At 44.0% G+C, this 1,153,433-nt stretch overlaps 1 pseudogene; it reads right to left on the bottom strand.

The window, feature by feature from the left end:
- Nucleotides 1–757,037: 757,037 nt before the first annotated feature.
- LOC141050871 (piwi-like protein 1 pseudogene) lies at nucleotides 757,038–758,346 on the bottom strand (annotated as a pseudogene).
- Nucleotides 758,347–1,153,433: the final 395,087 nt, after the last annotated feature.

A 1,153,433-nucleotide genomic window follows, 5' to 3' on the forward strand; every position in this document is an offset into this window, starting at 1 on the left:
TGTGTGTATATTCTTTCCTCTATATCTCTGAGGCCGTAGGGGGAATTTTTTTTTTCTCTCAATGGAGATAAAGCAAGTGTCTGATCGTGTGGAGCAGCTCGCTGCTGAAGTGCGAGGAATTTCCGCCTATCTTGCTCGTTCACATGCTGTTGAACCAAAGATCCCCACACCTGATGTATTTTTTGGGGATCAAACTAAATTTTTGAGTTTCAAAAATAATTGTAAATTATTTTTTGCTTTGAAGTCTAACTCGTCAGGGAGCCCCGCACAGCAGGTTAAAATTGTCATCTCTTTGCTGCGCGGCGAGCCCCAGGATTGGGCATTTTCTTTGAAACCAGATGACCCTATTCTGACTAATGTGAACGCATTTTTTCAAGCCTTGGGGTTGCTGTACGACGAACCTAATGCTATTGATCTGGCTGAAAAGACCCTGTTAGCATTGAAAAAGGGTCGAGAATCTGCAGAGTTGTACTGTCAAAAGTTCCGAAAGTGGGCGGTCCTTACTACCTGGAATGATAGTGCCTTGGCTGCTCTCTTTCGGAAGGGTTTGTCAGAAGCCGTAAAAGATACTATGGTGGGATTTCCTGTTCCCTCTGGTCTGGACGATTCTATGTCTTTAGCCATTCAGGTTGATCGGCGTTTACGTGAACGCAGGATTACACGAGAGGTGTTGCCACCGGTTGAACAGACGTCTGAACCTATGCAATGTGATAGAGTTTTGTCTAAGGCGCAACGTCAGGGATTCAGAAGGCGTAATAAGCTGTGTTTTTTCTGTGGAGATGCCTCACATGTTATTTCTGTTTGTCCTAAACGTGAGAAACGCTTTGCACACACGTTTTCTGTTGGTGGGGTTCAGCCTAAGTTTCTTTGGGCGATTACTCTGATCTGTTCCCTGTCCACATTTTCCGCCAAGGCTTTTGTGGATTCGGGAGCAGCGCTAAACCTAATGGACTTGGATTTTGCTAAACGTTGTGGATTTCTGTTGACACCTCTGCAGACGCCTATCCCTTTGAGGGGGATTGATGCTACCCCTCTGGCTAAAAATAAACCTCAGTTTTTCACCCAGTTGGTCATGCGGGTCGCCCCAGACCACCAAGAAAATTGCAGATTTTTGGTGTTGCATGGTCTGCATGATGCCGTTGTTCTGGGGTTTCCCTGGTTGCAGATTCATAATCCAGTTTTGGATTGGAAGTCTGTGTCTGTGGTGAGTTGGGGTTGCCGGTGTACCTTTAGTGAGGCTCCGGTTTTTTCCACCTCTCCTCAGTCGCATGAGGTTCCTGACTATTTGGCGGACTACTATGATGTATTTAGTGAGAATGAGTCTGCGTCTTTGCCTCCTCATAGGAGTTATGACTGTGCAATTGAACTAAACATGGGGTGTAAATTTCCTAAGGGTTGGCTCTTCAATTTATCTGTACCCGAGCACGAGGCTATGCGGTCCTATATTAAGGAGGCGTTGGAGAAGGGTCATATTAGACCATCCTCTTCACCCTAAGGTGCCGGGTTTTTTTTTGTGGCCAAGAAGGATGGTTCTTTAAGGCCTTGTATTGATTATCGTGCCCTCAATAAAATTACTATTAAATATCAGTATCCGTTACCCCTGATTTCAGATCTATTCTCTAGAGTCAGAGGTGCTTGCTGGTTTACCAAGCTTGACCTCAGGGGGGCGTATAATCTTATCTGCATTAAGCAGGGGGATGAATGGAAGATGGCGTTTAATACTCCGGAGGGACATTTTGAGTACCTGGTGATGCCTTTTGGGCTCACTAATGCCCCTTCTGTCTTCCAGTGCTTCATGAACGATATTTTCGGAGACTTTGTCGATACATTTTTGATTATCTATCTGGATGATATTTTGATCTTCTCCAAGGATTGGGATTCTCATGTGGAACATATTCGGACTGTGTTCCGGATCTTGAGAGAGAATTCTCTGTATGTCAAAGGATCAAAATGCCTTTTTGGAGTACAGAGAATTTCTTTTTTGGGATTTATTTTGTCTCCGTCGACTATTGAAATGGACCGGGCCAAGGTACAGGCCATTTATGATTGGGTTCAGCCCACTTCCTTGAAGGCCCTCCAGAAGTTTTTGGGTTTTGCTAATTTTTATCGGAAATTTATAGCAAAATTTTCTAGTATTGCCAAACCATTGACTGACCTGACCAGGAAGGGTGCGGATGTGTTGAATTGGTCTCCGGAGGCGGTTGCTTCCTTTCAAGAGCTGAAGCGTAGATTTACCTCCGCCCCGGTTCTGCGGCAACCTGATGTCTCACTCCCGTTCCAGGTAGAGGTGGATGCTTCTGAGATTGGTGCAGGAGCGGTGTTGTCCCAAAAGGATCCGGGAACATCTAAAATGAATCCCTGTGCTTTCTTTTCCCGTAAGTTCTCTTCATCTGAACGTAACTATGATGTGGGGAATCGGGAACTGTTGGCCATGAAATGGGCATTTGAGGAGTGGAGACATTGGTTGGAGGGAGCCAAACATCAAGTTGTGGTCCTCACTGACCACAAAAATTTGATTTACCTAGAGTTGGCTAAACGCTTGAACCCTAGACAGGCTAGGTGGGCCTTGTTTTTTACACGTTTTGATTTTGTGGTCTCTTTCCTTCCTGGAACTAAGAATGTCAATGCAGACGCCCTCTCTAGGAGTTTCTTTGCTGATTCTCCTGTGGTGACCAAGCCTGCCACCATCTTAGGCAAAGGGGTAGTTCTTTCTGCCATCTCGCCCGATTTGAGACTTGCTCTGCAAGAGTTCCAGGAGGACAAACCTGAGCATTGCCCCAGTGGAAAGTTGTATGTTCCTGACCAGTGGAAGAAGAGAGTGATGTCTGAAGTTCATTGCTCTGCATTGGCTGGTCATCCAGCTATTTTTGGTACTAGAGATCTGGTGAGTCGCTCTTTTTGGTGGCCCACCTTGTCTCATGATGTCAGGAATTTTGTGCAGTCCTGTGGGACTTGCTCCCGGTCTAAATCTTGTTCTCGCTCTAGTGGGTTGTTGATGCCTTTGCCGGTCCCCAGGAGGCCATGGACCCATATTTCAATGGATTTCATCTCTGATATGCCGGTCTCTCAAAGAATGACTGTTATTTGGGTGTTTTGTGATAGGTTCTCTAAGATGGTTCATCTTGTACCACTCCCTAAGTTGCCATCTTCCTCTGAGTTGGTGCCTCTGCTTTTGCAACAGGTGGTTCGCTTGCACGGGATTCCTGAGAACATTGTATCTGACAGAGCAGTTCAATTTGTGGCTAAATTTTGGAGGACGTTCTGTTCCAAGTTGGGAATTCAGTTGTCCTTCTCCTCTGCTTTTCACCCTCAGACCAATGGGCAGACAGAGAGAACAAACCAGACCTTGGAGTCGTATTTGAGATGTTTTATTTCCGCTGATCAGGATGATTGGGTTTCATTTTTGCCCTTGGCCGAATTTGCTTTAAATAATAGAGCTAGTTCTGCCACTTTGATGTCACCTTTTTTTTGTAACTTTGGTTTTCACCCTCGATTTTCTTCAGGGCAGGTGGAGCCTTCTGCCTGCCCAGGTGTTGACACTGTGGTGGAGAGAATGCACCAGATCTGGGACCAAGTGGTGGATAAGTTATCTCTCTCCCAGGAAAAGGCTCAGCGGTTTTCCAATCGACATAGGACATTGGTCCCCAGTTTAAGATTGGTGATATGGTGTGGTTATCATCAAAAAATATTGCTATGAAGGTGGCTTCTCCTAAGTTTAAGCCTAGATTTATTGGACCTTACAAGATTTTGGAGATTCCGGTCTCTTGTCATTTGTCTCTTCCTGTTACATTTAAGATCCATAATGTGTTCCATAAGTCCTTGTTGAAGAGGTTTGTTGAGCCAGTTGTGCCTGAGGTGGCACCTCCGGACCCTGTATTGGTTGAAGGTAACTTGGAATATGAGGTAGAGAAAATTCTGGATTCCCGTCTGGCTAGACGGAGACTCCAGTATTTGGTTAAGTGGAAGGGTTATGGTCAGGAAGATAATTCCTGGGTCTCTGCCTCTGATATTCATGCCAAAAGATTGGTGCGTGCCTTTCATCGGGCTCACCCTTATCACCCTGGTAGCGTTGTTGAGGGTTCGGTGACCCCTCCTCAAGGGGGGTACTGTTGTGAGTTCATTTTCCCCTCCGTCACTGAGGCCTGGTGAACTCCCTATTCTAGTGAAGGAAGGTAGTGAGCCTGATTATCAGGCACCTGGGACTAATGAAGACAATTGGCTGAGTGGAGTCACTGACTGGATTTAAGGCAGCCTACGCCCTTTCTGCCCTGCGGGTGATTTCTCTGTGGACTCTTGGACACCAGTCTGATTCCTGCTCTCCTAAAGCTAAGTTTTCTGTTTTGCCTTTTGTATCTAAGATTTGTTTTTGTTTTTTCTTGCTTTTGGATTCTGCCACTCCCTGCTGGTGTGTGCAGTGTTCCGTGAGCTCTGTCTTCTGAAAGTACCTGAGTGCTGATTTAGTTTTTGAAGCTTAGTTGCTTCAGGGCCATTTTTATATCAGCTTGTTGGCTTTTGTCTCTGATAGGGTTTTGGCAGATTGCAGACAGCAGCCTTCCTATCCGTTCCTATCTAGGTAGTTTTTGGGCCCCGTCTTTGCTCAGCCTGTCTTTCTGTCTGTGTAAGTGTTTTCATCTTGCTTCACCGTCATTATATGTGGGGGGCTGCCTATTGCTTTGGGGTCTGCTCTGGGGCAGTTAGATTTCCCCTTTCCTTCTTTAAGCCTATGTATCTCTCCGGCTGTGATCGAGGGGTCTAGGTCATCGTAGGAACCCCCCATGGCTACTGCTAGTTGTGTTGATAGGTTCAGGGGTCTGCAATCTGATAGTTGCCAACTTCTCTGGTTTTCAGGACTTAGCTAGCATTTCTGTTTTTGCCTCCTACGGTGACTCAATCATAACAGGTTACCCTGCTTCCCAGGAGCAGCATCGGATTACTATTACCACCGCCCTGAGACCTGTCAGCCTGGCGCTCCATATATCTGTCTCACTCTGACTATTTCAGACACTCTAGGACGTCCTGGGGGTTGAAAGGATCTTTGTGGACTTTGAGGGGGAGATATGTCGCACAAACTTAATTACCACAGTGGTATACATGGATATTTGTTGATTTTTTTCCTCCTCACCTACGAACCTTCAGCACCTTTTTGCTAGAGACTCCCTCTTTTTTATTACCTGTCTGTTTGTCATTTTTACACATATATTTAGTCTTTAACCCCTTAATCCCATATGACGTACTATCCCGTCCATGTGCCCTGGGACTTAATTCCCAGGGACGGGATAGTACGTCATAGCGATCAGCAGCGCCCACGTGGTGAGCGCTGCTGATCGCAGCCGGGTGTCATCTGATTATCACAGCTGACACCCGGCACAATGTGTCAGGGGCGGTCACGGACCACCCCGATACGTTGACCCCTTGCACACCGCGATCAAACACGATCGCGGAGTACCGGGGGTTAAAGGGAAGCATCGGCAGGGAGGGGGCTCCCTCCGTGCTTCCCTGAGCCCCCCACAGCAGCACAATGTGCAGTGCTGCTGCGGGGGGCTCCTTCCCTGCAGGCCCCCGAATCCAAGATGGCGACGGGAACCTTCGGGGGCCTGCAGGGAGCCGGCTTCCTCAGTGCCTGCAAAGCGCAGGCATGAGGAAGCCTGCTGCACTGCCTGTGACAGATCGCTGATCTGTCACAGTGATCTGTGATGTGACAGATCAGCGACCTGTCACAGGACAGTGATGTCCCACCTGGGACAATGTAATAAAGTTAAAAAAAGGGTTGAAATAATTAAAAAAAAAATCGCCAAATAAATAAGAAAAAAAAATATTCCCCCAATAAATTCATTTTTTGTAAATAAAAAAAACAACAATAAAGTACACATATTTGGTATCGCCGCATCCGTAACGACCTGCCCTATAAAACTGTCCCATTAGTTAACCCCTTTAGCGAACCCCTTAAAAAATAAAAATAAAAGACGAAGCAAAAAATAATGATTTATTAACATACCGCCGAACAAAAAGTGTAATAACGCGCGATCAAAAAGATGCATATAAATATCCATGGTACCGCTGAAAACATCATCTTGTCCCGCAAAAAACGAGCCACCAAACAGCATCATCAGCAAAAAAATTGAAAAGCTATAGCTCGCAGAATAAAGTGATGCAAAAATAATTATTTATTATATAAAATAGTTTTCATTGCATAAAACCGACAAAACATAAAAAATCGACCTAAATGAGGTATCGCTGTAAACGTACCGACCCGAAGAATAAAACCACTTTATCAATTTTATCGCACGCGGAACGGCGTAAACGCACCCCCCAAAAAAGAAATTCATGAAACGCTGGTTTTTGTTCATCCTGCATCCCAAAAATCGGAATAAAAAGCGATAAAAAAAGTCACGTGCCCGAAAATGGTACCAATAAAAACATCAACTTGTCCCGCAAAAAATAAGACCTCACATGATTCGGTGGGTCAAAATACGGAGAAATTATAGCTCTCAATATGTGGTGATACAAAAACTATTTTTACAATAAAAAGCGTCTTTTAGCGTGTGACAGCTGCCAAACATAAAAACCCGCCATAAATAGTAAATCAACCCCCCCCTTATCACCCCCTTAGTTAGGGAAAAATAATAAAATTAAAAGAAAATGTATTTATTTCCATTTTCCCATTAGGGTTAGGGCTAGGACTAGGGTTAGGACCAGGTCTAGGGTTAGGGCTAGGGCTAGGTAAGGGTTTGGGCTAGGGTTAGGGTTAGGTCTAGGGTTAGGGCTAGGGTTAGGGCTGAGATTAGGGTTAGAGGTGTGTTGGGGATAGGGTTGGAGTTAGAATTGGGGGTTTCCACTGTTTGGGCACATCAGGTGCTCTCCAAATGCAACATCTGTTCTCAATTCCAGCCAATTCTGAGTTGAAAAAGTCAAATGGTGGTCCTTCTCTTCCAAGCTCTGCCATGTGCCCAGTGTTTTACCCCCACTATGGGGTATCAGCCTACTCAGGACAAATTGCAAAACAACTTTTGGGGTCCAATTTCTCCTGTTAACCTTAGGAAAATAAAAAATTGGGGGCAAAAATATCATTTTTGTGGAAAAAAATGATTTTTTTATTTTCACGCCCGGGCGTTATAAACTTCTGTGAAGCACTTGGGGGTTCAAAGTGCTCACCACACATCTAGATAAGTTCCGTGGGGGGTCTAGTTTCCAAAATGGGGTCACTTGTGGGGAGTTTCAATAGTTTAGGTACATCAGGGGCTCTCCAAACGCACATGACACCCGCAGACCATTCCATCAAAGTCTGCATTCTAAAACATCACTACTTCCCTTCCGAGACCCGACGTGTGCCCATACAGTAGTTTTCTCCCACATATGGGGTATCAGCGTACTCAGGACAAATTGACAACAACTTTTGGGGTCCAATTTCTCCTGTTACACTTGGGAAAATAAAAAAATTGGGGACTAATTGATCATGTTTGTGGAAAAAATACGATTTTTTTATTTTCATGCCAGGGCATTATAAACTTCTGTGAAGCCCTTGGGGGTTCAAAGTGCTCACCACACATATAGAAAAGTTCCTTAGGGGGTCTAATTTCCAAAATGGGGTCATTTGCTGGGGGTTTCCACTGTTTAGGTACATTAGGGGCTCTCCAAAGGCAACATGACACCCGCAGACCATTCCATCAAAGTCTGCATTCCAAAACATCACTACTTCCCTTCCGAGCCCCGACGTGTGCCCATACAGTAGTTTTCTCCCACATATGGGGTATTGGACAACAACTTTTGGGGTCCAATTTCTCCTGTTACCCTTGGGAAAATAAAAAAATGGGGACTAAAAGATCATGTTTGTGGAAAAAATACGATTTTTTTATTTTCACGCCCGGTCATTATAAACTTCTGTGAAGCACTGGGGGGTTCAAAGTGCTCACCACACAACTAGATAAGTTCCTTAGGGGGTCTAGTTTCCAAAATGGGGTCACTTGTGGGGGGTTTCCACTGTTTAGGTACATCAGGGGCTCTCCAATCGCGACATGGTGTCCGATCTCAATTCCAGCCAAAAACGTCAAATGGCGCTGCTTCCTCCCGAGCTCTGCCATGCGCCCAAATAGTGGTTTACCCCCACATGTGGGGTATCAGCATACTCAGGACAAATTGCACAATAACTTTTAGGGTCCTGTTACCCTTGGGAAAATAAAAATTGGGGGTGAAAAGATCATTTTTGTGGAAAAAATATGATTTTTTAATTGTACCGATGTACGTTATAAACTTCTGTGAAGCCCTTGTGGGTTCAAAGTTCTCACCACACATCTAGATAAGTTCCTTGGGGGGTCTAGTTTCCAAAATGTGGTCACTTGTGGGGGGTTTCCACTGTTTAGGTACATCAGGGGCTCTCCAAACGTGACATGGCGTCCGATCTGAATTCCAGCCAATTTTGCATTGAAAAAGTCAAACGGCGCTCCTTCCCTTGTGAGCTCAGCCATGCGCCGAAACAGTGGTTCCCCCCACATATCAGGTATCAGCGTACTCAGGACAAATTGCACAATAAATTTTGCAGTCCAATTTCTCCTGTTACCCTTGGTAAAATAAAAAAATTGAACCTGAAGTATTTTTTTGCGAAAAAAAGTTAAATGTTCATTTTTTTAAATATTCAAAAAATTCCTGTGATGCACCTAAAGGGTTAATAAACTTCTTGAATGTGGTTTTGAGCACCTTAAGGGGTGCAGTTTTTAGAATGGTGTCACTTTTGGGTATTTTCTATCATACAGACCCCTCAAAGTGGATTCAAATGTGATGTGGTCCGTAAAAATAAAATGGTGTTGCAAAAATGAGAAATCGCTGGTCAATTTTTAACCCTTATAACTTCCTATAAAAAAAAATTTTGGTTTCAAAATTGCGCTGGTGTAAAGTAAACATGTGGGAAATGTTACTTATCAAGTTTTTTGTGTGCCGTATCTCTGTGATTTAAGGGCATAAAAATTCAAAGTTGGAAAATTGCAAAATTTTCAAAATTTTCTCCAAATTTCTGTTTTTTTTCACAAATAAACGCAAGTTATTTGAATGAAATTTTACCACTACCATGAAGTACAATTTGTATTGAGAAAACAATGTCAGAATCACCGGGATCCAAGGAAGCGTTTCAGAGTTATTACCTCATAAAGGGACAGTGGTCAGAATTGTAAAAATTGGTCCAGTCATGAATGTGCAAACCACCCTTGGGGCTTAAGGGGTTAAATGTTTTTGTAAATATAGATGTTTTTTAGCCTTTAAAAGTTCCATAATCTTTTCCTTATTCTCATGTTCAATGACTGGCTTTATCACATATTTTTGAATATACAGTTAGGTGTTATTATGCCATGATATTAATTTACTAAAATATTTCTGGTATTTGTTTCATAAATGTAGTACATTGCATGACCTCCATGATTTTTATGAACAGCACCAAGTCTTCTAGGCATGTAGTGAACAAGCTGACAATATATTGCAACATTTATATTTTTCCATTCTTCAAGAATGACCTCATTTAAAACCTGGATACTGGATGGGAAGTGATGATCAACTTGTCTACTCAGAATTCTACATGGGTTTTCGTTTGGGTTCAGATCAGGAGACATACTTAGGAGTGAATCAGGTTCACTCTGTTTTTCTTCAGAAATTAAACAGATCTTTGTTTTCGATCATTGTCATGTTGGAAAAGTGCATGTCTACCAAGGGAACAGAGTTATGGTAATATCTTTTCTTTCACTATAGAGCAGCACATCTGTGAATTCATGACTTCATCTTCTTGAACATTGCAAGTCTAGAAGACGTAATGCTGTCAATAAAAATCATGGAGGTCATAGGATGTACTTGTAGTTTTTGATGTGGGGTGTGTTCATTAGTGATGAGCGAGCAGGCTCGGTAATGCTTGTTTCTCACCTTAGTATCGCTGTTCTCGTGGTACTCAGTGAACACTGAGCATTTCTGTGATTATTTGGCAGGAGCTAGGGTCTCCGCCCTGCAAGTTTAGAGCACCAGTCAACATGCAAGGATTGTCTGGCATGCACTGTAATGCCGCAGCCATCTTTGTTGTGGTATTACAGTGATTGGCTGGCCGTACACCATCATCAGGTCTATAAGAGACCTGCCGCCGCCCTGCTCATCACAGTCAAGTCCGGAATCTGACAGCTGCTGAGATAGGGTCAGATTTAGGGGTTTATAAGTATGTGTGGGTATACCATCATTGAATACACAAATCCAGCTAAACCAACTGTCCTTCTAAGGACTAATTACATGGTATATAGATTGCAGTGCTATGTAGGCAGGGGAGTGTATATGGCTATATACATATCAGTGCAAGGCATGCAGGCACTGTATGTGGGTATATGATATCATTGCATACATCAAGAGGGTCCATTCCGTTAATGTCTGCTGCTGCCTATTACATATATTGACCGTATATACATAACCCCAGGTATGAATATAGTAGGAATATATTTTTTGCATTTTAATCCTGATTATTTTATTCCAAAGCAATCCAGAAACCTTTTATCCTCAATTTGCTTGTTGACACTGCAGATTACAGCCAGATCCTTTTCATAATGCAGTGTGAAAATCCAGCAGTTTTATACAGGTTAGTTCGTCCCAGGCATCACATCTGAGTGCGCAGAAAAATGTGCCATTTTTTGTGGTACTGTAGAATTTTTTTGGAGTGTCTTATACAATTTTTTGACACCATTTTGCTGCCAAAAAAAATTTAGCTACAGGGCAGGTATTTTACACTGTGTTTTGTCCCCCACATGGCTCACATATCATTGCGCTCAACTTTTTGCAATTTCAGGCCTCCATTGAATTTTTTTTGTGTCATAGTCTACTTATTAACACAATTTTGCTGTGCAAAAAAAAAAAAAATACAGGGCAGATATTTTAAAGTGGGCTACCTCCGTCAGACGCCTCATTTATCTGTGGGCTACAAATTGTGGCATTTCAGGCCTACATTCGCCTTTTTTGCTGTGTCTTACACTAGTTCTATAGACTATTTTGGGGTAAAAAATAAAACAATACAGGCCACATATTGAACAGTGTGGTATATCCATCAGACGCCTGATCTATCTGTGGGCTACAAAATGTGGCATTTCAGGCCTACATTCATCTCTTTTTGCTGTTTTTTACCCTAAACTATTTTGGGGTAAAAAATACATGCCACATATTGAACAATGTGGTATGTCCGTCAGACGCCTCCTCTATCTGTAGGTTAAAAACTGTGGCATTTGAGGGCTCCATTCAACTGTTTTTGCTGTCTTACCCTAATTCTATACAGTATTTTTCTGGAAAAAACAAAAATACAGGCCACATTTTGAACAGTGTGGCATCTCCGTCAGATGACTGATCTATCTGTTGGATACAAATTGTTGAATTTCAGGTCTACATTCACCTTTTTTTGCTGTGTCTTACACTAGTTTTATAGACTATTTTGTGGTAAAAAAAATAAAAAAATACAGGCCACATATCTCTGTCATACACCTGATCTATCTGTGGGCTACAAATTTAGGCATTTCAGTAATACATTCATCTTTTTTGCTGTGTCTTACATTAGTTCTATAGACTATTTTGGGGTAAAAAATAAAAAAATACAGGCCACATATTGAACAGTGTGGTATCTCTGTCAGATGCCTCATCTGTCTGTGGGCTACAAATTGTGGAATTTCAGGCCTCCATTCCACTGTATTTGCTGTCTCTTACCCTAGTTATGGACACCAGTTTGATAACAAAATATACATTTTTACCTACAGTCCAGATATTTTAAAGTGTGGTTTTCCCTCACTTGGATCACATAGAAGTTTGCTCTCAATTCAGCCATTTGTAGTGAACGAGGAAAAAATTGCAGTCCTTTTAAAAAGGAGATGGAGAAGTGGAAATGATGGTGATGGTGATGGTGCATGTAGAGGCTGAGGCTGTGGGCAAGCTGAAAATGAGCCACAGCAAACACTGACATCTTCTTGCATGAACTTCCTGTCCTAATTCATAAGGAACCACAGAATAGCAATATTGAAACCAGAGCAGTGTCAAAGGGTTGTTAGTTGGTTAGTTGATAATGCTTCCAGTCATTTTGCCACCACCACCAACACTCTGTCTTACACACAGTCAAGTCTGAGTAGCTGTGAGTCTGGACCGCATATTCCTCACCCTGATCCTCCTTCCTCTCACCATGCTGATTGCCCAGAGACAACTGATCCCACACTTGGACACTCCAAAGAGCTATTCATTTTTCCATTTATAGATTCGGCTCTCGCCCTGTCCATTTGAAGCGGGGCAAGATGAGATCGCATGTAGCGATGCCCAAATATTGGAGCAGACATGTTCACACGAAGGCGACGGTGGGAATGTGTCACAACAGGTGGACAATGATGAGACACAATTGTCAGGAAGTCAGGAGTAGAACCAGGGTGCAGAAGTGGAAGCTGAGGTGGTGGATGATATAGGTACTAACCCAACCATGGGAGGAGGACATGCAGAGCGAGGACAGCATCACACAAGGGGAGGGAGGCATAGCACCTCAACAGGTATGTAGAGGCAGTGTGGTGTCTGCAGATAGAAGGTGGGAAACAGTTCCTCATAACACCAACATGATGGAAGTTGGTAGTACAACTGTTAGATCTTCCAGAGTTTGGTTGTTTTTAAAGACTCTGCCGATAACCCCAAACAATCCATTTGTACTACCTGCCATGCCTGCATCAGCAGAAGTAGCAAACCTACCAGCCTTACCACCACCTGCATGATCAGGCACATGTCAGCAAAGCACCCGACTTTGTGGGTCAAACACGAGGCTCCAGGAACAGTATCTGTGGGTGAAAACACTGATTTGTCCACTGTTTTGTGTGCAAGCCTATCCCCTGTTCATGTTGCATGCGAAGATGCCTTCTGCCTTGCACCGGTCATTGCCCACACTCAACTACCACCATCAAAAAGCACGTCCATGTTCTTGTCCCAGCACAGCCTTCAGTTGTCCATACCCCAGTCATTAGAATGCAAGCGTAAATATGCAGCCAATGCCCCACAGGCCACAATGCTAAATTCACACATTTCTTGTCTGCTTGCACTCGAAATGTTGCCTTTTAGGCTCGTGGAGATGAAAGCTTTTCGCAACTTGATGGCGGTGGCCGTCCCAAGGTACTCGGTCTCCAGCCACCACCATTACCTGTGCCCTGAACAATGCTGTTACTGGGAAAGTCCACCTAATCACAGAAATGTGGGCAAGTGCTTGTGAGCAGCAATGCTACATTTCGCTGACGGCACACTGGGTTAACATAGTCTATGCCGGGACCCAGAGGGACCTTGGGATAGAACATGTCCTCCCGATGCCAAGGATTGGGGGCCCTATGTCAATCAGTGTTGCCCCCATAGTCTACAGCTCCTGCACCTCATCATCCTCCTCCTCCTCTTCAGCCTCCATCTCTGAAATGACCACATCACTCTCAAGCTGGAAACACTGCAGCACTGCCTCACCCAATTGTCGACAGGCTGCACTGAAGCTAACTTTCTTAGGTGACATACTGCACAATGCTGAAGAGTTGTGGACAACAGCTCTGAAAGAGCAGGTAGATGTGTGGCTGACACAGCTGAACCTACAGCCAGGCATGGTCGTGTGTGACAACGGCCGGAACCTGGTGGCGGCATGTGCTTAACCTCGTTGTTCAACAGTTTTTCAAAAGCTACCCAGAGCTGCCAGATGTGCTTATCAAAGTATGTCGCCTGTGTGCCCATTTTGGAAAGTCAGCTCCAGCTTCAGCAGATTCAGATTCTGGCTCACCAACTGGTGTGTGATGTCCCCACACATTGGAACTCAACACTAAACAAGTTGGAAAGGATTTGTGAGCAGAAGAGGGCAATTTTTGACTACCAGCATCAAAAAGGCCATTGGTATTCAGTTCAGGCTCCACACATAAGACCTCAGGAGTAGACATGGATGTCAGACATATGTACCATCCTATAAAACTTTGAGAAGTCCACCAAAATGGTGAGCGGCGATAACACCATAACTAGCATCACCATCCTGCTTCTCTGTCTTCTGAAACACTCTCTGATCATAATCAAAGAGGTGGCATTTCAGGTTGAGCACGATGAGATGGAGCAAGGAAACATACAGTATAATTAAACACAGCCCAGCCTCATGTCATCCCAACTTGGATTGGTTGACAATGAGGAAGAAGAGGAAGAACAGGATCTACTTTCATGTGCTATAGAAAGTAGCTCCTGTTCAGCGTGGATGGCCTGAGGACAGGGAGGAGGCAAGCATGGTTAGTTGTCTTCTTGGTGAGGACACGGAAGTCTTGCCTGTTAGCAGTCTTCCACGCATGGCTGACTTTATGTTGCGTTGCCTTACACGTGACCCTCGCATTATGAAAATTTATGGTGACACTCATTATTGGTTGGTGACACTTCTAGACCCATGCAACAAGGAGAACTTTCAATCTCTTCTTCCATAGGCAGACAGGTGTACTAAAATGTTGCACTACCAGAAGACACTTGTTGCGGAACTGTTAAAAAAATTCCCATCTGAAAACGCTGGCGGCAGAGATCACAGTTCGTTGGACAACCAAGGAGTACAGGCGAGAGAGACACAACTCCAATCCAGCAGAGGCAGGGGAATTCTGGCAAAGTTCTGGGAGAGTTTTCTCAGACCCTCCCATCGCAATGGCCCTGAGGTGTGCAGCACTCTCACAAGGAATGCAAAGATTTGGAAGTTGGCGAGTGAGTACCTTGCTGACCATAGCAACATCCTCCAAGATTCCTCTGTGCCTTTTAATCATTGGGTCTCAAAGCTTCATATGTGGCATGAACTGGCTCTCTACGCCTTGGAGGTCCTGGCTTGTTCTGCCTCTAGCACTTTGTCAGAGCGCGTCTTTAGTGCCGCTGGTGGAATTATAACTGATAAACGTATCCGCCTGTCAACTGGAAATGCTGACAGGCTGCCTCTTATAAAAATGAACAAGGCTGGATTGGGCCAGACTTCTGTACACCACCGTATGATAACAGTAAAACCTAACTTCAAATCCAGTGTCTTTTTTGGGAGATATATTCCCATGTACAGCTTCACAACCACACATGGATATAGGCTTCCTGATTTTGGCTATTTGCTGTTATTCTCCTTCTCATCCTCATCATCCACCACCACTAGATCACCATGGGGATCGTAGTTCGTGTTGCAATAGCCAGTAGAAAGTTTTGCAAGGTTGTTTATGTTGCCCGTTCCAAAAATGTTTACACTCTATGTTGAGGTGTCCCCCTCCCAGGGGGAAGTGTTTGTCAGCATTGTAAGGTAGCACTTGTTATTCAGATAGGGGATACTCGCTAGGCAGCCGATAAATCACGTCCAGCATAGGTTTCTTAACATAACTCAGTCCATTCAGTTTATTATGCAGCATAAACCAAAGCAACAGCAACAGAAAGTTCATATAAACAGCATAGCGTCCATGACAAAGCTTCACTCTGTTTATCCTGTGGTCACACAGGTTGTGCAATGAACAGCACACAGGCTCTCTGGCCTCACAGTTATACCCCCTGTCAGGGTTACCTTATGGCTGCTTCTCCATGCAGACGTGCATTCCCTCTCCCTGGGAACTCTCAGGCATATGCAGCCATTATACACAGCCTCTCCACATGCTGTCAGGAAGGCAGCCACACCAGCCCAGATGAGACCTTCCATACAGACCAACCGGGTCCAAGCATTCACTCATGTGACCTACCCTGGCCAACTTATATAGTCCATAGCCACGCCCACCAGATCACATGGCTATGACCTCATCACAGGTCCTTCAATCATTCACACACATATACTTTACTATGGCATTCTATACACCCACCCCTAGGTGGGTTTGTGGGTAGCTGGCCCGCCCGTCTCACCAGCTACCTGGAAAGCTCTCCCTGACACAGTGTAACGAAAGCTCAGCAGTACCTCTGCTGATCAACACACATATTCAAGCTTCCATCCCAAGGCCACCTACCTTGGGATACTTAACGATCATTCTGCATCCTGCCACTCATCCTCACTCCTGGGACACCCACACAGCACCCCCTAGCGGACACAGTGGTCACTACACCACAGTCCATACACTTAGTATATGGGCATTACAAGTACAGGAGACTCACTCATTTAAACTGGGAAAACATTTTTCGGAGGCCATACTCCACGTCTCTTCAGACACCACCACTAGAACACGAGAGTGAACATGCTCTGTGATGCAACAGCCACTATATTTTTTTGCAAGGGTGTTTATGATGGCCGTAAAAAATATTTTCACAGTAGTTTCATGTGTACCCCCCAGAGGGAAATGTTTGTCAGCCCATACACTTAGTGTATGGGCATCACAAGTTTTCGGAGACCATCCTACACATTTTTTCCTTGGGGATTGGAGTGTGCGTAAATTTTTGGCAGAACTTATAATCACTTCATGGGCAAGCTTTAGGTGACTAAAAAAAATCAGAATAATGGGAACTTTGGTTTCATGTGGCCATCCAGTACATGTGTTCAAAGGCTTATTGGGGTGCGTGTAACTTTGGTGCAGAGCAGGCCTTGCATGCAATGCATAAGCAAACAGTATGGGAGTACAAAATGAATACTGAAAATTTGGTTGCATTTGGCCATCCAGTACGTGTGTTCAAAGACTTATTGGGGTGTGTGTTACTTTGATGCAGGCCAGGCCTTTCATTGAATGCATAAGCAAATAGTATGAGAGTACCAAATGAATAATGTGAACTTGGTTTTCATGTGGCCATCCAGTACATGGGTTCAAAGGCTTATTGGCCTGCGTGTTACTTTGGTGCAGGGCATGCCTTGCATTCAATGCATAGGCTAACAGTTTGGGAGACACACTTTCTTCTTATGGGAACTTTGTTGTCATGAGGCCCTCAAGTACATCTGTTGAAAGGGTTATTGAGGTGCGTGTTACTTTGGTGAAGGGCAGGCCTTGCATTCAATGCATAGGATACCATTATGGGAGACCCTTTTTCTTATGGGAACATTTTTGTCATGAGGGCCTCGTGGGGGTATTCAGGTGCGTCCTAAATTTTGGCAGCCCAGCCACTCAATGCATAGGCAATAACAGTATAGGATACATTTCTATTCAGCCACCCTGAGTCAATACATTTTAGGACCTCCTTTTGCAGCGATAACTGCGGCAAGTCTTGTCCGAGTCAAGTCTGCATGTGCTATTTTTTATGAAGTCACTATGTAATCTCCTGCAAATCGAACAGTTCTATTAGTTCTCTAAATGCTGAGGTCTTTAGGGTACGTGCACACGCTGCGGATTGCTCTGCTGATTTGGCTGCGTGGATTTTTTTAAATCTGCAGTTAAATCTGCAGGTCAAAAGACCTGCGGTTTTACCTGCGGATTAGCCTGAAGTTTTGCCCTGCGGTTTTTCATCTCTACAATGGAGGAGATGGTAAACCACAGCGGAATCCGCAGAAAGAATTGACATGTCAATTCTTTCTGCGGTTTAGAAACCGCAGCAAATCCGTGTGGAAAAATCCGCACCGTCTGCACTGCGGTTTTTGATATCCATAGGATATTATGGTACTGTACACCGCAGCAAAAACTTTTGCGGATCCGCAGCAGCCAAATCCGCAGCGTGTGCACACACCCTGACACCCCTCCACCACTGACTAGCAGCTTTCTGTGTACATGGTGCTTAAGGAGAAAGCTGGCAATCAGTGGTGGGGACAAGATATACAAAGCTCATGAACATGGAAGACTACTTTACATATCAACAGGTTTACTTTACAGTACTCTTAGATTGTAATCTGATGACAGATTCCCTTTAAGTTTTTTATGTTGCATTGTACTGACAATTTCAAATTATCCACTGCTCTTTATTAATGCCATTGGAATTACCAAATCATCTTTTTCACTTGTGAACCTCTTTGGTATTTAAATTATATTAGCATAGCTATTTTAATGTAATTAGCAAGAACTATCTATTGGAGAAGTTAGACATGGCTAAGCAATCATTGTACTTCCTGAGAACCTTATGTAAATTAAATTAGCATTCATCATTTAAATAAAATGTCCAGTGTCTTGTATTGTAGATGCTAAAGTATCTAGATACTAAAGCTTGTAATTCAAATGCTTTTATTAACTACAGTTGTGGCCAAAAGTATTGACACCCCTGCAATTCTGTCAGATAATACTCAGTTTCTTCCTGAAAATGATTACAATCACAAATTCTTTGGTATTATTATCTTCATTTAATTTGTTTTAAATGAAAAAACACAAAAGAGAATGAAGCAAAAAGCAAAACATTGATCATTTCACACAAAACTCCAAAAATGGGCCAGACAAAAGTATTGGCACCCTCAGCCTAATACTTGATTGCACAACCTTTAGCCAAAATAACTGCGACCAACCGCTTCCGGTAACCATCAATGAGTTTCTTACAATGCTCAGCTGGAATTTTAGACCATTCTTCTTTGGGAAACTGTTCCAGGTCCCTGATATTAGAGGGGTGCCTTCTCCAAACTGCCATTTTTAGATCTTCTACAGGTGTTCTATGGGATTCAGGTCTGGACTCATTGCTGGCCACCTTAGAAGTCTCCAGTACTTTCTTTCAAACCATTTTCTTGTGCTTTTTGAAGTGTGTTTTGGGTCATTGTCCTGCTTGAAGACCCATGACCTTTGAGGGAGACCCAGCTTTCTCACACTGGGCCCTACATTGTGCTGCAAAATTTGTTGGTAGTCTTCAGACTTCATAATGCCATGCACACGGTCAAGCAGTCCAGTGCCAGAGGCAGCAAAGCAACCCCAAAACATCAGGGAACCTCTGCCATGTTTGACTGTAGGGACCGTGTTTTTTTCTTTGAATGCCTCTTTTTTTCTCCTGTAAACTCTATGTTGATGCCTTTGCCCAAAAAGCTCTACTTTTGTCTCATCTGACCAGAGAACATTCTTCCAAAATGTTTTAGGCTTTTTCAGGTAAGTTTTGGCAAACTCCAGCCTGGCTTTTCTATGTCTCGGGGTAAGAAGTGGGGTGTTCCTGGGTCTCCTACCATACAGTCCCTTTTCATTCAGATGCCGATGGATAGTACGGGTTGACACTGTTGTACCCTCGGACTGCAGGGCAGCTTGAACTTGTTTGGATGTTAGTCGAGGTTCTTTATCCAACATCCGCACAATCTTGCTTTGAAATCTCTTGTCAATTTTTTTTTTCCGTCCACATCTAGGGAAGTTAGCCACAGTGCCATGGGCTTTAAACTTCTTGATGACACTGCGCACGGTAGACACAGGAACATTCAGTTCTTTGGAGATGGACTTGTAGGCTTGAGATTGCGAATGTTTCCTCACAATTTGGTTTCTCAAGTCCTCAGACAGTTCTTTTGTCTTCTTTCTTTTCTCCATGCTCAATGTGGTACACACAAGGACACAGGACAAAGGTTGAGTCAACTTTAATCCATGTCAACTGGCTGCAAGTGTGATTTAGTTATTGCCAACTCCTGTTAGGTGCCACAGGTAAGTTACAGGTACTGTTAATTACACAAATTAGAGAAGCATCACATGATTTTTCGAACAGTGCCAATACTTTTGTCCACCCTCTTTTTTATGTTTGGTGTGGAATTATATGCAATTTGGCTTTAGGGCAATTCTTTTTGTGCTTTTTCATTTAAGACAAATTAAATGAAGATAATAATACCAAAGAATTTGTGTTTGCAATAATTTTCAGGAAGAAACTGAGTATTATCTGACAAAATTGCAGGGGTATCAATACTTTTGGCCACAACTGTATATATATCATATGCAATATATGCAATAGTTCAGTGTAAATCTAATATATAAAGCTCAATGTGGGTGTGTGTGTATGTATGTATGTATGTCCGGGATTGGCATCTGCACCATCACAGCTACAGCCACAAAATTTCACGCAGTCACATGTCTGGACCCCGAGAGCATCATAGGCTATGTTGTGAGGCAAAATTTTTACCCCGCGCGTTCCAATTCACCAAACAATTTTGCCCCTATCTACATAATGGGAAATAGTGTATGTATTGGCATCTGCACCGTCGTAGCTACAGCCACAAAATTTTGCACAGTCACACGTCTGGACCGCGAGAGCATCATAGGCTATGTTGTGAGGCGAAATTTTAACCCCGCACATTCCAATTCACCAAACAATTTTGCCCCTATCTACATAATGGGGAGAAAGTGAAAGGAAAAGTGTTGAAGGCAAATTGACAGCTGCCAGATGTGAAAAAGGGGGACTTAAAGAATTAGAGCGATGGCACCAAAGAGTATATACCGTACAGTTGCTAAGGTGGGGCCCTAACATGGGATACTCCCCACACACGGGGATATGAACACACACACAAAATGCGCCACACACTACCACGTGCTTCAACACATATACCACCCTCAGCACACATTTCACCACACATACACCAACCTCGCCACATAACAGTCGAAACACAAAAGTCGCCACTCAAAACTCGCCACACTGTCCCAGAGCTGTTTAAAAGAAGAAAAATGAGCTGTGATTGGTTGCTATCAGCAACAGTTTTCATTGTAGACAGTTTGTGGTAACAGGCCTATTATTCTTATCATTTCTATGGTGTTATCGTCCTTCTGTAAAGCTGGAAATGGCACAATTTATTACCGTGCCAACACAGACGACCCTCTGACACAGACTGCAGGGGGAGCCCAGTATCACACAGAAAGGATTAGATACATGGCTCACTAGTCAGTATCACACCGGATAGGATTAGATACACAACTCAGCAGTCAGTATCACACAGGATAGGATTAGATACACAGCTCAGCAGTCAGTATCACACAGGATAGGGTTAGATACATAGTTCAGCAGTCAGTATCACACAGAATAGGATTAGATATGCAACGCAGCACACAGTATCACACAGAATAGGATTAGATACATAGCTCAGCAGACAGTATCACACAAAATAGGATTAGATACACGGATCATCAGTCAGTATCACACAGGATAGGATTAGATACACAGCTCAGCAGTCAGTATCACACAGGATAGGATTAGATACACAGCTCAGCAGTCAGTATCACACAGGAGAGGATTAGATACAGGGCTGAGCAGTCAGTATCACACAGGAGAAGAATAGATACACGGCTGAACAGACAGTATCACATAGGATAGGATTAGATACACAGCTCAGCAGTCAGTATCACACATGATAGGATTACATACACAGCTCAGCAGTCAGTATCACACAGGATAGCAATAGATATGCGGCTCAGCAGACAGTATCGCACAGGAGAGGATTAGACACATGGCTCAGCAGACAGTATCACACAGGATAGGATTACATACACAGCTCAGCAGTCAGTATCACACAGGATAGCAATAGATACACAGCTCAGCAGTCAGTATCACACAGGATAGGATTAGATATGCAGCTCAGCACACAGTATCACACAGAATAGTATTAGATACACGGCTCAGCAGACAGTAAGATACAGAATAGGATTAGATGCACGGCTCAGCAGTCGGTATCACACAGGATATGATTAAATGCACGTTTTTTATGTCCAGTATAATCATAATTTGTTATGGGTCACCCTCACAGAGCTGTGGGGTACTTGGAACTGGGCCGGTGTCGGCGGGATGTGTCACAGCAGCGGGGACCCGGTCCGTGGCCCTGGGCGCCCAATTAATAGGGGGAGTTTGAATGGTGGAATGTAGTTTATGGAATAGTTCGTGACGCCACCTGTGGTGTTCGGCAAGTGAGATGTTAAGCCGACGCTGCTTGCAGATCCTCTGGGGCTGGTGGTGTGTTGCAGCCAAGATGGTGAAGCTCCCCACAGGTGAAGCTGTAGCCCCAGGGCACTGTAGATGTGGAGTTAGAGGTGAGGCACAAGCAGTGTAGAAGCTGGGACCCAGATGTAGCAGTGCTGGGTGTGTTGACGCAAGAATCAATGGAGGACACCAGGCCTTGTAGTTCCAAAACTTTACTCACAGTCTGTAGTACACACAGGTGCATGCCTCCGTACTGTGTCCTCCGGGTCAGAGGCTCAATCAACATCCAGGTCAGATGGAATGCTCCCTTCCAACGCTCCGCCAACATGTACCTTTCTGAACGTCTCCTCTTATAGCACCTTTAAGTGTGAAGATCTCCTAGTACTGAGTTACACTGGAGTTCCTCCTGACAGATGTTCCCAAGAACTCTACTTGTACGGCAGACAGCTGTAGCCTGCTTTGGGGACTCCTCACTCCTGAGTCCCGGCTCACTATCCAAGTTGCTGTTGTGCCCCCAAGTCTTAGATGGGAGTAGTGCATTTACAGTCCACTACTCCACCGGTGTCTGCTGCAGGACCATTAGCATCCATACAACCTCGGGGACTGGGCCCCGGCCTTGCGCTTAGAACTTCTAGGCAGGGTTCTCTTCTAACTCACGTCCTCTGTTCCCTTTTACTCCTTCGTTCCATACCAATCTCTCTCTCTTATGGAAGATCAGGTTTCAGTTCAATGTCTTTTTCCTTCTTTCCTTTCCCATGCCAGCAGACCCAGGTCACTGAGGTCTGCTGCAGCACCTCCTTCCTCCATCCCTCTGTCAGGGATCTTCTTTCCTCACTCATCTCTGAGTGGCTTCCTCTCCCAGACTGACCAGTAATCCTAAACCTTCCTGCTCTTTTATGTATTCTCAACTCCACCCGCCTCTCAGCACATTTCGTGTTCCAAGCAGGGAACCACCAAAGGTGCTCTGCTACTCTCTAAGCAAGGAGCCGCAATGTGGCTTTGCTAAACTACTGTGTTGTGTGGGGTGCGAGTGTTGGAGCATGGTCAGGAGCCCCCAACTTACCTGGATGGTGGGGCACCACACCTCAGGAGGAGGTGCAGTGTCTCTGTGGCGACAGAGCCTCAGGGGCACCACATACCCCCCGTTAAACACAGCACATCCACGGGCTGCAAGGCAAACAAAGTTGACAACACAGGAACATACAACTTTTTTTGTAATGCTAAACAAACATTTCTTATACTAAACTTCCCAATGTGGGAGGCAATCATTCTTGAACGTTGCAAACAATTCTTAATTAACTATCTAACATCTTAAGTCAAAAGTGCGATTTTTAATACAATACGTAATTCAAAGTGCTATTGTCTGTTACTCACTATCACTTCAGTATTCTTCATCTACACATTTCTTTCCATCTTTAGTGCACATTTTCTACTTTCTTTTAACTCTGAGTGACAACCGTGGTGCCTGGTTCATCACCTACATTTCCAATTCTTTAATCTTTTTTCAATTCTCTCATCTCTCTGTCAAAACATTCTTAATTCTATATAAAAGCCATTTCCTAGTTACCAATACTCTCATAAGACACATCATTATCAAATACTTCACTTTAAAACTTTCAACAATTCTTGTAAATGCTGGACACCGCTCCCAGCCGAGATCTCTTGCAGTGTCCTTTGATTGGAGTCATACTCCATATGAGGTAGACCTTATCTTCGCAAAGTGTCTATGTAAAATCAAGAGAGGGCTCCTAAAGAGATGCAACTATTTACAATGGCAGTTCTGGACCATTAGCGTTCATGATCTCTACAGTTCAAGTATAAAGGCTGCCAACAAAACTGGTCAACTCTGGGAAAATAAACTAGGACATGATAACCAAAAATAGGAAAACTGGTGCAAAAAAAATGGAAAACAATGGCACAACGATGCAAATACCCTCCTGGGTAACGAGATTTACTAATGGTTGTTGTTTCCTCCTGGGGTTTCTGAATTGGAACCGCTACCAGATGTGATGCTTTGGGTATCTTCATCTTGTTGCTGGTTGCTTGCTAAGTGCATATACTCTGCCTCCCACAGGGAGAGATAGGGACTGGTCGGGGTGATTGAAAGGGCCATGGAAATATCAACTGCCTGCTGGGACGGCATATCCGCTACCCCCGATGGAACTTTGGCTGCGGTCAGCGACTCAGCCTGTGTCGATGCTGCTACCTCGGAGTCCGATTCTTCCGTGTCCATCGGGACCTCAGCTAGTGGCACCACGGTCGGGGATCACCGGCAGAGGTCAATTGGGCCATCCCTATTCGTGGGTTCCGCTCCCAAAACTAGGGTCAGGCCTGGGGCAGTAATCATACCTGGCGCTCCCAGCCACGGTTCCGGCCCTGGTATCTGGTGGAGGACGGCAGCAGCCGCAACTCCCGGAGTTGTTGATGGGGTGGACCGCAGTTGGATTCGGGCAGGGGTAAGGCCTGTTTCGGCCGGGGTCGTTGGTGGAGGCCGGTGCAACCACGCCCGGTCCAGATGGGGACGCGGTCCCGGCCCTCCATTCTGCTCCAGAGCCCTCAAATATCTCCTCCGGACGGGACTAATCCAATGGCAATATCTGTTGTAAGGTGGTGGCGGACACTGCAGAGGATGTATCAGCGGTCGCAGCCTCTGCAGGGGCGGCCTGTGGGCGAGTGGCTTCTCCTCCCCCCATTCTTCTGACTTCTTTTCTCTTTCCATCATGGCGTACTGGCATTCTTCTTCCTGTCTTGGCTCTTTTCCCGCCACTGGCTTCTGCCCCTCCTTCTTGGGGTGGCGTCTTCTTCCAGCGCCTCCATACCAAGCCAGTATATGAACCACTCGGGGGGTGGGCCATGTTGCTGTCACATAGTAATTCAGGCAGGGGAGGCCCAAGACTGTTCGCGGTCTTTTCCTAGGACCTCCCGTATCGACACGCCCTTCTTCTCTGCGCCAGCGGTCATTTTTAATGTTCATTTTACAGTCTATTAAATTGGGTCTTCTGCACATTCTCAAAAGTTTTAAGTCCAACAAATCTTAGGCACACAGAACCCGATGGCATCGGGTCTCGTCATCCTGTTCATGACGCCAAGCTTGGTTCGCCGTCCCAGGGCTGTGGGGTACTCGGTATTGGGCCGGTGTTGGTGGGATGTGTCACAGCAGCCAGGACCTGGTCCGTGGCCCTTGGCGCCCAATTAATAGGGGGAGTTTGAATGGTGGAATGTAGTTAATGGAATAGTTCGTGACGCCACCTGTGGTGTTCGGCAAGTGAGATGTTAAGCCGACGCTGCTTGCAGATCCTCTGGGGCTGGTGGTGTGTTGCAGCCAAGATGGTGAAGCTCCCCACAGGTGAAGCTGTAGCCCCAGGGCAGTGTAGATGTGAAGTGAGAGGAGTGGCACAAGCAGTGTAGAAGCTGAGACCCAAATGTAGCAGTGCTGGGTGTGTTGACGCAAGAATCAATGGAGGACACCAGGGCTTGTAGTTCCAAAGCTTTACTCACAGTCTGTAGTACACACAGGTGCCTGCCTCCATACTGTGTCCTCCGGGTCAGAGGCTCAATCAACCTCCAGGTCAGATGGAATGCTCCCTTCCAACGCTCCGCCAACATGTACCTTTCTGAACGTCTCCTCTTATAGCGCGTTTAAGTGTGAAGATCTCCTAGTACTGAGTTACACTGGAGTTCCTCCTGAAAGATGTTCCCAAGAACTCTATTTGTACGGCAGACAGCTGTAGCTTGCTTCGGGGACTCCTCACTCCTGTGTTATGAATGAGTCACCGAAGGAGGAAAAAACAAAAATACAAGCTAAGTCCGGAAAACCGGAGAGGTTGGTAGCTATTGGATTGCAGACCCCTGATCCTATCCACAACAACTAACAGTAGCCATGGGGGGTTCCTACGATGCCCTTGACCCCTCGATCACAGCCGGACAACTAAATAGGCCTAAAGAAAGAAAGGGGAAATCTAAACTGCCCCAGAGCAGACCCCAAAGCAATAGGCAGACCCCAACATATAATGATGGTGAAGCAAGATGAAAACACTAACACAGATAGAAAGATAGGTTGAGCAAATGATGGGGCCCAAGCTAACTAAAAAGGACAGGATAGAAAAGCTGCTGTCTGCAATCCGCAAAAATCCCTACCAAAAAATGTCCCAACCGTCTGATAGGAAAAACAGGCCCTGAAGTCGCTAGGACTTCAAAATGACTATATCAGCACTCAGGTAAATTCTGAAGACAGAGCAAAGAGACAAATTGATCAGAGACAAAAATGGAACTCGGCACACCCCCGACCGGGTGGTAGTGAGGCTGAACTCCAAAAAACAAGGTAAACAAAACAAAACTAATAAGTTCAATAGCAGAGAAAAAACTTATCTTTGGGATGCAGGAATCAGACTGGTCTCCAAGAATCCAGCAGAGAAATCACCAGCGACTCAGAAGGGCGTCGGCTGCCTTATATCCAGTCAGCAGTTCCTGTTACCCAGTCATCATCTACCAGATCAGGTGTTTGGTAATCAGCCTCACTACCTTAATTCACTAGAAAAGGGAGTTCATCAGACATCGATGGTGAAGGGGAAAATGTACTCACAACAGTACCTCCCCCTTGAGGAGGGGTCACCGAACCCTCATCCACGCCACCAGGGCGATCAGGATGGGCCCGATGAAAGGCACGAACCAATCTTTCGGCAAGAATATCGGATGCAGGGACCCAAGAATTATCCTCCTGGCCATAACCCTTCCATTTAACCAAATACTGGAGACTCCGTCTAGCCAGGCGAGAATCCAGTATCTTCTTAACCTCATATTCCACATTACCTTCAACCAATACCGGGTCAGGAGGTGCCACCACAGGAACTACTGGCTCAACAAACCTCTTTAACAGAGACTTATGAAACGCGTTATGGATCTTAAATGTAACAGGAAGAGCCAATCGAAAAGAGACTGGATTAAGAATCTCCAAAATCTTGTAAGGTCCAATAAATCTAGGTTTAAACTTTGGAGAAGCCACCTTCATAGCGATATTCTTTGATGACAACCAAACCATATCACCCACCTTAAACTGGGGACCAATGGTCCTATGCCAGTTGGAAAACCGATGGGCGAGAGAGACAACTTATCCACCACTTGGTCCCAGATTTGGTGCATTCTCTCCACCACAGTGTCAACACCTGGGCAGGCAGAAGGCTCCACCTGCCCTGAAGAGAATCGAGGATGAAACCCAAAGTTACAAAAAAAAGGTGACATCAAAGTGGCAGAACTAGCTCTATTATTTAAAGCAAATTCGGCCAAGGGCAAAAATGAAACCCAATCATCCTGATCAGCAGAAATAAAACATCTCAAATACGACTCCAAAGTCTGGTTTGTTCTCTCCGTCTGCCCATTGGTCTGAGGGTGAAACGCAGAGGAGAAGGACAACTGAATTCCCAGCTTGGAGCAGAAAGTCTTCCAAAATCTAGACACAAACTGAATTCCTCTGTCAGATACAATGTTCTCAGGAATCCCGTGCAAGCGAACCACCTGTTGCAAAAACAAGGGCACCAACTCTGAGGAAGATGGCAACTTAGGGAGTGGTACAAGATGGACCATCTTAGAGAATCTATCACAAATCACCCAAATAACAGTCATTCTCTGAGAGACAGGCATATCAGAGATAAAATCCATTGAAATATGGGTCCATGGCCTCCTGGGGATCGGCAAAGGCATCAACAACCCACTAGAGCGAGAACAAGGTTTAGACTGAGAGCAAGTCCCACAGGACTGCACAAAATTCCTGACATCACGAGACAAGGCGGGCCACCAAAAAGACCGACTCACCAAATCTCTAGTACCAAAAATACCTGGATGACCAGCCAATGCAGAGCAATGAACTTCAGACATCACTCTCTTCTTCCACTGGTCAGGAACATACAATTTTCCAATGGGACAACGCTCAGGTTTGTCCTCCTGAAACTCTTGCAGAGCACGTTTCAAATCGGTTGAGATGGCAGAAAAACTACCCCCTCACCTAATATGGTAGCAGGCTTGGTCACAACAGGAGAATCAGCAAAGAAACTCCTAGAGAGGGCGTCTGCCTTGACATTCTTAGTGCCCGGAAGAAGAGATCACAAAATCAAAACGTGTGAAAAACAAGGCCCACCTAGCCTGTCTAGGATTCAAGCGTTTTGCTGACTCCAGGTAAATCAAATTCTTGTGGTCAGTAAGGACCACGACTTGATGTTTAGCTCCCTCCAACCAATGTCTCCACTCCTCAAATGCCCATTTCAAGGCTAACAGTTCCCGATTCCCCACATCATAGTTACGTTCGGATGGGGAGAACTTTCGGGAAAAGAAAGCACAGGGATTCATTTTAGATGTTACAGGATCCTTTTGGGACAAAACAGCTCCTGCACCAATCTCAGAAGCGTCCACCTCTACCTGAAACGGGAGTGAGACATCAGGTTGCCGCAAAACCGGAGCAGAGGTGAACCTTCGCTTCAGCTCCTGAAAGGAAGAAACAGCCTCCGGAGACCAATTCAGCACATCAGCACCCTTATTAGCCAAATCAGTCAATGGTTTGGCAATACCAGAAAAATTAGCTATAAATTTACGATAAAAATTAGCAAAACCCAAAAACTTCTGGAGGGCATTCAAAGAAGTGGGCTGAACCCAATCATAAATGGCCTGTACCTTGACCGGGTCCATTTCAGTAGTTGACTGAGACAAAATAAATCCCAAAAATGAAATCCTCTGTACACCAAAAAGGCATTTCGATCCCTTGACATACAGGGAATTCTCCCTCAAAATCCGGAACACAGTCCGAACATGTTCCACATGAGAGTCCCAATCCTTGGAAAAGATCAAAATATCATCCAGATAGATGATCAAAAACTTGTCCACCATGTCTCAGAAAATATCATTCATGAAGCACTGGAAGACAGAAGGGGCATTAGTGAGCCCAAAAGGCATCACCAGGTACTCAAAATCCAAGTCCATCAGGTTCAGAGCTGCTCCCGAATCCACAAAAGCCTTAGCGGAAAATGTGGACAGGGAGCAGATCAGAGTAATTGACAGAAGAAACTTATGTTGAACACCACCCACAGCAAATGTGTGTGCAAAAGGTTTCTCTCGTTTAGGACAGACAGAAATTATATGCGAGGCATCACCACAGAAGAAACACAGCTTATTACGCCTTCTGAACTCCTGACGCTGCGCCCCAGACAAAACTCTATCACATTGCATAAGTTGAGACATTCGTTCAACAGGTGGCAACACCTCTCGTGCGGTTTTGCGTTCACGCAAACCCCGATCAACCTGAATGGCTAATGACATAGAATCATCTAGACCAGAGGGAACAGGAAATCCCACCATAGTATATTTTACGGTTTCTGACAAACCCTTCCGAAAGAGAGCTGCCAAGGCACCATCATTCCCGGTAGTAAGGACCGCCCACTTTCGGAATTTTTGACAGTACAACTCTGCAGAATCCTGACCCTGGCTCAATGCCAACAGGGCCTTTTCAGCCTGATCAATAGCATTAGGTTCATCATACAACAACCCCAAGGCTTGAAAAAATGCGTTCACATTAGTAAGAATAGGATCATCAGGTTTCAAAGAAAACGCCCAATCCTGGGGATCGCCGCGCAGCAAAGAGATGACAATTGGTGACAATTTTAACCTGCTGCGCGGAGCTCCCCGACGAGTTAGGCTTCAAGGCAAAAAATAATTTACAATTATTCTTAAAATTCAAAAATTTTGACCAATCCCCAAAAACACATCAGGAGTAGGGATCTTTGGTTCAGCAGCACGTGAATGAGCAAGATAGGAGGAAATTCCCCGCACTTCAGCAGTGAGCTGCTCCACACGATCAGACAATTGCTTCATCTCCATTGAGAAAGAAAAAAAAATTCCCCCTGCGGCCTCAGAGACATAAAGGAAAAAATATACACACACAAAAAAAAAATATTCTGACAAACTCTTTTTTTTTTCACAATTCTTTCCTGCTATTGAGTACCCTAGGTTCTGCGGTATGGCTGGTGATTCTGTTATGAATGAGTCACCGAAGGAGGAAAAGGCAAAAATACAAGCTAAGTCCAGAAAACCGGAGAGGTTGGTAGCTATCGGATTGCAGACCCCTGATCCTATCCACAACAACTAACAGTAGCCGTGGGGGGTTCCTACGATGCCCTAGACCCCTCGATCACAGTCGGAGAACTAAATAGGCCTAAAGAAAGAAAGGGGAAATCTAAACTGCTCCAGAGCAGACCCCAAAGCAATAGGCAGCCCCCAACATATAATGACGGTGAAGCAAGATGAAAACACTAACGCAGATAGAAAGATAGGTTGAGCAAACGATGGGGCCCAAGCTAACTAAAAAGGACAGGATAGAAAAGCTGCTGTCTGCAATCCGCAAAAAACCCTACCAAACAATGTCCCAACCGTCTGATAGGAAAAACAGGCCCTGAAGTCGCTAGGACTTCAAAATGACTATATCAGCACTCAGGTAAATTCTGAAGACAGAGCAAAAAGACAAACTGATCAGAGACAAAAATGGAACTCAGCACACCCCCTACCAGGGATGGCTTAACTCCAAAAAACAAGGTAACAAAACCAAACTAATAAGTTCAATTGCAGAGCAAAAACTTATCTTTGGGAAGAAGGAATCAGACTGGTCTCCAAGAATCCAGCAGAGAAATCACCAGCGACTCAGAAGGGCGTCGGCTGCCTTATATCCAGTCAGCAGTTCCTGTTACCCAGTCATCATCTACCAGATCAGGTGTTTGGTAATCAGCCTCACTACCTTCCTTCACCAGAAGAGGGAGTTCATCAGACATCGACTGTGAAGGGGAAAATGAACTCACAACACTCCTGAGTCCCGGTTCACTATCCAAGTTGCTGTTGTGCCCCCAAGTCTTCGATGGGAGTAGTGCATTTGCAGCACACTACTCCAGCGGTGTCTGCTGCAGGACCATTAGCATCCATACAACCTCGGGGACCGGGCCCCGACCTTGCGCTGAGAACTTCTAGGCAGGGTTCTCTCCTAACCTACGTCCTCTGTTCCCTTTTGCTCCTTCATTCCGTACTAATCTCTCTCTCTTATGGAAGATCAGGTTTCAGTTCAATGTCTTTCTCCTTCTTTCCATTCCTGTGCCAGCAGACCCAGGTCACTGAGGTCTGCTGCAGCACCTCCTTCCTCCATCCCTCTGTCAGTGATCTTGTTTCCTCACTCCTCTCTGAGTGGCTTCCTCTCCCAGACTGACCTGTAATCCCAAACCTTCCCGCTCTTTTATGTATTCTCAACTCCACCCACCTCCCAGCACATTTCGTGTTCCAAGCAGAGAACCACCAAAGGTGCTCTGCTACTCTCTAAGCAAGGAGCCGCAATGTGGCTTTGCTGAACTACTGTGTTGTGTGGGGTGCGAGTGTTGGAGCGTGGTCAGGAGCCTCCAACTTACCTGGATGGTGGGGCACCACACCTCAGGAGGAGGTGCAGTGCCTCTGTGGCGACAGAGCCTCAGGGGCGCCACAGTTATAACTAACCACAGTTGGTTATATACAAAATTACTTGGCACTCAAAATCGGAGAAGCAGTTTTTTCTTTATTGTGCATCCAGACAAAAATAGACTCATATCATATGAACGTTTTCGGTCCAACAACGGACCTTCGTCTTTTTGTTTCTTTAGAGTAGACTGTTTATTTTGTAATGACTGGAGCTCGAGTCTATCAAAGGGGCTGGATACAATGTGACTGGATGAAGCAGGCCTTAGGGAGAGAGAGCGCGCTGTCTGGAGGAGTATCTGCAAGGGGCTGCAGCGCTAAGAGGCCGCTGAAATAATCCAGGGTGCCGCCCTGAGAGGAGGACTAGGTCAGGATTAGATACACAGCTCAGTATTACACATGTCAGGATTACATACACAGCTCAGTATCACACAGGTCAGGATTAGATAGACTGGCTGCAGCTACAGTGGATGATGGGGGTCGTCGTTTTGGCATATCGGGACCTCTGAGGCTCCACGGTGTGGATGGCTATGCAGAGCTTTCAGGGCAGACATGGAAAAAGCGGCGCTTGGAGTGTTGGGGTTCAGAATGCCTGGGCTTGGCTGGAGCATGGTGGTGCTTCCCCTGGACGTGATCATCAGTAAATTCCGGCTGCCCACACTGGTGAAATTGCCCCCCGCCAATGCTTACCTCACTGTTCTGCTGCCCGCGCTGTTTCTTTCCCCTCCTGTCCTCATTCTCCTCCTATAACCGCGTGGCTCATGCGATTATAGGGGGAAGTGGAGCTCACAGTATACACTGTGAGCTCCAGAAAAATGGCGCCAATCTCCTCCCTCTGCTGTGATCTGGACAGCCCAGGGGGCGTGCCCTTATCACAGCAGGGAGCAGCGCAATACAAGCCATAGGGTCAGCAGGCGACTGCTGTCTCCTATGCCCAAGGCAGCCATATTTGCAAAGTGTAAGTGTCTCTTACACTCCTGCAAAGCAAAATGGCAGCCCCCAGTGGCTGCAAAAATGATTAACAATAAAAAAAAAGTTAAAAAAAATTAATTTTGTATTAAAAATAATTGTTTATATAAACAATCATTTTTAGTACAAAAAAATTGGGGAACCTTCCCTTTAAAAACCTTGTATGCTCCAATTTCTCAGACCTAAAGTGTTATGTGTGATCCTGCATAGAATATCCGGAGTGTAACCCCCAAAATTCAAACACAACCAGATGAATTATAGTGAAAAAATATATACAATCTTTATTGATACATATACATGAGGAATTAGGTGTATTAAAAATACAATAGCATGATCAGGTAGCGGAAATGACACAAAAAGGAAAATGACAGCAGCATAAATCAAGTGTTACGCTTTGGTACACAAAATGACTAAACAAATCCCCAGCAAAGCAATGGCTCACACAGTGCCACAGTCAATTCAATCTGAATACTAGGGGATAGACTACAAAGTATCACTCCATCTCATGAATATTATAAAGGGCAGAAAAAGGGGGGCTTGTGTGTGTTGCTGCATGATGCACGGGGTTTAAGACCACATATCACAGCTGGCCGTAATTACCGCCGCTCCAGAGGGCGCATGAGAGGCAGACCTCGGGTTACAGGTGCGTCACATCCAGCCGTCTCAGTCTATGGGAGGGACAAGGAGAAACGCTGTTCTCCTGACATCATTGACCCACCCCAGACTGTGATGACGCCTTCGGGAACGACCACAAGACCGCAAGTCTACCGCGCATGTGCACACAGCAGTGGCCATTTTTAGTACTGGCCAAAATAAGGGAATGGGTAACAACTATACAAATGGAGGAAATATTAAGATCTAAGAGTTGGCTAGCAGTATATCGTATGGACCGCCATACCAGGATTACTAAACAAGAACCCATACAAACTTATGGGTCCATTATTCAAATGTATATATAAAAGATAATAGCGGTAACCATTTTAAGTACTGGCACATGTGTGGGCTATGCCAGAGAAAATAGGACATCCCGGGGGATCCACTGGATCTTTGTGGATCGTCGGCAGAAGGTAAAATGTAGGGACCTCAGGATTCTTCACAAGCAGGCCCTCAAAGATCTTTTTGGGTATAATACCCTGGTTAAAGGCTTTATCTAAGATCTCATAGACTGCCCCAGAGAAACTATTGGTGGGATTCTGTGGGAGAGTGGAATAGGATTCCCGCTCCCTTAATTGGCGGAAGGTCTCTTTTTCATACTTAAATGTTTGCCAAATGACCACATTCCCCCACTTATCTGCTGACTTGATAACAATGTCCCTCATGGAACTTAATTCCATGAGGAATATGCACTGCGGGTTTCCATCTATCATTTGGGTTCTTTTGGATCTGTGTGGACTGTACACTATGAAGAATCATGTGGAGAAACAAGCCATCGGAACATTTGTATTCTCTTCAGAAAGCGGAACAAAGTATATATTCATCTTTGTCAATTATGGGGATGAAATGTGGGTGACTATATGTCTAATGGTTCATCATTTTTATATAAATTACATGTGTCACCCTATTTGTTTAATTGTTCTTTTCCCTGTCTTTGCCCTGTCTTTGCTGAGGGGGGAAAGATTGTCACCACCAAAACAGACATTAAGAGGCAGTAGGGACTGTCCTGAATTTCTCCATCAAAGGATTAGTTTTTCCCCAGTTTGGGATTTTTTTAAAGAGATTTCTGAAACAAACAAAATGGCCATTTGCTACCTGTGACATGCAAAGATCAGCAGGGGCCTGACCACTAAGAACATAACCACCACCAACATGATCAGGCACATGTCATCTAAGCACCTGACATGGTGGGCAGAACACCTGAGTCCACAATTGGTGCCACCAGGTGACACCACTGCCTCTTCTCCTGTGCAAGGTGCTTCCAAATCCCCTGTCCAAAGCATAGGTGCAGCTGCCTCCTGCCCTGCACCTATCCTTTCAAATTCCAACTTACCATTATCATGAAGTTCCAAATCCTTGTCCCAATCCAGTATTCAGCCGTCCCTGTCCCAGACCTTGGAATGAATGAGAAAGTTCCCAGCCAACAACCCACATACCCAAATGCTAAATATGCATATTTCCAGGCTGCTTGCCATGGAAATGTTGCAGTTTAAACTGGTAGACAAGGAGGATTTACGCCAACTCATGGCAGCTGCCATTCCTTGGTACCAGGTAACAAGCTATCACTTTTTCTCCCAGTGTGTTGTCCCTGCCTTGTACTAGCAGGTGTCCAGGAATATCATCCTCGCCCTTACCAATGCACTGGCATTTTCAACTTAAAAACCAACACATGGACAAGCACTTGTAGCCAGGGATGCTATATTTCAATAATGGCACACTGGGTAAATATTGCGGAGACTTGGGCTGAGTCACACCCTGGCATGACTTATGTGCTTCCTGCATTGAGGATTGCTGGCCCTAGTTCTATCAAGGTTTCCTCCACCTCCTACAGCATTTCCTGACCGTCCTCCTGATAATCCTCATATTCCATCTCCGATGTGGTATCTCAGAACCGTAAACTGAATTTGCAGGCATAGTCATGTGCAATAATGTGCATAATCTGATGGCGGCTGTGAAGCTTGGCAAGCTCACACATGTACCATGCTTGGTACATGTGCTCAACTTGGTAGTTCAGTGGTTTCTGAAAACACATCCAGATTTTCCATAGCTTCTAGCAAAGGTACGCCACGTCAGTGACAATTTCCTCAAGTTGGCTAGAGCTCTAGCAGTTTTGCAGCACATGCAAGTGCCAGTCCAACATCTGGTGTGCGACATCACGACAAGCTGGATCTCCACACTGCACATGCTGGCTTTGTGAACAGAAGATGCCAGTGGTTGAGTATCAGCACCAACACACCCATCGGCATTCTGTCAGCCTCGTCACATAACAACTGAAGCGTGGGCATGGATGTCTAGCGCAATAGATGCTAGTAGTCACGCAACCTTCGACATGTCTATCTTACGTGAATGGGCTAAGGATGGGAATAAAGATAAAGAGAGGGAGGTGGAGAAGATGAAGAGTCATCATCATAGTGTAGACAGGGAAGTGTTGGTTGTTTGGAGGTTGGCACATTTGGTCAACTTTATGTACCACTTCCTTTCCAGTGTCTGTCATGTTACATTCATCTTGGCCAAAAAAAAGTACTGTTTGTTCATCCTGCTAGACCCATGCTGCAAGGAGAACTTTGCATCTCTTCTTCCTGAAGTGAAGAGGTCTTATAAAATGGTGCTATACCAGAAAGTCATTGTGGAAAATATGTTGGAAAAATTCCCATCAGACAATGCTAGCAGCAGGGGGAAATCTTCATTGCCCAAATAAGAAGGAGAGGCCAGAGAGTCACACAGCAGAGGCAGGACCTGATGACCTGGTATATTTGACAAGGAAGGAAAGGTTTATAAAGATGGTCAAGCAATACCTGGCTGACCAATCCAGCATACTCCCTAATTCTGCTGTGACTTTCAACTATTGGAACTATAAGCTGGACACCTGGAATGAGCTGTCCCTCTTTGACTTGCAGGTGTTTTGCTGCCCTACCACTAGCGTCTTGTTTTGAGTGTGTTTTCAGTGCCGCAGAGAGTGTCATAACAGATAGGCACTTTCAATTGTCAACAGAGAATGCATGGTGTGATAAAGAACAAAGAACTGGCTCACCCTTCTGCGACTTCAGTCTGTCCAGGAGTATGTGATCAGCACTTTTGCGAATGCTCAGCTGTGCAGAAGAAAGAGGTTTTGATCCAGCTCACAGGACGCCAGCTCACAGGTAAAACATAGAGTAGCTTTATTCCATTTCATTAAAAACAATAGTACATTGCAAAATGGTAGTGGAACTATGTCTATGATGAGGAAAGTCGGGGGAACAAAGGGAAGAGATGTGTAGAATCAGATGTGTTTCAAGCATGGGACACAGTCTTAGGCCGGGGTCACACTAACCGACGCAAAACACGGTCCGTATTTTACATGCGTAATACGGATGAATGACCACTAAATAGTGCTCCGTATGTCATCCGTAAGCAAGGTGTGGTCGCGTATTTTGCGCATGTCAGCATCCATATGTAATCCGTATGGCATCTGTATGGTGAGATTTTCTCGCAGGCTTGCAAAATAGACATATAATGGAGCCCTATGACAGGGTTTCTAACATAAACCAAAGAATAGTTATAGACACATAGAATGCATATACACTCACTGGCCACTTTATTAGGTACACCATGCTAGTAACGGGTTGGACCCCCTTTTGCCTTCAGAACTGCCTCAATTCTTCGTGGCAGAGATTCAACAAGGTGCTGGAAGCATTCCCCAGAGATTTTGGACCATATTGACATGATGGCATCACACAGTTGGCGCAGATTTGTCGGCTGCACATCCCTGATGCGAATCTCCCGTTCCACCACATCCCAAAGATGCTCTATTGGATTGAGATCTGGTGACTGAGGAGGCCATTTGAGTACAGTGAACTCATTGTCATGTTCAAGAAACCAATCTGAGATGATTCGAGCTTTATGACATGGCGCATTATCCTGCTGAAAGTAGCCATCAGATGTTGGGTACATTGTGGTCATAAAGGGATGGACATGGTCAGCAACAATACTCAGGTAGGCTGTGGCGTTGCAGCGATGCTCAATTGGTACCAAGGGGCCCAAAGAGTGCCAAGAAAAAATTCCCCACACCATGACACCACCACCACCAGCCTGAACCGTTGATACAAGGCAGGATGGATCCATGCTTTCATGTTGTTTACGCCAAATTCTGACCCTACCATCCGAATGTCGCAGCAGAAATCGAGACTCATCAGACCAGGCAACGTTTTTCCAATCTTCTACTGTCCAATTTCGATGAGCTTGTGCAAATTGTAGCCTCAGTTTCCTGTTCTTAGCTGAGAGGAGTGGTACCCGGTGTGGTCTTCTGCTGCTGTAGCCCATCTGCCTCAAAGTTCGACGCACTGTGCGTTCAGAGATGCTCTTCTGCCTACCTTGGTTGTAACGGGTGGCAATTTGAGTCACTGTTGCCTTTCTATCAGCTCGAACCAGTCTGCCCATTCTCCTCTGACCTCTGGCATCAACAAGGCATTTCCGGCCACAGAACCGCCGCTCACTGGATTTTTTTTCTTTTTCGGACCATTCTCTGTAAACCCTAGAGATGGTTGTGCGTGAAAATCCCAGTAGATCAGCAGTTTCTGAAATACTCAGACCAGCCCTTCTGGCACCAACAATCATGCCACGTTCAAAGGCACTCAAATCACCTTTCTTCCCCATACTGATGCTCGGTTTGAACTGCAGGAGATTGTCTTGACCATGTCTACATGCCTAAATGCACTGAGTTGCCGCCATGTGATTGGCAGATTAGAAATTAAGTCTTAACACACAGTTGGACAGGTGTACCTAATAAAGTGGCCAGTGAGTGTATATATGTATTCTATGTGTATATATCTATTCTTTCATTTCTTTATTAAAACTGTCAGTGTGAGTTTACTGTATAGCACACTGAATTGCCGACTTTGCTAAAAGACACCTGGTGCGTATTTCTCGCAAGTCACATGTGTGGTCCGTGTGTAATCCGTATTTTTTGCGCACCCATAGACTTGCATTGGCGTATTACAGGCGTAGTACGCTGACAATCGCAGCATGCTGCGATTGGCACGGACTGTAGAATACGGGCGAGAAATATACGGCTGTTGGGAGCAAACCCATAGAGAATCATTGGTACGTGTGTAATGCGTGCTTTTAGCGCCTCTCACTCGTCCGTATTCCTCTCTAGTGTGACCCCGGCCTTAGACTTAGCCTCAAAACTCTTGTTCCAAATCTATCGGTATTATGTTGCTGGCCCATGAGACACTACATCTTCTTGGGTACGTTTAATTGCTATAAAAGCCAAAAAAAATGTTCAAAATGTATAGGTATTATAATGCTCACCTATTGACTATTCCGTGGTCTGGAGTGCATTTACTTGCTATATAATTCTACAAAAACTTGTTACAAATTTATCGGTATCATATTGCTCACCCATAGGGTATTACATCTTCTTGTGTACATTTCATTGCTATAAAAGGCTTAAAAAACTTGTTCAAAATTTCTCTGTATTATTTTGTTCACCTGTACACTATTTAGTGGTATGGAGTACATTTTGTTGGTATAAAAGTCTCAAAAAAGTTTGTCCAAAAATGTATGGGTATCATATTGCTCACCCATAGGGTATTACATCTTCTTGAATACAGTTTCTTGCTATATAAGCCTCCAGAAACATGTTCCAAATTTTGAACTGTGTGTACACATTGCAGATTGGGTGTGTTTTTGATGCATTTTTTCAGTTCGAATTTGTAGCAACATGTGAATTAAATAACAGCAAAATGAATGAGAAACCTAATGTATCGTGCACACGTTAAATATTTTGAATTGTAGATTTGGTGCAGAAAATAATCTTCAGCATTTCAATTCTCTGTGTGTTTTTGCCCTACATCTTAACCATTCACTTCACTCAAATCAAACAAAAACATGCATTTTAGTAGCTGCTTTTGTTTTCCCAAGAGATACAGAAATGGTGCAGAAATTTTACTCAATGTGTGCACATACCCTTATCAGTATGATATTGCTCACCCATAGATTATACCATGGTCTGTAGTACATTTTCTTGGTATACAACCCTCAAAAGTGCATAGCCTTTATGAATCTAGGAGTACCAATACATGACAATTGGAACAGAATATATATATGAGGCACTCCTTTATGTCTATTAAAAGGTGTATCTGAGTCCTTTATTTTTGGCAGTTCTTACTTCCTAATAAATAAAATTTCCTAATTTTTATTTAAAAAAATAATTTTGGTTTACTTAAATTATAGTTTCTTTACATTCATTTTAAAATTGTGCCTGATATACAGGCCATTATACAGAAAAAAATGCTTTTTTTCCTCTAAAAATATATTTTTCGTAGGTTTCTAATGATTTATTGTCACTTTTTAAAATGTCGTGAAAGTGTGACACCATTGTTCTCAGCAGTGACCTTGGAGTTAAAAATGCTTCCAGGGGTCTTCCCCATGCTGTTCTCCTTACATTCAGCACTTTTCCCATCCATTGAACATTTTCAATGCACCCCAGACCTCTTTGTAGGGTCTGCCGGAAAAAAAACTTGGCTTTCCCATTGATTCTCAACGGGCGTGCAAGTATTAGGAATTGCTCAGTTTGAGCAATGAGAACCCAAACATTTTAATGCTTGCGCATCCCTACTTTCCATCTATCCTCCCAGTGGATGGACATGACCAGGGAGATTGAACAGGATTTTACATGTAAACAACTGGCTACGTCGATATTGCCATGAGCAATGTTTTGGGTTTCTCGAAGATGGATTGAATTCCGTGTTTGATGGACTCCTTGCTAGAGATGGATTGCATCTTATGAAAACAGGAAAAAGCATATTTGGTAGGAATGCAGCTAAGGAATTCTATTGAGAATCCTGTTATTAAAAGTGGAAATACAGTAAAGAACCAGAGCAATATATTCTGAATGAAAATAGAGGAGCAAGAGAAACTGACTACAAACTAAAATGTGTCTATACAAATGCATAGAGCTTTGCAAAAAAAGATGGAGAATTGGAGCTGATAACATAGGAAGAGAGATATGATGTCATAGGTATCTCTGAAACATGTTGGGATGATACACATTATTGGAATACAAACCTTGAAGGCTACAACATATTTATTAGAAACAGGTTAACAAGAGGGGAGTTGTCACATGGTATGAGTGATGATGTCATAGGTATCACTGAAACTTGGTGGGATGATACATATGATTGGAATACAAACCTTGAAGGCTACCACATATCTATTAGAAACAGGTTAACAAGAGGGGAGGAGTAGTCACATGGTTTGTTAGGAAAACGTATATCTCCACAGAAATAGTAGCTTCAGGAAATGGTAGTGACTCGCCCCTGGAGGCAATAGGGTACTCGGTGCCGGGCCCGTTGATTTCAATGGGAGATGTCACAGTGGCAGGGACCTGGTCCGTGGCCACAGGCAGTCAATGTAAAAGGGGTAGAGTGATGGGGATAAAGTTATTGAGATGATTCGTGACGCCACCTGTAGTTTGACCAGCGCTGCAGGGTTGCTTCTCTGGGACAGATGGTGTGGTGCAGCAATGATGATGAAGCTCCTGTCACACTGCCACTGCATACTCACCTGGCCTCTGCTCCCGCGCCACAGCCCCCCGCCGTCCAATATCCAAGGCGGTCCCTTTGTCAGGAACACCGCACTGAACTTGCTCACTGAGCCAGTGCGCGAGCCCTGAGAAAAGCGAACTGTGCTCAAAGATACCTGTGGAGCGGGCAGCAGCCCAGTAGGTGCGTACTTCAGAACAGCAGTACCTGAAGCACGAGACTGCTGGGGGCATGGCCTAAACTCCAGAGAGCTAGGAGCTGCAAGAGAACTCCTAGCAGGGTAACTGCGAGACAAAGTTATCAAGGGGCATAGACAGGGAGGATAATCAGGACATAGCCAATGAGTCATACACAGAGATAGCTACAAGGTACAAGAGGGGCGAGCAGAGAGTAGTCAGATCACAGGCAACGAGTCATACACAGAGAGGGTAGCGCAGTACAGAATCAACAGGCAAACTCACAACGGGGAACAGAACCGGGTCAGAACCATATAAACAAGCTATAACAATGAACAGGCACAGGCACACAGAGGTCACCACACTCGGCAAAAGTATAACTGACAGGTAGAGATGAGCGAAACGGGTCGGACGAATTCAAAAGTCGGCGACTTTCGCTGAAGTCGGGTCTCATGAAACGAAACCCGACCATAGCGTGAGGTCGGCGACCTGAGCGCCAAAGTCGCATTTCAAATGATGCTTCCAGCTTTTTCAGCCAGTGATGGAGGACGCACACTGTGGGCAATGCGATGACATAGGCATCGGTCACCACCATCTTTGAGAAGGGCATGCAAGTGATTGGCTGGCTTTGTGTGGCGCCACAGCAGCTATAAAAGGATGTGCATGCCGACCGCCATCTTACTTCTGCCGATCTTAGCATTAGGGAGAGGTTGCTGCTGCTGATTCAGAATAAGGGAGAGCGCTAGGCAGGGAAGAAGAACCAAAAAACTGCTTCTGCTGGTAGCGATTTCCACTGTACAACATAACAGTTTGTGTGCAGTGACAGGGAAGTCTATATTTTTGTGCATCAGCTCTGTTGGTTACTAGGCTGCCTTATAAGGCTCCCTGATAGCTGCATTGCTGTTTGCAATACTTTTGTTCCTCTTTTCTGCAGTTACCAAGCATTCATTTGTCCACCCCTTTGTGTGCCGCAGTCCTGCTTATTAGGCTGCCTGCGTCCATACTTGGACTGAGAGCATCATTGTCAGCCTCCTAAAATCTCTAGTGATATCCAAATTCTCACCAATACTATAGACACCCTCCACCTTGTCATACACAATCCAATTTCAGCCTGTTACAAAGAGGTGTAATCTCTACTAGGCCTGAGACAATAGATCAGCGTCCTCAAATTTCTAGTAAGATTCAAATTCTCACCAATACTGCATACACCCTCCACCTTGTCGTACACCATCCAATTTCAGCCTGTTACACTGAGGTGTAATCTCTACTGGGCTTGAGACAATAGTTCAGCGTCCTCAAATCTCTAGTGAGATTCAAAATCTCACCAATACTACATACACTCTCCACCTTGTCATACACCATCCAATTTCAGCTTGTTACATTGAGGTGTAATATCTACTGGGCCTGAAACAATAGTTCAGCGTCCTCAAATCTCTAGTGAGATTCAAATTCTCACCAATACTATATACACCTTCTACCTTGTTTTACAGTACCATATAGATGGTGGTATTTTGGGTACATTTTCACAAAAATGAGGAAGTATGGTGGAAGAGGCCGTGGAAGTGGGCGGGGGTTGCCAGCTGGTGCTGGTGGTGGTGTTGGTGGTGCATCTGTTGGTAGTGGCAAAAGCGCAATAGCACCTAAGGCAGGAGGTGTTGAGCCTGCGTCATCGTCTGGCTCCACAAGGTCTCGAAGGCTCCCTTGTCTGGGAGTAGGTAAACCTCTTTTAAAGCCGGAGCTTCCGGAACAAATTTTGACTTACATTGCTGACACAGCCTCCAGCTCTCTCGCCTCCTCTTCTGAAGTCTCAAAAAATAAAAGCACTGAGTCGTCATTGGAGGCTCCTGGTCAGGAAAAACACCTTTAATTGTGTCCTTCACCCCTACCAAAAGTGAAGGATGTGGCAGGCCACACTACAGATTACTCCATGGAGCTCTTTTCACATACCATGCCTGGGCTATCAAGTCAAATCGTGAATTCTCAGGTCCAAGATGAATCTGACATGGAGTGCACTGATGCGCAGCAACTGCTAAATTTTTCTGCTGGTACACTCACTCAGAGCACTACATTGTCCTCGCAGTGTACTGAGGCAGAATCAGACCCTGATGAAACTCAGGTGCCCCTTCCCGCATACTATACCACCTTACACGGTGACACAGAGGAAGGTGCATATGAAATTGAAGAGGAGGTGATGGATGACCCAGTTGTTGACCCAGATTGGCATCCATTGGGGGAAGAGGGTGCCGCTAACAATAGCTCAGAAGAGGAGGAGGAGGATCAGCAGCAGGCAACGACATCGCAACAGCTGTTATCTGGCAGGACCGTAGCAGTCCAAAAACGTATTGCAAAAACCAAAAGAGTTGCAGGACAGCTTGGCCAGATGGTCAAAATAGCACAGCGTGCAAGGCCTCAGAATGTCTTCAATAGTAGGAAGAGTGCAGTGTGGCACTTTTTTGAACAAAATCCTAATGATCAGGCAAAAATTATCTGTAAGAAGTGCGCAAAGACCTTTTAGCCAAGGGAAAAATCTGAGAAATTTGAATACCAGTTGCATGCTTAGACATTTAACCACCATGCACTTTCAAGCGTGGACGGACTACAAAACCTCATGTACCACATGTGCACCTGCTCTGAATAAAGGAAGTCAGCAAAGCTACATCGCTTCCCCCACTGTAAGCCCACCGGTTAGCACACCACCAGCATCAAATGTCAAGGTGTCGTCGCAAGGGGAAATCAGTCATGGAATCACAATGTTATTGCTACGAAAGACTGAATCTTGGCCATCAGCAACACCACCAACCATCACCATCACCAACCCTCTCTCAGTCCGCCATGTCCACCGCTAGTTCCACCATATGCAGCTCTCAAGTCCAGCTCACTCTACCAGAGACTCTGAGTAGGACAAGAAAGTACTCATCCTCTCATCCGTGTACTCTGGCTTTGAACACCCACATTGCCAAACTAATCTCGTTAGAGATGATGCCCTACCGTTTGGTTGAAAGCAAAGCTTTCCGCGAGCTCATGACCTACACAGTACCACGCTATGACCTACCCAGTCGGCATTTCTTTTCGCAAAAAGCCATACCAGCCCTCCACGTGCATGTGAAAGACTGCATTGTCCATGCACTCAAGCAATCAGTGAGTGGAAAGGTGCACCTCACAACAGATGCATGGTCCAATAGGCATGGCCAGGGCCGTTACGCGTCCATCACTGTGCTAATGTGGTGGATGCAGGGTCCACAGGGGACAGTGGCAGTGGGACAGTGCTATAGTGTATAGGAAACAGTTGGCTGTAGGCGTTCGACCCTCCTCCTCCTCCTCCTCCAGAAGCGAAAGCTCGTCCACATAGCGCAGTCGCACGAGCACTCCATCCAAAGCTTCCAGTGTTGCACACGAGGTGTCCCACTGTCGGACAGTTAATGGTAAGCGTCAGCAGGCTGTGTTGAAGATGATGTGTTTGGGGGACAACAGACACACCGTGGAGGTACTGGCCGACTACTTGCAGCGACAAACTGTGTGATGGCTGGGCAGTCTACATCTTGAGGCAGGCAAGGTAGTTAGTGATAACGGCCGGAATTTTGCGGCAGCCATAGCCCTTTCAAAACTCAGACACATACCTTGCCTTCCTCACACCTTGAACCTGGTGGTGCAGTGCTTGCTAAATAATTATCCGGAGTTAGCAGCCCTGCTCCATAAGGTGTGAAGACTGTGCTTGCACATCCACCTTTTGCCCGTACACTCCAGTCGTATGCAGAAGCTGCAGCGATTGCCCCACCTTCTCAAGCACCGCCTAATTATCGACGTTGCAACAAGGTGGAACTCCACCCTTCACATGGTTCAGAGGCTGTGCGAACAGAGGCAGGCTGTAATTCATTTGTGGGAGGATACACGGTCAGGCGGTTTGTGGGCAGACATGGAGTTGTCTGGTGTGCAGTGGTCGAAGCTGAAAGACCTCTGTAAAGTCCTTCAGTGTTTTGAGGAATGCACATGGCTGGTAAGCGCAGAAGACGCATCATAAGCATGAGCATCCCACTTATGCATCTGCTCATGCAATATTTGATGCACATTAAGGAGCAGGTGTCTGCAGCCGAGGAGGAAGAGGAGGAGGGAAGCCTTGATGACAGTCAGCCATTCTCTGCTCAGGGAAGTCTCGTGGACGAGGTGGAGGAAGAACAGGAAGAAGAGGAGGAGGAGGATGTTGGGGATGATTATTTAGGGGAGGAGGATGCTTCTCAGGGGGCAAGACAAAATGTTGGCATGGCAAGGTCAGGTTCAGGGTTTGTGCATGACTGGAGGGATGTTGATTTGCCAGAAAGTGCACCTCCACCCAGCACTCGCAGTGCATCATTGACACCTGGGACATTGGCCCGCATGTCTGATTATGACTTGCAGATCCTAAAAAGGGACCCCTGCATTGCAAAAATGATGAACGATGACGACTACTGGTTGGCCAGCATCCTGGATCCACGCTATAAAGGCAAATTCCAAAACATCATGCCACAGGAGAACCTAGAGCAAATATTGGCTAACAAAAAAGCAACTCTGGTAAACCGTTTGTTTGAGGCATTCCCAGCACACAGCGGCGGTGATGTTTTTCCCACGAGCCGTAGGGGGCAACATGGAAGAGGTGTTCGCGGTGCACACAGCCGAAGTGGCATTGGACACAGGGGTTTCATGACCATGTTGTGGACTGATTTTTCAAGTACCGCTCACACGACTGGTAATACTGCATCGATTGAAAGTGACAGGAGACAGCAATTGCCAACTATGGTAACAAACTACTTCTCCTCCCATATCGATGTTCTCCCTCACCGGTCATTCCCCTTTGAATATTGAGCAAGTAAACTTGACACCTGGCCTGAATGGGCACAATATGCCTTACAGGAGCTCGCTTGCCCTGCTGCTAGTGTGTTATCTGAAAGAGTCTTCAGTGCTGCTGGATCAATCCTGACAGTAAAAAGGACCCGTCTGTCGACCCAAAATGTTGATGATCTAACCTTCATTAAAATGAACCATGTATGGGTTTCAAAGGATTTTGTCCCACCCTCCCCTGCATACACGTAGGTTGTCAGAAAAATGGCTTGCTTTTGACCTCCTCTTCTGCGGACTTCTCCAATTACTCCATTTGCAGCTGCTGAATGTCCAACATCAACATATGCCATTTTTTCCACCTCCCTAACTGGGCTGCCTCCCCCCACAAGGCCAGGGGGGTCACCACCTGGCGCACGCACCCGTGCGAGTGCCGTTGCCCTGGACAGGTGGGTGGGCCCACTCTTGGCCAACGGCAGTGGCACAGGGTCCCTCATAGTACAATCAAGTGTCTCTGACGGTGGGGGTGCACACCCACCATCAGACACACCGGCGTACTATGAGGGGCCCTGTGCCTGTACCTCCGGCCACGAGTGGGCCCCCCCTGCTTGCTAAGGGCACCAGCACTTGCATTACTTACCTCTCCCTGCTCCACCGCTGTGTAGTCAAGCCTGTTAAATACTTCACTGGGACTGCCAGTACAAATTTGTTGAAATGATGGTTAAGACGTAGCTATGCCCTGTCCTGCTAGACTCTATCTTCAGATGATCAATGGCTTCCATTTGTTATGGACGTCGACTCACAATGAGATGCAGCGGTGGTTTATCATAAGCTTTCACGGTTTTCTGACTCACAGACGTGTGACATTCCTGCACACATTTTTAAATGTGTCCTCTCATGCCAATCCAATAGAATTGCCTACGGCCTGTGGCTTGTGTCTTTTGCACTCCAAAGTTACCTGACAGATCATGATAGGCAGTGAGGACAATGTCTACATCTCTCCCTGTGATCACGGTTTGATGGAGATGAGCAACGGTGATGGATTCCACGGTACTGCGATACAGCAAACATTTCTTCGCAAAAACTGTTTTTGCTGTCTCCACAGACAAAGTAATTGAGGGTCAGCATCGCCTCTGAGAATTCTCCTGGGAGTTTTTCCCGTGATTAGTAATTCCAAAATTTCTGCAATCACTCGACTTTCCATCTGTACTTGTATCCATCTCGTTTCCTCTTGCGGAGAGCCTGGACTGTCTTACTGAGACTGAAATATACAGTATATGAAGATTGAAAAATACCCCAACAGTGTATACTGGTGTACGCTTCGAATACATAACCCTTTTTCTACTTTTTAGATGCTTGTCTAATCCATACTGAGGCTGTGAGTGTCTTTGTCTGACTCCGGAAATATACATGCAGATTTCTCAACTTTCTACAATCACGTTGAATCCATACTTGGTGTCACGCCACGCTCACCTGGGGGTGGGACCTCGGCCCCGACGTCATCTCTTCCGGAGCCGCGGTCACTCTCGTACCTAGGTCCCTGTCTCCTTCATGTTATGTCTGCGCTTGCACGCTTTTCTCAGTTCGGCCTCCAGGTCAGTCGTCTCTATGGTACTGGAGGACTTGACCCAGAAGCTCTTGCGATCATGTGCTATATCAGGCTACCTCTTCCTAGGAGAGGTGCCTGATTATTGTTGTGCTTCCTGGCTTGGTCTGCCGTGTCCCTGCCTGGCTGTGTGCTGTATTCGGGTCCCCTGCCTTGCACTCTGCTGTGCCCCTTGGCACACGCTCTGAACCTGCACTCTGCCTTGTACTCGGTTGTGCCTCCTGGCACCCGCTCTGACCCTGTGCTCTGTCTTGTACTTAGTTGTGCCTCCTGGCACACTAATCCTGTGTTCTGTCTTATACTCAGTTGTGCCTCCTGGCACACACTCGGACCCTGTGCCTTGTCTCATACTCAGTTGTGCCTCCTGGCACATGCTCTGATCCTGTACTCTGTCTCTTACTCAGTTGTGCCTCCTGGCACACGTTCCAATCCTGCACTCTCTTATGCTCAGTTGTGCCCTCTGGCACACACCCTGCTCCTGTACTCTGTTACACCTCCTGGCACACCTGCTGCCTGACTCAGTGCTCTGACGTGCTCCTTGCACATATCCTGCTTCACTCACACCCGGACGTACGAAGTCTCTGTATACCACGTGTTCCCGTGTCCACGCTTTACACGTACCTGCAGACACACTCACCCACTCGTGTCTCCTGTGAGCCGGCCGCCTGGTGCCAGCAGTCGTGATACCTCACCCCCTGGGGCTTGCCCCTGACACTCCCTGTATAGGGGGTGGTCTTCACTAGGTCAGCTCGCCCTGAGAGGGTTGGTGCCACGACCCAGAGGGTCCACTCCAGGAGTCGTCACACTGGGCCTGAGACCGTCTGAGTCTGCCTCCTGATATATAGACATAGATTTTTAATGTGTAAACTATGCTATATAAACTGTGTTCTAAATTATTATGCAAAAAGAGTTTAGGAGTGATAAGGTTAGAATTGTTTTGTTTGTCATTTAAACTCATTGATGGTGATGCGTGTCAAGGCTCTTTATATCACTGAAAGTAATTGCAGATACCTGTGCAAATTAGTTTGGCTGGTGTGTCCAAATAAAGGCAAGACTAAGAAGGCTGTTCCACATTATTAAGCAGCCTACATTTTTTGCCAAAATGGGAAAGAAAAAGGATGTGTCGGCTGCTGAGAAGCAACAAATTGTGGAGTATTTAGGTCAAGGCATGACTACAATCAACATTGCCAAGACACTTCATCGTGATCATCGCAAGAAGTATGTAGCTGATTCCCAGCACACACGTGTGCGTGCTGATAAGGAAAAATTGAGGACTCTTTCCAACAGGCAATTGCATCAGGTTAAAAGAGCAGCTGCAAAAATGCCTTGTCATTGCAGCAGACAAGTTTTTGAAGCTGCTGGTGCCTCCAACGTCCCCCGAACAACAAGATGCAGGGTCCTTCAGAGGTTTGCAGCTGTGCATAAGCCATCCTGTCGACCACCTCTATCCACTGCACACAAGCAGAAACAGCTCCAGTGGGCCAAACGATACATGAAGACTGACTTCCAAACTGTTTTGTTCACCGATGAGTGCCGTGCAACGCTCGATGGTCCAGATGGATGGAGTGGAGGATGACTGGTTGATGGACACCCCATGAAAACACGGCTAAGGCGCCAACAAGGAGGAGGTGGAGTAATGTTTTGGGCTGGAATCATGGGGAGAGAGATTGTCGGCCACTTTAGGATCCCTGAAGGGGTAAAGATGAACTTCATAATCTATGTGGAGTTTCTAAAACAGCACTTCCTGCCATGGTTCAAGAGGAAGAACCGTGCTTTCTGCAGCAAGATCATTTTCATGCATGATAATGCACCGTCTCATGCTGCAAATAACACATCTGCATCTCTGGCTGCTATGGTCATAAAAGAGGACAAACTTATGGTATGGCCACCATCTTCCCCTGACCTCAACCCCATTGAGAACCTCTGGAGCATCATCAAAAGGAGTGACATCTAAGCAACAGCTCTGGGAGGGTATTCTGTCCACATGCAAAACAATTGAAGCACAAACCATCCAAAAACTGACAAATTCAATGGACGAGAGAGTTCAGAAGCTTATTTCGAACAAGGGGTCCTATGTGCAAATGTAACATCACCTAGAATAAAGTTTTGACTTGAAAACTATTTGATTTCATTTTGTAATAAGCTGATAATGCTTATAATTTCACAATTGACCATTTTTTTGTTCAAAATAAAAATAAAAAGGTTGAAAACTCTGCTGTGCATAATAATTTGGAACATGCATTTTGAGTGTTTCTTATTTTTAAAAATATACTGTTTTCATAGGCAGTTTGTTCAAAAACATTGCAATTATACTAGAATATTAGATGACTGGAAAATAACAATGACTGCAATTCATATAGGTAATTTAGAGAAAATATGAGGAAATATTTTTTGCATAATAATTTGGAACACAGTGTATACACCTGTTATCCGGTGATACTGTACCCTTTCTCAACTTTCTACAATCTTGTCGAATCCATACTGGGCCTGAGAACGTCTGAGTCTGCCTCCTGATTAGAGATGAGCGGTGGTCGAGTCGATCTGTTCGCCAAGTTAAAATTCCAGCTGTTTTGGGCGGTGTTCGAGCCGTTCGTCGAACTTGAATACTTTGCTTAAAATTCGCCTGTTCGAGGTTCTGTTCCAGAGCAGTTCGTTCACCAAAAGCGTAACTTCATTTTCACATCAATAATGAATGGTTTTCAATGTTAATAGACTGTTTCATGGCATAGTAGCTTTGTGTGGTAGCAAGCGGTGTAGTGCACCTGTCAAGGAGCTACACCGTGTGTGTTTCTAATAATATTTACCGCATCTTGTCCAGAAAATCCTTTAGGGCCTTGTAGCACTGTCTGCTACTCAGCAGAGGAGCCCACCAGTGAACCTAGCTATGCCACCTGTTTATGAAAGAACCAGTTTTTGACTGCATTTAGCACAGTTAATACTTTGGGCCTAGTAACCGTGTCTGCTACTCATCAGAGGAGCCCACCCGTGAGCCAAGCTGTGCCGCTTGTTTATGTAGGAACCATTTTTTAACTCCATTTTGCCCAGTGAATACTTTGGGACTAGTACCGGTTCTACTGCTCAGCAGAGGAGCCCACCTGTGAACCTAGCTATGCCGCCTGTTTATGTAAGCACTGTCTGCTACTCAGCAGAGTTGCCCACCCGTGAACCAAGCTATGCCACCTGTTTATGTAAGAATTGCGTGCTACTCAGCAAAGGAGCCCAGCTGTTAAGCAAGCTACAGCACCTGTGGTTTGGACACTTAATTTAGCCATTCTTTCTGGAATGTCGGTTAGGCCTAATTACGGAATTCTGGTTGACCTGCACTTACTGGGAAATCCTTGTTCGTGGGGAAGAATTGGAATCCCAGATCCCCATCACTAATGGTGTTCAGAGGGTTATCTGCACCTGTAAGCGACAAACGCTGGTCCTTTCAGTGTAGCGCGCATGCAGGCCCGGACATGTAAGGGCATGACAGACCTGTTATTGCTCGATCTCGCGTGCCAGAGCCTCGCGTGTCCCTCTAGTAAGCTTGACGCGTACCGCGGGGGCATGCCGGAGTCTCGTTCGTTAACGGAATTAAGCTGACAAATCGTTAGCACAACTAAAAATGGACATCCACCACCACCCACTGAATTGACAAAGCTTGCAATCTGTCCATCCTTTCTGTAGCTGGCATGGTTGAGGTTTCCCGGGTGGAGTCGAATTAAGCCCCAGGCTACACTCCTGGTGGTGCCCTTCTGGACATTCCTTTAATGTTCAGCTTTGCAACCATACTGCCCCCCGGAAACCAAACACTTTGCCTTCATGAACGCTGTTCGGAGGTTCGTGGGAATAATGCCGCCTGATCGGCAGTTGGCATACTTTATGGTGAAAGTCCGACGGTATATGATCGTCTCCGATTTCAGATTTTTTTATTTTTTTTTATTTTACATTTTTATTCCAGCCTTTCTTGACTTCATAAGGGCATGACATGCCTATATCTGTGTCTCCTCCTCCTTTTACTCCTCCACCTCTTTTCTATATGTAGATGCCCTTTTCCATATGTTATTTTTGCATTCTGAGCATTTTGTCTGCTTTGGGACATCTTTTAAGGTGTTTTGCAATTGTTTTCTATGTGTTAGTATGTGTTTGTGTTTGCTTGCCATTGTTTTCAATGGAGTTCGATGGTGTTCGTCGAACGTTCGATGAACATTCGACGAACTTGCCTCCTGCTAGACGAACCAAAACGAACGCGAACTCTAGCGGGGTGGCTCAACACTACTCCTGATATATAGACGTATATTTTTAATGTTTAATCTATGCTATATATACCTGGTATCTGATGATACTGTACCCTTTCTGCCGGGAAGTCCTACTCCACCCACCACTCTAAGTGTATCAATGACACCTGGAACATTGTCCCACATGTGTGATTATTTCTTGTGGATCTTCTTGTTATATTGTGGTGTGATCCATCCTGAGCATGTGACAGTCTGTGGGTTACTCCTGCAATTTAGATGTACATTTAAAAATTACCCCAACACTAGTGTATACAGCTCTACGCTTGTGATACATTACCCATTTACTGCTTTTTATATTCTGGTCTAATCCAAACTGACCAAGTGAGAGTTATTTTCTGACTGTGGAAATAAATACTGAGATTGACAACAATTACCTCTACACTGTGTACAGCTGTACTCTTCAGATCCATTACCGTTTTACGGCTTTTTATATTGTGTTGCAATCCATACTGAGCCTGAGAGCGTCTGTGTCTGCCTCCTGAAATATCTACAGAGATTTAGAATGTTTAAACTATACTATATACCTGCTATCTGATGATACTGTACACTTTTTCTACTTTTTATATTCTTGTCTAATCCATACTGATCCTGTGAACGTCTCTGTGTGACTGATGGAATATATAGAGAGATTGACAATTATCCTTTGACTGTATAGAGCTGTACGCTTCTGATACAGTATCATATATCTGATGTTATTTTGGGTTTATTTTCTGCAAAATTTTGAAGTTTGGTGGAAGATGCGGCAGACGTGGGCGTTTGGGGGCCAGCTGGTGCTGATGGTGGTGGTGCATCTTCTGGTAGTGGCAAAAGCACAATAGCAGCTAAGGCAGGAGGTGTTGAGCCTGCATCATGGTCTGGCTCCGGAACGACTGGAAGGCTACCTTTTCTGGGAGTAGGTTAGTCGCTTTTAAAGTCGGAGCATCAGGAACTGGTTTTGGCTTACATTGCCGAAACAGACTCCAGCTAATATGCCCTCCTCTTCTGAAGTTTCAAAAAATACAAGCACTGAGTCATCAAGTGCTGGCTCCAGGTCAGGAAGAACCCCTTTCCTTGTGTCCTTCACCCCCACAAAAAGTGAATGATGCACCAGGCCACACTTCACATGAGTCCATGTAGCTCTTTCTATCATACCATGCCTGGGTTATCAAGTCAAATCGTGAATTCCCCAGTCCAAGATGAATCTGACATGGAGTGTGGGTGGCCAGCCAGGGCAGTGGGGTTAATCGGTACCGGGCCGGTGACTCAGAGGGATGTGTCACATTGGTGGTGATGACCCGTTCCGTGGCCCTGGGCGTCCATGCAAAGGGGTGAATAGCATTTATAGGTGAATGATACGTGACGTCACCTGTGGTTTCTGATCAGATTGACCCGCACTGCAGTGTCGCTTCTCTAGGACAGATGTTGGTGCAGCTAAGATGTAGAAGCCCTGCATAGGTAAGGCCGTAGTTGCAGGGCAGATGAAAGAGTTGGTAGATGGTGTGCAGTGCAGGATGTAGCAGAGCCGTGCGCCAGGCACAGGAGAAAGATGACAGACACAGTTGTGCAATTCCTTTACCTGTACTTGGTAAGTGCCCTCCAGGACCCAGAGTACAGATGGAGAAGGAGTTGGTCAGCCTGGAAGCAAATTAGGAATTCTGTCTCTGCAGATAGGTAGTGTGGCCTCCATTCTAGCGCTTATCTGAGGTACTCGCAGTACTGAGTTCACTGAAGTTCCCCCTGTTGACTCTCTTTTGGAACTTTCTCGTATGGCAGGCAGCCATAGCCTTTTCCCTCTGGCTCACACATGTCGCTGCTGGGGCCTCCAAGCCTTAGTTGGGAACAGAACATTTACAGCTGCTACTTCCTATGGTTTCTGCTGCAGGACTGTCAGTGTCCCTACAAACTCGGGGACTGGAATCCGGACCATGCACTCCAGATAGGAGTGAGTCTTAACTCTGCTCATCCTCCAGCTCCCCTTCTCACGTCCACACACTTCCCCTTCCCTTCACAGACTGACCTAACTTACCTCCTCCCAAACACAGAGAGCAGCTCCTCAGCAGTCAGGTTCAGAGATCTCCCTGCTGGCCTGGAGTGGGAACTGTGTTGTGTGTTGGTTTAACTGCTAGAGAGATCCTTCGTTGCTCCCAAGCGTGACATCACACTCCCTAGGAGGAAGGTAATGTGTTGTGAGTTCATTTTCCCCTTCACCATTGAGGTCTGATGAACTCCCCCTTCTGGTGAAGGAAGGTAGTGAGGCTGATTACCAAGCACCTGAGCATGATGATGATGACTGGGTGACTGGAATTGCTGACTGGATATAAGGCAGCCGATGCAATTCTGCCTGCTCTCTGAGGGGATTCTAGGAGACCAGTCTGATTCCTGCTCCTCAAAAGCTAAGTTTTCTGCTCTGCTTTTTGCATTTGTGTTTTGGTTTTGATTTGCCTTGTTTTCCTGGATTTCTGCCATTCCCTGCTGGGGTGAGCTGAATTCCTTTTTGCTCTGTCTTCAGAAAATACCTGAGTACTGATATAGTCTTTTTGAAGCCTAGCGTCTTCAGGGTTTTTTTCCTTATCAGTCTGTTGGCTCTTGTTGTTGATAGGTTCAGGGGTCCGCAATCCGATAGCTGCCAACTTCTCTGGTTTTCTGGACTTAGCTAGTATTTCTGTTTTTGCCTCCTACGGTGACTCATTCATAACAGAATCACCAGCCATACCGCAGATCCTAGGGTACTCAATAGCAGGAAAGAATTGTAAAAAAAAAAAAAAAAAAAAAAAGTGTGTATATTCTTTCCTCTATATCTCTGAGGCCGTAGGGGGAATTTTTTTTCTCTCAATGGAGATAAAGCAATTGTCTGATCGTGTGGAGCAGCTTGCTGCGGAAGTGCGGGGAATTTCCGCCATCTTGCTCATTCACATGCTGCTGAACCAAAGATCCCTACTCCTGATGTGTTTTTTGGGGATCGGTCTAAATTTTTGAATTTCAAAATTAATTGTAAATTATTTTTTGCCTTGAAGCCTAACTCGTCAGGGAGCTCCGTGCAGCAGGTTAAAATTGTCATCTCTTTGCTGCGTGGCGATCCCCAGGATTGGGCGTTTTCCTTGAAACCAGATGATCCTATTCTGACTAATGTGAACGCATTTTTTCAAGCCTTGGGGTTGTTGTATGACGAACCTAATGATATTGATCAGGCTGAAAAGACCCTGTTGGCATTGAGCCAGGGTCGAGATTCTGCAGAATTGTACTGTCAAAAATTCCGAAAGTGGGCAGTCCTTACTACCTGGAATGATAATGCCTTGGCAGCTCTCTTTCGGAAGGGTTTGTCAGAAGCCGTAAAAGATACTATGGTGGCATTTCCTGTTCCCTCTGGTCTTAACGATTCTATGTCATTAGCCATTCAGGTTGATCGGCGTTTACGTGAACACAGGACAGGTGTTGCCACCTGTTGAACAAGTGTCTGAACCTATGCAATGTGATAGAGTTTTGTCCAGGGAGCAACGTCAGGAGTTCAGAAGGCATAATAAGCTGTGTTTTTTTTGTGGAGATGCCTCGCATTTTATTTCTGTCTGTCCTAAACGAGAGAAACGTTTTGCACACACGTTTTCTGTGGGTGGTGTTCAACCTAAGTTTCTTCTGGCAATTACTCTGATCTGCTCCCTGTCCACATTTTCCGCCAAGGCTTTTGTGGATTCGGGAGCAGCCCTGAACCTAATGGACTTGGATTTTGCTAAACGTTGTGGATTTCCGATGACACCTCTGCGGACGCCTATCCCTTTGAGGGGGATTGATGCTACTCCTTTGGCGAAAAATAAACCTCAGTTTTGGACCCAGGTGGTAATGCGGGTCGCCCCAGACCATCAAGAAAATTGTAGATTTTTATTGTTGTATAATTTGCATGATACCATTGTTCTGGGGTTTCCCTGGTTGCAAATTCATATTCCAGTTTTGGATTGGAAATCTGTTTCTGTGGTGAGTTGGGGTTGTCGGTGTGCCCTTAGTGAGGCTCCGGTTTTTTCCACCTCTCCTCAGTCGCATGACGTTCCTGACTATTTGACAGATTTTTATGATGTATTTAGTGAAAATGCGTCTGCATCTTAGCCTCCTCATAGGAGTTATGACTGTGCAATTGAACTGAGCCCGGGGTGTAAATTTCCCAAGGGTCGGCTCTTCAATTTATCTGTACCCAAGCACGAGGCTATGCGATCCTATATTAAGGAGGCGTTGGAGAAGGGTCATATTAGATCATCCTCTTCACCTTTAGGTGCCGTTTTTTTTTCGTGGCCAAAAAGGATGGTTCATTAAGGCCTTGTATTGATTATCGTGCCCTCAACAAAATTACTATTAAATATCAGTATCCGTTACCCCTGATTTCGGATCTATTCTCCAGAGTTAAAGGTGCTTGCTGGTTTACCAAGCTTGACCTCAGGGGGCGTATAATCTTATCTGCATTAAGCATGGGGATGAATGGAAGATGGCTTTTAATACTCCGGAGGGACATTTTGAGTACCTGGTGATGCCTTTTGGGCTCACTAATGCCCCTTCTGTCTTCCAGTGCTTCATGAAAGACATTTTCCAAGACTTTGTGGATACATTTTTGATTATCTATCTGGATGATATTTTGATCTTCTCCAAGGATTGGGATTCTAATGTGGAACATGTTCAGACTGTGTTCCGGACCTTGAGGGAGAATTCCCTGTATGTCAAAGGATCGAAATGCCTTTTTGGGGTAGAGAGGATTTCATTTTTGGGATTTATTTTGTCTCTGTCAACTATTGAAATGGACCTGGCCAAGGAACAGGCCATTTATGATTGGGTTCAGCCCACTTCTTTGAAGGCCCTCCAGAAGTTTTTGGGGTTTGCTAATTTTTATCGGAAATTTATAGCAAAATTTTCTAGTATTGCCAACCATTGACTGATCTGACTAAGAAGGGTGCTGATGTGTTGAATTGGTCTCCGGAGGCTGTTTCTTCCTTTCAGGAGCTGAAGCGAAGATTCACTTCTGCCCCGGGTTTGCGGCAACCTGATGTCTCACTCCTGTTCCAGGTAGAGGTGGACGCTTCTGAGATTGGTGCAGGAGCTGTTTTGTCCCAAAAGGATCCTGTAACATCTAAAATGAATCCCTTTGCTTTCTTTTCCTGAAAGTTCTCTCCATCTGAACGTAACTATGATGTGGGGAATCGGGAACTGTTAGCCATGAAATGGGCATTTGAGGAGTGGAGACATTGGTTGGAGGGAGCTAAACATAAAGCCGTGGTGCTCACTGACCACAGGAATTTGATTTACCTGGAGTCGGCCAAACGCTTGAACCCTAGACAGGCTAGGTGGGCCTTGTTTTTTACACGTTTTGATTTTGTGGTCTCTTTTCTTCCTGGCACTAAGAATGTCAAGGCTGACGCTCTCTCTAGGAGCTTCTTTGCTGATTCTCCTGTGGCGACCAAGCCTGCTACCATCTTAGGCGAAGGGGTAGTTCTTTCTGCCATCTCGTCTGATTTGAGACGTGCTCTGGAAGAGTTCCAGGAGGACAAACTTGAGCATTGTCCCAGTGGAAAGTTGTATGTTCCTGACCAGTGGAAGAAGAGAGTGATGTCTGAAGTTCATTGCTCTGCATTGGCTGGTCATCCAGGTATTTTTGGTACTAGAGATCTGGTGAGTCGGTCTTTTTGGTGGCCCGCCTTGTCTCGTGATGTCAGGAATTTTGTGCAGTCCTATGGGACTGGCTCCCAGTCTAAACCTTGTTCTCGCTCTAGTGGGTTGTTGATGCCTTTGCCGGTCCCCAGGAGGCCATGGACCCATATTTCAATGGATTTCATCTCTGATATGCCTGTCTCTCAGAGAATGACTGTTATTTGGGTGATTTAAGATGGTTTATCTTGTACCATTCCCTAAGTTGCCATCTTCCTCTGAGTTGGTGCCCCTGTTTTTGCAACAGGTGGTTCGCTTGCACGGGATTCCTGAGAACATTGTATCTGACAGAGGAGTTCAGTTTGTATCTAGATATTGGAGGACTTTCTGTTCCAAGCTGGGAATTCAGTTGTCCTTCTCCTCTGCTTTTCACCCTCAGACCAATGGGCAGACGGAGAGAACAAACGAGACCTTGGAGTCGTATTTGAGATGTTTTATTTCAGCTGATCAGGATGATTGGGTTTCATTTTTGCCCTTGGCCGAATTTGCTTTAAATAATAGAGCTAGTTCTGCCACTTTGATGTCACCTTTTTTTTGTAACTTTGGGTTTCATCCTCGATTTTCTTCAGGGCAGGTGGAGCCTTCTGCCTGCCAAGGTGTTGACACTGTGGTGGAGAGAATGCACCAGATCTGGGACCAAGTGGTGGATAAGTTATCTCTCTCCCAGGAAAAGGCCCAGCGGTTTTCCAACCGACATAGGACCATTGGTCCCCAGTTTAAGGTTGGTGATATGGTTTGGTTATCATCAAAAAATATCGCTATGAAGGTGGCTTCTCCTAAGTTTAAGCCTAGATTTATTGGACCTTACAAGATTTTGGAGATTATTAATCCAGTCTCTTTTCGTTTGGCTCTTCCTGTCACATTTAAAATCCATAATGTGTTTCATAAGTCCTTGTTGAAGAGGTTTGTTGAACCAGTTGTTCCTGGAGTGGCACCTCCGGACCCTGTATTGGTTGAAGGTAACATGGAATATGAGGTAGAGAAGATACTGGATTCCCATCTGGCTAGACGGAGACTCCAGTATTTGGTTAATAGGAAGGGTTATGGTCAGGAGGATAATTCCTTGGTCTCTGCCTCTGATATTCATGCCAAAAGATTGGTGCGTGCCTTTCATCGTGCTCACCCTGATCGCCCTGGTGGCGTGGATGAGGGTTCGGTGACCCCTCCTCAAGGGGGAGGTACTGTTGTGAGTTCATTTTCCCCTTCACCATTGAGGTCTGATGAACTCCCTCTTCTGGTGAAGGAAGGTAGTGAGGCTGATTACCAAGCACCTGAGCAGGATGAGGATGACTGGGTGACTGGAATTGCTGACTGGATATAAGGCAGCCGACGCCCTTCTGCCTTGCTGGTGATCTCTCTGAGGGATTCTAGGAGACCAGTCTGATTCCTGCTCCACAAAAGCTAAGTTTTCTGCTCTGCTTTTTGCATTTGTGTTTTGGTTTTGTTTTGCCTTGTTTTTCTGAATTTCTGCCATTCCCTGCTGGGGTGAGCTGAATTCCTTTTTGCTCTGTCTTCAGAAAATACCTGAGTACTGATATAGTCTTTTTGAAGCCTAGCGTCTTCAGGGCTTTTTTCCCTATCAGTCTGTTGGCTCTTGTTGTTGATAGGTTCAGGGGTCTGCAATCCGATAGCTGCCAACTTCTCTGGTTTTCTGGACTTAGCTAGTATTTCTGTTTTTGCCTCCTACGGTGACTCATTCATAACAGTAATGCTGCCACTGTGGTGACCGTACTCCTGGGGGCACCACAAGTGCACTAATGCCCAGCCACTGCTATCTGATTCTGCTGGTACATTGACCCAGACCACTACATTCCCCTTGCACTCTACACAGTCAGAATCTGACCCTGGTGAAACTCAGGTTCCCCTTCCCACATACTATACCACCTTACACGGTGACAAAGAGGAAGGTGCAGATGAAAGTGCAGGTTCCTTGAGCAGGTGGGGGCATACTCATTTGCGACAGCAGTGACACAGGGCCCCTCATAGTATGCAAAATTGTCTCTGCTGGTGGGAGGGCCACCCCCACCCGCCGTCAGACACATCGCCACACTATGAGGGGCCCTGTGCCAGTGCTGTCGCCAACAAGTTGGCCCCCCTGCTTGCTCAGGATCACAGCACTTGCAAAGTTGAAATACTTACCTCTCCCTGCTCCACTGCCGTGACGTCTTCCGCGTTTCCTGACAGTGACATTCTTGTCAGAGAGTGTGATGACATCACGTCTGAACGCCCTCTGTCTAAACAGTCCAAGTGCCGTGAGATGGAAGATGGGGACAACGAGGATTCCTGACTAGTACAGGGATTCCCTAGCGAGGAGACTTATTTAATTGTTTTCAATGTTGGGACAGCTATTTTTGGGGAGCAATATACTCTGGAGAATGATATATGAGGCCCACCATACACTGAAGCATTCCAAAGGTGGACATCAGACACTGGAGCAGCATTTACAGGGCCTATTATGCACTGGAGCATTAGAAATGGGGCCCATTATATATGGAGCATTATTTGGGCCCATAACACAGTGGAGCTTCATCCATGGGGACCAACATATACTGTAGCATTATGTGGAGCTCATCATATACTGTTTCAAACATTATATGGGACCAATGATTCTGTATGGAGAAATATATGGGCCTCATTACTCTGTATAGCGCACTATGCGGTGGCCATAATACTGTATGGAGTAATATACTGTCCGTTTTTGGAGCTATTGGAGAATTTAAAATGGATATCAGTCATGAGATGTAAGAAGTGAAGTATTTTTTATTGTACTATACTGCTATTTCTCTGCCGTATCAGAGGATCATGAATTGTGGCATGTGTTAAAGGAGCCCAGTGACACTCTTTGGCCCAGGGCCCACGAAAATCTGGAGCCAGCCCTACCCCCCCCCACTACTTTAGCCAAATAACCCCCAGTTTTCAATGCCTAACTATTATTAAAAAGTAAATTAAGGTTGACAAGCTAAAGTAATAAGAATTGATGTTTTTGGCATTAAAATGGGCACTGTAGGTATGTTTCCTGTCCTCCACTCACTGCCGACCTTGGTTCCCCATTGACTTGCATTGGGTTTTGTGTTTCAGTCGGCCTTCGACTTTTCACGATAATCGACCGATTGCGTTCGACCCAACTTTTGAGAATGGCAAAGTCGCTCATCTCTACTGACAGGGATTGGAGCTTCCCATGGATTTAAGAAGCTCTTCCAGAACCAAAGAGGCCACAATCATTAACCCCAGGTGTGCAGGTCAAAACCTGCACTGAGATCCAGACATTAACCCCTGACGTGCAGATCAAAAATCTGCACTGGGATCATGACAGTACCCCCCTCTCAATGGGGGGGCCTCTGGACCCCCTGGCTTCCCCGGGTACTTGGCATAGAAAGCCCGAACCAGGCGATCTGCATGTACAGAGCGAGCAGGGACCCATGAGCGCTTCTCTGGTCCATATCCCTTCCAGTGGACCAGGTACTGCAAAGAGCGGTGCACCCGCCGAGAGTCCACAATATGTCCGACCTCATACTCCAATCGACCCTCCACCAGCACTAGAGGAATAACAGGCTCGGAGTCCTCTTTCACAGACCCTACGGATTTCAACAGAGATTTATGGAACACATTGGATATTTTTAAGGAGGCGGGGAGACACAACCTATATGCCACTGGGTTGACTATCTCCATAATCTTGTACGGACCAATGAACTTTGGTGCCAACTTAGCTGATGGTACCTTTAAGTTGATGTTACGTGTGGAAAGCCAAACCTTCTCTCCCACCTGAAACATGTCTCCCAAGGCTCGCTTTTCAGCAAAATATTTGTACCTCCCCTGGGCCCGAGAGATATTACGCTGGACTTCAGCTCAGAAGTTTTTTAACCGTTCAACGGACCCCTCTACCCCTGGACAACCTAAATCCACCCGTGAAAACTCCCCAAAATGCAGATTAAACCCATAGTTAACCAGGAATGGGGACATGTTGGTGGACTGACTCACCCGGTTGTTAAAAGCGAATTCCGCCAACGGTAACGCATCACACCAATCCTCCTGTCTGGCGGAGGTCAGACACCTTAGAATTTGTTCCAGGGATTGATTGGTGCATTCTGTCTGACCATTACTCTCCGGGTGATATGCCGACGAGAAGGCGAGTGAGATACCCAATTTCATACAGAATGCCCTCCAAAATTTGGCCACATACTGCACACCTCTGTCAGACACCACATTGAGGGGTACCCCATGCAATCAGACCACATGCTGCACGAGCAACCTTGACAATGTTTCTGCTGAGGTAATGCTGCCAAGGGAATGAAATGGGCCTGTTTAGAAAACCTATCCACCACCACCCAGATCGCGGTATTGCCCCTGGTAGGTGGAAGGCCGGTAATAAAATCCATGGAAAGATGAGTCCATGGACTATCAGGAACCGGTAAAGGTATGAGTTCCCCAGCCGTCCGGTTATGCGAGCTTTTGGAACGGGCACACACACCACAAGCAGAAACAAATTTCTTGACATCGGACCTTAGTGAAGGCCACCAAAAATCCCTGGCTACTGCCTCTCTAGTGGCCGTGATACCTGGGTGAGCACTCAGGTTTGACTCATGAAAATCCTGCAGAAGTCTAGGCCGCAATAAATCTGGAACAAAAAATTTATCCCCTGGCTTGGTTGCCGGAGCTAGGGCCTGAGCCCTTAGAATTTCTTGTTCCAACTCAGATGCCTCTACCACGCCTGGGGGAAGAATGGAGGATGGCTGCTCGGGGGGAGACACCGGGTCAAAACTTCTGGACAGGGCATCCGCTTTAACATTTTTGGACGCCGGTCGAAAAGTAATGGAGAACTGAAATCGTGAAAAAAAAGTGACCAACGGGCTTGTCTAGGAGTAAGCCTCTTAGCAGATTCAAGGTCAGTTATAATGTCAGGAACACCGCACTGAACTTGCTCACTGAGCCAGTACGCGTGTCCTGAGTAAAGCGAACTGTGCTCAAAGATACCTGTGGAGTGGACAGCAGCCGAGTAAGTGAGTACTTCAGAACAGCAGGATCTGAAGCATGTGACTGCTGGGGGTGTGTCCTAAACTCCAGAGAGCTAGGAGCTGCAAGAGAACTCCTAGCAGGGTAACTGCGAGACAAAGTTACCAAGAGGCATAGACAGGGAGGATAGTCAGGTCGTAGCCAATGAGTTATACACAGAGATAGCTGCAAGGTACAAGAGGGGTGAGCAGAGAGTAGTCAGATCACAGGCAACGAGTCATACACAGAGAGGGTAGCGCAGTACAGAATCAACAGGCAAACTCACAACGGGGAACAGAACCGGGTCAGAACCATATAAACAAGCTATAACAACGAACAGGCACAGGCACACAGAGGTCACCACACTCGGCCAAAGGCAAAAGTATAACTGACAGGGATTGGAGCTACCCAGGGGTTTAAGAAGCTCTCCCAGAACCAAAGAGAGGCCACAATCATTAACCCGAGGTGTGCAGGTCAAAACCTGCACTGAGCTCCAGACATTAACCCCTGACGTGTAGCTCAAAAACCTGCACTGGGATCATGACACCCTTCTGACAGGTCTGTGGCCGACGGCGTCTCTGCATGCAATGCGCATGCGCCAAAGGCCTCGGCCGCGCCTCCCTCCTGTCAATTGTGCTCCGGCAATGCCCTGACCCGGATGCACTACCGAACCAATGGCAGTCCAGACAGGGGCATATCAGGCCGTCCTCGTTTGAGGGAGGTGACTGATCGTTGTGTTTGCTAGCACACTAGGTCCTGCTCCATTCTGCTATCTATGCTCCAGCCCTGCAGTCCGACTCCAGCCCTGCCTCCCGTGTTCCTGCTCCATCCTGCTATCTATGCTCCAGCCCTGCAGTCCTACTCTAGTCCTGCCTCCCGTGTTCCTGCTCCATCTTGCTGTCTAGGCTCCAGTCCCACAGACCTACTCCGGTACTCTCTCCAGTTATCCTGCTCCATCCTGCTGTCTATGCTCCAGTCCTGCAACCCCACTCTGGTCCTATCTCCTACAGTCTCGTTCTCCTACTCCAGTCCTCTCTGAGCCACCCCTCTCAGTACCGGCTATCATGGTTCCCAAACCCCTGGGCCTGCTCCTAACGATCCCTGTATAGGGGTCGGCTCCACCTGGCAGCTCGACCGGGGCCCTTCGGTGCCATGATCCAGTGGGTCCACTCCTGGTGATTTTCCGCACCCGACCAGCTGTGCTAACAGCTCCCCACAGGCGGAGCTGTAGTCCCAGGGCAGTAGTAGTAGATGTTAGGCACAGAGACGTAGCAGTGCTGGATGAGTGGTGTAGGAATAAGTGGAGGACACAAGGGTTTGTAGCTCCAAGGCTTTACTCACAGTCTGTTGCGCATACAGATGCCGGCTTCAGTACTGAGTCCTCCGGGAAAGGGCTCCAGATAACTTCCAGATAGGATGGAATGCACCTTCCCAACCTTCCCTGTCAGTATGTTCCTTTCCTGGCCGTCTCCAAACAATACGCTGCTTATACTCCTTCTTCCACTTCAGCGCCTCACAATTAGCAGTCCAGGCCAGCAACTGCAAGTCCTGTTCAGGCAACAGCTCACTGTTCCTGTGACTCTGTGCAGCCACCTTTCCGGTTAGACAAATGTGGATGGTGGCTGTGGCCCCTAAAGTGACCACAGCTGTCGGCTTTGCTAGTTAAGTCCTTAGTTCCACTCCACAAGGCTAAGGGGATGAGTTCCTTCTGCGACCAATGCAGCTTCTTCCTCCACCTGGCGATGGTCAGCGTGGAATGGGACCCATGAGATCACTTTCCAACCGTGGCCCTGGAAGAACCACTCTTCCTACTGAGAATCTGCTGTTTCCATCCAATCTGTCTGGCACTCCTCATGCAGCAAGGAGCTGCAAAGACCACGTCCTTCTTTCCTCCCTCTCAGGGGATCTGTCTATCTAACCCCAGCCTAAGATTCTCCCTCCTTGCTATGCTCCGCCCACCTCTCAGCACACTTCGTGTTCCAAGCAGGGAGCCATGAAGGGTGCTCTGCTACACTACTATGTGTGGAATGTGGAGTGTTGAAGTCTGGTCAGGTACATCCACCCTACCTGGTCATGGGGTACCACACCTCTGGTTGAGGTGCAGTACCTCTGTGGCATCTGGACCCATAGGGGCACCACAGTAGTGCTACAGAAAAAGTGTGGGTAAGAACGCAAGGAGAGAACAACAGAAAGGACACATGCAGAAGTCTACTATAGGCCACCTGGACAGACTGAAGATATGGATGAACTTTATTTACATCAGATGTCTCTGTTCTCAAAAAAAGTATAACCTAGTGATCATGGAAGATTTTAACTTTCCAAATATTTGTTGGGAATCTCTCTCAGGCAAAAATAATGGGTCCAGAAAATTGTTATCTTCTATTGCTATCTTTATCTTTCAGAAGGTAGAAGAAAGAAGAAGAGTATCTGCAATCTTGAACCTAATTCTTATAAACAGGGAGGAAATGGTTGAGGAAGTAAAGGTTGTCGAAAATTCAGGAGTCAGCAACCATGCTATCCTCAAATTTTGAATTACAAGCAGAGGAAGACCAGCAAAGACTCAGACTTTAAGTTTGGAGTGCAGAAAGACAGATTTTAATGGACTCAGAAAGTGGGTAGGAAAGGTCCAATGGCTGGATGTTCTAAAGCAGTGTTCCCCAACTCCAGTCCTCAAGGCCCCTCAAAAAGTCATGTTTTCAGGATTTCCTTTGTATTGCACAGATGATGCAATTATCACCTTGACAATTCTAAGGAAATCCTGAAAACATGACCTGTTGGTGGTGGGCTTTGAGGACTGGAGTTGGGGAACACTGTTCTAAAGGACAGAAATATCCAAGAAGACTGGGAGATTTTTCTAAAGGAAATTCTCACTGTGCAAGCAGTTAAAAATCTTGAAAAGAAAAAGAATTTGAAGTATTTAAAGAGGCCAACATGAATGAACACAGAAATTAAACACTTGAAAACAAGAAATGTATATTAAATAAAAAGAGGGGGCATATAATAAAAAATATAATGCTGTCTAGAGGGAATCAAGGGCAAGCATTAGAAGATCTAAAGCTAGTAATGAAGTGAGGCTTGCAAGGGAGACCAAAAGCAATAAAAAAGATTTTGTGGGTATGTCAAAACCCAAAGAAAAGTTAAAAATCCTATAGCATTTTTGAAGGATGAAAAAGGTAAAGTGGTCAAAAATAATGTTGAAAAGGTTGAACTTTTAAATTTCTATTTTGCATTTGTGTTCTCTAGGAAAGCAATTGCAACATCAGTTGATCTTCACAGTGCTATTGAAGGAATGCACACTATCTATAAATGAAGAGAAGGTGAGGGAACACTTAGCTAAATTAAACTAATTTAAATCTCCTGGTCCAGATGAATTACATCCTAGGGTACTTGTAATATGACTTAGGATAAAAGCCAAATCAGAATCTCAATTTTCAGACACGGTGTTTTGGGCTACTGGCCCTCGTCAGTACAAAGTATGAGAACTGATTTGGCTAGGTGAGAGGCTCTGGACTGAGATCTAAGGAGTAAGGCTTCTCCTTGTGGAGAGTGGCATGCCAGCTCTGGCTTGTCAAAGTAAGGAGGTTTATTCGCCATGCAATGCTCCTCTGGGAAAATTAATATGCAAATTGCCTCTTTAGAGAAAAAGAGGACTTGAGCTCTATAGCGCCCCCTGTTGGTAGTAGCGATCCTACAAGTCACAATCAACTCTTTTATGAGTCTTGTAATATGATTTAGGATACCCGTAGAAGCTAGTAATCGCGAAGCGGCTGTTGTTTGGAACCTCCCTCCTCCCCCAGCATTCCTCTAACATCCTGCATGTCCATAAACCTGTCGATGGAATTTATGTGAAATAAATACGCAGTTTTCCATTTGTATGGATACACCTAAATAAAATGGGAATTGTGGGTGATATCAACTTCCTGTTTGTGGCACATTGGTATATGGAAGGGGGGAAACTTTTAAAGATGTTTGGTGACCATGGTTGCCATTTTGAAGTCGGCCATTTTGGATCCAACTTTATTTTTTTCAATGGGAAGAGGGTCATGTGACACATCAAACTTATTGAGAATTTCACAAGAAAAAGAATGGTGTGCTTAGTTTTAACGTAACTTTATTCTTTCATGAGTTATTTACAAGCTTATGACCACTTACAAAATGTGTTCAAAGTGCTGCCCATTGTGTTGGATTTTCAATGCAACCTGTTGTGAGTTCATTCTTTGGTTCCCCTTCTGGACTCCCTCTGGTGGTGTCGGGAGGTGGTGCGGCTGGTTTGATCGGTGGAGATCTGCCACCTGAGAATGAGGATGACAATTGGATCTTAGGATTCTCAGATTGGATTTAAGACAGCTGACGCCCTATTCAGTTGCTGGTGATTCCTTTGGGCTTGTCAGCTCTTGGTTTTCAGCTCTGTTCCAGTCATCTAAAGCTAAGTTTTTCTGCTAATGTTCACACTTGATTTTGTTGGTCTATTCAGTTTTTTGTGTGGTCTGCCAGCCCCGGCTGGGGGCTGAGCTGAATTTCCACTCTTATTTATCAGTATTTTGCCAATTGGCTTTTTGTCCCTTACTAGTTCGGTCTCTTTTTGCTCTGTCTCAGAATATTTCAGAGTGCTGATATAGTGGGAGAAGTCTAGTGACTTCAGGGTTAATTTTGCTATCAGAAGTATTGGACATTATTTTTGTAGGGTTTTTTGCAGGTTGCAGACAGTGTCTTCCCTTTCCTTTCCTGTCTAGTTAGTTTGGGCCCCATCATTTGCTCAGCCTATTTTCCTGCCTGTGTTTGTGCCTTCATCTTGTTTCACCGTCAATACATGTGTGGGGGCTATGTATTCCTTTGGGGTCTGCTCTGGGGCAGTTAGTTTTCCCTTTTTTGCTTTAGGCATATGTAGTCCTCCGGCCATGACGAGGCATCTAGGAACATTGTAGTCACGCTCCAAGGCTACTGCTAGTTGTGTGGTAAGATCAGGGATCTGCAATCTGCATAGTTACCAACCACTCTGGTTTTCCATGGCTTAGCTTGTTTTGCCTTTTTCTCCTCGCTGATCCATTCATAACAGCAACCCTCTTCTCCCACATTGATAGCAACACCGTAGAAATAATGCTAACACAGGCTTCCAGTTTCCCTTGTTTCATATGCTGCACATCTCATATCTTCACAGCATAGACTTTTGCCTTCAGATTACCCCAAAGATAAAAGTCTAAGGGGGTCAGATCGAGACACCTTGGTGGCCATTCAACTGATCCACGATGACCAATCCACATTCCAGGAAGCTGTTCATGTAGGAATGCTTTGACCTGACACCAATAATTGATGGTATGGTGTGGTATATGGGGTACAAAGATAGTGGGGCCATTCTTCATCAATGGAAACCTCAATGCCACTGGATATCTGAAATTGCTACATGATGATGTGTTGCCCTATTTATGCACTGAAGATGGCACGTTCCCTGAGTTTTTCCAGCAAGATGGAGCACAACCACATCAGGTCCGATCATTCCTACAAGGAATCTGACCCCCTTAGACTAGTATTTCTTCTGTGGTATTGCTATCAGTGTGTCAAGAGTGGGAGAAGAGGTTTGCATTGACAATCCAACAAAATGGGCAGCACTTTGAACACATTTTATAAGTGGTCATAAACTTGTAAATAACTCATGAAAAAATAAAGCTACATTAAAACCAAGCACACCATTTTTTTCTTGCGAAATTTTCAACAACTTTGATGTGTCACATGACCCTCTTCCCGTTGGAAAAAATAACGTTGGATCCAAAATGGCTGACTTACTGTATACAGCTGGTGAAATAAATATTGAACATTTCAACAATTTTCTCGGTATATAGATTTCTACAAGTGCTATTGACATGAAATTATCTGCTATCTGTAGCTATCTATTCAAGCTATCTGTAACAACCCATGTAATTCAGAGAGGCAAAGAAATCAAACCATAGATATCCATAAATTATGAGTAATACTGAGAAATGACACAGGAAAAAAGTATTAAACATATGAAGAAAGAGAGGTGCATAAAGCCATAAAAAGTCATGGCACCAGCAGAAATATATCAGTAGCTAGAAAGCAATCCAGCCACTTAGTAATAAGTAACATCAGCTGGTTTAATTGATGGCTTATAAAAAGGTGTCTCATTACCAAGGTGCCACATGAGACATTTACACAATGAATTTCACCTAATTTAGAATTGTTTCATCCATTTTTCAGTACATTACATACTAAAATAAAAGACCATATTCAAAACTACTACTTGTCTCAGAAAAAATAATTGCATTTATCTCGAAGATTTCATTCTAAAACATCAAAAAACATGTTTTACAAATGTAGCAAAATAAAAAAAGAAAACACTAAATATGCTGACAGAAATCATTATGAATATTTTGCAAATCTTTTGGCATTCATAGTGCATTTTAAAGGAGGAAATAAAATACAAAACACATAAATTTGTACAGTTGTGTTAAAAGTGTTTCCCCCTTTCCTGATTTCCTATTCTTTTGCATGTTTGTCACACTTAAATCTTTTAGATTACCCAACAAATTTAAATATTTCAGATTACCCAGCAAATTTAAATATTAGACAAAGAAAATACAAGTAAGCACAAAATTCAGCTTTTAAATGAAAGTCTTTATTTTTAAGGGAAAAAAATCCAAATCTATAGGGCCTTGTGTGAAAAAGTGATTGCCACACCACCCCTTAAAACATAAATTAACTGTGGTTCATCTTTGGGAACCAGAGTTCAAATTCCCTAGCCACATGCAGGCCTGATTGTTTCCACACCTCTTTTCATTCAAGAAATTGCTTAAATAGGTCCTGTCTGACAAAGTGAAGTAGACCAAAAGATCCTCAAAAGCTAGACATAATGCTGAGATCCATAGAAATTCTGGATTAAGTGAGAAACAAAGTAATTGAAATCTATCAGTTTGGAAAAGGTAATAAAGCCATTTCTAAAGCTTTGGGACTCCAGCGAACCACAGTGGGAGCCATTATTTACAAATGGTGAAAATATGGAACAGTGTGAACCTTCCTAGGAGTGGCCAGTCAATGAAAATTCCCCTAAGAGCGCAGTGACGACTCAAACAAGAGGTCACAAAAGATTCCACAACAACATTCAAAGAACTACATGCCTCACTTAGTTCAGTTAAGGTCTGTGTTCAGGACTCCAACATAAGAAAGAGACTGGACAAAAATGGCCTGCATGGCAGAATTCCAAGACGGAAGTAACTCCTGAGCAATAAGAACTTAAAGACTCATTTTAGTTTTGCCAGAAAACATCTTGATGATCCCCAAGTCTTTTGGGCAAATACTTTGTGGACTGATGAGACAAAAGTTGAACTTTTAGGAGGTGTATGTCCCATTCCATCTGGCGTAAAAGAAGCATAGCATTTCAGAAAAGGATCATCATATTAACAGTACAATATGATGGTGCTAGTGCGATGGTCTGGGGCTGTTTTGCTGCTTCAGGACCTGGAAGACTTGCTGTGGAATAGAACCATGAATTTTGCTGTCTATCAAAAAATCCTGATGGAGAATGTTTGGCCATCTGTTTGTGACCTCAAGCTTAAGCGCACTTGGGCAATGCAGCAGGACAATGATCCAATACATACCAGCAAGTCCACCTCCGAGTGGCTTAAGAAGAACAAAATTAAGACTTTGTAGTAGACCAGTCAAAGTCCTGACCTTAATCAGATTGAGATGCTGTGGAATGACCTTAAAAATTAGTTAATGTTCAGAAACCCTGCAATGTGACTGAATTACAACAATTTTACAATGAGCCAAAATTTCTACAGAGCTTTGTAAACGTCTCATTGCCAATTATCACAAATGCTTGATTGCAGTTGTTGCTGCTAAGGGTGGCCCGACCAGTTATTAGGCTTAGGGAGCAATCACCTTTTACGCAGGGCCTGATAGGTTTGGATTTCTTTTTCCTTTAATAATAAAAACCCTCACTTAAAAACTGCATTTCATGTTTATTTGTGTTATCCTTGTCTAATATTTAAATTTGTTTGGTGATCTGAAACATTTAACATTTGGTGATCTGAAACTTTAAGTGTGACAAACACAAAAAAATAGGAAATCAGGAAGAGGGCAAAGACTTTTTCACACAACTATATGTATCATTATATATCACTTATTATGCTTTTTTCTCATTACATTGATAGAAAAATTAAAGAAATAAAATGTTAACAATAAAAGCTTTTTTGTGCATCATCTCTCTAATCCATCATCCAATAATTTTTCACAATGCCTTCATGCTTTAATTTTTGCTCTGGTGATAATTGCTCTGCTGATACGTATCCAAAATGAACAGATGTTAACTAATGGTAACATACAAATTTGGCATCCACTAAATTGCTAAAGAAATGAACAAAAAAATCAAAAGAGCTTGAGCTATTTAATCTGAATGTTCTAGCATGACCCTGAATTTTTTTTAAAGTGACATTTTTAATGTTCTATTTTTCTTTGATAAATTTGTTATTTGGCGAATAAATCTATTGGTTAACTATTGAAATGATGCCCTTAAAAATGACATTTCAAACCTCTAAAGTGTCAGCTTTGCTTTTTTCTCCCAGAGAATAGTGAATAAAAATAGCTGTTCACATCTACTTAAAATGTGAAAAAATAGCATAAAAGGCTTTTAAGAATTGTTCTACTTCCAGAGTCTGATTAAAAGTATATATTGTCTGAGACAAAACTTTCATTTTGTTGGAAAAGGTAAAAGGTCACTTTACTGTGACCCAATGAAAGAATTTACAGTTACATTTCAAGAAGATTTGAAGATTCTATTTCATGAAAAATGATAAACTCCAATGCAAAAATAGAACCTATGTCTCTCGTGTTTGGGGGTCATGGTAATGTTACTTTGGTGTATTCTCAAAGATTTAAAACACACATCTACTTTCTGAAGGCAAATAGGGAAAACAGTACTATAAAAGTAGTTTCTGCATGAAATAATCTCTTGACATTTTAAATATCCTCTGCAATACTAAGACTTTTGACTACAAAGTACAAAATAAAGTAACAGATTTTTTTCAACACAAGTAAAATGTCATGAACTTCAGTTTCTATATTAGATTGTTTTTGTACTTATACAGTGTGATCCAGTAATCCTCATGCTGTAGAGTAGCACATCTCAAAGATGCTGCAACAGAGGCAAAGGACCCCACAGTGACAAGTATCGGCACACAGCCGTATAGTCAGAGGTCATAATAACGTAAATGCTGATTATGAGACTACTTCCCATAATATTATATGCTACTAGAGCTAGTAACAGCAGGATTTCAATATCAGACTGGTGGGAGTGTGACATCCAACACTCTTGCTGATCAGTTGTTTCAGCTGCTGGTAATGGCTTGATGTCCTCAATTGCGTTATCGAACTACACAGCTCCATCAACTCATGAAGTGAAAACAATAATGTTAGTAAAAAACATAATTTTTATTAATTATCAATTAAAAATAACATGATTATATTAAAAAGACAGGACTAATTGGTCTCCAACATAGGGGGTAAGGATAACCAGCAAGGGAAGTTATAGTATCTCCACAGTGTGCAAATTGTATAAAATAAAAAAAAATAAAAAACGCCCCGGGAAGAAGCAACTCATGCAAAACAGTGCTGTCGGGCGGCGGTGGGGGAAAAGCTTCACCAGCATTTAGCCTTCCTAGATCGGCTCCTTTCCTTTCCAGTGGCCAGCTACAGGTAAAATCCTAATTTAAATTTGCCGTGCACTTTATCCATTTATGGAACGTTCCTTGCTGTGCCCTGCTTGTTTGGATATATCTCTCTGAAGTGCAATTCCTTTTCCTAGCCCTCCTCTATATTGAATAGGCCACCTTTTTCCTTTAGTGCTTATAGCGCTTTATTTTGGCAAGTTTTGCATGTCTTTGCAACTGCTGTTGGAATATAGGCCTTAATATATTGCATTTTGCTTGCTTTGGAGGGATTTTCTGGATTATGGATATATTTAAAATAGATAGTTTTTTTATTTTATACAATTTTCACACTGTGGAGATACTATAACTTCCCTTGCTGGTTATCCTTACCCCCTATGTTGGAGACCAATTAGTCCTGTCTTTTTAATTTAATCATGTTATTTTTAATTGATAATTAATAACAATTATATTTTTTACTAACATTATTGTTTTCACTTCTTGAGTCTTCATGGTACCTTCCGTGACGATTTTTTGTTGAGATATGTCTATTGAAGTGACTACTGCCTTTTTGATTTAGGATCATGGGTATAACAGCTCCATCAACTGTATAGTGGTCACAACTGGGTAATACAGATAGATTACTAGTAAAAATTTATATTTTACATATATGGGTTTTTATTAGTGATTGGCAAGCAGCATAATTGCTTGGGTCTCCCTGAGCATACTTGGGTGATCTCCGAGTATTTTGGCGTGCTCGGAGATTTAGTTTTCGTCGTCTCAGCTGCATGATTTGTGACTTGTAGACAGGCTGAATACATGTGGAATTCCTAAACAGGCATTCCACACATGTATTCAGGCTGTCTAGCAGTCACAAATCATGCAGCTGAGGTGACGAAAACTACTCTTCCGAGCACGCCAAAATACTCGGAGACCACCCAAGTATGCTCTGGGAGACACGAGCATTGAGTATTCTCGCTCATCACTAGTTTTTATGCATACATTTTGATATTACATACATATTTTTCTAGTATCTGTAAACAAAAAAAGTTATTGCTATCAAAATATATTTATTTTTTTATAAATAAGTTTCTATGTGCAAAAATTGAGAAAAAGTAGCAAATCATAAAAAGCATATAAATGTGATATCACTGTAATCACACTGACCCAAAGAAAAAAAATGTATCTCTTTTATAGGACAGTGAATGGGGTAAAATAGCTATAAAAACGATTTATGAAGTGCTGGTTTTTGTTAACTTGCCATGCAGAAACTAAAATAAGGCAAAAAAAAGCAATGTAGTCTAAACTGAAAGCATGCTCCAACACAGCTTTTTCAGATGAAAAATCAAAAAATTATAGCTTTTCAGAATATGGCTGTGTGAAAACAAATACATTTTTGTAAAAAAGTTTTTACTATGCAATAATTGCAATAAGATATAAATCCCACACAATGTTTATGACTATTGCCAAGAATTTTATCTTTCATTGAAGTGAATCTAATGCAGTGCTGCACAGCAATGTAAGGTATTGATGTATTCCGCCCATATATTGTTTAATGCAATCTGTTCCTGGAACAGTTTTCCAACTGATCAATGGGCGGAGTCAGACCCCCATCGATTAAGGTGGCAACTTAACTATTTTTACTGCAAAGTTTATCCAAAAATTACAGGCTGACAATATTTTTATGGACACATTGGAAAACCATATTAAAACCTTATTAGTGATACACGTCTACATCCTATAATTCTGATATGAAGACATCAGCTGCTGTAACTGTGTAAGCAGTTGTAGGAATGCAGTAACGCAGGTATTGCAGAACAAGACTGTATAAAAAGGTTCTTTAATTGGCTAGCAAAATAAAGGGTGGCAACAGGGGCCACAGAAATCATGGGGCCCCATAGCAAAAGTCTGAATAGGCCCCACCAAAAAAAGTTCACAGCACACAGCACAGCACAGCCCAGGGGAGGGCACTGACAGCTTGGGGCCCGTGTGCTAGAAATGTGTCTGAGCTCCCTCCCTTTATGATGACAAAACTATATATATATATATATATATATATATATATATATATATATATATTTATATACATACACTAGATGGTGGCCCGATTCTAACGCATCGGGTATTCTAGAAAATGTATGTAGTTTATTTATGAAGATTTAAGAATAATGCAATGAATACACAAGATTTTCCAGGTAAAGTCACCGGGCGTGACCAATCAGAAAAGCGTGGTTCAAATCCCACTGCAATTGGCCGGCCGCGACCAATCAGGCTAGCACCGGTCATCTCCTGTCTGCATCACCGCTAGCATCGCAGATCTCCCGACGGTAGGAGTGGCGTGCGTCGTTCGCCGGGCGTGACCAATCAGCGACGCGGGATTTCCATTACAAACAGAGAGACAGACAGACAGAATTAGACGATTATATAGTAGATATATATATATAAATATATCCACGCACACATACATGTATATATATTACATTGTCTCCTTTATCATGAATATTGCTGTCTCTTATACAGTGCCCTCTCTTTCAATGTACAGCACCATCCCTTACATATTGGCTTACATAGAGCCCTGTATTTTATTACATACCGTCCTGTCTTGTTAGATGTATAATGCAATGATGGCTGACGGAGCATGGGAAAGTTAATTTTCTAATGGAAGAGATGATGGACTGGTAGTCTGGTCACCGCCTTATCCATCAGCAGTCATTTTCCATCTAACAAGAGAGCGGACTATATAATAAAAAGGGCGCTGTAAATAACAAAAATGATGAAGTTTAGACACGCCAACTCTTCCTGGGTCATGGGGCCTGTTTGGTCCCCTATTACTTCCCCCGGACAACATGGGATGCAGCCTTGACATTTCCAGATCAGGCATGATGCACGTACATGCAGCCCGGTCTTCCTCTTTACAAACATAACCTCTAAACTAATGATAATTATATTCAAAACTATCTGTATAAATTTCTTAAGCAATGAACAAAATCATGGATGCCTTAAATTTTTTTATGGACAGGTCAAAACACTCCCCTATTTTCACACTGTCCTGGAATTTCTGGATGATTGGCAACTTTGCCACTGATACCATATTGAGATTAGAGATTAGCGAACCTTTCAAGGTTTGCCAAACTTTCTGATGTTCACTGAAAATGTTCGACCCCCATTGAATTCAATTGTAGGCAAAACCAAAATGCATAAACAACACCTTGAGGAGGGCCAAAAAGCTGCCAAAAAAGCTGAAATTAGGGACAGACCCCGGTAAAAGTGGCCTCAATTGACCAAGAGTACAAATAGTAAATTTTGCAGTATGGATGCATGGGACAGGGCTTGAGACAGGGCTTGGACCAGCATTTCTATCTGAAACATTGATCAGTAGCAGGTAGATGAGTAACAGGTGTAGACCTAGTGCTCTGAGAAGCCTGCAAAATTCAGGCAACACGCATGAAGGAGACCCAACTTGGAGTCCAAACATTTTCAAAAATTAGGGGTAAACACCAAGAAAGTGGAATCAATTGACCCACAGTAGAAATCTGATATCACAGCATCAATCAGCCATGGATTATGCATGAGGTATAAGGGTCTGGGCCAGAATTTAGAGCTTTGAATTTAAGTTTAAATTAAGATGAGGTGGATGAGGGACCGGTGTAAGCATGCTTTGCTGAGAGCCCTGATATCCCATGCAACAGCTCAAACTGCTTTTCTGCTTAGCCACACTCAGGTGGCACAAATATAAGCTTTGTAGATTACCATTGTTAGAAATATTTAAGAATAGTAACATAGGTTGTTGACTAAAAGGAAGTGTAGGCCTGAATGTCTGGAAGCCCTACTGCTACAGACAACACACATGAAGGAGACCCAATTTGGAGTCTCCACAATTCTAAAAATAATAGTCTCTCACCACTAAAGTGGCATTAGTTTCCCCAGAAAAGAAATAGTATAATGGGGCTCTGACACCCCTTCCACTACAGGCAACCCACCAGATGGGGACCCAATTTAGAGTCTCCATATTTCAAAAAATTGTTTGTAACATCAGCAGTAGTAGCAACACCAGGCACAGAAGACACGACAAAGGTGCCACAGGCTGCAATATTGTAAGATCAATGCAGCACATTAAAAACTACACCATCACCTAGTCTTCCTAGTTTGCGACTGGGGTGCAAAAGTCAATGGAGACCCATGACTTGTTCATTTTCATGAAAGATAGGCAATCTACACTTTCAGGGGACAGCCAAATGCTCTTATCCATTAGGACATCACCAGCAGCACTGAAGACACATTTTGAGAGAACACTGGCTACCTGGCATGACAAAACATCCAAGGTATGACAGGCAAATTCAGGCCACTCTTCCATTTTTGAAGACCAAAATGCAAAAAGGTCCAAATTCCCCCTGATGTCATTGATATTGAACTCAAGTTACAGTATCTCTTCACCATCCTCTAAAGTCATTAACAATGTGTCAGACTTGCATTATGTTCTGCTGGTGTATGGACTGGTCTAAAAAATGTGTGAAACTACGCACAGAAATTGCTTCTGCCTCTTAAACTGACACTCACTGTGAGCCTCACTGCTATCTTGGGGAAGACCACCATTAAGATTGTCTGCAAGCGTGTTTCGATACTCCAGCATGCACTAGTCCTTATCCAGAGGGAGAAGCATCTGGCAAAATTTACTCTTGTACCATGGATCTAACAGAGTGGTGACCCAGTAGTCAGAGCTATTTCTAATCCTAACAATATGAGCGTGATGTTGCAGATAGTGCAGCAAGAAAACACTCATGTGTGGGGCCCTTCTATGTGGTCCAATTCCATGGTGTGTTAGTGGCGGTGTAACACTCAAGGTTGCTTCCTGCGTCCTCTCCAGCCAACCTCGGACAACAGAGAGGATCATGATCCTTTTAATCTCCTGACTGTTGCGCGCCCATCACCTCTTCCTTTTTGTCCTCCTTCATTTGTTCCTTGGATCCTGGAACTTTAGTAGCAGTTTGTCTGTTACTATGAGCCTTCCTCGATCACTCTAATCCACCCTCCCATGACACCTGCATGTGTGATGACAGACCTTAACTTAGAAACATTGTTATCCCATCCCCATCCTCCTTTGCTTCCACCTCTTCCTCTGGGAACACAACATCTTCCCACAGACTATTCAAAGTGTGTGCCAGCATGTAGATGAGTAGAATCGTGATGCTGATGATGTCATCATCAGAGCTTACCTTCTTAGCAGCCTTTTTGAAACTGTGTAGAAGGGTGTCGAAGTTCATCATCTGTGTCCACTCCACAACCATAATCTGCACTACGTTCACACTGCATTGGCCAAGACTATGCAAAAGGACACACTGCACCAGGACTAGTCGCTGCTGCCACAGTTGCTGCAACATGTGCAAAGTGGAATTCCACCATGTCAGCACATCGCATATCAAACAGTTACCTGGTAGGCAGAAAGATTTTTGATACAAGTCGATAACCAAGTTGTGGGGTGTGAACGATGAAAGTGACTACACAGCCACCATACTGCAACAGTGTATCCAGGCCAGGATAGTGGTGGAGAAAATGATGTAACACCAGGTTGAGAACATGTGCCATGCAAGGCACATGTGTGAGGTTGCCCCAGTGTAGAGCTATCACCAGGTTAGTATCGTTATCGCACACAGCTTTCCCTGCCTCCAGGTTCAGTGGAGCTATTTCTCAAACTAGGTGTGGATAGTTGTTCACAACTCTTGAGCTATGTGATTGCGATCTCCAAGGCATATCAATTTAAACACTGATTGATTGCGGTGAACCCTGGCTATGCAATATGGAGGCAAGGGGGATTCTGTCTGCACTGTTGGAACAGGTGTCTAATTAAGAGAGAGGTTGAGGGCACAGGTGGAGGAGGCAGAAGCAGTGGAGGAAGTGTTACATACAGAAGTTTATCATGCAAGCCTTGAGGACTACAAAACTTGTGGAGCATTCCCTTGCCCCCCTGCCCCACAGCCACAGTCACCAAGTGACCAGACAGCAAGATGTAAAGCCCCTGGCCATGTTTGCTCATCCAGGTGTTTGTGGTGAAATGCACACTGGCAGACAGATTTTTTTCATGGAACAGGTGATGTTGTCTCCAATATGCATGTAGTTGTCAAACAAAAGCAATTTTTGCCTTTACTGAGTCGTTTTGCAAAGTTGGCAAATCATGCGAGTTGGGTAATTCTTACGGTCTCAAAAAAGGCCCAGGCTAGGCAACCCTTACCACCCTTGAGAACTGCAGACCCGTTACTGTTTCTGGCCACAGCCACAGTTGTAGCTCAGGATGCAGTGCTTGTCATGGTTGCATCACTCCGTATCTGACCAACAAGCCGGAATGTAACCTCTTGTTACTCTTCCTGCACCTCCTATGCTAAGCTACTCAGGTGCATGCCTCTGGGTTCACACCAAGTGGGATCTACAACCTCATCATAATCCTCTCTGTTCTCACACTCCTCACTCTGAGAGTAAATTTCCTCCTCTTTCTGCCCTGACAGCACAGTACAGTTCACGTGCGCCTCTGGTATCTGAGTCTCATCAGGATCACCTCCATCCCCAGGGGTTAATGTCTTGTTATGAGAGTATGGATTCTGCTCGTAACCTAGTTTGGAAAAATTTTGGGCATTCGTGCAGATGCTTTCCTCCTCTGGATTCTGTGAATCTTTGGAGCAGACCTCTGATTCCTATGAAATAGAATGTGTGAACAGCTCTGCAGACTCGACCATCTGTAGTTCCCAACAGTCAGTTGGGCATTTGGAGAGTTGTGACATGGAAGGAAACAAGGGAAATTGGGGTGCCACCTCTGAGGATTGGGCTGTGTGTGATGTTAAGGTGAAGAAATAGGATGAGAGGCCATGTGATGCAGTGCTTGCCATGCACTGGAGCACATGCTCTTTCTGGCTCTCATCTACAAGGCACACCGCTGTGCAGCTGCAAAAGAAGTGGAGTAGCCCGTCTAGTAACAGATGTTGTCAGTTGTCTTTGGATGGTATGAGACGGTGTTTGATTAGTAGTTTTCCGTAACATTACCACCTAACCTACGTACACATCAAACACCAAGCCTATTCTTCTTCCACCACGATATCGCTTTTTTTCCCATTCATGTTCGATGTACCCTTCCCCTCTTTTAGCCAGCTATTTCACAACCCTAGGCCCAGACCTGTCAGAAACCTGTCACTATATTAACAATTAGTATTTATTTGCTGAAATAGTGTGCCTGCACCTCAATATTAGCCTATTTAATTTAGACTAGGAAATGTGGCCTTTTGCCAGCACCACAATATTAGCCCAAATGAATTTAATTAGGAAATGTGGCCTCCTGACTGCAACACGGTATTAGGCCAAATGATTTTGATTAGGAAATGTGGTCTGGTACCTGTACAACAATATTAGAGTAAAAACAATTTTGCTTAGGTAATGTGGCCTGGTGCCTGCACAACAACAGCTCAAAACGATTTTAGCCTTGGTACTAGAAGTGAGCGAATATGTTCAGAAAACAATCATCAAACATGAAATCATCACGAATATGGCATATTCAGATTTGTACTGTATATACTTGTGTATAAGCCAAGATTTTCAGCCAATTTTTTTGGGCTGAAAGTCCCCCTCTCGGCTTATATATGAGTCATATACCAGGGGGTAGGCTGGGGAGGGGGAGCGGGGGTGTCACAGATCATACTTACCTCCCCTGGCGTGGTTTCTGCAGCTCCCCCGCTTCTCCGCGGTCTCCCTTCCTGCCTTCAGTGGTCACATGGTACCGCTCATTAAACTCATGAATATACGCATATTCATGAGTGTAATGACCGGTACCACATGACCACTGAAAGCAGGAAGGGAGACCGTGGAGAAGCGAGGCTGCAGTGCAGAGACCACACCAGGGGAGGTAAGTATAGCGATATTCACCTGTCCGGGGTGTCCATCGCTGCTCACCGCTGTCTGCTGCATCCTCTGTCTGTGATGTTTAGGCAGCAGGGGGCACGGTGATGTGGTTAGTGCACGCCATGCCCTCTGCTGCCTGAACATCACTGACAGACGACATGGCAAACGGCGGTGAGCAGCGATGGCCCCCAGACAGGTGAGGTCCTGAGCAGGAGAGGTGAGTATGGCATTTTTTTTTGCAGCAGCATATGGGGGCATAATATATGGAGCATTTTATGGGGGCAGCATATGGGGGCATATTCTATGGAGCAGCATATGGGGGCATATCCTATGGGGCAGCATATGGGGGTATAGTCTATGGGGCAGCATATGGGGCATAGTCTATGGAGCAGCATTTGGGGGCATATTCTATGGGGCAGCATATGGGAGCATATTCTATGGGGCAGCATATGGGAGCATATTCTATGGGGCAGCATATGGGGCATATTCTATGGGGCAGCATATGGGGGCATATTCTATGGGGCAGCATATGGGAGCATATTCTATGGGGCAGCATATGGGGCATATTCAATAGGGCAGCATATGTGGGCATATCCTATGGGGCAGCATATGGGGGGCATATCCTATGGGGTAGCATATGGGGGCATAGTCTATGGGGCAGCATATGGGGGCATAGTCTATGGGGCATCTTATGGAGCCATAACCTTTATGGAACATTATATGGGGCATATTATTCTATGGATCATCTTGTGGGGCATTATTAACCTTTGTGCAGCATTATAGGAGGTGTATTTTGTATGGAGCATCTTATGGGGCCCATGATGAACTGTATGGAGCATTATATGGGGCTCCAGATTCAATATGGATATTCAAAAACATTTAACCTACTCAATTAATTTTACTTTTATTGGTATCTATTTTTACCTTTGAAATTTACCAGTAGCTGCTGCATTTTCCACCCTAGGCTTATACGTGAGTCAATAAGTTTTCCCAGTTTTTTGTGGCAAAATTACGGGGGTCAGCTTATACACGGGTCGGCTTATACACAAGTATATACGGTAATCTGAAACACGAGCATTTTTCTTAAGATCAGAAAAAATAGGTACAATTCGGTAAAAGTGCAGGAAAACAATAATGTTGTCACTAAAGTATTTTTAGCACTTTGGCTAGGATAATGGTGGTGTTTGATGAGTGGGGGCACTTGTTTGATGATGGCAGGGGGTGGAGATAGCCCAGAAGATTGGCGTGCTTGTAATTTTTTTCTAACTTTATGTATTCAAATTTCAGTGAGAACCATCCACAATGCAAAGACACAAAAGGCTTGTGACATTGGCTGCTTAAATCACATGCCCCCCTCTATATAAAGAGTGAACATCTTGATTTAGCAACTGTATCGATAATGTAAAATATGACATAAGATTCCCCTGATTATCACATTGCAGAATCTTCTATTTGCAGACTGAACACTGCTATGTCAGTGGTGGGGGCTTGACCCCCCTTCCTTTCCTTAGACTGTCCCAGCTGCAGCTTTTTCTCCCTCTGCCCGACTGTAATGTTAAACTCCTGTGTGTGATCTACTCACTCTTTCCTGTCCCCCCTTCCTCAGGAATGTCTTAATTAGCAGTAAGAATTTTCTTTGTCCTCCAAAATGTGCTTAGCTACTCTCATAGACAATAATGAGAATCTAATCATAAATAGCTGCCAGATTATAATAGGACTATGAAAATTACACATTGGGACGTGCACCGATCGGGATTCACTACAGTGGTTCTTGCTAAATTCTAGCACCAACAGAACCAGAGAAATGGATTTCTCCTGAACAGAGCGGAATGGACAGTTAGTGTTTGATGTCATTGCAAAGCTAATTTCAATATAAGATGAATGATGGTTCTGACGATATTTTGCTAAGTTGTCAAGCCCAGATATGATGGCTATAAGTTTTCAGAACCCAAATCTGTACTTTGTGAAATGCGAGGACTGTCACAAGTCAGCTCCTTTAGTGATGTCACTAAGCCAAAGGTATAAGGTATTTTCCCCTACCCCTCCCTCATTCTAGCCTGGGATGCCATGGCAATAAGATCTCAAATGCATGATGACTTTTGGCTCCTCCCCGCATGGTTCTGCCTGAAATGATCTAAGGAATATGTAAGTGTATCTCTGTTTTTTAAACCCCTTTTATTTGTAGTTGCATTGTACATACGGTTATTGTTTCATATCGTAAAGCCTTATCATCGTCTGTAAACACTGCCCATCTTTTGTGAATAAACTATAAAATGTATTAGTTCTGCCTCCTTGCTCTGTGATGAATTCATGTCCCTATAAGCTAATTATGCTACTGATTTGGGTTTGCTTTGTACCCCTCTATTAATTTTACATATTAATAAGAGAAATCTGAAGCTGGTGGCAGTAAAGTGTGCTATGGGCTAGGTGAGTAGCGCTGGCAGTAACTGAGCGGGTTTTATAAGCTGATTTGTCTGGCTGTGGCCAGGACTAGTTATAACTCCCTCACTGCAAGTGGGCCTAATAGCCATTGCACAACAAGTAGCCCATCCAGCGACTAATAATCCTAGCTGCAGTTCTCTGACTGACCTGAGGGTAAGGGGGGCGCCAGCGAGCTGCCAGTTCCAAAGTGGAACTGAAAGTGGGATATCCATAAATCCCGACAGCTTGTAACATATTGTCACAGTGGTGGGATAACTAAAATAAACCCCCCTGTGGTAAATTGTTAGGGCAATCCTAGCTTGCTGTTTTTATCACATGGTGCTAGTGGTGGGATAACTAAGATAAGCCCCCCTGTGCCTGTGATAGCCGTGTGCGGCCAAAGGTCACACCCCCTGATCGTGACATATTGGTGGCAGAGCGGTGGGATCATAGAGCATTAGTGATCTGGTTTGAACATTCACTCCTCTCACTAAAGACTTGCACGGTTCTTCCGAGGACCCTGCAGCAGAAGTTTTGGAGACCGAAACTCAGCATTTATTAGTGCTGAGACAATTGTGGGTACTTGTGATTACCCCCTCCCTTCTCTTTGTTTTTCTATCTAATCTTTTATTTGGCAACCATGGCTACATGGGGAGAATCTCATTATAGGCAGCTTAACAATGACGCACTTAGAGCCCTATGCACGGCAAACCAGATTGACGCCACCGAAAAGACCAAAGCCCAGTTGGTCGCGGCTCTAGTGCAATGGGATGAGAGCAAGGGTGCAGAAGGCAGCACCAGTGCCAATGGTGCCACTGCAGAGGTCCAGCTGGTGCAGGCCGGTCTAACCGACAGCCAGGAAGTCGTGGACTGCTATCTGCAAATGGCCCTGCAACAGATCTCCGCCGACGATAAGGACAGGCACTTACAGCTGATCCGGGAAGCTCAAGAGAGAGCTGTGCGCCAAGCAGAGGCCCAGAGAGCCGAGCGGGAGGCCCAAGCTCAGAGAGCCCATGAACTGCAGCTGGCCCGGCTGAGGGAAACACCCTCCACAGCCCGGAGCAGTGAGCCTAGCAGCGCTCAGAGTCCTAAACCCTGGCCAGAGCATTTTCCCATGATGGAAAAGGACACAGACTTGGACATGTTTCTGTGGGCCTTTGAGAAAGCCTGCAGACAGTACCGGCTGCCTACAGAACAATGGGTCAGGTACTTGACCCCAGGGCTAAAAGGCAAAGCTCTGGAGGCGTTTTGCTTCTCTCCCGTCAGAACAAGATGACGACTATAACGCAATCAAGCAGGCCCTGATAGCCAAATATCAGCTAACTCCTGAGGTGTACCGCAAGAAGTTACGGAACCTCCAACTTGACCCACACGACAGCTATACCGATGTGGTGCACAGACTCAGGACCCACTTTGACCAGTGAATCCACGGACTGTCAGTGACCACCTTTGAACTGCTGAGAGACCTGATGATCAAAGACCGGTTCTTACATCTTTGCCCAGCTGAGGTCTGACAGTTCATCCTGGACAGAGAACCAATGAATGCGGACAAAGCAGCGCAGATCGCCGACAACTATGAGGCCAGCCGGAAACCGGAGACTCGGAAGCCAGTCACCGCCAGCTGGAGAGGGGGTAAGCCTGCAATCAACTCCAGCGCCCCTGCCAGCCCTGTCCCATTTGCCAACACCAGGCCTACATCAGACCCTCGCAGGTGTTTTTCCTGCAGTCGGACTGGTCCTCTCACTGCCACCTGTCCAGAGAGGCAGAAGATCCCCCCAGCCAAGGCCTCCAGGCCCAACACCTCTGTTCTTTTGGTGGGTGGTGTGGTTGGGAGGATTGATGACAACGTACAGCACGTCTGTCTGGGGACCAGTCTCACTAGAGGCCTCAAGGACACCGGGGCCAAATGAACCCTCATCTGACCCAGACTGGTAACCCATGAAGAGATGATTGAGGGGAAAACCCTAACTGTCGCCGGGATTGGGGGCACCCACTGTCCCTTGCCAATGGCCCGAGTTTTTCTTGATTGGGGTGCCGGGAGCAGGGTGAGGGAAGTGGGGGTGTCTGAAAACCTGCCCACTAATGTTTTATTAGGGACTGATTTGGGGAGGATGGTTGCATACTATGTCCCTGACACCCCTCCCCAATCTGATAATAAGGATAACGTTAATCCTGATGATGATGATGATGATGGGAAACTGAATGTGTTACCTGCCAATGCTTTGATGAGTAATGATGAAGTTGATAACCATTCTTTCCTAGGAATGATGCTGATAGTGATGTAAATGTGCAAACTGAACCTGATAACCATTTTTCTGAGAAGGTTGATGTGTCCACAGGTACAGGACTGCTCAGCCCTGTCACTCTGCGGAGTGAGACAGCTGAGGAACCCCTAGCAGGAACAAGCATCGGTGCTACGGGAAATGGAGAGGTGCATGGGAACCATGAGGAAGGTGATGCCATGCAAGTGACCAGTGCCACTGAGGAAGGTAACTGGCCCATAAGTAGCACTGCTCCTGAAGTGTTGGGGTGGATGGGGAGGTAGCGCCCATAGCAGTGTGGCTGATGGGTCTGTGGAAATCCCCAGGGAGACAACATACGTAGCCGCTGTCACCCGCAGTCAGAGTGCCTAGAACGCAGGTAGCGCCCTGCCTTCTAGACCCTCCTCCGCTACAGGAGAGACTGAACCAGAGATGAACCCAGAGCAGGTTCCAAAGGGTCCCAGTGAGGAAGGGACCTAAACATCACTTCTGGCTGCCTCCAGCCAAGAGTTCCAGGCCGCTCAGCGCTCAGATACAAGCCTGAAGAAATTGAGAGACCTCACCAAGACACCCACCTCCGTGACTGATAAGGAGAGGGTGTTCTGGGAATGAGGAAGGTTGTACCGGGAGACAGTACCCGGAGAATCCCAAAAGGAGTGGTTGAGGGAAAGACAGCTGGTAGTCCCCTATCCATTTAGGGCTGAGTTGTTACAGATTGCCCATGAGATTCCACTTGCTGGACACTTAGGGATCAGCAAAACTAAGGCCCGGGTGTCTCAACACTTCTATTGGCCCAAGATGGGGACAGATATGACCCAATACTGCAGCTCCAGTGCCACCTGTCAAAGAGTGAGGAAGGTGGGGCCTGCTCTGAAGGTTCCCCTGATCCCTTTGCCAGTGATAGAGGAGCCTTTCCAGAGATTTGTGGTGGACATTGTGGACCCGCTGGTTGTCCCCAGCAGCTCTGGAAAGCAATACATTCTCACCGTGGTAGACAATGCTACCCAGTACCAAAAAGCAGTAGCTCTGTCCTCAACCAGGGCGGAAAAGGTGGTGGATGCACTGGTGACCATCTTTTCAAGGGTAGGATTTCCCAGGGAAATGCTTACCGATCAAGGTACCCAATTAATGTCTTACCTAATGGAGGCTCTCTGTAAGAAAATACAGGTAACGCAGCTGGTATCGAGTGCATATCACCCACAGACCAATGGTTTGTGTGAACGCTTCAACGGTACCCTCAAACAAATGTTCAGCCTGGATACCCAATAATTATAATGAAATAGTCAGAGTGAGACAGATATATGGAGCGCCTGGCTGACAGGTCTCAGGGCACTGGTAATAGTAATCCGATGCTGCTCCTGTCGGGTGCCTCTAGAGAGGATATAAACATCTGAAGACGGAGGTTATCCGTTGAAACACATACTGGAACTTAATAAAGAAGAAAACCTTTCAAGCTTCTCCCTTTCCTTTGCGCTCCCCTGCGATCGGGTTACCCTGCTACCCAATAATTAGAGATGAGTGACTTTGCCTTTTTTCGGGTCGAGTCTGGTTTCATGAAACCCGCCTTTCGCAAAAGTCGGGTCGAACGAAATCGGCTGACTATAGGGAAAAGTCGGAGGCCGACTGAAACACGAAACCCAATGCAAGTCAATGGGGAAGCGAAGTCGGCAGGGAGTGGAGGACAGTAAACACACCTACAGTGCCCATTTCAATGCCAAAAACATCAATTCTTATAACTGAAGCTTGTCAACCTTAATTTACTTACTAATAACAGTTACGCATTGAAAACTGGGGGTTATTTGGCTAAAGTTGTGGGGGGATTGGGCTGGCTCCAGGTTTTCGTGTGCCCTGGGCCAAAGAGTGTCAGTGCGCCCTTTTAACACATACCACAACTCATGATGCTTCAATACGCCACAGAAATATAGGTATAGTACAATGACACATACTTCACTGCTTTCATGACATGACTGATCTATTTTAAATTGTACAATAGCTCAAAAACAGGACAGTATATTACTCCATACAGTGTTATGGCCACCACATTGTGCACCATACAGAATAATGAGACCCATATATTTCTCTATATCAAATAATTAGTCACATATAATGCTGCATACAGTATCTGATGAGCTCCACATAATGCTTCATATATAATGGGGCCCCATTTGTAATGCTCCAGTGTATAATGTTCCCCTTAGATGCTGCTCCAGTGTCTGAACTGCCCCATTTACATTGCTCCAGTACATAATGGGCCTCATGGATGATGCTCCAGTGTATGATGGGCTCTACTAATGCTCCATATATAATGGGCCCCAGTTGTAATGCTCCAGTGTATAATATGCCCCTTAGATGCTGCTCCAGTGTCTGATCTGCCCCATTTACATTGCTCCAGTACTTGATGGGCCTCATGGATTCATGGATGATGCTCCAGTGTCTGATGGGCTCCAATAATGCTCCATATATAATGGGCCCCATTTGTAATGCTCCAGTGTATAATGTGTCCCTTAGATGCTGCTCCAGTGTCTGATCTGCCCCATTTACATTGCTCCAGTACATGATGGGCCCTACTTTTAATTAACCCAGGCATGGTATGTGAAAAGCGCTCCATGGAGTAATCTGAGGTGTGTGCTTCCACATCTTTCACTTTTGGCGTGGGTGAAGGACACAAGGAAAGGGGTTGCTCCTGACCAGAAGCCTGCAGTTACGACTCATTGCTTGCATTTTTTACAGCTTCAGAATAGGAGGCGATAGAGCAGGAGGCTGTTTCAGCAATGTAAGCCACAAACAGTTCCTGATACTCTGGCTTTAAAAGCAGTCTACCTACTCCCAGAAAAGGGAGCCTTACAGGCCTTCCAGAGCTACACCATGACGCTGGCTCAACACCTCCTGCCTTAGCTGCTATTGTGTTTTTGGCACTACCAGCAGATGCACCACCAACACCATCAGTACCAGGTGGCCCTCCACGCCCACATCTGCGTCCTCTTCCACCATACTTCCTCATGTTTTTGAAAATGGGCCCAAAATACCAGCAGATATATGGTACTGTATCATAAGCGTACAGCTCTATACAGTCTATGGATAACAGTAAATCTCCGTATATATTTCATGAGGCATACACAGATGCTCACAGGCTCAGTATGGATTACCCAATAAAATAACAAGTTGAAAAATGGTACAGTATCACCAGATGAAAGGTATATATAGTATAGTGTAAGCATTCTGATTCTCCGTATACTTTTCATGAGGCAGGCACAAACGCTCTCAGGCCCAGTATGGATTACACAAGAATATGAAAAGTTGTAAATGGGTAATGTAACACAAGCGTACAGCTGTATACAGTGTTAGGGTAATCTTAAAGTTACAAATATATTGCCGGAGTAACAGAAAGACGTTTACAGGCTCATTATGGATTACACCAGAATCTAAATAGCTAAAAAGGTTACTGTATCAGAAGCGTTCTGCTGTATACAGTGTTGGCCAAATTGAAAATATCGGTATATATTTCCGTATTCACCCTCAGACACTCACTCAGTTTGGTTTTGACCATAATAAAAAATGTTGTAAAAAAGTTTCTGGATAACAAGATAGCAAGTATATATTTTTTAGGGGACAATTGAAATCTCCGTATAAATAGTCCCATAGTCATTGTCAGACGCTTACACAGTATGGATTGGACAGTAATGCTAAATGTCGAACAAAGGTACTGTATAACAAGATACAAGCTGTATTGAGTACAGTGTAAAAAAATGTTTCTCCGATTCACCGTATATATATAAGGCGTAACCCACACATGCTCACTCACTATGGATGATGTAGGGATGGTGGACTGACAGACAAACCAGCCTGTAGTGAGAAGCAGAGGTGTAGCACAGTGTAGGTGTGAAACCGCTAAGATAAAGAGAAAGGGTGCGGTGTTTTAGCTTGCCCATTGGAGGGCAGTGGAAAGTGTAGGAGTGGGACTGAATAACTGCCATTGGTCAGAGAAACTGTTAGGTGATGGTAGGCGGAGTTACCAGAACTGGAAGTATAAAAGGCTGAGGGAAGGTTCTGGAAGAGTCAGTCAGCGAAGGGAGCACAGTAAATAGGAAGTTCTGCTGAGGAAATAGAGATAGTGGAAAGACTCCAGAGAGAACTGACAGTTGAGGCGGTCATGGGGGGTGGGCCAGAGGATGGTAGCTGCAGACGAAGATAGCCTAGGCCAGCCACAGTGGAAGAGCCACAGAGGACGCCACAGTTATAGTTACAAAGGAAGTCAAGGTACCGGGGCCTGTGTACAGAGAAATGTGAAACGGCTGTGGTGAATTGCTGTTGTTGACAGAAGGATGGGCACTAAATACGGACCTGTTCAATACAAACTCTGTCTCAGTATCGTTTTTGTCTGCGGCAAGAAGAGCCCCCCCCCACAGTTGGTTATCCTACAGATGATACCTTAATACAAATTTTTGAAACAAAGTACTGTATCAGCACATACCAGGTGTGTCGAGTCTAGGGTTAAATTTCCGTCTATACTTCCGGAGTCAGACAAAGACACTCACAGGCTCACTATGTATTACACCAGAATTAAAAAAGTAGAAAAAGGGAAAGGTATTCATAGCGTACACCAGTATACAGTGTTGTGGTACTTTTAAATCTTCATGGATACAAGTATAGAAGCAAAGTCGAGTGTTAGCAGAAATTTTGGAATTACTCATCGCAGGGAAACCTCCCAGTATATGTTGCAGAGGCGATGTAGACCCTCAATTACTGTGTGTGTGGAGAAAGCGAAAAAGGTTCTTTGGAAGAAAGGATTGCTTTATTGCAGTAGCGTGGATCACATCACCGTTACTCGTCTCCATCAAATTGTGATCACAGGGAAAGATGTACCCATGGTCCTCACTGCCTATCATGATGTGTCTGGTCATTTTGGAGTGCAAAAGACAGAAGCCACAGGCCGTAGGCGATTCTATTGGATTGGCATGAGAGGAGACATTGAAAAATGGTGGCAGGAATGTCACATGTCTGTGACTATCACAACTGTAAAAGGTGATCATAAACCACCACTGCATCCGCTTGTAAGTTGACGTCCATTTCAAATGGTAGCCATTGATCATCTGAAGGTAGAGGCCAGCAGGACAGGCCATAGCTACAGTCATGGCCAAAAGTTTAGAGAATGACACAAATATTAATTTTTACAAAGTCTACTGCTTCATTTTTTCTAATGGCAATTTGCATATACTCCAGAATGTTATAAAGAGTGATCAGCTTAACAGCAATTACTTGCAAAGTCAATATTTGCCTAGAAAATGAACTTTATCCCCCAAAACACATTTCAACATCATTGCAGCCCTGTCTTAAAAGGACCAGCTAACATGTTGATGAGGACAGGGCTGGAGATCAATCTGTCATGATTAAGTAAGAATGACACCACTGGACACTTTAAAAGGAGGCTGGTGCTTGGCATCATTGTTTCACTTCTGTTAACCATGGTTATCTCTAAAGAAACACATGCAGTTATCATTGCACTGCACAAAAATGGCCTAACAGGGAAGAGTATCGCAGCTAAAAAGATTGCACCTCAGTCAACAATCTATCGCATCATCAAGAGCTTCAAGGAGAGAGGTTCCCTTGTTGCCAAAAAGGCTCCAGGGCACCCAAGAAAGACCAGCAAGCACCAGGACCATCTCTTAAAAGTGTTTCAGCTGCTGGATCGGGCTACCAGCAGTGCAGAGCTTGCTCAGGAATGGCAGCAGGCAGGTGTGAGTGCATCTGCACGCACTGTGAGGCGGAGACTCTTGGAGCAAGGCTTGGTCTCAAGGAGGGCAGCAAAGAAGCCACTTCTCTCCAGAAAAAACATCATGGACAGACTGATATTCTGCAAGAGGTACAGAGAGTGGACTGCTGAGGACTGGGGTAAAGTCATTTTCTCTGATGAATCCCCTTTTCGATTGTTTGGGACATGTGGAAAACGGCTTATTCGGAGAAGACCAGGTGAGCGCTACCACCAATCTTGTCTCATGCCAACTGTCAAGCATCCTGAAACCATTCATGTGTGGGGTGGCTTCTCAGCCAAGGGAATGGGCTCTCTCTCAGTCTTGCCTAAAAACACAGCCATGAATAAAGAATGGTACCAGAATTTCCTCCAAGAGCAACTTCTCCCAACCGTCCAAGAGCAGTTTGGCGATCAACAATGCCTTTTTCAACATGATGGAGCACCTTGCCATAAAGCAAAGGTGATAACTAAATGGCTCAGAGAACAAAACATAGAGATTTTGGGACCATGGCCTGGAAACTCCCCAGATCTTAATCCCATTGAGAACTTGTGGTCAATCATCAAGAGACGGGTGGACAAACAAAAACCTTCAAATTCAGACAAAATAAAAGCATTGATTTTGCAAGAATGGACTGCTATCAGTCAGGATTTTATCCAGAAGTTGATTGAGAGCATGCCAGGGAGAATTGCTGAGGTCCTGAAGAAGAAGGGTCAACACTGCAAATATTGACTTGCTGCATTAACTCATTCTAACTGCAATATAACCTTTTGTTACTCATAATATGATTGCAATTATATTTCTGTATGTGATAAAAACATCTGACAAAGACACATAAAAACCAGAGGGCAGCAGATCATGTGAAAATATAATATTTGTGTCATTCTCTAAACTTTTGGCCATGACTGTACATCTTAACCAACATTGATCAATACACCAAATTTCGAGTGGCCGTCCCTGTGAAGGATTTAACTGCCCAGACTACACAGCGGTGGAGCAGGGAGAGGTAAGTATTGCAACTTGCAAGTTCTGTGGCCATGACCAAGCAGGGGGGGCACAATTGTGGTCGACGGTACTGGTACAGGGCCCCTCATAGTAGGTTGATGTGTCTGACGGCGAGTGGGCCCTTCCACCGTCTGAGACACTGTATTATACTATGAGGGGCCCTGTGCCATTGCCGGCGGCCATCAGTGGGCCCATCCACCTGTTCAGAGCAACGGCACTTGCCGGGGTGCGCCAGGTCTTGACCCCAGCTGTTGGGGGAGGAGTGGGCAGCCCAGTTAGGGAGGTTTAAAAATTGGCATATGTAGATGTGTTGGCTGGACATTCAGCTGCTGCAAAGGGCGTAATTGGGCAAGTCCGAGGAAGAGGAAGAGGAGGTGTGCTTAATGGTGGCGGTGGTCTTACAGTGGGGGTAGCGATGGAGTGTTGTTTGCTACCATCAGTTGGAGCAGGTGCACATGTGCTACCTGAAGTTTTGTTGTGCGTCCATGCTTGCAAGTGCATGTTGATTAAATGTCTAAGCATGCAACTGGTATTCAAATTTGTGAGTTGTTTACCTCGGCTATAGGTCCTTCCGCACTTCTTACAGGTAACCTTTGCCTCATCAGTAGGATTTTGGACAAAGAAGTGCCACACTGCACTCTTCCTACTATGGTAAACATTTTCTGGCCTTGCACGCTGTGCTAAGTTGACCGTCTGGTCAAGCTGTCCTGCAACTCTTTTAGTTTTTGTTCCACATTTTAGGACACCTACAGGCCTGCTAGATAACCGCTGCTGCGATGTCAATGCCTGCTGTGGATCCTTCTCCTTATCTGAACTATTGCCAGCGCCACCCTCCTCCCCCAATGGATGCCAATCTGGGTCCAGAAATGGGTCATCCATCACCTCCTCTTCAAAGTCATCTGCACCTTCCTCTTTACCTTCCTCTGTGTCACCGTGTAAGGTTGTATGGTATGCGGGAAGGGGCACCTGGGTTTCATCAGGGTCAGATTCTGGCTCAATAGACTGCGAGGGCAATGTAGTGCTGTGGGTCAATGTACCAGCAGAATCATCTAGCAGTGGCTGTGCATCAGTGCAGTCCATGTAAGATTCATCTTGGACTGGGGAATTCAGGATTTGACTGGATAACTCAGGCATGGTATGTTAAAAGAGCTCCATAGAGTAATCTGCAGTGTGGGCTGCCGCATCCTTAACTTTTGGTGGGGGTGAAGGACACAAGGAAAGCGTTTTTTATGACCAGAACCCCTCACTGATGACTCCGTGCTTGCAGGTTTCGACCGTTCAGAAGAGGAGGCAATAGAGCGGGTGGCTGTTTCGGCAATGTACGCCAAAACCTGTTCCTGATGCTCTGACTTTAAAAGCGGTTTTCCTACTCCAAGAAAAGGCAACCTTACAGGCCTTCTTGGGCCAGAGGATGACGAAGGCTCAACACCTCCTGCCTTAGCTGCTATTGTGCTTTTGCTAGAACCAGCCGATGCACCACCACCATCAGTACCAGCCACGCCCCCCTGCTCACATCTGCGGCCTGTTCCACCATACTTCCACATTTTTGGGAAAATGTAACCAAAATACCAGCAGAGAGATGTTACTGTATGAGGAGCATCCAGCTGTGTAATGTGTATTAAACAAATTAAATCAACGTATATATTATGTTAGTCACAGACGCTCTCACAGTATGAATTGGACTGTAATCCAACAAGCAGATATACAGAATTGTTTGAAAAACTGACACGACTCTAAGGTGTAGGTGTGTAAAAACGGACAAACTCCTCGTTTTTTTTTAGTGTCACACACACGTAACTTCTATTTGTCCGTGCTAGAAGGCGGTACACGGTAGTGTGTGAGGAGCGTACACCACTGTACGGTGTGTATGTAAAGTTGACAAGCTCTGTGTATTTGTATACAGACTGACACACGCTGTCTCTGTCTAGTTTTTACCGTAATCAAACAGCAAATATACGAAACTGTTTGAAAAACGGACACGACTCTAAGGTGTAGGTCTGGAAAAACAGAAAAACTCCTCGTTTTTTTTTCCAGAGTCACACAGGTAGCTTCTATTTGTCCGTGATACCAGCCAGAATACATGGTAGTGTGTGAGGAGCGTACACCGCTGTACGGTGTGTGTATGTAAAATTGTCAAGCTCTGTGTATTTGTATACGGACTGGCACACGCTGTCTCTGTCTAGTTTTGACTGTAATCAAGCAGCAGATACACGAAACTGTTTGAAAAACAGACACGACTCTAAGGTGTAGGTCTGGAAAAACGGACAAACTCCTCAGTTTTTTTTTCCAGAGTCACACACAGGTAGCTTCTATTTGTCCGTGATACCAGCCGGAATACATGGTAGTGTGTGAGGAGCGTACACCGCTGTACGGTGTGTGTATGTAAAATTGTCAAGCTCCATATATTTGTTTACGGACTGACACACGCTGTCTGTCTAGTTTTGACTGTAATCAAACAGCAGACAAACGAAACTGTTTGAAAAATAGACACAACTCTAAGGTGTAGGTCTGGAAAAATGGACAAACTCCTCGGCTTTTTCTTCCAGAGTCACACCCAGATAGCTTCTATATGTCCGAGATACCAGCCGGAATACACGGTAGTGTGTGAGGAGCATACACCGCTAGATGATGTGTGAAAAAATGAACACTCAGTAACTCACCAGGGCAAAATAATAAAATTTGGAGTGCTTTGAAAAAAGCAGTTTGAACAGCAGTGTGCACACAGCAATGCAGCTATCAGGTAGCCTTAAAAGGCAGCCTAATCACCACCAACGCTGCTGCACACAACAAAAATCCTCCCCTTTCACTGCACACTAACTGTACATTGAAAAGCGCTATCAGCAAAAGCAGTTTTTTTTTCTTCTTCACTGCCAAACGCTCTCCCTTTTCAGAATCAGCAGCAGCACCTCTCCCTATTGTAAGATCGGCAGAAGTAAGATGGCGGTCGGCGTTCACAGCCTTTTATACCCCCTGTGACGCCACACAAAGCCAGTCAATCACTTCAATGCCCTTCTCTAAGATGGTGCTGGCCACTGCCTATGTCATCGCGTTGCCCACAGTGTGCGTCCTCCATCATTGGCTGAAAAAAGGCACTGGAAGCATCATTTGAAATGCGACTTTGATGCTCGGGTTGCCAACATCATGGCCGACCTCACGCTATGGTCGGGTTTCGTTTCATGAAACCCGACTTTGGCGAAAGTCGGCTATTTTTGAAATTGACCGACCTGTTTCGCTCAACTCTACCAATAATTATAAGGCACAGAGGAATCACAGAGGACATTGGTACTGTCAGCAATGTTCTCCCTCAGCATCTTCCCAAACTTTGCACTCCTTTTGAGAGTACCCTGCACCTCAGTGCCGGTGTTATGGGAGGGTCTGAGAAAACCCTCACTGAACTTTGCCAGTGTTCCCCTGCCTCTGCAGGATTGGAGTTGTGTCTCTCTCACCTGTACTCCTTGATTGTCCAATGAACTGTGACCTCTGCCGCCTGCATTTTCACATGGAATTTTTTTAATTCCACAACAAGGGCCTTCTGGTACTGCCCCATTTTAGCAGACCTGTCCACCTCGGGAATAAGAGATACAAAATTCTCCTTGTAGCGTGGGTCTAGAAGTGTCACCAACCAGTAATGACTGTCACCCAAAATTTTGAGAATGTGAGGGTCCCGGGAAAGGCAGCATAATATAAACTCAGCCATGCATGCAGACTGCTAACGGGCAAGAATATTGTGTCCTCACCAGGAAGACAACTGACCAAACTCTACTCCTCCTCTTCCTCCCTGTCCTCAGGCCATCCACACTGAACATACGGTATGACAGTTGTACTGGTAGTCCCGTCTATAGCGCATGATGCTAGCTCCTGTCCTTACTTCTCCTCCTCTTTCTCATTGTCACCCAATCCATGTTGGGATGAGATAAGGCTGGGCTGTGAGTAATCACCCTGTATGGTTCCTTGCTCCATCGCCACTCACCATCTTGGTGGAGTCCTCAAAGTTTTGGAGGATGGTACATATGCCTGACATCCATGTTTACTCCTGAGGTCTTATGTGTGGAGTCTGAATTGAATACTGACTGCCTTGTTGAAGCTGGTAGTCAATAACTGCCCTCTTCTGCTCACAAATCCATCCCAACATCTGCAGTGAAGAATTCCAACACGTGGGGACATCACACACCAGTCGGTGAGCCAGAAGCTGCAAATGCTCCTGAAAGACTGGAAGGGTGGCGGAAGCTGTAGCTGACTTTCTATAATGGGCACACAGGTGGCGTACTTTCACAAACAGATCCAGCAGCTCCGGTTAGGCTTTGAGAAACTGTTGAACCATGAGGTCAGGCACATGGGCCAGGCATGCTATGTGTGTGAGCTCTCCTCACCTCAGAGCCACCACCAGGTTTCAACCATTGTCACACACGACCAGGCTTGGCTGTAGGTTCAGAGGTGTCAGCCACATGTCTGTCTGCTCTTTCAGAGCTGTCTACAACTCTTCAGCATTGTGCGGTTTGTCACCTAATCATATTAGCTTCAGCACAGCCTGTTGCCGCTTGGCTGAGACAGTGCTACAGTGCTTCCAGCTTGTGATTGATGTGATCATTTCGGAGATGGATGCTGAAGAGGAGGAGGATAAGGTGCAGGAGCTGTATATTGTGGGGTCAACCCTGATTAACCTAGGGCCTGCAATCCTTGTTGTCGGGTAGGCAGGTTCCATCCCAAAGTCTAATTGAGTCCCGGCTTCCACTATGGTAACCCAGTGTGCTGTCAGCGAGATGTACCTGGGTGTTTGCCGCACACATGACTGGTAACTTTTGAGATGTGGTTTTCTCCCCTTTGTATGCACTATAGAATTTAATCTGGGCTACCAGCCAGCATATCTCTGCTCTTTAGGTTATACAATGCATACACCCCTTGTTACTCTAGGGAGTAAAAGCGTGCACGCTGTACCTGGTATCTACCATCTATTGAGAGCTTAATGAGGCCACTCTAATGTTTGCAGCATACAATTAGGGAGTGTAGTTATCTCTTTACCCTAGTAGCGATTGAACACACCAGGTCACCCACTTCTTGTAACATTGGGCTAATTAGTCACTGACTGGTACTAATGCTATTTATCCGTCTGGTCAATATATGTTATCATTGCAATTTATGTCTTTTTTTAAAGTATCTTTCAATAAAATTTACATGTTTTATTACTAGCTTAGACTCAGGTTCTCTCATTTTTCTATAATATAGTTAGAGTCGCTACTTTTGCAATGAAACTTGCATTTTTGGTGCAATTTTAGGCACCATAATCAAACTAAAACAAATCCAAAGATATTCAGAGTGCTGACTATTTTTATTATAATAGTACACATCCAAATAAAGATACTAAAGACAATACATTGTCACAAGAATTTTATTTGTATCTCACAATTTTTTATATAAAAATATAATTAAAAACCAATGCACAAATGGTGTGCAGGGGGCACGAAGAGACACAATATGGCCAACAACAAAACACACATAGCATTCAGTAAATGTTAGAAAGTCAGTGATATGATCCAAATCAATATATATCATAAAAATAAAAATAAAATACATATATATTCACCCAAATATGCAGAAAATATGTGAAAATATATAAAATATAAAGTGTCCTGTGCACAAATAAATAAACAATATATTAATTATATCCCATAAAATGGTGTGAAAATATTTATTTCAATATGCAACCACCTTAAAAAAAAAAAAAAAGTGCTCAGTGCAGAAAATATATAAGGGGCTATATAGCCTTCATTGCATATAAATAAGAAGCCGCAGCCGCTTCCACTGCCACATGAGCCTGTCACGGCCATCCACTGCAGGCGTCCACCCACCTTCCACTCTTCTCATATAGTGACCCTGTCACTCCTCCACTTACGCACACTCTGTGAAATATATGGAACCTTACCTCCTCTTGTGAAAATTTCCGGTCGTCCTATGTGACCCGTGTCTCTTCATTGTAACCAGTAATGCAACTACCTTGAGAAAGGCTTTATGCCGAAACGTTGGTGTTGTTGCTCTGGTTAGGTTCCCTTTGCAGTGTGTCGATAAATTCACTTTTGCATTCATTCCTTTGTCCTCATTTTGAGTGCCAGGGTTTACTTCATTACGTATGCATGAGGTATAAGGGCCTAGGCCAGCATTTGGAGCTTGAATTGAACTTCAAATTAAGACAAGGTGGGGAAGAATCGGTGTAGGCCTGCTCTGCTGGGAGCCCTAATGCCATATGCAACAGCTCAACCTGCTTTGATGCTCAGCCACACTCAGGTGGCATAAATATCAGTTTCATAGACTACTATTGCAAAAAAAATGTAAGGATAGTAACACGGGTAGTTGACTCACAGAGTGTGGAGGCCTGCCAGTCTCGGAGGCCTATGGCTACAGGCAGCTCACATGAAGGAGACCCAAACAGAAGTCTACACGTTTCTAAAAATTACTGGCAGATACCACCAAAGTGGCATCAATTTAAATAGAGTAACAATAATATAATGGGGACCGACACCTATTCCAATACAGCCAATCCAGCAGATGTAGACCCCACCAGGAGTGTTCACATTTCAAGAAATTAGTGGTGGACACCAAAAAAGTGGCAACAATTTCACCGGAGTAGAAATAGTATATTGGTGAACGACATCTCTTCCACCACAGCCAACCCAGCAGATGTACACCCAATAAGGAGTGTGCACATTTCTAGAAATTAGTTGGATACGCCAACAAAGTGGTATCAATTCAACCAGAGTAGAAATAGTATAATAGGGACTGACAGATCTTCCACTACAGCCAACCCAGCAGATAGAAACCCAACCAGGAGTGTACACATTTCCAATAATTAGTTGGAGACACAATCAAAGTGGCATCAATTTTGCAAGAGTAGAAATAGTATCACGTTTCTAAAAATTAGTGGCAGATACCACTGAAGTGGCATCAATTTAAATAGAGTAACAGTAATATAATGGGGACCGACATATCTTCCATTACAGCCAATCCAGTAAATGGACACCAACCCAGGAGTGTATACCATTTCCAAAAATTTTTTGGCGACACCAGCAAAGTGGCATCAATTTCACAAGAGTAGTGACATCTCTTCCACTACAGTGAACCTAGCAGAAGGAGAGACGCAATCAGGAGTCTATACATTTCCAAAAATTAGTGGTAGACACCAATAAAGTGGCATCAATTTTACCAGTATAGAAATAATGGAAAAAAGGGTCGAGATGTCTTCCAGCCAACCAAGCAGATGAACACCCAACCCTGAGTTTTCACATTTCCACAAATTTGTGTCAACATTTGCAGCAGCAGCAGAAACAGCATGCACAGAAGCTCCGCTAAAGATATCACAGACTGCAGTTATGCAGGATCAATACAGCATACTAAAAACTACAACATTGACAGGTCTGTACATTCTGCCATTGGGGTGCAGAAGTCCTTGGAGTTCCAGCACTTGTTCATCTTGATGAAAGTCAGGCAATCTACACTTTTAGGGGACAGTCGGCTGTGCTTATCCATCAGGACACCACCAGCAGCGCTCAAGACATGTTCTGAGAGAATGCTAGCTGCCGGGCACAATAAAATCTCCAAGGCGTGAGAGGCAAGCTCAGGCCACTCATCCATTTTTGAAGACCAAAATGTAAAAGGGTCCAAATCCTCCTTGATGGTATTGATTTTGAGGTATTGATACTCCTGCACCATCCTTTCCATGCATTCACCACATGTCAGACTTGTACTCTGTTGTGTTGATGTACAAGCTGGTCTAAAAAATGGGTCAAAAGACTCACCAAAATTTCTTCTGCCACTTACACTACTGCTGCTGGTGGTAATGTTTTGGCATTGTCAAATTGACATGCCAGAGGTTGCAAGTCTAGGACTGCGGTGCACACAGTGTGCCACACTGTTGTCTTGGGGAAAACCTCTCTTAAGGTTGTGTAAAAGCATGTTTCGATACTCCAAAATTTGAGAATTCAATTACAAGGTGGGAAGCATCTGGCAAACTATGTCTTATCATGTATCTAACAACAATATACCATTCCTGTCAGTCGTTCTGTCCCACACTGTAATCCATGTCTGGGGGAGAAAAAATTTTCAACCTGGACAGTGCCAAGATGCGACTGTCCAGGATGAGAACCACTAGTGACTGAATGGCTGCGAGTGCAGCTTCAGTGACTAGTGGTGATGTCACTGAGGCTGCGATCCCAGTTGGGCTGAAATGCGGTGACCTCGGTGACTTCCCCGCTAGCACCGTGAGAGAGCTATGGTATATTGTTGTTTTATTATTTTAGTTTTATTACTGGAGATCAAGGGCTTCAGTGGAATTAGGCGAGGTCATAAGTATGGTTTGAGATTATTAAAGGAGTCTGTGTCATTTTTTTCAATTAAAGGGCTTTATTCTTGGTGTCTGTGTTTTCATGCGATTTGACTATGGGGTTAGCAATGGGGGCGTCTTATAGACACCTCTCTTTTACTAACCTTGGGGCTTGATGTCACTTGACAACACAAAGGAGTCATCAACCCCCCAACTATCAACCCACTTGACACCGCTACAGGGCAAGTGGGAAGAACCGGGAAAAGTGCCAGAATTGGTGCATCTAACAGATGTGCCCTTTCTGGGCAGCTGCAGGCTGCTATTTTTAGACTGGTGGGCAATATCCATGGCCCTTTACCAGCCTGAGAATACCATACCCCAGCTGTCTGCTTTAGCAAGTTTGGTTTTCAAAAATTGGGGTACCACATGACATTTTTCTTTAATTATTTAGAAAAACATGGCATGAGGATCCCTCTATTCTTGAAAGCTAGTCTTGCTGAAGTTGACAGCTGTGAGTTGCAGCCTCCAGCTGTGAGTTTTGCCTGGCTGGTTAACAAAAGTACAAGGGAACCCAAGCCGTTTTTTTAAATTATTTATTTACAGCGCAGGAGAAGCTGATGAATACTCCTAAAATCCGCTCATGTTCTTGCTGTTATTAGCTGTTATTATCGGATGATGGGATCAGTAATCCCATCAGCTGACACCAATGACTGGAAGTAAACTTTATACCTCTAATCACAGCTGAGAGCTCACGCTGTCTTCTGACAGCATGCGAACCACGGCTCTCTGACTGCTGGGGATAATTTCACCGCTGATCAGAAGCGGTGTTTGCCGTACTGAAATGCACATAACAGCACAGCAAACACTAGATTTTCGGGCCCCCCTTTCAAGTGAATGGGGTCTGGGTTCGGGTTTTGGTCTGGGTACTGTTCTGGTACCAGAACCCAAACTTTTTGTAACTGTTCGGCCAAACCCGCTGGACCCGAACATCCAGGTGTCCGCCAATCTCTATTTGTAACCACAAAAAAAAATTTTTTTTTTAACTCTGCCTGAGCTCTGCACAAAGGTGAATTTCATTGCCACTAAATGACAAGGTGACATATGGTGAGCTGAATCCCATTAGCAACCGATCCCCCAATTTTTTTTTTTTACTGGGCAACAGCTCCAATCACAGAACAACGTCACAGCCACTAAATGACAAGGTGGGATGTGGTGTGCATTATCACGTTTGTAACCACAAAAAATTGTTTTTTAACTCTGCATGAACTCTGCACAATTTCATTGTCACTAAATGACAGCATGATATATGCCATGCTGATTCACCTGCCCCCAAATTTTTCTTTACTAGGCAACAGCTCTGCACACAGAACATATTCACCAAATTCACTAAATGACAAGGTGGGATATGGTGGGCTGTATCACATTTAGCAGCAGAAAAAAATTGCTTTTTTACTGTGCAACAGCTGTGCAGAAAGATGAATTTCACCACCACTAAATGACAGGGTGAGATTTGGCATGCTGAATCACATTAGCAACTGCCAAAATTATTGTTTTAACTGGGCAACTGCACAAATCATAGAACAATGTAACCGCCACTAAATGACAATGTGAGATATGGCATGCTTTGTCACATTTATCAACTGAAAAAAAAGATTTAGAAAGGTCTAACATGGAGCACAATAGAAGCAGTGCACAATACACTTCTATGAAATGTTCCCTGCCTGTGGACTTCAGTAATGGCATAAATAAAATAATAAAACTGTTGGAAGGTCGATTTCACAACCACAGAGAACACTAGCTATCTAAACTTTCTGACTACCGCCTAGCTAACTAGCTAAAATCTAACAGCACCCAGGCCCAGCATTATGAGCAGCCTCTCTGCGCTGATATATTGAAAAAATGGGACTAAAACAAGATGTCCGCTTTTTATATGGAGAGGGCATGTGCATTTCAGCAACCAAAGACACAAGCCATTGTGTCTGGACATTGTGGATATTTCCTTTGCCCTGATTGGCTAGCCACAATGTGCAAACATAAAGTTAGAAAAAAATTTTTTACAAGCACACCACTACTCTGAGCTCTCCCCACCCTTTCACTCTACAAAAACACATGCCCCACGTTCATTATACACTACCACTGTCCTAGCCAAAGTGCTCAAAATACTATAGTGGCAACGCAAATATTTTTCATCACTTTTTACTGAATGTTACCAATTTTTCCCGATTTCATAACAATTTGTTTTCATATCACAAATCCAAATGTGCCTTCATGCCGAATTTACATTTGGGGAGCATTTTTTAAACATATTCACACATATTGGCTCATCTCTAGTTCCAACACGTGGTGACTTTGCACACCAGTCTGAGAGCAGGAAGTTGCAAATGCTGCTGCAGCATTGCCAGGGAGTTTGCAGCTGTAGCTGACTTGCAGAAATGGGCAATGGAGTAGCTCAGTCAGATCAGGGTATGTTTTGAGAAACTGCTGAACTGCTAGGTGAGCATGTGGGCCTGGCATGGTATGTGTGTGAGGTTGCCAAGCTTCAGAGCTTTCATCAGGTTATGACCATTGTCACATATGGCCATGCCTGGTTGCAGGTTCAGGGGCAAGAGCTACAGATAAGTCTGGTCTGTTAGACCTTTCAACACTCTGTGGCTGTGTGCAGTTTGTGACCAAAGCAGATTAGCTTCAGCAAAGCCTGTTTCCATTTGGCCGATGCAGTGCTGCTTCCAACTTGAGGCAGATGTTAATGCTTCTGAGATAGAAGGTGAGGAGGAGAAGGTGCAGGAACTGCTGTAGAAGGTGGGGAAACTCTGATTGAACCAAGACCCACAATCCTCTGTGTCGGAAGTATGTGTTTCGTCCCAGGGTCTGATTGGGTTCTGGCTTCAACAATGTTCACCCAGTGTGCTGTCAGGGAAATGTTGTGCACTTGGACACAAGCACTTGTCCCTGTGTCTGTGGTTAAGTAGGCCTTCCCAGTAATAGCATTGGTCAGGGCATGGCTGATGATATGGGACATGTGCTGCTTTTGTAACACGGGGACTGTGCAGTGGAAGAAATAGTGGCAGCTGGGGACCGAGTACCAAGGGACGACCACCTCCTTGAGGTTGCGGAAAGCTTTTGTCTCCACAAAATTAAACAGCAACATTTCAAGGGTGAGCAGTCTAGAAATGTGGCTATTTAATATTGTGGCTTGTGAGTTGGTGGTTGCTCATTTATGCTTGGGTTCCAAGGACTGGGGTAGGGACAAATGAATGCTGTTCTGGGACAAGGCCGTGGACAGGTTTCTGGCGGTGGTTGCAAGTGTGTGAAGACAGGTGCAGGTCAGAAGACATATTCTCCTGCATCATGGACAGGGGATTGACATCCCCACAGACACTGTTTCTTGACCCTGGCATTCGGCCCAACTAATCAGGTGCTTTTCTGTCATGTGCCTGAGCATAATAGTGGTGTGAGACTGGTAGTTGTGCTGCACCTGATGATGTTGCAAATGGCTTTTTTTGAGGGGTTAACTGGAGTGTCTTTAAAAATGTGCCCGAATCGGGAACACCTTATCCTTGGCCTGGCAAATTCACCCGAGTTGTTGCTCTGGGGAACAGTTGCCCATCTTGTGTCTCTGGCCACCCCACTGCACCCCACCCATACATTTTTTCTCATATGAACAAAAAGAAGATTGTGAAAAATACCCTCCAAGACAGCAATGTAAGGAAAGTTTGTACAAGCTATACAAAAATATCTCTAAAATGTCCCTAGAAGCAAACTAGTTCTATTAGAATTATTATGACACAGTATTAGATTTTAGCTAACCAAATCAATTTTGCAATATCTAAAACCAATTGATTTTGTTTGCCAAGAGCTGTCAAAAATGTACTTTTTTAGAACCTAACAAATAAAGCTTTGAAATTGGGATTTAAAAATCAAGCAGCCATCAATATGTTCACATGACCACAAGCTATGTTCTGTCTTTCTTACTGATACTTAGAAAACTGTAACTTTTAACAGTACATTTCAAGGGAATATTCCTTCAGGTATTTCAATGTAAAAATACATTAATTATTCAGATATTTTCACATTTTGTTACAATAATTTGTTTAACGTAACAGAAAAAAATGACAAGTATGAATTTGAATTTGAGCACTAGCACATGCTATGATTTTCAAACTTTTACCTTAAGTCTTTCAAATTTTACTAATGTTACTTTAGAAAAAAAATTGCTGTTACTAATTTAAAATTGAATAATTATGCATTATTCAAAATTTAAACCAGTGAAAAAGGTTCAGCTACAGGGGTACTTTAAAGTTTCTGAACATTTCAGAATTGTCCATATTTCTATTTGGCCATAAACTCCATAAAGTAGATAAAAAGAGCAAAATAAAAAATTAGCAAAAAAATTTTGACTTTTAAGTTATCTTCAAATATTGCTTTTTTACTGTTTTTTTCTGCAAAACCTGATTTAGCAGTAAAACAGCTGCAGACAAATTTCACGTTTTGCTGCCTTTTTAGCTGTTTTTCTTGCTGTGTTTTTGTTGCGTTTCTTAGCATCCCAAAGTTTAGCTTTGCTTCTACTCTAAGATTAAAAAAGTTCATGAAAAAAATACACAATTGCACTCAATGCCCTACACATTACTAGGGCATTGAGCAGGTAGAGCATTGTTTACTTTTACACATTGGTCAAAAATTGAAATGGTTGGGCTTTACTTTTAACCCCTTAGCGACCACGCCAATTTTGTACTTAATGACCAAGCCCATTTTTACAATTCTGACCACTATCAATTTATGAGGTTATAGCTCTGGAATGCTTCAACGAATTCCACTGATTCTGAGAATGTTTTTTCATGACATATTGTACTTAATGCTAGTGGTAAAATGTCTTTGCTATGACTTGTGTTTATTTATGAAAATATGGAAATTTTGCAATTTTCAAATTTTTAATCTCTGTGCTCTTAAATGAAAGAGTTGTGTCACACAAAATAGTTAATAAATAACATTCCTCACATGTCTACCTTACATCAGCACAATTTTGTAAACATAATTTTTTTGTTAGGACATTATAAGGGTTATAATTGACCAGCAATTTCTCAATTTTCATTCAAACAAAATTTACAAAACCATTTTTTTTAGGGACCACCACACATTTTAAGTGAATCTGGGTGGTCAATATGACAGAAAATATCCAAGAGTTATACCATTCTAAAAACTGCACCCTTCAGGTGCTTCACGAGATCTAAAGCAATGTGGAAGGAAAAAAATTAACATTTTACTTTTTTCACAAAAAATATACTTTAGACCCAAACTTTTTTATTTTCACAAGGGTAACAGGAGAAAATGGATGACAAATTTGTTGTGCAATTTCTCCTGAGTACACCGATACCCTGAATGTGGGGGAAAGCCACTGTTTGGGCGCATGGCAGGGCTCAGAAGGGAGGGAGCACGGTTGACTTTTTGAACGTAAAATTGGCTGGAATCAATAGCTGGCGCCATGTCGTGTTTGGAGACCCCCTGATGTACCTAAACAGTGGAAACCCCCAATTCTAACTCCAACCCTAACACAACCCTAACCCCATCCCTAACCTCAACACACCCCTTACCCTAATCCCAACCCTAACCACAACCATAGGCCTAACCACAACCTTAATCCCAACATACCACTAACCCTAATCCAAACCCTAACCACAACCCTTGCCCCAACACCATAACTCTAACCCCAACACAACAAAAGGAACAAATAGGAAAAATCTCCTATTGTTGCTGAGCACCAGTCGACAGATCTTGACCAGCGCACTGCACTTGCGCCCACCATTTTCTTCTGGGAAGATGAATTGGGGGCAGAGCTAGAGGGTCCCAGCATGCCTGAAGTACTGGGGGTTTCAGGGGACCCCATTTCTCTCTCCTTTGGTATGCTAGATCAAATCAGAAAATTGAGAAATGAATAGGAAATCTGACTTTTTTATTTTTTTGCAATCGCCGTCATTTGGTGAATAACAGCGATCACAACACTGGGGACGAATCATGTTCTCCTGGGTCTTAACTACGCACAGTAGCTCAGACCCCGGCAATTTTCCTGCACTTTACTCTTGTTTCTCTGCTCTGATAAAAAGCGGCACTGAGGAATAAGTACTCTTAACTGTCACCTTTAAAAGGTGTATCGGCTGCCTCTAAGGGGATAAAAATATTACTAATTTAATTAAACTGTACTGATACTAACATCAATCCTCATGTAAAGACATCAAGATATTATTGTTTCAACTTGGGGAAATCTCAAAAATAAATGGGTTTCACATCCTGCTGTACCTGCATTATTTCACCAAAATGCTGCCAAAATCGATGCATTTTTTGTTGCATTTTTGCACCTACTCATTGCTTTCTATGGTTTCTATGCTGTAGTTTTCAAAAATGCAGTAGTTTTCCAAATCAGTCAGGAAAAAAATTACAAGAGTGTGCATGAGATTTATGAAATCTCATAGCTTTCGCTGGTACTGTGAAACACAGCTTTTAAATTGCATTTAACCCCTCTCTGCCATTGGACGTACTATTCTTTCCATGTGACCCGGGTCTTAATTCCAATCGACGGAATAGTACGTTAGAGGCGATCAGCCACACTCATGGGGGGAGCACGGCTGATTGCGGCCAGGTGTCAGCTGATTCTCACAGCTGACACCTGGCACCTTAACCCACAGAACACTGCGATCAAACATGATCGCAGCATTCTGGTGGCATAGAGAAACATTGCGCATGGAAGGGTCTCCCTGCGTGCTTTCTTCAGACCCTCAGAAGTTCTGTCTGCCTGCAGACCACCAGATCCAAGATGGCCTGGTGGTCCTTCCAGGTCCTGTAGGGAGGTGGCATCTCAATGCCTGCTGAGAGCAGGACCTGAGAAGCCTTCTTCACTGCCTGTCAGATCGCTGATCTGACACAGTGCTGTGCAAAGTGTCAGATCAGCGATCTGAATTTATACAGTGATGTCCTACCCTGGGACAATGTAAAAAAGTTTTAAAAAATATTATACTGTGTAAAAAGCATTTTTTTTTAAAAATTATTGTCGATGACGGCCAACTGGAGGTTGGAGAGGGAGTAGATGTGCATGAGTGCACCTCAAACAAGGAAAGAGTAGCAGAGGGTGGGAGTGCAAAGGAGCAGGTATCAGGCAGGAGCAAGCCAACTCATCCACCATGTTTGTTGCTGGGGCGATGGGTGTGAGAGAGATGGAATCCGCCATAAGAAAGTGCAGCAGGAGAGGCTGTGTCAGAGGAGATGAGACAAGTTTCAGTGATGCCAAAGAAGGAGAGTTTGTTAGTGACAAATAGGTCATGGATATAGGACAGTTTTTGCAGATAGAGCATGCATTCCATAGTGCTCCAGATAGGGGGACTGGGGGAGTAGGGGCTGGATGAATAGGTATGAGGTTATCATGATTGCAAGAACTTGTAGAGGATCGTAGCAGGGTGTTAGAAATGAGTGTGGGGATGCGTTGAGGAGGGCCAGGATTTGGGGATATGTCACCAGCAATGAGGAGTAGCAGACAGAGAGTTAGAAGGTGGGAGCAGAATAGGACATGATGCGGTCATGTGTGTCAGGAGAAAAAGGATGGTATGTGGAGGAGCAGTTCTGAGGAGGAGGTGAGATGGCTGGGGAGAATGGAGGGAGATATGACTAGTTCCTTACTAGGGGGCAGGATTACAGGAGATAGTAAGAAAGAAAGTAGTATGGGGGTGAAAGTGAAAAGAAACAGAAACATTGTAGAGGTTATCTATTCCATTACTTTACAGTCAATTCCAGTCCAATTTGAGTCTAATTCAAAATATTGTAGTTAAAAAGATGTACTTTGAAAGATGTTATTTGAAAGTTGCATGGATCAGACTATCGGATCAGATGTATGGTCTGAATATATCTTGAGTTAAAGGAAATCAAGTGTGAGGGGGAGGTGGGTGGGAATGGTCAGACCAAATGCACAGAGCTAGACAAAGTTCATAAAAGAGAGGGAGGGGTAGGAGTGACCAAAGTTACGCTAGATTACTGAATGCCTAGTACCCTTCTGGTGAAGAAGGTTACTCTTTAGCGTAGGACGGGACCTGTACCTTCGGCTTCCATCGAGCAGAAGGTACAGCTCCTTTCTCACCTTAAAGAGTCACCTTGTTCACCGGAAGGGTAATATGCAGACTATCCGAAGCCAGGAGCGTCTCACAGGTATGGTGATACACCACAAATTTGACATGACTATAACACACCGGCTCATACCAGCACTGAGCAAGCCAACATGGACTTTGCAAAATTCTTTGCCCGCCTAGAACTGGTTACAAAAGGACTTGTAAAGTTCACTGATAAAGCCGAAAACTATAGATCATGGTGAGACTCATTCCAGAACGCCATTCAGGGTCTGGACCTTTCTAGAAGTGAGGAGCTAGATCTCCTGGTAAAGTGGCTCAGAAGTGAGTTAGTCGAGCATGCCAAAAGACTAAGAGACATTAATATAAAGTATCCACATATATGTCTACATAAAGTATGGGAAAGACTTGATGAATGCTATGGGTCCATAGAAGTCATGGAGAATGCTTTATACAAAAGAATTGATGATTTTCCTAAGATCGGGCCTAAAGGTTATCAGAAGCTTAAAGAATTGAGTGATTTATTGATAGAGTTACAGGTTACCCAGAAGGAAGGTCACCTGTCTTGATTGGCATTCTTAACACTGCTAGGGGTGTCAAGCCAATAGTATAGAAACTTCCTTGCAGCTTACAAGAAAAGTAGGTTACACATGGTTCACGGTATAAGCAAACTCATAATGTACCATTCCCTCCTTTCACTGTATTTGTAGAATTTGTCACCCAACAAGCTAGGATCAGAAATGACCCTAGTATTGACTTCACTCTCTCATGTTCCACTGCCTCGGTGTCAAATCCAGTAAGACACCCATGGCAGTCCACAAAACTAACATTACTTCCACAGGTCTTCCTCGCAATACGAGTAAGCCTCATCCAGAAGAGGACAAGCATCAAGACGTCAGTAAGCAGTGTCCTCTACACAGGAAACCACATTTTCTACTAAAATGCAGAGCCTTCAGGGAGAAGTGTTATGAATGGGTCACCGAGGAGGATGGCAGGCTAAGCCACCAGAAAACCAGAGAGGTTGGTAACTAAGCGGATTGCAGACCCCTGATCCTAGCAACACAACTAGCAGTAGCCGTGGAGTGTTCCTACGATGCCCTAGATGCTTCGTCACAGCCGGAGAACTAACTAAGCCTAAAGCCAGAAAGGTGAAATCTAAACTGCCCCGGAGGAGATCCTAAAAGGAATAGACAGCCCCCAAACATATATTGTCAGTGAGACAAGATGAGACACAAACACAGGCAGGAAATAGACTGAGCAAATAGTGGGGCCCAAGCTGTCTAGATAGGACAGAAAATATACTGTCTGCAATCATGCACAAAACCCTTAGAAATCCAACACTTCTGATATACAAAAAACCTGAGGCCACACGACCTCACCCCCGCTAGATCAGCACTCTGGTATAAACTGGATGCAAAGCAAAAGATACTAACGTAAGAGGGGACTGAACAAACTGATACAAGCTGTAACATATGGAGCAGGGCCCAGCGCTGCCCCTAGCAGGGAGTATGCTGAACTCTAGCAACAAAGCAGAAAGCAAAAAATAAGGCACAACCAGATTAGATGCAAAGGATTAGCAAAAGAATCACTTAACTGAACCAAGCAGATCAGGCAGGGGACAAAAGAACTCCAAATGCACAAGGATGAAAATCACCAGCAACCTTCAAGAGCAGCCATCTCAATTATATGCTCCCAGCCAGTAATCCCAGGTTCCCAATTATTGTCGTCAGGTGGGGAACTTCCATCAACCTGGCCATCTCCATGACTCTCAGTAACCACCAGAGGGAGCAGAGGGAGCTTTGGCTCAGAAATCCGAGCAAGGAAATTCACAACAGAGAAGTCTTTGGAGGATAGCAAGGGTTTCCTCAAGGAAAACAACATCTGCTTCAAATGCTGTGCCACAACCAAAGTGCAGCAGCACAGATCACAATACAGCTTTGCACCCTGGACCAACGCCACGAGTGTTGTTGCAGGCAGAGGAGCACAATGAGAAGCAGAAGAACACTGATGAAGACACCCCTGTGGTCACCTCTCAATGTATGGAGGGCTGTAAGGGACTCATAGGAGGAAGATCCTGTTCAAAAATCTGCCTTGTCTGAGTCTACCCAGCAGGCCACAGGGACAAAATGCTCTAGATATATGCAGTCCTGGATGACCAAAGTAACAGGTCTCTAGCCAAGTCCATCTTCTTTGACAAATTCAGCATTGTAGGCCACAGTTCTCCCTACTCCTTGAGGATGTGTTCAGGTACCGTTGAGACGGCGGGGAGGAAAGCAACCAGATACAAATTAGAGTCCATAGATGGCCAGACCTGCCTATCACTACTGACCATCCTGGAGTGCAACCAGATTCCTGACAACAGGTCCGAGATACCTTCACTGGAGGTGGCGACACATCACCCCCACCTGAAGCGTATAGTCCACCTGATACCTCAGTTAGATCTAGAGGCCCCGATAGCTTTACTCCTAGGAAGAGACATACTTCGAGCCCACAACACTAGAGAATATATCAACGGCTCCCGGAATGCTCCAAACGCACAGAGGCTCGACTTTGGATTGGTCATTATAGGAGACGTCTGTCTAGGAGGAGCACACAAGCTGGCCTCAGTCAACAGCATGCTTACCAGCATGCTAGAAAATGGACATCCATCTCTCTTACAGCCTTGTCACAATAGTCTGCTGGTAAAGGAACTACCGAGCAGCACCCCCTACCTTGCCCTTTCTCAGTTCCTACCAACGAAGACCATGACTGTGAAGGCGAACAAGATCACCTAGGATGTACAGTCTTCCACAGGACAATGGAAGATGACAAGGTAGCGATGTCTATAGAAGACAGGATGTTCTTGGACAGTTGGGTTGCACCTGTACCATTTTGACCTCAGAGAAGACACCTACCCAACAACAGGGAACTGGTCTACAGCCGATTCATCTCCCTCAGACACAAGCTTCAGAAATCACCTGAGACGAAGAAACATTTCTTTACCTTCATGGGGAAGATATTCAAGAACAATCATGCAGAGATTGCACCTGCTCTTCGGCACTTAGAGGAGTGTTGGTACTTTCCCATCTTCAGAGTGTATCATCCTAAGAAGCCAGGTCAAATAAGAGTGGTTTTCGACTCAAGCACCAAATGCGAAGACGTCTCATTGAATGATGTCCTACTGTCGGGCCCAGACCTCAACAACAGACTTCTGGAAGTACTACTCTGCTTCCGCAGAGATTCGGTGGAATTTATGGCTGACATACAACAGATGTTCCACTGTTTTCTCATCAAAGAGGAACACAGAAACAACTGGAGGTTCTACTGGTACCGCGACAATGACCCGGACACAAGACATCGAAGAGTACCGGATGAGGGTGCACATCTTTTGTAACAACCCTTCCCCTGCAGTCGCTATCTATGGCCTCAGACATTCTGCAAAGAGGGTGAAGAAGAGTACGGGTCAGACATGAGATCTAACCTAAGGATATGCAAGATTTTCTCCAACAGCCGAGAGTTGATGAAAGCCTTTCCCTCTCAAGACTATCCCAGTGATCTAAAAGACTTAGACCTAAGCATCGACTCCCATCCCATGCAGCGGAGAACTGGATTGCTTTGGGACCTGAAGATGGATGGCTTCACCTTTCAGATCAGCAAAGATGAGAAACCCCTCACACGCAGAGGAGTTCTTTCTTTCGTGAATACTCTGTACGATCCCCTGGGGTTTGTAGATCCGGTAACCATCCGAGATAAAGTGATGCTAAAAGACTTCACCCGAGACCAATCTGATTGGGACGATCCACTTCCAGCAAAAAAGCTGACCTCTGGGAAAAATGAAGGAAGTCTCTTGAAGCCTTGACTGACCTTTGTGTGAAATGACCGAATGCTCCTGTGCCATCCTCAGAAGTCAAAACACAAAGACTTTGTATCTTTTGTGATGCATCAGTCAAAGCGCTCGCAGCAGTAGCGTACCACAAAACTATAGACGTGAATGAATGACATAATGGGTTTGTTATGAGCCAGACAAAATTGGCGCCATTACACGAACGCACGAACACCAGATTCACACACGAGAGTTTAACTATGTTCTTGCTGAGGTCTCAGCCATCATGATTGCCAGGCCACTGACAGCACTTTCCAACAATTCCAGAGACCCAACAGTCCTTACTCCTGCAGTGTTACTCAAGCAGAAAACCGGTGTCCCGAGAGCTCCACCCGGAGTATTCAAAGACAAGGACCTCTACAGGCGACAATGGAGGCAGTTGCAAATAGCGTCCAATGTCTTTTGGGAGCATTGTATTGTATTATACCTAAAGTGAAAGTGAAAGTCCCATAAAGGGACAAGGTAAAAAAAAACATTTTTTTTAAAAATATGTAAAAAAAATATTAAAAAATAATGAAAAATAATTAAAAAAATCCCCTAAAAATACACATTTTTATGTAAAAAATAAACTAAAAAAATACACGTTTCGTATGGCCACGTCCGTAAAAATCACATCTATAAAAGCGCCACCCTAGTTAACCCTTTCAGTGAACGCTGTAAAAAAAAAACACAAAAAAGTAGCAAATTATACTTTTTAAAAGTGGTATCATCATACCGCTTGGAAAAAGTGTAATAACACGCGATAAAAAGAAAAGATATAAATAAACATGGTACCGTTGAAAACGTCATCTTGTCCCGCAAAAAACGAGCCACCATACAGCATCATCAGCGGAAAAATAAAAAAGTTATAGCTCGCAGAATAAAATGATGCAAAAATAATTATTTTTTCTATAAAGGTTTTCATTGTGTAAGAAACTACAAAACATAAAAAAGATATAAATGAGGTATCGCTGTAATCATAGTGACTGAAAGAATAAAGCTGCAATACTAATTTTACCACATGCAGAACGATGAAAAAAAAAGAAAAAAAAGCAATTCCTGAATTGCTAGTTTTTGCTCAATCTGCCTCCACAAAAAACGGAATAGAAAGCGATCAAAAAAAGTTATGTGCCTGAAAATGGTACCAATAAAAACGTCAGCTCGTCCGGCAAAAAACAAACCCACACATGACTCTGTTGGCCAGAATATGGAAAAATTATAGCTCTCAAAATGCGGTGATTCAAACATTTCTTACAAAAAATTCTTCCAAAAAAAAGCGTCTTTTAGTGTGTGACAGAAGCTAAACATGAAAAACGGATATAAATCTGGTATCACTGTAATCGCACGACTCGCAGGATAAAGTCACCTAATCACTAATACCACATGAGGAATGGCGTAAAAAATAAAACCAATTCTTCACCTTTTGAGGATTTGTGCATTCTGCCTCCCAAGGGTCGCAGTAAGGCGATCACAGTGGTTTACCCCATATATGGGGTATCAGCGCACTCAGGATAAATTGCACAACTTTTGGGGTCCTATTTCTCCTGTTACCCTTGTGAAAATAAAAATTTGTGAGCAAAAATATCATTTTTGTGGAAAAAAATATGCATATTTTATTTTCACGGCTCTACGTTATAAATTTCTGTTAAGCATTTGGGGGTTCAAAGTGCTCACCACACATCTAGATAAGCTCCTTGGGGGGTCTAGTTTCCAAAATGGGCTTTCCAAACGTGACATGGCGTCTGATCTCAATTCCAGCCAATTTCGCGTTGAAAAAGTCAAAAGGGGCTGCTTCCCTTCTGAGCTCTGCCATGCACCCACATATGGGGTATCTGCGTACTCAGGACAAATTGCACAATAACTTTTGGGGTCCTTTTACCCTTGGGAAAATAAAAATTGGGGATGAAAAGATCATTTTTTGGAAAAAATATGATTTTTTAATTTTACGGCTCTACGTTATAACCTTCTGTGAAGCCTTTGGGGTGTTCAAAATGCTCACCACACATTTAGATAATTTCCTTGGGGGGTCTAGTTTCCATAATAGGGTCACTCATGTGGGGTTTTTTACTGTTTAGGTACATCAGGGGCTCTCCAAACGCAACATGGCGTCCACTCTCGATTCCAGCCAATTTGACATTCAAAATCTCAAATGATGCTCCTTCCCTTCTGAGCACTGCCGTGCGCCTAAAGATTGGTCTTCCTCCACACAAGGGGTATCAGTGTACTCAGGAGAAATTGCACGACAAATATTGTGGTTCTTTTTCTCCTGAAACCCTTGACAAAATAAAAAAAATTGTGTCCAAAATAAATTTGAGGAAAAAAAGTTAAATGTTCATTTTTTTCCTTCCACATTGCTTCAATTCTTGTGAAGTACCTAAAGGGTTAATAAACTTCTTGAATGTGGTTTTGAACACCTTGAGGGGTGCAGTTTTTAGAATGCTGTCACTGTTTGGTATTTTCTGTCATATTGACCCCTCCAAGTGACTTCAAATGTGAGGTGGTCACTAAAAAAATGGTTTTGTAACTTTTGTTGTAAAAATGAGAAATCCCTGGTCAATAGTGTTGAGCATTCCGATACTGCAAATATCGGGTATCGGCTGATATTTGCGGTATCGGAATTCCGATACTGAGTTCCGATACTTTTAGCATATCGAATAAAGGAATCAGAAGTTCCCATAATGCTATGAGCCAGTTTGATTTGATTCAGCCAATGAGGAATCCTAAGAAGTGTGGGCAAATCCTGTTAGGAATGTAGGCATGTTAACTAATGGCATGGCTGTGATTGGCTGCTGAAATGATGTCATGATGCACTATAAAAGCCGCCGCCGCCATTTTGGGTTCACTCTGCTGTGAATTCAGTTAGGGACAGGACGCTGCTCTTCTGACTCTGAGGGACAGTTAGAGATAGCGATTTGCTATATTGTGCTTTACCCAGGCTACTTTAGCAACCCCTGTGTGAAGCTTTCATTTGCCTTGCAGCACTGTTCACAGCTGTCTGCAAGGTCTGTGTGTGTGTGCAGCTCACGCTGTAGTGTGTTCTGCAGCCACCTCTGGTTGTAGGCTACTCAGCGTGCGTCAATGCCTCATACATTTTTTTTTATTGCTGCTCATTTTTACTGATTTCTCCTATTAGTGTGCATCCATCCTTATCCATCTACATTGGTTGCAAACACTATATAGGAGTAGATAGCGGAGCCTTTCTGCAGCCTTTCAGTGCTAGTGCACAGTTCTCTGCACTGTTCACGGCTGTCTGTGAGGTCTCTGTGTGTGAGTGCAGCTCACGCAGTAGTGTGTTCTGCAGCCACCTCTGGTTGTAGTCCGCTCAGCGTGCGTCACTGCCACATACATTGTCCTTTTTTGCTGTAGTACTGCTTATTTTTCTTGAATTTCTCTTATTAGTGTGCTTCCATCCGTATCCAGCTAGATTGGTTGCAAATACTATATAGGAGTAGATAGAGGAGCCTTTTTGCTGGCTTGTGCCCTGCAGCCCCAGCCAGATTAGTATTAGCCTATTTTTTGGAGCCTCATCTATTGCATTGTAGGTTACCTTCCTGCATTGTAATAGCTCCAAAAAGTTTGCGATACTATCGCTTTTACATCTTTGGTCACATCCTTTTTGTTTTTTTGAAAAAAAAACACGTAATTAAAGTTCACCAAACACTCCACTTGACAGTTGTGTAGGCCACATTAGCTCATATTAAAGTGTAGTCCACACACTTTATAAAATTAGTGTTTCTTATACCTGTTAGCAGCTGTTCAGGAATAAGCACAATAAGCCCTTAGTACTTTTCTTCCTATCTTTATCAGTCTACAAAGATGAAGAAGGCAGGGAGTAAGGCACGTGGGTGTGGAGTTTCAGCAGGGAGAGGAAGTGGGGATTCTGTGCTTGCTGTGGGCACCAGTGACTCAGCATCCCCCAGTTTTAACAGGGAACAGTCCTTTATGCGCAGCTTTGTAGGAGCTCACCGTACCCCACTGCTGCGGGAGGAACAAATTGAAGCCGTTGTCGGATGGATGGCAGCTAACACATCAACTTCAATTACTTCCACATCCTCTCAAGTCCAGAGCACTGAAGAGCAACCATCTGTCTCTTCACCACCTGCCAAATTGCCCAGGCCATCAGAGAGCCCTGGACAGGAGCCATCTCATTCTCTACTTCTGTTCTCTGAATCTCTTGGCTTGGAAAGAGGGGGCCAGCGAAGCAGCATTCTAGAATGTGAAGAAGAGGGAATATGCAGAGATGCGCAACAGCTTTGTCTCTCTGAATCTGAAGAGGCAGGTGGGCAAGTGCCTATGGTCAGCACACCTCAGTACGCATCTGATGATGAGACTCAGGTGCCACTTTCTGGTGCATACTGTGCTGGCGAGACTACCCAGGAGAAGCAGGTGTTTGAAGAGGGTAGTGTAGATGATGAGGTCCTTGACCCATCATGGCGTGAGAAACAGCAAGGTGGTGGGAGCAGCTCTAAGGAAGAGATTCCCCGAACGGCCAAGACAGGATGGAGAGGGAGGGGGCAGACTTGGTTGCCTGTAGCCTCCACTTCGGCACTTTCTTATATTTTATATTCAGTGCGATCCGCAGCCCTAACAGACTTTTACTTTGGAGAGATCTGCAGAATGGTAGTGGGGAGGGTATCTCCCTCTACTCTGGGTTTTTAGAGTGGCAGATATCCATTTAAACTTTAGGTTGAGGTTTGGGTGCGTCAATGTTTTGTTTGCAATGTATAACGCAAAAGTCTCTATGCAAGTCAGGTCTGTGAGACTGAACCTAGGCCACAAAAGGCAAAGCTACTGATGCACCCTAAAGGGATACAGTGGTATGGTCACCCACAGCAACGGGTGGATACAGACGTTCAGGTTGCGAACCGGAGGATAAAAGTTCTGAATTTATTTTGAGAGTTTGAAAATAAAGACTTTTATGTTAGACTAACCTGGGTCACTGCCTCTCTACAGCACTTTATGAACACCGCTGCATTACTCTATCTTTAGAATAAATCACCAATATCAGATATTGAAATGAATAGGAGCTGGTAAGCAATACCCAGCAGTGGTCAGAAAATAAAGTGATGGAGATGTGCTACTTACTCCATACAATGCTTATACTACATTATATTATATAACCTCAGGGACAGCTAATTGGTGAGGGTGCCAGTTGGCAGGCCCAGACAGATCTGCAATCGATAGTCTAATCTTAGGATAGACAATACATTACATAATAATGGAAAATTATTTTTTAACCTTCTTTCAACAATCATCTTTTTTCTGCTATGTATCTATATTGTGACTTTAGATAAACGTTTTAAATAAGAGTACAAACTCTAAAGACTTTTCAAGGTATACCTAATCTAAAATAGACATTAATCACAAATCCACAAATTGTTTACTGACAGAGGAGCTTTCTCATTCACTACTGGACTAAACACGTAACAACCCAAGTTTAATAAGTATGGCAGACTTTCTCCCAAGCCACTTCGTATTATGTACTATTGTACAGCTATTATTTTACCTTAAGATGCTAAACAACTGTACCTCTCTTTCCTTTCCTTTCCCCACTTATTCCCCCTATCAATTCTTCAAATAAACATGCCACTTGTTCCTAATGATAAAACTGAAACATATGTATTATCACACCCACATATTAAGTGCTGTGTATCCAAGTATTCTGGATCTCATCAGATCAATAGAATGCGCTAACAACATGTAGTATATATGATAACCTGTCAGTTTATTAGAGTCCATAGGTCCACTTTTCTTGTTCAAAGGCTGTGAGGCACGGTTTGCTCCAGTCCTACAAAACCAATAAGTCCAAAATGATGGTATGAGTCCATCAGTAGTGCCCGGGCAGGTAGCTACTACCTAAAAGTCTATCTCCATGAATGACGTTCCTGAATGCTGATGTTGATTGATGATTGTAACATCACAGAGAAAATTACTGAGCACGGCCAAATTCGAGGGATCTGCTAAATTCAAAAATCACCAGATTTGCTCTACTGATAATTAATCATTTCAATGTGGAGCATAGAACTACAGCTAAATGTTTTTAAAGATCAAATTGGTAGCATACGGTTTAATCAGTGTGTTCTGATCTCTCTTATTAAGACATTCTAACATGTTTTTCCTTTCAATTTCTTTTACTCTTGTTGTCTCACATCATTTATCTGGAGACTTGTTAAAAATTGTTTTGGTTATTGAACTTGTCCCATCAAAGGAACAAATTCTTGTTTGAAAGATGTATTTTTTTGTCTTTGCCTGCGTCTCTTTCTATTACTCTTGCTATTCGACTTTTAGTAGCAAGGGATCAGACTGACTGAAGAGATGATAAACCGTTTGAGCCAAGCAAATAAAACAGACACACACAGAAAATCAATATCATTTTGAAAGATCAAGTTGAGTTTATGTCTATCAAAGTGACTCTTGCATCACAGACATTATCTTTCCCTTGTTTTTCTCCATTGCTTTAGCTAGTTGAACACCATTTGAAGGACATTGTCCTTATTAAATAGGCCAATGGATAAGAAGATCTCTATTGGTTTATAGTGTTAGTATAATGCAACTCCCATCATGAAATCATTGTGAACCATGGCATTTTCATGGCTTATGCTAAATATATTATTTTCTTAAGGCTCTACAAAGAATGCTGGGACATTGATGAAATAATACGTTAGGGCACATTGCATGTGCTCAGGCAAAAATGTGTTGTCGTATACAATATGTTACACTGGTTTACAGCCAAATTGGTTCAGAGATTAAAACAGATGAACTTAACTAATTTTGTGGTACTGAAAATAAAAATGATTAGTGATGAGCAATCATACTCGGTAATGCTCGATACTCGCCTGAGCGTCGCTGTACTCGCGGTGCTCGCCGAGCATTTCCATGATTGTTCGTCAGGAGTTCAGGTCCCTGCCCTGCATGTTTGATGCTCTTTAGAGCACCAATCAACATGTAGGGATTGTCTGGGATGCACTGTAATGCCACAACCATGTTTGTTGTGGCATTACAGTGATTTGCTGGCCGCACAGCGGCATCAAGTCTGTATCAGACCTAGCGTCGCTCTACTCGTCCCAGTCAGCTCCAGATAGTTTAGGGAGATTTGCTGCCGAGATAGGGTCAGATTTGGGGGTTTCAAAGTTAGTGTGGGTATACCATAATTGAATACACAAATCCAGCTAAATCAGCAGTCCTTCTAAGGACTAATTACAGGGTATATAGATTGCAGTGCTAGGTAGGCAGGGAGTGTATGTGGGTATATACATATCAGTGCAAGGCATGTAGGCACTGTATGTGGGTATATAGATATCACTGCTATTCATGCAGGGATTGTATGTGGCATACTTCATTGCATACATCAAGAGGGTCCATTCCATTACTGTATGCTGCTGCTGACTATTACAAATATTGAGGCACCTGGCAAGGGACGGGAAGTGGACGTGATGGTGATGGTGCATGCAGAGGCCGAGACCAAGACCGTGGACAAGCTGAAATTGGGCCACAACAAACACCCACATCTTTTTGCTCAACCATCATGTCCCAATTATTAGGGGACTGCAGCAGCACACCACTATTGAACCCAGAGCAGTGTCAAAAGGTTGCTGGTTGGATAGAGGATAATGCTTCCAGTCACTTTGCCACCACCACCACCCTGTCTTCCACAGGGTCAAGTCTGAGTAACCATGAGCCTGGATCACATATTCCTCACCCTGATCCTCCTTCCTCTCACCATTCCAAGCACCCAGAAACAACTGATCCTACGCTTGGACACTCCGAAGAGCTATTCACTTTTCCATTTATAGATTTGGACCTCTCGCCCAGTACACTTGAAGTGGGGCAAGATGAGATCGCATGTAGCAATGCCCAAATATTTAAGCAGCCACGGTCACATGAAGGCGATGGTGGGAGCGTGTCCCAAGAGGTGGATGATGATAAGACACAATTGCCAGAAAGTAAGGAGGAGGACCAGGGTGCTGAAGTGAAAGACGAGGTGGTGGATGATATAGTAATGGACCCAACCTGGCAGGAGGACATGCAGAGCAAGGACAGCAGCACACAGGGGGAGGGAGGCATAGCACCCCAACAGGCAGGAGGAAGCAATGTGGTGGCCAGAAACAGAAGGCGGGCAACCATTCCTCGTGACAAAAACACGACGGAAGTTGGCAGTACAACTGTTAGGTCTTCCGAGTGTGGTTGTTTGTTTAAAGATTCTGCCGATAGCCAACACCCACGTAATAAGGTGAGGTTGATCCCTTTAAGTCAATTGTTGAGAGTACGACAAATTGTGAAAGAAGGGGATGAGCTAAATTTAGGCATGGATTCCTTAATCAATAAGTTCCTAAGTAGGGGTTATCCAAAAAACTTATTGGAAATATCTAAGAAGAAAATTCTTGAACAGGATAGGAATGTTAATTAGTAAGAGATCGAGTATTACCAATAAGAAATGTCTGACTAAAATTCCCTTTGTGACTACATATACTGAGGAGAGTAACGAGATTGCGCAAATTATTAATAAACATTGGGGGATGTTGGGGATATGGTTGCCTGACATAAAAGAATTAAAACTGCCACCTTTTTCTTCATATAAGAAAAATAAGAATATTAGGAATTATCTAGTTAAATCAGATGTTGGTTCATTAAGAAAAAGTCATCAAGCTACTCTAACGGGAAATAAAAAAAAACAGGATGTTATCCGTGTTTATCCTGTATAAATTGTGCACAAATGGTAAAAGGTTCAACTTTTCAGCATCATGAAACTTCTAAAATCTATAGGATAAATCAATACTTTACATGTAATTCAGATTATGTGGTGTACCTTTTGGAATGCCAATGTAACCTATGGTATATAGGTGAAATGACATGCGATTTTAAAGCAAGCCGACGGGGGCACCACCGAAATATAAAAAGGAGATCCAACCCTGGCCTACAACCTATATATGACAGTCACAAGCAGAAAAGAATAGGCCACAAATCGGGGATCACCCTGAATAGGAATTTAGCAAAAATATTACAATTTTTATTTATTTAAATTAAGCACAGCAAACGACAACAACAACACATTAAAAACATTAAAAAATGGTCACACATGTGACACATTCAAAAGATATACATATCTCATAATAGAGAACCAAACCTGATAACTAGAGTTGAGCGAAACGGGTCGAAAAAATTCAAAAGTTGCCGACTTTTGGCAAAGTTGGGTTTCATGAAACGAAACCCGACCCTAGGATGAGGTCGGCCACGAGGTCGGCGACTTACGCACCAAAGTCGCGTTTCAAAAGTTTGTTTTGCGCTCTTTTTCAGCCAATCAGGATCCACGGACACTATGGGCAACGTGATGACATATGCACGGGTCACCACCATCTTTCAGAAGGGCATGCAAGTGATTGGCTTGCTTTGGTGGGCGTCACAGGGGGTATAAAAGGGCGTGCACGCCGACCGCCATCTTACTTCTGCCGATCTTAGTATAGGGAGAGGTTGCTGCTGATTCTGTAGGGAGAGCGTTAGGCAGGGAAGAAGACAAAAAAACTGCTTCTGCTGCTAGCGATTTGGCCTGCACAAAACACCAGTCACTGTGTGTGCAGTGCAAGGGGAGGCTATATAGTGGTGTATCAGTGGTGTTGGTTGTTGGGCTGCCTTCTAAGGCTTCCTGACATCCCTGCATTGCTGTTTACCCACAGCTCCGCAAACTGCTTTTTTAAAAGCAATCCCAATTTTTTTTTTTTGTCCTGCTGAGAAGAAAAAAAACTGCTTCTGCTGCTAGCAATTTGGCCTGCACAACACACCAGTCACTGTGTGTGCAGTGCAAGGGAAGGCTATATAGTGGTGTATCAGTGGTGTTGGTTGTTGGGCTGCCTTCTAAGGCTTCCTGACATTCCTGCATTGCTGTTTACCCACTGCTCCGCAAACTGCTTTTTTAAAAGCAATCCAATCTCCCTTATCCTCTAGTCACTTTTGTCACAGCTGTGCCATCGAGCCTGACACATAGCGCTCAGATATCAGTGGGCCTCACACAATCCAAAAGTGTCCAGTGTCCAAAAGTGTGTGCAGAAATTCAAAATCTCCCTTATCCTCTAGTCACTTTTGTCACAGCTGTGCCATCGAGCCTGTCACATAGCGCTCAGATATCAGTGGGCCTCACACAATCCAAAAGTGTCCAGTGTCCAAAAGTGTGTGCAGAAATTCAAAATCTCCCTTATCCTCTAGTCACTTTTGTCACAGCTGTGCCATCGAGCCTGTCACATAGCGCTCAGATATCAGTGGGCCTCACACAATCCAAAAGTGTCCAGTGTCCAAAAGTGTGTGCAGAGATTCAAAATCTCCCGTATCCTCTAGTCACTTTTGTCACAGCTGTGCCATCGAGCCTGTCACATAGCGCTCAGATATTCATTGGGCCTCACACAATCCAAAAGTGTCCAGTGTCCAAAAGTGTGTGCAGAGATTCAAAATCTCCCTTATCCTCTAGTCACTTTTGTCACAGCTGTGCCATCGAGCCTGTCACATAGCGCTCAGATATTCATTGGGCCTCACACAATCCAAAAGTGTCCAGTGTCCAAAAGTGTGTGCAGAGATTCAAAATCTCCCTTATCCTCTAGTCACTTTTGTCACAGCTGTGCCATCGAGCCTGTCACATAGCGCTCAGATATCAGTGGGCCTCACACAATCCAAAAGTGTCCACTGTCCACAAGTGTGTGCAGAAATTCAAAATCTCCCTTATCCTCTAGTCACTTTTGTCACAGCTGTGCCATCGAGCCTGTCACATAGCGCTCAGATATCAGTGGGCCTCACACAATTCAAAAGTGTCCAGTGTCCAAAAGTGTGTGCAGAGATTCAAAATCTCCCTTATCCTCTAGTCACTTTTGTCACAGCTGTGCCATCGAGCCTGTCACATAGCGCTCAGATATTCATTGGGCCTCACACAATCCAAAAGTGTCCAGTGTCCAAAAGTGTGTGCAGAGATTCAAAATCTCCCTTATCCTCTAGTCACTTTTGTCACAGCTGTGCCATCGAGCCTGTCACATAGCGCTCAGATATCAGTGGGCCTCACACAATCCAAAAGTGTCCAGTGTCCAAAAGTGTGTGCAGAGATTCAAAATCTCCCTTATCCTCTAGTCACTTTTGTCACAGCTGTGCCATCAAGCCTGTCACATAGCGCTCAGATATTCATTGGGCCTCACACAATCCAAAAGTGTCCAGTGTCCAAAAGTGTGTGCAGAGATTCAAAATCTCCCTTATCTTCTAGTCACTTTTGTCACAGCTGTGCCATCGAGCCTGTCACATAGCGCTCAGATATCAGTGGGCCTCACACAATCCAAAAGTGTCCACTGTCCACAAGTGTGTGCAGAAATTCAAAATCTCCCTTATCCTCTAGTCACTTTTGTCACAGCTGTGCCATCGAGCCTGTCACATAGCGCTCAGATATTCATTGGGCCTCACACAATCCAAAAGTGTCCAGTGTCCAAAAGTGTGTGCAGAGATTCAAAATCTCCCTTATCCTCTAGTCACTTTTGTCACAGCTGTGCCATCGAGCCTGTCACATAGCGCTCAGATATCAGTGGGCCTCACACAATCCAAAAGTGTCCAGTGTCCAAAAGTGTGTGTAGAGATTCAAAATCTCCCTTATCCTCTAGTCACTTTTGTCACAGCTGTGCCATCGAGCCTGTCACATAGCGCTCAGATATTCATTGGGCCTCACACAATCCAAAAGTGTTCAGTGTCCAAAAGTGTGTGCAGAGATTCAAAATCTCCCTTATCCTCTAGTCACTTTTGTCACAGCTGTGCCATCGAGCCTGTCACATAGCGCTCAGATATCAGTGGGCCTCACACAATCCAAAAGTGTCCAGTGTCCAAAAGTGTGTGCAGAAATTCAAAATCTCCCCTGTCCTATAGACACCTTGTACCTTGTTTTACATTACTATATAGTTTGTTGGATTTTGTCTACATTTCTACCAAAAATGAGGAAGGCTGGTGGAAAGGCCGTGGAATTGGGCGGGGGTTGGCAGCTGGTAATGATGGTGTTGGTGGTGGATCTGATGGTAGTGGCAAGAGCAAAATAGGACCGAATGCAGGAGGTGCTGACCCTGCGTCATCGTCTGGCTACATAAGGCCTCGAACGCTTAGTTTTCTAGGAGTTGGCAAACCGCTTTTAAAGCCAGAGCATCAGGAAAAAGTTTTGTCTTACATTGCTGACTCAGCCTCCAGCTCTATCGCCTCCTCTTCTTCAGTTGTAAAAAGTAAAAGCACTGAGTCGTCATTGGAGGCTCATGTTCATGAACCACACCTTTCCTTGTGTCCTTCACCCCAACCAAGATTGAAGGATGACGCAGGCCATACTACTGATTACTCCATGGAGCTGTTTTCACATACCATGCCTGGATTATCAAGTGAAATGGTGAATTACCCAGGCCAAGATGAATCTGCATGGAGTGCACTGATGCACAGCCACTGATGGATGATTCTGCTGGTACATTCACTCAGAGCACTACATTGTCCTCGCAGTGTACAGAGCCAGATTCTGACCCTGATGAGACTCAGGTGCCCCTTCCCGCACACTATACCACCATACACGGTGACACAGAGGAAGGTGCACATGACATAGAAGAGGAGGTGATGGATGACCCAGTTGTTGACCCAGATTGGCATCCATTGGGGGAAGAGGGTGCTGCTTCCAATAGCTCAGATGAGGAGCATCCACAGCAGACATCGACATCGCAACAGCTGTTATCTGGCAGGCCCGGAGCACTCGAAAGACAGGTTCCAAACATCAAAAGAGTTGCTGGACAGCTTGTCCAGAGGGTCAAAAGATCACAGCATGCTAGGCCGCAAAATGTCTGCCAAAGTAGGAAGAGTGCAGTGTGGCACTTTTTTGAACAAAATCCTCATGATCAGGCCAAGGTTATCTGTAAGAAGTGCGCAAAGACCTTTAGCCGAGGGAAAAATCTGAAAAATTTGAATACCAGTTGCATGCTTAGACATTTAACCAGCATGCACTTGCAAGCGTGGACACAACACCAAACCTCAAGTGCCACATGTGCAACTGATCACAACGAAGGTAGTCAGCAACGCTACATTGTTTCCCCCACTGTAAGCCCACCGGTTAGCACAGCAGCAAATCTTGAGGTGTCGTTGCAAGACCACAGCAGTCAGGGAATCCCACTGTTATATCAACGAAAGACTGATTCTAGGCCATCAGAAAGAACACCAACTCCATCACCATCATCAACCCTCTCTCAGTCTGCCCTGTCCACCGCTTCTTCCACCATATGCAGCTCTCAAGTCCAGCTCACCCTCCCAGACACTATGAGTAGGTCAAGAAAGTACTCAGTCTCTCATCCGCGTACACTGGGTTTGAACGCCCACATTGCCAAACTAATCTCGTTTGAGATGATGCCCTTTCGGTTGGAGGAAAGCACAGCTTTCCGCGAACTCATGGCCTATGCAGTACCACGCTATGACCTACCCAGTCGCCACTTCTTCTCTCGCAAAGCCATCACAGCCCTCCACCATCATGTGAAAGACCGCATTGTCCATGCACTCAAGCAGTCAGTGAGCGGAAAGGTGCACCTCACAACTGATGCATGGTCCAGTCGGCATGGCCAGGGCCATTACGTGTCCATCACTGCGCAATGGGTTAATGTGGTGGATGCAGGGTCCACAGGGGACAGCGGTGGTGGGACAGTGCTGCCTAGCCCACGGTATAGGAAACAGTTGGTTGTAGGCATTCGACCCTCCTCCTCCTCCTCCTCCTCCAGAAGCGAAAGCTCGTCCACAGAGCGCAGTCGTACGAGCACTCCATCTGCAGCTGCCACTGTTGCACACGATGTGTCCCCCTATCGAGCAGCTAGTGGAAAGCGTCAGCAGGCTGTGTTGCAGATGATGTGTTTGGGCGACAGACACACCGCCGAGGTGCTGGCCGAGTACTTGAAGCGACAAACTGAGTCATGGCTGGGCAGTGTACATCTTGAGGCAGGCAAGGTAGTTAGTGATAACGGCCGTAATTTTGTGGCAGCCATAGCCCTTTCAAAACTCAGCTACATACCTTGCTTGGCTCACACCTTGAACCTGGTGGTGCAGTGCTTCCTCAAAAATTATCCGGAGTTAACAGCCCTGCTCCAGAAGGTGCGAAGACTGTGCGCACACATCCGCCGGTCGCCTGTACACTCCGTTCGTATGCAGAAGCTGCAGCGATTGCTCCACCTTCCCAACCACCGCCTCATTATCGACATTGCAACAAGGTGGAACTCCACCCTGCACATGGTGGAGCGGCTGTGCGAGCAGAGGCAGGCCATAATGCATTTGTGGGAGGATACACGGCCAGGCACTTTGAGAGCAGACATGGATTTGACAGGTGTGCAGTGGTCGAAGCTGAAAGACCTTTGTAAAGTCCTTCAGTGTTTTGAGGAATGCACACGGCTGGTAAGCGCAGACGACGCCATCCTAAGCATGAGCATCCCACTTATGCGTCTGCTCATGCAAACTTTGACGCACCTTAAGGAGCAGCCGTCTGCAGCCAATGTTGATGAGGAGGAAGGAGGAGGAGGGAATCCTTGATGACATTCAGCCATTGTCTGCTCAGGGACCTCTCCTGGACGAGGTGGAGGAAGAAGAGGAGGAGGAGGAGGATGATGGGGATGATTACTTAGGGGAGGAGGATGCATCTTGTGGGGCAAATGAAAATGTTGGCGTGGCAAGGTCTGGTACAGGGTTTGTGCGTGACTGGAGGGATGTGGATTTGCCAGAAAGTGCTCCTCCAACCAGCACTCGCAGTGCATCATTGACACCGGGAACATTGGCCCACATGTCAGATTATGCCTTGCGGATCCTAAAAAGGGACCCCCGCATTGCCAAAATGATGAACGATGACGACTACTGGTTGGCCAGCATCCTGGATCCACGCTATAAAGGCAAATTACAAAACATCATGCCACAGGAGAACCTTGACCTAATATTGGCTAATAAACAAGCAACTCTGGTAAATCGGTTGCTTGAGGCATTCCCAGCACACAGCAGCGGTGATGGTTCTCACACGAGCCGTACGGGCCGGGGGCAGCTTGGCAGAGGTGTTCGTGGTGCACACAGCAGAAGTGGCGTTGGAGACAGGGGTTTCATGACAATGTTGTGGACTGATTTTTCAAATACCGCTCACACAACTGGTAATACTGCATCGATGGAAAGTGACAGGAGACAGCAGTTGTCAACTATGGTTACAAACTACTTTTCCTCCCATATCGATGTTCTCCCACACAGGTCATTCCCCTTTGACTATTGGGCCGCTAAACTGGACACCTGGCCTGAATTGGCACAATATGCCTTACAGGAGCTCGCTTGCCCAGCTGCAAGTGTGCTATCGGAAAGAGTCTTCAGTGCAGCTGGATCAATCCTGACAGAAAAAAGGACCCGTCTGTCAACCCAAAATGTGGATGATCTAACCTTCATTAAAATGAACCACGCATGGGTTTCCAAGGATTTTGTCCCACCTTCCCCTGATGACACATAGGGTGACAGAAAAATGGCTTGCTTTGGTCCACCTCTTCCTGGGACTTGACCTATTTCGCCTTTTGCATCAGCTGAATGTCCAACATCAACATATGCCACTTTCTAAAACTCCCTAACTGTGCTGCCTCCCCCCCATGGCCGGGGTCACCACCTACCGCACGACACCGTGCGAGTGCCGTTGCCCTGGACAGGTGGGTAGGCCGACTCTTGGGCGCGGGCACTGGCACAGGGTCCCTCATAGTGCAATCAAGTGTCTCTGACGGTGGTGGTGCACACCCGCCGTCAGACACACCGCTGTACTATGAGGGGCCCAGTGCCAGTACCGACGCCCACGAGTGGGCCCCCCTTGCTTGGGCAGGGCCCCAGCATTTGCAATCTTTACCTCTCCCTGCTCCTCCGCTGTGTAATCTGGGCCGTCAAATCCATACTGTGCCTGACACCGTCTGAGCCTGCCTCCTGAGACATATATTTTGAATGTGTACGCTATCCATACATGTTATCCAGGGATACGGTACCCTTTCTAACCTTTGTGCAATCACGTGCAATCCATACTGGACCTAACACCGTCTGAGCCTGCCTCCTGAGACATATATTTTGAATGTGTATGCTATCCATACATGTTATCCAGGGATACGGTACCCTTTCTAACCTTTGTGCAATCACGTGCAATCCATACTGGGCCTAACACCGTCTGAGCCTGCCTCATGCTGTATAGACATATATTTTGAATGTGTACGCTATCCATACATGTTATCCAGGGATACGGTACCCTTTCTAACCTTTGTGCAATCACGTGCAATCCATACTGGGCCTAACACCGTCTGAGCCTGCCTCCTGAGACATATATTTTGAATGTGTACGCTATCCATACATGTTATCCAGGGATACGGTACCCTTTCTAACCTTTGTGCAATCACGTGCAATCCATACTGGGCCTAACACCGTCTGAGCCTGCCTCATGCTGTATAGACATATATTTTGAATGTGTACGCTATCCATACATGTTATCCAGGGATACGGTACCCTTTCTAACCTTTGTGCAATCACGTGCAATCCATACTGGGCCTAACACCGTCTGAGCCTGCCTCATGCTGTATAAACATATATTTTGAATGTGTACGCTATCCATACATGTTATCCAGGGATACATTACCCTTTCTAACCTTTGTGCAATCACGTGCAATCCATACTGGGCCTAACACCGTCTGAGCCTGCCTCCTGAGACATATATTTTGAATGTGTACGCTATCCATACATGTTATCCAGGGATACGGTACCCTTTCTAACCTTTGTGCAATCACGTGCAATCCATACTGGGCCTAACACCGTCTGAGCCTGCCTCATGCTGTATAGACATATATTTTGAATGTGTACGCTATCCATACATGTTATCCAGGGATACGGTACCCTTTCTAACCTTTGTGCAATCACGTGCAATCCATACTGGGCCTAACACCGTCTGAGCCTGCCTCATGCTGTATAAACATATATTTTGAATGTGTACGCTATCCATACATGTTATCCAGGGATACGGTACCCTTTCTAACCTTTGTGCAATCACGTGCAATCCATACTGGGTCTAACACCGTCTGAGCCTGCCTCCTGAGACATATATTTTGAATGTGTACGCTATCCATACATGTTATCCAGGGATACGGTACCCTTTCTAACCTTTGTGCAATCACGTGCAATCCATATTGGGCCTAACACCGTCTGAGCCTGCCTCCTGAGACATATATTTTGAATGTGTATGCTATCCATACATGTTATCTTGGGATACGGTACCCTTTCTCACCTTTGTGCAATCACGTGTAATCCATACTGGGCGTGAGAACGGCTGGCGAGCTGTTAAGCAAGCTACAGCACCTGTCCAGACAAGTACAGGGATTCCCTAGCAAGGAGACTTATTTGATTGTTTTCAATGTTGGGACAGCAATTTTTGGGGAGCACTATACTCTGGAGAATGATAGATGGGGCCCACCATACACTGGAACATTCCAAAGGTGGACATCAGACACTGGAGCAGCATTTACAGGGCCCATTATACACTAGAGCATTAGAAATGGGGCCCATTATGTTTGGAGCATTATTTGGGCCCATAAGACAGTGGAGCTTCATCCATGGGGACCAACATATACTGTAGCATTATGTGGAGCTCATCATATACTGTTTCAAACATTATATGGGACCAATGATTCTGTATGGAGAAATAGATGGGCCTCGTCATGAGATGTAAAAAGTGAGGTATTTTTCATTGTACTATACCGCTATTTCTCTGCCGTATCGGAGCATGATGAGTTGTGGCATGTGTTAAAGGGGCGCTCTTTCGCCCAGGGCACATGAAAACCTGCAGCCAGCCCTCCCCCCCCACAACTTTAGCCAAATAACCCCCATTTTTCAGTGCGTAACTTGTATTATGAAGTTAATTAAGGTTGACAAGCTTAAGAAAGAAGAATTGATGCTTTTGGCATTCAAATGGGCACTGTAGGTTTGTTTCCTGTCCTCCTCTCACTGCCGACTTTTATTCCCCATTGACTTACATTGGGTTTCGTGTTTCGGGACGACCCCGACTTTTCCCTATAATCGGACGAACTTGCTCGACCTGACTTTTGGAAAAGTCGGGTTTCACGAAACGAAACGCGACCCTAAAAAACCAAAAGTCGCTCAACTCTACTGATAACCACTACCACTTTTGGTGGAGAAAGTGTCTTATACCCAAGGTCCATGTAAACTAATACCCAATTAGAAGGTTTTGAAAGCACACTAATACACTGTAGCCATCACAAATGAATCATGGATATCAGTGATGCAGATAAATTTTAAATTTTAAATGGATGTTATCACAAGCTTAAATAATGCCTTGAGACAGTGCATGCAATTAGTTATATAGCTCTGGCATACTCTTATTCACAATGTGATACATAAAAAACAAACGTTTCTGGAATGTACTGAATAAACCCCATTTGGAAATACCTCAGCCTGAAGTCAGGCTCCAAGAGCAGACCAGATCATCCAGACCAGAAATGGGCTCTAAAGAGTGCAAACAACCAAAGGACATCTACATGTCCACCTTCAAATAATATACATAGATGCACAGAACCCAATACATCACATATGAAGTGAAGTGGGGCAGGCTGGACTAATGACCCGACGTGTGTCGCCACTCTAGGTGGCTTCGTCAGGGGTACCTTTTGCCAGTCACTGTGCTGTTATATAGGCTTATCTAATTAAGGAAGAGGGAGCAGCTGTGTCCTTGCTAGCCAATGTAGGGTTAATGTCCAAACATACCTGCAGATCAGCAGTTTCTCATTACACGTAAACCATAGCTGACAGACCTTAGCGCCAGCATGTGACGTCATGTACTACCAGCTGTGCAAATATCATGGTCTAAGGGATAGTACATATCATATAACCTGTTCAAGTTTATGAAATTTGCAGATTCCGATGAATTGAAACAATTTGGGATTCAATTCATTCAGCACCATTTAACACAAAGCTGAAGATTTCGGTTCACATGACTTTAGCAGTAGCAGTCTACCCCAAAATGTCTTGTAACAATCATATAACACACATGATAACCTTATGAGAGCAAAAAAACTGAGATCATGGAGTGGATGCAATGTTCTGTCAAGCGTTGTTGTTGAGGATCAGCTGGTATTTATTGGGAAGGATGCGGAGAAGGCGTAATAGGAGATGGATAAGTGGCATTTGACATTGTAACTGTTAGGCGTCTGGTTTCTGCGTCTGCTCTGCAGGAATCCAGAGCTTGACATCCTGCGGTCTCCTGCTGTCTAGCTACTTCAGAGAAGATTACTTTGCAGCAGACCGCTCCAGAGACTAAGTTCCTCTGTGCTCCTACTGGGCATGCTCACGAGGCGATCTCCCATTGGAGATCGGGAGTCATGTGCCCAGGTCCTGCTCCAGATCTCATTGGTCCATCTCGGAGATCTGGAAGGTCCCGCACGACTAGAAAAAGCACGCATGACCGTTCGGCCATGCGCTAGTATAGACTTTTCAAGTTAAATGTGTGAATGGTGATGGATGTTTGACTCAGGTGACTGACTCATTTGAAACCCCTTCCCTCTTATATTATGCATGTGGATAGGGAATTAGTGCAGCAGTCAGTGCCAGTTAGTGGCAAGCCTTCGGCCACTGTGCACACCGCATCTCTACTCTAGCGTCCGACATTGCGCCTGCCTCCTAGCTTTGTCGACCAGCGGCCGTGCCCTATGCCGCGCTGCAGTTGCAGCCCTCCTTGGCGTCCGCAGTAGCGATGCCGCACACACGGTAGGTCTAGACAGATGCAGCTCCTCTGCCTTGGGTTCTGCTCCTGTGACCAGATTCCATGTGTGCATTTCCCTGTGGTCTGTGACACTAACAGGCTCAGCATTTTCGTATGTTTATGTTGCGGCACCTCTGTGTGTGAACAGAGCCCGCTTTGCGCACTTCGGGTGAAGTCTAACCCATGCGCATTATACCGCCATATTGCTCGTCTGTCATTACCTAGCAGCGGTGTAACACCTACTTCACAGTGGACCCCGAGCGGCAAACGCACTTTATTATTTATTTTTATTTAGTGCGTTCCGCCGCTCCTAACAGTAACTAGACCTAACACCTGACTGTGGAGAATTAAGTGCAGCTCAAAACATTGAATCTGTGGGCTGTGAAAGAAATATATTGGCTCTGTCCATAATTACTGTTGCATGTGTCAATGGTACAGTGCTTTTTTAAGCTCAATGCCAAGTCCAAGGAGTGGCCCACGTTCTTCTGCATGTGAAAGCATTGAGCAGGCCCCCTTCTTTTATGAGATCCAATGGTAGCTGAGTATCTTCCAGTGAGACTGAGTACACACCATCATTATCCCAAAAGGCAGTGAAATACACGAAGCAATATGGCAGAAACTGCACCACCATCAATTTGACCATGTTTAGTTACCAAACAAGCAGATATTTCTGGCCACACAATAAGGTATGGATATCTGACAATACGACAGCTTGAGCCTTGCCTATATTGCTAACAGCTTGCTTTTCCCATTTTGCAACTTTTCCTCCCTGCTGGAGGAAAAGTTGCAAAATCTCGAAGAGAGGTTAGCTACGTTGAAGATCATTAAGGAAGGTGAAGAGTTCTTAGACAGAGCAGAATTATCTCTTCATGTTACAGAAAGAGAAGAAATTCGAAGTGCACCTGAAGAAACAGAGAAATGGAAACATGTGACCCAGAGAAGCAGGAGGATCAGGAGGCAGTCAGCACCCATACTTCTCAGGAACCAGTACCAGGCTCTCACGCAGGAAAACGATGAAGAAATACATCAGGATAAGACTTTGCCCACAAACAGCAACCTTGTACGCCTTCAGAGTCCTCCTGGATGGAGAAAGAAAAATGTTGTGAAGAAGAAATGGAGAGTGGTGGTCATGGGGGATTCCCTGTTGAGAGGAACAGAGGCCGCTATCTGCAGACCGGATATAACTTCAAGAGAAATGTGCTGTCTTCCAGGTGTAAAAATTAAAGATGTGTCTGACAGGATATCAGGACTCTTCAGACCTACAGATGATTACCCATTCCTGCTACTACATGTGGGGACAAATGACACAGCAAGAAACGACCTGGAAACCATCTGCAGAGATTTTGAAAACTTAGGCAAGAAAGTGAAAGAACTGGGAGTGCAGGTGGTCTTCTCTTCCATCATCCAAGTGGATGGCCATGAAACAAGGAGGTGGAATAAGATTCTGCAGGTGAACAACTGGTTACGTTGATGGTGCCGTCAGCAGCGATTTGGATTTCTGGATCACGGAGTAAATTACCTATATGATGGACTATTTGCTAGAGATGGGGTGTACCTTAGGATAATTGGAAAACATGTATTTGGAAGTCACCTTGCTACACTTATCAGGAGAGCTTTAAATTAGAACAATGTGAGAAGGGAAGCAAAAGACCGGAAAAAGCCATACACCTGACAAATGCTATTGAGAACTCTGCTATTAGAAGTGGAAGGGAAGAACAAAGACAAAATAATCTAAATAATAAAAATATTGGAGAAAGAGAAAACAATCACAAACTAAAATGTTTCTATACTAATGCACAAAGCATGGGCAACAAGCAAGGAGAATTGGAACTACTAACGCAGGAAAATAAATATGATGTCATTGGAATCACTGAAACTTGGTGGGATGATACACATGATTGGAATACAAGACAAGAAGGATACAACTTATTTGCAAGAAACAGACTTGATAAACGAGGAGGAGGTGTCGCATTGTATGTTAGAAACGCGTATATCTCCACAGAGATTGAAGCTTCAGAGACTGGGAGTTCTGTGGAAACTGTTTGGGTAAGAATACAGGGACAGAACAATGGAAAGGACACCATTGCAGGCATTTACTACAGGTCGCCTGTGCAAGCTGAAGATATGGATGAACTCTTTATGCATCAAATGGCCAAGTTCTCCAAAAAATATGACATAGTTGTCATGGGAGATTTCAACTATCCAGACATTTGTTGGGAATCTCTCTCAGGCAAAACTAACAGGTCAAAGAAATTCTTATCCTCTCTTGCTGACAACTTTATCTTCCAAAAGGTAGGGGAGAAAACAAGGGGAACTGCTACCTTGGATCTAATCCTTATAAACAGGGAGGAAATGGTTGAGGAGGCAAAAGTGGCTTGGACCCTAGGAGGTAGCAACCATGCTATTTTAGAATTTTGGATAACTAGAGGCGGAAGACCTGTGAAGACCCAGACTTCAAGGTTAGATTTCAGAAAGGCAGATTTTAAGGGATTCAGAAAGAGAATTGGAGGGATCCAATGGCTGGATATCCTTAAAGACAAAAATGTCCAGGAAGGATGGGAAATCTTGAAAAATGAAATTCTCAAAGCACAATTGTTAACAATTCTGAAAAGAGGGAAGAATAGGAAGCATTTAAGGAAACCAGGATGGATGAACACAGAACTTAGGCACATGCTAAAAAGGAAGAAAGAAATGTTTATAAAATGGAAAGAGGGAGGCATATCTAAAGAAGAATATAATGATGTCTGCAGAACCTGCAGGGCACAAATCAGATTAGGTAAAGCTGACAATGAATTGAGGCTTGCAAGAGATGCCAAAAGCAATAATAAAGGATTTTGGGGATATGTCAAAAGTAAAAGAAAAGTCATAGATGCTATAGGATTTTTACAGGATGAAAATGATGAAATGGTAAGACAGGATGTTGAGAAGGCCGAACTTTTAAATTCCTATTTTGCATCTGTTTTCTCTCAGAAAGGAAATATAACATCAACTGTTCTTCACTGTCCTATTAAGGGAATAGAAGAATCCAGGATATTTATAAACAGAAAGATAGTGAGGAAACACTTAGCTAACCTAAATGAATTCAAGTCTCCAGGTCCAGATGAATTACACCCCAGAGTACTGAAGGAGATAGCAGAAGAAATTTTTGAACCCCTCTCCATATTCTTTGAAAACTCTTGGAGAACAGGGGAAGTCCCAGAAGACTGGAGAAGAGCAAATGTTGTTCCTATCTTCAAAAAGGGGAAGATGGTGGACCCAGGCAACTATAGGCCGGTGAGTCTGACTTCTATACCAGGAAAGATCTTTGAACAAATTATTAAACAACATGTATGTCAGTATCTGGATAAGAATGAAGTGATTAAACAGAGTCAGCATGGGTTTGTAACTAATAAGTCATGTCAGACTAACTTAATTTCCTTCTATGACGGAATCACTGATTGGGTGGATCAAGGAAATGCTGTAGATATAGTATATCTTGACTTCAGCAAAGCATTTGACAAAGTATCTCATACAATCCTTATTGAAAAAATGACTAAGTATGGAATGGACAAGGCAACTGTTAGGTGGATTCATAACTGGCTTAGTGATCGGACCCAAAGAGTGGTCGTAAATGGCTGCACATCCAGATGGAAGAATGTCTCAAGTGGGGTACCACAGGGTTCTGTCCTGGGCCCTGTATTGTTCAACATCTTTATCAACGATTTAGATGAAGGAATTGAGGGTAAACTGATTAAATTTGCTGATGACACAAAGCTAGGAGGGATAGCTAATACTAGAGGAGAGAGAGGATTAAAAAAGATATAAATAAACTGGAGCAGTGGGCAGCAACTAACAGAATGGTTTTCAACAGGGAAAAATGCAAAGTACTACATCTGGGCAATAAAAATGAAAAAAGCATATACAGAAAGGCAGGAATAGGGCTAAGCAACAGCAAATGTGAAAAAGACTTGGGTATACTAATAGATCACAGACTGAATATGAGTCAACAGTGTGATGCAGCAGCAAAAAAAGGCAAATGCAATTCTAGGATGTATTAACAGAAGCATACAGTCTAGATCACGTGAAGTCATTATTTACCTCTACTCCTCTTTGGTCAGACCTCATCTGGAATATTGTGTCCAGTTTTGGGCACCACATTTTAAAAAAGACATCAACAAACTGGAGCAAGTTCAGAAAAGAGCAACCAGAATGGTGACCGGTCTGCAAACCCTGTCTTATGTGGAAAGGCTGCAGGATTTGGGAATGTTTAGTTTGCAAATGAGAAGACTGAGAGGAGAATTAATAGCTGTCTACAAATATCTAAAGGGCTGTCACATTGTAGAAGGATCATCTTTATTCTCATTTGCACAAGGAAAGACTAGAAGCAATGGGATGAAACTGAATGGGAGGAGACACAGATTAGATATTAGAAAAAACTTTTTGACAGTTAGAGTGATCAATGAGTGGAACAGGCTGCCACGAGAAGTGGTGAGTTCTCCTTCAATGGAAGTCTTCTAACAGAGGCTTGACAGACATCTGACTGGGATGATTTAGCGAATCCTGCTTTGAGCAGGGGGTTGGGCCAGATGGCCCAGGAGGTCCCTTCCAACTCTATGATTCTATGATTAATAACCTACTCAAAAAATGAATACACCAAACGGAGTCCAAAACATTAAGACTCAAATAAATTTATTTCATAATTACAAATGAGTATACAGAACCAGACATAGTAACATGCCATAATTACAGCAAAATACATATAAAAAATACATATAAAAAGGACAAAATGACCACTATAAATAAATAATCATACAAAAATTATAAGGATAATAATAATAAAGTGCATAATATATATGGGCTGAAAAATCAGCTATACATAAAGTGCATAAAAAAGCCATGGTGGGCGACACGTACATTGGAGGGAGCCTGGACACACTGAGCCACACATTACGGGTATATATGATTTGGATTTATATATTAAATATTTTTTATGCATTTTTTATGGACCCATCTTATGACTAGTCACCTGCACGGCTCGGTCCCCTGTAGTGATTAAAAGTATATTTTTCTTTGAAATGCCACTGCATTTCAGAGTAAAAGATGCATGGTTGTCATCACACAGCCTGGGGCTTACGGTTTGGGCAGCATGCATCAGTTGACAAGTTCCTTTTAATACACATAAAGCTATAAAAAAGTTTTGCTTCAAATGTTACATGGCTTTAACTTATTAGGAAGTAGCCGAACAACTGATCTTTTATATCTTTGCAGTTAATTGTGTCCCTTCATATAAAAAAATCCAATCTCTATTGCAATTTTTAATTTGCAAAAGATTTTCTGCATGGGGAGCATAGCAGAAACTACTTAAAACCATATATATTTACTCAAGTCCTCTATCTTTTTCAGACACTCCCTATTTTTTTGTTTTTAAATTTCATTTATCTACATAAGTTAGCGATGATAACTGAAGAAAAAAGAATATGCGGCATTCACCAATTCAGTTAAACGTAGAAGTTCTTTATTCCGTATTGCAGGACATGGACAGAGGTATGGTGTACAGGTTACAGAGGAATGCGGGGAGAGGCAGGCATTCTTCAATTATCATTGTCATCTTTGATGTTGAGTACCTGATACCATTCAGTGCGCCGCTACAGCTCTAAGGATATAGGTCAATTTTCCACCAAGGAAGCCATGCTATTTGCTAGTGCTGTTACTTTGTTATACAACTACATAAGTTAACCCTCTCATGACATTTGCCATACATGTATGGCCAAGTCAGAATCTGATGTATGGAGAGGGTTCACAGGGTGAGCTTGCCCCATACTGGCAGGTGATGGCTGTGAGTGTTACAGCCAGGACCAACCACTAAATTTGATTGTTAACCTGTTAAAAGCTGCTATCAAACTCTGACAGCGGCATTTAATATGAGCATGCAGGTCCATCATTCCATATGCCCACTGGCGCTCTCATGATGTGATCGTCGGTCACGAATGTATTGCTATGACAGACGAGGTTCTATTAAAGATTCACGTTCTTATCTTTACAGAGCTAATTTGTAACTGTGATGAAGGGGTTAACTGCTCCTACCCCCCAGGGCCTGTAAGCATATTGAACAAAGCAGGATTTAGGGCTCCAATGTTGAATTGCAAGGCCTTTCAGTATGATAATGAGATAAGGCCCAAAACACAACTTCAAAGCTGAGTAGGAGCCACACCAGCATGGGGAAGGAAGGCGCCTGGGGGCTTCAATTAGAATATACCTGTCAGCTAGACACAGAAATACACATCCATAGTCTCTCCCAGCTGCCCCGACTCCATCCTAGAATCATGGATTATGAGCACATCTTTCGAGTTATGGACTTATGAAAAATATCCGAGTGACCCTGAGGAAATCGCGCATCTGGCAGTGTGACTCCTGAGGCGGTGAGGGTTCTGGGACCTGAGATACATAGATTGGCCCTCCACAGCGACCCAATGGGGCCATGTTTGCTCTCCACACGACAGGCAAAACAAACCGCATTCATTGGTACCTCTCATGTCCTGATCCGATCATGCTGTTGAAAGTTACCCCCTTTCTTAGATATTGGGAATAAGTTCTGCAGGGAGCTAAAGGGTGGAGATTTTTAGCCCACCCTCTGACACAGGAGGAGGGACCTAGCATGCTTAAGAACTAGCAGCCCATGGCAGAGAGTGTCTCTCTCACAGAAGAACCAGATGATGATGATCTAAGAAGGAACTGGGGACAGATCTGCCAAGAGGAGCAGCGGCCCATGCTTTGTGGTCTGTCCGGCAACTAAGATTCTTGTACCTTGAAAGTGCAGAGTGCAAGCATGGAACAAAAAGGGGCCATAGAACCGATAAAGGGACCTGCACTGATCTGGGGATATCTTTCTGGACAGGTATATTCATCTGGTGAGCAGCTGCCAGCTATAGCTTTCATGCAATTGCAGACTTTCTCTATCAGGTGGCAAGTTTGCATTCTTATTACGGCTCCCTTATTTAGGGAAGCAAGCCTTATTACCTCTCCAGATGCCTTATTTTCTCTGTGTGATTGCTGCATTATTTTTTGTCACGACAGAGGCAATTGTGGGGTTATTTGTTTACCTCTGCCGTGCTTCTAATATATAGCCCTGACCTATCTGATCTGTTAAGCAGTATTCTAGGATCCTTGATTTTCTGATGTGAGGTTGATTCATGTGACCCTATTATATGATTATTGTATGTAATATTTGGTACTGTCTATCTTTAATAGATTCTTATCCTGTTAGGTCAGTTCATCATCCAGTCTGGGTCCCCACTGTTTTTGCCTGGCATATAGTGGTTATAAGAAAAGTGTTTGCATTCTACATGGGAGTGTGCACATCATTTGGTAGTCATTTCTCTTCTTGTTTCCATTGCATTATGATTACTAGCCTTGCAGCATCTCCTTTCATATTTTATACTTTTTAGGTGACCATTCTCCACCCTTATTCATTATATTAGGCAATCCAAAAATAAACGTTTCGGTTCTACAATGACCTTCATCAGTCCGACAGATTGCAGTGTGCACATGGTTACAGGCAGAAACGAATGCCCAGGATATGTAACACATTTACCTGAGTGCCAAGTTTTCTACAAGACTTACTGAGGGATCAGTGACCTGTCAGAAGCCATCAGTATGAATAGCTAAGTAGAGCACCACATGAAGACCCACCCTCAGCCCCACCCAGAGCACGAGAATCTCATTAACTGAAAACTGAAAATAAAGATTAAACAAAAACCACAAGACAGAGTTCATCAACCAGGTATTATTTTAATCAGTATAACTGCACCATCCTGACACTGTCTGTAGGTTACTCAGTACAATCCTACTGACAGGTTCTCTTTAAGAACTATCTTTAGCATAAAGGAGTCAAGGAGTTCTGGACTGATTAACTTGCACCCACATGCATGTCTGGGAATATATGAAGAGACAGAAAGATTTGCAATAGCCTACATCCACAGGAGATCTGTGGCTAGTTCTCCAAGATGTTTGGAATAACTTCCTGGGCTTTGCTCCTTCAAAAGCAGAGTGCAAGTGTAACTAGAAGATTTAATGCTTTGATAGTGTTTTGAAAGCAAAGGGGGTGACATCAAATATTAATTTGTTTTATATTTCTATATTGTCATATATGCTTAGCATATACACCACATTTTTCTGACAGTGGCCAAACGAATGTCTTTGTGACTTTTATTGTGATATCCATTTGCAGAATAACAGTTTATCAACTTTATAGCAGTATCTATAGGGTCAGTGCAAAAATAATGTAAAAATAGTAGCAGATATACAATGTCAATACTATGACATACCTCTGAGTCTTCCATTACAGATATACACCCTGGGCTCAAAAACACTCAAATGCTGTATCTACAGAGCCTAAGTAGCATAGAATATTTTTCATGTGACTCATCTAAGTTAAATATACCAATCTGTAAGTAAGGGTTTTTTTTTTCATAATGAAGCACAGCCAACAGTTTAAGCGTGAACAGTTGCTTAGTCACACAATTTAAATAAATGTAGAATCTAAACTGTCTCCATATGTTTCATCTTCAGTAGACGTAGCTGTTAAAAGAAACATTGAAGGCAGAAATGGAAGGATAAAGAAAGCATCATATGCAAACCGATATTTTATTTATTAAAGCTGTAGTTGATGACTTTTGAAAATTACTAATCTTTTTATTCCACTTATTTAAAGAGTATCAAAGTTATTTTTACATATGTCTAAATAAAAAATGCATGTAAAATCATAATAAATTTGTGCTGTAATTAATTCTTTTCAAAAATATACTTTTTACATCTTTACTAGGGATGAGCAAACGTGATCGGTGATACTGGGATATCACTCGAGTATCTGGGTGCTTGGATCTGCTCAACACTAGGCGAGCATTAGCTAGTGCTTGAATTTGAAACTCTAATCCCTGCCCCACATGTTGGCGCCCATTGCACAGCCAATAAGCATGCGGGGATTGCCTGCGAGTCACTATAAGCGGTAAGCCATTTTGGTAGTGATATTACTGTGATTGGCTGGCCATATGACTTAATCAGAGGTTATAAATGAATTCTGAACTATCATACGTCCTTGTAATCTGTGCTTTGCTGTTTGTATCAGATACATTCTGTGTTTAGCCTAGGGAGGGACAGTTAAAGGAGCAGGGAGAGTGGCAGAATACAGTCTCTAGGCAGGGCTTAGGATTTGCAATGCGTTGCTAAATATATTTCTGCTGCATGGTACCACATTTTTTGGGGGGTGAAAAAGATTATTATATGCTTTGTTTTACATTTCAGTGACATATAACTCTCCAAAAAAGCATTTCAAAATTTTTCTGTTCAATTATTCATCCATAGAGTAGTTCGTGCTTTCTGTTAAATTTTGGTGGCATATACTGTAACACTCCAAAAAAAGCATTGACATTTTTTTCTGGATTCAATTTGTCATCCAAAGAGTATTACTTGATTTCTGTTAAGTTTCCGGCATATAAAACTCCAAAAAAGCATTCAAAACTTTCCCTGACGGCACAATGGGAGAACATTGTGAAGGTCAGAGCTGAATCCCACCCTGACATATGACACATGTGCTTCCATGCAGAGTATCACTGGCCCTTCTTCTATCAGGGTTTCCTTTCACGTCCTACATCAGTTACTTCACCCCCTCCTGCTCCTCATCATCCTCCATTTCTGATGTGCTATCTCAGAGCACGTACTCTACAACAGCCGGAAACTGAAAGCACTGCCTCAGTAAAGTGCCAATAGGCCCTGCTGAAGCTAATTTATCTAGGAGACAAACTGCACACCTCGGCAGAGTTATTGAAAGGAATTACAGACCAGACAGACCAATGGTTCTCACTGCTGAACCTCCAACCTGGCAGGTTCATGTGTGTAACTGGCCATAACCTGGTGGTGACTGAAGCTTGGAAAGCTCACACATGTACCATGCTTGGCCCACATGCTCAGCTTGGTAGTTCAGTGGTTTTGGAAAACTTACCCATATTTGCCACAGCTTTTGGTGAAGGTATGCCATGTCAGTGACCATTTGTGCAAGTCAGTTACAGCTGCTGCCACCAACTCTGGTGTGCGACTTCAACATGCGCTGGAACTTCGCACTGCATATGCTGGCAATGCTCTGTGAACAGCAAAGGCCAGTCTTGGAATACCAGCTCCAACATTCCCCTCAGTATTCTGGCCAGCCTATACACATAACTGAAGAGTGGGCAATTACAGGTGTTTCTCACAAAATTAGAATATCATCAAAACGTTAATTTATTTCAGTTCTTCAATACAAAATTGAAACTCATATTATATAGAGTAATTACAAACAGAGTGATCTATTTAAAGTGTTTATTTCTGTTAATGTTGATGAATATGGTGTTAGGCATCGGATTCCTGCCTCTGCACAGGAGGAATCTCGAGCCTTGCCTTCTGCAGTCTCCCATTCAGTCCCAGCCACAGAGGAGCTTGCTCAGCAAAGACATCATTCCCAGTGTCTTGCTCAGACTAGTGCCATCAGATGGTTGCTGCTGCTACCTCTGGGTCAGCTTTGGCAATCCGCACTAGCCAGCAGCGAGCAGCTCCAGAGGCTAAGTCCTTTTTGCAGCCTTCTGAGCATGCCCGTCGTATGACCTTTCATTGGAGGTCAGGGGGTCAAATGCTCAGGTCCTCAAGCAGCTCTGATTGGGCCATCAGGAAGGTCCCAGAAGGCTGCGCCTATAAAAGGATCGCAGAGCTGCACGGCCGTGCGCTAGTATAGTCTGAAATTTGTAGTGGTATGTGTGATGATGGATGCTTGTGAAACACTGACTGACTCATTATGAAACCCCTTCCCTCTGATACGCATGTTAGTAGGGTTTAGAGTTTCAAGTCAGCGCCGAGTAGGGGCACTGCCTAGCACTGCAGTGCACTCAACTTCTATCACATGTTAGCGCCAGTGTGCGCCATGCTGCATTAGGCACTATGGTACCGCACATTCAGCTACTACAGTCAGAGTGGCGCCATGCGCCATTAATGTGCTTTCCAGAGCAAAGCTTAGGCTGGTTAGCGGTGTCCGCCAGAGCTGTGCTGTATGTACTTTGTGCAGTATTTATCTATCAGCTGCACCCTGTGACTGTTAACAGGACACAGAGTTCAGTAAGGGACTCTAACCCCATGTCCTTGGGGCAGGGTCCTGTGACCAAAACACTAGCGTTCACTCTGCGTTATTTCAGCCCTGTGAAGCAACAGGGTCCGCCTCCTATTCACCGAGTGAAGTTAACTCATGTGTGTTTGCTATACTGCCAGTTTCCGTCCGCCATTACCAAGCAGCAGTCTACCATTTCTACACGGTGGACCCCGGGGTGCGAACGCACCTCATTACCATCTTTTATTATTTGTTGCGTTCCGCCAGCCCTAACATTTGGCTTACAGCCTATGAAAACCCAAAAGTCATTATCTCAATGAATTAGAATAATTAACAAAAACACCTGCAAAGGCTTCCTAAGCATTTAAAAAAGTCCCTTAGTCTGTTTCAGTAGGCCCCACAATCATGGAGAAGACTGCTGGCTTGACAGATATCCAGAAAGCAGTCTCACTTCACAAGGAGGGTAAGCCACAAAAAGTCATTGCAAAAGAAGCTGGCTGTTCACAAAGTGCTGTATCAAAGCATATTAATGGAAAGTAGAGTGGAAGGTAAAGAGTAGCAGAAAAAGGTGCACAAGCAACTGGAATAACCTCAGCCTTGAAAGTATTGTTAAGAAAAGGCCATTCAAAAAGTTAGGGGAGGTTCACAAAGGAGTGGACTGCTGCTTGAGTCATTATTTAAAGAGCCACCACGCACAGATGTATCCAAGACATGGGCAAAATCTGTTGCATTCCTAGTGTCAAGCCACTCATGACCAATAGACAATGCCAAAAGCATCTTACCTAGGCCAAAGAGAACAAGAACTGGACTGTTGCTCAGTGGTCCAAGTTGTTGTTTACAGAAGAAAGTAAATTTTGCATTTCATTTGGAAATCAAGGTCCCAGAGTCTGGAGGAAGAGTGGAGAGGCACACAACTGAAGCTGCTTCAGATCCACTGTGTTTTATCAAGACAAAAGTCATCACAGCCATCTACCAGGATATTTTAGAGCACTTCATGCTTCTCTCTGCAGACAAGCTTTTGAAAGATGGAAATTTCAATCTCCAGCAGGACTTGAAATCTGTCTACACTGCCAAAAGTACTAATACCTGCTTTAAAAACAACAATATCACTGCGCTTGATTGGCCAGGAAACTTACCTGACCTTAACCCCATAGAGAATTTATGGAGTATTGTCAAGAGAAAGATGAGAGACACCAGACCCAGCAATGCAGACGAGCTGGAGGCTGCTATCAAAGCAACCTGGGCTTCCATAACACCTCAGCAGTGCCACAGGCTAATCACCTCTGTGTCACGCCACATTGATGCTGTAATTGATGCAAAAGGAGCCCCAACCAAGTATTGAGTTCATTTAATGAACATACATTTCAGTAGCCAACGTTTCGGATTTTAAAATAATTTTACAAGCTGGTGTTGTAAAGTATTCTACTTTACTGAGATATTGATTTTTGGGTTGTCATTGGCTGTAAGCCATAATCGCCCACATTAAAAGAAATAAACACTTGAAATAGATTACTCTGTTTGTAATGATGCTATATAATATATGAGTTTCACATTTGGAATGAAGAACTGAAATAAATTAACTTTTTGATGATATGCTCATTTTATGAGAAGCACCTGTATATCTGACATTTGTGCAGTTCTCCAAGACTTTGAGGATTCCACAAAGATGGTGAGCGGTGATGATGCTATAATCAATGCAATTATCCTAAATCTTTGCCTACTTAAACATTCGCTGCTGACAATTAAACATGAAGATTTGCAGGTGGAGATCGAGGAAGACATGAGACAGGGAGATACTACGCAGCCCAGCCTCATCTCATCTGCTCAGCACCGATTCGGTAACAATGAAGAGGAGGAAGAGGAATGAGAGCTAGCTTATAGTACAGCAGAGGTTAGTACCCACGCAAGCTTTCTATCATCTCTCCTTCGTAGATGGGCTGAGGAGGGGAATGAGGATGAAGAGTTGGAGAAGGAGGAGATGGAGAGTAGTCATCATATTGGAGACAGGGAAGTGTTGGCTGTAGGGAGCTTGGCACATATGGCAGTCTTTATGTACCACTGCCTTTACTGTGACCCTTGCATTACATTCTTTTTTTGCCAAAAAAGAATACTGATTGCTCACCCTGCTAGACCCCCACTACAAAGAAAACCTTGCATCTCTCCTTCCTTTGACAGAAAGGTCTGCTAAAATGGTGCTATAGTAGAAGGCCATTGTGGAAAATATGCTGAAAAAATTCCCATCAGACAATGCTAGTGGCAGGGGGCAAGCTTCTTTGCAGAACCAAGGAGGAGTGGCAAGGGAGGCACACCAGGTACAGCAGAGTCATAGGTACACTGTCAAAAGTTTGGGCCAATTTCATGATGCCATCCCAGCTTCCAGGCCCTGATGACTGGGTATTTTTGACAAGGGGGAAAAGTTTGTAAGATGGTCAAGCAATACCTTGCCAACCAAACCAGCATACTCACTAATTCCTCTGAAACCTTCAGCTATTGGGTCTCAAAGCTGGGCACCTGGCATGAGCTGTCCCTCAGTGCCTTGGAGGTGTTGTGCTACTCTGCCACTACTGTCTTGTCTGAGTGGGTTGGTTTTGTGTGTCAACAGAAAGTGCTGACAGGCTCACTCTGATAAAAATGAACAAGCCCCAACTTTTCCACACCACTAGATGACAGCAGCACATACAGTGTTTTTAACATTCAATATTTGAATCAGGCCTTACAGTTGTTGCCTTCAAGAGTCTGTGGATGACCGGATGACCATACTTATAATTTTTCCTTGGTTTTGTGCTTTGTACAAAGCCTTTATGAGTATAAGAGTACATCAACTTCACTTTCAAAATATTTTAACGAGGCCCGCCAGTTGTTGCCTTCAAGGATATATGGATAACTGCATTTTCCCTCCTTATAATTTTTTCATTGCTTTCCACTGTGTGTAGAACCTTTATGAGTGCAGACATGCCAAGAATACATTTTCTTAATTTATTTTTTTATAAAACACTTCAGTTGGTGCCTTCAAAGGTGTATGGATGACCCTGCTTGTAATTTTTGTAGACTATACACTGACTGCAGACTTTTTGTCTGTAGAAGTACAACTGCACTTTGTTCACAATAGTTGCACGAGGTACTACAGTTGATCAAAAGTGTATGAATGACCCTGCTTGTAATTTTTGGCAGAGTTTTCACTTAGTGCTTAGCCGTTATGCGTCTAGGAGTATCACTACGTGACAATTTGAACATAATGTGTATAAGGCCCTCCTTTATCTCTAAGGGTGTACCTGAGTCCCTCTTGCATCTTATTTTGCCAGTTCTTGCTTCCTTCATAAATTACACTAAAATTTCTAATGTGTTAACAAAATTTCAGTTTTGGTTTATGTAAGTTATTATTTTTTTTAAATCGTTTTTAAATTTTTCCTTATATGCAAGTCATTATATAGAAAAAAAATGTTTCTTAACATTTTTTTCCTGTAATCTCCAATTTATCATTGGTTTTGAATGTTTTATTGTCAGTCCTTTAAGTTTAGTAAAAGTGTGACAATATTATTTTTAGCATCTTTCTGAAAGTCAGACATGCTTCATGTATCTGCTGTTTTTCTATTCAGCTCTTTTTCCATCCATTTTCACTGCCCCCAGACCTGCTTGTATGGTGTGCTGGAAAATGCTCAGATTTCCCATTGACTCCCATTCTTCTCATTACTCGAAACGAGCACCTGATCATTAGGAATTGCTTGGTTCCAGTAACAAGCATCCAAAGCATTTTAGTGCTTGCTCATTCCTACTGAACCTTTTTTTGTCCAAAGCCATATCCCTAAACCCTCATTAAAATAGCAATTTGTGTGTCATAGCATGGTGCTGCATTGATTTCCATTAATATTCTCCCCAAATAGCATCAAATGCCAAGCCATAACGAATTATGCATAGTTTTCTATGAAATCTGAGTTAATTTTGTAATTTGTAAACAAATCTATAGTTTTGGGAAAATAATGACTAGAACATGAATTTCTACTTTGTGAATTCTGTGTGCTATACAATTTTTTTTGGAATGGGCAGGAGATGCTTAGTATTTTTTAAGCATATGAAGAAACACTTCTGTTCTGAAAATCTGATACAAACTGGTCATGAAAATCAGTCCATTTTTTTGCATACAAGAAAAATTAGTCTGATACAATATTTCAGATTCAATAGATGTCTCCTTGTTTATGTATATTAACACAGGCAAAATAAGGTACAAGCATTCCATAGAAGTCCATCAGAGGCCCTTAACAGCTCCACAAAGCTTGAAGTCAAAAGACTCAATATGTATAAGTCCAAAACCTCTTGTGCTCATAACTTGATAAAAGCTAAACTGGAATCTGAAAATGATAGGAAATATTGCAGACAACGTCTAGTCAAAAATATTATTCAAAAAAGTAGATGAACAATAAAATTAACTTTAATGATTTTAAGCATAAAAATCATGTGCTCTCTAACCTGTTCAAAGAAAAACATATTGACCTATGAAGAAGACTCAGACCTTCAAACACCTGTAGGGTAAATTTCTAATTTCACTCAGACAGATAACAAATTGACATAATTTAACTAAATGAGAATGAAAGGATGGGAGTTGAGAGATGGATTGTAACAGCTAGCTATTTATCTCTTTCCAGGTTAATTGTGGATGTTAATAATGTGGTTTTAAAGTACTTTTTTAAACTTCAATTAATGATCTCTAAATTCATAGTTTTTTTTAATCTCTCTCACTATTTCATCCATAACAATTATTTTAACAAAAAAAGTGAAAGATTTTATTACTGACAAATGGGTTTAAATGGATTTTTAAACGAGATGCTGAAAAGTTCTGCCTGCACATGCATCAAACCATTGAAAATGCATCAGAAAAGATGCTTATGGCTTTGATGCTGTTTTTAAATGAAACATGTTTTGTCTCTAAAAATTCATTTATGTCCACCGCCCCCCCAAGAAAAAAACTTCCTGCAATGTATCACATTGGTTTTAATACAGCTTTAACCAAATGATTAAAAATACCCTATGTTCAGGTTATTTGAATTATGGCTGAGCTGGATTTGCAGCTGCATTGTTGATGTGGAAATGTGTCTATTGCGGGTGAAATAAGTATTGAACACGTCACCAAGTCAATATATTTCTAAAGGTGCTATTGACATGAAATTCATGGTGTAGCAAAATCTTTTATGAAAAAAAAGTATAAATAATTATGTATTTACTGAATAATATACCAAAATACAATTGTTGAATGGGAGCTGAAAGAGACTGCAATAAAGTACATAATATAATACACAAGGTAGTGAAAAAATTGTGCAGTGAAGCAATGTAAATTTAAAGTTAGGTCCAAAAAAATTTGGATAGAGATGCATGTTTTGGCATTTTAGCGGTTGACTAAAATATTTTCAAGATTCAGTTATATAATCAATATGGGCTTAAATATGTAGCTGCCTCTTTCTAAAGGGAACACAAGTAATTGGGCAGTAATTGGACAAAGCTCTTTAATGGGGTGCATGGGCTTTCTACTTGTTTATTGTTCATCAATTAGGTAAGTAAAAGGTCTGTAGCTGATTCTATGTGTAGCATTTGCATTTGGAGGCTATTACTGTGAACCCACAACATGCGGACAAAGGAGATATCAATGTGAAAGAAATAGGTAATCATAAGGCTGAAAAAAGAAGAAATCCAGCAGAGAGATAACAGAAATGTTTAGGGTTCATAAATCAACAGTTTGCAACATTCTGCAAAAAAGAGCGCACTGGAAAAACTGGATATCCATGGAAAACAACAGTGGTGGATAATTTCAGAATCCTTCCCATTGTGAATAAATACTTTTCATAGCATCCACTCATGGGATGAACACTCTCCAGGAAGTAGGTGTTTCAGTATCTAAATCTACCATAAATTGAAGACTTCATGAAAACAAATACAGAGGGTTCACCATAACATGCAAATCATTAATCAGCCTTAAAAATAGAAAGGCCAGATAAGACTTTGTAAAAAATAAATAAAGAATCCAGCCAAGATCTGGAAAAGCATTCTTTGGACAAATGTAACTAAAATCAACATTCACCAAAATGATGGTAAAAAGAATGTATGGAGAAGTTTTGGAACAGCACATGATTAAAGATGAGCGAATATTTCAATGTTCAGTTTGAATTACACTGGCCGAATTTGCAATATTTGCCAAATAATTTGTTGAATATTTGCCAAACATAACCGAACATCATTACAGTCAATGGGAGGCAAAAACAAACGCATTCACAACACTTTATAATAATAATAATAAATTTTATTTTTATAGCGCCGACATATTCCGCAGCACTTTACATTTCAGAGGGGATTTGTACAGACAATAGACATTACAGCATAACAATAATCACATACAGTAGATTATAACAAATACCAAGAGGAATGAGGGCCCTGCTCGCAAGCTTACAGTCTATGAGGAAAGAGGTAGACACGAAAGGTGGGTGGTAACAGTTGCCCTGATTGTATGGACCAGCCCCATAAAGGCCCCAAATGCTTCCAAAACGCATCAAATGAGGGACAGACACCAGGAAAGTGGCCTCAATTCACCCACAGTACAGATTTTAGCATGGTACTACAGCAATCAGCCAGGCATGAGGTATCAGGGACTGAGACACCATTTACAGCTTTCAATTGAACGTCACACTAAGACAAGGTGGGTGAGGGATCGGTGTAGGCCTCCTTTGCTGGGAGCCCTGATACCACAATCAACACCTCTACCTGCTTTCATGCCGAGCCACACTCAGGTGGTACAAATATCAGTAGGCTACCATTGTCAGAAAAATGTAAGGATAGTAACACGGGTAGTTGAGTCCAAGGGAGTGGAGGCCTGATGGTCTCGGAGGCCTACTGCTTCAGGCAACACTCATGAAGGAGACCCATCCAGGAGTCTACACATTTACAAAAATTAGTGTCAGACACCAACAAACTATAAAGTAGAATTAGTATAGCGGGGACCAACACCTCTTCCACTACAGCCAACCCAGCAGATGGAGACTGTAATGGGCAAGGTGGTGGAATCACTGTTCTGTATCCCGCTGAAAGCCTGGAAGGGGCATAACTAGGTGGCCTACCAAATCCCCACTCGGACAAGTTGCAGCAGGCAAAAACTGCAACCCAAGGAGGTAAAAAGAGGTGGCACCAACCAGGTGCTACTCCATAGCTGACCTACAGAATGTGGCAGCTGACCCGCTACAACAAGTAAGCTGCTAAGGCCCAAAGGATGGATAAAAATGCAGGCAGGCACTGTAGGGACTCTGGAACCACCAGTGCAGATGGGACCGGCTGAAGAACAGATAAGCACTGGCAGATACGGGCTGTACCAGGTGTTAGACAGATGGGTGCTGGTTGGTGCAATCTGGACTGGCTGATGGACAGAAGAGCATAGACAGGTACGAGCAGACAGGCACAGACAGGTAAGAGTAGGCGGGTTCAGGGTAGACAAGCATGGAAGGAACAGATGGAGTAGGAACTAATGGAGAAGGACCATGAAAAGGACGAGAAGGAAGAGGTGATGAATGCGCATCAGTTAGGAGATGAATAGGATGATTCCCTCTCTGCTGTTCATGGTTGCCACAAAGGGATGGAGGAAGGAAGCTTGAGTGTTATCCCACCACCCACATACTGTAGAGTGTAGAGTTGAATCTCATGAAAGTGACCAACCCATGTGTGCCTTCTTGCAGCACTATCTTCAACATGATTGTTACCTGTATAGTTGTGATTCGAAATAGTGCTGATTTCTGGGTGTCAGTGTGTTCTATCCATGATACAAAAGCTGTATGACATTCAGCAACAGAAACAAAATTAAATTTTTTTAATGTGCGTTAGGTCTGCAGACAGGTTCATATCACCGCCACAACATGACAATGTGGGACACGGTGGGCTGCATCACATTCTGCAACAGAAAAAATTAGAATTTTTTTACTGTGCGTTAGGTCTGCAGACAGGTTCATATCACCACCACAACATGACAACATGGGATAGGGCAGGCTGTTTTACATTTAGCAGCAGAAAAAATTATACATTTTTTATTTGCCTTAGGTCTGCATACAGTTTCATATCACCACAACACTAAATGACAAGGTGGAATACAGCAGGCTGTTACACATTTAGCTATTGGAAAAATATTACCATATATATTTGAGTGTAAGCTGACCCAAGTATAAGCCGAGGCACCTAGTTTTGACACGGAAAACTGGGTAAGTTTATTGACTCAAGTATAAGCTGGGTATGCATTGTCCCCTCATCCCTGTCCTGCTATGTGTGGCTCCCCTGTCCTGTCCTGCTATGTGTGGATGGCTTCCCCCGTCCTGTCCTGCTATGTGTGACTCCCCTGCCCTGTTCTGCTATGTGTGGCTTCCCCCATCCCTGTCCTGCTATGCATGGCTCCCCCCACCATCCCTGTCCTGCTATGTGTGTCTCCCCCATCCTGTCCTGCTATGTGTGGCTCCTCCATCCTGTCCTGCTTTGTGTGGCTCTCCTGTTGTACGTGTGGCTCACAACACGCCCAACCCACCCAGCATGGCTCACAACCCCCCCAGCATGGCTCACAACTTTCCCAGCATGGCTCACAAGCTATTTCTGTAATAAAGTATTCCTTTGGCAGATCTTAAAGGTTCTGTTACATTTAGCGATGCACCAGCGATCCCGACAATGATACGACCCGGTAATGATCGCTGGTGCATCGCTAAATGGTCGCTAGTGAGCTGCCAAAGGCAGATCTCACCAGCAACGTAGCAGCGGTCGGCGGTCGTTACTTCCCTGTCAGACGGCAGCTCTGGTGATCTGGTGACGACTTCCTCCGGCTTCCATGGAGTCGCTCATCGGCGCCAGCAGGAAGCCGATGATGAGAAATGGACCAGGACGATCTCGCGCGATCAGTGATATCCAGCGGGGAGCCGGGTCGGAGGTAAGTGTCACATGTAGCGAGATCACTAGTGATATCGCTGTTGCGGCACAAAATCGGTGATGCTTTAGCGATATCGCTAGCGACATGGCTATGTGTGAAGGGGGCTTAACATAATAGTTATAGAAGAACAGTTAGAAGAGAAATAATAGTGACAGTTGTACAGTTGTTTTTCATTAAATTAAACATAGTTGCTCAGTTTAAGCACAGGTGTCCAAGGTTATGTCATGATTCTCTATGTAGCAGTGAAAAACCTGCACACAGAGGAATTTTTCAGTAGTTTTACATGCAAATGTCCTCCGGGCAATTTCTCAAAGAGATTGATATTGCAGTGACCCTTCAAGATCTCGCCCAATCATTTAGTACATAACTGCGGGTCCTTTTTGACTTATTTTAGATAATCTCAATGCTGTATGACACAAGGAAAATCACTATGCTTCTTAGTTCTAAATGTAAAGAATGGATGGTGATCAAAATGATTGGATAAAAATGCATCTAATATTTAATGGTAGTGCAGTGTACAGGATTAAAGTAACATGGCTGCTTTTCTTCCACAGTGCATCAAGTGTTCACAGCTAATGACCACTGCTTAAACAAAATAAGACTGTCATATTACACATAACACATGGGCAAGTATGGCTATAAAGCAGTCTTGTTTTAAAACCATGCACAAGTCCTTTATAGTAGCTTTCTGGTTGGAACAAGTTATTGTCACCTATCCACACAGAAGGTGATAACTTTTAGGTTGGTGGGAGACTGACTGCTAGGATCCCGGAAATTCTATAAAAAGGGGCACATACAGTGGCTTGCAAAATATTCACCACTTGTTTTTTTACCTATTTTGTTACATTACAACTTGTATTTAAATATTTTTGTAATCCATTTTTTGTGTGATGCATCAGCAATAAATTGAATTGATAAATAAGCTGATGAAGTGAAGTGAGCAGAATATAGGCTTAAATTAAATTTATTTGATCAAATACCTAAAAATTGGCATGTGCATATGTAAGCAATTAACTTTATAAGTCACATGCTTAGTGAAAAGAAGTCCCCCTGTGTGCAGATCAAGTGTTACGTGGTCTGTCAGTATACACACTTTACCTTTTCTGAAATGCCACAGAGGCTGCAACAACATTATGCAAGTGGCACCACTAACCAAACAACACCATGGAGATCAAGAATATCCCCAAACAAGTCAGGGACAAAGTAGTTGAGAAGTCCAAGTCAAAGTTGGGATATAAAAAATTCCAATCTCTGATGATGCCCCGGAGCACCATCAAATCCATTATCTTCAAATGGAAAGAAACTGGCACAATAACAAGCCTGCCAAGTGAGGGCCGTCCACCAAAACTCCAAGCCCAGGCAAGGAGGGCAATAATAAGAGAAGCAGCACAGAGAGCAAAGGTAACCCCGAAGAAGCTGCAGAATTCCCAAGCAGAGACTGAAGTTTCTGTCCATATGACCAAAATAAGCTGTACGCTCCATAGAGGTGGCCTTTATGGGAGAGTTGGCCATAAAAATCATTTACTTACAGAAAAAATTGCAAGGAACATTTTGATTTTGCCAAAAGACATGTGGGAGGCTCCCCCAAATGTATGGAGGAAGGTGCTGTGGTCAGATGAAACCAAAATTGAACTTTTTAGCCAACAAGATAAATGTTATGCCAGGCACCAAACCAATACAGCTGATCACCTTAAGAATACCATCACCACAGTGAAACATGGTGGTGGCAGCATCATGCTGTGGGGATGTTTTTCAACATCAAGGACAGGGAAAATTGTCCAAGTCAAGGGGAAGATGGATGGTGCGAAATACAGGTATATTCTTGAGAAAAACCTGTTTCAGTCTCTCAGCGATTTGAGACTGGGACGGAAGTTTCTCTTCCAACAAGACAATGACCCAAAGCATACTACTAAAGCAACACTCAAGTGATTTAAGGGGAAATGTGTAAATGTTTGGAGTGGCTTAGTCAAAGCCCAGACTTTAATCCAATTGAGAATGTATGATCTGATTTGAAGATTGCTGTTCACCAGAGGAAACCATCTACTTTGAAGGAGCTGGATGAGTTTTGCCTTGAGGAATGGGGGAAAATCCTAGTGCAACATGTGGAATAGCTCATAGAGACTTATTCAAAGTGACTTGCAGCTGTAATTGCTGCAAAAGGAGGCTCTACAAAGTAATGACTTTAGGAGGGTAAATAGTTATGCACAGTGAAGATTTAAGTTATTTTTTCCTATTTGTTGCTTGCTTCGCAATAAAAAGAAAACAAATGTTCACAGCTGCATTCATGTTCTTTAAAAAAACAGTGAAATTCCAGGTTGTGAGGTAGCAAAACATGAAAAATGCCAAGGGGGTTAATAATTTCACAAGCCGATGTATATCTAAATTAGAATGGAATGATATTGTGCAAGATCGACCGCTACTTCATTCGTTCCCTTTGGATCTACCAAAGAAAACTGATAACAGTGCTCCAGAAGGCCCATAGACAAAGTGTATCGGTAATAACTTATTCCAATCAGACAATTCCTTTAAACCTTTCCTGTCATCCACCACACATTTGCACCTCTAATGGTTGATGCTAAATAACCCAGGTAACAAATTTGTAGAACGGCAATTACACAGTCTCATGTGCTGAGCTCCCACCATCAGCAGTGAGCACCAGCTGCAACAAATTGACAAGATCCTCTTGCATCTACCAGGATAGGAGCTAAACCCTTCTCTGGGAACACTATATATCATTCAGGTGATAAATTCATGTAACACTTAGGGTGTGCTTCCACAGGGCGTATTCCTTCAGTATTTGCTGCTGACAGGACACTGCGTACAGCCGCAGCGTCCAATCCGCAGCGTCCAGATGTTATAGCATAGTGGAGGGGATTTTATGAAATCCTATCTCCATTATGCATGCAAAAACTCAGGTGGCAGACCTGCATAACCGGACATGCAGCGTGTCTTTCTAGTCCGCAGCATGTCTATTTATCTTGCAGAGATGCTCAGTCTCCTCAAGATAAATAACACAGTCTATGAATAGGATGCAGTGATTCCGCATGTGTTTGATGAACACATGCGGTATCACTGCACATACAACAGGGGGCGGTGCTTTGGGCGGAGCCAGGTATCCGCTGCATCCAAAGTGCTGCCAATACGCTCTGTGGACACATACCCTAAGATTTCCTAGGACTGTTTCCAACATTTCTCAAACTCTTTAACACAAACATAACCTTAGTAATGTCAGAATGACCTCATCATAGAAATGGATGTTAACTAGTGATGAGCGAGTATACTCGTTGCTCTGGTTTCCCCGAGCATGCTCGGGTGGTCTCTGAGTATTTTGGCGTGCTCGGAAATTTAGTGTTTGCCGACACAGCTGCATGATTTGTGGATGCTAGACACCCTGAATACGAGTGGAATTCCTAACAGACAGGCAATCCCCACATGTATTCAGGCTGTTTAGCAGCCGCAAATCATGCAGCTGCATTGACGAATCTCCGAGCACGCCAAAATACTCAGTGATCACCCGAGCATGCTCGGGAAAACTCAAGCAACGAGTACACCCGCACATCACTAAAGATAACTAATAGTATAAAGCAGCTGATTTATTTAGACTAACAGACTTTTTATACTTTAAAATGAAATAAAAAAAATAGCCCTCTTAGGCATTTGTAATCAAACAGACTGTTCTTTGCAAAATACTATCTCAAACTGACAATGTCATTGTTAGGCCATGTGCACACGCTGAGTATTTGATGAGTTTTTGTAAGCACTAAATGCCTGCATTTTGCTTTCTGTTTTTTTAAACAAATTTTGCCATTTTCTTAAAAAAGATAAGATAAATTCTGGGCATATACACATCCAAAAAGTCAACACCTATAAGAAGGCGCTATATTAGTGCAACATGTATATTGTAAAATTGAACTTGCATAACAAATGTGAAAAAAAATTGTTTCCGATACACATACTTTCTGAAGTAGTCAGTCAATGTTACTTGTCTGAACTTTAACCCCTTAACGACCGCCGATACGCCTTTTAACGGCGGTAATTAAGGGTACTTAAACCACAGCGCCGTTAATTCACGGCGCTGTGATTTAAGTGAATAGCGCCCCCCAGTGTCGGATTTTCTCCGGGGTCTCGGCTGCCAGGGGTAGCCGAGACCCCAGAGAACATGAATCGGTCGGTTTTTACCGACCCCTGCTTTTGCGATCGCCGTTATTAACCCTATAACGACGACCGCAAAAAAAAAAAAAAGCCGCGATTTTACATTTCATTTCTCTTTCCTCTGATGTGATCGCACATCAGAGGATAGAGAAATAGGGTCCCCGATCCCCCCGCTCCCCTCCCGGTACCTCTCCCTTGTCCTCCGTCCCCTCCCGGTGGTCCCGCGCCCGCCGGCATCATCTGATGGGCGCCGCCATCTTGAAAATGGCGGGCGCATGCGCAGTGCGCCCGCCGGGAATCTGCTGGCTCCGGCTGGCAGATTCCATTCATTATTTTGATCACTATGATAAACGATCATAGTGATCAAAATAATAAAAATAGTACATAACCCCCCCTTTTATCACCCCCTTATTCTGGCACACATAATGAAATAAAAAAAATATTTTTTTTTTCAGTTTTCCATAAGGGTTAGGGTTAGGGTTAGGCTAGGGTTAGGGTTAGGCTAGGGTTAGGGTTAGGGTTAGGCTAGGGGTAGGGTTAGGGTTAGGGTTAGGCTAGGGCTAGGGTTAGGGTTAGGCTAGGGTTAGGGTTAGGCTAGGGTTAGGGTTAGGCTAGGGTTAGGGTTAGGCTAGGGTTAGGGTTAGGCTAGGGTTAGGGCTAGGCTAGGGTTAGGGTTGGGCTAGGGTTAAGGGTTAGGGTTGGGCTAGGGTTAGGGTTGGGCTAGGGTTAAGGGTTAGGGTTGGGCTAGGGTTGGGCTAGGGTTAGGGCGAACTAGGATTAGGGTTAGGATTAGGGATTAGGGTTGGGATTAGGGTTAGGGGTGTGTTGGGGTTAGGGTTGGAGCAAGAATTGAGGGGTTTCCACTATTTACCCACTTTGGGGGTCTAAAAATTGGGGTCTAAAAAATCACTTTTGTGGAAATAAAAAAGACTTTTTATTTTCACGGCTCTGCGTTTATAAACTTCTGTGACGCGCTTGGGGGTTCAAAGTGCTCACCACACATCTAGATAAGTTCCTTAGGGGGTCTAATTTCCAAAATGGGGTCACTTGTGGGGGGTTTCCACTGTTTAGGCCCATCAGGGGCTCTGCAAACGCAACATGATGCCCGCAGACCATTCCATCAAAGTCTGCATTCCAAAATGGCACTCCTTCCCTTCCGATCTCTCCCATGCGCCCAAACAGTGGTTCCCCCCCACATATGGGGTATCAGTGTACTCAGGACAAATTGCATAATAACTGTGGGGGTATGATTTCTCCTGTTACCCTTGTAAAAATAAAAATTTGGGCGCGAAAAGATCATTTTTGTGGAAAAAAATGGATTTCTTATTTTCACGGCTCTGCGTTTATAAACTTCTGTGAAGCACTTGAAGGTTCAAAGTGCTCACCACACATCTAGATAAGTTCCTTCATGGGTCTAGTTTCCAACATGGAGTCACTTGTTGGGAGTTTCCACTGTTTAGGCCCATCAGGGGCTCTGCAACCGCAACATGATGCCCGCAGACCATTCCATCAAAGTCTGCATTCCAAAATGGCACTCCTTCCCTTCCGAGCTCTCCCATGCGCCCAAACAGTGGTTCCTCCCCACATATGGGGTATCAGCGTACTCAGGACAAATCGCATAATAACTGTGGGGGTATGATTTCTCCTGTTACCCTTGTAAAAATAAAAATTTAGGGGTGAAAAGATCATTTTTGTGGAAAAAAAAATGGATTTCTTATTTTCACGGCTCTACGTTATAAACTTCTGTGAAGCACTTGAAGGTTCAAAGTGCTCACCACACATCTAGATAAGTTCCTTCATGGGTCTAGTTTCCAAAATGGAGTCACTTGTTGGGGGTTTCCACTGTTTAGGCCCATCAGGGGCTCTGCAAACGCAACATGATGCCCGCAGACCATTCCATCAAAGTCTGCATTCCAAAATGGCTCTCCTTCCCTTCCAAGCTCTCCCATGCACCCAAACAGTGGTTCCTCCCCACATATGGGGTATCAGCGTACTCAGGACAAATCGCATAATAACTGTGGAGGTATGATTTCTCCTGTTACCCTTGTAAAAATAAAAATTTGGGGGTGAAAAGATCATTTTTGTGGAAAAAAAAATGGATTTCTTATTTTCACGGCTCTACGTTATAAACTTCTGTGAAGCACTTGAAGGTTGAAAGTGCTCACCACACATCTAGATAAGTTCCTTAATGGGTCTAGTTTCCAAAATGGGGTCACTTGTTGGAGTTTTCCACTGTTTAGGCACATTAAGGGCTCTCCGAACGCAACATGGCATCCGATCTTAATTCCAGCCAATTCTGCGTTGAAAAAGTCAAACGGTGCTCCATCCCTTGCGAGCTCTGCCATGTGCTGAAAAAGGGGTTTACCCCCACATATGGGGTATCGGCGTATTCAGGAGAAATTGTACAACAAATTTTGTAGTTGATTTTCTCTTTTAACACTTGTGAAAATAAAAAAAATTGGTTCTGAAGTAATTTTTTTCCAAAAAAAAGTTAAATGTTAATTTTTTCCATCCACATTGCTTTCGTTCCTGTGAAGCACTTAAAGGGTTAATAAACTTCTTGAATGTGGTTTTGAGCACCTTGAGGGGTCTAGTTTTTAGAATGGTGCCACTTTTGGGTATTTTCTGTCATGTACACCCCTCAAAATGACTTTAAATATGATGTGGTCCCTAAAAAAAATGGCTTTGTAAATTTTGTTGTAAAAATGAGAAATCGCTGGTCAACTTTTAACCCTTATAACTTCCTAACAAAAAAAAATTTTGCATCCAAAATTGTGCTGATGTAAAGTAGACATGTGGGAAATGTTATTTATTAAGAAATTTATGTGACACATCTCTCTGATTTAAGGGCATAAAAATTTAAAGTTTTAAAATTGCAAAATTTTAAATTTTTTTGCCATATTTCTGTTTTTTTCATAAATAAACACAAGACTTATCGAAGAAATTTTACCACTAACATGAAGTACAATATGTCACGAAAAAATAATCTCAGAATCAGCAGGATCCATTAAAGCGTTCCAGAGTTATAACCTCATAAAGGGACAGTGGTCAGAATTGTAAAAATTGGCCTGGTCATTAAGCTGCAAACTGGCTCTGTCGCTAAGGGGTTAAGATATTTTCTTTCATATGAAAAAAACAAACAAGCATTAAGAGTGGCTCCCTCTTCACAAAAACAAAACACACAAGAAATGCAAAATCTCAATATGTTTACTTGTGAAATGTAAGCACGCTGTCTGATACTGATTTCAGATTATCATATCAAAAAAACTGACTGTCACATGCAAACACAAATCAGGTCTGAACAGGTGCTTACCAAGAGTAGCCAACTCATATACAAACAAATAAGGCAGCACTCTGTAGCGCTATAGCATGCAAACATGTCTGAACAGTTGCTTACCTAGAGTAGCCAGCTCAAATATATTCAAACAAATATGGCAGCACTCTGTACCATTCTCAATTTTTCATATTTCTAGTGCAGTATTGCAATTCAATTTTCAAATTTCATGTTTTCATGCTATAGCGCTGCAGAGTGCAATCAGCAGAGAGAAACAGCAAAACGGCACTCAAGCAAAGTCTACTCACTGGTGGAGATATGGATGTCTGAAATCCGGGCGTCTGGGTGATATTCAAAACGGTTAATCCGGTGCTTGCATGACACCACACGTAGTATAAAGCCAAAAAATGAAGAAAAGTGCAGCAGTCGTGGAATCTGTTAAAAAGCCATAGTCCTTTATTGAATTAGTTGGACAAGGTCAGCATGAGGGCTAGGTACGTGAGCAACATGCATCAAAAAAGACTTCAGCTGTTTCACGTTACACACGCTTAAACAGGTAGGTATGTTTTTTTAACGGATTCCACGAGTGCTGCACTTTTCTTCATTTTTTGGCTTTATAGCGCTGCAGAGTGCTGCCTTATATGTTTGATTGTATTTGAGTTGACTACTCTAGGTAAGCACCTGTTCAGACCTGATTTGTGTTTGGAAATGACAGTCAGTTTTTTTGATATTTGTATTAGCTTTCAGACTGAGCACTGTGCCCCTCAGCCTCAGGCATTTTTAATTGCAACAGGACCCTACCCCTCCACAGAGATATAGACTTTAGTCTAAGAGAGGATTCATATTAGGCTCCCAGAGAGATGTAGACTGTCTAAGAGAGGATTGACATTAGGTCCCTGGCAACGAGAATCGCCTTATCGTGGCTGCCAGGTACACATGAATTGGCCAATTTATGTGCTAAGCATTCTCAATTTTTCATATTTCTAGTGTAGTAATGCAATTCAATTTTCATATATCATGTTTGCATGCTGTAGCACTACAGAGTGCTGCCTTATTTGTTTGACTGATTTCAGATTATTGTTCTGCAAAAAATATTTAGCTCACTTGCTTCTGCTTTCTAATGAACTAAGAATGAGGGAAAAATGTATAAATGTTATACAAATGAAGCTATTCAAATGCCAGCTACATCATATCATTTATCAGTCATGCTGCCTGGTACTGCTGCTGGTACTCACTGGTATTTTTTACCCCCTATACATTGAATATCCATATTATCCTGACTGTCATCTTCTTTAGTGCTACAGTTGTACAACCCATTAATGTCTGAAGTATTTGTTAAATGCTTTATAGTTCTCTGTTCCTGTCTCAACTTGTTGAGTTGGGAGCTGTAAATGCATACATTTATAATAGTCCTTCTTGTTTGGTTATGCTATAGTATGGGATGTGATAGCTGCAAGGCATCATGGAAAAGTCCATGTGGACGCGTCTGAGGTCCTGTCAGCCTTCTGTGACTCATGAAGTTTTCTGCAATGTGTAAAAATGGAGGACATTTTTCCATGTTTCATGCAAATTGAAAAAATTCTCTGACACCTGCCAATTTCCTAAAATATGTCTCACAATTGATTTCATTCAATTAATTTGATCATCTCTGCTCATAGCCCATTCATGATATGTTCACCATGACATAGCATATTCAATATATGATCTAGTTCTTATATTTTAGTGTTTGTCATTTCATTTCAATATATCTAGACATGTCTCACTGCAAGGATACCTTAGAGTACGTGGCAAATTTGTCTGCGATAAAGGGAATAAAAGCATTGTTCATGGCGGAAAAAAGTAATGTAAATATGAAAAAGGACTTCTGGTGTCTGGCCAATGATCAAGGTGCTTATTTTTAATGCACTATTACAAATTTGGATCTTTTTCTTCAACAGTGTGGTGAAAAGAAGCAGTACAAATCTAAAACATCGCTCCATTGTACAGATACACAAAACATCACTAAGAGGCAAAACTGTAAGTTTGGGGACACCATAAAAATGTATTTCTGCTGCTAAAATGTGTCATTGATTTTAATAGCATAGTTATCATTTTTTTATTATTTATTTTTAATTGTGTATGTTTTTTTTTCATTTATTCAATATTCTTCTTCCCTAACCTCTCCTATATGCTTAAGGCCACGTTGACACTATCAGTATTTGGTCAGTATTTTACATCAGTATTTGTAAGCCAAAATCAGAAGTGGAATAATCAGAGGAAAGGTACCATACATGCTCGTGTATAAGCCGACCCAAGTATAAGCCAAGGCATCTAATTTTGCCACGAAAAACTGGGAAAACTTATTGGCTCGAGTATAAGCCGGGTATGCATTTTTCCCTCATCCCTATCCTGGTATGCATGGTTCCTCATCCCCATCCTGGTAGACACGGCTCCTCATCTCCATTCTTGTCTGCATAGCTCCTCCTTATCCCTATCCTTGTCTGCATGGCCCCTTATTCCCATCCTTGTCTGCATGACTCCTCCTTATCCCCATCCTTGTCTGCATGGCTCCTTATTAATTCTTACTCGCCTATGGGAGTGGAGAGAGGTGAACATTCATTACCTTAATGAGTGGGCACCCGTTATAGCCCGGCCACTGCTGGAAACCAGCGGCTATGGCTGTAAGGCCGGGATCACACTACCATGTGTGATGAGAGAGACTTGCATGAGTCTCTCGCATCAACACACGCCGCTATCACTGGGACTCAGGACTGGAGCTGCGGCTGCATAGAAATACATGCAGCCGCAGCTCCGGTCTGAGTGCTGGCAGCAGTGCCGGGTGTTGATTCGAGAAACTCATGCGAGTTTCTGGCATCACACATGATAGTGTGACCCCGGCCTAACTGTGTGCGCTATAAGAGAGATGATTATTCATTGCTAGTGCAGTGAATGTTCATTTCTCTTTAGCAGCGGGCACAGAACTTAGCCGCAGCAGCAGGCTCCTGCCTCCTGTTACCCGCTGATTCACCGTTCCCCCTCCCCCATCATCTTCTGGGACAATGACTCGTGTATAAGCTGAGGGGGGCGTTTTCAGCGCGCAAAAAATGTGCTGAAAAACTCAGCTTATACACGAGTATATACGGTATAATAGAATCACGGCACCATTTCTGCATTTTTCATCCACTCCTGGTTTTGGCTTAGAAATGCTGATGTAATACACTGACCAAATACTGAATTTGTGAACATGGCCTAAGTGTGTGAATTTTGCCTATTTTAATAGTTTATTTTTGAGCAATAATTAATGTGGTTGTCTGAGATTAACTAAATCGATGTTCAGTCAAATAAGTAAAATTCATCAAAAGAGATGAGTGAGGGTCCTATACCCAGCATTCCTACTGACCAGCTGAAATCTGCTCCAGTGTTTGCTTAATAGAAGCTCCTGCTGCACCTCAGGAACTATACACATTGCTTAGTGGCCACTGCTGGACTCTTCACGTAAATATGATCTCATTTTGATAACCCATTCTATGAATAATTCATTTGTCTTAAACAACCTCTTACTTTTCCAAATCAATCTACTCTGGTTATGTTTCTGCAATAATCAAGATATTTACCAGGGTAGCCACTTTCAAAATATTAATTATATCAGAAAGAGAAAACTTATGCTTTATTTTATGGGATTTTTTAAAAATTTTATTTAGATTTTTTAATTTTATTTTTTGCAAAAATCTTAAAAGATAAAACTAACTATTCCAAATAATTTGAAATAAGAATTGTTTAAGCAATATTATTGTACCTAATAATAATATATTCTTATCATCCTATGAAAAAAATAATCATATAACTATTAAATTAAAAAAATTGTAACAGCTCCAAACAATACCTCTATTGATGTGCAAAAGCTTTTCTAACCAACAATGCAGTGGCTCTGTCGCGCCATCTCTGCATACTCACCCGGCCATCGCTCCCACCCCGCAGCCCCTCGTCGGTCACCTCTGACAGGCGCGCGGCCGACGCAGTCTTTGCATGCAATGCGCATGCACCATAGGCCACGGCCGCGTCTCCCTTCTGCTTCCTGTGCTCCGGCTATGCCCTGACCCGGAAGCACCCCCTCACCAATGGCAGATCAGACAGGGGCATATCAGGCCGCTTCCCCCTCAGGGAGGCGCCTGATCGTTGTGTTTCCTAGCACACTGGGCCTTGCATCATCGAGTGCTCTCTGCAGTCCTGCAGTCCTGTTTTAGTTTGCTTCCTGCAGCAGCCTCTCAGTCCTGCTATCCGTTTTCCCTGCTATATTCTAAAGTCCTGCCTCCGGTGCTCCCTCTGTCCTTCTCCAGTCCTGCCTGCGGTGTTCCTGTTCCATCCTGCTCCAGTCCTTCTGTCCTAGTACAGTCATGCCTCTAGTGTTCCTGTTCCCTCCTGCTCCAATACTGCCGTCCTACTCCAGTCCTGCCTCCGGTGTTTCTGTTTCATCCTGCTCCAGTCCTGCCATCCTACTCCAGTCCTGCCTCCGGTGTTCCAGTTCCATCCTGCTCCAGTCCTTCCATCCTCATCTAATCCTGTCTCCTGTGTTCCTGCTCCAGCCATCCCTCCACATTCCAGTCTACTGTCTAACTCCATTCCTGTCTCCTGTGTTCCTGCTCTGTCCCGTCATCTACACTTCAGTCCCTCCACGTTCCAGTCTACAGTCTTACTCCACTCCTGTCTCCTGTATTCCAGCTCTGTTCTGTCATCTACACTTTAGTCCCACAGTCCTACTCCAGTCCATCCTGAGCCACCCCTCTCGGTAGCAGCTACCATGGTACTCGAACCCCTGGGCCTGCTCCTAACAGTCCCTGTATAGGGGTCAGTTCCACCTGGCAGCTCGCCCGGGGCCCGTCGGTGCCACGGCCCAGAGGGTCCACTCCTGGAGATTCCGGCTTCAGACCAGTCACGCTAACAGGCTCCTCACAATAAAATGAAAAAACGAAAAGCAGCACAAAAAACATGAAAATGGTGGACTTTATTGCCCCGTGGCTTGAGAAAGGATACTATATGGGAAACGTCGCCACTCCATGGGGCAATAAAGTCCACCTTTTTTATGTTTTTATGTGCTGCTTTTCTTTTTTTCATTTCATATAACTATTAAGCTATTAAAAAAAGTAGTACTTATTATATTACTTGCTAGTAAAAGATGAAATACAAAGTTGGTCTAATATGGCTAATTATACAGATTTTAATAGATCATGAAACATTGATTAATAAGTTTACTGTTACAAAAATGTTTACCTGGTCTATTTTTGCCTACTATTCACATAAGGAAAATAAAGGAAGAGAATGATGGTTAAAAGTACTAGGGTGATAAATTGCAGTAGTTCCTTAGAAAAACAGATTGTAAGCACCCCACTGGCAAAATATGTTTGAAATCCACTTGTGCAAGGGTTTTGTTCTAAATTCATCTTTAGATAAAAGAGAGTTAATGAAAGGATAATTTCCTCTCATATGCTAATTAAATACCCTACAAGGAGTAGACAAGCAGATCACTGTAGGGGACTGATCCTGGAGATATTCAATGAAACTGGGACTTTTGTTCATTTTGCTAGTTTTAGTGCTTCCCTTTGTAAAGTTGATTTAGGAATACATCCTCTGTAATCCTGTTCTATGCTTTGTGAATGCATGCAATTTCCTCTTTTAACAGATGGAATTATGTAATCATATATTTGATTTTAGTTGTAAAGTAAAATGAAATTAATATACAAATGAGTATACAATTCATTTGAACTTTTTTAATTTGCTGTGGTGTGTTGCAATGTATAACTACGGTAAGTTGCCACAGGTGTTCTCCTGATAAGACCTCCAGTGACTATCTTTTAGTGAAGAAATAAAGGATTCTACTGGGCTCATCCATCAAGGCAATAAAAAACTAATTTTATTGAATAAACATAAAAAAATTATTAAAATTAAAACCTATTGATTTTCTGGGGCACACAGGGGCCCTTAGTCATATTGGTCATCTTAAGATTAAGGGCATCTGATTGCGCCAGAAACATGTCATCTTTTGTTTCTAATAATAATTTAATGTCTCTTCAATAAAATTATTTTTTTATTATCTGGATGGATGTGCGGATAAAATCCTGTCTTTCTTCACTTTTGCTGCACTCACTAGCAGGATCAGCAACCTCCAGTGGATTTCCAACATCGGCATACATACTACACAGGGTGGTGAGCTCTAAAAACCCACCCTTCTATCTGACTAGTTTTAGTTGTGGAACAACCTTGCAGTAAATATGCCCTTCTCATACACAATGAAGTTAGATAAACCTGACCATCTGATGTATAGATGTTTGCAGACATTCCATCATGACAGATGTATGGGACATGATGAAAGGGGTTGAGGATGTCAACATGCTTGATCCTTTTGTCCTAAGGGAAAATAGGCTGCAGTCTGTACAATCTGGCAGCAGCTCATTGCTCTCTATCTGTTCAGAACATATGTATGTGTATGTTTATGGTGGGGGTAAGAAAGAATAGCTTTTGGTTAAATTTCACACTAACAGTTGTTCACGAGTGTGTCACATGCTCCTGGGAGATCTGGGGTTTGGTAATCTTTACGTACTGTGAATCACAGAACTTCCATTTAGCCTGTGTGTTTTGTTTCTCATATTAAATGGACTTTGCTTCCTTTGTCGCTTAAGAGGTTAATATTTCTATGTATGCTGGTTAGAGACATGCAGATTCATCTCAGAACTGCTCCTGACCTGCTCATTTTCTCTTTTTATAAAACCAGGCCAGACCTTCACATCCCTACCTGTGAAAGTTTTACTTTCTGGCTTGCTGGAGTTGGTGTGCAGAAGTTGGAGTTCGTAATTGCTGCTGGAGATTGTTGTCTGTTGTTTTTAGGTGTATGCTTTCTCCATTATCCTATTCCTATTTGGTTTGTACCTTTTCTATCCTTCCCTTTATTCATATCTACCCTTGGTGAGTGTTTATCTACGTAAGTTGCTTTTTGTTATCGCTGTTTGTCTTGCATGTATATGCACTAACATATCTGTCCCAGGCCTCCTGGAGGAAGGGACAGATTAGGGCATTTGACACGCCCCAGGGGCCGTGGGAAACTCGGTACCGGGTCGGTCTTCTTAAAGGGATGAGTCACAGTGGCGGTGACCCGTTCCGTGGCCCCAGGCAGTCATGTAAAAGGGGAGTATTGATTAGGGATAAAATTTATGTAATGATTCGTGACGCCAGTTGGAGTGTTCAACTGTAGTATAGCCAGCACTGCAGATTATCCCTGGGGGAGAAGATGGTGATGGCAGTGCAGATGTTTAACCCTCTCCAACCAGGGCTGACCCCCAGAGATTGTGATGGAAGTAGAAGGCACAGAGTAATAAGGCAGGGGACAAGGAAAGTCACTTTATCATTTACTGTATTTCAGGTGCGGTTCAGAGGAGATATTACAACTCTCATCAGGTTACAGTCTGCTTTGCAAAGTGGGAGTTATCCTTCCCTCTGCTTGTGACTCAGTGTAAGCTTCCTGCTAGTCTATTCTGTTATGAATGGGTCACCGAGGAGGTACAACAAAAAGCTAAGTCCCAGAAAATCAGAGAGGTTGGTCACTATGCAGATTGCAGATCCCTGATCTTAACCACACAACTAATAGTAGCAGTGGAGTGTTCCTACGTTGATCCTAGACGCCTCGTCACCACCGGAGGACTACATAAACATAAAGAAAGAAAAGGGAAAACTAACTGCCCTAGAGCAGACCCCAAAGGAAAAGACAGCCCCCACACATGTATTGACGGTGAAGCTAGGTGAAAACACATACACAGGCAGGAAAATAGCCTGAGCAAACGATGGGGCCCGACTAACTAAAAAGGACAGGAAAGGAAAGCCACTGTCTGCAATCTGCCAAAAAACCCTACCAAAAATAATGTCCAACACGTCTGATAGCAAAATTAACCCTGAAGTCACTAGATTTCTCACACTATATCAGCACTCTGAAATATTCTGAAACAGAGCAAAAAGAGGTCAATCTAATAGGGGACAAAAAGGCAAATTGGCAAATACAGATAAATAGGAGTGGAAGTTCAACATAGCCCCAGCAGGGGCAAGCTGACCACACAACAAACTGAATTGACCAACAAGCGCCAGAGTGAACATTAGCAAAAATCAAACTTAACTTAAGAAGACTGGAAGAGAGCTGAAGTCCAAGACCTGAGAAGCAGACTGAATCACCAGCAGCAGGATAGGGCGTTGGCTGTCTTATATCCAGTCTGATACTCCAGAGATCCAATCGTTATCCTTCTCATCAGGTGGCAGATCACTACCACTTAAACCAACCTCACTACCTCCTGTCACCACCAGAAGGAGAACTCTCAACTGGAGGAGCAGAAAATGAGCTCATAACAGTACCCCCACTTGTGGAGTGGTCACCGAACCCTCATCCATGCCACCAGCCTGATCAGGATGGGCCCGGTGAAAAGCACGAACCAATTTATTGGCATGAATATCAGAGGCAGAGACCCAAGAATTATCCTCCAGGCCATAACCCTTCCATTTGACCAAATACTGGAGTCTCCATCTAACCAAACGAGAATCCAATATTTTCTCTACCTCATATTCCACATTGCCTTTAACCAATACAGGGTCAGGAGGTGCCGCCACAGGAACTACTGGCTCAACAAACCTCTTCAACCGTGACTTGTGAAATACGGTATGGATTTTGAAAGTAACTGGAAGAGCCAATCGAAAAGAAACAGGATTAAGAATCTCCAAAATCTTATAAGGTCCAATAAATCTGGGCTTAAATTTTGGAGAGGCAACCTTCATAGGAATATTCTTAGACGACAACCAAACCATATCACCAATTTAAACCGGGGACCAATGGTCCTATGACGGTTGGAAAAACGCTGGGCCTTTTCCTGAGAGAGTGACAACTTATCCACCACTTGGTCCCATATCTGCTGCATTCTCACAACCACAGTGTCCACACCTGGGCAGGACGAAGAATCCACTTGCCCTGAAGAGAATCGAGGATGAAACCCAAAATTACAGAAAAAGGGTGACATCAAAGTGGCAGAACTAGCTCTATTGTTCAGCGAAATTCGGCCAAGGGCAAAAATGAGACCCAATCATCTTGATTAGCAGATATAAAACATCTGAAGTAAGACTCCAGGGTCTGGTTTGTTCTCTCAGTCTGCCCATTGGTCTGGGGAAGAAATGCGGAGGAGAAGGATAACTGAATTCCCAGATTGGAACAAAAGGCTTTCCAGAATCTGGAAACAAACTGGCCCCCTCTATCGGACACAATGTTCTCAGGAATCCAGTGTAACCGAACCACCTGTTGTAAAAACAAGGGTACCAACTCAGCAGAAGATGGCAACTTTGGGAGTGGTACAAGATGGGCCATCTTCGAAAATCTATCACAAATCACCCAGATAACAGTCATTCTCTGAGAGACAGGAAGATCAGAAATAAAATCTATTGAGATATGGGTCTATGGCCTCTTGGGCACCGACAGGGGCATCAGCAACCCACTAGAACGAGAACAGGGTTTAGACCGAGAACAAGTCCCACAGGACTGTACAAAATTCCTGACATCACGAGATAAGGCAGGCCACCAAAATGATCGACTCACCAAACCTCTGGTACCAAAAATACCCAGATGACCAGCCAATGCGGAGCAATGGACTTCAGACATCACTCTCTTTCTCCACTGGTCAGGAACATGCAATCTTCCCATAGGGCAACGCTCCGGTTTATCCTCCTGAAATTCCTCCAGGGCGCATCTCAAATTGGGCAAAATGGCAGAAAGAACTACCCCCTCACCTAGGATAGTAGTAGGCTCGGTCAGATTAAGAGAATCAGCAAATAAACTCCTAGAAAGGGCATCTGCCTTAACATTCTTAGTGCCCGGAAGAAAAGATACCACAAAATTAAAACGCGTGAAAAACAAGGCCCATCTAGCCTGTCTAGGATTCAAGCGTTTGGCCGACTCCAGATAAATCAGATTCTTGTGATCGGTGAGGACCACAAATTGATGTCTAGCTCCCTCCAACCAATGTCTCCACTCCTCAAATGCCCATTTCATGGCCAACAATTCCCGATTCCCCACGTCATAGTTGCGTTCAGATGGGGAAAACTTTTGAGAAAAGAAGGCACAGGAATTCATCTTAGAAGTCACAGGGTCTTTTTGGGACAAAACAGCTCCTGCACCAATCTCAGAAGCGTCTACCTGCACTTGAAATGGAAGTGAGACATCAGGTTGCCGTAAAACTGGAGCTGAAGTAAATCTCAGCTTAAGCTCCTGAAATGCTGAGACAGCCTCAGGAGACCAAATCAGCACATCAGCTCCCTTCTTGATCAGATCAGTCAGTGGTTTGACAATACTAGAAAAATTACCTATAAATTTACGATAGAAATTAGAAAAAACCAAAAACTTCTGGAGAGCCTTCAAAGAAGTATGCTGAACCCAATCATAAATGGACTGTACCTTGGCCGGGTCCATTTAATTGTCGATGGAGACAAGATAAATCCCAAAAATGAAATCCTCTGTACACCAAAGTGGCACTTCGATCCCTTAACAAACAGGGAATTCTCGCTCAAAATCCGGAACACAGTCCGGACATGTTCCACATGGGAATCCCAATCACTAGAAAAGATCAAAATATCATCCAGATAGATGATCAAAAACTTATCCACAAAGTCTCGGAAAATATCATTCATAAAGGACTCGAAAACAGAAGGGGCATTAGTGAGCCCAAAAGGCATCACCAGGTATACACAATGTCCCTCCGGAGTATTAAACGCGTCTTCCATTATCCCCTTGCTTGATGCGAATAAGGTTATACGCCCCCCTGAGGTCAAGCTTAGTAAACCAGCAGACACTCTTAACTCTGGAGAATAAATCAGACATCAGAGGTAACGGGTACTGATATTTAACTGTCATCTTGTTAAGGGAACGATAATCAATACACGGTCTTAATGAACCATCTTTCTTGGCCACAAAAAAAACCCCAGCACCTAAAGGTGACGAGGATGGTCTAATATGACCCTTCTCCAACGACTCCTTAATATAGGATCGCATAGCATCATGTTCGGGTACAGATAAGTTGAAAAGCCGACCCTTGGGAAATTTACACCCAGGCATCAAGTCAATTGCACAGTCATAACTCCTATGAGGAGGCAAAGACGCAGACTTACTCTCACTAAATACATCAGGGAAATCAGCCAGATAATCAGGAACATCATGAGACTGAGGAGAGGTGGAGAAAACAGGAACATCCCTAAGTACACACTGACAACCCCAACTCACCACAGAGACAGATTTCCAATCCAAAACTGGGTTATGAGTTTGCAACCAGGGGAACCCCAGAACAATAGTATCATGCAAATTATGCAGCACCAAAAATGTACAATTTTCTTGGTGGTCTGGGGCAACTCGCATTATCACCTGGGTCCAAAACTGAGGTTTATTCTCCACCAAAGGAGTGGCATCAATACCCCTCAAAGGAATAGGCGTCTGCAGAGGCGTCATGGACAAATTACAACGCTTAGCAAAGTCCAAATCCATCAGATTCAGAGCTGCTCCTGAATCCACAAAAGCCATAGTGGAAAATGTGGACAAGGAGCAGATCAGAGTACTTGCCAAAAGGAACTTAGGTTGTATACTGCCCACAGCAAATGTGTGTGCAAAACGTTTCTCTCATTTAGGGCAGACAGAAATAGTATGAGAGGCGTCTCCACAGAAAAAACACAGCTTATTACGCCTTCTAAACTCCCGACGTTGCATCCTAGGCAAAACCCCATCACATTGCATAGGTTCAGACATTTGTTCAAAAGGTGGCAGCGCCTCCCATGTAGTTTTCCGTTCACGTAAACGCCGATCAACTTGAATGGCTAATGACATAGAGCCATCCAGAACAGAAGGAACAGGAAATCCCACCATAAAATCTTTTACGGTCTCTGACAAACCTTTCCGAAAGAGAGCCGCCAATGCACTATCATTCCATGTAGTAAGGACCGCCCACTTTCGGAATTTTTGACAGTACTACTCTGTAGGATCGTGACCCTGGTCTAATGCCAACAGGGTTCTCTCAGCTTTATCAACAGCATTAGGTTCATCATACAACAACCCCAAGGCTTGAAAAAATGCATCCACATTAGTCAAAATAGGATTTTCAGGTGTCAGAGGAAAAGCCCAATCCTGGGGATCGCCACGCAGCAAGGAGATGACAATTTTAACCTGCTGCACAGAGCTCCCCGATGAATTAGGCTTCAAGGCAAGAAATAATTTACAATTATTCTTAAAATTCAGAAATTTCTCGTCGTCAGCTTCCTGTGGCGCTTCCTGCTGTGAGGACGAGCGACGCGTGGAGCCGGGCGGGAGGACGCAGGATCGCCTGGTGTGACAGGTAAGTAGCGATCCCCGTCCCCAGCGATGTCGCTAGTGAGATCTGCCTATGTGGCAGCTCACTAGCGACCACTTAGCGATGTACCAGCGATCCTGACCATGTCATATCGCTGGTCGGGATCGCTGGTACATCGCTAAGTGTGACAGTACCTTTACTCTTGGAAGGGCCACATGTCATCATGGCTCCCAAGAGCATTCTTCCTCCTTGTTCTCCATTGAAGCAACAACTCTGCTCCTCCCCCTCCCAGTTAGGGTGTGTCTGCAAAGCTCTAAGATATACAGTTTAGAGAGGTGTAAAAAAATTCTCATTTCAATATTTAGTTAATGTTAACATATTTATTTTAGTATAAAAGCTGTGAGGGAGCAAAAAGCACACAAGACCATCTTGTGAAACCCTTTTTGCTACAAAGGAAAGTAAAAGGAAGGTACGTACAATAAAAATTATGAAAAACCGTGTCATGTTTTATTTAATTAAAATTATTTTTTCTGGCTGTGTCTTTTTTAACCCTTTATTAATAAAAGATTAATATTGACGCCTCTCCATTATTAATCAGGCTTAATGTCACCTTACAATAGCAAGTTGACATTAACTGCTTATCACCCTATACGCCACCGCTACATGGCAGTGAGAAGAAAGGGGTTAAGAGGGGCTGCGAGCTGATATTTGTGGAAAGAAGGGGCCAATATCCATGGCCTCTTCCTAGGCTATGAATATTAGCCCGCAGTTGTCTGCGTAGCCTTTCTGGCTATAAAATATAGGGGACCCCCCAAAAAAATGACGTGGGGTCCCCCTATATTTTATAGCCAGAAAGGCTACGCAGACTGCTGCGGGCTAATATTCATAGCCTAGGAAGGAGTCATGGATATTGCACCCCCGGCTACAAATACCAGCCTGCAGCTGCCCCAGAAATGGCGCATCTATAAGATGTGCCAATTCTGGCACTTAGCCCCTCTCTTCCCACTGCCATGTAGTGGTGGCATATGGGTAAAAAGGGGTTAATGTCAACTTGCTATTGTAAGGTGACATTAAGCCCGGTTAATAATGGTGAGGCGTCGATAAGGCGCCTATCCATTATTAATCTTATATTAATAAAGGGTTAAAAAAGACAGCCAGAAAAAAGAATTTTAATGAAATAAAACCTGACATGGTTTTTCATAATTTTTATTGTACGCCCAGATCCTAGCGAAGCCATCGATCACCTGCAAAAATTTTAAAAAATAAACCAACCTATCCTTACCTTTCTGACGCAGCCCCTCTTTAAAAACAAGTGTCCCACGATGATCTCCCCTGCAACGTGATTGGGTCTCTAAAGTCTGCCAAAAATGCTGGGTGGAGACCCGAGTACCCGCCGAGTAATCCCGGAAATGCTCGGTGCTCGCCGAGTACCCCAAGTGCCATTATACTCGAGCGAGTACCGAGTAGTTGCGAGCAAGTTCGCTCATCACTATTCATGACTGGTCCCTATATGCAGGTGTAAATCATCTACGACTTGGGTCACCGTCCCCTGGCTAAGTGGGACAGAGTCAATGGCTTGGACGCTTATGGGTCTCGCTAGCATCCTACTCCTAAGGCCATGGGTCTGGACAAAGTGAGCATCCACCAAATTGACTCCTGCTACACTGTCCACAAGCACCGGAATAGTCTCAGTCACCCCACCAATCTCCACTTCAGCAGGGATGGTGCATTGAGATGAAAAAATAGAGGAAATATACACACCCTGGTCACCTCCCTCCACACTACAAGGGGGATGCGGCTTATGAGATGGTGTAGATACTTTGGAGTGAGCTGGGCAGACACCGATGTAATGACCAGCCTGCCCACAATAGAAACATGCCCCCATACCATGGCAAACCGCAGGCAACCGTACTTGAGAAGCAACTCCTCCCATCTTCATGGGTTTGTCCGTCAACACCGGTGTGTCCTCCTCCCCAGGAAGGACAACAGGGGGCAGATTTGGTGTACGCCTCTCCCTGAGGCATTTATCCACCCAGATAGCAAGGGACAATGACCTGGGAGCAGCGTACTGCACTATAGTATCCAGCAGCTTTTGAGACAGGCCCTGACAAAAATGGCTCCTAAGAGCAGGGTCATTCCACTGCGTGTCAGTGGCCCACCTCCTGAACTCTGAGCAGTACTACTCAGCCAGCCGACCGCCATCCTTGATCTTACGGAGACAAGATTCAGCCAGGAGACGCCATCAGGATCCCCATACACCAGCACCAAAGCCGAAAAAAACTCTTCCACCATCCGCAAAGATGGTGAATCAATGGGCAGGGAGAATTTCCAGGATTGGGGATCACCTTTTTGAAGGGAGACTATAATCCCCACATGGTGTTCTTCACTCCCAGATGAACAAGGGTGGAATCTGAAGTATAATTTACAGGCTTCCTTAAAAACCATAAACTTATCTCTCCCCCCAGAGAACCTGTCAGGGAGAGAAATTTTGGGTTCCGGTTGAACCTGCACCTGAGAAGAGACCCAGAACCTCGACAACTGCTGTGTCACCTGTCATCACAGCTCCTTCAGCTCAGCAGTGAGGGTCTGGATCAGTTGGGCAAAGGCCTGCATTTGAGCCATGGCTCACCAGAAAAAATGTGGCAGTCATTGTTATTGTCACGAGGTGACTGTAGCAGTGTGACACGACCCAATGGGGGGTCAGTCAGCGGATGGCACAACACACAACGGGGATAGAATAGGTGAGAAGAAAGTCCTAACAATAGGCAATGAGGGATGATCACAGCCTGAGCTCAAAACCGGAGCCTGTCCACGCACTCCCCTAACGCCCTCTGCGGGTCCTTACCCTCGCCGCCGTCATGATACCTCATCCATAGTTGTCACCTATATCTGCCCTGGCTAGTGCACTGGCCGGCAAAGAGCACTAGCCTCACCTCTGCAGATATCACACACAAAAGGAAGTGACAGACACCAAAGGCACAAGGTAACAAAAACTCCACTTTGCTTTCTCTGCTGCAAAGCACCGCACAGCAGAATAAAGCACCAGAAAAGCGAACTCAGCAAAGCACCACTGCACCAAGAGAGCTCCTTACTCCAGCTTGGTCACTGTAGAATACTCTAACACCGACAGTCAGCTGATGCATCAGGTGAAATTTTAAAGGATGGTGGGAGTGGTCACTGCCCACATCAGCTGACTTAGCAGCAATACAATTACACCAGATAGCCAGCGGGGAAAAACTGACATTTAATCCCTGCTGGCCTGAAAGGAAAAACGTTTTAACATAGTGGAGCCAGAACTGCCACAAATCCACAAATGGATTGTGACAGTATGCCTACTGTAATGCTGACGAGAAACTAAGTCAGAGAGTGGACCCTCTGGATCACGGATCCGGAGCCCCAGGGCTGAGCACGCCAGGTGATGACCGACCCCTATACAGGGATCGTTTGGGGCAGGACCACAGAGGACGGAGGCGCGACAGCCGGAACCAAGAGGGACGGCTCCACGGACAAAAGGCCTGGAGAGGCAGAGGACTGATATACAAGCAGGGACGGGGAGTACAGGAAAAGACACAATATGGAAATGGCAAGGGAAAGGACCAGGGCGAACTGGAGACAGAGGACGGGCACAGGAATGGAAAGGAAGCAGCGCCTGGGCAGACTGAGGAGAGCAAGGGAACGACACTGAGGACGGCAGGGAGATAAGGCAGAGAAAGGTAAGGTACAGGAGAACAGTGGCGGCCAGAGGGTGCAGAGAACTACACAATCATCAGGCGTCCTCCTAACAGCGAGGACGCCTGAAATAGACCAACCCCCGGAAGTGCGTCCCCCAGTCCAGCCCCTCAGCGCCGCCCACCGCTGGAGAGAGAGAGCGGGAGGAGGCGTGCACGAGACAGGGGGCGGGAGGCAGGAGCCGCCATGAGGGAGAGTGGACGACGGGCGCGCGCCCGGACGGGAGCGCGCAGGTGAGGAAACGCTGCGGCGCGCGCTGCTACAGAAGGGGCATCGGCGGACATAGCCGCCGATGTCACAGTACCCCTCTCCTTAAGTCCTCCCTTACTGAGATTGGCCAAAAACTTTTTCAGAATCCGGGGAGCGTTGATATTCTCCCGAGGCTCCCAGGACCTTTCCTCGGGACCAAAACCCACCCAATCGATAAGAAAAAAGGTCTTACCCCGGACTCTTTTTATAGCCAAGATGTCCTTGACCTCGAAGACGTTGTCCGAGATAACAGGTGAAGGAGGGACGATGGAAGCTGGTTGGAACCGATTCAGGACTACGGGTTTCAAGAGCGAGACATGGAAAGCGTTGGGAACCCGGAGCGAAGCAGGCAACCTCAATTTGTAAGCCACTTCATTAATACGTCCAATCACTTCAAACGGCCCAATGTACCGAGGACTCAGCTTATAAGAGGGAACTCTCAGACGGATATGTCGAGTTGAAAGCCAGACTTTGTCACCTGGATGGTACGGGGGCACGTCCTTCCGTCTTTTGTCTGCATGTTTTTTGATTTGGTTGTTGGCACCCTTGAGCGCGTCCCTGGTCTCTCTCCAAATCTGCGAGAATTCTTTAGCAAGAGAATCGGCTGCGGGTACTCCTGTAGACGTAGAGAAAGGTAATGGAATACCTGGGTTTTGACCGGTTACCACAAAAAAAGGTGACTTGGTGGTAGATTCGCTGGGATGATTATTGTGCGAGAATTCAGCCCAAGGTAAGAGCGCGACCCAATTGTCCTGATGGGCGTTGGCGAAGTGACGTAGGTAGGTGGTTAACACTTGATTAATTCGCTCCACTTGCCCATTGGTCTGAGGATGGTATGCGGAAGAGAAGTCGAGAGATGTACCCATAAGCCGGCAGAGAGCCCTCCAGAAGCGGGAGGTGAACTGGACCCCCCGATCCGACAGAATCCGCTGAGGAAGACCATGCAGCCTGAAGACCTGGTGGATAAAGATCTCGGCCAACTTCGGGGCGGACGGTAGTCCCGGTAAGGGAATGAAGTGGGCCATTTTTGAAAAACGATCTGCTACGACTAAGATGGTGGTACATCCGGCTGAGCGGGGTAAATCAGTTATGAAATCCATGGCGATCTGCTGCCAGGGAACCTCAGGAACTGGCAATGGGTGAAGAAGACCGGCGGGCAAAGTCCTAGCCACCTTGTTCTGGGCACAGATTGTGCATGAGGCAACATAGTCCATCACATCCTGGCGAAGCGTGGGCCACCAGTAATACCGGGACAGCAGCAAGAGAGTCTTTTTAGTCCCAACGTGGCCAGCAATTTTGGAGGAATGCCCCCAGTCCAACACCTCAGTACGTCTGCCTTGAGGGACGAAAGTCTTGCCGGGCGGAGGAATAGCAAAATTCACAGGGGCCACAGTGATCATTTTAGTAGGCTCAATAATATAGGATGGGGCTTCATCCCTCTCCGATGACTGTAACGACCTGGAAAGGGCATCGGCCTTGATGTTCCTATTACCAGGTCGAAAGTGAAGTTGGAAGTCAAAGTGGGAGAAATACAGGGCCCACCTGGCTTGCCGGGCATTGAGTCTTTGGGCAGACTGCAGGTAAGCCAGGTTCTTATGGTCCGTGAGGATGGTAAAGGGATGTACAGCCCCCTCAAGTAAATACCGCCATTCAGCCAAGGCCATCTTAATGGCCAGTAATTCTCGGTCTCCAATGGAGTAGTTGCACTCCGCAGGTGAAAAGACTTTAGAAAAGAAGCCGCAAGGAACCAGCCGTCCGGATGAAGCCTGCTGGGACAGGACCGCTCCAGCTCCAGTGGAGGAGGCATCCACTTCCAGGACGAAGGGCCTGCTGGTCACAGGCCGATGCAAAATGGGTGCTGACGCAAAAGAACGTTTCAGAGCTTGGAAAGCATCTTCAGTAGAGTTGAGCGATACCGTCCGATACTTCAAAGTATCGTATCGGATGGTATCGGCCGATCTTTAAAAAAAGTATAGGTATCGCCGATTCCGATACCGGAAGTCCCATTCAAGTCTATGGGACTTCCGGTATCGGAATAAGAAAAACCCTTTCCTGCCCTTGTACAGCCTCTCTGGGGTCTGTACGGGCCTTTCGGGGGGCTGTGCCGGCCTGCCAGGGGGTCTGTGCAGGCTCCGGTGGTCTGTGCCGGCCTGCCGGTGGTCTGTGCAGGCTCCGGGGGGCTGTGGCGGCCTGCCGGGGGGCTGTGCCGGCCTGCTGGGGGGCTGTGCAGGCTCCGGGGGGCTGTGCCGGCCTGCCGGGGGGCTGTGCCGGCCTGCCGGTGGTCTGTGCAGGCTCCGGGGGTCTGTGCAGGCATCGTCCGATGGGACTACAAGTCCCATCGGGCGATGCCTGCTACCATGACAGTGATTGACACATTAGCCAATGATGGGACAGTAGTAGTCCCATCATCCGGCTAATGTGTTAAATGTAAAAAAAAAAAAAAAAAAAAAAAAATTACATGCTACATACATACAACATGCATACTACATACATGCTACATTCATACTACATACTACATAAATACTACATGCAACATACATACTACATATATACTACATGCATGCTACATACATACTGCATGCTACATACATACCACATATATACTACATACATACTACATGCATGCTACATACATACTACATGCTACATACATACCACATACATACTACATACATACTACATACTACATATATACTACATGCATGCTACATACATACTACATGCTACATACATACCACATACATACTACATACATACTACATGCTACATACATACTACATATATACTACATGCATGCTACATACATACCACATACATACTACATACATACTACATACATACTACATGCTACATACATACTACATATATACTACATGCATGCTACATACATACTACATGCTACATACATACCACATACATACTACATACATGCTACATATATACTACATGCATGCTACATACATACTACATATATACTACATGCATGCTACATACATACTACATGCTACATGCATGCTACATACATACTACATACATACTACATGCTACATACATACCACATATATACTACATACATACAATACATTCATACAATACATACATAGACATACAGTACATATAACATAGAGTAACATACTTACCAATACTTGTCACATTGTTCCCCGAAGCCATTGTCTTTTCCGGAATAAATATTAACATAACAAACCACAAAAATACTCACCCACGATCCGAAGCAGTCCACGAGTGTGTCCCACGACGATCTTGGGTAGAGAACTGCAGCATCAGATGATGCTGCCGTTCTCTACGGGCTGCAGGAATCCAATGACGGAAGGTAGGTATCCTTCCGCACTGTATTCCTCCGCCACTTAAAAAAAAAAAAAAGTCCCTAGTCTCACTTTATGCCATTGCTGTGTGGGAAATTCCCACACAGCAATGGCATAAAGTGAGACTAGGGACTTTTTTTTTTTAAGTGGCGGAGGAATACAGTGCGGAAGGATACCTACCTTCCGTCATTGGATTCCTGCAGCCCGTAGAGAACGGCAGCATCATCTGATGCTGCAGTTCTCTACCCAAGATCGTCGTGGGACACACTCGTGGACTGCTTCGGATCGTGGGTGAGTATTTTTGTGGTTTGTTATGTTAATATTTATTCCGGAAAAGACAATGGCTTCGGGGAACAATGTGACAAGTATTGGTAAGTATGTTACTCTATGTTATATGTACTGTATGTCTATGTATGTATTGTATGAATGTATTGTATGTATGTAGTATATATGTGGTATGTATGTAGCATGTAGTATGTATGTATGTAGCATGCATGTAGCATGTAGTATGTATGTAGCATGCATGTAGTATATATGTAGTATGTATGTAGCATGCATGTAGTATATACAGTGCCTACAAGTAGTATTCAACCCCCTGCAGATTTAGCAGGTTTACACATTGGGAATTAACTTGGCATTGTGACATTTGGACTGTAGATCAGCCTGGAAGTGTGAAATGCACTGCAGCAAAAAAGAATGTTATTTCTTTGTTTAATTTTTTTTTAAATTGTGAAAAGTTTATTCAGAGGGTCATTTATTATTCAACCCCTCAAACCACCAGATTTCTGTTTGGTTCCCCTAAAGTATTAAGAAGTATTTCAGGCACAAAGAACAATGAGCTTCACATGTTTGGATTAATTATCTCTTTTTCCAGCCTTTTCTAACTATTTAAGACCCTCCCCAAACTTGTGAACAGCACTCATACATGGTCAACATGGGAAAGACAAAGGAGCATTCCAAGGCCATCAGAGACAAGATCGTGGAGGGTCACAAGGCTGGCAAGGGGTACAAAACCCTTTCCAAGGAGTTGGGCCTACCTGTCTCCACTGTTGGGAGCATCATCCGGAAGTGGAAGGCTTATGGAACTACTGTTAGCCTTCCACAGCCTGGACAGCCTTTGAAAGTTTCCTCCCGTGCCGAGGCCAGGCTTGTCCGAAGAGTCAAGGCTAACCCAAGGACAACAAGGAAGGAGCTCCGGGAAGATCTCATGGCAGTGGGGACATTGGTTTCAGTCAATACCATAAGTAACGTACTCCACCGCAATGGTCTCCATTCCAGACGAGCCCGTAAGGTACCTTTACTTTCAAAGCGTCATGTCAAGGCTCGTCTACAGTTTGCTCATGATCACTTGGAGGACTCTGAGACAGACTGGTTCAAGGTTCTCTGGTCTGATGAGACCAAGATCGAGATCTTTGGTGCCAACCACACACGTGACGTTTTGAGACTGGATGGCACTGCATACGACCCCAAGAATACCATCCCTACAGTCAAGCATGGTGGTGGAAGCATCATGCTGTGGGGCTGTTTCTCAGCCAAGGGGCCTGGCCATCTGGTCCGCATCCATGGGAAGATGGATAGCACGGCCTACCTTGAGATTTTGGCCAAGAACCTCCGCTCCTCCATCAAGGATCTTAAGATGGGTCGTCATTTCATCTTCCAACAAGACAACGACCCAAAGCACACAGACAAGAAAACCAAGGCCTGGTTCAAGAGGCAAAAAATCAAGGTGTTGGAGTGGCCTAGTCAGTCTCCTGACCTTAACCCAATTGAAAACTTGTGGAAGGAGCTCAAGATTAAAGTCCACATGAGACACCCAAAGAACCTAGATAACTTGGAGAAGATCTGCATGGAGGAGTGGGCCAAGATAACTCCAGAGACCTGTGCCGGCCTGATCAGGTCTTATAAAAGACGATTATTAGCTGTAATTGCAAACAAGGGTTATTCCACAAAAAATTAAACCTAGGGGTTGAATAATAATTGACCCACACTTTTATGTTTAAAATTTATTAAAATTTAACTGAGCAACATAACTTTTTGGTTTGTAAGATTTATGCATCTGTTAATAAATCCTGCTCTTGTGTGAAGTTTGAAGGCTCTAACTTATTTGCATCTTATCAAACCTGCTAAATCTGCAGGGGGTTGAATACTACTTGTAGGCACTTGTATGTAGTATGTATGTAGCATGCATGTAGTATGTATGTAGTATGTATGTAGCATGTAGTATGTATGTAGCATGTAGTATGTATGTAGTATGTATGTAGTATGTATGTAGCATGTAGTATGTATGTAGCATGCATGTAGTATATATGTAGTATGTAGTATGTATGTAGTATGTATGTGGTATGTATGTAGCATGTAGTATGTATGTAGCATGCATGTAGCATGCATGTAGTATGTATGTAGTATGTATGTAGTATGTATGTAGCATGCAGTATGTATGTAGCATGTATGTAGTATGTATGTAGTATATATGTAGTATGTATGTAGCATGTAGTATGTATGTAGCATGCATGTAGTATATATGTAGTATGTATGTAGCATGCATGTAGTATGTATGTAGTATGTATGTAGCATGCAGTATGTATGTAGCATGTATGTAGTATGTATGTAGTATATATGTAGTATGTATGTAGCATGCATGTAGTATGTAGCATGCATGTAGTATGTATGTAGCATGTATGTAGTATGTATGTAGTATATATGTAGTATGTATGTAGCATGTAGTATGTATGTAGTATTTTTTTTTTTTTTTAACATTTAACACATTAGCCGGATGATGGGACTACTACTGTCCCATCATTGGCTAATGTGTCAATCACTGTCATGGTAGCAGGCATCGCCCGATGGGACTTGTAGTCCCATCGGACGATGCTTGCACAGACCCCCGGACATCAGCACAGCCCCCCGGCAGGCCGGTACAGACCCCCACAGGGTGCACAGACCACCGGCAGGCCGGCACAGCCCCCCGGCAGGCTGGTACAGACCCCGGGCAGTCCACACAGCCCCCCGGCAGGCCGGCACAGCCCCCCCGGCAGGCCGGCAGAGACCCCCGGAAGGCCCGAAATGACGGCGCATCATGATGCGCACACACCGCGCATCATGATGACGTCAGGCCGTCAATCAACTGAACTTCCGATTCCGATGCCGAATTCCGATATTGAAAAAATATCGGAAGTCGGTATCGGAATTCCGATACAGCAAGTATCGGCCGATACCCGATACTTGCGGTATCGGAATGCTCAACACTAATCTTCAGCTTCAGGGGACCAGCTGTTGGGCTTCGTTCCCTTGCGGGTCAAGGCCGTGATGGGTTTGGTAACCGTAGAAAAATGAGGCACAAACTGATGGTAATAATTTGCGAACCCAAGAAACCGCTGGATGGCCTTAATCCCCACTGGACGGGGCCACTTGAGTACCGCACTGAGTTTTTCGGGATCCATCTTTAGACCGGAATCGGTGACGACATATCCCAAGAAGGGCAGAGACGACTGCTCAAAAAGGCATTTCTCAATCTTGGCGTAGAGTCGTTTCTCTCGAAGGCGGTGCAAGACCAAGCGTACACTCTTGCGATGGGAGGACAAGTCGGGCGAGAAAACGAGAATGTCGTCTAGATAGATGACCACACAGGAATAGAGTAGATCCCGGAATACCTCGTTGATAAATTCTTGAAACACAGCGGGGGCATTGCAAAGACCGAATGGCATGACTAGGTATTCATAATGCCCGTCACGGGTATTGAAGGCCGTTTTCCACTCATCCCCAGCACGGATCCGGACCAAATTGTAGGCTCCCCGCAGATCTAACTTCGTGAAGATCCGGGCTCCTCTCAGCCGGTCGAAGAGCTCCGGAATCAATGGAAGGGGGTAACGATTTTTAACGGTGATTTTGTTTAGACCCCGGTAATCAATGCAAGGCCGCAGTGATCCGTCTTTCTTCCGGACGAAGAAGAAGCCCGCGCCCGCAGGAGAGGAGGACTTCCGGATAAACCCCTTGGACAGATTTTCATGGATATATTCCGTCATGGCAGAGGTCTCGGCAGGAGAAAGAGGGTAAGTTCTACCTCTGGGAGGAACCGCTCCAGGAATCAGGTCGATGGGGCAGTCATAGGACCGGTGCGGAGGCAGGGAGTCCGCCTCCTTCTTGCAGAAAACATCAGCGTAGGCGTGGTATGGAACAGGAAGGCCGGGGAGGTCCGTTGGCCTAAGCTGAGGATGGGAACGAACCAGGGTACGTAAACAGGTTGCATGGCAGGTATGCCCCCAGCGCAGGATCTCTCCGGAGCGCCAGTTGATGACTGGCTCATGCCGCCTAAGCCAAGGTAGTCCCAAGAGAATGGCATGGGATAATTGAGGCAGGACATAGAAGGCAATCTTCTCAGAATGAAGTGCGCCAATTTGTAGCTTTACTTCAATGGTAACCGTGGTGATGAGCCCAGGAAGAGGTTTGCCATCCACGGAGGTGATTGCTCGAGGGTTACTTAAGACGATCACGGGAATCTGGAGTTTGTCAACCTCCTCCTGGCGGATGAAGTTGCCTGCAGCGCCCGAGTCCACATACGCCTCCACAGAGCTACGCCCCCGACCTGTAATAAGCAGAGCTGAAAGAGTAAGTGGGAGAGAGGGGGTCTGATCACCTAGGGGGCCCTCTCCTACCTGGCCTAGGCGGATGCGTTTCCCGGTCTCTCAGGACAAGTGCGTACGAAGTGATTGGCCCCTCCACAATATAGACAGAGTCCCTTAGTCATCCTCTCCTTACGCCGTTGTTCGGACAGCTTGATGCGATCCACCTGCATAGGCTCGGGAGCAGTGTTACTAGGGAGAGCAACAGTGCGCGGAATGAGAGCTTGGTATAACCTAAAGGACCTCCTCTCCCTGGCTGACTCCCTAGCGTGTTCCTGAAAACGCAGGTCAATACGAGCAGCCAGGGAGATGAGATCCTCCAGGGTGGTAGGAAGGTCACGCCCGGCCAACTCGTCTTTGATTTTACTAGAAAGACCTCTCCAAAAGGCACCAACCAGGGCTTCGTTATTCCAGCCCAGCTCCGAGGACAAGGTCCGGAAATGGATGGCGTATTGCCCTACAGTTAGGGACCCCTGGCAGAGGTTAAAAAGGGCCTCTGTAGAGGAAGCAAGGCATCCGGGTTCATCAAAAACCTTACGGAAAGTTTCCAAAAAACTCTGGATGTTAGTCACCACCGGGTCATCCCTCTCCCACAACGGATTCACCCAAGCCAACGCCTCCCCTTCTAGATGGGAGATTATAAAGGCCACCTTAGCACGATCCGTGGGGTATTGTTGGGGCAGAAGATCAAAGTGCAACCTGCACTGGTTTAAAAATCCCCTACACAATTTTGGGTCCCCAGAGTACCTAGGCGGCTTACCAAGACGGGGAGGAGGGAAAGAGACAGCGTCCCGGGCTTGGGTAGAAGCGGCCGCAGAGGACTGCATAGACAGCAGCCGATCATCCACGGACGCCATATACCCCAAAATGTGAGATTGAGCATCGCGCTGCTGTGCAAGCTCCTGCTGGAGACTGACTAAGAGAGGTGCATGCGCTGGGTCAGCGGTTTGCAGGGCGGGGAGCCGGGTGTCCATGGACTTCATGAATGACATGATACGGGTCTGATTCTCTCTTAGGAAAAGCAGTTCCTTTTGAGTGGCAGCCGTGGCACCGGCGGGGTCCATGGCCTGATGATACTGTAATGCTGACGAGAAACTAAGTCAGAGGGTGGACCCTCTGGATCGCGGATCCGGAGCCCCTGGGCCTAGCACGCCAGGTGATGACCGACCCCTATACAGGGATCGTTTGGGGCAGGACCACAGAGGACGGAGGCGCGACAGCCGGAACCAAGAGGGACGGCTCCACGGACAAAAGGCCTGGAGAGGCAGAGGACTGATATACAAGCAGGGACGGGGAGTACAGGAAAAGACACAATATGGAAATGGCAAGGGAAAGGACCAGGGCAAACTGGAGACAGAGGACGGGCACAGGAATGGAAAGGAAGCAGCGCCTGGGCAGACTGAGAAGAGCAAGGGAACGACACTGAGGACGGCAGGGAGATAAGGCAGAGAAAGGTAAGGTACAGGAGAACAGTGGCGGCCTGAGGGTGCAGAGAACTACACAATCATCAGGCGTCCTCCTAACAGCGAGGACGCCTGAAATAGACCAACCCCCGGAAGTGCGTCCCCCAGTCCAGCCCCTCAGCGCCGCCCACCGCTGGAGAGAGAGAGCGGGAGGAGGCGTGCACGAGACAGGGGGCGGGAGGCAGGAGCCGCCGTGAGGGAGAGTGGACGACGGGCGCGCGCCCGGACGGGAGCGCGCAGGTGAGGAAACGCTGCGGTGCGCGCTGCTACAGAAGGGGCATCGGCGGACATAGCCGCCGATGTCACACCTACACTCATAAAAGCTCTACACACATCGCAAAGCCTGCCAAAAATTACAAGCATGGTCATTAATACACCCTTGAAGGCACAAACAGGAGTGCCTCATTCAAATATTGTGAACAATGTGTAGTTGTGGTACTCTTATACTCATAAAAGCTCTGAACACAGTACAAAGCCTGTCAAGAATTGCAAGCAGACCCATCCATACATGTAACAAAAACTTGATTCCAGTTCACCCAGTTGCTCTATGCTCATTCACCTGGGGCTCAGACACCAGCCACACCCTGGCCTCCCATCAAGGACAATAGAAAAAATTGGAGTCCAGCTCAACAGGTCTGGATTTTTCTTTTCTTTTTCTTTTTCAAAAGAAAATATACTGTGTACAAAAGAAAATTTTCATGGTGGGCATGACCCAGTTAACACGTTTCGACTGCACTAAGCAAAATGAGCAAAATGTTTGTTGATTTGGTAAAATTATCTTTTATGTAGGATAATATATCATTGTACTCAGGGATGAATCATCCTGTTGTAAAAGTGGAGACGCTATCCAACACCCACTCTGAAAATGTGTGCATTTTTGCACTGCTGAGAATGATGGGAACCTATGACCACTAAGCAATCAATACTAGTCATTTACTTTTTTTCTGCCAATTTAAACGTGCATTCAAGTGACCGCCGATCCGAGGTTGTATCCTGCCACCGGTTGATCTGTGTTAGTGGCCCTTAAATGTCAGCTTATTCAAAGTTTTGTGCAGCTGTTCACTAATAAGGCTTATTACACAGCACATACCTTGAACTATGGAGTCTAGTCTTTTATTTTCTTCTCTCTAGAAAAAAACACTGCAAGCACATTTTTGCATGAAATATGACTCTCTGGTGGCATACACATGAAAATCCTGAAGCTGACTTGCCATATCTTATGTTTTCTAAGTTGAATATTTATGTGGCTATTGGCTTTTTTAGAAACATAACATAGGCACGTGACATTTAAGAAACTTGGCGCCTTCCCTGAAACGCTTTAACGCAGCACTAATAAAAAAAGTGAACAAAGCAAACACCCCCTGTATGATTTAACTGATACAGATATGTTTTTAAACAGAGATTATAAATAATATGTAAATGTGTGATATTCAAGAACTATGTTACAATAAACACTGTTAGCAGGGGGTATACAGTCTGGTTGAAGTCAAGGGTCACTTGTTCTAGTTGAGCCAGATTACTAGAGTTTAAATCAAGATATGATGATTCATTTATAGTTGATACTTACAGTTATATGGTTAAATTCCAAGTTATATGAGGCTACTTTTGGAAAAATTGGAGGAAGTGTGAGAGACATAGTCCGTACAAGGCCAGGTGGTCATCTACTAAGTAAATGCAGCTAAGCTAATGCCAGGAAAGGGTTCTATCTCAATGCCTAAAGTATTCTTAAAAAATTGAAATTATCCGATGCTTTACTAGATATGGTATTGCCTCTTTTTTTGCTTATATAGAACCTTAAACCCTACAGAGCTTTGCAGACATTTTCAGCTCTTCCCCCATTAGGGTTCACAATCTAAGTTCCCTATCAGTATGCCTTTGGTGTGTCGGAGGAAATGCACACAAGGACAGGAAGAACATTCAAACTCCTTGCAGATGTTATTTGTGGAATTTGAGCAGAAGTGGGAAAGGAACAATGCTATCCCCTGAGCCACCAAGCAAATTTCCTCCAACACTGAGTGCATTCCCTTACTATACAGTACGAATACCAAATATTTTTGTTTAGCATTCATTACTGCTTCCATTAATGTAATGTACTACATTTACTGAATTTCTATAGACACCTAATTGAAAGAACCATGTTTTGGAGATCATATTTTCTCATTTCTTGTTAATTGATTCTATGAATTGTAATTTTGTAATCTGTTTAGGCACATATTGCAAATTAGTCCTTGTTAGTGCTAACAGAATAAAAAGGCCTGCTTATTTGTATTAATAAAAGGTTTTTTCCAAACCTTAAAAATTGTATACAAATTGTTTTTAGCCTTTATTTTTTTCTGCTTTTTGTGTTTATCTCCACCTGATGTAACTTTCTACACACAATCTGTTTAATATACAGTACATGTTTAACTACTTGATGTATGGCATGTCAAATGTTCTATATTTTGTATACTTACTCCATGGCTCTATCTCTAATTTAGGTTGGGATAGTGTTTTACATGTTGGGATGCAAATTATGGAGTTTTTATTGAGCAGTAGAACAGTTTCCCAGTGGTGTACCATTGTTTTACATGAAGGCACGGAGTAATTAGAGCAGTACCTTGCACTTGAGGGTCATGTAGATAATCTTAAATATATCACAGAGTGCCACTCTATATTGCAAAGGACAGGTACTTTTTAGTGATGAGCGAGTATATTCATTGCTCGGGTTTTCCCGAGCATGCTCGGAGATTTAGTTTGTGTCGACATAGCTGCATGATTTGCGGCTGCTGGACAGGCTGAATACATGTGGGGATTGCCTGTTTGTTAGGGAATCCCCACATGTATTCAGACTGTCTAGCAGCCGCAAGTCATGCAGCTGCATCGACAGAAACTAAATCTCCGAGCACGCCAAAATACTCGGAGGTCACCCGAGCATGATCGGGAAAACCTGAACAATGAGTATACTCGCTCATCACTAGTACTTTTATATGCATCAAAAGAGTAGAGCATTGTCCACATAGTATGTGTTCATTACTAAAATGGCATAGATCACCACACAAATTTAACCCTTTTTTGACCTTGGATGAAATCAGTTGGTACTTACTGACCTACGATGTATGGACTCATCCAGGTGATTTTGAGAGCACAGGGGCTGTGTTCGCGCTATTACTGGCAGGTGTCAGCTGATTCTAACAACTGACACCTGGCACTCAGTGCCAGGAGCAGTGCACGTACTACTTCTGGCACTTTATCCCACAAAATTCTGCAATGGATATGGATCTCAGCATTTAGAAGTGAGCACATCTGGACACCAGGCACTAGCAAGATAGTTTGTTCATGCACAGTGCATGATCTAACTAGCTTTTGTCAGCAAGACTGACAGGCTATAAAGCATTGCAATGCTCGACTAAGCAAAAAAGTAAAAAAAAAAAAAAAATGCATTGTACACATAAATAAATATTTTTATGAGAAAAAATAAAAATAAAAGTACATATGTTTGGTATCGCCATGTCCGGAATGACCCAACCTATAAAACTGTTACACTAGTTAACCCCTTAAGTGAACACTGTAAAAAAATTTAAATAAAAAACAATGCAAAACACAATTGTTTATTATCATACTACTTAACAAAAAATGGAATAAAACACGATCAAAAAGATAAATGTAAATAAAAATGGTGTAGCTGAAAAGGTGCAATGATACACTGCGCTGCTGTAGGTATAATTCAAGGAACTTTAATGGTGCCTACGCGTTTCCTGAGCTGTCCCAGCTCACTTCATCAGGGCATCGATGAAAAGAGCTGGGACAGCTCAGGAAACGTGTAGGCACCATTAAAGTTCCTTGAATTATACCTACAGCAGCGCAGTGTATCATTGCACCTTAAAGCCATCTTCACTTACAAGTCTTTGGACCCTGTGCAGACTGCAGCAGCTGTTTCATGCGTTTGTAGGTGTTGTGACCGAAGTTTCACAACCCTATCAGGTGAGTCTCTCCTTGCCTCACCATTACAATTGTGTTTTAATGGTTTCACACAGTGGATGCGCCCTGTTTTGTTTCTTTTAAAAATAAGAATAAAAAACAATCAAAAAATCTCATGTGCCTTAAAATCATAGCAATAAAAATGTCAACTTATTCTGAAAAAAAACAAGCCATCACATGACCCTCACATGACTGTCAGCAGTAATATAGAAAAATTATAGCTCTCAAATTATGACGATGCAAAAACTAGTTTTTGCAATAAAAAGAGGTGTAGGTGTGTGAGACCAGCCAAAAATAAAAAACATATACCGTATATACTCGAGTATAAGCTGAGTTTTTCCAGCACATTTTTTTGTACGGAAAATGGCCCCCTAAGCGTATACTCAGGCATTTCATCTGAATCATGTCACTTGGAGATTTAGATTGAAACACCAAAGTAAGTGCTCAGTGTAGAGCGCAAGATAAATGTAATTCCAAATGTTATGTAAAATGTTCCCAAAAAAGCTTCAAACCAACCCGCACAAAAGCAAGTCCCCATACAGGCCCATCATCTATTATCGGACACATTTCATGATACTGGTAGTACAAAGGCTCTGGAAAAGTGAAATGGCTCCACTCCGACCAAAAGAAATTCAGCAAATTCTGTGTTCTCAAATCCAAATGCTCCCCTCCCTTCTGAGCCCCAGTATGCCTAAACCACATTTAGCATCCACATGTTTGGCATTTCTGTAGTGATGACAGCCCGCCTAATTAATGGGTGCATGTCTCCAGAAGCATGAGTTGCTCAATACAACGTACTGAACACTAAAGCGTACTGGTCACTACAACATACTGGGCATTATTGGTGAATACAACTTACTGGGGACTACAATGGCAGTTTGCAATTTTCACTCAGCAACATCCAATGCTGCTTGTTTCTGGAAAACACCAATAAAGTCTGAATCATTACTACACCTGAAGATAAATTCCTAAAGGGGTATAATTTCCAAAATATGGTAACTTGAGTAGGGATTCTGCTTTTCTAGCACATGGTGCTCTTAATATGGAGTCTGCAAACTATTCTAGGAAAATCTGTTCTCCATGAGGGAAATAGAGCTCCGTCCCTCCCGAGTCTTACCATGTGGTAAAGCAGCATTGCACAGCTACATATGGGGTATGCCTACAAACAGCAGAAATTGTGGGACAAATCTGAGTGCAATTTTTACCAATTTCACCTTGATAAAATGTAACATTTTGGGCTAAAACTAAATTTTGGTGGTAATAATGTGATTACCGTATATACTCGAGTATAAGCCGACCCAAGTATAAGCCGACCCCCCTAATTTTGCCACAAAAAACTGGGAAAACTTATTGACTCGTGTATAAACCGAGGGTGCACAGTGAGTGGCCTCAGTTATCTGCAGTGTGTGGCCCCAGTTATGATGCACAGTGAGTGGCCCCAGTTATGATGCACAGTGAGTGGCCCCAGTTATGATGCACAGTGAGTGGCCCCAGTTATGATGCACAGTGAGTGACCCCAGTTATGATGCACAGTGAGTGGCCCCAGTTATGATGCACAGTGAGTGGCCCCAGTTATCTGCACAGTGAGTGGCCCCAGTTATCTGCACTGTGAGTGGCCCCAGTTATGGTGCACAGTGAGTGGCCCCAGTTATGATGCACAGTATGTGGCCCCAGTTATGCTGCACAGTGAGTGGCCCCAGTTATGATGCACAGTGAGTGGCCCCAGTTATGATGCACAGTGAGTGGCCCCAGTTATGATGCACAGTGAGTGGCCCCAGTTATGATGCACAGTGAGTGGCCCCAGTTATGCACAGTGAGTGGCCCCAGCTTTGCTGCACAGTGAGTGGCCTCAGCTTTTCTGCACAGTGAGTGGCCCCAGCTTTTCTGCACAGTGAGTGGCCCCAGCTTTTCTGCACAGTGAGTGGCCCCATCTTTTCTGCACAGTGAGTGGCCCCAGCTTTTCTGTACAGTGAGTGGCCCCAGCTTTGCTGCACAGTGAGTGGCCCCAGCTTTGCTGCACAGTGAGTGGCCCCAGCTTTGCTGCACAGTGAGTGGCCCCAGCTTTTCTGCACAGTGAGTGGCCCCAGCTTTGCTGCACAGTGAGTAGCCCCAGCTTTTCTGCACAGTGAGTGGCCCCAGTTATCTGCACAGTGAGTGGCCCCATCATGTTGCTGCTGCCGCTGCCTCCCTTACAAAAAAACCTGTATGCTCACCTCAGTTGCTGCCCCCTGCTCATCAGCGTTGCGCTCTGCAGTGACTGTGCAGGCAGAGAGCGCGATAGCGCCCTCTGACCTGATTGTCACTGCAGAGGACGCAAGACAGCAGAGCGCAGGGGCAGGTGAATATGCCTCCCCCCCGTTCATACTCACCGGGTCCTGGCGCTTGTCTCTGCAGCTCCCCTGCTTGTTGTTCCATGTTGTCGGCGCTGCTCTCTTCCTGGTTCAGCGGTCACGTTTTACCCGCTCATTAAATATGCACATATTTAATGAGCGGGTACCATTTGAGAGCTGAAGCAGGAAGAGAGCAGCGCTGACAACATGGAACAAGCAGGGGAGCTGCAGAGAAGGGTGAGTATGATCTGACACCCCCGCTCCCCCTCCCCTGCCGATCCCCCCGGTATATGACTCGTGTATAAGCCGAGAGGGGGACTTTCAGCCCCAAAAAAGGGGCTGAAAATCTTGGCTTATGCACGAGTATATACGGTATTAATTTTTCTTCATCTTCCAATGGTATAAAATTATCTGACACACCTGTCGTATCAATTTGATTACTGCACCCCTATATGAATTCATTGAGAGGTGCAGTTTGTAAAATAGGGGCAATTATTGGGGATTTGCTTTTCTGGCACCTCAAGGGCTCTGCCAATGTGACATGACACACTTAACCCCTTTACCCCCTGAGGGTGGTTTGCATGTTAATGACAGAGCCAATTTTTACAGTTTTGACGACCACAGTCCCTTTATGAGATAATAACTCTGGAATGCTTCCATGGATCCCAGTTATTCTGAGAATGTTTTCTCAAGACAATTTCGCAATTTTCCAACTTTGGAATTGAGATTGGATGCCATGTTGCTTTTGTAGAGCCCCTGATGTGCCTAAACAGTGCAAACCCCCCAATTCTAAATCCGACCCTAACCCCAACACACCCCTAACCCTAATCCCAACCCTATCCCTAACACACCCCTAACCCAATCCCAACCATAACCCTAATCCCAACTGTAACCGTAATCCTAACTTTAGTCCCAACCCTAACTCTAGCTTTAGCCCCAACCCCAACCCTAACTTTAGCCCCAACCCTAACTTTAGCCCTAACCCCAACCCTAACAGGAAAATGGAAATAAATACTTTTTAATTTTATTTTTCCTTAACTAAAGGGGTGATAAAGGGGGTTTGATTTACTATTTATAACAGGTTTTTATAGCGGGTTTTTGTGTTTGGCAGCTGTCACACACTAAATAACCCTTTTTATTGCAAAAAATAGTTTTTTCATCACCACATTTTTAGAGCTATAATTTTTCCACATTTTGGCCCACAGAGTCATGTGAGGTCTTGTTTTTTGCAGGACGAGTTGACATTTTTATTGGTACCATTTTTGGGCACATGACATTTTTTGATCACTTTTATTCTGATTTTTGGGAGGTAGAATGAACAAAAACCAGCAATTCATGATTTATTTTTGGGGTGAGGGCGTTTATACCGTTCCACCCCAAAAAATGAAAAAGCAGTTTTATTATTCAGCTAAGTATGATGACAGCGATACCTCATTTATTTTTTTTTATGTTTTGTCGCTTTTATACAATAAAAACTATTTTATATAAAAAATGATTATTTTTGTCGCCCTTTATTCTGAGAGCTGTAAGTTTTTTTTATTTTTTTGGTGATGGAGCTATATGGCAGCTTGTGTTTTGCGGGACAAGATGATTGCGTGCTATTCCACTTTTTGTGGAATAACAGATCTGCATGCTATAGAAGTTGTCAGCGCTGCATGTAATTTACGCAGACCTGAGAGACTTCCTGGTCATCACTGCGACAGGAAGTCTCTCAGGTCTGGAGACCTGGATGTCATCATGACTACATCAGGTCTCCATGGCAATGATCGGGACCCCACGTCATGATGCGGGGTCTCCGATCCAAATGCACAGAGGCTGCCAGCCCCTCTGCTGGCTCCAGAACACTGCGATCATGATTGATCGCAGGGTTTCCGGAGGTTAAAGTTTCGGGAGCGGTCTGTGACCACTTCTGGCACTTAGTGCCGGGTGTCAGCTGTGAGAATCAGCTGACACCAGGCTGCGATTAGCTGCTCTACCTTAATGTACTATCCCATCCACGGGCAGTAAGTCACAGGGCACATGGTCGGGATAGATTGTCCTATGACAGAAGGGGTTAAATTCAGTCATCTCTAGTAGTGACTATAAGGAAATATCCACCAACTTGTCTAATTATATTCACTTGTCTTTGTAAAGACTAGAGTTGAGCGAAACGGGTCGGTCAAATTCAAAAAACACCGACTTTAGCTAAAGTCGGGTTTCGCCGATCGAAACCCGATCATAGCATGAGGTCGGCCATGAGGTCGCCGAGCAGAGCGCCAAAGTCACGTTTCAAATAATGCTTCCAGCACCTTTTCTCAGCCAATGATGGAGGACGCACACTGTGGACAACACGATGACATGGGCAGCGGCCACCACCATCTTAGAGAACGGCATTGAAGTGATTGGCTGGCTTTTTTGTGGCGTCACAGTGGGTATAAAAGGCCATGACCGCCGACCTCCATCTAACTTCTGCCAATCTTAGAATAGGGAGAAGAGCTGCTGCTGCTGATTCTGAATAGGGAGAACGTTAGGCAAGGAAGAAGAAAAAAAATAGCTTCTGCTGATAGCGCTTTTCACTGTACAGTTAGTGTGCAGTGAAAGGGGAGGATTTTTGTTGTGTGCAGCAGCGCTGGTGGTGATTAGGCTGCCTTTTAAGGCTACCTGATAGCTGCATTGCTGTGTGCACACTGCTGTTCAAACTGCTTTTTTCAAAGCACTCCAACTTTTATTATTTTGTTCTGGTGAGTTACCGAGCATTCATTTTTTCACACACCGTATAGCAGTGTACGCTCCTCACACACTGCCGTGTACCGGCTGGTATCACGGACAAATAGAAGCTATCTGGGTTTGACTCTGGAAAAACAAGCTGAGGAGATTTTCCATTTTTTGTAGACCTACACCTTATAGAGCTGTCCACTTTTCAAACAGTTTCGTATATCTGCTGTTTGATTAGGGGTCAAAACTAGACAGAGACAGCGTGACCAGTCCGTATACAAATAGACGGAGATTGACAATTTTCCATGCAGACACCGTATTGCGGTTTACGCTTCTCACACACTACCATGTACCGGCTGGTATCACGGACAAATAGAAGCTATCTGTGTGTGACTCTGGAAAAACAAGCTGAGGAAATTTTCCATTTTTCCAGACCTACACCTTATAGAGCTGTCCGCTTTTCAAACAGTTTCGTATATCTGCTGTTTGATTAAGGTCAAAATTAGACAGAGACATCGTGTGTCACTCCGTATAAAAATAGACAGAGATTGACAATTTTCCATACAGAAACCGTATAGAGCTGTCCGATTCTCAAACTTTCAAGTATTGTATATCTGCCGTTTGCATTACAGTCACGTCTATACAGAGTCAGCGTGTGTGTGACACTCCGTAAATACATATATGGAGATTGTTAGTTACACAAAAACGCATACAGCTGTAAACTTCTGATACAGTTCCGTATATCTGCTTGTTGGATTAGTCAATTACATACTGGGAGAGCATCTGTGACTAACAAAATATATACATATATTTAATTTTTTTAATGCACCTTACACAGCTGGACGCTCCGCAAACAGTACTATCTCTCGGCTGGTATTTTTGGTACATTTTCCCAAACATGAGGAAGCATGGTGGAAGAGTCCGTGGACGTGGGCAGGCAGGCACAGCTGGTACGGATGGTGGTGGTGGATCGGCTGGATCTTTCAAAAGCACAATAGCAGCTAAGGCAGGAGGTGTTGAGCCTGCGTCATCGTCTGGCCCAAGAAGGCCTGTAAGGTTCCCTTTTCTTGGAGTAGGAAAACCGCTTTTAAAGCTGGAGCATCAGGAAAAGGTTTTGGCGTACATTGCCGAAACAGCCATCAGCTCTATTGCCTCCTCTTCTGAACGTTCGAAAACTGCAAGCACGGAGTCGTCAATGCAGGGTTATGATCAGGAAAAACACCTTTCCTTGTGTCTTCACCCCACCAAAAGTTAAGGATGCGGCAGCCCACACTTCAGATTACTCTATGGAGCTCTCTTCACATACCATGCCTGGGTTATCCAGTCAAATCCTGAATTCCCCAGTCCAAGATGAATCTGACATGGAGTGCACTGATGCACAGCCACTGCTAGATGATTCTGCTGGTACATTGACCGAGAGCACTACATTGCCCTCGCAGTCTACTGAGCCACAATCTGACCCTGATAAAACTCAGGTGCCCCTTCCCGCATACTATACCACCTTACACAGTGACACAGAAGAAGGTAAAGAGGAAGGTGCAGATGACTTTGAAGATGAGGTGATGGATGACCCAGTTCTTGACCCGGATTGGCATCCATTGGGGTAGGAGGGTGGCGCTGGCAATAGTTCAGATAAGGAGAAGGATCCACAGCAGGCATTGACATCGAAGCAGCGGTTATCTGGCAGGCCCGTAGCTGTCCAAAAAGTGGAACAAAAATTTAAAAAGTTGCAGGACAGCTTGGCCAGACGGTCAACTTAGCACAGCGTGCAAGACCAGAAAATGTATACCATAGTAGGAAGAGTGCAGTGTGGCACTTCTTTGTCCAAAATCCTACTGATGAGGCAAAGGTTACCAGTAAGAAGTGCGGAAGGACCTTTAGCCGAGGTAAACAACTCAGAAATTTGAATACCAGTTACAGTCATGGCCAAAAGTATTGACACCCCTGCAATTCTGTCAGATAATATTCAGTTTCTTCCTGAAAATGATTGCAAACACAAATTCTTTGGTATTATTATCTTCGTTTAATTTGTCTTAAATGAAAAAACACAAAAGAGAATGAAGCAAAAAGCAAAACATTGATCATTTCACACAAAACTCCAAAAATGGGCCGGACAAAAGTATTGGCACCCTCAGCCTAATACTTGATTGCACAACCTTTAGCCAAAATAACTGTGACCAACCGCTTCCGGTAACCATCAATGAGTTTCTTACAATGCTCTGCTGGAATTTTAGACCATTCTTCTTTGGCAAACTGCTCCAGGTCCCTGATATTTGAAGGGTGCCTTCTCCAAACTGCCATTTTTAGATCTCTCCACAGGTGTTCTATGGGATTCAGGTCTGGACTCATTGCTGGCCACCTTAGAAGTCTCCAGTGCTTTCTCTCAAACCATTTTCTAGTGCTTTTTGAAGTGTGTTTTGGGTTATTGTCCTGCTGGAAGACCCATGACCTCTGAGGTAGACCCAGCTTTCTCACACTGGGCTCTAAATTATGCTGCAAAATTTGTTGGTAGTCTTCTGACTTCATAATGCCATGCACACGGTCATGCAGTCCAGTGCCAGAGGCAGCAAAGCAACCCCAAAACATCAGGGAACCTCCTCCATGTTTGACTGTAGGGACCGTGTACTTTTCTTTGAATGCCTCTTTTTTTCTCCTGTAAACTCTATGTTGATGCTTTTGCCCTAAAAGCTCTACTTTTGTCTCATCTGACCAGAGAACATTCTTCCAAAATGTTTTAGGCTTTTTCAGGTAAGTTTTGGCAAACTCCAGCCTGGCTTTTTTATGTCTCGGGGTAAGAAGTGGAGTCTTCCTGGGTCTCCTACCATACAGTCCCTTTTCATTCAGATGCCGACGGATAGTATGGGTTGACACCGTTGTACCCTCGGACTGCAGGGCAGCTTGAACTTGTTTGGATGTTAGTGGAGGTTCTTTATCCAACATCCGCACAATCTTGCATTGAAATCTCTTGTCAATTTTTCTTTTCCGGCCACATCTAGGGAGGTTAGCCACAGTGCCATGGGCTTTAAACTTCTTGATGACACTGCGCACGGTAGACACAGGAACATTCAGGTCTTTGGAGATGGACTTGTAGCCTTGAGATTGCTCATGCTTCCTCACAATTTGGTTTCTCAAGTCCTCAGACAGTTCTTTGGTCTTCTTTCTTTTCTCCATGCTCAATGTGGTACACACAAGGACACAGGACAGAGGTTGAGTCAACTTTAATCCATGTTAACTGGCTGCAAGTGTGATTTAGTTATTGCCAACACCTGTTAGGTGCCACAGGTAAGTTATATGTGCTGTTAATTACACAAATTAGAGAAGCATCACATGATTTTTCGAATAGTGCCAATACTTTTGTCCACCCTCTTTGTTATGTTTGGTGTGGAATTATATCCAATTTGGCTTTAGGAAAATTCTTTTTGTGTTTTTTCATTTAAGACAAATTAACCCCTTCCTGCCATCCGACGTACTATCCCGTCCACGGTACCCGGGCCCGTATGACCGGGGACGGGATAGTACATCGGCGCGATCAGCGGCACCCACGTGGTGAGCGCCGCTGATCGCGGCCGGGTGTCAGCTGATTATCACAGCTGACACCCGGCACAATGTGTAAGGGGCGGTCACGGACCGCCCCCGACACGTTAACCCCTTGCACACCGCGATCAAACACGATCGCGGTGTACCGGGGGTTAAAGGGAAGCATCGGCAGGGAGGGGGCTCCCTCCGTGCTTCCCTGAGCCCCCCACGGCAGCGCAATGTGCAGCGCTGCTGCGGGGGACTCCCTTCCTCCAGGCCCCCGAATCCAAGATGGCGACGGGGGCCTTCGGGGGCCTGCGGAAGCTGGCTTCCTCAGTGCCTGCAAAGCGCAGGCATGAGGAAGCCTTCTGCAGTGCCTGTGTCAGATCGCTGATCTGTCACAGTGATCTGTGATGTGACAGATCAGCAATCTGTCACAGGACAGTGATGTCCCACCTGGGACTATTTAATAAAGTAAAAAAAAAATAAAAAAAAGTGTAAAAATAATTAAAAAAAAAATCGCCAAATAAATTAGAAAAAAAAAAAAAATATTCCCCCAATAAATCAATTTTTTGGAAATAATAAAAAAAAAAAACAATAAAAGTACACATATTAGGTATTGCCGCGTCCGTAACGACCCGCCCTATAAAACTGTCCCATTAGTTAACCCCTTTAGCTAACCCCTTAAAAAATAAAAATAAAAAACGAAGCAAAAAATAATGATTTATTATCATACCACCAAACAAAAAGTGTAATAACGCGCGATCAAAAAGACACATATAAATAGCCATGGTACCGCTGAAAACATCATCTTGTCCCGCAAAAAACGAGCCACACACAGCATAATCAGCGAAAAAATAAAAAAGTTATAGCTCGCTGAATAAAGCGATGCAAAAATAATAATAATAATAATTATTTTTTATATAAAGTAGTTTTCATTGCATAAAACCGACAAAAACATAAAAAATGACCTAAATGAGGTATCGCTGTAACCGCACTGACCCGAAGAATAAAACCGCTTTATCAATTTTACCGCACGCGGAACGGTGTAAACGCACCCCCCCAAAAGAAATTCATGAAACGCTGGTTTTTGTTCATTCTGCGTCCCAAAAATCGGAATAAAAAGCGATCAAAAAATTTCACGTGCCCGAAAATGGTACCAATAAAAACGTCAACTTGTCCCGCAAAAAATAAGACCTCACATGACTCGGTGGGTCAAAATACGGAAAAATTATAGCTCTCAATATGTGGTGATGCAAAAACTATTTTTACAATAAAAAGCGTCTTTTAGCGTGCGACAGCCGCCAAACATAAAAACCGCCATAAATAGTAAATCAAACCCCCCGTTATCACCCCCTTAGTTAGGGAAAAATAATAAAATTAAAAAAATGTATTTATTTCCATTTTTCCATTAGGGTTAGGGCTAGGGTTAGGGCTAGGGGTGTGTTGGGGTAGGGTTAGGGTTAGGGTTAGGGTAGGGTTAGGGTTAGGGCTAGGGCTAGGGTTAGGGTTAGGGCTAGGGTTAGGGCTAGGGTTAGGGTTAGGGGCGTGTTGGGGTTCGGGTTTTAGTTAGAATTGGGGGTTTCCACTGTTTGGGCACATCAGGGGCTCTCCAAATGCAACATGGCGTCTGATCTCAATTCCAGCCAATTCTGAGTTGAAAAAGTCAAATGGTGCTCCTTCCCTTCCAAGCTCTGCTATGCGCCCAAACAGTGTTTTACCCCCACATGTAGGGTATCAGCCTACTCAGGACAAATTGCAAAACAATTTTTGGGGTCCAATTTCTCCTGTTACCCTTAGGAAAATAAAAAAAGGGCAAAAATATCAGTTTTGTGGAAAAAAATGATTTTTTTATTTTCACGTCCGAGTGTTATAAACTTCTGTGAAGCACTTGGGGGTTCAAAGTGCTCACCACACATCTAGATAAGTTCCATGGGGGGTCTAGTGTCCAAAATGGGGTCACTTGTGGGGAGTTTCAATAGTTTAGGTACATCAGGGGTTCTCCAAACGCACATGACACCCGCAGACCATTCCATCAAAGTCTGCATTCCAAAACATCACTGCTTCCCTTCCGAGCCCCGACGTGTGTCCATACAGTAGTTTTCTCCCACATATGGGGTGTCAGCGTACTCAGGACAAATTGGACAACAACTTTTGGGGTCCAATATCTCCTGTTACCCTTGGGAAAATGAAAAAATTGGGGACTAATTGATCATGTTTGTGGAAAAAATACGATTTTTTTATTTTCATGCCCGGGCATTATAAACTTCTGTGAAGCCCTTGGGGGTTCAAAGTGCTCACCTCACATCTAGATACGTTCCTTAGTGGGTCTAGTTTTCAAAATGGGGTCATTTGTGGGGGGTTTCCACTGTTTAGGTACATTAGGGGCTCTCCAAAGGCAACATGACCCCCGCAGACCATTCCATCAAAGTCTGCATTCCAAAACGTCACTACTTCCCTTCCGAGCCCCGACGTGTGCCCATACAGTAGTTTTCTCCCACATATGGGGTATCAGCATACTCAGGACAAATTGGACAACAACTTTTGGGGTCTAATTTCTCCTGGTACCCTTGGGAAAATAAAAAAATGGTGACTAAAAGATCATGTTTGTGGAAAAAATACGAATTTTTTATTTTCACGCCCGGGCGTTGTAAACTTCTGTGAAGCACTGGGGGGTTCAAAGTGCTCACCACACATCTAGATAAGTTCCTTGGGGGGGTCTAGTATACAAAATGGTGTCATTTGTGGGGGGTTTCCACTGTTTAGGTACATTAGGGGCTCTCCAAAGGCAACATGACACCCGCAGACCATTCCATCAAAGTCTGCATTCCAAAACGTCACTACTTCCCTTCCGAGCCCCGACGTGTGCCCATACAGTAGTTTTCTCCCACATATGGGGTATCAGCATACTCAGGACAAATTGGACAACAACTTTTGGGGTCCAATTTCTCCTGGTACCTTTGGGAAAATAAAAAAATGGTGATTAAAAGATCATGTTTGTGGAAAAAATACGAATTTTTTATTTTCACGCCCGGGTGTTATAAACTTCTGTGAAGCACTGGGGGGGTCAAAGTGCTCACCACACATCTAGATAAGTTCCTTAGGGGGTCTAGTTTCCAAAATGGTGTCATTTGTGGGGGGGTTCCACTGTTTTGGTACATCAGGAGTTTTCCAAACGCGACATGGTGTCCGATCTCAATTCCAGCCCAAAACGTCAAATGGCGCTGCTTCCCTTCCGAGCTCTGCCATGCGCCCAAATAGTGGTTTACCCCCACATGTGGGGTATCAGCGTACTCAGGACAAATTGCACAATAACTGTTAGGGTCCTGTTACCCTTGGAAAAATAAGAATTGAGGGTGAAAAGATCATTTTTGTGGAAAAAATATGATTTTTTAATTGTATGGCTTTATGTTATAAACTTCTGTGAAGCCCATGGGGGTTCAAAGTTCTCACCACACATCTAGATAAGTTCCTTAGGGGGTCTAGTTTCCAAAATGGTGTTATTTGTGGGGGGTTTCCACTGTTTTGGTACATCAGGGGTTTTCCAAACGCGACATCGTGTCCGATCTCAATTCCAGCCAAAAACGTCAAATGGCGCTGCTTCCCTTCCGAGCTCTGCCATGCGCCCAAATAGTGGTGTACCCCCACATGTGGGATATCAGCGTACTCAGGACAAATTGCACAATAACTTTTAGGGTCCTGTTACCCTTGGGAAAATAAAAATTGGGGTGAAAAGATCATTTTTGTGGAAAAAATATGATTTTTTAATTGTACCGCTGTACGTTATAAACTTCTGTAAAGCCCTTGTGGGTTCAAAATTCTCACCACATATCCAATCTGAATTCCAGCCAATTTTGCATTGAAAAAGTCAAACGGCGCTCCTTCCATTCTGAGCTCTGCCATGCGCCGAAACAGTCGTTCCCCCCCACATATCAGGTATCTGCGTACTCAGGACAAATTGCACAATAACTTTTGCAGTTCAATTTCTCCTGTTACCCTTGGTAAAATAAAAAAAATTGAACCTGAAGTATTTTTTTTATGAAAAAAAGTTAGATGTTCATTTTTTTTTAAATATTCAAAAAAATTCCTGTGACGCACCTAAAGGGTTAATAAACTTCTTGAATGTGGTTTTGAGCACCTTAAGGGGTGCAGTTTTTAGAATGGTGTCACTTTTGGGTATTTTCTATCATATAGACCCCTCAAAGTGGCTTCAAATGTGATGTGGTCCTAAAAATAAAATGGTGTTGTAAAAATGAGAAATCGCTGGTCAACTTTTAACCCTTATAACTTCCTAACAAAAAAAAATTTTGGTTCCAAAATTGTGCTGATGTAAAGTAAACATGTGGGAAATGTTAGTTATCCAGTTTTTTGTGTGCTGTATCTCTGTAATTTAAGGGCATAAAAATTCAAAGTTGGAAAATCGCGAAATTTTCAAAATTTTCGCCAAATTTCCATTTTTCTCACAAATAAACGCAAGTTATTTGAATGAAATTTTACCACTATCATGAAGTACAATATGTCACGAGAAAACAATGTCAGAATCACCGGGATCCATGGAAGCGTTCCAGAGTTATGACCTCATAAAGGTACAGTGGTCAGAATTGTAAAAATTGGCCCGGTCATGAACGTGCAAACCACCCTTGGGGGTGAAGGGGTTAAATGAAGATAATAATACCAAAGAATTTGTGTTTGCAATCATTTTCAGGAAGAAACTGAGTATTATCTGACAGAATTGCAGGGGTGTCAATACTTTTGGCCATGACTGTACATGCTTAGACATTTAATCAACATGCACTTGCAAGCGTGGACGGATTACAAAACCTCAGGTAGCACATGTGCACCTGCTCCGACTGAAGGTAGCCAGCAACGCTCCATCGCTTCCCCCACTGTAAGACCACTGCCACCGTTAAGCACACCACCAGCACTAAATGTGAAGGTGCCATCGCAAGGCCAAAGCACTCAGGGAATCACAATGGTTTTGCAACACAACACTGAATCTAGGCCATCACCACCAATACCATCACCAACCCCCTCTCACTCAGTCCGATCCACCGCTACTTCCCCCATATGCAGCTCTCCAGTCCAGCTCACCCTACCAGACACTCTGAGAAGGACAAGAAAGTACTCATCCTCTCATCCGCGTACACTGTGTTTGAACGCCTACATTGCCAAACTAATCTCCTTAGAGATGATGCCCTGCCGTTTGGTTGAAAGCGAAGCTTTCCGTGAGCTCATGGCCTACGCTGTCCCACACTATGACCTACGCAGTCAGCACTTCTTTTCTCGAAAAGCCATCCCTGCCCTCCACCGGCATGTGAAAAACCGCATTGTCCACGCACTAAAACAGTCAGTGAGTGGAAAGGTGCACCTCACAACAGATGCATGGACCGGTAGGCATGACCAGGGCCGTTACGTGTCCATCACTGCACACTGGGTTAATGTGGTAGATGCAGGCTCCACAGGGGACAGCAGCGGTGGAACAGTGCTGCCTAGCCCACGGTATAGGAAACAGTTGGCTTTAGGCTTTCTACCCTCCTCCTCCTCCATAAACGAAAGCTCATCCAAAGAGCGCAGTCGCACGAGCACTACATCCGCAGCTGGCAGTGTTGCACATGAGGTGTCCCATTATCGAACAGCTAGTGGCAAGCGTCAGCAGGTGGTGTTCTCCCACAAGCCATAGTGGGCACAATGGAAGAGGTGTTCGTGGTGCACACAGCCAAAGTGGCGTTTTGGGACAGCGGTTTAATAACCATGTTGTGGAATGATTTCTCAAGTACTGCTCACACGACTGCTAATACTGCATAGATTAAAAGTGACAGGAGACAGCAGTTGTCAACTATGATTACAAACTACTTCTCCTCCAATATCAATGTTCTCCCTCACAGGTAATTCCCCTTTGACTATTGGGCCTCTAAACTGGACACCTGGCCTGAATTGGCACACTTTGCCTTACAGGAGCTCGCTTGCCCTGCTGCTAGTGTGTTATCTGAAAGAGTCTTCAGTGCTGCTGGATCAACCCTGACAGAAAAAAGGACCTGTCGACCCAAAATGTTGATGATCTAACCTTCATTAAAATGAACCATGCATGGGTTTCACAGGATTTTGTCCGACCTTCTCCTGATGACACATAGGTTGCCAGAAAACTGCCTCGCTTTTGTCCTCCTCTTCCTCGGACTTGCCCAATTCCGCCATTGGCAGTAGCTGAACGTCCAGCCTACACATCAACATATGCCATTTTTTAAACCTCCCTAACTGGGCTGCCTACCCCCCAAGGGCTGTGGTCAACACCTGGCACACCCGGGCAAGTGCCGTTGCTCTGAATTGGTGGATGGGCCCACTGATGGCTGACGGCTCTGGCACAGGGCCCCTCATAGAATACTACAGTGTCTCTGATGGTGGGGGGGCCCACTCACCGTCAGACAAACCAGCGTACTATGAGGGGTCCTGTGCCAGTACAGTCGACCACGAGTGTGCCCCTCTGCTTGGTCATGGCCACAGCACTTGCAAGTTGCAATACTTACCTCTCCCTGCTCCACTGCTGTGTAGTCTGGGCAGTTAAATCCTTCACAGGCACGGCCACTAGAAATTTGGTGTATTGATTGATGATGGTTAAGATGTACAGTAGCTATGGCCTGTCCTGCTGGCCTTTACCTTCAGATGATCAATGGCTACCATTTGTAAAAGACGTCATCTTACAAGCGGATGCAGTGGTGCTTTATGATCACCTTTCACAGTTGTGATAGTCACAGACGTGTGACATTCCTGCCACCATTTTTCAATGTCTCCTCTCATGCCAATCCAATAGAATTGCCTACGGCATGTGGCTTCTGTCTTTTGCACTGCAAAATGACCAGACACATCATGATAGGCAGTGAGGACCATGTCTTCATCTCTCCCTGTGATCACAATTTGATGGAGACGAGTAACGGTGATGTGATCCACGCTACTGCGATAAAGCAATCCTTTCTTCACAAAGAACCGTTTTTGCTGTCTCTACAGACATTGTAATTGAGGGTCTGCATCGCCTCTGCAACATCTACCGGGAGGTTTTCCCGCGATGAGTAATTCCCAAATTTCTGCTAACACTCAACTTTCCATCTGTACTTGTAACTTGTATCCATGTAGTTTCCAGTAGCGGAGAGTCTGGACTGGCTTACTGAAATTGAAATGTAAGCGAAGATTTAAATGTACTACAACATTGCACACTGTTGTACGCTTTGAATACCTTTCCCTTTTTCTACTTTTTAAATTCTGGTGTGATACATAGTGAGCCTGTGAGTGTCTGTGTCTGACTCCGGAAGTATAGATGTAAATTTACAATTACCCCTAGACTGGATACGCCTGGTATGTGCTGAAACAGTACCTTTGTTCAAAATTTTTTATTACGATATCAGTGAGTGAGTGAGTGTGGTTTACGCCTTCTATATATATGGTGAATCGGAGATGCCAATTTTTACCCTATACTCGATACAGCTTGTATCTTGTTATACAGTACCTTTTTTCGACATTTAGTACTACGGTCAAATCCATACTGAGTAAGCGTCTGAGACTGACTAAGGGTCTATGTATATGGAGATTTCAATTGTACCCTATAATATATATACTTGCTATCTTGTTATCCAGTACCTTTTTTACAACATTTTTTTATTATTGTCAAACCCAGACTGATTGAGCGTCAGAGGTTGACTCCGGAAATATATACCGAGATTTCAAATTTGGCCAACACTGTACACAGCTGTACGCTTCTGATACAGTAACCTTTTTTGCTGTTTAGATTCTGGTGTAATCCACAATGAGCCTGTGAACATCTGTCTGTTACTCCGGAAATATATTTGGAGATTTAAGATTACCCCAACACTGTATACAGCTGTACGCTTGTGTTACATTACCCATTTACAGCTTTTCATATTCTTGTGTAATCCATACTGGGCCTGAGAGCGTTTGTGTCTGCCTCCAGAAATATATACGGAGATTCCTAATGTTTACACTATACTATATATACCTTGTATCTGGTGATACTGTACCCTTTGTCAACTTTTTATTTTATTGTGTACTCCATACTGAGCCTGTGAGCATCTGTGTATGACTCATGAAATATATGCGGAGATTTACTGTTATCCCTAGACTGTATAGAGCTGTACGCTTCTGATACAGTACCACATATCTGCTGGTATTTTGGATCCACTTTCCAAAACATGAGGAAGTATGGTGGAAGAGGACGTGGGCGTGGGGGCCACCCGGTACTGATGGTGGTGGTTGTGCATCTGCTGGTAGTGCCAAAAACATAATAGCAGCTAAGGCAGGAGATGTGGAGCCTGCATCATGGTGTAGCTCTGGAAGGCCTGTAAGGCTCCCTTTTCTGGGAGTTGGTAGACTGCTTTTAAAGCCGGAGCATCAGGAACTGTTTTTGGCTTAAATTGCTGAAACAGCCTCCAGCACTATCGCCTCCTCTTCTGAAGTTTAAAAAAATCCAAGCACCGAGTCTTCAGTGCAGGCTTCTGGTCAGGAGCAACCCCTTTCCTTGTGTCCTTCACCCACACCAAAAGTGAAGGATGCGGCACCACACACTTCAGATTACTCCATGGAGCTCTTTTTACATACTATGCCTGGGTCAATTAAAAATGGGGCCCATCATATACTGTAGCATTCCAAATGGGGGACATCAGACACTGGAGCAGGATTTACAGGGCTCATTAAACACTTGAGCATTAGAAATGGAGCCCATTATATATGGAGTGTTATTTGGGCCCATCATACACTGGAGCATCATCCTTGAGGCCCATCATATACTGGAGCATTCCAGATGAGGGACATCGGACACTGAAGCAGCATTTACGGGGCCCATTATACACTGGAGCATTAGAAATGGAGCCCATTATATATGGAGCATTATTTGGGCCCATAAGACACTGGAGCATCATCCATGGAGCCCATCATATACTGGAGCATTCTAAATGGGGCAGATCAGATACTGGAGCAGCATCTGTGGGGCACATTATACACTGGAGCATTACAAATGGGGCCCATTATATATGGAGTATTATTTGGGCCCATAACACACTGGAGCATCGTCCATGGGGACCATCATATACTGTAGCATTATGTGGAGCTCATCATATACTGTATGGAACATTATATGTGACCAATTATTCTGTATGGAGAAATATATGGTGTTCATTATTCTGTATGAAAAAAAAAGAAAAAAAAGAAGTTCCAGCGCCAGGAATGGAAAATTAAAAATCCATTTTATTGTGCCATTGCATATTAAAATTCCAGCAGGTACAGCATATCTGTCGGATGACTACAGAACAACGCGTTTTGACGCCTCAGGTCTTAATCATGTTCTGACATTAAATGCAACCAACTTCCTTTTGTTGGATTCTCCCACCTGAAAAAATCAGAAGCACATGTGTGGACTGCTCCAAAGCAGCTCCTGCTATGGTAATTGTGGGAGTACCAAACAAAGTAGGAAAAAAAAAAAAAAAACAGTCAGTGTAGACAACACAACATAAACGACATACATATTTTAAAAGGGAGATATATATACTCCTGATGTAAGGTAACAAGGATGAATATAAAGAATAATTCCAATGACATATTCCAAAATACATATCACATATTCAAATCCTATACATAATATTCTATAATTATACCACAATGGGGAAAGAGAAAAAAAAAAAAAAAATTAAAATAAAATGAAAAAAAAAAATATTAAAAAAAAAAAAAACAACAAAAAAACAAAAAAACAACAAAAAAAACAAAAAAGAAAAAAACCTATTCCCCTTTTTTCCTCCTTTCTCTTCTTTTCTTCCTCTTTCCCTCTTATCTCTTTTCCTCTACCAAGAATGGATCCCAAATTAAGAGGGCCCCAATCAAAAATAAAAAGCAATCAATATATATAATATTACCACCCCTAAATGGAAGAATGGAACGAACATATTCAATAATGCAATATAAGATCTTGTCGACTATTCATTCCATCCGGATATCTTGTGCCCAGGGTGAAGATCCAGAAGGATTCATTATTCTGTATGGCGCATAATGTGGTGGCCATAATACTGTATGGAGTAATATACTGTCCTTTTTTTGAGCTATTGTACAATTTACAATAGATCAGTCATGTCATGTAAGCAGTGAAGTATTTGTCATTGTACTATACCTATATTTCTGTGCTGTATCGGAGCATCATGAGTTGTGGTATGTGTTAAAGGGGCGCACTGACACTCTTTGGCCCAGGGCACACGAAAACCTGGAGCCAGCCCTAACCCCCACAAATTTAGCCAAATAACCTCCAGTTTTCAAAGTGTAACTATTATTATGAAGTAAGTTAAGGTTGACAAGCTTTAGTAATAAGAATTGATGTTTTTGACATTGAAATGGGCACTGTAGGTGTTTTTACTGTCCTCCACTCCCTGCCGACTTTGCTTCCCTATTGACTTGCATTGGGTTTTGTGTTTCAGTCGGCCTCCGACTTTTCCCTACAGTCGGCCGATTTCGTTCGACCCGACTTTTGCTGAGCAACGAATATACTCGCTCATCACTATGTCCTACCCTATATATTGACCAGCAACTTTGTAATCTTGGATACTCTATTCTCTACTGGAATGGTAATGAAATGGTATTTATAATGTATAAATAACTAAATAAAATCTTTTAATAAAAATTGGATTGAAATGCAGCTTTATTCTTTCTTGTGTACAAACATAAAGTAATTATTCTGGCAGCCAATGGATAGGAATAATTTTAAAATATAACTTTTATTTCACAAGTATAAAATCTGAAAAAGTGCAAGGTGCTCAGGTGAATAACCAACAGACAAAATAGAAAGAAAAAGGAGAAGCTGGTAAATACAGCATCAATCATCAATTCTATTGCATCCTTTAGTCATATAGACCTTGATTGGATGTTATAAATTGATCCCGTAATGTTAGACCGCCCTAAGGCACAAGGTATACACATATGGATATTATCCAAAATCACCACTATACCTTGATACTGTATATTACAATTTGCCCACACAGCCTATAACACTGTCCTACGGTGGGAATGAATAACCAAACATCATTAGGATACCTGCTAATCCGTATAGAACTTTGAAATCATGATGTCAGTTTGGATATGAAATGGCCACCTGTGACATACAGTAATTATGACCCCAATCGACTCCCCTGATGAGACTTAACGAAATGCGCCGGGAGAAAGGGGTATCGCGTTCACCACTTATGGGGATGGTAATATACCTGAGCATGACTCTGCTAATTTGGTGAGACTGTTCTTTGTTTTATACATGTCACTAGTTCTGTGTCAAAATAACACCTTTAACACCTTCTTGACTCAGCCTATTTTGACCTTAATGACCTGGCCATTTTTTGCAATTCTGACCCGTGTCCCTTTATGAGGTAATAACTCAGGAACACTCCAACGCATCCTAGCCATTCTGAGATTGTCTTTTCATGACATATTGGGCTTCATGTTAGTGGTAAATTTAGGTCAATAATTTTTGCGTTTATTTGTGAAAAAAATGGAAATTTGGCGAAAATTTTGAAAATTTCACAATTTTCAAATTTTGAATTTTTATTCTGTTAAACTAGAGTTATATGACACAAAATAGTTAATATATAACATTTCCCACATGTCTACTTCACATCATCACAAATTTGGAAACAAATTTTTTTTTGTTAGGAAGTTATAAGGGTTAAAAGTTGACCAGCAATTTCTCATTTTTACAACAAAATTTACAAAACAATTTTTTTTAGGGACCACCTCACATTTGAAGTCACTTTGAGGAGTCTATATGGCAGAAAATACCCAAAAGTGACACCATTCTAAAAACTGCACCCCTCAAGCTACTCAAAACTACACTCAAGAAGATTATTAACCCTTCAGGTGCTTCACAGGAACTAAAGCAACGTGGAAGGAAAAAATGGACATTTTAATTTTTCCAACAAAAATTATCTTTTAGCCTCAGTTTTTTCATTTTTACATGGGCAACAGTATGAAATGGATCCAAACATTTGTTGGGCAATTTCTCCTGAGTACACTGATATCTCATATATGGTCATAAACCACTGTTTGGGCGCACGGCAGGGCCCGGAAGGGAAAGAGCGCCATTTGACTTTTTGAATGGAAAATTAGCTCCATTCGTTAGCGAACACCATGTCGCTGTAATACTATTTTAGGAACTCGAGGATTCTGATAGCGTGGGGCAATGAACAGACAGAAGCGGTTTACTTTAGTGCAAATAGTGTATTTTATAACAGCATTGACACCCAAAAACAATATGCTGATAACCTGAAATGAGACAAGTCATAAAGCTATATAGCAATTCAGTAAAGTTCCTAAAACAGGTTCCTCATAAACATGTGATCCAAGGTGAGTGTAACACTCAGGTGATGTGGCGCAGTTCACAACGTAGTGATGCAGAGAGAGTCCAATCAGGTATGTAGCAAGCACAGGGAAGTCCAGAACAAGTCTATAGGTAAATCCCAGACGCAGCAAGAGCACAGGAAAGTCCAAAAGCTGATTCACAAGTTGATCCCTGGAGCGGCATGAACACAGGTGAGTCCAGAAACAGGTTCACATTAAGGCATACGGTAGGTGACAGTTCCGACTGCTCTCATTGGGGAAGAGTGAAGGGTTAAGAACCACACATAGTTCAGGAACACAGTTCTTACCAGATACCGTGAACCAAGGGTTAAGTTCCAAAGATGAGTGCAGCTTTCCTACAGAGAACAGGGAATGTCCAGAGCCACAGCAGAAGCACACTCAGAAACCAGCAGCACAGCTGAAGGAAGCAGAATACTCCAGCAAGGAAAGGCAGCACCTGAGCCGGTTTTATACACATGAACAGGAAGTAGGGCACACAAAAACAGCAACCTCCATCTTAACAAAGGGCAAATTCATTCACAAGGTGATTTAGAAAACCCAGAATACTGACAGTCGCCTTTGGAGAGCCCCTGTGTGCCTAAACATTGGAACTCCCCCACAAGGGACACCATTTTGGAAACTAGACCTGCCAAGGAACTTATCTAGATGTATGGTGAGCACTTTGAACCCCCAAGTGCTTCACAGAAGTTTATAACGCAGAGCAGTGAAAATAAAAAATAATTTTTTTTCCTCAAAAATTATTTTTTAGCCTGCTATTTTTTATTTTCGCAAGGCTAACTGGAAAAATTGGACCCCTAGCGTTGTGTTCCAGTTTGTCCTGAGTAAGCTGGTACCCCATATGTGGGGGTAAACCACTGTTTGGGCGCATGGGAGAGCTCAGAAAGGAAGGAGTGCCATTTTGGAATGCAGACTTTGATGGAATGTTCTGCGGGCATCATGTTGCATTTGCAGAGTCCCTGTTGTGCCCAAACAGTAGAAAGCCCCCACAAATGACCCCATTTTGGAAACTAGACCCCCCAAGGAGCAAAACTAGATGTGTATTGAGCACTTTGAACCCCAAGTGCTTCACAGAAGTTTATAAACGCAGAGCCATGAAAATAAAAAATAATTTTTTTTTCCTCAAAAATGATTTTTTTAGCCCGCTATTTTTTATTTTCCCAAGGGTAACAGGATAAACTGGACCCCTAAAGTTGTGGTCCAGTTTGTTCTGAGTATGCTGGTACCCCATATGTGGGGGGAAACCACTGTTTAGGCGCACAGCAGGGCTCAGAAGGGAAGGAGCACCATTTAACTTTTTGAATGGAAAATTAGCTCCAATCGTTAGCAGACACCATGTTGTGTTTGGAGAGCCCCTGTGTGCCTAAACTTTGGAGCTCCCCCACAGATGACCCATTTTGGAAATTAGACCCCTAAGGAACTTATCTAGATGCATAGTGAGCACTTTCAACCCCCAGGTGCTTCACAGAAGTGTATAACGCAGAGCCATGAAAATAAAATTATTTTTTTTCCTCAAAAAATTATTCTTTAGCCCGCAATTTTTTATTTTCACAAGGTTAACAGGAGAAATTGGACCCCAAAAGTTGTTTTCCAGTTTGTCCTGAGTACGCTGGTATCCCATATGTGGGGGGAACCACTGTTTGGGCACACGTCGGGGCTCGGAAGGGAAGTAGTGACGGTTTGAAATACCGACTTGATGGAATGGTCTGCGGGCGTCATGTTACGTTTGCAGAGCCCCTGATGTGCCTAAACAGTAGAAACCCCCACAAGTGACCCTATTTTGGAAGCTAGACCACCCAAGGAACTTATCTAGATGTGTGGTGAGCACTTTGAACCCCCAAGTGCTTCACAGAAGTTTATAGCGCAGAGCCGTGAAAATAAAAAATCATTTTTTATTCCATAAAAACATTTCCCAATTTTTTATTTTCCCAGGGGTAACATGAGAAATTAGACCCCTAACGTTGTTGTGTAATTTTTTCTGAGTACGTTGATACCCCATATGTGGAGGTAAACCACTGTTTGGGCACACATCGGGGCTCGGAATGGAGGGAGCACTGTTTGACTTTTTGAACACAAGATTAGCTGGAATAAATGGTGGCGCCATGTCACGTTTGGAGACCCCGTGATGTGCCTAAACAGTGGAAACCCCTCAATTCTAACTCCAACCCTAACCCCAACACACCCCTAACCCTAATCCCAACCCTAGTCATAACCCTAACCGCAAGCCTAAACCTAATCCTAACCCCAACCCACCCCTAACCCTAATCTTAACCCTAATTCCACCCCTAACCCTAATTCCACCCCTAACCCTAATTCCAACCCTAATTCTAACCCTATTTCTAATTCCAACCCTAACCCTAATTCCAACCCTAACGCTATTTCTAACCCTAACCCTAATTCCAACCCTAACCCTATTTCTAACCCTAGCCCTAGCCTTAACCCTAGCCCTAATCCTAATGGAAAAATAAAAATATTTTCTTTATTTTATTATTTGATCCTGCCTATGGGGGTGATAAAGGGGGGATGTATTTACTTTTTTTTATTTTGATCACTGTGAGAGTTTATCACAGTGATCAAAATGAAAAAAAATGAATCTGCAGCCTTCAGGTCCCGGCGGGCGCACTGCGCATGTGCCCATCATTTTCCAAGATGGCGGCGCCCATGATGCGGGACAGCGGGACACCGGGACGGCCAGAGGGATGTCAGAGGCACCGTGGATGGTAAGAGGGGGGGATCGGAAGGTGGGGAGAGTGGAGGCAAGGGGAGGGGAGCTGATGGTAACGGCGGCGGGGGCCGATCGCCCCCGCCAGTCGGTGTGTGGGGGTCGGGTCTCGGTCTCCAGCCATGCCCGATGCTATTGCAGCATCAGCCTTGGCTGGATTGTAATATTTCACCAATTTTCAATGGTGAAATATTACAAAACGCTCTGATTGGCAGTTTCACTTTTAACAGCCAATCAGAGCGATCGTAGGCACGTGGGGGATAAGCCATGTCCCCAGGGGTTAACTTCAAAGGGTCCTCTGTGTGCGAGTCGGGTGACCTTTCATTGACCCCGGTCACCCGACCCACAGGGGGCAATGAATTCATGAGGCTGCATAGGCGTCATGGGTCGGATTGGCACCGACTTTCATGACGCCTATGTGGCATCAAAGGTCATGAAGGGGTTAACAGAAATAGGAGGCATCTAATGGAATAATGAGGTTACATGCATATATATGTGAAATATAATACCCGGATTGAGGGGACACATTTTGATATGTTTAATATAATACCTCAAATGTGACACAAAAAAAGCACTATGATGTCATGATTATTTGTGCATTTTATTTTTAATTAGAGCCTGCAGTGAGTATTATATCTGAGGTTGTTTGGAAAAAGCTGGTTTTGGTATTTATCTATCATTTTGGGGCAGGATATTGGTTACAATCTGCTTAATCAGAGTATGACATATACTGGATGGTGAGGTGAATACTGTATATGCCAAATTTCTATACGGATTAGCAGGTATCCTAATGATGTTTGGTTATTCATTCCCACCGGAGGACAGTGTTATAGGCCGTGTGGGCAAATTGTAATATTCAGTGTCAAGGTATAGTGGTGATTTTGGATAATATCCATATGTGTATACCTTGTGCCTTAGGGCGGTCTAACATTACAGGATCAATTTATAACATCCAATCAAGGTCTATATGACTGAAGGATGCAATAGAATTGATGATTGATGCTGTATTTACCAGCTTCTCCTTTTTCTTTCTCTTTTGTCTGTTGGTTATTCACCTGAGCACCTTGCACTTTTTCAGATTTTATACTTGTGCAATAAAAGTTATATTTTAAAATTATTCCTATCCATTGGCTGCCAGAATAGTTTAAGAGGAGTGGAAACATAAAGTAAACCTATTCCGGCACCTGGCAAAACTGTACAACATAAAACACACTATAAAGCAACGTGTTGAATCATTATGATACAAGAGCTACTACACCCATGTCATCGCCACCACTTTTTTAATAATCATGATTATTGGTTTTGTTGGATGATTTCATTTGTATGTGAAGAGGTGAGTTAGATAAGTAGCTGTTAGAAATCAAGATTAATTTTCTTGCACATATATCCAGCAATGTGTAATCACATGTCCACTTCAGGCTCGTTAGAAATCCTGTGCATCTAAATTTTCCTATAAAACAAGAGCAGAATGTCGAATAGGAAGAAAAAATACCAAGTAATAGCCACAATCTTTTGCGGAAAATGATACTCTCTAAGTGGTGAGCAAGGATATTTGCTGTAATGAAGACGGAGATATATTATACCTTCGGCTGTATGTTGTGAATAATTCCCATTAGATACAATTACAAAGTATCATTTAAATTGTACATCACATGTAATCTATAATTTCATTTAAAGCTCTCTAATTCATTGCTCCTTGCAAACATTTGTTCTAAGACCGGAGTCATCACAAACTTTTGAATTATTCTTTTATTCTCGATCTATGTTTCACATTTACAAATGAATGCACACTGAAAGAAATATGTTCTATTCACAGTAATAAAGCTTTAAAATAAATGAGCTATTATTCAATACTCGGTTTTCTCGTCTTGTACCACCACAACCTATTGAATATTGTTTCTTGTGAGGCTTACAAGAAATATAATGCTCTCAAAGTCTTTGCCAATATCACTCTATGCAACACTGATAAATGGAGCCAGTGAAAATTAGGGCATTTCAGGCAGATGCTTTCCACTATTTTCACAACTGCATGTGTAATATACATTATGTAATAATAATGATCATTGAAACATTCACATTAGTAATAACAAGGACATATAATAAGATGAATATGAAATGAATTAACACATTTGTGATTGTGGTCATTCTTTGAAAGAAGTGCATAAAAAAGTTCTACTTATTTTAACCAATATGATACCATTTTTTTCTATATAAGCTAAAAGTATATTGCATCAATAGATTTGGATTTAAATATAATAAAAGACTACGTGAATAAGTGACCATCCTAAGCAGTTTTTTTATTATTTTTATTATTATTATTATTATTATTATTAGTTCAATAGTGTGGCATAACGGATTGTTTTTTTACCATATTGTGTGACATATGAATGTATGATTTATTTGTATTCTATTTTTTGAGGAGGCAAAGTGGTGAAAAATCATTAATTCTATTGTAGCTGCATTCAAGCCTTACATCACATAGCACAATACCAAAAGTCAGATGGAGTAGTATAAAGCATGTCACCATGGGACTCTGTATCAATGGACGCATGTTCTGTGGAGTGACAGGTCATGCTTCTCTATATGCTAAACTGATGGATGAGTCTTTGTTTGGTCACTATTCGGAGAACATTACCTGTGTGAGAGCATTATAGGAATTTTAAAGTTTGGAAGAACAGACATAATGCCTTGGGGTTGTTTCTATGGGTTGACCGAGGCCCTTTAGGTTCAGTGAAGGGAAATCTGGATGCTTTAGTAATAGATGTAATGGTAAAATGGGACCAATCTATAAAGCCATCTCTTAAGATGGGACATAACATCTTAATATTGAGGATTTAAACATGGCTTCATCCCAACTCAGAAAGGGAACAAGAGTTAGCATTCTAAAAGCTTCACATGACACCTGTTAAGTTAAAGCCAACTGCTGTGAATAGGTAATTGAAATGGGTCATCAGATGGGGAGAAGATGCATAGTCTATGTCAAAAGCTTGGAGATGATAATTTTAGAGCCTGTGGAGATAAGGTTTCTGTAATGATAAGATATGACTTCTGGAACCTTCCAGAATCTTCCATTCTCTGAGACTTCTGCCTGTCACGTAGCTGCAACCCCCTCCTTCTCCCCCCACACACACACGCTCTGTGGCTGTGTCTGTAACAGGACACCAGACATTTCCTGTGCCAGCATCTCTCTCATCTCCAGCTAAGGAATGTTAATTAAGCTAAGGGGAAAGAATGTCATTGTTTGAAGCACCATGCGGCTGGATATATGTATGGGTAATATTAAAGAGACTGGATTGTGAAAACGATACGTGACAGAGATATAAAAACCACATATCCGCGTAGGACACGAAACCAGCATTCTGGCCTATAATTTTCACTGTTCCAGCACAAGCAGAAACCGAGAACTGGATTTCTCCTAAACAGTGTGACATAATTACTGCATGTTAGGTCTTTAACTATTGTCTTCGACAGGATAAAGAGAATGATACCATGTGCGTGTTTATACGAGGTACCCTCTGCGAGATATAATCATTATAAATTTTGTAGTCAGAATTGTAACTCCTAGAGCAGGGGGAGGGACATACCAGTCGGCCCCTTTCTTGATGTCAAAACCCAAAGCTATAAGGTATTCACTCCCTAAAATTGGTCATTCGAGCTGGAGTTTTGATGCCAGAAGGACCCCAGATGCAGGGCGATGTGTGGCCCCACCTCCCCACATGGTTAGCCTAAAGACCATTAAGCAACTGTAAGTGTTAACCTCTATCTTCATCCCTTTTACTTTATATTTGCATTGTACATATCTAATGTCTCAACTTTGTAAGATCTTTTATCTCTGTAATCACTGCCCCCCTTTTGGGGAATAAATTATAACTTTATTAGTCTGTCTTCATGCTCTAAAAATGAAAGCGTGCCTTTATGATAGTAACGCTACTAATTTGAGGGTTTGCTACGGACCCTCTTAATTAACTCATTGATTAAGAGAATCGTAGCTGGTGGCGCGACGTGTGGTCTGGGTCCCGGGTACTGCTGGCTGTGATGGAAAGGGATTTTACAAGCTAATTGGGTGGCTGCGGCCAGAGCATTTTATAATTCCCTCACTGCAGCGTGCCGGGTGGCCAGACCCCATTGAAGCAGCCGGCCAGTGACCAATTATCCCAGGTGTAGTTACCTGACTGACCTGAGGGTAAGGGGGCACCGGAGAGCTGTGAGTTCCAAAGTGGAACTGAAAAGATTCGTGAAGTATTGTGGGCAGTGTTGGGACAACCAAAATAACCCCCCTGCGCTAAATTGTTAGGGCAAGACTAGCTTGCTGTTTTTTATCACATGGTTCCAGTGGTGGGATAACTAAGAAAAGCCCCCCTGTGCCTGTGATAGCCATGTGTCGGCAGTGCATCGCATCCCTCCGTCCGTAAAATACCGGTGTCAGCGGTGGGATCGTGACAGTTTCCTGTGTTCAAAAGAACTAAAAGCAGACGCTTTGGAGCTAAAGTCCAGTTATGAATATGTTTTTTTGTGACATAGGTCCTTTAGTTAAGGGATTGTGACAAAGTGGCAAGTGAAACACATTTACTTACATCACTGTTTGGTCTACGCATCAGCCCCGAATCAATATTGGCCAGATGAACAAAGTTGGCATTCCATGTCTCCTTTCTATAATCATGATGCTAAATATGGCATTAAATTCTCCCACCTGGGACCTCGTGGTGGGCAGATATTCCTAAGATTGGTGATCCCATAATTTATTGGGAACTAGCCACATTCCATTGATCTGACACCACCAAGGATGTAAAGTATGAGTGTGACTCTTATCTAATTAAATCAGATTCTGAATTATAGTCTTTTTTCAGTGCTGGAAGATACAGGTTGCTGTAGGAATGTTACATTTTCCAAATCATAGTTCTTCCCTCAATAACAGGATTGGTCATTCCTGGGACCACAGTGTAACGCCGACATCCTTGCAAGCTTCTCCCCTCCTCCGACATGGACGCCGACTCATTCACCACCGAGGCCCCTGTCCTGCATATCCCCCACCTCCAGCTGTTGCTCAGGGTCTGTGCATGGCTCACAGATCCCCAGAAACTGTGGGTAGGGTGCGTGTGCTCCCTCCTTTTTAAAGGGACAGCGGGCGCCATCCTAAAGTGACTCCAGCCAATGGCTGAGAGACACTTATTATCTAAGGCCTGCCTAGTTTTCAGCCGGGTCCACCAGCACCTGCCAGCTTGTATATCAGCAGTATTTGCCTGCACCAGCCTGTCTGTATATCAGCCTTGCCCACCAGCAGCTGTGATTGTCTGTGTACCAGCCTTGCCTGCCTGCACCGGCCGTGTCAATCTGTGTACCAGCCGTAATTGCCTGCAAATGCTGTGCCAGTCTATATACCAGCCATACCTGTCTACATCTGCTGTGTCTCCCAGTATTCCTGTCTTCCTGTAATTATCAAGTCCACCTAGTCTTGGACATTCCATCTTCCTGCCCCTTTGGGGGTCAGCTGCCATATGTCTGAAGTCTGTCCTGGAGTAGCACCTGGCGTCCATAGGGAGCCAAGTCTAACCTCACCATCAGGGGTTCTAATGAAAAGTCAGGTATTCGCCTAGTCACACCCCTACAGGCTTTCCTCAGTTGACCCCTGTTACAGGTAGTTAAAATGTAACTTTTAATATATCAAATACATAAAATACCAGGGGACCCGTAGGACACATCTATGCACTCTCCTCTCCATTGCACATGCACTTTACTGCAGATCTAACCATGGTGATATAGCCAGTGATTATCTGGCACTCCCAGGCATACAAGGAAAGTATTGACCCTTTATTGCATTTGCACTTTATTCAAATACTATGATGCCTAAAAACATTATCATGTGCATGTGATTATTTACCTTGATATAGTTTGTGCCCTACCTATTGATTCATCCTGGGTTTTTTAACCCCTTAATATTGATTGTTTAAATGCTTTAATAAAAGGTACATTTTTTTTATATTTTACTCATATGGTCTTTTTGTGCACTAATCATTTATGTGATCTGCATATTCCTATGTGCATGTCCAATGGTGCTATATCTTGTAATTTTTTACAGTTTGTTCATTATTTGACAATTCTGTCCTGGAGTAGCATCTAGCATCCATCAGGAGCCAAGCCTAACCTCACCATCAGGGGTTCTAGGGAAAAGTAAGGTATTCGCCTAGTCACACCCCTACAGGCTCTCCTCGGATCACACTGTTACAGTTAGTTGAATTGTTACTTTTAATATATCATATAGATAAAATTCCAATTACCAAAAATGTATAGCAAGACAGATGGCTTATAAAAACACACAAGGCACAATTCTATTAGTCATGTCTGCAACCCTCTAACACAGTAGACCAGGTGACGCCTATCCTTTTATACCAACAATAAGATGGGTTACACTTGTATTTTGAACATCTCCATTTATTATTTATTATAAGCAATTAGTGACACTAATGACCATATTCATACTTACTGTACATTATCTGGTATATTAGCAGCTTTAAATTTCACGGTAATAAATGTCAGTGGTATTTGAAAAGGGATAGGATTAAATTATGTTAATTAACATAAATACCTGTAGAATAGCATAACACATCTATAACAATATTAAGAAAAGGAACATCCTCACCCAACTTGTCAAAGGCGTGATAAAAGAAGAAGAAAAGAAGTTTCCCCTAATTGAATGGAAAAAGAGCCTCATAGTTTTCGTCCATCACTGACCCAAATTATTGGATCCTACAGTATGTCAAGATTATCTCCCAATGTGGTTCATCTTAATGATCTAAGAGGGGAGTTGATGAAGTGATTCCTCTTCCCACTATTTTAATACAATTACCGCAAACCATGGTTAAAAAGCATTTATTTGCTTGATGGCAAGCGGTCCTTTTTAGCATTCCCAGCTATTTGATATAGTTATAAACACAGCCTTTTTTTAGTTCAAATATATCAAATGTAATAGTTTTGTTCTTTTTGCTCTATTAATAGCATCCCTGAAGCCTCATGAGGTGGTATGTTAAGAGGAATGAGTGTCCAATGGGCCTGTATAAGCGATTGGTGGTAGCAGCTAGTTTTAAAGCTAACCTGTCAGCAGGATTTTGCTAAGTAAACTACAGACAGTGTCATGTTGGTACTGTTATATTGACTAAAATGATACCTGGGGTAAAACGATCCGTCTTGTGGTTCTTGTGTAGTCAGTGTTAGAAGTTTTCAGTTCATGATATACCTGAGCTCCTGGGCGGGACTGTAGTCAGAGTCTTATCTTCCTGCTCTAAGCCAAGGAAACCAAGTAAAGACCTGTCCACAGGCCACCCAGGAAAACAAACAGTCTGTCTCTATGAAGAGGAACATGTTTGTGCAAAGGAACGTAAACTATAAAAACTTGCTTCTATTGATTCAATGTTAAAGCATAAATGTGCTGGTCACCATGCTTAAGGCTCTTAGTTGAAACACAGTCACTTGCTTGCTATGAATGTCTCATGTTCACCAGCATATTCATGTTTTTATATTGGATCAATAAAAGCAAGTTTTTATCATTTACCTGCTTTTGTCATCGCTGGAGAAAAGCTCTCTGTTTCTGGGTGCATTTGATGTTCATGTCCCAGACTAAGATGGCTCCATGTGATGAAGTTCTACTAAACAAGGTGCATCTGGATGTGATGAGATAACTTTTCCTATACTCTCTTCCCTGCTTATTTTTACTTATATTTTTTTCCTGGCTTTGCACTCTGTGCAAAGCCTTTATGAGTATAGAAGTGCCACAACTACAATTTCTTAATTTTTTTATGAGGCACTCCATTCAGTGCCTTGACGGGTGCATGGATGACCCTGCCTGTAATTTTTGTCAAGCTTTCCACTTAGTGCATACTTTTTATGAGAGTGGGAGTACCACAGCTACACTTTGTTAATAACATTTGAATGAGATACTACAGTTGGTGCCTTGAATGGTGTATGGATGACCCTGTTTCTAATTTTTGGCAGGCTTTGCACTTAGTGAAGACCTTTTATGAGTGTAGAAGTATCACAACTACACTTTGCTTACAGTATTTGAATGAGATACTACAGTGGGTGCCTTGAAGGGTGTATTGGTCCTTTGCACTTAGTGCATAGCCTTTATAAGTGTAGGATTACCATTATATGACCATTCGAACAGAATATGTTTGAGGCCCTCCTTTTTGTCTAATACAGGGTGTATAGAATCCATCCCTTTTGCAACAAATTTTTGGCAGCCCTTGCTTTCTTCATAAATTACACGAAATTTCTATTTTTTCATAAAGATTTCAATTTTGGTTTACTTAAATCATTATTATTTTTTTATTTAAAATTTTGCCTTGCAAGCAAGACATTATACAGGAAAAAAATGCTTCTTAACTTTTTTCGTCTAATCGCCAATTTATCTTTGATTTTGAAAGTTTTGATGTAAGTCCTTAAAGTTCTTAGTAGCGATCTGGAAGTCAGAGATGCTTCAAGGGATCTTCAGCATGCTTTTCTACTTCCATTCAGCACTTTTTCCATCCATTTCAACATTTTCACTGCCACCCAGATCTCCTTGTAGGGTCTGCGGGAAAAATGCTCATATTCCTCATTGACTCTCATTATACTCATTACTCGAATTGAGCATCCAAGCATTAGGAATTGTTTGGTTCAAGCAATGAGCATCTGAGTATTTTAGTGATCGCTCATCCCTACTTTTGAACTATTTTATGTTTATCCATATCATTTGTTGTATACTAAAGCAATTTGTATACTAAAGCCAGTAGCAAATGAAAGAATGTTATTTACTTCCATTATTATTACCGCACGTCTCTAATAGGAGTTCTGTATTGGCAAGGTGAAAAGTCATTCAAAAGCAGATATGTTCACCTCTAAATGTTATGAAGGAGAAAAGCACTCATGGCTAATTTACTGAGTGATGACTACTGACACTATGATAAATGAGGGTATAAGAGGCTGCTGGCATATGAAATGCAGAATCTGAGTTATGTCAATGAAGTCGACAAGCATTGCAGTTAGTCCAGAACACTCTTCCCACTGTAAATTGTAAGTTTTTTGGAATAGCACATTGCTCATACTGTGCTGTTTAAATCTACAGTATTTACATGCTTAGAACCTGCTACAATATGGTAGATTACAAATGGAGTTTAGTGTATGGTATAAAATTATATGGCATTACATCACAATTAATGGTTAAAGAGGACCTATGAGAAGAATCATAGTGACTGACAATAAATGAAATTATAAGACTTTTCTAGAATATTTATCGTTAGCAAGTCAGATGATTACTTGCAGTACTACAATGACCCAAGTTTTACTTATGTTTCCTTAGAGAGTGCAAAATCTGGTGAGATTCTCTTCCCTGGAAGCATATTTAATAAAGCATCTGAATTGCATAGTGAAGCCTTACTCTCAGACCTGGCATTTTGCTTTGTTTTAGTCAGCTCACTGGTCCATAGTGTACATTTACAATGAAATGATTTACCTATTCATATCATGACTTCACCAAAAGAAAATTTCAAACATGTTGATTTAATTCCCCAATACATTTCCAATGGGAAGTGAATAAGTGAAATGGAAATCAGGCAAAACATGTACCTCTTCTCCCACCATGAACTTGAACTTTAATGCATATAAAATCTCGATTTTTTTTTACCCATGTATTGTAGCGTGTTATTTTGCAGGTTGGATACAGGATCACACACCTTATTGCACTGATTTAATTTTCAAATGAAAAAATTTGCTGCTTATCCCAGGCCTTGCCTGCCTCTGCGGTCCCCCATTCAAGTCCTGCTGCTGGGATTGTTGCTTAGCACAGACATCAGTCCCAGCATCTTGCACTGCTTCATAGTGTCCATGTGGTTACTATTGGCTCTCCAGCTAAGTCTATGGTAACCAGTGGTATATTAAACTACCAGTATAACAATGGTATACTAAAGAACTCTGCTTATTAAATATTTGATATAATTCATCTGTAGCATTGTACTCAGCACTCACTATTATATATCCATGGAAGGGGGTCAGTATAGATATTATTTTGGGAAAGGTGTTATAGCATAGAGACAGAGGCAGGACTATTGTCTTTAATCATGTATCCACACCTGGGTGTTTAGAGCAAATGCTGCTATTTTATCCCAAACCAGTTCCCACAGTCCCGCTCTCCTGACCCTGTATTGTGACCTATAATCTTAGAAGCATTCTAAGGGGTGCACGCAGTGTGGTTTGCACACATCCCCTCAGCAAAGCTTCCCAGAAGCTAACCATCTAGAAAAAGCAGTTAATCGATGGCAGTTAGTCAGGGCAGGAGACAGCTAATCCACACTCTGCTCTCCCTTTTATCCATTTGCTTTATTTCTATCCTCCTGTGTTGCCTTGCCATCCACATTCAGTGCCCCATCCCCCTTCCATCACGACTCATACACCTCAGCCCCTCTCTACTTCCTTCTCCCATGTAGAGCTCCCATGCACTTTTCACCTTCCTGAAAAACCTCAAACCATCTTGCCCAAACACATTGCACAAAAAAAATCTTACAATTAAAGAGCTACTTGCTCTTTATCTTCTTACTCCTACTGATTTCTGGGGACATCTCCCCCAACCACGGTCCACCATCCCCCAAACTCAACCCCTACCTTACCTCACATCGAAACCTTACTAACCTTATTAACATTTCTTGTACTCCTTCATCTCCTTCTTTTAATTGTGCCCTCTGGAATCCACGGTCTGTATGTAACAAACTTCCTTTCCTGCCCAACTACTTTATGACTAACTCCCTTAATCTGTTGGCCCTCACTGAAACCTGAATTCAGGATTCTGACACTGTCTCCCCTGCTGCTATTTCTCATGGAGTTTTACAATTCTCCCATTCCCTGAGACCCACCAACAGACTCCTGTCCCCACAATGCACCTTCCAGGTAATCCCCCAGTTCCATCACTCTCATTCCCTTCTTTTGAGGTCCACACCATCAGACTCTCCCTCAGAGTAGCAGACATATATTGGCCCCCAGGCTCACCCACCCAATTCCTTGACCACTTCTCTGCCTGGCAGTCGCACTTCATGTCCTCAGAACTACCAAACATTATCCTGAGAGACTTCAACAATCCCATTAACAGCCTCACTTCCACATTTGCATGTCCGTGATGTGGAACCTTCTCTTTGGTGCTCGGACGCTGACTGCTCTGGGGATGTGGCAGCTCCAGATTGGCCCATGGGCGACGCCCTGTCTTTCTGGGCATGAGTGTTTGGGGTGGAGCCTAGCGCATAAAAGGCTTCCAGCAGCGCACGCAGGGATGCTAGCGTCATTTGTGTTTTGGTGTGTGTGGGTGGATACTTTACCACTCTGTATGCTTTTGTGTGGTTTTCACTGGTCAGCTTCAGATAGGTAGTGTAGATTTTGCCTTTCCGCTTGACTTAGCACCTATCTCAGCCACATGTGCGGTTAGCATGGGTCAGTTGCTGGGCAAGCTCAACCCACTTGCTTATTCCCTGCAGGTTTATCAGGGTATTGCACACTTCTCATTTTTTTGTGCCACTCGGTGGTCAGCTGAGTTGGGTACTTTTATTTTCAGTGCCCCTCGGTGGTTAGCTGATTTTGGTATTTATATTTTTTAGTGCCGCTCGGTGGTTTGCTCAGCTTGGTACTTATATTTCTCAGTGCCGCTCAGTGGTTAGCTGAGCTTGGTACTCTGCACCCCGTTCACTCTGTGTGGTTTTAACGCAGTGTGTTCTTTAGTTTTTTATCCGTCATTGATCACACTAGCAGCAGTTACACATCTCTGCAGGGTGGAGCCCGGGTTTTGATTGCACTTTATAATTTATTTTAATTTAGTGCAATCCACCAACCTTAACAATTTTCACTGCATGAATATGCACCCAAATCACTCACAGGCTCAATAGAAACAGTATAAAGTTGTATATTTCTCAGTGAGAGCTGTATATGGACCCATACATTTGCCCTTGCGCCTATGCACTTTCTCCTCTGTGCTCATGCTCATGCAGATATTGTGCATTTCAGAGCATGCTTAGAACATTCGAAGGAGGTCTCGGCACTCTGACCACCACTGGTCAGCAGCATTTTGCAGTCCCTATGATATATTGGAAAATCTTGTTAAGTGATATTTACCATTTAAGTAAATTATATAATCATAGAATGTTAGAGGTGGAAGGGACCTCAAGGGTCATTGTGTCCAATCACCTGCTCAATGCAGTACCTGAATCACTAAACCATCTCAGACAGATGTCTGTCCAGCCAATGAATGAAGACTGTCATTGAAGGAGAACTCACAACCTTTCATTGCAGCCTGCTCCACACATTGATCACCCAAACTGTCAAATTTTTTTTTAATATCTAAGGCTAGGTTCACATTTGCGTTTGAGTTCACAGTGTATCATCCGCATTCCCAAACACATGCAAAAACACATGCAAACGGATGTTAACACAGTGTTTTTTATCCACATCATCTTACGCATGATGCCAAAAAAAGCATGTGTGTGTATGCGTTTTTGCATGCGTTAGAAATTTCCAATTTTTTCCATTAGCTTTTCGTTGACATCAGACACCCAGTAGGCGTGAGCCATTGAGCCTACCACTCTTTGTACACCGAGCTGCAGCAAAACCCGGAGCAGGACACACAGCTCCGTCGAGCAATTCCTGCTGAGGAATGTCTCTTGGTTAACCTGAGGTACATAGTGTTGAAAAGAAACTCCTGTCACAAATAACCCTAACCCTACCCTATCCCTATCTCTATCCCTAACCCTATCCCTAACCCTAAGCAGTGTACTGATTTTTTTTTTTCATTTTCTTTTCCGCAGATTCCTGGCTACAGGAGAGAAATTGTCATTTTTACATTTCCAATTCCGGATTGGTGTATTCACCCTTTCTGGGATTATTTTATACACTTGTTGTGCTTTAGTTGGCATTCTGCGGCAAGAATTCCTACCCAAACGATAAGTGAACTCTGGAATGAAAATGCTCCCAAATTCCAGGAAATTTGCAATTTTCCTAACTGTGTGGGGGCTGTGGACAGCAAACACATTAGGATTATGAAACCAGCTGGAAGTGGAACAGAGTACTTTAATTATAAAAAATATTTTTCCATTGTTCTAATGGCTATTGAGGATGCCGATTGTAGATTTGTTGCCATGGACATTAGCTAATTTGGACGAGGCATTGACTCACAGACATTCAAAAACTCTGACATGGGCCAACGTCTGTATGGGAATGATTTTAATTTTCCGCCGCCACAACTTCTGCCCAACACTGATGGACCGCCAATGCCTTTTGTTGCTGTTGGTGATGAGGCAGTCCAAATGTGTGACAACCTAATTAAACCATATGTAATTTTGTAAAAATTCAAGTACAATTCAATTCCCCTCACATTTATTGCTTAACTGCAATTTCACACCTCCTTATTTATTTTATTAAAGCAATGATAAAAAAAAATAAGCTTAACAAATAAGCTCATAGATTGTATGCATGCGAGCAGGGCCCTCACTCCTGTTGGTATCTGTCAAATTATTTGTTTACTTTGTTATGACTTTATTGGCTGTACAAGTCCCCTCTATAATTTATAGTACTGAAGAATAAGTTAGCACTCTTGAAATAATAAATATTACTATAAGTATAATCAATTAAAAATATTTAATAAAAGTTATTTGCATACCATATAACCTACACACTTGAAATGCAAATTGTTTACTTTTTGTTGAAAGTTGCCACCAAACAGACAGACCAGAAGCTTCAGGCAAGTATAGCGGTGCTACGATATTCATCAGTACAAAATATATACAGTAAGATCAGAATACCATCATTAACCCCTTTACCCTCAAGGGTGGTTTGCACGTTAATGATCAGGCCAATTTTTACAATTCTGACCACTGTCCCCTTATGAGGTAATAACTCTGAAACACTTCTGTGGATCCCGGTGATTCTGGCATTGTTTTCTCATGACATATTGTAATTTATGTTATTTGTAAAATTTCATTGATATAACTTGCATTTATTTGTGAAAAAATTGAAGTTTGGCAAAAATTTAGAAAATTTCTCAATTTTCCAACTTTTAATTTCTATGCCCTTAAATCACAGAGATATGGCACACAAAAAACTTAATAAATAGCATTTCCCACATGTTTACTTTACATCAGCACAATTTGGGAACCAACATTTTTTTTCCTAGGAAGTTATAAGAGTTAAAATCTGCCCAGCGATTTCTCATTTTTGCAACACCATTTTATTTTTACTGACCACATCACATTTGAAGTCACTTTGAGCAGTCTATATGATGGAAAAAACCCAAAAGTGAAACCATTCTAAAAACTGCACCCCTTAAGGTGCTGAAAACCCCACCAACTAAAAACAGTTAAGAAAAGTTATTTGCATACCATATAACCTACACACTTGAAATGCAAATTGTATACTTTTTGTTGAAATTTGCCCCCAAACAGACAGACCAGAAGCTTCAGGCAAGTATAGCGGTGCTACAATACTCATCAGTACAAAATATGTACAGTAAGATCAGCATGCCACCATTAACCCCTTTACCCCCAAGGGTGGTTTGCACGTTCATGACCGGGCCAATTTTTACAATTCTGACCACTGTCCCTTTATGAGGTAATAACTCTGAAACGCTTCAATGGATCCCAGTGATTCTGGCATTGTTTTCTCATGACATATTGTACTTTATGTTATTGGTAAAATTTGATTGCTATAACTTGCGTTTATTTGTGAAAAAAATGGAAATTTGGCAAAAATTTTGAAAATTTCTCAATTTTCCAACTTTGAATTTTTATGCCCTTAAATCACAGAGATATGGCACACAAAAAAATTAATAAATAACATTTCCCATATATTTACTTTACATCAGCACAATTTTGGAACCCAAATTTTTTTTTGTTAGGAAGTTATAAGGGTTAAAATCTGACCAGCAATTTCTCATTTTTGCAACACCATTTTATTTTTACAGACCACATCACATTTGAAGTCACTTTGAGGGGTCTATATGACAGAAAAAACCCAAAAGTGAAACCATTCTAAAAACTGCACCCCTCAAGGTGCTCAAAACCCCATTCAAGAAGTTAATTAACCCTTCAGGCGCGTCACAGGAAATTTTTGAATGTGTAAAAAAAATTAACATTTAAGTTTTTTCGCAAAAAAATTACTTCAGGTCCAATTTTTTTTATTTTACCAAGGGTAACAGAAGAAATTGGATGCATAACTTATTGTGCAATTTGTCCTGAGTACGATGATACCTGATATGTGGGGTGAACCACTGTTTTGGCGCATGGCGGAGCTCAGAAGGGAAGGAGCGCCGTTTGACTTTTTCAATGCAAAATTGGTTGGAATTCAGATCGGATGCCATGTCACATTTGGAGAGCCCCTGATGTGCCTAAACGGTGGAAACCCTCCACAAGTGACCCCATTTTGGAAACTAGACCCCCAAGGAACTTATCTAGATATGTGGTGAGAACTTTGAACCCCCAAGGGCTTCACAGAAGTTTATAACGTACAGCCGTACAATTAAAAAATCATATTTTTTCCACAAAAATGATCTTTTCACTCCCAATTTTAATTTTCCCAAGGGTAACAGGACCCCAAAGGTTATTGTGCAATTTGTCCTGAGTATGTTGATACCCCTTATGTGGGGTTAACCACAATTTGGGCGCATGGCAGAGCTCGAAAGGGAAGCAGCGCCATTTGACTTTTATCAGGGCATGAAGTGAGCTGGGAGTGGCTCAGGAAACGCATTGGCAATAAAGATATCTTGAATTCTACCACAGCAGTGCAGTCTCTTATTGCACTACCAGCCTTCTCTTTGTGTCTAAACTGTTGAAACGCCCCACAAGTGACCCTATTTTGGAAACTAGACCCCCCAAGGAACTTATTTAGATGAGTGGTGAGCACTTTGAACCCCCCAAGTGCTTCATAGAAGTTTCTAATGCCCGGGCGTGAAAATAAAAAAATCATGTTTTTTTTCCACAAAAATGATATTTTTGCCCCCAATTTTTTATTTTGCTAAGGGTAACAGGGGAAATTGGACCCCAAAAGTTGTTTTGCAATATTTCCTGAGTAGGCTGATACCCCATATGTGGGGGTAAAACACTGTTTGGGCGCATGGCAGAGCTTGGAAGGGAAGGAGCACCGTTTGACTTTTTCAACGCAGAATTGGCTGGAATTGAGATCAGACGCCATGTTGCATTTAGAGAACACCTTATGTGCCTAAACAGTGGAAACCTCCCAATTCTAACTCCAACCCTAACCCCAACACACCCCTAACCCTAAACTCAGCCCTGGCCCTTTCCCTAACCTTAATGGGAAAATGGAAATAAATACATTTTTTTAATTTTTTCATTCTTCCCTAACTAAGGGGGTGATAAAGGGGGGTTTGATTTACTATTTATAGCAGGTTTTTATGTTTGGCAGCAGTCACACGCTAAAAGACGCCTTTTATTGTAAAAATAGTTTTTGCATCACCACATTTTGAGAGCTATAATTTTTCCTTATTTTGACCCACCAAGTCATGTAAGGTCTTATTTTTTGCGGGACGAGTTGACGTTTTTATTGCCACCATTTTCGGGCACGTGACATTTTTTGATCACTTTTTATTCCGATTTTTGGGACACAGAATGAACAAAAACCAGCATTTCATGGATTTCTTTTGGGGGTGTGCTTACACCGTTCTGCGTGTGGTACAATTGATAAAGTGGTTTTATTCTTTGGGTCAGTACGATTACAGTGATAACTCATTTATGTCTTTTTTATGTTTTGGCTGTTTTATGCAATGAAAACAATTTCATATAAAAAAATAATTATTTTTGCATCGCTTCATTCTGCGAACTATAACTTTTTTATTTTTTCACTGATGGTGCTGTATGGCAGCTTGTTTTTTGCGGGACAAGATGACGTTTTCAGCAGTGCCATGGTTATTTATATCCGTCTATCCATCTTTTTGATCGCGCGTTATTGCACTTTTTTTGGCAGTATGATAGTAAAGCATTGTTTTTTATTTTATTTTTTAAGGGGTTCGCTAAAGGGACAGTTTTATAGGGCGGGTCGTTACGGATGTGACAATACTAAATATGTGTACTTTTATTGTTTTGTTTTGTTTTTTATTTCCAAAAAATGAATTTTACAAAGTTACATAGGACCTTTTTTTTAATAAAATTCAACCATCTATCCCCAAAAATGATGTAGTAATAAATACTATGTAAGTAGATATCCAAAGAGCCAGCACCTACAACAGGGTATTGTATTGATGCAACATGTAGAGTTGTAAAATTTGACTAGTAAAATGATGTGCAAAAAAATTGTTTGCTGCACCGACAATTTGTGAGCTAGGCAGTCACAGTTAAATAACTTGAATTTGAGGAACATTTATCTGGACCGTAATATTGCATAGCATGAGGGGCCTTGGGTTGAGTTGCTAATTTTCAACAGCGATACAATTAAAATAGTAACTTCAGATGCATTCGCTTTATCTTTTCACGGAACAAAGTTAACTTCAAAGATTAACTTCAACTAGCCTGGCTTATTTTCCAAAAGAACGTTGGGCTAATACAGTCCCTCTTCACCATACCACTTTACATGCATTACAGGACCAGCATGAGCAAGCCACTTTCTGATTTTCTGCTAGTCATGCAGTTTTTTTCTCATGTCTAAAACTTTCTGTTCTTCAGCTCACTGACTTCTTAACCGAAAAGTTTAAACCTTTACTATACCTCTCTGTTTCTTAAACAAAATCTTTGAAATAACTGATCTCTCATATTAAAAAAGAATTTTTATAAATGTAGTATTTGATTACAAAATTCCCAACCTCACAATCCATTCAGTTGATCTGCTGAGAAATCACTGAGGTACATAATTGAATGTGGTATTTGCAGCAGCATGAACACAACCATTGTTTTATTCTGTTTAGAAAGCCAAACTCCCTGTGTCATTTACACTTCTTAATGGTTCTTTCATATAGATTTAAGCCAAGTCAAACAGGCTGACAGATTGGTATTTCTGAGATGACCTACTTCCACCAGTAGAATTTCATTACCTTATACATCTATTAGATTTTTGGCTTGCTTTATGTATGTGCTCTTTGGGTTTTTAATGTCATCTCGCCAGAAGTATATTGTTAAAGTCAGTTTTTTGCTCTATATGATTCATGTATCAATCTTCTTGCGCCATGATGATAAAAAATATTGTAGAGCAATACCCCATTAGCTCAGATTGTCTTTGCTCTGCTCTCCATCGAGAGAGAAACAATATATAGGAAACTTAATAATAAATAATACATATATTTGGTTGTATTTGGCTTCTTATGGAGGCTTCATAATTTCTACTTAAAAGAACACTAAGCCAAGAAATTAATGTTTAAATCAATCAATAAAAATGTTTCTCCTCCATATGTACAGAAGAACAGAATGATCTTTTGTTCTACTGTACACAGCACAGCAGTGACACTCCTGCTGTGGCCAGTTACCTTCAAGTCACACAAAGGACAGTCAGGCGGAAAGAGGATAACATAGTCTTTTGAGACACATATATTTAATTGGAATATGAGACAAAATAGAGCCAAAGAAAAGAAGGATATAAGGATATAAGAGAAGAAATTCTGTCATATGTTAAATGTGATGCATTTTCAGTGTTTAAGGCTAGTTTCACACTTGCGCCGTTTTGCGCAGCGTTTCGAGTGCACATGAAACGCATGCAAAAAATGCTTGCAAACGCTGCAATTTTTTTTGACGCATCATCGTGCGCATTACGACAAAAAAAATGCAGCATTTGTATGCGTTTTCAAGTGTTTTTCCATGTGTTTGTGCTTTTCATGTGCGTGGGTTGTCTAGGTGTCACATTTCACAGGAGGAAAATCCTTGAAAAATTCTTGCAACAGACTCCACCAATGGGACACCAGTAGGCGTGTGTTATGGGAATCTAATATACACTCACTGGCCACTTTATTAGGTACACCTGTCCAACTGTGTGTTAAGACTTAATTTCTAATCAGCCAATCACATGGCGGCAACTCAGTGCATTTAGGCATGTAGACATGGTCAAGACAATCTCCTGCAGTTCAAACCGAGCATCAGTATGGGGAAGAAAGGTGATTTGAGTGCCTTTGAACGTGGCATGATTGTTGGTGCCAGAAGGGCTGGTCTGAGAATTTCAGAAACTGCTGATCTACTGGGATTTTCACGCACAACCATCTCTAGGGTTTACAGAGAATGGTCCGAAAAAGAAAAAAAATCCAGTGAGCGGCAGTTCTGTGGCCGGAAATGCCATGTTGATGCCAGAGGTCAGAGGAGAATGGGCAGACTGGTTCGAGCTGATAGAAAGGCAACAGTGACTCAAATTGCCACCCGTTACAACCAAGGTAGGCAGAAGAGCATCTCTGAACGCACAGTGCGTCGAACTTTGAGGCAGATGGGCTACAGCAGCAGAAGACCACACTGGGTACCACTCCTCTCAGCTAAGAACAGGAAACTGAGGCTACAATTTGCACAAGCTCATCGAAATTGGACAGTAGAAGATTGGAAAAACGTTGCCTGGTCTGATGAGTCTCGATTTCTGCTGCGACATTCGGATGGTAGGGTCAGAATTTGGCGTAAACAACATGAAAGCATGGATCCATCCTGCTTTGTATCAACGGTTCAGGCTGGTGGTGGTGGTGTCATGGTGTGGGGAATTTTTTCTGGGCACTCTTTGGGCCTCTTGGTACCAATTGAGCATCGTTGCAACGCCACAGCCTACCTGAGTATTGTTGCTGACCATGTCCATCCCTTTATGACCACAATGTACCCAACATCTGATGGCTACTTTCAGCAGGATAATGCGCCATGTCATAAAGCTCGAATCATCTCAGATTGGTTTCTTGAACATGACAATGAGTTTACTGTACTCAAATGGCCTCCTCAGTCACCAGATCTCAATCCAATAGAGCATCTTTGGGATGTGGTGGAACGGGAGATTCGCATCAGGGATGTGCAGCCGACAAATCTGCGCCAACTGTGTGATGCCATCATGTCAATATGGTCCAAAATCTCTGAGGAATGCTTCCAGCACCTTGTTGAATCTCTGCCACGAAGAATTGAGGCAGTTCTGAAGGCAAAAGGGGGTCCAACCCCTTACTAGCATGGTGTACTTAATAAAGTGGCCAGTGAGTGTATAAAGCTCAATGTGTGTGTGGGTATGTTTGTATGTATGTGTGTATGTCCGGGATTGGCATCCGCACCATTGCAGCTACAGCCACAAAATTTTGCACAGTCACACGTCTGGACCCCGAGTGTCATAGGCTATGTTGTGAGGTGAAATTTTAACCCCGTGCGTTCCAATTCACCAAACAATTTTTCCCCTATCTACATAATGGGGAAAAAGTGAAAGGAAAAGTGTTGGAGGCAAATTGACAGCTGCCAGATGTGTACAAGGGGGACTTAAAGAGTGAGAGCGATGGCGCCAAATAGTATATACCGTACAGTTGCTAAGGTGGGGCCCTGACATGGGATACTCACCACACATGGGGATATGAACACACGCACAAAATGTGCCACACACTACCACGTGCATCAACACATATACCACACATACATCAACCTCGCCACATAAAAGTCGAAACACAAAAGTCGCCACTTAAAACTCGCCACGCTGTCCCAGAGCTGTTTAAAAGATGAAAAATGAGCTGTGACTGGTTGCTATCAGCAACAGTTTTCTTTGTAGACAGTTGTGGTAACTGAGGCCTATTATTCTTATCAATTCTATGATGTTATCATCCTTCTGTGAAGCTGAAAATAACACAATTTATTACAGTGCCAATAATTATTTTTATGCCATGTATTTTATTTATTTTTATTTTTTTTGTGTGTGTTTTAAAAATCCATATACATAAATATTAATTTTTGTTCTTTCTCGGATTCCCATATTCCTGGCTACTGGAGAGAGCCTCTCTTCACTCCACTTCCAGTACCAGATTGGAATATCCACCTTGTCGGGAATTGTTGCGGACACCTGCCGGGCTTTGTGGAACGTTCTCTGTCCTGAATTTATGCCCCTGCCCACGGCCGAAAAGTGAATGGAAATAGCAGAGAAATTCTGGACAGTCTGTAATTTCCTGAATTGTTTGGGAGCAGTTGATGGGAAACACATCTGGATTATCAAACCAAAGAGAACTAGCTCTAAGTAATATAACTATAAAAAGTACTTTTCTACAGTACTCATGGCCATTGCGGATGCAGACTGCATGTTTGTTGCAGTGGATATTGGGGCATTTGGCCATGGGAATGACTCCCAGGCTTTTAAGAACTCGGACATGAGCCGGAGGTTGTATGGCAACCATTTAAATTTTCTCATGCCACGGCCTCTTCCCAACACCGAAGGTCCGTCACAGCCATTTGTAATGGTTGGGGATGAGGCATTCCAGATGTGCCAAAACCTGCTCAAACCCTACTCCAGCCGGGACTTGGACCACACCAAAAAAAATTTTAATTACAGGCTGACCAGGGCCAGAAGAACTGTAGAGTGTGCCTTTGGTATACTTGTCTGCAGATGGAGCATTCTTGGCACAGCCTTTAATCTGAAACTGGAAACAGTGGATGAGGTGGTGAAGGCCTGTGTAGTTCTACATAATTTTGTGATGGCTAAAGAGCACCCAAACTTTGAACTTGATGATGCAGCTCCTAACCCATTGCCTGAATTCACTCAGCACTCTCTCAGGTCATCCGTTGAAGTTGGCCAAATGAGGGACCAATTTGCAGCCTACTTCATTTCAGATGTAGGACGAGTGGAATGGCAAGATCAAATGGTGTAAAAATGTTTTCTTGTATGTATGTTAATTAAAAACATGTTTTGATACCTGTACCGAGTGCACTCTGTCTTTTTACACTCCAATACAATAATCATCTGGCCAGGTGTACCAGTGAATTCATGATGCTGTGTTTTGTGCATCATGAATTTGCTAGCACTCCTGACCAGGTGACTATACACACACACAAGTTGTATGACCTTTATCATCTCTACCGTTTGTGCTCAATTTGCAGCCACTGTGGAGATAATACAACTAATATTTGTGTCACCTGGCCTGATGTTACAAATAGTGATTTGGGGATGCACTAGCATTCGTCACTCTTTATGACACCGGACCATGTGACTAAAAATATTATTTGTAGGATCACCACTGTGACTTGAGTTTGAACACAGACTGGAGAGATAATAAAGTTTATACAACTTCTACAATCCCCAGGCCTGGTGTCAAGCTGAAGTGAGGACGCCTAAACAAATGCATCCTGAATTCAGAATGTTATCACATATGGGCAGGATAATACACATATGAGTTAAACTGCAGCATTGCTACAGTCTGCTTGAAATATATGCAGACTGAAGCTACGCTGCAGGTTAAAACTCATGTGTATTCATCTGCCTAGGTGTGATAAATAGCTAGGATACACGGCCAGGGTATTGTACATATGACGTGTATTTTCCCCATCATCTTCTCAGTTTATTCAACACACACTGAATAGAGGATGTGGTTAATTACAAGGTATATCTAGCATCCCCTGGCCTTGTCTCACAAATAGTTAAATGATGATGGTAAAAACACACCATCCTCAATTAACTTTTTATGACACCTGGCAATGTAACAATAGATATGCCTTGCACTCAACACCATCCTCTATTCAGTCTGTGCAATATTAGCAGACTGAAGAGACTGGTGGTGAAAATACAAGTCATATATTTGTGTTTTTGACTACACATATCTCCAGGACTGACACAAGAAACATGTGTCAGTAATGGAGCTATGTGGTGTAAAAAAATGCAAAGTGTATGGCGCAGTGTGTGTACGGCGCAGTGTGTGTAGGCGGCGAAAGACACATTAATCAAACCGTATTATGTGAAAGCAGAATTGCACTTTTATTTAAAAAAATATATATATTTTTTTATTGTGAAGGATGTTTGGGGGAAGATTAGGATACTTTGGGGGTGTAGAGAGACGAGGAATGTCTGGAAGTTGAGGATGGGGTTCTAGGGGAAGGGGCGACGAAAGTAGTGGGGTAAGGGGGATCAGGGATGGAACTGGAGGCAGGGTGAGACACATTAGGAGGAGAGGGGGATGGACAAACAAAGTCTTTTGTTTTTTGGCTTCTTTGGGGCAGGAGTCTCCTGCCTGGACCGACTTCCACCTTGTGACCGCCTTACATTGCTTGACTGCCTTGAGCTGGTGGACCATTGCCTTGATGGGTAAAAGAGGGAATGTGGGTCACCCCTCTAATGCTCGGTGGTGGTGCTCCTAGAAGGAGAAGAAGTGGTGGCGGTGCTCATAGAAGGAGGAGAAATCGTGGCGGTGCTCCTAGAAGGAGGAGAAGTTGTGTCAGTGCTCCTAGAAGGAGAAGTGGTGGTGGTGCTCATAGCAGGAGAAGTGGTGGTGCTCCTACAATGATAAGGAGTGGTGGCGGTGCTCCTAAAATGATGAGGAGTGGTGGTGCACCTAGAAGGAGGAGAAGTGGTGACAGTGCTCCTACAAAGATGAGGAGTGGTGTGGTGGTGCTCCTATAATGATTAGGAGTGGTGGCAGTGCTCCTAGAAGGCGGAGAAGTGGTGGCGGTGCTCCTAGAATGATGGTGAGTGGTGGCGGTGCTGCTAGACAGAGAAGTGGTGGCAGTGCTCCTAGAATGATGATGAGTGGTGGCGGTGCTCCTAGATGGAGAAGTCGTGGTGGTGCTCTAAACAAGAGAATAGGTGGCGGTGGTCCAAGCAGGTTCTGTTGTGGCGGTGCTCCAAATGGTGGACCGGTGGCAGTGGTGGTGCTCCAGACAGGAGCAGCTCTTGCCGTGGTGGTGGCGGGGGTGGAGTGTCCAGCAGCACTCGGCATTGGTGTGGTGTAGTGTTGTCCGGCTTGGCTTGGAATGCAGGTGGCCATGCACTGGTATGTAGCAGAAGTCGGTAGTGAGGTGTAGCGTGTCAGTGGTGGCACAGTTGGAAATGACACCACTGACTGCTGCACGTACCAATTCTGCTGCATAGCCTGCAAGTAAGCAATGTTGCAGGCCTGCAACACATTCAGCTGTTCTTCAGGACTAAGGTTTTCCGTAATGGCCAGTTCAATTTTACTGAAAAAATGGTGTGCTGGTCTGTTGAGGTCGGCCTCCAGCTGGTCAAGGCGACTATCGACAGAGTGGAAGTGGTGTTCCATGTGGGCAAAACCGAGCTCATGAGTGAAAAACCACTTTCCACTCTGTCTGACAGCACCTTCAGCCTGGCATAAAAGGCCTTGCTCAAATGCATGAACTCAGGCAAGACAGCCCTGTCCAAGGCCCTCTGGTGCTGGCGGGAAGTGCCTGCATATCCAGTGGCAGAGACCTACGACAGGGGAACACTTGATTGACCAGCTTCCTGGACACCAGCTGTCCATGTTGCTGACCTGCAAGTTGCTTCCTGGCTGTCGGATGGCTGGGATGGGTCCGAGGTCGTCCGATGAAGGACCGCTCCAGGGACAGGTAGCAGGGTGCTGCTACAGGTGCTGTGGAAAGAAAAGAAAAACATTACTATCATGCATTAACAAGAAGGATCTGTTGTGGAATAGAAAAGCACAGATTAAAAAAAACAAAAAAATAAAATAAAATACTTATGCTCTGGTGGCAAGGACCGGTCTTAGGAACACCAACTCGCGATGGTAATGGTATTTTGTTCTGGTCTTTGCCGCTGTACCACTGCGAACCTGTTCCTCAGCAAGAACATCAGTGTTGAAGCGGTCCTTCATCGAGCACCAACATGTGCGGACTTTGTTCACTGTTGGAAAAACAAAGAAAAATATTATACAATGCACTGATGGCAACATCTGTATCATCACACACACCTGAGTGAACTTGGCAAACAGTCAATGCGGCATCACAAAAGAATTCAATAGACAATGCAGTCACTGTTGATCCTGATGACACTGTTGTGTTTCCTGCTAGAATATACAGTGGGGCAAAAAAGTATTTAGTCAGTCAGCAATAGTGCAAGTTCCACCACTTAAAAAGATGAGAGGCGTCTGTAATTTACATCATAGGTAGACCTCAACTATGGGAGACAAACTGAGAAAAAAAAATCCAGAAAATCACATTGTCTGTTTTTTTTTCATTTTATTTGCATATTATGGTGGAAAATAAGTATTTGGTCAGAAACAAAATTTCATCTCAATACTTTGTGATATATCCTTTGTTGGCAATGACAGAGGTCAAACGTTTTCTGTAAGTCTTCACAAGGTTGCCACACACTGTTGTTGGTATGTTGGCCCATTCCTCCATGCAGATCTCCTCTAGAGCAGTGATGTTTTTGGCTTTTCGCTTGGCAACACGGACTTTCAACTCCCTCCAAAGGTTTTCTATAGGGTTGAGATCTGGAGACTGGCTAGGCCACTCCAGGACCTTGAAATGCTTCTTACGAAGCCACTCCTTCGTTGCCCCGGCGGTGTGCTTTGGATCACTGTCATGTTGAAAGACCCAGCCACGTTTCATCTTCAATGCCCTTGCTGATGGAAGGAGGTTTGCACTCAAAATCTCACGATACATGGCCCCATTCATTCTTTCATGTACCCGGATCAGTCGTCCTGGCCCCTTTGCAGAGAAACAGCCCCAAAGCATGATGTTTCCACCACCATGCTTTACAGTAGGTATGGTGTTTGATGGATGCAACTCAGTATTCTTTTTCCTCCAAACACGACAAGTTGTGTTTCTACCAAACAGTTCCAGTTTGGTTTCATCAGACCATAGGACATTCTGCTGGTAATGGCTGTCCCACAACAGGACATGCTCCTGGACCAGGCGGATCAGGTGCTCATTGTCCAGATAGTCGTCTTCGTCCCATTGTGTAACCTAGAAAAAAAAATACATTATAATCTTGGAAATTTTTTTGAAGGAAAAAGATGGAAAAATAGAAATAAAAGAAGCAAGATAGAAGATGAAAAACAGGAGAGAAAATAAGGAAGAGAAAAAATAAATTAAAAAAAAGGGACATTCAAAGACTATATACTTACATTCCGTCTCCTCGCCAGGACTTGGCTAGGCTGCTCCCGCTGTTCGGCCTCACTTGCCGGGTCTGATGATGATGTCTGTAAAAGAACAACAATTATTGCAAATTTGTAGAGGCAACAGCTATACTTACCCAAAGGCAGCAAGATGCTCACCTCACGCTCTGCTTGGGCCAGTTCTTGCTGGGATGGAGAGTATTCTGATCAAGAAGACATGCTGCAATGTAAAAAAATAAACATTAGTACATAATACATTTGAAAGGACAGGCAGACATTAGTTTTAAGAATACTCACATTTTGGCTGCTGCAGCTAGGATCCAAAGTTGGAAGGCTGTCTTGTCTCTTCAAGGCTGTCTGTAAAGTAGTGGTCTGACAGTGCAGACACCTTCTTTTATCTAGACTCCTCTCAAACAATGTTGCTTGTGTAGGGGGTGGTTTAAAGAAGTGTCTAGACATTGTTTACTCTAAAATCGGTGCGCGCAAAAAGCGCTGATGTGCGCACGTCCATGCGTACGCATGCAACCCCATAGACTGTAATGTTATTTTTTTGCGCATTCCATGTGCTCACAGAAGGCAGGACCCGGCGGTTGTGGCTGTAACTGTGCTCACTGCTATAGAGAAATGAATATTCACTGCACTGGCAATGACTTAATTTCTTTTATAGCGTGTGCACAGTTACAGCCGGAGCCGCCAACTTGCAGCAGCTGTAAAAAGACCAACACTCCCTGTGCACCCTCACAGCATCTTGATGTTCGGGCTTCCAGCAGCTCCTGCGGCCGAGCGATCACGTGTCCTGGCTGAGTGGAGAGAGGTGAATATTCATTACCTTAATGAGCGGTGTCACTTGATCGCTCAGCTGCAGGAGCTGCTGGAAGCCGAAACAAAAAGATGCTGCAAGGAAAGATAAGTATTGTATGAGTTTTTTTATGCTTTTCTCATGAGGGACCATGCATTCAAGGATAAGGATGAGGAACCATGCATACAAGGATCGGGATAAGGATCCATTCATACCAGGACAAGGATGAGGAGCCATGCATACAAGGATAAGGATGAGGAGCCATGCATACCAAGTCAGGGATGAGAAGCCATGCCTAAAAAGATAGGGATGAGGAGCCATACATACAAGGGTAGGGATGAGGGGACAATGCATACCTGGCTTATACTCAAGTCAATACATTTTCCAAGTTTTTCCTGGCCAAATTGTGTGCCTCGGCTTAAACGCAAGTCAGCTTATACTGGTGTATATAAGGTAAACTAAATTATCAAAACATTCCGATTCATTCAGCAAGGAATATGAGTACTATGGGCAGAAATACACTCACTTACACATTTTGGCTGCTTTCAATGAGGTTATAAATATTTGAGGAGTTTTCTGTCATATTAAATGCACTTGAGAATGTAAATCATCAAGATTCTCTACTGGCAGCTCACTTTGCAGTTGCTGACCAATGACATCCGAGATATACTGAAGTCTGGAAATCCTTCAGGCCATGGATGAATGTTTAGGCAATGCAGACTCATCACAATATCATCAGCTGCGTGTAACTTGGTGTTATCATGGTTAAAATGGCTCCTAGGGCTTTGTAGAAAAAACTGTACTACTGGTTCCATGACATCTATGTAAATAAAACTCAAAATTTGTAGTATAAATTAAAAACACATGAGACATGCACAAAAGTGAACAAGTCGGTTGGACAGTGTTTACAACACCCAAAGACTGTAACACAGAAAAAGCACAGTATGACAAACATGCAAAAATAATCTGTTGTAAAAATATATATAACAGTAAACATCAAGTGCTAGTAAAAAGATGATAACAAAAACAGGGTATTTAGTTGATAAGTTTTTTGCAAAAAATTTATACTAAGCCACTTCACCAACGTCACGGTATACCCATCTTGGAGCACTCCTATTTAATATATTTAAAACCTGATCATGCGAACGGACCTATATGAGCCAGATTCAGAAAGGCGCTGCCCGATGTGGAGACACTGTGCAAGATAGCTTTTTATGTGCATGTCTCACAAGAGAGGGGTGGGAATCTCCCAAAACTTTGCATAAGCAAGAAACTAATAGATTAAAAACACATGAGACATGCACAAAAGTGAACAAGTCGGTTGGACAGTGTTCACACCACCCAAAGACTGAAACACAGAAAAAACACAGTATGAGCAACGTGCAAAAATTCTCTGCTGTAAAAATATATATAACAGTAAACATCAAGTGCTAGTAAAAAGATGATAACAAAAACAGGGTATTTAGTTGATACGTTTTTTGAATGTATCAACTAAATGTTTTTTTTTTTTTTGGAAGTGCATTGAGCAGCAAGGTGGTGTGCTGGTGAAAGGGGAAAAAAAAACAAAAAAATACTCTTTTAAATCTTCTTCCTGAGCGAGTGTGAACGAGCTGAGTGTGACCTGAGTGTAAGTGCGAACTGTGGTAAGTGTGTGACTTGAAATTCAGTGACTTTAGATTCAGAGTTTCCAAGTGAGGTCTTACTGAATTGCTGTTATAGTAATACTTTTTTTTTTTTTTATTTTTTTTTTTTTTGCTTATCTTATTGTCTGGTGCAATCCCCATTAGGATGTGCTCCACTATTGCCAATGCCATCCAGTGCACGTCTTGCCGCATGTATGCAGTCCTTGAACAGCCGGTCGAGGGTGCATACTGCTGTGCAAGATGTGAGCACGTTGTGCATTTGGAAGCCCAGATACTGGATCTAAATGTGCAGCTGGCAACACTGAGATCCATAGACAATATGGAAAGGAGTCTTCTGCTCACTGAGCAGATGCTCAATGGGATAGATGGGGGGGGATGCTAGGTTGGAGCTGCAGGACAATGAAGCAGCTAGCTGGGTGACAGTTAGAAGGCGGGGTAGAGGGAAGAGCACCAGGGAGGCTAGTCCTGATCTGGCACACCCCAATAAGTTTGCAAAGTTGGCAGATGAGGGGAGTGTTAGTGCAGGAGTAGCACTGCTGCAGCAAGGCATGTCCTCTGAAAGCCGGAGGAGTGTCTTCTCCAGTAAGGGGGGAAATAGGAGAGCAGGGCAGGCCAGACAGGTTCTGGTAGTGGGAGACTCAATTATTAGGGGAACAGATAGGGCAATCTGTCACAAAGACAGGGATCGTCGAACGGTGTGCTGCCTACCTGGCGCTCGAGTCCGACACATCGCTGATCGGGTTGACAGATTACTGGGAGGGGCTGGTGAGGATCCAGCGGTCATGGTGCACATTGGCACAAATGACAAAGTTAGAGGTAGGTGGAAGGTCCTTAAAGATGATTTCAGGGAATTAGGCTGTAAGCTTAAAGCAAGGACCTCCAAGGTGGTATTTTCGGAAATACTTCCTGTACCACGTGCCACGCCAGAGAGGCAACGGGAGATTAGGGAGGTTAATAAGTGGCTCAGGAATTGGTGTAGGAAGGAGGGGTTTGGGTTCCTGCAGAACTGGGCCGACTTCTCAGTTGGCTACAGGTTCTACGCTAGGGACGGGCTGCACCTCAATGGGGAGGGTGCAGCTGTGCTGGGGGAGAAAATGGCTAGAAGGTTGGAGGAGTGTTTAAACTAGGGACGGGGGGAGGGTATTCCTTTTATAGGAGGGGAAGACAGTGCAGATAGAGACCTGGGCACAAATAATGACATTGGGGGTGGGGGTGGCATGGGGGGTGGGGTTAGAACAGTTAATAATTTAAGAAAGAATAGAGGTACAGAGAGATACATAAAGTGCATGTATACTAATGCCAGAAGTCTCGCCAACAAAATGGAGGAATTGGAGTTAATGTTGTTGGAGCATAATTATGACATGGTGGGGATATCTGAGACATGGCTGGACGAGAGCCATGACTGGGCAGTTAATTTACAGGGCTATAGTCTGTTCAGAAATGACCGTACAAATAAGCGAGGGGGAGGCGTGTGTTTATATGTAAAATCATCCTTAAAACCCATCCTTCGTGATAATATATATGAATCTAATGAAAATGTAGAGTCCCTGTGGGTAGAGATAAGGGGAGGGGGGAAAAATAATAAATTACTGATAGGGGTTTGTTATAAATCTCCAAAAATAATGGAAGCTACAGAGAATATCCTCATAAAGCAAATAGATGAAGCAGCGACTCAAGGAGAAGTCATTATTATGGGGGACTTCAACTACCCTGAAATACATTGGGGAACCGAAACCTGCAGTTCCAGCAAAGGTAATAGGTTTTTGACTACTATGAGAGACCATTACCTTTCACAACTGGTTCAGGACCCAACAAGAGGGGGGGCACTGCAAGACCTAATATTATCCAACAGGCCAGACCGCATATCAAATGTAAGGGTTGGGGGTCACTTGGGTAATAGTGATCACAAATTAATAAGTTTTCATGTATCCTTTAATAAGTACTACATCTGGGCAATAAAAATGAAAAAAGCATATATAGAATGGGAGGAATAGGGCTAAGTGACAGCACATGTGAAAAAGACTTGGGTATACTAATAGATCACAGACTGAATATGAGTCAACAGTGTGATGCAGCAGCAAAAAAGGCAAATGCAATTCTAGGATGTATTAACAGAAGCATACAGTCTAGATCACGTGAAGTCATTATTTCCCTCTACTCCTCTTTGGTCAGACCTCATCTGGAATATTGTGTCCAGTTTTGGGCACCACATTTTAAAAAAGACATCAACAAACTGGAGCAAGTTCAGAAAAGAGCGACCAGAATGGTGACCGGTCTGCAAACCCTGTCTTATGAGGAAAGGTTGCAGGATTTGGGAATGTTTAGTTTGCAAAAGAGAAGACTGAGAGGAGACTTAATAGCTGTCTACAAATATCTAATGGGCTGTCACATTGTAGAAGGATCAACTTTATTCTCATTTGCACAAGGAAAGACTAGAAGCAATGGGATGAAACTGAATGGGAAGAGACACAGATTAGATATTAGAAAAAACTTTTTGACAGTTAGAGTGATCAATGAGTGGAACAGGCTGCCACGAGAAGTGGTGAGTTCTCCTTCAATGGAAGTCTTCAAACAGAGGCTGGACAGACATCTGACTGGGATGATTTAGCGAATCCTGCTTTGAGCAGGGGGTTGGACCAGATGGCCCAGGAGGTCCCTTCCAACTCTATGATTCTATGATTCTATGATTCTATGTGTAGTAGAGGGGTTACAAGGACACTAAACTTCAGGAAGGCAAATTTCCAACGGATGAGAGATGATCTTGGTGCAATTAACTGGGACGATATCCTGAGACATAAGAAAAATGGGAGACGTTTATTAGCATCCTGAATAGGATCTGTGCACAATATATACCGTATGGGAATAAAAATGCGAGAAATAGGAGGAAACCACTATGGCTAAATAGAGCTGTAAGGGGCGCAATAAGAGATAAAAATAAAGCATTTAGAGAATTAAAGCAAGTAGGTAGTGATGAGGCATTAAATAAATACAGAAGATTAAATAAATTCTGTTAAAAGCAAATCAAGACAGCAAAGATTGAGACAGAGAGGCTCATTGCCAGAGAAAGTAAAAATAATCCCAAAATATTCTTTAACTACATAAATAGTAAGAAGCTAAAAAATGATAGTGTTGGTCCCCTTAAAAATAGTCTGGGTGAAATGATGGATGAGGATGAGGAAAAAGCCAATATGCTAAATGACTTTTTTTCAACAGTATTTACACAAGAAAATCCCATGATGGATAACATGATCAGGGATAAAAATTCTCCATTAAATGTCACCTGCTTAACCCAGCAGGAAGTACGGCGGCGTCTACAAATCACTAAAATTGACAAATCCCCGGGCCCGGATGGGATACACCCCCGAGTACTGCAGGAATTAAGCACAGTCATTGATAGACCACTATTTTTAATCTTTAAAGATTCCATAATAACAGGGTCTGTACCACAGGACTGGCGTATAGCAAATGTGGTGCCAATATTCAAAAAGGGGACAAAAACTGAACTTGGAAATTATAGGCCTGTAAGTTTAACCTCAACTGTGGGTAAAATCCTGGAGGGTTTTCTAAGAGATACTATACTGGAGTATCTGGAGAAGAATAACCTTATGACCCAATATCAACATGGGTTTACAAGAGACCGTTCCTGTCAGACTAATCTGATAAGCTTTTATGAAGAGGTAAGTTCTGGACTGGACCAAGGGAATGCAGTGGATGTGGTGTACATGGACTTTTCAAAAGCTTTTGATACGGTGCCACACAAAAGGTTGATACATAAAATGAGAACAATGGGGATAGGGGAAAATATGTGTAGGTGGGTTAAGAGCTGGCTCAGGGATAGGAAACAAAGGGTGGTTATTAATGGAGCACACTCGGACTGGGTCACGGTTAGCAGTGGGGTACCACAGGGGTCAGTTTTGGGCCCGCTTCTTTTTAACATATTTATTAATGACATTGTAGGGGGCATAGAGAGTAGAATTTCAATATTTGCAGATGACACTAAACTCTGCAGGGTAATTAATACAGAGGAGGACAATTTTATATTACAGGAGGATTTATGTAAACTAGAAGCTTGGGCTGATAAATGGCAAATGAGCTTTAATGGGGATAAATGTAAGGTCATGCACTTGGGTAGAATGAACAAGTTGTATAATTATGTGCTTAATTGTAAAACACTGGGCAAAACAGTCACTGAAAAAGACCTGGGTGTATGGGTGGACGACAAACTCACATTTAGTGGCCAGAGTCAAGCAGCTGCTGCAAAGGCAAATAAAATAATGGGATGCATTAAAAGAGGCATAGATGCTCATGAGGAGAACATAATTTTACCTCTATATAAGTCACTAGTGCGACCACACTTAGAATACTGTGTACAGTTCTGGTCTCCGGTGTATAAGAAAGACATAGCTGAACTGGAGCGGGTGCAGAGAAGAGCGACCAAGGTTATTAGGGAACTAGGGGGTCTGCAATACCAAGACAGGTTATTACACTTGGGGTTATTTAGTTTGGAGAATCGAAGGCTTAGGGGTGATCTTATTACAATGTATAAATATATGTGGGGACAATACAAAGACCTTTCTAATGATCTTTTTACTCTTAGACCTGTGACGGGGACAAGGGGGCATCCTCTACGTCTGGAGGAAAGAAGGTTTAAGCATACTCACAGACGCAGATTCTTTACTGTAAGAGCAGTGAGACTATGGAACTCTCTGCCATATGATGTTGTAATGAGTGATTCACTACTAAAATTTAAGAAGGGACTGGATGCCTTTCTTGAAAAGTATAATATTACAGGGTATATACACTAGTCTCCTTAATATTGCGTTGATCCAGGGAGCTAGTCTGATTGCCGTATGTGGAGTCGGGAAGGAATTTTTTTCCCCAATGTGAAGCTTACTGTTGCCACATGGGTTTTTTTTGCCTTCCTCTGGATCAACATGTTAGGGCAAGTTAGGATAGGATATGGGTTGAACTAGATGGACTTAAAGTCTCCCTTCAACCTTAATTACTATGTTACTATGTTATATGTTTGTATAACCCAAATGAAATGAAAAGAGGTGGCACTTACGGGAATGAAGTCCAAACTTTATTGGTCCAAAAAAATGTTTAAACCATCTCAGGCAGGTGAGGGGGCTAAAGAGTGCAACGATGATGGACGTTTCGCGCTGAGTTGCACTTCTATGAGTCACTAAAGTGAAGGGGGAGGAGGGAGATTAAATACCCCAGGGGAGGGTATAACCATCCCACCAAGCCTCACTTAAAATACGGCAAAATCCAACAAACAATTAGTACATGACTTAAATTATAATTAAAATGCGCATTATTCATATCTTAGAATCATAGAATCATAGAATCGTAGAGTTGGAAGGGACCTCCTGGGCCATCTGGTCCAACCCCCTGCTCAAAGCAGGATTCGCTAAATCAGATGTCTGTCCAGCCTCTGTTTGAAGACTTCCATTGAAGGAGAACTCACCACTTCTCGTGGCAGCTTGTTCCACTCATTGATCACTCTGTCAAAAAGTTTTTTCTAATATCTAATCTGTGTCTCCTCCCATTCAGTTTCATACCATTGCTTCTAGTCTTTCCTTGTGCAAATGAGAATAAAGATGATCCTTCTACAATGTGACAGCCTTTAGATATTTGAAGACCGCTATTAAGTCTCCTCTCAGTCTTCTCTTTTGCAAACTAAACAATCCCAAATCCTGCAACCTTTCCTCATAAGACAGGGTTTGCAGACCGGTCACCATTCTGGTTGCTCTTTTCTGAACTTCCAGTTTGTTGATGTCTTTTTTAAAATGTGGTGCCCAAAACTGGACACAATATTCCAGATGAGGTCTGACCAAAGAGGAGTAGAGGTAAATAATGACTTCACGTGATCTAGACTGTATGCTTCTGTTAATACATCCTAGAATTGCATTTGCCTTTTTTGCTGCTGCATCACACTGTTGACTCATATTCAGTCTGTGATCTATTAGTATACCCAAGTCTTTTTCACATGTGCTGTTGCTTAGGTCTATTCCTCCCATTCTGCATATGCTTTTTTCATTTTTATTGCCCAGATGTAGTACTTTGCATTTTTCCCTGTTAAAAACTATTCTGTTAGTTGCTGCCCACTTCTCCAGTTTATTTATATCTTTTTGAATCCTCTCTCTCTCTTCTCTAGTATTAGCTATCCCTCCTAGCTTTGTGTCATCAGCAAATTTAATCAGTTTACCCTCAATTCCTTCATCTAAATCGTTGATAAAGATGTTGAACAATACAGGGCCCAGGACAGAGCCCTGTGGTACCCCACTTTAGACATTCTTCCAACTGGATGTGCAGCCATTTACGACCACTCTTTGGGTCCGATCACTAAGTCAGTTATGAATCCACCTAACAGTTGCCTTGTCCAATCCATACTTAGTCATTTTTTCAATAAGGATTGTATGAGATACTTTGTCAAATGCTTTGCTGAAGTCAAGATATACTATATCTACAGCATTTCCTTGATCCACCCAATCAGTGATTCTGTCATAGAAGGAAATTAAGTTAGTCTGACATGACTTATTAGTTACAAACCCATGCTGACTCTGTTTAATCACTTCATTCTTATCCAGGTACTGACATACATGTTGTTTAATAATTTGTTCAAAGATCTTTCCTGGTATAGAAGTCAGACTCACCGGCCTATAGTTGCCTGGATCCACCTTCTTCCCCTTTTTGAAGATAGGAACAACATTTGCTCTTCTCCAGTCTTCTGGGACTTCTCCTGTTCTCCAAGAATTTTCAAAGATTATAGAGAGGGGTTCAAAAATTTCTTCTGCTATTTCCTTCTGTACTCTGGGGTGTAATTCATCTGGACCTGGAGACTTGAATTCATTTAGGTTAGCTAAGTGTTTCCTCACTATCTTTCTGTTTATAGATATCCTGGATTCTTCTATTCCCTTAATAGGACAGTGAAGAACAGTTGATGTTACATTTCCTTTCTGAGAGAAAACAGATGCAAAATAGGAATTTAAAAGTTCGGCCTTCTCAACATCCTGTCTTACCATTTCATCATTTTCATCCTGTAAAAATCCTATAGCATCTTTGACTTTTCTTTTACTTTTGACATATCCCCAAAATCCTTTGTTATTGCTTTTGACATCTCTTGCAAGCCTCAATTCATTGTCAGCTTTAGATAATCTGATTTGTGCCCTGCAGGTTCTGCAGACAGCATTATATTCTTCTTTAGATATGCCTCCCTCTTTCCATTTTATAAACATTTTTTTCTTCCTTTTTAGCATGTGCCTAAGTTCTGTGTTCATCCATCCTGGCTTCCTTAAATGCTTCCTATTCTTCCCTCTTTTTGGAATTGTTAACAATTGTGCTTTGAGAATTTCATTTTTCAAGATTTCCCATCCTTCCTGGACATTTTTGTCTTTAAGGATATCCAGACATTGGATCCCTCCAATTCTCTTTCTGAATCCCTTAAAATCTGCCTTTCTGAAATCTAACCTTGAAGTCTGAGTCTTCACAGGTCTTCCTCCTTGAGTTATCCAAAATTCTAAAATAGCATGGTCGCTACCTCCTAGGGTCCCAGCCACTTTTACCTCCTCAACCATTTCCTCCCTGTTTATAAGGATTAGATCCAAGGTAGCAGTTCCCCTTGTTTTCTCCCCTACCTTTTGAAAGATAAAGTTGTCAGCAAGAGAGGATAAGAATTTCCTTGACCTGTTAGTTTTGCCTGAGAGAGATTCCCAACAAATGTCTGGATAGTTGAAATCTCCCATGACCACTATGTCATATTTTTTGGAGAACTTGGCCATTTGATGCATAAAGAGATCATCCATATCTTCAGCTTGCACAGGCGGCCTGTAGTAAATGCCTACAATGGTGTCCTTTCCATTGTTCTGTCCTTGTATTCTTACCCAAACAGTTTCCACAGAACTCCCAGTCTCTGAAGCTTCAATCTCTGTGCATATATACGCGTTTCTAACATACAATGCGACATCTCCTCCTCGTTTATCAAGTCTGTTTCTTGCAAATAAGTTGTTTCCTTCTAGTTTTGTATTCCAATCATGTGTATTGTCCCACCAAGTTTCAGTGATTCCAATGACATCATATTTCTTTTCCTGCGTTAGTAGTTCCAATTCTCCTTGTTTGTTGCCCATGCTTTGTGCATTAGTATAGAAGCATTTTAGTTTGTGATTGGTTTCTCTTTCTCCAATATTTTTATTAATTAGATTCTTTTGTCTTTGTTCTTCCTTTCCACTTCTAATAGCAGAGTTCTCATTAGCATTTGTCAGGTGTATGGCTTTTTCTGGCTTTTTGCTTCCCTTCCCATGTTGTTCTAGTTTAAAGCCTTCCTTACAAGTGTAGCAAGGCGACTTCCAAATACATGTTTTCCAGTCTTCGTAAGGTGCACCCCATCTCTAGCAAGTAGTCCATCGTAAAGGTAATTCATTCCGTGATCCAGAAATCCAAATCGTTGCTGACGGCACCATCGACGTAGCCAGTTGTTCACCTGCAGAATCTTATTCCACCTCCTTGTTCCATGGCCATCCACTGGGAGAATGGAAGAGAAGACCACCTGCGCGCCCAGTTCTTTTACTTTCTTGCCTAAGTCTTCAAAGTCTCTGCAGATTGTTTCCAGGTCGTTTCTTGCGGTGTCATTTGTCACCACATGTAGTAGCAGGAATGGGTAGTCATCTGTAGGTCTGAAGAGTCCTGATATTCTGTCAGACACATCTTTAATTTTTGCACCTGGAAGACAGCACATTTCTCTTGAAATTATATCCGGTCTGCAGATAGCGGCCTCTGTTCCTCTCAACAGGGAATCCCCCATGACCACCACTCTCCGTTTTTTCACAACATTTTTCTTTCTCCATCCAGGAGGATTCTGAAGGCGTACAAGGTTTCTGTTTGTGGGCAAAGTCTTATCCTGATGTATTTCTTCATCATTTTCCTGCGTGAGCAATTTTGAAATAAACTTGTAAAGGTTATTTATGTGAGGCCCCCGTTATGTAAAAGTGTAGATTTGTGAGGTCATTCTAGGGTTAAAGTTAACAAAATTAAATTCATTGGGAAAACAAAAACCCAAGCCCTTAGATAATACTGATAAATGCGCCGTGTTCAAAATGTGATCTGTGACGTTGACAATCATATCCTGCTGTACAGCTACCGCGTACCCGATCTGCATGAAACATGTTTCCTCTTCTGTTGTTTTGAAGCGTTTTCTCCTCTTGCCGCCTCTCTGTGTGCAGCGCCTAAAGGGAATGGTGATGAAACAGAGTCATCCATACTGGACCCAGCCATTCCAGACAAAAAGGAAGTTGTGGGTAAATCATCATTCACACTGGATTCTGAATCAGAAGTGACATAATCCTTATTTTTCCTGTTTTTCTTACTCATGTGTTTGGTCTTGCTGGTATTACTTGTATTTTGCACAGATAGATTTAATGTTTTTTCTGGTGCTTATTGTTTTTTATTTTTCATGTCACGTACTAATTGTTTGTTGTATTTTGATGCATTTTAAGTGAGGCTTGGTGAGAGGGTTATACCCTCACCTGGGGTATTTAATCTCCCTCCTCCCCCTTCACTTTAGTGACTCGTAGAAGCGCAACACAGCGTGAAGGGGCGATCATCTTTGCACTCTTTAGCCCCCCACCTGCCTGAGATGATTTAAACATTTTTTGGACCAATAAAGTTTGGACTTCATTCCGGTGAGTGCCACCTCTTTTCATTTTATTTGGATTATGCATCTTGCTATGGTGTGCACCTGAAGGAAAAAAGGTTTATGCCTGCGGTATTTTTGTCAGCTGATGGTATTGGCTCTATGAATGGTGGTGCTCGGCTTTTTCTGTATTCTGTGATTTTATATGTTTGTGTAAGATGTATACATTTTAATTTTTGATAAAAAAAATAGTTCAAAAAATAGTTGTAATAGTTTATACTACATAATATGTATTGAATATGTAAAATCAATAAAAATGTTGAAATAAAAAAAAAGTTGTTGTTCACATCAATGTCATGACAAATTAATAAAATGCCAAAATAATAAAAAGTTAAAGTGGAAAAAAGCATTACTGTTGCACTCTGAAAATGTCAATTTCAGGGTGACACTGAAAATTTTACTTTAGCTACCATAACCAACAATTTAACATATTTTCCTTGTGCGAAGCCACGGGTATTCTACTAGTAATTAATATAAAGCTAAGCTGTTAGTGTACCTGGAATGCAGACTATAAGGGTCCGGCTACCATACATTATGCAACCCCACACAATAATGCTGGGAGAATGACCAGGAAAGATATATATCTTAGTACCGTGTTAGCCAGTAGATAGAGGAATATTCAGAATTGAGAGTCCTCAGTGGTTGATACCTTTTAATGGCTAGCTGAAAAGATGGTAATAATTTGCAAGCTTTTGAGACTACTCAGGTCTCTTCATCAGGCATATAGACTGTATGTCTATATGCCTGATGAATGCCTGTATGTCTATAGTCTATATACCTGATGAAGAGACCTAAGTAGTCTCGAAAGCTTGCAATTTGTTACCATATTGTCAGCTAGCCATTAGAAGGTATCAACCACTGGGGAGTATAACCAGTGTGATGTTCCCTTAAGAAGGTCTCTTCATGGCATTGCCCACTTGATCTCCAGAATAGACCGGAGATTTAAATGGACCAACATAGATTAAAATTAGGGTCTGTCCTCTTCAATAAGAAGTCCTGCTTTTGTCTTTCATACAGTGATAGTCGAGACTGCTGTTGGTTCTCTGATCTACCTATCTATCTCTCATGCAAATCTTGTCCATTTTAGTTCCTCCAATTTCAATGTTTTTTTTCTTTAAAAATTTAATAGTAGCTACTTATTAGTAAGGTTTGATTAATGTTGGAAGAAATATTGCTTATAAGATGTCATAATATTTCATACTGAACACCTTTTAGCAGTAGGATAAAATGTATGTAAAGTACAGTTCTTGACCTTGACAGACCTTGATATAGTCTCTTGATAACTGAATGTTCTGCTCTATTGTGTTCAACAATAATGAGCACTACCTTAAAAGAACACATATATTGATTTAACTCCCCATTGTCAGGTCTTTTCATATACTTCACAGCACAACAATGGAGCCAATCATTCTATATCTCTTCTCCACATTACAACTATCGGATGTAGTAAGATGCAATGAAAGTAAAATGCAATGGCCGAGGTATTGTATATTTTCTATATAATAATACAGTATGATATATGTCAGATCTACAATTAATAACCATTAGCTCATGTGGCTGAGTTTATGTTTATGATAGGTATTATGTGATTATAGACAATTTCAAGTACCAATTATACATGTAAAATACTGACAGAATAAAAAAGGGTATGTTAGAACTACAGTATATTGTGTCCAATAAAAAGTCACATATACTGAAACAAAGACAAGCTAGCAAATAATTCCTAGAGGGATGCCAAAAACACACAAAGTTATTTGTGGGAGATCACACTGAAATGTTAAACAGCCACTGATATACCTATTGTTCTTAAAGGGCCTGTCACACTAAGCGATATCGCTAGCAATATCGCTATAACTTGTGACGTTATAGCAATATTGCTAGCGTCATCGCTGTGTCTGATACTTACCTACGACCGGCTCCCCCGCTGGTTATCGCTGATCGCGCGAGAACGTCCAGGACTGTTTCTCGTCGTCAGCTTCCTGCGGCGCTTCCTGTGGAGAAACGAGCGATGAGCGTGGAGCCGGGCGGGAGGACGTCAGGATCGCCTCGTCTGACAGGTAAGTAGCGATCCCCGTCCCCAGCGATGTCGCTGGTGAGATCTGCCTGTGTGGCAGCTCACTAGCGACCACTTAGCGATGCACCAGCGATCCTGACCGCGTCATATCGCTGGTCGGGATCGCTGGTGCATCGCTAAGTGTGACAGTACCTTAAGAGTGTGACTGGTATTACAAATGCACACAGATAAAGCTTCTATAACGTACCAATCACACAGCTCACTGCCTATTGGTGATGTCCATACTATTAGATCAGGTGTGCTTACCAACAACTTCTAACTACATTATAAGCAGCACAAAGAACTGACACTGTCAGATGGACCTCATTGATTATGATGTGGTCAGTTTAGTTTTCATTAGGAGTTGCCTGTCAGCAAAAAAAAAAAAAAATCAAAGCTCTGACACAATTGTGATGCCACAGTAGACTATTTCTGAAAAATATCCTTAAAATATACAGTTAAACCTGTCATTTTGAAAATAACATACAATCTGCAGGCAAGATTTTATAGAGACTGAGGAGATGATCCGATTAATATACAATTTTTTTTTTAAATTTGATTAAAACTTGCATTTCAGCCATTGAAATTCAGAGTGTTTATGAGTCCAAAGGGTGGTCCCAGTCAGTGACTGACAGTTATTTTTTTTGACTGTGCATTCAGAGATAGCTGTCAATCAGAGAGTAGGACCACCCACTGGACACATATGAATACAGACACCAAGAATTATTTATGATCTACAGAAAGCCAGAAGAGCTAAACGGATGGATCTACTGACACCGAGAAGAAAACCAGCAGAAGCACCTAAGGTGAGATTTATATCCACCTACAATGACAAATGGATGGAGATCAAATGTGCCTTGGAAAAATATTGGCCTCTTTTGCTAACTGATAAACTGTTGGGGAAACATATTTTCCACAGACCTTCTATTACATTTAGGAAATCAAGCAATCTTAAAGATTGGCTAGTTCACAGCTATTATGTAGGACCCAGCCCTGATAGAACTTTTGGATCACAAGGTAAAAAATGGGGCTTCTTTCCCTGTAGGAATTGTATTTCGTGTCTGAATATGCACATTTATTTCCAGCCATGGGTACAGGACATTCAATATAACCCAACACATTACTTGTGATACTATTGGTGTGGTGTATTATACTACATGTCCATGTATAAAAATATACGTAGGCCTTACTTACAGACCTTTGAAAATCAGGGTCAGAGAACACTACAGAGATATAAAAAATGCACGGGAAACGGAAGACTTATTTAATCTTAAACCAGTGCCGAGACATTTCAAGGCTGCCCATGATTGCAATCCCAGTCTTTTGAAGGTGACAGGTATAGATAAGGTCCATATAGATAGCAAAGGTGGAAAAAGAGTTTAGCTCAACTAGAGGCCCGATGGATCTACAAGATTGGTTCCATGCAGCCTAATGGACTGAATGAGGTCCTAAGCTTTGCCCCTTCTTATAGGTTCAAGTGTGTGTTTTTAATGTTGTTTTTTATTTGTTTTTAATACTTGTCGTATTTTTCCTAGTCATCTTTGTATCTCCATTTGCCATGATGAGTGTGTATGCAGAGGGGACTCAGAGGTTGTTGGAGGATGTCCTGTTAAGACACATGGATGGAATAAGCATCTATTTCAAACATAATGGAATAAAAACGATTGTGGACTACCCTTCACATTGAGAAAGTGGACATACTATGTGGTCTTTTTCTCTTGTTTATGTGTTTGCATAAATATGAACTCACAGAATGGTTCAGTTTTATCATATGTAATAGTATGGGGTTTCACATCTACATATCCATATAGAATATTAAGCTATTGAAGTCTACTCCATCTATTAATACTTGTTATGTGAAGTCGGTATTTTATATGGTCTTTGTCTTTCCCTCCAAAGATAGTGGGTGGCGACTAGAGATGAGCGACTTTGCCTTTTTTAGGGTCGAGTCGGGTTTCATGAAACCCGACTTTCTCGAAAGTCGGGTCGAACGAACTCAGCCGACTATAGGGAAAAGTCGGGGGTCCGACTAAAACACGAAACTCAATGCAAGTCAATGGGGAAGCAAAGTCGGCAGGGAGTGGAGGACAGTAAACACACCTACAGTGCCCATTTCAATGCCAAAAACAATGCCAATTCTTATTACTGAGGCTTGTCAACCTTAATTTACTTCATAATAATAGTTACGCACTGAAAACTGGGGGTTATTTGGATAAAGTTGTGGGGGGGGTAGGGCTGGCTCCAGGTTTTCATGCCCCCTGGGCCAAAGAGCGCCCCTTTAACACATACCACAGCTCATGATGATCCGATACGGCACAGAAATATAGGTATAGTACAATGACAAATACTTCACTGCTTACATGACATGACTGATCTATTTTAAATTCTACAATAGCTCCAAAAAAGGACAGTATATTACTCAATATAGTATTATGGCCACCACATTGTGCGCCATACAGAAAAATGAGCCCCATATATTTCTCCATACAGAATAATTGGTCATATATAATGTTCCATACAGTATATGATGAGCTCCACATAATGCTACAGTATATGATGGTCCCCATGGTTGATGCTCCAGTGTGTTATGGGCTGAAATCATGCTCCATATATAATGGGCCCCATTTGTAATGCTCCAGTGTATAATGTGCCCCATAGATGCTGCTCCAGTATCTGATCTGCTCCATATAGAATACTCCAGTATATGTTGGAACTCATGGATGATGCTCCAGTGTCAGATGTCCCCCATTTGGAATGCTCCAGTATATGATGGGCCCCATAGATGCTGCTCAAGTGTCTGATCTGCCCCATTTAGAATGCTCCAGTATATGATGGGCCTCATGGATGATGTTCCAGTGTCAGATGTCCCCCATTTGGAATTCTCCAGTATATGATGGGCCCCATAGATGCTGCTCCAGTGTCTGATCTGCCCCATTTAGAATGCTCCAGTATATGATGGGCCTCATAGATGATGCTCCAGTGTCAGATGTCCCCCATTTTGAATGCTCCAGTATATGATGGGTCCCATTTTTAATTAACCCAGGCATGGTATGTGAAAAGAGCTCCATGGAGTAATCTGAAGTGTGTGGTGCCGCATCCTTCACTTTTGGTGTGGGTGAAGGGCACAAGGAAAGTGGTTGCTCCTGACCAGAAGCCTGCATTTACGACTCAGTGCTTGCATTTTTTAAACTTAAGAAGAGGAGGCGATAGAGCTGGAGACTGTTTTAGCAATGTAAGCCAAAAACAGTTCCAGAATCTCCGGCTTTAAAAGCAGTCTACCGACTCCCTTAAAACGGAGCCTTACAGGCCTTCCAGAGCTACACCATGATGCAGGTTTGCTACAGGCTACATCTCCTGCCTTAGCTGCTATTGTGTTTTTGGCACTACCAGCAGATGCACAACCACCACCATCAGTACCAGATGGTTCCCCACGCCCACGTCCACATCCTCTTCCACCATACTTCCTCATGTTTTAGAAAATTGACCCAAAATACCAACAGATATATGGTACTGTATCAGAAGTGAACAGCTCTATACAGTCTAGGGATAACAGTAAATCTCTGTATATATTTCATGAGTCATACACAGACGCTCACAAGCTCAGTATGGATTACCCAATAAAATAAAAAGGTGAAAAAGGGTACAGTATCACCAGATGCAAGGTATATATAGTATAGTGTAAACATTCTGAATCTTCATATACATTTCAGGAGGCAGACCCAAACGCTCTCAGGCCCAGTATGGAGTACACAAGAATATGAAAAGCTGTAAATGGGTAATGTAACACAAGCGTACACCTGTATACAGTGTTGGGCAAATTTGAAATCTATATAGTATAGTATATATTTCCAGAGTCACCCTCAGACGCTCACTCAGTCTGGGTTTGACCATAATAGAAAATGTTGTATAAAAGGTACTGGATAACAAGATAGCAAGCAAATATAATATAGGGTACAATTGAAATCTCCATAAACATAGTCCCGTAGTCAGTCTCAGACACTTACCCAGTATGGATTTGACCGTAATACTAAATGTTGAACAAAGGTACTGTATTACAAGATACAAGCTGCATTGAATATAGGGTAGAAATTGATATCTCCAATTCACCGTATATATAGAAGGCGTAATCCACACATGCTCACACATGCTCACTCACTATGGATGACACCGTAATGCAAAATTTGGAACAAAGGTACAGTATCAGCACATACCAGGTGTATCCAGTCTAGGGGTAATTGTAAATTTTCATCTATACTTCCAGAGTCAGACACAGACACTCACAGGCTCAGTATGTATTACACCAGAATTTAACAAGTAGAAAAAGTGAAAGTTAGTCGAAGAGTACAACAGTATACAGTGTTGTGGTACTTTTAAATCTTCGTATATATATTTCAATTTCAGTAAGCCAGTCCAGACTCTCCGCTACTGGAAACTACATGGATACAAGCACAGACGGAAATTCGAGTGTTATCAGAAATTTGGGAATTACTCATCGCGCGAAAACCTCCCGGTAGATGTTGCAGAGGCGATGCAGACCCTCAATTACTATGTCTGTGGAGACAGCAAAAATGGTTCTTTGTGAAGAAAGGATTGCTTTATCGCAGTAGCGTGGATCACATCACCGTTACTCGTTTCCATCAAACTGTGATCACAGGGAGAGATGTAGACATGGTCCTCACTGCCTATCATGATGTGTCTGGTCATTTTGGAGTGCAGAAGCCACAGGCCGTAGGCGATTCTATTGGATTGGCATGAGAGGAGACAATGAAAAATGGTGGCAGGAATGTCACCCGCCTGTGACTATCACAACTGTGAAAGGTGATCATAAAGCACCGATGCATCCGCTTGAAAGTTGACGTCCATTACAAATGGTAGCCATTGATCATCTGAAGGTAGAGGCCAGCAGGACAGGGCATAGCTACATCTTAACCATCATTGATCAATACACCAAATTTCTAATGGCCGTCCCTGTGAAGAATTTAACTGCCCAGATTACACAGCGGTGGAGCAGGGAGAGGTAAGTATTGCAACTTGCAAGTGCTGTGGCTATGACCAAGCAGGGGGGGCACACTCGTGGTCGACGGTACTGGCACAGGGCCCCTCATAGTACGCTGGTGTGTATGATGGTGAGTGGGCCCCCCAGCCATCAGAGACACTGTATTGTACTATGAGGGGCCCTGCGCCAGTGCCGTCGGTCATCTGTGGGCCCATCCACCTGCTCAGAGCAATGGCACTTGCCCGAGTACGCCAGGTGTTGGCCCCAGCCATTGGGGGGGTGGGCAGCCAACTTAGGGAGGTTTAAAAAATTGCATGTGTTGATGTGTTGGCTGGACATTCAGCTGTTGCAAAGGGCGGAATTGGGCAAATCCGAGGAAGAGGAGGACAAAAGCAAGGCAGTTTTCTGGGAACCTATGAGTCATCAGGGGAAGGTGGGACAAAATCCTTTGCAACCCATGCATGGTTCATTTTAATGAAGGTTAGATCATCAACATTTTGGGTAGACAGATGGGTCCTTTTTTCTGTCAGGATTGATCCAGCAGAACTGAAGACTCTTTCAGATAACACACTAGCAGCAGGGCAAGCGAGCTCCTGTATGACATATTGTGCCAATTCAGGCCAGGCGTCCAGTTTAGAGGCCCAATAGTCAAAGGGGAATGACTTGTGAGGGAGAACATTGATATGGGAGGAGAAGTAGTTTGTAACCATATTTGACAACTGCTGTCTCCTGTCACTTTTATTCGATGGAGTATTAGCAGTCGTATGAGCGGTACTTGAGAAATCATTCCACAACATGCTCATTAAACCCCTGTCTCCAGCGCCACTTCAACTGTGTGCACCACAAACACCTCTTCGATTGTGCCCACTACGGCTCGTGGGAGAAACAGCACCGCTGTTGTGTGCTGGGAAAGCCTCAAACAACCTGTTTACCAGAGTTGCTTGTTTGTTAGCCAATATTATCTCTAGGTTCTCCTGTGGCATGATGTTATGTAATTTGCCTTTATAGTGTGGATTGAGGATGCTGGCCAGCCAGTAGTCATCATCTCTCCACATTTTGGAAATGCGGGGGTCCCTTTTTAGGATCCTCAAGGCATAATCGCACATGTGGGCCAATGTTCCTGGTGTCAATGATGCACTGCCAATGGTGGGTGGAGGAGCATTTTCTGGCAAATCCATATCCCTACAGTCACGCGCAAACACTGTACCTGACCTTGGAACGCCAACATTTTCTCTTGCCCCCTGAGAAGCATCCTCCTGCCCAATATAATCATCCCCCTCCTCCTCCTCCTCTTCGTCTTCCTCTTCTTCCTCCACCTCGTCCAGGACAGTTCCCTGACCAGACAATGGCTGACTGTCATCAAGGCTTCCCTCCTCCTCCTCTGCAGACGCCTGATCCTTAATGTGCATCAAACTTTGCATGAGCAGACGCATAAGTGGGATGCTCATGCTTATGATGGCGTCATCTGCATTTACCAGCCGTGTGCATTCCTCAAAACACTGAATGACTTTACAGAGGTCTTTCAGCTTTGACCACTGCACACCTGACAATTCCATGTCTTCCCATAAACTGCCTGCCCGTATATCCTCCCACAAATCCATTACAGCCTGCCTCTGTTCGCACAGCCTCTCAACCATGTGCAGGGTGGCGTTCCACCTTGTTGCAACGTCTATGATTAGGTGGTGCTTGGGGAGGTGGAGCAATCGCTGCAGCTTCTGCATACGACTGGAGTGTACGGCAGAGTGACGGATGTGTGAGCACAGTCTTCGCACCTTATGGAGCAGGGATGTTAACTCCGGATAATTACTAAGGAAGCACTGCACCACCAGGTTCAAGGTGTGAGCCAGGCAGGGTATGTGTGTGAGTTTTGCACGGCTATGGCTGCCACAAAATTACGGCCGTTATCACTGACTACCTTGCCTGCCTCAAGATGTAGACTGCCCAGCCATGACTCTGTTTGTCGCTGCAAGTAGTCGGCCAGTACCTCCGCGGTGTGTCTGTTGTCACCCAAAAACATCATCTTTAACACAGCCTGCTGATGCTTACCACTAGCTGTTCGATAGTGGGACACCTCGTGTGCAACACTGCCAGCTGCGGATGGAGTGCTCGTGCAACTGCGCTCTGTGGACGAGCTTTCGCTGATGGAGGAGGAGGAGCGAAAGCCTACAGCCAACTGTTTCCTATACCGTGGGCTAGGCAGCACTGTTCCACTGCCGCTGTCCCCAGTGGAGCCTGCATCCACCACATTAACCCAGTGCACAGTGATGGACACATAATGGCCTGGCCATGCCTACTGGTCCATGCATCTGTTGTGTGGTGCACCTTTCTACTCACTGACTGTTTTAGTGCATGGACAATGCGGTCTTTCATTGCTGGTGGAGGGCAGGGATGGCTTTTCGAGAAAGAAGTGCCAACTGGGTAGGTCATAGCATTGGACAGCGTAGTCCATGAGGTCGTGGAAAGCTTCGCTTTCAACCAAACAGTAGGGCATCATCTCTAATGAGATTAGTTTGGCAATGTAGGCGTTCAAACACAGTGTACGCGGATGAGACGATGAATACTTTCTTGTCCTACTCAGAGTGTATGGTAGGGTGAGCTGGACTGGAGAGCCGCATATGGGGGAAGTAGAGGTGGACCGGATGGAGTGAGAGGGGGTTGGTGATGGTATTGGTGGTGATTGCCTAGATTCAGTGTTGTGTTGCAAAACCATTGTGATTCCCTGAGTGCTTTGGCCTTGCGACAACACCTCTACATTTAGTGATGGTGGTGTGCTTAATGGTGGCGGTGGTCTTACAGTGGGGGAAGCAATGGAGCGTTGCTGGCTGCCTTGAGTCGGAGCAGGTGCACACGTGCTACCTGAGGTTTTGCAGTCCGTCCACGCTTACAAGTGCATGTTGGTTAAATGTCTAAGCATGCAACTGGTATTCAAATTTCTGAGTTGTTTACCTCAGCTAAAGGTCCTTCCGCTCTTCTTACAGGTAACCTTTGCCTCATCAGTAGGATTTTGGACAAAGAAGTGCCACACTGCACTCTTCCAACTATGGTATACATTTTCTGGCTTTGTACGCTGTGCTAAGTTGACCGTCTGGCCAAGCTGTCCTGCAACTATTTTAGTTTTTGGTCCATGTTTTTGGACAGCTACAGGCCTGCCAGATAACCGCTGCTGCGATGTCAATGCCTGCTACGGATCCTTCTCCTTATCTGAACTGTTGCCAGCGCCACCCTCCTCCCCCAATGGATGCCAATCTGGGTCAAGAACTGGGTCATCCATCACCTCCTCTTCAAAGTCATCTGCACCTTCCTCTTTACCTTCCCCTGTGTCACCGTGTAAGGTGGTATAGTATGCGGGAAAGGGTACCTAAGTTTCATCAGGGTCAGATTCTGGCTCAATAGACTGCCAGGGCAATGTAGTGCTCTGGGTCGTTGTACCAGCAGAATCATCTAGCAGTGGCTGTGCATCAGTGCACTCCATGTCAGATTCATCTTGGACTGGGGAATTCTGGATTTGACTGGACAACCCAGGCATGGTATGTGAAAAGAGCTCCAGAGAGTAATCTGAAGTGTAGGCTGCTGCATCCTTAACTTTTGGTGGGGGTGAAGGACACAAGGAAAGGTGTTGTTCCTGACCAGAACCCTACACTGACGACTCCGTGCTTGCAGGTTTCGGACGTTCAGAAGAGGAGGCAATAGAGCTGGTGGCTGTTTTGGCAATATACGCCAAAACCTGTTCCTGATGCTCCGGCTTTAAAAGCGGTTTTCCTACTCCAAGAAAAGGCAACCTTACAGGCCTTCTTGGGCCAGACGATCATGCAGGCTCAAAACTTCCTGCCTTAGCTGCTTTTGCTCTTTTGCCACAACCAGCTGATGCACCACCACCTTCAGTACCAGCTGCGCCCCCCTGCCCACGTCCGCGGCCTCTTCCACCATACTTCCTCATGTTTGGGAAAATGTACCAAAAATATCAGCAGAGGGATGGTACTGTATGAGGAGCGTCAAGCTGTGTAAGGTGTATGAAAAAAATTAAATCTACATATATATTTTGATAGTCACAGACGCTCTCACAGTATGTATTCGACCATAATCCAACAAGCAGATATACGTAACTGTATCAGAAGTGTACAGCTGTATACGTTTTTTGTGTAACTAACAATCTCCGTGTATGTATTTATGGAGTGTCACACACACATGCTGACTCTGAATAGATGTTACTGTAATGCGAACAGTAGATATACAATACTGTTTGAGAATTAGACAGCTCTATATGGTGTCTGTATGGAAAATTGTCAATCTCGGTCTATTTCTATAGGGACTGACACACGCTGTCTCTGTCTAGTTTTCACCGTAGTCAAACAGCAGATATACGAAACTGTTTGAAAAGCGGACAGCACTCTAAGGTGTAGGTCTGGAAAAATGGAAAAACTCCTCGGCTTTTTTTTCCAGAGTAACACACAGATAGCTTCTATTTGTCCGTGATACCAGCCAGTACACGGTAGTGTGTGAGAATCATACACCTCCATATGGTGTCTGTATGGAAAATTGTCAATCTCCATCTACTTCTATAGGGACTGACACATGCTGTCTCTGTCTAGTTTTCACCGTTATCAAACAGCAGATATACGAAACTGTTTGAAAAGTGGACAGCACTCTAAGGTGTAGGTCTGGAAAAACGGTAAAATTCCTCGGCTTTTTTTCCAGAGTAACACACAGATAGCTTCTATTTGTCCGTGATACCAGCCAGTACATGGTAGTGTGTGAGGATCATACACCGCTATACGGTGTCTGTATGGAAAATTGTCAATCTCCATCTGTTTCTATAGAAACTGTATCTGTCTAGTTTTGACTATAATCAAACAGCAGGTACACGAAACTGTTTGAAAAGCTGACAGCTGTCTAAGGTGTAGGTCTGGAAAAATGGAATATCTCCTCAGCTTGTTTTTCCAGAGTCACACACAGATAGCTTCTATTTGTCCATGATACAAGGCGGTACACGGTAGTGTGTGATGCGCGTACACCGCTTTACGGTGTCTGTATGGAAAATTTTCAATCTCCGTCTATTTGTATAGGGACTGACACACGATGTCTCTGTCTAGTTTTCACCGTTATCAAACAGCAGATATACGAAACTGTTTGAAAAGCGGACAGCTCTATAAGGTGTAGGTCTGGAAAAACGGTAAAATTCCTCGGCTTTTTTTCCAGAGTAACACACAGATAGCTTCTATTTGTCCGTGATACCAGCCAGTACATGGTAGTGTGTGAGGATCGTACACCGCTATACGGTGTCTGTATGGAAAATTGTCAATCTCCATCTGTTTCTATAGAAACTGTATCTGTCTAGTTTTGACTATAATCAAACAGCAGTTACACGAAACTGTTTGAAAAGCTGACAGCTGTCTAAGGTGTAGGTCTGGAAAAATGGAATATCTCCTCAGCTTGTTTTTCCAGAGTCACACACAGATAGCTTCTATTTGTCCATGATACAAGGCGGTACACGGTAGTGTGTGATGCGCGTACACCGCTTTACGGTGTCTGTATGGAAAATTTTCAATCTCCGTCTATTTGTATAGGGACTGACACACGATGTCTCTGTCTAGTTTTCACCGTTATCAAACAGCAGATATACGAAACTGTTTGAAAAGCGGACAGCTCTATAAGGTGTAGGTCTGGAAAAATGGAAAATTTGCTCTGCTTGTTTTTCCTGAATCACACCCAAATAGCTTCTATTTGTCCGTGATACCAGCCTGTACACGGTAGTGTGTGAGGATCGTACACCGCTATACGGTGTCTGTATGGAAAATTGTCAATCTCCGTCTATTTCTATAGGGACTGACACAAGCTGCATTTGTCCAGTTTTCACCGTAGTCAAACAGCAGATATACGAAACTGTTTGAAAAGCGAACAGCACTCTAAGATGTAGGTCAGGAAAAACGGACAAACTCCTCGGCTTTTTTTTCCAGAGTAACACACAGATAGCTTCTATTTGTCCGTGATACCAGCCAGTACATGGTAGTGTGTGAGGATCGTACACTGCTATACTGTGTCTGTATGGAAAATTGTCAATCTCCGTCTATTTCTATAGGGACTGACACATGCTGTCTCTGTCTAGTTTTCACCGTAGTCAAACAGCAGATATACAAAACTGTTTGAAAAGTGGACAGCACTCTAAGGTGTAGTTCTGGAAAAACGGACAAACTCCTCGGCTTTTTCTTCCAGAGTAACACCCAGATAGCTTCTATTTGTCCGTGATACCAGCCAGTACACGGTAGTGTGTGAGGAGCGTGCACCGCTATACGGTCTGTGAAAAAATTAATGCTCCGTAACTCACCAGGACAAAATAATAAAAGTTGGAGTGCTTTGAAAAAAGCAGTTTGAACACCAGTGGGCACACAGCACTGCAGCTAGCAGGTAGCCTTACAATGCAGCCTACTCACCACCAGTGCTGCTGCTCAAAAGCAAAAATCCTCCCCTTTCACTGCACACTAACTGTACAGTGAAAAGCGCTCTCAGCAGAAGCAGTTTTTTTTCTTCTTCCCTGCCTGACACTCTCCCTATTCAGAATCAGCAGCAGCACCTCTCCCTATGCTAAGATTGGCAGAAGTAAGATGGCAGTCAGCGGTCACAGCCTTTTATACCCACTGTGACTCCACACAAAGCCAGCCAATATATCTATATACTATCACATCTACACTATGTTACTATTGCAACTCGGATGCGCTAGTTTTTCTTATATACCTGCTGCCTTTTTTCAGCCCTTCGAGCTTTATGCACATTGTCACTTTACTCTGGTTCACCTTACACTGAGGCGTTCACTGTGCTTGCCAATACCATCTCCCCTTCCTGACACGTCGGAGGGGGATGTGGCTAAGCGGCACGTGACGCCAACGCGTGGTGTAGTGGGTTGCCAAGGGAACGCGTCACACTGCTCCCTGATGCTGCCCCCTCTCCCTGATGTGCCGGGAGGAGGCACTGCTAAGGAGCATGGGATGCCCCCTTGTGTGACATCACACGCTGGGCTCTGCTGCACACGTGCCATGATTCATCACTGCACCAATGATCTATGGGAATATAAAAGCAAGATGGCTTGATACGGACACACAGAACAAACCCCTGGTATAAAGCTAACGCGAAACGAGCATCGGGGAGCTGCACTGCGCCATCAAGGTCATATGTCCTTTCTTTATTAAGCTTCTTGGCACTGTTTGTATCTTTACTTCACTTGTGCCCTGTATTCCAAGTATGGTGGTAGACTAACAGGGACCTCTATCTTTGCATGTGCACATGCACTTTACATTAAATCATGTACTCTGGGGCTAATACTGTTATTTAAATCTGGGCATTAGTGTTATATCTAGTACCTGTAGTTTTAACATTTATTATGAAATTTACATTCAGCAATAGTATTTTATGATACTGAAGTCTAGGAATTTATTCTCTCCACTGTGGATATATATATATATATATATATATATATATGCAGTCTTTACATGGAGTTATATTGTATACCACATTGTGTTGGATATTGCACAGCAAATATTTATTAACTATAAATCCTTAGGCTGTATACTCATTTACTCCTGATTTTCAGTATCATTGTAAGTTTAAAATTATTGTTCTGGATACTTATATCTTGTATACCTTTTGGACATAGTGATCAGGGTGGCATTCATTGGAATGTATCTCCTTTTAACTTGTTAACTAGTTTTTATTGTCTTTGTGTGTTACAATAAAGTTTTTCATTTTATGGCATCCAACTTCCAATATCTTCTCTGATTCTTCCTTGATTTTGAAGTGCCATTGTCTTAGGCCGTATATTTTGAAATTTGTTTTGAACAGCTGACATGTGCCCGCAATAGCCGCGGGTGGAATCGTGAGCCACCCATGGCTATTAACCAGTTAAATGCTGCTGTCAAACTCCAACAACTGCATTTAACAAGCGCCTCTGGCAATCATGCCGGAAATACGCACACCGGTGACCCTCAGCATGTGATCGCGGTGTGATTGTCAGTGCCAGCTTGCTATGAGCACCACCCAGTGGTCGGTGCTCACAGCAAGTGAGTAAATCTGCTATACAGGGGCCATCTGATCATCGCCTCTATGTAGTAGAGCTGATCAGGTTGTGGCAGCTTCTAGTCTCCCATGGAGACTATTGAAGCATGCCAAAAGTTAAAAAAAGCTTTTAAAAATATAAAAAAAATAAAAAAATATATAAGTACAAATCACCTTCTTTTCGCCCCATTCAAAATAAAACAATAAAAATAAAACCAAGCATACACATATTTGGTATCACCGCATTCAGAATAGCCTGATCTATCAATAAAAAAAGGAATAACCTGATGGCTAAACGGCGTAGCGATAAAAAAGTCAAAACGCCAGAATTACATTTTTTTAGTCACTGCGACATTACATTAAAATTCACGAATGATCAAAAGATCATATTTGCACCAAAATGGTATCATTAAAAACATCAACTTGGTACACAAAAAATAAACCCTCACCCAACCTGGGAACACAAAAAAATGAAGATGCTATGTCTATTGGAAAATGGCCCAATTTTTCTTTTTAACAAAGTTTGGAATTGTTTTTCACTACTTAGATAAAAAAGAAACTAAGCATGTATGGTGTCTAGGAATTCGTAATGACTTGGAGAATCAAAATGGTAGGGTTTTAGCAATTTGTTAACTTAGCAAAAAAGCCAAGCAAAAAACAAGCGTGGTATTGCACTTTTTTTTTGCAATTTCACCGCACTTGGAATTTTTTTGCCTGTATTCTAGTACACAACATGGTAAAACCAATGGTGTTCTTCAAAAGGACAACTCGTCCTGCAAAAAACAAGCCCTCACATGGCAATATTGATGGAAAAATAAAAAAGTTATGGCTCTGGGAAGAAGGGGAGTGAAAAACGAAAGCGGAAAACCGAAAAAAGCTTTGGAGCTTAAGGGATTAAGGAGACCTGACAAGATTTTTTTAGAGGGCCAATATCATATTTAATCAATTGGTCCCTAATACTTTTATTTTTCCAATAGGAAATGAGTGGTGTGGTTCTAAATCCTTCTTTGTTCGGGAGGCATTTAGTTAACATCTCCCAATGTAAATTAATGATATCCGCTATATCTCTGCTTTCTTCTGTGTATGTAGTTACAAAAGGGATTTGGGTAAGTTCTTTTTTCTTGGGTCTAGTCTGTAATAAAACATTTAATTCTTGTCTAAAGACATTCTTTTTCATTTTATCCAATAAGCTCTTAGTTTGTATGTCCTCCCAGTGTTTGCGTGGGTTTCCTCCGGGCACTCCGGTTTCCTCCCACATTCCAAAGACATACTGATAGGGAATTTAGATTATGAGCCGCAATGGGGACAGTGATGATAATGTGTGCAAAACTGTAAAGCGCTGCGGAATTTGTTAGCGCTATATAAAAATAAAGATTATTATTATTAGTATTATTATTATTATTATTAGGATACCCTCCAGTCATACATTTTTTAACTAATTACTCCTTGACCCCGTTGACTTCCCCTGGTTCTTTAACTATTTGTCGCACTCTTAATAGTTAGCTCAGGGGTATATAACTTACCATACTGCGTGGATGTTGACTATTGTAAATCAATAGATTGCTTCTGTCTGTTTGACAAATAATGTTGTGATTAGTTTACCATTTTTTTTGCTTAATTAGAACATGCAGAAACTGTATGCTTATTTTAGATGACACTAATGTGAATTTGATTGTTTGGTCTATTTCATTTAAATATACATGAAAATCCTCATATTCTTCCTGGGTGCCTGTCCATAGGAGGAAGACACCTTCTATGTACCTCCAAGACACCAGTGCATGCCGGAAGTGGTGGAACACATAGAAAAGGAACTCCTCCAAGACATCCGTGACCAAATTAGCATATGCAGTGGCCATTTTGGCCCCCATGGCAGTACCAAGCTGTTGTAAATAGAAATTGTCCCCAAATAAAAAGCATTTCCATCTTAAAATTATTTTTAACATTTTTTTATATAAGTTCTCTCCCCTCTGCTGATAGATTTTCTTAACCCAATTTTTTTCTACTGCTCAGATACTGCAATCGTGGTCTATTGACTAATAAAGGGAGATTACATCAAATTATGCCAATATTATTTCCCCATCCAAGTGTATTGTTTCTAATTTATTTAAAAAGTCTGTAGTGTCTTGAATGTACGATTTTAGATTTTTAGCTATTGGATTCAAAATCTTATCCAGGAATGTTCCCATTCTACTGAATATTGAATCCACTCCTGACACTATTGGATGCCTAGGTGGACTTTCCAGGGATTTTTGAATTTTTGGGACAATATACAACACTACGGTCCTAGCTGTCTCCTTCAGCAGGGAGTCATATAGGTCCTGATCTATAACCTAACCTGTAGACCTAATGCTTCCTGTTGACACCGTCAACTTAATAAAAAGCTCACTGACGCATAATTCACGTGTGCAGTGATTCTATATTGACTTTATACTTACGGGACCAGAGGCTCCTTTTCACTAGCACCGTATATTCAACTTCCTAGTCGAGTGCTAGCCATTTTTTACATCTATTGCCAATGACTATGACAGCACTCCCCTTATCAGTGGGTTTGATCACAATGTCGTGGTCATGGACAACTTCCGGCAAAGCCAGGTGTTCTTCCTTGGTAATATTAGGGAGCCACTGTAGCTTTACACCTCAGTTCTTCTATATCCAACACCTTAGTTGAGGGATCTTGGTCCAAAAGGGTTGGACACCTCCCATTGGTGCCATTGGTGACTGGAGGTAACCCGGAGAGCACCGTCCTGTACTACAGAGTTTCTTGAAAATACCAAAAGATTCTTACAAGCATAAATATCCCCTTCCCTTAAAAACACCCTCCCCTTCTTCTTGGGCATGAATGTAGAAGAGATAAATTTTATTTTATGGAAAAGAATAAAGGAATCACTTTAAATTTTCTTGTCACCACGGATTTAGTATGGAAATTATATGTGCAGGCACATCTTAGTAGAGGCAGCTGGCCACATATATAATGAAGATATGCTGGAGAAATGTCATTGGGAAGTATCGCTCCTTAGTAGGCCGATGAAGTGTTATGCATAGGAGGCTCTCCTGGATAATGTGCCCCAAATAAGATGGTGCTGAGATGTCCCAAAAGGGGAAGTGCACCTACACACACAAAACATGCCACAAATCTTCTATGATTGGCCAGCGGCTTATGACAGGGTAGTGATGTGCTGATGCATGCGCAGTTGGTAACAAAGAACGAAGGACATAGCGTTCATGGCGTCCTTTATGTGGGAGCTAATAATCCCAATGGGGTGAGTGCTAGATTTTAATAATTATGTACACAGCTGCACTTACCATAAGAATATTGTTAAATAACTGATATTGGACTGTTTTGTATGAAAGTGTAACAAGGTGGCACGAGGTGGTAGTCATGGGCAAGTTCACTAAGCAACAGTCAGTGAGCACCCCGAAACTTTGCAAATGAAAAAATAAATAAAGTCCTGGTACTGCTGTACTGGTGATTACCTTCATTCCACGTTCACTTCTTCTTCCCAAGGCGGCGAAGAGACAGACAATAACATGTCCAATGTTTTATAACGGAAACGTTTACTTGCAGAACAGATGTCTTCAGGCACAAAGTACAAGAAGGTTTAGAGGTATCAATATCTTCAGGCACAGATTAAAAGCAAAAGGCAGTCCTTCACATTCAGCACACACTCTGTCCTAGTTGCTGAACCTCTGATCTTGTCCTGGGAAGCTGTGCTACTCGGATATGAATTCTATCACTTCTCCACAGTCTCTATTCAGTCCTTAGCCTCAGCTGCTGACTCTCTTTTTGTACACCAGTTTGCGCTCCATCTTGAGCTTTTCTTGATCGCAGGCTACCAGACTCCTGTACTCACGTGCAGGGCTGCCACTAGGAATTTCGGGGCCCCATACTGGCGAAATTTTCGGGGCCCCTTGAAACTCCGCCCAGGCTCCACCCAGCCCCGTCTCCACCCCTCGAACCTTCCAAAGTCCCACCGCTCTCTTGGAACAACTCCACTTCTGCACCATGTCCTCACAAATCACACATTAACAGTTCCCATCACCACATACATAGCCAGCAGCTTTTGTTTTAGCCAAAAGATTTTTTAATCCACCACCACGACAAAGTAGACTCTTTTGGCCGGGCCCTACTCTACTGTAACTTACTAAACATTTGCTAAAATATCCAATACAATTTATGTATATTTTTATTTATTTTTCCATTTTTAAAATTACCAATAATGCCACATACAAGGGACAAATACCACCGCACCATGACCAGCCACCATATTACCACCACATGGTGAACTAAAATCCCATATACAAGGAACAAATACCATCATGCCATGACCAGACCACATTTTACCACCACATAGTGACCGGGGCCCCACTCCGGTCATTGGACCCTATCCAGTAAGGGCAGTAATGCCCTGATAGCGCCCCTGCTTAGGTCAGTGGGTTTGGGAAGAAGGATACTTATATTATAAAGTTTTTGGGAATATAAGGAATAATTAAGGTATATAAAAGAATTGTCCAGCTGAAAAAAAGTGTATGGCCGGGGTCACACGAGTGATGATTCTCTCATGTGAGAGAATCAGCTTAATTATGCTACTGACACTCAGCTCAAACTCTCATCCAAGTGTCATCTGATTCTCTTGCATGAGATAATCAGAGCACATTGAGAAGACAGGGAACTTAATTTCTCCATCTTCTCCATTGTCTGAGGTCGTGGATTCAGACTGCACTCAGCTGACAGCTGCACGGCGTGCTGCAGATTATTTTTCCACAGACGAATTCGGTCTGTAGAAAAAATCACAGATCTGCGATGCCCCATAGTATTACACTGTGCCGAGTGTTATGCAATAAAACATCACATAGCACTCAGCCGTGTTATACGCTTGTGTGAGCGAGGACTGAGACCCTTCATTTCCCCTGCAGATCTTCTCATCAGCCTCTCATGCTGGAGTCCGGCATCAGTTACTTTTCTGTAATACTGTGGAATTTTTGCATACTTTTAGGGTGTGTGCACTTGTTGCGGATTCTGCTGCGGATTTTTCCACACAAATTTCACTGAATCCGCCAGTAAAATGACCTGCGTTTTACCTGGGAATTTTCTGCAGATTTTGTGCAGATTTCCACAGTGTTTTTACACTTTTGGATTCCTATAATAAAAGAGGTGTAAAAATGCTGTGGATCCGCACAAATAATTGACATGCTGCAGATTTAAAGCCGCAACATGTGCACAACAGTTTTGGTTTTAGATAGTCTTTTGGGCTATGTGCACACGTAGTGAAACGTGCTGCGGATTTTTCTGTGCGGATTTGGAAAAATCCACAGGTCAAAAGACCTGCGGTTTACCTGCGGATTAGCCCTGCGGTTTCACACCTCACAATGGAGGTGTGAAACCGCTGCGGATTCCGCACAAAGAATTGACATGCTGCGGATTGTAACCCACGGAAAAATCCACAGCATGTGCACTGCGTTTTTCATTTTCCATTGAAAACAATGGTACTGTACACCGCAGCTCAGCTGCTGTTCCACAGAGCCAAAACCGCTGCGGATCCGCAGCAGAATCCGCAACATGTGCACATAGCCTAAGGGTACAACGCAGCAGAATCTGCAATGTGTGCATATACCCTAACATATACTGTGTTTGTGATTATATATATATAGTGTGTGGTTGTGTTACATAACATCTCTGGGAGATGCTATAAATCCTGATGAGCAGTGTCCTGGCCCCCTGTCCCCTCCAGAGAAGGATAAGGCTGCTGTGCCCCCTCTGCCCCTGACAGGACACCACAGCTCCATTCTGAAGACTGAAGTTTTTTTTACATAAGTTTGGAGAGTAAATGCAGGGAACCCTGAGAGGGGGCAGCTGTGTCCTGTCAGGGGGCAGGCTGTGCTCAGCGGTCTTATGCTTCTCTGTAGGAGGTGAGGGGGTCACTCAGCTCTGCTGTTATCTTGGTCTATAGCTGATACAGACAGGGGTCAGACTCAGGACATAGCAGCGTCCTTCCTTGGTGAGTGGCTGCTGTGCTGATAGTGTGACTGACGCTGTCACTGAGCACACAGCCCTTTCACTGAGGATCCATCTGCTACAGGGACTGGACTAGATCCTGGCAAGACACTGGCCATACACTTAAACAACACAGGCTCAGACACTCACCGGGGGGGGACTGAGGGCTGCACTGCTGCTCAGTGACTCGCTCCAGACTGTATGGCGGGAGAATACTATATCTGCACTGCACTAAGCCCGCGCTCAGCCAGGATTGGATGCTGGAAAGTCCCGCCCTCCTGTTGCTCAGCACTGGCTGCCTCTCCCAGCTGTCTGTCACAGTGACTCCTGCTTCCTCCTCACACTCAGCCCTCCGGTTTATGAAAATTCTGAGCGTGGGGCCCCTCCAGCTCCCGGGTCCCTTACACCAGTAAGGCTAGTAATGCCCTGATGGCGGCCCTGCTCACGTGGACCCTTGATTCAATGTATACTGGCCATGTCTGAGCGCGCTTGCACCATCACTGGTCCACACTGTTTCTGTAGTGTTGCTTTGCTTTGCCTCTACAAGGTATCCTCAGGATGACACTATCAACCACTGACTCTGGTCCCAGAGGTCTGGAATCTTACTACTCTTGCCCTGTCTCTGCAACACTGCTTCTATTTACTCCTTGCCCTGGGTATGGCCGCCCAGGCTCTCCAACTGACTTCCTGCTGCTGTTCCCTTATCTACTTGCTCCTATCTTCCTCCAAAATAACCCATGCCTGATTGTAATTGAAAAACAAAAAGTCAGCTCACCCATCAGTTGTTACTGGACTCTGAGCTCAGAAACTGTAGTGCAACAGGAAAAGCAATGGTCCAAGGTATAAACTAGCTCAAACAAGTCCGCTAAAAAATTCAAAATACTTTTATTGAAAAAATATATTTCATAAAACAATGGTCACACAGTGTAAAAAATCACAACCCCCATATGGGAATAGTATCGTGGGCAGATGCGTTTTGAACAATAGTTCTTAGTCATGCCTCCTTGTAGTCTACCACTCCCCCCTTCTAGTGCCTTCTGCCACTGCCACCTAGTGGGCCTTCCTGTCACAACATTCACTCACATGCACAACACATTTGCAGTATATTAGAACACACATGTGGGGATGAGTAGCAAGAGAAGTAGAGGTACCATATTATCGCCAAAAAATGTATATGGCACTTAATGCACATAAGAACTTTTCAAGGGCTTGTAAGCGATTTTGTCACTGCACTATGGATAAAATTGTATAAACTCTTAAAATAATGTTTTTTATTGCACTATACAATATAATTGAGGATAATTTACGATTGTTGAATAATCTCTATAGAAACTTACCTGTATGTTAAACTCACTGCTATATGGGTTTGAATAAAGTCCACCTTTTTTCACCTTGGATTCTATGGAGTGCTGCTTTTTCTTTTAAGTTTTTCTGGATTTGGGCAAGTTTTGGATAAATTACTGAGGATGCTTGAGCACCCGGCAGTTGGTATTGTGCTGTTCCATTTTTTCACAATATTGCAAAAAAAATATCAATTATTCATTTAGCAAAGTAAAAAGCTATATGTAACCCACAAAAATCGATAATTATTGCACCGTACTGTGTGAAACTGCTATGACTTTTTCCATTCGCACCACTTGTCTATAAACATAGTAACATAGTATCATAGTTATTAAGGTTGAAGGAAGACTTTAAGTCCATCTAGTTCTACCCATATCCTATCCTAACTTGCCCTAACATGTTGATCCAGAGGAAGGCAAAAAAAAACCCATGTGGCAAACAGTAAGCTTCACACTGGGGAAAAAAATTCCTTCCCGACTCCACATACGGCAATCAGACTAGCTCCCTGGATCAACGTCATATTAAGGAAACTAGTGTATATACCTTGTAATATTATACTTTTCAAGAAAGGCATCCAGGCCCTTCTTTAATTTTATTAGGGAATCACTCATTACAACATCATATGGCAGAGAGTTCCATAGTCTCACTGCTCTAACAGTAAAGAATCCGCGTCTGTGAGTATGCTTAAACCTTCTTTCCTCCAGATGTAGAGGATGCCCCCTTGTCCCCGTCACAGGTCTAAGAGTAAAAAGATCATTAGAAAGGTCTTTGTATTATCCCCGCATATATTTATACATTATAATAAGATCACCCCTAAACCTTCGATTTTCCAAACTAAATAACCTCAAGTGTAATAACCTGTCTTGGTATTGCAGATCCCCCAGTTCCCTAATAACCTTGGTCGCTCTTCTCTGCACCCGCTCCAGTTCAGCTATGTCTTTCTTATACACCGGAGACCAGAACTGTATGCAGTATTCTGTGTGGTTGCACTAGTGACTTATATAGAGGTAAAATTATGTTCTCCTCATGAGCATCTATGCCTCTTTTAAAGCATCCCATTATTTTATTTGCCTTTGCAGCAACTGCCTGACACTGGCCACTAAATGTGAGTTTGTCGTCCACCCAGGTCTTTTTCAGGGACAGTTTTGCCCAATGTTTTACAATTAAGCACATAATTAAACATGTTGTTCGTTCTACCCAAGTGCATGACCTTACATTTATCCCCATTAAAGCTCATTTGCCATTTATCAGCCCAAGCTTCTAGTTTACATAAATCCTCCTGTAATATAAAATTGTCCTCCTCTGTATTGATTACCCTGCAGAGTTTCGTGTCATCTGCAAATATTGAAATTCTACTCTCAATGCCCCCTACAAGATCATTAATAAATATGTTAAAAAGAAGCTGGCCCAATACTGACCCCTGTGGTACCCCACTGCTAACCATGACCCAGTCCGAGTGTGCTCCATTAATAACCACCCTTTGTTTCCTATCCCTGAGCCAGCTCTTAACCCACTTACACATATTTTCCCCTATCCCCATTGTTCTCATTTTATGTATCAATCTTTTGTGTGGCACTGTATCAAAAAATTTGAAAAGTCCATGTACACCACGTCCACTGCATTCCCTTGGTCCAGTCCGTAACTTACCTACCACAGCATTGCATGCATCTATCCCCCCAAAAAATAAATAAATAATTTTTAGACTGTTTATACAATTTAGGCATCCTGAGAAGTCTGATACTGTAGTGTGTTGTTAAATATCCTATTGGTTACCATCCATTTTCCTCTAGCCCGATAGGTGTAAGTCATTTGGACATTAAAAAGGCTGTGTTTGTGCTATACAGCTAATATCATGTTCAATTGACTCCAAAGGGAACTCACAGTGGTACTTTCCAGGCAGCTGAGGATTTTTAGTTATGTGATTTGCTCAAATTCATTCACTGTGCATACATTTTTTTTTAGACAAAATTCTTAAAAGTCACCAATTTTTTTTTTTCAATTCGTCCTCTCATTTCTAATATACAGTATATGCATAGTATGTAACACAAAAGGTGTTGTCAACACTTCAGGCATTACATCAAAATTCTACCCAAAATATGGCAAAACATAATACTGGACATATCACTTGGTCCAATAAATTAAATCAGATCCGAAAGAAAAAACAAATGAACCAAAAAAAATATTTAAAAAAGTATACATTTTATTAATCATCCAAAAAGACACATAAAACACAAACAAGGTTTAAAAGAAGTGGGAAACCACAAAAAGGCTCGATGACCCACAATAAGATCAGTAGGAGGCTGCATAAAATACCTATCCCCAATAATCAAATTCCTATAATGCTAAAGTGCAACATAAAAAAGAAAGGGGAAATCATGAAGTCATGAATTCCCAAAAAGAAGGGGGAAAAGAGAACAAAACACAAATGGCTAATAGATAAAGTGCAACATGATTGACCTCCTATGGGTGATGGAGACAAGTCAAGACAGCATATGATAGAGCCTCTAAACAGAATAGACATGACCTTATGTATACATCAGGGAGAAATTCAGGGGGGTCAAATGGATGAGGCCAAAAAAGGGAGAATGAGTAACACCTACCATTCACAATGGAATTTGATGCGCAAAACTATTGCTAAATATTGGCTCACACTTCTTGCAGATCGCACCTTCAGCATCTATTTGACTCCTATGCCTACTGTAGTATTACAGCACGACGAAGTAAAAACTTAAGAGACATATTAGTTCGAAGCCATTATAATAAAAATGATCAAAGACTACTCCCTTCTCTCAGCCCCAATGACCCAAATAGGGGTGTTCCCCATGTTGGAAATGTGTGGCGTGTCCGAATTTTCAAAGTGCAACGACGTTTCTTTCCTCCGATGGCAGCAAGGAATTTAAGATAACTCCGACCATCACGTTACTTGTTTGTGTTTATGTGTCTTTTTGGATAATTAATAAATGTATATTTTTTATAAATATTGCTTTTTTGGTTCATTTGTTTTTTTCTTTTTGACTAGTATATACATAGTATGTAGAATCTTTGACACCATAGTTGCAGAGGAGCTCACACTCCTCACACAGGGGCCAAAAGTTGTCAGTATCGCCCCTGTACATTAGGCATCTTTAGCCTCCAATAGCTTTATTCTTTATAGGAATCTTATAGATTTATCAATATAATTAATTTTTTAGGCACCTTAACAAATACATGTAACAGGACACATTGCCACATTATGGTGATTAGAAAATGTATTATATAGCCACAATCTGTTATGAGGTTACATTGGATATATAGTTCACACTATGACTCCTCTTTATGACAGAGTTATAAAGCTTCCACCTGGTGCTGCAATATTCCATATACATTCCAGCATAGTGAAAGTGCTCAAGAGCTAAAGGGTAAAAAGTTATTTAAACTTGAAATGTAAATGTGCATAGCACTTAAAATATGCTCTTCAAATATGTAATTTATTATGCAAATAACATCTAAGCAATTTCCATCTTCATCAGAACATTATCTTGAGGTCAAGCTACAAAACGGGTTAATACTGTCACAGCAAATGTTTGAAGAGTGTCTTGAAATGGTGCATGTTTTAATTACTGTAAGGCATTGGGTCACACTAGTTCACATCCAGCACTGTCTCAAAATGGGATGTGTGCTATCAGCCTGTTTAACTTTTGCAAAAACAGATTATTTCCTCTAAAAGTCAATCAGTTTTGCATTCAGATTTAATGATTTCCAGATGTTAAACTGACCTTGTGAATTTGCACACATTGAATGCTTATAATTATATCAGTATGTGGGTTGTACATTTGTTAAAAGGTGCATTATCCTACATTTCTATTTGCAATACTCTTGATTATTAAAAGGGATGTGTACCCTTTCATCTATTTTTATTGTTCAATTAAAAAGGAGGTAGCGTATATACTCGAGTATAAGCTGACCCGAATATAAGCCGAGGCACCTAATTTTACCCCAAGAAACTGGGAAAACTTATTGACTCGAATATAAGCCTGGTATGTATTGTCTCCTCATCCCTATCCTGGTATGCATGGCTCCCTCATCCCTATCCTGGTATGTATTGTCTCCTCATCCCTATCCTGGTATGCATGGCTCCTCATCGCTATCCTGGTATGCATGGCTCCTCATCCCTATCCTGGTATGCATGGCCCCCTCATCCCTATCCTGGTATGTATTGTCTCCTCATCCTTATCCTGGTATGCATGGCTCCTCATCGCTGTCCTGGTATGCATGGCCCCTCATCTCTATCTTGGTTTGCATGCCCCCCTCACCCCTATCCTGTTATGCATGGTCCCCTCATCCCTATCCTGGTATGCATGGCCCCCTCATCCCTATCCTGGTATGCATGGCTCCTCATCGCTATCCTGGTATGCATGGCTCCTCATCCCTATCCTGGTATGCATGGCCCCCTCATCCCTATCCTGGTATGTATTGTCTCCTCATCCCTATCCTGGTATGCATGGCTTCTCATCCCTAACCTGGTTTGCATGGCCCCTCATCTCTATCTTGGTTTGCATGCCCCCCTCACCCCTATCCTGTTATGCATGGTCCCCTCATACCTATTCTGGTTTGAATGGCCCCCTCGTCTATATTCTGGTATGCATGGCAACCTCATCCCCACCCTGGTAAGCATGGCCTCCTAATCCCCATCCTAGTATGCATGCCCCCCTCATCCCCATCCTGGTATGCATGGCCCTCTCATCCCCATCCTGGTATGCATGGCCCCATCCGAAAACATTAAAAAAATAAACCATCATACTAACCTTCCTGCACACCCTCGCAGTGTTTTGCCAGATGCTGATTTATGCTTGTTAGCAGCGCATGGCAGTGATGTCATGCGCTGCCTACAAGCAGAGTACAGCTGCCAGAAAACTCACTGCTCTCTATGCCGGAACTATGTGCATGGAGGACAGTGAGTATTCACTGCTCTTTAGTAGCGGGCACAGTAGCAGCAGACATCACCTTCCTGTAACTGTTGGGCCTCATGTGTGCCTGCAACTAAAGTGAATGAATATTCACTATTTTCCATTCCCATGGGAGTGGAAGGCAGAGAATATTTGTTCCCTTAAGTAGCCGGCGACTGAAACTACTGTGCCCGTTATTAAAGAGAAATTAATATTCACTGACAGGTGAGCATATTTCACAGAGGGAAGTGTTCAAGACTGAACAGCTCAAACAGTCCAGACAGGAAAGCTACAGGAGCTTCAACTGAAAAGATTAACCTTTGCACAGCCAGGAAAGAAAAGACCTGCTATTCATCATAAGATGATGAAGTACTTCTAACTAGGGATGAGTGAGTATATTTGCAAGTATTCAGTACTCGGCGAGTCATGCAGTACTCGTGGTCCTCAGAACATAGTGAGTATTTCACTACTCGCCTTGCAATATTTGGATCACCCGCCCCGTATGCTACACAATCACAGTAATGCCGCAGCCCTTTTGTTTGTGGCATTACTATGACTAGCTGGCCACTCAGCATCATAGATCAGTCATAGCCTATGACTCATAGGCTCTGTATAAGCCCTGCCACTGCCATTTTCTGCACATTGCATCTAGAACACAGCTAGTGCTAGCGTAGGGAGAGTGTGAGCAGCTGCTAGGGAGAGTTGTGTTTTTGCAAATCATCCATAAATCATCTCAAACACACAAAAGCTCTTGTGAGAGCTACCTGGAGTATTTTAGTAGTAGGTGACTTTAGTGCAGGGAGACAGGCAGGAGAGTTACAGTACATACATAGTACCTCAATATCTCAGCTCTTCTGAGAGCTGAAAGTACTGTATATGGTCAGGGAGTAGTAACAGTTTTCCCAGCAATTTTTGGGTCACATTTACCCCTACAGGCTGATTTTTTTTGTCCTTGCAGTTCTGTTTGCACACCGAATAGTACGCATGGTACTGCACAACTGAGACGCAGCCAGCACCACTGTCTTCTGTGGTGACTGGCAAGCTAAATCTTCAGCTTTAACCTCAGGCCAATTTTTTTGCCCTTGCGGTGCTGTTTGTAAAACACAAAGCAGTACTAGGCTGTAGTGCTACCTTCCACAAAGCACAAACTACTCCTTGTTCCCCAATATCTGCATTTGAACATCTGCACCTATGTCACAAAAACCCCAAGTACCCAAAAAACCTGTTGTGACAAGACAGGGACATGGACATGCACATGGGTGTGGGGTTGTCAGTGGTGCCTTATAAGGCACTGAGTCTGGAAGACAGAAGAAGGTTGATGCATCTATGTTCCTGGTGAAAATTTCCAGTCTGGAACGTAAACGTGTCTGGAGGCCAGAAGAGCAAGAGCAGATATTGTCTTTGATGGCAGATAAAGGCTCAATGAAATTTGCTAGCAGCACCCAATCTTCCATGACCACACAGCCTACTGTCGATACACAGAACACTGGGTCATCCAATCCTCAACCTGTTCCTACTTCCTCCCCCCTCAGCAGTCACAGGAAACATTTGACCCCAAGCTTGACCACTCCAATGATCTGTTTGGTACATATGATCCTTTGGTTGCCCCTGGCCTCTCGAGGCGCAACATTGAAGAAGAACGTGAGGAAGCATCATCTGTTCATGGCCAAATATTTGAAAACCCAAGGCCAGAAGAAAGCCACTTTCAGCCACATGATATACCAGATCAAGAGGTGGAGGCTGATGATGATGAGACACAGTTGTGTTATGAATGGGTCACCGAGGAGGAGAGCGCACTAGGCTATGCCACCAGAACACCAGAGAGGTTGGTCGCTCAGTGGATTGCAGACCCATGATCTTAACAACACAACGAGCAGTAGCCGTGGAGTGTTCCTACGTTGCCCTAGACGCTTTGTCACAGCAGGAGGACTAACTAAGCCTAAAAGCAGAAAGGTGAAATCTAAACTGCCCCGGAGCAGATCCCCAAAGGAATAGACAGCCCCCAAACATACAGTATATTGTCAGTGAGACAAGACGAAGCACAAACAGACAGAAAATAGACTGAGCAAATGATGGGGCCCACTCTGACTAGATAGGGCAGGACAGAAAAGGCACTGTCTGCAATCACGCTAAAACCCTAACAATTCCAACTTGTCTGATGTACAAAAATACTGAGGCTTTCACAGACCTCGCCCCCACTATATCAGCACTCAGGTGTGAACTGACGGCTAGCAGCAGGCTAATACAGTAGGGGACTGAGCAAACAACCACAAGATACAAAAATACAGGGCAGGAGCCAGCAGCCCCTAGGGGAGCAAGCTGACCCCTGAGAGCAAGGCAAAATCATACGCAAAGGGTTTAGCAAATGACACTTAGCTGAAAAATGCAGGATCAGGCAGGATACAGAAATCCTCAATAAGCAAAGAAAGGAGTATCGCCGGCAGCCACTGAGAGAAGTCTGCTCGCTTATGTAGTCCCAGGCACTAACCCCACTCCTCCAATTATATTCTGCAGCTGTTGGGTTAACATCATGCTGACCAGCTCCACTAGCAGCAGTATCCACCAGAGGGAGCCTTGCCTCAAAAGTCGGATTAAGAGAGTTCACAACAGTACCCCCCCTTGAGGAGGGGTCACCGAACCCTCATCCACACCACCAGGCTGATCAGGATGGGCCCGGTGAAAAGCACGAACCAATCTCTTGGCATGAATATCGGAAGCAGAGACCCAAGAATTATCCTCCTGACCATAACCTTTCCACTTGACCAAGTACTGGAGTCTCCGTCTAGCCAGACGAGAGTCCAATATTTTCTCTACCATATACTCCAAATTACCCTCAACCAATACAGGGTCACGGGGCGCTGCCACAGGAACTACTGGCTCCACAAACCTTTTCAACAATGATTTGTGAAAAACATTATGAATCTTGAATGTACCTGGAAGAGTCAAATGGAAAGAAACGTGGTTAAGGATTTCCAAAATCTTATAAGATCCAATGAAACTTGGCTTGAATTTTGGAGACGCAACCTTCATCGGAATATTTTTTGAGGACAACCAAACCATATCACCCACTTTGAACCGGGGACCAAAGGTCCTATGCCGTTTGGAAAACCGTTGGGCCTTTTCCTGAGAGTGGGACAACTTGTCCATTACTTGGTCCCAAATCTGCTGCATTCTGTCCACCACAGAATCCACACTTGGGAACGCAGAAGCCTCCACCTGCCCCAAAGAAAATAGAGGATGAAAACCAAAATTACAGAAAAACGGAGACATCAAAGTAGTGGAACTAACTCTATAGTTTAGAGCGAATTCGGCCAATGGCAGAAATGAGACCCAGTCATCCTGATTAGCAGATATGAAACATCTCAAATAGGATTCCAAAGTCTGGTTTGCTCTCTCAGTTTGTCCATTGGTCTGAGGATGAAATGCAGAGGAGAAAGATAACTGAATTCCCAGTTTAGAACAAAAGGCCCTCTAAAATCTGGAAACAAACTGGACTCCTCTGTTTGACACAATGTTCTCAGGAATCCCGTGCAAACGAACCACTTGTTGTAAAAACAGAGGCAACAACTCAGAAGAAGATGGCAACTTTGGGAGTGGTACAAGAAGGACCATCTTGGAAAATCTATCATAAATCACCCAGATAACAGTCATTCTCTGAGAGACAGGGAAATCAGAAATAAAATCCATTGAAATATGGGTCCATGGCCTGCTGGACACCGGCAGGGGCATCAACAAACCACTAGAATGAGAACAGGGCTTGGACCAAGAACAAGTCCCACAGGACTGCACAAAATTCCTGACATCACGAGATAAGGCAGGTCACCAAAAAGACCGACTCATCAAAACTCTGGTACCAAAAATACCTGGATGACCAGCCAGTGCAGAGCAATGAATTTCAGCCAACACTCTTTTTCTCCACTGGTCAGGGACATACAATTTCCCCACAGGGCATCGTTCAGATTTGTCATACTGAAATTCCTCCAGGGCAAGTCTCAAATCAGGTGAAATGGCGGAAAGAACCACACTCTCACCTAGAATGGTAGTAGGCTCGGTCACATCATGAGAATCTGCAAAGAAACTCCTAGAAAGGGCGTCCGCCTTAACATTCTTAGTGCCAGGAAGAAAGGTGTCCACAAAATTAAAATGCGTGAAAAACAAGGCCCACCTAGCTTGTCTAGGATTCAAGCGCTTGGCTGATTCAAGATAAATCAAATTCCTGTGGTCGGTAAGGTCCACAACTTGATGTCTAGCTCCCTCCAACCAATATCTCCACTCTTCAAATGCCCACTTCATGGCCAACAACTCCCGATTCCCCACGTCATAGTTACGTTCAGATGGGGAAAATTTTCAAGAAAAGAAGGCACAGGGATTCATCTTAGAGGTTATCGGATCCCTCTGAGACAAAACGACTCCTGCACCAATCTCAGAAGCATCTACCTCCACCTGAAATGGGAGTGAAACATCAGGTTGCCACAGAACCGGAGCAGAAGTGAATCTCTGCTTAAGCTCTTGAAATGCCGAGGCTGCCTCTGGAGGCCAATTCACCACATCAGCGTCTTTTTTGGTCAAATCCGTCAGTGGTTTAACAACACCAGAAAAATTCTTAAAAATTTACGATAGAAATTAGAAAAACCCAAAAACTTCTGAAGAGCCTTCAGAGAAGTGGGCTGAACCCAATCATAGACGGCCTGTACCTTGGCCAGGTCCATTTCAATAGCAGACAGGGACTGTTGTGATTGGGTCACCGAGGAGGAAAGCAAGACCAAGCTAAGCCACAGAAAACCAGAGAGGTTGGTAACTAAGTGGATTGCAGACCGCTGATCCTAAACACACAACTAGCAGTAGCCGTGGAGCGTGCCTGCGATGATCCTAGACACCTCAGCACAGCCAGAGAAATAAATACCGTAAGCCTAAAGAAAGAAAGGGGAAATCTAAACTGCCCTAGAGCCGACCCCAAAGGAATAGATAGCCCCAAACATATATTGTCGGTGAGACAAAATGAAAACACAAATACAGATAGGAAAATAGACTGAGCAAAGGATGGGGCCCACACTAACTAGACAGAACCGGAAAGGAAAGACTCTGTCTGCAATCGCGCAAAAAACCCTGCAAAAAATGCCCAACACGTCTGATAGAAAAATACTGAAGTCACTAGACTTCACCCACTATATCAGCACTCTGGCCTCTTTTTGCTCTGCTTTCAGAATATACCAATCTAATAAGGGACAAAAACAAACTGGCACAAGCATTAACATAAGGATGTAAATTCAGCACAGCCCCAGCCGGAACTGGCTGAACACACAAAACTGAAATAAACAAAACCAGATCAAATGTGAACAGAATAGCAAAAGAACACTTAGCTGAGCATGCAGGGACTGAGCAGGAAACTAAGACCTCAGGAGACAGGAAAAAATCACCAGCAGGAATAGAGGGAGTCGGCTGTCTTAAATCCAGTCATCCTCCTCATTATCAGGTGGCAGGCCTCTGTTAATTAGATCAGCTCCATTACCTCCAGTAACCACCAGAGGGAGCCCGGAAAGAGAACTCGCGACCCCTCTGTCAATATAACCAGCTCCACTACCTTCACTAGCAACCAGAGGTTGGCCAGAAAGCGAATTCATAACAGGGGACAAAATGAATCCCAAAAACGAAATCCTCTGTACACCAAAGAGACATTTCGATCCCTTAACATACAGAGTATTTTCTCTCAAGATCCGGAACACAGTCTGAACATGTTCCACATGAGAATCCCAATCACTGGAAAAAATCAAAATATCATCCAGATAAATGATCAAAAACTTATCCACAAAGTCCAGGAAAATATTATTCATAAAAGACTGGAAGACAGAAGGGGCAATAGTGAGCCCAAAAGGCATCACCAGGTACTCAAAATGTCCCTCCGGAGTATTAAAAGCCGTCTTCCATTCATCCCCATGCTTGATGCGAATAAGATTATACGCTCCCCTAAGGTCAAGTTTGGTAAACCAACAAGCACTTTTGACCCTGGAAAATAAATCAGAAATCAGGGGCAATGGGTACTGATATTTAACAGTGATCTTATTAAGGGAGCGATAGTCGATACATGGCCTTAATGAGCCATCTTTCTTGGCCACAAAAAAACAGCACTTAAAGGTGAAGAGGATAGTCTTATATGACCCTTCTCTAATGACTCCTTGATAGAAGATAGCATAGCATCATGTTCAGGTACCGATAAGTTGAAAAGCCGACCTTTGGGAAATTTACACCCGGGCATCAACTCAATTGCGCAATCATAACTCCTATGAGGAGGCAAAGACGCAGACTTACTCTCACTAAATGCATCAGAAAAATCAGCCAAATAGTCAGGAACATCTTGAGACTGGGGAGAGGTGGAGAAAACAGGAGTGTCACCAAGAGCACATTGACAACCCCAACTCACCACAGACACAGATTTCCAATCCAACACAGGATTATGGGTCTGCAACCATGGAAAACCTAGTACAATAATATCATGTAAATTGTGCAACACCAAAAATTTACAATTCTCTTGGTGGTCCTGGGCGACCCACATAATCACCTGGGTCCAAAACTGGGGCTTATTCTCCACCAAAGGGGCAGTATCAATACCCCTCAAAGGAATAGGGGTCCGCAGGGGTACCATAGGAAAACCACAACGCTTAGCGAAGTCAAAATCCATCAGATTCAAAGCCGCTCCTGAATCCACAAATGCCTTTGCGGAAAATGTGGGCAAGAAGCAGATCAAGGTAACAGCCAAAAGGAACTTAGATTGCACACTGCCCATCGTAAATGACTGAGCAAAATGTTTCTCTCATTTAGGGAAGGCTGAAATAGCATGAGAAGCATCTCCACAAAAGAAGCATAACTTATTACGCCTTCTAAACTCTTGACGTTGCGCCCTAGACAAAACCCTATCACATTGCATGGGTTCAGAGGTTTGTTTGAAAGGTGGCACCACCACTCACGTAGTTTTTCGTTCTCGTAAACGTCGATCAACTTGAAAGGCCAACGACATAGAGTCGTCAAGACCAGAAGGGACAGGGAATCCCACCATAACATCCTTTACGGTTTCTGCCGAAAGAGAGCTGCTAGGGCATCATCATTCCATTTAGTAAGGGCCGCCCACTTTCAGAACTTTTGACAATATAACTCAGCAGCATCTTGACCGTTTAAATGCCAATAAGGCTTTCTCAGCTTGATCAATAGCATTAGGGTCATCATACAATAACCCCAGGGCTTGAAAAAACGCATCCATATTAGCCAGAATAGGATCTCTAGGTGTCAGAGAAAAGGCCCAGTCCTGGGGATCACCGCGCAGCAGGGAAATGACAATTTTAACCTGCTGCACCGAGCTCCCCGAGGAGTTAGGCTTCAAAGCAAGAAATAGTTTACAATTATTCTTAAAGTTCAGAAATTTAGACTGATCCCCAGAAGACACATCAGGAGTAGGGATCTTTGGTTCTACAACAGAAGATTGGGCGACATAAGCAGAAATTCTCCGCTCTTCAGAAGCGAGCTGCTCAACACGATCAGACAATTGCTTAATCTCCATTAAGGAAAAAATCCTCCTACGGCCCCAGAGAAAAAAAGAGGAAAAAATATATAAAAAATTCTGGCACTTTTTTTTTTGCAATTCTTTCCTTCTTTTGAGTACCCTAGAATCTACAGTGTGGCCGGTGATTCTGTTATGAATGGGTCACCGAGGAGGAGAGCGCAATAGGCTATGCCACCAGAACACCAGAGAGGTTGGTCACTCAGCAAATTGCAGACCCCTGATCTTAACGACACAAGTAGCAGTAGCCGTGGAGTGTTCCTACGTTGCCCTAGACACTTCGTCACAGCTGGAGGACTAACTAAGCCTAAAGGCAGAAAGGTGAAATCTAAACTGCCCCCGAGCAAATCCCCAAAGGAATAGACAGCCCCCAAACATATATTGTCGGTGAGACAAGATGAAGCACAAACACAGACAGAAAATAGACTGAGCAAATGATGGGGCCCACTCTGTCTAGATAGGGCAGGACAGAAAAGGCACTGTGTACAATCACGCAAAAACCTTAACAATTCCAACACGACTGAAGTACAAAAATACTGAGGTTTGCACAAACCTCGCCCCCCACTATATCAGCACTCAGGTGTGAACTGGCGGCTAGCAACAGGCTAATACAGCAGGGGGCTGAGCAAACAAACACAAGATACAAAAATACAGGGCAGGAGCCAGCAGCCCCTGGGTGAGCAAGCTGACCCCTGACATCAAGGCAAAATCAGATGCAAAGGGGTTAGCAAATGACACTTAGCTGAAAAATGCAGGATCAGGCAGGATACAGAAATCCTCAATAAGCAAAGAAAGGAGTATCACTGGCAGCCACTTAGAGAAGTCTGCTCGCTTATGTAGTCCCAGTCACTACCCCACTCCTCCAATTATCTTCTGCAGCTGTTGGGTTAACATCATGTTGACCAGCTCCACTACCAGCAGTATCCACCAGAGGGAGCCTTGCCTCAAAAGTTGGATTAAGAGAGTTCACAACACAGTTGCCATCTGGCCAGCCAACAATATCAACATGGAAGGAGGATGGCATAGATGATGAGGTGATCGATGATGAGTCCACTGATCCGACCTGGACCATTGGTATGCATAGCCAATACAGCAGCACAGAGAAAGAAGGTGGATATGTAGCACCAACAAAGGCATCAAAGGCTTCTGGTTTGAGCAGAGTGCGAAGAATGTCAACTGTTGCCAAGAGCATTTCCTCTGTGCCCCAAGTCAAGGCAAGGGGGCGGTCATCCTCTGTCTAGAATTTTATTTTGGATAGTCCTTCTGAACAAAACATTGTTATCTGTAGCATCTGCCATACAAAGCTGAGCAGAGGCCAGGGCAAAGGCAACCAGAGCACTACAAGTATGCGGAAACACATGGCAGCCAAGCACCCTAGTCGTTGGATGGCACAACAGGGTACCAAATCAGTGTCTGCGGGTCAAACTACTGCCATGTCACCTGTGATCCATCCTTCCCAATCTGCTGGCCAGGAAGCAGGTGCTTGTGCCTCCTGCTCACAAGCTGCGGTTACAGAGACACAGGACACAACAATCCCATTCACTTGTTTGTCCCAGCCAAGCGTCCAGTTGTCTGCACCCCAGATCTGTGAAAGGAAGCATAAACACAAACACACGCACCCACAAGCACAAATACTAAACGCGCACTTTGCCAAGTTGGTATTCGTGGAGATGTTGCCGTTTAAGCTTGTTGGGGCACAGTCTTTCAGTGTTCTCTTGGCTGTGGCTGCCCCACGATACTCTGTAAACAGTCAGCACTGTTTTTCCTGGTGTTCCGTCACAGCGTTACACCAGCACGTGTTAAACAATCTAAAGTGTGCTCTCATGAAAGTCGTAACTGGGAAGGCTCACCTAACAACAGACATGTGGACAAGTAGTTGTGGACAGGGACAATTCATTTCTATCATGGCACACTGGCTGAACCTGATGGAGGGTGAGACAAAATCGCAAACTGGAACATCAGATATCCTACCCACACCACGAATAGCGAACCCAACCTCAAACATGGTATCCACCTCATCCTCATCATATACGTTCTTTCTCCCCTCTTCCTCCTCCTCCTCCTCCGCCTCCTCATCCTATGCTGAATTACCCTCCACATCACTCCCAAGTTGGGAGCTGTGCAGCAGCGCATTGGCAAAGCGGCAACACACTCTGCTGAAGCTGAGGTGAAACATCACACACTGCAGCAGAGCTGTGGCAAGGACTAAAACAACAAGCCAATCAGTGGCTCTCCCCACTGCAACTCCAACCTGGTCTCGTTGTCTGCGCAGCAGTGTATTGGCAAAGCAGCAACACGCTCTTCAGAAGCTGATCTGTTTAGATCAAAAACCACACACTGCAGCAGAGCTGTGGCAAAGAATAAAACAACAGACCAATCAGTGGCTCTCCCCATTGCAACTTGAACCTGGTTTTGGTGTTTGCTTTAAAGCTCAGGAAGATGGTACACGTGCCATGCATGGCTCACATGCTGAACCTAGTGGTTCAGAAATTTATCAAAACAAACCCTGACTTGTTGTACCTACTTGAGAAGGTGCGTCATATTTGCACCCATTTCTGCCATTTCTCTACCGCTGTTGCCGATCTTGCAGCACTTCAAAAGCAATTTAATTTACCAAATCACTGACTCATTTGCGACCTGCCCGCATGGTGGAACTCAATATATCATATATTGGCACGGATTAGTCAGCAGCAGAGGGTACTTGCTGAATGCCAGCTTAAACATGTCTGTCAGACTGCGACTCAGCCAAGACACATAACAACTGTCGAGTGGGTGTGGAGTGGATCACTGACATTTGTGAGGTGCTTGATAACTTTGAGTACTGCGCCAACCTTGTGAGCTGTGATCAGGCTATTATCAGCATTACCATCATAATGCTATGTACATTGAAAGAATCGCTGCATAATTTAAACATGGAATCTTTGAGTGCCCATCAACTGGGCATGGAGCAAGATTTCACAATGGGTGATCCTACCCAGCCCACCAATATCATGAGGCAAGATTTGGTGATGAAGATGAAGACAAGGAGGGAGAGGACTTCTTTTTCTGTGGTATTGAGGGGACCCCTGATGCTACAGAGGGGACTCTCAACCCCAGCTTCATGTCTGTCCAGCATGGGTGGGCTGGAGAGGAGGAGGTGGAGGAGGAGGAGGAGAGTCAGTGTAAGGAGAGGATGGGTATTGTTCCTCCTTCTGGGGCCACAGAACATTTGCCTGTTTGCAGCTTGGCACACATGGCACAGTTCATGTCTAACTGTCCCAAGACCCTCTTGTGATCTATATTTTCAACAGCAACCTATACTGGATGTCAACCTTTCTCGACCCACGGTACAAAGACAAATTTCCTTCACTACTGTTGCAGTCACTAAGGGGTTTCACAATTGAATCCTTCAAGAGGGCCATTGTCGATCATTTGATGACAACATCACACTCAGACACCGTTGGTAGGTGAGGTACCAGCTCTTTGCAACAGCATGCATTAATAGGGAGAGACACGCCCAGCATGTCTAAAAGAGGTGGGAGGAAAATGTCTACAAACTGGGCCATCTTCAATAAACCGGCTCATCAGCAAGGGCTAGCTGGACCGGTAACAATGTCAAGGAGGCAGAAGTTGAACAACATGATCAACGAGTATCTAAGTGACCATACCTACATCCTTCCTGATGCTTCTGTTCTATTTAATTACTGGATATCCAAGCTGCACAGTTGGCTAGACCTTTGCTTATATGCCTTGCAGGTGCTGGCCTGCTCTGCTGCTAGTGTGATGTCAGAGCGTGTTTTCAGTGTTACTCGGGCAATCATCACAGATACACACACGGCTGACTATGGAGAATGCAGACAGGCTGACTCTGATAAAATGTAAAAAGGACTGGATTTTGCCACAGTTTTTAAGCCCTCCAGATGACAGCATCCCAGCCTAAATTCACCCGAAGCGTTCTTTTATGCTACTCGTCATCATGTCCATCCCTTCCCATACAAACACCTTTCCTTCTTCTTACATATGTATCCTACTACTGCTTCTGCCACATGTACCTCATGGTCAACAAGCTAGAAACAATGTTCCATTCATTAACATTTCCTATTGAAGGCACTTGTGATGAGACCTCCTTCCTGCATCAACCATGGTGCAGCCCCTAGGGCTAATTTTTTGGAGACACTATGCCTGCACATTGTGTAGTGGCAGTGGAATAACAAGGACAGTAGTCCAACCTTTATAATTGTGAAACCCTTGTGATGATTATCGGTGGCTTTTTCCTGCGTTAGCCAACACACAGCTTTGTATCACCTGCTTTTAAACAATCATGCATCCATTTCAGCCTTTTCCTCAGGCCCCCAGACCACTTTATTAGGTCTAGCAGAAAATTACTCGCATTTCCCATTGACTTGCATTGGGCTCTCTACTCATTACGAATACCCGATATTAGGACCTACTCGTTACGAGTTTAGCAAGTCCGAAAATTTGACTACTCGCTTATCCCTACTTCTAAGCAGTGTAGGAGTTCATGAAATCAGATGTTGCAATCTTCTGGCCCCTCTCTGTAGCTGGTATATAAATAATAAAAGTGCATAACATAGGGTGCTTAGTTAGCACAATTTTGATCAACAAAATTCAAAGCCATCTCACTGTCCTAACCTCTAATATTAAAACCTAACCATTTGTCAATTGATATTGCATTTTTTTAATCAAAATTATGTTAGCTTAGCACCCTATATTATTTTCATGTTGTATTGCTGTTTATTTATTTACTACAGAGTATTTGCTTATTGTGTTTTTCTTTTCGGTTTTTGTCTGTTTAGTGGCCAATGTGAACATACAATTACATGCTGCATGCACACCAACTTATATTCCAATTCATCTCTTTAGGTTTTCTGCTTCAGTCTGTTTGTTTGCAGTCAGTGCATATAAAGGGGTGGCTAGACGAGTCTGTTCTTTTACACTCTTATCCACACACACGTTACTTGACAAATGGTAAGGTTTTAATATTATAGGTTAGGACCATCACAATTAGGGTCACCGTGATGTGGTGGGATGGCTTTTGCATTTGTTATTTTCATGCACTATTGCTGTTTATTTATTTACTACAGGGTGTTTATTATTATGCTTTTATCTTGGGTTTTAGTCTGTTTAGTGGCCAGTGTGAACATGCGCTTACATGCCACATGCACACTAACTTATATTCCAGTTCATCTCTTTAGGTTTTCTGTTACACTTTTTAAACCAGTTGGCCTACACTGATAAAAAAAAGTCTTGGCACCTTCCAAACAGAATACATATATTGATGCCTCAAAGTCAGAGTGTAGCTACTAATACCTCATAGGTCCAAGTCTAAGACACAGATCCATTATTTTATAATACATCTAAGGTCACACAATACCCATAAGCAGGCAGTGCTCATTTTAGAGAACGTTAAATCTCACCTGGTACCCAGGTCATCGAATGCTAAAATACTTTCAGGGTTATTCTTGCAGGAGAGAAGTCAATATGTAAATGTCTACCCATTCTGATTATCTTCCCGTGTTTGTGGAAGATGGCTCTTACTTCACTTGTTCTACTGTTGTATGTGGTTATCACATTAACGGTCTGATTGCTATCTAAAATGTGCAATCTCAAAGTATGCCCTGTCGCTTCTCTCAAATAAAAGAATTAATGGATAAAGTCTGTTGCATCTTTAAATTTTAGGATGCCACCTTTCAGTGATGATAGGTGGTCTCTGTTAGGCTAGTTTCACACTAGCGTTTATGAGCGCAGCGACGGCCTGCGCACGGCCGCCGCTAAGCCCCGCCCCTGCCGCGCCCCCGCCGGTAGCTCCTCCCACCGGCGCATGATGCTGCATGCGCCTTGCGTCCCCTATCTTTATCACAGGGGGCGCAGGCCGTGCGCAGTATGCATTTGGCGGCGCATGCGTCCTTTTAACGGTGCGCCGACCTGCGCCAAACGCAGCCTGCTGCAGTTTGGTTGCGTCGGCGCACCGTCAAAAAGGCGCATGCGCCGCCAAACGCATACTGCGCACGGCCTGCGCCCCCTGTGATAAAGATAGGGGATGCAGGGCGCATGCAGCGTCATGCGCCGGTTGGCGGAGCTACCGGTGGGGGCGCAGCAGGGGGCGGGGCTTAGCGGCGGCCGTGCGCAGGCCGTCGCTGCGCTCATAAACACTAGTGTGAAACTAGCCTTAGGGTTTGCGGATAGCACTAAATATAAATTATGAGAGAGTGCGATCACAACTCTGGGTCCACCGTGCGGTGATGGAGAAACCACAGCTAATCAACAATGGTGGAGTGATGATGCATACAAGCACCATAAACACACGGAGTTAAAGGTGACTCCATGTGGATCGAGGGCAAAGTACCTGCTCGGTTGCTCCACAGAGCGGTACAAAACAGAGAGCACTCAGAACTATACCATGTTAGATGTCACAGGAGTACAGAAGATAATGATGCTAGATGGGGTCCATATAGCTACGCCCCAGGGACATCTCGACTGGTGGTTTTGCTTGCTCTGACATTCAGTAGAGTGATTTCTGGAATTAGACTCCCAAGCATCTGTTAGACGCCGCTTATTGCTGGTTACCATAGCATAGGCTGGAAGGCCAGCAGTAACCAAGCGAGCCACACGTGTCTGAGCAAGACATTGAGACCAATGTCTTTGCTGAGCAGACCCACTGCTGTTGAAGCAGAATGGGAGACCGCAAAGGCAGACAAGGCTTGGAATCTACCCTGGGCATGGGGAGAATTCCAGCATCTAACAGTCTCTCTCCCATATAAGTACGATACTAGTGTATGCAGGTTTACTGTAGACTTTAGCTTTTAACAGCTCATTGAGGATTTTTAAGATCATCATATACAAAAATTTGTTAAATGAATGGTGAGTTTTTTTTTACCTCAGTATTTTTAAGTCGAAATCAGGAGTGAGTAGAAATGTAGAAGTGGTGACGTGTTTCTGTTATACTTTTTTGATGTTCCTCTCCTGGTTTTGGCTTACAAATACTGAGGTAGAAAACTCACCAAATACTTAGAGAGTGCACTTGGTCTAAGAGCAAAAAAGCAGCAAAAACAAAGCAGAAATGTTGCCATCTGTTCATCAGTTCTTGCAGTGTTTTCGGTGAAAAAAACGCTGGTACAGCATAAGAAGAGAAAACCATTTATTTTTGTAATTTTCCCAACTTTAAACCATAAGGTCTTGGTGCCCTCACATGATGTCCTCAACATAGCTGTTCATATCAGTAAAGTTAAATTAAATTAGTGATATGTGTTAAAGTAAACAAAGTTTGACCAATGAGGGAAATTGGACAATACATGACCAACTTAATGGCTTACCAATGTGTAAAACTGGACAATGCCTAAACAACTCAATGCACTTCCAATGACTTATGTAAACTATGCCTGACCTATTCAAGTCCCCCGCTGTTTTTACATTTGCAATTGTGTATTTTTCATTGACTCATTTGAAATTTTTTGTTCAGCATAGTCACTATTTTTTTAGACATAAAAAAACTTTATCTGGTAAATAATGTGATCAAATTGCCTTTCTTTCCAAAAAATGTTTTATGACTTCACATATGCTTTTGCTGCCTATCGCCTAGTATAGTAGATGCTTGAATGGTGGAAGCAAAATTAAACTTTGGGATACTGATAAATGCAGCAAAAATACAGGAAGAAAAGCTGAAAAAAAGCAGCAATACTTGCTTTTTCTATGCAGATTTTTTATTGCAAAGAGATAAGGTTTTGACTGCAGAAAAAGTAATGTGTGAACATAGCCTAACCCTTGCCCTGCCAAGGCTGACAATGCTGTTTTTTGGTGCTTGATGAACAGAGGACCAGATGAATTCTAACCTTTTTTTTTAAACTAATACTGTTTGTTCAAGGTCAATTTTTGTATTTCACTGTGTGACCTAATGCTGTGTTGTTAAATAATGTAACTGCATCTTAGTTTTGGACCTATGAAGTATTAGAAGTTACATCCTGACTATGAGGTATCAATAAATATGTTGATTGGAAAGTCCTAAGACTTTTCTCACCACTTTAAGCCAACCAGTTTATAAGTGTTTGAATTAATTTTTAGATACTGTTTTTTGAAGCATGCCCTTATTAATGCTATGGATTCAAGATTACGGCCATATGTATCAAGATCAGAGATTTTCGCACTGGTCTTGATGAAGGGGGAATGCTGGAGCCTGATGCTCCAGATTCATTAATAGATATTCCTATGACCCATCCCCCGATGAAGCCACTAGCGCGGTGAAAAATGTTGGGGGAACACTGGTGCTAAATTTTTTAATTTATTTCTCTCTCTCTGCTGAAGTTGGGTTCCATGCTACATACAGTTGAAACAAGAAGTTTACATACACTATATAAAAAGACACATATGCATGTTTTTTTCTTAATATCTGACTTGAAATCAGAATAAACTTTTCTCATTTTAGAGCAATTAGGATTACCATAATTATAAATATTTGCCAAATGCCAGAATAATGAGAAATAGAGAATGTTTTAAGGCGTTTTTATTACTTACTGAAAAGTCAAAAGATTACATACGCTAAGATTACTATGCCTTTAAGGGAACCTGTCAGCAGGATTGTGCACAGTAACCTACAGATAGTGTCTGGTCGGCGCCGTTATATTGACTAAAATACAGTGGGTGATGAAATCCGACTTGTGACTGTTTCTTAATATTGATATTCAGTTTTGTGTTAATGAAATGCTTGTGTCCTAAGGCGTGGTTGGAGGGGGGCTTTATGTGGTGATCTGCTTAGGTATTCATAATGCAGACTGCTGTCATGTCACTGATCCCTCACTGACCTGCCCCCTAGTTTTCATAATGAATACCAAAACATGCAGAACAAATTTAAAAAAGCTTCTTCCGGTCAAGTTTCAGCCATAGTACCTGCACTGCAGCATAATCACATGATTAGTGTGCACTTAATCCCTTTTGCTGATTTAATTGAGTGAGGAAAAAAAAGTCAATTTGAAAATGGCGCCCGCCTCGTCTGCGCAGTAGTAGCTATCGGTTTGTATAGAGATCTGATAGCTGCTGTTGCACAGGCGCCGGCAGCGGCATCTTGCTGGAGAGAAAAAAAAAGTCCTCTGCCAAGATGGCACAACCTGCTAAGTAGCAGCTCTCGGAGATCACCGATAGCGCAAGTACAAAGAAGATGGGAATGTTCAACCATCCTCCCGCTGTGCATATTGTAACACCCGGTCCATTGTGGACACTCACCTCCAGCCTCGCACACTGTCCTTAGGCAGCAGCCATCTCCTCTGTGTCTCATGCTGCTGCTCAGCATTCAGGTCCCTCTCCTGCCTCCACCTCCTGGCGTCCTGTCGGCAGATCTGTAACTAAAGCTATTAGGGCACTTCCGCCGCTCTCCTGCCTTCTTAAAGGGACAGCGTGCATTTTTCAAAAAGTGCAATTAACCAATGGCAGCACACTGGCTGCTATTTCTGGCCTCTCCTCCCATAGGGAGAGCGCCGGAGCAACGAGTATCAGTCATTGCTACATTCGCTTCTCTTGCTAACCTGTCTGCGCTGCGTCTGTAGTCTCTGTGCAATTCTCTAATGCTATCTGTCTCCACAGAGTATCAGTATCCTGATCTTCCTGGTTATATCTGCAACCATCTGGGCGAAAGCCATCCCGTTCCGCTAACAGCCATCCGAGTCCGAGTGTTAAGGGGTGAATATATGGCATATGAATATATACAAGAATCAAAAATTGTACCACTATTATACTATATGGAAGCTTTGCTCAAATATTGGAATCATGTAGCTTTAAGATATTTCTGATTTTCTAAGACTTATTTCTGTATTGTATAACCCACCCAGCTTCATCGAAACTGGGAGGATTAGGGTGGACTAGGCTAGAAACAATAATTATGTGCAGAATGATTATTTAGTAGATATAGGACATATGAGATCATATGAGATCAATACTAATTTGCTATTTGGGGTAAACAGTAATTTGGAAAAGAACCCATGATGTAACACAATGAGACAGGTCAATTTCTGTTATAAAAGCTGTACATCTCTGATTAAAAGTAGGGAAGAATCATTTTACATGATACACCTTGTCTTGTGTATTCTTTTCTCCGTGCATGTATAATCTCTGCCAGAGCTCCAATTTGGCCACAGACAATTAAGACGGGCCACACCCTAGTGTGACAGAATCCATAGAAATCCACAATTGGTGCCCAATGTGGGGCTCAGGACGATACCAGACGATCACAGCAGCAAAAAAAATCTCTCCCAGGACGGACGTCTTTCCAGCGGGACGAGGTTGCAGCTCGAAAACCAGGTGAGAAAATATATCATCTTACCTACCCTTCTGTATTCACGTCCAGGCTGAGAGGAGATAGTTGACTGTCTTCTCTGAACACTTAACTGACCACATTTGAAAGTCCTGAGCCTACGGACCCGGTCAAATGTATACTTCATTAATTGTCTGTATCTGTGTGTATTGTCCAGTCTAACCAATTCGGAGGGTGTGTCTAGAATCTGTCTAGTATCTGTTAAAAGCTATTTTATACTGCACTAAGGCTACTAGAAAAATACAGAGCAGAGTGCAAAGGGGCTGTTTTCATTGGGTAATCGCCCTGGCTCTGACATTAGACAGTCGAAGAAGTTATACATATATACATATGGGTGCTCACGTCCGGCCCACGGTATAAACTGGGTCCAGGTGACGTGAATGACACGGCATATATACAGTTGTGGCCAAAAGTATTGACACCCCTGCAATTCTGCAGATAATACTCAGTTTCTTCCTGAAAATGATTGCAATCACAAATTCTTTGGTATTATTATCTTCATTTAATTTGTCTTAAATAAAAAAACACAAAAGAGAATGAAGCAAAAAGCAAAACATTGATCATTTCACACAAAACTCCAAAAATGGGCCAGACAAAAGTATTGACACCCTCAGCCTAATACTTGCTTGCACAACCTTTAGCCAAAATAACTGCGACCAACCGCTTCCGGTAACCATCAATGAGTTTCTTACAATGCTCTGCTGGAATTTTAGACCATTCTTCTTTGGCAAACTGCTCCAGGTCCCTGATATTAGAAGGGTGCCTTCTCCAAACTGCCATTTTTAGATCTCTCCACAGGTGTTCTATGGGATTCAGGTCTGGACTCATTGCTGGCCACCTTAGAAGTCTCCAGTGCTTTCTCTCAAACCATTTTCTAGTGCTTTTTGAAGTGTGTTTTGGGTCATTGTCCTGCTGGAAGAGCAATGACCTCTGAGGGAGACCCAGCTTTCTCACACTGGGCCCTACATTATGCTGCAAAATTTGTTGGTAGTCTTCAGACTTCATATTGCCATGCACACGGTCAAGCAGTCCAGTGCCAGAGGCAGCAAAGCAACCCCAAAACATCAGGGAACCTCCGCCATGTTTGACTGTAGGGACCGTGTTTTTTTCATTGAATGCCTCTTTTTTTCTCCTGTAAACTCTATGTTGATGCCTTTGCCCTAAAAGCTCTACTTTTGTCTCATCTGACCAGAGAACATTCTTCCAAAACGTTTTAGGCTTTTTCAGGTAAGTTTTGGCAAACCCCAGCCTGGCTTTTTTATGGGGTAAGAAGTGGGGTCTTCCTGGGTCTCCTACCATACAGTCCCTTTTCATTCAGGTGCCGACGGATAGTACGGGTTGACACTGTTGTACCCTCGGACTGCAGGGCAGCTTGAACTTGTTTGGATGTTAGTCGAGGTTCTTTATCCAACATCCGCACAATCTTGCGTTGAAATCTCTTGTCAATTTTTCTTTTCCGTCCACATCTAGGGAGGTTAGCCACAGTGCCATGGGCTTTAAACTTCTTGATGACACTGCGCACGGTAGACACAGGAACATTCAGGTCTTTGGAGATGGACTTGTAGCCTTGAGATTGCTCATGCTTCCTCACAATTTGGTTTCTCAAGTCCTCAGACAGTTCTTTGGTCTTCTTTCTTTTCTCCATGCTCAATGTGGTACACACAAGGACACAGGACAGAGGTTGAGTCAACTTTAATCCATGTCAACTGGCTGCAAGTGTGATTTAGTTATTGCCAACACCTGTTAGGTGCCACAGGTAAGTTACAGGTGCTGTTAATTACACAAATTAGAGAAGCATCACATGATTTTTCAAACAGTGCCAATACTTTTGTCCACCCTCTTTTTTATGTTTGGTGTGGAATTATATCCAATTTGGCTTTACGACAATTCTTTTTATGTTTTTTCATTTATGACAAATTAAATGAAGATAATAATACCAAAGAATATGTGTTTGCAATCATTTTCAGGAAGAAACTGAGTATTATCTGACAAAATTGCAGGGGTGTTAATACTTTTGGCCACAACTGTATATATTTTTTTTAAGGAAAGAGACAATTACTATTCCCCCCCTCTGCTGAAACATCTACCCCACAGCTAAAATTGATTATTACTGCTGTATACTACAGCTAAAGTGACAAAAGCCCAGCCCTAGTGGCCTTGGTAACAAAGAACAGTGAAAGAGAAAAAGGAATACATTAATTATTGTATTGCTATTCATAATAGTTTTTATGTCTTGATTACATTATGTACAGGTTTTCTTTAATCTTTGAAGATTGATGTATTACTGAGACACGCCTGTCCGCAGCTTTCATACTGAGTATACTGCCATACTGGTTATACTGGTTAGACTGCTACTTCAGCTGAATTTCCTGAATTCAAAGTGTTTAACATTTATGCTAAACTACCTGTATTTAGTCCGGAGAGTATAATACTATATTATATAGAGTGTAAGAAGTTGTTTTATAATATAAACACATATACAGTAACACAAATGGAGATTCAGTGGCGCTTGTGTATGAGTGTAATTCCAGCAGCAAACACTAAGACACCTGTCACAAGGGTGTCAAAAAAATAAGGTAAAATAACTAATAATATTAGTGCGCGCTTGGAACACTCAAAGAAGAGGGAAATCTAAATTGGGTGGTTATAGAAAAAAAAAAAAAAAAAAAAAAAAAACCTCTTATAAGTGCTCTTTATGTAGCTGGATAATAGCGAGAAAATAGCAATTAGTAATAGTCAATTGTAAGACCTCAGAAGAAGTGCTTAAGGGAAAAAGAATATATATAGATGCTGGTGGCAATCTTAGTTCCAACCTGAACAATCACAAACTAAAAAGGCATGAGTGAGGGTAAAAACCTGAAATCACTGAACAGGTTATATACTGCAGGGTAATTCTCCCTGATAGTAGCTAAAAAAAAAAAAAAAGTCAAAGTCAAATTGCAGCCTGTGAACAGCTGTGCAGAGTAGCCGCAATAGTAAATGCACAAGTCAGAGAGCGGTACCTGTAAAGATAATGCGATGCGAAGTCCTCACTCCAGTAAGCGGTGCAAGTTAAAATAGCGCTTTTGGCTCCAGCGCTTGGAAAAGGAGGGGGGGTTTGTACACTGGGGTATAGACGAGTTACAGGGCCTGCCCCGGCCAGTGGCAGCCTCCTGTCAGTGTACCTCCAGCTATGGAGCAGACGTGAGCGGCCTCTCGTGCTCCCGGCGTCTGTGAGCTGCTCCAGGTATACAGGACCTTCGTGATGTGAGTCAACACATGACCACGTCAGTTTCACTTGCTGGTGGTTGCGACGGGGACCAATGGACTTTCCAACATGTTTCAAAGACTAACTGTCTTCTTCCTCAGGGATGGTCCCCCCCACCACAGGAGGATTATTTAAGCAGTCCCGCCGCTTAGGCAAGTTTAGCCCAATTAACTTAATAGAAGCCAAAAAGTTAAATTTCACTATTTAACCCCTTCGGTATTAGGGTGTCCAATGCAAATATCCAGCGGCTCTCAGCGCGCGACATTAGCTTTATATGGTTGCCTTTACGCACTTGTGGCTTAACATGTTCAATTCCTGTGAAGATAAGGTTATTCACAGAGCCTCCATGACATTCTGAAAAATGTTTAGAGAGGGGATGACCCAGAAATTTTTTCTTTATATTTCTTATATGTTCCTTAATCCTTATCTACAGGGATCTTTTCGTGCATCCTACATATACCTTCTGGCATGGACATTTGATGGTATATATGACACTCTCCGTTTTACAAGTAATAAAATAATAATGATTCTCGGCCACCAGACCAAATAAAAACAACGTCGTCAATGAAACGTTTCCAAAGTACCAGGCCCGCACGTAGCTCCCCGGAAGGGTAAATTGTGTCCTCCTCCCATTTTCCCACATACAAATTGGCGTAACTTGGCGCGAACCTGGTACCCATCGCGGTCCCCCATTGCTGGGTGTAGTAGTCCGCCAAATATTTAAAATAGTTGTGGGTTAAAATAAATTGCATACATTCATGTAAAAATTCAGCCTGTATGTCCGGAACTATTCCATGTTTCTTTAAAAAATAGGTGGCGGCATAACTGCCTTTTTCATGTTGGATCACCGTATACAGAGAAGTGATGTCTAGTGAACCTAAAATATAATGATCCTGCCATCCTACCTCCCCCAGCAGTTGCAATACATGGGTGCTATCCCTAAGATAGGCTGGCAGTAGGGGAACTAATTTCTGGAGGTGGCAGTCAACATACTTTGATAGGTTAGCCGTTAGGCACTGTATACCCGAGATAATAGGGCGGCCGGGGGGATTAATCAAACTTTCGGTAAGTAATAAAACATAGCGATCCTAGGAAAAGGGGTGTTAATAAAATCAAATTCTTTTTTGTTTAAAATACCCAGCTGAAATGCCCCCATTGTAAGGAGTTTTAGTTCTCCTATGAATTTATCAGTAGGATCTCTCTCTAATTTCTTATATGTCTGTATCACTCAATAATCTCATAGTCTCTCTATGATAATTCTCTGAATCCAATAAAACAATACCACCCCCCTTATCAGCTGGACGTATTACAATTTTATTGTTATTTTGTAAAGATTCAATGGCTTTTCTTTCAGCAAAAGAGAGGTTGTATTTAAAATTCAGACACCTTTTCTCACTTATTTTCCGTATGTCAGATATGACATTTTTCTGAAATGTTTCCATCGATTCAGAATACTCATTCAAGGGGTGAAAGTATGACTTGTTCCTTAATTCCGTATGTACAAAATTGTTTGCTGGAGTAGAATCCTGAACAGTAGGATTTTTAATGAAATGCTTTTTAATAGCCAATTTGCGCATGAAGAGTTTTATTCCTATAAAGGCTTGGAATTTGTTGAATTTACATGCAGGAGCATATTTCAAGCCTTTTGCTAATAATAGAGTTTCGTTCTGACTGAGAGTATGGGAACTTAGATTAAAAATCGATTGAGTACTCGGATTTGAGGGGATTAAGTTCTTTTTCTTTTTGTAGAGTTTCCCCCCCCGGCAGCCCCTCCTGCATGTTTTTTTTGGGACCACCTGAAAATTTTTTTTATTAATTTGTTTTTTCTTTATTTGTTGTCCAGGAATGGATGGATCTATTTTCTTACTCCTTTTAATGTTAGTAGTTTTCCTCTGTTCATTCGTGGAAGTACTAGGAGAGTTTTCTATAGATCCCAGTACTGAAAAGCGATTTTGAGTACTCATTAGTGTTAAAGGTGATCCTGAATCTAAGGGAGGGGTATTGATAGTAGGGATAATGGAGGTAAGAGGTGTGGCGTCTTCCCTGTCTGAATTTGTTGGTTCAGGATCAGAGGTGCCATTTATGGCTTCATTTATAGCAGAGAGATTTATAGATGTTGATTTATTTGGGGTTGGGTGGATGGTCCATCTTTCCTCCATGGAGTTAATATCTGAGTAGCTCTCATTCACCTCATCGATAGTCTCAAATGCCTGTTCAGAGCGTGAGTTATTCCATCCTACACACTCTGGAATAGCATCCCTCCCGAATTTTTTCCGTTTTTTCTCTACTATCTCCCTCTCTATTTTTGCAATCCTGTTACGTATGCTTTTGGATAAATAAATAATCTCTGGATGATTCTCAAAGGGTTTAATGGTATCAAATAATTTAGAGATTTTTTGTTTGCTTTCTAATAGTTGCTTCTTTCGTTTGCTAATAATAAATCCTACTGCTTGTTTTGAAAAGTCCTTGAACATATCATTCCATTCAGATAAGGTATTAGCGTCTCCAATATCACCTGAAAGAGCCTTGGACACCACCAGGCCTATAACAGCTAGAAATAAACCTAGTGCTACTCTGAGAAGGATAAACAATATTAATAAGAAAAATACTCCCTTTGATGATTTTATCCCTATTATAACCGAATACAACTCAAACTGTCATATTTTGACTAGAATTGTCAAAAAACATTGGGACATTTTGAAAGAGGATAAAATTATAGGATGCTCAATTCCACCAGGTCCAAAGTTCGTTTACAGAAAAGCCCGTAATATTGGTAGTATGATTGCCCCCACTGTATTAAATAACCATGTTAATGCACCTACTCCATCTTTTATAGGCAATTTGAAAGGTTTTTTTCCCTGCAAAAAATGCAGGGCTTGCCAACAAACTATGAGCCCTAAACAACAATGGGCTATGGGGAGAAATAATTCTAATAAATTGGAAATATCAGATTTTATTACTTGTAAAACGGAGAGTGTCATATATACCATCAAATGTCCATGCCAGAAGGTATATGTAGGACGCACGAAAAGATCCATGCAGATAAGGATTAAGGAACATATAAGAAATATAAAGAAAAAATTTCTGGGTCATCCCTTCTCTAAACATTTTTCAGAATGTCATGGAGGCTCTGTGAATAACCTTATCTTCACAGGAATTGAACATGTTAAGCCACAAGTGCGTAAAGGCAACCATATAAAGCTAATGTTGCGCGCTGAGAGCCGCTGGATATTTGCATTGGACACCCTAATACCGAAGGGGTTAAATAGTGAAATCGAACTTTTTGGCTTCTATTAAGTTAATTGGGTTAAACTTGCCTAAGCGGCGGGACTGCTTAAATAATCCTCCTGTGGTGGGGGGGACCATCCCTGAGGAAGAAGACAGTTAGTCTTTGAAACATGTTGGAAAGTCCATTGGTCCCCGTCGCAACCACCAGCAAGTGAAACTGACGTGGTCATGTGTTGACTCACATCACGAAGGTCCTGTATACCTGGAGCAGCTCACAGACGCCGGGAGCACGAGAGGCCGCTCACGTCTGCTCCATAGCTGGAGGTACACTGACAGGAGGCTGCCACTGGCCGGGGCAGGCCCTGTAACTCGTCTATACTCCAGTGTACAAACCCCCCCTCCTTTTCCAAGCGCTGGAGCAAAAAGCGCTATTTTAACTTGCACGGCTTACTGGAGTGAGGACTTCGCATCGCATTATCTTTACAGGTACCGCTCTCTGACTTGTGCATTTACTATTGCGGCTACTCTGCACAGCCGTTCACAGGCTGCAATTTGACTTTGACTTTTTTTTTTTTTTTTTAGCTACTATCAGGGAGAATTACCCTGCAGTATATAACCTGTTCAGTGATTTCAGGTTTTTACCCTCACTCATGCCTTTTTAGTTTGTGATTGTTCAGGTTGGAACTAAGATTGCCACCAGCATCTATATATATTCTTTTTCCCTTAAGCACTTCTTCTGAGGTCTTACAATTGACTATTACTAATTGCTATTTTCTCGCTATTATCCAGCTACATAAAGAGCACTTATAAGAGGTTTTTTTTTTTTTTCTATAACCACCCAATTTAGATTTCCCTCTTCTTTGAGTGTTCCAAGCACGCACTAATATTATTAGTTACATATACAGTAACCCTTCAGGTGTATTTATAAATACGGCAATCCAAAAATTTATTGCTAAAAGTACAGTGGTTGAAAATTAAGTTATAAACATGGGTCATAGCGAGTCTAAGACCAATTATTTTTCCGCTCAAGAGGTGGTGGCACAAAGAGAAGACAAGCAGTATGTTAAAAAGGCGAAGCTCCTCCTGAAACTTACGGTGTCCACACCCCGAAGAGGGAGACTTGATGAGATAGAATGGAAAATATGTTGATTAGTAAGAAAGGAATTTTATGGGATAATAATATTTTAAAAGATGCTGAAGCATGGTATAAAACAGCAAGAGAAATTAAGAGACAGATGTGGGTTGAAGAATGTGATTCTGCCACTGGTGAATATATGTATAAGCCACCTCATGATAAAATGACTCCGGCTTTGGCAGCTGCAGCTGCACCACACAAACCACCTCCGTATTCCCCAGAGGGGTGGACATGTGCTGTCTGCCAAAATCAGAACCCAAATTGGAGGGACACATGTGCCGTTTGTGGGGCACCGCACCCACGCAAACCTACTTCCTTGTACCCAGTCCTTAATGCAGATGGCAAACCCCATGTCCCAGAGGCTGTCTTGAGGCAGGCCACATCGACAGTTACACCCACACCTACACCAGCAGCCATTTAATGTAAGGGCATACGTCATCCAGCAGCCATTTTAGCTCCGGTAGTATCTGGCATATATACAAATGGTGAGCACAGTGAAACTCAAGAGAAAGAAGAGGGAGAGGTTAAGGAAGGAAATGTAGAAACCTGTTTCCCCACAACCACATACTTACCGCAGGATGTAGACCCAAGCAGTGGTATAGCAGCATCAGGCAATATAGGAAGGATATCTTTGCCTTTGTACGAAGATAACAGTCCCCCAGGCAGGTCTGAATATATAGATGGCTTCTACCCACGCCGAACTAGGCGTATACCTCCCACCAGTGACATTTTAATTCCTTCCAGGCGTGGCACCCGATATGTGAGCTGGAAACCCCAGGAAGCTGCCACTCTAGTTAACAGCCTCCCTGATCCAGAAGGGCATCCTATGCCTTTCTATTGGAAAATGAGTCAGATACACAAAACATATGCAGCCTCATGGATAGATTTGATTGGGCTGGCTGAGATCAAAGCAGGTGATTCATTCTGGCCTGTAATGGAACCAGCCTTGAGACCCATAAGTGGAATGCCTGAGTATTATCAGTCCTTCCTAGAAAAGCTCCAGCTCTGGGCCAAGGACCGTCTAATAGATCAAGCCACTTCCTTGCAAGATAAAATGCAAGAGGAAGGCGAATCTGTGGAAAAATATTACCACAGGTTAAACCAAATGTTTACTGATTTAGGATTTGATCTCCTGGACAAAGTCCACAACCAAATTTGGGTGCATGCCTTTGTGCAGGGTCTCAGAGAACCAATACGCAAACAGCTGCAGACCAACAGGCCAGAATACCGCAGGCTAAAATCTGAAGTGATACATACAGTAGCAAAAGGGTTAGAGTTGATTCAGCCAGCTAAACCCCGTACTACCCTTCTGTTGTCTCAGGACCCTTCACAGGGCAATCTCAGACCACAGAGACCTAGGGGTGCCTGCTTTAACTGTGGGAAAATAGGACACCTAAAAAGGAACTGCAGATCAGCTCCACTCAGGAGAGGGCCCGAACAGCAACCCACCCAGGGACCACCTTGACCCCATCCATAATAGGACATTGGCAAGCCAGATCCACTACACACCCCATTACTCATGCACTCCACAAAACAACCGAGTGGACCAACGCCTACTATCCAGTTAGAGGTTGAAGGCAGACCCCTCAATTTCCTGGTGGATACCAGTGCAGCCAGAAGTGTAATTAGGAACATTGACTTACCAGACCCGGACTGTCTCACGGATGAAGTAGTGCCTTGTGTGGGGGTGAATGGAAATACCCGGTACACTCCAATGACCAGACCCCTCCATGTAAGCCTCCAGCAAACACAAAACATGTCCCAATTAGTAGTCTCATCCACCTGCCCCGTCAATCTGCTAGGGTCAGATCTGCTGTCAATATTTGAAGCTAATATTCTGTTTCACAAAGACAGGACAGTGAGTCTTAGAACTCCTTTTACGCATGAGCAGACTTCAGAACTATACGCCCATTTCTCTCTGCAGTTCGGTGAGCAGGGAGCTCCCATGAATCAGGTAGAAGCTGAATTCATGGCACTGATCCCAGATTCACTGTGGGCACGAGGCCAAGAAGACATTGACAGACTCAAGGTTCCACCTGTAAAGGTAGAATTGAAACCAGGAGCGCTGTTGCCAAGGAAACCACAGTATCCACTCTCCATCTCACAATCTGCTGCTATTACACAGCAACTGAAAATCTACATAGAAAATGGAGCCATCACACCTACCAAGTCGTCCTGCAACACTCCTCTATTTCCAGTAAAGAAGAAAACACCTAAGGGACAACCTACTAAGTTCCGCATGATACATGATTTGCATGCTGTCAATGAAGCCACAGTACTGGACACATCCATTGTGCCTAACCCACACACACTGCTTTCATCAATCCCACCCACCTCCAAGTGGTTCACGGTGATTGACCTAGAAAATGTCTTTTTCAGTGTGCCCCTACATCCTGATTGCCAGTATCTGTTTGCTTTCACACATGAGGGTTGGCAATATGCCTGGACTGTGATGCCTCAATGGGCACAAAATAGCCCCTCTATGTTCACCCAAGCCATGATGACTGTCTTGGACCCCTGGAAGATGACACATCCCACTGTCGTTCTCCTACAATATGTGGATGACCTCCTCCTCTGTGCCGACACTCTGACAGAAGCTCAGACAGAGTCCATCTCCTTACTACAGTTGCTGGCGCATAATGGATGCAAGGCATCGAAGGGCAAACTGCAGTTCTGCAAGGAGAAAGTTGTATTTTGGGGACACTGCATTTCCCACCAAACCAAACACCTGACTGAAGACAGGAAAACAGCCGTGCAGAATATACCCCTGCCAACCAAGCCCCCACAGCTGCAGACCTTCCTTGGCCTTGTCTCCTACTGCCGTCCCTGGATTCTCGATGCCTCTCTGCACATGCAACCTCTGTATGACTGCCTCAAGGTAGATCCCTTCAGCCTGACCAAGGAAGCCATTGATGGACTCTACATGCTAAAGACTGCCATCACATCCTCTCCGGCCCTAGGACTACCAGACTACAAACTATTCTGCCTGTTTGTCATGGAGAAACAAGGCCATACAACTGGAGTCCTGATGCAGCTCCACGGAGGTAGACAGCGCCCTCTTGGGTATTACTCTGCCAGACTGGACCCAGTGGCCTGTGGAGCCCCAACTTGCATGAGAGCTGTGTTGGCAACCCATCAACTCCTGGACAAGACATCTGACATCATACTTGGCCACCAACTGAAGATCATGGCCCCTCATAACATTACTGCCATCCTGGCCCAGACACAGCCAAAGCACCTGTCTACTGCCCGCCACTTACGTCTCCAATGCTCTCTTCTGCTTCCAGACAACGTTACCATCTTCAGGTGTGCTGTCCTTAACCCAGCTACTCTCCTACCCCTGTCAGGGGGAGAAGAGGATGAAGACCACATCTCTGACACATCAGTGGAAGAGGTAGTCGACTCTGAAATGGCTCAGCATGATTGTCTCGCTCTGATGAGACAGGAAACCTCCAGTTTTGACTCAGTCACTGATGTGCCTTTGGAAAATCCTGACCTGACGCTCTTTGTGGATGGATTACGGTATGCAGACCAAGAATGCCGATTTCACACGGGTATGGCAGTAGTCACAGAAGATACTGTGTTACTAGCACAACCATTACCCCCATCTGTCTCTGCCCAGGAAGCAGAACTGCGAGCCTTGACTGAAGCATTGAAGATGTCTGCCCATCGAACAGCCACAATATACTCTGACTCACGCTATGCTCATGGTGTTTGTCATGACTATGGACCAATCTGGAGGGCAAGAGACTTCATCACATCCAATGGAACGCCTGTCAGACATCACAAAGCCATACAAGAATTAGTGGAGTCTTTATTGATGCCAGAAAGAGTTGCGGTGGTAAAAGTAAAAGCAGACACTGGAGGAACTTCAAAGGAAGCAGTGGGCAACAGACTGGCTGATGTCACAGCAGAAGAAGCAGCTTTACTACCTTTTGACACAGAAGCAGCTCATCTTTTCTCTCTCAAGGACTCAGAGACAGAGGAAAAGAAGGAGCCCTGGGAGAAGACACTCTCCACACTCCAGAAACAAGCATCCAAGGAAGAGAAGGACCAATGGACCCAAGATGGAGCCACAGAAGATGCAAGACACCTGATGATGAACAGAGGAAAGCCCTGCCTACCAAGAGTCCTCTACCCTATGGTGGCCAAATGGGCCCATGGCACAACTCACCAGTCCAAGGTCAAGATGCACAACCTTGTCTGCCAGTACTGCCATGCACCAGGCTTTTCAACAGTAGCCGCCAACATCACAAAAGGATGTCTTGTCTGTGTCCGATGCAATCCAGGGAAAACAGAAAAGACACCCCAGAAATGCACAACCAGACCCCTGTACCCTTTCCAGTTCATACAGATAGATCACATACAAATGCCACACTCAGGGGGTTTTGAGTACACCTTAGTGGTGATAGACATAGTCTCAGGGTGGCCGGAAGCTTTCCCGGTCAAGAACCAATCTGCAAAGACCACTGTTAGGAAGCTTCTCTCTGAGATAGTGTGCAGGTATGGGCTCCCAGAGACCTTAGAAAGTGATCAAGGGCCTGCATTCACAGCCAATCTCACAAAAGAGATATGGGAAGCCCTTGGGACCGAGTTGGTCCAACACACTCCATATCAGCCGCAGAGCAGTGGCAAGATTGAGAGGTTGAATGGGACACTGAAGTGTAAAATGCTAAAGGCTGCACAGGAGACAGGGAGACCATGACTTGAGAGTATTCCCCTTGCACTGTTCAGTATCAGACATACACCAGCTGGTCCCACCAAGCTTATTCCATATGAGATCCTGTTTGGTAGTGCTCCCAGACAAGGACTGTATTTGTCTATGAAGTATGACACTTTGACTAAGTTTGTGATTGAATTAACCAAGCGCTTAACTAAAATACATTCTCGAGTTAGGGTAAGGGTTAGGGGTTAGGGTTAGGGTTAGTGATTTTACATTATTAAATTAAAACTGCAGGTGGTGGTGTCAATATGCCCTTTGACTGACATGTGTCCGCGTTCATCTCACCTTGCTTTGCAGGGAGTTTCTAGGAGCACCACGTGGAGGAACGGATACACTCCCTTTAAACCATGCCTAGTCTTCTTCTGCTGATCATATTACTGTTATTCAGTAATTCTGCATATTGATATTCTGCTTTTGGTTTATGTACATCTGCTCCTACTGCTTCCTAAACCTCTGTCTATGGTTATCCTGCTATTGGCTGGTCGCAGAATGTCCCAAATCCAGAAGAAATACGCAGAAGTAACAGTAGGCACAGGAACTTGAGAGAACCAGCTGGTGAGTCTGGAACCCACAGAGGCAGCAGAAATCAGCATAAGAGCCAATGGAACTAACGGCACCAGCTGACGTTACCAGAGGCCGATAACTAAGCAGGAGGTAACCTGTGCCAGAATGCACTACCAAGGACCAGCAGACGTTACTGGAACTCAGATACCACAAAGGAGGGACCTAAGCCATTGACTATGCTGAGAACCAGCTGACGTTACTGGAACCCAGATAAGCAGCAAAAGGTAAAAGTGCCAGTGGCTGTACTGGGCAACAGCTGACATTACTGTAGCCCGGATACCACAATGTAGTAGTGACATAAGCCAAAAGCACTGCCGAGAAGCCCAAAAAACCGCCACAAAGACGCAAGTTCAACAGCAAAAGACAGGAGTCCGGGGACATCTCCATCTGTCTTCTTGTCTTGGGTCTTCTTCATCTGTCTTCCTGTCTTGGGTCTTCTGCATCTGTCTTCCTGCCTTGGGTCTTCTGCATCTGTCTTCCTGTCTTGGGTCTTCTACCAGAGTAATGTCTTCTCGGCAGAAGGTGCAAGAGCCACATTTGCCCCCGCAACCCGGACACAGTCTTCTTTACTCCGCAGTCGCAGCATGGGAGGAGGAGGGCCTACTGGCACTGTCGAGACCAGCCTTGAGCGCTAGGTCCCGGAGTCCACGTAGGGGGCTCCTACATTGCCGACACCACGGACAACAGCAAACTGAGCCGGAATGATATACGGCGGGGGCGTGGAACAGTGCGGCGGACACAATCGTGTAACGGCGAGCGTTGTCGAAACACGTTTGGAGCAGGAGGTACCTGTGCCCTTGGGCACTCCCGAGAACCAGTTGGCGATGCTGGAACTTGGTTTACCCCTCGGGGGAGGCACCTGTGTCCGCACTTCACTGCCAGGAAACAGCCGGCGTGGCTGGATCCCGCCTCTTGTGCTTCTGCCTATAGGTGTTTGGCATCTGTCATCCTTTTTTTCCACTTTGGTCTAACGAGGTACAGCTGGCGTTGCTGTTGTTCAAAAACACAGCATGCTGTGAAAGTGGCAGTCACAGAAATGGGCACTAGCTGGCGGTACTAGAGCCCAGAAACACGGCATGCTGTGAAATCAGCAGTCACGGAAATGGGCACTTGCTGGCGGTACACTAGAGCCCAGAAACACGGCATGCTGTGAAATCAGCAGTCACGGAAATTGGCACTAGCTGGCGGTACTGGAGACCATGGAAAACAGTATGAGGTGAAAGAGTCAGTCACAGAACCAGGAGCTAGATGTTGGTAGTAGAGGCCAGAGCACTGGCATAACAGATGACGCTGTGTGCAACATAGGCACATGAAAGAGCATGCATACTGCTACCAACCATGCATGTAACCTGTCTAGTCTTGCCCAGGGCAGCAAAAGTCACCAGAAATCCAGGCCTGGTTCATTTTTAGGAATGTAAGCCGGTCCACATTTGCAGCGGATAGTCTGGTACTTTGGTCTGTTAGTACATTGCCAGCTGCACTAAAGACACAATCAGAAATCACACTGGCACCAGGACAAGCCAGGACCTCCAAGGCATACTCGCTAAGCTCGGGCCATGTATCCAACTTGGAGACCCAAAACTTGAAGGGGACAGATCCATCCTGAAGCACACTGACAGTGGTGGAGAGGTATTGTGCCACCATGTCACAGTAACGTTTCCTCCTAGTGCGTTGCACTGTCTGTGCTGATGGTGCCCGAACTGTTTGCGGGTTCAGAAACCATTGGAACAGGTTGGGTATACTGAACCTGTCAGTAGCAGATGTACTGCTTCTGCTACCGGCTTCTGAACGGATTCCGCTGGCCCAGGATGCACTGAGGTGCCTGCTAGTGCATGCGCATCACTGCTATGCAGTGGAAAAGAGTACATGAGTGAAATAACCAGTGCATCTTGGTACTCCTGCATTTACGCGCCCGGTTCAACAGTGTAATTAGGTTTTGAAGGCTGTCCCGGTAACGTGGATCTAAGAGGGTGGCCACCCAGTAGTCATTTGTGTGGAGAATATGAGCCACGCATGGGTCGCTTCTCAGACACTGCAGCATGAAGTCACTCATGTGCAGAAGGCTGCCAACTGGCCATGCATCGCTGTCACCAGCTGGAGGAATGTGCTCTGGCTGCTCTGCATCACCCCATCCACGCCCTATCTGGTGACTACTAGTAGAGCGCTGTGTACTTTCCTCCTCTGGCTCATCCTCATAGTCCTCCTCATCCTAATCGCTTGCTGTGTCCTGCCTGGACCTTTGTGAGGCACCCTCAGAGCTTTGTACCAACCGGGCCAAATAAGATTGCCTGGTTGGTTCAAGTGTCTCATCATACAACTCCTCCTCCAGAGAAACCTCATCCCTTAGTCCTTTAAGTGATGATTCTATAAGGCATATAAGGGGAATAGTCAGGCTGAGTAGGGCAGCATCCTCGCTCACCATCAGAGTGGAGTCCTTGAAGCACTTCAAAATGGTGCATATGTCCTTCATGGATGCCCAATCTGTGGTTGTAAAGTGGGAGGGCTGAGATATGTGTCGCCTACTTTGCGCCTGCTGCAGCTGCAACTCCATAATTGCAGGTTGCTGCTCACACAACCTCTGCAGCATATGCAAAGTCGAATTCCACCTGATGGGGAGGTCAACAATGATGCGGTGCTCGGGCAGGACCAATCTGCGCTGCATGGCTGAAAGGCGCGATGCAGCCATGCTTGAATGCCGCAAATGAGAGCACTCGTATCTGACTTTGTGCAGCAGCTCCTCAAGGTCAGGATAGTTCCTAAGGAAACTCTGCACCACCAAGTTTAGGACATGGGCAAGGCATGGAATGTGAGTCAGACCACCTACGCCCAGAGCCACGACCAGGTTTCGGCCGTTGTCACACACCACCATACCTGGCTGGAGGTTGAGCGGCGCAAGCCACATGTCGCTCTGCACATTGAGCATGTTCCACAGCTCGGTTGCGGTGTGGCTAACATCACCCAGATAAACCAATTTCAACACGGCCTGTTGATGTTTGGCCGATGCAGTGCTGAAATCGGAGGAGAGGCCTGCAATCCGTGGAGTTGGCAGGACCAGCACACTTGCACTGTCTACTTCAGTTCCAGGCTCAACTACATTTACCCAATGGGCGGTGATGGAAATGTAGCGTCCCTGGCCATGCTGACTGGTCCACGCGTCAGTGGTCAGGTGGACCTTGCTACTAACTGCATTCTGTAGCGTATGCTTAATTTTACGCTCCACATGCTGTTGCAGGAATGGGATGGCTTGCCTGCTGAAGTAGAAGCGGCTGGGAATGCTGTATTGTGGGATTGCAAACCCCAACATATCGATAAATGCTGGCTTGCTCACCAGCCAGAATGGTAGCATTTCCACTGCAAGCAATTTGGCAATGCGAGAATTCATGCCCTGTGCTCGTGGGTGGTTTGTCGAGTATGGGCGCCTTTTCTCCCACACCTGTGTGACAGATGGCTGCACACTGGATTGGGAGTGTCAGGATCCCAGCGATTGGGATGCTGATGAAGTACAGACAGTGTGCCGCCGTACAACACTGCCTGCAGATGCACCCTGGCATTCTGGTGAGGGAGCGGGAGCAGCTGTTTGCGAGCTGAAGTAAGAGATGGCCGCTGTGGCTGAAGAGGTGGAAGGTGGGGAACCAGCTGCAGGTGGCGGATCATCTTGGGTGTGATGCTGCCACTCCACAGGGTGCCTCTTCCTGACATGCATCAACATATTGGTGGTATTAAGGTTGCTGACGTTCTTCCCTCTCCGCACAGTTTGTCGACAAAGCTTGCATCTGACTAATGTAACATCATCTGCAACTTGGTCGAAAAAGGCCCATGCATCACAACTCTTGGGCGCACCCCTTGTGTTCTTTAAAAGAGCCCTGCTCCTAACGGGTGCTGAAGTTGAGGGAGCCGGCAACCAATTTTTCCCTCTTCATCTCCCATGTGGAAGGTCACGCTGCGCCACACCTGCAAACTCTTCCTCTGAGCTATCCCCACTTGCTTGCTGCCCCTCAGCATGCCATGATGGGTCAAGGACCTCGTCATCCAATACACTTTCGTCAGCAGAAACTGGCAGCTGAGTTTCATCATCATCTGCTGTCTGGGGTCTGGTCACTGTGGGCACTGGCCCACCCTCCACTTCTTCCTCAGATGGACACAGTGGTTGCGCATCTGTGCACATTACCTCTTGTTCAGCTGCAGGAATGCTGTCTGGCTGGCACACAGATTCCAAGCCAACAGATTCTGAGAAGAGGATTAAGGTTGGCTCCCGGCCCTCTGAATGTCTGGGCAATTTAGTGGGCGGTGGAGAAGCAGATGGGTGCTGCTCTTCAGTGGCCTGACCCGATGTGGTGGAGAGGTCCTGGGAGGATGCTGCGCTCATTGAGGTGGATTCCTCCGCTGTCATCCAACCAACAACGGTTTCTACTTGATCCTCTCTTATTAGCCTATGGCCCTGCGCTCCTAACAAGCTGCGCATAAATGACTGCTGCCGGGTGAAAGAAGGTGCTGAGTGACTTGGGCCAGCCGCTTGCTCTGGAGGTGCACCATGTCTAGCTGCTGATGCACTCTTCTGCGGCCGCCGCGGGGACGTCCCTTACTCCCTGCCTTCTTCATCTCTATCGATGGATTCAGAACAGCAAGAAAGTAATTATTGGGAATTAGTGTGCTTATTCCTGTAGGACTACAAACAGGTACTGTATAAGAAACACTAATGGCACTGTATGATGATGGTGCGTCTGCTACACTTTATTTGAATCTAGTGTGGCCTACACAAAGAGTAACGTGTGTTTGTGGTACTGGTGTACACATTACGGTCGGATGTCACAGCGCAGTAAATGACACTGCTGTGATACCAAAAAAAAAGGATTCTCCGGGACTGGGCCAGGTGCTGTGTTGCACCAGCCACAGAGGTTGTTTGGGACCCTCACAGCACAATCCCTATACAATGTTTAACTTTTAGGAAACAATAGGAGAAGGGGATTTAAGGGATGAAAAGAAAAGGCAGTGAGACACACACACCACACAGTGCTGCAGCAAGAGGAGCTGCAGCAGTTGCAGTGCATGTGCTCTGCACTGTCTCACTAAGCACCTCACTGAGAGCCTGCACAGCATAAAAAATGAAACTGAGCGGGATCAGTGAGGAAAAAGACTGCTTCTGTAACACACAGGGGCTGCTACAGTCGCTGAAAAACAATTTCGCTATTAGATCCGAGATCTCTCCCTATCTCCAACATCAACCTATCCCTATCTGCTTTCACAGTAGAGTGAGGCTAAAATGGCAGGCGCAGCCTTTTATACTGCCTGATCACACCATCCAGCCAGCCAATCGCAGCGCAGCCCCTAGCTAGCACGTTTGGACGCCTCCTACCAAGCTTAGGGGAGTTACACAATGTTGTCAGCAATTCTTCAGCTCCTGATTGGCTCCACGGAGCGCTCAGAGGCTGAAGGATTATGGGATTTCCGATTTCCGATGTAAAAAAATATCGGAATCGGAAATCGGAATTCCGATATCGCAAATATCGGACCGATTACTGATATTTCAATATCGGAAAGCTCATCCCTAGTGATGAGCATGCATGCCAATTTTGAAAATCCCCTGTATGAAAGATGTCCCTATAAAACCATGCGAGCACCACCTCCGGAATATGCCTGCTTGAAGCAAACAGACGAGGGAGAGTCCAGGATCTGACTTCCTCCTGTGCAAAGTCCGTTAGGAGGGGGTCCATCTACTAGAGATGGGTCGTCTTGTATATACGGTGAAGATTAGTTAGGTTCCATCATTGTTGAGATAGGTAGGCTGGGAGGACAGATCGATAGGTTTGATGAGATTAGGATTTTGATTTTGCATATTTCCAAAGGAGGGACTGTTAAGGGGAGAATATATGGCATATGAATATATACAAGAATCAAAAATTCTACCACTATTATACTATATGGACGCTTTGCTCAAATATTGGAATCATATGTAGCTTTAAGATATATCTGATTTTCTAAGACTTATTTCTGTATTGTATAACCCACCCAGCTTCATCGAAACTGGGAGGATTAGGGTGGACTTGGCTAGATACAATACTTATGTGCATAATGATTATTTAGTAGATATAGGACATATGAGATCATATGAGATCAATACTAATTTGCTATTTGGGGTAAACAGTAATTTGGAAAAGAACCCATGGTGTAATACAATGAGACAGCTCAATTTCTGTTATAAAAGCTGTACATCTCTGATTAAAAGTAGGGAAGAATCATTTGACATGATACACCTTGTCTTGTGTATTCATTTCTCCGTGCACGTATAATCTCTGCCAGAGCTCCAATTCGGCCACAGACAATAAAGACGGCCCACACCCTAGTGTGACAGAATCCATAGAAATCCACAAAAATGCCTTTGCTGTCGCACCTCTTCTTCATCGTCCTAAATCCAATGAACAATTTTTTCTTGAGGTCGATGCCTCTTCAGTAGGTGCGCACTCCTGTGGTTTTTTCCAAGGTTTTTTCTCCCGCAGAGATGAATTAATCCATTGGAGATCGGGAATTGTTGGCTATCAAATTGGCTCTGCAGGAGTGGACGCATCTTCTAGAAGGAGCTCTTCATCAGGTAGTCATATACATCGATCACAAAAACCTTGCTTACTTCCAAACTGCGCAAAGACTGAATGCTCGCCAAGCTCGCTGGGATTTGTTTTTTGCTCACTTTAATTTTGTTCTTCATTTTTGCCCAGTTGACAAAAATGTCGAAGCAGACGCACTTTCCAGAGCCTTTCTACCTCCTGATCAAGAAGAAGAACAGAAGCACATCATTGAACCCTCAAGGTTTAGTCGCTGTCGCTTCTGCTGATCTTACCCGGCTTCCCCCTGGGAAAACTTTTGTGTCAGCTTCTGAACGTACTCGTGTCCTTCGGTGGGGTCACTCATCCAAGTTGGCTGGTCACGCCGGTCAGAGAAAGACTCTGCAACTCATCACCCGGTACTACTGGTAGCCTGCTATGGCTAAGGACATTCTGGAGTACGTCACAGCCTGTACTTCCTGTGCCCGTAACAAGACGGCCAAGCACCTACCCACAGGTAGGCTTCAGCCTCTTCCAATTCCATCCGCTCCCTGGTAACACATTGTGATGGACTTCATCGCAGATCTTCCAATCTCATCTGGCTGTTTAGTGGTGTGGGTAGATGTGGACCGCTTCTCTAAAATGGCTCACTTCATTCCACTACCCGGTCTTCGAACTGCTCCTGAGTTGGCGGATCTTTTCATCCGGCACATCTTCCGTCTCCATGGTTTCCCGCACCACATCGTGTCCGACAGAGGAGTGCAGTTCACCTCAAGATTCTGGAGAGCAGTTTGTAAATTGGTAAGAACTGAACTGGATTTTTCCTCAGCATACCATCCCCAGTCCAATGGACAAGTGGAGAGGACAAATCAAATCCTGGCTGGATTCCTGCGTCACTTTGTCTACGCGCATCATGATGACTGGGTAGACTTACTGTCCTGGGACGAATTTTCCTACAGCAACCAAGTAAATGAATCTTCTGGAAAGTCTCCCTTTCAGATTGTCTTCGGACTGCAACCCGGAATACCTATTCCCATCTCCGGATCATCTGACATTCCGGCTGCCGATACTTTCTCCGAAGATTTTTCTAAGGTCTGGAGGGACACCAAAACTGCTCTGGAGAAAGCCTCCCAGAGTATGAAAAGGCATGCAGACAAGAGACATTTGGACGTGCCTATCTTTCGCCCCGGAGACAAGGTATGGCTCTCTTCAAAGTATATGTTTAAAGATGCCATCCTACAAATTGGGTCCCCGGTTCATCAGACCATTTGAGATCTTGAGACAAATCAATCCAGTCTCTTACAAGCTGAAGTTGTCTACTTCCCTACGTGTGCCTAACTCCTTTCATGTTTCTCTCCTCAAACCAGTAGTTTTGAGCCCCTTCTTTAAGGTCCAGGTACCACTCCTGACCCTGTCTTGGAGGATGATCATTTTGAGGTAAAACATATCCTGGCTGTAAAAAAAGTAAGGGGTAAGACCTATTACCTGGTGGACTGGAAGGGTTTTGATCCTGAGGAGAGATTTTGTGAGGCTAGAGGGAACATCCAGGCTCCTCTTCTCCTTAAAAGATTCTATGCAGGCTTGAAGAAGAGGGGGTGTAAAGAGGGGGATACGGTTACACCTGGCCCCTGTCCTGGCGCTGCGTCCAGGTCTGCTGCTTCCCCACTTTCTGGGCACTCACCTCGAGCCTCGCACGCTGTCCATAGGGAGCAGCCGGCCTCCTCTGTGTCTCATGCTGCTGCTCAGCATTCAGGCCCCTCTCCTGCTTCCACCTCCTGGCGTCCTGTCAGCAGATCTGTAACTAAAGCTATTAGGGCACGCCCACCCACTCTCCTGCCTTCTTAAACGGACAGCGTGCATTTTTCAAAAAGTGCAATTAACCAATGGCAGCGCACTGGCTGCTATTTCTGGCCTCTCCTCCATAGGGAGAGCGCCGGAGCAATGAGTATCAATCATTGCTACATCCGGTTCTCTTGCTAACCTGTCTGCGCTGTGTCTGCAGTCTCTGTGCATTCTCTAATGCTATCTGCCTCCACAGAGTATCAGTATCCTGATCTTCCTGGTTATATCTGCAACCATCTGGGCGAAAGCCATCCCTTTCCGCCAACAGCCATCCGAGTCTGAGGACTGTGTGAAGGTCACTGGAACCAATTACTTACCATCTACCCAGATCCAGGACCCATCTCATTATGGACTCTGCTGTTACTTCTGTTATTCCTTTTGGTTCCACTGGGACAGCTGCCACGTGTCTGGGGTCTAACTGGAGGTAGCACCTGTATCCTCCGGGTATTCCATTCTGGTCCTGTCTGTGGGGCTTTACTACGGGTACCCGGGGCTCACTAGTCACGCCCCCTTCAAAGCCCCCCGGACCATGGTCCCGAGGTTCCACTTTAAAAATAAAAAACTAATGTGAACTTCAACATCTTTGCCTCCGCTTCCATTCATTACACATATCAACCCAAGGACAAAAGCAAAAGACCTTGTAAAGATGATGGCGGAAGTGGGTAAGATTGTGTCAATATCCACAGTGAAACGAGTACTATATCAACATGGGCTGAAAGACCACTCTGCCAGGAAGAAGCCACTACTCCAAAAGAAATATAAAAAAGCTAAATTAATGTTTGAAAATGCAGAAAAGGAACAAAGATCTTAATTTTTGGAGACATGTCCTATGGTCTGATGAAACTAAAATTGAACTTTTGGGCATAATGACCGTTGTTGTATTTGGAGGAAAAAGGGAGAAGCTTGGAACCCTAAGAACATCATTCCAACTGCGAAACACAGGGTTGGCAGCATCATGGTGTGAGGTTGTTTTGCTGCAGGAAGGACTGGTGCACTTTACAAAATATATAGCATCATGAGAAAAGAAGATTATGTGGCAATACAGAATCAGCCAGGAAGTTAAATCTTGGGCGGAAATGAGTATTCCAAATGGACAATGACCCAAAGGATACTGACAAAATGGTAACACAGTGGCTTAAGGATAGCAAATGTTTTGGAGTGGTCATCACTAGAGTTGAGCGATACCGTCCGATACTTCAAAGTATCGGATCGGAATGGATCGGCCGATCTTAAAAAAAAGTATCGGTATCGCCAATTCCGATACCGGAAGTCCCATTCAAGTCTATGGGACTTCTGGTATCGGAATAAGAAAAACCCTGTTTTTGCCTTGTACTGCCTCTCTGGGGTCTGTACGGGCCTTTCGGGGGGCTGTGCCGGCCTGCCAGGGGGTCTGTGCAGGCTCCGGTGGTCTGTGCCGGCCTGCCGGGGGGCTGTGCCGGCCTGCCGGTGATCTGTGCAGGCTCCGGTGGGCTGTGCCGGCCTGCCGGGGGGCTGTGCCGGCCTGCCGGGGGGCTGTGCCGGCCTGCCGGTGGTCTGTGCAGGCATCGTCTGATGGGACTACAAGTCCCATCGAGCGATGCCTGCTACCATGACAGTGATTGACACATTAGCTAATGATGGGACAGTAGTAGTCCCATCATCCGGCTAATGTGTTGAATGTAAAAAAAAAAAAAATTACATGCTACATACATGCTACATACATACAACATGCATACTACATACATGCTACATTCATACTACATACTACATACATGCTACATTCATACTACATATATACTACATGCAACATACATACTACATATATACTACATGCATGCAACATGCATACTACATATATACTACATGCTACATACATACTACATATATACTACATGCATGCTACATACATACTACATATATACTACATGCATGCTACATACATACTGCATGCTACATACATACTACATGCTACATACATACCACATATATACTACATACATACTACATGCATGCTACATGCTACATACATACCACATACATACTACATACATACTACATGCATGCTACATGCATGCTACATGCTACATACATAACACATATATACTACATGCATGCTACATACATACTACATGCTACATACATACCACATACATACTACATACATACTACATACATACTACATGCATGCTACATACATACTACATGCTACATACATACTACATATATACTACATGCATGCTACATACATACTACATGCTACATACATACCACATACATACTACATACATACTACATACATACTACATGCATGCTACATACATACTACATGCTACATACATACCACATACATACTACATACATACTACATGCTACATACATACTACATATACAGTCATGGCCAAAAGTATTGACACCCCTGCAATTCTGTCAGATAATACTCAGTTTCTTCCTGAAAATGATTGCAAACACAAATTCTTTGGTATTATTATCTTCATTTAATTTGTCTTAAGTGAAAAAACACAAAAAGAATTGTCCTAAAGCCAAATTGGATATAATTCCACACCAAACATAACAAAGAGGGTGGACAAAAGTATTGGCACTGTTCGAAAAATCATGTGATGCTTCTCTAATTTGTGTAATTAACAGCACCTATAACTTACCTGTGGCACCTAACAGGTGTTGGCAATAACTAAATCACACTTGCAGCCAGTTGACATGGATTAAAGTTGACTCAACCTCTGTCCTGTGTCCTTGTGTGTACCACATTGAGCATGGAGAAAAGAAAGAAGACCAAAGAACTGTCTGAGGACTTGATAAACCAAATTGTGAAGAAGCATGAGCAATCTCAAGGCTGCAAGTCCATCTCCAAAGACCTGAATGTTCCTGTGTCTACCTTGCGCAGTGTCATCAAGAAGTTTAAAGCCCATGGCACTGTGGCTAACCTCCCTAGATGTGGCTGGAAAAGAAAAATTGACAAGAGATTTCAACGCAAGATTGTACGGATGTTGGATAAAGAACCTCCACTAACATCCAAACAAGTTCAAGCTGCCCTGCAGTCCGAGGGTACAACGGTGTCAACCCGTACTATCCGTCGGCATCTGAATGAAAAGGGACTGTATGGTAGGAGACCCAGGAAGACTCCACTTCTTACCCCGAGACATAAAAAAGCCAGGCTGGAGTTTGCCAAAACTTACCTGAAAAAGCCTAAAACATTTTGGAAGAATGTTCTTTGGTCAGATGAGACAAAAGTAGAGCTTTTTGGGCAAAAGCATCAACATAGAGTTTACAGGAGAAAAAAGAGGCATTCAAAGAAAAGTACATGGTCCCTACAGTCAAACATGGCGGAGGTTCCCTGATGTTTTGGGGTTGCTTTGCTGCCTCTGGCACTGGACTGCTTGACCGTGTGCATGGCATTATGAAGTCAGAAGACTACCAACAAATTTTGCAGCATAATTTAGGGCCCAGTGTAAGAAAGCTGGGTCTACCTCAAAGGTCATGGGTCTTCCAGCACGACAATAACCCAAAACACACTTCAAAAAGCACTAGAAAATGGTTTGAGAGAAAGCACTGGAGACTTCTAAGGTGGCCAGCAATGAGTCCAGACCTGAAACCCATAGAACACCTGTGGAGAGATCTAAAAATGGCAGTTTGGAGAAGGCACCCTTCAAATATCAGGGACCTGGAGTAGTTTGCCAAAGAAGAATGGTCTAAAATTCCAGCAGAGCATTGTAAGAAACTCATTGATGGTTACCGGAAGTGGTTGGTCGCAGTTATTTTGGCTAAAGGTTGTGCAACCAAGTATTAGGCTGAGGGTGCCAATACTTTTGTCCGGCCCATTTTTGGAGTTTTGTGTGAAATGATCAATGTTTTGCTTTTTGCTTCATTCTCTTTTGCGTTTTTTCATGTAAGACAAATTAAATGAAGATAATAATACCAAAGAATTTGTGTTTGCAATCATTTTCAGGAAGAAACTGAATATTATCTGACAGAATTGCAGGGGTGTCAATACTTTTGGCCATGACTGTATACTACATGCATGCTACATACATACTGCATGCTACATGCATGCTACATACATACTACATACATACTACATGCTACATACATACTACATACATACTACATACAATACATTCATACAATACATACATAGACATACAGTACATATAACATAGAGTAACATACTTACCAATACTTGTCACATTGTTCCCCGAAGCCATTGTCTTTTACGGAATAAATATTAACATAACAAACCACAAAAATACTCACCCACGATCTGAAGCAGTCCACGAGTGTGTCCCACGACGATCTTGGGTAGAGAACTGCAGCATCAGCTGATGCTGCCGTTCTCTACGGGCTGCAGGAATCCAATGACGGAAGGTAGGTATCCTTCCGCACTGTATTCCTCCGCCACTTTAAAAAAAAAAAGTCCCTAGTCTCACTTTATGCCATTGCTGCGTGGGGATTTCCGATATCAATGCAAGTCAATGGGAGAAAAATATCGGAATTTCAAAATGACCACTACAGTGCTATATAATGGATAAAATGGAGGGGAAACACCTCAGGATAAGGGGGAAGGAGTTTGCAGAGGCAGAGGAGCAAAAAAATCGCTAGAAATATGCACAGAGTGAAAGCTGTAGCAGGAAAACTGGTCGCCATCTTCTTAACAGCGGTGTTATTTCTTTGGGTTAGGATTAGTTGGGGTAGGGTTAGGGTTTATGGTTAGTAGGGTAAGGGTTAGGGTAAGGGTTAGGGGTTAGAGTTAGTTAGGGTTATGGTTAGGGTTAGTAGAGTTAGGGTTAGGGTAAGGGTTGGGGTTAGGATTAGTTAGGGTTAGGGTTATGCTTATGGTTAGTAGGGTTAGGGTTAGGGTTAGTAGGGTTAGGGGTTATGGTTATGGGCTATGGTTATGGTTAGTAGGGTTAGGGTTAGTAGTGTTAGGGGTTAGGATTAGTAGGGTTATGGTTAGGGGTTAGGGTTTAGGTTTAGGGTTAGTAGAGTTAGGGTAAGGGTTAAGGGTTATTAAGGGATAGTTAGGGTTAGTGATTTTACATTATTAAATTAAAACTGCCGGTGGTGGTGTCAATATGCCCTTTGACTGACATGTGTCCGAGTTCAGCTCACCTTGCTTTGCAGGGAGTTTCCAGAAGCACCACATGGAGGAACATATACACTCCCTTTAAACCATGCTTAGTCTATTATATTACTGTTATTCAGTAATTCTGCATATTGATATTCTGCTGTTGGTTCATGTACATCTGCTCCTACTGCTTCCTAAACCTCCGTCTATAGTTATTCTGCTATTGGCTGGTCGCAAAATGTCCCAAACCCAGAGGAAATACACAGAAGTAACAGTAGTCTCAGGAACTTGAGAGAACCAGCTGGTGAGTCAGGAATCCGTATAGGCAGCAGAAATCAGCATAAGAGCCAATGGAACTAACGGGCACCAGCTGACGTTACCGGAGCCCATTAACTAAGCAGGAGGTACCTGTGCCAGAATGCACTACCAAGGACCAGCAGACGTTACTGGAACTCGGATACCACAAAGGAGGGAGCTAAGCCATTGACTATACTGAGAACCAGCTGACGTTACTGGAACCCAGATAAGCAGCAGAAGGTAAAAGTGCCAGTGGCTGTACTGGGCAACAGCTGACATTACTGTAGCCCGGATACCACAATGTAGTAGTGACATAAGCCAAAAGCACTGCCGAGAAGCCCAAAAAAACCCCCACAAAGACGCAAGTTCAAGAGAAAAAAGACAGGAGTCCGGAGTCCATCTCCATCTGTCTTCTTGTCTTGGGTCTTCTACATCTGTCTTCCTGTCTTGGGTCTTCTGCATCTGTCTTCCTGTCATGGGTCTTCTTGATCTGTCTTCCTGTCTTGGGTCTTCTACCGGAGTAATGTCTTCTCAGCAGAAGGTGCAAGAGCCACATTTGCCCCCGCAACCCGGACACAGTCTTCTTTACTCTGCAGTCGCAGCAGGGGAGGAACAGGGCCTACTGGCACTGTCGAGACCAGCTTTGAGTGCCAGGTCCCGGAGTCCACGTAGGGGGCTCCTACATTGCCAACACCACGGATTACAGCAAACTGAGCCGGAATGATGTACGGCGGGGGCGTGGAACAGTGCGGTGGACACAACCGTGTAACTGTGAGCGTTGTCAAAACACGGTTTGGAGCAGGAGGTACCCGTGCCCTTTGGCACTCCCGAGAACCAGCTGTCAATGAGGAACTTGGTTTACCCCTTGGAGGAGGCACCTGTGTCCGCACTTCACTGCCAGGAAACAGCCAGCGTGGCTGGATCCCGCCTCTTGTGCTTCTGCCTATTGGTGTTTGGCATCTGTCGTCCTTTTTTTCCACTTTGGTCTAATGAGGTACAGCTGGCGGTACTGTTGCCCAGAAACACAGCATGCTGTGAGAGTGGCAGTCATGGAAATGGGCACTAGCTGGAGGTACTAGAGCCCAGAAATACGGCATGCTGTGAAAGTGGCAGTCACGGAAATGGGCACTTGCTGGCGGTACTAGAGCCCAGAAACACGGCATGCTGTGAAATCAGCAGTCAAGGAAATGGGCACTTGATGGCGGTACTATAGCCCAGAAACATGGCATGCTGTGAAAGAGGCAATAACACAAATGGGCACTAGCTGGCAGTGCTAGGGCCCAGAAACACGGCATGATGTGAAATCAGCAGTCATGGAAATGGGCACTTGCTGGCGATAGTAGAGCCCTGAAACATGGCATGCTGTGAAAGTGGCAGTCACAGAAATGGGCACTAGCTGGCGATAGTAGAGCCCTGAAACATGGCATGCTGTGAAAGTTGCAGTCACAGAAATGGGCACTAGCTGGCGGTACTAGAGCCCAGAAACACGGCATGCTGTGAAATCAGCAGTCACGGAAATGGGCACTTGCTAGCGGTACTAGAGCCCAGAAACACGGCATGCTGTGAAAGGGGCAGTCACAGAAATGGGCACTAGCTGGCGGTACTAGAGCCCAGAAACACAGCATGCTGTGAAATCAGCAGTCACGGAAATGGGCACTAGCTGGCAGTACTAGAGCCCATGGAAAACAGCATGAGGTGAATGAGTCAGTCACAGAACCAGGTGGTAGATGTTGGTAGTAGAGGCCAGAGCACGGGCATAACAGATGACGCTGTGGTCAACATAGGCACATGACAGAGCATGCATACTGCTGCCAACCATGCATGTAACCTGTCTACTCTGGCCCAGGACAAGCCAGGACTTCCAAGGCATACTGGCTAAGCTCGGGCCATGTATCCAACTTGGAGACCCAAAACTTGAAGGGGGCATATCCATCCTGAAGCACACTGACAGGGGTTGAGAGGTATTGTGCCACCATGTCATGGTAACGTATGCTCTTTAAAAGAGCCCTGCTCCTAATGGGTGCTGAAGTTGAGGGAGCCGACAACCAATTTTTTCCTCTTCCTCTCCCACGTGGATGGCCACGCTGTGCCACGACTGCAAGCTCTTCCTCTGAGCTATCCCCACTTGCTTACTGCCCCTCAGAATGTCATGATGGGTCAAGGACCTCGTCATCCATTACACTTTTATCAGCAGAAACTGGCAGCTGAGTTTCATCATCATCTGCTGACTGGGGTCTGGTCACTGTGGGCACTGGCCCACCCTCCACTTCTTCCTCAGACGCACACAGTGGTTGCGCATCTGTGCACACTACCTCTTCTTCAGCTGCAGGAATGCTGTCTGACTGGCACACAGATTCCAAGCCAACAGATTCTGAGAAGAGGATTAAGGTTGGCTCCTGGCCCTCTGAATGTCTGGGCAATTTAGTAGGCGGTGAAGAAGCAGATGGGGGCTGCTCTTCAGTGGCCTGACCCGATGTGGTGGAGAGGTCCTGGGAGGATGCTGTGCTCATTGAGGTGGATGCCTCAGCTGCCATCCAACCAATAGCGGTTTCTACTTGATCCTCTCTTATCAGCCTATGGCCCTGCGCTCCTAACAAGCTGCGCATAAATGACTGCTGCCGGGTGAAAGTAGGTGCTGAGTGACTTGGGCATGCTGCTTGCTCTGGATGTGCACCTTGTCTAGCTGCTGATGCACCTCTTCTGCGGCCGCTGCGGGGACGTCCCTTATTCCCTACCTTCTTCATCTCTATCGATGGATTCAGAACGGCAAGAAAGTAATTATTAGGGATTAGTGTGCTTATTCCTGTAAGTCTACAGTTATAAGAAACACTACTGGCACTGTATGATGGTGTGTCTGCTACACTTTATTTGAATCTAGTGTGGCCTACACAAAGAGTAACGTGTGCTTGTGGTGTTGGTGTACACGTTACAGTCGGATGTCACAGCGCAGTAAATGACACTGCTGTGATACCAAAAAAAAAGGATTCTCTGGGAGTGGGCCAGGTGCTGTGTGGCACCAGCCACAGAGGTTGTTTGGGCCCTCACAGTACAATCCCTATATAGTGTTTAACTTTAACCTCAATAGATGCTGTGAGGTAAAGTAACACTTATAGGGGCACTGAGAGTGAATTTACTGGTGAAAAATTTGGGGGTGCGCGATAGAACAGGCCGCACTAGGGGTCCGGCAGTCTGATGTGACTGCAAAGACTGACCTAGTGGGTGCAGCACTCCACAAAAAATAGCACACAGGTGGCTTACACAGTAGAGGTTACTAACTGTGCAAAGCGCACCAGGGAACAGGGGGGTGGTTTGGGTACCTCACAGCACAATCCCTATATAGTGTTTAACTTTAACCTCAATAGATGCTGTGAGGTAAAGTAACACTTATAGGGGCACTGAGAGTGAATTTGCTGGTTAAAAATTTGGGGGTGTGCGATAGAACAGGCCGCACTAGGGATCCTGCAGTCTGATGTGACTACAAAGACTGACCAAGTGGGTGCTGCACTCCCAAAAAAAAAGCACACAGGCAGTCTGCGCAGCGGAGGTGACTAAACTGTGCAAAGCGCACCCAAGCACCAGGAAAATTGAGGGATAAATGGGGGTAAGGGATTGGGGGGGTTCAGGGGGAACCCCTCACTGAAAAATCCCTATATAGCGTTCACCAAAATGTACTTGATGGTGAAGCTACACTTTTAGGAAAAAATAGGGGAAGGGGATTTAAGGGATGAAAAGAAAAGGCTGTGAAAAGGCAGTAAGACACATACCACACAGTGCTGCAGCAAGAGGAGCTGCAGCAGCTGCAGTGAATGTGCTCTGCACTGTCTCACTAAGCACCTCACTGAGAGCCTGCACAGCACAAAAAATGAAACTGAGTGGGGTCAGTGAGGAAAAAGACTGCTTCTGTAACACACAGGGGCTGCTACAGTCGCTGAAAAACAATTTCTATCGCTATTAGATCCGAGATCTCTCCCTATCTCCAACAGCAACCTATCCCTGTCTGCTTTCACAGTAGAGTGAGGCTAAAATGGCAGGTGCAGCCTTTTATACTGCCTGATCACACCAACCAGCCAGGCAATCTCAGCGCAGCCCCTAGCTAGCAAGTTTGGGCGCCTCCTACCAAGCTTAGGAGAGTTACACAATGTTGTCAGCAATTCTTCAGCTCCTGATTGGCTCCACAGAGTGCTCAGAGGCTGAAGGATTATGGGATTTCCGATTTCCGATGTGAAAAAAATATCGGAATTGGGAATCGGAAATCCGATATTTTAAATATCGGGCCGATTTCCGATATTTCAATATCGGAAAGCTCATCCCTATTTATGGACAAAGCTGAAAATGCAGGTGCGAGCTAGGTGACCTACAAACCTGGATCAGTTACACCAGTTTTGTCATCAGGAATGGGCTCAAATTACAACCAACTATTGTGAGAACCTTGTGGAAGGATATTCCAGACATTTGACCCAAGACATTCAGTTTACGGGCAATGGTACCAAACATTAATGTAATGTAATGTATGTAAACCTTTGACTTTGCAGTAGGTAATAAAAGTGCCTTAAAACATTCTCTCTCTCTCATTATTCTGGCATTTGGCAAATATTAATAATTATGGTAACCTTAACTTATCTAAAATGGGAAGGGTTTATTCTGATTTCTTGTCAGATATTGAGAAAAACATGCTATGTGTCTTTTTATATAGTGTATGCAAACTTCTGTTTTCAACTGTGGTTCTGTCCTTCCCTATTCACTATTCTATGTCATATATTATTACTAGGGATGAGCAAATAGCTCCACACAACTCCTTATCCAAATAGCTATAGCGCTTACCGAATAGCTGCTTTGGGAACCCGGATACCTGGAGCGCTCCCGATGATCAGCAGTTCGGCGCCGCAGCTGCATATGTCACGGCTGTGTGACAGTCACTACACATGCATGGAGAGCCAAACAAACAGGCTCTCCATACATGTGTTGTGACTGTCACACAGCCGTGACATATGCAGCTGCGGCGCCGAACTGCTGATCATCGGGAGTGCTCCGGGTATCCGGGTTCCCAAAGCAGCTATTAGGTAAGCGCTACATCTATTCAGATGAGTTATCTGAAGCTATTCGCTCATCCCTAATTATTACAAATGAAAAAAAATGATTTTCAATTCTAAATTTGCCTATTCTGTATTAATAGATCTTCTTAACAATCTGCAGATCCAGCACTGTTATTTCATGCAAATGTATGTTAATTACACTAATCTAATGGTTTCCTTTAATTTGGCATGCACCTACAGTAAAAAATAGGCTACTAGGAGTTAATACTTAAGCCCCCATCACACATAGCGATCTTGCTAGTGAGATTGCTGCTGAGTCACAAGTTTTGTGATGCAACAGCGATCTCACCAGCAAGATCGCTGTGTGTGACACTGACCAGCGACACACTGATGAGGGGCAATACCCCGAAACAGCTGACTGTGGATGGATACCATGTTTTGGCATAGGTGGCTTCCTTCATTGGAGACTTCCCTTCCCGTGGTTGTTCCTTCCCGGGGAAAGACCTGGCTAGTCATTGCTTGCATTGAGAAACATGTGATGGTGTCTCCGTTGCTTGTGTTTTGCATGTTTTTACATATTTCCCATAAGAGATGGGGGCATTGATCTAGAATCACTGCGTTGAGAAACATATGATGGTGTCTCTGCAGTGTTGGAGGTTGATCTCCATGAGTTCATTCATTCTCATCTTTCACTGTCACACTGCCGTGACATATACAGCTGCGGTGCCGAACTGCTGATCATCGGGAGTGCTCCAGGTATCAGGGTTCTCAAAGCAGTTATTCAGTAAGCGCTACATCTATTCAGATGAGTTATCCGAAGCTATTCGCTCATCCCTAATTGTTACAAATGAAAAAAAATGATTTTCAATTCTAAATTTGCCTATTCTGTATTAATAGATCTTCTTAACAATCTGCAGATCCAGCACTGTTATTTCATGCAAATGTATGTTAATTACAATAATCTAATGGTTTCCTTTAATTTGGCATGCACATACAGTAAAAAATAGGCTACTAGGAGTTAATACTTAAGCCCCCGTCACACATAGCGATCTCGCTAGCGAGACCGCTGCTGAGTCACAAGTTTTGTGACGCAACAGCGATCTCACCAGCAAGATCGCTGTGTGTGACACTGACCAGCGACCGGCCCCCCTGCCAGGTATCGCTGATCGTCCTGGAATAGCAAGGACATTTTTTTGATTGCTGGTCTCCCGCTGGCCAGCACGCATCACTGCGTGTGACAGGCGGGAGACCAGCGATCAGCGCGGTGGTAACTATGGTAAACGCAGGGTTTCTAAGCACCGCGCGGTGCTTAGAAACCCGATGTGTACCTTAGTTACCAGCGCACTGATGCAGGGAGCTGGTAACCAAGGTGCACATCAGGTTTCTAAGTGACGCATGCCACTTAGAACCCCAATGTGTACCTTAGTTACCAGCTCCCTGCTTCAGCGCGCTGGTAACTAACGTACACAGCGATGCCGCGCGCTCGGCGTCGCTGGTGCTGATCGCTGGTGAAGCTGCCTGTTTGACAGCTCACCAGCGATCATGTAGCGACTCACCAGCGATCCTGACAAGTTCATATCGTTGTCGGGATTGCTGGTGAGTCGCTATGTGTGACGGGGCCCTAACACTTGCAAGAATGCATTGATTCATTTATTTGTTTTGTCAATGTATATTTTGATACTATACCATATGTGCAATATGATACTACGACAACCAGGTTGTTGTAAGGGAAATTTATAGTTGCTAATGTAAAGTGCACCGTTTTTTATATTCTGCACTCGATCCATAAAATATTGTTTATTTCATCCAACGTATGAGTTATTTACTGAAGCTCAGTATGCTTTTTGCTTCTTGATATTGGCCACAGGCAGATCCACTTACTTGGCATCTTAGCTCAATTTCCATGACTAGCTGCCTGCAGAATGTGCCATACTTTACACAAAGAAGGGAAAAAGCTGGCTTTTTGCCTGGTAAGTATATGTCCACATTCAAACAGACTCTGAGGCAGTGCTGCTTGTCGTGTACTGGAAACAATTCTAAATAATCAAATTTTAAATCAGCCCCTTTGCAAATTGCAAATAATCACAAGTTTAATGCCAGTAGCCTTATGCATTCTACAAATAGCTATTTGACTAAAACTACATGAATAAATAAACAAGAAAATATTGTGTCCAAGCGAATGAAAGGACTGAATGGTATGACTGGATTTAACACTTACAAACTCAAGAATCTTTCATACCAGTAGTGTGAGCATCGTTTGAAATATATATACTGAGTTTTCAACCACTCTTTAAAAAGTATTTTCTTTTTTTTTTTTTAAAGAAAAGGTACTCACTGCTGCTATAATTACATCCTATCTTGTCCATGGTTGTTTACATGTGATTAGAGATGGACAAATCCGAACAGTAAAGTTCAGCGTTCGTACCTAGCATCTACTGTTCACCAGGAAGTCCGTGTTACTATTTGGGTTCAGCCCCCCGAACAGCGGCTGTAACCCTCAGCTGTCACATTAAGCAAGGCTGGTTATCAAGAATAGAGGAGTCCCCACACCATATTTTTTCATTATTTAAATAAAAAATGGAAAAAATCAGCGTGGAGTCCCCCCCGTTTTGATAACCAGCCAAGCTAAAGCAGACAGCTGGTGGTGGGTATATTCAGGCTGGTAAGGAGGAATGGATTTTCCCACCAGCCTAAAAATAGCAGCCACCCAGAAAAGACACATCTATTAGATGCACCAATTCTGGAGCTTTGCCTGGCTCTTCCCACTAGCAGGGGGTGCTACTAGGTACTAACCATGCAGGGTGCCCCAAATTTGGAATCTGCTCATTTTTTCTTGAAATTTCTAAAATATGAAAGATGAAAAGTTTTTTTCACCTAAAATACAAAGAAAATATGTCATCTTTGAATTTAGGACTTTTGACATCATTTCATCTTCAACTTGCTTAACCCCTTCCTGCCATCCGACGTACTATCCCGTCCACGGTACCCGGGCCCGTATGACCGGGGACGGGATAGTACGTCGGCGCGATCAGCGGCGCCCACGTGGTGAGCGCCGCTGATCGCGGCTGGGTGTCAGCTGATTATCACAGCTGACACCCGGCACAATGTGTCAGGGGCGGTCACGGACCGCCCCCGACACGTTAACCCCTTGCACACCGCGATCAAACACGATCGCGGTGTACCGGGGGTTAAAGGGAAGCATCGGCAGGGAGGGGGCTCCCTCCGTGCTTCCCTGAGCCCCCCACGGCAGCGCAATGTGCAGCGCTGCTGCGGGGGACTCCCTTCCTCCAGGCCCCCGAATCCAAGATGGCGACGGGGGCCTTCGGGGGCCTGCGGAAGCTGGCTTCCTCAGTGCCTGCAAAGCGCAGGCATGAGGAAGCCTTCTGCAGTGCCTGTGTCAGATCGCTGATCTGTCACAGTGATCTGTGATGTGACAGATCAGCGATCTGTCACAGGACAGTGATGTCCCACCTGGGACTATTTAATAAAGTAAAAAAATAAATAAAAAAAAGTGTAAAAATAATAAAAAAAAAAAATCGCCAAATAAATTAGAAAAAAAAAAAAAATATTCCCCCAATAAATCCATTTTTTGGAAATAATAAAAAAAAAAACAATAAAAGTACACATATTAGGTATCGCCGCGTCCGTAACGACCCGCCCTATAAAACTGTCCCATTAGTTAACCCCTTTAGCGAACCCCTTAAAAAATAAAAATAAAAAACGAAGCAAAAAATAATGATTTATTATCATACCGCCAAACAAAAAGTGTAATAACGCGCGATCAAAAAGACGCATATAAATAGCCATGGTACCACTGAAAACGTCATCTTGTCCCGCAAAAAACGAGCCGCCACACAGCATAATCAGCGAAAAAATAAAAAAGTTATAGCTTGCTGAATAAAGCGATGCAAAAATAATTATTTTTTATATAAAGTAGTTTTCATTGCATAAAACCGACAAAAACATAAAAAACGACCTAAATGAGGTATCGCTGTAACCGTACTGACCCGAAGAATAAAACCGCTTTATCAATTTTACCGCACGTGGAACGGTGTAAACGCACCCCCCCAAAAGAAATTCATGAAACGCTGGTTTTTGTTCATTCTGCATCCCAAAAATCGGAATAAAAAGCGATCAAAAAATTTCACGTGCCCAAAAATGGTACCAATAAAAACGTCAACTTGTCCCGCAAAAAATAAGACCTCACATGACTCGGTGGGTCAAAATACGGAAAAATTATAGCTCTCAATATGTGGTGATGCAAAAACTATTTTTACAATAAAAAGCGTCTTTTAGCGTGCGACAGCCGCCAAACATAATAACCGCCATAAATAGTAAATCAAACCCCCCGTTATCACCCCCTTAGTTAGGGAAAAATAATAAAATTAAAAAAATGTATTTATTTCCATTTTTCCATTAGGGTTAGGGCTAGGGTTAGGGCTAGGGGTGTGTTGGGGTAGGGTTAGGGTTTGGGTAGGGTTAGGGTTAGGGCTAGGGTTAGGGCTAGGGTTAGGGTTAGGGGCGTGTTGGGGTTCGGGTTGGAGTTAGAATTGGGGGTTTCCACTGTTTGGGCACATCAGGGGCTTTCCAAATGCAACATGGCGTCTGATCTCAATTCCAGCCAATTCTGAGTTGAAAAAGTCAAATGGTGCTCCTTCCCTTCCAAGCTCTGCTATGCGCCCAAACAGTGTTTTACCCCCACATGTAGGGTATCAGCCTACTCAGGACAAATTGCAAAACAATTTTTGGGGTCCAATTTCTCCTGTTACCCTTAGGAAAATAAAAAATCGGGGGCAAAAATATCATTTTTGTGGAAAAAAATGATTTTTTTATTTTCACGTCCGAGTGTTATAAACTTCTGTGAAGCACTTGGGGGTTCAAATTGCTCACCACACATCTAGATAAGTTCCGTGGGGGGTCTAGTGTCCAAAATGGGGTCACTTGTGGGGAGTTTCAATAGTTTAGGTACATCAGGGGCTCTCCAAACGCACATGACACCCGCAGACCATTCCATCAAAGTCTGCATTCCAAAACGTCACTGCTTCCCTTCCGAGCCCCGACGTGTGTCCATACAGTAGTTTTCTCCCACATATGGGGTGTCAGCGTACTCAGGACAAATTGGACAACAACTTTTGGGGTCCAATTTCTCCTGTTACCCTTGGGAAAATGAAAAAATTGGGGACTAATTGATCATGTTTGTGGAAAAAATACGATTTTTTTATTTTCATGCCCTGGCATTATAAACTTCTGTGAAGCCCTTGGGGGTTCAAAGTGCTCACCTCACATCTAGATACGTTCCTTAGTGGGTCTAGTTTTCAAAATGGGGTCACTTGTGGGGGGTTTCCACTGTTTAGGTACATTAGGGGCTCTCCAAAGGCAACATGACACCCGCAGACCATTCCATCAAAGTCTGCATTCCAAAACGTCACTACTTCCCTTCCGAGCCCCGACGTGTGCCCATACAGTAGTTTTCTCCCACATATGGGGTATCAGCATACTCAGGACAAATTGGACAACAACTTTTGGGGTCCAATTTCTCCTGGTACCCTTGGGAAAATAAAAAAATGGTGACTAAAAGATCATGTTTGTGGAAAAAATACGAATTTTTTATTTTCACGCCCGGGCGTTGTAAACTTCTGTGAAGCACTGGGGGGTTCAAAGTGCTCACCACACATCTAGATAAGTTCCTTGGGGGGTCTAGTATACAAAATGGTGTCATTTGTGGGGGGTTTCCACTGTTTAGGTACATTAGGGGCTCTCCAAAGGCAACATGACACCCGCAGACCATTCCATCAAAGTCTGCATTCCAAAACGTCACTACTTCCCTTCCGAGCCCCGACGTGTGCCCATACAGTAGTTTTCTCCCACATATGGGGTATCAGCATACTCAGGACAAATTGGACAACAACTTTTGGGGTCCAATTTCTCCTGGTACCCTTGGGAAAATATAAAAATGGTGACTAAAAGATCATGTTTGTGGAAAAAATACGAATTTTTTTATTTTCACGCCCGGGCGTTGTAAACTTCTGTGAAGCACTGGGTGGTTCAAAGTGCTCACCACACATCTAGATAAGTTCCTTGGGGGGTCTAGTATACAAAATGGTGTCATTTGTGGGGGGTTTCCACTGTTTAGGTACATTAGGGGCTCTCCAAAGGCAACATGACACCCGCAGACCATTCCATCAAAGTCTGCATTCCAAAACGTCACTACTTCCCTTCCGAGCCCCGACGTGTGCCCATACAGTAGTTTTCTCCCACATATGGGGTATCAGCATACTCAGGACAAATTGGACAACAACTTTTGGCATCCAATTTCTCCTGGTACCCTTGGGAAAATAAAAAAATGGTGATTAAAAGATCATGTTTGTGGAAAAAATACGAATTTTTTATTTTCACGCCCGGGTGTTATAAACTTCTGTGAAGCACTGGGGGGGTCAAAGTGCTCACCACACATCTAGATAAGTTCCTTAGGGGGTCTAGTTTCCAAAATGGTGTCATTTGTGGGGGTGTTCCACTGTTTTGGTACATCAGGAGTTTTCCAAACGCGACATGGTGTCCGATCTAAATTCCAGCCCAAAACGTCAAATGGCGCTGCTTCCCTTCCGAGCTCTGCCATGCGCCCAAATAGTGGTTTACCCCCACATGTGGGGTATCAGCGTACTCAGGACAAATTGCACAATAATTTTTAGGGTCCTGTTACCCTTGGAAAAATAAGAATTGAGGGTGAAAAGATCATTTTTGTGGAAAAAATATGATTTTTTAATTGTATGGCTTTATGTTATAAACTTCTGTGAAGCCCATGGGGGTTCAAAGTTCTCACCACACATCTAGATAAGTTCCTTAGGGGGTCTAGTTTCCAAAATGGTGTCATTTGTAGGGGGTTTCCACTGTTTTGGTACATCAGGGGTTTTCCAAACGCGACATCGTGTCCGATCTCAATTCCAGCCAAAAACGTCAAATGGCGCTGCTTCCCTTCCGAGCTCTGCCATGCGCCCAAATAGTGGTTTACCCCCACATGTGGGGTATCAGCATACTCAGGACAAATTGCACAATAACTTTTAGGGTCCTGTTACCCTTGGGAAAATAAAAATTGGGGTGAAAAGATCATTTTTGTGGAAAAAATATGATTTTTTAATTGTACCGCTATACGTTATAAACTTCTGTAAAGCCCTTGTGGGTTCAAAGTTCTCACCACATATCTAGATAAGTTCCTTGGGGGGTCTAGTTTCCAAAATGGGGTCACTTGTAGGGGGTTTCCACTGTTTAGGTACATCAGGGACTCTCCAAACGTGACATGGCGTCCAATCTGAATTCCAGCCAATTTTGCATTGAAAAAGTCAAACGGCGCTCCTTCCATTCTGAGCTCTGCCATGCGCCGAAACAGTCGTTCCCCCCCACATATCAGGTATCTGCGTACTCAGGATAAATTGCACAATAACTTTTGCAGTTCAATTTCTCCTGTTACCCTTGGTAAAATAAAAAAAATTGAACCTGAAGTATTTTTTTTTAATGAAAAAAAGTTAGATGTTCATTTTTTTTTAAATATTCAAAAAAATTCCTGTGACGCACCTAAAGGGTTAATAAACTTCTTGAATGTGGTTTTGAGCACCTTAAGGGGTGCAGTTTTTAGAATGGTGTCACTTTTGGGTATTTTCTATCATATAGACCCCTCAAAGTGGCTTCAAATGTGATGTGGTCCTAAAAATAAAATGGTGTTGTAAAAATGAGAAATCGCTGGTCAACTTTTAACCCTTATAAATCCTAACAAAAAAAAATTTTGGTTCCAAAATTGTGCTGATGTAAAGTAAACATATGGGAAATGTTAGTTATCAAGTTTTTTGTGTGCCGTATCTCTGTGATTTAAGGGCATAAAAATTCAAAGTTGGAAACTCGCGAAATTTTCAAAATTTTCGCCAAATTTCCATTTTTCTCACAAATAAACGCAAGTTATTTGAATGAAATTTTACCACTAACATGAAGTACAATATGTCACGAGAAAACAATGTCAGAATCACCGGGATCCATGGAAGCGTTCCAGATTTAATGACCTCATAAAGGTACAGTGGTCAGAATTGTAAAAATTGGCCCGGTCATGAATGTGCAAACCACCCTTGGGGGTGAAGGGGTTAAATAGGTATTCCCATCTCCAAGATCCTATCCCAGTATGTAGTAGTTGTGATAATAAGTGCTTCCTGTCTTAGCAGTGGACACTACAGACCCTAACACAGCTTGCATTCACACAGCTCTCCTCTATCCAGATGGCTGATGAAGGTCAGGTATTGACCGAAACGTCTCATTTTTCTGGAATTTCTTCATTCAATAAATAAGTTCTTGAACACACCTATATGAGTGCCAAGTATTTCTACATTACAGGCATAATAGACAGGAAAATGCACTATTGCATTTAGCCTTTTAAGCCTCTTGGTGACTTTTCATGAAGGCAACTTCTTATTGAATTGATGTCAGCTGTCCATCAGCTGAATTCAATGGATGAAGCTTCACACACCTATGCTATTTAGTTGCTCTTGCTTGGTAACACTGCAAATAGCCGTACATTGAATGAATATATGCATACATCAAACGACTGGGTGGGTATGTAATGAATGTTTAAGTGATATCCACAAAAAGGAGAGACAGTGTTAGTGCTTGGTCACTCAAGTGCATAACATGTTTTATTGTAAAGCACTCGGCCGAATGTTATGCTATAGGTCAGTGCCCACTAGCGGTTTTTTTAGCCAATTGGCATGAGAAAAAAAATCACAGTGTGCTACAAGTGTATCCAATAATTGGACCATTCACACCCATAAAAGTCACAGACAATGGAGAAGATGGAGAAATTAAATTTTCCATCTTCTCCACATCTATGTTCTATTCTATCATGAAAGAGAATCAGATTACACTAAAATGACTCTTGCCTAAAACCTTGATTAGAGTTTGAGCCGAGTGTCATTAGCATGATCGAGTCAGTTCATGAGACAACATATGGCCGTCTGACCTCAGCCTTAAATATCTCTCCACTCTGGTGCTTAAAAGTGTATTGATAGTAATTATATATCCAAATAGTACACAAAGATGGAGGCCATCTTCCTGACAAAACCCTTTTGTCTTTTTGCTACTTTTGTAATACTATTGATGACACCTCTCATCCAAAATGTGTCATTTCCAGATGTCTTCACACTTTTGGATGTAGCAAACGGTTCCTCTTGATTTATCTTCTCTGCTTTGCCATTCCAATTTGCTTATTGATAAAGTTTGGCAACAAGATGGCTGCTTTTAAAAGAAGCTACATTCCAGATGATCACCACGATGGCTTCCTTCAGCATCTCTTGAATGCCGCAATTGTATAGGATAGCATAATCATAGACTTTTTCTTTTGCTCTAACTTCAGAATTACAAATAGATTTTCTTTTTTTAAAAAAGTGGGCAGATATTCTCTTTAGAATTTAAAAGACACATGTTTCAATATGGTGCCTACAGAATAAAACTAATGAAAGCAATTGAATATCTCTTTTTTAAACTGATGTTAGATATAATTGTGCACAATTATTCCGTATGCTTACCGTCGCACCATCTGTCATAATAACTTTTCTAAAATGCTGAGTTTATGTGATTCATGAGGTCTTTGTTATTCTTTGGAAGCACTTTGCTCCAAGTTGCAGAAGAAGTTTATAACTGCTTGGCATCAATTGTTCTTAAGGGAAAATATATGTAGTGTGAATGCAAAATGTATCTCTGCACGGTGAAAACAAACAAAGTTACCTATGTTCAATAGTAAGCAAAAGGATTGAAGGGCTGATCCCGGCTATATATAAATCCATTTGCTCTAGCACTTCCCCTAATGTGTAAAGTGTGTTCATGTACGGTGTCTGTTACTAACGAATGTGGCAGTTAGGTTATATTTATCAGATACTTTGAATGATTTCCAACTGAAAAATGCACAGAGTGAAATTCTTTATTAATTGCTGTCTATTATTATAAAATGCAAATGCATGGGCCATGCACACACTGTGAACAAGTTGGTTAGGACTGCTCTGATGGGTATACCTTGGCGTTTGGTAGAGCAAAAAACGTATCAACTAAGTACCCTGTTTTGTTATCATCTTTGTACTAGCACTTGCTGTTTTTTGTTAGATATTTTTTTAACAGCAGAGTTTTTTTTCGTGTTTGTTGTGCTGTGTTTCTCTCTGTTTCAGTCTATTATTAAAAATACAGCAATTTTTTTATTATTTCCAAGATTATTGTAGTCCTCATTTAAGGAATTACTGAACATGTTACGATCCTCTACATAGCTTTGTGGATGCCTTATATAAGTTGTCATAATTTACATAACACACTGATTCATTAATAAATGTTTACTTACCCTAAAATCACCTATAGACTCTTTTAGGAGAACATGTTTTTGACGGTCAGAATATTATAGGTCCATCCATATTACATACAGTATATAATCAAAGTACATTTTAATCAATAGATTTTCAAATAATAATGAGTTTCACAATTTGATGTATTTAAAAAATTGTTCCCATGCTGAGATAGTCTTATAAATGTGCCCTTGCTGTGTACTGTGTAATGGGAGTGTTTGACCGTGCAGGAACATTGTCTGTTTATACCACTGATATCACTAATAGCTAGAGGTTGAGCGACTTTGCCTTTTTTAGGGTCGAGTCGGGTTTCATGAAACCCGACTTTTGCAAAAGTAGGGTCGAACGAAATCGTCCGACTATAGGGAAAAGTCGGAGGCAGACTGAAACACGAAACCCAATGCAAGTCAATGGGGAAGCAAAGTCGGCAGGGAGTGGAGGACAGTAAACACACCTACAGTGCCCATTTCAATGCCAAAAACATAATTTCTTATTAGGGTACCATTACACATAACGATGTCCCAGCGATCCCACCCATGATCCGACGTGGAGGGGGTTGCTGGGACATTGTTAACTGATAGCTGGTGAGCTGTCACATAGAAAGCCACTCCAATGATCAGGACCAGCGAGCATGCTGGTTACCAACGTAAACATCGGGTTTCTAAGGGCAGTGGGGCCCTTAGAAACCCGATGTTTACCCTAGATACCAGTGTGCACTGCAGGCAGGGCGGAAGGTGGAGGCAGAGCGGCGCACAGACAGACCGACGTACTGTAGCTCTGCTATCTGCTACTCCGGTCTGACAGACTGGAGTAGCAGATAGCAGAGCTACTCCGGTCTGTGTGCTGCTCTGCTTCCACCTCCCGCCCTGCCTGCAGTGCACGCTGGTATCTAGGGTAAACATCTGGTTTCTAAGGGCCCCACAGCCCTTAGAAACCTGATGTTTACATTGGTAACCAGCGTGCAGCGTCGCTCATCGCTGGCTCCACCTGCCACACGCAGCGATGTGCGCTGGCCAGCGGGAGACCAGCCATGAAAAAATGGCCCAGGGCGATCCAGCATGATCAGCGATACCCGGCAGGGGGGCTGATCACTGCTGGATGTCACACACAGCGATCTCGCTGGTGAGATCGCTGATGTGTCACAAAATCAGCAATCTCGCCAGCAAGATCGGTGTACGAAACGGGCCCTTTACTGAAGCTTGTCAACCTTAATTTACTTAATAACAGTAGGGGGTTATTTAGCTAAAGTTGTGGGGGGGTAGGGCTGGCTACAGGTTTTCATGTGCCCTGGGCCAAAGAGTGTCAGTGCGCCCCTTTAACACATACCACAACTCATGATGCTCCGATACGGCACAGAAATATAGGTATAGTACAATGACAAATACTTCACTGCTTACATGACATGACTGATCTATTATAAATTGTACAATAGCTCAAAAAAGGACAGTATATTACTCCATACAGTATTATGGCCACCACATTGTGCGCCATACATAATAATGAGCCCCATATATTTCTCCATACAGAATAATTGGTCATGGTCAAATATAATGTTCCATACAGTATATGATGAGCTCCACATAATGCTACAGTATATGATGGTCCCCATGGACAATGCTCCAGTGTGTTATGGGCCCAAATAATGCTCCATATATAATAGGCTCCATTTCTAATGGTATAAAAACCAGGAGAAGGGGGGGTTCTAACATTGGGCTCTCCTCTCCTTCCCCTCCCTGGTAAGTTGCTGTTCTTGATTTCTCTGCAGCCTTGGGGGCATTTTCCTTATGGTACACTTGTACTGTGTCCTTATAGCAGGTAGTAATTGTATCTTACTTGGACATTGGCTTATAGGGATCTGGCCTGCGGATGCTAATATGGCACTTTAATATGAGACAGGATATGTTATATTTTTATTTGTGCCACTTGCCAGTTTATCGATCTAGGGGAGGTTGAGGGGTATTTATCATGGGATCTGTTGCCCACACTTATTCATGAGCACTTCTTTTGTATGTGTTTTTGTACTATTGGTATTTAATAAAAAGATTTTGATATTTTTTATATTAAAATGACTGCATGCTCTTATGCTTCTCCTGGTTTTTATACTAGTTTCTGAGCTTGTGCATATGGTGTTGGAGCGGGGTTGTCCCCTGTCTTCATATCGCCATACATTTATGGGATTTTTGTTGTCCACATCCATTTCTAATGCTCCAGTGTATAATGGGCCCCGTAAATGCTGCTCCAGTGTCTGATGTCCCCCATTTGGAATGTTCCAGTATATGATGGGCCTCATGGATGATGCTCCAGTGTCTTATGGGCCCAAATAATGCTCCATATATAATGGGCCCCAATTCAAATCTCCAGTGTATAATGTGCCCCATAGATGCTGCTCCAGTGTCTGATCTGCCCCATTTAGAAGGCTACAGTATATGATGGGCCCCATGGATGATGCTTCAGTGTCTTATGGGCCCAAATAATGCTCCATATTTAATGGGATCCATTTCTAATGGTCCAGTGTATAATGGGCCCTGTAAATGCTGCTCCAGTGTCTGATGTCCCTCATTTGGAATGCTCCAGTATATGAGGGGCCCCATTTTTAATGAACCCAGGCATGCTATGTGAAAAGAGCTCCAAGGAGTAATCTGAAGTGTGTGCTGCCACATCCTTCACTTTTGGTGTGGGTGAAGGACACAAGGAAAGGGGTTGCTCCTGACCAGAAGCCTGCACTGACGACTCAGTGCTTGCATTTTTTGAAACTTCAGAAGAGGCGTCTCAACACCTCCTGCCTTAGCTGCTATCGTGTTTTTGGCACTACCAGCAGCTGCCTCACCACCACCACCAACAGTACCAGGTGGCCCCCACGCCCAAGTCCACGTCCTCTTCTACCATACTTCCTCATGTTTTGGAAAATGGACCCAAAATACCAGCAGATATATGGCACTGTATCAGAAGTGTACAGCTCTATACAGTCTAGGGATAACAGTAAATCTCCGTATATATTTCATGAGTCATACACAGATGCTCACAGGCTCAGTATGGATTACACAATATAATAAAAAGTTGAAAAAGGGTACAGTATCACCAGATACAAGGTATATATAGTATAGTGTAAACATTCTGAATCTCCGTATATATTTCAGGAGGCAGACACAAACGCTCTCAGGCCCAGTATGGATTACACAAGAATATGAAAAGCTGTAAATGGGTAATGTAACACAAGCGTACAGCTGTATACAGTGTTGGGGTAATCTTAAATCTCTAAATATATTTCCGGAGTAACAGAGAGATGTTCACAGGCTCATTATGGATTACACCAGGTTCTAAATAGCAAAAAAGGTTACTGTATCAGAAGCGTACAGCTGTATACAGTGTTGGCCAAATTTGAAATCTCAGTATATATTTCCTGAGTCACCCTCAGATGCTCACTCAGTCTGGGTTTGACCATAATAAAAAATGTTTTAAAAAAGGTACTGGATAAGAAGATAGCAAGTATATATATTATAGGGTACAATTGAAATCTCCATATACATAGTCCCGTAGTCACTCTCAGACGCTTACTCAGTATGGATTTGACCATGATACTAAATGTCGAACAAGCTGTATCTAGTATAGGGTAAAATTTGGTATCTCCGATTCACCGTATATATAGAAGGCGTAAACCACACACGCTCACTCACTATGGATGATACGGTAATAAAAAATTTTGAACAAAGGTACTGTATCAGCACATACCAGGTGTATCCAGTCTAGGGGTAATTGTAAATTTCCGTCTATACTTCCGGAGTCAGACACAAACACTCACAGGCTCACTATGTATTACACCAGAATTTAAAAAGTAGAAAAAGGGAAAGGTATTCGAAGCGTACACCAGTGTACAGTGTTGTGGTTCTTTTAAATCTTCGTATATATTTCAATATCAGTAAGCCAGTCCAGACTCTCCGCTACTGGAAACTACATGGATACAAGCACAGACGGAAAGTCATGTGTTAGCAGAAATTTGGGAACTACTCATCGTGGGAAAACCTCCCGGTAGATGTTGCAGAGGCGATGCAGTTGCTGTGTCTGTGGAGACAGTGAAAACGGTTCTTTTTGAAGAAAGGATTGCTTTATCGCAGTAGCGTGGATCACATCACCGTTACTCATCTCCATCAAATTGTGATCACAGGGAGATATGTAGACATGGTCCTCACTGCGTATCATGATGTGTCTGGTCATTTTGGAGTGCTTAAGACAGTCTATTGGATTGACGTGAGTCTATTGGATTGACGTGAGAGGAGACTTTGAAAAATGGTGGCAGGAATGTCACACATCTGTGACTATCACAACTGTGAAAGGAGATCATAAAGCACCACTGCATCCACTTGTAAGTTGACGTCCAATACAAATGGTAGCCATTGATCATCTGGAGGTAGAGGTCAGCAGGACAGGCCATAGCTACATCTTAAGCAACATCGATCAATACACCAAATTTCTAGTGTCCGTCCCTGTGAAGGATTTAACTGCCCAGAATACACAGCGGTGGAACAGGGAGAGTTAAGTATTGCAACTTGCAAGTGCTGCGGCCATGACCAAGCAGGGGGGGCACACTCATGGGCGACGGGCCCCTCATAGTACGCTGGTGTGTCTGACGGCAAGTGGGCCCCCCACTGTCAGAGACACTGTATTGTACTATGAGGGGCCCTGTGCCAGTACTGTCGGCCATCAGTGGGCACATCCACCTGTTCAGAGCAATGGTACTTGACTGGTTGCGCCAGGTGTTGACCCCAGCCCTTGGGGTGGTGGGCAGCCCAGTTAGGGAGGTTTAAAAAATGGCATATGTTGATGTGTAGGCTGGACATTCAGCAGCTGCAAATGGCGGAATTGGGCAAGTCCGAGGAAGAGGAGGACAAAAGCGAGTACGTTTTCTGGCAACCTATGTGTCATCAGGGGAAGGTGGGACAAAATCCTTTGATACCCATGCATGGTTCATTTTAATGAAGGTTAGATCATCAACATTGTGGGTCGACAGATGGGTCCTTTTTTCTGTTAGGATTGATCCAGCAGCACTGAAGACTAGAGTTGAGCGAAACGGGTCGAAAAAATTCAAAAGTCGCCGACTTTTGGCAAAGTCGGGTTTCTTGAAACGAAACCCGACCCTAGGATGAGGTCGGCCACGAGGTCGGCGACTTACGCGCCAAAGTCGCGTTTCAAAAGTTTGTTTTGCGCTCTTTTTCAGCCAATCAGGATCCACGGACACTGTGGGCAACGTGATGACCTAGGCACGGGTCACCACCATCTTTCAGAAGGGCATGCAAGTGATTGGCTTGCTTTGGTGGGCGTCACAGGGGGTATAAAAGGGCGTGCACGCCGACCGCCATCTTACTTCTGCCGATCTTAGTATAGGGAGAGGTTGCTGCTGATTCTGTAGGGAGAGCGTTAGGCAGGGAAGAAGACAAAAGAACTGCTTCTGCTGCTAGCGATTTGGCCTGCACAACACACAAGTCACTGTGTGTGCAGTGCAAGGGGAGGCTATATTGTGGTGTATCAGTGGTGTTGGTTGTTGGGCTGCCTTCTAAGGCTTCCTGACACGCTGGCATTGCTGTTTACCCACTGCTCCGCAAACTGCTTTTTTAAAAGCAATCCAATCTCCCTTATCCTCTAGTCACTTTTGTCACAGCTGTGCCATCGAGCGTGTCACATAGCGCTCAGATATCAGTGGGCCTCACACAATCCACAAGTGTCCAGTGTCCAAAAGTGTACGCAGAGATTCAAAATCTCCATTATCCTCTCGTCACTTTGGTCACAGGCAGCTGTGCCATCGAGCGTGTCACATAGCGCTCAGATATCAGTGGGCCTCACACAATCTACAAGTGTCCAGTGTCCAAAAGTGTACGCAGAGATTCAAAATCTCCATTATCCTCTCGTCACTTTGGTCACAGGCAGCTGTGCCATCGAGCGTGTCACAAAGCGCTCAGATATCAGTGGGCCTCACACAATCTACAAGTGTCCAGTGTCCAAAAGTGTACGCAGAGATTCAAAATCTCCATTATCCTCTCGTCACTTTGGTCAAAGGCAGCTGTGCCATCGAGCGTGTCACATAGCGCTCAGATATCAGTGGGCCTCACACAATCTACAAGTGTCCAGTGTCCAAAAGTGTACGCAGAGAATCAAAATCTCCATTATCCTCTCGTCACTTTGGTCACAGGCAGCTGTGCCATCGAGCGTGTCACATAGCGCTCAGATATCAGTGGGCCTCACACAATCCACAAGTGTCCAGTGTCCAAAACTGTACGCAGAGATTCAAAATCTCCATTATCCTCTCGTCATTTTGGTCACAGGCAGCTGTGCCATCGAGCGTGTCACATAGCGCTCAGATATCAGTGGGCCTCACACAATCTACAAGTGTCCAGTGTCCAAAAGTGTACGCAGAGAATCAAAATCTCCATTATCCTCTCGTCACTTTGGTCACAGGCAGCTGTGCCATCGAGCTTGTCACATAGCGCTCAGATATCAGTGGGCCTCACACAATCTACAAGTGTCCAGTGTCCAAAAGTGTACGCAGAGAATCAAAATCTCCATTATCCTCTCGTCACTTTGGTCACAGGCAGCTGTGCCATCGAGCGTGTCACATAGCGCTCAGATATCAGTGGGCCTCACACAATCCACAAGTGTCCAGTGTCCAAAAGTGAACGCAGAGATTCAAAATCTCCATTATCCTCTCGTCACTTTGGTCACAGGCAGCTGTGCCATCGAGCGTGTCACATAGCGCTCAGATATCAGTGGGCCTCACACAATCTACAAGTGTCCAGTGTCCAAAAGTGCACGCAGAGATTCAAAATCTCCATTATCCTCTCGTCACTTTGGTCACAGGCAGCTGTGCCATCGAGCGTGTCACATAGCGCTCAGATATCAGTGGGCCTCACACAATCCAAAAGTGTCCACTGTCCACAAGTGTGTGCAGAAATTCTAAATCTCCCCTGTCCTATAGACACCTTTTACCTTGTTTTACATTACTATATAGTTTGTTGGATTTTGTCTACATTTCTACCAAAAATGAGGAAGGCTGGTGGAAGAGGCCGTGGAATTGGGCGGGGGTTGGCAGCTGGTAATGATGGTGTTGGTGGTGGATCTGATGGTAGTGGCAAGAGCAAAATAGGACCGAATGCAGGAGGTGCTGACCCTGCGTCATCGTCTGGCTACATAAGGCCTCGAACGCTTAGTTTTCTAGGAGTTGGCAAACCAGAGCATCAGGAAAAAGTTTTGTCTTACATTGCTGACTCAGCCTCCAGCTCTATCGCCTCCTCTTCTTCAGTTGTAAAAAGTAAAAGCACTGAGTCGTCATTGGAGGCTCATGTTCATGAACCACACCTTTCCTTGTGTCCTTCACCCCAACCAAGATTGAAGGATGACGCAGGCCATACTACTGATTACTCCATGGAGCTGTTTTCACATACCATGCCTGGATTATCAAGTCAAATGGTGAATTACCCAGGCCAAGATGAATTTGACATGGAGTGCACTGATGCACAGCCGCTGATGGATGATTCTGCTGGTACATTCACTCAGAGCACTACATTGTCCTCGCAGTGTACAGAGCCAGATTTTGACCCTGATGAGACTCAGGTGCCCCTTCCCGCACACTATACCACCATACACGGTGACACAGAGAAAGGTGCACATGAAATAGAAGAGGAGGTGATGAATGACCCAGTTGTTGACCCAGATTGGCATCCATTGGGGGAAGAGGGTGCTGCTTCCAATAGCTCAGATGAGGAGCATCCACAGCAGACATCGACATCGCAACAGCTGTTATCTGGCAGGCCCGGAGCACTCCAAAGACAGGTTCCAAACATCAAAAGAGTTGCTGGACAGCTTGTCCAGAGGGTCAAAAGATCACAGCGTGCTAGGCCGCAAAATGTCTGCCAAAGTAGGAAGAGTGCAGTGTGGCACTTTTTTGAACAAAATCCTCATGATCAGGCCAAGGTTATCTGTAAGAAGTGCGCAAAGACCTTTAGCCGAGGGAAAAATCTGAAAAATTTGAATACCAGTTGCATGCTTAGACATTTAACCAGCATGCACTGGCAAGCGTGGACACAACACCAAACCTCAAGTGCCACATGTGCAACTGATCACAACGAAGGTAGTCAGCAACGCTACATTGTTTCCCCCACTGTAAGCCCACCGGTTAGCACAGCAGCAAATGTTGAGGTGTCGTTGCAAGGCCACAGCAGTCAGGGAATCCCACTGTTATATCAACGAAAGACTGATTCTAGGCCATCAGAAAGAACACCAACTCCATCACCATCATCAACCCTCTCTCAGTCCGCCCTGTCCACCGCTACTTCCACCATATGCAGCTCTCAAGTCCAGCTCACCCTCCCAGACACTATGAGTAGGTCAAGAAAGTACTCAGTCTCTCATCCGCGTACACTGGGTTTGAACGCCCACATTGCCAAACTAATCTCGTTTGAGATGATGCCCTTTCGGTTGGTGGAAAGCACAGCTTTCCGCGAACTCATGGCCTATGCAGTACCACGCTATGACCTACCCAGTCGCCACTTCTTCTCTCGCAAAGCCATCCCAGCCCTCCACCATCATGTGAAAGACCGCATTGTCCATACACTCAAGCAGTCAGTGAGCGGAAAGGTGCACCTCACCACTGATGCATGGTCCAGTCGGCATGGCCAGGGCCGTTACGTGTCCATCACTGCGCACTGGGTTAATGTGGTGCATGCAGGGTCCACAGGGGACAGCGGTGGTGGGACAGTGCTGCCTAGCCCACGGTATAGGAAACAGTTGGCTGTAGGCGTTCTACCCTCCTCCTCCTCCTCCTCCAGAAGCGAAAGCTCGTCCACAGAGCGCAGTCGTACGAGCACTCCATCTGCAGCTGCCACTGTTGCACACGATGTGTCCCCCTATCGAGCAGCTAGTGGAAAGCGTCAGCAGGCTGTGTTGCAGATGATGTGTTTGGGCGACAGGCACACCGCCGAGGTGCTGGCCGAGTACTTGAAGCGACAAACTGAGTCATGGCTGGGCAGTGTACATCTTGAGGCAGGCAAGGTAGTTAGTGATAACGGCCGTAATTTTGTGGCAGCCATAGCCCTTTCAAAACTCAGCCACATACCTTGCTTGGCTCACACCTTGAACCTGGTGGTGCAGTGCTTCCTCAAAAATTATCCGGAGTTAACAGCCCTGCTCCAGAAGGTGCGAAGACTGTGCGCGCACATCCGCCGGTCGCCTGTACACTCCGTTCGTTTGCAGAAGCTGCAGCGATTGCTCCACCTTCCCAACCACCGCCTCATTATCGACATTGCAACAAGGTGGAACTCCACCCTGCACATGGTGGAGCGGCTGTGCGAGCAGAGGCAGGCCATAATGCATTTGTGGGAGGATACACGGCCAGGCACTTTGAGAGCAGACATGGAGTTGACAGGCGTGCAGTGGTCGAAGCTGAAAGACCTTTGTAAAGTCCTTCAGTGTTTTGAGGAATGCACACGGCTGGTAAGCGCAGACGACGCCATCCTAAGCATGAGCATTCCACTTATGCGTCTGCTCATGCAAACTTTGACGCACCTTAAGGAGCAGGCTTCTGCAGCCAATGTTGATGAGGAGGAAGAGGAGGAGGGAATCCTTGATGACATTCAGCCATTGTCTGCTCAGGGACCTCTCCTGGACGAAGTGGAGGAAGAAGAGGAGGAGGAGGAGGAGGATGATGGGGATGATTACTTAGGGGAGGAGGATGCATCTCGTGGGGCAAGTGAAAATGTTGGCGTGGCAAGGTCTGGTACAGGGTTTGTGCGTGACTGGAGGGATGTGGATTTGCCAGAAAGTGCTCCTCCACCCAGCACTCGCAGTGCATCATTGACACCGGGAACATTGGCCCACATGTCAGATTATGCCTTGCGGATCCTAAAAAGGGACCCCCGCATAGCCAAAATGATGAACGATGACGACTACTGGTTGGCCAGCATCCTGGATCCACGCTATAAAGGCAAATTACAAAACATCATGCCACAGGAGAACCTTGACCTAATATTGGCTAATTAACAAGCAACTCTGGTAAATCGGTTGCTTGAGGCATTCCCAGCACACAGCAGCGGTGATGGTTCTCACACGAGCCGTACGGGCCGGGGGCAGCTTGGCAGAGGTGTTCATGGTGCACACAGCAGAAGTGGCGTTGGAGACAGGGGTTTCATGACAATGTTGTGGACTGATTTTTCAAATACCGCTCACACAACTGGTAATACTGCATCGATGGAAAGTGACAGGAGACAGCAGTTGTCAACTATGGTTACAAACTACTTTTCCTCCCATATCGATGTTCTCCCACACAGGTCATTCCCCTTTGACTATTGGGCCGCTAAACTGGACACCTGGCCTGAATTGGCCCAATATGCCTTACAGGAGCTCGCTTGCCCAGCTGCAAGTGTGCTATCGGAAAGAGTCTCCAGTGCAGATGGATCAATCCTTACAGAAAAAAGGACCCGTCTGTCAACCCAAAATGTGGATGATCTAACCTTCATTAAAATGAACCACGCATGGGTTTCCAAGGATTTTGTCCCACCTTCCCCTGATGACACATAGGGTGACAGAAAAATGGCTTGCTTTGGTCCACCTCTTCCTGGTACTTCACCTATTTCGCCTTTTGCATCAGCTGAATGTCCAACATCAACATATGCCGCTTTCTAAAACTCCCTAACTGTGCTGCCTCCCCCCCCATGGCCGGGGTCACCACCTACCGCATGACACCGTGCGAGTGCCGTTGCCCTGGACAGGTGGGTAGGCCAACTCTTGGGCGCGGGCACTGGCACAGGGTCCCTCATAGTGCAATCAAGTGTCTCTGACGGCGGTGGTGCACACCCGCCGTCAGACACACCGCTGTACTATGAGGGGCCCAGTGCCAGTACCGACGCCCACGAGTGGGCCCCCCTTGCTTGGGCAGGGCCCCAGCATTTGCAATCTTTACCTCTCCCTGCTCCTCCTCTGTGTAATCTGGGCCGTCAAATCCATACTGTGCCTGACACCGTCTGAGCCTGCCTCCTGAGACATATATTTTGAATGTGTACGCTATCCATACATGTTATCCGGGGATACGGTACCCTTTCTAACCTTTGTGCAATGACGTGCAATCCATACTGGGCCTAACACCGTCTGAGCCTGCCTCATGCTGTATAGACATATATTTTGAATGTGTACGCTATCCATACATGTTATCCAGGGATACGGTACCCTTTCTAACCTTTGTGCAATGACGTGCAATCCATACTGGGCCTAACACCGTCTGAGCCTGCCTCATGCTGTATAGACATATATTTTGAATGTGTACGCTATCCATACATGTTATCCGGGGATACGGTACCCTTTCTAACCTTTGTGCAATGACGTGCAATCCATACTGGGCCTAACACCGTCTGAGCCTGCCTCATGCTGTATAGACATATATTTTGAATGTGTACGCTATCCATACATGTTATCCGGGGATACGGTACCCTTTCTAACCTTTGTGCAATGACGTGCAATCCATACTGGGCCTAACACCGTCTGAGCCTGCCTCATGCTGTATAGACATATATTTTGAATGTGTACGCTATCCATACATGTTATCCGGGGATACGGTACCCTTTCTAACCTTTGTGCAATGACGTGCAATCCATACTGGGCCTAACACCGTCTGAGCCTGCATCATGCTGTATAGACATATATTTTGAATGTGTACGCTATCCATACATGTTATCCGGGGATACGGTACCCTTTCTAACCTTTGTGCAATGACGTGCAATCCATACTGGGCCTAACACCGTCTGAGCCTGCCTCATGCTGTATAGACATATATTTTGAATGTGTACGCTATCCATACATGTTATCCGGGGATACGGTACCCTTTCTAACCTTTGTGCAATGACGTGCAATCCATACTGGGCCTAACACCGTCTGAGCCTGCCTCATGCTGTATAGACATATATTTTGAATGTGTACGCTATCCATACATGTTATCCGGGGATACGGTACCCTTTCTAACCTTTGTGCAATGACGTGCAATCCATACTGGGCCTAACACCGTCTGAGCCTGCCTCATGCTGTATAGACATATATTTTGAATGTGTACGCTATCCATACATGTTATCCGGGGATACGGTACCCTTTCTAACCTTTGTGCAATGACGTGCAATCCATACTGGGCCTAACACTGTCTGAGCCTGCCTCATGCTGTATAGACATATATTTTGAATGTGTACGCTATCCATACATGTTATCCGGGGATACGGTACCCTTTCTAACCTTTGTGCAATGACGTGCAATCCATACTGGGCCTAACACCGTCTGAGCCTGCCTCATGCTGTATAGACATATATTTTGAATGTGTACGCTATCCATACATGTTATCCGGGGATACGGTACCCTTTCTAACCTTTGTGCAATGACGTGCAATCCATACTGGGCCTAACACCGTCTGAGCCTGCCTCATGCTGTATAGACATATATTTTGAATGTGTACGCTATCCATACATGTTATCCGGGGATACGGTACCCTTTCTAACCTTTGTGCAATGACGTGCAATCCATACTGGGCCTAACACCGTCTGAGCCTGCCTCATGCTGTATAGACATATATTTTGAATGTGTACGCTATCCATACATGTTATCCAGGGATACGGTACCCTTTCTAACCTTTGTGCAATCACGTGCAATCCATACTGGGCGTGAGAACGGCTGGCGAGCTGTTAAGCAAGCTACAGCACCTGTCCAGACAAGTACAGGGATTCCCTAGCGAGGAGACTTATTTGATTGTTTTCAATGTTGGGACAGCAATTTTTGGGGAGCACTATACTCTGGAGAATGATAGATGGGGCCCACCATACACTGGAACATTCCAAAGGTGGACATCAGACACTGGAGCAGCATTTACAGGGCCCATTATACACTAGAGCATTAGAAATGGGGCCCATTATGTTTGGAGCATTATTTGGGCCCATAAGACAGTGGAGCTTCATCCATGGGGACCAACATATACTGTAGCATTATGTGGAGCTCATCATATACTGTTTCAAACATTATATGGGACCAATGATTCTGTATGGAGAAATAGATGGGCCTCGTCATGAGATGTAAAAAGTGAGGTATTTTTCATTGTACTATACCGCTATTTCTCTGCCGTATCGGAGCATGATGAGTTGTGGTATGTGTTAAAGGGGCGCTCTTTCGCCCAGGGCACATGAAAACCTGGAGCCAGCCCTCCCCCCCCCACAGTTTGTAGCCAAATAACCCCCATTTTTCAGTGCGTAACTTGTAATATGAAGTTAATTAAGGTTGACAAGCTTAAGAAAGAAGAATTGATGCTTTTGGCATTCAAATGGGCACTGTAGGTGTGTTTCCTGTCCTCCTCTCACTGCCGACTTTTATTCCCCATTGACTTACATTGGGTTTCGTGTTTCGGGACGACCCCGACTTTTCCCTATAATCGGACGATCTTGCTCGACCCGACTTTTGGAAAAGTCGGGTTTCACGAAACGAAACGCGACCCTAAAAAACCAAAAGTCGCTCAACTCTACTGAAGACTCTTTCAGATAACACACTAGCAGCAGGGCAAGCGAGCTCCTGTAAGGCATAGTGTGCCAATTCAGGCCAGGTGTCCAGATTAGAGGCCCAATAGTCAAAGGAGAATGACCTGTGAGGGAGAACATCGATATGGGAGGAGAAGTAGTTTGTTACCATAGTTGACAACTGCTGTCTCCTGTCACTTTTAATCGAAGCAATATTAGCAATCGTGTGAGTGGTACTTGATAAATCAGTCCACAACATGGTCATGAAGCTCCTGTCTCCAACGCCACTTCGGCTGTGTGCACCATGAACACCTCTTCCATTATGCCCACTACGGCTCGTGGGAGAACCAGCACCGCTGCTGCGTGCTGGGAAAGCCTCCACCAAACGGTTTACCAGAATTGAATGTTTGTTAGCCAATATTATCTCTAGGTCTTCCTGTGGCATGATGTTGTGTAATTTGCCTTTGTAGCATGGATTGAGGATGCTGGCCAGCCAGTAGTCATCATCCTTCATCATCTTGTCAATGTGGGGGTCCCTTTTTAGAATCCGCAAGGCATAATCGCACATGTGGGCCAGTGTTCCAAGTGTCAACAATGCACTGCCACTGCTGGGTGGAGGATTACTTTCTGGCAAATCCACATCCCTACAGTCATGCACAAACCCTGTACCTGACCTTGGAACGCCAACATATTCTCTTGCCTCCTGAGAAGCATCCTCCTGCCCAAAATAATCATCTCCCTCATCCTCCTCCTCTTCCTCTTCTTCCTCCACCTCGTCCAGGACAGTTCCCAGACCAGACAATGGCTGACTGTCAGCAAGGCTTCCCTCCCCCTCCTCCTGTTCCTCCTCCTCTGCTGCAGACGCCAGATCCTTAATGTGCGTCAAACTTTGCATGAGCAGACGCATAAGTGAGATGCTTATGCTTATGATGGCGTTGTCTGCGCTTACCAGCCGTGTTCATTCCTCAAAACACTGAAGGATTTTACAGAGGTCTTTCAGCTTTGACCACTGCACACCCGACAATTACATGTCTTCCCTCAAACTGCCTGCCCGTGTATCCTCCCACATATGCATTACAGCCTGCCTCTGTTCGCACAGCTTCTCAACCATGTGCAGGGTGGAGTTCCACCTTGTTGCAATGTCTATGATTAGGTGGTGCTTGAGGAGGTGGAGCAATTGCTTCAGCTTCTGCATACGACTGGGGGGTACGGGCGAGCGACGGATGTGCGAGCACAGTCTTCGCACCTTATGGAGAAGCGATGTTAACTCCGGATAATTATTAAGGAAGCACTGCACCACCAGGTTCAAAGTGTGAGCCAGGCAAGGTATGTGTGTGAGTTTTGCAAGAGCTATGGCTGCCACAAAATTACGGCCGTTATCACTGACTTCCTTGCCTGCCTCAAGATGTAGACTGCCCAGCTATGACTCAGTTTGTTGCTGCAAGTAGTCAGCCAGTACCTCCGCGGTGTGTCTGTTGTCGTCCTAAGACATCATCTTTAACACAGCCTGCTGACGCTTACCACTAGCTGTTTGGTAGTGGGACACCTCGTGTGCAACACTGCCAGCTGTGGATGGAGTGCCCGTGCGACTGCGCTCTGTGGTCGAGCTTTCGCTTTTGGAGGAGGAGGTGGGTCAAAAGCCTACAGCAAACTGTTTCCTATACCGTGGGCTAGGCAGCATTGTTCAGGGTCTGTCACACTAAGCGATATTGCTAGCAATTATCGCTGCTAATGTCACTGATTTTGTGATGTAGCAGCGATATTGCTAGCGATATTGCTATGTCTGATACTTACCTCCAGCCGGCTCCCCCACTGATTATCGCTGATCGCGCGAAAACGTCCAGGACCGTTTCTTGTCATCAGCTTCCTGCTGGGCTTCCTGTGGCGCCGGCGAGCGATGCATGGAGGCGGGTGGGAGGACGTCAGGATCGCCTCGTCTGACAGGTAAGTAACAACTGCCGACAGCTGCTATGTCGCTGGTGAGATCTGCCTGTGTGGCAGCTCACTAGCGACCACTTAGCGATGCACCAGCGATCCTGACCACGTCATATCGCTGGTGAGGATCGCTGGTGCATCGCTAAGTGTGACAGTACCTTTCCACTGCCACTGTCCCCTGTGGAGCCTGCATCCACCACATTAACCCAGTGCACAGTGATGGACACTAGAGATGAGCGACTTTGCCTTTTTTCAGGTCGAGTCGGGTTTCATGAAACCCGACTTTCTCAAAAGTCGGGTGGAACGAAATCGGCCGATTATCGTGAAAAGTCGAAGGCCGACTGCAACACGAAACCCAATGCAAGTCAATGGGGAACCAAGGTCGGCAGGCAGTGTAGGACAGGAAACATACCTAGAGTGCCCATTTTAATGCCAAAAACATCAATTCTTATTACTTTAGCTTGTCAACCTTAATTTACATTATAATAATAGTTAGGCATTGAAAACTGGGGGTTATTTCGCTAAAGTTGTGGGGGGGTAGGGCTGGCTCCAGATTTTCGTGGGCCCTGGGCCAAAGAGTGTCACTGGGCTCTTTTAACACATGCCACAATTCATGGTCCTCTGATACGGCAGAGAAATAGCGGTACAGTACAATGAAAAATACTTCACTTCTTACATCTCATGACTGATATCCATTTTAAATTCTCCAATAGCTCCAAAAACGGACAGTATATTACTCCATACAGTATTATGGCCACCGCATAGTGCGCTACACAGAGTAATGAGACCCATATATTTCTCCATACAGAATCATTGGTCCCATATAATAATTGAAACAGTATATGATGAGCTCCACATAATCCTACAGTATTTGTTGTTCCCCATGGATGAAGCTCCACTGTGTTATGGGCCCAAATAATGCTCCATGTATAATGGGCCCCATTTCTAATGCTCCAGTGCATAATGGGCCCTGTAAATGCTGCTCCAGTGTCTGATGTCCACCTTTGGAATGCTCCAGTGTATGGTGGGCCTCATATATCATTCTCCAGAGTATAGAGCTCCCCAAAAATAGCTGTCCCAACATTGAAAACAATTAAATAAGTCTCCTCGCTTGGGAATCCCTGTACTCGTCTGGACACCACGCCGTTCCCATCTTCCATCTAAATGCACTTGGACTGTTTAGGCAGAGGGCATACAGACGTGATATCATTGTGCTCTCTGACCAGAATGTCACTGTCAGGAAACGTGGAAGACGTCACGGCGGTGGAGCAGGGAGAGGTAAGTGTTTCAACTTTGCAAGTGCTGTGATCTGAGCAAGCAGGGGGGGCCCACTCGCTGGTGACGGCACTGGCACAGGGCCCCTCATAGTACGGCGGTGTGTCTGATGGCGGGTGGGCAGTTAAACCAACACACAACACAGTTCCCACTCCAGGCCAGCAGGGAGACCTCTGAACCTGACTGCTGAGGAGCTGCTTTCTGTGGTCGGGAGGAGGTAAGTTAGGGCAGTCTGTGAAGGGAAGGGGAAGTGTGTGGACATGAGAAGGGGAGATGGAGTATGAGCAGAGTTAAGGCTCACTCCTAGCTGGAGCGCATGGTCGGGATTCCGGTCTCCGAGTTTGTAGGGACACTGACGGTCCTGCAGCAGAAACCGGAGGAAGTAGCAGCTGTAAATGCTCTGTTCCCAACTAAGGCTCGGAGACCCCAGCAGCGACGTGTGTGAGCCAGAAGGAAAAGGCTATGGCTGCCTGCCATTCGAGAAAGTTCCAAAACAGAGTCAACAGGGGAAACTTCAGTGAACTCAGTACTGCGAGTACCTCAGATAAGCGTTAGAGCGTAGGCCACACTACCTATCTAAGGGAAGAAAACGATGATTAAAAGGCTTTTATCACTAATGTAAGATAAACTTTATTGTTTAGAACCACAGATAAAATATTACATATCACCAATTAGGGGATTAAGGGGAAGTAAACATACACATATGTATAGTGTGATTACACATCTAAAAAGACGCACATAACCAGCACCTGAAGGTATAACCTATACACCTCCAATTATATGACTATCCACAATTAACAATTTTGCTGAAAAATGGTACATCAATCTCAGAATGGACACTACAATATTATGTCCTCATATCCTACAGCCAATTTAGAAAATTCATATTGAATGACTATTATATCATGCCTCCACCACCGAGAAACTAACCGCTATATATACAAAGGGCGTAATCACTTATAACAATAAACCTTATATGGTGTGGTACCTAGATTTAGCCACTATCCTGGCTAATCACCCATAATGTTATCTACAATACCGCCAACAAGTGGCCACTAGACATGCCGTAGTGATTATCACCAGCAATGGCCGCAGTGTACAAAAAATCACTTCACACCATAATGGCCATTATCAGCAATGGCCGCCACATATATAAATTACGGTCCATATTAAATTAACTATTACCGGCAGTGGTGGTCAGGAGGTGAACAGATGCCTGGGTAGCGCGTCCGCCCCGACGCGCATTTCGGACCTGCCTTTTTCAAGGGTCCCCTTGAAAAAGGCAGGTCCAAAACGCGCGTCGGGGCGGACGCGCTACTCAGGCATCTGTTCACCTCCTGACCACCACTGCCGGTAATAGTTAATTTAATATGGACCGTAATTTATATATGTGGCGGCCATTGCTGATAATGGCCATTATGGTGTGAAGTGATTTTTTGTACACAGCGGCCATTGCTGGTGATAATCACTACGGCATGTCTAGTGGCCACTTGTTGGCGGTATTGTAGATAACATTATGGGTGATTAGCCAGGATAGTGGCTAAATCTAGGTACCACACCATATAAGGTTTATTGTTATAAGTGATTACGCCCTTTGTATATATAGCGGTTAGTTTCTCGGTGGTGGAGGCATGATATAATAGTCATTCAATATGAATTTTCTAAATTGGCTGTAGGATATGAGGACATAATATTGTAGTGTCCATTCTGAGATTGATGTACCATTTTTCAGCAAAATTGTTAATTGTGGATAGTCATATAATTGGAGGTGTATAGGTTATACCTTCAGGTGCTGGTTATGTGCGTCTTTTTAGATGTGTAATCACACTATACATATGTGTATGTTTACTTCCCCTTAATCCCCTAATTGGTGATATGTAATATTTTATCTGTGGTTCTAAACAATAAAGTTTCTCTTACATTAGTGATAAAAGCCTTTTAATCATCGTTTTCTTCCGTTCGATATGCTATATTTGATGATAGGCATAACTAATCAGAGTGGACACATGGGGACTTAAACTAATTATATGTAATGACTATTACCATGTGTCCTAGTCATACTTGGTATATTTATCACACTACCTATCTGCAGAGAGAGAATTCCAAATTTGCTTCCAGGCTGACCAACTCCTTCTCCATCTGTACTCTGGGTCCTGGGCGTCACTTACCAAGTACATGTAAAGGAACTGCACGACTGTGTCTGTCATCTTTATCCTGCGCCTGGTGCACAGCTCTGCTACATCCTGCACTGCACACCATCTCCCAACTCTTTCATCTGCCCTGCGACTATGGCCCTACCTGTGCAGGGCTTCTACATCTTAGCTGCACCACAACATCTGTCCCAGAGAAGCGACACTGCAGCGTGGGTCAATGTGATCAGAAACCACAGGTGGCGTCATGTATCATTCACCTATAAACATTATTCACCCCTTTGCATGGACGCCCAGGGCCACGGAACGAGTCATCACTACCAACGTGACAGATCCCTCTGAGACACTGGCCCGGTACCGATTAACCCCACTGCCCTGGCTGGCCACCCACACTCCATGTCAGATTCATCTTGGACTGGTGAATTCATGATTTGACTTGATAACCCAGGCATGGTATGATAGAAAGAGCTACATGGACTAATTTGAAGTGTGGCCTGCTGCATCATTCACTTTTGGCGGGGGTGAAGGACACAAGGAAAGGGGTACTTCCTGACCAGGAGCCAGCATTTGGAGACTCAGTGCTTGCATTTTTTGAAACTTCAGAAGAGGAGGGCATATTTGCTGGAGTCTGTTTTGGTAATGTAAGCCAAAACCAGTTCCTGATGGTCCGGCTTTAAAAGCGGTTAACCTACTCCCAGAAAAGGTAGCCTTCCAGGCGTTCCGGAGCCAGACCATGATGCAGGCTCAACACCTCCTGCCTTAGCTGCTATTGTGCTTTTGCCACTACCAGCAGATGCACCACCACCATCAGCATCAGCTGCCCCCCCCACATCCACGTCCGCAGCCTCTTCCACCAAACTTCAAAATGTTGCAGAACATGAACCCAAAATAACATCAGATATATGGTACTGTATCAGAAGAGTACAGCGCTATACAGTCAAAGGATGATTGTCAATCTCCGTATGTATACCATCAGTCACACAGAGATGCTCACAGGCTCAGTATGGATTAGACAAGAATATAAAAAGTAGAAAAAGTGTACAGTATCATCAGATAGCAGGTTTATATAGTATAGTGTAAACATTCTAAATCTCCGTAGATATTTCAGGAGGCAGACACAGACGCTCTCAGGCTCAGTATGGATTACAAAACAATATAAAAAGCCGTAAAATGGTAATGGATCTGAAGAGTACAGCTGTACACAGTGTAGGGGTCATTGTTGTCAATCTCAGTATTTATTTTCACAGTCAGAAAATAACTCTCACTTGTTCAGTCTGGATTAGACCAGAATATAAAAAGCAGTAAATGGGTAATGTATCACAAGCGTAGAGCTGTATATACTAGTGTTGGGATAATTTTTAAATGTACATCTAAATTGCAGGAGTAACCCACAGACTGTCACACGCTCAGGATGGTGCCCATACTTTTGCACATTTTCTGTTAGTACAATAAACCTCATTTGAATCCAGAAATATAACTGAGTCCATCGGTTATTAGATATATGAAACTGAAATAGCTGTTGCAAAAACCAAAATTGTTATAAAGAAAAAAGGTTAACATTAATAGGGGTGCCCAAACTTTAACATATGACTGTATGCCCCACTTGGTCGCCTACGTGCCGCCATGGTCATATCTGACTCATTTCCCTGTTTTGTTTTTCCTGTTCTTATTGTAATAAAGATTCATTTTATATGTTTCATTAACATTAGTCTTTTGGACTTTGTTGATCGCCTCTTTTTCTTTGTGATCACCTAGTGTTCCAGTTCGTTTTGGTTCGTCGAACATGAGGCAAGTTCGTCAAATGTTTGTCGAACGTTCGATGAACAACGTCGAACACCATTGAAAGCAATGGCAGGCAAACACAAACACATAGAAAACAATTACAAAACACCTTAAAAGGTGTCCCAAAGCAGACAAAATGCTTAGAATGCAAAAATAACATATGGAAAACCGCAACTACGTATAGAAAAGAAGTGGAGGAGTAAAAGGAGGAGGAGGAGACACAAATATAGGCATGTCATGCCCTTATGAAGTTAAGAAAGGCTGGAATAAAAATGTAAAATACCAAAAAACAGTAAAAATCTGAAATCGAAGACGATCATATACCGTCAGACTTCCCACCATAAATTAGGCCAACTGCTGATCGGGCGGCGTTATTCCCACGAACCTCCGAACAGCATCCATGAAGGCAAAGTGTTTGGTTTCCAGGGGCAGTATGGTTGCAAAGCTGAACCTTAAAGGAATGTCCAGAAGGGCACCACCAGGAGTGGAGATTGCGGCTTAATTCGTCTCCACCTGGGAAACCTCAACCATGCCAGCTACAGAAAAGATTGACAGATTGCAAGCTTTGTTGATTCTGTGGGTGGTGGTGGATGTCCGTTTTTAGTTGTGCTAGCGATTTGTCAGCTTAATTACGTTAACGAACGAGACTCCGGCATGCCCCCATGGTATGCGTCAAGCTTACTAGAGGAATGTATAAATAAATTTTTGGCACTCAACTTTGAATGGTAGAGAGTTTTTATTCGCAGTCACACTAGACGTTTCAGTCAAACCACATTGATCTTCCTCAATACACCGACTGCCCTTGTGACGTAGGAGTAAGTGACCTCGACATGTGAGGAATAATTGATAACCCACGATTGGCGTGATTAAGTTGTGTGAGGTTCTATTTGAGTCCTGAATAGACCTGTGGTGAACATATGTCAAAGTACAGGTTTCAAGTCTCATATGGCATACGTCGCTGACATCAGTTGGTCAAACGTCTTTGTAGAATAGACAAATTAAGTAAAGTCCATATTGCCTCTTGTCTTTTATCACCATATAACGGTTAGCCAATAAAATAATGTCACCATATAATGGCTCCTCAATGTGGATCGGACCCAGAGACATGAACTAGCAGTGGATGCCGCGTTCCACTGTAGTAGGAGACACCACTATCCACCATCGAAAACAGTGGGGTACATGTCTCTGGGTCCGATCCACATTGAGAAAGGGTACAGTATCACCGGATAACAGGTATATATAGCATAGTTTAAACATTAAAAACCTATGTCTATATATCAGGAGGCAGACTCAGAGGGTCTCAGGCCCAGTATGGATTTCATGTGATTGTACAAAGTTGAGAAAGGGTACAGTATCACCGGATAACAGGTATATATGTAGCATAGTGTACACCTGAAAAAACTATGTCTATATATGAGGAGGCAGACTCAGAGGGTTTCAGGCCCAGTATGGATTTGACGTGATTGTACAAAGTTGAGAAAGGGTACAGTATCACCGGATAACAGGTATATATAGCACTAGCTGAAGAGCCCGGCGCTGCCCGGGCATAGTAACTAACTGTGGTTAGTTATAACAAATTATAATTATCCTCCATCCCATAGTCCCGTGCCCAAATACCCATCATAAATATTCACCATCCCATAGGCCCGTGCCCATATACCCATCATACATATCCTCCATCCCATAGTCCCATGCTCATATACCCATCATACATATTCGCCATCGCATAGTCCCATGTCCATATACCCATCATACATATTCGCCATCCCATAGTCGAGTGCCCATATACCATCACACATCCTTCATCTCATAGTCCCATATATCCATCATACATATCCTCCATCCCATAGTCCCGTGCCCATATGCCCATCATACATATCCGCCATCCCATAGTCGCGTGTCCATATACCCATCCTACATATCCTCCATCCCATAGTAGAGAGCCCATATACCCATCACACATCCTCCATCCCATAGTCCCGTGCCCATATACTCATCTTACATATCCTCCATCCCATAGTCCAGTGCCCATATACCCATCACACATCCTCCATCCCATAGTACCGTGCCCATATACCCGTCATACATATCCACCATCCCATAGGACTGTGCCCATATACCCATCATACATATCCTCCATCCCACAGTCCAGTGCCCATATACCCATATACCCATCACACATCCTCCATCCTATAGTCAACCATTATGACATCATAATGATCGGCGGGGCTTGATGACATCAGCGTCGCCATGGCAACCATTGTGACATCATAATGAGGGGTGGGGCTTGATACGCACACACTGTTTCCCCATTATGCAAATAGGGGCATTATGACATCATAATGAGGGGCGGGGCTTGTCGCACACACACTTTTTCCCCAGTATGTAGATAGGGGCAAAATTGTTTGGTGAATTGGAACGCGCGGGGTTAAAATTTCACCTCACAACATAGCTTAGGACGTTCTCGGGGTCCAGACGTGTGACTGTGCCAAATTTTGTGGCTGTAGCTGCGACGATGCGGATGCCTATCCCAGACATACACACATACACACATACATACACACATATATACATACATACATACACACTTTGAGCTTTACATATTAGATAGTTTAAACATTAAAAACCTATGCCTATGTCTATATATCAAGAGGCAGACTCAGACAGTCTCAGACCCAGTATGGATTCGACGTGATTGTAGAAAGTTGAGAAAGGGTGCAGTGTCACTGGATAGCAGGTGTATATATAGCATAGATTAAACTTTAAAAATCTGTGTGTATATTTCCAGAGTCCGACAAAGACACTCACAGCCTCAGTATGGATTAGACAAGAATCTAAGAAGTAGAAAAAGGGTTATGTATTTGAAGCGTACACCAGTATACACTGTTGGGGTATTTTTCAATCTTCATATATATTTCAGTCTCAGTAAGACAGTCCAGACTCTCCGCAAGAGGAAACGAGATGGATACAAGTACAAAGTCGACTGATTGCAGAAATTTTAGAATAAATAATCACGGTAAAAACTCCCAGGAGAATTCTCAGAGGTGATGCTGACCCTCAATTTCTTTGTCTGTGGAGACAGCAAAAGCAGTTCTTGTGAAGAAAGGTTTGCTGTATCGCAGTACTGTGGAATCCATCACCGTTACTCATCTCCATCAAATTTTGATCACAGGGACAGATGTAGACATTGTCCTCACTACCTATCATGATCTGTCAGGCAACTTTGAAGTGCAAAAGACACAAGCCACAGGCCGTAGGCGATTCTATTGGATTGGCATGAGAGGACACATTTAAAAATGTGGGCAGGAATGTCACACGTCTGTGAGTCAGAAAACTGTGAAAGCTGATGATAAACCACCACTGCATCTGATTGTGAGTCGATGTCCATAAGAAATGGAAGCCATTGATCATCTGAAGATAGAGCCCAGCAGGACAGGACATAGCTACGTCTTAACCATCACCTATCATTTCACCAAATTTGTATTGGCAGTCCCAGTGAAGTATTTAACAGGCCAGACTACACAGTGGTGGAGCAGGGAGAGGTAAGTACTGCAAGTGCTGGTGCCCTGAGCAAGCAAGGGGGCCCACTGGTGGGCAGCAGTACTGGCACAGGGCCCCTCATAGTACGCCAGTGTGTCTGACGGCGGGTGTGCACCCCCACCATCAGAGACACTTGATTCTACTATGAGGGACCTTGTGCCAGTGCCGCTGCCAAAGAGTGTGCCCACCCACCTGTCCAGGGCAACGGCACTCGCACGGGTGCATGCACCAGGTGGTGACCCCGGCCCTGTGGGGGGAGGCAGCCCAGTTAGGGAGGTGGAAAAAATGGCATATGTTGATGTTGGACGTTCAGCAGCTGCAAATGGAGTAATTGGAGAAGTCTGCGGAAGAGGAGGACAAAAGCAAGCCAATTTTCTGGCAACCTACATGTCAGCAGGGGAGGGTGGGACAAAATCCCTTGAAACCCATGCATGGTTCATTTTAATGAAGGTTAGATCATCAACATTTTGGGTCAACAGACGGGTCCTTTTTTCTGTCAGGATTGATCCAGCAGCACTGAAGACTCTTTCAGATAACACACTAGCAGCAGGGCAAGCGAGCTCCTGTCAGGCATATTGTGCCAATTTAGGCCAGGTGTCAAGTTCATTGGCCCAATCGTCAAACGGGGAATGACCGGTGAGGGAGAACATCGATATGGGAGAAGTAGTTTGTTACCATAGTTGCTGTCTCCTGTCACTTTCGATCGATGCAGTATTACCAGTCGTGTGAGCGGTACTTGAAAAATCAGTCCACAACATGGTCATGAAACCCCTGTGTCCAATGCCACTTCGGCTGGGTGCACCATGAACATCTTTTCCATGTTGCCCCCTACGGCTCGTTGGAAAAACATCACTGCCGCTGTGTGCTTGGAATGCCTAAAAAAAAAACGGTTTACCAGAGTTGCTTGTTTGTTAGCCAATATTAGCTCTAGGTTCTCCTGTGGCATGATGTTTTGGAATTTGCCTTTACAGCGTGGATCCTGGATGCTGGCCAACCAATAGTCGTCATTGTTCATCATTTTGGCCATGCGGGGGTCGGCCAACGTTCCAGGTGTCAATGATGCACTGCAAGTGCTGGGTGGAGGAGCACTTTCTGGCAAATCAACATCCCTCCAGTCACGCACAAACCCTGTACCTGACCTTGCCATGCCAACATTTTTTCTTGCCCCCTGAGAAGCATCCTCCTCCCCAAAATAATCATCCCAGTCATCCTCCTCCTCCTCCTCTTCCTCTTTTTCCTCCACCTCATCCATGAAACTTCCCTGAGCAGACAATGGCTGGCTGTCATCAAGGCTTCCCTCCTCCTCTTACTCCTCAGTTGCAGACGCCTGCTCCTTAATGTGCGTCAAAGTTTGCATGAGCAGATGCTTAAGTGGGATGCTCATGCTTATGATGGCATCATCTGCGCTTACCAGCCGTGTGCATTCCTCAAAACACTGAAGGACTATACAGAGGTCTTTCAGCTTCGACCACTGCACACCAGACAACTCCATGTCTGCATGCAAACTGCCTGTCCTTGTATCCTCCCACAAATGAATTACAGCCTGCCTCTGTTCGCACAGCCTCTGAACCATGTGCAGGGTGGAGTTCCACCTTGTTGCATCGTCGATAATTAGGCGGTGCTTGGGAAGGTTGGGCATTGCTGCAGCTTCTGGATACGACTGGAGTGTATGGGCGACTAGAGTATGTGCGAGCACAGTCTTCGCACCTTATGGAGCAGGGGTGTTAACTCCGGATAATTATTGAGGAAGCACTGCACCACCAGGTTCAAGGTGTGAGTCAGGCAAGGTATGTGTCTGAGTTTTGAAAGGGCTATGGCTGCCACAAAATTCTGGCCATTATCACTAACTACCTTGCCTGCCTCAAGATGTAGACTGCCCAGACAAGACTCAGTTTGTCGCTGCAAGTAGTCGGCCAGTACCTCAGCGATGTGTCTGTTGTCACCCAAACACATCATCTTCAACACAGCCTGCTGACGCTTACCACTAGCTGTTCGATAGTGGAACAACTCGTGTGCAACACTGGCAGCTGAGGATGGAGTGCTCGTGCGACTGCGCTCTGTGGACGAGCTTTCACTTCTGGAGGAGGCAGGGCCGGCATCAGCACCCGGCGTACCCCGGCAAGTGCCGGGGCCCTGGCAAGACGGCAGGCCCACTCGGCACCTGAACAAGTTTGTTTTTTTTTATTTATAAGTCTAGGGTCAGTCCCCCGCTCTCCACCCTCTGTAAAACATCATTCTGACCACTATGTTTTTTCCTGTGAGCGTGCGGTCCACATGTTACCGCTCATTAAGGTCATGAATATGGATGCCACTCCTGTCCCATAGGCGTGGCGCCCATATTCATTACCTTAATGAGTGGTACCACGTGACCGCGCACTCTCACAGGAAAAAGTTACTGGGGCCTGGACTCAAGTGAACATCGTTTAGAATGAGATCGGTGGTGGGCCCGGGGGGAGAATGTGAGCGGGGGGGAAAATGAGCCCAGCCCCCGGGGGAGATGAGAGTGAGTGGGGGGAAAATGAGCCCAGCGGGGGAGAAGAGAGTGAGGGGGGAAGTGAGCCCAGCAGGGGAGATGAGAGTGAGCTGGGGGAAATGAGCCCAGGGGGAGATGAGAGTGAGCTGGGGGGGATTGAGCCCAGTGGGGAAGATGAGAGTGAGGGGGGAAATGAGCCCAATGGGGGAGATGAGCCCATTATTCTCCATGGCGCATTATATGGGGCCCATTATCCAGTACGGAGCATTATATGGGGCCCATTATCCAGTATGGAGCATTATATGGGGCCCATTATCCAGTACGGAGCATTATATGGGGCCCATTATCGAGTACGGAGCATTATATGGAGCCCATTATCCTGTTTGGAGAATTATATGGGGCCCATTATCCTGTGCGGAGCATTATATGGGACCCATTATCCAGTATGGAGCATTATATGGGGCCCATTATCCAGTATGAAATATTATATGGGGCCCATTATCCAGTACGGAGTATTATATGGGGCCCATTATCCTGTTTGGAAAATTATATGGGGCCCACTATCCTGTATGGAGCATTATATGGTGCCCATTTTCCAGTATGGAGCATTATATTGGGCCCATTATCCTGTTTGGAGCATTGCATGGTGTCCATTATTCTGTATGGAGCATTATATGGGGCCCATTATTCTGTATGGATCATTATATGGGGGCTCATTGTTCTGTATGGATCATTATATTCGGCCCATTATTCTGTATGGAACATTATATTGGACCCATTATTCTGTATGGAGCATTATATGGTTTCCATTATCCTGTATGGAGCATTATATGAGGCCCATTTTCTGTATAGAGTTCTGTATGGACCATTGTATGGGGTCCATTATTCTGTATAGACCATTATATGATGTCCATTATTATGTAAGGAGCATTATATGAGAACCTTTTTTCTGTATGAAGCAATATATGAGGCCAATTATTCTGTATGAAGCAATGTATGGGGCTCATTATACTGTATGAAGCAATATATGGGGCACATTATTCTGTATGGAGCAATATATGGGGCTCATTATACTGTATGAAGCAATATATGGGGCTCATTATTCTATATAGAGCATTATTTGAGGCTCATTATTCTGTATGAAGCAATATTTGGGGCTCATTATATTGTATGTGAGCATTATATGAGGCCAATTACTCTGTATGAAGCAATATTTGGGGCTCATTATTCTGTATGGAGCAATATATGGGGGTCATTATTCTGTATGGAGCATTATATGAGGCTCATTATTCTGTATGAAGCAATATGTGGTGCCCAATAAACTCTATGGAAGACTATGTGATACCCAGAATACTGTATGGCATTCTATACTGTCCAGTCTTAAATGAAAACTTTTGAATCCCCACTAGGGCACGCACTGTGCTCTGCGAGGATTTGCTGGTTTCTGAGCTATTGTAGAATTTACAATAGATATCACTCATGTAATGTATGAAGTAAGTGATATTTTTGGCATTGTATTATAGCTATTTTTCTTTGCCGTATCTGTGCATCATGAATTGTGGCATGTGTTAAAGGGGCCCATTGAGACACTTTCGCCCGGGGCCCACAAAAACCTGGAGCCAGCCCTGGGAGGAGGAGTAGGGTCGAACGCCTACAGCCAACTGTTTCCTATACCGTGGGCTAGGCAGCACTGTCCCACCTCCGCTGTCCCCTGTGGACCCTGCATCCACCACATTAACCCAGTGCGCAGTGATGGACACGTAACGGCCCTGGCCATGCCTACTGGACCATGTTTCTATTGTGAGGTGCACCGTTCCACTCACTGATTGCTTGAGTGCATGGACAATGCGGTCTTTCACATGCACGTGGAGGGCTGGGATGACTTTTTGTGAAAAGAAGTGTTGACTGGGTAGGTCATAGCGTGGCACTGCGTAGGCCATGAGCTCACGGAAAGCTTTGCTTTCAACCAACCGGTAGGGCATCATCTCTAACGAGATTAGTTTGGCAATGTGGGTGTTCAAAGCCAGTGTACGCGGATGAGAGGATGAGTACTTTCTTGTCCTTTTCAGAGTCTCTGGTAGGGTGAGCTGGACTTGAGAGCTGCATATGGTGGAACTAGCAGTTGACATGGCGGACTGAGAGAGGGTTGGTGATGGTGATGGTGTTGGTGGTGTTGCTGATGGCCATGATTCAGTCTTTCATAGCAATAACATTGTGATTCCATGACTGCTTTGCCCTTGCGACGACACATTGACATTTGCTGCTGGTGGTGTGCTAGCCGGTGGGCTTACAGTGGGGGAAGCGATGTAGCGTTGCTGACTACCTTCATTTTGAGCAGGTGCACATGTGATACGTGAGGTTTGGTAATCCGTCCACCCTTGCAAGTGCATGGTGGTTAAATATCTAAGCATGCAACTGGTATTCAAATTTCTCAGATTTTTCCCTCGGCTAAAAATCTTTGCGCACTTCTTACAGATAACTTTTGCCTGATCATTAGGAATTTGTTCGAAAAAATGCCACACTGCACTCTTCCTACTATGAAAGACATTTTGAGACCTTGCACGCTGTGCTAATTTGATGGTCTGGCAAAGCTGTCCTGCAACTCTCTTGGTTTTTGTAACACGTTTTTGGACTGCTACGGTCATGCCAGATAACAGCTGTTGCGATGTCATTGCCTGCTGCGGATCCTCCTCCTCATCTTCTGAGCTATTGGCAGCGGCACCCTCTTCCCCCAGTGGATGCCAATCTGGGTCAACAACTGGGTCATCCATCACCTCCTCTTCAATTTCATGTGCACTTCCTCTGAGTCACCATGTAAGGTGGTATAGTATGTGGGAAGGGGCACCTGAGTTTCATCAGGGTCTGATTCTGCCTCAGTACACTGCGATGACAATGTAGTGCTCTGAGTGAATGTACCAGCAGAAAAATCTAGCAGTGGCTGTGCATCAGTGCACTCCATGTCAGATTCATCTTGGACTGGGGAATTCACGATTTGACTTGCTAACCCAGGCATGGTATGTGAAAAGAGCTCCATGGAGTAATCGGTAGTGTAGCCTGCCACATCCTTCACTTTTGGTAGGGGTGAACGACACAAGGAAAGGTGTTGTTCCTGACCAGGAGCCTCCACTGACAACTCAGTGCTTTTATTTTTTGAATCGTCAGAAGAAGAGGCGAGAGTGCTGGAGGCTGTGTCAGCAATGTAAGTCAAAACTTGTTCCTGAAGCTCCGGCTTTAAAAGTAGTTTACCTACTCCCAGAAAAGAGAGTCTTCGAGGCCATGTCGAGCCAGACGATGACGCAGGCTCAACACCTCCTGCCTTAGGTGCTATTGTGCTTTTGCCACTACCAACAGATGCAACACCACCACCACCATCGGGACCAGCTGGCAACCCCCGCCCACTTCCATGGCGTCTTCCACCATACTTCCTCATTTTTGTGAAAATGTACCCAAAATACAACCAGCTATATGGTACTGTAAAATAAGGTACAAGGTGTATCTACTATTGGTGAGAATATGAATCTCACTAGAGATTTGAGGACGCAGAACTATTGTCTCCGGCCCAGGAGAGATTACACCTCGATGTAACAGGCTGAAATTGGATGGTGTATGACAAGGTGGAGGGTGTCTGTAGGATTGGTGAGAATTTGAATCTCACTATAGATTGGAGCATGCTGAACTATTGTCTCAGGCCCAGTAGAGATTACACCTCAATGTTACAGTTTGAAATTGGATGGTGTATGACAAGGTGGAGGGTGTCTATAGGATTGGTGAGAATTTGAATCTCACTATAGATTTGAGGACGCTGAACTATTGTCTCAGGCCCAGTAGAGATTACACCTCAGTGTAACAGGCTGAAAATGGATGGTGTATGACAAGGTGGAGGGTGTCTGTAGGATTGGTGAGAATTTGAATCTCATTAGATATTTGAGGACGCTGAACTATTGTCTCAAGCCAAGTAGAGATTATACCTCAATGTAACAGGCTGAAATTGGATGGTGTATGACAAGGTGTAGGGTGTCTATAGGATTGGTGAGAATTTGAATCTCACTATGGATTTGAGGACGCTGAACTATTGTCTCAGGCCCAGTAGAGATTACACCTCAATGTAACAGGCTAAATTGGATGGTGTATGACAAGGTGGAGTGTGTCTATAGGATTGGTGAGAATTTGAATATCACTTTAGATTTGAGGACGTTGAGCTATTGTCTCAAGCCCAGTAGAGATTACACCTCAACGTAGCAAGCTGAAATTGGATGGTGTATGACAAGGTGAAGGGTGTCTATAGGATTGGTGAGAATTTGAATCTCACTATAGATTTGAGGATGCTGAACTATTGTCTCAGGCCCAGTAGAGATTACACCTCAATGTAACAGGCTGAAATTGGATGGTGTATGACAAGGTGGAGGCTGTCTATAGGATTCGTGAGAATTTGAGTCTCACTATAGATTTGAGGACGCAGAACTATTGTCTCAGGCCCAGTAGAGATTACACCTCAATGTAACAGGCTGAAATTGGATGGTGTATGACAAGGTGGAGGGTGCCTATAGGAATGGTGAGATTTTGAATCTCACTATAGATTTGAGGACGCAGAACTATTGTCTCAGGCCCAGGAGAGATTACACCTCAATGTAACAGACTGAATTTGGATGGTGTATGACAAGGTGGAGGGTGTCTATAGGATTGGTGAGAATTTGGATCTTACTAGAGATTTGAGGACGCAGAAATATTGTCTCAGGCCCAGGAGAGATTACACCTCAATGTAACAGGCTGAAATTGGATGGTGTATGACAAGGTTGAGGGTATCTATAGGATTGGTGAGAATTTGGATCTCACTGGAGATTTGAGGAGGTTGACAATGATACTCTCAGTCCAAGTATGGACGCAGGCAGCCTAATAAGCAGGAATGCTGCACACACAAAAGGGTGGAAAAATGAACGCTTGGTAACTGTGCAGAAAAGAGGAAGAAAAGTATTTTTGCTTTTAAAAAAGCAGTTTGCACAGCAGTGTGCAAACAGCAATGCAGCTATAAGGGAGCCTTATAAGGCAGCCTAATAACCAACAGAGCTGATGCACAAAAATAGAGCCTCCCCTGTCACTGCCCACAAAGTGTTGTGTTGTAAGTGGAAATCGCTAACAGCAGAAGCAGTTTTTTGGTTCTTCTTTCCTGCCTAACGCTCTCCCTTATTCTGAATCAGCAGCCAGCAACCTCTCCCTAATGCTAAGATCGGCAGAAGTAAGATGGCGGTTGGCGTTCTCGCCCTTTTATAGCCCCTGTGACACCACACAAAGCCAGCCAATCGCTTGCATGCCCTTCTCAAAGATGGTGGTAACCGATGCCTATGTCATCGCGTTGCCCACAGTGTGTGTCCTCCATCATTAGCTGAAAAAGAGCGCTGGAAGCATGTTTTGAAACGCGACTTTGGCGCTCTGGTCACCAACCTCCTGGCCGACCTCACGCTATGGTCGGGTTTCGTTTCATGAAACCCGACTTCAATGAAAGTCGCCGACTTTTGAATATAACCAAACCATTTCGCTCAACTCTAATGGACATGTAACGACCCTTGCCATGCCTACTGGACCATGCATCTGTTGTGAGGTGCACCTTTCCACTCACTGATTGCTTGAGTGCATGGACAATGCGGTCTTTCACATGCAGGTGTTGGCCTGGGATGGCTTTTCGAGAAAAAAAGTGCCGACTGAGTAGGTCATAGCGTGGGACTGCGTAGGCCATGAGCTCGCGGAAAGCTTCGCTTTCATCCAAACGGTAGGGCATCACATCTAATGAGATTATTTTGGCAATGTAGGCGTTCAAACACAGTGTATGCGGATGAGAGGATGAGTACTTTCTTGTCCTACTCAGAGTGTCTGGTAGGGTGAGCTGGACTGGAGAGCTGCATATGGGGGAAGTAGCGGTGGACCGGACGGAGTGAGAGGGGGTACGTGATGGTATTGGTGGTGATGGCCTAGATTCAGTGTTGTGTTGTAAAACCATTGTGATTCCTTGAGTGCTTTGGCCTTGCGATGACACCTCAACATTTAGTGCTGGTAGTGTGCTTAACGGTGGTGATGGTCTTACAGTATGGAAAGTGAAGGAGCGTTGCTGGCTACCTTCAGTCGGAGCAGGTGCACATGTGCTACCTGAGGTTTTGTAGTCCGTCCACGCTTGCAAGTGCATGTAGATTAAATGTCTAAGCATGCAACTGTTATTCAAATTTCTGAGTAGTTTACCTCGGCTAAAGGTCCTTCCGCACTTCTTACAGGTAACCTTTGCCTCATCAGTAGGAGTTTGGACAAAGAAGTGCCACACTGCACTCTTCCTACTATGGTATACATTTTCTGGCCTTGCACGAAGTGCTAAGTTTACCGTCTGGCCAAGCTGTCCTGCAATTCTTTTAGTTTTTGGTCCATGTTTTTAGACAGCTACGGCCTGCCAGATAACCGCTGCTGCGATATCAATGCCTGCTACGGATCCTTCTCCTTATCTGAACTATTGCCAGTGCCACCCTCCTCCCCCAATGGATGCCAATCCGGGTCAAGAACTGGGTCATCCATCACCTCCTCTTCAAAGTGATCTGCGCCTTCCTCTTTACCTTCCTCTGTGTCACCATGTAAGGCGGTATAGTATGCGGGAAGGGGCACCTGAGTTTCATCAGGGACGTATTCTGGCTCAGTAGACTGCGAGGGCAATGTAGTGCTCTGGGTGAATGTACCAGCAGAATCATCCTGCAGTAGTTGTGCAGCAGTGCACTCCATGTCAGATTCAACTTGGACTGGGGAATTCAGTATTTGACTGGATAACCCTGGCATGGTATGTGAAAAGACCTCCATAGAGTAATCTGAAGTGTGGGCTGCCGCATCCTTAACTTTTGGTGGGGGTGAAGGACACAATGAAAGGTGTTTTTCCTGACCAGAACCCTGCACTGACGACTCCGTGCTTGCAAGTTTCGAACGTTCAGAAGAGGAGGCAATAGAGCTGGTGGCTGTTTCGGCAATGTACGCCAAAAACTGTTCCTGATGCTCCGGCTTTAAAAGCGGTTTTCCTTCTCCAAGAAATGGGAAACTTACAGGCTTTCTTGGGCCAGATGATGCAGGCTCAATACTTCCTGCCTTAGCTGCTATTGTGGTTTTGCCAGAACCAGCCGATGCACCACCACCATCAGTACCAGCCGCACCCCCCTGCCCACGTCCACGGCCTCTTCCACCATACTTCCTCATGTTTTTGAAAATGTACCAAAAATACCAGCAGAGAGATGGTACTGTATGAGGAACGTCCAGCTGTGTAAGGTGTATTAAAAAAATTAAATCTATTTATATATTTTGCTAGTCACAGACGCTCTCTCAGTATGTATTCGACTGTAATCCAACAAGCAGATATACGGTACTGTATCTGAAGTGTACAGCTGTATATGTTTTTTGTGTAACTAACAATATCCGTATATGTATTTACGGAGTGTCACACACACACGCTGACTCTGTATAGATGTGACCGATATACAATACTGTTTGAGAATCGGACAGCTCTGTACGGTGTCTGTATGGAAAATTGTAAATCTCCGTCTATTTTTATACGGAGTGACACACGCTGTCTCTGTATAGCTTTGACCGTGATCAAACAGCAGATATACGAAACTGTTTGAAAAGTGGACAGCTCTATAAGGTGTAGGTCTGGAAAAATGGAAAATCTCCTTGGTTTGTTTTTCCAGAGTCACTCACAGACAGCTTGTATTTGTCCATGATACCAGCCAGTACACGGCAGTGTGTGAGGCGCGTACACCACTATACGGTGTCTGTATGGAAAATTTTAAATCTCCTTCTATTTTTATAAGCAGTGACACGCGCTGTCTCTGTATAGTTTTGACCGTTATCAAACAGCAGATATACAAAACTGGTAGAAAAGCGGACAGCTCAATACGGTGTAGGTCTGGAAAAATGGAAAATCTCTTTGGTTTGTTTTTCCAGAGTCACACACAGATAGCTTGTATTTGTACGTGATACCAGGCGGTACACGGTAGTGTGTCAGGAGCGTACACCACTAGACGGTGTGTGAAAAAATGAATGCTCGGTAACTGACCAGAACAAAATAATAAAAGTTGGAGTGCTTTGAAAAAAGCATTTTGAACAGCAGTGTGCACACAGCAATGGAGCTATCAGGTAGCCTTAAAAGGCAGCCTAATCACCACCAGTGCTGCTGCACACAACAAAAATCCTCCCCTTTCACTGCACACTAACTGTACAGTGAAAAGCGCTATCAGCAGAAGCTATTTTTTTTCTTCTTCCCTGCCTAACGCTCTCCCTATTCAGAATCAGCAGCAGCACCTCTTCCTATTCTAAGATCGGCAGAAGAAAGATGGCGGTCGGCAGTCACGGCCTTTTATAGCAACTGTGACGCCACACAAAGCCAGCCAATCACTTCAATGCCCTTCTCTAAGATGGTGGTGGCCACTGCCCATGTCATCGTGTTGCCTACAGTGTGCGTCCTCCATCATTGGCTGAGAAAAGGCGCTGGAAGCATTAGTTGAAACGCGACTTTGGCGTGCGGATCGGCGACCTCTTGGCCAATCTCACGCTATGGTCGGGTTTCGATTGGTGAAACCCGACTTTAACTAAAGTCGACGACTTTTGAATTTGACCGACCCATTTCGCTCAACTCTACTAATAGCACATATTTTAAAAAAGTTTTTTAAAATATGAAAAAAAAACCCCAAATGTTAGAATCATCACTCTATTAAGCAATCATCCCATGGGGTAGCAGTACCCCAAAATGGTATCAGTAAAAGTGTCAGCTCAGTTTGCAAAGCAATAAGCACTCAAACAGCCCCATATCCTGAAAAATGAAAACATTAGGGGTCTTGGAAAAGGACCAGGCTTTTTATTATGTATTACCAATTTTCTTTCACCTAAAACTAAAAAAATAAAGTTATACATTTTTGGTATCTGCATACTCATACTGACCTGGAGATTTATATTGTCAAATAAATTTTAACTTATATAGAGAACATGGTATATTGTTGTTAAAAAAATAACTGAAATGTGCCCTTTGTTTGCCATTTTAATGAACTTGCAATTTTTTTTTTCTGCTTTCCAGTGCATTACATGATAAAATGAATGGGGTGTTAGGCATCGAGTTCCCCCACTGCACAGGGGGAATCTCAATCCATGTCCTCTGCGGCCGCAGAGATTCCTGCTCAGCAACGACATGAGTCCAGACATCTTGCCCAGGTTAATGCTTGGTGTCTGGTTGCTCCCTCAGGCTCTGCTGTAACACCATGCTTGAGTCAGCAGCAAACAGACGCTCCAGGGACTAAGTCCTGTATTTTGCCTACTGAGCATGCCTGTGGGACGACCTCTCATTGGAGGTTGGGGGTCACATGCGCAGGTTCCGTTCCTGCTCCGATTGGTCCATTACTGGGAAGGTCCCGGAAGGACGCTGCTATAAAAGAGCCGCATGGCTGCACGGTCATGAGCTAGTATAGACTCTTATGGTATTGTGTGTGAGTGATGATGGATGCATGTATCTGGTGACTGACTCATTAAGACTCCCCTCCCTTGGATACGTATGGTTTAGGGTTTTTAGAGTCAGAGTCAGCGCCTTGTAGTGGCTGAGTCTAGTGCCACAGTGCTCCCATTTCACAGCACCTCTCTGAGTGCCATATTGTGCCATCCAGCTAGGCACATAAGGACCGCATCTACTGCGGCGCCGAGTGCTGGTGAGTCTAGAGGGACTCTGACCCTATGTCTTGGGGCAGAGTCCTGTGGCTTTAAACCAGCGCTCACTTGGCTGAGCTCTGTGAGCTTAACAGGCTTTGGCATTTTTATTTGGCGGTGGTGCAGCTCTGTGAGGCAACAGAGTCCGCCTCGTACACACCGTGTGACGTTAACCTGCGTGTGTTCACTTACTATACCGCCATATAGTGTCTGCCATTACTTTGCAGCAGTATTCCATTTCTGCACAGTGGACCCCAGGCTGCGAATGCACCTCATTATTATTTGGTGCATTCTGCCAGTCTAACATGGGGTCATTCAAAAGTACAATTTGTCCCTTAAAAAAGAAGTTCTCATACAGCAAAAAAAATTAAAAAGTTCTGGCTCTTAGAAGAGGGGAAGGAAAAAAGATGAATGATAAAACCTAAAATGCTCACAAAGTAAAGGGGTTAAAGGGTGGGACATTGAATTATAATGTAGCAGCCTCTGGCACTTGTGAGGTAGTTATTTTTGCTCTACCAGATACTTAATTTGAACAACTGGTTTTTGAGCCTCCGATCTTCCTGCATCATGTTAATGAGAAATTCAAAATTTGATATAAAGAAGTTCTTTGTGATGTTAATTCACACTGGTATTCATTCAATCTCTTGAGGATCCAGACGATAGTGGCATTGAAGACTGAAAGAATGGCTTATGTCTGGAACTTAATATTCTGTTGAACTTAACCTGTAGGAGACATTGTTTTTCTACAAAAATGCAATATGTTGCCAGCAGTTTTCATTGTGGTGTACAGTGAGGATCATAGATTTCTCTTATTTCTTCCACTGAAGAGGGAATGCTGCTGCTGTCTGCTCCAGATCAGTGTGATAAAACCCTAACTATGGTGCAGGCACATAGCATCACTTGTTTCTGTTTCCCAATAATCAAAGCATAGACATACAGCATGACAAATTTTAGTTTGGATATTGAAAGTTTGGAAAACCGCAGACAACAAATTTACTTTTTTTTAAATGAAACATTAAATTTTACTACTTCATTATTTAGTTCATAGCTGAAAAATTTTTTGGGGGGTATTTTCAAAGAATTGGTCAACTTTACACAGGAGACATAAGCAATTGATATGTCCTTTCGTAACTTCATTATATGTATTTTTAAGCAAAATTTAAATTCATTTCCTATCTACATCATTTTATAACATATGAAAGAAAATACATGGGTATAGGAAGTGATACATTGTATTTACTAAAAAAGTATACAATGAATCTGCAATAGGCCCAGCACAGACTAGTCAGATTGTTAGAGTTTAGGGGTTCTCTGCTCTTCCGCTTTGCCAACTGAAAGAAAGTTGCACTTGGCTGCAAGTGGATTCCCAGGTGACAGTCCTTAGAGCAGATGCTAATTGGCAAGCATGTGAATTTCTACAGTTTTCAGATGTCATTACAATGGGTCAGAGAGTAGGGTAGTCAAGAATATCCCAAAGTCAGAACTAGACATGAGTAAATGTGTATGTGGCAAATTGAATTAGCTTTGAATGAAAAAAAATTGAATCCTTCTGAATCAAAGTTTGTTGGAATTCATTTTGTGTAATATCAGTGAAATGATTACCAGAGGAAAGAATAGGGTGTAGTCCCAGACAGTGAGCCGTGCTTGTATCAGGATCGCTGAGTGGCAAGGTAAGCTTTTTTTTTTCACACCTTACATTTATTATACACTGAGGTCTTTGGAAACCCAAGAATATAAAAAAAAATACAGTATAACTTCTGTGCAAATCAAATTGCCTGGCCAACTTCAAGTGAACTAATGAATTTGAATTTTGTCCGGAGCGCTTATTATTTGATAGAACCACTTATAATCTATAAAATGACCGTTTTGTTATCTGTTAAAAATTGACCAATGGTAAATAATTATATGTGATTGATAAGATTTAGATGAGTGTATGTCATCAGCCTTGATTACAATCAGCCATATTGACCCTATACTTTTACAATACATTATAATCATAGAATCATAGAATCATAGAGTTGGAAGGGACCTCCTGGGCCATCTGGTCCAACCCCCTGCTCAAAGCAGGATTCGCTAAATCATCCCAGTCAGATGTCTGTCCAGCCTCTGTTTGAAGACTTCCATTGAAGGAGAACTCACCACCTCTCGTGGCAGCCTGTTCAACTCATTGATCACTCTCACTGTCTAAAAGTTTTTTCTAATATCTAATCTGTGTCTCCTCCCATTCAGTTTCATCCCATTGCTTCTAGTCTTTCCTTGTGCAAATGAGAATAAAGATGATCCTTCTGCAATGTGACAGCCCTTCAGATATTTGTAGACAGTTATTAAGTCTCCTCTCAGTCTTCTCTTTTGCAGGCTAAACATTCCCAAATCCTGAAACCTTTCCTCATAAGACAGGGTTTGCATATCGGTCACCATTCTGGTCGCTCTTTTCTGAACTTGCTCCAGTTTGTTGATGTTTTTTTTAAAATGTGGCACCCAAAACTGGACACAGTATTCCAGATGAGGTCTGACCAAAGAGGAGTAGAGGGCAATAATTACTTCACGTGATCTAGACTGTATGCTTCTGTTAATACATCCTAGAATTGCATTTGCATTTTTTGCTGCTGCATCACACTGTTGACTCATATTCAGTCTGTGATCTATTAGTATACCCAAGTCTTTTCACATGTGCTGTTGCTTAGCCGTATTCCTCCCATTCTGTATATGCTTTTTTCATTTTTATTGCCCAGATGTAGTACTTTGCATTTTTCCCTGTTAAAAACCATTCTGTTAGGCCTCTTTCACACTTCCGTTTTTTACAATCAGTCACAATCCGCCAGGTTTTGAAAAAAAACGGATCCTCAAATTTTTTTTGAGGATCCGTTTTTTTCCCATTGACTTGCATTAATGGCGGATTGTGACGGATTGCTGTCCGTTGCATCCGTTTTTTGTGAGGATCCGCCAAAAGTTGCTGTCCGTCACCATCCTCAAAAATTTCAAAACGGAGCTTGTAACGTTTTTTTCTCTGGCGGATCCTGCAAACACTGATTTAACCCGAATTTCTTTCTGGGTGCCGGACAAAAAAAAAAAAAAATTCTCTCTCTCTCTCTCTCTCTCTCTCTCTCTCTCTCTCTCTCTCTCTCTCTCTCTCCTTCCCGGCCAGCGATTCCTTTAAATTTCTTCATTTTCAGGATCCGTCTGAAAACGGATCCTGTGCCATCCGTTCACATCACTTGAGAACGGATCCGCTTGTCCGCCTTTTTGGCGGATTATAACTGATGCAAAAAACTGAAGTGTGAAAGAGGCCTTAGTTGCTGCCCACTGCTCCATTTTATTTATATCTTTTTGAATCTCTCTCTTCTCTAGTATTAGCTATCCCTCCTAGCTTTGTGTCATCAGAAAATTTAAACAGTTTACCCTCAATTCCTTCATGTAAATCGTTGATAAAGATGTTGAACAATACAGGGACCAGGACAGAGCCCTGTGGTACCCCACTTGAGACATTCTTCCATCTGGATGTGCAGCCATTTATGACCACTCTTTGGGTCCGATCACTAAGCCAGTTATGAATCCACCTAATGCTTTGCTGAAGTCAAGATATACTATATCTACAGCATTTTCCTGATCCACCCAATCAGTGATTCTGTCATAGAAGGAAATTAAGTTAGTCTGACATGACTTATTAGTTACAAACCCATGCTGACTCTGTTTAATCACTTCATTCTTACCCTGGTACTGACATACATGTTGTTTAATAATTTGTACAAAGATTTTTCCTGGTATAGAAGTCAGACTCACCGGCCTACAGTTGCCTGGGTCCACCTTCTTCTCCTTTTTGAAGATAGGAACAACATTTGCTCTTCTCCAGTCTTCTGGGACTTCTCCTGTTCTCCATGAATTTTCAAAGATAATGGAGAGCGGTTCAAAAATTTCTTCTGCTATCTCCTTCAATACTCTGGGGTGTAATTCATCTGGACCTGGAGACTTGAATTCATTTAGGTTAGCTAAGTGTTTCCTCACTATATTTCTGTTTATAGATATCCTGGATTCTTCTATTCCCGTAATAGGACAGTGAAGAATAGTTGATGTTACATTTCCTTTCTGAGAGAAAACAGATGCAAAATAGGAATTTAAAAGTTCGGCCTTCTAAACAACCTGTCTTACCATTTCATCATTTTCATCCTGTAAAAATCCTATAGCATCTTTGACTTTTCTTTTACTTTTGACATATCCCCAAAATCCTTTATTATTGCTTTTGACTTCTCTTGCAAGCCTCTATTCATTGTCAGCTTTAGTAATCTGATTCGTGCCCTGCAGGTTTTGCAGACAGCATTATATTCTTCTATAGATATGCCTCCCTCTTTTCATTTGATAAACATTTCTTTCTTCCTTTTTAGCATGTGTTTAAGTTCTGTGTTCATCCATCCTGGTTTCCTTAAATGCTTCCTATTCTTCCCTCTTGTCGGAATTGTTAATAATTGTGCTTTGAGAATTTCATTTTTCAAGATTTCCCATCCTTCATGGACATTTTTGTCCTTAAAGGATATCCAGCCATTGGATCCCTCCGATTCTCTTTCTGAATCCCTTAAAACCTGGCTTTCTGAAATCTAACCTTGACATCTGTGTCTTCACAGGTCTTCCTCCTCTAGTTATCCAAAATTCTAAAATAGCATGGTCGCTACCTCCTAGGGTCCCAGCCACTTTAACCTCCTCAACCATTTCCTCCTTGTTTATAAGGATTTGACTCAAGGTAGCAGTTCCCCTTGTTTTCTCCCCTACCGTTTGGAAGATAAAGTTGTCAGCAAGAGAGGATAAGAATTTCCTTGACCTGTTAGTTTTGCCTGAGAGAGATTCCCAACAAATGTCTGGATAGCTGAAATCTCCCATGACAACTAGGTCATATTTTTTGGAGAACTTGGCCATTTGATACATAAAGAGCTCATCCATATCTTCAGCTTGCACAGGCGGTCTGCAGTAAATGCCTACAATGGTGTCCTTTCCATTGTTCTGTCCTTGTATTCTTACCCAGTTTCCACAGACCTCCCAGTCTCTGAAGCTTCAATCTCTATGCAGATTTATCTCTTGAAAATATAAGATAATATTTACAAGAAATAAATTTCCAATTGTGACTTGTTCCATGACAAACATGAAAAAGTCTATTATACAGAAAATAAATCTGCATGCAAGCATTTAAAACAAAGCTTTTACAAAAGCTTAATGCCACAATCAATTGAATTTCTGGAAAAAATAAAGCTTAAATGAGCAAATCTTTTCAAATTGGAATATACCAGTTTCACTGACATTTCACAGGAAATTTAATTTGAGGTGAATCAATTTAATATGATTCAAAAGTATTCTAAAGCCTTCAATCGCCCTGAAAAGATGTAAAGGACACTCTGATGTCCTCTACTGCTGTATAAAACTGATTTCAAGCTCTTCAACGCACACTGACCTCAACATATATGGCTATAGGTACTTTCATGGCAACTTGTAGGAAGCAACAGCCTGTTTAATGATAAATCACACTGTTTTATGGTTCCTAACACAAACAATCCAATAATATACCCTTTTTTGTGGCAAATGTCTGCCATACTGGTGTTTAAAAGCATGCTCTGTATATGTAAGAATCAATGAGTTTGGAATTTGAAAACTGAAGAAATACTAACCTAAATTCTTTTCGCCTTCAATAAATTATGAAATATCCCTTTTAGTGGAGTATCAACAGGAAAGGTACGGTATTTTTGTGAATAAGCAAAGGTGACGCGCCAAGCTCCAGACAGTATGGTCATTGAAGGAGCAATGGGAAGCACCAGTCCAGGGCCCAAATCAATTAATTTAGCTGATTTGTGACAATTAAACAAAATTACAAAAAAGGCAAATGGAGTTTTGATTTTGGTGAGTGAATAAAGAGGACAATAGACCTGAAGATTGTATTAAAACCTGAAGATTGTATTAACAGATATAACAATTGTGTTATTGCTTCCCATTTTATGATGATACCATGGCACATGAAGAAGAAATAGAATTTAACAAACCAATTGTGGGATCAGTAGCATGTTTGCTGTTTAGAAAGTAAAGAATCCATCCAAAATGTATGTTTTTTGGGATGAGTTTCTTATATTTACTCAGAACAACATTGGGTTACTAGCAGTATTAAAGTATAGCTATGGAACACAATGAACAGGCAGGAAAATTATGATTGTGTTTTGGCATTGGCAATAACAATGAAAACAAAAGTACAATAGAGCATGATAAATAGGTTGGTGGTGCCTGGCTGCATAGGGGCATCAACAATGTTTGTAGCGGAACAGTACAGAAGATAAGGATAGGCAGGCTAAAACTATGGCCAATGTAATCAATGGCATCAGCCATAGCATAATGAAAATTGTCACTGATTTATGTGTAATTAATTTTTACAAATGTAAATTTTGCACACTTGTAGAAGACAATCTGGTCTGCTACTGAGTACCCTCTCTGACAATGCACTAGAGGCTGGATAAGACAGTGAAATCTTTGCAGGAACCCAGGATATCCTGATAATGCATCAATTTTTACTCCTTTTTAGAAAACATTAAGGATCACTTAATTTTGCTTTTGTAGTTAGGGTCTTAAAGAATGGCTATGCAATAGTCATTGCATTCCTTGCTGCTAATTATACTTCTGTCATCAATTAGGCATGCATTTTGCCATGCTTTCCACCATTACTTTAGATACCCTGTGACAGCGGTGGATGTGGACTCAATGCACCACTGGCCTGGCTTATCATGGAGGGGCGTAACTAAATGACTATCTGGTTTTCACTGGAGCCTCTGATGGTGAAGATAGGCTTGGGCCATTAGTGTAGTAACCAGGTGCTATACCAGGTCAGTCCCCGAACCTGCAGCAGCTGACCAACTGATGAAAGACAGAATGCAAGGCATAAACAGTGAAAGCAGAGATGTGGTCAGGAAGTTCGAGGTCAGGAAGGGAAGTACGAGGTTCAAAATGAGAAACCAGGGTTAGGAGCAGAGAAATCAGACAAATCAAGTAAATCAGATCAGTAAATAGACAAAACAGTAAAGCTTTTTGACAGTGAACTAGTGACTAAGTGCAACAAGGACCTAAGCTCAGGCAAGGAGTGGAGGGAGGAGCTGCCTAATATATCCACTGCTGTCAGGGGATAGGCCAGGGAAGCAAAACTCTGCATGACACAGTGGTATTAAATTCCTGGAGAGTCTGGCGGCGCCTTCCTATACCAAGTGGAGACTCTTCAGCAACAGAAAGATGTATCAGTGCTGAGACAACTCAGTGAAATGGTTAGACACTGGGAGGAGCAGAGTGGTGAATGCAGTGAGCAGGATTATGGTTACAAACTGTGCAAGTCACCTGCATGACATCTCCATTGAATCATTTTTCATCCTACCCTACTTGCTGCAACGGTTAGTCATCACAGTCAACTTTGTCATAACAATCATTAATTTCACACTGACTGTCAGTATTGTTTGCTGTCTGTGCCTGGGGTAACTCACTGATGCCCATCTATCTGCTCTGCTCCTTTTATTCCTTTGTTTTCTGCTGCATGTGACATTGTCCTAGAGGATATCATGGCAATGAGCATGTAGAAGTTGCTGTTCTTACTCAATCCTTTGTTACAGCCTTGTGAACATTTTTTTCCAAAGTACAATTCAGGGGGATGATATAGTTAAGGCTCCAGTTGTCCTTCATAGCAAATTTAGCATTTTCCTCAAATAGACTCAGTAGGTCTCACATATTGCTCATCAACTACCAATGATGGATTTCAAAATATTCAAAGATCCAATTTGCCTGTTGCATGATAGCATTATACAGATTCTTGTATGCTTTTACATACATGCAGAGTTGAATGATATTACATGGCAGCTTCACACATCAGATGGTGCTCAGGTACACTGTTCCACTTCTGCAAAGCCTCATGGTTGGAAGAAAACAAATTCGCAAGACGACTTCACTGCATTCAAACAGGCAACAATTGCTTTCAAATCTGCCCTCACCTCTGCTAAACAGGCCTACTTCACAACCCTCATATCTTCCCTATCCTACAACCCCAAACAGTTATTCAAAACTTTTAACTCCCTCCTCTGACCATTACTCCCCCCTCCAACCTTCCTCCTCTCTGCTGAGGATTTTGCCACACACTTCAAAGATAACATCAACCGAACAAGGCAAGTCTTCATTGTTCAAACACCACCACCCCTTTGTATACCAGACCAACCAACCAACCCCCAAAACCTCCCTATCTAGCATCACTGAAGGGCAGCTTAATTGTCTCCTCTCCAATTCACACCTCACCACCTGTGCACTCGACCACATCCTATCCCACCTCCTCCCCAACCTCCCCACCACTCTTCTCCCATCCCTAACCCACTTCTTCAACCTATCACCAACTTCTAGTACCTTCGCTTCTGCTTTCAAACATGCCACAATCACACCTATCCTTAAAAAGCCAACCCTCGACCCAACCGCTTTGTCAGCTATTACCCAATATTGCTGCTCCCATTCACTTCCAGACTCCTGTAGCAGCACGTCTGCGCTGAACTTTTCTCCCACTTCTCATCTAACTTGCTCTTTGACAATCTACAATCTGGTTTCCACCCCTAACACTCCACTGAGACAGCCCTGACCAAAATTACTAACGACCTACTTACAGCCAAAGCTAACAGACAATACTCTATACTCCTCCTTCTAGGCCCGTCCTCTACTTTCGACACAGTTGACCACTGCCTCCTACTACAGATCCTCTCCTCCTTTGGCGTCAAAGACCTTGCCCTATCCTAGATCTCCTCATACCTTTCCAACTGCAGATTCAGTGTCTCCCACTCCCACTCTACCTCCTCATCCCACCCTCTCTCTGTTGGAGTCCCCCAAAGCTCTATTCTAGGACCCCTACTCTTCTCAATCTATACACTTGGCCTGGGACAACTCATAAAGTCTCATGGTTTCCAGTACCATCTTTATGCTGATGATACTCAGATCTACCTCTCTGGCCCAGATGTCATCTCTCTGCTCTCCAGAATCCAGGAGGGTCTATCAGCCATATTCTCCTTCTTCTCCTTTCGCTTCCTCAAACTCAATGTGGACAAATCTGATCTCATCATCTTTCCTTCCTCCATCTCATAGATCTTCCTTACCTGACCTATCTATCACAATTAACAATATCACGCTTTCTCCCGTACCTGAAGTCTGCTGCCTCGGAGTACCCGTTGACTCTGCCCTGTCCTTCAAACTGCAGATCCAAGCTCTTTCCACCTCCTTTCGCCTCCAGCTCAAAAATATTTCCAGAATCCGTCCTTTCCTCAACCCTGAATCTGCTAAAATGCTTGTGCATGCCCTCATTATCTTTCACCTCGACTACTGCAACATCCTTTTCTGTGGCCTCCCTGCTAACGCCCTCGCACCTCTCCAGTCCATCCTTAACTCTGCTGCGTGACTAATTCATCTGTCTCCTAGCTACTCCCATGCTTCTTCCCTCTGCAAATCCTGTCATTGGCTCCCATTCCCTCAGCATATCCAGTTCAAATTACTAATACTGATCTACAAGGCCATCTATAACTTGTCTCCTCCATTTGTCTCTCAAGTAATCTCCTGATATCTTCCCTTACGTAATCTCCGTTCCTCCCAAGACCTCTTTCTTTCCTCCACACTTATTCGCTCCTCAACCAACTGCCTCTAAGACTTCTCCCAAATATCCCCATCCTCTGGAATTCTTTTACCCAACACATCACACTATCAACCACATTTGGATCTTTCAGGTGGAACCTGAAAACCCACCTCTTCAGGAAAGCTTACAGCTTGCAATGACCCCATTGCCTCCTCACCTCTACCGGAGCTACCACCTCAACCAATGCCAGAGCTGCTGCAACCCCCCAGACCCACTGTCTCCTTTCCCACCATCCTGAAGAATGTAAGCCCGCAAGGGCAGGGTCCTCTCCCCTCTGTATCAGTATGTGATTGTTAATTTGTTTACTCTAAGTGATATCTGTAATGTGTATGTAGTAATCGCAGGTACGCGGGATGTAGTGATGAGACGGGAGATGGGATGAACTTAAGATTTAACTTTTATATATACGTATACCTATAGGGGCTATCTTGAGCAACCAGCAACAGTTATCCTCGCAGGGATCAAAACAAGAATACACTGGTGACTAGAGTTGAGCGAAACAGGTCGGTCAGATTAAAAAATCGATGACTTTCGCCAAAGTCGGGTTTCGTCGATCGAAACCCGACCCTAACGTGAGGTCAGCCATGAGGTCGCCAGTCAGCGCGCCAAAGTCGCGTTTCAAATGATGCTTTCAGCGCCTTTTCTCACCCAATGATGGAGGACACCCACTGTGGGCAGCGTGATGACATGCACAGCGGCCAGCACCATCTTAGGCTGGTTTCACACTTGCGTTTTTTTTCGCGGGATTTTAGCGCTAAAAAACGCATGCGTTTTTTTTTCCTATACTTTGCATGGGATGCGCTTATGTGCGCATACACATGCGTTTGTATGCATTTTTCCGCGCATGCGGTTTTTTGCGGTATGCGCTCGGGCGCACAAAATGCATCCTGTTGCATTTTTTGGGCGTCCGACTTGCATCAAAAAAACGCATGCGCGCAATGCGTTTTTTTACAGCAAGACACCCATTATAAGTCTATGGGTGCGCATATGTGCGCATTGGCATGCTTATGTATGCGTTTTTTTGCACATGCGTTTTTTTTTTTACCATTAGTTGGACAATGGAATTTAGGGGTTTGGGTTAGAGTTAGGGTTAGTTAAGGGGGTTTAGGGCTAGGGTTAGGGTTAGCTAGGGTTTAGGGTTAGGGTTAGGGTTATTATGGTTTGGTTAAGGGTTAGGGTTAGGGTCAGGGTTAGGGTTAGGGTTAGTATGGTTTGGTTAAGGGTTAGGGTCAGGGTTAGGGTTAGGGTTAGGGTCAGGGTTAGGGTTAGTATGGTTTGGTTAAGGGTTAGGGTTAGGGTCAGGGTTAGGGTTAGGGTCAGGGTTAGGGTTAGGGTTAGGGTCAGGGTTAGGGTTAGGGTTAGGGTCAGGGTTAGGGTCAGGGTTAGGGTTAGGGTCAGGGTTAGGGTCAGGGTTAGGGTAAGGGTTAGGGTTAGTAAAGTCATGGTTTGGGTTAGTGTGAGGGGCCACCTAATGTTGGAAAAAACGCAAACGCAGTAAAAACGCACTAAAAACGCATACAAACGCATAAAAACGCTGCGTTTTTTTCATGCATGCTCATAAAAATGCTTGAAAAAAACGCAGCATTTGTATGCGTTTGTATGCGTTTTTTCAATGCTTTTTTTGCGGGAAAAACGCGCTGCAAAAAAAAGCAAGTGTGAAATTATCCTTAGGGAAGGGCATTGAAGCGATTGGCTGGCTTTGTGTGGCATCACAGTGGGTATAAAAGGTTGCGAACGCCGACCGCCATCTTTCTTCTGCCGATCTTACAATAGGGAGAGGTGCTGCTGCTGATTCTGAACAGGGAGAGCGTTAGGCAGGGAAGAAGAAAAAAAAACTGCTTCTGCTGATAGCGCTTTTCACTGTACAGTTAGTGTGCAGTGAAAGGGGAGGATTTTTGCTGTGTGCAGCAGCGCTGGTGGTGATTAGGCTGCCTTTTAAGGGTACCTGCTAGCTGCATTGCTGTGTGCACACTGCTGTTCAAACTGCTTTTTTCAAATCACTCCAAATTTTATTTTGTCCTGGTAAGTTACTGAGCGTTCATTTTTTCACACACCGCCTAGCGGTGTACGCTCCTCACACACTACCGTGTACCGGCTGGTATCACGGACAAATAGAAGCTAACTGGGTGTGACTCTGGAAGAAAAAGCCAAGGAGTTTGTCTGTTTTCCCAGAGCTACACCTTAGAGTTGTGTCCGTTTTTCAAACAGTTTCATATATCTGCTGTTTGATTACAGTCAAAAAAAGACAGAGACAGCCTGTGTCAGTCCGTATACAAATACACGGAGCTTGACAATTTTCCATACAGACACCGTCTAGCAGTGTACGCTCCTCACACACTACCGTATACCAGATGGTATCACAGACAAATAGAAGTTATCTGGGTGTGACTCTGGAAGAAAAAGCTGAGGAGTTTGTCCGTTTTTCCAGACCTAAACCTTAGAGTCGTGTCAATTTTTCAAACAGTTTCGTATATCTGCTGTTTGATTACAATCAAAACTAGACAGAGACAGCGTGTGTCAGTCCGTATACAAATACACAGAGCTTGACAATTTTACATACACACACCATACAGCGGTGTATGTTCCTCACACACTATCGTGTACCACCTTCTAGCACGGACAAATAGAAGCTACCTGTGTGTGACTCTGAAAAAAAAAACGAGGAGTTTTTCCGTTTTTCCAGACCTACTCTTTAGAGTCATGTCCATTTTTCAAACAGTTTCGTATATCTGCTGTTTGATTACAATCAAAACTAGACAGAGACAGCGTGTGTCAGTCCATATACAAATACACAGAGCTTGACAATTGTACATACACACACCATACAGCAGTGTACGCTTCGCACACACTACCGTGTACCACCTTCTAGCATGGACAAATAGAAGCTACCTGTGTGTGACTGGAAAAAAAAAGCCGAGGAGTTTTTCCAGACCTACACCTTAGAGTCATGTCCGTTTTTCAAACAGTTTCGTATATCTGCTGTGTGATTATGGTCAAAACTAGACAGAGACAGCGTGTGTCAGTCCGTTTACAAATACATGGAGCTTGACAATTTTCCCTACACACATGGTATAGAGCTGTCTGATTCTCCAACAGTATTGTATATCTGCCGTTCGCATTACAGTCACTTTTATACCTATAAACCAAACATACTAAGGAAGCATCTTGCCATAAAATTCACATTGCTTTATTAAAGTACATATAAGACACACATACATGATAAAAGGAGATGTGTATAACAGGGTATCACAAGTGCATGACAACCAAAAATGGAAAATAGGGGCTCAAAACACAGTACTATACCGCCAAAAAGAGAGAGTGCAGTATGATCATAATGTGGGCGCTATATTGTAATTTACTAAAATCATGCGCCCCAGTATATCATATGCTGCTATACTAATATACAAGGAAAGTCCTGAATATGAACATCATCCTGACGGTAGATCAGGGGGCATAATACAAACAAGTTTTTCCCCAATAAAGTTGATGTAGTAATAGTCCCTCATGAAAGAATATACATGACCTGTGACACCGCGATCCCCGACGCGCGTTTCGCCTTAGCTTCGTCCTGGGAGGTGAGTGATAGTGGATCTAAGGTACATGGGGGCATATATAGCGGTAAAAATACCGAAAGATTTCTTGCACCTGAAAAGAACGGCGCCCGGCGTGTGGCGTCATCATGGCGCGCGCCTCCCGGCCCCTCAGCCACTCCCACCGCACACGTCACGATGTGGAGACAGATGATGAGGGCCTGAGATGACGCGCAACCATGGCAACCCACCACGCTGCAAGATGGCGCTGAAGACATGCAAGCCACTCCCCCGCCCGACGTGTAAGGAGGGAGAGACGGCCCGCACATCAAACAGACGCCTCTATACAGAGTGTGCACAGCGCTCCAAGTAGCGCAAAATAGAATAGTATAAAAACCCGATATCAAGGGTTCAGTATTATATTACAGATGTACAGAAGGATTGAAATGATATTTTGGAAAATATTTTGGAAAATATTTGAGAGTACTAAGAGATGAAGTTGAGGATCTGTGCTGCGTATTACATAATGCAAGGCAATATATCCAAATTTAATATAGTATTGCAATCTTTAAAAGAGGGGGCTATAACCCTTCCCATCAAGGATATACATATATGGAATATATTAGAGGTAATATGCACAGAGAGCAGTATCCTGTTCAAACTGCACATTTGGTGAATGGTGCAATACACCTCAGAAAAATGAGGACTTAAACATATATATACATATACATACTCACACACATATACATATATAGATGTGCACAAATATATGCCATGCCAATAAATACAGTTACAAAAATATGTAACGTAACGCATCAGAAGTTTAAAACCATCTCGATATTATAATAAAATATGAATTACCAATATACAATATAAAGAGGGTTTAAGTATATATAAAATGACCTAATTATTCCATAACAATATGTAAAAGATCATAGTGCAAAAGTTATCCACAAAGCAGCACATAATAATGTACAAGCCAATCCCCAAACTAAATGTATCGTACATATTATATCCCATAGAGTCACATTGGTTAGGAGGGGATATGTATTACTGCAGTACAAAAACTCAAAGTTAGTCAGATTTTCCCCGAATACGGGCCATACATCTTCCGAATTTTCTCCAAATGATGATGAGGTAACAGATCCACCAACATGTTGCTGGAAGACGGCATCCCAATCCAGTGTTCACAATGCACCTCATGCCCTTCACATCCAAAATACGAAAAGGTAAATACACTAGAATAAAACTGAAAAATAAAATAAATTAAAAACATGTAATCCATCACCATATCAAAAGCATCCTACAGAAAGGGGGCAAAGCTCAGGACCTCATTAAGTCCTTTGGGTTGGACCGTACCCAATTTATATATCCATTCGACTTCTTTCTGAGCTAATTTCTTCCTCCAGTTGCCACCACGATGCTCAATGTGAACTTTATCTATTCCACAAACTTTGAGTAGTTTGGGATCACTCTCATGGCACAACTTAAAGTGTCTCGGGATTGGTTTAAGCATCATATCATCCTCTATGTTGGAGGCATTCTTAATGTCCCTGTGATGTTCTCTCACTCTGACTCTCGGAGGTCTAGAAGTCATCCCAACATAGATCCTTTCACATGGACATACAGCATAATATATTACACCATTAGTGTTACAAGTAATATGTTGTGTAATGTTATACGTGGTTCCACCATCACTGGATACAAAAGAGGACGCTTGTTTCATGTTAGGGCATGCAATACACTCTCTGCAAGGAAAAAATCCCCATTTTGGGCCTTTGGAACCAAATGCTCTCTCAGGTCTTGGGTCCGCATAGTAGCTATGCACAAGTTTATCTCGCAGATTACTTGACCTTTTATATGTAATAGAGGGATATTTAGGAATGTATTGTTCCAAAGTCCTGTCTGTCATAAGGATAGGCCAATACTTATTCAAGGCCTGCTTCATCTCAAACCACTTATCATTGTACGGAGAGATAAACCTTACTTTTTGTGTCAATGTGGATCTCTGTTTAGGAACAAGTAGATCTACCCGTTTAGCCCGATTTGCTCTCATCATTCCCCTGAGGATACTGCGTTTGGAGTAGCCTCTAGATGCAAACCTTGATGTCAAATCTTCTGCTTGCCTTAGATATGTTTCCTCACTGGAGCAGATACGTTTTGCCCGGAGGAATTGGCCAGTTGGAATTCCTTCCACCAGTGATTTGGGATGCAAGGATGTAGCGTGTAAGATTGAATTTACCGCAGTTTCCTTTCGGAACATGTCCGTATGTAAAAAACCATCATGTCCTTTAAAGATTTTAGTGTATTTACCTTTTCGTATTTTGGATGTGAAGGGCATGAGGTGCATTGTGAACACTGGATTGGGATGCCGTCTTCCAGCAACATGTTGGTGGATCTGTTACCTCATCATCATTTGGAGAATATTCGGAAGATGTATGGCCCGTATTCGGGGAAAATCTGACTAACTTAGAGTTTTTGTACTGCAGTAATACATATCCCCTCCTAACCAATGTGACTCTATGGGATATAATATGTACGATACATTTAGTTTGGGGATTGGCTTGTACATTATTATGTGCTGCTTTGTGGATAACTTTTGCACTATGATCTTTTACATATTGTTATGGAATAATTAGGTCATTTTATATATACTTAAACCCTCTTTATATTGTATATTGGTAATTCATATTTTATTATAATATCGAGATGGTTTTGAACTTCTGATGCGTTACGTTACATATTTTTGTAACTGTATTTATTGGCATGGCATATATTTGTGCACATCTATATATGTATATGTGTGTGAGTATGTATATGTATATATATGTTTAAGTCCTCATTTTTCTGAGGTGTATTGCACCATTCACCAAATGTGCAGTTTGAACAGGATACTGCTCTCTGTGCATATTACCTCTAATATATTCCATATATGTATATCCTTGATGGGAAGGGTTATAGCCCCCTCTTTTAAAGATTGCAATACTATATTGCATTTGGATATATTGCCTTGCATTATGTAATACGCAGCACAGATCCTCAACTTCATCTCTTAGTACTCTCAAATATTTTCCAAAATATTTTCCAAAATATCATTTCAATCCTTCTGTACATCTGTAATATAATACTGAACCCTTGATATCGGGTTTTTATACTATTCTATTTTGCGCTACTTGGAGCGCTGTGCACACTCTGTATAGAGGCGTCTGTTTGATGTGCGGGCCGTCTCTCCCTCCTTACATGTCGGGCGGGGGAGTGGCTTGCATGTCTTCAGCGCCATCTTGCAGCGTGGTGGGTTGCCATGGTTGAGCGTCGTCTTAGGCCCTCATCATCTGTCTCCACATCGTGACATGTGCGGTGGGAGTGGCTGAGGGGCCGGGAGGCGCGCGCCATGATGACGCCACACGCCGGGCGCCGTTCTTTTCAGGTGCAAGAAATCTTTCGGTATTTTTACCGCTATATATGCCCCCATGTACCTTAGATCCACTATCACTCACCTCCCAGGACGAAGCTAAGGCGAAACGCGCGTCGGGGATTGCGGTGTCACAGGTCATGTATATTCTTTCATGAGGGACTATTACTACATCAACTTTATTGGGGAAAAACTTGTTTGTATTATGCCCCCTGATCTACCGTCAGGATGATGTTCATATTCAGGACTTTCCTTGTATATTAGTATAGCAGCATATGATATACTGGGGCGCATGATTTTAGTAAATTACAATATAGCGCCCACATTATGATCATACTGCACTCTCTCTTTTTGGCGGTATAGTACTGTGTTTTGAGCCCCTATTTTCCATTTTTGGTTGTCATGCACTTGTGATACCCTGGTATACACATCTCCTTTTATCATGTATGTGTGTCTTATATGTACTTTAATAAAGCAATGTGAATTTTATGGCAAGATGCTTCCTTAGTATGTTTGGTTTATACATTTGGTGGGAAGCGCCATGTTTTCTAAGGCCCTTGTTGTGGGAATATATATACTTATTGGCTTCTGTACTCTGTTACAGTGTTGTGTGGCCATTATGGATACTAAAGTTAGAGATCAATGCTGGTTATCATCTATGGATACTGTTTTTAATGGAGATGGTAGATCCAGTAGCACTGCAGAGGGTGGGCAAAGCTCGGACCTCAAGAGTTCAATAAAAATCCTGTTAAAGAAAAGGACGAGGATGTGGTGGACTAAGGCATCATTAGAGAGTTACCTGGCAAAAAATCTTATACCCCGAGGCCTAAGGGTTAGAATCATGCCATCATACCCAGTGGAGGATTCCACCTTCCGTACGAGATGGGAGGAGGTGTGTAATACATGCTCGAGATCACTCATAGAATTACTTATTGGGAATAATAAAAGGAGTCTGGATAAAGTAGACTTGGAAATTGAACACATTCGTACTAAGTTGCTGGAGAAATTATCTGGATCAGAGGTAGAGATCTTTAACAAGGAAATAGATGCCCAATTAAATATTTGGGAAAAAGAGGTCAAAGATGTTAAGGCTAGGAAGTTTCAAAGGGATCTGAATGATCTTAAAAATGGCCACATGTATAGGTGGCAAACCATCAATAAAGACAGTCTGGAAACCTCCAGGTCATCTTCCATGTCATCTGTCTCCTCAAGAGAGGATGAATATAGATCTGATCATAGGGTATATAATTTAAGAAAGAACAACTTTAAGAGAAGGCATGAACAGCATAGAAAAAGAGAAAGGAAAGTGGATACCTTGGCTCCCTCTAGATTACAGGTAATAAATCTTTCAGATCTGCAGCTAACACAATCACAGATGGAAGTCCTGAGCTTGGGCCTTTCTTTCTCACCGACGGCTCCATTTAACTGTTTTACAGCGGTAAAGGATCTCCATTTGTTTGCATGAAAATTAATACTTAAAAAGTTACATGATAAGCGCAATGATGGTGGAGCATGGAGTCCTAAAGAAATCGAGGCTATTGCTATTTTGGAAGAACTTAGTGATGAAAATGAGAGAACTACTAACACGGGTAAGTTCAGACCGCCGGTGCCAAAAAAGTTCCCCTCTTTGAATTTGTATTCGAACATTGAAATTTTTGTCCGTCTGGTCACTGATGAGTTTGAAAAGATTTCAAGACGCATCTCACATGGCAATCTTACTTTTGCTTATAGAGAGGCGCTCAAGGAACTTAGCAAACTCAAAGAAGTGCTGATTAAACCCGCGGACAAAGGGGGAAATGTGGTGCTATGGCCTGTGGCAGCATATGAGAGAGAGGCGTTCAGACAGTTGAGGGACAGCCAATGCTATCAAAAAATGACTTACAATCCCACGTCAGTCTACCAGCAAGAAATTAAGGCAATTTTAGATCGTGCCTTTCTTGATGGATTGATTAATCAAGAACTTAGGGATAATCTAGTACCTGAATTCCCCAAGGTAGCATGCATATATTTTATACCCAAAATCCATAAGAACTGCACTACCCCGCCAGGACGACCCATCGTGTCTGGAAACGGGAGTCTGTGTGAGACTGTATCTAAATATCTAGACTTTTATATGAAACCTCTGGTCCATGATCTCCCATCATATGTAAAAGATACGAGCGACGTCCTCAGAAAAATTGAGGGCATCCCCATTGAGGATGACATGTGGCTAGTTAGTTTTGATGTGGAGTCCCTATACACTTCTATCCAACATTTGGATGGTGTACCGGCTACTCAGGCCTATCTTATGATGTCTGGCCATGATGAGAGATTTGTTCATTTGTTAGTGACATTATTGAGATTTGCCCTTGAGCACAACTACTTCATGTTCAAGGAATCCATTTATTTGCAAAAACAAGGTACTGCTATGGGGGCGGCCTTTGCCCCCTCATACGCAAATTTATTTTTGGGCATGTGGGAAAGAGACCTCTTCTTTACCCGGCCCGTTGCCTTTATTGAGAGGGTCCTGTTCTGGGCCCGCTATATTGATGACATACTCATGATATGGCAGGGAACAGAGCAGGACCTTCTCAGTTTTCTTAATATATTGAACAGCAACTCCATCAATGTCAGGCTTACTTGTAAGTACAGTCAGTCTGACATAGATTTCCTGGATGTCAAAATCTTTAAAGGACATGATGGTTTTTTACATACGGACATGTTCTGAAAGGAAACTGCGGTAAATTCAATCTTACACGCTACATCCTCGCATCCCAAATCACTGGTGGAAGGAATTCCAACTGGCCAATTCCTCCGGGCAAAACGTATCTGCTCCAGTGAGGAAACATATCTAAGGCAAGCAGAAGATTTGACATCAAGGTTTGCATCTAGAGGCTACTCCAAACGCAGTATCCTCAGGGGAATGAGGAGAGCAAATTGGGCTAAACGGGTAGATCTACTTGTTCCTAAACAGAGATCCACATTGACACAAAAAGTAAGGTTTATCTCTCCGTACAATGATAAGTGGTTTGAGATGAAGTAGGCCTTGAATAAGTATTGGCCTATCCTTATAACAGACAGGACTTTGGAACAATACATTCCTAAATATCCCTCTATTACATATAAAATGTCAAGTAATCTGCGAGATAAACTTTTGCATAGCTACTATGCGGGCCCAAGACCTGAGAGAGCATTTGGTTCCAAAGGCCCAAAATGGGGATTTTTTCCTTGCAGAGAGTGTATTGCATGCCCTAACATGAAACAAGCGTCCTCTTTTGTATCCAGTGATGGTGGAACCACGTATAACATTACACAACATATTACTTGTAACACTAATGGTGTAATATATTATGCCGTATGTCCATGTGAAAGGATCTATGTTGGGATGACTTCTAGACCTCTGAGAGTCAGAGTGAGAGAACATCACAGGGACATTAAGAATGCCTCCAAGATAGAGGATGATATGATGCTTAAACCAATCCCGAGACACTTTAAGTTGTGCCATGAGAGTGATCCCAAACTACTCAAAGTTTGTGGAATAGATAAAGTTCACATTGACCATCGTGGTGGCAACTGGAGGAAGAAATTAGCTCAGAAAGAAGTCGAATGGATATATAAATTGGGTACGGTCCAACCCAAAGGACTTAATGAGGTCCTGAGCTTTGCCCCCTTTCTGTAGGATGCTTTTGATATGGTGATGGATTACATGTTTTTAATTTATTTTATTTTTCAGTTTTATTCTAGTGTATTTACCTTTTCGTATTTTGGATGTGAAGGGCATGAGGTGCATTGTGAACACTGGATTGGGATGCCGTCTTCCAGCAACATGTTGGTGGATCTGTTACCTCATCATCATTTGGAGAAAATTCGGAAGATGTATGGCCCGTATTCGGGGAAAATCTGACTAACTTTGAGTTTTTGTACTGCAGTAACACATATCCCCTCCTAACCAATGTGACTCTATGGGATATAATATGTACGATACATTTAGTTTGGGGATTGGCTTGTACATTATTATGTGCTGCTTTGTGGATAACTTTTGCACTATGATCTTTTACATATTGTTATGTAATAATTAGGTCATTTTATATATACTTAAACCCTCTTTATATTGTATATTGGTAATTCATATTTTATTATAATATCGAGATGGTTTTGAACTTCTGATGCGTTACGTTACATATTTTTGTAACTGTATTTATTGGCATGGCATATATTTGTGCACATCTATATATGTATATGTGTGTGAGTATGTATATGTATACAGTGGGGAAAAAAAGTATTTAGTCAGTCAGCAATAGTGCAAGTTCCACCACTTAAAAAGATGAGAGGCGTCTGTAATTTACATCATAGGTAGACCTCAACTATGGGAGACAAACTGAGAAAAAAAAATCCAGAAAATCACATTGTCTGTTTTTTTTTTTTCATTTTATTTGCATATTATGGTGGAAAATAAGTATTTGGTCAGAAACAAGCAATCAAGATTTCTGGCTCTCACAGACCTGTAACTTCTTCTTTAAGAGTCTCCTCTTTCCTCCACTCATTACCTGTAGTAATGGCACCTGTTTAAACTTGTTATCAGTATAAAAAGACACCTGTGCACACCCTCAAACAGTCTGACTCCAAACTCCACTATGGTGAAGACCAAAGAGCTGTCAAAGGACACCAGAAACCAAATTGTAGCCCTGCACCAGGCTGGGAAGACTGAATCTGCAATAGCCAACCAGCTTGGAGTGAAGAAATCAACTGTGGGAGCAATAAATAGAAAATGGAAGACATACAAGACCACTGATTATCTCCCTCGATCTGGTGCTCCACGCAAAATCCCACCCCGTGGGTTCAGAATGATCACAAGAACGGTGAGCAAAAATCCCAGAACCACGCGGGGGGACCTAGTGAATGAACTGCAGAGAGCTGGGACCAATGTAACAAGGCCTACCATAAGTAACACACTACGCCACCATGGACTCAGATCCTGCAGTGCCAGACGTGTCCCACTGCTTAAGCCTGTACATGTCCGGGCCCGTCTGAAGTTTGCTAGAGAGCATTTGGATGATCCAGAGGAGTTTTGGGAGAATGTCCTATGGTCTGATGAAACCAAACTGGAACTGTTTGGTAGAAACACAACTTGTCGTGTTTGGAGGAAAAAGAATACTGAGTTGCATCCATCAAACACCATACCTACTGTAAAGCATGGTGGTGGAAACATCATGCTTTGGGGCTGTTTCTCTGCAAAGGGGCCAGGACGACTGATCCGGGTACATGAAAGAATGAATGGGGCCATGTATCGTGAGATTTTGAGTGCAAACCTCCTTCCATCAGCAAGGGCATTGAAGATGAAACATGGCTGGGTCTTTCAATATGACAATGATCCAAAGCACACCGCCAGGGCAACGAAGGAGTGGCTTCGTAAGAAGCATTTCAAGGTCCTGGAGTGGCCTAGCCAGTCTCCAGATCTCAACCCTATAGAAAACCTTTGGAGGGAGTTGAAAGTCCGTGTTGCCAAGCGAAAAGCCAAAAACATCACTGCTCTAGAGGAGATCTGCATGGAGGAATGGGCCAACATACCAACAACAGTGTGTGGCAACCTTGTGAAGACTTGCAGAAAACGTTTGACCTCTGTCATTGCCAACAAAGGATATATCACAAAGTATTGAGATGAAATTTTGTTTCTGACCAAATACTTATTTTCCACCATAATATGCAAATAAAATGAAAAAAAAAACAGACAATGTGATTTTCTGGATTTTTTTTTCTCAGTTTGTCTCCCATAGTTGAGGTCTACCTATGATGTAAATTACAGACGCCTCTCATCTTTTTAAGTGGTGGAACTTGCACTATTGCTGACTGACTAAATACTTTTTTTCCCCACTGTATATATGTTTGTCTTCATTTTTCTGAGGTGTATTGCACCATTCACCAAATGTGCAGTTTGAACAGGATACTGCTCTCTGTGCATATTACCTCTAATATATTCCATATATGTATATCCTTGATGGGAAGGGTTATAGCCCCCTCTTTTAAAGATTGCAATGCTATATTACATTTGGATATATTGCCTTGCATTATGTAATACGCAGCACAGATCCTCAACTTCATCTCTTAGTACTCTCAAATATTTTCCAAAATATTTTCCAAAATATCATTTCAATCCTTCTGTACATCTGTAATATAATACTGAACCCTTGATATCGGGTTTTTATACTATTCTATTTTGCGCTACTTGGAGCGCTGTGCACACTCTGTATAGAGGCGTCTGTTTGATGTGCGGGCCGTCTCTCCCTCCTTACACGTCGGGCGGGGGAGTGGCTTGCATGTCTTCAGCGCCATCTTGCAGCGTGGTGGGTTGCCATGGTTGCGCTTCGTCTCAGGCCCTCATCATCTGTCTCCACATCGTGACGTGTGCGGTGGGAGTGGCTGAGGGGCCGGGAGGCGCGCGCCATGATGACGCCACACGCCGGGCGCCGTTCTTTTCAGGTGCAAGAAATCTTTCGGTATTTTTACCGCTATATATGCCCCCATGTACCTTAGATCCACTATCACTCACCTCCCAGGACGAAGCTAAGGTGAAACGCGCGTCGGGGATCACGGTGTCACAGGTCATGTATATTCTTTCATGAGGGACTATTACTAAATCAACTTTATTGGGGAAAAACTTGTTTGTATTATGCCCCCTGATCTACCGTCAGGATGATGTTCATATTCAGGACTTTCCTTGTATATTAGTATAGCAGCATATGATATACTGGGGCGCATGATTTTAGTAAATTACAATATAGCGCCCACATTATGATCATACTGCACTCTCTCTTTTTGGCGGTATAGTACTGTGTTTTGAGCCCCTATTTTCCATTTTTGGTTGTCATGCACTTGTGATACCCTGGTATACACATCTCCTTTTATCATGTATGTGTGTCTTATATGTACTTTAATAAAGCAATGTGAATTTTATGGCAAGATGCTTCCTTAGTATGTTTGGTTTATACATTTGGTGGGAAGCGCCATGTTTTCTAAGGCCCTTGTTGTGGGAATATATACACTTTTATACCTAGTCAGCGTGTGTGTGAGATTGTTAGTTGCACAAAAATCATATACAGCTGTACACTTCTGATACAGTTCCGTATATCCGCTTGTTGGATTACGGTCCAATACATACTGTAGAGCGTCTGTGACTAACATAATATATGCGTTGATTTAATTTGTTTAATACACCTTACACAACTGGATGCTCCTCATACAGTACCATCTCTCTGCTAGTATTTTTGGTACATTTTCCCAAACATGAGGAAGTATGCTGAAAGTGGCCGTGGACGTGGGCAGGGGGGCGCAGCTGGTACTGATGGTGGTGGTGCATCGGCTGGTTCTGGCAAAAGCACAATAACAGCTAAGGCAGGAGGTGTTGAGCCTGCATCATCCTCTGGCCCAAGAAGGCCTGTAAGGTTGCCTTTTCTTGGAGTAGGAAAACCGCTTTTAAAGCCGGAGCATCAGGAACAGGTTTTGGCGTACATTGCCGAAACAGCCACCAGCTCTATTGCCTCCTCTTCTGAACGGTTGAAACCTGCAGCACGGAGTCGTCAGTGCAGGGTTCTGGTCATAAAAAACCCTTTCCTTGCGTCATTCATACCCACCTAAAGTTAAGGATGCGGCCGCCCACACTTCAGATTACTCTATGGAGCTCTTTTCACATACCATGCCTGGGTTATCCAGTCAAATCCTGAATTCCCCAGTCCAAGATGAATCTTACATGGAGTGCACTGATGAACAGCCACTGCTAGATGATTCTGCTGGTACATTGACCCACAGCACTACATTGCCCTCGCAGTCTATTGAGCCAGAATCTGACCCTGATGAAACCGAGGTGCCCCTTCCCGCATACTATAGCACCTTACACGGTGACACAGTGGAAGGTAAAGAGGAAGGTGCAGATGACTTTGAAGAGAAGGTGATGGATGACCCAGTTCTGGACCCGGATTGGCATTCATTGGGGAGGAGGGTGGCGCTGGCAATAGTTTAGATAAGGAGAAGGATCCGCAGCAGGCATTGACATCGCAGCAGCGGTTATCTAGCAGGCCCGTAGCTGTCCTAAAACGTGAAGCAAAAACTAAAAGCGTGACCAGACGGTCAACTTAGCACAGCATGCAAGGCCAGAAAATGTATACCATAGAAGGAAGAGGGCAGTGTGGCACTTCTTTGTCCAAAATCCTACTGATGAGGCAAAGGTTACCTGTAAGAAATGCGGAAGGAACTTTAGCCGAGGTAAACAACTCACAAATTTGAATACCAGTTGCATGCTTAGACATTTAAACATCATGCACTTGCAAGTGTGGGCGGACTACAAAACTTCAGGTAGCACATGTGCACCTGCTCCGACTGAAGGTAGCCAACAACGCTCCATCACTACCCCCACTGTAAGACCACCGCCACCATTAAGCACACCACCAGCACTAAATGTGGAGATGTCGTCGCAAGGCCAAAGCACTCAGGGAATCACAATGGTTTTGCAACACAACACTGAATCTAGGCCATCACCACCAATACCATCACCAACCCCCTTTCACTCCATCCGGTCCACCGCTACTTCCCCCATATGCAGTTCTCCAGTCCAGCTCACCCTACCAGACACTCTGAGTAGGACAAGAAAGTACTCATCCTCTCATCCGCGTACACTGTGTTTGAACGCCTACATTGCCAAAACTAATCTCATTGGAGATGATGCCCTACCGGTTGGTTGAAAGCGAAGCTTTCCGCGACCTCATGGCCTACGCTGTCCCATGCTATGACCTACCCAGTCGGCACTTCTTTTCTCGAAAAGCCATCCCTGCCCTCCACCGGCATGTGAAAGACCGCATTGTCCATGCACTAAAACAGTCAGTGAGTGGAAAGGTGCACCTCACAACAGATGCATGGACCAGTAGGCATGGCCAGGGCCGTTACGTGTCCATCACTGCGCACTGGGTTAATGTGGTGGATGCAGGCTCCACTGGGGACAGTGGCGGTGGAACAGTGCTGCCTAGCCCACGGTATAGGAAACGGTTGGCAGTAGGCTTTCGCTCCTCCTCCTCCTTGTCTATCAGCAAAAGCTCATCCACAGTGTGCAGTCGCACGAGCACTACATCCGCAGCTGACAGTGTTGCACATGAGGTGTCCCACTATCGAACAGCTAGTAGTAAGCGTCAGCAGGCTGTGTTAAAGATGATGTCTTTGGGCGACAACAGACACACCGCAGAGGTACTGGCCGACTACTTGCAGCAACAAACTGAGTCATAGCTGGGCAGTCTACATCTTGAGGCAGGCAAGGTAGATAGTGATAACGGCCGTATATTTGTGGCAGCCATAGCCCATGCAAAACTCACACATACCTTGCCTGGTTCACACTTTGACCCTGGTGGTGCAGTGCTTCCTTAATAATTATCCGGAGTTAACATCCCTGCTCCATAAGGTGCAAAGACTGTGCTCGCACATCCGTGACTCGGCCGTACACTCCAGATGTATGCAGAAGCTGCAGTGATTGCTCCACCTCCCCAAGCACCGCCTAATTATAGACGTTGCAACAAGGTGGAACTCCACCCTGCACATGGTTGAGAGGCTGTGCGAACAGAGGCAGGCTGTAATGCATTTGTGGGAGGATACACGGACAGGCAGTTTGAGGGAAGACATGGAATTGTCAGGTGTGCAGTGGTCAAAGCTGAAAGACCTCTGTAAAGTCCTTCAGTGTTTTGAGGAATGCACACGGCTGGTAAGTGCAGACGACGCCATCATAAGCATGAGCATCCTACTTATGCATCTGCCCATGCAAAGATTGATGCACATTAAGGATCAGGCGTCTGCAGCGGAGGAGGAGGAGGAGGGACGCCTTGATGACAGTCAGCCATTGTCTAGTCAGGGAACTGTCCTTGGCGAGGTGGAGGAAGAAGAGGAAGATGAGGAGGAGGAGGGGGATGATTATTTTGGGCAGGAAGATGTTTCTCAGGGGGCAAGAGAAAATGTTGCCGCTCCAAGGTCAGGGACAGTGTTTGTGCGTGACTGTAGGGATGTGGATTTGCCAGAAACTGCTCCTCCACCCACCACGGGCAGTGCATCATTGACAGCTGGAACATTGGCCCACATGTGCGATTATGCCTTGTGGATCCTAAAAAGGGACTCCCGCATTGCTAAAAAGATGAGGGATGATGACTACTGGCTGGCTAGCATCCTCGATCCATGCTACAAAGGCAAATTACACAACATCATGCCACAGGAGAACCAAGAGATAATATTGGCAAACAAACAAGCATCTCTAGTGAACCGTTTGTTTGAGGCTTTCCCAGCACACAGCAGCGGTGCTGGTTCTCCCACGAGCCGTAGTGGGCACAATGGAAGAGGTGTTCAAGGTGCACACAGCAGAAGTGGTGTTGGAGACAGGGGTTGAATGAGCATGTTGTGGAATGATTTCTCAAGTACCGCTCACACGACTGCTAATACTGCATCGATTAAAAGTGACAGGAGGCAGCAGTTGTCAACCCCCACAGGTCATTCCCCTTTGACTATTGGGCCTCTAAACTGGACGCCTGGCCTGAATTGGCACAATATGCCTTACAGGAGCTTGCTTGCCCTGCTGCTAGTGTGCTATCTGAAGGAGTCTTCAGTGCTGCTGGATCAATCCTGACAGAAAAAAGAACCCATCTGTCGACCCAAAATGTTGATGATCTAACCTTCATTAAAATGAACCATGCATGAGTTTCAAAGGATTTTGTCCCACCTTCCCCTGATGTTACATAAGTTACCAGAAAAGTGCCTCGGTTTTTTCCTCCTCTTCCTCGGACTTGCCCAATTACGCCCTTTGCAGCAGCTGAATGTCCAGCCGACACATCTACATATGCCAATTTTTAAACCTCCCTAACTGGGCTGCCCACCCCTCCCCCAATGGCTGGAGTCAAGACCTGGAGCACCCAGGCAAGTGCCATTGCTCTGAACAGGTGGATGGGCCCACTGATGGCCGACGGCAATGGCACTGGGCCCCTCATAGTACAATACAGTGTCTCAGACGGTGGGAGGGCCCACTTGCTGTCAGACACACCAGCGTACTATGAGGGGCCCTGTGCCAGTACCGTCAACCATGATTGTGCCCCCCCTGCTTGGTCATGGCCACAGCACTTGTAAGTTGCAATACTTACCTCTCCCTGCTCCACCGCTGTGTAGTCTGGGAAGTTAAATCCTTCACAGGGACGGCCACTAGAAATTTGGTGTATTCATCAATGATGGTTAAGATGTAGCTATGGCCTGTCCTGCTGGCCTCTACCTTCAGATGATCAATGGCTACCATTTGTTATGGACGTCAACTTACAAGCGGATGCAGTGGTGGTTTATGATCACCTTTCACAGTTGTGATAGTCACAGACGTGTGACATTCCTGCCAACATTTTTCAATGTCTCTTCTCATGCCAATCCAATAGAATCGCCAACGGCCTGTGGCTTCTGTCTTTTGCACTCCAAAATGACCAGACACATCATGATAGGCAGTGAGGACCATGGGTACATCTCTCCCTGTGACACATCACAATTTGATGGAGACAAGTATCGGTGATGTGATCCATGCTACTGGGATAAAGCAATCCTTTCTTCACAAAGAACCTTTTTCGTTTTCTCCACAGACACAGTAATTGAGGGTCTGCATCGCCTCTGCAACATCTACCGGGAGGTTTTCCTGCGTCTATTCTTGTATCCATGTAGTTTCCAGTAGCGAAGATTCTTGACTGGCTTACTGGCTTACTGGCTTAGTGATCACAAATTAATAAGTTTTCATGTATCCTTTAATAAGATGTGTAGTAGAGGGGTTACAAGGACACTAAACTTCAGGAAAGCAAATTTCCAACGAATGAGAGATGATCTTGGTGCAATTAACTGGGACGATATCCTGAGGCATAAAAATGCACAAAGAAAATGGGAGACATTTATTAGCATCCTGAATAGGACCTGTGCACAATATATACCGTATGGGAATAAACATGCGAGAAATAGGAGGAAACCACTATGGCTAAATAGAGCTGTAAGGGGTGCAATAAGAGATAAAAATAAAGCATTTAGAGAATTAAAGCAAGTAGGTAGTGAGGAGGCATTAAATAAATACAGAAGATTAAATAAATTCTGTAAAAAGCAAATCAAGACAGCAAAGATTGAGACAGAGAGACTCATTGCCAGAGAAAGTAAAAATAATCCCCAAATATTCTTTAACTACATAAATAGTAAGAAACTAAAAAATGATAGTGTTGGTCCCCTTAAAAATAGTCTGGGTGAAATGGTGGATGAGGATGAGGAAAAAGCCAATATGCTAAATGACTTTTTTTCAACAGTATTTACACAAGAAAATCCCATGACAGATAACATGATCAGGGATAAAAATTCTCCATTAAATGTCACCTGCTTAATCCAGCAGGAAGTACGGCGGCATCTAAAAATCACTAAAATTGACAAATCCCCGGGCCCAGATGGGATACACCTCCGAGTACTGCAGGAATTAAGCACAGTCATAGATAGACCATTATTTTTAATCTTTAAAGATTCCATAATAACAGGGTCTGTACCACAGGACTGGCGTATAGCAAATGTGGTGCCAATATTCAAAAAGGGGACAAAAACTGAACTAGGAAAATATAGGCCAGTAAGTTTAACCTCAACTGTAGCTAAAATCCTGGAGGGTTTTCTAAGAGATACTATACTGGAGTATCTGGAGAAGAATAACCTCATGACCCAATATCAACATGGGTTTACAAGGGACCGTTCCTGTCAGACTAATCAGAAAAACTTTTATGAAGAGTTAAGTTCCCGACTGGACCAAGGGAATGCAGTGGACGTGGTGTACATGGACTTTTCAAAAGCTTTTGATACGGTGCCACACAGAAGGTTGATACATAAAATGAGAACAATGGGGATAGGGGAAAATATGTGTAGGTGGGTTAAGAGCTGGCTCAGGGATAGGAAACAAAGGGTGGTTATTAGAGTTGAGTGACTTTTGGTTTTTTAGGGTCGCGTTTCGTTTCGTGAAACCCGACTTTTCCAAAAGTCGGGTCGAGCAAGATCGTCCGATTATAGGGAAAAGTCGGGGTCGTCCCGAAACACAAAACCCAATGTAAGTCAATGGGGAATAAAAGTCGGCAGTGAGAGGAGGACAGGAAACACACCTACAGTGCCCATTTGAATGCCAAAAGCATCAATTCTTCTTTCTTAAGCTTGTCAACCTTAATTAACTTCATAATACAAGTTACGCATTGAAAAATGGGGGTTATTTGGCTAAAGTTGTGGGGGGGGAGGGCTGGCTGCAGGTTTTCATGTGCCCTGGGCGAAAGAGCGCCCCTTTAACACATACCACAACTCATCATGCTCCGATACGGCAGAGAAATAGCGGTATAGTACAATGAAAAATACCTCACTTTTTACATCTCATGACGAGGCCCATCTATTTCTCCATACAGAATCATTGGTCCCATATAATGTTTGAAACAGTATATGATGAGCTCCACATAATGCTACAGTATATGTTGGTCCCCATGGATGAAGCTCCACTGTCTTATGGGCCCAAATAATGCTCCAAACATAATGGGCCCCATTTCTAATGCTCTAGTGTATAATGGGCCCTGTAAATGCTGCTCCAGTGTCTGATGTCCACCTTTGGAATGTTCCAGTGTATGGTGGGCCCCATCTATCATTCTCCAGAGTATAGTGCTCCCCAAAAATTGTTGTCCCAACATTGAAAACAATCAAATAAGTCTCCTCGCTAGGGAATCCCTGTACTTGTCTGGACAGGTGCTGTAGCTTGCTTAACAGCTCGCCAGCCGTTCTCACGCCCAGTATGGATTACACGTGATTGCACAAAGGTGAGAAAGGGTACCGTATCCCCAGATAACATGTATGGATAGCGTACACATTCAAAATATATGTCTCAGGAGGCAGGCTCAGACAGTGTTAGGCCCAGTATGGATTGCACGTGATTGCACAAAGGTTAGAAAGGGTACCGTATCCCTGGATAACATGTATGGATAGCGTACACATTCAAAATATATGTCTCAGGAGGCAGGCTCAGACGGTGTTAGGCCCAGTATGGATTGCACGTGATTGCACAAAGGTTAGAAAGGGTACCGTATCCCTGGATAACATGTATGGATAGCGTACACATTCAAAATATATGTCTCAGGAGGCAGGCTCAGACGGTGTTAGGCCCAGTATGGATTGCACGTGATTGCACAAAGGTTAGAAAGGGTACCGTATCCCTGGATAACATGTATGGATAGTGTACACATTCAAAATATATGTCTATACAGCATGAGGCAGGCTCAGACGGTGTTAGGCCCAGTATGGATTGCACGTGATTGCACAATGGTTAGAAAGGGTACCGTATCCCCGGATATCATGTATGGATAGCGTACACATTCAAAATATATGTCTCAGGAGGCAGGCTCAGACGGTGTTAGGCCCAGTATGGATTGCACGTGATTGCACAAAGTTTAGAAAGGGTACCGTATCCCTGGATAACATGTATGGATAGCGTACACATTCAAAATATATGTCTCAGGAGGCAGGCTCAGACGGTGTTAGGCCCAGTATGGATTGCACGTGATTGCACAAAGGTTAGAAAGGGTACCGTATCCCTGGATAACATGTATGGATAGCGTACACATTCAAAATATATGTCTATACAGCATGAGGCAGGCTCAGACGGTGTTAGGCCCAGTATGGATTGCACGTGATTGCACAAAGGTTAGAAAGGGTACCGTATCCCTGGATAACATGTATGGATAGCGTACACATTCAAAATATATGTCTCAGGAGGCAGGCTCAGACGGTGTTAGGCCTAGTATGGATTGCACGTGATTGCACAAAGGTAAGAAAGGGTACCGTATCCCTGGATAACATGTATGGATAGCGTACACATTCAAAATATATGTCTCAGGAGGCAGGCTCAGACGGTGTTAGGCCCAGTATGGATTGCACGTGATTGCACAAAGGTTAGAAAGGGTACCGTATCCCTGGATAACATGTATGGATAGCGTACACATTCAAAATATATGTCTCAGGAGGCAGGCTCAGACGGTGTTAGGCCCAGTATGGATTGCACGTGATTGCACAAAGGTTAGAAAGGGTACCGTATCCCTGGATAACATGTATGGATAGCGTACACATTCAAAATATATGTCTATACAGCATGAGGCAGGCTCAGACGGTGTTAGGCCCAGTATGGATTGCACGTGATTGCACAAAGGTTAGAAAGGGTACCGTATCCCTGGATAACATGTATGGATAGCGTACACATTCAAAATATATGTCTCAGGAGGCAGGCTCAGACGGTGTTAGGCCTAGTATGGATTGCACGTGATTGCACAAAGGTAAGAAAGGGTACCGTATCCCTGGATAACATGTATGGATAGCGTACACATTCAAAATATATGTCTCAGGAGGCAGGCTCAGACGGTGTTAGGCCCAGTATGGATTGCACGTGATTGCACAAAGGTTAGAAAGGGTACCGTATCCCTGGATAACATGTATGGATAGCGTACACATTCAAAATATATGTCTCAGGAGGCAGGCTCAGACGGTGTTAGGCCCAGTATGGATTGCACGTGATTGCACAAAGGTTAGAAAGGGTACCGTATCCCTGGATAACATGTATGGATAGCGTACACATTCAAAATATATGTCTATACAGCATGAGGCAGGCTCAGACGGTGTTAGGCCCAGTATGGATTGCACGTGATTGCACAAAGGTTAGAAAGGGTACCGTATCCCTGGATAACATGTATGGATAGCGTACACATTCAAAATATATGTCTATACAGCATGAGGCAGGCTCAGACGGTGTTAGGCCCAGTATGGATTGCACGTGATTGCACAAAGGTTAGAAAGGGTACCGTATCCCTGGATAACATGTATGGATAGCGTACACATTCAAAATATATGTCTCAGGAGGCAGGCTCAGACGGTGTTAGGCCCAGTATGAATTGCACGTGATTGCACAAAGGTTAGAAAGGGTACCGTATCCCTGGATAACATGTATGGATAGCGTACACATTCAAAATATATGTCTATACAGCATGAGGCAGGCTCAGATGGTGTTAGGCCCAGTATGGATTGCACGTGATTGCACAAAGGTTAGAAAGGGTACCGTATCCCTGGATAACATGTATGGATAGCGTACACATTCAAAATATATGTCTCAGGAGGCAGGCTCAGACGGTGTTAGGCCCAGTATGGATTGCACGTGATTGCACAAAGGTTAGAAAGGGTACCGTATCCCTGGATAACATGTATGGATAGCGTACACATTCAAAATATATGTCTCAGGAGGCAGGCTCAGACGGTGTTAGGCCCAGTATGGATTGCACGTGATTGCACAAAGGTTAGAAAGGGTACCGTATCCCTGGATAACATGTATGGATAGCGTACACATTCAAAATATATGTCTATACAGCATGAGGCAGGCTCAGACGGTGTTAGGCCCAGTATGGATTGCACGTGATTGCACAAAGGTTAGAAAGGGTACCATATCCCTGGATAACATGTATGGATAGCGTACACATTCAAAATATATGTCTCAGGAGGCAGGCTCAGACGGTGTTAGGCCTAGTATGGATTGCACGTGATTGCACAAAGGTAAGAAAGGGTACCGTATCCCTGGATAACATGTATGGATATCGTACACATTCAAAATATATGTCTCAGGAGGCAGGCTCAGACGGTGTTAGGCCCAGTGTGGATTGCACGTGATTGCACAAAGGTTAGAAAGGGTACCGTATCCCTGGATAACATGTATGGATAGCGTACACATTCAAAATATATGTCTCAGGAGGCAGGCTCAGACGGTGTTAGGCCCAGTATGGATTGCACGTGATTGCACAAAGGTTAGAAAGGGTACCGTATCCCTGGATAACATGTATGGATAGCGTACACATTCAAAATATATGTCTATACAGCATGAGGCAGGCTCAGACGGTGTTAGGCCCAGTATGGATTGCACGTGATTGCACAAAGGTTAGAAAGGGTACCGTATCCCTGGATAACATGTATGGATAGCGTACACATTCAAAATATATGTCTCAGGAGGCAGGCTCAGACGGTGTTAGGCCCAGTATGGATTGCACGTGATTGCACAAAGGTTAGAAAGGGTACCGTATCCCTGGATAACATGTATGGATAGCGTACACATTCAAAATATATGTCTATACAGCATGAGGCAGGCTCAGACGGTGTTAGGCCCAGTATGGATTGCACGTGATTGCACAAAGGTTAGAAAGGGTACCGTATCCCTGGATAACATGTATGGATAGCGTACACATTCAAAATATATGTCTATACAGCATGAGGCAGGCTCAGACGGTGTTAGGCCCAGTATGGATTGCACGTGATTGCACAAAGGTTAGAAAGGGTACCGTATCCCTGGATAACATGTATGGATAGCGTACACATTCAAAATATATGTCTCAGGAGGCAGGCTCAGACGGTGTTAGGCCCAGTATGGATTGCACGTGATTGCACAAAGGTTAGAAAGGGTACCGTATCCCTGGATAACATGTATGGATAGCGTACACATTCAAAATATATGTCTATACAGCATGAGGCAGGCTCAGATGGTGTTAGGCCCAGTATGGATTGCACGTGATTGCACAAAGGTTAGAAAGGGTACCGTATCCCTGGATAACATGTATGGATAGCGTACACATTCAAAATATATGTCTCAGGAGGCAGGCTCAGACGGTGTTAGGCCCAGTATGGATTGCACGTGATTGCACAAAGGTTAGAAAGGGTACCGTATCCCTGGATAACATGTATGGATAGCGTACACATTCAAAATATATGTCTCAGGAGGCAGGCTCAGACGGTGTTAGGCCCAGTATGGATTGCACGTGATTGCACAAAGGTTAGAAAGGGTACCGTATCCCTGGATAACATGTATGGATAGCGTACACATTCAAAATATATGTCTCAGGAGGCAGGCTCAGACGGTGTTAGGCCCAGTATGGATTGCACGTGATTGCACAAAGGTTAGAAAGGGTACCGTATCCCTGGATAACATGTATGGATAGCGTACACATTCAAAATATATGTCTATACAGCATGAGGCAGGCTCAGATGGTGTTAGGCCCAGTATGGATTGCACGTGATTGCACAAAGGTTAGAAAGGGTACCGTATCCCTGGATAACATGTATGGATAGCGTACACATTCAAAATATATGTCTCAGGAGGCAGGCTCAGACGGTGTTAGGCCCAGTATGGATTGAACGTGATTGCACAAAGGTTAGAAAGGGTACCGTATCCCTGGATAACATGTATGGATAGCGTACACATTCAAAATATATGTCTATACAGCATGAGGCAGGCTCAGACGGTGTTAGGCCCAGTATGGATTGCACGTGATTGCACAAAGGTTAGAAAGGGTACCGTATCCCTGGATAACATGTATGGATAGCGTACACATTCAAAATATATGTCTCAGGAGGCAGGCTCAGACGGTGTTAGGCCCAGTATGGATTGCACGTGATTGCACAAAGGTTAGAAAGGGTACCGTATCCCTGGATAACATGTATGGATAGCGTACACATTCAAAATATATGTCTATACAGCATGAGGCAGGCACAGACGGTGTTAGGCCCAGTATGGATTGCACGTGATTGCACAAAGGTTAGAAAGGGTACCGTATCCCTGGATAACATGTATGGATAGCGTACACATTCAAAATATATGTCTCAGGAGGCAGGCTCAGACGGTGTTAGGCCCAGTATGGATTGCACGTGATTGCACAAAGGTTAGAAAGGGTACCGTATCCCTGGATAACATGTATGGATAGCGTACACATTCAAAATATATGTCTATACAGCATGAGGCAGGCTCAGACGGTGTTAGGCCCAGTATGGATTGCACGTGATTGCACAAAGGTTAGAAAGGGTACCGTATCCCCGGATAACATGTATGGATAGCGTACACATTCAAAATATATGTCTCAGGAGGCAGGCTCAGACGGTGTTAGGCCCAGTATGGATTGCATGTGATTGCACAAAGGTTAGAAAGGGTACCGTATCCCTGGATAACATGTATGGATAGCGTACACATTCAAAATATATGTCTATACAGCATGAGGCAGGCTCAGATGGTGTTAGGCCCAGTATGGATTGCACGTGATTGCACAAAGGTTAGAAAGGGTACCGAATCCCTGGATAACATGTATGGATAGCGTACACATTCAAAATATATGTCTCAGGAGGCAGGCTCAGACGGTGTTAGGCCCAGTATGGATTGCACGTGATTGCACAAAGGTTAGAAAGGGTACCGTATCCCTGGATAACATGTATGGATAGCGTACACATTCAAAATATATGTCTCAGGAGGCAGGCTCAGACGGTGTTAGGCCCAGTATGGATTGCACGTGATTGCACAAAGGTTAGAAAGGGTACCGTATCCCTGGATAACATGTATGGATAGCGTACACATTCAAAATATATGTCTCAGGAGGCAGGCTCAGACGGTGTCAGGCACAGTATGGATTTGACGGCCCAGATTACACAGCGGAGGAGCAGGGAGAGGTAAAGATTGCAAATGCTGGGGCCCTGCCCAAGCAAGGGGGGCCCACTCGTGGGCGTCGGTACTGGCACTGGGCCCCTCATAGTACAGCGGTGTGTCTGACGGCGGGTGTGCACCACCACCGTCAGAGACACTTGATTGCACTATGAGGGACCCTGTGCCAGTGCCCGCGCCCAAGAGTCAGCCTACCCACCTGTCCAGAGCAACGGCACTCGCACGGTGTCGTGCGGTAGGTGGTGACCCCGGCCATGGGGGGGGAGGCAGCACAGTTAGGGAGTTTTAGAAAGTGGCATATGTTGATGTTGGACATTCAGCTGATGCAAAAGGCGAAATAGGTGAAGTCCCAGGAAGAGGTGGACCAAAGCAAGCCATTTTTCTGTCACCCTATGTGTCATCAGGGGAAGGTGGGACAAAATCCTTGGAAACCCATGCGTGGTTCATTTTAATGAAGGTTAGATCATCCACATTTTGGGTTGACAGACGGGTCCTTTTTTCTGTCAGGATTGATCCAGCTGCACTGAAGACTCTTTCCGATAGCACACTTGCAGCTGGGCAAGCGAGCTCCTGTAAGGCATATTGTGCCAATTCAGGCCAGGTGTCCAGTTTAGCGGCCCAATATTCAAAGGGGAATGACCTGTGTGGGACAACATCGATATGGGAGGAAAAGTAGTTTGTAACCATAGTTGACAACTGCTGTCTCCTGTCACTTTCCATCGATGCAGTATTACCAGTTGTGTGAGCGGTATTTGAAAAATCAGTCCACAACATTGTCATGAAACCCCTGTCTCCAACGCCACTTCTGCTGTGTGCACCACGAACACCTCTGCCAAGCTGCCCCCGGCCCGTACGGCTCGTGTGAGAACCATCACCGCTGCTGTGTGCTGGGAATGCCTCAAGCAACCGATTTACCAGAGTTGCTTGTTTATTAGCCAATATTAGGTCAAGGTTCTCCTGTGGCATGATGTTTTGTAATTTGCCTTTATAGCGTGGATCCAGGATGCTGCCCAACCAGTAGTCGTCATCGTTCATCATTTTGGCAATGCGGGGGTCCCTTTTTAGGGTCCGCAAGGCATAATCTGACATGTGGGCCAATGTTCCCGGTGTCAATGATGCACTGCGAGTGCTGGTTGGAGGAGCACTTTCTGGCAAATCCACATCCCTCCAGTCACGCACAAACCCTGTACCAGACCTTACCACGCCAACATTTTCACTTGCCCCACGAGATGCATCCTCCTCCCCTAAGTAATCATCCCCATCATCCTCCTCCTCCTCCTCTTCTTCCTCCACCTCGTCCAGGAGAGGTCCCTGAGCAGACAATGGCTGAATGTCATCAAGGATTCCCTCCTCCTCTTCCTCCTCATCAACATTGGCTGCAGACGCCTGCTCCTTAAGGTGCGTCAAAGTTTGCATGAGCAGACGCATAAGTGGGATGCTCATGCTTAGGATGGCGTCGTCTGCGCTTACTAGCCGTGTGCATTCCTCAAAACACTGAAGGACTTTACAAAGGTCTTTCAGCTTCGACCACTGCACACCTGTCAACTCCATGTCTGCTCTCAAAGTGCCTGGCCGTGTATCCTCCCACAAATGCATTATGGCCTGCCTCTGCTCGCACAGCCGCTCCACCATGTGCAGGGTGGAGTTCCACCTTGTTGCAATGTCGATAATGAGGTGGTGGTTGGGAAGGTGGAGCAATCGCTGCAGCTTCTGCAAACGAACGGAGTGTACAGGCGACCGGCGGATGTGCGCGCACAGTCTTCGCACCTTCTGGAGCAGGGCTGTTAACTCCGGATAATTTTTGAGGAAGCACTGCACCACCAGGTTCAAGGTGTGAGCCAAGCAAGGTATGTGGCTGAGTTTTGAAAGGGCTATGGCTGCCACAAAATTACGGCCGTTATCACTAACTACCTTGCCTGCCTCAAGATGTACACTGCCCAGCCATGACTCAGTTTGTCGCTTCAAGTACTCGGCCAGCACCTTGGCGGTGTGTCTGTCGCCCAAACACATCATCTGCAACACAGCCTGCTGACGCTTTCCACTAGCTGCTCGATAGGGGGACACATCGTGTGCAACAGTGGCAGCTGCAGATGGAGTGCTCGTACGACTGCGCTCTGTGGACGAGCTTTCGCTTCTGGAGGAGGAGGAGGAGGGTCGAACGCCTATAGCCAACTGTTTCCTATACCGTGGGCTAGGCAGCACTGTTCCACCACCGCTGTCCCCTGTGGACCCTGCATCCACCACATTAACCCAGTGCGCAGTGATGGACACGTAACGGCCCTGGCCATGCCGACTGGACCATGCATCAGTTGTGAGGTGCACCTTTCCGCTCACTGACTGCTTGAGTGCATGGACAATGCGGTCTTTCACATGATGGTGGAGGGCTGTGATGGCTTTGCGAGAGAAGAAGTGGTGACTGGGTAGGTCATAGCGTGGTACTGCATAGGCCATGAGTTCACGGAAAGCTGTGCTTTCCACCAACCGAAAGGGCATCATCTCAAACGAGATTAGTTTGGCAATGTGGGCGTTCAAACCCAGTGTACGCGGATGAGAGACTGAGTACTTTCATGACCTACTCATAGTGTCTGGGAGGGTGAGCTGGACTTGAGAGCTGCATATGGTGGAAGTAGCGGTGGGCAGGGCGGACTGAGAGAGGGTTGATGATGGTGATGGAGTTGGTGTTCTTTCTGATGGCCTAGAATCAGTCTTTCGTTGATATAACAGTGGGATTCCCTGACTGCTGTGGTCTTGCAATGACACCTCAACATTTGCTGCTGTGCTAACCGGTGGGCTTACAGTGGGGGAAACAATGTAGCGTTGCTGACTACCTTCGTTGTGATCAGTTGCACATGTGGCACTTGAGGTTTGGTGTTGTGTCCACGCTTGCAAGTGCATGCTGGTTAAATGTCTAAGCATGCAACTGGTATTCAAATTTTTCAGATTTTTCCCTCGGCTAAAGGTCTTTGCGCACTTCTTACAGATAACCTTGGCCTGATCATGAGGATTTTGTTCAAAAAAGTGCCACACTGCACTCTTCCTACTTTGGCAGACATTTTGCGGCCTAGCACGCTGTGATCTTTTGACCCTCTGGACAAGCTGTCCAGCAACTCTTTTGATGTTTGGAACCTGTCTTTGGAGTGCTCCGGGCCTGCCAGATAACAGCTGTTGCGATGTCGATGTCTGCTGTGGATGCTCCTCATCTGAGCTATTGGAAGCAGCACCCTCTTCCCCCAATGGATGCCAATCTGGGTCAACAACTGGGTCATCCATCACCTCCTCTTCTATGTCATGTGCACCTTCCTCTGTGTCACCGTGTATGGTGGTATAGTGTGCGGGAAGGGGCACCTGAGTCTCATCAGGGTCAGAATCTGGCTCTGTACACTGCGAGGACAATGTAGTGCTCTGAGTGAATGTACCAGCAGAATCATCCATCAGCGGCTGTGCATCAGTGCACTCCATGTCAGATTCATCTTGGCCTGGGTAATTCACCATTTCACTTGATAATCCAGGCATGGTATGTGAAAACAGCTCCATGGAGTAATCAGTAGTATGGCCTGCGTCATCCTTCAATCTTGGTTGGGGTGAAGGACACAAGGAAAGGTGTGGTTCATGAACATGAGCCACCAATGACGACTCAGTGCTTTTACTTTTTACAACTGAAGAAGAGGAGGCGATAGAGCTGGAGGCTGAGTCAGCAATGTAAGACAAAACTTTTTCCTGATGCTCTGGCTTTAAAAGCGGTTTGCCAACTCCTAGAAAACTAAGCGTTCGAGGCCTTATGTAGCCAGACGATGACGCAGGGTCAGCACCTCCTGCATTCGGTCCTATTTTGCTCTTGCCACTACCATCAGATCCACCACCAACACCATCATTACCAGCTGCCAACCCCCGCCCAATTCCACGGCCTCTTCCACCAGCCTTCCTCATTTTTGGTAGAAATGTAGACAAAATCCAACAAAATATATAGTAATGTAAAACAAGGTACAAGGTGTCTATAAGACAGGGGAGATTTTGAATTTCTGCACACACTTTTGGACACTGGACACTTTTGGATTGTGTGAGGCCCACTGATATCTGAGCGCTATGTGACAGGCTCGATGGCACAGCTGTGACAAAAGTGACTAGAGGATAAGGGAGATTTTGAATCTCTGCACACACTTTTGGACACTAGACACTTTTGGATTGTGTGAGGCCCAATGAATATCTGAGCGCTATGTGACAGGCTCGATGGCACAGCTGTGACAAAAGTGACTAGAGGATAAGGGAGATTTTGAATCTCTGCACACACTTTGGGACACTGGACACTTTTGGATTGTGTGAGGCCCAATGAATATCTGAGCGCTATGTGACAGGCTCGATGGCACAGCTGTGACAAAAGTGACTAGAGGATAAGGGGGATTTTGAATCTCTGCACTGACTTTTGGACAGTGGACACTTTTGGATTGTGTGAGGCCCACTGATATCTGAGCGCTATGTGACAGGCTCGATGGCACAGCTGTGACAAAAGTGACTAGAGGATAAGGGAGATTTTGAATCTCTGCACACACTTTTGGACACTGGACATTTTTGGATTGTGTGAGGCCCAATGAATATCTGAGCGCTATGTGACAGGCTCGATGGCACAGCTGTGACAAAAGTGACTAGAGGATAAGGGAGATTTTGAATCTCTGCACACACTTTTGGACACTGGACACTTTTGGATTGTGTGAGGCCCACTGATATCTGAGCGCTATGTGACAGGCTCGATGGCACAGCTGTGACAAAAGTGACTAGAGGATAAGGGAGATTTTGAATTTCTGCACACACTTGTGGACAGTGGACACTTTTGGATTGTGTGAGGCCCACTGATATCTAAGCGCTATGTGACAGGCTCGATGGCACAGCTGTGACAAAAGTGACTAGAGGATAAGGGAGATTTTGAATCTCTGCACACACTTTTGGACACTGGACACTTTTGGATTGTGTGAGGCCCAATGAATATCTGAGCGCTATGTGACAGGCTCGATGGCACAGCTGTGACAAAAGTGACTAGAGGATAAGGGAGATTTTGAATTTCTGCACACACTTGTGGACAGTGGACACTTTTGGATTGTGTGAGGCCCACTGATATCTGTGCGCTTTCTGACAGGCTCGATGGCACAGCTGTGACAAAAGTGACTAGAGGATAAGGGAAATTTTGAATCTCTGCACACACTTTTGGACACTGGACACTTTTGGATTGTGTGAGGCCCAATGAATATCTGAGCGCTATGTGACAGGCTCGATGGCACAGCTGTGACAAAAGTGACTAGAGGATAAGGGAGATTTTGAATCTCTGCACACACTTTTGGACACTGGACACTTTTGGATTGTGTGAGGCCCAATGAATATCTGAGCGCTATGTGACAGGCTCGATGGCACAGCTGTGACAAAAGTGACTAGAGGATAAGGGAGATTTTGAATCTCTGCACACACTTTTGGACACTGGACACTTTTGGATTGTGTGAGGCCCAATGATTATCTGAGCGCTATGTGACAGGCTCGATGGCACAGCTGTGACAAAAGTGACTAGAGGATAAGGGAGATTTTGAATTTCTGCACACACTTGTGGACAGTGGACACTTTTGGATTGTGTGAGGCCCACTGATATCTGAGCGCTATGTGACAGGCTCGATGGCACAGCTGTGACAAAAGTGACTAGAGGATAAGGGAGATTTTGAATCTCTGCACACACTTGTGGACACTGGACACTTTTGGATTGTGTGAGGCCCAATGAATATCTGAGCGCTATGTGACAGGCTCGATGGCACAGCTGTGACAAAAGTGTCTAGAGGATAAGGGAGATTTTGAATCTCTGCACACACTTTTGGACACTGGACACTTTTGGATTGTGTGAGGCCCAATGAATATCTGAGCGCTATGTGACAGGCTCGATGGCACAGCTGTGACAAAAGTGACTAGAGGATAAGGGAGATTTTGAATCTCTGCACACACTTTTGGACACTAAACACTTTTGGATTGTGTGAGGACCACTGATATCTGAGCGCTATGTGACAGGCTCGATGGCACAGCTGTGACAAAAGTGACTAGAGGATAAGGGAGATTTTGAATCTCTGCACACACTTTTGGACACTGGACACTTTTGGATTGTGTGAGGCCCAATGAATATCTGAGCGCTATGTGACAGGCTCGATGGCACAGCTGTGACAAAAGTGACTAGAGGATAAGGGAGATTTTGAATTTCTGCACACACTTGTGGACAGTGGACACTTTTGGATTGTGTGAGGCCCACTGATATCTGAGCGCTATGTGACAGGCTCGATGGCACAGCTGTGACAAAAGTGACTAGAGGATAAGGGAGATTTTGAATCTCTGCACACACTTTTGGACACTGGACACTTTTGGATTGTGTGAGGCCCAATGAATATCTGAGCGCTATGTGACAGGCTCGATGGCACAGCTGTGACAAAAGTGACTACAGGATAAGGGAGATTTTGAATCTCTGCACACACTTTTGGACACTGGACACTTTTGGATTGTGTGAGGACCACTGATATCTGAGCGCTATGTGACAGGCTCGATGGCACAGCTGTGACAAAAGTGACTAGAGGATAAGGGAGATTTTGAATTTCTGCACACACTTTTGGACACTGGACACTTTTGGATTGTGTGAGGCCCACTGATATCTGAGCGCTATGTGACAGGCTCGATGGCACAGCTGTGACAAAAGTGACTAGAGGATAAGGGAGATTTTGAATTTCTGCACACACTTGTGGACAGTGGACACTTTTGGATTGTGTGAGGCCCACTGATATCTGAGCGCTATGTGACAGGCTCGATGGCACAGCTGTGACAAAAGTGACTAAAGGATAAGGGAGATTTTGAATCTCTGCACACACTTTTGGACACTGGACACTTTTGGATTGTGTGAGGCCCAATGAATATCTGAGCGCTATGTGACAGGCTCGATGGCACAGCTGTGACAAAAGTGACTAGAGGATAAGGGAGATTTTGAATCTCTGCACACACTTTTGGACACTGGACACTTTTGGATTGTGTGAGGCCCAATGAATATCTGAGCGCTATGTGACAGGCTCGATGGCACAGCTGTGACAAAAGTGACTAGAGGATAAGGGAGATTTTGAATCTCTGCACACACTTTTGGACACTAAACACTTTTGGATTGTGTGAGGCCCACTGATATCTGAGCGCTATGTCACAGGCTCAATGGCACAGCTGTGACAAAAGTGACTAGAGGATAAGGGAGATTTTGAATCTCTGCACACACTTTTGGACACTGGACACTTTTGGATTGTGTGAGGCCCAATGAATATCTGAGCGCTATGTGACAGGCTCGATGGCACAGCTGTGACAAAAGTGACTAGAGGATAAGGGAAATTTTGAATTTCTGCACACACTTGTGGACAGTGGACACTTTTGGATTGTGTGAGGCCCACTGATATCTGAGCGCTATGTGACAGGCTCGATGGCACAGCTGTGACAAAACTGACTAGAGGATAAGGGAGATTTTGAATCTCTGCACACACTTTTGGACACTGGACATTTTGGATTGTGTGAGGCCCAATGAATATCTGAGCGCTATGTGACAGGCTTGATGGCACAGCTGTGACAAAAGTGACTAGAGGATAAGGGAGATTTTGAATCTCTGCACACACTTTTGGACACTGGACACTTTTGGATTGTGTGAGGCCCACTGATATCTGAGCGCTATGTGACAGGCTCGATGGCACAGCTGTGACAAAAGTGACTAGAGTATAAGGGAGATTTTGAATTTCTGCACACACTTGTGGACACTGGACACTTTTGGATTGTGTGAGGCCCACTGATATCTGAGCGCTATGTGACAGGCTCGATGGCACAGCTGTGACAAAAGTGACTAGAGGATAAGGGAGATTTTGAATCTCTGCACACACTTTTGGACACTGGACACTTTTGGATTGTGTGAGGCCCAATGAATATCTGAGCGCTATGTGACAGCCAGGCTCGATGGCACAGCTGTGACAAAAGTGACTAGAGGATAAGGGAGATTGGATTGCTTTTAAAAAAGCAGTTTGCGGAGCAGTGGGTAAACAGCAATGCAGGAATGTCAGGAAGTCTTAGAAGGCAGCCCATCAACCAACACCACTGATACACCACTATATAGCCTCCCCTTGCACTGCACACACAGTGACTGGTGTGTTGTGCAGGCCAAATTGCTAGCAGCAGAAGCAGTTTTTTTTTCTTTTCAGCAGGACAAAAAAATAAATTGGGATTGCTTTTAAAAAAGCAGTTTGCGGAGCTGTGGGTAAACAGCAATGCAGGAATGTCAGGAAGCCTTAGAAGGCAGCCCAACAACCAACACCACTGATATACCACTATATAGCCTCCCCTTGCACTGCACACACAGTGACTAGTGTGTTGTGCAGGCCAAATCGCTAGCAGCAGAAGCAGTTTTTTTGTCTTCTTCCCTGCCTAACGCTTTCCCTACAGAATCAGCAGCAACCTCTCCCTATACTAAGATCGGCAGAAGTAAGATGGCGGTCGGCGTGCACGCCCTTTTATACCCCCTGTGACGCCCACCAAAGCAAGCCAATCACTTGCATGCCCTTCTGAAAGATGGTGGTGACCCGTGCCTATGTCATCACGTTGCCCACAGTGTCCGTGGATCCTGATTGGCTGAAAAAGAGCGCAAAACAAACTTTTGAAACGCGACTTTGGCGAGTAAGTCGCCGACCTCGTGGCCGACCTCATCCTAGGGTCGGGTTTCGTTTCATGAAACCCGACTTTGCCAAAAGTCGGCGACTTTTGAATTTTTTCGACCCGTTTCGCTCAATTCTAGTGGTTATTAATGGATCACACTCGGACTGGGTCACGGTTAGCAGTGGGGTACCACAGAGGTCAGTTTTGGGCCCGCTTCTTTTTAACATATTTATTAATGACCTTGTAGGGGGCATAGAGAGTAGAATTTCAATATTTGCAGATGACACTAAACTTTGCAGGGTAATCAATACAGATGAGGACAATTTTATATTACAGGAGGATTTATGTAAACTAGAAGCTTGGGCTGATAAATGCAAATGAGCTTTAATGGGGATAAATGTAAGTTCACGCACTTGGGTAGAATGAATAAGATGTCTAATTATGTGCTTAATTGTAAAACACTGGGCAAAACTGTCACTGAAAAAGACCTGGGTGTATGGGTGGATGACAAACTCACATTTAGTGGCCAGTGTCAGGCAGCTGCTGCAAAGGCAAATAAAATAATGGGATGCATTAACCCTCTGTCAGGCGCAATATAGAGTCTCCTCAGTTCATGCGCAATGTGCCTGACAAGCACAGGTCAGAAAACCACCTATAGTAGCTACATATTTCAATTTCAGGACTATAGAAGTAGTCAGTGACCTTCATAGGAATGTATTAAAAGAGATTACACCAAATCAGATGCAAAAAAAAAACATTTATTAACCATAAACTTATTAAAACTAAAAGTACCACTTTTCGGTAGTACCGCCAAATAGGCTCCAGTTATCTTTACTTAACTATTGCTTAAATATAAAATTATGGAAAAAAACTTAAAGGATATTGCACTTAGATGTTACTTAATTATTTTCTACTCATCTTCAGTGGTTTCAATTGCAGCAGAAGCAGCACAGGTACACTTAGAAAAGCAAGGCTGGCAGATGAAAGTTGCATGGGAAAGGCAGATTGATTCTTTACATATTTTGCAGTCATATTTAGAAAGCCTTCTGAAACCAGATACAAATGAGCAGGTAGTACAACTGCGTCTTTTAGAAGGTGGTAGAGTCGGTGTTTGTTCTGGAACGTCCTTGGGACGTCCTTTGTATTTTTATCTTTGCCCAAATAATAAGCTAGATCTGTGTCTGTTTCCTCTGTATCAGTGTCATCACCATCCTGCTCTGTTCCAGAATCAGTGTTACATTCTGCTACCTCATCTTCAGATGAAATGTCACTAGATTCCTCTAAATCCTCAGTTACTGCTGGTTCTTCCTCATCATCTTCTAACAAAAAAATCTTCATTTCTTCTAAATGAAGGGGTTTAGATGAATCATACTGTTTTCTGGCCATTGCAGCAGAAAATCTGAAGCAAGAGAGAAAGAGTATGTGTTAGGGCGCAATGTGCCTTAGAAGCCACCCTCCTTTTGTCTAAGAAAACAGTACTTATGTACACTAACTTAGCATTAATCCTTCATAAAACAAGCTAAATACACAATCGTGATGAATAAAAAAAGAAAATACTAACCTTTCAATTTGTGTTGAAATCAGGCGCAATGTGCCTGAGAAGCCAAAGTGTTGATATCTGCTCACTAGAAGGTCTGCTGAGTCACTGTGATATCAGGTTTCACAGAGCCTGTAGAGTCAGGAGATAACTAGGAGGGGTGGGGTTTTCTGATAAGTGGGCAAGGAGAGAGAAGTGAAACTAATTACTGTGTGCCTGTCAGATCTATTGCGCCTGACAGAGGGTTAAAAGAGGCATAGATGCTCATGAGGAGAACATAATTTTACCTCTATATAAGTCACTAGTGCGACCACACTTAGAATACTGCATACAGTTCTGGTCTCCGGTGTATAAGAAAGACATAGCTGAACTGGAGCGGGTGCAGAGAAGAGCGACCAAGGTTATTAGGGAACTAGGGGGTCTGCAATACCAAGACATGTTATTACACTTGGGGTTATTTAGTTTGGAAAATCGAAGGCTTAGGGGTGATCTTATTACAATGTATAAATATATGCGGGGACAATACAAAGACCTTTCTAATGATCTTTTTACTCTTAGACCTGTGACGGGAACAAGGGGGCATCCTCTACGTCTGGAGGAAAGAAGGTTTATGCATACTCACAGACGCTGATGCTTTACTGTAAGAGCAGTGAGACTATGGAACTCTCTGCATATGATGTTGTAATGAGTGATTCCCTACAAAAATTTAAGAAGGGACTGGATGCCTTTCTTGAAAAGTATAATATTACAGGGTATATACACTAGTTTCCTTAATATTGCGTTGATCCAGGGAGCTAGTCTGATTTCCGTATGTGGAGTCGGGAATGCCACATGGGTTTTTTTTTGCCTTCCTCTGGATCAACATGTTAGGGCAGGTTAGGACAGGATATGGGTTGAACTAGATGGACTTAAGGTCTCCCTTCAACCTCAATAACTATGTTGCTATGTTAGTATGTTACTATGTAACTGAGATTGAAATATATGCGAAGATTTAAAAGTACCACAACATTGTATACTGGTGTACGCTATGAATACCTTTCCCTTTTTCTACTTTTTTAATTCTGGTGTAATACATAGTGAGCCTGTGAGTGTCTGACTCCGGAAGTATAGACCGAAATTTAACCCTAGACTGGGCACACCTGGTATGTGCTGATACAGTACCTTGTTTCAAAAATTTGTATTAAGGTATCATCTGTAGGATAACCAACTGTGGGGGGACCCTCTTCTTGCCGCAGACAAACACGAGACTGAGACAGAGTTTGTATTGAACAGGTCCGTTTTTAGTGCCCATCCTTCTGTCGACAACAGCAATTCACCACAGCCATTTCACATTTCTCTGTACACAGGCCCCGGTACCTTCACTTCCTTTGTAACTATAATTGTGGTGTCCTCTGTGGCTCTTCCACTGTGACTGGCCTAGGCCCAACCACCACAGCACTGCACCAGTCTGAGCACACCATCCATATGATAGCCCCAGGCCATCTTCATCTGTGGCTACTGTCCTCTGGGCCACCCCCCATGACCGCCTCAACTGTCAGTCCTCTATGGAGCCTTTCCACTGTCTCTATTTCCTCAGCAGAACTTCCTCTTTACTGTGCTCCCTTCGCTGACTGACTCTTCCAGAACCTTCCCTCGGCCTTTTATACTTCCAGTTCTGGCAACTCCGCCCACCATCACCTAACAATTTCTCTGACCAATGGCAGTTATTCAGTACCACTCCTACACTCTCCACTGCCCTCTAATGGGCAAGCTAAAACACTGCACCTTTTCTCTTTATCTTAGCAGTTTCACACCTACCCAGCGCTACACCTCTGCTTCTCACTACAGGCTGGTTTGTCTGTCAGTCCACCTTCCCTACATCATCCATAGTGATTGAGTGTATGTGGGTTATGCCTTCTAAATATATGGTGAATCGGAGAAGCAAATTTTTATACTATATTCGATACAGCTTGTATGACAATTAGCATTACGGTCAAATCCATACTGTGTAAGCATCTGAGAGTGACTACGGGACTATTTATACGGAGATTTCAATTGTACCCTAAAAAATATATAATTGCTCTCTTGTTATCCAGGACCTTTTTTACAACATTTTTATTATGGTCAAAACCAAACTCAGTGAGCGTCTGAAGGTGACTACAGAAATATATACCGATATTTTCAATTTGGCCAACACTGTATACAGCAGAACGCTTCTGATACAGTAACCTTTTTAGCTATTTAGCTTCTGGTGTAATCCATAATGAGCCTGTAAATGTCTGTCTGTTACTCCGGCAATATATAAGGAGCTTTAAGATTACTCCAACACTGTATACAGTTGTACGCTTGTGTTACATTACCCATTTACAGCTTTTCATATTCTTGTGTAATCCATACTGGACCTGAGAGCATTTGTGTCTGCATACTGAAATGTATACGGAGAATCAGAATGTTTACACTATAATATATATACTTTGTATCTGGTGATACTGTACCCTTTTTCAACTTGTTATTTTACTGGGTAATCCATACTGAGCCTGTGAGCGTCTGTGTATAACTCAGGAGATATATAGGGAGATTTACTGTTATCCCTAGACTGTATAGAGCTGTACGCTTCTGATACAGTACCATATATCTGCTGGTATTTTGGGTCCATTTTCAAAAACATGAGGAAGTATGGTGGAAGAGGATATGGATGTGGGCGTGGAGGGCCACCTGGTACTGATGGTGGTGGTGGTGCATCTGCTGTTAGTGCCAAAAACACAATAGCAGCTAAGACAGGAGGTGTTGAGCCAGCGTCATGGTGTAGCTCTGGAAGGCCTGTAAGGCTCCCTTTTCTGGGAGTAGGTAGACTGCTTTTAAAGCCAGAGTATCAGGAACTGTTTGTGGCTTACATTGCTGAAACAGCCTCCAGCTCTATCGCCTCCTCTTCTGAAGTTGTAAAAAATGCAAGCACTGAGTCGTAACTGCAGGCTTCTGGTCAGGTGCAACCCCTTTCCTTGTGTCCTTCACCCACATCAAAAGTGAAGGATGTGGAAGCACACACCTCAGATTACTCCATGGAGCTCTTTTCACATACCATGCCTGGGTTAATTAAAAATAGGGCCCATCATGTACTGGAGCAATGTAAATGGGGCAGATCAGACACTGGAGCAGCATCTAAGGGGCACATTATACACTGGAGCATTACATTATATATGGAGCATTATGTGGAGCGCATTAGATACTGTATGGAACATTATATGTGACTAATGATTTGGTATGGAGAAATATGTGGTGGCCATAACACTGTATGGAGTAATATACTGTCCTGTTTTTGAGCTATTGTACAATTTAAAATAGATCTGTCATGTCATGTATGCAGTGAAGTATGTGTCATTGTACTAGACCCATATTTCTGTGGCGTATCGGAGCATCATGAGTTGTGGTATGTGTTAAAGGGGCGCACTGACAATCTTTGGCCCAGGGCACACGAAAACCTGGAGCCAGCCCAACCCCCCACAACTTTAGCCAAATAACCCCCAGTTACTATTATTAGGAAGTAAATTAAGGTTGACCAGCTTCAGTAATAAGAATTGATGTTTTTGGCATTGAAATGGGCACTGTAGGTGTGTTTATTGTCTTCCACTCCCTGCCGACTTTGCTTCCCCATTGACTTGCATTGGGTTTCGTGTTTCAGTCGGCCTCCGACTTTTCCCTATAGTCGGCCGATTTCGTTCGACCCGACTTTTGCAAAAGTCGGGTTTCATGAAACTCGACTCGACCCGAAAAAAGGCAAAGTCGCTCATCTCTACTGGTGACACGAACACGACTACCCGGTCAAGACTTGTCAAAATAGGGCCGCGGTATGGCTGACTATGGGTCCTGTGTATTAACTACATGTCACTTTTCCTCTCCGACGTCTTGCAGAGCGGTGGTCAGTGCTGCTTTGGTGTTTCAGCCTCTGAGCCCAGCCGACGAGGATCTGGTGGAGACTTTGGGCATTCCTATGCCCAGGCAAAGCAGGGGCACAGCAGGCCTCTGAAGAGTTCCTCTGCGATGTGCCTCCCGGCGAAGGCAGGACGGCATTGCCCGGGGACTTGGGATTGTAGGCCACAGCCACAAGCTGGGGTCGGCAGCGGCGGCCGCGGGTGGCATTAAAAGCCACAGCCGCGGGCCGCAGCCAAGCCGCGGGTGCCCGACTGTGTTGGAGTCCTCTGGGGTGGTAGAAGGTGGTGGGTCGACCGGGTCCGCTGGAATATTATTTCTTGAAGTGTCTGTCTGTACTGCTGGAGGGTCTTCCTCGTCGTCCTTGTCCCATACTGCTGGCGGAGGTCCTGAGACCTCAGGAGGGGCCTCGGATCGTGAAGGGTCGGTGGAAGTACAGGGTCGTAACATATTACGGTGTACGGCACTGGTAGGGTGGTCTCCATCTTTTTCAGATTGTATTTCGCACACTGGTCCATCAGGGCTTACATGGCGCAACACCCGATAGGGACTTTCTTCCCAGCAGGGTTCCAACTTGCTTTGGGGGCACTGATCCCGTACGAGTACCCGATCCCTGGCCTGGAGGTCGATGGATCAAGGTGGAGTCCCCCCTGGGTGTTCCAGATCCTGAAGTTTTGTGTGGACGATTCGGTGCAGGGTTTGCAGCCGATACCGTTTATTCCAGACCCACGAGGAGACCCCGGTCCATGGTTGTTTCTCCTCTGGATTTAACTCCACCTCCATGATTCCCTTGCCTTCCCGGCCAAATAGCAGCGAGTATGGAGTGTAGCCGGTGACTCGATGTACCCGGTTGTTAAAAACCCACACCAGATCAGGGATGTATTCGGGCCAGCAGGCCTTTCGGTCGCTTTCCAAGGTGCATAACATTTGGATCAACATCTGATTAAATCATTCACAGGCTCCATTCCCTTGAGGGTCGTACAAAGTGGTTAGTGATTTATCGATACCATATAGACGGTGTAGTTCTTCCATCACTTTTCCCAGGAAGCACGCACCCTGGTCTGAATGGATCCGTTGGGGGCAGCCGTATACTTGGATAAAGTTTTTACAAATCGCGAAGGCGGCCGACTCCGTGGTTTGATCTCGGGTAGGGGTCACCACGGTGAATTTGGTGAAATAGTCTTCAACGACGAGACAGTGTTCATACCCCTGGAGCACGGGGCTAATGGTCAAATAGTCTATCACCAAGAGTTCGAGGGGTGCCGCCGTTACTATTATCTGTACTGGGGCCCGTTGCACGGGTGGTTCAGTTAGCTCACACAGGCGGCACGCATGGCAAACTTCTTCCACTGCGGTCTGCAAGCGAGGATGATAGGCCATTTGCTGCAACCACTGAAAAGTCTTTTGAGCCCCAAAATGAGCCCCTTTTTCATGGGCCTCGCGAGCAAGTTCACTAAGTTGGGCTCCTGGTATTACTACCTGCCAAGCTATTGCTGATGTTGTCCGCAACACTGCTTTTCGGTACAATAGTCCTCCTTTGATTACCAATTTCTCCCATTGATGTAGCATCAGCAAATTGTCCTGAGTCAAAGTCTGCCTCTGGGTGTCATTAGGTATTTGACCCGTGGCCACCCATTGATGCAGGGGCCCAATCTCTCCATCTTCTTGTTGTTGCTGGATCCATTTATCCCAGGATTGCTCTAACATGCTCCTAGTGGGTCCTATGTGGGACTGTTCTCGGGTCACAACTGTGAGTCTGGCGGGGGCCAGAGCGAACAGCATCTCTTCTCCTTCTAGTTCGTCATCTTGGCTTTGCCCCGGGGTCATACGTCGAATCCCAGACAGGGTGTCAGCATGCACCTTCTCTGCTCCCCGTTTATAGATGATTTTGTATTTGAACTTGGCCATTCGGGCCACCCATCGCTGCTCCAGGGCCCCCAGTTTGGCATTATTGAGGTGGGCCAGCGGGTTGTTGTCAGTTCGTACGACTACCTCAGAGCCTGCCAGGTACTCTGAGAACCGCTCTGTCATGGTCCACACTACCGCGAGGAGCTCGAGTTTAAAGGAGCTGTAATTGTCGGAATTACGTTCGGAGTTGTGGAGTGATCGACTGCCGTAAGCGATCACTCTTTCTCGGCCATCTTGCACTTGTGACAATACAGCTCTTAGCCCATGTAGGCTCTCATTGGTGTGCAGTATGAATGGCTGTGAGAAATCTGCATAAGCTAGCACTGGGGCGTCCGAGAGTGCAATTTTGAGATCTCGGAAGGCCTCCTCCTGTGGTTCTCACCACTGAATCTTCCAACCATTTGCTCCGGCAGGGGCCCCCTTCAGCAGGTCTTGCAGGGCTCGGGCTCGACGGGTGAAATTCTTTACGAAGCGACGGTAATATCCGGCCAACCCCAGAAAAGCTCGTATGTCTTTTACCGTCTCGGGGGTAGGCCACCCTTGGATAGCGGTGACCTTTTCCATGGATGGTCTAATGGCTTTGGCGGAGATGGTATGTCCAAGATATTCGATCTTCGTATGGAACAGGTGGCATTTCTGGGGTTTTACCTTCAACCCGTACTTTTGCAGTCGACCTAGCACCTGCCCCAACCGCCGCAGGTGGTCCTCAAATGTGGCGGCATAGATGATAATGTCATCTAGGTATATCAACGTGGCCTCGAAGTTGAGATCTCCCAGACACCGCTCCATTAGCCGTTGGAAGGTCCCAGGGGCGTTGGCCAAACCCAAACGGCATACAATTAAATTCAAATAGTCCCATGGGTAGGATGAACACAGTCTAGGCACAGACTTCCTCTGACATTGGCACCTGCCAGTACCCGCTGGCCAGATCTAGGGTTGAAAAGTATGTTGCCTTTCCCAGGGCAGATAGGGACTCCTCTATCCGGGGTAGTGTGTACGAGTCTTTGATGGTGCAGGCATTCAACTTTCGATAATCCACACAGAACTGCAAGATGCCATCCTTCTTTGGACCAACACGATGGGGGCCGCCCAAGGACTCTGGCTTTCTCGGATAACTCCTTTCCGCAGCATTTGGCCCAGTAGTGTTTTTACCTCCTGGTATAGTTGTGGGAGAATCTGTCAATATCGTTCTCTGATAGGAGCTGTTCCTGCAGTGGGAATGCTGTGCATGATGGCCATGGTACATGCGAAATCGTCCTCATGGTTGGCATATACCTCCTGGTATTGGCCCAAACGTGCTTCTACCTGGAGTATTTGGGCCAGGGTAAGGCCAGAGAGTTCTGCTCGCATTTTCTCCAGGAGGGTTCGGCCTTTTCTTCGGCCGAGGACCTGGTGGTCTGAAGAGACAGGATAGATACCGCCCATGGGTCCCCTGCCTGCACTCTTAACTGGAACACCTGAGTCAGAAGCACATCCTCTAAAGGTCTCACCAGTTTCGCCATTTCGGCCCGCGGTTTCAGGACGATGTCTTTGTCTTCTAGGTTGACGCAGCGCACCAGGATGGTCCCTTTACGCATAGTGGCCAAGTTGCGGGCCACCAGGACTCCAAGGGGTAGGTGCTCTGAGAAGCACGGCTCCACCTGCATCTCCACTCCTTCCAGGGGCCCAGATAGGCAAGGCCACTACCGTCTGCCCTCGTGGCAGCATGAGTGGAAGGGCGGCCGGCACAATCACTTTTCCCAGCACCTTACCCTCCTGGCAGTCCTGTAGGACTCGCGCTCCCTGCACCAACTGTTGGAAGACCTGTCCTTGGGGTGTGCAGGAGCCCCACTGGCTCAGAGTCTCTTGTATGGGCTCATTGGGGAGTAGGCCACCGAACTCTTGCAATATGTTCATACCCAGGGTGACCGGATGTTTGTCGTTTGCGTCTCCCTGGGTCAGGATCACTCCTCGGCGGCCGAGTTGTTTGCCGCATAATGAAATCTGCATCCAGGCTACTCCAACGACAGGGACTGGTAGCTGGTTGGCGGCTAACAACTTTATCACGGACCCCCACTGAGGTCTCACTGCTTTGGGAAAGTGCTGCCGAAAATAAGTTTCTGGCATGGTCGTCACTTGTGACCCTGCATCTACTAGGCATTGTACGGGATGGCCTTCGAACTCTGCCCATTCCACTGGACACTTTGCAGTCAGATCTTTGGGACTTCCACCACCCCACGTCATGGATTCTGGCTCCGAGCAGCGTCCTCCCAGCTCAGAGCCCTCTAGTGTTAATGGGCACTGGGGTGGGTATCTCCCATGCTGCAGGCACTCTCAGACGAGGTAGCCTGGTTCTCCACATTCATAGCATTCCCTAGGCCACGGGGGCCGACCGCCCCTGGGATTGCAAGGACCTCAGGGCCCCGGGACTGCACCAGGCCTTTCACTCGTGGCCTCGGCCCTTCTCTTCACCTTGGCCAGTTCGCCTCTGATGGTCTTGAGCTGCCGTTTCATTTCTTCCACCCATTGGGGCTCTCCAATGGCATTCACAGAGACCTCTGTTCTCCGGACCTTCCCCATGGGGACTGTCAGCCCCTGTTCATGCTCCCGCATGCGCTCCTGACACCCCACCTCGGAGAAAGCCATACGTGGGTTTACCCGGACTTGTTCCCGTAATGCCTGCTTAGTCAGAGGGTCTCGGAGTCCGGTCTCTAAAAGGTTGACGTCGATGGGTCCCACACCTACGCCGTCCTTCCGCTCGATGGTCGTGTATAATTCCTGAAGGACTTCATGTACTGGGTGACCGTCTCCCCTTCCCCTTGCATACGACTGAACAACCGGATTCTCAGCTCCCCCACATTCGTCGAGTCCCCATGAGTCTCCTCCAATATCTGTAAGACCCTAACAAAGGCGTTGCACTGTCCTGGGGGTCTCAACATTACAGAATCCCGGGCCTCCCCGTCCAATGTCATAAGGGCTACCTCTGCTTCTAAGTCGGGGGTCATCGGATGCATACTAAATAGCCCTCGCATCTGTTCCATCCAGCTCCACAGCATGGAGTTGGTGCCGGAGGACCCAGGCAGGTTGTTCAGCAAAGCCCCCAAGGATATACTGGACCAGGGGCCAGGGTTGTCCCCCGAGTCCACGGCCCCTTCTTGGTCGGCGGCATCTCCGCTCGTGCTCGGAGACTATGCCAAATGTAGTAATCGCAGGTACGCGGGATGCAGTGATGAGACGGGAGATGGGATGAACTTAAAATGTAACTTTTATATATACATATACATATAGGGGGCACAATACTCAGGAGATGTTCCAGCAACTTCGACCAAAGGATGGTTAAAATCTAAAGACTTTATTCCAAAAAAATCAAGCTATGAGTAAGGACCCTCTAGTCCGAAACACGTAAGCGCCTGTCACAATGGTGAACCATATGTTTTTTATGCATCTATTCTGTTTTTAATTTTTTTTGGAATAAAGTCTTTTGATTTTAACCATCCTTTGGTCGAAGTTGCTGGAACATCTCCTGAGTATTGTGCCTCCAAGATTTTCCGGAATCCTAGTTCCCTGCACCGCCCAGGATTGATTGCATTCCTCCAGACTTCGCATTTGCTACGGTTTGGTGAGCTGACAAAATATTTTCCGTATATACATATAGGGGCTATCTTGAGCAACCATCAAGCTAACAACAGTTATCCTCGCAGGGATCAAAACAAGAATACACTGGTGACACGAACACGACTACCCGGTCAAGACCGGACACTATAGGGCCGCGGTATGGCCGACTACGGGTCCTGGGTAATAACTACAACATGTCACTTTTCTTCTCCGACATCCGGCAGAGTGGTGGTCGGTGCTGCTTCGGCGTTTCAGCCACTGGGCCCAGCCGACGAGGATCTGGTGGAGACTTTGGGCGTTCCTACGCCCTGGCGAAGTGGAGGCACAGCAGGCCGGAGTTGGGCTGTGGTGGCCGTGGGCAGCAGCGGGCAGGCCACAACCATGGGCTGGAGTGGAGTGGCTGCAGCCGCAAGCTGGAGTCGGGTGGTGGCGGCCACGAGGAGCGTGGTTGGGCGGTCTGTGTCACTCTGCTGGATGGCTCGGTGCCGTCTCTCTCCTGTCTGCGGTGAGTCTCTCTCCAGTCCCTCCAGTCGCTGCTCTCTTCTTCTTGCTCTGGTTCTCTGGCGCCTTCTAGCCTTCCTCCTCCTTCTCTCCTGCTCGGTCGAGTGCCCCCTGCTGGCGTACTCAGCCCCTTTTATACTTGCTCCACCCACATCCCTTCTAGAACTCTCTCTGGTCCGTCCCCTAATTATGTCCCCCGGAAACAGTCCCCATAGGAACCTTGGTCACAGTGCCCTTGGTTCCGGCCCGGCTACACAGCGGGGACTCCTCCTCTTACATGTATGTAACCCCTTCTCATGTACAGCACCATGAAATCAATGGTGCTATATAAATAAAAAAAAAAAAAAATAATAATAATAATAATAATAGGCAAGCTTTGCCACATGAGTATACCCACATACTCTTCTGCCCATGGGTATCACATTTTAAAGTAGTTTTTTTTAAGTTTAGGCTGTGCAATATGCACAGAGTGTATGTTACTTTGTCTAAGCATATTGCAGCCACAATATTCAGGGCATTTTCACTTACTACAATGCCCAGTTACAGTAAAAATGGAGTCATCCAGTGAAACATTTGTTGCTTAGTGCAGAGGATCATCTTGTCCATTGAATAGGTTTTGCTTCCTATGCTCAAAAACTGTAAACTGCTTGGCAGCATTTAAAATTAGAAAAATAAGACTGAGGTAGGGAGTGGATAAAATTAGAGATGAGCGAATACGTTCGGAAAACAATTGGCAAACATAAATTATATTAGAATAGAATAGATATAATAGATATATACACATAGAATACATACATATATATACATAAATATATATAAAGATACATATACAGTATTAATATGTATATATATAAAGATGTTAGTGACACACACATGTATCTATTTATGTATATGTATTAAATAGATAGATAGATAGATAGATAGAAGAAGAGGCGGCAATTCAGCAGCCGTGGCAGTGTAAAATCACAGCAAGAGCTGCCAGGATAGGATAGAAGAGATGGTTTTCATACAGTAATATATACATTTGTCTGTGACAAATACAATTAGTACAGTGTTTGCAGCTTACTGTACATGTATTTAATTAATAAAAGATTATTTTTCTGAAAAAAATGGTGTAGGCTCCCACATAATTTTCATAACCAGCAGAAGGAAAGCTGATGGCTGGGAGCCAATGTTCATAGCTTGGGAAGGGGGTAATACCCATCGAGCTTCCTGGGCTATTAATATCTTCTCACAGCAGTATACTTAACCTTTACTGGCTATTAAGATGGGGGGCCCTAAAAAAAAGATCTAGGGTCCCCCCCTTTAATTATCAACCAGCAAAGGCTATGCAGACATCTGTGGGCCGATATTAATAACTAAAGTCATGGATACTGGCCCCTCTCAAGCTAAAAAAATCAGTTCTCACCTGCCCCAGAAAAGCACATCTCTAAGATGCCCCAATTTTGGCACTTAGACTTGCTCTTTCCACTTGCCTTGTAGTGGTGGCAAGTGGGGTGATAGTTGGGGGGGTTGGTGTCACCGTTGTATTGTCAGGTGACATCAAGCCCAGAGGTTAGTAATGGAGAGGCATCAATAAGACACCCCCAATGCTAACCCCATTGTCACATTGAAAGAAAACACAGACACCCAGAAAAAGTCCTTTAATTGAAAGAAAGACACAGACTCCTTTAATAATATCAATTAAACCATACTTACAACCTCGCCTAATTCCACCGAAGCCCTCGTTCTCCTGTAATAAAGCAAAAATTATAAAAAAACACTATAACATACCTGTTTGTCATTCTGTCCCACACCATAATCCATGTCTGGGGGATAAATGGTTTTCAACCTGGATGGTGCCAAGATGCGACCATCCTGGCTGAGAACAGGTGTTGACTAAACTGCTGCAAGTGCAGCCTCAGTGACTAGCAGTGACGACACTGAGGTTCTGTTCCGAACCAGGTTGAACTACAGTGACCTCGGTGAGATCCTCGCTTGGTGCAGAGGTGAGTTCACCACGAGAATTTCACTGCGGTGAATTTCTACTACTGTGATTGTGTCTCTGCACCATGCAACTTTATCATGGCACTAGCGGGGATCTCACCGGGATCACCGCAGTTCAGCCCAGCTGGGAACGCAGCCTCAGTGATGTCACCAGTCACGAGTAGTTCTCAGCCAGGATGGTTGCATCTTGGCACTGTCCAGGTTGAAAACTATTTCTCCTCCAGACATGGATTAAGGCGTAGGACAGAAAGACAGACAGGTATGGTATATTGTTGTTTTATTATTTTTGGTTTATAACAGGATAACGAGGGCTTCGGTGGAATTGAGGGAAGTTGTAAGTATGATTTAATTATGATTATTAAAGGAGTCTGTGTCATTTTTTCAATTAAAGGACTTTATTCTTGGTGTGTGTTTTTATGCAATGTGACTATGGGGCTAGTAATGGGGGCATCTTATTGACACCTCTCCATTTCTAACCTTGGGGCTTGATGTCTCCTGACAATACAAAGGTAACATCAACCTCACAAATATGAACCCAACTTGCCACCTCTACAGGGCAAATGGGAAGAGCTGAGCAAAGCACCAGAATTGGCACATCTAATAGATGTGCCTTTTCTGGGCAGCTGTGGGCTGCTATTTTTAGGCCTGGAGGGTTAATATGCATGGCCCCTTACCAGCCTGAGAATACCAGCCCCCAGCTGTGACCTTTAGCAAGGCTGGTTGTCAAAAATGGGGGGCCCCACGCCATTTTTTTAAATTATTTATTCCAATAACTAAAAAAACATGTTGGGGACCCCTCAATTCCTGATAACCAACCTTGCTAGCACTGAGAGCTAAGGGTTGCAGCCCCCAGCTGTGTTTTGCCTAGATGGTTATCAAAAAAAGAAGAGAGCTAATGCAGGTTTTTTTAAATTATTTATTTACAGCGCAGGAGTGGCTGATGAATATTCCCATCATCTGCTCCTGCTCTCACTATTATTAGTGACAGCAGGTGTCGGATGATGGGAGAAGTTGTCCCATCAGCTAACACCAGTGACCGGAGGTAAACTTTATACCTCTGATCACAGCTGAGCGCTCACACTGTCTTTTGACAGCATGGGAACCGCGGCTCTCTGACCGGTGGGGATGATTTAATTTGATATCAGAAGTGGTTTTTGCCACACTGTCATGCATATGACAGCATGTCAAACACTGTATTGTCAGGCCTCCCATTCAAGTGAATGGGGTTTGGGTCCAGTCTGCTGTTTTTTTCAATTATTTATTTACAGCGCAATAGTGGCTGATGAATATTCCCATCTGCCGCTCCTGCTCTCACTGTTATTAGTGGCAGCTGATAAGAGCTGTAGTCCCATCAGCTGACACCAGTGACCGGAGGTAAACTTTATACCTTCTATCACAGCTGTGGGCTCACGCTGTCTTCTGTCAGTGTGGGAACCACGGCTGTCTGACCGGTGGGGATGACTTCACCATAAATCAGAAGTGCTTCACTGGTGTTTCCCACGCTGTCACACAGCGTGGGAAACATCAGCTTTTCTGCTGTGTATGTTCGGCTATATTTCACAATTTAATGGAAGATTAAATTGGTGAATATTGCAAATTCTGCGATCGTGAGCTGAACCAAATATTAAAATATTTGCTCATCTCTAGATAAAATATTCTGCTGTGTTTCTGAAAGGAACAGGGTAATTCCAATTTAGGAGTATGTGGAGGAGCAGAAGGAGGAGGATGAGCACTATCCAGTAGAGATGAGCAAATCAATTCAATAATAATCAAATTTGTGTCAAATTATTGGAAATTTGCTGGACAAGGAACATTTTTAACTATTCAAATGAATCACCTAAAGGCTAAAGGCACCAATTTACACAATACAGAAGTTTGCACCAGCTAATGAAATCTTCTATGACCTCATACATAATGCCTTGCATCTATCACATTACATTGTATTGCATATCAAGAGCGAATATCATAGCCTTTATAAAAGAAGAGACAAGGAATGCAGGAGCATAAAATAAGATTAATATAACAGGGGTGCAAAAATCAATAGTGTTGATAGTGACAGGCAGTCACACACTTTTTTTATTTTAGCAATATTGGTCGCTTGCTTCATCATGAATGCTAAAAAACAAACAAAAAAACTGTGTAATTGAATTGCAGCAGCATTATAACCATACTCATCAAGCAAGCAGCAGCTAGCTGTCAGCACTCCAGTCTCTCTCTACTTATCAAATTGGCATGTAATATTCTCTTTTACTCACACTCTAATCTTCATCTATGCCGTCACATACACTATTTGCACAATTTGCTCAATGTTTTATAGCTTTCTCCCTATGTGCTGTATCATGGGATTTCAAAGATGCAAAGCATTTTTTAAGATACACTCCAAGTTTTTTATGCTCCTAATATATTGCAGTCATCATGTTATGCAGCACTGTGTACCTACAATTGCTCATTTTGCCTTTCTACCAAGTTCATTCTTCTCTTTTCCATTAGGCCTATGACATCATGTTATTCAAAACTGACTAGCTGCATCCTTCTAAGCTCTATGAAGAGACAGGAGATCAATTTTCTCTGAACAAGTCATGGGTTACTTGGCCTATGGCAGGGGGATTAGTGTAGCATATTGGTCTGGAGTTCAAGAGGGGAATGATAAATGCAGGGACAAAATACTTCCTGTTTCTATATAGTGCAGAGAAGAGAGAAGAATTAGTTGGGTATAAAGTCAAATTGAGTAATTATAAATACAATATGATATGATGATTGCAATATACTAAGAGGATAGAAACTTCTTTAAGGAATCCTGCATGTTGGTGACCGTTTAAGGTGATTTTTGAGACACAAAATGCAAATTAATCAAAATCAACTCATCTCTAGTTGAAAAGAGTAGAAAGTTCTGTTTATCTTAATTGAATTAAACGCAGACTATGAATAAAGTCATAAAATATTGTAGAAAAGCATCACGTCTCCAAAGCCGCATCAAAAGTCAGTTTATCATGTCACACCAAAAAGACAGCAGGCAAAAGCAAAACTCTTTCGATAATTTTTGAATCAAGAGCTATTTAAAAGAAACATTGGTGGGTTAACAGAAATTTAAGAAATGGAACTCCTAGGATAACCAAGTTACCATTTTCCATCCTTTTCATGTGCATATAACATTTCACACAGTTAATATATTAATAAAAGCTATTAACATGGTAGAAGGAGTGATTTTATCAACAGAAGGATTAATAACACTATGTATTAGAAAATACTCAATGGCAAAACAAAATAGACTTATGCAGCAAGACAATAATCTAACAGGAATTTTCTGTCTTTTAACCATTTTAGAATGGCAAGTAAATGAAATAGTGGTATAGTGAAAATTAAATATTTGTATGGTATTTTGACGGATAAATAGTTGCTTGTTTCTCCACTCAAATCCACCGATATAAAAGTGGTGAGTGGTAAGTGACAGTCACTCACCCTCACCTACTAACTGTAGTGTGTTAATCATTCAGTCCTTTATTCCTGCTGCAATGTATGTGTGTCTGGCCTACAGAGGCAGGATACAGAAATTTTATTCTCTTTGTAGCGCTATCAGACAGTATTTGTTTTTATTTTACAAGGGGGACTACTTCATTTAAAAAGGAGATGTGCAAGTGGTGGAAAAAGTCTAACAAAATATATCAAATTCATTGCTTTCTACAAGCAGCACCTCAGTTCCCCCATCCACTATCCGGTGACAGAGTGCGTTTTCTTCACTCATGGTATATCTCCCATGTGCTCCATAGCTTGGACGTAACGCCTCACTCTTCTTACTGGATGAGAGATGAAGTTTTTCCTTAATTGTAGCTGCACAAATGGAAAAAATACAATTCATTAATATAATACTACTTAGCAGCAGTACATTTCATATACAATATAACAAGTCACATTGCTTGCCACACAATAGCAAAATAATTCCATTTTCAAAGTAATATTGAAACTTAGATATCAGAGGGTTTCTGTTCTTAAATCATCACACAACTTTTCACCTTGTACTAAGAAAGTCTGTGCTTTAAGCAGATGAATTAGATAAATTCGGGAAGACAAATATTCCTAGAGTTTCAGGCTAATCCCACCTTACAGAGCCTTACATACCTCCCCCTGAAAAGTGCTATGTGAAAAGCCAAAGGCAAATAATTGATTATTGTATGTGAGGTCTCACAGTTTGCCCAAGCTGGCTGGCTGTGCTCATAGGTAGAGAACAGTTTCAGGCTATTACGCACACGCACACACACATATATATATATATATATATATATATATATATATATGTATACTGTATATATTTGCATACATTTTAATAATCATGTTTTAGAATTCTATTTTTCTTTGTGAATGGGTTACTAAATGACAGTATATTTAAGCTCAGGGTTGACTCGCTGTCATTGTCAGTGCTATTATCTGGTGGTGCTGACAGAAAAAAGGATAGGGAGTCGACATCAAAAATTTAAAATGTAGGCAGCTTCAAGCTCCCAGTATAACTTATTCTTTATGCTGGGTATCCTGCTGTCACTGTCTCACGATTAAGCTGGATAGCATTATTCTCTGAGACTACTGGAATCTCAGATATTCATTCCCTCTCTAATGCAGTCTATTACAGACATAAATGTAATTCAGCTAATATTATTCAGTCCCATACTATTGCTTGGTAGTGCCGGTGTGTGAAAAGTAGAGTTACTGAACCCTAACTCCAACCTGAAAATCAATTTTTTATATGTAAAGAATCTGGGATCTTATTTCAAAATACAAACTGTAGACATAAAAAATGCTCACTTTAATATCAGATGGGAAAACTGTTATGATCCAGACCGGGTTATGGTTTTGTCTATTCTTTCCCAGTCTGGTCATGTCAGGGGTTAACTTTCTCTGCCTCGTTCCGGTGTCAGGTCTGCTATTTCTCTGCGCTACATCCTGCAGTCAGTGCCAGTTGGAGTTTACGTTACTCTGCATTTACCTGCAGTGGAGCAGCGTGACATTATATCTGGCCACACATTTTTTTTTCTCTCCTCTCTTTCTATTGATCTGCTTTGTACTTTTGTGGATCAGATTGTCAAATTTGACCCAAATGATGCAGGATTTGTCAGAGGAACATTGAGCCCTTGGCACTTCTCATAACCAACGCCAGAGGGAACTTACTGAAGCTGATAAATCTGTTCAGAGTTCTATGACACTATCAGCCTTTAGGCAATCCGACCCCATTGATATTTCTTTACACTCTCCTGAACCCACTTCAGGCTCCCAGATACTTTCTCCAGAGAGAAGGAGACGTTTCATACATTCAGAGAGAGTTGTTACTTTTCTCCCTCAGAACCAGATACTCATGCGATGAAAGTCAACAGATGTGGATAATCATTTCGTTACTCTGGGAGGGTCCTCAAACTTGGGCTTTTCCTTTGCCTGCCACTGCGCCTGAATGAGTGTCTGTGGATAGGTTCTTTGAGGCTTTAGGACAGAATTATGATGAACCAGACTGAGTCAGGGTGGCAGAAGATGCAATCATGGGTCTCTCCCAGAGTGAACTCACTGCAGAATGGTATTGTTCAGAGTTTAGACGGTGGTCCACCGAAGTGTCCTGGAACGACTCCGTGCTAAGATGTCAGTTCAGGAGACTGTCGGATCATCTTAAGGATGCTCTGGCTCGCCATCCACCACCCAGCTTCTTGGAGGAGGCCATGACTCAGGCCGTTTGTATGGATCAGAGGTTGCGGGAGAGAGGAGTAATTCAGCGAGAAGTTCCTTTACATCCTGCTAAATCCAAAGTAATGCAAAATACGCAACCTTGGGGCCACTAACCTCAAGGAGAAGGAGAGGAATTGACGACATTAAAGGAGATTATGTTTTGATTGAGGAAGTACGGGACATTGGAAAAAGGACTGCTCCTCTTGCCCACCGACTAAACAAGTTGCCGGGAAATGCCTCAGTCTGGGTGATTGCCGAGGAGGTCACGCAGACTCTCAGGTACCTATTGTGACGAACTCAGCTCCTGCTGAGCCCATTTTTTGAGTGGACCCTCTGGGTCGTGGCACCCTCCCACCGAGGGCGAGCTGACCTTGTGAGAATCCACCCCCTATACAGGGAGTGTCAGGGGCAAGACCAAGGGGGTGAGCCACCACGACTGCTGGGACCAGACGGCCGGCTCAGGGGACACTATGTGAGTGACTGACGACCAGGGACAAGCAGGAAACCAGACAAGACAAGAGGTAAGTGCAAGATATCTTCATTGAGAACTTCAGGATACATTCAGTGCAAACGTAAAAACAAAACGTGCAGGGTGCGTGCGTGGGCACGCCAAGGTCCATAGCATAGCACGTACCAGGTGGCACGCCTGGGTACGGGTAAGGCACAATGGCATCGGACTCTGGACCGCTGGCAACGATTGACATGATCAGGCATCAGGCTGCGGACATCAGCTCCAGACATCAGGCCGCAGTCATCCAGCTTACGATCTCTGGCAGCAATCGACAGGTTCTGGGCGTCCGGCAGGCAAACGAGGGTTCAGGCAAGGAGGCACGATAGATATCCAGGCGTGGTGCGAGTTAAAGAACATGCCAAGGTCCGAGGCTAGGTGCGTGTGTAGGGGACACGCCAAGGTACAAGGCTAGGTGCGTGTGTAGGGGACACGCCAAGATTCAAGGCTAGGTGCGTGTGTAGGGGACACGCCAAGGTACAAGGTTTAACCAACGAGACAGGGCACATGTGTAGAGATATGCCAAGGCACAAAGTAACAAGCAAGACAGGGTGCATGTATAGAGACACGCCAAAGCATAGGATACAAGACAGAGTGCGTGTAGAGACACGCCAAAGCACAAGGTATGAGACAGAGTGCGTGCTAGGAGCCACGCCAGGGTTCAAGGCAGGGAGCGTGCTAGGAGCCACGCCAGGGTTCAAGGCAGGGAGCGTGCTAGGAGCCACGCCAGGGTTCAAGGCAGGGAGCGTGCTAGGAGCCACGCCAGGGGGCACACCACACTGGCCAGTGCACACGGCTGTAAACGCCAGCACGAGGCACGACCTTGGCACAGGAGGCGGCCAAGGGGAACCCACGCCGGGGTTCAAGGCAAGGACAAGGCAAGGAAGAAGGTACGGAACACAGAGCAGAACATAGGCAGAAACAGAGAATCAGATCAGAGCGAGAACAGAGCTAGCAGCGGAGCGTAGGCCGAAGCCCAGAGCCGGGCCAAGGAAGAGCCTTGGGACTAGCCTAGAAACGTGCAAGAGAGCACAATAGGGCAGAGTCTAGCAGCGGAGCGTAGGCAGAAGCCCAGAGTCGGGCCAAGGAAAGACCTTGGGACTAGACTTGGAAATGAGCACTAAAGAGAGGAGAAATGGTGCGTGTGCCAGGGAGCACTACAGGGCGCCATAGGAGAGAGCGAGGCAGAGCAAGCAAAGAGAGAGACCATAGGGAGGAACACAAGGCAAGGAATAGCAAGGCAGAGAACACAGGCAGGACTACAAGTCAAAGCATAGCAAAAGCAAGACATGGCAAAACAGCCTGTTTGTACAATCTTTTCAGCCCGGAATGTACCGCTGTGAAAGATTATATCTTAGAAAGTTTATGCAAAGGTCACATTCGTCCCTCTGTATCTCCTGTGGTGGCTGGATTCTTTTTTGTCAAAAAGAAAAATGGTGCTTTACACCCTTGACTCAATTTTCGGGAACTAAATAAAATTACAGTGAGAAATACCTACCCTCTCCCATTTGTTCCAGATCTTTACAAGTGGTTTTCCAAGTTGGACCTCAGGGGAGCTTATAACTTTATCGGTATTTGGGAGAGGGATGAGTGGAAAGCAGCATTTCTCACCTCTGAGGGTTTGTTGAAAATTTGGTCATGCCCTTTAGTCTCACGAACGAGCCAGCAGTTTTTCAAAATTTCATTAATGGTGTATTTTATTACTTCATTGGGTGCTTTATGGCGATATATCTAGATGACATTCTTGTATTTTCATCTGACAAAGAATCTCACATGGGTCATTTACGTGCAGTTCTTCATAGGTTACGGGAGAACTCACTGTTCGCTAAACCTGAGAAATGCTCATTTTTTGTCGAAGAGCAGTCCTTTCTGGGGTTCATTTATACTGCCAATGGGTTTCATATGGACCCTGGAAAGGTACAGGCCAATGTTGATTGGGTGCAACCCAGAAATCTCAAGGGTCTTCAGCGTTCTTTGAGTTTTGCCAATTATGATCACAAATTTATTAAGGGGTTTTGTTAGGTGGTCAAGCCCCTCACTGATCTCACTCACAAGGGGGCTCATCTTAAAAACTGGTCTTCACCGGCAGTTGAGGCCTTTTCTACATTGAAAAAATGTTTTATGTCTGCTCCAATGTTGGTCCAGGCCAATCAGTCTGAACCATTATTGTAGAGGTGGATGGATCAGAGGTGGGAGTGGGGTGGTGCTGTCTCAGGGACCCATCACTTTGACTAACTTAAAACCTTGTGTCTTTTTCTCCAAGAAATTTTCTCCTGCGGAGAGAAATTATGATGTCGGGAATTGGGAGTTATTGGCCATAAAATTGGCTTTTGAAGAATGGAGGCATTTTTTGGAGAGGGCTGTTCATCAGATCACGGTGATTACAGACCACAAGAACCTGTCTTACATTGAGTCTGCCAAACATTTGATTCCTAGACAGGTGAGGTGGTCACTTTTTTTCATGTTTTCATTTTTCTATCACCTTTCGACCTGGTTCCAAGAATGTCAAGGCCGATGCCTTGTCTCGCAGCATGGATCCAATATCTCCTCCCCAACCTCCTTCCTCCATTCTTCAGCATGAGGTGGTCATGGCTGGGGTGTGCTCTGAATTGGAACTTGAAATTCGTGAGGCTCAGTCTCTTGCTCCTCTGTCATTGCCCGAGCTCTTAGTCCCAGTTCAGTTTTGGTTGAGGGTGCTCTTGGAGTTCCACGAATCTTCTCTCAGTGGGCACCCGGGAGTCGCGGCCACATGGAGAGCTATTGCTAGACTGTTTTGGTGGTGCTCCATTTCTTCTGACATTGCTGTATTTGATTTTTAATCAATTAAAGATCCAAGAAACAATTCTATGTGCCATATACAACAATATAGAACCCGTCTGTTACACCATAATAATTACAAAAGGAGAACAGAAAAAGCACAATTCCAAAACACTACTATAAAAATAATTTTATTTAATCAAGAATTAAAAACACCTAATAAACAAAAAAGGAAACCTCCATTGTGGGACACATCGAGGCTTATCACTAGTGTTGAGCGATACTTTCCGATATTGAGAAATATTGGATCGGATTGGATCGGACCGATACCCAAAATGTATCGGGTATCGCCGATTCTGATACCGGAAGTCCCATTCAAGTCAATGGGACAGAAATATCGGAATAAAAAAACCCCTTTCTTTTCTTGCACATCCTGTTTGGGAGGGTGGAAGAGTGTGGGCGGTGCGTGGGCAGATACTGTGCGTGTCTGTGTGTGCAGGTGGGGTCTGTACAGGCCTCTCGGGGGTCTGTGCGGGCCTGCTGGGGGTCTGTGCATGCCTACCGGGGGTCTGTACGGGCCTGCCGGGGGTCTGTGCTGGCTGCTGGGGGTCTGTGCGGACTGCCGGGGGTCTGTGCTGGCTGCCGGGGGTCTGTGCGGACTGCCGGGGATCTGTGTGGGCCTGCCGGGGATTGTGTGTGTGTGCTGGCATCGTCCGATGGGACTACAAGCCCCATCGGGCTATGCCTACTACAATGACAGTGATTGACACATTAGCCAATGATGGGACAGTAGTAGTCCCATCATCCGACTAATGTGTTGAATGTAAAAAAAATATATATACATACTACATACATACTACATATATACAACATTCATACAACATACATACATACTACATACATACTAAATATATACTACATTCATACAGCATACATACTACATACTACATACATACTTCATATATACTACATTCATACAGCATAAATACATACTACATACATACTACATATATACTACATTCATACAGCATACATACATACTACATACAGTACATACTAAATATATACTACATTCATACAGCATACATACATGCTACATACATACTACATATATACTACATTCATGCAACATACATACATACTACATACTACATACATACTTCATATATACTACATTCATACAGCATAAATACATACTACATACATACTACATATATACTACATTCATACAGCATACATACATACTACATACATACTAAATATATACTACATTCATACAGCATACATACATGCTACATACATACTACATATATACTACATTCAGACAACATACATACATACATACTACATATATACTACATACATACTACATAATACATGCATACTACATATATACTACATTCATAAAACATACATGCATACTACATACATACTTCATATATACTACATTCATACAACATACATACATACTACATACATACTGCACATATACTACATTCATACAACATACATACATGCATACTACATATATACTACATTCATACAACATACATACATACTACATACTACATACATACTACATATATACTACATTCATACAACATACATACATGCATACTACATACTACATATATATTACATTCATACAACATATATACATGCATACTACATACATACTACATATATACTACATTCATACATACATGCATACTACATACATACTACATATATACTACATTCATAAAACATACATACATAGTACATACTACATACATACTACATATATACTACATTCATACAACATACGTACATGCATGCTACATACATACTACATATATACTACATTCATAAAACATACATACTACATACTACATACATACTACAGACATACTACATACAATACATTCATACATTCATACAATACATACATATAGACATACAGTACATATAACATAGAGTACATACTCACCATCACTTGTCACTTTGTTCCCCGAAGCCAGTGTCATCTATAAAAAATATGAAAATAACAAACAACCGATATACTCCCTGATCCGCAGAAATCCACGAGTGTCCCACAACGATCTCCCATGGAGAACAGCAGCATCAGCTGATGCTACCGCTCTCTAGGGGCCCCAAGAATACAATGATGGAGGGTAGGTACCCTTCCGCACTGTATTCCTCCACCACTGTAAAAAAATAGTCCCTAGTCTCACATCGTGGGACACTCGTGGATTTCTGCGGATCAGGGAGTATATCGGTTGTTTGTTTTTTTCATATTTTTTATAGTGAGATGACACTGGCTTCGGGGAACAAAGTGACAAGTGATGCTGAGTATGTACTCTATGTTTTATGTACTGTATGTCTATATGTATGTATTGCATGAATGTATGAATGTATTGTATGTAGTATGTCTGTTGTATGTCTATAGCATGTTTGTTGTATGTCTGTAGCATGTTGTATGTATGCAGTATGTAATATGTATGTATGTATGTAGTATATATGTAGTGTGTATGTAGTATGTAGTATGCATGTATGTATTGTAGGGATGTGACTCGCTCAGGTGCAGCGGGAGACAATTATGAGACAGGTTTTCCCAAAGTCCATGTGGTTTATTAACTTCATAAACCCACAAGGCAGCATAACACTGAAATGTAACCTTCAGCTCAGGCAAAGGAACAGAAATGTCCGTGGCTTCAGACTCGGACTGAGAGTCTCAGCACATGCTGGGAGGTGTAGTCCTCCCCATATACAACTAATATACATAGGCCAGGGCAATGTCCCGAGCAGCGCTCTATCTGCAGCCGCAGACCCAGGAAGGCTTCTCCTTCCTTAGCACACAGGCCACTCTCTGTAGTGTCCCACCTGGACACATGGAAGTCTGTCCACACTCTGACAGACTCCCTCACACTCTCTCACATGTGCCAAACACCTCAATTACATAGCCCTGTAACCACACCCACAGGTGATCACATGGCTATGACATCACTAAAGGTTGTATAGACACACACAGGCTTCCCTGACGCAGTGTAACAGAAAGATCAGCAGTACCTCTGCTGATCAATACACCCTGGAGCCTGCATCCCAAGGCCACCCACCTTGAGACCCATAATGGTCATTTAGGACCCTGCTCCTGTTACCACACTGAATGTGCCTGTACACCCGTCCTGGGACACCCACACAGCGCCCCCTAGCTGACATAGTGGTAACTACACCACATACCTCCCCCCTCTGTTCAAACTTGTGGGGTTGAACACATGACATCACCCAGGGATCTTGAGACCTGGCACCCATGTCACCTTGCCCTACCAGTCGGGAGGACCATCTCCGTCTGTTTCGGTAGTCATACTGCATATTTACGTTAGGCCTCCCCTGCCCCCAGCGGTCAGTATCTCGGCCTTGGGCTTTGGCCTTCCCGTCAACGTCCGTCAGTGTGAGTCAGTCTCCACCTGTCTGCAGTGTGCTTCATCACGCGACCTTTCTCTCACTGGCTGGCTCTCCCAGTTCGCACGGTCATGAGTCCCACGTCCAGCTGGGCCAACTGGCTGGTCTGAGTCTGACCCTCTGTCGCTATGTCCACCACCGAGTCTCGTGCCTATGTTACTAAGATTAGAACGGCCACTTGCGGACTCACGACGTTCTTGCCTTCGACTACCTGTCCTTTCATTCCTTGGAGGATCCCTTCGGGTCCTTACACCTTGGGTTGGAGGGGGACGCCACCTGATGTTCTCTATCTGCTCATTCATCTGCAGTCGATCCTGTCTTAGCTGCTCAATCTCCTTCAGGTACGCTACCCGATATTCCAGGAGCATGCGAAGCTTCCCAATGCTTTCCACCGAACCAACCACAATGACAGGAACCATGTCATCTTCAATAACGACTTGGATTTCACCAGCAGGTGGGATCCTCACTCTCTTCACACAGGATCGATTCACCATCTCCTGCATCACCTTTCCAAGTCTGCCAACGACTTTCCCCACCAGATTTCTGGGTACCGGAATTATGTCTTCCACAAAGCCCAGCCGACTTTGTGCTTCCCTTGCAAGCTCCAGACGTCGAGCGGCTTTCCTATTACGCTCCACGAGCATCTGTTTCGTGTGGAGACATTGTAGGTGCATCTCCTTCAGGACAGCCACCCCTCTCTCTGTGTCTTCCGTTTCTGCCAGTATCACCAACTGGTCTGTTTCTGGTGCCCAGCTCACACTATAGGCCTTTACTGCCTTTTAAAGGTCTCATGCACACCTTCGCTGGCACACGCTTCTCGCACGTCTTCGGGTACCTCCATCACGCACTTGAAGGTCATGGACTTGCTCTCATCCTGGACAGATGGCTCTGGGTTCCCCATGGACACTTCCCCCAAGGTATCTGCCAAGACCGGGTGACTGTCTTGTGCAGCTCTTGGCTCACCATCTTCCTGAGATTTACAGTCTTCAGGACCCTTTTCCAAGATGGGCTTTGGCAGTTCTGCCTTGCTATCAGTCGGGCAAGGCCGCTGTACGTCTTCGCCCATCCACTTCTCCTGTAGAAGACCTTTTACTACTCCACTGAGTTCTTGCAGAACTTTATCTTTCTCCTCTGCCAGGTAGCGACGCTCATCCTCTCTCCTGAGAATCTCCTGTTGATGCTTCTCTTGGGCCTCTCTGAGCACCTCCATATCTTCCAACAGGGTCTTGTTCATGGTTTTACACGCTGACAGGTGACCTCTGAGCTCAGAGACTTCCTTCTCCAGCTCATCCACTCTGTGCTCAGCTGCTTGTCTTAGGACTCTTTCCCGTTCGACATGTTCTGTTACAGTCTCCTTTATCAGCTGTATCTCATGATCTTGTTCTCTTTTGGCCAGCATGTGTCTCACCACTACCTCTTTAATTATATCGTTAAAGGGTACCACTGGGTCAGTCACCCCAGTCGAGTGAACCCTCCAGTTACCGTCCAGCACCAATGTGTCTAGTCCAGTAGTCTCATCTCCCAGCCCACCATCTGTCTTATCACGAGACGTCAGGTCCGTCAGTTGGGCAGATGTACTTCTTCCTCTGGTCAGTTCTACCTCTGACCTGTCCATATCAGGAGCCGTCACTGTCTCAGTGTCTGCTTGTCCCACAGTCGAAGCATCTCCATCGTCAGACCAAACGTCATCAAACAAAAGAAAGTCCCGGCCCCTCTCCCAGGCATAGACTAAGTCCCGTGGTATCCCACTACCTTGGCACTCACCACCTTTGGTCCCCTCAAACACTACTGTGTCTACTGCGTAGTTCACCGTGACCCCGTGTTTACAGCGAACCCTGACGTTTTTCTCGGCCAGAGAGAAAACGAGAGGCGTTCCTGTCAGAGTCACCTGACTCTCTGAGTCCAGCCGACCAAAGGCTCCTTCCCGGTGCAACATCACTGTACACATCTGTGGCCCGTCATTACTACCCGGAAAGGATATTCCACATTCTGAAAAAGACCTGCACATACACTGCGGTACTCGAGACATATCTACTGAGTCACCCAGTGCTGTCACTTCTTCACACTTGGCCCCTTTCTGGACCACCACCCCACTTTGGGTTGCCACCCCAATTTGGGTCACCGCCCCCTTTTGGAACTCCACCCCTTTTTGGGTCACCACTCCAACTTGGGTCACCGCCCCCTTTTGGGACTCCACCCCTTTTTGGGTTACCACTCCATTTTGGGTCACCGCCCCCTTTTGGGTCACCGCCCCCTTTTGGAATTTCCCCATGTCCGTCCTGCAGAACCTCTTAGGCCACAGTTCACACAGTACAGTTTGTCTTTTAACGATACCACACAAGTCTTTGCTGGCACCACCACAGCTCCTGCTGTCACTGATCACCGGCACCTCCGGCTGCTGTTCACACACATACACAGCGGCTGGTGTCACTGCAGCTCCTGCTGCGCCATCTTCGTGGACCCGCCGATCCACCGGAATCCGCTTGTCACCTTCGTAACCCCGCCGGGTTACTGGAAGCCGCTTGTCACCCTCGAAGATAAAAAAGCCACAAAAGTGCACCCATAGGGCCTTACCAGTGCAGGTATAATGGGTTATGCAGCAATAATACAGGGTACTCACCCTTAATAGTTGTGTAAAGCCACAACTACTGTATCCGCTTAGTCACATGCCATAAAGCTGCAGCAGGATGGCGTAGACAGACAGCGTCTGCTACCAATGCTCCCAGGGCAGATCCCTTAAAGAAAACACCAGGTCCCTGTGCTGCGAGACCTTCATGACCCCACTGAGCCACAGCAAGCACCTTCAGGTTTTGCAGAGGAAAAGAAAAAAAAAGAAAAAAAAAAACACATGCACAGTCTCTCACATGTCCAGTTCGTGTGCCACTCAGGACGTACCGTCTCCACCTGAGACCGTCCAACACACAGGGCACACCGGGTGCTATTCAGGGAGCCGACCCTCCTCCCAGGGTCTCCCAACACACCAGCCTCACCAGGTCCAGGGGCTCAGCGGGTGCTCTTCAGGACATCCGTCTCCGCCTGAGACTGCCCAACACACGCCTCACCAGGTCCAAGGTCATATCACGTGTTCCAGGGATCCGATTCCTCTCCCAGAACCTCCCAACACTGACCCTCCAGGACCTTGCTCACTGAACCCTCCAGGAACACAGTCTCTCACTGACCCAGGTCAGTGCAACATAGACTCCTGTCTGTTACCTGTGTCGGCCACACAGGTTCCTGGACGCCTCTTCTCCTCAGAGGTATCCCACAAATATTAATACAGTCACTTTCTCTGACCTCGGTCAGTATTACTCACGGTTGTCAGACCGTCTGCTCTCCTGGCTCAGAATCGCCAGCACTGCCACACGTGCTTCTGGGAATCGCTGCCCGCAGTCTGTCACCAATTGTAGGGATGTGACTCGCTCAGGTGCAGCGGGAGACAATTATGAGGCAGGTTTTCCCAAAGTCCATGTGGTTTATTAACTTCATAAACCCACAAGGCAGCATAACACTGAAATGTAACCTTCAGCTCAGGCAAAGGAACAGAAATGTCCGTGGCTTCAGACTCGGACTGAGAGTCTCAGCACATGCTGGGAGGTGTAGTCCTCCCCATATACAACTAATATACATAGGCCAGGGCAATGTCCCGAGCAGCGCTCTATCTGCAGCCGCAGACCCAGGAAGGCTTCTCCTTCCTTAGCACACAGGCCACTCTCTGTAGTGTCCCACCTGGACACATGGAAGTCTGTCCACACTCTGACAGACTCCCTCACACTCTCTCACATGTGCCAAACACCTCAATTACATAGCCCTGTAACCACACCCACAGGTGATCACATGGCTATGACATCACTAAAAGTTGTATAGACACACACAGGCTTCCCTGACACAGTGTAACAGAAAGATCAGCAGTACCTCTGCTGATCAATACACCCTGGAGCCTGCATCCCAAGGCCACCCACCTTGAGACCCATAATGGTCATTTAGGACCCTGCTCCTGTTACCACACTGAATGTGCCTGTACACCCGTCCTGGGACACCCACACAGCGCCCCCTAGCTGACATAGTGGTAACTACACCACAGTATGTTGTATGAATGTAGTATATATGTAGTATGTATGTAGTATGTATGTATGTTGTATGAATGTAGTATATATGTAGTATGTATGTAGTATGTATGTATGTTGTATGAATGTAGTATATATGAAGTATGCATGTAGTATGTATGTATGTATGTTGTATATATGTAGTATGCATATAGTATGTATGTATGTTGTATGAATGTAGTATATATGTAGTATATATGTAGTATGTATGTATGTTGTATGGATGTAGTATATATGAAGTATGTATGTAGAATGTAGTATGTATGTTGTATGAATGTAGTATATATGTAGTATGTTTGTAGTATGTATGTATGCTGTATGAATGTAGTATATATGTAGTATGTATGTAGTATGTATGTATGTTGTATGAATGTTGTATATATGTGGTATGTATGTACTATATATGTAGTATGTATGTAGTATGTATGTATGTTGTATGAATGTAGTATATATGTAGTATGTATGTAGTATGTATGTATGTTGTATGAATGTAGTATATATGAAGTATGCATGTAGTGTGTAGTATGCATGTATGTTGTATGAATGTTGTATATATGTAGTATGCATGTATTATGTAGTATATATGTATGTTGTATGAATGTAGTATATATGTAGCATGTATGTATGTATGTTGTATGAATGTAGTATATATGAAGTATGTATGTAGTATGAATGTATGTTGTATGAATGTAGTATATATGTAGTATGTATGTAGTATGCATGTATGCTGTATGAATGTAGTATATATGTAGTATGTATCTAGTATGTATGTATGTTGTATGAATGTTGTATATATGTAATATGTATGTAGTACATATGTAGTATGTATGTAGTATGTGTGTATGTTGTATGAATGTAGTATATATGTAGTATGTATGTAGTATGTATGTATTTTGTATGAATGTAGTATATATAGTGTGTAGTATGCATGTATGTTGTATGAATGTTGTATATATGTAGTATGCATGTAGTATGTATGTATGTATGTTGTATGAATGTAGTATATATTTAGTATGTATGTGTATTGTATGAATATAGTATATATGTAGGATTTATGTAGTATGTATGTATGCTGTGTGAATATAGTATATATGTAGTATGTAGTATGTATGTATGTTGTATATATGTAGTATATATGTAGTATGTATGCAGTATGTATGTATGTTGTATGAATGTAGTATATATGCAGTATTTATGTATGCTGTATGAATGTAGTATATATGTAGTATGTATGTATGTTGTATGAATGTAGTATATATGAAGTATGTATGTAGTATGTAGTATGTATGTTGTATGAATGTTGCATATATGTAGTATGTATGTAGTATGTATATATTTTTTTTTTACATTCAACACATTAGCCGGATGATGGGACTACTACTGTCCCATCATTGGCTAATGTGTCAATCACTGTCATTGTAGCAGGCATAGCCCGATGGGACTTGCAGTCCCACCGCACGATGCCTGCACACACACACAACCTTTGGCAGGCCCGCACAGACCCCCGGCAGTCCGCACAGACCCCCGGCAGGCCCGCACAGACCCCCGGCAGTCCGCACAGACCCCCGGCAGCCGGCACAGACCCCCGGCAGGCCCATACAGACCCCTAGCAGTCCGCACAGACCCCTGGCAGCCGGCACAGACCCCCGGCAGTCCGCACAGATCCCCGGCAGTCTGCACAGACCCCCGACAGCCGGCACAGACTTCACCAGGCCCGTACAGACCTCTGGCAGGCCTGCACAGACCCCCGTCAGTCCACACAGACCCCTGGCAACCGGCATAGAACCCCGGCAGGCCCGTACAGACCCCCGGCAGTCCGCACAGACCCCTGGCAGCCGGCACAGACCCCCGGCAGGCCCGTACAGACCCCTGACAGTCCGCACAGACCCCCAGCAGACGGCACAGACCCCTGGCAGGCCTGCACAGACCCCCGGCAGGCCCGCACAGATCCCTGGCAGTCCGTACAGACCCCTGGCAGCCGGCACAGACCCCTGGCAGGCCCATACAGACCCTCGGCAGTCCGTACAGACCCCCGGCAGCTGGCACAGACCCCCGGCAGGCCCGTACAGACCCCCAGCAGGCCCGCACAGACCCCCAGCAGTCTGCACAGACCCCCGGCAGTCCGCACAGACCCCCGGCAGCCGGCACAGACCCCTGGCAGGCCTGCACAGACCCCCGGCAGGCCCGCACAGACCCCCGGCAGGCCCGCACAGACCGCGCATCATGATGCGCACAGACCGCGCATCATGATGACATCATTTCAGCAGCCAATCACAGCCACAACAGTGGCTCATTGCATTATGGGGACTTCCGGTATCCGATATTGTAAAAATATTGGTACTCGGTATCGGAATTCCGATACAGTGAATATCGGCCGATACACGATATTTGCAGTATCGGAATGCTCAACACTACTTATCACCCCTTTAAACACATAAAATGTGAGCAACAGGTAGAGGTAGAACTAATGATTATTGAAAAAAATAAGGCACAATTCACAATAAAGTGCACTTGAATAGAGCTGCAAACATTAATGCCCGGCTTCAGCCATAGCTTTTAAACGTGCTCCAGCTAAGCTGAATCTATTTCATCACAGCTTTAGCCATAGTTAATGTGTGCCAAATAACTCAAAAGTGCATGACAAAAATTTTTTAGTAATATGAGCAAAAAATATGCTATGATAAAATCTCGCCGAGCTCACTGACACGTGTGGGATGAAAGCCGCGTCTCTCACCCCTCACCCTCTGCCTGTTTATCATATTTTATGTGTTTAAAGGGGTGATAAGCCTCAATGCATCCCACAATGGAGGCTGACTTTTTTGTTTATTAGGTGTTTTTAATTCTTGATTAAATAAAATTATTTTTATAATAGTTTTTTGGAATTGTGCTTTTTCTGTTCACCTTTTGCAATTATTATGGTGCAACAGATGGGTTCTATATTGCCGTATTTGTGACTGCTTGTGATACGTGTGCTCATGCTAAAGCCTCCCATAACCGTCCGACCGGGAAATTGGTGCAATTGCCAATTCTGGATAGACCTTGGACTCATTTGTCCATGGATTTTATCACTGATCTCCCTCCTTCCAATGGCAAAACAGTGGTCTGGGTAGTGGTTGACAGATTTAGCAACAGGCGCATTTTGTTCCTTTGGCAGGACTACCTAACGCTGAAGCACTATTTAAGTTATTTATTGAGCACGTTGTGTGGTTGCATGGCGTGCCTTTGAATTTGGTTTTGGACAGAGAGGAGCAATTCGTGTACACATTTTGGAGGGAGTTTTGCAAGAGATTGGGTATTAGCTTGACCTTCTCTTCGGTCTACCATCCTGAGACCAATGGTCAGATGGAGAGGACCAATCAGTCACTAGAACAGATTTTGCAGTGTCTTGCCATGTCCCAGCAGGATGACTGGTGTTCCTCATTGCCCGTGGCTGAGTTCTCATTTAATAATCGGGTTAATCAGTCCACTGGCACCTCTCCGTTTTTCTCGCTGTGAAGCTCCGCCCCTGCCACACCTCCTTCAGTCAGCTCCACCTATGGGAGCATGCCGCTGCATGCGGCCTGCATACCCTATCTTTAGCATTGGGTACGCAGGCCGTGTGCAGGTACGTTTTTGCCTCCGCATGCGTCCTTTTGACGGTGCGGCAATCGCACCAAAATGCAACACATTGCATTTGGTGCAGGTTGCCTCATCATCAAAAGGACGCATGCAGCGGCAAAAGCATACCTGCGCATGGCCTGCGTACCCAATGCTAAGGCTAGGGTACGCAGACCGTATGCAGCGGCAAGCGCCCATAGGCGGAGCTGACCAGAGGAGGAGCGGCAGGGGGCGGAGCTTCACAGCACGCATCCGCTGCGCCTCCAAATGCTAATGTGAAACTAGCCTTAGAGAAGAGCATGCGACTATGCCAATCCATCAGTCTCCTCCAATTGAACTGCCCCTCAAGTATTAACCTTTGGTGGATAGAAGAGTTGTGTAGGCTGTGCAGAAGGCTATAATCGCAAGTGCAAGAGAAGAACCTGTAAGGGCAGGTGTATACTACTTTATTTTCAGATGGAGTGTGATCTGAAAAAACATTGGATCACACTCGGACCAATGGTTTTCTATGGGGTATTGCACAGAGTCTATCCAAAGAAAAAATTGCCAAAGTTTGATCCTATATTCGGATTGCACACAATCATGCAAGTCCATGGAAAACGTTGCAATGTATTCGGATGACATCTGAGTTCAGTCTGAATTTCACAAACTGACAGTATGGAGATGGATAAGTATGGAGATGGATAACTTTTGTTCTTTATCTTCTCCTCCTCTGAGTGAATCAGATCACAATACAGATCTCATACTGATCAGAGATTGATGAGAGTGCGATTTGCCTAATCGGCCTGATTCTCTCTGGTAACTGCTCTAAGGGTATGTTTCCACATCCTGGAAATGGCAGCACTTTGGACGCAGCACATGCTCGCTCTGTCCACAGCACTGCCGGCTTTGTTCGCGAGGTAATTCCGCATGTGTTCATTGAACACATGCGGAATCAGCGCATCCTATACATTAGACAGTATTATTTATCTTGCAGAGACTGAGGATCTCCAAAAGATGAATAGCCATGCTGCAGAATGGAAAGATGTGCCACATGTGCGTATACGCAGGTCTGCCACCTGTGTCTTTGTACGCATAGTGGATATGGGATTTCATAAAATCCCCTCCACTATGCTGTAACATCTGGACGCTGTGAAATGGACACTGCGGCTGTAAGCAGCGTCCAATCTGCAGCAAATCCTGAATGTGGAAACATACCCTAATACTTACATTATATAATAGTAAACGTCGCAAAATCATGTCCCCAACATATTGGTAAAATAAATATAATATGTACATCACCTTTAGTTGGCAAAACAATTTACCCCGATTTCTGTATCAACCTAATAAAGTACAGCTTTTTGAATCAAATCCTAAACTATTAAAATAGAAAGAATATTGGAAAATTGCAAACCTTTTTTATTATATTACAAGCAATCTGCATTTACTAAACCTGTATTCGATGCAGCATGGAAATGTTAAAAGTGCATTCATTATAAAGTACTGGAAATAATCCATTTTAGCACTAATCTTCTTAGAACCGAACTGCATCCCCTTTTTATGCTAAGTATAAAAAACAGCTCACTCGCTGAGTTTAATTTATGGCCTTTTTAGCTTTCTTCTAACTACTTTTAGCCAAAATCTGAAAGAACCTTCACAACAAAATTCAAAAATAAATTCCTTGCACTTTGCCACTTATTAAAGTCTTATTTAAAAGAAGTCTCTTCCAGAAAATATCTGCATTTAGGCCTCTGTGTTCCCGACCTCTTATTAATCCCTCCAGCACTGTAAAGACTTGCAAAATGTTTTTTTTTTTTAAATTATTTTCTTTCTGCACAACTCTTTGTCAGTGCTCCTACTGAAATTCAATTTTGCAGTTAGCAAAGTAGGATGGCAGGAAAGACTTGAGGCTGTGGGAAGCATTGACTCTTCGCGCTTGCCTCCTGTACACAATAAATCTGCCGAGAACTGCACAAGAAAGTCAGTGCTGTAAAAATGGTTTAATATCTTGGGTCACCTGAGATAGATCATGTCCGTTTGTTCCCTGTCATGGCCGCTGTTAAAGTGTGCTTAATGGAAAGGAAAAATCAGAGCCATGCTTTAAATGTCAATATCCTTGAGCTGACCTAATAGCAGAGATGGATGATTTATTATGTAACAATATCCTTTTGTTATGTTAAATTATGCATAATAGAATGCAAAGTGATTAGACATTTGTTTGGATAACTGTATATTTATCCTTTCCAATCTGTCTATAAGTTTAATTATAGACTCAATCCATAAAGATGGACATTTTTAGTAACATATTAAATGAGAATTATTAGAAGACTACAAATGAAGTCATATCACTGCAGCCCAGCAAGGAGCAGTTTAGAATATTATGTAAGTAAGTATATTAAGTAATGTAGATGGCTGTTTTCATAAATGATTATTCATGATCCTACCCACACTAATTAATCTACGGCTCCAGGAATACACGTTTCATCTAACTATTAAATTCATTTTTATGTAAATTTGTTAATACAACTCAAAATAAAATCTTGTGATTTTGGAAGTCCTACGAGCAGAGTGCAGAGCCACAGGGACTCTGTGTGCCTCTACACAAGCCTATCGAAGTGTCTCTTCAGACTGCAGTCTAGAGACTTTTTTAGAAATGATATTACAAATTTGCATTATGATTGAGTGATTATGAAATGTTTTATTAGTGAAATAGTTACTATTGAATTATCAAATTTGATTATTTCACCCAAATCGGAATTTTTTTGTGATTCGCTTCATCTAAACTGATAAAAAAAATGGTCAGTCTCTATTTCACTCTCTTTTGGGCTAGGAAAGAGGTTTAAAAACAACAATTAGAACAAGTACCTAACTGCTCAGTTGTTTTGCAGTTGTAACTTTCCATCTAGTCTGTTTCTAACTCCATTGGCTATACTCTCTTTTGACTTCATGGCAGGCGACATCCGAATTAGTGATGAGTGAGTATACTCGATGCTCTGGTTTTCCCGAGCATGCTCGGGTGATCTCTGAGTATTTTGGCGTGCTAGGAGATTTAGTGTTTGTCAACACAACTGCTAATAGACAGCCTGAATACATGTGTGGAATCCCTAACAAACAGGCATTCCCCACATGTATTCAGCCTGTCTAGCAGCCACAAATCGTGCAGCTGCGTCGACAAACACTAAATCTCCGAGCACGCCAAAATACTCAGAGATCACCCGAGCATGCTCGGGAAAAACCGAGCAAAAAGTATACTCGCTTATCACTAATCCTGATCCAAATTTTTCTTCACTCCTGCATCAACACTTCCTTTGGTGACACGTGTTTAAATTAAATGCCTGTTGCCTACAGTGAAACATGGTGGCGGTTGTGGGATTATGAGGGGCTGCTGGTGTTGGTCAGGGAGCTACATTTCATTGATGGCATCATGAATTCAAAGATGTATTCCTCTTTATTGAAAGAGACGATGCACATTCTCTGTTCCATTGGTAGACGTGCACTTTTCCAAAATGACAATGATCCAAAACACACATATGTTACATTTCTGAAGAACAAAGAGAAAGTGATTCAGTGGCCGAGTGTCTCCTGATCTGAACCCAATCACACACATGTGGGGAATTCTAAAAAGACAAGATGAACATCAGTCTCCATCCAGTATTCAAGGTCCAAAAGGTGCTGTTTTAGAAAAATTGAAAAAAGATAGATGTAATACGTAGCCAACTTATTCATTCCATGCCTAGAAGACTTGGTGCTGTCCTTAAAAATTATGGAGGTCATACAAAATACTAGATATTGTAATTTTTAGTGTGAGGTGTTTGAGTGGAGGACAGAGGAGCCCCTTAAAGAAGATGTTACAGGTCTGTGAGAGCCAGAAATCTTGCATGTTTTTAGGTAACCAAATACTTATTTTCCACCATAATTTGCAAAATAAATCTTGACAAATCAGACAAAGTGATTTTCTGGATTTGTTTTCTCATTTTGACTTTCATAGTTATGGTCTACCTATGATGTCAATTACAGGCCTCTCTCATATTTTTAGAACTTGCACAATTGTTGGCTGACTAAATTCTTTTTTTCCCCACTGTATTGTAGGTGGCCGACAGGGAGGATTTTGGATAGAGTGTGTATCTCCCCCAGAATTTTAAGCTGGGTGAGATATTAAAAGCTGGGTAGTACTGATTGGTGAAACAGCTTAGGTGTTGAGTAGTGATGGGCGAGTCCTAAATTACTCGGAATCGCTTGACTCTAGCGAGTCCGAGCTCGGGACTCGCTACTCGTTGCGAGTCTAGCGAGTCCAATGTTAATGAATGGGGAAGCGAGTCTTAGCGAGTAATGTGCGATTTACAAATCGCAGATGTGTCTCGGAAAGCGCTTGCATTGGCGATTTGTAAACCCCACTCGCAACAGTTTGTTGCTGCTGTGTCCGAGTCCAAACTCGCATTTGTTTGTCATATTGAGCGCCGATGAGGAGAGGGAAGCGATTTTCTCTAGCACACACCATGCTTTGAGCAAACAGGAAATAATCCGAGTCGAGTTGACATACGCACACACACACAGAGCAATACAGAGCAATCATGGCCCGTGTCACTGTCAACACGCTGCAGTTGATTGATCTGGTGGAGGCTCGGCCCCTGCTTTGGCTCCCCACTGACCCTACCTATGGGCATAACATCCAGCGGACTACAGCCTGGAGGGAGATCGCTCAAATGATGTTCCCTGCACTGCTACGGCCACGACCTCGTCCCTTTGCAACCTCTTTTTTGGGAAATTGTGGTTTTTGTGACATTGTTGACAAATGCACAGTCACCGAGATGGAGTTAGGTGGTGCTGTAAGCGTCACTTGCTGGCGGGGTAAGTGTGTGTGCTGACACCTAGCAGTGAAGCTGCACACTAGTCCCTGCACTGTGCACTGCACTGTAAGGCTTGATCCTTCCTGCCTGCCTGCCTACAGTCTACACAGTACTCCTCTGTCCTCCTGGTAGCTCTCAGAAGAGCTGTTTGGGTTTAATATAAGGAATCTTGAAGTTTCCCTACACTAACTGACAATCCCTATGATCTGCTCAAGCATCTACCTCACCCTGCTCTATCTCAGATCTCTCAGGAATGTAGAGGAAATGGCGGTGGAAAAGGCTTATATACAGCCTCGCCTCTCATACATGACATAGGCATCACGATGGACAGAAGCCAATCATAGTCCTGCCACAACCAACATTACTGAATATGATTGGCTAACATGCTTGTCCATCTAAAAAAGTTTTCTGACCTAACACGCTAGGCTGTCTCGGAAGCTTTGTAGGAACATAACAGATTCTGTATAAGCGAGTCCCGAATCCAGTATACAGGACTCGGAATCGTAGACTCGCTCAGACTCGCTGTTGACAGCGATGTGATATAGCGAGTCTAGCGAGTGAGAAAAAAAAACTCTGACAAAACTAGGATTGCCATTGACTTGCATTGGACTCGTTACTGTGCGAGTAATCACTGGGAGACTCGCCGAGTAACGAGTCCAGCGAGTCCCTTACTATTCGCCGAGTAACGAGTCCTAGCGAGTAGACTCGCCCATCCCTAGTGTTGAGCCATTTCATTCATGGTAGCTTTGGGCTGGATTTTATTGGATGAGTAGGATTTGGTATTTGGACTAATCACTCCCTCTCATACTCCAGTACTGGTAGTACTTGAGACTTAGCCAACTAAGCTGAGAAAGGTTGTTTCATTACAAATGTAGAAAAAAGCTGAAGGAAAATCTTAAAAGAGACTCAGACTCTGGACTGATATATTGCACTTTGAAGAAGTTTATGCACAGCAGTTAAATGTATTGAATGCTGAGCTGCTGGAGAGCCCAGCCCCACACACATCCCTGGTAGCGTGAGTCTAAGGTATGGTGTATAAGTTAGCGCCTAGCCAGGAAAGACTTGGATGTTTTTCGGTTGCTTTATTGTTTGCTACATTTTGGCTTTTGAAAATAAAAGCCCCATGTTTAACTTATATAGACTGTTTCCGTGTGTGTATGTGTACATACACACCATATATATAAATATGCACTATATATATATATATATATATATATATATATACTGCTAAAAAAAATAAGGGGAACACAAACAGCCTGTTTCAAATGAAATTATGTTCCCTTTATGTTTTTGAGAAGATATACTGTATGTATATATATATATATATATATATATATATATATATATATATATATATATGTATAACATAACTGTATAAAAAAAGACATGGCCCACACCACATACAAATTTCATACGTTGATCTAAAGCTACTAGGCAAAAATGTTCAGATCTGAACATGAGGTTCTTATTTTAACATTCTGATCAGACATTATTAAGTATTAAGTCCACTATCATGTCATGGTGAGCCTGTAAGTGAGTCCCTAATCTAAGACATGCTACGCTATCCAACATATACATATATATTTTGTTTGCAGACCCTGCTCTTTTTTACACCCTATCAAAATGTTTATTTATGGAAATAAGCAGCATATGATATATCTGTATGAGGTCACTGCTCATATGATCTTTTGTTAAAATGGAAATTGACTATTGCATGAAGCAAGCAGGCAAAGACAATGAAGAGTATAATTGTTGATATGCTTTGTCAAACAAGATTTATTGCCTTTTTTATTGATAGGGCTGAGTAGGTTTCAGCATATCTCTGTGGTAAATAATGTCTGCGGTGAACTGCTTGCTATTGGATTTTTTACTTAACATTTGTTAAAAAAATCCATATCCATAAATTAAAAATTCCAATATACATCAGGAGTCATATTGTATTTGAAATCTATAAAGCTATATAGGTCCCAAAACATGTATTTTTACAGGACTGAATTTTTAGAGGACAGACAGAACTGAATGCCAATTGTTTCAATTTCGATATAGCCATTCATTATTCAGCTTACACACTACAATTGAAATAGGAACATAAAAATGTAAGCTGAGTTGATCTTTTTTGTAATTATGAAAAAAAAATTTTATTCTCTTTTCATTTATATTTATTACTTACCATTTTCAGAAAATCCTAAAAAATATAGAGTGGGTAAGGAAAGTATTCGGACCCCTTTAAAGCTTTCACTCTTTGTTTCATTGCAGCCGTTTGGTAGATTCAAAAAAGTTAATTTTTTTTGTCTCATTAATTACTCTCTGCACCCCATCTTGGCTGAAAAAAACACAAATGTAGAAGTTTTTGCAAATTTATCAAAAAAGAAAAACTGATATATCACATGGTCATCAGACCCTTTGCTCAGTATTGAGTAGAAGCACCCTTTGGGCAGGTGATGAGCAGTGCCTGATTTTCTCCACACATACCGCTTAGAATTGTCACCAAAAAGTTCTATCTTCATCTCATCAGACAAGAGGATCTTATTTCTCATAGACTGGGAGTCCCTCATGTGTTTTTTAGCAAACTCTATGCAGGCTTTCATATGTTTGGCACTGAGGAGAGGCTTCCGTTGGGCCACTCTGCCATAAAGGCCCGACTGGTAGAGGGTTGCAGTGATAGTTTACTTTGTGGAAGTTTCTCCCATCTCTCCCTACTGCATCTGTGGAGCTCAGCCACAGTGATCTTAGGGTTCTTCTTTACCTCTGTCACCAAGGCTCTTATCCCATGATTGCTCAGTTTGGCTGGAAGGCCAGGTCTAGGAAGACTTCTGATGGTCCCAAAATTCTTCCATTTAGGATTATGGAGGCCACTGTGCTCTTAGGAACCTTGAGTACTGCAGAAATTCTGTTGTAGTCTTGGCCAGATCTGTGTCTTGCCACAATTCTGTCTCTGAGCTCCATAGCCAGTTCCTTTGACCTCATGATTCTCATTTGGTCTGACTTGCACTGTGAGCTGTGAGGTCTTATATAGACAGGTGTGTGTGCCTTTACAAATCAAGTCCTATCAGTTTAATTAAACACAGCTGGACTCCAATGAAGGAGTAGAACCATCTCAAGGAGGATCACAAGGAAATGGACAGCATGTGACTTAAATATGAGTGTCTGAGCAAAGGGTCTGAATACTTATGACCATGTGATATTTCAGGCTTTTGTTTAATAAATCTGCAAAATTTTCTACATTTCTATTTTTTCAGTCAAGATGGGGTGCAGAGTATACATTAATGAGAAAAAAATTAACTTTTTTGAATTTACCAAATGGCTGCAATGAAACAAAGAAACCTCCTCTATATTGATACCATCACTATACCTTATGTTACTAGATATCCTTTATATTACAGCGAATGTTTACATGGGAATGAAAACCTTTATGCCATACAAATCTCCTATGTACAAGATTCAGTGTCTATTATATGTCACTGTTACATAGTATTTCACAAAATGTATTTGTTTGTTTTTGTCATACTATGAGACATGTTCACAAATTTCTTTGTTGTGTTTGTATCAAATTTTTATACGCTTTATGTTGTACACAGATAGTCTTAGCCTGAAGGCTGAAATGTTGCTACAAATTCTGTCTCATATTGGCTTAATAAATTCTAGTGATATTAGCAAGATTATGATTGTGCCAAAGGTTCTTCTTCATATTATCAAAACTAGAACAAACCCCACATCATTTGTTTATTTATTTACTTATAGCACAGATGCTGGCTGATGAATACTATCATCAGCGGTTCCTGCTATCTCTGTTATCAGCGACAGCAGGTATAGGCATATGGGTAGTAGTACTGTCTCATTAGCCGACATCCGTGACCAAAGGTAAACCTTTTACGACTGGTCACAGCTGGTGGCTCAAGCTGTCATCTGACAGCGTAGGAACCGCAGCTCTCTTACCACTGGTAATGATCTTACCACTGATCAGAGGCAGTGTTTGCTGCGCTGTCACGCAGAAGACAGCATGGCAAACAATGGATTTTCGCCCCCCCATTTATCTTAATGGCTTTCGGGTTTGGTTTCGATTAATGTTCTGGTAACCGAACCAATATTTTTAAAAATGTTCGTCAGAACCGTCTGAACTCAAACATCCAGGGGTTCACCCATCACTAGTAGTCTTTACAAATTTGACCTAATTATATGACAGAAGGGCCTGTTTCATGAAGGTATTTTCATCAGAATATGCCCATGTCTCGCCCCATCTCCACCCACTTTGTCAGAACTTAGCAAAAATGGAATGAAAATACCAAAAATCACAAAATTTTAGCCCAGCCTTGAGTTGTGCCAAGATTATCAATTTTTTAAACCTTTTTGTGCCAGAGTACTGGGGTAAAATCTTTGATAAATTGGACTCATTATTTTTCAATCTGTATAAAATTGTGGATGCGCTTTTCATTTTATTCTGTTATTTCCACCAAATGAACATCATGAGATAATAATGAATTATATGACTAGAGGCTTGTGTATCTCAGAGTAATGCAACATATTTTTTATGTTAGCTTATGAAGAAACTATTATGCAGCATACTAATTATTTAAATAGTATGTTTCCCAGATATCCTATCAACTCTTGACTCATAAAATATGTCCTGCAGATAACATATGATTGTATTGTACTATAGTTTCCCAGAAGTTTGCATAATTCCTTTGCTTCATGAATTGTGAGGATTTATCAGTCAGGTACTGTAAAACATCCTAATTTACTCAGTGGTTTCCATGCATAATTATTATCTTGCAGTGTGAAAGCAAGTTTAAGAACACAAATCTTCATACGTCACATAAGAATATAACAATACTCAGAATTTAGTTCTTCATTTATTAGTGCCACAGGATTTTAATGTGTTTTGTTGCACTTCTGAACTTCTTGTACTAGTCTGGATATTTAGACTACTATTCAGCTTTGCTCCCTATGACATTACATTACATATTGCTGTATCAGTACCACATACCCAAGTCTGCTACACTGTGCTGTATCATGTGCAAGAAGGCAAGAGGTAAGGTTCTGGATGGCAGGTATGTGTTACTGAGGTAGTTTTCATTTTGATTGGATTTTGGGTCTGGGATTTAGGAGCAACCAAAAGAGCATGGGTGTGAAAGGTAGCTCCCATACTTCAATCTATTAAAATGCACCTTTTCTAGCTCAGGGAGTAGCAGTGTGGTGAGCCTGTATGTCATGGTTTGCTCAGCTTGTGGGATTAGGTAGTTCAGAGGTTAATCTGGATGGCCTCACTCTGGGATTCTGGAGGCTTGTTATAGCCTCATTGTGGGGTCATTCCTCGTCGCTTATACTTTGACATTTGGCCGAGTGTGTGTGACCCTGATGTGGCTGTGCTTTATGCCTGTGCCACTTTATGCTTGTTTGGTTTTGATCTGGTTCTGTTCCCGTTACGAGTTCTGCCTGTCCCTCCTGTACTACGCTGCCCTATCTGTGTATGAGTTATTGCCTATGGCCTGACTATTCGCTGATTGCCCCTCTTGTACTGTGCAGCTATCTCCGTGTATGACTCTTTGCCTACGTTCTGACTATTCTCTGCTCACCCCTCTGGTACTCTCTCCGTGTATGACCCCCGTTTGTCTGACCTGAGTTCCTCTCTCATCTACTCCAGGGTCTTTGTAGAATCCTGCATTCATCTTCAGCAGCAGGATGCTAAGCCCCACCCCCTGTGGTCACATGATCGTAGGTCCTTTGCTTCTTGCTACCTTTAGCGTCCCAGGTCCCGTCTGCCTGCGTTTTCCCTGCAGCATCTGAGCCAGGCCCTCCCGCAGTGTGGGTGAGTCACCCTGCTCAGCCGTAGCAGTTCGCCAGCGCTGACAGAATCCTGATACTGTAGAAAGATAGAACTGGTGGATAGTCTGTTCTGCTGCCTGAGAATTTCCTGTAATACCAAGTTGATGAGACCATTCGCTTTACTTTATCTTACCCATCGGGAGGACTGTTTTGGTTATTTATTTGTGCTGAGAAAATGACTGTTTGGCTATTTATTTGTGATAAACAAAATCTGTTTAATTTTAGAGCTGTAAAATACTGTATATGAGGGACAATGAACTTTCCATTTTGATGTAAAAAAACCCTGTGTCTGTGCTTAGCTTATCCAAGCGGCTACCAGAGAGCTGAAACTCCTACAAGTGAACTAATTATTGACCCTTTGTTTTTACTGGTTCTTGTCCCTTCCCGTTATTAAATTTCAGAATCGTCTTTTTTTTTCCTTTCTTGGCGTGGGCCACAACTTTTATGGGCGCCCGTGCTGAACCCTCTCAGGCCTACAGAACCTGGAATTAAAAGAGGCACAGGTTTTTAACGCTACCAACTCCAATCTGAAGATGCAACAAAGACCGAACTGGTGGTAGGGTGAGGAACAGAGGGGTAGTGTCATGATCCCAGTGCAGGTTTTTTGAGCTGCACACCGGGGGTTAATGTCTGGAGCTCTGTGCAGGTTTTGACCTGCACACTTGGGGTTAATGATTGTGGCCTCTTTCTGGTTCTGGGAGAGCTTCATAAACCCCTGGGTAGCTTCAATCCCTGCCAGTTATACTTTTGCCTTTGGCCTAGTGTGCTGACCCCCGTGTGCCTGTTTGTTGCTATAGCTTGTTTATATGGTTCTGACCCAGCTCTGTTTCCCGTTGTGAGTTTGCCTGTTGATTTTGTACTGCGTTATTATCTGTGTATGACTTCTTGCCTGTGACCTGACTACTCTCTGCTCACCCCTCTTGTACCTTGCAGCTATCTGTGTATGACTCATTGGCTACGTCCTGACTATTCTCACTGTCTATGCCCCTGGGTAACTTTGTCTCGCAGTTACTCTGCTAGGAATTGTCTTGCAGCTCCAAGCTCTGTGGAGTTTAGGCCACGCCTCTAGCAGTCACGTGCTTCAGCTCCTGCGGCTCTGAAATACGCATCTATTCGGTTGCTGCCCGCTCCACAGGTAGCTTTGAGCACAGTTCGCTTTACTCAGGACACGAGCACTGGCTCAGTGAGCAAGTTCAGTGTGGTGTCTTCTGACATTATAACTGGCCTACAATTTTTTTTTTTTTCTCTCCTCACTGCTGCAGCATGGACCCTATGTGTGCTTTATCTGAGCAGATGAAAAGCTTGACTCAGTCACTGCAGAAGCTTTGTTTGGAACACCAAGCTCTGGCCCAGTCCCAACGGCGGGTTGAGGACTCAGTTCAGGGGGTACTTTCCGCAGGCTTCCAGCAGGTGGGGAATAGAGATGTCATTTTAGTCCCACCTGAATCCCCAGTTAAATTGCCAGATATATTTTCTGGTAACAAGGATGATTTCAGGGCATTTAAGGAGGGCTGTAAGCTTTTTTTTTCTTTGAGACCCTGCTCCTCTGGGGATGAGAAACAGAGGGTGGGGGTGGTGATGTCCCTGCTTAGGGGGTCCCCACAAGCCTGGGCATTCTCGCTTTCCTCTTCTGCCCCTGAGAGAATGTCTGTGGATGCATTTTTTGAAGCCTTAGGGCTTATTTATGATGAGCCTGATAGAGTGCGGTTGGCTGAGGACAAAGTCATGAGTGTCTGTCAGGGGGAGCACTCGGCCGAATGGTTCTGTACTGAATTCAGACGTTGGGCAGCCGAGATTTCCTGGAGTGACGCCGCCCTGCGGGGGCTGTTCCACAGAGGCCTGTGTGAACGTCTGAAGGATGCTTTGGCACTTCATCCTCCGCCTGACTCCCTGGAGGATGCCATGGTCCAAGCGGTTCACATGGATCGCAGGCTGCGGGCTAGAGGCATTATGCAACGGGAACACTGCCCTTATTCTTCAGTGGAGATGAGACCCAGACTCTTCCTATGGCTATGGAGGTGAATGCTGTCACCTGTGAGGGAAAGGAAAGAAGACGCCGTAGGGAAAAGCAGTTGTGCTTCTATTGTGGGAAATCTGGACATTGGAAGAAGGACTGCCCCTCCTGTCCGTCATCCTCCAAGATGGCGGGAAGCGACTAGGTCTGGGTAGTAATCGAGGAGGCTACCCAGACCTTCAGGTACAATTTTCCTCATGTGCAAAAATGGTGCTGCAGGTGGAACTGGAACTTGGTTATGGTCCTGTTCAGACTACTGCTTTTATTGACTGCGGTTCGGCTGTGAACCTGATTGATACCAAGGTTATGACTCTTAATAAGATAGGGACAGTCAGGCTTCACGATCCTGTTAAACTTGTGGCAATTGACTCATCTCCTCTAACCCAAGACGGTATCTGTTGCAGGTCTGAACTTTTTTCTCTAAAAGTGGGTTCCACTCATGTGGAGAAACTAAGTTGTCTGGTGGTAGATAACTTGCCTGCAGGACTTGTACTGGGGATGCCTTGGCTTCAACGCCATAATCCTACCATTGATTGGGTTACAGGGGAAATCACTCAATGGGGATGCAATAATAAATGTGGTAACCGGGGACATCTTGTTAACGCTGTTAAATCTGTGTCTGTGTCGTCTGTCGATCTGGAAGGTATTCCGGAGCACCTGAAAGATTTCGAAGACGTTTTTTCCGAAAGTGAGGCTGAGGCGCTGCCACCACATAGACCCTATGATTGTGCCATTGATTTAGTACCTGGAGCCAAGTTACCTAAGGCTCGATTGTTCAATTTGTCTGGGCCTGAGTGCCAAGCCATGAAGGAGTACATAGCTGAGAGTCTCCGCAAAGGGCATATCAGGCCTTCTGTGTCACCTGTGGCAGCAGGGTTCTTCTTTGTGAAGAAAAAAGATGGTGGTTTGCGGCCGTGCCTCGACTTTTGGGAACTGAACAAGATAACGGTTAGGAACTCTTACCCGCTTCCCCTCATCCCAGACTTATGTAACCAGTTAGCTGGGGCCCAATGGTTCTCCAAGTTAGATCTGCGGGGGGCCTACAATCTGATAAGGATTTGGGAAGGGGACGAGTGGAAAACGGCATTCCTCACATCAGAAGGACTCTTTGAGAACCTGGTAATGCCATTTGGGTTAACTTATGCACCTGCTATTTTCCAAAATGTCATCAATGTTGTGTTTTCTGATCTGATAGGCTGTTTTGTTATTATTTATTTGGATGATATTTTGGTGTATTCCCCGGACAGTCAATCTCACTTGCAACATCTAAAGACAGTTCTCCAGAGACTCAGGGAGAACCAATTGTTCGCCAAATTGGAAAAGTGTTCGTTTTTTGTACAGGAACTGTCTTTTTTGGGGTTGATTATGTCCTGTGAGGGGTTTTGTATGGATCCTAAGAAGGTGCTGGCGATCGCTGACTGGGTTCAGCCTCGAGATCTTAAGGGGCTCCAGCGCTTCTTAGGATTTGCGAACTATTACCGGAGATTCATTAAAGGTTTCTCACAAGTGGTTAAACCACTCACGGATCTTACCCAGAAGGGAGCTGATGTAAAAAATTGGTCTGTCCTCGCAAAGGAATCCTTCTCAGCGATTAAGAAATGTTTTATGTCTGCCCCGGTGTTGGTGCAACCTGACCCGTCCAAACCATTCATTGTGGAGGTGGATGCTTCTGAAGTGGGGGTGGGGGCTGTGCTGTCCAGGGTCCGGCCACCCTTACCAATCTCAAACCCTGTGCCTTCTTCTCCAAGAAGTTCTCTTCAGCTGAGAAAAACTATGATGTAGGCAATAGAGAACTTCTTGCGGTCAAGCTGGCGTTTGAGGAATGGAGGCACTTTTTGGAAGGGGCGGCTCACCCTATCATGGTTGTCACGGATCACAAAAATTTGGCATACCTTGAATCTGCTAAGAGGCTTACTCCTAGACAGGCCCGTTGGTCACTTTTTTTTCACGATTTCAGTTCTCAATTACTTTTCGACCGGGGTCCAAAAATGTTAAAGCGGATGCCCTGTCCAGAAGTTTTGATCCAGTGTCTCCCCCGGAGCCACCGTCCTCCATTCTTCCCCCAGGGGTGGTAGTGGCGGGGGTCTCAACTGAGTTGGAACAAGAAATCCTAAGGGCTCAGGCCCTAGCTCCGGCAACCAGGCCAAGCGATAAACTGTTTGTTCCAGATGCATTGCGGCCTAGACTTCTGCAGGAGTTTCATGATTCTAGGCTGAGTGCTCATCCAGGTATCACGGCCACTAGAGAGGCAGTAGCCAGGGGTTTTTGGTGGCCTTCATTAAGGTCCGATGTCAAGGAATTTGTGTCTGCTTGTGGCATGTGTGCCCGTTCCAAAAGCTCGCATAACCGACCGGCTGGGGAACTCATACCTTTACCGGTTCCTGATAGGCCATGGACTCATCTTTCCATGGATTTTATTACCGGCCTTCCACCTTCCAGGGGCAATGCCGTGATCTGGGTGGTGGTGGATAGGTTTTCTAAACAGGCCCATTTCATTCCCTTGGCAGCATTACCTTCAGCAGAAACATTGTCAAGGTTGTTTGTGCAGCATGTGGTCCGATTGCATGGGGTACCCCTGAATGTTGTGTCTCACAGAGGTGTGCAGTTTGTGGCCAAATTTTGGAGGGCGTTCTGTATGAAATTGGGCATCTCACTCTCCTTCTCGTCGGCATATCACCCGGAGAGCAATGGTCAGACAGAACGCACCAATCAATCCCTGGAACAAATTCTCAGGTGTCTGACCTCCGCCAGACAGGAGGATTGGTGTGATGCGTTACCGTTGGCTGAATTCGCTTTTAACAACCGGGTGAGTCAGTCCACCAACATGTCCCCATTCCTGATTAACTATGGCTTTAATCCGCATTTTGGGGAGTTTTCTCGGGTGGATTCCGGTTGTCCAGGAGCAGAGGGGTCCGTTCAACGGTTAAAAAACCTCTGGGCTGAAGTCCGGCGTAATATCTCTCGGGCCCAGGGGGGATACAAATATTTTGTGGACAAAAAGAGAGCCTCGGGAGACATGTTTCAGGTGGGAGAGAAGGTTTGGCTCTCCAAGTCTGCTACACTGTGCTGTATCATGTGCAAGAAGGCAAGAGGTAAGGTTCTGGATGGCAGGTATGTGTTACTGAGGTAGTTTTCATTTTGATTGGATTTTGGGTCTGGGATTTAGGAGCAACCAAAAGAGCATGGGTGTGAAAGGTAGCTCCCATACTTCAATCTATTAAAATGCACCTTTTCTAGCTCAGGGAGTAGCAGTGTGGTGAGCCTGTATGTTATGGTTTGCTCAGCTTGTGGGATTAGGTAGTTCAGAGGTTAATCTGGATGGCCTCACTCTGGGATTCTGGAGGCTTGTTATAGCCTCATTGTGGGGTCATTCCTCGTCGCTTATACTTTGACATTTGGCCGAGTGTGTGTGACCCTGATGTGGCTGTGCTTTATGCCTGTGCCACTTTATGCTTGTTTGGTTTTGATCTGGTTCTGTTCCCGTTACGAGTTCTGCCTGTCCCTCCTGTACTACGCTGCCCTATCTGTGTATGAGTTATTGCCTATGGCCTGACTATTCGCTGATTGCCCCTCTTGTACTGTGCAGCTATCTCCGTGTATGACTCTTTGCCTACGTTCTGACTATTCTCTGCTCACCCCTCTGGTACTCTCTCCGTGTATGACCCCCGTTTGTCTGACCTGAGTTCCTCTCTCATCTACTCCAGGGTCTTTGTAGAATCCTGCATTCATCTTCAGCAGCAGGATGCTAAGCCCCACCCCCTGTGGTCACATGATCGTAGGTCCTTTGCTTCTTGCTACCTTTAGCGTCCCAGGTCCCGTCTGCCTGCGTTTTCCCTGCAGCATCTGAGCCAGGCCCTCCCGCAGTGTGGGTGAGTCACCCTGCTCAGCCGTAGCAGTTCGCCAGCGCTGACAGAATCCTGATACTGTAGAAAGATAGAACTGGTGGATAGTCTGTTCTGCTGCCTGAGAATTTCCTGTAATACCAAGTTGATGAGACCATTCGCTTTACTTTATCTTACCCATCGGGAGGACTGTTTTGGTTATTTATTTGTGCTGAGAAAATGACTGTTTGGCTATTTATTTGTGATAAACAAAATCTGTTTAATTTTAGAGCTGTAAAATACTGTATATGAGGGACAATGAACTTTCCATTTTGATGTAAAAAAACCCTGTGTCTGTGCTTAGCTTATCCAAGCGGCTACCAGAGAGCTGAAACTCCTACAAGTGAACTAATTATTGACCCTTTGTTTTTACTGGTTCTTGTCCCTTCCCGTTATTAAATTTCAGAATCGTCTTTTTTTTTCCTTTCTTGGCGTGGGCCACAACTTTTATGGGCGCCCGTGCTGAACCCTCTCAGGCCTACAGAACCTGGAATTAAAAGAGGCACAGGTTTTTAACGCTACCAACTCCAATCTGAAGATGCAACAAAGACCGAACTGGTGGTAGGGTGAGGAACAGAGGGGTAGTGTCATGATCCCAGTGCAGGTTTTTTGAGCTGCACACCGGGGGTTAATGTCTGGAGCTCTGTGCAGGTTTTGACCTGCACACTTGGGGTTAATGATTGTGGCCTCTTTCTGGTTCTGGGAGAGCTTCATAAACCCCTGGGTAGCTTCAATCCCTGCCAGTTATACTTTTGCCTTTGGCCTAGTGTGCTGACCCCCGTGTGCCTGTTTGTTGCTATAGCTTGTTTATATGGTTCTGACCCAGCTCTGTTTCCCGTTGTGAGTTTGCCTGTTGATTTTGTACTGCGTTATTATCTGTGTATGACTTCTTGCCTGTGACCTGACTACTCTCTGCTCACCCCTCTTGTACCTTGCAGCTATCTGTGTATGACTCATTGGCTACGTCCTGACTATTCTCACTGTCTATGCCCCTGGGTAACTTTGTCTCGCAGTTACTCTGCTAGGAATTGTCTTGCAGCTCCAAGCTCTGTGGAGTTTAGGCCACGCCTCTAGCAGTCACGTGCTTCAGCTCCTGCGGCTCTGAAGTACGCATCTATTCGGTTGCTGCCCGCTCCACAGGTAGCTTTGAGCACAGTTCGCTTTACTCAGGACACGAGCACTGGCTCAGTGAGCAAGTTCAGTGTGGTGTCTTCTGACATTATAACTGGCCTACAATTTTTTTTTTTTTCTCTCCTCACTGCTGCAGCATGGACCCTATGTGTGCTTTGTCTGAGCAGATGAAAAGCTTGACTCAGTCACTGCAGAAGCTTTGTTTGGAACACCAAGCTCTGGCCCAGTCCCAACGGCGGGTTGAGGACTCAGTTCAGGGGGTACTTTCCGCAGGCTTCCAGCAGGTGGGGAATAGAGATGTCATTTTAGTCCCACCTGAATCCCCGGTTAAATTGCCAGATATATTTTCTGGTAACAAGGATGATTTCAGGGCATTTAAGGAGGGCTGTAAGCTTTTTTTTTCTTTGAGACCCTGCTCCTCTGGGGATGAGAAACAGAGGGTGGGGGTGGTGATGTCCCTGCTTAGGGGGTCCCCACAAGCCTGGGCATTCTCGCTTTCCTCTTCTGCCCCTGAGAGAATGTCGGTGGATGCATTTTTTGAAGCCTTAGGGCTTATTTATGATGAGCCTGATAGAGTGCGGTTGGCTGAGGACAAAGTCATGAGTGTCTGTCAGGGGGAGCACTCGGCCGAATGGTTCTGTACTGAATTCAGACGTTGGGCAGCCGAGATTTCCTGGAGTGACGCCGCCCTGCGGGGGCTGTTCCACAGAGGCCTGTGTGAACGTCTGAAGGATGCTTTGGCACTTCATCCTCCGCCTGACTCCCTGGAGGATGCCATGGTCCAAGCGGTTCACATGGATCGCAGGCTGCGGGCTAGAGGCATTATGCAACGGGAACACTGCCCTTATTCTTCAGTGCAGATGAGACCCAGACTCTTCCTATGGCTATGGAGGTGAATGCTGTCACCTGTGAGGGAAAGGAAAGAAGACGCCGTAGGGAAAAGCAGTTGTGCTTCTATTGTGGGAAATCTGGACATTGGAAGAAGGACTGCCCCTCCTGTCCGTCATCCTCCAAGATGGCGGGAAGCGACTAGGTCTGGGTAGTAATCGAGGAGGCTACCCAGACCTTCAGGTACAATTTTCCTCATGTGCAAAAATGGTGCTGCAGGTGGAACTGGAACTTGGTTATGGTCCTGTTCAGACTACTGCTTTTATTGACTGCGGTTCGGCTGTGAACCTGATTGATACCAAGGTTATGACTCTTAATAAGATAGGGACAGTCAGGCTTCACGATCCTGTTAAACTTGTGGCAATTGACTCATCTCCTCTTACCCAAGACGGTATCTGTTGCAGGTCTGAACTTTTTTCTCTAAAAGTGGGTTCCACTCATGTGGAGAAACTAAGTTGTCTGGTGGTAGATAACTTGCCTGCAGGACTTGTACTGGGGATGCCTTGGCTTCAACGCCATAATCCTACCATTGATTGGGTTACAGGGGAAATCACTCAATGGGGATGCAATAATAAATGTGGTAACCGGGGACATCTTGTTAACGCTGTTAAATCTGTGTCTGTGTCGTCTGTCGATCTGGAAGGTATTCCGGAGCACCTGAAAGATTTCGAAGACGTTTTTTCCGAAAGTGAGGCTGAGGCGCTGCCACCACATAGACCCTATGATTGTGCCATTGATTTAGTACCTGGAGCCAAGTTACCTAAGGCTCGATTGTTCAATTTGTCTGGGCCTGAGTGCCAAGCCATGAAGGAGTACATAGCTGAGAGTCTCCGCAAAGGGCATATCAGGCCTTCTGTGTCACCTGTGGCAGCAGGGTTCTTCTTTGTGAAGAAAAAAGATGGTGGTTTGCGGCCGTGCCTCGACTTTTGGGAACTGAACAAGATAACGGTTAGGAACTCTTACCCGCTTCCCCTCATCCCAGACTTATGTAACCAGTTAGCTGGGGCCCAATGGTTCTCCAAGTTAGATCTGCGGGGGGCCTACAATCTGATAAGGATTCGGGAAGGGGACGAGTGGAAAACGGCATTCCTCACATCAGAAGGACTCTTTGAGAACCTGGTAATGCCATTTGGGTTAACTTATGCACCTGCTATTTTCCAAAATGTCATCAATGTTGTGTTTTCTGATCTGATAGGCTGTTTTGTTATTATTTATTTGGATGATATTTTGGTGTATTCCCCGGACAGTCAATCTCACTTGCAACATCTAAAGACAGTTCTCCAGAGACTCAGGGAGAACCAATTGTTCGCCAAATTGGAAAAGTGTTCGTTTTTTGTACAGGAACTGTCTTTTTTGGGGTTGATTATGTCCTGTGAGGGGTTTTGTATGGATCCTAAGAAGGTGCTGGCGATCGCTGACTGGGTTCAGCCTCGAGATCTTAAGGGGCTCCAGCGCTTCTTAGGATTTGCGAACTATTACCGGAGATTCATTAAAGGTTTCTCACAAGTGGTTAAACCACTCACGGATCTTACCCAGAAGGGAGCTGATGTAAAAAATTGGTCTGTCCTCGCAAAGGAATCCTTCTCAGCGATTAAGAAATGTTTTATGTCTGCCCCGGTGTTGGTGCAACCTGACCCGTCCAAACCATTCATTGTGGAGGTGGATGCTTCTGAAGTGGGGGTGGGGGCTGTGCTGTCCAGGGTCCGGCCACCCTTACCAATCTCAAACCCTGTGCCTTCTTCTCCAAGAAGTTCTCTTCAGCTGAGAAAAACTATGATGTAGGCAATAGAGAACTTCTTGCGGTCAAGCTGGCGTTTGAGGAATGGAGGCACTTTTTGGAAGGGGCGGCTCACCCTATCATGGTTGTCACGGATCACAAAAATTTGGCATACCTTGAATCTGCTAAGAGGCTTACTCCTAGACAGGCCCGTTGGTCACTTTTTTTTTCACGATTTCAGTTCTCAATTACTTTTCGACCGGGGTCCAAAAATGTTAAAGCGGATGCCCTGTCCAGAAGTTTTGATCCAGTGTCTCCCCCGGAGCCACCGTCCTCCATTCTTCCCCCAGGGGTGGTAGTGGCGGGGGTCTCAACTGAGTTGGAACAAGAAATCCTAAGGGCTCAGGCCCTAGCTCCGGCAACCAGGCCAAGCGATAAACTGTTTGTTCCAGATGCATTGCGGCCTAGACTTCTGCAGGAGTTTCATGATTCTAGGCTGAGTGCTCATCCAGGTATCACGACCACTAGAGAGGTAGTAGCCAGGGGTTTTTGGTGGCCTTCATTAAGGTCCGATGTCAAGGAATTTGTGTCTGCTTGTGGCATGTGTGCCCGTTCCAAAAGCTCGCATAACCGACCGGCTGGGGAACTCATACCTTTACCGGTTCCTGATAGGCCATGGACTCATCTTTCCATGGATTTTATTACCGGCCTTCCACCTTCCAGGGGCAATGCCGTGATCTGGGTGGTGGTGGATAGGTTTTCTAAACAGGCCCATTTCATTCCCTTGGCAGCATTACCTTCAGCAGAAACATTGTCAAGGTTGTTTGTGCAGCATGTGGTCCGATTGCATGGGGTACCCCTGAATGTTGTGTCTCACAGAGGTGTGCAGTTTGTGGCCAAATTTTGGAGGGCGTTCTGTATGAAATTGGGCATCTCACTCTCCTTCTCGTCGGCATATCACCCGGAGAGCAATGGTCAGACAGAACGCACCAATCAATTCCTGGAACAAATTCTCAGGTGTCTGACCTCCGCCAGACAGGAGGATTGGTGTGATGCGTTACCGTTGGCTGAATTCGCTTTTAACAACCGGGTGAGTCAGTCCACCAACATGTCCCCATTCCTGATTAACTATGGCTTTAATCCGCATTTTGGGGAGTTTTCTCGGGTGGATTCCGGTTGTCCAGGAGCAGAGGGGTCCGTTCAACGGTTAAAAAACCTCTGGGCTGAAGTCCGGCGTAATATCTCTCGGGCCCAGGGGGGACACAAATATTTTGTGGACAAAAAGAGAGCCTCGGGAGACATGTTTCAGGTGGGAGAGAAGGTTTGGCTCTCCATGCGTAACATCAACTTAAAGGTACCATCAGTTAAGTTGGGACCAAAGTTCATTGGTCCGTACGAGATTATGGAGATAGTCAACCCAGTGGCATATAGGTTGCGTCTCCCCGCCTCCTTAAAAATATCTAATGTGTTCTATAAATCTCTGTTGAAACCAGCAGGATCTGTCAAAGAGAACTCTGAGACTGTTGTTCCTCCAGTGCTGGTGGAGGGTCAATTGGAGTATGAGGTCGGACATATTGTGGACTCTCGGCGGGTGCGCCGCTCTTTGCAGTACCTGGTCCACTGGAAGGGATATGGACCAGAAGAGCGCTCATGGGTCCCTGCTCGCTCAGTACATGCAGATCGCCTGGTTCAGGCGTTTCATGCCAAGTACCCGGGGAAGCCTGGGGGTCCAGAGGCCCCCCATTGATAGGGGGGTACTGTCATGATCCCAGTGCAGGTTTTTTGAGCTGCACACCGGGGGTTAATGTCTGGAGCTCTGTGCAGGTTTTGACCTGCACACTTGAGGTTAATGATTGTGGCCTCTTTCTGGTTCTGGGAGAGCTTCATAAACCTCTGGGTAGCTTCAATCCCTGCCAGTTATACTTTTGCCTTTGGCCTAGTGTGCTGACCCCCGTGTGCTTGTGTGTTGCTATAGCTTGTTTATATGGTTCTGACCCGATTCTGTTTCCCGTTGTGAGTTTGCCTGTTGATTTTGTACTGCGTTATTATCTGTGTATGACTCATCGCCTGTGACCTGACTACTCTCTGCTCGCCCCTCTTGCACCTTGCAGCTATCTGTGTATGACTCATTGGCTACGTCCTGACTATTCTCCCTGTCTATGCCCCTTGGTAACTTTGTCTCGCAGTTACTCTGCTAGGAATTGTCTTGCAGCTCCTAGCTCTGTGGAGTTTAGGCCACGCCTCTAGCAGTCACGTGCTTCAGCTCCTGCGGCTCTGAAGTACGCATCTATTCGGTTGCTGCCCGCTCCACAGGTAGCTTTGAGCACAGTTCGCTTTACTCAGGACACGCGCACTGGCTCAGTGAGCAAGTTCAGTGCGGTGTCTTTTGACAGGTAGGAGAGATGAGTATAAGATTCTTTTTTAATTATTGTTTAAACATTTTGATGTCTATTCTAAGCTCAGAAAAATGGCAGCCAGCAGCTGCTATTTTTCTGTATCTGTGTGGAATCAAATTACAAAAAGGACGCTATAGGTGACCACCCCATTGCAAAGAGGGATATAATTCCTATAAGTAAAGTGTGTACTGATTCAACTTTGGATAATGGTCCTCAAAATGTTGAGGTGAAGGGGTGGTCAAATTTTTAACCTCTACATCATGGGAGCAGTCATCTGAATGCTTTTTACCATCTTCTTTTAAAGGAACTTAGATCTTTTTCAAATGGTTAAAAAGGAAAACCTGACCCCAGCCCAAGGTCAAACTCTTGGGTTCTTGAAGTCTAATGACCGGATTGTAATATGTAATGTGGATAAAGGGGGTGGAGAAGTTGTGTTGGAGAAATCTTGATATATTTCTGAAGTGTTATGGATTTCGAGTGGCAACAAATATTATGGCAGATTAAAACACAGTCCATCCCCTCAACATTTCAAACACTACAATGATCTAATAGGGAGTGTCATTAACCTTAATATTCTAAAAAAAATGAGGATTTTCTGTGCATAAAATGATAACAGCTGCCCTATTTTTATTTTCTTCCAAAAATTCACAAAGATCGGGCCTCCCTATTATATCTGGGGAGAAATTACTATTACTGCACATCGTCACATTATATTCTCCTTTTTCTTTCGGAATATGTCATGAGATTGGAATCCCACATACCTGATTTACATGAACTTAAGAAACTCATACTGACATCTAAATATGTTTCTTTTTACTTTGGATGTAAATTCCCTGTACTCCAATATCAAGTATCAATTGGGTTTGGAATGGATTGAGTGAACAATCCATTTCCTAGGTGGTTTTTCCTACCGATGAATCACATTCTGTTCTAGAAAATGTTTATAGATGACCTTTTCTTTATCTGGACAGGGACACAGGATAAAGCAGAAATGTTTGTTGATGATCTTAATAAGAATCCATTTGGTCTGGAATGTACTTTTACCTATTCTGATGCATGCATTGAATTCCTGAATTTAGCTTTTCTTCAAGACAGATGGCCATGCTTTTTTAAAAAACGGATGCGAATAACAACTTTGAATTTTCAAGTAGACATCTGCCAAAATTGATTAAAAATGAGCCTAAAGGTCAATAATTGTGGATTCGTGAAAACTGTACAAATGATGATGATTTCCTAAAAGAGTCGTGTGTTTTGAGGGGAAAAATTAGAAACAGGGATTATCAATAGGGCACTCTGAAGGACACTTTTATTAGGATTAGAAACCTCCAACAACACAATTGCTTGGCTAAAATAGCTAGTAAAGACTCCCTAACCACGACAAGGGAAAATGCTAATATCTGGTTTAAATATAGTTTTGTGACCACCTGTAATAATTTCCATGGTAAAATCATAAAATTGTTAATTGTGTTATCTTGGGGAATGAACGGAGGGCCAGCTACAGGTTTTCGTTGGCCACCAGTGAAAGAGTTTCAGTGGGCCATTTTAACACATTCAACGATTCATCATGCACAGATACAGCAAAGAAATATAGTTATATTACAATGCCAAAGATTTCACTTACTTCTTACATTATATGAGTGATATCTATTGTAAATTCTACAATACAGCAGAGGGGATTCATGGGATAGCGCGTCCACAGGTTTCAGTTCCTGTAGTATTAGAGGTAAATGGGATATTGATAAATGTACCCTACCAGTAGAAACTGTCCTCAGTAGTGTTCCCTTTACGAAAGTCAATTTTCTACTATATGGATCCCATATATTGCTACATACAGTATAATGAGCCCCATATAATGCTCCGAACAGAATAAGGGGCCCCATATACTGCTCCAAACAGAATAATGGGCCCCATATAATGGTCGATACAGTATAATGGGCCCTAATGAATCATATAGTATTCTATACAGAATGGGCCCCATATATTGCTCCATACAGAATGAGCCCCATATAATGCTCCATATAGAATGGACCCCATATATTGCTCCATACAGAATGGGCCCCATATATTGCTCCATACAGAATGGACCCATATATTGCTGCATACAAAATGAGCCCCATATAATGCTCCATACAGTATGAGTCTGGACTCTTCAGCATCGCCGTCTTCTGGCTTTCTGCACTGTGACTGATCAGAGCAGAGGGTGCACCCTAGTGACGTCATTGCATCCTCTGCCCTAAGACATCACAGAGTCAGAAAATACGGAAGACACTGCAGCTAAACAGGAAAAGTGAGAGGTAAGTATTGCAAGTGACAGGTCACTGAGCAAGCAGTGGGCCCACTTGCAGGTGCTGGCACCGAGCCTCCCTAACTCACAGGGTCAATAGCGTCCCGGAGTCCCTGACGGCAAGTGGGCTCCTGCACTTGCTCAGGGTCCCAGCATTTGATGGGGAAGAGGGCCCTGAATGAACATATTCTAGTGAAGAGTCTTCAAAATAAAGCCTTACATTGTTTTCAGGTGGAACAGAAATTTGAAAAACCACGTTGCACTCACCCATATTAATAATAAAAAGCCAAACATGAGATCTGACCATCTTTTTATCTTTCTAAATTTAAGAGGGGCTTATTGTTGTGGTGCTACAAATATTTATGCTGTGCAATGCTCAACATGGTTGTAGGAGTTTCCAATACAGGATCACTGGTGAGATCTTCTCTTCAGCCAATTTTTAAATTGCAACATAACTTTTGGTGACAATCTACTGAAATGTAACTGTAATCTCCAGTATGTTTGGCTGCACTATTTAATCCAACCATAATAGAAGGAAATAGCATAAACTGAATATTAGGAGTGGAGTGATCAACCATAGCATATCAAGGCATTTTTATAGCTCATTAGAAAAATCCAGATGATTTATGCCTAATAATATTGGAACATATACCGGACAAATTTCCTGACCGTCTTCAGAGATTAATAAGGAGTCGTTATGAATTTTTAAATTAGCTGCAAGAACTATTTAAGGCTTTAACAAAAGTATTGAGTATACATGTTAACAAAATATTTTTTATAGCTTATCCTGATTACGAGATTTCAGAAAACTATTTTGGTGCCACCTCTTTGTTTCCTTTCTCTTTAATTCTTCAGTGAGATACAGTATATCATACATATATCTAACATATTGTGTATTTATATATATTTATATGTACAGTATTTAGTCAGTCACCAATTGTTTAAGTTCTCCCACTTAAAAAGATGAGAGAGGCCTGTAATTGATGTCATAGGTAGACCAAAGCTACTAGCTATGACTGGTCCATACAATCAGGGCAACTGTTACCACCCACCTTTCGTGTCTACCTCTTTCCTCATAGACTGTAAGCTTGCGAGCAGGGCCCTCATTCCTCTTGGTATTTGTTATAATCTATGTGATTATTGTTATGCTGTAATGTCTATTGTCTGTACAAATCCCCTCTGAAATGTAAAGTGCTGCGGAATATGTCGGCGCTATAGAAATAAAATGTATTATTATTATATTATTATGAGAGTCAAAATGAGAAAACAAATCCAGCAAATCACTTTGTCCTATTTAGCAACATTTATTTTGCAAATTATGGAGTAAAATAAGTGTTTGGTCACTAAAAACATGCAAGATTTCTGGCTCTCACAGACCTGTACCTTCTTCTTTAAGTTTCACCTCTGTCCTCCACTCATTACCTGTAGTAATGGCACCTGTTTGAACTTGTTATCAGTATAAAAGACACCTGTCCACAACCTCAACAGTCGCACTTCAAACTCCACTGTGGTGAAGACTAAAGAGCTGTTGAAGGACACCAGAAACAAAATTGTTGCCCTGCACCTGGTTGGGAAGACTGAATCTGCAACAGGCAAGCAGCTTGGTGTGATAAAATCAACTGTAGGAGCAATAGCAAGAAAATGGAAGACATATAAGACCACTGATAATCTCCCTCGATCTGGGGCTCCAAGCAAGATCTCACCCCATGGGGTCAAAATGATCACAAGAACAGTGAGCAAAAATCCCAGAACCACACGGAGGATCTAGTGAAAGACTTGAATAGAGCTGTGATCACCGATACAAAAGCTACCATCAGTAACACACTACTCCACCAGGGATCCTGCAGTGCCAGACAGGTTCCCCTGCTTCAGCCACTACATTTCTGGCCCATCTGAAATTTGCTGGAGAGCATTTGGATTATCCAGAAGAGCATTGGGAGAATGTCATATGGTCTGATGAAACCAAAATAGAACTGTTTGGTAGAAACAAAACTCACTGCGTTTGGAGGAGACAGAATGCTGAGCTGAATCGAAAGAGCACCATACCTACTGTGAAGCATGGGGTGGTGACATCAGGCTTTGGGGCTGTTTCTCTGCAAAGGGATCAGGATGACTGATCCGTCTACATAAAAGAATGAATGGGGCTATGTATCGTGAGATTTTGAGTGCAAACCTCCTTCCAATAGCAAGGGCATTGAAGACTTTCAGCATGATAATGATCCCAAGCACACTGCCAGGGCAATGAATGAGTGGCTTCGCAAGAAGCATATGAAGGTTCTGGAGTGGCCTAGCCAGTCTCCAGTTCTCAACCCCATAGAAAACTTTTGGAGAGATTTGAAAGTCCGTGTTACCCAGCGACAAGCCCAATACTTCACTGCTCTAAAGGAGATCTGCATGGAGTAATGGGCCAGCATACCATCAAAAGTATGTGCCAACCTTGTGAAGACTTGCAGAAAATGTTTGACCTCTGTCATTCCCAACAAAGGATATATAGCAAAATATTGAGATGAACTTTTATTAATGACCAAATACTTATTTTTCATCTTAATTTGCAAAATAAATCTTGCCAAATCAGACAAGGCGATTTTCTGGATTTGTTTTCTCATTTTGACTCTTACAGTTGTGGTCTACCTATGATGTCAATTACAGGCCTCTCTCATCTCTTTAAGTGGGAGAACTTGCACAATTGGTGGCTGACTAAATGCTTTTTTTCCCACTGTATGTGTCATTTGTTAGGTAGAAAGCACTCCATCATAATTTATTGCCAGAATTTTCTGAATAAGTATGTTTTTTATATGCAAATTATAACTTACTATATTTGTTTATGTCACCACTTGCCTTTATAAAGGTCAAGAGTGCCCTCCTGTCTGTTTGTACCTGATGAAGGAGACGGACCATCCCTGAAATGCGTAGTCATTTAAAGTAATTGATTTGCTTGCTTCTTGCTTGTCTCCTTGCAGTGCCTGGATGATATCACTCTTTTTTCCTTCTCTCATACATACCCCATTGGAACAATGTTGCCACTAGAGGTAAGTATAGCTGTTGTTATTTTAATTGGAGGAAATATATCAGATACATCTGGTAAAAGTGAGAGAGCAGCAGCTTTTCATTTACTGCAGATTTAAGGAATTTGTTTGAAGGCGGGGAGAGTGAAGTGGCCACTGATTGGCCAAATGGATCGCGTGGTGTTACAATATCTTGTGAGACGCGGGAGATTAAGTGAAGTGTAGAAGTGTTATTATTTTACTACTGGCAAACATATGGATTGAGAATAGGTTTTCTGAGCAATGGACAGCTCTTTAAGGATGGAGAACTATGTTTTCTAGCAAAAGTTGGTGAGATACCTGCTAGTGATGAGTCAACGTGCTCATTACTCAAGATTTCCGAGCATGCTCGGGTGTCCTCTGAGTATTTTGGGTGTGCTTGGAAATTATGTCTGAGTACCCGTAGCTTCATGATTTTCGGCTGCTAGACAGCCTGAATACATAAAGGGATTGCCTGTTTGTTAGGAAATCCTCACATGTATTCAGGCTGCCTAGCAGCTGCAAATCATGCAGCTATAGAGACTCAGACCTAATTTCAGAGCACGCCAAAAATACTCAAAGAACCTGAGCATGCTCAGAAATCTCGAGTAACGAGCACATTTGCTCATGACTAATACCTATGTATCCCATATTACCCAATGTAATAACTAGAGATGAGCGACTTTGCCTTTTTTCGGGTCGAGTCGGGTTTCATGAAACCCGACTTTCTCAAAAGTCGGGTCGAACAAAATCGGCCGATTATCATGAAAAGTCAAAGGCCGACTGAAACACGAAACCCAGTGCAAGTCAATGGGGAACCAAGGACGGCAGAGAGTGGAGGACAGGAAACACACCTACAGTGCCCATTTTAATGCCAAAAACATCAGTTCTTATTACTTAAGCTTGTCAACCTTAATTTACTTTATAATAATAGTTAGGCATTGAAAACTGGGGGTTATTTGGCTAAAGTTGTGGGGGGGGGGTAGGGCTGTCTCCAGATCATGGGCCCTGGGCCAAAGAGTGTCACTGGGCTCCTTTAACACATGCCACAATTCATGATCCTCAGATACGGCAGAGAAATAGCGGTTTAGTACAATGAAAAATACTTCACTTCTTACATCTCATGACTGATATCCATTTTAATTTCTCCAATAGCTCCAAAAACGGACAGTATATTACTCCATACAGTATTATGGCCACCGCATAGTGCGCTATACAGAGTAATGAGGCCCATATATTTCTCCATACAGAATCATTGGTCCCATATAATGTTTGAAACAGTATATGATGAGCTCCACATAATGCTACAGTATATGTTGGTCCCCATGGATGAAGCTCCACTGTGTTATGGGCCCAAATAATGCTCCGTATATAATGGGACCGATTTCTAATGCTCCAGTGCATAATGGGCCCTGTAAATGCTGCTCCAGTGTCTGATGTCCACCTTTGGAATGCTCCAGTGTATGGTGGGCCTCATATCATTCTCCAGAGTATAGTGCTCCCCAAAAATAGCTGTCCAAACATTGAAAACAATTAAATAAGTCTCCTCGCTAGGGAATCCCTGTACTAGTCTGGACTCCTCGTCGTCCCCATCTTCCATCTCACTGCACTTGGACTGTTTAGGCAGACGGTGTACAGACGTGATGTCATTGCGCTCTCTGACCAGAATGTCACTGTCAGGAAACGCGGAAGACGTCACGGCGGTGGAGCAGGGAGAGGTAAGTATTTTAACTTTGCAAGTGCTGTGATTGTGAGCAAGCAGGGGGGCCCACTTGTTGGCGATAGCACTTGCACAGGGCCCCTCATAGTACGGCGGTATGTCTGACGGTGGGTGGGGGCCCTCCCACCGGCAGCTCCCACCGGCAGACACTTTTGCGTACTATGAGGGGCCCTGTGCCAGTGCATCCCCCATGAGTATGCCCCCCACCTGCTCAAGGAACCTGCACTTTCATCTGCACCTTCCTCTTTGTCACCGTGTAAGGTGGTATAGTATGCGGGAAGGAAAACCTGAGTTTCATCAGGGTCAGATTCTGGCTGTGTAGAGTGCGAGGGGAATGTAGTGGTCTGGGTCAATATACCAGCAGAATCATCTAGCAGTGGCTGGGCATCAGTGCACTTGTGGCACCCCAGGAGTACGGTCTCCACAGTGGCATTACCTTCCTCCTAGGGAGTGTGATGTCATGCTTGGGAGCAACAAAGGATCTCTCTAGCAGTTAAACCAACACACAACACAGTTCCCACTCCAGGCCAGCTGGGAGACCTCCGAACCTGGCTGCTGAGGAGATGCTCTCTGTGGTCAGGAGGAGGGAAGATAGGGCAGTCTGTGAAGGGAAGGGGAAGTGTGTGGACGTGAGAAGGGGAGCTGGAGGATGAGCAGAGTTAAGGCTCACTCCTAGCTGGAGCGCATGGTCGGTATTCCGGTCTCCGAGTTTGTCGGGACACTGACGGTCCTGCAGCAGAAACCGGAGGAAGTAGCAGCTGTAAATGCTCTGTTCCCAACTAAGGCTCGGAGGCCCCAGCAGCGACGTGTGTGAGCCAGAAGGAAAAGGCTATGGCCGCCTGCCATACAAGAAAGTTCCAAAAGAGAGTCAACAGGGGGAACTTCAGTGAACTCAGTACTACGAGTACCTAAGATAAGCGCTAGAAAGGAGGCCACACTACCTATCTGCAGAGAGAGAATTCCATATTTGCTTCCAGGCTGACCAACTCCTTTTCCATCTGTACTCTGGGTCCTGGACGGCACTTACCAAGTACAGGTAAAGGAACTGCACGACTGTGTCTGTCATCTTTCTCCTGCGCCTGGCGCACGGTTCAGCTACATCCTGCACTGCACACCATCTACCAACTCTTTCATCTGCCCTGCGACTACGGCCCTACCTGTGCAGGGCTTCTAAATCTTAGCTGCACCACAACATCTGTCCCAGAGAAGCGACACTGCAGCGCGGGTCAATCTGATCAGAAACCACAGGTGGCGTCACGCATCATTCACCTATAAATGTTATTCACCCCTTTGCATGGACGCCTAGGGCCACGGAACGGGTCATCACCACCAACATGACACATCCCTCTGAGACACCGGCCCAGTACCGATTAACCCCACTGCCATGGCTGGCCACCCACCCTCCATGTCAGATTCATCTTGGACTGGGGAATTCACGATTTGACTTGATAACCCAGGCGTGGTATGATAGAAAGAGCTACACGGACTAATGTGAAGTGTGGCCTGCTGCATCATTCAATTTTGGTGGGGGTGAAGAACACAAGGAGAGGGGTTCTTCCTGACCAGGAGCCAGCACTTGACGACTCAGTGCTTGCATTTTTTGAAACTTCAGAAGAGGAGGGCATATTAGCTGTAGTCTGTTTTGGCAATGTAAGCCAAAACCAATTCCTGATGCTCTGGCTTTAAAAGTGGTTAACCTACTCCAAGAAAAGGTAGCCTTCCAGGCGTTCCGGAGCCAGACCATGGCGCAGGCTCAACACCTCCTGCCTTAGCTGCTATTGTGCTTTTGCCACTACTAGCAGATGCACCACCACCATCAGCACTAGCTGGCCCGCCTACGCCCACGTCCGCAGCCTCTTCCACCAAACTTCAAAATGTTCCAGAAAATGAACCCAAAATAACATCAGATATATGGTACTGTATCAGAAATGTACAGCTCTATACAGTCAAAGGATGATTGTCAATCTCCCTATATATACCATCAGTCACACAGAGACGCTCACAGGCTCAGTATGGATTAGACAAGAATATAAAAAGTAGAAAAAGTGTACAGTATCATCAGATAGCAGGTATATATAGTATAGCTTAAACATTCTAAATCTCCGTAGATATTTCAGGAGGCAGACACAGACGCTCTCAAGCTCAGTGTGGATTATAACACAATATAAAAAGCCGTAAAACGGTAATGGATCGGAAGAGTACAGCTGTACACAGTGTAGGGGTCATTGATGTCAATCTCAGTATTTATTTTCACAGTCAGAAAATAACTCTCACTTGGTCAGTTTGGATTAGACCAGAATATAAAAAGCAGTAAATGGGTAATGTATCACAAGCGTAGAGCTGTATTCACTAGTGTTGGGGTAATTTTTAAATCTACATATATATTGCAGGAGTAACCCACAGACTCTCACATGCTCAGGATGGATCACACCACAATATAACAAGAAGATCCGCAAGAAATAATCACACATGTGGGACAATGTTCCTGGTGTCAATGATACACTTAGAGTGGTGGGTGGAGGAGGACTTTCTGGCACAAAGGGTACAGTATCACCAGATACCAGGTATATATAGCATAGTTTAAACATTAAAAATGTACGTCTATATATTCAGGAGTAGTGTTGAGCCACCCCGCTAGTGTTCCAGTTCGTTTCAGTTCGTCAAACATGAGGCAAGTTCGTCGAATGTTTGTCGAACGTTCGAAGAACAACGTCGAACACCATTGAAAACAGTGGCAGGCAAACACAAACCCATACAAACACATAGAAAACAATTACAAAACACCTTAAAAGGTGTCCCAAAGCAGACAAAATGCTCATAATACAAAAATAACATATGGAAAACAGCAACTACATATAGAAAAGAGGGGGAGGAATAAAAGGAGGAGAAGGAGACACAGATATAGGCATGTCATGCCCTTATGAAGTCAAGAAAGGCTGAAATAAAAATGTAAAATACCAAAAAACAGTAAAATTCTGAAATCGAAGATGATCATATACCGTCGGACTTCCCACCATAAATTAGGCCAACTGCTGATCGGGCGGCGTTATTTCCACGAACCACCGAACAGCGTCCATGAAGGCAAAGTGTTTGGTTTCCAGGGCAGTATGATTGCAAAGCTGAACCTTTAAGAAATGTCCAGAAGGGCACCACCAGGAGTGGAGCCTGCGGCTTAATTCGACTCCACCCGGGAAACCTCAACCATGCCAGCTACAGAAAAGATTGACAGATTGCAAGCTTTGTTAATTCTGTGGGTGGTGGTGGATGTCCGTTTTTAGTTATGCTAGCGATTTGTCAGCTTAATTCCGCTAACGAACGAGACTCCGGCATGCCCCCGCGGTACGCGTCAAGCTTACTAGAGGGACACGCGAGGCACTGTCACGTGAGATCGATCAATAACAGGTCTGTCATGCCCTTACATATCCAGGGCTGCATGCGCGCTACACTGAAAGGTCCAGCGTGTGTCGCTTACAGGTGCAGATAACCCGCCTAATCCCGCTAGTGATGGGGATCTGGGATTACAATTCTTCCCCGTGAACGAGGATTTCCCAGTAAGTGCAGGTCAACCGGATTCCGGAATTAGGCCTAACCGGCATTCCAGAAAAAATGAAAAAATTAAGTGTCCAAACCACAGGTGCTGTAGCTTGCTTAACAGCTGGGCTCCTATGCTGAGTAGCACGCAGTTCTTACATAAACAGGCGGCATAGCTTGGTTCACTTGTGGGCTCCTCTGCTATGTAGCAAGCAAGGGGCGGGCACGCCGGGCAGAGAGCCGGCTCGGGGCCTAAGACAGTAAGGACTCCCCGCAAGAGGAAATGAGATGGATCCAAGTACAGATGGAAAGTCGAGTGATTGCAGAAATTTTGGAATTACTAATCATGGTAAAAACTCCCAGTAGAATTCTCAGAGGTGATGCTGACCCTCAATTACTTTGTCTGTGGAGACAGCGAAAACAGTTCTTGTGAAGAAAGGTTTGCTGTATCGCAGTACCGTGGAACCCATCACCATTACTCATCTCCATCAAATTGTGATCACAGGGACAGATGTAGACATTGTCCTCACTGCCTATCATGATCTGTCAGGTAACTTTGGAGTGCAAAAGACACAAGCCACAGGCCGTAGGCGATTCTATTGGATTGGCATGAGAGGACACATTTAAAAATGTGGGCAGGAATGTCACACATCTGTGAGTCGGAAAACTGTGAAAGTTCATGATAAACCACCACTGCATCTCATTGTGAGTCGACGTCCATAACAAATGGAAGCCATTGATCATCTGAAGACAGAGCCCAGCAGGACAGGGCATAGCTACTTCTCAACCATCATCTATCATTTCACCAAATTTGTATTGGAAGTCCCAGTGAAGTATTTAAACAGGCCAGACTACACAGTGGTGGAGCAGGGAGAGGAAAGTATTGCAAGTGCTGGTGCCCTGAGCAAGCAGGGGGGGCCCACTCGTGGGCGGCGGTACTGGTACAGGACCCCTCATAGTACGCCCGTGTGTCTAACGGCGGGTGTGCACCCCCACCGTCAGAGACGCTTGATTCTACTATGAGGGACCTTGTCACAACAAGAAAACAGATTTGCAAAAATACTCTGCAGTAAAATATATGACAGTAATCAGCAAGTGCTGGATAACAAATACAGGGTATTTAGTTGATACGTTTTTTTGCAAAAAAATACCAAGCTGCTTCACCGCGTCAAGTTAACCCGTATTGAAGCAGTCCCTAACTAATGTATTTAAAACCTGAACATCTGAACAGTGTCTAAAATGAACAGGATTCAGACAGGCGCTTCTTAGTATGGGCTTGTGGTGCAAGACAGCTCTTTTGTGCATGCCACACAAGAGAGGGGTGGGGTCTCTCAAACCATGCTAGGCAAGGAAAAAACGGATTAAAACCACATGTGACATGCACAAGTGTGAACAAGTCGGTAAGACAACATTCACACCACCCACTAACTGAGACACAACAAGAAAACAGATTTGCAAAAATACTCTGCAGTAAAATATATGACAGTAATCAGCAAGTACTGGATAACAAATACAGGGTATTTAGTCGATACTTTTTTGCAAAAAAATGTATACCAAGCTGCTTCACCGTGTCAAGGTAACCCGTATTGAAGCAGTCCCTATCTAATGTATTTAACCCCTTAAGCCCCAAGGGTGGTTTGCACGTTAATGACCAGGCCAATTTTTACAATTCTGACCACTGTCCATTTATGAGGTAATAACTCTGGAATGCTTCCATGGATCCTGGTGATTCTGACATTGATTTCTCGTGACATATTGTACTTCATGTTAGTGGTAAAATTTCATTCAAATAACTTGCGTTTATTTGTGAAAAAAATGGAAATTTGGCAAAAATTTTGAAAATTTTCGCAATTTTCCAACTTTGAATTTTTATGCCCTCAAATCACAGAGATACGGCACACAAAAAACTTGATAAGTAACATTTCCCACATGTTTACTTTACATCAGCACAATTTTGGAACCCCAATTTTTTTTTTGTTAGGAAGTTATAAGGGTTAAAAATTGACCAGCGATTTCTCATTTTTGCAACACCATTTTATTTTTACAGACCACATCACATTTGAAGCCACTTTAGAATATTTAAAAAAAAATGAACATTTAACTTACTTACTTACATACTTCAGGTTCAATTTTTTTTATTTTACCAAGGGTAACAGGAGAAATTGGACTGCAAAAGTTATTGTGCAATTTGTCCTGAGTACGCTGATACCTGATATGTGGGGGGAACCACTGTTTCGGCACATCACAGAGCTCAGAAGGGAAGGAGCGCCGTTTGACTTTTTCAATGCAAAATTGGCTGGAATTCAGATGGGACGCCATGTCGCGCTTGGAGTGCCCCTGATGTACCTAAACAGTGGAAACCCCCCCAAGTGACCCCATTTTGGAAACTAGACCCCCCAAGGAACTTATCTAGATATGTGGTGAGAACTTTGAACCCACAAGGGCTTCACAGAAGTTTATAACATACAGCCGTACAATTAAAAAATCATATTTTTTCCACAAAAATTATCTTTTCACCCTCAATTCTTATTTTACCAAGGGTAACAGGACCCTAAAAGATATTGTGCAATTTGTCTTGAGTATGCTGATACCCCATATGTGGGTGTAAATGACTATTTGGGCGCATGGCAGAGCTCGGAAGGGAAGCAGTGGCATTTGACGTTTTTGGCTGGAATTGAGATCGGACACCATGTCGCGATTGGAAAACCCCTGATGTACCAAAACATTGGAAACCCCCCACAAATGACACCATTTTGGAAACTAGACCCCCCAAGGAACTTATCTAGATGTGTGGTGAGAACTTTGAACCCCCAAGGGCTTCACAGAAGTTTATAACATACAGCCGTACAATTAAAAAATCATATTTTTTCCACAAAAATGATCTTTTCACCCTCAATTCTTATTTTACCAAGGGTAACAGGACCATAAAAGATATTGTGCAATTTGTCCTAAGTGCACTGATACCCCACATGTGGGGGTAAACCACTATTTGGGTGCATGGCAGAGCTCGGAAGGGAAGCAGTGCCATTTGACGCTTTTGGCTGGAATTGAGATCGGACACTGTTGTGAGTTCATTTTCCCCTTCACCATTGAGGTCGGATGAAGTCCCTCTTCTGGTGAAGGAAGGTAGTGAGGCTGATTACCAAGCACCTGAACAGAATGATGATGACTGGGTGACTTGAATTGCTGACTGGATATAAGGCAGCCGACGCCCTTCTGCCTTGCGGGTGATGTCTCTGAGGGATTCTAGGAGACCAGTCTGATTCCTGCTCCTCAAAAGCTAAGTTTTCTGCTCTGCTTTGTGCAGTTGTGCTTTGGTTTTGTTTTGCCTTGTTTTTCTGGATTTCTGCCATTCCCTGCTGGGGTGAGCTGAATTCCTTTTGCTCTGTCTTCAGAAAATACCTGAGTACTGATATAGTCTTTTTGAAGCCTAGCGTCTTCAGGGCCTTTTTCCCTATAAGTCTGTTGGCTCTTGTTTTGATAGGGTTTTTGGCGGATTGCAGACAGCAGCTTTTCTATCCTGTCCTATTTAGTTAGCTTGGGCCCCATCATTTGCTCAGCCTATCTTTCTATCTGTGTGAGTGTTTTTTCATCTTGCTTCACCGTCATTATATGTTGGGGGCTGCCTATTGCTTTGGGGTCTGCTCTGGGGCAGTTTAGATTTCCCTTTCTGTCTTTAGGCTATTTAGTTCTCCGGCTGTGATCGAGGGGTCTAGTGCACCGTAGGAACCCCCCATGGCTACTGCTAGTTGTTGTTGATAGGTTCAGGAGTCTGCAATCCGATAGCTGCCAACTTCTCTGGTTTTCTGGACTTAGCTAGTATTTCTGTTATTGCCTCCTACGGTGACTCATTCATAACAGAATCACCCGCCATACCGCAGATCCTGGGGTACTCAATAGCAGGAAAGTATTGTAAAAAAAAAAATTAAAAAATAAAAGTGTGGATATTTTTTCCTCTATATCTCTGAGGCCGTAGGGGGAATTTTTTTTCTCTCAATGGAGATAAAGCAATTGTCTGATCGTGTGGAGCAGCTTGCTGCGGAAGTGCTGGGAATTTCCGCTTACCTTGCTCATTCACATGCTGCTGAACCAAAGATCCCTACTCCTGATGTGTTTTTTGGGGATCGGTCTAATTTTTTGAATTTCAAAAATAATTGGAATTATTTTTTGCCTTCAAGCCTAACTCGTCAGGGAGCTCTGCGCAGCAGGTTAAAATTGTCATCTCTTTGCTGCGTGGCGATCCCCAGGATTGGGCGTTTTCTTTGAAACCAGATGATCCTATTCTGACTAATGTGAACGCATTTTTTCAAGCCTTGGGGTTGTTGTATGACGAACCTAATGCTATTGATCAGGCTGAAAAGACCCTGTTGGCATTGAGCCAGGGTCGAGATTCTGCAGAATTGTACTGTCAAAAATTCCGAAAGTGGGCGGTCCTAACTACCTGGAATAACAGTGCCTTGGCAGCTCTCTTTCAGAAGGGTTTGTCAGAAGCCGTAAAAGATACTATGGTGGGATTTCCTGTTCCCTCTAGTCTTGACGATTCTATGTCATTAGCCATTCAGGTTGATCGGCGTTTATGTGAACGCAGGACTGCACGAGAGGTGTTGCCACCTGTTGAACAAGTGTCTGAACCTATGCAATGTGATAGAGTTTTGTCCAGGGAGCAACGTCAGGAGTTCAGAAGGCATAATAAGCTGTGTTTTTTTTGTGGAGATGCCTCGCATATTATTTCTGTCTGTCCTAAACGAGAGAAATGTTTTGCACACACGTTTTCTGTGGGTGGTGTTCAACCTAAGTTTCTTCTGGCAATTACTCTGAACTGCTCCCTGTCCACATTTTCCGCCAAGGCTTTTGTGGATTCGGGAGCAGCCCTGAACGTAATGGACTTGGACTTTGCTAAACGTTGTGGATTTCCTATGACACCTCTGCGGACGCCTATCCCTTTGAGGGGGATTGATGCTACTCCTTTGGCAAAAAATAAACCTCAGTTTTGGACCCAGGTGGTAATGCGGGTCGCCCCAGACCATCAAGAAAATTGCAGATTTTTGGTGTTGCATAATTTGCATGATACCATTGTTCTGGGGTTTCCCTGGTTAAAAATTCATAATCCAGTTTTAGATTGGAAATCTGTGTCTGTGGTGAGTTGGGGTTGTCGGCGTGCCTTTAGTGAGGCTCCGGTGTTTTCCACCTCTCCTCAGTCGCATGATGTTCCTGATTATTTGGCGGACTTTTATGATGTATTTAGTGAGAATGAGTCTGCATCTTTGCCTCCTCATAGGAGTTATGACTGTGCAATTGAACTGAGTCCGGGGTGTAAATTTCCCAAGGTTCGGCTCTTCAATTTATCTGTACCCGTGCACAAGGCTATGCGATCCTATATTAAGGAGGCGTTGGAGAAGGGTCATATGAGACCATACTCTTCACCCTTAGGTGCCGTTTTTTTTTTCGTGGCCAAAAAGGATGGTTCATTAAGGCCTTGTATTGATTATCGTGCCCTCAACAAAATTACTACTAAATATCAGTATCCGTTACCCCTGATTTTGGATCTATTCTCCAGAGTTAAAGGTGCTTGCTGGTTTACCAAGCTTGACCTCAGGGGGCATATAATCTTATCTGCATAAGCATGGGGATGAATGGAAGATGGCGTTTAATACTCCAGAGGGACATTTTGAGTACCTGGTGATGCCTTTTGGGCTCACTAATGCTCCTTGAGTCTTCCAAGGCTTCATGAACGACATTTTCCGAGACTTTGTGGATAAATTTATGATTATTTATCTGGATGATATTTTGATCTTCTACAAGGATTGGGATTCTCATGTGGAACATGTCGGACTGTGTTCCGGATCTTGAGGGAGAATTCCCTGTATGTCAAAGGATCGAAATGCCTTTTTGGGGTACAGAGGATTGTTGTGAGTTCATTTTCCCCTTCGTCACTGAGGTCTGGTGAACTCCCTATTCTGGTAAAGGAAGGTAATGAGCCTGATTATCAGGCACCTGAGCCTAATGATGATGACTGGCTGAGTGGAGTCATGGACTGGATATAAGGCTTCCGACGCCCTTCTGCCCTGCGGGTGATTTCTCTGTGGACTCCTAGGAGACCAGTCTGATTGCTGCTCCTCTAAAGCTAAGTTTTCTGCTTTGCCTGTTAGCATTTGTGTTTTGTTTTTGTTTGCCTTGCTTTTCTGGATTCTGCCATTCCCTGCTGGGGTGAGTTGAATCTCCTTTTGCCTGTTGCTCAGTCTTCAGAATATTCCTGAGTACTGACATAGCCTTTTTGAAGCCTAGCGTCTTCAGGGCCTTTTTCACTGTCAGTTTGTTGGCTCTTATTTTCATAGGGTTTTTCACGGTTTGCAGACAGCAGCCTTCCTGTCCTTTCCTATCTAGTTAGCTTGGGCCCCGTCTTTGCTCAGTCTATCTTTCTGTCTGTGTTAGTGTTTTTTCTTCTTGCTTCACCGTCATTATATGTTGGGGGCTGCCTTTTGCTTTGGGGTCTGCTCTGGGGCAGTTTAGATTTCCCTTTCTGCCTTTAGGCTATATAGTTCTCCAGCTGTGATCGAGGGGTCTTGGGCATCGTAGGAACCCCCCACGGCTACTGCTAGTTGTGTTGATAGGTTCAGGGGTCTGCAATCCGATAGCTGCCAACTTCTCTGGTTTTCTGGACTTAGCTAGCATTTCTGTTTTTGCCTCCTACGGTGACTCATTCATAACAGAATCACCCGCCATACTGCAGATCCTAGGGTACTCAATAGCAGGAAAGAATTGTGTTTAAAAAAAAAAAAAAAGTATGTATATTCTTTCCTCTATATTTCTGAGGCCGTAGGGGGAATTTTTTTTTCTCTCAATGGAGACAAAGCAATTGTCTGATCATGTGGAGCAGCTCGCTGCGGAAGTGCGGGGAATTTCCGCCTACCTTGCTCGTTCGCATGCTGTTGAACCAAAGATCCCTACACCTGATGTATTTTTTGGGGATCGATCTAAATTTTTGAGTTTCAAAAATAATTGTAAATTATTTTTTGCCTTGAAGCCTAACTCGTCAGGGAGCTCCACGCAGCACGTTAAAATTGTCATCTCTTTGCTGCGTGGCGATCCCCAGGATTGGGCGTTTTCTTTGAAACCAGATGATCCTATTCTCACTAATGTGAACGCATTCTTTCAAGCCTTGGGGTTGTTGTATGACGAACCTAATGCTATTGATCAGGCTGAAAAGACCCTGTTGGCATTGAACCAGGGTCGAAATTCTGCAGAGTTGTACTGTCAAAAGTTCCGAAAGTGGGCGGTCCTTACTACCTGGAATGATAATGCTTTGGCTGCTCTCTTTCGGAAGGGTTTGTCAGAAGCCGTAAAAGATACTATGGTGGGATTTCCTGTTCCCTCTGGTCTGGACGATTCTATGTCATTAGCCATTCAGGTTGATCGGCGTTTACGTGAACGCAGGATTGCACGAGAGGTGTTGCCACCGGTTGAACAGACGTCTGAACCTTTGCAATGTGTTCAGAAGGTGTAATAAGCTGTGTTTTTTCTGTGGAGATGCCTCGCATGTTATTTCTGTTTGTGCTAAATGAGAGAAACGCTTTGCACACACGTTTTCTGTTGGTGGTGTTCAACCTAAGTTTCTTCTGGCAATTACTCTGATCTGCTCCCTGTCCACATTTTCCGCCAAGGCTTTTGTGGATTCAGGAGCAGCGCTAAACCTAATGGACTTGGATTTTGCTAAACGTTGTGGATTTCCGATGACACCTCTGCAGACGCCTATCCCTTTGAGGGGGATTGATGCTACTCCTTTGGCGAAAAATAAACCTCAGTTTTGGACCCAGGTGGTCATGCGGGTCGCCCCAGACCATCAAGAAAATTGCAGATTTTTGGTGTTGCATGGTCTGCATGATGCCGTTGTTCTGGGGTTTCCCTGGTTGCAAATTCATAATCCAGTTTTGGATTGGAAATCTGTGTCTGTGGTGAGTTAGGGTTGTCGGTGTGCCTTTAGTGAGGCTCCGGTTTTTTCCACCTCTCCTCAGTCGCATGATGTTCCTGACTATTTGGCGGACTTTTATGATGTATTTAGTGAGAATGAGTCTGCATCTTTGCCTCCTCATAGGAGTTATGACTGTGCAATTGAACTGAGCCCGGGGTGTAAATTTCCCAAGGGTCATCTCTTCAATTTATCTGTACCCGAGCATGAGGCTATGCGATCCTATATTAAGGAGGCGTTGGAGAAGGGTCATATTAGACCATCCTCTTCACCCTTAGGTGCCGGTTTTTTTTTTGTGGCCAAAAAGGATGGTTCTTTAAGGCCTTGTATTGATTATCGTGCCCTCAACAAAATTACTATTAAATATCAGTATCCGTTACCCCTGATTTCGGATCTATTCTCTAGAGATAGAGGTGCTTGCTGGTTTACCAAGCTTGACCTCAGGGGGGCGTATAATCTTATCCGCATTAAGCAGGGGGATGAATGGAAGATGGCGTTTAATACTCCGGAGGGACATTTTGAGTACCTGGTGATGCCTTTTGGGCTCACTAATGCCCCTTCTGTCTTCCAGTGCTTCATGAACGATATTTTCTGAGACTTTGTCGATAAATTTTTGATTATCTATCTGGATGATATCTTGATCTTCTCCAAGGATTGGGATTCTCATGTGGAACATATTCGGACTGTGTTCCGGATCTTGAGGGAGAATTCCCTGTATGTCAAAGGATCGAAATGCCTTTTTGGAGTACAGAGGATTTCATTTTTGGGATTTATTTTGTCTCCGTCAACTATTGAAATGGACCCAGCCAAGGTACAGGCCATTTATGATTGGGTTCAGCCCACTTCTTTGAAGGCCCTCCAGAAGTTTTTGGGTTTTGCTAATTTTTATCGGAAATTTATAGCAAAATTTTCTAGTATTGCCAAGCCATTGACTGATCTGACTAACAAGGGTGCTGATGTGTTGAATTGGTCTCCGGAGGCTGTTGCTTCCTTTCAGGGGCTGAAGCGAAGATTTACCTCCGCCCCGGTTTTGCAGCAACCTGATGTCTCACTCCCGTTCTAGGTAGAGGTGGATGCTTCTGAGATTGGTGCAGGAGCTGTTTTGTCCCAAAAGGATCCGATAACATCTAAAATGAATCCCTGTGCTTTCTTTTGCCGAAAGTTCTCTCCATCTGAACGTAACTATGATGTGGTGAATCGGGAACTGTTGGCCATGAAATGGGCATTTGAGGAGTGGAGACATTGGTTGGAGGCAGCTAAACATCAAGTTGTGGTCCTCACTGACCACAAGAATTTGATTTACCTAGAGTCGGCTAAACGCTTGAACCCTAGACAGGCTAGGTGGGCCTTGTTTTTTACACGTTTTGATTTTGTGGTCTCTTTTCTTCCTGGAACTAAGAATGTCAAGGCAGACGCCCTCTCTAGGAGCTTCTTTGCTGATTCTCCTGTGGTGACCAAGCCTCCTACCATCTTAGGCGAAGGGGTAGTTCTTTCTACCATCTCGCCCGATTTGAGACTTGCTCTGCAAGAGTTCCAGGAGGACAAACCTGAGCGTTGTCCCAGTGGAAAGTTGTATGTTCCTGACCAGTGGAAGAAGAGAGTGATGTCTGAAGTTGATTGCTCTGCATTGGCTGGTCATCCAGGTATTTTTGGTACTAGAGATCTGGTGAGTCGCTCTTTTTGGTGACCCACCTTGTCTCATGATGTCAGGAATTTTGCACAGTCCTGTGGGACTTGCTCCCGGTCTAAATCTGGTTCTCGCTCTAGTGGGTTGTTGATGCCTATGCCGGTCCCCAGGAGGCCATGGACCCATATTTCAATGGATTTCATCTCTGATATGCCGGTCTCTCAAAGAATGACTGTTATTTGGGTGATTTGTGATAGGTTTTCTAAGATGGTTCATCTTGTACCACTCCCTAAGTTGCCGTCTTCCGCTGAGTTGGTGCCCCTGTTTTTGCAACAGGTGGTTCGCTTGCACGGGATTCCTGAGAACATTGTATCTGACAGAGGAGTTCAGTTTGTGTCTAGATTTTGGAGGACTTTCTGTTCCAAGCTGGGAATTCAGTTGTCCTTCTCCTCTGCTTTTCACCCTCAGACCAATGGGTAGACAGAGAGAACAAACCAGACCTTGGAGTCGTATTTGAGATGTTTTATTTCCGCTGATCAGGATGATTGGGTTTCATTTTTGCCCTTGGCCGAATTTGCTATAAATAATAGAGCTAGTTCTGCCACTCTGATGTCACCTTTTTTTTGTAACTTTGGGTTTCATCCTCGATTTTCTTCAGGGCAGGTGGAGCCTTCTGCCTGCCCAGGTGTTGACACTGTGGTGGAGAGAATGCACCAGATCTGGGACCAAGTGGTGGATAAATTATCTCTCTCCCAGGAAAAGGCCCAGCGGTTTTCCAATCGACTTAGGACCATTGGACCCCAGTTTAAGATTGGTGATATGGTGTGATTATCATCAAAAAATATTGCTATGAAGGTGGCTTCTCCTAAGTTTAAGCCTAGATTTATTGGACCTTACAAGATTTTTGAGATTATTAATCCGGTCTCTTTTCGTTTGGCTCTTCCTGTCACATTTAAGATCCATAATGTGTTCCATAAGTCCTTGTTGAAGAGGTTTGTTGAACCAGTTGTTCCTGGAGTGGCACCTCCGGACCCTGTATTGGTTGAAGGTAACATGGAATATGAGGTAGAGAAAATACTGGATTCCCGTCTGGCTAGACGGAGACTCCAGTATTTGGTTAAGTGGAAGGGTTATGGTCAGGAGGATAATTCCTGGGTCTCTACCTCTGATATTCATGCCAAAAGATTGGTGCGTGCCTTTCATCGGGCTCACCCTGATCGCCCTGGTGGCGTGGTTGAGGGTTCGGTGACCCCTCCTCAAGGGGGAGGTACTGTTGTGAGTTCATTTTCCCCTTCGTCACTGAGGTCTGGTGAACTCCCTATTCTGGTAAAGGAAGGTAATGAGCCTGATTATCAGGCACCTGAGCCTAATGATGATGACTGGCTGAGTGGAGTCATGGACTGGATATAAGGCTTCCGACGCCCTTCTGCCCTGCGGGTGATTTCTCTGTGGACTCCTAGGAGACCAGTCTGATTGCTGCTCCTCTAAAGCTAAGTTTTCTGCTTTGCCTGTTAGCATTTGTGTTTTGTTTTTGTTTGCCTTGCTTTTCTGGATTCTGCCATTCCCTGCTGGGGTGAGTTGAATCTCCTTTTGCCTGTTGCTCAGTCTTCAGAATATTCCTGAGTACTGACATAGCCTTTTTGAAGCCTAGCGTCTTCAGGGCCTTTTTCTCTGTCAGTTTGTTGGCTCTTATTTTCATAGGGTTTTTCACAGATTGCAGACAGCAGCCTTCCTGTCCTTTCCTATCTAGCTAGCTTGGGCCCTGTCTTTGCTCAGTCTATCTTTCTGTCTGTGTTAGTGTTCTTTCCTCTTGCTTCACCGTCATTATATGTTGGGGGCTGCCTTTTGCTTTGGGGTCTGCTCTGGGGCAGTTTAGATTTCCCTTTCTGTCTTTAGGCTATATAGTTCTCCGGCTGTGATCGAGGGGTCTAGGGCATCGTAGGAACCCCCCACGGCTACTGCTAGTTGTGTTGATAGGTTCAGGGGTCTGCAATCCGATAGCTGCCAACTTCTCTGGTTTTCTGGTCTTAGCTAGCATTTCTGTTTTTGCCTCCTACGGTGACTCATTCATAACAGAGGATTTCATTTTTGGGATTTATTTTGTCTCCGTCAACTATTGAAATGGACCCGGCCAAGGTACAGGCCATTTATGATTGGGTTCAGCCCACTTCTTTGAAGGCCCTCCAGAAGTTTTTGGGTTTTGCTAGTTTTTATCAGAAATTTATAGCAAAATTTTCTAGTATTGCCAAGCCATTGACTGATCTGACCAAGAAGGGTGCACTGCTGATGTGTTGAATTGGTCTCCGGAGGCTGTTTCTTCCTTTCAGGAGCTGAAGCGAAGATTCACTTCTGCCCCGGTTTTGCGGCAACCTGATGTCTCACTCCTGTTCCAGGTAGAGGTGGACGCTTCTGAGATTGGTGCAGGAGCTGTTTTGTCCCAAAAGGATCCTGTAACATCTAAAATGAATCCCTGTGCTTTATTTTCACGAACGTTCTCTCCATCTGAACGTAACTATGATGTGGGGAATCGGGAACTGTTAGCCATGAAATGGGCATTTGAGGAGTGGAGACATTGGTTGGAGGGAGCTAAACATCAAGTCGTGGTCCTCACTGACAAGAATTTGATTTACCTGGAGTCGGCCAAACGCTTGAACCTTAGACAGGCTAGTTGGGCCTTGTTTTTTACATGTTTTGATTTTGTGGTCTCTTTTCTTCCTGGCACTAAGAATGTCAAGGCAGACGCCCTCTCTAGGAGCTTCTTTGCTGATTCTCCTGTGGTGAAGAGCCTGCTACCATCTTAGGCGAAGGGGTAGTTCTTTCTGCCATCTCGCCCGATTTGAGACGTGCTCTGGAAGAGTTCCAGGAGGACAAACCTGAGTGTTGTCCCAGTGGAAAGTTTTATGTTCCTGACCAGTGGAAGAAGAGAGTGATCTCTGAAGTTCATTGCTCTGCATTGGCTGGTCATCCAGGTATTTTTGGTACTAGAGATCTGGTGAGTCGGTCTTTTTGGTGGCCCGCCTTGTCTCATGATGTCAGGAATTTTGTGCAGTCCTGTGGGACTTGCTCCCGGTCTAAACCTTGTTCTCGCTCTATTGGGTTGTTGATGCCTTTGCCGGTCCCCAGGAGGCCATGGACCCATATTTCAATGGATTTCATCTCTGATATGCCTGTCTCTCAGAGAATGACTTTTATTTGGGTGGTTTGTGATAGGTTCTCTAAGATGGTTCATCTTGTACCACTCCCTAAGTTGCCATCTTCCTCTGAGTTGGTGCCCCTGTTTTTGCAACAGGTGGTTCGCTTGCACGGGATTCCTGAGAACATTGTATCTGACAGAGGAGTTCAGTTTGTGTCTAGATTTTGGAGGAGTTTCTGTTCCAAGCTAGGAAATCAGTTGTCCTTCTCCTCTGCTTTTCACCCTCAGACCAATGGGCAGACGGAGAGAACAATCCAGACCTTGGAGTCGTATTTGAGATGTTTTATTTCCGCTCATCAGGATGATTAGGTTTCATTTTTGCCCTTGGCCGAATTTGCTTTAAATAATAGAGCTAGTTCTGCCACTCTGATGTCACCTTTTTTTTGTAACTTTGGGTTTCATCCTCGATTTTCTTCAGGGCAGGTGGAGCCTTCTGCCTGCCCAGGTGTTGACACTGCAGTGGAGAGAATGCACCAGATCTGGGACCAAGTGGTGGATAAGTTATCTCTCTCCCAGGAAAAGGCCCAGCGGTTTTCCAACCGACATAGGACCATTGGTCCCCAGTTTAAAGTTGGTGATATGGTTTGGTTATCATCAAAAAATATCGCTATGAAGGTGGCTTCTCCTAAGTTTAAGCCTAGATTTATTGGACCTTACAAGATTTTGGAGATTATTATTCCGGTCTCTTTTCGTTTGGCTCTTCCTGTCACATTTAAAATCCATAATGTGTTTCATAAGTCCTTGTTGAAGAGGTTTGTTGAACCAGTTTTTCCTGGGGTGGCACCTCCGGACCCTGTATTGGTTGAAGGTAACATGGAATATGAGGTAGAGAAGATACTGGATTCCCGTCTGGCTAGACGGAGACTCCAGTATTTGGTTAAGTGGAAGGGTTATGGTCAGGAGGATAATTCCTGTGTCTCTGCCTCTGATATTCATGCCAAAAGATTGGTGCCCTTTCATCGGGCTCACCCTGATCGCCCTGGTGGCGTGGATGAGTGTTCGCTGACCCCTCCTCAAGGGGGAGGTACTGTTGTGAGTTCATTTTCCCCTTCACCATTGAGGTCTGATGAAGTCCCTCTTCTGGTGAAGGAAGGTAGTGAGGCTGATTACCAAGCACCTGAGCAGAATGATGATGACTGGGTGACTGGAATTGCTGACTGGATATAAGGCAGCCGACGCTCTTCTGCCTTGCGATTGATTTCTCTGAGGGATTCTAGGAGACCAGTCTGATTCCTGCTCCTCAAAAGCAAAGTTTTCTGCTCTGCTTTTTGCATTTGTGTTTTGGTTTTGTTTTGCCTTGTTTTTCTGGATTTCTACCATTCCCTGCTGGGGTGAGCTGAATTCCTTTTTGCTCTGTCTTCAGAAAATACCTGAGTACTGATATAGTCTTTTTGAAGCCTAGCGTCTTCAGGGCCTTTTTCCCTATCAGTCTGTTGGCTCTTGTTTTGATAGGGTTTTTGGCGGATTGCAGACAGCAGCTTTTCTATCCTGTCCTATTTAGTTAGCTTGGGCCCCATCATTTGCTCAGCCTATCTTTCTATCTGTGTGAGTGTTTTTTCATCTTGCTTCACCGTCATTATATGTTGGGGGCTTCCTATTGCTTTGGGGTCTGCTCTGGGGCAGTTTAGATTTCCCTTTCTGTCTTTAGGCTATTTAGTTCTCCGGCTGTGATCGAGGGGTCTAGGGCACCGTAGGAACCCCCCACTGCTACTGCTAGTTGTTGTTGATAGGTTCAGGGGTCTGCAATCCGATAGCTGCCAACTTCTCTGGTTTTCTGGACTTAGCTAGTATTTCTGTTTTTGCCTCCTACGGTGACTCATTCATAACAGGACACCATGTCGCGTTTGGAGAGCCCCTAAAGTACCAAAACAGTAGAAACCCTCCACAAATGACACCATTTTGGAAACTAGACCCCCCAAGGAACTTATCTAGATGTGTGGTGAGCACTTTGAACTCCCCCAGTGCTTCACAGAAGTTTATAACGCCCGGGCGTGAAAATAAAGAAATCGTATTTTTTCCACAAACATGATCTTTTAGTCACCAATTTTTTCATTTTCCCAAGGGTACAAGGAGAAATTGGACCCCAAAAGTTGTTGTCCAATTTGTCCTGAGTACGCTGACACCCCATATGTGGGAGAAAACTACTGTATGGGCACACGTCGGGGCTCGGAAGGGAAGTAGCGACGTTTTGGAATGCAGACTTTGATGGAATGGTCTGCGGGTGTCATGTTGCCTTTGGAGAGCCCCTAATGTACCTAAACAGTGGAAACCCCCCACAAATGACCCCATTTTGGAAACTAGACCCCCTAAGGAACATATCTAGATGTGTAGTGAGCACTTTGATCCCCCAAGGGCTTCACAGAAGTTTATAATGCCCAGGCATGAATATAAAAAAATCGTATTTTTTCCACAAACATGATCAATTAGTCTCCAATTTTTTTATTTTCCTAAGGGTAACAGGGGAAATTGGACCACAAAAGTTGTTGTCCAATTTTTCTTGAGTATGCTGATACCTCATATGTGGGAGAAAACTACTGTATGAGCACACGTCGGGGCTCGGAAGGGAAGTAGTGACGTTTTGGAATGCAGACTTTGATGGTTTGGTCTGCGGGTGTCATGTGCGTTTGGAGAGCCCCTGATGCACCTAAACTATTGAAATTCCCCACAAGTGACCCCATTTTTTAAACTAGACCCCCCCACGGAACTTATCTAGATGTGTGGTGAGCACTTTGAACCCCCAAGTGCTTCACAGAAGTTTATAACGCCTGGACATGAAAATAAAAAATCATTTTTTTCCACATATTTTTGCCCCCAATTTTTTATTTTCCTAAGGGTAAAAGGAGAAATTGGACCCCAAAAGTTGTTTTGCAATTTGTCCTGAGTATGCTGATACCCTATATGTGGAGGTAAAACACTGTTTGGGCGCATGGCAGAGCTTGGAAGGGAAGGAGCACCATTTCACTTTTTCAACGCAGAATTGGCTGGAATTGAGATCAGACGCCATGTTGCATATGGAGAGCACCTGATGTGCCCAAACAATGGAAACCCCCCAATTATAACTCCAACCATAACCCCAACACACCGCTAAGCCTAACCCGAGCCCTAACCCTAGCCCTAACCCTAACCCTAGCCCTAACCCTAGCCCTAACCCTAGCCCTAGCCCTAACCCTAACCCTAGCCCTAACCCTAACCCTAATGGGAAAATGGAAATAAATACATTTTTTTAATTTTGTTATTTTTCCCTAACTAAGGGGGTGATAACGGGGGTTTGATTTACTATTTATGGCGGTTTTTATGTTTGGCGGCTTTCGCACGCTAAAAGACGCTTTTTATTGTAAAAATAGTTTTTGCATCACCACATATTGAGAGCTATAATTTTTCTGTATTTTGACCCACCAAGTTGACGTTTTTATTGATACCGTTTTCGGGAACGTGACATTTTTTGATCGCTTTTTATTCCGATTTTTGGGACGCAGAATGAACAAAAACCATGAAATTCATGAATTTCTTTTGGGAGGATGAGTTTACACCGTTCCGCGTGCGGTAAAATTGATAAAGTGGTTTTATTCTTCGGGTCGGTACGGTTACAGCGATACCTCATTTAGGTCTTTTTTTATGTTTTGTCGGTTTTTTGCAATGAAAACAATTTTATATAAAAAATAATTATTTTTGCATCGCTTTATTCTGCGAGCTATAACTTTTTTATTTTTTTGCGGATGATGCTGCATGGTGGCTCGTTTTTTGCGGGACAAGATGACGTTTTCAGCAGTGCCATGGATATTTATATGTGTCTTTTTGATCGCGCGTTATTGCACTTTTTGTTCGGTGGTATGATAATAAATCATTATTTTTTGCTTAGTTTTTTATTTTTATTTTTTAAGGGGTTCGCTAAAGGGGTTAACTAATGGGACAGTTTTATAGGGTGGGTCGCTATGGAGGCGGCTATACCAAATATGTGTATTTTTATTGTTTTTTTTTTTATTTTCAAAAAATGAATTTATTGGGGAATATTTTTTTTTTTTTTACTAATTTATTTAGCGATTTTTTTAAAATTATTTTTACACTTTTTTTTTTTTTACTTTATTACATAGTCCCAGGTGGGACATCACTGTCCTGTGACAGATTGCTGATCTGTCACATCACAGATCACTGTGACAGATCAGCAATCTGTCACAGGCAGTTCTGCAGACTTCCTCATGCCTGCGCTTTGTAGGGAAGGAGCCCCCCGCAGCAGTGCTGCACATTGCGCTGCCGTGGGGGGCTCAGGAAAGCACGGAGGGAGCCCCCTCCCTGCCGATGCTTCCCATTAACCCTCGGTACACCGAGATCGTATTTGATCGCGGTGTACAGGGGGTTAACGTGTCGGGGGTGGTCCGTGACCGCCCCTGACACATTGTGCCTGGTGTCAGCTGTGATAATCAGCTGACACCCGGCCGCGATCAGCGGCGCTCACCATGTGGGCGCCGCTGATCGCATTAGACGTACTATCCCGTCCTTGGGAATTAAGTCCCAGGGCACATGGACGGGATAGTATGTCTAATGGCAGAAAGGGGTTAAAACCTGAACATCTGAACAGTGTCTAAAATGAACAGGATTCGGACAGGCACTTCTTAGTATGGGCTTGTGGTGCAAGACTGCTCTTTTGTGCATGCCACACAAGAGAGGGGTGGGGTCTCTCAAACCATGCTAGGCAAGGAAAAAATGGATTAAAAACACATATGACATGCACAAGTGTGAACAAGTCAGTAAGACAACGTTCACACTACCCACTAACTGAGACACAATAACAAAACAGATTTGCAAAAATACTCTGCAGTAAAATATATGACAGTAATCAGCAAGTGCTGGATAACAAATACAGGGTATTTAGTCGATACTTTTTTTGCAAAAAAATGTATACCAAGCTGCTTCACCACGTCAAGGTAAGCCGTATTGAAGCAGTCCCTATCTAATGTATTTAAAACCTGAACATCTGAATAGTGTCTAAAATGAACAGGATTCGGACAGGCGCTTCTTAGTATGGGCTTGTGGTGCAAGACAGCTCTTTTGTGCATGCCACACAAGAGATGGGTGGGGTCTCTCAAACCATGCTAGGCAAGGAAAAAATGGATTAAAAACACATGTGACATGCACAAGTGTGAACAAGTCGGTAATGAGGGACCTTGTGCCAGTGCCGTTGCCAAAGAGTGTGCCCACCCACCTGTCCAGGGCAACGGCACTTGCACGGGAGTGTGCACCAGGTCGTGACCCAGGCCCTGTGGGGGGAGGCAACCTAGTTAAGGAGGTGGAAAAATTGGCATATGCTGATGCTGTACATTCAGCAGCTGCAAAAGGAGTAATTGGAGAAGTCCGCGGAAGAGGAGGATAAAAGCAAGCCATTTTTCTGGCAACCTATGTGTCAGCAGGGGAGGGTGGGACAAAATCCTTTGAAACCCATGCATGGTTCATTTTAATGAAGGTTAGATCATCAACATTTTGGGTTGACAGATGGGTCCTTTTTTCTGTCAGGATTGATCCAGCAGCACTGAAGACTCGTTCAGATAACACGCTAGCAGCAGGTCAAGCGAGCTCCTGTAAGGCGTATTGTGACAATTCAGGCAAGGTGTCAAGTTTACTGGCCCAATAGTCAAAGGGGAATGACCGGTGAGGGAGAACATCGATATGGGACGAGAAGTAGTTTGTTACCATAGTTGACAACTGCTGTCTCCTGTCACTTTCGATCGATGCAGTATTACCAGTCATGTGAGCGGTACTTGAAAAATCAGTCCACAACATGGTCATGAAACCCCTGTCTCCAACGCCACTTCGGCTGTGTGCACCACGAACACCTCTTCCATGTTGCCCCCTACGGCTCATTGGAAAAACATCACCGCCGCTGTGTGCTGGGAATGCCTCAAACAAACTGTTTACTAGAGTTGCTTGTTTATTAGCCAATGTTAGCTCTAGGTTCTCCTGTGGCATGATGTTTTGGAATTTGCCTTTATAGCATGGATCCAGGATGCTGGCCAACCAGTAGTCATCATCGTTCATCATTTTGGCAATGCGGGGGTCCCTTTTTAGGATCTGCAAGGCATAATCAGACATGTGGGCCAATGTTCCAGGTGTCAATGATGCACTGCGAGTGCTGGGTGGAGGAGCACTTTCTGGCAAATCCGCATCCTTCCAGCCACGCACAAACCCTGTACCTGACCTTGCCACGCCAACATTTTTTCTTGCCCCCTGAGAAGTATCCTCCTCCCCAAAATAATCATCCCCCTCCTCCTCCTCCTCTTCCTCTTCTTCCTCCACCTTGTCCACGAGACTTCCCTGAGCAGACAATGGCTGATTGTCATCAAGGCTTCCCTCCTCCTCTTCCTCCTCGGCTGCAGACGCCTGCTCCTTAATGTGCGTCAAAGTTTGCATGAGCAGATGCATAAGTGGGATGCTCATGCTTATGATGGTGTCATCTGCGCTTATCAGCCGTGTGCATTCCTCAAAACACTTTAGGACTTTACAGAGGTCTTTCAGCTTTGACCACTGCACACCAGACAACTCCATGTCTGCCTGCAAACCGCCTGCCCGTGTATCCTCTCACAAATGAATTACAGCCTGCCTCTGTTCGCACAGCCTCTGAACCATGTGCAGGGTGGAGTTCCACCTTGTTGCAACATCGATAATTAGGCGGTGCTTGGGAAGGTGGAGCAATCGCTGCAGCTTCTGCATACGACTGGAGTGTATGGGCGACCGGCGGATGTGCAGGCACAGTCTTCGCACCTTATGGAGCAGGGCTGTTATCTCTGGATAATTATTGAAGAAGCACTGCACCACCAGGTTCAAGTGTGAGCCAGGCAAGGTATGTGTCTGAGTTTTGAAAGAGCTAAAGCTGCCACAAAATTCCGGCCGTTATCACTAACTACCTTGCCTGCCTCAAGATGTAGACTGCCAAGCCATGACTCAGTTTGTCGCTGCAAGTAGTCGGCCAGTACCTCCGCGGTGTGTCTGTTGTCACCCAAACACATCATCTTCAACACAGCCTGCTGACGCTTACCACTAGTTGTTCGATAGTGGGACACCTCGTGTGCAACACTGGCAGCTGCGGATGGAGTGCTCGTGTGACTGCGCTCCGTGGACGAGCTTTCGCTTCTGGAGGAGGAGGAGGGTCGAATGCCTACAGCCAACTGTTTTCTATACCATTGGCTAGGCAGCACTGTCCCACCACCGCTGTCCCCTGTGGACCCTGCATCCACCACATTAACCCAGTGTGCAGTGATAGACACGTAACGGCCCTGGCCATGCTTACTGGACCATGCATTTGTTGTGAGGTGCACCTTTCCATTCACTGATTGCTTGAGTGCATGGACAATGCGGTCTTTCACAAGCACGTGGAGGGCTGGGATGGCTTTTCGCGAAAAGAAGTGCTGACTGGGTAGGTAATAGCGTGGTACTGCGTAGGCCATGAGCTCGCGGAAAGCTTTGCTTTCAACCATCCGGTAGGGCATCATCTCTAACAAGATTAGTTTGGCAATGTGGGTATTCAAAGCCAGTGTACGCGGATGAGAGGATGAGTACTTTCTTTTCCCACTCAGAGTCTCTGGTAGGGTGAGCTGGACTTGAGAGCTGCATATGGTGGAACTAGTGGTGGACATGGCGGACTGAGAGAGGGTTGGTGATGGTGATGGTGTTGGTGGTGTTGCTGATGGCCTAGATTCAGTCTTTCGTAGCAATAACATTGTGATTCCATGACTGCATTGCCCTTGCGACGACACCTCGACATTTGCTGCTGATGGTGTGCTAACCAGTGGGCTTACAGTGGGGAAGCGATGTAGCGTTGCTGACTATCTTCATTTTGAGTATGTGCACATGTGGTACGTGAGGTTTGGTAGTCCGTCCACGCTTGCAAGTGCATCGTGGTTAAATGTCTTGGCATGCAACTGGCATACAAATTTCTCAGATTTTTCCCTCGGCTAAAGGTCTTTGCGCACCTCTTACAGAAAAACTTTTGCCTGATCATTAGGATTTTGTTCAAAAAAGTGCCACACTGCACTCTTCCTACTATGAGAAAACCAAAAACAAAACACAAAACAAATATCCTGGAATAAAAAAGTAAAAAATATGTTGCAAAAACTACATGAAGGTAGTAATAATAGTAATAATAAGGGTATTTAGTTAACATAATTTTGATCAAAATAATGTAGAAGCCATCCCGCCACGTCAAGGCAACCCCCGAGGGACAGTCCTAACTCTTGTATTTAAAACCTTTCCACTTGTCAAGTGACGTAAATGTGAACAAGGACAGAGGGACTGAACCACCAGTAATAGTATAGGCCAGACAGGATGGATTTTCCAACTCAGAAACATGGCGGTCACACCCTTTTATGCACAGAATGCACAATGAAACAAATGAGAAACTGGGTCAGAGCAGAAAAAGTAAATTAATGTGCATGCAAAATGTAATTGCATATGAACACATGACCTTTACACAGAGAAAACCAAAAACAAAACACAAAACAAATATCCTGGAATAAAAAAGTAAAAAATATATTGCAAAAATTGCATGAAGGTAGTAATAATAGTAATAATAAGGGTATTTTGCTAACATAATTTTGATCAAAATAATGTAGAAGCCATCCCGCCATGTCATTCTGCTCAGACCCAGTTTCTCACTCTTCCTACTATGGAAGACATTTTGAGACCTTGCATGCTGTGCTAATTTGGCCATCTGGCCAAGCTGTCCTGCAACTCTTTTGGTTTTTGTAACACGCTTTTGGACTGCTACGGTCATGCCAGATGTGCACCTTCCTCTGTGTCACTATGTAAGGTGGTATAGTATGCAGGAAGGGGCACCTGAGTTTCATCAGGGTCTGATTCTGCCTCAGTACACTGCGAGGACAATGTAGTGCTCTGAGTGAATGTACCAGCAGAAAAATCTAGAAGTGGCTGTGCATCAGTGCACTCCATGTCAGATTCATCTTGGACTGGGGAATTCACGATTTGACTTGATAACCCAGGGATGGTATGTGAAAATAGCTCCATGGAGTAATCGGTAGTGTGGCCTGCCACATCCTTCACTTTTGGTAGGGGTGAAGGACACAAGGAAAGGTGTTGTTCCTGACCAGGAGCCTCCAATGATGACTCAGTGCTTTTATTTTTTGAAACTTCAGAAGAGGAGGCGAGAGAGCTGGAGACTGTGTCAGAAATGTAAGCCAAAACTTGTTCCTGAAGTTCCGGCTTTAAAAGTGGTTTACCTACTCCCAGAAAAGAGAGCCTTTGAGGCCTTGTGGAGCCAGACGGTGACGCAGGCTCAACACCTCCTGCCTTAGGTGCTATTGTGCTTTTGCCACTACCAACAGATGCAACACCACCACCATCAGGACCAGCTGGCAAACCCCGCCCACTTCCATGGCATCTTCCACCATACTTGCTCATTTTTGTGAAAATATACCCAAAATACCACCAGCTATATGGTACTGTTAAACAAGGTAGGTGTATCTACAATTGGTGAGATTTTGAATCTCACTATAGAATTGAGGACGCTGAACTATTGTCTCTGTCCCAGTAGAGATTACACCTCAATGTAACAGGCTGAAATTGGATAGTGTATGACAAGGTGGAGGGTGTCTATAGGATTGGTGAGAATTTGGATCTCACTAGAGATTTGAGGACGCTGAACTATTGTCTCAGGCCCAGTAGAGATTACACCTCAATGTAACAGGATGAAATTGGATGGTGTACGACAGGGTGGAGGGTGTCTATAGGATTGGTGAGAATTTGGATCTCACTAGAGATTTGAGGACGCTGAACTATTGTCTCATGCCCAGTAGAGATTACACCTCAATGTAACAGGATGAAATTGGATGGTGTACAACAGGGTGGAGGGTGTCTATAGGATTGGTGAGAATTTGGATCTCACTAGAGATTTGAGGATGCTTAACTATTGTCTCATGCCCAGTAGAGATTACACCTCAATGTAACAGGCTGAAATTGGATGGTGTATGACAAGGTGGAGGGGGTCTATAGGATTGGTGAGAATTTGGATCTCACTAGAGATTTGAGGACGCCAACAATGATGCTCTCATTCCAAGTATTGGACGCAGGCAGCCTAATAAGCAGGACTGCTGCACAGTGCACACACCAAAAGGTGGAAAAATGAATGCTTGGTAACTGTGCAGAAAAGAGGAAGAAAAGTATTTTTGCTTTTTAAAAAGCAGTTTGCACAGCAGTGTGCAAACAGCAATGTAGCTATCATGGAGCCTTATAAGGCAGCCTAATAACCAACAGAGCTGATGCACAAAAGTAGAGCCTCCCCTGTCACTGCACACAAAGTGTTGTGTTGTAAGTGGAAATCGCTAACAGCAGAAGCAGTTTTTTGGCTCTTCTTCCCTGCCTAACGCTCTCCCTACAGAATCAGCAGCAGCTCTCCCTATGCTAAGATCGGCATAAGTAAAATGGCGGTCAGCGTTCACGCCCTTTTATAGACCCTGTGACGCCACACAAAGGCAGCCAATCATTTGCATGCCCTTCTCAAAGATGGTGGTGACCGATGCCTATGTCATCGCATTGCCCACAGTGTGCGTCCTCCATCATTGGCTGAAAAAGGGCGCTGGAAGCATCTTTTGAAACGCAACTTTGGCACTCTGGTCGCCGACCTCGTGGCCGACCTCACACTATGGTCGGGTTTCATTTCATGAAACCCGACTTCAGCGAAAGTTGCCGACTTTTGAATATGACCAAACCGTTTCGCTCAACTCTAGTAATAACTGCCATAAAATAAAACCCATACCCTAAAGAAAGGGTGAGGTGCATTTCTGGTAATAATAATTGTTTATGACAATATACTAAACAAACAAATGAGCTCTAAATGTTATGCAATTTTGGTTTAATCATTTGACATGTTGGTAAATAGCATCTGAAATTTTATGATGTTGAGTTCAACTGAAATTCTAATCCTCTAATCCATATTCCAGGGGGTAAGCATACCCAATGTGAACATTTATTTGTAATAAACATAATATACATTGTTCTTTTAACAATAAGAATCTATTTCTAAACTTAACAGTTTGACTAACAATATGTTAAGCTCACAGCACTTACGATTGTCAAATTAGCAACTGAAACTTTATCAAAACTCTTGAAAATAGTTTATGAAATATGTATGAGCAAACAATAAACTACATTGACGGCAGCTCAGCTTTAATCAAGAACAAGCATATGTAACCAGTTTTTCTCTACATTGTAGTTAGGATAAAAAAATGATACATGATCATCTCAGAATATATGAAGCATCTGTTTCTCTCACTGCAAAAGGCAATTTTCGCTACATATACTGTATTCATATATTCTGAGAAGTATATACATATACAGCTCTGGCAAAAATTAAGAGATCACCACATCAAAACCCTGTCATCAGCCCATTCTCCAGACCTGAACCCCATTGAAAACCTCTGGAATGTAATCAAGGATGATGGATAGTCACAAGCCAGCAAACAAAGAAGAACTGCTTACATTTTTGAGCCAGAATCAGTGTGAAAGACTGGTGGAAAGCATGAAAAGACGCATGAAAGCTGCGATTAAAAATCATGGTTATTCCACTAAATATTGATTTCTGAACTCTTCCTGAGTTAAAACATTAGTATTGTTGCTTCTAAATGATTACAAACTTGTTTTCTTTGCATTATTTGAGGTCTGAAAGCACTGGGTTTTTTATGTTGACCATTTTTCTTTGTTAGAAAAAAAATACAAAATTTATTGCTTGGAAATTCGGAGACATGTTGTCAGAAGTTTATAGACTAAAAGAACAATTTACATTTTATTCAAAAATATACCTATAAAGAGAAAAATCAGACAAACTGAACATTTGAAAGTGGTCTCTTAATTTTTGCCAGAGCTGTATACATCTCATATGTGCATGTATACGGTATATAGTTTATATTTATGTGTAGATATGTAAATCTTTTACCAAAATATGTATACAGAATTCAGGTGGAAGATTAGCTGGGTTGTTAAAATCTAAGCCTATTCCTGAAAGTAGATATTATCTTACTTTAAAGTATTGTCAGTGGTGCCTTTCCAAGAATCACCTTGAAGGTCACTGGCAATTAATGTTCCCTGAGGTCCCTTGTACTCAGGAAGGGTGACTAATAGGAGAGAATCAAAAAAGTCATAAGAAGTCCTGTAGCTGAGCAGTATTATTTAAGAAAACTTCTTAAAGGGCTTCCTACCTGGAAAAACATGACACTTTATTTTTCAATTGTCAACCACATATTCTTCTAAAATATAAATTACTGCTACATTGAAATTTGAAATAGAAGCGCTCAGGGATTAATTTTTAAAATATGCTGTGCATAATAAATCTGATTTTTTCAAACACATGTAAAATAGACAAAAAATTTTTTTCATAGATTGTAAATTGGCTTCATGATTTACCTCTAGGAGCCTCCTAAAATCTTTTTTTAATGATGCCAGTATTATCCCTAATCACTAAATCTGTTTAAAAAGGTTGTTTAAATGTCCCTTCTCTCCTAGTCTGCAGTCAGTGAACTAATCCAAAAAAAGTGTAAATCGATGCTGCTGTGTGCTAGGAACATGCCAGTAGCAGGTGATTAATTTACAGCGTTCCCTGACTCGTCCACTAGCCACAGGCGGGGAGAACGGAGACAATTAAAAAACATTTATAGGCACACATTTTATGTACAGGAATCATGACATAGGGTAGTACGAGGATATTAAAGTGCTCCTAAACCTTGTAGGGGGTAAATCCTGATGTTAGCATCCCTTTAAATTTGATGCACAGTGAAAAGTGGAACATCATAGGAACCAATCTCTCTCTTAGTGTTGATATTTCTTCTGCACAGTTCTGTTTTCTTTCATTATAAACAGTTTTGTTATTACACCGATTCCAAATATCTAAAGTATTGAAAATACATTGTGTCAAAGTCGTTAATCAAACACCAAGTTGCTTTTAAAAAAAAAGAAAAAAACATTGACATAAAATATATATTTTATGAATTTTATGTTTATTAAGAGACTGTAAAAATGCAAGCAATCCACAGCTGGATAACAATCCAGAAAAGGTGAGATGCAAGCAAACCTTACACAGCCATTTGCCTATTTACCCATTACTATTTACCTACCACTCCTTCTTAGTCTAATTATAATGCTCATATACCTATCACTGAAGATTTTGGTAGTGCTTGGGCATGCTGACCATACAAAGCAAGTTAAGCATTGTATGTTCTGACAACTTTTTATTTTACTCAGCAGTACCTATTTGGCAGCCTGTTCTACATAAGCTCTTCAGGAGGTGATCCCCATTCACATCAATGAGCATCTTAGTTTAATTGAATTCTATTCCAATTTTGGGGGCTAATTGTGGCCACCATTTTGCTAAACTGTAATAGTATAAAAAACCTACAACCCCGCTGCCTCAGGTGCCCACTGCCCCCTATACTATCCTCAGAGCCTCTCCTTTCCACAGTCAAGCACCAATATCTTCACTCTAGAACAGGATTTTTGGCTGTGACCAGGTTTCAAAGATCATGGTGTATCATGGCTTTGTGTCATCATTATACACTGGGAAATCTGAGGCCTGGTTGTAGCTGGAAGTCATGTTGTAAAGTGGAGACACCAGGACACAGAGGTCACAGGGCAAATTAAATGTTGTGATGTAACTGTGCATTGTGACCTTGGAGGCCAGGTCGCTGCCGGAACCCCTGTTCTACTGTGAAAATATCAACATGAGTCTGCAGAAAGAAAATTCCCTGAGGACAGGATGAGGGCAAGCAATGAGCAAAGGAGTGAGGTAGGTTTAGAACAGGGGTCTCAAAAACGCAGCCCGTGGGCCCCCTGAGGCAGGCATCTGCGGCCCGCGGTGCACCACATATCTCCCTCCCTGAGGCAGGGGGAAGGCATGCATTCAGGAGCGGCGATGACATTGGCTGTTCTGTGTGCACACACTGTATAGGAGCTGTGATGAGGTCACAGGTGGGGGAGGAGTCAAGGGCCACATGATCAGGGGCCTCAGTGTATGCAGGACAGATGCTGCTGTCTATGTGCTGGTTGTCATGGTACTGGATGAAGGTAAGTTTATGCGTGGGGTCAGGAGGGGTTTATAGGATGGATGGAGCAGAACCCTGTGTGTTTGAGCTGTATGGAGTGGAGCCCTGTGTGTATGAGGTGTATGGAGCGGAGCCCTGTGTGTACGAGGTGTACGGAGCGGAGCCCTGGGTGTACGGAGTGGAGCCCTGTGTGTACGAGGTGTATGGAGTGGAGCCCTGTGTGTACGAGGTGTACGGAGAGGAGCCCTGTGTGTACGAGGTGTACGGAGCGGAGCCCTGTGTGTACGAGGTGTACGGAGTGGCGCCCTGTGTGTACGAGGTGTACGGAGTGGAGCCCTGTGTGTACGAGGTGTATGGAGCGGAGCCCTGTGTGTACGAGGTGTACAGAGTCCTGTGTTTATGAGGTGTATGGAGCGAAGCTCTGTGTGTACGAGGTGTATGGAGCAGAGCTCTGTGTGTACGAGGTGTACGGAGCGGAGCCCTGTGTGTACGAGGTGTATGGAGTGGAGCCCTGTGTGTACGAGGTGTATGGAGCGGAGCCCTGTGTGTACGAGGTGTACAGAGTCCTGTGTTTATGAGGTGTATGGAGCGAAGCTCTGTGTGTACGAGGTGTATGGAGCAGAGCCCTGTGTGTACGAGGTGTACAGAGCCCTATGTGTATGAGGTGTGCAGAGCAGAGCCCTGTGTATACGAGGTGTATGGAGCAGAGCCCTTTATGTACGAGGTGTACAGAGCAGAGCCCTGTGTGTTCGAGGTGTATGGAGCAGAGCCCTGTGTGTATGAGGTGTACGGAGCAGGGCCGTGTGTGTACAATGTGTACAGAGTCCTGTGTGTATGAGGTGTGCGGAGTGGAGCCCTGTGTGTTCGAGGTGTATGGAATGGAGCCCTTTATGTACGAGGTGTACGGAGCAGAGCCCTGTGTGTACAAGGTGTACGGAGCAGAGTGCTGTGTGTACGAGGTGTAAAGAGCAGAGCCCTGTGTGTACGAGGTGTATGGAGTGGAGCCATGTGTGTACGAGGTTAATGGAGCCCTGTGTGTATGAGGTGTACGGAGCGGAGCCCTGTGTGTACGAGGTGTATGGAGCGGAGCCGTGTGTGTACAAGGTGTTCATAGCCCTGTGTGTATGAGGTGTACAGAGTAGAGCCCTGTGTGTACGATGTGTACAGAGCGGAACCCTGTGTGTATGAGGTGTACGGAGCAGAGCCGCGTGTGTACGAGGTGTGCGGAGCCGCGCGTGTTCAGGGTGTATTAAGTTTGAAAGGAATGCGGCCGCCCAGCTCAATTTTTTTTATGTGCGCCCATTAACTCTGCTGAGTTTGAGACCCCTGGTTTAGAAGGTGAGCGGTGAGGTGAGAATTGTTCTGAGTAGTAGATTTTTTATTATTACCATGTTATATTTAATGGCTGTTTCTGACCATGCAGGGACATGGTCTGATCATATCACATCTCCTGGGCAGGGAAGAACGCAAAAGAGAGTATACAGACAGGTCAGCATGGTATAATAGATGATTCTTTTTGTAAGATAAAGCATTTCCCTGCCTGTTTTTCAAAACATGTTGTCCATCAAAGAAATAATTTTTTTGCGATCCCTTGCTTTAACGTCTGTATACTCTTTTGCTTCCTCCCCTGCCGTAGAGCTGTGCTATGATAAGATCATGTCCCTGTACAGTCAGACACAGCCATTACACAGTACACAGCAGGGGCACATTTATAAGATTATCTCAGCACAGGAACATTTTTTAAACACATCCAATTGTGGAAATTACTATTATTCCAAGATCTATTGATTAAAATGCATAACCCCTTTAATGATGAAAGCTCTCCCTGCCTTTCCATATGTCTGGCACAGAAATTATTATGCTGGTTTGCTTAAAATGAAAGAAAATCTGTTTGTATAATATGCTTCCCTTTCACAGGGCAGCAAATTGCAAATTCAGTAACTGCGCAAGTGTTTTTTACTTTTGGTGTACGAGTTTTGGTAAAAAAACTGTACTCTCAAATTACATTAATTATACTAAAATATAACCTTTATTTATGCATTAAAAATTAATCATAAAGACAATGGCCATACCTGTAATTGTTACTTCAAGATAACACACACTTTGAACTTTGAACCCCCAAGGGCTTCACAGAAGTTTATAGTGTACAGCCATGCAATTAAAAAATCATATTTTTACCACAAAAATGATCTTTTTACCTCCAATTTTTGTTTTCCCAAGGGTAACAGGATCCAAAAAGTTATTGCTCAATTTGTTCTGAGTACGCTGATATCCTATATGTGGGGGTAAAAAACTATTTGGGCGCATGGCAGAGCTCAGAAGGGAAGCAGCGCCATTTCACTTTTTTGGCTGGAATTGAGATCGGATGCCATGCTGTGCTTTGAAAGCCCCTGATGTGCTTAAACAGTGGAAACCCCCCACAAATGACACCATTTTGGAAACTAGACACCCCAAGGAACTTATCTAGATGTGTGGTGAGCACTTTGAACCTCCAAGGGCTTCACAGAAGTTTATAACGCCTGTGCGTGAAAATAAAAAAATCATTTTTTTCCACAAACATGATCTTTTAGTCCCCATTTTTTTATTTTCCATGGGTAAGAGGAGAAATTCGACCCCAAAAGTTGTTGTCCAATTTGTCGTGAGTACGATGATATCCCATATGTAGGAGAAAACTACTGTATGGGCTCATGTCGGGGCTCGGAAGGGAAGTAGTGACGTTTTAGAATGCAAACTTTGATGGAATGGTCTGCAGGTGTCATGTTGCGTTTGGAGAGCCTCTGATGTGCCTAAACTGTTGAAACCCCCACAAGTGACCCCATTTTGTAAACTAGACCCTCAAAGAACTTATCTAGATGTGGGGTGAGCACTTTGAACCCCCAAGTGCTTCACAGAAGTTAATAACTCAGAGCCATAAAAGTAAAAAAATCATATTTTTTTCCACAATTTTTTATTTTCCCAAGGGTAACAGGAGAAATTGGACCCCAAAAGTTGTTGCGCAATTTGTCCTGAGTAGGCTGATACCCCATATGTGGGGTAAACCACTATTTCGACGCATGGCAGGGAACGAGCACCGTTTGACTATTTCAATGCAGAATTGGCTCGAATTGAGATCAGACGCCATGTTGCATTTGGAGAGCACCTGATGTGCCTAAACAGTGGAAACCCCCCAATTATAACTCCAACCCCAACCCCAACACACCCTTAAGCCTAATCTCAGCCCTAACCCTAGCCCTAACCCTAAATCTAACCCTATCCCTAACCCTAACCCTATCCCTAACCCTAGCCCTAACCCTAACGCTAACCCTAGCCCTAGCCCTAACCCTAATGGGAAAATGTAAATAAATACTTTTTTTTATTTTATTACTTTTCCCTAACTAAGGGGGTGATCATTTGGAGTTTGATTTACTATTTTTAGCGGGTTTTTATGTTTGGCAGCTGTCGCACGCTAAAAGACGCTTTTTATTGTAACAATAGTTTTTGCATCACCACATTTTGAGAGCTATCATTTTTCCACATTTTCACCCACCGAGTCATGTGAGGTCTTATTTTTTGCAGGATGAGTTGACGTTTTTATTGGTACCATTTTTGAGCATGTGACTTTTTTGTTCACTTTTTATTCCGATTTTTGGGATGCAGAATGAACAAAAACCAGCATTTCATGAATTTCTTTTGGGGGGGTGCGTTTACACAGTTCCGCGTGTGGTAAAATTGATAAAGCAGTTTTATTCTTCGGATCAGTACAATTTCAGCGATACCTCATTTATGTCATTTTTTATGCTGATCGCTTAGACGTACTATCCTATTCCTGGTCGTACGGGCCCAGGTACCATGGATGGGATAGTATGTCTGATGTTAGAAAGGGGTTAATGCCCTATTTTTAGAGAGGTACAAAATCATAGCAATCATATCCATACACTAAAATGACACCATTGTTACCATTACTAAAGTATTAAATATAAAATAAAAAAACCCCAATAAGGCTACCATTGATAACTCTAGGGATGCTCTCTCAAATTGAAATGGTCTCATTAATGTCAGACATGAATAGGAAGTTAAACTATCAGGGAGACTATGTCTTACCCTAATAGGGTGCCAACCTCCTCTGCAAGGTCGGGTGACATTAGTTTTTTTCTAGGGTGAGACATTTTTTCCCACCTTGTGTGTTATCTTGAAGTAACAATTACAGCTATGGTCATTGTCTTTATGATTATTTTCTAATGACTAAAGGTTATATTTTAGTATAATTAATGAAATTGGGGAGTACAGATTTTTTCAGTGAAATATTAGTAATTTCATCTGTACTATAAACAGCTGATAATTACAGTGAATTTTTTATACCAATTTGGCCAGTCCAATTTTACAAATCCAAGAAGAAAATTCATCATGTACTACAAAAATGTACTCAAGTCAATGATAAAAAATACATGCTTGACTCAGTCCTCTGTATTCATAATGAAAGTTTTACTTTCCTTCTCATTTTTCTGTCAAGACAGTTTTTGTTCTGCCTGGGATAAAAGTAGAGTAGACCTGTCTCTGATTACAGAATGTTTCTGTGGTGGCCCATGACAGTTGAAAGATGTGCCAAATTCATTAAGTGATGCATGCTTCTTGAAATCACCATTTATTTCCATCATACTCTTCATCAAAGCTGGCATACAAAATGCCAGTGTTGATGATTTTGAAATCTAGTTCAGAAAACAAGCCGGGCAAATTGAAAATAGTTGGGTCATGGGAAGAAAGTTCTCGTGGGGATTCCCTGATTAAGTTTGATTGGTCTGACAGTAAAGTTAATAGGGTGGGGAAATCTATATTTGGACTCCTCCCTGCTTATTTTCCATAGTAAGTTTTTTTTAATAAAATACCACATTGTTTCAGAGTAAAGGCCCCGTCACACTAAGCGAGATCGCTATATGTGACACCAATTTTGTGACGCAGCAGCGATATTGCTAGCGATATCGCTATATGTGACACCTCCTGTTAGGAGTTGGATTTCTGCGTTTACTCCACAGGGATCCAGACCCTCACATTCTGCAGTCTCCTGCTGTTTATCTACTGTGGAGGAGACTGTAGAGGAGATTGCCTTGCAGCAAATCTCTCCTGAGGCTAAGTTCTTCTGTCCTCCTACTGAGCATGCTCATGGGACGATCTCCCATTGGAGATCGGGAGTCATGTGCTCAGGTCCCACTCCAGATCTCATTGGTCCATAGCAGAGATCTGGAGGCTTGTGGAAGGTCCCGGCTGCTATAAAAGGCGCGCATGGCTGTTCTGCCATGCGCTAGTTTAGACTTACTTGCTGCTGTGTGTATGAGGACGGATGTATGATTCTGGTGAATGACTCATTATAAAACCCCTTCCTTTTGATATTACGCATTAGGGACAGAGATAGAATCAGTGCCAGCGCTCCTCTGCTGCAACATCCACAGCTGCTAGCGTCCGACACTGTGCTTGCGTCATAGCTTTGTCATTTAGCAGCAGTGTACACGCTGTGCTGCAGTAGCAGCCCCTTTGCGTTCGCAGTTGCGACGCTCCGCACATGGTAGGTCTAGACGGACGTAGTGCCGCCGTTTGGGCTACTCCTGTGACCTGATACCGTGTGTGCATTTTTACTGAGTACTGTGACCTCAACAGGCTCAGTCTTTTGTGTTTGTACTTATTTGGCATCTCTGTGAATTAACTGAGATTGCTCTGTGCACCTGGGTGAAGTTTAACCCTGTGTGCATTTCCGCCATATTGCTCCTGCCACCACTTAGCAGCGGTTATATCACCTACTGCACGGTGGACCCCGAGCGGCGAATGCACTTTTTATTATTTTTATTTAGTGCGTTCTGCCGTTCCTAACACCTCCGACCGGCTCCCCCGCTGTTTATCGCTGATTGCACGAGAACGTCCTGTGCCGTTTCTCGCCGGCAGCTTCCTGCTGGCGCCGACGAGCGACGCGTGGACGTTTTCATCACCGCGTCTGACAGGTAAGTAACGACCGCCGACCGCTGCTGCATCGCTGGTGAGATCTGCCTGTTTGGCAGCTCACCAGCGACCATTTAGCAATGCACCAGCGATCCTGACCGGGTCGTATCGCTGTCGGGATCACTGGTGCATCGCTAAATGTAACTCTGAAGCTTATCTTTTTACTAGATAGTATTGTAAACCATATATACTGATGATGTAACTGTTGGTTATTTTGCTTTTGAGTTTGTTTGATCAGTGGTGCAGGTATCTGTAGTTATTTTAAAAAGCAATATAATTTCCAAAAACTCATGTCACATCTTGGAATCAAGTTGATCTCAAAACGTTTCCAAGTTACAATAGAACATTTCTTCTCTCTGGTTTCCTGCATTTGCTTCCTTGAGCATGGAATAACCTTTATTGAGTACTTAAGTCTAATTTTACATTCAAGACTAGGAAACATAGTTTACGTTTTTTTGCAAGTGCTTTGCCATGCAACCATGCAACTATCGCAATTCAAGCATGATTTGCATATTGTTGCTAGACTAGATTTCTTGTGAACAGCAGATTGGATCTCTGTTCGAAAGCTATATTTTTTTTTTTTAATGAGGGACATGCACCTACATATTCACCACTACTTTGATGTGTAAAAACATGCTGACAGGTTCATTTTGAATATCTACAATTTCTTTTTTATTAGGAATTTAGAATGTCAAAAGTTACAATATAAAGGTACATTTACCAAAACTAATGTTGCCTTTTAGTTGTTGACATACCACAAGATCTTTGAAAAACTTCAATGCATTTGCTAGCTGTTTTAATGTTTTCTTTTGCAGTTTCTAATTGCTCCTTTACTCACAATTATTAATGACCTTCATGATATTGCAGCTCTGCAACTTCAATTTAGATCTTTGCCTGATATTTATCTCACATAGCTCCAGATGGTATTGCAGTTTCATAGCTCATCAAAATCCAAATGGTCAATAAATCATGTAGTCTTCTATAATTGATTAAAAGCAAAGTATTATAAAATTCAGTTATGATTGTAAAGTTTACTTTTACATCTTACTACAACTACTTCAATAATACATTTTTAATATTATTTTATATTTTATTTTTATTTAATCCATCAATATGATTCTGAAGATGTACATTTTAGATATTCATTTTTGCCTCTTGCTTACATAGTGCAAATAAATTTCATATGGACATATGGAGATTGCCATAACTCAGATCTGTCGGCTTCAGCCAAACTAAAAAAGTTTGGTATGATTACCAGAACAGTACCCCAACCTAGACCCCATTCAATTCAATGGGGGTCTCAAGCATCCTGAGTTTCCAATGGTGTCATCTGTGTGAAAGTACAGGAAACACCGGCTCTGTTTGGTGGTAACTTTACATTTTACCGCTTTACCGTTGCTTTTCCCACACTGTCACTCAGAAGACAAGCTTGTGAGCCAGCAGATGTGACTGGTGTTGAAAAGGTTGCCACTGGTCAGGTGTTGGCTGATAAGTACTACTCTCATCAGCATACGCCTGGTCTTGCTGATTGCAGTATTCACCAGCTGGCACCAGTTTATAGTAATAAATATGTCAGTGAGATAACTAGTGTAGTGCATGTGAATTTCAGTCTACATGAATTTTGCTAATAAATAAAATAAAAAAGGCATGGGGTCCTCTCTATTCTTGATAACCAGCATAGGTAAAGTTGGAAGCTGCGTGCTGCAGCTCTTAGCTGTCAGCTTTATCTTGGCTTGTTATCAAAAATAGACTTGTCCCCATGCCATTTTTTACATTATTAAAATTACACCCACCGGTAGTCACCTGTAAATGTAATTTTAACATTTTACTACCTTGTCTTGGGCACATGATGTGTATTACATGGTCAGACACATCCAGTTTAACTTATGAAAGGGGGACTCTGAAACTCACAAAACCTATGCGAACATTGCAAGAACTTGCAATAAATAGAAAGAAGAGGGACTCTGATACACCCTGTATTAAACATAAAGAAGGGCCTCATACACATTATGTTAAAATTTGTAGGTAGTGGAATTTCTAGACTCATAAATCCTATGCAAAAATTGCAAGGGCTGCCAAAAATTAGACCGCGGGCCTACACAGTGAAAGACAGGTAGAAGAGAGCCTCAGAAAACATGTTTTCCTATTTTTAAGCAATTGGACTCCTAATCTGGTAAAGTCTATGCACTAAGTGCAATGACTGCCAAAAAATCCAAGGAGGAACTGCAATACACCCTGCAAGACAAAAAGAGGAGGACCTCAGAAAATATTTTTCTCATTTTTAAGGAGTAGGACTCCTAGACTGGTAAAGCCTATGCATTAAATGCAAGGACTGAAAATCATTTACCCCTGGGGGTATACATATGTATATGGAAGAAAATTGTAGAGGTAGGCCTCCTACACATCCTGTAAAAATTATGAATGAGGCATAAAACACACCCTGGAAAAATTAAGAGCAAGATGCACATGATGGCTTTCTATAAATTATGAGTGAGCGCAGCCTGATGGCCCTCTAGAAATTCTGAGCGAATAGCGCCTGTTTACCCTCTAAAAATTATGAGTGAGGGCCAACTGATGATCCTCTAAAAATTATCAGCCAGTACCGCCTGTTTTCCCTCTGAAAACTATGAGCGAGGGCCGCATGATGAGAATCTAAAAATTATGAGTGAGGGCTGCCATATGACCCACTAAAAATTATGAGTGAGGGCTGCCCGATTACCATCTAAAAATTCTGAGCGAGAGCCGCATGATGACCTTCTAATAATTTGGAGCAAGTGCTGCATGACCCTGTTGATATGGTGGAGGAGGACAAGAAAAAGAAGAAACCATGAACCGCATACCCATTTTGGGGTTGGAAAGGGGTGCATGGGAATACACCAGAACAAAAAGGGACATTTGAATTGGCTTTATGGTCCGTTGCTGTCATTTGATGGGGTTGAGAATTCTGGGCTAATCCAGGCCTGGTTCATTTTGAGTCAGCCTGTCAGCATTTTAAGTTGACAGGTGGATGTGCCTATCTGCTATTATGCCCTTGGCAGCACTAAAAACCCTCTCTGATAAAATGCTAGAGGATGGACAGCCCAACATCTTCAAGGTATAAAGGGACAGTTCATGCCACGTGTCTAGGTTGGATATTTAGCAGTTGTATGGCATCAAGGAATCACACTGATATGATCAGCTAGGTACTCCTTCACCATCTTCAAAAGCTTTTCCTTTCATGTCAGACTACCCAACACATCAGGGCTTGGGTGCTGGGAAGCTCTAATGAAACTGTTCCAGACCTTTGATAGTGTTCCCCTGCCTCTGCTGGACCTGGTGTGTGTCTTCTCATCTATCCTCCTTGGATTCCCAAGAAACTATGACCTCAGCCACCAGCATTGTTAGATGGGAATTTTTGTGCTAATTGTTCCACTAAGGCCTTCTGATATTGAACCATTTTACTAGTCCTCACCACCGCAGGAAAGAGAGTTGGAAGGTTCTCCTTGTAGCGTGGGTCAAGAAGGGTGAACAATCAGTAATCAGTGCATAGCACTACTACCATTGTTTTGTCTTGTAGGATACTCACATATGCTTCAGCATTGGGACCACCATTCATCCTGGTCAAGTATTCATCACATTTGGCTGTGAAACAACCCAATATTATCAGGTTTCCTCCACCAAAGTTGATAGTTCCTTCAATTTTTCAATTCATTAGCCTCTTGTTCCCTTGTTTCTTCCACACCCATTTGTATCCATCAGACCCTAGTCTATTGACTTTTGTTTCATCGGTTCAAATCACCCGTTTCCAATCTTCTACTTGCATGGACTTCTGTGATCTCACTATTATAAAGCCTATGAGCCACCTCCAATGCTGTGTTTGTCGCACCAGAACTGACAGAACTTGTGATGAGCTGACTTGTTGACTCCAATACTTTGATGTCCACCTCTTGGCTTTTGAATGGATGTATGGACTTCATTTTGTATTCTTCCATCTGTCATGGCACTTACATAATGCAGTTTGGCAATTTTCTTAGCCGAGACACTGCTATCGATGAGCTGGATGATGCTGTTTCTCTTTGCTCAGAAAATCTTAGAATCATAGAATGGTAGAGTTGGAAGGGACCTACTGGGTCATCTGGTCCAACCCTGTCATGAATGAGTCACCGAGGAAGAAAAAACAAAAAGCAAGCTAAGCCCAGAAAACCGGAGAGGTTGGTAACTAGCGGATTGCAGACCCCTGATCCTATCCACAACAACTAGCAGCAGCCATGGAGCGTGCCTATGGTGGTCCTAGATGCCTCGTCACAGCCGGAGAACTAAATAAGCCTAAAGAAAGAAAGGGAAAATCTAAACTGCCCCAGAGCAGACCCCAAAGCAATAGACAGCCCCCAGCATGTATTGTCGGTGAAACAAGATGAAAACACAGACACAGGTAGAAAGATAGGCTGAGTAAACGATGGGGCCCTCGCTAACTAGAAAGGACAGGAAAGAAAAGCTGCTGTCTGCAATCACGCAAAAAACCCTGCCAAAAAGAATGTCCAACACGTCTGATAGAAAAAGGCCCTGAAGTCGCTAGACTTCAAATCACTATATCAGCACTCAGGTATATTCTGAAGACAGAGCAAAAGTTTTTTATAATATCTAATCTATCTCCTCCCATTCAGTTTCATCCCATTGCTTCAGTCTTTCCATGTGCAAATGAGAATAAAGATGATCCTTCTACAATGTGACAGCCCTTGAGATATTTGTAGACAGCTATTAAATCTCCTCTCAGTCTTCTTTTTTGCAAGCTAAACATTCCCAAATCATAGAATCATAGAATCGTAGAGTTGGAAGGGACCTCCTGGGCTCTCTGGTCCAACCCCCTGCTCAAAGTTGGATTCGCTAAATCATCCCAGTCAGATGTCTGTCCAGCCTCTGTTTGAAGACTTCCATTGAAGGAGAACTCACCACTTCTCGTGGCAGCTTGTTCCACTCATTGATCACTCTAACTGTCAAAAAGTTTTTTCTAATATCTAATCTGTGTCTCCTCCCATTCAGTTTCATCCCATTGCTTCTAGTCTTTCCTTGTGCAAATGAGAATAAAGTTGATCCTTCTACAATGTGACAGCCCTTTAGATATTTGTAGACAGCTATTAAGTCTCCTCTCAGTCTTCTATTTTGCAAACTAAACAATCCCAAATCCTGCAACCTTTCCTCATAAGACAGGGTTTGCAGACCGGTCACCATTCTGGTTGCTCTTTTCTGAACTTGCTCCAGTTTGTTGATGTCTTTTTTAACATGTGGTGCCCAAAACTGAACACAATATTCCAGGTGAGGTCTGACCAAAGAGGAGTAGAGGGAAATAATGACTTTACGTGATCTAGACTGTATGCTTCTGTTAATACATCCTAGAATTGCATTTGCCTTTTTTTGCTGCTGCATCACACTGTTGACTCATATTCAGTCTGTGATCTATTAGTATACCCAAGTCTTTTTCAAATGTGCTGCTGCTTAGGCCTATTCCTCCCATTCTGTATATGCTTTTTTCATTTTTATTGCCCAGATGTAGTACTTTGCATTTTTGCCTGTTAAAAACCATTCTGTTAGTTGCTGCCCACTTCTCCAGTTTATTTATATCTTTTTGAATCCTCTCTCTCTCTTCTCTAGTATTAGCTATCCCTCTTAGCTTTGTGTCATCAGCAAATGTAATCAGTTTACCCTCAATTCCTTCATCTAAATCGTTGATAAAGATGTTGAACAATACAGGGCCCAGGACAGAGCCCTGTGGTACCCCACTTGAGACATTCTTCCAACTCGATGTGCAGCCATTTACGACCACTCTTTGGGTCCGATCACTAAGCCAGTTATGAATCCACCTAACAGTTTAAATCCTGTAATCGTTCCTCATAGGACATGGTTTGCAGACCTGTCACCATCTTTTTTAAAATGTGGTGCCCAAATCTGGACACAGTACTCTAGATCAGGCCTGACCAAAGAGGAGTAAAGGGCAATAATGATGTCACGGTCCTGTTAAGGTCGGCGTGCAGCCACCACTGAGCAAGGACTCACCCACACTGCAGAGGGGCCCGGGGTCAGACACAGCTGGATAGTTCAGGCAAACAGGACCTGGAGAAGCTAAAGTCAGTGAGCAGTGAAGGACCTACGGTCATGTGACCGCAAGGGGGTGGAGCTTAGCGTCCTGCTGTCAGGGATAGGCAGAACACTAATACAGGAATTCTCAAAGTCAGACAAACCAGATCATACATAGAGATAACAGTAAAGTACCAGGGATGAGACAGAACGGAGAGTCGGGGCCAGGCAGTGGTCAAAGCCAAACATACATAGAAGGTACCAAGCAGAATCCAACAAGCAGTATCCAGAGAACAGACCGAGTTGTACACAGAGTATCAGATAAACAAGAACACAGCACAAACACACTCAGGGGTCACCACACTTTGCCAAGGGTGAAAGTATAACTGATGGGGATAGGAGCTTCCAGAGGCTATAAGAAGCCTTTCCCAGAACCAGGGAGAGGCCACAATCATAAGCCCCAGGTGTGCAGGTAAGGCTGCACTGGGATCACAACCTTTAACCCCAGAAATGCCAGTCATCAGCACTGGTTCCAGACATTAACCCAACATGTGCGAGTCAAACCTGCACTGAGATCATGACAAATGATTTCACATGATCTAGACTGTATTCTTCTCTTAATACTTCCCAGAATTTTATTTGCCTTTTTTGCTGCTGCATCACACTGTTGACTCGTGTTTAGTTTATGATCTATTAGTATACCCAACTTTTTTCACATGTGCTGTTGCTTAGCCCTATTCCTCCCATTCTTTATATGTTTTCTTCATTTTTATTGCCCAGATGTAGTACTTTGCATTTTTCCCAGTTAAAAACCATTTGGTTAGTTGCTGCCCACTGCTCTTGTTTATTTATATCTTTTTAATGGCTGATCCTCGATTTGAACCAGTGACCTTTCGCTTGGGAATGAACCTAACAACACAAAGAACTATTAGGGAATGTAAGAACAGTTGTATTTTGTGGTATATAGAAAGAAAAAGATTTTTACTCCACCAAGAGCAAACCATTAACAGTGCAGTGACATGGTAAGAATCTGAGTAAGTAATCACATGCTAAATAGTCAAGATGATAGTCTATAAAATGATGGTAGTCTCATGTTTGAAACAGTAGTGGATTGTGAGATACGGAGCCCGAACGTCAAAAGCTCAAACCACTGCTACCCTTTTGCTCTTTAGTGTTTAAGGCACCCTCCTCAATAGGAAAGTGACTAAGCAATGCTGTTTCATTAGTGAGTTCATTCAGCTAGTGAGTTGTTAGGTCCCAGTCCTGAATCCGAACTCCTTGTCCTTGTGCATCCAGGTCCTAACCTGAACCACTGGTTGTTGTGCGGCCAAGCACTGAACCTGAACCCCTAGTCCTTGTGCAGCCAGGTCCTGAACCCAAACCCCTGGTCCTTATGCAGTTAGGTCTTGAACACGAACCCCGGGTCCTTGTGCAGCCAGGTCCTGTCTTTGAAGCCACTCGCGTAGTCCCTGAATTCTAAATCCACTCCAGAGAGACCAGTTTGTCTAAACATATACCTATCCCTGTACTGTGTGTTGTCTGAACATTCGAATCAAACATGAAGCCAGAAATATACTGATGAAGGATATGAGGTGTGATAAAGAAGACATGATGTAACATACTCAGAAGGGAGGTAAGAAAATTTCTAAAACAATCCAAGGGGGGAGATAGGAACAAAACAAAATTCTCTAAATGGCATTCTCGCAAATGCCAGAAGCCTGACAAACAAGATGGAAGAACTAGAAGCAGAAATATCTACAGGTAACTATGCAAGGAAAGAGAAGTATGGCTAATTAGGGCGCTCAGACCATGACAGACACTTGTTTTGGATGGAAAAGAAACTTCTTTACTCGGTCATTATGTCCTCACAAAGCTTTTTGGCGGTAGTGTAACAAACAAGGGGTATTTAAAGAAAGCTAATCAATGATCTTATTTCGCCTACCAACCCACTGCTCCCTGAGGAAGCGGTACAGCGAAACGAATGGTGGGGCCTCAGCGTGACCTGCAGGCACTACACCACGGGTATGAAATCTGTTCTTTTACTTTGAAACTTACTGCTTACATTCTATCCTGATATATGGGTTGGTGGGCGTGGATTTTCGGGCACTTTTGTGAATTTTCTGACGTGATCCACACTGCTGTGGCTGATTGTATTTACACTCCTTTTCCCCTATATATTTTTTGTAGGGGATAATTTCACTTCAGCACATGTATGTGTTCCATCTTTTTTCCCCCATCCCCCCTCCCCCTCTTTTGATATTATAGTTACTATGCCAGACTCCCTTTATCTTAGGATGGTAATTTTCTTCTACTGTCCAATCATGGGTTGCATATATTATTTGTGACAACTTCACCTGCTCCCCGATTTGACCAATTAACTATGCCTGCATAGTCACAACATGGTTGCATCATTATCCACTGATTTTTACTAAATCTGTATTTTCTACATGGTATTTATTGTGCACATTGTATACTTTTGTTCAGTTAACGTCTGATAAAAATATGGCACTTTTTTACATAAAACTGGCATTGGTTGACTTTATAATTTTTACCATGTTATTCTATTTAATTATGTGAGGCTGTAAGCTCTCTGTGGTTTTCTAATGTCTATACTAAGGGTACCATTACACTTAGCGATGCACCAGCGATCCCGACAACGATATGACCCCGTCAGGATCGCTGGTGCATCGCTAAGTGGTCGCTAGTGAGCTGCCAAACAGGCAGATCTCACCAGCGACATAGCAGTGGTCGGCGGTCGCTACTTACAGTACCTGTCAGATGCGGCAATGAAGACGTCCTCCCGCCTGCATCCACGCGTCGCTCGTCGCCACAGCAGGAAGCCAAGCAGGAATACGACAACGAGAAATGGCCCATGATGTTCTCGCGCGATCAGCGATAACCAGCAGGGGAGCTGGTCGGAGGTAAGTATCACATGTAGCGATATCGCTAGCAATATCGCTGCTGCGTCACAAAACGAGTGACGTTATAGCAATATTGCTAGCGATATCGCTATGTGTAACGGGCCCTTAAGGCAGATAGATGAAGCTGCGACCCATAATGAGGTCCTGTTTATGGGGGACTTTAACTAACTGGATATTAACTGGGAAACAGAGATTTGTGAAACCCTATAAAGGCAACAGGTTTCTGCTAAGAACCAAGAAAAATTATCTTTCACAATTTGTGCAGAATCCAACCAGAGGAGCAGCACTTTTAGACCTAATACTATCTAATAGACCTGACAGAATAACAAATCTGCATGTCGTCGGGCATCTAGGAAATAGCGACCACAATATTGTACAGTTTCACTTATCTTTCGCTAGGGGGACTTGTCAGGGAGTCACAAAAACACTGAACTTTAGGAAGGCAACGTTTGACCAGCTTAGAGATGCCCTTTATCTGGTTGACTGGGACAATGTCCTCAGAAATAAGAATACAGATAATAAATGGGAAATGTTTAAAAACATCCTAAATAGGCACTGTAAGCGGTTTATACCTTGTGGGAATAAAAGGACAAGAAATAGGAAAAACTTAATGTGGCTAAAAAAAAAGAAGAGGGGCAATTAATAGTAAAAAGAAAGCATTTAAGCTACTAAAGCAGGATGGCACTGTTGAAGCTCGAAAATACAATAGGGAGAAAAAACTTTATCTAAAAAACTAATTAAAGCTGCCAAAAAGGAAACAGAGAAGCGCTTACATTGCTAAGGAGAGTAAAACTAATTCCAAACTGTTCTACAACTATATTAATAGTAAAAGAATCATAAATGTAAGTGTAGGTCCCTTAAAAAATTGTGAGGAAAGAATGGTTGTAGATGATGAGGAAAAAGCTAATATTTTAAACACCTTCTCCACAGTATTCACGGTGGAAAATGAAATGTTAGACGAAATGCTGAGAGACAAAGAAAACCCTATATTAAGGGTCACCAATCTAACCCAATAAGAGGTGCGAACCCGGCTAAATAAGATTAAAATAGATAAATCTCCGGGTCCGGATGGCATACACCCAAGAGTACTAAGAGAACTAAGTAATGTGATAGACAAGCCATTATTTCTTATATTTAGGGACTCTTAAGAGCCGGGGTCTGTTCCACAGGACTGGCACATAGCAAATGTGGTACCAATATCCAAAAAAGGCTCTAAAAGTGAACCTGGAATTTATAGGCCAGTAAGTCTAAATTCTATTGTTGGTAACATATTTGAAGGGTTTCTGAGGGATGTTATTCTGGATTATCTCAATGATAATAACTATTTAACTCCATATCAGCATTGTTTTATGAGGAACCACTCCTGTCAAACCAATCTAATCAGTTTTTGTGAATAGCTAATCTATAGACTGGACCAAGGTGAGTCATTGGACATGGTATATCTTGATTTTTCCATAGCGTTTAATACAGTGCCACACAAGAGGTTGGTACACAAAATGAGAATGCTGGGACTGGGGGAAAATGTGTGTAAATGGGTAAGTAATTGGCTTAGTGATAGAAAGCAGAAGGTGGTTAAAAATGGTATATTCTCTGTGTTGCTGTGACCAGTGGGGTACCGCAGAGTGTTGGGACCTATTCTCTTCAACATATTTATTAACTATCTGGTAGAAGGTTTACACAGTAAAATATTGATATTTGCAGATGATACAAAACTATGCAAAGCAGTCAATACAAGAGAAGATAGTATTCTGCTACAGATGGATCTGGATAAGTTGGAAACTTGGGCCGAAAGGTGGTAGATGCGGTTTAGCAATGATAAATGTAAGGTTATACACATGGGATGAAGGAATCAATATCACCATTGCATGCTGAATGGGAAACCACTGGGTAAATCTGACATGGATAAAGACTTGGGGATCGCACAAATTACCGCGAGAATTCCGAATTCCATTCCGTGGGAAAATCGCATTTTAAATTCCCGCGATTTTCCCACGGAAAAACTAGCATTTTGTAATGTTATTAGCTTGCAGAATTGCTAGCGTTTTCCAAACGATCTGTAGCATCGCTTGGAGAACTGATTGACAGGTTGGTCACATTCGTCAAACAAGTGTTTGACGAGTGTGACTAACTTTTCACTATTGAGGCTGCCTATGCGGCATCAATAGTAAAAGATAGGATGTAAAAAATAATAAAAAAAATAGATATTGTTATTCTTACCTTCCGGCGTCCAGCACAGCCTTCCCGCCTTTCTCCACGCTCCCGGTCCCAGTAATCCTTTACGAGAATTATAGCGATGATGTCAGTTCTCGCCGGATCGCAACGTCTCGCGGTCATTCGCGATGATATTGTGCAAATGACCGCGAGACTTCGCGATCCTACGAGAATGGACGTCATCGCTCGCAAAGGATTACTGGGACCGGGAGCGTGGAGAGAGGCGGGAAGGCTGCGCGGGATGTCGTAAGGTGAGAATAACAATATTTTTTATTTTAAATTCTATATTTTACAGGGATATGGTACCCAAAGCCAGGAGGACAGTCTCCTCTCCTCTGGACCATGGACCACATCCACATGCGGAAAGTAAGCAGAACAATGCATTCCTATGGGTGCGGGATCGCCGCGATTCCGCTAAATTAATGAGCATGCTTTGTTTTTTACCGCAAAGCGATTCCGCCTCTGTAAAAACCGCAGCATTAGCACAGCATTGCGGAATCCCGTAGGAATGCATGGGATGCTTATTTTTCGCATTTTCGCGGCAAAATTGCACGGTTAAAACCGCCGTGAAAACGCGAAAAAGCCGCCATGTGTGAACATAGCCTAAGACGTCGCGATCCCACGAGAACGGACATCATCGCGGTAATTATCGCAAAGGATTACTGGGACCGGCAGCGTGGATAGAGGTGGGAAGGCTGTGCGGGACGCCGGAAGGTAAGAATAACAATATATATTTTTAAAATTATTTTTTACATCCTATCTTTTACTATTAATGCCGCATAGGCAGCCTCAATAGTAAAAAGTTAGTCACACTCGTCAAACACTTGTTTGACAAGTGTGACCAACCTTTCCATCAGTTCTCCAAGAGATGCTACAGATCGCTTGGAAAACGCTAGCAGTTCTGCAAGCTAATAACGCTTGCAAAATGCTAGTTTTTCCGTGGGAAAATCGCGGGAATTTAAAATGCGATTTTCCCACGGAATGGAATTCGGAATTCTCGCTGTAATTTCCGCGAGAGTTCCGCTACGTGTGAACGTAGCCTTACCCATATAGAGGTAGAATGGAATGCCCCAGCTGCCCCTGAATGGGATAGTGGGGACATTTAGTTCTACCTTCATATCGGTAAGTGTGAGATTGCATCTGCATTACATGGTGAACTTTTTTTGGTAGCCTTATGCTGGAAATCTGGCAGTGATACGCTTGTTTGGCACTATTAGGATTTCCTTCCATGCATGTTTCCCACATCTCCATACGTGATATTTGCACCTTTCCTTCATGCACATGCACTTTCTGTATCCAGGTCTATTGAACCACATATAGAACTGGACACCGACAAAACTGACTTTCATTGGGTGTTTCTTACTCTAAGGCTAGGGTCAGACTTGAGAGAAACTCGCACGAGTTACGCATCTCAATACCTAGCACTGCCGCCGGCACTCAGGACCGGAGTGTGTGGCTGCATATATTTCTATGCAGCTGAACGCTCCGGTCCTGAGTGCCGTAGGCAGAGCTGGGTAATGAGATGCGAGACTTGTGCGAGTTTCTCACAAGTCTGACCCCGGCCTAATACATTACCTTTGATTATGGTTTGCCCCTTCATTGGCTGTTCATCCTTTTTGCTCTTCTGACCTCTAAAATATGTGGTACTTGATATTTTAGTGTCATTTTCTTAATAAAGTTCTTGTTTTTACCTCGCCCTGTGGTTTATGGTTACTCCATTTTTTGTTCTTTACTAAATAGTACTCGGAGTACTCCATATTTGCAATTTTTCTTGTATTATGGGGGAACTACACTATACATGATCAAGTTCCCGACCCTAATAGACTCATACCGTGCATTCTGAATTTTGGATTTATATTCCTCAAAGTTTTGTTGAACATCACAGATGTCATACTTCCATGCCCACTTGTCGGTTGTTAAGTGCGGAGGCTGGCTGGAATACTGATGGGTATATTGTAGCTGGTATTCAACTACAACACTCTGCTGCTTACAAAGCCTTGCCAACATGTATATTGTGGAGATCCAGAGCATGGTCATGTCGCACTTGAGTCGGTGAGCTGGCACTTTCAAGGGCTGCTGCAACACTGCCAGACCAGCAGCAGCTGTAGCTGACTTGTGGAAGTGCATGTCACCTCCTTTATCGATCTGAATGGAACTTCTTTGAGCAATTCACTGATGTACAGATGGAACGCATACTTTCTTTGCCGCTTAGATGTGCATGCACATTGCGTAAGCTGAGAACATACTTCTGCCCGCATGCAGCTGATTCCTTTTCTCTTACTTAGAACCATTGCTCCTATACATACATGGCATGTTACATTAGCAGTTCTCCTGACGAAGCTGCTGCAAGCAGCGACACGCATTTGGTCCTGTCAGCAACAAGCACCTCAGCTTATCCTGGTTAACACTTTGGTAATCATGTCTCATTGATGTAGTTTATACTTTTTATTGATATACATTTCTGCCTTGATACATTTATATGGCTTAATATGCCTTTTTGTATACGTATATTTTTGATTCTTGCTACATCTATTCTGAACCAGGGTTTTGCATACATCACTTTATCTAAAGTCTAGTAAGCATATATGAACAGTTTGTATAAGTTTGCAAATTATACAGAAATAAATATTTGACAAAATTATCTAAATTTATCTAAACTCTGCCAATTCTGAGTAACTAATTTGGACTATTCTATCCAAGCCCATGCTCTAATGTTTGTACATTTTTTAATCATCGTTTCATCGATTTTGCTGTCTGTTATTTTTGCCATTTGTTTATAATAAAAATCTAATTTATCATATATTGGGTGTGCACAAATTTTTCCCAGACATTTCTCCAAAACTGACTTGCGGAAATGGGCGCACATGCCATATATCTTTATAAGTAGCTCAGGTCAATCTGGGTAGGTTTTCTCACCTAAGAAAATTAGTTTTAGTCTAGGCTGTTGTAGCTTCATGAAGGAAGTGCTGCAGTGCTTCCAGCTTGAGACTGAAATAGACAACGTGCTTGGAGATAGCAACTTGAAGATGGAGAATGAAGAGGAAGAGGGAGTGCAGGAATTATTGCAGGAAGTGTAGGAAACACGGATGTAATCCTCGGCATCAGTAGCACATGTGCTGTTCCAGGATCCAACTTTGTCCCGGGCTCCACAAGGTTCATCCAGAGTGCCATCAGGGAAATGTAGAGCCCCAGTTCACAAGCATTTGTCTATGTGTCGGTAGTTAAGTGGACGTTCCCAGTAACTGCATTGGTCAGGGCTGCCACCATGAGGTTGAGGAAAGCTCAAAAGGCAACATTTCCTGGCCAACCAGTCTGTAAATTTACCCATTTAGTGTTTGGGCCTGTGGGTGGATGGATGTGTATTTGTGTTTGTATTCCAAGGCCTGTGGTAGACAGCTGAATGGTGTGCTGGGACAAAGAATTTGACAGGGTTGCTGCTGGTGCGTGCGAATGTGCAACGACATGTACAAGTGGGAGGCATCTGTGCCTGCATCCTAGACTGGGGATTGGCAAGCACGTAGCACAGGGGAAGAAGTGGCATCACCAGCAGACACTGATTGTGGATCCAGGCATTCGGCCCACCTAGTCAGGTGCTTTGATGACATGCGCCTGAGCAAGCAGGTGATGGTCAGGCTGGTAATAGTCAGACCCCTGCTGATCTTGGTATGGCACAGTCCAGGGTGACACCTGACCCTTGGCCTAAAGACTTGCCAAGTGTGGGTGTTTTAAGGAACAGTTGCCTGTCTTTTCCCTCTGTCCACACTATTGCCTCTCCCTGACTCTGCTGCGGATCCCTCCCCCCTGTGATGTTGTCCTCTCTCTGAATGGCACCTTCCCAGGTTGGGTCAGTAACTTCATAGTCCTCCACCTCATTTTTCACTTCCGCACTCTGTTCCTCCTGACTTATTGACTTAACACATAACAACATCATCATCATGTACCTCTTGAGACACTAATTGCTGTTCTTTTAACTGTGGCTGATGAAATATTTGGACATTATAATACACCATCTCCTCATGTCCCTTTAGAAACGTGCAGGGCGAGAGGCCAGAATCAATAAATGGAAATGTAAAGAGCTCCTTGGAGAATTGGATGTGTGAGATCACTTGTCTCCTGTTCATGGACTCACTATGGTGGGAAGATGGAGGATCAGGGTGAAGACTATGTGGTCAAGACTCTTGGCTAGTGAGACTGGATAGTGTGGAAGATATGGAGGTGTTGGAAAAAATCCTGGAAGCATTATCTGCCACCCAACCTACCACCTGTTACAGTGTTTTGGCTTCAAGAGTGGTGTCCCGCACCTCCCTGAAAAGTGGTACAGTAAGCTAAGTCTAGTGGATGAGCTTATTTGTTGTGCTCCCACACCATGCACAGTTTCAGCTGGCCCTCTGCTTTCACCACTTCCCAGTCCCTTACTGCATACCTTGCACATTTTAAATTAGGTATATAATAAATGCCTGCAAACTTTCTGGTATTAAAGGGGTAAAGAAAATTTATAGCCCTGAAAATTTGTTTTTAGGTTGCGGCAGCAAAGTACCTATAGAAGTATGACAAAAGGGAAAAAGGGAAGGGAAAACTTTGCTCACCAGAATATACCTGAGACCATCCGTGCCTGGAGATCAGTGGCTGATTACCACATGTGAGCAATAGAAATAGAAAACTTCCGGCACAGGAATCCTTTTTCAGTATAAAATTCTTTCTTTATTTAAACATCTTCAGCGATTAAAAAACAACATCATAGTCTGCTATTTCTGTACCTATAGAAGGACTGTAAAGCAAAAACTCTGCCTATTTGCTTCCAATCCAAAACTATTCCTCCTCCACCAACTATCCTTACAGTGAATGCAGGTAACAGCAGTTTTACTAGAGACAGGACAGTATGTAGCCCTGAAAAGGACTTTTGTTTTAATGGTGCAGCAGCACAAGTATTGCAATAGCAATTAAACACTGTTTATATGCCTGCTCTAATCTAAGCTCTCTCTCCTAGATGAACTCTCCCTGAACTGCTTCTATAGGACAGTGTGCTGAGCATCATGTCATCGGGTCTTATATAAGACCCAATGACACAATGTGGCTTGCTAACCACAGTAACGTCAAAATACAACATGGCTAAGAAATTACCTTGTATGGCAGGCAATTTTACCATGTTTATTGGCTCTCTATGAGCTGCAATACATGTGAAGTGGGGACTCGAGAATGGTGTTCGAGCACACATAACAATCGATAAAGTAATGAGCGTACCTAAGCACCCTTATGATCAATCGAGTATCGAGAAATGGCAAGTGCTCTCGCTCATCACTGCCTTTCACCAACTAAGTTTACAGTTTAATTTCACTTTTTTAGACACTCACATTTAGTGATGCATGAATCAGGCAAAATTCAAATTTGCCGTTTTGCTTGTATTTTCCTGGATATTTGCAGTGAAGGTATTGTCTGCAAATTTATTGTCCCTTATTATGTTGTGAGGTTTCTCTGGACCCCAAAACATAATGAATGTGAGATAAAAAATTTTATACTCACCTTATCTTATACTCAAGGAGGATCACAAGGAAATGGTCATCATGTGACTTAAATATGAGTGTCTGAGCAAAGGGTCTGAATACTTATGACCGTGTGATATTTCAGTTTTTCTTTTTTAATAAATTTGCAAAAATTTTTACATTTCTGTTTTTTTTTTCTTTTACACAACATGGTAAAACCAATGGTGTTGTTCAAAAGTACAACTCGTCCCATAAAAAACAAGCCCTCGCATGCTCGTTTTGACCAAAAATTAAAAAAGTTATGGCTCTAGGAAGAAGGGGAGCAAAAAATGCAAAACCAAAAATACCCCTGGTCGTTAAGGGGTTAATCAGGAGAACATACTGGTGTAGGTCCATTTAGAGAAATCAGGACTTATCTTATGTCTTCAGAAAGAAGGTCAGAGACAACATGGGAATGGTACTCATCTGTGTGAGTATGGCAGATACCGACTCCCTGACTCACACAGATGGGCACCATCCCTACATTGTCTCTAAGCTTCTTTCTTAGTAACTTTTAGGATGCCCACCTCTGCAGATAGGCAGGAAGATACCAGTTGAATATTAGGGTGATTTTTTTTCTACCCCCTAAAAGTGCACACAACTTATTTGATTGTTGGAGTCATGACTGTAATTGATTTTACCAATATACATATATTAAAAAATATATTTTCTTAGCAGCATTAATAAAGGTTATGTTTTATATGATTTATCTAAAAATTAGGTACTTTATTTGGGGATTCACTAGGAATTAATTTGGTACATTCTTATCTAGTATATGGTGACTTGTTCTACAGGATAACAGCTTAGGGGACCATGACACCGGCTGAAATAATACAGACCTGCTCCACTGACTATCACTAAACCCATGGATACGTTTGAGGAAGCCAGGATGTGGACCCACCATCACCTGAGTCCCATGGACACTTTTGGGAAGCCAGAATTTGGACTCACCGGTCATCAAGCTCCATGGAGATGTTCGGCGAGATATTCCTCTTTAACAAGAGATCCAGAGAACCAGAGACTTTTTCCAAAACTGTGGCCAGGAACACTCTACATGAAATAAACTAGGATATCATGGCTCCATCACGAGTGACAAAGATTTGACATTCTTCAAGATATCAGCTTAGGGAACCATGGCCCCAGCAGAACGAATACAGATATGCTCCATTGAGCAACACTGAAGCCATGGATACCATATGGTAAAACTAGGATTTGGACCCACAAGTCACCTGAACCCCATCAATACATTTGGGAAAGCCAGGATTTGGACCCACCGGTCACCTGGCTCCATGGATATGTTTGGAGAAGCCAGGATGTGACCCTCTGGTCTCCTGGCCTTGTACCTCAATGGACTGTCAGCATCTTAAGCTTGTCATTACCTCCTCTCTGTGAATGCCACAGGTAGGGGTAGTCGGCCCTGCAACTCGCAGATGCTTTACTCTCGGCGAGTCAGGTGAAGGGTGTGTTAGGCATCGAGCTCCCGCCACTGCACAGGGGGAATCTCAAGCCATGTCCTCTGTGGTCTCCCATTCTTCTGCATCCGCAGAAGTTCCTGCTCAGCAGAGACATCGGTCCCAGCATCTTGCTCAAGCTAATGCTATGCGTCTGGTTGCTGCTGCCGCACCAGGTTCAGCTATAGCATCCAGCATTAGTCAGCGGCGAGCAGACGCTCCTGGGACTAAGTCCTGCTTTTCTCCATCTGAGCATGCCCGTGAGATGACCTCTCATTGGTGGTCAGAGATCACATGCTCAGGTCCTCACGCAACTCAGATTGGGCCATCAGCAAGGTCCCGGAAAGCTGCGGTTATAAAAGGATAGTATAGACAATGTGGAGTGAGTGTTGTATGCACGTATGAATGTCTCTGGTGACTGGCTCATTATGAAACCCCTACCCTTGGTACACATGTGTTGATCAGCCTTGCCAGTTAGTGCCTAGGCTGATAGTGGAGGTAGGAGGCAGAGTCAGGGCTTCAGCGCCAAGTAGTGGCTTTTCCTGTGCGCCAGTAGCCAGCGTCTATTAGTGGCATTCACAGGTGCGACGCCGTGCGCCTAGTGGGTATAGAGAGGCTCTTACCCCACGTCCTTGGGTCAGAGTCTTGTGACTGTACACAAGCGCTGACTCAGCAATGCCCTGTGACAGTTAACAGGGTACGGCATCTGTGTTATGCGGTAGTGTGGCTCTGTGAAGCAACAGAGCCCATCGCTACTACATACTGGGTGGCATTTAACCCACGTGTGTCCAGTGCGATACCGCCATTTAGTGTCCGCCATTACCGAGCAGCAGTTAACATCTCTGCATGGTGGACCACAGGCTGCGAACGCACCTTATTACAATCTTTATATTATTAGGTGCATTCCGCCAGCCCTAACAGGGTGAAACTGTAATTTTGCACTATCTTGAGTATTTTTCCAGGACTGTTCGATGTGTTATCATCTGTTTAGTGGTTCAATAAAGTATTGCCACTCTGTTTAACCTCACCCTGTGTGGTCTGAGTAGTATTACCTACATGGTAAAAGAAGAATGGGTGTTCAGCGGGATGAGCTCTGGTCCATATGGTTTCAGGACAAAAACATAAAAAGTACCAGCACAAAGTCAAGAAAATTTCATGTATATAAACTCAGAGATACATATCAAAAAATACGGAGAAAAAATGAGCTTACCATATACAATGAAAAATAAGTATTTATTAATACAAAAGTTCATCAATTACATAAATAGTAAAATGTACAATAAAATATATCATATCAATTAGTATGTACGGATACACATGATCCACAAGACTGATGGCCACAGACTATGAGCAGAACATAATAGCAGGACTGAGCAAAAAATAACCTATGTCAAACCAATGGTGATAGGAAGAGTTAGGCCGGGCTCACACTAGAGAGGAATACGGAGGAGTGAGAGGCGTTAAAAGCACGCATTACACATGGACAAATGATTCTCTATAGGGCAGCTCCCAACAGTCGTATAATTCTCGCCCGTATTCTACGGTCCGTGCCAATCGCAGCATGCTGCGATTGTCAGCGTACTACGCCCATAGTACGCCAATGCAAGTCTATGGGTGCGCAAAAAAAAATGGATTACACACGGACCACACGTGTGACTTGCGAGAAATACGCAGGTCTTTTGGCAGGTGACAGGAAATGGTCCAATCCATCATCAGGAAGCTTAGACATGCAATTGAGCTCAAAAAGCGCTCCAGACATCCAGGAAGTACACCTCCACGGAGTCCTGCAGCGTCATGGCGCCATATTTTCTCAATGTGGAGATGCAGATTGTCTTAGTGCTGGGGCGGCCAGAAATCAGGGACCAACATGATGCCCATTATGCTAACCGGCAAGAAAGGAGGCATCATGGAGGCGCATATGTCGCCAGATGTTCCACGATTTTAGTGATCGGCCATATGAGGAGCAGCAGCAACTGAGAAAGTACAATCCAAAAACTGTTTAGAATTACCTCACTTCAAAAAATGCATTTAGAATCAGCGCCCCCTCCTGTGCTTGTACTTTTTGCCTCATGAGGCGGGTAGATTTTGATGTGACCCATGGTTTTACACTGCCATAATTTGGCCCAGCCACAAGCTCCTCATCCTCCTAGCCAGCCAAGTTATTAAGTGTAGTTACTTGATACATGAACTATTGTGCCCCTGTGTATCTGGCCTTGATGCCCCAATTATATATGCCACCCTGGGTAGAAAGCACACCCCAGAATGCCACATGCCTAGGCTACTGGTAGCAAATTTGACCTATCAAATATGTGAAATTGAGAATATTTCCTGTCACATTGCAGTGGAAGATATGATGAGACGCTGGAGCAGCATCCGTGACCAATACAGGTGGGAACATCAGCAGCGGTCCAGGAGTGGTGATGCGGGCCACATAAAGAGGAAATACATCTATTATGAGCGCCTCTCCTTCCTCGCTCCTATTCTGGATCTGAGACCGTAAGTAGATACCTCACACCACATTACACAGATACTTTACAGGGCCAAAAAAATTGATTTATTTTTGGCTCTGTTCTGTTTCATAACAGAACTCAGTCCAACCTTACGGAGAGAGGAACTGGCTCAGATACCGAGCCCATCATAGATCCTGGGTCTGTAGGGGATGAGGTGGCTGGCTCATCTTCTCCCCCTCTAAGAAGCATGGGTGAATATTCCTCTCAGGAAAACCCAGTGCCTGCGCCACAAACCCCACCACCAGGACCACATCCACAAGCAGGACCATCTGCTGCTGCACCATCAGCCATACAGGAGGAGCAGGGCAACATGAGCAGCAGCCCAACTGGCCAGATCCGGGGCTCCCCACAGCCTGCTGGACCATCCCGGTGAGGAAGAAGAAGGCGCCATATACCTGCCCAAGGTACCCGTACCAATGTGGACACAGGGGTACTGAACTATCTGGGTAGAGTCAGTAATGATGATGGCGAGGAGGCATACTCACACAGCCTGGCCCTTTATCTACGTGCCCTTTCCCGTGAGGTGAGGCTCCGTATTCGAGGATGTTTTCAGATCCTGCTTGATGCAAGCACACACCCCAATAACCCATATGAGTTATTTGAATATCTGCAGAGGTGGCAGCTTTCACCCAGAAATCTAATGCGCCTTAGACAACCCACACACATGCTTGCTCAAGCAGGCTCTGAGGATCCTCAAACACATGGGCCTACACCTCACCCCCTTCCTCCCCCTACCCAACCTTTCCAAATGCAGCCACATATGTCTGGCTCTAGTCAACCTCACCAATATGGCCACTTATTCCCACCCACTGTTGGAGGCTGGTCCCAACCTGGTTGGGGACGACATGGCTATATTGGTGGGTATGAGACACGGGCCTACCAGACCCAACAAGAGGCCCCTCTCCAGAATCACTCTTGGCCAGTACCAAGCACAATCCCAGGAGGCTGTACACTACCCACATCATGGGCAACAGTATGCCCCCACACAGGGCGATGGCCAAGTTGGGCAAAGTAGCCAGCAGCAAACACAGGCTGGTCTTCCGCCTTCTCCTACCCCGACGTACCAAAATTTATAACATTGCCATTTTGTTGTTGCCTAATGGTATTTTGTTTGTTTTATATGTCCAAAAATGTTAATTCTACCCAATTTTCACATCTGCACAAAGGCCAATTTAGCCCATTGCCACATTTCTCATATGGCAATAATATGTTTTGCTTCAAAAAAAAAAGGCAAAAGTAAACATTTGTCTACTACATTTTACGTCTCTGTCTCAATTAAAAAAATGGTGTCAGCACACTAACATAAGCTTACCAATGCAATTAAACAGTCATAGAATCATAAGGGGTTTAAATATATATATTTAGACAGACATAAACCAAAAAATTATAACATAGACACAGCATGCTCTTTCCAAGAAGTTTCCCCCTCAGGGGACAAAAAGTAATTTGTGAAAATATCACGCACTTTGAGCCCAGAGAGCTGTCTACATTGAGGGTTGATAGGTGGTCTCGCCCTACGCACATTGTCCGACCCACGCACAACACCAGCAGAGGAGGAACAATCATGTATCCTGGTGAAGTTATGAAGAACCACACAGGCTTTAACAACTTCATTAACATTTTGTTCACTCAGCTGAATGGCAGACTGGAGTACCCGCCATTTGTCACAAAGAATGCCAAGGGAACACTCCATCAGTCGCCGTGCACATTATAGGCGCAAGTTAAAAATTCTGCGCCGGTGGTCCATGGCCTCATGACATTGCGCATTAACTGAAATGCCTCATCTGCCACAAGGACATAAGGGACTGATTCTTGAGTGGAGCCTGGTAGCTGGCATGGTGGTGGTAGATCCAACTGGTTGGTGCATAGCCGCCAACCCATAATGGAAGTATTGAAGACTCTAGAGTCTCCTGTCTTTCCATAGGCCCCAATGTCAACAATTATAAACTTGTATTGAGGGTCGGCCAGAGCCAGCAATACAACAAAAAAGTATTGTTTATAATTGAAGAATTGGGAGCTAGAGTTTGGCGGCTTACGCACCCGGATATGTTTGCCATCAAGGGCCCCAATACAATTAGGAAACTGTCAATCCTCCTCAAAGTCCCTTGATATGATCAACCAGTCTTGCATCCTGGGCTGGGGCATGACGAGTTGATGTAGTCTTGACCATATTTCACTACATGTCGACCTGACTATGCCAGAAATGGTAGATCTTCCAATGAGAAACTCATGGTGGAGGGCGGCATAAGACAGGCGAGTGGACAGGAAGCTGAAGAACAACAGAAATGTAACATTTTAGAATGCACAAATTAACTAAAAACCAGGTACATACATACCAAACTTGTTAATAATTCAGATCTACTAACACACATATATTTGGTCGCACAATGACTAAGTGATATTCAGTACATATTACACATAACATTCTGGTCTGTAAGTTTAAATATATCTGGAATAAGATGAGGGCATTAAACAGTCCAAGAAGCAAAAAATACATACTTTGGGTAACACATCATGAACATAGAGAATGTGGTTGTGTAGTACATACCGTAATGTGAGTGGAAGTCGCTCCTCTGTAGATATAGCTTTGCGCATCCTTGTGTCCTGAAAGGTAATCCCAGGGCGCACTGTCTCCAAGAGTAGATCAAATGTTGCAAGGCTCATGCGACAGTATTGGTAGAATTTTTCCGGATGCTCCCGCAGAGAAGAATAGACCTCTTGTGAGTCGTTGCCTCAAAAGTGAATGGACCCACATGTGTCTCCTCCGCGGATCCACTATCACTGGGTATGGTTGACCAAAGCGGCGTGACAAAAGCCAGTTGAAGAGAACCTGCTCAGTTGTGTTGAAACTCAGACTGTCTGCCATGTTGCACATACAACAGCACCACTCCTAGTAAAGGCAAGGTCACAAATGGACAGAATGGAGGCAGCCTCCTGTTCCTGAGCCAATAAATAGGGTGCAGGCTACTGATTTAAATAGTTAGCAGGCCTCAAAACCGTTAAATGTCAATTTTGCAAGACTGTGAGAAAATCTCGCCATACGGATGCCATACCGATTACATACGGATGCTGACATGAGCAAAATACGCAACCACACCTTGCTTACGGATGATATATGGAGCACTATTTAGGGGTGATTCATCCGTATTACGCATGTAAACTACGGAACGTATTTTGCGTCAGTTAGTGTGACCCCAGCCTTAATGTAAACATCAGGCAGCTAATTCACTCAGTATCAGGTGGCTCATATAGCCAACCATGCAGTGCAATGCTATGCTGAACAAATGCCCCTAAATCATAAACATTACCATGGTATCAACAAAGAATATATATCTATATATAAGAGGCATCATGATTACTAGCTAATCCCGCCCCCTGTACAGTAGCTCTGCCCCACACCACATCACCACACACAATCCTGCCGCCCACCCCATTACCACTCACAATCCTGCCCCCACCACATTACCACACACAATCCCCCCTGACCACATTACCACACACAATCCCGCCGCCCACCCCATTACCACACACAATCCCGCCGCCCACCCCATTACCACACACAATCCCGCCCCCACCACATTACAACACACAATCCCCCCTCACCACATTACCACACACAATCCGGCCCCCACACCACATCAACACACACAATCTTGCCCCCCCACCACATCACCACACATAATCCCGTCCCCCACCACATCACCACACATAATCCCGCCCCCCACCACTTTACCACACATAATCCCACCCCCCACCACATTACCACACATAATCCCCCCCACATTACCACACATAATCCCGCCCCCCCACATTACCACACGATGCTCCGTCCCCCCACATTAACACACGAGGCTCCGTCCCCACACATTACCACACGAGGCTCCGTCCCCACACATTATCACACGCGGCTCCATCTACACACATTACCACACAAGGCTGCATCCCCACATATTACCACACGAGGCTCTGTCCCCATTCATTACCACACGAGGCTCCGTTCCCCCACATTACCACACGAGGCTCTGTCCCCACACATTACCACATGAGGCTCCGTCCCCACACATTACCACACACAGCACTTCCTTTCTATGTAATTAAACCACTTCAGCCAAGGTAAATGTACATTTAATTGCATCCGCATTCTCCCAAACAAAATGAGCCAAGAAGAGTCACCAGGTCCATCTCACAGGCCGCAGGAAAATCCGGACAACGATGCAATAGCTGATCGACAACAACAATATCGACAAAATCGTAGGATTGGTTATCAACAACAAACACCTGAGCAGATTGATAAGGACAGAGAGAGATATCACAAGGTTTATATAAACCGATTGACAGAAAGAAGGGAAGCTGATATATATAGCCAGCATCAACGAAGAAGGAATTTGACACCTGCGGAAGTTGAAAACAACAATGCCCCTCGACGTAAACTGCCACCACCTTCGAGGTATGCAGCAAGAAATCCAGAGAATGTACCCAGTCCACACCACGTGGGAAAGCGAGACGTTACGTGTAGTGATTGCGGTGCATCTCACTTTTGGAAAGAAAAATTACACAGTGCAAAGTTTGCGTCGTGCTGCGGAAGTGGTTCTATACACTTACGTGAAGTAAATGAATATCCTCAGCAGTTTCAAGCATGGTTAACTGAAGATACGAACGAGGCAAAAAATTTTAGAAAGAACATCAGAAAGTACAACAGTGCTTTTGCCTTTGCATCCTTTGGATTTCAGTCAATGAAATTTTCCGGTGGCCCACCCGTTTTAGTCATTCATGGAGAAATGTACCACTGCACATCAACTTCTCTAAGGTAAAAGACCTGAATACAATTAAATGTACATTTTTAATTCATTCCTACTCTTTTTTAATAATTAAAAATATATTTGTGCTTTCTTTAGATCTGATACTCCTTCATATTCACAACTCTACATATTGGATCCTGAGTATGCAAACATTCAACGATTAAATAATGAGCAAAATGAAGGATGCAAGAGGGACATAATGAATACTATTGACTGTTTACTCAGAGATATCAACCCATTTGCTCAGGCTTTCAAGATGATGAAGGATTTGATTGATCAGCGTGGCTACGACCAGCATAAAATCGAAATGTGGATAACCAAGGATAGACAACACGACCCTCGCCGATACAACTTGCTGACAGCCAATGAAGTTGCAGCTGTGTTTGTCTCCGATGATGGAGAGCCGCCGATCAAAAGAGACATTGCCATTCATCCCATTGGGCAGCGAGGGCTACAGAATATTGTGTACCATAGCACAATCTGTGATCCAATGGTGTATCCACTCCTCTTTCCGCATGGTGAACGCGGATGGCAACCTGGAATACGGAAGCAAGGGAGAACTGCAAAAAGGAAAAGTCATGAAATGGAGGAAGAACACGAAGATATCAGGGAACAAGAAAAAAAAAAGAAATGTGTCTATGAGGGAATTCTATGCGTACCGCCTTCAGTATCGACAATCCTTCAACCCGCTCTTACATTCTGGCAAGCTGACACAACAATACATAATTGATGACTACCTAAAGGTTGAAGCGCAGCGACTGGACTGGAACAGACAAAACCAAAAGAAACTCAGAGTAGAATTATATGTCGGGCTTATGGATTATATCAACAGTAGGGCTGAACAACAAGATCTGAGACCGGGTCGCATCGTCATACTTCCCTATTCTTTTACCGGTGGAAAACGTGCCATGACACAGAATTACCAAGATGCGATGACTTTGGTAGCAAAATTTGGAAAGCCGGATTTATTTATTACGTTCACTTGCAACCCAAAGTGGGAAGAAATTCAGTCCGGCCTTTTACAACATGAAAGAGCAATAGACCGCCCAGATTTGCTATCTACCATATTCCACTTAAAGCTACAAGAGTTACTAAACAACTTGACTGCAAAAAAAGGTGGAGTGATGGGACAAGTAAAGGCATACACCTACGTCATTGAATTTCAAAAAAGAGGTATTACGTACATTCATCTGAATGTTCGTAACAGTAATGTTAAGAATGGAATGATTAATAATGCACATTTAATGCATCCTTTTATTGTTTCAAGTCTTCCTCTTTGCCATATGGTCTTAATTCTGGACAACGAAGACAAGTTTCGAGAAGCTATCGATTGTGACAATGCTGTTTGTGCAGAAATTCCTGACCCGGATATTAACAAGGAGCTTTACGATGTTGTCGCCAGCTGCATGATTCATGGGCCCTGTAGAGAACACAATAGAATTTCACCGTGCATGGAAGAAGTAAAAGGAATCCGGACATGTTCCAAAAAGTTTCCCAAAGACTTCAGCGAAGAAACAAATATTAATGTGGATGGTTATCCAGTATACCACAGAAGAAAAGATGGCATTAAGCTTAAGATTAGGGATGTGGAAGTTGACAGCCGTTGGGTTGTATCATACAACCCCTACCTCTCTCAGAAATACAGAGCACACATAAAGGTGGAAATCTGCTCTTCCATCCAGACCGTCAAATATATTTTCAAGTACGTGTACAAAGGACATGATGCAACCATTGTTCAAGTGAACGAAGTCAGCAACACCGGCACCTACCACTGGGACGAGATTAAGACTTACATCGCCACACGATATTTGGCATCGCCTGAAGCAATGTGGCGCTGTGAAAATTTGAGATGTCTGCACCTTCCCATGCTGTAGAAAGACTTCCGGTACACCTACCTTTCCAACAATCAGTTTACTTTGAGGATGGAACGGAGCAGCTCTCTGTGGAAAAAGCTCAGCGTGATGGCACAAAACTTGCGAAATAGTTTGTTCTAATCCAAACTGATCCATCAACACGTCAGTATTTATATTGTGAAATACCTTACCATTATGCCTGGACAAATAAGTTTTGGAAGACAAGAAAAAGAGGTGCTGACAAGATCCTTCCAAGAATGTACTCTGTCTCTCCACAAGATATGGAAAGATTTTCCCTGCACCTACTCCTGATGCATAACAAGAGTAAGTCATATTCATCTAATTGTACGTTATTAGATCATCCTGACTTTTAATAATTTTTAATTATTTTCTTTATGTTGTTTACAGGTGCTACATCATTCGAAGATCTGAGAACAGTGGAAGGACACACATATGAAACTTATATTCTGGCAGCAAAGGCCATGGGATTATTGCATGACGATTCAAAGTGGGACAAAACAATGGAAGAAGCATCTTTATTTAGAATGCCCGGTGAGCTTCAACAGCTATTTGCTGCAATCCTGAACCATGCCAACATCACAAGTTGACTTGATTTATACAACAAATATAAAAATAACGTGATGGAAGACTTCCTCCTGACTCATAATGAATACATGGCCGAGCAGCAAACACTTGCCGATATCCAAGACCACTTGCGACAGTTTGCTAAAGATTGCAAAAGTTGTGGACTGCCTTCCCCATCAGATGCATATAAAATGTGTGACATTGTTGACGTGGAAAGGGAGAAACAAGAATCTGAACGACTGCAGTTTCTAATGAACCTAGAACAACGAGGCGCCTTTGAAACAATCATGAATGCAGTTAATAATCCAACCACATCACAAAAATGCTTTTTTTTTATCTGGTGCAGGAGGTTGTGGAAAGACTTTCGTGTGCAAGGTTTTGACATCTACTATACTTGGAAATGGTGGCATTGTAAAAACAGTTGCTCCTACCGGTTTGGCAGCTACATAACTAAAAGGAATTTCAATTCATTTGAATGAGAGAACTGTATCAAGTATTAAAGAAGGAACCTCAGTCTGCCGAGAGCTTCGGGATACTAAACTTATTATATGGGATGAAATTTCAATGTCTCACGTTCATCTTTTCAATGCCGTTGATAGAAGTTTACGTGTTCTCCTTCACAATGAAGAACCTTTTGGTGGGATCCTGATTGCTGTTGGAGGAGATTTTTGTCAGCAAGCTCCAGTTGTACTTCATGGAAATCGCGTTAGTATTGTAGAGACATGTGTCAAGAGCAGTCCAGTCTGGAAATCCTTCAAGGAACTGAAATTAATCAGGAACATGTGAGTCAATCCTGATGAGGTTGAATTTTGTGAGTGGCTGCTAACTGTTGGATCAGAAGTTAAAAATGGGAATCTGGTGGATTTTGTGAAGCTGAGCAAAGACATTCTGACTCATGACGTCGTGACGAGCATATTTGGGAATGACCTGAACTCTCTAACTCCTGCTGATCTTGCTTCCAGAGCAGTACTATGCCCTAAAAACTGTGACACGCTGACAGTCAATGAACAAGTGTTGAACATGCTTAGAGGTCAGACTAAATCATACTTCAGTGTCGACAATATTTCATCCTGTGAGACAGAAGAAGAAAGAGCTCAGTACCCCATCGAATTTGTACATTCCCTAACTCCTATGGGCCTCCCTTCTCATATGCTGAACCTTAAGAAAGGCTGCTGTGTCATGCTACTCTGCAATCTAAATCCAAAGAAAGGACTGTGCAATGGTACTCAATTAATTGTAGAAACTCTTGGCACAAATCTCATCGACTGCAGCATTTTTTTCTGGGGAGCGTCGTGGTCAAAAAGTTCTCATTCCAAGAATACCATTTGACACTAGCGAAAATTGCGATATCCCGTTTGTTTAAGTTAACAAGAAAACAATTCCCACTTCGTCTGGCTTATTCCATGACAATTACAAAATCACAAGGACAAACATTCGATAAGATTGGCATTCTCCTACCTGATCCTGTATTCATACATGGTCAATTATACACTGCATTCTCTAGAGTAACAAGTTGTAAAGGTCTTTCAGCTCAAATTGTACCTGGAAAAAACACAAAAATTGAGCTTGGTATGAGTTGGTACACATGCAGCATATAAATGCATGTTCACATGGCCAAAAAGCATACAAAACCTACAAAAGACAAAATGAAAAAAGCCTGCTATAATTATATAAGTAAAAAGCAAAAGTGCATTTAAATCATACAGAGTTCTTAGTAATACTGTATTTGATCAAACATAGCATAAAAGCCGTCCCACCATCGACAAGGTGACTCTGTGGTCGGGGCGGTCCTACACTGTCTAGTATTAATAACCTTATCATGTGTCAAAGTTGACGTCTGTGTGAAATAAGGGCAGACAAGGACCGGGTCCCAACCAGTGGACACCAGTCAGGGGAAGCCTTTAAATACAATTTCCAGCTCAGGAGAGGGAGGCCACACCCCACCTTGCACAGAATGCAAAAATACAAAGAAAAAGCACAAAAATTGAGCTTGGTTTGAGATGGTACACATGCAGCATATAAATGCATGTTCACATGGCCAAAAAGCATACAAAACCTACAAAAGACAAAATGAAAAAAACCCTGCTATAATTAAATAAGTAAAAAGCAAAAGTGCATTTCAATCATATACAGTTCTGGTACCTGAACCGAACTTTGTTACGGTAGTTTGGTGGAACCCGAAGAACAAATACTTCCACAGATTCACCCATCCCTATTCACAACCATTGCTGAATAGACCTTGTAATATAACTAAAGCAAATTGTTATGAATGGGTCACCGAGGAGGAATAAAGCAATACAACGCTAAGTCTCAGAAAACCAGAGAGGTTGGTAACTATGCAGACTGCAGAGCCCTGATCTTAACACACAACTAGAAGCAGTCATGGAGCGTGCCTACGGTGGTCCTGGACACCTCGTCACAACCAGAGAGCTAAATAAGCCTAAAGTAAGAAAAGAGGAAAACTTACTCCCCAGAGTAGACCCCAAAGGAAAGACAGCCCCCCACATGTATTGACGGTCAAGCAAGATGAAAACACAAACAAAGGCAGAAAAATAGGCTGAGCAAACGATGGGGCCAAGCTAACTTGAAAGGACAGGAAAGGAAAGATACTGTCTGAAATCTGCCAAAAAACCCTACCAAAAATAATGTCCAACGCTTCTGATAACAAAATTAACCCTGAAGTCACTAGACTTCTCCCACTATATCAGCACTCTGGAATATTCTGAGACAGAGCAAAAAGAGGCCAATCTAATAAAGGACAAAAAGGCAAATTGGCAAATACAGGTAACTAAGAGTGGAAATTCAGCACAGCCCAGCCGGGCTGGCTGACCACACAAAAACTGAGTTGACCAACAAGAGCAAGTGTGAACATTAGCAAAAACAAACTTAACTTGAGATGACTGGATCAGAGCTGAAGTCCAAGACCTGAGAAACAGACTGAATCACCAGCAACAGGATAGGGCGTTGGCTATCTTATATCCAGTCTGATAGTCCAGAGATCCAATCACTATCCTCCTCGTCAGATGGCAGACCATTGCCAATTAAACTAACCTCACTACCTCCTGCCACTACCAGAGGGAGAACAGAAGGAGAACTCCCAGCTGGTGGAGCAGAAAATGAGCTCATAACAGCAAATACTTTGCTACTAATTTTATTTGATTTTTTTGGAATGTTTTACTCTAATGCTTATTTTGGACTGTATTGCTGCAAACAATTTTTTTTTTTATTTTCTCTTCCTAATTTTATATGATTTGTTTTATTTGATAGAATTTGTCATTTATACAAAATCATGAAAGTTTTGTATCTGATTTATTCTTTCCTAACTTATAGGCATAAAACATTGATTCAATAAAATACAATATGTGGACCCCAGAAGAACTTTAAGCATTAAATCTTTAAAGATTCCATAATAACAGGGTCTGTACCACAGGACTGGCGTATAGCAAATGTGGTGCCAATATTCAAAAAGGGGACAAAAACTGAACTTGGAAATTATAGGCCAGTAAGTTTAACCTCAACTGTGGGTAAAATCCTGGAGGGTTTTCTAAGAGATTCTAAACTGGAGTATCTGGAGAAGAATAACCTTATGACCCAATATCAACATGGGTTTACAAGAGACCGTTCCTGTCAGACTAATCTGATAAGCTTTTATGAAGAGGTAAGTTCCGGACTGGACCAAGGGAATGCAGTGGACGTGGTGTACATGGACTTTTCAAAAGCTTTTGATACGGTGCCACACAAAAGGTTGATACATAAAATGAGAACAATGGGGATAGGGGAAAATATGTGTAGGTGGGTTAAGAGCTGGCTCAGGGATAGGAAACAAAGGGTGGTTATTAATGGAGCACACTCGGACTGGGTCACGGTTAGCAGTGGGGTACCACAGGGGTCAGTTTTGGGCCCGCTTCTTTTTAACATATTTATTAATGACCTTGTAGGGGGCATAGAGAGTAGAATTTCAATATTTGCAGATGACACTAAACTCTGCAGGGTAATTAATACAGAGGAGGACAATTTTATATTACAGGAGGATTTATGTAAACTAGAAGCTTGGGCTGATAAATGGCAAATGAGCTTTAATTGGGAAAAATGTAAGGTCATGCACTTGGGTAGAACGAACAAGTTGTATAATTATGTGCTTAATTGTAAAACACTGGGCAAAACAGTCACTGAAAAAGACCTGGGTGTATGGGTGGACGACAAACTCACATTTAGTGGCCAGAGTCAAGCAGCTGCTGCAAAGGCAAATAAAATAATGGGATGCATTAAAAGAGGCATAGATGCTCATGAGGAGAACATAATTTTACCTCTATATAAGTCACTAGTGTGACCACACTTAGAATACTGTGTACAGTTCAGGTCTCCGGTGTATAAGAAAGACATAGCTGAACTGGAGCGGGTGCAGAGAAGAGCGACCAAGGTTATTAGGGAACTAGGGGGTCTGCAATACCAAGACAGGTTATTACACTTGGGGTTATTTAGTTTGGAGAATCGAAGGCTTAGGGGTGATCTTATTACAATGTATAAATATATGTGGGGACAATACAAAGACCTTTCTAATGATCTTTTTACTCTTAGACCTGTGACGGGGACAAGGGGGCATCCTCTACGTCTGGAGGAAAGAAGGTTTAAGCATACTCACAGACGCGGATTCTTTACTGTAAGAGCAGTGAGACTATGGAACTCTCTGCCATATGATGTTGTAATGAGTGATTCACTACTAAAATTTAAGAAGGGACTGGATGCCTTTCTTGAAAAGTATAATATTACAGGGTATATACACTAGTCTCCTTAATATTGCGTTGATCCAGGGAGCTAGTCTGATTGCTGTATGTGGAGTCGGGAAGGAATTTTTTTCCCCAATGTGAAGCTTACTGTTGCCACATGGGTTTTTTTTGCCTTCCTCTGGATCAACATGTTAGGGCAAGTTAGGATAGGATATGGGTTGAACTAGATGGACTTAAAGTCTCCCTTCAACCTTAATAACTATGTATTACCCATCTTCACAATTTACAAACTAGTCATTTATTTGCAACTAGCTTGGGCAAATAGTTGCAATAAGTTGGCATGCTCATTAATTTCATTTTTGTTTTTCCATTGTACCTAACATATGAGCTAGAAGGTGACCAATGTTAGTCTATGGGGCCATGCACATTTCCAATTATTTCCTCAAAGTTTGTCCGAGTAAAAAATTGCAAAATGGCAGACTTTGATCCAATATTTAGCTCGCACTCGTCCATGAAAGTGAATGAGTCCATGAAAAACATTGGACTGCGCTTGTATCCATCTTGTACTTATCTGAGATAATTTGATCACACTACTATCATGCTCTGATCTAATTCTGATTAGAGCTTGATCAGAGTATGATTTGCATAATCGACTGGTAATCTGCATCTGCCCTAAATGTAATGTGTTTTGTTAATACATTTCTCAGTTGCTGCATTGATTAATAACATGTAATAAAAATTATTATGATAACTGTGAAAACTAATGCTAACTGAATGAGTTTTGATAAGGAAAGAGTTTGCAATGGGAAGCTCATGGTGGGGCTTCAGACATATAAGGGGCTCTAGAGACCTATTACATCAGAGTGCCTGTAGTTAAAGCATGGTGAGCATCAACCGACCAGACAATAAATCCTACCAGAACAGTAATCCAGAAAAGTAGTAGAATCACTGTCTACGAAGCAGGAGCAGACACAGACAAAAGAGGACCCCTGTGAACGAAAAATATGAGCCCTTTGCAATCCAATATCTAAATATAGTGCACAATTCCACTTTTTTTGGAGGTACAAATAAGCCCCTTTCCCTGATGGGCCCCTGTGCAACTACACATGATGCACCATTGGTATATCCGTCCCTGCTGGGAAGTAAGTACAGCTTAGTTAGAATTGAGAGAGGCCCAAACACAAAGTGGAAGCAATGATGGAGCAGATTTACTGGTAGTACTGAGACTGCTGTAAATTGGAGTGTGTTACCATATAACAATAATGGATTGCAAGATGTCAACCTATTGTGGTAGCTCAGAGAGAAGAAAGTCCATGTCTTGTCTCATAGAAGCATCTGTAAAAGTAGTTGCTGTAGCCATATGGCAGAAGATAGGGAAGGAGGATTCTGTGGTGATGGATCTGTACTTTTGTGAGATCAAATTTAAGAAAAAATGTAAGACGCTCATATGTTTGTCAATTATGTTGAAGCATCTGTGTGAAAACTCTTGCAAATGTTTGTTATGTCTTTTCAAGTTCAACTATCTCAGTAAAAGACTAACTGTTGTTAACTAAAATGGCTTCTTCTGCTTCCTTGTTCGTTGCTTTCACCACCCTACATTGCAGACCGTTGCCACCATTACAGATAGTGTGACGGTAGTAACAGTCAAAATATCACTTTTGTCACTGGCGTTTATGAGTTCTAAACTATACTCAGCCAAAAGAATACCTTATATGTTGAAAGCCTGAGGTTCAAAAGTACCATCTTAAAAATGGCAATTCCAAGCTGGTTGTCTAAACTGCTCATTTGCTTAGCATGTGCAAGTATTCATATGATAAAAACGTCATGTTCTCTAATCTGCACAGTGAAAGTTGTAAAAAAATGAAATGAAAAGTTATCAAAAAGTCACATATATACCCTAACATCTTACTAAAAAAAATTATCAACTCATCCTACAAAGAAAAGACCTCACAAGGCATCCGTTGACAGAAAGATCAAACTATGGCTGTCAGTATATGAAGGAATAAAAACTATTTTTTAAACTGTTCCAATTGTACAAAATTGAATTGTACAAAAGTAATAAAACTGTAATTTCTGTAATAGTATTGTGCTGCGGTAACATCCTTACTAGGGAACAGTGAATGCCATAAAACATATCACAAAAAAAAAATAAATCGAAAATGTAAAAATCTCTGTTATTTTAATACCCCACAAATAAGACAATAATAACATGTCTTCAAAGTATTATATGAACTTCAAAATGATGGCATTGAATATAACTCTAACCAAAAATCAAGCAAAAATCAAGCCCTCACCCCTAAAGGGATAAAATTCCTTCTCCGTTGTATTGTACTTTTGTGGGAAAATTCAGTGACAAATGAAATGATTAGGATTAAAGTCAAACCATTTATTCACCTTTACAAAATTCATGGTCTGATAGACGAGCAAATTGTTTTGAAGAAAATGGAATTTGCCTTACAGTTTAAAAAAAATTGAATTCTACCTACTGTGATTTTTTTTAATTTAATGCAATTCCAGAAATATAGCAGCTGAACGGACACCATTTTGCTGATTATTAGAGAGCTGGGTAAATGTAAAATATAATAGTAATCAACTTGCCGCTCACCTGAACATACTGTACTCTATTGAATTATATATATTTTTTTTGTAATTATGGAATTATGGTATTTACACACATATGCTACTCATTTACATTTGTTGGCTTCTCCCTCTATTGGGAAGATCTATTATTTATAAGATTTGGCCATTTGGTCATCAGCTGATTTCTAATTAATGAGGAGATGTATTACATTATGCATCTGTTGTGTTTTGTTGGTTTATTATTACAGTTAGAGATGAAGCCTGCTGCAGAGGTGAAAAAAGCAGGATATTTAGCCAAGAATGAGGACTGCCATCAATAGTAACCTGTACTCTTTAGATCAGGGGTGCAAAACCTACGGCTACATATAGTCTGCGATGCCATTCTGAGCGGTCCCCAACCATATGGACAGAAAAATGTTTGTCTGGAAAGTTAACAATTTATGAGCAGTCAGACACAGAAGAGCAGTGGCAGCAGTAGAGGAACAGGGATAAGCAAGTACTAATGGTGCCCTGTGCAGAAATCTCTGGATGCCTCGCACATTAGCAGAATGGGGTCTCTTTATCCACTTGCCACCACAGAGAGCAGTATGTGAATTAGACAGGTGGCCTTCCATGTCTGTAACTCACTCCACTATAGTTTATGGAAGTTCTTAAACATTGAGTAATACGTTAAAAATACATGAACTGTTGTAGAGAGTCATGTGAATGAATCACCTCTTTTTTTTTAGAGCCAATTCACACAGTTTTTCCCGAGGATTTAGAAGCAGATTCTGCTGCAAATCCACATTAAAAAATGTTTCAAATGCTGTTTGAATAAGCTTCCTATTGGTTTTACATCAAAATGTTCAAAATAGCAAGAAAAAAAATAGTACTGTGTGCACTAATGGAGTTTTTCATAAAATGATAAAATCAAAGAACTTTAGAGTTGGAAGGGACCTCCAAAGTCGTCATGTAAAACCCCCTGCTCAATGCTGGATTCACTGAATCATCCCAGACAGATATCTGTCCAGCCTTTGTTTGAAGACTTCTATTGAAGGAGAACTCACCACCTCTCATGGCAGCCTGTTCCAGTCATTGATCATCCTCATTTTCAAAAAGTTTTTTCCTAGTATCTAATCTGTATCTTCTCCCTTTCAGTTTCATTACTTTGCTTCTCGTGTTTCCATGTGCAAATGAGAATAAAGATCAATTTTCCCCATTAAAATCAATTGAAAACTTATTCAGAAAGCATTTGACATGTTTGCTTTTTGTGGATTTAGGAGCAGAATTGCTTTCTAAATCTTTGCAAAAATCTCAGTGTGAATGTACCATTATGCCAGGGTCACACTTGCGAGTGCAATGCGAGAAACTCGGGTGAGTCTCTCGCCTCAATACCCGGCACTGCCGCTAGCACTTGGGACCAAAATGTGTGGCTGCACATCTTTCTATGCAGCTGAACGCTCCAGTCCGAACCGCCAGCGGCAGTCCTGGGTATTGAGGCGAGAGACTCGCCCAAGTTTCTCGCATTGCCCTCGCAAGTGTGACCCCGGCCTTAGAGTGATGATAGTTGGAGGTTAAAGTCCCATGAGTAAAATTTGTACCTATCAGAGATTTATTCTACATACTTCCTATTTGCCACAAATATCACATAAGGTCATTAGCGCGGTCCCAGCATTGGTTCAATATTACAATGTAGACCTTGGACCCAAAATGGTTGTGTACCCCAGCTTTAGATGGTCTGTAGGGCAAATTAATATTAAATAAAATTCTCTAGATTTTTAGGGAAATGTTACTTCAGCTAAAGATACATGCACATTTGCATTACACAATCTCTCAGGTGTTTAAAAGCCAAAGCTTTGCTTTCAAGAAAAACATCTAAAAAAACATTTTATGTCTGAGAAAACTGTTAGAGAAGATTTTGAAGAAAAAGCTGCAACTTTACCAAACTGCTGCACTTAACTTCCTAAAGATCAGAGTTCTGTCCTCATCAGCAGTTTTGACAGTGCACGCACATGGAAAAGGCGATATTAAGAGGTCTTAATGGCTCATTCAGGTCTGTTATAACTTGTGACATATCTCCAGCCACTGTTGTACTTACTGACATAATAACTTGTAGCCGTTTTACATTTTCGTACCATAAACACACGGAGGTATAAGATTTTTTCTGATTTATTTCCACCTCCATCACCACATCTGCTATTTTTATGTTTCAAACAGAAACAGCAAATGGCTACCTTACTGACAACATAATGGAGACAGCTAGCAAGCTTCATCATCATTGTCTGATTTTTTTTTTCCTGCTCCATGTAAGTCTCCTGAGTAAAAATGATAAAAGTGAATTTATCCATCACAGCGGCAAGTGTTTCTCAAAACAACATGAATGTCCCTGATCTGCCAGGTAGACAAAGAAACAGATTTCCTACATTATATCTAGAACACAAAAAAAAAGTATGCCGATAGCGACAACACAGTCTGGGAAAGTCTGGTCTTGCAAAAGAATCACACACTGCCATCCCATGGTAATGACATTTATTTCACGTTCCCAAACCCTATAGTACAAAGCATGTATCCAATGCTGATCCCTGCTTTTCTATGCTTTTTCATTGTGTCAGATGTTCGACAGGCAATATTCTTAATTTCTACTTCGACATGGCAGATAAGGCAGTTAATATGAGGCACTTACACGGTTTACTGTAGTTGCATAAATTCAAAATACTTATTAGAATATCATTCAGGCTATCAGTTTAAAGGATTTACAGAAAGAAATTCCAAACAAGAAAAACAGATGTCTCAAAGCCTGCGCGAGAAGATTAATCTTGACATTTAACCCATTTGCAGTCAGCATTTCCAGTTTATTTCATAAGCACTCTTTATAGCAAAAAGCACAGAGAAAGATAAAAGGGAAACTGGCATAAACACTTCGCGACAGAGAAATGTGAGAAGAGGGAAAAAAAAGCTGAATGCAACATACTGTAGTTTTATCCAATTAATTTTGTGAAAATAAACCGGAAATATGCAGAACAGGCAGGAGCAGACATCTCGGCGTTTATTACAGTGTAGTAAAATTCAACTTGTAAAAGTGACATAAGAAAGATTACAAATAAAAAATAATCATCGTAACCCTTATAATTACCATCAAGAGTCCTGCAGTAAACTCTCATGTAAGAGCTTCATTCTTAAAGGAAAGCTGCCGAAAATATGCATTTAATCTCTGTTACTAGATGTGAAGCTCCAACTTTTTATGCATGCCGTTACAATGTTATGGTGCTCGGTAACTTTCCAGCCAATCCCAATGCTTCAACAAAGTTTTGACTCTAAGTCTGCCTGGAAAAGCTGTTTCTCAAAGGTAAATTTATAATGTGAAATGTGTTAGGTTCATAACTACTGAGAAATGTTGTCTTTTTAGCTACCGTATATTGCAAGATTTTTTTGCTTGGTATTTATCCATCCTTCTGCTGGTGTGTTTTATCTGCTAAGTGTGAACATCATCAGACTATTTTGCAAAATTTTTTGCTTGGTATTTATCCATTGTTCCTGTTTTTTTTAATGTTCCCAGCTATCTCTTTCACTGCTGCTTTATGGTCTCTCTGTTCAACATGGGGTTGTTTATTTTGCATAGTAATGCCTGATCTGAACTTGTGTTAAATGCTTAATTATTCAATGAGGCCAACTGGTCCTAGACTCTAGCGGATACTTCATAAATATTCAGATATGGCTAGGGATTGCACGTGTGCAATATATTTTTAGTGCAATATTTATGAAGTATATCTGCAGCTATACATGTCGGTTTGGCAAGAGACAGGTAAGCTGCACCAGGTATGCAAACAAACATGCTTCTTGGTAATTTGTACTGCATTATAAATGGGTCATATTACTCTCCTTCTTATGTTTTAACTTCTGCTTCCTTTCAACTCTCCCACTCTCTTACACATTCTGTGCGCTTCCTCCATATCAGCCCCTCCCTTAACACCTCTCCCATGAATAACTCTTAAGCTCTACTGACATTTCTAACCCACTCCAACCATCCACTGCCACCATACAACACTCAAAACTTTCAAATAAATCATTGCACCACCTGCTCATTCTCTTTTTTTCTCCTTCTACTAGTCCCTGGCCTCATCACTCCCAACCCTGGGCCTCCAACAACTAGTATACAAAGGTCACTGCAAGCTGTATATACAAATCCTGCTAATCTTATTAACATTCAATGCATGCCCTCTCCTATCTCTTTTAATTGTGTTCTCTGGAACACAGTCAGCTTGTAGCAAATTAACTTACATTCACAATTTTGTTCTTTCTAATTCCCTTAACTTTCTGACTCTTTCAGAAACCTGGATCCAGCAATCAGAAACCACTGCCGCTGCTGCGTTCTCATTTGGTTGGCTGAAATGTTCGCTTACTGCCAGATGTGAGTACAGACAAGGCGGAGGTGTTGGTTTGCTTCTTTCGTAACAATGTGCTTTCTAGGTTATCCACCCAGTAACCTCACTTATTCTTCCTTTCTTTGAAGTTCACACCGTTAGACTCTTCAAACCTTTCTCCCTGCGAGTGGCAGTTGTGTATCGCCTTCTGGGGTCCTCCTATCAGTTCTTGGATCATTTTACCACCTGACTTCCTCTCTTTCCATCCTGTGACATTCCCACTCTCATCATGGGAGACTTTAATATCCCCATAGATGATCACCTCTCCCAATCTGCCTCTTATCTACTTTCTCTAATCTCATTCGGCCTCTCACGGTTTACTAATTCTCCTGCTCATGAAAACGGGATAACTCTGGAACTGGTCATCTCCCAACTCTGCTCAGTGCAAAACTTTACTAACTCCTCTCTCTTGCTCTCTGACCACAACCTTCCTTTCTCGTCTTACAGAAACTGTCTCCTCACCAGATACACCCCCACTTAACACTCATATAGGAATACACGTACCATTAATATACAGCAGCTTATGGACAATCTCTCATCTTTAGCTTCATCTCCTCCCACTCCTATCCAGACTTTATCCTTGTCACACTACAATAATACATTGCAGAGTGCCATTGATAAAGTAGCACTTGCTACATGCAGAAAGACCCAACCCTGACAACAGCAACTCTGGCACATGATGCAAACACGTTTTCTTCAGCACTGTTCAAGGTGCACTGAGCATAAGTGGAGAAAATTGCTTTTAGTAGAGGATTTTACCCACTTTAAGTTCATCCTCAAAACTTATAACTCTGCCCTTCATCTGACCAAACAATCCTTCTTCACCACCCTCATCACTTCACTAATAATCCAAAATGACTTTTTGAAAATTTACACTCTCTCCTAAGCCCTAAAGAATAGGCCCCCCACACGAACCTCAGCGGTGAGGATCTGACCACTCATTTCCTAGAAAAAAAATCAACCACATCCATCAGGACATTTATGCCCAATCTCCTCAGTGCCCAGATCCCCTTCACTGCCGGACTTCAAGCTCACTCACCATCTTTGAACCTGTTACAAAATAAAAAGTTGCACAGCTCTTTTCTTCTTTTTGTCCTACAGCCTGCAACACTGACCCTATTCCCTCACATCTCCTGCAGTCTCTCTTCCCAGTTTTCATCACTCACCTAACTACAATATTTAACCTCTCTCTTTCTTCTGGTTGTCCTCTACCAGCACTGCTAACTACAGACCAGTCTCTAATCTTCCCTTCATCTCTAAAATCCTGGAACGCTCAGTCCACTCCCATCTAATCCGCTATATCTCAAATCACTGTCTTCTTCACACTCTGCAGTCTGGTTTCTGCTCTTTACAGTCTACTGAAACTGCCCTTACTAAAGTGTCTACTGATCTATTGTAGGGTTCGAGCAGGCTCACAGGATGCAGTGATGAGACACGAGGCTGAATGTGGTGTGAAATAAACTTTTACAAATTTCAAGCCGCAAGGGCTAAAATGGTTTTAACAAAAAAAATGGGTAACACCTATTTGTCCTCGCAGGGACTCGGAAAACAACATACAAAACAAAGGGTCCTTATTTCGCTATATTACACTTAGCCTTCTGGGCGTCGCTCGAGTTCACAGATACGACCACTCAGGGATTGCAGATGTGGCTGCCTTGTAATCCACGATTTCCCGGAAGGACTTGGGCTCGTCCAGCCCTGAAGAAACCAGACCGATGGGGTGCAGCAGGCCCTGAAGAAACCAGAACGATGGGGCACAGCAGGCCCTGAAGGAACTGAACGGTGGGGCACAATGGGCCCTAAAGAAACTGGAACGGTGGGGTGCAACAGGCCCTGAAGAAGCTGAACGGTGGGGCGCAGCAGGCCCTGAAGAAGACGATGCCGGTGGTGCGCAATAGGCCCTGAAGAAAGCGATGCCGGTGGGGCGCAACAGGCCCTGAAGAAAGCGATGCCGGTAGGGCGCAACAGGCCCTGAAGAAAGCGATGCTGGTGGGGTGCAACAGGCCCTGAAGAAAACGATGCTGGTGGCGCGCGGTGATGATGAAGTTCCCCAGATGATCTGTAGCCATCCTTTATCAAGGAGTCTCTCCCAAAGCCGGGGTAGTAGGCCTTTAATCTCGCCTATGATGAGGTGGTGTATCTTCAGGCCGGTGACGGCCGGGTCGCCGTGGTGGGGGAAGGCTGGGGGGAAGTGTCCATGCCTCTGTGGCCTGGTTACGTGTACTCATGACCACAACCTGAGGTAAAGATTCTCTCCCACAAAGGCGGGGGGCAGCGGGGATGATTCTCTGAGAACGGGGGTGGGGAGCAGTTTCCGGTAACAGTCTCTCACATCTCTCTTGTCGGTCAATGCGCAGTTTTCTCCTCACAGGCTCCTGTCGGTGCCCCTGCAAGTCACCCTGCTTCCTGCCTTCACTCTCGCTCTCTCCCAACTGCCATCTCAGCGCGCCCCTTGCTCCTTGTTTCCTGTTGCCCTGACAACTTCAGTCGCATGTCTCCCTTTGTAATCCCCCTGGTGTGGCTCCTTCAATAACCCTGATGGCGGTCTCCCCGGTTCCAGCCCAGTCACTACATGGGGGTCCTCCTCCCCACATTCCCCCACCCTGTAAGCTCGCCAGTCCTCGGGCGAGGGCATTAGTCTATTGAGTTTGGCCTGTAAGGGTGTCGATATTCATTGCCATACGAACTGGTCTAGTTCATACCGTTTGGGGGGTTTGCCGGCTGTTGACCGCTCGGAGCGTCTAAGTTTGACTGGGGTGGAATCGTCTGGGGTGGTGGACATTGGGGGGCTGCATGATGCAGGCGGGTTAATTGGGTCAACTGGCTCATTATTAAGTGGAGGGCCTTTGGGGTTTGGAGGGAAATCCTCGTCGTCCGAGTCCAAGCATCTGGACTCCAGTTCGGATGTCAACGGTATGGGTTCCAGTTGTTTCGGGTCAGTGGAAATACACGGGCGTAACATATTATGATGCACAATACGGGTGGGCAGTGTTTCATCCTGCTCGGGCCGTATTTCGTACACAGGTCCTTCTGGGTGGATACGGCGTACTACCCGATAAGGACTCTCTTCCCAACATGACTCCAATTTGTTCTGGGGGCGTTGTTCCAGTACCAGCACACGGTCCCCGCTTTGGAGATGAGGAGGGGAAGTTGTATTCTTCCCTGGGTGTTCCCAGTCTTGGAGTTTGGTATGTACAATTCGGTGAAGAGTTTGCAGCCTGTGGCGATGATTTCGGACCCAGGACGACACTCCGGTCCAGGGCTGAGGCTCTTCGGGGTCCAACTCTACCTCCGTGATTCCTTTACCCTCTCTTCCAAACAGCAGGGAATAAGGCGTACAGCCCGTAACTCGATGTACCCGGTTATTATAGACCTATACTAGTTCAGAAACATATTCAGGCCAACAAGCTTTCTTGTCACTCTCCAGAGTACGCAGCATTTTGATCAATGTCCAATTAAATCGTTCACAAGCACCATTTCCTTGCGGGTGATACGGTGTGGTCCGGGATTTGTCAATCCCATAGAGATGATGTAGTTCCTCCATAACTTTCCCCAAAAAACATGCTCCCTGGTCGGAATGTATACGTTGAGGACAGCTGTACACTTGTATAAAGTTTCTGCAAATGGCGGAGGCGGCCGACTCCGCGGTCTGGTCTCGAGTAGGGGTGACCACAGCGAACTTGGTGAAATGATCCACCATGACGAGACAGTGTTCGTATCCCTGGAATGCAGGGCCAATGGTCAAATAATCCACCGTCAGAAGCTCAAAGGGTGCTGAAGTCACAATAGTCTGTGTTGCCGCTCTCTGAGCGGGCGGTTTGGCCAATTCACATAAGCGGCAGGTACGGCAAATTTCGTCCACAACAGCTGACAAGCGTGGGTGATAAACTTTCTGTTGTAACCATTGCAAAGTCTTTTTAACTCCAAAGTGGGCCCCTTTTTCGTGAGCTTCTCGAGCCAGTTCGTGTAGTTGAGCTCCGGGCGTAACCACCTGCCAAACCATCATTGAGGTTGTTTGCGATGTTATTTTACGGTACAGTAGTCCCTTTCGGATTGTTAGCCTCTCCCATTGTCACAGCATCAGCGACAGGTCTTGGGTCAAAGTTTGCCGTTGAGTATCAGTGGGTAATTGACCAGCGGCGACCCATGTCCGGAGAAGTCCAAATTCTTCATCTTCCTGTTGTTGTTGTATCCACTTATCCCTAGATTGTTACAGAATGCCCCTGTGGGCCTCTGGGGAGGATACTTTTGAATCAACATTGTTGAGCACGGCAGCAGTAAGAGCGAACGGTATTTCCTCTCCTTCTAATTCTTCGTCTCGATTCAGTCCGGGAGTTGTATGTCGAATCCTGGAGAGGGCATCTGCATGGACATTCTCAGCCCCTCTTTTGTAGATAATCTTATAATTGTACTTCACCATCCGGGCCACCCATCGCTGCTCCAAAGCCCCCAATTTGGCATTTTCCAAATGTGTCAGTGGGTTGTTGTCAGTTCGCACTACCACCTCGGATCCCGCTAGGTACTCTGCGAATCTCTCCGTCATAGCCCCCACCACTGCGAGGAGCTCGAGCTTAAAAGAGCTGTAATTGTCAGGGTTACGCTCGGAGTCATGGAGTGAGCGACTTCCTTATGCGATCACTCTCTCCCGGCCATCCTGAACCTGTGACAACACAGCCCTCAGCCCGTGAAGACTCCCGTCAGTGTGCAGGATGAACGGCTGAGAGAAATCTGCATAAGCCAATACTGGGGCGAAAGTGCAGCCTTGAGGTCTCGGAAGGCCTCTTCCTGAGGGTGTTCCCACAGGATTTTTCGCCCATTGGCCCCAGCAGGAGCCCCCTTCAGCAGGTCATGCAGGGCTCGAGCTCGACATGCAAAATTCTTTACGAAGCGATGGTAATATCCAGCTAACCCCAGAAAAGCCCGCACATCTTTCACCGTCTCGGGGGTAGGCCATTCCTGGATAGCAGCAACCTTCTCCCGGGATGGCCTCACACCCTCTGCCGAAACGACATGACCCAGATACTCAATCTGAGAGCGAAATAGATGGCATTTCTGAGGCTTCACCTTCACCCCGTACTTTTGCAACCGGCTAAGTACCTACCCCAACCGCTTCAGGTGGTCTTCGAAGGAGGCGGCATAGACAATGATGTCATCCAGGTAGATTAACGTGGCCTCAAAATTGAGATCCCCCAGACATCGCTCCATCGATCGCTGAAAGGTCCCGGGGGCGTTGGCCAGCCCAAATGGCATCCGATTAAACTCAAACAGTCCCATGGGCAAAATGAACGCCGTCTTAGCTCTATCTTCTTCTGACATGGGCACCTGCCAGTACCCACTGGCCAAGTCCAGGGTCGAAAAATATGTTGCCTTCCCCAGCGCGGACAGGGATTCTTCTATGCGGGGCAGCGGGTATGAGTCTTTAATAGTGCAAGCATTCAGTTTACGATAATCCACACAGAATCGTAGTGTACCATCTTTCTTCCGGACCAACACGATTGGGGCCGCCCAGGGGCTTTGACTTTCCCGTATCACCCCTTTTCGCAGCATTTGGGCCAGCAAAGTTTTCACCTCTTGATAGAGTTGTGGCGGAATCTGTCGATATCGTTCTCGGATAGGGGCCGCTCCAGCTGTGGGGATCTCATGAGTGATGGCGGTGGTACACCCAAAGTCGTCCTCATGGCTAGCAAATACATCATGGTACTGTCCAAGCAATATTTTTATCTGTGAGAGTTGGGCTGCAGTTAATCCAGAAAGCTCAGCCCGCATCTGCTCCAAAATATTTCGGCCCCTCTCTTGTGCCGAGACTTCGTGGGCCTGTAAGGTTCGTATTGTTACTTCCCAAGGATCCTCGGGGTGTACTCGTAATTGAACCGCAGGGGCTGGCAGCACTTCTTCTAAAGGCCTCACTAGTTTGGCCAGTACAGTCCGTGCTTTCAGAACGGTGTCTCGGTCTTCAAGATTAACGCAGCGTACCAGGACGGTTCCTTTTTGCACCGTAGCGAGGGAACGGGCCACCAGTATGCCAGGAGGTAAGTGCTCTGAGTGACACGGCTCCACCTGCACCTCCACGCCCTCCAAAGGTATCGGGGCTCGTATTGGCAGGGCCACCACTGTCTGTCCAGGGGAGCCGCTGACGCGATGACCTTACCCAGAGCCTCACCCTCCTGGCAGTCCTGATGCACCCGCGCACCTCGCACCAGCTGCTGGAATACCTGTCCCTGAGCTGTGTGAGAACCCCACTGCTTCAGTACCTTTTGTGTGAGATCATTAAGCAACAGGTTACCAAATTCTTTTAAAATATTCATGCCTAGGGTGACGGGGTGTCGTTGATCAGCTTCTCCTTGAGTCAGCACCACCTCTCTGTGGCCAAGGGGTTTACCGCACAACGTCACCTGCACCCACACTACTCCGGCAACCGGGACCGGCAGTTGGTTAGCGGCTACTAGTCTGATCATGGGCCCCCATTGAGGCCTTGCTGCCTCCGGAAAGTTTTATTGAAAGTACGTTACGGGCATAGTGGTTACTTGTGAACCCGTGTCTACCAGGCACCGGACGGCCCGGCCCTCTACTTCTGCCCAAACAACCGGACACTTTGCTACCAATTCTTTGGGACTTCCACCACCCCTAGTTGTGGTTTTCGGCTCCGAGCGGCGTCCCCCCAGCCCGGAGCCCTTTAGTTTATTGGCCGCCGGGGTGAGAATCTCCCACGCCGCGGACACTCTCGGGTGAAGTGGCCTGGTTCTCCACACTCATAACACCGGGCCGGTATAGACTGACCACCCTGCGGAGAGCGGGACCCCCAGGGACCGGGATTAACGCTAGGTCGTCCAGTCTCAGGTTCGGTTCTTCTCTTTACTTCAGCCAACTCACTCTTAATATTTTTCAATTCTCGCTTCATCTCCTCCACCCACTGAGGTTCCTCAACTGTGTTCGAGGAGGCCTCCACACCTCGGACATTCCTCACGGGGACCGCCATCCCCTGCTCTTACTCCCGATCCCGTGCCTGACTTCCCACTTCTGAAAAGTCTATTTGGGGATTCATTCTGATCTGTTCCCATAATGCCTGCTTTATCAGTGGATCTCGCAGTCCAGTCACCAGTAGGTCATGTAGGGTAATGTCAACAGGTCCTACCCCTACCCCGTCTTTTCTTTCAATAGCCGTATGCAATTCTAGGAGTACATTCATACACTGAGTAATCGTCTCCCCCTCTGCCTGCATCCGACTAAACAGACGGGTCCTGAACTCTCCCACATTAGTGGGATCCCCGTGGGTCTGTTCTACTATCTGTAACACCTTTTCAAAAGTGTTGCGGTGCCCCGGAGGTTTCAACATCACTGACCTCCGCACCTCCCCGTCTAGGGCTATGAGTGCCACTTCAGCTTCCAGGTCAGGGGTCATTGGGTGCATCCGAAAGAGCCCCCGCATTTGCTCTGTCCAGCTCCATACCATAGTATTGGAGCCGGAGAATCTAGGCAGGTTGTTCAGCATGGCCCCCAATGAAATGCTGGTACGGAGGCCCTCATTATTTACGGAGTTTACAGCTTCCCCCTGACCTGGGCCACCACTGACTGCGCTCGGAGACTGCATCCTGCCGACTACGCCAAATGTAGGGTTCGAGCAGGCTCACAGGATGCAGTGACGAGACACAAGACTGAATGTGGTGTGAAATAAACTTTTATAAATTTCAAGCCGCAAGGGCTAAAACGGTTTTAACAAAAAAAAAAAAGGGTAACACCTATTTGTCCTCGCAGGGACTCGGAAAACAACATACAAAACAAAGGGTCCTTATTTCTCTATATTACACTTAGTCTTCCGGGCGTCGCTCGAGTTCACAGATACGACCACTCAGGGATTGCAGATGTGGCTGCCTTGTAATCCACGATTTCCCGGAAGGACTTGGGCTCGTCCAGCCCTGAAGAAACCAGACCGATGGGGCGCAGCAGGCCCTGAAGAAACCGGAACGATGGGGTGCAGCAGGCCCTGAAGGAACTGAACGGTGGAGCGCAATGGGCCCTAAAGAAACTGGAACGATGGGGCGCAACAGGCCCTGAAGAAACTGGAACGGTGGGGCGCAACAGGCCCTGAAGAAGACGATGCCGGTGGGGCGCAACAGGCCCTGAAGAAAGCGATGCTGGTGGGGCGCAACAGGCCCTGAAGAAAGCGATGCCGGTGGGGCGCAACAGGCCCTGAAGAAAACGATGCCGGTGGGGCGCAACAGGCCCTGAAGAAAACGATGCTGGTGGCGCGCGGTGATGACGCAGTTCCCCAGATGATCAGTAGCCGTCCTTTATCAAGGAGTCTCTCCCAAAGCTGGGGTAGTAGGCCTTTAATCTCGCCTATGACGAGGTGGTGTATATTCAGGCCGGTGATGGCCGGGCCGCCGTGGTGGGGGAAGGCTGGGGGGAAGTGTCCATGCCTCTGTGGCCTGGTTACGTGTACTCACGACCACAACCTGAGGTAAAGATTCTCTTCCACAAAGGCAGGGGACAGTGGGGATGATTCTCTGAGAACGGGGGCGGGGAGCAGTCTCCGGTAACAGTCTCTCACATCTCTCTTGTCGGTCAATGCGCAGTTTTCTCCTCACAGGCTCCTGTCGGTGCCCCTGCAAGTCACCCTGCTTCCTGCCTTCACTCTCGCTCTCTCCCAACTGCCATCTCAGCGTGCCCCCTGCTCCTTGTCTCCTAGCCCCGCCCCCTGTTGCCCTGACAACTTTAGTTGCATGTCTCCCTTTGTAATCCCCCTGGTGTGGCTCCTTCAATAACCCTGATGGCGGTCTCCCCGGTTCCAGCCCAATCACTACATGGTGGTCCTCCTCACCACACTATTATCAGCTAAATCCAAAGGTCACTACTCCCTACTGATTCTCCTGGATCTTTCTACTGCATTTGACACTGTGGATCACTACCTCTTCATCACTATGCTCCGCTCTATCTGACTCAAGGACACTGTTCTCTCCTAATTCTCCACCTACCTCTCTGACCGTACCTTCGCAGTATCTTTTGCCAGCTCTTACTCCTCTGCTCTTCCCCTTACTATTGGGGATCCTCAGGGCTCAGTCTTAGACCCTCTCCTCTTCTTTCAAATCCAAGGCCCTATTGGACAAATAATCAGTAGATTTGGGTTCCAGTATCATTTCTATGCTGTCGACACCAAATTATACAATTCTTCCCCTGACATCACCCCCACCCTAATACAAAATACCAAGGATCATGTCCTCCCTCTATCTGAAAAGGAATCTCTACAAAACTGAATTTCACCCATAATTCCCAAGCAGCACTCCTGCTGCATTGAGGTTATATTTGAAGCAGAACTTTCCTTTGTTACCTATATTCAATCGCTCTCTCACTCATTTTGCCTGCATATTAAAAACATCTCCAGAATCTGACCTTTTCTCACCTTTGAAACTGCTAAAACTCTTAGGCTGGAGTCACACTAACCTGCGCAAAATACGGTCAGTATTTTACATGCGTAATACGGATCAATGACCACTAAATAGTGGTCCGTAGGTCATCCGTAAGCAAGGTGAGGTCGCGTATTTTGCGCATGTGTGTATCCGTATGTAATCCGTATGCAATCCGTATGGCGAGATTTTCTCGCAGCCTTGCAAAATGGAAATTTAACGGTTTTGAGGCCTGCAAACAATTTAAATCATTAGCCTGCACCCTATTTATACACTCAGAAACAGGTGGCTGCCTACATTCTGTACATTTCTCACCTTGCTTTCACGAGGTGTGTTGGTGTTCTTTGTGCAGCATGGCCGAGGGTCTGACATTCAATACAACCGAGCAGGTTCTCTTTACCTGGCTTTTGTCACGGCGCTTTGGCCAACCATATCCTGTGATAGTGGATCCGCGGAGGAGGAGACGCATGTGGGTACATCCACTTTTGAGGCAACGACTCACAAGAGGTCATTTTCACCGCCTCTATTCGTCTCTGCGGGAGCATCCGGACAAATTTTACCAGTACTGTCGAATGAGCATTTCCACATTTGATCGCCTCTTGGAGACAGTGCGCCCTGGGATCACCTTTCAGGACACTAGGATGCGCAAAGCCATATCTGCAGAGGAGCGACTTCTACTCACAATACGGTATGTACTCCACGACCACATTCTCTATGTTCATAATGTGTGTGTTAATTTATATTTTTTGGCCTTCTTGGACAAAGTTTAATACCCTCATCTTACTCAAAATATGTTTCACCTGACACAGCAGAATGTTACATCTAATATGTACTGCATATCACTTAGTCATTGTGCCACCAAATATGTGTGTGTTGTTCTCTCTCATTTCCTACCAAGTTTGGTCGGCATGTAACTGATTTTTTTTTACTTTAGCCATTCTAACCTGTACTATTTCTGTTGTTCTACAGCTTCCTGTCCACTGGCCTGTCTTATGCCGCCCTCCACCATGAGTTTCTCATTGGAAAGTCAACCATTTCAGGCATAGTGAGGTCTACATGTGCAGAAATCTGGACAAGACTCCATCAGGTGGTCCTACCCGAGCCCAGGATGGAAGACTGGTTAAGGATATCAAGGGACTTTGAGGAGGACTGCCAGTTTCCAAATTGTATTGGGGCCCTGGATGGCAAACATATCAGGGTGCGTAAGCCGCCGAACTCAGGCTCCCAATTCTTCAATTATAAGCAATACTTTTCTGTTGTATTGTTGGCTCTGGTAGACCCTCAATACAAGTTTATAATTGTTGACATTGGGGCCTATGGAAGGACGGGAGACTCTAGAGTCTTCAATACTTCCATAATGGGTCGGCGGCTACGCACCAACCAGTTGGATCTACCACCACCACGCCAGCTACCAGGCTCCCCCGAACAATCAGTCCCTTATGTCCTTGTGGCAGATGAGGTCTTTCAGTTATCACGTAATGTCATGAGGCCATATCCCCGGCGCAACCTTGACCACAGGCGCAGAATTTTTAACTTGCGCCTATCACGTGCTAGGCGACTGGTGGAGTGTTCCTTTGGGATTCTTTGTGCCAAATGGCGGGTACTCCAGTCTGCCATTCAGTTGAGTGAGCAAAATGTGAATGAAGTTGTCAAAGCCTGTGTTGTTCTGCATAACTTCACCAGGACACATGATTGTTCCTCCTCTGATGGTGTGGTGCGTAGGCCGGACAATGTGCGCAGGGTGAGACCACCTATCATCCCTCAACGTAGACCGCTCTCTGGCCTCAAAGTGCATGATATATTCACGAATTACTTTATCTCACCTGAGGGGGCAACTTCTTGGCAAGAGAATGCTGTGTTATAATTTTTTTGTTTCAAAGTGTGTCTAAATATATATTACTCAAGCCTTTTTATGATTCTATGAGTGTTTCTTTGCATTGGTTGGTGTCTGTTAGTATGTTGTGAGGGATAGTGAGAAATCACACAGAGACGTTAACAAGAGTAGACAAATTTTTAGTTTTGCCTTTTTTTTTTGGTTTTGCTTAAAGGCAAACATAATTTTGCCATAACACAAATTTGGCAATGGCCAAAATGACCCTTTGGGCCTTCTTTAACTTGGTGTAACATTAACATTACAGAAAAAAACTGCAACAAACATTATGCAATAACAACATTGCTGCATGCCTACATTAACCTTATTTAGGCAACAAAGAGTGAGCTCCATCACCTACATAAAGTCAATAAGATAACACTCACATTTCCTCATAATGTTATCCAATCATAGAAAGATTCCACCATGACAGGCAAGGCTACCTCACATCTTTCACACAGATATTACCTGTCTGTAGAACAGACAATATTTAAGCATGCTATACTGGAAAGGATGAAAATACAAAACTCACTTGTTAAGACATAGAGAGAGCGTGATATTGTGAATGCTGGTCGCCTCAAATTGGTTTACTAGAGAATGCTAATAACAAAGTTGACTACTTAACTAAAGGCAAGCACGCCTTTCCTATGCATTAGCAAGTGATTAGTGTATTTTCATCCTTTCAGGTAACAGTATAGCGCATTTAAATATTCTCTTTTATACACACATGTAATATCTGTGTGAAAGGCGTGAGGAGGGGTTGCCTGTCATGATGGATTGTTTCATATGTTTGGAAAACATTGTTTAAAAATGTGAGTGTTAAATTATGTTCTAAATGTTGGTGAAGGAGAACACCTGTTTTTTTGTCTAGATTAGAAGCACCAGTTACATGTAACTGGACATCTCCAAATTTTTGATTCATAAATCCTCATATGTAGGGGAAGGGGAACGGGGAGGAACAGCCTGTGGGTGCTGCTGGACATTGTGGCCAACATCGCCCTGTGTGGGGCCATACTGTTGCCCATGATGCTGTTGTTGTCCAGCCTCCTGGGCCTGTTGGTGATACTAGCCAGAGTAATGATGATGGTGAGGGGCTTCTTGTTGGCTCTGGTAGGCCCGTGGCTCATACCCACCAAGATAGCCAGCACTGGGTGGGTACAAGTGGCCATATTGGTGGGGTTGGCTTGATGAAGACATTTGGGGCTGCGGAATAGAAGGATGGGTAGGGGGAGGAAGGGGTTGAGGTGTTGGCCCACGTATTAGGGGCTGTTCAGACCCTGCTTGAGCAAGCATCTGTGTGGATGGTCTCAAGCGCATTACATTTCTTGGTGAGAGCTGCCACCTCTCCAGAAATTCAAACACCTCATATGGGGTATTGGGGGGGTGCTTGCATCAAGCAGGATCTGAATACACCCCCTAATACGGAGCCTGACCTCACGGGTAAGGGCACGGAGATAAAGGGTGAGGCTACGTGCATAGGCCTCCTCACCATCATCTGTAGTGACTCTGGACAAGTAATTCAGCACCCCAGTGTCCACATTGGTCCTGCTCTCTTGAATGGTGACCTGGCGCCTTCTTCTTATTCGCTGTGATGCTAGGGCAGCCTGTGGGGAGGGCCTGATCTGGGCAGTTGGGCTGCTGCTAATGTTGCCCATCTCTTCCAGGATGGGTGAGGTTGCAGCTGCAGACCGTCCTGGTGGTGTGTTGTGTAGGGCAGCCATTGTGTGTTCTGGTGATGCCTCCTCTTCAGCCATCCTTCTTGTAGGGGGAGAAGATGGGCCAGCCACCTCATCCCCTACAGGATCTATAATGGGCTCTGCCTCTGAGGCCGTTCCTCGATCCGTAAGGTTGGATTGAGTTCTGTTATGAAATAGAACAGAGGCAAAAATACATCAATATTTTTGTCCCTGTAAAGTATTTGTGTAATGTTTTTGTGTCATGTGGTGTGAGGTATGTACTTACGGTCTCAGAGCCAGAATTGGGGCGAGGAAGTTCAGCCGGTCATAGTAGATATATTTGCGCTTGACATGGCCAGCATCCCCACTCCTGGACCGCTGTTGGCGTTCCCGGCGGTACTGGTCCCGGATGCTTCTCCACCGTTTCATCACATCTTCCACTGCAATGTGACAGGAAAGATTGTCAAAATCACATATTTGAGAGGTCACATTTTCAAACAGTAGTCTAAGCATGGGGCCTTATGGGGTGTGCGTTCTACCCATGGTGGCATATGTAATTGGGCCGATACCCAGGGTCTCATTAGCTCCCCTGAAACTAATTTTAGTGGCTAGGAGGATGAGGAGCTTGTGGCCTAACCCCTAATTATGGCTGTGTGAAGCCACGTGTCACATCCTAATGTAACGGCCTCATGAGGCTAATAAAAGTACATGCACAGGAAGGGGGGGGGCTGATTGTAGATTCATTTTATAGCGCGCGCTAACGTTAATTATATTTTTATGGTTGCACTTACGAATTGTATGCTGCTCATCACGTGGTCTGTCACCAAAGTCATGGTACATCTGGCGACAGATGCGCCTCCATGACGCCTCCTTTCTTGTGCGGTTCGCATAGTTTGCGTCGCGTGGGTCCCATATTTCTGGACGCTCCTGCACCAGCACAATTAGCATCTCTACATTAATATATGTGGACGCCATGCTGCTGCTGTACTCCGTGGAGGCGTACTTCCTGGATGTCTGGAGCGCTTTTTGAGCTCATTTGCATGTCTAGGCTTCCTGATGATGGATTGGCCCATTTCCTGTTCACCAGCCAAAAGACCTGCGTATTGCTCGCAGGTCACACGTGTGTTCCGTGTGTAATGCGTATTTTTTGCGCACCCATAGACTTGCATTGGCGTACTACGGGCGTAGTACGCTGACAATCGCAGCATGCTGCGAGTGGCACGGAGCGTAGGATACGGAGGAGAAATATACGGCTGGTGCGAGTGACCCCATAGAGAATCATTTGTCCGTGTCTAATGCGTGCTTTTAGCGCCTCTCACTCTCCCGTATTCCTCGCCAGTGTGACTCCGGCCTTACTGTCACTATTATTCATTCTCATCTGAACAACTGCAACTCTCTTCTGATCGATCTCCCTCTAACCAAACTCTCTGCTCACCAATCCATTTTGAATGCGGCAGCCTGGGTCGTATTTATGTCCAGCCACTTCACCGATGCCTCTATCTTGCGCCAGTCTTTACAGTTTGCATATTCACTGCAGAATAAAATATAAACTCATCTTTCATTCACAAAGCCCTCCACAGTTCTGAAACACCCTATATCTCCTTCCTCATCTCAATCGCCCTACACGTGCCCTCCTTTCTTAAACTGACAGAAGACTAAAATCCTCCAAAATCTAAATCTCACACCTCTGTCTCCAAGCCAGTTCTCTGGAATGCACTATCCAAGAAGGTCCGACTAAGGCCACGTTCACACGTTCAGTATTTGGTCAGTATTTTACATCAGTATTTGTAAGCCAAAACCAGGAGTGGAACAATTAGAGGAAAAGTATAATAGAAACATGCCACCACTTCTGTATTTATCACCCACTCCTGGTTTTGGCTTAAAAATACTAATGTAAAATACTGACCAAATACTGAATGTGTGAACATGGCCTAAAACCTAGTCCCCACATTTTTAAGTGTGTTTTAAAAACACATCTCTTTAAACAAGCCTATCACCTCAACTCACTATCCTAACTCTCCCCTGTTTACTCCTTCTAAATATTATTCAGAATCTTCTCCCTCGTATTCATTTGTCTCCATGTCTTCCATGCACATGATAACTGTACTTGATAATAGCAGTGAAACATACTGGCTGATAACCAAATCATGCAGCTTTATATGAAATTCCCCATTTTTTATAATTGCTAGACCTGAAATAACAAGCACTTTTTACCTATTGTGCCCCCAACTATTTTCTTGCAGATTGCAAGCTTGCGAGCAGGGCCCTCCTTCCTAATGTAACTATTTAAACTTTCTTATCTTGAATTGAATTTATTGTCTGTATATGTCAACACTTAATTGTAAAGTGCTGTAGAATATGCTGGTGTGGCGCCCCTGAGGGTTCAGTCGCCACAGAGGTACTGCACCTCCTCCTGAGGTGTGGTACCCCACCATTCATGTAATGGGGAGACACCTGACCACACTCCAACACCTGCATCCCACACAACATAGCAGTGTAGCAAAGCAACCTTGGTGGCTCCCTGCTTGGAACACGAAGTGTGCTGGGAGGCGGGTGGAGTTTAGTCTGCACTAAAAGAGCGGGAAGAGTGTAGGAATTAGTCAGTTCATCACAGGAGTCTGACGAGGTCAGTCTGTGAAAGGAGATCCCCGGAGTGGGATGGATGAAGGAAGTGCTGCAGCCGACCTCAGTGACCTGGGTCCGCTGGCACAGGAAAGGAGCATTAATAGAAAGCCTGACTCTCCATAAGAAGGGAAAGATTAGTACGGAACGTGAGGAGAAGAGAACCAAGGATTAGGGTTAGAGGAGAACCCTTCCCAATTTCTAAGCGCAAGGCCGGGGTCCGGTTGCCGAGGTTGTCTGGATACTAATGGTCCTGCAGCAGACACTGGAGGAATAGAAGTTGTCCCCACTTTATTCCCACACCAGACTTGGGGGCACAACCGCAACGTGTGTGAGCCGGGATTCGGCAGTAAGGAGTCCCCGAATCAGGCTACAGCTGTCTGCCGTACAAGTAGAGTTCATAGAAACATCTGACAGGAGGAACTCCAGGGTAACTCACCACTGTGAGTACTTCACTAAAGGCGCTAAGAGGGAGACGTTCAGAAAAGGCACATATGTTGGCGGAGTGTTGGAAAGGAGTACTTCATCTTGCCTGGAAGTTGGCAGAGCTCCTGACCCAGAGGACATGGCACGGATGTGGGCTCTGGTGCCACAACAGACTGTGAGTAAAGCTTTGGAACTACATGCCCCGGTGTCCTCCACTTATTCCTGCGTCAACCTGCCCAGCACTGCTACATCCCCTGCATCCGACACTACATCATCTAAGTGTCACTTCACCTACTCTGCCCTGGGACTACAGCCCTGCCTGTGGAGGGCTTTAACATCATTGCTGCACCACACCATCTGTCCCAGAGGATCTGTCTGCAGCGTCGGCTCAACATCACTCATTGCCGAACACCACAGGTGGCGTCACGACTCATTCATTCATAAACTCTAATCATCATAAGCACACTGAACATTTCCCCCCCTTTTACATTGGGCGCCCAGGGCCACGAGCCGAGTCTCCCATTGAAGCTCATCAGGCCCGGTACCGAGTACCCCACAGCCCTGGGAGGGCGACCCACTAGCACTATATACCATATTTTTCGGACTATAAGACACACCAGACCATAAGACCCACCCCAAATTTTCAGAGGGATAGTGGGGAAAAAATAATGCATCAAATGTAGTCTGTCTTACAGTTCTGAATTCATTTTACCCTTGGAGGGACTGGCAGCGCTGGTAGCAGCAGGAGTTGGGCGATGATCTCACTCCCATCCCAGCCCAGTGCGGCTCATGCGGCAGTTTCGGTGGATCTCGGTGCTGTGTGTTTAGTCGATATTTTGTGAAATCCCGAATCCCCTGCAGTTCTATGCCTTGATGCTGTGGCCTCTGGGAAAATTGCCGCCGGAGGCCAGATTTATTTCCCCTGGCGCAGATTGAGATCTCAGCAATGAGATCTTATCCCCAGATCTTGGAGCCGAGATCTCAATCTGCACATACGCTGCCTCCGGTGGCCATTTTCACGGAGGCCACAGCATCAAGGCAATAGAACTGCGGGGGGCTTCGGGCTTTCACATAATATCACCGGAGCCCCCTGCAGCACCAATCACCGCAGAAACTGCTGCACCAGGTTGGGATGGGAGCGAGATCATCGCCCTGCAGCGATGGACTACCGAAAGAATCACCCGACTCCTGCTGCTACCACGATAACTAAGTATTTTCCGACTATAAGACACACACCCATCTTCCCCCTAAATTTTTTTGGAAAAAGTGCGTCTTATAGTCAGAAAAATATGGTAAATAAAATAATTACCGTATATACTCGTGAATAAGCTGAGATTTTCAGCCCATTTTTTGGGGTTGAAAGTCCCCCCTCTTGGTTTATACGCAAGTCATATATGCCAGGAGGTCGGCGGGGGAGGGGGAGCGGGGGTGTCAGATCATACTTACCCCCCTGGCACATCTCTGCCGCACTCCGCTTCTCCCACAGTCTCCCTTCCTTCAGCAATCACGTGGTACCACTCATTAAAGTAATAATATTACTTTAATGAGCGGAATCACATGACCGCTGAAGGAAGAAAGTGAGATCGTGTGAGAAGCTAGGGGGCTGCAGAGATTGCGCCAGGAGGGGGTAAGCATATGCAGTATTCACCTGTCCCCATTCCATCGCTGCTCGCCGCTGTCTGCCGCGTCCTCTGTCAGTGACGTTCAGGCAGCAGAGGGTGCGATGACGTGGTTAGTGCACGCTGCACCCTCTGCTGCCTGAACTGCTGCTTGAGTGCCTGGATCCCAACAGCGAGTGAACCCCCCTTTGTACAGGGCCTTGGCACTTGCCTGGGTGCTGACGCTGGCTCTGACTATCGTGTATAATTTCAAGGCCATATTCACATGTTCAGGATTTGGTCAGTATTTTACATCAGTATCTGTAAGCCAAAATAAGGAGAGGAACAATCAGAGGTAAAGGATCATAGAAACACGTGCACTACTCGTGTATTTTTCGCTCACTCTTAGATTTGGATTTCAAATACTGATGCAAAACACTGAACGTGTGAACATGGCCTAAAGGATTGTGTGACTTTTTGATCTGAAAAGAAACAAAAAAATAAACGAAAAAAATAAAGTTTGACTTTGCTGAAAATGTATCAATTAGTGTACACTATTTTGAAGATTTTGAACAAAAACTGGCAATGAACACAAAGAAGTCATAAAAGAAAAGTCATGCTTAAGAAAATACAAAAATATAATCAGCCTTTAGGCCTAAACACTCTCTTGGATGTTAGGTGTGTGAGTGGATCTTCATTAAGATTTTGCTCCTGTGTTACTTCCAGCACATTTGGGTTCTGCTTGCATCATGCGATGAACTGGTATTTAACCTTATTGTCATGATTCAGTCCGGGTTTTGCGTTCTGTTTGCCCTTTTCCCAGGCTGATCATGTCAAGGGTTAACTTTGCCTGGCCTCACTTTGGATTCAGGTTTGCTATTTCTTCCTGCTGCATCCTGCAGGCCATGTCAGTTATATTTTTTGCCCACGGCGTGAGTATCTGACTCTGATAGTACCCTGATTTGTTCTCCTGCTGTTGCTGACTTTACCAGTCTCGGTTTGTCCCCCACTCCCCGTCCCGACTCAGAGTTTCCCTTTCATGTTTAGGACTCCCTGGTATCTGACTCAGATCGGACCCTGACCTGCTGTTTGTCTCTTCTCTTTTGCATATCTGCTCATGACCGATACTGACCCATTTGGCTTGGTTCTGAATCTTTGTTTATTTATGGCTTTGGTGCTGCGCTGCAGACAAATATCAACTTGGCTTTTTTGACTATTCTATTGCCACCTGGTGGCAGCCTCACTGCTGCACTGCAGGTCTGCTCTTGCTCTGTGAAGTCCTCCCTCCAATCTATTGCCATCTAGTGGAGCTTGCATCTACCTGCCTTGCAGCAGCAAGACATTATAACTAGAGATGAGCGACTTTGCCTTTTTTAGGGTCGAGTCGGGTTTCATGAAACCCGACATTCTCAAAAGTCGAGTCTAACGAAATTTTCCGACTATCAGGAAAAGTCGAAGGTCCAACTGAAACACGAAACCCAATGCAAGTCAATGGGGAAGCAAAGTCAGCAGGGAGTGGAGGACACCTACACGCCGGACCGCTTTTTTAAAGTGCGCGAAATCTCCCTCTCTCTCTCCCCTGATGCTGCACATGTCATCTCGTTGCCCACAGTGTACAGTACGTCCTTGCTCATTGGCTGAAAAAAAAGTCACGTGCAAGCATTCTGCGAAATTCGACTTTGGCGCTCGGGTCGACGACCACATGGCCGACCTCACGCTATGGTCGGGTTTCGCTCGGCGAAACCCGACTTTGGGCGAAAGTCGGCGACTTTTGAATCTGACTGACCTGTTTCGCTCAACTCTAATCATAACTGACCTTATGTTAGGCGTCGAGTTCCTGCCTCTGCACAGGAGGAATCCTGATCCTTGCCTTCTGCGGTCTTCAAGCCAGTGCTCTGGAATGCACTATCCCAGAAGGTCCGACTAAGGCTAAGTTCACATGTTCAGTATTTGGTCAGGATTTTACATCAGTATTTGTAAGCCAAAACCAGGAGTGGAACAATTAGAGGAGAAGTATAATAGAAACACGTCACCACTTCTGTATTTATCACCCACTCCTGTTTTGGCTTACAAAAACTAATGTAAAATACTGACCAAATACTGAATGTGTGAACATGACCTAAAACTTAGTCCCCACATTTTTAAGTGTGTTTTAAAAACACATCTCTTTAAACAAGCCTAACACCTCAACTCACTATCCTAACTCTCCCCTATTCCCTCCTTCTAAATATTATTCAGAATCCTCTCCCTCGTATTCATTTGTCTCCATGTCTTCCATGCACATGATAACTGTACCCTGGCCACTTCTCATAATCAGCTTCAAAAGGAGCTGTATGAGACTGTTATGTCTGTTCATGGTTCTATTTCCCAACCTGCCTGTAGCTACTCGGACCCCATAGATGTCTCGTTCCATGCTCCTGAACCTACGGTCAGGCTCCCAGATATTTTTTCTGAAGAGAAGGAAAAGTTCTGGACATTCAGGGAAAGTTTAAGTTTCTTTTCTCCATGAGACCCCGATCGTCTGGGGATGAGAGGTAATGGGTTGGGATAATTTTTACGTTACTCCGGGAGGGTCCCCAGGCTTTGGCTTTTTCGTTACCTGCTACTGCCCCTGAACGTGTGTCTCTAGATAGGTTCTTTGAGGCCTTAGGACTGATTTTTGATGAACCAGACCAGGTCAGGGTGGCAGAGGACACTATCATGGGTCTCTTCCAGGGTAAACTCACTGCCGAATAGTATTGCTATAAGTTCAGGCGGTGGGTCACCAAAGTTACCTGGAACGACTCTGTACTTTGTTGTCAGTTCAGGAGAGGACTGTCCGATCATCTTATGGATGGTCTGGCTCTCCATTCGCCACCCAGCTCCTTGGAGGAGGCTATGACTCAGGCCATCTGTATGGTTTGGAGGTTGTTGGAGAGAGGTGTAATGCAACAAGAGACTACTTTACGTCTGGCTAATTCTGATGTGGCACCCTATACTGAACTAATGGTGGTAGGGGACACCAACCTGAAGGAGAAGGAGAGGAGGCAATGATGAGAGGGGAGATTGTGTTCTTACTGTGGAGATCCTGGACATTGGAAAAAGGACTGGCCCTCTTGCCCATCGACTGACAAGCTGCCGAGTCAGGGTGGTCATCGAGGAGGTCACCCAGACTCTCAGGTACTTTTTTCCTTATCTCAAAAGATGTTGCTGGAGATTGATCTTTGTTATGGGGATTGTTCCACACCCATTTCAGCTTTTGTTGACTGTGGGTCATCCATGAACTTCATTGACTCACGCTTGGTGTCTAAGTGTCAGATAGGGACAGTTAGGCTTGAAACACCAATTCATATCATTGCTATTGATAAGACTCCGCTGGTTAAGAACATTGTTAAATTGGTCTTGGAGGAGTTCCTCCTCAAGGTGGGTTCCTTGCATTAGGAACGCATCTCATGTTATGTTCTGCACAATCTCCCAGCAGGACTGGTGTTAGGATTTCCCTGGTTATGTCTACATTATCCTGTTATTGACTGAATCTTCGGATATTGTAAAATGGGGGCCTAATTGTTCTAAAGGTTGTTTTTCTAATGTAATGGTGTTGTCTCTTAATCTGGAGGGTATTCTGGAGTACCTGAAGGATTTTAAGAACATGTTTTCCAAAAATGAGGCTGAGGTTTTATCACCACATCGCTCCTATGATTGTGCTATGAATCTCGTTCCGGGTGCTAAATTGCCCTAGGCTCGTCTGTACAATCTTTCTGGCCCGGAATGTTACACTATGAAAGAGTATGTCTCTGAAAGTTTACGTAAAGGACACATCCGTCTCTATGTCTCTCCTGTGGCTGCTGGATTTTTTTTTGTTAAGAAAAAAGATGGTGTTTTACGCCCTTGCCTTGATTTTTGTGATTACTGTGAGAAATACTTACTCTCTCCTGGTCATCCCTGATCTTTACAATGAATTTTCAGGGGTGAAGTGGTTAGAAGTTAGACCTCAATGGAGCATATAATCTTATTCGTATTCAGGATGGGGATGAGTGGAAAATGACATTTCTCACCACTGAGGGTTTGTTTGAAAACCTGGTTATGCCCTTTGGTCTCACCAATGTGCCAGCCGTGTTTCAGGATTTCATTAATAATGTTTTTTCTGACTTCATCGGGCGTTTTGTGGTGGTATATTTACATGACATCCTCGTGTTTTCTTCTGACAAGTAATATCACTTGGGTTATCTGCATGTAGCTCATCAGAGTTTATGGGAGAATTTGCTGCTCGCTTAACCTGAGAAGTGTGTATTTTTTGTCCAAGAGCTGTCTTTTCTTGGGGTTATTCTGTCTGCTAAAGGGTTTCGTACGGACCCTGGAAAGGTACAGGCCAGTGTTGATTCGGTAAAACCCAAAGATATGAGTTCTTCAGAGCTTTTTGTGGTTTGCTAGTTATTATCGGAGATTTATTAAAGAGTTTTTTCAGGTGGTCAAGCCTCTCACTGATCTCACTCGTAAGGGGACTGATCTTAAAAACTGGTCAGTTGCAGCATTTTCTTCATTGAAAAAATGTTTTATGTCTGCTCCTGTGTTGGTCCAGCCTGATCCATCTGAACCATTCATTGTTGAGGTAGACGCATTGGAGGTGGGAGTGAGGGCAGTGTTATCTCAGGGACCCGCCACTTTGACTAACTTGAGACCTTGTGCATTTTTCTCCAAGAAATGTTCTCCTGCTGAGAGAAATTATGTAGTCGGGAATCAGGAGTTATTAGCTATAAAACTGGCTCTTGAAGAATAGACTTTTTGGAGGGGACTATTCATCAGATTATGGTGATTACGGACCAAAAAGAACCTGTCCTACATTGAGTCGGCTAAACGCTTAACTTCTAGCAAGGCGAGGTGGTCGCTTTTTTCATCACCTTTCACCCTGGTTCCAAGAATGTTAAGGCCGATGCCTTGTCTCGCAGTTTGGATCCTAGCAAGGCGAGGTAGTCGCTTTTTTCATCACCTTACATCCTGGTTCCAAGAATGTTAAGGCCGATGCCTTGTCTCGCAGTTTGGATCCGGTGTCACCTCCTGAACCTACCTCCTCCATTCTTCACCATGGGGTGGTCATTGCTGGGGTGTCCTCCGAGTTGAAGCAGGAGATTTGTGAGGCTCAGTTTCTTGCTCCTCCATCTTTGCCAAAGAATAAGCTCATCATCCCAGTTCAGTATAAGTTTAGGGTTCTCCGGGAGTTTCATGACACTGCTTTCAGTAGGCATCCAGGAGTCTCGGCTACCTGGAGAGCTATTGCTGGACTGTTCTTATGGTCCTCCATGTCTCCTGATATTGCCATGTTTGTGTCTGTTTGTGATACGTGTGCCCATTCTAAATGCTCCCCTAACCAGCTGTCCAGGGAATTGGTGCCATTGCCAAGTCCAGAGAGACCTTGGACTCATTTGTCCATGGATTTTATCACTGATCTCTCTCCTTTCAATGGCAAGACTATGATTGGGGTGGTGATTGACAGATTTAGTAAGCAGGTGCATTTTTTTACAATTGGCAGGACTACCTAATGCAGAAACTTTATCTAAGTTTTTTATTGAGCATGTTGTGCGGTTGCATGGTGTGCCTCTGAATTTTGTGTCTGATAGAGGGGTAAAATTTGTGTCCAAGTTCTGGAGGGCTTTCTGTAACAGTCTGGGTATTGATTTGACCTTCTCCTAGGCCTACCATCTTGAAACCAATGGGCAGACATAGAGAACCAACCAGTCACTTGAACAAAGCAAGATGATTGGTGATCACTGCCGGTGGCTGAATTTGCATTCAATAATCGGGTTAATCAGTCCACTGGTATTTCTCCATTTTTCTGTAATTATGGTTTTCATCCCCAATCTGGTGAATTTTCCAAGCTGTATTTGGGTGTCCAGGGGCCGACTCATTGTTTCCCTTTCATGTTTAGGACTCATTTGGTACTGCGCTACAGACTAATATCTACTCAGCTTGTTTGACTATTCTGCTGCCACCTGGTGGTAGCCTTGCTGCTGCACTGCCGGTCTGCTCTTCCTGTGTGCAGTCCTCCCTCCACTCTATTGCCATTTAGTGGAGCTTGCATCTACCTGCATAGCAGCAGCGTGACACTTATATTGGAAAATATAGCCTTTTTTAAGTGATATGCCAGAAATATAAGACCACATTTGTGGTATAATGTCATTCTTATCAATTCACTCCTGCATCAATCCCTGTGGTCAAAACTATCAAAGGAAAGTTAGCAGCATACACATATTGGACCACACAAGGAAAATATGAGAAAATCATACTTTATTATAAAAACTGAAAAAGCAAGAATGAATATACGCAATAAAACTACCATACTTTTCGCTTTATAAGACACACCTGATTATAAGACGCACCCCCAAATTTGGTGAAGAAAAAGAGAAAAACATTTATTTATGCTAAATGGAGGTGTGTCTTATAATGCCAGTGTCCGTCTTTCAAATCATATACTGTATATGTCCCTCATCCTGGTATCTATATATCCCCCATCCTGGCACATTGACCCCTTGTGCTGGCACATAGCTCCCCATCCCATCCTGGATATGCCTCCCTGGTCACTATATGCCCCCCTGCTGGCACTCACATGCCCCCCCTCTCTCTATATGCCCCCCTGCTGGCACGCACATGGCCCCCTTCTCTCTATATGCCTCCCTGCTGATGTGCACATGGCCCCAGCATCCCTATATTCCCCCTTCTGCTGGCATTCACACAGCCCCCCCATCCCTATATTCCCCCCCTGCTGACACACATTGTCCCCGTCCCTATATTCCCCCTGCTGGCACGCATTGTCCCCCAATCCATATATTGCCCCTGCTGGCACACATTGTGCCTCCCATCCCTTTATTCCCCCTGCTGGCACACATTGTCCCCTCATCCATATATTCCCCCCTGCTGGCACACATTGTCCCCCCATCCCTATATTCCCCCCTGCTGGCACACATTGTCCCCCCTGTCCCTATATTCCCCCCTCACACATGGCCCTCTGTCCATATATTCCACCCTGCTGGCACACATTGTCCCCGTCCCTATATTCACCCTTGCTGGCACACATTGCCCTCCCATCCATATATTCCCCCTGCTGTCACACATGGCCCCCCCATCCCTATATTCCCCCCCTGCTGGCACACATTGTCCCCCGTCCATATATTCCCCCCTGCTCGCACACATTGTCCCCCCGTCCCTATATTCCCCCATGCTGGCACACATGCCCCCCCATCCCTATATTCCCCCTTGCTGGCATGCACATGGTCCCCCTGTCCCTATATTCCCCTGCTGTCACACATGGCCCCGTCCCTATATTTCCCCCCTGCTGGCAAGCACATGATAAAATAACAGTTAACTCACCTTCCAATGATGGCTCCTGCTCCCAGCTCCCCCCGTGGCTCTTCCTGTGTCTGTGCTGACATCCTCCTCCTGCGAGGTCACACAGCAGCAGCTGCTCATTCAGGCACTTCACTGTAGGTACAGTACCTTCCGTCATGTGACCAATAGGACCTGCGGTCACGTGACTCGCAGTGCACACTGGGAGCTGGAAGCCGGAGCCATCATCGGAAGGTGTACTGCTCTCCTGTCTACCAACTCGGCACTGCTACGGTGATGGACAGCGGGTGCAGTGAATATTACATGAGCCTAATGAGCGGGAGCACGTGACCACCCGCTGTCTCTGCAGCCCGCAGCAAGACCACCCCAGCCCCCTGACACCATGCCAGAGCCACCCCCCACTCTATAGCACAAGCAGCACACAGATTCGGATTATAAGACGCACCCCCCACTTTCCCCCAAAATTTGGGTGAACAAAAGTGCATCTTATAATCTGAAAAATACAGTATTTAAAATCATCAAAAAATTAAGTCAAACTCTAGTACGGGAATGGGGAACCTCAGGCCCACAAAACGGCTTTCAATGACCTTTTGTTCGACCCTCACGCAGATTACTTGTGACCACATTACTTGAGCTGGCAGTTGTATTTTAACAGTCACTGGCCCTTTAATTTTTTCTTGCTCTGTGTGCACACACACATAGTTTTCATTGCAGAGTGCTGAGGTGCATGCAATGAGAAATTACATCCCGCCATCAGTGCCAGTATGAACTTTGTGGATGGAGTTAAAGCGCTATTTGTATGGCCACCATAGATGTTATAAGTATCCAAATGGCCCGTGGCAGAAAAAAGGTTCCTGACAAGTGCTCTAGGACTTTATCCTGGATGCTTCAAGTAGACCTCCCCTTATAATTTAGTCTCATGGTAGATGGACCTCCTATCAAACGTAAAAAAGAGAGATGCAATCTAAGACAAAATTATATCACCTGCAATTATCTATATATATAAAAGCCTTATCGTGTCTGTCTGTAACCGAAATCGCGGGCCGCTGATTGGTCGCGGCCTCCAGGCCCCCACCAGGCCTCAACCAATCAGCGACAGGCGCAGCTGTTTGTAATGGTAAGCCGCGCCTGCCGCTGATTGGTCGTGGCCACCAGGCCGCGACCAATCAGCGGCAGGCACAGGCCTTAATCTGTAAAAAAGAGAATTAAAATTAAAAAAAAGTTATTCTCACCTTCCGATGGCTTCCTGTCTTCTTTCCATGCGCCTGGCCTCGCGTTCCCAGTAATACTTTGCGGCTTAGACCACTGATGACATCACTCTCGCAAGAGCGAGAAAGAAGACCGACGTCACTCTCGCGAGAACGAGAAAGAAGACCGACGTCATCAGCGGTCTAAGCCGCAAAGCATTACAGGGAACGCGAGGCCAGGCGCGTGGAAAGAAGACAGGAGGCCGTCGGAAGGTGAGAATAACTTTTTTTTATTTTTTAATATTATTTTTGTACAGGGCCGTGGCAGTGATTGGTCGTGGCTACATGGAAAGGGGGTGAGGGGACCATGCATACCAGGAAAGGGGGGTGAGGGAACCATGCATACCAGGATTGGGGGGTGAGGGGACCATGCATACCAGGATTGGGGGGGTGAGGGGACCATGCATACCAGGATAGGGGGTTGAGGAGGCCATGCATAACAGGATTGGGGGGTGAAGGGACCATGCATGCCAGGATAGGGGGTTGAGGAGACCATGCATACCAGGATTGGGGGGTGAGGGGACCATGCATACCAAGAAAGGGGGGTAAGGGGACCATGCATACCAGGATAGGGGGTGAGGGGACCATGCATGCCATGAAAGGGGGGTAAGAGCACCATGCTTACCAGGATTGGGGGGTGAGGGGACCATGCATATCAGGAAAGGGGGGTGACAGGACCATGCATACCAGGAAAGGGGGGTGAGGATACCATGCATACCAGGATTGGGGGGTGAGCGGACCATACATACCAGGAAAGGGGGGTGATGGTGAGCATACATACCAGGATTGGGGTGTGAGAGGACCATGCATACCAAGAAAGGGGGATGAGGGGACCATGCATACCAGGATTGGGGGGTGAGAGGACCATGCATACCAGGACTTTGGGGTGAGGGGACCATGCATACCCCAAAAGGATGGTAAGAGGACCATGCATATCAGGAAAGCGGTGTGAGGGGACCATGCATACTAGGAAAGGGGGGTGAGGATACCATGCATAACAGGATTGGGGGCTGAGGGGACCATACATACCAGGAAAGGGGGTGACAGTGAGCATACATACCAGGATTGGGGTGTAAGAGGACCATGCATACCAGCAAAGGGGGGTGAGGGGACCATGCATACCAGGAAAGGGGGGTGAGGATACCATGCATAACAGGATTGGGGGGTGAGGGGACCATACATTCCAGGAAAGGGGGTGACGGTGACCATACATACCAGGATTGGGGTGTGAGAGGACCATGCATACCAGCAAAGGGGGGTGAGGGGACCAGGCATACCAAGAAAGGGGGGTGTGAGAGGACCATGCATACCAGGATAGGGGGGTGAGGGGACCATGCATACAAGGATTGGGGGTGAGAGGACCATGCATACCAGGATTGGGGGGTGAGGGGACCATGCATACTCTGAAAGGGGGGGTAAGAGGACCATGAATACCAGGAAAGAGAGGTGAGAGGACCATGCATACCAGGATTGGGGGTCAGGGGACCATGCATACCAGGATAGGGGGTTAAGGGGTAGCATGCATATCAGGATTGGGGGTGAGAGAACCATACATATCAGGATTGGGGGTGAGAGAACCATACATATCAGGATTGGGGGGTGCATTATTGCATTATTATTAAATCTTCAAAAATAAACTGCATATATATTCTAGAATACCCGATGCGTTAGAATCAGGACACCATCTAGTTTAAATATAATCATGTAAATAAATTACAATTTCAAGAACCACAAAGTCATAATGTAGGCACAGTTGTAATCAAAATTACTCAACCTTCATTGGAAATCAGATATTAGCAAAATTTGAAAAACTTTCCGCTGTTTGTAAAAAAATCAAACAAAGCAATGTAATAAGACATAGTTTCTCCAAATTAAACACAAAATGCCATTTTCCTAACTACTGCAGTCAGAAATATTCACCCTATGAATAGAATCCCTAAGGATGAGTCCACACAGTTATATTTAGTTTTGATGTAGATGTAGAGTCTTTCTCTATGACCACACTCATAGAGAATGAGGGCCCAATGGTCCTGTAGTTAAACACTGTGCAGCTTGATTGGCATTTTCCAGAGAACACCAGTACGAAGAATATGGGAGATATAATTTTATGTCAATCATTTTTATCCTTTCTAGCATGGGATTATAAAACCTCCTTCAAGGTGCAGCTGTTTGAAAACACCTAGCTCAGCAGGGGAGGGTCAAGCCTCAATAGGCTGTGAGTGACAAATCTCAATTCATTCATATCTAATACTAAAGCTTTCAGAAGAATTCCACTGCATATAGTACACATCTAGGAATTCTGCCAGCTATGATCTAATACTATCTGATATATTTAACTATTAATGATGCATTGCACAAACTTTGAGTTATGATGCTTATTACCGTATGCTTGTTACATTAAGTAAAATGCATAGAGCAGCAAAGCCATGATTTCTTCTTCAACTCAAAACTATATTTTGTCCTAAAACAAACTTTATATGGATTATCCAGTTCCTGCAAAAAGTAAATAAATAAATAAAACAGTAAGGGTATGTGCCCATGATCTGGAGTTGCTGTGGGTTTGCTTGACACTGCGTACTTATGCAGCATCAAACCTGCAGCGGGCACCTGTTACTTCACAGTGGATGGGATTTCAAGAAATCCCATGTCCACTATACATCAGCAGATGCCTGCGGATCACCCATGAAGACTAATATATGGCATGTCTTTCCAGACCACAGCATGTATTGTGGAGACACTAGTCTCTGCAAGAAAAATTTCACCAATATAAAGTATTGAACGAGGTGAATCCACATGGTTTAGTGAACACATGTGGATTCACCTGCGTTCAATAGATGGCAGCGCTTTGGATGCAGCGAATATGCGCTGTGTCCAAAGAGCTGCTAGATCCTGATCGTGGGCGCCCGGCTATATAGAAATGTGCAAGGCTTAAAATAAAAAAAAATATATATATTTCTTGGATAACAAAAGAATTAAAAGCATAAAGACATATAAAAGTCAGTCATATGAAATACTAAAGATAGGTATTTCTTGGTCTCCTGGATTACCGGTCTTGTGATCGCTTCTGGTAATAAGATGGCTGCGCGAGTCACCTGATGCAGTCATCATAAAGTTTCACTGACCCCAGGTTCGCTTCCTGTGCACCGCCCTCCCACAGCATCTGTAACCTGACCGGCATCTGGATGTGCACTGTTCATGATATGGACATATATGGTGGTGCATGGGCACTGGATATCTGATATTGCATCTAGCCATTTGATTGGATGCATTCCCTGTCCATAATTTTGCAAAGAGAGTCAATTATCCCATAATAACTGACACATGTGTGATTTATGCCATAATTGGTGCCTAGTCATTTATATAGCCTATATCATACATTCTCCAAACACTTCCTGATGAAATTTGAGGCGATACGTGCGCCGGGTGTATCTTCTTTTGGATGGGTAAAGTATACTTCATGCCACTGTGTATTAGTTTCATTATGTGAACTTTCATGTGATATCACTCTATACCTGTTTATCTCTATATACCTTAAAGGGCCTTAACTTATACAGCACTAGCAATTTTGGCTTGTACCTTTTGAGTATCGGTCCTCAATACTATAATGGCACATAATATAACTCTGTGTTGATTTGTCGTATTCACACGAGATAGCTTTGTTACTATTGCTTACCTACTTTTAGTATTTTATATGTCTGACTTTAGTATGTCTATTTCTATGCTTTTAATTATTTTGTTACCCACTAAAGATTTAAAGATTTTGCGTCTTGCACATTTTCTTATTATTATTATTATTATTATTATTATTATTATTATTTATATAGCACCATTGATTCCATGGTGCTGTACATGAGAAGGGGTTACATAAAAATTACAGATATCACTTACAGTAAACAAACTAACAATGACAGACTGATACAGAGGGGAGAGAGGACCCTGCCCTTTCGGGCTTACATGCTACAGGATGGTGGGGAAGGAGACAGTAGGTTGGTGGGTTGCAGTAATTCTGGTGTTGGTTGAGGTGATATCACCGGGAGTGGTGAGAGAGAAGGAGGTAGCGGGGTCATTGCAGGCTGTAGGCTTTCTTGAAGAAGTGGGTTTTCAGGTTCCGTCTGAAGGATCCAAATGTGGTTGATAGTCGGACTTGTTGGGGCAAAGAATTCCAGAGAATAGGGGCTATTCGGGAGGAGTCTTGGAGGCGGTTGGGTGAGGAGCGAATCAGTGTGGAGGAGAGAAGGAGGTCTTGGGAGGACCGGAGATTATGTGATGGAAGGTATTGGGAGATTAGTTCAGAGACATATGGGGGAGACAGGTTATAGATGGCCTTGTAGGTCAGTATTAGTAATTTGAACTGGATAAGCTGAGGGAATGGGAGCCAGTGAAGAGATTTGCAGAGGGGAGAAGCGGAGGAGTAGCGAGGAGAGAGATGAATTAGTCGGGCGGCAGAGTTAAGGATGGACTGGAGAGGTGTGAGGATGTTAGCAGGGAGACCACAGAAAAGGATGTTTCAGTAGTCGAGGCGGGAGATAATGAAGGCATGCACAAGCATTTTAGTAGATTGAGGGTTGAGGAAAGGACGGATTCTGGAAATATTTTTGACCTGGAGGCGACAGGAGGTAGAAAGAGCTTGGATGTGCGGTTTGATGGACAGGGCAGAGTCAAAGGTTACTCCAAGGCAGCGGACTTCTGGTACTGGGGAAAGTGTGATGTCATTAATTGTTATAGCTAGGTCGGGTAAGGAAGATCTGTGAGATGGAGGAAAGATGATGAGTTCAGATTTGTCTACATTGAGTTTGAGGAAGCGAGAGGAGAAGAAGGAGGATATGGCTGATAGACACTCTGGGATTCTGGACAGCAGAGAGGTGACGTCTGGGCCAGAGAGGTAGATCTGAGTGTCATCAGCATAAAGGTGGTAGTGGAATCCGTGGGACTTTATGAGTTGCCCCAGACCAAGTGTATAGATTTAGAAGAGTAGGGGTCCTAAAACAGAGCCTTGGGGGACTCCAACAGAGAGAGGATGGGATGAGGAGGTACAGTAGTGTGGGAGTGGGAGACGCTGAATGTGCAGTTGGAAAGGTATGAGGAGATCCAGGATAGGGCAAGGCCTTTGATGCTGAAGGAGGAGAGAATCTGTAGTAGGAGGCAGTGGTCAACTGTGTCAAATGCAGAGGACAGGTCTAGAAGCAGGAGTATAGAGTATTGTCCATTTGATTTGGCTGTAAGTAGGTCATAAGTAATTTTGGTCAGGGCTGTCTCAGTGGAGTGATGGGGGCGGAAACCAGATGGTAGATTGTCAAAGAGCAAGTTAGATGATAGGTGGGAGGAAAGTTCAGCTTGGACGTGCTGTTCCAGAAGTTTGGAAGCGAATGGAAGCAATGATATTGGGCGATAGCTGGACATAGCGGTTGGGTTGAGGGTTGGCTTTTTAAGGATAGGCGTGATTGTGGCATGCTTGAAAGCAGAAGGGAAGGTACCGGACGTTAGTGATAGGTTGAAGAGGTGGGTTAGGGATGGGATAAGTGTGGTGGTGAGGTTTGGGAGGAGGTGGAATGGGATGGGGTCAAGTGCACAGGTTGTGAGGTGCGATTTGGAGAAGAGGCAATTAAGCTCCCCTTCAGTGATGTTGGAGAGTGAGTTTATTGGGTTTGGGCATTGGTCTGGTATACAAAGGGGTTGTGGTGGTTGAGTGATGAAGACTTGCCTTGTTTGGTCAAACTTGTTTTTGAAGTGTGTGGCAAAGTCCTCGGCAGAGATGAGGGAGGTTGGAGGTGGCAGTGGTGGGCGGAGGAGGGAGTTACATTTCTGCATACAGTTGAAACCAGAAGGTTCCATACACTATATAAAAAGACACATATGCATGTTTTTCTCAATATCTGACATGAAATCAGAATAAACCTTTCTGTCTTTAGGTCAATTAGGATTACCATAATTATTAATGTTTGCCAATTTCCAGAATAATGAGAGAGAAAGAATGTTTAAAGACATTTTTATTACTTATTGTAAAGTCAGAAGTTTACATACATTTCATTTGTATTTGGTACCATTGCCCTTAAACTGAATGACTGGGGTCAAACGTTTGGGATATCCTTCCACAAGCTTCTCACAATAGTTGGTCAGAATTTGGGCCCATTCCTCCTGACAAAACTGGTGTAACTGATCCAGGTTAGAAGTTCAACTTGCTCGCACTTGCCTTTTCCACTTTGCCCATAAATATTCAACAGTATTGAGATCAGTGCTTTGCGATGGAAACTCCAAAACATTGACTTTGTTATCCTTAAGCCACTTTGAACCATTTTGTCAGAATGCTTTGGGTCATTGTCCATTTCCGCCGAAGCTTTAAGTTCCTGACTGATGTCTTGAGATGTTACTTCAGTATTGCCACAATATCTTATCTTCTCATGATGCCATCTATTTTTTGAAGTGTACCAGTTCCTCCTGCAGCAAAACAACCCCACAACATGATGATTCTACACCCCGTGTTTCACAGTTGGGATGGTTTTCTTAGGTCTCCAAGCTTCTCCTATTTTCCTCCAAATATAAGCATGGTCAGTATGCCCAAAAAGTTCAATTTTAGTTTCATCTGACCACAGGACATGTCTCCAAAAATAAGGTCTGATTTCCTGTGGGCATTTGCAAACGTTAATCTGGCTTTTCTATGTTTCTTTTACAGTAATGGCTTCTTCCTCGCAGAGCGACTTTTCAGCCCATGTTGATACAGTACTCGTTTCACTGAGGATATTGACACAATCTTACCAGTTTACACCATCATCTTCAAAAGGTCTTTTGCTTTTGTCCTTGGGTTGATATGTGTTAGAATCTGCTAAGTTTGTGACTATCTGCCATTTTCTTGTAGTGTTCTGGCTGCTGGTCTTTTTCCCCTGGTGCTGGGTTTGCCTTTGGTCAGGTGATTGTATCACCCTTTATTAGCCTGCACCTGTCTCTCATTCCTTGCTGGACAACAGTGTTAATCCACCTGAATTCTGGCTTGGAGCCTTGCTTTGTTTTCTGTGTGTTTAATTAGTGCAGTTCTGGGACCTCTGGTTCTGCTATTCTTCATTTCTGTTTTCAGTTTGTTTCTGCAGCTTTCTTTGTGTTTTCTGTTAGGAGGTGACCCGTTTTTGTACCCAGTCCTTATATCTTTCAGGGACCTCCTTCCCCCTATCTATAGGTCTTCGCTTGAGATTAGCCTAGGATCGTCGGTGGGTCTATTCAAAAGGAATGGGTCGCCCACTCCTTCATAGGGCATCAGCCTAGTCACAGTGCAGGGTCAGTTTTCCCCCTCCTACCCTAGTCCTGTGCTGCAGAACCATAACAATATGCACATGTCGGACCAAAGCACGTTCATCTCTGGGACACAGAACCTGTCTCCTTCCTGAGCGGTATGATGGCTGGACATTCCCATCTTGTTTCTACTTGCATATAATTGTTTGTACAGATGAATGCGGCTCCTTCAGGCATCTTAAAATTGTACCCAAGGATGAGCCAGACTTGTGCTAGACCACAATTTTCTTCCTGATATCTTGGTTGATTTCTTGAGACGTTCCCATGATGCTGCACAAAGAAGCCTTATGTTTCAGGTGTGCATTAAAATACATCCGCAGGTATGTCTCTAATTAACTCAAATGTTGCCCAAAATCAGAAGCTTCCGAACACTTGACATCATCATATGGGCTCTCCAGAACTGTTTAAAGACATAGTAATCTTGACTTTGCAGTAAGCAATAAAAATGCCTTAAAACATTCTCTCTCCTTATTCTGGCATTTGGCAAATATTAACAATTATGGCAACCCTAATTGACCTAAAACGGGAAAGGTTTATTCTGATTTTATATCAGATATTGAGAAAAACTTGCAGATGTGTCATTTTATATAGTGTATGTAAACTTCTGGTATCAAATGTAAATATTGTTGAATTTATTGATGCATTTTGACCTCTTATATATTGGTCCTTATCCTCATGTAGGTGTTTTAAATAAAAATAGTGACAAATATTGCAAAGTTATAAAGAAAAGCACTACTCACCTTTACAATCACCTGTGGATGCAATGGAGATTCTCTGCTGTTCCCCCAGTTTTTGTTTACAATCAATACATGATCACTTCAGATGTATGAACAACACCATGGCTCAGAGCTGAACTAACAAAACTGTTAGTATGACTCGTGACTGCTTTAATGATGAAATACAGAAAAGTTTAGATCATAATACACAGTCGTGAATATAACATGAGACTATTATATCCATTGCACTTCTGCTAACCAAACATCTGCTGGTAAAGAAGGTATCATTTAAGTGGATAAACTACTTTCAATAAAGGTCACTAAAATATACCTATTGCACTAGTTGATCATCTGATAGGATACGCATATTTTGTTACCATGGTTTCCAGTGGTTTCTTTATGACTTCTTTGAATCTAAGCTTACTCAAAGCTCATACTGCCCAATCGGGTCAGGCAATAGCAGCTACCTCTACACTACCCTAAAGTGATCGAAACATGTTGTGTTAAGAACATGATATTGAGCAGGGTACCCTTGGGGGGATATTGCTCTCTGAACTCATATCTGAACTTTCTTTTTTATCTACTCCTATATTTTACATAATTTAATGTTGTCATATGAGTGCTTTGCCCCTCCAACCTCTTTCCTACTATGAGGTTCACACATTCACAAAATAAAAAAAAAACATTTTGTACATAAGTATATTTATTCTTTATTTTATTAGCTTATATGGCACCTTTCATTCCACAGCACTTTAAAGGCATTAACATCACTGTATCCATTGGGGCTCACAATCTAAATTACCTATCAGTATGTCTTTGAAGTGTGGTTGGACACCAGAGTACGAAATGGAAACAAACACAAACATGTGGAGAACATACAAACTCGTAGATGTTGTCCTTGGTTGGATTTGAACTCACGATCCCTTCACTGCAAGGTGACAGTGCTGCACATAAATGAATGTAGCATGGGGTGACAAGAAGTATAATATAAACTTAAATTTTACATTATAGATACACAAGTGATTCAGGTGTCAGGGTGCGATAGGGACGGTTATACACTACTCACCCTGAAGATAACGTTATGTGGTTTTATTAGGCACTACGGTACAGAGTTAGTGTAATATAATAAGAATGTAAAATGTTCATTATGCACAACAAATAGGATTAAGTATAGGACACAGGTATAGATATGCAATTAGATATAGATAAGGAAGGGGAAAGTGCAGTGGTGGGCACTAAAAAAATCAGGAAGTAGATAGGTAGAGGTTAAGAAACAGTTAATGTTAGCAGGAAGAGCTCCAGTTTGGGAGGGACAGGACAGTTAACAAGAGGAGAACTTCCTGATTAGAGTCATTGAGAGTTAGAGGGAGAGTTAGGGCCCCGTTACATTTAGCGATGCACCAGCGATTCCGACAACGATATGACCCAGTCAGGATCGCTGGTGCATCACTAAATGGTTGCTAGTGAGCTGCCAAACAGGTAGATCTCACCAGTGATGCAGCAGCGGTCGTTACTTATCTGTCAGACGCGGCGATGATGAAGTCCTCCGCCCGCGTCCACGCGTCGCTCGTCGGCGCCAGCAGGAAGCCGCCGACGAGAAACGGCCCAGGATATTCTTGCGCGATCAGCGATAGCCAGTGGGGGGAGCCGGTCAGAGGTAAGTGTCACATGTAGCGATATCGCTAGCAATATCGCTGCTGCGTCACAAAATTGGTGACACTTTAGCGATATTGCTAGTGATATCGCTATGTGTGAAGCCCCCTTAAGAGATTACATGGAGAGAGAGAGCACTAGTTCGAGGTCTGAGGGCTGGAGGAGCACAGGTTGCTCAGCAGCAAAAGAATGTCAGCCATAAACTCAAAGCAGACATTCCTGGAATGTCCAAGGACTATGGTACAATTAAGACTGCAGAGACCTGTGAGTTGTAAGCAGTGCCTTCCCACCTCCCACCAATCCCATAATAACAAAACATCGACAAGCATGGATGGGTTGAGCAGGTCAGTCACAGTTTATAAATAAGCAGAGAGAGGCAAGTACAATTCGCAACGGACTCAAAAGCTGTAAGCCCGCGATCGCTGGGCACGTCGGCTGATGAGCGGTTACGAACCATGCCCCCCTCTACATTACCACTGTGACATAATAACAAGATAGCGTGAATAATAAATTTGCACAAAACCAAATATATATATATATATTTTTTTAAAAATATAAATTTTAAAGAACAGTCGGGCCGCACATCCGCTAATCTATAAGGGAGGGAGGGTGGGAAAAAAGCTTCTAGGTATCAGCCGGGGAGGAAAGAGAAAGACCCCCACCCCAGCACCTGAATTTAACCCCTGAGGGTGTGGCCGGATGCCCCTTCCTCTCTCTTTCCATTGGACAGTGGGGCATCCTAATTATGGCATCACATGGGTGGGAGTAGTGGGAGGGGGAGGCACTGCACAGAGTTTGCTTCTAATAAAATCCATGGGGGCTCTACAGTCAGATGCACGATCCTTAAGCATTACCGTGCCTGCCAGACTGCAGAAACCTGTGTGTCGTAAGCAGTGCCTTCCCGCCTCCCACCAATCCCGTAATAACAAATCATTTACAAGCATGGATGGGTTGAACAGGTTGGTCACAGTTTATTAATAAGCAGAGAGAGGCAAGTACAATTCACAACGGACTCAAAACCTGTAAGCCCGCGACCGCTGGGCACGTCAGCTGATGAGCGGTTACGAACCTTGCCCCCTCTACACTACCGCCACGGAGGATCATGTGTATGACCTACACAGGACTCTGACCCCCACACAACATCATTAAGGCCTGTTCAACCCCATCCTGCAAATTAGTTAAAAACATATCTAGCCCGATATCTGTTAGATGAATGCCGTCCGGTCTCAGGAAGAGTGAGATGTCTTTCTCCAGATTCTGGTGGTGAACCACGATGCCGTAGTTCTCTTTGACAAACTTTGCCATCTTTGTGTTTATCTTTCTCCTTGACTTGTCGATGGCCTTAAGGTCTTTAGCTTCATGCCATACCGTTCGTCATATTATATCGACCACACCACCACCATATCTGGTATAAAACAAACAGCCCACTTTATGTCCGTTTTCATTGTTGTGAAGTGCTCCGCACCTGTTTGCTTGCACAAATCATTACCACCAGCATGCAACACCAATATCAGCGCCCCTTTTGCCATTTTAGAAATTTTTACCACCTCCAGGAAGATCTGATCCCACTGGAGCCCTCTGATGCCTCTCCAGTTGACCTTTAGTTGTGGGAAGTTAAAATTCTTTCCACCAGGGCATTAAATAAAAGAGTATCCCACTACCCAAACTGTGGGCTTATGACCTCCTGTAGGAGACGAGATGTGTTATAGCAGGTCTGGGCTTATGTATCTTGCAAAGCATGTGAATCTCTGTACTTCAGCTTCTGCTACACCGGCCCTAGCTGCTTCAGTGGCTGCCCCTATTCTAAAAGAATGTGTCCCGTATTCTTTAGGGTCTACACCGACAGCTTGTAGACATCGCTTTAAAGTTGTGTGAAATTGATATTTTGTAAGTGGGGACCCGTTGATGTGAGAGAGAAAAAAATCTACTTTCGTGTGTTATAGCCGCGTAGTGTCTGATTATTTTGACAGGGCATATAGGGCTATCTAGGGCCTTGACCAGGACCCACGACCCTCTACCGGTGGGGTCACACTCTAATTCGCAGAGCGTCGATGCATATTATGAGATCCTTATATATTAACCCACCTACTGATGCTTTTTTTTTTTTTTTTTACTGCGGCACTAGTTCGCTGATTCATAGTGCCCCGAAGAATGCAATAACAAATGTCAAACGCTGTAGAAATTAGGGTTCACCCATATTGTGACCTGCAGACCATTTTAGATATTGTTATTATATCGTGTAACAGGGGCGACGACATTCCTGACTTGGATGGAGCCTTTTCCAGCCTTTAACGGCTTGCTTTATGAAAAAATATTAAGTTACATCGTCCCATCCCACTAGCTAAAAGAAAAAGGCTATTCCCGATAAATGATGCCGCGCTAATGTACCCGATGCGCCTCTACGCCTGAGCTGATTTAGGAGTTCTACCACCACATAGCATCTCGCCCGATCACACGTATCGACTGGCCTCCTTTTAATTAGCGAGCACCACTCTTCCCATGCCTTACCATAAACCTGCCAGGTAGCCGGTGTCACTGAGGCATGGATCAAGGGCATTAGTGATTGGCCATTGTGTCCCAGAAGGAGGGAGGACACAGTCGGCCCGTTGGTTCTGCGCTTGGAAGGAAGACTTTGAAGGCCTGCCAATCGGAAGACAACAGAGAGTTAATCATCTTATAGTCCACAGTAGACGTCACTCTGGCTCAGCACCAGATGTTGTGTCTAAGGCATAATAGTGCAAGGCGGCGCAACAGCGCAAGAATCGGTGGCGTACTGTTTAAGCATTTTGCGCTTCCAGGGTTTTTGATTAGAAATCTGATATTTACATTTTTCAGTTTGTCACCCCATAGTCCGGCCATCTGCTTATGCACCATTGGTCCTTGTAGATTGCGACAAAGCCATTTATGAAATCTCCACTCAACACCAGACCTAGATCCTTGCATGGCGTTTCCTGTGACATGACATATGTATGCCCATTGTAGGTTTTCAAAATTGTCCTCCAGACCGACAAATCCACCTGAAAGGAGCGGTTGAGTCTGATTCGGTGACTTTTTTCGCTTCGAGGAAACTTTTTAATTTTTTTTTTTTGTAATTTATCCACCGGTAAACGAAAAACCATTTCATTGGTATCTATTTCAATGCAGAGGAAAGGGAGAACGTTACATGGCCCGATCGTATTTTCTACTGGGTCTGACAGACAAAATTCATTGATGCAGTGGATTGTTGAATTGCTGCCTGTTTGGTGATGCACTACCCAGTCTAGGAAGGTACTGAATAGCTCGAAATAGTGACAGGAAATGGAGCAGCCCATCGGTAGGCACATGTTGAAATAAAATCGCTGGCCCACCTTACAGCCCAACAAGTGGAAGTGTTCAGGAAGCGGAAAGCTAATTCTGTCGGATTTTGCCAGCAGGGCACCAGGCCCCGCTGTGCGCATGAGTTCAACTGCTCTGTCAAAGGAATTGCAGGCTACAGAAGTGTCTTCTGAGGTATCGCATCGCTATCCGAATCGCCTTTTGGGTAAGAAAGATGATGTATTACCCTAGAATTTCAGTGTTCTTTTTGGTTTACTTTCACTTGGGCTAGAATTCACATTTGCTGCGCCATAAGCCCAAGCATTTAACCACTCAGCCATTAGCTTAAAAAGCTAGATTCTGAAATTTTTTGAAAGGCAATGATTTAACTGATATTTTTATGTAAAATCTCGGGGAATTCGCCTGTTCTACTTTGTATAAAATTCAGGGAATTTGTTTGCAAATTTTAGATTATTTGATTTTAGATTATTTGCCGATGACTAAATTTGAAGGGGATAAACGCCATATTTAAGACCGTGATATGGCTGCTGGGCTTCTCCTTTATTGGGGTTAAAGGCTTAGCTAGGGGCCTACGGCGGTTATGCCCGTCGGGATTGTGCCTCGTAAATTGATCTGCTTGATTTGAGGGTACACCTTGATGAAGGATGTCCTTGAATGTAACCATGGTAGCTGCGTAATTGGTTTTGCTTTAGTAATAGATGTGTCGTTTGGCATTTAATTTTTTTTTTTTATAGGAGATGCCTTTCTCAGTATTGATTCATTATCGATTTATCAACGCTCCCCAATATGTGATGCAGAATGAATTATACCTGAGCTGGTGTACTCAGACTCCTGGTTGATCCGTATTCCAGTTTTATATGTGAGATACATACTTCACTGAGTCCACTCCAGGGACTCTTACACATACTCCGCTGAGTCCACTCCAGGGACTCTTACACACACTCCGCTGAGTCCACTCCAAGGACTCTTACACATACACGGGACTTTTCTTCAATTTAACGGGGTAAAACCTGTAATCAAATCCATAATATAACCGCTTAGCAGCTTGTAATCGCTCCATTTGCCTGGCGGGTACACCATGATGTGGGGTGTCCGCGTTCGCAGGAAGAGCATCCATGTCTATATTTACCAGAAACATTGAATCAGCAGTATCCTTTGTGAATTAGTAAGCGGGCCCCTGGTCCACGTGCGACCGTTGAGTCCTGGAGTAATTAGGGGTCGCATATGAAGAGGGGGCTGCTTTTGATCCAACATCAGTGGTAGCCAAACATCTGTTCCCAGCCTAATTTGGGCTGTAGGGTCAGGCACCTGCGGAACTGTACATTGTACCAGCGCCAGGCGAAAACACCATCATTAATTTGAGTGATTTATAACACGTAGATCGCTGGGGTGAGAACACTCTCCGCTATTTTATTCCAGCCAAGTGACTCCAGGTGATGGAGGTACTCAGGCTCCCGCAGTATCGTAGGTTGAGGTTAGGTGTCTGCTGTGGCCAGAAGCACCGGGAGTGAGGGATAGATCCGTGGCAGCTTCTATGTGGTCCGTGTCCGAGGAGTTAGCTTCTATGTGGTCCGTGTCTGCGGTGTTAGCTTCTATGTGGTCTGTGTCTGCGGTGTTAGCGTGATGACAGCTCTTCGAGGGATAGTGGGAATGGTGACGGAAGTCATCTGAGGAGTAAGGGGTCCTGCGGTGTCTATGTCTGAAACTGCTGCTACTATGGGGTTTGTTGGGGGCATTCACGTCAGCCATGAGGGGTTCACAAAGTGTATATGGGGCCGTGACCGTGAATAGTAAAGCTGTGCTGTGGGGAGGTGGCCTACGTAGCTCTTTTTAAGATTTATGGCAGTATATGGGAGGGCAGGGGTTAATTTTTTTTTTTAATTAAACTTACATATATTAACTATTTATTAGGTTATTGAGTATTTAAAGGGGTTTAATGTTGTGTTTGGTGCAATAACCGTGGTGTGCTATATATATATATTTTTTATTTGACTTTGTACATTGTTCAGCTGTGGAGCGCTCTGCTCGGTCCGATTCGACCAATCAGCGCGCTCCCCAGCTGCATTCTGCAGTATGTGACCTGTCTCCAAGTATTCTCCTGCAGGCATTGTGGCAGCGCCTGCAGGAGATATACTGAAGACAAGGCCTGGGCTGCATCACTGTCCCCGATGCAGGGACCGAAAGTGACGTCATTGAGCGGGCGGATCCGGGCTGCAGCGAATATGGATTTAGGTTGAGTAATGCTGTGATGCAATGGGAGTGGGCGGGGCTTTGTGGTAACACTCAGGTGTGGGCGGGGCTACTGGGTGATGTGAGGGAGTGGGCGGCACCTTGCGGGAGTGGGTGGGGCCTCACGGTGCAGTGCCTGCGGTGGAGTCAGGCCTGGTCACTCTGTGAATGGGAGTGGGTGGGACGATGGGCGGGGCGCCTGGCATATTTGTTTCGCACGATGGAAGAGGGCAGGACTTCGGGCCTGGTTAGATGTTCGAGGTCTAATAATGGCGTCCGGTGTTATGAATGGGTCACCGAGGAGAGAAAAGCAAAACAAGCTAAGTCACAGAAAACCAGAGAGGTTGGTAACTATGCCGATTGCAGATCCCTGATCCTACCTCACAACTAGCAGCAGCCATGGAGCTTACCTGCGATGTTCCTAGATGCTTTGTCACAGCCGGAGGATTAAATAAGCCTGAAGCATGAAAAGGGGAAAACTAACTGCCCCAGAGCAGACCCCAAAGGAATAGATAGCCCTCACACATGTAATGACGGTGAAACAAGATGAAAGCACAAACACAGGCAGGAAAATAGGCTGAGCAAACGATGGGGCCCAAACTAACTATAAAGGAAAGGAAAGGAAAGGCACTGTCTGCAACCTGCAAAAAACCCTACAAAAATAATGTCCAACACTTCTGATAGCAAAATTAACCCTGAAGTCACTAGACTTCTCCCACTATATCAGCACTCTGAAATATTCTGAGACAGAGCAAAAAGAGGCCAAACTAGTAAGGGACAAAAAGCAAATTGGCAAAATACTGATAAATAAGAGTGGACTTAAAAACAGAAAAGTTTGAGCTCAATTCTGTATGTCTCACTATGATTAGCGATGGGCTAACCCGTAAAGTTCAGGGTATGTACCAAAACCTAGTGCTTGGGCCTGGACCCCGAACATGGACTTCTCCAAGAATTCTGTGTTATTATTAGTGATGAGCGAGTATACTTGCTGCTTGGGTTTTCCTGAGCATGCTCGTGTGTCCAAGTATTTTGGCGTGCTCAGAGATTTAGTTTCTGTCGATGCAGCTGGGGATTGGTACTTTCAGAATGGTAAGGGACCATGGATATTGTCACCCCGAGCCTAAAAATAGCAGCCTAAGTCTGCCCAGAGAAAGGCGCATTTATTGGAAAAGTCAATTCTGGTGCTTTGCCCGGATCTTCCCACTTGACCTGGTGCATTGGCAAGTGGGATAAAATTTGTGGGGTTGATGTCAGCAGTGTAAGTGGCATAAGGCAATTTCTGTAAGTCATTTCACACATTTTTTAGACCAGCTCGTGCACCAGCAGAACTGAGTACTAGTCTGACATGTTGTGAACAACTGGAGAGCATTAGTGATGGGGATCACTGATTACAATTATTACCCAAGAACGATGATTTCCCAGTAAGTGCAGGTCAACCGCAGTTCCGGAATTAGGCCTAACCGTCATTCCTGAAAAAATGAAAAACTTACGTGTGCAAACCAAAGGTGCTGTAGCTTGCTTAACAGCTCGCCAGCCGTTCTCAGGCCCAGTATGGCTTGCACGTGATTGCACAAAGGTGTGAAAGGGTACCGTATCCCCGGATAACATGTATGGATAGCGTACACATTCAAAATATATGTCTATACATCAGGAGGCAGGCTCAGACGGTGTTAGGCCCAGTATGGATTGCACGTGATTGCACAAAGGTGAGAAAGGGTACCGTATCCCCGGATAACATGTATGGATAGCGTACACATTCAAAAGATATGTCTATACATCAGGAGGCAGGCTCAGACGGTGTTAGGCCCAGTATGGATTGCACGTGATTGCACAAAGGTGAGAAAGGGTACCGTATCCCCGGATAACATGTATGGATAGCGTACACATTCAAAATATATGTCTATACATCAGAGGCAGGCTCAGACGGTGTTAGGCCCAGTATGGATTGCACGTGATTGCACAAAGGTGAGAAAGGGTACCGTATCCCCGGATAACATGTATGGATAGCGTACACATTCAAAATATATGTGTATACATCAGGAGGCAGGCTCAGACGGTGTTAGGCCCAGTATGGATTGCACGTGATTGCGCAAAGATGAGAAAGGGTACCGTATCCCCGGATAACATGTATGGATAGCGTACACATTCAAAATATTTATCTATACATCAGGAGGCAGGCTCAGACGGTGTCAGGCACAGTATGGATTTGACGGCCCAGACTACACAGCGGAGGAGCAGGGAGAGGTAAAGATTGCAAATGCAGGGGCCCTGCCCAAGCAAGGGGGGCCCACTCGTGGGCGTCGGTACTGGCACTGGGCCCCTCATAGTACAGCGGTGTGTCTGATGGCGGGTGTGCACCACCACCGTCAGAGACACTTGATTGCACTATGAGGGACCCTGTGCCAGTGCCCGTGCCCAAGAGTCGGCCTACCCACCTGTCCAGGGCAACAGCACTCGCACGGTGTCCTGCGCTAGGTGGTGACCCCGGCCATGGGGGGGAGGCAGCACAGTTAGGGAGTTTTAGAAAGCGGCATATGTTGATGTTGGACATTCAGCTGATGCAAAAGGCAAAATAGGTCAAGTCCCAGGAAGAGGTGGACCAAAGCAAGCCATTTTTCTGTCACCCTATGTGTCATCAGGGGAAGGTGGGACAAAATCCTTGGAAACCCATGCATGGTTCATTTTAATGAAGGTTAGATCATCCACATTTTGGGTTGACAGACGGGTCCTTTTTTCTGTCAGGATTGATCCAGCTGCACTGAAGACTCTTTCCGATAGCACACTTGCAGCTGGGCAAGCGAGCTCCTGTAAGGCATATTGTAACAATTCAGGCCAGGTGTCCAGTTTAGCGGCCCAATAGTCAAAGGGGAATGACCTGTGTGGGAGAACATCGATATGGGAGGAAAAGTAGTTTGTAACCATAGTTGACAACTGCTGTCTCCTGTCACTTTCCATCGATGCTGTATTACCAGTTGTGTGAGCGGTACTTGAAAAATCAGTCCACAACATTGTTATGAAACCCCTGTCTCCAACGCCACTTCTGCTGTGTGCACCATGAACACCTCTGCCAAGCCCAAGCTCGTGTGAGAACCATCACCGCTGCTGTGTGCTGGGAATGCCTCAAGCAACCGATTTACCAGAGTTGCTTGTTTATTAGCCAATATTAGGTCAAGGTTCTCCTGTGGCATGATGTTTTGTAATATGCCTTTATAGCGTGGATCCAGGATGCTGGCCAACCGGTAGTCGTCATCGTTCATCATTTTGGCAATGCGGGGGTCCCTTTTTAGGATCTGCAAGGCATAATCTGACATGTGGGCCAATGTTCCCGGTGTCAATGATGCACTGCAAGAGCTGGTTGGAGGAGCACTTTCTGGCAAATCCACATCCCTCCAGTCACGCACAAACCCTGTACCAGACCTTGCCACGCCAACATTTTCACTTGCCCCACGAGATGCATCCTCCTCCCCTAAGTAATCATCCCCATCATCCTCCTCCTCCTCCTCTTCTTCCTCCACCTCGTCCAGGAGAGGTCCCTGAGCAGACAATGGCTGAATGTCATCAACGATTCCCTCCTCGTCAACATTGGCTGCAGACGCCTGCTCCTTAAGGTGCGTCAAAGTTTGCATTAGCAGACGCATAAGTGGGATGCTCATGCTTAGGATGGCGTCGTCTGCGCTTACCAGCCATGTGCATTCCTCAAAACACTGAAGGACTTTACAGAGGTCTTTCAGCTTCGACCACTGCACACCAGTCAACTCCATGTCTGCTTTCAAAGTGCCTGGCCGTGTATCCTCCCACAAATTCATTATGGCCTGCCTCTGCTCGCACAGCCGCTCCACCATGTGCAGGGTGGAGTTCCACCTTGTTGCAATGTCGATAATGAGGCGGTGGTTGGGAAGGTGGAGCAATCGCTGCAGCTTCTGCATACGAACGGAGTGTACAGGCGACCGGTGGATGTGCGCGCACAGTCTTCGCACCTTCTGGAGCAGGGCTGTTAACTCCGGATAATTTTTGAGGAAGCACTGCACCACCAGGTTCAAGGTGTGAGCCAAGCAAGTTATGTGGCTGAGTTTTGAAAGGGCTATGGCTGCCACAAAATTACGGCCATTATCACTAACTACCTTGCCTGCCTCAAGATGTACACTGCCCAGCCATGACTCAGTTTGTCGCTTCAAGTACTCGGCCAGCACCTCGGCGGTGTGTCTGTCGCCCAAACACATCATCTGCAACACAGCCTGCTGACGCTTTCCACTAGCTGCTTGATAGGGGGACACCTCGTGTACAACAGTGGCAGCTGCAGATGGAGTGCTCGTATGACTGCGCTCTGTGGACGAGCTTTCGCTTCTGGAGGAGGAGGAGGAGGAGGAGGGTGGAACGCCTACAGCCAACTGTTTCCTATACCGTGGGCTAGGCAACACTGTCCCACCATCGCTGTCCCCTGTGGACCCTGCATCCACCACATTAACCCAGTGCGCAGTGATGGACACGTAACGGCCCTGGCCATGCCGATTGGACCATGCATCAGTTGTGAGGTGCACCTTTCCACTCACTGACTGCTTGAGTGCATGGACAATGCGGTCTTTTACATGATGGTGGAGGGCTGGGATGGCTTTGCGAGAGAAGTGGCGACTGGGTAGGTCATAGCGTGGTACTGCATAGGCCATGAGTTCGCGGAAAGCTGCGCTTTCCACCAACCGATAGGGCATCATCTCAAACGAGATTAGTTTGGCAATGTGGGCGTTCAAACCCAGTGTACGCGGAGGAGAGACTGAGTACTTTCTTGACCTACTCATAGTGTCTGGGAGGGTGAGCTGGACTTGAGAGCTGCATATGGTGGAAGTAGCGGTGGACAGGGTGGACTGAGAGAGGGTTGATGATGGTGATGGAGTTGGTGTTCTTTCTGATGGCCTAGATTCAGTATTTCGTTGATATAACAGTGGGATTCCCTGACTGCTGTGGCCTTGCAACGACACCTCAACATTTGCTGCTGTGCTAACCGGTGGGCTTACAGTGGGGAAAACAATGTAGCGTTGCTGACTACCTTCTTTGTGATCAGTTGCACATGTGGCACTTGAGGTTTGGTGTTGTGTCCACGCTTGCAAGTGCATGCTGGTTAAATGTCTAAGCATGCAACTGGTATTCAAATTTTTTCAGATTTTTCCCTCGGCTAAAGGTCTTTGCGCACTTTTTACAGATAACCTTGGCCTGATCATGAGGATTTTGTTCAAAAAAGTGCCACACTGCACTCTTCCTACTTTGGCAGACATTTTGCGGCCTAGCACGCTGTGATCTTTTGACCCTCTGGACAAGCTGTCCAGCAACTCTTTTGACGTTTGGAACCTGTCTTTGGAGTGCTCCGGGCCTGCCAGATAACAGCTGTTGCGATGTCGATGTCTGCTGTGGATGCTCCTCATCTGAGCTATTGGAAGCAGCACCCTCTTCCCCCAATGGATGCCAATCTGGGTCAACAACTGGGTCATCCATCACCTCCTCTTCAATGTCATGTGCACCTTCCTCTGTGTCACCGTGTATGGTGGTATAGTGTGCGGGAAGGGGCACCTGAGTCTCATCAGGGTCAGAATCTGGCTCTGTACACTGCGAGGACAATGTAGTGCTCTGAGTGAATGTACCAGCAGAATCATCTATCAGCGGCTGTGCATCAGTGCACATGTCAGATTCATCTTGGCCTGGGTAATTCACCATTTCACTTGATAATCCAGGCATGGTATGTGAAAACAGCTCCATGGAGTAATCAGTAGTGTGGCCTGCGTCATCCTTCAATCTTGGTTGGGGTGAAGGACACAAGGAAAGGTGTGGTTCATGAACATGAGCCTCCAATGAAGACTCAGTGCTTTTACTTTTTACAACTTCAGAAGAGGAGGCGATAGAGCTGGAGACTAAGTCAGCAATGTAAGACAAAACTTTTTCCTGATGCTCTGGCTTTAAAAGCGGTTTGCCAACTCCTAGAAAACTAAGCCTTCGAAGCCTTATGGAGCCAGACGATGACGCAGGCTCAACACCTCCTGCATTCGGTCCTATTTTGCTCTTGCCACTACCATCAGATCCACCACCAACACCATCATTACCAGCTGCCAACCCCCGCCCAATTCCACGGCCTCTTCCACCAGCCTTCCTCATTTTTTGTAGAAATGTAGACAAAATCCAACAAACTATATAGTAATGTAAAACAAGGTACAAGGTGTCTATAGGACAGGGGAGATTTTGAATTTCTGCACACACTTGTGGACACTGGACACTTATGGATTGTGTGAGGCCCACTGAATATCAGAGCGCTATGTCACAGGCTCGATGGCACAGGTGTGAAAAAAGTGACTACAGAATCACAGAGATTTTGAATTTCTGCACACACTTGTGGACACTGGACACTTATGGATTGTGTGAGGCCCACTGAATATCACAGCGCTATGTCACAGGCTCAATGGCACAGGTGTGAAAAAAGTGACTACAGGATAAGGGAGATTTTGAATTTCTGCACACAATAGTGGACACTGGACACTTTTGGATTGTGTGAGGCCCACTGAATATCAGAGCGCTATGTCACAGGCTCGATGGCACAGGTGTGAAAAAAGTGACTACAGGATCACAGAGATTTTGAATTTCTGCACACACTTGTGGACACTGGACACTTGGATTGTGTGAGGCCCACTGAATATCACAGCGCTATGTCACAGGCTCAATGGCACAGGTGTGAAAAAAGTGACTACAGGATAAGGGAGATTTTGAATTTCTGCACACACTAGTGGACACTGGACACTTTTGGATTGTGTGAGGCCCACTGAATATCAGAGCGCTATGTCACAGGCTCGATGGCACAGGTGTGAAAAAAGTGACTACAGGATCACAGAGATTTTGAATTTCTGCACACACTTGTGGACACTGGACACTTGGATTGTGTGAGGCCCACTGAATATCACAGCGCTATATCACAGGCTCAATGGCACAGGTGTGAAAAAAGTGACTACAGGATAAGGGAGATTTTGAATTTCTGCACACACTAGTGGACACTGGACACTTTTGGATTGTGTGAGGCCCACTGAATATCAGAGCGCTATGTCACAGGCTCGATGGCACAGGTGTGAAAAAAGTGACTACAGGATCACAGAGATTTTGAATTTCTGCACACACTTGTGGACACTGGACACTTGGATTGTGTGAGGCCCACTGAATATCAGAGCGCTATGTCACAGGCTCTATGGCACAGGTGTGAAAAAAGTGACTACAGGATAAGGGAGATTTTGAATTTCTGCACACACTAGTGGACACTGGACACTTTTGGATTGTGTGAGGCCCACTGAATATCAGAGCGCTGTGTATCACAAACTACAAGATGTATGTAGAATTGGGCAGAATAGGAATCTCCCTAGAGTGTAGGTCTGTAAGAACGGAACAAGTCCTCCACTTATCCTTCCACAGTGACACACAGATAGCTTCACTGTGGCCGTGATAACAGCCGTTACACGGTACTGAGAGGAGCGTGCACGTACACGGCTGTCCGGTGTACGTAAAATTGTCAAGCTCCGTGTTTTTTAAGTATACGGACTGACACACGCTGTCTCTCTATAGTTTTGAATGTGATCAAACAGCAAATATATTTAACTGTTTGAAAGCTAGACAAAACTAGTAGGTGCAGGTCTGTAAGAACGGAACATGTCCTCGACTTATTCTCACAGAGTGACACACAGATAGCTTCACTGTGGCTGTGATAACAGCCGTTACACAATACTGTGTGAGGAGCTTACACCGCTGTATGGTGTGAAAAAATGCATGCTCAGTACCTCAGCAGGACAAAAAAAAAAATTGGGATTGCTTTTAAAAAAGCAGTTTGCAGAGCAGTGGGTAAACAGCAATGCAGCTGTCAGGAAGCCTTAGAAGGCAGCCTAACAACCAACACCACTGATCCACCACAATATAGCCTCCTCCTGCACTGCACACACAGTGACTGGTGTGTTGTACAGGCAAAATCGCTAGCAGCAGAAGCAGTTTTTTTTTCTTCTTCCCTGCCTAACGCTCTCCCTACAGAATCAGCAGCAGCAACCTCTCCCTATGCTAAGATCGGCAGAAGTAAGATGGCGGTCGGCGTGCACGCCCTTTTATAACCCCTGTGACGCCCACCAAAGCAAGTCAATCACTTGCATGCCCTTCTGAAAGATGGTGGTGACCCCTGCCTATGTCATCAAGTTGCCCACAGTGTCCGTGGATCCTGATTGGCTGAAAAAGAGCGCAAAACAAACTTTTGAAACGCGACTTTGGCGCGTAAGTCGCCGACCTCGTGGCCGACCTCATCCTAGGGTCGGGTTTCGTTTCATGAAACCCGACTTTGCCAAAAGTCAGGGACTTTTGAAATTTTTCGACCCGTTTCGCTCAACTCTAGTTCCTATATATTAGAATGAACAAGTAGCAGTACAAGAATAGTTCTTATTTTTATTTTTGCGTTGTTCACCGTGCTGTATAAGTGATGAGGTGGATTTATTCTTCGGGTCGGTGCGATTACAGCGATACCATATTTATATAGTTTTTTATGTTTTGCTGCCATCACTAGAGTTGAGCGACTTTTGGTTTTTTAGGGTCGAGTTTCGTTTCGTGAAACCCGACTTTTCCAAAAGTCGGGTCGAGCAAGATCGGCTAATTATAGGGAAAAGTCGAGGTCGTCCCGAAAGACGAAACCCAATGTAAGTCAATGGGGAATAAAAGTCGGCAGTGAGAGGAGGACAGGAAACAAACCTACAGTGCTCATTTGAATGCCAAAAGCATCAATTCTTCTTACTTAAGCTGGTCAACCTTAATTAACTTCATAATACAAGTTACGCACTGAAAAATGGGGGTTATTTGGCTAAAGTTGTGGGGGGGTAGGGCTGGCTCCAGGTTTTCATGTGCCCTGGGCGAAAGCGCGCCCCTTTAACACATACCACAACTCATCATGCTCCGATACGGCAGAGAAATAGCGGTATAGTACAATGAAAAATACTTCACTTTTTACATCTCATGACGAGGCCCATCTATTTCTCCATACAGAATCATTGGTCCCATATAATGTTTGAAACAGTATATGATGAGCTCCACATAATGCTACAGTATATGTTGGTCCCCATGGATGAAGCTCCACTGTCTTATGGGCCCAAATAATGCTCCAAACATAATGGGCCCCATTTCTAATGCTCTAGTGTATAATGGGCCCTGTAAATGCTGCTCCAGTGTCTGATGTCCACCTTTGGAATGTTCCAGTGTATGGTGGGCCCCATCTATCATTCTCCAGAGTATAGTGCTCCCCCAAAAATTGCTGTCCCAACATTGAAAACAATCAAATAAGTCTCCTCGCTAGGGAATCCCTGTACTAGTCTGGACTCCTCGTCGTCCCCATCTTCCTTCTCACTGCACAATATTTCAACCTTGCAAGTGCTGTGATCCTGAGCAAGCAGGGGGGGCCCACTCTTTGGCGACGGCACTGGCACAGGGCCCCTGATAGTACGGTGGTGTGTCTGATGGCAGGTGGGCCGAACCTGCACTTTCATCTGCAGCTTCCTCTTTGTCAGCGTGTAAGATGGAACTGTATATGGGAAGGGTAACCTGAGTTTCATCAGGGTCAGATTCAGGCCGTGTAGCGTGCGAGGGGAATGTAGTGATCTGTGTCAATGTACCAGCAGATTCATCGAGCAGTGGCTGGGCATCAGTGCACTTGTGTCGCCCCCAGGAGTACGGTCGCCACAGTGGCATTACCTTCCTCCTAGGGAGTGTGATGTCATGCTTGGGAGCAAGGAACGATCTCTCTAGCAGGTTAACTGATTGGGCGGCATTATTCCCACGAGTCATGACCCTCCAAACAGCGTTCATGAAGGCAAAGTGTTTGTTTTACGTGGGCAGTATGGTTGCAAAGCTGAACCTTAAAGGAATGTCCAGAAGGGCACCACCAGGAGTGGAGCCTACGGTTACATTCGACTCCACCTGGGAAACCTCAACGATGCCAGCTACAGAACAGATGCACACATTGCAAACTTAATTCCGTTAACGAACGAGACTCCGTCATGCCCCGCGGTCCGAGTCCGGCTTACTAGAGGGACACGTGAGGCTCTGGCACATGAGATTGGCCAATAACTGGTGTGTCATGCCCTTACATGTCCGTGGCTGCATGTGCGCTACACTGAAAGGCCAGCGTTTGTCGCTTACAGGTGCAGATAACCCGCTGAACAACGTTAGTGATGGGGATCACTGATTACAATTATTACTCGCGAACGATGATTTCCCAGTAAGTGCAGGTCAACCGCAGTTCCGGAATTAGGCCTAACCGTCATTCCTGAAAAAATGAAAAATTTACGTGTGCAAACCACAGGTGCTGTAGCTTGCTTAACAGCTCGCCAGCCATTCTCACGCCCAGTATGGCTTGCAAGTGATTGCACAAAGGTGAGAAAGGGTACCGCATCCCCGGATAACATGTATGGATAGCGTACACATTCAAAAGATATGTCTATACATCAGGAGGCAGGCTCAGACGGTGTTAGGCCCAGTATGGCTTGCACGTGATTGCACAAAGGTGAGAAAGGGTACCGTATCCCCGGATAACATGTATGGATAGCGTACACATTCAAAAGATATGTCTATACATCAGGAGGCAGGCTCAGACGGTGTTAGGACCAGTATGGCTTGCACGTGATTGCACAAAGGTGAGAAAGGGTACCGTATCCCCGGATAACATGTATGGATAGCATACACATTCAAAAGATATGTCTCTAAATCAGGAGGCAGGCTCAGACGGTGTTAGGCCCAGTATGGCTTGCACGTGATTGCACAAAGGTGAGAAAGGGTACCGTATCCCCGGATAACATGTATGGATAGCGTACACATTCAAAAGATATGTCTATACATCAGGAGGCAGGCTCAGACGGTGTTAGGGCCAGTATGGCTTGCAAGTGATTGCACAAAGGTGAGAAAGGGTACCGTATCCCCGGATAACATGTATGGATAGCGTACACATTCAAAAGATATGTCTATACATCAGGAGGCAGGCTCAGACGGTGTTAGGCCCAGTATGGCTTGCACGTGATTGCACAAAGGTGAGAAAGGGTACCGTATCCCCGGATAACATGGATGGATAGCGTACACATTCAAAAGATATGTCTATACATCAGGAGGCAGGCTCAGACGGTGTTAGGCCCAGTATGGCTTGCACGTGATTGCACAAAGGTGAGAAAGGGTACCGTATCCCCGGATAACATGTATGGATAGCGTACACATTCAAGAGATATGTCTATACATCAGGAGGCAGGCTCAGACGGTGTCAGGCACAGTATGGATTTCACGGCCCAGACTACACAGCGGAGGAGCAGGGAGAGGTAAAGATTGCAAATGCTGGGGCCCTGCCCAAGCAAGGGGGGCCCACTCGTGGGCGTCGGTACTGGCACTGGGCCCCTCATAGTACGGCGGTGTGTCTGACGGCGGGTGTGCACCACCACCGTCAGAGACACTTGATTGCACTATGAGGGATCCTGTGCCAGTGCCCGCGCCCAAGAGTTGGCCTACCCACCTTTCCAGGGCAACGGCACTCGCACGGTGTCGTGCGCTAGGTGGTGACCCCGGCCATGGGGGGGAGGCAGCACAGTTAGGGAGTTTTAGAAAGTGGCATATGTTGATGTTGGACATTCAGCTGATGCAAAAGGCGAAATAGGTGAAGTCCCAGGAAGAGGTGGACCAAAGCAAGCCATTTTTCTGTCACCCTATGTGTCATCAGGGGAAGGTGGGACAAAATCCTTGGAAACCCATGCATGGTTCATTTTAATGAAGGTTAGATCATCCACATTTTGGGTTGACAGACGGGTCCTTTTTTCTGTCAGGATTGATCCAGCTGCACTGAAGACTCTTTCCGATAGCACACTTGCAGCTGGGCAAGCGAGATCCTGTAAGGCATATTGTGACAATTCAGGCCAGGTGTCCAGTTTAGCGGCCCAATAGTCAAAGGGGAATGACCTGTGTGGGAGAACATCGATATGGGAGGAAAAGTAGTTTGTAACCATAGTTGACAACTGCTGTCTCCTGTCACTTTCCATCGATGCTGTATTACCAGTTGTGTGAGCGGTACTTGAAAAATCTGTCCACAACATTGTCATGAAACCCCTGTCTCCAACGCCACTTCTGCTGTGTGCACCATGAACACCTCTGCCAAGCTGCCACCTGGCCCGTACGGCTCGTGTGAGAACCATCACCGCTGCTGTGTGCTGGGAATGCCTCAAGCAACCGATTTACCAGAGTTGCTTGTTTATTAGCCAATATTAGGTCAAGGTTCTCCTGTGGCATGATGTTTTGTAATTTGCCTTTATAGTGTGGATCCAGGATGCTGGCCAACCAGTAATCGTCATCGTTCATCATTTTGGCAATGCGGGGGTCCCTTTTTAGGATCTGCAAGGCATAATCTGACATGTGGGCCAATGTTCCCGGTGTCAATGATGCACTGCGAGTGCTGGTTGGAGGAGCACTTTCCAGTCACGCACAAACCCTGTACCAGACCTTGCCATATCAACATTTTCACTTGCCCCACGAGATGCATCCTCCTCCCCTAAGTAATCATCCCCATCATCATCCTCCTCCTCCTCTTCTTCCTCCACCTCGTCCAGGAGAGGTCCCTGAGCAGACAATGGCTGAATGTCATCAAGGATTCCTTGCACCTCTTCCTCCTCGTCAACATTGGCGGCAGACGCCTGCTCCTTAAGGTGCGTCAAAGTTTGCATGAGCAGACGCATAAGTGGGATGCTCATGCTTAGGATGGCGTCGTCTGCGCTTACCAGCCGTGTGCATTCCTCAAAACACTGAAGGACTTTACAGAGGTCTTTCAGCTTCGACCACTGCACACCTGTCAACTCCATGTCTGCTCTCAAAGTGCCTGGCCGTGTATCCTCCCACAAATTCATTATGGCCTGCCTCTGCTCGCACAGCCGCTCCACCATGTGCAGGGTGGAGTTCCACCTTGGTGCAGTGTCGATAATGAGGCGGTGGTTGGGAAGTTGGAGCAATCGCTGCAGCTTCTGCATACGAACGGAGTGTACAGGCGACCGGCGGATGTGCACGCACAGTCTTCGCACCTTCTGGAGCAGGGCTGTTAACTCTGGATAATTTTTGAGGAAGCACTGCACCACCAGGTTCAAGGTGTGAGCCAAGCCAGTTATGTGGCTGAGTTTTGAAAGGGCTATGGCTGCCACAAAATTACGGCCGTTATCACTAACTACCTTGCCTGCCTCAAGATGTACACTGCCCAGCCATGACTCAGTTTGTCGCTTCAAGTACTTGGCCAGCACCTCGGCGGTGTGTCTGTCGCCCAAACACATCATCTGCAACACAGCCTGCTGACGCTTTCCACTAGCTGCTCGATAGGGGGACACCTCGTGTGCAACAGTGGCAGCTGCAGATGGAGTGCTCGTACGACTGCGCTCTGTGGACGAGCTTTCGCTTCTGGAGGAGGAGGGTGGAATGCCTACAGTCAACTGTTTCCTATACCGTGGGCTAGGCAGCACTGTCCCACCACCGCTGTCCCCTGTGGACCCTGCATCCACCACATTAACCCAGTGCGCAGTGATGGACACGTAACGGCCCTGGCCATGCCGACTGGACCATGCATCAGTTGTGAGGTGCACCTTTCCACTCACTGACTGCTTGAGTGCATGGACAATGCGGTCTTTCACATGATGGTGGAGGGCTGGGATGGCTTTGCGAGAGAAGAAGTGGCGACTGGGTAGGTCATAGCGTGGTACTGCATAGGCCATCATCTCAAACGAGATTAGTTTGGCAATGTGGGCGTTCAAACCCAGTGTACGCGGATGAGAGACTGAGTACTTTCTTGACCTACTCATAGTGTCTGGGAAGGTGAGCTGGACTTGAGAGCTGCATATGGTGGAAGTAGCGGTGGACAGGGTGGACTGAGAGAGGGTTGATGATGGTGATGGAGTTGGTGTTCTTTCTGATGGCCTAGATTCAGTATTTCGTTGATATAACAGTGGTATTCCCTGACTGCTGTGGCCTTGCAACGACACCTCAACATTTGCTGCTGTGCTATCCGGTGGGCTTACAGTGGGGGAAACAATGTAGCGTTGCTGACTACCTTCTTTGTGATCAGTTGCACATGTGGCACTTGAGGTTTGGTGTTGTGTCCACGCTTGCAAGTGCATGCTGGTTAAATGTCTAAGCATGCAACTGGTATTCAAATTTTTTCAGATTTTTCCCTCGGCTAAAGGTCTTTGCGCACTTCTTACAGATAACCTTGGCCTGATCATGAGGATTTTGGTCAAAAAAGTGCCACACTGCACTCTTCCTACTTTGGCAGACATTTTGCGGCCTAGCACGCTGTGATCTTTTGACCCTCTGGACAAGCTGTCCAGCAACTCTTTTGATGTTTGGAACCTGTCTTTGGAGTGCTCCGGGCCTGCCAGATAACAGCTGTTGCGATGTCGATGTCTGCTGTGGATGCTCCTCATCTGAGCTATTGGAAGCAGCACCCTCTTCCCCCAATGGATGCCAATCTGGGTCAACAACTGGGTCATCCATCACCTCCTCTTCAATGTCATGTGCACCTTCCTCTGTGTCACCGTGTATGGTGGTATAGTGTGCGGGAAGGGGCACCTGAGTCTCATCAGGGTCAGAATCTGGCTCTGTGCACTGCGAGGACAATGTAGTGCTCTGAGTGAATGTACCAGCAGAATCATCTATCAGCGGCTGTGCATCAGTGCACTCCATGTCAGATTCATCTTGGCCTGGGTAATTCACCATTTCACTTGATAATCCAGGCATGGTATGTGAAAACAGCTCCATGGAGTAATCAGTAGTATGGCCTGCGTCATCCTTCAATCTTGGTTGGGGTGAAGGACACAAGGAAAGGTGTGGTTCATGAACATGAGCCTCCAATGACGACTCAGTGCTTTTACTTTTTACAACTTCAGAAGAGGAGGCGATAGAGCTGGAGGCTGAGTCAGCAATGTAAGACAAAACTTTTTCCTGATGCTCTGGCGTTAAAAGCGGTTTGCCAACTCCTAGAAAACTAAGCCTTCGAAGCCTTATGGAACCAGACGATGACGCAGGCTCAACACCTCCTGCATTCGGTCCTATTTTGCTCTTGCTACTACCACCAGATCCACCACCAACACCATCATTACCAGCTGCCAACCCCCGCCCAATTCCACGGCCTCTTACACCAGCCTTCCTCATTTTTGGTAGAAATGTAGACAAAATCCAACAAACTATCTAGTAATGTAAAACAAGGTACAAGGTGTCTATAGGACAGGGGAGATTTAGATTTTCTGCAGACACTTGTGGACACTGGACACTTGGATTGTGTGAGGCCCACTGAATATCAGAGCGCTATGTCACAGGCTCGATGAAACAGGTGTGAAAAAAGTGACTACAGGATAAGGGAGATTTTGAATTTCTGCAGACACTTGTGGACACTGGACACTTGGATTGTGTGAGGCCCACTGAATATCAGAGCGCTATGTCACAGGCTCAATGGCACAGGTGTGAAAAAAGTGACTACAGGATAAGGGAGATTTTGAATTTCTGCAGACACTTGTGGACACTGGACACTTGGATTGTGTGAGGCCCACTGAATATCAGAGCGCTATGTCACAGGCTCGATGCAGCAGGTGTGAAAAAAGTGACTACAGGATAAGGGAGATTTTGAATTTCTGCAGACACTTGTGGACACTGGACACTTGGATTGTGTGAGGCCCACTGAATATCAGAGCGCTATGTCACAGGCTCGATGCAACAGGTGTGAAAAAAGTGACTACAGGATAAGGGAGATTTTGAATTTCTGCAGACACTTGTGGACACTGGACACTTGGATTGTGTGAGGCCCACTGAATATCAGAGCACTATGTCACAGGCTCGATGCAGCAGGTGTGAAAAAAGTGACTACAGGATAAGGGAGATTTTGAATTTCTGCAGACACTTGTGGACACTGGACACTTTTGGATTGTGTGAGGCCCACTGAATATCAGAGCGCTATGTCACAGGCTCGATGGCACAGGTGTGAAAAAAGTGACTAGAGGATAAGGGAGATTTTGAATTTCTGCAGACACTTGTGGACACTGGACACTTTTGGATTGTGTGAGGCCCACTGAATATCAGAGCGCTATGTCACAGGCTCGATGCAACAGGTGTGAAAAAAGTGACTACAGGATAAGGGAGATTTTGAATTTCTGCAGACACTTGTGGACACTGGACACTTTTGGATTGTGTGAGGCCCACTGAATATCAGAGCGCTATGTCACAGGCTCGATGCAGCAGGTGTGAAAAAAGTGACTACAGGATAAGGGAGATTTTGAATTTCTGCAGACACTTGTGGACACTGGACACTTTTGGATTGTGTGAGGCCCACTGAATATCAAAGCGCTATGTCACAGGCTCGATGGCACAGGTGTGAAAAAAGTGACTAGAGGATAAGGGAGATTTTGAATTTCTGCAGACACTTGTGGACACTGGACACTTGGATTGTGTGAGGCCCACTGAATATCAGAGCGCTATGTCACAGGCTCGATGCAACAGGTGTGAAAAAAGTGGCTACAGGATAAGGGAGATTTTGAATTTCTGCAAACACTTGTGGACACTGGACACTTTTGGATTGTGTGAGGCCCACTGAATATCAGAGCGCTGTGTATCACAAACTACAAGATGTATGTAGAATTGGGCAGAATAGGAATCTCCCTAGAGTGTAGGTCTGTAAGAACGGAACAAGTCCTCCACTTATCCTTCCACAGTGACACACAGATAGCTTCACTGTGACTGTGATAACAGCCGTTACATGGTACTGTGTGAGGAGCGTACACCGCTGTATGGTGTGAATAAATGCACGCTCAGTACCTCAGCAGGACAAAAAAAAATAAATTGGGATTTCTTTTAAAAAAGCAGTTTGCAGAGCAGTGGGGAAACAGCAATGCAGCTGTCAGGAAGCCTTAGAAGGCAGCCTAACAACCAACACCGCTGATCCACCACAATATAGCCTCCCCTTGCACTGCACACACAGTGACTGGTGTGTTGCACAGGCAAAATCGCTAGCAGCAGAAGCAGTTTTTTTTTCTTCTTCCCTGCCTAACGCTCTCCCTACAGAATCAGCAACCTCTCCCTATGCTAAGATCGGCAGAAGTAAGATGGCGGTCGGCGTGCACGCCCTTTTATAACCCCTGTGACGCCCACCAAAGCAAGCCAATCACTTGCATGCCCTTCTGAAAGATGGTGGTGACCCCTGCCTATGTCATCACGTTGCCCACAGTGTCCGTGGATCCTGATTGGCTGAAAAAGAGCGCAAAACAAACTTTTGAAACGCGACTTTGGCGCGTAAGTCGCCGACCTCGTGGCTGACCTCATCCTAGGGTCGGGTTTCGTTTCATGAAACCCGACTTTGCCAAAAGTCGGTGACTTTTGAAATTTTTCGACCCGTTTCGCTCAACTCTCGCCATCACACAATAAAAATTGGTTTTTTTTATAAAGTGATTTTTGTGTCACCATATTCTGAAAGCTGTAACTTTTTTTTCTTGACGAATAGGGCTGTATGAGGGCCTATTTTTTGCAGGTCGAGGTGCAGATTTTTTTGTTTGGGGTACATAATATTTTTTGATCATTCCTTATTCAAATTTTACAGACACACGATGAACAAAAACCAGCAATTCAGTTATTGTTTTTATTTCATTTTGTTTTTTCTGCACCATTCACCGTGCGGTTAAAGTGAAAAGACCGATTTGCTTGATGGGTCGGTACAATTACAGCAATACCAGATTTATATCGTTTTTTTATGATTTGTTATTTTTACACATTAAAAGCAATATTTAAGCAAAATGAATTTGTTTTTGTATTGTCCTATTCTGAGAGCTGTAACTTTTTTTTTTTTGCCAAATAAGCCATATTGGTATTTTTGTTTTTGCGGGACTGTTTGGTGTTTTCATTTATAGCATACTTATTTTACATATGACTTTTTGATTGCTTTAATTCACTATTTTGTGAGTCACTATGATGAAAAAGTGACATTTTTGGGGTGTTTTTTATTTTTTTTTTATGGTCTTCGCCAAACGGAATAAATGGTGTGCCAGTTTTATAGAGTGGGTTGTTATGGGCACGGTGATACCAATTATGTGTACTTCTTTGTTTATTTTTGTTTTATTAGAAACACTGCATTTTGAATGGCACAGACTGGAGTGAATTGTGTGCACATTTTTTTTGTTTTTTTTTTCTCTTTTTATTTTTTCACTGTGGGACATGTATTATTTTTACTTTAATCAGTAGTCTCATACAGTGCTGTTCTCATGTACAGCAGTGCAAGAGAGCAGTCAGTGTCTCACTGACATGTAAAGCAGGTAAAAGGATGCAGTAACACAGGTTAACACGCAGAGCATGGGTTAACAAGGGTGAGGTTTAATTAACACAAGAGGGGTTCTCCTTGCAGGGAGTTAAGCAGATTTTTAAGCTAAATAACACGAATAACAGTATAACTCATTTATGCATTTATCTGTTTCACTTATCATGATTCTGTTGCTGTTCACTCCTCCAGGAATGGAAGTTGAGAGTCGGCCGATGCTGGTACTGTGACCTTCAGGCTTCCCCGCTCAACAAACCTGTGCGCTCTCTTCTGGACAGCATGAATCAGTTGCTGAAATACCTTTCTTTGGGGAGTTCATGGGCTCCAGCAGTCCAAAACGGCCTCTTGCGGCTCACTGTTCAGGAGATATCTGATTTATATCAGTACATTCATCCCAAGAGTCATCACAGGTCCGCTGCCGACATCTCCGTGACCAACATGACCCCTTTTCAACCTATATCCTTTCCACACACTCTGATCTCCATCCAGACACCCCTGCAACCGGGATGGGAAACTGGTTGGCTGCCATCAGTCTGATCACCAGGCCTCACTCCGGCTGTGACACTTCTGGAAAATGATGTCTAAAGTAAGCTTCTGACATAGTGGTCACTCTTGATCTGGTATCAATTAAGCAATGAACTGCTTACCCATTACCTTCAACCCAGATGGTAGGCTTTTTAGAGATTAAACCTCTGGGACTCCTGTCTCTCCTCCTTGGTCTTTTAGGCTCTTCGCTGCATCCCCCAGCTCCGGAGACCAGTAGTTTAATGGCTGCTGTGGTAGGGACCGTCCCTGCCTCGCACAACCTCTGGCGTAGTGTCCAGTGTTCCCACACTTGAAACAAGTCAAATTCCATTCTGCATGGGGCTGTCTCATTTCCTGATGAGGCTCTATGAACAAGCAAGACTCTAATTCACTCCTCTAAATGTATTTTGGGCTAAAGTGGGGACTTTTCTAAGGCTGGACCACTTGTCTCACATTTCCCGCATTTCCTTCCGGATTTCCCGGGGCCCACTCTGGTTCAGCTGCTGGCAGGGTGGAAACCTCATTGCTTCAGATCATCCCTGCCGAGGCCATCATCTCATCTTCCTGCTCCCTCATACGCATTTCCACCCCTATTTCTAGGAAGGTCATATGCGGTTTAGTACGCAGTCGCTCTCACAAAGGTTGTTTAAGCGGATCATCCCTGAGGATTGCCACAATTTGATCCCTCAATATCACACCAGGGAGTCCTGCTCCTAATGCACCCACATCATCCCATTTAGTGATATGTGCATTCACTTCCTGCAATGCATTAATAAACTGGGTCACAGATACCCCTTCCCTCTTGACGCCGTGAAACAGTCGCATCCGTAATTCCCCAACGTTGGTGGGATCCCCATGCATTTCTCTCAGGATCAGCATAACTTCATCCAGAGTATACCACTCAAGGGGGGGCAAAACATAACAGAGCACCAAGCCTCACCTTCCACAGTCATCACAGCAATCTCCGATAGCATTGCAGGGGTCATGGGGTGCATCCTTAACATGCTTTTAACCCGCTTTGTCCAGTCCCACAGCATTATCTTACTCCCCTTGAATTTTGGGAAATTGCTGAGCATGGCCCCAACAGCAAGTTAGATCTCAAGGCACTCATGATGGATTGGTCTGCTGCGTCTGTGTCCGAAGACTGCATCCTGCCGACTATGTCAAATGTAAAGCAGATAAAAGGATGAAGTAAAACAGAGGTGAAGAGCAATAGTTAACGAGGGTGAGGTTTAAGTAACACAAGAGGGGTTCTTCTCGCAAGGAGCCAATAAGGGGTTAAACAGATTTTAAAGCTAATTAACATGAAGAACAGTATAACTCAGGGCCACAGTCTATGCATTTATCTTCTTCACTTATTGTGAGTCTGTTGCAGTTCAATCCTCCAGAAACAGAAGTTGAGAGCTGACCGATGACGGTACTGAGACCTTCTGGCTTCCCAGCTCAATGGATCTGTGTGTTATCTTCTGATGGCAACGGGCGGTTACCGGTCTGACCCATTGAGCCCCTAGTCCATCAAACTGCTCTGCAGCCAGGTGTCTTTTACCACAATCTCAAACTCGGCGTGCTCTGTAGTCAGGGGTTTTGCATCACACTCTCCCGCTTGGCACACTCCGCAATCTGGGGTCCTAAACAGTACCCTCCCATTCAACATGCTCTGCAATCGGTAGTCCTGCACTACACTGTCCCGGCCGGCGTATGTTGCCCTTGTTCTTTCTCACTAGCACGCAGTATAACTCTACCTGCGATGAACAGCAGGTCCCTGCTCTCTATTCTCTCTGGCGGAACACTCTGCCTCTTCCCGAGCTAAACCATCTCTCCTCCCCTCGCTTACCATGCCTCTTCTCACTAGATCATGGGTCCTTTCCATCCCCTATTTCCTTCCCCCCTGCAACACTGGATGAGGCCTCGGCAGTTCCAGACCCGGTGTCTCATTGGTACCCACAGGCCGGTCTTCTTCCTTGCAGGCACTCAATGACTTAGCCTGTGAGATCCAGCTGACTGTTGGATATCACAGGCCTTCAAACAATGGGGTCATCACATGACCTCAAAGAACCATGGTAACCATCGGGACCTGCGATTCTTATTGCAGTGGTCCAATAGTTACTTGTGACTCCCTTGTAACAACTTAAATACCGCTGTTGCAATTGACAGCTGTATTTAAGGGGTTAATTAGCCCTGATCAGTTGCAAAACTAGAGCGGTCCGAAACTGCAGGGTGCCAGCTGACATGTAAAGCTGACACCAGCGGAAATTGCCGCCTCTATTCTCTTATTCCTCAGTGCGGTTAAAAATCAGTGGCGAGGAATAAGTACCCTTAATGATGGTTGTTAAAAGGTGAATTAGAGGTTGTAAGGGGCTTATCACCATTTGGGACCAAGCAGCATTATTCACTAGTAATACAAGTGGGTCCCCAGGTGCTTCTCCCTGCCTGCTGACAGAGACTGGCAAGCCTCTCCCTATGTGCATGTATAAGCAGAGGCTTGACACTCAGGAAGTTGCAGTGAAAGAAAACAAGTTTTATTTGGCAATCCTTTTTGTTGTTATCATTTTGGTCCTACATATGAACCTTCTTCAGAACTGATTGCTTCTAAGGTTATGGATATGCTGACGCATGTAGCAGTGCATGGTGTTGCAACGCACAAAGCTAGGTAATGAAGCTGTTATTAAAATGGCAGTTATGAGGGTTTCAGCATGCTCCAAGCTGCCATGGAAACTCATCAGTTCCTTTTGTCATAAATCGACAGCAGCATTTAAATAATTAAGCAGCAGGAATCATAGATGACTCTTGCTATTGCTATTACAAGAAGAGGGCAACTACTTAACCCCTTAACCCCAAGAGTGGTTTACACGTTAATGACAGGGCCAATTTTTACAATTCTGACAACTGTCCTTTTATGAGGAAATAACTCTGGAACACTTCAATGGATCCTGGTGATTTTGACATAGTTTTCTCGTGACATATTTTACTTCACGATAGTGGTAAAAATTCTTTGATATAACTTGCGTTTATTTGTGAAAAAAATGGAAATTTGGCAAAAATGTAGAAAATTTCGCAATTTTCCATGCCCTTAAATCACAGAGATATGGCACACAAAATACTTAATAAAAAATATTTCCCACATGTTTACTTTACATCAGCACAATTTTGGAAACAAACTTTTTTTTTAGGAATGGTTAAAAGTTGACCAGCAATTTCTCATTTTTACAACTGGTGTATATGATAGAAAATACCCAAAATGACACCATTCTAAAAACTGCACCCCTCAAGGTGCTCAAAACCACATTCAAGAAGTTTATTAATCCTTAAGGTGCTTCACAGGAATTTTTTGTATGTTTAAAAAAAAAGAACATTAAACTTTTTTCACAAAAAAATTACTTCAGGTCCATTTTTTTATTTTCCCAAGGGTAACAGGAAAAATTGGACAGCAAAAGTTATTGTACAATTTGTCCTAAGTACACTGATACTCCATATGTGGAGATAAACCACTGTTTGTTCGCATGGCAGAGCTCGGAAGAGAAGGAACGCTGCTTGACTTTTTAAATGCAAAATCGGCTGGAATTGAGATCAGGTGCCATGCCGCGAGAACCCCTGATGTGCCTAAACAGTGTGAACCCCCCACAAATTACCACATTTTGGGAACTAGACCCCCAAGGAACTTATCTAGATGCGTGGTGATTACTTTGAACTCCCAAGTGCTTAACAGAAGTTTATATCACAGAGCCATAAAAAAATCATATTTTTTTCCACAAAAATGATATTTCCACCCCCAATTTTTTTATTTTCCCAAGGGTAACAGAGAAAATTGTACCCCAATAGTTATTGTGCAATTTGTCCTAAGTAAGCTGATACCCCATATGTGGGGAGGAAAGGTTTACCGTTTGATTTTTTTCAACTTAGAATTGGCTGGAATTGAGATCAGACACCATGTCGCGAGAGCCCCTGATGTGCATCAATAGTGGAAACCCCCCAATTCTAACTCCAACCCTAACCCCAACACACCCCTAACCCTAATCCCAACCCTAACCCTTATCCTAACTTTAGCCCCAACCCTAACCCTAACTTTAGCCCCAACCCTAACTAGCCTCAACCCTAACTTTAGCCACAACCCAATCCCTAACTTTAGCCCCAACCCTAATCCTAACTTTAGCCCCATCCCTAACCCTAACTTTAGCCCCAGCCCTAACACTAACTTTTGCCCAAACCCTAATATTAACTTTAGCCCCAACCCTAAACCTAACTTTAGCCCCAACCCTAACCCTAACTAAAGCCCTAACCCTAACCCCAATGGGAAAATGGAAATAAATACATTTTTGTATTTTATTATTTTTCCCTAAGGGGTGATAAAGGGGGGTATGATTTACTATTTATAGCAGGTTTTTATGCTTGGCAGCTGTCACACGCTAAAAGATGCTTTTTATTGCAAAAAATAGTTTTTGCATCACCACATTTTGAGAGTGATAATTTTTACATATTTTGGCCCACAGAGTCATGTGGGAATTCCCTAAGAAACAGGCATTCCACACATGTAATTAGCCTTTCTAGCAGTTGCAAATCGTGCAGCTGAGACAACGAAAACTAAATTTCTGAGCACGCCAAAATACTTGGAGACCACCCGAGCAACGAGTATACTCGCTCATCACTATTCCCTATGCCACCAAATGCTGCGATCATGTTTGATCGCAGTGTGCTGGAGGTTAAAGTGCCAGGAGCGATCCGTGACCGCTCCTAGCACTTCGTGCCGGGTGTCAGCTGTGATAATCAGCTGACACCCAGCCAAACTCCCCTCGTGAGTGCGACTGATTGATGAGGACGTACTATCCCATCCATGAGAATTAAGTCCCAGGGCACATGGACAGGATAGTATGTCATATGGCAGAAAAGGGTTAAAATAGCCAGCATCTTCCTGGTGTGGTGCACGCTCAGCTCCAGAGATGTGAACCTTGCCTGTGATGTACTGTTACATTACATTTCGGAAAGGAGTTAAAATTAGTTTTATAATAATAATATTTCTTTGCAAATGAAATCTTTAATTAGTCTGTACCTGGTGAATATGTGAAAAATATTATCTTAAAACTACCTTTTTCACTTTGCATTTTTTCCTAATGCTCAAAGCATTAAATTACCAATTAAACTCTAACATCTGCAGAATGTGCAAGGTTCAGCTGCACTGATATTGCAGGGTCTAAAGACAATAGTTTTTATAAATTTGTCCTAAAGTTCCTTGTTTGACTCTTCACTCTCAGACCGTCTTCTGTTAATTTGCAATCAGTAGGTTCATTGGTTTGACCAATGTTATAAGTACATTTAGATACTTTAGGGATGTGTAATTACCCGGAATAATGGCACTTCATTCTCTTCTCTTTAAAAGCGCTGGGCACAAGCTCAAGAGGTACAGTTTTTTCTCTAGTAATTACACACCCTGTTATATCTCTTTGTATAGATTTCAGCATCACTGAAAGCTTTATGATTGCTGTCTTATTATTCAATGGTAATGACAGTTTTTAATCCGTTTTTTTGCTCTAAAATATGTTGTTTTGTTCTTTTATTTTCCATAAAGCATGCTGCATGTATAATAATCATAGTTAAGCTTATTTTGCTCACTGATTTTGTCAGGAAACTACATTGGATGTCCTATGATTTCATTCAGAGTGCCATCAAAAGACTAGTAACTAACTGTAAAGTATGCAAGATATTGAGGAACAAATGTGTACATTGTCCAGTGTCTGGGTCCTTTGTACCGAGGGACCTAGAAGCATCAATTAAAGGATATGGACACTTTGATTTTTTTTATTTAATGCATCTCTTTTTGGCTATAAGCTTTTTTTGCATTAACAAGAAATTAAAAATGTTGAACTGTTTAGCTTTTACAACTTTTATGTATCACTGTATATAACTGGCTGCACAAAGAGTTAAAAATGATCTTCACTAATTCAAGAATAAAAAGCTTGTTCTCACTTCTTTTGAACATTTTCTAATCTGATTTGTGACCACATCAAATTTCAGAGACTGGAATATACAGACATGAAGTTTATAATTTTAAGGGTTTCTTAATTTTAACATTGAGAGATAAAATATCAAAAATAAAATACAGAAAATCACATTGTATAAATTGTATAAATTTATTTGCATTTTGCAGTGAGAAATAACCATTAAGAGTTCTGGCTCCTACAGACCAGTTGGATGCTCCTAATCAACTCATTGCCTGCATTAAAGACAGCTGTCATACATAGTCACCTTTAGAAAAGTCTCCTGTCCACAGTCAATTAATCAGTAAGACTCTACAACATGGGCAAGACCAAAGAGCTTTCTAAGGATGTCAGGGACAAAATCATAGACCTGCACAAAGCTGGAATGGGCTTCAAAACTATACATAAGGCACTGAGTGAGAAGCAGACAACTGTTGGTGCAATAGTAAAAAAATGGAAGAAATACAAAATGATTGTCAATTGACATCGATCTGAGGCACCATGCAAAATCTCACCACATGTAGTATCCCTGTTCATGAGGAAGGTAAGAGATCAGCGTAAAACGTCACGGGGGTAACTTGATAATGATTTCATGGCAGCTGGGACCCTAGTCACCAAGAAAACCATTGGTAAGACATTGTGCTGTAAAGGTTTAAAATCCTGCAGTGCCCACCAGGTCCCCCTGCTCAATAAGGTACACATGCAGACCCGTCTGAAATTTGCCAATGAACACCTGGATGATTCTGTGAATGATTGGGAGAAGGTGCTGTGGTCAGATGAGACAAAAATTGAGCTGTTTGGCATTAACTCAACTCGCCGTGTTTGGAAGAAAAGTGCTGCCTATGACCCAAAGAACACTGTCCCCACTGTCAAGCATGGACCTGGAAACATTATGTTTTGGGGATGTTTCTCTGCTAAGGGCACAGGACTAGAGTTGAGTGAAACGGGTCAATAAAATTAAAAAATAGCTGACTTTAGCTAAAGTCGGGTTTCGCCGATCGAAACCCGACCATAGCATGAGGTCGGCCATGAGGTCGCCGATCAGAGCACCAAAGTCACTTTCAAATAATGCTTCCAGTGCCTTTTCTCAGCCAATCATGGAGGACGCACACTGTGGGCAACGCGATGACATGGGTAGCGGCCACCACCATCTTAGAGAAGGGCATTGAAGTGATTGGCTGGCTTTGTGTGGCACCACAGTGGGTATAAAAGGCTGTGACCGCCGACCGCCATCTTACTTCTGCCGATCTTCGAATAGGGAGAGGTGTTGCTGCTGCTGATTCTGAATAGGGAGAGCATTAGGCAGGGAAGAAGAAAAACAAAATTGCTTCTGCTGATAGCGCTTTTCACTGCACAGTTAGTGTGCAGTGAAAGGGGAGGTTTTTTGTTGTGTGCAGCAGCGCTGGTGGTGATTAGGCTGCCTTTTAAGGCTACCTGCATTGCTGTGTGTGCACTGCTGTTCAAACTGCTTTTTTCAAAGCACTCCAACTTTTATTATTTTGTTCTGGTGAGTTACTGAGCATTCATTTTTTCGCAAACCATATAGCGGTGTACGCTCCTCACACACTACCGTGTACCAGCTGGCATCATGGACAAATAGCAGCTATCTGGGTGTGACTCTGGAAAAACAAGCCGAGGAGATTTTCCATTTTTCCAGACCTACACCTTATAGAGCTGTCCGCTTTTCAAACAGTTTTGTATATCTGCTGTTTGATCACGGTCAAAGCTAGACAGAGACAGTGTGTGTCAGTCCGTATACAATTAGACAGAGATTGACAATTTTCCATACAGACACCGTATAGCGGTGTATGCTCCTCACACACTACCGTGTACCACCTTGTATCACGGACAAATAGAAGCTATCTGGGTGTGACTCCGGAAAAACAAGCCGAGGAGATTTTCCATTTTTCCAGACCTACACCTTATAGAGCTGTCCACTTTTCAAACAGTTTCGTATATGTGGTGTTTGATCAACGGTCAAAACTAGACAGAGACAGCGTGTGTCAGTCCGTATAAAAATAGACAGAGATTGACAATTTTCCATTCACACACCATATAGCGGTGTACGCTCCTCACTCACTACCGTGTACCGGCTGGTATCATGGACAAATAGAAGCTATCTGGGTGTGACTCTGGAAAAACAAGCCGAGGAGATTTTCCATTTTTCCAGACCTACACCTAAGAGAGCTGTACGCTTTTCAAACAGTTTTGAATATCTGCTGTTTGATCACGGTCAAAACTAGACAGAGACAGCGTTTGTCAGTCCATTTAAAAATAGACAGAGATTGACAATTTTCCATACACACACCGTATAGAGCTGTCCGATTCTCAAACAGTATTGTATATCTGCCGTTCGCATTACAGTCACATCTATACAGAGTCAGCGTGTGTTTGTGTGACATTCCGTAAATACATATACGGATATTGTTAGTTACACAAAAAACGTATACAGCTGTACACTTCTGATACAGTTCCGTATATCTGCTTGTTGGATTACGGTCAAATACATACTGTGAGAGCGTCTGTGACTAACAAAATATATACGTAGATTTAATGTTATGATTGGTTCACTGAGGAGGAAAACAAGACCAAGCTAAGCTACAGAAAACCAGAGAGGTTTGTATCTAAGGGGATTGCAGACCCCTGATCCTATCCACACTACTAGCAGTAGCCGTGGAGCGTGCCTACGATGATTCTAGGCGCCTCTACACAGCCGGAGAACTAAATAAGACTAAAGCAAGGAAAGGGGAAATCTAAACTGCCCCAGAGCAGACCCCAAAGGAAAAAACAGCCCCAAACATATATTGTCGGTGAGACAAGATGAAAACACAAATACAGGTAGGAAAATAGGCTGAGCAAACGATGGGAAGCAAAACCAAAAGAAAAAACAATGTGTGTATACACCCTAATAAAAAAGTAAAAAAGCAAGTGCATTAAATAACATAGGGTACTTGGTAAACACTATTTTGATCAAAAAAGTATAAAGCTGTCCCACCACGGCAAGGTGTACCCATTTGAAACAGTAACTACACTAACGGTTAAAACCTACCTAGTGTGAATAGTGGCAGAGTCTCTGGGTCCCAAACGGACACCCAGCTTCAGAGGGACTATAAGTGAACTACACAGCTCAATAGAAAAGAGGCCACACCCTATTTGTACTGAATACAAAAATGCTGAAGAAAAACCAAAAAAACTGAACTGGAGAAGACTTGAATGACATGCATGATGTAAAGCATGATGCTTTTATGGCCAGTGTGAACACACAAAACTGAATAGACAAAATCAAATCAAATGTGAACAATAGCAAAGAACACTTGAGCGTGTAGGGACTGAACTGAAAACTAAGACCTCAGGAGGCAGGAAAAATCACCAGCAGGGATAGAGGGAGTCGGCTGTCTTAAATCCAGTCAGAGACTGCAGATGTCCAATCGTCGCCCTCATTATCAGGTGGCAGGCTTCTGTCAATTAGATTAGCTCCATTACCTCCTGTAACCACCAGAGGGAGCCTGGAAAGAGAACTTGCGACTCCTCTGTCAATACAACCAGCTAAACTACCTTCACTAGCAACCAGAGGCAGGCCAGAAAGTGAATTCACAACATTTAATTTTTTTTAATGCACCTTACACAGGTGAAGGCTCCTCATAAAGTACCATCTCTCTACTGGTATTTTTGGTACATTTTCCCAAGCATGAGGCAGTATGGTGGAAGAGGCCACGGACGTGGGCAGGGGGGCGCAGCTGGTACTGATGGTGGTGGTGCATCGGCTGGTTCTGGCAAAAGCACAATAGCAGCTAAGGCAGGAGGTGTTGAGCCTGCATCATCGTCTGCCCAAGAAGGCCTGTAAGGTTACCTTTTCTTGGAGTAGGAAAACCGCTTTTAAAGCCAGAGCATCAGGAACAGGTTTTGGCGTACATTGCCGAAACAGCCACCAGTTCTATTGCCTCCTCTTCTGAACGTTCGAAACCTGCAAGCAGGGAGTCATCAGTGCAGGCTTCTGGTCAGGAAAAACACCTTTCCTTGTGTCCTTCACCCCCACCAAAACTTAAGGATGTGGCAGCCCACACTTCAGATTACTCTATGGAGCTCTTTTCACATACCATGCCAGGGTTATCCAGTCAAATCCTGAATTCCTCAGTCCAAGATGAATCTTACATGGAGTGCACTGATGCACAGCCACTGCTAGATGATTCTGCCGGTACATTGACCCAGAGCACTACATTGCCCTCACAGTCTATTGAGCCAGAATCTGACCCTGATGAAACTCAGGTGCCCCTTCCCGCATACTATACCACCTTACACGGTGACACAGGGGAAGGTAAAGAGGAAGGTGCAGATCACTTTGAAGAGGAGGTGATGGATGACCCAGTTCTTGACCCGGATTGGCATCCATTGGGGGAGGAGGATGGCACTGGCAATAGTTCAGATAAGGAGAAGGATCCGCAGCAGGCATTGACATCGCAGCAGCGGTTATCTGGCAGGCCCGTAGCTGTCCAAAACGTGGACCAAAAACTAAAAGAGTTGCAGGACAGCTTGGCCAGACGGTCAACTTAGCATAGCGTGCAAGGCCAGAAAATGTGTACCATAGTAGGAAGAGTGCAGTGTGGAACTTCTTTGTCCAAAATCCTACTGATGAGGCAAAGGTTACCTGTAAGAAGTGCGGAAGGACCTTTAGCCGAGGTAAACAATTCAAAAATTTGAATACCAGTTGCATGCTTAGACATTTACTCAACATGCACTTGCAAGGGTGGACGGACTACAAAACCTCAGGTAGCACATGTGCACCTGCTCCGACTGAAGGTAGCCAGCAACGCTCCATTGCTTCCCCCACTGTAAGACCACCGCCACCGTTAAGCAGGTCCCGTACGCTATAAAAATTGCGCATGGCCGCTATGCCATGCGCTAGTATTTTCTATACTTGCTGCTGTGTGCTTGGTGATGGATGCTTGGTCTGGTGAATGACTTATTATGAAATCCCTTCCCTCTGATATTATGTTTGTGTGAATGATTGGGTACAGCCAGTATTGCACTAGCGCCAGCGCGCTCAAGCATCACCTGTTGCAGCAGTCAGCGTCCTGCATTTGCGCCTGCAGTCATTTTGGCATTCGCAGTTGCGACGCCGTGCACACGTCCTACAACGGTAAGTCCACTCGGGTGTAGTGACGTCTTTTAACTACTCCGATTATTGACTACCGTACGTGTGCCGCTGAGTATCTGAGAAGGTTACTCAGACTCAGCGTTTTTGTATTTATGTTATTTGTGCAGCTCTGTGAGTCTTAACAGAGCTTGCTTTAGTGCACTAGGTGCAGTTCAACCCTGTGCACACTACCGCTGTAGTGCTCTGCCTCCCTTAGCAGCGGTTTTGCCATCTGCCGCACGGTGGACCCCGAGTGGCGAAGGCACTTTAATTATTTATTTTTTTAGTGCCTTCCGCCACTCATAAAAAAGCACTCAGGGAATCAGAATGGTTTAGAAACACAACACTGAATCTAGGCCATCACCACCAATGCCATCACCAACCCCCTCTCACTCCGTCTGGTCCACCGCTACTTCCCCCATATGCAGCTCTCCAGTCCAGCTCACCCTACCAGACACTCTGCGTAGGAAAAGAAAGTACTCATCCTCTCATCAGCGTACACTGTGTTTGAACGCCTACATTGCCAAACTAATCTCGCTAGAGATGATGCCCTACCGTTTTGTTGAAAGTGAAGCTTTTCGCGAGCTCATGGCCTACGCTGTCCCATGCTATGACCTACCCATTTGGAACTTCTTTTCTCGAAAAGCCATCCCTGCCCTCCACTGGCATGTGAAAGACCACATTGTCCATGCACTAAAACAGTCAGTGAGTGGAAAGGTGCACCTCACAACAGATGCATGGACCAGTAGGCATGGCCAGGGCCGTTACGTGTCCATCACTGCGCACTGGGTTAATGTGGTGGATGCAGGCTTCACAGGGGACAGCGGCAGTGGAACAGTGCTGCCTAGCCCACGGTATAGGAAACAGTTGGCTGTCAGCTTCGACCCTCCTCCTCCTCCATCAGCGAAAGCTCGTCCACAGAGCGCAGTCGCATGAGCACTCCATCCGCTGCTGGCAGTGTTGCACACGAGGTGTCCCACTATTGAACAGCTAGTGGTAAGCGTCAGCAGGCTGTGTTAAAGATGATGTCTTTGGGCGACAACAGACACACCATGGAGGTACTGGCCGACTGCTTGCAGCGACAAACTGAGTCATGGCTGGGCAGTCCACATCTTGAGGCAGGCAAGGTAGTCAGTGATAACGGACATAATATTGTGGCAGCCATAGCCCGTGCAAAACTCACACACATACCTTGCCTGGCTCACACTTTGAACCTGGTGGTGCAGTGCTTCCTTAATAATTATCTGGAGTTAACATCCCTGCTACATAAGGTGCGAAGACTGTGCTCGCACATCCATCGCTCAAACATCCACTCCACTCGTATGCAGAAGCTGCAGCAATTGCTCCACCTCCCCAAGCACCGCCTAATCATAGATGCTGCAACAAGGTGGAACTCCACCCTGCATATGGTTGAGAGGCTGTGCGAACAGAGGCAGGCTGTAATGCATTTGTGGGAGGATACACGGGCAGGCAGTTGGAGGGAAGACATGGAATTGTCGGGTGTGCAGTGGTCAAAGCTGAAAGACCTCTGTAAAGTCCTTCAGTGTTTTGAGGAATGCACACGGCTGGGAAGCGCAGTCGACGTCATCATAAGCATGAGCATCCCACTTATGCATCTGCTCATGCAAAGTTTGATGCACATTTCGGATCAAGCGTCTGCAGCCGAGGAGGAGGAGGAAAGCCTTACTGACAGTCAGCCATTGTCTGGTCAGGGAACTGTCCTGGACGAGGTGGATGAAGAAGAGGAAGAGGAGGAGGATGAGGGGGATGAATATTTTGGGCAGGAGGATGCTTCTCAGGGGGCAAGAGAAAATGTTGGCGTTCCAAGATCAGGTACAGAGTTTGTGCGTGATGGTAGGGATGTGGATTTGCCAGAAAGTTCTCATTCACCCAGCAGTGGCAGTGCAGCATTGACACCTTTGAACATTGGCCCACATGTGCGATTATGCCTTGTGGATCCTAAAAAGGGACCCCCGCATTGCCAAAATGATGAGGTATGATGACTACTGGCTGGCCAGCATCCTCGATCCACGCTACAAAGGCAAATTACGCAACATCATGCCACAGGAGAACCTAGAGATAATATTGGCTAACAAACAAGCAACTCTGGTAAACCGTTTGTTTGAGGCTTTCCCAGGACACAGCAGCATTGCTGGTTCTCCCTCGAGCCGTAGTGGGCACAATGGAAGAGGTGTTCATGGTGCACACGGCCGATGTGGCGTTGGAGACAGGGGTTTAATGACCATGTTGTGGAATGATTTCTCAAGTACTGCTCACACGACTGCTAATACTGCATCGATTAAAAGTGACAGGAGACAGCAGTTGTCAACTATGGTTACAAACTACTTTTCCTCCCATATCGATGTTCTCCCTCACAGGTCATTCCCCTTTAACTATTGGGCCTCTAAACTGGACACCTGGCATGAATTGGCACAATATGCCTTTCAGGAGTTCGCTTGCCCTGCTGCTAGTGTGTTATCTGAAAGTCTTCAGTGCTGCTGGATCAATCCTGACATAAAAAAGGACCCATCTGTCGACCCAAAATGTTGATGATCTAGCCTTCATTAAAATGAACCATGCATGAGTTTCAAAGGATTTTGTCCCACCTTTCCCTGACGACCCATAGGTTGCCAGAAAACTGCCTCGCTTTTGTCCTCCTCTTCCTCGGACTTGTCCAATTCCACAATTTGCAGCAGCTGAATGTCCAGCCAACACATCAACATATGCCATTTTTTAAACCTCCCTAAGTGGGCTACCCACCCCCCAATGGCTGGGGTCAACACCTGGTGCACCTGGGCAAGTGCCATTGCTCTGAACAGGTGGAAGGGCCCATTGATGGCCAACGCACTGGCACAGGGCCCCTCATAGTACAATACAGTGTCTCTGATGGTGGGGGGCCCTCTCTCCATCAGACACACCAGCGTACTATGAGGGGCCCTGTGCCAGTACCATCGACCACGGGTGTGCCCCCCTGCTTGGTCATGGCCACAGCACTTTCAAGTTGCAATACTTACCTCTCCCTGCTCCACTAGAATTGCCTACGGCCTGTGGCTTCTGTCTTTTGCACTCCAAAATGACTAGACACATCATGATAGGCAGTGAGGACCATGTCTACATCTCTCCCTATGATCTCAATTTGACGGAGACGAGTAACAGTGATGTGATCCATGCTACTGTGATAAAGCAATCCTTTCTTCACAAAGAACCGTTTTTGCTGTCTCCACAGACACAGTAATTGAGGGTCTGCATCTCCTCTGCAACCTCTACTGGGAGGTTTTCCCGCGATGACTAATTCCCAAATCTCTGCTAACACTCGACTTTCCGTCTGTACTTGTATCCATGTAGTTTCCAGTAGCGGAGAGTCTGGACTGGCTTACTGAGATTGAAATATATACCAAGATTTAAATGTACCACAACACTGTATACTTTTGTACGCTTTGACTTCCTTTCCCTTTTTCTACTTTTTAAATTCTGGTGTGCCTGTGAGTATCTGTGTCTGACTCTGGAAGTATAGATGGAAATTTGCAATTACCCCTAGACTGGATACATCTGGTAGGTGGTGCTGATACAGTACCTTTGTTCAAAATTTTGTGTTATAGTATCATCCATAGTGAGTGAGCATGTGTGGTTTACACCTTCTATATATGGTGAATCGGAGATACCAATTTTTACCCTATAGTCGATACAGCTTGTATCTTGTTTTACAGTACCTTTGTTCGACATTTAGTATTACGGTCAAATCTATACTGAGTAAGCGTCTGAGAGTGACTACAGGACTATGTATACGGAGATTTCAATTTTACCCTATAACATATATACTTGCTATCTTGTTATCCAGCACCTTTTTACAGCATTTTTTATTATGGTCAAACCCAGACTGAGTGAGCGTCTGAGGGTGAATCCAGAAATATATACCGATATTTCAAATTTGGCCAACACTGTATACAACTGTACACTTCTGATACAGTAACCTTTTTAGCTATTTAGATTCTGGTGTAATCCATAATGAGTCTGTGAACATCTGTCTGTTACCGATATTTCAAATTTGGCCAACACTGTATACAACTGTACACTTCTGATACAGTAACCTTTTTAGCTATTTAGATTCTGGTGTAATCCATAATGAGTCTGTGAACATCTGTCTGTTACTCTGGCAATATATTAGGAGCTTTAAGATTACCCCAACACTGTATACCTGTATATAGCTGTACGCTTGTGTTACATTACCCATTTACAGCTTTTCATATTCTTGTGTAAGCCATACTGGGCCTGAGAGTGTTTGTGTCTGCCTCCTGAAATGTATATGAAGATTCAGAATGTTTACACTATACTATATATACCTTGTATTTGGTGATACTGTACCCTTTTTCAACTTTTTATTTTATTGGGTAATCCATATTGAGAATGTGAGCATCTGTGTATGACTCATGAAATATATACGGAGATTTACTGTTATCCCTAGACTGTATAGAGCTGTACGCTTCTGATACAGTATCATATATCTGCTGGTATTTTGGGTCCATTTTCCAAAACATGAGGAAGTATGGTGGAAGAGGACGCGGATGTGGACGTGGGGGGTCACGTGGTACTGATGGTGGTGGTGCATCTGCTGGTAGTGCCAAAAACACAATAACTGCTAAGGCAGGAGGTGTTGACCCTGCGTCATGGTGTAGCTTTGGAACGCCTGTAAGGCTCCCTTTTCTGGGAGTAGGTAGACTGCTTTTAAAGCCGGAGCATCAGGAACTGTTTTTGCCTTAGATTGCTGAAACAGCCTCCAGCTCTATCGCCTCCTCTTCTGAAGTTTAAAAAAAGGCAAGCACTGAATCGTAAGTGCAGGCTTCTGGTCAGGAGCAACCCCTTTCCTTGTGTCCTTCACCCACCCCAAAAGTGAAGGATGCGGCCCATCATATACTGGAGCATTCCAAATTGGGGACATCAGACACTGGAGCAGCATTTACGGGGCTCATTATACACTGGAGCATTAGAAATGGGGCCCATTATATATGGTTAGAGTTGAGCGACTTTTGGTTTTTTAGGGTCGAGTTTCGTTTCGTGAAACCCGACTTTTCCAAAAGTCGGGTCGAGCAAGATCTTCTGATTATAGGGAAAAGTCGGGGTCGTCCCGAAACACGAAACCCAATGTAAGTCAATGGGGAATAAAAGTGGGCCCTGAGAGGAGGACAGGAAACACACCTACAGTGCCCATTTGAATGCCAAAAGCATCAATTCTTCTTACTTAAGCTTGTCAACCTTAATTAACTTCATAATACAAGTTACGCACTGAAAAATGGGGGTTATTTGGCTAAAGTTGTGGGGGGGAGGGCTGGCTGCAGGTTTTCATGTGCCCTGGGCGAAAGAGCGCCCCTTTAACACATACCACAACTCATCATGCTCCGATACGGCAGAGAAATAGCGGTATAGTACAATGAAAAATACTTCACTTTTTACATCTCATGACAAGGCCCATCTATTTCTCCATACAGAATCATTGGTCCCATATAATGTTTGAAACAGTATATGATGAGCTCCACATAATGCTACAGTATATGTTGGTCCCCATGGATGAAGCTCCACTGTCTTATGGGCCCAAATAATGCTCCAAACATAATGGGCCCCATTTCTAATGCTCTAGTGTATAATGGGCCCTGTAAATGCTGCTCCAGTGTCTGATGTCCACCTTTGGAATGTTCCAGTGTATGGTGGGCCCCATCTATCATTCTCGAGAGTATAGTGCTCCCCAAAAATTGCTGTCCCAACATTGAAAACAATCAAATAAGTCTCCTCGCTAGGGAATCCCTGTACTAGTCTGGACTCCTCGTCGTCCCCATCTTCCATCTCACTGCACAGTATTTCAACCTTGCAAGTGCTGTGATCCTGAGCAAGCAGGGGGGGCACACTCGTTGGCGACGGCACTGGCACAGGGCCTCTGATAGTACGGTGGTGTGTCTGATGGCGGGTGGGCCGAACCTGCACTTTCATCTGCAGCTTCCTCTTTGTCACCGTGTAAGATGGAACTGTATATAGGAAGGGTAACCTGAGTTTCATCAGGGTCAGATTCAGGCCGTGTAGCGTGCGAGGGGAATGTAGTGGTCTGGGTCAATGTACCAGCAGATTCATCGAGCAGTGGCTGGGCATCAGTGCACTTGTGTCGCCCCCAGGAGTACGGTCGCCACAGTGGCATTACCTTCTTCCTAGGGAGTGTGATGTCATGCTTGGGAGCAACGAACGATCTCTCTAGCAGGTTAACTGTTTGGGCGGCGTTATTCCCACGAGTCATGACCATCCAAAAAGTGTTCATGAAGGCAAAGTGTTTGTTTTACGTGGGCAGTATGGTTGCAAAGCTGAACCTTAAAGGAATGTCCAGAAGGGCACCACCAGGAGTGGAGCCTACGGTTAAATTCGACTCCACCTGGGAAACCTCAACCATGCCAGCTACAGAACAGATGCACACATTGCAAGCTTAATTCCGTTAACGAACGAGACTCCGTCATGCCCCGCGGTCCGAGTCCGGCTTACTAGAGGGACACGTGAGGCTCTGGAACATGAGATTGGCAAATAACTGGTGTGTCATGCCCTTACATGTCCGTGGCTGCATGTGCGCTACACTGAAAAGGCCAGCGTTTGTCGCTTACAGGTGCAGATAACCCGCTGAACAACGTTAGTGATGGGGATCACTGATTACAATTATTACCCGCGAACAATGATTTCCCAGTAAGTGCAGGTCAACTGCAGTTCCGGAATTAGGCCTAACCGTCATTCCTGAAAAAATGAAAAACTTACGTGTGCAAACCACAGGTGCTGTAGCTTGCTTAACAGCTCGCCAGCCATTCTCACGCCCAGAATGGATTACACGTGATTGCACAAAGGTTAGAAAGGGTACCGTATCCCCGGATAACATGTATGGATAGCGTACACATTCAAAATATATGTCTCAGGAGGCAGGCTCAGACGGTGTTAGGCCCAGTATGGATTGCACGTGATTGCACAAAGGTTAGAAAGGGTACCGTATCCCTGGATAACATGTATGGATAGCGTACACATTCAAAATATATGTCTCAGGAGGCAGGCTCAGACGGTGTTAGGCCCAGTATGGATTGCACGTGATTGCACAAAGGTTAGAAAGGGTACCGTATCCCCGGATAACATGTATGGATAGCGTACACATTCAAAATATATGTCTCAGGAGGCAGGCTCAGACGGTGTTAGGCCAAGTATGGATTGCACGTGATTGCACAAAGGTTAGAAAGGGTACCGTATCCCTGGATAACATGTATGGATAGCGTACACATTCAAAATATATGTCTCAGGAGGCAGGCTCAGACGGTGTTAGGCCCAGTATGGATTGCACGTGATTGCACAAAGGTTAGAAAGGGAACCGTATCCCCGGATAACATGTATGGATAGCGTACACATTCAAAATATATGTCTCAGGAGGCAGGCTCAGACGGTGTTAGGCCCAGTATGGATTGCACGTGATTGCACAAAGGTTAGAAAAGGTACCGTATCCCTGGATAACATTTCTGGATAGCGTACACATTCAAAATATATGTCTCAGGAGGCAGGCTCAGATGGTGTTAGGCCCAGTATGGATTGCACGTGATTGCACAAAGGTTAGAAAGGGTACCGTATCCCCGGATAACATGTATGGATAGCGTACACATTCAAAATATATGTCTCAGGAGGCAGGCTCAGACGGTGTTAGGCCAAGTATGGATTGCACGTGATTGCACAAAGGTTAGAAAGGGTACCGTGTCCCTGGATAACATGTATGGATAGCGTACACATTCAAAATATATGTCTCAGGAGGCAGGCTCAGACGGTGTTAGGCCCAGTATGGTTTGCACGTGATTGCACAAAGGTTAGAAAGGGTACCGTATCCCCGGATAACATGTATGGATAGCGTACACATTCAAAATATATGTCTCAGGAGGTAGGCTCAGACGGTGTTAGGCCCAGTATGGATTGCACGTGATTGCACAAAGGTTAGAAAGGGTACCGTATCCCCAGATAACATGTATGGATAGCGTACACATTCAAAATATATGTCTCAGGAGGCAGGCTCAGACGGTGTTAGGCCCAGTATGGATTGCACGTGATTGCACAAAGGTTAGAAAGGGTAACGTATCCCTGGATAACATGTATGGATAGCGTACACATTCAAAATATATGTCTCAGGAGGCAGGCTCAGACGGTGTTAGGCCTAGTATGGATTGCACGTGATTGCACAAAGGTTAGAAAGGGTACCGTATCCCCGGATAACATGTATGGATAGCGTACACATTCAAAATATATGTCTCAGGAGGCAGGCTCAGACGGTGTTAGGCCCAGTATGGATTGCACGTGATTGCACAAAGGTTAGAAAGGGTACCGTATCCCCAGATAACATGTATGGATAGCGTACACATTCAAAATATATGTCTCAGTAGGCAAGCTCAAACGGTGTTAGGCCCAGTATGGATTGCACGTGATTGCACAAAGGTTAGAAAGGGTACCGTATCCCCGGATAACATGTATGGATAGCGTACACATTCAAAATATATGTCTCAGGAGGCAGGCTCAGACGGTGTTAGGCCCAGTATGGATTGCACGTGATTGCACAAAGGTTAGAAAGGGTACCGTATCCCTGGATAACATGTATGGATAGCGTACACATTCAAAATATATGTCTCAGGAGGCAGGCTCTGACGGTGTTAGGCCCAGTATGGATTGCACGTGATTGCACAAAGGTTAGAAAGGGTATCGTATCCCCGGATAACATGTATGGATAGCGTACACATTCAAAATATATGTCTCAGGAGGCAGGCTCAGACGGTGTTAGGCCCAGTATGGATTGCACGTGATTGCACAAAGGTTAGAAAGGGTACCGTATCCCCGGATAACATGTATGGATAGCGTACACATTCAAAATATATGTCTCAGGAGGCAGGCTCAGACGGTGTTAGGCCCAGTATGGATTGCACGTGATTGCACAAAGGTTAGAAAGGGTACCGTATCCCCGGATAACATGTATGGATAGCGTACACATTCAAAATATATGTCTCAGGAGGCAGGCTCAGACGGTGTCAGGCACAGTATGGATTTGACGGCCCAGATTACACAGCGGAGGAGCAGGGAGAGGTAAAGATTGCAAATGCTGGGGCCCTGCCCAAGCAAGGGGGGCCCACTCGTGGGCATCGGTACTGGCACTGGGCCCCTCATAGTACAGCGGTGTGTCTGTCGGCGGGTGTGCACCACCACCGTCAGAGACACTTGATTGCACTATTAGGGACCCTGTGCCAGTGCCCGCGCCCAAGAGTCGGCCTACCCACCTGTCCAGGGCAACGGCACTCGCACAGTTTCGTGCGCTAGGTGGTGACCCCGGCCATGGGGGGGAGGCAGCACAGTTAGGGAGTTTTAGAAAGTGGCATATGTTGATGTTGGACATTCAGCTGATGCAAAAGGCGAAATAGGTCAAGTCCCAGGAAGAGGTGGACCAAAGCAAGCCATTTTTCTGTCACCCTATGTGTCATCAGGGGAAGGTGGGACAAAATCCTTGGAAACCCATGAATGGTTCATTTTAATGAAGGTTAGATCATCCACATTTTGGGTTGACAGACGGGTCCTTTTTTCTGTCAGGATTGATCCAGCTGCACTGAAGACTCTTTCCGATAGCACACTTGCAGCTGGGCAAGCGAGCTCCTGTAAGGCATATTGTGCCAATTCAGGCCAGGTGTCCAGTTTAGCGGCCCAATAGTCAAAGGGGAATGACCTGTGTGGGAGAACATCGATATGGGAGGAAAAGTAGTTTGTAACCATGGTTGACAACTGCTGTCTCCTGTCACTTTCCATCGATTCCATCACCAGTTGTGTGAGCGGTATTTGAAAAATCAGTCCACAACATTGTCATGAAACCCCTGTCTCCAACGCCACTTCTGCTGTGTGCACCACGAACACCTCTGCCAAGCTGCCCCCGGCCCGTACGGCTCGTGTGAGAACCATCACCGCTGCTGTGTGCTGGGAATGCCTCATGCAACCGATTTACCAGAGTTGCTTGTTTATTAGCCAATATTAGGTCAAGGTTCTCCTGTGGCATGATGTTTTGTAATTTGCCTTTATAGCGTGGATCCAGGATGCTGGCCAACCAGTAGTCGTCATCGTTCATCATTTTGGCAATGCGGGGGTCCCTTTTTAGGATCCGCAAGGCATAATCTGACATGTGGGCCAATGTTCCCGGTGTCAATGATGCACTGCGAGTGCTGGTTGGAGGAGCACTTTCTGGCAAATCCACATCCCTCCAGTCACGCACAAACCCTGTACCAGACCTTGCCACGCCAACATTTTCACTTGCCCCACGAGATGCATCCTCCTCCCCTAAGTAATCATCCCCATCATCATCCTCCTCCTCCTCTTCTTCCTCCACCTCGTCCAGGAGAGGTCCCTGAGCAGACAATGGCTGAATGTCATCAAGGATTCCCTCCTCCTCTTCCTCCTCATCAACATTGGCTGCAGACGCCTGCTCCTTAAGGTGCGTCAAAGTTTGCATGAGCAGACGCATAAGTTGGTGTTCTTTCTGATGGCCTAGAATCAGTCTTTCGTTGATATAACAGTGGGATTCCCTGACTGCTGTGGCCTTGCAACGGTGGGCTTACAGTGGGGGAAACAATGTAGCGTTGATGACTACCTTCGTTGTGATCAGTTGCACATGTGGCACTTGAGGTTTGGTGTTGTGTCCACGCTTGCAAGTGCATGCTGGTTAAATGTCTAAGCATGCAACTGGTATTCAAATTTTTCAGATTTTTCCCTCGGCTAAAGGTCTTTGCGCACTTCTTACAGATAACCTTGGCCTGATCATGAGGATTTTGTTCAAAAAAGTGCCACACTGCACTCTTCCTACTTTGGCAGACATTTTGCGGCCTAGCACGCTGTGATCTTTTGACCCTCTGGACAAGCTGTCCAGCAACTTTTTTGATGTTTGGAACCTGTCTTTGGAGTGCTCCGGGCCTGCCAGATAACAGCTGTTGCGATGTCGATGTCTGCTGTGGATGCTCCTCATCTGAGCTATTGGAAGCAGCACCCTCTTCCCCCAATGGATGCCAATCTGGGTCAACAACTGGGTCATCCATCACCTCCTCTTCTATGTCATGTGCACCTTCCTCTGTGTCACCGTGTATGGTGGTATAGTGTGCGGGAAGGGGCACCTGAGTCTCATCAGGGTCAGAATCTGGCTCTGTACACTGCGAGGACAATGTAGTGCTCTGAGTGAATGTACCAGCAGAATCATCCATCAGCGGCTGTGCATCAGTGCACTCCATGTCAGATTCATCTTCGCCTGGGTAATTCACCATTTCACTTGATAATCCAGGCATGGTATGTGAAAACAGCTCCATGGAGTAATCAGTAGTATGGCCTGCGTCATCCTTCAATCTTGGTTGGGGTGAAGGACACAAGGAAAGGTGTGGTTCATGAACATGAGCCTCCAATGACGACTCAGTGCTTTTAATTTTTACAACTGAAGAAGAGGAGGCGATAGAGCTGGAGGCTGAGTCAGCAATTTAAGACGAAACTTTTTCCTGATGCTCTGGCTTTAAAAGCGGTTTGCCAACTCCTAGAAAACTAAGCGTTCGAGGCCTTATGTAGCCAGACGATGACGCAGGCTCAACACCTCCTGCATTCGGTCCTATTTTGCTCTTGCCACTACCATCAGATCCACCACCAACACCATCATTACCAGCTGCCAACCCCCGCCCAATTCCACGGCCTCTTCCACCAGCCTTCCTCATTTTTGGTAGAAATGTAGACAAAATCCAACAAACTATATAGTATGTAAAACAAGGTACAAGGTGTCTATAGGACAGGGGAGATTTTGAATTTCTGCACACACTTTTGGACACTGGACACTTTTGGATTGTGTGAGGCCCACTGATATCTGAGCGCTATGTGACAAGCTCGATGGCACAGCTGTGACCTAAGTGACAAGAGGATAAGTGAGATTTTGAATCTCTGCACACACTTTTGGACACTGGACACTTTTGGATTGTGTGAGGCCCAATGAATATCTGAGCGCTATGTGACAGGCTCGATGGCACAGCTGTGACCTAAGTGACTAGAGGATAAGTGAGATTTTGAATCTCTGCACACACTTTTGGACACTGGACACTTTTGGATTGTGTGAGGCCCAATGAATATCTGAGCGCTATGTGACAGGCTCGATGGCACAGCTGTGACCTAAGTGACTAGAGGATAAGTGAGATTTTGAATCTCTGCACACACTTTTGGACACTGGACACTTTTGGATTGTGTGAGGCCCACTGATATCTGAGCGCTATGTGACAGGCTCGATGGCACAGCTGTGACCTAAGTGACTAGAGGATAAGTGAGATTTTGAATCTCTGCACACAATTTTGGACACTGGACACTTTTGGATTGTGTGAGGCCCACTGATATCTGAGCGCTATGTGACAGGCTTGATGGCACAGCTGTGACCTAAGTGACTAGAGGATAAGTGAGATTTTGAATCTCTGCACACACTTTTGGACACTGGACACTTTTGGATTGTGTGAGGCCCAATGAATATCTGAGCGCTATGTGACAGGCTCGATGGCACAGCTGTGACCTAAGTGACTAGAGGATAAGTGAGATTTTGAATCTCTGCACACACTTTTGGACACTGGACACTTTTGGATTGTGTGAGGCCCACTGATATCTGAGCGCTATGTGACAGGCTCGATGGCACAGCTGTGACCTAAGTGACTAGAGGATAAGGGAGATTGGATTGCTTTTAAAAAAGCAGTTTGCGGAGCAGTGGGTAAACAGCAGCCCAACAACCAACACCACTGATACACCACTATATAGCCTCCCCTTGCACTGCACACACAGTGACTGGTGTGTTGTGCAGGCCAAATCGCTAGCAGCAGAAGCAGTTTTTTGGTCTTCTTCCCTGCCTAATGCTCTCCCTACAGAATCAGCAGCAACCTCTCCCTATACTGAGATCGGCAGAAGTAAGATGGCGGTCGGCGTGCACGCCCTTTTATACCCCCTGTGACGCCCACCAAAGCAAGCCAATCACTTGCATGCCCTTCTGAAAGATAGTGGTGACCCGTGCCTATGTCATCACGTTGCCCACAGTGTCCGTGGATCCTGATTGGCTGAAAAAGAGCGCAAAACAAACTTTTGAAACGCGACTTTGGCGCGTAAGTCGCCGACCTCATGGCCGACCTCATCCTAGGGTCGGGTTTCGTTTCATGAAACCCGACTTTGCCAAAAGTCGGCGACTTTTGAATTTTTTCCACCCGTTTCGCTCAACTCTATATATGGTGCATTATTAGGGCCCATCATACATTGGAGCATCATCCATGAGGCCCATCATATACTGGAGCATTCCAGATTGGGGACATCAGACACTGGAGCAGCATTTACAGGGCCCATTATACACAGGAGCATTAGAAATGGAGCCCATTATATATGGAGCATTATTTGGACCCATCATACACTGGAGCATCATCCATGAGGCCCATCGTATACTGGAGCATTATAAATGGGGCAGATCAGACACTGGAGCAGCATCTATAGGGCACATTATACAGTGGAGCATTAGAAATGGGGCCCATTTTATATGGAGAATTATTAGGGCCCATCATACACTGAAGCATCATCCATGAGGCCCATCATATACTGGAGCATTCCAGATTGGGGACATCAGGGACATCAGACACTGAAGCAGCTTTAACAGGGCCCATTATACACTGGAGCATTAGAAATGGAGCCCATTATATATGAAGCATTATTTGGGCCCATAACACACTGGAGCATCGTCCATGGGGACCATCATATACTGGAGCATTTTAAATGGGACAGATCAGACACTGGAGCAGCATATATGGGGCACATTATACAGTGGAGCATTAGAAATGGGGCCCATTATATATGGAGCATTATTAGGGCCTATATTACACTGGAGCATCATCCATGAGGCCCATCATATACGGGAACATTATAAATGGGGCAGATCAAACACTGTAGCAGCATCTATGGGGCACATGATACACTGGAGCATTAGAAATGGGGAGCATTATATATGGAGCATTATTAGGGCCCATCATACACTGGAGCATCATCCATGAGGCCCATCATATACTGAAGCATTCCAGATTGGGGACATCAGACACTGGAGCAGCATTTACGGGGCCCATTATACGCTGGAGCATTAGAAATGGAGCCCATTATATATGGAGCATTATTAGGGCCCATCATACACTGGAGCATCATCCATGAGGCCCATCATATACTGGAGCATTATGTGGAGCTCATCATATACTGTATGGAACATTATATGTGAGTGACCAATTATTCTGTATGGAGAAATATATGGGGCTCATTATTCTGTATGGCGCACAATGTGGTGGCCATAATACTGTATGGAGTAATATACTGTTCTTTTTTTGAGCTATTGTACAATTTAAAATAGATCAGTCATGTCATGTAAGCAGTGAAGTATTTGTCATTGTACTATACCTATATTTCTGTGCCGTATCGGAGCATCATGAGTTGTGGTATGTGTTAAAGGGGCACACAGACACTCTTTGGCCCAGGGCACCCGAAAACCTGGAGCAAGCCCTACCCCCCACAACTTTAGCCAAATATCCCCCTGTTTTCAATGCGTAACTATTATTATGAAGTAAATTAAGGTTGACAAGCTTCAATAATAAGAATTGATGTTTTTGGCATTGAAATGGGCACTGTAGGTGTGTTTACTGTCCTCCACTCCCTGCCGACTTTGCTTCCCCATTGACTTGCATTGGGTTTCGTGTTTCAGTCAGCCTCCGACTTTTCCCTATAGTCGGCAGATTTCTTTCGACCCGACTTTTGCGAAAGTCGGGTTTCATGAAACCCGACTCGACCCTAAAAAAGGCAAAGTCACTCATCTCTACACAGGACTACTTCATCGCATCAATGGGAGTATGGATGGAGCCATGTAGCATAAAATCCTGAGTCACAACCTCCTTCCCTCTGCCAAAACATTAAAAATGGGTCATGGCTGGGTCTTCCAGCAAGACAATGACCCAAAACATACAACCAAGGCAACAAAGGAGTGGCTCAAAAAGAAGCACATTAAGGTCATAGAGTGGCCTAGCCAGTCTCCAGACCTTAATCACATAGAAAACTTATGGGAAAGGGGTGTTGAACCTCCGAGTTGCCAAGTGACAGCCTCAAAATCTTAATGATTTAGAGATGATCTGCAAAGAGGAGTGGACCAAAATTCCTCCAGACATGTGCGCAAACCTCATCATCGACTACAAAAAATGGCTGACAGCTGTGCTTGACAACAAGGGTTTTGCCACCAAGTATTAAGTCTTGTTTGCCATAGGGATCAAACACTTATTTCTCACTGCAAAATGCAAATCTAATATATAAAGCTCAATGTGTGTGTGTCTAAGCTTGTATGTATGCATGATGTATGTATGTGTGTATGTCCGGCATTGGCATCTGCACCGTTGCAGCTACAGCCACAAAATTTTGCACAGTCACACGTCTGGACCCCGAGAGCATCATAGGCTATGTTGTGAGGCAAAATTTTAACCCTGCGCGTTCCAATTCACGAAACAATTTTGCCCCTATCTACATAATAGGGAAAAAGTGAAAGGAAATGTGTTGGAGGCAAATTGACAGCTGCCAGATGTGAACAAGGGGGACTTAAAGAATGAGAGCGATGGCGCCAAAGAGTATATACCGTACAGTTGCTAAGGTGGGGCCCTGACATGGGATACTCACCACACATGGGTATATGAACACATTCAAAATGTGCCACACACTACCACATGCTTCAAAACATATACCACCCTCAGCACACATTTCACCACACATACACCAACCTCGCCACATAAAAGTCGAAACACAAAAGTCGCCACTCAAAACTCGCCACGCTATCCCAGAGCTGTTTAAAAGAAGAAAAATGAGCTGTGATTGGTTGCTATCAGCAAGAGTTTTCTTTGTAGACAGTTGTGGTAACTGAGGCCTATTATTCTTATCATTTCTATGGTGTTATCGTCCTTCTGTAAAGCTGGAAATAACATAAATATAAAACCGTGCCAACACAGACCACACTCTGACACAGACTGCAGGGGGAGCCCAGTATCACACAGGAAAGCATTAGATACATGGCTCAGCAGTCAGTATCACACAGGATAGGATAAGATACACAGCCCAGCAGTCAATATCACACAGGATAGGAATAGATACACGGCTCAGAAGACAGTATCACACAGGATAGGATTAGATACACAGCTCAGCACACAGTATCACACAGAATAGTATTTGATGCACAGCTCAGCAGACAGTATCACACAGGATAGGATTAGATACATGGCTGAGCAGTCAGTAACACACGATAGGATTAGATACACAGCTCAGCAGAAAGTATCACACAGGAGAGGATTAGGTACACAGCTCAGCAGACAGTATCACACAGGCTAGGGTTATATACACAACTCAGAAACAGGATGTGCCAAAGGAGAGGACATTTTTATTCCAAGAATTCCACTCATTCCATCTGATTTGGTTTTTATTTTAAACGCCTCCAGTTTCCAGTTCAACTGCTATTTGCAATGACCATTAGCAATGCTCAGGGACAGTCCTTGAAAGTAGTAAGGATCATTTTAAGTAGTAGGGATCGATTTGCATTCTCCATGCTTTTCTCATGGTCAACTTTACGTGATCTGTTCAAGAGTTGGAACTGCCAAAAAATCTGTTCATCTTTGCACCGAAAGGAAAAACCAAACATGTTGTCAATCAAAAAGCTCTTGAATGAGTTGAAAATGAAATACTATCAATACTTGGGTAATCGTTTAGTTAATTTGTGTTGCAAATCTGTAGTGTTGAATATATGATGTGAAATGTTTTTATGTGCAATATAATCATTATAATTTGTTATAACTAACCACAGTTGGTTACTATGCCCAGGCAACGCAGGGCTCTTCAGCTAGTAAATTTATATAATTTATACAATGTGATTTTCTGGATTTTATTTTTTATATTATATCTCTCAATGTTAAAATTAACCTACCCTTAAATTATAGACTCCTCATGTCTTTGTCAGTGGGCAAACTTACAAAATCAGCAAGAGATCAAATAATTATTTCTGTCACTGTATCTAGGAAAGCTGTTTGAAGACACTGATGTCAGATAGACCAGCCAAGTGTTTAATGTTTATTGGGGTATTTTGAGTATTCCACAATGCTAAATATTGTAGGATTGAAGAATCAGTTGTGTTGAATTTAACCCCTTAGCGACAGAGCCAGTTTGCAGCTTAATGACCAGGGCATTTTTTACAATTCTGACCACTGTCCCTTTATGAGGTTATAACTCTGGAACGCTTTAATGGATCCCGCTGATTCTGAGAATGTTTTTCGTGACATATTGTACTTCATGTTAGTTGTAAAATTTATTCGATAAGTCTTGTGTTTATTTATGAAAAAAATGGAAATATGGCAACAATTTTGAAAATTTTGCAATTTAAAATTTTAAATTTTTATACCCTTAAACCAGAAAGATGTGTCACACAAATTTATTAATAAGTAATATTTCACACATGTCTACTTTACATCACCACAATTTTGGAAGCAAAATTTTTTTTGTTAGGAAGTTATAAGGGTTAAAAGTTGACCAGCGATTTCTCATTTTTACAACAAAATTAATAAAACCATTTTTTTTAGGGACCACATCATATTTAAAGTCATTTTGAGGGGTGTACATGATAGAAAATACCCAAAAGTGGCACCATTCTAAAAACTAGACCCATCAAGGTGCTCAAAACCACATTCAAGAAGTTTATTAACCCTTTAATTGCTTCACAGGAGCTAAAGCAATGTGGAAGGAAAAAATTAACATTTAACTTTCATTTGCAAAAAATTTACTTCAGAACTATTTTTTTTTATTTTCACAAGTGTTAAAAGAGAAAATCAACCACAAAATCTGTTGTACAATTTCTCATGAATACTGATACCCCATATGTGGGGGTAAGCTACTTTTTCAGCACAAGGCAGAGCTTGCAATGGATGGAGCGCCGTTTGACGTTTTCAATGCAGAATTGGCTGGAATTGAGATCGGATACCATGTTGCGTTCGGAGAGCCCTTAATGTGCCTAAATAGTGGAAACCTCCAACAAGTGGCCCCATTTTGGAAGCTAGATCCATTAAGGAACTTATCTAGATGAGTGGTGAGCACTTTGAACCTTCAAGTGCTTCACAGAAGTTTATAACGTAGAGCCATGAAAATAAGAAATCCATTTTTTTTCCACAAAAATGATTTTTTTGCCCTCAAATTTTTATTTTTACAAGGGTAACAGGAGAAATCATACCCCCACAGTTGTTGTGCGATTTGTCCTGAGTACGCCAATACCCCATATGTGGAGGGGAACCACTGTTTGGGCGCATGGGAGAGCTCGGAAGGGAAGGAGTGCCATTTTGGAATGCAAACTTTGATGAAATGGCCTGCGGGCGTCATGTTGCATCTACAGAGCCCCTGATGGGCCTAAACAGTGGAAACCCACCACAAGTGAGGGTGGTGAGCACTTAGAACCCCCAAGTGCTTCACAGAAGTTTATAAACGCAGAGCCGAGAAAATAGAAAGTCTTTTTTATTTCCATAAAAGTGATATTTTAGACCCAATTTTTAGACCCCCAAAGTTGGTATATAGTGGAAACCCCTCAATTCTTGCTCCAACCCTAACCCCAACACACCTCTAACCCTAATCCCAACCCTAACCCTAATCCCAATCCTAATCCTAATTCTAACCCTAATCCTAGTTCGCCCTAACCCTAATTCTAACCCTAGCCCTAACCCGAGCCCTAACCCTAGCCCTAGCACTAACCCTAACCCTAGCTCTAACCCTAGTCCAACCCTAACCCTAGCCTAACCCTCGCCCTAACCCTAACCCTAACCCTAGCCCAACCCTAACCCTAGCCCTAGCCCTAACCCTAGCCCAACCCTAACCCTAGCCCAACCCTAACGCTAGCCCAACCCTAACCCTAGCCCTAGCCCTAACCCTAATGGAAAACTGAAAAAAGAATATTTTCTTTATTTCGCTATGTTGGCCTAACTAAGGGGGTGATAAACTGGGGGATGATGCACTATTTTGTTTATTTTGATCACGATGATAGTGGTGGCGCCCACTGGAGGATGCCGGCGGGACGCGGGACCACCGGGAGGGGACCCTGGACCACGGAGAGGTACCGGGAGGATCGGGGACCCTAGTTCTCTCTCCTCTGATGTGCAATCACATCAGAGGAAAGAGAAATTTAATGCACAATTGCGGCTTTTTTTGCAGTCGCAGTTATAGGGTTAATAACGGCAATCGCAAAAGCGGGGTCAGTAAAAACCGACCGATTCATGTTCTCTGGGGTCTCGACTACCCCCGGCAGCCGAGACCCCGGAGAAAATCCGACACTGGGGGGCGCTATTCACTTTCTCCACAGCGCCGTAAATTAGCGGCGCTGTAGATTTAGTACAGTTAAATACCGCCGTTAAAAGGCGTATCGGCGGTCACTAAGGGGTTAAACATGCCCCATTATTTTAATCTGGAGGAGATAAACTACAGTAATTCCTCTGTGCGTGGAAAATACATATTTAAGCCAGGTTAAAATGAATAACTTTTGATTGACAGGCAAGTAAAGATGTAAAATGCAGGCTCCGTCACGCATGTCTGCATGAACCATGCTATAGCCTAGGCCTGGTAATCATTACATACTGTTTTTTTTTCTTAATTCAAAACTGAGATTAAGTTTCATTCATCTACTTTAGATTATATACATGTTACATAGTGATTCTTGTGGAGACAATATACGATGTAAGATCATAGTGGCATGTATGGTTATGACATTGCAAAGTAAACTAACAATTGTAAATCTCTTGAAAATAAAAAAAAACCTTAAACGGGAAAAGTAAATAAAGATGTAAAATGTATGGGAAGCTTAATGCATGATACTGGAACTTATATATTAAGCAAAAACCCTGTTTTAGTACCGATAAAGTTCCAAGTTTACGCAAAGGTCACATGCAGCAAATTGTAAAGATCCTACTAAGAAAAGCATAACTAAGATCAGATATCAATGCAAAAGTGAACACATATATTGAAAATCGCTAAAAATATATTAAAATACAATGAGATATACATTCAAGGTAAAGAAACTGAGAAGAGAATAGGAGAGCAGCTGAAGACCCCAGAGGATGGCACAATGCAGATGGACGTACATAGGTAAACTACATATACAGATTATAAAAGTGCAGTGGTCATGAATGAATGACATATGTGACATAAATGACATACATACTGTATGTGACATAAATGAATATACAGTAAAAGTGTAAGCCATGATCAATAAAAGTAGCTAAAAGTTAAGTCCTGAGACTCAGCGTGAACACTAATGACATTAGTCAATCACAACAGGGCACCGCACTGACAGAGAATATAAACACTATGTATATCATGGTCAAATGTATAGTTCTTACCAAGGTGGAGGGAACTCCTGGTGCCAAGCCAACCCACTTCATGTTTCACACAGTGTGCTTCCTCGCTTTTTTATTGATAAATGGTCTTAGTCATACTTTTCTTAGTAGGTTATTTATAAAACCAGTTGTATAGCAGATTAATTATAGATGAATGGATATTGCCAAATTCAAATTCGACAGATCTCACAGATTTCCCTGGGAAATTTGATTTGCAGAGAAGGTATTCTCACAAACTGAATGTCCATTATCATACACAGAAGTCTCTCATGGTCTCAGCAGGCCCCAAAGCATATTAAATGTAATATGTAAAAAATAAATACTTAAACTCACATTATTACTCACGTCTCACCATTCCCCTATTTGACCCTCATTGCATCTTCTTATCATACCATGAGACCTGAAATCCTGGTCCTCTTCAGTCTAAGAACTTCTAGCTCTGGTGAGGCCCAAGATGGTTCTGAGCAACAGCGCGTAACATTGCAGCATCTATAAGATGATGAGACGAGGATCAGACAGGGAACGATGAGAAGCTCAGCAGTTGGAGAAGTGAGAGGTTTCAGTGAGCAATTTTTTTTTTATTCTTATCATTTCGATAACCCTTTACAGTTGAGCAAAATGGCAGCTACTTTGCTGATTTTGAGGGGAAACGTATTACAAGAAATTTGGAATTCAGTTCCACTGACACATTCGTTCACCTCTAAAGCAGACACTTTCTCATTCTTACCAAGTGCATTTCTAAAGTTCAGATATAAGGAATAATATGGCCAAATACCCTATTTTATAACATAATATTTTATGCCTCTATTGGAGACATTTTTCACTTTGACATAAACATTGTCCTAGTCCAGTCAGTAGTTTTTGTCTTTTTTCAATAAAAGTGTGTTTGATTTAAAAATGTCTCTAAGTATTTTCAACTAATAAATATTCTCTATCTGCATACAAGCTGTCTGCACATTTTATGCATCCCGAGCATGCAAGATATATAGTGAATATATAAATATGACGAATGTGAGTATAAAGTCTTCCTGTGCTTATTAAATTTTTCTTTCTGCGGCTGAATAGCCTGCAAGGCAGCGCATTCCTCATATTCTTAGTAGTGCCGAACAAAGAGTAAATATTAAAATGAGGTCAGAGGTTTCACACCAAGTTTTCAGTAGCTCTTGAATATTCTTAAGTTCGCATCATGTGGGCATAGTTCATTTTTTCTACTGATGATTAGCTGAGGAGAATATTGGAATATATTCCTTACTGATCAGTTACTTGTTGTCCTAAAAAATGTTTGAGAATTGTACCCGCAACATACTGTAGAATTAAATTATTTTTCAATTAACCTATTATGATCAATTATGCTTGCAAAATTAGTATATATTATATATAAGATATAAGATATATTAAGTATAGTGCTTAAACATTTTATCACTTATTTATTATGCTTTGCTTATATAGCGTCATCATGTTCCACAGCGCTTTACAAACATTATCGGCACTGTCACCATTGGGCCTCACAATCTATATTCCCTACAAGTATGTCTTTGGAGTTTGGGAAGAAACTGGAGAACCCACAAGAAACCCACACAAACACGGGGAGCACATACAAACTCCTTGTAGGTGTTGTATTTGATTGGATTTAAACCCAGGACCCCAGCGCTGCAAGGCTGCCAGCGCTAACCACTGAGCTTACAGATTTTACCTCAAGTATCATATAGTAAATTTAGTTGTTGATCAAATCTTATAGGCCAAACTAATATTTTAAAACAGAAGCTAATCAGCCTGTAGTGAAAATCAAAAGGGACATTAGATCAAAGGTGTCAAAGGAAGTAAAATTAGAGCTTGTGATAATTAGGAAATTGCTGTACTTTAATCATAGATTTCTAGTGTTCTTCACATGGCTTAATTAGGCTTCTGTATAATAACATTATGTAATATAGTGCCCATTGATGTCTCTGTCTGCTCATACTGCCCATCTATACCATACCAAACTGTATCAAGCTGAACTTACGTGTGCCCAGGAAGTGCGGATTGTCACATTGGTGCAAGTGGGAGACCGGACTACATGATCCTTCTGACATAATAGCAAAGTCAGGAGAAGTGGTAAGGTGCAGGTTAATCACACGAGAAAAAGTGAGCTAAAAAATACGTGAAATAGCCAAAGTTCATCCCACTAACCTCACGGTCCATGTAGTTGTGCTTACTTACATAGGAAAAGTATTATTCTATTTCTACAGGTTTCGGCACTTATGGTTTATTAGCTTGTGACTATTATTTCAGTTTATGTAGAAATCTTGTAGGCAATCCAATTGTTAATCTCTATTTCTTGGCTATCAGACGATTGAGAGGTGGGACTTACCAAGAGGGAGAGGGAAACATGTTATTTGTTTCATATTGCAGACAAAACAGACTGGGATGGCTTCTTTTGTTGTCTGTTGCCTTACAACCAGACAAAAGTATTATGAAAAAAAAGGAGAAAACACTTGATCTCCTGGAACCTAAATTAATTTGTAAAAATCTCTGTTTTGATGGTATTATGGAACAGAATTGGATGAAAGTAGATGCTATGAAGTATTAATAAATATGTCAGATTATATGTGAGATGCTAACTACAAGATGTTTTCATTTTTCACCAAACCAGTATAGACAATTACTCATATCTAGCAAAAAATTGTAGGGATTTAACAATAGAATTTTTGTAAAGGCAGTTTGCCCTTCTTCTTCCAACACATTTTTTTTATAACAATAGAACAATTCAGAACACAATCTATATTTAAAGATTTCTATTCTGCTCAACTTTAGAAGAAAATCAATGAACCTTTCCACACACTGAACATAGTAGAAAGTACAGTTTAAGGCACTGTTTGATTCCTCACCTTTAGTTTGGAAGTTTGGCCTCAATGCAATGACACTACCTTTGGGGATGTGTTCCTCTGATACATCCATCTAATATCCTTCATAATGACATTGCCAACTGTGATAGAAGCTTTATTAATGTGGACAGTTTTCTCATGGGAACTCCACTCATTTTATTAGGGTCACCAAACAGCTGTCAGGTATCAGTGACTTTCCAAAGGGACTTCTATAAAGGACAAATGTAGCATTTTTAGTGTCCATCAAATCTACCACTGAGATAGAGAAGCTTTCATAGGCTTTTCTCCATTTCATAAACAATTACTGGAAAGATAGTTGACAAGACGTCTAGTCTAACCTTGTGATAATACCTTTTCTAAAAGCGTGATGATAGCTAAACTATGTGATTTACAAATGATCCAATTAGTTTTATTACTAAAAGCAATATTAAATGTTATTTTATTATTATTATTAATGTAATAGTCAAAACTTTAACACAATGTGTATATATATATATATACATATATATATATAATTTGATTATAGTGGTAATAGTAACAAGAATAGTAAGAATGTAAGAATAGTAAAAATAACAATAATAACCAGCAGCACCATGACCAGCCAGTTTTGTCATTATTATTATTATTATTATTATTTAATGAACTTGGGTCTTTTTAACATTCTATGAGCAATATTTTTTAACAAATAAACCAGATGTAGAAACTATGCAAAAGTAGATAGTTTCTGTATTCCATATTTTGAACATGTTGGTCTTCTGGTTTTCTCTGTCTCATATTTAAATTTGTTTGCACGTCTAAAGCAATTAAAAGGTTATTCCCCTCCCTCCAAAACTTAAGTTATAGACAATAACTTGATAATCTCTGTGGGGCTGATCAATGGGACCAAAAGTGTTCCTGAATTCAGGGATATGAAACCCCTGGGAATCCATCTCTGCAGTCCCATTTTAAATAGGGTGGAGATGTGCATATGCAGCCTTCAGTTTACTTAAAGCCTATGGACTGCCAGAAATAGCTGAGTGTTTCACTTAGAAGTTTAGTAGACAATGAATGGAATGGAGGTCTACCATGTGCACCTCCACTTAATTCAGGACAGGCCTGAAAAGCTTAATTCTCAAGGTTCCACAGCCTTGATCTTGGGATCGCTTTAAGTTCCAGCAGTCTCCAGAGATCAGCAAGCTATCCCCTATTCTAGGAGTAGGAAATAACTCTATAAGGCTCTTTGCACATTAGTATCATAGGTTCTATAATAAATTTATAACATCTATGTCAGATCCATTTGCAAATACTAATGAATTTCAATTTATGCTTTTGGGATCCATCAGATTTCCATTGGGCAGGTATTCATTTTTTTAGGACCTTTTGCGGACTGAATTATTCTTGCTTAAAAAGTACCTTAAATGGGTATCATGGTGGCTCAGGGGGTTAGCACCGTTGCTTTGCCGTGCTGGGGTCCTGGGTCAAAATCCCACCAACATCTGCAGGGAGTCTGTATGTTCTTCTGTTTGCTTGGGGTTTCCACCACATTCCAAATCTATAGTGATAGGAAATTTAGATTGTGTGCCCCAAAGGGGAAAGTAAGGATTATGTCTTTAAAGCGCTGTGGAATTAATGGTGCAATAGAAGTAGTAAGATAAACAAAATAAATGACAATGTGAACAAAGGCTAATACCGTAACTACAAAAATGAAAAATTCAAGTTTACAGGAACCCAATTGTATTATCCTATTTGTATTTTGCAAAGGTTTTATTTTTCCTAGCATTTTTCATCTATCGTTTTCTACTTTATCACTTCACAAATGCCCCACTGTTCTGTAGAGACAGCATTTGACTTTCTTGTCTATCTAAGACAGTGTGAAATAAAAAAGTATTTCTAGCATGCAGCCATAGAAGCTTTGATGTTATTTTCCTCTTTTCATGGCTAGCCTATGGATGTAGCTTGGTGTAATTTAGCTGAGAAGTTTCTTATAGAACATTTTGATGAAAGTCTAATTGCCCTAATAGAAATTTCAGGCAATGTTCTAATATAGGCTTTACAAGCAATAAAGTGAGCGAGAGAATTATTTTGTCCATAATAATCAATTGTATTATTGGTCCTGTAAAACTGTAAGCATATTTTATTTTTTGCCCTTAAGATTTAGATCACTGTATTTCTTTCTGACTGTGTCAAGGCAATTACACTGTCAAGGAATTATTGTTGAGCCTAGCCTGATCTGAACAACATAGACAGGACTCCCCATTGTACACAGACAAGATGAGCTTCAAGGCATAGTTTTAGATTGCACCATAGGATCGGCAGGATAATAATCCTCAGCTCATAAAGTAGAATTTAAACAAATAGTGAGCTAAAGAGAAATTACATTACTAGGTAGCCTAAATTAATTCAGATACAGATTGCTGCCAAATTCTGTAAAGGGAACCTGTCATGTGCCCTAACCCTATTAATCTGCAGATATAGGGTTCATCTGCTAGTTAATAGCACTGCAATGCTGTCTGGCCAACTTACTGAAAGTGCAGCTATGGGGAGAAAATAAAATGTATTTCTTCCAGGAGCCACTAGCTTTTAGTCATTAAAGTAGGCTGAGAGCAGCTATAGTCATCGCTCACAGCAATGTGAGCGGTGGCTGTCACTACGCCCCAGAACTTTGATTAACATCTAGCTCTTCAGAGATGCCCTGCCGAGCAAACAGAGCACCCAATGTGCTTACAGTTGCCGCTCACTGTGTACTGAGTGGTGACTGTAGTCTCTCTAAGCATGGTGTCCACTCTAGACCAGGGTTTCCAATCATGAACAGACACTGGAATTCACTGCACATGTTCCCATGTTTACATGCAGCTGGAAGTCTCTGCCTAGAGTGAAAACTGGACCACAACATTTGGCCGCAGGCCCCATAAGTCGTAGCTCAGAAGACCTGGCCTAGAGCGAACACTGAAAAGCAATGCTCCACTCTAGAATGTTAAGAATGGTAAATCTAGAAAATTGGAACTGCATTACTGCCATAGAAAATAGGTAAGTATTACATAATGTACTTATGGAATTTTAGAAAATTGAAGTTGCAAAATTGCTATAGGAAAATTTACAGTAAAAAGAAGGTATGTAGCACATAGATTGGCCAATGTATATGAACCCAAATGCCGCCGTCAAGGTGCACCTTATGAAGTGAACACTGGGCCAGAGATATGATGCAATGGATACATGGAGAATCAGACAGCAGGCAGGAAAAGGCAAGAGCAGCTGAAGATGTGATTAGTTAGGTAAGTTAAAGGATTTTTTTAATTTTTACATGCTACATTTATTATGTTCTGATGTCTGTGAAGACCCCTTTACTTCTCTGTAAATTAAAATTCCTGGAAAATTCAGTGCAAACAGGCAAATTCAAATTTTGCCCAGTAGACAACATCTCTAGTAGGCTCCAAAGCTGCCTCTAATGGTAGCTGCAGGCAGCAAACATGTTATCTTTTTCCTTTTATGCTGCCCGAAACTGTGTAAGGCTGGTTTCACACTTGCGTTGGGCAGAGCTGCGGAGGGCTGCGTACTTCCTCCATTAAGCCAAACCCACTGCTGCACCTCTTCCATTGAGCTTCGCTTATGTCTGCATGCGTCCTGCGTACCTATCTTTAACATTGGGTACGCAGGTCATGCGGATGTATGCAGATGCATCCGCATGCGTCATTTTAATGCTGCGCCGAACTGCGCCAAATGCAACATGCTGCATTTTGCTGCGGTCGGTGGGCACGTCAAAACGACGCTTGTGGCCAATGCAGACACATCCGCATACATCCGCCCGACCTGTGTACTCAATGTTAAATATAGGTACGCAGGACGCATGCAGATATAGGCGGAGCTAAACGGAAGTGGTGCAGCAGTGGGCGGGGCTTAATGGAGGAAGTATGCAGCCCTCCGCAGCTCTGCCCAACGCAAATGTGAAACCAGCCTAAATGGGTTGTCCACTTCATTTTTTTTAACAAATATCTTAGAGACTTAGTTTTGCAACACTTGCTAAAATACATGTATTAAAGGTTCTATTCCTTTGTTAAGTGTCATCAGTTTATTAGTGCAAGCTTTCTGAACAGTCCTTATGTATTCCAAATGGAGGAGCATGTGACCAGACCTATCCATTGGCTTCTACGAGATGGAATACATTGGACATGGTATAGTTGTAATTTAAATTTGGCAAGGCTGATGGGCAAGTCTGGCAACATGATCTTTTATCAACTGTAGTTTGAGAACAGGAGAACAGTTCAGTCTGTGAGGAAGGCTGTCTTAGCCTAACACAAAATCATATCCTCAACACATTTGTTAAAGTAAAATAAGCCATTCAGTTTCACTAATATATAATTAAAACAGAGATTCCAAGAGGAAGATTTCTGAAACAGTTTAAAAATATAAAAAACAGCCTGTATTTATTACCCATACCAATCATGTGTCTCTTGCATTTCCTACAGAGCTCTATTAATATTCTACTGTGATTGATTGCTGTGGGCAACTAAAGCACTTTGAGGTGCAGATTCTGAACTATTTGGGAACTGATGCATGTGTATCCAGTAAAATGACATTATCCTGGCTACCATTTTGTTGGATTCAAAAGAGTCACAAATGGGTTAAAAAATAATACTCACTTCTCCCCAGCTATCACTATATTTGCTCGATTATAGAAGTCATGCGTATGTCCAGCCATGATGTCATGACAATGCGAAAACTAGTGAGCCCCCAAGGTGTTTGCAAAGACCCTTAGCTTATGTTTGAAGATTGGACCTGAATGAACAAGTGAGGATCTTGCGCACAAGGTGAGGACCACAAATAATGTAAAGGTACTGTCACACTTAGCGATGTACCAGCGATCCCGACCATCGATATGACGCGGTCAGGATCGCTGGTACATCGCTAAGTGGTCGCTAGTGAGCTGCCACACAGGCAGATCTCACCAGCGACATCGCTGGGGATGGGGGTCGTTACTTACCTGTCACACCAGGCGATCCTGCGTCCTCCCACCCTCTCAACGCGTCGCTCTTTGTCACAGCAGGAAGCGCCGCAGGAAGCTGGCGACGAGAAACAGTCGAGATCGGGTTGTAGGTAAGTATCAGACACAGCGATATTGCTAGCAATATCGCTATAACGTCACAAGTTATAGCGTTTTTGCTAGCGATATTGCTTAGTGGTGACAGTACCTCAAGTATCAATTTAGATTTTTCACCCAATTACTATGCTCTGGTTTCTAGAGAGACACAAGAGCATAGTAAGACTTCAAATTTGAACTGAATATATTTGACGCAAATACATTTCCTAGCCATATTAGAGCAAACTATAAAATTCACATTTTGACAGATTCGCTCATCTCTAGTAATAATCATTAGGGATTAGCGAACCCGAACTGTAAAGTTTGGGTTTCCTTGCCAGACACCTATTGCAAGTGCAATAAAAGCAATAAATACGATTGACATATCATATGTAATAAGCACTAAACCAATAAAAAGAGACACAGGTAAAAAGTGCAAATGCAAAGATCAGGTAAGTATACAATGTATATGATATTAAACATATACCTAGCATACAGAGATCTATTACATATGGCCATATTGTATAAGTTCACAGTAATCCATAGAAGTGGTAAAGAAATGGCTATAAAACAAAAATGTGTATGGTAGCGACCAACAGAGAACACAAGGGGGCTAAAGAGACATAATTAACTATGAATAGTGCTATATAATGAAAAATGCATAATGATGAAATCTGTTGGTGGGTGGGTACCACACACATCAGTGTAAGGCCAATAGGAAAGGGACAAGGGGAAAAAAAGGGAAGAATAGATGAGTGTCAGGACCGGAAAGACCCTTCAAGAGTGACTGTCACATGGTGTAATGGAGAATCCAATGGCCACTTGGCGTGATGATGAGCGCAAATGATGTGCTGAGCATCCTGCATGAAGAATAAATAGTGAAAGGTTAAAAAAAATAAAAATATAATTAAAATCCAATAGACAAAAGAAATTCAAAGGAAAGGGGCAAAACTTAAAACCTCATTCATGCCTTTAGGACATATGCAATCATTCTTCATGATCCACTTGGCTTCTAACTGAGCCAGTATCTTTTTCCAATTGCCATCCCATTTATCAATCAATACCCAATCAATTCCAAGAATCCAGAGTAAGTTGGCATCACAGCTATGTGGGGCCTTAAAATGTATCAGAATAGACTTTGGTTGAGTATCATTCAATGACTCTGAGGCTTTTCTGCCTTGCTCTAAGAAATTGTCAATTAGGGATAGAATCATAGAATCCCTTTTGTGGCCCATAAAGCCTCTGTTTGTACTGTACCAAAAAGCTTCTGGGAGTGCTGTGTCAAAAACCCTTTGTCGACTGTGCCAAAAAGCCTCTGCTTATATTTTATCAAAAAGCCTCTGTGTGTACTGTGACAAAAAGCCTTTGTTTCTGCTTTACCAAAAAACCTCTGGGAGTACTGTGCCAAAAAACATCTGTTTTTACTGTACCAAAATGTCTGTGGGGGTACTATGCCAAAAAGCCTCTGTGTGTACTGTGCCAAAAAAGCCTTTGTTTCTACTTTACCAGAAAGCTGTTTGTACTGTAACAAAATAGGGACCATATGAGATGGTGGTGCTGGATTTTGCGACAAACTGAGTAAGACTTTGCACATTTCTGCCATACTAAGCTTTCCTTCCAAAGTGGTGCTAATGCTTCAACTGCATTGGCAACTTCATCCTCCTCTACCTTATGCATCCACTGAGGCCCCGCTGTCAGGTGAGGATGCCATGGGCACTGCATCTAACAGGGTACGCTTGTATTCCCACATTTTCAGATCTTGCTCTATGACTACCAAGAGTAAGAGTGAACAGATCCTAAGTAGTCTGTCTTTCGAGAGCCCACAAAAACCAGATCTCATCCCACTGAACACCCTCACTCGATCCCCACTGGTAGAACACCACTCAGACAACACAGGGTGAGGGGAAAACACATTTTTAAGACTATTGGTTCACCAACAGAAAAAAACACAGAGGTGCGACTGTTTTGAAGGCCACGAGCAGGCATGGAGGTATAGATGCCTGCTTCTGCTGGGTCTCCGTCCTCACTGAAGACGCAGATCTAGATGACATGCATGGTGTTGCAGAGACTCGTCGGGTTCCTGCACTGCGATACATGCTGCACTGAGACACATGCAGTGGCTGTGAGCTGATGTCAGAGGTGCAGCCACAGGGAGCGGCGCATGGCAATGGCGCACACTCCGATGTCAGCTGCCGGGCTGTGCGGTGGATACAAAAGACACTGGGTGACGTGGGAGCAGAGGAAAGGTGAGTAGAATGGTTTTTTTTTTAATTATGCATTAGGGGCAGAACGGGGACACATACACTAGGATTGGGGACCATGTAAACCAGGATGGGGACTTATATACCAGGATGTGGGCATATATACCAGGATGGAGACCATTTGGACCATACAGACCAGGATGGGGACCATATATACCAGCATTGGGACATATACTGTATACCAGGATGCGGACATATTCACCAGGATGATGGGCATATATACCAGGATGGGTGACATTTTACTACATAATGAAAGGGGCAATTCATGTCTTTATAGAATTTAGGACACTACAGGCGCCCATACATCTGACCAACGTGTGTGTGTGGGGGGGCAGGTCCAAATATGGCACTGGGGCCCATCGGACTCCAGTTACACTACTGCAAAAACATACATTCTCAGCAAGTATACAAGGTGGTACAAGTGGCAAAATTTCACCTTTCTGCTGTGCCTTCTGGGCTTCCAGGACCAAATATCTCTGCCAGCAGCACCCTGATTTTGGTGGGCTCCCACTGAGATGATAATGTATTAGATGTGACCTGCAGTACCATGTATCTCTACATATAATACAGTGATACTTTTGTGAGTACTGATAGCAGTGATAGCTCCTCTAGATCACATTGCTGCTGGTTCTGCATGCGCTGCTGTTTTGGGCTGGTGGGAGGAGAAAGGCAGAATCAGTGAGAGATGAGAGCAGACTATATCTATCTATTGCTGATAATGACAGACTGCTACAAACACAGATCTTCATTTTTGCAGTTTTGCACTAGATCAACTGTAAATCACAAGTTAATCACCTATCACGTGAACATTCTCACCTTGCACCTCAAAAATCATAGATCTTAAACTTTGTGATGCTGCAATTGGCAATTTTCTGTGTGGGCAATTTTCCATGTGGGCAATTTTCCGTGTGGGCAATTTTCTATGTGGGAAATTTTCCATGTGAGCAATTTTCCATGTGGGCAATTTTCCGCGTGGGCAATTTTCTGTGTGGGCAATTTTCCTGTGGGCAATTTTCCCGTGGGCAATTCTCCTGTGGGCATTTTTCCTGTGGGCTTTTTTCAGGGAACCCTCTACTTGCTATTCCTCCACTTCTCCCCTTTGCAAATCGTTCCAATATCTCGCAATTACACAATGAATCCACTTCAAGCTAGTAAAACTAACCTACAGAGCCATCGATAATCTGTCTCCCCCATATATCTCTAAACTAATTTCCCAATATCTCTCACCATGAAATCTCTGGCCCTCCCAAGACCTCCTTCTCTCCTTCACAATCTTATGTTCCTCCTCCAATCACTTGCAAGACTTCTCCCGAGTATCCCCCATTCTGTACATTTCTGTGGCCCAACACATCCGATTATCCCTTACCTTTGGAACATTGAAGCAGAACTTGAAAACCCATATCTTCAGAATAGTTGAACAGCCTGCAATGACCCTGCTGCCACCCTAACACCATAACTGCTGCAACCCCTGAACCTACTATCTTCTTTCCCATTATCCTGTAGAATTTAAGGTCACAAAGGTAGGTCTTCTCCCCTCTGTACCTGTCTGTCACTATTAGTTAGTTCACAGTTATTTCTATTTGCGCTTTGAATGTAACCCCCTCATCGTGTACAGCACCATGGAATAAATGGTGCTCTAAATATAAATAATAAATAATAATAATCCCCCACATAATGTTCCACCCAGTCTTCACCCCTGCCCTTCCTTGCCGGTGTATACGCAGCAGAAAGCTGCAGCACTTGACACCTTTGTTTAGTCAGCAGCATCATCAGAGATGACCGTTTGCACCACACCTCCCACCTACTCATCCTCCAAAAGAACAAGCGGTTTGGTATAAATGCACTCAATCTCTTTGAATTGTGGGTCAAAACCAAGTAGATTGCCCACGGAACCACAGCCAGTAGAGTTATCAAAAAGCAGCGGTGACTGCTGAATGACTTGGTGCTGAGACTGCTTGCCTGATTTGGAAAGGAGTAGTGGTGGAAGTCAGATGCCCAAGGGCCAAAGGTGCAAAATCTGTACTTTCAGCAGGTGACCAGGTGGAAGACAAAGCAAAGGGACAGAAGGCACTCTCAGCTGACCAATCTCAGGCCTATGAAATTACCTAAAACATCTTTTTTACATGCTTGCACTAGAGGTGTTTCATTTGAGCGTGTAGTAGACACAGACTGACCATGCCCCCTCTCTCCCTGCAACAGGAACATTACTGTCACCATCAACATGGCCACATCTCCTATTTGATATGTTCCTCTTTGTTTTCAGATAAAAAATTGCAGCATACTACACGGCCTGCATACAGAAAGAGAGTAGCAGCAGAGTATAGCACTGCCTGTTTTCAAAATACCCTCCCAAAAATCAATGAAAAAAAGCCAAACACAAAAGCAGTGTTGGATACCTCCTCCTACACCTCTTCCACCTACACCGCCACCTCCACTTCCTCCTCAACCTCTTGCGCCTCTTGGACCTCCGTCTCTTGGTTCAAGATTATAATTTTTTATTTTTGTTATTCTGTTATTTTAAGACATTTCCCCATCTACATTTGTGTGCAGGGCAATTGTCCTGCTCTTACCACCAATTAGCTTCCTTTTGCAGCCTTCTATCCCTAACTATGACTATTTTTGAACAAATGTTCCTTTGACCTAATGAATCTAATGGTTTTGTTCCTACAAAAAAATCTGGAGACGGTGAAAAACCAGGTCGCAGTGATAAAAAACCCAACTCTCCAGCACTATGACACCAGAGGAGGTCCAGGATGTGAAAACAAAGGACCAAGAATCACTCTGATCCTACAGACAAGATTTGGAGAAGAGAAAGGGGTCGAAATTCATCAGAGACATGGAGGACTAACTATTGAACAAGGTATACCAATGGAGGGAGCCTCAATGTTCAAATAGAAGATGGTTTTCCCAAGAATCATCCAGCTCAAGCAACAGTCAGTGTGGTTCCACACTTACTCCCACTACTACAGCTTCTTTTCTGGGGAACACTAAAGGTCGCCAAAGAGGAAGACAAGGAAGGGGTCAATGCCACCGTGGAAACAAAAATCCAAGTCTCAGCATGATCTCAGGTAGGCAACCTCCTCTAGTAGTCAGTACATCCTCAAAAAAACCACAGCACACATCATCTTTTCCTTTTACAGAAAGGCCTATCGTTTTGCCCTTCCTACAAGTACAATTTGTTCAATCTTAACAAGGTCCTCTAGAGGCTCTATCATAATTTACGGCTTAAAACACACTTCTCTGAACAGGAAACAACACCTAGGCCTACACCCACTATGGATACTTCCTTATTATGTCTCAAATAACTTGATCCAAGTTTAGAGAGCTTGTATATGCCTTCCAAAACAAACTACCAGTAGAGACCTTCATATCCCTGGTAGAGAAGGACATTAACATCATAAGTTAGGAGATTAATCAGGGCCTTCTACACTACACGTCTAATGTAACATCAGAAGAAAGAGGGGCTATAGATGAGATGGCCAATGACAAAACACTGATAATCAAACCAGCAGGCAAAGGAGAGGCCATAATTGTTATAGATCGTAGAGATTATCTCGTACAACTCAGTAACACAGAAGTGTATAGGGAAGTTCATTATAACCCCACCTCTTCATTTGCTGGTAAAATCAGGATTGTAGTGGATCGCCATATGCAATGGGGCACTCTTGATAATAAAATGAGGGAATACCTTACTGAGACTGATCCCATTATCCCTGTGTTTTACACCCTGCCCAAAATCCATAAGCGACTGTCTCCACTAGCTATAGAATATGAATGAATACTTACAGTACACCTCTTGTGAAGGAGACTAAATCCTTCATTCTTGACACCAATGATTTCTTATGACATATGAAAATCTTCAGGTCCACTGTCTCTTCATCTATTCTCATCACATGGGACATGAATAGTTTGTATTCTTCAATAACACACGAGAAAGGCACAGAGGCTACACACAGATTACTCAGAGAGGCTAATGTCGGTATATACACACAGGTATATAAGGTATATACACACAGAAACATTCAGTTTATATACAGTATATACAGTATGCTCACATACATATACACTTGATACATATATTTCACAATATACTGCACACAGTATACAAATATAATATGCGCAGACACACATACTATATACTGTATGTACATGCATATATATATACATATATATATATACACATGTATATATATATATATACAGTGGGGAAAAAAAGTATTTAGTCAGTCAGCAATAGTGCAAGTTCCACCACTTAAAAAGATGAGAGGCGTCTGTAATTTACATCATAGGTAGACCTCAACTATGGGAGACAAACTGAGAAAAAAAAATCCAGAAAATCACATTGTCTGTTTTTTTTTTTCATTTTATTTGCATATTATGGTGGAAAATAAGTATTTGGTCAGAAACAAGCAATCAAGATTTCTGGCTCTCACAGACCTGTAACTTCTTCTTTAAGAGTCTCCTCTTTCCTCCACTCATTACCTGTAGTAATGTCACCTGTTTAAACTTGTTATCAGTATAAAAAGACACCTGTGCACACCCTCAAACAGTCTGACTCCAAACTCCACTATGGTGAAGACCAAAGAGCTGTCAAAGGACACCAGAAACAAAATTGTAGCCCTGCACCAGGCTGGGAAGACTGAATCTGCAATAGCCAACCAGCTTGGAGTGAAGAAATCATCTGTGGGAGCAATAATTAGAAAATGGAAGACATACAAGACCACTGATAATCTCCCTCGATCTGGTGCTCCACGCAAAATCCCACCCCGTGGGGTCAGAATGATCACAAGAACGGTGAGCAAAAATCCCAGAACCACGTGGGGGGACCTAGTGAATGAACTGCAGAGAGCTGGGACCAATGTAACAAGGCCTACCATAAGTAACACACTACGCCACCATGGACTCAGATCCTGCAGTGCCAGACGTGTCCCACTGCTTAAGCCTGTACATGTCCGGGCCCATCTGAAGTTTGCTAGAGAGCATTTGGATGATCCAGAGGAGTTTTGGGAGAATGTCCTATGGTCTGATGAAACCAAACTGGAACTGTTTGGTAGAAACACAACTTGTCGTGTTTGGAGGAAAAAGAATACTGAGTTGCATCCATCAAACACCATACCTACTGTAAAGCATGGTGGTGGAAACATCATGCTTTGGGGCTGTTTCTCTGCAAAGGGGCCAGGATGACTGATCCGGGTACATGAAAGAATGAATGGGGCCATGTATCGTGAGATTTTGAGTGCAAACCTCCTTCCATCAGCAAGGGCATTGAAGATGAAACGTGGCTGGGTCTTTCAACATGACAATGATCCAAAGCACACCGCCAGGGCAACGAAGGAGTGGCTTCGTAAGAAGCATTTCAAGGTCCTGGAGTGGCCTAGCCAGTCTCCAGATCTCAACCCTATAGAAAACCTTTGGAGGGAGTTGAAAGTCCGTGTTGCCAAGCGAAAAGCCAAAAACATCACTGCTCTAGAGGAGATCTGCATGGAGGAATGGGCCAACATACCAACAACAGTGTGTGGCAACCTTGTGAAGACTTACAGAAAACGTTTGACCTCTGTCATTGCCAACAAAGGATATATCACAAAGTATTGAGATGAAATTTTGTTTCTGACCAAATACTTATTTTCCACCATAATATGCAAATAAAATGAAAAAAAAACAGACAATGTGATTTTCTGGATTTTTTTTTTCTCAGTTTGTCTCCCATAGTTGAGGTCTACCTATGATGTAAATTACAGACGCCTCTCATCTTTTTAAGTGGTGGAATTTGCACTATTGCTGACTGACTAAATACTTTTTTTCCCCACTGTATATATGTATACTGTATATACACACACAAATGCACCACAGATATACTCAATCATACTTTATACTGTATATATGCACACACATGCTATATACACATATACAGATGCACACACTGTATACTACCCATGTACACACAGATAAACATATAATGTATATGTATACTTACCAGGTCTTGATGTCACTTGTGCAGATCTCAGGACAGTAATGTAGGAGCAACCATGATGAGGAGGAGGGGACACACACACAGGACTGCAGAAATCATGTCCTGTTCCAGGTCTGACCTCTGCTGTGCTGTGCCCCTCCCCCTCACTCTAAACTTCTAACCTGACACTGCAGGGGAGAGGGAGAGAGAGGGGGGTTTGGGAGAGATGATCAAGGACTGCAGAGGATGCACAGAGTTATTCACTGTAAGTAATGCTGTACACCCTCTGAGCACTTCATAAAGGGGATACAGACACAGGGGGCCCTCTTTGTGGGTGGGGGCCCCAGGCAGCTGCCTTGTCTGCCTGCCCCTAATGCCAGCCCTGAATGCAACAATATCCAAAAGGGTCAACCCCAAAACTTCCCTCTGCGCCTCAGAGACCACATGTGATGACAGGTTAATTACCTCCAAGGAATTTGTCTTTGCTTTCTTTTCTCTTTGAGGAGACATTGGGGGCGGCGTGTGCGGCGTCTTATGCTAATTTATTTCTTGGGTATTGGGAAAGAGAGATCTTCCCTGATGTCTCACATGCCTCCTCCCAGATCCTGGGATGGTATCAGTTCATCGATTATATCCTGTTTATTTGGCAGGGTACTGTGAGTGAATTGGATATCTTCATGTCGGCATTAAACCAAAACTATTACAACATCAGACTCACCTATGTATCCAGTAGGGAAGCCATTTCCTTTTTGGATATTGAGATTAAGGTACAAGCTAATGGCTACCTACATACTGATGTGTTTCGCAAACAAACTGCGGTTAATGTGTTATTGCATGCCTCATCAGCCCACATAAATTCTACTATTAAGGCCATCCCTAGAGGACAATTTATTCATTTCAGACGCATCTGCACCTCTGATGAATCATATGAGAGACAGACTATGGACCTTGAGCAGAGATTAAGGGATAGGGGCTACAGTAGGAGAAGCATAAAACAGGGATACTTGCATGCAAAAAAAGCTGTGAGAATTGACCTTTTGGTGTACCAAAAGAGACCTCAAAAGGACGTGGGGATTCGTTTTATCTCTACTTTTAATCAACAATGGAACCTGATGAAAACTATTTTGAGAAGGCATTGGTCTGTGCTATTAACTGACCCTATACTCTCTAGACAGATTTGAAAAGGACCACTTATGACTGCACGTCGGAGCAGGAACCTGAGGGTAGAGCTGAGCGACTTTGCCTTTTTTAGGGTCGAGTCGGATTTCATGAAACCCGACTTTCTCAAAAGTCGGGTCGAACGAAATCGGCCGACTATAGGGAAAAGTTGGAGGCCGACTGAAACACGAAACCCAATGCAAGTCAATGGGGTATCAAAGTCGGCAGGGAGTGGAGGACAGTAAACACACCTACAGTGCCCATTTCAATGCCAAAAACATCAATTCTTATTACTGAAGCTTGTCAACCTTAATTTACTTCATAATAATAGTTACGCATTGAAAACAGGGGGTTATTTGGCGAAAGTTGTGGGGGGGTAGGGCTGGCTCCAGGTTTTCGTGTTCCCTGGGCCAAAGAGTGTTAGTGCGCCCCTTTAACACATACCACAACTCATGATGCTCCGATACGGCACAGAAATATAGGTATAGTACAATGACAAATACTTCACTGCTTACATGACATGACTGATCTATTTTAAATTGTATAATAGCTCAAAAAGGAAAGTATATTACTCCATACAGTATTATGTTCACCACATTGTGCACCACACAGAATAAGGAGCCCTATATATTTCTCCATACAGAATAATTGGCCGCATATAATGTTCCATACAGTATATGATGAGCTCCACATAATGCTACAGTATATGATGGTCCCCATGGATGATGCTCCAGGGTGTTATGGGCCCAAATAATACTCCATATATAATGGGCTCCATTTCTAATGGTCCAATATATAATGGGCCCCATAAATGCTGCTCCAGTGTCTGATGTCCCCCATTTGGAATGCTTCGGTATATGATGGGCATCATGGACGATGCTCCAGTATATGATGGGCCCTAATAATGCTCCATATATAATGGGCTCCATTTCTAATGCTGCAATGTCTAATGAGTGCCGTAAATGCTGCTCCAGTGTCTGATGTCCCCCATTTGGAATGCTCCAGTATATGATGGGCCTCAGGATGATGCTCCAGAGTCTTATGGGCCCTAATAATGCTCCTTATATAATGGGCCCCATTTCTAATGCTCCAGTGTATCATGTGCCCCATAGATGCCGCTCCAGTGTCTGATCTGCCCCATTTGGAATGCTCCAGTGTATGATGTCCCCCATTTTGAATGCTCCGGTATATGATGGGCCCCATTTTTAATTAACCCAGGCATGGTATGTGAAAAGAGCTCCATGAAGTAATCTGAAGTGTGTGCTGCCGCATCCTTCACTTTTGGTGTGCGTGAAGGACACAAGGAAAGTGGTTGCTCCTGACCAGAAGCCTGCACTTACGACTCAGTGCTTGCTTTTTTTTAAACTTCAGAAGAGGAGGCGATAGAGCTGGAGGCTGTTTCAGCAATGTAAGCCAAAAACAGTTCCTGATGCTCCGGCTTTAAAAGCAGTCTACCTACTCCCAGAAAGCGGAGCCTTCCAGGCCTTCCAGAGCTACACCATGACGCAGGCTCAACACCTCCTGCCTTAGCTGCTATTTGCTCAGTCTATCTTTCTGTCTGTGTTAGTGTTCTTTCTTCTTGCTTCACCATCATTATATGTTGGGGGCTGCCTTTTGCTTTCGGGTCTGCTCTGGGGCAGTTCAGATTTCGATTCTGTCTTTAGGCTATATAGTCCTCCGGCTGTGATCGAGGGGTCTAGGGCATCGTAGGAACCCCCCACGGCTACTGCTAGTTGTGTTGATAGGTTCAGGGGTCTGCAATCCGATAGCTGCCAACTTCTCTGGTTTTCTGGACTTAGCTAGCATTCCTGTTTTTGCCTCCTACGGTGACTCATTCATAACAGAATCACCCGCGATACCGCAGATCCTAGGGTACTCAATAGCAGGAAAGAATTGTGTTTAAAAAAAAAAAAAAAAAATAGTGTGTATATTCTTTCCTCTATATCTCTGAGGCCGTAGGGGGAATTTTTTTTTTCTCTCAATGGAGATCAAGCAATTGTCTGATTGGGTGGAGCAGCTCGCTGCTGAAGTGCGGGGAATTTCCGCTTACCTTGCTCGTTCGCATGCTGTTGAACCAAAGATCCCTACACCTGATGTATTTTTTGGGGATCGATCTAAATTTTTGAGTTTCAAAAATAATTGTAAATTATTTTTTGCCTTGAAGCCTAACTCGTCAGGGAGCTCCGCGCAGCAGGTTAAAATTGTCATCTCTTTGCTGCGTGGCGATCCCCAGGATTGGGCGTTTTCTTTGAAACCAGATGATCCTATTCTGACTAATGTGAACGCATTCGTTCAAGCCTTGGGGTTGTTGTATGACGAACCTAATGCTATTGATCAGGCTGAAAAGACCCTGTTGGCATTGAACCAGGGTCGAGATTCTGCAGAGTTGTACTGTCAAAAGTTCAGAAAGTGGGCGGTCCTTACTACCTGGAATGATAATGCCTTGGCTGCTCTCTTTCGGAAGGGTTTGTCAGAAGCCGTAAAAGATACTATGGTGGGATTTCCTGTTCCCTCCGGTCTGGACGATTCTATGTCATTAGCCATTCAGGTTGATCGGCGTTTACGTGAACGCAAGACTGCACGAGAGGTGTTGCCACCGGTTGAACAGACGTCTGAAATTATGCAATGTGATAGAGTTTTGTCTAGGGCGCAATGTCAGGAGTTCAGAAGGCGTAATAAGCTGTGTTTTTTCTGTGGAGATGCCTCGCATATTATTTCTGTTTGTCCTAAACGAGAGAAACGCTTTGCACACACGTTTTCTGTTGGTGGTGTTCAACCTAAGTTTCTTCTGGCAATTACTCTGATCTGCTCCCTGTCCACATTTTCCGCCAAGGCTTTTGTGGATTCAGGAGCAGCGCTAAACCTAATGGACTTGGATTTTGCTAAACGTTGTGGATTTCCGATGACACCTCTGCAGACGCCTATCCCTTTGAGGGGGATTGATGCTACTCCTTTGGCGAAAAATAAACCTCAGTTTTGGACCTAGGTGGTCATGCGGGTCGCCCCAGACAATCTAGAAAATTGCAGATTTTTGGTGTTGCATGGTCTGCATGATGCCATTGTTCTGGGGTTTCCCTGGTTGCAAATTCATAATCCAGTTTTGGATTGGAAATGTGTGTCTGTGGTGAGTTGGGGTTGTCGGTGTGCCTTTAGTGAGGCTCCGGTTTTTCCACCTCTCCTCAGTCGCATGATGTTCCTGACTATTTGGCGGACTTTTATGATGTATTTATTGAGAATGAGTCTGCATCTTTGCCTCCTCATAGGAGTTATGACTGTGCAATTGAACTGAGCCCGGGGTGTAAATTTCCCAAGGTTCGGCTCTTCAATTTATCTGTACCCGAGCACGAGGCTATGCGATCCTATATTAAGGAGGCGTTGGAGAAGGGTCATATTAGACCATCCTCTTCACCCTTAGGTGCCGGGTTTTTTTTTGTGGCCAAAAAGGATGGTTCTTTAAGGCCTTGTATTGATTATCGTGCCCTCAACAAAATTACTATTAAATATCAGTATCCGTTACCCCTGATTTCGGATCTATTCTCTAGAGTTAGAGGTGCTTGCTGGTTCACCAAGCTTGACCTCAGGGGGGCGTATAATCTTATCCGCATTAAGCAGGGGGATGAATGGAAGATGGCGTTTAATACTCCGGACGGACATTTTGAGTACCTGGTGATGCCTTTTGGGCTCACTAATGCCCCTTCTGTCTTCCAGTGCTTCATGAACGATATTTTCCGAGACTTTGTCGATAAATTTTTGATTATCTATCTGGATGATAATTTGATCTTCTCCAAGGATTGGGATTCTCATGTGGAACATATTCGGACTGTGTTCCGGATCTTGAGGGAGAATTCCCTGTATGTCAAAGGATCGAAATGCCTTTTTGGAGTACAGAGGATTTCATTTTTGGGATTTATTTTGTCTCCGTCAACTATTGAAATGGACCCGGTCAAGGTACAGGCCATTTATGATTGGGTTCAGCCCACTTCTTTGAAGGCCCTCCAGAAGTTTTTGGGGTTTGACAATTTTTATCGGAAATTTATAGCAAAATTTTCTAGTATTGACAAGCCATTGACTGATCTGACTAAAAAGGGTGCTGATGTGTTGAATTGGTCTCCGGAGGCTGTTGCTTCCTTTCAGGAGCTGAAGCGAAGATTTACCTCCGCCCCGGTTTTGCGGCAAACGGATGTCTCACTCCCGTTCCAGGTAGAGGTGGATGCTTCTGAGATTGGTGCAGGAGCTGTTTTGTCCCAAAAGGATCCTGTAACATCTAAAATGAATCCCTGTGCTTTCTTTTCCCGAAAGTTCTCTCCATCTGAACGTAACTATGATGTGGGGAATCGGGAACTGTTGGCCATGAAATGGGCATTTGAGGAGTGGAGACATTGGTTGGAGGGAGCTAAACATCAAGTTGTGGTCCTCACTGACCACAAGAATTTGATTTACCTAGAGTCGACTAAATGCTTGAACCCTAGACAGGCTAGGTGGGCCTTGTTTTTTTACACGTTTTGATTTTGTGGTCTCTTTTCTTCCTGGAACTAAGAATGTCAAGGCAGATGCTCTCTCTAGGAGTTTCTTTGCTGATTCTCCTGTGGTGACCAAGCCTGCTACCATCTTAGGCGAAGGGGTAGTTCTTTCTGCCATCTCACCCGATTTGAGACTTGCTCTGCAAGAGTTCCAGGAGGACAAACCTGAGCGTTGTCCCAGTGGAAAGTTTTATGTTCCTGACCAGTGGAAGAAGAGAGTGATGTCTGAAGTTCATTGCTCTGCATTGGCTAGTCATCCAGGTATTTTTGATACTAGAGATCTGCTGAGTCGCTCTTTTTGGTGGCCCACCTTGTCTCATGATGTCAGGAATTTTGCGCAGTCCTGTGGGACTTGCTCCCGGTCTAAATCTTGTTCTCGCTCTAGTGGGTTGTTGATGCCTTTGCCGGTCCCCAGGAGGCCATGGACCCATATTTCAATGGATTTCATCTCTGATATGCCGGTCTCTCAAATAATGACTGTTATTTGGGTGATTTGTGATAGCTTCTCTAAGATGGTTCATCTTGTACCACTCCCTAAGTTGCCGTCTTCCTCTGAGTTGGTGCCCCTGTTTTTGCAACAGGTGGTTCGCTTGCACGGGATTCCTGAGAACATTGTATCTGACAGAGGAGTTCAGTTTGTGTCTAGATTTTGGAGCATGTTCTGTTCCAAGCTGGGAATTCAGTTGTCCTTCTCCTCTGCTTTTCACCCTCAGACCAATGGGCAGACAGAGAGAACAAACCAGACCTTGGAGTCATATTTGAGATGTTTTATTTCCACTGATCAGGATGATTGGGTTTCATTTTTGCCCTTGGCCGAATTTGCTTTAAATAATAGAGCTAGTTCTGCCACTTTGATGTCACCTTTTTTTTGTAACTTTGGGTTTCATCCTCAATTTTCTTCAGGGCAGGTGGAGCCTTCTGCCTGCCCAGGTGTTGACACTGTGGTGGAGAGAATGAACCAGATCTGGGACCAAGTGGTGGATAAGTTATCTCTCTCCCAGGAAAAGGCCCAGCGGTTTTCCAATAGACATAGGACCATTGGTCCCCAGTTTAAGATTGGTGATATGGTGTGGTTATCATCAAAAAATATTGCTATGAAGGTGGCATCTCCTAAGTTTAAGCCTAGATTTATTGGACCTTACAAGATTTTGGAGATTATTAATCCGGTCTCTTTTCGTTTGGCTCTTCTTGTCACATTTAAAATCCATAATGTGTTCCATAAGTCCTTGTTGAAGTGGTTTGTTGAACCAGTTGTTCCTGGGGTGGCACCTCCAGACCCTGTATTGGTTGAAGGTAACATGGAATATGAGGTAGAGAAAATACTGGATTCCCGTCTGGCTAGACGGAGACTCCAGTATTTGGTTAAGTGGAAGGGTTATGGTCAGGAGGATAATTCCTGGGTCTCTGCCTCTGATATTCATGCCAAAAGATTGGTGTGTGCCTTTCATCGGGCTCACCCTGATCGCCCTGGTGGCGTGGTTGAGGGTTCTGTGACCCCTCCTCAAGGGGGAGGTACTGTTGTGAGTTCATTTTCCCCTTTGTCACTGAGGTCTGGTGAACTCCCTATTCTGGTAAAGGAAGGTAATGAGCCTGATTATCAGGCACCTGAGCCTAATGAGGATGACTGGCTGAGTGGAGTCGCGGACTGAATATAAAGCTACCGACGCCCTTCTGCCCTGCGGGTGATTTCTCTGTGGACTTCTAGGATACCAGTCTGATTCAGTTTTCTGCTTTGCCTGTTAGCATTTGTGTTTTGTTTTTATTTGCCTTGCTTTTCTGGATTCTGCCATTCCCTGCTGGGGTGAGCTGAATCTCCTTTTGCCGGTTGCTCTGTCTTCAGAATATTCCTGAGTACTGACATAGCTTTTTTGAAGCCTAGCGTCTTCAGGGCCTTTTTCACTGTCAGTCTGTTGGCTCTTATTTTCATAGGGTTTTTCACGGATTGCAGACAGTAGCCTTCCTGTCCTTTCCTATCTAGTTAGCTTGGGCCCCGTCTTTGCTCAGTCTATCTTTCTGTCTGTGTTAGTGTTCTTTCTTCTTGCTTCACCGTCATTATATGTTGGGGGCTGCCTTTTGCTTTGGGGTCTGCTCTGGGGCTGTTCAGATTTCCCTTTCTGTCTTTAGGCTATATAGTCCTCCGGCTGTGATCGAGGGGTCTAGGGCATCGTAGGAACCCCCCACGGCTACTGCTAGTTGTGTTGATAGGTTCAGGGGTCTGCAATCCGATAGCTGCCAACTTCTCTGGTTTTCTGGACTTAGCTAGCATTCCTGTTTTTGCCTCCTACGGTGACTCATTCATAACATGTCATGATCCAGGACGGGGTTTTGCTTTGGCCCGTCCTGATCAGGCTGGGGGTTAATTGTTCCGCCTCTCTCTGGCAGAGGGCGGCTATTTAATGCTCACTGGACCTAAGTCCGGTGTCAGTTATACTGCTGCCCTCAGCTGTATTAGTTGAGCTTGTGCGTACGTGTGCCTTGTGCCTGACATCTTGCTTGCTTGTTTGGTTTTGATCCGGTTCTGTCCCTGTTACGAGTTCTGCCTGCCCCTCTTGTACTGCGCTACATCTCGTGTATGACTCTCTGCTTGTGACCCGGCTTCTCTCTGCTCGTCCCCTTGGTACCACGTCACCCTCTTGTGTATGACCTTTGGCTTTGTCTGACTACCTGTCTGTTTGTCCCTCCTGGGCCTCGTTTGCCCGTATTGTTGTGACCTCCATTTTGCCTGACTCTGAGTTGTTGTATGGTGTCCTGTCATATCTGAAAGCAGGACGCTAAGCCCCGCCCCCTTGCAGTCACCTGACCATAGGTCCTGTGCCAGCTTTCTAACTTCAGTGTTCGCAGGTCCTGTGCCTCTTTACTTTCCGGCGCTGACTGGACCCTGACACTAATAGTTTGAAGCACGCATTGTCACCTCTGCTGCCCTGCTCCACAGGTATCTTTTAGCACTGTTTCTGTGCTCAAGACACGCGCACTGGCTCTGTGAGCGAGTGTAGTGCGGTGTCTCTGACATTATAACTGACCCATACCATTTTTTTTTCTCTGCTCCCATTCTCCTGTGTATGTGATGGATCCTATGCACGGTCTTTCTGAGCAGGTGAGGCACCTGACTCAGATGTCTCAGAAACTCCTTGGAGAACAACGAGTCCTTGCTCAGTCTCAGCAGCTGATCGCTGACACTGTGCAGGGGGTATTCTCATCGGGGGCTCGGGATGTTACATTAGTTTCCCCTGAGTCTCCGGTTAAGTTACCAGATACCTTTTCAGGAGATAAAAGGAAATTCAAAGTTTTCAAGAAGGGCTGTAAGCTTTTTTTTCGTTGAGACCACACTCTTCTGGGGATGAAGGTCAGAGAGTGGGGGTCATTATGTCTCTGTTAAGGGAAGCCCCCCAAGCTTGGGCTTTCTCCCTTCCGACCACGGCCCCTAAGCGTATGAATGTGGATGCATTTTTTGAAGCCCTGGGGCATATTTATGATGAACCTGACCGTATGCATATGGCTGAGGACATGGTGATGAATGCGTGCCAGGTGAAGCACTCAGCCGAGTGGTTTTGCTCAGAGTTCAGATGCTGGGCTGCTGAGGTCTGCTGGAATGACGCCGCCCCTGGGGTTTGTTCCGTAGAGGCCTGTCTCAACATCTGAAAGATGCCTTGGCTCTCCAACCTCCGCCTGATTCCATGGAAGAGGCTATGACACAGGCCATCCGAATGGATCGCGGGCTACGGGCGAGGGGAGTGATGCAAATTGAGAGACCGTTATTCTCCCATGGAAGGGGAGCCAGTGATACATTGGAAGTCATGGAGATGGGAACCATCGACCTCAAAGAAAATGAAAGGAGACAACGGCGCATGGGAAAATGCTGTTTTCACTGTGGCGATTCTGGACCTTTGAAAAAGGATTGCCCCTCCGGTCCACTGACCAACAAGCGACTGAGCCCGGGTGATTGTCATGGAGGTCACCCAGGCTCTCAGGTACCCTTTTCTGCCTTCTCTAAAATGTTGTTACAAGTGGAACTTTGTTGTGGGAGTGTCTCTACATCCTCTTCTGCCTTCGTGGATTGCGGTTCATCATTGAACTTTATTGACTCGGACTTGGTGGCCAGGTGTAAGTTAGGGACAGTTAGGTTGGAGACTCCTATTCACATTGTTGCCATTGACAAAACACCACTGGTTAAGAATAATGTTATGTTTCACACTGAAGAGTTTCTACTTAAAGTGAGTTCCTTACACCAGGAACATATTTCATGTTTTGTTATGGACAACCTGCCTGCGGGACTGGTGTTAGGGTTCCCCTGGTTACAATTGCATAATCCTGTAATTAATTGGGAATCTCGGGACATTGTTAAATGGGGTCCCTATTGTTCTGAAAAATGTCTTGTTACGGTGTCTATGTCGTCCGTGGGTCTGGAAGGTATTCCGGAGTGCCTGAAAGACTATATGGACGCTTTCTCCGAAAAAGAGGCTGAGGTTTTACCACCACACCGCCCATTTGATTGTGCCATTAACCTGGTTCCAGGTGCTAAATTGCCCAAAGCCCGCTTGTTTAACCTTTCAGGTCCAGAACGGGCCGTGATGAAAGAATATATTTCCGAGAGTCTCCGTAAGGGACACATTCGTCCTTCTGTTTCTCTCGTAGCGGCAGGGTTCTTTTTTGTAAAGAAAAAAGACGGTGGTTTACGCCCATGCCTCGATTTTCGTGAGTTAAATAAGATAACTGTGACGAATACGTATCCCCTTCCACTTATTCCTGATTTATACAATCAGTTGTCTGGAGCTAAGTGGTTTTCAAAGTTAGATCTACGGGGAGCGTATAACCTTATCCGAGTTCGGGACGGAGGTGAGTGGAAAACCGATTTTCTCACTACTGAAGGGTTGTTTGAAAATTTGGTCATGCCTTTCGGTCTGACCAATGCTCCAGCGGTTTTCCAAAATTTCATTAATCATGTGTTCTCTGATTTCATTGGACGTTTTATGGTGGTATATTTGGATGACATATTGATCTACTCTCCTGATAAACAGGCTCACATTGGTCATGTTGGGGCAGTTCTCCAAAGGCTCTGGGAGAACTGTCTCTTTGCTAAATTAGGAAAATGCTTATTTTTTTTTCAGGAACTGTCTTTTCTGGGGTTCATTGTGTCTGCTGAAGGGTATCGCATGGATCCTAATAAGGTGCAGGCCTTTGTCGAGTGGGTTCAGCCTTGTGATTTGAAGGCTCTGCAGCGTTTCCTAGGATTCGCCAATTACTACCGTAAATTTATAAGGGGTTCTCACAGGTGGTTAAACCCCTCACAGACATGACTCAAAAGGGGGCCGATATCAAGAATTGGTCAACCGCAGCAGTAGCGGCGTTTCAGTTTTTAAAAAATGTTTCATGTCTGCCCCGGTTCTTATTCAACCAGACCCGTCTGAACCATTTATTGTTGAGGTAGACGCCTCAGAGGTGGGGGTGGGGGTGGTATTGTCCCAGGGACCCGCCACTTTGACCAATTTGAGACCTTGCGCCTTTTTCTCAAAGAAATTCTCCCCTGCGGAGAGAAACTATGATGTGGGGAATCGAGAACTTCTGGCCGTAAAGTTGGCCTTTGAAGAATGGAGGCATTTTTTGGAGGGGGCTGTCCATCCTATAACAGTAATTACGGACCACAAAAACCTAGCTTACATTGAGTCAGCTAAAAGGTTGACTCCCAGACAGGCTAGATGGTCACTTTTTTTCCCGCTTCAATTTCTCGATCACTTTTTGGCCAGGATCTAAAATTGTCAGAGCGGATGCCTTGTCACGCAATCTAGATCCGGTGTCCCCCCCGGAACCTCCGTCCTCCATTCTTCAGCCTGGGGTGGTGGTGGCAGATATTTCTAATATGTTGGAATGGGAGATTAGGGAGGCTCAGTCTCTGGCACCTCCGACTAAGCCGGTGGATAAGCTTTTCGTGCCAGCTCAGTTTAACCTCAAGGTCCTCCGGGAGTTCCATGACTCAGTTCTGGGTGGACATCCAGGGATCTCAGCTACCCGGAAGGCCATTGCTAGAGTATTCTGGTGGTCTGCTTTAGCCTCTGATGTTGGGGAATATGTGTCTGCTTGTGATGTTTGTGCCCGTGCAAAAACACCCCATAACCGGCCGGCTGGGGAATTGGTACCACTGCTAATTCCTGAGAGACCATGGACTCATCTGTCCATGGATTTAATCACCAACCTTCCCCCCTCCAAGGGTAATACCGTCGTTTGGGTTGTGGTGGACAGGTTTAGTAAGCAGGCACATTTTGTACCTTTGGCAGCTCTACCTAATGCGGAAAGGTTGTCCTGTTCGTTGAGCATGTGGTGTGGTTGCATGGGGTACCCATGAATGTGGTGTCTGATAGAGGAGTGCAATTTGTTTCCAGATTTTGGAGGGCTTTTTGCAAGAGGTTGGGTATTGGTCTGTCCTTTTCATCTGCTTATCATCCTGAGACTTATGGGCAGACCGAGCGGACCAATCAATCTCTGGAGCAAATTTTGCGTTGCTTGACCTCAGCCCGACAGGATGATTGGTGTTCTGTGCTACTGTTGGCCGAGTTTGCATTTAACAATCGCATTAACCAGTCTACGGGTACATCTCCCTTTTTCTGTAATTATGGGTTTCATCCTCATTTTGGAGAATTTTCCTGTTTGAATTCTGGGTGTCCTGGGGCGGATGAGACGATCCAGCGGTTGGGGGAGGTATGGCGGTAGGTCCAGAGTAACATTACGAAGGCCCAGGACAAATTTAAATTTTTTGCAGACAAAAAACGATCTATGGGACCAGTGTTTCAGATTGGGGATAAGGTATGGTTGTCCACCAAAAATATAAGGCTCAAGGTCCCCTCTGCGAAGCTTGGACCCAAGTTTATAGGTCCCTATGTAATTACCGAAGCAGTTAACCCAGTGGCTGTTCGGTTGCGGCTCCCGCCATCTCTGCGGATCCCAAATGTTTTCCATAAGGCCCTTTTGAAACCTGTGATGTCAGGTGGGGAGGGATCATCAGCTTTCCCACCACCGGTTTTGGTAGACGGGCAGTCGGAGTGCGAGGTGGAACGAATCGTTGACTCTAAGTTGGTCCGTTGTGCCCTTCAATATCTGGTACATTGGAAAGGCTACGGTCCTGAAGAACGGTCGTGGGTTCCTGCTTGATTGGTCCTTGCGGATCGGTTGGTCTGGGCCTTTCACGCCAAGTACCCTGAGAGACCTGGGGGTCCGGTGGCCCCCCATTGAGAGGGTACAGATTACTTTCCGGCGCTGACTGGACCCTGACACTAATAGTTTGAAGCACGCATTGTCACCTCTGCTGCCCTGCTCCACAGGTATCTTTTAGCACTGTTTCTGTACTCAGGACACACGCACTTGCTCTGTGAGCGAGTGTAGTGCGGTGTCTCTGACAATAGCAAGTATATATAATATAGGGTACAATTGAAATCTCCGCACACATTGTCCCGTAGTCAGTCTCAGACGCTTACTCAGCATGGATTTGACCGTAATATTATATGTCGAACAAAGGTACTGTATAAAGAGAAGGTAGTGGAAAACAATGTAAACGTCATATGGGACAATGTAATAAACGATATGTCACAAAAAAACCTAATTAATGTCCCAATATATTATAACATTATGGACAGTAATTGACCGGTTGCAAAAAATCGCATAGAAAGGGGGGAAGCACGAATCCAAAGAACAACCAAGAGGTCATAGTGAAAAGATACTTTATTAAGTGGTAATGCAAGGAACAAATAGCAATTAAAAGCATCCAGCAGTGCTAGTTGGCCATTAATAAAACATGATTAGGGCTTGGGCAACCATATTGCCAGTAATATATAAGTATGGCCATATATGACATAAAAGAATGTTATTTCATCAGGATAAAAGGCAGCAGGAGAAAGTAAAAATTCCCTTATAAATCTATGCTGCTTCCTACGTACTCATAAGGCTATCCCTTAGTACAAACGGATACATAGCATATACAATAGAAATCACAGTGACATCGGTACATGATAAGTTACCTCAGAATGGCAAGTGCAGGCAAATCAGGGTCCCCGTGCCTGCCCCAACGCGCGTTTCGGAAACACCTTCTTCAGGGGGGTCATCCTGCAACTGCGCTCTGTGGATGAGCTTTCGCTGATGGAGGAGGAGGATCAAAAGCCTACAGCCACCTGTTTCCTATACCGTGAGCTAGGCAGCACTGTTCCACTGCCGCTGTCCCCTGTGAAGCCTGCATCCACCACATTAACCCAGTGCGCAGTGATGGACACGTAACGGCCCTGGCCATGCCTACTGGTCCATGCATCTGTTGTGAGGTGCACCTTTCCACTCACTGACTGTTTTAGTGCATGGACAATGCGGTCTTTCACAAGCCAGTGGAGGGCAGGAATGGCTCTTTGAGAAAAGAAGTGCTGACTGGGTAGTTCATAGCGTGGGACAGCGTAGGCCATGAGGTCACGGAAAGCTTTGCTTTCAACCTAACGGTAGGGCATCATCTCTAATGAGATTAGCTTGGCAATATAGGCATTCAAACAAAGTGTATGCGGATGAGAGGATGAGTACTTTCTTGTCCTACTCAGAGTGTCTGGTAGGGTGAGCTGGACTGGAGAGCTGCATATGGGGATAGTAGCGGTGGACCGGACGGAGTGAGAGGGGGTTGGTGATGGCACTGGTGGTGATGGCCTAGATTCAGTGTTGTGTTGCAAAATCATTGTGATTCCCTGAGTGCTTTGGCCTTGCGATGACATCTCCACTTTTAGTGCTGGTGGTGTGCTTAACGGAGGCTGTGGTCTTACAGTGGGGGAAGCGATGGAGCGTTGCTGGCTACCTTCAGTCGGAGCAGGTGCACATGTGCTACCTGAAGTTTTGTAGTGTGTCCACGCTTGCAAGTGCATGTTGATTAAATGTCTAAGCATGCAACTGGTATTCAAATTTCTGAGTTGTTTACCTCGGCTAAAGCTCCTTTCGCACTTCTTACAGGTAACCTTTGCCTCATCAGTAGGATTTTGGACAAAGAAGTGCCACATTGCACTCTTCCTACTATGGTATACATTTCCTGGCCTTGCACGCTGTGCTAAGTTGACCGTCTGGCCAAGCTGTCATGCAACTCTTTTAGTTTTTGTTCCACATTTTTGGACAGCAACGGGCCTGGCAGAAAACTGCTGCTGCGATGACAATGCCTGCTGCGGATCCTTCTCCTTATCTGAACTATTGCCAGTGCCATCCTCCTCCCCCAATGGATGCCAATTCAGGTCAAGAACTGGGTCATCCATCACCTCCTCCTCAAAGTCATCTGCACCTTCCTCTTTACCTTCCTCTGTGTCACCGTCGAAGGTGGTATAGAATGCGGGAAGGGGCACCTGAGTTTCATCAGGGTCAGATTCTGGCTCAATAGACTGTGAGGGCAATGTAGTGCTCTGGGTCGATGTACCAGCAGAATCATCTAGCAGTGGCTGTGCATCAGTGCACTCCATGTCAGATTCATCTTGGACTGGGGAATTCTGGATTTGACTGTATAACTCAGGCATGGTATGTGAAAAGAGCTCCATAGAGTAATCTGAAGTGTGGGCTGCCGCATCCTTAACTTTTGGTGGGGCTGAAGGACACAAGGAAAGGTGTTTTTCCTTACCAGAACCCTGCACTGACGACTCCGTGCTTTCAGATTTCGAGCGTTCAGAAGAGGAGGCAATAGAGCTGGTGACTGTTTCGGCATTGTACGCCAAAACCTGTTCCTGATGCTTTGGCTTTAAAAGCGGTTTTCCTACTCCAAGAAAAGGCAACCTTAGAGGCCTTCTTGGGCTAGACGATGATGCAGGCTCAACACCTCCTGGCTTAGCTGCTATTGTGCTTTTGCCAGAACCAGCAGATTCACCACCACCATCAGTACCAGCTGCGCCCCCCTGTCCATGTCTGTGGCCTCTTCCACCATATTTCCTCATGTTTGAGAAAATGTACCAAAAATACCAGCAGAGAGATGGTATTGTGTGAGGAGCCTCCAACTGTGTAAGGTGTATTATAAAAATTAAATCTACGTGTATATTTTGTCAGTCACAGACGCTCTCACAGTATGTATTTGACCGTAATTCAACATGCAGATATACGGAACTGTATCAGAAGTGTACAGCTGTATACGTTTTTTGTGTAACTAACAATCTCCGTATATGTATTTACGGAGTGTCACACACACACTGAATCTGTATAGATGTGACTGTAATGCGAACGGCAGGTATACAATACTGTTTGAGAATCGGACAGCTCTATACTGTGTGTGTATGGAAAATTGTCAATCTCCGTCTATTTGTATAGGGACTGACACACGCTGTCTAGTTTTGACTGTAGTCAAACAGCAGATATACGAAACTGTTTGAAAAGCCGACAGCACTCTAAGGTGTAGGTCTGGAAAAACGGAAAAACTCCTTGGCTTTTTTTTCCAGAGTCACACACAGATAGCTTCTATTTGTCCATGATACAAGGCGGTATACAGTAGTGTGTGAGGATCGTACACCGCTATACGGTGTCTGTATGGAAAATTGTCAATCTCCTTCTATTTGTATAGGGACTGACACACGCTGTCTCTGTCTAGTTTTGACCGTTATCAAACAGCAGATATATGAAACTGTTTGAAAAGCGGACAGCACTCTAAGGTGAAGGTCTGGAAAAATGGAAAAACTCCTCGGCTTTTTTTCCAGATTCACACACAGATAGCTTCTGTTTGTCCGTGATACAAGGCGGTACATGGTAGTGTGAGGAGCGTACACCGCTATACGTGTGTGAAAAAATGAACACTCAGTAACTCTCCAGGACAAAATAATAAAAGTTGGAGTGCTTTGAAAAAAGCAGTTTGAACAGCAGTATGCACACAGCAATGCAGCTAGCAGGTAGCCTTAAAAGGCAGCCTAATCACCATCAGCGCTGCTGCACACAACAAAAATCCTCCCCTTTCACTGCACACTAACTGTACAGTGAAAATCGCTATCAGTAGAAGCAGTTTTTTTTCTACTTCCCTGCCTAACACTCTCCCTATATAGAATCATTAGCAGCAGCAACTCTCCCTATTGTAAGATCAGCAGAAGTAAGATGGCGGTCGGCGGTCACAGCCTTTTATACCCACTGTGACGCCACACAAAGCCAGCCAATCACTTCAATGCCCTTCCCTAAGATGGTAGTGGCTGCTGCCCATGTCATCGCGTTGCCCACAGTGTGCGTCCTCCATCATTGGCTGAGAAAAGGCGCTGGAAGCATTATTGGAAACACGACTTTGGCGCTCTGATCGGCAATCTCATGGCCAACCTCACGCTATGGTCGGGTTTCGATCGTCGAAACCCGACTTTAGCTGAATACGGCTATTTTTTAATTTGACCGACCCATTTCGCTCAACTCTACCTGAGGGACATCCTCTATAGAAGCCACTATGTAGGAAATATCACTAACTTAATTACAGCAGGGAGACAGAGAGTTGGATTCTTTCTCTGTGGTGACTGCCTTGCATGTAAAAATCACGTTAGGGCGAATGTTTTTGTTTCATCTGATGGCCGGCGTGAATACAAAATTAGTAGAGTTGAGCGAAACGGGTCGAAAAAATTCAAAAGTCGCCGACTTTTGGCAAAGTCGGGTTTCATGAAACGAAACCCGACCCTAGGATGAGGTCGGCCACGAGGTCGGCGACTTATGCGCCAAAGTCGCGTTTCAAAAGTTTGTTTTGCGCTCTTTTTCAGCCAATCAGGATCCACGGACACTGTGGGCAACGTGATGACATAGGCACGGGTCACCACCATCTTTCAGAAGGGCATGCAAGTGATTGGCTTGCTTTGGTGGGCGTCACAGGGGGTATAAAAGGGCGTGCACGCCGACCGCCATCTTACTTCTGCCGATCTTAGTATAGGGAGAGGTTGCTGCTGATTCTGTAGGGAGAGCGTTAGGCAGGGAAGAAGACAAAAAAACTGCTTCTGCTGCTAGCGATTTGGCCTGCACAACACACCAGTCACTGTGTGTGCAGTGCAAGGGGAGGCTATATAGTGGTGTATCAGTGGTGTTGGTTGTTCGGCTGCCTTCTAAGGCTTCCTGACATTCCTGAATTGCTGTTTACCCACTGCTCCGCAAACTGCTTTTTTAAAAGCAATCCCAATTTTTTTTTTTTGTCCTGCTGAGAAGAAAAAAAACTGCTTCTGCTGCTAGCAATTTGGCCTGCACAACACACCAGTCACTGTGTGTGCAGTGCAAGGGGAGGCTATATAGTGGTGTATCAGTGGTGTTGGTTGTTGGGCTGCCTTCTAAGGCTTCCTGACATTCCTGCATTGCTGTTTACCCACTGCTCCGCAAACTGCTTTTTTAAAAGCAATCCAATCTCCCTTATCCTCTAGTCACTTTTGTCACAGCTGTGCCATCAAGCCTGTCACATAGCGCTCAGATATCAGTGGGCGTCACACAATCCAAAAGTGTCCAGTGTCCAAAAGTGTGTGCAGAGATTCAAAATCTCCCTTATCCTCTAGTCACTTTTGTCACAGCTGTGCCATCGAGCCTGTCACATAGCGCTCAGATATCAGTGGGCCTCACACAATCCAAAAGTGTCCAGTGTCCAAAAGTGTGTGCAGAGATTCAAAATCTCCCTTATCCTCTAGTCACTTTTGTCACAGCTGTGCCATCGAGCCTGTCACATAGCGCTCAGATATTCATTGGGCCTCACACAATCCAAAAGTGTCCAGTGTCCAAAAGTGTGTGCAGAGATTCAAAATCTCCCTTATCCTCTAGTCACTTTTGTCACAGCTGTGCCATCGAGCCTGTCACATAGCGCTCAGATATCAGTGGGCCTCACACAATCCAAAAGTGTCCACTGTCCACAAGTGTGTGCAGAAATTCAAAATCTCCCTTATCTTCTAGTCACTTTTGTCACAGCTGTGCCATCGAGCCTGTCACATAGCGCTCAGATATCAGTGGGCCTCACACAATCCAAAAGTGTCCAGTGTCCAAAAGTGTGTGCAGAGATTCAAAATCTCCCTTATCCTCTAGTCACTTTTGACACAGCTGTGCCATCAAGCCTGTCACATAGCGCTCAGATATCAGTGGGCCTCACACAATCCAAAAGTGTCCAGTGTCCAAAAGTGTGTGCAGAGATTCAAAATCTCCCTTATCCTCTAGTCACTTTTGTCACAGCTGTGCCATCGAGCCTGTCACATAGCGCTCAGATATCAGTGGGCCTCACACAATCCAAAAGTGTCCACTGTCCACAAGTGTGTGCAGAAATTCAAAATCTCCCTTATCCTCTAGTCACTTTTGTCACAGCTGTGCCATCGAGCCTGTCACATAGCGCTCAGATATCAGTGGGCCTCACACAATCCAAAAGTGTCCAGTGTCCAAAAGTGTGTGCAGAGATTCAAAATCTCACTTATCCTCTAGTCACTTAGGTCACAGCTGTGCCATCGAGCCTGTCACATAGCGCTCAGATATCAGTGGGCCTCACACAATCCAAAAGTGTCCAGTGTCCAAAAGTGTGTGCAGAGATTCAAAATCTCCCTTATCCTCTAGTCACTTTTGCCACAGCTGTGCCATCGAGCCTGTCACATAGCGCTCAGATATCAGTGGGCCTCACACAATCCAAAAGTGTCCACTGTCCACAAGTGTGTGCAGAAATTCAAAATCTCCCTTATCCTCTAGTCACTTTTGTCACAGCTGTGCCATCGAGCCTGTCACATAGCGCTCAGATATCAGTGGGCCTCACACAATCCAAAAGTGTCCAGTGTCCACAAGTGTCTGCAGAAATTCAAAATCTCCCCTGTCCTATAGACACCTTGTACCTTGTTTTACATTACTATATAGTTTGTTGGATTTTGTCTACATTTCTACCAAAAATGAGGAAGGCTGGTGGAAGAGGCCGTGGAATTGGGCGGGGGTTGGCAGCTGGTAATGATGGTGTTGGTGGTGGATCTGATGGTAGTGGCAAGAGCAAAATAGGACCGAATGCAGGAGGTGCTGACCCTGCGTCATCGTCTGGCTACATAAGGCCTCGAACGCTTAGTTTTCTAGGAGTTGGCAAACCGCTTTTAAAGCCAGAGCATCAGGAAAAAGTTTTGTCTTACATTGCTGACTCAGCCTCCAGCTCTATCGCCTCCTCTTCTTCAGTTGTAAAAAGTAAAAGCACTGAGTCGTCATTGGAGGCTCATGTTCATGAACCACACCTTTCCTTGTGTCCTTCACCCCAACCAAGATTGAAGGATGACGCAGGCCATACTACTGATTACTCCATGGAGCTGTTTTCACATACCATGCCTGGATTATCAAGTCAAATGGTGAATTACCCAGGCCAAGATGAATCTGACATGGAGTGCACTGATGCACAGCCGCTGATGGATGATTCTGCTGGTACATTCACTCAGAGCACTACATTGTCCTCGCAGTGTACAGAGCCAGATTCTGACCCTGATGAGACTCAGGTGCTCCTTCCCGCACACTATACCACCATACACGGTGACACAGAGAAAGGTGCACATGACATAGAAGAGGAGGTGATGGATGACCCAGTTGTTGACCCAGATTGGCATCCATTGGGGGAAGAGGGTGCTGCTTCCAATAGCTCAGATGAGGAGCATCCACAGCAGACATCGACATCGCAACAGCTGTTATCTGGCAGGCCCGGAGCACTCCAAAGACAGGTTCCAAACATCAAAAGAGTTGCTGGACAGCTTGTCCAGAGGGTCAAAAGATCACAGCGTGCTAGGCCGCAAAATGTCTGCCAAAGTAGGAAGAGTGCAGTGTGGCACATTTTTGACCAAAATCCTCATGATCAGGCCAAGGTTATCTGTAAGAAGTGCGCAAAGACCTTTAGCCGAGGGAAAAATCTGAAAAATTTGAATACCAGTTGCATGCTTAGACATTTAACCAGCATGCACTTGCAAGCGTGGACACAACACCAAACCTCAAGTGCCACATGTGCAACTGATCACAACGAAGGTAGTCAGCAACGCTACATTGTTTCCCCCACTGTAAGCCCACCGGATAGCACAGCAGCAAATGTTGAGGTGTCGTTGCAAGACCACAGCAGTCAGGGAATCCCACTGTTATATCAACGAAAGACTGATTCTAGGCCATCAGAAAGAACACCAACTCCATCACCATTATCAACCCTCTCTCAGTCCGCCCTGTCCACCGCTACTTCCACCATATGCAGCTCTCAAGTCCAGCTCACCCTCCCAGACACTATGAGTAGGTCAAGAAAGTACTCAGTCTCTCATCCGCGTACACTGGGTTTGAACGCCCATATTGCCAAACTAATCTCGTTTGAGATGATGCCCTTTCGGTTGGTGGAAAGCACAGCTTTCCGCGAACTCATGGCCTATGCAGTACCACGCTATGACCTACCCAGTCGCCACTTCTTCTCTCGCAAAGCCATCCCGGCCCTCCACCATCATGTGAAAGACCGCATTGTCCATGCACTCAAGCAGTCAGTGAGCGGAAAGGTGCACCTCACAACTGATGCATGGTCCAGTCGGCATGGCCAGGGCCGTTACGTGTCCATCACTGCGCACTGGGTTAATGTGGTGGATGCAGGGTCCACAGGGGACAGCGGTGGTGGGACAGTGCTGCCTAGCCCACGGTATAGGAAACAGTTGGCTGTAGGCGTTCGACCCTCCTCCTCCTCCTCCTCCAGAAGCGAAAGCTCGTCCACAGAGCGCAGTCGTACGAGCACTCCATCTGCAGCTGCCACTGTTGCACACGATGTGTCCCCCTATCGAGCAGCTAGTGGAAAGCGTCAGCAGGCTGTGTTGCAGATGATGTGTTTGGGCGACAGACACACCGCCGAGGTGCTGGCCGAGTACTTGAAGCGACAAACTGAGTCATGGCTGGGCAGTGTACATCTTGAGGCAGGCAAGGTAGTTAGTGATAACGGCCGTAATTTTGTGGCAGCCATAGCCCTTTCAAAACTCAGCCACATACCTTGCTTGGCTCACACCTTGAACCTGGTGGTGCAGTGCTTCCTCAAAAATTATCCGGAGTTAACAGCCCTGCTCCAGAAGGTGCGAAGACTGTGCGCGCACATCCGCCGGTCGCCTGTACACTCCGTTCGTATGCAGAAGCTGCAGCGATTGCTCCACCTTCCCAACCACCGCCTCATTATCGACATTGCAACAAGGTGGAACTCCACCCTGCACATGGTGGAGCGGCTGTGCGAGCAGAGGCAGGCCATAATGCATTTGTGGGAGGATACACGGCCAGGCACTTTGAGAGCAGACATGGAGTTGACAGGTGTGCAGTGGTCGAAGCTGAAAGACCTTTGTAAAGTCCTTCAGTGTTTTGAGGAATGCACACGGCTGGTAAGCGCAGACGACGCCATCCTAAGCATGAGCATCCCACTTATGCGTCTGCTCATGCAAACTTTTACGCACCTTAAGGAGCAGGCGTCTGCAGCCAATGTTGATGAGGAGGAAGAGGAGGAGGGAATCCTTGATGACATTCAGCCATTGTCTGCTCAGGGACCTCTCCTGGACGAGGTGGAGGAAGAAGAGGAGGAGGAGGATGATGATGGGGATGATTACTTAGGGGAGGAGGATGCATCTCGTGGGGCAAGTGAAAATGTTGGCGTGGCAAGGTCTGATACAGGGTTTGTGCGTGACTGGAGGGATGTGGATTTGCCAGAAAGTGCTCCTCCACCCAGCACTCGCAGTGCATCATTGACACCGAGAACATTGGTCCACATGTCAGATTATGCCTTGCGGATCCTAAAAAGGGACCCCCGCATTGCCAAAATGATGAACGATGACGACTACTGGTTGGCCAGCATCCTGGATCCACGCTATAAAGGCAAATTACAAAACATCATGCCACAGGAGAACCTTGACCTAATATTGGCTAATAAACAAGCAACTCTGGTAAATCGGTTGCTTGAGGCATTCCCAGCACACAGCAGCGGTGATGGTTCTCACACGAGCCGTACGGGCCGGGGGCAGCTTGGCAGAGGTGTTCGTGGTGCACACAGCAGAAGTGGCGTTGGAGACAGGGGTTTCATGACAATGTTGTGGACTGATTTTTCACATACCGCTCACACAACTGGCAATACTGCATCGATGGAAAGTGACAGGAGACAGCAGTTGTCAACTATGGTAACAAACTACTTTTCCTCCCATATCGATGTTCTCCCACACAGGTCATTCCCCTTTGACTATTGGGCCGCTAAACTGGACACCTGGCCTGAATTGGCCCAATATGCCTTACAGGAGCTCGCTTGCCCAGCTGCAAGTGTGCTATCGGAAAGAGTCTTCAGTGCAGCTGGATCAATCCTGACAGAAAAAAGGACCCGTCTGTCAACCCAAAATGTGGATGATCTAACCTTCATTAAAATGAACCACGCATGGGTTTCCAAGGATTTTGTCCCACCTTCCCCTGATGACACATAGGGTGACAGAAAAATGGCTTGCTTTGGTCCACCTCTTCCTGGTACTTCACCTATTTCGCCTTTTGCATCAGCTGAATGTCCAACATCAACATATGCCACTTTCTAAAACTCCCTAACTGTGCTGCCTCCCCCCATGGCCGGGGTCACCACCTACCGCACGACACCGTGCGAGTGCCGTTGCCCTGGACAGGTGGGTAGGCCGACTCTTGGGCGCGGGCACTGGCACAGGGTCCCTCATAGTGCAATCAAGTGTCTCTGACGGTGGTGGTGCACACCCGCCGTCAGACACACCGCTGTACTATGAGGGGCCCAGTGCCAGTACCGACGCCCACGAGTGGGCCCCCCTTGCTTGGGCAGGGCCCCAGCATTTGCAATCTTTACCTCTCCCTGCTCCTCCGCTGTGTAATCTGGGCCGTCAAATCCATACTGTGCCTGACACCGTCTGAGCCTGCCTCCTGCTGTATAGACATATATTTTGAATGTGTACGCTATCCATACATGTTATCCAGGGATACGGTACCCTTTCTAACCTTTGTGCAATCACGTGCAATCCATACTGGGCCTAACACCGTCTGAGCCTGCCTCCTGAGACATATATTTTGAATGTGTACGCTATCCATACATGTTATCCGGGGATACGGTACCCTTTCTAACCTTTGTGCAATCACGTGCAATCCATACTGGGCCTAACACCGTCTGAGCCTGCCTCATGCTGTATAGACATATATTTTGAATGTGTACGCTATCCATACATGTTATCCAGGGATACGGTACCCTTTCTAACCTTTGTGCAATCACGTGCAATCCATACTGGGCCTAACACCGTCTGAGCCTGCCTCCTGAGACATATATTTTGAATGTGTACGCTATCCATACATGTTATCCGGGGATACGGTACCCTTTCTAACCTTTGTGCAATCACGTGCAATCCATACTGGGCCTAACACCGTCTGAGCCTGCCTCATGCTGTATAGACATATATTTTGAATGTGTACGCTATCCATACATGTTATCCAGGGATACGGTACCCTTTCTAACCTTTGTGCAATCACGTGCAATCCATACTGGGCCTAACACCGTCTGAGCCTGCCTCATGCTGTATAGACATATATTTTGAATGTGTACGCTATCCATACATGTTATCCAGGGATACGGTACCCTTTCTAACCTTTGTGCAATCACGTGCAATCCATACTGAGCCTAACACCGTCTGAGCCTGCCTCATGCTGTATAGACATATATTTCGAATGTGTACGCTATCCATACATGTTATCCAGGGATACGGTACCCTTTCTAACCTTTGTGCAATCACGTGTAATCCATACTGGGCGTGAGAACGGCTGGCGAGCTGTTAAGCAAGCTACAGCACCTGTCCAGACAAGTACAGGGATTCCCTAGCGAGGAGACTTATTTGATTGTTTTCAATGTTGGGACAGCAATTTTTGGGGAGCACTATACTCTGGAGAATGATAGATGGGGCCCACCATACACTGGAACATTCCAAAGGTGGACATCAGACACTGGAGCAGCATTTACAGGGCCCATTATACACTAGAGCATTAGAAATGGGGCCCATTATGTTTGGAGCATTATTTGGGCCCATAAGACAGTGGAGCTTCATCCATGGGGACCAACATATACTGTAGCATTATGTGGAGCTCATCATATACTGTTTCAAACATTATATGGGACCAATGATTCTGTATGGAGAAATAGATGGGCCTCGTCATGAGATGTAAAAAGTGAGGTATTTTTCATTGTACTAAACCGCTATTTCTCTGCTGTATCGGAGCATGATGAGTTGTGGTATGTGTTAAAGGGGCGCTCTTTCGCCCAGGGCACATGAAAACCTGCAGCCAGCCCTCCCCCCCACAGCTTTAGCCAAATAACCCCCATTTTTCAGTACGTAACTTGTATTATGAAGTTAATTAAGGTTGACAAGCTTAAGAAAGAAGAATTGATGCTTTTGGCATTCAAATGGGCACTGTAGGTGTGTTTCCTGTCCTCCTCTCACTGCCGACTTTTATTCCCCATTGACTTACATTGGGTTTCGTGTTTCGGGACGACCCCGACATTTCCCTATAATCGGACGATCTTGCTCGACCCGACTTTTGGAAAAGTTGGGTTTCACGAAACGAAACGCGACCCTAAAAAACCAAAAGTCGCTCAACTCTAAAAATTAGACATCACATTATGTGCAGGACTTCAGGTGTTATGTATTATGCCCGCTGCTCATGCAATCTCATGTACATTGGTCTGATGTCTAGGGAGTTGCGGATAAGAACACGTGAGCATGTTAGAGACATTTTGGCAGCACGTTAAATAAATGACTTGAGCATACTGAAGACAATCCCACGGCACTTTAAAATCAGGCACAATTGTAATCCTAAGGATTTGAGGATTTGGGGGCTTGATTGTATCCATTTAGGCTGAGTGCAGACGGACTTTTTGGCCCTGCAGATTTTTCCGCACAGAATGGAAGAAATCCGCATGTCAAATGACCTGCATTTTTCCTGCGGATTTCTTCCATTTTTCATGCGGTTTTCATGCGGTTTTTGTGCAGTTTTCCATCGCGGTTTTCCCCCTGCGGATTTGGTGACAGGGGAGATGGAAAACCGCACAAAAGAAGTAACATGCTGCGGATTTTGTACCGTGGGAAAACTGCGCGGAAAAATCCGCAGCGTCTGCACAGCGTTTTTTTTTTTTACATTCATTTTAAGGCTACTGTACATCACAATGCAGAAATGCAACGTTTCTGCGCGGTAAAATCCGCTGCGGAACCGCTGCAAATCTGCATCGTGTGCACACAGCCTTAGGGATTCGAGGAGGTGATGTAAAGCACATAGAGAATGCAAGTGGATCTCAACCCTTAACACTATGATGCCAGCAGGCCTTAATGAGTAACTTAGTTTTGTTTCTTTTCTTTAAACACTTGACTCTGTCCTTGGTTTTTCAATTTTTAATTTTTGTTTTTTATTTCTGTGTCTTACTGCATGTTTTTGTGTCTTTCTAGCATTTTGCCCTGTCTACTTACCTCTTTTATTGCTGAAGTTATGTGTAAGGACTGGGACTGTATACCTGTTTTGTCTGCTCTTGCCCTTAGTTCTGTTGGATTCTGCCCTTACCCAAAATGGAGTTGCTGGCTTCACGGGGGCCATCTTGTTTCCAGTCTGATACTCCTTGTTTCATGTCTGCTGTGTATATAAAGGAGCTCTGCACTCTATACCGTGCTTATTTATCTTGTTCTCTACTTGCTGCCAAGCTGGAAGGACTTGCAACCTGCTTGCCTCTTCTACTCTTCGGGATACCCTGCTTGTTTCTGGATCTACGTTCCACGGAAGGACTCTGTTGCTTACACCCGCTCTGCACTCACCTCCGCTACGGTCTGCCCTCCATTAGGAGCCGGCCCGGGCTCTGGGCCCTGAATCCTGCATTGCTGGACTGGTACTCGCACCCTCGGTCTATACTAGTACATCTGCACACTTTTTGAGACTCTTATTTGCCTGCATATCTGTAGAGTCGCAGTTTTCATCTCTCACCTGAAGTTCATATCTCTACAATAGATATATACATCTTGAACTGTGATATACCGTGTTTTGTCTTCATTTCTGACCCATGTCATCGGGCTTCATAGAACTTTAGTACAAACTTATAGCACTATGTGACTGAGTCGCGCTGCATGGAAATGAAGAATGACCCGATGAACCACCAGAATTATTTTCACTTTTGTCACTAATTTTTGGTGTTTACACTTTTATTATATTTATCTATTTATAATATCCAAAACAATATATTGTATTGTCGTATCTGCACTTTATTAGTATATATGTTGAGCATTGATTATGATTGCGCTTTATTAATGTTAGATATAGGTATATATTTATATATATGTATTTTTTACTTGGAGCATAGGTTACACTTACACTTCGTTCTTAGTATTAAGTATACATGGTCTTATTCTTTTTATTTTGGGGTACTTCCTCAGGTATTAATAATGAATGTTTTGCATGCAGTGCTAGTCAGGACATATTTCTCCTATTGTGTCCCACAATTAACATAATGGTATTTGCATATTCGATCCCGTTAGTGACTAGTGCGCTGGTCGCACTCTGTTTTGCAATCAGAGTGCTATATTTAACGTTATTTCTGATGTGTGTCCCATAACTAACATGACTGTTCTTGCATATCTGGTTCTGGAAGTGGCTAGTGCGCATGTTGTGCTTTGTTTTGCAGCCGGAGCATCACACAGAGCGTCCTTTAAGACGTTTGTGGGTAACTGACGTCAATGGGGTATTCCTCGTGACCCGCATCGTCATGGATCGCCGGATGTGACGCATCTTCCCGTGCTGCACAGCGTTACATGCGCCATTAATCTGGTCACATGTGGACACACTTATGGAGAATATTTATAGCGGTATGGACACAGTCTGGACACGGCCCCACGAGGAAGCCAACGCGAAACGCGCTTTGGGGCTACGTGTTCCGGAAGCCTTAGTGAGGGACTATGGGTAAGAGTGGCTCTTATTACATTTGCTGATTTCTTCTTTGTTATCTATGTACTTAGGCAGCTATTTGGGGTCTTTTAGGAGATCCTGCATGGTATGACTTGGTTGCTAAGCCAACATTCAGAGTTTACATTAAGGCACTTGCACCATAGGCAGCATGGGTAGTGTATATATGATAGATATTTTATTTTAGACACCTCCCCACCTCTTGATGTATTTCTAAGGCCCTCTTTACATATCTGTTTGTCTGTTTCCTTCACTGATTTTGAACCTTATTTTGTGCTTTTACTTATATCAATTCTATGTGATTTATTGTTCACTTTAAGAAAATATTGACTTTTTTATTCAAATTTGATTCTTTGGTTTTTTTGTATACAATGCTCGTAATGAGATTTAATACATACTGTACTACCACCTTGTGTGACAGAACATATACAGGTTATTCTATTTATCCTTTCCTCAACCCTCCAGGTATCTGGTGACTATCTATCCCTATCTCTTATCACGCTGGGTCTCTGTAAAGGCCCCGTTACACATAACGATGTCCCAGTGATCCCACCAATGATCTGACATGATGGGATCGCTGGGACATCGTTAGGCTGATCGCTGGTGACACAAGACAGCCCCTCCACCGATCAGGACCAGCGACGCTGGATGCTGGTTTCTAATGTAAACATTGGGTATCCAGGAGCTGCGGCTCCTGGATACCTGCTGTTTACCTTGGAAACCATTGGGTATTTAAGAGCTGTAGTTGCATCAATTATATTTCATTGCTATGCTAGAAGCTCTTCCAAAACTCTAGCCAGAAGATTGATAAAGATGTGATGTTGTTTATAGCCGTGACGCTGAATATTTTCTCCCTGGCTGTATTAGTGCTCATACTGTATTGAAGATAGGACATTCTACTATTATCTATAAAATGATGTCAACCAACTTTTATGTTTATCACCACCACTTGTATTAATGTATTTGCACTTGTCACTTTTTTGACATATTTCTTTTGTATCTCCAAAGTTTCTGATGAAGGTGTATACCCAGACTGAAAACATTTAATTGATCACTGGATGCAAAATAAATTGGAATCTTTTTTTCAACATGATACATTTTGACTGCCAATTTTTTTTTTACTTATATTGATATTGGGATGGATACCCTACTTGAGCTCCTAGTCCATTGACTTTATGAGTGCCGTATACAATCCATTCCACTATAACTATTTTAGAACCATTTTAAAGCATCAAAGTTCAGGTCCCGAATTGACTTTTATTGGGATCAAGTCCGGGGTCAAGTTCAGGATTAAGTTTGGACCCAAACCAAACTTTTAACTCTAGTTCTACTGAACCCGCCGAACCTGAACATCCGCATTTCCGCTCATCCCTAAATATTATGTAACAAATTCAGATGAAAGTAGTTAGGATATAAGATAATTCAATTATGTTAAAGTTCATGAACATGAATTCATAATTAGACATAAAAATTGTGATAAAATGAAGACTACTGAAAGTTCACTTCACACATTGATTTTGACATAGACTGTGTTATGAAACAAAAATGATGTAAGGTCTTAAATGCGCTTGCTCTTATAATGTGTATTTCATAATATAATTTTACCTGCTGCAAATTCAGTCCTGAAAAGGCACCATTGCCTCTGATAATGAAATTACTTTTATTACACTGGTTACAGGAGGAATTGAAAGTCTTCCTTTAAGTGATGACTAGTCTCGCTGAGAATGCACAAAATACAGGCTGCACAAAGGAGTCAATAGTTCAGAGAAAAAACTGGAACATGTTGGTTCACAGTTTATGCAATGCAATGTAAGACATTTAGATATGTCCAAAGGATTTATGATCTTAGCATTTCATTTTTTTGGTGAAGTATTGTATAAGCCTATGAGGGGTTACAGCCACTGCATGTTTTAAGTACATAAAAAACGTTAATGTGTATGCACAATGTAAGTGCATATTAACACATGACCATTAACCAGAGAAAACAAAACACAAAAAACACAAATATCCTGAACTAAAAAGTAAAAAATATACTGCAAATAATGCATAAAGGTAATAATAATAATAATAATAAGGGTATTTAGTAAACATAATTTTGATCAAAATAATGTGCAAGCCATCCCGCCACGTCACGGCAACCCTTGTGGGACAGTCCCTACTCTAGTATTTAAACCCTTTTCACTTGCCAAGTGACGTGAATGTGAACAAGGATCGAGCGGCTCAACCACTAGTAAAAGCTTAGGCCAGACTGGATGGCTTTCCCAGCTCAGAAAGAGGGCGGTCACACCCATATATGCACAATGAAATGAATAAAAAACGAATCTGAACAGAGAAAGTAAGTTAATGTGTTTGCATTATTTGCAGTTTATTTTTTACTTTTTAGTTCAGGATATTTGTGTTTTTTGCTTTATGTTTTAAGTACATGCAAAAAATTGCTTTGTACTTTATACATATCATCTATGACAAGAAAATCTCCATATGTATGATCCAGACAACTACAGTGGAATGGGCACTGATCAAAATTACTGTTATCGTGATCAGTTAAGCGAGTTGAAAATGACGATGTCTAAAAGGCCTAAAGTTAAAGATGGCACATTTCCTTTGTATTTTAAGCAAAAAAATATATGCAGTGGGGAAAAAAAAGTATGTTTTTAACATTTGAATAAAATTTAAGTTTTATTATCATTTATACCAATTTGCTACAAATGGTATTGATTTGGATATTGGTACACTAGACCCCTGCTTTATTATTGGGGAAAATAAGCATTTAATACACTGCCGATTTTGCAAGTTTTCTCACATACAAAGAATGGAGAGGGTTGTAATTTTTATCGTAGATGCACTTCAATTGTGAGAGACAAAATCTAAAAATGAAAACCAGAAAATCACATTGAATGATTTTTATATAATTAAATTGCATGAAATAAGTATTTGATCATCTAGCAACCAGCAAGAATTCTGGCTTTTCAAACCTGATAGTTTTTCTTTAAGAAGCCACCTACTCTGTGCTAATTACCTGTATTAATTTCAACTGTTTGAACTGATTACCTGTATAAAAGACACCTATCCACATAATCAATCACACTCCAACCTCTCCACCATGGCCAAGACCAAAAAGCTGTCTAAGGACACCAGGGACAAAATTGTAGACCTGCACAAGGCTAAAATGGGCTACAGGACAATAGGTAAGCAGCTTGGTGAGAAGGCAACTATTGGCACAATTGTTCGAAAATAGAAGAAACCCAAGATGACTGTCAGAAGAATGTCAATCTTCCTTGGTCTGGGGTTCCATGCAAGATCTCACCTTGTGGGGTAAGTATGATTCTGAGCAAGATGAGGTGTGAGGGATCTCACAGGGGAAGGGAGGGCGTTGAATTCGCTTACCTCGATGGAGGGGAAATAAGGACCTGCAGGGATTGTCTCTCTGGTGCCACCATTTGCTCCAGGTCAGTCAGGGAACTGCACCGAGGGCAAATAGTCTCCGGAAAGGCTTCCCTTACAGGTACGAGTTAGTGAGGTGCTACCAGTGAGGGGGAATATATATCCCCAGCCAAGGCTGGGGATATATATTTAAATCTCCCGGTCATCACTGCAAGAGTTCCTTACTAAAACAATACAGTATTCTGCCACCCATTCCTCATTCGACATAAGCCCCATCTGACAAAAGGCTTATATTGAGTCAGAAACCAACCCATGTAGCGTACGATTGACCAACCGAGCGTGCGGACATGGGGATTCGTGAGTCGAGATAAAAGCAACCCAAGATTAATTTTATATTTAATTGCCGAAAAGGCGCATTAGAAGTATACAGGTATATATTTACAAGAACAATATACAGGTATACAGTCAGAAATGTAGTACAAGGATAGGGTATAGATTTTTTTGCACTTACCGTTTGTGCAAACTAAATGGGCGCTTCCCCACTTATTTGTGTATTGACTGGTATGCATGACTTGACGCTTTAATCAGCTTTAACAGACTGATATAATATTTGTTATATGGTGCCATTGTAGGTGCACCATGTATAGGACTTTTTGTTGTTTTACCATATAGCACTATTATGTGCTCTTCCTATACCATTACCTAGTTCATATTGAGCTAGTGTTATACTGAACTAGCACAAACAGCCTTGTTTGTTACTATATAGGCCTTCTGGTTATATCAGATATGATATTCAGTGCTGAGATCTTATGAATTTGATGTAAAACAATATTTTCATTGTTTCCATGCATGTGATAAACATCTCATATTTATTGATACATCATATATAAGAGTTGAATAGTATATTATTGGAGACTATTGAGTCATCACATCTTACCTCGGCACTTATATTAGCGTCATTTTGATATGGCTCATGCACCTGTGGAAATATTCTGCATTTTACGTTAATTATTTTTATTGTTGTTTGGTTTGTTTTTGTACTTAATAAAGCCTACATGCTTGTGCTGTGCAGGTCTGCTGGTTTATAGGTACCGTATATACTAGAGTACAAGCCGAGATTTTCGGCCCATTTTTTTGGGCTGAAAGTCCCCCTCTCGGTTTATGCTCAAGTCATATACTGAGGTCAGTGGGGGAGGGTGAGCGGGGGTGTCAGAGATCATACTCACCCCCTCCTGGCATGTCTCTGCAGCCCCCCTGCTTGTTCCATGGTCTCGGCGCCCCTGCTCTTCCTGCGTTCAGCGGTCACGTGGTACTGCTCATTAAAGTCATGAATATACGCATATTCATGACTCTAATGAGCGGTACCACATGACCGCTGTAACCTAGAAGATCTGCAGCGCCGACACCATGGAACAAGCAAGGGCTACAGAGACCGTGCACCAGGAGGGGGTGAGTATGATGGGGGAAGACGGGGAGCAGTGTGATATTCACCTGTCCACGTTCCACCACCGCTCTGTCCTCTGACCGTGACGTTCAGGTCAGAGGGCGTGATGATGTAGTTAGTGCCCTCTGCTGAACGTCACTACAGAGACCTGGGAGACAGAACTGCACCCTGCGATGGAACGGGGACTGGTAAATATCGCCAGTGCCGGGGGCCTGAGCAAGTAGCAACACCGGCATCTGGCCCACATAGCGCGCTGGTGTCCCCGCCTGCTCAGAACACCGGCACCTAGCCCCCAGCGATGGAGAGGTGAGTATGTCATTTATTTTTTTTTTTTATTGCATCTTCTTGGGCCACCATTAACCCTTGTGCAGCAAAATATGGGGGGATATTTATCTATGGAGCATCTTCTTGGCCCACCATTAACCCTTGTGCAGCATTTTATGGGGGGTATTTATCTATGGAGCATCTTTTTGGACCACCATTAACCCTTGTGCAGCATTTTATGGGGGGTATTTATCTATGGAGCATCTTTTTGGACCAACATTATCCCTTGTGCAGCACCACCCTCAGCATATACTCAAGGCAATAAGTTTTCCCAGTTGTTGTTTTTTTGCAAAATTAGGGCTCTCGGCTTATACTCGGGTCGGCTTATACTCGAGTATACACATTAATCCATTTTTTCTACTACATTTATGGCTTTGATTACTGACATAGCACCCGCTGCTGGATATTGTAGCTGTGTGTGTCTCATTTTCTGTTGTATAGTGTGTGCAAACTTGGTCAAGAACTATAGGAAACGTCTGACCTCTGTAATTGCAAACAAAGGTTTCTATACCAAATATTAAATTATGTTTTTCTATTGTATCAAATACTTATTTCATGCAGTAAAATGCACATTAATTATGCAAAAATAACACAATGTGATTTTCTGGATTTTTTTTAACATTCTGTCTCTCACTGTTGAAGTGTACCTACGATGTAAATTATAGACCTCTCCATGCTTTGAATGTGGGAAAACTTGCAAAATTGCAGTGTATTAAATACTTATTTTACCCACTGTATATCTTTTCATCTCTTGCTTTTCAAAAATCACAAAAAGGAAAATGGGTCAATACAAAAGTTTAGGCACTCTGCATAGTTAGTAACTAGTAGCACCCCCTTTTGAAAGTATCACATCTTGTAAAAACTTTTTGTAGGCAGTCAAGAGTCTTTCAATTCTTGCTTGAGGGATTTTCATCCTTCCTTCCTTGGAAAATTCTTCCAGTTCTGTGAAATTCCTGGGTTGTCTTGCATGCACTGCTATTTCGATTTCTAGCCACAGATTTTCAATGATGTTTACATCAGTGGACTGTGAGGGCCTGTTATGAATGGGTCACCGAGGAGGAAAACAAGACCAAGCTAAGTCACAGAAAACCAGAGAGGTTTGTAACTACGCGGATTGCAGACCCCTGATCCTAACCACACAACTAACAGCAGCCGTGGAGCGTACCTACGATGATTCTAGACACCTCGTCACAGCCGGAGGACTAAATAAGCCTAAAGCAAGAAAAGGGGAAATCTAAAACAGCCCCAGAGCAGACCCCAAAGGAATAGACAGCCCCCACACATGTATTGATGGTGAGACAAGATGAAAACACGAACACAGGTAGGAAAATAGGCTGAGCAAACGATGGGGCCCACACTAACTAGAAAGGGCAGGAAAGGAAAGATACTGTCTGCAATCACGCCAAAAAACTCTGCAAAAATGTCCAACATTTCTGATAGCAAAAAAACCCCTGAAGTCACTAGACTTCACCCACTATATCAGTACTCTGGCATATTCTGAGAACAGACCAAAAAGAGGCCAATCTAATAAGGGACAAAAAGCAAACTGGCACATACAGTGACTTAATAGTGGAAATTCAGCACAGCCCCAGCCAGGGCTGGCTGACCACGCAAAAAACTGAATAGACCAAATTAAATGTGAACATTAGCAAAGACAACTTAGCTTGAGAAGGCAGGAACTGAACTGGAAACTAAGACCTCAAGAGGCAGGAAAAAATCACCAGCATGAGAATAGGGAGTCGGCTGTCTTAAATCCAGTCTGAGACTCCAGATGTCCAATCCTCTTCCTCATTATCAGGTGGCAGGTCTCTGTTAATTAGATCAGCTTCATTACCTCCTGCCACCACCAGAGGGAGCCCAGAAAGAGAACTCACAACTCATCTGTCAGCACAACCAGCTCCCTCACCAGAAACCAGAGGCAGACCAGAAAATGAGTTCACAACAGGGCCATTGTAAAACCTTCAGCTTGAGCCTTTTGAGGTAGTCTATTGTGGATTTTGGAGTGTATTTGGGATCATTATCCATTTGTAGAAGCCATCCTCTTTTCAACTTCAGCTTTTTTACAGATGGTGTTAATTTTGCATTAAGAATTTGTTGAAATTTACTTGAATCCTTTTTCCCCTCTACCCGTGAAATGTTCCTGTCACGGTGTGACTCGATCCCAATGGGTGGTTGGTCATAGGACGGCACAACTCACACACAATGGGATAGAAAAAATGAAAAGAAGGCCCTAGCGATAGGGAATGAGGGATGGTCACCACATGACCTCAGCCTGAGCCTGTCTCTGCCCTCCCCTAACACCCTATGCAGGTCCTTCCCTTTGCCACCATCAGGAACCTAATCATTAGTGTCACCTGTCTCTGCATTGGCTAATGTACTGGCCGGCAAGGAGCACAAGCCTTTGCCACTGCAGATAGTACACACAGGGGAAAGTGACAAACACCAAAAGGGACTAGGAGATAAACACTACACTTAGCTTATATGCACCGCTGCAAAGCTCCACACCACAGATATCAACATCAACAGGACTCTTAACACCAAACGTGGCAGGCAGCAGAGAGCTGCTTCTGCAAGGATGGTCTCCAGAACGGACCTGTATAACCAACAGTAAGCTGATGCATCAATTGACCTTTTAAAGGATGTAGGGAGTGGTCACCACCTACATCAGCTAACCCAGCAGCACTGCAGTAACACCAGGTTGCCAGCGGGGAAAATCTGACATTAACCCCTGATGGCCTGAAAGGAAAAAAAGTTTTAACTTAGAGGAGCCAGAGCTGTCACAAATCCAAAACTAGATTGTGACAGTTCCTCATACCATTGACTCGAACAGAAAATCCATGGTTGTTCCACCTCCTTAATAGTTGGCAAGATGTTATTTTCCTGAAATTCTGTGCCCTTTTTTCTCCATACATACCTTTTTATCATTGTGGTCAAAGTGTTCTATTATAGGTCTACAGTACTTGTTTCCAAGAGGCATCAGACTTGTTTAGATGTTGGATACTTCTGATTCTGAATTTTATGGTGAGGATAAAGGAGAGGTTTTCTGCTGATGAATATTCAAGAAGGCCATAATTGTGCAGATGTCTCTGAACAGTAGAACAATGTACCACAACTCCAGAGTCTGCAATCCTACAGCTCTCTCTCAAATTTTATTTGGTCTTCCTGTCCTTATTTTGACCTCCACTGTTCCTGTTAACTGCCATTTTTTTAATTACATTTCGAAATGAGAAAAGGAAGGGAAACTGAAAAATGCTTTGCTATCTTCTTATAGCTTTCCCATTCTTTGTTGGCCTCTGCCATTTTCATTTACAGAGTGGTAGATAGCTGCTTAGAAGAACCTTTGGCTGCTATTTTTAGGAACAAGGTTAGAGGAGGCTATTTTTTATAAAACTGGCCTTTCCTAATAGTGATAGTTAACAGGTCATAACTCTAACAGACTAATTAAGGTCTGATACATTGGTCAAAATCTCCAAGGCTGCCCAATTTTTGCATCAGCCCATTTTCCTTTTCATAATTTTTAATATGTAAAAAATGGCAAATATATATACACAGTGGGTATGGAAAGTATTCAGACCCCTTTAAATTTTTCACTCTTTGTTTCATTGCAGTCATTTGGTAAATTCATAAAAGGTCATTTTTTTTCTCATTAATGTGCACTCTGAATCCTATCTTGACTGAAAAAAACAGATGTAGAAATTTTTGCATATTTATTAAACAAGAAAAACGGAAATATGACATGGTCATAAGTATTCAGACGCTTTGCTCAGACACTCATATTTAAGTCACATGATGTCCATTTCCTTGTGATCCTCCTTGAGATGGTTCTACTCCTTTATAGGAGTTCAGCTGTGTTTAATTAATCTGATAGGACTTGATATATAAATGCACACACCTGTCTATGTAAGACCTCACAGTGCATGTCAGAAAAATGAGAATCATGAGGTCAAAGGAACTGGCCAATGACTATCCAACCAAAGAAATGTTTAGACACCTTTTACTCCTTCCTCAGGCTAAAAGCACAAGCCCCTATCACAGACATTTGTGCTGATGACCTGGTCTCTCACTTTATAGAGAAAAAAATGTATATACACGAGTATAAGCCGACCCTAGTATAAGCCGACCCCCTAATTTTGCCACAAAAAGCTTATATAGTATAAGCCTACAGTGAAAAATGCAGCATCTACTGGTAAATTTCAAAAATAAAAATAGATGCCAATAAAATTAAAATTAATTGAGACATCAGTTTGAATGTCCATATTGAATCAATAGCCCCATATAATGCTCCATACAGTTCATGATGGCCCCATAATATGCTCCATACAAAATGCACCCCATATAATGCTGCACAAAGGTTAATAATAGCCCCATAAGATGCTCCATAGATTATGCCCCATATGCTGCCACATAAAATGCTCCATATACTATTCTCCATATGCTACCCCATAAGATGCTCCATAAATTATACCCCATATGCTGCTCCATAGATTATGCCCCATAAGATGCTCCACAGATTATGCCCCATATGCTGCTCTATAAAGGTTATGGCCCCATAAGATGCCCCATAGATTATACCCTATATGTGGCCCCATACGATGCTCCATAGATTATGCCCCATATGCTGCTGCGAATAAAAAATAACATACTCATCTCTCGTTGCTGGGGGCCAGGTACCGGTGTCCTGAGCAGGTGGGGACACTGGCGTGCTATGGGGGCCAGGTGCCGTGTCGCCGCTGGCTCAGGCCCCGGCACCTGAGATATTCACCTATACCCGGTCCACCGCTGAGCGCTGCTCTGCCTGCCGGGTCCTCTGTCAGTGACTGTTCAGGCAGAGGGCACGCACTGACTACGTCATTGCACCCTCTGACCTGAACATCACAGCCAGAGGATGCAGAGGACAGAGCGGGGTGTGGCAGTGGAACGGGGACAGGTGAATATCGCATATACTTACCCCCTCCTGGCACTGTCTCTGCAGCCCCTACTTCTCCCATGGTCTCCGACAGCTCTTCCTTCCATTAGCAGTCACGTGGTACCGCTCATTAAAGTCATGAATATGTGCATATTCATGACTTTAATGAGCAGTACCACGTGACCGCTGAACACAGGTGCCGGAGACCTTGGGAGAAGCAGGGGCTGCAGAAACTGCGCCTGGAGGGGGTATGATCTGACACCCCCGTTCCCCCTCCCCCACCGACCCCCTGGCATATATGACTCGAGTATAAGCCGAGAGGGGGACTTTCAGCCTTAAAAAATGGGCTAAAAATCTCAGCTTATACTCGATTATATATGGTAGATAATATCCATCAGGAAATCAGCTCCCAGCCACCAAGTGCCGTGACTCCCATCCCTCTCTACATTTCCCCTGGCTCACTCTCCACATTTGATCCCATCACAGAAGAAGAAGTCTCCAGGCTCTTCTCTTCCCATCCGACTACACGCACTACTGACCCCCATTCCTTACATATCTCTTCCACTCTCTCTCCAGACATCACAAGTCACCTAACTACTATCTTTAATCAATCCCTCTCCTCGGGCATTTTTCCCTCCTTCAAACACTCTATCATTACTCCATTATTAAAGAATCCCGCTTTCAACCCATCCTGCACAACCAACTACAGACCAGTCTCCAATCTCTCCTTCATCTCTAAACTCTTGGAATGCCTGGTCTACTCCTGCCTTACCCGTTACCTCTCCACTCACACCCTCCTAGACCCTTCACAGTCTGGCTTCCGCCCCTACATCCAACAGAAACTGCACTCATCAAAGTGTACAATGACCGTCTGACAGCAAAATGTAACGGTGACCACTCTACTTTTTCTTCTCCACCTTTCTGCAGCTTTTGACACTGATGACCACATCTCCTAATCTCTAGGCTCCAGTCACTAGGCATTAAGGACACTGCTCTCTCCTGGTTCATTTCCTTTCTTTCTGACCGCTCCTTCAGTGTTTTGTTCGCTGGCTTCACTTCATCTCCGAGGTACCTGAGGGCTCAGTCCTTGGCCCCTTCTCTCTCTACATGGCACCAATTGAACAGACCATCAACAGATTTGGCTTTCAGTACTACCTTTATGCTGATGACACACATCTATACATGCCCTCCCCTGACCTTACCCCTGCTGTACAACAGAACACCAGTGACTGTCTTCCCGCAGTTTCCAACATCATTTCCACTCTCTATCTGAAAATCAACCTTTCTAAAACTGAACTTCTTCTGCTCCCGCCGTCTACTAACCTCCCTAAATCTGACATTTCCCTCTTCGTGGGTGGCACCATAATTACACCCTGCTAGCAGGTGCGCTGTCTGGGTTTTATGTTTGACACCAATCTCTCCTTCACCTCCCATATACAATCTCTTGCCCACTCTTGCTGCTTACACCTAAGCAACATCTCTAGAATCTGCCCTTTTCTCACCATGGAAATAACAAAAGCCCTCACTGTCGCCTCACTTGATTCACAGAAGTTTATAACGTACAGTCGTACAATTAAAAAAATCATATTTTTTCCACAAAAATGATCTTTTCACCCCCAATTTTTATTTTCCTAATGGTAACAGGACCCTAAAAGTTATTGTATAATTTGTCCTGAGTACGCTGATACCCCATATGTGGGTGTAAACAACTATTTGGGCGCCTGGCAGAGCTTGGAAGGGAAGCAGCGTCATTTTACTTTTTTGGCTGGAATTGGGATTGGACGCCATGCCCCGTTTGGAAAGCCCCTGTTGTACCAAAACAGTGGAAACCCCCCAAAAATGACACCATTTTGGAAACTAGACCCCCTAAGGAACTTATCTAGATGTGTGGCAATCACTTTGAACCCCCTAGTGCTTCAAAGACGCTTATAATGCCTGGGTGTGAAAATAAAAAAATCATATTTTTTCCACAAACATGATCATTTTGTCCCCAATTTTTTTATTTTCCCAAGGGTAACAGAAGAAATTGGACCCCAAAAGTTGTTGTCCAATTTGTCCTGAGTACCCTGATACATCATATGAGGGAGAAAACTACTGTATGGGCACACGTCGGGGCTCGGAAGGGAAGTAGTGACGTTTTGGAATGCAGGCTTTGATGGAATGGTCTGCTGGTGTCATGTTGCCTTTGGAGAGCCCCTGATGTACCTAAACAGTGGAAACCTCCCACAAGTGACCCCATTTTGGAAACTAGACCACCAAAGGAACTTATCTAGATGTGTGGTGAGCAGTTTGAACCCCCAAGTGCTTCACAGAAGTTTATAACGTCCGGGAGTGAAAATAAAAAAATCATATTTTTTCCACAAAAATGATATTTTTGCCCCCAATTTTTTATTTTCCTAAGGGTAACAGGAGAAATTGGACCCCAAAAGTTTTGCAATTTGTCCTGAGTAGGCTGATACCCCATATGTGGGGGTAAACCACTGTTTGGGCGCATGGCAGAGGTTGGAAGGGAAGGAGCACCATTTGACTATTTCAACGCAGAATTGGCTGGAATTGAGATCAGAAGCCATGTTGCGTTTGGAGAGCACCTGATGTTCCCAAACAGTGGAAACCCCCCAATTCTAACAATTCTAACGCCAACCCTAACCACAACACACCCCTAACCCTTGCCCTAATGGGAAAATGGAAATAAATACATTTTTTTTTTAATTTTATTATTTTTCCCAACTAAGGGGGTGATAAAGGGGGGTTTGATTTACTATTTATGGCGGGTTTTTATTTTTGGCAGCTGTCACACGCTAAAAGACGCTTTTTATTGTAAAAATAGTTGTTGCATCACCACATTTTGAGACCTATAATTTTTCTGTATTTTGACCCACAGTCATTTGAGGTCTTATTTTTTGCGGGACGAGTTGACGTTTTTATTGGTACCATTTTCAGGTGCGTGACATTTTTTGATCGCTTTTTATTCCGATTTTTGGGACGCAGAATGAACAAAAACCAGCATTTCAAGAATTTCTTTTGGGGGGGGTGCGTTTACACCATTCCGCATGCATTAAAATTGATAAGGCAGTTTTATTCTTCGGGTCAGTACGATTACAGCGATACCTCATTTATGTCGTTTTTTATGTTTTGGCGCTTTTATGCATTGAAAACAATTTTATATAAAAAATAATTATTTTTGCATCGCTTTATTCTATGAGCTATAACTTTTTTATTTTTTCACTGATGATGCTGTATGGTGGCTCGTTTTTTACGGGACAAGATGACGTTTTCAGCGATACCTTAAATATTTATATGCGTCTTTTTGATCGCGCGTTATTGCACTTTTTGTTCCGTGGTATGATAATAAATCATTATTTTTTGCTTCTTTTTTTTATTTTTTAATGGGTTTGCTAAAGGGGTTAACTAATGGGACAGTTTTATAGGGCGGGTCGTTACGGACGCGACGATACCAAATATGTGTACTTTTATTGATTTGTGTTTTTTTATTTCCAAAAAATGAATTTATTAGGGAATATTTTTTTTTCTTTAATTTAATTTATTTAGCGATTTTTTTTTTTTTTTTATTATTTTTACACTTTTTTTTTAACTGTATTACATTGTCCCAGGGGGGACATAGCTGTCATGTGACAGATTGCTGATCTGTCACATCACAGATTACTGTGACAGATCAGCGATCTGTCACAGGCATAGAATCAGACTTCCCCATGCCTGCGCTTTGCAGGCACTGAGGAAGCCAGCTCCCTGCAGGCCCCCGAAGGTCCCCGTCGCCATCGTGGATCCGGGGACCTGCAGGGAAGGAGCCCCCCGCAGCAGTGCTGCACATTGAGCTGCTATGGGGGGCTCAGGGAAGCATGGAGGGAGCCCCCTCCCTGCCGATGCTTCCCTTTAACCCCCGGTTCACCGCGATCGTGTTTGATCACGGTGTGCAAGGGGTTAACGTGTCGGGGGCGGTCCGTGACCGCCCCTGACACATAGTGCTGGGTTTCAGCTGTGATAATCAGCTGACACCCGGCCGCGATCAGCTGCGCTCCCCCCGTGAGCGCAGCTGATCGCGCTAGACATACTATCCTGTCCATGGGCATAGGGGCCCAGGTCCCATGGACGGGATAGCACGTCTGATGTCAGAAAGGGGTTAAACTGTAATGTGCTGCTGAATATGTTGGTGCTATATAAATAAAGATTATTATTATAATTATTCTTAAGGAACTCAGAGACAGAATTGTGGAAAGACACAGATCTGGCCAAAGTTACAAAAGAATTTTTGCGATACTGAAGGTTCCTAAGAGCATAGTGGCCTCCGTAATCCTTAAATGGAAGAAGTTTGGGACCACCAGAAGTCTTCTTAGACCTGGCCGTCCAGCCAAATTATGCAATCATGGGAAAAGAGCCTTGGTGAGAGAGGTAAAGAATAGCCCCAAGATCACTGTAGCTGAGCTCCACAGATCCAGTAGAGAGAAGGGAGAAAGTTCCACAAAGTCAACTATCACTGCAGCCCTCCATTGGTCGGGCCTTTATGGCAGAGTCGCCCGACGGAAACCTCTCCTCAGTGCCAGACATATGAAAGCCCTATAGAGTTTGCTAAAAACACATGACGGACTCCCGACTATGAGAAATAAGATTATCTGGTCTGATGAGACAAAGAACTTTTAGTAATAATTCTAAGTGGTATATGTGGAGAAAAAAAAGGCAATGCTTATCACCTGCCAAATACAATCCCAACAGTAAAACATGGTGGTGGCAGCATCATGCTATGGGGGTGTTTTTCAGCTGCAGGGACAGGACGACTGGTTGCAATTGAAGGAAACATGAAAAACATGAATGCGGCCATGTATAGAGAGATCCTGGATTAAAACCTCTTCCAGAATGCTCTGGACCTCTGACTTGGCCGAAGGTTCACCTTCCAACAAGACAATGACCCTAAGCACAAAGATAAAATAACTAAGGTGTAGCTTCAGAACAACTCTGTGACCAGTCTTGACTGGCCTAGCTGGAGCCCTGACCTAAACCCAATTGAGCATCTCTGGAGAGACCTGAAAATGGCTGTCCACCAACGTTCACCATCCAACCTGATGGAACTGGAGACAATCTACAAGAAAGAAGGGCAGAGGATCCCAATATCCAGGTGTGAAAAACTTGTTGCATTGTTCCCAAGAAGACTCATGGCTGTACTAGCTTAATAGGGTGCTTCTACTCAATACTGAGCAAAGGGTCTGAATACTTAAGACCATGTGATATTTTAGTTTTTCCTTTTTTAATAAATTTGCAAAAATTTCTACATTTCTGTTTTTTTTCAGTCAAGATGGAGTGCAGACTGTACATTAATTAGAAAAAATGAACTTTTTTGAATTTACCAAATGGCTGCATTGAAACAAAGAGTGGAAAATTTAAAGGGGTCTGAATACTTTCTGTACCCACTGTGTGTGTGTGTGTGTGTGTGTGTGTGTGTGTGTGTGTGTGTGTGTGTGTGTGTGTATATATATATATATATATATACATATACACTGCTCAAAAAAATAAAGAGAACACTTAAACAACACAATATAACTCCAAGTCAATTAAACTTCTGTGAAATCAACCTGTCCAGTTTTGAAGCAACGCCGGTTGTGAATCAATTTTTCCTGCTGTTGTGCAAATGGAACAGACAACAGGTAGAAATGATCAGCAATTAGGAAGATACCCCCTATAAAGGAGTGGTTCTGCAGGTGGGGCCACAGACCATTTCTCTTTTCTCATTCTTTTTGCTGTTGCTTTGGCCACTTTTGCATTTTGTCATTGTTCTCATTCTTAGAGGTACTGTACAGTAGCATGAGGCAGTGCCTGCAACCCACAGAAGTTGTTCAGGTAGTGTAGCATATCCAGGATGGCACATTAATGCAAGATGTGGCAAGAAGGGTAGCTGTGTCTGTCAGCATAGTGTTCAGAGGATGGAGGCGATACCAGGAGACAGGCCAGTACATCAAGAGACGTGAGGTGGCCATAGGAGGGCAACAATCCAGCATCAGGACTGCTGCCTCCGCCTTTGTGCAGGGAGGAACAGGAGGAGTACTGCCAGAGCCCTGAAAAATGACCTCCAGCACGCCATAAATTTGCATGTGTCTGCACAAACGGTTAGAAACCGACTCCATGAGGATGGCTTGAGCACCCGACGTCCTCAGATGGGGGTTGTGCTCAAAGCTCAACACAGTGCAGGACACTTGGCATTTGCCAGAGAACACCAGGATGGGCAAATTTGTCACTGGCGCCCTGTGCTCTTCACAGATGAGAGCAGGTTCACGCTCAGCACATGTGACAGACTTGACAGAATCTGGAGACTCCGTGAAGAGCGATCTGCTGCCTGCAACAATCTTCAGCATGACCGGTTTGGCTGTGGTTCAGTAATGGTGTGGGGTGACTTTTCTTTGGAGGGCCAAAAAGCCCTCCATGTGCTCACCAGAGGTAGCCTGACTGCCATTAGGTACCGAGATGAGATCCTCAGACCCCTTGTGAGACCATATGCTGGTGCAGTTGGCCCTGGGTTCCTCCTAATGCAGGACAATACAGGGGTGACGCTGTAGGATCTGGCCCCTTCTCCCACCACCACTTCAGGTAAATGGTTACATCATATGTTATTAATTGGGTAGCGGAGGGTGTGTGTGCACATGTATGGATCCCCATGATGGGCATTATGATTATATACAGCCCGTTTTGTGGGCGTCTGTTATGCACTTAAGTTACATGATCATGCTTTAGCTCCATCATTATTATGTGAATGTAAATTATATATTTATTTATTATGGTCTGTACTTAGCATGATATTTTTGTGCAATTTTATCCATTCAGCGTCTGTTTTCCAACATATGCGTTGCGGGTGACTCTCCCCTTCCCCTCCTTATATTTGTATTATTCATTAAACATTTTCTAATTTCATAATATTTGGACTTTTGATCGTTTTTTTCAGTTGTTATGTGTATTGATTTGCGATTAGTCCCACAACAGTCCTCTTTCATCAGTATAACTGATATAATTAAGCATTATTTTGTGGGTATTTTTTGTGCATTTGATGTATTTCATGAGCTATGTACAACTACTGCAGGACAATGCCAGACCTCATGTGTCTGGAGTGTGTCAGCAGTTCCTGCAAGATAAGGCAATAAAGCTATGGACTGGCCCCCCCATTCCCCAGACCTGAATCCGATTGAGCACATCTGGGATAGCATGTCTTGCTCCATCCACCACAGACTGTCCAAGAGTTGATGGATGCTTTAGTCCAGGTCTGGGAGGAGATCCCTCAGGAGAACATCTGCAACCTCATCAGGAGCATGTCCAAGCATTGTAGGGAGGTCATACAGGCACGTGGAGGCCGCACACAATACTGAGCATCATTTTGACTTGTTTCCACTATAATTTTGTCTTGTTTTGACTCTCATTTTGACTTGTTTCCACTTTCATTTTTGGGGTCTCTCCAAATCCAGGCCTCCATTGGTTCAAAAATTTGATTTCCATTGATGATTTTTGTGTGATTATGTTGACAGCACATTCAACTTTGTGCAGAACAAAGTATTCAATGAGAATATTTCATTCATTTAGATCTAGGATGTGTTGTTTGAGTGGTCCCTTTATTTTTTTGAGCAGTGTATACACACACACACACACACACACACACACATATATATATATATATATATATATATATATACATACATACTATTTTTTGCCTAAAATACAATAACAATGGCAGGAATTTTGACCAGGGGTGCCCAAACGTCTAAATGCCACTTTTATCCCGTGCATCTCTCATGTAGTGACAAGGGACTGTAGGCACCTATCTAATCCATCCAACTAGCGGCACCTTAAGGCCCCGTTACACTCTTCAATGTCCCAGCGATCCCATCAATGATCCTACGTGGATGGGATCACTGGGACATAGTTAGTTGATCGCTGGTGAGCTGTCACATAGACAGACCCACCAGCGATCGAGACCAGCGAGCAAGCTGGTTTCCAAGGTAAACAGTGGGTATCTAAGAACTGCGCGGCTCTAAGATACCCGCTGTTTACATTGGAAACCAGCCTCCAGCGTCTCTTATTGATGGTATCCCGCTGCCACAAGCAGCGATGCGTGCTGGCCAGCAGGAGACCAATGATCAAAAAACGGCCCAGGATGTTCGAGCGCGATCAGCGATACCCGGCAGGGGGGCCAATCGCTGATACATGTCACACACAGCGATGTCGCTGGCGAGATCGCTGTGGCGTTACAAAATCAGTGATCTCGCGGTGTGTGACGGGGCCCTTAGTCTATCCCTGTCCCCCGGATTACTCCTGAAGGTGAAGATGCCGGGATGTTGTATCTATCTATGTTTCTAACTTAGCATTATCTGATCCCTGCCCCACCCAGGTAGGGGTGGGAGTGAAGTGCATAGGAAAACAGTAAACACACAGACAGGGTTAACAGCCAGGGATAAAATAAAACTACATTAGACAAATATACTCATAAAACAATAGAGTGGGAAACAGAGTAGGTATAGGAAAAGGAACCCAAATGTGAGAGGCTAAGGAAAAACACGCAAACCAACTCCAGGCAGTAATCCCAAGAAAAACTCTCCAACTCCCAACTCCAAACACTAAATTTTCTCCTTCACCAACAAACCAGGAAGTAGAACTAATTACCAAATGCCAGTGGCCAGCATATTCATCAGAGGGGAGTGGTCAATATAGAACAGTTGAGACAATTCAGGACAGAGAGCTTAAGGAGATCAACTGAACTGATTAACCATTGCCATGACAGCAAGGAAGCTGGCACTGTTTAATAGGATGGTGAAGCAGTTCTAATAAATGCAGGAGTTTGTGTAATCAGGCTCTGTGATCTTCTGGCCCCTCTCTGTTGCAGTATACATGTGAGAGCACCACACAAAGAATTTACATTGGGAATGTCATCTAAATTTCAGAAAACTTGATTGAAACTTTACCGCTGATGCAACCACTTAATGTAGTGAGATGGATGAAGTCACATTGTACTCTGTCTGGCCCCTGTTTATCTGGTACTATTTTTTAGATGTGCACAAAAACATGATCAATCACACTTTTTTACACTAAAAAGATGCCTAAAACGACAGGACATCTTCAGAACAGAAGCTAAATGGAATTCAAGGTGACTCCATTTGCCTCATTACAGTGAATGGTTCCATTAGGATTTTGCTCTGAGTCACGTATTCTTAGGATTTTGACAGGAATACAGAAGTAAGTACTCAGCATACAGCACAGAATAAACGTGAACTGAGCCTTAGAGTTTATGCAGCTGTCCTTGGAACTTGGACTGCAATGCAGTCTCCCAATCTGAACTTGCAAGACTCATGGGTATATATATGAGGTTGAGATCTGATCTGGAAAATCAATGTATTGCGATCTGTGCTTAGAAAAAGTTTCTCGGACTAATTCATGAGACCTTATACTGATAACTGTGAGGCAGAATGAGCAAACAAAACCAAAAATATGAGCCAGACTATATGTTGGTATAGGTACAGTCTTGGTGCACATTCACACTCTGGCCATTTAGATAGACAAAACCTATGAAGAAAACTAAATGAGCAAATGCCCTGCAGTAAGTACATAAGTAAATAGTAATAGTAAATTAAAATGACGTTGGATACTTAATTGATATACACAATTGGAATGGTTCCCAACTCTTGTTCCTTACTGTTTGTCAGCCAATATCAAAATAGATGGAGACAGAGCAGAACCCAAACCTGACTATTCAGACTCCGGACCCTGGAAAGCCAAGTAACAAAATGCCCAGCCAAAAAGGGAGACCACGCACAGGTTTTTAGAAAGTATAAACAACTAATGAGAAGCCAAAGAAATGAGTCGGACAATATGTTTGTATAAGTGCAATATAGGTGCACATCTACAAAGAGGCCATTTAACAGACAAAACCTAAGGTAAAAACAAAATGAGCAAATACCCTACAGTAAGTAAATATGTAAATTGTAAGAGTGAATTTAAATAACATTGAGTAGTTAGGAGACACTATTTTAAAGAAAAAGGCGTGAAAGTCATCCCACTGTGAAATGGTGTACCCAATTGGGACAGTCACTAACTCTTGTAGTTCACCCCAGCAGATATTAAAATAGATAAGTCAGAGCAGGACCCAAACCCGGCTGTTCATACCCCTGCCCATCAAAAACTATATAAACAAAATATCCAGCCCAAAAAGGGGAGCCACACCACTGTTAGTATAAAGTATAAAAAATAAAAGTGAAACCCAATAACTGAGTCGGAATGTGTGCAGCCACATGTAACTTTCAAGCGTATACCTCTGAATTGTGCAAAAGATGTTCTGCTTAAGTGCCATTCCTCCTAAGAGATGTCCAGTGGCGACCAAAAGTTTTTCATACTTTTTAAAGTGTGCTTACTTCTGTCTGGTTGTTGTGATGCCATTTTCCTGGTGATGAATTAAAAGTGCATGAAGTTGTCATCATGTAAGACCTTAATTTTAACCAAAATACATTACAATATAGGTACGGTCATTTAATGAAAGAAAGCTGACTGCCAAAAGTTTTGCATATAATATTTATTGATAGTAATTTTTTGTTTGAAATGCCATAACTAAGTATTTCATAGCATAAATTTCTTGCTTTAACCCCTTAGCGAGCGCCGATACGCCTTTTAATGGCGGTAATTAAGTGTACTTAAACCACAGCGCCGCTAATTCACGGCGCTGAGGAGAAAGTGAATAGCGCCCGCCAGTGTCAGATTTTCTCCGGGGTCTCGGCAGTCGGGGGTAGCTGAGACCCCAGAGAACACGAATCGGTCGGTTTTTACCGACCCCGCTTTTGCAAAAAGAAAAAAAGCTGCGATTTTGCATTCAATTTCCCTTTCCTCTGATGTGATCGCACATCAGAAGAGAGAGAACTAGGGTCCCCGATCCCCCCCGGTACCTCTCCGTGGTCCAGGGTCCCCTTCCAGTGGGCCCGCGTCCCTCCGGCATCCTCCGGTGGGCGCCGCCATCTTGGATCCAGAAGAAAATGGTGGGCGCATGTGCAGTGCGCCCGCCGGGAATCTGCCGGCTCCGGCTGGCAGATTCCATTCATTCATTTTGATCACTATGAAAAACTATCATAACCATAGTACATAACCCCCCTTTTTATCACCCCCTTAGTTAGGCCAACATAACGAAATAAAGAAAATTTTTTTTTTTCAGTTTTACATTAGGGCTAGGGCTAGGGTTAGGGCTAGGGTTAGAATTAGGGTTAGGGCGAACTAGAATTAGGGTTAGGATTAGGGTTGAGATTAGGGTTAGGGGTGTGTTGGAGTTAGGGTTGGAGCAAGAATTGAGGGGTTTCCACTATTTACCAACCTTCGGGGTCTAAAAATTGGGGTCTAAAATATCACTTTTGTGGAAATAAAAAAGACTTTTTATTTTCACGGCTCTGCGTTTATAAACTTCTGTGAAGCGCTTGGTGGTTCAAAGTGCTCACCACACATCTAGATAAGCTCCTTGGGCAGTCTAATTTCCAAAATGGGGTCACTTGTGGGGGGTTTCCACTGTTTAGGCACATCAGAGGCTCTGCAAACGCAACATGATGACCGCAGACCATTCCATCAAAGTCTGCATTCCAAAATGGTACTCGTTCCCTTCCAAGCTCTCCCATGCGCCCAAACAGTGGTTCCCCCCACATATGGGGTATCAGCGTACTCAGGAAAAATCGCACAACAACTGTTGTGGTATGATTTCTCCTGTTACCCTTGTAAAAATAAAAATTTGGGGGCAAAAAGATCATTTCTGTGGAAGCTAAATGGAATTCAAGGTGACTCCATTTGCCTCATTACAGTGAATGGTTCCATTAGGATTTTGCTCTGAGTCACGTATTCTTAGGATTTTGACAGGAATACAGAAGTAAGTACTCAGCATACAGCACAGAATAAACGTGAACTGAGCCTTAGAGTTTATGCAGCTGTCCTTGGAACTTGGACTGCAATGCAGTCTCCCAATCTGAACTTGCAAGACTCATGGGTATATATATGAGGTTGAGATCTGATCTGGAAAATCAATGTATTGCGATCTGTGCTTAGAAAAAGTTTCTCGGACTAATTCATGAGACCTTATACTGATAACTGTGAGGCAGAATGAGCAAACAAAACCAAAAATATGAGCCAGACTATATGTTGGTATAGGTACAGTCTTGGTGCACATTCACACTCTGGCCATTTAGATAGACAAAACCTATGAAGAAAACTAAATGAGCAAATGCCCTGCAGTAAGTACATAAGTAAATAGTAATAGTAAATTAAAATGACGTTGGATACTTAATTGATATACACAATTGGAATGGTTCCCAACTCTTGTTCCTTACTGTTTGTCAGCCAATATCAAAATAGATGGAGACAGAGCAGAACCCAAACCTGACTATTCAGACTCCGGACCCTGGAAAGCCAAGTAACAAAATGCCCAGCCAAAAAGGGAGACCACGCACAGGTTTTTAGAAAGTATAAACAACTAATGAGAAGCCAAAGAAATGAGTCGGACAATATGTTGGTATAAGTGCAATATAGGTGCACATCTACAAAGAGGCCATTTAACAGACAAAACCTAAGGTAAAAACAAAATGAGCAAATACCCTACAGTAAGTAAATATGTAAATTGTAAGAGTGAATTTAAATAACATTGAGTAGTTAGGAGACACTATTTTAAAGAAAAAGGCGTGAAAGTCATCCCACTGTGAAATGGTGTACCCAATTGGGACAGTCACTAACTCTTGTAGTTCACCCCAGCAGATATTAAAATAGATAAGTCAGAGCAGGACCCAAACCCGGCTGTTCATACCCCTGCCCATCAAAAACTATATAAACAAAATATCCAGCCCAAAAAGGGGAGCCACACCACTGTTAGTATAAAGTATAAAAAATAAAAGTGAAACCCAATAACTGAGTCGGAATGTGTGCAGCCACATGTAACTTTCAAGCGTATACCTCTGAATTGTGCAAAAGATGTTCTGCTTAAGTGCCATTCCTCCTAAGAGATGTCCAGTGGCGACCAAAAGTTTTTCATACTTTTTAAAGTGTGCTTACTTCTGTCTGGTTGTTGTGATGCCATTTTCCTGGTGATGAATTAAAAGTGCATGAAGTTGTCATCATGTAAGACCTTAATTTTAACCAAAATACATTACAATATAGGTACGGTCATTTAATGAAAGAAAGCTGACTGCCAAAAGTTTTGCATATAATATTTATTGATAGTAATTTTTTGTTTGAAATGCCATAACTAAGTATTTCATAGCATAAATTTCTTGCTTTAACCCCTTAGCGAGCGCCGATACGCCTTTTAATGGCGGTAATTAAGTGTACTTAAACCACAGCGCCGCTAATTCACGGCGCTGAGGAGAAAGTGAATAGCGCCCGCCAGTGTCAGATTTTCTCCGGGGTCTCGGCAGTCGGGGGTAGCTGAGACCCCAGAGAACACGAATCGGTCGGTTTTTACCGACCCCGCTTTTGCAAAAAGAAAAAAAGCTGCGATTTTGCATTAAATTTCCCTTTCCTCTGATGTGATCGCACATCAGAAGAGAGAGAACTAGGGTCCCCGATCCCCCCCCGGTACCTCTCCGTGGTCCAGGGTCCCCTTCCAGTGGGCCCGCGTCCCTCCGGCATCCTCCGGTGGGCGCCGCCATCTTGGATCCAGAAGAAAATGGTGGGCGCATGTGCAGTGCGCCCGCCGGGAATCTGCCGGCTCCGGCTGGCAGATTCCATTCATTCATTTTGATCACTATGAAAAACTATCATAACCATAGTACATAACCCCCCTTTTTATCACCCCCTTAGTTAGGCCAACATAACGAAATAAAGAAAATTTTTTTTTTTCAGTTTTACATTAGGGCTAGGGCTAGGGTTAGGGCTAGGGTTAGAATTAGGGTTAGGGCGAACTAGAATTAGGGTTAGGATTAGGGTTGAGATTAGGGTTAGGGGTGTGTTGGGGTTAGGGTTGGAGCAAGAATTGAGGGGTTTCCACTATTTACCAACCTTCGGGGTCTAAAAATTGGGGTCTAAAATATCACTTTTGTGGAAATAAAAAAGACTTTTTATTTTCACGGCTCTGCGTTTATAAACTTCTGTGAAGCGCTTGGTGGTTCAAAGTGCTCACCACACATCTAGATAAGCTCCTTGGGCAGTCTAATTTCCAAAATGGGGTCACTTGTGGGGGGTTTCCACTGTTTAGGCACATCAGAGGCTCTGCAAACGCAACATGATGACCGCAGACCATTCCATCAAAGTCTGCATTCCAAAATGGTACTCGTTCCCTTCCAAGCTCTCCCATGCGCCCAAACAGTGGTTCCCCCCACATATGGGGTATCAGCGTACTCAGGAAAAATCGCACAACAACTGTTGTGGTATGATTTCTCCTGTTACCCTTGTAAAAATAAAAATTTGGGGGCAAAAAGATCATTTCTGTGGAAGCTAAATGGAATTCAAGGTGACTCCATTTGTCTCATTACAGTGAATGGTTCCATTAGGATTTTGCTCTGAGTCACGTATTCTTAGGATTTTGACAGGAATACAGAAGTAAGTACTCAGCATACAGCACAGAATAAACGTGAACTGAGCCTTAGAGTTTATGCAGCTGTCCTTGGAACTTGGACTGCAATGCAGTCTCCCAATCTGAACTTGCAAGACTCATGGGTATATATATGAGGTTGAGATCTGATCTGGAAAATCAATGTATTGCGATCTGTGCTTAGAAAAAGTTTCTCGGACTAATTCATGAGACCTTATACTGATAACTGTGAGGCAGAATGAGCAAACAAAACCAAAAATATGAGCCAGACTATATGTTGGTATAGGTACAGTCTTGGTGCACATTCACACTCTGGCCATTTAGATAGACAAAACCTATGAAGAAAACTAAATGAGCAAATGCCCTGCAGTAAGTACATAAGTAAATAGTAATAGTAAATTAAAATGACGTTGGATACTTAATTGATATACACAATTGGAATGGTTCCCAACTCTTGTTCCTTACTGTTTGTCAGCCAATATCAAAATAGATGGAGACAGAGCAGAACCCAAACCTGACTATTCAGACTCCGGACCCTGGAAAGCCAAGTAACAAAATGCCCAGCCAAAAAGGGAGACCACGCACAGGTTTTTAGAAAGTATAAACAACTAATGAGAAGCCAAAGAAATGAGTCGGACAATATGTTGGTATAAGTGCAATATAGGTGCACATCTACAAAGAGGCCATTTAACAGACAAAACCTAAGGTAAAAACAAAATGAGCAAATACCCTACAGTAAGTAAATATGTAAATTGTAAGAGTGAATTTAAATAACATTGAGTAGTTAGGAGACACTATTTTAAAGAAAAAGGCGTGAAAGTCATCCCACTGTGAAATGGTGTACCCAATTGGGACAGTCACTAACTCTTGTAGTTCACCCCAGCAGATATTAAAATAGATAAGTCAGAGCAGGACCCAAACCCGGCTGTTCATACCCCTGCCCATCAAAAACTATATAAACAAAATATCCAGCCCAAAAAGGGGAGCCACACCACTGTTAGTATAAAGTATAAAAAATAAAAGTGAAACCCAATAACTGAGTCGGAATGTGTGCAGCCACATGTAACTTTCAAGCGTATACCTCTGAATTGTGCAAAAGATGTTCTGCTTAAGTGCCATTCCTCCTAAGAGATGTCCAGTGGCGACCAAAAGTTTTTCATACTTTTTAAAGTGTGCTTACTTCTGTCTGGTTGTTGTGATGCCATTTTCCTGGTGATGAATTAAAAGTGCATGAAGTTGTCATCATGTAAGACCTTAATTTTAACCAAAATACATTACAATATAGGTACGGTCATTTAATGAAAGAAAGCTGACTGCCAAAAGTTTTGCATATAATATTTATTGATAGTAATTTTTTGTTTGAAATGCCATAACTAAGTATTTCATAGCATAAATTTCTTGCTTTAACCCCTTAGCGAGCGCCGATACGCCTTTTAATGGCGGTAATTAAGTGTACTTAAACCACAGCGCCGCTAATTCACGGCGCTGAGGAGAAAGTGAATAGCGCCCGCCAGTGTCGGATTTTCTCCGGGGTCTCGGCAGTCGGGGGTAGCTGAGACCCCAGAGAACACGAATCGGTCGGTTTTTACCGACCCCGCTTTTGCAAAAAGAAAAAAAGCTGCGATTTTGCATTAAATTTCCCTTTCCTCTGATGTGATCGCACATCAGAAGAGAGAGAACTAGGGTCCCCGATCCCCCCCGGTACCTCTCCGTGGTCCAGGGTCCCCTTCCAGTGGGCCCGCGTCCCTCCGGCATCCTCCGGTGGGCGCCGCCATCTTGGATCCAGAAGAAAATGGTGGGCGCATGTGCAGTGCGCCCGCCGGGAATCTGCCGGCTCCGGCTGGCAGATTCCATTCATTCATTTTGATCACTATGAAAAACTATCATAACCATAGTACATAACCCCCCTTTTTATCACCCCCTTAGTTAGGCCAACATAACGAAATAAAGAAAATTTTTTTTTTTCAGTTTTACATTAGGGCTAGGGCTAGGGTTAGGGCTAGGGTTAGAATTAGGGTTAGGGCGAACTAGAATTAGGGTTAGGATTAGGGTTGAGATTAGGGTTAGGGGTGTGTTGGGGTTAGGGTTGGAGCAAGAATTGAGGGGTTTCCACTATTTACCAACCTTCGGGGTCTAAAAATTGGGGTCTAAAATATCACTTTTGTGGAAATAAAAAAGACTTTTTATTTTCACGGCTCTGCGTTTATAAACTTCTGTGAAGCGCTTGGTGGTTCAAAGTGCTCACCACACATCTAGATAAGCTCCTTGGGCAGTCTAATTTCCAAAATGGGGTCACTTGTGGGGGGTTTCCACTGTTTAGGCACATCAGGGGCTCTGCAAACGCAACATGATGACCGCAGACCATTCCATCAAAGTCTGCATTCCAAAATGGTACTCGTTCCCTTCCAAGCTCTCCCATGCGCCCAAACAGTGGTTCCCCCCACATATGGGGTATCAGCGTACTCAGGAAAAATCGCACAACAACTGTTGTGGTATGATTTCTCCTGTTACCCTTGTAAAAATAAAAATTTGGGGGCAAAAAGATCATTTCTGTGGAAAAAAATGTTTTTTTTATTTTCACGGCTCTACGTTATAAACTTCTGTGAAGCACTTGAAGGTTCAAAGTGCTCACCACACATCTAGATAAGTTCCTTAAGGGGTCTAGTTTCCAAAATGGGGTCACTTGTTGGAGGTTTCCACTGTTTAGGCACATTAAGGGCTCTCCGAACGCAACATGGCATCCGATCTCAATTCCAGCCAATTCTGTGTTGAAAATGTCAAACGGCGCTCCATCCTTTGCGAGCTCTGCCGTGTGCTGAAAAAGTTGTTTACCCCCACATATGGGGTATCGGCGTATTCAGGAGAAATTGTAAAACAAATTTTGTGGTTGATTTTCTCTTTTAACTCTTGTGAAAATAAAAAAAATGGTTCTGAAGTAAATTTTTTGCAAAAAAAAGTTAAATATTAGTTTTTTCCTTCCACATTGCTTTAGCTCCTGTGAAGCACGTAAAGGGTTAATAAACTTCTTGAATGTGGTTTTGAGCACCTTGAGGGGTCTAGTTTTTAGATTGGTGCCAATTTTGGGTATTTTCTGTCATGTACACCCCTCAAAATGACTTTAAATATGATGTGGTCCCTAAAAAAAATGAATTTGTAAATTTTGTAAAAATGAGAAATCGCTGGTCAAGTTTTATCCCTTATAACTTCCTAACAAAATAAATTTTGCATCCAAAATTGTGCTGATGTAAAGTAGACATGTGGGAAATGTTATTTATTAAGAAATTTGTGTGACACAACATAAAAATTTAAAGTTTTAAAATTTCAAAATTTTCGCCATATTTCCATTTTTTTAATAAATAAATACAAGACTTATCGAAGAATTTTTACCACTAACATGAAGTACAATATGTCACAAAAAAACAATCTCAGAATCAGCGGGATCCATTAAAGCGTTCCAGAGTTATAACCTCATAAATTGACAGTGGTCAGAATTGTAAAAGTTGCCCTGGTCATTAAGCTGCAAACTGGCTCTGTCGCTAAGGGGTTAATTACTGCCACAAACCAACGGGGCTTTGAAGCCACAAGAGTATTCAAGACATCCTGAGGGATCTTGTTCCATTCCATTTGGAAATCTGCAAACAATTCATCTTTACTGCCATGGGCATGGGCCCCAACTCGTCACCCTACCTCATCCCAAAGGTGCTGTATTGGGTTTAAATCGGGTAAACATTTTTCTTTGCTAACCATTTTTTTTACTAAATTGGATCTGTGCTTAGGATCATTGTCTTGCTGGAATTTCCAGCCTCTGTCTACTTTGGTTTTAACATGTGGCAGCATTACATTCTCCATTATATCCTTGTACATGGTAGCATTCATATTTCCATCTATTCTTTGCAGAAGGCCAATGGCAGATGCAGGAAAGCAGCCCCAAACCATGACATTGCCACTGCCATTTTTCACTGTAGGTGTTTGCTACTTTACATCATTGCATTTGACAATTGGGCAGTATATATAGTGCTTGCCATCACTACCCAATAGATTGAACTTGGATTCATCCAACCACAACACCTTAGACCAATCTGTCTCTTTCCATTGGCTGTGTTCTTTGGCAAACTCAAGTCGGATCTTCCGGTTCTTTGCAGACATGAAAGGCTTCTTAACTGGAACTCGTGCAGTCAACTCTACTGCTCTTAGCCGTCGCATCACAGTTTGGCGACTCACTTTGACCTTATACTATTTGTTTATTTCATGCAAAATCTGTACAGCACTTTTATGGATGTCAGATACTAACTTTTTCTTAATAATATGATCAACATTGGAAGAAGCTTTCCATGGTCGTCCATGTTGCATAGTTTGTTCACAGAAGAAACTTGTGAGAGCAGATTATATGGTGTAATTAAACTTTTATCTTCACAGAACATGAGGTATATGCATCAGCTTCTTAATACAGCATAACAGGAAGTCTGAAAGTACCTTTTACTAGAGAGAAAATGAAAACAAATTACAACTAGTATATGCATTGCATTTAACTAAGCATATAACAGTAACAACATCACCATCTAATCTCAGAAAAGTGTAAACTCTTCCTGCACACAAATCAGTCTGTATCTGTTGCATATCTGCCAACACCCTTTCTCAACAGTAAGGACTTATTCAGTTAAGCCTAATTTCTTCATCATGTCTTTCAGCATTCAATGCCTTTGTGAAAATATCTGCTGTCATATCTTCATTTGAGCAGTACTCCAAATTTAGGATTTCTTGTTCCAGATGATCTCTCAAGAAGAGAAAGTTCAAATCAATGTGTTTAGTTTTTGGATTAACTCTTGCCATCTGAGCAAGAACTAGGGACATCCTTGATTGCCCTCATACATCTTTGTTGATCCCAATTATCCTAAGTCTGTTAGCAGTTGTCTTAACCATAGAACTTCTTGACTGGCATGTGCTGTGACGACATATTCTGCTTCTGTCGACGACAGTGCTACTATAGATTGTTTCTTACTAGTCCAACTAATTGATCCGCCTGAGAGCAAGAGAAGCCACTGGTAGATTTCCTGTCAATTGGATCTCCAACCCAGTGTAGGGAAGGTGGATTGACGGGCGGACCTGTTTGCAGTGGAGAGGCAGAGGTGTAGTGTATTGTGGGTGAACTGTTAGAGTGAAAGATGGGAAACAGCTGGAGATAAAGAGAAAGGGTGTAGTATTGTAGTTTGACCATTAGAGGGTAGTGGAGAGTGTAGGGATGGGACTGAATAATTGCCATTGGTTGAAGAAATTGTCAAATCATGGTGGGCGGGGTTACCAGAACGAGATGGATAAAAGGCTGAGGGAAGGTTCTGGAAAAGTCAGTCAGTGAGGGGAGCGCAAGAGATAGGAGGCTCTGCTGAGGAGAGAGGACGGAGAAGAGGCTCCGTAGGGAACTGACATTTGAGACGGTCACAGGGGGTGGCCCAAATGACGGAAGCCACAGACGGAGACGGCCTGGGGGTACCAAACGGACGACATACTCAGATTGGTGAAGCGCTGTGGTAGATAGGCCTAGGGCAACCATGGCGGAAAGAATCACGGGGGACACGACTACAGGAAAAGAGAGTGAAGGTACCCGGGCCTGTGTTCGAAGAAGTGTGAAGCTGCTGTTGTGTATTGCTGTGGTTGTCAGGAGGACAGCCAATAAAAGCAGACCTGTTGAACACAAAGTCTGTCTCCGTCTCGTGTCTGTCTGCGGCAAGAAGCGGGTCACCCCCCCTTGTCGGTCACCCTACCTACATCAGTCTGCATCAATATATCCGTTAAAATGCATTTCTCACTTGCAGCTGATTTCAGTTTAACACTGCTAGTCCCTTTCAAATAGTGGATTAATCTCTTCACTGCATTGCAGTCCATTTTGTTTGGCTTTGACACCTTCCTGCTCAAAATAACCACTGCTGCTGCAATGTCTGGCCCTGTAACAATTGCAAGATATAATAATTTTCCCATTGCTTTCTGTATTGCTCATTATTCAGTAACAGATTCTGTTCACTATTTATTTCCTTCAGATAGTCGGTTTCCATTGGAGACTTTGCTGGTTTGGCATCTTTCAATCCAAATATTTTGATTGTCTTGAATCATGTGATTTTAATTAAGAAGGAAACTCCCATCTTCTCTTTCTATCTGAGCTCCTAGGTTCTGCTTCAAATTTCCCAGATCTTTAATCTCGAAGTGTTGATCCAAAATTGTCACTATCTCCGCTTCATGCCTTTCTTTTTCAAAACAAACTAAAATATCATCCACATATATCAGCACATAGATTCATCTGTCTGTCAGTCTCTTTGTATATAGACAAGGATTTGCTTTGCTTCTTTGAACATTTTAATTTATGAGTACTTCTGTGATTTTATCATTCCACACTTTAGCGGCTTGTTTTAAATCATATATATTTTTCTGCCGCTTACAAACCATGTTTGGTTTACTTTTATCTGTGAATCCTGGGGGGTTTTTTCCATGTAATTTGTCTTCTGTTAAGTCTCCATTCAGAAATGCTGCCTTTACATCCTGATGTTTCAACTGCATTTGTTTTGTTGCTGCAACTGCAAACAAAGTTGTGATTGTGGTGTGTTTGACAACTGGAGCAAAGGTCTCATCATAGTCTTCTCCATATATCTGAGAATAGCCTTTAGCTATGAGTCTTGCTTGGTGTCAATCAGCTGTGCCGTCTGCTTGGTATTTTACTTTAAAAACCCATTTACGTCCTGTAGCCTTTTTTTCCATTGGTAGTTCTGTCAGTGTCCATGTCTTTGAATCATGTATGGATTTTATTTCTGTTTCTGCAGCCTTTGTCCTCCCAAGATGTAGGTTCATAAATTTTGTTTGTACTTGCCTTGCATGAAAGATGTTGAGGTGGTCTTCCCTTGTTTTCTCTTATTTAGCATCTTGGTTCTGTGTCTTTATGGAGCTGCATCTCTTGACTTTCAGTTTTTTGATTTTCCACTTCTTTTTCATCAGATGTTTCTGCAGTTATATCACTGTCGTTTCTCTCATTTTTAGTTTCCAATTATGTCATTATGTCATCATTTAGATCTTCAATGAATGTTACACTGTTACTCACTGTGATCCTGTCTGTCTTGGGATCTAGGATTCTGTATCCTTTGCAATTGTCACTATATCCAACAAATACTCCTTCAATGGCTATGTTTTGAAGCTTGGAGCATTTTTCTTCTGGAATAAACACAAAAACTTTGCAGCCAAGAACTCTTAAATGATTCACACTTGGTTTCTGACCTTGCCACACTTCATATGGGTTTTTTTCAGTATTCTTGAAAAAAGTCTGTTCTGCAGATAAGTAGCTGTCATTGCTGCTTCACCCCAGTATTAATCTGGTAGTTTGGAGTCTGTTAGCATACATCTTATCATTTCAGTCAGAGCTCTGTTTTTATCTTTTTGCTACCCCGTTCTGTTCAGGTGTGTATGGAAGAGTCTTTTGATGCTCTATTCCATTCTGTCTTAAGTAGTTTTCTATTTGGTGTCCTGTAAATTCACCTTCATTATCACTTCTGATGATGATTGGCTTCCTCTGAAACTTATTATTTGACTCTGTCACATACAGTTGTGGCCAAAAGTATTGACACCCCTGCAATTCTGTCAGATAATACTCAGTTTCTTCCTGAAAATGATTGCAAACACAAATTCTTTGGTATTATTATCTTCATTTAATTTGTCTTAAATGAAAAAACACAAGAGAGAATGAAGCAAAAAGCAAAACATTGATTATTTCACACAAAACTCCAAAAATGGGCCAGACAAAAGTATTGGCACCCTCAGCCTAATACTTGGTTGCACAACCTTTAGCCAAAATAACTGCAACCAACCGCTTCCGGTAACCATCAATGGGTTTCTTACAATGCTCTGCTGGAATTTTAGACCATTCTTCTTTGGCAAACTGCTCCAGGTCCCTGATATTTGAAGGGTGCCTTCTCCAAACTGCCATTTTTAGATCTCTCCACAGGTGTTCTATGTGATTCATGTCTGGACTCATTATTGGCCACCTTAGAAGTCTCCAGTGCTTTCTCTCAAACCATTTTCTAGTGCTTTTTGAAGTGTGTTTTGGGTCATTGTCCTGCTGGAAGACCCATGACCTCCGAGGGAGACCCAGCTTTCTCACACTGGGCCCTACATTATGCTGCAAAATTTGTTGGTAGTCTTCTGACTTCAAAATGCCATGCACACGGTCAAGCAGTCCAGTGCCAGAGGCAGCAAAGCAACCCCAAAACATCAGGGAACCTCCGCCATGTTTGACTGTAGGATCCGTGTTCTTTCTTTGAATGCCTCTTTTTTTCTCCTGTAAACTCTATGTTGATGCCTTTGCCCAAAAAAGCTCTACTTTTGTCTCCTCTAACCAGAGAAAATTCTTCCAAAACATTTTAGGCTTTTTCAGGTAAGTTTTGGCAAACTCCAGCCTGGCTTTTTTATGTCTCGGGGTAAGAAGTCGGGTCTTCCTGGGTCTCCTAACATACAGTCCCTTTTCATTCAGATGCCGACAGATAGTATGGGTTGACACTGTTGTACCCTCGGACTGCAGGGCAGCTTGAACTTGTTTTGATGTTAGTTGAGGTTCCTTATCCAACATCCGCACAATCTTGCATTGAAATCTCTTGTCAATTTTTCTTTTCCATCCACATCTAGGGAGGTTAGCCACAGTGCCATGGGCTTTAAACTTCTTGATGACACTGCGCACGGTAGACACAGGAACATTCAGGTCTTTGGAGATGGACTTGTAGCCTTGAGATTGCTCATGCTTCCTCACAATTTGGTTTCTCAAGTCCTCAGACAGTTCTTTGGTCTTCTTTCTTTTCTCCATGCTGAATGTGGTACACACAAGGACACAGGACAGAGGTTGAGTCAACTTTAATCCATGTCAACTGGCTGCAAGTGTGATTTAGTTATTGCCAACACCTGTTAGGTGCCACAGGTAAGTTACAGGTGCTGTTAATTACACAAATTAGAGAAGCATCACATGATTTTTCGAACAGTGCCAATACTTTTGTCCACCCTCTTTTTTTATGTTTGGTGTGGAATTAAATGAAGAAAATAATACCAAAGAATTTGTGTTTGCAATCTTTTTCAGGAAGAAACTTCATATTATCTGACAGAATTGCAGGGGTGTCAATACTTTTGGCCACAACTGTAGTCTTCTAATTTTTCAAAAACTTCTCTTTGGTTCTTTATCAAGTATGTGACTGTGTGTCTTGAATAGCCATCTATGAAGGTCACCATATATTTATTACCTCCTGATATGGTCACATTCATTGTTCCACATACATCAGTGTGTATCAAGTCAAGTGGTCTTGTGCTTTTTGTCTCACTCTCTTTATCTATAGATGCTCTTTTAGCTTTAGATTTTATACAACATTTACATTTTCCTGTAATTGAGCAATCAGCTATCAATAGGTCTTTTGTCAAATTCTTCTTTTGTAATGCCATTATACTCTCAGGATGTCTGAGTCCTAGACATTTATGCCACATGTGAATACAAGTCTTGTGATCATGTGTACACAACTTCATCTGTTCCTTTAATGTGTCTAGATGATATAATTGCTCACCTGCTTTGACATTATAACCTTCTCTCCCACTAGGATTGTAAAATTATCATCTTTGAATTTTACAGTAAGTCCTTTGATTTTCAGATGTTTTACGGATAACAATCCTTCTTCTAGTCCTGGAACATATAACACATCCTTTACTAGTAATTTTGATTTATGCCCAAATCTATCAGGACAGATTAGCATTCCTTATCCAATACCTTCTGCAGTTATTTTACTCCCATCGGCAAGATAAATTGCTTCCTTCTTATTTTCATCAAGTTCAGTATAAAAGCTTTTACCACTAGTCATGTGACTTGTTGCTCCTGAGTTAATAAACCAGCTTGACAATGACTCTTTATCAGTTACGTTAAATATACCATTCCAGTGATCTGCATGTGGGTTAGAAATTGTGCTTTTTACTTTGTTTTTTCTCCTTTTGGTGTAATTTCTGATGTTCTGCTTTCCATAGAACACAGTCTTTCTTTAAATGTCCCTTTTACTTACATCTGAATCATTCTTTTGTCTCTATATTATGGGGCTTCTTGTCTGTCGCTTTAAGAGCATTTTCACTATCCCTTTCAGTGGAATAGTTTGCTTGCTCTTTCCTTCTATGATATTCATCTATAAACCTGGTCTTTACAAACTCTAGTGTAATGTCTGCTTCAGGTATTGCCTCTAGTGCATTTATCAGAGCAGTGTATGAATCTGGTAAATTGCACTACTACTATACTATACTATACTACTACTACTATATATTGCTGCTATATGGCTTTCCTTAATGTCTTCACCGACTGGTCTCAGCTGTGTTATCACCTCCATCAGGGAGTTTATATGCTCCAGCATGTCTTTCTTTGCACTTAATCTCATCTTGTAAAGTTTTCTTAGCAGGAATAATAATTTTTGACTCAAGCTGGATCTTTCATATAGCTTTCTCAATGTTTCCCACATTCCATTTGCTGTATTCTCATTCTGTATTTAGATTAACTGATCATCCTCCACTAATAAGCTGATAGTAGCTCTTGCTTGTCTGTTTTTCTTATTCCACGCCTGATTATTATCATTGGGTCTGTCTGTAGTGATTACCTCCCATAAATCATCTTTAGACAATAACATCTCCACTTTGAATTTCCATAACTGATAGTTCTCACTTTTAAGCTTAGCTATTGTGAGTCTCAGCTCTGAACTGCTGCTCATATTTAACTTATTTGTCTTACTTGTATGGAAAGAATTGCTCTGAAGTATTCTTTTGCATTCACCAAGTCCTTTTTGTCTTTTATGCTGGGTCCATAATCAGTTGCATAGTTTGGTCGCATAAGAAACTTGTGAGAGTAGATTATATGATGTAATTCAACTTTTAGCTTCACAGAACATGAGGTACATGCATCAGCTTCTAAATACAGCATAACAGGAAGGCTGAAAGGACTTTTTACCAGAGAGAAAATGAAACCAAAGTACAACAAGTATATGCATTACATTCAACTAAGCATATAACAGTAAAAACATCACCTTTTACTGTCAGAAAAGTGTAAACTCCTCCTGCAAACAAATAAGTCTGTATCTGTTGCATATATGCCAAAAGTCCACTTCTAGGTTTCTCAGCTGTTACATTCTTTTCCTTTCTTTATTAAATGCGACACTTGACTCTGAGAGCAGTTGAATTCCATAGCTACATCTTTTTCGATTTTGCCTGACTTCACAATTTTTAGGCAAAACTACTCATTACAAACATGCAAAATATTTGGCCCAGTAAATGTCAAAAATGGACTCATAAATGGATAAAACAATGTGAAACACAAATTTTATCTTTATAGCTGACAACCATTTGCTTCGGTTTACTAAAATCACCAGGAAAATGGCATCACAACAACCAGACAGAAATAATCACACTTTTAAAAAATGCAAAACTTTTGGTCCCTACTGTACATATGTTTCAGCACTTCATTTAGTAAAGAGAAGCAAGCAGCAGTATGCGATCTGCAGTTGTATCTACATGTGGTAGAAATACACACACCCAGTCCGTAACCCTTCTCTGTAGTGTTCAGGACACAGAAGTGGCCCTTGGTCATGGTGTCCTTGGGTTCTAAATTTTTTTTTTTGTTTTAAGAAAATAAACTTTTCTTTACCAAACAAACTGGTGAAACATATATACACCTGACAGCAGAAATAGCACTTAAGCCAAACATCTTCTGCACAATTCAAAGGGATAAGATTGACGGTTACATGTAGCGCACATTTCTGATACTTTTTGCACGGAAAAGTAGGTCACTATGGGTGTTTCCATCTTCCCTTCTTGTGAGGGCAAAACGGGTTCTGGTGGGTTGCTACAGCCCCTCATAACTGTAGTTGACTTTCTATTCATGTGTACCACCCACATCCAGGTGTGCCAATGCTTCTTCATACCTGTTTACACTCGCTGCAACTCCTTAGGATATAACATACATATATACTCCTTAGGAGATAATGTGTCCCAGTCTGGCCAGTCTTTGCTTTGACTACAATCAAACTTTTTTTATCTAATGTAGATTACACTTGCTGTAGGCACCCCATGTGCCTGCTATAGAGCACTATTTCTGTCACTTAATAATTGGTTACTTCATAACTTGCTACATGAATACAGTCTTCTTTCTTCTGCACTCAGACGATGCTTAATTAATGCTGGTCTGCCAACAATAGTTCTTGCTCCTTTCGGTACTTCCCAACAACTCACTAAGAAACAGGACTTGAGTTCCCATACCCACTTAACTACTCCCAGAAAGGGCTGACCTAATAGTTAACCCCATCTACAGGATAACTAATTGACACAGTCAAAGAATAGATAAAACATGCTGCAGAGTTCAATTATATTACTGTAAGATCTTCAGGGGAGGTGCCAATCAGCTTCTTCACTCCTTTCCACAAGTTAAAAAAAAAACTATATTGTTTGCCTTTTTATTATTTTTCTACAGTATTCACTTCACATTATAAATAATGTGACAATTTTATAGTTCTGGTCATTCTGGAAATATGTGCACAATTTTTGTTCATTTTTGCATAAGCATGCATTAGTAGTGGCGTAACATTTTAACATTTTTTTAATTTTTTACACTTTTCCACATTTGTTTTCTTCTTTTAGATTTTTATTTTGTCTTATTAAGGGACTTGAATACATTGTCTAGGGTCTCATGCACTGAAGTATTCAGGTAATGCAGTGCATTAGAGCTGTCAATTTCACACAGACACTTGAGTCTCAGGCTACTGTAGCTGACAAACTTGGTCTCAGGACTGCCATGGTACACATTGGTACTCAGCAATCATAGTGCAACTATGGGGTTAACCAACTAGATTCTGCTATCATTGCTGACTGTAAAATATAGGAGGTTTAAAGACCATGATCAATGATTACACAGATAGTAACAGAGGAAGTTGGTGTACAACACCCTTCTTCAGTACTTCATAGTCGACTCCGTTCTTTTCTGTATCTTCACTGAGAAGATAAGAGTAAGATATTCAGGCTAAACCAGTCTGTATCATTGTGAGACATATAGAAGGCATATATTATTATTATTATTATTATTATTATTATTATTATTATGCATTTACTTTATATAGCGCCATTTATTCCATGGCGTTTTACATGTGAAAAGGGGAAATATAGACAAGTATAATAAACATGTGTAAGACAAGGGACACACAAGTACATAAGGAGAGGGGACCCTGCCCGCGAGGGCTCACAGTTTACAGGGATGGGTGATGATACAGTAGTTGAGGGTAGAGCAGGTTGTGCGGTGGTTCAGTAGACCGAGGATCATTGCAGGCTGAAGGCTTGTCGGAACAGGTGGGTCTTCAGGTTCTTCTTGAAGGTTTCCGTTGATGGTGAGAGTCTGATGTGTTGCGGCAGAGAGTTCCAGAGTATGGGGGAAGCATGGGAGAAGTCTTGTATGCAGTTGTGGGAAGAAGAGATAAGGGGGGAGTAGAGAAGGAGATCTTGAGATGATCGAAGGTTGCGTGCATGTAGGTACCTAGAGACCATGTCACAGATGTATGGAGGAGACAGGTTGTGGATGGCTTTGTATGTCATGCTTAGGGTTTTGAATTGTAGCCTCTGGGCAACAGGAAGCCAGTGAAGGGCCTGGCATAGGCGGGAGGCTGGGGAATAGCGGGGAAACAGGTGGATTAGTCAGGCAGCAGATTGTAAGTTGGACTGGAGCGGAGCCAGAGTGCTAGAGGGGAGGCCAGAGAGTAGGAGGTTGCAGTAGTCGAGGCGGGAGATAAGAGCATGCACTAGTGTTTTTGTGGTTTCGTGGTTGAGGAATGAGCGGATCCGGGAAATATTTTTGAGTTTGAGGCGGCAGGAGGAGGCGAGGGCTTGGATATGTGGTTTGAAAAGAGAGCACAGAGTCGAGGACCACCCCAAGGCACCGAGCATGCGGGACTGGGGGAAAAAAAGCAGCCATTGACATTGATGGATAGGTCTGGTGGAGGGGTAGAGTGAGATTGGGGAAAGATGATGAATTCTGTTTTGTCGATGTTCAGTTTGAGAAAGCGAGCAGAGAAGAAGGCTGAGATAGCAGACAGACATTGTGGGATCTCCGTCAGTAAGGAGGCGAGGTTGGGTCCAGATAGGTAGATCTGCGTGTCATCGGCATAGAGGTGGTACTGCAAACCGTAGGATTCTATGAGCTGTCCCAAGCCAAAGGTGTAGATGGAAAATAGTAGGGGTCCTAGGACAGAGCCTTGAGGAACACCAACAGACAGGGGGCAAGGTGAGGAGGTGGTGTGTGAGAGGGAGACACTAAATTTTCAGTCTGTTAGGTATGATGAGATCCAGGATAGGACCAAGTCTGTGATGCCAAGAGTTGAGACAGTCTGTAGCAAGAGGGAATGGTCTACAGTGTCGAAAGCAGAGGACAGGTCCAGGAGAAGGAGGACAGAGTAGTGTCGCTTGCTCTTGATGGTTAGTAAGTCGTTAGTGACTTTAGTTAGGGCAGCTTCAGTTGAATGATGCGGTCGGAAGCCAGATTGTAACCGGTCAAAGAGGGAACAGGACAGTTCAAGATGCTGTTCCAGTAGTTTTGAGGCGTAAGGGAGAAGAGATATCGGGCTATAGTTAGACACAGAGGATGGATCAAGGGAGGGCTTTTTGAGGATGGGTGTGATTGAGGCATGTTTGAATGATGGGGGAAAGACACCAATTGTAATAAGTTAGGCACCTCACACTCCACACTGCCCCTCGTCAAGACCAACGTGAATACCGGCTGTAGATGAATCAGAGCCATACAACCTAATTTTTTTTTTTTTAGTCAGAAAAAAAATGTTAATGTATTCTGTAAAGTATATCCTATATGTACTATACAGTATATACATGTCATAACCTCAGTCTTGCCATGAATTCTTTTCATCTAGCTTTCAAACTTTTCAATTTTGTTAAAACCAAAAGGCATTAGCAGCATTCACGTGGGGAAGATTGTTTGGTGCTCAGAGGGAAGCATCAAAGCACACATTCACTTACCAGAAACCATGCACAAGTTCACACAATATAATCTCCCGGCTCCTGAAGCTGTTGAGTGGCACTGCACATGTGGAGCAAAAGACCATAATTGAGTCCACTGGGCTTCATGGTCTCTATACCAAACTTAAGGGACACAACACTTTCTGTAAATCCTTAATATGTTACTGCTTTTTCACTGAAAACCTTTTCCCTCTTCATAACAGTTGAAACAAGTAAATGCTGCTTTGAATATATGTTGTAAAACTCGACATCCGGAATTTTCTTTTTCATAACATGTGCTGGAAGAGTGTTAATTGAATCTCTTATCAATGGTGACCTTGCAATTTGCAAAAATTATCATTGTCACTATGAATTGTATCACAGTTTGATATATGTTTCATGTATACCAGCTGGATTTCAGAGATATTAGCTGGCAGATGGCTCTGGCTTATAATTCAGACTCTTACTTTTTTGATTCATGGGGGTTAAATAAAATATAAATTGCCAAAATAAGTGAAAGATCCAGATGGGCAGCTGAATAGCACAAAATAAAAAATAATTACTGATAGATATCATGTTCTCTGTTACAGGAGAGCAAATTATATTTAACCCTACAGACTACTTTTTAAGTTTGCAAAGTATTTTATAGGAGTAATCAAGAAATTGAGCTACAAAGAAAATTGTCTGTAAACCAATTTGAAAACATCATGTCATATTAATGTCTTAACATATAGTACTTTCCCCTAATGGCAGACAATAATAGACTACGGACATATGTGGTGGATAGCAGAGGGTTGTACTCCTGGCAGTTTATAGTGTGCCTCACGGTAGCCAAATTTTCTTTCACAATGAGCCTCTTTCCCTCTTCAATTACATGCACACAAAATTTCACAATATACAGTGGGGAAAATAAGAAGTGACAAAAAGTGCTCGTGCAAATAAAACAGCAACCTGTGCTATGCCGCCTTACTGAAGGACCAAAATGACATATGGTATACCCAGCTGTATCCTAGTGTATCTTGGTGGTCAAATCCAGGTATCATATAAACACACTGTCTCAGGCTGGTTTCACACTTGAGTCTTTTCGCGCTGTTTTTTTCGCGCAAAATACGCATGCTTTTTTTTTCCTATTCTGAACATGGGTGCGCATACTCATGCGTTTGTATGCGTTTGTATGTGCATGTGTTTTTTTGTAGTGTGCGCTCGGGTGCACAAAATGCACTCTGTTGCATTTTTTGAGCGTCCGACTTGCCCCAAAAAAACGCATGCGCACGCAATGCGTTTTTTTTTCACCCAACCACCCATTATAGTCTATGGGTGCACTGACGTGCGCATGTTAATGCGCACATCAGCGCAAAAAAAGCATGCAATTTTTTAAAAACGCACACAAAACCGCAAAAAAATGCACAAACGCATGATGCGTTTTTTATGTACATTTGCACTGCGCACGGTAAGCAGCGCAAAAAAACGCAAGTGTGAAAGTAGCCTCAGCTTGTTAAACCAAACATATTCATTTTAAATCATCTGTGGTAAGCTTAAATGAATATAACCAAAATCCAGCTTCCACTATGGGTCCTCAAATCAGAGTAAGGATAGGAGAGCATCACAGAGACACCATTAATAAACGTGACACTCCAGTAGCTAACCATATTAACCAGGTCCATAATAGGGATGTTAAGGCTGTCAGTTTCATGGGTAATGAAAGAGTCCCAAAAAATCAAAGGGGAGGTGATTGGGATGAACACATCCTCCAAAGAGAAACTTTCTTGATCTTCTGCCTACAAACAGTGCACCCCAAGGGACTCAATGAAATACTTACCTATTCTTCCTTCTTATAGGGAGTAATTAATAGGGTCGAGTGGGGGTGCCACTTGCACAGGTTCTTAAGGTGCTAACCTCCGCGTCAGGCAGGGAACAGGTAGTGAGGGGTTAATAGGGAGAGATCTAGTGAGCACTCTTTTCTATCTTTCCATAAGCTTAAAGAAGATCCGTGGTATCCCTATACAATCATGCAGTAACATTCCAGGTGGTATCTAAGTTTGATATTTCCTGACTATTTTTACATGTGGAAGCTACCATAGATACGTCTATTTCACCTTTTTCCATTTTTTGATATGGTGTATAATGAATTTGGTATGGAAATCGCTGTAAATGTCCATCACATGGGTAACTCAGCAACGGATGAATTGCATTGCCGATTAGCTGATATTTTTCATTCCATTTATGACCCCCGCAAATCTGGTAAATAATGTTGCACCAATGTATGGGGAGTCATACTTTTTGATTGCTGAAGCCTAATATACATATTGCACTAGGTTTGCTAGCGTATTGGCCTGTTATAATACAGCATCAGGTTGTCTTGGACACCGTCACATCATGTATTCCGGAGACCGGATGTGACGCCATTGGTCCTAAGCCGAACCCAGGAAATGGGGCATACGGTTTAATGAGGAACCAATGCATTTGAGAAACCGGAAGTGTCGCACCCGGCGTCCGGAAATGACAACATGCCGCGGTGTATTTGTACATATAATGTATAAGGCAAGTGGAGGAGGAATCTGTGCGCTATGTCTCATAGATGAATGTCACTACTCCCCTGATGAGTCCTAATAAGATGAAATGCATTGGGAGACATACCTTGGGATAAAGGCCATCCAGATGAACACAAGCAGGAGGATATGCTGAGGTTGGTGGTCCCCATATGTGAGCGTATACACAGGCATCGGTGGACCTGACCACCATACCTGAAATAAGTACAGTGACATATTTATGGTTCACCATGAGAGTATTATAAATACAGTATTAATGGGGAATGTATTATGTTCCGATTTACTGTGCTCCATAGGTGTGGTATATGTTACACTGACTTATAATAATGAGACGCCAATTTAAGTGTTCCTATACATGGTATTAGGAACATAATAAGTCCGCCTTATTTCTGAAGGGCACGTATATTGTTGGATTTGAGGACCCATGGAGGAAGCTGGATTGTGGTTATATTCATTTAAGCTTACCACAGATGATTTAAAATGAATATGTTTGGTTTAACAAGCTGAGACAGTGTGTTTATATGATACTTGGATTTGACCACCAAGATACACTAGGATACAGCTGGTTATGTCATTTTGGTCCTTCAGTAAAAAGAATATAAGGTGGCATAGTACAGGGTGCTGTTTTATTTGCACACTTGCACAAGCACTTTTTGGCACTTCTTTGGCACTCTACTGTTTTTAACATTTGAATAAAATTTAAGTTTTATTATCATTTATACCAATGTGCTACAAATGGTATTGATTTGGATATTGGTACACTGAACCCCTGCTTTATTAATGGGGAAAATAAGCATTTAATACACTTCCGATTTTGCAAGTTTTCCTACCTACAAAGATTGGAGAGGGCTATAATTTTTATCTTAGATACACTTCAACTGTGAGAGACAGAATGTTAAAAAAATCCAGAAAATCTCATTGTATGATTTATAATTAATTAGCATTTTATCTCATTAACTAAGTATTTGATAGCTAGACAGAAAACATGACTAATACATTTGGTACAGAAACCTTCGTTTGCAATTACAGCTGTCAGACTTTCTGTAGTTCTTGACCAAGTTTACACACACTTCAGCAGGGATTTTGGCCCAATTATTCATATAGATCTTCTCCAGATCTTTCAGATTTTGAGCCTGTCACTGGGCAATATAGAGTTTCAGCTCCCTCTGAAAATGTTCTATTGGGTTCAGGTCTGTAGACTGGCTAGACCACTCCAGGACCTTGAAATGCTTCTTACAGAGCTGCTCCTTAGCTTCCCTGGCTGTGGAATGTGGGTCATTGTAATGCAGGAAGACCCAGCCACAATCCATCTTCAATGTTCTTACTGAGGGAAGGAGTCATGATCCAGGACGGGGTTTCGCTTTGGCCCATCCTGGTCAGACTGGGGGTTAATTGTTCTGCCTCTCTCTGGCAGAGGGCGGCTATTTAATGTTCACTGGACCTAGGTCCGGTGTCAGTTATACTCCTGCCCTTGGCTGAGTTAGTTGACCTCTTGTATACGTGTGCCTTGTGCCTGATAACTTGTTGCTTGCTTGGTTGTGATCCGGTTCTGTCCCTGTTACGAGTTCTGCCTGCCCCTCTTGTACTGCACCGCTCTCTCGTGTATGACTCTCTGCTTGTGACTCGACTGCTCTCTGCTCATCCCTTTGGTACCGCACCGCCTTCTTGTGTATGACCTTTGGCTTTGTCTGACTTCCCGTCTGTTTACCCCTCCTGTACCTCGTTTGCCCGTACTGTGTATGACCTCCGTTTTGCCCGACTCTGAGTTTTCTACCTTTTCTGAAAGCAGGACGCTAAGCCCCGCCCCCTTGCAGTCACATGACCGTAGGTCCTGTGCCGGCTTGCTAAACTTCAGCGTTCAGGTCCTGTGCATCTGTACTTTCTGGCTGTTCTTGTCCCCAGGGGTCCCTACAGTGCGGGTGAGTCCCTGCTCAGTGGAGGCTGTACGACGGCGCTGTCAGGATCCTGATATTATAGCTGACCAATACTATTTTTTTTCCTCTGCTCCCCTTCCCCTGTGTGTGTGATGGATCTTATGCACGCTCTTTCTGAGCAGGTAAAGCACCTGACTCAGATGTCTCAGAAACTCCTTGGAGAACAACGAGTCCTGGCTCAGTCTCAGCAGTTGATCGCTGACACTGTGCAGGGGGCTTTTTTATCGGGGGATCGGGATGTTACATTAGTTTCCCCTGAGTCTCCAGTTAAGTTACCGGATATCTTTTCTGGAGATAAAAAAGAATTCTGAGCTTTCAAGGAGGGCTGTAAGCTTTTTTTTTTCATTAAGACCACACTCTTCTGAAGATGAAAGTCAGAGAGTGGGGGTCATTATGTCTCTGTTAAGGGGAGCCCCCCAAGCTTGGGCTTTCTCCCTTCCAATCACGGCCCCTGAGCATATGACTGTAGGTGCATTTTTTGAGGCCCTGGGGCATATTTATGATGAGCCTGATTGGATGCGTATGGCTGAGGACATGGTGATGAGTGTGTGCCAGGGGAAGCACTCAGTCGAGTGGTTTTGCTCAGAGTTCAGACGCTGGGCTGCTGAGGTCTGCTGGAATGATGCCGCCCTCCGGGGTTTGTTCCGTAGAGGCCTGTCTGAACATCTGAAAGATGCCTTGGCTCTCCACCCGCCGCCTGATTCCCTGGAGGAGGCTATGACACAGGCCATCCGAATGGATCGCAGGCTATGGGCGAGGGAAGTGATGCAAATTGTGACACCGTTATTCTCCCAAGGAAGGGGAGCCAGTCCTACGTTGGAAATCATCGACCTCAGAGAGAATGAAAGGAGACAACGGTGCATAGGAAAATGCTGTTTCTACTGTGGCGATTCTGGACATTAGAAAAAGGATTACCCCTCCCGTCCACTAACCAAAATAGCGACTGAGCCCGGGTGATTGTCGTGGAGGTCACACAGGCTCTCAGGTACCCTTTTCTGCCTTCTCTAAAATGTTGTTGCAAGTGGAACTTTGTTGTGGGAGTGTCTCCACATCCACTTCTGCCTTCGTGGATTGCGGATCGTCATTGAACTTTGTTGACTCTGACTTAGTGTCCAGGTGTAAGTTAGGGACAGTTAGGTTGGAGACTCCTATTCACATTGTTGCCATTGATAAAACACCACTGGTTAAGAATGATGTTATGTTTCGTACTGAAGAGTTTCTCCTTAAAGTGAGTTCCTTGCACCAGGAACATATTTCATGTTTTGTGATGGACAACCTGCCTGTGGGACTGGTGTTGGGGTTCCCCTGGTTACAATTGCATAATCCTGTGATTAATAGGGAATCTCAGGACATTGTTAAATGGGGTCCCTATTGTTCTGAAAAATGTCTTGTTACTGTGTCTGTGTCGTCCGTGGGTCTGGAAGGTATTCCTGAGTGCCTGAAAGACTATACGGACGTTTTCTCCAAAAACGAGGCTGAGGTTTTACCGCCACACTGCCCATTTGATTGTGCCATTGACCTAGTTCCAGATGCTAAATTGCCCAAAGCCCGCTTGTATAACCTTTCAGGTCCAGAACGGGCTGCGATGAAGGAATATATTTCCGAGAGTCTCCGTAATGGACACATTCCTTCTTCTGTTTCTCCCGTGGTGGCGGGGTTCTTTTTTGTAAAGAAAAAAGCTGGTGGTTTACGCCAATGCCTTGATTTTTGTGAGTTAAATAAGATAACTGTGAGGAATACGTATCCCCTTCCACTTATTCCTGATTTATACAACCAGTTGTCGGGAGCTAAGTGGTTTTTGAAATTAGATCTACGGGGAGCTTATAACCTTACCCGAGTCCGGGCCGGAGATGAGTGGAAAACCGCTTTTCTCACTACTGAAGGGTTGTTTGAAAATTTGGTCATGCCTTTTGGCCTGACCAATGCTCCAGCGGTCTTCCAAAATTTCATAAATCACGTGTTCTCTGATTTTATTGGACTTTTTTGGTGGTATATTTGGATGACATATTGATCTACTCTACTGATAAACAGGCTCACATTGGTCATGTTCGGGCAGTTCTCCAAAGGCTCCAGGAGAACTGTCTCTTTGCTAAACTAGAAAAAAGTTTATTTTTTGTTCAGGAACTGTCTTTTCTGGGGTTCATCATGTCTGCTGAAGGGTATCGCATGGATCCTAATAAGGTGCAAGCCATTGTTGAGTGGGTTCAACCTTGTGATTTGAAGGCTCTGCAGCGTTTCCTAGGATTCGCCAATTACTATTGTAAATTTATAAAGAGGTTCTCACAGGTGGTTAAACCCCTCACAGACTTGACTCAAAAGGGGGCCAATATCAAGAATTGGTAAACTGCAGCGGTAGCGGCATTTCAGTTTTTGAAAAAATGTTTCATGTCTGCCCCAGTTCTTATTCAACCGGACTCGTCTGAACCATTTATTGTTGAGGTAGATGCCTCAGAGGTGGGGGTGGGGGACCAATTTAAGACCTTGCACCTTTTTCTCAAAGAAATTCTCCCCTGCGGAGAGAAACTATGATGTGGGGAATCGAGAACTTCTGGCCGTAAAGTTGGCCTTTGAAGAATGGAGGCATTTTTTGGAGGGGGCTGTCAATCCTATAACCGTAATTATGGACCACAAACACCTAGCTTACATTGAGTCAGCTAAAAGGTTGACTCCCAGACAGGCTAGATGGTCACTTTTTTTTCCCAATTCAACTTCTCGATCACTTTTCGGCCAGGATCCAAAAATGTCAGAGCGGATGCCTTGTCACGTAGTCTAGATCCGGTGTCCCCCCCAAAACCTCCATCCTCCATTCTTCAGCCTTGCATGGTGGTGGCAGGTATTTCTAATATGTTGGAACGGGAGATTAGGGAAGTCCAGTCTCTTGCACCTCCGGCTAAGCCGGTGGATAAACTTTTTGTGCCAGCTCAGTTTCGTCTCAAGGTCCTCCGGGAGTTCCATGACTCAGTTCTGGGTGGACATCCAGGGATCTCGGCCACCCGGAAGGCCATTGCTAGTGTAGGCTACTTTCACACATCAGGTTTTCGGCGTCAGGCGCGATCCGGCGTCGTGCCGGAACGCCGGATCCGGCAAATGTTTCGTAAAACCGGATGTGACGGATCCGGTTTTCTGCCGGATCCGTCTTGTTCTTGACAGACAAAACCGGATCCGTCTCATCCGGTTCATCCGTTTTTCTATCCGTTTTTCGACGGATTACACCGGATCCGGTTTTTAAAATTGACCCTTGTGGCCTTCCGAATGGGATTGGCTACTGGAAAACTATATATAGCATGTTCCTACAGCCCTTCTTTGACAGGTTGTAGAGGAGAAAGTGCAGGTTGGAGAGAAGAGCAAGTTACTGGCGAAGATGGATGTTGTCATTGGAAATATTTTGAAGAATTTGGCGGATTTTATAGCGGAGGCGAATCGTTTGAGGGTGATTGTTCTGGAGAAGGAGAGAGCGAGACAGCAGCGCATCAGGCATCGTAGACGACGTTTGTGGATCCACCCCATCACAGCCAAGAGAATGACGCGTGGGGTCTATTCTACACTCTGCATGGACCTTCGACGAAACCCGGATAAATTTTTTGGATATGTTAGGATGAAAATGGAGAATTTTGATTACTTGGTGGAGCGCATTGCACACCTCATAAGAAAAGCGGACACCTATTGCCGCTTCTCTGTTTCACCCGCAGAGCGTCTGATGGTGACTTTAAGGTAAGCCACATTTATTGGATATGCTCGCATCAGAGCACACTTTCACTGCAATCTTGTTGGTGGTAGTTTGTATCTCCAAGTGTTATAGGTCAGTTTTGGTATGTAATGCTGTGATTTAAAACTAATTTATTGTTTTTTTAATTCCCCACAGATTTCTTGCAACTGGAGAATCCCTTTCGTCACTGCATTTCCAGTACAGACTCGGGATTTCCACCATATCTGGAATTGTGAAGTACACATGCCGTGCACTGTGGGACTCCTTAGCTGAAGAGTTTTTACCAGAGCCCACAACAGAGAGGTGGATTGAAATTGCTGACAAGTTTCAACAGATATGTCAGTTTCCCAACTACTTGGGCGCTGTGGACGGGAAACATATCCGCATTGTAAAGCCAGCTGGATTGGGATCGGAATATTTCAATTACAAGAAATATTTTTCAATTGTCCTCATGGCCATCGCTGACGCGGAATACAAATTTATTGCGGTTGATATTGGGGCCTATGGCCGCTCAAATGACTCTCAAGTTTTCAAACTGTCTGCCATGGGGCGTAAACTGTATGGAAACACCTTCCAGTTCCCACCACCTAGACCGCTGCCGCAAACATCTGGTCCACCTATGCCATTTGTCTGTGTAGGGGATGAAGCCTTCCAGCTGTCAGAACACCTTTTGAAACCGTACTCTAGCAGAGGATTGACAAGACCAAAACGCATTTTTAATTACCACCTCACAAGAGCAAGAAGAATGGTTGAATGTACCTTTGGTATTCTGACAGCCAAATGGCGGGTCCTATTGACTGCGATCAACCTCAAGACAGAAACTGTGGACGAGGTGATCAAAGCGTGCGTGGTACTCCACAATTTTGTTATCTGCAAGGAACCCATTTCCATTGAGGACACCTCTGAAGAAACCACCTTGCAAGATTACCATGACATTACCACTAGAAGTTCTGTGACGGTTTCAGTAATGAGGGACAATTTTGCAATATACTTTATGTCACCTCAAGGCAGAGTACACTGGCAGGATGACAGAGTGTGAAAGATTTGTGCCCTAACCAAACTTGTGTACCTTCTGGACCAACAGTATATACCTTTGCCAACCAAAGTTGGCTATCTTGTCATGGTCTTACTATTTTTAGCTTTAGGCCACAGGTGTGTACCTGGTTGTGTTTTATGCAAAGTATTTCACCTTTTAACAAAAGTTGTGTACATTGTTAGGAAATCACCAACAATAAACACAACTTTTTAGGTGAAATACTTTGCTTCAAACACAACCAGGAACACAACTGTGGCAAAAAGCTAAAATTTACCCACAGTTATATACCTAGTTTTGAATACCATTTCACCTTTTAAATACCCTGTATTTAACCTTTTTCGCCGCAGAAAGAAATGACAGACAACCAGTGTAAAATAATTTAACTTTTATTGAAAAATGTTTTTTTTAGTAAACTTTTTTAAAATTTTAATAAACTTGTTTAATAAAGCTTTGAAACCATAAAACTGGTCATTTTTATTTAAATACACACATTATAAATCTGTGTAGTGTGTGGTGGAAATACTGCTGGAGGGGCTGCGGGACACTTCGACACTGGGAGTGTGGAGAGAGGACTGGGATCGTGGTGGGGAAGGAACAGTTAGAGGTGAAGGTGTGGAAAAAACTACAGAATGGGTGGACATGTGGGAAGCAGAAGAGGTGGTGGGTGGTGGAGTGGAGGGTTGGGCAGGGACTGTAGGAGCAGATGATGTTGATGGCAAGTTGTATGGGGAAGGAGTTTGGTACGGGGCAGGTTGCTGGAAGTGGGGAGATGTCTGGTACGGGGCAGGTTGCTGGAAGTGGGGAGATGTCTGGTACGGGGCAGGTTGCTGGAAGTGGGGAGATGTCTGGTACGGGGCAGTTTGCTGGAAGTGGGGAGATGTCTGGTACTGGGGAGGTTGCTGGTACTGGGGAGGTTGCTGGTACTTGGGAGGTTGCTGGTACTTGGGAGGTTGCTGGTACTGGGGAGGTTGCTGGTACTGTGGAGGTTGCTGGTGCTGGGGAGGTTGCTGGTGCTGGGGAGGTTGCTGGTGCTGGGGAGGTTGCTGGTGCTGGGGAGGTGGATGGTGCTGGGGAGGTGGATGGTATGTAATAGGAGGGGGAGGATGGAAAGTGGCTGGAGGGGGTGTAGATGTAATAGGAGGGGGAGGATGGAAAGTGGCTGGAGGGGGTGTAGATGTAATAGGAGGGGGAGGATGGAAAGTGGCTGGAGGGGGTGCAGGTGGAGGAACTACTGTGGTGGGAGGAGGAGGTTGGGAGGTAACTTGCTGGAGAGCAGTGTGGCATGAATGCATTACATGCATCTGCTGGGCAGGAGAGAGCGTTTCCATGCGCTCCACAACAGACCTGAAAAAGGTGTGGTTTGGCGAAGATCTTGCTTCTGAATGCATGGTTTGCAGAAGTGTCTTCACCTCCAGAATGCTGGAGTTGATCTGCTGATAGCCTGCGGAGATTTGCTCTGACAAGACTTTTAGACAATTCTGGAAAGATGCATTCAGATGCAAGAACTCTGGCGCATAAGTCTTTTCCTGACCCCTCTGCCGCTGCCGCCCAGTACCCGCAGGTGTACTAGAGGTGGCAGGGGCAGAAGGGTGGGGTAAAGGGAAAGCGATCTCCTCACCAGCAGCTTCATGTAATGTAGGCGGCCACGATGCTCCTGTGCTGGTGGATGGGACAGATGGGTCGAATGTGTGGGAAGGCTGGGAAGGTGCAGATGTACCGGGGCGGTTGAAGTGTCCCTCGGTGCCGGTCTCCTCAGGGATCGCCTCAGAAGGGTCCAATCGTGCAGGCTCCCGAGTGCTGCTCACCGTGCTGTGGAATAAAGAGAAAAAAAACAATTAAAATACTGACATGGTATGGCCCTGGCTGAAAAAAAAAATTTACATCTAACATTTTTTTTCACATGTGGTGTGTAATATTTACCTTCTAGTGACCATTGTTTCCCGGAGGAACGACAGGGCTTCTGCGTACTTGTACTTGCTCCTGCGTCCTCCAGATCCACTCGGGGCCCGCATCTCTTTATTGAACTCCTTCTTGAATCGATCCCTCACAGACCGCCACCGATTCACAATTCTGTTCCCTGAAATGAGAAAGGACAAAGTGGTTAGTATACAACATCAGTGTTTCCCAAACTCCAGTCCTCATGGTCCCCAGGGGTCATGTTTTCAGGATTTCCATAGTAAATAGAAATCCTGAACACATGATCCGTGGGGACCACGAGGACTGGAGTTCGGGAAACACTGGTTTACATCAAGCAACCGGTACTGTATATACTTACGCTCTTTAATCTGGGCCCGAACATCGAGGTCCTCCCAGCGGCCCACAAGGAGCGAACAGATTTCCTCCCAGAGTCGTTGGGTAACGATAAGGTCAGCGTGGCGGCGGTCAGCCATATTCCAGAGCGGCTCCCTTTCTCTGACGAGATCGATGAGGTGGTCCACATCGAGTCCTCCATCCTCACCGTCAGAGTCGGGAGCACGCTGTGAAGGCTGTTAAAGAAAAAGACAAAAATAACATAATTAGCCTCCACAAAAGAAATGAAATAAAAAGTGCAAAAAAACAAAGCAAAAATATTTATACTTACACGCTGGTGACCGCCGCGTTGCTGTCGCCGACGACCCTGGGAGGCACTGCGAGGACCTCTTGGCCGAGCACCAGATTGGGAAGACTAGAGAAGAAAACAAAAAATGTTATGTCTTTGGATGTAGGCATTTGTTTGCTGTGTGTGGTCTGCAGAACATTGTTTTCTATGTGTTGTGTGTAGTGTGATGTTGTGTTTCTGCGTTTGATGCAAAAAACTTACCAATTGTGAGCCCACTCCAGGTGTCTGTCCACCCCTTCCTTCTTCTTCTGGGAGCTCCTCTTCATCTTGTGAATCCTGTTTTGAAATAAAAGGCAATGAATAGACATATATTACAGAGATTATGGATTTTGGAAATAAAAACTTACCGTCAAACGCTGACGATGCGAGGGAGGGCTCCCAGAAGATGATGTGCTGTCTTCCTGGTGGACACACTCCATGCCTGTGGGTGGTGTTCCAGCTGCTGCCATTGCTGCTGCTGCTGCTGCTGCATCTATTGGGCGGCTGTTGAATAAAGAGAAACAAAGGGCCAATGAATATCTTGATATTCAATAGCCCTAGTTTGGAGGAATGGGTGATTTGATAATTACCGTCTCTCATCTGCTGCTGGCCTCCCCTCCTCAGCATGTTCCATTTCCTGCTCCATTTGGGGTGGTGGTGGTGCTGATGGTGCTGCAGTGGTCTCCTGCCTTCTCCTGCTGCGCCTGGTTGCTTTCTTGGGTGGCATGTTGGGTGTGGCTGTGGGTCCCACTGTCTTGCTTTTATATATGTCTTGTGGGCAGAGCTACTGAGCATGCTCAGACCAAAAAAACCGGATCCGGCGCATTGCGGCGCTCATAGGCTTTCATTGTGTGAAAAAGCCGGACGCGCCGGATCCGGCGTGTCCGGCTTTCACGCCGGAGACAAAAAACGTTACAGTAGCCGTTTTTTCCAGACGCCGGATCGCGACACATTGCCGGATCCGGCGAAAACCGGATGAAACGCATGGCCATCCAGCGCGATCCGGCGCAAATGCAAGTCAATGGGGGGGAAACCGGATCCGGCATTGCATTTCGCCGGATCCGGTTTCTGTCAAAAGCGCCGGATCGCGCCTGACGGCGAAAACCTGATGTGTGAAAGAGGCCGTATTCTGGTGGTCTTCTTTAGCCTCTGATGTTGGGGAATATGTGTCTGTATGCGATGTTTGTGCCCGTGCGAAAACCCCCATAACCGGCGGGCCAGGGAATTGGTACCACTGCCAATTCCTGAGAGACCATGGACTCATCTGTCCATGGATTTAATCACCAACCTTCCCCCCTCCAAGGGTAATACCGTCGTCTGGGTTGTGGTGGACAGGTTTAGTACGCAGGCACATTTTGTACCTTTGGCAGCTCTACCTAATGCGGAAACATTGTCCAGATTGTTTGTTGAGCATGTGGTGCGGTTGCATGGGGTACCCTTGAATGTGGTGTCTGATAGGGGAGTGCAATTTGTTTCCAGATTTTGGAGAGCTTTATGTAAAAGGTTAGGTATTGGTCTGTCCTTTTTATCCACTTACCATCCAGAGACTAATGGGCAGACTGAGCGGACCAATCAGTCTCTGGAGCAAATTATGCATTGCTTGACCTCAGCCCAACAGGATGATTGGTGTTCTGTGTTACCGTTGGCCGAGTTTGCATTTAACAACCGCATTAACCAGTCAACGGGTACATCTCCCTTTTTCTGCAATTATGGGTTTCATCCTCATTTTGGAGAATTTTCCCGTTTGAATTCTGGGTGTCCTGGGGTGGATGAGATGATCCAGCGGTTGGGGGAGGTATGGCGGGAGGTCCAGAGTAACATTACGAAGGCCTAGGACAAATTTAAATTTTTTTGCAGACAAAAAATGATCCGCGAGACCGGTGTTTCAGATTGGGGATAAGTTATGGTTGTCCACCAAGAATATAAGGCTCAAGGTCCCCTTTGCTAAGCTTGGATCAAAGTTTATAGGTCCCTATGAAATTACCGAAGCAGTTAACCCGATGGCTTTTCGGTTGCGTCTCCCGCCATCTCTGCGGATCCCAATTGTTTTCCATAAGGCCCTTTCGAAACCTGTGAGGTCCGGTGGGGAGGGATCATCAGCTTCCCCGCCACCGGTTTTGGTAGACGGGCAGTCGGAGTACAAGGTGTAATGAATTGTTGACTCCAGGTTGGTCAGTTGTGCCCTTCAATATCTGGTACATTGGAATGACTACAGTCCTGAAGAACGCTCGTGGGTTCTTGCTCAATCGGTTCATGCGGATCGGTTGGTCCGAGCCTTTCACGCCAAGTACCCTGAGAAACCTGGGGGTCCAATGGCCCCCCATTGAGAGGAGGGTACTGTCATGATCAAGGACGGGGTTTCGCTTTGGCCCGTCCTGGTCAGACTGGGGGTTAATTGTTCTGCCTCTCTCTGGCAGAGGGCGGCTATTTAATTTTCACTGGACCTAGGTCCGGTGTCAGTTATACTCCTGCCCTCGGCTGAGTTAGTTTACCTCTTGTACACTTGTATACGTGTGCCTTGTGCCTGATAACTTGTTGCTTGTTTGGTTGTGATCCGGTTCTGTCCCTATTACGAGTTCTGCCTGCCCCTCTTGTACTGCACCGCTCTCTCGTGTATGACTCTCTGCTTGTGACTCGACTGCTCTGTGCTCGTCCCTTTGGTACCGCACTGCCCTCTTGTGTATGACCTTTGGCTTTGTCTGACTTCCCATCTGTTTACCCCTCCTGTACCTTGTTTGCCCGTACTGTGTATGACCTCCGTTTTGCCCTACTAAGTTTTCTACCTTCTCTGAAAGTAGGATGCTAAGCCCCGCCCCCTTGCAGTCACATGACCGTAGGTCCTGTGCCAGCTTGCTAAACTTCAGCGTTCAGGTCCTGTGCATCTGTACTTTCTGGCTGCTCTTGTCCCCAGGGGTCCCTACAGTGCGGGTGAGTCCCTGCTCGGCGGAGGCTGTACGCCGGTGCTGTCAGGATCCTGATAGAAGGAGGATGTTGGCCAAATCTCACGATACCTGACCCATCTATCCTCCCTGTAATACAGTGCAGTCGTCCTGTCCCCTTTGCAGGAAATCATCCCCAAAGTATGATGCTTCCCCCACCATGCTTCATGGTTGGGATGATGTTCTTGGGGTTGTACTCATCTTTTTCTTCCTCCAAAAATGGCGAGTGGAGTTGACACCAAAAAGTCCTATTTTGGTCTCATCTGACCATTAGTGATGAGCGAGTATATTCGTTGCTCGGGTTTTCCCAAGCATGTTCGGATGTCCGCCGAGTATTTTGGCATGCTCGGAGATTTAGTTTGTGTCGACGTAGCTGCATGATTTGTGGCTGCTATACAGCCTGAATACATGTGGGGGTTGCCTGATTGTTAGGGAATTCCCACATGTGTTCAGGCTGTATAATAGCAGCAAAATCATGCAACTGCATCAAGGAAAACTAAATCTCCGAGCTCGCCAAAATACTTAAAGGACACCTGAGCATGCTTGGGAAATCCAGAGCAACTAGTATTCTCGCTCATCACTACTGACCACATGACTGTCACGGGTGTCTCAGAGGCTGCTGACCGGCGCTTTGCATCAGACTGCAGTTTGCTTTGAAGACTTCTTCCTGGGATTTCAGACTTTAGAACCCAGTGGCAACCTCCCTTGGCTCTAGTTGACACACCAGGACCGTGGTGTACATAACTTCCAGCTTGCTGCCGGAAGGCGCAGTTGATATTTCTATTTCGAGTTCCCTGTTGCGGCTTGGAGCTATAGCAGTCAGCTATCTTCCTCATTGGTGTCTGGTGTTTCTCACTGAATCTACTCAAGCTAAGTGTTCCCCCTTGTTTATGTATCCCATCTGTCTTTAGTGGTAGGTAGCAGGGTTGACTAGCGCTCATCCTGTCCTTCCCGGTGCAGGGCTTATCACCAGGGTCAGGCAGGGATTAGGTATCCTGCTCGGCAATAGGTGTGGAATCTATATAGAGATGATAGGGCAGATATGATGAGGTTAGATCTGTCTAGGGGTCTCCACTCCCCCCATCCCTAGTGTTTGGTTCCCTTTCCCTTATCCATTCATGTTACACTTAGCCTTTCCAAGACTGTGCTTGACAATGACCTTCTCCAATGCCTACTCTGAATCATTCATATACTCATTGGCGAACTTCAATGGGCCTGAATGTGTGCTGACAAGAGCAGTGGGACCTTGACGGCATAGTGATTCATGCAATGAAATGCAATGTAATTATTTAAAAATAATACAATGTGATGTTCTGGGGTTTTTTTAGATTTTGTCTATCACAGCTGAAGCGTACGTAAGATACAGACCTCCCCATTTTTTGTAGGTGGGAAAACTTGCTAAAATGACAGAATATCAAATATTTATTTCCCCCACTGTATATAAAAGGACAAGGGATATAACAGTGAGGGATAGTCTGTTGCATCACCAGATGTGTATCAGACCGTTTGAGACGGGCTCCTGGACATAGAACTGATGGTGAATCCCCAATCTGCACATATCAGAATCGGTAATGTGGAGGATGATGGTTTTGTAGAGGAGCTGCCTCATTAAGTACAGGATGGTGGTGGTGAAAGTGGTTTGTGCAACTAAGCCCCAATCATGAAGAAGCAGTATGAAGTTAAACAGAACAATCTATTTACTAATGATAATGGGGAAAATAGGGAATTAGTGTTCAGAGTTACACTTACAGTTGAAGATTGACTTATACCCTCAGACAGGCAGATCTCTGTGGGAGACTTGTTTCATAACATCAGTGATTTCCTTCCTTATTGCTGAGCTATACTTCTGCCCTAAGACACTTTTTCCTCCTAGAGGTCCTAATTAGTGATGAGTGAGCACTAAAATGTTCGGGTACTCATTGCTCAGGTCGAACAAATTGGAATGCTCTGGTGCTCGACCCGAGCAACGAGCTCAATGTAAGTGTTAGGGCTGGTGGAACACACCAAATAATATGAAGATGGTAATAAGGTGCGTTTGCAGCCCGGGGCCCACCGTGCAGAGATGTTAACTTCTGCTCGGTAATGGCGGACACAAAATGGCTGTATCGCACTGGACACACGTGGGTAAAATGTCACCCAGTGTGTAGTAGTGACGGGCTCTGTTGCTTCACAGAGACAAATAACCATGGAACACAGATGACATACCCTGAAAAACTGCTAGCCACTTAAATCTCATTATGTTGCTGCATATAAAACGCTAGTCATCTATGGGCATAATGATCTCCTGAACTTACATATGTTACAGGTACTGGTCTGGTCTATCACAGCCACCTCAACAGTGCTGTTTCACCTCACAGGCTTCTTCAATCAGGGGCATCACGTTCCAAGCACGATGAGCAGGAAGTCACTTTACATGGAGGAAGTCTGCAGACCGGCACATGTGCAGTAGGAAGCCTATGACGCCGACATTGCGGTCAGCTGTGTAGAGGGGTATTTAAAACCGTGTATTCCATAGAACACACATGCCCCTGATTGAAGAAGCCTGTGAGGGGAAATGGCGCTGTCAGGGTGGCTGTGATAGACCAGACCAGTACCTGTAACATATGTAAGTTCAGGAGATCATTATGCCCATAGGTAACTAGCGTTTTATATGCAGCAACGTAATGAGATATAAGTGGCTAGCAGTTTTTCATGCAGCAAGTGAATGAACATTCCTATTGAAACTGATTCACCTTTTTTTCCCCTCTGTTGTGACTTGGTAGGTGCACTGAATATAGGACTGTGCTTTTTCAATACGGTGGCTAGCATTTATTTGCAGCAGGCAACTATTGGCACTTTTTTATGCACTTTCTGCATATTTTGCACACAAAATCAATTTTATTGCATTAAGCACTTTATTTTTCTGAGGTATAGGTGACTGGAATTTATATGAAATAAGTGAATGCTCTTTCTGAGTGGCGTTATACACCATTTTCTCAACAGTGGATTTTTGTGCAGTTAATAAAAGGCTGTGCTTTTTTCAATAGGGAGGCTAGCGTTTTATATGCAGCAGACAATTATTGGCACCTCCTTGCATGTAGCACTTTTTTCATTGTGAATTTTGCACATAATCTGTCTATTACATCAAGCATTTTATTATAATTTTTGCTATCTATCAAACAATAAGTTTTTGTTTACATGAGTTTTATGGTGTTTTCCTGCCATATTTTCTGATATGGTTTCTGGTCTGTGTATTATCATGGCATTTTCTGCATATTCCCTTGTTTATTTTATGTATTGAGTAAATAATAAATTTTGAAGAAATTTTATTATCATGCTTTTTGCCTCTTTTTCTGCATTTACTAATGGTAGTTATGGTTTATGACTGACTCCACATGGTCTATACTAATGCACAGCAATGCGGCCGTTCGATCCTTTCATAACTGCAGCCTTTAAGGACCTTGCTGATACCCCAATCTGCTTGAGGACCTGAGCATGTGACCTCCGACAACCAATGAGCGGTCATCTCATGGGCATGCTCAGATGGAGAAAAGCAAGACTTAGTCCCAGGAGTGTCTGCTCACCGCTGACTGGTGCTGTAATCTATAGCTGAACCTGGGGCAGCAGCAGCAACCAGACGCATAGCATTAGCTTGAGCAAGGCACAGGGACTGACATCTCTGCTGAGCAGGAACCTCTGTGGCTGAAGAGGAATGGGAGACCACAGAGGACATGTCTTGAGATTCTTCTTGTGCAGTGGAGGAAATTTAACGACTAATGGAAATCTGAGCTTTTTTTTTTGCCATGACCCCCCCCCCCCCGGGAGGTCTTTTTAGGGTATCGAAACTTCGGAAATGTGTGGGAACAATGCAATGCCACTTTTACAGGCGCATTCTAAAACATAAAAAACGAAAACAAAATGGATTTTTCTTGGAAATATGTTAGGAATATCTTTTCCAGGGTAATTATTTGTATGTAAGGAAAAATAAATAACCCCCCAAAAAATGTGCCTCTACCACTTGGGCTATGCTCACACATAGCATTTTTGATGAGATTTTCAACTTTAGCAAAGCTTTCAACTAATACAAATGCATTCATTGGGAAATGTCATTTTAACATTTAACAACCTTAGCTGGCCATGTGGTGTATGACAAATCATCAGACACATCCTGTTCCATTTATGAAGGAAGGACACTGAAAGCCACAAAGCCTATTTTTATAGGGGCATCAGGAGGCATTAATATTCTTAAAGGGCCATCAGATGGCTATGCATTGTTGTTTCCATTATTAAACAGTGGGTCTCCTATACTGTTGCCTATGCAGTGAGTGGCTGGGCTGCCAAAAATTAGGACACACCCCAATAATCCTTTAACAAGACGTACAGGAGGGTCTCATGAAAAAATGTTCCCATTACGAAAAAGTGGGACTCCCATAGTATTTGCCTATGCATTGAATGCAAGGCCTGCCTTGCTCCAATGGTACACGCACCCTAATAACACTTTGAACAGACATCCTGGATGGCTACATGAAACCAAAGTTCCCATTATTAGGAAATTTGTACTCCTGTAAACTTTGCCCATGAAGTGAATGCAAGGCCTGCTCCAAATTTGGATACACCCCAATAACCCAAAAAAACAGATGTACTTGATGGCCACATGAAAGCAAAGTTCCCATTATTATATATTTGGCACTGCCACAGTTTGCCTATGCATTGAATCCAAGGCCCGCCTTGCCACAAAGTTGCACGCACCTCAATAACCCTTTGAACCAACATACTGGATGGCCATATGAAGCCAAAGTTCCCATTATAATATATTTGGTAGTCCCATACTGTTTGCCAATGCATTTAATACAAGGCCTGCCCCAAAGTTACAACCCCCAATAACCCTTTGAACTGATGTAGTGGGTGGCAAAATGAAACCAGACTTCCCATTATTAGGAAGTTGGTACTACCATACAGTTTGACTATGCAGTGAATGCAGTGTTAAGCTTGAAGAACCTGCATCGGAGAATGGCAGTGTTTTTGGATGAAGAAACTGCAGTGGAGAATTGCAGTGTTGAGGATGAATAGCCAGCAGTGGAGAATTGTAGTGGTGAGGCTGAAGAACCTGGAGTGTAGAATTACAGTGTTGAGGCTGAAGAGGCTGCATTGGTGAATTGTAGTTGTGAGCCTAAAGAACACCTGGCAGTGGAGAATTGCAGTGTTGAGGCTGAAGAAACTGCAGTGGAGAATGGAATTTTTGAGGATGAAGAACCTGCAGTGAAGAATTTCAATGTTAAAGCTGAAGAAACTGCAGTGCAGAATCTCATTGTTGAGGATGAAGATCCAAAAGTTGAGAATTACATTGTTAAAGCAGCTGACCAACTCCTACAGTTCCCATTATTATGAACTGGGTCTCCCATACTATTTGGCTATGCAGTGAATGCAAGGCCTGTCCCAAATTTGCAAGCAGGCCAATCCCCCTTGGAAGAAACATGGATGAGGGCCTCATAAAAATTTTTTCCCATTACAAAGGAGTGGGCCTCCCTATACTTGTAATGCCCATACACTAAGTGTATGGGCTGACAAACATTTTCCCCTGGGGGGTACACATCAACATAGTGTGATAATTTTTTTTTTTTACAGGCATCAATAACGTTGTTTCCTACACAGTTGCTGCTGGGAAAGGTGCAGGTTTTTAACAGAAATATGGTAGACGAGTCGTTGAATGAAGTGACCAGGAAAAGTTGCATAGTGATCGCAGGAATGGGAACGTACAGGATTAATAACAGGGTGGCTATGTGTGGTATGAGATCCAGGATCCAGCCTACAATGATTAGTCATTTACCCACCACCAATTATCAGAATGCTTTTAATGCCGTTAGACGATATATGTAACAGATGCGCATCTGAAGCTCGGCATAAAAGATGCTCGTGAAAAATTAGTTGCCAAAGACGTATACATATTACCAAGACCATGCAAATTTCACAGCCGAAAACTATTTGTTCAGGTGTAACGAACACTGTTAAAGGAATGCCAGTAAACGTAGTTAACCACGATCCTGGGAAACAACAGATTTCTTCTTTACAAGATATGGACGATGATGGTATTGATGATAACTTGGAACTTTCCAACATCCCCATCAAGGAGATGAAGATCACAGCTGTCAATACTGTGGAAAAAAGGCCAGGAATGTCTGGAAATTCATTTTCTCTTTGGCAAACTTTATCTCTTACTAAAGTGGTACAGAATGATGCATACACAGCTCCTATGTCTACTCAGCACAAGACTTCGCCACCTTTATTGCACACAAAGGCTCAAAACAACGTGTCACGGACACTTGTCACAAAAGAAGCCAGTTCATCAGTAGGGCCCACTCCAAAAAAGTCTGTCTTTAGCCCTTTTGAACGCACAAAAATGACCATTAATAATTTGCATCCAAGAGTCACAGCGGAAGATATTGTGGAGCTTTTCTGTGTATGCTGTGCATTGAAGCGCACCTGCTTGTTGAGTTCCAGAGTTGCAGGGGTTATGTTTGTTAAAAAGGAAGATGCAGTTGGTGCCTACAAAGAGTACAATAACAGATACCTAGATGGACAACCAAAGAAATGCAATCTTCCTTTGAATGGTAGTGTGATAACATAAGACCAGCCCATGCGTTTAAGATTAAGTGATACCCCATCAAAGAAGGAAGGTGAATCTAGAAGAAATACAACCTCCTCCTCCTTCGGCGTCGCTTAAAATCCTCCTGAAGTTGATCCTGATGCTATCTTAAAAACACTCTTTAAATCCTCAGGGTCATCAGCAGTCATCCAACCACCTGCATTTAAGATTAAGCTCTGATGACACCAACACAAATTGGAGACTGTAATAAGAGAGATTCATGATTCACATATGAGCCCATAGACTCCTTTAAAATAAACCCTCCATTTTTCTTCTTGGTTTTTGATTAGCGCTGATGATCACCAGCAGGTAGTTGATGTTTGAAGGAGTCTGGCATCAGGCATTGGACAATTAATCCTCTTCCCAGCATTGCAGTACAGCTCACCTTTGTTGTGCGACAATTGCATTATTGCATCAAGAATTTCCATTTTCCCCTTGCTCTAGTATTCTAATAGAGCACAAATATGGTTCTACTGTTCTGTCAAGGGAGGCTAAATACATTTTTAATAATTTGTATAAATTTTGTCAATAATCTGTTTCTAATTAAAAGATAATCTTTGTTGTTTTGTAGTTTTAATATCTGGATTCCTACAAATGGATCTCAAGGCCTTCATATTCCAGTAAATGGGGAGGAATTACAGTCCACCGACTGTGTTCTAGACAAATACATTTTTTATGCCTAATTAATGTTTTACACTATAAAAACGTCATCCAGAACTGTTCAATACTTATTGCCCTGTGGCTGAAACATGTTTTGATATCTGTGATCTGAATAAAGAGTAATGCTGAAGGGAAATAGATCACACTAATAGTGATCTAAATACAGAGATGTGTACAGAGGAATGCTAGTATGACACAGATTGTGGAATTCTATCAACTTCATCTGCATTTAAAATGTTTTATTTAATGTTGGTAGTTAAAAAAATAACTCTAGTTTTGGCAGGACATAGTGCCACACCACGACTATCTATTTGCTCTTCCTGTACAACCCTATAAATTTTTTAAATTGATATTTATTTGGACTCCTCATTAGGAGGGGGGAGACATAAGAAATGATAGGTGAACTATGCTGAGACCAAAAACACCGTTTTGCAAACCATAACGTGGCTGTTGCATCACGAAACATGTTCACCCTGGTGATCTACTGGTGGTGTCTGAAGAGACATTGGCGATGGCCTCCTAAAAATCTTTGCCCAATTTAAAGGAGTGGGTCTCCTATACTTGTAATGCCCATACACTATCAAACATTTCCCACTAGGGGTACACATCAGCATAATGTGTAAACATTTTTTAACTGACATCAAAAACACCCTTTAACACAATAACGTGGCTGTTGCATCATGGACCACGGTCACCATGGTGATCTAGTAGTGCTGAATTATGAGAAGGAGGAGGATGACAACAGCAAATAGGTGAAATCAGGAAGCGTATACCCATGTGTGGGTGTGAAGAGGCGCATGGTAATAGAGTTCCCCAAAAAAGACACTGGATTACAGTTTGTTTCGCTACTATCATTCGGTGGTGTACAATAGTCTGGCCCAATCCAACCCTTGATCACTTTTAGAAGTCAGCCTGTCAACTTATCAGTTAGAATTACACCAGTGGCACAAAATACCCGCTCTGACAAAACGTTGGTGGCAGGGCAGGCCAGGACCTCCGAGGCGTACAGCCAGTTCATGCCACGTGTCCAGCTTGGATGCACAATAGTTATAAAGCACAGAGGAATAACAGAAGATGTTGGTATGGTCAGCAAGGTACTCCCCAAGCATCTTAATAAACTTTGCACTCCTTGTGAGAGTACCCCGCGCCTCAGGGCCTATGCGATGGGAGGGTCTGAGAAAACTCTCCCAGAACTTTCCAGTGTTACCCTGCCTCTGCTAGATTGGAGTTGTGTCTCTCTCATTTGTACTCCTTGGTTGTACAACAAACTGGGACCTCTGCCACCAGCATTTTCAGATGGGAAATTTTTTTAAAATTCCGCAACAAGGCCCCTCTGGTACTGCATAATTTTAGTAGACCTGTCTGCTTCTGGAATAAGAGATAGAAAGCTCTCCTTGTAGCGTGGGTCTAGAAGTGTCACCAACCAGTAATAGCTGACACCCAAAATTTTGAGAATGCAAGGGTCATGGGAAAGGCAGCATAACATAAACTCAGCCATGTGTGCCAGACTGCTAACAGGCAAGACTTCTGTGTCCTCACCAAGAGGACGACTGACCATGCTCACCTCCTCCTCTTCCTCCCTGTCCTCAGGCCATCCACGCTGAACAGACAGCATGACAGTTGTGCTTGTAGTACTGTCTAGAGCGCTTGAAAGTAGCTCCTGTTCCTCCTCCTCTTCCTCATTGTCACCCAATCCATATTGGGATGAGATGAGACTGGGCTGTGTGTAATCATACTGTATGGTTCCTTGCTCCATCTCATCAATCGCCGCCTGCAATGCATCTTCTTTGATTGTGAGCAGAGAGCATTTTAGAACACAGGAATGTGGGCTGGTGATGCTAATTATGGTGTCATCACCCCTCACCATCTTGATGAAGCCCTCAAATGACACAATTTTTAGCCCACAGATAGGTGAGGCATTTAATGGAAATACCACACTTATCTGACTTATATTTTGTTATAAAACTGCAAAATATTGTCTATATCTAGGCTAAGACACAGCAAAAACAGTTCAATGGAGCAACAAAAATGCCACAATTATTTGCCCACAGATAGGTGAGTCATGTGATGGCGATACCAGACTTTAAATTATCTGTCCTCAATTTTTTTTGTTTTACAGCAAAATTGTTCCAAAAAGTAGGCTAATTGTGTCAATAACTAGGCTAAGATACAGCAAAAAAGTTCAATGTAGGACTGAAATGCCAGAATTTGAGACTTTAAGTTATCTGGCCGGTATTTTTAAAAAAAATAAAAAAATAATGTCACTAACTAGCCAAAGACACAGCAAAAACAGTTCAATATAGGCCTGCAAGGCCACAATTTTTAGCCCACAGATATGTAGCCTGTGTTTTTATTTTTTACCGCAAAATAGTGTCACTTACTAGGGTGGTGTGGTGTATGGTTGAAGGTTATACTTCTGACAGGGTATAATTTATCTTACGGTGGCCAAGCTTTCTATCAGGAGAAGAGTCAGTCCTTCTCAAATTACACACACAGGATACTCCACAATACAATCTTTGCACAGTAACTGCTTCTAGACAGAAGATGATGGTGGTAGTAGTTGGTGCATTTAGGCCCCAGTCATGAAGCAGCCGTAAGAATTTGAAAGAAGTTTTTTATTTTTTTGTTTACTGAAGGTAATAGGGAAAATTATTATTTTTGAACAGCATTAAACTCCAGTGAAGGACAGAAGTTTACTGTCAAAACGTAGTCCCAATCCTGAAGTTCTTTCTGCACATTGTCATCTCTGTGAATATGGTCCAAAAATGTTCCCGCTTGTTTTTCTCTCTGTTCTGTTACTAGTCGAGTGTGATTTGCTAACTCTTTTATTACAGAATAATCAGCTCTCATTCTATCAGTTAAACCTTTCAAATTGCAGAATTTTGGAATCAGATTAATAGGCCCTGTTGGCATTTTTCCTGGACTTATTGTTTTTTTGGGATTGTGCATGAGAGCAGGCTATTTCAGGTCTGTGATCTGCTTGTTATATTGATTTTTGTAATAATCGATGAAACTGATTTCACAGCCATCTGACTACATGAAAGTAGACTCCGGAGTTAAATTCCAGTTGATATAATCATTACGATATGTACGATTGTTGTATTAGGTAAGAAATATCTGTCCAATCAGTTCTTTGCTGCAAGCATCATAGAAGCATGTGATCCAATTTTCGAGTGCAAATTGTACATTACATCCAGAACAGCTTCACTTTGCAGGACCTTGTGGCTAAAATCAATGCAGAACATGATACTAGTCTCGTACTGCAAAATTGAGGTGATAAATCCTTGCTGCACAGATTGTGTGTTCTGACTTCTTTAACATCATTTGGGTGATAATTCAGACCTATTTTCTTCATATTCATCATCTTCAGAAACCTTTGGAAGATAATGTAAAACTGAAAGCAGGTTGGTGAAGTTGGTGGTAACTCATTTGTCAAAATAATTGTAATGTTTACTATTTCTCCATTGCGTGTGCGGCACGCTACCTCATTAATCTTATTTAACTTCTTTGGCAAGAAACCATTTGCTTTACCTATTAATTCATGATTCTGGTAAAGCAGAGCTGATCTCGGGGATCTACATTCCAGCTGTGGACTGTAGTCAACATGGTACCGGTAAAAGACCCACTGGGGTCTAGCAATCAATTTGACAGTTTTTGCATAGCTGAATAGAGTTTTCAGAAAAAGCAGATTTTGATTCTATGACATGTTGGACGGATTGTCTAGTGGAAACACTCATATCATGGAAGTGACATCTACGACAACCATGCTCTCCAACTGACACATCTTGAAATCCAGCCGAAATGTCAATCTCTAGCTTCTGGTCTAGCAACTGCAGGAGCTCCTATTTGATGTCCTTGTTCAACAAGTTTAGTATTAGTAGGTGATGGCTTGTCAGAATCCAGACCAGAGCACCAGGCTTGGGTGGTTGCGAGTCCTGACCCCATGCTCTCCGACGTGCTCTTGCTCTTCCATTCATGATTTAATCTAGAAGCTTTCGCCTTCGTAATCCACTGACAGAGTACAACACTGCCCAAGTGTTCACCTTCTGCTCCTCAGACTTTCTATCTGCGCAGTAACTGCCTATAGGCAGAAGATGATGATGGTGGTAGTAGTTGGTGCATTTGAGTCCCAGTCCTGAAGCAGCCATAAGAATTTGAAACAGACATCTTTTTACTGATGTTAATGGGGCAAATTATTATTTATAAACAGCAGTAAACTCAGGTACAGGATTGATGATTGCTGTGTACCTGCAGACAGGCAGATCTTATTAACCTCTGGTTTTATTAAGTCTGATTATCTCTTCTTCAGCACTGTGCTCTGTTTCTGCCCTGAGGTAATTCTTCCTCCTAGAGGTGCAATGGTAGCCTTCCTCATATGAAGACTATTAACTCCCCTTTTCATGCCAGTCCCCTTTTTAAGCAAAGCCGGCAGGGAGAAAGTAGTTAATTCCTTCACCTACAAAATGGCTTGCTCTTCTCAAGATGTCTGACACCAAATGCTACTTCAAATTTAAAACTTTCCCCTAGGACTTGGCTCCTTCCCTTCTATGCGACTGTAGAGCTGACTGCCCTGAAGTGTTTTTCCAGAACCTTCTGCATAATAAAACAGAGCTTGGTCACCTGATCAAGCCGTGGAGGAAAAGATTAACCCTTTTTGTGCTGCCTGTCAGCAGGTCTCACAATGTATTTAAAATGCACAGTTCAAATAAAAATTCACAGCATTTATATGAAAACACACTACATATACAATATCCCATAGAAGTGGCCACTTTGTGGGATATCACAGAAGCAAACAGCAAAAACAGTTCAATGTAGGCCTGAAATGCCACAATTTTTAGCCCACAGATAGATGAGGTGTGTGACGGAGATACAACACTGTAAAACATGTGGCCTGTATTTTTATTTTTACAGCAAAAAAGTGTCACTAGCTAGGGTAACATACAGCAGAAACAGTTCAATGTAGGTCTGAAATGCCACAACTTTAAGCCCAAAGATAGCTGAGTCGTGTGACGGAGATGCCACACTTTAAAATATGTGACCTGTATTTTATTTTTTTACAGCAAAATAGTGTCAAGCACTAGGGTAGCACACAGCAAAACAGTTGAATGGAGGCCTCAAATGCAACAATTGGTAAGACACAGATAGATGAGACGTGTGACGGAGATACCACACTGTCAAATATCTGGCTTTATTTTTACCAGTAAATTTGTGTCAATAAGTAGCCTAAGACACTACAAAAACAATTCTATAGAAGCCTGAAATCGCACAATTTTGACCACAATGATATGCGATCCGTGTGGCAGACAAAACCCTGTGAAAATATCTGCCCCGAAGCTAAATATTTTTTTGGCAGCTAAACATTTTTTTTGGCCGCAAAATGGTGTCATGAAATTGTATAAGACACTCCAAAAAATATTACAGTACCACAAAAATGGCAGAATTTTCTGCGCACTCAAATGTGATTGCTGGGGTGGGCAAACCCGTTTAAAATAGCTGGATTTTCACACTGAACTATGAAAAGGATCTGGCTGTATTTTGCAGTGTCAACCAGCAATTGGAGAAAAAGATATGGTCAAAATATGTAATAGGCAGCAGCAAACGGTAATGGAATGGGCCCTCTTGATGTATGCAATGAAGTATGCCACATACAATGCCTGCCTGACTAGCAGTGATACCCATATATAGTGCCTGCATGCCTTGCAGTGATATGTATATACCGACATACACTCCCTGCCTACCTAGCACTGCAATCTATATACCCCGTAATTAGTCCTAAGGCCGGGGTCAGACTTGCGAGGAACATGGACGAGTCTCGCACATCAATACCCGGCAGTGCCGCAGGCACAAGGATCGGAGCGTTCAGCTGCATGTAATTCTAGGCATCTGAACACTCCGGTCAAGAGTGGCGGTTGCTGTACCTAGTATTGTCATGCGAGACTCGTGCGAGTTTCTCGCAAGTCTGACCCTGGCTTTAGAAGGACTGTTTATTTAGCTGGATTTGTGTATTCAATTATGGTATACCCACACTAACTTTGAAACCTTCATACCTGACCCTATCTCGGCAACAACTCTCCCTGCACTATCTGTTTCCGAAGCTGAATGTGACGAGCAGGGCAGCATCAGGTCTCATATAGACCTGATAACGCTCTGCGGCCAGCTGTAATGCCATAAACAACATGGCTTCAGCATTATAGTGCGTGGCAGACAATTTCTGCATGTTGTTTGGCACTTTAAAGAGCACCAAACATGCAGGGTGGTGACACAAACTCCCGCTGAACAATCCTGAAAATGCTCGGCGCTCACCGAGCACCGTGAGTGTGCTCGCTCATCACTAGTCCTAATATGAAAGTGTTAGCTCCCTATATTTTAGTACTCCCTTCCAAAGCCAGCAGTCAGGGGGAGGAAACTCCTTCTCCTAAAAAATGGTTTCCTCTTCTCACACCTCTGACTTCTGTCACAAAATGTCTGACCTTCAACTGCTGCCTCAATTCTTAACTGCCTCACAGGATTGAGCTCCTCCCACTCTCATGTGACTCTTACAGCTGCATTCATTGGCTGACTGACCAGGGGAGTTTGTTCCAGATATTTCTACATACCAAGCAGAGCTGGGTCACATGATCAAACCTATCAGTGGAACATTAACCATTTTTGTGCTGCCTGTCAGCAGGTCTCACAATGTGTTTACAATGTACAGTTTATACAGAAATCATAGCATTTGTATGTAACACATCCAGTATTTCATGGAAATGGCCACTTTGTGGAATAGCACACATATAACTGCTGCCCCCAGATGATTGCTGTAGAGTCTCAGTTTATCTTATGTGATGCTGCTTCAGTCTGTCTCCTATGTCTCCTGTTGGTGATAGATTTCCCCTTGTCAACTCTTACAAGCGACAGGCAGAGAAGAGAGGCATAGAAATATTTAACAGACAATGAAAAATCTGCATCAACCCTCAACTCACGAATGGTTTAGAAAGGAAATGTGAGACAAGTGAGTTTTATAACGATTGAATGGACTCTCCCATTACATCATTTATATAAAGCAGAAATGATATCTTCAACTGCACGGGATGATATAAAAAGAAACCATAGTTAAAGATAGGGTAGATCGGCAAGAGTGATAAATACACCAGCAGGTATGTAATAAGTTATGATGTCATCCTGTAGTTTACAGGAAGTCTGAGACTGGACACCTTTCTAGAATAGTTGGGCAGTCAGAATGGAGATAACAGAATACAGCTGCATAATGAAGATTTCAAAATGGATAGAAGTAACTAAACTGTAATGAAATAAATTACAAAGCTAGAATGTTACTGGTAAGTTAGGTCACAGTCAGATGACAGTATAAATTATATTGAGATCAGAACGCAGTGCACGAACTGGCTGGTGGCTCTACCAACCTGAGCTCCTCACTGCATAGAAATAGATGAAGTTATCGTGCTTGGGCCAGGAGAGCCACTGGCCAGTCTATGCACTGCATTCCCATCTTGATCCAGTTTATATGGCCATTGACTGCACATTTTTTATTTTTATATGTTAAATCCATGCACGTAAGCATCTTTGGTGACAATTGTTATGGCTGAAAATTGGATTACATTCAAAGGACATAAAGTGCTTATAATTTATACTCCAAACTGATACTTTCTGCATTTATCATGCTAAGGCTGGTTTCACATTAGCATTTGTGTGTGCAGCGTTTGTGTGCATAGATCCGCATGCAATATGCGTACATATATTTAACATGCTTTTGCATACACATGCCTCGTTTTGCGGTGTGTGTCAGTGTCCGGCAAACGCAACGTGCTGCATTTTTTTTTTTTTTGAGGTGTCAAAAATCCATCAAATATGCGCAGGCATGCGCATGTGGATGAATGCGGAAAAAATGCATTACTGTCTTTGGGAACGCATTGGTACACAAAGACATGCGTACGCATGCGTTCGATACACATGTGTTCTTCAAAATGTAAATCGAAATCCCATGAGACACGCCCGTTGCATAAACAACACAAACGCATGCAAAAACGCATACAAATGCATGCACATGCAGCGGTTTTTCCTGTCATCCATAGGATGATGCACATAAACGCTGTGTAAACATGCGTTTTGCATGCATTTTTCCATGATTTTCACATGCAGATAATACGCTAATGTGAACCTATCCTTAGAGATACAAGGCATGGTATAACTGCTGCCTTTTTATGTAGTTTCATTTCAGCTAAGTGATGAAATGCAAGTTGACATGTTTCTTTTTCAAGAAATATATTGTACGCTAAATTAGTGGTCCCCAACCTTTCTTATCTGGACAGCCACATTCAGATCTGAAAGAATATCGTGAGCCATATCCAGACCTCTACTTCCCCCTCCCACCATAAAGAGTAGTGACATCCTTTTTTCACCGCCCTCAAAGTAATGACGCCCAAAGCCCACATTAAAGACAGCCAAAGTTTTCTCATGACACCAAGATCTTGAGCTGCCCTTTCTTACAGGCAGTATAGCATTAAGCACTCCAACCACACTATGACATCCAGCTACAAGCAACCCCTTCGAATGTTAGTATCAGTCACAAATCATAGGCCAATGAGCCAAATGTGGCTCACGATTCAGAGGTTGGGGACCACTGCTCTATACTCTCCTGTGCATTTCATACTATTCTTATCTAAATTTATGAGATTAAAACTTCCAATGATTGTGCTTAAAGAGGTTGTCACCTTTTAGAAAAGCCCACTGCGTGACTGCTTATGCTTTCATATTACCTATTAAGCATGTAGGGTTCCATTGCTTGTAAAACATGAATCCAGAATGCCTCACGTTCTTTTAAATGTTTGACCACCTCTTCTAGCCATTGGTATATGTTCTGAAATTTGAGATTTGAGTTGTGATACGTAATATGTAATCAATGTAAAATGTGCAGGAATCGGCAGCATTGTGCATTTACAACGGATGGTAAATTTTTGCTGTGAAATAGTGTCCCAGATAAGTTGGGAAGTTTCCTCAAGATATCCACGACCACAAGGGCATTTAATAAGATATATCACATAAGATGAGTCACGTATCAAGAAGCTTCTGATTGAGAATCATTTGCCAGAGTGTGGATTACAGAAAAAGCCCCATTTGTACACATTAGTACATTGTGCACAGCTTAAGCAAGGAAACATTCCTTTATGTTGTGTAGTGAAGGTACTTTGAGTTGGTTTAGACCCTTAGTTAGAAGTACTGGTGATTATGAGTATTTAAGAAAATTTTCAGGATATCCTCTTTTTTTCATTTCTTCCTATTTAGATAGATAATAGATAGATACCTAAATAATCGATGAATTAATAATTTAGTAGTAGATAATGAAAAATAGATACACACAGCACATAATACTCACCTATGTAGAAGCCTTTTACTTGCTGGGGTTTGGCAGCAGCTTCTTACGTCTTATGAGGCTGTAATTTGACCCAAAGATCCTGACAGGATCTTCAGAATTTGGACTGAATTGTCTAATCAGCTTATTACTGCCACTGCTGCGTTGCACCGTGTGCTTTGAAGGGGTATGCTTAAGTAGGAGGAAGGTCTGGCATAGACTGGGTGTTGTGTCAGTTATGACATTAAGTCCAGTCTGCCAGAACAGGAAAACGCTAAACAAGGTGTGACTAGCTCCTCCAAAATGAAGAGAGACCACTCATATGCCAAAGTGTGGTATCTAGGCAATGGTGCAGACATTGATTGCAGAGAGAAAGTATATTACAAACTGTGAGCATTATTTAGCCTAGGTACACACACAGGATAAGAAAATAGCCTGGATAACCCCCTTAAGGTTTATTATTACTCCATCTCCCATCTGGACCTTGACGCATCTTCTGACCACCACAGCTTGAGCTGAAGTCCCCAGAACTCACACATTCTGATGAGGCCTGTAACTATTCTGCGCATGCATGTGTAAGGTCATAATACAGATAGTGCTGTGGTAAAATTGTAATCTGCTCATTTGTACATAACCTCAACAAAGCCGAAGGTTCCAAGTAAAATGATCTTGTATCAGGTAGACTTTCCATATTTGTGGATGATGTAGCTTAATCACTTTTCTGGAGGTTATTACATTGATAACACTGTGGACATTGTAAAGTCCCTCATTACAGTATTTTAAGAAATTGTTATGGTGGTAATTTAATGATTGAACTCTCATCAGCCTGTACAAGTTTACCACACAAATTGCAGGGACAACAGAAACAAGGTGGGAAATGGATCATGGGTGATGAAATTCACATATTCTTGGATAACCTTTCTGTGAAATATCCCAATGTCTCTTATTAGCTTTACATCTTGTAGGCAAATGGGTAAGTGTATGAATGGTATCTGAAATTAATTTTTTGGGGCGAGGACTTATTTTGTGGAGTCATATGTTTACTCTTTTTAAAAATTCCCCACAGATATCCCCTATTTTCATATTTATTTTGCCTTTCATTTATTTGTATGTGTTGTGTAGCATTTTGATTGATCTGATTTCAACCAGTTTCAAATTGATGGCTACACTGGTCCCAGCCATATTAGTTTTCCAAGCTAGAAAGCACCTGCTTCACTTAGTAATATACCACCTTATTTATCACCAGCGCCACTGGCAGTGTGACTACATCAGTTCCTGGTGGCAAAAACCGATGTTAATGGAGCCACTCCAGGAAGGGATAGAACAACATGGTTTCATAGCCATAATACCCATTTATACCCATAATTTATACTATAAAAATGAAATATATCTATCTGTAAACAGTCAATTATTTGGCAACATGAGAGGAAAATACCACATTGACAATATCTTTTCTGTGTTGAATGAGGTGAATCTCTGCTGATCTATCTTTTTTAACTGTTGAGATTACAATACAATATCTAAAAAAAGGATTTAAAGGGAATATGTCACCTTTTTAGCCTTTTGCGCTATTAATATGGGCATACAGGTTGTATACAGCTGAAAATAGTCATACCTGTACGCCTCCTGGATGATGGCTTGTACAGTAAAAATCATATGTTATATCTTCAATCTTCCAGGCTATTGGGCGTATGCTGCCTGGAAGAAAAGAATGCCTCCTATGTTCATTATACAAGATTTCTCCTTCCCTTTTCTTAAGTGTCCCATTGACATCATGTGTACGGCTGGAAATCCCATGCCTGTGCATTGTGCCTGGTGTCACTCCTCTGCAATGTGGGAAATTCAATTCACCTTTACTGTGCACCGAACATCACTGGGACTAGAAGTTACAGTGACTCTCTGGCGCCTGCGCATATCAAAAGTGAACATAGTGCCCACAGAAGGGCAGAACAATGCAGTAGAGAGAAGGCAGGCAGAATGTGCAGGCATTGGATTTCCGGCAGTGTTTATCATGTCAAAGGCACACTGAGAAGCAGGGGAGGAGAAATCTTGTATAATGAAGATCCGAGACAGCCTTATCATCCGGGCAGTGCATGCCCCATAGCCTGGAAGATCAAAGCTGGTACTAATTGTTGGATAAACGAAGCATGAAAAGAGCAAACTACCAAATTTGTCAAATACATTTCTTTTAAAAAAAATGTTTTATACCTCAAATAGGCTGAATTCAAATTAATATTGCTTCAGTCTATGTATAAAAATCATAACCTGCACTAGTCTTTTCTGTTTTGCAGATGAAACATGCTAGCTTTATTCTCAGACTGCTTTTTCACCTGTCCACAATGCAGACAAGCACATAGGGCTGCACACTTAAGCTGCATTTACACAAATAGACCAGTCTTACAGATTACAATGTAAAGTTGGCAAAACACTTGAGATGTCCATCGGCTGAATGATGCTTCAGCCAATTGTTTGGCCAGCAGCCATCCAAGCCGACTCTCCCATACACAGCAGTGCAAGTTCAGCATAACGCTCCTGTGTTCTCTATGACAAAATCACCAACAACCACACATCTCTGGGAGAGCAATGAGAACGACAGTATAAAATCGGAAATGTGCGATCCCCATACACAGTGGACCATCAGCCAAAACCATTGATCTCGTAGAGTTCAACCAACATTACTTTAAAGTATATGGGGGCCTTAATTCTGAAATAGCCACCTACACCAACAGATATCATTGTCTTCCTAATCTATTGTAGTCATCCAAAAACAAAACCTTCCAGTTTCTTGTATTTACTTGACACAATCACTGTGTATGGTAGACAGATTACCGAACAGTGTTATGGCAGATGAGACAAATTTCAGTCAGATAAATGAGCTTTTCATACACCAATTTGGATATGATTTGAAAGAAGTTGATCAGATATTTGTAGGTGTGAATTCACCTTTATGCTCTCATGTCAGCAATTTCAGAAGGATAGATAGAGTGGGTAGATGGCAATGTCCATTATCCTGCAGCTTCTGGATATTTATTTTGAAATGACTGAACCACTCATCCAATAAAACACACCATTGCATACATGACTACAGTCAGTAATTATATCCTGAAGTGGTTTATTTGATAAGTTGAGGACACTGATGGACTTTATTCCCAGAGCAACTGGCTTGATAGTATTAGATATCAATCAAGATACTAACATGATTGATGCCCAACCCTTCTTTGGAGTAATTGTATTTGTATTATACTGTATTGAACTTGATAAGTTCTGGGACAGTAAAGTTTAAACAAGGGGCTGGAATAGCAGCCTCAGAGACAGAGGAAGTTCCTGTCTCCCAGTCAGTGCCTGGGCAGGCTTGCCCAGGGGCAGGATGCTCCCCACAGCCAGGAGCAGAAGGTGTCCCGGTCGAGGGGATAAAGCTGCCGTAGACTGCTGCAACAGTCTGCCGAGCAATGTAGAAGGATGCTGGGACTGTGGGACGATCTTCAGAAGGACTGTTGTGGTCCTCAAGTTCGGAAGGGAGCCACTGATTTTGACCAGCCTCAACTAGCTGCAGGGACAGAGCAGGAAGCATTGTTTCATGTACAGTAAAGTTTTCCCTGTTGGCTAAGAACTGTGATTGTGGTGTTTTCCTGGATCCTCATCCCCAGTGTCTGCAGTGAGCATGGAAAGAAGGTAACTGACTGAAGTAGGATTGGGACCCCTCCTGCCTTTTTCATGTGCAAGGGGTCGGGGTGCTTATAGACTGTTGTGTTAACCCCTTTATCCCCAAGGGTGGTTTGCATGCTAATGACCAGGACAATTTTCACAATTCTGACCACTGTCCCTTTGTGAGGTAATAACTCTGGAACGCTTCCATGGATCCCAGTGATTCTGACAATGTTTTCTTATGACATATTGTACTTCATGATAGTGGTAACATTTCTTTGATATTACTTGTGTTTATTTGTGAAAAAAAAATGGAAATTTGGATAAATTTTTGTAAATTTTTTTCACAAAACATTTATTTCAGATCCAATTTTTTCATTTTACAAGGGTAACAGGAGAAATTGGACCCCAAAAGTTGTTGTGCAATTTGTCCTGAGTACACTGATACCCCATATGTGCAGGTAAACCACTGTTTGGGCACATGGCAGAGCTCGGAAGGGAAGGAGTGCTGTTTTAATTTTTTAACGGAAAATTGACTGGAATTAAGATCGGATGCCATGCTGCATTCGCTGAGCCCCTGATGTGCCTAAACAGTGGAAACCCCCCACAAGTGACACCATTTTAGAAAATAGACCCCCTAAGGAAATTATCTAGTTGTGTGGTGAGCACTTTGAACCCCCAAGTGATTCACAGAAGTTTATAACATAGAGCCGTAAAATAAAAATCATATTTTTTCCACAAAAATGATCTTTTCGCCCCCAATTTATTTTTCCAAGGGTAACAGAAGAAATTGCCCCCCCCCAAATATTATTGTGAAATTTGTCTTGAGTACTCTGATAACCTATATGTGGGGGTAAACCACTGATTGGGCACATGGTAGAGCTCAGAAGGGAAGGAGCGCCAGATTTTACCGTTATGGTTTGCAGGTGCCATGACCCACTGGGAGAGCCCATAATGTTCCAAAACAGCAGAATCCCCCATAAGTGACCACGTTTTGCGAACTACACCTCTCATTGAATTCATCTGGGGATGCAGTGATCATATTGACCCCCATGGATGTGTTACAGAATTTTATAACATTGGGCAGCAAGCTGAAAGACTTGGGAGGAACTGAGCGCTATTTGCCTAGTCAAGTGAATGGGTCTGTGCAAATTTCATTGTGTTTCCATGGACCTTGTGTCTGTGGGAAAAACACGATGAAATGTCCATTTTTTAATGTCAGCACAGGCCACAAAACATCCAGCACACGTGCATACACATAACAGACATGGATGTCATCCATGCGCCGGGGAAGAAGCGTTACAGTAAGCGCTGTTCCCCAGCGCTGGGTGCTGAAAGGAGCTCTCATCATTCTCCCCTGCTTGTGCATATTACCGGCAGAGCAGGGGAGAATGATGAGAGCCGTGTTCAGCACCGGGTGCCGGGGAACAGCGCTTACTGTAACGCTTCTTCCCTGGTGCCCGTCCTTGTGGTACTGATGCACCACAAGTGTGCCGCAAGTATTACACACAAGGATACTGACATCTCCGGTACCGGAAATATAAGGACATGTGGAAGAGGCCTTATAGCGGGTTTTTATGTTTGGCTGCTGTCACACACTAAAAGACACTTTTTATTGCAAAAAATAGTTTTTGCATTTGAGAGCTATAATTTTTCCATATTTTTTGGCCCACAGAGTCATGTGACCTCTAGTTTTTTGCGGGATGAGTTGACGTTTTTATTGGTAACATTTTCAGGCACATGACATTTTACGATCACTTTTAATTCTGATTTTTGGGAGGCAGAATAAACAAAAACCAGCAATTTATGAATTTATACCGTTCCACTTGTGGTAAAATTGATAAGGTAGTTTTATTCTTCGGATCAGTATGATTATACAGTACAAACTATTTTATATAAAAATAATTTGGTTTATTCTGGGAGCTATAACTTTTTTATTTTTTTGGTGATGGAGCTGTATGGGGTCTTGTTTTTTGAGGGACAAGATGACGTTTTCAGCGGTACCATGTTTATTTATATCCTTTTTTTGATTGCGTGTTATTACACTTTTTGTTCGGCAGTATGATGATAAAACCTTGTTTGTTTTTTTTTTTACCTTGTTTTTTTATGGTGTTCACTAAAGGGGTTAACTAATGGGAAAGTTTTATAGGTCCGGCCATTACGGACGTGGGGATATCAAATATGTGTACTTTTATTGTTTAGATTTTTTTTCAATTTAAATATTTAGTGATAGAATAAATATTGATTCTCATTATTATTATTATTATTATTTTTCATATTTTTACAATTATTTTATCTTTTACTTCATTCTATCTTTTACACTTTGTCCCTCCATGTGACAATCATTTTTTGCAGGCTGATTGGTTCTCTAGCATGCAGATGAAGTAGCATCTGCATGCTATAGAAGCTGTCAGCGCTGCAATCCGTGCACACTGACCTGAGAGACTTCCTGACATGCACTGCGCATGACAGGAAGTTTCTCAGCTCTGGCAACCTGATGTTGGCATGACAACATCGAATTACCATAGCAGCAATCGGGACCCTGTGTCACGCCGCGGGGTCTCTGATCCAAAGGCTGTCAGCCCTCTACCTGCTCCCGGAATGCTGTGATCATGTTCGATTGCAGTATTCCGGAGGTTAAAGTGTCGGGAGTGGTCTGTGATGGAATAGTAGGTCTCATATAAGATAGGGGTTAATAGACTCGGTCATGACTACCACCCCATGCCACCTTGTTACATAATGGTGGGGTTTTTCTTTTCCAGGATGCAATAAAATGAATGTTAAAAACAAAAGTAGTTTGTTACCCCAATATTATTTTTAGACTTTTCTCAATTGCAAGTTCATCAGCCGCTAAAGAATTTTCACATGGAAGGTACCATTGCATTTCTAGATCCAATAATATTTTATTATTATTTTTATTTTTTTATTATTCTACAGTTGAATACATTAGTGGAAGAATAACCAGGAGCAACATCATGTAACATTTTGAATTGGCTAATCTGATATATAAAGCTCAAGTGTGTGTATGTATGTATTTATGTGTGTATGTCCGGGATTGGCATCCTCACTGTCGCAGCTACAGCCACAAAATTTGGCACAGTCACACGTCTGGACCCCGAGGTGAAATTTTAACCCTGCGCGTTCCAATTCACCAAACAATTTTGCCCCTATCTACATAATGGGGAAAAAGTGTGTGTATCAAGCCCCGCCCCTCATTATGATGTCATAATGGTTGCCATGGCGATGCTGAGGTCATCATAGGTTGCAAGCCCCACCGCTCATTATGATGTCATAATGGTTGACCATGGGATGGAGGATGTGTAATGGGTATATGGGCACCTGACTATGGGATGGCGAATATGTATGATGGGTATATGGGCACGGGACTATGAGATGGCGGATATGTATGATGGATATATGGGCACAGGACTATGGGATGGAGGATATGTATGATGGCTATATGGGCATGGGACTATGAGATGAAGGATGTGTGATGGGTATATGGGCACTCGACTAAGGGATGGCGAATATGTATGATGGATATATGGGCATGGGACTATGGGATGGAGGATGTGTGATGGGTATATGGGCATGGGACTATGGGATGGAGGATGTGTGATGGGTATATGGGCACTCGACTATGCGATGAAGGATATGTATGATGGGTATATGGGCATGAGCCTATGGGATCATGGATATGTATGATGGGTATATGGACACCGGACTATGGGATGGAGGTTAATTATAATTTGCTATAACTAACCACAGTTAGTTACTATGCCCAGGCAGCGCCGGGCTCTTCAGCTAGTCTAATATATAAAGCTCAAGTGTATGTATGTATGTGTGTATGTCCGGGATTGGCATCCGCACCGTCGCAGCTACAGCCACAAAATTTGGCACAGTCACACGTCTGGAACCCGAGAGTGTCCTAAGCTATGTTGTGAGGCAAAATTTTAACCCTGTGCGTTCCAATTCACCAAACAATTTTGCCCCTATCTACATAATGGGGAAAAAGTGTGTGTGTATCAAGCCCCGCCCCTCATTATGATGTCATAGTGGTTGCCATGGCGACGCTGATGTCATCATAGGTTGCAAGCCCCGCCGCTCATTATGATGTCATAATGGTTGACTATGGGATGGAGGATGTGTGATGGGTATATGGGCACTGGACTATGGGATGGCGAATATTTATGACGGGTATATGGGCACGGGACTATGGGATGGAGGATAATTATAATTTGCTATAACTAACCACACTTAGTTACTATGCCCGGGCAGCGCCGGGCTCTTCATCTAGTTAGGGAATATTCATGGATCCAAGATCAGCACCGTTACAGATAACATGTATCAAGCTTCAACTCCTAATGCAAGTCATATACAGAATATACAAAAAACAAATATACAGAAAACAAGCACAAGCAATGTTAATTTATCACAAGGGAAAGTTGTTGTATTTGTTTAAAAATTGTATTTGTCCTGTCCATGTAATAAATACATCTATGTTTCATAGTTCAAAGAAGTTCATTCAACCTTTGGCATGTGGTGTGGTGCAGTAACCTCTGTTGAAGCTAGGGGGCTCTGTATATGCTACTCAGAATATGCATGTGGTCGTATGTCTGAACGCCCATGATAAAGCCTGTATGTGTCTGGCTGTGTGGAATAGGACCTGTAGTGAGGTCATGACCATGTGATCCATACCTTACTTGTGGGTGTGGTCATGCACCATATAGTGTGACTGAGGTTTGATCACATGGGTTGTGTGTTTGATCCTGAGTGGTCAGAGTGCAAGGTCCCGGAAGGCCTGTGTTTGTTGGAAGTGTCTGGAACTGAACTTCCTGGAAGAGCACATGGAAACGCCCGGACATGGTAGAGTCTGTGACAGCTCTGTGTAGGGAAGCTACTGCCTGGCTGTGGCTCTGCAACTGTAGACAGCCAAGTGAGCAAGGCACTGTCTGGAACAGTGATCCCAGTGCTGCTGCTTTCCTGACAACCCGTGAGGGATAAACCGTGAGTAACACTGACTGGGGTCAGTAAGAGACTTTGCATGCTTTACATGGTAACGCTGCATGCGTACTGGACATGGCACGGCCTGTGTGCCCACAGGCCTGAGAGAGCGAAGCTCATCTATGGACATTAAGAACTCGTCTGTCTGATGTAAGACAGTTTGCCTTGTGTTCCTGTGACATTGGTTTATGAAGGAAATAAACCACACAGACTGTTACTTTAAGCAAAAGTGTTCCTGTGTGCCTCAATATCGCAGCCAAGCGAGTTAATCCCTGTCCACTCATTTGGTGGATCTCTACAATGGCTAATAACTAGTGTTGAGCATTCCGATACCGCAAGTATCAGGTATCGGCCGATACTTGCTGTATCGGAATTCCGATACCGACTTCCGATATTTTTTCAATATCGGAAGTCGGCATCGGAATCGGAAGTTCAAAGTTGATTGACAGCCTGACATCATCATGATGCGCGGTGTGTGCGCATCATGATGCGCCGTCATTTCGGGCCTTCCGGGGGTCTCTGCCGGCCTGCCGGGGGGCTGTGTGGACTGCCCGGGGTCTGTACCGGCCTGCCGGGGGGCTGTGCCGGCCTGCCGGTGGTCTGTGCACCCTGTGGGGGTCTGTACTGGCCTGCCGGGGGGCTGTGCCGGCCTGCCGGGGGGCTGTGCTGATGTCCGGGGGTCTGTGCAAGCATCGTCCGATGGGACTATAAGTCCCATCTGGCGATGCCTGCTACCATGACAGTGATTGACACATTAGCCAATGATGGGACAGTAGTAGTCCCATCATCCGGCTAATGTGTTAAATGTTAGAAAAAAAAAAAAAAATACTACATACATACTACATGCATGCTACATACATACTACATGCTACATACATACTACATATATACTACATGCATGCTACATACATACTACATGCTACATACATACCACATACATACCACATACATACTACATACATACTACATGCATGCTACATACATACTACATGCTACATACATACTACATATATACTACATGCATGCTACATACATACTACATGCTACATACATACTACATGCATGCTACATACATACTGCATGCTACATGCATGCTACATACATACTACATACATACTACATGCTACATACATACCACATATATACTACATACATACTACATACAATACATTCATACAATACATACATAGACATACAGTACATATAACATAGAGTAACATACTTACCAATACTTGTCACATTGTTCCCCGAAGCCATTGTCTTTTACGGAATAAATATTAACATAACAAACCACAAAAATACTCACCCACGATCCGAAGCAGTCCACGAGTGTGTCCCACGACGATCTTGGGTAGAGAACTGCAGCATCAGCTGATGCTGCCGTTCTCTACGGGCTGCAGGAATCCAATGACGGAAGGTAGGTATCCTTCCGCACTGTATTCCCACACAGCAATGGCATAAAGTGAGACTAGGGACTTTTTTTTTTTTAAGTGGCGGAGGAATACAGTGCGGAAGGATACCTACCTTCCGTCATTGGATTCCTGCAGCCCGTAGAGAACGGCAGCATCAGCTGATGCTGCAGTTCTCTACCCAAGATCGTCGTGGGACACACTCGTGGACTGCTTCGGATCGTGGGTGAGTATTTTTGTGGTTTGTTATGTTAATATTTATTCCGTAAAAGACAATGGCTTCGGGGAACAATGTGACAAGTATTGGTAAGTATGTTACTCTATGTTATATGTACTGTATGTCTATGTATGTATTGTATGAATGTATTGTATGTAGTATGTATGTAGTATATATGTGGTATGTATGTAGCATGTAGTATGTATGTAGTATGTATGTAGCATGCATGTAGCATGCAGTATGTATGTAGCATGCATGTAGTATATATGTAGTATGTATGTGGTATGTATGTAGCATGTAGTATGTATGTAGCATGTATGTAGTATGTATGTGGTATGTATGTATGTAGCATGTAGTATGTATGTAGCATGCATGTAGTATATATGTAGTATGTATGTAGCATGTAGTATGTATGTAGCATGCATGTAGTATGTATGTAGTATGTATGTGGTATGTATGTAGCATGTAGCATGCATGTAGTATGTATGTAGTATATATGTGGTATGTATGTAGCATGTAGTATGTATGTAGCATGCAGTATGTATGTAGCATGCATGTAGTATATATGTAGTATGTATGTAGCATATATGTAGTATGTATGTAGCATGTAGTATGTATGTAGCATGTAGTATATATGTAGTATGTATGTAGCATATATGTAGTATGTATGTAGCATGTAGTATGTATGTAGCATGCAGTATGTATGTAGCATGCAGTATGTATGTAGCATGCATGTAGTATATATGTAGTATGTATGTAGCATATATGTAGTATGTATGTAGCATGTAGTATATATGTAGTATGCATGTTGCATGCATGTAGTATATATGTAGTATGTATGTTGCATGTAGTATATATGTAGTATGAATGTAGCATGTATGTAGTATGTAGTATGAATGTAGTATGTATGTAGCATGTAATTTTTTTTTTTTTTTTTTTTTTTTTTACATTCAACACATTAGCCGGATGATGGGACTACTACTGTCCCATCATTGGCTAATGTGTCAATCACTGTCATGGTAGCAGGCATCGCCCGATGGGACTTGTAGTCCCATCGGACGATGCCTGCACAGACCCCCGAAGCCTGCACAGACCCCCGGCAGGCCGGCACAGCCCCCCGGCAGGCTGGCACAGCCCACCGGAGCCTGCACAGACCACCGGCAGGCCGGCACAGCCCCCCGGCAGGCCGGCACAGCCCCCCGGAGCCTGCACAGCCCCCCGGCAGGCCGGCACAGACCACCGGAGCCTGCACAGCCCCCCGAAAGGCCCGTACAGACCCCAGAGAGGCTGTACAAGGCAAAAACAGGGTTTTTCTTATTCCGATACCGGAAGTCCCATAGACTTGAATGGGACTTCCGGTATCGGAATCGGCGATACCAATACTTTTTTTTAAGATCGGCCGATCCATTCCGATCCGATACTTTGAAGTATCGGACGGTATCGCTCAACTCTACTAATAACATGTAAACTGAGAATGACTTACATGGCAGTAGAGGCTATGAATCCAATTTTCACCTTCAGGTATACATGCAGTATTTGAAGATACTCTGAAAGTTTGGGTATTTAATCAATTTGTAAATTTAAATACTGCAATTTTGCATTGCCTTATGCATTTTCATAATGCTTTTAGTTGGTAAAGTCTAATCATTAAGAAGTTAAAGGGATTCTGTCATCAAGTTCCTGTTACCACATCTAAGTGCAGCATAATGTAGGGGTAGAGACCAAAATTCCAGCGATGTGTCACCTATTAGCCTGCTTGATGTCATTTTGATAACATTTCTCTGCTGATGATCTAGCAGTTCCCTGAATGCCACGTACACCACTGATTGGCAGCTCTCTGCCCATGAACAGGGGACCAAAAAGCTTCCAATCAGTGGTGTAAGCGGGATTATACAAAGTTCATGAATATGCTTGACTACCCCGCAGAAGGTTTACTAGTCCTTTAAAGATAATCTAATCTAAAACTATAGAAGTCATTAGAGCCAGTCTTTGATGATATCCTGTTGTTATATTTGTAGTTTCCCAAGACTCCAAGAAAATCAGCCAGTTTATTCAAGCTTATAGAGGTACTACATTGCTCCTCATAGAAAATATTTTTATTGCTCATTCCATTTATTGTCATAAGTCAGATGAAGCTTAAAACTGTGTGAATGGATTACTGAATGCATTTGAGATGAATTGTCAAGTCAGGGGTCAGTGCCTTCCTATAAAGTGTGATGTGAAGATGAAAGAGTCTACAGGTCACCATGGGACATGTGATGTCATCTTTTCAGTACAGCTAGAGAAATAATTGTTAATCATTCTGTTATTATCGAGAAAGATGGAGAATTGCTGTGTTTTACACTATAAAGGTAGGACCCATTACTGACTCTATTCCATGATACTGATTTAGGCCACCTTCACATCCATGTTTGCAGTATTTGTGGCATCTGTTTTTTTCGGATGCCACAGGTACCCATTATAACCTATGGGGCTATGCACATTTCCATGTTTTTACACAGATCGTGTGTCTATGTAAACCAGATGGAGACATGCCAGTTTTATTACCTGCTTCATGGATGACAGGGTCCAATAAAAGTCTATGGGTCCCGTGTAAGTCATGTACAGCATATGGATGCCATGTTCCAACCACGTGCTGTACATGTTTAACATTTGCAAAATATAGGAGAAGCGTTATAATTTTATTGTTTCTTTATTTATATCATAAAACTAGCTGAAGAGCCCGGCGCTGCCCGGGCATAGTAACTAACTGTGGTTAGTTATAGCAAATTATAATTATCCTCCATCCCATAGTCCCGTGCCCATATACCCATAATACATATCCACGATCCCATAGGCCCGTGCCCATATACCCATCATACATATCTTCCATCCCATAGTCCCGTGCCCATATACGCATCATACATATCCGCCATCCCATAGTCCCGTGCCCATATACCGGTCATACATATCCTCCATCCCATAGTCCTGTGCCCATATACCCATAATACATATCCACGATCCCATAGGCCCGTGCCCATATACCCATCATACATATCTTCCATCCCATAGACCCGTGCCCATATACGCATCATACATATCCGCCATCCCATAGTCCCGTGCCCATATACCCGTCATACATATCCTCCATCCCATAGTCCCGTGCCCATATACGCATCATACATATCCGCCATCCCATAGTCCCGTGCCCATATACCCGTCATACATATCCTCCATCCCATAGTCCAGTGCCCATATACCCATCACACAATCACACATCCCATAGTCCCGTGCCCATATACCCGTCATACATATCCTCCATCCCATAGTGCAGTGCCCATATACCCATCACACATCCTCCATCCCATAGTCAACCATTATGACATCATAATGAGCGGTGGGGCTTGCAACCTATGATGACCTCAGCGTCGCCATGGCAACCATTATGAGATCATAATGAGGGGCGGGGCTTTATACACACACTTTTTCCCCATTATGTAGATAGGGGCAAAATTGTTTGGTGAATTCGAACGCGCGGGGTTAAAATTTCGCCTCACATCATAGCCTCGGACACTCTCGAGGTCCAGACATGTGACTGTGCCAAATTTTGTGGCTGTAGCTGCGACGGTGCGGATGCCAATCCCAGACATATACACACACACACACACACATACACATACACACACATGCATGCATGCATGCAAACATACATACATACACACACTTGAGCGTTATATATTAGATCAGGGATGACACACTGATGATGCATTGATCCAAAATATTGATGACACGACTACTGTCTTTTTCAGCATGAGCTCTTTTACACGGTATTTGTTCAGTATTTTACATCAGTATTTGTAAGCCAAAACCAGGAGTAGGCGAGAAATACAGAAGTGGTGATGTGTTATTATTATACTTTTCATTTGGTTGTTGAAAAGTATGTGAACATTGCCTACCTGTTTTATACAGATGTATGAAATGGGACTTGGGAATGTTGGTGCAGGGAATTGTATATAGCTGAATTAAATTTCACTGAATTATATGTAGCTAAATAACTAGTGGGCAAGATAATAAAACATTTTACAAATAAAGTTTGGAATTTTTAATGTTATAAACAGACACATTAAATTGTATAGATATAGCAGAGATTATATTGTCACTAGCTGAAGAGCCCGGCGCTGCCCGGGCATAGTAACTAACTACGGTTAGTTATAACAAATTATAATTATATATATATATATATATATATCTATCTCTGAGTGTACAGCCCCGCCCACTCCGCATAGCCACATTCACTAATATCCCACATCATCCCATCAGCCAGAGCCACTGGACAACTCCCACTAATATCCCACATCATCCAGTCAGCAAGAGCCACCGGACTACTACCTCTAATATCCCACATTGCCCCATCAGCCAGAGCCACCGGACTACTACTCCTAATATCCCACATCGTCCCGTCAGCCAGAGCCACCTGACTACTACCCCTAATATCCCACATCATCCTCTCAGCCATAGCCACCAGACTATTGCCCCTATTATCCCACATCATCCCGTCAGCCATAGCCACTGGGCTACTACCCCTAATATCCCACATCATCCCGTCAGCCTGGGGTCAGAACTAGAGTGCTAAGTGGAACGGTCCTAACTTCCATACTGGGGATCCCTTTAAGAGAGGCCAGGTGTCAGAACCAGAGCGCTGATTGGATTTGCCCTGACTTGCATACCAATGATCACTTTAATAGAACCCTGGGATCAGAATCAGAGCACTGAGGGATTTGCCCTAACTTCCATACAGGAGATGCCTTTAACCCCTTCACGACCTTTGACGCCACGTAGGCGTCATGAAAAGTCGTGTCAGAACGACCCATGACGCCTATGTGGCGTCATGACTTTAAAGCCCCCCTGACTGAAAGGTCACCCGACCCGCAGATACAGGGGGCTTTGTTCTTCGCCACAGGGGGCGTGGCTTCGCCCCCACGTGGCTACGATCGCTCTGATTGGCTGTTAAAAGTGAAACAGCCAATCAGAGCGATAGTAATATTTCATCAATGAAAATTGATGAAATATTACAATCCAGCCATGGCTGATGCTGCTGTAGCATCGGACATGGCTGGAGACACCGATTCCACCCCCCCACCGGCGATCGCCCCCCCCGCAACTGAATGACAGTGGAGATCTGCCGCCGCTGTCATCATCTGCCCCCCTCCCATTCCCTCTGCTCCCCGCCAGCCTCCGATCCCCCCCTCACCCCCTCTCACCTCCCCCGGCACCTTCTAAGTCCCCCTGTCGCTCCCGGTGTCCGGCGGGTCCGGTTCATGGGCGCCGCCATCTTAGAAAATGGCGGGCGCATGCGCAGTGCGCCCGCCCGAATCTGCCGGCTGCAGATTCCATTCTTTCATTTTGATCACTCTCACAGTGATCAAAATGAAAGAAAAAGTAAATAAACCCCCCGATTATCACCCCCATAGGTAGGCAGAAATAATAAAATAAAGAAAATATTTTTATTTTTATTTTTCCATTAGGGTTAGGGTTAGGGTTGAAAAGAGGGTTAGGGTTAGGGTTGAAAAGAGGGTTAGGGTTAGGGTTGAAAAGAGGGTTAGGGTTAGGGTTGGAAAGAGGGTTGGGTTAGGGTTGGAAAGAGGGTTAGGGTTGGAAAGAGGGTTAGGGTTGGAAAGAGGGTTAGGGTTAGGGTTGGAAATAAATAATAATAATAATAATAAATTTTATTTTTATAGCGCCGACATATTCCGCAGCACTTTACATTTCAGAGGGGATTTGTACAGACAATAGACATTACAGCATAACAATAATCACATACAGTAGATTATAACAAATACTAAGAGGAAAGAGGGCCCTGCTCGCAAGCTTACAGTCTATGAGGAAAGAGGGAGACACGAAAGGTGGGTGGAAACAGTTACCCTGATTGTATGGACCAGTCATAATGTTAAGTGTGTAACAGTACAGACACAGAGGGCTAATGGAGGCATAAAGCATGTGGGAACATGATGCGGGGAACCTGGTTATGGTAAAACTTTTGGCTGTGCCACACAGGGATAGATTAGGTTAATGTGTTGGGGTGGTAGGCCAGTCTGAATAAATGCGTTTTCAGGACACGCTTAAAATTGTGGGGATTGGGGACTAATCGTATTGACCTGGGAAGTGCATTCCAAAGAATTGGCGCGGCACGTGTAAAGTCTTGGAGACGGGAGTGGGAGGTTCTGACTATTGAGGATGCTAATCTCAGGTCATCAGCAGAACGGAGGGCGCGGGTAGGGTGGTATACTGAAACAAGGGAGGAGATGTAGGGTGGTGCTGAGCCATGGAGGGCTTTGTGAGTGAGGGTAATAAGTTTATACTGAATTCTGGAGTGGATGGGTAGCCAGTGTAATGACTGGCACAAGGTAGAGGCATCGGTGTAACGATTGGTGAGGAATATGATCCTGGCTGCAGCATTCAAGACAGATTGGAGGGGGGAGAGTTTGGTAAGAGGGAGACCGATTAGAAGAGAGTTACAATAGTCGAGACGAGAATGAATAAGAGAAACAGTAAGAGTTTTTGCAGAGTCAAAGGTAAGAAAAGGTCGAATTCTAGAAATGTTTTTGAGGTGCAGATGACAAGAGCGAGCCAGTGATCGAATGTGGGGGGCAAAGGAAAGCTCGGAATCAAGTATGACCCCAAGACAGCGGGCCTGTTGCTGGGGAGTAATAGTGGAACCACACACAGAAATGGCAATGTCGGGTATAGGTACATTAGTAGAGGGAGGAAACACCAGGAGTTCAGTCTTTGACAGGTTCAGTTTCAGATATAGTGAGGACATGATATTAGACACAGCGTTTAGACAATCGCCGGTGTTTTCTAGAAAGGCTGGCGTGATGTCAGGAGAAGAAGCGTATAATAGGGTTAGAGGGTATAATTGGAAAGAGGGTTAGGGTTGGAAAGAGGGTTAGGGTTGGAAAGAGGGTTAGGGTTAGGATTGGAAAGAGGGTTAGGGTTGGTATTAGGGTTAGAATTAGGGTTAGGGTTGGAATTAGGGTTAGCGTTGGAATTAGGGTTAGGCTTGTGGTTAGGGATGTGTTAGGGTTAGGGCTGTGGTTTGGGATGTGTTGGGGTTAGGGTTGGAGTTAGAATTGAGGGGTTTCCACTGTTTAGGCACATCAGGGGGTCGCCAAACGCGACATGGTGCAACCATTGATTCCAGCCAATTTTGCATTCAAAAAGTCAAACGGTGCTCCCTCCCTTCCAAGCCATGACATGTGCCCAAACAGTGGTTTACCCCAACATATGAGGTATCAGCGTACTCAGGAAAAATGGCACAACAACTTTTGGGGACTAATTTCTCGTGTTACCCTTGGGAAAATAAAAAATTGGGGCTAAAAAATGATTTTTGTGGAAAAAAATGATTTTTTCATTTTCACGTCTCTGCATTATAAACTTCTGTGAAGCACTTGGGGGGTTCAAAGTGCTCACAACACATCTTACATACATTCCTTGGAATGTCTAGTTTCCAAAATGGGGTCACTTGTGCGGGATTTCCACTGTTTAGGCACATCAGGGGCTCTGCAAACGTAATGACAACCGCAGACTATTCCATCAAAGTCTGCATTTCAAAACGTCACTACTTCCATTCCGAGCCTTGACGTGTGCCCAAACAATGGTTTCTCCCCACATATGGGGTACCAGCGTACTCAGGACAAACTGGACAACAACTTTTGGGGTCCAATTTCTCCTGTTACCCTTGTGAAAATAAAAAATTAAGGGCTAAAAAATCATTTTTTGAGGAAAAAAAAGATTTTTTATTTTCACGGTTCTGCGTTATATACTTCTGTGAAGCACTTGGGGGTTCAAAGTGCTGCTCACCACACATCTAGATAAGTTCCTTGGTGGTCTAGTTTCCAAAATGGGGTCACTTGTGGGGGGTTTCCACTGTTTAGGCACATCAGAGGCTTTGCAAACGTAACATGATGCCCGCAGACCATTCGATCAAGTCGGTATTTCAAAACGTCACTACTTCCCTTCCGAGCCCCGACGTGTGCCCAAACAATGGTCCCTCCCCACATATGGGGTATCAGCATACTCAGGACAAACTGGACAACAACTTTTGGGGTCCAATTTCTCCTGTTACCCTTGTGAAAATAAAAAATTGCGAGCTAAAAATTCATTTTTTGAGGAAAAAAAAAGATTTTTTATTTTCATGGCTCTGCGTTACAATCTTCTGTGAAGCACTTCGGGGTTCAAGGTGCTCACCACACATCTAGATAAGTTCCTTGGGGGGTCTAGTTTCCAAAATGGGGTCACTTTGGGGGGGTTTCCACAGTTTAGGTACATCAAGGGCTCTGCAAATGTAACATGATGCCCGCAGACCATTCCATCAAAGTCTGCATACCAAAACGTCACTACTTCCCTTCCGAGCCCTGACGTGTGCCCATACAGTGGTCATCCCCCACATATGGGGTATCAGCGTACTCAGGACAAACTGGACAACAACTTTTGGGGTCCAATTTCTCCTGTTACCCTTGTGAAAAAAAAATTGCGTGCTAAAATTCATTTTTTTTTAGGGAAAAAAAATGATTTTTTATTTTCACGGCTCTGCATTATAAACTTCTGTGAAGCACTTGGGGGTTCAAGGTGCTCACCACACATCTAGATAAGTTCCTTGGGGGGTCTAGTTTCCAAAATGGGGTCACTTGTGGGGGGTTTCTACTGTTTAGGCACACAGGGGCTCAGCAAATGTAACATGACGCCCGCAGACCATTCCATCAAAGTCAGCATTTCAAAATGTCACTACTTCCCTGCTGAGCCCCAACGTGTGCCCAAACAGTGGTTCCCCCCCACATATGGGGTACCAGCTTACTCAGGACAAACTGGACAACAACTTTTGGGGTCCAATTTATCCTAGTACCCTTGTGAAAATAAAAAATTGCCAACTAAAAAATTTTTTTTTAGGAAAAAAAAAGATTTTTTATTTTCACTGCTCTGCATTATAAACTTCTGTGAATCACCTGGGGGTTCAAAGTGCTCACTATGCATCTAGATAAGTTCCTTAGGGGGTCTAGTTTCCAAAATGGGGTCATTTGTGGGGGAGCTCCAAAGTTAAGGCACACAGGGGCTCTCCAAACACGACATGGTGTCCGCTAACGATTGGAGCTAATTTTCATTTCAAAAAGTCAAATGGCGCTCATTCCCTTCTGCGCCCTGCCGTGCACCCAAACAGTGCCCCCCCACATATGGGGTACCAGCATACTCAGGACAGACTGGACAACAACTTTTGGGGTCCAATTTCTCCTGTTACCCTTGTGAAAATAAAAAATAGCGTGCTAAAAAATCATTTTTGAGGAAAAAAAATGATTTTTTATTTTCACTGCTCTATGTTATAAACTTTTGTGAAGCACTTGGGGGTTCAAAGTGATCACTACACATCTAGATAAGTTCCTTAAGGGGTCTAGTTTCCAAAATGGTGTCACTTGTGGGGGAGCTCCAATGTTTAGGCACACGGGGATCTCCAAACACGACATGGTGTCCGATAACGATTGGAGCTAATTTTCCATTCAAAAAGTCAAATGGCGCTCCTTCCCTTCCGGGCCCTGCCGTGCACCTAAACAGTGGTTTATGACCACATATGAGGTATCGGTGTACTCAGGAGAAATTGCCCAACAAATTTTAGGATCCATTTTATCCTGTTGCCCATGTGAAAATGAAAAAACTGAGGCTAAAAGATAATTTTTGTGAAAAAAAGTACTTTTTTTTTTTTTACGGATCAATTTGAGAAGCACCTGGGGGTTCAAAGTGATCACTTTGCATCTAGATAAGTTCCTTGGGGGGTCTAGTTTCCAAAATGGGGTCACTTGTGGGGGAGCTCCAGTGTTTAGGCACACAGCGACTCTCCAAACGCGACATGGCAAGCGCTAAATATTCCAGCATATTTTCCATTCAAAAAGTCAAATGGCACTCCTTCCCTTCTGAGCCCTGCCGTGCGCCCAAACAGTGGTTTTTGACCACATATGAGGTATCGGTGTACTCAGGGGAAATTGCCCAACAAATTTTAGGATCCATTTTATCCTGTTGCCCATGTGAAAATGAAAAAATTGATGCTGAAATAAAATTTTTGTTGGAAAAATTAAAATGTCCTTTTTTTCCTTCCATGTTGCTTTAGTTCCTGTGAAACACCTAAAGGGTTAATAATCTTCTTGAATGTAGTTTTGAGTAGCTTGAGGGGTGCAGTTTTTAGAATGGTGTCACTTTTGGGTATTTTCTGCCATATAGACCCCTCAAAATGACTTCAAATGTGAGGTGGTCCCTAAAAAACATGGTTTTGTAAATTTTGTTGTAAAAATGAGAAATCACTGGTCAACTTTTAACCCTTATAACTTCCTAATAAAAAAATATTTTGCTTCCAAAATTGTGCTGATGTAAAGTAGACATGTGGGAAATGTTATTTAGTAACTATTTTGTGTCACATAACTCTCTAGTTTAACAGAATAAAAATTCAAAATTTGAAAATTGCGAAATTTTCAAAATTTTCGCCAAATTTCTGATTTTTTCACAAATAAACGCAAAAATTATCGATCTAAATTTACCACTAACATGAAGCCCAATATGTCACGAAAAAACAGTCTCAGAATCGCTAGGATGCGTTGAAGCGTTCCAGAGTTATTACCTCATAAAGGGACACTGGTCAGAATTGCAAAAAATGGCCAGGTCATTAAGGTCAAAATAGGCTGGGTCATGAAGGGGTTAAGAGAGCCTGAGGTCAGTACCAGAGCATTTGAAGGCAATTGCCCTGACTTTCATACCAGAGATCCCTTTAAGAAAGGCCTGGGGTCAGTACCAAAGCGCAGAGTGGATTTGCCCTAAATTCCATACCAATGATCCCTTTAAGAGAAACTGGGGTCAGAACCACAGAGCTGAGTGAAACGGTCCTCACTTCCATACCAGGGATCCCTTTTAGGAGAGTCCTGGGGTCAAAACGAAAGCGCTGGATGGATTTGCTCTGACTTCCATACCAATGATCCCTTTAAGAGGGAAGATGTGCCTATATGATGAAGGATGTGTGATGTGTATATGGGCACAGGAGGGGGATTCATTTCTGTCATGTGCTCTCTGCTCCTTTCTTGGGGCAGACAATGACTGGGAGCTTATGTTCCCAGGGATGCTAGATTTCTCCCACCATGTCAGTGTCTGCTGAGGTGTTGTCAAGTGGGAAAACTTGCTCATAGCAACCAATCACAGCTCAGCTTCTTTTAACCAGCTCTGCTGAAATGAAAGATGCTTTGTGATTGATTGGTGATAAACACACACACACACACACACATTCAGTTTTATATATAGAGACGGAAGCAAAGCTGAGTTTGGCATTGGACTTTCAAGTGTCCATACACATTAAATAGCTGATGGCTATCAGGCATCTCTTCTGACTCTCCCATACACAAGACAGTTGGGTTTTATGGTGTTTTCAATGGAGAGGAGAAGAGAGAGAGCGGCTACCAGTAACTTCTGGAAGTAGCTTGCCTCACATTAGGCTAAAATGTTCAGTAGTTTAAATTTAAACTACCTAATTTGCATCCTCTGTCAATTAACGTGTATGACCGGTCCTAGCCAAATTGTGAGGTTCAGCCGACTTTATTCTTTTTTGCTATATGCGCTTTTAGTCATTATATAATGTAATAGCACTACAAGTAATTATAATGACTGCGTTACTTAAATTAAAGGGGTGGTTCAATAACATCTTATTGATGTCTATCTTTATGATGGATAATTAATACCAGATCGGTGAAAGTGTGACACCTGATCAACTGTTCCTGATGCCAGTGGAAGTCGGATGTGCTCAGTTGCAGAGTGAAACTGCACAGTTCCATCAACTGTACAGTGGTTGAGATGGAGTACTGTAGATTCACCTCCTAGTCATTTGAATAGAGGAAAATCTGCAGTACCTAGGCCTAGACAATATACAGGTGATGGAGCTGTGCTATGCAGCTCTGAATAGCTTGGTCACATTGTGCCAAGAACACCAGAAACAGCTGATCGGCATGGGTGTCAGGTGTTGCACAGTCCCCACCCAACCCTTGTGATCTCGTATTGACCTTTCTTAAGTATAAGTCATCAATATAAAAGGACAGGACTAATTTAGATAAGGGGCTTTAATATGGGTTTATTCTTTGAGGAATAGTTTGCAAGTATTGACCAGTATAAATATCTTCAGAAACCACATTGAGAATTACCTTTTATTGTTTATCGCATTTATTGTGTTACACCCGGTCCCCGTCCTGGCGCTGCGCCCAGGTCTGTCGCTGTTACACCTGGCCCCCGTCCTGGCGCTGTGTCCAGGCCTGCCACTGCTCTCCATTCTGGGCACTCACTTCGAGCCTCTCATGCTGCTGCTCAGCATTCTGTCCTCCCTCCTGTCTCCTCCTCCTGGCATCCTGTGAGGAGATCTGTAATCAAGGCTATTAGGGCACGCCCGCCCACTCTCTTGCCTTCTTAAAGGGGAGGCGTGCATTATTCAAAAAATGCAATCAACCAATGGCAGGGCACTGGCTGCTATTTCTGGCCTCTCCTCCATAGGGAGAGCACCAGAGCAACGAGTATCTATCATTGCTACATCCGGTTCTCATGCTAACCTGTCTGCGCTGCATCTGCAGTCTCTGTGCATTGTCTAATGCTCTCTGTTTCCACAGCATATCAGTATCCTGTGTTACCTGGTTATATCAGCAACCATCTGGGCCTAAGCCATCCCGTTCCGCCTACAGCCATCCGAGTCCAAGGACTGTGTGAAGGTCACTGGAACCGACTCCTTACCAACTAACCGGATCCAGGACCTAGCGCATTACGGACTCTGCTGTAACTTTTGTTATCCCTTTTGGTCCCGCTGGGACAGCTTCCACGTGTTCGGGGTCTAACTGGAGGTAGCACCTGTGTCCTCCGGGTATTCCATTCTAGCCCTGCCTGAGGGGCTTTACTACGGGTACCCGAGGCTCACTAGTTACGCCCCCTTCGGAGCCCCCCGGACCGTGGTCCCGAGGTAACACTTAAAAAATAAAAATGAATGTGAACTTCACCATCTCTGCCTCTGCTTCCATTCGTTACATATTGGTTATATAAAAGGAGGCAAAGGAAAAAGAGGAAAGACAAACGATTCAGCAGTGAAAAGTGATTGAAGACATTCAAATGCATACTTTTATCGATATTAATTGCTATAACATGGATTGGGGTTTACTTTTCTCAAATGTATCTACACTTGCAACATAAACCCTGTCAGGACACACACACAGGAAACTGCTGGAGGACTAATCCAGCTCTGCATATAGCTTCCTTTTAAATCATTATTTGTTATCTGTCCTCAAAATATTACCTGAATACAGACTCTTGCATTTAATTTTCTATGCAAAAAAACAACAACACAGCATCCTAATTACTGAAACACCTCCCAGGGGTACCTTGCTATTCTTGCATAATTATACATTTTATTACATTCAGAGGATTCCACATCCACAATGTCGCTGGTGTGCCAAACAATCTAATTACCACATGATAACTACCATGTGTCACGCTACATAATGTTTCACTGGGACAACAATTCACTGCTTTACTTTTGTAGCAATGTGCTATACAGCTGTGTGACTACCAATTATATGGGGGAATGTTGGGTGCAATAAAATATCCTTAATGCTACTAAAATGTAAATTTGCTTGTCCAAAAAGGATTGAGATACATAGTAAAGATTATTTATGTGCTTACCTTTAACTGTATTACGTTATAAGTTGCACTGAAATTTATATTTGGATTGTTAGTTTATTTCCACTGAAATTACAAACGAAGAAATTCCCCATACTCGGCACAGCATTACCCATCTATGCAGGGCTGATTCAACAAAATATGTAGAGTCTTTTGGTTTTATTACCAGAGTATCTTCTATACTTTATTGGTTCGGTATTTAGAAAAGCACTCCAATCAAAGTTATAATCCTCTTAACAAATTGCAGTCATCATATTATATAGCACTGTGTACTTACAATTGCTCATTTTGACATTCTACCCAGATGATTATTCTCTTTTCATTAGGTCTATAAAATCATGTGATTAAAAATTGACTAGCTGAAACCTTCTAAGCTCTTTGTAGAAACAGGAAGTCTCTTTTCCCTGCATGAAAAGCATTGGAACTACAATTCTACATCACTGCAAAGTCCCAGACAGCGAGATGAGCGGAGCAGCTGAATTAGATGTTGAAGAGGGAGATGACTCATGCAGGGAAAAGAGACTTTCTGTTTCTGCATAGAGCTTAGAAATATTTAGCTAGTCATTTTTTTAATCTCATGATATCATTGACATAATAGAAATGAGAAGAATTAACTAGTAGAAGGGCAAAATGAGCAATTGTAAGTATTAAGAGCTATAAAATAGGATGACTGCAATATATTAAGAGAATAAAAACTTTGGAGTGCTTATTTAACGTAGGATCTGCTTGATGTTTAGCATCTACAGTGGGTACAGAAAGTATTCAGACCCCTTTACATTTTTCACTCTTTGTTTCATTGTAGTCAATTGTTAAATTCAAAAAATTATTTTTTTTCCTCCATAAATGTACACTCTACAACACATCTTGACTAAAAAACAGAAATGTAGAAATTTTTGCAAATTTATTAAAAAAGAAAAACTGAAATATCACATGGTCATTATTATTCAGACCCTTTGCTCAGACTCTCATATTTAAGTCACATGCTGTCCATTTCCTTGTGATCCTTCTTGAGATGGTTCTACTCCTTCATTGGAGTCCAGCTGTGTTTAATTAAACTGATTTGACTTGATTTGTAAACGCTAACACCTGTCAACTTAAGACCTCACAGCTCACAGTTAACAGTGCATGTCAGACTAAGAGAATCATGGGGTCAAAGGAACTGGCCAAGGAGCTCAGAGACAGAACTGTGGCAAGGCAAACATCTGGCCAAGGTAGCAAAATAATTTCTTCAGTACTCAAGGTTCCTAAGAGCACAGTGGCCTACATAATCCTTAAATGGAAAAAGTTTGGGACCACCAAAAGTCTTCCTAATCCTGGCCGTCCAGACAAACTGAGCAATCGTGGAAGAAGACCCTTGCTGAGAAAGGTAAAGAAGAACCCCAAGATCACAGTAGCTGAGCCCACAGATGCAGTAGGGAGAGGGGAGAAAGTACCGCCAAGTTAACTATCACTGCAGCCCTCCACCAGTTGGGCCTTTATGGCAGAGTGGCCTGACAGAAGCCTCTCCTCAGTGCAAGACATATGAAAGCTGCCATAGAGTTTGCTATAAAATACATGAAGAACTTTCAGAATATGAGACATAAGATTTTCTGGTTGATGAGATGAAGATAGAATTATCACCAAAAAGTTCTAAGCAGTATGTGTGGACAAAACCAGGCACTGCTCATCACCTGTCCAATACAATCCCAACAGTGAAACATAGCGGTGGCAGCATCATGCTCTGGGGGTGTTTTTCAGCTGCAAGGACAGGACGACTGGTTGTAATTGAAGAAAACATGAATCCGGCCAAGTACAGAGATATCCTGGATGAAAACCTCTTCAAGAGTGCTCTGGACCTCAGACTTGGCCGAAGGTTCACCTTCCAACAAGACAATGACCCTAAGCACACAGCTAAAATAACAAAGGAGTGGCTTAAGAACAACTCTGATTATTATTGATTGGCCTAGTCAGAGCCCTGACCTAAACCCAATTGAGCATCTATGGAGAGACCTGAAAATGACTGTCCACCAACATTCACCATCCAACCTGATGGAACTGGAGAGAATCTGCAAGGCTGAATGGCAGAAGATCCCCAAATCCAGGTGTGATAAACTTGTTGAATCATTGCCAAGAAGACTCATGGCTGTTTTAGCTCAAAAGGGTGCTTCTACTCAATACTGAGCAAAGGCTCTGAATACTTATGACCATGTGATATTTCAGTTTTTAATAAATTTGGAAAAATTTCTACATTTCTGTTTTTTACAGTCAAGATGGGGTGCAGAGTGTACATTTATGAGAAAAAAAAGAACTTTTTGAATTTACCAAATGGCTGTAATGAAACAAAGAGTGAAAAATTAAAAGGGGTCAGAATACTTTCCGTACCCTCTATACATTACTGTAGCAACTATTGACGTTGAAGAAACATTCGCAATTAATAAGAAAACTAAATATGTCAAGCATTTACAATTGATATTGTTCTAGGATCTGCTGGATATATATAACCAATCAGCCCAGAGGGGGTCCTTAGGGCATGGGTAGTGAGGAAATTCACCCGTGGGGCCCATAACCAGATGTGGAATGACCAGGCCACAGTAGGGGATCCGCCCCTAAATCTAGTGGAGAATAACAAACGAGGCTCAGCTAGCAAGCCCGAGGCTGAGGTAACTTCAAGTGCCTCAGCCGCAACCACAATTATTCCCTAAAAAGGCAGCCAGATAGTAGCAAGGGGATTTTGAGAACGTCACCCAACAGGGTCCGTGGCTGCTGGCTCAGGGTCACTACTTGTGAAGGCGCAGGGCAGGAGAGAAAGTGGAGATCAACACAGAGAGGCGGTCTAGAAAGGTGAACATCAAGGGGAGTCCTGAAAAGGTGTTCCCAATTTACCTGGAAGTTTGCTGGACCCCTCACCCAGAGGACACAGTGCCAAGTGGGCCACTGTGTAAACAGTAGTCATGAGTAAAAACTCTGAAACTGCACCCAACTGTGTTCCTCATGTCATTCGCGTCTCGCCTGCCCTACACCGCATTCACCATCACAGTCACCAACTCACCTGTTACCAACTTAACTGCCCTGGGACACAGCTCTACCCATGGAGAGCTTCACCATCTCTGCTGCCCATCCCAGAGGATCTGCATTGCAGCGTCAGCTACCCTTGCCGAATACCACGCGTGGAGTCACAATTCCATTTTTCCCATCATCTTTCCCCATTATCATCCATCATCCTTCATTAAACAACCATTTCTACTGGATTCCCAGGGCCACGGACCGGGCCACTGCCACCGCGACACATCCCCTTTAAAGAACCTGACTGGACCGGTACCGAGTAACATAAGGCCCTGTGGGGCGATCCTCTTACATGAAGCAACCAATCGATGGCAGCAGCTGTCAGGTGCTGAGGTCCAGACCTCATGGCTCCTTCAGCTATGAAGTAATTTTAGTACTACACCTGACATCTCTAACTACCAAGCATTAAAAATCAAAGTCAAACAGTGACCACACTGACTGTGTCTTAAGCCCCCGTTACACACTGCGATATCGCTATCAATATCGCTGTAAAGTCACCGATTTTGTGACGTTGCAGCGATATTGCTAGCAATATCGCTACATGTGATACTTACCTCCGACCCGCTCCCCCGCTGGTTATCGCTGATCGCGCGAGAAGCTGCTGGACCATTCCTTGTCGGCCACTTCCTGCGGCACTTCCTGCTGTGACGACGAGCGACGCGGTGCAGCCGGGCGGGAGGACTCAGGATCGCCGCGTCTGACAGGTAAGTAGCGATCCCCGACCCCTGCGATGTCGCTGGTGAGATCTGCCTGTGTGGCAGCTCACTAGCGACCACCTAGCGATTAACCAGCGATCCTGACCGCGTCATATCGCTGGTCGGGATCGCTGGTCCATCGCTAGGTGTAACGGTACCCTTATAGTACAGGGATAATCACTGATAGCCATTATACCAGTAGTATACTGATTAACTGCAGTGGTCACATGCCTACCGCATGCAAATTAAGGGAGCATCCCCAAAAAAATAGATGTGTACTGCTTTTATAATGTTAGCAGCTGTTTTTCACACATTTGGATGACTTTGAGAACCTTTTGAGGGCTTTTCTTAATATATACTTTACAAAGGTTGTTGAATTGGACATTTCAGTTTTTTCAGTGATACTTACTCAAAATAAACTGATTATAAAGTGCCCCTCTCATGGGCCCCCAGTGAACAGCAGCATTCTAAGAGGAAATCAAACAGCAGGTGAACAAATCACCTACACTGGTACCATAGGGGAAATGGTACGAAACACTAAGACAAACCCCAAATTTTGGGAGGGAAATAGGATGGGAGTCCGTCTCATAGTCCATTGGCTTCATGGAAATGGCCACCTCCAGTGGCCTTTGCGCAGATTGAGATCTCGGCCAGCCTCCAGTGGCTCATAGCTTTGGGAAAATGACCTCCAGGAAAGAATGCATTTCACTCTGCCTCACCATGAACACCAGGCTGCAGCATCGCACCTCTTCTGCTGCTGCCAGCTTCCTAAGGAAGTGACCCTGCCTTGTGTGATCCCGCTCCACCACCGCCGCAACCCTCCGACAAGCTACATTCATACTATAAGATGCACCTCCCATTTTCCCCTCAAATTTTCGGGGAAAAGTACTCCTTATAGTCCGAAAAATACTGTAAAAATATATCCTTGTAAATGCAAGGACATCATTCAGATTGAGAAGCACTATTTACAGCTGCTGTCCAATTTTGTTAATAGATGAGTGTTTTTAATAATGGGGCCATCTCATTTAATTTAGAATTTCATAATGTGATCTATAAAATGTAATTGTCTAAACTAGCCAACCCCCTTAATTACAAATGTTTGCTAGAACAACACTTACAGAAGTCCTATCGCAAACTTTAGCATTATTTATTTTAAAAGCAAGTGTAATAAAACATAATTTCACTTAAAATTTATTAACAACTAAAAAAAACCCTTTGCATGGTATAAGCCTAATGCAAAAATGAATGAATTTAAGCCAAAGTCGACTCCCAATATTTCCATGTTCCTTTGCTTTGCTAATATCTTTCCCATGATGTATAACAGTATAACATCAAGGGAAAGTAAGTTATTCCCTGATTTTCAATATCTCTTCCACTTATACCTACCAGAAATTGAAAGCAGTGCATAGCACATGAAGTATTACAGTTCTGGGCGCACATTGGCTGACTGCTGTGCGCTGATGAGAACTCAACGCTGGATGGAAGAGAGTCATTCAGGGAATCCTACAACCAGTACAGTGCTGAGCGCCCATCAGTAGTCAGTCAGTCTTTGACCTAGCGAGTACTGGGACTGTTCTAGTGCTTCATATGATGAAAGAGGCTTACAATTAGTAGTTAGAGATACAGTACATGGCAATAGATAAGACAAGGGACAGACTAATTACTATGCTACTTACAAATTTATTGAGTGATTATTTCTGGACTGATAGTAAGATTACCTGAAAATACCAAAAGACAATGCTGCTTCACCCTAACAGTAGGTCCTATAAGAAACTGTCTGTAGTGTTCAGCACATACAATAATTACGTAGTGCAGACACTGCGCCAGCCATGGGGCACATTGACTGACTGCTGTGTTGCTGGTGGGCGTCCCGGCCTGGTGGAAGGACACACTATCAGTATTATAACGGACTAGTTCACTGGTGTTTATTGAAACTGTTCTTTTTGTTTTCTCTCTTCTGCCCACATTTGTGGGAATGTAATTTTGTCTACTGTGAAGAGGTTGATATTTCATCTCTAGAAAACCCCTCGTATGGGTCTAATGGGTCCTTGTTATAATCTAGATTAATGCTCTGCTCATATATTATAGATAGATCTCCATTTGACTTATTCATTTTATGCCTGACTTTTTTAATTTTATGTACATCAGGTATAGTCCCCTTTTTGTCTACGGTGACTTGTTCACCAAACATTTGTTTCTGTGACTCTGTCTTAGGACACTTCACCTTGTACGAATTTTTGGATTCAATGGACATTTGATGGTGACATTTTACTACCAACATACACCTTGGATCGAGATTATGATATGTGTTGTCTCTCGAATTTTCCATCTGTGATATGAGCCGGCCATATAGTTTGGAGGTGCGGCTGTCTCCACCTATTCCACCTTTTTTTGGGTTGAATGGCACCAAATACAGTCCTTTCGCTATTTTTTTTCCCCTGCACAGGAAGTTTCACTTTCTAGGGATAATTTCCCTTTAATTCATGGGATGGATATAGGGTCTCTTACCGATTCTTTAAACCATTTGGTTGGGTTGGATGGCATTAGCATTAAGAGACCGATATATTTATGGGTCAATATGTATGTTTGTTTGTATTTGAATATCTCTGCAGACCTTTATTTATTACCAGCGCGCTTGAAGATCTGTGTACAGTTCATATTGGTAATAGGGTGTTGGGGTGTGTATTTTTCCAAACAGAAATCTAACTGTGTGATTTGCAAGGGGACGATTTGTGCTCCCTTCTATCTGACCACACTTATGACAATTTAATCTTCAATTCTATATTATTTGATCAACCCCCTCTTCATCTGGAGGTGATTTGTTTTGAAAGCGCTAAAAAGCTTTGTATTTTTGCACGTCATGCCTTGTGGCCAACCATAGGCACAACAATATTGTATGTCTATATGCTTTTGAATGTGGGTAACATCTAAACCTTAGGGGCCACTTAATATACTTGTCTATAAAAAATTGTACTTATGTACGATAGGAGGATATGGACTGAGGATCTTTTTGGAATCCTTGTGACCACTGCTCCAGCCCCCCCTCCTTTGATCAGTAATATGGGAACATATATGCTGATTATTGTTCTAACATCTTAATATTGTGTATGTACTTTTTTCAATATGGAATCAGATACATTATAATCATCTGCTATTTATACTAGCTTTTGGATAAGGTCTTTTTATACCACCTAAATTATTTGCTGCATCCTAAAGGTATTGATATACTTATTTACATCTGATCATACTGGTCTTTTATGTTATATAGTTAAATGTGGTTATTTTATAAATATTGTTATTAGGACCTCAGCCTTATGGTTCTTACATACTGGGATATTTCCCTTGTAAACACACTGATTATATATTTATACCGCATGAAACTGTTTTGTTTTTTCACATTTATTTTATGTGGCGCTTACATTTTATATCTGTATGTTTATACAAGTTTAAACTATACCTGCAACTATTGTTGTAGCAGGTAATTATACTTATTTGTATGGCACCGCATAATCTTGGTAAAAGGACCTTTTTGAAAAGGTGATGTGACTGCATTGAAAGTAGGGACAGGACGTTCCAAACTCTTCTGCGCAGATGCGGAAGTAAATATTCATGGTATTCATGACATCACTCTCTGAAATGCGCCCTGACAATAACCACATAGCGTCCATGGTCTCTGACACTGATCTTGCACATGCACTCTTGTGACTTCTGGCTTAGCGGCCACACGCTGGTGCTGTGCACGTTCTCCATGTGGTGAGTCTCTGCAGCTGCTGCGACTTAACTAAATTATTGCGTATATTTAAACTGAAGAGCTGTACATACACCGTTACTTTTTTCCTACCCCTGATGAGGTCACAACAGTGACGATATGCGTCAGGTTATGGAAGCCGTACCTTCCCCCTAGACACTGATTTTTGTTTAATGGCAATTTATATTCAGTGAAGCATGTCTTACTTCAGCCGGGCATCTGGGGTGGTAAAGTATATGAGGAAAGGGTGCTTTATTCTTGGGTTGGGCTATTTTTTGCAATCCTTTAATCCTCTGCACTTATTTTTTCCACTCCATGTATAGGATGTTGGCTGGCGCACTAGCCTCTATCCTTTTGAACTGATATTTGGTGCCAGAAAATCCTATAGTGTTTGGTTGTGATTCCTGTTTTGTACCTTTTTCATATCATTCCTGGGTGCAGGATACATTTATGTACTATTTGGCTATTATTAATATCTTTCCAAAACATCATGTATTTTAATACAATCTATAATTAGGAAACGACCCTACACTTTAACATAAAGCTGTTATGTATTATTATTGATATCTATTTTGTGGACATGCTGTACATGGTATTCATGAACAATTAGTGGATAACTTATAGGGTTTGTTATTGCTCTCATCTATACAGGTTATGGTCAAAAACTTCTGTATATTTTAAATGGTTTTATATTCTTCTGCTTTTTGGTGTTTTGTATTGCCTTTGAAATAAAAATTGTAATTTTTCTATGGTGATCCCTGCTTTGGATGTATGTCTTCTTTGCCTCTGGTTTGTCATGACACACTATCAGTTCAGCTCAACGGTCAGTCAATGTGCACCCTGGTCGACACTGTGACTGTAACAATGCTATATGCACTTAGTGTTCATGACAATTTCGGGAAGGGATTAGTGGCTTATTATAGTTCAAGGGATATTGAAACTCAGAGAATAATTCACTCCAACTTAAGAATCATCAGAAAGTGACATCGGCAATAAAAAGGAATTTCTTTCAATTTTGAAATAAGAGCTGTTAATAGAGATTAGTGAATCTTAATATTCAAATTCAGCAAAAATTTGATTTGCGGTGAATAAATTACAGTAAATTTCAATACATAAGTTTGAGAGGAGAGAAGAGAGCGGGAACCTTGTAGACCACAAGAGCTTATGCGATACAGGTGAAAACATAAATCCCGACTGACCATAAAAGCCTACAATTTACATTCGAGACAGAGAGAGGACTCCGCTGAGCATAAGAGCTTACACTCTACAGGCATGAAAGGACATCACTGTCCAAAAGAGTTTATACTCGAATGCACTCTAAGGTAGAGAGAGAATTATCCAGGGACTTGGGAAATGGAAAGCAACCCTGTTATAGAAACTGTGCTCCACTTGGAACCAGTGATCTGTGCTTGCCCAGGTACTGACCGCTCCTGCACAAACATCAGCGATCTGTAAGATGTCATAGCTGCAAGGCATCATGACGAAGCCTGAGTAGCAATGCAGAATTATGTTTTCCTGCTCGCTGATGCTTCAGCAGCGTGGGAAATGGTACTGGGCTAATTTTTTTGGCGAACTGCAAATTGAATCTCAAAATGCTTGAATACATATGAAACCACAAATTTCATGAAAGTCAACTCACACTCAATCCTCTGTGAATCGATCCATTCATCTCTAGTTGCTAATTAATTTTATCTCAAAACATGTTTTTTTATATTTGCGTTTGAAATAAAGGATAAATATTTTAGTTATAGGTCCTCGTTAATGTTATGCTACAGTGTTTACAGACAAGTCTACAGACAAGATACAAGATGATTTAAAAACTGGAAAAACAAGTGCAGTGTCCTTGTGAACCCAACTTTTACTTACTGTGCTTTCTACATTGCTTTATTCTTAGCTATTTAATGCTTTTGACTTGAAGTTCAAATCTGTATACAACAAATTCTTAACCTTTTATTCATTTCATCTTTTGTTGTGACAGTTTTTGTGAAAATGTGCTAATTAAAGTGTAGATATTCTGCAAAAGCTTGGCCTCAGGCAACATGGCAAAATGTCACCTATGCCAGTTTTTTTCACTATGGAGAACATCTGTACTATCCACATGTTACCTCCAAAGCAGAATATTATACTGTATGTTCATTATTAATATATTTACTTTCAGACCCTATATTAGTTCATAATAGTACATATTGAGTTTAGCTAAGCTGGAGATGAATGGTTTACCAAAACTATAAATATATATATATCCAAGTGTCAAATAAATATACTGTATAAGTCCTGCAATTAACCATGACATTAAAATTACTGATAGGTGAAGCAAAAAAACATTAAAGGGATTTTCGGCACTAGTCCCTTTTTTATTGGAACTCAATGGTGGCAATGACGTTAGGGCCTCACACAACTGCCAAGATGCATTGGCATATATTGCGCACGTGCCCTATGTTAATAAACATAAAATGTGCATGATACCTGCTAATTAAACATTCACCACAGTGGATACAGTTGTGCTCTAAAGTTTACATACTCCGGCAGAATTTTTGCTTTCTTGCCCTTTTTTCAGAGAATATGAATGATAGCACCAAATCTTTTTCTCCACTCATGGTTAGTGGTTTGGTGAAGCCATGTATTGTCAAACTACTGTGTTTTCATTTTTTTAAATCATAATGACAACCCAAAACATCCAAATGACCTTGATCAAAAGTTTGCATACCCTGGTGATTTTGGCCTGATAACATGCCAGAATTTGAAACAAATGGGTTTGAATGGTTACTAAAGGTAACACCCTCACCTGTGACCTGTGACAAATGCCAGGAAAGTTGTTTGGGATGCAAACAAAAACCCACAAATAACATCAGCTGAAATACTGGACTCTCTGAAAACTAGTGATGTGGCTGTTTCAAGATGCACAATAAGGAGGCACCTGAAGAAAAATGGGCTGAATTGATCTCTTTGGGGTTTCATTTGTCACGTGACTCAGTGATTTAGATGGAAATCCCGAAGAGCGATGGATAAATGTGTTCCAAAATGTTATGTAAAATGTTCCCAATAAAAGATTCAACTCAATCCACAAAAAAAGCAAGTCGTCACTCAGGTACATCATCTGTTAACAGAAATATAAGGGGCTTTCACGTTACTGGTAGCAGAAAGGCTCTGGAAAAGCGAAATGGCTTCATGCTCCCCAAAAGAAATTCAGCAAATTCTGCGCTCCCAAATACAAATGCCCCCTCCCATCTGATCCCCCAGTGTACCTAAAAAGCATTTAGCGCCCACATGTCTGGCATTTCTTTAGTGATGATAGACCACCTAATTTACAGGTGCATATCTCCAGAGGCATCAGCTGTGCATAATGTACTGTGGGGGATTTCCACTGTTTAGGCACATCAGGGGCTCTCCAAATGCGACATGGCGACTGCTAATTATACCAGCAAATTTTACATTCAAAAAGTGAAATGGCATGCCTTCTCTTCTGAGCCCTGCTGCGTGCGAAAACAGTAGTTTTCCCCTACATATGGGGTATTGGCATGCTCAGGAGAAATTGTACAACAAAATGTATGGTACACTTTTTCCTGTTACCCTAGCAAAAGTAAAAAAAGGAAAATTTTTGTGAAATAAAAGTAAATGTTTATTTTTTCTTCCACATTCCAAAAATTCCTGTGAAGCACTTGAAGGGTTAATGAACTTCTTAAATGTGGTTTTGAGTACCTTGAGGGGTGCAGTTTTTAGAATGGTATCATTTTTTGGTATTTTCTGTCATATAGGCCCCTCAAAGGCACTTCAAATGTGAAGTGGTCCCTAAAAAAATGGTATTGCAAATTTTGCTGTATAAATGAGAAATTGCCGGTCAACTTTTCACCCTTATAACTTCCTAACAAAAAAATTATGTTTCTAAAATTGTGCTGCAGTAAAGTAGTTATGAGGGAAATGTTATTTAATAACTATTTCGTGTGATATGACTCTCTGATTTAAAGGCATAAAAAGTAAAAGTTTGAAAATTGCAAAATTTTCACTAAATTTCCGCTTTTTTAACAAATAATCGCAAGCCACATCAAAGAAATTTTACCACTATCATAAAGTACCATTTTGCCCTGAGAAAACAGTCTCAGAATCAGCAGGATTTGTTGAAGTGTTCTAGAGATATGACCTCATAAAATGACAGTGGTCAGAATTGTAAAGATTGGCCTGATCAGGGAGGTGAAAACAGGCTTCGGGGTGAAAGGGTTAAAGAATATTACTTTACAGCTACAAAGGAGAATAACATAGGCCATCTGTCATGGGTTTATCTTGACAGAGAGGAGCCAGAAGCATCTGATTTCTTATACTCCTTCAATGATTAGAAGCACTTCACCTACTTATTAAATGGTGTAAATTTCTTTTGGCAGTGCAGGGGTAAATCTACTCAGTTGAGAGCTGCTAGAGCATTAAAACTCTCAGCTGTGGACTGTTAGTCAGGTCCATCTCCTATGTAGTCTGGTCCTGGCTAGTCTGAGCTAGCTTTTTCTGTATGGTTGCTAGTGGTTATTATTGGAGAAAGGCATTTGGTGGATTTATCTGTGACTGTTGCTAGGTTTTGTGTGTGTAATAATTCCATTTCTTCTCCTACTTTGTTTTATCTTCATCCTCCTCTCCCCAGTGCATTTCTCTGTTACATGTGTGAGTATATTTGTATGTTTGGTATTTTATTGTTACACCTGTTTGTGCTACCTTATAAAGTCTGGTTTGTTGTACTATGGTATACTATTACTTCCCTCTTCCCTGAGTGGGGTAAGATTATAGACTAAGGGCAGATTCAGGAGCTAAGGCAAGGTATGCGGCCCTTGCATCTTCACTCTCAGAAGTAATCCGGGGAGCAGGACGAGCTAAGGGGGCCTAGCATTAGGGACTTGGAAGGAGTCTTAGGACAACCAGTAACAGAGTCGTGACACCATCTCATTTGAGAAGCACAGAGGCTTACATATTACAGTTTCACAATATAGAAGCTCATCATCTTCAAATCAACTGTGGTATACAGCATCAAAGCCATATTGGGGCAAGCTTCACAGGAGCAGTGGTATGCAGCTTTAAGCAAATAAAATTATATTTCCTTGGGTTTGGAAGCCACACACTTATATTTTTTAACAGCTAAGCCCACCTGAAGGAGAGAACTTTGGATTAAAGACAATCTCATACAAGCCCTACGTAACATATGTTGGCAGTACCTTGGTTGTTTCTTGCAGTTTCCAACCTAAAGTGTAGTCATTTTGTCTAAACTGAAAACCAGAAGCATCAGTCACAATTTCTTATGTGTATCTCTACAATGGCCTATGATCGTTTTCTTTTGTGACTTCAGTTCAGTCAAATGTTGAATCTTTCACAACCTGGGAACTAGGACACCATTTGTTCCAACCTGGAAACACTTTACTCAATGATCAATGGAGTTTTACATAGTAAAGCAGCAGTGATAATGTGATGACCAATTTAAAATGTACAAAAAAACTACTACTTGTAGTCTTAAACTGCAAGTCAGCAGGCACTCAACAAGACTGCTGACTTGTAAATCATCACACTGCACGCACTGTGCACTGAGAGGATTTTCTGGTGTTAGTTATGAGTATGGTGATCATGTGACTGCACGTATGCCATATGCTTTCTCCCAGTCACAACCAGATTAGATGGGCGTGGCATTGCTCACTGCAAATATATTTACCAAGGTCAGAATGTGGCCCCCATTCCTAGCCCGGCATCGGAAAATCCTCCCAGCAAGAATGTACAGACTTATAGTTTTAGACCAGACATCCCCTTTAAGGATGAGTTGCACAATATAGCAGTAAGTTACATACAGTATATAATAATCAAGAGCTAGGAAATAAACTAAGGGGTGACAACACTAAGGGTACCGTTACACTTAGCGATGCACCAGCGATCCCGACAACAATATGGATTGCTGCTGCATTGCTAAGTGGTCGCTAGTGAGCTGCCACACAAGCAGAACTCACCAGCGACATTGCTGGGGTCGGGGGTCGCTACTTACCTGTCAGACGCGGCGATCCTGACGTCCTCCCACCTGCGTCCACGCGTCGCTCGTCGGCGCCACAGGAAGCCCAGCAGGAAGCGCCCGACGAGAAATGATCCAGGTCGTTCTCGCACGACCAGCGATGAGCAGCGGGGGAGCCGGTCGGAGGTAAGTATCAGACATAACGATATCGCTAGCAATATCACTGCTACATCACAAAATCGGTGACTTTAAAGCGATATTGCTAGCGATATCGCTATGTGTAACGGGGGCTTAAGAAAATTGTACAGGGTCAACCTTATAGCTAGAAAATTGGATTAGGGCATCTATGAAACAGCTGAATTTTTTGGTACGTTCATTATCATCTGGTCGGATCTGACAAAAAACAGACTGGAGATTATTAAGAGTACCAAGCCGAAGGTCAGAGCCAGAAACAGACAGTAAGCACAGAATCACAAAGCAATGCACAGAACGAGAAAACGGACCGGATAATACACGAGAAGGCAAACGGACAACACAGTATGCAAGCACACCAGGGGGTCAGACACACAGCCAGAACAGATGTATTACTAACAAGGATCCCCAGATGATGGCGGGTAAATATAGCCCTCCCCAAACCAAAAGGAGGCCATACAAAATTAACACTGAGAGGACACTGAAGGAACCCTGTCCACAACTATAACAACTCTATGTGTCTGCAGACTTTTGGAACCTCATATTGAGCACACTGTGCACTGTGTGGACTTTCCTGTGCAGGTTCCTAGAGCGGGCGGTCATGTGTCCCCAGTTAAACGAATTGCATAAATCCGGCAACATACAGATCACATACTTGCGGTCACGCTCCCAGCACAGGAGAATCATCATAGCGCACAGTGGGCATGATGACAGGATTCACAAGTCTGCAGTCACATAGAGTCATAAGACCAGGCAACCCCTTTAAACAGGACTCATTTGAGAGATGTAGAAACATTTCTGTAAAACTAAATGAAAAAAAAAAGAAATCCTCAACTATTTTCTTCATTTACTGGACTGCAGCTTCTGCTTTCATAATTTATTATTTGGAGATTTTGGGTCTGGTCTCCGGAAGTTTTGCAAACCCTATTGCAAATTGCTGCTTTGACAATGCTGCTCCAGATCTCTGACTACTATACATATATTGATAGAGACAAACCTGCAAAGGAACCTTAATTGACCCACAAATAACCTAATTTCACTATGACTGTGCCCAACAACATTACTATAAATTAGTTTTGCATTTCAAATTAAATTTTATCTGTAAAGCTGCTGATTGTCTCACAAGTACACTGTGTACGGTGTTACCAGAAAAGCATATAAAAAATTACTTTTATAATCTACAACATACTGGGAATATTTGTTTATGAGATAATGCTTCCAGTACACAGCTTCAGGCCAGACATCTTAATTAGGCTTGTGTTCAATTGTTCAACTATTTAAGAGATTAATGTACTTGCAGCATTATTGCTGGTCCAGGACTAGCAGGAAATATTATGTTTAAGTAATGTTTTTAATAATTACGTTTTAAGTCTTTGTCTGTGCTCCAACTTGTAATACAAACAGTGGAGGAGGTTAGATTTATGCCAATATAGGCTAACCATAAACAAAGCAAACATATTCAAAGGCTATTGAGGCTCAGTGTCCAGTTACAGTTTTCTACTGAAAAATATATTTATATGACATTGCATAGTTATTGCATCATCATTACACACCTGTCCCGCATCCAAGCTCTGCTCCTTTCACCTCCGTGCTCTATCCTCTGTTGTATTCCCAGTTGGGCTTTGTGTGTTGCCTGGTGCGTGACATCATTTCTCTAGGTCTTTTAAAGGGAATCTTTTTTCAACTATGAGCTGCAACCACCAACATCAGGGGCTTATGTACAGCATTCTGTAATGCTGTAGATAAGCCCACTGATGTAACCTGAAAGATAAGAAAAAAGAGTTAGATTATACTCACCCCGGCTTCTGGTCTGGTCCGATGGGTGTCGCCATCCGGTCCAGCGCCTCCCATCTTCACACGATGCCATCCTCTTCTTTCCTTCCTGTCGTGGCTCCTGCGCAGGTACACTGCTCTGCCCTGTTGAGGGCAGAGCAGAGTCCTGCAGTGCGCAGGCGCTGGGAGAGGTCCAACTTCTGCGCACTGCAGTGTTCTGCTCTGCCCTCAACAGGGCAGAGCAGTGCGCCTCTGCCGGAGCCACAACAGGAAGGAAAGAAGAAGGCATTGTATGAAGATGGGAGGAGCCTAACTGCAACACCCATCAGACCGGACCGGACTGCCCCCCTGTGAGTATAATATAACTCCTTTTTCTTACCTTTCAGGTTACATCGGGGGCTTATCTACAGCATTACAGAATGCTGTAGATAAGCCCCTGATGTCGGTGGCCGCAGCTCATAGTCGAAAAAAAGGGTGACATCTTCCCTTTAAGGCCCATTAGGATAAACACCTGTTTCTTCGCATTGGTATTCAAGACTTTAGTTTGTTTTATCTCCTCTTCCTGTGATCACCATGTTTCTGGAAGTTATCCTTTCTGCCCTGCTGACCTGGCTGCTGTTCCTCTGATTCCTTGCTCTCCGTGTGTCATCCTCCGAGCTGCATCGACTCTCAGGCCCATGTGCCCACCCTGACTTGGTGCTTAATGGGCACACATCACCAGGTGAGCCATAATAGTTGTGTTTTAAGTTAGGACATGAATTTCCTATGCTCACAATTATGGTTCACACTGCTATAGCCAAAATATTGTTAAATCTCCTAAAAACGGCTATGAAATGCTCAGCTGCGGAACTTCTACTAATTTTTATCAATTATTTGTCCCCTTAATATGGTAAAGAAATAACAATGTAGTATACAGCATTTCTCCTTCAATGGAAGTCTTCAGAGGCTGGACAGACATCTATCTGAGATGGTTTAGTGTATCCTGCATTGAGCAGGGGGTTGGACACCATGACCCTGGGGGTCCCTTCCAACTCTAACATTCTATGATTCTATGATTTCTCTGGCAAATAATAAAACATATATTAGACACATTGTTCTTGAGCTAAAATCAAAGTGTTTAAACTAAAAAGAATTAAGCTGTATTTCTGTTAGTTCATTTTGTCTATGGACAAAAATGATGTATTATCTGATAGTTAGATTGGTAAAGTTCTGTGCTTGTCAAGAAGACTTTGGTGAAAAGGTCAAAATTAATTTATTAAGATATAACATTTCTAAAAAGTAAGTTAGTTGTTATTAAATTTGCAAATCTCTAGTCAGAAACACTTATGCTTATTGAATAAAAACAGGCTTTAATAAATTCTCTAGTCTTTGGGCACCTGAGCCCTGTTTTTTTTTTACCTTATATTACAAGTAATATATTTAATTCCATTTACATTTTTACATTCACTGCCCATACTGTTACAGCAACTGATGTTTTAACGTATTATGATAACATTATCCATGGCATTGTTTACTTACCCTGGGACCAGTCTTACATATTCACTCCTCAACACTGAAATTGTAACACCAAAAAAGGAAAAGTCATGAAATTATGAAAATATGTGCATGGTCGGCACAGCCATTATCGGTGTGCATATACCAAATACCCCTCATTTGCTTATTGATTAAAAGTTTTTTTCACAAGTACTGTGCCAGTAACAGAAAAACATGTGTAACGGGGCCTTTACTTACATGCTATTAGCCTGTCCACCTTCTTTGAGTTCCAACACATTTATTTGCCCTCTTTGATTGGCCGTATTAGCTTGAATTAATATGTTCATGGTGTAGCTAGGAAACATTAATGTTTATTGGGGTTTGTCAAGGGCACAGCCCTATTGGGGCAACTGTGTGTGCTTCTCTTTGCTACATGCAATTTTAATTGTTTTTAATCATGCAGTGTTGTCATGTTGTCAACTTAATAAAGATTTTTCATGATTTATTTGGTGATCCCTGTGATTTGTATGCTACTTTTTCTGTTTAGGCCCATTTTCCGAGACCCACAATATTTTCATTTTTCAGGATATGGGGCTGTGTGAGGGACTTATGCTTCATCTGATACTATTTGAGGATAGACACAATGTTTTGATCTCCTCCTATTGCAGTTCATTGCAATGTTGCAGCTGACAAAAATATGTAATTCTGGCATTTTATTTTTTTTTTCATTATGCCATTTACCGATTGGTTTAATTTATTTTAAATTTTTGTAGATCAGACTTTTACGAATGCAGCTACACCAAATATGTGTATTTTTATTTTTTCATTGTTTTACCTTTAATGTTTTATTTTATTTTTTTTCAGATATTTTTAAACTTTTTTTAACTTTTTGCTGGATTTAATATTCTTCTTAGGGGACTTGAAGCTGCAACCATCTGAACGCTTGTGCTGTATCTACATAGCGCACTGCTATGTATAGTGAAAATCACGATTTCCTATGAACAACAGCCATGGGCTGGTTTTCACAGGAAGATTGAGATGACAGGCACATCATTAAACACTCTCGAGTGTAGCATAGAATGAACTGTGGCCTTGTTGGCGAAAGTTAAGTGCTGCTGTCAGAGTTTGACGGCATAAATTAACAGGTTAACAGCCGTGGACTCCACTCCACCTGTTCCAACTGGATGTGCAGCCATTTATGACCACTCTTTGGGTCCGATCACTAAGCCAGTTATGAATCCACCTAACAGTTGCCTTGTCTATTCTATAGGTGGTCATTTTTTTCAATAAGGATGGTATGAAATACTTTGTCAATTGCTTTTCTGAAGTCAAGATAAGCTATATCTACTGAATTCCCTGATCCACCCAGCTAGTGATTCTATCGCAGAAGAAAATTACGTTAGTTTGACATGACTTATTAGTTACACACTAATGTTGGTTAATCACTTCCTTCTCATCCAGGTACTTGTATGCCTGTTTAATAATTTGTTCAAAGATCTTTCCTGGTATAGACATCAGGTTCAAAAACTTATAGTTCCCTGTATCCACCTTCTTCTTCTTTTTGAAGATAGGGATAACATTCACTTCTCCAGTCTTCAGGGACTTCTCCTTTTCTCCAAGAATTTTCAAAGATTTTGGAGAGTAGTTCAATAATTTCCTCTGCTATCTCCTTCAGTACCGTAAGATGTAATTCATCTGGACCTGGAGACTTGAATTCATTTTTGTTAGGTAATTGTTGCGGCACCATCTCTCTGTTTACAGATAGTGTGGATTCTTCTATTCCTTCAATAGTATAATGAAAATCAGTTGATGTTACAATTACTTTCTGAGAGAACACAGATGTAAAATAGGAACGTAAAAGTTCTGTCTTCTCAACATCATTTTTACAACTTTACTATTTTCATCCTGTAAAAATCCTATAGCATCTTTGACATTTCTTTTACTTTTGATATACCCCCAAAATACTTTGTTAGTGCTTTTGACGTCTCTTGCAAGCCTTAAATCATTATTGGCTTAAGACAATCTGGTGTGCTCCCTGTAGGTTCTGCAGTCAGCATTATATTGTTCTTTAAATATGCCCCCCTCTTTACATTTAAAGGGAATCTGTCACCATATTTGACCCATCTAAACTATTAATATGGGCATACAGGTTATAGAATGCTGAAAAAGTCCTACCTGTGTGTCTCATATCAGCTGTGTTGCTGCTGAGAAATAATCTTTTATCACTTTCTATTGGAAACCTCTTCCAGGCACTGGGCAGATGGTGCCTGGAGATAAAATAAGCTTTGGGGGCAGAGTTAAATATTAGGGAAGTTATCATTGTGATGTGACATTGTTACCAGTGTTACTAATGTGATGTGACATGTTACCAGGGTGATGTGACATTGTTACCACTGTTACCAGTGTGATGTGTAATGGCCGCTCTCTACTCTCCTCATAACTGACACATCTTGCAGCTTCTTCTCAGTTTCCATCTTAAAGGCAGAGAGGGTTGCAATATTGTTGCAATACAGCAGAGCTGAGAGAGAAGCAAAAAATGAGTTTGTAAGAAGCTAAATTACAATTATCCAGCTCTGTGGTGGTTACTTGTCTCACACTGGGAATGCCTCTTTCATGTAAAGCAAGCTCTGGGGGTAGCATTATCTTCCAGGCACCATCTACCCCGGATCCTGGAAGAGGTCACTTATATAAACTGATAAAAGATTATTTCTTTGTTCATCCATCCTTGATTCCGTAAAAGCTTTCCTTTTTTAGGGATTGTTAAATTTTGTACTTGAAGAATCTAACTTACCAAAATTTCCCATCCTTCCTGATACAGGAAAGATGTATACCTTTGTACCGTGTTAGCCAGTAGATAGAGGAATATTCAGGATTGAGAGTCCTCAGTGGTTGATACCTTTTAATGGCTAACTGAAAAGATGGTAACAAATTGCGCTTTCGAGACTACTCAGGTCTCTTCATCAGGCTAGACTAATACAACATCTGAAGAATCACATATTTATACACAAAACAGCACAGAAATAACACAATAGAGAAGACAAGTGATGTGAAGCAGAATTGTCATTATGGGAGAGGGTTAAGCTTAAATATTGGAGCAGTTCATAGATATCCTTATCTATCCTTATCTATGAACATGCATGCCATCATACATCCGCTACTTAAAAAACCATCCCTCGACCAAAACTGTGCCGCTAACTATAGACCTGTCTCTAATCTTCCCTTCATCACTAAACTCCTGGAATGCCTGGTCCACTCCCATCTTATCCGCTATGTCTTTGACAACTCTCTACTCAACCCTCTCCATTCCGGTTTCCACTCTTTGCACTCTACTGAAACTGCCCTCATTAAAGTCTCTAATGATCTACTAACAGCTAAACCAACTGGTCATTACTCCATACCAATTCTCTTGGATCTCTCTGCAACATTCGACACTGTGGATCATCAACTCCTCCTCACTATGCTCAGTTCCATTGGCCTCAAGGACATAGTTCTCTCCTGGTTCTCCTCCTATATCTCTTACCGCTCCTTTACTGTATCTTTTGTCATTGTAGCAGGCATTGCCAGATGGGACTCGTAGTCCCATCAGACGATGCCTGCACACACACACAGACCCCCGGCAGACCCGTACAAACCCCCTGGCAGCCGGCACAGACCCCCGGCAGGCCCGTACAGACCCCTGGCAGCCGGCACAGACCCCCGGCAGGCCCGTACAGACCGCCGGCAGCTGGCACAAACCCCCCGTTAGGCCCGTACAGACCCCCGAGAGGCCCGCACAGAGCCTGTCTGCACACAAAGACACGCACAGTGTCTTCCCACGCACCGCCCACACTCTTCCCCCCTCCCAAACTTGATGTACAAGGAAAGGAAGGTTTTTTTTAATCCAATATTTCTGTCCCATTGACTTGAATGGGACTTCCGTATCGGAATCGGCGATACCCGATACTTTTTGTGTATCGGGCCGATCCAATCTGATCCGATACTTCTGGATATCGGATGGTATCGCTCAACACTAATCTTAAAACGTCTCTGAAAGTAGCACTTTTATAGAAGATTGTCACTAGTATTATTTTGTGTTCAGATAACATATTATTGATGGCATATGTCCTATGGCATATGTCATATTTGCAAAATAGGATTTGTATTTAAGAAAAATACTTTTTTTAAAATCATCTCACTCCACAAGCAAGCATTTTCCTTGTTTGTTCAGTGATTGCCAGCTTGTTTAGACAGGCTGATAATTGCGAAGCAAGCATTTAGAAGCTCACTCATTGCCGATTATTGACCTGTGTAAATTGGTTCTGTTGGCTTTCTTTGCAGAATTGTACAATGACAGTATTGCTGTTTAATTCTGTATGAGACCACTTAATGCATTTATACATTTCCTGATGTTTATGCTATGTTCCAGCATAAAATTAGAACACACCTGAGGGTTTAATAAAGTGATTTCAATTAGAAGATTAATTTAATCTTTCTCTACTTAGTCATAAAACATTGTCAGATTTGTGGGTGAAGAATCTTCAAAGATAAAGAACATGCTTATGTCATAATATTCAAGTTAAAGCCAGATAGTAAATTAGAAATTGAAAAAGGCTTGGCAAGGGTATTCCAAAACAAAGATGTGGATTCACACTGAATTATTGCTCTGGAGGAAGGAAAAGTCTGACTACTACTACCACCTACCACCTACTATTATACCACCACCACTACACACATGGAACTGATTAGTAAGAGTTTTTACACAAGGGGTCCAGTTTTCATCACAATCTGCTTTATCAGCATCTATTTTTTAATGGGAAAAAGTGGAAGCAGTGTTATCAAAGATGCCATTGATTAAGCAATTCAAGACTGGACCATTTACTTCCCTTCCTGACCACGGATATTTTTGGGTTTCATCATACATGTGATTTTACTGGCTCTATAAATTGTACTCATTTAAATATTACATTATTTTTGCCTCTTTTTTTTGTCCGGTGCTAAATGCTGAACACAGACTTCTCCCAGAAGTCCGTTTCAATGTTGGGAGGAAGTTCAGTCAGAGAGAGAGTTTTTCCACCTCAACAGTTCGGGTCCCCATTGTTTCAATTGGGTTCAGGTTCTGGTTCAAGTTCCAGTAAAGTTCTGGTACCTGAACCGAACTTTGGAAGACAGGTGGGTTCAGGTACAAGAACCTGAACTTCTTCTACCTGTCCACTCATCCATATTTATGACAACAAAGGACTGCAGAAACATTTTTTATTGTGTTCTCATTTCCATAGAAATTATTTTAATATATTGGTCATATTTATTTTCATGGGGAAGGGGAGTGATTTAGACTTGCAGTGTCTCTTTTTGGTAGCTACTATGGAATTTCAGCCTGCAGGCTCCATGCCAGAGCTGTCTGGGTTTCCTGGTACACATCAACTCCTGCCCATTACCTGCACCAAGTGATCACATATTCACTGGGTTTGGAGATGAAGCATGGTGAGTATATATCAGGGACACATTTATAAGATTACCTCAGCATGGAATATTTTTTTAAAACATCCATTTGTGGAACTATTTATTATTCTAAGATGTATAGATTGAAATGTTTTCATGGAACAACGCCATTCTTATACATAGTTGAAGAAAACAACAAAACACAATGATTCAGACTGGATCATCTTTCTATAGGCAAAATATGGTCTACTTGTAAGATAGTGCTGGAGTGGTCCCTTTAAAGAGACAGTCAAAGATGAGTGTTGACTAAATTAGAAAGCAGTTGCTACAGATCTTTACGTAGAAGAGTTTGATGATTACAGAATATTTTCCATTCAGCATGAAGGCAATAAATTCTACATAGATGGGTCCCCACCAGAATCATGTGTCTTACCCCTTGGACTCTATTGTGTTTTTCCAAAAAGTTTAAAGTTTAACACCCCAACCTGTAGTTCTAGTAGAAATTATCTAAAAATCTGCAGACCTCACTCAGTTATATCAGGATGATAACTCTCATTCAACAGGTCTCACTTAAACCACCTTGTGATTTACTAAGCAGTGTGCTTCACTGGCCCCAAAGCAAAATGTACAGCTTCCAACCTACAACCTTTCCTGACAATTGCACCAGCACCTTAAAGCCAACAATACACCCTTGAGAAGAAAGACTACACTGATCATTAGTTTTACTCTCCTTTATTAAAAAAACACACACACCAGAAACACTACATGTGGACACTCTTAAGCACCTCCTTTTATTTGTTTATGTCTAGTCCTCTTATTAGCACTCTCATGCAGCATTCCAATGTCACAATGCACATTTTCTTATCAATGTCCGGTTCTTGAATCTTTTCCAACACAAGAGATGACTATTAACCAGGATAAGTAATACTTTCGAGATGCCCAGTAATTCTATGAAAGAGAGTGCTGATGTAGCATTGGGACACCTTCACTTTTTGGTTACACTTCTCGAGCAAGGACTGAAGCACAGTGTAATGCATTGGAAAATTTATTTGCACGAGACCAATGACTAGCATATGAGATACCGGGGAATCGTGACTAGAGTTGAGCAAATTTATTTGGATTCAGTTTCGAATAAAATCAGCAGTGAATATTGTTTTTGCAATATTTGTCAAACACAGCCGAACGTCATTAGAGTCAATGGGAGTATAAATTATTGAACATGTTCAGAACCGATCATCAAACATACATTCGGCACAAATAGGATACCATAATGACACAAATATGGCAAATTCAAATTCGGCAACCGAATCCAAACAAATTTGCTCATATGTAATCGTGACTCACATAGAGTAATTGCAGACTTTCGTTCCCAGCCCATACAAACCCTTCAAGATGCCAAAGGATATTGTACTGAAGGAATAAGTTATGTTATGATAAGACCTGTACTGCTACTATATATTCAGGGACCTATGCTCTCTGTACTTACAGCAGGGTTTTTGCTCATTTTGTATTTTGTAACTTTTGTGTTTTATGGCCAATGTAAGCATGCATTTATGTGCTGCAAGTGTATCAACTCAAACCAAGATCAATTTTTGTGTTTATTTTTTACATACTACAAGAAACCTGTTCTCAATTTACAAAAGGAAATTTATCTTCTGCATCTTTTCAATACTATATCTGTTGTTTATTTCAACTGATATTATTTTTACCGTTCTCTATATTGTACGTAAGTGCCTTCACTACAATACACAGTGCATGGCATAACCTAACATGACACTATATAAAACAGCAGTAGCAGCATACAAATATCACTTGAAAATGGCCTGAATAATGGAGGCACTGTGTATTATGTGAAAATATCTACCATATATATTTTTTGCGTGACCTTCAGGTAATTGAGTCTATAGAAGAAGAACAACAGGTTCAGAACAAAAAGTCATGTTCTATTAAATTACTTTGTTTAATGTATTTTTATTTTCAAGTTGTGAAACTTTAGCAGAAATATCAATGTTTATCATGTGAAAATTGAATGTTTACAATTCTGTTTCAATCAATTGCTGCAATTACTAATGATTTACTCACAGCCAAAGTTAACAGACAATTCTCTATATTCCCTCTTCTAGACCTGTCCTCTGCCTTCCACACATTTGACCACTGCCTCTTACTACAGATTCTTTCTTCCTTTGGTATCAAAGACCTTGCTCTATCCTGGATCTCCTCATAACTTACCAACTGCACATTTATTGTTTCCTACTCCCACACTACCTCCTCATCATCCTCTCTCTGTTGTTGTCCCTCAAGGCTCTGTCATAGGACCCCTTCTCGTCTCAATCTATACCCTTGGTCTGGGACAAATCATAAAGTCCTATGGCTTCCAGTACCATCTATATGCTGATGACACTCAGATCTACCTCTCTGACCCAGATGTCACCTCTCTGCTCTCCAGAATCCCAGAGTGTCTATCAGCCATATCCTCCTTCTTTTCCTCTTGCTTCCTCAAGCTTAATGCGGACAAATCTGAACTAATTTTCTTTCCTCCATCTAGCATACATTCCCTACCTGATCTATCACAATAAATTAAATCACACTTTCTTCTGTCCCAGAAATCCACCGCCTCGGAGTAACCCTTGACTCTGCCCTGTCCTTCAAACCTCATATCCAAGCTCTCGCCACCTCCTGGCACCTCCAGCTCAAAAATATTTTGAGAATCCATTGTCATGTCCGCCATGTCTGTCATGTCTGCCCTGTCTGTTTTCTCTCAAGAACTCCTGGAGCGATGTGCATGCGCACATCTTGTCTGCTATCCTGCTCGTTCCCTAGAGCAGTGTGCACACTCACCTCATGTCTGAGCTGCAGGATGCCTGCGTTTCTGCTCTGTCTTCTGTGATCTTCTTGTCGTGTCTAGAATCTCTGATCAGGTGTCCCTGTCTGGATCCTGCACTGTCTGGTTCTGAAATCATCTCGTCATGTCTGGAACGCTGATCATGTGACCTTTCCTAGGATCCTGCACTGTCTGGTTTGGTAATCATCTCGTCATGTCTAGAACTCTGATCATGTGACCTGTCTAGGTTTCAGCATTGATTCTGCAGTTGTTTCGTCATGTCTGGAACTCTGGTCATGTGACTACGCTCTGTTATCCTGTGGATCTGAACCCGGAAGTGCTCCCCTGGTCCTGACCAGGAAGAGGAGGTGCTATGCCCTATATCAGGCCGTCCCTTCCTATGCTCAGGGCCTGAGTATTGTGTGGTGTCCCTGCATGGCTGCTTGGTCTGTGGGGCGCTCCCTCTATTCTGTGCCCTTGCACCTAGCTCTGTCGTGCTTCTCTGCACATGCTCCGTGCTCGTATTTCGTCTCGTGTCTTGTCTAGTGTTTGTCCTTCGTGCCATGTTTTGCCCCTGCTCTGCTTTGCCTTGTAGTCCTTGTTTGCTCTGACTCCGTTCCGTGTTTCTTTCCATGTTTTCTGTCTCGCTCTGCTTTGTGGCTCCAGGTACCCTGCCTCTGTCTCTGTGCCTGGTGTGTCCTTACACGTGCAGGCCTCCGTCTCTGTATCCTGCCCTGACGTGTCTCCTCACACGTGCAGGCCTCCGCTCTGAACCTCTCCCTGCCGTGTCTCTACACGTGCAGGCCTCCGCTCTGAACCTGTCCTTGGCATGTCTCTACACGTGCAGGTCTCCGCTCTGAACCTGTCCCTGGCGTGTCTCTACACATGCAGGCCTCCGCTCTGAACCTGTCCCTGGCATGTCTCTACACGTGCAGGTCTCCGCTCTGAACCTGTCCCTGATGTGTCTCTACACGTGCAGGCCTCCACTCTGAACCTGTCCCTGGCGTGTCTCTACACGTGCAGGCCTCCGCTCTGAACCTGTCCCTGGCGTGTCTCTACACATGCAGGCCTCCGCTCTGAACCTGTCCCTGGCATGTCTCTACACGTGCAGGCCTCCGCTTTGAACCTGTCTCTGGCGTGACCTTACACGTGCAGGCCTCCAACTCTGTATCCTGTCCCTGGCATGTCTCTACACGTGCAGGCCTCCACTCTGAACCTGTCCCTGGCATGTCTCTACACGTGCAGGCCTCCGCTTTGAACCTGTCTCTGGCGTGTCTCTACACGTGCAGGCCTCCGCTCTGAACCTGTCCCTGGCGTGTCTCTACACGTGCATGCCTCCGCTCTGAACCTGTCCCTGGCGTGTCTCTACACGTGCAGGCCTCCGCTCTGAACCTGTCCCTGGCGTGTCTCTACACGTGCAGGCCTCCGCTCTGAACCTGTCCTTGGCATGTCTCTACACGTGCAGGCCTCCGCTTTGAACCTGTCCTTGGCATGTCTCTACATGTGCAGGCCTCCGCTCTGAACCTGTCCCTAGCATGTCTCTACACGTGCAGGCCTCCGCTCTGAACCTGTCCCTGGCGTGTCTCTACACGTGCAGGCCTCCGCTCTGAACCTGTCCCTGGCGTGTCTCTACACGTGCAGGCCTCTGCTCTGAACCTGTCCCTGGCGTGTCTCTACACGTGCAGGCCTCCGCTCTGAACCTGTCCCTGGCATGTCTCTACACGTGCAGGCCTCCGCTTTGAACCTGTCTCTGGCGTGTCTCTACACGTGCAGGCCTCCGCTCTGAACCTGTCCCTGGCGTGTCTCTACACGTGCAGGCCTCCACTCTGAACCTGTCCCTGGCATGTCTCTACACGTGCAGGCCTCCGCTTTGAACCTGTCTCTGGCGTGTCTCTACACGTGCAGGTCTCCGCTCTGAACCTGTCCCTGACATGTCTCTACACGTGCAGGCCTCCGCTCTGAACCTCTCCCTGGCGTGTCTCTACACGTGCAGGCCTCGCTCTGTACCCTGTCTAGTCCCAAGGTCCTTTCTTGGCCCGGCTCTGGGCTTCGACCTACGCTCCGCTGCTAGACTGTCCCTGACGTGTCTCTACACGTGCAGGCCTCCGCTCTTACCCTCTCCCTGACGTGTCTCTACACATGCAGGTTTGTCTCTGTTCCTGGCGTGTCTGTCTACACGTGCAGGTCTCTGCTCTGTACCCTGTCTAGTCCCAAGGTCCTTCCTTGGCCCGGCTCTGGGCTTCAGCCTACGCTCCGCTGCTAGCCTGTCCTTGTCCCTGGCATGCTCTTTGCATGCGCAGGTCTCTGCCTCGTTCTTTGTATTGTCCCTGATGTTTCGTGCGCCCTTGCACTTTTCGCACCAGGCTTTGCCGTACTGTCTGTATGCGTCTCTGTCCTGTGTCTTTGCCTAGCCCTGCCTTGTGGCTCCGTGCCTCCGTGCACGTGCCTGGTCGCCTGTGCCTACCTGGTGTACCTCAGCCGTGCCGCCTCTAGCCATGCTCGCCTGTGTGCCCCAGCCGTGCCCCGTCCAGTGCTATAGTGGTCTGGCTGCGTGGCCCCACAGCGGTGCCGCCTCTAGTCGTGCCCGCTTGCAACTGCCATCGTCGGTACCACCTGCCGGTGCTCCCAGCCGTGGTCTCTGTGCTTCCTTGCACTCCCGCTGGTTCTCGCACTGTGCCTTTTCGTGCTACTCTTGCACAAAGCCTTTGTCTCCTTTTGCTCCTTTCTGTACCCTAGTTTGCCTGCCGGATTCCATAACCTGCCAACTGCTGCCAGAGGTCCAGACCTAGATGACTGCGGCCTGATGTCTGGAGCTGATGTCCGTAGCCAGATACCTGGACCCTGTCGGTCAATGCCAGCATTTGGATTCCGATGCCACCGTACTCTGAGCCTCTCCCTGGCATGCCCCTTGGCATGCGCAGGCCACTGTCCTGTGAACCTCACCCGTCCCTGGCATGCCCCTCGGCATGCGCAGGTCTCTGTCCTGTTGTAACAACCCTGCTGGCATCACTGCATGGCCTCCCATCCCCCGCGCACCAACTTACTTTCTCCTTCAAACCATGCTGTGAAATCTGTCTGTTGCCAGCCCTGAGCTCCATGTGCTATGCCTCTTGTTTTCCTGCTTGCTCTCCATGTTTCCTGACTGTTTGTATAGGGGGGCGGCGCCTGAACTCTCTGGTTCTTATGCAGTCTGGGTGCACCTGGGTAATCTGTCCCTGACCAACCACCTGGAGCCCTTGACTATTTAGTTTCGCCACTCCCACTGAAACATTGCCTGAGCAATGTCTATACTCAGTTAGTATGTCGCTGCTGAGGAAGCCAGGCCCTGTTCTGTGTGTCTCCTTCTCTGGAGGATTACTCTAGTCTTGCTTTGTACCCTGTCTGCCTGCCAGGAGGCTGAATATCCTGGCCCTTGAGTCTTGTTCCCTGTATCTTGTCCGTACTCTGCCTGCCAGGAGGCAGAATATCCTGGTCCTTGTGTCTTTGTCCCTGTGCCTCTGTCTGAACTCAGTCTTACCTCTGTCTGTCAGTCTCCTTATTTGTGGTTCCTTCCCTGCCATGTCTTTCCTTGTGTCCTCTTTATCTGTGCTTCTGCACGCTCTCAGCTCTGTCTGCACGGCTCCCTAGCCGCTCTGTCTGCACAGCTCCCTAGCCGCTCTGCCTGCTCCGCACTCCTGCAGCTCTGCCTGCTCCTCACTCCTGTGGCTCTGCCTGCTCCGCACTTCTGCGGCTCTGCCTGCTCCGCACTCCTGCGGCTCTGCCTGCTCCGCACTCCTGCGGCTCTGCCTGCTCCGCACTCCTGCGGCTCTGCCTGCTCCGCACTCCTGCGGCTCTGCCTGCTCCGCACTCCTGCGGCTCTGTCTACCTGCACCTCCTGTGTGAACAGGCCCAAACCTGTTCCTTCATACTCCATTCCTTCCTGCCTATATCCATACCTGTACCTCCTGTGTGAACAGGTCCAGATCCTGTTCCAGCATACACCACTCCCTCCTGCCTACACCTGCTGTGTGAACAGGTCCCTACCTGCTCCTTCTCATACCACGCCAATCTGTCCTGTGTCTCCAAGCCATGCCCGCCTGTCCTGTGTCTCCAAGACGTGCCCGCCAGTCCTGTGTCTCCAAGCTGTACCCGCCTGTCCTGTGTCTCCGAGCCATGCCCGCCTGTCCTGTGTCTCCAAGCCGTGCCTGTCGTGTCCACTTGCCTGCCTGTCTATAGCCTCTGTCAAGGTGTCCTGTTCCCGATTGGGATCAGCAGCCACAGCCAGACACCACCCTGGAGTGGCACCCGGCAGCTACCTGCCGCACAAGCCTGACCTCACCATCAGAGGCTCCAGTGAAGACCAAGGAAGCTGCCATAGTTACGCCCCTTCCAGGGTAGTCTGGTTTGTGGCACAGTGTGGCCACAACCCCCCGGCTCGCGCCATTCAGCCAAGGCGCAAGCGTGACAGTTTGCTCAGGCCATGGTCCCCGCTGAGTCCCATGTCCTTTCGCCCTCGGAGCAAGATAAACTTTTTTGCCAGTATGGGCAACCAAATAAATTTACCCGGTCTGAGGCCCAATCCTTCACTGCTCCACCCACCATTGTGGTCTCCAATAGACTGTTTGCTCAACTAGAGGCTGGCATACCTAAAGTTGAACCTCCCTCAGACCCGCCAAGATATGATGGGGACCCCAAGCAGTGTCGTGCCTTTATGGAGCAGTGCCTACGCTATTTTCAATGGCATGCTCCCTACTTCGCCAGCGATCGGGTAAAGGTAGGATTACTAATGTCCTACCTAACAGGAGATGCGTTGCAGTGGATCAACCCCCTTTGGGAAGCAGGGGATCCCATCACCTCGAGCTTACCGGCCTTCCTGGTGGCCTCCTGCAAAGCCTTTGACAAGCCTAGTACAGTGTCTCCTGAAAAGTCTTCCCCTCCTAGCTTCCAGGAACGGATCGGACGAAAGAGACCTGTGGCCAATTCATCTTCTCCGTCTGTGACCGTCCATGACCCATCTGTTCCTCAGCCTGCCAAAGCAGCCCCCCATGCAAGATCCAAGAGGTCTAAGAAAAAGGGGCTGGCTAGGTTGTCGCCAGAGGCCAGTCCTGAGAAGGAACATCCTGATGGTCTCAGCCCTGTGAAGCCAAAGCTCCAGAACCTTGGGCCAGTAGGAGAGACTGCCCTTGGTGAGAGTACCTCCTCGCTACTAAAGTCTGTGACTGTTCCGGTGCCTTGTGGGAGTTTCGGTCGTGCAGATGTATGCAAGCTACAAGCCAGACAAAGTCTGTGCATGGTTCCTGCTCCACAGCTCCAGAATCCATGCAGGGGGTTTGGTGATGGCCGAGCCCTACTTGTGAACAGTCCAGCATTGAGGGGTCAACTACAGCTCCTAATCGGAGCATTATACACAGAGACATTTGTCTTCCACCTGCTGACCAACTTGCCCACCGGTCGTTTTGAGCCGGGCACTCTATTGCCCCTTCCGGTCCAAAGACCCAGCATGGTGCTATATTTGGATCTGCCTAGCCAACAGAGGTGTCTAGTTCCATTACTGCAAGGTCAGTCTTCTGTATCGTCTCCTTCTCCACCTGATCTGCCGGCTATCAAGCCATGGTGTACTGACGTCACTGAAGAAAAGAAAACAGCGGCGCCCTCTCCGTACACCTCCGGTGACCATACCAGTGACCAGTCCTCAGGAACATCCCTGACACTTGATAGTCTTCCCCAGGATAATGGGCTGAAGATTGATCCTGAGTGGATGCCCTCGGCTCCTCTATGGCCAGTGGGTGAAGGTCCCAGGATTAAGCCGTACTCGTTCGCCAACTTGAAAGAAGTGGCCCAGTCTGTTCCGGGTAACAGGCGGAGGTGGCTCCCCGTATGTATGCCTCCAACTTCCTTGTGGCAGGTGCATGAAGAGGTGAGAACAGTGGCCTACGCATCTCTGTTTTTTACCCGTCTGGAGGAGGAGGTCCAATTTTCTTGGGATATCGGGCTGAAGTTGGACTCGGTAAAGGTCTCTTCGGTTTCCAGCTGGCCGGCTGATGTAGGGGTCAAGTCTAAGGCTTGCAGGTCCCTGCTTTCTTCCACTCAGGAGGAAGAGATCCAAGTCCTTATACCCTCGGTGTTGGAAGCTGACTCCATCGGGCACCAAGAAGCTTGGCACTCTGGGATTCCTGATGGCACACATATTCCACCCTACGTGAAGGATGTCGTGTCAACCTGGACTGTGTGTGGTCCCATACTCCTTCTTCATGTCATTCTGGCAGGCTTGAGGAAGAGGGGCCGTAAAGGGGGGGTACTGTAACAACCCTGCTGGCATCACTGCCTGGCCTCCCATCCCCCGCCCACCAACTTACTTTCTCCTTCAAACCATGCTGTGAAATCTGTCTGTTGCCATCCCTGAGCTCCATGTGCTATGCCTCTTGTTTTCCTGCTTGCTCTCCATGTTTCCTGACTGTTTGTATAGGGGGGCGGCGCCTGAACTCTCTGGTTCTTATGCAGTCTGGGTGCACCTGGGTAATCTGTCCCTGACCAACCACCTGGAGCCCTTGACTATTTAGTTTCTCCACTCCCACTGAAACATTGCCTGAGCAATGTCTATACTCAGTTAGTATGTCGCTGCTGAGGAAGCCAGGCCCTGTTCTGTGTGTCTCCTTCTCTGGAGGATTACTCTAGTCTTGCTTTGTACCCTGTCTGCCTGCCAGGAGGCTGAATATCCTGGCCCTTGAGTCTTGTTCCCTGTACCTTGTCCGTACTCTGTCTGCCTGCCAGGAGGCAGAATATCCTGGTCCTTGTGTCTTTGTCCCTGTGCCTCTGTCTGAACTCAGTCTTACCTCTGTCTGTCAGTCTCCTTGTTTGTGGTTCCTTCCCTGCCGTGTCTTTCCTTGTGTCCTCTTTATCTGTGCATCTGCACGCTCTCAGCTCTGTCTGCACGGCTCCCTAGCCGCTCTGTCTGCACAGCTCCCTAGCCGCTCTGCCTGCTCCGCACTCCTGCGGCTCTGCCTGCTCCGCACTCCTGCGGCTTTGCCTGCTCCGCACTTCTGCGGCTCTGCCTGCTCCGCACTTCTGCGGCTCTGCCTGCTCCGCACTTCTGCGGCTCTGCCTGCTCCGCACTCCTGCGGCTCTGCCTGCTCCGCACTCCTGCGGCTCTGCCTGCTCCGCACTCCTGCTCTGTCGTGCATCTCTGCACATGCTCCGTGCTCGTATTTCGTCTCGTGTCTTGTCTAGTGTTTGCCCTTCGTGCCATGTTTTGTCCATGCTCTGCTTTGCCTTGTAGTCCTTGTTTGCTCTGACTCTGTTCCGTGTTTCTTTCCATGTTTTCTGTCTCGCTCTGCTTTGTGGCTTCAGGAACCCTGCCTCTGTCTGTGTCCCTGGCGTGACCTTACACGTGCAGGCCTCCAACTCTGTATCCTGCCCTGACGTGTCTCCTCACACGTGCAGGCCTCCGCTTTGAACCTGTCCCTGGCATGTCTCTACACGTGCAGGCCTCCGCTCTGAACCTGTCCCTGGCGTGTCTCTACACGTGCAGGCCTCTGCTCTGAACCTCTCCCTGACGTATCTCTACACGTGCAGGCCTCGCTCTGTACCCTGTCTAGTCCCAAGGTCCTTCCTTGGCCCGGCTCTGGGCTTCGGCCTACGCTCCGCTGCTAGACTGTCCCTGGCGTGTCTCTACACGTGCAGGCCTCCGCTCTTACCCTGTCCCTGATGTGTCTCTACACATGCAGGTTTGTCTCTGTTCCTGGCGTGTCTGTCTACACGTGCAGGTCTCTGCTCTGTACCCTGTCTAGTCCCAAGGTCCTTCCTTGGTCAGGTTCAGGGCTTCGGCCTACGCTCCGCTGCTAGACTATCCTTGTCCCTGGCATGCTCTTTGCATGCGCAGGTCTCTGCCTCGTTCTTTGTATTGTCCCTGATGTTTCGTGCGCCCTTGCACTTTCCGCACCAGGCTTTGCCGTACTGTCTGTATGCGTCTCTGTCCTGTGTCTTTGCCTAGCCCTGCCTTGTGGCTCCGTGCCTCCGTGCACGTGCCTGGTCGCCTGTGCCTACCTGGTGTGCCTCAGCCGTGCCGCCTCTAGCCGTGCTTGCCTGTGTGCCCCAGCCGTGCCCCGTCCAGTGCTACAGTTGTCTGGCTGCATGGCCCCGCAGCGGTGCCGCCTCTAGTCATGCCCGCTTGCAACTGCCATCGTCGGTACCACCTGCCGGTGCTCCCAGCCGTGGTCTCTGTGCTTCCTTGCACTCCCGCTGGTTCTCGCACTGTGCCTTTTCGTGCTACTCTTGCACAAAGCCTTTGTCTCATTTTGCTCCTTTCTGTACCCTATTTTGCCTGCCGGATTCCATAACCTGCCGACCGCTGCCAGAGGTCCAGACCTAGATGACTGCGGCCTGATGTCCGGAGCTGATGTCCGTAGCCAGATACCTGGACGCTGTCGGTCGATGCCAGCATTTGGATTCTGATGCCACCGTACTCTGTGCCTCTCCCTGGCATGCCTCTTGGCATGTGCAGGCCACCGTCCTGTGAACCTGACCCATCCCTGGCATGCCCCTCGGCATGCGCAGGTCTCTGTCCTGTGAACCTGATCCTGGCATGTCCGTTGACACGCACCATGTCACTAACTTTATCTTGTTTCCTTGCATGGAACCCTGGCTGACTTCTGGATGTCCGGATCCTGCCGATCATCTTCTGAGCTACAAACCCTGATGGTCTGGTTGATCGTGGACTGTTGTCCGGAGTCCTATGTCCGCGTACCATCTGCATGTTCCATGCTTGGACCTCGGTGTGCCATTGCACGCACCCTGTTCCACGAACTGTGTGTTTACGTTTGCTCCTGTTGCACCCTGAAGAGTTCCTCAAGTCTTGGACCTCGGCGTGCTCTTGCACGCACCTTGCCTTATGTTCTGTGTGTCCATGTTTTGCATCTGTTGTACCTGAAGTCTTCCTTAATGAAGTTTCTTTGAATTAACAACTCGTCTTGCCTTGTCTTGTTTCCCTGAGCCGGCCGTCTGGTCCAGCTGCCTTGGTGGCTCACCCCCTTGGTCTTGCCCCTGACACTTCCTGTATAGGGGGTGGTTCTCATTAGGTCAGCTCGCCCTAGGTGGGTGGGTGCCACGGCCCAGAGGGTCCACTCTTTCTAAGAAGAACGACTGAGCATAAGCTGACACTCGTCACATCCATCCTTTCCTCAACCCTCACTCTACCAAAATGCTTGTGCATGCCCTAATCATCTCCTGCCTCGACTACTTCAAAATCCTCCTTTGAGTACTAAAAGATAATGTATCACTTAAATAAGGGTGCATGTTCACCTTTGAACTTTATTTTCTCTATAAATTTAGCATTTATGGGTATCATAAGAAAATGTGACAAAGACCAGACTTGTGACAGTGAGGTGCTGGAGGGATAATTGGTAAGGTAAGTATTCATGGAGAATAACTTCTCTGCTAATTGATTTTCCTGGAAAAACTTACTCAAAGAAGCAAATTTGAATTTGGTTCGATCAACTCATGTCTACTTGTCTAGTAAAAACCCCCCACAAACATGGTTTTGATACTTTTTATCATTATGTGCTACATATTATACACAGATAATTAGGGATGAGCGAGTATACTCGTTAGGATTCAGTGCTCGGGGTACTCGAATCCTGGTGAGTATTTCACTACTCGCCTCGCAATATTCGGCACAGTCCCAGCACAGCACAGCAGAGTCCCCGCACAGTACCTGCACAGCCCAACACAGTACCGCACAGCCCGGCAGAGTCCCCGCACAGTACCTGCACAGCCCAGCACAGTCCCGCAAAGCCCTGCACAGTCCCACACAGCCCAGCATAGTCCCCGCACAGTACCTGCACAGCCTGGCACAGTCCCCACACAGTACCTGCACAGCCCAGCACAGTCCCGCACAGCCCAGCACAGTCCCACACAGGCCAGAACAGTCCCACACAGCCCGGCATAGTCCCCGCACAGTACCTGCAAAGCCCAGCACAGTCCTACACAGCCCGGCATAGTCCCCGCACAGTACCTGCAAAAGCCCAGCACAGTACCTGCAAAGCCCAGCACAGTACCTGCAAAGCCCAGCACAGTCCTGCACAGCCCGGCACAGACTTCGCAAAGGCAAGCACAGTCCCGCACATCCCGGCACAGTCTTCATACAGGCCAGCACAGTCCCACACAGCCCGGCACAGTCTTCGCACAGGCCAGCACAGTCCCGCACAGCCCGCCACAGTTTTCTCACAGTCCCCGTGCAGCCCAGCACAAACACACAGCCCATTAATCGCATTTCCCATAGACTTACATTGGACTCGCTACTTGTTACGAGTACCCGAATATTAGGAGGTACTCGTAAAGAGCACAGCAAGTCCAAATACTACACTACTCGCTCAACCCTACTGATAATACTTTTTCCAGTTTTACCGTAATTTGTCGATGTTTTTTATACTCATTGTCAAAGTCTGTTATAAAAAGAGTCCTAAATTTTGCTCAAATCAGAAGTTCAATTTTGGAATGTGAATGACTTTATTAACTTATGACTTATTATGACTTTATCTTCTTTTTAACATATTTATTAATTACCTTGTAGGGGGCATAGAGAGTAGAATTTCAATATTTGCAGATGACACTAAATTCTGCAGGGTAATCAGTACAGAGGAGGACAATTTTATATTACAGGAGGATTTATGTAAACTAGAAGCTTGGGCTGATAAATGGCAAATGAGCTTTAATGGGGATAAATGTAAGGTCATGCACTTGGGTAGAATGAACAAGATGTATAATTATGTGTTTAATTGTAAAACACTGGGCAAAACTGTCACTGAAAAAGACCTGGGTGTATGGGTGGACGACAAACTCACATTTAGTGGCCAGTGTCAGGCAGCTGCTGCAAAGGCAAATAAAATAATGGGATGCATTAAAAGAGGCATAGATGCTCATGAGGAGAACATAATTTTACCTCTATATAAGTCACTAGTGTGAACACACTTAGAATACTGTGTACAGTTCTGGTCTCCGGTGTATAAGAAAGACATACCTGAACTGGAGCGGGTGCAGAGGAGAGCGACCAAGGTTATTAGGGAACTGGGGGGTCTGCAATACCAAGATAGGTTATTACACTTGGGGTTATTTAGTTTGGAAAATCGAAGGCTTAGGGGTGATCTTATTACAATACATAAATATATGAGGGAACAGTACAAAGACCTTTCTAATGATCTTTTTACCCTTAGACCAGTGACGGGGACAAGGGGGCATCCTCTATGTCTGGAGGAAAGAAGGTTTAAGCATACTCACAGACGCGGATTCTTTACTGTAAGAGCAGTGAGACTATGGAACTCTCTGCCATATGATGTTGTAATGAGTGATTCCCTACTAAAATTTAAGAAGGGACTGGATACCTTTCTTGAAAAGTATAATATTACAGGGTATATACACTAGTTTCCTTAATATTGCGTTGATCCAGGGAGCTAGTCTGATTGCCGTATGTGGAGTCGGGAAGGAATTTTTTTCCCAATGTGAAGCTTACTATTTGCCACGAGTTTTTTTTTGCCTTCCTCTGGATCAACATGTTAGGGCAAGTTAGGATAGGATATGGGTTGAACTAGATGGACTTAAAGACTTCCTTCAACCTTAATAACTATGTTACTACGTTACTATGTTGTTATGGCACTTATTGATGGAGTTTCTTGGGTAAGCAAAGGAGTCCATACAAAAAAGAGAAAAGTCTTCAGTCTGTCCTGAATCATTTTCTTGCCATGACCTTGCACCAAATTTTACATGTTGAGCTGGACAAAAGAGTATAATAATGGCTCCTGAGCGGAATAAAAATTTTATGTTTGTTTTTGATTTCGCCTCTCTGTTGCGGAGATGTTAGTGATCAAAGTATCTGTCACCTAATGAGTTAAGTTTAGTTAAGTCCAATTGGGTGTTTTCTTTGGAGGGCATGCATTTCTTCTCCCAGATAACACCCACTTGCACTCAACAAAAGTTAACTCAATAGGTGCCAAAACATTTTATTCTGCAGTCACTATTACAGTACATCGTGTCTCCAGTTCAATGTGAGCAGCTTGGTCAAAGGTCCTGTTTACATCCACTCTTGTGTATGTCTAAAAATACTATAATCACATATTTCTGATGTAAGTTGAGGTGTAGATTTTGATGGGGCTTTTAGTTACAGCAAGAAATGGATACTGCTAAATGGAGCTCTTCATTCCTTTTTAATCTATTTCTGACTTTCACTCAAAAAATTGTATTAAATTGTACCAAAAGCTGTATCAAATCTTATACCACTTTCACATGGACCACTGTGATCCCTGTTTCACATAGATAACTATATTCCCTGTTATCTCAGCTTGTGCCATCTACACTGTCAGACATGCAGTGGATACTGTGTCTGGAGGTACGTTCTGCCCCATCTACTGGCTGACACAAGACTGTGGGACGGATCCTCCCAGTAAACAGCACACGTGCATATGTTGCCTCATCTACTGGCCTATATAAGCATACTACAACAGGCAGTGGGATGGATCACCCCATAACTGAAGAAGGTCAAAATTTGACCAAAATGTTTTTTTACGTACTACAATAAATATTGTTCTGAATATCCTAAAGTTGAGTGCTAGGTCTATAACGTATAACTACTTGGTTTGGGAACCTAACCTTTACCACCATTACTTAAGTATTTTTCACTTCTACATCTGAGCACAGAGACCTCTTACACATGTCACAGAGCATACTTACAATGTACTTTCATAGAATTTTATGATTCATCTTCTAAGTGTTGATTCCAGATGTAAAGAAAAAATCGGGTTTTATTTTTTCTTAACCCCTTTCCAATTTCCATTTTTGCTTTTTTGATGTTTGGTTCCCTCCTTACCATAACTACCGTATATACTCGAGTATAAGTCGATCCGAGTATAAGTCGACCCCCCTAATTTTGCCACAAAAAACTGGGAGAACTTATTGACTCGAGTATAAGTCTAGGGTGGGAAATGCTCCATAGATTATTCCCCCATATGGTGTCCCAGAAGAAGCTCCATAGATTATTCCCCCCATATGCTGCCCCCATAAGAAGCTCCTTAGATTATGCCCCCATATGCTGCCCCCATAAGAAGCTCCTTAGATTATGCCCCCCATATGCTGCCCCCATAAGAAGCTCCTTAGATTATGCCCCCCATATGCTGCCCCCATAAGAAGCTCCTTAGATTATGCCCCCCATATGCTGACCCCATAAGAAGCTCCTTAGATTATGCCCCCCATATGCTGCCCCCATAAGAAGCTCCTTAGATTATGCCCCCCATATGCTGCCCCCATAAGAAGCTCCTTAGATTATGCCCCCATATGCTGCCCCCATAAGAAGCTCCATAGATGATTCCCCCATATGCTGCCCCCATGCTGCTGCTGCATGTAAAAATAAAAAAATGACATACTCACCTCTCCGTCGCTGGGTGTCAGATTCTCACCTGTCCTGCGTCCATGACTACTCCCCGCTATCTGCCACATCATCAGTCAGTGATGTTCAGACTGCAGGGGGCGCGGCGCGCACTAATCACGTCACCGCGCTCTCTGCTGTCTGAAGTCACCGACCGATGACAGACACAGACAGCAGCAAGCAGCCATGTGCGCAGGACAGGTGAGTATCGCTATACTTACCCGTCCTGACGCTGTGTCTTGAGCCCCCAGCTTCTCCGCGCTCTCTCTTCCTGCCTTCAGCGGTCACGTGGTGCCGCTCATTAAAACTCATGAATATGCGCATATTCATGAGTTTTAATGAGCGGCACCACGTGACCGCTGAAGGCAGGAAGAGAGAGCACGGGGAGAAGCTGGGGGCTCAAGACACAGCGTCAGGACAGGTAAGTATGACCTGACACCCCCGCTCCCCCTCCGACCCCCCGGTGTATATGACTCGAATATAAGACGAGAGGGGGACTTTCAGCCCAATTTTTGGGGCTGAAAATCTCGACTTATATTCGAGTATATATCGTATATTTTTATATTTCTGTCCACATAAATGTATGAGGGCTTGATTTTTGTGAGACAAGATTGAATGACACCATTCATTTTACCACATAATGTACTGTAAAATGGGAAAAAAACTTGAAGGGCAATGAAATAATAAAAAACACAACTCTGACATTGTTTATGGGACTTGTTTTATGGTGTACATTGTGTAGTAAAATTGACCTCAAAATATGATTACCTCATCAATATAATTATGGCAATACCAAACATATCCATGTTTATAATTGTTTTAGTGGTGAATAAAAATTTAGAAGCTTGAAAAAAAAATATTTTTCTGGGTTGTGTCACCATTTTCCGAGACCTGTAATGTTATCATTTTTCGGTTTATTTTTTGCGGGGCGACAGAAAATTTCTATTGATACCATTTTTGGATAAATAGGAAATTTTGTTCACTTGTTACACCATTTTATGTGGTATTGCATTGACCAAAAAATCTTAATTTTGGCGCTCTTAAATGTTTTCAGTCTACAGTATTTACCGATCTGGTTAATTATTTCTATTTTTTGATAGATTGGACTTTTCTGAACTTGGAAATTCAACATATGTGTATTTTTTTATTTTTATCTTTATTTTTAATGGGGGAAATGGATAGTGATTTCAATATTTATGTTTTTTTTTCATATTCTATAAAGCATTTTTTTTCCTTTTGCACTGTACTTGTTAGTCCCCTTAGGGACTTTCATTGTCTGATTGCCTGTGCTATATACAGCAATACCCCAGTATTGATGAATATAGTTAAAATCATGGTCTTTTGAAGCCCAGCCACTTTCTGTGTTGCAAGGGATCTCCCTAATGACATCACGGAGGTCTTTAACAAACTCCTGACTGTCATAGATGGCAATCACATCATAGATGCACCAATCTGCACACGGAATGACGCGCCCTAATGCCGATGCACTTTTAACCCCTTCGCACCCGAGCCTGTTTTTGCCTTCGTGACCGGGCCAATTTTTTCAATTCTGACCAGTGTCACTTTATGAGGTCATAACTCTAGAACGCTTCAACGGATCCTACTGATTCTGACATTGTTTTCTCATGACATATTGTACTTCATGATGGTGGTAAAAAATTTTAGATATGATCTGCACTTATTTGTTAAAAAAATCAAAATTTGGCAAAAATTTAGAAAATTTTGCAATTTTCAAACTTTAAATTTTTATGCCCTTAAATCAGAGAGTGATATCGCACAAAATAGTTAATAAATAACATTTCCCACATGTCTACTTTACATCTGCACAATTTTGGAAACATAATTTTTTTTTTTTAGGAAGTTATAAGGTTTAAAAGTTGACCAGCGATTTCTCATTTTTACAACAAAATTTGCAACACCATTTTTTTTAGGGACCACCTCACATTTGAAGTGAGTTTGGGGGGTCAATATGACAGAAAATACCCAAAATTGACACCATTCTAAAAACTGCACCTCTCAATGTACTCAAAACCACATTCAAGAAGTTTATTAACCCTTCAGGTGCTTCACATGAATGAATGGAATATGGAAGGAAAAAATAAACATTTAACTTTTTTTCACAAACATTTTACTTCAAAACCATTTTTTTTTATTTTCACAAGTGTAAAAAGAGAAAATGAACCACTAAATTTTTTGTGCAATTTCTCCCGAATACGCCAATACCCCGTATGTGGGGCTAAACCACTGTTTGAGCACACGGCAGAGCTCAGAACGGAAGGAGTGCCGTTTGACTTTTTCAATGCAGAATTGGCTGGAATTGAGATCGGATGCCATATCGCATTTGGAGAGCCCCTGATGTACCTAAACAGTGGAAACCCCCCACAAGTGACCCCATTTTGGAAATTAGACCCCCCAAGGGACTTATCTAGATGTGTGGTGAGCACTTTGAACCCCCAAGTGTTTCACTAAAGTTTATAATGTAGAGCCGTGAAAATAAAAAAAAATCATTTTTTTTCCACAAAAATGATCTTTTAGCCCCCAATTTTTATTTTCACAAGGGTAACAGGAGAAATTGGACCCTAAGAGTTGTTGTCCAATTTGTCCTGAGTACGCTGGTACGCCATATGTTGGAGAAAACTACTGTTTGGGCACACGGTGGGGCTCGGAAGGGAAGTAGTGACGTTCTGAAATGCAGACTTTGATGGAATGGTCTGCGGGTGTCATGTCGCGTTTGCAGAGCCCCTGATGTACCTAAACAGTGGCAACCCCCCACAAGTGACCCCATTTTGGAAACTAGACCCCCCAAGGAACTTATCTAGATGTGTGGTGAGCACTTTGAACCCCCAAGTGTTTCAGTAAAGTTTATAATGTAGAGGCGTGAAAATAAAAAAATCATTTTTTTTCCACAAAAATGATCTTTTAGCCCCCAATTTTTATTTTCACAAGGGTAACAGGAGAAATTGGACCCTATGAGTTGTTGTCCAATTTGTCCTGAGTATGCTGGTACGCCATATGTTGGAGAAAACTACTGTTTGGGCACACGGTGGGGCTCGGAAGCGAAGTAGTGATGTTCTAAAATGCAGACTTTGATGGAATGGTCTGTGGGTGTCATGTCGCGTTTGCAGAGCCCCTGATGTACCTAAACAGTGGAAACCCCACACAAGTGACCCCATTTTGGAAACTAGACCCCCCAAGGAACTTATATAGATGTGTGGTGAGCACTTTGAACCCCCAAGTGTTTCAGTAAAGTTTATAATGTAGAGGCGTGAAAATAAAAAAATCATTTTTTTTCCACAAAAATGATCTTTTAGCCCCCAATTTTTATTTTCACAAGGGTAACAAGAGAAATTGGACCCTAAGAGTTGTTGTCCAATTTGTCCTGAGTATGCTGGTATGCCATATGTTGGAGAAAACTACTGTTTGGGCACACGGTGGGGCTCGGAAGGGAAGTAGTGACGTTCTGAAATGCAGACTTTGATGGAATGGTCTGTGAGTGTCATGTCGCGTTTGCAGAGCCCCTTATGTACCTAAACAGTGGAAACCCCACACAAGTGACCCCATTTTGGAAACTAGACCCCCCAAGGAACTTATCTAGATGTGTGGTGAGCACTTTGAACCCCCAAGTGTTTCAGTAAAGTTTATAATGTAGAGGCGTGAAAATAAAAAATCATTTTTTTTTCCACAAAAATGATCTTTTAGCCCCCAATTTTTATTTTCACAAGGGTAACAGGAGAAATTGGACCCTAAGAGTTGTTGTCCAATTTGTCCTGAGTACGCTGGTATGCCATATGTTGGAGAAAACTACTGTTTGGGCACACGGTGGGGCTCGGAAGGGAAGTAGTGACGTTCTGAAATGCAGACTTTGATGGAATGGTCTGTGGGTGTCATGTCGCGTTTGCAGAGCCCCTGATTTACCTTAACAGTGGAAACCCCCCACAAGTGACCCCATTTTGGAAACTAGACCCCCCAAGGAACTTATATAGATGTGTGGTGAGCACTTTGAACCCCCAAGTGTTTCAGTAAAGTTTATAATGTAGAGGCGTGAAAATAAAAAAATCATTTTTTTTCCACAAAAATGATCTTTTAGCCCCCAATTTTTATTTTCACAAGGGTAACGGGAGAAATTGGACCCTAAGAGTTGTTGTCCAATTTGTTCTGAGTCCTGAGTACGCTGGTACCCCATATGTGGGAGAAAACTACTGTTTGGGCACACGGTGGGGCTCGGAAGGGAAGTAGTGACGTTCTGAAAAGCAGACTTTGATGGAATGGTCTGCGGGCGTCATATTGCATTTACAGAGCCCCTGATGTACCTAAACAGTGGAAACCCCCAATTCTAATTCCAACCCTAACCCCAACACACCCCTAACCCTAATCTCAGCCCTAACCATAACCCTAACCACAAACCTAACACCAACACACCCATAACCTTAATCCCTAACCCTAGCCCTAGCCCTAACCCTAACCCTAGCCCTAGCCCTAGCCCTAGCCCTAACCCTAACCCTAACCCTAGCCCTAGCCCTAGCCCTAACCCTAGCCCTAGCCCTAGCCCTAACCCTAACCCTAACCCTAGCCCTAGCCCTAACCCTAACCCTAGCCCTAGCATTTTTTTTTTTTTACTTTTTTTTTATTTTTGTCACAAGATCGCTGCCCTGCGATCTGACTCATAGTAACGCCACTTCACCTCTGATCATCTGTCAGTGTGAGATCAGAGGAGAAGCAGCGTTACTATGTGACAAGATCGCTGCCTGGCACATAATAACGCGACTTCTCCTCTGATCTCACAATGACAGATGATCAGAGGTGAAGCAGCGTTACTGTGTAACTAGATCGCTGCCTGGCACAGCTGTGCCAGGCAGTGATCAGCTGTGCCAGGCAGCGATCTAGTCACACAATAACGCTGCTTCACCTCTGATCAGCTGTCAGTGTCAGATCAGAGGGAGAAGCCGCGTTACAATGAGGGAGATCGCTGGGAAACAAGCAGCTTTCCCAGCGATCGCTCCCATTGGCTGCTGTGACGCTGACGTCATCGGGACCTGAACCAATCAGGTCTCGATGACATTGGGGGTCCCAGCATGCATTGCGCACCGGGATCCCCGCATTGTAAGGTATATGGGGGTCCCGGGGGGCACAAAACCGACGACAGTAGATAAACGTCGGCGCTGCACAAAGCCCAGCAAGCGCCAATGTTTATCTACTGTGGGCGGTCTTGAAGAGGTTAATGCTGCCGTCAGAGTTTGATAGGGGCCTTTAACAGGCTACCAATCATGGGTGACACTTTCCACCACCTGCAGTTGCTTTAGGCAGGCCCTAGCTATAGCACAGAGGCACTATCTGCCGAATATGGGGTGAGCTCACCCCATGAGCCCCCTCCATACATTAGATACCGACTTGTAAACGTAATAACATGCTATTATCTAACAGCCTGTTTTATTATTATTATTATTATTATTATTATTATTCATTTTTATAGCGCCATTTATTCCATGGTGCTTTACATGTGAAAAAGGGGCATACAAAGACAAGTAAGTATTTGGGGTTAACCAACTAGATTCTGCTATCATTGGTGACTGTAAAATATAGAAGGTTTAAAGGCCATGATCAATGATTACACAGATAGTAACAGAGGAAGTCGGTGTACTACACCCTTCTTCAGTACTTCACAGTCGACTCCATTCTTTTCTGTATCTTCACTGAGAAGATAAGAGTAAGATATTCAGGCTAAACCAGTCTGTATCATTGTGAGACATATAGAAGGCATATATTATTATTATTATTATTATGCATTTATATAGCGCCATTTATACCATGGCACTTTACATGTGAAAAGGGGAAATATAGACAAGTATAATAAACATGAGCAATACAAGACACACACAAGTACAAAAGGAGAGAGAACCCTGCCCACGAGGGCTCACAGTCTACAGGGGATGGGCGAGGATATTGAAAATTGTGTATGTTGAGGATCACCTTTCAAAAATCTGAAGTCAAAATTTCCTGCAGAATTGTACACGAGGCACAGCTTGGCTGTGATAATAACAGTTTTGTAAATATTTACTGATGGATTGAATATTTTAACAAAATGAACCACAGGAGATCTGCTCATTTCTATGTCAACCATGTTTCCCACATAAAAAAGTGAAATGTTTGCTAAAAAAATAAGATCCAGCTTTTTTTTTCTTTACAGCACGTTCTCCGTCATTGAGAATCACACTATCTGCTGCTTATTTAATACCATTTTTTTTAAATTTAGGAACAGATGGAATTTTGTAAAATAAGATGGCGCTTGTAAACTTATCCTGACTTATCTACAGCTCAAGTGTCATTACAGAATGGGGAATCTCACTATGACAATAATTTAATGAATAGTGTAGAAGAGAAATCCATAACCATTCTAAAGCCAGACAAGGAACAACACGCAGGGGTAAAACAGACTTGAAATAAGTAATGAACATTCCATTACTGTGCTCGGGAACATCCTTAATTGGCAGCGGATTGTGCTTCAAAGGTAATGTCTGCACTTTAGCTGTGATCTGACAGCCCTATAATTTGCAATTGTAGGCGCCACTCGGCGATTTCAGATGCACATTTTGCTTATTGAAAGACCTCTAAGAGTAATATGAGATGGAATAGATGATTGATTGTGCTTTACCTCTTTCTTATAGCTGCCATTTCAATACTCATCAGAATGTGTTAACTTTTAATGAGCCTCTTATTTTAAGCTATAGCTGTAGTCAAGCATTATGCCATCGTCACAGTAAATTTACTTCATTGGACTCAAAAGTGAATGACATTTTTTTTGACAAACGGCTTATATCTGCAGCATCGACTGATTCAGATCTGTGAATTTACTTCAGTGCTTCAATTAAAACAACTGATAGAGCAGGTCATCTGGATGAGTTACCGCTGTCGCTCCAACAATGTCAGAGTGGAACGTTTCCCTTCTATGCCTACAGACTCGTGCTGTACATCATGCATATCAGAACATTCCTCAAGTCAGTGCACTGAGAAATAACAATAATAATACATTTTATTTCTATAGCACCGACATATTCTGCAGCACTTTACATTTCAGAGGGGATTTGTACAGACAATAGACATTACAGCATAACAATAATCACATAGATTATAACAAATACAAAGAGGAATGAGGGCCCTGCTCGCAAGCTTGCAATCTATGAGGAAAAAGGTAGACACGAAAGGTGGGTGGTAACAGTTGCCCTGATTGTATGGACCAGCCATATTGTTAAGTGTGTAACAGTACAGACACAGAGGGCTAATGGATGCATAAAGCATATGGGAACATGATGCGGGGAACCTGGTTATGGTAAAACTTTTGGCTGTGCCACACAGGGATAGATTAGGTTAATGTGTTGAGGCGATAGGCCAGTCTGAATAAATGCGATTTCAGGGCACGCTTAAAATTGTGGGGATTGGGGACAAATCATATTGACCTGGGAAGTGCATTCCAAAGAATTGGCGCAGCACGTGTAAAGTCTTGGAGACGGGAGTGGGAGGTTCTGATTATTGAGGATGCTAACCTCAGGTCATCAGCAGACCGGAGGGCGCGGGTAGGGTGGTATACTTAAACAAGGGAGGAGATGTAGGGTGGTGCTGAGCCATGGAGGGCTTTGTGGGTGAGGGTAATAAGTTTATACTGAATTCTGGAGTGGATGGGTAGCCAGTGTAATGACTGGCACAAGGTAGAGGCATCGGTGTAACGACTGGTGAGGAATATGATCCTGGCTGCAGCATTCAAGACAGATTGGAGAGGGGAGAGTTTGGTATGAGGGAGACCGATTAGAAGAGAGTTACAATAGTCGAGACGAGAATGAATAAGAGAAACAGTAAGAGTTTTTGCAGAGTCAAAAGTAAGAAAAGGTCGAATTCTAGAAATGTTTTTGAGGTGCAGATGACAAGAGCGAGCCAGTGATTGAATGTGGGGGGCAAAGGTAAGCTCGGAGTCAAGTATGACCCCAAGACAGTGGGCATGTTGCTGGGGAGTAATAGAGGAACCACACACAGAAATGGCAATGTCGGGTATAGGTACATTAGTAGAGGGAGGAAACACAAGGAATTCAGTCTTTGACAGGTTCGGTTTCAGATATAGTGAGGACATGATGTTAGACACAGCGTTTAGACAATCGCCGGTGTTTTCTAGAAAGGCTGGCATGATGTCAGGAGAAGAAGCATATAATTGGGTGTCATCAGCATAGAGATGGTACTGGAAACCAAATCTACTGATTGTTTGACCAATAGGGGCAGTGTACAAGGAGAAGAGCAGGGGGCCTAGAACCGATCCTTGAGGAGCCCCAACATAAGGGGAAGGTGAAAGGAGGAGGAACCGGCAAAAGATACAGTAAAGGAGCGGTCAGAGAGATAGGAGGAGAACCATGAGAGAACGGTGTCCTTGAGGCCAATGGAATGGAGCATAGTGAGGAGGAGCTAATGATCCACAGTGTCGAATGCTGCAGAGAGATCCAAGAGAATTAGCATGCAGTAATGACCATTTGATTTAGCTGTTAGTAGAACATTAGAGACTTTAGTGAGGGCAGTTTCAGTAGAGTGTAAAGAGCGGAAACCGGATTGGAGAGGGTCGAGAAGAGAGTTATCAAAGAGATAGCAGATAAGACGGGAGTGGACCAGGCGTTCCAGGAATTTAAAGATGAAGGGAAGATTAGAGACAGGTCTATAGTTAGCGGCACAGTTTTGGTCCAGGGATGGTTTTTTAAGTAGTGGATGTATGACGGCATGCTTAAATGAGGAGGGAAAGATACCAGAAGAGAGAGAGAGGTTAAATATTTTAGTGAGGTGAGAGGTGACAGCAGGGGAAAGGGACTGGAGGAGATGTGACAGAAATGGGTCACTGGTGCAAGTGGTTGGGCGAGAAGATGCAAGGAGCCTGCTTACTTCTTCTTCTGTGACTGGTTCAAAATCAGGGAGTGAGCTAGATGCAGTGGGGGAGGGAGGACAGTGCATGGTATGAGGTGATTGGGAGATAATTTCCTGTCGAATCTGGTCAATTTTTTCTTTGAAGTAATTGGTTATATCGCCAGCTCGGAGATCCGTGGTTGGGGCCTGTACTCTTGGGTTGTAATGCTTCAATGCAGAATCAAGACATGAGAGGGAGGAGATAGGGGCCAATGATGACTGCAAGTTCTTCATAAGTTTCTGGGTGTTAATGGCCTGTATGTTTCTATAAGTATGGACAATGGGGGTGACCTGAGCAGCCTGGCAGTTCTTGATAGAGAAAGAAAGGAGATTGTGGTCAGAGAGCGGGAGAGGGGAGTTTGCAAAATCATCCGCTGCACAAAGCCGAGAGAACACCAAGTCGAGGGAGTTTCCGTCTTCATGCGTTGGAGAATTAGTAAGCTGCGAAAGGCCAAACAAGGAGGTTAGAGATAAAAGGTGAGTAGCAGATGGCGAGAGGGGAAGAGTAATGGGGATGTTGAAATCTCCCATGATGAGGGTAGGGTTGTCACAGGAGAGAAAATGTGGAAGCCAAGTGGCAAAATGATCCAGGAACTGATGGGAGGGGCCGGGAGGACTATACACCACCCCCACTCGCATGGAGAAGGGGGTGTAGAGTCTGACGGCATGGACCTCAAAAGAAGGGAAGACTAGTGAGGGTAGTTGAGGGATAACCTGAAAGGTACATTTTGGTGATAGGAGCAGACCAACGCCTCCACCTGCTCTATTGTCTGATCTTGGGGTATGAGTAATGTGTAGTCCCCCGTATGAAAGAGCAGCAGCAGCGGTAGTGTCTGACTGCTGGATCCAGGTTTCAGTAAGAGCCAGGAGGTTAAGAGAAAAGGAAAAAGTCATGAGTGAAGGAGAGTTTGCTACACACAGAGCGAGAATTCCAAAGTGCGCAATTAAGAGAGACAGATGGCATGCAGGGAATATTAATAAGATTAGAGGGGTTTCTGAGTGTAGCAGTTGGGGGTTTGACTTTCTATAACATGGGGGACCAGGGTGGGGAGCAATGTCTCCTGCGACTAGGAGAAGGAGGATAGAAAGAGTGAGCAGATGGTTAAGTGATTTATGAGAGCGTCTCTTATGTTGAATGGTGGGACTGACTGGATCTGTGCAATTTAACAATGTGAAAACAGTGTGAGTGCTATACATAGGAGAGGAAAGGAGCGAGGGGCCGATATGGATGGAGTGTAGAGAGTTGATGCCAGGGCGGTGGATGTGTGTGAATGCAGCAGCTAGGATATAAATTACACAAATGCATATGGTATATATTTGTTGTACTCCAAATGTACAGGGAGTAGATGTATATAAATGCCATGTTATAACTGCGTGTACTTTGATACATGTACTTCGATTACATGTGCATAAATGGCTCCTGCATAAATGCTCCCCCAGGCTATGTCTGAATATATTGGAGGCTAAGGAAATGTCATTGTATCTAATAAAACTAAGAATATTAATAGATGTTTTTTAAACAACATCTTTGTTTAACTTTATTTATTTTTCCAAAATATAAAATGAAGGTTTTATATGAAAACTGTACCCGAAAATTTTGCATGAACAGCATAACACACATTACCCCCCTCTCATTCCTCCTCAACATCAACAATCATTCCATCCTCTTACAGCACCCTGTCCTATAATTGAACAAACATCCTATTCCTTAAAGGGGTTGTCCAGGACTTTAACATTGATGCCCTATTCTTAGGATAGGTCATCAATGTTTGATCGGAGAGGTCGCGACACCCGGCACCCCCCCATCAATCAGCTGTTCCTGGTGTTGGCAGGACCTTAGCTACAGAGCTGCACAGCAAAGCTCTGTCTATGGTACAGTGGCCATGCGTGGGTACTGCATATCCACTCCCAACTTATTTGATTAGGAAGCAGATGTACAGTACCCAGCCTTGGCCGCTATTCCATCAATGGAGCTGTGATGTACACCTTCATAACTGAGCAGTTCTAGTCACTGCCAATACCAGGAGCAGCTGATAGACATGTCAGGTGTTGACCCCCACCAATCCGACATCGATGACCTATCCTAACAATTGGCCATTAAAGCTAAAGTCCCAGACAACCACTTTAAAATCCTCTACAAAATAAAGGAGCAGAATATACAGTTGTGCTCAAAAGTTTACATACCCTGGCAGAAATTTTGCCTTCTTGGCCTTTTTCCAGAGAATATGAATGATAACATCAAAACTTTTTCTCCACTCATGGTTAGTGATTGGATGAAGCCATTTATTGTCAAGCTACTGTGTTTTCTCTTTTTAAATCATAATAACAACCAAAAACATACAATTTTTATGCAGATTTTCCATCTCCAGATCCGGTGATGTTTTTCTGTAATGAGGGAGGGTGAGGCCTAAGGATACAACACCCTTTATCAAGGTATTCAAAATTATTGGGCACCTTATTTCCCTCAGGCAAAATGGTCCAAAGAAGAGATTTAGCTGACTAAATAAAAGATCATTAAAAGTCATACAAAGAGATGTAGCGCTCGTGAAATTGCTGAGATATTGGGGCATGATCACAGAACCATCAAAAGTTTTTTGCAAATTGTCAACTTGGTCAAAAAATGTCTTGACTAGTGATGAGCTAACATCCTCGGTGATACTCGGAAAACGCTCAGGTGTATGGGTGCTAGGATATTGTCATGGGGTTACTGCAACAGTGTGGAGCTAGAAAACTGCAGCATCTGATTGCTCCTACTCCAGCACTGAGAAGAAGCACTTCTCCTTCATTTTACATGTGTTTATTCCTTTTGGCAGAAAAGTGGTTAATCAGCCATGTTGGATATCCCTGTGCTCACAGCTGAGCTTGGTTAGCCACTCCTTTTCCCTTCATAATCTGGGCTCTGATACAAATCCTTTTCAAGGCAAGGATTATTGCTGCATGGCTAACGGAGGAAGATACGTACTTAGAAGGAGAGTTGGAGGAGTTATTAGTTACTGTTGCTTGGTTTGTATGTGCAGTAATTCCTTATCCTTCTCTATTTTGGTTTATTCCCCAACCTTCACACCCTGATGCATTCCTCTGTATATGTGAGTGAATATTTTGTATGCCAGGAGTTTTTTGTTTACCCTTGTTTGTGTTGCTCTGCTTGTCGGGTTGGTGTACTATGGTGTCCAGTAGCACCTCTCTTCCCCAGGTGGGGAAGAGAACAGATGGAGGACTAACTCAGGAGATAAGGCAAGGGTGAAGGCCCAGACATATTCACCTTTGGAAGTATCCCAGGGAATGGGGTGAGCTAGCGTGCCCCCTAGTGTTAGGGACAGGGAATGCAGAGCCATATTGGTACCCTATTTGTGCCAAATTTATGTTTGACAATAGATTCCGAACTTTCCAACACGTTGACCCGTCCTGTGTGACGCGACCCGCAGGCCGGTAACTGAAAACAACAAGACGCGGCGCTTGATACTGTCCTGTGTGACACGGCCCACAGGCCAGTAACTCAAACAACAAGACACGGGGAAAGGGGAAACGGTTACAACGGTGGGCCCTGCGATAGGGAGAGGGGACGTGCAGACCTCCTGCACTCCCCTGAGTCAGTGTTCCTAGCGCTCCTAACGTTCCCTAGGCTGGTTCCGCACAGGGTGCTGCTCAGGATACCTGTCACCCTAGCACACCCTACACCTATCCCTTACTAGGGAGCTGGGTGGTGCAGGCACTGGCCCCACTGCTGTACAGTACTAATACACACTAAGGAAAAACACAAACAGGGAAACACCACATAGCTTTAATCTGTTGCTCTTGCTCCTGGCAACAGAGTCCACCAAGAGAATGCAGCTCTCCTCCTAAATCACTGCCACCAAGCTCTGTCAGAGCTACAAGGAAATCCCCTATGACTCCTTCCACACCAGGGCTAAGACAGTGCTGCAAGGAATGCTCTCCAGCTCCTTCCTCCACCAAGGATAGTTGAAATGAACACTATCACCAACACTGATTGCAACACCTGTGACTCTTTTATAGAGCCAGAGCAATCACACCTGCATTATAATCATGTGCACTTAACTAAAGAAACAAGAGTGCAATGATGCCCACCACCACCGGGGCAAACTTAGAACAAACAACACCACAGTGCAATAATCCTAATGGCCACCGGGTGCAAAAACCAAACCTAAGTACAGCTTAAGAAAAAAAGGTTGCCTGTGCTTTTGATATCAGTCCCGATCCAGCATGGATCATGACAGTACCCTCCCCTTAATGAGGTGCCTCTGGACACTCAAGACCGTTCCTCATCAGGAACCACCTACAGCGGGGACGCCCAGACCCAGAGTTCACCCCAGCAACTACCTGCACATCAGGCTGATGACAAACGAGCCCGCTGGTATTGGAAACGTATGTTCTGGAGGCACCACACATCTCCGAAGTGCTGACCTGGGGAACAAGTTGTGTATGTGTATGTTTGGTATGAGCTGGTAACACTCCACAACACACTTCCACTGGATGTTTTTTGATGGCCACCCATACACGCTCGTTCACACACAGGTCCGGACCTGAATGTTTATTGCCACTCGTTCGTTTGTCACCATTTGGAGAACTCTTTCTGGGATTGACAACTGAGGCGTCCCCCTGTGTCACCACAATCACACCCCCGCACTTCACCAAAGGGTACACCACCTTCCAACCCCTTCCACCATGAGGTCTGCGCCTCCTAGGGTTGGCCAATGGTGAGGGTTGAGACTTGCCCCTACTCCCCTGCAGCACATCTGCTGCTCTCACCAGAGAGGAAGGGGTCCATTGAAGAGAGACGGCAGAGACAGTAGTTCCTAGGCAGCAGCCATCACACGACTGCCCCCAGCTGGCCACTTCCCTCGCCCGCCAATCTATTACCGGGTTGAGTCTTTTCAGCCAAGGGAGGCCTAAAACGATAGGTACTGGCATTCACTCCAAGACGTAGCATGACAAGGACTCCTCATGATGTCCTATACGCAGATGGATACTCTCTACGACTTGGGTCAAGCTCCCCTGGCTCGGTGGAACAGAGTTTATGGCCTGGATGCTAATAGGTTGGGCTAGCGCCCTACACCTCAGACCATGAGTCTGGACAAAGCGAGCATCCACCAGACTGACTCCTGCTCTGCTGTCCATAAGCACTGGTATCACCTCCGGCACCCCGCCAGCCAAGACCTCTGCTGACATGGTACCTTGGGAGGGAAAAATGGAGGAAATGTATACTCCCTGGTTGCCTCCCTCCAAGCAACCAAGGGAATGCGGCCTCCCAGATGGCACAGACAATTTGGGGTGCAATGGGCAAGCCTTCAGGACATGACCAGTCTGCCCACAGTACAAACATGCTGACACCACTCCCTGAACCGTAGGCAGCTCCGAATACAAACTAGCTCCTCCTATTTGCATGGGTTTGTCAGGAGACTTGGCATGAACTGGGCAGACTCTCATAAAATGGCCAGGCTTCCCACAAGAAAAGCATACCCCCCACCACGACGAGCCGCAGACACCCCCTTTTTTGTATCAACAGCACTGGGCTGTCTGGGTTCCTGCAGCCGCACTGGTGGGTCCTCCTCCCTAGCAAGGACATCAGGGGGCACTTTTTGTATATGTCTTTCCCTAAAGCGTCTATCCACCCGGATGGCAAGGGACATGGCGGCCTCCAGCGAACTGGGGGCGGCGTACTGCACCAGAGTATCCTGCAACTTTGGAGACAATCCCTGCACAAATTGACCCCTAAGTGTAGGGTCATTCCACTGAGTGTTAGTGGCCCATCTCCTAAACTCTGAGCAGTACTCCTCAGCCACCCGGGCTCCTTGTTTACACCTAAGGATTCAGGATTCTGCCAGGTCGACGCCATGAGGATCCCCATACACAAGCTCCAAAGCTGCAAAAAACTCGTCCATGGACTCTAATGATGGAGAATCGTCCAGTAGGGAGAAGGCCCAGGATTGGGTCTCCCCTTTAAGAAGGGACATAATGATTCCCACCTGTTGCTCTTCACTCCCTGATGAACGAGGGCACAGCCTGAAATACAGTTTACAGGCTTGTTGAAACACCAAGAATTGATCTCTCCCTTCAGAAAATCTGTCAGGGAGGGATATTTTGGGTTCTTGCTGAACTTGTCTCTGAACCAAGTCCCCAAAGCCCACCAACTGCTGCAGTTGCTGCACCAACTCACCGCGCAGCCCCCTAATCTCCTCAGTAAGGGTCTGCAGCACTTGGGCAAAGGTCTGAACTGGGTCCATGGCTCAGCAGAAAAAAAAAGTTGTGGTTTGTGATAATGTCACGTTGATCCGTCCTGTGTGACGCGACCCGCAGGCCGGTAAGTGAAAACAACAAGACGCGGCACATGATACTGTCCTGTGTGACACGGCCCGCAGGCCAGTAACTAAAGCAACAAGACATGGGGAAAGGGGAAACGGTTACAACGGTGGGCCCTGTGATAGGGAGAGGGAATGTGGAGACCTCCTGCACTCCCCTGAGTCAGTGTCCCTAACGCTCCTAACGTTCCCTAGGCCGGTTCCGCACCAGGCGCCACTCAGGATACCTGTCACCCTAGCACACCTACACCTATCCATTGCTAGGGAGCTGGGTGGCGCAGGCACTGGTCCCACCGCTGTACTAATGCACACTAAGGAAAAACACAAACAGGGAAACACCACATAGCTTTACTCTGTTGCTCTTGGCAACAGATTCCACTACCAGAATGCAGCTCTCCTCCTGAATCGCTGCCACCAAGCTCTGTCAGAGCTACAAGGAAATCCCCTATGACTCCTTCCACACCAGGGCTAAGACAGTGCTGCAAGGAATGCTCTCCAGCTCCTTCCTCCACCAAGGATGGTTGAAATGAACACTATCACCAACACTGATTGCAATACCTGTGACTCTTTTATAGAGCCAGAGCAATCACACCTGCATTATAATCATGTGCACTTAACTAAAGAAACAAGAGTGTAATGATGCTCACACCACCGGGGCAAACTTAGAACAAACGACACCACAGTGCAATAATCCTAATGGCCACCGGGGGCAAAAACCAAACCTAAGTACAGCTTAAGAAAAAAAGGTTACCTGTGCTTTTTATACCAGTCCTGATCCAGCATGGATCATGACAGTTTCTTAATATTTTTTCCTGTAAACTCCAATTTCTCTTTGATTTTGGATGTTTTATTGTCACTCCTTAAAATGGAGTAAAAGTGTGACACCATTGCTCACAGCCATCTATGAGTCAGAAAGGCTTCCAGGGGGCTACTCCGTGCTGTTCTCCTTCCATTCAGCACTTTTTCTATCCATTCCAACATTTTCACTGCCCCTCAGACATCTTTGTAAGGTCTTCTGGAAAAATTGTCAGATTTGCATTTGAATCCCATTATACTTGTTTCACAAAGCTATCGTTTGAGAATTAGGAATTGCTCAGTTCAAGTAACAAGCAACTGAGCACTAGACTTGAGAAAAAAAAATCCACATTAACTACCAAAAATTTATGAATAATCAAATATGAAGCATCCAGGAAGTGATTATCCTCCAGTGTTGTGATATTCCTGAACTGCTATCTCCCTGGAGTGCCCAGAAGTACAAAGTGTTCAGTGCTCAGAGATATGGCTGAAGTAAGGAAGGCTGAAACTCGGCCATCATTGAGCAAGACACAGAAATGGAAATGTCAAGACTGGGCCAGAAAAATTATTTGGATACAGCTTTTTCAAGTTTTTTTGACTAATGAGAATGATTCTTGATGGACTATATGGATGGACCTGTGACTGGATCAGTTTATGTCAACCCCTGAAGAAGAAGTGGTTTACACTTTGAAACGCGTAGGGAATTAAATTGTCAAATTTCTTACATTGTGGTGATTTCATTACGGTCAAGCAGCGCTCAGTAAGCCCGAGAATAACTTTATATCCTTAAGGATTTGCATTGGAGGTCACGCAGTGGACCTTCGGGCGTGCAGCAAGCTGACGGCGAGTCTATATGCTTATACCTCTCCTGGAAAGGGTGAGTAGACTTTTTTCATATCTATTCCATTTATCACCAGATAAGACCCTATTGCGCTCTTTTGTTTCCTAGTCTCATTATATTGGATCAGTAACTGGCAGACCTCCACTTCAAATCAGATACCATCAAGGCAGAGGAGGGGAACTGCTATGGGATGGTATTATTAAAGTTGAGCTAGTTGGAACTCTTCAGTTTGAATATGGACTCAAAATCAACTTTCAAACCTATTACCTGTTTTTAGAAGACACTTTTTTCAAACAGTGGTACAGGTAAAAGTCTGCATCTTTCAAGAAATCCATGATTTTTATTTATTTATTTATTTTTTTTAATACTCCATCACATGCATCAAAATTCTACAATGCTTTTCTACCAGTAAAGGCCTTAAAGATGAAAGAATAATAACATGGCACTTAACTCACTTGATCTAAACTTTATTGAGAACTTTTGGGTCCTTCTTAAACAGGAGATTAAAGAAACTAGCAGACTTCTGTAAGAAAAAAAGAGAGTCCTGATTTGGAGAGTTGGAAGAGCCGGACAAAATTGCAGACAATTCCTCTCGAAGCTGAGGCTGTAGTTTATTCAGAGATACACGGCAAAACAGAACAGATAGTCAGAGAAGTTGAAATATGCGGGCAAAAACAGGAATTCAGATAGGCAGAGATTCGCTAGGAAGTCTGGCGATAAGGCTCTGTGCCCAGGCCATGGTGAGGCACAGCAGCATGATGGCGATGGAATGGCCCCAAGAAACAGTAACAGGGGCTTTTTATACATTATGCAAACAAGCTGTATACATATTATAGCAATAGGGCGTATATGGTTACATCATATCTTTTTGGACAAAGGAAAAAGTGGCACAACATTACATCAGTAATTAACTTTTCACCAGACCACATTAAGAAACACATAAATCCAATATTATCTCTAACTACTGTCATTAATCTTATTACTGCTCTTAGACTAAACCCATAAATTCATATATTTGACAATTGCAGAAGTCTGTTTTCTACTAACACTATCATGAATTCACATATTCACCATATATTCGTTGGTTTTAGTTTCTCATTGCCCTGAGGCTGATCCAATTTACCTGTATGCACATCTACTAAATTGGTTAATGGGCATGATCTCATTTTACATCCTCCATCTGCTTTTACAGAGTACATCGTATTATTTCTATTGTAAAAGTTGAATATATTCTAACTTTCCTAAGATGGCTGCCTCGTTGCTCATGGCAGCTCAGCGTATTATGGCTGACCATTCTCTTACAAATCCCCCTCTTGTACTCTGTCCAGAGTACAACATAGTGCTGTAATATTCATGGGTGAATTATTGAAAATAAGAATATTGAGGTAATTCAGCGCTTTATGCGCGTGTGTGTGTGGGCAAAAGTCCTTAAAAATAGCATAAACACATAATAAAAAAAAATAATTCAAATAGTACCGAAAAAAATAAGTTGCACAATAGTCAAGTCTTTTGGTCTTTTTCTTCTCATTCTTTGGCTTCTGGATTTTCCTGATCTTTTCCCCCTCTCACACTATCAGAGTCCCACTGTATAGTGTGAAGCATCTTCTCCCAATCATGCAATAAATCCATGGTCCTAGGAGTCGAATATGAAAATCTTCAGCGGACCTGGAGAAAATAGAAAAAAAAAGTGGAGTATCGGTCCTTACCAGAAATCTCAGTAAGATAATTAAGAAGTCTGCACTGATCGATATGAACAATTTTAACACCTTTGTAGCGTGAAATTTGAGCAAAGACTTAATCATTGTTGTTGTGATGTAAGACGCTAGCCTGTCCCCTTCAATGGGCAGGGACTCAAGGGAATTGAACAGAAATGAGTCTCCATCCTTCTCTTGTGCCTTTACGAGATCTTGAAGGAGAAAAAACAAGGGGGGATCGTCCGGGATTTTTTAGTGACTGCAGCGATGACTTCTTGGGGATATTTGTCATCGCCCGTGAGTGCAGCTTCCTTGGCTGCGTGATCTACATATGCATTGCCAAGGATGTGGGGGTCAGGAATCAAACTCTGGTGCCCTTTAATTTTACAGAAGGACCATAAATTCGGGAATTCTTTGCCCCGCTGCTCAATTTGTTTTAGAATGTCTGCATGCTGCAAGGGCCTATTCTGTGAGTCAACCATCCCCCTCAATGCCCATACATTGAGATAGAGGGTGAGGGAAGAAACGACATATGCACTATCACTGAAAATATTCATTGGCTCTGTACACACAAGAATGACCTGTTAAGCTGCTTCCAATTCAGCTCTTTGAGTGGAGAAATAACCTGGGAGTTTATACTGCAGCAGCAATTGCTTAGCTGGAAGCCACACAGCGAAGCCGGTGACGTAATGCCCCTCATGCCAATATCAAGCTCCGTCGATATAGGCACAAGAAATTCCTTCTTGGAAATCTGCTCGGAAGGGGGAGGGAGTGACATTAGCCTGTTCAATTTGACAATCGTGACTTTTTCCTGCATATTGCATCATCTGAGCTAAATGATATTTCTCACCCACTTCAACTTGTAAGTCTCTAGTCTCAAAATCAATGATCCATTGGGCCATTCTCTGTGAATTAATACCTGAAGCTTTTCCTTTCAGCAAAGTTTTTAAAGTGACATGCGGGGTTTGTAAAATTAAAGGAGCAAACCCCACTATATGTCTCACTTGGTTCATAGTCCAGTGCACTCCCAATAGGTGCTTCATGCACTGAGTGAATCCTTTCTCCACGGCTGTAAGCAACCTAGAGTAGTAACCTAGGGCATACAACTGACTAGATACTTCTGGGCTTTCTTTGGGCCATTTTTGTAGAAGCACAGAAGAAATAGAGACATCACCGGTATGGGTCTGAATGTAAAAAGGCTGGGAAGGGTCAAGGTTAACTAATGCAGCAGCTGCCGTAAGGGCGCTCTTCAATCCCTCAAAAGCCTGTAAGGTGGCTCCCTCCACATTGACAGGTGCAAAATCATCATTAACATCTTTCATTAAATCATACAGCGGTTTAGCCAGATAAGCAAAATCTTCAATAAATTCTCTGGAAAAGTTGATAAGACCCAAAAATTTTCTGAGCTCAGTGATATTGGTTGGTATGGGAACAGCCTGAATAGCTTTAACCCTATCATGCATGGGTTTCGTTCCTTCTGCTGAGACAGACACACCCAGAAATTTAACCTCTGATTTCATCAATTGTACTTTGTCTAGACTCATTTTGAGTCCTGCCTCTTGTAAAGCCTGACAAACATTTTCAAGGATCTCTTTGTGTTCACATTCATCGACAGTTTGAATCAATAGATCATCCACATACTGTAAGACTTTGTCTCCGTAGTCAAGGGGTTCTAACACCTGAGCTAATGCCTGATGAAAATACACAGGAGAACTGTGAAATCCCATGGGCAGCCACGTGAACAAGTATTGCACATTCTCAAAAGTGAATGCGAAGCGGAGGTCAGATTCAGGTGTTAGGGGTACTGAGAAAAAGCCATTTGCAATGTCTAAACAAGAAAACACGTTACAATCACTCCTCAGCTGTGACATAACTTCAGGGACAGATGCAACAAGGTGGGCTGCTGAGGGAGTGTACTTATTTACAAGTCTCAGGTCTACCACCATTCGAAAAATGCCATCTTCCTTTTTTACAGGTAGTATCGGACTGTTACATGGGGAATTTCCTTTCACAACAACACCTTGCTTTTCCAACTCACTTATGTAAGGGATTGCGTCCTCAGGAATACGGTACTGACGCTGGAAAGGTGGCAGTTTTTCACCATCAATTTTAACCTGAGTTTGCATTAACCCACAATCAGTTTTCTTTGAGATCCACAATTCAGGGAACCTTTGCTTCAATTCATTTTTCAGAGCATTATTGTCAGCATTTTCAACATTTTCATTAGCACCTAATCCGAAGCTAGCAATGGGTAATTTGTGACTCCCCTCATACTCCTCCACAGGTACAATTACAGAACAGATAGTGGCTTCTTTATTCCGCCACAAGACTTTGTTACATAAATCAACAACAATTCCCATTGCTCCTAAAACATCAGTTCCCAAAATAGTGGACCGGGTAACTGTGGGTTTAACCAAAAAGCGCATCGAAGACCCCTTTGCTTCGATCCCCCTGTGTCCTGAAATCTCAGGTTCACTGTACAACTTTTTACTGCTTGAATACCGGAGCCCCCCAAAATCCTACCAAAATGGTAGTCTCAGGCAGTCCAGGGGGTGACTGCAATTTGTGTCGTGTTACTGAAACTGAGGCTCCTGTATCGATGAGGATGTCTTCCCAAGGCAGCCCCTCTGTTCTCCCTCTGACATAAGGTCTACCGTCCCTGCCCAGGGAAAGGGGGGCAAGGAGGGTAAGGGGAACAGGGGGAGCACTCCATCAATCAGTGTTACCTGCCGTGGGAAGCCCGAAAAGTCCATCATCCCCATCTGGACACGGCTTCCGGCCAACAGCTGCCACCTCCGCCCCAAAGAGATCCTTAGTCAGGGTCCGGTCCTCATGTTCCTGTAGCTCCTTAATCAGCGGAGCACAGGGACTAGGAGGAGTGACCCCTCCCTGAATAGCCTGGATCTCCGGGTGCGGATGAGTGAAAGCTATTGGGGAGGGAGCAGAAGCAGAAGGCTCCTGTGAGACTGGGTTAACCATTTGAAGACCGTTGTACTGCTGATACTGCCTAGGGTCATTCACTGCTGGATACGGAGGTCTAACTCCGAAAGGTGGTCTAGAGAACTCCTGGGGCTGTTGGGGGTTAAATGGTGCCCGGGGTTCTCGGGGTACAATCCCTGGCACAGGGTTGGAACAAAAACGTCTAACATGTCCTAGATGTCCACAAAAATAACACAAGGGGGGGCCTCTCATGGGATCCCATGGGGGCTCTGCCGAACGGGACCTACCGATTCTCTGCAGCTGCGCATACCCCCCGGAACTCCTGGCCTCCCTGAATCAGCAGATACACCCCGAGGAGAATGGTACGCAAAAGCATTAGGCTCATCACCCTTCACCTCGGATTGCATCGCCCTAACAAAACACTCACTTTCCTCCCAATTAGGCAACATTTTTTAATAAATTTAAGATGGACCAGGAACATTTGGCCTTGGATTTTTTTCTCTCGGGATTAAAGCAGCATCACACCTAACCTAGGGTCTGCATGTGCTGGAGCTGTCGGGACAATATATCTTTCCTCAACTGTGTCTGCATAAGCTGGAGCTGTTGGGACACTATATCTTGTTATGTACTACTTCACTCATTCTCCTAACTCTCTACTCCAGTCTACAACTGTATTTACATCAGCACTGTGTCTCGAAGCTGCAGTGTCCATCTGTGACATAACTGCTCTCAGCTGCTGCTGCTGCTGGCATCCCTCCTCTCTGTTCTTCCGTGCTTGCTCCAGCATCTCACTCAGCTTTTCTAATCTCTCCCTATACGCTGCCCCTCCCCGGGTGATCATGTTAACATATTGTTGTGTAAGCTGCCTATCAAGAGCATGATCAAAAGTTATGACTGTCTTACACAAAGCCGCTACTTGACTATAATCTTACCCTAGCAAATTTTTTCTATCTAGTTCCCTGTTCTCTGTGGTAAACCAACGCATACAATTTAACCACGTGGTTTCCACATTAACCCCCTCCAGCTGGGGTGTGCCAGCATATTTCTCTGCCTGCTTCCGTAACCACTCCATATTTACAGTGGTCTACAAGGACGAATTTTACTCTGTTCTAGTATCAACAAATGCAATTTAAGCAAAGTTAGATACTCACACCTCTCTCGAATGGAAGACCTCCTGCCGGCTGTTTGGGGTCGACCAGATATCAAAAGAGGTGCAGCCGTGATTCCAGCCTCACTCGTTAGCTTGCCAGGCGTCTCCCCACGCCCTTTTAAAGCTTCTTGCTACCGGGCACAAAAAAATTCTCACGTCCTTGTAGATAGCTTCTTCTTAGTTACTCATCTTTTTATAGTCTTTTTCTTTGTCCGTGGTTTTCTTATAAAAAATCGGGCAGGCGGTCTCGGAGCGATCACAAGAGGTTCTCCTTCAGGCTGGCTTCCTTTGATCGGTTTCACGTGTGGCCACACGCGTTTCTTTTATTTTTTTCTTCACTCTTCCAACCTCAAACTCTCATCTGCAACTTTTTCCAAAGGTTCTTCTGGAGGCCGCTCTCCGGAGCTGCTCCTCCTGGCTGGCAATCGCCACTTGTAAGAAAAAAAGAGAGTCCTGATTTGGAGAGTTGGAAGAGCCGGACAAAATTGCAGACAATTCCTCTCGAAGCTTCGGCTGTAGTTTATTCAGAGATACACGGCAAAACAGAACAGATAGTCAGAGAAGTTGAAATATGCGGGCAAAAACAGGAATTCAGATAGGCAGAGATTCGCTAGGAAGTCTGGCGATAAGGCTCTGTGCCCAGGTCATGGTGAGGCACAGCGGCATGATGGCGATGGAATGGCCCCGAGAAACAGTAACAGGGGATTTTTATACATTATGCAAACAAGCTGTATACATATTATAGCAACAGGGCGTATATGGTTACATCATATCTTTTTGGACAAAGGAAAAAGTGGCACAACATTACATCAGTAATTAACTTTTCACCAGACCACATTAAGAAACACATAAATCCAATATTATCTCTAACTACTGTCATTAATCTTATTACTGCTCTTAGACTAAACCCATAAATTCATATATTTGACAATTGCAGAAGTCTGTTTTCTACTAACACTATCATGAATTCACATATTCACCATATATTCGTTGGTTTTAGTTTCTCATTGCCCTGAGGCTGATCCAATTTACCTGTATGCACATCTACTAAATTGGTTAATGGGCATGATCTCATTTTACATCCTCCATCTGCTTTTACAGAGTACATCGTATTATTTCTATTGTAAAAGTTGAATATATTCTTTCCTAACTTTCCTAAGATGGCTGCCTCGTTGCTCATGGCAGCTCAGCGTATTATGGCTGACCATTCTCTTACAACTTCATGGATGGAAAGCTTATGACTGTTATTAAAAGGAAGGGTGGCAATATTTTTCAATTATATATATTTTTAATGTCAGATATGTATTTCTGCACATTTTAGGTTGTTTGGTCATTATTCTCACTTTGTCAAGTATAGCGTGGCACCACCACAAGGTGCCCAAGTAGGTTACCCAGACCAAAGTGAATAAAAAAATAACTTGGCACTCAACTGAATGATCCTTTGCACATGAAGTTTTTTATTTTATATTTTATGCAGTCCTAGAAAAAGGACTGCATAAAATATAAAATAAAAAACTTCATGTGCAAAGGATCATTCAGTTGAGTGCCAAGTTATTTTATTATTATTCTTACTTTAACATATAAAAATAAACATGCAAGTTTTTCATTTAGTTGCCCAATAATTCTGCACATTAATACTTGCCCAATTATTCTATACACACAGATATAAACCTCACCTCTGTCACTTAAATATTCAGGTACATTCATATGTTAAAGTTTGGGCACCCCTATTAATGTTAACCTTTTTTCTTTATAACAATTTTGGTTTTTGCAACAGCTATTTCAGTTTCATATATCTAATAACTGATGGACTCAGTTATATTTCTGGATTCAAATGAGGTTTATTGTACTAACAGAAAATGTGCAATCTGCATTTAAACAAAATTTGACCGGTGCAAAAGTATGGGCACCCTTATCATTTTCTTGATTTGAACACTCCTAACTACTTTTTACTGACTTCCTGAAGCACTAAATTGGTTTTGTAACCTCATTGAGCTTTGAACTTCATAGCCAGGTGTATCAAATCATGAGAAAAGGTATTTAAGGTGGCCACTTGCAAGTAGTTCTCCTATTTGATTCTCCTATGAAGAGTGGCATCATGGGCTCCTCAAAACAACTCTCAAATTATCTGAAAACAATGATTATTCAACATAGCTTTTCAGGGGAAGGATACAAAAAGTTGTCTCAGAGATTTAACCTGTCAGTTTCCACTGTGAGGAACATAGTTAGGAAATGGAAGAACACAGGTACTGTTCTTGTTAAGCCCAGAAGTGGCAGGCACCTCAACATAAAAGTGACATTAATATTTCGTAGATCCTCCTTTTGCAAAAATAACAGCCTCTAGTCGCTTCCTGTAGCTATTAATGAGTTCCTGGATCCTGGATGAAGGTATTTGTGACCATTCCTGTTTGCAAAACAATTCCAGTTCAGTTAAGTTTGATGGTCGCTGAGCATGGACAGCCCGCTTCAAATCATCTCACAGATGTTCAATGATATTCAGGTCTGGGGACTGGGATGGCCATTCCAGAACATTGTAATTGTTCCTCTGCATGAATGCCTGAGTAGATTTGGAGCGGTGTTTTGGATCATTGTCATGCTGAAATATACATCCCCTGCGTAACTTCAACTTCGTCACTGATTCTTGCACATTATTGTCAAGAATCTGCTGATACTGAGTTGAATCCAAGCGACCCTCAACTTTAAGAAGATTCCCGGTGCCGGCATTGGCCACACAGCCCCAAAGCATGATGGACCCTCCACCAAATTTTACTGTGGGTAGCAAGTGTTTTTCTTGGAATGCTGTGTTTTTTAGCTTCCATGCATAACGCCTTTTTGTATGACCAAACAACTCAATCTTTGTTTCATCAGTCCACAGGACCTTCTTCCAAAATGTAACTGGCTTGTCCAAATGTGCTTTTGCATACCTCAGGCGACTCTGTTTGTGGCGTGCTTGCAGAAATGGCTTCTTTCGCATCACTCAGCTTCTCCTGTATTGTTGACCGATGCACAGTGACACCATCTGCAGCAAGATGATGCTGCAGGTCTTTGGAGGTGGTCTGTGGATAGTCCTTGACTGTTCTCACCATTCTTCTTCTCTGCCTTTCTGATATTTTTCTTGGCCTGCCACTTCTGGGCTTAACAAGAACTGTACCTGTGTTCTTCCATTTCCTTACTATGTTCCTCACAGTGGAAACTGACAGGTTAAATCTCTGAGACAACTTTTTGTATCCTTCCCCTGAAAAGCTATGTTGAATAATCTTTGTTTTCAGATCATTTGAGAGTTGTTTTGAGGAGCCCATGATGCCACTCTTCATAGGAGAATCAAATAGGAGAACTACTTGCAAGTGGCCACCTTAAATACCTTTTCTCATGATTTGATACACCTGGCTATGAAGTTCAAAGCTCAATGAGGTTACAAAACCAATTTAGTGCTTCAGGAAGTCAGTAAAAAGTAGTTAGGAGTGTTCAAATCAAGAAAATGATAAGGGTGCCCATACTTTTGCACCGGTCAAATTTTGTTTAAATGCAGATTGCACATTTTCTGTTAGTATAATAAACCTCATTTGAATCCAGAAATATAACTGAGTCCATCAGTTATTAGATATATGAAACTGAAATAGCTGTTGCAAAAACCAAAATTGTTATAAAGAAAAAAGGTTAACATTAATAGGGGTGCCCAAACTTTAACATATGACTGTATCTGTATACCGTTTATTAACCTTGTGTATTGACCATCAGCACTGGTGTTATTCAATAATAAAATTAATCATCAAAAATTGCGAATTGGCTAACAGTTGTCCACACAGTGCAGATTTGTTTCCTATGCGAGACTTTTTCTATTAATTTTGGTAAAAAAATTCGAACTAAATTCCCAGTAATTTATTGTTAAAATCTTAAAACAGAAAACATGGTCTTTTACAAGCGAATAATAATTATATAGTGTTTAAATGGAAAAATGATACTGGATACTGTAAATGGTCTAAGTGATTATTTTTCTGACATACTTATAATGACTGGAGAAAGGTCTCACCACAGGGCACCCATATGGTCAGCTTTAAATGGCAATGTAAGTGCTTATAGGAATTCATGAGAGTATCTGCAGTCCTCCAGACATGGAAAGTACAGTTGTTATCTGTCACTGTGGACTGCCTCTGGAAGCTCATTATGCCAGTATAGACATCATCTTCAAATTTTGCGACCAACAATAATGTACAACCTACCATAATTGTTCTGCAATACTTTTTGCACAGAAACTGTGTAGTTTGCTATAAAACCATTATTAAGTATAATATAAAGAAGTAGAATGGGATACTATTGAAGAGAAATAGCGCAATAGTGCATTATCCAGTGTAGGTATATCAATTTAAAAATAATACACTCACCAGACGGAGCTTGTAATAACCATGGAGGATTTGCTGCTGCAGGAAACACAGATCCACGAGGGACCAACGAAGAAGATGCAGGATAGGAAAAAAGTGGTCAGACAATCCGCGCTGCGGATCACTATAAACAATTATTACAGTGGTCTTTATTTGACGCGTTTCGAAGTTTCACAGAACTCCTTCCTCAGGAAAAAAACACCTGAAAAAGGAGTTCTGTGAAACTTCGAAGCGCGTCGAAAAAAGACCACTGTAATAATAATTGCTTATAGTGATTCGCATCGTGGATTGTCTGACCACATTTTTCCTATCCTGCATAAAGAAGTAAAATGAAATTTATAACACTTTTATATCTTGCTCACTCAGTGTAGATGTGAGATGCCTTTTGAATTAATAATTGTATTTTTTATTTTTTAAGTAGAATGATTCTTTTCTTTATGCTTGTTCTGTTTAGAATTACATGCTGACTTGGTCCAAATGATTTTTAAAATAGTATCAAATGAGCAAATTGTCTAATTGTATAAAAAAGGCTTTGTTATAAGCATTACATTAATAAAGAATTTGCTAATAGTAGGGATAAGCAAATGTGCTTGATGATGCTTGGTTTTAACTTGGGAATCTGGGACTCATCGAGCATTAGCCCGTGCTCAAATTTGAAACTGTAATGCCGTAGCTCTCTTGTTAGTGACATTACTGTACAAATGCAAAGAAGAGAAGGATGGCACTCACCATTCAAAAAAATTCAAGGCTTTATTCAGGAATATACAGACATTGGCCAGGGAGAAATTTGCAAAATACAGACTATGGCCATTTAGCGCTACCACGCTTCAACAGGTCCTGAACTGGCAGGTGCAGCGAGGAGGAATACAAGCACTGGGACTTGAGAACTTACAAGACTATTAGGAAACTTACAATATTACACAGGCACCTCCATGTTGGTGGAGGTGCTATAAATAGTAAATTATCTCCACCTATTGACTGGCACACTTTTGAGGAATGCGCTCAGCCCCTTTAATAAAGGTGAAGCATGAACACGCTCATCCTAAGCACAGTAACAGGGGACCTGTTTGCAGTGCATGCACACTGGGTAGCAGCAGACCTGGAAGGAGCAGGACAGGGGTCGCGGTGGTTAGTACAGGGGGAGAGAGACTGCAAGCAGAGATGCCCGCGCTACATACACTTTCAAAAATGAGGCCCACCAGTTGCTTTTCAGGGGTCTATTGATGACCCTATTTATAATTTTCTCTCCACAAAGTGCAAAGCCTTTATGAGTGTGGGAGTACATCAAATACACTTTCAAAATATTTATGTTCAAAAGATTTTGTGGATTCAATTAGTTATCCATAGAGTATTATGTGCTTTCTGTTGAATTTCGGTGGTACACATCACTCCAAAAATGCGTTCAAACATTTTTGTGGATTCAATTTGGAATCCCTAGAATGTTATGTTCTTTTTTTACATTTTGATGGTATATAACGCTCCATATAACCATTCTAAAATATTTTCTGGATTCAATTAGTCATCCATACATTTTAGTGTGCTTTGTATAAAATTTTGGTGGTTTAAATTTTTTTAAAACCGATTGGCCTGAATAGTAAGCAAAATAATTTTGTTCCAAAAATTGACTATTGTCATATGTACTGTAGAAATTGGTTTGTGTGAAATTTCATTGGTTTGAAATTAAAACAAAAATTGGCCTGTACAGGAGCACAAATTTTTTCAAAAATTGATTATTGACATATATTGTAGAACTTGGTTTGTGTGAAATTTTATTGGTTTGAAATAAAAGCAAAAAATTACCTGCTACCGGTGTACAAATTTGATCAGTCCCCAACCACCACTATTTCTCCCAATGTGGCGTCCCCACCTTGTATGAGTATGTGTCCAGGAACATCACACGTGTCCTTACCAACGCACTCTCTGGGATTGTCCATTTTGCAATGGACAAGTGAACAAGCACTTGTGGCCAGGGATGCTACATTTCCCTGATGGCACACTGGGTGAATATTGTGGAGGCAAAGCCACCCTGGCACGGCATGTGCTACCAAAGCCGAGGATTGCTGGCACTAATTCTATCAGGGTTTCCTCCAACTTGTATACCAGCTTCTGCACCTCCTCTTGCTTCTCTTCATCCTCCATCTCTGATGTGCTATCTCAAATCATGTTGTCCACATCAGCCGGAAGCTGGAAGCTCTGCAGCACTACCTTAGCGAAGCGGAAACAGGCTCTGCTAAAGCTTATTTGTCTTGGAGACAAACTGCACACTGCAGCAGTATTATTGAATTAGCAAACCAGATAGATTTGTGGCTTTTGCAGCTGAACCTCCAGCCAGTCATGATCATGTGTGACAATGGCTGTAACATGGTGATGGCGGTGTAGCGTGGCAAGCTCACACATGAACATGCTTGGCCCATGTGCTCAACTTGGTAGTTCAGTTTCTAAAAACCTACCCAGATTTGACTGAGCTCCTGTTCAAGGTATGCAGCATCAGGCAATATTTCTGCAAGTCAACTACAGCTGCTGTCTCTCTGGCAGTACTGTGGCAGCACAAGCAAGTACTTGCTTTCTGACTGGTGTGCGACATCACCAGACTCTAGAACTCCATACTTCACATGCTTTGTGAGCAGCAGAGGCCAGTTGTGGAATACCACCTCCAATACACCCATCAGTATTCTATTCTGCCTGAGCACATAACTTAATGGTGGGCATGGATGTCTAACATTTTTGCAGTTTTGCAAGACCTTGAGGATTTCACAAAGATGGTAAATGGCGATTATGCCATAATCAGCGCACTAATACCTCTTTTGTGGCTGCTTATACAGTCACCTCTGACAATTAAACAAGAAGCTTTGCATGCGGACCACAGGGAGATGAAGGAATACATGAGACATGAGACAGTGAGACACTACATAGCCCTGCCTCATCTTATTTGCTCAGCATGAATTGGGTAACAAGGAGGAGGTGAAGGTTGAGGAGGAGGTGGAGGAGGAAAAAGGCAGGATCGCAACAGAGGCTAGTACACACCGAACCTTTGGCCCATCTCTCCTATGTGGATGGGCTGAGGAGGAGAATAAGGATGAAGAGAAGGAGTAGGAGGAGGGGGAGGTAATGGAAAGCTGTCATCATGGTGGAGACAGGAAAGTGTTGTCTGTAGGGACCTTGACACATATGGCAGACTTTATATACTGTTGCCTTTCCTGTGACCCACATTTTACACTCATCTTGTCCAAAAATAGAGTACTGGTTATTCACCCTGCTACACCTACAATACAAGGAGAACCCTGCACCTCTCCTTCCTGAGGAGGAGAGGTCTACTAAAAGTCTTCTAAAAGTCCAGCATGTGTTCTAAAATAGAGAATGCTGACAGTCTCACACTGATAAAAATTAACAAAGCTTGAATTAGTCCCAACTTTTTCACACCACAAGATGACAGCAGAGCATAAAGTGTTTTCAGTATTTAAATGATGCCCACCAGTTGTTGGCATCACAGATCTATGGATGATTGGATGACCTTACTTTTAATTTTTCCTAGCTTGGCACTTTGTGAAAAGTCTTTATGAGTGTAAGAGTACATTAACTACACTTTCAAAATAATTTAATGAAGCCCCCAAGTTGTTGCCTTGAAGGGTCAATGGATGACTGTATTTCTCTCCTTTATGAGTATTTCTCTCAGAGCCTTTATGAGTATAGAATTGTCGCACCTACACTTTGTTCAAAATATTCGAATGAGGTCCTACAGTTGGTGCCTTTAAAGGTGTATGAATGAATCTGCTTGCAGATTATGCACTTATTGCATAGCCTTTATAAGTTTAAGACCAGGGTCAAACTTGAGAGAAACTCACACGAGTCTCGCGTCTCAATACCAGACACTGCTGCCGGCTCTCGTACCGGAGCACTCAGCTGCATAGAAATACATGCAGCCACACACTTCAGTCCTGAGTGCCGACGGCAGTGCTGGGTATTGAGAAGAGAGACTTGTGCAAGTTTCTCGCAAGTGTGACCTCTGCCTAAGTGTGCTACTACAGTACATGACAATTTTAACAGAATGTGAATGAGGCCCTATTATCTCTATTACAGTATGTATCTGAGTCTTTCTTTCATCAAATTTTTAACAATTCTTGCATCCTTCATAAATTATTAAAATATGTTTGCGCTGAAATAGCCACACTAATCCAGGAGCCAACCTCGTTGCAAGACTATGAACCACCACGGTACCAAAATAAATTGCAAATGAATAAAAAGTGCTACAAAAGATAATGAGAATAAAAAATATATATAAATAAAAAATTATGTGTTACAGAAACACTACAGATAGTCATCAATTAAAGATATGTGTATATACCTCAAATCTGTGCAACAGAATACTGCGATTCACACGAACAGGGTCGGGGCGACGGTCATTTCCTTGTAGTTGAACAGGATCAGAGTTCCATTGCTTGGATAGTAAGGAACTATCCTTCCCACACACGATATTCTATATTTCTTAAAATCAAGAGCGTAGTTGAACACTACCAACAGTTAATTAATACAGAACTGTCCCGGCCAGTGACAGTCTCTCAGGTTACTCACTGCTCCCTCGGTGCTCCAGCGTTCTTCACAGCGTGGGTTGATACGTGTAACGGGGTCTTAAGCCAGGTGGGCTAACTAGCACTATTATATGGATATATACAGTATGTACTGTATATACTGGATATATATATATATAGATATAGATATAGAGATAGATAGATATCTATAGATATATCTATATTTTTTCGGATTATAAGAAGCTACGGATTATAATATGCACCCCAAATTTTGAGGAGAAAAATAGAAAAAAAAGCCACCCGCAGTTCCGTGGTTTCTTGTGAAAATGGCCACCAGGGGGTGGCGCATGCGCAGAAGGAGATCTTGGCATCAAGATCACGCACACAAATCTCATCTCCTGAGATGTGTGTGTATATATAAATATATATATATATATATATATATATATATAAAATAAAAAATGAAGGCAGCACTCCATATTCCATGTGTTGAAAAAAGTGGTAAATTTATTCAGACCCACATGTCTGGGCGACATTTCGGCTCTGACTGAGCTTTTCTCAAGCGGTGTTGCTATCAGTGTGTCAAGAGTGGGAGAAGAGGGTTGCAATGACAATCCAACACAATGGACAGCACTTTGAACACATTTTATAAGTGGTTTTAAACTTGTAAATAACTCATGATAGAATAATGTTATGTCAAAACCAAGCACACAATTGTTTTTCTTGTGAAATTTTCAATAAGTTTGATGTGTCACATGACCCGCTTCCCATTGGAAAAAATAAAGTTGTAACCAAAGTATGTATATATACAGTATATATATATATATATATATATATATATATATATATTATAGTACTTGTTAGCTTGCCTGACTTCAAGTCTAGCTTCTTAGTCCTTTATCAAAGGCTCCCAATCCATCTGTCTGCACACCTCAATACACACAATCATGTATGAGACCAAAAGGTCTCAATTTACAAAGTGAACCGCACCCAGGCGTGGGCAAATTGTGAGCAGCTGTTTCTCCCAACTCTTCAACTGCTCATTAACCCCTTTTAGTATATATACAGTGTATACTGATCATTCTTTTTGAACAGGTTATTGCTCTCAAATATAAGTGATAAAGTTTGTATTTGTTAAATACATAAACAAGAGAAAGACTTGACACAATGTTGAGACAAGATAAAGTATTTGCAAACACAGCATGTTGCACAGCTTTCTTTGTTACTTTTGCTTCATCAAAGTGTTCTGACAATGTAATATCTAGACTATACAAAAAGTGTTTGATATGTCAATATAGAACAAACCGAGGGTGCCAGCACAAGCAAAGGTTGGTAAAGCCTGTTAAATCTCAATACTTTGGTAAGCTTAAAACGTTTTTTCATGAAGGAACTCTTTTCTATATGTTTTAATAGGGTAACTACTAGGTAGTGTTGAGTATTCCGACACTGCAAATATCGGGTATCGGCCGATATTCGCGATATCGGAATTCCGATACTGAGTTCCGATACTTTTAGCATATCGAATACCGGAATCGGAAGTTCCCATAATGCTATGAGCCAGTTTGATTTGATTCAGCCAATGAGGAATCCTAAGAAGTGTGGGCACATCCTGTTAGGCATGTAGGCATGTTAACTAATGGCATGGCTGTGATTGGCTGCTGAAATGAAGTCATGATGCACTATAAAAGCCGCCGCCGCCATTTTGGGTTCACTCTGCTGTGAATTCAGTTAGGGACAGGACGCTGCTCTTCTGACTCTGAGGGACAGTTAGAGATAACGATTTGCTATTTTGTACTTTACCCAGGCTACTTTAGCAACCCCTGTGTGAAGCTTTCTTTTGCCTTGCAGCGCTGTTCACAGCTGTCTGCAAGGTCTGTGTGTGTGAGTTCAGCTCTCGCTGTAGTGTGTTCTGCAGCCACCTCTGGTTGTAGGCCGCTCAGCGTGCGTCACTGCCTCATACATATTTTTTTTTATTGCTGTTCATTTTTACTCATTTCTCCTATTAGTGTGCATCCATCCGTATCCATCTACATTGGTTGCAAACACTATATAGGAGTAGATAGCGGAGCCTTTCTGCAGCCTTTCAGTGCTAGGGCACAGTTCTCTGCACTGTTCACGGCTGTCTGTGAGGTCTCTGTGTGTGAGTGCAGCTCACGGTGTAGTGTGTTCTGCAGCCACCTCTGGTTGTAGTCTACTCAGCGTGCATCACTGCCTCATACATTGTCCCTTTTTGCTGTAGTGCTGCTTATTTTTCATGAATTTCTCCTATTAGTGTGCTTCTATCCATATTCAGCTAGATTGGTTGCAAACACTATAAAGGAGTAGATAGAGGAGCCTTTTTGCTGGCTTGTGCCCTGCAGCCCTAGCCAGATTAGTATTAGCCTATTTTTTGGAGCCTCATCTATTGCATTGTAGGTTACCTTCCTGCATTGTAATAGCTCCAAAATGTTTGTGATACTATCGCTTTTACATCTTTGGTCACATCCTTTTTTGTTTTTTTGAAAAAAAACATGTAAATAAAGTTCACCAAACACTCCGCTTTACAGTTGTGTAGGCCACATTAGCTCATATTACAGTGTAGCCCACACACTTTATAAAATTTGTGTTTCTTATACCTGTTAGCAGCTGTTCAGGAATAAGCACACTAAGCCCTTAGTACTTTTCTGCCTATCTTTATCAGTCTACCAAGATGAAGAAGGCAGGGAGTAAGGCAAGTGGTTGTGGGCATGGAGTTTCAGCAGGGAGAGGACGTGGGGATTCTATCCCTGGTGCGAGCACCATTGACTCAGCATCCCCCAGTTTTAACAGTGAAAAGTCCTTTATGCGCAGCTTTGTAGGAGCTCACCGTACCCCACTGCTGCAGGAGGAACAAATTGAGGCCATTGTCGGATGGATGACAGCTAACACATCGACTTCAATTACTTCCACATCCTCTCAGGTCCAGAGAACTGAAGAGCAACCATCTGTCTCTTCACCACCTGCCAAATTGCCCAGGCAGTCAGAGAGCCCTGTACAGGAGCCATCTCATTCTCTACTTCTGTTCTCTGAATCTCTTGGCTTGGAAAGAGGGGCCCAGCCAAGCAGCATTCTAGAATGTGAAGAAGAGGGAGTATGCAGTGATGTGCAACAGCTTTGTCTCTCTGAATCTGAAGAGGTGGGTGGGCCAGTGCCTATGGTCAGCACACCTCAGTACGCATCTGATGATGAGACTCAGGTGCCACTTTCTTGTGCGTACTGTGCTGGTCGAGACTACCCAGGAGAAGCAGGTGTTTGAAGAGGGTAGTGTAGATGATGAGGTCCTTGACCCATCATGGCGTGAGGAACAGGAAGGTGGTGGGAGCAGCTCTGAGGAAGAGATTCCCCGAACGGCCAAGACAGGAGGGAGAGGGAGGGGGCAGACTTGGTTGCCTGTAGCCTCCACTGCAGCACCCATTAGGAGCATTCCTCTTCCAAAACCCAAAACGGGCGCTCCCAGAATTTTCAGTGCATGGTCCTTTTTTGACACAGATGCAGATGACATTTGCTTTGTCAAATGCAAGCTGTGTAATCAGAAAGTCAAAAGAGGGAAAAGTGTCAGCAACCTGAATACCACAAATATGTGGAAACATGTGCGGACCAAGCACATGGTGGAGATACAAAGACACACTGAAGACGTAGGCCAACCTACAGCACCACCTACCACCTCTTCAGCTCGTGTTGTAGCCTCTTCCTCCAGCTCACACACAGCTGGTTTGGCTTCCTCACAGGATCACCATGGAAGAACCTCTGGCACTGTTGTACAGAGACCCAGTGTAATTACACCCACAGCACCACGTTCCCTGTCATCCTCACACTCCCAGGTCACTCTACAGCCATCGGTAGCACAGGCATGGGAAAAAAAGGCGGCCATACTCGGCAAACCATACCCAAGCACAGGCTCTGAATGCTGGCATTGCAAAACTACTGGCCCTTGAAATGCTCTCATTCAGGCTGGTGGAGACTGACACCTTCCGTAGCTTCATGGCATTGGCAGTCCCACAATACAATGTGCCCAGCCACTTTAATTTCAGCAGGCAAGCCATCCCTGCCCTGTAAAAGCATGTGGAGGAAAAAATTAAACATGCGCTACAAAACGCCATCAGTAGCAAGGTCCACCTGACCACCGATGCGTGAACCAGTAACCATGGACAGGGACGATACCTTACCCTCACTGCCCATTGGGTAAATGTTGTGAGGCCGGGTACAGATCTTGAGAGTGGCGCTGTACGTGTTCTGCCAACTCCAAGGTTTGCAGGAATCCAGTCTGTACACATTGACTCCTCCTCATACTCCAGTTCCTCAGAATCAGCGCTGCAGGAGCCGTCACGATCTACCTCCACATGGACCCGTGAACGCTTACCTGTTACGACCAATATGAGCACAGCCATGGCCAAACGTCAACAGGCCGTACTGAAATTAATTTCTTTGGGGAATCGAAGCCACACAGCGCAGGAGCTCTGGAATGCCATCAAGCAGGAGAGCGACGAGTGGTTTGTGCCAGCGAATCTCCAGCCAGGCTTGGTAGTGTGTGACAATGGCCGAAATCTGGTGGCAGCTCTGGGCCTAGGCAACTTCACTCACATCCCATGTCTGGCACATGTGTTCAACTTGGTCATGCAGAGTTTTTTGAGGGACTATCCGGATCTTGATGCACTGCTGCATAAGGTCCGCATAGAGTGCGCTCACTTGCGGTGTTCCAGCATGGCAAGATCGCGCATTGCAGCTCTGCAGCGCCTATTCCGCCTTCCGGAACATCGCATCATATGTGACCTACCCACCAGGTGGAATTCAACGTTACATATGTTGGAGCAGTTGTGTGAGCAGCAGGCAGCAGTAATGGAGTACCAGCTGCATCATGCGTAAACAAGTCGCACTGTGCGCCGTTCACACTTCACCACCACTGAGTGGGCCTCTATGAAGGACATCTGCCATGTTTTGCGTGCCTTCGATGATTCCACGTGGACGGCGAGTGCAGATGATGCACTTGTCAGCATGACTATCCCCCTTACAGTATCTGCCTGCTTCAAAAAACACTGCAAGCACTAAGGGAGGAGGTTTTGGAAGAGGTGGAAGATGAGGAGTCACAAATGCCATCTGCTTCTGGACAGTCTGCGCAACGTGGTTCCTCACAAAGGCCTAGGCAGGGGACACTTTGTGAGGAAGATGAGGAGGAGTCAATGGAGGAGGAAGACATCTCTCCAGAGGAGGGAGGTACACAATGCTCTAGTAGTCAGTATGTAGAGCGAGGGTGGGGTGAGAGGCAGAGATGACGTCTCAAGCAAGGGACAGCGTTTCTTGGCCAGTTGGGAGTATGCAGCACATGGTTGATTTCATGCTGCAGTGCCTGAGAAACGACCGCCACATCGCCCACATTCTCAACACGCCTGATTATTGGGTGTACACCCTCCTAGATCCTCGCTACCGGGACAACTTACAAAGCCTCATAACACCATTGAACTGGGAGCATAAAATGCGGGACTACCAAGACACACTGGTGCATGCCATCATGTTCTCCTGTTGTGAGTTCATTTTTCCCTTCACCAGTGAGGTCTGATGAACTCCCTCTTCTGGCAAAGGAAGGTAGTGAGGCTGATTACCAAACAGCTGAGCAGGTAGATGATGACTGGGTCACAGGAACTGATGACTGGATATAAGGCAGCCGACGCCCTGCTGCCTTGCTGGTGATCTTCCTGCTGGATTCTTGGAGACCAGTCTGATTTCTGCTTCTCAAAGCTAAGTTTTGCTCTGCCTTTTGTACACTTTAGTTCTGGTTTTGTTTGCCTTGTTTTTTGGAGTTCAGCCACCCCGGCCGGGGGTGAGCTGAATTCCATTTTTGTCTCTGATCTGTTGATCTCTGGCTCTGTCTTCAGAATATACCTGAGTGCTGATATAGTCTTTTTGAAGCCTAGCAACTTCAGGGCCTGTTTTTCCTATCAGTCTGTTGGTTCATTTTTGGATAGGGTTTTTGCAGATTGCAGACAGCAGCTTTTCTATCCTGTCCTATTTAGTTAGCTTGGGCCCCATCATTTGCTCAACCTATCTTTCTATCTGTGTTAGTGTTTTTCATCTTGCTTCACAGTCATTATATGTTGGGGGCTGCCTATTGCTTTGGGGTCTGCTCTGGGGCAGTTTAGATTTCCCCTTTCTGTCTTTAGGCTAATTTAGTTCTCCGGCTGTGATCGAGGGGTCTAGTGCACCGTAGGAACCCCCCACGGCTACTGCTATTTGTTGTGGATAGGTTCAGGGGTCTGCAATCCGATAGCTTCCAACTTCTCTGGTTTTCTGGACTTAGCTATTATTTTTGTTTTTTCCTCCTTTGCTGACTCATCTATAACAAAATCACCAGCCATACCGCAGATCCTACTGTACTCAATAGCAGGAAAGAGTTGTAAAAGAAAAAAAAAAAAGGTGTCAGAATTTCTTTGTGTATATTTTTTCTTCTATATCTCTGAGGCCGTAGGAGGAATTTTTTTTTCTCTCAATGGAGATGAAGCAATTGTCTGATCGTGTGGAGCAGCTCGCTGCGGAAGTGCGGAGAATTTCCGCCTATCTTACTCATTCACATGCTGCTGAACCAAAGATCCCAACTCCTGATGTGTTTTTTGGGGATCGGTCTAAATTTTTTGAATTTCAAGAATAATTGTAAATTATTTTTTGCCTTGAAGCCTAACTCGTCGGGGAACTCCGCACAGCGGGTTAAAATTGTAATCTCTTTGCTGCGAGGCGATCCCCAGGACTGGGCGTTTTCTTTGAAACCTGATGATCCTATTCTAAATAATGTGGATGCATTTTTTCAAGCCTTGGGGTTGTTGTATGATGAACCTAATGCTATTGATCAGGCTGAAAAGGCCCTGTTGGCATTGAGCCAGGGTCGGGATTCTGCAGAGTTGTACTGTCAAAAATTCCGAAAGTGGGCGGTCCTTACTAACTGGAATGATGATGCCTTGGCAGCTCTCTGTCGGAAGGGTTTGTCAGAAACCGTAAAAGATACTATGGTGGGATTTCCTGTTCCCTCTGGTCTTGATGATTCTATGTCATTAGCCATTCAGGTTGATCGGCGTTTGCGTGAACGCAAGACTGCACGAGAGGTGTTGCCACCTGTTGAACAAATGTCTGAACCTATGCAATGTGATAGAGCTTTGTCCAGGGCGCAACGTCAGGAGTTCAGAAGGCATAATAAGCTGTGTTTTTTTTGTGGAGATGCCTCGCATATTATTTCTGTCTGCCCTAAACGAGAGAAACGTTGTGCTCACACGTTTTCTGTGGGTGGTGTTCAACCTAAGTTTCTTCTGGCAATTACACTGATCTGCTCCCTGTCTACATTTTCCGCCAAGGCTTTTGTGGATTCGAGAGCAGCTCTGAACCTGATGGACTTGGATTTTGCTAAATGTTGTGGATTTCCTATGATGCCTTTGCGGATGCCTATCCCTTTGATGGGTATTGATGTGACTCCTTTGGCGAAAAATAAACCTCTGTTTTGGACCCAGGTGGTAATGCGGATCGCCCCAGACCATCAAGAAAATTGCAGATTTTTGGTGTTGCATGATTTGTATAATACCATTGTTCTGGGGTTTCCCTGGTTGCAAATCCATAATCCAGTTTTGGATTGGAAATCTGTGTCTGTGGTGAGTTGGGGTTGTCTGTGTGCCCTTAGTGATGCTCCTGTTTTCTCCACCTCTCCCCAGTCGCATGATGTTCCTGACTATTTAGCTGACTTTTATGATGTATTTAGTGAGAATTAGTCTGCGTCTTTGCCTCCTCATAGGAGTTATTGAGCTGAGCCCGGGGTGTAAATTTCCCAAGGGTCGGCTTTTCAATTTATCTGTACCCGAGCACGAGGCTATGTGATCCTATATTAAGGAGTTGTTGGAGAAGGGTCATATTAGACCATCCTCTTCACCCTTAGGTGCTGGGTTTTTTTTCGTAGCTAAAAAAGATGGTTCATTAAGGCCTTGTATTGACTATCGTGCCCTCAACAAAATTACTGTTAAATATCAGTATCCGTTACCCCTGATTTCTGATCTATTCTCCAGAGTTAAAGGTGCTTGCTGGTTTACCAAGCTTCACCTCAGGGGGGTGTATAATCTTATTCACATTAAGCATGGGGATGAATGGAAGACGGCATTTAATACTCCGGAGGGACATTTTGAGTACCTGGTGATGCCTTTTGGGCTCACTAAGGCCCCTTCTGTCTTCCAGTCCTTCATGAACGATATTTTCCGAGACTTTGTGGATACATTTTTGATTATCTATCTGGATGATATTTTGATCTTTTCCAAGGGTTGGGACTCTCATGTGGAACATGTTCGGACTGTGTTCCGGATTTTGAGGGAGAATTCCCTGTATGTCAAGGGATCGAAATGCCTTTTTGGGGTACAGAGGATTTCATTTTTGGGATTCATTTTGTCTCCGTCAACTATTGAAATGGACCCGTCCAAGGTACAGGCCATTTATGATTGGGTTCAGCCCACTTCTTTGGAGGCCCTCCAGAAGTTTTTGAATTTTGCTAATTTTTATCGGAAATTTATAGCTAATTTTTCTAGTATTGCCAAGCCATTGACTGATTTGACTAAGAAGGGTGCTGATGTGCTGAATTGGTCTCCGGAGGCTGTTTCTTCCTTTCAGGAGCTGAAGCGAAGATTCACTTCTGCTCCGGTTCTGCGGCAACCTGATGTCTCACTCCCGTTTCAGGTAGAGGTGGACACCTCTGAGATTGGTGCAGGAGCTGTTTTGTCCCAAAAAGATCCTGTGACATCTAAAATGAATCCCTGTGCTTTCTTTTCCCGAAAGTTCTCCCCATCCGAACGTAACTATGATGTGGGGAATCGGGAACTGTTGGCCATGAAATGGGCATTTGAGGAGTGGAGACATTGGTTGGAGGGAGCTAAACACCAAGTCATGGTCCTTACTGACCACAAGAATTTGATTTACCTGGAGTCGGCCAAACGCTTGAATCCTAGACAGGCTAGGTGGGCCTTGTTTTTCACACGTTTTGATTTTGTGGTCTCTTTTCTTCCTGGCACTAAGAATGTCAAGGCAGATGCCCTCTCTAGGAGTTTCTTTACTGATTCTCCTGTTGTGACCAAGCCTGCTACCATCTTAGGCGAGGGGGTAGTTCTTTCTGCCATCTCGCCCGATTTGAGACACGCTCTGGAAGAGTTTCAGGAGGACAAACCTGAGCGTTGTCCTAGTGGAAAATTGTATGTTCCTTACCAGTGGAGGAAGAGAGTGATGTCTGAAGTTCATTGCTCTGCATTGGCTGGTCATCCAGGTATTTTTGGTACTAGAGATCTGGTGAGTAGGTCATTTTGGTGGCCCGCCTTGTCTCGTGATGTCAGGAATTTTGTGCAGTCCTGTGGGACTTGCTCCCGGTCTAAACCTTGTTCTCGCTCTAGTGGGTTGTTGATGCCTTTGCCGGTGCGCAAGAGGCCATGGACCCATATTTCAATGGATTTTTATCTCTGATATGCCTGTCTCTCAGAGAATGACCGTTATTTGGGTGATTTGTGATAGATTCTCTATGATGATCCAGCTTGTACCCTCCCTAAGTTGCCATCTTCCTCTGAGTTGGTGCCCTTGTTTTTGCAACAGGTAGTTCGCTTGCACGGGATTCCTGAGAACATTGTGTCTGACAGAGGAGTTCAGTTTGTGTCTAGATTTTGGAGGACTTTCTGTTCCAAGCTGGGAATTCAGTTGTCCTTCTCCTCTGCGTTTCACCCTCAGACCAACGGGCAGACGGAGAGAACAAACCAGACTTTGGAGTCGTATTTGAGATGTTTTATTTCGGCTGATCAGGATGATTGGGTTTCATTTTTGCCCTTGGCCGAATTTACTTTAAATAATAGAGCTAGTTCTGCCACTTTGATATCACCTTTTTTTTGTAACTTTGGGTTTCATCTTCGATTTTCTTCTGGGCAGGTGGAGCCTTATGCCTGCCCAGGTGTTGACACTGTGGTGGAGAGAATGCACCAGATCTGAGACCAAGTGGTGGATAAGTTATCTCTCTCCCAGGAAAAGGCCAAGCGGTTTTCCAACCGGCATAGGACCATTGGTCCCTAGTTTAAGGTGGGTGATATGGTTTGGTTGTCATAAAAAAATATCGCTATGAAGGTGGCTTCTCCTAAGTTTATGCCTAGATTTATTGGACCTTACAAGATTTTGGAGATTATTAATCCGGTCTCTTTTCGATTGGCTCTTCCTGTCACATTTAAGATTCATAATGTGTTCCATAAGTCCTTGTTGAAGAGGTTTGTTGAACCAGTAGTTCCTGTGGTGGCACCTCCTGACCCTGTGTTGGTTGAAGGTAACATGGAGTATGAGGTAGAGAAGATACTGGATTCCTGTCTGGCTAGACGGAGACTCCAGTATTTGGTTAAGTGGAAGGGTTATGGTCAGGAGGATAATTCCTGGGTCTCTGCCTCTGATATTCATGCCGAAAGATTGGTGTGTGCCTTTCATCGGGCTCACCCTGATTGCCCTGGTGGCATGTATGAGGGTTCGGTGACCCCCTCCTCAAGGGGGAGGTACTGTTGTGAGTTCATTTTTCCCTTCACCAGTGAGGTCTGATGAACTCCCTCTCCTGGCGAAGGAAGGTAGTGAGGCTGATTACCAAACAGCTGAGCAGGTAGATGATGACTTGGTCACAGGAACTGATGACTGAATATAAGGCAGCCGACGCCCTGCTGCCTTGCTGGTGATCTTCCTGCTGGATTCTTGGAGACCAGTCTGATTTCTGCTTCTCAAAGCTAAGTTTTGCTCTGCCTTTTGTACACCTTAGTTCTGGTTTTGTTTGCCTTGTTTTTTGGAGTTAAGCCATCCCCGGCCGGGGGTGAGCTGAATTCCATTTTTGTCTCTGATCTGTTGATCTCTGGCTCTGTCTTCAGAATATACCTGATTGCTGATATAGTCTTTTTGAAGCCTAGCGACTTCAGGGCCTGTTTTTCCTATCTGTTGGTTCATTTTTGGATAGGGCTTTTGCAGATTGCAGACAGCAGCTTTTCTACCCTGTCCTATTTAGTTAGCTTGGGCCCCATCATTTGCTCAACCTATCTTTCTATCTGTGTTAGCGTTTTCCATCTTGCTTCACAGTCATTATATGTTGGGGGCTGCCTATTGCTTTGGGGTCTGCTCTGGGGCAGTTTAGATTTCCCCTTTCTGTCTTTAGGCTAATTTAGTTCTCCGGCTGTGATCGAGGGGTCTAGTGCACCGTAGGAACCCCCCACGGCTACTGCTATTTGTTGTGGATAGGTTCAGGGGTCTGCAATCCGATAGCTTCCAACTTCTCTGGTTTTCTGGACTTAGCTATTATTTTTGTTTTTTCCTCCTTCGGTGACTCATCCATAACATTCTCCATTCCACCCGAGAGCAGTGCTGCTAGTGCTTTACAAGCAGCTCTGTGCATCGAGGCAGTGGAGGAAGCTCTGCACAAAGAGGGAGAAGAGGCAGTGCCTCAGCACAAGGCAAGACCAGTATGGCCCAAATGTGGCAAAGTTTTGTGTGCCAGCCACAAATGTCTACACCTTCACAGACGGCTCCAGTCAGCAGGAGGCAATGTTTCCGTCAAATGGTGACAGACTACATGTCTTGCCCTCTCAGTGTACTCCCAGACGGCTCTTCCCCCTTCAAGTTTTGGGTCTCTAAGCTGGATACATGGTCAGAGCTTAGCCAGTATGCATTGGAGGTGCTTGCCCTGCTGCTAGTGTATTATCGAAACACGTCTTTAGTGCCATAGGTGGTGTACTAACAGACCGTCGCATGCGACTATCCTCCAATAACATTGACCGCCTTACTTTTCTGAAAATGAACAAGGCCTCGATCTCGCCGCAAATTGCCAGTCCTCTTCCAGATTAAATAATTGGTTGGCAACAGTATCCAGGTCTCCTGTTGTGTTCATGTTTCTACCACCTGAACTGTAATCCCTGGGCTCCAACACCGCCAATTGCTGCTCAGAAGTGTCGTTTGCACAGAGAAAAACACTAGCTCCTGTGTTAGTGGGGTTCAGTAACGCCAGCTGCTCCCCTGCTGTGTGTCCGGCAATATCTCCTGCTCCCTCCACATTCATCCAAGCATCAGATATTAAACTTGATCCAATTAGGTCTCAGCCTACACCATGATTGACCCTGTGCTCCAACACCACCAGTTGTTGCTCAGAAGTGCCGTCTGCACAGAGAAAAACACTAGCTCCTGTGTTAGTGGGGTTCAGTAACGCCAGCTGCTCCCCTGCTGTGTGTACGGCAATATCTCCTGCTCCCTCCACATTTATCCAAACATCAGATATTAAACTTTCTCCAATTAGGCCTCAGCCTACTCTATGATTGACCCTGGGCTCCAACACCACCAGTTGCTGCTCAGAAATGCTGTCTGCACAGTCAACATATGCTCCAGGGTTATTGGGGTTCAGTAACGTCAGCTGATCCCCTGCTGTGTGTATGGCAATTTCGCCTGCTCTGTCCACATTCACACTACTCCAGATTTTAAACTTGCTCCAATTAGGCCTCAGGTTACACTCTGTTTCTACTGTAATCCCTGGGCTCCAACACCGCCAGTTGCTGCTCAGAAGTGTCTTTGGCACAGGTACTCCCTCCAGCCCAGCCAGGTTCCAGCATGCCAGCTGTTTCCGGGTTGTGTCAACGTCACTTTGACACCAATACTTTGTCCTGTCGTGTTGCGGTCGGGTTAGCCTACTCTATGGTGCCTGTAGGACCGTGGGTTTCGGTAATTGCGGCCGGCTCGCGGCCTTGCAACAGTGTTTTTCATGGGCACCTTCTGCTACCCATCTGGGTTCCAGTACCGTAAGCTAGTTCTTGGCAGTGCCTTTGGCTTAGGTGCCTCCTTCTCGGTATCCGAGTTCCAGCAACGTCTGCTGGTCCTTGGTAGTGGTTTCTAGCACAGGTACCTCCTGCTTAGTAACCGTGTTCCAGCACCGTCAGCTGGTCCTTGGTAGTGCCATTTGCTCTTGTAGCTTCTGCTACCCCTCCGGTTTCCAGCACCGTCAGCTGGCTCTCAGCAGTGTCTTTGGCACGGGTACTCCCTCCTGCCCAGGCTGGTTTCAGCACGCCAGCTGTTTCCGGGTTGTGTCAACGTCACTTTGGCAAGAATACGTTGTCCTGTCGTTTTGCGGTCGGGTTAGCCGACTCTATGGTGCCTGCAGTTTAGGTGCTTCCTATGTGGGCTGCGGGATCTGGCAATAAAGGCTGGTTCCGTAGTGCCAATATGACAAGCACCCCCTGTAGGACTGTGGGTTTCGGTAACTGCAGCTGACTTGCGGCCTTGCAACGCTGTTTTTCAGGGGTACCTTCTGCTATCCATCCGGGTTTTAGTACCGTCAGCTGGTTCTCGGCAGTGCCTTTGGCTTAGGTGCCTCCTTCTCGGTATCCGAGTTCCAGCAATGTCTGCTGGTCCTTGGTAGTGCTTTCTAGCACAGGTACCTCCTGCTTAGTAACCGGGTTCCAGTACCGTCAGCTGGTCCTCGGTAGTGCCATTGGCTCTTGTTCCTTCTACTGCCCCTCTGGGTTCCAGCACCGTTTGCTGGTTCTCGGCAGTGCCTTTGGCTTAGGTGCCTCCTTCTCTGTATCCGAGTTCCAGTAATGTCTGCTGGTCCTTGGTAGTGCTTTCTGGCACAGGTACCTCCTGCTTAGTAACCGGGTTCCAGTACCATCAGCTGGTCCTCGGTAGTTCCATTGGCTCTTGTTCCTTCTGCTACCCATCCGGGTTCCAGTACCGTCAGCTGGTTCTCGGCAGTTCCTCAGCCTTCTTGTACCTTCTGCTACATTTCCAAGTTCAAGCTTTTTGAAATTGTTTTTGGTAATCACTCTGGATCTCCCTGACGATGACCCAGAAGAACACCCCAAAGAAGACCAAAAAGATGACCCTGAAGAAGATGACCAAGAGGACAAAGAACATGAAGACAACCATCAAGATACAGAACAACAAGAGACAGAAGACCAAGAAGCAGAAGAACAAAAAGCAGAAGAACATTAACATAAGACTAAAAGTCAGAGCAAAAGATATTATCTAAATTATAAGCAGAAGAAGACTAAGCAGTGTATGGAGGTGAATCCGTTCCTCCTCGTGGTGCCCCTGGAAAATGTCTGCTGCTGCAGGCAAAACTGAACGTGGACAAATCCTGTTGTAAATCTTTTATGACAGGCAGAACGGAAGGTGTAATCTTCAAACTTTTATAGATAACAACTACAGGAATGCCTGTCACAAATAAGAATATGATGAAGAAGAAGAAGAATAGGAAGAAGATGAAGAAGTAGAATATGAAGAAGAATAATAGTTGAATAAGAAAAATATGAAGAATGTAAAAAAAAAGAATAATAGGATGAAGGTGAAGAAGAAGAAGATGAATAAGGTGAAGAAGAAGTTGATGAAAAAGATGCTGCTGCTGAGGATCATGAAGGAGAAAGTGTGGGAGAGTAAATAAGAAGGTGAAGAGCATGGAAGTAGTGAAACATACATATCTGACAAAATATAATAAAAGTTAACATAGTCAATATGTTTGTAACTCCGAACGTCTTAAAAAAATATTTATTCCTGCTATTCCATTTGATTGGGCTAAACCTCTATGCCTTTAATGTCTCCTCCACCTCCCCCGATACATTCTACATTATTCTTAGTTGTTTTTCTTCATGTAGAATTAACCTACAAGGAAAGAAAGGGTTTATTTTAATTCCGATATTTCTGTCCCATTGACTTGCATTGGTTTCCTGTATCGGAATCAGCGATATCCGATACTTTTTGGGTATCGGTCCGATCTAATCCGATCCGATATTTCACGATATTGGAAGGTATCGCTCAACACTACTGCTAGGTTAAATTTAACTTATAAAAACCAAACTTTTGGATGAAAATTTTCACTGGCAAAAAAACATACAAAAATATCCACTGTGAAAATAGACTAGATATGTACTATATATATTGTAGAAATATACTAGATATACTATATATATTGGACAAACCTTGAAAGCAATGACCAATGATTAAAATAATAAAAGGGTTGTCTGATATATGCATTCTTTATCAATAGACACCTGCCCAGATTTAAAATCTAAATACACAAAAATATGAGGATCTTCTCTCATAGGAGAATTGCTGCAAAATATTCAGTCAACAAATCACAGTACCAGTGATTTGAAGAACATGATTAGTATGGCACCCCCATCAGGACCTGTTTCTGCAATGTCTTCTGTCACCAAGGACCAGAGTATTAATTCTGCAAGCAGCGCTGGTGATAGTAGAGATATTGGAGCAAGGAGTTAAGAATGGCACAGGCTCTTTCCAGACATTTAGATTAGGGGGGCATGGACCCGCAGTACTGTTCAGTCTGACAGTATTGGTGTGTGTGCTGTCCTGCTGGAGTTATCAGCTCCCTGCTCCATCCAATTGGAGAGCACCACACATTTCTTAAGCGTATAGCATACTGCTGGTAATTGCCAGATCTAGTCTTGTGCTCTTGTGGTTTAGTCCTGTCAGCTTGGCTCCTTGTTACATCATTTTTCCTTGTTTTGAACTCTGCTTGTGTTTCTGACTATTTTGTACTTTTCCTGCCTTCTTGGTTCTAACCTAGCTACATGACCACTCCTGCTAGCCTGATTAACTGAATAGCAGCTTATTCTGTTGCCTCTGCCCAGGCGGACCTGTTTAATCCAGATCCCTGTACAAGAGTTAAAGGTTGAAGGCTGTTGCAATTCCTGGGAATTGGTAAGCGGAGTAGTTTGCTCCAAGCCTGTCCATAGTAGTAGCCATTTTTGAGCTGCCAGGTTACAACTGACAGAACATCCTTACATTAATCCAGTGAGGGGGAGTAGGAGATACATTTTCATGGGTGGTGTTCTGGTGCTTTGTATGTTACTTCTATGCACTATAACAGTGAAGTAGCCGAGCATAAACAATGGTGGGAAATGTAGTCAGAAAAGAGCATAGGATTCTGTCCTTTGGCATTTCTGACAAAACTTTTATGCAAGATAGGTTGTCCACTGCACTACTTACCGTTGTTTTAATTTGTATTTCATAAATCAATAGTTCACATGAAAATAAACAACTTTGCAATATATTTTATCAGAGATATCTTCTTCCTTGTCCTCCTGACTTCATTATTCGCTTTTAAAATTCACAATTCATGGGTAAAATCTGAGTTTGGTGAAGGCAGAGTCTTACATTACTGTTCCAATATTTTTTATTAATTTTAAAAATTTTATGAGGGAGGGGGAATAGGGTACAGAACAAAAACAAGGGGATTAGGGTAGGGAGAACAAATCCCTGTAAAGACAGGGATATCCCCACAAAGTGGGGAAATAGACAGGCAAACATACAAACTGCACATACAATGCAGTATTTCCAAAGCAAAATATTATATAATATCAATAATACACAAATCAATTGTTGCTTTAATACATACCTGTAGGAAGAAAAAGGTTAAAAGACAATGACCAATGCAAAGATCATTATACTTATATAATAGCCGTAAGAAAAATCAGTACACATACTGTGCTATAAAGTTTGCACAATTGTGATAGCTTAAAAAAAACAAAATATCAATGCACTTATTATGCTCCTAATACTTAAAAAAAAATGAAGTACCCAAGTAAGTTATAAAAAATATGAAAGCCTGTCCTGTCCGGAACATACTGTGATGTTCCTAAGAGTGGAGGCCAAAAATATTGGTTCAATCAAAATCTGTAAAGTGGAAATATTTCTTCAGACTGTTTTATATATAATCTAGATTACTCAACGACAAATGAATCAGAATTGAAATTCGGTTCCTTACAAAAAAAAAGCTAAAAGGATGGGGAAAAAATTTTCTTTTCAACCGCTTGATATAAAAAAAGAGTAACGAACAACAACAGTTAAATAGTTCCTTCAGCCGAGACGAAGATCCGATTTCAAAGTGGAAGAAGGTTCGGGAGAAGCCTTGGAGGACAATATTGCAATGCATTCAAGAAAGTCATTCCCCTCATCCGGGGTAGAGATAGGAACCAATCTCGATGTGTATTTCACCTGAAGAGTGGAAGACTGAGTCCAGGTGTAAGGAATCTCTGCACGCCGGAGTTCACCAGCTGTATGGGAAAATGCTTTCCTTTTCTGTAAAGTGTCCATTGAAAGATCCTTGAGGAAACTCAGATGACGGCCTGCGAATCCTAAAAACCCTTTCAATCAGACACTTCTTATTGATGTCAGGGAGCAAATGAGAGACCATTGACAATATGTAACCCTTCAGTTGGGGAGCCTGAATTGACTCAGGAATCCTTGTGATCTTCACTTTTCTTCTAAAGTCTTCAAATTTGGCCATATTCATTTTGAGAGAAGTAATGTCTTTTTGTAATTTATCCAGGGAATCTGAAAATGCAGGAAGGATCTGCGGCTGACTTGAGTCTAAAATCTTGTGATTTCTAAGAGATTCGGGTATTTTTTGGTCTTTTGTGGCATTACCGTAATCCTACATAGAAGTCGGATAGGAGTCGTCGGTTAAACGCATCAGGGTATCTTTGAAGAGGTCTTTCACAAAAACTTCAGATGCTTTAGATTTATTTTGTATCTTAAATGGATTTCCCAGAAGGGTAGGAGACCCCATAGAGGGATTCAGCGAGTCCAAAAAAGCTTTGCACAAAGTGACCATAAAACCTTCAGTAGCGTAGTCATCAGAGGCCGGCATGGCATCTAGTAATAATGTATTTATCTCACTTTTAGTTCCCCCCTCTGAAGAAGAGCTTGATGATAGAGGTTCATCCGATGCCTGATCACTGGGAGAATCGCTCCCAAGTTCATCATAAAAATCATCCTCCGCAATAAATCCCTCTGAATAAAAACTGTCAAAATCATTTGACAAGCCACTTTAATCTGAGTGTCCCATTCGATCTCCTTTGTTATCTTTACCATTATAGGACGACCCAAAAGACTCCAGACCGCCATCGTTATACAGATGATTAGCACCTTTCATCCATGATCCCTCTACGTTGTTCTGGTACACTTCTCCTTTAAATTTAGTGATAAGAGTAGAGGGACTGGGAAACAAGCATCCATTAGTAACCCCTGTATGAATATTATGTTCATATAACTCTTTATCCCCATTTTTCAGCCTGAGTCCATTAGCATGTTCCCCAGCATCAAGAGGGGATTGTAGGTCTGTGAGTGCAGGGATATGACCCTGCAAAACTGCAGATATAGGGATAACTCCCTGTTCATCGCTCTCTTTAAGCTTCAGTTGCCGCTTCTGAACCCGGTCCCCTCCACTACAGACTGACCTGGGTATAAACTCTGGTGCCTCATAACGCAGAACCTTTCCTGCAGCTCTCTGCGGTGTGGATGTAGAGGTCTCAGCAGGCAGACATGTCGCCGATATGACTAAATCACCGCCAGATCTCCTCTTCTGCGTCTCATCATCCATTCCTGCCGCCTCCTCACAACGCTGGTAATTGGTGCCGGGGCCGTGACAGGAGTCAGCTTCACCTCTGCTACTGCTGCCAGGTTGCTGCCAGGTATCTCCAGCCACATCTGCCCTCTCTTAGCAACCGGCTCCGACGTGGCTCCTTCACACTTCTTCAGAGTTTCGTCTGCTGTTACAGGAGCCGCGGCAGGTGCCGGTCTCACCTCCACAGATGGCAAATGCATCTCTGCTACCGGTGTCACAGGGTCCTCACCGCCTCTTCCCATCATCGTCAGCTGTGTCCCGGTATCCTGACCCGGCGCGCTCCTCAGCTGTGCTGCCCGCTCTGCATTGCTGTGGTTTCTTCTCCCGGCTTGATCTGACTCTGCAGGTGCCACCGCTCTGCTCCCCCACTCTATCTTCACAGTCTTCTCCGTGTGCAGCCTCAGGGCTGTCAGAAACCGCAGCTTCTCTCCCCAACCTTGTCAGCATGTGAGGAGGTAACAGCCTCCTCTTTCTGCTCACAATGCTCGCTCCTTCTGCTTCTGGGAGCTGCGATAGGCCTCCCCGCCACGCTCTTCCGCTGTACAGCTAGCTCTGCTTTCCCGCTGCTATTCCTCCTGGCATGAACATTCAGTGGAGGTGGCTTTATGCTGCTCCTTGGTCCCGGCATCATGCTCCTAGAGTTCGGGGATGCCATGACAGACTTCCTCGTCGATGTCACTCCATTCCTCTTCTCTGTCCCGGGCCTTGCTGTTTTCACCTTCTTCCTCCCTGCAGGCAGTGTGGATGAGTCAGCAACTTTTGCAGACCCCTTTCTCTGCTCCATGAAAGGCTTTTTTCTAGTGTAATCCACAGGAATCTTCTTATTTTCCATTCCAGGCATATTCTTTTAGCATTTAGTCCAAAAAAAAGTCTACTTCAGTATGCTTTTAGCCGCTTATTTAGGGGAAGTTGCAGGAGCTCCTGAGAAGAACCTCTGCTCCCTTCCCCTGCAAACCATGCCTCTAGATTCTTACATTTCTGAGAAAGGGGATGACAGATGCTACTGATAAGATTTTATCTAGAGAGGAGAGGGGAAGAGAACTAAAGAAATTGAGGCATAACCTATCCTCCTTTATCTTCCTATCTTTCATTGAATCTTATCAGTAGCAACTATCACCTCCTCTCTTAGTAATGGCAGTAAAGGAAAAGTCTTATTCCACTGAACACAGATTCTACCCGTGAATTGATAATTTTGAAAATAAATAATGTGCACAGGAGGACAAAGAAGTAGATTTCTCTGATAAGATGTATTACAAAGTGGTTTACTAACATGTGTACTATTGATTTATGAAATAAAAATTAATATGACAGTTACACCATAAGCAGATTGATTCCCTCTGACTAAAAAGGATGACATAATAGATGTCAGGAGGCAGGTGCCCAGCTTCCATTTGCAGCAACAGCTCAAAGTCTAGTTATAAGGTGAACAAATGCTAAATTAGAATATTAAAGCAGATATGCCAAAAGTAAATAATGTGTATAATTTATTTCGTATTGCTACGTTGGATGGTAGGTAGACACACACAAAGAAAGTTGAGGTTGCAGCCACCAGTAATTTTGTGGCATGTGTGGTTCAAAAAATGGACTAGCAAGACAGTTATGTAAAACATTAACTTTTTTTATATACTTTTTTGGTTTAAATTTATCCTCTTAAAAAAAGTCTATTTTTAGAATAGTCGTGCTTCCATGTGTTTTCTTGCTATAGAGAAATCTATTAGAAAAAGCGTACAAAAATTACAAACTAAAAGAATGCTGCATTTGGGAGAAAAAACTTCCAGGACCCAAAATACACTCCAAATGTATTAAAGAAATGCAACTTTTACCATTTTTACTGCAATTTATATTTTCCTATTCTCTTATGATCAGTATTTGTTTAGTCCAAAGAAATAAGGAATTCGGCACTTCATAAAATAAAAACCTTTATTTCCATAGATAAAATCTACCATGGCAAAAAAATGACAAATCCAGGTATATAACGTCCCAAAGGTGCATTTTAACACATATTGGTTGACGCATTTCCAGATATTCACCTCTTACTCGTAATCAAAGGAATCTGTAGTAACGGAGTAGTTTAAAAACTTGTCGGAGGTACACACCTCTCCTAACGTAATCAAGGAATACTAAATAGCATAAACCAGCTTAAGAAGCAAATTCAATAATACAAACACACACTATTCCAATATTCACAAAGCACTGAATATTCAATAATGTAAATTTAAATTAGCGATTTTATTTATACATTGCAGAAAAGAGGTATTCAGCATGTGGGCTTGCTCCCATTTGTGATTAAATCAGACGTATGAAATCCAACTAAAAATCAGATTACATTCTGACCAATGCTATTCTCTGATTGTGGGTTAATTTGCGTTTTTTTTTTCATCTCAAATCGGATCGCAATCGGGCTGAAAGAAAATAGCAGCATGCTGCAATTGTATTCGAAAATTGGATTGCATTCACCAATAAAAGTCAATGAATCCGATTTTTAAATTGGACGGCACTCCGACAGCACTAGAGCAATCCGATTTCCTTGCTATTTTCATGAAAACTTTTCCACTTGCCCAGGAAAATGCATCAGCCAAATGCAGAAAGTTGTAAGCCAAACCCATCCTGGCAACCTATAAAAACAGCACAGGCCTCCATGGAGATCTTAACCATGGCACCCAACTTAAATGTTGAGATGCTAATTTTGCTAGTGCAGGAGAATCCTGATCTCTGGAGAAAATGAGAGCCAACCTATCAAAATCAAAGCAGACAGGATGCATCTTGGAAGTTCATCTGCTGACAGATGTATCTGAATTATAAGATGAGCTCACAAGAGGAACAAACAACAATGAGTAAATTCCGCAAAATATTTTATCCATTTGTTTTATTTATGTACTTGTTTTGTAAACTGTGATGCTAGTCACTTCTCACCGGCAAGCTGTGAGTCAGAATACTCAAGGAGTCTAATCTCAGAAGCCAGGAGAGTACATCATAAGCAGAATGAAGAGACAAAATCAAGGTCAGGTAGCATTCTGAGGTTAGAATACCAGGAGGATAACAGATCTGAGCAGAAGGGGTCATTCACAAGGATGGTCAAAATGAAGTCTAAGGTCAGGCAGAAAAACGTCGAGCATACAGAACTTAAGGCACAGAAAGCACAAACCTCACTAGCTGTATGTATGTCTGGCAGAGGTCTGGGAGAAACAGTTGAGTTAATTAGCATGGCAATCAACTGGGACAAAGAACGCTTGTAGACAGCCGACAACTCCCAGTCTCAGATTGGATAGTCGAGCTGTCAATCAACACATTGACAGCTCAACACCCCCTGTACCAGATAGGATGTCTGAGTTGTCAATGAAAGTACTGACAGCTTCAGCACTCCCCTGAACCAGATTGGACAGCCGAGCTGTCAATAACTGCATCCCAGACACACTGAGGGGTGGAACCATGCCATAAACCTAATATCTACTTTATTTTATATATAAGACTTTTTTAAATGAAATTATCAGAAATGGTCATGCATGTCTGTACTTCAGCATTTAATAAGCAATGTTTTTTATGTGAGTCCATGCACATTTGTCTGTTATTTTGTGAAATCATATTTTTTTGTGGGGGTTTGGTTTGTGAAAGACTTTAAGAATTTGGCAGTCTGCTGGGAGGTTAAACTTCGCTGATTGTATGTAACATACAGAACCCAAATGGCAATTAGTGAATGATGAACAGGGAATGATATCAGAAAGAAAACCGCATAACACTTGTCCAACTCTCCTTCATCAAAACAGCACTGATTGTAAAAATATTAGTCTGTCTCAGGCCTAAGGATCCAATAAGCATCTTTGTTTAGATGGGTTCATCGACGATATCCTCCTTTAGATAATCAATTAATCTTTTGCAAATAAAAATATTTAAAACCTTTTAAATTAACTTGGTGCTGTTGAAATAAATGGATGGGTTAACTGCTTCCCCAATATTAGAATCCTTAATGTGTTCATTTATCCTTTGTCTCAGTTTACATGTGGTACACCCTATATATTGGATATCACACATTGTGCATCTAATGCAGTACACAACAAAAGTGCTACTGCAATTAAAACATTGTTTTATCCGATGTATTTTATTTTGGACCACTAATTTCACCTCATTTGCTTGTTGGGCATATTTACAAGAACCACACTGATCAATACCACATCTATGGAACCCTGTAGACGCAAGGCAGGTTTTATTCCTAATATGTGGTTTTTGAGTGATGAAATTAGGTGACAGAAAATTTGGTAGTGTCAAGAGAACCGGTTATTTCTCACTAATTCATTAAGATGTTGATCTCCACACAACATCGGTAAGTACTTGTTGACAATTTCTATGATTTGACCATGCTCTTTACCAAAAGTGGTCACAAAAACAGGTTTCTTTGCAATTTTATTTGAATTATTCCAAATATCAATTAGTTAAATAAGACTTTTATTAACTTTTTTAGTCCTATTTAACAGCCAATTCTGATAACTCCTTTTATTTAACCTCTCACAAATATAATCTCTTTAATTTAAAAATTCACTTGCTTCACACAGATAAAAGGTCAATGGGGTGTACATGTATTTGCAGTTACCATATATATTTAACTTACCTAACAATTATTAACAAATACCATTCATGACAGTTTTTTTTAATCAAAATAAAGGTTACCTGCTTGTTGCTAAGTAACAGCATCTAAAGAAGAAATACAAACTGTTGCAAATGAAAAATGCTGAAACGATTTTATATTTTTTTATTCTCAAAGGAAAAGGGTTTCTTCTGTAAAGTAAATGAATTTTAATGAGCCATATAAATGAAACAAGAAAATACAGCAGCACTTATATTAGGTGGCTAATAAGCAGCTTACATTAACCTAATTGATGATTATATAAAACTATTTTTTAACAAAGTTTTCAAATGATGATTGCAAATATTAGTTTATTTTACATTCAATTTGATACATTTTGACATTGTAGAGAGGATGATTTAACCCCTTCACGACCTTTGACGCCACATAGGCGTCATGAAAAGTCGTGCCAAAACGACCCATGACGCCTATGTGGCGTCATGACTTTAAAACCCCCCTAGGTCACTGAATGGTCACCCGACCCGCAGATACAAGGGGCTTTGTTCTTCACCACAGGGGGCGTGGCTTCACCCCACGTGGCTACGATTGCTCTGATTGGCTGTTAAAAGTGAAACAGCTAATCAGAGCGATTGATGAAATATTACTATCGCTCTGATTAGCTGTTTCACTTTTAACAGCTAATCAGAGCGATAGTAATATTTCATCAATGAAAATTGATGAAATATTACAATTCAGCCATGGCCGATGCTGCAGTAGCATCGGACTTGGCTGGAGACCGTGATCCGACCCCCCCCATCGACTCACTGAGCCGATCGGCCCCCGATACCGACTGATGGTGGCAATGTGCCGCCGCCGTCATCATCAGCTCCCCTCCCCCTTCTCTGGGATCCCCTCCCCCTTCTCTGGGATCCACCCACCTTCCGACCCCCCCTCACCCCCGGTACCTCCGATGTCCCTCTGCGCCTTCCGGTGTCCCGCAGTCCTGCTTCATGGGCACCGCCATCTTGGAAAATGGCAGGCGCATGCGCAGTGCGACCGCCGGCTGCAATTTCCATTCATTCATTTTGATCACTGTGATAAACTCTCACAGTGATCAAAATAGAATGAAAAGTAAATAAACCCCCCGTTTATCACCCCCATAGGCAGGATCAACTAATAAAATAAATAAATTATTTTTATTTTTATTTTTCCATTAGGGTTAGGGTTAGGGTTGGAAAGAGGGTTAGGGTTAGAGTTGGAAAGAGGGTTAGGGTTGGAATTAGGGTTAGGGTTGAAATTAGGCTTAGAGTGGAATTAGGGTTAGAGTGGGAATTAGGGTTAGGGTTGGAATTAGGGTTAGGGTTGGAATTAGGGTTAGGGGTGTGTTGGGGTTAGGGTTATGGTTAGGGTTGGGATTAGGGTTAGGGATGTGTTGGGATTAGGGCTGTGGTTAGAATTGAGGGGTTTCCACTGTTTAGGCACATCAGGGGGTCTCCAAACGCGACATGGTGCAACCATTGATACCAGCCAATTTTGCATTCAAAAAGTCAAACGGTGCTCCCTCCTTTCCAAGCCCCGACGTGTGCCCAAATAGTGGTTCACCCCAACATATGGGGTATCAGCGTACTCAGGAAAAATTGCACAACAGCTTTGGTGGTCTAAATTCTCCTGTTACCCTTGGGAAAATAAAAAATTGGGGGCTAAAAAATGATTTTTTTGGAAAAAAAAGATTTTTTTATTTTCACGTCTCTGCGTTATAAACGTCTGTGAAGCACTTTGGGGTTCAAAGTGCTCACCAGACATCTATATAAGTTCCTTGGAAGGTCTAGTTTCCAAAATGGGGTCACTTGTGGGGGGTTTCTACTGTTTAGGCACATCAGGGGCTCTGCAAACGTAACGGCGACCGCAGACCTTTCCATCAAAGTCTGCATTTCAAAACGTCACTACTTCCATTCTCAGCCCTTACATGCGCCCAAGCAATGGTTCCCCCCACATATGGGGTACCAGCGTACTCAGAACAAACTGGACAACAACTTTTGAGGTCCAATTTCTCCTGTTACCCTTGTGAAAATAAAAATTTGTGAGCTAAAATAATCATTTTTTGAGGAAAAAATTATTTCTTATTTTCACAGCTTTGCGTTATAAACTTCTGTGAAGCACTTGTGGGTTCAAAGTGTTCACCACACATCTTGATAAGTTCCTTTGGGGGTCTAATTTCCAAAATGGGGTCACTTGTGGGGGGGTTCCACAGTTTAGGCACACCAGGGGCTCTTCAAATGTAACATGATGCCCGCATATCAGCATACTCAGGACAAACTGTACAACAATTTTTGGGGTCCAATTTATCCTGTTACCCTTGTGAAAAAAAATTGCGAGCTAAAAATCTTTTTTTCTTGAGGAAAAAAAATGATTTTTTATTTTCATGGCTCTGCGTTATAAACTTCTGTGAAGCACTTGGGGGTTCAAGGTGCTCACCACACATCTAGGCAAGTTCCTTATGGGGTCTAGTTTCAAAATGGGGTCACTTGTGGGGGGTTTCCACAGTTTAGGTACATCAAGGGCTCTGGGCTCTGCAAATGTAACATGATGCCCGCAGACCATTCCATCAAAGTCAGCATTTCATAATGTTACTACTTCCCTTCCGAGCCACGACATGCACCCAAACAGTGGTCCCCACCCACATATGGGGTACCAGCGTACTCAGGACAAACTGGACAACAACTTTTGGGGTCCAATTTATCCTGTTACCCTTGTGGAAAAAAAAATTTGCTGGCTAAAAATCATTTTTTTTGAGGAAAAAAAATGATTTTTTGTTTTCACGGCTCTGCGTTATAAACTTCTGTAAAGCACTTGGGGGTTCAAAGTGCTCACTATGAATCTAGATAAGTTCCTTGGGGGGGTCTAGTTTCCAAAATGGGGTCATTTGTGGGGAGTTTCCACAGTTTAGGTACATCAAGGGCTCTGCAAATGTGACATGATGCCCGCAGACCATTCCATCAAAGTCAGCATTTCAAAATGTCACTACTTCTCTTCCGAGCCCCGACGTGTGCCCAAACAGTGGTCCTCCCCACATATGGGGTACCAGCGTACTCAGGACAAACTGGACAACAACTTTTGGGGTCCAGTTTCTCCTGGTACCCTTGTGAAAATAAAAAATTGCACACTAAATAATAATTTTTTGAGGAAAAAAATATTTTTTTTTATTTTCACGGCTCTGCGTTATAAACTTTTGTGAAGCACTTGGGGGTTCAAAGTGCTCACTATGAATCTAGATAAGTTCCTTAGGGGGTCTAGTTTCCAAAATGGGGTTATTTGTGGGGGAGCTCCAATGTTTAGGCACACAGGGGCTCTTCAAACACGACATGGTGTCCGCTAACGATTAGAGGTAATTTTCATTTCAAAAAGTCAAATGGTTCTCCTTCCCTTCTGAGCCCTGCTGTGCGCCCAAACAGCGGCTCCCCCCACATATGGGGTATCGGTGTACTCAGAACACATTGCACAACAACTTTTGTGGTCCAATTTCTCCTGTTACCCTTGTGAAAATGAAAAATAGCATGCTAAAAAATCATTTTTGAGGAAAAAAAAATATTTTTTCTTTTCACTGCTCTGCGTTATAAACTTCTGCGAAGCACCTGGGGGTTCAAAGTGCTCACTACACATCTAGATAAGTTCCATAAGGGGTCTAGTTTCCAAAATGGTATCACTTGTGGGGGGTTTTCACTGTTTAGGCACACAGGGGCTCTTCAAACGCGACATGGTGTCCGATAATGATTGGAGCTAATTTTCCATTCAAAAAGTCAAATAGCGCTCCTTCACTTACGGACCCTGCCGTGCACCCAAACAGTGGTTTATGACCACATATGAGGTATATGTGCACTCAGGAGAAATTGCCCAACAAATTTTAGGATCCATTTTGTTCTGTTGCCCATGTGAAAATGAAAAAACTGAGGCTAAAAGAAAATTTTTGTGAAAAAAAAGTACTTTTTTTTTTACCGATCAATTTGTGAAGCATCTGGGGGGTTCAAAGTGATCACTATGCATGTAGATAAGTTCCTTGGGGGGTCTAGTTTCCAAAATGGGGTCACTTGTGGGGGAGCTCCAAAGTTTAGGCACACAGGGGCTCTCCAAATGCGACATGGCAACCGCTAAATATTCCAGCATGTTTTCCATTCAAAAAGTCAAATGGCGCTTCTTCCCTTCTGAGCCCTGCCATGCACCCAAACAATGGTTTATGACCACATATGAGGTATCGGTGTACTCAGGAGAAATTGCCCAACAAATTTTAGGATCCATTTTATCCTGTTGCCCATGTGAAAATGAAAAAATTGATGCTAAAAGAAAATTTTTGTTGTAAAAATTAAAATGTCCATTTTTTCTTTCCACGTTGCTTTAGTTCCTGCGAAACACCTGAAGGGTTAATAATCTTCTTGAATGTAGTTTTGAGTAGCTTGATGGGTGCAGTTTTTAGAATGGTGTCAGTTTTGGGTATTTTCTGCCATATAGACCCCTCAAAGTGACTTCAAATGTGAGGTGGTCCCTAAAAAAATGGTTTTGTAATTTTTTTTGTAAAAATGAGAAATCGCTGGTCAACTTTTAACACTTATAACTTCCTAACAAAAAAAAAAATTGCTTCCAAAATTGTGCTGATGTAAAGTAGACATGTGGGAAATGTTATTTAGTTACAACTTTGTGTCACATAACTCTCTGCTTTAACAGAATAAAATTTCAAAATTTGAAAATTGCAAAATTTTCAAAATTTTTACCAAATTTCTGATTTTTTCACAAATAAACGCAAAAATTATCGACCTAAATTTACCACTACCATGAAGCCCAATATGTCACGAAAAACAATCTCAGAATCACTAGGATCCATTGAAGCGTTCCTGAGTTATTACCTCATAAAGGGACACTGGTCAGAATTGCAAAAAATGGCCTGGTCATTAAGGTCAAAATAGGCTGGGTCATGAAGGGGTAAAGGTTCATATGAAATATGGACATAATTACACCTATAAAAGAAACCAGTCCATACACTTTGAAGGGATTACTCCTTTCTGAGTCCCGGCTGCAGTTTTTTAAAAAAACAACAACAAAAAAACATCAGCAAAAAACACGCTGTTCTCACTTTTCCCGGGTTTAATGGCAAGTCTGCATCACTGCTTCTGGTGCCTGGCATTGGCTGCAGCAACATCAACAGCATGACAGCAGATCAGTGGGCTTAGCGGCACTGCCAGTGTAGACTGAACACCTCTTCAGAGTCGTTGAGTTCACCGATTGGCTGCCGAGCTGTCAATGGGACCTACGGTAAACCCCGCAGCCACTGCTAGATACTGAGAGCAGCAGTAGAGACTCCCTAGGAGACCTGGTAAAGGTGAAAATTTGCAAGTTTTTTTCTTTTTAAAAAATAAATAAACTGCAACAGAGACAGAACATTTTCGGAAAGGGGACAACTCATTTAAATTAAAGTTAATGAAAAAGAAAAATTTCAACCAAACCAATCATTCATTTAGTGAAAACTTAAGAATGATCATTTTAGCCAACCAATTACAGACTTTGTTTGAAATTAGGCTAGCCTTGTTTGATTTTAACAGCCAAAAATTTGGACAAAAAAAATTTCATTCCAAGAAAGATCGATTGTCTATGAATTATCTTTCTCTGAAACTAATTTCCAGAAATAATAGTTTTTCATTGACCTGTGCCACTTGACATGTTTGCCCAGATTGAACAACATCAACAGACAAGAAGGAATGAAATGTGTATGGTTGTGTTGGCATTACAGCCATTAGTAAAAACTGTTGTCTGGAACTTTTGTATTTTTCTTCTTATGGGGTTTATAACTTACAGGAAGACAGTTGCTAAGTATTTGCTTTTTCTGCTCAAACACCAATCTCTGCTGGTTCAGAGCAGTCATATGACCACTTGTCACACTGGGTTCCAGAGGATGCTTAATGTGCGGTGCAACATGAGGGGAACACCAGGGAAGATGTACAAGGAAGACCCTGGTGATAGGGAGCGGGGTCACCTCCTAACATAAACTTGAGCCTGATCCTTGCACTCCCTATCATCCCTAAACAGGTCCTTCCACCTGTGCGTAATCACGTGCATAACCTCTCACTGGTCCTGAACTTACCCTGTCTAGTGAGCAGGCCAGTGAAACAATAGTCCCACTACTAAAAAAGACAGCACGAGGAAGGTAGGACAAACAATGTAAAAAGACACAACAAATAGCACTATACTTCACCAACAGGACACTTGACTGCTGCAACAGGAACAAACAGCACATCTTCTCCAGAGACAGGCTCTTTCATGGAGGCCAGTGTAGATGAACTGTAGCCTGCAAGGAATGAAGCTAACAGTGGGTTTATATAGTGAAAGGGAGTGGTCACAAGTAGAATTGAATGAATCTTTCAAAGTTCAGTTTGGTTCGGATCAGCGAACGTCCCGATGTTCGCTGAAACAGTTAATCTAACATATCTGAACCCCATTGAATTCAATGGGAGACAAAACCAAATGCATAGACAGCACCTCCAGGGGAAAAAAGCTGCCAAAACAGCTCAAATTAGGGGCAGACACCAGCAAAAGTGGCATCAATTGACCCAGAGTACAAGTAGTATAATTGTGCAGCATGGATGCACACCAGTTTATATCCCAGTTCATGTCTTTTGGGATGCCACAAAGCAGGAGGTTGCAGTACTTGAAGCAGGAGATGATGATTGCATGGACTAGGGTTTTTGCAGATTCTTGATTAAGGAATGAGGTGATCCAGGAACTATTTTTGAGTTGTAGTCAGCAGGAAGTGGAGCAGAGAGAATGACAGTGAGGTTGTAGATCCCACTTGAGTAGCTCAGCAGAGGCAGTGGAGGAGGGAGTCAAGGAGGTTACATTGCAGCTTAACACACAGACATGGAGTGATGCAACCATGACAAGCACTACATCCCTAGCCACAACCCTTGCTGTTGTCAGTATCTTTCTCAGGTTTGCATTTCACATGGGTGTCAAGGGTTGCCTAGCGTGGGCCTTTTTTGAGACTGAAAAGGATAACCTAACTCTTAACATCTACCAACTTTGTAAAAAAAAGACTCAGTATAGGCAAAAATTCCAATAATTTGACTTCTACATGCATGAACTGGCACATGCGGTATCAACAGGCATTAGTCTGAGAATTTCACTGCACTAAAATGCGGTCTAGCAGGTATAGTGATCAAACGCATCTCCTGCTAATTTCTCCTCTATCACCATGGCAAGTATTATCACGCAATTGTCCAGCCGCAGAACCTCCACTTTTTAATTTCATACAGTAGGGGTGAGTGAGAGCCCATCAGCTTTTATGGAATTTGGCATACCTGCTGTTTTGACTGATCTCAGATACTGAACACATCACATGTTTCACAATCCACCATAACATCTCTGCCTGCACCACAGTCCAGCAGTTTGCAATGTTCACCATCCTTCACCCTCTCTCAGCACAGCGGCCAGCTTTCGGCCCTGCAGTTCTAGTCACGCAAAATATTTTTTCATCCTACAATTGAAAAAGCTCCCATGTTTTGGCCACAAAAATGCTGCCTTTCCACCTGTTGTATACAGACACTTTCAGAAAGCTGATGGCCATCGCAGTCCTCCAGTGCAAGTTGCCCAGTCAGCATAACTTTTATAAGAAATATGTGCCTGCGCTACACGAGCATGTCGTTCCTTGAAAAAAACCTGTCTACCAGGGTGCATTTCAACACTGACAGCTGGACGAGCAAGCATGGCCATCTCCAAGTGTTGAGACACATCATGCATAAAAGTCACTAACATTTTGCTGACTGAATAACTACAAAATTCCAAATCTTCCCTGTCATAGATAACTCTGCACTGGGACCTTCATAGTATGAGTCTCAATAACTGAGCAGCTGCATTCAGACCTACCTTTTAGGGTTGGCTTAATTTTAGCTGCAATCCCTGTTTCTACCTGGCTTTCCCATAACATAATTTGAGCAAAATGTGTTGTGTACTTCCTTTATCTCGTATTAAGCGTAGATGTGACATTTTAGTTTATAATAATAGTAATAATTTTATTTCTATAGCGCCAACATATTCCGCAGCACTTTACATTTTTGAGGGGACTTCTACAGACAATAGACATTACAGCATAACAATAATCACATAGATCATAACAGATACCAAGAGGAATGAGGGCCCTGCTCGCAAGCTTACAATCTATGAGGAAATATGGGAGACACAAAAAGTGGATGGTGACAATTGCTGCTGTTGTTCGGACCAGCCATAGTGTAAGAAATTGGGTGCTCATGTAATGCTGCATGAATCGGATATCAGCCTAAGTATGTAACAGTACAGACACAGAGGGCTATTAAATGCATAATGTATATGAGAATATGATGCAAGGAACCATGTTATGGTAAAAAATTTGAATGGAAAACACAGGGATAGTTAGATTATTGACTTGAGGCGGTAGGCCAGTCTGAAGAAATGCATTTTAGGGCACACTTAAAACTGTGGGTATTGGGGATTAATCAAATTAACCTGGGTAGTGCATTCCAAAAAATTGGTCCTTGGACAGTTAGGAATATAGATGAGATCCTGCTCGAGATAGAATAAAAAATTCCAGACTTGATTGAAGTGCGTTATATAGTGATAACATCAGAAAAAAATCACCAATCAGCAAGTGGCATCTACATGGTTTACCTTCTCACCTCATACCATTGTGTTTGCACTGAACTTCAAAGTATTTAAGCTGCACTGTCAATACACTTTGAGTTCACCATGACTAAGGGTGCCATATGCACCAAAAAAGCATTGGTGCTGATTGGTGCATTTTTTGTATGTTATCACTATTTTAGCGCAGTTCAATAAAGTCTGGATTTTTTTCCTCCATCTTGAGCTGGATCTCCTTTAGATGTCCATGTCAGTGGCTATGTTCCGGGCATCGGAGGATGTATTGCTGTATTGGTGACCTGGTTTTTCTCTTTTTTTGGTTTATAAAGAATCTTTTAGAAGCACAAGTGCTATTTTATTGATTTTCTGTTGTATGAAATGTCCCATGCATTTATCTTTGCACAAGCCAAACATATTCTAAGAGCCCTCGAAGTGCATAATAAATGTCCACCTCCAATGTTCAACTTCTTTTTTATCTTATACGGCTTGAGGCTGCACCATTTTATTAAAGCATGGTGGGAAGCTGCAAACATAAGGGATTGTTTTATTTTGTTTTTGTAGTGTTGTTTACCAAAGTAAAAAAAAACCCAGCTCGCTGAAACATTGGATGATTCTCAATTCCCCATTAAAATGATCAATCACATTTGCACAGTGCTACTATGTGTTCTCTTCCAATGTTTATAGCACATTACATTTTTAATTATTTCAGTCTATCAACATTTGCAAGTGTCTAAGGATTGTGTCTCCTGTTTTTATATAAAAAGACGGTTTGTTCTGTATTCTAGTGAGCTTAGATCAAAGATATTCATCATACAAAGCATCTCAAAGAATTTGAATAACCCAAAAAAATCCCAGCTGGTGGCAATATCAGTGTTGTTCTGAAAAAAATAGGATAAAAGAAAGACAGATGGTTAAGGCAGTGCCTTCCCCACATGATCTTCGTTCAACATCGCTTTTGATGAAACGAATGAAAAGAAATAGAAAAAAAAACACCCAGTGCAAATTACTTTTTCAGTGGACCTAATAAAATCTGGCACCGGTTTTATAATTTGGGCAGCTCATCTCATGAAACATTAATTCAACCATAATATCAATCAATCAAAATGTAAGTTGAGAACTCAGTGACCGAAAAATGAAGAGTGTGAGTACTATATTCTCTGTGCCAGCAGATGTGAGCTTCATTTCTATTGATCACAACAAAATGGAGAGAAAGTCATATTTTCTATGCATTGAAAACACCATCAAATATAAATCTTACACCAGTCAACATGTAGAATTATTTATATGTTTACAACCTAGAAAAATTATTTGGGGGGCTATTGCCAAGGGTGACACAGAACTTACAGTTCCAAATTCTGCAAGTTTTCCAAGTTTTCATGCAAAAGCAATTATTAAGTATTAGAATCTTTTGAAAGTTCATTATCGATCCACATGAAAATAGTTGAGCTATCCAGTTTTTATTAAGCTCTAATATTTAATTGCAACTATGATAGCTGAACAAGCAATTTCAGCACTGCGGGGTTCCTATATGGCCTAATTTGCACATCTTTTTTTACAGATTCAACAGGTATCCATTATAATAATCTACGGTCCGATTTGCATGTTCATGTTTTTTACGGACAATGTGCCCATGCAAAACTCATGCTGACACGTGCGTTTTTTTCCAGCAGCACGGATGACAATGGCCTATGCAAGACTATGGATCAAAAAAAACATGAGAAGCACATGGATGGCATCCATGTGCCATCCATGTGCTGTCCTTATTTAACATTGCAAAGAAAAGAAGAAGCTTTGCAATTGATTTATTTATCTATCCATGAAAAACATTCATGACGCTGATTGTAAAGATGACACTCTGATTTAAAACACTGAAGACACCTGTACTATTTGGATATGTGAATGAGTTCTAACATAGGAACTGTTAGGGCTGGCGGAACACACCAAATTATAAAATAGTAGTAGGTGCGTTCGCAGCCCGGGGTCCACCGTGAAGAGGTGGTACACTGCTGCTAGATAATGGCGGAAGAATTAAGCGGTGTGAAAACAGTCACATGTGGGTTGTCACCCAATGTGAACATGAGCGAACTCTGTTAATGCACATAGCTGAACGAAGATGCCGGAGTCTGTTTAGCTCACAGAGCCCGGCCAAAAGAGTACACAGTGTACGGCCACAGAACTCTACCCCAAGGACACGGGGTTAAAGTCCCTCTAGGCCCACTGAGCGCGCGGCGTTGCTGCCACGAGCGCCGCTATCGACGCTGGCTATGAGGTGTGGAGCACGTGCACTGAGGTGTGCTGAGTCCCTGGTGAGAACTGATGCCTGACTCAACCTCTGACCTACCTATGCCTAAGCCTGGGCGCTAGCAGGCTAGGCTGCACAGCACATGCGTACCAAGGGTAGGGGTTTCTTAATGAGTCATTCACCAGAGACATTCATACATGCATACATCACTCACTCCACATAGTCTGTAAATACAGTCTATCTTAGCGCATGGCTGAGCGGCCATGCAAACCTTTTATAGCAGCGAGCATCTGGGACCTTCCTGGCTTCTCGGATGGGCCAATCCGAACACGAGCAGGACCTGGGCACGTGACCCTTGATCTCCAATGGGAGATCACTCCACAGGCATGCTCAGTGGCCCGACATGGGGACTTAGTCCCTGGAGAATCTCGCTGCTGAGCAGCATGCATTGCCATAGCTGTGCCAGAGGTAGCAGCAGCAAGCAAACCCATGGAGCAGGTCTGGGCAGAGCGGCGGGACCGATGAGTTTGCTGAACAACCTCCTCTGTGGCTGGAGAGGAATGGGAGACGGCCGGAAGTAAGGCTTGGGATTACCGCTGTGCAGCGACAAGAACCCGACGCCTAACAGTAACATTTAATTAGCTTTTCTAAGGCTACGCTCACTACATTTCAGTATTTGGTCACTATTTCACAATAGACCCCATTCACACGTCCTGGTGATTCCTGTGCAGGAAAAAACAGTACTGGTGAGAACCTTGGTCCATGTTCGTGTGACATTGGTATGTACATGTGTGACAACCTTGTATCAATGTGCTGTCAGTGTGTCAAATCCATGTGCTGTTTGGGTGACATGTACCGGCACCTGGGAAAAGCAATACAGTTTGCGCTGATCCCAGGTGCCGCAGCTAAAGGCATCTCTCATCATTGTCGCCTGGCCTCCCTGTTGTATTCAGCATCCGCTGTGTAAAATTAAGAATTAAATTTAAAAAATGATGTGGCCTCCCTTGTAATTTTCATAACCAGCATAGGGAAAGCCCATGACTGGGGGCTGATGTTAATAATCTGGAAAAAGGGACAATATCCCAAAAGGTTCCCAGGCTATTGTAACAGCTCACAGCTGTTTGCTTAGCCTTTACTGGTGAATTTATGGGGACCCCAGAAAAATAATGACATAGGGTCCCCCTATAAATTCCAACCAGCAAAGGCTAAGCAGAGAGTTGTGGGCTGATATTAATAGCCTGGGAAGGGACCAGAGATATTCATTAGATGAGCCAAATCCGGTGCTTAGTTTTGCTCTTCCCACTTGCCCTTTGGCAGTGGCAAGTGGGGCAATAGGGTTGGCGTTGATGTCACCTTTGTATTGTCTGCTGACATCAAGACCAGTTGTTAGCAATGGAAACGTGTCTATAAGACACCACCTTTACTAGCCCCATAGTAAGTTTTGAAATAAATACACAGCAAGAATAAAATCCTTTATTTGAAATCAAACTCAACACCTTGTTTTACACATTTATTAAAAAATAAAAAACAAATTTATACTCACCTTTACATCTAAAATCCATTGAAGCCCATGTGCCTTGTAAAACACAAAAATAATAAACTACCATATCCACACATGTTGGAAATGAAGATACTCCTCCGATGGCCATGTCCTTTGTAAAAAACTAAAATAATGAACAACCATATTCCTCACTTTTCCGATATGAAGATAATCCATACTGCCCCATGCTGTAATCCATCTCTGCTACATCTGGTTTTCAAATTGGACGGTGGCATGATGCAACCATTCAGGATGAAAACCAGCAGACAATGAGCTGCTGCGAGCGCAACTTCATTGACAGTGGAAACATTATAGAGGTTACTGTCCGTGACTGCAGTTGTGTTCATATGCTCAGTGCAATGTGAGATGGGATGATGAACTGTGGTGACCTCAATGAGATCACCTCTAGCACCATGACAAACATATTGCCAGGTCATTTTAACCTTAAAGTGAACATGGTAAATAAAAAAAAGTGTAACTGCATTCTCTTTCCTGTTTTTCAGTGCACTATATAGTAAAATCAACAGTGTTATTAAAAAGTATAACTCGTTCTGCAAAAAATTAAGCCCTCATATGGCTATTGTGATGGAAAAATAGAAAATGGCTCACATTTTTTGGCCAGATTTTGTGCTAAACACCTCATGTGGTTTTTCCTAAATTTCCCAAGCCATTATGCTATTCACACTTCATGTATTTCACATTGACATGCCTTAATGCAATTGAGTGGAACCATTTCCTTATTTTGATATGTAAGCAGTTTTTTGGTATGCACTTCTTCAGACTAGTTTTGATGTGCCGGTCAGTTTTCAACTATTTGGAAAAATAAAAATGTTCTGGTTCTTGGAAAAAGGGAAGGAAAACAAAAGCAAAAAATGGAAAATCTCTCAGGGGTGAAGGGTTTAAAGGGGATTGTCAAAGTTTAGATATCAAGTCAGCAGTCATTGCAAGGGACTGCAGATTTGTGAATCCTGACAGCGCACAGTGTGCACACTGTTAGGATTCTCCTTTGCCGACCATCAGGGGCAAGCGAGCACATGACTGATTCATTTGAATTGAGCGAGGCCAGACACAGGGTTTAATGTGGTCTGGGTATATGCAAATCACATACTTGTGGTAAGACGACCGTCCGCTCCTAGTGCCATCAATGGAGAATATTGACAGCGCGTACTGGGCATGTTGTAAGGATTCATAAAGGTCTGTGGTCACATAGAATGACTGCAGACTTGTAGCTTAACCCCTTAACGTCCAAGGACAGACACAGTCAGTCATGGCAGGATGTTAGTTCCCTCACCATGAAGGACTGTGTCCGTCCTGCATTTAAACTGTCACTGCATGTAAACACGCAGTGACAGTTCCGTGACAACAGCTGTCACAGACAGCTGAGAGGCACAGGAATAAGTGCAGAGACCCATGCCATCGGTCCCCGCACCCACAACACTGTGATTGGTCAGTCACAGCATGATCGGGCAGGAGATGCTGAAATTTCAGCATCTCCCGCCCAGTCAGTACAGGAGCTCAGCACTGCGGTGGCTGAGCTTCCTGCATTAACAGCCAGGAGCGGCGTCCACGCCTGCCCCTGGCTGTTAACCCCCTGATTGCTGCGATTGTGGGTGCGATTGCAGCGTTCAGGGGGAGGCAAAGGTTTGGGTGCTCCATCTGCATACTGATGGGCCCGATCTCAGCCATGATGACATGGGGTCATCATGATGACTCCAGGTCACCAGCTACAGAAAGCCTCTGAGACCATGTTCACAGCATGGTCTCAGAATCATTCAGCATAAGCATAGTACATTGCAATGCTGGAGCATTGCACTGTATTATACCATCAACCAAAGTTAAAAAAGTGAAAATCCCATAAATGGACTAGGTAAAAAATAACATTTTTAAAAAAAATGTGTAAAAAAAAATTAAAAAATAATAAAAATAATTTTTAAAAATCCCCTAATAAATGCACATTTTTAAGTAAAAAAACAAAACAAAAAAGTACACTTTTGATATCGCCATGTCCGTAAAAATTCCATTTATAAGGGTGGTTTCACATTAGCACTTCAGGGCGCAGTGATGGCCTGCGCACGGCCACTGTTAAGCCTTGCCCCCTGCCACGCCTCCTCCGGTAGCTCCGCCTACCGGCGCATGACGCTGCATGCGTCCTGCATCCCCTAGCTTTATCACTAGGGATGCAGGCCGTGCGCAGTATGTGTTTGGCGGTGCATGCATCCTTTTGACAGTGCGCCGAGCGCAACCAAATTGCAACAGGTTGCATTTGGCGCTGGTCGGCGCACCATCAAAAGGACGCATGTGCTGCCAAGCGCATACTGCGCATGGCCTGCATCCCCAGTGATAAAGATAGGGGACGCAGGACGTATGCAGCGTCATGTGCCGGTAGGCGGAGCTACCGTAGGAGGCACGGCAGGGGGCAGGGCTTAGCGGCGGCCGTGCGCAGGCCGTCGCTGCGCCCTGAAACGCTAATGTGAAACTACCCTAAGTGTCACCCTGGTTAACCCCTTCAGTGAACATCGTAAAAAAAACACAAAACAGAAGCCAATTATACTTTTTCCAAGCGGTATCATCATAACGCTTGGAAAAAGTGGAATAACACGTGATAAAAAAATGAATGGTAATAAAAATAGTATCACTGAAAGCGCCATCTTGTCCCACAATACAGCTCCATAAAAGGAAAAGTAAAAAAGTTACAGCTCTCAGAATAAAGCAATGCAAAAAAATTATTTTTGCTCTAAAAGTTTAAAAGTTTTTATTGTGTAAAAACGCTAAAACATAAAAAAAACTAGATACATGAGGTATTGCTGTAACCGTAGTGACCTGAAGAATAAAGCTTCCTTACCAATTTTTCCACACGCGGAACGGAGAAAAAAAAATAATTCATGAACTGCTGGTTTTTGTTGATTCTGACTGCCCAAAAATGGTAGCAGTAAAAACGTCAGCTCATCCCACAAAAAATAAGCCCTCACATGACTCTGTCAGCCAAAATATGGAAAAATTATAACTCTCAAAATATGGTGATGCAAAAACTTCTTACAAAAAATTATTTTAAAAAAACGGTCTTTTAGTGTGGGAAAGAAGCTTAACATAAAAAAGGATATAAATCTGGTATTGCTGTAATCGTACCGACCTGAAGAATAAAGTCACCTAATCACTAATACCACATGAGGAACAGCATAAAAAATAAAAACAATTCTTCACCTTTTGTGGATTTGTTCATTCTGCCTCCCAAAGACCGCAGTAAGGCGATCACAATGGTGTACCTCCACATATGGGGTATCAGCGTACTCAGGACAAATTGCACAACAACTTTGGAGGTCTAATTTCTCCTGTTACCCTTGTGAAAATAAAAAATTGGTGGCAAAATTATTATTTTTGTGGAAAAAAAATGATATTTTAATATTATGTTTCTAAGTTACAGACTTCTGTGAAGCCCTTGGGGGTTCAAAGTGCTCACCACACATCTACATAAGCTCCTTGGGGGGTCTAGTTTCCAAAATAGGGTCACTTGTGGGGGGTTTCTACTGTTTAGGCACATCAGGGGCTCTCCAAACACAGCATGACGCTCGCAGACCATTCTATCAAAGTCTGCATTACAAAACGGCACTCTTTTACTAGCTCTGCCATGGGCCCAAACAGTGGTTCCACCCCACATATGGGGTATCAGCGTATTCAATACAAATTACACAACAACTTTTGAGGTCCTGTTTCTCTTGTTATCCTTGTGAAATTAAAAGTTTGGGGGCAAAAAGATCACTTTTGTGAAAAAAAATATTATTTTTTAATATTACATGGCCTCCAATCTCAATTCCAGCCAATTTTGCATGGAAAAAGTCAAATGGCGCTTCTTTCCTTTCGAGCTCTGCCATGCACCCAAACAGTTGTTTACCCCCATATATGGGGTATCAGCATACTCAGGAAAAATTGCACAATAACTTTTGGGTCTTATTACCCTTGGGAAAATAAAAATTGGGGTGAAAAGATCATTTTTGTGTAAAAAAATATGATTTTTGTAATTTTACAGCTCTACGTTATAAACTGTGAAGCCCTTGGGGGTTCAAAGTGCTCACCACACATTTAGATAAGTTCCTTGGGGGGTCTAATTTCCAAAATGGGGTCACTTGTGGGGGTTTTTCCACTGTTTAGGTACATCAGGGGCTCTCCAAACGTGACATGAATTCCGCTCTCGATTCCAGCCAATTTAACATTCAACAAATATGAACCTAGCACTCAACTTAAAGGTATTTGTAAGGCGGTTTATTGTAGTACACGAAAAAAGACGTTTCGGTCAATGTGACCTTCTTCAGTTACTACTAGGGTAAATATAATTACAAAACAAAACGTCATATAAAACAGAAAAAAATAACAAAGGAAAAAAAGGGAAAAAAACAAAGGAAAACAGAAGTATATACAAACAATAGTCAAAATGGTCATACAAAAATAGGATAAATTGGTCGCAGATAACGCCAGGTATCCCACACTGCCCATAGCACGCCAAATAATTTAAAAAGAGCCATAGAAAATATATACCAGCAATCCATAAGAATGTCAAACATACCGTGTGGTATATAGATTGTGTAGAGCTTATAGGCATCTATCAGAGAGGACGATGGTGCTTTAGGCATCTAAAAAACAAGATGCGGTGAAATGGAGCGTATGATAGTAGTAGTGAATCATGTAGCAGGAAAAAAAAAAAATAGTACTTACTGAGGAGAATGATCTCTCTAAGGTAATGAGCTGTGGAGGTATAGCAAGGGGGAGCATTATTGTGTGTGCATAAATAGTATCACCTCCCCTGTTGATAGGACATATCAGCACTAAGTATTTACCTTGTCAGTATATAGGAGAGGGGCAAACGTGCCTCCAGATGCGGTGTCCACCGGCCATCTGATCCTGCATGCAGACATGCAGGTTTAAAAAGGGGAGGGGGAAGGATATTTAGTGGTGGGCGGCCAATGGGAGCTGTAAGCTCCAGTAAACAGGAAGTGACTAACAGGAAGAATATGGCTGTGGGATCCACAGTACAGGGAGCTTGCTTTCCACCAGAAGAAAGACATAATACCAGCTCAAAATGTAGAGAAACACATGCTAATGATAGCGGTTATGTGTGGGGATGCTATATATTGTTGGTAGGGAGATTGGAATTCAGAATTCAAGAGATAGAAATTAACATATAAATGACCATAGCCTGGCCAAGAGAAAACATTGAACAGGGTGGGAGTGAGCAGGCAATGGTCCCCTGGTGTCGGGAGTATGCTAATTGAGACACTGTGCAGAGGTCCAGAGAAATATACTAAATAACTTTATTGTGATAATTCATACAACGGCATAAAAGTAGCATAATAAACAGGTCGGAAAAAAAAAAACATTACATACACTGAGTGTTGATTTTGTAAAGGGCTTATGTGAGATGTAGTTTTGGCATTTACTTTCCACAGCTCATCCTGATGTTCGAGAATTTCAAAAACCGTTTCTCCCCTGCTTTAAACGAGCACCCAATCTGAAGGACTCCCTGGTCAAAGCAGACATTGGCCCTAAATCCACTATTCACAAACAACGTTTTCCCATGCCTACATTGTGTGCAATGTAACAATGTTCTCAAGGGAGATAAATTTGTACACCCCCATTCTGGCAAAGAATTTAAAATCTCCAATTTCTTTACATGCGATTCTGCTTATGTGATATATCCCATTAAATGTCCCTGTGGTCTCTTATATGTAGGGGAAACTTCACAACCCATACGAGATCGAATATCAAAGCACAAATCAACAATTAGGTGCAAAAATCTTCTTCTTCCCATTCCCCACCACTTCATTACCCAGGGTCATAACATCTCACAACTTCGATTTCAGGTAATAGAACAAGTGTCACCTCCCCGACGGGGTGGTAACAGGATCCTTCTCCTCAAAAAACGAGAGGCATTTTGGATCCATACCCTCGAAACTATGAGCCCGAGAGGGTTAAATAGGGATTATGAAATATCAGCATTTTTGTAAAAAACTACATCTCACATAAGCCCTTTACAAAATCAACACTCAGTGTATGTAATGTTTTTTTTCTTTTTTTCCGACCTTTTTTTCCGACCTGTTTATTATGCTACTTTTATGTATATTCGTCTTTCTAGGAGCCGTCTTGATGCCATAATATACTAACGTATTCCTCTCTCTCTCACAGAGTCGATTATATTAATGTGTTGGAATTGGACGCCACTGCTACAAGCCTATTTCTATCTATTTGGGATTACATAGCGTTATTTCTCTCCCACAAGTCTGCACAGCCCAAATACTATCGATCTCAGCTTCTTTTGCCTCTCTCTTTATAGTTCTCCTTGAATATACTGCCGTTGTATGAATTATCACAATAAGTTATTTAGTATATTTCTCTGGACCTCTGCACAGTGTCTCAATTAGCATACTCCCGACACCAGGGGACCATTGCCTGCTCACTCCCACCCCGTTCAATGTTTTCTCTTGGCCAGGCTATGGTCATTTATATGTTAATTTCTATCTCTTGAATTCTGAATTCCAATCTCCCTACCAACAATATATAGCATCCCCACACATAACCACTATTATTAGCATGTGTGTCTCCACATTTTGAGCTGGTATTATGTCTTTCTTCTGGAGGAAAGCAAGCTCCCTGTACTGTGGATCCCACAGCCATATTCTTCCTGTTAGTCACTTCCTGTTTACTGGAGCTTACAGCTCCCATTGGCCGCCCGCCACTAAATATCCCTCCCCCTCCCCTTTTTAAACCTGCATGTCTGCATGCAGGATCAGATGGCCGGTGGACACCGCATCTGGAGGCACGTTTGCCCCTCTCCTATATACTGACAAGGTAAATACTTAGTGCTGATATGTCCTATCAACAGGGGAGGTGATACTATTTATGCACACATTGCAAAAATGCTCCCCCTTGCTATATCCTCCACAGCTCATTTCCTTAGAGAGATCATTCTCCTCAGTAAGTACTATTTTTTTTTTTTCCTGCTACATGATTCACTACTACTATCATACGCTCCATTTCACCGCATCTTGTTTTTTAGATGCCTAAAGCACCATCGTCCTCTCTGATAGATGCCTATAAGCTCTACACAATCTATATACCACACGGTATGTTTGACATTCTTATGGATTGCTGGTATATATTTTCTATGGCTCTTTTTAAATTATTTGGCGTGCTATGGGCAGTGTGGGATACCTGGCGTTATCTGCGACCAATTTATCCTATTTTTGTATGACCATTTTGACTATTGTTTGTATATACTTCTGTTTTCCTTTTTTTTTTTTCCCTTTTTTTCCTTTGTTATTTTTTTCTGTTTTATATGACATTTTGTTTTGTAATTATATTTACCCTTGTAGTAACTGAAGAAGGTCACATTGACCGAAACGTCTTTTTTCGTGTACTACAATAAACCGCCTTACAAATAGCTTTAAGTTGAGTGCTAGGTTCATATTTGTTGCTTTAACGGTTTGGGAACCTAACCATAGCACCATCTTGAGTTGTGCTCACGGTGTTCTTTCTATAATTTAACATTCAAAACTTCAAATGATGCTCCTTCCCTTCTGAGCACCGCCACATGCCTTAAAATTGGTCTTCCTCCACACATGGGGTATTGGTGTACTCGGGAGAAATTGCACAATAAATATTGTGGCTCATTTTCTCCTGATATCCTTCACAAAATAATAAAAATTGTGTCCGAAATAAAGTTTTAGGGAAAAAAGTTAAATGTTGATTTTTTTCCTACCACATTGTTTCAATTCTTGTGAAGTACCTAAATGTCTTGCATGTGGCTTTGAACACCTTGAGGGGTGCAGTTTTTAGAATGGTGTCACATTTGGGAATTTTCTGTTATATTGACCCACGAAACACACTTCAAATGTAATGTGGACCCTAAAAAAAATGGTTTTGTAAATTTTGTTGGAAAATTGAGAAATTGCTGGTCAACTTTTAACCCATATATCATCCTAACAAAAAAAATATGCTTTCAAAATTGTGCTGATGTAAAGTTGACATGTGGGAAATGTTATTTATTAGCTTTATGACTCTCTGATTTAAGGGTATACAAATTAAAAGCTTGAAAATGACAAAATTCTTGTAAAATTAAGGGTACAAAAATGTAAAATTTGGAAATTGCAAAATTTTCAAAATTTTTGACAAATTTCCATTATTTTCATAAATAAATGCAAGTTATATCGAAGAAATGTTACCACTGACATGAATTACAATATGTCATGAAAAAACAATTTCAGTATCAGCGGGATCCGTTGAAGCGTTCCACATAAAGTGATAGTGGTCCAATTTCAAAATTAAGGCCTGGTCATTAACCTACAAACTGGCTTGGTCCTTAAGGGGTTAAGGCCAGACAATTCCTAGCAAAACATTGGCATATAAACCCACAAAATTAAAAAATGTAATTTCAGTATACTAGTTGAAAATCACCTGAAAATAGTATGTGCTGATATGTATGTGCACCTGGAAAGTATTTCAATTGCATTACACTTTCTTTATATTTTCAAGAATTGCTTTCTTTAAATCTTTCTGCATTTGAGGCTCCAGGCTCTGAAGTCAGTTGATGTTTTCTGTGAAGCATTTTCCTTATTCCTTTCACTTTCAAAGCTTTGCTTGTGTGTCTGTATCTCCTTCATACCTTTCTCACACTGATATAGGTGTGGAAGCTTTAGTTTCTATACCAAAAAAAATGTAGCACGGTAAATTACTGAGATGTATACCGCGCTGTGTGAGAATAACCCTAACCCGATCTGACCATGGATGCCTTTAAAGTAGTGTTGAGTATTCCGATACTGCAAATATCGGTTATCGGCCGATATTCGCGGTATCGGAGTTCCAATACTGAGTTCCGATATTTTTACAATATCGAATACCGGAATCGGAAGTTCCCATAATGCAATGAGCCAGTTGAGGATCCTAGGAAGTGTGGGCACATCCTGTTAGGCATGCTGAAATGATGTCATCATGATGCGTTATAATGGAGTGTGGGCGGTACATTGGCGGAGACTGTGCGTGACCATGGGGGGTCTGTGCGGGCCTGTCGGGGGTCTGTACAGGCCTGCTGGGGGTCTGTGCAGGCAGCCGGGGGTCTGTGCGGGCCTGCTGGGGGTCTGTGTGGGCCTGCTGGGGGTCTGTGCGGGCCTGCCAGGGGTCTGTGCGGGCTGCCGGTGGTCTGTCGGGGGTTGTGTGTGTGTGCAGGCATCGTCCGATGGGACTGCAAGTCCCATCGGGCTATGCCTGCTACAATGACAGTGATTGACACATTAGCCAATGGTGGGACAGTAGTAGTCCCATCATCCGGCTAATGTGTTGAATGTAAAAAAAAAAACACAAACATACATACTACATACATACAACATACTACATGCAACATACATACTACATACAATACATTCATACAATACATACATATAGACATACAGTACATATAACATAGAGTACATACTCACCATCACTTGTCACTTTGATCCCCGAAGCCAGTGTCATCTGTAAAAAATATTAAAATAACAAACAACCAATATGCTCCCTGAACCGCAGAAATCCACGAGTGTCTATTGTTTGTTTGCTATTTTAAGATTTTTTACAGATGACACTAGCTTCAGGGATCAAAGTGACCCGTGATGGTGAGTATGTACTCTATGTTATATGTACTGTATGTCTATATGTATGTATTGTATGAATGTATTGTATGTAGTATGTATGTATGTAGTATGTAGTATGTATGTATGTAGTATGTATGTAGTATGCATGTAGTATGTATGTAGCATATATGTATGTTTGTTGTTTTTTTTTTTTTTACATTAAACATATTAGCCGGATGATGGGACTACTGTCCCATCATTGGCTAATGTGTCAATCACTGTCATTGTAGCAGGCATAGCCCGATGGAACTTGTAGTCCCATCGGAAGATGCCTGCACACAGACACAAAGGCACCCAAGAGGCCTGCACAGACCCCTGGCAGCCCGCACAGACCCCTGGCAGCCCGTACAGACCCCCGGCAGGCCCGCACAGACCCCCGGCAGGCCCGCACAGACCCCCAGCAGCCTGCACATACCCCCGGCAGGCCCGCACAGACCCCAGGCAGGCCCGCACAGACCCCCGGCAGCCTGTACAGACCCCAGGCAGGCCCGCACAGACCCCCTGCAGCCCGCACAGACCCCCAGCAGGCCCACACAAACCCCCGGCAGGCCCGCACAGACCCCCGAGAGACCCATACAGACCCCGCCTGCACACACAGACATGCACAGTCTCCGCCCACGCACCGCCCACACTCTTCCCCCCTCCCGAACTGGATGTGCAAGGATAGAAAGGGTTTATTTTCATTCCGATATTTGTGTCCCATTGACTTGCATTGGTTTCCGGTTTCGGAATCGGCGATACCCGATATTTTTGAGGTATCGGTCCGATCCAATCCGATCCGATATTTCCCGATATCGGAAGGTATCATTCAACACTACTTTAAAGTGCTCAAATGTATGTTAGAAAAAAACAAGAGTTAATAGTACTTAACCACAAGATAAAAACAAAAGTCTATCACTAATGCACTTGTGTCAGCCAGTCATCTGTATACACAGAATGTTATGATATTTCTGTAAGCCAAGGCAATTTACACAGATGCCTTTTTATATATTAAATACATTGGAGCAAAACCACCAATCCGCTTTACCAGCAGAAATTTCAGCATCAGTTTTTCAGAATCAGATTTTTATCATTTATCTGGAGGATAATAGCAAGATGCAGTGATGGATCACAGCTGTGGCACCAATATGTTAGCAGAAATAAGCTAAACCTTTCTTCAGACAGTGTAATTAATATAGGTTGACAGTTTATTGCACTGGCTCTTATCTTAAGCGCTTATCTGCATCTACAATCAAACATTTAGAATAGATGCACATCGAGAATGCGCTCTTTAGAACTGGTAAGCATACTAGATTTATTTTTTTAATACACAAGTCCCCATGGGTTTAAATCTCAGGAGAGAGAAATTATGTTGCATTATTTTTTTCCTTCCATTTATTATTAGATGATCAAATTCTGGATTTAATCTTGGAAAATGACATTAGAATTGTCCCTAGAAAAACAACTATTCTACGTAATTCCTTTTTACCAAGTCTTTACAGCACCCATACAAGCACTGTGTTTCCCCATAAACAAGACCAATCCCAAAAATAAGTCCTAGTATGATTTTACACAATATTGAGTATGCTTGAAATATAAGCCCTACTCTAAAAGTAAGCCTTAGTTACAGTAATGGCGGTAGGTGGTGATGAGGAGCAAACTGAGCAATTGCCCAAGGTCCCCCAGTTTTACTATCCTGCGGTTAAGAATGCTTAAGGACCTTTGGTGACTTCACAGGCAAGTGACCATGATGTCACCATAGGTCCTTTGACTATAGGAGTCTGAAGGAACTAGAAAGGAGATAACTTGGTGTATACCGTATGTGCAATGCGTGTATATACATGTATGTATATGTGCAGTGTGATTGCATGTACATGTGCACTGTGTGTATGTGCAGTGTAGGTATATACATGTGGAGTGTGTGTAAATACATGTATATATGCAGTGTGTGTATATATATGTGCATGTACAGTCTGTGTGTGTATATACAGTATACATGTGTATGTGCAGTTAAAATCTACAAGATAAAAAATGAGCAAAAACCCTGCTGTAGCTAAGTAAAAAAAAGCAAAATGTGCATTTAAATAGCACAGAGTTTTTAGCAGTACTTTTTTTGATCAAAAAATAGTATAAAAGCCATCCCATCACAACTGTCCCAATCAGGCCTCATACTCACTGGCGAGAAATACGGATGAGTGCAATCCGATAAAAATCGGATTGCACTCAGACCAATGTTATTCAATAAGTGACATCTCATATAGATTTTTTTCTCAACCGAAATCAGACTGAGAAAACAATCGCAGCATGGGTGTGAGAAAAAAAATGGACAGCAATCGCACCATGCGAGTGCTGACCGATTTTTATGCACCGGTGTTCGGTGAAAAGCCGACAATTCATATGCGGCTATACAGTAAAATCACACTGACAGGTTAAAATAGAAAATATAGAATACATGTATACACATAGAATAGGTATGTGTATATGTATATATATAATATATATATATATATATATATATAGTCAGTGACACACGCACATTTATATATATATATTTATATATATATCTTTAGATTTCAGAGAGACACATAGTAGAATAGGTGAAAATTCATTTGTCGGCATCTGCAAAATCATTACAGAACCCGACAGGATATGAGAGATGGTTTACATACAGTAAAACATTGCATATCTGTTAGATATATATATCTCCCTCACTAATAATAGTAGTAATGTGTGTGTAAAATTTTGGAGCTGTAGGTGTTAAATTAAAGGATTAATTCATGGAAAAAATAGTGTGGGCTCCCGCGCAATTTTCTCCGCCAGAGAGGGAAAGCCAGTGACTGAGGGCAGATATTAATAGCCTAGAGAGGGACCATCGTTATTGCCCCCCAGACTAAAAAAATTCTGACGCCAGCCACCCCAGAAAAGGCACATTGGTAAGATGCGTCAATTCTGGCACTTACCCTCTCTCTTCCCATTGCCCTGCAGTGGTGGCATATGAGGTAATAAGGGGTTAATGTCACCTTGCTATTGTAAGGTGACATTAAGCCTGGTTAATAATTGAGAGGTGTCAATAAGACACCTATCCATTATTAATCCACTAGTCTGAATGAGTTAAAAAACACACAGACATTAAGAATAAAGACTTTTAATGAAATAAACACAAATTTTTTTCCATTCTTATTACACTCCGAATCCAATTGAAGCTATCATTCTCTTGCAAAAAATCTAAAATAAAAATTCAACAATATCCCATACCTATCCGCCGTACGGTCAAGTCCCAAGGCGCAATCCATCTGAAGGGGTTAAATAGTTTGCAACCAGCAGCGGAGCTAATGCGACCGGCCTGGCTGTAAACCACAGAGGAATGAAGGAAAAGCTGCCTGCGCAGCATCCCCACCTGACTGGAGATAAACTGATTAGCGTGGGAAAGTTTCTGAACATTTTCCCACGCTGTCAGTTCACATCGGGTCAGGCCGGGAGTCAGTGCAGCCTCAGTGATGTCAAGGGTTTTTGCTCATTTTTTCTCTTGTAGGCTTTATATGTTTCGTGGCTGATGTGAATATGCTGTTATGTTCTGCATGTGTACAAACGCAAGTGAATCTCATTTTTTGTGTTTTTTTATGTGTATGTGCAGTGTGTGTGTGTTTATACACCCCTTGAGAAAGGCCAGTTGCCGAAACGTGCATTGGGGGGGGGTCATACTTGGGTGGACTTTCATCTTCCATCCAAACTGGTAAAGATGTGTTTACATTGACTTAGTGTCTCTATATTAATATATCTTGTTGGATGGTATTCACAATATGTGTATTTCGGGGATGGGTGTTATATTTTCAATGCTACCATCATAATAATGCCTAAACACCTTGTTTTCCCCTACACTGTCCATAAGCCCCATGCATGCCCCACTTTGTCGCCCTTGTGCTACTATGGTCATGTTTGACTTGTTTTCACTTTCCCTGTACCTTGGTCATATTTCAATAAAGATTCAATGTTTTATCTTTTGAATTATTTAGTCTTTTGGACTTTTTTTGATCGCTTCTCTTTTCTGTGTCTATGGTTATGTCTTTGCGATTGTCCACATGTTCCTTAAACCCTTTACTTTACTGTATACATTAGTGTTTATGGGTTGCTTATCCTTAATGTGGTTATGTGCAGTGTGTATATACATGTGTATGTGCAGTGTTTCTATATGTGCGTGTGTATACATGTGCATGTGCAGTGTGTCTATACGTGCGTGTGTGTATACATGTGTATGTGCAGTGTGTGTATACAGTATACATGGCTATGTGTTAGTGTGTCTGAATATACATGTGTATTTGATGTGTGTAATGACATGATTATATTTGAATAAATGTTGATTTCTTTGTTCAAGAATAAATGTGGATTGTTGTTCATGGGAAAAGAAGGCATTCCCTGAAAATAAGCCCTTACCCATCTTTTTAAGCAAAACAAAACAAAAAACCTTGCCTTATTTTTGGGGAAATGCTGTACTAACCACTCAAAAATCTGGTTGTATGTGACTGGTTGTTACGGGTGTGATCAACTTCCCTCTAAGACATGCTCATACATCCTTATGGCAGTCTCACACGTCCAGAAAATTCCGGTACCAGAAAAAAATGGTACCGGAGCTATCCGTGTGTCCGTGTGGATAGGTGGTAGATCCGTGTGGCAACCGTGTGCCGCACGTGTGCCACATCAGGACCACATGGACGGCCACCGGGGAAGAAGCACTACAGCAAGCGCTGTTACCCTGAACGCCGCTGTCATTCTTACTGTGTCAAAACTCACAGCTGGGGGCTGCTATTCTCAGGCTGGTAAAGGGCCATTGATCTTGCCCCCCCCAGCCTAAAAACAGCAGCCCCAAGCTGCGCCTATTCTGGAGCTTTGTCAGGTTCTTCCCATTTGCCCTGTAGTGGTGGCAAGTGGGGTCATAAGGGGTTAATGTCACCTTTCTATTGTAGGTGACATTAAGCTGTTGCCAGCAGAGCAGGAGAGAAGAATGACAGCGGCGTTCAGCACCAGCCGCCAGGGAACAGCGGCTTACAGTAGCGCTTCTTCCCTGGTGGCCATCCGTGTGCACGGAGGACAGTGTGAACTGTTCTCCGTGTGACATGTTCAGCATGTTTTGCAGATAATGCGTTACCCCAAAAACACTGAAATATCTTCGTGTTTTGCACACGGACCGTGTGTCCATGAAAATACGCTGACATGTGCAGAGACACATTCATTTTAATGTGTCTACATGTGTCAGTGTCTCCGGTATGTGAGAAAACTGTCACTACACGTACTTGAGCCACTGACGTGTGATACCGGCCTTAAGGCATAATCCTTCTCAGATTCCAATAGTGTTAGTACATTCCCCATTAAAAAGTTGTTTTTTTTCTTAATTCTGATTATGTGTTTAATATTATTGAATGTACAGGGTGCAATCTGAAATATGCAGGATTCACTACCAGTAAATTAAAATCTAGTATTAGGGAATGACATCACACACCCTCTAGTCGCAACATTTCAAATGCATCCAGATATTTTAATGTACCACATAACAGCAGTGTAGCAAATCTCAATACTTACGCCATAAAACACACATGGGCTTTTAATAACAGGGAACCCTTCTGAATATATATTTTGAACAATATTTTTTTCTATTGCTATTATACAGTAATTAAAATTGTTCAATATTCCTACCATTTCTTTCCTTTGAAAAAAAGGGTGTGTGGAACTTACAACAAATTGATATGATGGATTGGCTGAACATATGAAACTGCAACTCATCACTTGTATTAATATACCAGGATAAAGGACATTTGACATTCGAAAAGGATAGGTTTCATGGAGTTCTCTCCTTCATTTATTTTATTTTTGCAAGGTGTATATCTTTTTAATGGATTAACAATAAAATCAATAATTGAACTCCACCTGGATCTGGAAGTTGGATTTTTTTTGTGAATTTTAATATAACTCTTTATGCATCAAATGGCCAAGTTCTCCAAAAAATATGACATAGTTATCATGGGAGATTTCAACTATCCAGACATTTGTTGGGAATCTCTCTCAGGCAAAACTAACAGGTCAAGGAAATTCTTATCCTCTCTTGCTGACAACTTTATCTTCCAAAAGGTAAAGGAGAAAACAAGGGAAACTGCTACCTTGGATCTAATCCTCATAAAAAGGGAGGAAATGGTTGAGGAGGTAAAAGTGGCTGGGACCCTAGGAGGTAGCGACCATGCTATTTTAGAATTTTGGATAACTAGAGGCGGAAGACCTGTGAAGACTCAGACGTCAAGGTTAGATTTCAGAAAGGCAGATTTTAAGGGATTCAGAAAGAGAATTGTAGGGATCCAATGGCTGGATATCCTTAAGGACAAAAATGTCCAGGAAGGATGGGAAATCTTGAAAAATGAAATTCTCAAAGCACAGTTGTTAACAATTCCGAAAAGAGGGAAGAATAGGAAGCATTTAAGGAAACCAGGATGGATGAACACAGAACTTAAGCACATGCTAAAAAGGAAGAAAAAAATGTTTATAAAATGGAAAGAAGGAGGCATATCTAAAGAAGAATATAATGCTGTCTGCAGAACCTGCAGGGCACAAATCAGATTAGCTAAAGCTGAAAATGAATTGAGGCTTGCAAGAGATGTCAAAAGCAATAATAAAGGATTTTGGGGATATGTCAAAAGTAAAAGAAAAGTCAAAGATGCTATAGGATTTTTACAGGATGAAAATGATGAAATGGTAAGACAGGAGGTTGAGAAGGCTGAACTTTTAAATTCCTATTTTGCATCTGTTTTCTCTCAGAAAGGAAATGTAACATCAACTGTTATTCACTGTCCTATTAAGGGAATAGAAGAATCCAGGATATCTATAAACAGAAAGATAGTGAGGAAACACTTAGCTAACCTAAATGAATTCAAGTCTCCAGGTCCAGATGAATTACACCCCAGAGTACTGAAGGAGATAGCAGAAGAAATTTTTGAACCCCTCTCCATAATCTTTGAAAATTCTTGGAGAACAGGAGAAGTGCCAGAAGACTGGAGAAGAGCAAATGTTGTTCCTATCTTCAAAAACGGGAAGAAGGTGGACCCAGGCAACTATAGGCCGGTGAGTCTGACTTCTATACCAGGAAAGATCTTTGAACAAATTATTAAACAACATGTATGTCAATACCTGGATAAGAATGAAGTGATTAAACAGAGTCAGCATGGGTTTGTAACTAATAAGTCATGTTAGACTAATTTAATTTCCTTCTATGACGGTATTACTGATTGGGTGGATCAAGGAAATGCTGTAGATATAGTATATCTTGACTTCAGCAAAGCATTTGACAAAGTCTCTCATACAATCCTTATTGAAAAAATGACTAAGTATGGAATGGACAAGGCAACTGTTAGGTGGATTCATAACTGGCTTAGTGATCGGACCCAAAGAGTGGTCGTAAATGGCTGCACATCCAGTTGGAATAATGTCTCAAGTGGGGTACCACAGGGCTCTGTCCTGGGCCCTGTATTGTTCAACATCTTTTTCAACGATTTAGATGAAGGAATTGAGGGTAAACTGATTAAATTTGCTGATGACACAAAGCTAGGAGGGATAGCTAATACTAGAGAAGAGAGAGAGGATTCAAAAAGATTTAAATAAACTGGAGAAGTGGGCAGCAACTAACAGAATGGTTTTTAACAGGGAGAAATGCAAAGTACTACATCTGGGCAATAAAAATGAAAAAAGCATATATAGAATGGGAGGAATAGGGCTAAGTGACAGCACATGTGAAAAAGACTTGGGTATACTAATAGATCACAGACTGAATATGAGTCAACAGTGTGATGCAGCAGCAAAAAAGGCAAATGCAATTCTAGGATGTATTAACAGAAGCATACAGTCTAGATCACGTGAAGTAATTATTTCCCTCTACTCCTCTTTGGTCAGACCTCATCTGGAATATTGTGTCCAATTTTGGGCACCACATTTTAAAAAAGACATCAACAAACTGGAGCAAGTTCAGAAAAGAGCGACCAGAATGGTGACCGGTCTGCAAACCCTGTCTTATGAGGAAAGGTTGCAGGATTTGGGAATGTTTAGTTTGCAAAAGAGAAGACTGAGAGGAGACTTAATAGCTGTCCACAAATATCTAAAGGGCTGTCACATTGTAGAAGGATCAACTTTATTCTCATTTGCACAAGGAAAGACTAGAAGCAATGGGATGAAGCTGAATGGGAGGAGACACAGATTAGATATTAGAAAAAACTTTTTGACAGTTAGAGTGATCAATGAGTGGAACAGGCTGCCACGAGAAGTGGTGAGTTCTCCTTCAATGGAAGTCTTCAAACAGAGGCTGGACAGACATCTAACTGGGATGATTTAGCGAATCCTGCTTTGAGCAGGGGGTTGGACCAGATGGCCCAGGAGGTCCCTTCCAACTCTACGATTCTATGATTCTATGATTCTATAGGTTGACAGTTTACAGCAGTGGCTCTTAATAAGTGCTTACCTATGTCTACAATCAATCATTTAGGATACATGCTAAATGCACATATACAGAATATGTGAGTCTTTCAAAACAAAATATCAATCCTTAAACACACATTAATATACAACGAACATTAGTTAGAGATGTTTGACACTCAATATATAAAAAGACATATATCAGAAAATCAAATGTAATATTATCAATAGCCAGAATAAATAAAAACGTGATGTAATGCAAAAGGAAAAGAAAGTAAGGCTACCAATAAATCAGAATATATTGGTGGTGATCACACAGAACCATGATCACGCAAAACAGTAAAGAGGAGATGGGAAAACAAGATAAGAAGGAGCAAAAGTGAAAGGGAAAAGGAAAATTGATGAGGTAAAGGAAAAATAGAGATGGTTGGTGAAGTTTCAATCATATCCTTGGATTTTTAGCACTTACTGGTAAGAATATAAGTCCAAGAAATTCCATAAAAAGAAGCCAGCATGTCAATGCAGCACAAGAAGGCTAAAGGAATTAGACAACATCACAGAATTGTAAACAGAGTAAACTTTCTCCCTAAAGATTTGTATTTCTAAGCAATCACATTAGATACGAAAATATGTTCCCAGATGCCTTTTGAATATGTCAGAAAAGGTCAAAAGCTTTTGGGAAAATAGTATGATGAATGTCAGGGTTTTCATACCACTGAGATATCACCTTGCATTATTTTATTATATATTGTTTATTTGTAACAAATTTAGCAAAGGAATTAAATCAAAAGTGAACATATATAGTCCCTTAAAATTACACTTTAATTATAAATATTAAAATCACACTTACCACAGTGAACAAATTGGTAAATACCAAAAAATTGCAAATAGACCACAAAAATCCCTACAAAAACCTGCAATAGACTTGACTCAATTCCTGCCTTGCTATGGAGGTTGGCACCCAAAGAAACAAATTTGGCGCCCCCACAAATTTAAGACTATCCCTCATTCCCCTACCTCACTCTATAATACAAAACGGTGGGAAAACATTGTACAGTATAATATGGATGAAGGAAGCAGAAAATAAAAGCGCTAGTAGGTACACTGCAGACCAAAATCAATTGAAAAAATGAGTATGATATTAAATTGTCATCCCATACATTGATTTGTGCTGAAGGATATCAACAACCGCATTAGATGGTTATTACTTGTAGGTACAAGCCAAATGTAGTTAATGCACTGGCATTAGCAATAACTAAGAGCCATAACAGAGATCACTTATCGTGCGCAGGATGCGCCCCGACGCGTTTCCCTGCTGTGATAGTTCATCAGGAGGCCTTAGCAATAAAGAAGATACCACAGATGCCAGATGCCATGATGAATAAAGCATTATATATTGTTTACTTTTACTTATTGTATGCTCCTGTAAATTACAAGGGAAGCAGGGGAGACTAAAATATAGTAAAATGTTGAAAATTCAAAATGAGGCCATATTTCCTAATGCACCAATAAGGAAATGCTATCAAAAGTAAGTGTATAAATTATTTCTGATCTGCATGTGTCTACAACGGAGGTCACCCAAGAGAGGTAGACAAGGAACCCTCAAGAATCACCCATTGTTTGATGTTTATTGGTTAAATGGATACAGTGTTTATTAAAGATAAATTAATTGATTTCATGTAATCAAATTCGTGTTGCATTTTTAGGACCCCCCAAATTTGCATAAAGTGCGATCAGATTCATATGAGCTACCTAGGATAACTGCCTCCATTTTAGAGATTTCACAGAACTGCATCAGTCAGAGAAAGTTTACACATGGGCTTTCTCATAATTCGTTGTATCTATTACATCATATGTTCTAGCACAACCAGTCAGGAGGGAATATCATAGCCTGTATAAAAGCATAGCCAGCTCACAGCTTAGTAATAGAGATATAGACAGAAAGCCTTAAAGAACGGAATGAACATTGCAGAACGTGTGTGACAGCACAACAGTGAATAACAGTTACCATCCATATACTCACAACCTTATATGAGATCACTTTGAGATCATTTTGACAATACTAAGGTTTGCATTAAAGAGCTTGAAATTAGTTGGTTAGAGACCTAGGAGTCTTTGGAGAGTTATATGCAACAATTTGTAGTAATTAGAGTACTTGTGATTTGCCTCATATCGATTTGAGGCAAATCACATTTTTTGAGAAAATTTGGCAAAGGTATCACAATCAAATTTCAAAAGATTCGCTCATCATTTGCATTTGGTCCAGCATTCCCACCGCAATTATGGTGCCTGCACAAGTTCTCAGAGAAAGCCGGTCACTGAAAATGCAGTGACCTGTCATTCAAAGGCAGAGGGGCCAAGAAATCACATACAGGAAGGAGAAGACCCAATGTACAGTCCGGCCTCTGTGCACCGAATTAGCAGAAAACTTCAAATGGTGATTAAAGAAGAACAACAAAGCCGATTTCTTCACCAAAGGTATCAATTAAATCACTTTTACAGCGGCATTTTGCCAGGGCTGATTTTGAGTCTCAGTCAGCCCTGTTAATGACTGCTATTAAGAGTACAACTGGAAAGTTACCTGTTTATTGCAGTGCTTAGTTACGGCTCTTACAATTTCAATTTTGGTCATTAAATGGGGCTTTCCCACCAACAAAGTATATTTTAATTAATAGATCGTGGAATTAAAATAAGTTCCACAATTGGATGGTTTTTTTTTAAAATATATATTCCTGAGATAATCGTATAAAAGTCCCCCTGCTGTGTACTGTGTAATGGCTGTGTCTGTTCCGTGCAGGAACATGGTCTGATCATACTACAGCTACTGGGCAGAAGAGGATGCAAAAGAGAGGATACAGACAGCATGAGATAGCAGCTGATTCTTTTTGTGAGGCAAAAACATTTCCCTGCCTGTTTAAACGCAATGTTTTACCTCAAGGAAAGAATCAGCTGTGATCCCCTGCTGTAATGTCTGTATACTCTTTTGCTTCCTCCCCTGCCCAGGAGCTGTGGTATGATTAGACCATGTCAGTAAACAGCAGGGGCATACTTATCAGATTATCAGTAAGTCTGCTCACTTCCTGCGGTTATGGTGCTGCCTTAGCTATAATGCTTCTGTTTCCATCTAATGTTTATTTACTATACCGCTTGTATTGGCAACCCCTACCCATGCTTACTCACATGGTCTGACACCATGCAAACCACCTGGCTCTGAGTGCAGGGCTTTCTTGTAATTTATATGCTGTGCATTTGTCAGATGTGTCACACTATTCCACTGTCTATACTCTCCTATTGAGGGAGGCTTGTAATCCCTGCCGAGTGTGTCCATGCAGTTTTTTAAATGTTATGTACCCATGTTCTTTCTTGCCTGCTTTTATTCATATTCAACTAAGATTTGTTATACTTATTTACATTATATGGGACTGTGTGATCATCTCCTTTCTCTTCCCCTATATTCTTTTGTGCAGCATAATTGGCTTGTCTGCCCCCCAAAAAATCTTGCCAATGTATTGCTGTAATAATTGCTTTCAAGCCCTAAGAGCGGTAATTTACTGGTATGCAAATACCCTTATTAATATTTTCTAAACTATTTTACCTCATTCACATATCTACTGCTTTCTCAATTAGAAAGCATTGCTGGCAGAATGTAATTATATTATATGGCAGAGCAGAAACTACAGATTTCAATTTGATTTGAAGCTGGAGAATTTTCAATTGCTTCTTAAAAGGATTTTTGCCATGTTGATAGACAATGTCATTAAAGTGAGCCTGTCACTAGTTTTTTTAACGTGTGAACTAAGACTAGCATCTTAATCAGCACCTGTGCTGCATTCCAAAAAGGCGCATATAACTTCCTGACACCCTGTATACTCCTCAAAAACGTTTTGAAACTCTCCTGCAGGCTATGTAAATTCTGCACGACCGGTCCGCTCCGGTCTGATCAAACAAGCGTCCTTGGTGAGATGTCTATCCCTCCTTCCAGCTTCTGTTTGCTATACTCCTGCTTTGATTGAGGTGGATGATACCTCCTGCATCATCCACATAGCTGGGCGAAATGTCACACCTATGCAGAGACATCACCAGCTCCCGCCTGTGCAGGTTGCTCTGCTCTACTGCGGACAGAGCCTATAAGATAAGGGCGCATGCAGGAGCACAGCAATCAAAAACTGGGAGAAGGGATAGATGCCTGAGTAATGATACCTACTGGACGGAAACAGCAGGATTTACATAGAGCATGGGAGAGTTTTTATAGGTTTTTGGGTTTATACAGGGGGAGTCAGGGGGTTTTATACCCTTTTATGGAATGCAGCACAGGTGCTGATTAAGTTTCTAGTCTTAGTTCACACATGAAAAAACTAATGACAGGTTCCCTTTAAGCCATTTATTTAGAGCATATGGATTTCATGGAATGGGTTCCCCATCTTTAGCCGCATGTACCACAGAACTAAGCCGCTGGTGTTTTTCACGCTGTCACACAGATGACAGCATGGGAAACACAATTTTTGGGCTGCTAAATAGAGATGAGTGATTTTCTTTGGGTCCCTGCTTATTCTGCAAGCTATAACGCTTACCAAATAAGCTGCAGAGGGAATCCGGCTTCCTGGATCATGACGGCTGATCAGCTGTTTGGCTCCGCAGCTGCATGTGTCGAGACTGTGTGACAGTCACGACACATGCACGGAGAACCTATTTGTTGGGCTCTCCATGCATATGTCGTGACTGTCATGTTCAGAGTCCATGCACTGACACTAGGTGTTCAGTACGGACCTCGAACTTTACTGTTTGAATTCGCCCATCACTAGAGACAACCATTTTAAAACAATAAAAATGACAGTGTACTGTATATCTAGTTAATTTTTTCAACAAACTATTTTGTAAAAATTCATTAACATCTCTACAACATCTGCAAAACACCCTAAAGTAACATGTCTTTTTAATTTTTTTTTAATTAATATTAATAATTGGAGCATGATTGCATGCCAGACTTCTTTAAGCAGGCACCATACCAAATGACAAAGTCACTTAGTCCTTCACACACTGAACATTTTCAGAATGATATACTGTAGTGGTCCTTCTCTGAATCCTGTCACAATGTCACTCACTGAACCTGTCTATGATTTGAAATATTACAAATAATGCTAAATTATCCATCTCAAAAGCCACAAATTACTTCTGATAAAATAGACTTGCCTGCATTACAATCTTGGAATATAAAGCAAAAACTGAAAAGAAAAGCAGTCACAAAGCCCAGGAAAAGTCAAAGACATCTTTATTAAACAATTGACACATAAATGACTGACAGTAAGGTAGAGGCTAAAAGATGGAATCAGATGGACTCCAGCATATACAAATTGCCCAGGGTAAGCTGGACCCTCATGCAGACAAAACACACTCATAGGGCATGATATTGATGATGGTCACCAAAGAAGTACACAGTATATACTTGTGGGTGGAATATATAACGAGACTACATAGGCCATCCTCCTAGCAGAATTGCCATAATCGGGTCATCTAGGAAGTAAAGGGTAAAATACCTCTGATAAACCTTGCCAGGAGAGAACCACCCACGCAAAGAATCATATCAAGACACCTCAAAGTATACCTGAATGAAGCCCAGTGCTGCACAGGACCAGCCCCCTTCCCCGACATGCGTTTCGGCAAGTAGTGCCTTTCCCAAGGGGCATAGAGCAGGGGCAAAGTGCGCGGCTTAAATACCTAATGATCCGGAAAGCCTGTGCGGTGACGTCACCCGGTGTCTGTCGCGTCTGCCCGCCTGCGCTCCAGCAGGCAGCCAGGAGCCGGAAACACATGGAGCCCCACGTGATCCAGAGGCCGGCGCACTGACGTGACATGAGGCAGCAGACACAATGGACATCAGAGCACATGCACCAGTCACACAGAGGCCAGATAGACCATTACAAGTGCTGGCATCTTTGAGTATAGTAATCAATATGAGGCATCACCGAAAAGCAAAAAAACACATCGCCGTATACAGAGATGCATGGGTGTATACAAATCAAGAAATACATACGCATAATGATAAATATAAAACCTACACAAAATAATACATGTATATATATATATATATATATAAAGTCTAACAAATCCAATAGTGGAGGTAAGGTGTGTTACAACAATGATCAATACTATAGTGTAGTGCAAAAATGCAAAGGTAAAGAAATACAACATTGTTGATACAACACACCCTCCACATCTAGAGAGATGTAATACTCTAGGAATAATAGAGAAATATAATTGCGGTACAAATATCCATAGTTGAATAGATGTCAGGTATACATAGTACCATATAGACCATAATAAATATACAAAGCCTCAGAAATATAGACAATATGCGAAACCATATACAGACATTGTGTTTAGATAGGGATCTATATATAATATATACATAAAATGCAATGTGGGCATGGAACACTCAAAAAGAGGGTCAGTGGATATAACAACAAACCAATACGTGTAATGTATGCATATACGAAAGATGCATAGAAAATAATATATAAAAAAGAAATAAAAAATAATAATAATAAAGTCCATTACAACAATAATGGTCACAGTCCTTCATAAATCCAGGGGATAATACCAGATGTAGCCACACATGTAGAGTACTGATGGTCACGGTCCTCCGTAAATCCGGAAAGGATAATAATGGATACAGTAGCACACACAACTAAATAACAAGAGAAAAAGAATAAAGTTTAAAATCAAATAAAAACAATACATGCGGAATGACATGTGGGACAGCATTCCAGGACATTCTTGGATAATATTCCTATTGAGGGTGGCTGTACTCTGTGTGGCCGTTGTGTCGCTTGTCCCAATGTAGATAGATGTAGTGATTTCCAAAACTTGAGTGATACAAGAACATTTAAAATAAAAAAGGGAATTAGATGTGTTACTCGTTATGTAATTTATTATGCAACTTGCGCTTGTGAGCTTATCTACGTTAGGATGACTAGGAGACAATTTAAAGTTTGTATTTCGGGAACATGTCCTGGGTGTTCAAGCTGCCGCGAGCCACACGGATGAAGCCACCGTCAAAACGATCCCTGGACATTTTAAAGCGGTTCATAAATGTGATATTACCCTCCTTAGGGTTCGGGGGATTGATGCCCTTAACATTACCATCAGGGGAGGCAATCTATCTAAATGCCTCGGTCAGTTGGAATCCAGGTGGATCTGGACTCTGGGGACTATTCAACCTTTGGGCCTTAATGAAAACATTAGTTTTGCGCCATTCCTATAGTTATCAGTGCACTGCGGTACGATGTCATTCCGCATGTATTGTTTTTGTTTGATTTTAAACTTTGTTCTTTTTCTCTTGTTATTTAGTTGCGTGTGCTACTGTATCCATTATTATCCTTTCCGGATTTACGGAGGACCGTGACCATCAGTGCTCTACGTGTGTGGCTACATCTAGTATTATCCCGTGGATTTATGAAGGACTGTGACCGTTATTATTGTAATGTACTTTATTATTATTTCTTTTTTATTTCTTTTTTATATATTATTTTCTATGCATCTTTCGTATATGCATACATTACACGTATTGGTTTGTTGTTATATCCACTGACCCTCTTTTTGAGTGTTCCATGCCCACATTGCATTTTATGTATATATTATATATACATCCCTATCTAAACACAATGTCTGTATATGTTTTCGCATATTGTCTATATTTCTGAGGCTTTGTATATTTATTATGGTCTATATGGTACTATTTATACCTGACATCTATTCAACTATGGATATTTGTACCGCTATTATATTTCTCTATTATTCCTAGAGTATTACATCTCTCTAGATGTGGAGGGTGTGTTGCATCAACAATGTTGTATTTCATTACCTTTGCATTTTTGCACTACACTATAGTATTGATCATTGTTGTAACACACTTTACCTCCACTATTGGATTTGTTAGACTTCATATATATATATATATATACATGTATTATTTTGTGTGGGTTTTATATTTATCTTTATGCGTATGTATTTCATGATTTGTATACACCCATGCATCTCTGTATACGGTGATGTGTTTTTTTGCTTTTCGGTGATGCCTCATATTGATAACTATTAGAGTTGAGCGACTTTGGTTGGATCGGGTTTCGTGAAACCCGAAAGAAACAAAATTTGTTTCAGATGAACCTGGTCCAACTAGGGCAAAAAAAGTCAGAGTTTCGTCCGAAACCTGACCCCAATGCAAGTCAATGGGAAATAACAGTCGTCATTGAGCGGATGACATTCATCCACTGAATGCTGACTTTTATTCCCCATTGACTTGCATTGGGGTCGGGTTTCGGACGAAACTCCAACATTTTTTGCCCTAGTCGGACCAGTTTCATCTGAAACAAATTTTGTTTCATTCGGGTTTCACGAAACCCGATCCGACCAAAGTCGCTCAACTCTAATTACTATACTCAAAGATGCCAGCACTTGTAATGGTCTATCCGGCCTCTGTGTGACTGGTGCATGTGCTCTGATGTCCGCTGTGTCTGCTGCCTCGCGTCACGGCAGTGTGCCGGCATCTGGATCACGTGGGGTCCCACGTGTTTCTGGCTCCCGTCTGCCTGCTGGAGCGTGGGCGGGCAGACGCGACAGACACCGGGTGACGTCACCGCACAGGCTTTCCGGATCATTAGGTATTTAAGCCGCTCACTTTGCCCCTGTTCTATGCCCCTTGAGAAAGGCACTACTTGTTGAAATGCGCATCGGGGAAGGGGGGCTGGCCCTGTGCAGCACTGCGCTTCATTCAGGTATACTTTGAGGTGTCTTGATATGTTTCTTTGAGTGGGTGGTTCTCTCCTGGCAAGGTTTATCAGGGGCATTTTACCCTTTACTTCCTAGATGACCCGATTATGGCAATTCTGCTAGGAGGATGGCCTATGTAGTCTCATTATATATTCCACCCACAAGTATATACTGTGTACTTCTTTGGTGACCATCATCAATATCATGCCCTATGTGTTTTGTCTGCATGAGGGTCCAGCTTACCCTGGGCATTTTGTATATGCTGGAGTCCATCTGATTCCATCTTTTAGCCTCTACCTTACTGTCAGTTATTTATGTGTCAATTGTCTAATAAAGGATGTCTTTGACTTTTCCTGGGCTTTGTGACTGCTTTTCTTTTCAGTTTTTGCTTGCTATTTATGCAGTTGTCCATATTTTGTCCTGATTTTGGGTGATTAATAATTTAAATTCTCTACTCTGGCACTACTTAATTACACCCATTATGTTAATTGGAAACTTTGCTTAAATCTTGGAATATAACAAAGTGAGTCTGGTGGTCAAATTCAAGTCAAGCAATTATTTTTCTTGTTTTATTGGTTTTCTTCTTGAAGTGGTAATCTTGATTTTATCAATTTTAAGGTGAAATAAATAAATAAATAAAAACAAGACTTTAGTTAGATTGCCATTTTATAACTGAGCACACAAAACTGTTGAATTCACTGAGATGGTGCTAATATTACTAGGGCTGCAACTAGATAAGTCATGCTCTCATCATATTGTGTACATTAAAGGGAATCTGTCAGCAGACTTTTGCTATGTAATCTGAAGGAGCTACAGGCTGAAACAGAGAATTCAGGGATGTGCCACTTGTCGAAGTGCTTGCTGTTGTATATTAAATGTGAAGGATTTATCACTAAGAGATTAACATTGATAGACTAGTCCAGCAACTAAGCAGCCCACTGTCTATGGACTTTGTACACAGAAAGGCTGGTGTAGGCTGGATTAGCTTTCTCATCTCTGCTTCATTCTAAATCTAAAAGCTCTGATTGTGTCAGAATTAGAGATGGGCGAACCCGAACAGTAAAGTTCGGCATCCGTACTGAACACCTACTGTTCGTACACGGACACCGTACACGGAATTCATGAAGAAGTCAGTTACTGTTCGGGTTTAGCCCCTCTGAACACCGGGTGTTTGTCGCGCTGTCATGTGCATGGCAGCGAAGCAAACACGGCTTCTGATCAGCGGTAAGATCATAAATATCGGTCAGACAACTGCGGTTCCCATGCTGTGAGCACACAGCTGTGATTGGAGGTATAAAGCTTACCTCCAGTCACTGGTGTCAGCTGATGTGAATACTACTTCCATCAGCTGACGCCTGCTGCTGCTAACAGTGAGAGCATGTTGCGGCTGATGGGAGTATACAACAGCCGGAGCCTGCACTGTAAATAAATAATTAAAAAACAGAGTGGATTCCCCTGTATTTTTGATAACCAGTCAGGCAAAACTCACAGCTGGGGCTGCAACCCTCAGCTGCCTGCTTCAGCAAGGCTGGATATCAAGAAAAGAGACCTCAAGCCATATTTAAATAAATGATAAAAAAAGGCATAGGGTCCCTCCTTCCATTTTTGACAATAAGCCAAGCTAAAGCAGATAGCGGGGGGGTGGCATTCTCAGGCTGGTAAGGGGCCATGGATATCGCCCCTCCAAGCTTAAAAATAGCAGCCCAAAGCCACACAGAAAAGGCGCCTCTATTAGAGTAACCAATTTTGGCACTTTGTCCGACTCTTCTCACTTGCCCTGTAGCGGTGTTAAGTGGGGTTCACATTTGTGGGGTTGATGTCACCTTTGTATTGTCAGGTGACATCAAGCCCATGGATTACTAATGGAGAGGCTTCTATAAGATGCCCATCCATTACTAATCCTATAGTTATATGGTAAATAAAGACACAGCCAGAATAAAGTATTTTATTTGAAATAAAAAAAACACTTTTACTTAATAGCAAACGCAGTTATACTCTCCTAACTCCTAATTCCCTTGTCTGCTGTAATAAAACAATAATAAAAACAACAATATCCCACACCTGTCTGTTGTTGTGTCCCATGCCATAATCCATGTGTTGGGGATAAACAATTTTCAACCTGGTCAGTGCCAAGATCCGACCATCCAGGCTGAAAACCACTGGTGAATGAGCCACTGTGAGCGCAGCATTAGTGACTAGCCGTGACGTCATCGAGGTTACAGAGGCTGCGTTCCCAGCCAGGCTGAACTGCGATGACCTTGGTGAGATTCCCGTTAGAGCCATGAGAAAGTCTCAAGGTGCAGAGGCGAGTTCACGGCAAGTTAATGGGTACAGTTTCACTGACGTGAATTTGAACTGTGGTGAACTCGCCTTTGCACCTTGAGACATCTCACGGTGCTAGCAGGGATCTCAAATGCACATGACAGTGTGGCAAACACTGGATGTTCTTCCCCACATTCAAGTGAATGTGGTCCAGGTTCGGGTCCAGGTACTGTACAGGTATCCGAACCGGAACTTTTGGTAACTGCTCGGCTGTACCAGCCAGACTCGAACATCCAGGTGTCCACCCATCTCTAGTCAGAATGGCTGCACACAGTAATTTAAGTGATACATTGTTGCATGAAGCTCATCTTTGTCTACATCAGGATGCTCTAAGATGAGGTAGCAAAAACCTGCTGAAAGATTCCCTTTAAGTATCTTCCTTATGAACATCATTGGTTAGCATTGATTATTAAAAGAATTAGTCAAAACTAATTAAAAAAAAGTTGTTTTTTTATTTCTAATAAAAATATATAATTTGAATGCATTTTGGAATGAAATGTATTACCTTATTTTGCTGCTTTTATAGAGAAATTAGGTGCAAAAAGTTGATTAGTGAGCACATAGATCTGTCCTCCATACTTGGAGCACGGATGTCCCAAATATGAGTCCGGAGGGAGCCATAACAGTGAGAGGAGCACAAGAGCTCGATCTGCACTGCATTCTCACTGATATAGTGTATTCTTCTCAATACTGCCTTGAATAGGAGAGAACACGCTACAGTCACGCTTGTCAGCTGAGCCACATAGTGCTTTTTAGCATTCCCGAAAAAAGCTCCAGGATCCTTTCTCTTGCATAGTGTTCTCAATGTTTTTACAGCAGTTTTTGTTTTCTCCCCTTTTTATGTGTTTTTGGTCCTAAGTTGTATGGCAAGGCTTGTTTAAGGGTCAATATTGGCTTTTAGGACTACTGCTTAGAATAAATAGTACTAAGGTCCCGTTACATTTAGCGATGCACCAGCAATCCCGACCACGATATGACCCGGTCAGGATCGCTGGTTCATCGCTAAATGGTCGCTAGTGAGCTGCCAAACAGGCAGATCTCACCAGCGACGCAGCAATACTCGGCGGTCGTTACTCACCTGTCAGATGCGGCGATGATGACGTCTTCCGCCCGCGTCCAAGGCTCGCTCGTCGTTGCCAGCTGGAAGCCGACGACGAGAAATGGACCAGGACGATCTTGCGCGATCACCAATATCCAGTGGGGGGGCCGGTCGGAGGTGAGTGTCACATGTAGCATGGTGACGCAGCAGCAATATCGCTAGCGATATCGCTATGTATAAAAGGCCCTCTAGAGTTGTAGTCCCCTGCCTCTCTGAAGACTGCAGTCTCTCTGTGTGACTGCTGACTTGTGAATTCTCACACAGTGCGCAATGTGTGCGGAGAGGATTCTCAGGTGCCAGCGCTGGGAATGGCAGTCACGTGACTGCAAATATGAAATATGTATGCCACCAGCCAGAACATGACTTGACTGTTTCTGGTGCATGGAGTGTAAGTGTATTGCGTGAGGCCGGTAATAGTCTAGTAGGGTTCTGTATGGGACTATGCATATCGAATATCTGCCATCACATGACTGCCATAACTGGTCACCGACACCTGTAAGTTCATATAGAGTGACTGCAGGCTTTTAACACCCCTTTAACGTTTTAACAACACCCCACCTACATACTGAAGATAGGCATTAAGCAAAAAAGAAAGTGAATACCGATCTTGACAAAGCGATTTATTTCACAAGATTGTATTTATTTTTTTAAAGTAACCTGTCACCTCGTAAAACACTATCTACATGCAGATATAGGGTTGATCTGAAGGTAAAAAGTGTTACAATGCTGCCTTCTCTGGTTTGCTAAAAGCACTGGTATAGGGAAAAATGAACTTATTTCCTACTGGCAGTCGCCTATTCTCAGTCATTGGGGCATGAATGCAGCAGATACAGCCATCGCTCTCATTGTTGAATAATGTATTGCTGTGTGATGTCTTATATAGTTTGTACACATAGCCTTTGATTTGTAAAGTGCTGCGGAATATGTTCACACTAAATATTATTATTAATATTAAGATGGCATGTTTTATAACAGCCGACAAAACCAATATACACCAATGCTTGTAATCCAAATGGGCAAGAGTGTTGCTGAAAGCTTGATTTGTAAACCTGTCAAGAACAAAGAAGAAAAGGATTTAAAACTCAAAATTAATTGTGCAATGTACATTAGTTACATGAATTACACCACTACATATAGATATTAAATAGATGTCACAACATCCAGACCTTCAACATCCAAATGAAAAATTGTATTTATTACTGCTCATTGCTTATGACCTAACCTGAGGCACACAGTAATTAGTTTCACTTCTCTCTCCTTGCCCACTTATCAGAAAACCCCACCCCTCCTAGTTATCTCCTGACTCTACAGGCTCTGTGAAACCTGATATCACAGTGACTCAGCAGACCTTCTAGTGAGCAGATATCAACACTTTGGCTTCTCAGGCACATTGCGCCTGATTTCAACACAAATTGAAAGGTTAGTATTTTCTTTTTTTATTCATCACGATTGTGTATTTAGCTTGTTTTATGAAGGATTAATGCTAAGTTAGTGTACATAAGTACTGTTTTCTTAGACAAAAGGAGGGTGGCTTCTAAGGCACATTGCGCCCTAACACATACTCTTTCTCTCTTGCTTCAGATTTTCTGCTGCAATGGCCAGAAAACAGTATGATTCATCTAAACCCCTTCATTTAGAAGAAATGAAGATTTTTTTGTTAGAAGATGATGAGGAAGAACCAGCAGTAACTGAGGATTTAGAGGAATCTAGTGACATTTCATCTGAAGATGAGGTAGCAGAATGTAACACTGATTCTGGAACAGAGCAGGATGGTGATGACACTGATACAGAGGAAACAGACACAGATCTAGCTTATTATTTGGGCAAAGATAAAAATACAAAGGACGTCCCAAGGACGTTCCAGAACAAACACCGACTCTACCACCTTCTAAAAGACGCAGTTGTACTACCTGCTCATTTGTATCTGGTTTCAGAAGGCTTTCTAAATATGACTGCAAAATATGTAAAGAATCAATCTGCCTTTCCCATGCAACTTTCGTCTGCCAGCCTTGCTTTTCTAAGTGTACCTGTGCTGCTTCTGCTGCAATTGAAACCACTGAAGATGAGTAGAAAATAATTAAGTAACATCTAAGTGCAATATCCTTTAAGTTTTTTTCCATAATTTTATATTTAAGCAATAGTTAAGTAAAGATAACTGGAGCCTATTTGGCGGTACTACCGAAAAGTGGTACTTTTAGTTTTAATAAGTTTATGGTTAATAAATGGGTTTTTTTGCATCTGATTTGGTGTAATCTCTTTTAATACATTCCTATGAAGGTCACTGACTACTTCTATAGTCCTGAAATTGAAATATGTAGCTACTATAGGTGGTTTTCTGACCTGTGCTTGTCAGGCACATTGCGCATGAACTGAGGAGAATCTATATTGCGCCTGACGGAGGGTTAACTTTTAACCTGTGTTTCTTAGCTTCTTAGAAAAGTTTGGTTTGATTTCATGGTGGTTCTGAATACTTATGGTGTTTGCATATATCACTTTTTCAGATACTCAGATGTGAATACGTTTGAACACTTCGGCAATGGGACGGGGGCAGAGGAGCACTCATCAGGAACTGCTGACTGCATCACACTACTGCGGGCACCGGAGCTGGAGAGGTAGTGGAGATGGCAGCCAACAGTAAGCGCTCCATGGAGGAGTTGAATATTAAATGAGCTATCATTTTAGATGAAGGAACAGTAGGAGGAATGGGTTGATGTTACTGTGAGGGCACATGGGGGACATTATGGAGTAATGGGTAATATGACGGGGCAAGAGCGGGACTGTAAAAGGGGACATAGTATAGTGAGGGGCAGTATAGTGATTTTATGTAGAGAGGTAGTGTGGGAGAGATATGAAAAGGGGCAGTTTTGGGGGTTATTTTGCAGAGGGTTAGTGTGGAGGGACATTATGGAGAAAGGCAGTGGTGGGATATTTTGTGCAGGAAGCACGATGAGGAGCAATTATTTATACAGGGGCGCAATATGGGAGATATTTTCACTGGGACAGTATAATAATACTTTTATTTTTATGGTCACATTTTCGGGAAGTGCAGCTGAAGATAGACAAGAGGGTAGTCTACAGAGCTGTAGGCATGAAATCTCATCATGGAATCTGTACTACATGTAGACAAAAATGAGGTGAATGACTTCAATCAGAGAAGATATCCTCTATACAGTACCTGGAAGTAAATGTTTATTTTTGAAGCTGAGTAAGTCTCATCAGTACAATTGTATATGGGGCTGAGCTGATATTGCAATTGATTGCTGTACAAAGCTTGATGCTGTACATGTACTGATGGTGGTTTTGGTGCTGCATTCATGTACTGATGGTGGTTCTGTCACCACACTCATGTGCTGATGTTGATTCTCATCTTGTACACGTGTAACAAGATATAATGTGCTTCATGGTTAAGTGGAAACTTAAAAATCATCAAAACTTATAGATTTGAGATTATGATGAGGATTTGACAAGTTTCTACTCCAAAAACTCAGTTTAAATTAGCATGTGTTCAAACTGAATTTTTGGGAGCACAATCTCTCCTCAAATTCTGAAAACTTCGTTCTGATGATTGATGATATGTTAGTGTAGTGATGGTGTTTCTTGTTAAACATTCATATAAGTAATCTTTTAATTTTTATGTTTTCATTTCTTTGCATCTTACATTTATTATGCCCTGGAGCTATTAAAGGCCCTAGGACATGTTAGTGACACTAAATTTACATAGAATAACATCTTTAACCTCTTTGCTAATCAGATTTCCTAAAAAAGTCCGCAAGAATAGGCAAATTCAAATTTTATCAGTCATCTCTAGTTTGCACCTTCCAAAAATGGTTTAAAGAAAGACAATGACTGTATCGATCTCATAGTAATGGACCCTCATGTCTTCCTTTTGCAGTTGGGAACTATAGGTGAGCCCACCTAGTGCTCTGGGACAAATTGCTAAGAAATGTAATTTTGGCTATACAAGAAAGGTGCCAGAACAGAGAGCACATTATCATTATGGCAGCTGCTAAGTAACTCGGTTTTAGTGGCACAGTGCCACTCACTCATGCATATTAGCAAGGAGCAACACCATATGTTCAGTGTAGTCAGAGAACATATTGTAATTATTACAAAAGCACATTAGTAAAGTAACACTGGCTTTCCTATCTTAAATATTTTAAAATGCAAAAGATGTCACAATTTAGAACAGGCTACTTTCAAAAGCCAGTAAAAAATAGCTTTAATGTGTTTTTATCCTCTTGGTGGGTTTCAAATGTTCAAAGCAATCACAGGTACACAGTACATTAAAATAGTTTCCCATCCATTCTCAGTACAGCATCGCAAGGAAAGCTGGCAAATTTACAGTGTCATTTTTTTCTAAAGAGCCATTTTCAGACTAAGACAGCTCAATGCATTAACCATAAATTGTACGCTCGTCAACAAAAACCTGTTAAAGTTCTTCTCTATGATCATTTCACACAAGACCAACAATATGCAGCAACAATCTCAAGAATCTGTTCATTTTGTTCTAATTGGAAGTAGTAGAAGAAAACATCCAGTACTTATTCATAAGTACTTACAGAAATACTTATAAAAATATGTATAAATAATAGTGTTCTGTGTAACAAGGAATGGGACCCTTTTTTGAAAAAAGGAGATGCTGGGGCCCACCTGTAACAACTGCCAATTATGCAGTGATGCTTGAAAGTTTGTGAACTCTTCAAAATTTTCCATATTTATGCATAAATTTGACCTGCATACAAAGTCCTAAAAGTAGATAAAGAGAACCAAATCAAATAAATGAGACAAAAATATTAGATATTGTTAAAGGGTATCTGTCACCACCTTTTTTGCATATCAAGTAAAAATATGATTGGATTCAGTGTCATCTATGCGTTATACCAGTACTTTTCAAACCCCTTGACTCCCCACCTTTGATCAATAAATACCTTTTATATTCCTGCATGTAAATCTCCTTGGTCCAGTCTGATGGGCGGGGCTTATTGTTCCTCTCTCCCCCCTCCTGGTTTGCTCTATACATTTATTTGGTGTAATTCCTGCGTTCATGTAGATTTAGGGTGCGTGCGCATATTGTGCATACGGCGGCATACACCATAACATTACGTGAGAAAATTGCATGGTGCAGAGGCGAGTGCACTGGGAGAATTTCACAACGGTGAATTTTACGGTGAACTCGTCTCTGCACTGTACAACTTTCTCACGGTGCTAGCAGGGATCTCACCGAGGTCACCACAGTTCAGCCTGGCTGAGAATGTAGCCTAATTGACGTCATTGCTAGTCACTGAGGCCATGTTTGCAGCAGTTCAGTTACCAGTGGTTCTCAGCCTGGACGGTTGCATCTTGGCACCATCCAGGTTTAAAACTTAATCCCCAAGATATGGATTAAGGCGTGGTCCTAACGACCAACAGGTGAGGGATATTGTTGTCTTTTTATTTTAGTTTTATTACAGGAGTATGAGGGCTTCAGTGGAATAGGCGTTAGGTGAGTATAACTGTGTTTGTTATTTTTATATAAAATGGAAAACTGTGTTTAGTCTTATTTCTAGAGATGAGCGACTTTGCCTTTTTTAGGGTTGAGTCGGGTTTCATGAAACCTGACTTTCGCAAAAGTCGGGTCGAACGAAATCGGCCGACTATAGGGAAAAGTCGGAGGCCGACTGAAACACGAAATCCAATGCAAGTCAATGGGGAAGCAAAGTCGGCAGGGAGTGGATGACAGTAAACACACCTACAGTGCCCATTTCAATGCCAAAAACATAAATTCTTATTACTGAAGCTTGTCAACATTTACTTCATAATAATAGGTACGCGTGGAAAACTGGGGGTTATTTGGCTAAAGTTGTGGGGAGGTATGGCTGGCTGCAGGTTTTCATGTGCCCTGGGCCCAAGAGTGTCAGTGCGCCCCTTTAACACATACCACAACTTATGATGCTCCGATACGGCACAGAAATATAGGTATAGTACAATGACAAATACTTCACTGCTTACATGACATGACTGATCTATTTTAAATTGTACAATAGCTCAAAAAAAGGACAGTATGTTACTCCATTCAGTATTATGGCCACCACATTGTGCGCCATACAGAATAATGAGCCCCATATATTTCTCCATACAGAATAATTGGTCACATATAGAGTTGAGCGAAACGGGTCAGTCAATTTCAAAAGTCGCCGACTTTCGCAAAAGTCTGGTTTCATGAAACGAAACCCAACCATAGCGTGAGGTCGGCCACGAGGTCGGCGACCATGGCGCCAAAGTCGCGTTTCAAAAGATGCTTCCAGCGCCCTTTTTCAGCCAATGATGGAGGATGCACACTGTGGGCAACGCGATGACATAGGCAGCGGTCACCACCATCTTTGAGAAGGGCATGCAAGTGATTGGCTTGCTTTGTGTGGTGTCACAGGGGCTATAAAAGAGTGTGCATGCCGACCGCCATCTTACTTCTGCTGATCTCAGAATAGGGAGAGCTGCTGCTGCTGATGATTCTGTAGGGAGAGCGTTAGGCAGGGAAGAAGATGCAAAAAATTTCTTCTGCTGCTAGCGATTTTGCCTGTACAACACACCAGTTAGTGTACAGTGCAAGGGAAGGCTATATTTTGGTGCATTCAGCTCTGCTGGTTATTAGGCTGCCTTATAAGACTCCCTGTTAGCTGCATTGCTGTTTTCACACTGCTGTGCAAACTGCTTTTTTAAAAGCAAAAATACTTTTCATCCTCTTTTTTGCCCAGTTACCAAGCATTCATTTTTCCACACTTTTGTGTGCAGCAGTCCTGCTTATTAGGCTGCCTGCTGCCATACTTGGAACTGAGAGCATCACATTCTCCCCAGTCCTATATAGACATTTTATACACCATCCAATTTCAGCCTGTTATATTGAGGTGTAATCTACACTGGGCCTGAGATAATAGTTCAGTGTCCTCAAGTCTGTAGGGAGATTCAAATTCTCCCCAGTCCTATATAGACATTTTATACACCATCCAATTTCAGCCTGTTATATTGAGGTGTAATCTACACTGGGCCTGAGATAATAGTTCAGTGTCCTCAAGTCTGTAGGGAGATTCAAATTCTCCCCAGTCCTATATAGACATTTTATACACCATCCAATTTCAGCCTGTTATATTGAGGTGTAATCTACACTGGGCCTGAGATAATAGTTCAGTGTCCTCAAGTCTGTAGGGAGATTCAAATTCTCCCCAGTCCTATATAGACATTTTATACACCATCCAATTTCAGCCTGTTATATTGAGGTGTAATCTACACTGGGCCTGAGATAATAGTTCAGTGTCCTCAAGTCTGTAAGGACATTCAAATTCTCCCCAGTCCTATATAGACATTTTATACACCATCCAATTTCAGCCTGTTATATTGAGGTGTAATCTACACTGGGCCAGAGATAATAGTTCAGTGTCCTCAAGTCTGTAGGGAGATTCAAATTCTCCCCAGTCCTATATAGACATTTTATACACCATCCAATTTCAGCCTGTTATATTGAGGTGTAATCTACACTGGGCCTGAGATAATAGTTCAGTGTCCTCAAGTCTGTAGGGAGATTCAAATTCTCCCCAATACTATATACACCTTGTACCTTGTTTTACAGTACCATATTGCTGGTGGTATTTTGGGTACATTTTCCCAAAAATGAGGAAGTGTGTTGGAAGAGGCCATGGAAGTGGGCGGGGGTTGCCAGCTGGTAATGATGGTGTTGGTGGTGGTGGTGGATCTGCTGGTAGTGGCAAAAGCACAATAGCACCTAATGCAGGAGGTGCTGAGCCTACGTCGTTGTCTGGCTCCACAAGGCCTCGAAGGCTCCCTTTTCTGGGAGTAGGTAAACCGCTTTTAAAGCCGGAGCTTCAGGAACAAGTTTTGGCTTACATTGCTGACACAGCCTCCAGCTCTATCACCTCCTCTTCTGAACTTTCTAAAAATAAAAGCACTGAGTCGTCATTGGAGGCTCATGGTCAGGAACCACACCTTTCCTTGTGTCCTTCACCCCTACCAAAAGTAAAGGATGCGGCAGGTCACACTACAGATTACTCCATGGAGCTCTTTTCACATACCATGCCTGGGTTATCAAGTCAAATCGTGAATTACCCAGTCCAAGAAGAATCTGACATGGAGTGCACTGATGCACAGCCACTGCTAGATTTATCTGCTGGTACATTCACCCAGAGCACTACATTGTCCTCCCAGTGTTCTGAGCCAGAATCTGACCCTGATGAAACTCAAATGCCCCTTCCCACATACTATACCACTTTACATGGTGACACAGAGGAAGGTGCACATGACATTGAAGAGGAGGTGATGGATGACCCAGTTGTTGACCAAGATTGGCATCCATTGGGGGAAGAGGGTGCCGCTGCCAATAGCTCAGAAGAGGAGGAGGAGCATCCGCAGCAGGCATCGACATTGCAACAGCTGTTATCTAGCAGGCCCAGAGAAGTCCAAAAACGGGTTTCAAAAACCAAAAGAGTTGCAGGACAGCTAGGCCAGACGGTCAAATTAGCACAGCGTGCAAGGCCTCAAAATGTCTTCCATAGTAGGAAGAGTGCAGTGTGGCACTTTTTAGAACAAAATCCTAATGATCAGGCAAGGGTAATTTGTAAGAAGTGCGCAAAGACCTTTAGCCGTGGGAAAAATCTGAGAAATTTGAATACCAGTTGCATGCTTAGACATTTAACCACCATGCACTTGCAAGCGTGGACGGACTACCAAACCTCACGTACCACATGTGCAACTGCTCCCAATGAAGGTAGTCAGCAACGCTACATCGCTTCCCCCACTGTAAGCCCACCGGTTAGCACACCACCAGCAGCAAATGTTGATGTGTCGTTGCAAGGCCAAAGCAGTCAGAGAATCACAATGTTATTGCTACGAAAGACTGAATCTAGGCCATCAGAAAGAACACCAACTCCATCACCATCATCAACCCTCTCTCAGTCCCCCATGTCCACCGCTAGTTCCACCATGTCCAGCTCACCCTACCAGAAGCTATGTGTAGGACAAGAAAGTACTCATTCTCTCATCCGCGTACACTGGGTTTGAACGCCAACATTGCCAAACTAATCTTGTTAGAGATGATGCCCTACCGGTTGGTTAAAAGCGAAGCTTTCCGCAAACTCATGGCCTACGCAGTACCATGCTATGACCTACCCAGTCACCACTTCTTTTCTCTCAAAGCCATTCCAGCCCTCCATCTTCATGTGAAAGACCACATTGTCCATGCACTCAAGCAATCAGTGAGTGGAAAGGTGCACCTCACAACAGATGCATGGTCCAGTAGGCATGGCCAGGGCCGTTTCATGTCCATCACTGTGCACTAGGTTATTGTGGTGGATGCAGGGTCCACAGGGGACAGCGGCGGTGGGACAGTGCTGCCTAGCCCACGGTATAGGAAACAGTTGGGTGTAGGCGTTCGACCCTCCTCCTCCTCCTCCAGAAGCGAAAGCTTGTCCACAGAGCGTAGTTGCACAAGCACTCCATCTGCAGCTACCAGTGTTGCACACTCGGTGTCCCACTATCGAACAGCTAGTGGTAAGCATCAGCAGGCTGTGTGGAAGATGATGTGTTTGGGCGACAACAGACACACCGCGGAGGTACTGGCCGACTACTTGCAATGACAAACTGAGTCATGGCTGGGCAGTCTACATCTTGAGGCAGGCAAGGTAGTTAGTGATAACGGCCGGAATTTTGTGGCAGCCATAGCCCTTTCAAAACTCCGACACATACCTTGCCTGGCTCACACTTTGAACCTGGTGGTGCAGTGCTTCCTCAATAATTATCCGGAGTTAACAGGCCTGCTCGAGAAGGTCCGAAGACTGCTCGCACATCCGCCGGTCGCTCGTACACTCCAGTTGTATGCAGAAGCTGCAGCCATTGCTCCAACTTCCCAAGCACCGCCTAATTATCGACGTTGCAACAAGGTGGAACTCCACCCTGCACATGGTTAAGAGGCTGTGCGAACAGAGGCAGGCTGTAATGCATTTGTGGGAGGATACACGACCAGGCTCTTTGAGGGCAGACATGGCGTTGTCGGGTGTGCAGTGGTCGAAGCTGAAAGACCTCTATAAAGTCTTTCAGTGTTTTGAGGAATGCACACGACTGGTAAGCGCAGACGACGCCATCATAAGCATGAGCATCCCACTTATGCGTCTGCTCATGCAAACTTTGACGCACATTAAGGAGCAGGCGTCTGCAGCTGAGGAGGATGAGGAAGAGGAGGAGGGAAGCCTTGATGACAGTCAGCCATTGTCTGCTCCGGGACCTCTCCTGGATGAGGTGGAGGAAGAAGAGGAAGAGGAGGAGGATGATGATGGGGATGATTATTTAGGGGAGGAGGATGCTTCTCATGGGGCATGAGAAAATGTTGGCATGGCAAGTTCAGGTACAGGGTTTGTGTGTGACTGGAGGGATGTGGATTTGCCAGAAAGTGCTCCTCCATTCAGCACTCGCAGTGCATCATTGACACCTGGAACATTGGCCCACATGTCAGATTACGCCTTGCAGATCCAAAAAAGGGACCACCGCATTGCCAAAATGATGAACGATGACGACTACTGGTTGGCCAGCATCCTGGATCCACGCTATAAAGGCAAATTACAAAACATCATGCCACAGGAGAACCTTGACCTAATATTGACTAACAAACAAGCAATTCTGGTAAACCGTTTGTTTGAGGCATTCCCAGCACACAGCAACGGAGATGGTTCTCCAACGAGCCGTAGGGGGCAGCATGGAAGAGGTGTTCGCGGTGCACACATCAGACGTGGCGTTGGAGACAGGGGTTTCATGACCATGTTGTGGACTGATTGTTCAAGTCCCGCTCACACGACTGGTAATGCTGCATCGATTGAAAGTGACAGGTGACAGCAGTTGTCAACTATGGTTACAAACTTCTTCTCCTCCCATATCGATGTTCTCCCTCACAGGTGATTCACCTTTGACTAGAGTTGAGCGACTTTTGGTTTTTTATGCTCGAGTTTCGTTTCGTGAAACCCGACTTTTCCAAAAGTCGGGTCGAGCAAGATTGGCCGATTATAGAGAAAAGTCGGGGTCGTCCCGAAACACGAAACCCAATGTAAGTCAATGGGGAATAAAAGTCGGCAGTGAGAGGAGGACAGGAAACACACCTACAGTGCTCATTTGAATGCCAAAAGCATCAATTCTTCTTACTTAAGCTGGTCAACCTTAATTAACTTCATAATACAAGTTACGCACTGAAAAATGGGGGTTATTTGGCTAAAGTTGTGGGGGGGTAGGGCTGGCTCCAGGTTTTCATGTGCCCTAGGCGAAAGAGCGCCCCTTTAACACATAATACCACAACTCATCATGCTCCGATACGGCAGAGAAACAGCGGTATAGTACAATGAAAAATACTTCACTTTTTACATCTCATGATGAGGCCCATCTATTTCTCCATACAGAATCATTGGTCCCATATAATGTTTGAAACAGTATATGATGAGCTCCACATAATGCTACAGTATATGTTGGTCCCCATGGATGAAGCTCCACTGTCTTATGGGCAAAAATAATGCTCCAAACATAATGGGCCCCATTTCTAATGCTCTAGTGTATAATGGGCCCTGTAAATGCTGCTCCAGTGTCTGATGTCCACCTTTGGAATGTTCCAGTGTATGGTGGGCCCCATCTATCATTCTCCAGAGTATAGTGCTCCCCAAAAATTGCTGTCCCAACATTGAAAACAATCAAATAAGTCTCCTCGCTAGGGAATCCCTGTACTAGTCTGGACTCCTCGTCGTCCCCATCTTCCATCTCACTGCACAGTATTTCAACCTTGCAAGTGCTGTGATCCTGAGCAAGCAGGGGGGCCCACTCGTTGGCGACGGCACTGGCACAGGGCCCCTGATAGTACGGTGGTGTGTCTGATGGCGGGTGGGCCGAACCTGCACTTTCATCTGCAGCTTCCTCTTTGTCACCGTGTAAGATGGAACTGTATATGGGAAGGGTAACCTGAGTTTCATCAGGGTCAGATTCAGGCCGGGTAGCGTGCGAGGGGAATGTAGTGGTCTGGGTCAATGTACCAGCAGATTCATCGAGCAGTGGCTGGGCATCAGTGCACTTGTGTTGCCCCCAGGAGTACGGTCGCCACAGTGGCATTACCTTCCTCCTAGGGAGTGTGATGTCATGCTTGGGAGCAACGAAGGATCTCTCTAGCAGGTTAACTGATTGGGCGGCGTTATTCCCACGAGTCATGACCATCCAAACAGCGTTCATGAAGGCAAAGTTTTTGTTTTACGTGGGCAGTATGGTTGCAAAGCTGAACCTTAAAGGAATGTCCAGAAGGGCACCACCAGGAGTGGAGCCTACGGCGTAATTTGACTCAACACGGGCAACCTCAACCATGCCAGCTACAGAACAGATGCACACATTGCAAGCTTAATTCCGTTAACGAACGAGACTCCGTCATGCCCCGCGGTCCGAGTCTGGCTTACTAGAGGGACACGTGAGGCTCTGGCACATGAGATTGGCCAATAACTGGTGTGTCATGCCCTTACATGTCCGTGGCTGCATGTGCGCTACACTGAAAAGGCCATCGTTTGTCGCTTACAGGTGCAGATAACCCGCTGAACAACGTTAGTGATGGGGATCACTGATTACAATTATTACTCGAGAATGATGATTTTTCAGTAAGTGCAGGTCAACCGCAGTTCCGGAATTAGGCCTAACCGTCATTCCTGAAAAAAATGAAAAACTTACGTGTGCAAACCACAGGTGCTGTAGCTTGCTTAACAGCTCGCCAGCCGTTCTCACGCCCAGTATGGGTTACACGTGATTGCACAAAGGTGAGAAAGGGTACCGTATCCCCGGATAACATGTATGGATAGCGTACACATTCAAAATATATGTCTATACATCAGGAGGCAGGCTCAGACGGTGTTAAGCCCAGTATGGCTTGCACGTGATTGCACAAAGGTGAGAAAGGGTACCGTATCACCGGATAACATGTATGGATAGCGTACACATTCAAAATATATGTCTATACATCAGGAGGCAGGCTCAGACGGTGTTAGGCCCAGTATGGATTGCACGTGATTGCACAAAGGTGAGAAAGGGTACCGTATCCCCGGATAACATGTATGGATAGCGTACACATTCAAAAGATATGTCTATACATCAGGAGGCAGGCTCAGACGGTGTAAGGCCCAGTATGGATTGCAAGTGATTGCACAAAGGTGAGAAAGGGTACCGTATCCCCGGATAACATGTATGGATAGCGTACACATTCAAAAGATATGTCTATACATCAGGAGGCAGGCTCAGACGGTGTAAGGCCCAGTATGGCTTGCAAGTGATTGCACAAAGGTGAGAAAGGGTACCGTATCCCCGGATAACATGTATGGATAGCGTACACATTCAAAATATATGTCAATACACCAGGAGGCAGTCTCAGACGGTGTCAGGCACAGTATGGATTTGACGGCCCAGACTACACAGCGGAGGAGCAGGGAGAGGTAAAGATTGCAAATGCTGGGGCCCTGCCCAAGCAAGGGGGGCCCACTCGTGGGCGTCGGTACTGGCACTGGGCCCCTCATAGTACGGCAGTGTGTCTGACGGCGGGTGTGCACCACCACCGTCAGAGACACTTGATTGCACTATGAAGGACCCTGTGCCAGTGCCCGCACCCAAGAGTCGGCCTACCCACCTGTCCAGGGCAACGGCACTCGCACGGTGTCGTGCGCTAGGTGGTGACCCCGGCCATGGGGGGGGGCAGCACAGTTAGGGAGTTTTAGAAAGTGGCATATGCTGATGTTGGACATTCAGCTGATGCAAAAGGCGAAATAGGTCAAGTCCCAGGAAGAGGTGGACCAAAGCAAGCCATTTTTCTGTCACCCTATGTGTCATCAGGGGAAGGTGGGACAAAATCCTTGGAAACCCATGCATGGTTCATTTTAATGAAGGTTAGATCATCCACATTTTGGGTTTACAGACGGGTCCTTTTTTCTGTCAGGATTGATCCAGCTGCACTGAAGACTCTTTCCGATAGCACACTTGCAGCTGAGCAAGCGAGCTCCTGTAAGGCATATTGTGCCAATTCAGGCCAGGTGTCCAGTTTAGGAGCCCAATAGTCAAAGGGGAATGACCTGTGTGGGAGAACATCGATATGGGAGGAAAAGTAGTTTGTAACCACAGTTGACAACTGCTGTCTCCTGTCACTTTCCATCGATGCTGTATTACCAGTTGTGTGAGCGGTACTTGAAAAATCAGTCCACAACATTGTCATGAAACCCCTGTCTCCAATGCCACTTCTGCTGTGTGCACCATGAACACCTCTGCCAAGCTGCCCCTGGCCCGTACGGCTCGTGTGAGAACCATCACCGCTGCTGTGTGCTGGGAATGCCTCAAGCAACCGATTTACCAGAGTTGCTTGTTTATTAGCCAATATTAGGTCACGGTTCTCCTGTGGCATGATGTTTTGTAATTTGCCTTTATAGCGTGGATCCAGGATGCTGGCCAACCAGTAGTCGTCATCGTTAGTGTTGAGCATTCCGATACCGCAAGTATCGGGTATCGGCCGATACTTGCTGTATCGGAATTCCGATACCGACTTCCGATATTTTTTCAATATCGGAATTCGGCATCGGAATCGGAAGTTCAGTTGATTGACAGCCTGACGTCATCATGATGCGCGGTGTATGCGCATCATGATGCGCCGTCATTTCGGGCCTTCCGGGGGTCTCTGCCGGCCTGCCGGGGGGCTGTGTGGACTGCCCGGGGTCTGTACCGGCCTGCCGGGGGGCTGTGCCGGCCTGCCGGTGGTCTGTGCACCCTGTGGGGGTCTGTACCGGCCTGCCGGGGGGCTGTGCCGGCCTGCCGGTGGTCTGTGCACCCTGTGGGGGTCTGTACCGGCCTGCCGGGGGGCTGTGCCGGCCTGCCGGTGGTCTGTGCACCCTGTGGGGGTCTGTACCGGCCTGCCGGGGGGCTGTGCCGGCCTGCCGGGGGGCTGTGCTGATGTCCGGGGGTCTGTGCAAGCATCGTCCGATGGGACTACAAGTCCCATCTGGCGATGCCTGCTACCATGACAGTGATTGACACATTAGCCAATGATGGGACAGTAGTAGTCCCATCATCCGGCTAATGTGTTAAATGTTAAAAAAAAAAAATACTACATACATACTACATATATACTACATACATACTACATACATGCTACATACATGCTACATACATGCTGCATGCTACATACATACTACATACATACTACATACATACTACATGCATGCTACATGCATGCTACATACATACTACATGCATGCTACATACATACTACATGCATGCTACATACATACTACATGCTACATACATACCACATACATACTACATACATACTACATACTACATATATACTACATGCATGCTACATACATACTACATGCTACATACATACCACATACATGCTACATACATACTACATATATACTACATATATACTACATACATACTACATACATACTACATACATACTACATACATACTACATGCATACTACATACATACTACATGCATGCTACATACATACTACATGCATGCTACATACATACTACATGCTACATACATACCACATACATACTACATACATACTACATACTACATATATACTACATGCATGCTACATACATACTACATGCTACATACATACCACATACATGCTACATACATACTACATATATACTACATACATACTACATACATACTACATACATACTACATACATACTACATGCATACTACATACATACTACATGCATGCTACATACATACTACATGCATGCTACATACATACTACATGCTACATACATACCACATACATACTACATACATACTACATACTACATATATACTACATGCATGCTACATACATACTACATGCTACATACATACTACATGCTACATACATACCACATACATGCTACATACATACTACATATATACTACATACATACTACATACATACTACATGCATGCTATATACATACTACATGCTACATACATACCACATACATACTACATACATGCTACATACATACTACATATATACTACATGCATGCTACATACATACTACATATATACTACATGCATGCTACATACATACTGCATGCTACATGCATGCTACATACATACTACATACATACTACATGCTACATACATACCACATATATACTACATACATACAATACATTCATACAATACATACATAGACATACAGTACATATAACATAGAGTAACATACTTACCAATACTTGTCACATTGTTCCCCGAAGCCATTGTCTTTTCCGGAATAAATATTAACATAACAAACCACAAAAATACTCACCCACGATCCGAAGCAGTCCACGAGTGTGTCCCACGACGATCTTGGGTAGAGAACAGCAGCATCAGATGATGCTGCCGTTCTCTACGGGCTGCAGGAATCCAATGACGGAAGGTAGGTATCCTTCCGCACTGTATTCCTCCGCCACTTAAAAAAAAAAAAGTCCCTAGTCTCACTTTATGCCATTGCTGTGTGGGAATTTCCCACACAGCAATGGCATAAAGTGAGACTAGGGACTTTTTTTTTTTTTAAGTGGCGGAGGAATACAGTGCGGAAGGATACCTATCTTCCGTCATTGGATTCCTGCAGCCCGTAGAGAACGGCAGCATCAGCTGATGCTGCAGTTCTCTACCCAAGATCGTCGTGGGACACACTCGTGGACTGCTTCGGATCGTGGGTGAGTATTTTTGTGGTTTGTTATGTTAATATTTATTCCGGAAAAGACAATGGCTTCGGGGAACAATGTGACAAGTATTGGTAAGTATGTTACTCTATGTTATATGTACTGTATGTCTATGTATGTATTGTATGAATGTATTGTATGTATGTAGTATATATGTGGTATGTATGTAGCATGTAGTATGTATGTAGTATGTATGTAGCATGCATGTAGCATGCAGTATGTATGTAGCATGCATGTAGTATATATGTAGTATGTATGTAGCATGCATGTAGTATATATGTATGAATGTATGTAGCATGTAGTATGTATGTAGTATGTATGTGGTATGTATGTAGCATGTAGTATGTATGTAGTATGCATGTAGTATGTATGTAGTATGTATGTAGTATATATGTAGTATGTATGTAGCATGTAGTATGTATGTAGCATGCATGTAGTATATATGTAGTATATATGTAGCATGTATGTAGTATGTATGTGGTATGTATGTAGCATGTAGTATGTATGTAGCATGCATGTAGTATATATGTAGTATGTATGTAGCATGTAGTATGTATGTAGTATGTATGTAGTATATATGTAGTATGTATGTAGCATGTAGTATGTATGTAGCATGCATGTAGTATATATGTAGTATATATGTAGCATGTAGCATGTATGTAGTATTTATGTGGTATGTATGTAGCATGTAGTATGTATGTAGCATGCATGTAGTATATACGTAGTATGTATGTAGCATGTAGTATGTATGTAGCATGCATGTAGTATATATGTAGTATGTATGTAGCATGTAGTATGTATGTAGCATGCATGTAGTATATATGCAGTATGTATGTAGCATGTAGTATGTATGTAGCATGCATGTAGTATATATGTAGTATGTAGCATGTAGTATGTATGTAGCATGCATGTAGTATATATGTAGTATGTAGCATGTAGTATGTATGTAGCATGCATGTAGCATGTACTATGTATGTAGCATGCATGTAGTATATATGTGTTATGTATGTAGCATGTAGCATGCATGTAGCATGCATGTAGTATGTATGTAGTATGTATGTAGTATATATGTGGTATGTATGTAGCATGTAGTATGTATGTAGCATGTAGTATGTATGTAGCATGCAGTATGTATGTAGCATGCATGTAGTATATACACTCACTGGCCACTTTATTAGGTACACCATGCTAGTAACGGGTTGGACCCCCTTTTGCCTTCAGAACTGCCTCAATTCTTCGTGGCAGAGATTCAACAAGGTGCTGGAAGCATTCCTCAGAGATTTTGGACCATATTGACATGATGGCATCACACAGTTGGCGCAGATTTGTCGGCTGCACATCCCTGATGCGAATCTCCCGTTCCACCACATCCCAAAGATGCTCTATTGGATTGAGATCTGGTGACTGAGGAGGCCATTTGAGTACAGTGAACTCATTGTCATGTTCAAGAAACCAATCTGAGATGATTCGAGCTTTATGACATGGCGCATTATCCTGCTGAAAGTAGCCATCAGATGTTGGGTACATTGTGGTCATAAAGGGATGGACATGGTCAGCAACAATACTCAGGTAGGCTGTGGCGTTGCAACGATGCTCAATTGGTACCAAGGGGCCCAAAGAGTGCCAAGAAAAAATTCCCCACACCATGACACCACCACCACCAGCCTGAACCGTTGATACAAGGCAGGATGGATCCATGCTTTCATGTTGTTTACGCCAAATTCTGACCCTACCATCCGAATGTCGCAGCAGAAATCGAGACTCATCAGACCAGGCAACGTTTTTCCAATCTTCTACTGTCCAATTTCGATGAGCTTGTGCAAATTGTAGCCTCAGTTTCCTGTTCTTAGCTGAGAGGAGTGGTACCCGGTGTGGTCTTCTGCTGCTGTAGCCCATCTGCCTCAAAGTTCGACGCACTGTGCGTTCAGAGATGCTCTTCTGCCTACCTTGGTTGTAACGGGTGGCAATTTGAGTCACTGTTGCCTTTCTATCAGCTCGAACCATTCTGCCCATTCTCCTCTGACCTCTGGCATCAACAAGGCATTTCCGGCCACAGAACTGCCGCTCACTGGATTTTTTTTCTTTTTCGGACCATTCTCTGTAAACCCTAGAGATGGTTGTGCGTGAAAATCCCAGTAGATCAGCAGTTTCTGAAATACTCAGACCAGCCCTTCTGGCACCAACAATCATGCCACGTTCAAAGGCACTCAAATCACCTTTCTTCCCCATACTGATGCTCGGTTTGAACTGCAGGAGATTGTCTTGACCATGTCTACATGCCTAAATGCACTGAGTTGCCGCCATGTGATTGGCTGATTAGAAATTAAGTCTTAACACACAGTTGGACAGGTGTACCTAATAAAGTGGCCAGTGAGTGTATGTAGTATGTATGTAGTATATATGTAGTATGTATGTTGCATGTAGTATGAATGTAGCATGTATGTAGCATGTATGTAGTATGTAGTATGAATGTAGCATGTATGTAGTATGCATGTAGTATGTATGTAGCATGTAATTTTTTTTTTTTTTTTACATTCAACACATTAGCCGGATGATGGGACTACTACTGTCCCATCATTGGCTAATGTGTCAATCACTGTCATGGTAGCAGGCATCGCCCGATGGGACTTGTAGTCCCATCGGACGATGCCTGCACAGACCCCCGAAGCCTGCACAGACCACCGGCAGGCCGGCACAGCCCCCCGGCAGGCCGGCACAGCCCCCCGGAGCCTGCACAGACCACCGGCAGGCCGGCACAGCCCCCCGGCAGGCCGGCACAGCCCCCCGGAGCCTGCACAGCCCCCCGGCAGGCCGGCACAGCCCCCCGGCAGGCCGGCACAGCCCACCGGAGCCTGCACAGACCACCGGCAGGCCGGCACAGCCCCCCGGCAGATCGGCACAGCCCCCCGGAGCCTGCACAGACCACTGGCAGGCCGGCACAGCCCCCCGGCAGGCCGGCACAGCCCCCCGGAGCCTGCACAGACCACCGGCAGGCCGGCACAGCCCCCCGGCAGATCGGCACAGCCCCCCGGAGCTTGCACAGCCCCCCCTGCAGGCCGGCACAGCCCCCCGGCAGGCCGGCACAGCCCACCGGAGCCTGCACAGATCACCGGCAGGCCGGCACAGCCCCCCGGCAGGCCGGCACAGACCACCGGAGCCTGCACAGACCCCCTGGCAGGCCGGCACAGCCCCCCGAAAGGCCCGTACAGACCCCAGAGAGGCTGTACAAGGGCAGGAAAGGGTTTTTCTTATTCCGATACCGGAAGTCCCATAGACTTGAATGGGACTTCCGTATCGGAATCGGCGATACCGATACTTTTTTTAAAGATCGGCCGATACCATCCGATACGATACTTTGAAGTATCGGACGGTATCGCTCAACTCTAGTCATCGTTCATCATTTTGGCAATGCGGGTGTCCCTTTTTAGGATCCGCAAGGCATAATCTGACATGTGGGCCAATGTTCCCGGTGTCAATGATGCACTGCGATTGCTGGTTGTAGGAGCACTTTCTGGCAAATCCACATCCCTCCAGTCACGCACAAACCCTGTACCAGACCTTGCCATGCCAACATTTTCACTTGCCCCACGAGATGCATCCTCCTCCCCTAAGTAATCATCCCCATCATCATCCTCCTCCTCCTCTTCTTCCTCCAACTCGTCCAGGAGAGGTCCCTGAGCAGACAATGGCTGAATGTCATCAAGGATTCCCTCCACCTCTTCCTCCTCGTCAACATTGGCTGCAGACGCCTGCTCCTTAAGGTGCGTCAAAGTTTGCATGAGCAGACGCATAAGTGGGATGCTCATGCTTATGAAGGCGTCGTCTGCGCTTACCAGCCGTGTGCATTCCTCAAAACACTGAAGGACTTTACAGAGGTCTTTCAGCTTCGACCACTGCACACCTGTCAACTCCATGTCTGCTCTCAAAGTGCCTGGCCGTGTATCCTCCCACAAATGCATTATGGCCTGCCTCTGCTCGCACAGCCGCTCCACCATGTGCAGGGTGGAGTTCCACCTTGTTGCAATGTCGATAATGAGGCAGTGGTTGGGAAGGTGGAGCAATCGCTGCAGCTTCTGCATACGAACGGAGTGTACAGGTGACCGGCGGATGTGCGCGCACAGTCTTCGCACCTTCTGGAGCAGGGCTGTTAACTCCGGATAATTTTTGAGGAAGCACTGCACCACCAGGTTCAAGGTGTGAGCCAAGCAAGGTATGTGGCTGAGTTTTGAAAGGGCTATGGCTGCCACAAAATTACAACCGTTATCACTAACTACCTTGCCTGCCTCAAGATGTACACTGCCCAGCCATGACTCAGTTTGTCGCTTCAAGTACTCAGCCAGCACCTCGGCGGTGTGTCTGTCGCCCAAACACATCATCTGCAACACAGCCTGCTGACGCTTTCCACTAGCTGCTTGATAGGGGGACACCTCGTGTGCAACAGTGGCAGCTGCAGATGGAGTGCTCGTACGACTGCGCTCTGTGGACGAGCTTTCGCTTCTGGAGGAGGAGGAGGAGGGTCGAACGCCTACAGCCAACTGTTTCCTATACCGTGGGCTAGGCAGCACTGTTCCACCACCGCTGTCCCCTGTGGACCCTGCATCCACCACATTAACCCAGTGCGCAGTGATGGACACGTAACGGCCCTGGCCATGCCGACTGGACCATGCATCAGTTGTGAGGTGCACCTTTCCACTCACTGACAGCTTGAGTGCATGGACAATGCGGTCTTTTACATGATGGTGGAGGGCTGGGATGGCTTTGCGAGAGAGGAAGTGGCGACTTGGTAGGTCATAGCGTGGTACTGCATAGGCCATGAGTTCGCGGAAAGCTGCGCTTTCCACCAACCGATAGGGCATCATCTCAAACGAGATTAGTTTGGCAATGTGGGCGTTCAAACCCAGTGTACGCGGATGAGAGACTGAGTACTTTCTTGACCTGCTCATAATGTCTGGGAGGGTGAGCTGGACTTGAGAGCTGCATATGGTGGAAGTAGCGGTGGACAGGGCGGACTGAGAGAGGGTTGATGATGGTGATGGAGTTGGTGTTCTTTCTGATGGCCTAGATTCAGTGTTTCGTTGATATAAAAGTGGGATTCCCTGACTGCTGTGACCTTGCAACGACACCTCAACATTTGCTGCTGTGCTAACCGGTGGGCTTACCGTGGGGGAAACAATGTAGCGTTGCTGACTACCTTCTTTGTGATCAGTTGCACATGTGGCACTTGAGGTTTGGTGTTGTGTCCACGCTTGCAAGTGCATGCTGGTTAAATGTCTAAGCATGCAACTGGTATTCAAATTTTTCAGATTTTTCCCTCGGCTAAAGGTCTTTGCGCACTTCTTACAGATAACCTTGGCCTGATCATGAGGATTTTGTTCAAAAAAGTGCCAAACTGCACTCTTCCTACTTTGGCAAACATTTTGCGGCCTAGCACGCTGTGATCTTTTGACCCTCTGGATAAGCTGTCCAGCAACTCTTTTGATTTTTGGAACCTGTCTTTGGAGTGCTCCGGGCCTGCCAGATAACAGCTGTTGCGATGTCGATGTCTGCTGTGGATGCTCCTCATCTGAGCTATTGGAAGCAGCACCCTCTTCCCCCAATGGATGCCAATCTGGGTCAACAACTGGGTCATCCATCACCTCCTCTTCAATGTCATGTGCACCTTCCTCTGTGTCACCGTGTATGGTGGTATAGTGTGCGGGAAGGGGCACCTGAGTCTCATCAGGGTCAGAATCTGGCTCTGTACACTGCGAGGACAATGTAGTGCTCTGAGTGAATGTACCAGCAGAATCATCTATCAGCGGCTGTGCATCAGTGCACTCCATGTCAGATTCATCTTGGCCTGGGTAGTTCACCATTTCACTTGATAATCCAGGCATGGTATGTGAAAACAGCTCCATGGAGTAATCAGTAGTATGGCCTGCGCCATCCTTCAATCTTGGTTGGGGTGAAAGACACAAGGAAAGGTGTGGTTCATGAACATGAGCCTCCAATGACGACTCAGTGCTTTCATTTTTTACAACTTCAGAAGAGGAGGCGATAGAGCTGGAGGCTGAGTCAGAAATGTAAGACAAAACTTTTTCCTGAAGCTCTGGCTTTAAAAGCGGTTTGCCAACTCCTAGAAAACTAAGCCTTCGAGGCCTTGTGGAGCCAGACGATGACGCAGGCTCAACACCTCCTGCATTCGGTCCTATTTTGCTTTTGCCACTACCATCAGATCCACCACCAACACCATCATTACCAGCTGCCAACCCCCGCCCAATTCCACGGCCTCTTCCACCAGCCTTCCTCATTTTTGGTAGAAATGTAGACAAAATCCAACAAACTATATAGTAATGTAAAACAAGGTACAAGGTGTCTATAGGACAGGGGAGATTTTGAATTTCTGCACACACTAGTGGACACTGGACACTTTTGGATTGTGTGAGGCCCACTGAATATCAGAGCGCTATGTCACAGGCTCGATGGCACAGGTGTGAAAAAAGTGACTACAGGATAAGGGAGATTTTGAATTTCTGCACACACTAGTGGACACTGGACACTTTTGGATTGTGTGAGGCCCACTGAATATCGGAGCGCTATGTCACAGGCTCGATGGTACAGGTGTGAAAAAAGTGACTACAGGATAAGGGAGATTTTGAATTTCTGCACACACTAGTGGACACTGGACACTTTTGGATTGTGTGAGGCCCACTGAATATCAGAGCGCTATGTCACAGGCTCGATGGCACAGGTGTGAAAAAAGTGACTACAGGATAAGAGAGATTTTGAATTTCTGCACACACTAGTGGACACTGGACACTTTTGGATTGTGTGAGGCCCACTGAATATCAGAGCGCTATGTCACAGGCTCGATGGCACAGGTGTGAAAAAAGTGACTAGAGGATAAGGGAGATTTTGAATTTCTGCACACACTAGTGGACACTGGACACTTTTGGATTGTGTGAGGCCCACTGAATATCAGAGCGCTATGTCACAGGCTCGATGGCACAGGTGTGAAAAAAGTGACTACAGGATAAGAGAGATTTTGAATTTCTGCACACACTAGTGGACACTGGATACTTTTGGATTGTGTGAGGCCCACTGAATATCAGAGCGCTATGTCACAGGCAGAAATTGGCTAGTGTATCACAAACTACAAGGTGTATGTAGAATTGGGCAGAATAGGAATCTCCCTAGAGTGTAGGTCTGTAAGAACGGAACAAGTCCTCCACTTATCCATCCACAGTGACACACAGATAGCTTCACTGTGGCTGTGATAACAGCCGTTACACGGTACTGTGTGAGGAGCGTACACCGCTGTATGGTGTGAAAAAATGCACGCTCAGTACCTCAGCAGGACAAAAAAAAAAATTGGGATTGCTTTTAAAAAAGCAGTTTGCAGAGCAGTGGGTAAACAGCAATGCAGCTGTTAGGAAGCCTTAGAAGGCAGCCTAACAACCAACACCGCTGATCCACCACAATATAGCCTCCCCTTGCACTGCACACACAGTGACTGGTGTGTTGTACAGGCAAAATCGCTAGCAGCAGAAGCAGTTTTTTTTTCTTCTTCCCTGCCTAACGCTCTCCCTACAGAATCAGCAACCTCTCCCTATGCTAAGATCGGCAGAAGTAAGATGGCGGTCGGCGTGCACGCCCTTTTATAACCCCTGTGACGCCCAGCAAAGCAAGCCAATCACTTGCATGCCCTTCTGAAAGATGGTGGTGACTCCTGTCTATGTCATCACGTTGCCCACAGTGTCCGTGGATCCTGATTGGCTGAAAAAGAGCGCAAAACAAACTTTTGAAACGCGACTTTGGCGCGTAAGTCGCCGACCTCGTGGCCGACCTCATCCTAGGGTCGGGTTTCGTTTCATGAAACCCGACTTTGCCAAAAGTCGGCGACTTTTGAAATTTTTCGACCCGTTTCGCTCAACTCTAGTTGGGAGCAATTTTTGGGGAGCACGATACTCTGGAGAATGATATCTGGGGCCCACCATACACTGGAGAATTCCAAAGGTGGACATCAGTCACTGGAGCAACATTTACAGGGCCCATTATACACTGGAGCATTAGAAATGTGGCCCATTATATGGAGAATTATTTGGGCCCATAAGACACTGGAGCTTCATCCATGGTGAACAACATATACTGTAGCATTAGGTGGAGCTCATCATATACTGTATCGAACATTATATGGGACCAATGATTCTGTATGGAGAAATAAATGGGCCTCATTACGCTGTATGGTGCACTATGTGGTGGCCATAATACTGTATGGAGGAATATACTGTCTGTTTTTGGAGCTATTGGAGAATTTAAAATGGATATCAGTCATGAGATGTAAGAATTGAAGTATTTTTTATTGTACTGTACCGCTATTTCTTTGCCGTATCAAAGGATCATGAATTGTGACATGTGTTAAAGGACCCCAGTGACACTCTTTGGCCCTGGGCCCACGAAAATCTGGAGCCAGCACTACCCCTCCCACAACTTTAGCCAAATAACCCCCAGTTTTCAATACCTAACTATTATTATAATATTATAAAGTAAATTAAGGTCGACAAGCTTAAGGAATAAGAATTGATGTTTTTGGCATTAAAATGGGCACTCTATGTGTGTTTCCTGTCCTCCACTCACTGCCGACTTTTCTTCCCCATTGACTTACATTGGGTTTCGTGTTTCAGTCGGACTTCGACTTTTCACAATAATCGGCCGATTTCATTTGACCCGACTTTAGCGAAAGTCGGGTTTCGTGAAACCCGACTTGACCCGAAAAAAGGCAAAGTCGCTCATCTCTAGTCACATATAATGTTCCATACAGTATATGATGAGCTCCACATAATGCTACAGTATATGATGGTCCCCATGGTTGATGCTCCAGTGTCTTATGGGCCCAATTAATGCTCCATATATAATGGGCTCCATTTATAATGCTCCAGTGTATAATGGGCCCCTTAAATGCTGCTCCAGTGTCTGATGTCCCCCAATTGGAATGCTCCAGTATATGATTGGCCTCATGGATAATGCTCCAGTGTATGATGGGCCCTAATAATGCTCCATATATAATGGGCTCCATTTCTAATTCTCCAGTGTAAAATGGGCCCCGCAAATGCTGCTCCAGTGTCTGATGTCCCCAATCTGGAATGCTCCAGTATATGATGGGCCTCATGGATGATGCTCCAGTGTATGATGGGCCCTAATAATGCGCGATATATAATGGGATCCATTTCTAATTCTCCAGAGTAAAATGGGCCCCGCAAATGCTGCTCCAGTGTCTGATGTCCCCACCTGGAATGCTCCAGTATATGATGGGCCTCATGGATGATGCTCCAGTGTATGATGGACCCTAATAATGCTCCATATATAAAGGGCTCCATTTCTAATGCTCCAGTGTATAATGGGCATCGTAAATGCTGCTCCAGTGTCTGATGTCCCCATTTGGAATGCTCCAGTATATGATGGGCCCCATTTTTAATTAACCCAGGCATGGTATGTGAAAAGAGCTCCATGGATTAATCTGAAGTGTGTGCTGCCGCATCCTTCACTTTTGGTGTGGGTGAAGGACACAAGGAAAGGGGTTGCTCCTGACCAGAAGCCTGCACTGACGACTCAGTGCTTGCATTTTTTTAAACTTCAGAAGAGGATGTGATAGAGCTGGAGGCTGTTTCAGCAATGAAAGCCAAAATCAGTTCCTGAAGCTCCGGCTTTAAAAGCAGTCTACCTACTCCCAGAAAAGGGAGCCTTACAGGCCTTCCAGAGCTACACCATGACGCAGTCTCAACACCTCCTGACTTAGTGGCTATTATGTTTTTGTCACTACCAGCAGATGCACCACCACCACCATCAGTACCAGGTGGCCCCCACGCCCACGTCCACATCCTCTTCCACTATACTTCCTCATGTTTTGGAAAATGGACCCAAAATACCAGCAGATATATGGTACTGTATCAGAAGCGTACAGCTCTATACAGTCTAGGGATAACAGTAAATCTCACTATATATATTACATGAGTCATATACAGACACTCACAGGTTCAGTATGGATTACACAACAAAATAAAAAGTTGAAAAAGGGTACAGTATCACCAGATCCAAGGTATATATAGTACAGTGTAAACATTATGAATCTCCGTATATATTTCAGGAGGCAGACACAAACGCTCTCAGGCCCAGTATGAATTACACAAGAATTTGAAAAGCTGTAAATGGGTAATGTAACACAAGCGTACAGCTGTATACAGTGTTGGGGTAATCTTAAAGCTCCAAATATATTTCCAGAGTAACGGACAGACGTTCACAGGCTCATTATGGATTACGCCAGAATCTAAATAGCAAAAAAGGTTACTGTATCAGAAGCGTACAGCTGTATACAGTGTTGGCCAAATTTGAAATCTCGGTATATATTTCTGGAGTCACCCTCAGACGCTCACTCAGTCTGGGTTTGACCATAATAAAAAATGTTGTAAAAAAGGTACTGGATAACAAGATAGCAAGTATATATATATCATAGGGTACAATTGAAATCTCGGTATACTTAGTCCCGTAGTCACTCTCAAACACTTACACAGTATGGATTTGACCGTAATACTAAATGTCGAACAAAGGTACTGTATAACAAGATACAAGCTGTATCGAGTATAGGGTAAAAATTGGTATCTCCTATTCACCGCATATATAGAAGGCGTAAACCACACACGCTCACTCACTATGGATGATACCGTAATAAAAAATTTTGAACAAAGGTACTGTATCAGCACATACCAGGTGTATCCAGTCTAAGGGTAATTGTAAATTTCCGTCTATACTTCCGGAATCAGACAAAGACATTCACAGGCTCACTATGTATTACACCAGAATTTAAAAAGTAGAAAAAGGGAAAGGTATTTGAAGCATACAACAGTATACAGTGTTGTGGTACTTTTAAATCTTCGTATACATTTCAATCTCAGTAAGCCAGTCCAGACTCTCCGCTACTGGAAACTACATGGATACAAATACAGACGGAAAGTCGAGTGTTATCAGAAATTTGGGAATTACTCATCGCGGGAAAACCTCCCGGTAGATGTTGCAGAGGCGATGCAGACCTTCAATTACTGTGTCTGTGGAGACAGCAAAAACAGTTCTTTGTGAAGAAAGGATTGCTTTATCACAGTAGCGTGGATCACATCACCGTTACTCATCTCCATCAAATTGTGATCACAGGGAGAGATGTAGACATGGTCCTCACTGCTTATCATGATGTGTCTGGTCATTTTAGAGTGCAAAAGACAAGCCACAGGCCATAGGCCATTCTATTGGATTGGCATGAGAGGAGACATTGAAAAATGGTGGCAGGAATGTCACACGTCTGTGACTATCACAACTGTGAATGGTGATCATAAAGCACCACTGCATCCCCTTGTAAGTTGACGTCCATTACAAATGGTAGCCATTTATCATCTGAAGGTAGAGGCCAGCAGGACAGGCCATAGCTATATCTTAACCATCATCGATCAATACACCAAATTTCTAGTGGCCGTCCCTGTGAAGGATTTAACTGCCCAGACTACACAGTGGTGGAGCAGGGAGAGGTAAGTATTGCAACTTGCAAGTGCTGTGGCTATGACCAAGCAGGGGGGGCACACTCATGAGCAACGGTACTGGCACAGGGCCCCTCATAGTACGCTAGTGTGTCTGACGGTGAGTGGCCCCCCCACCATCAGAGACACTGTATTGTACTATGAGCGGCCCAATGCCTGTGCCGTCAGCATTCAGTGGGCCCATCCACCTGTTCAGAGCAATGGCACTTGCCCGGGTGCGCCAGGTGTTGACCCCAGCCCTTGTGGGGGGTGGGCAGCCCAGTTAGGGAGGTTTAAAAAATGGTTGATGTGTAGGCTGGACATTCAGCTGCTGCAAATGGCGGAATTGGGCAAGTCCGAGGAAGAGGAGGACAAAAGTGAGGCAGTTTTCTGGCAACCTATGTGTCATCAGGGGAAGGTGGGACAAAATCCTTTGAAACCCATACATGGTTCATTTTAATGAAGGTTAGATCATCAACATTTTGGTTCGACAGATGGGTCCTTTTTTCTGTCAGGATTGATCCAGCAGCACTGGACTCTTTCAGATAACACACTAGCAGCAGGGCAAGTAAGCTCCTGTAAGGCATAGTGTGCCAATTCAGGCCAGGTGTCCAGTTTAGAGGCCCTATAGTCAAAAGGGAATGACCTGTGAGGGAGAACATCGATATAGGAGGAGAAGTCGTTTGTAACCATAGTTGACAACTGCTGTCTCCTGTCACTTGTATCGATGCAGTCGTGTGAGCGGTACTTGAGAAATCATTCCACAACATGGTCATTAAACCCCAGTCTCCAACGCCACTTCGGCTGTGTGCACCACGAGCACCTCTTCCATTGTGCCCACTATGGCTCGTGGGAGAACCAGCACTGCTTCTGTGTGCTGGGAATGCCTCAAGCAAACGGTTTACTAGAGTTGCTTGTTTGATAGCCATTATTATCTCTAGGTTCTCCTGTAGCATGATGTTGTGTAATTTGGCTTTGTAGCATGGATTGAGGATGATGGCCAGCCAGTAGTCATCATCCTTCATCATTATGGCAATGCGGGGGTCCCTTTTTAGGATCCGCAAGTAGAGTTGAGCGAAACGAGTCGAAAAAATTCAAAAGTCGCCGACTTTTGGCAAAGTCGGGTTTCATGAAACGAAACCCGACCCTAGGATGAGGTCGGCCACGAGGTCGGCGACTTACGCGCCAAAGTTGCGTTTCAAAAGTTTGTTTTGCGCTCTTTTTCAGCCAATCAGGATCCACGGACACTGTGGGCAACGTGAAGACATAGGCACGGGTCACCACCATCTTTCAGAAAGGCATGCAAGTGATTGGCTTGCTTTGGTGGGCGTCACAGGGGTTATAAAAGGGCGTGCACGACGACCGCCATCTTACTTCTGCCGATCTTAGTATAGGGAGAGGTTGCTGCTGATTCTGTAGGGAGAGAGTTAGGCAGGGAAGAAGACAAAAAAACTGCTTCTGCTGCTAGCGATTTGGCCTGCACAACACACCAGTCACTGTGTGTGCAGTGCAAGGGGAGGCTATATAGTGGTGTATCAGTGGTGTTGGTTGTTGGGCTGCCTTCTAAGGCTTCCTGACATTCCTGCATTGCTGTTTACCCACTGCTATGCAAACTGCTTTTTTAAATGCAATCCCAATTTTTTTTTTGTCCTGCTGAGAAGACAAAAAAACTGCTTCTGCTGCTAGCAATTTGGCCTGCACAACACACCAGTCACTGTGTGTGCAGTGCAAGGGGAGGCTATATAGTGGTGTATCAGTGGTGTTGGTTGTTGGGCTGCCTTCTAAGGCTTCCTGACATTCCTGCATTGCTGTTTACCCACTGCTCCGCAAACTGCTTTTTTAAAAGCAATCCAATCTCCCTTATCCTCTAGTCACTTTTGTCACAGCTGTGCCATCGAGCCTGTCACATAGCGCTCAGATATTCTTTGGGCCTCACACAATCCAAAAGTGTCCAGTGTCCAAAAGTGTGTGCAGAGATTCAAAATCTCCCTTATCCTCTAGTCACTTTGGTCACAGCTGTGCCATCGAGCCTGTCACATAGCGCTCAGATATCAGTGGGCCTCACACAATACAAAAGTGTCCATACAGTGTCCAAAAGTGTGTGCAGAGATTCAAAATCTCCCTTATCCTCTAGTCACTTTGGTCACAGCTGTGCCATCGAGCCTGTCACATAGCGCTCAGATATCAGTGGGCCTCACACAATCCAAAAGTGTCCAACCAGTGTCCAAAAGTGTGTGCAGAGATTCAAAATCTCCCTTATCCTCTAGTTACTTTGGTCACAGCTGTGCCATCGAGCCTGTCACATAGCGCTCAGATATCAGTGGGCCTCACACAATCCAAAAGTGTCCATCCAGTGTCCAAAAGTGTGTGCAGAGATTCAAAATCTCCCTTATCCTCTAGTCACTTTGGTCACAGCTGTGCCATCGAGCCTGTCACATAGCGCTCAGATATCAGTGGGCCTCACACAATCCAAAAGTGTCCATCCAGTGTCCAAAAGTGTGTGCAGAGATTCAAAATCTCCCTTATCCTCTAGTCACTTTGGTCACAGCTGTGCCATCGAGCCTGTCACATAGCGCTCAGATATCAGTGGGCCTCACACAATCCAAAAGTGTCCATCCAGTGTCCAAAAGTGTGTGCAGAGATTCAAAATCTCCCTTATCCTCTAGTCACTTTTGTCACAGCTGTGCCATCGAGCCTGTCACATAGCGCTCAGATATTCATTGGGCCTCACACAATCCAAAAGTGTCCATCCAGTGTCCAAAAGTGTGTGCAGAGATTCAAAATCTCCCTTATCCTCTAGTCACTTTGGTCACAGCTGTGCCATCGAGCCTGTCACATAGCGCTCCGATATCAGTGGGCCTCACACAATCCAAAAGTGTCCATCCAGTGTCCAAAAGTGTGTGCAGAGATTCAAAATCTCCCTTATCCTCTAGTCACTTTGGTCACAGCTGTGCCATCGAGCCTGTCACATAGCGCTCAGATATCAGTGGGCCTCACACAATCCAAAAGTGTCCATCCAGTGTCCAAAAGTGTGTGCAGAGATTCAAAATCTCCCTTATCCTCTAGTCACTTTTGTCACAGCTGTGCCATCGAGCCTGTCACATAGCGCTCAGATATTCTTTGGGCCTCACACAATCCAAAAGTGTCCAGTGTCCAAAAGTGTGTGCAGAGATTCAAAATCTCCCTTATCCTCTAGTCACTTTGGTCACAGCTGTGCCATCGAGCCTGTCACATAGCGCTCAGATATCAGTGGGCCTCACACAATCCAAAAGTGTCCATCCAGTGTCCAAAAGTGTGTGCAGAGATTCAAAATCTCCCTTATCCTCTAGTCACTTTGGTCACAGCTGTGCCATCGAGCCTGTCACATAGCGCTCAGATATCAGTGGGCCTCACACAATCCAAAAGTGTCCATCCAGTGTCCAAAAGTGTGTGCAGAGATTCAAAATCTCCCTTATCCTCTAGTCACTTTGATCACAGCTGTGCCATCGAGCCTGTCACATAGCGCTCAGATATCAGTGGGCCTCACACAATCCAAAAGTGTCCATCCAGTGTCCAAAAGTGTGTGCAGAGATTCAAAATCTCCCTTATCCTCTAGTCACTTTGGTCACAGCTGTGCCATCGAGCCTGTCACATAGGGCAGATATCAGTGGGCCTCACACAATCCAAAAGTGTCCAGTGTCCACAAGTGTCTGCAGAAATTCAAAATCTCCCCTGTCCTATAGACACCTTGTACCTTGTTTTACATTACTATATAGTTTGTTGGATTTTGTCTACATTTCTACCAAAAATGAGGAAGGGTGGTGGAAGAGGCCGTGGAATTGGGCGGGGGTTGGCAGCTGGTAATGATGGTGTTGGTGGTGGATCTGATGGTAGTGGCAAGAGCAAAATAGGACCGAATGCAGGAGGTGCTGACCCTGCGTCATCGTCTGGCTACATAAGGCCTCGAACGCTTAGTTTTCTAGGAGTTGGCAAACCGCTTTTAAAGCCAGAGCATCAGGAAAAAGTTTTGTCTTACATTGCTGACTCAGCCTCCAGCTCTATCGCCTCCTCTTCTTCAGTTGTAAAAAGTAAAAGCACTGAGTCGTCATTGGAGGCTCATGTTCATGAACCACACCTTTCCTTGTGTCCTTCACCCCAACCAAGATTGAAGGATGACGCAGGCCATACTACTGATTACTCCATGGAGCTGTTTTCACATACCATGCCTGGATTATCAAGTGAAATGGTGAATTACCCAGGCCAAGATGAATCTGACATGGAGTGCACTGATGCACAGCCGCTGATGGATGATTCTGCTGGTACATTCACTCAGAGCACTACATTGTCCTCGCAGTGTACAGAGCCAGATTCTGACCCTGATGAGACTCAGGTGCCCCTTCCCGCACACTATACCACCATACACGGTGACACAGAGGAAGGTGCACATGACATAGAAGAGGAGGTGATGGATGACCCAGTTGTTGACCCAGATTGGCATCCATTGGGGGAAGAGGGTGCTGCTTCCAATAGCTCAGATGAGGAGCATCCACAGCAGACATCGACATCGCAACAGCTGTTATCTGGCAGGCCCGGAGCACTCCAAAGACAGGTTCCAAACATCAAAAGAGTTGCTGTACAGCTTGTCCAGAGGGTCAAAAGATCACAGCGTGCTAGGCCGCAAAATGTCTGCCAAAGTAGGAAGAGTGCAGTGTGGCACTTTTTTGAACAAAATCCTCATGATCAGGCCAAGGTTATCTGTAAGAAGTGCGCAAAGACCTTTAGCCGAGGGAAAAATCTGAAAAATTTGAATACCAGTTGCATGCTTAGACATTTAACCAGCATGCACTTGCAAGCATGGACACAACACCAAACCTCAAGTGCCACATGTGCAACTGATCACAACGAAGGTAGTCAGCAACGCTACATTGTTTCCCCCACTGTAAGCCCACCGGTTAGCACAGCAGCAAATGTTGAGGTGTCGTTGCAAGACCACAGCAGTCAGGGAATCCCACTGTTATATCAACGAAAGACTGATTCTAGGCCATCAGAAAGAACACCAACTCCATCACCATCATCAACCCTCTCTCAGTCCGCCCTGTCCACCGCTACTTCCACCATATGCAGCTCTCAAGTCCAGCTCACCCTCCCAGACACTATGAGTAGGTTAAGAAAGTACTCAGTCTCTCATCCGCGTACACTGGGTTTGAACGCCCACATTGCCAAACTAATTTCGTTTGAGATGATGCCCTTTCGGTTGGTGGAAAGCACAGCTTTCCGCGAACTCATGGCCTATGCAGTACCACGCTATGACCTACCCAGTCGCCACTTCTTCTCTCACAAAGCCATCCCAGCCCTCCACCATCATGTGAAAGACCGCATTGTCCATGCACTCAAGCAGTCAGTGAGCGGAAAGGTGCACCTCACAACTGATGCATGGTCCAGTCGGCATGGCCAGGGCCGTTACGTGTCCATCACTGCGCACTGGGTTAATGTGGTGGATGCAGGGTCCACAGGGGACAGCGGTGTTGGGACAGTGCTGCCTAGCCCACGGTATAGGAAACAGTTGGCTGTAGGCGTTCAACCCTCCTCCTCCTCCTCCTCCTCCAGAAGCGAAAGCTCGTCCACAGAGCGCAGTCGTACGAGCACTCCATCTGCAGCTGCCACTGTTGCACACGATGTGTCCCCCTATCGAGCAGCTAGTGGAAAGCGTCAGCAGGCTGTGTTGCAGATGATGTGTTTGGGCGACAGACACACCGCCGAGGTGCTGGCCGAGTACTTGAAGCGACAAACTGAGTCATGGCTGGGCAGTGTACATCTTGAGGCAGGCAAGGTAGTTAGTGATAACGGCTGTAATTTTGTGGCAGCCATAGCCCTTTCAAAACTCAGCCACATACCTTGCTTGGCTCACACCTTGAACCTGGTGGTGCAGTGCTTCCTCAAAAATTATCCGGAGTTAACAGCCCTGCTCCAGAAGGTGCGAAGACTGTGCGCGCACATCCGCCGGTCGCCTGTACACTCCGTTCGTATGCAGAAGCTGCAGCGATTGCTCCACCTTCCCAACCACCGCCTCATTATCGACATTGCAACAAGGTGGAACTCCACCCTGCACATGGTGGAGCGGCTGTGCGAGCAGAGGCAGGCCATAATGCATTTGTGGGAGGATACACGGCCAGGCACTTTGAGAGCAGACATGGAGTTGACAGGTGTGCAGTGGTCGAAGCTGAAAGACCTTTGTAAAGTCCTTCAGTGTTTTGAGGAATGCACACGGCTGGTAAGCGCAGACGACGCCATCCTAAGAATGAGCATCCCACTTATGCGTCTGCTCATGCAAACTTTGACGCACCTTAAGGAGCAGGCGTCTGCAGCCAATGTTGATGAGGAGGAAGAGGAGGAGGGAATCCTTGATGACATTCAGCCATTGTCTGCTCAGGGACCTCTCCTGGACGAGGTGGAGGAAGAAGAGGAGGAGGAGGATGATGATGGGGATGATTACTTAGGGGAGGAGGATGCATCTCGTGGGGCAAGTGAAAATGTTGGCGTGGCAAGGTCTGGTACAGGGTTTGTGCGTGACTGGAGGGATGTGGATTTGCCAGAAAGTGCTCCTCCACCCAGCACTCACAGTGCATCATTGACACCGGGAACATTGGCCCACATGTCAGATTATGCCTTGCGGATCCTAAAAAGGGACCCCCTCATTGCCAAAATGATGAACGATGACGACTACTGGTTGGCCAGCATCCTGGATCCACGCTATAAAGGCAAATTACAAAACATCATGCCACAGGAGAACCTTGACCTAATATTGGCTAATAAACAAGCAACTCTGGTAAATCGGTTGCTTGAGGCATTCCTAGCACACAGCAGCGGTGATGGTTCTCACACGAGCCGTACGGGCCGGGGGCAGCTTGGCAGAGGTGTTCGTGGTGCACACAGCAGAAGTGGCGTTGGAGACAGGGGTTTCATGACAATGTTGTGGACTGATTTTTCAAATACCGCTCACACAACTGGTAATACTGCATCGATGGAAAGTGACAGGAGACAGCAGTTGTCAACTATGGTTACAAACTACTTTTCCTCCCATATCGATGTTCTCCCACACAGGTCATTCCCCTTTGACTATTGGGCCGCTAAACTGGACACCTGGCCTGAATTGGCACAATATGCCTTACAGGAGCTCGCTTGCCCAGCTGCAAGTGTGCTATCGGAAAGAGTCTTCAGTGCAGCTGGATCAATCCTGACAGAAAAAAGGACCCGTCTGTCAACCCAAAATGTGGATGATCTAACCCTCATTAAAATGAACCACGTATGGGTTTCCAAGGATTTTGTCCCACCTTCCCCTGATGACACATAGGGTGACAGAAAAATGGCTTGCTTTGGTCCACCTCTTCCTGGTACTTCACCTATTTCGCCTTTTGCATCAGCTGAATGTCCAACATCAACATATGCCACTTTCTAAAACTCCCTAACTGTGCTGCCTCCCCCCCCATGGCCGGGGTCACCACCTAGCGCACGACACCGTGCGAGTGCCGTTGCCCTGGACAGGTGGGTAGGCCGACTCTTGGGAGCGGGCACTGGCACAGGGTCCCTCATAGTGCAATCAAGTGTCTCTGACGGTGGTGGTGCACACCCGCCGTCAGACACACCGCCGTACTATGAGGGGCCCAGTGCCAGTACCGACGCCCACGAGTGGGCCCCCCTTGCTTGGGCAGGGCCCCAGCATTTGCAATCTTTACCTCTCCCTGCTCCTCCGCTGTGTAATCTGGGCCGTCAAATCCATACTGTGCCTGACACCGTCTGAGCCTGCCTCCTGATGTATAGACATATATTTTGAATGTGTACGCTATCCATACATGTTATCCGGGGATACGGTACCCTTTCTAACCTTTGTGCAATCACGTGCAATCCATACTGGGCCTAACACCGTCTGAGCCTGCCTCCTGAGACATATATTTTGAATGTGTACGCTATCCATACATGTTATCTGGGGATACGGTACCCTTTCTAACCTTTGTGCAATCACGTGCAATCCATACTGGGCCTAACACCGTCTGAGCCTGCCTCCTGAGACATATATTTTGAATGTGTACGCTATCCATACATGTTATCTGGGGATACGGTACCCTTTCTAACCTTTGTGCAATCACGTGCAATCCATACTGGGCCTAACACCGTCTGAGCCTTCCTCCTGAGACATATATTTTGAATGTGTACGCTATCCATACATGTTATCCGGGGATACGGTACCCTTTCTAACCTTTGTGCAATCACGTGCAATCCATACTGGGCCTAACACCGTCTGAGCCTGCCTCCTGAGACATATATTTTGAATGTGTACGCTATCCATACATGTTATCTGGGGATACGGTACCCTTTCTAACCTTTGTGCAATCACGTGCAATCCATACTGGGCCTAACACCGTCTGAGAATGATAGATGGGGCCCACCATACACTGGAACATTCCAAAGGTGGACATCAGACACTGGAGCAGCATTTACAGGGCCCATTATACACTAGAGCATTAGAAATGGGGCCCATTATGTTTGGAGCATTATTTGGGCCCATAAGACAGTAGAGCTTCATCCATGGGGACCAACATATACTGTAGCATTATGTGGAGCTCATCATATACTGTTTCAAACATTATATGGGACCAATGATTCTGTATGGAGAAATAGATGGGCCTCGTCATGAGATGTAAAAAGTGAGGTATTTTTCATTGTACTATACCGCTATTTCTCTGCCGTATCGGAGCATGATGAGTTGTGGTATGTGTTAAAGGGGCGCTCTTTCGCCCAGGGCACATGAAAACCTGGAGCCTGCCCTCCCCCCCCACAGTCTGTAGCCAAATAACCCCCATTTTTCAGTGCGTAACTTGTATTATGAAGTTAATTAAGGTTGACAAGCTTAAGTAAGAAGAATTGATGCTTTTGGCATTCAAATGGGCACTGTTGGTGTGTTTCCTGTCCTCCTCTCACTGCCGACTTTTATTCCCCATTGACTTACATTGGGTTTCGTGTTTCGGGACGACCCCGACTTTTCCCTATAATCGGACGATCTTGCTCGACCCGACTTTTGGAAAAGTCGGGTTTCACGAAACGAAACGCGACCCTAAAAAACCAAAAGTCGCTCAACTCTATCCGCAAGGCATAATCGCACATGTGGGCCAATGTTCCAGGTGTCAATAATACACTGCCACTGCTGGGTGGAGGAGCACTTTCTGGCAAATCCACATCCCTACAATCATGCACAAACACTGTACTTTACCTTGGAACGACAACATTTTCTCTTGCCCCCTGAGAAGCATCCTCGTGCCCAAAATAATCATCCCCCTCATTCTCCTTCTCTTTCTCTTCTTCCTCCACCTCGTCCAGGACAGCTCCCTGACCAGACAATGGCTGACTGTCAGCAAGGCTTCCCTCCTCCTCCTCCTTTTCCTCCTCCACTGCAGACGCCAGATCCTTAATGTGCATCAAACTTTGCATGAGCAGACGCATAAGTGGGATGCTCATGCTTATGATGGCGTCATCTGCACTTACCAGCTGTGTGCATTCCTCAAAACACTGAAGGTCTTTCAGCTTTGACCACTGCACACCCTACAATTCCATGTCTTCCCTCAAATTGCCTGCCCATATATCATCCCACAAATGCCTCTGTTCGCACAGCCTCTCAACCTTGTGCAGGGTGGAGGTCCACCTTGTTGCAACGTCTATGATTAGGCGGTGCTTGGGGAGGTAGAGCAATCGCTGCAGCTTCTGCATACAAGTGGAGTGGACGTTTGAGCGACGGATGTACGAGCACAGTCTTCGCACCTTATGGAGCAGGGATATTAACTTTGGATAATTATTAAGGAAGCACTGCACCACCAGGTTCAAAGTGTGAGCCAGGCAAGGTATGTGTGTGAGCTTTGCACGAGCTATGGCTGCCACAAAATTACGGCCGTTATCACTGACTACCTTGCCTGGCTCAAGATGTAGAGTGCCCAGCCATTACTCAGTTTGTCGCTGCAAGTAGTCGGCCAGTACCTCCGCGGTGTGTCTGATGTCGCAAAAAGACATCATCTTTAACAGAGCCTGCTGATGCTTACCACTAGCTGTTCGATAGTGGGACACCTCATGTGCAACACTGCCAGCTGCGGATGGAGTGCTCGTGCGACTGCGCTCTGTGGACGAGCTTTCGCTTATGGAGGAGGAGGAGGGTCGAAAACCTACAGCCAACTGTTTCCTATACCGTGGGCTAGGCAGCACTGTTCCATCGCCGCTGTCCCCTGTTGAGCCTGCATCCACCACATTAACCCAGTGCACAGTGATGGACATGTAATGGCCCTGGCCATGCCTACTGGACCATGCATCTGTTGTGAGGTGCACCTTTCCACTCACTGATTGCTTGAGTGCATGGACAATGCGGTCTTTCACATGCAGGTGGAGGGCTGGGATGGCTTTTCGAGAAAAGAAGTGCCAACTGGGTAGGTCATAGCGTGGGACTGTATAGGTCATGAGCTCGCAGAAAGCTTCGCTTTCAACCAAACGGTAGGGCATCATCTCTAATGAGATTAGTTTGGCAATGTAGGCTTTCAAACACAGTGTACGCGGATGAGAGGATGAGTACCTTCTTGTCCTACTCAGAGTGTCTGGTAGGGTGAGCTGGACTGGAGAGCAGCATATGGGGGAAGTAGCAGTGGACCGGACGGAGTGAGAGGGGGTTGGTGATGGTATTGGTGTTGATGGCCTAGATTCAGTGTTCTGTTGCAAAACCATTGTGATTCCCTGAGTGCTTTGGCCTTGCGAAAACACCTCAACATTTAGTGCTGTTGGTGTGCTTAACGGTGGTCTTACAGTGGGGGAAGCGATGGAGCGTTGCTTGCCAGCTTCAGTCGGAGCAGGTGCACATGTGCTACCTGAGGTTTTGTAGTTCATCCACGCTTGCAAGTGCATGTTCATTAAATGTCTAAGCATGCAACTGGTATTCAAATTTCTGCATTGCTTACCTCGGCCAAAGGTCCTTCCGCACATCATACAGGTAACCTTTGCCTCATCAGTAGGATTTTGGACAAAGAAGTGCCGCACTGCACTCTTCCTACTATGGTATACATTTTCTGGCCTTGCACGCTGTGCTAAGTTGACCGTCTAGCCAAGCTGTCCTGCAACTCTTTTAGTTTTTGGTCCACATTTTTGGACAGCTACGGACCTGCCAGATAACCACTGCTGCAATGTCAATGCCTGCTGTGGATCCTTCTCCTTATCTGAACTATTGCCAGCACCACACTACTCCCCCAATGGATGCCAATCTGGGTCAAGAACTGGGTCATCCATCACCTCCTTTTCAAAGTCATCTGCACCTTCCTCTTTACCTTCCTCGGTGTCACCGTGTAAGGTGGTATAGTATGCGGGAAGGGGCCCCTGAGTTTCATCAGGGTCAGATTCTGGCTCAATAGACTGCGAGGGCAATGTAGTTGTCTGGGTCAATGTACCAGCAGAATCATGTAGTAGTGGCTGTGCATCAGTGCACTCCATGTCAGATTCATCTTGGACTGGGGAATTCAGGATTTGACTGGATAACCCAGGCATGGTATGTGAAAAGAGCTACATAGAATTATCTAAAGGGTAGGCTGCCGCATCCTTAACTTTTGGTGGGGGTGAAGGACACAAGGAAAGGTGTTTTTCCTGACCAGAACCCTGCACTGACGACTCCGTGCTTGTGGGTTTTGAATGTTCAGAAGAGGAGGCAATAGAGCTGGTGGCTGTTTCGGCAAAAGCGGTTTTCCTACTCAAAGAAAAGGGAACCTTCCAGGCCTTCTAGGGCCAGATGATGGCGCAAGCTCAACACCTCCTGCCTTAGCTGCTAATATGCTTTTGTACGGTGTTTGTATGGAAAATTGTCAATCTCTGTCTATTTTTATACAGAGTGACACATGCTGTCTCTGTATAGTTTTGACCGTAAGAAAACAGCAGATATGCGAAACTGTTTGAAAAGCGGACAGCTCTATAAGGTGTAGATCTGGAAAAATGGAAAATCTCCCCGGTTTGTTTTTCCAGAGTCACACACAGATAGCTTGTATTTGTCCGTGATACCAGCCGGTACATGGTAGTGTGTGAGGAGCGTACACCGCTATACGGTGTATGAAAAAATGAATGCTCAGTAACTCACCAGAACAAAATAATTAAAGTTGGAGTGCTTTGAAAAAAGCAGTTTGAACAGTAGTGTGCACACAGCAATGCAGCTATCATGTAGCCTTAAAAGACAGCCTAATCACCACCAGCACTGTTGCACACAACAAAAATCCTCCCCTTTCACTGCACACTAACTGTACAGTGAAAAGCGCTATCAGCAGAAGCAATTTTTTTTCTTCTTCCCTGCCTAATACTCTCCCTTATTCAGAATCAGCAGCAGCACCTCTCCCTATTCTAAGATCGGCAGAGGTAAGATGGCGGTCGGCGGTCACAGCCTTTTATAGCCACTGTGACGCCACACAAATCCAGCCAATCACTTCAATGCCCTTCTCTAAGATGGTGGTGGCCTCTGCCCATGTCATCGCGTTGCCCACAGTGTGCGTCCTCCATCATTGGCTGAGAAAAGGCGCTGGAAGCATTATTTGAAACGCGACTTTGGCGCTCGGTTTGGCGACATCATGACCAACCTCACGCTATGGTCGGGTTTCGATTGGCAAAACCCGACTTTAGCTAAAGTCAGTGATTTTTGAATTTGACCGACCCGTTTCGCTCAACTCTACTTATTTCTAATAAAGGACTTTATTCTGGGTGTGTCTTTATTTACCATATAATTATAGGATTAGTAATGGATAGGTGTCTTATAGACACTTGTCCATTACTAAGTAATGGGCTTGATGTCACCTGACAATACAAAGGTGACATCAACCCCGCAAATATGAACCCCACTTGCCACCGCTACAGGAAAAGTGGGAAAAGATGGGAAAAGCCCAGAATTGGCACCTCTAATAGATGTGCGTTTTCTGGCCAGCTGCGGGCTGCTATTTTTAGGCTGGGGGCCTTGATACATGGCCCCTTACCAGCCCCCAGCTGTCTGCTTTAGCAAGGCTGATTGTCAAAAATAGGGGGAACCCAATGCCATTTTTTTAAATTATTTATTTAAATAATTAAAAATATGGTGTGGTGACCCCACTATTCTTGATAACCAATCTTGTTGAAGCTGACAGCTGAGGGTTGCAGCCCCAGCTGTGAGTTTTGCCTGGCTGGTTATCAAAAATACAGGGGAACCCACACTGTTTTTTTTTTTAAATTATTTATTTACAGCACAGGAACGGCTGATGTGTACTCCCATCCGCTGCTCCTGCTCTCACTATTATTAGCGGTAGCAGGTGTCAGCTGATGGGAGCTGTATTCCCATCAGCTGACACCAGTGACCGGAGGTATACTGTATACTTCCAATCACAGCTGAGCGCTCATGCTGTCTTCTCATAGAATAGGAACCGAGGCTCTCTGACCGGCAGGGATGATTTCACCACCAATCAAAAGTGTTGCACCTGTGTTTCCCACACTGTCACACAGCTTGCTAAACACCTGCATTTATGCTGTGTATTTTCGGCTATATGCATCGATTTATTCGACGATTAAATCGGCGAATATTGCAAATTCGGCAATTGTAAGCCGAACTGAACAGTGAAATATTTGCTCTTCAATAATTAACATCAGCACAAAAACTTTGCACCTAGAGCTTTATGGCATGTGTTTTGATCATCCTGCAACAATTCTTTTAATGGTACAACCTCTGTTTGCTGTCATCTGCTGTTTATCATCTTGCAACATTTCTTTTAATGGTACAACCTCTGCTTGCTGTCATCTGCTGTTTATCATCTTGCAACATTTCTTTTAATGGTACAACCTCTGCTTGCTGTCATCTGCTGTTTATCATCTTGCAACATTTCTTTTAATGGTACAACCTCTGCTTGCTGTCATCTGCTGTTTATCATCCTGCAACATTTCTTTTAATGGTACAACCTCTGCTTGCTGTCATCTACTGTTTATCATCCAGTAACATTTCTTTTAATGGTAAAACCTCTGTTTTTCTGTCATCGCTGTTTATCATCCTGCAACATTTCTATTAATGGTACAACCTCTGCTTGCTGTCATCTGCTGTTTATCATCCTGCAAAATTTCTATTAATGGTACAACCTCTGCTTGCTGTCATCTGCTGTTTATCATCCTGCAACATTTATTTTAATGGTATAGAACATAGAACTCTCCTTGCTGAATTATTGTTATAATTCATCTGTTGCATTGCACTCAATACTCACTTCTGTATGTCCATGGCTGGGGTCATTGTAGATATTATCTTGGGAAAGGTGTTATAGCATAGAGATGGAGCCTAGACTAGTGTCTTTGATAATCTATCCACACTCTGGTGTGTTGGAGCAGCTGCTAACTTATCTCAAACCAGCTCCCACAATCCCTCTCTCCTGACCCTGTAGTGTGCCTTATAAATTTAGAAGCATTCTAAGGGGAGCACACAGTTTGGGGTGCACGCATCCCCTCAGCAAAGCATCCCAGCAGCTAAGCATCTAGACTAAGCAGTTAATCCATGGCAGTTAGCCAGGGCAGGAGACAGGTAATCCACACTTTGCTCTCCCTTTTAGCCAAATGCTTTATTTCTATCCTCCTGTGTTCCCTTGCCATCCACATTCACCGTCTCATCTCCCTCCATCATGACTCATACACATCAGCCCCTCTATACTTCCCTCTCCCATGTACAGCTCCCATGCATTTCTCACCTTCCTGAAAAACCTCAGCACATCTTGCCCAAACACATTGCACATAAAAACAGACAATTCCAATAACTGCTTGCTCTTTATCTTCTTACTAGAGTTGAGCGAAACGGGTCGAAAAATTTCAAAAGTCGCCGACTTTTGGCAAAGTCGGGTTTCATGAAACGAAACCCGACCCTAGGATGAGGTCGGCCACGAGGTCGGCGACTTACGCGCCAAAGTCGCGTTTCAAAACTTTGTTTTGCGCTCTTTTTCAGCCAATCAGGATCCACGGACACTGTGGGCAACGTGATGACATAGGCAGGGGTCACCACCATCTTTCAGAAGGGCATGCAAGTGATTGGCTTGCTTTGGTGGGCGTCACAGGGGGTATAAAAGGGCCTGCACGCCGACCGCCATCTTACTTCTGCCGATCTCAGTATAGGGAGAGGTTGCTGCTGATTCTGTAGGGAGAGCGTAAGGCAGGGAAGAAGACAAAAAAACTGCTTCTGCTGCTAGCGATTTGGCCTGCACAACACACCAGTCACTGTGTGTGCAGTGCAAGGGGAGGCTATATAGTGGTGTATCAGTGGTGTTGGTTGTTGGGCTGCCTTCTAAGGCTTCCTGACATTCCTGCATTGCTGTTTACCCACTGCTCCGCAAACTGCTTTTTTAAAAGCAATCCCAATTTTTTTGTCCTGCTGAGAAGAAAAAAAAACTGCTTCTGCTGCTAGCGATTTGGCCTGCACAACACACCAGTCACTGTGTGTGGAGTGCAAGGGGAGGCTATATTGTGGTGTATCAGTGGTGTTGGTTGTTGGGCTGCCTTTTAAGGCTTCCTGACAGGCTGGCATTGCTGTTTACCCACTGCTCTGCAAACTGCTTTTTTAAAAGCAATCCAATCTCCCTGTCATGTCGGACACTGTTCACACCAGGGTGTCCGGCAGACAGCGGTAATACCCTGTTGGGTATTCTGTTCCAGTCGGGATAGGGTTAACCAGGTTGTCATGCTGGCTGAGGGCTGGGCCACGCCCTTGGTCTTTAAATAGTTCGTCCTGACTATGGGCGTCGTCGACTATAGCTTTAGCCTAGTGCTAGCAATACCGGTCAGCAGTGGTGGTGTTGGAGCGTCTGATATCTGGTGCAGTATATCCCTCAGTGGTTCTTTCTCCAATCTGTTATATATATATTTGGTTGCCCTTGCACATTATTGTATTCCCTTGTGTATTAACTGTGTGGTGTTTCTTTTACCCCTGTCCATACGTATTTGTGGGGTCTGGTGTCTGGTCCCCTCACTGGGTGGAGGGTGGTGGGTTCAGCTTAGGGCTGGACAGGAGGCAGGGACAGGGTGGAGGCTCAGGCAGGCACACCTTCAGTGTAAACCCTGGGTAGAGGGACAGACAGGGTTCCCCTAGTCTGAGGGACATTGCAGGGGTCCCGGGGTTTTTGCCTAAAGTAACCTAGGCATACCATGACATTATAGTCGGCCCAAATAATAAAGTGAGAGAAAAAAAAAAAAAAAGGTATAGATAGGGAATATAGGGGTTACTTACTATGGATCCTATACTTTCCCTAACCAAGCAGCTGGAGGCTCTATCCATACAGGTCACTGAACTCAGGGGGGCGGTCCAGCAACAAGGCCTGTCAGCGCCTGCAGTACCTGCTGAGGCTGCAGCCAGGGCAGCTGAGCCCAAGTTTCCCCTTCCTGAACGATTTGCTGGTGATCGTGGTAAGTTCACGGTGTTTCGTGAATCATGCAAATTGTATTTCCGTATGCGTCCACATTCCTCAGGTAATGAGGCTCAACGCGTGGGCTTGGTGATTTCTTTGCTGAGTGGTGATCCACAGGCTTGGGCCTTTTCACTCCCTTCAGACTCACAGGCATTTGAATCTGTAGATTTTTTTTTCTCTGCTCTGGGTTTGATCTATGACGATCCGGATAGATTAAACTTAGCAGAGTCTAAGATACGCTCACTGCTACAGGGTGATCGACCAGCTGAGGATTACTGCACGGAATTTCGGCGCTGGGCGATGGACACGCAGTGGAATGACCCTGCGCTTAGAAGTCAATTTTTGCATGGGGTTTCTGGAAGGGTTAAACAGACTCTCCTAATGTACGAGACTCCCGCCTCTCTGGAGGCTGCGATGGCACTTGTAGTACGCATAGACCGACGTCTCCGTCAGGGGGCGCTGGTTTCGTTGCCTCCGGGAGGTGGGGGAGTGGTCGGTGAGGTTGCCGCGGGTGAATCTGTGGAACCCATGCAGATCGCTGGTATAGCACAGTCACCGAGTAACAAGCCTAAACGTCCTTGGCACAGAAGGCAGGGGCTCTGTTTTTTTTGTGGCAAAGGAGGACATTTTATTAACGCTTGCCCCCTGGTACCTAAGAAGGGCGCGCCGGCGGAAAACTGATAGGCTCAGAGGGTTTGGAGGAGTCTAGTCTGAGCCTTTGTGTATCCTCCGTCATGGTTTCCCAGTGTATGCTCCCTGCTAGGGTGGTACTTGGGGGGCAAATGCTCTCTATTACAGTATTTATTGATAGTGGCTCAGCTGCCAATCTCATTGATGAGAGGTTCGCGCATACAGCGGGATTTCCGGTGGAGAAATTGCCGAACCCCATCCGGGCGGTTACCATCAATGCTTCCCCGTTGTCTCAAGGGGAGATCACAGAGTGTGTGTTGGATATACAACTCCACATCGGAGTATTACACTCAGAGCGGGTAACTTGTAAAGTGCTTAGTAACTTACCGGCTCAGATGGTTCTGGGCTTTCCATGGTTGTCAATGCATAATCCTGTTATTGATTGGAAGACCCAGGACATAATTCAGTGGAGCAGGGAGTGTCAGGAGAGGTGCCTGGCTACATGTATTTCCGCTTTGACCCCCAGTATCCCGGAGCCGTTGCTGGATTATGCGGATGTATTTTCTGAGAAGGGTTGTTCGGAACTACCACCGCATCGCCCCTATGACTGTGCTATTAGGTTGAAACCAGGGGCCAAGTTACCTAAAGCTAGAATGTTTAATATCTCAGGTCCCGAGAGGCTAGCTCTCAAGGAATACATTGCGGATAGCCTGAGCAAGGGTCATATTAGACCTTCCTCTTCTCCTCTGGCTGCTGGCTTCTTCTTTGTTAAAAAGAAGGATGGCGGTTTACGCCCGTGTCTGGATTTCAGAGAACTCAACCAGATTACGGTCCGTGATCCTTACCCTATGCCACTTATACCCGATTTATTCAACCAAGTGGTTGGTGCCAGGTGGTTCTCCAAACTGGACCTCAGGGGGGCGTGCAATCTTATAAGAGTCCGTCAGGGGGATGAGTGGAAGACAGCGTTCAATACCCCTGAGGGTCACTTTGAGAGTTTGGTAATGCCGTTTGGGTTGACTATGGCACCGGCGGTCTTTCAACACTTCATTAATGATGTCTTCTCTCAGTTGTTGGGGAGGTTTGTTATAATTTATCTTGACGACATCCTCATTTTCTCTCGCGACCATGATACACATATAGAGCATGTTAGACAGGTTCTGCAGTTGCTCAGAGAGAACAGGCTCTATGTCAAGCTTGAAAAATGTGTGTTTTTCGTACAGGAGCTACCGTTCTTGGGTTATATAATCTCCGCCTCAGGTTTTAAGATGGACACCGCAAAGGTGCAGGCGGTACTACATTGGGATCGGCCTGATAATCTTAAGGCGCTTCAGCGATTTCTTGGCTTCTCCAATTACTATAGGAAATTTATTAAGAACTTCTCTATGATTGCCAAACCACTGACTGACATGACTAAGAAGGGTACCGACTTTTCTGACTGGTCTGAGCCTGCGGTACAGGCGTTTGAATTCCTCAAGAATAGTTTTGCCTCAGCGCCCATTCTGGTGCAGCCCGATGTCTCCTTACCGTTTGTCATGGAGGTGGATGCGTCGGAGGTTGGAGTGGGGGCTGTACTGTCTCAGGGCCCTTCTTGGGCCAAGTTGCATCCGTGTGCCTTCTTCTCCAAGAAGCTGTCGCCTGCGGAGCGTAATTATGATATTGGCAACAGGGAACTATTGGCCATCAAATTGGCATTTGAGGAGTGGCGACACTTCTTGGAGGGGGCTGTTCATCAGATTACTGTGATAACCGACCATAAGAATTTGCTTTATTTAGAATCTGCTAAGCGCCTGTCCTCCAGACAGGTTCGCTGGGCATTATTCTTCACCCGGTTCAACTCCATTGTTACCTATCGACCTGGGTCGAAGAATGTTAAGGCAGACGCTTTATCCAGGTGTTTTCCTGGGGGAGAGTTATGTGAAGAGCCGGTGCCTATTCTCCAAAAGGGTGTGGTGGTATCTGCCATCACGACAGAGATTGAGGCAGAGATTGCCGAGGCTCAGGAGGTGGTACCGCCGGGGTTACCTGCTAATAAATCTTTTGTGCCGCTACATCTACGCTCTAGAGTGTTGGGCGAACATCACGACACGGTACTGGCAGGTCATCCAGGGGTTAAGAGCACTCTGGAATTGGTATCGCGTCGTTTTTGGTGGCCTAAAATCCGGCAGGATGTGGCCTCATATGTGGCTGCCTGTACCACGTGCGCACGGGCCAAGACTCCTCGTTCCCGTCCCGCTGGTAGCTTGCAGCCTCTTGGGGTGCCCAGTAAGCCATGGACTGAGATTTCCATGGATTTTATTACTGACTTGCCCGCCTCGGCAGGGAACTCGGTCATTTTGGTAATTGTTGATAGGTTCTCCAAAATGTCACATTTTGTTGCTTTACCGTCTTTGCCCAATGCTAAGACTCTTGCTCAGATATTTATTCGCGAGGTGGTCAGACTTCATGGTGTCCCGTCTGACATTGTGTCTGATCGAGGTACGCAGTTTGTGGCAAAGTTTTGGAGAGCTTTTTGTTCTCGCCTTGGAATCAAATTATCTCATTCATCGGCTTTCCACCCTCGGTCGAATGGACAGACTGAGCGGATGAACCAAAACCTGGAGCAATACTTGCGCTGCTTTATTTCCGACAATCAGGAAGAGTGGTCAGCGTTTCTTCCTCTGGCAGAATTCGCAATAAACAACCATTGCCAGGAATCGTCTGGGGAATCTCCTTTTTTTTGTGTGTATGGTCAACATCCTCAATTTTGCACCTTGCGTCAGGGGTGCTCAGTTGGCGTCCCTGAAGAGGACCAGTTGGGAGCTCAATTGTCGTCTGTTTGGAGGAGAGTCAAGCAGCGCTTGTTGAAGGTGGGTTCCAGGTACAAACGGGTGGCTGACTGCAGACGTGTGCCAGGTCCGGACCTGTGTGTGGGTGATTGGGTGTGGTTATCTACTAGGAACATTAAGCTCAAGATACCGTCACTTAAGTTGGGTCCCAGGTTCATTGGCCCATTTAGAATCTCCGCAGTGATCAACCCAGTGGCATTTCGTTTGGAGTTGCCGGCTGTGTATAAGATTCATAATGTATTTCACAAAGCATTGCTAAAGAAGGTCGTGGGTTTGGTGGATGGTTCCCCCGGGCCACCACCTCCCGTCTTGGTGGATGGCGCGTTGGAATTTGAGGTGTCCAAAGTGGTGGACTCTAGGGTTGTGCGTCGCACTCTACAGTACCTGGTCCACTGGCGTGGCTATGGTCCTGAGGAGAGGACATGGGTGCCGGCCTCTGACATTCATGCTGATCGACTGGTTACTATGTTCCATCGTCGCCATCCGGACAAGCCAGGTCCTCGACATGGTGAGGTTCCGGAGGTCCCTCGTAGAAGGCGGGGTACTGTCATGTCGGACACTGTTCACACCAGGGTGTCCGGCAGACAGCGGTAATACCCTGTTGGGTATTCTGTTCCAGTCGGGATAGGGTTAACCAGGTTGTCATGCTGGCTGAGGGCTGGGCCACGCCCTTGGTCTTTAAATAGTTCGTCCTGACTATGGGCGTCGCCGACTATAGCTTTAGCCTAGTGCTAGCAATACCGGTCAGCAGTGGTGGTGTTGGAGCGTCTGATATCTGGTGCAGTATATCCCTCAGTGGTTCTTTCTCCAATCTGTTATATATATATTTGGTTGCCCTTGCACATTATTGTATTCCCTTGTGTATTAACTGTGTGGTGTTTCTTTTACCCCTGTCCATACGTATTTGTGGGGTCTGGTGTCTGGTCCCCTCACTGGGTGGAGGGTGGTGGGTTCAGCTTAGGGCTGGACAGGAGACAGGGACAGGGTGGAGGCTCAGGCAGGCACACCTTCAGTGTAAACCCTGGGTAGAGGGACAGACAGGGTTCCCCTAGTCTGAGGGACATCGCAGGGGTCCCGGGGTTTTTGCCTAAAGTAACCTAGGCATACCATGACACTCCCTTATTCTCTAGTCACTTTTGTCACAGCTGTGCCATCGAGCCTGTGACATAGCGCTCAGATATCAGTGGGCCTCACACAATCCAAAAGTGTCCAGTGTCCACAAGTGTCTGCAGAAATTCAAAATCTCCCTTATCCTCTCGTCACTTTTGTCACAGCTGTGCCATCGAGCCTGTGACATAGCGCTCAGATATCAGTGGCCCTCACACAATCCAAAAGTGTCCAGTGTCCACAAGTGTGTGCAGAAATTCAAAATCTCCCTTATCCTCTCATCACTTTTGTCACAGCTGTGCCATCGAGCCTGTGACATAGCACTCAGATATCAGTGGGCCTCACACAATCCAAAAGTGTCCAGTGTCCACAAGTGTCTGCAGAAATTCAAAATCTCCCTTATCCTCTAGTCTCTTTGGTCACAGCTGTGCCATCGAGCCTGTCACATAGCGCTCAGATATTCATTGGGCCGCACACAATCCAAGAGTGTCCAGTGTCCACAAGTGTGTGCAGAAATTCAAAATCTCCCTTATCCTCTAGTCACTTTGGTCACAGCTGTGCCATCGAGCCTGTCACATAGCGCTCAGATATTCATTGGGCCTCACACAATCCAAAAGTGTCCAGTGTCCACAAGTGTGTGCAGAAATTCAAAATCTCCCTTATCCTCTCGTCACTTTTGTCACAGCTGTGCCATCGAGCCTGTGACCTAGCGCTCAGATATCAGTGGCCCTCACACAATCCAAAAGTGTCCAGTGTCCAAAAGTGTCTGCAGAAATTCAAAATCTCCCTTATCCTCTCGTCACTTTTGACACAGCTGTGCCATCGAGCCTGTGACATAGCGCTCAGATATCAGTGGGCCTCACACAATCCAAAAGTGTCCAGTGTCCACAAGTGTCTGCAGAAATTCAAAATCTCCCCTGTCCTATAGACACCTTGTACCTTGTTTTACATTACTATATAGTTTGTTGGATTTTGTCTACATTTCTACCAAAAATGAGGAAGGCTGGTGGAAGAGGCCGTGGAATTGGGCGGGGGTTGGCAGCTGGTAATGATGGTGTTGGTGGTGGATCTGATGGTAGTGGCAAGAGCAAAATAGGACCGAATGCAGGAGGTGTTGAGCCTGCGTCATCGTCTGGCTACATAAGGCCTCGAACGCTTAGTTTTCTAGGAGTTGGCAAACCGCTTTTAAAGCCAGAGCATCAGGAAAAAGTTTTGTCTTACATTGCTGACTCAGCCTCCAGCTCTATCGCCTCCTCTTCTTCAGTTGTAAAAAGTAAAAGCACTGAGTCGTCATTGGAGGCTCATGTTCATGAACCACACCTTTCCTTGTGTCCTTCACCCCAACCAAGATTGAAGGATGACGCAGGCCATACTACTGATTACTCCATGGAGCTGTTTTCACATACCATGCCTGGATTATCAAGTGAAATGGTGAATTACCCAGGCCAAGATGAATCTGACATGGAGTGCACTGATGCACAGCCGCTGATGGATGATTCTGCTGGTACATTCACTCAGAGCACTACATTGTCCTCGCAGTGTACAGAGCCAGATTCTGACCCTGATGAGACTCAGGTGCCCCTTCCCGCACACTATACCACCATACACGGTGACACAGAGGAAGGTGCACATGACATAGAAGAGGAGGTGATGGATGACCCAGTTGTTGACCCAGATTGGCATCCATTGGGGGAAGAGGGTGCTGCTTCCAATAGCTCAGATGAGGAGCATCCACAGCAGACATCGACATCGCAACAGCTGTTATCTGGCAGGCCCGGAGCACTTCAAAGACAGGTTCCAAACATCAAAAGAGTTGCTGGACAGCTTGTCCAGAGGGTCAAAAGATCACAGCGTGCTAGGCCGCAAAATGTCTGCCAAAGTAGGAAGAGTGCAGTGTGGCACTTTTTTGAACAAAATCCTCATGATCAGGCCAAGGTTATCTGTAAGAAGTGCGCAAAGACCTTTAGCCGAGGGAAAAATCTGAAAAATTTGAATACCAGTTGCATGCTTAGACATTTAACCAGCATGCACTTGCAAGCGTGGACACAACACCAAACCTCAAGTGCCACATGTGCAACTGATCACAAAGAAGGTAGTCAGCAACGCTACATTGTTTCCCCCACTGTAAGCCCACCGGTTAGCACAGCAGCAAATGTTGAGGTGTCGTTGCAAGGCCACAGCAGTCAGGGAATCCCACTGTTATATCAACGAAAGACTGATTCTAGGCCATCAGAAAGAACACCAACTCCATCACCATCATCAACCCTCTCTCAGTCCGCCCTGTCCACCGCTACTTCCACCATATGCAGCTCTCAAGTCCAGCTCACCCTCCCAGACACTATGAGTAGGTCAAGAAAGTACTCAGTCTCTCATCCGCGTACACTTGGTTTGAACGCCCACATTGCCAAACTAATCTCGTTTGAGATGATGCCCTTTCGGTTGGTGGAAAGCACAGCTTTCCGCGAACTCATGGCCTATGCAGTACCACGCTATGACCTACCCAGTCGCCACTTCTTCTCTCGCAAAGCCATCCCAGCCCTCCACCATCATGTGAAAGACCGCATTGTCCATGCACTCAAGCAGTCAGTGAGCGGAAAGGTGCACCTCACAACTGATGCATGGTCCAGTCGGCATGGCCAGGGCCGTTACGTGTCCATCACTGCGCACTGGGTTAATGTGGTGGATGCAGGGTCCACAGGGGACAGCGGTGGTGGGACAGTGCTGCCTAGCCCATGGTATAGGAAACAGTTGGCTGTAGGCGTTCGACCCTCTTCCTCCTCCTCCTCCAGAAGCGAAAGCTCGTCCACAGAGCGCAGTCGTACAAGCACTCCATCTGCAGCTGCCACTGTTGCACACAATGTGTCCCCCTATCGAGCAGCTAGTGGAAAGCGTCAGCAGGCTGTGTTGCAGATGATGTGTTTGGGCAACAGACACACCGCCGAGGTGCTGGCCGAGTACTTGAAGAGACAAACTGAGTCATGGCTGGGCAGTGTACATCTTGAGGCAGGCAAGGTAGTTAGTGATAACGGCTGTAATTTTGTGGCAGCCATAGCCCTTTCAAAACTCAGCCATATACCTTGCTTGGCTCACACCTTGAACCTGGTGGTGCAGTGCTTCCTCAAAAATTATCCTGAGTTAACAGCCCTGCTCCAGAAGGTGCGAAGACTGCGCGCACACATCCGCCGGTCGCCTGTACACTCCGTTCGTATGCAGAAGCTGCAGCGATTGCTCCACCTTCCCAACCACCGCCTCATTATCGACATTGCAACAAGGTGGAACTCCACCCTGCACATGGTGGAGCGGCTGTGCGAGCAGAGGCAGGCCATAATGCATTTGTGGGAGGATACACGGCCAGGCACTTTGAGAGCAGACATGGAGTTGACAGGTGTGCAGTGGTCGAAGCTGAAAGACCTTTGTAAAGTCCTTCAGTGTTTTGAGGAATGCACAAGGCTGGTAAGCGCAGACGACGCCATCCTAAGCATGAGCATCCCACTTATGCGTCTGCTCATGCAAACTTTGACGCACCTTAAGGAGCAGGCGTCTGCAGCCAATGTTGATGAGGAGGAAGAGGAGGAGGGAATCCTTGATGACATTCAGCCATTGTCTGCTCAGGGACCTCTCCTGGACGAGGTGGAGGAAGAAGAGGAGGAGGAGGAGGATGATGGGGATGATTACTTAGGGGAGGAGGATGCATCTCGTGGGGCAAGTGAAAATGTTGGCATGGCAAGGTCTGGTACAGGGTTTGTGCGTGACTGGAGGGATGTGGATTTGCCAGAAAGTGCTCCTCCAACCAGCACTCGCAGTGCATCATTGACACCGGGAACATTGGCCCACATGTCAGATTATGCCTTGCAGATCCTAAAAAGGGACCCCCGCATTGCCAAAATGATGAACGATGATGACTACTGGTTGGCCAGCATCCTGGATCCACGCTATAAAGGCAAATTACAAAACATCATGCCACAGGAGAACCTTGACCTAATATTGGCTAATAAACAAGCAACTCTGGTAAATCGGTTGCTTGAGGCATTCCCAGCACACAGCAGCGGTGATGGTTCTCACACGAGCCGTACGGGCCGGGGGCAGCTTGGCAGAGGTGTTCGTGGTGCACACAGCAGAAGTGGCGTTGGAGACAGGGGTTTCATGACAATGTTGTGGACTGATTTTTCAAGTACCGCTCACACAACTGGTAATACTGCATCGATTGAAAGTGACAGGAGACAGCAGTTGTCAGCTATGGTTACAAACTACTTTTCCTCCCATATCGATGTTCTCCCACACAGGTCATTCCCCTTTGACTATTGGGCCGCTAAACTGGACACCTGGCCTGAATTGGCACAATATGCCTTACAGGAGCTCGCTTGCCCAGCTGCAAGTGTGCTATCGGAAAGAGTCTTCAGTGCAGCTGGATCAATCCTGACAGAAAAAAGGACCCGTCTGTCAACCCAAAATGTGGATGATCTAACCTTCATTAAAATGAACCACGCATGGGTTTCCAAGGATTTTGTCCCACCTTCCCCTGATGACACATAGGGTGACAGAAAAATGGCTTGCTTTGGTCCACCTCTTCCTGGGACTTGACCTATTTCACCTTTTGCATCAGCTGAATGTCCAACATCAACATATGCCACTTTCTAAAACTCCCTAACTGTGCTGCCTCCCCCCCCATGGCGGGGGTCACCACCTAGCGCACGATACCGTGCGAGTGCCGTTGCCCTGGACAGGTGGGTAGGCCGACTCTTGGGCGCGGGCACTGGCACAGGGTCCTTCATAGTGCAATCAAGTGTCTCTGACGGTGGTGGTGCACACCCGCCATCAGACACACCGCCGTACTATGAGGGGCCCAGTGCCAGTACCGACGCCCACGAGTGGGCCCCCCTTGCTTGGGCAGGGCCCCAGCATTTGCAATCTTTACCTCTCCCTGCTCCTCCGCTGTGTAGTCTGGGCCATCAAATCTATACTGTGCCTGACACCGTCTGAGCCTGCCTCCTGATGTATAGACATATATTTTGAATATGTACGCTATCAATACATGTTATCTGGGGATACGGTACCCTTTCTAACCTTTGTGCAATCACGTGCAATCCATACTGGGCCTAACACCATCTGAGCCTGCCTCCTGATGTATACACATATATTTTGAATGTGTACGCTATCCATACATGTTATCCGGGGAAACGGTACCCTTTCTAACCTTTGTGCAATCACTTGCAAGCCATACTGGGCCTTACACCGTCTGAGCCTGCCTCCTGATGTATAGACATATATTTTGAATGTGTACGCTATCCATACATGTTATCTGGGGATACAGTACCCTTTCTAACCTTTGTTCAATCACGTGCAATCCATACTGGGCCTAACACCGTCTGAGCCTGCCTCCTGATGTATAGACATATATTTTGAATGTGTACGCTATCCATACATGTTATCTGGGGATACGGTACCCTTTCTAACCTTTGTGCAATCACTTGCAAGCCATACTGGGCCTTACACCGTCTGAGCCTGCCTCCTGATGTATAGACATATATTTTGAATGTGTACGCTATCCATACATGTTATCCGGGGATACGGTACCCTTTCTAACCTTTGTGCAATCACGTGCAATCCATACTGGGCCTAACACCGTCTGAGCCTGCCTCCTGATGTATAGACATATATTTTGAATGTGTACGCTATCCATACATGTTATCTGGGGATACGGTACCCTTTCTCACCTTTGTGCAATCACGTGTAATCCATACTGGGCGTGAGAACGGCTGGCGAGCTGTTAAGCAAGCTACAGCACCTGTGGTTTGCACACATAAGTTTTTCATTTTTTCAGGAATGACGGTTAGGCCTAATTCCGGAGCTGCGGTTGACCTGCACTTACTGGGAAATCATTGTTCGCGGGTAATAATTGTAATCAGTGATCCCCATCACTAACGTTGTTCAGCGGGTTATCTGCACCTGTAAGCGACAAACGCTGGCCTTTTCAGTGTAGCGCACATGCAGCCACGGACATGTAAGGGCATGACACACCAGTTATTGGCCAATCTCATGTGCCAGAGCCTCACGTGTCCCTCTAGTAAGCCGGACTCGGACCGCGGGGCATGACGGAGTCTCATTCGTTAACGGAATTAAGCTTGCAATGTGTGCATCTGTTCTGTAGCTGGCATGGTTGAGGTTTCCCAGGTGGAGTCGAATTTAACTGTAGGCTCCACTCCTGGTGGTGCCCTTCTGGACATTCCTTTAAGGTTCAGCTTTGCAACCATACTGCCCACGTAAAACAAACACTTTGCCTTCATGAACGCTGTTTGGAGGGTCATGACTCGTGGGAATAACGCCGCCCAATCAGTTAACCTGCTAGAGAGATCCTTCGTTGCTCCCAAGCATGACATCACACTCCCTAGGAAGAAGGTAATGCCACTGTGGCGACCGTACTCCTGGGGGCGACACAAGTGCACTGATGCCCAGCCACTGCTTGATGAATCTGCTGGTACATTGACCCAGACCACTACATTCCCCTCGCACGCTACACGACCTGAATCTGACCCTGATGAAACTCAGGTTACCCTTCCCATATACAGTTCCATCTTACACGGTGACAAAGAGGAAGCTGCAGATGAAAGTGCAGGTTCGGCCCACCCGCCATCAGACACACCACCGTACTATCAGGGGCCCTGTGCCAGTGCCGTCGCCAACGAGTGGGCCCCCCCTGCTTGCTCAGGATCACAGCACTTGCAAAGTTGAAATACTGTGCAGTGAGATGGAAGATGGGGACGACGAGGAGTCCAGACAAGTACAGGGATTCCCTAGCGAGGACACTTATTTGATTGTTTTCAATGTTGGGACAGCAATTTTTGGGGAGCACTATACTCTGGAGAATGATAGATGGGGCCCACCATACACTGGAACATTCCAAAGGTGGACATCAGACACTGGAGCAGCATTTACAGGGCCCATTATACACTAGAGCATTAGAAATGGGGCCCATTATGTTTGGAGCATTATTTGGGCCCATAAGACAGTGGAGCTTCATCCATGGGGACCAACATATACTGTAGTATTATGTGGAGCTCATCATATACTGTTTCAAACATTATATGGGACCAATGATTTTGTATGGAGAAATAGATGGGCCTCGTCATGAGATGTAAAAAGTGAGGTATTTTTCATTGTACTATACCGCTATTTCTCTGCCGTATCGGAGCATGATGAGTTGTGGTATGTGTTAAAGGGGCACTCTTTCGCCCAGGGCACATGAAAACCTGCAGCCAGCCCTCCCCCCCCACAACTTTAGCCAAATAACCCCCATTTTTCAGTGCGTAACTTGTATTATGAAGTTAATTAAGGTTGACAAGCTTAAGTAAGAAGAATTGATGCTTTTGGCATTCAAATGGGCACTGTAGGTGTGTTTCCTGTCCTCCTCTCACTGCCGACTTTTATTCCCCATTGACTTACATTGGGTTTCGTGTTTCGGGACGACCCCGACTTTTCCCTATAATCGGACGATCTTGCTCGACCCGACTTTTGGAAAAGTCGGGTTTCACGAAACGAAACGCGACCCTAAAAAACCAAAAGTCGCTCAACTCTACTTCTTACCCCTACTGATTTTGGGGGACATCTCCTCCAACCCTGGTCCACCATTCCCCAACCCATAACCTGCCTCACATCAAACCTTACTAACGTTATGAAAATTAGTTGCACTTCCTCATCTCCTTCTTTTAATTATGCCCTCTGGAGTCCCTTCTTCCTCAGAGTAGCAGTCATAAATCGCCCCCCAGGCTCGCCCACCCACTTCCTTGTTCATTTCTCTGCCTGGCTGCCACACTTCATGCCATCAGATGCCCAACCCTTATCCTGGTAGACTTCAACATCCCCATTAACAGCCCCAATTCCACATCTGCATCCCAGCTTCTATCATTAACCACTTCACTCTGCCTCTCACAGCTCTCAACCTTTCAAACACACAAAGATGGTAACACCCTTGACCTGATCTTTGTCCGGCTCTGTACAATCTCGTACCTTGATAACTCACTGCCTCCCCTCTGTGACCACAACATTCACTCCTTCATGCTCACAAATCCTCACCTACCCCAGCACACTCCTACCTACCACACATTCAGAAATCTACAAACCAATAACCCTCATACACTTTCAGACTCCCTACACTCATCACGGTCCCCAATATCCTCTTTTTCCTGTCCTGATCTGGCTATATACTACTACAATAACACTCTCAGAAGCACCATTGACCAAGTAGCTTCCCTCACCCTCAGAACCTCCAAGCACAGAGGACAACAGCCCTGGCTCACATCGCAAACTCGATTTCTCCAGCAAAGCTCTAATAGTGCTGAATGCTTACGGAGGAAAACACAAACCAGAAGACTTCATCCACTCCAAATTTATGTTAAGAACCTATAACTCTGCCCTTCACCTCTCCAAACAAACCTACTTCACCACCCTGATTGCCTCACTATCCAAGAACCCCATGAAAATTTTTGACACCTTTCACTCCCTCCTCAGGCTTAAAGCACAAGCCCCTATCACAGATGTTTGTGCTGATGACCTGGCCTCCAACTTTATAGAGAAAGTAGATAATATCTTTCAGGAAATCAGCTCCCAGCCACCAGGTGACGTGACTCCCATCCCTCATGCATTTCCCTGGCTCACTCTCCATATTTGATCCCATCATAGAAGAAGTCTCCAGGCTCCTCTCTTCTTCTCATCCGACTGCATGCACTACTGACCCCATTCCCTCACATCTCCTCCAGTCTCTATCTCCAGTCGTCACAACTCACCTAAATACAATCTTTAATCTCTCCCTCTCCTTGGGCATTTCCCCCTCCTCCTTCAAACACTCTATCATTACGCCATTACTAAAGAAACCTGCTCTCGACCCATCCTACACAAACAATTACAGACCAGTCTCCAATCTCCCCTTCATCTCTAAATTCTGCCTTACTCAGTACCTCTCCACTCACTCCCTCCTAGACCCTTCACAGTCTGGCTTCTGCCCCGTACATCTGACAGAACTGCACTCATCAAAGTGACCAATGACCTGACAGCAAAATGTAACGGTGACCCCTCTCTGCTCATTCTTCTCGACCTTTCTGCAACTTTTGACACTGTTGACCACCATCTCCTATTCTCTTTGCTCCAGTCCCTAGGCATTAAGGACATTGCTCTTTCCTGGTTCTCTTCCTATCTTTCTGACCACTCCTTCAGTGTTTTGTTTGCTGGCTCCACTTGATCTCATCTTCCTCTCACTGTTCGGGTACCTTAGGGCTCAGTCCTTGGCCCCCTTCTCTTCTCTCTCTACACAGCCCCAATTGGACAGACCATGAGCAGATTTGGGTATCAGTACCATCTTTATGCTGATGACACACAACTATACACATCATCCCCTGACCTTACCCCTGCTGTACTACAGAACGCCAGTGTCTGTCTGTCCGCAGTCTCCAACATCATGTCCACTCTCTATCTGAAACTCAACCTTTTCAAAACTGAACTTCTTCTGCTCCCACTGTCTACTAACCTCCCTAAATCTGACATTTCCCTCTCCAAGGGTGGCACCATAATTACACCTCAGCAGCAGGAGCACTGTCTGGGTGTTGTGTTTGACACCAATCTCTCCATCACCTGCCATATACAATCTCTTGCCCATTCTTGCCGCCTACACCTAAAGAACATCTCTGAATCTGCCCTTTCCTCACTATGGACTACTGTAATGCTCTATTAATTGGCCTCCCCCTCACTTGACTTTACCCTCTCTAGTCCATCCTTAATGCAGCAGCCAGGGTTATCCATCTGGCTAATCTGTACTCGGACATGTCTGCTCTTCACCAGTTGTTACACTGGCTGCCCATTCATTATAGATCTAATTCGAAGTACTTATTCTCACCCACCAAGCTCTCCACAGTGTGGCACCCCCTTAAATCTCCTTCCTCATTTTTGTCTATCAGCCTTGCCGATCGCTGCACTTTCCAAACAACTTTTGACTAACCTCTGCACTAATCCGTACCTCCCACTCCCTACTCCAAGACTTCTTCCGCATTGTGCCAATCCTCTGGAATGCTTTACCCCAAGAAATTAGGACCATCCACAACTTGCACAGTTTTAGATGTTCCCTCAAAACACATTTGTTCAGAACAGCCTCACATTCCCTAATCAAAGTCATTTTATGTGTAAGTGTGTGTGTAGCCCACTCACTATCTCTGTCTATCCCCCACTCCCTCAAGATGGCTGGACCATCATTGTAAATACACACCTGTACTTTGTATCTCCCCCACCTTATTGTAGATTGTAAGTTCTCACGAGCAGGGTCATTTTATTTTGCTTTAATTATTGTATTAACCCCTTCCTGACCCAGCCTATTTTGACCTTAATGACCTGGCCATTTTTTGCAATTCTGACCAGTGTCCTTTTATGAGGTAATAACTCAGGAACGCTTCAACGCATCCTAGCGATTCTCAGACTGTTTTTCCGTGACATATTGGGCTTCATGTTAGTGGTAAATTTAGGTCGATAATTTTTGTGTTTATTTGTGAAAAAAACGGAAATTTGGTGAAAATTTTGAAAATTTCGCAATTTTCAAATTTTGAATTTTTATTCTTTTAAACCAGAGAGTTATCTGACACAAAATAGTTAATAAATAACATTTCCCACATGTCTACTTTACATCAGCACAATTTTGGAAACAAATTTTTTTTGTTAGGAAGTTATAAGGGTTAAAATTTGACCAGCGATTTCTCATTTTTACAGCAAAATTTACAAAACCTTTTTTCAGGGACCACCTCACATTTGAAGTCACTTTGAGGGGTCTATATGGCAGAAAATACCAAAAAGTGACACCATTCTAAAAACTGCACCTCTCAAGCTGCTCAAAACTACATTCAAAAAATTATTAACCCTTCTGGTGCTTCACAGGAACTAAAGCTACGTGGAGGAAAAAAATGGACATTTTAATTTTTCCAACATAACTTTTCTTTTAGCATCAATTTTATAATTTTCACATGGGTAACAGGATAAAAAATATCTTAAATTTTGTTGGGCAATTTCTCCTTAGTATACCGATACCTCATATGTGGTCATAAATCACTGTTTGAGCATACTGTAAGGCAGGGCTCAGAAGAGAAGGAGCGCCATTTGACTTTTTGAATGGAAAATATGCTTGAATGTTTAGTGGCTGCCATGTCGCTTTTGGAGAGTCACTGTGGGCCTAAACATTGGAGCACCCCCAAAAGTGACCCCATTTTGGAAACTAGACACCCCAAGAAACTTATCTAGATGCATAGTGAGCATTTTGAACCCCCAGGTGCTTCACAAATTGATCCGTAAAAAAAATACTTTTTTTTCTCGTAAATTTTATTTAACCTCAGTTTTTCACATGGGCAACAGGATAAAATGGATCCTAACATTTGTTGGGCAATTTCTCCTGAGCACAACAATACCTCATATGTAGTCATAAACCACTGTTTGGGCGCACGGCAGGGCCCGGAAGGGAAGGAGCGCCATTTGACTTTTTCATTGGAAAATTTACTCAAATCGTTAGCAGACACCATGTTGCGTTTGGAGAGCCCATGTGTGCCTAAACATTGGAACTCGCCCACAAGTGACCCCATTTTGGAAACTAGACCCCCAAGGAGCTTATCTAGATGTGTGGTGAGCACTTTGAACCCCCAGGTGCTTCACAGAAGTTTATAACGCAGAGCCATGAAAATAAAAATATTTTTTTCTCAAAAAATGATTTTTAGCCCACTATTTTTTATTTTCACAAAGAAAACAGGATAAATTTCGACCCCAAAAGTTCTTGTCCAGTTTGTCCTGAGTACGCTGGTACCCCATATGTGGGGGGGACCACTGTTTGTGCACACGTTGGGGCTCGGAAGGGAAGTAGTGATGTTTTGAATTGCCGACTTGATGGAATGGTCTGCGGGTGTCATGTTACATTTGCAGAGCATCTGATGTACCTAAACAGTGGAAACCCCCCACAAGTGACCCCATTTTGGAAACTAGACCACCCAAGGAACTAATCTAGATGTGTGGTGAGCACTTTGAACCCCCAAGTCCTTCACAGAAGTTTATAAAGCAGAGCCGTGAAAATAAAAAAATATTTTTTTTCCTCAAAAAATGATTTTTAGCCCACTATTTTTTATTTTCACAAGGGTAACAGGATAAATTTGGACCACAAAAGTTGTTGTCCAGTTTGTCCTGAGTACGCTGGTACCCCATATGTGGGGAGGGACCACTGTTTGGACACACGTTGTGGCTCAGAGAGGAAGTAGTGACGTTTTGAAATGCCGACTTGATGGAATGGTCTGCGGGTGTCATGTTACGTTTGCAGAGCCCCTGATTTACCTAAACAGTGGAAACCCCCACAAGGGACCCCATTTTGGAAACTAGACCACCCAAGGAACTAATCTAGATGTGTGATGAGCACTTTGAACCCCCAAGTGCTTCACAGATGTTTAGAACGCAAAGTCGTGAAAATAAAAAATAATTTTTTTTCCACAAAAATAATTATTTAGCCCCCAATATTTTATTCCCAAGGGTACTAGGAGATATTAGACCCCCAAAGTTGTTGTGAAATTTTTCCTGAGTACGCTGATACCCCATATGTCGGGGTAAACCACTGTTTGGGTGCACAGTGGGGCTCGAATTGGAGGGAGCACTGTTTAACTTTTTGAATGCAAAATTGGCTGGGATCAATGGTGGCGCCATGTCGCATTTGGAGACCCCCTAATGTGTCTAAACAGTGGAAACCTCTCAATTCTATCTCCAACCCTAACCCCAACACACCTCTAACCCTAATCCCAACCCTAATCATAACCCTAACCACAACCCTAATCCCAACACACCCCTAACCATAATCCCAACTCTAACCCTAGCCACAAGCCTAACCATAATCCCAACCCCAACCCACCCCTAACCCTAATCCCAATCCTAATTACAACCTTAACCCTAATCCCAACCCTAATTCCAGCCCTAACCCTAATTCCGGCCCTAACCATAATTCCAACCCTAACCCTAATTCTAACCCTAGCCCTAACCCTAATTCCAACCCTTACCCTAATTCTAACCCTAGACCTAACCCTAACCCTAATTCTAACCCTATCCCTAACCCTAGCCTAACCCTAGCCCTAACCCTGATGGAAAAATAAAAATAAAAATATTTTCTTTATTTTATTATGCGTCACTAACTATGGGGGTGATAAGGGGGGCAGTGATTTACTTTTTTATTTATTTTGATCACAACAAATCAAGCTTCTTTATTTAGCAGTCTTAACCCCTTACCTACAAGGGACGTAATATTCCGTCCATGTGACCCTGGACCTAATTACCATGGATGGAATATTACGTCCCAGCAATCAGCGGCGCCCACGTGGTGAGCACCGCTGATCGCGGCCGGGTGTCAGCTGATTATCACAGCTGACACCCGGCACAATGTGTCAGGGGCGGTCACGGACCGCCCCAACACGTTAACCCCTTGTACACCGCGATCAAACGCGATCGCGGTGTACCGGGGGTTAAAGGGAAGCATCGGCAGGGAGGGGGCTCCCTCCTTGCTTCCCTGAGCCCCCCACGGCAGCGCAATGTGCAGCGCTGCTGCGGGGGTCTCTTTCCCTACAGGCCCCCGGATCCAAGATGGCAACGGGGGCCTTCGGGGGCCTGTAGGGAGCTGACTTCCTCACTGCCTGCAAAGCGCAGGCATGAGGAAGTCTGCAGAACTGCCTGTGACAGATTGCTGATCTATCACAGTGATCTGTGATGAGACAGATCAGCGATCTGTCACAGGACAGTGATGTCCCACCTGGGACAAGGTAATAAAGTAAAAAAAAAAAGTGTTAAAAATAATTTTAAAAAAATCGCTAAATAAATTAGTAAAAAAAAAAAAAAATATTCCCCAATAAATCCATTTTTTCAAAATAAAAACAAAACAAAACAATAAAAGTACACATATTTAATATTGCCGCGTCCGTAGCGACCCGCCCTATAAAACTGTCCCATTAGTTAACCCCTTTAGCGAACCCCTTAAAAAATAAAAATAAAAAACGAAGCAAAAAATAATGATTTATTATCATACCACCGAACAAAAAGTGCAATAATGCGCGATCAAAAAGACGCATATAAATATCCATGGTACCGCTGAAAACGTCATCTTGTCCCGCAAAAAATGAGCTGCCATACAGTGTCATCCGCAAAAAAATAAAAAAGTTATAGCTCGTAGAATAAAGCGATACAAAAATAATTATTTTTTATATAAAATTGTTTTCATTGCAAAAAAATGACAAAACATAAAAAAAGACCTAAATGAGGAATCGCTGTAACCATAGTGACCCAAAGAATAAAACTGCTTTATCAATTTTACCGCACGCGGAACGGTGTAAACGCACCCCCCCAAAAGAAATTCATGAAACGCGGGTTTTTGTTCATTCTGCGTCCCAAAAATCAGAATAAAAAGCGATCAAAAAATGTCACGCGCCCGAAAATGGTACCAATGAAAACGTCAACTCGTCCCGCAAAAAATAAGACCTCACGTGACTCGGTGGGTCAAAATACGGAAAAATTATAGCTCACAATATGTGGTGATGCAAAAACTATTTTTACAATAAAAAGCGTCTTTTAGCGTCTGACAGCCGCCAAACAATAAATCCCGCCATAAATAGTAAATCAAACCCCCCATTATCACCCCCTTAGTTAGGAAAAAATAATAAAACTAAAAGAAAATGTATTTATTTCCATTTTCCCGTTAGGGCTAGGGTTAGGGCTAGGGTTAGGGCTAGGGTTAGGGCTCAGATTAGGGTTTGGGGTGTGTTGGGGTTAGGGTTGGAGTTATAATTGGGGTATTTCCACTGTTTGGGCACATCAGGTGCTCTCCAAAGGCAACATGGCGTCTGATCTCAATTCCAGCCAATTCTGCGTTGAAAAAGTCAAATGGTGCTCCTTCCCTTCCAAGCTCTGCCATGCGCCCAAACAAGTGTTTTACCCCCACATATGGGGTATCAGCCTACTCAGGACATATTAAAAAACAACTTTTGGGGTCCAATTTCTCCTGTCACCCTTAGGAAAATATAAAATTGGGGGTAAAAATATCATTTTTGCGGAAAAAAAGGATTTTTTTATTTTCACGCCCAGGCGTTATAAACTTCTGTGAAGCACTTGGGGGTTCAAAGTGCTCACCACACATCTAGATAAGTTCCGTGGGGGGTCTAGTTTCTAAAATGGGGTCACTTGTGGGGAGTTTCAATAGTTTAGGTACATCAGGGGCTCTCCAAACGCACATGACACCCGCAGACCAATCCATCAAAGTCTGCATTCCAAAACGTCACTACTTCCCTTCCGAGCCCTGACGTGTGCCCATACAGTAGTTTTCTCCCACATATGAGGTATCAGCATACTCAGGACAAATTGGACAACAACTTTTGGGGTCCAATTTCTCCTGTTACCCTTGGGAAAATAAAAAAAATGGGGACTATAAGATGATGTTTGTTGAAAAAATACGATATTTTTATTTTCACGCCCGGTCGTTATAAACTTCTGTGAAGCACTGGGGGGTTCAAAGTTCTCACCACACATCTAGATAAGTTTATTAGGGGGTCTAGTTTCCAAAATGGGGTCACTTGTGGGGGTTTCCACTGTTTTGGTACATCAGGGGCTCTCCAAACGCACATGACACCCGCAGACCATGCCATCAAAGTCTGCATTCCAAAATGTCACTACTTCCCTTCCGAGCCCCGACGTGTGCCCATACAGTAGTTTTCTCCCACATATGAGGTATCAGCATACTCAGGACAAATTTGACAACAACTTTTGGGGTCCAATCTCTCCTGTTACCCTTGGGAAAATAAAAAAATTGGAGACTAATTGATTATGTTCGTGGAAAAAATACGATTTTTTTATTTTCATGCCTGGGCATTATAAACGTCTGTGAAGCCCTTGGGGGTTAAAAGTGCTCACCACACATCTAGATAAGTTCCTCAGGGGGTCTAGTTTCCAAAATGGTGTCATTTGTGGGGGGTTTCTACTGTTTTGGTACATCAGGGGCTTTCCAAACGCGACATGGTGTCCGATCTCAATTCCAGCCAAAAACGTCAAATGGTGCTGCTTCCCTTCCGAGCTCTGCCATGCGCCCAAATAGTGGTTTACCTCCACATGTGGGGTATCAGCGCACTCAGGACAAAATTGCACAATATCTTTTAGGGTCCTGTTACTCTTGGAAAAATAAGAATTGAGGGTGAAAAGATCATTTTTGTGGAAAAAATATGATTTTTTAATTGTACGGCTGTATGTTATAAACTTCTGTGAAGCCCTTGGGGTTCAAAGTTCTCATCACACATCTAGATAAGTTCCTTGGGGGGTCTAGATTCCAAAATGGTGTCATTTGTGGGGGGTTTCCACTGTTTTGGTACATCAGGGGTTTTCCAATCGCGACATGGTGTCCGATCTCAATTCTAGCCAAAAACGTCAAATGGCGCTGCTTCCCTTCCGAGCTCTGCTATGCCCCCAAATAGTCTTTTACACCCACATATGGGGTATCAGCATACTCAGGACAAATTGCACAATAACTTTTAGGGTCCTGTTACCCTTGGAAAAATAAAAATTGGGGGTGAAAAGATCATTTTTGCGGAAAAAATATGATTTTTTAATTGTACTGCTGTACGTTATAAACTTCTGTGAAGCCCTTGTGGGTTCAAAGTTCTCACCACATATCTAGGTAAGTTCCTTGGGGGGTCTAGTTTCCAAAATGGGGTCACTTGGGGGGTTTCCACTGTTTAGGTACATCAGGGGCTCTCCAAATGCGACATGGCGTCCGATCTGAATTCCAGCAAATTTTGCATTGAAAAAGTCAAACGGTGCTCCTTCCCTACTGAGGTCTGCCATGCGCCGAAACAGTGGTTCCCCCCACATATCAGGTATCAGCGTACTCAGGACAAATTGCACAATAACTTTTGCAGTCCAATTTCTCCTGTTACCCTTGGTAAAATAAAGAAAATTGAACCTGAATTATTTTTTTTGTGAAAAAAAGTTAAATGTTCATTTTTTTTTAAATATTCGAAAAATTCCTGTGACGCACCTAAAGGGTTAATAAACTTCTTGAATGTGGTTTTAAGCACCTTAAGGGGTGCAGTTTTTAGAATGGTGTCTCTTTTGGGTATTTTCTATCATATAGACCCCTCAAAGTGGCTTCAAATGTGATGTGGTCCCTAAAAATAAAATGGTGTTGCAAAAATGAGAAATCGCTGGTTAATTTTTAACCCTTATAACTTCCTAACAAAAAAGAATTTTGGTTCCAAAATTGTGTTGATGTAAAGTAAACATGTGGGAAATGTTATTTATTAAGTTTTTTTGTGTGCCATATCGCTGTGATTTAAGGGCATAAAAATTCAAAGTTGGAAAATTGCGAAATTTTCAAAATTTTCGCCAAATTTTCATTTTTTTCACAAATAAACGCAAGTTATATGAATGAAATTTTACCACTAACATGAAGTACAATATGTCACGAGAAAACCGGCATCCATGGAAGCATTTCAGAGTTATGACCTCATAAAGGGACAGTGGTCAGAATTGTAAAAATTGGCCCAGGACTTAACGTGCAAACCACCCTTGGTAGTGAAGGGGTTAATGACTATTCTGAGTTTGGCAAAGGCCAAGAGATCATCACCTGCCTGACTGCATTTGGCCAACTGATAGAAGAGGGATAAACTATTAAATTGATTTTCAATAGTTTGTCTAGATCTCTAAGCTTCAATGAAATAATTCTTAAATCGGTAGTTTACTCTAAGAAGAAAAGGTTTCATGTTGAATTGTGATAGTATGATATTTGCATACTTGTGATCACATGCTGACCACATACCATTTCACTTCTCACTGTTTTAACATAGGAGAGAACGTGATGTCAAGTATGCAAATTACAAATATGTGGCCATGTGACCTCTCACGCCCATGGAGAAAATAGAGAAACCATCACACACTATCCCAGTTAGGCAGTATGCAGTCACATAGAGTGGTTGCATACTTCATAGTCTGGACAGCCCATTTAATGCTTTAGAATTCCAAAACTTTGCAATCTGCCTTATGGTACTGTACAGAAAATGTCTTTTTAAACTGCTATAAAAATCTTGGTGGCATACAACAGTCCAAAAAGCGAGATTCATAAAGGGATGGTTGGGTGAGTTTGGTGTGAACAAGACATCTAGTCCAACATCAGTGCCTGACCTCACAAATTAACTTCTGCATGAATCAACTAAAATTCCCAAGTACACACTCAAAACATGTGTAGAAATCCTTCCCACAAGAGTAGAAGAGTATTTTAGCTGCAAAGAGGGGACCAACTTTCGTTTACTAATGATCATTTAAAAATATTCAGGATTGAGAGTCCTCAGTAGTTGATACCTTTTAGTGGCTAACTGAAAAGATGGTAACACATTGCAAGCTTTCGAGACTACTCAGGTCTCTTCATCAGGCTAGACTAATACAAAATCTGAAGTCACATATTTATGCACAATACAGCACAGAAAAAATGCAATAGATAAGACAAGTGACGTGAAGCAGAACTATCAATATGGGAGAGGGAGAAACATAAATATAAACATTGGACCAGTTCATAGATAAGGAGTCCGGATGTTTTACGGTCCTCTGATTGGGGTCTAGTTCTGTGTTGTGAAGCCCCCACGGTTTTAAAAGGAAGAATTGGAAGTCACATAAGCTCCTGTAATGTGTAAAGGGCCTGTCACACTGAGTGATATCGCTAACAACATCGCTATAACGTCACTGGTTTTTGTGACGTTATAACGATATCGCTAGCGATATCGCTGTGTGTGATACTTACCTCCGACCGCTCCCCCGCTGGTTATTGCTGATTACACGAGAACGTCCTGGACCGTTTCTCGTCATCAGCTTCCTGCTGGGCTTCCTGCTGTGACGACGAGCGACGAGCGTGGAGCCGGGCGGAGGACGTCAGGATCGCCTCGTCTGACAGGTAAGTAGCGACCCCCGATCCCTGCGATGTCACTGGTGAGATCTGCCTGTGTGGCAGATCACTAGCGACCACTTAGCGATCACTTAGCCATGCACCAGCGATCCTGACCACGTCATATCACTGGTCGAGATCGCTGGTGCATCGCTAAGTGTGACAGTACCTTAAGTGTCCCAACAGTTTTGTAAACAATTCTGCATCTTTATTTGACTACACTCAAAAAGGATTAATGAAAAATATATTTTGCTTTTGGGAATAAAATATAATGTCTACTTTACCTTCTCACATTCTAACTCAGAAACCCCAAAATATAGAGCAATGATGGCAGAAAAAATAAAAACATAAATAAAGCATTAACAGGGATTAAGTATACATTAATTATGTCAAAAATGTAAAATATGCAACAGTTATAAAAACAGTTAATGGGATATGACAAACATCATGTGTTCTATTCAGCAGTATAACAGCATAAAAATATTAATTACTAAATGGCAATTAAATAGCAATTAAAGTGTTTTATTTTTAATTGTGTACCAAATGCATCTGCACAGCTAATGTTTACTTTTTGTAATTTGCTTTATTAAATTCTCTTTGACTTTTATAGTCAATAAACATTAAACATTAATGGACCTTGAAACAGACATCACAGTCTACTTAAAACTTTAGCCACCATGTTTATGCCTGATTACTATTAGGCTATGTGCACACGTTGCGGATTCTGCTGCGTTTCCGCAGCGGTTTTGGCCCTGCGGAAACGCAGCAGTTCCGCTGACATGGTACAGTACAATGAAAGCCTATGGGTTTTCAAAAACGCTGTGATCACGCTGCGTTTTTGTCCGCGCGGTTTTGCTGCGGTTTACAAACCGCAGCATGTCAATTGTTTGGACGTTTTCCACAAGCGGTTTCACACCTTTAACATAGAGGTGTGAAACCGCAGGGCCAAACCGCAGATCAAAACGCAGGAAAACCGCAGGTCACTTTACCTGCGGTTTTACCTGCGTTTCCACGCTGCAAAAACCCGCAGCGGAATCGGCAACGTGTGCACATAGCATAAAGAACACTGATAAAAAGATCAGGAACAAGTGGTCAATTTATTATGTATGTTTTGTACATGACATATTTTCTTAAGAGTACTATAAACTACAGTGGCGACCAAAAGTTTTGCATTTATTTTAAAGTGTGATTACTTCTATCTGGCTGTTGTGGTGCCATTTTCCTGGTGACTTTAGTAAACCGGAAGCAAGTGATTGTCAGCTTTAAGGATGAAAATTGTGTTTGACATTGTTTTATCCCTTTATGTATTAGTTTTCAGCATTTGCTGGGCCAAATGTTTTGCATATTTTGTTTGAACAGTCATGCTGTGCTGACAGAGAACCTTTAGAACTTTTAAAGAGGTGTCCAATACACCTGAAGGATTTCACTCTGACTGAAAACATTGTATATAATGCACCCGGCATTACTATATAAGGTTCAGCCAGGACCGTAGTCGTGGCTGAGGACTCCGAGGCCTCTCCTCCCCTCACATAGACAATACAGTTTTCTCCTCCAGGGCATCCGTTCCTCCTGGACCACAATCTTCTTACACATCACTATTTTCTTTATTCGCAGTCTCTACTCATAGTACGGTGTCGGCATCCTGCCGACTGCACCAAGTGTAAGGTACAACCAGAACCGTAGTTATGGCCGAGGTCTCTGGGGCAACGGAGTCCTGGCCTCCCCTCCCCTCACACAGACAGGACAGTTTTCTGTCAGCATACCTGTCGCTTTCTCCAGCTCCCCCTCAGGGGTGTATGTGCTGCACATTCTCCTCAGACGATGTGGAACAAACAGAGTCACAGTCCTGTTCAATACTTGAACAATCAACTTTACTGTTTCCTTTACACAGCGCATACATATTCACTCCAGCATCAGCATCAGGGTTGGCAATAGACATTTTCTCCTCTGTCCCTGTCTTTCCCTCTCTCCCACTAAGCTCGCTTCCGGGATGGACCATGCTCTCCAGTCTTTCAGCATTAATTCTGCTCAGTCTTACTCCAGTAGGGGACCCTCTTAACCATTTAGCCCCGATCTCAAAAATATCCACAGATGAAATAAACCACCACATTCGGAGTGACCTGCCCATACTGCTCAGTCTTCTTCTGGCAATTGCAGACCCACTAATTCTGCACTGTGAGCACTTCTCCTGGTGTAACTCCCCGGTGAGATACTGGCCCAAATTCTGTATGACTGGGCTCTTGACTTTAACGTTACGGAGCCAACAGCCTTGTCAGGGTGCTCCCGCCCAACAGATTCAAATTTCAGATGCTTAACAGCTGTTAGCCCCTCCTACTTTAGCCATTTACAAGCTGAGCATCTCTAACCCCAACTAATGGGAAAACTAGGGTACTACACTTTCGCTATCTATATAACAGTGTCCAATGTTAAATACATATAACAGATACAATTAATAGACATTTACATGGCTTGTACAATAAATACGAATAACGTTGAAGGGAAAGCGTACATAACATCTGACATTAAATATATATATATATATATATATATATATATATATATATATATATATATATGTACACTTATGGACACTCCTTTGTGTCCCTTACATTCCCTTTTCCTTTTAATATGGTTGTCCCCAACCTTAAGCATTAAACTAAAAATACAGTATATAAGAGGGACTAAATATGGGTCAGGTCCATGTTTCTTCCAAAGGAGTCGTCCCGGACCATTTACTCAAAAAATGTATAAATTATCATTTTTTATACATACAATGCTCCATACAGGGAGGCACTTAAAATTGTCCAACATGAGCAATTTCCTATTTAATCTCTTACATTCTTCTTATCAAAGGTGCCTTGCTCACAGTCCTCCAGATCATCTACAGTCCAATACAACTATCCTTGGTAAGGAAAGTCTCTTTCCATGACAGCGTACGTTGAATACGGTCCCATCTGTCCACAGGATGCAAACAAATATACAATAGTATTCCATATATAAGGTCCACAGTCCTTAAGGTTGGGCTCCCCATTCCTTTGAGGGTAGCATAACCCTTTATGTCATGTGCGCTGCCTGTCCGAAAACAGTCTGTTCTTGCAGCCACGTGTGATTTAGGATGTAATCCTAGGGCATGCTTCTGCTTTCCAGGACACACCCACAAAGGGCAGAGACACAGTTGTAATTTTCTTTCCTGTCAGCATTCGCCGCCATCTTTTTAACTGCCACCTTAGTTTCTGAGGCGTTTGTAGTTCCACAGAAAGGTTCAGGCACATCTCATAAAGTGGTCACTTTCTGAATTTCAGTCTCTATTCTCTTTGCGGCATCTCCACAAGACAGTATATCAAGCCATATTAAATTTTCCAAAGTTTCCATAGACTCTGAGATACTTGTCAATGTTCTCAGGTCTCCACTCTCATTTTTACTGGTCACAGCACTCTCATCTTTTCTTATGACATCAATTTCTTCTGTTCTTGTCACATCAGTGTCATCTTTTCCTGTCACATTCAGGCTACTTGCCTCCTCCAGGGCATCCGTTCCTCCTGGATCACAATCTTCTTACACATCACTCTTTTCTTTATTCGCAGTCTCTACTCATAGCACGGTGTCGGCATCCTGCCGACTGCACCAAGTGTAAGGTACAACCTGAACCGTAGTCGTGGCCGAGGACTCTGGGGCAACGGAGTCCTGGCCTCCCCTCCCCTCACACAGACATGACAGTTTTCTTTCAGCATACCTGTCGCTTTCTCCAGCTCCCCCTCAGGGGTGTATGTGCTGCACATTCTCCTCAGATGATGTGGAACAAACAGAGTCGCAGTCCTGTTCAATATTTTAGCAATCAACTTTACAATTTCCTTTGCTCAGCGCATACATATTCACTCCAACATCAGCATCAGGGTTGGCAATGGACATTTTCTTCTCTGTCCCTGTCTTTTCCCTGTGTCCCATTAAGCTCGCTTCCGTGATGGACCGTGCTCTCCGGTCTTTCAGCATCAACTCTGCTCAGTCTTACTCCAGTAGGGGACCCTCTTAGCCATTTAGTCCTGGTCTCAAGAATATCCACAGATGAAATAAGCCGCCACATTCTGAGTGATCTGCCCATACTGCTCAGTCTTCTTCTGGCAACTGCAGACCCACTAATTCTGCACTGTGAGCACTTCTCCTGGTGTAACTCCCTGATGAGATACTGGCCAGAATTATGTATGACTGGGCTCTTGACTTTATCGTTACAGAGCCAACAGCCCTGTCAGGGCGCTCCCGCCCAACTGATTCAAGTTCCAGATGCTCCCTGGCTTAACAGCTGTTAGCCCCTCTTACTTTAACTGTTTACAAGCTGAGCATCTCTATCCCCATCTAGTGGGAAAACTAGGGTACTACACTTTTCTTATCTATATAACAGTGTCCAATGTTAAATACATATAACAGATACAATAAATAGACATTTACATGGCATGTACAATAAATACGAATAACATTAAAGGAAAAGGGTACATAACATCTGACATTAAATAAAATATATATATATATATATATATATATATATATATATATATATATATATATATATATAGCTGTACACTTATGGACACTCCTTTGTGTCCCTTACATTTACATATGACTATATATCAGTTTAATGTTGGCATGATCCTCCTCCAGAGCGGGTTCACTGTGGGATACAAGCAGAGGGCATTATTTATGACTATATATCAGTATAATGATGGCACGATCCTCCTCTAGAACGAGTCTACTGTAGGATACAAGTAGCGGGCATCCCGCAGTGGACTAGTATGAAACTACCCTAAAAGTGTTATCCAGGGATTCTGTTACAGCGAATCTGTCACTGATTTTATGGTATCCTAACTAAGTGACAGATGCCCATAGCAAAATGCTGGTCACTCAGTTGTACCAAAATCTTGTATTGGAAGGTCCAACACATAATGATAAGTCCTGAATATTCATGAGTTCCTGACCTTTATCTGCCCCAGCTGCTAATTTAGTTTTGTTCAGGACCAGGGTATAGAGAAAGCCGGGAGCTCTGGAATGTCCGGACTCTTCATTTGCTGCTGCCAGAAACTTTTTTCCTAATGAGGTTTATTACAAATATGTTTAACATTCCTGTCCTTATATTATATAAAAAAAAAGTTTATCGAAGCTGTAGAGTGGGCCCCTAGAGTTATTTTCCCTAATGAGCCCTAGGCACACCAATCCGACCTTGTGTACATCCTTCTCCTCGGGAGAACTTCAGTGATGTAATGTCATCATACAATCAAGTTCTAGTAAATGAGATGGCAAACCCTGGTGGAAACCTTATAGATATTTAAATCCCAGGGTGTCACTTTTTGATCATATGGACCTAACTCAAGAGAAGCACACCCTCATTCAAAGAAAAACCTAAATACAGTAACTATACAGTATGTTGTCCTATTGTCAGGACGAATTGAAATAAAGCACTTACCGTATTTTTCGCTTTGTAAGACGCACTTTTTTTCCCCCAAATTTGGGGGGAAAATAGGGGTGCATCTTACAATGCAAACATACCATTTTTGGTGCTGCTGCTGCGGGTGTCTGTTAATTGCCGCTGCCGTGCTGGGTGCCCCGGGCGCTGCCTCCGCCGAGCTGGGTCCCCTGGGTGCTGCCGCCGCCGCGCTGGGTCCCCCGGGCGATGCATCCGCTGAGCTAGGCCCCCCTGGTGCTGCCGCCGCCACCCTGGGTCCCCTGGTGCTTGCCGCCGCTGGGCTCTGTCCCTTGCTGCGTCGGGGGCTCTGATGTTACTTCCATGCTTGTGTGGTGGATTGCTGCCTGGAAAATGGCCGCCGCACAAGAGCAGATGGAGATCTCGGCATTGAAATCACCCGGAAGCACCAAGTAAAGAGTGGGTGACAGCACCCCGGGGACAGAGCGGGCGACAGCACCCCGGGGACAGAGCGGGCGACAGCACCCCGGGAACAGAGCAGGCACAGCACCCTGGGGACAGAGTGGGCATCAGCACCCTGGGGACAGAGCGGGTGACAGCACCCTGGGGACAGAGCGGGTGACAGCACCCTAAGGACAGAGCGGGTGACAGCACCCCGGGGACAGAGCGGTAAGCAAAAAGATGCCTGGATTATAAGAAGCACCACCATTTTATTAAAAAAACTTTTTTTTCCTATTTTTCTCCTCAAAATTTGGGGTGCGTCTTATGATCCAGAGCGTCTTATAAAGCAAAAAATATGGTAATTGCTATTTTAACCTTCTTGTATTATAATGACTCCAGGTGCTAGGTTTTAGTTTTAGGTCATTTTCTCTAAATAAATCCTTAAATACTCGTCCTCAAGGGAACAGACATGGACTCACCAGAGAAAACGATGATGATGATAATGAAAACTGCAAAAGGTGAATCCCACAGATGTAATATCAATGCTGATTTGTACAAACACCGCTGCTGTGAAAAGAAGGCTGAACACGTCCCGGAATGAACAGGAACATAAATTACAGAAACAGTGGGAGTTGCATACCAGCAGGGGTGACTGGAGCACAATGCAGGATGATAATGTGCTAGGAAGTCCGTGCATAACCGGCGTGCTGCCAAAATAAGAAGTGTTTGCACAGGGGAGTGCCGGTGGCGTTGGTTTGCTTTTTGGCCTGCACACTGCCCCGTACAGGCTGTGACGTCACACGCCCAGGTACTCTCGGACAGCTGTTTCTAAGTGGGTTTCTAGGGACGCCACCGGCCAGGGCTTTCCCTTCCTGCTTCTTTCATCTCTTCTTCACTGTCCTATTAAGGGAATAGAAGAATCCAGGATATCTATAAACGGAAAGATAGTGAGGAAACACTTAGCTAACCTAAATGAATTCAAGTCTCCAGGTCCAGATGAATTACACCCCAGAGTACTGAAGGAGATAGCAAAATAAATTTTTGAACCCCTCTCCATAATCTTTGAAAATTCTTGGAGAACAGGAGAAGTCCCAGAAGACTGAAGAAGAGCAAATGTTGTTTCTATCTTCCAAAAGGGGAAGAAGCTGAACCCATGAAACTAGGCCAGTGAGTCTGACTTCCATACCAGGAAAGATCTTTGAACAAATTATTAAACAACATGTATGTCAGTACCTGGATAAGAATGAAGTTATTACACAGAGTCAGCATTGGTTTGTAGCTAATAAGTCAAGTCAGACTAACTTAATTTCCTTCTATGACGGAATCACGGATTGGGTGGATCAGGGAAATGCTGTAGATATAGTATATCTTGACTTCAGCAAAGCATTTGATAATGTATCTCACACAATTCTTATTGAAAACATGACTACCGGTAGGTATGGAATGGACAAGGCTACTGTTAAGGTACTGTCACACTTAGCGATGCACCAGCGATCCCGACCAGCGATATGACGCAGTCAGGATCGCTGGTGCATTGCTAAATGGTCGCTAGTGAGCTGTCACACAGGCAGATCTCACCAGCGACATGTCGGCGGTAGCTACTTACCTGTCAGACGAGGCGATCCTTACGTCCTTCTGCCCGCATCCACGCATTGCTCGTCAGTGCCACAGGAAGCCCAGCAGGAAGCTGACGACAAGAAACGGTCCAGCACTTTCTCGCGCGATCAGCGATAACCAGCGAGGGAGCCGGTCGGAGGTAAGTTTCACAAACAGCGATATCGCTAGTAATATCGCTGCTACATCACAAAATCAGTGACGTTACAGCGATATTGTTAGCGATATTGCTTAGTGTGACAGGGCCTTTAGGTGGATTCATAACTGGCTTAGTGATCGGACCCAAAGAGTGGTCGTAAATGGCTGCACATCCAGTTACATTCCTGTTAAAAACCATTCTGTTAGTTGCTGCCCACTGCTCCAGTTTATTTATATCTTTTTGAATCCTCTCTCTCTCTTCTCTAGTATTAGCTATCCCTCCTAGCTTTGTGTCATCAGCAAATTTAATCAGTTTACCCTCAATTCCTTCATCTAAATCGTTGATAAAGGTGTTGAACAATACAGGGCCCAGGACAGAGCCCTGTGGTACCCCACTTGAGACATTCTTCCAACTGGATGTGCAGCCATTTACGACCACTCTTTTGGTCCGATCACTAAGCCAGTTATGAATCCACCTTACAGTTGCCTTGTCCATTCCATACTTAGTCATTTTTTCAATAAGGATTGTATGAGATACTTTGTCAAATGCTTTGCTGAAGTCAAGATATACTATATCTACAGCATTTCCTTGATCCACCCAATCATTGATTCCATCATAGAAGTAAATTAAGTTAGTCTGACATGACTTATTAGTTACAAACCCATGCTGACTCTGTTTAATCACTTCATTCTTATCCAGGTACTGACATACCTGTTGTTTAATAATTTGTTAAAAGATCTTTCCTGGTATAGAAGTCAGACTCATTGGCCTATAGTTGCCTGGGTCCACCTTCTTCCCCTTTTTGAAGATCGGAACAACATTTGCTTTTCTCCAGTCTTCTGGGACTTCTCCTGTTCTCCAAGAATTTTCAAAGATTATGGAGAGGGGTTCAAAAATTTATTCTGCTATCTCCTTCAGTGCTCTGGGGTGTAATTAATCTGGACCTGGAGACTTGAATTTATTTAGGTTAGCTAAGTGTTTCCTCACTATCTTTCTGTTTATAGATATCCTGGATTCTTCTATTCCCTTAATAGGACAGTGAAGAACAGTTGATGCTACATTTCCTTTCTGAGAGAAAACAGATGCAAAATAGGAATTTAAAAGTTCAGCCTTCTCAACATCCTGTCTTACCATTTCATCATTTTCATCCTGTAAAAATCCTATAGCATCTTTGACTTTTCTTTTACTTTTGACATATCCCCAAAATCCTTTATTATTGCTTTTGACATCTCTTGCAAGCCTCAATTCATTGTCAGCTTTAGATAAGGATCTGCAGACAGCATTATATTCTTATTTAGATATGCCTCCCTCTTTCCATTTTATAAACATTTTTTTCTTCCTTTTTAGCATATGCTTAACCCTGCTATTCTGTTCGTTTCCACTATACACTTGTTGACTGGACCTATTAAAATGCTGTTTTAGCTACTTAAAAAAAATTTGAAAGCCAAAGCGCATGGTTTGTACTGAAAGCATGTGTAAATCTGCACCTAAAGCAACTGTTTACTTCACAAACAATAGTAGATGCAATAAATAGTCTCAAAAGAAATAAAATGCTATTCGGTCATTTTTGACCGGCACAGTACAAGTGTAAAAAAAAATGTAGCGCAAAAACTAAACCAAAAAAAAAAAAAAAGTACCCTTAGAAAGAACCCCTCAAATTAGGAAAATAGAAGTAACCACAAGTTTCAGAACCGCATAATGAATTTTTTTTAAAATATCAAAGTTCAAAAACGGTCATTTTTGACCGAACAGAACAGCAGGGTTAAGTTCTGCGTTCATCCATCCTGGTTTCCTTAAATGCTTCCTATTCTTCCCTCTTTTCGGAATTGTTAACAATTATGCTTTGATAATTTCATTTTTCAAGATTTCCCATCCTTCCTGGACATTTTTGACTTTAAGGATATCCAGCCATTGGATCCCTCCAATTCTCTTTCTGAATCCCTTAAAATCTGCCCTTCTGAAATCTAACCTTGACGTCTGAGTCTTCACAGGTCTTCCTCCTCTAGTTATCCAAAATTCTAAAATAGCATGGTCGCTACCTCCTAGGGTCCCAGCCACTTTTACCTCCTCAACCATTTCCTCCCTGTTTATAAGGATTAGATCCAAGGTAGCAGTTGCCTTGTTTTCTCCCCTACCTTTTGGAAGATAAAGTTGTCAGCAAGAGAGGATAAGAATTTCCTTGACCTGTTAGTTTTGCCTGAGAGAGATTACCAACAAATGCATCAAATGTCTGGATAGTGAAATCTCCCATGACAACCATGTCATATTTTTTGGAGAACTTGGCCATTTGATGCATAAAGAGTTCATCCATATCTTCAGCTTGCACAGGCGACCTGTAGTAAATGCCTACAATGGTGTCCTTTCCATTGTTCTGTCCTTGTATTTTTACCCAAACAGTTTCCACAGAACTCCCAATCTCTGAAGCTTCAATCTCTGTGCAGATATACGTGTTTCTAACATACAATGCGACACCTCCTCCTTGTTTATCAAGTCTGTTTCTTGCAAATAAGTTGTGTCCTTCTAGTCTTGTATTCCAATCATGTGTATTGTCCCACCAAGTTTCAGTGATTCCAATGACATCATATTTCTTTTCCTGTGTTAGTAGTTCCAATTCTCCTTGTTTGTTGCCCATGCTTTGTGCATTAGTATAGAAACATTTTAGTTTGTGATTGGTTTCTCTTTCTCCAATATTTTTATTAATTAGATTCTTTTGTCTTTGTTCTTCCTTTCCACTTGTAATAGCAGAGTTCTCAATAGCATTTGTCAGGTGCATGGCTTTTTCTGGTCTTTTGCTTCCCTTCCCACATTGTTCTAGTTTAAAGCTCTCCTTACAAGTGTAGCAAGGCGACTTCCAAATACATGTTTTCCAGTCTTCATAAGGTGCACCCCATCTCTAGCAAATAGTCCATCGTATAGGTAATTCACTCCGTGATCCAGAAATCCAAATCGTTGCTGATGGCACCATCGACGTAGCCAGTTGTTCACCTGCAGAATCTTATTCCACCTCCTTGTTCCATGGCCATCCACTGGGATTATGGAAGAGAAGACCACCTGCGCTCCCAGTTCTTTCACTTCCTTGCCTATGTTTTCAAAGTCTCTGCAGATGGTTTCCAGGTCCTTTCTTGCGGTGTCATTTGTCCCCACATGTAGTAGCAGGAATGGGTAGTCATCTGTAGGTCTGAAGAGTCCTGATATCCTGTCAGACACATCTTTAATTTTGCACCTGGAAGACAGCACATTTCTCTTGAAGTTATATCCGGTCTGCAGATAGCTGCCTCTGGTCCTCTCAACAGGGAATCCCCCATGACCACCACTCTCCGCTTCTTCTGCACAACATTTTTCTTTCTCCATCCAGGAGGACTCTGAAGGCATACAAGGTTGCTGTTTGTGGGCAAAGTCTTATCCTGATGTATTTCTTCATCGTTTTCCTGCGTGAGAGCCTGGTACTGGTTCCTGAGAAGTATGGGTGCTGACTGCCTCCTGATCCTCCTGCTTCTCTGGGTCACATGTTTCCATTCCTCTGTTTCTTCAGGTGCACTTCGAATTTCTTCTCTTTCTGTAACATGAAGAGATAATTCTGCTCTGTATAAGAACTCTTAACCTTCCTTAATGATCTTCAAAGTAGCTAACCTCTCTTCGAAATTTTGAAACTTTTCCTCCAACAGGGACACAAGCTTGCATTTGTGGCATGTGAAGTTTGGCTTTTCCACTGGTAAGTCTGTGAACATGTAGCAAGAAATGCAGCTCACCAAATGGCTCCTGGCCTCTTCCACATTGAGATTTCTTAAAAACGATGAAAGATGAGCCAAAATTCGCGCGCCGGCTGTAACGGCCAAAACCCAGTGATCGTTGAGCTCGCGGAGACTCTTCACTTATCCCAGAAGTCACTGGGAATATGCAAATGATCTCCTCAGGACTTTTCCCCTGGTTTTCCGATTTCCTCTTTTCAGCTGCAACGGCCAAAACCCAGTGATCGTTGAGCTCGCGGAGACTCTTCACTTATCCCAGAAGGCACTGGGAATATGCAAATGTCCTGTTTGGGGGCTATCTATTCCTTTGGGGTCTGCTCTGGGGCTGTTTAGATTTCCCCTTTCTTGCTTTAGGCTTAGTTAGCTCTCCGGCTTTGCCGAGGCGTCTAGGATCATCGTAGGTACACTCCACGGCTACTGCTAGTTGTGTGGATAGTTTTAGGGGTCTGCAATCTGCTTAATTACCAACCTCTCTGGTATTCTGTGGCTTAGCTTGGGTTTGCTCTCCTCCACGGTGACCCAATCATAGCATTCTCAATATCGACCGAGGCCATGCAGAATATTGAGAATATTCAGAGCCTTTATACCAGAATTCCACATAGTCAGGGGGTTGAATCCATTAGACACATTGTTGGCAGCACAGAAAAAGATCCTGAGATGGTGAATTTTATTTGTGAGACTTTGTCATTTATCCTCACCCACAATGCGTTTCAATTTGATGACACTTGGTGCTAACAAATACGCCCATTGCTTGCACATTTGCAAATTTGTTCCTCGTGGATTTTGAAGAGAAATATATTTATTCGATTCTCAATCCCTATCTGAAGCATATCCGTTTATTTGTTCGCTATGTGGATGACGTGTTCATAGTTTGGGATGGAACAGAATTTATTTTTTTATAATTTGTGGGATGGCTAAATGACAATAATCAGATGAATATGAAGTTCACGTATAGGTTCGGGGGCACATGTCTGGAATTCCTAGACATTAATTTGTGGGTACATGATGGGTCCTTGCACACGGAAATTTATCGGAAACTGTCTGCCACTAATGGTCTCTTGCATTTTGATAGTGCACATCCTTATTAAGTGAAAAACTCCCTCCCGAATGCACAATTCCTGAGAATGAAGAGATTTAAGAGCACACATGCTGGTTATGAAAAACAAGCACAGGCTTTGAAAAAACGCTTTGAGAATAAAGGTTATCCTAGTGCAGTTCTAGATAATGCCATGCCCCGTGTTGATAACTTGAATGCCTCTCAAACAGTTGCAGATAAAAACCTTGCTGCAAAAAAAAATAAAAAACATTTCACTTTTTCGTTCTCTTTCAGTCCAATGGACAATTATATCAGGAGTGTCATCAGAACGAATTGGCATTTATTAGAGAGGGACAAGGATTTAACTGATATTGTCAAGAGAGGTCCTTTGTTTGTGAGTCACCGAAGTAAAAGCTTAAAAGACCTTCTGGTCTGCAACAGGTATAAAAGTGATAAAAAAAACTGGCTAGGTCTGAACAGTCCTGTAGGCAATTATAAGTGCAAGAACTGCCCCTTCTGCCCCTTTAAACTGACAGGAAAATCTCTCGAAATTCAGCATGAGGTCCAGAATTTTATTTATTGTAAAACAACCCACGTTGTGTATGCCATGTTCTGTCCTTGTAGTTTTTATTATTTGGGAAAAACTATTCATCCATTGCATTTTCAGTCTATCTCCGCAGGAAAAGGGGTCCCTCATCTGATAGAGCATGTTAAAAAAGCACATGGGGGTAATGCAGAGTCGCTGAGGTTCGCAGGTGTAGAAAAAGTATCACAGCCAACCCAAGGGGGAAACCATCATAGAATTCTCTTACAAAGCGAATCTAAGTGGATTCTACAAACGAATGCCACAGGACCTTTAGGGTTAAATGAGAAAATAGATATGGCGGTGTTTTTGTAGGAACTGCTCAGTGTTTGTATTTCCATATTTTATTATGATAGAGGGTTTTTTAACTTGTGTTTTTTAATCCTGTGTTTGATTAATTTGTACACATGTTTCACTCCATTGAGGGAGTATGAGTTGAAAATCAGGAGGTTTGTCCACATGTGTGTGCTTCTAAATTTCCACCTGCCTGCATTCCAGCCTCAGGACCCGTTGAAGCGCAAGTGCGTGAAACGGCCGTCGTCCACTCTCTGTACGTTCCTCCCTTGCCAATGCCTTTTAATCAATAAAGAATTTTCATGACAGAACGGTGAGTGCCATCACTTTTTTTCTCTTTTGTACATAATCAGATTACATGTTTGCTTTTCTGGATTGAGCACCCGTTCGGACGGTAGTTTAGCGGTCGGTCCAGATGTGTTATTTTGGACTTGAATAGTAGTCATGGAACTGCTTAGGGGTTAAGGAGCAGTGCCGAATCTTCTGTCCCATCCTTATTTTTCCTTGCTTGGATTCTGAAATTGACTGCTTCAGGGACAGAGCACCTGTTCTCAGGGGATAAAAGCGTCAAGTGTGTTTTATTGCGGGGAATTAATTGGCAATATAACGGCTTCTTTGGATTCATCCCATATATTGATTTGCTTTAGATTTCTCTTGTTCATTCACTTTGCATTTAGTTAATGTCCAGACGCAAGTGCTGACAGGGCCATGGACTGTAATGGGGAAGGCAGAGTGAACGTGGGCTCTGTCTTGCAAATGTTTGGGGAATGTACACCAACAGGATGAGGACACTCAGATACAGTCTACTATGTACACCCCTGAAAAAAGCGCAGGTTCGATCTGCTGTCACCATTTTAGTTTATGGCCCCGTCAGCGAATGCATCCAAAACCCGTTTTGCAGGGGATTTCGTACGTATACCTCTATGGGGACACAGAACTCTATGTGGAAGCACCCTGTAGGTGCAGCTACATGGCCATGAAACCCAATGCTATGATACAGTTTTTGTGCTGATGTTAAAGCCAGATGTACAGGGTGGGCCATTTATATGGATACACCTAAATAAAATGGGAATGGTTGCTGATATCAACTTCCTGCTTGTGGCACATTAGTATATGGGAAGGGGAAACTTTTCAAGATGGGTGGTGACCATGGCGGCCATTTTGAAGTTGGCCATTTTGGATCCAATTTTATTTTTTCCAATGGGAAGAGGGTCATGTGACACATCAACCTTATTGAAAATTTCACAAGAAAAACTATAGTGTGCTTGGTTTTAATGTAACTTTATTCTTTCATGAGTTATTTACAAGTTTCTCTTTGTTTACAGCCATTGACATGTCGCAGAGGTTAACACGTGAGGAGCCGATAAAAATTATGTTGATATCTGGTGAGCGCAGAACCCAGGTTATTGCGGCAGAATTCAATGTAAGACACCCTACGCAAGAAAACTATCATCATTCCCATTTTATTTAGGTATATCCATATAAATGGCCCACCCAAAAAAGTTTGCCTCAGTAATCACTGAACAAAATGTTCTGTGTAAACTGAGGGTCTTGTTCCAATTTTATTTTTCCCATTATGCAAATTCAGTACACCGATCTGAATCACCAACCATTCCCATTTTATTTAGGTGTATCCATATAAATGGCCCACCCTGTAGTATGGAACTCTGTAGTTGAGTCAGCACAGCTATGGCGACTTTTATATACTATGCAGCTCAGCACTTATCAACCCTGATCTCTAACTTTGTGTGGTCTGCAACATTGTGTCTTCACTAGTGTTGAGCATTCCGATACCGCAAGTATCGGGTATAGGCCGATATTCACGGTATCGGAATTCCAATACTGAGTTCCAATACTTTTAGCATATCGAATACTGGAATCGGAAGTTCCCATAATGCTATGAGCCAGTTTGATTTGATTCAGTCAATGACAATCCTCAGAAGTGTGGGCACATCCTGTTAGGCATGTAGGCATGTTAAGTAATGGCATGGCTGTAATTGGCTGCTGAAATGATGTCATGATGCACTATAAAAGCCGCCGCCATTTCGGGTTCACTCTGCTGTGAATTCAGTTAGGGACAGGCTGCTGTTCAAGACTCTGAGGGACAGTTAGAGATAGCGATTTTCAAAATCATATTGTGCTTTATCCAGGCTACATAATAAACCACTGTAGCTTTCTTTTGCCTTGCAGCAGTGTTCACAGCTGTCTGCAAGTTCTGTGTGAGTGCAGTTCACACTGTGTAGTGTGCCCTGCAGCCACGTCTGTTTGTAGGCCGCTCAGCGTGTGTCACTGCCTAATACATATTTTTTCTTTTTTTGCTGCTCATTTTTCATTCTCCTATTAGTGTGCATCCATCCGTATCCATATACGTTGGTTGCTAACACTATAGGAGTAGACAGCAGAGCCTTTCTGCAGCCTTTCAGTGCTAGTGCCCACTTATCTGCACTGTTCACAGCTGTCTGAGAGGTCTCTGTGTGTGAGTGCAGCTCACGCTGTAGTGTGTACTACAGATACGTCTTTTTGTAGGCCACAGCATGCGTCACTGCCTCATACATATTTTTGTTTTATTGCAGCTCATTTTTCATTCTCCTATTAGTGTGCATCCATCCATATCCATCTACATTGGTTGGTTGCAAACACTATATAGGAGTAGATAGAGGAGCCTTTTTTCTGGCTTGTGCCCTTCAGACGCAGCCAGATTAGTATTACCCTATTTTTTGGAGCCTCATCTTTTGCATTGTAGGTTACCTTCCTGCATTGTAATAGCTCCAAAAACTTTGTGAAACTATCGCTTTCAAATCTTTGTCACATCCTTTTTGTTTTTTTGAAAAAAAAAAACAAAATAAAGTTCACCAAACACTCCATTTGACAGTTGTGTAGGCCACATTAGTTCATAATAAAGTGTAGTCCACACACATTATAAAATTAGTGTTTCTTATACCTTTTAGCAGCTGTTCAGGAATAAGCACACTAAGTCCCCCCTTTGTACTTTTCTGCCTATCTTTATCAGTCTAGCAAGATGAAGAAGGCAGGGAGTAAGGTACGTGGGAGTGGGTGTGGAGTTTCAGCAGGGAGAGGACGTGGGGATTCTGTGCCTGCTGCGGGCCCCAGTGAGTCAGCATCCCCCAGTTTTAGCAGGCAACAGTCCTTTATGCGCAGCTTTGTAGGACCTCGCAGTACCCCACTGCTGCGGGAGGAACAAATTGAAGTCGTTGTTGGATGGATGGCAGCTAATGCATCGACTTCAATGACTTCCACGTCCTCTCAGGGCCAGAGCACTGAAGAGCAACCATCTGTCTCTTCACCACCTGCCAAATTGCCCAGGCAGTCAGAGAGCCCTGGACAGGAGCCATCACAGTCTCTACTTCTGTTCTCTGAATCTGTTGGCTTGGAAAGAGGGGGCCAGCCAAGCAGCATTCAAAAATGTGAAGAAGAGGGAGTATGCAGTGATGTGCAACTGCTTTGTCCCTCTGAATCTGAAGAGGCGGGTGGGCCAGTGCCTATGGTCAGCACAACTCAGTACGCATCAGATGATGACGAGACTCAGGTGCCATTTTCTGGTGCGTACGGTGCTGGCGAGACTAGCCAGGAGAAGCAGGTGTTTGAAGAGGGCAGTGTAGATGATGAGGTCCTTGACCCATCATGGCGTGAGGAACAGGAAGGTGGTGGGAGTAGCTATGAGGAAGAGATTCCCCGAATGGCCAAAACAGGAGGGAGAGGGAGGGGGCAAACTTGGTTGCCTGTAGCCTCCACTTCGGCACCCATTTGGAGCATTCCTCTTCCAAAAGCCAAAACGGGCGCTCCCAAAACTTGCAGTGCGTGGTCCTTTTTTGACACAGTTGCAGATGACATTTGCTTTGTCAAATGCAAGCTGTGTCAACAGAAAGTCAAAAGAGGGAAAAATGTCAGCAACCTCAATACCACAAATATGTGGAAACATGTGCGGACCAAGCACGTGGTGGAGTTACAGAGACACACTGAAGACGTAGGCCAACCTACAGCACCACCTACCACCTCTTCAGCTCGTGTTGTAGCATCTTCCTCCAGCTCACACACAACTGGTTCGGCTTCCTGACAGGATCGCCAAGGAAGAACCTCTGGCACTGTTGTCCAGAGACCCAGTGACATTCCACCCACAGCACCACGTTCCCGTTCATCCTCACACTCCCAGGCCACTCTACAGCCATCGGTAGCACAGGCATGGGAGAAAAGGCGGCCATACTCGGCAAACCATCCCCGAGCACAGGCTCTGAATGCTGGCATTTCCAAATTACTGGCCCTTGAAATGCTCTCATTCAGGCTGGTGGAGACTGACACCTTCCACAACTTCATGGCATTGGCAGTCCCACAATACACTGTGCCCAGCCGCTTTTATTTCAGCAGGCAAGCCGTCCCTGCCCTGCAAAAGCATGTGGAGGGAAAAATTAAACATGCACTACTAAACGCCGTCAGTAGCAAGGTCCACCTGACCACCGATTCGTGGACCAGTAACCATGGACAGGGATGATACCATTCCCTCACTGTCCCTTGGGTCAATGTTGTGGAGCTGGGTACAGATCTTGAGAGTGGCGCTGTAAGTGTTCTGCCAACTCCAAGGATTGCAGGAATCCAGTCTGTACACATTGACTCCTCCTCATACTCCAGTTCCTCAGAATCAGCGCTGCAGGAGCCTGTTACGACCGATATGAGCACAGCCATGGCCAAATGTCAACAGGCCGTACTCAAATTAATTTCTTTGTGGAATCAAAGCCACACAGCGCAGGAGCTCTGGAATGCCATCAAGCAGGAGAGCGACGTGTGGTTTCTGCCAGCAAATCTCCAGCCAGGCTTGGTAGTGTGTGACAATAGCCGAAATCTGGTGGCAGCTATGGGCAACCTCACTCACATCCCATGTCTGGCACATGTGCTCAACTTGGTCGTGCAGAGCTTTCTGAGGGACTATCCAGATCTTGATGCAGTGCTGCACAAGGTCCGCATAGAGTGCGCTCACTTGCGGCGTTCCAGCACGGCAAGATCGCGCATTGCAGCTCTGCAGAGCCGATTATGCCTTCCGGAACATCGCATCATATGTGACCTACCCACCAGGTGGAATTCAACGTTACATATGTTGGAGCGGTTGTGTGAGCAGCAGGCAGCAGTAATGGAGTACCAGCTGCATCAGGCGCAAACAAGTCGCACTGTACGCCGGTCACACTTCAGCACCACTGAGTGGGCCTCTATGCACTAGTCAACATGACTGTCCCCCTTATCTGCCTGCTTCAAAAAACACTGCAAGCACTAAGGGAGGAGGTTTTGGAAGAGGTGGAGGATGAGGAGTCACAAATGCCATCTGCTTCTGGACAGTCTACGCTACTTGGTTCCTCACAAAGGCCTAGGCAGGGGACACTTTGTGAGGAGGATGAGGAGGAGTCAATGGAGGAGGAAGACATCTCTCCAGAGGAGGGAGGTACACAATGCTCTAGTCAGTATGTACAGCGAGGATGGGGTGATGCAGAGCAGACAGAGATGACGCCTCAAGCAGGGGACAGCGTTTATTGGGCAGTTGGGAGTCTGCCAGCACATGGTTGAATTCATGCTGCAGTGCCTGAGAAACGACCGCCGCATCGCCCACATTCTCAACACTTCTGATAATTGGGTGTACACCCTCCTAGATCCTCGCTACCGGGACAACTTACAAAGCCTCATAACACCGTTGAACCAGGAGCGTAAAATGCAGGAGTACCAATACACACTGGTGCAGTCCATCATGCTCTCCATTCCACCCGAGAGCACTGCTGCTAGTGCTTTACAAAGCAGCTCTGTGCGTCGAGGCAGTGGAGGAAGCTCTGCACAAAGAGGGAGCAGAGCCAGCGCCTCAGCAAAAGGCAAGACCAGTATGGCCCAAATGTGGCAAAGTTTTGTGTGCCCGCCACAAATGTCTACAGGAGGCAACATTTCCATCAGATTGTGACAGACTACATGTCTTGCCCTATCAGTGTACTCCCAGACGGCTCTTCCCCCTTCAAGTTTTGGGTCTCTAAGCTGGATACATGGTCAGAGCTTAGCCAGTATGCATTGGAGGTGCTGGCTTGCCCTGCTGCCAGTGTATTATCGTAACGTGTCTTTAGTGCCGCAGGTGGTGTACTAACAGACCGTCGCACGCGACTATCCTCCGATAATTTTGACCCGCTTACTTTTCTGAAAATGAACAAGGCCTGAATCTCGCCAGAATTTGCCAGTCCTCTTCCTGAATAAATAATTGGTTGGCAACAGTATCCAGGTCTCCTGTTTTGTTCATGTTTCTACCACCTGAACTGTAATCCCTGGGCTTCAACACAGCCAGTTGTTGCTCAGAAGTGCCGTCTGCACAGAGAAAAAAACACTAGCTCCTGTGTTAGTGGGGTTCAGTAACGCCAGCTGCTCCCCTGCTGTGTGAGCGGCAATGTCTTCTGCTGCCTCCACATTCACACTACTACTGATTTCAAACTTGTTCCAACTAGGCCTCTGGCTCCACTCTGTCTCTAGTATTTCCCCTGGCCTCCAACCCCGCCAGTTGCTGCTCAGAAGTGGGGTCTGCACAATCAACACTTGTTCCTGTATTACTGGGGTTCAGTAACGTCAGCTGAACCCCTGATGTGTGTCTGGCAATGTCTCCTGCTCTGTTCACATTCCCACAACCGATTTTCTACTTGCTCCAAGTAGGCCTCAGCCTGCCGCATGATTGATCCTGGGCTTCAACGCAGCCATTTGTCGCTCGGAAGTGCCGTCCGCACAGAGAAAAACACTAGCTCCTGTGTTAGTGGGGTTCAGTAATGCCAGCTGCTCCCCTGCTGTGTGGACGGCAAAGTCTCCTGCTGCCTCCACATTCAAACTACATCCAATTTTCTACTTGCTCCAAGTAGGCCTCAGCCTGCCACATGATTGATCCTGGGCTACTAGTAATAGGAATGTGTACAGAGCAGGAGACATTGCCGGACACACATCAGGGGATCAACTGACGTGACTGAGCCCCAGTAACACAGGAAAAAGTGTGGATTGTGCAGACGCCACTTCTGAGCAGCAACTGGCGGGGTTGGAGGCCAGGGGAAATACTAGAGACAGTGGAGCCAGAGGCCAAAGTGGAGCACGGTTACAATCAGTAGTAGTCTACAACCTATATAAAACTTGCTGCAATTAGGCCTCAGCCTGCTCTATGACTCATCCTGGGTTTCAACACAGCCAGTTGTTGCACAGAGGTGCCATCTGCATAGAGAGAAACACATGCTCCAGTGTTAGTGGGGTTCAGTAATGCCAGCTGCTCCCCTGCTGTGTGGACGGCAATATCTCCTGCTGCCTCCACATTCAAACTACGTCACCTATTAAACTGGCTGCAATTAAGCCTCAGCCTGCTCCATGACTGATCCTGGGCTTCAACACAGCCAGTTGTTGCTCGGAAGTGCCATCTGCACAGAGAGAAACACATGCTCCAGTGTTAGAGGGGTTCAGTAATGCCAGCTGCTCCCCTGCTGTGTGGACGGCAACATCTCCTGCTGCCTCTACATTCAAACTACATCACATATAAAACTTGCTGCAATTAGGCCTCAGCCTGCTCCGTGACTGATCCTGGGCTTCAACACAGCCAGTTGTTGCTCGGAAGTGCCGTCTGCACACAGAGAAGCACATGCTCCAGTGTTAGTGGGGTTCAGTAATGCCAGCTGCTCCCATGCTGTGTGGACGGCAACATCTCCTGCTGCCTCCACATTCAAACTACATCACATATGAAACTTGCTGCAATTAGGCCTCAGCCTGCTCCATGACTGATCCTGGGCTTCAACACAGCCAGTTGTTGCTCGGAAGTGCCGTCTGCACACAGAGAAGCACATGCTCCAGTGTTAGAGGGGTTCAGTAATGCCTGCTGCTCCCCTGCTATGTGGACGGCAACATCTCCTGCTGCCTCCACATTCAAACTACATCACATATAAAACTTGCTGCAATTAGGCCTCAGCCTATTCCATGATTGACCCTGGGCTCCAACACAGCCAGTTGTTGCTCAGAAGTGCCGTCTGCACAGAGAAAAACACATGCTCCAGTGTTAGTGGGGTTCAGCAATGCCTGCTGCTCCCCTGCTGTGTGGACAGCAAAGTCTCCTGCTGCCTCCACATTCACACTACTACTGATTTAAAACTTGCTCCAATTAGGCCTCTGGCTCCACTCTGTCTCTAGTATTTCTCCTGGCCTCCAACACCGCCAGTTGCTGCTCCGAAGTGGCGTCTGCACAATCAACACTTGTTACTGTGTTACTGGGGTTCAATAACGTCAGCTGACACCCTGATGTGTGTCTGGCAATGTCTCCTGCTCTGCCCACATTCCCTACTAATCAGTAGTAGTCTACCACAAATATTAAACTTGATGAAATTAGGCCTCAGCCTACACCCTGTTTGACCCTGGGCTCCAACATCGCCAGTTGCTGCTCAGAAGTGTCTTTGGCATGGGTACTCCCTCCTGCCCAGCCTGGTTCCAGCATGCTTTCTGTTTCCGGGTAGTGTCAACGTCACTTTGCCACCAATACGTTGTCCTGTCATGTTGCGGTCGGGTTAGCCGAGCCTATAGTGCCTGCAGTTTAGGTGCTTCCTATGAGGGCTGCGGGTTTTGGTAATAAAGGCTGGTTCCATAGTGCCAATAGGAAAAGCACCCCCGTAGGACTGTGCGTTTCGGTAACTGTGGCCGGCTCGCGGCTTGCAACTTTGTTTATCATGGGTACCTTCTGCTACTCATCCGTGTTCCAGCACCGTCAGCTGGTTCTCGGCAGTGCCTTTGGCCGAGGTGCCTCCTTCTCGGTATCCAAGTTCCAGCAACGTCTGCTGGTCCTTGGTAGTGCTTTGTAGCACAGGTACCTCCTGCTTACTAACCGTGTTCCAGCACCGTCAGCTGGTCCACGGTTGTGCCATTGGCTCTTGTTCCCTCAGCTGCCACTCTGGGTTCCAGCACCATCAGCTGGTTCTCGGTAGTTCCATTGACTCTTGTAGCTTCTGCTACCCATCCGGGTTCCAGCACCGTCAGCTGGTTCTCGGCAGTGTCTTTGGCACGTGTACTCCCTCCTGCCCAGCCTGGGTCCAGCACGCCTGCTGTTTCCGGGTAGTGTCAACGTCACTTTGCCACCAATACGTTGTCCTGTCGTGTTGCGGTCGGGTTAGCTAAGCCTATGGTGCCTGCAGTTTAGGTGCTTCCTATGTGGGCTGCGGGTTTTGGTAATGAAGGCTGGTTCCGTAGTGCCAATAGGACAAGCACCCCCTGTAGGACTGTGCGTTTCGGTAATTGCGGCCGGCTCGCGGCCTTGCAACTTTGTTTATCATGGGTACCTTCTGCTACCCATCTGGGTTCCAGCACCGTCAGCTGGTTCTCGGCAGTGCCTTTGGCCGAGGTGCCTCCTTCTCGGTATCCAAGTTCCAGCAACGTCTGCTGGCCCTTGGTAGTGCTTTGTAGCACAGGTACCTCCTGCTTAGTAACCGTGTTCCAGCACCGTCAGCTGGTCCATGGTTGTGCCATTGGCTCTTGTTCCTTCTGCTGCCCCTCCGGGTTCCAGCACATCACCTGGTCCTCGCTAGTTCCATTTGCTCTTGCAGCTTCTGCTACCCATCCAGGTTCCAGTACCGTCAGCTGGTTCTCGGCAGTGCCTTTGGCCTAGGTGTCTCCTTCTCGGTATCCGAGTTCCAGCAACGTCTGCTGGTCCTTGGTAGTGCTTTGTAGCACAGGTACCTCCTGCTTAGTAACCGTGTTCCAGCACCGTCAGCTGGTCCAGGGTTGTGCCATTGGCTCTTGTTCCTTCAGCTGCCACTCTGGGTTCCAGCACCGTCAGTTGGTTCTCGGTAGTTCCATTGACTCTTGTAGCTTCTGCTACCCATCCGGGTTCAAGCACCGTCAGCTGTTCTCGGCAGTGACTTTGGCACAGGTACTCCCTCCTGCCCACCCTGGGTCCAGCACGCCTGTTGTTTCCGGGTAGTGTCAACGTCACTTTGCCACCAATACGTTGTCCTGTTGTGTTGCGGTCGGGTTAGCCGAACCTATGGTGCCTGCAGTTTAGATGCTTCCTATGAGGGCTGTGGGTTCTGGTAATAAAGGCTGGTTCCATAGTGCCAATAGGACAAGCACCCCCTGTAGGAATGTGGGTTTTGGTAACTGCAGCCGGCTCGCGGCCTTGCAACTTTGTTTATCATGGGTACCTTCTGCTACCCATCCGGGTTCCAGCACCGTCAGCTGGTTCTCAGCAGTGCCTTTGGCTGAGGTGCCTCCTTCTCGGTATCCAAGTTCCAGCAACGTCTGTTGGTCCTTGGTAGTGCTTTGTAGCACAGGTACCTCCTGCTTATAACCGTGTTCCAGCACCGTCAGCTGGTCCACGGTTGTGCCATTAGCTCTTTTTCCTTCTGCTGCCCCTCCGGGTTCCAGCACCGTCAGCTGGTCCTCGCTAGTTCCATTTGCACTTGCAGCTTCTGCTACCCATCCAGGTTCCAGCACCGTCAGCTGGTTCTCGGCAGTGCCTTTGGCCTAGGTGCCTCCATCTCGGTATCCGAGTTTCAGCAACGTCTGCTGGTCCTTGCTAGTGCTTTGTAGCACAGGTACCTCCTGCTTACTAACCGTGTTCCAGCACCGTCAGCTGGTCCACGGTTGTGCCATTGGCTCTTGTTCCCTCAGCTGCCACTCTGGGTTCCAGCACCATCAGCTGGTTCTCGGTAGTTCCATTGACTCTTGTAGCTTCTGCTACCCATCCGGGTTCCAGCACCGTCAGCTGGTTTTCGGCAGTGTCTTTGGCACGTGTACTCCCTCCTGCCCAGCCTGGGTCCAGCATGCCTGCTGTTTCCGGGTAGTGTCAAAGTCACTTTGCCACCAATACGTTGTCCTGTCGTGTTGCGGTCGGGTTAGCCAAGCCTATGGTGCCTGCAGTTTAGGTGCTTCCTATGTAGGCTGCGGGTTTTGGTAATGAAGGCTGGTTCCGTAGTGCCAATAGGACAAGCACCCCCTGTAGGACTGTGCGTTTCGGTAATTGCGGCCGGCTCGCGGCCTTGCAACTTTGTTTATCATGGGTACCTTCTGCTACCCATCCGGGTTCCAGCACCGTCAGCTGATTCTCGGCAGTGCCTTTGGCCGAGGTGCCTCCTTCTCGGTATCCAAGTTTCAGCAACGTCTGCTGGCCCTTGGTAGTGCTTTGAAGCACAGGTACCTCCTGCTTAGTAACCGTGTTCCAGCACCGTCAGCTGGTCCATGGTTGTGCCATTGGCTCTTGTTCCTTCTGCTGCCCCTCCGGGTTCCAGCACGTCACCTGGTCCTCGCTAGTTCCATTTGCTCTTGCAGCTTCTGCTACCCATCCGGGTTCCAGTATCGTCAGCTGGTTCTCGGCAGTGCCTTTGGCCTAATTTCCTCCTTCTCGGTATCTGAGTTCCAGCAGAGTCTGCTGTTCCTTGGTAGTGCTTTGTAGCACAGGTACCTCCTGCTTAGTAACCGTGTTCCAGCACAGTCAGCTGGTCCACGGTTGTGCAATTGGCTCTTGTTCCTTCTGCTGCCCCTCTGGGTTCCAGCACCATCAGCTGGTCCTCGCTAGTTCCATTTGCTCTTGTTCCTTCTGCTACCCATCCGGGTTCCAGCACCATCAGCTGGTTCTCGGCTGTGCCTTTGGCCTAGGTGCCTCCTTCTCGGTATCCGAGTTCCAGCAACGTCTGCTGGTCCTTAGTAGTGCTTTTTAGCACAGGTACCTCCTGCTTAGTAACTGTGTTCCAGCACCGTCAGCTGGTCCACGGTTGTGCCATTGGCTCTTGTTCCTTCTGCTGCCCCTCTGGGTTCAAGCACCGTCAGCTGGTCCTCGCTAGTTCCATTTGCTCTTGTTCCTTGTGCTACCTATCCGGGTTCCAGCACTGTCAGCTGGTTCTCGGCAGAGCCTTTGGCCTAGGTGCCTCCTTCTCGGTATCCGAGTTCCAGCAACGTCTGCTGGTCCTTGGTAGTGCTTTGTAGCACAGGTACCTCCTGCTTAGTAACCGCGTTCCAGCACCGTCAGCTGGTCCACGGTTGTGCCATTGGCTCTTGTTCCTTCTGCTTCCCCTCCGGGTTCCAGCACCGTCAGCTGGTCCTCACTAGTTCCATTTGCTCTTGCAGCTTCTGCTACCCATCCAGGTTCCAGTACCCTCATCTGGTCCTCGGCAGTTCCTCAGCCTTCATGTACCTTTTGCTACTTTTCCAAGTTCAAGCTTGTGTAAATGGTTTTTGGTTCTCACTCTGGATCTCCCTGACGACGACCCTGAAGACCACACCGAAGAATACCAAAAAGATGACCCTGAAGAAGATGACCAAGAGGACAAAGAACATGAAGACAACCACCAAGATTCAGAACAACAAGAGACAGAAGAACAAGAAACAGAAAAAACAAAAGCAGAAGAACATTAAGCATAAGACTAAAAATCAGAGCAAATGATATTATCTAAATTATGAGCAGAAGAAGACTAAGCAGTGTATGGGGGTAAGTCCGTTCCTCCTCATGGTGCCCCTGGAAAATGCCTGCTGCTGCAGGCCAAACTGAACACGGACAAATCCTGTTGTAAATCTTTTGTGACAGGCAGAACGGAAGGTGTAATCTTCAAACTTTTATAGATAACAACTACAGGAATGTCTGTCACAAATAAGAATATGATGAAGAAGAAGAATATGAAGACGTAGAATATGAAGAAGAATAATAGTTGAATAAGAAGAATATGTTGAATGTAAAAAAAAAAGAATAATAGGAAGAAGGTGAAGAAGAAGAAGATGAATAAGGTGAAGAAGAAGAAGATGAAAAAGATGCTGCTGCTGCTGAGGATCATGAAGGAGAAAGTGTGGGAGAAGTAAAAAAGAAGGTGAAGAGCATGGAAGTAGTGAAACATACATACCTGACAAAATATAGAAAAGGTTAACATAATCAATATCTTTGTAACTCCGAACGTCTTAAAAAAAAAAATTAATTCCTGCTATTCCATTTGATTGGGTAAACCTCTATGCCTTTAATGTCTCCTCCACCTCCCGCAATACATTCTACATTATTCTTAGTTATTTTTCTTCATGTAGAATTAACCTACAAGGAAAGAAAGGGTTTTTTTTAGTTCCGATATTTCGGTCCCATTGACTTGAATGGGACTTCCGGGATCGGAATAGGCGATACCCGGTACTTTTTGGATATCGGCCGATCTAATCCGATCCAATATTTGTCAATATCGGATGGTATCACTCAACACTAGTCTTCACTTCAGAGATCCCTAAACATTTCCACTTTTCAATAATACCACTCACAGAGAATTATCACTGTTGTCTGTGATGTTACATAGGACTGCAGGTAACATCTTCTACATTATCTGTATTCAGAGAGTTATCACTGTGCATTATTTTGTTATTACCTTTTTTGTGGGGGACAGGCTAATTTCATTTTGCGCTGCTGTGGGGACCTCCCCATAATGACCTGCAGCTATAGTATCTTACGGATCATCGTACCTTGTAGAGTGGCAATCAGTACCTGAACTATCACAGATCAGCGGATCCAAGAGGAGCATAGGACTCTACAGAAACATAAATCCCAATGTAAGTTTTCTACTGGAATAGTGTATGACATTACATATGTATGGTAAATGCAACATTACGCCATGGTATAGAATGTAGCTGTGGCCCTCCAGATCCCAGCAGAGCAAAGCAGTAAAAAGGAAAGTCTACAATTCACATTTAAAAATATAATAAAATTCCCATTCATCTGCTATATACTTCGCATACTGTGTTTTCAATATTTTAAGAGGCAAATTGTTTTTATACTTTTTTTCAATACAGAAAGCAAGCTATTTTACTATTTGAAGATACAAAGTGAAGCCATACTGCACTCTGTATTGGTCTCGTTACATTCTTTCAGAAGTGTAAGAATTATTTCTATATAAGCACAAAAACTGTCAAGCGCAAATGAAAATGAGGAGGAACCACTTTAATAACCGATAATCTAAACATTTCTGTTTCTTCGAATGTTTAAGAAGGTCAGTAAAAAAATTGTGGACACATAGCTCTCAGTGTGTAGCCGCAGATCACAGATATTAATTGTATTTTTACACTTGATGGTGGTGGATAGCTGGTTTGCTAAATATTGAATATGTAACTAATGAGAAGTGTATGTAATAGATAACATGTTGAAGTGTTACACTTGTTTCGATTAAATATTTATTTATTCATGGGCATTTTAATATTCGTTTATTATTTTGTTCACAATAAATCTTGAGTTTTGGCACTGAAAGGCAAGAACTTAGAAAGTGACTTCATTCTGAAAAACAAGCAACATAACCTTTGGGCTCTGCAAATGCTGTAGTAGGACATTATTCTGAAAGAGTCAAGAGTTAACAGCTATAAATGAATATGTTTATCTGTTTAATAAACATTAAATTTACTCTTTTTTTCCCTAAATGTGTTCACATTTGCAACCATTTCTGCTCATTAATTAAAATGTCAGTGAGTTATTTGAAAGTCCTACGTGTGAGGGCAACACATTACTTAAATAAAATGTTTACTGGTAATTAGCATGAAAATTATTTGGAGACGAGAAGCAATTCAAAAGTTCTTTAAAATCTACTTGCTTTTGTGGAGAACCATGGGATTTAAACCTAAGCATAAAGTCTCATGCATACAGATATCACCTCCCTACTAAACAGAATCCCTCAATGTCTGTCTGCTATTTCATCCATCTCTGCTAGATTTCTAAAACTTAATATGGACAAAACAGAATTAATCATCTTTCCCCCATCTCACGTGACCCCCCCAAATGGACCTATCCATTAAAGTAAATGGCTGCTCGCTCTCTCCAGTCCCACAAGTTCGCTGCCTCTGGGTTATCCTTGACACTGATCTCTCTTTCAAACCACATATCCAACCCTTTCCACTTCATGCCGACTTCAACTCAAAAATATTTCACAGATCCGTACATTCCTCAACCAAGAATCTGCAAAAATCCTAGTCCATGCCCTCATCATCTCCCGCCTTGACTACTGCAACCTCCTGCTCTGTGGCCTCCCCTCTAACACTCTCGCACCCCTCCAATCTATTCTAAACTTTGCTGCCCGACTAATTCACCTGTCCCCTCGCTATTGCCCGGCCTTTCCTGTTGTGAATTCCCTTGCTCGGACTTCTGAGCCGAAGCTCCCTCTGCTCCCTCTGGTGGTTACTGGGAGTAGTGGAACTGGCCAGGTTGATGGAAGTTTCCCACCTGACGACAATAATTGGGAACCTGGGATTACTGGCTGGGAGCATATAATTGAGCTGGCTGCTCTTGGTGGTTGCGGGTGATTTCCTCCTTGTGCATTTGGAGTTCTTTTGTCTCCTGCCTGATCTGCATGGTTCAGTAAAGTGATTCTTTTGCTAATCCTTTGCATCTAATCTGGTTGTGCCTTTTTTTGCTTTCTGCTTTGTTGATAGGGTTCAGCGCACTCCCTGATGGGGGCAGCGCTGGGCCCTGCTCCATTTGTTACAGCTTGAGTCAGTTTGTTCAGTCCTCTGTTATGTTAGTATATTTTGCTTTGCTCCCAGTTCATACCAGAGTGCTGATCTAGCAGGGGGTGAGGTTGTGTGGCCTCAGGTTTGTTGTATATCAGATGTGATGGCTTTTTTTAGGGTTTTGTGTGTGAATGCAGACAGTATCTTTTCTGTCCTGTCCTGTCTTGACAGCTTGTGCCCCACCATTTGCTCAGTCTGTTCCCTGCCTGTGTTTGTGTCTCATCTTGTCTCACCGACAATATATGTTTGGGTGCTGTCTATTCTTTTGGGGATCTGCTCCGGGGCAGTTTAGATTTCACTTTTCTGACTTTAGGCTTAGTTCATTCTCTGGCTGTGCCAAAGCGTCTAGGGCATCGTAGGAACGCTCCATGGCTACTGCTAGTTGTGTTGACAGGATCAGTTACCTTAGTTACCAACCTCTCTGGTTTTCTGGTGGCTTAGCCTGTTCCTGCCATCCTCCTTGGTGACCCATTCATAACACTCTCCCCTCTGTCAATCCATGCACTGGCTTCCCATTACCCAAAGACTCCAGTTCAAAACCCTAACCATGACATACAAAGCCATCCACAGCCTGAGTCTTCCATACATCTGTGACCTCGTCTCCCGGTACTTACCTGCACGAAACCTCCGATCCTCACAAGATCTCCTTCTGTACTCCCCTCTTATCTCCTCGTCCCACAATCGCATGCATGATTTCTCCCGCCCATCCCCCCTACTCTGGAACTCTCTACAACAACATATCAGACTCTTGCCTACCATGGAAACCTTCAAAAAGAACCTGAAGACCTACCTCTTCCGACAAGCCTACAAACTGCAGTAACCACCGATCCACCAAAATGCTGCACGACCAGCTCTACCCTCACCTACTGTATCCTCCCCCATCCCTTGTAGATTGTGAGCCCTCGTGGGCAGGGTCCTCTCGCATCCTGTACCAGTCATGACTTGTATTGTTTAAGATGACTGTACTTGTATTTATTATGTATACCCCTCCTCACATGTAAAGCGCCATGGAATAAATGGTGCTATAATAATAAATAGTAATAATAATACAGCAGTGATATAGATTGGTGTTGTAGAGATCTTCAAAGCAGCACCCATTGACTGCTCTGGGACAATAGTGCAGCCATGGCTGATTCTACCTTTCTACCGCTTGAAGCTAAAATTGAAATGGTGCCCACCATCCCATCTAAAAAAAAGCATCCAGCAATGGGTAAACCTTACAAACAAATTCATATATCAGCATAAAGAAATTCTACACATAAGCATATAATAGTATCCAGCATTGAATAAACTGTACACATAAATATATATCAGCAGTGAAGAAACCTTATGTATATACAAGCATCCAGCAATAAATAAACCATACACATAAGTAGAACTCAACAGCAAAGAAACCGTATACAGAAGTATATACAAGCATCCAGCAATGAATAAGTCATACACATGAGTAAAACTCAACAGAGATGAAACCGTATATAGAAGTATATACACACATACAGCAATCAATAAACAATATGCTTGGAATATAGTTCTGTGCATAACACTGCTCTCGTGCACACTTGGTGCAACCTTCCTCAAGGTTGTGGCAATACAGAAATATCCAGGAACCAGGGCAACAGAAGTCCTAGTTCCTGGATTAGTTCAGAAAAATTACAACGTTTTGGCTGTGCAGAGCCTTTATCAAGCCATTAAAAAAGAATGATATACATAGCTTTTTTTTCTAATGCATGATAAAGGCCCTATGCGGCTGAAACGTTGTGATTTTTCCACACTAATAAATTAACCAAAAGGAGGACTTCTAGTGCCCTGGTTCCTGGCTGGATTTTAATGAATACCCTGTACACATGAATATATCTCAGAAGTGAAGAAACCGAATGCATAAGTAGGGTCAGGATCTAGCAAAGAATAAACAGTACTGACAGATATATAATGTACCAGCATGAAAAAGGCATCTATTGTACTTAAGTATATACCATTGTGAGCAAAATCAGCTCCTTGCAATACAGTTTGGTGCAAAATTGAATAAAAATGAATACATATGAGAGGATTGGAGGAAACAACACACAGAGATAAAGCAGTTGTATACTCATGGTAAATTCTTTTTTATTCAGAGTCAAACACAGGTTTATATAGACAGGTAAACATAAGAATGAGAAGTATTCAGGGTGGTCCTGCCATTTTTTGCCGGGTATGGAGAGGAAATAGATAAACTTAATTCAAATTTCCCAAAATTTATTAGAAAATGCCAATATTTTGACACTACTAAAACAATAAAAAAAGTGACAAATTTGGTATTGCCATAATCGTACTGATGAAGAGAATCATGCTGCCTGGTCAGTGTTACCAAATAATGTACATTCAAAAACCAATGTCAAAATTGTGTTCTTTCAACAATTTTACTGCACTTGGATTTTTTTCCCCCGGTTCTCCTGTTTATTATGTTTAAATGAATGGTGTCATTCAAAAGAACAACTCATCCCACAAAAAAGAAAGCCCTCATATGTCTGTGTGGACATAAAAATAAAAAAGTTATGGCTATTGGGAGATGAGGAGGAAAAAACGAAAATACAAATATTGGCCACATTGGGAATGGGCTAAGGCAACACATTCCATTATTTGCTATTGCTTTGATCTATAATTCTATCAAATAAAAGATAAAGCTAAGCCATTTGAGTTAGCCACATTGACTTTTGCTTTTGTTTTCCATCATCCCAGACCACCATGACCATTTCTTCTATTCATAATTTGTTTCTGCAAAATGTAATAAACAGACGTCTTTGGCTTATCCCTTTTTAATTACCTCTTCACATTCCCCCATTTATACATAAAATAAATACGATTCCCCTCTTTTCCTCTCTCTTCTGCTCCCAGATCCCCTAAACTTTGTACTCCTTAGAGAAAATGCTGTTCTTTTTTGTTATGTTTGCTTTTATATTGCTATGTTATATTGTTATATCTCAACATTCCTAAATAAAGAATTTACAAAAAAAACGAAATGATACCTCCCACTGTGACTCCTTTCTAATGAAACTCCTCATTGTACTTTCTTACAATGCAGTAAAGCCAACTATTGAGCAGCACTGTAGGGTCATAGAATCGTAGAGTTGGAAGGGACCTCCTGGGCCATCAGCACCGGGAAAAGCCTAGGAGCTTAAAGCATGATTTAACCTAGAAAACCCCTTTAACTAACTAACTGTTATGAATGGGTCACCGAGGAGGAGAGCGCAATAGGCTATGCCACCAGAACACCAGAGAGGTTGGTTGCTCAGTGGATTGCAGACCCCTGATCTTAACAACACAACTAGCAGTAGCCGTGGAGCGTTCGTACGTTGCCCTAGATGCCTCGTCACAGCCAGAGGACTAACTAAGAATAAAGACAGAAAGGTGAAATCTAAACTGCCCCGGAGCAGATCCCCAAAGGAATAGACAGCCCCCAAACAAATATTGTCGGTGAGACAAGATGAAGCACAAACACTGACAGAAAATAGACTGAGCAAATGATGGTGCCCACACTGACTAGATAGGACAGGACAGAAAAGGCACTGTCTGCAATCACGTAAAACCCCTAATAATTCCAACACGACTGATGGACAAAAATACTGAGGTTTGAACAACCTCGCCCCACTATATCAGCACTCAGGTGTGAACTGGCGGCTAGCAACAGGCTAATACAGCAGGGGACTGAGCAAACAAACACAAGATACAAAAATACAGGGCAGGAGCCAGCAGCCCCAGGGGGAGCATGCTGACCCCTGACAGAAGGGCAAAAACAGATGCAAAGGGTTTAGCAAAAGACAATTAGCTGAAAAAATGCAGGATCAGGCAGCAGACAGAAATCCTCAGTAAGCAAAAAAAGGAGTATCACTGGCAGTCACTGAGAGAAGTCTGCTCGCTTATGTAGTCCCAGTCACTACCACCACTCCTCCAATTATCTTCTGCAGCTGTTGGGTTAACATCATGTTGACCAGCACCACTACAAGCAGTATCCACCAGAGGGAGCCTTGCCTCAAAAGTCGGATCAAGAGAGCTCACAACAGTACCCCCCCTTGAGGAGGGGTCACCGAACCCTCATCCACACCACAAGGCCGATCAGGATGGGCCCGGTGAAAAGCACAAACCAATCTCTCGGCATGAATATCGGAAGCAGAGACCCAAGAATTATCCTCCTGGCATTAACCTTTCCTCTTAACCAAGTACTGGAGTCTCCGTCTAGCCAGATGAGAGTCCAATATTTTCTCTACCTCATACTCCAAATTACCCTCAACTAATACAGGGTCAGGGGGCGCCGCCACAGGAACTACTGGCTCCACAAACCTTTTCAACAATGATTTGTGAAAAACATTATGAATCTTGAACGTACCTGGAAGAGCCAAACGGAGAGAAAAGGGGTTAAGGATTTCCAAAATCTTATAAGGTCCAATGAACCTTGGCTTGAATTTTGGAGACGCAACCTTCATCGGAATATTTTTTGAGGATAACCAAACCACATCACCCATTTTAAACCGGGGACTAAAGGTCCTATGCCGGTTGGAAAACCATTGGGCCTTTTCCTCAGAGTGGGACAACTTGTCCACTACTTGGTCCCAAATCTGCAGCATTCTGTCCACCACAGAATCCACAATTGGGCAAGCAGAAGCCTCCACTGCCCCAAAGAAAATCGAGGATGAAAACCAAAATTACAGGAAAATGGAGACATCAAAGTGGCGGAACTAGCTCTATTGTTTAGAGCGAATTCAGCCAATGGCAGAAATGAGACCCAATTATCCTGATCAGCAGATATAAAACATCTCAAATAGGATTCCAAAGTCTGGTTTGTTCTCTCAGTTTGGCCATTGGTCTGAGGATGAAATGAAGAGGAGAAAGATAACTGAATTCCAAGTTTAGAACAAGAAGCCCTCCAAAATCTGGAAACAAACTGGACTCCTCTGTCTGACACAATGTTCTCAGAAATCCTGTGCAAACGAACCACCTGTTGTAAAAACAGGGGCACCAACTCAGAAGAAGATGGCAACTTCAGGAGTGGTACAAGATGGACCATCTTGGAAAATCTATCACAAATCACCCAGATAACAGTCATTCTCTGAGAGACAGGTAGATCAGAAATAAAATCCATTGAAATATGGGTCCATGGCCTGCTGGGCATCGGCAGGGGCATCAACAAACCACTAAAATGAGAAGAGGATTTCAACCTGGAACAAGTCCCACAGGACTGCACAAAATTCCTGACATCACGAGATAAGGCAGGCCACCAAAAAGACCGACTCACCAAATCTCTGGTACCAAAAATACCCGGATGACCAGCCAGCGCAGAGCAATTAATTTCAGCCATCACTCTTTTCCTCCACTGCTCAGGGACATACAATTTCCCCACAGGGCATTGTTCAGGCTTGTCTTCCTGAAATTCCTCCAGGGCAAGTCTCAAATCGGGTGAAATGGTGGAAAGAACCACACCCTCACCCAGAATGGTAGTAGGTTCAGTCACATCAAGAGAATCCGCAATGAAACTCCTAGAAAGGGCGTCCACCTTAACATTCTTAGTGCCAGGAAGAAACATGACTACAAAATTAAAACGCGTGAAAAATAAGGCCCACCTAGCTTGTCTAGGATTCAAGCGCTTGGCTGATTCAAGATAAATCAAATTCTTGTGGTTGGTAAGGACCACAACTTGATGTCTAGCTCCCTCCAACCCATGTCTCCACTCCTCAAATGCCCACTTCATGGCCAACAACTCTCGATTCCCCACATCATAGTTACGTTCAGATGGGGAAAATTTTCGAGAAAAGAAGGCACAGGGATTTATCTTAGAGGTTACCGGATCTCTATGAGACAAAATAGCTCCTGCACCAATCTCAGAAGCATCTACCTCCACCTGAAATGGGAGTGAAACATCAGGTTGCCATAGAACCGGAGCAGAAGTGAATCTCCGCTTAAGCTCCTGAAACACCGAGACTGCCTCTGGAGGCCAATTCACCACATCAGCGCCTTTTTTGGTCAAATCCGTCAGTGGTTTAACAATACCAGAAAAATTACTTATAAATTTACGATAGAAATGAGAAAAACCCAGCAACTTCTGGGAAGTGGGCTGAACCCAATCATAGATGGCCTGTACCTTGGCCGGGTCCATTTCAATAGCAGATCGAGACAAAATGAATCCCAAAAATGAAATCCTCTGTACAACTTAGAGACATTTCGATCCTTTAACATACAGAGTATTTTCTCTCAAGATCCGGAACACAGTCTGAACATGTTCCACATGAGAATCCCAAAAAATCAAAATATCATCCAGATAAATGATCAAAAACTTATCTATAAAGTCCCGGAAAATATCATTCATAAAAGACTGGAAGACGGAAGGGGCATTAGTGAGCCCAAAAGGCATCACCAGGTACTCAAAATGTCCCTCAGGAGTATTAAAGGCCATCTTCCATTCATCCCTGTGCTTAATGCAAATAAGATTATACGTCCCCTAAGGTCAAGTTTGGTAAACCAACAAGCACTTTTGACCCTGGAAAATAAATCAGAAATCAGGGGCAACGGGTACTGATATTTAACAGTGATCTTATTAAGGGAGTGATAGTCAATACATGGCCTTAATGAGCCATCTTTCTTGGCCACAAACAAAACCCAGCATGTAAAGGTGAAGAGGATGGTCTTATATGACCCATCTCTAATGACTCCTTGATATAAGATCACATAGCATCATGTTCAGGTACCGATAAGTTGAAAAGTCGACCTTTGGGAATTTTACACCCGGGCATCAACTCAATTGCGCAATCATAACTCCTATGAGGAGGCAAAGACTTTGACTTACTCTCACTAAATACATCAGAAAAATCAGCCAAATAGTCAGAAACATCTTGAGACTGGGGAGAGGTGGAGAAAGCAGGAGTGTCACCAAGAGCACATTGACAACCCCAACTCACAACAGACACAGATTTCCAATCCAACACAGGATTATGGGTCTGCAACCACGGAAAACCTAGTACAATAATATCATGTAAATTGTGTAACACAATTCTCTTGGTGGTCCGGGGCGACCCGCATAATCACCTGGGTCCAAAACTGGGGTTTATTCTCCACCAAAGGGGTAGCATCAATACCCCTCACAGGAATAGGGGTCCGAAGGGGAACCATAGGAAAACCACAACTAGAGATGAGCGACTTTGCCTTTTTTCTGGTCGAGTCGGGTTTCATGAAACCCGACTTTCTCAAAAGTCGGGTCGAACGAAATCGGCAGACTATAGGGAAAAGTCGGACACTGACTGAAACACGAAACCCAATGCAAGTCAATGGGGAAGCAAAGTCGGCAGGGAGTGGAAGGCAGTAAACACACCTACAGTGCCCATTTCAATGCCAAAAACATCAATTCTTATAACTGAAGCTGGACAACCTTAATTTACTTCCTAATAATAGTTACGCATTGAAAACTGGGGGTTATTTGGCTAAAGTTGTGGGGGAGTTGGGCTGGCTCCTGGTTTTCGTGTGCCCTGGGCCAAAGAGTGTCAGTGCGACCCTTTAACACATACCACAACTCATGATGCTCCGATACGCCACAGAAATATAGGTATACTACAATGACACATACTTCACTGCTTACATGACATGACTGATCTATTTTAAATTGTACAATAGCTCAAAAACAGGAAAGTATATTACTCCATACAGTGTTATGGCCACCACATTGTGCGCCATACAGAATAATGAGCCCCATATATTTCTCCATACCAAATAATTAGTCACATACAATGTTCCATACAGTATATGATGAGCTCCACATAATGCTCCATATATAATGGGCCCCATTTGTAATGCTCCAGTGTATTATGTGCCCCTTAGATGCTGCTCCAGTGTCGGATCTGCCTCATTTACAATGCTCTATTACATGATGGGCCTAATGGATGATGCTCCAGTGTATCATGAGCCCTAATAATGCTCCATATATATTGGGCCCCATTTGTAATGCTCCAGTGTATAATGGGACCCTTAGATGCTGCTCCAGTGTATGATCTGCCCCATATACAACGCTCCAGTACATGATGGGCATCATGGATGATGCTCCAGTGTATGATGGGCTCCAATAATGCTCCATATATAATGGGCAACATTTGTAATGCTCCTGTGTATAATGGGCCCCTTAGATGCTGCTCCAGTGTCTGATCTGCCCTATTTACAATGCTCCAGTACATGATGGGCCTCATGGATGATGCTCCAGTGTATCATGGGCCCTAATAATGCTCCATATATAATGGGCCCCATTTGTAATGCTCCAGTGTATAATTGGCCCCTTAGATGCTGCTCCAGTGTCTGATCTGCCCCACTTACATTGCTCCAGTACATGATGGGCCCTATTTTTAATTAACCCAGGCATGGTATGTGAAAAGAGCTCCATGGAGTAATCTGAGGTGTGTGCTTACACATCCTTCACTTTTGGTGTGGGTGAAGGACACAAGGAAAGGGGTTGCTCCTGACCAGAAGACTGCAGTTACGACTCAGTTCTTGCATTTTTTACAACTTCAGAAGAGGAGGCGATAGAGCTGGAGGCTGTTTCAGCAATGTAAGCCACAAACAGTTCCTGATGCTCCGGCTTTAAAAGCAGTCTACCTACTCCCAGAAAAGGGAGCCTTACAGGCCTTCCAGAGCTACACCATGATGCTGGCTCAACACCTACTGCCTTAGCTGCTATTGTCTTTTTGGCACTACCAGCAGATGCACCATCACCACCATCAGTACCTGGTGGCCCTCCACTCCCACACCCACGTCCTCTTCCACCATACTTCCTCATGTTTTTGAAAATGGACCCAAAATACCAGCAGATATATATATGGTACTGTATCAGAAGAGTACAGCTCTATACAGTCTATGGATAACAGTAAATCTCCGTATATATTTTATGAGGCATACACAGACGCTCACAGGCTCAGTATGGATTACCCAATAAAATAACAAGTTGAAAAAGGGTACAGTATCACCAGATACAAGATATATATAGTATAGTGTAAATATTCTGATTCTCCGTATACATTTCAGGAGGCAGACACAAGCACTCTCAGGCCCAGTATGGATTACACAAGAATATGAAAAGCTGTAAATGGGTTTTGTAACACAAGCGTACAGCTGTATACAGTGTTGAGGTAATCTTAAAATTCCAAATATATTGCTGGAGTAACAGACAGACGTTTACAGGCTCATTATGGATTACACTAGAATCTAAATAGCTAAAAAGGTTACTGTATCAGAAGCCTTCTGCTGTATACAGTGTTGGCCAAATTGAAAATATCGGTATATATTTCCGTAGTCACCCTCAGACGCTCACTCAGTTTGGTTTTGACCATAATAAAAAATATTGTAAAAACGGTCCTGGATAACAAGATAGCAAGTATATATTTTTTAGGGTACAATTGAAATCTCTGTAAAAATAGTCCCGTAGTCACTCTCAGACGCTTACACCATAAGGCTAAATGTCGAACAAAGGTACTGTATAACAAGATACAAGCTGTATCGAGTATAGTGTAAAAATTTGTTTCTCCGATTCAACGTATATATAGAAGGCGTAACCCACATGCGCTCACTCACTATGGATGATGTAGGGAAGGTGGACTGACAGAAAAACCAGCCTGTAATGAGAAGCAGAGGTGTAGTGCAGTGTAGATGTGAAACCGCTAAGATAAAGAGAAAGGGTGCAGTGTTTTAGTTTGCCCATTGGAGGGCAGTGGAGAGTGTAGGAGTGGGACTGAATAACTGCCTTTGGTCAGAGAAACTGTTAGGTGATGGTGGGCGGAGTTACCAGAACTGGAAGTATAAAAGGCTGAGGGAAGGTTCTGGAAGAGTCAGTCAGCGAGGGGAGAACAGTAAAGAGGAAGTTCTGCTGAGGAAATAGAGACAGTGGAAAGGCTCCAGAGAGGACTGACAGTTGAGGCGGTCATGGGGGGGTGGCCCAGAGGACGGTAGCCACAGACGAAGATGGCCTGGGGCCATCATACGGACGGTGTGCTCAGACTGGTGCAGCGCTGTGGTGGTTGGGCCTAGGCAAGCCACAGAGGAAGAGCCACCTAGGACGCCACGATTATAGTTACAAAGGAAGTGAAGGTACCAGGGCCTATGTACAGAGAAATGTGAAACGGCTGTGGTGAATTGCTGTTGTCGACAGAAGGATGGGCAGTAAAAACGGACCTGTTCAATACAAACTCTGTCTCGGTCTCGTGTTTGTCTGCGGCAAGAAGAGGGTCCCCCCCACAGTTGGTTATCCTACAGATGATACCTTAATACAAATTTTTGAAACAAGGTACTGTATCAGCACATACCAGGTGTGTCCAGTCTAGGGTTAAATTTCCATCTATACTTCCGGAGTCAGACACAGACACTCACAGGCTCACTATGTATTACACCAGAATTAAAAAAGTAGAAAAAGGGAAAGGTATTCATAGCGTACACCAGTATACAGTGTTGTGGTACTTTTAAATCTTCGTATTTATTTTAATCTCAGTAAGCCAGTCCAGACTCTCCGCTACTGGAAACTACATGGATAGAAGTATAGACACAAAGTCGAGTGTTAGCAGAAATTTTGGAATTACTCATCGCGGGAAACCTCCCGGTAGATGTTGCAGAGGCGATGCAGACCCTCAATTACTGTGTCTGTGGAGAAAGCGGAAAAGGTTGTTTGTGAAGAAAGGATTACTTTATCGCAGTAGCGTGGATCACATCACCGTTACTCGTCTCCATCAAATTGTGATCACAGGGAGAGATGTACCCATGGTCCTCACTGCCTATCATGATGTGTCTGGTCATTTTGGAGTGCAAAAGACAGAAGCCACAGGCCGTAGGGCAATTCTATTGGATTGGCATGAGAGGAGACATTGAAAAATGGTGGCAGGAATGTCACACGTCTGTGACTATCACTACTGTGAAAGGTGATCATAAACCACCACTGCATCTCCTTGTAAGTTGATGTCCATTTCAAATGGTAGCCATTGATCATCTGAAGGTAGAGGCCAGCAGGACAGGCCATAGCTACATCTTAGCCATCATTGATCAATACACCAAATTTCTAGTGGCCGTCCCTGTGAAAGATTTAACTGCCCAGACTACACAGCGGTGGAGCAGGGAGAGGTAAGTATTGCAAATTGCAAGTGCTGTGGCCATGACAAGCAGGGGGGGCACAATCGTGGTCAACGGTACTGGCACAGGGCCCCTCATAGTACGCTGGTGTGTCTGACGGCGAGTGGGTCCTCCCACCGTCTGAGACACTGTATTGTACTATGAGGGGCCCTGTGCCATTGCCATCGGCCATCAGTGGACCCGTCCACCTGTTCAGAGCAACGGCACTTGCCCGGGTGCGCCAGGTCTTGACCCCAGCCATTGGGGGAGGGGTGGGCAGCTCAGTTAGGGAGGTTTAAAAATTGGCATATGTTGATGTGTCGGCTGGACATTCAGCTGCTGCAAAGGGCGTAATTGGGCAAGTCCGAGGAAGAGGAGGAAAAAAACGAGGCACTTTTCTGGTAACCTATGTGTCATCAGGGGAAGGTGGGACAAAATCCTTTGAAATCCATGCATGGTTTATTTTAATGACAGTTAGATCATCAACATTTTGGGTCGACAGATGGGTCCTTTTTTCTGTCAGGATTGATCCAGCAGCACTGAAGACTCTTTCAGATAACATACTAGCAGCAGGGAAAGCGAGCTCCTGTAAGGCATATTGTGCAAATTCAGGCCAGGCGTCCAGTTTAGAGGCCCAATAGTCAAAGGGGAATGACCTGTGAGGGAGAACATCGATATGGGAGGACAAGTAGTTTGTAACCATAGTTGACAACTGCTGCCTCCTGTCACTTTTAATCGATGCAGTATTAGCAATCATGTGAGCGGTACTTGAGAAATCATTCGACAACATGGTCATGAAACCCCTGTCTCCAACGCCACTTCTGCTGTGTGCACCACAAACACCTCTTCCATTGTGCCCACTATGGCTCGTGGGAGAACCAGCACCGCTGCTGTGTGCTGTGAAAGCCTCAAACAAACAGTTTACCAGAGTTGCTTGTTTGTTTTCCAATATTATCTCTAGGTTCTCCTGTGGCATGATGTTGTGTAATTTGCCTTTGTAGCGTGGATCGAGGATGCTGGCCAGCCAGTAGTCATCATCCCTCATCATTTTGGCAATGCGGGGATCCCTTTTTAGGATCTGCAAGGCATAATCGCACATGTGGGCCAATGTTCCAGGTGTCAATGATGCACTGCCCATGATGGGTGGAGGAGCAGTTTCTGGCAAATTCACATCCCTACAGTCATGCACAAACACTGAACCTGACCTTGGACCACCAACATTTTCTCTTGACCCCTGAGAAACATCCCCCAGCCCAAAATAATCATCCCCTTCATCCTCATCCTCTTCCTCTTCTTCCTCCACCTCGTCCAGGACAGTTCCCTGACCAGATAATGGCTGACTGTCATCAAGGCTTCCCTCCTCCTCCTCCTCCGCTGCAGACGCCTGATCCTTAATGTGCATCAAACTTTGCATGAGCAGACGCATAAGTGGGATGCTCATGCTTATGATGGCGTCGTCTGCGCTTACCAGCCGTGTGCATTCCTCAAAACACTGAAGGACTTTCCAGTGGTCTTTCAGCTTTGACCACTGCACACCCGACAATTCCATGTCTTCCCTCAAACTGCCTGCCCGTGTATCCTCCAACAAATGCATTACAGCCTGCCTCTGTTTACACAGCCTCTCAACCATGTGCAGGGTGGAGTTCCACCTTGTTGCAACATCTATGATTAGGTGGTGCTTGGGGAGGTGGAGCAATCGCTACAGCTTCTGCATACGACTGGAGTGTAAGGCCGAGCGACGGATGTGCGAGCACAGTCTTTGCACCTTATGGAGCAGGAATGTTAACTCTGGATAATTAGCAAGGAAGCACTGCACCACCAGGTTCAAAGTGTGAGCCAGGCAAGGTATATGTGTGAGTTTTGCACGGGCTATGGCTGCCACAAAATTACGGCCATTATCACTGACTACCTTGCCTGCCTCAAGATGTAGACTGCCCAGCCATGACTCAGTTTGTCACTGCAAGTAGTCGGCCAGTACCTCCGCGGTGTGTCTGTTGTCACCCAAAGACATCATCTTTAACACAGCCTGCTGATGCTTATCACTAGCTGTTCGATAGTGGGACACATCATGTGTAACACTGCCAGCTGAGGATGTAGTGCTCGTGTGACTGCGCTCTGTGGACGAGCTTTCGCTGATAGACGAGGAGGAGGAGGAGCGAAAGCCTACAAACAACTGTTTCCTATACCGTGGGCTAGGCAGCACTGTTCCACTGCCGCTGTACCCAGTGGAGCCTGCATCCACCACATTAACCCAGTGCGCAGTGATGGACACGTAACGGCCCTGGCCATGCCTACTGGTCCATGCATCTGTTGTGAGGTGCATCTTTCCACTCACTGACTGTTTTAGTGCATGGACAATGCGGTCTTTCACATGCCGGTGGAGGGCAGGGATGGCTTTTCGAGAAAAGAAGTGCCGACTGGGTAGGTCATAGCGTGGGACAGCATAGGCCATGAGGTTGCGGAAAGCTTCACTTTCAACCAAACGGTAGGGCATCATCTCTAATGAGATTAGTTTGGCAATGTAGGCGTTCAAACACAGTGTATGCGGATGAGAAGATGAGTACTTTCTTTTCCTACTCAGAGTGTCTGGTAGGGTGAGCTGGACTGGAGAGGTGCATATGCGGGAAGTAGCGGTGGACCGGATGGAGTGAGAGGGGGTTGGTAAAGGTGATGGTGGTGATGGCCTAGATTCAGTGTTGTGTTGCAAAACCATTGTGATTCCCTGAGTGCTTTGGCCTTGCGACGACACCTCCACATTTAGTGCTGGTGGTGTGCTTAATGGTGGCGGTGGTCTTACAGTGGGGGTAGCGATGGAGTGCTGTTGACTACCTTCAGTCGGAGCAGGTGCACATGTGCTACCTGAGGTTTTGTAGTCCGTCCACGCTTGCAAGTGCATGTTGATTAGATGTCTAAGCATGCAACTGGTATTCAAATTTCTGAGCTGTTTACCTCAGCTAAAGGTCCTTCCGCACTTCTTACAGGTAACCTTTGCCTCATCAGTAGGATTTTGGACAAAGAAGTGCCACACTGCACTCTTCCTACTATGGTAAACATTTTCTGGCCTTGCACGCTGTGCTAAGTTGACCGTCTGGTCAAGCTGTCCTGCAACTCTTTTAGTTTTTGTTTCACGTTTTAGGACAGCTACAGGCCTGCTAGATAACCGCTGCTGTGATGTCAATGCCTGCTGTGGATCCTTCTCCTTATCTGAACTATTGCCAGCGCCACCCTCCTCCTCCAATGGATGCCAATCCGGGTCCAGAACTGGGTCATCCATCACCTCCTCTTCAAAGTCATCTGCACCTTCCCCTTTACTTTCCTCTGTGTCACCGTGTAAGGTGGTATAGCATGAGGGAAGGGGCACCTGGGTTTCATCAGGGTCAGATTCTGGCTCAATAGACTGCGAGGGCAATGTAGTGCTGTGGGTCAATGTATGAGCAGAATCATCTAGCAGTGGCTGTGCATTAGTGCACTCCATGTAAGATTCATCTTGGACTGGGGAATTCAGGATTTGACTGGATAACCCAGGCATGGTATGTGAAAAGAGCTCCATAGAGTAATCTGAAGTGTGGGCTGCTGCATCCTTAACTTTTGGTGGGGGTGAAGGACACAAGGAAAGGGTTTTTTTATGACCAGAACCTTGCTCTGACGACTCCGTGCTTGCAGGTTTCGAACGTTCAGAAGAGGAGGCAATAGTGCTGGTGGCTGCTTCGGCAATGTACACCAAAACCTGTTCCATATGCTCCGGCTTTAAAAGCTGTTTTCCTACTCCAAGAAAAGGCAACCTAACAGGCCTTCTTGGGCCAAAGGATGATGCAGGCTCAACACCTCCTGCCTTTGCTATTGTGCTTTTGCCAGAACCAGCCGATGCACCACCACCACCGTCAGTACCAACTGCGCCCCCCTACCCTCATCCGTGGCCTCTTCCACCATTCTTCCTCATGTTTGAGAAAATGTACCAAAAATGCCAGCAGAGAGATGGTACTGTATGAGGAGCGTCTAGCTGTGTAAGGTGTATTAAACAAATTAAATCAACGTATTATGTTAGTCACAGAAGCTCTCACAGTATGTATTGGACCGTAATCCAACAAGCTGATATACGGAACTGTATCAGAAGTGTACAGCTGTATATGATTTTTTTGCAACTAACAATCTCCGTGTATGTACTTACGGAGTGTCACACACACTAGGTATAAAAGTGACTGTAATGTGAAGGGCAGATATACAATACTGTTGGAGAATCGGACAGCTCTATACGATGTGTGTATATAAAATTGTCAAGCTCCGTGTATTTGTATACTGACTGACACATGCTGTCTCTGTCTACTTTTGACCGTAATCAAACAGCAGATATACGAAACTGTTTGAAAAATGGACAGAACTCTAAGGTGTAGGTATGGAAAAACTCCTCGGCTTTTTTTTCCAGAGTCACACGGACAGGACTCTAAGGTGTAGGTCTGGAAAAACAGAAAAACTCCTCTGCTTTTTTTCCAGAGTCACAAACAGGTAGCTTCTATTTGTCCGTGCTAGAAGGCAGTACACGGTAGTGTGTGAGGAGTGTACAACGCTGTACGGTGTGTGTATGTAAAATTGTCAAGCTCCGTGTATTTGTATACGGACTGACACACGCTGTCTCTGTCTAGTTTTGACCGTGATCAAACAGCAGATCTTTGAAACTGTTTGAAAAACGGACACAACTCAGGTAGACGGTAGTGTGTGAGGAGCGTACACCGCTAGACAGTGTGTGAAAAAATGAATGCTCAGTAACTCACCAGGACAAAATAATAAAATTTGGAGTGCTTTGATAAAAGCAGTTTGAACAGCAGTGTGCACACAGCAATGCAGCTAGCAGGTAGCCTTAAAAGGCAGCCTAATCACCACCAGCGCTGCTGCACACAACAAAAATCTTCCCCTTTCACTGCACACTAACTGTACAGTGAAAAGCGCTATCATCAGAAGCAGTTTTTTTTTCTTCTTCCGTGCCTAACACTCTCCCTGTTCAGAATCAGCAGCAGCATCTCTCCCTATTGTAAGATCGGCGTTGTAAGATGATTTGAACCTGATGCACCGAGTTCCCCGAGGAGTTAGGCTTCAAAGCAAGAAATAGTTTACAATTATTCTTAAAGTTCAGAAATTTAGACCGACCCCCAGATAACACATCAGGAGAAGGGATCTTTGGCTCTACAAGATATGATTGGGCGAGATAAGCAGAAATTCTCCGCACTTCAGTAGCGAGCTGCTCAACACGATCGGACAATTGCCAAGTCTCCATTTAAGGAAAAAATCCTCCTACAGCCCCAGAGAAAAAAAGAGGAAAAAATATATAAAAAATTCTGACACCTTTTTTTTTTTACAATTCCTTCCTTCTTTTGAGTACCCTAGAATCTACAGTTTGGCCAGTGATTCTGTTATGAATGGGTCACTGAGGAGGAGAGCGCAATAGGATATGCCACCAGAACACCAGAGAGGTTGGTCGCTCAGCGGATTGCAGACCCCTGATCTTAACAACACAACTAGCAGTAGCCGTGGAGCATTCCTACGTTGCCCTAGATGCCTCATCACAGCCGGAGGACTAACTAAGAATAAAGACAGAAAGGTGAAATCTAAACTGCCCCGGAGCAGATACCCAAAGGAATAGACAGCCCCAAACATATATTGTAGGTGAGACAAGATGAAGCACAAACACAGACAGAAAATAGACTGAGCAAATGATGAGGCCCACACTGACTAGATAGGACAGGACAGAAAAGGCACTGTCTGCAATCATGCAAAAACCCTAATAATTTCAACACGACTGATGTACAAAAATACTGAGATTTGAACAACCTCGCCCCACTATATCAGCACTCAGGTGTGAACTGGCGGCTAGCAACAGGCTAATACAGCAGGGGACTGAGCAAACAAACACAAGATACAAAAATACAGGGCAGGAGCCAGCATCCCCAGGGAGAGCAAGCTGACCCCTGATAGAAAGGCAAAAACAGATGCAAAGGGTTTAGCAAAAGACACTTAGCTGAAAAAATGCAGGATCAGGCAGCAGACAGAAATCCTCAGTAAGCAAAGAAAGGAGTGTCACCGGCAGTCACTGAGAGAAGTCTGCTCGCTTATGTAGTCCCAGTCACTACCACCACTCCTCCAATTATCTTCTGCAGCTGTTGGGTTAACATCATGTTAACCAGCACCACTACAAGCAGTATCCACCAGAGGGAGCCTTGCCTCAAATGTCGAATCAAGAGAGCTCACAACGCTAATATTATCACAATTTCTTGGAATCTAGAAGAAGGGATCATTTTGTAATATTTTTAATGACAAATGCTGTACTGTTAAGATTTCTGGAGCAGAATAGCTTCTGGATTTTCATAACTTAGGGAAACCTATTAGGTTCAGACGCTTATTTTCACAATAGAGATGCGAACAAGTCTCTCTATCAAATTAAGCATATATATTAAACTCTTCTGTCAAGTCACAATATTCCATCATTGTGAAGAAAAGACATCAATGCTATTTCCAGCTAATTTGTCTTATATTCATGTATTACAATGGCATTTTCCATAATACTGTGTGAATGGACTATGTCAGGTCCAGCCTACTCTTCACATGTGCCAGTCATTCAATGTGGCAGATCTATCAAAACTTAAACAGTGCAAACTTAAGGCCCTGTTACATTTAGCAATGCTCCAGTGATCCCGACAACGATACGACCCAGTCAGGATCGCTGGTGCTTCGCTAAATGGTCGCTAGTGAGCTGCCAAACAGGCAGATCTCACCAGCGATGCAGCAGCGGTCGGGGGTCGTTACTTACCTGTCACACGCAGCGAGGGTGATGTCTTCTGCCGGCGCCCATGGAGTCGCTCAAAATTTTTTTTAATTTTGGTATACTTTAATTGCGCTTTATGGTTCAGCAAAATGGCGGCCAGCTCATTTTTTAGCCACTGGTATAGGCATAACATTTTATGATATGTGAAAGAGCAATATAGGCATCCCAAATTGTCTATGATGTCAAAAACTGTAGCAACATCACAAGTTCATTTTAGTTTAACATGTTCCATTTTGTTAAACACATCCATTATCCATCTTATTCCGATAAAATAAAGGAGACAATGTATAACACAGTTTAAACAGAAAGTGGTGTTCTACAGCTGTAAAGGCTTTGAAATTTGTCTTCATTTCATTAACGACCTATTAAACGAGTTGAAGGTGCCAATTGCATAATACTACTAAAAATCAATTTATAATGCTGACCACAAAAAGTGAATTAGACCTCATTGTAAAATGCCACATTCAGTTTACTATGAATCTTTTTAATGTGTCGTTTGACATTTGTTATTACTTGGCTTCAGGTTGGTTTTTGATATTTAATGAATTATTGATGGCGGCAGAGGACTTAAATCCCAAGCTGGAAGGTGATAAGTGGGAGATTAATGAAAATTTTCACAATGTTCAAATTAGTGTAATTGACCATCATGCAGTTTTAAAAAATAGGCTGTTAATTGGTAGGAAGTGGGCCCTTTTTATTCACTTATCTATGATTGGTTTGTTTGAGAAGCTCTAGGTAACACACAGATCTTTCGCGTTGGCGCTCACAGTAAAGCTATGTGTTGAATAGCAGTGCATAATTAACACTTTGTTAATGTCAATTTTAGAAGATTTACCACTGCTCATGTTAACACTTGAATGGCTGGTTAAAATACACATTTTTCTGTGCTATAATTTTGAAAAAAATGTAGTCAAATTTAAAGGAACTGAGAGATAAAGTGCAAGAAACATAAAAGACTTGATAGATGTTTCAGCTCGGTTACCAGAAATACAGTCCAACTACTTAAATATCTTCTGCTTACTCATTTAACTGCATTACTGTAAGGCAAGATGGCTGTCAGTCAAACTGTAATTTGGCTGATATCTTTCTCTCCCGACTCCTCAATACACAGGAATCCTTGGTTGAGCATTCCTGTATTCTCTATGCAAGACAAATACCAGGACTGTATGGCAGTGACTTATCTCCATGCCGAACAATAGAGATTGTAAAGAATTCATAGATGAAAGCTGTAGCTGATGGAGACAAGGCAATACAAAGCCGGAGACAAACCTGAGTTGTTGCCCAATTCACTCAGGCTTGAAGTGATCTAAGTATTAGAGTTGAGCGAAACGGGTTGAAAAATTTCAAAAGTCGCCGACTTTTGGCAAAGTCGGGTTTCATGAAACGAAACCCGACCCTAAGATGAGGTCGGCCACGAGGTCGGCGACTTACGCGCCAAAGTCGCGTTTCAAAAGTTTGTTTTGCGCTCTTTTTCAGCCAATCAGGATCCACGGACACTGTGGACAACGTGATGACATAGACAGGGGTCACCACCATCTTTCAGAAGGGCATGCAAGTGATTGGCTTGCTTTGGTGGGCGTCACAGGGGTTATAAAAGGGCGTGCACGCCGACCGTCATCTTACTTCTGCCGATCTTAGCATAGGGAGAGGTTGCTGATTCTGTAGGGAGAGCGTTTGGCAGGGAAGAAGAAAAAAAAACTGCTTCTGCTGCTAGCGATTTTGCCTGTACAACACACCAGTCACTGTGTGTGCAGTGCAAGGGGAGGCTATATTGTGGTGGATCAGCGGTGTTGGTTGTTAGGCTGCCTTCTAAGGCTTCCTGACAGCTGCATTGCTGTTTACCCACTGCTCTGCAAACTGCTTTTTTAAAAGCAATCCCAATTTTTTTTTTGTCCTGCTGAGGTACTAAGCGTGCATTTTTTCACACCATACAGCGTCAGTGGGCCTCACACAATCCAAAAGTGTCCAGTGTCCACTAGTGTCTGCAGAAATTCAAAATCTCCCTTATCCTGTTGTCCCTTTTTTCACACCTGTGCCATCGAGCCTGTGACATAGCGCTCTGATATTCAGTGGGCCTCACACAATCCAAAAGTGTCCAGTGTCCACTAGTGTCTGCAGAAATTCAAAATCTCCCTTATCCTGTAGTCACTTTTTTCACACCTATGCCATTGAGCCTGTGACATAGCGCTCTGATATTCAGTGGGCCTCACACAATCCAAAAGTGTCCAGTGTCCACTAGTGTCTGCAGAAATTCAAAATCTCCCTTATCCTGTAGTCCCTTTTTTCACACCTGTGCCATCGAGCCTGTAACATAGCGCTCTGATATTCAGTGGGCCTCACACAATCCAAAAGTGTCCAGTGTCCACTAGTGTCTGCAGAAATTCAAAATCTCCCTTATCCTGTAGTCATTTTTTTCACACCTGTGCCATCGAGCCTGTGACATAGCGCTCTGATATTCAGTGGGCCTCACACAATCCAAAAGTGTCCAGTGTCCACTAGTGTCTGCAGAAATTCAAAATCTCCCTTATCCTGTAGTCACTTTTTTCACACCTGTGCCATCGAGCCTGTGACATAGCGCTCTGATATTCAGTGGGCCTCACACAATCCAAAAGTGTCCAGTGTCCACTAGTGTCTGCAGAAATTCAAAATCTCCCTTATCCTGTAGTCCCTTTTTTCACACCTGTGCCATCGAGCCTGTAACATAGCGCTCTGATATTCAGTGGGCCTCACACAATCCAAAAGTGTCCAGTGTCCACTAGTGTCTGCAGAAATTCAAAATCTCCCTTATCCTGTAGTCACTTTTTTCACACCTGTGCCATCGAGCCTGTGACATAGCGCTCTGATATTCAGTGGGCCTCACACAATCCAAAAGTGTCCAGTGTCCACTAGTGTCTGCAGAAATTCAAAATCTCCCTTATCCTGTAGTCACTTTTTTCACACCTGTGCCATCGAGCCTGTGACACAGCGCTCTGATATTCAGTGGGCCTCACACAATCCAAAAGTGTCCAGTGTCCACAAGTGTCTGCAGAAATTCAAAATCTCCCTTATCCTGTAGTCACTTTTTTCACACCTGTGCCATCAAGCCTGTGACATAGCGCTCTGATATTCAGTGGGCCTCACACAATCCAAAAGTGTCCAGTGTCCACTAGTGTCTGCAGAAATTCAAAATCTCCCTTATCCTGTAGTCACTTTTTTCACACCTGTGCCATCGAGCCTGTGACATAGCGCTCTGATATTCAGTGGGCCTCACACAATCCAAAAGTGTCCTGTGTCCACTAGTGTCTGCAGAAATTCAAAATCTCCCTTATCCTGTAGTCACTTTTTTCACACCTATGCCATCGAGCCTGTGGCATAGCGCTCTGATATTCAGTGGGCCTCACACAATCCAAAAGTGTCCAGTGTCCACTAGTGTCTGCAGAAATTCAAAATCTCCCTTATCCTGTAGTCACTTTTTTCACACCTGTGCCATCGAGCCTGTGACATAGCGCTCTGATATTCAGTGGGCCTCACACAATCCAAAAGTGTCCAGTGTCCACTAGTGTCTGCAGAAATTCAAAATCTCCCTTATCCTGTAGTCACTTTTTTCACACCTGTGCCATCGAGCCTGTGGCATAGCGCTCTGATATTCAGTGGGCCTCACACAATCCAAAAGTGTCCAGTGTCCACAAGTGTCTGCAGAAATTCAAAATCTCCCTTATCCTGTAGTCACTTTTTTCACACCTGTGCCATCGAGCCTGTGACATAGCGCTCTGATATTCAGTGGGCCTCACACAATCCAAAAGTGTCCAGTGTCCACTAGTGTCTGCAGAAATTCAAAATCTCCCTTATCCTGTGGTCACTTTTTTCACACCTGTGCCATCGAGCCTGTGACATAGCGCTCTAATATTCAGTGGGCCTCACACAATCCAAAAGTGTCCAGTGTCCACTAGTGTCTGCAGAAATTCAAAATCTCCCTTATCATGTAGTCACTTTTTTCACACGTGTGCCATCGAGCCTGTGACATAGCGCTCTGATATTCAATGGGCCTCACACAATCCAAAAGTGTCCAGTGTCCACAAGTGTCTGCAGAAATTCAAAATCTCCCTTATCCTGTAGTCACTTTTTTCACACTTGTGCCATCGAGCCTGTCACATAGCGCTCTGATATTCAGTGGGCCTCACACAATCCAAAAGTGTCCAGTGTCCACTAGTGTCTGCAGAAATTCAAAATCTCCCTTATCCTGTAGTCACTTTTTTCACACCTGTGCCATCGAGCCTGTGACATAGCGCTCTGATATTCAGTGGGCCTCACACAATCCAAAAGTGTCCAGTGTCCACTAGTGTCTGCAGAAATTCAAAATCTCCCCTGTCCTATAGACACCTTGTACCTTGTTTTATATTACTATATAGTTTGTTGGATTTTGTCTACATTTCTACAAAAAATGAGGAAGGCTGGTGGAAGGGGCCGTGGAATTGGGCGGGGGTTGGCAGCTGGTAATGATGGTGTTGGTGGTGGATCTGATGGTAGTGGCAAGAGCAAAATAGGACCGAATGCAGGAGGTGTTGAGCCTGCGTCATCGTCTGGCTCCATAAGGCTTCGAAGGCTTAGTTTTCTAGGAGTTGGCAAACCGCTTTTAAAGCCAGAGCATCAGGAAAAAGTTTTGTCTTACATTGCTGACTCAGCCTCCAGCTCTATCGCCTCCTCTTCTGAAGTTGTAAAAAGTAAAAGCACAGAGTCGCCATTGGAGGCTCATGTTCATGAACCACACCTTTCCTTGTGTCCTTCACCCCAACCAAGATTGAAGTATGACGCAGGCCATACTACTGATTACTCCATGGAGCTGTTTTCACATACCATGCCTGGATTATCAAGTGAAATGGTGAATTACCCAGGCCAAGATGAATCTGACATGGAGTGCACTGATGTACAGCCGCTGATAGATGATTCTGCTGGTACATTAACTCAGAGCACTACATTGTCCTCGCAGTGTACAGAGCCAGATTCTGACCCTGATGAGACTCAGGTGCCCCTTCCCGCACACTATACCACCATACACGGTGACACAGAGGAAGGTGCACATGACATTGAAGAGGAGGTGATGGATGACCCAGTTGTTGACCCAGATTGGCATCCATTGGGGGAAGAGGGTGCTGCTTCCAATAGCTCAGATGAGGAGGAGCATCCACAGCAGACATCGACATCGCAACAGCTGTTATCTGGCAGGCCCGGAGCACTCCAAAGACAGGTTCCAAAAATCAAAAGAGTTGCTGGACAGCTTGTCCAGACGGTCAAAATATCACAGCGTGCTCGGCCGCAAAATGTCTGCCAAAGTAGGAAGAGTGCAGTGTGGCACTTTTTTGAACAAAATCCTCATGATCAGGCCAAGGTTATCTGTAAGAAGTGCGCAAAGACCTTTAGCCGAGGGAAAAATCTGAAAAATTTGAATACCAGTTGCATGCTTATACATTTAACCAGCATGCACTTGCAAGCGTGGACACAACACCGAACCTCAAGTGCAACATGTGCAACTGATCACAAAGAAGGTAGTCAACAACGCTACATTGTTTCCCCCACTGTAAGCCCACCGGTTAGCACAGCAGCAAATGTTGAGGTGTCGTTGCAAGGCCACAGCAGTCAGGGAATCCCACTGTTATATCAACGAAATACTGAATCAAGGCCATCAGAAAGAACACCAACTCCATCACCATCATCAACCCTCTCTCAGTCCGCCCTGTCCACCGCTACTTCCACCATATGCAGCTCTCAAGTCCAGCTCACCTTCCCAGACACTATGAGTAGGTCAAGAAAGTACTCAGTCTCTCATCCGCATACACTGGGTTTGAACGCCCACATTGCCAAACTAATCTCGTTTGAGATGATGCCCTATCGGTTGGTGGAAAGCGCAGCTTTCCGCGAACTCATGGCCTATGCAGTACCACGCTATGACCTACCCAGTCGCCACTTCTTCTCTCGCAAAGCCATCCCAGCCCTCCACCATCATGTGAAAGACCGCATTGTTCATGCACTCAAGCAGTCAGTGAGTGGAAAGGTGCACCTCACAACTGATGCATGGTCCAGTCGGCATGGCCAGAGCCATTACGTGTCCATCCCTGCGCACTGGGTTAATGTGGTGGATGCAGGGTCCACAGGGGACAGCGGTGGTGGGACAGTGCTGCCTAGCCCACGGTATAGGGAACAGTTGGCTGTAGGCGTTCGACCCTCCTCCTCCAGAAGCGAAAGCTCGTCCACAGAGCGCAGTCGTACGAGCACTCCATCTGCAGCTGCCACTGTTGCACACGAGGTGTCCCCCTATCGAGCATCTAGTGGAAAGCGTCAGCAGGCTGTGTTGCAGATGATGTGTTTGGGCGACAGACACACCGCCGAGATGCTGGCCGAGTACTTGAAGCGACAAATTGAGTCATGGCTGGGCAGTGTACATCTTGAGGCAGGCAAGGTAGTTAGTGATAACGGCCGTAATTTTGTGGCAGCCATAGCCCTTTCAAAACTCAGCCACATACCTTGCTTGGCTCACACCTTGAACCTGGTGGTGCAGTGCTTCCTCAAAAATTATCCGTAGTTAACAGCCCTGCTTCAGAAGGTGCGAAGACTGTGCGCGCACATCCGCCGGTCGCCTGTACACTCCGTTCGTATGCAGAAGCTGCAGCGATTGCTCCACCTTCCCAACCACCGCCTCATTATCGACATTGCAACAAGGTGGAACTCCACCCTGCACATGGTGGAGCGGCTGTGCGAGCAGAGGCAGGCCATAATGCATTTGTGGGAGGATACACGGCCAGGCACTTTGAGAGCAGACATGGAGTTGACATGTGTGCAGTGGTCGAAGCTGAAAGACCTCTGTAAAGTCCTTCAGTGTTTTGAGGAATGCACACGGCTGGTAAGCGCAGACGACGCCATCCTAAGCATGAGCATCCCACTTATGCGTCTGCTCATGCAAACTTTGACGCACCTTAAGGAGCAGGCGTCTGCAGTCAATGTTGATGAGGAGGGAATCCTTGATGACATTCAGCCATTGTCTGCTCAGGGACCTCTCCTGGACGAGGTGGAGGAAGAAGAGGAGGAGGAGGATGATGATGGGGATGATTACTTAGGGGAGGAGGATGCAACTCGTGGGGCAAGTGAAAATGTTGGCGTGGCAAGGTCTGGTACAGGGTTTGTGCGTGACTGGAGGGATGTGGATTGCCAGAAAGTGCTCCTCCACCCAGCACTCGCTGTGCATCATTGACACCGGGAACATTGGCCCACATGTCAGATTATGCCTTGCAGATCCTAAAAAGGGACCCCCGCATTGCCAAAATGATGAACGATGACGACTACTGGTTGGCCAGCATCCTGGATCCACGCTATAAAGGCAAATTACAAAACATCATGCCACAGGAGAACCTTGACCTAATATTGGCTAATAAACAAGCAACTCTGGTAAATCGGTTGCTTGAGGCATTCCCAGCACACAGCAGCGGTGATGGTTCTCACACGAGCCGTACGGGCCGGGGGCAGCTTGGCAGAGGTGTTCATGGTGCACACAGCAGAAGTGGCGTTGGAGACAGGGGTTTCATGACAATGTTGTGGACTGATTTTTCAAGTACCGCTCACACAACTGGTAATACTGCATCGATGGAAAGTGACAGGAGACAGCAGTTGTCAACTATGGTTACAAACTACTTTTCCTCCCATATCGATGTTCTCCCACACAGGTCATTCCCTTTTGACTATTGGGCTGCTAAACTGGACACCTGGCCTGAATTGGCACAATATGCCTTACAGGAGCTCGCTTGCCCTTGCTGCAAGTGTGCTATCGGAAAGAGTCTTCAGTGCAGCTGGATCAATCCTGACAGAAAAAAGGACCCGTCTGTCAACCCAAAATGTGGATGATCTAACCTTCATTAAAATTAACTATGCATGGGTTTCCAAGGATTTTGTCCCACCTTCCCCTGATGACACATAGGGTGACAGAAAAATGGCTTGCTTTGGTCCACCTCTTCCTGGGACTTGACCTATTTCGCCTTTTACATCAGCTGAATGTCCAACATCAACATATGCCACTTTCTAAAACTCCCTAACTGTTCTGCCTCCCCCCCCATGGCCAGGGTCACCACCTAGCGCACGACACCGTGCGAGTGCCGTTGCCCTGGACAGGTGGGTAGGCCGACTCTTGGGTGCGGGCACTGGCACAGGGTCCCTCATAGTGCAATCAAGTGTCTCTGATGGTGGTGGTGCACACCCGCCGTCAGACACACCACCGTACTATGAGGGGCCCAGTGCCAGTACCGACGCCCACGAGTGGGCCCCCCTTGCTTGGGCAGGGCCCCAGCATTTGCAATCTTTACCTCTCCCTGCTCCTCCGCTGTGTAGTCTGGGCCGTCAAATCCATACTGTGCCTGACACCGTCTGAGCCTGCCTCCTGATGTATAGACATATATTTTGAATGTGTATGCTATCCATACATGTTATCCGGGGATACGGTACCCTTTCTCACCTTTGTGCAATCACGTGCAATCCATACTGGGCCTAACACCATCTGAGCCTGCCTCCTGATGTATAGACATATATTTTGAATGTGTACGCTATCCATACATGCTATCCGGGGATACGGTACCCTTTCTCACCTTTGTGCAATCACGTGCAATCCATACTGGGCCTAATACCGTCTGAGCCTGCCTCCTGATGTATAGACATATATTTTGAATGTGTACGCTATCCATACATGTTATCCGGGGATACGGTACCCTTTCTCACCTTTGTGCAATCACGTGCAAGCCATACTGGGCCTAACACCGTCTGAGCCTGCCTCCTGATGTATAGACATATATTTTGAATGTGTACGCTATCCATACATGTTATCCGGGGATACGGTACCCTTTCTCACCTTTGTGCAATCACGTGCAATCCATACTGGGCCTAACACCGTCTGAGCCTGCCTCTTGATGTATAGACATATATTTTGAATGTGTACGCTATCCATACATGTTATCCGGGGATACGGTACCCTTTCTCACCTTTGTGCAATTACGTGCAATCCATACTGGGCCTAACACCATCTGAGCCTGCCTCCTGATGTATAGACATATATTTTGAATGTGTACGCTATCCATACATGTTATCCTGGGATACGGTACCCTTTCTCACCTTTGTGCAATCACGTGTAATCCATACTGAGCGTGAGAACGGCTGGCGAGCTGTTAAGCAAGCTACAGCACCTGTGGTTTGCACACGTAAGGTTTTCATTTTTTCAGGAATGACGGTTAGACCTAATTCCGGAACTGCGGTTGATCTGCACTTACTGGGAAATCACCCTTCGCGGGTAATAATTGTAATCAGTGATCCCCATCACTAACGTTGTTCAGCGGGTTATCTGCACCTGTAAGCGACAAACGCTGGCCTTTTCAGTGTAGCGCACATGCAGCCACGGACATGTAAGGGCATGACACACCAGTTATTGGCCAATCTCATGTGCCAGAGCCTCACGTGTCCCTCTAGTAAGCCGGACTCGGACCGCGGGGCATGACGGAGTCTCGTTCGTTAACGGAATTAAGCTTGCAATGTGTGCATCTGTTCTGTAGCTGGCATGGTTGAGGTTTCCCAGGTGGAGTCGAATTTAACCGTAGGCTCCACTCCTGGTGGTGCCCTTCTGGACATTCCTTTAAGGTTCAGCTTTGCAACCATACTGCCCACGTAAAACAAACACTTTGCCTTCATGAACGCTGTTTGGAGGGTCATGACTCGTGGGAATAACGCCGCCCAATCAGTTAACCTGCTAGAGAGATCCTTCGTTGCTCCCAAGCATGACATCACACTCCCTAGGAGGAAGGTAATGCCACTGTGGCGACCGTACTCCTGGGGGCGACACAAGTGCACTGATGCCCAGCCACTGCTCGATGAATCTGCTGGTACATTGACCCAGACCACTACATTCCCCTCGCACGCTACACGGCCTGAATCTGACCCTGATGAAACTCAAGTTACCCTTCCCATATACAGTTCCATCTTACACGGTGACAAAGAGGAAGCTGTAGATGAAAGTGCAGGTTCGGCCCACCCGCCATCAGACACACCACCGTACTATCAGGGGCCCTGTGCCAGTGCCGTCGCCAATGAGTGGGCCCCCTCTGCTTGCTCAGGATCACAGCACTTGCAAGGTTGAAATACTGTGCAGTGAGATGGAAGATGGGGACGACGAGGAGTCCAGACTAGTACAGGGATTCCCTAGCGAGGAGACTTATTTGATTGTTTTCAATGTTGGGACAGCAATTTTTGGGGAGCACTATACTCTGGAGAATGATAGATGGGGCCCACCATACACTGGAACATTCCAAAGGTGGACATCAGACACTGGAGCAGCATTTACAGGGCCCATTATACACTAAAGCATTAGAAATGGGGCCCATTATGTTTGGAGTATTATTTGGGCCCATAAGACAGTGGAGCTTCATACTGTAGCATTATGTGGAGCTCATCATATGCTGTTTCAAACATTATATGGGACCAATGATTCTGTATGGAGAAATAGATGGGCCTCGTCATGAGATGTAAAAAGTGAAGTATTTTTCATTGTACTATACCGCTATTTCTCTGCCGTATCGGAGCATGATGAGTTGTGGTATGTGTTAAAAGGGCGCTCTTTCACCCAGGGCACATGAAAACCTGGAGCCAGCCCTACCCCCCCACATCTTTAGCCAAATAACCCCCATTTTTCAGTGCGTAACTTGTATTATGAAGTTAATTAAGGTTGACAAGCTTAAGTAAGAAGAATTGATGCTTTTGGCATTCAAATGAGCACTGTAGGTGTGTTTCCTGTCCTCCTCTCACTGCCGACTTTTTTTTCCTTATTGACTTACATTGGGTTTCGTGTTTCGGGACGACCCCGACTTTTCCCTATAATCGGCCGATCTTGCTCGACCCGACTTTTGGAAAAGTCGGGTTTCACGAAACGAAACTCGACCCTAAAAAACCAAAAGTCGCTCAACTCTACTAAGTATGCATTAGGGGCAGATTAACATTGGTGCAACCTGTGCAGCCACACAGGGTCCCAAGAGGTAAAGAGGCCCTTTTCCACTTCCAAAAGAGGTAGAATTATGAATTAGGATGAGCTATTGGAGTGCAAAAATAACAGCGTTCTTGCAAAGATTCCCTTTTCTTTTTGTGGCCGTCAGTAGTATGCAAGCTTTACAGTTGACAAGCTGAAAATAGAAAAGGCAAGATATCGACTGTGAGTATTTATTTAGTAGCAATTAGAAATGAGCAAATTTATTCAAGAGGATTTGAATTCTGCTTTAAGTTTACAAAATTTACACAGATTTTTGCCCTTCTGTGGCCAAGGTTTTGTAGAATCATAGAGGACTTTTGCAATTTGCATCTCTGACTTTTTCACTCTAGGACTTCTGAATCTGACCAAGCCTTGAAGATCACTGCATGTCATAATGTCGTGCTCTGTGTCAGCATGTCAGCATGTTTGTTCCAGGCCTGGTCATGGCCACAACTTTTGTTCTAGTGTGAAGAGGCTGGAGAGGCAGAGTGTGATGGCTCAAATAAAAGGCAGGGAGGTCTGGACGGTGAGGCGGGAGGCAGCAGGAGTGCCGGGAACGGTGAGCAATGAGATGAGTAATACTGTAGTTTTCATCTTGTTATTTACATGTTACATTTATCATGTTATTATGAGACTAATATGGAACATATAATCTATGGATACTATCTTCACTGCAAATCAAAATTTCCCAGTAAAATCTATACAATTTAACAGCATTTAATTTTGTCACATTTGTTCTTCTCTAATAGTTATACAGTAGTTGTAACTACACCAAAAATCTGTTATCCATCAACAGTACAGATTTGATACAAACTCTTAGTGCTCATTCTCACTTGCGAGAGACTCACACGAGAACCAGGCACTGCCACCAACACTGGGACCGGAGCATGCAGCTGCATAGAAATACATGTAGCCGCATGCTCCAGTCCCAGTGCTGTCTCACTACGCTGGCTACCACCTCTCCTGCCCTGACACAGTGTCCCGAGCCAGCAGACTCAGATCTTGTCGGGCGACATTGGTCTGACCCCTGGATCCTATATAATATTATTTTTTCCTTGGATCCTATATGTTTATATTTTCGGCGAATGAGTGTGGGGTCGACAGTAGCACTTAAAGATACTGCCGTCTCCGGTTTCTGTTTCTCCACTGGTTTTGGGGCCAGTCCCCTAACTGTGACCTGGTCCCTCCACCAACCACGCCTGTGGATGCGGGCCCCACAGATAGATTGCTCACTATCCATGCACCTAAGACCTCTTCTTCCCCTCCTTCTGGAGCTTTCCTTCTTTTCTTCTCTATCTTCACTCTGTCTCTCTCGCTCTCTTTAGCCTGGAGACAAGCTGCACTCAGCTTCAATCTCCACAAGTGACTCCTTCACTCTCCCTCCTGACTGACTTCTGTCCTCTGACACCACTCTCTGACTGACTCTTTCCAGAACAATCTCTTTACCTCAGCACTAACTCCTCCCACCAACTGTTATTCCTTTAATCTCCAACCCTTCTCTACTTTCTCCACCCACACCCTCTACTTAACTTCCCCCTGGCCAGATGGGGACTAGTGTTGGGTGCTAGTGTGTGAGTCCTGGCAGTGCCCCTTCCTTACCTGAGAGCAGAGTACCAGACATCTGGATGAAGTTTAGTACCCTGTGGCGAGACCACAGGGGCACCACATTCCCTCTCCCGTTAAACACAGCAGCCACTTGGGCTGGAACAGAGCAAAAACAGATGTTAACAACATGCTAAATTTTCTGAGATGCATCTCAACAAGTATAGCAGCCAATAGGTAACTCCTCTTCCCTTTATGTGTGGCACTTTCACTTAAACATTGCATAATGCTATTATAATATAACTTTAATATAATTACGCAATATAGCTTTACTATAGATAACACTTCTTCTATCAAGTTCAATAAACTTCAGTTTTCATCTTTTAGTCTTTATCGTAATGTGGGGGACCCATCTCAAACCCCAATGTAAGCCTTGGGCGTGGCTACAAGGCATGCTGGTCACCTCATTGGACCACTTTTCAGCCACGCCAGATGGTTTAAGTTCTTTGGTCACTTGAATGTGAGTGCAACACTCACTATTTAAACTGTAAAACCAACAAGGAGCACCTTAAGATGTGCCAACCACCTACAAGGAAGTTCTGGTCACTCACTGTCCATAACAACAGTGTCTATTAACTTCAATAAGGAACAAAACCTATCCAGGTAAAGTTAACTACATACAGTCACATAATGTTTTCTTTTCTATGGTTTCTGCTGTTTCCAGGGTAATACCTGGGGCTGGCCACTCCCTGGCCGAGAAAGTTCCTGATGCAGAACTATTCCTGTTTTCACAAGTTGTTCAGGTCCTATTGCTTGGGTTTGGGTAGCCTGCTCGCACTTTTTTGGTCTGGCTGGAACTGCAGAGGCTGGTGCAGCTGTTGGTGTTTCTGAAGGATCCAATTTGGCTTGGGCTGGTGCAGCGGTTGGTGTTACTGCAGGATCCGGTGTAGCATCTGAGGTAAGAGATTCTGGCAGCCTTTCTGGACTTGCAGCCACTTGCCTAGGTGTAATGATGACTGACAGGGGTTGCAGTGGGCCTAACAGGGTCCCTTTGGTCACCAGGACAGGGTTGATCAAAATACCTGCTTATGGTGTCTCTCCGGTGCTAGGTTCCTCCATTGCTGGAGTCGGGGATACTGGTATTGAGGCTGTTTTCCATCTTGTCATGGCGGTAAGCTGCATGCCCAGGAGCTGGTGGGTCAGCTCCACTACCTCATCTCCAAGGAGTGCCGGATCCACCGCAGGCAGCCGATCAGGGCCTTCATCTTGCTGGCCAGGGGAGTCCACTGCTTCCAACCCGTGCTCTTGAGGCCTTTGCTCACCACTCGCCATGGCATCCCCTTGGTCCATTGCCTTCCTTCCTGCTGCACGCTTTTCCACCCGTTCTTCCTACCCTCGCCTTCGTGGGCGGTTCATTCTTCTTTTGCCGCCATACCTGGCCAGGAGGCGGATCCCCTGGCCGCCGGCCATGTTTTTGCCACATAGAAATAGGTGCAGTGGGCGGGCATGATTTTTCGCGCTCTTCTCCCAGGTTCCATTCACGGTGACACGCCTTTCTCTTTCCGCGCGCCGTGGGTCACAATAATGGCGGCAATTCACAATTTAATAAAGTCTCTGGCCCACAGTGCCCGATAATGTCGGGCTACGAAATTCTGTTCATGACACCAAAATGGAGCGCCTGCCAGGGCCGTGGGGATACTCTGTACCGGGCCCGGTTAGTTCTTAAAGGGATGTGTCACGGCAGCAGTGACCCAGTCTGTGCCCCTGGGCGTCCAATAAAAATGATGAAAAGGGGTTTACAATTTATAAAAGATTTGTGACGCCACCTGTGGTACTCGGCAAGTAAGGTGTTAGCCAACATTGTAGATTCAGTCCACTGGGGCAGTTGTTGATGCAGCAGAGTTGGTTCAGCTCTCCACAGGCAGAGCTATTCCCCAGGGCAGAATATGGTGTGGAAGATAATGGTGGTTGTAGTGCAGCGCAGATGACGCTGCAAATAAACTGAGGACACAGCAGGGTGCAGTCTTTACGATTTTACTCACAGTTCTGTTGTAACAGTCCCCAGCCGGGGTGCTGTGTCCTCCAGGCTTGTGTTCCAGACAGTTCTCAGGTAGCTTGGGGTGTACGTTGCCAGGGCTCCCTATGATGTTCCTTACCTGGCCATCTTACTACGCTGGCTACCACCTCTCCTGCCCTGGGTCTTCACACAGTATTCTGAGCCAGCAGACTCGGATCTTGTCGGGCAATATTGAACGGACCCTTGGATCCTATATGTCTGTCTTTTTGGCGAATGAGTGTGGGGTCGGCTGCAGCACTTAAAGATACTGCCACCTCTGGTTTCCTAGCTGTTTCCCTAGTTACTCCATTAGTTTTGGGGACAGTCCCCTAAATGCGACCTTGTCCCTCGCCGGTGGATGAGGGCCCCACGGATGGATTGCTCACTATCTGTGCCCCTAAAACCTCTTCTTACTCTCCTCCTGGAGCTTTCTTTCTTTTCTTCTCTATCTTCACTCCATCTCTCTCACTCTCTTTAGCCTGGAGACAAGCTGCACTCAGCTTCAATCTCTACAAGTGACTCCTTCTCTCTCCCTCCTGGCTGACTTCTGTCCTCTGACACCACTCTCTGACTGACTCTTTCCAGAACAATCTCTTTACCTCAGCACTATCTCCTCCCACCAACTGTTATTCCTTTAATCTCCACCCCTTCTCTACTTTCTCCACTCACGCTCTGTACTTAACTCCCCCCTGGCCAGATGGGGACTAGTTTTGGGTGCTGGTGTGTGAGTCCTGGCAGTGCCCCTTCCTTACCTGAGTGCAGAGTACCACACCTCTGGATGAAATGCAGTACCCTGTGGCTAACTGAAACCGCAGGGGTGCCACAGGTACAATGAGTTTTACAGTATATGCAGATTCTGGGCTTAGACTTGCAGAGATGTGGAAAAACCATATGTAAAGAATGTACGTAAGTCTTTAGTGTGGTTCAGTGGAGGAAATGCATTAAAAACATATGTAATCTGCTAACGACTATATCCATAAAGTTTTGTCCAAGCCAAACACAAGGAATTATCAAAAACAAAGCAGTTTTGTTAAAAACATAACATATCAAAAAGTGATAAAAAAAAAGCTTCAAAAACGCAATTGCATCTAAAAAGTATGCACTAAAAATGCAAAGAAAAACGTAAGTAACCTAATTTATGTAATATTTGCAGAAAATTTGCCTGCAACATCAAAAACTCACCAACAGCTCATCGTGGGAGCGAAGCTTTATTGTTTCAGTTAGAGTTGTATGTTAAAGTGGTTATCTGGTGGTGAGTAATGATTAAGGCTACGTTCCCATGCTCAGTTTTTGTTGAGTGTTTTAAGCATCGCATTTTCGAAAAAATGCAAGTAACCTATTTTACTTAGTTGGTGCAGATATGGTGCAGAAAATCTGTAACATCAAAAAACTCACCAAAATCTCATCGTGGAAATGCAGGTTTCTTGTTTAATTCTAAAAAATGTATTTAAAAAATAGCTATAGTCAGCTCCTTGAGATCCCTCTATTACTGTCCAGAACCCCATCAGCAAAGATACATTATTGTGTCAGAGAACGGATTAATTTGGGGATTTTGGGGGGGAAGTTGCTCAAATTACCAAATATCTTGTGTACTGGGCCTTCTTTTAATTCTCTCCATAAATATGCTATATTCAAATGTATATAAATAGTATATATTGTTAGTGTAATGAGAGGCATTCCATGCCATACCAGAATTATACCTAGGTTTTCTGCAAATTACCGAAAGTAGATGGAATACAGGACATTGTAAACATAGGTTTTATTGCAAAGATAATGTTTAATCAATTAAACTAATTACTAAACATTGCTCACATTTCTCCTATCACAATGTCACCCCTGACCTCAAAAGGAACACTTATCTTGGGCAGTTGTGTAATTAAAGAAACAGTTATGGTATTTATGTCCCTGTGATAGTGCTATTGCATTACAGAACTCCATTAAAACCTGAGGGAGAAGCTTATTAAAATTTAATTAATTGCTCATTGTGTCAAAGACCGCACTGAAGTTTATGGAGGCAGCGAAAGTAAATATTCTGATTAAAGTTGTCTATTGGATTTACCGTTTAAAAGCAAAGCTGCTAGTCAAGGCTTGCCTCTAGGTCTTGGAGATCGACGGTGAAGAAGAATTAAAGCGCTCTATCTTATCCTTACTGGATTGATTATCACTGTCTATAGGTGAATTAACGGAATGTATCTCATCCTTAGGCCTCATGGAACCTCCAACAGATCTTGTTTTCAGCATTTCTCATAAAGGGAGTATACATGAGATAATTAGTGATGAGGTTACAATAATGAGATCATCAGTGCAGTAGCAATGAAATCCTTAAAGGGCATCAGTCATCAGGTTTTAGCTACCTAGTCTGAGAGCAGCATAATGTAAGGGCAGAGACCCTGATTCCAGCAATATATCACTTACTTTGCTGCATAATGTAGTTTTTTATAAAATCACTGTTTTATCAGCAACAGATTATAACTAAAGGGCTAGTAAACCTGTTGCTAGGTTGTCCAACCACACCCTCACCACTGATTGGAAGTTTTCTGCTCATGCACAGTGTACACAGAAAGCTGCCAATCAGTGATGTGGGTGGAGTTATACACAGCTCAGTATTAAGAGAACTGGTAGATCTGCGGCAAAGAAAATTGTGTATTTATCAAAACTGTAGCACCCCTTAAAGTAAGTGACACAGCACTGCAATCAGGATATCCGTCTCTACATCAAGATGCTCTCATATGGGGTAACAAAAACTAGGTGACAAGCTCCCTTTAAGGGGTTTTGATAATTCTTGGAAGAGTTGATTCAGACTTTTAGGCTGAGTTCACACGTGGCGTTTTTTTCGCGTTTCCGCGGCGGTTTTAACCGCGCGATTTTGCAGTGAAAACGCGAAAAATAAGCATCCCATGCATTCCTATGGGATTCCGCAATGCTGTGCTAATGCTGCGGTTTTTACCACGGCGGAATCGCTTCGCGGTAAAAACCGCAGCATGCTCATTAATTTGCGGAATCGCGGCGATCCCGCACCCGTAGGAATGCATTGTTCCGCTTACTTCCCGCATGTGGCTGTGCACACCATGCGGAAAGTAAGCAGAACAATTGCGGATGGTACCCACGGTCCGGAGGAGAGGAGACTGTTCTCTGGGCTTTGAGTACCATATCCCTGTAAAAAATAGAATTTAAAAATAAAAAATATTGTTATTCTCACCCTCCGACGTCCCGCGCAGTCTTTCCGCTTCTCTTCACGCTCCCGTTCCCAGTAGTCCTTTGCGAAAATGCCCGCGATTACGTCCGTTCTCGCGGGATCGCGAAGTCTCGCGGTCATTCGCGCGACGTCATCGCGAATGACCGCGAGACATCGCGATCCCGCGAGAACGGACGCCATCGCGGGCATTTTCGCAAAGGATTACTGGGAACGGATGCGCGGGACGTCGGAGGGTAAGAATAACACAATTTTTTATTTTTTTTACATTTTATCTTTTACTACTGATGCTGCATAGGCGGCCTCAGTAGTAAAAAGTTGGTCACACTCGTCAAACACTATGTTTGACGAGTGTGACCAACCTGTCAATCAGTTCTCCAAGCGATGCTACAGATCGCTTGGAAAACGCTAGCATTCTGCAAGCTAAATACGCTTGCAAAATGCTAGTTTTTCCGCGGGAAAATCGCGGGAATTTAAAATGCGATTTTCCCGCGGACTGGAATTCCAGAATTCTAGCGGTAATTTCCGCGAGAGTTCCGGTACGTGTGCACTTAGCCTTACAATTTTTAGTCATAAGAATAGTATAAAAAAGGATGATTTAACTTTATGTTATGGAAGCAATGTTTTTTGAGACCGAGTATATTTCAAATGACCGTTAAAAGGATACGTCAATGGGGGATAAGTTGACTATAAAGTGTGTGGAACGGGAAGGGAAAGATGCTTCAGGCAGAAGACACAAAAAAGGTGCTGGAGCTTCTAGTGACTAGAGTCTGCTGATGGGGAATGCAGCATAAAAGTCAAATGATGGCCAGAGACAGTGTTATTTCTCATACACACACAAGGTAAAAACAACTTATTCTGAAGAGTTCACACTCGGTACAACAATAGCATCTGACCACAGTTCAATAGTGATTAGATCCCTTCTGGGTTTAGAGTTTACCATGCTGCCTTCACAAAAGACAAAAATAAATCACCCACCGGACACTTTAGGGTTAGGAATATTTAACAAATTAATTACTCACTCTTAAGCCAGTATTTTTTAAGACCAGTAATTTTCTTCATGAATCTGAAGTGTCTGGTAAGTGGTGTGCACCTCCGATCGCTACACCAGAAACCTTATTCCTGATTGGTTTAGAGTATTCCTGTTTTGACCCCGTCTTGTTTGAGACTATTCATCTATTCTTGTGGATCCTGATTTTGTCCTTGACATGACCTCTCGGTTCAGACTTGGCTTGGTGACCATTCTTAAGGTACTGTCACACTTAGCGATGTACCAGCGATCCCGACCAGCGATATGACGCGGTCAGGATCGCTGGTACATCGCTAAGTGGTCGCTAGTGAGCTGCCACACAGGCAGATCTCACCAGCGACATCGCTGGGGATGGGGGTCGCTACTTACCTGTCACATCAGGCGATCCTGCGTCCTCCCACCCGGCTCCACGCGTCGCTCGTCGTCACAGCAGGAAGCGCCGCAGGAAGCTGACGACGAGAAACAGTTCAGGACGTTCTCGCACGATCAGCGATAACCAGCGGGGGAGCGGGTCGGAGGTAAGTATCAGACACAGAGATATCGCTAGCAATATCGCTATAACGTCACTAGTTATAGCGATATTGCTAGCGATATCTCTTAGTGTGACATGCCCTTTACCTATGGACAGCAGCCCTTTCCTGGAAGCACTTCTCTGGGTCCTATTGTAAAACCAGAACACTGTACAGGGGTTAAAGGGTATTGGGATTTCTCTGGAGTGTGCCAGACGAAGTGGCTTGTGCCAAAAGTCTCCGAGACAGCCATTTGAACCTGCAGCCTCAGGTAGACATTACAGATATCTCTCTTCAGCCCAAGAATAAATTATTCTGAAAAGTCACCTGAAATGGCAGTTCCACTATAAATATATTGACTCCCTGAAATGTATTTATGCCGTAAATATGTTTTTATGATACCACTTGAGTCATGAAAATTATACCTCATAATCTCTAATTCCAATTTTGCTTCATGTGTTCATTATTATGAAATAATTACCCATGAAAATGATAAAAATGATGATTGATGGCACGGTTTCTCAAGAGGGTTTCCAGTGGTCTACAACAGCGTGACCAAAGTCATTATACTCATTTCAGCCTAAGGGCTAATTACGTTGCCATCACAGCACAGATCATACATTTTTATCTACCTGTACATAAACGTAGAGCTGGAGAACATGAAGACCATCAGTCATTTAGTTGTTATTTTTTTCTAACACAACTTGAAGCAAAACAACATAACACGTGCAATGTAATGTCGTCAAGGATGAAGACCGTGTGCTGAGAAATGATTTAGTAGCGATGGAGCGCTGGGACTGAGTTATACTGCTCATTGTGTCTGCGTGCCAGAGGAAATCTCAGGTCCGCGCTGAATTATTGGATTACCATCGATGGCACTTCAAATAATATCACGTTGACTTCACATGAATATAGCGGATGTACTGTATTTGCTTAAAATTCATGTCAAGCAGATTGTTTTCATTGATATTCAGGTAATGTAGGTATTGACATTTCAAGCATGGAGGAAGTGATCAAGCTTCGGAGTTGACAGCTAGTTATAAGCTTACTTGAGATATCCAATTGATTTGAGGCAACAATAGCAAAGGAAAAGCTTCAACTTGAAAAAAAAAAACATAAAAAAGAAGGTTACACTCAGAAAGAGTCGCAGACTATGAAAAAGTTATTGCTTTGTCCTTCCTGCTGCATTAAGATACCGAAGCACAAGACTGAGGAAAAGCAAACATCAGCTGCAAAAGTTTGTGATGCAAAGTCTCTGCCAGCATTATTAATCCTTCCATGACTGAGGGCAGGGTCATTAATCTCTTCATGGAAAAGGGTATTTTAGTAATCAGAGCAAAATGTCTATTGGGAGTTATGTCGTTAAGTTTTATTTTTTTTTTATCTTAGCCTATTCATACTGTATGTTTTTAATGCCAATAGATCTTTATGTGGGACTGTAAGAAGAGGGTAATATGTCTATGACATTGTGTTATACAGCAAAAATAAATTCTCATTTTAATAATAAAATAGCGAATATCTATTAGTATTGTCCATTAAAAGAATTATTATTCTTTTACAATTTTGTAACTACAAAAACAAATCAAATCACTTATGTAAACTATATGGCAATTAATAATAGTTTATTCTCAAAACCGGTGACTTTAGTGACAAAGGAACTTTTAAGTGCGCCACCAAAAATCTGAGGGTCTGTCAGCTTTATACAATTCCGTAATAATCGAAAGAGCAGTTCTCTTTTGCAATCTGACACTGTTTATTGGAGCTGACAGTGTTGGATCGTATAGGGCTAGGTACAGAACCATATATTCTCTCATCTGATAAAATCAGGCTGATTATGCAAATCACACTCTGATCATACTCTGCTCAAAGTCTGATCAGAGTGTGAGCATAACTTGATCCAATTTTCTTGGATGAGGAAAAGATGGATAAAAAAAAGTCTCCATCTTCTCCATTCTGTCTGTCCGTGAAAATCAAACTGCACCCAGATGTGATCTCAGTGCATTTCAATGCTTCCCACACACTCATTGACTTTCATGGCTGCATGTGTAAGCAGGTTTCGGGATGCAGTGATGCAAGATTGGCAGAGCAAGGGTAAACAATTGAATTGATCGGTAAAGATATTCCTCGCAGGGAGATGAACAGCTAAAATTCAAATGATAGGGCAATAAACAACAATGTGATAGCAGTCCACTAGTGATGAGCGAGTTAACTCGTTGCTCGGGTGATCTCTGAGTATTTTGTAGTGCTCGGAGATTTCGTTGTCGTCGCCGCAGCTGTATGATTTGCGGATGTGTAAGGGGGTGAGATAGAATTACCACCTTGCTCCCCTTCCTTTAATTGTTGTTAGTGTGCAAATGTTTGTAATGTCTATGCTAAAATTTGTGGTACTGCTACATAGCAATATGTATTACCATTCACATTTATGGTACTGCCACATTCGTAAATGTGTTACCATTCCTTGTATATCTTTGTAAATGATGTTGAATTCCTGTACGTGTTATTGCTGTATATCATGTTATGTAATATCGAGTATTATCTTTATGTTCATTAGGTAGGGAAAGTCTGTTGCCCTCTTTGGACAATAGAGGTGGCATTATAGTGTTTGCAGTTCTTTATTAGTAAGGGTAACTGTAGTACTTATGGGGACCACTAGATGGGGGCATACTAGTGTGCACTGTAGGCATCGTTCATAGTATGGTTATAGAAGGTTAAGTGAAGGGCTGTCGGGTGGTAAGACAGGAGTTTTTAGGAAGTTAGTTCAGACGGGGCCAATGTGCCCGAAGTGTCCACATGGGCTATAGGCTTGGACAGCTTGGCAGCCACGTAACATTAAATAGCTACAGCCCACATTATCCATGACCACTGTGCATCATAGCAGTGGGCCAGAACAGGGAAGGAAAGATGTGGCGATTCATCGCCTGGGCGGACGCCTTTAGGGCAGGAGTCGGTGGCACTTAGGAATTGAAGGAAGTTGGAACTTCGACGAGAAAGGTATGGATGGGCCAGATGCTTTACCAAAGGCAACCAAACCAGGAGGCTGATGATTTCGAGTCTGGGGTGAAACAGGCAGAATTAATTGTCATCATGGTGAGGTTAGGCCAGGAAGGAACTGGGGAGCAGTCTAAGATGGTCCGGTTTGGACGTGTGCCGCATAGAAGCGACAGCAAGTGGGGAAAGATCAGGAGACAAGTGAATTTCATGATGTGCCACATGTGGATGGAACATGTGAAGTATTGAGTAAAGAGAATATTCAAGTTATCCTGGACTGTGTCTCCATTACTGGGGGTCGCCTGGAAGAGGGACAGTCACCGCCTGGGAAGTGACCGGGGGGACCTGAACCTGGAGATGCAGGTATGCTGAGAAGAGTAATACAGTTTTCTGTGAGGGTAGGTCGGGACACAGATACTTCAGTGTCTCTGCTCACAACTACAGTCCTGGCCTCCCCTTACATGTGCTCAACAGTCTGAATACATGAGGGGATTTCCTAACAAACAGGCATTCCTCACATGTATTCAGCCTGTCCAGCAGCCGCAAATCATGCAGCTGAGGCGACGAAAACTAAATCTACGAGCACTACAAAATACTCAGAGATCACCCCAGCATGCTCGGGGAAACCCAAGCAACGAGTATACTTGCTCATCACTACAGTCCACTCAATAATCTTACCATGTTCGTGGCTTCCTCAGCCGCAGATGATCCGATGAGAGTTTCAGTCTCAGAAGCAGCAAAGTGCAGTGTCCTCATGGAAGATTCCACAGCTCACGGTATATCTTCTGGAGGCAACGGGTGGTCTCTGGTTTTACCCGTTGAGCCAATTAGTCCATAAACGTGTGCAGCCAAAGTCAAGGGAGCGGCATACAGTCTATTAGCGGGGGGGTCTGCGGGTGCTGTCCAGCAAAGAGGGCCACAATGAACAGTCCTGAACATCTCCCCCGTTTCTATGCTCGCGCACGGCACTGAACTTAATGGAGCCCACAGCTCTTCCTCTGGTGGCTCAGCAGCATGCTTATGTACAGCCGATCGCAGTACACTGCGGGGCTGCTGCATGCTCAGCGGAACACGCGGTGCACACACCTGCTCAGTTACTGCCGGCGGGAAACTGCTCGTCGCTGGGTGCGATTTTTCGTTTGACATGCCCCCTGCTTCCGGGTGACAAGGTCTGTCCGGTCTCCTGTTCTTTTCCCCCAGACAACCTGGGACGCAGCCTCGACAGTTCCGGACCCAGCGCAGTACAGGTGCCCGCAGCCCGGTCTTCCTCCTTAAGCCGCGGTCTCACTTGCGAATGCAATGAAAGAAATTTAAGCATCAATACTCTGCACTGCCGGGACCGGAGTGTGTGGCTTCATGCCGTTCTATGCAGCTGAACGCTCCGGTCTGAGCCGGGTATTGAGGATAGTGACTCACGCGAGTTTCTCGCATTGTACTCACAAGTGTGACCCCAGCCTTATACATGCAATCTGATAACCAGATATAACTTGGCCTAAAAAATTGGACATGTGAACAACCCCACAGAATAACATGGGGACGAGTGCTGTCTGTCAAAATGACAGATTGTACTCATCCAATTATTGCGGTCTTGTTAATTTCTGACAGCGACATTTAACATGATTGTGCTCTAAGCCCGTCACTAATCCAGCCCATCATCGCCCATGTCACATGACTACGGGTTGCTTATGGGTTCTCATGACAACCTGTAGTCTGCAACAGACCCTTGTGGTTGTCATAGCCGGATTGCTATGAGCACCACCTGCTGGTCCTCGCACTATAGCAACTGAGCATTTCTGCTACATACAGTAGAGCAGGCCTGAGGCAATCAGATGATTGCTGCATCTTGTTTCCCATGGAAACTATTGAAGCAAGTGTAAAGTAAAAAAAAAAATATGCTTTTAAAAATATTTTTAAAAAAAACAAAAAATATATAAAAGTTTTAATCGCCCCCATTCGACCCATTCAAAATAAAACAATTTAAAAAAATACACATATCTTGTATGACCAAGTTCAGAATTGCCCGATCTATCAATATATAAAAAGAATTATTCAGAGCGGAACACGGCGTAATGAGAAAAAAAAGTGAAAACTCCAGAATTATGTTTTTTTGGTCGCAGCAACATTACATTAAAATGCAGTACAACATCATACTGGGAACAGGGAAAGGGATTAGTGGTGCCTCACCTAAATCTAGATGAACACAGGTGCCAGGAACAAGTGGCTGGATACCAATCATTAGCAATAGCAAAAGAAGTAGAAAAAAGTTGCCGAACCGGGCGTCTCTTCAATAAAATTTCAATATTTTATTTTCATGTCAAGAAAAAACATCTTGCGAGGATGCAGCCCCTAAACGTATTCATTAAGTACAACCATGTGCACCTGTTACTTGACATGATTGGTTTACATTTTACATTCATTACAAAATTAAATACGAGACAGCCTATCAGAAATCACGACGACTACACAGATTATCTCCTCCTTGTCCACACAAAATAAGTTTGTAAAAGACATCTCTACTTACTCAGTATAGCAACTATATGTATTAAAAAAACAATAACATCTAGTACAGCCTGTGTATGATGTGTACCAGCGGAGCATCTGTTACAATAACATCCATTGCAGTCTGCGTGTGAACTTTTTTCTCCTTCTTTTGCTATTAAAATTCAGTGGCAGGCAATCAAAACATCATATCTATCCCAAAATAGTACCAAAAAAAACATCAGCGTGGCAAACAAAAAAAATGTCACCCCATTGGGATTTTATTTCCTGTTTTTTAGTACACTTTATGGTAAAACCAATGGTGTAGTTCAAAAGTAAAACGCGTCCTGCAAAACATGCCCATATTGACCAAAAATAAAAAAGTTATGACTCTGGGGAGAAAAGGAGCAAAAAACAGAAATGCAAAAACGAAAATGGGCTGTGGCGTGAAGTGGTTAAGTGGGCCACTGAGTCTTTATGATATCTGGTGGGGAGACAATTCAGACTGGTTACAGATCGCTTGGCATTAAAATGTTTGTCCCCAAATAAAGTGAAAATGCAGGAATGACTATATGTATTTTGCGTGACAAGGCTTTAAACTTTATGTAGAACATCTTTCAAGTTCACGGCAAGGCAACGTGCATGCATTGACACATCACCAGAGTATATGGGCACAAAGTGTTTCTCGTCACAGATCTGACCACAAGGGGGGGATACATAAGACAATGACCATTAGGGCTCATACTCACTGGCGAGAAATACAGATGAGTGCAATCCAATAAAAAAATCAGATTGTACTCAGACCAATGTTATTCAATACGTGACATCTCATTTGCGATTTTTTTCTCAACGGAAATCTGAGAAACTGAGAAAAAAATCGCAGCATGCTGCATATTGCTGCGATTCTTGGACGAGACTCGCCAATGCAAGTCAATGGGTGCGAGAAAAAAATTAGACATCACACGCACCATGCGTGTGCTGTCCGATATTTATGCACCTGTGTACTTTGAAAAGCCAGCAATTCATATGCAGCTATACAGTAAAACACTGACATGTTAGAATACAAAAGATAGAATACATGTATACACATAGAATAGGTGTAAATATATATATATATATATATATATATATACACTCACTGGCCACTTTATTAGGTACACCTGTCCAACTGTGTGTTAAGACTTAATTTCTAATCAGCCAATCACATGGCGGCAACTCAGTGCATTTAGGCATGTAGACATGGTCAAGACAATCTCCTGCAGTTCAAACCGAGCATCAGTATGGGGAAGAAAGGTGATTTGAGTGCCTTTGAACGTGGCAAGATTGTTGGTGCCAGAAGGGCTGTTCTGAGTATTTCAGAAACTGCTGATCTACTGGGATTTTCACGCACAACCATCTCTAGGGTTTACAGAGAATGGTCCGAAAAAGAAAAAAAATCCAGTGAGCGGCAGTTCTGTGGCCGGAAATGCCTTGTTGATGCCAGAGGTCAGAGGAGAATGGGCAGACTGGTTCGAGCTGATAGAAAGGCAACAGTGACTCAAATTGCCACCCGTTACAACCAAGGTAGGCAGAAGAGCATATCTGAACGCACAGTGCGTCGAACTTTGAGGCAGATGGGCTACAGCAGCAGAAGACCACACTGGGTACCACTCCTCTCAGCTAAGAACAGGCATCTGATGGCTACTTTCAGCAGGATAATGCGCCATGTCATAAAGCTCGAATCATCTCAGATTGGTTTCTTGAACATGACAATGAGTTCACTGTACTCAAATGGCCTCCTCAGTCACCAGATCTCAATCCAATAGAGCATCTTTGGGATGTGGTGGAATGGGAGATTCGCATCAGGGATGTGCAGCCGACAAATCTGCGCCAACTGTGTGATGCCATCATGTCAATATGGTCCAAAATCTCTGAGGAATGCTTCCAGCACCTTGTTGAATCTCTGCCACGAAGAATTGAGGCAGTTCTGAAGGCAAAAGGGGGTCCAACCCGTTACTAGCATGGTGTACCTAATAAAGTGGCCAGTGAGTGTATATATATATATACATACATCATAGTGGAAAAAGACAGCAGGATGGCAATCACCGTTCACTGGAAATGATTCACTTTATTTCATATTGACAAAGCATAGGCATCGGCACGGGAGAGATGTAAAAAGACGGACGACAGCCGTTTCGTGCACAATCCACTTCAACAGGTCCCATGCTCAGGCTCAAGGAAACACTAATTTATACCACATGTGTGAACAAAAGAAACTCCACCCTTTACCTAAATGTGTCTTAAAAAAACCCTAAAATAAAAAATAAAATTGAAAACAAACATAATTTACATACACCATATGCAATAAAACTAGCAATCATAACCGCTTCAGAGAAATACGGACATATCCACTTTTTCATTTAGACCCAAAGGACCTGTGGCTTTTGTACGGAGGATCCATTTAGCCTCTATTTGTAAAAGATGTTTTTTATGATTCCCTCCATGCTGCGGTGTATAGACCCTTTCGATGCCAGTAAACCGTAATGCTTCCGCATTCCCCCCATGTACCTTCCTCATGTGTTCTATTAGTCTAGGGACACCCTTTCCTGTGCTGATGGAATTGAAATGTTCCCTGAATCTTAAACAGAGGGGTCGAATCGTTTTCCTAATGTAGAAAAAACCACATGGGCAAAACAATGCATACACTACAAAGGTGGTCTTACAAGTAATGAATTCCGTGACTTCGTGAAATAAAGGTCCCATTTTTACAGTTTTGCCACTTAATTTGAAAGGACACCAAGAACAGTTTTTACACATGTAATTTCCCTTTGGGGCACTGGATTCCAACCAATTATTTCGTTTATTTTGAAATCTGTTCTTGACTAATAAATCCCGAAGGTTAGTACTTCTTTTACTCGCAAATAGGGGACCCCTACTGATCACATCTATAAGGTCTCTGTCACTTTCCAGCAGATGCCAATTCTGTCTAATGACTGTTCTAATGTGTCTATCCATAGGATTATATGTAAAACTGAAAACAAACCGTTTCTCTTTTCCTTTTTTGGTCTGCCCGGTAATGACTGGTTCACTATTAACTCTCTGTAAGGCAGAATCTAGAACAGAGTCAGGATAACCTCTTTTTTTAAATCTGTTACACAATTCATCCGCTTGTCTCTGAAAATCTTCATTATGACTATTAAATTTCTTTAGTCTCAAAAATTGACCATAAGGCAAAGAATTCTTTACATAATGGGTGTGTGCACTATTGTAATGTAAGAGGAAATTTGTGGATGAAGATTTGCAAAAAATTTCTGTATATAAAACTCCATTAGCTAACTTTAATTTGACATTCAAAAAATCTATTTCCAAACCTCCAAATTGCGAAGTAAACTTCATATTCATATTATTATGTGAATTAAGAAACTCCACAAATAAATTGAAATCCTCTTTTGACCCGTCCCATACAATGAAAATATTGTCCACATAGCGAATGAATTATTTTATATGTTTCAAAAGGGATTGGTGACCGCATAAACTACCTTCTCCTCCAAAACTGCCAAAAACAGGTTAGCGAGGGTACATGCGACGGGAGTACCCATCGCTGTACCCTCTGTTTGCCTATACCAGATATTATCAAATTGGAACGCGTTATGCGTAAGAATGAAATCAAGACCATCTGTGATGAAACTAATAGTTCCCAGATCTCTATCAGAACTCAACAGCACTTGTCTGATTGTGTCTACTTATGTGGAATTCTGGTGTATAAATTTTCCACATCTATGGATGCTATCCGGAAATTATCTTGCCAATCAATTTCTTTTAGAACTGTCATAAAATCTTTCGAATCTTTTATGTACGAAGGAATCTCATTGAGGAGAGGATGCAGAAGCCAGTCTATGTACTGGGATAGGGGCTCCGTGAGAGACGCTATCCCAGACACTATAGGGCGGCCTGGAGGATTATTAATAGACTTGTGTATTTTGGGTATATGTTACCAATGAGGCTCTCTCATCATTCCCTTTAGACGTAGAATGCGCAGAGGAAAGAGGAGGTCCAAGCGGCAATTTACGAAAAAGGAAACAGGTGTCCAGGAAAACAAAGAGGAGACTGATTCCATGCAAAATTTGGTCATCAATTTAACAGACCGTGTCTTAGAAAAGAGACATTTAGATGTATTGTCCAAGGGTCTTAATTATTGCATTCCTCAGGACTTTAATATGGTTCATTTTCAAATAGATCTTTTCAAAGCACTGAGAAAAATCCATTTGCATAAATCTTTTGCATCTAATAATGCCCCCTCTGACATCAGTAGTTATCCTGGAGAGATTCCATGCACCATTGGCCCTCTGGGGTTTATGGCTGGACATGGATCACTAGCGGATATTAGAGATGACGCATTAATTTTGATGGATATCGATCCTGTAACTCAGTCCAGTGTAACCACTACTCATAGCTATTTTCCTTTCTTGGGAGGTTGTAGTTCCTCATACATGCCTCCCATTTCCCCTGGAAATGTGATAGATGTGTTTGGAACAAAAGTAGTGAAGGATTTAGAGGCATTAATATATTCAAAACAGACCGCAAATTTAACTTTGGAAGAAAGACAGGCCATTAAAGAAATTCAGGGTTGGTCAGATGTAATCCTGCGTTCAGCGGACAAAGTAGGTAACGTAGTTCTTCTAAATAAGGACAGTTATGTTGCTGAGGCGAATAGGCAGTTATCCGTCTCTTCAACTTACTGTGTCTTAAAAAGTGGTCCCAATAATAAATATAAAGAAGAATTGCGGTCTCTTTTAAGGCAACAGGTCGAGAATAATGTACTTTCAAAACGTAAATTTGAGAAATTGTTTCCAGAATTTCCGAGAAAGCCTCATTGGTATCATATACCCAAAATTCACAAGTCTATTAATAATCCTCCAGGTCGCCCTATAGTGTCTGGGATAGGGTCTCTCACGGAGCCCTTATCCCAGTACATAGACTGGATGCCTTTCTTGAAAAGTATAATATTACAGGGTATATACACTAGTTTCCTTAATATTGCGTTGATCCAGGGAGCTAGTCTGATTGCCGTATGTGGAGTCAGGAAGGAATTTTTTTCCCCAATGTGAAGCTTACTGTTTGACGCATGGGTTTTTTTTGCCTTCCTCTGGATCAACATGTTAGGGCAGGTTAGGACAGGATATGGGTTGAACTAGATGGACTTAAAGTCTCCCTTCAACCTTAATAACTATGTTACTATATCACTATGTTCTGCGTCCTCTCCTTAAGGATATTCCTTCGTACATAAAAGATTCTAAAGATTTTATGACAGTTCTAAAAGAAATTGATTGGCAAGATAATTTCCGGATGGCATCCATATATGTGGAAAATTTATACACCAGAATTCCACATAAGGGTGGAGTAGACACAATCAGACAAGTGCTGTTGAGTTCTGATAGAGATCTGGGAACTATTAATTTCATCACAGATGGTTTTGATTTCATTCTTACGCATAACGCGTTCCAATTTGATAATGTCTGGTATAGGCAAACAGAGGGTACAGTGATGGGTACTCCCGTCGCATGTACCCTCGCTAACCTGTTTTTGGCAGTTTTGGAGGAGAAGGTAGTTTATGCGATCAACAAAACCCTTTTTGAAACATATAAAATAATTCATTCGCTATGTGGACGATATTTTCATTGTATGGGATGACCCAAAAGAGGATTTCAATTTATTTGTGGAGTTTCTTAATTCACATAATAAAATGAATATGAAGTTTACTTCGCAATTTGGAGGTTTGGAAATAGATTTTTTGGATGTCAAATTAAAGTTAGCTAATGGAGTTTTATATACAGAAATTTTTCGCAAATCTTCATCCACAAATTCCCTCTAACATTACAATAGTGCACACACCTTCGGGATTTATTAGTCAAGAACAGATTTCAAAATAAACGAAATAATTGGTTGGAATCCAGTGCCCCAAAGGAAAATTACATATGTAAAAACTGTTCTTGGTGTCCTTTCAAATTAAGTGGCAAAACTGTAAAGATGGGACCTATATTTCATGAAGTGACGGAATTCATTACTGGTAAGACCACCTTTGTAGTGTATGCATTGTTTTGCCCATGTGGTTTTTTCTACATTGGGAAAATGATTTGGCCCCTCTGCGTAAGATTCAGGGAACATTTCAATTCTATCAGCACAGGAAAGGGTATCCCTAGACTAATAGAACACATGAGGAAAGTACATGGAGGGAATGCAGAAGCATTACGGTTTACTGGCATCGAAAGGGTCTATACACCGCAGCATGGAGGGAATCATAAAAAACATCTTTTACAAATAAAGGCTAAATGGATCCTCTGTACAAAAGCCACAGGTCCTTTGGGTCTAAATGAAAAAGTAGATATGTCCATATTTCTCTGAAGCGGTTATGATTGCTGGTTTTATTGCATATGGTGTGTGTAAATTATGCTTGATTTTAATTTTATTTTTTATTTTAGGGTTTTTTTAAGACACGTTCAGGGTGGAGTATTTTTTTCACACATGTGGTATAAATTAGTGTTTCCTTGAGCCTGAGCATAGGACCTGTTGAAGTGCATTGTGCACGAAACGGCTGTCGTCCATCTTTTTACATCTCTCCGGTGTCGATGCCTATGCTTTGTCAATATGAAATAAAGTGAATCATTTCAAGTGAACGGTGAGTGCCATCCTGCTGTCTTTTTCCACTATGACATTTCATGTTTTTTCTTCATATGGATAGAGCACCCGTTCAATAAGGGTTATAGGTGTCACACTGACAGCGGTTATAAGCAGTTTTGCGGGTATTTCTTTCCAAGGGACAGTGCCGGATGCTTCTTTCTTTCCTTGGATATATATATATATATGTCAGTGACACACATATATATATCTATATATTTCATAGAGAGATACATAGTAGAATAGGCAATAATTCATGTGTCGGCTTTTGTAAAATCATTACAGAACCCAACAGGATATGAGATATGGTTTACATACAGTAAAGATTTTTAGATGTCCCTCACTAATACCGTTAGTAGTGTGCGTGTGTGTGTGTGTGTGTGTGTAAAATTTTGGAGCTGTTGGTGTTAAATTAAAGGATTAATTAACGGAAAACACTTGCGTGGACTCCCAAGCGATTTTCTCGGTCAGAGAGGGCAAGCCAGTGACTGAGGGTAAATATTAATAGCCTAGAGAGAGACCATGGTTATTGGCTCCCTCCCAGCTAAAAAAATCTACCCCAGCCACCCAGAAAAGGTGCATCTGTAAGATGCGCCAATTCTAGCACATGCCCTCTCTCTTTCCATTGCCCTGTAGCGGGTGGCATATGGAGTAATAAAGGGTTAATGTCATCTTGCTATTGTAAGGTGACATTAAGCTGATTAATAATGGAGAGGTGTCAATAAGACACCTCTCTATTAGAGTTGAGTGAAACGGGTCGAAAAAATTCAAAAGTCACCGACTTTTGGCAAAGTCGGGTTTCATGAAACGAAACCCGACCCTAGGATGAGGTCGGCCACGAGGTTGGCGACTTACGCGCCAAAGTCGCGTTTCAAAAGTTTGTTTTGCACTCTTTTTCAGCCAATCAGGATCCACGGACACTGTGGGCAACGTGATGACATAGGCACGGGTCACCACCATCTTTCAGAAGGGCATGCAAGTGATTGGCTTGCTTTGGTGGGCGTCACAGGGGGTATAAAAGGGCGTGCACGCCGACCGCCATCTTACTTCTGCCGATCTCAGTATAGGGAGAGGTTGCTGCTGATTCTGTAGGGAGAGCGTTAGGCAGGGAAGAAGACCAAAAAACTGCTTCTGCTGCTAGCGATTTGGCCTGCACAACACACCAGTCACTGTGTGTGCAGTGCAAGGGGAGGCTATATAGTGGTGTATCAGTGGTGTTGGTTGTTGGGCTGCCTTCCAAGGCTTCCTGACAGGCTGGCATTGCTGTTTACCCACTGCTCCGCAAACTGCTTTTTTAAAAGCAATCCAATCTCCCTTATCCTCTAGTCACTTTGGTCACAGCTGTGCCATCGAGCCTGTCACATAGCGCTCAGATATTCATTGGGCCTCAAACTGCTTTTTTAAAAGCAATCCCAATTTTTTTTTTTTGTCCTGCTGCGAAGAAAAAAAAACTGCTTCTGCTGCTGATAGCAATTTGGCCTGCACAACACACCAGTCACTGTGTGCAGTGCAAGGGGAGGCTATATAGTGGTGTATCAGTGGTGTTGGTTGTTGGGCTGCCTTTTAAGGCTTCCTGACAGGCTGGCATTGCTGTTTACCCACTGCTCCGCAAACTGCTTTTTTAAAAGCAATCCAATCTCCCTTATCCTCTAGTCACTTAGGTCACAGCTGTGCCATCGAGCTTGTCACATAGCGCTCAGATATTCATTGGGCCTCACACAATCCAAAAGTGTCCAGTGTCCAAAAGTGTGTGCAGAGATTCAAAATCTCACTTATTCTCTAGTCACTTAGGTCACAGCTGTGCCATCGAGCCTGTCACATAGCGCTCAGATATTCATTGGGCCTCAAACAATCCAAAAGTGTCCAGTGTCCAAAAGTGTGTGCAGAGATTCAAAATCTCACTTATTCTCTAGTCACTTAGGTCACAGCTGTGCCATCGAGCTTGTCACATAGCGCTCAGATATTCATTGGGCCTCACACAATCCAAAAGTGTCCAGTGTCCAAAAGTGTGTGCAGAGATTCAAAATCTCACTTATTCTCTAGTCACTTAGGTCACAGCTGTGCCATCGAGCTTGTCACATAGCGCTCAGATATTCATTGGGCCTCACACAATCCAAAAGTGTCCAGTGTCCAAAAGTGTGTGCAGAGATTAAAACTCTCACTTATCCTCTAGTCACTTAGGTCACAGCTGTGCCATCGAGCTTGTCACATAGCGCTCAGATATTCATTGGGCCTCACACAATCCAAAAGTGTCCAGTGTCCAAAAGTGTGTGCAGAGATTCAAACTCTCACTTATCCTCTAGTCACTTAGGTCACAGCTGTGCCATCGAGCTTGTCACATAGCGCTCAGATATTCATTGGGCCTCACACAATCCAAAAGTGTCCAGTGTCCAAAAGTGTGTGCAGAGATTCAAAATCTCACTTATTCTCTAGTCACTTAGGTCACAGCTGTGCCATCGAGCCTGTCACATAGCGCTCAGATATCAGTGGGCCTCACACAATCCAAAAGTGTCCAGTGTCCAAAAGTGTGTGCAGAGATTCAAAATCTCACTTATTCTCTAGTCACTTAGGTCACAGCTGTGCCATCGAGCCTGTCACATAGCGCTCAGATATCAGTGGGCCTCACACAATCCAAAAGTGTCCAGTGTCCACAAGTGTGTGCAGAAATTCAAAATCTCCCCTGTCCTATAGACACCTTGTTTTACATACTATATAGTTTGTTGGATTTTGTCTACATTTCTACCAAAAATGAGGAAGGCTGGTGGAAGAGGCCGTGGAATTGGGCGGGGGTTGGCAGCTGGTAATGATGGTGTTGGTGGTGGATCTGATGGTAGTGGCAAGAGCAAAATAGGACTGAATGCAGGAGGTGTTGAGCCTGCGTCATCGTCTGGCTACATAAGGCCTCGAACGCTTAGTTTTCTAGGAGTTGGCAAACCGCTTTTAAAGCCAGAGCATCAGGAAAAAGTTTTGTCTTACATTGCTGACTCAGCCTCCAGCTCTATCGCCTCCTCTTCTTCAGTTGTAAAAAGTAAAAGCACTGAGTCGTCATTGGAGGCTCATGTTCATGAACCACACCTTTCCTTGTGTCCTTCACCCCAACCAAGATTGAAGGATGACGCAGGCCATACTACTGATTACTCCATGGAGCTGTTTTCACATACCATGCCTGGATTATCAAGTGAAATGGTGAATTACCCAGGCCAAGATGAATCTGACATGGAGTGCACTGATGCACAGCCGCTGATGGATGATTCTGCTGGTACATTCACTCAGAGCACTACATTGTCCTCGCAGTGTACAGAGCCAGATTCTGACCCTGATGAGACTCAGGTGCCCCTTCCCGCACACTATACCACCATACACGGTGACACAGAGGAAGGTGCACATGACATAGAAGAGGAGGTGATGGATGACCCAGTTGTTGACCCAGATTGGCATCCATTGGGGGAAGAGGGTGCTGCTTCCAATAGCTCAGATGAGGAGCATCCACAGCAGACATCGACATCGCAACAGCTGTTATCTGGCAGGCCCGGAGCACTCCAAAGACAGGTTCCAAACATCAAAAGAGTTGCTGGACAGCTTGTCCAGAGGGTCAAAAGATCACAGCGTGCTAGGCCGCAAAATGTCTGCCAAAGTAGGAAGAGTGCAGTGTGGCACTTTTTTGAACAAAATCCTCATGATCAGGCCAAGGTTATCTGTAAGAAGTGCGCAAAGACCTTTAGCCGAGGGAAAAATCTGAAAAATTTGAATACCAGTTGCATGCTTAGACATTTAACCAGCATGCACTTGCAAGCGTGGACACAACACCAAACCTCAAGTGCCACATGTGCAACTGATCACAACGAAGGTAGTCAGCAACGCTACATTGTTTCCCCCACTGTAAGCCCACCGGTTAGCACAGCAGCAAATGTTGAGGTGTCGTTGGAAGGCCACAGCAGTCAGGGAATCCCACTGTTATATCAACGAAATACTGATTCTAGGCCATCAGAAAGAACACCAACTCCATCACCATCATCAACCCTCTCTCAGTCCGCCCTGTCCACCGCTACTTCCACCATATGCAGCTCTCAAGTCCAGCTCACCCTCCCAGACACTATGAGTAGGTCAAGAAAGTACTCAGTCTCTCATCCGCGTACACTGGGTTTGAACGCCCACATTGCCAAACTAATCTCGTTTGAGATGATGCCCTTTCGGTTGGTGGAAAGCACAGCTTTCCGCGAACTCATGGCCTATGCAGTACCACGCTATGACCTACCCAGTCGCCACTTCTTCTCTCGCAAAGCCATCCCAGCCCTCCACCATCATGTGAAAGACCGCATTGTCCATGCACTCAAGCAGTCAGTGAGCGGAAAGGTGCACCTCACAACTGATGCATGGTCCAGTCGGCATGGCCAGGGCCGTTACGTGTCCATCACTGCGCACTGGGTTAATGTGGTGGATGCAGGGTCCACAGGGGACAGCGGTGGTGGGACAGTGCTGCCTAGCCCACGGTATAGGAAACAGTTGGCTGTAGGCGTTCGACCCTCCTCCTCCTCCACCTCCTCCAGAAGCGAAAGCTCGTCCACAGAGCGCAGTCGTACGAGCACTCCATCTGCAGCTGCCACTGTTGCACACGATGTGTCCCCCTATCGAGCAGCTAGTGGAAAGCGTCAGCAGGCTGTGTTGCAGATGATGTGTTTGGGCGACAGACACACCGCCGAGGTGCTGGCCGAGTACTTGAAGCGACAAACTGAGTCATGGCTGGGCAGTGTACATCTTGAGGCAGGCAAGGTAGTTAGTGATAACGGCCATAATTTTGTGGCAGCCATAGCCCTTTCAAAACTCAGCCACATACCTTGCTTGGCTCACACCTTGAACCTGGTGGTGCAGTGCTTCCTCAAAAATTATCCGGAGTTAACAGCCCTGCTCCAGAAGGTGCCTGTACACTCCGTTCGTATGCAGAAGCTGCAGCGATTGCTCCACCTTCCCAACCACCGCCTCATTATCGACATTGCAACAAGGTGGAACTCCACCCTGCACATGGTGGAGCGGCTGTGCGAGCAGAGGCAGGCCATAATGCATTTGTGGGAGGATACACGGCCAGGCACTTTGAGAGCAGACATGGAGTTGACAGGTGTGTAATGGTCGAAGCTGAAAGACCTTTGTAAAGTCCTTCAGTGTTTTGAGGAATGCACACGGCTGGTAAGCGCAGACGACGCCATCCTAAGCATGAGCATCCCACTTATGCGTCTGCTCATGCAAACTTTGACGCACCTTAAGGAGCAGGCGTCTGCAGCCAATGTTGATGAGGAGGAAGAGGAGGAGGGAATCCTTGATGACATTCAGCCATTGTCTGCTCAGGGACCTCTCCTGGACGAGGTGGAGGAAGAAGAGGAGGAGGAGGAGGATGATGGGGGTGATTACTTAGGGGAGGAGGATGCATCTCGTGGGGCAAGTGAAAATGTTGGCGTGGCAAGGTCTGGTACAGGGTTTGTGCGTGACTGGAGGGATGTGGATTTGCCAGAAAGTGCTCCTCCACCCAGCACTCGCAGTGCATCATTGACACCGGGAACATTGGCCCACATGTCAGATTATGCCTTGCAGATCCTAAAAAGGGACCCCCGCATTGCCAAAATGATGAACGATGACGACTACTGGTTGGCCAGCATCCTGGATCCACGCTATAAAGGCAAATTACAAAACATCATGCCACAGGAGAACCTTGACCTAATATTGGCTAATAAACAAGCAACTCTGGTAAATCGGTTGCTTGAGGCATTCCCAGCACACAGCAGCAGTGATGGTTCTCACACGAGCCGTACGGGCCGGGGGCAGCTTGGCAGAGGTGTTTGTGGTGCACACAGCAGAAGTGGCGTTGGAGACAGGGGTTTCATGACAATGTTGTGGACTGATTTTTCAAATACCGCTCACACAACTGGTAATACTGCATCGATGGAAAGTGACAGGAGACAGCAGTTGTCAACTATGGTAACAAACTACTTTTCCTCCCATATCGATGTTCTCCCACACAGGTCATTCCCCTTTGACTATTGGGCCGCTAAACTGGACACCTGGCCTGAATTGGCACAATATGCCTTACAGGAGCTCGCTTGCCCAGCTGCAAGTGTGCTATCGGAAAGAGTCTTCAGTGCAGCTGGATCAATCCTGACAGAAAAAAGGACCCGTCTGTCAACCCAAAATGTGGATGATCTAACCTTCATTAAAATGAACCACGCATGGGTTTCCAAGGATTTTGTCCCACCTTCCCCTGATGACACATAGGGTGACAGAAAAATGGCTTGCTTTGGTCCACCTCTTCCTGGTACTTCATCTATTTCGCCTTTTGCATCAGCTGAATGTCCAACATCAACATATGCCACTTTCTAAAACTCCCTAACTGTGCTGCCTCCCCCCCATGGCTGGGGTCACCACCTACCGCACGACACCGTGCGAGTGCCGTTGCCCTGGACAGGTGGGTAGGCCGACTCTTGGGCGCGGGCACTGGCACAGGGTCCCTCATAGTGCAATCAAGTGTCTCTGACGGTGGTGGTGCACACCCGCCGTCAGACACACCGCTGTACCATGAGGGGCCCAGTGCCAGTACCGACACCCACGAGTGGGCCCCCCTTGCTTGGGCAGGGCCCCAGCATTTGCAATCTTTACCTCTCCCTGCTCCTCCGCTGTGTAATCTGGGCCGTCAAATCCATACTGTGCCTGACACCGTCTGAGCCTGCCTCCTGAGACATATATTTTGAATGTGTACGCTATCCATACATGTTATCCAGGGATACGGTACCCTTTCTAACCTTTGTGCAATCACGTGCAATCCATACTGGGCCTAACACCGTCTGAGCCTGCCTCATGCTGTATAGACATATATTTTGAATGTGTACGCAATCCATACATGTTATCCAGGGATACGGTACCCTTTCTAACCTTTGTGCAATCACGTGCAATCCATACTGGGCCTAACACCGTCTGAGCCTGCCTCATGCTGTATAGACATATATTTTGAATGTGTACGCTATCCATACATGTTATCCAGGGATACGGTACCCTTTCTAACCTTTGTGCAATCACGTGCAATCCATACTGGACCTAACACCGTCTGAGCCTGCCTCATGCTGTATAGACATATATTTTGAATGTGTACGCTATCCATACATGTTATCCAGGGATACGGTACCCTTTCTAACCTTTGTGCAATCACGTGCAATCCATACTGGACCTAACACCGTCTGAGCCTGCCTCCTGAGACATATATTTTGAATGTGTACGCTATCCATACATGTTATCCAGGGATACGGTACCCTTTCTAACCTTTGTGCAATCACGTGCAATCCATACTGGGCCTAACACCGTCTGAGCCTGCCTCCTGAGACATATATTTTGAATGTGTACGCTATCCATACTTGTTATCCAGGGATACGGTACCCTTTCTAACCTTTGTGCAATCACGTGCGATCCATACTGGGCCTAACACCGTCTGAGTCTGCCTCCTGAGACAAATATTTTGAATGTGTACGCTATCCATACATGTTATCCAGGGATACGATACCCTTTCTAACCTTTGTGCAATCACGTGCAATCCATACTGGGCCTAACACCGTCTGAGCCTGCCTCATGCTGTATAGACATATATTTTGAATGTGTACGCTATCCATACATGTTATCCAGGGATACGGTACCCTTTCTAACCTTTGTGCAATCACGTGCAATCCATACTGGGCCTAACACCGTCTGAGCCTGCCTCATGCTGTATAGACATATATTTTGAATGTGTACGCTATCTATACATGTTATCCGGGGATACGGTACCCTTTCTAACCTTTGTGCAATCACGTGCAATCCATACTGGGCCTAACACCGTCTGAGCCTGCCTCCTGAGACATATATTTTGAATGTGTACGCTATCCATACATGTTATCCAGGGATACGGTACCCTTTCTAACCTTTGTGCAATCACGTGCAATCCATACTGGGCCTAACACCGTCTGAGCCTGCCTCATGCTGTATAGACATATATTTTGAATGTGTACGCTATCCATACATGTTATCCAGGGATACGGTACCCTTTCTAACCTTTGTGCAATCACGTGCAATCCATACTGGGCCTAACACCGTCTGAGCCTGCCTCATGCTGTATAGACATATATTTTGAATGTGTACGCTATCCATACATGTTATCCGGGGATACGGTACCCTTTCTAACCTTTGTGCAATCACGTGCAATCCATACTGGGCCTAACACCGTCTGAGCCTGCCTCATGCTGTATAGACATATATTTTGAATGTGTACGCTATCCATACATGTTATCCGGGGATACGGTACCCTTTCTAACCTTTGTGCAATCACGTGCAATCCATACTGGGCCTAACACCGTCTGAGCCTGCCTCCTGAGACATATATTTTGAATGTGTACGCTATCCATACATGTTATCTGGGGATACGGTACCCTTTCTCACCTTTGTGCAATCACGTGTAATCCATACTGGGCGTGAGAACGGCTGGCGAGCTGTTAAGCAAGCTACAGCACCTGTCCAGACAAGTACAGGGATTCCCTAGCGAGGAGACTTATTTGATTGTTTTCAATGTTGGGACAGCAATTTTTGGGGAGCACTATACTCTGGAGAATGATAGATGGGGCCCACCATACACTGGAACATTCCAAAGGTGGACATCAGACACTGGAGCAGCATTTACAGGGCCCATTATACACTAGAGCATTAGAAATGGGGCCCATTATATTTGGAGCATTATTTGGGCCCATAAGACAGTGGAGCTTCATCCATGGGGACCAACATATACTGTAGCATTATGTGGAGCTCATCATATACTGTTTCAAACATTATATGGGACCAATGATTCTGTATGGAGAAATAGATGGGCCTCGTCATGAGATGTAAAAAGTGATGTATTTTTCATTGTACTATACCGCTATTCCTCTGCCGTATCGGAGCATGATGAGTTGTGGTATGTGTTAAAGGGGCGCTCTTTCACCCAGGGCACATGAAAACCTGGAGCCAGCCCTCCCCCCCCACAGTTTGTAGCCAAATAACCCCCATTTTTCAGTGCGTAACTTGTATTATGAAGTTAATTAAGGTTGACAAGCTTAAGAAAGAAGAATTGATGCTTTTGGCATTCAAATGGGCACTGTAGGTGTGTTTCCTGTCCTCCTCTCACTGCCGACTTTTATTCCCCATTGACTTACATTGGGTTTCGTGTTTCGGGACGACCCCGACTTTTCCCTATAATCGGCCGATCTTGCTCGACCCGACTTTTGGAAAAGTCGGGTTTCACAAAACGAAACGCGACCCTAAAAAACAAAAGTCGCTCAACTCTACTCTCTATTATTAATCCACTAGTCTGAAAGAGTTAAAAAAACACAGACATTAAAAGCAAAGACTGTAAGGGTATGTGCACACGTTGCATATTACATTGCGGACTTTTCCGCACTGATTTTGCTAAATCCGCAGGTAAAATGACCTGCTTTTTACCTGCAGATTTAGTGCGGATTTTACCTGCATTTTTACACCTGCGGATTCCTATAATGGAGCAGGTGTAAAACGCTGTGGAATCGGACATAAAGAATTGACATGCTGAGAAAATGAACCCGCAGCATTTCTGCTGTGGATTTTTCAGCAGCATGTGCACAGCATTTTTTATTGTACATAGGATAGAATGGTACTGTACAATGCAGGAGAATCTGCTGCGGATCCACAGGGCCAAATCCGCTGTGTATCCACAGCAGAATCCGCAACATGTGCACAGACCATTAATTAAATAAATTATCACACATTTTTTCCAACTTCATTTAACTCCCAATCCATCTGAAGCCATCGTTCTCCTGTAAAAAATCCAAAATAAAAAAGCAACAATATCCCATACCTGTCTGCAGTACAGTCATGATCCATGGCGCAATCCATCTGAAGGGGTTAAATAGTTTACAACCGCGAGTGGTGCTAATATGACCAGCCCAGCTGTAAACCACTGTGGAAGAAAGAAAAGCTGCCTGCGCAGCCTTCCCGCCTGACTGGAGATGAACTCATTAGCGTGGGAAAGTTTCTGAACATTTTCCCACGCTGTCAGTTCACCGCTGGTAAGGTGGGGAGTCTGCACAGCCTCAGTGACTACCACTGACATCACTTTTTCTCAGCATTTGTAAGCCAAAACCAGGTGAGGAACAATCAGAGGACAAGGTAAAATAGAAATAAGTTCACCAATTCTGCATGTTTGACCTACTCTGGGTTTTGGCTTACAAATACTGATGTGAAATACTGACTAAATACTGATACTGTGGCCGTAGCCTCAGTAGTATACGGTATATTGCTATACTTTACAACACTGGATTATTTGTGCAATTATATTTTGCATTATATGAATGTCATCTTATACCAATATCTTATGCTTAATATCAATAGATAAAAAAACAGCAAGTTTAACAAAATATGTTCAAATATAAGATCCTATCTATTTTGTTGAAAAAAATACATCGTGCTTCCTGTCCTTGAAAAAACAAAGATAGTCATTTAAAAGCACAAATCAAAACAAATCCATATTTCAGGTTAAGTTAAAATGATAATTCATTTTCATTATAGATGAGGACCTCTAAAACGTGTAGGCAGTAAATTACATTACAGAAGCAGGTCCTCCATTAGCTGGGAGAAAAAACAGCAACTTGATGTTGTGATTCGAAACTGAGGGGCATTAATGAAATTCACAGAAGTCAGTGACATATTTATAGCAGTTAAGTAGATGAAAACTAAATGAGCTTTTAAAAAATTTAACACATGGCGGTTCTATGTTGTGTTCTTCAGTAATGGGGCTAGTGGTAGCTAAATAAATGTAAGTGGTAGGAAATTACCTTAAGTTGAAAGCCATTGGCTAAAAATGAAATAATTTATAGTTTTATTTAAAGCCTAATGCAGAAGGCAAGGAGTCATGTTAGAAGGTTGTACAATGGCAAATTTATTCTCTGCAGTCTTGGACTGAATGCAATGTATCTAAGGGCTCATGTACATGACTGATTTTCTCGTACAAGAGATATCCGTGATTTTCACAAATAGCCCTCGTACCTATGATATTCTATTCTATGGGACCGTGCATATGTCCAATTTTTTCCTAGTGGTCACCAGAAAAAAATCAAAGACATGTCCTATTTTGATCCAATTATCGGATCAGTTTTAGCAATGGAAGTCTATGGGTGCACGGAAAAAAATCAAGCTGCGCTCGGATGACACGAACTGACAGAATGGAGAAATCTGATCAGAATAATTGGACTGTTTCACTCAGAGGTGGAGAAAACGGTCTTGTGAACCTGCCCTAAAGCTACATTAACACATCTATGTGACGTATTCAAGTACAGTCCATTTTTTTCTTGGACGGCTCAACGACCATGGTCAAGAAGTATACAAAAAAAACAATACTCAGCAGCTCAGTAGCCTACAAAAAGTGTTCCATGAGCAAAATGGTTGCAGGTTACTGACCTGTTGAATATTGTTGTTTTTGCATACAGCTAGGCCATGCAAAGAAACTAAAAAGCTGTTTTATTATAAAACAATGTGATTAACAAGCTACTTTTTGTAGTTGCCATAACTGTACTGACCTAGAGAATCATCTTGGCAAGACACTATTACCACATTATAAATATAAGAAAAACAAAAAAATAAATGGCATATTTAAATTTTTACACCATTTTGTCGCACTTAGATTTCTTTTTCCTGTATGGTAAAATGAATGATGTCATTCAAAAGTACAAACAAGAGAATACAACAGCACTCTGTAAGCTCTAGGATGTATGCAAACATAGAGTATATGAAATTTGATTAGCATTACTGCTATATAGAATATACTTATAAAGATGAAGGAACTTGAACCTGCCAATTCATATGTGCCCATCAACCATGACAAGGGGACCTTTCTTTGATGGGACACTAAATCTAATATTTGTTAGCCTTGTCTCTCCCAGCCTAAAAGCATACAAATTTAAAGGGCATGTAGGATCCAGCATTAGTTAAAAACAGCCTTAGGCTCCTTCAAACATCTGTATACATTTTTTCACCGGAAAAAACAGTACTGGTGTCAGTGTTTTGGATCAGCGTGTCATCAGTGTGCCAACAGTGTACTATTATTGTGCCATTCATGTTTTTCCAGTGTGGATAAAGAAGGAATAATATTTCAAAGCTTATTTTGTACTTTGCAATGTTAAACACGCACAGCACACAGAAGGGACACGGATGGCACATTGATGCCATCCATGTGTTGTACATGTTTTTCACGGACCCATAGACTTGTATTGGTGATTGCTATCCGTGCTTCTGGAACAAAACAAACATGTCTCAGTTTGTTCTGCATGGTCACACGGTTTGTGTAAAAACACGTACATGTGCACAGCAGCCTAGGTTAAAATCGGTATGTGTGGTATCCATGAAAAAACACCGATACCACACATAGTGGAAACATGGACATGTAAAGGATGCCTTATTCTGATGGGAGAAGTGCACAGTCAGAAAAGGAGGCATTATGCAGTCATGGCAGCTTGCTCCTATTCACACTTGCTTTATCCTGTTCAGGGGTGCTTGTCATTTTTTGTTTACTATTGAAGGATGTGACTGTCTCCTTTTCTGACCGAAAAATATTCAGGATTGAGAGTCCTCAGTAGTTGATACCTTTTAATGGCTAACTGAAAAGATGGTAACACATTGCAAGCTTTCGAGACTACTCAGGTCTCTTCATCAGGCTAGACTAATACAAAATCTGAAGTCACATATTTATGCACAATACAGCACAGAAAAAATGCAATAGATAAGACAAGTGACGCGAAGCAGAACTATCAATATGGGAGAGGGAGAAACATAAATATAAACATTGGACCAGTTCATAGATAAGGAGTCCGGATGTTTTATGGTCCTCTGATTGGGGTCTAGTTCTGTGTTGTGATGCCCCCACAAGGTTTTAAAAGGAAATTCCTTAATTGATGTAAAAAGACATAAATCCATGCGACACATTCATTCCAGCACTGAGAGTGTCAAAGGTTGTCATAAATTTGTACTCCCATTTGTTCTCTTTTCTGACCGTGCACTCCTCCCATGTCTTCCGAGTACAAAGGCAAACTGTTCATCTCTTACAATAAATCAAGTAGCAGAAGTTTTTCTGCTGTAGTATATTCCTAAGCCCCAATGTGTAGAAAACAAACGTCCCTGCGTTTCCATTAATGTGGTATTGGGATGGAATATCGCTACTGATGACAGTCCTAGGGCTAAGTAAGGCAGGGATAGAGGGTTCAGACTTTACCTTACGTTCCATGCTTCTGCAGCAGATATTTTGGTCATGAAGAGGACAGAGCAGAAGCTGTGCGAAGGTCATTAGATACCGTGAACATACATTCAAAATGTACCTCATACTTACTATGATGGGTGCAGGGTCACTTTAATAATATAGTAAGCGCACTGCATGTAAATGAAAAACAGACACAAACCCTAAATTGCAAGCAGACAGTATGTTCTGCAGGGTAGAACAAGAAAATATCTGCAAAACGCTAATTTCCTTTGCCATTTACACTCTTGGTTATTGAAATCTGGTTAAAGAACACAAGTTGTTTTGTGTAAAGGTCAGTGACAATGACAGATTAACAAATTCTCATTTATCTTCATTTTCCTAAACCATCTCCAGTGTAATGCATTCAATTTCATAGCTTACAATACTTACATTAAATACAATTTATATCTAGTGTTCCAAGCCTATATATACATACAGTGAAGGAAATAATTATTTGATCCGCTGCTGATTTTGTAAGTTTGCCCACTGGCAAAGATATGAACAGTCTATAATTTTAAGGGTAGGTTAATTTTAACTATGAGAGATAGAATATTAAAAATAAAAATCCAAAAAAATCACATTGTATAAATTATACACATTTATTTGCATTTTGCAGTGTGAAATAAGAATTTGATTCCCTACCAACCATTAATAGTTCTTGTTCCTAAAGAACAAGATGCTCCTAATCAACTCGTTACCTGCATTAAAAGAGCTGTCTTACATAGTCACTAGTGATGAGCGAGGATAGTCGTTGCTCAGGTTTTCCCGAGCATGCTCGGGTGTCCTCTGAGTATTTTGGCGTGCTAGGAGATTTAGTTTTTGTCGTCTGAGCTGCATGTTTTGCGACTGCTAGACAGCTTGAATACATGTGTGAAATGCTTATTTGTTAGGGAATTCCCACATGTATTCAGCCTGTCTACAAGTCGCAAATCATGCAGCTGAGACGACGAAAACTAAACTCGGAGGACACCCGAGCATGCTTGGGAAAACCTGAGCAACGAGTTTACTTGCTCATCACTAATAGTCACCTTTATAAAAGACTCCTGTCCACAGACTCAATTATTCAATCAGACTCTAACACCTACAACATGGGCAAGACGAAAGAGCTTTATAAGGATGCCAGGGACAAGATCATAGACCTGCACAAAGCTGAAATGGGCTGCAAAACCATAAGTAAGATGCTGGGTGAGTAGGAGACAACTGTTGGTGCAATAGTAAGAAAATGGAAGAAAAACAAAATAACTGTCAATCGACATCAATCTGGGGCACCATGCAAAATCTCACCTTGGGGGATATCCTTGACCATGAGGAAGGTGAGAGATCAGCCTAAAACTACACAGGGGGGAACTTATTAATGATCTCAAAGTAGCTGGGACCACAGTCACCAAGGAAACCATTAGTGACATTATGCCATAAAGGTTTAAAATCCTGCAGTGCCAGCAAGGTCTCCCTGCTCAAAAAGACACATGTGCAGGCCCATCTGAAGTTTGCCAATGGACAACTGGATGATTCTGTGAGTGATTGTGAGAAGGTGCTGTGGTCAGATGAGACAAAAATTGAGGTCTTTTGGCATTAACTCCACTCGCCATATTTGGAGGAAGAGAAATGCTGCCTATGACCCAAAGAACACCATGCCCACTGTCAAGCATGGAAGTGGAAACATTATGTTTTGGGTGTGATTCTCTGCTAAGGGCACAGGACTACTTCACTGCATCAATGGAAGAATGGATGGAGCCATGTACTGTAAAATCCTGAGTGACAACCTCCTTCCCTCCACCAGGACATTAAAAATGGGTTTTGGCTGGGTCTTCCAGCAAGACAATGACTCAGAACATACAGTCAAGGCAACAAAGGAGTGGCTCAAAAATAAGCACATTAAGGTCATGGAGTGGCCTAGCCAGTCTCTAGACTTTAATCCCATAGAAAACTTATGGAGAGAGTTGAAGCTCCGAGTTGCCAAGCGACAGCCTCAAGATCTTAATGATTTAGAGATGATCTGCAAAGAGGAGTGAACCAAAATTCCTCCTGACGTGCGCAAACCTCATCATCAACTACAAAAACATCTGACTGCTGTGCTTGCCAACAAGGGCTTTGCCACCAAATATTAAGTCTTGTTTTCCAGAGGAATCAAATACTTTTTTCTCACTGCAAAATACAAATAAATTTATATAATTTATGCAATGTGATTTTCTGGATTTTATTTTTGATATTCTATCTCTCAATGTTAAAATTAACCTACCCTTAAAATTATAGACTATTTATGTCTTTGTCAGTGGGCAAACTTACAAAATCAGCAAGGGATCAAATAATTAGTTCCTTCACTGTATGTGAACCCCTAACTACATCTGCTGTACGTGTATGACTCAAGTTGGTAACAGCTGTATGAAGCAGACTCACAAGTTGAACCTGATGCATACCTAGTAGAAATGGCTGCAACAAACAGACACAATCTGCCTCAAACAGTTGTCAGTGGAGCTCTGTCCATTACTTTTAACCTGTTAAATGCCGCTGTCAAACTCTGTGCCAGCATGGAGTTATGTCCTTCTATGTGCCCAGACAAAAAATATTTTAAAAGTACACTTACAGTATGTGGTATAAAGTTGTACATAAAATATTAAAATGCTGTGACAAGTGAGCAAAATGTCATAACTATCCTAATATGGTATCAATAAAAATATTAACTCATAAATCTCACTTGCGTGGGTGGTGCTGGACTCTGCACGAAGCTGGAAAATCTTACAATGTGCAATGACAGTGCGCTCTCTTTAGTCAGCTCATTACTTCTGCTCAGAGCAGACAAGGGAGCGCTCTATCAGTGTGCATATTGCACAGTTGTGGAATCTACTTAGAATCCAAATCAAATAATTGAAAATTGATTGAAGACAGCTGGGGTGACAGAATCTACTGAGCATACATCAGAACTGACAACCGATGCATGCTCAGCAGAGCAGGGACGCTTTGTTTCAGGGAGGGGGCAAGGGCTCTGGCAGTGACCGCAGCCTCTGCCCTCTGATGATGCTTTCACTATCCCAGCATACATTGGGATTCTCATATCAAGTGTCATTAAGAGGATATAGTACAAATAATATTTTTTTAAAAAAAGCAGGTAGAGTGGAGAGGGAATTGTAGAGAATTTTTAAATAAGAAATTAGAAAAGTTATTAGATTATTACATTAAATAGATAGGCATTTAGGATTAAAATAGGTTATACTTGGGAGTCCCCTTTAATTATAAGACAGCACTGATTTGGGCAATGTATATGCTACTGTAATGTGACCTAACAGCTGAAACAGCAACAAACTTACTGATGCCTAATCTAGGCTCTGTGAGTACATTCTATTGTGCTGTGGCTATAAGTTAGCTGCAACAGTGACCATCTTATAGACCTTTCATTAGCCTTAGAAATAAAATTAATTTGACTTTTAAAATCTTTTATTTTGTACATATTGTGGTGTGACTGGTGGTCGCTTGGTTAATGGGAGGTATGTATCACAGGGATGGCAGCTCCATGTGATGTAGCCCGGAGTGTTTTTCTTAAGTGTACGTAAAAGTAGTTGCTGTTCACATTTGGGTCCGGGCTACGGGTAGCTATGAGAGTTGGGAGGGTCTGGCTATCCATGTGCCTCGCCCTGTGGTGAAAGGGGCTTACTGGACTCCATTTTGTCTGAAGATATGTGTGTGGTTGTGAATTTTGAGGACCTGTGATGAGGTCATGAACATGTAACTAGCTATGTGATAGGTAATGGTGAGTGGTTACAGCTATTTAAGGAAGGTGTGCTGCACATGTGAGAGAGTGTGTTAGGAGTCTTTCAGCTTGGACAGAGCTCCCATGTTCCAGGCTCGGACGTCGCATAGCCTGGGGAAGCCGTGCCGGCGAATCCGAGCCAAAAGGAGCAGACGGTCTTGAAAACCGTGTGATACTGACCGGGGTCAGAAAGAGACCATGTGTGAACTGATATTTATCGGATATCTCTGATGATAAGAGGGATCCGAGAACCTGTGTGGCGATCCAATAGGTAATGGTCTTGACAACCGTGTGTTATACTGACTAAGGTCAGTGAGAAGTATTGTTCAGTGAGAGACTGTATTCATGTGTTAAAACTGAATGTTTAACGGACAGTGTAATGGCTGCTGGAACTGTCTAAATAATAAACCAAATGGACTCGGTTTAACACTGACCGTGCCAATGTTTACCTCAAAGACCTGCAAAGTGAGTAATCCCCATCCACTCACATGGTGGAACCTTACAATATATTAAATGCAGCCTATCATGTTGCAATCATACACTTGAGCAAGCACTGGAATATTAATTTAATAAATAAGTACAGCAGATATATTGTCTAATATGTCAATTCACTATACCCTGCTGTCGCTACATTTCACAGGTGCAAGTGCTTGATCAAAGCAGTTAAAACTGGTTTGAATCACTGACTGGTAACCAACTTACAATTTTACTTAAAAAAATGCTTTGTCCCAATTAATTTGCACAGCACTGTATATATATATATTATATATAATGTATATATTGTGACTGGTGAAGTGATGGAAGGGAGATAAATGTCACTGCGCATGATCGCATCAGTGATGTAAAACAAGATTAGTTTCCTACAGCACTGCATGTTGGGACGGTATATGTAAAATTATATTGTGGGCTGGTTTTAGTGAACATTCATAGAGCGGGAGGGAAAATGTCTATGTATTTCCTCCTGCAAGCTGCCAGGACCTGTGTGATGTCAGAATCATGTGATCAGTCACATGATGAAGGAATCACAAGGTTAGGGCTTAAATTGCTGACTGGCAGAGCTTCCAGTGTTCAGTTGTTCCTGGAGAGATAGAGAGGACTCCAAGAAAGTGTGTGCTAATCTGAACTGTGGACATTGCTGCCTCTGAGCAGGCTGATCCCAATTGGCAAAGGAATGTGTTTGTTTTTGTTTCTTTTTTTTGTTTGTTTTGCTGTTTCGCCCTGAGAGCTGTGTTTACTTTTAAACTTGGTTTATGCTGATACAATAACCCAAGCATTTTCTTAAGGGCCTGTTACACATAGCGGTATCGCTGTATTGTCACTGGTTTTGTGACGTAGCAGCGATATTGCTAGCAATATTGCTACATGTGATACTTACCTCCGACCGGCTCCCCTGCTGTCTGTCGCTGATCGCGCGAGAAAGTCCTGGACCATTTCCCATCGGGTGCTTCCTGTGGCGCCGACGAGCAACACGTGGACGCGGGCGGAGGATGTCAGGATTGCCGCGTCTGACAGGTAAGTAGCGACCCCCGACTGCTGCTATGTCGCTGGTGAGATCTGCCTGTGTGGCAGCTCACTGGTGACCACTTAGCGATGCACCAGCAATCCATATCGCTGTCGGGATCGCTGGTGCATCGCTTAGTGTAACGGTACCCTTAAAGAGACAGTTTTCCAGATATACCTCTGTGTCCAGACGAGTGAGACGCTCTACAACTATATACATATATATAGTATAATTATATATTCAAATATATATATATATATATGTAATACCAAACCTGAGGTTTAATAATGAACAGGTGTCAGCCAGATACCTTCATTAGTAAATGGTACATAGGGAGTTAAATAAAGACACACACATGAAATAAGCGTTAGATGCAATATCTGTTTATTTTTACTTTTTTAAAAAAAAATTGCATGGGCTTCTGCATAATTTTCATAGCCAGTAGAAGGAAAGTCGACAGCTGAGGACTGATGTTATTATTCTGGGAAGGAGCTAATAGCTATAAAGGTTCAGAGGCTATTAAAATCAGCTCACAGCTGTTTGCTTAGCCTTTACTGGCTATTTTACAGGGGAACCCCAGAAAAAAATTGACATGGGGTCCCCCTATAAAATTGAACCAGCAAAGGTTAGGCAGAGAGCTGCGAGCTGATATTCATGGCCTGGGAAGGAGCCATGTATATTGACATTCCCCAGGGTAAAAACATCAGCTCTCAGCCACCCCAGAAATGGGACATCTTATAGATGTGCCAGTTCTGGCACTTAGCCTCGCTCTTCTCACTTGCACTGTAGCATTGGCAAGTGGGGTTCATATTTGTGGGGTTGATGTGACCTTTGTATTGTCCGGTGACATCAAGCCCACGGCTTAGTAATGGAGAGGCGTCTATATGACACCTATCCATTAATAATCCTATAGTTATATGGTGAATAAAGTCCTTTATTTGAAATAATTACACAGACTCCTTTATTGAATCTTAATTAACCATACTTACTGAATGCCTAATCCCCGACTCCCTCATCTCCTGCAACAAAAATAAAATAATAAACCAACATATAATACTCCCTGTCTGACGTAGTCCTTTTACCCAGTGTACCATGGCGATCTCAGGTGTAGAACAGTCACATTGGGAGATGTGACTGCTCTACCCGGCCTCCAGTGATACACTATGGGAGGAATTACCTCCTGTTAGTGTATCACTACACTGCTGTGAGAGCTCACCGGAGTTCACTAGCTCCGGTCCTTTCACTTACGGCACTACTGCTGTGTGATATCTTTCCCACGCAGTGGTGCTGCAAGTGACAGCACCAGAGCTGATCAGCTGATAAGCTGCAGGAGCGATTTGCTCCTGCCAGTGTAACGCTGGAGGCCAGGTAGAGCGGTCACATCTCCCGATGTGACTGCTCTACACGTGAGATCATCGTAGAACACTCGGATTACCTGGACTACAGTAGACAGGGAGTATATGTTGGTTTATTATTTTACATCATTTCTAGGAGACAAAGGCATCGGGGATTTGGTGTGAGGCGAGAATAATGGGTTTTTATTTTTATGTGAATATGTATGTAATTTTACTTTTTTTTTAGCTGTGAGCACAGGCGCCTACAGATGATACTACTCTCCCATCAGCGGCACCTGCTGTCACTGTTATCAGTGACAGCAGACATAACTGAATGGAAGCAATAGTCTCATCTGCCCATGCCTGCTATTTTACCGCAGGTCACCACTGCGGGTCACAGTCAGCTGCGGAATCACGCTGACATCTGCCAGCATGATCCTGCAGCGCTGTGACAGACAGTACCGGTGGTAGTGTTACTGCACACAGCCACACACCCGCAGACACCCGCACACACACACACAGACACCCACAGACAGACACAACATATTTTCTGCTCACACATATTCTCCACCCATTCATATATTCTTCTATCGAACATATTCTCCACCCACACATATACTCTGCTTGTACATATTCTCCGCCCACACAATCTTCCTCCTTCTGACATCATTTCCTTTTCTGCTGCATTTTTACCAGCACATCCGCAGCAAATACACAAACATTTTTACACCTGGGGTTTTGCTGTGAATTTGACTGACTCAATGGAAGTCAATGGGTGCAGAAACGCTGCAGATCCGCAAAAAGGTTTGACATGTTGCAGAAAATTAAATGCTACAAATCAGGATGGAATTTTCCACAGCATGTGCACACTAATTCTGGATTCCCATTGATTAACCCTCCTTGAGCAATCCTTTTCAGATTTGATGCAATTCCATGCAGAAAAAACGCTGCAGATCTGCAGGCAAATCCTCAAGGTGTGCACATAGCCTAAGCATTTTTCCCACAGATCCTACAAGGAGGTCTGACGGGCAGTGAAAATGTTGAAATGGATTAAAATTGTGCTGAACGGAAGGAGAACAGGATGGGGAAGACCCCTAGAAGCATCTCTGACTCCCAGATCCCTGCTGAGAAAAATGGTGTCACACTTTTAGACCACGTTCACATGAACAGTATTTGGTCAGTATTTCCATCAGTATTTGTAAGCCAAAATCAGCAATGGGTGAAAAATACAGAAGAAGTGACATGTTTCTATTATACTTTATACTTTTCCTCTGATTGTTTCACTCCTGATTTTGTCCTACAAATACTGATGGAAAATACTGACCAACTACTGAACATGTGAACGTCTCCCCACTCCACTTTAAAGGCTAGCAATAAAACATGCAAAATCAACGAGAAATTGGAGTTTGTAGGAAAAAATGTTAAGAAACATTCTCTCCTGTATAATGATTTGCATAAGAAAAAATAACTGCTAATATTATATGGAAGAGGGACTTAGATGAACTCTGTATGAGAAATAAAGGAGGGTCTCAAATACATTATGTTCAAATTGTCATGTAGTAGTACTCCCAGACTCAAAAAGGCTTTGGACTAAGTGCAAAGCCTGCCAAAAATGACAAGCAGGCTCATCCATACACCCTTAAAGGCTCCAACTGTAGTGCCACATTTAAATATTGTGAACAAATTGTAGTTAGGGTACTTCTACACTCATAAAAGCCCTGCACACAGTACAAAGCTAGTCAAAAATTACAAACAAAGTCATCCACACACCCTTGAAGGCCCCAACTTGAGTGCCTCATTCAAATATTGTGTACAATATGTAGTTGTGATACTCCTCCTCTCATAAAAGCTCTGCACACAATACAAAGCCGGCCTAAAATTGCAAGCAGGGTCATTCTTACACCCTTGAATGCACCAACAGTAGTACCCAATTCAAATATTGTGATCAAAGTGTAGTTGTGGCACTTCTATGCTCATAAGCTCTGTACACAGTGCAAAGCCAGGAAAAAAATATAAATAGGGTCATCCATACACCCTTGAAGGCATCAAATTAAGAAAATGTAGTTGTGGCACTTCTACACTCATAAAGGCTTTACACACAGTGCAAAGTCAGAAAAAAAAATATAAGATAGGTCATCCAGTCATCCAAAGACCCTTGAAGGCAACAACTGGTGGGTCTCATTCAAATATTTTGAAAGTGTAGTTGATGCACTGCTACAGTCATGAATGCTTTGTACTAAGTGAAAAGCCAGGAAAAAGCTATAAGGAGGGTCATCCAGTCATCCATAGACCCATGAAGGCAACAATTGTCTGGCCTCATTCAAATATTTTGAAAGTTTGATTGATGCACTCTTATATTCATAAAGGCTTTGCACAAAGTGCAAAGCCAGGATCAAACTATAAAGAGGGTCTTCCTGTCATCCAAAGACCCTTGAAGATAAGAGCTTGCAAACCTCATTCAATTATTTTGAAAGTGTGGTTGATGTACGCCTACACTCATGAAGGCTTTGCATAAAGAGAAAATGATAAGAAGGGTAATGCAATAATCCTCTTCAGGTATATGCTTCTTCTTTGCCTTTCTTGGGAGGCTGGGGGGACTGCCTCCGCATGCTTCCTAGAGCCCAATTCCCAGGTGTTAGCGACCCAGCTTTGGGTACTGCCAGAGCCACTACATGTAGAAATGGGCAACTGGCCCCTTTTTCACCTGCACCATTCCCTGCTCCTGCATAGTAGGTCGGGGAGCCAAGGACAGTCTTATCTCTCTGGGGAAGGTTGCTCCATCTCTTGATGCCTCAAGGAGCCTCTCATATGTTAATTCATTTCACAAGAAAGGTTTATCCTGCTCCCTTCCTTCTTAAATCACAGTCGTGGCACACCAACGATGGTGCCCCTCCATTTTGTGTAACATGACCCTGTTTCCAGCTGTCAGCTCTTGCAATATTAGAGCCAAGTGTTCTGTCTCTATACCTCTACTACCAGCTGGTTGAGCAAGATGTAATGACAGGTCCCAAACTCTTCATGGACATCATCTCTAATGCCAAACATATATACACAAAATGGCTGACAGCACTCTCAGGATCGAAGAGATGCACGCTCACCGTACAAAGACCCAGTTGGACATCAGAAATCCCAGAAAAATGAAGAGGAGCAGCATCCAATCCAGGTGAAAATATATATAGAAATTTATTGATCCATGAAAAGATGCGACGTTTCGACATCAGATGGTCTTTTTCAAGCATACAAAACAGCAAATAAGGCGGTCTTATATAGATCACAATAGCCAATCAGCATTAAAGAACCGCCCATATTACAATAAATAGCAATGGAATATATAAAAAGCATACAAATGTACAAACAAATGAAAATCAATACAATCTGCACATAACCATTAAAATCTAATACAGAAATGGTGCAGATATATCAACCTATAAAGAAAATAAACAAAGGTAAATCAACCCACATTCCTGTGGCAGCCAATCAGAGGTCAGCGTCCCCATGTATCCCAGCAACCCTCTACCAATGGGCCACAAGCATATAAACAACCTCATATATCAGATAAATTTGGCCAATTACTAAATCCCTTTGAAATTGGCGCCAAATCTGACAACCTTTTAGATTTATCAACACATTACCTCACATTCCCAGAAGTCTCAGCGTCACTGCTCAGTGTCTCACATCCGCCCTCTGGATTTACCAAAGAATGCCAGTCTGTTGTTACACACAACAATCACCGCACAGAGACAACATCTCGCGGTACAGCATAACATATCACGCTCACGTGCAATAGCGCGCAGCGCAGTCCCTCACCTCTAGCAGGCAATCACATGATCAGTCACCAGCCCCAACTCTCACAGTACAAAATCCCACATATCGCGCTTGCGCACTAGCGTAAAAAGTGGTTCTTTTCACCATGGAGATTATTCTGCGATCATCCACCACTGTTGTCTTCCGTGGGCGCCCAGGTCTTTTTGCATTGATGAGTTCACCAGTGCTTTCTTTCTTTCTCAGGATGTACCAAACTGTAGATTTTGCCACTCCTAATGTAGCAATTTCTCGGATGTTTTTTTTCTGTTTTTGCAGCTTAAGAATGGCTTGCTTCACCTTCATGGAGAGCTCCTTTGACCGCATGTTTCCTTCACAGCAAAACCTTCCAAATGCAAGCACCACACCTCAAATAAACTCCAGGCCTTTTATCTGCTTAATTGAGAATGACATAATGAAGGGATTGCCCACACCTGTCCATGAAATAGCCTTGGAGTCAATTGTCCAATTACTTTTGGTCTCTTTAACACTAGAACTACTGAGGTAGTCATTTTGACTACTTCGCACTATGTATTTCTCCTCTGTGACTACATTTTTTGGAATTCCGGCTTGAGACTCGGTGACTTTTCCTCAAATAGGATGTTAAAAAAGATTTTGTGGCAATAAATAATTTAGGTGCAAAAATTGCGCATTTATTTCAACATTCACCTATAACTACTAAAGGTAGTCATTTTGACTACCTGCTATATTTTGCTGTCCTTTTGTCACTAAAAGTTGCTATGAAGTTTTGTACATAATTTTTTCACTGTATCTTATTTACCCTGATGTTCATATAGATGTAGTTCAATTCAGATGTCAACTTTTCACATTTTCATTGTGTTACCTGGTTGTATTATGACTGGGGAATACCGTTATGCAAAGCGATAATGTCTAGGGACCGTTTTGTAGAAATTATGCATTACCTCAGATTTGATGAGAAGTCCAATCGATCGCAGAAAGTGCAAACCGACAAATTTGCTATCTTTTCTATTGTGTTTGACAGGTTTATTGCCAATTGCATTGCTTGTTACAAACCTGGCCCATACATTACGGTTGATGAACAACTTTTCCCAAGCAAAACCAGGTGTCCTTTCACACAGTATATACCTTCCAAGCCAGATAAATATGGCCATAAATTTTGGCTAGCTGTAGATAAGGATAGTAAATATGTTGTAAATGGCTTCCCTTATCTGGGTAAAGATGATTCACGCTGTGCTGATGACCGTTTAGCTGACCACGTAGTCATGAAACTATTGCAGCCGTTTTTGAAAAAAGGTCGAAATGTAACCACTGATAATTATTTTACATCAGTAAAACTTGCCAAACAGCTAAAAAGCCAGGGAACGACTATCGTGGGAACACTAAATAAGATAAGACGAGAAGTGCCTAAAGAAATAAAAACAATGAAAGAAAAGTTGTATAGCACTAAAGTCTATATATACCGTGTATCAAGGTAAGCCAACCAAAAATGTGATAATTCTGAGTTCCGTCCATCCCGATGTTCTTGTTGCTTCTGAATCTCCAAAAAAAAACTCCAGAAACTGTAAAGTTTTATAATGAAACAAAATATGGAGTAGATGTAGTAGATCAGACGGCACGCAAATACAGCACAAGAACTAGGAGATGGCCTGTTCACGCATTTGAAAATACCTTAGACTTAGCGGGTATAAATGCTTGGATATTATACAAGGAGATGACCACTGGACAAATGTCACGCAAGGCATTTTTGCAAAAGCTTGTCACAGAGTTGAGTGGTCCGTATGTTGTATCTAGGGGAAAGGGTGGCATGTCCCAAGTTGCTACATCTTCAGATGTGATGTCTCAAAAAAAATTTTGCCAGATAAAAGCAAAATGCAAAAATAATCGATCTGTTGGAAATTGTATGACTTGCCATAAGTCTTTGTGTGGGCAATGTACCGCTGTAATTGAAAGACGATGCCTGAAATGCGAATCAACAAATGTTTAGAAAGTTACCGGTTGTACTTCATAATAACGGTTGGTCGGTTTTATTGAGATTCTGCGCCATATTTTCATTTTTCTTCTCCTTCACTTACATTTTCTCTGCTTGTTGTTCTTGAGTTGTTGTTTATATGTGTGCACTTTAATAATAAATTATTTTAAAATGTCTATTATTATTGTTTTTCTTAGTTTACTTTTGTTATTTCCTGTAGAAAAATATGAAAAAAAAATCAGAAAAAAAACATTCCAAAGCATTACTGTTGGATCTCACAATAATAATACATTAAAAAAATATAATTATTAATAAATAACCACAAATGAAACTCTAATAATAAACGAAAACAAGTCAGTAGTCAAAATGACTACATTCAGTAGTTCTAGTAGGTGTCACGAGTACAGTAGTTCTAGTGTTAAAAACAGGGTGGCACATGGTAAGGAGCTGAAACTCCTAAACCCTTCATCCAATTTTAATATGATTACCCTCAAATTAAAGCTGAAAGTCTGAACTTCAACTGCATCTGAATTGCTTTGGTTTAAAATTCATTGTGGTAATGTCTAGAACCAAAATTAGAAAAATTTTGTCTCTGTCCAAATATACAGTCATGGCCAAAAGTTTTGAGAATGACACAAATATATATAATATATCTGCTGGCCTCTGGTTTTTATGTGTGTTTGTCAGATGTTTTTATCACATACAGAAATATAATTGCAATCATATTATGAGTAGCAAAAGGTTATATTGACAGTTAGAAAGAGTTAATGCAGCAAGTCAATATTTGCAGTGTTGACCCTTCTTCTTCAGGACCTCAGCAATTCTCCCTGGCATGCTCTCAATCAACTTCTGGATCAAATCCTGACTGATAGCAGTCCATTCTTGCAAAATCAATGCTTTTATTTTGTCTGAATTTGAAGGTTTTTGTTTGTCCACCCGTCTCTTGATGATTGACCACAAGTTCTCAATGGGATTAAGATCTGGGGAGTTTCCAGGCCATGGTCCCAAAATCTCTATGTTTTGTTCCCTGAGCCATTTAGTTATCACCTTTGCTTTATGGCAAGGTGCTCCATCATGTTGAAAAAGGCATTGTTGATCGCCAAACTTCTCTTGGACGGTTGGGAGAAGTTGCTCTTGGAGGACATTCTGGTACCATTCTTTATTCATGGCTGTGTTTTTAGGCAAGACTGAGAGAGAGCCCATTCCCTTGGCTGAGAAGCAACCCCACACATGAATGGTTTCAGGATGCTTGACAGTTGGCATGAGACAAGACTGGTGGTAGCACTCACCTGGTCTTCTCCGAATAAGCCGTTTTCCAGATGTCCCAAACAATCGAAAAGGGGATTCATCAGAGAAAATGACTTTACCCCAGTCCTCAGCAGTCCACTCCCTGTACCTCTTGCAGAATATCAGTCTGTCCATGATGTTTTTCCTGGAGAGAAGTGGCTTCTTTGCTGCCCTCCTTGAGACCAGGCCTTGCTCCAAGAGTCTCCGCCTCACAGTACGTGCAGATGCACTCACACCTGCCTGCTGCCATTCCTGAGCAAGCTCTGCACTGCTGATAGTCCGATCCCGCAGCTGAAACACTTTTAAGAGACTGTCCTGGCGCTTGCTGGTCTTTCTTGGGCGCCCTGGAGCCTTTTTGGCAACAAGGGAACCTCTCTCCTTGAAGTTCTTGATGATGCGATAGATTGTTGACTGAGGTGCAATCTTTCTAGCTGCGATACTCTTCCCTGTTAGGCCATTTTTGTGCAGTGCAATGATGACTGCACGTGTTTCTTTAGAGATAACCATGGTTAACAGAAGAGAAACAATGATGCCAAGCACCAGCCTCCTTTTAAAGTGTCCAGTGGTGTCATTCTTACTTAATCATGACAGATTGATCTCCAGCCCTGTCCTCATCAACACCCACACCTGTGTTAATGGAGCAATCACTGAAATGATGTTAGCTGGTCCTTTAAGGCAAAGCTGCAATGATGTTGAAATGTGTTTGGGGGGATAAAGTTCATTTTCTAGGCAAATATTGACTTTGCAAGTAATTGCTGTTAAGCTGATCACTCTTTATAACATTCTGGAGTATATGCAAATTGCCATTAGAAAAAATGAAGCAGTAGACTTTGTAAAAATTAATATTTGTGTCATTCTCAAAACTTTTGGCCATGACTGTATATGGACCGAACTGTACATAACAACCTTCCTCTGTGATGACAACTCTCGGTACCTTAAACCAATATAGACAGCCCTCATATAAAATAAAGTGGTGATCCCTTCAATTTAAATCATCAAGCCATTAGAGAAAATGAAGGTACAAATTGATCAAAAAAGTATAAATGTACACTGTGTTCCAAATTATTATGCAAATTGGATGTAAGTGTCATAAAGATGTAATTTTTTGTTTATCAAATAAACTCATAGATGGTATTGTGTATCAGGGCTCTTTGGATCACTGAAATCAATCTCAAATGCCTGTGATAATTAGTTTACCAGGTGAGCTCAATTAAAGGAAAGCTACTTAAGAATGATGTTCCACATTATTAAGCAGGTCACAGGTTTCAATGAATTTAGGAAATAAAAAGGATCTCTCTGCTGCTGAAAAGCATCAAATAGTGCAATGCCTTGGTCAAGAGATGAAAACATTAGATATTTCCCAAAAACTTAAATGTGATCATGTACTGTTAAGAGATTTGTGGTTGATTCTGAGCACAGACATGTTTGTGCTGATAAAGTCAGAATGAGGAAGGTTTCTGCCAGGCAAGTTAATTGGATTAAGAGAGTGGCTGCTAAAAAGCCATCACAAACCAGCAAACAGATATTTAAAGCTGTTGGTGCCTCTGGAGTCCCTCGAACCTCAAGGTGTAGGATCCTTCAAAGGCTTGCTGTGGTGCATAAACCTACTATTCGGCCACCCCTAAACAGTGTTCACAAGCAGAAATGGTTGCAGTGGGCCCAGACATACATGAAGACTAATTTTTAAACAGTCTTGTTTACTGATGAGTGTCGAGCAACCCTGGATGGTCCAGATGGATGGAGTAGTGGATGGTTGGTGGATGGCCACCATGTCCCAACAAGGCTGCGACGTCAGCAAGGAGGTGGAGGAGTCATGTTTTGGGCCGGAATCATGGGGAAACAGCTGGTAGGGCCCTTTAAGGTTCCTGAAGGTGTGAAAATAACCTCTGCAAAGTATATAGAGTTTCTGACTGACATCTGTCTTCCATGGTATAAAAAGCAGAAACGTACCTTCAGGAGCAAAATCATCTTCATGCATGACAATGCACCATCTCATGCTGCAAAGAATACCTCTGAGTCATTGACTGCTATGGGCATAAAAGGAGATAAACTCATGGTGTGGCCACCATCTTCCCCTGACCACAACCCTATAGAGAACCTTTGGAGTATCATCAAGCAAAAGATCTATGAGGGTGGGAGGCAGTTCACATCAAAACAGCAGTTCTGGGAGGCTATTCTGACTTCATGCAAAGAAATACAAGCAGAAACTCTCCAAAAACTCACAAGTTCAATGGATGCAAGAATTGTGAAGGTGATATCAAAGAAGGGTTCCCATGTTACCATGTAACTTGGCCTGTTAAGCTATTTAACTCCAAAATAACCTTTTTGTTCAGTGAATGTGACCTCCTAATGCAGCAAATTCTACAAATGAGCATTTTCAGTTCTTTAAAACATATCAAATGTTTAGAAATTCTACTGTGCCTAATAATTTGAAACAGTGCAATTTGAGTTTTTATTCATTTTGGAGATTATACTGTTATTATTGGGAGGTTTCTTCAATAAAATTTGATGTATACTCTAACCGGTGATGACTTTTATTACACTGACTGTCATTTGTACCAACTATTTAGGAAAATCAGAGAAAAATATCATTTGCATAATAATTTGGAACACAGTGTATTTATATATAGAAAATATAGAACACCATACAAATACATTTATAAACAAATCTAATAAGAGTACATTCTGGATGGTAAATACCTATCCTTTAACCGAAAAATGGCTACTGATAAAGAGAATATATTTAAGACCCTGAATAGCACACCTTTAGGGCAAAATAGATATTTGCATGGCTATCAATTCCTAATATTAGCATCCTAATTACCAGCTCAAAATACTTATGATGCATTAATGTTACCCATGTGGCAAAAAGGTGGTAGATCTTTAAATTATACTTATATCCTTCCAATGTTTTGCGCACAGCAAATAGTGCTTACGTCTAACCAATCAGTAAAAACCATGCCCTATCCATAGGTACAATCCTAATGACTATAATAGTCCATCACATCTGATAGGGCGCTACAAAAGCCACATCAATTATCTGTAGTCATGCTGCCACTCAGATAGAGGGTCCTAAATCACACCCCGACACGCGTTTCATTGCGTCAGAAGGATTGTACCTATGGATAGGGCATGGGTTTTTACTGATTGGTTAGATATAAGCTTATTTGGCAAGATTTATTTAGCAAATTATGGTGGAACATAAGTATTTGGCCATTAACAAAAGTTCATCTCAATATTTTGTTACATATCTGTTGATGGCAATGACAGAGGTCAAACTTTTTCTGTAAGTCTTCACAAGATTTGCACACAATGTTGGCCCATTTCTCCCTGCAGATCTCTATAGAGAAATGATGCTTTGGACCTATCACTGGGCAACGCAGACTTTCAAATCCCTCCAAAGGTTTTCTATGGGCTTGAGATTTGGAGACTTGCTAGGCCACTCCAGGACCTTCATATGTTTCTTATGAAGCCACACCTTCATTGCCCTGGCAGTGTACTTGGGATCATTATCATGCTGAAAGTCCCATCCACATTTCATCTTCAATGCCCTTGCTGATGGAAGGAAGTTTGCACTCAAAATGTCACGATACATGGCCCCATTCATTCTTTCATGTACATGGATCAGTTGTCCTGGTCCTTTTGCAGAGAAACAGCCCCCAAACATGATATTGCGACCCCCATGCTTCACAATAGGTATAGTTCTTTGGATGCAACTAAGCATTCTGTCTCCTCCAAACATGGCGAGTTTTGTTTGTACCAAACAGTTCTGCTTTGGTTTCATCAGACCATATGACATTCTTCCAATACTCTTCTGGATAATCCAAATGCTTTCTAGCAAACTTCAGACAGGCCCCGACATGTACTAGCTGAAGCAGGGGGACACATCTGGCACTGCAGGATCTGAGTCCCTGGCGGCATAGTGTGTTACTGATGGTAACCTTTGTTATGGTGGTTCCAGCTCTACTGTTATGCACGTCATTCACTAGGTCCCCCTGTGTGGTTCTGGGATTTTTGCTCACCGTTCTTGTAATCATTTTGACCCCACGGGGTGAGATCTTGTGTGGAGCCCCAGATCGAGGGAGATTATCAGTGGTCTTGTATGCTGATGACACCCAATTATACGCTTCTTCTCCTGACATCACGCCAGCCTTTCTAGAAAACACCGGTGATTGTCTAAACGCTGTGTCTAACATCATGCCATCACTATATCTGAAACTGAACCTGTCAAAGACTGAACTCCTTGTGTTTCCTCCCTCTACTAATGTACCTATACCCGACATTGCCATTTCTGTGTGTGGTTTCACTATTACTCCCCAGCAACATGCCCGCTATCTTGGGGTCATACTAGACTCCGAGCTTTCCTTTGATCCCCACATTCGATCACTGGCTCGCTCTTGTCATCTGCACCTCAAAAACATTTCTAGAAATCGACTTTTTCTTACTTTTGACTCTGCAAAAACTCTTACTGTTTCTCTTATTCATTCTCATCTCAACTATTGTAACTCTCTTCTAATCGGTCTCCCTCTTTCCAAACTCTCCCCTCTCCAATCTGTCTTGAATGCTGCAGCCAGGATCATTTCCTCACCAATCGTTACTCCAGAATTCAGTATAAACTTATTACCCTCACCCACAAAGCCCTCCATGGCTCAGCACCACCCTGCATCTCCTCCCTTGTTTAAGTATACCACCCTACCCGCGCCCTCCGTTCTGCTGATGACCTGAGGTTAGCATCCTCAATAATCAGAACCTCCCACTCTCGTCTCCAAGACTTTACACGTGCTGCACCAATTCTTTGGAATGCACTTCCCAGGTCAATACGATTAGTCCCCAATCCCCACAATTTTAAGCGTGCCCTGAAAATGCATTTATTCAGACTGGCCTATCGCCTCAACACATTAACCTAATCTTTCCCTGTGTGGCACAGCCAAAAGTTTTACCATAACCAGGTTCCCCGCATATTGTTATGCTGTAATGTCTATTGTCTGTACAAATCCCCTCTGAAATGTAAAGTGCTGCGGAATATGTCGGCGCTATAGAAATAAAATGTATTATTATTATTATAAAATTTATTATTATCTTCCATTTTCTTATTATTGCTCTCACAGTTGATTTCATCACACCAAGCTGCTTGTCTATTGCAGATTCAGTCTTCCCAGCCTGGTGCAGGGCTACAATTTTCTTTCTGGTGTCCTTCGACAGCTCTTTGGTCTTCACCATAGTGGAGCTTGGAGTGTGACTGTTTGAGGTTGTGGACAGGTGTCTTTTACACTGATAACAAGTTCAAACAGGTGCCATTATTACAGGTAATGAGTGGAGGACAGAGAAGCATCTTAAAGAAGAAGTTACAGGTCTATGAGAGCCAGTAATCTTGCATGTTTTTAGGTGACCAGATACTTATTTTCCACCATAATTTGCAAAATAAATCTTGCCAAACCAGATAAGGTGATTTTCTGGATTTAGTAATAAATAAGACAAATACCAGGGGCGCTAAGCGCTATTCCACCGGAATCCTGAGCAGCAAATATTGAGACAAAACCACCCAATTTGTCCGATACATACAACAATAAAATCAAATGATTGTATTATTTGCGCTGAAGTGGTATCCGGAGGAAAAAGAAACAAAAGAAATCTGAGATAAAACGTGCATAGCGATGGGGTTTATTCAAGTCCACACATGGCAATGCCTGCAGCTGTTATTAAATAGTGGTAATTGTACTTAAATGACAAATAGCTACTATAGCCAGATCATAGAGAAATCTAAAGTACCTTAATTTCAGCGTGGCAGTAGACAATGGAGAAGTCTTTGCTGTGAAAATCCAGTGAAGAGATGCTGATGTATATCGCAACACAGATAAGGTTATGGATTTTCAGTTGCTTCAAAACAAGGAGTGATGTCTTGGGTATTGGACGCTGTCCCGGCCGGTGACAGACGTGCCTCTTACCGCGTGCCAGCCGCTATTATGAAGTGGTAGAAGCACCGCGTGTAAGCTGTAGACGGCAAGGTGAGGCACAGGACCTGCAAGACCTTGTGTGACGTCATGGTCACGTGAGGAGTCACATGACTGGCTAAGGAGCGCTGAAAGGACCACACAAATGTCTTACGCGCTTTGGAATATGCAGATTCCTTCGTCAGAGATGGTCCATAGAGCTTGAGAAGCGCTTATATACCCGCAATCACTTAGTGTCTACATTCAAACATTGAAAGCAAAAAGTTCAATCTCGCTATTTAGGCCACTAGGAATCAATGTATTCATTTTGAATATCCATTTACTCTCTTCTCTTGACATCTGGTTAATAAAGTTTCCCTTTCTCCAACTTTTTTTAACCACTTTGATACCGGAACTTTGATATCTTTAATAGAGCCTCCATGATGTGTGAGAAAGTGGTTTGAAAGGGGATGGCCTGTAAATTTATTGCCAATATTGCGCAGATGTTCTCCTATCCGTACATTCATTGGACGCATAGTGCGACCAATGTACAGTTTTCCACAAGGACATGTAATGCCATAATGCCTTTGTTTTTGACTCTGCAGAAAACAAAGGAATTAGTGGGTAATATGTCAAGAGAACAAATACTTGAACAACAGAAGAAAGTGACTATTCCATCATGGAAGAAATTCCTATTATTACGCAATACAATGCGAATACTAAAATTCTCAAAAAAATTGTTAATAAACATTGGAATATTCTGAGGAACGATAAAGTTATTGGTGAATCATTACCACTATACCTTAGGTTTATCTTTAGGAGGGCTAATAATCTGGGTAATATTATAGCCCCTTCCATTTCTAAGCCCTTTAAGACAGCTACATTTTACTTGCAAAAATTACCCGCTGGCTTTTTTCCATGTAGAAAATGTGGACCTTGTAAAAAATTAGATATTGAAAAACGGTTATCACCAATAAATCGGTGGGGATAAAAATCAAGGACTTTGTGACCTGCAACACTAAAGGGGTAATTTATGGCATTACATGTCCTTGAGGAAAACTGTACATTAAATGGATATTCGAAATTAATACATTGATTCCTAATGGCCTAAATAGCGAGATTGAACTTTTTGCTTTCAATGTTTGAATGTAGACACTAAGTGATTGCGGGCTATATAAGCACTTCTCAAGCTCTATGGACCATCTCTGATGAAGGAATATGCGTATTCTGAAATGCGTAAGACATTTGTGTGGTCCTTTCAGCGCTCCTTAGCCAGTCACGTGACTCCTCACGTGACCGTGACGTCACGCAAGGTCCTGCAGGTCCTGTGCCTCACCTTGCCGGCTACAGCTTACACACAGTGCTTCTACCGCTTCACAATAGAGGCTGGCACGCGGTAAGAGGGACGTCTGTCACCGGCCGGGACAGCATCAAATATCCGAGACATCACTCCTTGTTTTGAAGCAACTGAAAATCCATACCCTTATCTGTGTTGCGATATACATCAGCGTCTCTTCACTGGATTTTCACAGCAAAGACTTCTCCATTGTCTACTGCCACGCTGAGATTAAGGTACTTTAGATTTCTCTATAATCTGGCTATAGTAGCTATTTGTCATTTTAGTACAATTACCACTATTTAATAACAGCTGCAGGCATTGCCGTGTGTGGACTTGAATAAACCCCATTGCTATGCACGTTTTATCTTAGATTTCTTTTTTTTTGTTTTTTCCTCCGGATACCACTTCAGCTCAAATAATACAATCATTTGATTTTCTGGATTTGTTTTCTCATTTCAATTCTCATAGTTGTGGTCTACCTATGATGTAAATTGCAGGCCTCTCATCTTTTTAAGTGGGAGAATTTGCACAATTGGTGGCTGACTAAATACTTTTTTTTCCCACTATAGATTTGGCAATTCTGAACTCGGCGATTTCAAATATGTGTATATTTGATTTTTTTTATTGCTTTATTTTGAATGGGGGCTCATTTGAACTTTCATATTTTTTAAATATTTTTAAAAACATTTTTTAGTTTTTTCATGCTTCAATTGTCTCTATGGAAGACTACAAGCTGCAGTACTTTGATCACTTCTGTTATACAGTTGCACACAGGAGATGATCAGATCACCTGTGTCTAGCAGAAATGCTCACTTACTATGAGTGCCGACCACAGGATGGCGCTCATAGCAATATGGCAATGACAACCATAGAGGTCTGCTGCTGACCTCTGGTTATAATACCAACACATCGGTGACTCACCATCATGTGATGGGATCACTGATGGACGGGATTAGCAAAGGGCTCCGGTAAGCACGAGTTAAAAGCCGCTGTTAAAGATTGACAGACACATTTAACTAGTTAACAGTGGTTTCACCCGCAGCTGCTGCAGGCACATGTCAGCAGGTTAGATAAGCTGTCAAGTTGCTGGAAAGGTGCGGGTTCAGCGCCGAAGCTCGCATCAACCAGGGGGAGCCTGTCATGGGTGTACCATTACGTCCAATGTCAGAAAAGAGTTAAAGTTTGATTTTGCTTATCTTTAATCGTTTCCAAACTTTTGACTGGTACTTTAGAGATGAGTGGATTTATTGTATTTTAATTCAAATTTCCTGAAATATCCAGTTTCTGGGATATCGAATAATTTGAAATTTGATTTCTACAAATTGCAAAGAAAAAAAACTGCCAACACCATTTCACACACTTCTGAAGAATGTATCAGTCAAATTGTGGCTCATGACATCGGCAGTACTCACTTATCCATAAAACCTTACAGCTATTTCATCACATGATCTAGTACATCCAATAAGGAAGGAAGGACTATCACAGACACTATAAAAGTTGCTTGTAGAGAAAGCAGAGGCCATTTGAGGATTCTACAGCCTATAGGATAAGAAGCTAAAGTGCACAGCTCACGATGCTCCTACCTTCTCTAGTTTGGACAGTGGAAATTATAACACAACTCGAAATCATTGTTTGCTTTGGCAAGTCACATTAAGTTGTCAAGTTGGAGGCAAGTACACACCACACTGATATTACGGGGAGGTTGGTATTGCGTTGCCATTTTTGGCCATCATGTGCACCCTACCTGGCTTTTCTGGTTGATTGAAAACAAGAAAATGGAGTGCTGACTTCAATATCGTATAAAAGCCACAAATTTTATTGAAAAAATCCACATATATAACACACAATACATACAACAAGGGAAGATTCCACAAAGAAACTCCTCTGGAGATTTATGACATGGGAAAGTGAGGCAAAAAATTGGGGCTGCATCAGTAATTACTGCACCACCTATATAAAGTACAAGGTTAAGACAATAACCATGAAAAAGTATAAAGGGTGAGCATAAAGTGCATAATGCATAGTGCAAAAATAATAATCACAGCCATTTAAGCACGCTTACCCATATTAGTGAACGCAAGTGCTGAGCAATTCCCAGAGGAGAAACCCTGGACGCGCGTTTCGCGGGATGCTTTATCAACAGGGATGAATAATGTAATGGGTCTGCCCTATTTATACACACACTGATTGCTATAGTACCCAAAGCGGCGCATGCGCAGTGTGAATCTGCACCCGGAAGTAACCATCACATACAGGCGTCTCTGAAGTGCGCAGGTCCGGGAACAAGTTCCCGTGATGTCACAGACCTGCGCACTAGCGGTATAGAAGCCAGGTGAAATGGATAAGGGTACAGACACACCGGGCATGCGCACAGCGGCGGCCATTTTTAAGAAGCCTTTATGGAAGTTGCCATCTTGTCGATACTCTCAGCAATGAAACATGGCTTAGAAGAGAAACGGGGCATAGTATATCTATATAAGATAACAAAACATGGCGTGTTTCATTAATATTGATGCACAATGATATTATTGAGGTAATGTAAACATAAAGATGACTTAAATAGAACAATAGTATACTACTGTAAACCAATAATGTGGATGAAAAATAAAGAAAGAAATACAAAAAAAACAAAAATACATGCTGACCACAAAAAGTAGAAAAAGGGGAAGAGTATGTGACCTTAAAAATAAGGTATCACATACTAATGAAAAAGGAAAAAGATATATATATAAAAATAATAAAATAATAATAAAGAAAAATTACAAAAATAAAAAAATAAAAAAATAGCAAAATTATAATAGAGAAATAAAATAAGAATAAGAAAAATTGGTAAGAATCATCATTGTCGTAGAAAGTAGATATGATGTTGAGTTGTCCCGTATTCCTTTCACAAGCCCGAAAAACGGAGAGGAGACTTCTTCACAAAGGGCACACATAATTTCCACAGACATGAACAACTAAAAAAGACAAAAAAGACAGACAATTAAAATAAGGGAACCAAGAAGAAAAAGATATATAAAATACAGATGCAGCTATTAAATATTTCAAGGCAGGAATGAAGAGAAGCTAAGCTTCTCATTCAGACCATTGGGAGTCATTGTGTCCAAAGTGACAATCCACTGACATTCCTTTTGTGCCAAGATCCGTTTAAGATCACCGCCCCTAATGCCCCCATGAACACAATCAATAGCCCTAATTTTTAGGCTTTTGGCATTGCAGCCATGATGGACCCTGAAATGTCTCGGCAAAGTTTTTAATAATGAGAGATCCTCAACTTTATGTGCATTGCCAATATCACGCACATGCTCTCTGACCCTTATGCGCAGTTGGCGGGATGTTTAGCCAACATAAATTTTCTTACACAGACAAGTAGCGTAATAGATAACATATGTCGAACTGCAAGAAAAATATTCCTTGATTGCAAATTCGGAGTTTCTTCTTTTGATAGTTCCATATTATTACATTATATACAGCTATGAGACTTGTTGTTATATGTACAGCTGTGTTTATTTTTGCGTATCAGTTAATCTTTTCTGGTTGATTGCATATTTTTGTAGGGTGCAATAAGCGTGGTAAAAAACTTTTGTAAATGTTATATCAAAATGTATATTAAATTAAAAATAGCACTAGCAAAGAATATGGCTGAAGAATAGAAAAAAGCAATACCTCATCAAAAAAGAGGAAGCCAATAGCGAGTGGCAAGCCAATTATTACTATCAAGCAAAGGGATGACTATTGGATGGATTTTCCTTTAGGCCCTTGTTATATAAATTTAAATGGGGGATATTTTCTGTCTTCCATAAGAGAAGTCCAAGTTGGCATATTACTAGGAATAAACTGGGTTCCCTCTTCAGTGAAGCTTTCACAGCTTTCATAGAATGGATGCCTGCAACTGCACAGCTGACGACATGACCCTTCCCGCAGAGTCAATGCTTCTCCCCCTGTATGACCTGAGGGATCAGCAGCAACAGCTACAGTATATTTGACATGATGGACTAGATATGTTTTCTGCCATTGTCAGTCTGACGCTCTTCGGCAAACAGAATCACTGGCTGAACAGCTAGGCTCAGTCATACAATATCTGTGCCCTTTCTCAGTCTTTCCAGCAGTGGACTTGCAGGAAAGGTTTGTGGCTTAGGCCTCTTTCACACATCAGGTTTTCGCCGTCAGGTGCGATCCGGCGCTTATGACAAAAACCGGATCCGGCGAAATGCAATGCCGGATCCGGTTTTCCCCCCATTGACTTGCATTAGAGCCGGATCGAGCCGGATGGCCATGCGTTTCATCCGGTTTTCGCCGGATCCGGCAATGTGTCGCGATACGGCGTCTGGAAAAATGGCTACTGTAACGTTTTTTGTCTCCGGCGAAAAAGCCGGACACGCCGGATCCGGCGTGTCCGGCTTTTTCACACAATGAAAGCCTATGAGCGCCGCAATGCGCCTGATCCGGCGACAGCCGGATCCGGTGGCCGGATCCGGTTTTTTTGGTCTGAGCATGCTCAGTAGCTCTGCCCACAAGACATATATAAAAGCAAGACAGTGGGACCCTCAGCCACACCCAACATGCCACCCAAGACAGCAACCAGGCGCAGGAGAAGGCAGGAGACATCTGCAGCAGCACCATCAGCACCACCCCAATTGGAGCAGCATGCTGAACAACGGGAGGGGAGTCCAGCAGCAGATGAGAGACAGTAATTATCATATCCCCCATTCCTCCAAACTAGGGCCATGGAATATCAAGATATTCATTGGCCCTTTGTTTATCTTTATTCAACAGCCACCCAATAGATGCAGCAGCAGCAATGGCAGCAGCAGGAACACCACCCACAGCCATGGAGTCTGGCCAGCAGGAAGACAGCACATCTTCTTCTGGGAGCCCTCCCTCGCATCGTCAGCGTTTGACGGTAAGTTTTTATTTCCAAAATCCATCATCTCTGTAATATATGTCTATTCATTGCCTTTTATTTCAAAACAGGAATCACAAGATGAAGAGGAGCTCCCAGAAGAAGAAGGAAGGGGTGGACAGACACCTGGAGTGGGCTCACAATTGGTAAGATTTTTGCATCAAACGCAGAAACACAACATCACACTACACACAACACATAGAAAACAATGTTCTGCAGACCACACACAGCAAACAAATGCCTACATCCAAAGACATAACATTTTTTGTTTTCTTCTCTAGTCTTCCCAATCTGGTGCTCGGCCAAGAGGTCCTCGCAGTGCCTTCCAGGGTCGTCGGCGACAGCAACGCGGCGGTCACCAGCGTGTAAGTGTAAATATTTTTGCTTTGTTTTTTTGCACTTTTTATTTCATTTCTTTTGTGGAGGCTATTTATGTTATTTTTGTCTTTTTCTTTAACAGCCTTCACAGCGTGCTCCCGACTCTGACGGTGAGGATGGAGGAATTGATGTGGACCACCTCATCGATCTCGTCAGAGAAAGGGAGCCGCTCTGGAATATGGATGACCGCCGCCACGCTGACCTGATCGTTACCCGACGACTCTGGGAGGAAATCTGTTCGCTCCTTGTGGGCCGCTGGGAGGACCTCCATGCTCGGGCCCAGATTAAAGAGCGTAAGTATATACAGTACCGGTTGCTTGATGTAAACCAGTGTTTCCCGAACTCCAGTCCTCGTGGTCCCCACGGATCATGTGTTCAGGATTTCTATTTACTATGGAAATCCTGAAAACATGACCCCTGGGGACCATGAGGACTGGAGTTTGGGAAACACTGATGTTGTATACTAACCACTCCTTTCTCGTTTCAGGGAACAGAATTGTGAATCGGTGGCGGTCTGTGAGGGATCGTTTCAAGAAGGAGTTCAATAAAGAGATGCGGGCCCCGAGTGGATCTGGAGGACGCAGGAGCAAGTACAAGTACGCACAAGCCCTGTCGTTCCTCCGGGAAACAATGGTCACTAGAAGGTAAATATTACACACCACATGTGAAAAAAAATGTTAGATGTAACTTTTTTTTTCAGCCAGGGCCATACCATGTCACTATTTTAATTGTTTTTTTTTCTCTTTATTCCACAGCACGGTGAGCAGCACTCGGGAGCCTGCACGATTGGACCCTTCTGAGGTGATCCCTGAGGAGACCGGCACCGAGGGACACTTCGACCGCCCCGGTACGTCTGCACCTTCCCAGCCTTCCCACACATTCGACCCATCTGTCCCATCCACCAGCACAGGAGCATCGTGGCCGCCTACATTACATGAAGCTGCTGGTGAGGAGATCGCTTTCCCTTTACCCCACCCTTCTGCCCCTGCCACCTCTAGTACACCTGCGGGTACTGGGCGGCAGCGGCAGAGGGGTCAGGAAAAGACTTATGCGCCAGAGTTCTTGCATCTGAATGCATCTTTCCAGAACTGTCTAAAAGTCTTGTCAGAGCAAATCTCCGCAGGCTTTCAGCAGATCAACTCCAGCATTCTGGAGGTGAAGACACTTCTGCAAACCATGCATTCAGAAGCAAGATCTTCGCCAAACCACACTTTTTTCAGGTCTGTTGTGGAGCGCATGGAAACGCTCTCTCCTACCCAGCAGATGCATGTAATGCATTCATGCCACGGTGCTCTCCAGCAAGTTACCTCCCAACCTCCTCCTCCCACCACAGTAGTTCCTCCACCTGCACCCCCTCCAGCCACTTTCCATCCTCCCCCTCCTATTACATCTGCACCCCCTCCAGCCACTTTCCATCCTCCCCCTCCTATTACATACCATCCACCTCCCCATTACCAGCAACCTCCTCAGTACCAGCAACCTCCCCAGTACCAGCAACCTCCCCAGTACCAGACATCTCCCCTCTTCCAGCAACCTGCCCCGTACCAAACTCCTTCCCCATACCAAACTCCTTCCCCATACAACTTGCCATCAACATCATCTGCTCCTACAGTCCCTGCCCAACCCTCCACTCCACCGCCCACCACCTCTTCTGCCTCCCACATGTCCACCCATTCTGTAGCTTTTTCCACACCATCACCTCTAACTGTTCCTTCCCCACCACGGTCCCAATCCTCTCTCCACACTCCCATTGTCAAAGTGTCCCGCAGCCCCTCCAGCAGTATTTCCACCCCACACTACACAGATTTATGATGTGTTTTGTAATAAAAATGCCCAGTTGGTTTCAAACCTTTATTAAAAAAGTTTTTTTAACTTTAAAAACAGTTTACAAAAAAAAATATTTTAAATAAAAGTTAAATTATTGTTTACACTGGTTGTCTGTCATTTCTTTCTGCGGCGAAATATGTTTAAAAAAAAGGTTAAATACAGGGTATTTAAAAGGTAAAAAGGTATTCAAAACCAGGTATATAACTGTGGGTAAATTTTAGCTTTTTGCCACAGTTGTGTTCCTGGTTGTGTTTGAAGCAAAGTATTTCACCTAAAAAGTTGTGTTTATTGTTGGTGATTTCCTAACAATGTACACAACTTTTGTTAAAAGGTGAAATACTTTGCATAAAACACAACCAGGTACACACCTGTGGCCTAAAGCTAAAAATAGAGACCATGACAAGATAGCCAACTTTGGTTGGCAAAGGTATATACTGTTGGTACAGAAGGTACACAAGTTTGGTTAAGGGCACAAATCTTTCACACTCTGTCATCCTGCCAGTGTACTCTGCCTTGAGGTGACATAAAATATAGTGCAAAATTGTCCCTCAATACTGAAACCGTCACAGAACTTCTAGTGGTAATGTCATGGTAATCTTGCAAGGTGGTTTCTTCAGAGGTGTCCTCAATGGAAATGGGTTCCTTGCAGATAACAAAATTGTGGAGTACCACGCAAGCTTTGATCACCTCGTCCACAGTTTCTGTCTTGAGGTTGATCGCAGTCAATAGGACCCGCCATTTGGATGTCAGAATACCAAAGGTACATTCAACCATTCTTCTTGCTCTTGTGAGGCGGTAATTAAAAATGCGTTTTGTTCTTGTCAATCCTCTGCTAGAGTACGGTTTCAAAAGGTGTTCTGACAGCTGGAAGGCTTCATCCCCTACACAGACAAATGGCATAGGTGGACCAGATGTTTGCGGCAGCGGTCTAGGTGGTGGGAACTGGAAGGTGTTTCCATACAGTTTACGCCCCATGGCAGACAGTTTGAAAACTTGAGAGTCATTGGAGCGGCCATAGGCCCCAATATCAACCGCAATAAATTTGTATTCCACGTCAGCGATGGCCATGAGGACAATTGAAAAATATTTCTTGTAATTGAAATATTCCGATCCCGATCCGGCTGGCTTTACAATGCGGATATGTTTCCCGTCCACAGCGCCCAAGCAGTTGGGAAACTGATATATCTGTTGAAACTTTTCTGAAATTTCAATCCACCTCTCTGTTGTAGGCTCTGGTAAAAACTCTTCAGCTAAGGAGTCCCACAGTGCACGGCATGTGTACTTCACTATTCCAGATATGGTGGAAATCCCGAGTCTGTACTGGAAATGCAGTGACGAAAGGGATTCTCCAGTTGCAAGAAATCTGTGGGGAATTAAAAAACAATCAATTAGTTTTAAATCACGGCATTACATACCAAAACTGACCTATAACACTTGGAGATACAAACTACCACCAACAAGATTGCAGTGAAAGTGTGCTCTGATGCGAGCATATCCAATAAATGTGGCTTACCTTAAAGTCACCATCAGACGCTCTGCGGGTGAAACAGAGAAGCGGCAATAGGTGTCCGCTTTTCTTATGAGGTGTGCAATGCGCTCCACCAAGTAATCAAAATTCTCCATTTTCATCCGAACATATCCAAAAAATTTATCCGGGTTTCGTCGAAGGTCCATGCAGAGTGTAGAATAGACCCCACACGTCATTCTCTTGGCTGTGATGGGGTGGATCCACAAACGTCGTCTACGATGCCTGATGCGCTGCTGTCTCGCTCTGTCCTTCTCCAGAACAATCACCCTCAAATGATTCGCCTCCGCTGTAAAATCCACCAAATTCTTCAAAATATTTCCAATCAGAACATCCATCTTCACCAGTAACTTGCTCTTCTCTCCAACCTGCACTTTCTCCTCTACAACCTGTCAAAGAAGGGCTGTAGGAACACGGTATATATAGTTTTCCAGTAGCCAATCCCGTTCAGAAGGCCACAAGGGGTGTTTTTAAAAACCGGATCCGGCGTAATCCGTCGAAAAACGGATAGAAAAACGGATGAACAGGATGAGACGGATCCGGTTTTGTCTGTCAAGAACAAGACGGATCCGGCAGAAAACCGGATCCGTCACATCCAGTTTTACAAAACATTTGCCGGATCCGGCGTTCCGGCACGACGCCGGATCGCGCCTGACGCCGAAAACCTGATGTGTGAAAGTAGCCTAATGGCAAGGCTTAATGTGTGACATCATATTTAAAAAAAATGCAATAAAGTTGGGGCAAACAATTCTAGCACAAAGCTAATAGTAGATGGCGTAAACTTAAACTAGACAGTCTTAAAATTAGACAAATATACCAAACAGCAAAAATCACGTTGCTGAATTTGGCTCATTTTAAGAAGGTCCAGTCTAAGTTTGCACTGTTTAAGAATTACACAGTGTTTATAAATATGCTTCATAGTTCTTAAAACCTCCAATTCCAAAATTTATTTTTCATGGGTAAACTATTTTTACTAAATTAAAAACTATCTAGCATTACTTTCATGGACAGAAAGAAAGTTTGCCAGGAATTTGATGCTCCAGCAAAGCAATCACCATTGAATATATAGGTTTCATTTAAAAACTCAAGCATAAAACACAACGTGCTTTGAGCATGTCCAGCCTTTATCGGGTATAGGTGTCCAAATCAAAGCTCGGTGGCCGATAATGGACAGAAAGAAAGTTTAACAGGATCAAGCATGCCAGCAAAGCAATCACCATAGGAGATGAAAAAGTAAAATACAATGCGCTTTGGCTGTATCCACATACCCAATGAAAACTAGACACAGATAAAACACTTATTTTACTCTTTTTTTTAAATTTTTTCATGCGGCAATGTTTGCTTTGCTGGAGCACTTACCACCTGGTGAACTTTCTTTCTGTCCATTTTAAGGCCCCATTACACGCTTCAATGTCCCAGCGATCCCACCAACGATCCGACGTGGATGGGATCGCTGGGACATAGTTAGCTGATTGCTGGTGAGCTGTCACATAGGCAGACTCACCAGCGATCAGGGCCAGCGAGCACGCTGGTATCCATGGTAAACAGCGGGTAACTAAGCGCCGCATGGCTCTTAGTTACAAGTATATACTTCAGCTACAATTGCTGAACTTGGGACAGGTTTGGCAGCTTTCCTTTTATTTGTAAATGGTTCCTTGTCTCTGTAAAAGATTTTGAGATAATAATATCAGGATAAAAATATTGTATGCCTTTCTAAGTAAAACTTTAATTCCCTTCTACGACATTATATTATGCCAACCGATCTGCTTTCATATCAAATCACACAGGAATTTTCTAAACAATAAATCAAGGAATCAAAACATACAAACGTTTTTTTCTGTTAACCTGCAACACTTTGGTATCATTAAAGGGAACAAGCTGTGCTTCCCAAATTGCCCCCATAATGATACATTATATATTGTTATGTTTATGTCAGCAAAAACATACTATATAGCGGTCACTCAGATTGGCAAATGATATTAGACTGGTCAGCGGGACATTGCTGTCATAGAAGAGTTCGGCTCACACTCTAGTCATACCTCACTAGGTGAGATTGACATTCACCACACTGTTGGTGTCATCCCTTGCTCATTCACGATACCTTGTTCCTCTTCGGACAGGCAGTATGACTTTGAGTGAACTTTCCTTGACTTCATCATCACACTATTTGCAGACATAAAGCCCCCGTCACACATAGTGACGCACCAGTGATCCCGACAACGATATTACCTTGTCAGGATCGCTGGTGTGTCACTACATGATCGCTGGTGAGCTGCCAAACAGGCAGATCTCACCAGCGATCAGGACCAGCGACTACGCGGGTAACAAGCGCGCGCGTCGCTTAGTTACCCACTGTGTACCTTAGACACCAGCAAGATGTCAGCAACACAGGTGAAAAATACCAGAACAACAGCCACTCTCCACCTACCCATTCCAGGAGGGTGTGACTGCCCAGTATATAATTGCACAATAAAGGCCCGCATAGGACGTTGTTCACACAAGGGTACTTCATAGTGTCTGGTTCACAGCCTATTAGTCACGCCCCTACTGTTCGATTAGGCGGGCTAGCCAGCACACTCTCAATGCATAGCTATGTGAACACCCCTCATGCGAGACCAGATGTGTCTGGGCTTGGCTGCAACCCGAAAAATATAGTGCAAAAAATGCAAAATTAGTGAGGTATTAGTTGATATTTTGGGCAAAATATGTGAGCTCGTAACCTGCGCCAAAGGACCTCACGCTTACGGGTCCCTACACTAAACTAAGTAGCAAAGCCACTAAAGAAGACTAAAAGTCTCCAAACATTTTTAAACAGCAGACAAAAGGGCAGCAACACTTACCTGCCCAGATCTTGAAACAAATGCATTAGAGTGTGCAGCCAGCCCATAAAGCAAGATGTTAGCAAAGCAGGTGCAAAATATCAGAACAACAGCCACTCTTCACCTACCCATTCCTGGAGGGGGTGACTGCCCAGTATATAATTGCACAATAAAGGCCCGCATAGGGCGTTGTTCACACAAAGGTACTTCACAGTGTCTGGTCAACAGCCTATTAGTCATGCCCCTACTATTCGATTAGGTGGCCTGGCCAGCACACTCTCAATGCATAGCTATGTGACTTTGCTTTGCTATTTAGTTTAGTGTAGGGACCTGTAAGCGTGAGGACTAGAGTTGAGCGAAACGGGTCGGTCAAATTCATAAGTCGCCGACTTTCGCTGAAGTCGGGTTTCATGAAACGAAACCCGACCATAGCGTGAGGTCGGCCACGAGGTCGGCGACCAGAGCGCCAAAGTCACGTTTCAAATGATGCTTCCAGCGCCCTTTTTCAGTCAATGATGGAGGACGCACACTGTGGGCAACGTGATGACATGGGCATCGGTCACTGCCATCTTTGAGAAGGGCATGCAAGTGATTGGTTTGCTTTGTGTGGCATCACAGGGGCTATAAAAGGGCGTGCACGCCGACCGCCATCTTACTTCTGCTGATATTAGCATTAGGGAGAGGTTGCAGCTGCTGATTCTGAATAAGGGAGAGCATTAGGCAGGGAAGAAGAACAAAATAACTGCTTCTGCTGTTAGCGATTTCCACTGTGCAACACAACAGTTTGTGTGCAGTGACAGGGGAGGCTATGTTTTTTGTGCATCAGCTCTGTTGGTTATTAGGCTGCCTTATAAGGCTCCCTGATAGCTGCATTGCTGTTTGCACTCTGCTGTGCAAACTGCTTTTTTTATAAGCAAAAATACTTTTCTTCCTCTTTTGTGCACAGTTACCAAGCATTAATTTTTCCACACTTTTGTGTGCAGCAGTACTGCTTATTAGGCTGCCTGCTGCCACACTTGGACTGAGAGCATCATTGTCAGCCTCCTAAAATCTCTAGGGAGATTCAAATTCTCCCCAATACTATATACACCTTGTACTTTGTCATACACCAGTCAATTTCAGCCTGTTAAATTGAGGTGTAATATACAGTGGGCCTGAGATTATAGTTCAGCCTCCTAAAATCTCTAGGGAAATTCAAATTCTCCACAATACTATCTATACCTTATACTTTATCATAAACCAGCCAATTTCAGCCTGTTAAATTAAGGTGTAATCTATAGTGGGCCTGAGATAATAGTTCAGCCTCCTAAAATTTCTAGGGAGATTCAAATTCTCCCCAATACTATATACACCTTGTACTTTGTCATACACCAGCCAATTTCAGCCTGTTAAATTGAGGTGTAATCTATATTGGGCCTAGGGAGCTTCCAATTCTCCCCAATACTTTATACACCTTGTACCTTGTTTTACAGTACCATATAGCTGGTGGTATTTTGGGTACATTTTTCCAAAAATGAGGAAGTATGGTGGAAGAGGCCGTGGAAGTGGGCGGGGGTTGCCAGCTGGTACTGATGGTGGTGGGGGTGGTGGTGCATCTGCTGGTAGTGGCAAAAGCAGAATAGCACCTAAGGCAGGAGGTGTTGAGCCTGTGTCATCATCTGGCTCCACAAGGCTTCGAAGGCTCCCTTTTCTGGGAGTAGGTAAACCTCACTAGGTGAGATTGACATTCACCACACTGTTGGTGTCATCCCTTGCTCATTCACGATACCTTGTTCCTCTTCGGACAGGCAGTATGACTTTGAGTGAACTTTCCTTGACTTCATCATCACACTATTTGCAGACATAAAGCCCCCGTCACACATAGTGACGCACCAGTGATCCCGACAACGATATTACCTTGTCAGGATCGCTGGTGTGTCACTACATGATCGCTGGTGAGCTGCCAAACAGGCAGATCTCACCAGCGATCAGGACCAGCGACTACGCGGGTAACAAGCGCACGCGTCGCTTAGTTACCCACTGTGTACCTTAGACACCAGCGTGCTGGCGCTGGAGCTGGTATCCAAGGTAAACAGCGGGTTTCTAAGCGCCGCGCGGTGCTTAGAAACCCGCTGTTTACCTTGGATACCAGCTCCCAGCACCAGCACGCTGGTGTCTAAGGTACACAGTGGGTAACTAAGTAACGCACGGGCTTAGTTACCTGCGGTTTACCTTGGATACCAACTCCAGCTCGCTGATCGTTGGTCTCCCGCCTGTCACACGCAGCGATGCGTGCTGGCCAGCTTGAGACCAACGATCAAAAAAATGTCAAGGGTTTTCGTGCACAATCAGCGATACCAGGCGGGGGGGGGGGCGGTCGCTGATACGTGTCACACACAGCGATATCACTCGTGAGATCACTATTGCGTCACAAAACTTGTGACTCAGCAGCGATCTCGCTAGCGATCTCGCTGTGTGTGACGGGGGCTTAAGAATAACAGAATAATAGATCAAGGGTATATTTTACTGCTGGATTATGCCTGTAAATCACTATGGAGGTTCCTTGCAAGCACAGGGGACTTGATAGCTTCCCGTTAATACAAGATATAAGCCACAGATATAGTTTGGTGGCAGTCATTAGATGGTCCATATTCTTGATGTCACACCCCACAACCCCCTCATGAGACACTGAACTGAATACATCACTATAGATCTGTAGGACTGCGATCTAACCATTTGTAACACTTAGAGTTTGGATCACTGAACTTGTGTAAGATCCATCGGGCTCACTGACCATTCCCATTAACAGTTATGTTTACTGTGCATATGTTTATGAAATCTGTGATGTGAATTCTAATAGCCATTTTCATGATATTTCACTTCCCAGATGGTATACACCCGATGAGTAGATGGATCTTTTATAAGAAGAGTGAATTTGTTTATCTGAATGGTATTTACAATCTCATATCGTGAGCATTAGAGAAAATCTCTTTTTGATGACTGTATTTACAGACCCAGCTACACCACAGTAAGTTGTCGTATTTTTCTCCTTATCATAACAGTGCACCTGCCAGCATGCACCATCTTCAGCTAACTGCTGTAAAACTGTGTCTATGAAATCGAGAGACTCATCTATTACAGGGCTCATCAGGCTGGCTTTAGAACCCATGGCATTTTTTCTCATATGAAAATAGAAAATTGATTATTTGTCAAACAGTCTCTTTTATGAAAGCAAATACACACCTCAAACTGACACTGCACTTCTGAAGCGCTAAAGAAATCTTGAGAGCTAAGCATCTAATTTTTGTATCTCTAGGGTCAGCATGGAGTCAGTTCTCAATAATCCATAGCTAATCAAGAGTATCTACAGGAATGTTCCAAGGGAAACAGGAAATCCTTGAAATGTGCTGAGAGTAGGAAAATAACTAGTGCCTAAAAACTGTATGAATCAGACTAGAAGACATATTCTTCAGTGCAAATGTTATAATGTTGTGTAAAGAGAGATCTGGCACCAAACATGACATGCTTGAGACAGGGGTAGGAAGAGAAGGCAAGGGGTATAATACTAACCAAGCTGCAGAAAAATGATGCAATGGACAAACAAGGCTTAAATCTAGAAAGAAATGCAATAGCAAAACTTTTTCTTAAAGGGGTTATCCAGTCTATATTAATAAGTCTGGAGTCACTCTGTGTGTCTGCATTCACTTGTATGGAACGAGGCCGCACCCTCTAGTCTGACATGCCCACTGGCCAGGGCATGGCCTTGACTTCAATACAAGTATATGGAGCGTGTCAGAAACCGGAAAATCCCTGCAGCGCATGATGCATGCACTTGGGAGATTCATAAGTCTGCGGTCACACAGAGTGAATGCAAACTTATTGAATTGGACCAGACGACAAATGGTACAGGCTTGGACAAAAAAGAAGCAACACTTACCTGCCAGATCTTGAAACAAATGCACTGCAGGGCACAGCCAGCTCATAAAGCAAGATGTCAGCAACACAGGTGAAAAATACCAGAACAACAGCCACTCTCCACCTACCCATTCCAGGAGGGTGTGACTGCCCAGTATATAATTGCACAATAAAGGCCCGCATAGGACGTTGTTCACACAAGGGTACTTCATAGTGTCTGGTTCACAGCCTATTAGTCACGCCCCTACTGTTCGATTAGGCGGGCTAGCCAGCACACTCTCAATGCATAGCTATGTGAACACCCCTCATGCGAGACCAGATGTGTCTGGGCTTGGCTGCAACCCGAAAAATATAGTGCAAAAAATGCAAAATTAGTGAGGTATGAGTTGATATTTTGGGCAAAATATGTGAGCTCGTAACCTGCGCCAAAGGACCTCACGCTTACGGGTCCCTACACTAAACTAAGTAGCAAAGCCACTAAAGAAGACTAAAAGTCTCCAAAAAATTTTAAACAGCAGACAAAAGGGCAGCAACACTTACCTGCCCAGATCTTGAAACAAATGCATTAGAGTGTGCAGCCAGCCCATAAAGTAAGATGTTAGCAAAGCAGGTGCAAAATATCAGAACAACAGCCACTCTTCACCTACCCATTCCTGGAGGGGGTGACTGCCCAGTATATAATTGCACAATAAAGGCCCGCATAGGGTGCTGTTCACACAAAGGTACTTCACAGTGTCTGGTCAACAGCCTATTAGTCATGCCCCTACTATTTGATTAGGTGGCCTGGCCAGCCCACTCTCAATGCATAGCTATGTGACTTTGCTTTGCTATTTAGTTTAGTGTAGGGACCTGTAAGCGTGAGGACTAGAGTTGAGCGAAACGGGTCGGTCAAATTCATAAGTCGCCGATTTTCGCTGAAGTCGGGTTTCATGAAACGAAACCCGACCATAGCGTGAGGTCGGCCACGAGGTCGGCGACCAGAGCGCCAAAGTCACGTTTCAAATGATGCTTCCAGCGCCCTTTTTCAGTCAATGATGGAGGACGCACACTGTGGGCAACGCGATGACATGGGCATCGGTCACTGCCATCTTTGAGAAGGGCATGCAAGTGATTGGCTTGCTTTGTGTGGCGTCACAGGGGCTATAAAAGGGCGTGCACGCCGACCTCCATCTTACTTCTGCCGATATTAGCATTAGGGAGAGGTTGCAGCTGCTGATTCTGAATAAGGGAGAGCATTAGGCAGGGAAGAAGAACAAAATAACTGCTTCTGCTGTTAGCGATTTCCACTGTGCAACACAACAGTTTGTGTGCAGTGACAGGGGAGGCTATGTTTTTTGTGCATCAGCTCTGTTGGTTATTAGGCTGCCTTATAAGGCTCCCTGATAGCTGCATTGCTGTTTGCACTCTGCTGTGCAAACTGCTTTTTTATAAGCAAAAATACTTTTCTTCCTCTTTTGTGCACAGTTACCAAGCATTAATTTTTCCACACTTTTGTGTGCAGCAGTACTGCTTATTAGGCTGCCTGCTGCCACACTTGGACTGAGAGCATCATTGTCAGCCTCCTAAAATCTCTAGGGAGATTCAAATTCTCCCCAATACTATATACACCTTGTACTTTGTCATACACCAGTCAATTTCAGCCTGTTAAATTGAGGTGTAATATACAGTGGGCCTGAGATTATAGTTCAGCCTCCTAAAATCTCTAGGGAAATTCAAATTCTCCACAATTCTATCTATACCTTATACTTTATCATAAACCAGCCAATTTCAGCCTGTTAAATTAAGGTGTAATCTATATTGGGCCTGAGATAATAGTTCAGCCTCCTAAAATCTCTAGGGAGATTCAAATTCTCCCCAATACTATATACACCTTGTACTTTGTCATACACCAGCCAATTTCAGCCTGTTAAATTGAGGTGTAATCTATATTGGGCCTGAGATAATAGTTCAGCCTCCTAAAATCTCTAGGGAGATTCAAATTCTCCCCAATACTATATACACCATGTACTTTGTCATACACCAGCCAATTTCAGCCTGTTAAATTGAGGTGTAATCTATATTGGGCCTAGGGAGCTTCCAATTCTCCCCAATACTTTATACACCTTGTACCTTGTTTTACAGTACCATATAGCTGGTGGTATTTTGGGTACATTTTTCCAAAAATGAGGAAGTATGGTGGAAGAGGCCGTGGAAGTGGGCGGGGGTTGCCAGCTGGTACTGATGGTGGTGGGGGTGGTGGTGCATCTGCTGGTAGTGGCAAAAGCAGAATAGCACCTAAGGCAGGAGGTGTTGAGCCTGTGTCATCATCTGGCTCCACAAGGCTTCGAAGGCTCCCTTTTCTGGGAGTAGGTAAACCGCTTTTAAAGCCGGAGCTTCAGGAACAAGTTTTGGCTTACATTGCTGACACAGCCTCCAGCGCTATCGCCTCCTCTTCTGAAGTTTCAAAAAATAAAAGCACTGAGTCGTCAGTGGAGGCTCCTGGTCAGCAACAACACCTTTCCTTGTGTCCTCCACCACTACCAAAAGTGAAGGATGCGGCAGGCCACACTACAGATTACTCCATGGAGCTCTTTTCACATACCATGCCTGGGTTATCAAGTCAAATCATGAATTCCCCAGTCCAAGATGAATCTGACATGGAGTGTGGGTGGCCAGCCAGGGCAGTGGGGTTAATCAGTACAGGGCCGGTGTCTCAGAGGGATGTGTCACGTGGTGGTGACCCCGTCCGTGGGCCTGGGCGTCCATGCAAAGGGGTGAATAACATTTATAGGTGAATGATACGTGATGCCACCTGTGGTTTCTGATCAGATTGACCAGCGCTGCAGTGTCGCTTCTCTGGGACAGATGTTGTGGAGCAGCTAAGATGTAGAAGCCCTGCACAGGTAGGGCTGTAGTCGCAGGGCAGATGAAAGAGTTGGTAGATGGTGTACAGTGCAGGATGTAGCAGAGCCATGCGCCAGGCACAGCAGAAAGATGACAGACACAGTCGTGCAGTTCCTTTACCTGTACTTGGTAAGTGTCGTACAGGACCCAGAGTACAGATGGAGGAGTTGGTCAGCCTGGAAGCAAATTAGGAATTCTCTCTCTGCAGACAGGTAGTGTGGCCTCCGTTCTAGCGCTTATCTGAGGTACTCGCAGTACTGAGTTCACTGAAGTTCCCCCTGTTGACTCTCTTTTGAAACCTTCTCGTATGGCAGGCAACCGTAGCCTTTTCCTTCTGGCTCTCACAAGTCACTGCTGGGGCCTCCGAGCCTTAGTTGGGAACAGAGCATTTACAGCTGCTACTTCCTCCGGTTTCTGCTGCAGGACTGTCAGTGTCCCTACAATCTCAGAGACCAGAATCCGGACCATGCGCTCCAGCTAGGAGTGCCACAAGTGCACTGATGCCCAGCCACTGCTAGATGATTCTGCTGGTACATTGACCAAGACCACTACATTCCCCTCGCACTCTACACAGCCAGAATCTGACCCTGATGAAACTCAGGTCCCCCTTCCCGCATACTATACCACCTTACATGGTGACAAAGAGGAAGGTGCAGATGAAAGTGCAGGTTCCTTGAGCAGGTGGGGGGGCATACTCAAGGGCGACGACACTTGCACAGGGCTCCTCATAGTACACAAAAGTGTTTCTGCCAGTGGGAGGGCCCACCTGCCGTCAGACACACTGCCATACTATGAGGGGCCCTGTGCCAGTGCCATCGCCAATGAGTGGGCCCCCCTGCTTGCTCAGGATCACAGCACTTGCAAAGTTGAAATACTTACCTCTCCCTGCTCCACCGCCATGACGTCTTCCGCACTTCCTGACAGTGACATTCTAGTCAGAGAGTACGATGACATCACGTCTGTTCGCCCTCTGCCTAACCAGACCAAGTGCAGAGAGGTGGAAGATGGTGACGACGAGGAGTCCAGACTAGTACAGGGATTCCCTAGCGAGGAGACTTATTAAATTGTTTTAAAGGTTGGGAGCAATTTTTGGGGCGCACTATACTCTGGAGAATGATATATGGGGCCCATCATACACTGGAGCATTCCAAAGGTGGACATCAGACACTGGAATAGCATTTACAGGGCCCATTATACACTGGAGCATTAGAAATGGGGCCCATTATATATGGAGCATTATTTGGGCCCATAAGACAGTGGAGCTTCATCCATGGGGGCCAACATATACTGTAGCATTATGTGGAGCTCATCATATACTTTATCGAACATTATATGGGACCAATGATTCTGTATGGAGAAATATATGGGCCTCATTACTCTGCACTATTCGGTGGCCATAATTGTTATGATTGAGTCACCGTAGGAGGCAGACACAAAAATAGAAGCTACGTCCAGAAAACCAGAGAAGTTGGCAACTATCAGATTGCAGACCCCTGAACCTATCAACACAACTAGCAGTAGCCGTGGGGGGTTCCTACGATGCCCTAGACCCCTCGATCACAGCCGGAGAGATAAATAGCCTAAAGACAGAAAAGGAAATCTAAACTGCCCCAGAGCAGACCCCAAAGTAAAAGGCAGCCCCCAACATATAATGACGGTGAAGCAAGATGAAAAAACACTCACACAGATAGAAAGATAGGCTGAGCAAACGATGGGGCCCAAGCTAGCTAAACAGAACAGGAAAGGAAGGTTGCTGTCTGCAATCTGCCAAAACCCTATCAAAGACATAAGCCAACAAGCTGATATGAAAAAGACCCTGAAGCAGCTAGGCTTCAAAAACTAAATCAGCACTCAGGTATTTTCAGAAGACAGAGCTAAAGGAATTCAGCACACCCCAGCAGGGAATGGCAGAAATCCAGAAAAACAAAGCAAAACAAAGTCTAAGCACAAAAGCAAAAAGCCGAGCAGAAAACTTAGCTTTAGAGGAGCAGGAATTCAGACTGGTCTCCAAGGATCCCACAGAGAAATCACCTGCAGGGCAGAAGGGTGTCGGCAGCCTTATATCCAGTCAGTAACTCCACTCAGCCAGTCATCATCATCAGACTCAGGTGTTTGATAATCAGGCTCACTACCTTTCTTTACCAGAAGAGGGAGTTCCTCGGGCCTCAGTAGTGAAGGGGAAAATGAACTCACAACAGTACCTCCCCCTTGAAGAGGGGTCACCGAACCCTCAACCACGCCACCAGGGCGATCAGGGTGAGCCCGATGAAAGGCACGCACCAATCTTTTGGCATGAATATCAGAGGCAGAGACCCAGGAATTATCCTCCTGACCATAACCCTTCCACTTAACCAAATACTGGAGTCTCTGTCTAGCCAGACGGGAGTCCAATACTTTCTCTACCTCATATTCCATGTTACCTTCAACCAGTACAGGGTCTGGAGGTGCCATCCCCGGAACAACAGGTTCAACAAACCTCTTCAACAAAGATTTATGGAACACATTATGGATTTTAAATGTGACAGGAAGAGCCAAACGAAAAGAGACCGGATTAATAATCTCCAAAATCTTGTAAGGTCCAATAAATCTAGGCTTAAACTTAGGAGAAGCCACCTTCATAGCAATATTTTTTGATGATAACCACACTATATCACCAACCTTAAACTGGGGACTAGAGTTGAGCGACTTTTGTTTTTTTAGGGTCGAGTTTCGTTTCGTGAAACCCGACTTTTCCAAAAGTCGGGTCGAGCAAGATCAGCCGATTATAGGGAAAAGTCGGGGTCGTCCCGAAACACGAAACCCAATGTAAGTCAATGGGGAATAAAAGTCGGCAGTGAGAGGAGGACAAGAAACACACCAACAGTGCCCATTTGAATGCCAAAAGCATCAATTCTTCTTTCTTAAGCTTGTCAACCTTAATTAACTCCATAATACAAGTTACGCACTGAAAAATGGGGGTTATTTGGCTAAAGTTGTGGGGGGGTAGGGCTGGCTCCAGGTTTTCATGTGCCCTGGGCGAAAGAGCACCCCTTTAACACATACCACAACTCATCATGCTCCGATACGGCAGAGAAATAGCGGTATAGTACAATGAAAAATACCTCACTTTTTACATCTCATGACGAGGCCCATCTATTTCTCCATACAGAATCATTGGTCCCATATAATGTTTGAAACAGTATATGATGAGCTCCACATAATGCTACAGTATATGTTGGTCCCCATGGATGAAGCTCCACTGTCTTATGGGCCCAAATAATGCTCCAAACATAATGGGCCCCATTTCTAATGCTCTAGTGTATAATGGGCCCTGTAAATGCTGCTCCAGTGTCTGATGTCCACCTTTGGAATGTTCCAGTGTATGGTGGGCCCCATCTATCATTCTCCAGAGTATATTGCTCCCCAAAAATTGCTGTCCCAACATTGAAAACAATCAAATAAGGCCTCTTTCACACATCAGGTTTTCGCCTTCAGGCGCGATCCGGCGCTTTTGACAGAAACCGGATCCGGCGAAATGCAATGCCGGATCCGGTTTCCCCCCCATTGACTTGCATTTGCGCCGGATCGCGCCGGATGGCCATGCGTTTCATCCGGTTTTCGCCGGATCCGGCAATGTGTCCGGATCCGGCGTCTGGAAAAAACGTCTACTGTAACGTTTTTTGTCTCCGGCGAAAAAGCCGGACACGCCGGATCCGGCGCGTCCGGCTTTTTCACACAATGGAAGCCTATGAGCGCCGCAATGCGCCGGATCCGGTTTTTTTGGTCTGAGCATGCTCAGTAGCCACAAGGGTCAATTTTAAAAACCGGATCCGGCGTAATCCGTCGAAAAACGGATAGAAAAACGGATGAACCGGATGAGACGGATCCGGTTTTGTCTGTCAAGAAAAAGACGGATCCGGCAGAAAACCGGATCCGTCACATCCGGTTTTACAAAACATTTGCCAGATCCGGCGTTCCGGCACGACGCCGGATCGCGCCTGACGCCGAAAACCTGATGTGTGAAAGTAGCCTTAGTCTCCTCGCTAGGGAATCCCTGTACTAGTCTGGACTCCTCGTCGTCCCCATCTTCCATCTCACTGCACAGTATTTCAACCTTGCAAGTGCTGTGATCCTGAGCAAGCAGGGGGGGCCCACTCGTTGGCGACGGCACTGGCACAGGGCCCCTGATATTACGGTGGTGTGTCTGATGGCGGGTGGGCCGAACCTGCACTTTCATCTGCAGCTTCCTCTTTGTCACCGTGTAAGATGGAACTGTATATGGGAAGGGTAACCTGAGTTTCATCAGGGTCAGATTCAGGCCGTGTAGCGTGCGAGGGGAATGTAGTGGTCTGGGTCAATGTACCAGCAGATTCATCGAGCAGTGGCTGGGCATCAGTGCACTTGTGTCGCCCCCAAGAGTACGGTCGCCACAGTGGCATTACCTTCCTCCTAGGGAGTGTGATGTCATGCTTGGAAGCAACGAAGGATCTCTCTAGCAGGTTAACTGATTGGGCGGCATTATTCCCACGAGTCATGACCCTCCAAACAGCGTTCATGAAGACAAAGTGTTTGTTTTACGTGGGCAGTATGGTTACAAAGCTGAACCTTAAAGGAATGTCCAGAAGGGCACCACCAGGAGTGGAGCCTACGGTTAAATTCGACTCCACCTGGGAAACCTCAACCATGCCAGCTACAGAAAAGATGCACACATTGCAAGCTTAATTCCGTTAACGAACGAGACTCCGTCATGCCCCGCGGTCCGAGTCCGGCTTACTAGAGGGACACGTGAGGCTCTGGCACATGAGATTGGCCAATAACTGGTGTGTCATGCCCTTACATGTCCGTGGCTGCATGTGCGCTACACTGAAAAGGCCAGCGTTTGTCGCTTACAGGTGCAGATAACCCGCTGAACAACGTTAGTGATGGGGATCACTGATTACAATTATTACCCGCGAACGATGATTTCCCAGTAAGTGCAGGTCAACCGCAGTTCCGGAATTAGGCCTAACCGTCATTCCTGAAAAAATGAAAAACTTACGTGTGCAAACCACAGGTGCTGTAGCTTGCTTAACAGCTCGCCAGCCGTTCTCATGCCCAGTATGGATTACACGTGATTGCACAAAGGTGAGAAAGGGTACCGTATCCCCGGATAACATGTATGGATAGCGTACACATTCAAAATATATGTCTATACATCAGGAGGCAGGCTCAGACGGTGTTAGGCCCAGTATGGATTGCACGTGATTGCACAAAGGTGAGGAAGGGTACCGTATCCCCGGATAACATGTATGGATAGCGTACACATTCAAAATATATGTCTATACATCAGGAGGCAGGCTCAGACAGTGTCAGGCACAGTATGGATTTGACGGCCCAGACTACACAGCGGAGGAGCAGGGAGAGGTAAAGATTGCAAATGCTGGGGCCCTGCCCAAGCAAGGGGGGCCCACTCGTGGGCGTCGGTACTGGCACTGGGCCCCTCATAGTACGGCGGTGTGTCTGACGGCGGGTGTGCACCACCACCGTCAGAGACACTTGATTGCACTATGAGGGACCCTGTGCCAGTGCCCGCGCCCAAGAGTCGGCCTACCCACCTGTCCAGGGCAACGGCACTTGCACGGTGTCGTGCGCTAGGTGGTGACCTCGGCCATGGGGGGGGGAGGCAGCACAGTTAGGGAGTTTTAGAAAGTGGCATATGTTGATGTTGGACATTCAGCTGATGTAAAAGGCGAAATAGGTCAAGTCCCAGGAAGAGGTGGACCAAAGCAAATCCTTGGAAACCCATGCATGGTTCATTTTAATGAAGGTTAGATCATCCACATTTTGGGTTGACAGACGGGTCCTTTTTTCTGTCAGGATTGATCCAGCTGCACTGAAGACTCTTTCCGATAGCACACTTGCAGCTGGGCAAGCGAGCTCCTGTAAGGCATATTGGGCCAATTCAGGCCAGGTGTCCAGTTTAGCGGCCCAATAGTCAAAGGGGAATGACCTGTGTGGGAGAACATCGATATGGGAGGAAAAGTAGTTTGTAACCATAGTTGACAACTGCTGTCTCCTGTCACTTTCCATCGATGCAGTATTACCAGTTGTGTGAGCGGTACTTGAAAAATCAGTCCACAACATTGTCATGAAACCCCTGTCTCCAACGCCACTTCTGCTGTGTGCACCATGAACACCTCAAGCTGCCCCCGGCCCGTACGGCTCGTGTGAGAACCATCACCGCTGCTGTGTGCTGGGAATGCCTCAAGCAACCGATTTACCAGAGTTGCTTGTTTATTAGCCAATATTAGGTCAAGGCTCTCCTGTGGCATGATGTTTTGTAATTTGCCTTTATAGCATGGATCCAGGATGCTGGCCAACCAGTAGTCGTCATTGTTTATCATTTTGGCAATGCGGGGGTCCCTTTTTAGGATCTGCAAGGCATAATCTGACATGTGGGCCAATGTTCCCGGTGTCAATGATGCACTGCGAGTGCTGGTTGGAGGAGCACTTTCTGGCAAATCCACATCCCTCCAGTCACGCACAAACCCTGTACCAGACCTTGCCACGCCAACATTTTCACTTGCCCCACGAGATGCATCCTCCTCCCCTAAGTAATCATCCCCATCATCATCCTCCTCCTCCTCTTCTTCCTCCACCTCGTCCAGGAGAGGTCCCTGAGCAGACAATGGCTGAATGTCATTAAGGATTCCCTCCTCGTCAACATTGGCTGCAGACGCCTGCTCCTTAAGGTGCGTCAAAGTTTGCATGAGCAGACGCATAAGTGGGATGCTCATGCTTAGGATGGCGTCGTCTGCGCTTACCAGCCGTGTGCATTCCTCAAAACACTGAAGGACTTTACAGAGGTCTTTCAGCTTCGACCACTGCACACCTGTCAACTCCATGTCTGCTCTCAAAGTGCCTGGCCGTGTATCCTCCCACAAATGCATTATGGCCTGCCTCTGCTCGCACAGCCACTCCACCATGTGCAGGGTGGAGTTCCACCTTGTTGCAATGTTGATAATGAGGCGGTGGTTGGGAAGGTGGAGCAATCGCTGCAGCTTCTGCATACGAACGGAGTGTACAGGCGACTGGCGGATGTGCGCGCACAGTCTTCGCACCTTCTGGAGCAGGGCTGTTAACTCCGGATAATTTTTGAGGAAGCACTGCACCACCAGGTTCAAGGTGTGAGCCAAGCAAGGTATGTGGCTGAGTTTTGAAAGGGCTATGGCTGCCACAAAATTACGGCCGTTATCACTAACTACCTTGCCTGCCTCAAGATGTACACTGCCCAGCCATGACTCAGTTTGTCGCTTCAAGTACTCGGCCAGCACCTCGGCGGTGTGTCTGTCGCCCAAACACATCATCTGCAACACAGCCTGCTGACGCTTTCCACTAGCTGCTCGATAGGGGGACACCTCGTGTGCAACAGTGGCAGCTGCAGATGGAGTGCTCGTACGACTGCGCTCTGTGGACGAGCTTTCGCTTCTGGAGGAGGAGGAGGAGGAGGGTGGAACGCCTACAGCCAACTGTTTCCTATACCGTGGGCTAGGCAGCACTGTCCCACCACCGCTGTCCCCTGTGGACCCTGCATCCACCACATTAACCCAGTGAGCAGTGATGGACACGTAACGGCCCTGGCCATGCCGACTGGACCATGCATCAGTTGTGAGGTGCACCTTTCCACTCACTGACTGCTTGAGTGCATGGACAATGCGGTCTTTTACATGATGGTGGAGGGCTGGGATGGCTTTGCGAGAGAAGAAGTGGCGACTGGGTAGGTCATAGCGTGGTACTGCATAGGCCATGAGTTCGCGGAAAGCTGCGCTTTCCACCAACCGATAGGGCATCATCTCAAACGAGATTAGTTTGGCAATGTGGGCGTTCAAACCCAGTGTACGTGGATGAGAGACTGAGTACTTTCTTGACCTACTCATAGTGTCTGGGAGGGTGAGCTGGACTTGAGAGCTGCATATGGTGGAAGTAGCGGTGGACAGGGCGGACTAAGAGAGGGTTGATGATGGTGATGGAGTTGGTGTTCTTTCTGATGGCCTAGATTCAGTATTTCGTTGATATAACAGTGGGATTCCCTGACTGCTGCGGCCTTGCAACGACTCCTCAACATTTGCTGCTGTGCTAACCGGTGGGCTTACAGTGGGGGAAACAATGCAGCGTTGCTGACTACCTTCTTTGTGATCAGTTGCACATGTGGCACTTGAGGTTTGGTGTTGTGTCCACGCTTGCAAGTGCATGGTGGTTAAATGTCTAAGCATGCAACTGGTATTCAAATTTTTCAGATTTTTCCCTCGGCTAAAGGTCTTTGCGCACTTCTTACAGATAACCTTGGCCTGATCATGAGGATTTTGTTCAAAAAAGTGCCACACTGCACTCTTCCTACTTTGGCAGACATTTTGCGGCCTAGCACGCTGTGATCTTTTGACCCTCTGGACAAGCTGTCCAGCAACTCTTTTGATTTTTGGAACCTGTCTTTGGAGTGCTCCGGGCCTGCCAGATAACAGCTGTTGCGATGTCGATGTCTGCTGTGGATGCTCCTCATCTGAGCTATTGGAAGCAGCACCCTCTTCCCCCAATGGATGCCAATCTGGGTCAACAACTGGGTCATCCATCACCTCCTCTTCAATGTCATGTGCACCTTCCTCTGTGTCACCGTGTATGGTGGTATAGTGTGCGGGAAGGGGCACCTGAGTCTCATCAGGGTCAGAATCTGGCTCTGTACACTGCGAGGACAATGTAGTGCTCTGAGTGAATGTACCAGCAGAATCATCTATCAGCGGCTGTGCATCAGTGCACTCCATGTCAGATTCATCTTGGCCTGGGTAATTCACCATTTCACTTGATAATCCAGGCATGGTATGTGAAAACAGCTCCATGGAGTAATCAGTAGTATGGCCTGCGTCATCCTTCAATCTTGGTTGGGGTGAAGGACACAAGGAAAGGTGTGGTTAATGAAAATGAGCCTCCAATGACGACTGAGTGCTTTTACTTTTTACAACTTCAGAAGAGGAGGCGATAGAGCTGGAGGCTGAGTCAGCAATGTAAGACAAAACTTTTTCCTGATGCTCTGGCTTTAAAAGCGGTTTGCCAACTCCTAGAAAACTAAGCCTTCGAAGCCTTATGGAGCCAGACGATGATGCAGGCTCAACACCTCCTGCATTCGGTCCTATTTTGCTCTTGCCACTACCATCAGATCCACCACCAACACCATCATTACCAGCTGCCAACCCCCGCCCAATTCCACGGCCTCTTCCACCAGCCTTCCTCATTTTTTGTAGAAATGTAGACAAAATCCAACAAACTATATAGTAATGTAAAACAAGGTACAAGGTGTCTATAGGACAGGGGAGATTTTGAATTTCTGAACACACTTGTGGACACTGGACACTTATGGATTGTGTGAGGCCCACTGAATATCACAGCGCTATGTCACAGACTCGATGGCACAGGTGTGAAAAAAGTGACTACAGGATAAGGGAGATTTTGAATTTCTGCACACACTAGTGGACACTGGACACTTTTGGATTGTGTGAGGCCCACTGAATAGCAGAGCGCTATGTCACAGGCTCGATGGCACAGGTGTGAAAAAAGTGACTACAGGATCACAGAGATTTTGAATTTCTGCACACACTTGTGGACACTGGACACTTATGGATTGTGTGAGGCTCACTGAATATCACAGCGCTATGTGACAGACTCGATGGCACAAGTGTGAAAAAAGTGACTACAGGATAAGGGAGATTTTGAATTTCTGCACACACTAGTGGACACTGGACACTTTTGTATTGTGTGAGGCCCACTGAATATCAGAGCGCTATGTCACAGGCTCGATGGCACAGGTGTGAAAAAAGTGACTACAGGATCACAGAGATTTTGAATTTCTGCACACACTTGTGGACACTGGTCACTTATGGATTGTGTGAGGCCCACTGAATATCAGAGCGCTATGTCACAGGCTCGATGGCACAGGTGTGAAAAAAGTGACTACAGGATAAGGGAGATTTTGAATTTCTGCACACACTAGTGGACACTGGACACTTTTGGATTGTGTGAGGCCCACTGAATATCACAGCGCTATGTCACAGGCTCGATGGCACAGGTGTGAAAAAAGTGACTACAGGATCACAGAGATTTTGAATTTCTGCACACACTTGTGGACACTGGACACTTATGGATTGTGTGAGGCCCACTGAATATCACAGCGCTATGTCACAGGCTCGATGGCACAGGTGTGAAAAAAGTGACTACAGGATAAGGGAGATTTTGAATTTCTGCACACACTAGTGGACACTGGACACTTTTGGATTGTGTGAGGCCCACTGAATATCAGAGCGCTATATCACAGGCAGAAATTGGCTAGTGTATCACAAACTACAAGGTGTATGTATAATTGGGCAGAATAGGAATCTCCCTAGAGTGTAGGTCTGTAAGAACGGAACAAGTCCTCCACTTATCCTTCCACAGTGACACACAGATAGCTTCACTGTGGCCGTGATAACAGCCGTTACACGGTAATGAGAGGAGCGTGCACGTACACGGCTGTCCGGTGTACGTAAAATTGTCAAGCTCCGTGTTTTTTAAGTATACGGACTGACACACGCTGTCTCTCTATAGTTTTGAATGTGATCAAACAGCAAATATATTTAACTGTTTGAAAGCTAGACAAAACTAGTAGGTGCAGGTCTGTAAGAACGGAACATGTCCTCGACTTATTCTCACAGAGTGACACACAGATAGCTTCACTGTGGCTGTGATAACAGCCGTTACACGGTACTGTGTGAGGAGCGTACACCGCTGTATGTCGTGAAAAAATGCACGCTCAGTACCTCAGCAGGACAAAAAAAAAAATTGGGATTGCTTTTAAAAAAGCAGTTTGCAGAGCAGTGGGTAAACAGCAATGCAGCTGTCAGGAAGCCTTAGAAGGCAGCCTAACCACCAACACCGCTGATCCACCACAATATAGCCTCCCCTTGCACTGCACACACAGTTACTGGTGTGTTGTACAGGCAAAATCGCTAGCAGCAGAAGCAGTTTTTTTTTCTTCTTCCCTGCCTAACGCTCTCCCTACAGAATCAGCAGCAGCAACCTCTCCCTATGCTAAGATCGGCAGAAGTAAGATGGCGGTCGGCGTGCACGCCCTTTTATAACCCCTGTGACGCCCACCAAAGCAAGTCAATCACTTGCATGCCCTTCTGAAAGATGGTGGTGACCCCTGCCTATGTCATCACGTTGCCCACAGTGTCCGTGGATCCTAATTGGCTGAAAAAGAGCGCAAAACAAACTTTTGAAACGCGACTTTGGCGCGTAAGTCGCCGACCTCGTGGCCGACCTCATCCTAGGGTCGGGTTTCGTTTCAAGAAACCCGACTTTGCCAAAAGTCGGCGACTTTTGAAATTTTTCGACCCGTTTCGCTCAACTCTACTGGGGACCAATGGTCCTATGTCGGTTGGAAAACTGCTGGGCCTTTTCCTGGGAGAGAGATAACTTATCCATCACTTGGTCCCAGATCTGGTGCATTCTCTCCACCACAGTGTCAACACCTGGGCAGGCAGAGGGCTCCACCTGCCCTGAAGAAATCGAGGATGAAACCCAAAGTTACAAAAAAAAGGTGACATCAAAGTGGCAGAACTAGCTCTATTATTTAAAGCAAATTCGGCCAAGGGCAAAAATGAAACCCAATCATCCTGATCAGCAGAAATAAAACATCTCAAATATGACTCCATGGTCTGGTTTGTTCTCTCTGTCTGCCCATTGGTCTGAGGGTGAAAAGCAGAGGAGAAGGACAACTGAATTCCCAGCTTGGAACAGAAAGTTCTCAAAAATCTAGACACAAACTGGACTCCTCTGTCAGATACAATGTTCTCAGGAATCCCGGGGAAGCGAACCACCTGTTGTAAAAACAGGGGCACCAACTCAGAGGAAGACGGCAACTTAGGGAGTGGTACAAGATGAACCATCTTAGAGAACCTATCACAAATCACCCAAATAACAGTCATCCTTTGAGAGACAGGCATATCAGAGATGAAATCCATTGAAATATGGGTCCATGGCCTCTTGGGGACAGGCAAAGGCATCAACAACCCACTAGAGCGAGAACACAATTTAGACCGGGAGCACGTCCCACAGGACTGCACAAAATTCCTGACATCACGAGACAAGGAGGGCCACCAAAAAGACCGACTCACCAGATCTCTAGTACCAAAAATACCTGGATGACCAGCCAAAGCAGAGCAATGAACTTCAGACATCACTCTCTTCTTCCACTGGTCAGGAACATACAACTTTCCACTGGGACAACGCTCAGGTTTGTCCTCCTGGAACTCTTCCAGAGCACGTCTCAAATCGGGCGAGATGGCAGAAAGAACTACCCCTTCACCTAAGATGGTAGCAGGCTTGGTCACCACAGGAGAATCAGCAAAGAAGCTCCTAGAGAGGGCGTCTGCCTTGACATTCTTAGTTCCAGGAAGAAAAGAAACCACAAAATCAAAACGTGTAAAAAACAACGCCCACCTAGCCTGTCTAGGGTTCAAGCGCTTAGCCGACTCCAGGTAAATCAAATTCTTGTGGTCAGTGAGGACCACGACTTGATGCTTAGCTCCCTCCAACCAATGTCTCCACTCCTCAAATGCCCATTTCATGGCCAACAGTTCCCGATTCCCCACATCATAGTTACGTTCAGATGGAGAGAACTTTCAGGAAAAGAAAGCACAGGGATTCATTTTAGATGTTACAGGATCCTTTTGGGACAAAACAGCTCCTGCACCAATCTCAGAAGCATCCACCTCTACCTGGAACGGAAGTGCGACATCAGGTTGCCGCAAAACCGGGGCGGAGGTGAATCTTCGCTTCAGCTCCTGAAAGGAAGAAACAGCCTCCAGAGACCAATTTAACACATCAGCACCCTTCTTAGTCAAATCAGTCAATGGCTTGGCAATACTAGAAAATTTTGCTATAAATTTCCGATAAAAATTAGCAAAACCCAAAAACTTCTGGAGGGCCTTCAAAGAAGTGGGCTGAACCCAATCGTAAATGGCCTGTACCTTGGCCGGGTCCATTTCAATAGTTGACGGGGACAAAATAAATCCCAAAAAAGAAATCCTCTGTACTCCAAAAAGGCATTTAGATCCTTTGACATACAGGGAATTCTCCCTCAAGATCCGGAATACAGTCCGAATATGTTCCACATGAGAATCCCAATCCTTGGAGAAGATCAAAATATCATCCAGATAGATAATCAAAAATTTATCGACAAAATCTCGGAAAATATCGTTCATGAAGCACTGGAAGACAGAAGGGGCATTAGTGAGCCCAAAAGGCATCACCAGGTACTCAAAATATCCCTCCGGAGTATTAAACGCCGTCGAAAACATGTGTGCAAAGCGTTTCTCTCATTTAGGACAGACAGAAATAATATGCGAGGCATCTCCACAGAAAAAACACAACTTATTACGCCTTCTGAACTCCTGACGCTGCTCTCTGGAAAAAACTCTATCACATTGCATAGGTTCAGACATTTGTTCAACACGTGGCAACACCTCTCGTGCAGCTTTGCGTTCGCGCAAACGCCGATCAACCTGAATGGCTAATGACATAGAATCGTCAAGACAAGAGGTAACAGGAAATCCCACCATAGTATCTTTTACGGCTTCTGACAACCCCTTCCGAAAGAGAGCAGCCAAGGCATTATCATTCCAGGTAGTAAGTACTGCCCACTTTCGGAATTTTTGACAGTACAATTCTGCAGAATCACGACCCTGGTTCAATGCCAGCAGGGTCTTTTCAGCCTGATCAATGGCATTAGGTTCGTCATACAACAACCCCAAGGCCTGAAAAAATGCGTTCACATTAGTCAGAATAGGATCATCTGGTTTCAAAGAAAACGCCCAATCCTGGGGATCGCCACGCAGCAAAGAGATGACAATTTTAACCTGCTGCGCGGAGCTCCCTGACGAGTTAGGCTTCAAGGCAAAAAATAATTTACAATTATTTTTGAAATTCAAAAATTTAGACCGATCCCCAAAAAATACATCAGGTGTAGGAATCTTTGGTTCAGCAGCATGTGAATGAGCAAGGTAGGCGGAAATTCCCCGCACTTCCGCAGCGAGCTGCTCCACACGATCAGACAATTGCTTTATCTCCATTGAGAGAAAAAAAAATTCCCCCTACGGCCTCAGAGATATAGAGGAAAAAATATACACTTTTTTTTTTTTTACAATTCTTTCCTGCTATTGAGTACCCTAGGATCTGCGGTATGGCGGGTGATTCTGTTATGATTGAGTCACCGTAGGAGGCAGACACAAAAATAGAAGCTACGTCCAGAAAACCAGAGAAGTTGGCAACTATCAGATTGCAGACCCCTGAACCTATCAACACAACTAGCAGTAGTCGTGGGGGTTCCTACGATGCCCTAGACCCCTCGATCACAACCGGAGAGATAAATAGCCTAAAGACAGAAAAGGAAATCTAAACTGCCCCAGAGCAGACCCCAAAGTAAGAGGCAGCCCCCAACATATAATGACGGTGAAGCAAGATGAAAAAACACTCACACAGATAGAAAGATAGGCTGAGCAAACGATGGGGCCCAAGCTAGCTAAACAGAACAGGAAAGGAAGGTTGCTGTCTGCAATCTGCCAAAACCCTATCAAAGACATAAGCCAACAAGCTGATATGAAAAAGACCCTGAAGCAGCTAGGCTTCAAAAACTAAATCAGCACTCAGGTATTTTCAGAAGACAGAACTAAAGGAATTCAGCACACCCCAGCAGGGAATGGCAGAAATCCAGAAAAACAAAGCAAAACAAAGTCTAAGCACAAAAGCAAAAAGCCGAGCAGAAAACTTAGCTTTAGAGGAGCAGGAATTCAGACTGGTCTCCAAGGATCCCACAGAGAAATCACTCGCAGGGCAGAAGGGCGTCGGCAGCCTTATATCCAGTCAGTAACTCCACTCAGCCAGTCATCATCATCAGACTCAGGTGTTTGATAATCAGGCTCACTACCTTTCTTTACCAGAAGAGGGAGTTCCTCGGGCCTCAGTAGTGAAGGGGAAAATGAACTCACAACACATAATACTGTATGGAGTAATATACTGTCCGTTTTTGGAGCTATTGGAGAATTTAAAATGGATATCAGTCATGTGATGTAAGAAGTGAAGTATTTTTCATTGTACTATACCGCTATTTCTCTGCCGTATCAGAGGATCATGAATTGTGGCATGTGTTAAAGGAGCCCTTTGACACTCTTTGGCCCTGGGCCCACAAAAATCTGGAGCCAGCCCTACCCCCCCACAACTTTAGCCAAATAACCCCCAGTTTTCAATGCCTAACTATTATTATAAAGTAAATTAAGGTTGACAAGCTTAAGGAATAAGAATTGATGTTTTTGGCATTAAAATGGGCACTGTAGGTGTGTTTCCTGTCCTCCACTCACTGCCGACTTTTCTTCCCCATTGACTTGCATTGGGTTTCGAGTTTCAGTCGGCCTTCGACTTTTCACGATAATAGGCCGATTTTGTTGGACCCGACTTTTGCGAAAGTCGGGTTTCATGAAACCTGAATCGACCCAAAAAAAGGCAAAGTCGCTCATCTCTAGTGAGGAACTTTGGTGCAGGTTACGGACTCACGTATTTTGGCCAAAATATCAACTAATATCTCACTAATTTTGTATTTTTTGCACTATATTTTTTGGGGTGCAGCCAAGCCCAGACACTGTGCAGTACCTTTGTGTGAACAACACCCTATGCGGGCCTTTATTGTGCAACTGTATACTGGGCAGTCACTCCCTCCAGGAATGGGTAGGTGGATAGTGGCTGTTGATCTGGTATTTTGCACCTGTGTTGCTGACATCTTGCTTTATGGGCTGACTGCCCCCTACAGTGCATTTGTTTCAAGATTTGGGCATGTAAATGTTGCTGCCTTTTTTTCTGCTGTTTAAAAATGAATTTTTGGAGGTTTTTAGCCTTCTTTAGTGGCTTTGCTATTTAGTTTAGTGTAGGGACCCGTAAGCGTGAGGACCTTTGGCGCAAGTTATGGGCTCACGTATTTTGGCCAAAATATCAACTAATACCTCACTAATTTTGTATTTTTTGCACTATATTTTTGGAGTGCAGCCAAGCCCAGACACGTCTGGTCTCGCATGAGGGGTGTTCACATAGCTATGCATTAAAACTGTGCTTGCCAACCCACCTAACCGAATAGTAGGGGCGTGACTAATAGGCTGCGAACCAGACACTGTGTAGTAACTTTGTGTGATCAACGCCCTATGCGGGCCTTTATTGTGCAATTATATACTGGGCAGACACCCCCTCCAGGAATGGGTAGGTGGAGAGTGTCTGTTGTTTTGGTATTTTGCACCTGTGTTACTGACATCTTGCTTTATGGGCTGGCTGCACCCTGTAGTGCATCTGTTTCAAGATCTGGGCAGGTAAGTGTTGCTACCTTTTGTCTGCTGTTTAAAAATGAATTTTTGGAGACTTTTAGTCTTCTTTCATGGCTTTGCTATTTACTACAGGCTTCGACTAGCCCACTGAGGAAAAGGAGAATTCCACAGAATTTTTGGTTTGACGCACATCCTCGGACACACATCCACTTGAATATTATTGCAAAGCAGAATTCTCTTTGTCCCTATACCCATATAACACACAGACCTGTCAGAGGCTGGCAACTGAAGTATGCTCCTCATCACCAAGAGCGCAATAACTTCATTGCATTTTGTTACCTGCATTGGGATTTGGAGGAGAAAGAAACTCAGGACAGAATGGAGGACATCATTATTGTATGGGGTCAATTGGGTGAGATTATTACTAAATTGGGGCTTGAGTGATTCATATTATTATTGTATTGGGAATGAATGTGGGATATTATTTCTCTATTGGTGCCAGAAAAATGGGACATTATTAATGTATGGGCGAAGGCAGAATGGGGAAAATTATTACTATGTTGGGGCCATTGGGACATAATAAGGGACATTATTACTAAACTGTGGTTGGAGAAGGGGATATTATTACTGCATAGGAGCCAGAATATGGGAAAGTTTTACTTCATTGGGGGTAGAAGGGCAGACATTATTACTGTATTGGGACCAATTGTGGGACATTATTACTGTATTGGGGCCAGAGTTAGCCCTAGTCATGGCTATTATTTTGTTCTATTTGCAATCTATAAGGAGAAAAATTCTTTATTTTGATTAGACATTAAATAGTTGAAAGTCTAATCCATCCCTGTCCTGTGACATGCTATTACACAGTGGTAGAAATACACTTAAAGCAAACCAGCAAAATTGTGCTTAACAGTTATTGTGTTTTGTGTATTTTACAGTCAACACTCTATTCTAACAGGGATAATGTCTAGCAGATATTTATTTGTATGAAGCTCAATGTATGTAGCTGTAGGTGCCTAGAGCCAACGCTATACAGAGAAAAAATAAAGAAAGCTTGCCACAATGAAAAAAAAATGGAAGAAGAAAAAGCTGCCAAGTATACAGCAGAAGCCAAGGTGCATAGCGGTGCTCTGTTTAAAGTCGTAAGAGTATTATTATTATTATGACTTTCTTATCTAACACTATCACATTCCACAGCGCTCAACAGAAATAGTCATCACTGTCCCTAAGAAGGCTCAAAATTTAGTTATTTAGATTCCCTAACAGTATGTCTTTGGATTGTGGGAGGAAGCTAGGGAACCCGAAGGAAACCCACGCAAAGAGAGCATACAAACTCCTTGCGAATTTGTACCCAGGACTCCGGTGACGCAAAGCAACAGTGCCAACCACGGTAGACAGTGAGCAGCATATTGTACAAGATAAATGGCACTTACCATATATAAAAGTTTTGCACTTATTGAAGTCCATTAAAATGAAACAAAACAGACACCATGAGAGATGACTATCATTTCAGTGTGTCAATATGCTTTCCACTGATCTGAAACCCAGGAGGGAAGGATTGGGTAGTTTGGATTTCAGTGCTCTTATCTTTTTAAAGTACATGAATGCTTTGCTGAACTGACTGCTTTTATACATTGGGGAGTGAGAAGAAATAAGGGTCTGCTGAATAAACGACAAGCAGCTATCTCATGCGTATGGCTGGCTTTAGTGTATAAAAAAAGCCTGAGAAATAACATACTTGACTTACATATGGATGCATTGTTTGAAGAGGACGATCCCCAGGGCACATGTTTCTTCCTTTCAATCCCTAAGAACTAAGGAATGTTGTCAAAGCAGATAAAAATACTTCTGTTTGTACAGTAATAAAAAAAAGAATTGCTGTTATTCTATCTTACATCCCAGTGTTATAGATGTCTTTGTATCATCATTTATTTTATTGATATATATAATTTTTTTGTTATTTATTTTAGCTGTCTAAAATTTCCATTACCAAAATTTGCCTTTGAATGACATAGTTGCCAAGTTAAGAAAATAGTGTTAACTCGGGTTGCTAACTTAAAAACAAAATAATAAACCTAAAACTTTTTAGGCCACTCTGCAGCCATTATTACATTGTCTGTCATGTTCAACATGAAACATTTGGTGAAAGGTCCTTTTTACACATCATCTTGAACAAAGAACCATGAAAACTAAAGCTAAAGACAAGGCAAAATATATTTGACTTTAGTTTTAAAGTTTCAATTCTCCTTCAGTGCTAGCAAGCCAAACTTAGATCACCAAGGAACCACCAGATAATCTACGGTAGGTTTATTTCGATAGAACTGCTGGAGGACCAGTTATCAGAGCCATAATGCAGATGTTATAATGTGTTTGTATTATAGCTGTCTGAAATGGGTCAAACCTAGAACTATAGACTAAAAGTAAAGGAGATGGTGAAAAAAACAGGAGTGCAGGTCACCAAAACAGCTTGATGGGTGCGCGCACCAAGTTCCAAAGTCTCAAAGTGAAAAACATCAGCAGCTACACAGGCTAGAAATCAGAGAATGGGATCTTATAGCTTTGCACTGATTATTAGGATTTATTTCTGGTTTTAAAGTTATATCCTAATCTCCGATGTGATTTATTTCTCGTGTTAAAGTTATATCCTAATCTCTGATGTATGAGCCAGCTACAGGGGATGCCATATATATCTGCTAGACGGAAGTGCCACAACTGGGACCTGAAGCTACTGTATATTCAGAAAAATGGTTCCACAACCCACATCCTATATGATGATGTAGCTGCCAGATGTAGGATCAATTCAGACAAAAAATGTAGAGATGGTGGTATATGGTCACTTCTTTTAAGGGCATCTCGAAGTAGGATCAACCTTCCCACATGGCCATGTATGTCATATGAAGTTGAATAAAATGGAGAATCTGCTTCAAGAGCTTATTTCAAATAAAGGGGAAGTTACCAGAGTAAAATATGTAAATTGGGGAAGCAGACTATCAGTCATTACATGTCTCACACTGCTTACTCCCATTTTTCATTTTGAATAAGCTCTGGAGGCAGATTCTCAGGGAGATCAGTGTCTGGCCCATAGATCTTAATAGCTTACTTACTTATTTAAAAAAAATGTGGATTTCCCTGGAATAAGACATCCTATCACAGATATCAAGGTATCGTTTTATGCACACATAGAGGAAAAAAAAATGGGCTAAAAAAACCCTAGCCAGCTCACCAACCACAGCACGGAACCTCGTCTGGACCCAACGATAGTTGAAAGTAGACAAAAACATGAGGGGCGTTCCAGCTGATAAAATTTCTTGCTTTATTGAAAAAATTAAAATAGTACAGCTGTGATAAAGACCCATGTAGGGTCGAAACGCGTAGCTGGTGTCTCAGTGCCTCATAGCACATCCATCTACTCTTGAGGAGTAAGCCACTGTACTATTTTAATTTTTTCAATAAATCAAGAAATTTTATCAGCTGGAACGCCCCTCATGTTTTTATTGTTTTATTCAGCATCCTATGACCTACATGCCCATATAGACGGCTTAGGAAGTTTGATCCTACTCATGGATTCCCTTTAACATCTATTTGAGTAGTAGCAACAGTCAACCACAGAGCCATTTCATTATTATTTCAATCATCAGGAGAAACAGATTTTGAGATTTCCAGGTTTCATGTAGATCTGCCATAATTGACTGCAATGAAAATAGCCCTGTAACCTATGTACTGCTCCCCTTGTATGCTTCTATTTATGGAAATATCAGATATAAGAAAATTCCGAACTTTCAACAGTTAATTTATAATGACTATTATAATATAATGACTACTTATATTTTCAGCATGGCTTCATATAGAAGCTATGTGGCCTCATAATCACAAATAGGAGAGATGATGGGGTGATGTGAACTGGAAAATACTTTACTCAGCTTTTAATAATCTCATTAGAGTAAAGAGTAATGCAAATTAAGTTTTACGTTTTTGTTTGACATAAATAATAAATTACAAAATTATAAATTATTTGAGCTCACATTGTATTTGATATTAAAATACTTTCTTTCAAGAACTATTCAATTATCTTAACTGTTTTAGCTGGATAAAACGCACTAAAAATGCAATTGATTTAATAATTTACTACAAGTTTGCAAACTAATGCTGATTATCAATGTCAACCTTGTTTAACCATAACTGCAATAAAGATATTATAGGGCATAATGTGCAAAATTAGCATTGTAAGCAGTAATGCTTTATTTATCAGCTCACGCATAAAGATATGTCTTATACCCGCATTAAGACATGAATTACGGTAATGTCCTGGGAATGGGGTCGACATGTGTGGGTTGGCTCTAAAATTGTAGGGAGAAATTGAAAGTGAAGAAACAAAAATTTCCCTGGTCCTTAAATGGTTGAAGAAATAAATTACCACAAACAAGTCATACATGTCTTGCAGCAAAATAAAGACAGAACAGTTAAACGATTTTTTGCATTTTGTCTTATCACACTTTAGACATAAATTTTTGTCATTTTATAAACTCGTATTTGGCATTCCTAAACTATATAAGGGGCCCACACTACATGTTCTTATGCACCTTATTTAAAAGGTCACTTAACTTTCAGGTTAACTATAGGTGCTGCAAAGACATAATTTGAATACTGCCTCATTTGTACAAAGATACCTTCTTTGATGACACAGCATTTAATTTTAATTATCCAGACATCTATTTTTAGTAGGCCAGGAGACATAGGCTATTATCTTTATGTTTACTTTTGAATTTATGTATATTTCTTCAGTTAGTCAAGAAACATAGACTATTGTTATATTGACTGAATGTTGATACTTGAGACTATTGTAACGTATTGCCTGTTATCTCAGTAGAACAGGGACATAAGGTAATTGAACAATAGATGTTTGTTAATATGTTGAGTACACATTTTACCAGGCCAGCTAGTTTGTTGAACTGCAAAACAGAGGAGGACAAGCTAGTCAGATTGATTAAATACTCAAACAATGCAAGTTAATCTTATCACACCTTTTTCTTGACTTGTGAATGATGACTCAAAGGACAGTTGTGAACTATATAAGAGGGATATACCATTGTATCAAAAGTGAGTTGATAGAACAAAAGACAGGACACCAAAGGAACACTCTACCAGGACAAGATGGCTCTATCAAGAGAATAATAATAAAGTAACTTGGCACTCAACTGAATTGTCCTTTTTAAGTGAAGTTTTTATTTATGTGCAGTCCTACACAAAGACGTTTCGGCCTACACTTGACCTTCGTCAGTCTGGTAATTAAATTAGATGCAATATATTCCATAAGGAAATGAGGAGAGGTTCCCACTGGATTGCTGAAGCAATTTTCCTGTGGAAGATGTCTGTACTGAGACCGGTGTAAAAATATACCTGTAGAAAATGTCTGTACTGAGACCGGTAGCAAAAGGCCCGTATGGGGAATATAATAGTAGCTTGCAGGTGTGCAGGTGAGACCAGCAGCCTAAGGCTAATATGGGGCTTATAAAAGTAGGTTGCAAGTGTGCAGGGCTGAACACGGTATCCAAACAGCGGTGGATACCGCGTTCAGCCCTGCACACTTGCAACCTACTTCTATAAGCCCCATATTAGCCTTAGGCTGCCGGTCTCACCTGCACATCAGACGTGCACAGCCCCGTTGAATTTCATAGGTATGCGTACTGTCCGCTAATATCTTGGATAGCACTTGTATTAGAAAATCAGGTGAATGCACAAGACCTTAAAAGCAATAGTTAAAAAGAAGAATGCCTCCTTATACTTGACATCCTATGACCATGTCACTTATGAAATATGGAGGGACATTGGATGCCTCATGGAAGTTAATGGTACTCTTATTGTATAGAAAAGTAATATGTCCATGTGCATGAGTATAACTATTGTCAACTGTCTTTGGGTATCACTTTTTAGTAAATACGGTTGTATTCATATGTGGCAGATATCTTGCAGGCATTTCCGAGGCTGAAGATCAGTTCCATTCATCTGACTTTGGTTGTTTTGGTTGCAAACACTTTGATTTCTGGAAACCATGTTCAGATGAATCAGACATCTATGAAATGCGTCTGAATATTCCCCGACTAAACTCTACCTGATTGTGGAACACGTAAGTAATTTACCAGTGACAGGCTGGTTATTTAGCACTGAGAAGCTAATGGTTAAATTACACCCGTAGATCTGTAGGTGAGTGAATTGAAGAAATTGATAATGTAGCATGTTGCAGTCCTCTCTAAAATGGTTAGTGGAAAACAATCAGCCAGGAAAAACTCTGTCCATGTATCAGTTAATCAATAGAAATGTTCATTCTGTGCCAAGATTTCCTTACACCTGTCAGCGCTGAGTAATCAGTCATTGTTCAAAATTTACACGGAAGAGAAACCCACAACAGAAAGTGTTAGCATCTACAGGGGATTTACAAGTTTTACTGCAGAAAAGGAGACACACTTCTTTGCTAAACCAATTATTGCTTACTTGTGAAGAATTGCTTCAGAATCAGTGCTGGCTGGAGAATAGAGTTGTCATGATTTTATTCACTCTACGACATTGCAAGTTGCTAGGGGTAAAAAGCCATTGATGAATTATTATAAAGCTTTATCTCTGCATTATGTATTCACGTAAGTATAATAAATGACATGAATGAGCTAAGGGTTATAGAGGTTGTCAAAAACTACAAACTGAGGTTCTATTGTGTATCAAATATTATAAAGTAGAATTTTCCTATATTCCTATATATGACCCTGTATTAGCACCCTCTTTAAGTCCCAGCAGTCACTGTGGATTAGAAACAATAGGTACTAATTACTGGTGCCATGTCCCCCTCTCCCTCCATCTTTTGCTGCCACAACACAGTCATCAGGGTTTTAGGACAAAGCACAGACAGCTCCTTGCCCTTTTTTGGTTTCTAAACTTTTTTCTAGATCCCAGCAGCTGTATTTTTGCTACAGTCTTCACACAGCTTGCTCCCTCTCTCTGTCTCAACAAAAGACATGCTTGATGTGCTGCCTGACTCAGGCTAAGGGTGCCTTCACACTAAACGATGCCCCAGCGATCCCGACAACCATACGACCTTGTCAGGATTGCTGGTGCCTAGCTACATGATCTCTGGTGAGCTATCAAACAGGCAGATTTCACCAGCGATCAGGACCAATGAGGATGCTGGAATCAAAGCTAAATATCGGGTAACTAAGCGAGTGTGTGGCTTAGTTACCCGCTGTGTACCTTGGATACCTGCATGCTGGCGCCGGGAGCTGGTATCCAAGGTAAATATCGGGTAACTAAGCGCGCGCGTCACTTAGTTACACACTGTGTACCTTGGATACCAGCTCCCATCGCCAGCACACAGGTATCCAAGGTACACAGCGGGTAACTAAGCCACGCACGTGCTTAGTTACCCGATATTTACCTTGGATGCCAGCTCTCAGCGTCTGCTTACAGCGCTGGGATCTCGCTGATCGTTGCTCTCCTGTTGCCACACGCAGCGAAGCGTGCTGGCCAGCGGGAGACCAATGATCAAAAAATGGCCCAGGACATTCATGCGCGATCAGCGATACCCGGCGGGGGGCCAGTTGCTGATACGTGTCACACACAGCGAGATCGCTGGCAAGATCGCTGTTGCATCACAAAATCAGCGATCTTGCTGTGTGTTAAGGAGCGTTAAGGATCCATGTACACGGCATGACAACCTTCACCGATTGGCGGTCATTTAAATGTCTGTTTATACAGGCAGACAAAGGAGACAATGAGTACTGAGCGATCTGTAAGCAGCCCAGCAGGAAGCGATCGACGAGAAATGGTCCAGGACGTTCTCGCGTGATCAGAGACAGACAGCGGGGGAGGCGGTAGGAGGTAAGTATCACATGTAGCGATATCGCTAGCAATATCGCTGCTACGTCACAAAACCAGTGACGTTACAGCGATATTGCTAGCGATATCACTATGTGTAACGGGCCCTTTACAGATCCCTCAGTGCACATAGCCTGCCATTGTTCTTAGCAGGGCAGGTACTGTGTGCATAAAGAACAATGATCTTTTACTCTGCACAAAAGATCGTAATTTAATTTAGTTTATAGCTATATTAGCAGTATAGTCAAATTCTCACACAAATCTATTGTCCGATTGTATGGGACACAGATGATGTACAGCTACTCAATCATTGAACTATTATATGTTTAAATACTCAATTGCTCTTGCTACATTCCCAATACATGTCTCAACAACAGAAGCATCATCAGAGGTTTGGGACAAATCATCGATAGCGCTATGACTTTCTGCTATGGGATTTGCATTCTTTATAAACACCTATCCCAGATATTGCAGGAGTATATTAGTTGATTAGCTGGACAACTTCTTTAGAATTGAAGCTGATAAGGACTTGGATATGCAAATCTGGTCTTAAAGTGAATCTTTCAGCAGGTTTTTGCTACCTCATCTAAGAGCAGCATGATGTAGGCAAAGAGACCTTGACTCCAGCTACGTATCATTTAGTTTACTGGGTGCAGCAGTTCTGACCAAAACAGAGATTTTAGATATAGCAATGCAGCAGAGCTGAAAAGCTGCCCCCGCCCACACAAGGCTCTATATATGCAATGACTATAGACAGTGAGGTGCTAATCACAGGAGGTGTCATGTTGGATTAGGATGTTCAGGCTGCTCTGTCCTATCAATGATAATCTCCTGGTGCTAAAACAATCATTAAAAGTAAACAAAACCATGGAGCTTTGTAAAATAAGCATCACTGAAATGTGTATTTAACTCCTACAGTTTGCTGTCTTCAGATTACCTAGCAAAAACCTGCTGACAGATTACATTTAAGATGAACCTATTACATCCAGAAATTCTAATCTGCAGGTAAATATAGGTTAAATCCTGTTTAACAAACTTATTGTAGCAGCAGCTTAGGGAGAAAATAGAGTTACATTTTCTGTGCTGCTGCTCACTTCCAGTCATCGGAAAGGTACAAGGACATATTATCATGTGTGGGTGCTTTGCTGATGACAGTTTTGGTGATTTATTTCAAATTCAAGGTAGTCTTACCCAACATGGCTACCGCAGCCTTCTGCAATAACACACTATCCCATCTGGTTTGCATGTAGTGGGACCATCATTTATGGAAATACCAGGATAATGACCCAAAACACACTTCCAGATTATACAAGGGCTATATGACTAAAAGAAAAAGGGAATGGAGTGCTCTGTCTGATGATGGCCTCCACAATCATCCAACCTCAACCCAAGTCAAAAGGTTTTGGATTAGTTAAGCTGCATCGTGAAGGCAAAACAGCCAACAAGTCCCAAGCACCTTAGGGAAATCCTTCAAGACTGTTGGAGGTCATTAAAACTGACTGCATGTTGAAGCTTTTTGAGAACTTTGAAAGGGGTGTAAAGCTGTCATCAGAGTAAAAGGGGATACTACGGTTAAACACATAATCTGTTTTTTTTCACATATGCTTCTTTAGCCTTTGTTTCCCTATGTGTTATCTCAAGGTTTTCCTGCCTTCATTCTGAAACTATAATGTGCACATTCCAATAAGGGCAAGGAAACTCATGGCACAAACAAGTATGTTTAAACTTTTGACTTGTACTACATATGGACCTTTACACTAGACAGGCACAGACACAGACTAGTTCTGAATTAGAGAAGTATTAGGTGTAAAGGGGGTTTTACACATAGTGATATCGCTAGCGATATCGCTGTAAAGTCACCGATTTAGTGACGTTATAGCGATATTGCTAGCGATATCGCTATGTGTGATACTTACCTCCGACCGGCTCCCCCGCTGTCCATGGCTGATCGCGTGAGAATGTCCGGCTCCATTTCTCGTCGGGCACTTCCTGCTGGGCTTCCTGCTGGCGCCGACGAGCGACGTGTGGAGGCGGGCGGGAGGACGTCAGGATCGCCGCGTTTGAAACGTAAGTAACGACCGCTGTATCGCTGCTGCATCGCTGTGAGATCTTCCTGTGTGACAGCTCACTAGCGATCATTTAGCGATGCACCAGCGATCCTGACCGGGTCGGATCACTGGTCGGATCGCTGGTGCATCGCTAAATGTAAAGGGGCCTTTAGGCATCTTACCTTTGAGTTTTGTAAAATAGCTGCTGGGCAGGTCCTCAAGATATGTATCATCAAGGATGGTAGCCTTGGTGATGTAAGCCCAGAAAAGCAGACTCCAGCACGTATAGTGCTGACAGAGTTAAAAGGGTGTGTCAGGGTTGTGTTTAGGAGCAGTCAGAGAGATGGGTGGGACTAGCTGCTCACATATCCCCTTCCTGGTGTAGTGCGTGGTACGGCAGATAAAAAGGGTACCAGTCATCTCTTTCAGGGTCTATGTGTGGAGACCTCCAGTATTGTTTGTCTTTGCTAAAGGAATAAAGAGCGGGCCACTAACCAGAGAAGGCTAACTCATACTACTGTATGGACTATTTACTTTATGTTTCACATTGTGCCAGAAAAGACTGTTTTTGTTTTGTTATCCTGAATGGTTTAATAAACCAGCCTAGACGTTTTACTAAAACCACTTCGGGGGCCTACCTCAAACTGTAAACGAGTGAGTAAAAATCTTACAGCGTTTAAATGTGTAGGTGAATATTTACAGTATAGTTGATAGTTTAATGTTAGTTTATTATTATTATTATTATTATTATTATTATTATTATTATTATATATTAATAGTTGAAAGTGTGAACAAATAAGGAATACAATCATTAACTTAAGGAAACGTATTGCTAGAAAATGTCCTTTTCTGAACTGACAGTTCATTTTAAGAAATTTTGGATATTTTTTACATAGTTATGTTATAGTTATATATTACTTTTCAGCAGTCATTTTTCACCACAGGCAAGAATCCAATAGGTAGCCCATCTATAAAAAGACTAAATACAGATAAGACATGAATTAAACTTGACAAATGTTGATGGAGATAGTTCCTCCTCTTTTTTTCCCTGCAAAATGACCTTTGCAAAGGTAAAAGAGCGCATTTGCAATGCTCTCCCATAGAAGTCAATTCATATTTTTTTGATCTTGGTTTATGTCCAGTGAACACTGCAAAGAAAATATTTTTGAACTTCCTTAACAGCATATGTAACATGACAGAGCCGGATAGATAAATAGATAGATACATTAAAATATATAGACAAAAATAAGAAAATTATTTGTGAGGGGGGTCTGATTTGCTGGGTGGTGTTACCCTTTAAAGTGAACCAGCCAGCAGGATTTTGCTAGGTAAAATAGAGGCACTGTCAGGTTGTCGCTGTTGCACTGATTGAAATGATTCCGGAGTTTATGAAATTTGTCTTGTGGTTGTTGTTTAATCTGTAATAATCTGTATTTGCAGTTTTCAGTTAATGAGATTCTTGTGCCCCATGCATCTTTGCTTACCTGGTAGATGCAGTTTTCACTCACAAGAATAAGCCTCTGTTCCCTTCCATAGTGGCAATATTTTCTTTCTGAGTAATGGAGGTATGCTCATGAAGGTGGGCTAGGCTCTTCCAACTGGGAAAAGTTACTTTGACTGCAGTTCAGCCTTAAGCTTTGTGCTTGCTCTTCTGTATCTCTCTTTCATCTGCTAGATAGATATGCTCTGCTGATATTCAGTTCGCTTCTGTGTGCCTATCTGCTTCAAACAATATTTTCTGAAATTAAAATTAAAATGGTGGTTGTTCTTTATACATAAAGAAAATAATTCATTTTAAGACAATGTATCATCATAAAAATATTATATTGACAAAATGTAAAGTCTTGGACCCTGCACGTGCCGTCTGATTTTTACGCACCCATATCCTTGATAACCCAACATCTCATCAGTAAAATCACAGCATGATAATTTAGAATAGAACAGATAGTATATGTATATATACATAGATTAGATAGTTATAAAGATGTCAGTGACATATATAATTAGTCCAGTGCGCGTATAGCTTTCCATACATGTCTTTAATTAAGTAATGAATAATTTTCTGGAAAAAATGGTGTGGGCTCCCCACACATTTTATTAACCAGCAGAAGGAAAGCGGACAGCTGTGGGCTGATGTTGGGAAGAGGGTTATACCCATGTAGCCTCCCAGACTATTAATTTCAGCTCACAGCTGTATGCTTAGCCTTTACTGGTTATTAAAATGGGAGACCCCTAAAAAAAATTACGTATGGTCCCCCCTATAATTAATAAACAGAAAAGGCTAAGCAGATAGCAGCAGGCTGATTTTAGTATGCTAGAAATGGGCCATGGATACTGGCCTCATATCAAACTAAAAATATCAGCTCTCAGGCACCCCAGAAAAGGAGCATCCATAAAATGTGTCAATTCTGGAGCTTAGCCTTGCTCTTCCCACTTGTCCTGGTGTGTTGGTAAGTGAGGTGATAGCTTTTTTGGGGGGGTTGATATCAGCTTTATATCATCAGCTGACATCAAGCCCAGCGGCTAGTAATAGAGAGGCATCTACAAGACTCCCCCATTACTAACCCAATATTCATATTGTAAATAAAAAACACCCTGAATAAAGTCCTTTATTTGAAATAATTATACAAACTCCTTTATTGAATTAAAAATAAAAAAACACTTATACTCACCTTTACGCCCATTCCATTGAATTCCATGTTCCCTGTAAAAAAAATAAATTAATAAAGCAGCACAGTCCTCACCTATCCCCATTGTGAAGTTAATCCTCCAATGCCCATATCCCCTGTAAAAGAGTAAAAAAATAAACAACCATATTGAAGAATATTTCCTTGAAAAACAAATTTAAATGACATAGAGAATTACTCTATGTAAAAGCTCATGTTAAAATCACATTGCATATGGATTGCAATCACATGTCATTCAGATGTAAATCGGATAATGGGATAATAAAAATCAGATGCTACTTACATGGAAATCGCATGCCACTTGTACGACACTCTTCTGGCTTTTCAGGAACAATATTGGACAGTTTTTTTACGGAGATGGGTACGATCACACTGCAGAGCAATTGTGCTGGTGACTGCAATGGGATACTAACATGCTGTCATTGTTACCAATGTACACTAGCAGTGTAAATTCTGAGTTTACTGGTGTCTGAGGCAAAAATTTAAGTTGTCCCCTTCACACAGGGCAATAAAAATCCATAGTAAATAAATCAAGATCTGACATATTTATTGATACCAATTCAGAGTACCCATGATGATGGTCTGTTTGCTTTTTTGCATTTTTTTATTTAGGGAGGTTAGGTGATTGAAAAAATTTAATTTTTGCATTTATGTTATCTTTCTTTTTATGCATTTACCATAAGCATAATTTTATACTTTGATAGATATAAATAAAACAGCAGTTTGTGTAATATGTAAGCAATAAAAATAATTAAAAATCATAATTAAAAATCATTAACAAAATTACAAAAAAGTTATACATTTCCTTTAAAGAAGCACTCCCATGAAAGTTTTTGTTCTCCTAACATACTGCAATCATCATATTACATCCCTACACATCATATTACACTCTCTGACATCCTTAAGTGGTTAAATGTATGAAATGTGTTTTACATGTATTTTAGAATAATGTATTGTAATTGAGAGTAATCCTCCTGGAGCTGCAGTTTCTTGTTGGTAGCGTAGACAGGGTTAACTATGAAGTCTCACCCAGATTGGGAGGAGGACTGGAAATTGTGGGTTAGTGACAGGAAAATTAAGTTCAGATAGTAAGCAGTTCGTACAAGTAGAGAAGTAAGGACACCTGTGGCACCCCTGAGGGTTCAGTCACCACAGAGTTACTGCACCTCAGCCAGAGGAGTGGTACTCCGCTCTCAGGTAAGGAGGGAGCACCACCCAGAAATCATACACTCGCATCCAAGACCAGACCTCTCAAGCACAGGGAGGGACTGAGTAGAGGGTGTGTGTGAAGAAAGCAGCAGGGGGAGAGCTGAAGGAAGTGACAGTGAGAGGAATGAGTGAGTTGGAGCTGGGGACCTGAGCAGTGAAGAGCTCGTCCCTAGACCAGAAAACAGTAGAAAGAGAGAAAGGAAAGACAGAAAAAAAAGAAAGATAAGCTTCAATGGAAGAGAGGAAGAAGGGGTCCTAGGGGCAAGGATAGTGAGGAATCCACCAGTGGAGCACGTATACACGTTGACCATAGTCAGGTGGTGGTACCAGATAGCAGTAGGGGACCTGTCCCAGACTAGTGGAGAAACTAAGGACTCAATCAGCTAACCAGAAGTTGCAGTATCTGCATGTGCTGCAATCACATCAATACATCGCTGAAAAGGTAACTGGACAGGATCAAGGGGACCTAGAGCCCGCCGCCGACAGGATTCGGGGCTGCTGGCATGGGACACTGTGTGTGAAGGCGCAGGGCAGGAGAGGTGGGAGCCAGCACATTGAGATGGCCAGGGAAGGAACATCTGAAGGGGGTTTTGACACAGGGTTCACTGCACACCCCTCTGGTCCAAATGACCTTCACTATAGTGTGTGTGTGGGAAAGAGAAATGAGAAGCAGACAGATAGAGAAGAAAAGCAACTAAAGAAAGGAGCTCGAGTGGTGGCAGTTGAATACCTGTAGCAGGCAAGCTGGGAAAGGGAACTTTCATCCAGCAACTTTGTTAGCGTCCCCACGGTCCTCTAGGAGCGGAAAATCACAGCCACGACCTGAAAGCTATGGATCCAAGAAGAGAAAATTTAGTGGGGGTGGGGGCACATAATGTAATGAAGTTAGTGTCAGGCACTTCATTTATTTGTATGTAGGATACACAAGGACCTGTTGAAGCACCAGTTGGTGAGAAACAGCTGTCGTCCTGTAAGCATCTCATTCATGCCTGCAAACCATATGTTTTAATTTTCGAATAAAGAAGAAAAGTTTTAAAGGATGGAGAGTG

This window comes from Dendrobates tinctorius, unplaced genomic scaffold (genome assembly GCF_039654945.1).
Source record: "Dendrobates tinctorius isolate UK_male_01 unplaced genomic scaffold, ASM3965494v1 ptg000154l, whole genome shotgun sequence".
Taxonomy (NCBI): domain Eukaryota; kingdom Metazoa; phylum Chordata; class Amphibia; order Anura; family Dendrobatidae; genus Dendrobates; species Dendrobates tinctorius.